General features: G+C 40.3%; 19 protein-coding genes and 1 long non-coding RNA gene across 80 annotated transcripts; 6 read left to right on the forward strand and 14 right to left on the reverse strand.

Moving 5' to 3' along the window:
- Positions 1-14,249: 14,249 nt before the first annotated feature.
- LOC128144551 (inducible T-cell costimulator-like) lies at positions 14,250-26,452 on the reverse strand. Its single transcript, XM_052793517.1, has 6 exons — positions 26,355-26,452; positions 20,295-20,333; positions 19,026-19,364; positions 17,497-17,609; positions 16,792-16,882; positions 14,250-16,258 (listed from the first exon to the last, which is right to left on the reverse strand). The coding sequence occupies exons 1-5, from the start codon at positions 26,410-26,412 to the stop codon at positions 16,793-16,795; spliced, it is 639 nt and encodes a 212-aa protein (XP_052649477.1). The 5' UTR covers positions 26,413-26,452; the 3' UTR covers positions 14,250-16,258; position 16,792.
- A 23,328-nt stretch (positions 26,453-49,780) lies between these two features.
- Positions 49,781-53,949, reverse strand: CTLA4 (cytotoxic T-lymphocyte associated protein 4). Its single transcript, XM_052792672.1, has 4 exons — positions 53,783-53,949; positions 52,216-52,566; positions 51,646-51,755; positions 49,781-50,704 (listed from the first exon to the last, which is right to left on the reverse strand). Exons 1-4 carry the CDS (start codon positions 53,838-53,840, stop codon positions 50,606-50,608), a joined length of 618 nt encoding a protein of 205 aa, XP_052648632.1. The 5' UTR covers positions 53,841-53,949; the 3' UTR covers positions 49,781-50,605.
- Positions 53,950-88,392: 34,443 nt separating this feature from the next.
- On the reverse strand, positions 88,393-99,319 carry CD28 (CD28 molecule). Its single transcript, XM_052793549.1, has 4 exons — positions 99,119-99,319; positions 92,402-92,755; positions 92,025-92,143; positions 88,393-89,069 (listed from the first exon to the last, which is right to left on the reverse strand). Exons 1-4 carry the CDS (start codon positions 99,171-99,173, stop codon positions 88,929-88,931), a joined length of 669 nt encoding a protein of 222 aa, XP_052649509.1. The 5' UTR covers positions 99,174-99,319; the 3' UTR covers positions 88,393-88,928.
- A 57,378-nt stretch (positions 99,320-156,697) lies between these two features.
- Positions 156,698-256,548, forward strand: RAPH1 (Ras association (RalGDS/AF-6) and pleckstrin homology domains 1). Its single transcript, XM_052791295.1, is given in 18 exon segments — positions 156,698-157,029; positions 176,609-176,644; positions 193,226-193,345; positions 196,932-197,037; positions 197,672-198,189; positions 226,759-226,836; positions 228,149-228,308; positions 232,091-232,212; positions 233,915-233,980; positions 235,327-235,470; positions 236,702-236,812; positions 241,097-241,195; positions 241,803-241,923; positions 243,544-243,686; positions 248,362-248,460; positions 248,462-248,527; positions 248,529-248,834; positions 248,836-256,548. Coding segments are annotated over 16 exon segments (3,768 nt in total). The 5' UTR covers positions 156,698-157,029; positions 176,609-176,644; the 3' UTR covers positions 250,345-256,548.
- Positions 256,549-257,255: 707 nt separating this feature from the next.
- Positions 257,256-330,382, reverse strand: ABI2 (abl interactor 2). Of its 18 annotated transcripts, none has more exons than XM_052791307.1 (12): positions 330,177-330,382; positions 299,900-300,067; positions 291,390-291,566; positions 287,610-287,627; positions 280,347-280,444; positions 279,433-279,579; positions 278,251-278,372; positions 277,102-277,281; positions 274,370-274,528; positions 269,916-270,002; positions 269,417-269,590; positions 257,256-263,484 (listed from the first exon to the last, which is right to left on the reverse strand). In XM_052791307.1, exons 1-12 carry the CDS (start codon positions 330,291-330,293, stop codon positions 263,309-263,311), a joined length of 1,623 nt encoding a protein of 540 aa, XP_052647267.1. In that variant the 5' UTR covers positions 330,294-330,382; the 3' UTR covers positions 257,256-263,308. The 18 variants fall into 18 exon arrangements, with proteins under 18 accessions (XP_052647267.1, XP_052647266.1, XP_052647268.1 ...); XM_052791306.1 differs by having other exon boundaries at positions 278,251-278,375; XM_052791308.1 differs by lacking the exon at positions 287,610-287,627 and having other exon boundaries at positions 278,251-278,375.
- Positions 330,383-346,480: 16,098 nt separating this feature from the next.
- LOC128143731 (cytochrome P450 20A1) lies at positions 346,481-363,587 on the reverse strand. 2 transcript variants are annotated; one of them, XM_052791325.1, is made up of 14 exons: positions 363,456-363,573; positions 362,860-362,997; positions 362,698-362,747; positions 362,444-362,610; positions 356,626-356,771; positions 355,783-355,950; positions 355,002-355,080; positions 352,629-352,744; positions 352,160-352,214; positions 350,654-350,774; positions 349,677-349,788; positions 348,965-349,029; positions 347,004-347,093; positions 346,481-346,834 (listed from the first exon to the last, which is right to left on the reverse strand). In XM_052791325.1, the coding sequence occupies exons 2-14, from the start codon at positions 362,863-362,865 to the stop codon at positions 346,684-346,686; spliced, it is 1,326 nt and encodes a 441-aa protein (XP_052647285.1). In that variant the 5' UTR covers positions 362,866-362,997; positions 363,456-363,573; the 3' UTR covers positions 346,481-346,683. The 2 variants fall into 2 exon arrangements, with proteins under 2 accessions (XP_052647285.1, XP_052647286.1); XM_052791326.1 differs by lacking the exon at positions 362,860-362,997 and having other exon boundaries at positions 363,456-363,587.
- On the forward strand, positions 363,374-371,608 carry LOC128143734 (alpha-aspartyl dipeptidase-like). 2 transcript variants are annotated; one of them, XM_052791343.1, is made up of 8 exons: positions 363,374-363,498; positions 363,866-363,950; positions 365,172-365,246; positions 365,835-365,914; positions 367,327-367,500; positions 368,982-369,041; positions 370,476-370,558; positions 371,101-371,608. In XM_052791343.1, the coding sequence occupies exons 1-8, from the start codon at positions 363,487-363,489 to the stop codon at positions 371,177-371,179; spliced, it is 648 nt and encodes a 215-aa protein (XP_052647303.1). In that variant the 5' UTR covers positions 363,374-363,486; the 3' UTR covers positions 371,180-371,608. The 2 variants fall into 2 exon arrangements, with proteins under 2 accessions (XP_052647303.1, XP_052647302.1); XM_052791342.1 differs by lacking the exon at positions 363,374-363,498 and adding an exon at positions 363,624-363,757 and having other exon boundaries at positions 363,862-363,950.
- NBEAL1 (neurobeachin like 1) lies at positions 371,596-465,455 on the reverse strand. 11 transcript variants are annotated; one of them, XM_052791267.1, is made up of 56 exons: positions 465,357-465,455; positions 464,448-464,749; positions 444,600-444,691; positions 439,053-439,214; positions 437,599-437,680; positions 437,280-437,407; positions 435,161-435,243; positions 432,779-432,864; positions 430,940-431,246; positions 429,847-429,953; positions 426,273-426,359; positions 424,750-424,833; positions 423,110-423,208; positions 422,425-423,005; positions 420,168-420,300; positions 419,409-419,528; positions 417,887-418,190; positions 416,883-416,968; positions 416,364-416,453; positions 413,184-413,352; positions 411,983-412,116; positions 410,589-410,748; positions 410,390-410,492; positions 409,486-409,642; positions 408,734-408,892; positions 408,211-408,370; positions 407,862-407,950; positions 406,294-406,875; positions 405,481-405,656; positions 404,955-405,108; positions 402,862-402,990; positions 401,900-402,205; positions 401,645-401,794; positions 400,522-400,679; positions 399,692-399,816; positions 398,705-398,831; positions 397,418-397,566; positions 396,403-396,536; positions 395,366-395,467; positions 394,053-394,148; positions 393,821-393,945; positions 392,421-392,561; positions 392,195-392,325; positions 390,853-390,962; positions 390,158-390,275; positions 389,351-389,448; positions 388,935-389,051; positions 388,340-388,429; positions 387,048-387,157; positions 386,273-386,445; positions 385,721-385,815; positions 383,643-383,759; positions 382,806-382,967; positions 381,546-381,694; positions 380,730-380,959; positions 371,596-378,257 (listed from the first exon to the last, which is right to left on the reverse strand). In XM_052791267.1, exons 2-56 carry the CDS (start codon positions 464,496-464,498, stop codon positions 378,181-378,183), a joined length of 8,244 nt encoding a protein of 2,747 aa, XP_052647227.1. In that variant the 5' UTR covers positions 464,499-464,749; positions 465,357-465,455; the 3' UTR covers positions 371,596-378,180. The 11 variants fall into 11 exon arrangements, 10 of the variants coding, with proteins under 10 accessions (XP_052647227.1, XP_052647226.1, XP_052647228.1 ...); XM_052791266.1 differs by having other exon boundaries at positions 465,298-465,413; XM_052791268.1 differs by lacking the exon at positions 465,357-465,455 and adding an exon at positions 464,828-465,211.
- Positions 465,456-471,200: 5,745 nt separating this feature from the next.
- Positions 471,201-474,850, reverse strand: LOC128144063 (gamma-crystallin 1-like). The gene is given in 3 exon segments (XM_052792365.1): positions 471,201-471,757; positions 473,592-473,888; positions 474,842-474,850. Coding segments are annotated over 3 exon segments (582 nt in total). The 3' UTR covers positions 471,201-471,481.
- Positions 474,851-479,804: 4,954 nt separating this feature from the next.
- LOC128144064 (gamma-crystallin D-like) lies at positions 479,805-481,349 on the reverse strand (the record flags this gene model as incomplete). Its single annotated transcript, XM_052792367.1, is given in 3 exon segments — positions 479,805-480,080; positions 481,096-481,172; positions 481,175-481,349. Coding segments are annotated over 3 exon segments (528 nt in total), but the record flags the coding sequence as incomplete, so codon positions are not given.
- C7H2orf80 (chromosome 7 C2orf80 homolog) lies at positions 481,268-498,461 on the reverse strand. Of its 10 annotated transcripts, XM_052791335.1 has the most exons (13): positions 498,297-498,461; positions 497,662-497,839; positions 496,952-497,028; positions 496,573-496,783; positions 496,016-496,097; positions 495,417-495,499; positions 495,182-495,269; positions 494,682-494,759; positions 488,860-488,947; positions 488,141-488,259; positions 487,845-487,918; positions 487,322-487,441; positions 481,268-481,509 (listed from the first exon to the last, which is right to left on the reverse strand). In XM_052791335.1, the coding sequence occupies exons 5-13, from the start codon at positions 496,016-496,018 to the stop codon at positions 481,377-481,379; spliced, it is 786 nt and encodes a 261-aa protein (XP_052647295.1). In that variant the 5' UTR covers positions 496,019-496,097; positions 496,573-496,783; positions 496,952-497,028; positions 497,662-497,839; positions 498,297-498,461; the 3' UTR covers positions 481,268-481,376. The 10 variants fall into 10 exon arrangements, with proteins under 10 accessions (XP_052647295.1, XP_052647291.1, XP_052647293.1 ...); XM_052791331.1 differs by lacking the exon at positions 496,573-496,783; XM_052791332.1 differs by lacking the exons at positions 481,268-481,509; positions 496,573-496,783 and adding an exon at positions 486,283-486,849.
- Positions 498,462-500,722: 2,261 nt separating this feature from the next.
- Positions 500,723-509,801, forward strand: LOC128143726 (shugoshin 2-like). The gene is made up of 9 exons (XM_052791296.1): positions 500,723-500,892; positions 501,296-501,439; positions 502,399-502,574; positions 502,840-502,902; positions 503,516-503,610; positions 504,431-504,699; positions 505,318-507,282; positions 508,468-508,594; positions 509,472-509,801. Exons 2-9 carry the CDS (start codon positions 501,298-501,300, stop codon positions 509,674-509,676), a joined length of 3,042 nt encoding a protein of 1,013 aa, XP_052647256.1. The 5' UTR covers positions 500,723-500,892; positions 501,296-501,297; the 3' UTR covers positions 509,677-509,801.
- Positions 509,802-511,736: 1,935 nt separating this feature from the next.
- On the reverse strand, positions 511,737-525,649 carry IDH1 (isocitrate dehydrogenase (NADP(+)) 1). 2 transcript variants are annotated; one of them, XM_052791330.1, is made up of 9 exons: positions 525,543-525,649; positions 522,584-522,711; positions 520,660-520,951; positions 518,795-518,900; positions 515,994-516,171; positions 515,394-515,545; positions 514,173-514,313; positions 513,234-513,396; positions 511,737-512,715 (listed from the first exon to the last, which is right to left on the reverse strand). In XM_052791330.1, the coding sequence occupies exons 2-9, from the start codon at positions 522,703-522,705 to the stop codon at positions 512,622-512,624; spliced, it is 1,248 nt and encodes a 415-aa protein (XP_052647290.1). In that variant the 5' UTR covers positions 522,706-522,711; positions 525,543-525,649; the 3' UTR covers positions 511,737-512,621. The 2 variants fall into 2 exon arrangements, with proteins under 2 accessions (XP_052647290.1, XP_052647287.1); XM_052791327.1 differs by lacking the exon at positions 525,543-525,649 and adding an exon at positions 522,819-522,906.
- On the forward strand, positions 525,575-596,505 carry PIKFYVE (phosphoinositide kinase, FYVE-type zinc finger containing). 16 transcript variants are annotated; one of them, XM_052791277.1, is made up of 43 exons: positions 525,575-525,945; positions 529,574-529,755; positions 531,306-531,485; positions 537,838-537,956; positions 541,292-541,463; positions 542,199-542,406; positions 544,866-544,955; positions 548,219-548,357; positions 551,030-551,187; positions 551,996-552,107; positions 553,867-554,014; positions 554,513-554,680; positions 560,180-560,242; positions 562,302-562,431; positions 562,778-562,958; positions 564,299-564,373; positions 565,017-565,124; positions 566,958-567,098; positions 567,782-567,908; positions 569,065-570,251; positions 571,771-571,928; positions 573,061-573,132; positions 575,359-575,530; positions 576,901-577,079; positions 577,556-577,669; positions 578,987-579,095; positions 579,208-579,362; positions 579,908-579,998; positions 581,014-581,074; positions 581,661-581,804; positions 581,891-582,026; positions 582,430-582,558; positions 583,146-583,241; positions 584,008-584,091; positions 584,582-584,673; positions 585,332-585,496; positions 586,068-586,127; positions 586,572-586,748; positions 587,472-587,575; positions 587,851-587,979; positions 589,321-589,582; positions 591,765-591,839; positions 592,812-596,505. In XM_052791277.1, the coding sequence occupies exons 1-43, from the start codon at positions 525,575-525,577 to the stop codon at positions 592,925-592,927; spliced, it is 6,939 nt and encodes a 2,312-aa protein (XP_052647237.1). In that variant the 3' UTR covers positions 592,928-596,505. The 16 variants fall into 16 exon arrangements, with proteins under 16 accessions (XP_052647237.1, XP_052647238.1, XP_052647239.1 ...); XM_052791278.1 differs by having other exon boundaries at positions 581,906-582,026; XM_052791279.1 differs by having other exon boundaries at positions 571,771-571,871.
- A 9,253-nt stretch (positions 596,506-605,758) lies between these two features.
- DNAJC10 (DnaJ heat shock protein family (Hsp40) member C10) lies at positions 605,759-631,652 on the reverse strand. 2 transcript variants are annotated; one of them, XM_052791297.1, is made up of 23 exons: positions 631,414-631,652; positions 630,382-630,742; positions 628,536-628,701; positions 626,697-626,747; positions 625,218-625,300; positions 624,890-625,021; positions 623,961-624,054; positions 623,671-623,748; positions 622,376-622,419; positions 621,875-622,015; positions 620,407-620,496; positions 619,511-619,624; positions 618,608-618,722; positions 616,680-616,807; positions 616,297-616,413; positions 614,932-615,033; positions 613,740-613,895; positions 612,242-612,375; positions 610,666-610,719; positions 610,124-610,271; positions 609,550-609,669; positions 608,346-608,462; positions 605,759-607,775 (listed from the first exon to the last, which is right to left on the reverse strand). In XM_052791297.1, the coding sequence occupies exons 2-23, from the start codon at positions 630,580-630,582 to the stop codon at positions 607,764-607,766; spliced, it is 2,397 nt and encodes a 798-aa protein (XP_052647257.1). In that variant the 5' UTR covers positions 630,583-630,742; positions 631,414-631,652; the 3' UTR covers positions 605,759-607,763. The 2 variants fall into 2 exon arrangements, with proteins under 2 accessions (XP_052647257.1, XP_052647258.1); XM_052791298.1 differs by lacking the exon at positions 631,414-631,652 and adding an exon at positions 631,034-631,102.
- A 383-nt stretch (positions 631,653-632,035) lies between these two features.
- PDE1A (phosphodiesterase 1A) lies at positions 632,036-865,319 on the forward strand. 6 transcript variants are annotated; one of them, XM_052791300.1, is made up of 17 exons: positions 680,983-681,085; positions 699,876-699,989; positions 801,949-802,062; positions 815,547-815,729; positions 816,183-816,249; positions 817,215-817,331; positions 819,402-819,542; positions 824,286-824,386; positions 826,925-827,050; positions 833,070-833,171; positions 833,291-833,411; positions 837,430-837,511; positions 839,119-839,239; positions 841,432-841,616; positions 853,651-853,926; positions 861,686-861,805; positions 862,132-865,319. In XM_052791300.1, the coding sequence occupies exons 1-16, from the start codon at positions 681,039-681,041 to the stop codon at positions 861,760-861,762; spliced, it is 1,974 nt and encodes a 657-aa protein (XP_052647260.1). In that variant the 5' UTR covers positions 680,983-681,038; the 3' UTR covers positions 861,763-861,805; positions 862,132-865,319. The 6 variants fall into 6 exon arrangements, with proteins under 6 accessions (XP_052647263.1, XP_052647261.1, XP_052647259.1 ...); XM_052791303.1 differs by lacking the exons at positions 680,983-681,085; positions 861,686-861,805; positions 862,132-865,319 and adding exons at positions 632,036-632,370; positions 633,388-633,424 and having other exon boundaries at positions 853,651-854,139; XM_052791305.1 differs by lacking the exon at positions 853,651-853,926.
- Positions 865,320-871,783: 6,464 nt separating this feature from the next.
- PPP1R1C (protein phosphatase 1 regulatory inhibitor subunit 1C) lies at positions 871,784-929,248 on the reverse strand. The gene is given in 6 exon segments (XM_052791344.1): positions 871,784-873,642; positions 903,193-903,253; positions 905,146-905,183; positions 925,887-925,947; positions 928,234-928,358; positions 928,361-929,248. Coding segments are annotated over 6 exon segments (498 nt in total). The 5' UTR covers positions 928,485-929,248; the 3' UTR covers positions 871,784-873,553.
- A 9,941-nt stretch (positions 929,249-939,189) lies between these two features.
- ITPRID2 (ITPR interacting domain containing 2) lies at positions 939,190-981,248 on the reverse strand. Its single transcript, XM_052791206.1, has 19 exons — positions 981,090-981,248; positions 980,465-980,728; positions 980,247-980,295; positions 974,656-974,705; positions 973,748-973,804; positions 970,967-971,003; positions 969,569-969,667; positions 968,843-969,051; positions 967,213-967,907; positions 963,545-963,617; positions 956,911-957,002; positions 952,536-953,762; positions 950,088-950,168; positions 949,555-949,682; positions 948,338-948,488; positions 947,119-947,184; positions 946,021-946,434; positions 939,985-940,109; positions 939,190-939,584 (listed from the first exon to the last, which is right to left on the reverse strand). The coding sequence occupies exons 2-18, from the start codon at positions 980,667-980,669 to the stop codon at positions 939,999-940,001; spliced, it is 3,744 nt and encodes a 1,247-aa protein (XP_052647166.1). The 5' UTR covers positions 980,670-980,728; positions 981,090-981,248; the 3' UTR covers positions 939,190-939,584; positions 939,985-939,998.
- Positions 981,249-982,203: 955 nt separating this feature from the next.
- Positions 982,204-990,669, reverse strand: LOC128144544 (uncharacterized). The gene is made up of 2 exons (XR_008236112.1): positions 990,380-990,669; positions 982,204-982,328 (listed from the first exon to the last, which is right to left on the reverse strand). It is a non-coding gene; the product is annotated as an uncharacterized LOC128144544 (long non-coding RNA).
- Positions 990,670-1,056,511: 65,842 nt separating this feature from the next.
- NEUROD1 (neuronal differentiation 1) lies at positions 1,056,512-1,059,813 on the forward strand. Its single transcript, XM_052793343.1, has 2 exons — positions 1,056,512-1,056,711; positions 1,057,967-1,059,813. The coding sequence occupies exon 2, from the start codon at positions 1,057,976-1,057,978 to the stop codon at positions 1,059,074-1,059,076; it is 1,101 nt and encodes a 366-aa protein (XP_052649303.1). The 5' UTR covers positions 1,056,512-1,056,711; positions 1,057,967-1,057,975; the 3' UTR covers positions 1,059,077-1,059,813.
- The last annotated feature ends 8,457 nt before the right edge of the window (positions 1,059,814-1,068,270 follow it).

Raw genomic sequence — 1,068,270 nt, forward strand, 5'->3', positions numbered from 1 at the left:
CCCACCTCACTACAACCCCCTTTCAGGTAGTTGTAGAGAGCAATAAGGTCTCCCCTCAGCCTCCTCTTTTCTAGACTGAACAACCCCAGATCCCTCAGCCGCTCCTCATAAGACTTGTGCTCAAGATCTTGCTGAGTCCATCCAGCACTTCCAGAACACCAAGGGCAGCAACCTTTGGAATTAGCAGATACTTGGCAGGCTTACACTCTTCCTGCTCTGAAAGACACAATGTTAAGTTTCTTTTATCCACATCATTTGGCTTAGGCTGTGCCAGGCATTTCTGAAGCATGGAGGAGTAAGACTTGGCTTTACCGTGTTCATATAAACCTGTCTTTGAAGAGTAGCTCTCATTTCAGTCACTAGGGAGTTTTCAATGTGATTCTGGTATTTTCTGCTTTGAGGAGAAGGCCTTAATTGCTACAGCTGATGGCTGGGTACCAGGTGTGGTATAGCATTTCAGCCTAACTATTGCTTAGTCAAAAGACAGTAATCAAAGGGATTGAAAAATTTCAGCATTGGGGTGATTAGCCCCATACATCTCCCAGTTGTTTCTCTCTCTCCCTGTTTTTTTTTAAAGCCTTTTGTTACCCACACTTTTTACGTGCTTGCACATCTTTTTCAGAATGCCAGTTGATGACTTGTCAAAGTAATTTTAAAGCACTGAGGGCTTTTCTAAGACTGTGGCCACTGTATTTTCCAAGGAGGAGTAGAATAGCGTTATTCTCCACCAGGTGCAGAACTGGACAAGAAATTCTAAGACATTTCTCTTCACCCTCATGACATCTACTCCTGTGGCAGACTCAGCTTGAAGAAGAGGTTGCTACCAGCCCACCTTGATTCATATCCAATTGACTTTTTTCCCAAAGCTAAGCACGTGCCAACCTGCAGAAGAAAGCCCTGCTCTGAAACTAAAAGTCTTGGGGACAGAATGATTTAACTCCACCACCACATAACCCATTCTTTATTGCATCCTGAGTAGCCTCTGAAAAGAAATTTGACAGCCAGAATTTCATTTGCCTCACCAAAGGTTGCAGTCTGCCATCGATCCTGGGTTGTTTCATAAAGAACTGTGCACTTTGTCTTTAGGTTTGTAGAAGGTCAGTTTTTCACTCAAGTGAAGATATTTTGGGCTAAGTACATGGCAGATTCCTGTGATGTATGTATTTCCAGAAGCACTTTCATTTTCACCACATTCACAAGCAGAGTCCATCAAATCGTCTGCAATAATTGTGCTTATTTTGTGGCTGGGAAACAGTCAATCATCATGAACAGCAATAGCCAAGCCTCCCACAAAATTAATGAGAGAATATTTGCAAAGCAATTCTTCAGACAAAGGTTGCCAACTATTGTAACATTACACAGTATTTTCAAGTAATGCTTAGCATCATTCACCCCCTTTTTTATAAAGTAACTTTTACCATGACTCCTGGGTGCTGTGAGAATGACAGGAAAAGGGTACTTCCATTTTCAGTCAGTGGAGGGGATAGATTTAACCCTTTTGGTGGTAACCCTCTTGTCAAACTATTTTCTCAGTCTGCTTAAGGGCTTGTATTCCTCATTTTAGTTTCCCTCAGACTTGGGTTTCTTACAAAAAGAAGCAGTTTCCTCTTTCTTTTTAGGATTCTTCTCATGAGGACCAAGCTGTACTTCAGAACAAACTCCTTTGAACTGCCCAAATCAAGGGATTTTCCTGAGTAGCACAATGTAGAGCAATCCCCATGACACTTATATAGGCCTTTCCTCAGCAACTTGTACCCATGCTTTTTCCATCTTGCCAACAAAAAACTCTAAAGAATTGTTCTGTCAGGAGCTCATCTGTGAGTTCTCCTGAATTATCACTCAGGGAAGGGTTTTGTTTTCTTTCACACCTCAGATATCATCAAATCTGTGTCACAACTGAGGTAGGAATTTTGCAACTGGTCTGACAAGTTGCATCATTCTAAATTATCATAAGCAGCAATAAACCAGGCTATGAAATACATTTGTATAAATAATGTATGCAGCAGTGTATGTCTTTGGCATGTTGCTGGCATGTTTTGAAGAGACACCTCTTCACCTGCTTTCAATGTTATATAGTCACATAACGAAACTATGTGTATACTGGGGAAAACTGACATTAAAAGAATTTACTAGCATCTTTCACAATGCTGAATTTGGGTGAGGATTTTATTGGCCAAATTTACTGCACAGAAAAATTTTAAACAGTTTGGCTGTTTGTTGTTCAGTGGACTTCACCAGTTTCCTGTCCTTACATTAATGTACTCCTCCTCTCTGGTTGAACTGATTAACGTACTCCCTTCCTTTTCCAAGGGTTGTATACTGTGTGGGAAATCCTGAGGTCTCTTGCTTCTTCCTGAGATGGATTTTTTTCATAATGAGAAAGAAGTTACATTTCTCTTCAAAATGACAAATCTTGTAGATTTTTAGCTATCCTGTAACCTTTGCTGTGATTCCCCAGGAGGGCCATTTCCTCACTGTTTTCTAATGCCTTCTTTTGTATATGTGCTAGAGAGGGAATGTAAATTTGTTACCTACTCTGACAAACGACATAAGGGAGAAAAGCCTTCTCAGAAGACATGTCTTAAATTTGGCAACTCCAGATTAATTTCCGAGAGTGTCAAAATTATTATGATTGATTCTAAGATACCCAGGAAGGAGGGTATATGTTGGTAAAATCACAGTAATGGATTTCTTTGTTGGGTTTGGGCTTGTAATAAAAGCACGTGCCTTGATTGTTTCCCTGAAAAAGAATATCCCTAGGGGCCAGAGGCCACAGTAGTTGAGGTTTCTTTAAAAAAGCCACAGGCTCCCTGTCAAATTCTAGCATTCACGAATGGTCCAGACAGTGTGCTTTATGCTTTAGAGATGCAGAGATAGATACATAGAAATAATCTGTGCCTTGTTCTGGTAAGAAGAAAATTGTATGTTGGTCTCATTAGCAAGTATCACTCTGGTTTGCAGTAGCAGATGACAAAATGTGGGGGAAAAAAATCTGTTAAATTAAAAGCCATGAGTTTCCCAATAGCAACTGCATCACCGTCTAAAAGCAAAGGCCTTCCTTTAACTCCATCCTTCAATGTACGACGATTCTCAGTGTTCTCTTTGTGTGAGATATACAACAGCTGCTGTATTGATGAGGTTGAATATGTTTGTCCATCTGTGATAGCTGCCTGGGGGAAAGTGCTATGTTTCAGGTCTTTAAAAATATAAATCAGTACCTAGCCATGCAGAGACATACCAAGGCTGTGTACTGGTAAGGCTCTGAATACTGTTTCCCTATCCTGAACTTTTTCTCCTCTGTTGTAACAAAGGATTTCTTCATCACTGATGTGATCTCTTTCCTGTTGAGGAATCAGGCCCACCTCAAAATACAAACATCCTGCTGGCAGCAATTAAGAACTGTGTTCTGCAGCTCACAAGTTTTAACCCTGTTGTGCTGACACCTTTCTAGAAACTCTGCTTCTTCCCAGGCATTGTGCTGTCAATGCCATAGTATTCTTCCCTCAGTAAAGGACCAATGTAATTAAGTTTTTTCCTAATGGCTAAAAAATGGTGGCAATATGCTTTAGAGCTTTCAAATACCATGTCCCATGGGGGTTTGCCATTTTTCGCAGGCAAAGAATTTGATCTATGAACCAAAGGCCCAGAGGCTTTACTTTTATGCACACCAGATCACCCTCCCCAGTGTAAACTGCTCAAGTCTACATTGCCTTTCCCCTCATGAAGCTGATATAACCCCAGTAACCCTGGTAATTGTTAGAATGGGACACTATGAAAATATAGCCCACCAGCTCTGTGCCTGTAAATCTTTTACCAAAGACTGGTAGACATTGTTCATTTTCAAATTAGTAATATTCTTCCTGTTCTGGTATTATTGCAAAAAAATAATAGGGCATGGGTCTCCCTGTCTCCTCATATACTCAGAATTGTAAATAATACAGTTTTCTGACTCTTCCAGTTCTTTCATTTGGACCATAAACCAGAAATGATTGTTTATATGTCATACAGAGCAGACCGATTGTAATAATGTATGTGTGCATATGTGTGTATATGCAATAATAATTGTATACTATATATATAGTATTTATCTATGTATAATATAAGACACTGATTATAATGATTGCCTCATCATCTGTAACTCTGGTACACACATCAGTGGCATCTATACTGAAGTTTTCAACCATCATTCAACCCAATTCTCAGAAGCCAAAACCACACGTGCATCTAAGCAGTTTTTAGAACAACAATACCACCTACAACTAGGACATCTCAAAGGCCACTCTGTGCTGTCTGCATCCTTCTCACCCAGACAGAGACAAGGAGATACCAGCAATCATGGCTATGGCTGCATAATATCTGGTATTATTCACTAGCTTTGCTCACTGAGGAAATCTTTCACATCTGAGTAACATACTAAAGATCCACATATACCAGGATGAAAACACTCTTGGGCTACATGGGAGTACCACACACTAAAACACAAACAAACAAGACCTTTATTTCATTGGGAGAAACCATCTCAATATTGACCTGCGCAGGGTTTTGAAATTACTTGATGTTACTGTGCATTGACTTTTTTTACCAGATTATCCCAATTCCTCATTTTTGATCATTCTTATAATTGTGCACCATCACATCTCCAGTGGGCATAAAAGACACAGAGATAGTTGCAAAACACAGATTATTGACTGTGTTATCCTAAGTCCACTAGACACCTTCTCTTTTTATGGATGAGAATATTACAGGGCATAGAGTCAGTAATGCCTTGCCCCCTCTTCCCACTGCTCAGATTGTTTCCACGGAGGTAGCTGGTCCTGAATGGGGGCACCTGCCCTGCCCTTCTTCCAGGAGGGCACCCCTGCCCTGAGAGACTCCCCACTTTCACTGACTGCATCCATGGAGGGGACCCACAGGTGGAGAACCCATACTACAGGATGCAGGGAAATAGCTAAAGCAGAGTAACCTATTACATACAAGCCTGCATATAATTATGGGACACCCAAATATATCTTGGGCCCCAGAATATATTAGGGTGCTCTGAATCCACCTGTCATTGCAGTGGGAAAGGTCTGTGCCATAGGGCTACTTGTCTTAGGAGTAATTTCTTATGAAAGGGACCTTGCCATGACAGCTGTGCCTCCACTGCTACAATGATCAGATATATCTCAGGAGGCAGGGAACAAAGTTATCTTGTTCAGCTTTCAGCTCAGCCTGGCACTAAAATTAGGGGTGCCCCTGAGCTGGAAGAGGAAAGCAGTGGCGAGCCCACGGAGCATGGCAGTTCTAGGCAGACCTTGTTTCTCTGCTAGCTGTGCTCCATTAGCCAGGTTCAGGAGCTCAATTCCTGCTTTGCCTCCTGTTTGCTCCAGTTTCAGATGTCCACAGGGGTCACTGAAGTCCTTAATCATGCAGCCTGAATTCTTGCTAAGGAATTCCTTCCCATCAGCAGTGGTACTCTGGGTTGCTAGTATCCGAGGGGAGAGCAGTGAGCTGTGAAACTGGAGAGAGGAATTTGCTGTGGGCTATTTGGGATCTTTTGAGCTCCTGAGGGAAGCTCACAGGCTCTTTGTTGACTGTGATGAGGAAGCGAATTTTTAGTTCTGCACAGTACTCATATTGTCTGCGCCTGACGTAAGTGGACTCCAGTTGTCCTTGATACACCCATCACAGTTCGTACTTTGTGGTAAACAGGTTTTGACACACAGTTGTTTGTAGTCAAAAAGTGAAGGTCAAAATCAAACCTGGATGTTGGTGCCCTATAAGCTCACGCGTAATGAGGGCACATTCACCATGGCTTCACAGTACACACAGGGCAGCAGCTGCAGTGACACCACGGCAGCTGCCTACCAGCCAAGTGAGCATTGCCCATTTATAGCTGGGTGAGCTGGGAGCAGGTGGAGTTCAGAAGATGTGTAGAGACGGGGAAGGCTTTTATGATTTTATTCGATGGGGAAGGCTTTTATGATTTTATTCGATTTACACTGTGTGTACCACAAGGCCTGAAAGGAGGGGTCAGGGCCTTGCTGTATCCACACGGCATAAAGCTTACTCAACTGAGGAACCTCCAAATTAAGGGCAGAAGACAAATATGAAGGAGCAGGAGGGGAAGAATGAAACAGAACAGTAGAGACATCAAAATGATTTGTGAGAAATATAATTTAGCTCCTTCAATTGTTCTTTAGGAAAAAAAGTGAGGATATATATGTATTTATTTGGCAACATGACAGGCTTGTAGGAAAGTATGCATCAATTCTATGCTCCTCAGAGCAGAAATATTCTGCATATTTGATAGATTAAGTTATTTGATCATCAATGTGCTTAGATAAAATACAACTTTCAAAAAGAGATTAAGTTTGTAGGGTTTCAGTTCCTGGAAGCTGTGTGGTTAATAATTCATTTCAATATTACTAATTTTATCTTGTCAATATTGAAATTAATATTCTCAAAATACAGCCAATCTTGATAAAAGATTCTGACCTTGTTGCTTCCCTGAAGATGTGTCTTGCTGAAGTTGCTGATTTTGATCCCAGACTGTCATGAGAAGCTGTCTGGGTTTGTTCAGAAGGCAGGCTGCTAGTAGCAGTGTATGCTTGCTTTGAATACAAGCAGGTAGAGAGTATCGACTTCTGGCAGATCTGCTTACTTGGTGCGTTTGGGGTTGTATACGTGTAGTCTCATTACGAGAATATTTCATTTATTTCTTGTTGCTGGTAGCCCTGCAGAGCTGTGGCACACTGAGAAATGCTTTTTTGGCTGGCATCACCAGGTGAACTTCCAAACGAGGGCTTGAATTTCCACATGTGAACTCACATTGCTGTTATTTTTATTTACTGTTATTTATGAGCATCATTATCTGTGACATGTATTGTGCTGCATAAAGATCCTAAGCATTGCTCTGTATATGTTCAGTGGACTCTCCTAGAGTTATCAACGGGTGCAGGTGTCAGCGGAACTGTGCTGTAGGCCCAGATCCATGTGTACAGAATCAGAGACCAGCTGCTTTTCATGCTCTTTGCATCGTTTTTCAACCCTTTTTGATGTAGCAGAGGAAAAGATGTGTTAGAAGTCTGTGTTTAGAAAGGGGCTGGTGTCAGAGACTGTTTTCTGCCACTTTCAACCCTCTGGGAATTCTTCAAAGTTCACAACAGTCAGTTTAGTCTCAGGCTATTTACTGTGCTGAAGTCTCTTGCTGGTAGCCTGAGAAATCTGTGGCCCTTACAAAACTTGAAGATCCAGAGAAGGTTTGTGAAGAAAGCTAGTCCTGATTGTCCAGCCCTTACACAGGACCCCAGAGAGCTGCCTAGAAGGGAAGCTCCCAGGGACCTCTGAGGACAGTAGGAAAGAGACTTCAGTGAGAGTTTTACTGTAGCAGTGCTGGAACTGACCTACAGAGTTGTTAGCAGTGACCACCTAGGAACCAGAGAAAAACAGCTTTACTCTCCGTTTTATTTGAATTCATTTCACGTAAGTTGCCTCTGCAAATAAAGGGATTGAATTTGGCTCAAAGCTTTATGCAAACTTAATGAAAACCACAGAGCTTCATCAAATGTTTGAATACGATGCAAGCACATCATGAAAGGACTGTGAAATTTGCATTATTTTGATGTCAAATCAAAACTAGCCCGATCTGGCAAAAGTATTCACAGATTAACTATATTTTAAGCAAATGTGACCTGAATCTCAACCTTGGTTAAGAAAGTCCAGATCATTTGACTTTTGCATAGTTTGGAGTTTCATTAAATTTTGTCTATACAGTTTACACTGTGAAACAAAGTGACTTTGCAAAGCATTACTCGAATACAAGTTCTCCAAAGGAGCAAGTTTGACATCTCTTCATCCATTTAGCCTCTTATAATTTTCTTTTCCCTTCCTCCCTCCAAGGAACCCAGTTCAGTTGACAGACATTGAGCAAATCTTCTCTAAATTGCAGACAAATGATAGCCCTCATCTGGCTTGCTTAGCAGGTCTCATCTCTTCCACCCTGCTTCCTGTATGAGCAGAGCTACATGCAGAGCCCTTTCTGCTCCTCCTTCTCTCCGGAACTGCAGAAGACACACCATGAGCAGAGGCTCCTGCAGGGGAAGAAATTAGAGAGCTGTATCACAGAGTCCCAGGTGGGAATTCTGTAACCCAAAGGAGTGAGGTAGTAGAAGGGGGGAAAGGAGGCGAGGGTAAGACTCCCCTTCTTACTCCTACACCTGCCTGAAACCTCAACGCTTGTTCTGCTAGCCAGACCCCCCTAATCCAGTCTCTCCTGTTTCCCTCACTGCACTAAAATTTCACTGCCAGCTTGAATTTTGCCTGTATGTTTGAGGGGCAGTAACTGGGGGTAGCTCTAAACATGCTTGATGGTTTCCTTACAGCAGTATTAGTCTCTGACGCAGGAAGAGATGATACCAGACAATGATGTAGAAAATGGTTGCAAAAAACCCTCCCAAAATTATAAACTCTGATAGGTGTTCCCTTGCCCTTGGCAGATATGAGTCACCATCTGTCTGCAGGCACAGAGACTAGCCAGCATGCAGCTGCAAAATGCCTAATTAAGGTGATTTTTAATTGTGTCAGTAGCATGTGGCTTACCCAGTGTGGAGTATTTTACTGAGCATCCTCCTGGCTATCAAGCAGACCCTCCCAGGCGGGGTGGTCTTAACATCCTGTAAGAGGCTGAAGATTCACTGAGGGAGAGTGTGGAAGAGAGAAATCTCTGTAGTCCACTAGTCACTAGCAGTCACCTGAGAAGGGGCAAGCCATAGCTCTGATTCAAAATCCATTTTGGTACTTTATCCCTGAGTTTTTCATGTGAAGTTCATTAGCAGTCCTTGGGATGGTACTGTGAGGGTGCAACCATTAGGCTGCAGGGACATGCTCCATCCCTTGTCCAGCTCTGTGACCTGCTGCAGTGAATCCCCTGGTGAAGTGCTGCCCGCAGGCCCTTGGGATATGACACCACAGTACTTCAGTCAACTGTGGCATCCACTGCCCAAGCCAAACAGCTATATATTGGGTTGGAGAAGGCTGAGTGTTTCAGTTTCTCAACTCTTTGGTAGATCTCAGATCACACAGAACACCAATAGCTTACTGGAGAATGAGCCATGTTCTAGGTACATGTCCTAACCACCTAAAAAAAATCCCTTTCTGACCTTAAATCCATTCATTCTGTGACAACACTTGTGAATTCAGCCACTGGAGTATGGCTTCAGGGAGCTACTGTATGCAGGCAAAGGAATTGCACTTTTCTGCTAATAGGTTCTTAGGGCAGGATCTCTGGACACCTCAAGGTGCCACAGACCCAGGCAGATCCTTTGTGGATTGCTCAGTAGCACTTAAATGCCTGAAAAATGATCCTTGTTGCTCTTGCTCTAGGCTCACATTCTTTGTCTGCTTTTGCCAGCACCACAGAAAGCAGAGAAAGTGTAGCTTAAAAATGACTCAGAAGTGATTCCTTGGTCACATGGTGGGGTGCTCTGGTTAGCCATCAAAGTGATCTGACTGAATGTCTACATTAAAAAAATTCACTGCATACTTTTTATTCCACTATCTTAGCTGTAGCAATGTTTCTCTGCATATTTTTCTTCACAGCTGTTGTTTTTATTGATGTCTACTAACTGAATGCTGTTTTTTCATGGAAAGTGAAATGGGTCACTATTACTAGAATGTAGTTCAGGTCTCCAAAAGACACTTCAGCTAGTTGTAATTACAGAAGGAGATATGTGGTCTGTGTGCTGAAGGCATGTGGGGTCACTTGGAGACTTGTGTTTGAATTAATAACTGCACTTAGTGACAGGACTTTTCTTAAAACATATAAAGGCCTCTTTTCTCACCAAATAAAACGTATGTTTTCACCATCTTGAGCGAAGAGGATATTTCTTTTACTCAATTTTTCAGTGGAAATTATGAATCATGAGCCACTATTCAACATGGGTGGCCGTTTTCTTTAGCACATCTATGTTTTCCAGTAAAGAGCACACTTTTTTTCTTTACTCTTTAAACGGAAAGATTACCAACACACTTAGCAGAAAAGACAGGGCTTGTTTCGTCTGGGTCGGATTCCCGATGGAGGTGAAGTTTCCTTTAGCTTTTGAAGCTGATGAGACAGATGTTGTGGTAGGAAATCCTTCATACCTCTTTTCATTTGCTGCATGAAAAAGAAACAAGGAAATGCAGAAAAGGTGACTCTTCCAACTACAGGTGAAGAGGTGCTCATCAGCACCTCTTGCACTCCCTTGATATGGCTTCTTGGCCAGGTGGACTGCAGAGGGTGCCCCTGTCAGGGGCTGATCAGCTCCTTCACAGAAGAAAAAGACGTGGGTAACGGCTAGTGTTCAGGAGGGCAGTGTCTCCATCAGACCTTTATACGGGGATGAAGCCCCAAGCCAGGGAGTGTTCTGTGGAATAAATATTGTGCTTGAAAGAGATCCTTATTCACTGGCTGCATGTTTTAGTCAGTCCCTTCAGTGAAAAACCATGGCTTTTTGGAAGCAAAGCTAATTTTTGCTCTGGCAGTATGACTTAAGTGTTGCTTATTTTAGTCTATTGTAGTCTGTAGAAGTTACTGCCTGGGTAAGGTTTGTCAAACAACTTGGTGGATGCCATGTATTTTTCTGGAGGCTACCTGTCCTCACAGGCAAGGTTTGCAGTCTTTTATTGCAAATGAGGACTGTGTCATGCTCGTGAGGTATTGCAACTCCCCAAATCCTAAATCCTTTAATTAATTTAGTTTATCTTCCTTACACTCATGGAACCCACACATCCCTTTAACACGACCATGGCAATCTCTTTAATTTCTGTTTCATGACCACTGTATAACCAAGCAGGGGCTTCTGCCATGCATCTCACCTGAGCTTCCCCTTTCTGCACAGGTGAGCTACTGTAAAGTCCTGCTACTGACAGCCTGATGCCCCAAAGCGCTTCTCATGCTGCAGGAGGGAAAGTCCTGGCTGGGCCTCTGAAGCACAGGCCTTAAGAGGAGCCAGGGCATGGGATCAGGTAGTTTTCCATGGTGCTGTGGTTGTGACTGAACAGCAGGGACATAGCCAGGAAAAGGGATGGAAATACAAGCATTGGTCTGGTGTTCAGGGATGTAATAGCTAGTAAGAGCTACTTAGGTATATCTCAGTTTCATGAGAGCAGCAGCACTAATTCCTGCTCTGACCCTCATGAGACTGCTGTCCCTTTGTCTTGGTCATGGTCCTGCCCAGCTGTGTTGTAGCCCCATGCCAGCCTGATCAACAGGAAGATCCATAGATAGGAGGATCAACATAGGCACTCCTACTGGCACTCAGCCAGGTGCTTACTACAATGTCCTGTTTCACTCAGGCCCAAAAGAGCCTTAATGAGCAAATCCTGTCTTTTTTTTTTTGTCTTACAAAGGGAAAATGATTTGATTGAATAGACAAACACAGGTACCTTACATTTTGTGGAGGAAAGTAGCCAGCAAAAGGTCTGAGAATCCCAGTTTTCAGCTTCCTCCTCCAAAATTTGGCCTCAGTAGCCTGAAAAGCCTATGCAGAGTTCTCATACTCCATAGATTGTGTTCAGTTAAACTGCCACCTTTGGAAGGCAACATGCTCCTTCCTGCTCTCATCAGCTGGTGCTAACATAATTTCCATTTTTCTCAGTGTTCCAGACATTTTTTCAGAAGAACCCTAGGGTGGCAAATGAGCCTTCCTTCTTGGCAGGGGGAAAGGGACTACCCCCTTGCAAGTGTTTGCACAATCCAGACATTAAATCCTGGCCTCAATTCTGAGAGATGGCAACAAACTATATAAGCTGCAGTGAAACTTGCTCCTGAAATGCATTGGGACAGAGAATGAAATATCATTGGTGATGGATTTGCCAACAGTGTACTAAAAACTAGGAGGACTGATGCAGGATTTAATATGTGGAAGATGTGCAGTATTTCAAAGTTGTTAATGTTTACAGTTTTTAAAAATTATTATGCTTGATGTGTGCAGCAGCTAAATCTTTCTTGTTGATAATCAGAGCTGATTTATCTCTTTTTAAAAATTGATCTCAAGCCATACAAGATCCTATGACTCCCAGGAGGAATTAAATAGCTCAGGCATACTTATTTAGATGAAGTTCACCCCCTGACCTCTTCTTCATATCTCCAGTTCATACCTGTCCAGTTCATTTTGCCAGAAAAGCTGTTTAATGCTTCCTATTCCTCCCTCTTCTCCAAACACACACACCCCCCCGAATTGAACTCATAATCATAGAACATAAATACAAATCTCAAAACTTCATCTTTCAAGGAAATAGGAAATTTTTATGACAGTGGGGAGATTGCTATAGCAATGATGGACTGGACAACTCAAGGGACTTGGGTATATGGACTATCTCATTGCAGTTAAAATCAAACCAAAGGCAAAGACTTAGATCCAGCTTCCCGGTAAACCTTGTATGGGCAGAAGTTCCCACTAACTGATTGGATTTATTTTTAACTAAATAGTTTAAATAACCTGTATTTTTTCTATTTTTATTATTGCTGTGTTCTTCTGCATGTCAGCTTATAGATTCACATGCGTAAGGGACTCTCCACATTGTAAAACACTTTATGAATAATGTTGTACGATACGTTCAGTACAGATCCTCATTTTGATTCACTCCTGTTCGAGAGCCTCTTTTCCCCAGCCTTAAATAAACTTTGTAAAAGTCTGTAAGAAGTATGATAGAATTTAGAACTACTTGAACTTTGAAGTCAACAAAATACCTGTACTAAGGGAAAATGGCCCACCGTGTTTCAGTGTGTCATTTCATTCCCAGTGCTATATAGTAAGTATGAAATTGCCATCTTGAGTCTAATCATTAAACTCAAGAGCATTCAGATTTGGGTTCATAATTCAGGTTGGGAAGACAAGCTTGCAAAATACATATCAAGGTTTGGATTTCAAACCATCTCAAGATATGCAGATGTTCAAATTATGATATTCTTGTCATTTATCCTTCCTTAAATTTTGGAGTAGCTGTAGTTGTCATCTGTAACATTTTTCACCTGTTCACATTAGATCATACTATCTGTTTAGCAAGATTAAGTTTGCTCAAGTTGTAAATTTTTATTTCAAGTCTTAACCTTCAAGGACATTACAAGTAGTTCTTTGCCATACATACCTATTTGGTTTACTGGCTCACTGACTTCATACACTCCATACTGGAACAGACTGGGAAGATCTAAAGGGCATTACTGAGTGTAAATACATGTAGGGCGACTTATAGCAATGATAAATCAGAAAGGATGAAAGCATCTTACTGATACTGAATCTTATGTTACGTGTTGTATGACAGAAACTGGTTTTACATGAACACTGTTGTTAGGGATTCAGCTTCTGGAAAAGCCATAGCCAAAATTCTCTTTCAGTCATATTCCCCATAAAGCAATAGAAGACAAAGGTGGAGAGGGACAGGTTGTAGAACCCTCCTCATGGACTGTCACACAGTTGTAAAATTTCTGTTACAATCCTAAAGTATTACATAGCAAACAGAGAAAACATAGGTTGAGATTGTATCTTAGTAGTTTATTTTACCCTCAAATCTCTAATTTCCTAGACGTTATTTGGATGTTACTCATGCTTCTGCTTGTCTTGAAAGTGGATTTTGTAGAAGAGTTGGCTGAAATATTCTTATTTGATTTTCTTTTTTCCCTGTTAAAATGATCTTTTCCCAAAACTGGGAGTTTGTAAAGAGAGTTGTTACTTTTTCAAATGATGACCTGTTAGAATATCAGGCTTTTTGTTTATTCTTACTGACTCCTTTTTTGTTTTCTTTTATTTTAATCCTTTCTTGTCACATAGTCTATAGACTCAGCTCATGTTACTTTTTTCATAGTTTTTTTTTCTCATTCTGCTATCCTTTATCTTCTTCCAGCTTTTTTTGATTTGGAGGTATTGAAGAATGGCAGAAAGAAACTGAAAAATGCTCCAAAATAATCCTGAACATTATCTGTATACTGCATAAGGGATTAAAAGAAAGGAAGAAGAGATGGGACAATACGACAAAAACTTTCTCATGAAAATAAAAGGAAACAAACAGATTCAAACACTGTCATTACCTCACTGTATAGAAAAAGATCCAAATTTTGGGGTTTTACTTTTTTAATATTTTTTTTTCCTTAGTCCTTTTTCTGTTTCCCACTAAGATGCTAGACAGCGATAAATTGCCCCATACTCTCTCCCCATTGCACTGTGGATTTTATAGACCTTATTTCTTTCACATGGCATTCATGCATGCATGAACTTTCTTATGGATACATGTGGCATAACAAAAAAATGTTTCATTAAGAATAAAATTCTCTTTTTCCAAAAAGAAAGCAGTGATGGAACCTAAGACTTCCAAAAGCTTTGTTACAATAAGTATGAATCATTTCTCTCTCTAGAGTAGAATGTATGTATTTTGAACCACCTAGTCCAGACTTTCATCATTTGTCATTTATCCAGCAGCATCTCAAGGCAAACCTCAGGTTTTTCCTTCTTTCAGAAACTCTTTGTTCCTTGAATTTCCTTCTCAGTCTGGTAAAAGGTTCCAGGGGATAGGACTCTCCACTGTTACATATGATCTTGCATCCAGCATTTCTCATAGGCAGTAGAGGTTAGCTATTTTCACCAATAATTTTCAAAGGCAATAAATGTCAAAGGCAATGATTTTCAAAGGCAATAATTTCACCAGTATTTTTTAAATGGTGAAATCAGTGTATTTGTGGATGTACAGAGGAGAGGTTTTTTTGCTGGGGAGGTCAAGTAATTTGGCAAATGTTATGTGGCAGAACAACAGGAGGGAATGTAATGTTACCCAATGCACCAGGGTGCCCCTCTACATCTCTGCCTAGGAGCTGGTTATCTAAGCAGGGTACGGGCTGTGAAACTGGCAGTCCCCGCTTCATTCGATGGTTTATTCATTTCCCCTTTGCTTAATGTCACAGTTAACAATTTGCACCTTCTCTCTGCAATACTTCTATGTACTTAGGTGTTTGTTGAGGAAAACCCTGTTCTCGATATATCAGCTTATGTCCTCTTCGTGCCTGACAGTCCCTGTTTGCACTATCAAATTTGAAACCAGCCTTCTGTTTGCCAGACAAGCAGGCTATGTACCTTTCACAATAGTCTCCTCTGACCAATATTTGTTTTTTCGATGAATTACAGAGAGACTCAGAATCAACGCGCCGCTCTGCTTCCAGCAGCCAAATGGTGTCTGGCACCATATCCAGGCTGGATTCACAGTTGGTCATTTTTGGTCAGAGTTTTGATGGATTTCACAAGGAGCATGAAGGATTGATCATTTCATTCATACTGAAGGCTCTGAGCAATTTGAGGCAGGTCAAGTAACCCCTATACTGACTGGGGAAGTGGTAAAGGTTTCATGTCAAACTACAAGAGGAAGATAATTGCAATGCAGAGTCCATGAATACACTGGCCTTATAGACTGTGTTGTGTTTGTGCTGCAAGATGTGAATAGGAGAGATTGTGCCTCCTGATTTAGGGACTGATCCTGCAGCTTTGAACAGATTTAAAGAATAATTGCAATCTTGAAAGTAATATATTCCTCTGTTAGTAAAACAATTCAGAATTTAATTAAATAAGTGGAGCCCCAAGGTGTGAATGGCAAAGATGCATTAATAGCACAAATACAAAAAATACAGATGTGCACACCTGAGGTATTGTGTCACAGTGAAGACTCTGCTGTGCTCTCACAGGCTTTGTTCCCCTGCTGTCCCACAGCTTGGTGCAGGAGAGCATGTGTGCATACCACACTCTCCTAGTGTGGTGCTAAGAAGTTTGACAGTGAATCTAAGGATGTATTGATAACATCAGGCTAAACTAGCCCTAACAAAAGGGCATGTGCAATACATCGACAGTGCTTCATGGCTGTGCCACAAGGATTGGCGTTGGAGGTAGTCTGTTTTTTTTGTCCCCAGTGGAAAGTTTATCATAAAGGAGACTGTAGAAAATAAAAGTTCCCTCTGTAGCAGCACTACAGGAATCTACTCTCAAGCAAACTCACTAAATTTTCTTCAACTAAAAGCTGACATCTTTAACACATTGTTAGCACTTCATGTACAAGTCAGTGGATCAGGCAGTGTGCCAGTTAACACTCAAGGCTAGGGCAAAACACAGGTCAGGAGTGGGTGTCTCATCACTGAGCACAGGACCATCAGGAGAGCTCAGGGAGGCTGGGAAACGTGAGGAAAAGCTGATTTCCCATTGTCCAGGTTCAAGTAGCTGGAAAGCTCTGCTGCCAGAATTTCCATGCCACAGGCAACTTGTACCTGGAACAGGAATGGAAAATTAGTTACATGCAACCCTCATACATCTGAATCAGTCCAAATTCTGCTTCTGTTCTGTATCCAAAACTACTTCTGGCTACTATGCAAGGGTTTAAGTAGTTAGGAAGTTCCTCATTCTCTATAGATTATTTGCCCTTAGCCAGTAACACTCAGTAAATATAGCAAATCACTTCCCCAGAGAGATTTTGGGTACCACGCATCATCTGAAGAATCTGAATGGAAAAGTTTCACATCTCTTCCTCATGTATAAGATCGTTACTTTGCACTGATGTGAAGCAGTTGTATTTCTAAGAACCAGCCCACCATTCCAATTCAAAAGGTTTCCAGAGATTTTGCTTTTCATTTCCTCTTACTGCTACATGGTAGCATGAACTCCATTAACAAGCTATTGTAACAATCCCACCCACTCACCCACCCACCTAGAATCAATGGGAGACATAGCAAGCAGCCCTTTCCCTCCCAGAGAAAAGCCTTGCAACAGATACAAGCAGAAGTAAAGCTAGGCTTAATACAACCTCAGATTCTTGGTTTTTTAGCTGCATTCACTGCTGCCATGGGCATGTATTCACTGTTGTACTCATGGGAGTTGGATTCACACTGCTGTTTCTGCAAACAGAGAGAAAATGCCATGAATTTAATTTGTGGTCACTAACCTCTGCCACTCCTGCCTTTGTTATTTAAGTAGGGCAGTTAGTCTGGCTGTTTTCAGTGGGAATATTAAAGTCAGAATAGACAGGCACTCACATAGAAAACTTGGAATAAAACAAACTGAAAATGAAAACCACACATTGTCCAAAAGAATAACTAATGTCCATGGTCTCCTTTCTTTCCTGAGCCAACTGGTTCTTTGTTTTAGTGGTTTTGCTCCAGAACAGAGCTTGGAATTGCTCCACTGATGATTTGTTTCCCCTTCTTGAAGAAAATAATCAGGAGAATTGCTTACCAAAGTAATTTTGCTGGCCTGTGCAGCATTTCTCCTCTTCCCTTTGATTCCCAGCCTTTAAATCAATAAACAATTCTGTCTTAGAAAAATTAAATCTGAGCTGTTGTCATCAATGACTGAATTCCAGTGTAAATTAACAACTCAGTCTCTTTGTCAAAAAACACATCATGTGCTGAGTGAGTATGTGCCCGTCTCACCCTCTAAATCTCATTAAATCAAGTTCCGCATCCATGACCCTTGAAAGGAGGGTTCTGCAGAATCTCATAGACTTGCTTACCTTGTTCCTTAAGCAACAGGCTACAACACAGCAGACACAGGAAATCATGGCAAACATGATCAAACCAATAATTATCCATGACATGAGTCCCAGTGAAATGCAGTCTTCCTTATCTGGAGTTGGGGAGGAAAAAAAAAGTCACTACTGATAATTTGCATTCCCCTCCCACCCACCCCCTGCCCTGAGATAACTTTTCAAATTCTTTCCCTTTTCTCTTCACATTAATAAATTAGCAAAAGTGAGCTCTGGAGAAGGATTTTCATGGGGTGAAAAGCCACCTTGGAAAAGTGTATTCAGGAGGAAGCAGAACATTGCAGTTTTCCAGAAGCAGAGGTGAAACTGTTGGTATAACAGGGCTGAAAGTGTAGGTTGAAAAGAAACCAAGCCAGGCTTGAGAGCGTGGTGGTATTTCAGATCTGAGCAAGGCTTAAGCTTACATTCAGTGAGTACCACAGGTGATTTAAAGGGCAGCCTGGTCAAAAGAAAGGTGGACTTTGGCAGTCACGTTTGAATAGGAAGGCAAGCTGAGGGACACAAGATTACCCTTGCCCGGATCTGGGAGAAAATATGATTAGGTCATGAAACAGCTGGCAGTAGCTATGAGCATCTCGCTATCTGTACAAATGGACAGCTTTGGGAAACACTGCAGACAAAAAAGGATGTCACAGCTTGATTCTGAGAATCTGGGGCTGAGGGATAATTTGACCCAACCACATGATTGTAGCCTTAGGATTTCAGCTTCTTTGTTTAGTCCTGGTGTTGAGTGATAGGAAAAGATAGCAAGGGAAGCACAACAGGCAGTACCATGTTGCAACTGAACTATATGGAGAACCAAGAAGGGATGTGAGCAAAACCACTATTAAATCTTTCATCTTAATGTACCAAAGAGCCACTGAGTGAAAGGCAATTCAAAATTAAAGCCTGTGAAGTTAGTCCAAGCCCTTCTCAGTAAAAGGCCAAAAATTCTTAGGAGTTGTGGACTCTTCCGCTCTAAGAAGGCTCTAAAGCTGAAGGCCTGCTTCAGAGAGGTGAACACCATCTTTTTCGCATCACTGTGGCATCAGAGAGTTCTTTATACCACTACTAGCACAGATATTTGACAGCTGATTTTTTTTTATGCCAGGCACATGAAGATAGCTCTCAGAATGGATTTTTTTCCCCCAGCTAGAAATAATCTTAACATTTACATTCAGCAGCTTGGAAAATAGTCAATGGGAAATTTCTGCTGCATGCAAAGGTGGGACTGCAGTACTCCAGAAGGTGTAGTCTAGCTAGCTTGGGTGCCACCAACAATATGCAGAGCTCAGCATGGCCTGCAAAACCTGCCCATGAAGATGAATAAATATGGAGAGGCCATGCTGAGCAGTCTGCCAACACATCTCCACTGTTACCAGCCCCCTGCTAAGTAGTTTTAAGCTGTCTTGGAAATATCTGTGCAAACTCTAGTCACAATTTTCACTGCAGCATAGCTATGCCCAACATCTACTTATCACTAAACTGAAGTGAGGGGAGGAGAAAAGTAAACTTACCTTGGATATACAAATAGGTTTCTTTCAGCCGGCAATCTATATAAGGAGGGGGTAAGAACATCTCCAGGCAGTAGGTATAAATGTCGATATGCTTTCTTTCCAGATTTTTAAGAATGAAAGTGGTGCTGCTATTTGAGTGCTCTGTCTGACAGTAGATGACATTACTCTTGGGGATAACTTTCTCCTCACTCAAATGAAGTGCACAGATCTCCTTCTTTTCATGCCCTTTGAAGAGGGTCATGCTGAACTCGCTCACATTTTTGGGGTTGGGGAATGTGAACTTGAAGTTTCCATTTTCAAATTCCACCATCACTTGGGGGTCAGAGACATGAGGCTGATCTGAAATCATGAAAACAATAAGTACAGTCACTCACATAGCAATGAAAAGAATCCCTAAAATGTTAAGAAACTAATTTAAACAAAGCAAGTGAACCATGTGATTGAAACTTAAGGCATGTAGGTACTCAGAATAGGCTGGCTGTGGAAAGCAGCCTGTACAATGAGATACCAGTGCATCATCCTGGTCATGTCAGACATTACTGAGAAAATAAATGAGGTAAGACCTGGCCTGTTACCACTATAAGGCTGGAGAGGTTACTGTTAGCATTGGATCAGTGAGTTACTTGATAATGTTTAAAGGCCCCCTTGGACCAAACACTATATGGACATATAATTTTTGCCTCAGACTGTCCTATTCACAGATGAAACAAGGTGGGACAAAGATGATGATAATTATCTCTGTTTTGTGGTTCATAATCTGCACCCTAATGATGTAACTGAAAACTTAAAATGGGATGTGAACCCAAAACTCCTATATAAGTGCCTTAACCACAAGACCTATCTTTCCTTTCTAAAGTAGACAGTGGTTTGAGGCATGACATAAAGTTTAAACCTAATTACTTAGATGTCTATAGCACCTTTATCATTAACATAATGGGACGAGTAGAGGACAAATGTCACTGTGTGCATGCACCCACATGCAATCCAAAAATCACATTTGACCTTCCCCAAAACTGTCTGAAAAACTCTCAGGTGTTGTCCATCTCTCGTTTTTCAAATTTATTGGAAAATAAAAAGAAAGTAAACTGACCAAGAACCTCCTGCTATCTCACAGTTTGACTTTGTAAAGTCAGGCATGGGAAACTCCCTCAAACAAAAATATGTTAAAGTGTGCTGTAAAAAAATGACAATTTTTTTCTTCAAGGGCAGTATTTTCTGATCTTGAAAGGCATTTAAAACCATAAACCAAATTATGCAAATGTGTCTTACCTATATTTTTGCATGGTCTTGACGAGCAGCTCTCAACTCCTGAAAAATACAAAATTGTTTTCTGTTTAAAATTCAAAAAGAGAGATGCAGGAACAGGGGCTGAGCCATGCAATGTTAAGATGCTGAAGTTATTTTCTAATTTGTGTCACTAGCCTATCTGATCCTGTCTGTGCTACACTATAAAATCATATGGTGTGATAAAAGCATGAAATATGAAAATCAAATTAAAAAGAAAATGCATTGAGCAAGAACTAATATTGATCATACATCTAGCATTTACAAATTCTTAAAACACAAGTTTTAAGTAATAGATGCAAAGTAATAGATGTACTTCATAAACAGAAGCTGAGATGAAAGTAAAATTTACCCCAAAATGCTGAGGAAAATTTGCCCCCCAAATAAAAGAGCTTACTTTTGATTTCTCATGAATCCAGAGCCTGCAATGAGGCAGCATTATACTTTGTTTCCAGACCAAAATGGTCATTTTGGTCTATGTTCATTCTGTTTCCCCCATTGCTCAGCACTGCATCAAAACATCTTTTTATGGCACATCCAGAATGAATAGCTGGAAGATGCTCCAACACATACAGCAAGAAAATATTCAAGCAATGCACATGGGTTTGTTCCTTTTTCAATAACACCTTTTTCTCTTCTTGATTATCAAACTGTATTCAGTCCATTGTACATAGGCAGCCTCCATTACAGGAGACGGGCACATTTTTAATAATTGTTCTGGATTTGTTTTTTAAGTCACTGCCTCCATCACCACCCAGTATGGCAATAATGAGAGTGGAATTTCCTGGCTGGGTTGGTGGTATGTACTGCTTTGAAATGGTTTGTATGTCAGTACTGGCAGCATACCACAGCCTAACAGTGTTTCATTTGGAATTTTTCTTTTTATGGTGCTTTAAAATTAAAGGTACAGACAGGAACGCAGACAAATAGAAAAAAACTGTATCTGCTTTTCCTGTTTTCTGATAGCCTTCTAGAGTAAGTCCTTCAGAGGCTGCTTAGACTGAAATATACTCTACATCAGGATTTTATGATGCTAAGGAAATATGGGGCAAATACTTAAAGACTTTGATGCACCATCCTATTCTTGTTGTTACTGCTACATAGTGGTCTAGATCCACACAGCTTAGGTCCCCAACTGTGCCAGGTATTGCACTGACTACACAGCATAAATAATCTTTTTCCCAAGGCACCTGTTATCTTTGACACCCAGCCTACATATGCAAAGGAGCAGAAGATTATTCTCATTTGGGTACCTTTGTATGCTCTCAACTCTTTCTGGATGGAGGCAATCTTTTAGTGTCCATGCTTTTTCCTTCTTTGAATTCTTGCTCCCCAATCACTACCATTGGCAAGGGCATTGCAATGAATGATACTCGTTTAAAATATTTTTACTGTGACACATAAGCTAATGGACTTCTGGAAGACATTTTGTCATGCTCAGTTGGAAAGCAATAGAAACTGTTATCCCTTTTTGACTGATTTACCCTCTTCCTAGTTATCACACTCTTCCTGGTTTACTGTGCACAGTCAGCACCCTTATCTAATTCAGCGACAGTTCTAATATCTGTACTTCTCTCAGGACTATTACTTAAGTGTGTGATAACAGGCAAGGTATTTGGCATTTTGTACCACTGGTGTGAAGATAAGACAGATAAAATACACAGCTCACCAACCCACAGTGAAATAGAGCTCTAGATATGCTGAAGGCACAGATACACAAAGTGCAAGCCCTCATAATGGCATATAGTCTGAAATGCTGAAAGCAGAGGTCAAATAAAGAAACAGTTCTTGATGACTTGCATGTTGCATGGTGAAAGAAAACAGCTGCTATGAGAACAGCATTTGAAATAAAGGTCTTTTAAAATGCTTTTTAAATGTTTGATGGCCTGTAGTTTGGTAACATACCTTTAAAATTAGGCCCAACAGCAGACAAATTATTTAGGGAAGGGAAGAAAAGAACAAGTGTATTGATATAGCAGAAGCTAGGGAGCATGGTGTATATGTAAGCTGACCTGATACTTTTGAGTGGCATCCATCCGTAGCTGAGACCTCTCCATTTGTCACTGGTCATCTGAGAGGAGAGGTGGATGCTGACTTTGTTGGGGCAGCTACAGAGCCAAGTGGTACCATATTCCCCCAATGCCTCAGAGGAGCGTGGGGCTACCCTACTCTGAGTGCTAAAGCAACAGCTTTGAATTTCATTTCTCTGTCACTGAGAATAGTTCAATTTTGCTGTTAGCTAATGAAATTGCCCTTTCATACTGGGTGGTTTAAAATGTTTGTCAGGGATCATGGTTTTAATCCTTGTTTTTAATGGAAAAGGACAGAGGGAGGTCACTGAGCATGTAGTTCATGTGACCTTGTGGCAAGCTGAAAGATCATTTTGTATCCTCTCAAGCCCAGAAGCCTTAACTGTCTGTTTTCAAGAAGGACTCGGTCATGTATTTCTCTGAATTAGCATTTTGGTAAATGTGATGCAATTAGTATTCCTCTGAAACAAGTGACCATGTAGAAAAGTGTGCTTAGCATAGTATAAAGGGAGCACATTTTAAAATGAGATTAACAGTGCCTGAGATTAAAACACAAAATTGTCTACATGGATGACCACAATGGGTGAGATCTGATATGAATTTCCAACTCACTAGCTATTCTGCATCAGCTCCTGATGTGAATGCTCTCACTGCACACTAAAACGTGGCTTATTCTCCCCTCCCTGTGCCTGGTTGCTGTTCTCCTGTGCCCATTTTTACCGGTTCATTCCTAGGGTAATCCTATGGATTTGTAACACCCTCGTTAATGGCCAGACACATTTGGGATGTCATTTGCCAAGCTACAGTCAGAATAAACGTACATTCGGTGAGATAGGAGATAGGAAACTGGGGTTTAAACGTCCGATAATATTGAGAGATTCACTCACTAAACCTCCCTAAAAATATGTGAATAAAAGACTACATCACGGTATTATTGAAAATGAACAGAAGAATCTCACAGGTTCAGTAGTAAAAATGCTTGGATTTGGCCATAAGGTTCCTTTTTGGTATTTTTCATAAAAGACCTAATTCAATTGCATATGAAGGCTTTGAGACAAGAGGAAACAAATCTTTCATTTGTTTCATAGCAGTGTCATGCTGTGGAGTTGCATAGAGTTGTTCTTGGCTCACCTTATGTGAAGCAGAGTGTCAAGACAAATACTGTAGTTCAGATATAAATCCAAGAGATGAACATGTGTATGAAAGTAACATCTTGCTATGTTAAACTATGAAAGGGGGGGGGTGTACATTCTACGTATATGTGTATCTACAGTCATGTACATTTCCATCTCAATTTCGTCTTTACTGCAGTGGGAAAGCACTTTGGCAGAAGTTGGGGAATTTTTATGGTAGTATGCTTGGACACTGAGGCCAATGGAGGGTGGGTTATTTTCATTTTAATGGGATTACAATTTTGGACTTTCTGGTTCCTCTTTGGCAGACCCAATCCTATTTGCAAACATCACCAATCCATTACACATTTTGGTCCTAACAGAAGTTTAAAAAAACACTTTTGATTAATTTTAAAACTTGGGGTTTAGGGTAGGAGAATAGAATACTCTTGCTTGGTTTTCTTGGTCTTTGTTTTATCTGCCCCAGCTCTAAGAAAACTAAGCAGCTGATAAAAAGAACAAGCACAATTTTACTTGGGTTTGCCTCTGAAGATGAGCAAGGAGAGTGCAGACCCTGCCTTTAAAAAAAACATATTTGTTTTGTTAATACTAAATGTGTAATGAAATCACACACAGTTTTTTAAGGTGCTGTAGCTTTGACCTTTCAAGGCACTCTGAAAGGTAACACTGTCAATTCAGTGTCATTAGTTATATGCCTAAAACTAACTTGTTGCTATCTTTCAGGAATCAAGGATTAAGAGAGGAAAGCAGTGCCTCTGGGCAAAGCAAGTAATGGCCAGAATTACTCTAGGAAGCGATCTATAATCTGAATTATTTCTGTGGTATAACATATATTGTGAAATACGGAAACTCTTATAAAATATACCACTAACACAGCAGCCATTGTTGATAATATTTCAGACACCCTTTTAAGAAATGACCACGATTTCCTCCTGTATTGACAACAGGAGATCTGTGGGTGAACAGTGATAATGCTTTGCAAATGTTGGTGTGCAAAAGCTCATGTGCAATGTTTCATAGCAAAGGCCTCAAGTGCTATGGAATCCTATAGCTCTGTACTCCAAAATCCTGTTGCCTGTGTTTTTCTACAGGCACCAGAGAGGCTCCATGCTCTTACAAACAATTTCTTTATCACAATTGGGTTATCAAATCATAATACACGTATATACACATATATCACCTTCTGTGACCTATTTACATTGAAAAAAGCCATCCATAGATCACAAGTAGGGCTTGCTAATCACTAAGTTAAAAAAAAAAAAAAAAAATCTCAGAAGTTACTCTGCTTTTAGTCCCCAAAATTTGCCACAATGCTTGGCAGCGCTCTCTGGAGTGCTAGCTTATTCTCTAAATGAGAGTATCATGCTAATGTGTCCTACATCAAGCCGATCTTTTACAGCCCTTTTTAGCAAGAATGATAATAATTAGTACTTTTTATGCTGAAAGCATGGTAAGGTAAAAAGCCTGAGAGATACCATTTCTTGTTACAGGCAGTCTCTTTCTCCTGCCATCTCCTATCCCCAGCCCCCTGCTCAAATCCTATCCTCCATATATGAAAGAAAGGAGAAAGAAGGGAGAAATGCTGGTATCAGATAGAACAATTACTTGCACCCTTAAAATTGCAGCCTATTTCTTCCCACAAGGAATGGCCTTTTAGATAGCTCCAGCCACATGTAAAAGTATGCTTGTCAAGTATACCTGCTAAATTGACTAGCTGAGAAATACTTAACAAAATTGATAGGATTTTTTGTCAGTAGATTTAAGAATAACTTTTCAAGGAGAAAAAAAGCAGCTCATGTCCCTTTAGAGATACTGATCACAATCCTCCGTCCCTGTGATTTCACCCATCTTTTCAATCTATCTGAAAACTCAGTATACTATCGCTGTATTAGTTAACCTTCAGAGGGGTATCATCTGCATTGCCTAAAGAGCTGGAAACTGTTTTTTATTTAAATGAAAGCTTAAATTCCATGTGAAACCTCAGGAGTACTTAAATTCTGCAGGGGGACTTGAAACCTGTCCTGTATCACTAGAATTTCAGAAGCAAACATGTTCAATAGCCCTTCACATGACCTTCAAAGGAACATGTTTAGATGGTGCTCAGTAACTAAATCTCAGGTCTTACTTACATGACACATCATACCAAATCCTTGGACAGTATATGTATGAAAAAAAGACTCTTCTTAATCAGATATTATCTGTATTTCTATCCTGGCCTGGTAATATGTGGGTTAGAGAGAGGCTGCAGATAAATGTGAGCTCTGGTATTTTACTTTGCATAATTGTGATAAAACACTGAAACTTGTAAAACGCTACATCCATGTTTATGGCTGGACTGAGATCAGTGCTGTCACCATGCCAACACAGCATTAGGAAAGCTACAGTTCCTTTTAACTCAGTCCGCATTTCAAGCCTGCACCAAAACGATCTCATCCACTCTTCCATGCCATATACATTTTTCATAGTATAAAAATTCCGAGCCCAAAAAAGAGCAGGTTTAATATCAATATTTTGGCTTCTTTTTATTAAGCCGTTCACCGTCATGCTGCTGTAAGACCTTATGCCCAGCAAGGGAATCGGGCTGGAGCACTACAGTCTAAACAGCTAGACGGTAACACTGAGCAGATGAGCTAAAGAATATAAACAATGAAAACTTGTACTTTCTAGTTTCAGAGCAAATGCCCTGTGCTGGCAGGAATTCTCTTCCCACCAATTCCAGTGATATTTAAGTTGAGAGTGGTCTTTCTGCAGCTGTTTCCCTTAATTACCTTTATTCCTCCAACCCCTTGCTATCATGCCTCATTTACCATCTCCTGTCACTGGGTAAGTTATATTCCATAGAGACATCTACTGCAAGAAGAATAATCCAAAATGCTACTCACCATACAGGGCTTCAAACTGAAAGCAGAGAACACAGAAAGTTACAGCAACCAACTTCATGCTTGCCTGACACAGAGGTACCAGCCTTCTGTCTACTGTGAAGATGGGGAAGAATTCATTGGTAGAAAAGGAAGTGGTTTGTGGGCAATGGGGGAAATTATATGGTAATCAGAAGGACTTTTTAATTTAACCCCTGACTACGTTATAGCTATGTCAGCATTAGCTGTCGCCCACACCTGTGGAGTTTGCTGCTTTTTTTTTGTTCCTACCTCATGGCTTGCTGTCACAGACAGGAAGATGAAAGGTTTTCTGACGTTACGTTTGATGTTCACTTCTGCAAAGACTGTTTCTGGTTAAATCTATCACGATAGAAGCTACAGTCATCTACAGTACACTTCCTGCAGATGGCCCGTGGTCAGCAACTTGTTCCTTAAATTAATTTACAATACATGCATATTTGCAACTGGCAACCTGGTTTCTCCCCACCAGTTTCAGCTACTCTTATGTAACTGATGGTCTCGCGCTCTGTGGAAACTGTTTGTTAGTAGGGTGTAGGATCCTCTTGTGAGTCCTGGTCCTGGAATTCATTGGAAGAACATGTCCAAATTGCAGAAGGATCCCCTCAGCCCTGAGACTTCCTGAAGGCTCACTCCGATGTGAGACTTCCACCCTGGAGGTCAGGCTTGCTTTGCATGGACGAGAGACTTCACGTGGCTCTGTGAGAGGAGGAGATCTGACCCAGTGCCCTAGGGTCTTAGGTCAAAAGTTTATCTCCTTCCCTCTCCCTGCTTTTGTGCAGCACACTGTGTTCTGGCCTGATATCCATCTGTATTCTGGGAATGTTTTAGGACCCTTTGGGATAACATATTCTACAATCATTTAGAACTGGCTATTTATTTATGCCTATAATACTAATTTTAGTGCAGATAACATGCTGGGAAAGCAGCTTCTAAATCACGTTTAATATATTAGATGCAGTTAGCATTTCTGATTGCAGAAAGAGAAGACACAAAGGACTAATAGTGGTGCCTGACAGACACTCCTGGCGTTGAGTCCCTGTAATGGTCATGCAGTGGTACCAAATAATTTGTGAATAACAGGACTGGGTTACAGATTCACTCCTACTTTCACATGTTGTTTTACTCTTCCTCAAAGTGTGATTTAATTTCTTTCACTACTACTGCTAAAGACCTGTTCACATGGACACTGGCAGAGAGTTTTACTCTCATCAAATCTTTACAAAGCCCTGCAAATCTTTGCCTTTTGTTAAATTAAAATCAGAGCTAAGCCTGAGTCAGGATTTGATCTAAATTTTCAGTTCAGGTCTCTGGAGCCAAGCTTAAACAACTCTAACTAGAGAAGGTTTCTGCAGTATACTTTTAATTCTGAAGCTCAAGAGTAATGTATGGAGGTTCAAGCAATGCTAAAGCTGGAAAAATATACATCTGACTCCTGAGCTTTGCCTATGAAGTTATGACCCACATTGGGATCTACTGAGGTTCCAGGTAGGACCATCTTTCCCATCCCCCATAACAACTTATGGGAAGTGCTGAAACAACAGAGCAACCCTCTCCTGAGATAGGACCTTTATTGCCCCCCAAATAAATGTAAGACAAGCAGCCAGAAAGTCTTATAGTAAGAAGAGTTGCTGCTGCTACAAAATTAAGGGAGGAAGAGAATCAGGTGTAAAGCACCCCCACCCCCACCTTTGGGAGAGCATGCTGACAACACACCAAGGACCAAGTCCCTACAAAGCCTATCGCTGGCTGGGAAGGCCAATAAAGGTGTAGGGGAACATACTCCTTTGAGCAAAGTTTTAGCTATTTTTTGTGAAAACAAGCTTTAAAACAAATCAGTATTGTTAGGGTTCAAAAATGTGTTGTCTTTCTTAAAAATTTAAACATTTTGCCAGGAATGTATTTTTGATAGAGAAGAGATGGGGTTTTTTTGACCAATATAGTTATTTTGGAGAAACTTACTCCTTCCCTCCCCTCTCTGTGACCTTATCAGTTATAGCAATGCAAAGATGAATAATACACATCTATTTCCCTCCTGGAGTAAGAATAGCTACCAGCGTAGCTTGGTTGGCATAGGTCTTGCTACAACAATTGGAGCAAGTCCCACTGTCCAGTAAACAGTTTGTATTTGTCCTCTCTTTCTCCTGTCATCATAGCCTCAAGTCTGGAATTACCCCTTCTCCTTTTCTGCTTCCTGGCACTCGGGATTGCTAGAACACACTGCTCACTTTGTTTCAAAAGGGTCCAGCCCAGGGTACACTCTGGGGTACATTTGCCAGCACTCTGAAGTCTGATCTAGACAGTGATTTCTTCTGGTGGTCAAGTGTATTTGATGATGAGCCAGCAGAGCCCGAGGCACTCAGAGTGTATGTTCACAAGCAAAGACACACAAAGTCTAGCTTGGGGCCAAGCATAAGGGATGCTTACCTTCTAGCCCCACACCAACAGAGACTCCTCCATTGCCTTTCAATCCCTCTGTCTTTGCCTCCCTCCTCTGTCAGTGCTTACCTACTTCACAAAGACAACGTGACTGCAATTTGGAAATGTTTCTTGCAAATCCTACGGTTGGTTACAGTTAACCACCTGGGACAAGCAGTCTGTTTCCACAACACACTTCCTATAACTGCAACTATTTTTGCTCACAAACACGTGTTTCTTTTTTCCATCCTCACTCATTTCTCTTCTCTTTATCTTGATTTTCACTCTCTCATCCACATATACCTCTCAGAGCTGACTTCCTTCCTCCTCTAACCTGACTGTCCCCCAGTCCCTGTCTACCCTTCTTCTCAAGCAGAGGCTGCCCTTCAGTAAGTGCAGTAACTCCTTTCTGGAATGTAGCTTCTCCTTCCCATGAGCCCCATTCTTTCTTCTTGTCCTACCCCCAACACTACCCTACAACGATAGACTCCTTTTTCTCCTATCATCTTGCTTCCAACTTGCCATCACTGATTATTACAACCTGGAAAATCCTTCTGGGCATTTTTATGCCTTTAAAAATGCATCCAGTGATACATCCAGTTCCAAAGAGAAATGGGCTTGCTCATCCCTTGGTCTGTACACTGGTGTTCTCTACCATGTGATCTTCAATGCTTCTCCTATCAAACTCCAAGCAACTTGGAAAACAACAGTTCTGCTCCTTCCCTAAGAAGACTGATTCACAGCAAAGATTTTCTCTGTGATGCACAATGTTTATTTTTCTTTGCTCTGTTTAATCACATAACTCTTATTATATTTACTGTTATCACCTTAAACAACGTCCATGTTAGCAAAATGCTACTGCATTGTTTGCCATGAAACAAAGGTGGTATTTACATTGAAGTAGCTTCTTCTGTCTCACCATCAGTTTTCCAGGTCTGCTTGTGGATGATGAGCAGTTGCCCACAGCAATATAAAATATTCTCTCAATAAAATGTTTTGTGATTCTTTCTGCAGAGGCTGCTACAGTCTGTCCACACATGTTATATTCTGTTGTCTCCTGCTGCTTCTCATTCTTTGCTTCAATATCTGGCCTATATTCTCATGACTCTGGGTCATTCCCTCAGGGCTGGAGCAGAAAGCCTCCACACTCATGCGTTTCCTGTCCTCCTAATTGAGAAGGGAAACAATAACTTTCACTGTGCTATTTTTAAGGTTCTGTGACGGCTTTAAATCCCACTTCCCATCTGCATCACTCCTCATTATGTGTGTAAACAAGCTGCAGTCATTCAGGATGCAGAGATTTCAGCCTGAAATGCAGCTCATGTGCTCCCTCATTTGTTCTGATGCTTCCTTTGCTGATGTATTGGTCTGATCTCTCCCATAGGCCTGTGGGGCATGCTGTAATATTCTCTCCATCAACGTGCCAGAGGAGGCTACCAGGTCTCAGCTCAGCAGCAGGGCAAACACCTACCTGCAGAGCAGATCTAATGAAACAGTTCCCTTTGGAGTGTGAGTGTGTGCAGCTTTGCTTCTCAGTACAAGCTCAGGTACCCCATGAATCACTTTTTTTTTTTTTTTTGGATGATGCTTGAGAATATTTCATTGTCATCAACTTTCCTAAAAGAAGAAAAAAACCATGTATGTTAAGGAGTTAAGCCCAGATCTAACACATGCAAGGGCATTGACCTATAAACTCAGTCAACAGGTGCTAAGTGGCAAATTCAGTCAGTCTAAACAGATTGCCCAGAGAGGTGGTAGATGCCCCATCCCTGGAAACATCCAAGGTCAGGCTGGACGGAGCTCTGAGCAACCTGATCTAGTTGAGGATGTCCCTGCTCATTGCAGGGGGGTTGGACTAGGTGACCTTTAAAGGTCCCTTCCAACCCAAACGATTCTATGATTCGATGATTCTAAATGCCACTTCAAATCTTGTGACTAATATTTTGGACTGGCTGGCTCAAGGCACTGAGATCCATCTAGGCAAAAGACTGTCTCCATCTGGTCTCAGGAGCTGCTATGCCTCTGCATATCCAGCCGCTGTGCCTGCTGCAATACAGTTATCTAAAGAGGTACCTAACCACTTCTCCAGGACACAGTATAGACAGGAATGGACCAATGAAGGTCATGTGCATATGCTGGTGGTGTGGATTGCAGACCTACAGGATGGCTGTGGAAGGTTTACTATCTTGAATAACAACAACAAAGACAAAAACCATGTTCCTGTCCTTCAAGGTGTACTGGGAAGAGGACTGTAAGCAGTAGGTATCTGTCAGTGGCATATGCCTGAGTGTGCAGGAGGTATTTAGGAGAATACCAGGGTTGTAAGCGCCCTGGGTTCATGGGCAGTGCTCCGGAAGGAGGAGGATAGCTTCTGAAGCCATTACAGTTCCCCTGTGGCCAACACGCTGCTGAGTGGGACTTTTTGTCACCAGCACCACTTATAGCTACGTTTGGAACGGAGGTCTCCAGAATGAATAGTAAATATGCAAAACTGAAATGAAGTGCAAACCTGGGGACCCAGACTGTTATTTTCTTGCCACTTGTAGATCAGTGCATGACAGATACATGCTGATGAGCTGGGTGACCATGAAAGTTATTCTGCTTTTGGATTTGAATTTAATTGTCTTTTGAGTGTGACAGTGATGAATTAAACACATTCTGTAAAATTTTCACACCCTAACTGTTCCAAAGCTTGTAGTAGGGTGGGGACTCCTGTTATGTGGTTATCTGGTCAGCTGCCTTGGAGGAGTTAGGACTGAAAGAGCCACATACTGTGGTGGTACTTGGGGTTTGTGGTGTGATCTTTATCTCGGCATTGTTGTGATTACTTTTTAAAGGTAAACTTTTGCTATCACTGCATTGACAGTATAACAAAGGGGAACTTTCTCCAACAGAAACATCCCCCAAAGTTGTGATGCATTTTTGCAGATAAAACAAATGTCATGCTGGAAATTGCAGGGACAGGTGAAGCAGCACAACCCTGGCTTGGACTTCCAGAAACACAGAAATGGCTGAGGACACACGTGCCACTGTCTGTTCCCAGCTGACTTGAACTGCTTTTGAAAAGCCTGTCTTTCAAGTGTTTTCACTTCAAGTGTTTCACAACAGGCCAGGCTTTGCTGTTGCTATTAGTGGTCAACTGGAGCTAGGCTTAGGCATTGGATTTGGAGGAGTACAAACAATAAAATCACAGCTTTCTCAAACATGTAGCCACATCTCCTCTATTTTGTGTCTGTCATTCAGAATCTCACAGGTTCCTGACTTGGGAACAAACTGCTTTGTACATGTAGGCCAAAGCTACAGAAGGCAGTACTCCCACCTGCAGAGCAGAGATCACTGGCTCCATCATGCTCAGGTCTTAGTCCAGCCGCACTCCTCTTACTGGTGCCAGAACAAAGACGACCAAAGCAGGGCAGAGCACGCTGTGTCACCTCTGGGGCCCCTGGGGCAAGGGCCTGGGGAAAGGTTTCTTAACCCTTTGGCAGGAGATGCTTCCAAGAGCTGCCTTTCAGGCTGAGCTGACCTGGGTGCTGTGAAACCGGAGGAGCGGCAGTGGGCCACGGGGCACGTGGAGGAGTGGTTCCTGGGCAACGAACCCACTGCCTTCAGCGCCAGGCCCGTGGCTGAAAGTCCTCTGCGTCCCACTGGTGACCCACCACACCTGCTCTGTGTGCACCTCTGCTAGCGGAGCCCCCCGGGATGAAGGGAACCCCCCCATCTCAGGAGGGTGTTGGCCAGGGCCCAGCCAAGGAAGAAGCACCGATACCGCCCTCCTGCTGGGGCCGGGGCAGTGCCCAGGCGCACGCAGCCCCGCAGCGGGGTCCGCTCAGCCGCGGCCGGATCCCCACGGGCCGCGACGCGGCTGCTCCGGCGGCTTGCGAAGCCGCCCGCAGCCACGGCCGCTGCCTGCTTTTGAGGCAGGAAACCGCGGGCGGGTCTCCCCGAGCGGCGGGAGCGGGGCGAGGCCGGGCCGCCGCCCGCGCCGCCGCGGGAAGGCCGCACGGGGGCGCTGCCGGCCCGCGCTCCGCCGCCCGGCCCCGGCCCCGGCCCCGGCCAGGCTCCGCCCCGGCCTGGCTGCGCACCTGTGTTTTGGGGGAACTATTTTTAGGTGCCAGACTGTGGTCTCCTTCGCCCTGACCTAGTGCAGCACGTGGCTTGCAGTGCAGCCCTTCCAGGGTCACACTGAGGCACCCGGCGTCGGTTCCTGGCTGCCGACCCTCACGAAGGTCTGACTGCTCTCTGTGGTTTCCTAGAATCCCATGTAAGTCTCCCCGCATACACGTGGCTTTATGTTTAAAAGGGGATTTTTTTTCCATCAGGAAGAAATTCTGAAACCTGCACAGCAGAGACCAGTGCAATGTTTCCATCTCTGATGCCTGCACTTGGAGGGACAGAGCGGGTTTCTTAGGGCTCAGGAGGTTTTGAAAGTGCTATAGCTGAGAACGGTCTTCTGTGTAGGCATTTGAACATTGTTCTGTGCTTGCTAATTTGATGAGAAAGAACGAGCTGTAAAAACAATCCTTCCAGCAGGCCAGGAAAGACCAAGAGGCAAAGGAGTTTGAATAGAAGTCACTTCTTTCTTCCTGTCACTGTGTTTTATTCTGATTGTTAGCAGCCCCTCCTCAGGCGACTGAGTGAGGATTGCCTGTTCCAGCCAAAGACCAGGTTGGCTTGTTAGTAAAATTGTGATTGCCCACATCCAGAGCAGAGAGGCTTCAGGTTGGAAGGTCCCTGCCCCCTTACTACATGATCAGTAACAATTTACTGAGACTAGTTATATTGATGAACCTGTTGAAATCAGAGCAGTTAGTTGATAAGATAAAACACTGATGATCAGCATGGCTTGTGTGGTCATACAGAGTCTGGAAACATCTAGCATGCAAAACATGTTAAAGGAAGTATGTGGTACTGGTCTGCATGTGTTAAATTGGAAAAGAGGACAAAATTCTCACATAAGGGCATACGTCTCATCACATCCTCGAGAGAATGAGAATCATGCTAATACCTTATCCTGGCATTGATACAAAGTCCAGGGTACAAAAGAAATTCAGAGCAAAATTAGTTCTGTCACAGCAACCATGAGTTCTGTATCCTGGCCAGAAACAGTTCCCTGCAGCCATGCAGAGGCTCCAGTGATCAAAGGCATCATCTTCTTCTCCAATCTGCTTAGCAGACCCAGAGTCTGTAGCACACGCAGAGCATTTATACTATGGTGCCCAGGGCAGTGCTGGGCAGGGGTCTGCCCTGCCTGTGCAGAGGGAAGACTCAGCCCCTGCATAAGCCGTTGAGGTGGATGGTGCCTCTGGTTGGCTGTTGGACTGTCATCCTTCAGGAAGGGTGGCTTGGCTGGAAACCCTTGCAAAGTGCAAGAGTTACTTCATCCCTGTGCGAGCAGCTGAATATGCTGCGGCAGAGGGACAGCTAAAGGGACCATTGGAAGTGAAAGACCAGGGAATCACAGCAAGGAACTGCAAGTGTGTGGCTCATGCAGACTTGGAGACACTATAGTGAAGAGTGAAGGAGGACAGCCATACCTCCAGGGTGGCTGAAGGAACTCCCCAGAGGCCAGACAGAACTCAGCAGGGTTTGCTGCCACTCAGATGGTCACTGAGTAAACCAACATTAAGCCTGGGAGCAAATACCTGCCTGAAAGAATGTAGGAGACAGGATGGGAATTGTCTATAAACCCTTCTGATGTGTTTGCTATTTGTCCCAGACTACTTCTAATCCAGTGAAGCAAAGCTTAAAAGCCTTTGGTGTTTTTCAGGAGCTCACTGTAAGGGAGGGGCATAGGCACCCCTCTCGAAGCCAGCTTAGATGCTGTTACCACACGAAAAAGAATTTGCAGTAAAAATTAGAATGACAACAAGCAAAAAGTAGAAATCGGATATATCTATATTCTCTAGAGAACATAGGTGATTGAAATGACTACTCTAAAACATCACTTTAACCACAGTGATCACATTACAGATCACCATAGGATATTCTGGTGAATTGGCCTTTGTCATGTAAAGACTCCAGATTTCCTCACTGAAGTTCCCAGCCTCCATGCACCTCCATTCTCCTGGGAAACAGGCATAGCTACTTTGTAAGAATAAGTTGCACAACTTCTTAATTGCTGAACCTGGACCTTCAAGATAGACATTCTTCCTCATTTCAAGGGCCCTCCACAGCCATACGTAACTATGTCAAATCAGCTTGATTATCGGGGACTTCACCCTGAGAGCGCAACCAGAAGAAACTGCAGTGCATGCAAGATACAAAAGTTAATAGCACCAAGACACAGCACTCGCAGCAAAAGCAACTACCTCTGCAGCTGCCTAGCTCCGATCTTGATTACCTGTCCTTCTGTGTCTCTAGTGCACACTCTATACAGTTCAGGGTGAACATATTCAAACTAGCTCTTAACTGGATCACAGAGCAAGCCTGAATGCAGGAATTATCTGGTTACATTTCAGCAAGCTCTGCAGTAGCTAATATACCCTTGTTCTCAGAATAAAACCTCAGTGAGCTCTGCTCAGTCTAAGCTGTTCCCAGCTACTATTAAGTTGGCCCAGGCAGGTGTATACACATCATATAGGAGGAATGTGCAGCTCCCTGCTGGCCCATGACTGACTGCTGGCAAACTTTAAAGAACAGGCTTTCCACGCTTGGTCTCTTTGATCTTAGCTCTGTGGTTGCTGGTCACTAAAAGCGAACGTTTGCTCAGGGGGCTTTTGTTGTCCTAGCCAAAGTGCTTCTTCAGTTTTGGGTCTGTAGCCTCATGCAATTCTGACTGAGCCACAGCAAAGCACACTCATATCCAGAGGAGAAGACAAGCAACCTGCTGGAGCCTGCTGCAGTGTGGTGAAGCTGGGGAAATAGAAATGTCCATATTGTTTGTATAGATGCTACAGAATCCTGGATTTTCCATGTCCTTATCTTAGTCAGCTGAGTTACAAAGACATGAACCCAAGAAAAGTCCTCAACCTGCAAATTTTTGTAGGTTGTGAGAGTCTTTCAGGATAGCATTACCATATGCTTTTCCCATTGTTACATTCCTCACTAAGCACCCACTGTTGGATACTTATCTGGGAGGCAAGATACTTGACCTACAATTGTTTTTGTTCTCATCTGGTACAGCCAGGCCTTACATTTACATTCTCATGAATTGTTAGATGACTATCAGAAAAGGCGAAAGTTGGTGTTTCTCTGTTCTCACTGTGTTGATGCTGCTTCTAAACATTAATGTTACATTAGTGTCTGGGGCTAATCATAGCACTGTTCCCAAGCCTGACTTCAGAATTCCTCAGGAATCCCCTTCTGGCTGGGAGCTGCCTTGGTTTGCTGCCAGGCCAGGAATGGAGCTATGTCTCATCAGATAGCCCTGGAAAATGTGGTGCGATAAATCTCAGTTTTCTCTCTGTAGATCTGCTTATAGATCAGCTGCTCATTCCGTTGTTTCAGGTGACCACTGAAAAGTAACACACATATGTGTTCTCTCTCTTTAACTCAAAGTCAACTCTTCTTGCTGCTTGCCCTGTTTGGTTGCTAGAATTCTTTATCCCTTGTCTGTCTGCTGTACTGTATCAGCAGCAGAGGCAAAGTATGGCCATTGGGAAGCTGTTAGGAATGAAGTTGTGTTCAGTACATACCACAAAGATCAGCATCACAGCTCCTGCTTGTTTTTGTTAGCTGAACTATCCTCCCTTTGACAAAAGTGGCCCTTCAGGTGCTACTGTATACCTCCTCAAAGGTGCTGTTGGATGTGATTATATTTCTATTGGTTATCCCAGATCGTTTTTGTCATGGTTTAACCCCAGCCAGCAACTAAGCACCACACAGCCACTCACTCACTCCCCCGCCACCCAGTGGGATGGGGGAGAAAATCAGTAAAAGAAGTAAAACTTGTGGGTTGAGATAAGAACGGTTTAATAGAACAGAAAAGAAGAAACTAATAATGATAATGATAACACTAATAAAATGACAACAGTAATAATAAAAGGATTGGAATGTACAAATGATGCACAGTGCAATTGCTCATGACCCACTGATCGACACCCAGTTAGTCCCCGAGGGGCGATCCCCTCACCCCCACTCCCCCCAGTTTATATACTAGATGTGACGTCCCATGGTATGGAATACCCCATTGGCCACTTTGGGTCAGCTGCCCTGGCTGTGTCCTGTGCCAACTTCTTGTGTCCCTCCAGCTTTCTGGCTGGCTGGGCATGAGAAGCTGAAAAATCCTTGACTTTAGACTAAACACTACTGAGCAACAACTGAAAACATCAGTGTGTTATCAATGTTCTCATACTGCACTCAAGACATAGCACTGTAGCAGCTACTAGGAAGACAATTAACTCTATCCCAGCTGAAACCAGGACAGTTTTGAAGACTTATCTCTGTGCCTGATGTTAGGGAGTGCTTGTTGTGGCCCAGGAATTTTTAAGCACTGTTTGTTTTGTTGGTGTTCACAGTATGATGGGGAGTGTACAAATGTATTACTTCTTACACTAGGGGTCTTGCTGCACATGCAATCAGCAATATAGGATTCTTTAGTTACCAAGTCATTGATTCATGTTATATTGATTTAGGTGTTTAACTCTTCAGGCTGTTGGTTTCTTTCCTTCTGTGCTAGGTAAGAAAAAAGCTGTAACAAAAAAAAAGTAAGCCAGTCACGCCACTTCACTTCTCACTGGGTTGCTGTGGTTACACTACGTTTTCTAGTGACATCAGTGAGGGCTCTGTAATGCTTTCGTGATGGACTGTTTTGGTGCCTTTTTTGCTTGAAGAAAAAAAAAATAGTTGAAGGGGAAAAAATTAATTTGGCCATTTGCATCTTTCCTTCTAGTTACGTTTTCATAACTAGGTGATTACTGTTAGTGGTTTACAGAGGAGCAAGTGGTGATTTTTTTTATTAGCTTTATATAATAGAGCTACAAATGATTCTAGCTGATATGGAAACATAACTATTTTTCCACTACGAAAAGAAACATTTCATTGTTTCCAAGCTTTGAAAACTACCTCAAATATCACCTTTTGTCTGTCTAGGTTTTTCTGCTGTTTTCAAGGCTATTTGAGTTTTTTCAGGTTCTTCCATTTCTTCTGTAATACAGAACAGCCGATCATCCTTGTTTACCTGGACTCAAAGTCCACAGGGTTTCAAAAAGTGACAGGATAAATCCAGGGAAGAGGAATCCCTTAGGGTTGTTAAATACAAAGACACCACCCTTTGAAGTTCCTGAGCTGCTGGTGAAAGAGGGCTGGGACAGTATTTTTGGAAGGTTTCATAGCATACTTTCCTTGATTTTATACTCTTCCCTGACATCTGCTCTTGGTCACTGTTGGAAAGTGGACAGTGGGTGGAGTGCATCATCTGTCTGACCTGCTACAGGCTTAGTTATGTTCTTAGGTTCTCATTGTTGCTGACTATGATAGCAAATTGCAATTTGGTTTGATAAATAACATCAAAGCTGAAGTGCAATATCCTGCATATTGTTTGAAGCTCATAGGATTGTAATGCTATTCGGGTGGGCTTATTGCTTTATAGGAAAAAGGTGCTACTTTGGGGTGATTGTGTAGGTCAACAATTGCAGGTTCTTTGACTGACCTGCTATTTCTATTGCAGGCCAGGCAGTTAACCCATGTAACAGTCTCCTGCAACACAGTTGGTGGTGGGTGCAGTCGGATATGCTCAGTAGTGACAAAGGAAGCAAGCAACCTTGAAAAAAATTGTCACAGAACTCTGTGAGCAGCCTGCAGACTGAATTAAGTGAGTAATGTGTTGTCCCCTAACAGGTTAATTACACATCCAAGTCAAGACAGGGCTATTCCTGAATTCACAGAGGCTGGGACTGTTTAGCCTCCAGAAGGGAATGCTCAGGAGGCATCTTATTAGTGTGTATAAATACCTGATGGGGCTTGTAAAGAGGACAGAGCCAGAGTTTTCTTAGTGATGCCCAGTGACAGGAGAAGCAATATAAGAAATTCCATTTAAAAATAAGAAAACTTTTTTATTGAGGGTAGTCAAACACTGGCACAGCAGCTGACCCTGCTTTGAGCAATGGGGTTGGACTAGACAATCTGCAGAAGTGCCTTTCCACCTCAACCATCCCATGTTTCTCCATGCCTTTGTTCCAGGCAGTCTGAATTGTGGCATTCTCACATTCTCTGTGATGTGTCTGTATAAGTTTTAAATCTAATCCCAACTCACCCTTTCCAACAGAAGCACCAAAGGGGAAGGGCTTTCTGCGTGACCACCTAGGAATTCAGAGGCGGAAATCTGTATAGCTGCTGCAGTGTCTTTTAGCATCATTTCTACCCTTTTTTTCTGTCTGCTATGTCTGGTCTTGAATCATGCCTGCAGACACTGTAATGCAGGTACTATTTTATTAGTATTCATTTATATTGTACTCTTCTTGATTATTGCAAATAATAATATTACCACATATAAAATAAAGAGTTACTGCTACTGTGTTGTCCTACCACAGAACTGAGTGTCTTTTGGTATTCCCACAGCCAGTGAATTAACAGTGACTGTCTTATTTTGTGCCTCTGGAAGGAAGAAAGAGAAACTCATCATGAAGAAAAATGCTAGAGATTCATTTTGCAACAGCAGCTATCTGTGGATTCACTTAGAAATGTGACCATACAGCAGCCTGTAAGGCCAAGAATACTCACAAAGGCATAAACGTACAGATTTAAAAACAAATACAGGGAAAAGGAAGGAGCCTACAGGGGCAAACTAATAAGCTATTTAAGAAGCCTGAATTTAAAAAGTGTAGGAGACAACTTTTTTTTTATTAAAAGGTCTCTGTATAATATGTGCCTAGTGCAGACTGCTCTGGTGATGACGAATACATATGTACAGCCTGTCTTGCTGTTGGAAATCTCTATCCCAGAGTGAGTTAGCTGCAGCAGGGCTCAGAGCCAAGGACGCAGTCTGCTACATAGTTTGCCAGTTTCAGAAAGATGAGCTATGATATCTCACGCTTAAATACCTACAAATAGAACAAATAACATGCATGACTGCAGTATGTGTGTGACTTGGAAAGGGAAAAGAAAAATTAAATACAGTATTACGAGCATAGATAAAACTCCAGCTGGAAATGGATTAAAAAGACTAATTCTTGGTAGGTAGCAGCACCTAAATGGGTGATACGAGTTACATGTGAGTTTTTCAGACCAGAGATCTTTCTTGCATGGGAAAGAATGATGCTTATTGGTTTTGAACATTATACAGTCAGTTTCTTCTGTCATAAAAATCTACTGAGTAAAGGATATTTAAGTGTCTCAAAATTGTTGAAAACAATGTTTCCTAGTTCTGTTGCATGACATAGATTCACAGTACTCATCACTAAATCTGCTGCTGATCTGTGCTGTAACAGAACAGCGTTGTTAATAGCATACCCTCTTTAGCAATCTCAAAGAGCTTTAATACAACAAACAAATAAATCATTACGATGTTTGCTATTGACTTGCAAAGATTCAAGATAAGAATTTCCCAGTCTGCCTCAGTGCAAAATTGCAAGCTTTAACAGATTTTCAGTAAAAATAAGGAAGGCCTGCCAGCCTTGAAAGTTTTCCACTGAAAGTGCAGAGATCGTGAGCACTCTCCTAGGATAGTCAGTGGTCTAGGCATGTTCCTGCCTTTGATGTGGGATCAGGCAGCAGCAATCTGTGTGTCTCACTTCCCAGCTGAGTACCACAGCCTTCAGGCAAGTGGCTCTTCTCGTTCCTGTCTCTGGCACTGAACAGAAAGTCTAACTTTGACCCAAGGAAAGTTTTGTCAAAAATGGTTTCATTGCTGCACACGTGCATGCACATGTGCACACACGCACAGAGTTTTTTAAACAAATGAGCATTCTCTGTATGAACTTTCTGGCCAATTCTAATTATGTGAAGGTGACTAATAGGACCAACTCACCCACCACTGGAAAGTGGCAGCCATGTACTCATGCATACCCAAGTGAACAAATTAGGGCAAGAACTAAAGAGAACTCTGCATGATTTGTAAAATATCTTGATTTGAGATTTTGCTGGGGTATTCTCTTTAAGCACATTACGAAAATGCCATGGTATCTCTAGTGATCACATATCATCAGAGCATCAGTTTCATGTTGAAAGAACTGAAAACAGCATTTCAGCAAAACATGGAAATATTTTCTAGCAACTAGACAGAAACTGGCAACACTTCATTTTTAAGATAATTTGTAGGTTTTATTTCAGAACAGAGGGAAGACAATGTATTTCTGAATAAGTGACAGTTTTGTTCAAGAGTTTTTATTATAATAAAGTGTGGGTTTAGGTAGCATGGGAGGCTTTCAGGCATGCTCAATATAGAGCTATGCATATTCCATATGTATATTTCTATATTACTATATTTCATTGCATATGTTTAATAGATTCAAATCCTAATTCTGCTTTCCCACACTACCTGCTTCACATACAACAAGCTATTTCCAGCTTCTGCTCTTCCAGTTCTGTTGCAGGGACAGCCTTCTGCAACACCTAAACATTTCACTAAAGTTTACCCTATTGTTACTATTATATGATGAGTAAGATTTTGTGATTTATTCATGAGCTTAAAGCCACATGAATGAGCTTTTAGTGTGAGTCGGAGTAGTAAGCTACAAGTGTCAATGCTTTTAATCCATATACTGGCCTCCAGGACAATTAAATTCATAGAGTAAAGAAAGGATTAAGTTAAAAGGAAGTTGGAAAAATCCAGCTGGGTCTAACTGGCAGTATCTAAAGTTCTATTTGTCATAATAATGAATTGAACTTGGAATCACATAATGATAACTACCTATAGCATAAAAAGAATTATAATCAGAAAAAAAAGGTTGACTAGTTATTGAAAAATAATTGTACCTTCATTACCCACTTGAATGTCATAACTAACACAAAATGCTTCTGGTTTTATTGTAAGGTGAGAAAGGAAGATCAACACAATAGTTTCTGCTACATTTGGCCTCATCTGGATTTTGTGATATTGAAGTTTCATTATCTTTTTTCTTTACAGATTTGACACTCACATACATAATTTCTGGTTTTTTGCAAAGACTAGATGTATGAGAATAACTAGTTTTAAATTCACTGTCCAATCTGAAAAGAATCTGAAATTTTAACAAACAAGGAAGTTGAGAAAAAAATAATTTTATGTTTGGCAAACAGGCTTTTCATTATAAATTCAATATAGTTAAAGAAAATTTTAAAGTGAAACACTATTTCAAAGAAGTCAAAGTATTTCATTTTGAAATACCAACATATTTCCTTTTTTTCAGAATATTTCTATACACAAAAATTTGCCAAAATAGATATAGACAAAATGTTTAATGTGAGCAGTTTATCAGTGGAAGAGGATATTCAGTTCAAATACTTCACCCATCTAGAGCAGACCTAGGTTCTGAGTGTGTCCTGTTCTGCATGTTAGAAAGTAATACCAAAAGCATCCATGTTGCCACATCTAAACTGACTTTTTGGGGGAGAATAATTTTAAAAAGCACCACATTTAAAGATGACATTCGTGCTATGTGCAGACAGGCTGACTTCCTCTCAGTTCCTCCAGACTCTTCCTTTTGCAGCCTGACTTTCAATTCAGATGCCTTGTAGGTTGTTACCCTCCTCTGCATGTCATCCACCTACCAAATAAGATGTAGCCTGTGTCCCCTCCTAACTGTTTCACATATTTGTTGGATGAGATATTAGCAATCTGGTCCTATGGAGCATCCAGCATTGAAAAACAAAAGAGGAGAAAAGAAAAGTGTGTCCACACTTAGCATCGTGGCTGCTCTACTTCCAGGAACCATAACGCAAATGCTTAAGGTGTATTTCCAACTGGGACATCTGAAACCTGAGAGTGAAGTGACTTTGTCCACTCCCATGAAAGAACCACAACTTCCTTGTGGTCAGTGGTAGTAGAGCAATCACTGTATTTAATAAAAGCATATGGAAGCCTGGTCTTTCTTAATCATAAAATACAAAGTAAAACCATAAGAAACAATAATGGAAGTTAATCTGCAAATTACAGTATAAATGATGACGTTAATGTGAAGAATTTTTACACCAGATATGCGCCTGTGGCTTACATATGGGAGGGGGAGTAACATGAGTTTGGAACTTATTGGTAAAATTATTATAATGACATGATATTATTGCAGAGAGACGAAGAGAGAAAAGAGCTTAAAAGATGTTCCATCTTAATGAGAGAGTACTATAAAAAGAATACTAGACAAATAGTCATAAAATAAAATATGATATAATGAATTAGTTTGGCATTATAAGAGAAAGGAAAATATTATTAATTTGTGAAGCAGACAGTCATCTTTGCTACAGAATTAAAAGTGAGAGAGCTCTTATAAATGCTACCCACACGATGTAACACCTCACCAAAGCTCAACTATGAAACCAACTTATTCTGCTGATTACTGCTGTTCTAGCCATCTTTCCTGCGTGTAAAACATTAAGTCAGCCAGTTATGAAGCTATCAAATGTTTCCAGAGTGTCACTTACCAGAAGGATTTGATAACTTACAGAGAAATGAACTGTTTTGCTTTCTGATCTTGATTAAGTACTGCTAACATACCACGTTTTGTGACGGTTTCAAATGCGGATTATTTTTGGTTCTTGTTTCGCCCCCAAGTTCTTCTACAATTTTTGACAAGCTCATTGCATCTAAATTTTTAATCTGTATGATGCAAATCAATTAGAGCAGGTTTTGTGTTTCCATAGCACAGGAGAAGAGAAGGCCTATTTTTAATCACGTATTTGTTGTATTTATTTGGGTTAAAATGAAATAAAAAGATGACAACAACAGGAACTAGAGACTGTGTCTAGCAGGTAAGAAGGCTGACTCCAAAACATACAAGAAGAAAAGAAGTCTTATCAGAGTTTCTACAAAACTTCAAACACCTCAGCTTTCCCCACACACCAGCACATGAAGAGAGGTCTCTGCAGTGAGGCTGAAGGCCAACAGAGACCAGCTTTCAATGAGAATTTTCACAGGGAGGAAGGAGGTTGAGATATTTGTTATAGTTTATGATGATGCAAGTGCCCAGAACTAAGTACTGTGGAAGTTAGTACATACCAATTCCCTCACACTCTGAAACATCTCTCAGAATGGATTTTTTTAGTCAAGGTCATAGCTGTCAGGTTGCCTGATGTATGGTTTCTCAGGATTGTGACATGATTTTCCTGGACTCTGGCAGGACAACGCTGGGCACCTGCAGCTGCACAGTTACTGCACAGTGTCAATGGTACAAAAGATGACTCTAATGGCTGCCCTATGTGTAAAGAGTTTGTAATGAAAACAAAGAGCCATCAATACATTATTTTTCATTTTGAATAGTCAATATTTCATTAATTACTGAACTGAACTAATTACTTATTATAGCTAATAAGATTTGCTTTCTTATTATCAATTCTACTGGTGAATAAAGAAGTACTACATAGCATGTTTGCAAGAAAATTGCATGCCTGTAAATATTGTGCTGTAACAGAATTCATCCAGATGCTTTAATCCTAATTTTCACTGCATATTTTTATTTTTGATTTGTAATATACTTATATTGAAAAATGCCTCTGTTTTACCTCTTCTGCTGCAGGAAGCTTGCCTGTTGCTGCTCCTGTGAACAAAAGTAACTTGAAAAGTTTGGGACCTCATTTGTATCATGTGGATATTGGAACAGAAGTGTTGTTGTGTAGAAACATCCCACATCAGAGCAGCAAATGAAGCAGATCAAACTGAACATTTTGAAGTACTACTTTGTCAGAACAGCAGCCAGAAGAGAATGAAGAAGAAAAATGGTCAGTGAAGAAACTGAGAACTTTTTGTTCAACTGTAACTTCATAACCACTAAAAAATGTTCATTAAGATATAAAAACATGACTGTTGTTAAGACAGCTGACTATGGAAATGGAAAGAAATCTCCATTTTAAAAGTTAAAAAAGGAAAGAATAGTGAAATTTTGAGTAGTTAGTAATCTCCTACTTCATGGAAGAATTTGCCCTGTCATGTCAGCTGGAACTGTTAATGATTCCCAATGAAGTTTTGTCCCTTACCTGAACTCTTCTTTGTTCTGTCCCTCTAGTAAACAACAAAAAATTTTAAACTGACTTCAGGGGCAATTTTTACAACCCCACTTCCCATAGTTACTAAGATCTTTTATCAGTAATTGTTATTTGCTCAAACATACCAGTTCCTCACCATTCCTCTTTGATATATGATATAAAGGTACCCTTAAATAAGACTGGTCTTTTATCAGTCACAAAAAACATTCACACAAAATGGTAACAAAGTCATGTAAGTGCTGAATGTCTGTGTGTAGAAGTATAGGAATAATTATGCCCAAGTAATGCTCAGGAATCCACAGGATCAGCAGAGTATGGTGCTGTTTATTGGTAATTCTTTCCTCATTCTCTGCAGCTCAAAAATTTTCTGAATTTCACCTCTTCTCCACACATCCCTCCCAGCCATAAGCCTGCATTCAAAATTTACATTACCCTCCCAGGGACTGTAGAGGCCCCACAGCCTAGCTGTGATAGAAGCTAGCTCAAAGTACCATTTATGTGTTCAAACAGGCATGCAGTTTACAAATGACAAGAATAAGTTGGTTTTAGTAATGCATAAAACCATCTGCTATACACCAGCCTTCTTTGGTTTGGATTTCATGATTAACTCTTGGCTACATCATCTGATTTCTATTTATGCCTCTCCTAGAGGCAGAGCTCTTTAGTCATGGTTTTGACTGTTCCCATTGCAGGGAAAACTGATGCATTTTCTGGTTTATTTTTCAGGGCTCTCTCCCCAGCAATAGCTTTTGTATAGTGAAAGGAAGAAGGCAGTCTTATCTTACCTTCCAAAGTACTTTGCTTCCAAATCTCACCTCAGCCCCTCACACATATACTCACTCTTTGGAGCTGCAAAGCTTGAAGTCAGTACTCAGACAGGAATTGTATCAAACCAGTTAGGAGTTACCTGGCCAATGCAAATGTTGGTTATTGAAAAACAAGAAATTAGGCCCAGGGGAATCCTCAGCAAAGGTCAGGAGGTTAGGGAGGATAGGAATAGGTCAACAAAAGTCTGCTCTTGCATAGCCTATGGGTCCTTGATTTTTTTTTTTAGTTTGGTAAAGATCTGTGGAAAACAGGATGAATGGATTTTCCCTACAGACCTCAAGGCCTGACTGAGTAGTGAGTTCGGATTCACATATTTCTCCAAAGAGTGGGGAATCTGAATGCTTCGCAGGAAAATCTCTAATGCTAAAATGATAGATTTACTCATTAGCCTACTCATAGAGTAGCCAGGTGGGAGACTTTTCTCACATGTTTTTCTGTATCAGCTAGGACTCTGATAGTTGAAAATGGCAAGAAGAAAAATAGTTCAGATAAAAAAGTGGATGAAAATGAAAGTAGAATATTGGGGGATGGGGGGTGGTATATGCATATACCATTGTCTTTGATGCAGACAAGTATACCTGTGAATGCCCACTCAGATGCAGCCAGAAACTCACTATCTCTGTTTCACAAACAGGCTGACATATCTCCGAGGTGGGTGAAGGGGACATCAAAAGAGACTCCTCCTGAACCTCAACAAGCAGTGTGGTCTCATTATTTGGCTGTCCAGGTAAGACACTCAGTTATGTTTTTAAGCTCCTTGTTCTAATGAGCAGAGTTCTGAGACCAAATCCTTTCACCTTTGCTTTTCACATTATTCCCAGAAAGAGTTAGGGCTTCCTCTTTATTGCATTTTCTGGGATGTACACTGACCTAGAGTTTGCATCTTTCATATTGGTACTGCTGTGATCTGACAGAAAACTATTAATCTGGCTTGCGTATGTCAAATTTTTTTGAGCGTTGATTGTGGCAAGATACTCTCCAAGTATCAGGGAAAAGCAAAGAGCTCAAGGTCCTGGAGGGCAGCACAGGGCATCAGGGGAATGGAAATTCCCTGAGGTCTGGGCTCTGTACTCTTCAGAGCTAGCTTCTATATGGACCATATGGAGATAGGTATAAATATCACCTGTACAGGCACTTAGGCTCCACTCATCTCTGTAGTGCCAGATATAAATTATGAGAGTATCATTGTCAATAAAATCTGAACTGAAATCCCACTTTGGTCTTCACTGCTACATCTGCTGATTTGAGTGCACCTATTACCCTGCCAGAAAATTCAAAAGGGCATCCTGGCTTAGAATAAAAATGATAATGGATACTTATATAACATTTAGCTCAGGGAAGGCTGCTACAGTGGTAAGGAAAGCCAGAGAAAATTAAGCACTGCAGAAATAAGAGAAGGTTGGGAAAAGCAGCTACTGAGGATAAAGAGAGGTTCAGAACAGCCAGAGAATTTGGGCAAAGTAATTTCCAATAGGATAATTAATAAACATCATACCAGGAATTATTTAAGTGCAGGAGCAAACACAAAATATTGCTATTGCCATATGTGAGATGATCGTTTCTGCTCTGCTCTCCCATAACCTTCACTATTCAGATAATTTAGCAACCTGTAGCTTATTTAGGGGAGAATTCTTCACTGGTCATTACAGGCTGAATGTCTCAAGAAAATGCTGGTGTACTAAGAGGGATTAGTCCAGGTGGATGCAGAAAGCCTAACCATGGTCAGCTGCCAGAAGTGAAGGTGAATTGGAATGTACACAGGTTCTACCATGACACAGATTCACAGCCAGCTGTGGCCAGAGGTCATGAGGTCATTGATACAGGTCCAAAGCACCTCTTCACCCAGGAGGGATAAACTTAGAAAATAATTTACTTGAGCTGCTTTTACATTGCTTAAGAAAACTAAGTTCTTGGTCCCAGTGTACAGGAAATGCCAAGGAAAAGAAAAAGAAGAAACAGTTGATTCCTGATTAGGAGTCAGACACATGATTCAGGGGACATCTGAGCTACTACTTGCTATGGTGGAAAAAAATTGTCCTGGATAATTATTCTTGCTTTGCCAGGGTATATTTATTGGAAGACTTACAGCTTGTACAAGTGGATGTGTGGGTCAAATCTATTTTTACCAATCATGGAACACATTTCTCTGAGCGGGCTGCACTTGAATAGGCAGAAATTTAGTCATTTTACAGTCACATCAGATATGTGATCTTTGACCATTTTTTATCCCCAAAATACCAGGTTAGCGGAAAATTAGGGGAAAAATCCCAGACTGATGTCAGAATACTAAAACACCTTCAGAAAAAGGATATGTCATCAGATGCTACTTTTACTTAATGCAGTACAATTGTAGGTCAACACTGAGAGAGCAGTTGGCACCTGCAAACACTGGCAAATTGAGAATGTGAATGTTTACTTGTACAGTTGGAGGTGGTGCCAAATGAAGGGGCAAGAGGGAAAAAGTGAACAAACAGAGCAATGAGATTCAGTATTCTGGGAGCTGCTGCTGCTGTAGGAACATGGTATAGAGGGCTGTGGGGTTTGGGTTGACAGTTATGGAGCCAAGAAGATGGATTCACAGCTGTGAAACAAAGACACATGCTGCCAAGTTTTGGGGTTGCAGGGTGGAATTTTGATAGCAAAGAGTCAAAGTAGTAGCTAGTAGCTGAGAATGCCAAAATTGTTTTAAGCTCCAGCAGCTTTGTGTGTCGGCTAGCATTTAGTGAGTGAGAGTGTCAAAGAGGTGCAAAGAAAACAGGATTTGAAACTAGGACTAGCTTTTTGTATAAACATGTACAGGAGATGCTGTCAAAGTCGTTACAGCTACCTTCTGCAAGTAAGTAACTTTGCTGGAAGTGAAAAGGTGATTGGTAACATCTCTGAACCACATCACAGCAGCTCTAACTAGACAAATAGAAGACTTGACAGATGTGACGGTCTGACAAATTATAGTCAATGTCTCAAACATTCGTTAAAGAACTTTGGTGGAGAAAACGGCCTCTGTAAAAATGCTGGAGTTTTGTGAACAGAACAATGTGGCCGGAGGAGAGGGCCCCCCGGAGGGTGGGACCGCGCTTCTCCAAAGCTGCAATTCCTTATCCTAAGTGACCAGGAGAAGGAGCACAGCAAATGCGCCTGGAGGAGGAGGCCCCACAGAGGATGGGACTGTGCTTCTATCTTAAGCGGTCATGCCAGCAGAAAAAGAGAGGCAACTCTGCAATGAACCCCCCACAAAGCTCTCTGACCGATTCCAGAGAACCCCGGGAATGGGACTGCACATGTCAAGACCATCGATTAACACACTATAAAAGAAGGGAGAACGAGTTCTCAGTGCGCACCCTCCGGAACTGGATCTCTACACTGGCTGGACCAATGCTGGACCCAGGACTGGTGAAACCCTTTTCTTCTCTCTTTCTTTCTTTCTTTCTTTCTTTCTTTCTTTCTCTCTCTCTCTCTCTCTCTCCCTCTTTTCCTTCTCTCTTTTCCACAGTCCCTACACCTCATTCTTTTAAACATAAACCGTTGACCAAGTCTGAGACTAGGAGTGGATATAGCCACCCCTGAGCTCCTCTTTGAGAAGGAGTCCAGAAAGCAAGGGGGTCTGCTCTGAACCTCGTGACTCAATGGGAGGGCTCTCCTTCTGACACAGTTTCATGTTCCTTTTTCCATTTCATTTTTCTATACTTCCCTCCTCTTCTCAAACAGCGGCTTAATGACATGTTGCAAGGTTCATATTAATAAGTTCATGTGTACTTGGACAAAGTTAGCTAGGTTGAATAAATGTTGATTTTTGTTTGAACTCCCCTGGTGTCATTTCACCTTAATTCTGACAAAGGAAATCCACGAACCTGAGTCGCTCCAACTTTGGGACACGACAACAGATTTTACTGGTGGCCCCCTGAGAAGGAGAGCTGAGAAAGTAACTGTTGGCATGAGCACACAGGCTCCCTCAGAAGGGCAAAATACAGGGTCAGAGGGGAAAGGTTCATCTTGTCATCGCTGCTTTCTAACATGTAGCCACTTCCTGTTTCTTCTGAGAATGGTGAATAAGAAATGAACTTGAATTTCGGCAAAGCTTCAAGGTTTTTATTGAATGGTACATAACTAATAAACAAGATTATACACTGTCTGTATTTTCATGGAAAATAGACTCAGTTAAACACAGCAACATACTTCTGCCTTTTGGATAGATGCTAATTTAGCATTTGTAAAACGCAAGGCCCCAGCAGAGCTGGAACATCCTCCCAGCAAAAGCCTAAGAGGGCTCCTGCTGGGCAGCCTTTCTCTCCAACCGAGCTGTCAGCACTGGCTCAGATACCATCAATGTTAACTCCAGCGCAGCACTGCTGGGACACAATGCTAGTGCAAGGAGCTGAGATCAGGCTTTTAGAGCAGCAGTGTCATCAGTGCCAGCCTATGGTGATGCCTCTGTGGAAGCGCAGAGCACTAATGCCAGAAATGGGACCAATAAATAGCAATGCAGGGAAACAAGTCAACATTCCTTTGTACGTTAGTGTGCTCTTCTGCCTCTGCCTCCCAGACCTATAGTATTAGCCTTGCAATGACACACAAGCCTCTGTCGTAATAGTGTTTGGATTTCAGTTGATCAGTAGACATGGTGAAATTTGACAGTAAGATGCTCAGCTGCAACAGCAATAGCTCTTAATGCTATACATCTATATGTATATATAGAGAGACTACATATTGGTACAATACAACTCAAAGAATCAATGGCCTAATGTAGCCATTTTTATGTGACAGGGTTAACCTTGAAATATTAATGCATAAACTATTTATTCTCCTCCAAACCATAGAAGTTACAAAGAATATTCTCTCTTCTTCCCGTACACCTTCATAATAAGACAATTAATTTTATTTCTTTAACTTAAGTGAATTAGCAGACTCTCCATCCCAGTTAGGAAACGGTTTCTCTCCTTGTTTCAGTTAACAGTGATGTGGAATGGAATCACTTTTTTCTCTAGCTTTTCAGAAGGCATTTTCACATAGACCCCAGTAGTGAGACATCGTCTTCTCTTTATCTATAAAATACGGGAAGACAATAAAATAAACAACTGATCACAGCATAATCATTGACCAGCACTTTTTAGTGAAAACTGATGGATGTTCTGCCTTTTTTACTGAGTTGAAGGTATTCTAGACACCTTTCCCTGTCACCCCTCTTTGTAGAAGATCCGTTGAGATCATTTGAGGGAGAATCAGGAGCTACAGGAGCCATTTAGCGAAAAACAGAGTCCTGCCATTCATTTAGCCCTTTGAAGGTTCTCCTGCTCAGAGTTCAGTGGTGGTTCAAAACTAGGAGTGTTCACACCAGACAGTTTCATTTAGCTTCTAGGGACAAGGGTGGATTGAAAAATATGGGGCAGGGATACTGTTTGGTTTTAAGCTTTGGCATCAGGTTTATTTCTAACGGACTGAGTACTCCAGACCCCCGTGGAAAGAGGCAGCCCAGGCTTACATTTCGCATGTCTTTGTGCAGACATTTCTAGCTGCGAAGTTAAAAATGCTGTAAGTTACAATTCCCCCCCATCAAAAGGGGAGGCCTCTTTAAATTTGCTTTGCACTGAGGTGAATGGTGAGAAAAGAAAAACTCAAATCCTGGGATTTTCTATGAATCAGTTGTGAAATCAGAGTACATGTGAAGACTGTTGCCTTTGATCCCAGAATCATCCAGGACTCCAACCTGTTCTAAGCATCCACATCTAAGCCAAGGGTCAGTCCAGCTGATGTAAACTGACTGCTTTCTGGTACTCTGGCAACACACATGAGCCGTAAACAAATCTAAATGGCAGCTCTAGCAAGTTCTCTTGTTTTGCGTTATAGTAACAGCATTGCACCAGTAAAAAGGAGCATCCCAGTGTGTTTGTTCCCAGTGTTCTTCCCTGTTCTCATTTCTTTCTTCTTGTCCTCATCACACAAAGGGGCGTTATTAGCAGGGTGGGGCTGAGTTGATGGGACTTACCGCTTTGCGCACGAGAATGGCTGAGATGATGATACTGTAAAGAAAAAATCCTGAGGCAGTAGCTCCTAATACCCAGAGATATATGGCAGTGTCTGGACAAGGTTCTGGATCTAAAACATGATATCACACAAGTCATGTCACACATGAGCCTCATAAGGAAGCCCCTAGAGTCAATGTCAGCCTCCACACTGCTTTTCTCTAGCATGTGCTATCCCAGGTTACTACCAAAACTGAGCTCTGAGTCCCTGCCCACTCAACCTCCAGTGAAAATCGGCTTTATCTGTAGAAGAACATAAATTTTACTCTCTGCTGTTTCTGCACTTACATATCTAACTGCCTAGACATACATGTACACTATATGGTATTTCTTATGCTGTCAAACATCCATACATTGCCTGCTGTAGGTGTGTGCAGGGAGACCTGAAAGGAATTAGAGCTAATCATGATTCTCAGAGCTTGAATCAATGTTAAGCCTTACTTCTTACAAACAGAACTTTGAAGACCTTTGAGACAGAACAGCAACTCCCTTAACCTGGGAATATCACAGTACTGTAAAGCTGCTTGGCTTACCAATGACATAGAGATGAGTCCCATTTCCCTTGTTCATAAAATAGGGTGGAGGGTACATCCGCTCCATCTTGCAGACGTAAAGACCAGTATCATTAGCTTGCAGGCCAGTGAGGGTGAGGGTCACATTGTTGCGGCTAGGGCTAACATGGCACTGAATAACCTCTTCCACACTGAACATTTTAAACTCCATTGTGTAGGTTGAAGCACAAATTTCAGTGAACCGGTCACCTGTCTGTTTAAGCAGAGTCACTCGAATTTCCTTTGCATTCCCAATGTGCTTGTATTTACACACCAAGCTGGCGACTCCTTGCCTGTTGGCCAGCACCATTGCTGGCTGAGTCACTTCCATTACTGTAAGGAAGTAAAGAGCATGACTGTAAGTGAACTGTCAAGAAATGATCTGCAGTCATTTACCTGAAACCTGCACAACAGGGAGTCCTACCACCTCCTATTATCCATGGGTAATTCCTAGAAATGCTGGTAAACCCTTCCAAAAAAAGGGCTCCAGGACCACAATTCACATAGGCACTGCATTAATATACTTTAAAAAGCTCGAGAAGTGCTTTGATTACTATGAATGATATTATAAATCTCAGCAATTACTTGTTGCTTAAATAGTAAGTAATTTAGCCCACTTACTGGAGCAATGACCTGCATGCTTCAGTTTCCCTCAACACAAACTTTTTAATATACATAAGAAAGAAAAAAAATAGACTTCAGATGGTAAAGCTGAAATTTGAAATTTAAAATTAGGCATTTAAACCACAATTTCTGCCTGGTAGAAATAAGCATATTCACATTTAGAAACAAACAGGTTGACATCCTGTGTGGAACATGGAACAGAACCATTAGGGTAACAATAAAACTGAATGGAAAACCTGTTTGTATATTTTTGTTTCTGATCTTTTTCCTCCTGATTTTTAACCAGCTATTCCCAAGCCACAGTACAGCAACAGTATATACCCCAAGCCACAGTATAGCAACACACAGCAAAGCCTGATAAATATACTGCAAAAAATCATTACAAATCTTAAAGGGAAACTAGTGTACCATGTACAACCCCACTGGCTTCTTTTTACAACTTCTATACTCTATCCTGCTACACAATGGGAAGGCACTGACTTTCGCTTTAATAAGCTGTGAAGACTCAGTATTGTTTGTTCAATTTCATTTTATATCAGTCTATTTTGGGGCAGGGTTATCTTCTTCAGTTCTGCAGTGCAATAATGTGGGACGAAAAGTAGAATTTCTCCATCCATTCCAATCTCTATATCCATATTATCAGCTGCCAACAACTTCACTCACAGGGCCTGGTTTGTCAAAATCTTTCTTCATTCTTGAGGTACTCTGAACGCTGCCCAGCCTCTCTACAGATGCCACTGCTCTAAAGTCTGCGTCTAGTTTTCCAGATACCTTGTGGTGCCCCAAGACCTTGTTCCCAGGCTGTCCTATGGAGGGGTTCCATGTCAGCTCCCTCTCCCTGTTGTACCTAGACCATCTCCTGCAAAGATGTGAAACCAAGAAAATGTAGACACCCCCAGCTACCTTGCCTCCTTCATCTACCTACCTTCAGCAATGGCAGTGGCTGTGCAGAGAAAGCCCATGGTGACCAATACTGAGAGCATTCCTGCGCTGGGACGGATGCTGAAGGGGCTGAAGGTGGCTGATGCCTTCAGACTTTAAGACAAACTGGAACTCTCAGGACTGGAAAAAAGGCGACACCTTTCAGGATACTGAATCTTCGAAATGTTTGAACCCACACAGAGTCAGTGTGTATATATATAGCTTTGATCCCAGATGCTGTACCTGAAAGTAATATGAAGCTTTGTTTTGGTTTTACGAGAAAGGAAGTAGTGGGTTTGATTAGTACGTGCACAGTTAACCTCAAACAGCATGAACAAAAACAACTATTCAGCAGATGGAAAATATATATTCAATCTGAAACTGCCATCCATTCTGCTTTAAGAATTGGGGGAGGAAAGGTAATCATCCAATAGAGCAGTTCAGGCCCTTTGGTGCTGCCAGCTTGCACAATCATAGCACTTAATATTTTAGCAATCATCAGGTATTTCCTACTAGGACAACACACAGAGAACTATACTTCTGCCTAATGTGGCACAGTGAATCAGTGCGAGCTAGCTTTTTTATGGAGGACTTCCCTCCACCCCCAATTTCTTTGATTGCTTTAGTGTTAGTGCTTTTGATGTTTCAAAATTGCTGCCCCCTTCAAAATACTGATTATACTTGCAATGACTTCATCTTTTCATATCAGCAACGTGACTTGAATCATAGCCAGCTTCTCTAGGCTTTCCTGTTTCCAAGAAAAAATTATCTAGGTTTATAGCTAATGACTTCCACATCTATACAGAACTTTCCCTACCTACAGACTTTACTGTCTAAGTACCTTGACATCAACAGATGAAAAACACTGCAGGAACTTTGATTATTGCTATCTCTGCTTAGACCACCTGCGTCATCTCAAATCTCAGTGAAATAGTTTTCACCCATTGGCCTTTTAAAAGTCATGTAAGATCTGAAAATCATTTTGCTTTTTTATGTGATAGACTGTCATACCCATGAATAGTTGCCTAAAGAATTTCATAAAAATGAAGTTACACGTCAGTTACACTAAAGGTTATCATTCTTTTTTTTCCCACACTTTGAGAAGTTCTTTTAGAAGGTGCTTCATCATTTATATGCGTAGATCTAGTGGATTGCAAAGACCTACTTTTGGACTGTGACCTAGAAAAACTAACAGCATTACTTCTTGAACAGTAGCCTGCCCAATCCAAAGATACAGGATAAATATTTGATCTTGAAATCACATAAATACCTAATGATATAAAAAAAATTATGGCTTCCATACTTAGGTGATGCAACAATCATTTGTAATGACAGATTCATAATCAGTTTGATCTTAACCAGCATTCAAAACAGAACTGATGATAAATAAAAATATAGCTATGGGAAAATGAAAAACTGCATCCTAATAATGAGTCAGGCCCATATTGTATTACTGGTTAGACAAGGTTAAATCAATTTTAATATTAAATTTAATATTGAACAATGCTATTGCAACATTGTGTACCAGAGTATCAGTGAGATTTATGGCATCAAATTACCAGGTTATGCCTGACATTTTCATATTCAGAGTAGTAACCACATTACCTGTCCTATGTATCTTTTGGGCTTCGGTTTTGTATGCAGTTAAACAAATGATGCATTTGAGCCTCATCAACCATAATGTCATCTCCTGATAATTGATTGAGACTGCAAATTGATGGTGCAATTAACCACTAAACACTTGCAAAGGATTGCCATGTAAAACTCAGTGCTCACAGCCCCACATGCTCACAGTATCTTATACAGCTAGAGTGAGAGGTAGCACTTTGGTGCTCCTCTGGCAATTGAGACTGCTCTGGCAAACTTTGTATTTCCCGTGGTACTCATGTTGTTTCCTGGCTGTTTTGTTCTTGGGGTGCCTTTTCAAATCAACCGCTTTTTACCCTTGTTCCTCCTTAAAAGCCTCATGTTATGATGACTGCTCTTCTAAGTAAGGCACAATATGTCTCCCGGTGGAGTCTCTTGAAGTCATCTCTGTCTTCACAGCCAGGGCAACCTACGGTGAGCCCAGAGTATCCTCCTTCCAATGGATAGAGATCACCTTGCTATGGTGCCCGCTATTCTTGCTAATCAGACTTTGGATCTTGAGTCAACATATGCAGATAGCAGATGGATGATGCAGTAAAATAGAGATCTTGTTCCAAATAAGATCTGTCCTTCACTGCTTCCATCCTTCCCGGCTCAGTTATGACATGGAACAAGGTATTGGTAACTGAATTAATTCCCCCCTAAAATAAGATCCACAAGAATCACTGGGGGTGCCTTTTCTCTCTGCTGTGCCCCTCTTCTAACTACACTTCAGCTGATGAAGAGTCTCTGGACTTCTGTTTGGTCCACCTTACCTGTATATCACAGCCATGCTTTTTGGGCTACAGCCATAGGACCTATCTTACCTAGTTACTCTGCCTTCTTGTCTGTGTAATCTGGTGTCTTCCTGCCCTGACTTCCTCATCTTGAGAACTTTTTTTCTTCCACCCTTTCCCCATAATTGGAACCTGACACATGGCCTAGGGCCAGAGCAGGGGTATGGGTAGAAGAAGAACCCTCCCTTTAACTTTGAGATTCAGAAGGTCTTTCAGGAAGGATATTCCTCAGGCTGTCTCCAACAGCCTGTGCTTTGCACTTGCCGTGTCCAAAAGCTCAGTGTAAGATATATCTTTCCTTTAATGCACATACTTATATTTTAGTACTCTTTGTTCTTAGGGGTGATACTAAACCCCAGGTCACAGGAAACCTTTATACTCTACCTATGCTACCATATCAAAGTGTCAGAGCAGGGGAGGGGACTGAGGGCCTTGCAGAGCTAAGCTGCAGAGCCTTAAACTGAGGAGTGAGCTTAGGAGTGGTTCAGGTCTCATGGCCTCTTTGAACTTAGCTCAGAGAGGGACATGCAGTTTATGCTGAACGCTGGACTACACTACTGTGTTTAGTCAGATTGCAAGTAAGTTAAATAACTAGGTTTCTCATGTAAGTTTCTTTCCCATTTTGGGTTAGTTGCTCACATTTTAGCGATTTTAATTGCTTTTCTTCATTGAACGCTTGTTAGGGCAAACCTTCCTGCTGACACACTGTCAGAATTCCTATGGCAAAATGTTATATTCACAAAATTATTTTCACACTTTAAAGCCTGTCTCATGCTGCCCATGTTTTTTTCTTCTGTAACAGGAACTTGCTTAGTGAATTACTTGAGATGTAACGGAGAGAAGAGAAGCTTATCATTTGCATAAGTATCTGGTTTCAGGATATTTTGTTAAACTCAGAATGTGAGATCATGTCTTATTATGTTAAACAGTTCACGTTTTTACCATGTTAGTTTGCCACAAACCTATTGGGGTTTTGAAATGCACTGTCATTTGAAAAAAAAATCCAGACCTCTAAGTGGTATGGCTGAAGAAAAAATCTTTTCTACAAAACAATAGGTAAAGAGAAAAGGAAATAACACAGTGACTGGAAAAATATTGTTTCATTACCATTAAAGGACTAAAACCTGATTAGTGTAAGTAAAGACCTAGATATGACCAAGTTTGGTGGATCAGTCTTGGGTCCTGAAGGAACCACAATTCACATCACAAACCCACTGATTCTTAAGTCTCTCAGAAATGTGGCCTTTCTGTCAGCTTCTAACCTGGATTTGCAGATGCTGCTGTCTAGTCCTAAACCTGTGCCCTCAGGCCAGCCTCAGCAGAGTGGAGGACAGCACTAGCTGAGGAATTCTCCTTCCACTACTTCTCAGGGCACATGGGGTTCATCTTCTTGTGCACTTCTGCTGACCAGCAGATTTTCCCTAAGGATTTGAGGTGTGGGTGGATGTATGAATGTCCTTTTTCTTTGTGCTACAATTGTTGGTATTTATTTTTTAGAGTCTAGGCTTTGTTTCCCCTACTGTAATGTTAATTATATCCAACAGGCTTTCCTGAAATTCAGAGCATCTGTAGTCATCTAACACAGAGGGAAAATTGTCTCCCAACTTTTCATGCTAACAGTTCTCAGTTAGCCTTGAAGGTCTGCATTGTACCCCTTACCTGGCTGGGTTTGCTACGTGTTATTTGTAATAGTCCATACATGCCCCAGTAGCAACCAAGACCCCTGCCTGTGTGAATGTATTGCCCCCTCCCCATGCCCCATGCACCTTACAGTCAAAATGTAAGGTCTGAGACTGTATGGAAAAAGATACAGACAGAAGTAAGAGGAAATAAAGAGACAGGACTGGAAGCAACATAGGCAAAAGGACTTTACACACCAGCTTCCTTACTCTTCTCCAGTTTCCTGTAAGGGGCTGTGGCAAAGGAGAGATTTTAGGAGGAATTTGAACACAGACCCTGAAGTATCTGGGCAGATGTTTAAAGACTTACCTTTAAGGAAGAAGCTTTCCAAAGCAGAGCACCACAAATCTCTTGTTAATAGGCCAATCACTTCAGATTGAACACAGAATCAAGCAGACAACTTCATCCCAGAGTGAACACTGAAAGCTAGTCTGTTTTCATGAATAAGCAGAAAAGAACCAAAGGAACCCCCCAAGTCTAAAAATAAGCAGTTAAGTATACCCCATGTCAAGCTGCACCTGTGGAGACATGGAGGAGTACTGGATAAAGGTTTTACTTCTGCTTCCCTTTGTTTCTTAAAGCATTACAAAAAGGAAAAACAGCAAAAGGTAGCCATATTTCTGATTGTCTCTGACAGTATGGCAGTTTGCATTTAACGAGGGACACAAGAATAAATCATTATAAAGCTTTGCTGAAGATATGTGAGGAGTGCTCTTCTCAAAAATGAGATGCATAAGAAATATTTTTAAAGGGTAAAGATGAGGAATGTAATTCATGTGTGGTATATAGCTTAAGAGCCTACTTCTATTTTTCACAGGCCTAATTAAGTCCCTGATTTTTTTTTTTTTAATTTTATGCCATTTCAAACTACATGATCAAAGCGGGACTCCTGGAAAACCTAGAATTAAACCTTTATATTTAACATGTATACAGCAAAGGACCCAAAGAAGTTTACATAAAGGAGATAGTGCTCCAGCTCAGTGGGCATATAGAGAATCCAAATATTTAAAAGACAGTAGACTTGACAAGGAAAGGCATTTTCCTAAGCTGACAGTGGGAAGTTCATCCAAGGGGTAGCACAGAGCACATTCTAAAGCACCTCTTTGATGACAAGTGGGTAATGAAGATCAGCTTTGTTCCCCAGTCAAAGTCTGGAGGCCATTTCTGAAGAGTGAATGAGAGCTGATAGTTAGAATGCGATGGGCTGGAAAATGAAATGAAATGAAATTAAATTAAATTAAGGAAGGAAACTTAGTAATATAGCAGAAGGGGGAAGCCAGCAGACAGGCACAAAGAGAGTAAGGTGTTCAAATTGACAGATTCACAGTAACATTTTGAATACATAGCAGTGAGGCAAAGTTTGTCAAGGCCAGAGAAGAGAATGTTTCAGCAGATGCGGTGAATAGTGATCATGTGCTAAGGTTTCTAAAGGTATTTTGTCACATTCAACCACATCCACACTTGGTCTGATTTGCCTGTGTGGGGACTGGATCTTAGAACTACAGCACAGGTATGCATCTCTTCCCAGGGGCACACTAAGTTTGGGAACAGAAGCCACAAGCCTTGGACATCTTAGGGAAACAGCTGCTGTGTGGAAATCTCAGAGGGCTCCTGATGACATGGAGATAGGGAAATGAGAATACCAAGAGGGGGAAGGATGTTTTGTGCAGAAATATGAGTGGCTGGATCAGTGAAGGGTATATGTAGCTCTTCAGTGCTTTCAGATGTCACCATTAGGCTGTGAATGAAGCATATTCCCAGACAAAACCTGCCCAGAAGCCACTTACAAATGAAAACACATTTTAGTAAAGACCAGATAGTGCACCACCTGCATCCCCATCAATAATGCTCTTTAAAATTTGCATGACAAAGCAAGGTGGTATGGAAACACACACTGAGGGATGGGGACCACTTCAGAATCCCTCCTTGCTATAACCTCGCCTCGCTTTTCTGCTTCTCACACCTTCTCCTTGCCTCTTTCCTTCCAGTTTTATGTACAAAAACCATAGAATGAATAGTGGCTTTATTATAGATTGTTTATTCAGAGCTTGCCAGAGAATCTATTCCTGGGAATTATGTCTAAGATCTGTAGGGTTGATGCCCTGATGTATGGAAGTGATCTGTTTGCCTTTGGTCCATGGGCCAACACATGTTACTGAAAGCTTACAGTGATGTGTGCAAGGATTGTGAGTTTGCATTAGAATACGTGTTAAATCATAGGCTGGAGGCTCTGGAAAACAAAGAAAAGGAATTTCTGGCAGAGGATTGTAGAATAAATCCCAGACTTTGCAAGAATCTTCTTGCTTTCGAAGTGTAGCGGTTACAAAAAAAATTGTCACCCCATAACCTAGACCTCTCTGCAAATGGGATGCTGTAGCCAAGCACTGGGTTTATGGCTGGCATCATGTGAGTCAGCAAACTAAAAGCAGGTCCTGTACCTTCCAAAAATACATCAGCTGCGGGATTTGTTGTTCAACCCGCTCATCACTGCAGAACCTGATCTCATGTACAAAGCCTTACCCTTGCATTAGTGATAACACAAAACTCCCTTTGTCTTCCTTAGTTTACAATGTACTTGAAACCACATTTCCAGGACTTAGCAATTGCCCTTTCCCAAAGTCCCTGCCAGGGCTAACTATGAAAACAAAACCCTGAAATGTCAGAGAGGCCAGATGTACATGGGGAGGCTGAGTGTTTCATGCACCAAAGTGATAGTTTGAAAAAGCTGATAAGCCTTTACCTCTCTGTTCAGAAGCTCTTTCTTACTATACCTGTTTGCTACCAGATACTACCACTCCCTACAAGCTTTATCTTTCTCATATTCATAGACAGTCACATTTATAGCAACTCTAAGAATATTAACTTGAATGTGTCAGTGTGGCCAGCTTGCTCTCCTGGTTATTTGAGTTGAGCGCTGATTAATGCCTGCTATAAAGCCTCTGATTGCAGTGAGCATTCAACTAATGTGCTTCACAGCTCCAGCTGCCTCCTCCCACTATCATCACCTGAAAACCCAGCTAGGAAATCCTACATTTCAAAATTTATATCCAGCATCCAAAAGAGTTCTTAATGTTTTGGCCACAGGGATAACAGATACCAGAAAGTATGATAGTGGGCAGTTTGGTTGGCCTGTGTGCTAGGGACGAAGGGGAGAATCCAGGAGGTTTCCAAATGTGTTTCTACGGGGGAAAGAGATTATGAAACAGGGCTGCAAAATCAGTAAGAGGGGATAAAAAGGAGGATGGGCTTGTGGGTAACACACCACTTGGGGAATTTTTCTTTTAGATAGCAGTGAGATTATATCTGGTACATACAAAGAAAACAAATGTTTTGGATGGGGTCCAATGAAAATCAAGCCCTACGCAAAATGGGAGGAAATGTTTTGAATTTTATAATTTAGATGAAATGTTGAAGGAAAAGGGGAAATTTTTGAGAAAATGCATGTACATCTTTTCCTAAACCTTTTTTCAAGCCCCCACCAACAACATTTTTCATTTTTAAATCATCAGCTCTTTTGCAAAGAAAACAACAGTGTCTTACACACTGGCAAAATGTAATTTAGTCTTTTTTCTGCCTAGAACCAGTACTTGGTGAAAGGAGAAAAATGTAAAGGGAACCCTTTGCAGCAAGAACAACTGCAGTTAAGCAGAGCTTTCTTGAGAAAGTTTCACTTCCTAAGGTTTTTTGCTATGTTTGCTCATTTAAATGGCCATTGTATTAACCCACTTTTTACGATTTTCAAACGTCAGCAGCCAAATTATGTCTTGTAAAAGAAAAAGTGTAAAGCAGAAGGCCTGGTTCTCATTACTCTAAGGACTTAACTGCATCACAAATTTTGCTGCCACAGCCTTGTAAGTGGCGTTGCTGCAATATTACTTGCCCGATATATCAGCCTGTGTTGGGTTATTGCCAGAGGTCAAGATTCAGTGAAAATACATGGTATCTCTGTAGCAAGGTCTTGGGGCTAGAGGGTTAGGCAGGAGTCCGTCTCCCTTCCTTCAATAGCTACAAAACTACAGCACTGCCCATTCCTGACTTGAAGGTATTTGACTATGAATGTTCTGTAAGAGTGCTTTTGTTATTGCTTTTTTAATGCTGCATCCTGAAACAGAGTAATTTAATTTGCAAGCTATTTAATAGCAGACTGTGTATTAGGTCATAACACACTGAGCTGGCAAATGCAGTCTCTGGAGAGCGTGCAGCTATAATTTCTGTCCGTGACTTTACAGTGACTGATTAATGTTTTGTTGGGTTCCTGGGCCACTGAGGAGCTGGAGACACATGCAGCTGCAGGCTCTGGAGTCTTGAGAAGTTTGGATTTGCATGATGAACTGTCGAGCCTGGGAATGGGGCTTTTGTTTTTGAAACAAACTTCTGGAGCCAAAGGTTCAGGATAGGAGATAGTAATATATTTGAGGAGCTTAGCTAGTACAAGCATATTCTTTAATATCAAGAAAAAAAAAACCTTCAGAATTTCCAATGAAATAGTTCTCAATGTTTTTCAAATTAAATGATAGCATTTTTCTTGTTCAAAGCGACATTGTCTTTCAAAAATCCCTGTTATTTTAAAATATTTAAACCATATTTAAATAGCCACCATCAAAATGAAGCATTAATTTTTTTTAGGAACAAATGTGTCATTTGAAGCCTCCAAATTATTATTTGTTTTACTTTTCAATTCACAAAAAAATCAGATTTTTTTCCTTTCAGTTTGATGAAATGAGTCCTCTTGACTTTCCAAATTTGCCAACGAAACAAAAAAAAATTAATTATTCATCGAGTTCCAATGAACACCCTTCCTAAAACTTCTGAATTATGCAAACTAATCACCTTCTGGGAAATAGGTATAGAGCATTTTATGGTACAAGCTTGCAATGTGACTCAATGCCTCTTCACTTGCACACTATAACCCTCCTCACTCATCTGATTATTCAGACTTTTGCCTTGTCTATGGTTTTCAGCTCATTTCCCCCCCACTACCGCCATCACTCTTCTCTAGTTTTCCTTTGCTTACAACAAAATATTCTTTATCTTTTGAGATATCAAGTGCTGCCATCCTGTAAGGCAAATGCAGCTGGGAGGACAGAAATAGTTAAATGACTTGGCTCACAAAGTTACTTATCACTACTCTGACTGTGTCAGCAGAAAGGGCAAGGAGCTGCCACCTGCCCCTGTCGCACCCATGGCACCCTCAGGTAGCACGAGTACAGGGACAGCAGGGATGGCAGAGATGGCCTGCCGGCCGCTGTTGCTCGAGATCTCTAGCAGAGCAGGTGTTCTTGTTTGGCACAGGGAGGCAGGGATGCTCCTCACGGAGGTCTGGCCTTGTAGGTGGACATCTAGGGAAAACAAACACTGAGAAACACAGCAGAAATAAGACAAAGAAGCTCAATTTGAGGGGCCAGAAGCAGAGGGGGGAAAAGAAGAAGCTTTGATCTCCCCCTCCTCTTGCAGCCTCCCCCTTCTCTTCATTTCCCCCTTCTCTGTGCCCCATGACTGCAGACGCTGCACGAGTGAGCGTGGTGGGAAGCAAGGGCTGCCAGCCTCCTCCTCGCAGTCAACGAACACTCTCCTGAAGTGAATCACAGTCTCTCCCTCCCCGGCAGCCTCTCTGAAGCAGGACCCCGGCCTCATTCACCCACATACTACAAGGCCCTTCAGCTGACGTTAAAGGGGAACACACCTGCTTCTTGCTTTTAGTATTGCTGCTTGCAACTTGCACAAGAAGTGTTGTGTTCTCTTTCCTGCACTTCTCCCTCATGCACAGGGCCAGCGGGGCCCCAGGGTGGTGTCCTGAGTGTCCCAGCTGAGCACCCATCCTTCTCTTTGCACTAAAATGGACAGTAGCCACACGCACACCAGGCGCATGATAGTCCATCTGCTCTGTGCTTTCACGGGTTAACTACATTTTTAGCTAACCTGCATGTGCTGTTCTTGGGATCCACTTTGTTATCTTGATTAAGAGCCCACAGTTTCTTCAAGGCTTTTGCCCAGTATCCTGGTTTAATAGCAAATGTCATAAAAGCCACTTCTACAGTTTGTACACTCTAAACTGTGTAAATGCCTACCATAGTTTGCATAATTGTTGGACATTTTTCCCCCTTGATAGGTGGAAGTTTTCTACAAGAGTGGCTGTCTACAGTGACCCAGTGACCGTCATTCATTTAGCAGGAAAGGGAGTGTAGATACCAAGGTATTTTTTTATCAAGGACAGATCGGTTCTTTAATCCCAATGTCACCAAGAGCTCCAGTCCTTGCAGAGCAGGCAAAAGAGGGGCTTAGCTGATGGCACCTTATCTCCTGAGCTGTTTGTGCCCATTTCAGGGACATTGTGAAGTCCAGACAATCAACATGTCTTCCTGGCAAATCACCATGTTTCATATGGCTTGACATCTGGTGAAGACATGACAAAAAGTTTGTCCTTGTGCTCTTTAGCTGCAGGCTGCAGGCAGCTCTAATTTGCATTAGCCATCAGCCTCCAAGAGGAAGTTCTCCTCAGGGAGCAGCACTGTTTACCAATAACAGGGCCACCTCTGCTGTTACACAGTGGGCACATGTCTGGTCTAGGCACTGCTGTGCTACTTTTGAGCTGCTAAAAGATTCCTGTTGTGACAGTGACCTCACACAAGGCAGTACTAAGCCTTCCCTGCCAAGAGAGGACTGGCCTGCAGCAAGTCCAACAGTTAGGTGTGTGCCACTGCCAGGACTCAGTTCTTATCTCTTAAGCTAAAGTGTCTGTCACCCTCCCACCTCAGTGTTTCCCTCAGGCAGGCCAAAACTGCCATCTTTTAATCTATTAAACTTGCGGGGTTTTACTCTATTTAGTACTGTGATCCGAGTGAGAATACACTGCACAATGCCTGAATTGTCTCATCACACAGAGAAAGAAGGGCCCCTGTCCTGCAGGTGTGATTTCACCGACAGCCTGACCATTCCCTGCCCCCAAAATCCCTAGCCCTGTGGCTCCCCCTCCCTTGTAGCAGCACTAGCCCTTGCACAGCTGGGCAAGCTAAATCCTTTCTCCGCTCCAGTTCATCCCACAGCCAAATTAATCCCAGTGCCAGCACAAGGGGGTGGGGTAGTGCAGCTGGAGACCAGAAGGGCAGTCTGGGTGGTGCTGCCTTTTCTCAATGCTCACTGAGATCAGGTAAAGCGGATCATGAAAACATGTCCTAAAATACTACCTGGCACAAACTCTCCTGACAGTCAAGACGGGGCTGGAGAATTCCTCAAGGCTTTCTCTTCAACCACGTACATTTTGTTTATGTTTAAATCTTTCCGAGTCTTGACTCTCCAGCACACCATATATAGTATATTTAATGTATAGTGAAGATAATTAAATCCTAAACATGTGATCTGTGATACAGCTGAGCTTGTGAGCAGTGACAGCTCAGGGAATAAATCAACAGAATGAATCTTTGAAATTGAAATTTATTTCTGCACAGTTGCCAGGCGAGGCACTTGAGGTTTACTCAGCTTTGACCTCAAAGGCCCCAAGCAATGACTGCAGTAGTAAGTCTATGAAAATGCCACATTTGCTCTGATAGAAAGGGCTGAAGGAGGGGCTGATTGAACGATTGGTGTGAGAAATATCAGTGATACTGAATCTGGGCAGGGGAGTGTCTTCCAGAGCCAGATACACGCAGTTCACTCCAGAGACAGACAGGCATGGCAAGTGAATGTGATGTGGTTAAAGCACGGCAGAGCTCTCCAAAGGGTAGGGCAAATCTGGGCGTGTCAGGGACCTCAAGAAGGAGCTCAGGGAAAAGGAGTCCTGGGTGCCCAGAATTTCACTGCAGCTCTCTGTGGTTATAAGGTAAATCCTGCTGGATCAGTCACAGCCATAGGAATGAGGGAGACGTGAGGAACCCTGCTACGTGCCTGTGTGAGCAGCAGACACTGCTTTGGGTGTTTGCCATAAGGTACTTGCTTCTGGAATGAATGGCTCTGGGCTTCAGGAATACCCTGGCTGCACCCACATGTGTTCTCCTGCAGCTGTGCCTGAGTGTTGTAAGCTATTTAAATTTAAAGATCAAGTGTTAGCTACCAGCTCGCTGTGCTAGTAGGAGGGAGCCAGCCGTTACCCTGGGGCAGGGGTGAGCCAGCAGGTGCCCTCACTGTAGGGCCCCACACGTGTGGAGTGAGGATGTTCCAGTACCAGCTCTAGTTAAGCAGTTTGGGTGCAGCCACCCGGCTTTGGAGGCTGAGAGGTTTTTCCAGGAGTGTTCCTGGACCCTTTTGATTTACTAACAGACACAAGTCATACAGACCAAAGCAAGATTTAGCCCCAGGAAAAAGGTGCAAAGGGAACTTTTTTTACAAGCTTTCTGAGCAGATGTTCCTGTAACTCTGGGGTTTGGCACCCTTCTAGAAAGAACATACCTTTTACATTAAAGAGTGGGCCTCAAATCTTAAAAGTATTGCTAGCTTTTCCCCTCCCCTCCCCTTAAATACACCCACATATACATGCTTCACATTTATGGTGTGGTCATCCTCACCATTGCCTTAGGGCCAGGTTTGTAATCTTCTCTCTAGTCCTTGTAAAGGGGGCTGCGATTGCTATTGTAACAAGAAACAACAGCTGCTGACCACTGTAAGGTAAAGACTTTGCTATAAAGGGATGACGAAAAATTAAGTAAAAAACAAGTAAAAAATGAGCTGAGTACACAATGATATTCTCATCAGACCTCCTCGACAGATGGGCAGGGTAATATATATCCTTTCACCTTTCCCCTTTGGCAAGAGTGTTGTGTGTTATCATGCAGTGTATTCTAAGAAAAGCATCTGCCATACTGTCCTGAAGAATTCATTTCTCGCAAGCCCTCCCCCTTTTCAGTTTGAGAGCTGTGGGTTTGTATGAAGCGTCATTGTAAAACAGGTCTACCACAGCCAAATGTCATTTGGCATACTGTATTCTCAGAACCAGCAATACCGCGCCCTAGGCGGGAATGATGAAATATGTATGAAACATGCGTGAGCCAAGTCTTTCCTTTTGTACCCTCCTCAGCACTGCTGGTCTTTGCTTTAATGTTGAATGGGTGTCTAGCACAGCTGGGTCCCCCTATCAGATGTCCTCAAGAAGGGAATGTGCTCCCTGCTTTTTCTACTCCGTATTGCTCGCAGCTGTGCTGGGCAGGCCACAGCTGAAAGCTTGGTTCCCTTCTGCAGGTGACGGACCCTTTTGCACTGAGGTCCGGTTGCAGAGATTCACATGGCCCCAGACAAGGCACACAAGGCACATTACATCAGGTGCTACAGGAGATAAGGAAAAGGCGCTATCAGTATTACGGGCGTGCAGCCCAGAGCTTGAACAAATCCAGTCCTTCAAGTTCATTCCTCACTGCACAGTCACTAACAGCACCATTCCCCAGTCAGCCAGTGAGGCATTGTGGATGTAGTATCCTGGTGGGAGCACCACACAGGAAAAAAACAGTGGAAGTCCTCTGGACATGTTTGTGCAGAGCCTAATTGTCCTGCCAGGGAACATTTCATCATCACCATGCATGGCTCGGTGCTGCTATTGTCATAACGCTTACAGGGCTAACGGAGTATCACTGCATGCAGATGTGAGCGGAGAAGCCCAAAGTTTATCAGTAGTTTGGGAGCTTATGGTGAATGTGGGGAATATTTCCTGCTCTCCTGGGATGGAGTCATACTTTGTCTTGCACAGGTTTAAACCAGGAATAGTTGACTAGATCAAGCAAAGCTTGTTCCTGGGTTTTGTACCAGCGGGCTTCGTTTACCGACTAAGACAAGCAAGCACTATGGAGTGAACAGAGTTCTGAGAACTGTGGTGAATCTCCTGGAGCCTCCAGTTCCCTCATTTTGCATTCACAGAGAGAAAGAATCAGCAAACAGCCCCCCCCCCCCAACTTTCTTCTCCCCTCCCCACATTCTCTTATGTGGGAACTCTCCAAGCCAGGCCTGGGAGACCTCTGGTACTCAGCACTGAAAGCCGCTGCTTGCAAGAACATTTGTTACTTTTGGAAATGCATCAAATTCCTCAGGACCCTGGGGAGAGGCTGAATGGGATCTCAGCAGAGGAGGCACCTCCAAACTCTTCTTCCCACATGCAGTTTTCCTAGGCTCAGCTCACAAACCGCCCATGTTGAACAGAGGACTGCAGCCCGTTGTGCGCAGCAGCACGCCGGGGTAGGTGGTTTGCCAGAAGCTTTCCCTCCAGCTACGTAACTTGAGCCTCTTCTTCTTGCGGCAGTGCAGTTAGATGCATGGCCCAAAACTGCGGCAAAGCACATCCCAAAATCTGTGGGGTGCTGCTAGTTACATCTCTGCGGGCCTTTAGTGGCAGAAGGAGAATTTTGATCCGGATGGATCAGCAGGTGGAGAAACACTGCTCATTGATGTACCAGGAACCGCCACCTTTCCTAGCTGCGCTCTCCTGTCCCCCAACTGCTTGCGGCAGAAGGGCTGTGGATCAGTGTGAGTGTGAGCAGGGTCAAGATGGGGCCCTCGGCCACGGATCGCCCTTCAGGGAAGGGGTGCGCGCTGGGGCTTTGCGAAGACATTCTCTGCAAGAAAGCAGTTCATTGCCTTCTCCAGCCAGGCTGGCGGGGGGACAGGCAGGAGAGGACCCGCCCAGCGGCGCTGCAGCCTGCAGCAGCCCCGCGGGCTCGGCGCCCGCCGGGTAGAGACGAGCGGGAACACCCGGCCCCGGGCCCGGGCCCCTCTCCGGGCTGTCCCGCAGCCTCCGCGCCCGCGGCTCGGTGCCGCAGCAGCGCAGCGGCGGGCGGCGGCCGCGTGGGGGCGCGCTGGCAGCCGGGCCCGCGCGGGGCGGGGCGGGGCGGGGCCTGAGCGGCGGGGGGGGCGCGGCGCGGGGCCGGGCCGGGCCGGGCCGGGCCGGATCGGGCCCGTGAGGTGCGGCAGCGGGAGCCGTGGCCGGGGCGAGTGGCGGCCGGGCGCCGCGTTGGTGCCCGCAGTTCGCTGCCATTCCGGTTGGCGGAAACCACCTTACGGTTTTGTGGGAGGACCCCCGCCCCCCCAACCTGTCACCCCTGGCGCCTCCCTACCTCCTGTTTTGCCTTCGCTTGTGCTGTGTGTTTCCCTTCCCTTTAGCGCCCAAAAGGCATCCCAGCATGAACCCTGTTGCCCGTGCAAAGACCAGAAGGGAACGAGCGGTGGGGAGGGGAGCGTGCCTGTGTGCTGGGAGAGGAGCGCGCGGGGCCTTGTGCGAACGAGCTTTAGGGCAGTGCTTTAGGGCCTGCTTTCGCTGACGGTGAGACCGCGGTATGGTTAACGGGAGACGACGGTGTGAATGCAGCTTTCTGTAAATTTTGGATGCTGCTGAAGCCCAGTGCTTTTCCAACAGCGCACCCGCAAATAGACCTACAGCAAACAGGAGCATACCGAATCCACTCGCTGGAGAGCTTGGAGAAGAAAAACGTCATCTCTTCAACCACGTATGAACGTTTCTTGTTTAATATCCGTGACTCCAAAGCTCCCATGCAAGAATGAACCCCTGTTTTTTTAGTCCAGGGGCAGCACCGAAGTGCTGTATGAACTCTAGAAGTTTAAAGGCAAGGAAATGGTTTGCGGAATTTTTTAATGTCATTTCAGTCATTTAAAATCACTCTGCCTTGTACACTTGTGTCACAATTAGTAAAGCAATCGAATTTCTAAGTGTTGGGCACACACAGTGATCTATATCAAATGATGATGGTTGCCATTTTATTCTGAAAGCAATAAAGGCAGAGGTGAGCATTAAATTTCAGGATCATATTTTGTATTTCCTCATTTCCTCTTTTATTGTTAGAGGCTCCTTTTAATTCTTGATTCATTTCTTTCCTTCTGTTCTATTTATTTATCTATCTCTTTTCAGCTCAAAGGCTGCCTGTGTACAGAAGCTTAGTTTGTTTTATTATTGTGAGGGCTTGGGTTGAAGTTATATGTTTATGTATTTTTAACCAAAAATATACCAACCCTATATCAGTTTCTAGCTTTCTGTTGTTTAGTAAGTTGCTCAGCCTTTGCATGCAAAAGCTCACTGGTCTACTGCAAAACCTTACTGTGTCTGAATTTTTAGCATACGTCCTCTCCACCATAATTAGCAACCCTCACTCTGCACACTGTTGAGTCATCATCCAAATATTCCAGTTATCATCTATTTTTTCATCATGGTCAAGTCAGACCGTGAATCCAAATGACCCCTGAATACTGGGTGGATAACATTTTTACCTGAAATGATTAAAGCTTTGAGGACCAGAATCCCCCTGTGTTCAAGGGAAAAAGCTGAATTTCTGTGCAACCAAGTAAAAATTGGAAGACTAAATAGAGCTGTTACCTGTGCCTTCCCCACTGTGAGACACGATTACTTCAGGCAACACCTCAGGCTCATTTGAGTGTTGTTGTAGCTCTTAGGGGATGGCTGGGCTTAGATGAGCAGTGTGCTCCTGTCCCCCAAATTACCACATATGAATTACTGTACCACTGATGTGGTTAGCTGAGCAGTCATGGTACAGAGGGAGTTTTGTGAGGCTGTTTCAGCTGAGTAGCTCTTTGGCAGTTGTCTGCTTCTGTGAAACTCTGGACACTATAAAGCCTTTTAATTCTTTTTCTCTTAGCAAGCATGCAAGCCTCTTCTTTGAGGGCTTGCATGTAGCCTGTGTTGCTTAAGTCCATCTGTGAAGTCTTCGAAAGTCTTGAGACCAAGCATACCAGCCTGTGTGAAGAGCTGGGTCAGGATTTTCTTGCTGGGGGTCTGTGGTGTAACTTTGCTCAAGCCAGAAGCAGAAGACCTTCAAGAAGCAGAAGCAACCTGTTTTCCCAGATTTGTCTTCTAACTGATCAGAGGAAACACTTGGACTTAGCTAGGCAGGAGTTAAGAGCAGTAGATGAGGTTGGACCGTTATTAATTGGCACGTTTCAGTGGGTCAGAGCCAGAGAGCAGAGCCTCATTGCTGGCAGTGGTGCGAATCAGGACACCGTACCTGATGTTAGTCGAATGTGTCAGAAGATTATTGACGCACAGCAAGCTCTGGCTGCAGCTCTTGTTTGTTTAGATGGCAATGAATGATTAGGGCAGAATCAGTCCCTCTAGAAAGATCATTTCAATGTCTCGAAATTCTAAAATAATTGCCTGGTTTATGCTGTGTAAATGCTAACAGAACTGGCTGTTGGGCAGCTTGTCTAGCAAGGAGTTGTGTTAAACAAATATACACCCATTGCAACAGAGGGGATGTGCTGCTGTAGTTACATGATGGAGTAGTATCCAGTAGAAAATCTTAGTTGAGGTGCTGACTAGCCTATCCTGTTTTAAAGTACATTTGGGTTAATGCCTTCTTTCAGTACTGTAGTAATGTGTTTATTCCTTTTGTCTTTTGTTAGTCTGGCACATAGGAAAACTAGTGTCAGAATAATTTAAAAATCAAGTCATAAAAGGAGGTGAGACATTTCTGTTCTTAAAACAGCAGTTTCTTTTGAACCTGTTGAATGAGATGATAGATTTATCTGGGGAGGGGATGTGTATGTGTGCGGGCACACTGCCTCCTTTGAAGATAGCTCCCTTAACTGTGACAGAGAATAAAGAAGTCTGCACTGGAAGGATTTCTCCTCTAGTCTGAATTTTCTGCACCACCTTGACCAGTCTTTCTTAGGCAAAAGTCACTCCAGACTTGAAGCAGATAAGTCTTCCTTCTGCAAGCACTTGGTTAATATCCAGGTCTGGGTGACAGCAGATAGGAACTGTCCCTTAGAGACTCTCTGGTAATAAAGGAAAGGTCCCACTATTCTCATCAGTGGGGCTGGAGGTCACAGCCACATTTAGAGGAGCAGCAAGCAGTTTTCTACCCACCTGTGAGGAAATACCTGCTTTTCTACAGATGGATGTCAGCAGTGATATCTTGCTACTCCCTGCCCAGATCACTTTTCCTTTCCAGCTGATGTTGTGGACTAAGCCAATGATATTATTCTCCTCGGATTTCTGGCAGAGTAGCCAGCTCAAAGAGAAGATGAACCAAACAGAAGGTAGAGCAGAGCACAAGAGATGGGAAGGTTTTTCTCTGGGAACTGCCTAAGGCAGGCTGCTAGCCAATGCAGGTGTCTGCATCTAAGGCAGTTCTCCAGAGCCCTCTTCAAATCAGCAGAGAGAAATCATCTGCTTACTGGAGATGTCAGAAGTTAGATGAGATGAACCCCACTTCTTTAGGCTCTCTGCCGTTGGCCATGAGTGTGGACTCACTGTAATGTCAAGTATAGATCTACGTAAAATGACTGAAATACAGGTCATTTTAACCATGTGGACTGGAAACTTAAAATCACGGCATTTTTGTGAATAAACAAAGCAACTAGGAAAATGGGGAAATGGGTCTCTGCAGTCCTGGTAAGAAACAGGATCAGTCTGACAGGAACGAAAGAACTCAGTTCGGAGAAGGTCATGAAGATTTGACATCAAATCAGGGGCTGAACTATTTCTAGGGCAAAATGTTCATGAATACAAGCTGCCCAGGTGTAGAAGACAGCTATTATATTTATATTATATGATGATAGTATAATGAAATGGAGAAGCAAACAAAATACATTATCTCCTGTGAGATTTAGTAAGTATTTGTGCTCCTTCACTGAGGACTCTTTCCCATTTTTCATTTTTTGCCACAACAAATTTCTCCTATCTTCCACCAGGGTGTTACTTTATTGTGCACCAGAGGAGGGAGATACATGCCCACAAACCTTCTGAGAAACACATTTACAGGAAGTAAAAAACACACAAGCAAGTCTTTCTGCCCCACTCTTTCTGTGGAGAGTAAGCCCTTACTCTCTTTCACACCAGTTAAATGGCTTAGCTCAGGATTAAACTAGTGCTAGCTATTGAAAATGTAGTGGGCTACATAGTAATCATCACATGGTCTTCACCAAGTGCTGCAATGCATGAGTATTATCTGAGGAAATCATAGCCCACTGGGTGTCATACACAAATGATAATCACTGCTGTTCTAAGTCCATCTTTTTAATTGCTTTGCTGGCAGATGGATTCTGCACAAGGTCTCATTTTCTCACTGCAGGCTGCCTTTGTTTTTTCACACTTTCTAATCAGATAATTCAGTATGGTTTTGTATTGGGTTTGTGTGGCAAGGTTTTGGTAGTGGGGGGGCTACAGGGATGGCTTCTGTGAGGAGCTGCTAGCAGCTTCCTCTATATCAGATAGAGCTAACACTAGCCAGCTTCAAGGCAGACCCACCACTGGCCAAAGCTGAGCCCACTAGTGATGGTGGCAGTGCCTCTGGGATAACATATTTAAGAAGGGGGAAAAAAAACCCTGGCAGCCAAAGAGAGGAGTGAGAATACGTGAGAGAAACAACCCTGCAGACACCAAGGTCTGTGGAGAAGGGGGGGGAGGAGGTGCTCCAGGCGCTGGAGCAGAGATTCCCCTGCAGCCCGTGGGGAAGCCCATGGTGAGGCAGGCTGTCCCCCTGCAGCCCATGGAGGTTAACAGTGGAGCAGATATCCACCCTGCAGCCCATGGAGGACCCCACACCAGAGCAGGTGGATGCCCAAAGAAGACTGTGACCCTGTGGGCAGCCTGTGCTGGAGCAGGCTTCTGGCAGGACCTGTGGACCCATGAAGAGAGCAGCCCACGCTGGAGCAGGTTTGCTGGCAGGACTTGTGACCCCGTGGGGGACCCACGCTGGAGCAGTCTGTGCCTGAAGGACTGCACCCCGTGGAAAGGACCCATGGTAGAGCAGTTTGTGAAGAACTGTAGCCCATGAGAAGGATTTATGTTGGAGAAGTTTGTGGAGGACTGTCTCCTGTGGGAGGGACCTCATGCTGGAGCAGGGGAAGAGTGTGAGGAGTCCTCCCCTTGTGGAGGAAGGAGCTGCAGAAACAATGTGTGATGAACTAACCCCACCTCCCATTCCCCATCCCCCTGTGCCACTGCGGGGAGGAGATAGAGAAAATTGGGAGTAAAGTTAAGCCCGGGAAGAAGGGAGGGGTGGGCAGAAGGTGTTTTTAAGATTTAGTTTTTATTTCTCATTATCCTACACTGATTTGACTGGTAATAAATTAAATTATTTTTTTTCCTCAAGTCGAGTCTGTTTTGCTTGTGACAGTCATTGGCGAGTGATCTCCCTGTCCTTATCTCAACCCGTGAGCATTTTTTTGTATTTTCTCTCCCCTGTCCAGCTGAGGAGGGGAGTGATATAGTGGCTTTGGTGGGCACCTGCCATCCAGCCAGGGTCAACCCACCACAGGTTTGCAGATACATCACACTGCATAGACATATACACCACTAAAAAGGTCTCATGGGTTTTTTCCTGCAGCGTTGGAGTTGCTCCATACTGGTGACTTAACCCTTCATAACCTAAAACAACTCCATAGAAAAGGAAAAAGATTTTACACAGCTGAGGGTTGCCATTTTAGCTTTGAGATAACGGAGCAACTTCCACTTTTTCTCTATCCTTCTTGCTGTGTGAAAGAAATGAAAGGTTGACAGTCAGGCTCTCCATTTAGATGAAGGATTCAAGCTTCAAGCTGTCTCCTGAAATACTTTTTTAAGTAAGAGCATCTGCAAACTTTTTTGCAAAATTATTGGCTTTTTTGGCAGGGAAAAGATAAGATGATCCAATATTTTGGCCTCATATGGGGCTCTTTCAAAGTGTATGGAGAACTCAAAGGCTTTTAAAAGAACCCATGTCCTAAAAACTTAATGGATTATTTAGGTGGCATGCATACTTCAGCCTTGTAGTGCCTGAATTGGTCTCTGTTTGTACATCTGGTGACTCAGGAGTTCCTGTCTTATTTAAATCACTTTCAGGTACTTGTCCCTGGGGAATAGAGATCCCATATTGATTTGTGGTTTTGTTCCTTCAGATCTGATTCCTTGAAGAGGCTCTGTTTGTCCTTCTTTTCCTTGCATGTAACAGAAGGTTGTTTTGAATGTGCAGCTGTTTTTTGTGTCTCACTCTTCACCATGAGACTTTTGACCTCAAGACTCAGGCTGTTGCCAAGTGGATGGCTAAGTTTCTTCTGAGGTTTTGAAGGAACTCTTCCTGTCCTCTCTGTGTGCAGGACTCACCAAGCCACATCAAGAGGGCTTTGCTTCAGGAGCAGAGACCTCAGATTTGAGGGCAAAAGAACCTTTAGGCAGCCTCTGTGCTTGTATTTTTGTATTAGTCCTTCAAATCAACTTATGAGTTGCCATACTGTTTCCTTAGGGAATGAGATTCCTGCTCTAATATAGAGGTATCTCTTCCTACAGTTGATGTCATCAGTGAGATTCAGTTATTTGCTAAACAAATACCAGCACATACTGATATTGCAAAGGGGGCACAGTACTTGTGCTTTCATTCAGCATCACCATAACCAATTTCTCTATCCTGTCAGTTAATATTTGCAAGCAGAGCTGGAACCCGGAGGCCAGTGGGCTGTAGATGACAAACTTATTTTGATCCAAGGAAGGGAGGGTTCCTTTGAAATAAAAGGTATTTGATAATAGAACATCAGCATTGAAATCTAAATTAAAATGATCCAATTGCCAAGGCTTCCTTGCTGCAGAAGAAGGTTAATTAAGCAGCAATCCCTTCTCCTGAGCAGCCTCTGCTTTGAGAGAATGAGTAACAACGTGAGCTGGAGTCTACAGTACATAATGCCACTAGGTTTATTACTCCCCTTTTACAGCTTGCAGTAAAGAGAACTGTTGCAATTAATGAATGAAGTGGATATAATGCTGCAGTCAAGGTCAGGGTGAGGCATAAAATGCAGAGCCCAGTTCTGCCCAACGCACATGCTGCCAGGAGAAAGCACCGCCGTTTGTCAGGAGAGGAAAGCGGGATCAGCTCTTCCTTTCAGTGCAAAGAAATCTCTACCTCACATGTGTCTGACAGTATCCTACCAAAACTCTCCAGGAATGATATGTGAGAGCAGAAAGGAAGTTAATGTAAGTGTCAGTAGCCTGGGAAGAGAGAGATTGTTCAACCAATTAGCCAGAAACTGGAGACAGTCCTCTGCAGATTGCTGGCTATGGCAGATTATATGTGCTGTTATGAAAAAACAGATGGCTCCAGTTCCTAATTTCATGCTCTTGCACCAGTCTAAATCCCAGACAGTCACTGCTGACAGTTCATTGTTGTTTAGCAGAGACATGTAGAATGTTTTCCTCTTCTCAAGCATTAAACTGGTGCTTGACTGAAAACAAAGCCAGCTAAGCCCGAAAGGCAGTAACAGTATATATTCTTTTCTTTTCATTCCTTTTTCCTTGATTATACACCCAATTTAAAAGCAAACAACCACACATGCCAATCACATTACAATTCATTACATTTTCTTGTATTCTATTTCCCAGTCAATCAGCTCTCATCTGTTTTGCTTTCACCCTCTAAACTCTTCAGGGCATGGAATATCACTTTTCAGCTTGTACAGTGTGAAAAAAGTAGATCTTTGGTTATTACTGTAATATAAATGCATATTTGTGATCACAATGATTGCAATTGCAGAAAATGGAAATCATAAAAATTATTTCTTAAAGCTCCTGTTAAAAGCCATGAGATGATTGCTAGCTAATGATAGAAACATATTTCTTTCAGGACAAGCTAGTCCATTATGAAGGCTTAATATCTTCCACTGGAGCAGCTAGGTTTGTTGGAAACAAGACACCATTTCCAGATGGAGCATAGGTCTGTGTGTTTATGTTCTGATGTAAAATGCATGTGAAAAGCCTCAAGAGTTCTGGGTCCCCCAGGATGGGGCAAGGGAGTAAGATCTACATTGCAAGAGGGCAGACTGATGCATTCAAATAGCAAGTTCCTTCAGGCATGGTTTTTTCCATTAGAAAGGGCCACATCTTGCCAACTAGAGAACAAGGCAATCAGCAGTCACTGAACAGCATGGACTATTTGTGCAAGGAGACCTTACACTGAGCAAAGCTGGGGAAATAGAAAAGCATGCTGGCATAACTGTAAAAGAAACATTAATTATATACTCACAAACCTGTCTATAAGTGGATGTGTTTACCCCCTCCCAACCATATACACGTCCCCCGTGGGGAAAGGCATTTTCAGTACATTCTAATTTGCGGGGGTGAGATGGGGCTAGAGAACCATAAAAGAGCTTCCTTCTGCCCTTTGAGAAACACTCATTTGTCTTCTGGCTTGGGTATGTGTGCTTGAAATGCACGCTGTCCCTCCTCCTTCTATCACGCCCAGTACTGTGATGTTGCAAATTTGTTGCAAGTCAAGCATCAGCAATTCTCTGCCTAGGTGGAACTGCTTCAGGGCAGTGCTGTGCTTGAATACAGTGTGAGAGGATTACCTGTGGTTTCTGGGTTGTGAAATGAGATATCACTTACAGAGCTCTCTGTTGATACTGCTTTCTTGGCTTCCCTTTGATGATGACTCGTGTAGCCATATAAATAAGTGATAAAGTGAAAAATAAGCTCTAGTAAGACCACAGCTCTTATGGCCAGGTGTGTTCCAAGTGGTAGATAAGAGGCCCATCAGAAAGGAAGTGAAATGTGTGGAAGGAGGAAAACAAGAACATTTATGTGTTTCTGTCCCAACCCCTGCAACTTTGCAGGTTTATTTTTGTGATACTTTCCCCTCCATGGCTTTTAGTGCTGACATTTGCTGAGGAAGGGACAAGGATCTGTTACAATACCTTCCAAAGTTATTACTGGCATTTGTACTACAATATGAGGAGCTTGACTAAGACTTGGGGTTCCAGGTACTGTACAAAAATGTAGTGACTAGTAATACATAGCCCGAAGAGCTTGCAGGCTCAATAAGGAAGATACATAGGAAGTGGCAACGAAAGCTCAGAGGCAGTACTGAGGATAAAGCGTATCTATCTCTGCTTCTTTGTGTCATCTCTACGTTACACTGCTTCTGCCAAGTTTTTCTGATGACCCCTCAGCCCAGTTGATCTTGGCCACCAAATTGTTGAGTTGTAGGGACAGAAGGTGTCTTTGACCAGCTTCTTAGCTACCCAGAGATTCAAAGAGCGTCAAGGCATCTGCAGGAATAGATGAAGGAATAGACTTCAGTCTATTCTAGAGAGTGGCAGGTATGTTGCAGGTTAATGTGATCCCGAAAAGCCAGTCGAAGAAACTCTCTAAGACTCATTTTGGAGTTTTAGAAAGCAGGCAATCTTTATTGCAGCGCTGGATGCATGGGGGATAATTCTACCTAGTGTGCATGCCACAGCTTCAGCACAAACAGGTTATATAGAGTAACAATTACATATTAATCAGATTAGTATACATAAATAGTATTGGTATTATGTATTAGTATACATAATATACATATACATAAAAATTATTGTAACTGATTATCGTAGTACTGCCTACATCCGATCATGTGCAATGAAGAATTCATTTGAGTCAAAGGGCTGCTTTTACGACCACCGACCCGTTTGAGATTCTGTTGGCTGTCCTTGAAGTCTTTGTTCTTGTCCTTGTTCTTTGGCCTTGAAGCTTAAAGCAGTTTCAATCACACGTGGTCAGTTTCAACATTGTTCTCATCTAGCGTACAGGAACATCTAGTCATAAGAGCAAAGACCTGCAAAACTTATGAGTAACTACCTCTACTAGTTAATTGTTTGGCTATACTTTTGTCTATTGTTTCAATCATAGTGTTAGTATAAGATTTCTGATAATTATTTACCAAATCTCACTTTTACAATCACCTAGCAGCAAACCAGTTTCCACAGCTGGTACAAAATATTAAAACCATCAAAATATTTAGACATACCATGCAGAATGTATGGACATATGCTATCAAATACACATGGTAGTATATATTATTTAATGTTTTGGCCAGGCATATCTTTATTCTTGCTGAATATGCTTGCAATCTGTGCAAGAATAAATTGCAGACTAATTTATTTTTGGTATGCCAAGCAAGTTCCACAGTTTGCAAAGGGAACGTATGCCGAGGACGCCCTGTCAATACCCTGGCAATCTTCATGAGGAATAAAAAATGTGAGTCAGTCTGAACCTCCTGCTCCCAAGCCAGACACATCACCTTCACTTGCCTCCTTGCTGTGTGATGACGTATATTTCTGATCTTTCCTGAAGAGCAATGGGACAGATGATCTTCACAAGCCTCCAGCCTGGTGGCACAGGCAAACTCTGACACAGATCTTTGACTTTCTGCTGCCTTCAGTTTGCCGTACTCCCTTACCACAGTGTACTGCCATGCCCCTTTACTCCTTCACTCCCACAGCAGCAGATATGCTGTCTCCTTTCTAAATGGACATGTGCTTCCCAACCCTGTCTTCTGGTAACCAAAGGTTGTTATCCTCTGTCCACAAGTGCTAGGGGACATCTTGGGTTATGGAAAGTCTGTTGAGAGATGGGCAACTCTGTGACCACAGGAAATCTCATTACAAAAAACCCACAAAGCCTACGAGTGATCAGACGAGGTTTAGGTCCCTTTGTTCCTGAGAAGCAGGCAGGTCCACGCAGGACACACAGACACATGCTGGCAGTTTACTGTGGTGCAAGGTGAGGGAGAATGGGAGAAATGCATGGACCATAAAAGCAGCCATTGTGCTCTGCAGCTTGTGTCTGGGAAACCCAGCTGGAAGGCGTGAGCTGTGGCAGAAAGGCAGAAGTGAAACTGCAGCTGTGACCAGATTGGACATTTCCTGGCTCAAGCCACTAGTTCTTCTTGTTCCTGTGGAGCAGAGGGTTCCCCACAAGATGCACATGCACATGTGGTGTGGTACAGTGGGTAGAGTTTACAAGTGGTGTGAAGAATGGCGCAGTTGTGCTTTCTGCCCTCACAACTGCTGAGCTTCATAAGTGTGCATGAGCACCATGCCTCTGCTTCCCCCTTTGTTTCTTTTTTTCATTTTTAATCTCCTCAAGCAGGGACCGGCACATCACTCCTGTGTGTGTCACATGTATAGTCTGTATATTTCACAAGTACAACTTCTAGCCCAGAACAGTGCCAACCCAAGTGCTTTCCAGATGATACCCTAGCAGAGATGAAGCATGGAGAGGCCAGGCAGGATGAGCCCACTGGCTCCAGCTGGGGGAGGAGGGACATTTGAGTGCAAGCCAGCATTCACAGTGATGATGAGTCACCCAGGTATGCACAGTAACTACAGTGGTGGCCCTTCCAACACCCGCAACATCCTTTGCACTGTCTCTTGGTTTCCTGTTCCCAGCACAAAAACTGTTTGCCTTTAGCAAGTTAAACCTGTTGCTTCCTTGCATTTTCCCCCTGCCTTGGATCCTCTAGTATTTTGCTGTGCCTTTGCAATCTATATGCATCTGAGATCCTAAACTTGGAGAGATTACAACATGAACTCACTTCTAACTGATCTAGGACTGCTACTCAGCTGCTAGTGCTCATACCATTCAACAAGAGGCAGCACTGGATTGATCAGTGCCTCACATTTCACACATCTTTGGTTCTGATATTTTTCTTGTGCTGTTCTCTAGTCAAAAGTGCTAAACATTAGTTTGTTGACCCAGATTGTAACCCAGCATTTACATGAGGGAAGAAGACACTCCCACATCAAGTTGCACAGATGTGCAACTTCCTCACACAACTAATGATACTAACATCAGCTGGATTCCTCCCCTCAGTAGACGGACACAAGAACTTGTTGTTTGCAAGAACAAGGAATTAATCATATTGACCAAGCATTCATTATGGCAGCTATCGAAAACAAGTGAGTTTAATTTTTGTAAAGAGGTCTGTTTAGTGGGGAAGGTGAATGTCATATTTTGCACTTGGGTGAGAAGGATTAGTCAGGTCCTTGGTTTGCTTGGGCTGTAGCTGGGGCACAAGAAGAGTGCAACAGGCACTCTTGCTTGATGATTAGAACAGCTGTAGCAGAGCCATAGGGAATCTACTGTCTGATCTGCAGTCAAAAAGGGATGGTCATCAGTGTTCTCATTGGGCTTAGTGCTAAAAGGGAGAGTCTTGTGAATATATCTCAAATCCAGGGCTAGAGCAAATTACAGCAAATTTGGAGGTGGAGGAAAGTCTTATTTTTAAATACAGATACTCTGAATTTATAATTTTTCATTTTTCTGATACTGCTTGTATCTCAGAGGCTGGTGAGTTGACCCAAGGATGTCAGCACACAGCCAAGTCAAACATCATTAATCTAAAGATATCTTAGACCCAATGAGCATACTGTGCTTGATGCGCAATCCAAGACATATGCTCACTGGTTTTTTATTTTATTTTATTTTTACATATATACATAATGGTGGGGATAAAAGACAAATCTTGCATCTGTGTTCCTACAGTTGTTTGCATATCTGTACGTAAAGTATCCCTCAGTAGTTCCAACGTAGGAGATGCCTTTGCTTTAAATCTTTCTTAAAATAGTGATTTCTATGCAATGTATGCAGCAAGCAGTGTTTAACTGTGTGCAGATTCACTCTGTCACAGACACAAACATGCAAGCACAGAAGAACCACATCTTCTAGACAGACGCTAACACTCATGTCATGGCTAGTGACCCAGGGCTTCCAGTTTCTGCTAGCATCCCTCAATAGCAGCCCAAACAAAATGTTCTTCTGTAAATTGATTGCACAGCAGATAACTTTTCTTGTGGCAAGTCCCCATAGTTCAGCAGCTGGGAGGAGAAGGGAGGGAAAATCAAACTCCATGCCCTGGGACCCAGGCTGTTTCAGTGATTTAGAAATGACCTCAGTGATCTGCAATCATTCTGGGCACTTGGTATTGCTCAAGTCCCTCTGTCTCCCTCTTGCACTCACTCTCAGCACAGTAAAGCTAAGGAAATCCAGGAGACTAAATTCAGTGCTGCAGATTAGGGATGGGAAGGAAACTGGATATGCATGAATTAAACAAGACCATTTGCCTCTCTGATCTGCAGATGTTTTTCTCTCAGAAATGCAACTTTTTTTTTGCAGGTGACGCCCACACATCTCCTTCACTTACTGGCGATGATGATGAAGGAGATAAACAACTGGAGCTCATGCAGTTAGACTTAATCTTTGTATGTCATCATCACCAAGCAAAGCCACAGCAATAGGAAAACAGAGCTGTTTGCTGCTGCTCATTTCAAACTGACATTTCTTCACCAAGTTGCTCATGTAACCTATGGACTCTTTGAACTTCATTTTGTGCCTGCTATCTTTCACACTGTGTGGGTACTGCCATGCAGTGCTGAGCTGCAGTACATATATCCTTTGCCTATACCCCGGTCCTTATTTTGCCTCTCTGTCTCAGTGGCTTGAAATCAGATTGCAGAACTACAACTGAAACTCCTTAATAAAAATTTTAAAAAGAGTAACAAGAAAGGAATACTGATTTTAAAATGTTATACTGCAAGTTAAATGTAGGATTTGTAAGTAAGTAAACCTCTAGTTCAGAAAGGAGAAAAGGCAGAAATAAGGGTATTTTAAAAATCTTTTTTGGTTAAGTGTATATGCATGCTTATTTTGACTTAAATTTTAGAAAATAACCACAGGACCTTCATCCTTCCAAGGGCTGCATTTATTGGAGGAAATTCACTGGAGCTGCAGTCCAAACTAATGCATTTCTCTAGCTGCTGAAGACAAGCCCTGGAGTCACTTAACTCCACTTTTCCTGCAGTCAGCCATTCATCTGTCCTGCCTTTCCAGCCTACTGTGGTTTTCTTGGCCATTGACCTTTGAATATAATTTGCTACTTTCATCTCAAGAGTTTCCTGGGACTCAACAGCGCGCCCAAGTCCACACACAGGACCTAACCTGGCTTTCACCATCAATGCAACCAGTTTCTCACTGATGCATAGCAGCCAATGCAGTAAAAAAGTACTTCTTGAGGCAAGAAGGACTAGGGTGTTTTTAATACTGTTATTTCTAGTATCTGGCCAGGAAGAGGCAGAAGTCTGCTTTGTGTAATGCATCCTGCAGCTGGTTTGTTCATTTCCATTCCCTGAGGGACTGTTCCAGAGTTTCACTGAAGTGGTTTCAGAGTGGTTTCTCCTTTAACCCCTTTTTCTTCTCCCATCCTTAGTGGTGTATTGCTCCATCACAGGGCTGGACTTGAAAGCAGTGTCAACTTTGTGTGTCTGCGGCAGGGAAAGAGGTTATTCCCTTGCTGTCCAATTCTGTATCTTCACAGTCTCATACTTTTTTGTTGTTGTTAAGATAAAACATTGGCATTACTTCAGCATTCTGCTAATGAGAGAAAGAGCTACATGGGATAATGCTCCCATAGGCGACATTCTGCCCCGGACTTCAGCCTCTGTCCCTGTGCATCAGGAGCTGATGAGCTATGCAAACAGAGAAATAATTTCCTTTCTCCAGCCAGTTTTGATTTGGCTGGGGAAGGCTGAGAAGCCCAGGAAGAAATGCAAGCAGCCTACTTCATCATTTTCATGAGAAAAAAAAAAAAATCAGCTCCCATCTTGACCACTGGTGTTTGAAGATTAAAGTAGCCCAAGGGCTGTCACAGGCAGCAAGCGTAGCAGGAAAATTAGTTCATTCTGACTCACAACAGAGTGATGTAATTTAATGGGGCACTGACAAGGCTGTCGGGCATTAATTTAGCTATTATCTAAGTTAGCCTGATTGTTGGTTGTGTCCTGCTACAGCCCCCCATATGAGTGGCTTGAGAGGTCACTTGGACTCTGTACCTTCAGTGTTGCCAACTGACCGTCTACTCTGACAATACATGGAGCCTCTTACTGCAGCCCTGCGCTTGCTGCAAGGGAGTGGACCAGCATCTCTTAGTGGTGCATGCTCAGATTAGAAGGCAAAGTCCCTGTAGACAGGGAAAAAGGTGCAATTGTAATTAAAGAGCCACTCCGGTCACACAAGGGGGCAGAAGAGAGGCTGGATAGGAAAGCTTCCTTCTGGCATTTCCTGCCTTTGATTTCTGACTTTTGCAACCTGATCTCTTTTCTTTTAAGGTACTTTAGTATGTAATTTCTTAAGCTTCTTTATTTTAGAGCAAAAGGGTTTTGTAAAAAGGCCATTTGATCCTCCTACCAGATTGAAACCACTGTGTTAATTTCCACAGAACTGTACTGTTACAAATTGCTTGTTTGCGTCTTTGTTTTTTGCTGGTTAGGGAGTAATCTTTCCTGACTGAAAAACTAGCGTTGTTCCAGCCCATGAGAACATTTCAACCTGATCCAGGATAGTTGCCTTGAAGGAATAAAGAGCCAGTGAGGAAAAGGTATGGTGTGGCCACATAATGATATTATGGCTAGGAAAACTGTGGCATTTGAAAATTCCTGGTCATTTCAATGGTCAGATGAATGAGATGGAGCCAGCTCCCCAAAACTGAAGTCCTCCTGGTAAGTTTATGGGTCTGAAAATAAAGTTACATTTCATTTTTATTAACAAAAAATGAGAAAAAGTAAGAACCAGTGCCTTGATCCTTGAGATCCACTAAAAAAAACCCCCAAAACAACATACAAAAAACCCCACCATGAATTTGAGACCTCTTTTGTCTCTTTGCAAATGGTTTTGTATGAAATTGGCAGCCTCCTAATACTTTGTCAGCCAGATTGGCAACATCAGACTATCTGCATGACCTTGAGGCTGGAATAGTACCGTACTGTAATGTGATGCTCTAACAAAAGCACCTAATTGTGAAGAACAATCCATTTGCATCAAGATAAGCAGCTAGTAATGTTTCCCTCTCACAGCCACTTACAGACACTGACTTTGGCTACAGATTACTGCCTAGTGCTGTTTTCAGCCGTTCCCACTCTTTATTGGACCTTAACAAAGCTAATGTTGTACTCATTACTCTAACCTGTTTTCTGGTTAGCGTGAGTGACTAACAAAATTATGTCTTGGTCTGTGATTCATCTTGAATGAAGTATTTTCCAGTCACACAGCAAAAGCCTTGCTGAAAGCGGAAAGATTTGATCTTTAGCACTGAAGCCTTTGCTTGTGTGCTCCTAAAACTCAAGCTTTTTGTACCATGTTATTTATTAGTATCAAACATACCATCAGTAGCCAAAGTTGCTTCTGCCGTCAGGGCATGTCTACAGGCATAATGAACTTGGCAATAACCGAAAGCCTGCTATGCACAGGAAATTAAACATACAGAAATTAAACGCACTGTGGGAAGCACGTGGTGTGCAGGATTCCCACGTGTTTTTTTGGCACAACTGAAAATCTGAAGATGGTGGGAAAAATCAAAGGGATGAAAGACCCCAAATCCTTCAAACAGAGCATAAGTACCTATCCAATCACCACAGGGCTCCAATCTCATATGGCAACTCCTTACCCCAAAATGAAGAGGAATGTGGCATACAAGACAGGCTTTGTGAAGCAAATAACTAGTCAGGGGTACCTGTGGAAGGCCAATGGTGTTAGAGATTAACAAATTGGATGAGTTTCTGAACTGCTGAGTCTGGCATAGAAATGGAAGTAAAAGATGTGATATGCAAAGTAGGAAGATGTGATATTGTTTGACAAACATGCAGGGTTCATGTTTGTAGCTGCAGAAAAAAGAAGGGGCATTTTGAAAAAATCTGATACAGGAGGAGGATATTGGAATTTGGGGGATTCAAACTAGAATGAACATCGGAGACTTTTGGCTTTAGTAAACCTGACAACCCCAATGGTGAAGGTTCAAGATACTGCAAAGATACCATAGGCTACCTCCTCGGCATTCGTCTCCTAGGGGCTTGGTTCCTGGAAGCATAGAAGAGCCCGGCTGTTGTTTTGTGCTGTGCTGGAGACGTGCAGAACAGGAATCAGCATGCAGGGGGCTGGAGCTGTACAACCCTTGACTGACCCCTTGCAACACATGTTGATTGCCGTTCAGATATGATGACTGCAGATCAGATGTTCGTTTGGCACTGAGATCCAAAAGTGGGGGAAAGGAGGATGAAAAATTAAATCACTGTTTGGCAGAATTATATTTGCATTTGAATTAAGACCTGTGTGCAAGGCAGAAAACCCTATTCATCTCTCGCTGCCCTCCATGAAGGCCAGTTTCCAAGTTCGGAGCAACAATACAGGGAGGTTTCTCTTTACATCTTCCTGTAAACAGCATCTAGACCCCAAAAGCAGGGCCAGGGAGGGCCAGGGCTGTCCTGGCATGTTATGCATTGCCTAAAACCAGATGGAATAAATTAGGATTGTTCTGTTTGTCATATACGTTAATCCACATATGCAGAGCCAGACTCCAGGCTTAACTGGCTTGCTTCTCTGCAAACACCTTCTTTTAGTTCCTTACAGTGGTGGATAAAAGGTATTTACTGGTATCTCATCTCCAACATTCTGTAATTCGTGTCCCTACAGTGCTTTAATGTAACAGGGATGTCTATTTTAACACAGTGCTGGGGCCTCTCCTGTCGTGGTTCTCCTCATTTTTTTCATTATATGTTTAGGATGTTTCCCTGCATCTCCCTTTCTTTTTGGTCAATCAAATGAATTAATATTTGTTGCAGATGTTCCAGGACTTACTTTGCAGTATCATGTCCTGGGAGCTATCAGTACGTTTTAAATATGGAAATTACAAAAGCGTTAGGGGAAGGAAAGCAAATTATACCAACATTTGCTTTAGAAAGTAATACTTCCCTCTGACTAGCCTCAGGCCCAATGCACTTATTCAGGATTTAATTTACTGTATCTATTTAATAATTTTAAAAGAAGATTGCAAAAAGTATAATAAAACTATAAGGAATATAGATATAATGAAATAGATACATCTATATCTAAAAATATAGATGTGCAGTTTAAACAAAGAACGTTTACCCTGTTTTATGCTTTTGATACACATTTGCCATCTCGCCTTACATTTGCACTAGAAGATGTGATTTTTCACAGCACATTGTAGTCAGAGCACTTGTTAATGTTGTGTTATAGAATGACAACACTGGTAGATGGCATGGAGCATGGCGAGACAGTGCTGTCCCCTGACTGAGGACTGTGCCCAGCCTGCTGCTCTCTACCAGGAGTGGCTGGATGCCCCTGGCACAGGATCATCCACTTCTCCCCTCCAAGTGAGGAGGGAGGTGGCAAGGTGTTAGCATCCCTCCAGTCAGTGCCAGCAAGGAGGGCCAAGCTGGGACCATGCAGGGACTGCCATAGGTCCTGCCTGGCTCCCTCCCCTCTGCCCCCTGCCCATGCTCTTTGCTGCCTCGGCTGTAGTAGAAAGGCGCAGTAAGGGGCTTTTCAGGAAAAGAGAGTGAAAAATTTATGTGGAAAGATACTGGCTGTGGTGGGGTTGTGCATGTGATGAGGGGAAAGGAGAAGAAATAAATGAAAAGACTTTGTTTTGAAGTTTTTCAACCCAATCTAAGCTTTTGGGTTTGCTGAACTGACCCAGAGCAAATCTCTCAGGACCTGCTGGGTCCAAGACCGTGGTACTGTACCAAATGCACAGCACTGCTTCATGGCAGTGAGCGCTTGGGCCTCGCTTGCCATTGCCATTGCGGGCTCTGTGCCCTGCTCTGGCAGAGCTGTGCCTGGCTGGGGGGACAGCAGGGACCTCACTGCAGCTTAGAGATGGCACAGCACCCTCCAGGAACATGGTTTGTGGTGGTATGACTCAGAATGAATGGTTTGGGGCCCCGTCAGCAAACTCAAATAAAACTTCCAATTTGGAACTGCTGAAGTTTTTTGGGGGGGTTAAGATGTCAAAGCAGATTGTTGCCACACTTCCACATCTGTACTTTTGTCATGTCCCCTCAAAGAGAGAAAGAATCTTCTTATCCCAGTTTGGAGGAAAGTAAATGTTGTACAATCCCAGTTTTATTTCAAGGTAGGAATATGGATTTATTTTTCATTTAATTGTTTATTCAGTAGTCCCTATAAAATAAACCTCATCTCCGCAGTATGAAAAGGGATTTTATGCCAAGACAACCCCAATTACAATTTAGGATGTCTTGTTAATGTAAACATGCTTAATTAAAAGAATGAAGCAGGTTTTGCTGAAGACTTTGTCCTACTCCAGCATGGAGCATTCCTGAAGAACATCTTTAGATAGAAGGATAACCTCCAGTCAACACAAAGTTCCTCGAAGTGCTCAGCGCAGTCCCTGCAGGAGGCTGACCACTTGCAGGTCCAGTTCACAAGGATGGGAATGAAGGACCCTCTCACACCCCAGAAATTGGGTGCTTGTGAAAAAAAATTCAAGTGATCTCTAGTTGTTTGAAACTGGACCCAGATTTTCAAAAGAGCTCTGGTACTACCTAGGTGCCAGAAGATGTGCATGAATTTTCAGGAGGACTCAGCAGAATGCCTTTTGGACAGAAACAAAAATTCAAAAATGGAAGTAAAGCTCTCTTCAAAATCTGACCTCTCTGTCTTCTAATGCTTCCCATATGACTCTGTGTTCCCTCGCTGTAGGAGGCAAACAAAACAGAAATGGGGTTCTTCATGACGACAACAGATCTTTCTTCTTCTCCTGCTTGTCTTGACTGTCTTCAGGTTGATTACTTTCTTACTCTATGGAGTTGCTTGGTCATGACTTCAAGTGGCCTTATGAACATTTACAAAGTGTCCAACCTAAGGACTCACATGTTGAAGGTTTAGTAGCTTTCTATCAGCTCGTTTTGTCCTGGCGGCCCATTTGTGCCATAGCTTAATAGCTTGGATGCCTTCCGGCTGACTTTTCTCTCCTTCTTTCAAGCATGTGTTTTGAACTTCAAACTGTGCCCTGGTCTTGTAGGGAAAAAAAGATTTTTTTTTTTACATTTTGCCATATTTAACAGCAACAAGGGTTTCTGAGGATTAGACATACAGGAAAGGAAATTAAGGGTTAAATCTAAGGCAGCAGTTATTAGGAAAGGTCAGAAGTTCTGGTTCTCCCAACAGCTGAGCAAAACCACAATTGTTAGGAGGAGACCAGCTCTGAGGTCTGATGCCATCTTTCTGTCTTACCCACTGACGACCCTCAACACAAGTTGTATCTTATTTTCAGCCATCATGGAGAGCAATCCTTTTTCACTCCCTCCCCCCCTGTCCCTTTTTATGTTTGTTTGTTTTTTCTTTTAGTATATTATATCAAAGTTTAGCCAATACTTGCTATGGTGTAGGTATCCACGATCAATAACGACAAACATGATGATGAGAAAATGAGAGGCTGTCCTTCCATATCCAAGAGCAAGTAACTGCCTAGAAGCACATGAGGCTACTGATGGGTCAGCTGGTGGGTATCACGGCTGCCAGGACCGATATGCAGTGTAGTCTCGTGTTGGTGCATAGGATGGGTAACCCTTGTTCTTCTGGTATGGTGGATGCCGGGGAGTCATGTTCATGTAGTCACTCTGATGGTACATATTCTTTTTGGATTTTTGCTGCGGGAGAAGGGTGAAGAGAACTGTGAAAACATTTCTGCAATTAGTCTGTCCTGTCTGGCATGAACATTCAAAACGGGAGAAGAAAGGGAACAGAGATCCTTTGAGCAGAGGGGGTTTGATTGTTAATAAGACCTGAGACAAGTTAATAATGGATTTGATTAATTTTCCTTCTTTGAATTAACAAATTGTCTCACCCAACATTCATATGAACTGCTGACAGTTCTGGCCCTAGGTCCTGGTTCAGGGGAGCAGGCATATTTATAAGGCAGCCTCAGGATTAAATACATTTACAGAAGAATTAGAACACATGTTCTCATAAAAAAATCTATGGAATTTGCCCAACCTGAACTTAAGTCTCCAGCTTATCTGCTGAGAGATTTATAGTGTTAGTTCTTCAGGTAAAGGAATGCTGCAAACCAAGGATACAAACTGGTGCCTCTCACCATCAATTCTCAGCTGTGGAATGACTCAGCAGAAGCAATGCAGTCTGAGCAGTGAAGGCTGTCCTCATTTATTAGGAGGAAAAAAGAAATTAGCTTAACTCAAACAAAATAAGAGCAGGAAAAATCAGCCGGGGCTATGTGTATCATGGTTTGCCTACCATTTACGGCAGTAACACACAATGTATATGTTGTTCTGACCTTACCTTCAAGGGGCAAAAGAATTAGAGCTGATGTTAATCTTTTATCTGTCTCACTATCTAGGCCTCAAAAATTTCATTTCCACTGTTGAATTCCTGCCTTATAATGTCCCTGTGAGACAAGGTAGGCATTGTCTCTTTCAGAAATAAGAGTAGCAGAAGACAGGTGAAATAATTTTACTATGATCACAGAGAAAGCTTGTGGCTGTAGCAGCATTTGAACCTCCGGCTGCGGCAAGCTGTGCACAAGATTAGTGTTTTTGCATAGGTTAAGGATTTATTGATCAGGGGCTAGGTAAAGTGCTTCCATGCTTTTTTCCTTAATACTGATCATACCTTCTTTTGCAATCTTTTTTTTACTGAATTTTCCTTCCTATGTACATAAATATTTGCATATGCTGCAATATACTTGTGATGCTCTGGGATTGGAGGAGGTTTGCATTAGAAAATCTGATGGCTGAATTACGCTGTACATGCAGAGTGGGGCAGTCACTGTGAAACATTTTCAGCTTTCTTATATTAATGTTATATATATGCAAGGTGTGGAACGTAAGTTACATGCTGCTTAAGCCATGCAATGCAGTTGATGCATGTAAATCATTTGATACAAAAGCTTTACTTATATGTGTTCATCTCCATAATATAGGATTTTTAATTCACCTGAGAGGTAATTTTGCATGGGAGAAAGACATTTTGCTAGCATGAGTGGTTGCTGGACTGTTACAGGATCAAAGACTGCTACTTTTGGAGAGGAAAGCAGTTTTCCTCCAGGGAAGGCAGAACTGTATGAAAATAGACAAATCTTTAGCTGCTTTCAGGAACTCAAGTGAAACTGACTTGCCATGGCTGTTGAGTATCATATTTTAGGACCTTTTTTTACAATTCATAATGTCGTCTAGGCTGCTGTATTTACCTTCAGCAACACTCTAAAGACATTCACACTCAGAGTATATATTATCAAGAGAATACCACCAGCAGCGATAACAGCAGGTAAAACCTGATGCAGCAAACAGCACACATCGCAATGCAGCCTTGTCACTCTTGCTGGGGTCAGACATGTTAGTAGCAAAGTGTGTAGCCATTAGGTACGAAATGAATATAGCAGAGAGAAAATGGTTCTGATTGTAAATGATGGATTTGAAGCTACAGTATCTCATCAGGGCACAGTCACTCTAGCACAGCACTGTAACACAAGCAGCTGTTTGCTGTAATCCCCTCAGCTCTCCTAGGAGTCAGCCTCTACAACAAGGCACAGAGAAGGACCACTTAACCTGCCTTTGCATTTTCCTATGGCAATTCCCCATTTGATTGTTTCCATTAGAAATAGCCATATATTGAGCAAGTGTATTTTTGTGAAACATTTAACAGATCTCAAGCTTCAGCTAGCAGTGAGAGTGCCTTTCTGTATACATGCAACATTTAACCTGTCAGGGACTCTGAGCCCTTTATACAGGCTACCTCATAATATGTTGAAAATCATTATTTAACGACAAAGATACAGGGGAACGGCAGAATGCAAGGAAGAGCGCTCTCTACGGTCATTGCTCAAGTCTTTCCCACACGGAGTAAGTAGTTTAAATCAGCTCTGGAAGATCACAGTCCTGAGAATTTTCTAGGAAGATGTCCTTCTACTGCCTCTGTATCACGCCTCACTCTCTCTTTGCTCCAACAGGCAGAACTGGATGTGACCTGGGCCAGACAACTCTCCAGAGAGATTAGAAAGCAAAAATAATGACCCATAAGACTGTCTTAGCTTTCTTAGGGTTAATGTACAGAGGCAGATGAGGGACTACTGAGATCCCGGTGCTCCTATTCCCTTGCAGTCAAGCTGCCAGAAATAGTGGGTACTCGAGGGAATTGCTGGATAGGTGCAAGACATCAGTGCAAATGGTCTTGGGCCAGCTGAGGGTTCCCTAAAGATTGTTTTACTGTAGGTGAGCTCCTTCTGTCAGTATAGCCTCAAAGGGTTTTGCCAGGAATGCTTGTAGTGCTGGATTTCCCTGACAGGGACAATTGACAGAGGTAGAGACAGAGTCCCAGTATTGCTGGTGTGCAGGGCACTGCCAAGACTATGGCATTACTATTTGCTTTAGGACTCTTCTGCAGAGGCCTGACTGCCCACCTGGGGAGTATCTGGTGTTTCAGCTCTTATGGGGCATAGCATGGGTGTGCATATATACCTGGGGTGAAGAAGGACTGTGATCCTGAAGTGAGGGGTATCAGTGAGTTTGTGGTAAACATGGCAAGTATAGCCTGAGAAATGAACTAGGGACAAAGAGCATATAGAGCAAAGGAAAATAGTAGTTTCTTACCCAGTAGTTAATAAAAACTGCGGTTATTAGCATACTGTAGAAAGCAAGAACTCCAGTCACTGCTACCATAATCCACAAAGGAATTGCAGACTGAGGCTCTTGTGTTTGGATGGGTGTCTCTTTAAGGAAAAGAACAAAGAAAACTTTAAGTACATGAAAGCAAAAACCTCAATCTCTGCTTGTTTACTCCTTGCTCCAATGCACCATTTGTATTCATCATTGTTTTAAGATATCTTCTTCAGGACATCAGGAGCAGGAATGTAGTTTTACCAAGCAACCCAACTTTTTTTTTTTTTTCATGAAACAAACTGCCTCAAGCCATCACATAGGGAGTGTGTGTAGGGAGGATACCGGCCTACAGTGATTTCCCAGCTTACCTTTCACGTGAATGACGGTCCCGTTGCTCTTCTCATTGTAGACATACGGGGGTGGATACATGGCCTCAATTTTGCAGAAGTAGATGTCAGTTTGGCTGGCACTCATATTCCAAAGATTGAAGATGACTTTGTCTTTATCATGAATCCCCTGGCAATTGAATTCTTTATTTGAATTACTGCTAATTTTGGTCATATTCCACGAAATAAAGCAAACTTCAACCGCACTGTCTGTTCCTTTGTGCAGTGAAGCTCGAAATTCCTTCCCTGTTCCATTGTATGTGTAGTTGCAGACTAGAGTTGCAGTTTTGTTAGCTACAGTGAGCAAAGGACGCTGAGCCACTAAAATCTTGTTTTCTGGAAGAGAGAGGAGGGGAGAAAGTGAGAAAAACACTTGTTTATAAAATACATTATGAAACTTCAGAACCACACATCCTCCTGTGCAACTCTTCTCCATTTCTCCTCCCCTGCTGACACTCCCTACCTACTAGGGAGTACGTAACCACCGAGCTGCAGAAGCAGTTTCTTGCAGGAGCTCTTGTTGCAGCAGTCCCCATCTATATAAATAATTACATAGTCACTAGGGGAGACTGTGAAGTCCAGAGTGTTTTTCTTCAGAGTCAGAACACTAGTACAGAAAGTGGCCCATGTGATTAAGATTTAACATCAGGGCTCAGAAGGCTACTCTGTGTGTGTTTGCCTGTGTATATATATAAGGCCACCTTAGTCTATCCTTACCTTAGCAAGTGGTTTACCAGGGGACATTATGGAGTGAAAATACTGTGAATTAAATGCTTAGTTTAGCAGTCAGGTAAGATAATATTATTTATACATTTGCTTTTTAATCCAAGGACAGACTTGAAGAGTTTGCAGATGGAATTTGCTGAACCATTTCAAGGGTTTGGACCTTGCATGATGAGCACTAAAAGCATGAACTGCTATCATTTTAATGTAAAATAAGTCATTTATCTAGCTAGCAGCTGTAGTAGATTCCTAATCTCTCAAAGGACTCAGGAGCTGACTAATTTGACACTGCATTAGCACTTAGCACTTGAATGGCCTGCAAAAATACATGTCACATGAAGGTATAACTCAATTTGAATTGACCGGACTGACGCATAAACAGGAAATGTTTTCTGGCATATAGACCTCTGTGCTACCATCTGCCAGACAATGAAACACTGCAAGGACTATGCAGAAAGAAAACTTCTTCCAAGAAAAATCATCCTGTACAAATGAGGCCCTACTTTTTAAATGATGACCCGTAAGTAAGAGGAAGGGAGTTTGGGCTTTTAAGCTAGGAACTTGGCAGAACTAAGGACAGCCCTTTTGTGGGTGTATATGACTGTGTAAGTCTTCATGCAAGCTCAATTCATATGAGGTCTTAGCAGCCTTTTATAGATCCCTGAGAATTGCTGTGCTTGTGAGAATGACAATTGTGTCTCTTGTCCTCAAAATCTGCTGCAAAACCTTTATTCTTTCTACTGAATTCACGTGACGAGACTTAAAAAAGGCTGGTAAGGGAAATGGAGTGGGAAGGAAGCCAGATCCAGAATGCCCAGAAAATAAGTATTTCACCATGTTTAACAATATTTAGACCAAATGGCTACATTTAGTGTGTTCACACCTGCACAAGAAGATGGAGTACCCCAACCTGTTGAGCAGGATACTCTGTTGGGATGAACATGATCCAGGGAGTAAAGTAAACACAAAGAGATGCATGAGATGGCCAGGACTAGTGGTGGGGTGTGGACAGTAGAAACAACCCACGGCTAGCAGTTTCTCCAGTTACCAGCCCGACCCAGGAAACTGCTGAAATTGTTCATTTTCTCACTGAAAGCCTTGTTTACCAGCACTTTCTTCTCCTGAGAGCAAGAAGACACGAGACAGGGAATACTCTACTGCCTCATCTTTAGCAAAGAAAGATTGCAGTCCATCCTCCTTATGTCTCTTTGTTCAACATAGTTACGATGGGGGGTGGAGCAGAATTCATCACAGTTCTGAAATGCCATGTTTGCAGGGAACCCAAACACTGTGAAACTTTTTGTTTTGATGAAGGATGAGCATTTCTAGGCTTTCCAGCAGAAAGAGACATGGATCTTGGAATCCTGGAACTGAGCAGCAGATTAATAACAGACAAGGCGGGTTTCTACTGATGTGCTGCCTGTGGTGAATTTTCATCGAAATGAAGACATTTCAGCAAAACATTTCAGTTTCATCGAATCAGCATTTTCCGACAAAAGCTCTCACGTAGGCTTATAAGGCATTCTAGTAAGGGGTGAGGTTTGGATTCCACCCCTCTAGACAAGGTATTTGATCATATTTTTGTTGAAAATTGGTCTTTGGCCTAAGTGGCAATGTGCAAGTCTGCAGTAGAATTGTTCTGCCTTCAGCACAGCAGAATTCTACACATCTTACTTCAGACAGAGTTATTCTTCTGATTTGCACTGCAGTAGCGCCCACCACTACAACCCTGATTATCACAGGGACTGAATACACCTTCAGAAGAGACCTCTTTTGTCTCAGGGTTTACAGTGAAAATAGGCATGCCAGAAAAGACACTTGCAGAAGCATTACACTTGAGAAAAATGCTTGCCTGTTTTTCACCGCAAGTACTTACAGAAAATTAATGGATGTTTATTGCTCAGACTGATCAGATTTTTGTGATGGCCAGAGGAAAGAAAACACTGAAAATCTCATCACTGAGGGACCACCTTCAAATGTTATTTAGACCCAACTGCAGACCCCCATGACTTACCCCCACCTTTTGCTGCTGTCAGCTAATCTGCATTCCTGATGTTTAGTACATAGCTTCATGCCTTGAGCTCCACGATTTAACTACAACTTTGAACTATTTATGTCCCTGCCATGATAATGTGCTAATTGGTAGTCAGTCTCTTTTGATATACCCACCTAAAAAAATCAAGTTCCTTCAACTTATTTCCATCTCTTGGACTTATGGTCAGGTCTGTTTGCCTTGGTATGCAGGCTGGGTGTTGATAACCCAGCCCCATGCTGCTGATGTTGGAATGCAGGGTGGCTGAGCAGTGGGAAAGGGTTTATCTGTGGATCATTAAACGAAGACTGCTCTTACATGATTTAAGCTAAGCACCAAACCTGTTTTCACCAAGTGGCTCTACTACTTCAAATCTAAATTGTTTGAGGGAGATATTTTGTTTTTCATTTATAGGAACTAATTAGCACCATGTGACTTGGTTGGGCTGCAATGCCAGCAGGGGCAGGGCAGGCTTACCCGACAGGCCTGTTAGACAGGCCCTGCTGTCATCCTCCTCCTCCGGGCTTGGATTTTTTTTAACTGAAGAAAGTCAATCATGCCAAAATGTGTATTAGTTTCATAGGGAAAACAGAATAAGGCCAACGATCCCTTACTTCACTTGTGATCTGAATAGGATTTGATTATATTCTTAGTAGGATCTGGACCATTCTAAGCAAACATGGGCTAAGGCTGCTTTTGTCTTCACAGAGATAGTTTTTCTTGTAAGTGTTGCTTTGGGTTTGTTAAAATGGTGAAACTCTGAAACATTTAGTATGTGTTTCCATTAGTGTATGCTTTCCCCTAAATAGGGTTACGATTGCCATTTCCAGAGCTGTGTTCAGTCATGCTGCATAGTAATAAATATCTATATCTTGGCCTTACCCAGCCAAGAAAATGGCAGTTATGAAAAATGATTGTCTACAGTTTCAAAAGCTGTGAACTCTAAAAACATAAAATCATTTAAGTCAGTGTGCACAGGCTGCAAGCTTTCTCAGGATCTTAGGATTTACATGCAATGGTGTATAAGATTTCTAAATGTTTGTTAAACTTTTTTATACTTTATTTGTCATGCTAGACATTTGTTATAATCACTTGTGAGGTTTTTTGCATCATGAGAAAAAAATGCCATCCATATATAATATCCGTAAAATACTGACTGTCTAATCACAGACCCCTGATGCAAGCAAAACTTCATTGAAGTTTTTTCTTTCTTATTTACCAAGAAAGTGAAATAGAGATGACAAAGTACACAAAATAACTACTTTGAGGGTTTTTTTTCCAGAACTTTCCATGAATCATCATCAACTATTGGAAAAAATATTTTGCTAAAAATATTTTGTATTCTCCTGTCTGTCTTTTCCATGCCAGTTGACTACAAGGACCTATTTGCCAGATCAAGGAATCTGGGATAAGTTGGGATTTCTATAAGCACAGTAAAGAAATGGCCCACTTAAGTCCCTGAGGGGATAGGGAAAAACCTGAAAGTTTATTTCATCCACAGACAGAAAGACACACAGCTATGTTATAAACAAAGCTATTGCATGTTTTTCTGCTGCTGGTTTGTTGTTCAATTACCTTGACTCTTCTTTCCCAGGTACAAGGGTCTTTCTCTTTTACTTTGGTTTTAGGTCACCCAGCTGTGCGTATAATGTGCAGCTGGAGGGATCTGCACCTTCTAGCCGTTATAGGCTTGCTTTCTGCTAATCTTTCCTACTTTGGTGTGAGTACTGCAGGAAGCATAGTACTACATAAAGCCCAGGTGACACTCTTGCTTTAATCAAACTCAGTGTGAGCACAAGGGTTTTTCTTGTCAGTTTGTGATTTTTTTTTTAAAAAACGAGAATTTGTTGATGTCATCCTAATCTCGGCTAACCTTGCCTCATACACCTTCCGCGTTCTGGTAACCTGAGTGGGTTAGAGGTTGATTTTACTACCCAGAGACCATAAGCCAGAAGATTATGTCGGTAGTAAAAAGATGAGGTTATTCGTGGTACGCTGCAGGGGGAACCCACTTATATTACTTATTTCACAAAATACACAGGACAGGCAACTTGATCTAGCTGCCTCTCTGACAGACCATAGCAAGGTAATTATTTAGCCAACAAAAAGGGGGGAAGGACAAACTTTGTAAATGTTAGTGTTCCTGCAAAAGGGAAATTAACAAACTGACCTTTTAAGTCCCTTTCCATGATTCAAACTGAACCTGCAGCACTCACTGGTACATTCTAACAACAGCAGAATGGGACAAATTCTGTTGTCTTCCCCAGAACAAAATACCTGAGGCCTATAATATGCTTTGTGGCTTGAGGAAGTCCTGCAGGGTTTTGACCTTCCTTACTCTTTTCCATGTACTGAGGATCAATTGTCTCGACCAAAATGAAGAGAAGAGGTGGAGAAAAGATATGGGAAAAAGATGAGAGCCCTGAGAATCAAGTGACTTCATGTGCTTCTCTTTAAGCAGTTGAACAGTCTCAGTGAAGCTATTGGAGAAACTGAAGTGCTTCATGCAAAGCAAGTGTATAAATGTCTATAGAGTCATGGCATAACCCCTGTGTCCGAAAACCACACACTATATTTTATTTTGTTGCAATTCAAAAGAGTTGCTTCACACCTCATGGAAATGTTTTTAAAACTGTTAACCCACTGCTGATACTTATCCCCTCCTGGAATCAGTGTCTTCTCTGACAACCCAGGGGCCCACTGTGGAAATAATTATGATATCGCAAACACAGAATTATAAACATGGGAAAAGAACAAGGAAGAAAAAGCCTATGATCTCTTAAAGAAATGTAGATCATGGTGTCATGCAAATTACAATGCCTTCACTGAGGAAAAGAATTATAGAAAAATAAGGCAGAAATAAGGAAAAAATAGATTCAATTGTATCTCTTGTATTAGAAAAAGCAACTCTTTAAAGACGTTCTACATGTGAAAAGTTTTGTACTGGAAAACAGATTTTTGTTCCTATCTGTAACTTTCCTGTAAAATACAAAACACTGATATTTGGAGAAGACCCAACAACAGCAGTTCGCAGGCCAGCGATTTGAAAAATTGTCTGTCTCAGGATTATCCTAGCAAAAGCCATCATCCCTTGCCTTGCTTTGCATTTTGATGTGCCTCTTGGAAAGATGTGTTAACTCTGAAGATACAAACACTGCATCAGCAAGACAACACCAAGACAAAATACCCTCCAACAAGACAAAATACGCTCCGCCACAACAGCTGAAGATTCAGAAAGATTCACTAAGACTCAGGATTTCAAAATCACAAATAGACATTTTCTGTGGTTGAAGATCTTTTCAGAAAGAAGCTAGGTATCTAATACATATCAATAAACTAATAAACAACGCAAAAATCAGAAACTCGGCAATTCCCATCCTCCCATCTTTGAGCTCAGTAAGCAACTCTGCTTTTGGTACTTTTATTTGCTAGTTCCGTGAGGATGTGGGTGGGCTCAGCTCTGCAGCCCACCACACTGAAGCCGGGCCGTGGTGAGACTTGGAGCTTCGCACGGGAGACTTGGGAGTGGTGGAGAGGCTGCCCCAAGAGAAGCAGTGGCACCAGGTGCGCTCAACTCCCCTGCCACCCAAGAGAAGGCACTTGTGAGGAAAATTTGTAAAGCCCAAGGGGAAGGTGAAATAACCCTCCCTCTGTCTATGCATGCAATTTCCAAATGCATCTAAAGAGTAGTCAAATTAAAAGAAAGATCTTGGGTCTTATCTTGGAGGGATACTTGCGGCAGGAAAAAAATCAGCCTCTTAGTTATATCAAGTTGATCCATGTGCAGTCTTAGTAGCATGCTCTGCCTCTCCCCTTTCATCCAAACACAGAATAATTTGTGCAAAATTAATTCAAATCTATACTAGACCTTCTCCCTCCTGATGATCAAAGTGAGGAAAAATAGTAGAAAGGATTGAAATGGGGGGTGGGGGTGGGTTTGTTACCTGTTACATCAGCAGTGGGGATGAAGCAGAGCACCACGAGGATCCCCAGGAGCATGGTGCTAATGGTGGGCCCAACGCCTTGTCCCCACCCCCTCCAGGTACTGCCACGTCTCCCGGGGCCCCGCGCCACCAGCCTTCCTTCCCTGTGGGGCTAGGCTGCACCCTCAGTTGCTCACACAACTTCTCTCCTCCTCCCTCTGCAGCACATGATACACAGCCAAGTGAAACCACTGTAATGGCAACGCTTGAACAGGAAGTTAATTTGTTTGATGATTTTAGCCTTAGGAAGTTGCTTCTGCAAAGCTCAGTAACGCCTAAAAGGTAGTGGAAGCCTGCCTTTCAAAATAGTGGCTCTCGCCCCTGTATTGCAAGATGTGTGCTTGTGTTTGGAGCTCTGCAGGGTTGCTCCTATTGGGGATAAATGGACTTCCCTAGAGGTGCAGCGCTGTTTCTTTACCAAGAGTACCTACAGACATACGCTGTTCCCATCATCATGGTAGAAGCAAATAGCAGTTTCTAAGTTCCTGGTGGCCAAACCTGGCCCCTCAGGAAGTTGGGTGCTCAGGAAGCTCCATCTCTCCTCAGTCCTAGGAGCAGAAACTTTCCTCTCTTGGCCTGCCAGCTTGCTTCTTGTAGCCTTCCCAGCCGTTGGGAACGCTGACATATTTTGGCAGTAGATGATCTAGCTTTGTTCATCTTCATTTTTCTGCATCTGCTTGCCACCTAAATCCAGACCAAACAGTGCAAGAAATAGTGAACTGGTATAACTTCCCTTTTTGAAAAAAGTCCCAAGTTATATAAATGAGCAGAACTGTAATCCAATTGACATCTAAATAAAGGCAGCATGCACCAAGCACACTTCTCAGTCAGTGCTTTCAGTAGAGGTCTTCTTATTTAAAGTTTTTCTCTTTGACTCACCTGGTAAATGCTCACTCTTCCTTGCCCTGCAAGCTCAATGTCATCTCTCCCCTTGAAACAGCAGGATTTTGAGAGCCAGTTAATGGCACTTATAACTGTGAGGAACTCTGGTTATTAACTATTTACTTTTGTCCACCAAAGTAGAAAAGTTTAACTGTATTGATGCCTGTCATTATCTGTTATTTATTTGAAAGAAAGAGGAAGGTGTTTAGCAGGAAGACTTTCAAGAAAATTGCCTGTTGTAGAAAGGGATGAAGAGACATGAACTGTTCTTCCTCTCTCCTTAGTATCTGAGGTCTTTAGGCCATGTTTTATCAGAAATTACATATGCAATCTAAGAGCAGCTCTAGGAGCTATATCCATTTGCAGTCTAGGAACTTTAACAATATTCTTTTGTTTTGTAATTGGTGTAAATTGCCTGCAATACTGAAAGTTTTGGAATTTGCTTGTACTTAAAAAATAAAAAAGAGAAAAAAAGCCAGATTGTCTCCTTCTTAGCCCACTTTTGTGGCTTCTAGATAAATACCCCAAACCCTTTTTTGAGTCATATGAGTGTACCTGCAGTTAACAATGAAATAGTCTCGGCTTAACTTGAAATGAGAATCCCCCAACAAAGTTACAGAATTCAGTATCTTTTTGCTGAACTGCCCTGTCCTGGAGATGAAAACCACTGTTGTCACATCTTCTGGCTCAGGTAACTGAACCTAAATAACATTTATCAAGCCTGCTGCATGCTTCTGCATCCTGGCTGTCAGATCCTTTCTGTATTTGGGATATGGACCGGAAATGCACGGAGAGTACTTTCTTCCCTCGTCGCAGAATTAGTAGAGTATATTGCAGAGAGCGCGCTACTGCCATTCATTTCACTGGCATATGTTGGCAAAGGGGCACCATTCAGATGGAAACATGATTGTGTAAACAGTTGTGTAGGAAGAGACTCTGCTCTAGGAATACCACTAACAAAAACCAAGGGGGAACAGTGTGCACTCTCTTCAATGTGTCCATGGACCCATTTATTCCCTTCTATCCCTTATTGCTCCTCACGTGCCTCTCCCATGGTGAGGACAGACCAAGGCACTGATTGCAAACAAGGACTGGACTGGTGGAATAGATGAGAGGGAGGAGGGGCCACTGATAAATTATCCACTGTGGCCCTAGAGACAAAGCTGTGATGTATCATTTCTCTCTGTGCTGATGAACAGGGGTACGAGTATTGCCCTTTCCAGAGCCTCTGGTCCTTCAGTCATGATTTTAGTTTTGCCTGATGGTTTTCTCTTTGATCCCTGGAGTAAGGAAGGGCATTTTTTTTTTTTCCCCCAAGTAGCTCTTGGCTCATCTGCATTTCTTGGTTTTCTAGGATTTTAAAGGGGCACAAATCATCATTATGTTCCCAAGGGCATGGCTCCTTTCCTTCTCCAAATTGCAGCTCTTGCTCTAATTTAAACAGTTCATTTCCGATCACTTAGATACTTGACTTTGTCACTTTGCATATATGATCTTTTTCTGTTGCCAAAGTTATCTTGAGGGTAGCGGAAGAAGATACTATAGCTTTCAGCAAGCCGTCTTGCACTTAGGACAAACCACATAAATGTTTATCTAGGAAAAAAAAACCCACTGACAATGTCCCCCAATATGTTCTCACTCTTAATTTTTCATTATTCTCCCACCTCTCTAAGTATCTCTCATTCTATACCCTGAGCATTGCCCAAGGGTGTTCTGCAGTAGCATTAATTCAGGCACCATTCACTCCTATTCTTACCCCATTTTCCATTCAGATTTCAGTCTGTTGAGTCTGTCTGTACGCTGGCAGACAGGCTCTGCTTGCTGTCACAGCAATGGAAATCCAGACTAACATTATAACTTCAGTGGAGCTAGAGCTGTGAGAGCACTGAAAGAGCTAAAAGTGCAATTTGGCCATGTTTGGGAAAAAGGTTTCCATCCCATCACAAAATGGCTGAAATTGCAGTCCAAGAGAAGTAAATGAAAGGTTTGTAAATGGGTTTTCAGGGTACACAAGAATCTAGACTATGGGCTTGGGCTTTTTACTCATCACAGTATGTAAATAAAATAACAGTCCAGGTATTTGATCGTACCTTTTCATGCCTACTGTTAGAAAACCAAGCACTGACAGGAGCTATGACCTGAGTTTTAGAGAAATGCTGGTATGATCTAGTATGGTTTCTCAGAGGATTATCTGGATATCTTTAAAAGAGTCCCAAGAAATCCCAAGCAGGCTGTCAGTTTGCCTTTACATTAATGAATGAGGAAGTAATGACCCACATATCCTGAGCCAAGTGTTCAGCTGTTAAAATCAAGGAAGAGATTCCAAATTTGTTATGATTAAACAAGTGGATAGTTTAGAAGCTAATTTTAAAATAAATGAAGTCTCCCTTCAGTCACTGGAAGTTATATAATGCCGTAATTGTTCCCAGTACATACTCTTGTTCTCAGGCAAATAAAAATGTACATGCATACTAGAAGAGTAATTGCAACAATATACTATCATTCACTTGTTCCTGAGGACTCCAGTCTAATGGGAGAACAGTGGGTCACTAAAATTCCCATTTAACTACTATAGACAATTAAGTCCCTGGACTATCCTGCAATTTCATAAAAAGATTAAATTTAACCATTGTCTGACAGAATCTTCCTCTTTCTTCCCCACCATGAAGAATCATAACACAGACCTTGAGCGAGTAGTCTAGTTAGGCTTTATTCTGCTTGTTCTGCATGCTTGTATGTTGTCAACTGCTAGAATAAATGCTTTCTTTCCTACAACTGCAAATCTTAAAATATCTTTATTCTTCCATTGCTGCTGCAAGTAATGATTTGTTATGAACAGTGCTTTGCATACTTGGTACAGATGGAAGGTTGCTTCTTTCACATCTTTATCATAAGGAGAATGTGCTTTAACTAGCTGCTGTAAAGATGCAGAAGTGGGGTAACAGAAAGAGTTTAACAAATAGCCATGTGATTTCTAACTAGGCGGACAATGAATGATTGATGTTATTCACCCCTACTGTGTCCAGTAAGCTAACCCTAAGGAGTTGTTTCATTTGTCATCTGAAGCACTTCATAAAGTTACATGTCGTTATCTTCACTTTACAGATGGGGAGTGGAATTCCATCAAGGTGAAGAGACATGCCAGAGGACATACCTCAGGTTAGTGGCAGAGCTAGGAATCTCTACGAGTAGCCCTGTGCTCTCTAGCTTCCAAGGTCTGATCAGCTTTCTGACAGACTCTGTTCTATGTTGTCATTTCCCTTGCAAACTCATGACTTTTCACTGTGTTGTGAGTCTTTTCACACCCTTCTTTCTGTGAATGCAGATGCCTTCATACCACAAGTACGACCATCACACTTAGAAGGGAAAATCACCATATTCCTTCAGAGGGAATTTTAAGTTGCTTTTCTGTACCTTAAAATGTGACAACTGATGTCTGGTGTGTAGGAAACTTCCAGGGCCAGAGCTTAATATGACATGTCACAGTGGAAAGGGAGCTTTCTTTTTTGGAAAACCATGAAATTTTTGTTTCCAGCCCTCAAGATAGCAGCCCATAAATGTGTCACTAATATAGGACTAAGTGCTACCATCAAACACGTATAAATTTGGGAGAGAGCTTGAGGGAAGCCTTCCCTATTTGGGGAAAGAAACACTTCCCTGACAGGCTGATTATTTTTAATGCCAATAGCTGGAAGCTGTTCATTAGTGTTTGTTGGGAAAGGGGCAGGAGTTCACAAATGTACATTCCTGGCTCTTTTCAAGTTAAAAATCTCACCCAGGTTTCAAAGTTGTAACTGTTTCTTCTGGCTATACCTATTGCTGCTTTGGACTGTTAGAACAAGTCTCAAAAGAGGTAGATTAATGGGTAGAAAGGGAATGGCTCAAAGCTGCATGATTAACTCCATCTGTCACCTGCCTGTAATATGACATATGGCTGCTGCTTCATTAGAGGTCACATGTTTAGGTAGGAACACCTGAAATAAAGCCTACAGGTGAGTACATATATGCTAAATGTTCTGCAATAAAAGAGTTTTCAGATTAAGGTTAGAGGGAGAATAATTTCTAACTGCACTGTCTGCTCCTTGTTTCTCTTGGGTCGAAAAGGTGAATGAGACCCCTGCATATTACCATTGAAGGTGACAAGATTGTTCCAGTTTACTTCAGCTGAGGACCTGATGCTTGGGACTGGCAGAGCAAAGATACCCTGGAAAAATAATCCTTAACTCTTCTCAGCCTCTGTTTTATAGCTGCTGCCAGGCAGCTGGAGGGAGCTGGGCTAGCTCTTCCATTTCTGCAGTGAATGACACACCAGTGATCTTTTGTCCTTCCTAAGGAGAGGGGTATGGGAAAAGTTGGAAAATAGCCAGTAAAGACATGAAGGATATGGCAACAAAGCAGTGGTGTCCTGTATATGAGGGAGTTCAGAATGCCTCATTCTTTAAGAGGGAAAGAATTTCTTTCCCTCTCCTTTATCCTGCTGAAAATAAATGATACAAATGAGCACTGCAGGAATATTACAAGCAATTTTAAATAAGAGGAAGCACCTTCCAAAGAACTTAAGACCTAGAAATCTTGAGCAGACAAATTCAGAATTCTGCTTCATGCAAAAAGACAGCTTCCAGACCTGGCTGTCTACAGCTTGTCCGGAGAAGTTACATAGATCCCTAAATATCAATAACAAGATTTCTGTCTGCTAGGGCTGTGTTTTCTTACCTGAGGGCAAGATGGAGTGTCACAGGTCCTGCAAGGTCTGAGGGTCTGTAGAGGGCTGCTGAGGGAGGAAGGCTTTCTAGGGCTGTGCTGAATGACAGTTGCATAGAGCAGGAGTTCAAGCCTGGGAGGTACACATCCAATATGATCTGCCTGGAGTTGGCTGGTCTGCCAACTGTGCCAGCATTTCCTTTTGGAGAGAAATAATTGACCAAAATTATTGCTGCCAAAAGCAGCACATGAACAGTATGGATAATCAGGAAACCAGAGCCCTGGGGTGAAATAAGAATGAAATCAAACTAGCAGTGCAGACGCTTGAGTCACTTGGCAAACCTTACCCGTAGTGAGGGAATGCTGTAGCTGGGGTTTCCAGGGAATTGTCTGCATTGCCTTTATTTGTAGAGAACAATCTACATAGCCTGCATTTATGGGTAAAGCCTTAGCTAGAGAAAACACTTCCACCTCCACTGGGTTCAGCAGAACCAGGACAGCCCAGGCTCAGCTCAGAGTTTTTAAGGCTGTCATGATCAGGTCAAAGCTTTAACTCTTTCACTTCCTCATTATTGTGTTACTTTTTGTCTCACCCAAATGCTACATTCTTTATAAAGATGTTAGTAGTGCTATCAGCATGGTACATGAATGGTGGAGCACCATCCACTTACAGTTCTTCCCATTTACACAAACTTGGAAGGAAGCATTACTCATGTTTATGAACGATTGAAACTAGAATAGAGCACTCCATACAATGAGAGCCCCTTTGAGGAAGTGTCGGAGGGGCTGCCCAGTGACCTCGCTCGTACAATGGAATATATTCTTTGTGATTACTTCATTCTGAGTAGCCCTCACAGGAAATAATTATTTTGGTAGACACTAACGCACTCTAACTTGTAGGATAAGCATTTCCAAATTACTCCTTTCCCTGAAGACAGTGGCTTCTTTACGCCTAGGCAAACCTAGCTTATGTCCAAATTCAACAACTTTCTGCCTGAGAAGTGCCCTATTCTTAGACTGTGGTGTTGCCAACGCCAGCCCACACAGTTGTTTTCTGCCAAAATACTATGAGAAACAGGCTTTTCATTGTATTTCTGCCACTTCAAAATAAGTACTGAGTCATAGCACACTGGAAATATTTGTGCTGGGCTGCATAGGAAAACATCATAAATACATTAGAAAGAGTTTTAAATATTTCCACATAGGAACTAGGAACCAAAATTCCTGATTCTTAACTGTGAAAACTGCCTAAAGCAGGAGGAAGGCCTTTTCAAATCGCAGTGGGAAGCATCTGCTTACTTACTTGGATATGCATATGAATTGTGACAAGTACTTACTAATTTTATAATGGTTTTTTTCTTAGAAAAGAAATCCTGCTTTTATTCAACATGTCAGCATTCCTTTAAACTATTCCTTTAAATGGGAAATTGAAAATAACCATTTTGCTGTTTACAAAGTCCTTGATGAGTTCAGAGGATAGGAATCCTTGCTGGTTTAAAGAGGAGGATAACAAATCATATGATGATTTATTAGAATTCACATCCACACAGGAAGCAGAAAAAATTTCCATGCTTTATTTCAGAGGTGTCTGCTCTGTCTACTGGTGCAAACCATAAAGTCCATTAGGGAGCCAGCTGGGTGCTGAATTTTTAGGTGTCTCCCCTAACGTACCTTAGGACATGGAGCCAACGTGTATTGGTACCCCAGACATGCCAGTGGCTTCTAATGGCACAGGTTTATCCCTCATCCCATGAACCAACAGGCACATGCACAGCCTGTTAATATGAATGAGCATTTTGCTGTCCTTTGGCTGGCATATCGCATGGCTGACCTGCATGACCACCCTAAAGGGCTCATGGGAGACCACAGACTGCAGATTGGGTGTATTGTTCTTACAGGCTAAACCTGGCCCTTAAACCAGAGATTATCCCAAAACTGACTGATAACCAAACACCATGTGCTAGAACTACCTACGAAACTTGTATCCGAGCCAATAGGCAACTATTAGGATTAGAAAGCTAGGTATACGGCCTTCCACTTTACATTGCTGCTGTCTCATATACGTATGGCTTCCTTTCTAATAAAACCAGAATAATCTCATGTTTTCCTACACACAAAGTTTGACCCTGAAGAGGTCCTGCTACATATTGCATATTGCAGCTGTGGATAATCTTTTAGATGATATTAAAATACAATCAAATTTTAATATCTCACTAAGCTTTGGAGGTTATTAAAAGCAATGTAAAAACTCTAGTTTTGCTGATTTCAGGACAGTCTGAGAGTTTATAAAAATTAAAGTACATTTTTGTAGCCAAGTCTACTAAGGTTTTATGATAAAATTGGAGTTCATGATTAAATTTCTGAGCTTTTACTTTTATGCCTCAGAAACATGAAGTTTTCTGGTGTCATTTTTCCTTGGCTTCAGCAGATTATTGTTGATGGCTCCATTAGGCTTAATTCTACTTTTTAAGGTAGTTGCACATGCTTTTTATTAAGAAATTTTCTCGCAAATGTCCAAAGTGTCCATGTGGCATATCAAAAAGACAATCATTAATTCAATCCTCCTTTCATAATTGGAAGTAATTTTGTAAATGTTTTTTACGAAACAAATTATTCCGTATCACATTTTGCCTGTTCACTCAAATTTCCCTTAGTTAGTCAAATTTCCATGATTAGTTGCATGTGGGTTTTGTATTATATGTAATATCCTTGGAGGTTTTCACAGAGCAGCCCTGCAGGATAAAAGACAAATTAGAAAGCAGCAGAGCTTTTGGATCTAGAAGGAAGTGATTTGTGACTATTCTCATGATTAGATCTCACTCCTGGTTTCCAGGGGTCATGTTCATTAAGCTGTTAGTTTAACAATTTATTTGTGAGTCCTAAACATTTTGTCAACAATTTTTAACACAGCTTAATATTAATCTGGAAGATCATTCTACAGGGCCATTATGATCTGTTCAGTAACTGATATGCTTCCATCATTATTCTCCTGGTTTAAAAGTTTTAATTTCTCTGTCAAAACAATGGCATGTGAATTAGGCAACCAGCCACATACCCTTGGGGGTAAGAAATAAATTGGGTATTTTCAAAGACATTGGTCTGCAAACAACTCATCAGTTGAAATGTATTTGTATAATCTGTTTGGTGAATATTTACAATTAATCCTACAAACATAGAAGTAAGGATGATGTGATGCTCAAGTCACAAGTAGGAAAAAATGGACTAAATTAAATGAATCACTTATTACCATAAACAATTCATTCAGGTCTGGATCTGGGAAAATTGCATTGCACTAATAGAGCTAGTAGAAATAGATTCCTCTTTTTCTCAATGTCTAGAGGAGATTAACAGTGTGAGGACAGTAAACCTGTATAAAGAAGGTAAATATGTTTGATTATATCAGGGAAACTATTTGAAAAAGCACAATCTCTAGTAGTTCTGCAATGATGGGAAGGAGAAGGAGTGTTTAGCTCTTTATTTGACCTGTATTGGAGGAAAAGTGCAACCTTCCTTTTCAGTCTTTCCACTTGACTGTTTTGTAAAGAGGTTTAACTGACATCATTGCTTTGATATTTCAACATCTGCCCTTGGCTCTTCCTTTCATCCCTGGGGATAGGTTATGCTAGTTTTCATTTGTTCACTAGCTTAAAATAATGCATTGAACCTAAGCAATATCAGAGGACTAGAGCCAACATCAGTTCTGGACAGGCAGAAGCCTGCAAAGGTGTGGAGAGCAAGAGACAGTACAGAGGCACTTGAGTTCTTGCTGCAGCCCGGCTGTAACCACCGGCAGGAAGTGAGAAAAGCACACACCGTACACGAGTCGGGCTTGAACAGGCGGTCTAAGGTGGAGTATATTGTTCAGCTGTCATCAGCTGAAGTGGTAAAGTATTGTTTTAAGTTTAAGACAGCAGTATAGATTTCAAAGCAGAAGGGACAACTCCACAGTCAAGACCCTGGTTGCACCCATGCCAGGAATGCCTGTTTGTTATTGTCCTGTTCACTGAAGGAAAGCAGTGATCGTGGGCTAAGCAACTGGGAGAGAGCAAACCATCTGGGGCCCGGGTGCTCTGGCTGGGTATGTTAAGAGTTCCAGAAAACCCAACTCATACTCATCTCTTCCAAACAGCACCAGCCTCTGTTAATCTGCACAACAGGGAAATCTCTTCTGTTGCTGAGTAGCATTTGAGCTCATTGCATCTTGCTGGGAATAACGCAGCTCTCACGGATCTAGGGAGTCATTGGTTCTCGTACCAAAATCTGTAGCTCCACAGAGCACCCTACTTGGCTACTGCCTGCACTGCAGAGTATTCCTTTGTCCATCCTTTTATGTACAGCGGGGACAGTGTCTTCCAGAGCCCATTTTGACCTGACAAAGTCATCCCATGTATATTTCCTTGCCCAAAAACATTCCAGTTTGTCTGAATATGAATATATTCATGTACAAAACACTGCATGACATTTGCCGCTTTTTAAAAAAGGTCAGCATTTGGACACAGTTTGGCCAGACTGAAATCCTGGCCCCAGAAAAATCAATGGGAGTTTTGCCATGGAATTCATTGGGCCAGGATTTCACACCAACTCATTATTTGGCCTATTGAATTCTGTTAAGCTGGTAAGCCTGGACTGCGGACCATGTGAGAAGACTGTCTCCCCACATTTTGGTTTCTGCTATATTCCATCCTGGTCAGAAATGTTATAAAGCTTTTTTGCTTTTTCTTGGAATAACTAGCTAATCCTGCTTATAGTTCTGGACAGAACATGAAAGCAAGGCAAGAGATGTATGTGTTCTGCAGTTAATGTAAATTTTAACTTTAGGTCCACACTCCCTAATGTTTGCAGGTGCTTAGGTTTTGTATGAGACGTAAGCCATAGGCTGTGGTATGCTTATGTGGTTACATCACATTTTAGGAAGTGATGCTGGAAGGATGTAGATTAGCTTGTTGATTTGTTATTTCGTTTGTGGTCGTTGTTCCGTCAGCATCACTATTGTTCAAGACAGACAGACATGGGCTGAATTTTTATGACATTCAGACACATCATCTCACATGTCATAGGTGTAGGAACTAGCTGAAAGCCTTGAGATCAGTTTCTAATCCAAACGTTCAGAACTTGAAAAATATGCTAAGTTTGGCTCTTGAAACCATAAGGCCTAAAGCCTTGTAAGTGTGCCCTCTCACCACAGAGCACACGCACAAGTCTTCTTTAGTTTGTCATCTAAAATTTCAAAGCTGTCTTTGCTGTTAGCTAGCAGATGTGTTCAAATGGAATACAATTTCAGAAGGATATGGTTGTGCTACACTGTGGGCAGTTGACATTGATGATTCATACCTGCGTAAATGCACTTTAACGGGTGTAGCTAAAAACCCATGGAGACAGTTGTATGTTTCCCAGCAAGAGCAAATGTGTCTGGGGGTGACATAATCGGCTGTCTCTGTAGCATTTGTGAAAACCCTGGTGATATGAGACTGTTTTCTCCTGATGGGGACTAGAAGCACAAGAGACTTTAGCAGCTGGAGATGCTGCCAATTTTTGAAAACTTTCACAAAGCACTCTGTGCACCTTGTATCAGATACCACACACAGATAAGAAAGCTTGAGAGGCATCCGCACTGTAATGCAGTCTGGCAGAAAATGTCTCTACAATAATGCTGAAGAAACAGGAGGCCTAGAGCTCTTCTTGCCATACAGTTAAGATGCTGGCCTTGTGATCATAATGATAAAAACCACAGTTAACGTGTTATTTTCAGAGAGGCTAACGGCTTCCAGCTTCCATGGCCTTCCTTTGGAAATTGAAGGAGAAGGAAGAAGCAAAATAAAGGGTCTAGACCTCAAGAAGGCATATTTTGAAATGTTCAGGGATTTGATTGGGAAGATCCTGCTCTGGGCAGATGTAAGGAAATGGCTGCTAAGAAAGAGAAGATAGGTATTAAGAAACTAGAGGATTACTGAGGATGAGTATACAAGCATGGCACTAGCATATGGGATTGAAACACAAAAGCAAGAGCACAAAATGAGGTAACTTGAGCAAATTCCCCAAAGGGTAACAAGAAACACTTCTGCGGGTACACTCAGGGTAAAACAAATCCCAGGGAAATGGCTAATTACTGAACAGAAAGGGGAAATGTTACTGAGAAAGCCGTGTGCTGGTTTTGTCTCGGGGCCTTCAGGAGCCAGCTGCAGACAGGTAACCAACACAACTGACACCACAGCAAAGCAGTATGATCTGCACCTAGGATAAAGAGAGAATGGGTTGGAAAGGGCATAAAGAAGCCAACTATATTCAAATTAACTTGGCTTGATGAATTATAGCTCAGAATACTTGGAGAATTACCTGATGTAATTTCAGGACCATTTGTGGTTCTTTCAAGAAAGGTGAGAGATCAAAGGGAAGAGGGCAAATTTAATAGTTTTCTTTAAAAAAGGGAGAAAGAAGAGTCAGAGCATTATAGAGAGATCAGCTTATTTCAGTTCCTGCAAAAATACTGGAAGGATTACTGAAGCCATTATTCATAAGTACCTAGAGGAAAAAAACATGGCTTTCTGAAGAACAGACCATGTCAAACCATCTAATTTCATCATTTGATGAGGTAATCCTTACCATGCTGACAGGGAGAAGCAGTAAATGTCATACATCTTGATTTTCATAATGCTTTTGGCAGAGCTTTATGTAAGCAAGGAAGTTATGTAAGCAAGGAAGAGAAATATAGCCAGATGAAAAGTGAGTATCAAACTGATTGGAAACAAGGCTCAGTAGTTACAGACAATTTGCTGTCAAAACAGAAAGATAAACTGAGCTCCTGGGTTCTGAGTTCCCCAGCAGTCTGGTCTAGCCTGGCACTGTTCACTACTTTCATTAATAACTTGGGTGATGAATAGAGCCTGCTTTTCAAATCTCCACACAGCCCTGGGTGGGAGGGACTGCAGGCACATTGGGAGATAGGATTCAAACTGTAAAAACTGAACAAACTGTAGAACTGGTCTTACACAAAAACTGTAAAGTACAAGGTTCACTAGCCGTGCAGGAGCAGTTGCAGCACAAGTATGCAGTAAGGAACAACAGGTGAGATAGCAGCTCTGCAGAAGAAAAAAAAAAGATCTGTGAGGACCCATTCATGGATCACTGGCTAAACACAAATCACTAATATAATGAAAAAGGCAAACACCACACTGCACAAATTGGGAGCCTGCACTGAAAGTTATGTGAAGCCATCCTTCAGCTTGGTTCCACATCAGTAGTGCCTTCGCTGAAGCAACAAGTGGTGGTTGGGGCACGGTGTAGACAGAAAGCTGTGCCCAACTGGAAGGAGGTGAGAGGAGTGCAGTAAGATCAGTCAGAAGCCTGGAAAGGATTGAAGGGGGTGTGTTCACTCAGAGAAGAGGGGACTGAGTGGAGAATAGCAGTCATTGAATACACAAAAGGCTGCTGCAAAGAGGAAGGAAATCACGTGTCATCCATGTCTGTCATAGGCAAGGCAAGTAGTGATGGGATTGCACTGCAGCAACTGAGACTTCAGCATTAGGAAAACCTTTCTAAAGGCAAGAGTACCCAAGCAGAGCAGCAGACTGACCATAGGTTTCCATCTCTAGTGCTGGATGCTTTTAACTCCTTAGACATCCATCTTGAGTGGTTTAGGTGGTGTATGAATCCTGCTTAGCCCCCTTTTCTGTAGCCATTGGAAAGTGTGTAACACATCACAGTGAGCAGATATGGCACTTGTAAAGCTTTGCGAATCTTTTGTAGGTGAAGTCTCTTCGCCTTACTGTAAGATCATAAATGTAGGGAGAATATTTGCGCACAGCATCCTGCCACCTGTGGAACAAATGACCTGGGTTTCTTTGAAATACTTCACGTAAAAGGAGGTTCCTTGACTGTCTGGTAAAATTAACATACTACACATCACACGTAGTTTTGAGCGTCATAGCACTTGCTCACTGTCAAACCCATGAAAGTTTTTAGTAAGGACTGCTGTCAGTTTCAGAATTTTTTATTCAAGAACAAGCTATCCATGGAAGGAAACCCCACTAAAATATGCGGTCAGGTTGATGGTGGCCCTCCAGTGAAATTATACACCCTTTTACCACCAAATCATGCATTAATGGTCTCATGAGTTACTGTTATATTCAGCAAGTTATTACATATTTATTATAAATCAAATGGCAAGTGGCAAACATCAAAAGGGCAAGCTTACTAGCCAAACATTGCTTGTTTACAAACACTCAGGGGTCATGCATCTGGAAGTTTCTTTTATGGGAAAAAGCTTTATTTGAAGATTTCCAGTACTCCTGGGTTTCAGTTCCATAAAATCCAACAAAATGGCTGTTGCGGTATTTTGGGTTATTCCTGCTTGCAGCCACAGCTGAGACTGGGATGTGTATATAATAGCACAAGAATGGGAGCACACAGATGCAAGGCATCTGACATTCTTCCGCATTCAACCAAGTCACCCAGGAGAGGAGGTTGGCCAATGGTCCCACTGTCACTGTGATCACTGGGTGTCCCTTCTGAACAGCACTTCTTCCTGGAAAGGAAGGCACTACCTGAAGCAATATATGTCTTATTATATGTAGTGCTTATTCAGAAAAAAAATGCCCACCCCAACCCAAGAGGCTGACTTAAACACTCACCTAACCTGTGATAGGAAGCTTTAGGAATAAAAATAAGAATAGCCTTGGGAAAGCCAGACAACTCCAGCTTTTTATGATTTAATGTTCTAGCAGGGTTTACTCTGCTTCTTTCTGCCCCCAGTGGTTTCCTAAATGAACTCCTAAATTTTGCCCAGACTGCAGATTGTCGTATCTTCAGCTTACAGCTCTGTGGTCCCTGCTTCTCTTGCAGCTGGTATTATCTTTCAGAAGAACCTGTCCTTCTCCAAGGCCACAGGCCTAGAAGCCTTCCAAGAGGCTCCCTGGGAAGGTGCCCATGATTGTGTGATCACACGTGATACATAAGGCACTGCAACCTGCTCTTCTTTGTGGTAGAGAGCGCCTCTCTCTCTGGTCTCCTCCATTCATGTCTGTCTTTGTTTTCTAAGCCCTTCTACCTTTCTGCACTGTACAGGATTCCCTGCCATGGGACATTTTTTTCCCAGCCACTCCCCTGTCTCTTTCCTTTTCTGGATATAGTTCTTATTTGCCTCATACCTTTTCCTCTAGACGCTGCAGAGGCCTTTAGAAAAGGAGTAAGTCTCTACCAGTCTCTGTGGTTTCTTTTGCAAAGGACAGCCTGTCCCCAAGTCCAGCCAGATCCTCACAGATGTTTATTCAAACTGCCAAACTTTTAGAGGTTTGCCCACTTAATTTCTAGCTAGTGTGCTGGAGTTGTTTGCAGAATGCCATAGTAACGGAGGAAAACACTGCTGTGTCATTTCATGGTAAGGAAAAGCCTGAGGAGCTGGGCCTGAAAGTCTCAGTGGTCTTCTTCACTCTCTCTTCTTCCATTTCTCACAACGCTTTGGGCAAGGATGTTTCTGTGTCAAGAACGGGCCAGCCCAGAGGAACACAATCTGTGCCAGGTCACCTAGACATGACTGCAATACAAGTAATAGGACACATCAAGATAATCATAGGTAGCAGATGTATTTTAGCTATTCTGCAACTTCTGGAAATGATATGGAAACAATATTGCCCAATGGCAATACCAAGGAAGATTTTTCTGGGTGATTAATGTGATGAAAATGATCATTAAATCTGCAAGACATAAATGAAATATTATTTACTGGCTTTTACCTACAAAGTTAATTAATCAAATGTCTTGAAAAAGAATGGGATTGTGCTACACAGGTGAAAAATAAAAATCCCACAGGAAATTATCCCTGTTCTTCCTGTCTTTTTGGTACTGCACCAAACAACAGCAATAACTTTAACAGAGGAATGAATGCTTGTCAGAGTGCTGTTGTGTTCCATGTGCTTACTCAGCCCTCCTCTACTGAGTACAGCGGGGATCTTCAAGGTACTATTTTCTACCAGTTTTGAATCAGATACTGTGTGACCTTTTCTTGCTATTCGATGCTACCTCTGAGTATACTGATGTGTCATGCTACAATATCATCATTCTCTTGTCTAAGTGCAGACCCTTGCAGCAAGAGAGTCCCTTTGGCTTTTCAGCACCTTAGTGATTTGAGTCACAGCACCACAACAGCAAAGAATCTATCCTTTAATGCTGTGAACATAGACCATTCTTTGTATGTCTTTAGTCTCTTTCTTATTGTCAGTTCAGGTTTGTGAAATTCTAGTCCATTTTGGAGCCACAGAATTCTATCTATAAGACAGAGACAAATACACACTGCTTAGAAAACCTGCCCTGTACTGTATTTTCTTTAATTAAAAACAGATAACATATGACAAAAAGCTTGTTTCAGGTTTGCAATGAGTTTTGTACAGAGATTCAACTCCATGTTTATTTTATCTGGGCAGATTACTTCTCTGTACAAATTACCTCTATCAGTTTCCTGTCTCATTAGTAAATCCAGTAATTCATGTTGCCATTAGACTGCAAGGTATCCTAGCTTAGAGGTTCACCTGCTTGCAGGACTATAATGAGCATCAAGCTTGAAGATACAAATGACTGAGCAGCAGAAAGGCACTATTTTCTCACCTGCAGCCCACAGAATAAGCACAACTAGGGTACAGCCCTCAAATCACACAATGTAGTATTCAGTATGGGGCTTTGGAAAGGGACAAAATTTCAGAAGTCAGTGATGCATGAGTTTTCATTTTGTTGGCTGCTACCTGAACATATCTGACTGTGCATTTTATCCTTAACATAAATTATCCTCAACTGCCTGTCTGCCTAACGTAGATTAGTTCTGATTTGAAAATTAATCTAACCCATCCCCCAGCAAATCCTTAGACACTGTGTTCCTGTACAACTGGAAAACCCCAGTGAAGTAATATAAACTCAGTAATAATAACAAGTAATGGCCTCAGCTTAATGAAGGGTGGCAGTTCTGCTCTGGGGAGATGTCTAACGGATGTGGCTGCTCTGGTAGCTTGGTCTTGTGCCGATTCTCTTCCCTTCACATTTGTTGGTCCATGTCTTGTTGCATACATGTATAGACAAAACCAGGAACTGCTTCAGTGAGGGGAGGAAGGCTGGCATCCAGACGATATGCTTGGAGTGGACTCCCACGCCAGCCTGGCTGTAGCTCTCCTTTCCTTTGGAATGAGGCAAAAAGCAGGTCTGTCTTTACCCCTGCATGAAGAGCAGTTCTTCTAGGTCCAAGGACCTGCCCAGAAATTAGCTTTTTTCTGCATAACTGTGAGCTGGAGCACTGCTTTTGAAGTGTTGGTGTCTTTCTTAATTTGGTGGTTCAACTGCTGAGTGCAATAGGCTGCTCACTAAGGGAGCTGGGCAATTAAAAGAAATCTACTACGTGTTTTTTCAAGTACCATTGTAAAACAGCGAGGCTATAAATCAGGACCCAAAACACACATGCATTCAGACAAATAGGCCTTAAATACCAGAGCTAGAAAACAAAACTAAACTGAAAAGAAAAGCAAGAGGTCTCTCCTTTTTCTCTTCCTTTTAATTTACTGTTACTAGTCCTCACCCAAGACCAACCACTTAGGGGAGGCAAATGTTTTCTGTCTCTCCCTGATTTTGAGACTAATGTCTTCCAACCAACTAACAGTACTGGAGATGCAGCTGTGTCTTGGAATTCAAAGATATCTCAGTAAAGAGCACATACCAATCTCTGTGAAGGGCCTTGTTTCAGACCAAAAGTAAATAGTCAGTGCCACACAAACCTGCACAGTGATCAAACACTGGAAAACATGACTGGATTTTTTTTCCTTAGTTGTGAAAGGAGGTTAGACTTGTCTAAAATTGCCTTCTTTGTATGATGCTTGAAGTCGGTGAATAGAACCCAGAAGACAGATTTTAAGCATTAACCAGTGAAAACACAAGCAACTTTTCATTTCAGAAATCTTTCTTCAGAGTAGACTTTCCTGTTTAACACTGAAGAATTACACTTCGGAAACGGGTGATCTTTGCTGCCGTGCTTCCATTCAAACGCAATAATAAGCAATAATCTTTCCAGGCTTTTTTGTTGTTTCTTTCTGTTATAATTTAACATCTTTTTTTAAACCCTGTAGAAGCTTTTACTACAGATGAAAAAGCTCATCCTTTGCTCCTGCATTCTCCTTGTAGCGTCATCTTTATCAGAGCACAAAACATTTAGGCATATTTATTTATTTCTCTTGTAATTATCTCATTGATTGAAATAAGAAAGGTCCAGGTCAACAAACATGCACTAACTGTCCTCTCCCAACTCCATTTCCTGAAATCCTTTCCCAGCTGGGAACAAGAATGAACTCAGGGAGTCCTGCTTCAGCAGCACACCATGAAAGAAAACAGATTTGCCATTTATACTACACTTACTATGTAATGCCCCAGGTAATTATCTTTTCCTGTCTATGCATATACTATTTTAGGTATATACTTACAAAATCTAAGGCAAGCATCGCTCAGATCTTTGACTTGTTGATGCTGCGTGGCTTTCAACTTCTTGCATATTTAAGGGAAGAAGGATAAGTTTGTGGTTAAAGTACAAGTCTAGGAGTCAAGAGGTCTGGATTCTATTTCTGTGCTGTGCCACAGACTTCCTGTACGCCCTTGAACCACTCACGTGACCCGTTTGCATTTTTATACCCCATCTACTAAATGGGGAATAATCGTTGCTTCATACACGCTGCTGCTGTGAGGCTTAATTCATGCTTCTCTGAAAGTGTTTCAGGTTCCTCAGAAGTGAAGCACTTCAGAAATAAAGCCTCATCTCAGTTTTAATATTGTCTGAGCTGTCTAGCTTAAATGTAACCTCACCGAAAGGGAATGGTATTTGTAAATGTCATCCTTATAATGAAAAAATCTGTTCTTTCTTTTCTGCCCCCCATGCCTTCTCCACTTCCTCTTCCAACAAGCTGCAGCATTGTTAAAATACCTCCTTATCCCCTGGGACACCCAACTGATCACAGACCTGGGTGTGGGGTTTGTTTTATGTGGAGATGTGCACGCACTGATGTTGCAACATTATTTTCTCTGTCTCTGAGCAGTCAAACAACTCTGCAGAAAGAATAGAGCATATCTGCATTTGATTTAAACAGGAATTCAGAACAAGCTGAGCCTTTCAGGGAAAAGATTGGTCTTTAGTTTCATTTAAAACAAAGGGATTCCCAGACTCTGACATTTCTGAGGGCTTGGGGCTTTTTAATTATCTCTTGAGGGTTTCTGAAGGTGCAGAGATGAGATACTATGCTGCTGTTGGACATGAGTGTTTCAGTTAATGAATGATTACCAAATGATCCATTACTGAATCAGCATAATACAAAAATTACAGTGTTTGCACGTGTAGAGGAGAAGAGTGTGCTTTGTGGGAGCTGAATGTGTTGTCTAGGCCTGATAACTAAAGAAAAGTTTTTATTATTTGTGTAACTGTTAAAGTTGTGCCATCTTGTGCTAAGGCCAGCTCAGTCAAAGTGTGACCCTGGTCAAAAGCTCCATCAACTTTAGGGCTGGGCAAGGACTGCAGAGACTCATGTGAGCTGTGAAATCCAGACCCCGATTCCGAGTGCAGTGGCTTGTGTGGGCTACGTGTCCCAAGGACAGAGGTCTGTCACCCTCACAGCAACCACTTGGACTAATCTTGTGGAATAAAGGCTGATGGTGAACAGGGTGATCCTGCTGGTCTGTTGCAGAGCCCTCAAAGTGCAAGAATAGTATCCGGAGTGCATGGGAGAGGAAGGCCTTTGTACCCAGAACACAATGCACCCTGATTACTCTGGACTACTTGAATAGCCCAGAGGCCCCATAGCAGTGATACACTGGGAAGTCACTCTGTAATTGCTCACTTGTTCCCCTGAAGACCCATTGTGCATGACTCGGAAAGTGGATCCTTGCATTTAATCTGCACGTATACAGAGGTCAGTGCTATAAAAAGCCAATCAGTACCCTGAGCTGCATGAGATAACCACTGACTTTTCAAACTTGTAAGAGCCTTCTGCAAAAGAACAGAATGAGCGCTGAGACACTCATGTATTTGGGGGGAGCAGCATTGCTGTAAATGCTTTGTGAAAGAGAGATTGTCAAGCAGAATAAGCATAAAGAAGAGGTAGAAGCTTGGCATGTGAAGAAGAGAGGAGGAGCAAGTTGCTACTGGGAGGTGTAAACACCAATGCTAAAAAAGCCTTGACATTGTTTGAGAGACCTGGAGGAGCCTTCATCAGGAATGAGAAAGGAGAAACAGAGAGGCAAGGTTTGAAACATTCAGAGCCATGAAAACAAAGAGAGGAAGCAGGAAGCCAGGATTAAGAGAGGACACAAGTTCAGTGTCCCATATTCCCCTGCATTGGGTGACAAGTATCAGTTATCAATGGTTTATGTGGGGGTAGGCTAGTTATCAGATGGGGAACCTTTGCTTACTGCCCATCTCCTCCTTTTCTCTGTCAATTAGCAACCGGAGGTGGAGAGGCGCTTGCATTATGCATGCTGTGGATATTAGCTGTCAGAGGTGCAGCCCTCTAACCACTCTGTTTTCAGGGAATGCAGGGCTCCTTTATCAGTAACTAGGAAGCTGCATTAATCAGCGGGGGATTTATTATAAGGCCAAATGGACAAATTTGTGGTATTTGGCCTGCCATAAATTGTCTCACACTGAACCTTTTCATTTTCCAGTTGGTATTCTCCTGAGAGTTAAAACATATAGCTCTCAAAGCGATGACTTGGGAGAGCCTGGGAAAGCAGTGATATTGCAAAAACTATGTGTCCCTCCTACACCTTCAGTACATTCTCCTCATTACCACAAACTGTCCCCAGGAACGCTTGATCTGAATTAACTACAAGCTCTGCAATATTTTAAAGATCTCTCTAGGCCATTTCCTGCCCTCCCCATGCTCCCTTACTTGGGCAGATATCCCAGTGAAGGTCCATGGGAGTTTTGCTTGAGACATCTGCTCAAATTTCCATTTCTGCTTTCTTCTTTTCAGCCAGTGTTTTGCTCCTTTCCTCTGACTCCTTGTTATTCTCCCCTTGCTGCTTAGTGCAAAGTGAGGAGAAGAAATAACTAGATGATACAAAAAGAGGAGAAAAAGAAACCTGTCAGAGAGGAGCAATAAGGGCCAGGAGTGAAGGGAAAGACTGAAAACCTGGTCAAAATTCATCTCCTAATACCTCCCAGAAGTGCTGGACACAGACAGTTTGGTGGGCACACTTTAGGTTCAGCTATCCAGTTTTTGTCCCACAAAAAACAACCCTTTGGCTTGTAGATGTAATTACCAGGTCAAAGCTAGCTTAATTAAGTGTGATGGAAAAGGCAATCAACAGATTGCCTTTGGCAGTTGCCCCTTGTATTATTTCAGGTCTGAGAAGATTTAGTATTAAAAGACTAGGTAGGATTATATTTCTGTAGGTGTGACCTACCTCTTTATTGTCCTCTCACAAGGCGCCTATGACTTTGCGTTATCACCAACTCACTGCATCAACTCAGAGGGTTAAACAGTTACTCAGAAAGAAATGGCAGACAACATGAAAACACAGTTCATTCTTCCTGATGGTTTGAACCACCCGGAGAAACCTGCTTTCCTTATCAGAAAAGACACGTTGCACCACTTCGGCCATGCTTATTTCTTTTTCTGTGATGAGTTGACATGTCCTTATGTAGACATGAAAGTGGCTGTGCACATTTTTTTCTCATTTAAACACATCTAGCAGCCACTTGGTTTTATTTCCTGAAATGGGTTTTGGTTTATTTTCTTTTTCAATTTCAACATGAGAAGTTCCAACCTGGCTTCTTGTCGCAAATATTCTACTTCATGTTTGTCCTGCAGAGTAAGCGTTGCTTAAATATTTTAGGGATTCAATTGCTTCACTTAAGAATTTCTGTCTCCATGACAACCCTTCTGTGCTTTGTAATACCTTTCGCAAACATGGTGGAGCTATTATTTATTTCAAACTATATAACATTTCGCAGTGGAGGCACAAAGGGAAACGGAATCAAAAGAAAAATACCAAAAGAGCTAATCTGAACCATTTTCTTTAAAAACAGTTTTCAAAACAAGGACATCATTTACTGTATGGGAAGCCTGGTCATGTTGAAAATGCCTCATTTTTTCTCAAAATCCACTTCTGGGCTCCTTCTTTATCCCACCACTGTGTCCTGATACAGACAGGCTGCAGAGTTTGGCCTTCAGTATCATCTCCCTGACCATTTGTGTTCTGTGAAAGAAAGTTAACTTCATGGTGAAACTGCTTCCCAAGCATTATGTAATTTTTTTTTTCCCAGACATCCAAATCAACTGCTCCCACACTGTGAAAAACAGAGCTCTCTTCTTGCATGGGATGATGGATGATCATCTGCCACGTGATGGAAGGTGTGGCAGGGTCACAAAGTTCTTGTGAATCTTAAAAAAGATCCCATACTTCCATCATTTGGAAACTTCAGTTATGCAAATAATATCCTGTGTATGGAATTTCAGTTCTCTGGTCTATAGCTGTGTTGGCTTTCTAATAAAAAAATACCACTTAAAGTAAGTTGCTAGGTATTTTCCACTCTATCCTCAGATACATTCCTACATTTGTGCCTTTCTCTTTCTTCTTGATGCTGTCCTGTATCTACCTCCATTTTCTACTTTATACCTGCTTCATATATGGAGTGGCTAACCTGCACATCTCTCAGATGTCAGACTTCTGACAGTTGTGCTTTGCGTAAGCTCTTTGTGAATAAAGCTCCTGGTGAGAACGATTTTGAATAGTGGCTTGATTTCTGGGTGCTTCTGTAGATGCATCAAAACAAGGCCTTATTTTCATCTGATGTTAAATGCCAGGGTCTTTCTAAATCAGACCATGCAAAAGTGGTTAAAGTTGGCCATGCCACATCACCAGTCCCTGCTGAGAGGTTTCCTGTGTAACGTCTTAGTGCTTCCAGACCTCTGAAGAGCAGCAGTAACAGGCAAAGACACTGTCTCTGTCTTCTCTGCTCCTGTGTCACACTGGAACTTTCTCAGAGGAATGAGGAGCCAGGAACTACGTGTGGCCCAGGCATTTTGTTAAGATATTCATATAGCAGTGGTGTTTGGTATTAAACATCACGTATCTGAGAAACCTTTCCCTTTTATTCCCCCTCTGTTTTGAAAATGAAGGTGCATTTAGAGCCTAAAATGTCATGCTGAGTCCATAAAGCATAAACACTATCCATGCTGATGTTTTCTGTTGTCTAAGGCACCCTTTTATTCTTAATAAATTATGTTGTTTCACAAAACCCACTGAGATGCAGCCCCAGAAGTCTCCCATGCTCTTCTGATTCCTTCTGTCTGGATTTCTAAAGCCACTCAGCTCTGCCTCCTCCTATTCATCAAGCACTGTAGTGCTCTGTCATGAGAGAACTCCTATAATTCACAGTGTTAATGACTCCAGGTGGTGCTACCTTGAATATAAAAGCAATCTAATTAGGCCACCTTCTGGCTGAATCTGATTTAGTCTTTGACTTGGGAGAGACAGGGAAGATCAGTGAGTGTGTGTATGTAATAGTGACTGTTGTAAAGAGCAGACGTTGCTGAACACAGTTTTTTATGTTCTACTGCCTCCTTTCTCCTTTGTTTTTGTTGTTTCCTTGTTGTGCTTGGAGCATCTACAGAAAACCTTGGTGTAATATGATACAGCACTTAGAACAAGCAGGATGATTATAAATGGCTCTTGCCTCACTTCTGGATCCTACAGATGTTACTACATGAGGTTTGGTTCTTCCTGATTCTATATTTTGATTTTAATGGCTAGATACCATTGCAGCATGCAAGTCCTACAGACAATAGTGTCCTTTTACATTCAGAAACATCTGTTAGCTAAGCGCTGTTGTACAGCCTGAACCCTAAATGAGCAGATCTGTGTTTGAACACCAGCATTTTATACCAACCTGGCAGACAGCATTCTCAGGAGAAACAAAATCTAATACATCTTTTCTCATTTGGTAGAGCTCTTTCCCCCGTCCTTCATGTTACTCTTTATTTCATCTGCTACTTTTAGGGATATGAAGTTTGAGAGCCTTTTCTAAGGGCTTAATGCAGCCTGGGGACCAAATGTGTAATTCAAATAATGGTGCTTTGGTGTTCCCTTGAAGAGCAGGATAGAACAGACGCCACTCAGAGTAATATTTTGGGCTGTCACTATTTGATCAAAGAGCTTGGACTGGATCTGCCAGTGTTAATGCTTTTAGGATGGATGACTCCTTTGCTTTAGAAGGGGTTTCCAGTAACCGAGGGCAACACATAACATCTTTGAAATTTCTGTATTTACAGAGTAGTGAACTCTCCATGGTAGTGCACTTCAGGCACCCTCCGGGGAAGAAACAGGTTACAGAGCTCATTGGCACATCCCTCCTTTTCCTCTTCTAATTTGCGCTCTTTCCAGTTTGGTCTTGTTTCTGTAGATTTCTATAGCCTTCCATAGGACAGGTTGGGGAACAAGCCTGAACTCAAACCCAGCCAACAAAGAGAGTTTACTCATAGCCATAGGCTGTAAGGAATAAGTTTTAAAGATGCCTGAGTTCTTTGGGGTTGGAACCACAGTACTCTTGTGTCAGCTGAGTACATTTTATACCTTAAGTAAGTGCTGTACAATAAGTGGTTTTTGTAAAACACATGTACTATTAATGCTTGCAGATTAAAACAGCTGCCAGGCAGCAAAACTGTTGCATGCAGAAAAATCAGGTGGACGCTCAAAGTTGGAGCTTAAATTAATTCTCTATTAGGGAGCTGCAAATCTTAAGGCAAATTCAAACAAAGAATCGTACAGAGTTTTGAAAATTAAATTCACAGCAATTTTTCTCAACCTGTGTTTAGCTTTGAGGGCAACTGCTTTTGTTCTAGACTTGAAGAAAACTTGCCTGGTTTTCCAGTTATATTGGTCTAATAAAATTCATCACTGCTTCTTAAAAACGCTGAGTCACATAGTGTGTAGTTAGGTCATAACAAAGCCACTACCATGTGTGCTTGGAACACAGCCATTTAACACTTTGTTCTTTGTATTCAGAGTATCTCACTGCAAAACAGCAACAATTACAGCTTTCAGAGGAAATTAGCAAGTACTGGGGAAGGATCATTTGTTTCTGATAAACCAGCCAGCTGCCCACTTACTTTTCAAGTAAATCACCACATTCAGTTACCAGATTTCAGGCCTGTTTAGAGTATTTATAACAAGAATAATTGGACTTACTAACTATTATTTATCTTTTTAACCATTAGTTATTTTAAATTGAACTAACTGAAATTTAGGTTCCAAACAGAAGTATATGTTCACTGAAGCTAATTCTGAAAGCCATATGTGAAAGTTGGTACAAAGATTCAACAAATTTAACTTCCCTGCCATCATGCTCAGAATCTTTTCTTAATATCGCCTGAACTCTGTATTGAAAAAAAAAATACTGCTTCTCACTGGGCAATAGGTAGGTACAGTTAGCAAACAAAACACACTATGAGCTCTAGAAAGTATAAAACACAGAAAAGAGAGTGGGATTCTCCAGAAGAACAAGCCTTTTTGCAAAACTTCATTTCCATTTATGTCACATAAGAACTTTTAAACAGAGCCTTTTGTGTGTTGCTACTACACATTGTTTTGCCTCTGACTCTCATTGTCATTTAGTCCATAGACAGTTTCAAAAGTATCAATATTCAGTGTTTCTTCCCTGCTTCTCAACAGATTAAATTAATCTGCTCCCACCCGCCTTCCTGAGACAAAAGTTATTTCATCCATGGCTGTCATGTATTTCCCAGATAATATTTTAATGTAGTCCCACCAGTCACGACTTTCATAAACTTGATTTACTGTCTGGTTTATTGACCTCACTTTGCAAGGCTTTGCCTCCCTTCATAACAGCTGTGAACACATTGCCATAACAGGAGTTTGTCTTCTGTACATCAGCAGTTTGCCCTTTCGTGTTCTGAAATCTCCAGGGAAACCCTGGTGGTGTTAATCCTTAATTCCTGGGAACCTCCCTCATACTCAAGACACTCTGGGCATCTGAATAAAAATGTAACTAAGGAAATAATTTAGGGTAACTGAGCAATGTTCACTAAACCGCCAAGACTACAAAGGATATTTTCCAAGCAAATTGTTTATTGAGAGTAGTATCCTTGGTCTCCAAATGAGGAGGAATTTAAAATAGACATGAGAGTACATTTGGGGATATACAGGGCATGCACGGCATCACCTTTGACTAGTTTGCTCGTGCCAATCTATACTTTCATATTCTCCCGTGTCAATAGGTTTCTATTCCACATGCCCATTGGAATAATGAGAGACAGAGATCTCTGCAGCTGAACAGTGACTCAAGAGCTGATTGGATCTATATATATATTTGTAACCTCCCACTGTATATGTAGAAATGGCAATAGGAGCCTACTGACTATGCAGGGATATAGAAAGCTGGCAGCTAGGGAATGAGGGGAAATGAAATTGCAAGGGGCAGGAGGAAATGACTAAAAACTGTAGCAGAGGTGAGATCACACTGGTACACAGGCTAAGCAGCAGAAGCACAGAAAGGCAAATACAAAGGTGTAGAGAATGTGGGAAGAGAAGGAGAAATCCATGGGATGTACAGAAGCAGAAGGCAGAGAAAATTCTCATGGCTTAAATAGTTTTTTTTACTGAAAAGCACTTCTGTTTGTTGAAAGTTTTAGGCAAAGAAAGCTGAGGCAAAGATGCAAAAATACATAAATAAATGAAAAAAGGACTGGAAATAGTCACTTGTGATGCTCATAGACAGTACAATTAAGTAGCTTCTTATAAAAAAGGAAGACAAGAACTGAATATCAGGGACAAATTCCCACCTCCAGTAGTGTCCCTGGCAAGGGTCTCCCTTTCTGAAGGAAGGCCATGATTTTGTCCTAGACAACCAAAATTAATCAAAGCAAGGAAAATGACAGACATTAGTATTCTGCGGGAATCAACAGGAAGAAGCTTGCAAACAAAGGTTTAGTGCCAGACACAGTGGAAAAGAGGTTCAATGGTTAGGGCCAAAGCGAGGGGCAGACATGACCTAGGCAGCAGCCTCACTAACTGCAGCGTTTCCTGCCATCTGCTCACTCCATTCACCAGCGCGCTGAACAGTCCTTCAGCAGAAGTTCCCAAACTTCTTTTTTGTTGCTTCTTTATCAGCATTTTGATAAGCTGGCTTGTTGGCACTCCTGAACTGAGGAGTGTTGCCATGAAGTGCCTCTTTCCATGTTACTAAAAGTTACAGCCTTCCTCTACTGTGGAATTAGCAGATGAACTTTCAGAGGCCAATTATAAGAACTATCTTGGAAGCATATAAGAGCCACTTCTTTTTATCCAAGCTCTTAGCCCAGCCCTGCTGTTCTGTCGCATGTGCATAGCGGGACTACTTGTGCAGAGTGAGATGTCTCCTGGTTTGGTTTGCAGGGTAATACATTCTAGGATGATAATATTTGACTGGGTCATGGCAAGAGGTGCATGGTTGAAGAAAAATATCTTAAATTATTCATATTCTGTCAGGGGAAGGAAAGCCATGTAATATTGGATTATGCATATTTTATCATCAAGTTGTATAAGTGAGCTATTAAACTGCATACAATTCTTGCAAGTCTTTGTTCTATAGATTAGTTTTACAAAGCATTTTGTGTTCCTGCTGAACATAAACAGCCTCTCATATCTCCACCTACTACACCAAGTATTCTCCTGATTAATTCATGAAGTCTATAATATTCAAAAGGAACCAGGGAGAAGAAATATGTTTTTAAGCCCTCTCCTAGCTTTGGCAGAGCAAACTATTTGTGTTCAAGTCAGGAAAGCAGATTCCTTGATCATTTTCATTCAGCACAGCATTCTTTCGTTAGCATCATGTCTGGTCCTCTGTCTTTGCAAGGAACACACAGTAGTTCTGCAGCTACACAGTGGACGTTGTGGTGGCTCTCAGAGGTTATCATCATCAAAGCTAATGCTAGAAATGGACAAAGCATAAGGACAAAATCAGCCTCACTTGCAGCTTCATCCCCAGCTAGGTGAAATCCCAAACCTCAACTCTTCCCAGCTGGGGGGACACTGGCACCCATCACTACACTGGTTTCCAAGAACCGGCCAGGGCACCGTGCACAGGCAAGTTCTGTAGGCTCTCCTGGATGCTACTACAGTCACCCACAGCCACACCATGGCAGAGGGGAAGGACAGGTATTCAATGGGGAGATTTATAGCCTCCCCTGGGCAGCTGGGTAGAGCAACATGGCAGACTGAGCTCCCTGGGTGCTCATCACTCTGGCCTCTGTTGGGCTTTTGCCTCAGAGTCCCTCTGTCTCAGACCATATTGGGTAGCTATAGGCTAATGCCCAGGCATAGAAAGTAGCCCTGAGACTTCAAGGATGGGATGGCAGAAACAGAAAACTTCCCCAGGAGCAAGGACAGCTGCTTCACAGCCACTTTATGACCAAATATAACATCATCTCAAATAGGTGCTCTCTTATCCATGGATGTCTTCCAGGGCCCAGAGCAAGGGATGCTTCATGCGTAGTACATTGTTTTCACTTTCACAAAACTGATTATCACAGGCTGAGCCTGGCTGGCTACAGGCATGCAACAGAGCCAGAACAGTAATCCCAGTATTTCTGACTGACCCACTGAAGGGAAGTACCAGCAGAAATGAGGGGAAAGCCCAGTCTCCTGAGGCTTTGCAGGCTCCAAATTGCTGGCTGGCTCACAAAAGGCTGAGTATTGTGTTCAGCCAAACAAACACTCATTGGAATTTCATTGCTTATTAGTTGACAGCTCTTGGAAAACCTCCATATGAAGAAGAAGGTGGAAAAACAATCCCCAAAACAGATTTTTGTGTGTACCTCATTTTGTATGTCTGTTTTTCTGATAGGCTGTATGCATAATGCAGCAGCAGGGCATTAGGGTGAGCAGTATTGCTTTGGGAATTATCTGGGGAACAAGGTTTTGATGTCTTTCTATTATCTATAGTCTGGCAGGAATAAGGGGGAGACAAGGAAATGTTGGTTCAAGGTGCTAGCTGTTGTGCCCTCGCCTACACATTCATTTCTGTAATGAACTAGGTATCTATCCTCTTGCATTGATGATGAGCTAGGCTTCCTGAATGTTTTCAGAGCTCAGTTTAAAGCAGATGTCATTCTGCTAAATTAAGGAGGCATTTAAAAAGAAATCACATGACGGTATTATTGGTATTGTTATCCTTTCCCCTCAGAGGCTCCAGGTGCTCTTAATTGTCACTGGAGTGCTAAATACTCAATTCCTTCAGAAAAATCTGACAAATAAAGGTTAAGTATGTTCAACTCATCATTTCTGGCAATGTCCCTTTAACTCAGATGTCAGCTGGAGGGGTTCTTGCCACTGTTTCTTCTGTTGTTCTCTTAAAATCCCACTAGATGCCATAGCAACAGCTGGATCACATGCTCCTCTGGTGCGCTCCCTATAAGCAGATGTGAACAATGCTGGCTAATAAAGTCTCAGCAAGTGTTGGACAGGAAAAGGACTGAATTCAGCCTCTACATTTTTTTTTAATAACTCCCAGCAAAGGCTTTCCGTCATTTCTTATGACACAGGTAAATGTAGATCTGCAGGCAAAACAGATTCAGGTTACTTCCTCGCTTAATAAGACGACGATCAAGGTAGCTGACATTTTACAGCCATTTTCTCCCCATCCTATGTAAGTGTTTCTTGGAAGCCTGAGGCTGAAATATGTTTCCATATTCAAATGTGTTTGCACTGCCTGAATGAATACTGTCTGCTTTATTGATGGGTTAGTCCTGCTGTTAAATTGATTACACTCTTTGGTATTTTTTGAAACTTCACCCCAAAGAAGAAATTCAGATCTATTCATATGTCAATTGAATGCTTCATATTCAATTGTACTCTAATTATTTTCCATGCATGTGGCAAACATTTAAAGCAATACAGGTCAGTTTGGCCTAATAACTATGTCATTGTTTTTTAAATCACAGAATAAAGCTTTTCACACGTCAAGTGAACATTTAATAATGCCATCGCTTAGAGGAAGTGTTCATAATCCTTTTCCTCGACTAATGCGGAAAATCTATGTACAGCCTTATTTACGTTCATATTTAGGCAAGCGAAATATAATAATTCTCTCTTTTAATCTGATTTCTGCTTCCAAGTATCTCCCATGAATTCCTCCCATCTAACACTAAACCATATGCAGTCTCAGCTGTGTCATACTCCCTAGGTTCAAAACCGACTTGCAATGCATGGAGTTTGCAGCTATGTCAGACATTGTGTAATCAATTTGTACTTTAATTATGGGTTCTTACAAGGACAAATAAGTCATACCTCCATGCAGCATGATGGAAGGACTAAAACCCAAAACAGGTAAAGAAAATATTAAATTTTTTCCCTTGTGCAACTAGATGGAGGTTTAGTAAGAAATTAATGCTAATACTTATGATGAAAATCCAGAGTAGATTCTGTGATTTGTAAAATCTGAAGTGGCTCTAAAATTGCAGATGCCTGTGGAGTTCTTAGACTAATACTTGTTTATAGTGTTTGCATCAATTTAGATGCAAAAACTTAAGGGATCTAATTACTTTCCTTCTGTTTTCCAAAGTCTCTTTTCATTACATACCATCAAGTTAGAAATCCAGGGAGGAAATCTTAAGTAGTGATATCTGCTGCTGATTTTATCTCTTTTTTCTTTCTGAAGACTAAGGAATATGTGTGTGTGTGCCTTACAAAGGGTCTACTTCTGCCACACCCTTGGTAGCTTTAAAAGAAATTTTTGGTGATTACTGGAAGTGCTCACTGGTAAGGTCGGAGTAAGGGAAACAGCCTCCAGTGAGGTAAAATGACAGCCCCTGCTCCAAAGCCTGAGACTATCGCATAGCGAGCTGCCTGACAGGCACTTGCGTGCATGGCTTCCATAGGTCTGGAGCAGGCTCTGAGCTGTGTAAAAAAGGCACTGCTGCTTAAACAGGGTGAGCACGAAGGGTGGAAGGAACACAAGATATTAGTAGCATCATAATGGCATAGCATGGGAGAATGGGGCATAAATGGAAGGGAGCATCCTGGCAGGCAAAGAGGACAAACCAAAGGCATGGAGTATCCCAATGCTCATTGCAGCTCAAGTGTGCTGCTGGTCTTCTCCTGGGCTGCCTGTCATTGCCGTAGGCCGTTGCATAGCTCCTCACAAGCAAAGAGTCTGGAAGGTGGCCCACACTGGCTGGCCTCAGGACAATCCCTCCAGGCAAGGTGGGCCAAGGGTGCTTGTCCTGCTGCTGCCCCTTGTGAGGAGGCACAAGTCTATGGTCCTCAGACTGTTGGTTCAGCATTTCTCATGGAAACAGCAGGTGAGGTTGAAACAATGCTCTATGAAAAACTAGACCAGATCAGGCTAGGAAGATGAGCTGTTCTGTACAAGCTGGAGTGGCTGTTTGCCCCTGCCCTGCCACCAGGGACACATCTTCCCCTGCCGAACCATCCAGCTCCAGCAAGATGCAGGTGCAGGCCTGTAAATTGATATTGCACTTAAATGATTACAGGCTCTTCACCTTCAGCCTGATTGCAGCTGACTTGAGGAAAAGCAAGTCCAGAAATCTAGTTCTGTCTGTCTAAGGGTTGCTGAACAACTGGGCTATTTAAACCAGGCTAAATTAGTAATTAACAGGCATTGCCCTGGGAATGGTTTTATAAGCCATGAGTGAAGGAAATAGGCAAGTAATCATCAGCAGCTCCTAGGAGGATGAATTGCATGTGGATAGACAGATTTAAAGTCAGGAATAACAATTTTGCTTAGAAGTGGAAACAATTTACTTTATTGTTTTATTTGTAGTCATTGTGCACAAGCATTTTTGCTCAAAACTCTTAGGCAGACCACGTATGTTATGTTTGTGGAAGGACAAAATAATTCGTAAAGCATAACCATAATCACAAAGAGATTGTTTCATCTCAGATCTGTTTACTGACCTTTCACCACCAGAAAATGCTTTTTTATTGCAGTCTGTGGCAAGAGAAATTCCAGAGAATTGTAACGTGTGCAATTAACAGGGGGTCAGCACTGCAGCTAGTATAAATCAGGGTAGCTACAACTTGGAGATATACTTATTTACATCAACTGAGTGTCTGGCCCCAAGAATGTAAAAAAAGATTGCTCTGCAGAATGAGACTACTGTTACTGAGAAACCCATGACTAGCTTCTGTGTGGTGAGAAAATGCAGAGTTAATAGGATTTTGCTATTAGTGAATTTGATCTGATACCGTGCTTTATTTTATTCTAGAGCAGCCTGGCAGATATTTAGCATCAACAAAGCAAAAACTGTAAAAGCATTTCTTACCTATTGTGAACGTTTTCCTAAGTGTACCGTTACTCCCCAGGAAGCAGGAGCTCTGGGCACGGGAACCCGCGAGCAGCCAGGCTGCGGGCAGCACAGCAGGGCAGCCCCGGGCAGCCTCACCCTGTAGAGGGTACCCTGCAGTTGGGGTTGCCAGTTCAGCTCTGGCACCATCACAATGACACTCCGCACAAATGTTGAAATGCAAACCAGAAAAACCAAGATGCACCTCTATTTCTCAACAAGTACTTAAAATAGAAATACTCTGACCTATTTTTTTTTTAAGCTACTCCTGTCTTGATATTCCCATGTAGAAAAAAGCTGCATCTTCACAGCCGCACTCTTCACAGCAGCCCTGTTCTCAAAGACTCAGGGCTGGATTCAGCCCAGCATCCCTATACTAGGGAATATCCACCCAGCCTCACTGAAAGCAGGGGTCATTTGACAATGGCTCACCTTGGCAACCCTTTTCAAGCCCTGAACAGCACAACAATTCAAATAATAGTCACTGCCTGCTTTGCTCTTTTCATGTTCTTCCCTAGCTTGGCACTGCAATAATAAAAAGCCTCTTTAGAAGATAATGCACCCTCTGTGTCGCTCACCCTTCCTGTAATTTGCAGGAGCTGAGGACACTAGTAAGGTCCAAGAATAACAGGCATTTCTGCTGCATTCGAAGATACCTTGGCAAGTCTTCTGATAGATTAGAAGAAAAAGTAAACAGTTTAATGCAATCCCCAGGCAGCATCACCCATGTCTGGCTCTGAATGTAGATGACGCCAATCTTGAAGAGGGCTTTGCCTGTACAGCAGCTGGTCCCTCTGTGCCTTAGGGCAGCAGAGCCAAGAAGGGAAACGCTGCAGGGACAAATGCCTGAGCCCTGCCCAGGCTGCAGGGAGGGTCAGTGCTCAGCTGGGCAACAGCCTGTCCCAGTAGCACCCTCAATGCTGGCTGTGGGTGGGCACGGCTCTTTCCTCATGTAGCTGTCTGAGGACTGGGTACAGCATCCAGCAGAGCAGAGTATCTCCCATGTTTTACAGAGCCTCTGTTCTCACTCCCACCAGCTGCTGCATCCCCTCACACACAGTGCTTTCCTTGTTCCTGTGAAGCAAGGACAAGCCTTTCCTGCTGCCTCCTCTCACTAATGGTGGAAAATCCACAGGCCAACACTATAACACTCATCATGACAAGAGGGGAGCTTTTCTCCTGACTGAACTTTACCTCTGTCTCGGAGGTGTTTAGAGATTCAAGGGTGGAAAGGTGCCTTTTCTTCATACGTTGTCTGATGACGTGACAACCTGGACTGTCATCATAGGGCAGATGTTTTCTGCAGCAGCTGGGCAAGAATAATTAGTACAACAGAGGTATAAGCAATCCTGTCTGTTGCTGAGGAACAGACAGAGGCTTCAGCTGCGTGAGCAAGAACGTGAGAGTTGTGTAGTCCAAGGGATCTGTTACACTAACCTGAATTTAGCTTGCAGCACAGTTTGATCATTCAGCTCACTCAGAACACCCATCTTTGACCTCACTTGCTTCTCAGTTAATGCCTTCTGCTCCTCCTTGGTACCAGCACAGGTGAAATGGAGGCCTTCTGGAGGGGAAACAGAGGTTATCAATCTGCTGTGCAGACCGTAGTAGCTGGACTCAGAAGGGCAGCTCCTAGCCAGAGTGGATTTTGTTTTGCTCTTCATGGGTTACAGCTGTTCCTGTGCTCCTGAGCAAACTTTTCGCTCCTTCTCTTATTTGCATAGGAGATTGCAAACTTTTCAGGCTACTTTAAATGGCAGTCTGGTTGAACACGAAATCCTTGCCACCAAGAGGTCTGTCATTTGGCAGATAAATAACATCATTGCTAAAGTATTAAAAGAAATAATAAATCTTCCACCCTCTGTGTCTTACAGCTATCCTGGGTCTGTGGAGCTCACAGCTGTTTTTCAGGAGGGAGACAGATTTATGTAGAGAGCTAATGTGCATGTAAATCTCTTCCCCATATATGCTGCCTCCTCCTGTGTTGAATCCTGGCCTTGGTAAGAACTGTCATAATACCCAAAACTTTTTATCATTGATTGAAGAGACTATCCACTGTGAAGCCACTCCTCTGTTGGGTCTCTCTGAATTGGGGAAGGAATAAAAACTAATTCAGAGATAGCATTACAATCAGTAATGGATTCATACTGATCAGATTCAGAAACATTCATACTGAAAGCCTACAGTCTGTTCCTCTCTCCGCAAAACTTCTGTTACCTATATTGACAGAAGAGAAGCACTTCTGTATCTGTGGGGGATCTTCCAAACAGAGGTCCTTATAATTCTGCCAGACTCTCATCTCACTCATTTGAATATTGCCCCCTGTCTTGAGAAGAAGCATAAATCTGATACTGCTGTAAGGACTTACTCCTACCCCATAGAGAATTTTCAGTACATGTGACACAGATGCTGCTCCAGGTTTACGCTCAGGGTTTCAGGTTTCAGAACAGACTATAAGTGCTAAGAGGAGCAAGATCATGACAGAACACAGCTCTAGCAAAAAATGGGAAGGGTACTGAGCCACGTAAGGGTATAAAAACAGAGACTAGCAGGCAAACTGTCTTAATCTGGTGGTTACCTTCAGCCTGGAAGTGGTCCTGGATGGTATCACCCTGCCCACCAGGTTTGTCTTAGAGGGGCTGCCCCTCCCTGCTTCTGTAAAAGCAGAGAGGGGAAGGACTGTATCTGTCTCCTACTGCTCGTACAGAGCCCACCTTCTCAAACCAGGGGCTGCCGCCACTGCAGCAGAGCTCATGAGCGGAAGTCCAATATACACTGACCATGAAAGGGGATGCACCTGGAAGCATGTGCATCTTCCAGGAAGACCATGGAAATCTAGGATTGCTCAGTGACTTTTGTCTTGGGTGTTCAGGAAGGATGACAAAAGGTGAGAGATGTAGTGCAATGTGGCTGCAATTTCTGTAACTCCAGCCATGCAGAGGTTGTCCATTCATTGAAGGACACCATTCCTCCCTCATGCGTGCCAATTCAGGGGATGAAATTTCTTTCAGGTCAACAGGACTTGTTGCCTAACTATCCACTTTGCCAGAGAGGTTCCTTCTGTGCTGAACAAATCCAAACGCAGAGCTCACCCAGACTACAACCTTGAATGTAAGCTTCATTTTACTTTCAAGAAAGGGTGAAACACTTCATCTGTTATCTTGTGAGCCATCACCATAGGCAGCCTGTTTTCCAGTATCAGCGCAATCTGAGAATGGCAAAAACCTGCAGCTGGCTTACCAGCCTTTAGCACTGCCAAACCAGAAACTATGCCCAACTTTAAATCCACCACAAATTAGTCTGGATCTGAGACCAAACAGTATTCCCTGTCTCAAACACCAAAGCAAAGAGAGCAGCTCCACCCTCCAGAAACAATTTAGCCTGCTATGACCTGCATACTGAAAAGCATCCGTTAGCATTAGCATGCTGATTTAAACATGGCAAGGCAAAGATGCTGGCAACTAAAATAATAGGGCACAGAAGAGTCCTGTTCAGCTTCTTGCTTCATATTGCACCAAAAAAAGAGAGGGAGGAGAGATGCCTTTTCTCTTTTTTTTTTTAAACACAGCATTATCCAGAAAAAACTAATCCTTTTCATTTAGCAAATCCATTTTGTTTCTTGGAGGGTTAAATCCTGCTTGCCTCAAACAAATGAGTAATCCAATTGGCTTCAATGTGACAACTCCCAAAAGGCAAACAGGATTTGACTCCCTGCAGAATGTAGTACACAGATTTTGTGAATGAGCTATTGGAAACGCTGGATACTTTGTGTGCTAGCCTTGGTGCTTCCGTATAAACCCATGATGACTGTGTCAGCCAGTTTTTCTTGTGCTGAAGGTTTAAATGGCTTCCTATGGCTCTAAATTTAAACTAGGGCCTCTCACTACAAATCATAAATTTGGCCATGTTGGTTTTGTAAGATGGAGAGAAGCGGGAAGAGAAGGAAGCACTCTCTCTGAAAGCAGTAGTTAGGGCCAATTTACTTTTATTGGATGTTTTAATTTCTTGAGAACCACGTAATCTTCTAGGACTCTTGAAAAACTGTAAGCTCTGTATCTCTAACAAGAGTGAGCAAGAGTGATTGAGCCACATTGTATAAACTTCCCCAGCACCAAGGGCTTTCTCATCTCCTCACTGACTGAATTTCTGTGTTCTTACTAAGCCCTCTCGCAAGAAAGCATATATTTGAGCTTGCAGCTTGTCTCATGGTTGCTACTGACAGTGCAGGCTGTTTTCAGAGTAGCCTGAATTTCTTTTCCTTGACACCTCTGGTTAGTTCACAAAAGACGTGTAATTAACCACCTCTCAGCACTCACCTACAATGCTGGCACCACTGCAGGAGGGAATTCTCTTGACAAAAATGTTCACACTGGCAGGAAACCAGATCAAGAAGGTAGTCAACAGTCCATATGCATGAAACCCATCCAAGGAAAACAGCTTCACTGATCTAACCTCGAGAGCTGAAATAATGTGGAAAATCACCCACTGGTTGTTTAAAAACAGTCAGATGGGTAGAGGCACTGAGTCCAAATAGCAAGAAAGAGAAGACAAAATTGCAACAAATAATGTGCCAAACACATTGTATGTTGATTTAACTATGCCCAAAGACAGACTTAGTGCCATCAGACAGAATTTACATGTCTTTAGATCCTCTATACTTGTCCTGATTTCTCAAATTGCAGTCTCCCACTGCCCCATATCCCCTAACAGGTAGCAAGGCTTAGGCAACTTGCATTTTTAGAAGAATATTTGCATCTTCTTTTTTTTTGTGAAAGTAAAGCCTACAGAAGGAGAGGGGGAGTGCAGAAAGTTGTTATATAAGCAGTGAAGATAGGGAGTTCTGATTAGGCTTCTACTCTGGGCTGAAAAATAAATAATCAAAGAAAATGAAGATGCAGGTGCTTATACCAGGACTGAATATGGCTGAAGGTTTTGTTTCCTGGGCACTTCTTCCCTGATAATACAGATAGTGACATGGGACTCATCTGTGCTACAGTAATCAAGCTATATAACACCACCGCATGCAGTATGTCTCACCGGGAGGGAGTGTATTGGAAACTGGCCTAGTCATTTTCAATGTGTGCTGCTCATTACTAAATTCAAGTATCATATTTTAAAGAAAAGTTTTTGTATTCAGAACAGGCCTCCAACAAAAATGCTGGATGTGAAAACCTCCCGTGTGCTGCACCAGGTTTAAGATCACTTTGGAGCAAGGGACATTATTCCAGTGTTCCGCCCAGACCATGAAGGTGACAGCAACTACAGCCCTCTGGCAGGAGAAGGGCACTGCGGCCAATCTTGTGTCCTGCCCTTGGCAGAATAAAATGCTGAAAATTTAGGGCAAGTTTGCAGCCTGTGCCATTTTCTCCAGACAAATTTCACAGGCTGGACCATGTAATCCATCGCTATTTGAAGAAGAAAACTGTTGCACACCTTCTTAAATTACCTCCAAGGACTTTGATTTCAGTAATATTATAGCTTTTATTTTAGTAAAGATGAAACAGGCTCCCAAGCCTTGAAAGAGCAAATATCATTGGAAAAGAAGACAGAAGTCATCCATGAACTAATTTGCTCTTTTGCCCAACTAAGATGAGATAATTCCCTGGAGTCTATTTTCCTAAGATTTTTTTTTCTCCAGTCTAGTCAAATGTCCTAATTAATAGATCTCAGTAGAAAAAAACACAAAATTAGAATTATCCAGAGCTCATGGTATGATCTGAAGTGCTTTGCAGTTCCACTGTGTGAAATTTGCCTCCCAACAGCGTGTGGGAAGCCCTGAGAGCTTGGCTCCTGCAGCGGCTGTGTCGGCATAGAGGTGGGGTGTGGGAAGATGAAGCTGTACAAAGCTGTACAAATCTCACCTGTGTGAGTCTCCCGGATTTGGGGGGGTTTCTGCATCCCATGGAGGGCATTTCCAAGCCACCTTCTGGGAAATTACTGCCTCAAATCTTGTTCATTGGAACTAGGTATTCCAAATCCCCTAGTTAGCCCTACAAATCTTTTTCTTTAATCTTATAAAAACATTTACAATATTAATCTTAAAGGTCATAAAAGACAAAACAGTGCTCAGCTTCCCCCTCCTGAAATCCTGTTGACGTAAGCTGGAGTGAGATACTGGGCTGAAGGTGATTTAAAGGGGCAGGGAATGAGGCAGAAGTTTTACAGTTACAACCAAGACTGTTTTAAGGTTAAAAACTTTTGCTTTCAGAACTTGCAGGGCCATGTAGGAAGAGTGTAACAGGGTTGTAACCATGAACCCAGCTAGTCAGCCAACAGGCTGCACTTACAGAAGTTTCAATCCAGTAGAAAACTATTGATTTCTTTTCTGTGAAAAACAGAGGCAAATGTTTCAGTAAAAACTTCCCTCAACAAATACAAGTCTAGAAGTGTGGATTTTTTCCAATGTCAACTGCCAGTAAGTGCCATAAACACCTACAAGAACAAATGCATTCAGAGGAACAAAACCCAGGCTTTTTGCTGGAAGATACCATGAGTTGAACTGAGATGTCTGAGCACATTTGATGGCAAGTGCTGCTGCTGGATTCATAATCCTTTCCAGATAACTCTTTGAAGAAAGAAAGCTTAACCCCATTTGACCTATGCTTACTCAGAGTGTCTCTTCCACTTCAGCAGCTTGAGCCACATACAAATGACCTTGTTTTTGCAACAGTTTTGATAGATTTTCAGGGACACAAATGTGCCTGATTCTGAGGGAAGGCTGATGCAGTTTGTGCCTCTGGAAGCTGACTTGCAATTCATTAACCCTAGTTCCAGCTGTTGAAGTCCGTTGTGCCAAAATAATGAAATGCAGCCCTGATTTCCTTTCTTCTGGGTCAGGTCTTGACAGCGAGTGACGTTCTTAGCTCTGAGAGCAGCTGGGGTCACTGGCTTTCAGCGAATTAGGCTCTCTGTCTCCTATGGAAAGTCTTTGGTCTGTTGTGGCTGTTGCTTTGATTTTCTAGTGATGTGTATTTTTATACATGTCTGTAAAAACAAACACAGTTTACCCTACTGCCACACAGATCCCTTTCAATCCCTTGTCAACAATGTCAAGCCAATGTTACACTCAAGCCCAGGAATGACTCATTTTTTACAACTGTGGTCTTCTGAGAACATTACAAAGGCTATAGCGGAAATGGTTTAATTCAGGAGTATTTCCTGCACCACCATCAGTGGCTTATTTTTCCTGGGTCTCCATTTCCTTTGCTTTTCCAATGGTTTGGGTGTTCTATATTTAGCCAGTTCACTGAAGCACACATGGAGAACTGAAGTAAGAGCTTGTACAAAAGCTTTTCCCCTGAATTTCTGCCTTCGTAGTAGAACCCCCTGTAATCTGTCTTGTTACTCCCACTCATCCCTGCTGAATACAGCTGTATAAGATTTTAACAGTGCACATTGCATTTTTAATTCACTGTGCGCCTCTCCCTCAAATGAGAAGCAGATGACATCTGCTGCCAGGGTGACTCAGCATGCAAAGAACTGCAGTCGCAACCCAGCGGCCTATGCTAAATAACCTGACCCATTTACTTCGAAAGTCACTCAAATCTAAATGCCAGATATTACATTAAGGTGCGGGTGGGTGGGGATTGGAATGAGCCCTGGAGAGGTGAGGGAAGGGTCAGACAGTGTCCCTGAACTACACAGGTAAGCACCGGAATAGGGAGCAATGTGATGGTGGTGCTTGGACCCCTACCTTGCAGTCCTGGGCAGGGTGCGTGCTGATTTGTAGCCCACCCAAACAAAAATATGAGGCGAAGGTATTACTGCAGTTGAAGGAGGAGAGAGATATATGCAGGGGCAGACCGGGGGAGCCTGTATGAACCTGCCTTCTGCTGCAGGAAGTATAGAAGGTAAAATGACTGGTTTCACAGGTGGCTCAGACAGGATGGCCTGCGGGCAGTAGAAGCTCTCAGGAAGCAGTAGCTCGCTTTATCTCTAGCAATATTTTGGGAGGGAGAAGAGAGGGCACTATCCTGCACAGGCTTTGGCATGTGAACAAAAGACATTAGGTAGCCAGCAGTTAATCCACTGAAAAGATGGATTCCCTGCCTTTGTAACAACAGATTTTCATTTCCAAGTGGACGAGATCTTTGAAGGGATAAGAGATTAACAATCTAATGTTTCTTGGTCTGCCTGATCAAGTGTAATTTTCCAGCAGTGCTTATCAGTGTCCCAACTTGTTTTTCATAGGAATGTCATGTTTTTACAAGGTCATGTTTGGTGGCTGAGCCTCAAAAGGGCCTTCCTGTATGTGTGAAGATATCATTGATTTTAGTATCTTCACTGGAAGTTGCTGATTATTTATAAGCCTACTATATGGGAGCTGGGCTTAGTGCTGCTTTCTTCGTGTATATGACAACATTGTCATATGCTTGTCATATTTTCCTTCAGAGTAGAAGGAGTTTTCCATGGATCTCTAAGCTAAGCCCCTCCCTGCCAAAAGGTTTCCTTATTCAGAGATGAGGAAACTAAAACAAGAAATGATTCAGTGGTTTTCCCGAGTTCACACAATGATTTGGAACCTATTTCATGTCTCAGATGGAAGGAGGCAGATTTTGTGGCTGAATCTAGTGGCAGGAGTCCTTTACTCTTTCTGTGACCTAGAAGTTACGTTACAGCTATGTACTTCCATGTGCCCATCTTTTTGTTTAAAATGATCAGGATGAGTTCTAAATTTACAGTGATTCCATTTAGAAGAATTAATGGCTGAGGTGAAATGCCCAGGAGCTCCTGGAGGAGTGAAAGTGTAAAGAATTTGCAGGTTCTGTTCTTCAGTCAAAAGGCTCTTTTCTCCTCTAGTAATGTGATTCCAGTTTTAGGGGTCTCTTTTTTTAGGAGCAAAAAGTCCTAGATTACTTTGCCCTGAGACCATTTGTGGAGCTCCCTGCAAGTCCTGGTGGCTTTGACTGTACAGCGTGCAACGTGCAAGTGAGAAGATGTGGAAGCAGCTGGCATTCATTCCAGAAATACATGGGCACTGGACTTTGCCAGGGCCACGCCTGGGAATGTCTCAGCTCTTCCGCTGCAGAGATGCAGAAACACAGACTGTTTCTTCCTTTAGAGCTGGTTAGTTCAATCTGGCAAACCCATGTAACTTTCTTCTTGGAAAACAGTTTTGCACTTTAAAGGTCCTTACCCTTCAAAGGTGTCTGAGCCTTTGTGCAGACTCAGTCAGAGAATGCTATGGAAAAAGTGGATTGTTAGCCATGATGTACGTGACAAAAAGTCAGCCACAAAGAGGGTTTTAATTTCAAAATGCCACGTCACACGCATTATGAAATGATATAAAAAGCTACAGCTGCTCTGCTAATAATTCTCTACATGCTTTAAAATTAAACACTTTTTGAACTTGCTATCTTTCTTAGACATCCTTTATCGTCATCTCCTAGCAGCCTCAAGCTAGTTACATTATCATAACAATAAACGAAGTGTCCATCTTGCTCTCTTCCACACAGATATCCTTTATGAACACTAGCAGCCTTTCTGAAGTCGACTAAGCCACTTGCATGCATAAAAATGTTTGCAGTGAAATTTCAAGGGTCAGTCCCAGCTTTCATTTTGTTTGATTATATTTCATAGACATATACATTTAGTCATTTCTCCTTATCTAGAAAGCATCCGCCCCTCTATTACACGGGGAGGAGTGAAGAAAAGAGCAAACTACAACATGCAGGCGCTTCAAAGGCAGGGAACAAGGCTATCTGCAGAGAAACACATACACACAGCCTGCTGCCCATAAGGAGCTGGATGAAAAGACTAAAGCAGCACAGAGGGAAAAAATAACACAGGGAAGGCCGGCTGTGTCTTGAGGCACAGTTTCAGTTGTCATGTCTACTGTAGTATAGAAGATACACCTTATTTTCATTAGTCATGCTGAGGCTGAAGTGAAGCTGAGCTGCCAGACAGTGCCTTTAGATTCTGAGTGCACTTTCCAAACATAACATATAACAAATGCATTAAACAGTTCTACCTGTATGGTGCTGCTGTTTAAAGTGTGCAGTGTGAGCATGCTGTCGTTTCATTGCCTGCTCTGATGCAGCCTTAATGTCTGAGCCTGTGTCATCAGGGACTAGAAGGGATGTTAGCTACCGCCCAGCCCTTCCAAACAGTACATAAGGATGACTGAGGACAAGAAGTGTGTCAGAGCTCTAAGCTGCCCCTCTGTTCATTGAAACTTGAGACCTTTAAGGAAGAGCAGAGTGAAAATACAAACTGCATTAATTCAGTAGTATGCCACAAAAACACTTTGAATGTGAGCTGTGTTATAAGTAATCAATACTTAATGTTACAGTGAGTGCTTCTTGGTTTCAGAAATACCATCTTAAAGGTACAAAGCACTCAGAGGATTAAAAATAATCTTTGCACGTCCTGCTAAGATAAACGGGGGATGTTTGCACTGGGGTGATCCTGTTCTGTTACTCTCAGGCTGTAGCACACAAGACAGTGCTCTATTGTCTTATACTTCAAAAACCATCTTCTCCCCCACCAGAACAGGAATAATCCTCATTTGAAATGAACCCCATCACCATTTTAAGGTGAAAAAAAAGTGAGTCACCCCACAGGTTCCTTTTTCTTCAAACAGCAGATTCCTATATTTATCTCTGAAGTTCTCACACGTAGTCGATCTGCTGGGGAATAAACTGTACAGCAGCACTAGAGAGCCAGTCATTAGGCACATATGAACTGATCACATTAACGCATAATTAGCACATAATTTTCTGGAGAACCCATATGGCTCCAGTCATATCATTACTAACACCAGCACATCATATCGTCTAACAGGAGTGGGTCAAGCCCTGACCTTTTTCTAGTGTACATGTTCTGATAATAATAGATATTACTTTTGGCTAGAAATAGATTTGTGGTGTAATTTACGACCCAGCTTATTCTTCTTTTTTCTTAAGAGTGAATGTTCTCTTTGATGATCTTAGTGGTGGTGTCTGCTATCTTGGTGCTGTGGCCGACAACAACATAACAAAGCCGACTAGATCACCAGCTCAGTCTTACAACTGAGTAAGAGTCTGGCATCTCACCAGCTCAAATACTGGTGCACTGGCTGCAGGGCCCAGAAAAAAAATGGAAATATTTCAGCTGTGTAGACGGCTATACAAATAGCAGAGCAGACAAGGCAGCCTCATCTGGGGATACAAAAGATATGTGTGATGACCTCCTTCCTTCAAGTTAAACAAGTAAAATCTTACCCTGGCTCATTGTTCCCCTCCTCTGCGAATGTGCACAAAGGGCAATGCACTACATCTGCAACTTGGCAGCATGACAAGAGCCCGGAGAGGATGTTCTGTGGTCAGGTCTCACTGTGCCCTGTCCGTGTGCCTGCTGTGTGTGGTCAAGGTGCCTGGGGCTGACTGAGCACACAAGGCAGCAAATGCCAGTTCAAGCTGCTATATTTTCTGCCATTCTGTCTCTGCTCCTCCACCATCACCTCTGGTATCGCCATTCCATGTGTTTGCTCTATCTACCTGTGGTGCCCTGCTTTTCTTGCACTCTCATTTGTGTTGAGGGAGCACAGAAGTTTGGCAGGAAAAGTGGAAGCTGCCTCTTCTCTGCTGAACGTCCAACACCTTGGTCTTTCTCCCCTTTTGGCACGGTAGGTTTGGATGTTGAGGCATGATACAGGTTTCCTTACCCATTTCTGTCTATCAAGTCTGGCACGATGAGCAGTCTCAGCCAAGATATTTTTGGCTGACAGTGTCCCAACATGCCATGCATTGTGCAATTTACTTGGCTTTGCTTCTTACCACAGAAATTAACAAAATCCATACCATGCTTCTTGCCTGTCAGGAAGCTATCCTCTGAATTAATCTCTCATTCGGGAGACAAGCTATGTGACAGAGATGATTAATCCTAGCCACAGATAACACTTCCTGTCTTTAAATAGTTTCGGTAGATAAATAACTTCTATAATGAAACACCATCCCACAATGGGGTTTTGATCTAAGCCAGGAACTTTTGAGTTTTAATTCTGGCTTTCAGACAAAATCGCATTGTGGATAAAAGTAAGTAGAAGCCTGTTTTTTTTCACAGAGAAGGTACACCCTCAGCTTTTTTTCACACTCCTCAGGAGTTCCAGCTCTTCAGCACCTACAAATGCAACCCTGCTTCTCTGGCCACTTCTTTTGCTATAAGCTAGTCATAGTTTTCCCTGCAGATGTATTGAAAGGATAAATTACTCAATGTCAGAAAGATTTCTGAAGATGCAGGTCATGGCTTGAGGCAGATTACAGTCACACACAGTGCTCAGAGATTGTTCTAGGGAGCCTGCATTGTCATCATGGTCCCCACCAGTACTCAGTCTTTACCTAGAAAATTTACTCAGCAGACCTCATTCTTGAATCTGTGTCACATATACATTCACTAATGCTCACAGGTAAGATCTGGTTCAAAGCCCATTAAAATCAGCAGGAGTCTTTCCCAATTTAAGTGGGTTAGAATCAGGGCTTTGCAGGATGCATGAACCCCAGCCTTCCACACTTGTGGATAGCACAGTGGTGATCTAACACACAGCTGCCTTCTGAGAGCATGTTTACACAACTGGGGAAGTCTTGGCCCCTAGATGATAAAGGACTTTCTACCATGGGCACTGTCCAAATGGTATTTAAAAAATAACATTCAGACTCCTGCAATCTCTCTGCAGTACTTGCCATTTAAATCCTTTTCCAAACCACACAGAAGTAGACCATGCATTGTAGTGATTTTCTTTGATTCCCTTCCACCAGACAAACTGGGGGGGTGGGGTGGGGAATGGAGGGTGACCACCAGGTCTTGGGGCTGGGGGGAAATAAATGGAAACAGAAAATGCTGTGTATAGGAATCTCATGCTTGCCAGAACATTTAAAAATAGGAAGTGGTGGTGAGATAAATTCTTTGAAAGAACTTGAATTTGTTTAAGGGACTTTTTCTTTTCTACCATGCAAAATACATGGGCTACATGCTGGAAGTTCATACTAAAGATAGCTGTGCAGATGCGGGAGCATCACAGAGCCTCCAGAAACACTGTGACTGCAATTTTAGCTTTAAACTAGCTACAGAGGACAAGCTCGATATCCCCATGGCTGCACTGCTGCTGCTGCTAGGCCCTAAGCTAGCTACACAGCACTGCAGAGACTTGCCTGTGATTTTTGCTGGTACTGACAATACCTTAACACAGGCTGAAGTATCAAGCAAAGATTGGGATTCTGCAGCCATGAGCAGAGCTGTGTATGATGCTCTGGTTAATATTTGAAGTAATAACCCATTATTCTTCCATAATGGTGAGAGAATGGACTCTAACGTATGGTGGTGATTGGCAAAGTAGTGCTGTGGCTACTAGCGCTCTTTTTTAATGCACCATGTGACAAACAGAAAGACGAAGCTAGGTTCCACCCTGTTGCATAATGATTTTTCCCGGTACAAATGCAGGCATGAGGATCTCAAGGACCGAAGGGAAGTAGTCCTTGATCCTTTTTCAGACGAAAGTGGAAACTAAGACCCAGTACCTCTCCCTCTGTTCCCTCAAGAGGAGCCAGTCACTGTAGTAATGGTTAATCAGAAAAGCAGATCGTCTCACCTGTTTAGCCTCCCAGGCCAAGCAGTGAGAAGCAAATAACATTTCTATTTCATGAACTGGAAGCAGGGAAACGTTTTTACCTCTGTTTACTTCTAGGTAGACATTTACTGGGAAAGAACTTGGGCAGTGTGATTGAATGACTATGCCAATGCAGCACTGCCTGTGAGAGGTGCTTTCCCCAAAGCCCTCAGCCTTCCCCAACTTGGAAGCCCAGACAACAGGTCAGCAGAGCACTGAGGCTCCAGGCACCCAGCTCTTCTCAGAGGGCAATGGTAGCTCTGCCCAGGATGGAAGCCGCACAGCTACTTTTTCTGCTATAATTTAAAACCAAATGGACCAAATAGCAAAGTCCTTATTTTGATAACAATTGCATTCAAACATGGTTTTGCTTGTGAAAATGCTGACTAGTGGGGCTCATATCCATGAAGAACATTGTTGTTAGAAGGGTTTCCAAGGAAAGTTCTCAAAACAAGTTTCTCTGTTAGAAATGTAGGCTGCAGCTAAGGTATCTCAGTATAGGGGTAATGTTTTTGGAGACAGTGGGAGGTCAGCATAAGAATCATTTATTTTAGTTAACTGTAACTTCTACCATTACATCAGACATCCTACTTCAAAATAGGCTTTAGATACTCTTGCTTAATATTTTAACTCTAGGAGATGAAATTTAAGCTCCAAATGTCATATTTAAACTCCTAAATATAAGTGGCCTGATTTTGCAGAGTGTTAAGCATATGCAATGCCTTTTGATTTCAATGAGAAATGTGAGTGCCTGTCAACCATTTTGGAAAACCAGGCCATTTTATTTAGTCATTGAGACGTAGATTCCTAACTTTAAGCAGTCAGGTCTGAGATCTTTTCTAGCTTCATGCAGTTTTGCTTCAGATTTTGCAGAAAATCACTTCCATTAAGAAGTACCCTTGGTGTACTCCCTTCCAGCCCTATTTCACATGCTGTTGTAAGTATTCATTTAAGGCTGGTTTTGCAGAAGCAAACAACGAACCACATCAATTTAAAATATTCCTTTTTATTTTTTATGCTGAATAAATAATTACATAAACATTTTTTAAAATGTTCCTTACAGAGAGAATAACCTCATTTTTATACAGCAATTACTACTTAGACAGAAGGGAATTTGTGCTGCAGAACTGTTCTCTATAGTACAGCTGACACATTTCAGTGGGAAAGGCAAAGTTAAATACATAGCAAAGTTAAATACACACACTGGGTTCCAGACGTATTTGGACTGTGTCACAAACTAAATAACACTAGAAAATTAAAAACGAGCGCTGCTTCTCAAAACTAATCTAGATTTATTGTGCTCATCCCATGTGATGCTTGATCAGAAAGGAGTAAGAATGCACGTAGCAGGAGACAACGTGCCAGGTCTATGCTAGATTGAATGTGCCAACTGTTCAAACACATAGTCCCACTGGAGGGACAAGTAATACAAAGGAAAACTAATATGCTTTAACCCATATAGCTCGCACTAGTTCAGCATTAGTTACATTGACTAAAATACTTTCCTCTTAGGACACTCTTATATATGTTAGGGCTATAAATGCTGTCAAAATTTCCTTTCTCTGAGTGATACCCATATAATAGCACAGGCTTTTAGTGGTCTTAACCTTAATCTTAGACTTTCAGAGAGAATTAGCAGCATGCGTTGCTTGCATACATCTCCTTGCCATCTGTGGATTCTTTAGGTTCAAAGGAGGCAACAAATACATCAACACTCAGGGAGCCAGTTGGATCTTGAAATTTTAAAGTGGGAAGCATTTATGGAAGGCTGCAAATAGTCTGAACCTTCACACTGGAGTGGATGTTGCAGACTAAGATGTCTCAATATAGGCTCAACAGAAACAGAAAATTAATTAGACATACCTTTCAGAGAGCAAGGGTAAGATGGTGAGGGGGCTGGTGGGGTTAGGGAAGATTTTGGAGACCTAAGGATGTAGCAGAGGGAGAATTCGTCTCTTTGAAGTCTTTTGAAAGAAGGAGGACATTTGTTTCCAAGGGATAGGTCTGAGCTTCAATACATCTTCCTTACACTGTCGGGCACACAACGTTATGACCAGCAGTAATTCAGGCTCTGAGTAGATTCTCTTCTGGAAGAGAAGTTATGCTTCTTCCCTCATTATGCCCCTGCGAGTCCACGGTGACATACCAAAAGGTAGATCTCCATAGGAGCAGTCATATGAGCAGGGAGTAGGTAACAACAGTCCTATTATCAGCTGCTTAACACGAGGCACTACCAGGTTACTCGCTGAAAGGGAAATCTGGAACTGTAATGATGTGGTCTTAGCACGCTAAAGCTCTGGTTGCAATTTGACACTTGTATTTAGTGGCAGGATTTCTATTTAGCTAGCTAAAATTGTTTACAATGGTGTAGGAATAGCTGAGAACAGATCATACTCCCATTTTTCTGACTTTCCAGACACAACCATAATGTTTTAAACACAGGTGTTGGGCTCAGTCTCATGTCTTTGACAGTGTACACAACAAACCCATGACATAGTCATAGTTGGATCCTTAGTAAACCAATACATTAAACATACCGAAGCAAACAAAAGACAAAGAACATAGGGGGTGCTGCTGGGGCTGATTTCCAGGTGGTTGTAAAACAAAAAACAAAGTGAGGACCACTTATAAACTATTTAAAGGAGCCACAGCTGCAGTCATCACCACTCCTCAGCCTGGTCCAGCTGCACAGACCCTACCCACCACCATTTTTCAGCTGTGGCAGAAGAGACCTTCTCAGGAAGCAGCCGCTGCAATAAGAGCCTTGCCACATCTTCCTGTAGCTGCAAGGGGCCTGGCACTCCCCACCAAGCCACTGCTCTTCAGTCCTTGCAGTAGGCAGTGCAGGATACCTGCCTCCTGCAGCGGATGTGCAGCCCAGCTTAGAGAGCAGTGACCCACATCACCATCACCACGGCACAACCTGCACTGGGGGCAGACCTGCAGCTGCAGCCTGGGCCCCTTTTCTGGTAAGACTGGAGCACAGCCAGACACCTTGAATGGTCTCCAGCACTTTTGTAAATCAGCAGGGGTAAGTCCCTGGAAAGATCAGGCTTCTTTTGTATCATTTATTGCTTGTATTGTAACAGAACATAGGCTCCTGTGCAAAAATTTTGTCCTGGTGGAAGAAGATGGATGGGGCTATTTGTCTGGAACTGCTGAAGTAGCCTTGTAAGAACTGTCACTCTGGCCAGGTAGCTCAATAGCTGGGTGTCTCCAGTCTGGCCTCTTTAACCAGACCAACCATCCACTGTGTCCAACGGTATCAGGCATACTGCTTGCACACTGGCCGTTAGGGCAGCAGATCTGTGCTACAGCTGATGCAGCCTGGATATTATGTGGGATTTGCTGCCTGCTGCATGAGTCAGTATTGCCACTGCAGGCAGAAGTATGGGTGTGGTAACCCAGGTCCTGTCTCTGCTTTCAGTGCTCTTTTGTACCAGATAGTCACAGAAATGTAACAGGGGACCTGTGTCTTACTAAAGAGCTGACAGTCAGGTTTGACACAATACAAAAAGTGGAAGAATATCCAGTGGAGGAAATCAGAAGGGAAGGACAAGAATAGCAAAGATAAAAACAGGCAGTTGCACACATTGATTTTGTGCACTGTAAGCATTGACAGATTGCTATTTTGAGACATTTGTATTCTTACTGGTCGCTCTGGTGGCGTTATCAACTTTACAGATGTCAAAATGGAGTGCATATGGAAGAGGTTTGTAAGGGACCATGCACTGGCTTCATATATTTGTCCATGGAGTTTATTTTAGGACACAAAGAAGATGACAGCTTGTACTTATAGGAGAAGAGGACAACTGGTCAGTAGAAGAGGAAGAAATGGCTAGACTTTGAGTTTTACAAGGATTTGAAACTTATGGGAAGAGGGTCTACTGGGCAAATCGGTTAGCGTGAATGGACCTCTAGGAGGATCTGGAGAAAGTAGCAAGACTGCAGAATAACCTAGCATACATACAGGTCTAGAAACAGAACCATTAAGGTGACTTCCAAATTACGATCTGGAAGAACCCACTGAGATTGCTAAACATGAGCTGGCTACACTAGCTAAATGCATAGGCATACAGTCGCTGGGGGATAATGGGCTCTGTCCTTTGAAGCTATTTTCACACTGTGATACCCAGTTTGCTACTGGTTGGTATATACAATAGATGTTGCAAATTTTTTGTATCTGTAGTAAGCCTAGTTGTCAGGTAAATAGTCAGGAAAATCGTGGGGTTTAAACCTAATATCACAAATAACTTTTCAAAGTAAATTTATAGATTTTTCTGGCTGAAAACCTGTCAGTTTAGTGTGGGCTTATGAGCTTTCCAGTCACATTTATAAAAAGGCATTTAGTAAGAAGGCAGCATCCAGTTATGACTAGTCCGAATTACAGAAAAACTACCTGCCACAATATGATGATGACTCAAAAGAAACCACTAGATCCTCTCTCTACATGTACATATTGATAGAGTACAAGTGAAAAATGAGTTTCAAGATTCTAACACAAGACAAAGTACCTTTCACCTAGACAGTATAATTTTGCAGGATTTGCCTCATAACCAGTACCAACCTGTGAAACTTTATGCCTGTCAGTTCCTTCCTCAGAAAGCTTGTCCACATAGACTTGGAAGTAATCCTCTAATAAGCAATATAAGTGTGGCAGAGTAAGATGGAGGGGGATTTTATTTCCAGCTTTCTTAACACCATATGTTCACTTAATCCCAGTCTTCATTTAGTTAAAGGTAATCCTTGAGTACTTCAGTACAAATTACATGCAAACATAACATTATGTGTGTGGGTGTACCTGTATATAACACTACACATGTGTCTCTTAGACTAAGAGAGAAATCGCATCGATAAGTATGGCAGTTGAATTTTTGTAAACAGATGCTCCCAACTCATCTACCTCAAAAGTACACGTTAAGATTCAAGAAGGAAATTTTCTCTGAAAGAATTACTAATGAGGATTGCTTGGATTTTTGCCCATCAAATCTTGAATAAAAATCTTCAAAGTTATTCTGAAGTGCCATTTAATTTTTCCTACCTCATCACTAAAATTATTCAAAAAATCATGACAGCTCTCTTTGATAAGTCCAGAAACATCACACAGACTGCGTTAAACATGCTGAAACTTTTATTTTCCACTTTTCACTTCAGAATGAGAGTTTTTAAATAAATTGTAAAAGTTTCAAAATACAATGAGAAAAAAGCTGAAATTTACTGTTCAGAAATCTACTGTCCATTCATCTACAGCTGTTCAAAAAAGAATCTGAAACTTCCCACAACTATTTTCAGCCACTTGCTAGTTAAAGAACAACTGCACCAGTTTAAACTACTTCTTTAAAAAAATATGACAAGTCCAGCCAATGTCACTTAAGTGGTCAAGACAGAAATTCCAGTAAATCCTAATGTATGATTTACAAGACATATGTCAAATATTTCACATATGCACAAAAATGACAGGAAAAAAAATAGTTCTGCTCTGTAAACATTTGGTACAGTTAAATAACACAGAACTTGTGGATAAAGCTGTGCTTTCTGCCCAGTCTTGCAAGTTGATTGGTGCCAGCTGGCTCCTGAAATAAAAAAAACCAAAAGTCCACTTGAGCAAGTCACTATCCAGAACGGGATCTGAGGACAAGACATGGCTGAAGATAGCTAGGAAAGAACATTGAATAGTAACTGGAAAAACAAATACTAGTGCCAGCACTGAGTATAGCAGAGATGCGTGTATCTATCCCTGCAGCTCCAGGAACCTTACTACATTGCTGCAGTACATACACACAAAGCTTCCCCCTGCAATTATGGCCAGTGCATAAATGAGTTTGACTGAATTTAAAATATTTCACTCTGTGAAGAAAGGAAGCTAAATGTAGCATATTGGCTTTTCACAGTGCAGTAGGAGAAGCTCCAAAATTCTGTTCTATCTCAGACAGCAGCATGACTGATAACTCTATTTTATTGCACATTCATAAAATCACTTATACTTTAATAATTATTAATGCAGATTTAGCAGGTAATTATTCTGTAATGACAATTAACTGCATGTAAGGTGTTTGGTCTTGAAGGAAAGACACTTTCAAAATTTACATTAAAACGCTCTTTTTCTAACTCAGTAAGCAAAAGATGTCACTTCTGAAGTGAGATGAAATATAACCTTTTCGGCGTAAAATGAGAAGTGCTGTCATGGAGGAAGTCAAAACAGAAGGTTAAAAGTGATCTGAAAGGCAAATGACTACTTGTTGCTTCTTTTATGCCTTACTCTGTAATGGTAACATGGATAACATGAACTCCCAAGACCTTCTGAGAAGTGCTTTCCAGCCTGACCCAGAGAAATACCTAATCCAGACCCCTGGATTATCCTGGGACTCTTCCAGTTTGACATCAAGCAGAGCCATTATGCCTGAAGAGTCAGTAAGGCCATATCAAAAAGGTCATTGCAAGAAGAGAAGAAATTTTCATCAGAACTACAAGACAAATTTGAGCTGCAGAGTAGAAGTAGCAAGCAGAAACAAACCCAATTTCTTTTCCCACCCCACTCTGCCACTCGTCTCCCTTAGTATTTTAAACATATTGTGGACTTATTTTTTTATGTAAAGCAACGGTTCTCATGAATACAAAACATCTGGTATACTTCTGTCATTTCACTGTGATGTTAATAACCAAACCTCTGCCATTACACCGTAGCAAATGGGATGTTTTAATGCTCTTGAAGTAATGTGTGATGTTTACTCCTATGCTGAAAATTCTAGTGTTGTCTGAATGAATGTGTGGAAAAGAATCGCTATTTGTATTTTAAGTGAATTATGTGCCAGAACCTCGTAATTCTTATGAATGAGTAACCTTACAATTTTCAGAGGCACCACTCAAAGAAAGCAAAGATACTCCAGGCTGTATTTCTTCTCAGAGTTGTTTGCAAAGTTGTTGCCATAGTTTTGGCCTCTTTTTATAGACCATCCTTACCACCTAGCAGTGACGAAGTCAATGTCCTCTACATTAGCATTTGTTTACATCATTCCCCTTGCTGTTGGCACCTCATTCCAGTTCATGTCACCTTTTTTTTTCCCATTCTAATGGGCCTTTTCCAATTCACCTTCACCACTGAGATTTTTTTCTCTTGGTTTTAAAGGTACGGTCAGATAGAAAAGTATTGGCTCCTCCCATCTCCAAGAAGATAATGAAAAACCTTGTTTTATGAATGGCCAGTGCAACTGCTGCGATTGGGACCCACAGCTTCGTTATTTTCCCTTGTAATCATATTAAGTCAGATGAAGGAAAAAGAAAGGCGGCTAGAGAGTATTAATAGATCTTGGGGGTGTGATAGATCTTAAGGCCTGTAACAGCGCTGCAGAAAGCTACTCATTTATCTGCCTCTCAGTAAGAATCTCTAGAAATAGAAGCATTTTACATTATTTTGTTCCTAAAGATATAAAAATACATACATTCTAACTGCACTTTGGAGAAGGAAAATTAATAAAGACAATTGCGCCATTCCCCATTAGTGGAAATGCCCCACATTTAACCTGCCTGAAGCACTTTCAGTATCACTGAATCCCTTGGGTGGGATTTTCCAAAGTGCCAGCATTAGCTCAGCCCTTCTCCCATTAAAATCAATTATTGACTTCAGCCTCCTCCTGGGAGGAGAGTCCAGAGAGTCCCTGTGGTGCCCTGTGTGTTGGAAGATCCTAATCTTTGTGTGTGCTGTTGCTTCCCTGTTTTTATGTGCATGGCTGCACAGGTGCTCAGATACATTCATGAGGGCCAGGATTTTCCTCAGAGGACCTAAAAAGGAACCAGAAAGTCAGCTGTGCGGAATAAAGAGTAATGGAGGGTAATATAAATCATGGAGGAAAGGGGAACTTCACATAACATGAAACTTCATCAAGTGTCTAGTGAAGTCAGTTAATTGCAGCCTCTATGCCCCAATTCACAGAGCAAAACCTCCCAGAACACGTTTTCAATACTACTTTCACACAGTATATTTTCTATCTATGGAATCCAATTGCCATAGGCAGTCATCAAGGAAAAGAGTTTAGTAGAATTAAAAAAGGGATTTAGGAAGTTTTGTGAGCAAAGACAACATTTGCAGCCGCATGCACTATATTACAACAATGCAGGGGACAAACAGGCTTCCTGCTTCAGCAGCATAGGCCGATTGCTTTGAGGGTCAAGAAGACGTGTTAGCCCTGCTGATTTATTGAGATGTGCGATGGGATGGTTTGAGTTTTCACTAAAAGGAGTGATAATGCTAATGAATGCTATAGGTAGATTATTTGCTAGTCTGTATTATGGTAATGTTGGCACTTCCATAAAAAGACTATCAGTCAATAAGTCTGTGATGAAGAGCAATCTCCCAAGCAAGGGACGAGTTTGGCACTGATGAGAGCAGAATTCAGACTTTGGCTATGAATGAGACTTTCTTTCTGACTGCAAGGAGGTAGCTTACTCTCTCTGTGCTTTAAATTATCACCTGAGAAATGGGAAGACAGTACTTCTCTAGTTCTCAGAGGTGGAATGAAGGGAAAGTGCATAAAGAAGAGAGTGGTCCTATTTTCATTCACAGCCATTCTGTGCTTTGGATTCAGAGCTGTCATCCCACTGTAAATCAGGAATACTTTAGCTGGAATTAGTCAAGATTCTCCTGATTTACACTGATGAAATGAGTTCAGAAAATGGTGTTTTCATTCCACTATTCATGGTGCTCCTCTGAACTTGTTCCCACATGCAAATAGCAGCAGCCTTTCCTAAGAAGAACAGTAGCCCTGAGAAAGCTTAGCAGTCTTAACCTAGAACATGAGCAGTTTCTGCAACGGATTATGCATCATGCTGACTGGCTTGAAACCCCAGAAGCTCCTGTCCAAGTCTGCATTCCTATTATGGACTACTGTTCTCATTACACCTGTAGCTTCAAGGTCAGATCCTCTTCAAGATATTCTTGTTTACTCTGAACAGTAGATAAGATCTGAGAAAAGGCATTTTTAACGTATAGGCTGGATGAGCTGAATTATTTATGTTAATGGCTATGGGTGCTACACCTGTTGCTAAGAAATACTGTAATACTTCATCATAAGTCCCATTTGGAAAGAACATTATAGCTATCTGAGCAGCAATAGATATAGTATAGGTTGAGCAAGCTATTGATGCACAGGGAAGGCTTTTTAATGATTTTGTACCTTGAACACTGTAGTTGGCAAAAAATTTGATAAAGAAGCCAGTGGAAACAGTCAGACTGCTCTTCTTGTTTGAGCTGCCAGGGGTCACAGGCGTTCAAAGTTCCATAATGGGATAGCTGCATGTATATATAGATGTACCTATATATGCACATATATATATATAGTTTTGATTGATAGAGTCTGGATCAGACCCAGCTGGTCTTCACCAAAATGTGAAATTTCTACTGCACAAGTCATTGAGCTTTCTTGGGTCCAACAAAGCAATCAAGATGGGAGGTTTTTTTATTTATTTTGAACTCTTGTATTTCCAGCCTTTGCCTGGTGTGTCCATTATGGAAATTCCCCCAACTGTCTAATGATCCGAAAGCCTACGTAACCTTTGTTTATTTATGTTTTCTTATTCAGAATTACTTAAATACAGAAAATAAAACCTTTGAAGGATTCAAAGTTAAGCTCAGCTGCCAACGCTGCTTAGCTGTACTTAAAATTGAGATTGATAGACAACATTTAGGGAGAAGGAAGGGTCAGTAGCCATGGAACTCTTGCCCTGATTAAAAACAATGATCCATTTTATCCTTTCTTATTTGGAAGCAGATATACATTTAAACTGACCTTTTAACCTACTCAAAAGGCTTACCTATTTTTATTATTTCATTAGCTGTTAATTTTATTGGCAGATGTATGACTAAATCCCCTGTACTACTTTGAAAACCTTACCCAACGTCTACTGCAGGTATGTAGTACTTCCCTGGCCTCGGGGATGATTTTACATTAGTAACTGATGTATGTAATTGGATAGCGGTTCTGTAGGATGCACACAGATCCAATCTGGTCCTCAAGCTTAAAATGGTCTGGCTCTGATCTCTACTCTGCATTAAATTAAGTGTGCTGTCTGTTGTCTGCTTAGGCTCAGGGCAGCTTAGCAAGTTTGATATAAAGGAGTAACATTTCCACACGCCCAAAGCAGAGTTTGCATTAGTCAGCTGCAGCCTCTTTTTCATTTTGATACAATTTCATTGTTGAGCGTATGAAGCTTTGCACACTTCATGTCCTGAGCTGCTGCGGTGTTGAACGTGGCTTGGCAGTGCTTCTGTGCTGGGTTAGACGTAGCTGGAGCTGTCATGGAGCTACAGAATGAACCTGGGCATGGCCAGCAACACCAAAGTTGCTCCTTGTACTGCCCATGCACTCACTGTGCTTACTGCGTGAATCTCGGAGTCTGCTTCTCCAGGAGGTGTTGTCATTCTAATCCCTTCAGGGTTATAAAGGATCATTAGGAAAGTATGGTGGGATCAATACAACCTGGAGACACAGTCTAAACGTGCCGATAACATCAGATTCATAGTCACTGCCAGCTTAGTCTTACTGCTGATGTTCAGCAAGCGCAAAATGGCACTGAATATTGAAGTACTTATCACTTTTATTAAATAACGTGAGCCCAGACATTTATTAATTGTGGAACATTTCCACAAACTATGAAGCAGTGTAGCAGTAATGGTCTATTATTTTGAATGGTTGGATTAAAATTATTTGCAGCTCCAGAAGGCTACTGTAGTCTCTTGGTGATGAGCGCATGTATTTTTATTCCACATTGATAACTTACAAAAGAAATTCAGAGTTGCAGTTGAAACTGTCCGATATTTCTGCATCCATACCTTTGATCTCTGCTTGTCTGTGGTGGTTAATTGTCAACATTTTATTATGTTGTCCAAAATTTGGAAGTTATTACTTGCTGAGGCTAATTTATATAGCAAAGATTTTTTGCTGAATACATTAGATTTATATGTCTGAACTTTGTCTTTCACATGACTTAATTGTATGTAGACGTGAAAATAATTTTCTCCATGTAGTAGCTTGTATTTTAAAAGCTGCCTCTTCATGTTGCTTTTGACCTAGCTTAGAACCTCCTCAGTAAATTAGTATTTACAGAAGTAAAACGACTAGCACCGTTTTGCATAATTGTTCTCACTTATGGAAAATACTGTGCTTTAGGTGACTGAAGTTTCCTCCTTGTCAAATACTGACAGATAAAACCTGATGTAAAACATGCCTATGTGGTAGCATGGCATGACAGCAGTTCTAGCAAACGGGAGAAGTACCTTCCCAGCCAAAGGCAGCATCAATGTCGTCTCTTCTGCGCCAGACCTTGGAGCCCCAGCACACGGAAGTCTTCCCCCGCAGCCCACGCAATAAACTGCATTTAAGCGAATCTCCTCTCGCATAGCGTTATTTGCAGAGGCACCCAGCGTTTTATCCCGGTTGGTAAATAATTTAAAAAGCGGTGATCTCGGCCCTGAAGTTGTGGTAGGATGAGAAATAGGGGCAAACGCCCAGCCCGGGGAGAGCGTGGCTGAGGCGGCGCGGTCCGGGGCTGGCCCAGGGCAGCCGCTGCCGGCTCTCCGGGACTCACGACCGAGGGTTTCCGTAGCTTTTCCAAGATTTGGGAATTTGCTGCCTACAGAAACCCTCGGTGATGGGCGCGGGACGGGGAAGGTCCCCCAGCGCCTGTAGCTGCGTACGGAACCGCACCGCGCGTTCCCTGCCGCAAGCCGCCCGGGGCACGGCCAGCGCCCGCCGAAAGCGGGCCCGCCGCCGCCAGGTCCGGGCGGACCTGCTCCGCGAGCCTCGGCAACGCGACCGCCTGGGCGAGAGCCACCGGCCCCGGGGGCGGGGACGGCGGCGCTCGCCAGGGCACCCCGGCACCACGCCCGGCCGCCCCCCGCGCGCCAACCGCCCAACCGCCGCTCGCGCGCCCAACCGCCCCCCGCGCGCCCAACGGCCGGCGGCTGCCCCGCCACTGAGGGGCCCTCGCCGCCCCCCCCTCACGACGGGCGCTGGCGGGGCGGGGCGAGGTGCGGCCTGCGCGCCGGAAGTGAGCGGTGGGGGGGAGCCCGGAGCGGCGGCGAGCGTTGGGGCGGCAGCGGCGTGGAGAGAGCGGTGCCTCCGCTGCCGGGCAGGGACGCGTCGCCGGCCGCCGGGCGGAGGCGGTTCTGCGCTCGGCGGAAACAAGGAAACGGGAAAGGAAGGGAGCGGCAGCGGGAACGGGTATCGGCGGCCACCATTAGCGGCGGCGGGAGGAGCAGCAGCAGCAGCAGCCGCAGCCGCGGGGGTCTGCAGGCGGAGCGGAGCCCGGGTGTGCCCGCCGCTTCGCCCCTCTATTTTGTGGGGAGTCGCCGCTGCCCGCCAGCCCGCCGGGGGCTTCCCCGGAGCCGGGGCGAGGTGAGTGGTGGAGCCGCCTTCTTGTCGTTTTTTTTGAGGGGGGCGGCGGCGGCGGTGGGAGAGCCGGCGGGCGTCTGCCGGGCCGTGGCGGGCGGGGGGCGGTGTTTCCTGCCGCCTCCCCTCAGCCCGGCGGCGGGGCGGGGGCCGCTGAAGGACCGCTGCGGCCGGGGGCTGGGCGGGGAGGACGGGAGCGAAGGAGTGCGAGAGGGGTGAGGATTGAACGGCCCACGGTCGGTGTCCTGCGCCCCTCCACGCCCCGAATACCATCGGGTGATTTTTTCAAAATGGGCTTTGGAACGCTGATGACTGGTGGAGGTTTTTTGCGTGTGTGTCTCTCCCCCCCCCCCCCCCCCCCCGGCTTTTCTTCGTGTAAGGCATGCCTCAGGAGAGGCTGGGAAGTAAACCAAGGATGCGGGAGGGATGTAGTCTGTGGCATCCAGACAATGTCAGCTTGGGTGAGTCTCCACCCTGTGGAGCTGCGGGCAGTCGAGTCCTCTGCACAGGCATTGCCAAGTCTCTCTGTGCGACCCCGGGGAACCAAACACGCTCAAATTCTCTTTCCTGGTGCAAGAAAGGAAAAATTGGTTTGGATTGTTGGTTATAATGTTTTGCTTAAAAAAAAAGGAAAAAAAATACACCAAAAAACCCACCCTGAAATCTTTTAAGCTTTTTAGCCATATGCAGGCTGGTTTGTGAAGAGCCTCCCAAGCAAGGCTGGTGTCTGCATTGGTTTTCATGAAGATGGGGGAGAGTGGTATATTATTTTTTCTGCATGGGGAAAATCATTGATAGTGGGAGGGAAAGGAGGAGTGTCTGTATACATGAGTGTCACATGACCTGTGTAAAATTCATATAGGTATACTTATTTTTCTCCTGCATTAATGCTAGTTGTTTTAAGAAGCCAGTGACTTATCTGTTCATTTTGGAAGGTGTTACTTCTTTTGGATTTGTTATCTTGTGTGGCAGAAAATAGTCACCTGTGTGTTTGGGCACTGTCTTTGCATTTTATCATTTTTACTAGTATTTCAAGGCGTTTTATGTTTTTACTTGGTTATAGGTATTCAGAATGGGACAACAGCAGTATAATTCCTCTTTTACTGGAAGAGTATCGGTACCCTCGGTTTGGCACAAGTATACTATTTCACATGGCTAATATCTTGACATTGCTATTCGTGTGATGGAGGAATGGGAACTACTGTTTTGTGAGACTGTAGAATCACAGTCACTCCATTTTAAACAAATTGCCTCTTTTTGTCTGTTCCCCCCCAACTCTGCTGTCCTCCAGACACAGACACATTAGCTTGTAAAACACCTTTGAGCAGAAAAATGAATTTAGATGTTTATTGATGAATGAATTTAGATGTTTATTGAAACAATATGTCTAAACCAGCAAATCTTCCTATTTTACTGTCTGTTTAATCAGCTTTTCTCTGCTGAGAATTTTCCTGTTAAAATAGAGGAATAGAAAAATCACTTGCTAAATCATCTTGAAGAGTAAAAGTATAGGTCATAAGTTTCAGTTCTAGGGAATATTTTACACGTAAGTTATATAAAGATGTAGACATGTCCATATTTAATATGTTGATATCCTCCTTCTTGGGTAGGTGTGGTGGATAGTGGAATATAGAACTGTTTCTCTGCACCTAAGCTGGTATGTGGTTTTTCATATTGGTGGGTGACACTCAAATTACCTTACAGAAATCCACATTAGGGAGGCTTTTTGCTTTTGTAGAACAAGGAGGTAAGTGGCACTAAGGAGTTTATTTATTGCCCTCCTACAAATTTAATTCTCAGATACATATTTCCTTAAAATGGCTTGGTTTTTAGACTCATATGGCATGCAATGAAGAGTCCTCCTACCGCTGTTTCTCTGACTCAGCATGGGATGACAGAGACAGAAAAAGTATTGTTGAGAGATAAGCCACAGTTAGGGAAAGCAATGTAGTTTACCAGCTGTTAATTTCTCAAAAGAATATAAAAAATAATGTGAAAAGGAACACTGACAAATTTTATATAAGCTTCAATCTGCCTTCCTTGTGTAATATCTTGAGACCACTGCCTTCAGGTTTGAATTTCAAATAGTTTTTTTCCAATGGAGTAGTGCATTGACATAAACTGTTTTGAACTGCCTGTATATTGCAGCCTGTTCCTTTCTTAATAGGGTAAGCCATGGTACAGAGAACACCTGTTGGTTTAAAGGGGTATATGAGACTGCTGTGGTAACTGTTGTAGGTGATGGTTCACTATGATTGATTTTAAGAGGCTTTATTTTTCAACAGAGTGTCTCAGTCTTCTGAGTATCAGAGTATGTGGATATTGCCTCATTTCTCCCTTCCCCCCAAACCACTGACATTTTTTTTAGCTGTAAAGCTATTGTGTTGCTTCTTTATTTGAATTTTGCAAGAATATGAACATGTGCTCCTTTATCTCTTCCTCTAGCATCAAGATTTTTAATAAAATCAGCTACCTTTTCTAGCCAGAAATAGTTATTTCTTTGTGCTCTTAATTGAACATCTTTATGCTGTATTAATCTGATCTTTACTGGTCATACAACCTGCCTGCCTTCTTCAAATGTCTCTCAGCCACTGGAGGGGAAAAAAAAAAAAAAATCTATCAAACTGGGACAGAGTTAAGTCTGAGTGACTAAGCCAGTTAGGCAAATATGAAGAAGAATAGTGCTGAAGATCCCAGCCGTTAAGTAATTTAGATCACATTCTTAATAGTAGAAAAATCCAAATCTCTTGTGTTACAAATGAAGCCAAAGGTTGCAAAATAATCACACTGCCTTTTCTGTTATATTAAACAATAGATTTATTACTGAATTTTCAAGTAGAACTGAAAAAATGTGCTTCACAGCTTCCCATTAACATCTGTTCATACTGAGGACCCTGCTGATTAAATCTAGAACTTGTTACAGGCACTTAGCAAAGCCAAAAATGTCGAACTTGTATTTCAGCCCCCAACAATAAACCAAACACTGAAGGGTGTGAAACATCACAAAATACGTATCCATTCTCTGCGATTGCTAGAAGAAAATGTATGTTGATTTACAGCTGAATCAGGCAATCTCAGATAAACAAGCCTTATAAAAAGGGGCAATCCAGATCTGTTTTATTGCTAAGGTTTAATAATACGTAGAAATGACAGCAGACTGCTGAGTACTTGTGTTTAACGTATTTCTGTGTGGAATGTTAATTTTATTTAATGAAATGTAGCTTACAAAACCAAAGTTGTTGTATTGAGTAGGTCCTTTTAAAGGTTCAGAAAATATCTCTATCGTGATTGGCAGTCACAGATTTTGAGTGAGTACACATATTGAATGCTCTCCATCTGTAGCAATGTCTACAAGGTTAAGGAATGCTAGTGAAGAAACTGGCACTATAATTGCTATTATAATTGTTCTTCAGACAGGCAAGGGATTTAAGTTTCTTTTTGTTAATTTGCAAGCATTATCATCACTTAAAAACTGTGTTCATTGAAAATGACATATTATTTTCAAGAGGTTAGTACTAGAAATTGGTAATAACAATCCAGTTAAGCATATCAGTCCCTGTGAGAAAGACAAGTAAAATTCCTTGATGATTCAGGTTGCTAATAATCGTCGTCATAGTTGCAAATCTTATAAAGACTAAGAAAACTGTCTGCAGCATACTTTTTATGCAACTTGATCCAGATACATTGGCTGATATTTTTTGACTTTTCAATGAATTTAAGTCACTTCTCTATTTTGTCCTAAATAGTAATTTTAATTATTTGCTGGGAGAGGCTTTTGTTGAAGTGTTTAATGCAAGATGTTACATAGAATAATATTTTTGTTGAGCTTGCTTTTTTTTAATAGATCTATTAATGAAGAGCGCTTGAAATGTCTTGTTCTGTGAGCTATCACTCTGTTTGTTCGGAATTGTATGGAGGAATGTGATGTGCACGAGAATTTGAAACTGGCCTGAGGTTAAATATTAGGGAAATTATTTTTTGCCATCTTATATCATGATGAGTTAGTTGAATTCTATAGAGAGGACTGGGGTGAGGGGAGTGGGGGGAGGAATTCCAGAGCTACTATAAAAATAGTTTTCAAACCTTTTAGTCATATAACATAATTTTTACCTGTTACTGAATTTCTAGTCTCAGAAATTCATCAGATTAAATTGATGTAATCAGAAAGGTGATTGAATCTCCATTGCCTCTGGTCTTTTTAGGAGAGCGGTGTGTAAGGTGAAAGTTTTTATACAAGAATATTATAGTGAGTCTGGTGAGGGGAATTGCTATACACAGTAGCAAAACTTTTATGATATATTTACTTGAGTAAATATTTTGAAGTGTTCAAGAACGCAAGTTGTTGCTGATAAAAATGTACTGCTGTTGCATAGAGCAAATGGTAATCTGAATGAGGGTTGTTTTCATCTTGTGTGAAAATTACCTTAAATATCATCCCTTATTGGAACGTTAATGTTGTATTGTTCTAATTGTTGTATTTGACATCTGCTGAAATGGTTTCATACTGTGTAAGGGTGTCAGTACTCTGTCAATGTAAGTATTTAGAATAGCAAGTTGTGCTCATATACTAAAACGCAGTGCTCTTTTGCTTAAGCTGTGTTAAGCACAGATCCGAATCACCTTACTGTTTCCTACTGTTTATGACAGCACAATGGCTGATTTCTAGCAGATCAGGATTAGAAAGAAACAGGAGCAAGAAGTGACATCATTCTCCAGTTTCGTGGCTCTCTTCAGTTTTATTACTTGTCAGTATTACATTTTCATCTAAAAAGTATTGGAGAAGAATAGAGAACCTGCTCGTTTCTCTCAAATGTATGTATGAAGTGCAAAAATATGCTAAATAAAACATATATACAGAAAGGGGCTGGAGGGAGACTAATGGGCATCCTTCATGCTCTCCAATAACTTTACCCTTCAGAAAGCTTTGGGAGCAGTTGAATGGGGACTGGCAGAAACTTCTGTTCATGTTATAGTGAGAGTTGAAGTCCACTGCCTATTGCTGGCATAGGGTCCTTTGCTACTGTCAGTGCTGTGATTATCTCATCTTGTCCTGCCCTCTTCCCAAAGACTTACCAATTTGCCATATTTGTAGGACCTGTAGTATTCCTGGGATATCTTTTTGTCCTTAATACTGGGCTGGAAAAAAAATAAAAAACAGTGTAACTGTACTGTGCTTAGAGTTGAGGTGTGCAATACAATTACTTCTCCTAGTTGTTTTTTGAATTGTTGCCTTAGTGGCTCTTCCAGTAGGAAGGAGCAGTTTCGTAGTTTGCCCCCTAAAGAAAAGCTACAAGTAGAGCTTGTTGCTTTCCAATGATACATGGATAGACTTCATCCTGATGCAAATTCTGTCATCAGTTACCACTTTTCTGCTTTAAGAGCAGCCATCTTTAGCATAGAAAAGGTAGTTCATTCTATGTGATCATAGTCTTAATGTCTGAACTTGGTTACGGAGTGCTTGTAAAAGTGCTCCTCCAAACTAAAACTGTTGTCAAGCAAGTAGTTTCTGCTTCTACTGTCCTACTGTTGTGTATCAGTGACTTGTGAAAAACTCCGCAGGTTCTTTGAGGAAGTGCTGCAAACTCTTCAAGGATTATTCTGTGCAAAATTTTACTTTATTGTCTGAAATCCAGTTAGTCATCGTAAAAAGAAAAATGTTTTCAGAAATGTCCAAAAGACTTAATTACTAGCCTTACTGAAACTGTAATCGGTAAATCTGCATCATCTGCCTGTAAAATTGGATTTTGAAGGCTATGTCATTAAATAGTGTTAGAAGTGCAAATAATGAATATGTATCAAGCATTGATGATAAAATAATCCCATCTCAAATGGTTGAATTCTTACTCTGATATCACCTTTGCAGTTAAATCCCTTCAATATATGTCATAAAATTGCCTGCTGAGTTAAGTGCAACACTAAAAGTTGAATGAGATACTGCCTACTGTGAAAAATGCTACCGTTACAACATAGAATTCATAAAGGTTTTTTTGGCGTGGAATTTCATTCTTTTTGGATCTTACAGATGGTGCTAAGACAGTTTTGCCCTAACTGTGTTGTTTCAGTCAGTGATGAAAAAAAAAATCTAGCGTTTTTTTTAATGTCTCTGGATTTCTTTTAAATCGTTTTATTGATTATTATGATGAAATATCTCTCTGTCTAAAATGCCTATTTGGTTTAATCAGTGAGAAAGTATACTGAAACTGTGTTTGACAGATTTTCCTCTCTGTCAAAGGGCTCGTAGCTTTGTAGTGGTACTCTTACATTTAACTCTGTGAAGCTGCTGATTTAATCCTTGTGATATACCATCAGTGAAAAGACACATGTTCGGAAGGAAACAGCTTGTGTACATGCTTGCTGGCTTTCTGTCTCTCCTCTTTCCATCTCCTCATGATGAGATGTCACAGATAGGCTTTGTTATAGATGCTGTAGAAGATAGCATTAGCAAAACAAATGTGCAGGTTCTTTGGAGGAAGTAAAGTTGCTCCATGCATTGTTTATAAACTTCTTCCAGTCGTGAATCTCCGTAGAGATGAATTTGCTATGCCTGGAATAACCACAGGTTTGCAGTTGTCTCTGCTTGCATCTCTGACAGTGCTGACCCAGTCTCAAGAACTGTATGTTCCACTCAGTCTTTTTTTCTAGTAGGTCCCTTAATGAAATGGTATTAATAAGAGCAAAAGAGAAGCAATTGAGATGAGAGACAATTTTTTTTTTTTTCCTTATGCTTTTCCTGGCAGAAATATCCTTAGGTCTTAAGTAGCTTTAGTGATCACTAAACTGTTGTGTGTTAAAAATACTCTTAAAAAGAAGAGACTGGTGAGATTTAATCCACCTAAGTTCTGTGATGCCGTTGTCAGCATGATCCACAGCATGCCAAATTGGTAAAATTGAAGGGGCGATGAGTTGCGGTGAAAGGTTCTACCTTTGGGGAGCTGTTGAGAGAGGAGAAGCTACATCCTTGTATATGTCTTCCTAGACCATGATTATAGGTTCTTTTATCTCTGGGATGTAAAAGCATTTTTAAAAATAGAGACAAACTCCCTTCTAGGCTGCTATTTGTATCTTAGAAGTATTAAAAGGCATCTATCCAGGGTTTCAGAATCTGTTGTAGGAAATACTTTGCACCATGATTTTGTAAACTAATTTGTTTTCCTATCTACATGACAAATGTTATCTGTACTTATTTAGGAAAGCTGGTTTACAAAACTGGGATGGGTTCTAGCTCAATATTGAAAACAATACGTTTTCAAGATGTTTTCAAACATCTCATGAATGAGACTGATTTTTGCAGCCTAATGATGATCTTCCAAAGGTGAAATTGGCACGGGAAGTTTATTAGTTTTGCAGAAAGACTGTAGTTGCATACTAATTGCCTTAATTTTAATCCTGGTTTTTTTCTACTTTGTGTCTGAGCTCATTGCTTGTTACTCCTCCTCTTTATGGTTTAGAACAAGAAGTATTGAATTAGGTGGGAAGAGAAATACTCTCTAACAAATGTGAAACCATTTCATTATGACCAAGACAGTGTTCCCTCAGGTTTTCTCATATCATTGGATGGGAATACACAAAGATAAGTTAAGATCTGAAGTTCTTCAATTTGTGTTAACTCTGAAACTCTGTATCTACAAGGACAAGACACCCTATCTGAAATAAATGCCATATCCACTCTGGCTTTGTTCAGAAGTGAGGACAATGTTCTTTGCCCAGGGAGGTTCCTCAGTTGTTCTATGGGAGGTACGTTACTGATGGGTTGTGTCTGGACTTAAAATAAAGCCTCAGTCGCTGGTATTGCACTGTTGACTATTCCTGGGCAGTTTCCTTCTCGTGTATGGTTGTTTTCAATTTCATCCTGACTTGCCTGTAGTTCATGCCTGTATAGTGATGAGGCATCTTGCATAGGATTTTTGATGCCATGCCAGAAGCCAAGCATTCCAGGCTCTCTTTTTATCCTTAGTAATTTTGCTTCCTGCTTTTCTCCTTGCTAGAAGGATCACTGTGATCTTGTTGCACCATTTAAAATTGAGTTAATCAGTGTTGGAATCTGTTTTAATATACAAGTGCAAGTTTGGACTTCCCAGGTGTCTGTAATCATTGTTCTTCAGAGGTGACTAAAGACCTTTTACACAAATGTGTTTTACAGTGCGTTTAAAAAAAAAAAAATTCCCATAGTGGAAAAAAACTCCTCAAGTTGTTCTGCGTCTTTAAAGAAAGATGCCTTACAGACCTCTGTTCTCCAAGGAGGTTGACACTTATCTTTTTAATGAGTGACTTAAGAGAATGACCTGCTTGGACATGTAGTTCTGAGTGGCTTTGATAGAAACATGGATGATTGCACGCTATTCCCGGAAAAACATTCTGCAAGTTTGTTGTGTGTTATCAGTGACCAACATTTCTAGTAGTTTGGATTTTTACTTAACAATAGTTGTGTCTGAGGGCTTTAAGAAAAGCACTTGTGTCTGTTAAATAGTGGCATTTTATTTAGCGGGTTGGGGGGGAAAGCCAGTAGTTTTCACTCACTAGTAACTTTGCAAGGTAGTAATACTGACTAAAACTTGTGAATTCCTTTGGCCATCTCGGGGCACCTCACAGGTCAGGAGAACAACTCTGCCTGAAGCTGCGTTTCAGAACACTTTTTCTTTCATCTCTACTTAGGTATGTCTATCAATAAGTAACTTAGTGATATCTTATGATCAGTTCTGTGAAACTGGAAGGCTGTTTGTCAGATTGATGTGAGTACCAACAATAAATTCCTGCCCAGGGAAGAAGGAAAGAGATTTTTTTCCTAAAGAAATGTTCAGTTGTTCTGGATTAGGGACCTCAAAGACAGTTTCTAAGAAGCATAGCAGAAGTGAGAAGTCTCATTTTCAGCAATTAAATGGAAGGAGGAGGGCTGCATAGAAAAGCGTGAATGTTGTCTTCCCTTCTGGTAGCTGGCAGAGCAGAAAATTGAAGCAATAAGGAAATGAGTGAAATTTTTAGGAGGAATGAGGTATCCATGTCACAGTTCTTGAAGTGAAACATACAGTGTCTTTACGAAGACTGCTCTGTATTAACTAAACTCCAGTTGATAGTACAGTATACAGCTTAACCTTTTGTGCTTGCTATCCTAGTTAGTGAAAATCAGAGACTTTCCCGTTAAAATCGAAAACAAACCTACCAAAACCCCACTTAAGTGCTTGTGATTAGCTTGAAAGAAACTTGCTATTTTGATATTGCTTATCCCTATTTATCTTGAATCTATGCAAAAACTTCAGAAGGTCCTCAAAACCAACAACAATTTAAAAAACCAACAAACACTTGGAATTATTTATTACTACTTTGTAATGAAAAATCTTAGATTATTTTTTATCAACTGGAATGGAATATTCCTGGAATGACTAGTGTGCATTGTGGGGTTGAAAGTCCAGTGTAGAGCAAACAAAGTATTTTCAGACTGTGCACTTTCAACTTCAGTGGTGTTTCATTTCTGAAATGTGATGACTTGAGTGTCTCTCTTTTTGAAAAGCAGTGTCACTTAATCTTCATCCTCCTGAAGTACCAGGTAGTAATGTATTTACAGGTGTCATGTAGGAGATTAGCTGGGATAGACCGTTGTGCCCAAAAGTTTGGGGAATGATTTTGTGTCGTCTTTTTTTCTGGGCCTGGATCCTTCAAAATTATATTAGGTTTGTGTGGCCTTTAAATTTAAAATACACAGTGTAGGAAAAAACCATTGTCACTTGACACAAATTACTAGGGTTTAATGGTCTGGCTGTCTGCTATCATTGTCACAAAGAGTTTAAATTGAACTGCTGTTGCTTGCTTTCTGGCCTAAAGACTGATCTGAGTGCAGTACATAAGGCATGTTACTGTATTATCTGTGACTTTTAAAATATTCCTCAAATCTAGTACCTTCTGATGATTTACATTTTCTGCTGATTCTTGTGAAGTATATACTTTCTTGTTTTGAAGATGACAACACTAATTGCTATGTCCCTGTATAATGTGACCACAGGCCAACCTCATGTCTTTGTACACTGTAAAGTAAAAGGTGCATTAGCATTTGAGAAATGAGAGTTGAACCTGAAAACAGTAATGAAATAGGTCTAAAGTGTTTGTAAAACAGGAGAATGTGCTTTAAAGCAATGTCTTCCTAAGACTTCATTTAGTTTCTCCATTTTGTAGAGCATAATGAAACCCCTACTTTCCGAGCTTGGATTCCACCTCTCCATTTTTTTTTTTTTTTTTCAATCTTGAAGGTACACAGTCTTCCTTTTGTTTAAAATGTACCTCACCTGAAACTGGAAGGCCAGAACTTTCTAGTTTTCTGTATTTATGCTCATTATTAACTTTCTGAGATAAACTTAGTCTGGCATACTCTTTGATACAACTCTTGACAGGCTGTGAGCATTTAAGAACAACATTTCTATATACGTGATCTGATGAAACATGACAAAATGTTCCAGGATATTGATATGTCTTGTGTAGTACATTGTTCCAGTTAAAGTTGCCTAAATCTTTATTTTTCTAGTTTAGAGTGGGTTGAAAAGCAAGATAAAGGGCCAGCTGTTCTCTTATGAAAATGTTAAAAATTGCAGCTGACCTTATGTTGTCTGCATTCTTTTTGCCTTCCCATATGGATTTAAATATTTGGGTTTACAACTGCGCATGCTTTCACTATGTTATGATGTGCCATGAGAGTTGAGAAGGCATAGCCTACTGATAAATTCAGCAGCTGCTTCTTCATTCCTAAAATGACTTTTGCTGGATTGCTTTCCTTAAAATGTTGGTATTTTAGCATGATTTGGGCAGGATTATTGACAGGAATATCGGACTAACATATATTCAAAAGTAGGGCTTTTCTTGTTTTTGCAGTATGATTAAATATATTGTTTTGTATCTGGATATTGTATACAAAGTATGCATCTTAAATCATCACCTTTTATCATGTCTGTTTATTCCAAGACACTCAGACTGAAGTATCAAACTTTTTGGAGTATAGTGATAGTCATTGTTCAAAACAGTAGTATGTATGGTATGAAGTTGGGTTTTTTAAAATAGAATTTGGAATACATAGATGGTTAACCTGTTAAAATGTTGTATTATTAGTTCACTTTTTGAAAAGAAAACTTAAAATTTTGCCTGACACAACTCGTTGTGGATAACTGTAGTGCTGTGATGGAGTCATCTGTTAAACTAAAGAACACTACTTTGTGGGGGAATTGAAGGTCCAGTAAAAGAAACCCTTAGTTTATTTAATATTTTTTTTTTGTAATTTCTGAAATTCTGCTTGCATCTATAATGTGATTAGTAACATTTCACCAGGGAGTTGGGGGAGAGTAGCAGCAGTCTGGTCCTGTGTGCATCAAGAATAGTCTATGTAGTTACATGGAACTAGTTTGAACATATGGTTTGAGGCTTGTATTTCAACACTAGTAAATAGTGATGATCTTCCTATCATTAGGTGTGCATGCAGTAGCCTGGTATTTAATGGAATACAGATTGATAACTATGTAGTTTTCATATTTTTATTGCCCCTATGCTTAATGTATTTTATAGATCATGTTTAGAAAATCTGTCTGTAACTAACTCTGACCTTTTTCTTTCCAAAGATGAGCAGGATTAACACTGAAATGATATTAATGACTCTGCATTCTGTAAAAAAATTGATTTGTGCCCTCTGTGTATTGCTGATCTTTTATAGTGTCTTGAGGAATAGGACATTATTTATAAAAAGAGAAAGTTAGGTCTGCCACAGAGGAAGCATTATATTATGGATTAAATGCTGTCCTTGCCATCTTTGAACCACCACGTCTTGTTACATGCATGTTTTTTTTCTTTATACAGTCTTCCAGTTCTTGAGTTGCAGACAATGAGGAGATTTGAAAGTTGTATGTGTAGCCCTCTTGTCCTCTTTTTGGGTTTGGGGTATTGGTCTTGGAATGTTTGCTTCTGAAATGCTGCTTGATTTGAAACTGGATAGGTAGAAAAATCCTTTCTTCTGTGCTCAATTCCTTTCTGTATTTGGGCTTATGTTTGCGTGCATGCTCTTAAGTTTTGTGGCTAGAATTGTCCCACAGGAGATAGTGTCCACTGAGAACTGGACAGAATATTGTTCTTTGTGTTCCCCATCTCAAAATGCACATGGGGGAAGGTTGGATAGTATAGTTAGCTATGCTGGTCCTGTGCTTTGTACATATTCTCCTCAGCTGGGAGAAATTCTTTAGATGATGCACAAGAATTGAAGAAGGGGCTGAGAACTTGCTTTCTGTGACTTGATTTTAAAAAATATAAACTGTCAGGAATAATCGAAATGGAAAGAGGTACCATTAGAATTGACCTTACTACTTGGCACAGAAGGCTGTGAATGATTCCACAGAGGTATTGCTCTTTTAATTGTTTTCTTCTGAGAGAGGGTTGTGACATCAGATGATGAGTTGAGACCAGGAATAAACAAGGTCTTAGGATGCATCCCATTTTTTTTACAGGTATTTCTTCATAAGGGATGTTGTGGGGCATGCTCTGGCTTGTGATTGAGCTGTTTCATCTCCAGATGTCATTAGTGGTTGCACTGAATGGATAGAGACAGTGACACAGAAATAGTGCTAACAGCCAGGCATGGATTCCTGGTAGTCATTCTCAGCAGTATTGCCATGGGACCACGGCCAGTCAGTTCCCTTAATAAGTGCGAACGTCCACTGGCAGCTCTGACAGAACAGCTGCAACTGATGTTATAGCATACTAGCACCTAGCTGTTGCATCATTCACTGCTGATTGTTCTAGCTACTGTCCAGTAAATAATGAATTTTGGCTAGTTTCTTGACTAAAAGTTCCGCATGCACCTTGATGACCAGTCTTTTGAAGAGTGGTTATTACACTAACTTTGCACTGATTACAGTTTTGTCAGGCTTTTGTTACACTGCTGTATAATCAGGCAATATCAGAGGTTAAGATTTTAGAATACTGTTGAACAGTAAAAGGAGGACAAAACAACGTGACCTATATCTTGAGCTTTCTCATTGTTTGTGCGACTTCCCTCAATATCATGGGAAAACTGCCCAGGTAATTGCTTCCTTATTTATTCTATTTATATGTATCATCCTTCAAAGTGTGTTGGAGGATTTCTGTCAAATGCAAAAGAGAATTTTCAACAGAACACCAAATCCAGCTGTATGAGAACAGAATTTGCTTCAGCTTCACCAGCACAATTTAAAACTTACATTGTGTATAAGTAGTTTAATCCAAAAAAACCCCAACCCAACCCCAAAACCTAACTATGTTCTCTGTGGGAATGTTCTAGAGACTTATTTATTGAGACTTAAGTATTTGAGGACTCTTAGTAATGGATTACCTTGGTAATACTACCTGCATCTTGTCTAGTGCTTTTAGTATACTGGTGTAAATAAAAGTAATGTAAAGTTTTTTTCCTTTCTAACCTTCTGACCTCTCTAATACAGTTGCAGCTAGAAAGTGATAGCAGTGTGTACTAGGAATCCATCCTTTGTCCATGTGACCAGCAATGTTTTGCACTGCAGGAACAGCGATGTGTGGAAATCTTTCCCAACTTTCTTCCACTGACTTTTGGGCTTGTTTTTCTTTTTCCTACAGAAGCTGGGCTTTTCTCATTTGTTTTCCTTTCCTTGAAAAGGGGTGGGGAGTCTCATGGTTGGTTTTTTGTTGGTTTTTTATGCCTTTTTTTTTAAGAAAAAGCTTTTTGAGGTTTTCCTTCTAGTCTTTGACTTGTAAAATTAAATTTTAAATGGCATACTGTCTTTTGTATGTGTGTAATGTTGTCCAATGCCAGATACACTATTGTAAGTCTAATATTTCTTGACTTTTTAACACTGTGTTTCTCCTTTCTGCTATCACCTCCTCTTGGAAGGAGAAGACCTGATTTGTTTTAGATGATCAGAAGATTTCTATAGAGAAACTTTGATTTTCTGACTTTGCATATACAAATTCCTTGGACTGTCTGCTGCTCCCTGCAGATCATTTAGTCTTAACCTTGTTCTTATGATGGGAAGGAGAGGTCTTCTGACTCCTTTCAGTACTTGATTATGAGAGGGGGGTGATAATGTGTTTATACTTATGTGGGAGCTTTGCATCAAGAGATCTCCAGTACCATAATGAAGTGATAGCCCTGTTATATTGCTAGAAGTCTTCCTGAAAAGCATTGATGAAAGCATTCTTGGATGCTAGGCTTAAAGTCAAAAAGCACTGATAATGTTATGAAAACATTTTAGTGAAGTTAGACTACCCATTTTAAAATTAGATTTCATTATGTTTAGTTTTTACTAATGTGTCATACCAGTTGAAAAGCTAGAGTTCTACCTTGCCCTAATTCTCCAGCTTTAAAAATTTCCTTGTTTGTTTTGATGATCAGGAACCAAACATTTTCTTTACAGTTTTAGGTCTACTTTTACTATTGAGTAGAAGGAGAGGGGAGATTAATGTCAGGGGATGCCTTGACAAAAGAACTTAATTTCTAGCTACAGGACCATGTTCTCTACCCATCCCTCTGCATGTTTTAGAGTTAGTCAAGCAAACTACCTGCTGTGATGTAAGTGGACAAGATGAGATGCCCTGACCTGTATGAATGACCTGTAACACGCTTCTTGTGAATGAAAAGGAGAAAGAAAAAGAAAGAAAAAAAAAAAAAGCAGAGGTGGTGATTTCATAGTAAGAGCTGTAATACCTCATCTTTGAGATGGAATGACATCTCTAATTCTGAAGGGTGAAGATGGATGGAGTCCATCACCTGCAGAGATTTCAGGACCTCCAAAGAAGCAGCTCCATTTCATTCCGGTGTTCCTCTTCTGCTGATGGGAACAGATATGTGGCACTATCAAGTGCAACATTCCTTTGCAGTCTGGATGTGGTCCCTGGCAGAAGTTATTAAATAAGTATACATAAATAATTTAATTGTATATTTTAGTAATTGTAAGGTACCTTTACTGCAGAGATGTGTTGGGATGCAGGGAGAATGTGCAGAAAGCTCCCGGTGAAATGAAATTTATTACTCTGCAAAAATTATTTCTGTTTTTGGCTTGTTAACCTGTTCTCATTTGTCACAAGTTGGCCCTTTAAGGCGTGCTAGGCTGTAGCTCCTATCAGCAAAACTTTATAAATCCTTTGGAAAGATAATAGAAAGAAGTTGCCAGTAAGACTTAGACCTGAAAGGGCTTTTACAGGTCTGAAGGAAGATAGAAAACCAATAAAACCCATGAAATAATTTGGGTTTTTTTTAAGCTTCATTGTAAATCCTTTCACAGTGCTGCTTTTTTGATTTAATTCAGCCTGAGAGGGCTAAGATTCAAGCATAATAATATTTTCTACAAAAAAATGAAACTAAAAAAAAATCTTCCAGCCAATTCACACCTCATGTTAGCAATCTGAGGAAATGAGACTGTAGGCTAATGGAATGCTCCACAAACTTCTGCATCTGCATAAACTTTTTCATAGTGCAATAGACAAACACATCTTGGAAATTATTTTGCTTTTAAATATTGAGGTGCTAATGAATTAAGAGACTTATTGTAATGTGGCTTTTAAACTGGTTGCTGTCACCTACATTTTAAATAGCTACTTTTGCTGCTTTGTGGCTCATTTTGGCTACAGCAAATTAATGCAGATCAGTTCTTTCTTGCCAACTCTTGTCCTTAACAAGATGTGAATGTGGTCCAAGTAATTACCATTTCTAGTGTCACAAATGACATTCCTTATACAGTGTGGTCAACTCAGTACAGCTGCTTTAGCAGTAAAAATAGTCATTGTGGTACACATTCCACTTTTAGTGTTATCTTCTGTAGTTTATTCATCTGGCTCATTCCTTGGAGAGGTCTTTATGCCAAAGAAGATATTTTTGAGGCAACAAAAATAATTGTTCTTTTGGGATGTTCAGAAAAAAACTTTACTCTGAGGCTTGCCAAATTGTTACACAGCTGTTAAGATGATATAATGTTTTTTGTTTGACCAAGGTTGTAAATACGAACTTCCTTCCTCCTGCATTTATATTTAATCTAGCTCTATGCAGAATTTGTAATCAATCTCTTCCAAATTTCTGTTGAGGGAGAGTACCTATGAAATGCTTAACAAACTTCAACATGCAGTTTATATTTGCTTATGAAATGGGTGGCCTAATTTTCTGTGAGCTAGATATAACCTCCTCCTCTAGTCCTGCCAAAAGAATGTATGTCTAGAATAAGTGTTTGTCCTGGTTTTATATAGCAGAAAAATATTAATCGGTGAGAATTCTTGACTGGAATACCCTTAATCCTGTGAGGAGTTCACTATGGTTAAGTTTCATTAGAGCATACGTAGTTGGACTTCAAAAACGGACTCAGAGTGGACAGTAGATTCTGATTCGTTTGCATATGTCGGGTATTCCTGCATTTCTTGTGAGCCATGTTTCCTGCTGCTTTCCAAATTATACTGAAGGAAATGACAGCACTGGCGATCAGCCTTGTAGACACAGGCTTAAGTGTTTTGGAAAGGAACTGACACTGGCTGCAGCGATACTGTAAACTGAGGTAGTATTTTGCCTTAGGAAGGGCATGGCTCTTTAAGCAAGATGCAAATTCAGTACGCATTACAGTATAAGCTTGGTTTTAGCCCTGTTTTTCTAACTAATTTTTAATGCTTAGAAATTGCATGTAACTGTTTTCATATGACGAGATGAATTTTTATGTTCTGTAGGAAAAAAAACTGAGGTAGTGTGTGTTAATAATAAAATATCTATAAAAAGTTTGGCTTTTTCTAACTATTGTAGCATCAATATGTCTGTAAAAGGTGGGTTTTTTCTGTTGTTTGCTTGTTTTTCTTTGTTTCAACAGTATTTTGGTAGTATAGTTACATTTGTAGCAGGAAAGATGAATTAAGATATCTGAGTAGTTGAGAAAAGTCATCTATAAGTTAGCCTTCTTGCAAAGTTTTCCATTTTTCCACAGAATTCAGGAAAGAATGAGCCTTGATGGCTTCTGATATTAAGATGTGATGGCAAAGACAGGCAGGAACATTTGTGTCTTGACAAACTTGCTTACTTGAAGTTTTCTAAAGCTTGTCGGTTTGATTCTCAGCTATATAATGAAATAATAATAAATACAGTATGTATGTTTCATGATCACCTTTAGAGCTAGCTATTGGGAAGACAAAGACCCTGCTTTCAATGGCAACAAGCTGTTTGCGAAGAGTATCGTGAGAAACCATAGTCACAGCTGAGAGTGTAGTTGGCTGGTACCCTTGTTTAAGAACTGAGCTCTGTACGCCTGTTAAAACCAAAAATTTAGGGAAGCCTTGAGAGTGTGCTAGTGAGATGTGTCTGTGCTGGACAAGGACAATGGGAAGTGGTCATTCTTCCTTCTCCAGGAAACAGAATATGCGGTCCCTCTTCATCTTTCCATAAGCGAAAGATCATTTCAAACACCGAAAACCGAAAATTGTAGTTGCAATTAGGGTTCTGTTTAAAAACTTAGAGTTAAGGTATACAGGGATCTACAGCAGAGTATTCTTGTAAGTACCCTTTACACTAAGTAAAGGTCTAGCAGAAGATATTTTAAAAGTGTAATTCCAAAGGAATTTTGCAGTCTTGACTCTGGCAATGTGGGTAAAAGATTAGAAAATCCTTACTTTGCTTGAGTTACTCCAGACTTAGCTTGGCACTGTTAATATCTGGTCATTACACAGAATTTTGTGAGCCCTTAGTGTTCCTTGCTTGGAATTATAAGTGTGGGGTTTTGGTGTTTTGTTTTTTGTTTTGTTTTGTTTTTTTTAAAGTATTTAAGTATGTCAAAATATTCTTATGAAAGAATTTGAATTGAAGTGTTTCTGAAAATATTAGGGTATGACATTAACCACTCATGCTCATATCTTTTTTGGTTTTTGAAAAAAACCCAACAAAACCCCAAACCGCGCATGTAGTTATTAGCATGTAATGGTTTATAAAGCACATACTGTACTCTGGAAGGCTGTGAAGGAATGTAGGAGGAAGGGTGCTCTGTTGCGTGCCTGAAGCTAGTCACCCCATTTCTCTTTCTCATTGCTCACAGCAGAGTTAGAGGCAGTCATCTGTGTGCTGGTGGTGCCAGCAGATGGTGGATATTCATCTGAATGAAGCCATATACAAACTTCGAAACAAATGTGAACTTGTATATCATGGCTTAATTTCTGTATGAAGACTGCAGAATGTTTCTTACACTGGCAGGAGAAGCAGCCTGTATCAACTAGTTAATGTATGCTTCAGACAATGAAAAATTGAAGTGACTTTAACTTCATGGAATTGGTAGTAAACTGCACAATTATAACTCTACCCAAATTCTATGATTCATAGAATCATAGAATATCTCAGGTTGGAAGGGACCCATGAGGATCATTGAGTCTAACTCCCTGCTTCTTGCAGGACTGCCTAAAACTAAACTGTATGACTTAAGAGCATCATCCAGATGCTCCTTGAACTCTGACAGGCTTTGTGCCATGACTACTTCCCTGGGGAGCCTCTTCCAGTCACCAACCACCCTCTCAGTGAAGAACCTTTTTCTAATGTCCAATCTGAACTTCCCGACGAAGCTTCATGCCATTTCTTCATACCATTTCATGTAGTAGAGGAGCGTTTACATCTAAGGAAAGAATGTCTTGTTTGTCCCTGATAATTTGGGAAAACTATGCTACAAATACAGGCCTGTTAGTGTAAGCCCTTCCTTTCAAATTTTACTTCTTAGTGGAATTTGTGTTGCAACAAGTATTCATTTGTACCTTTATGTCATCAGTTCTGTGGTGCATTTTTAACAGAGCTGTGCCCTTGCTCATGCACAAATGTTCCAATGTTATGAATACCTATAGACTATTCTAGTGAATAAGTAACTCACATTGGTGAGAGAGTTTTCTTTTATTATTTTATAAATAATATATTTTAAAATTATATACACACATATTTAGGGGCACAGATGTGCTTACATGTGTTGCCTTTGGGCTGGTTCTGAGACCACAAATTCCAATATATGCAAGGTCCTGTACTTGTGAAATAAATGTTTAGATTCCAGAAATGTCTGACCAAGTAAGCATTAAATGAAAAAGTGCAGCAGGGAAAACACCATTTCTGTATTTAGCCTCTAATTTGAAAGCTCTCTGTAATGGCATGGGCATGCTGTGTTTTCATATCTTGTGCCTCAGTGCTACAGAGTTAATGCTGGAAGTTCTCTGAATTCAGAATTATTAATGTATTTATGGCTGGTAATGCTCTACTATTTTTTTTCCCCCAAATTGTTCCAACTTCTGTTTAAGTATAGTCTTCTCTAGGGATTAACTTGATATCTGAGAAGTGCTAAAACATTAAATGCTTGTAATGAAAAGTACAAGCTTTAAATATGCTTGTAGCTTAAGTAATTTATTAAGACTTGTCATTTTACTGATTTGGTAAAACTGATCCAATTTTAATATAAATAAATGCAAATGCAGTACAATTATAACTGTTTTTCAGTGTCATGCATATGTGTTTGCATATGCCCTACAGTAGGTAGCATTTGAAATTTTCTCTGTGCTGATTGGAAAGGTAGCCTTTTCTATTTATTATGAACTTAAGAAATGTAAGCCAAGTGTTTGATTTTTTTTATAGTACACTGTGAGCTGGAAGTGGAGTTGCAAGTTACAGGTGAGCCTGTTACATGTGAACTTGCTGCTGCCAAAAAAGGGAAGTCCCACTTGTTTCTTTCTGTGTCCCTTCTGCCAGCTGTCTGGTATGAACCCAAAAGAATGTGTTGGCTCTATTATTTGTCCAGTCAAAGGGTAATCTATTTGCGTTTGCTAACTCAGCAGAAAGATTATTTTGGTGTTTGGAGTGTTGAGTGAGCTTTCTGGTGGTTTAGAAGGTTGAGCAGGCTCAGTGATGTTCTGGGGCAAAGTGCTAGTGGATGTAGGGGAAGGAGAGTCTGTCGTTTTCTTGACAGCAATGAAGTATTAGGCTGGCTCAAGCTTTAATGTGTAAGTTGTTTTAAATTGTATGAACAGGAGCTTAAAAAAAAAAAAAAAAAAAAGATGATACCGGGAAAGCTTGTACAAACATTTTCCCAAAAACTCTTTTGGAAAGGACTGTAGAAAGTTGGCTCTGGAATAGAGAGAAAGATAACTACAGTTTTGTTGCTTCTGAGCCAGTTGTTGGTGTTTTCTAAATGCAAAGAAAGCATTCATCCAAAATGTGTTGTTTTTTTTTTTTTTTAATATCCTGCAGCTCTTAAATGCCAACAACAGTAATAAATTGCCTGAATTTCTCAAATGCTTTGCTAAAAGTAAGTGTAGATTTACTCAGCTGATATAGTTGTAGGTGTATTTGATGAATGAGTTGATCATGCAGAGTAATGCGGCTAGGAGGTAGGCTGCCCCTTTCACAATAGCGTGTTCCTGGGAACAGGTCAAATTCAAGGAGTAGGTGAATTTCTTTCTGAAGGGGCAAGCACAAATGGTCTGCTGTCTTCAGCATATCATAGAACCTGCTCCCAGCCTTGCTTTTCCTGGGCGACTTGAATGTGGTCTGTGTGAATTATTTTGAAGGCCATTCCCATATCTATCTTGAGAAATAGACAAGCTGAATTTACCTATGACTTTTTACGAAGTAGCATGTTCCAAATAAATCCAGTGCAGTGGGAGAGAGGCTCTATGGTTGCCAGGAAGGATGGCAGTCAGAGGGTAGTTGCTATCAAATGAAATAATCCTGCATTTTGCTGCCAAGTATTCTGTGGGAGGGTGCTGTGTGGCAAATCCCATGAGCTATCCTGTAGAGTACTGTTCTTCTTAACTTGAAAGCTACAGGGACTCTTGATGTTCACAATTCAGTTGTCCCCCAGACTGATGAATGCCATGGAGTATCTCATTCCTGTCCCTATGAACTTGTGTTTCTTAGCATGGAAATGAAACTACTGTACAGTGTTTTTCAGTCAGTGTGACCCTTGCTAAGAAGCCCTGATGTTTAAAAAGGCTCATTCACTTCTTATATTAAAAAAAAATTGCATGGAAAACAAGTACCCATGTTACTTTCAGATGGCTTTAAAACTAGCCATAAATTATATCAGTCTGATCTAAAAATTGTGACTTTACGAAATAGTTTTTTGTAAACTTTAACGTTATTTTAGTCAGCCTTACGTGTTCTTTCTTCTCATCATCTAAATCTGTCTTACCTTGGTTTGTTGATTTGCCACAGAATCAAAGTTAGATGAGAGACAAGAATTATTGAATACTGAGTGATAGAACTTCCAAGCGTGTTTATAAGCAAAATGTAATGTGAAACATAATGCACTGTGTATATATGTTTGTGTGTATAATAGCTGTACTCAGCCACCTGCTTAGGATTATCCTTCGCTGAATAAAAAAGCTCACTAGTTTAAAAGTTTGGGGTGGGAAGGATTAGTTTTAATCAACAAACTTTTTGGAAAAAATCTTGGAACTTATGTTCCTGAGTGGCAGTATAGAGTCTGTTGACTCGATTTATTTAATTTTTTTCCCCACAGTTGCAGTAGCAAAGCACTCTACTGTCTGTAGTTTCCATATGCAAGAAAAGTTCCATTCACAAAGCTACCAAGTGTGGTGGCAGCAGACTTTACAGTAGTTGTTTACGTGACTCGGGCTGAGCTGTTTAGACAAGGCCTCTGCCGCTTAGGATCTGAACAGTGTTTCTTAGGAATGCTGGCCTAATCCCATGAATTTAAATCCTTCTGTTTAAAGTCCTTCCTTAACAAGACCCAGCTGTCAGTCCCGTCTTCCATGGTTGTTCTACTGTATAGAAATTTCGTATTCACTTCCTCAGTGACTTGACTTACACTTTCTTTTTTCCTTTTTGCTATGGAAGCTGATTTTCTTGCTTTTTCAGGAATGTGTGCTTTAAAACATTGATTCTGTGTTAAATATTTACATTTGGTCTTAATCTCTATAATTAAATTCTAGATCAAGTCCTTTTGGAATGCATCAGTTGGTGCTTAACTGGCTTTTTGACACCTCTAACCTTTGACATAACAAAACTTTCTTATGTTGAGGCTGCTTTCTTGCTTTGAGTGCTTTTTTCCAGGGAGTAGAGTCCAGAACTGGTGTTTTTTCCCCCCTTCCCTCCCTCACTCTCTGCTGCCAAGATTTATTTAGAAACTGAAATAATGCAGCTTTTCAGTATGAACATGTATCTTTAGAGCTCATCTTAAGTATACAAAATCAATTTAAAAAAATTTTTAAATGAATTTCAGGAGGCTTATAAACTAGAGATTAAGGTCAGTGTTCAGTAGGCAATGCTTAGATTCCTGTTAGCAGTCTGTGACAAATTTCATAGCTTTATACCTCAAATTGCTGATACTGGTTTGAGTTATTATGTGGACTTCTTGGTTTAAGATAATTAAACCATCCTTCCAGAGAAAGGATGTTGAATTGACAGTACAAGCAAAATCCCAAGTGAAGGAAGTATTAAAAAGAAAAAATGCAGGGAGAAATACTGTCAGTTTTCTCCTTTTTTTTTTTTCTTTTTCTTTCTTTTTTTGAGAAACTTTGGGAAGAGTTTTTCAGTGACATTCTGCTAAAATGGCGGATAAGAATTAAGCTGTATTTTCAGCCTTTATCAGTGATGAACATGCCTTTCTATATCTGCTCACAGACTTTCTCCTCTTCAGCAATTTCTGTAGGCTTGTTGTCGTTTAACCCCAGCTGGCAACTAACTGCCACCCAGCGGGTTGCTCACTCTCCCATGGCAGGATAGGGGAGAGAATCGGAAGAGTAGAAGTGAGAAAACTCATGGGTTGAGATAAAGACAGTTTACTAGGTAAAGCAAAAGCCGCACACGCAAGCAAAGCAAAACAAGGAATTTGTTCACTACTTCCTATCGGCAGGCAGGTGTTCACCCATCTCCAGGAAAGCAGGGCTCTATCACACATAATGGTTACTTGGGAAGACAAACACCATAACTCTGATCGCCCCCCCCTTCCTTCTTCTTCCCCCAGTTTTATATGCTGAGCGTGATGTCTTATGGTCTGGAATATCCCTTTGGTCATTTGGGGTCAGCTGTCCCAGCTGGGTCTTCTCCCAACTTCTTGTGCAACCCCAGCCTCCTCTCTGGTGGGCTGGTGTGAGAAGCAGAAAAGGTCTTGACCCTGTGTAAGCACTGCTCAGCAGTAAGGAAAATATCTCAGCATTATCAACAGTGTTCTCAGCACAAATCCAAAACATAGCCCCATACTAGCTACTATGAAGAAAACTAACTCTAACCCAGCCAAAACCAGCACAAGGCTTTACTAGAGAATAATGGTGGTGGAATTGTTACAGGCTTTGGCACCCTGCTCAACCATATGTCTCACAGAAGTTGTTTTGTGGGTTGAAATCTCTTCTGGAAGGGCATCCCTCTTACTTTTTGAGGAGAAAAAGAGCGAGTGCTGAGGAGTTGTACAAGTGTAGGACTTCCTTCAAGGGAATTTTTTTTTTCCTTGCCTGGTGGTGTTGTCAAAATAGAACTTGGATTCTTCCAGTATCAACAAGGAAAACTGTGAGTTGCAGTTTATGCAGCAGGAAGTTGGCTTTCTGTCTTGTTATTGCATGTGAGGTTTATGGGGATCTGAAATTGTGCCTAATCACCTGCAAGGCCCAGGGGAAGATGCTGATAAAGTACTGTCTCAAAGCAGTGGTTCTCCTGCAGTTGTGAGATTCATAAACATGTTTTTCCACCTACACCCATATCATGCAGAACTTGTCTGTACTTTCTCCTTTTCATGCCCCATAGCTGCTCCCATATTTCGTTGTTTGGCAAGGGACCCTTCAGCCCATGTGCCATACACCACCACCTAGTGAGCAATGTTGGTTTACTGCCAAATGATCCCCTCCCCTTTCCTGTCATAGAAAACTGCCCCATTCCTGCTAACTTCCAGCCTTTCTTTCCAGTCTTGACTGCTAGGTCTTATCTGTCCAGTGCCCCACATCAGTCTTTCTCCTAGACTCACAGGGCTTTCCTCTATGCAGTCCTTCCAAGCCTCCAACAAGGCACAGCTTTTCCATGGAAAAGCATCTCCTTACATAGCATTTCTTTCTTTTCTGGTAATGTCATGGTGCAGTGCCATACATCCATTTTTTTTCTTCCATCAGAGTGGCTATCCTCGTCTGCCTCACACCTCAGCAGACATCCTTCTGTGTAGAGGGTGTTGATGAAAAAGAGTGGTGGGGATAGAGAGGGGTTTAATGTCCCTGCTTGCAGTTTGCAGTGACGTTGGAGGATAAAAATTGACTGCCAATCTAAATACTTAAAGCTGGTCTTACTGGTAGCTTAAAAATGTAAAATTAATTGAGCCGGGGAAGCTGTTTAGATAGGTTTATTTTTGATTTAAGCCAGTGTTGTTGTTGTTGTTCTGCTCAGCTTGTTAGGAGTGGGTTTAAAGTAAATCAGGTGTCTTCTAAATTGAATATACTTTTTCCTTCTTTGATAATGTTTCAGCTAAAAGATTATTTCCCTACTTGTCCTCTAAACACTTTTTTTTAAAGTGGTGTTTCTTAAGGTTATGCCGTTTTGTAACAGCTAACTATAAAGAAAATGTGTTGACTTATAAATGCTAAGAATGAAACACCTATGTACTTTAGGTGTATTGCATTTATTTGTGGGTTTTCTGAAAAATATACAGTTGTGTTTTTTTCTTTCTTTTTTTTTTTTTCCTGGAGATGGTAGTTCCAGCTATAGTGAAATACAGCTTTTTACAGTGTAATCTTAATTCTTAAGAGGAATCCTAAATCAACTTCCAGCCTGTTGCAGCTGAGGTTAGTGTAAAGAATATATACCCTGATATGAAAGTTTATATAAAGCAACCTGTTGAGAATGTTGTTTCTTTATCATAGCTAAAGCACTACTTTTCCATTTTTTTTGAACATGGTTCATAGGCTGTCACTAGGCCCTTGTTGAAAGGGATTTGGCAACTTCTTCTGAGTCTAGATAGTACCCACATTATAGAGATTGCCAGTGTCTGGTATGGTTATCTTAAGTGAGCATTGGCATAATGATTATTTTTAACCTTTGAGAGAGTCCCTTGAGCAAAAATTAGTTTTTAACTGTATTAAAGCATAGAGTAGCTCAGAGTGGTATGAGGACATACCCTCACCTGTATTGTAATTTGACCTATGACCTAAATGATTTTCTTACACCTCCTTCCTCCTGGTTGGTTTGATCTTTCATATATACCATCTTCTATAAGTACTGTTAAGATGTCCAGCTTATATATGTAGTTGGTAGTTACTTGCTTTATTTTGCTTTCTTATAGTTGAAAGACTGCCTAGTATGTGTGTAAAAATGAATTTCTTTGAGTATTCATTCCTGGTGGAAAAAGACTCTCTACAGGCACAATAGACATAGACTGATCTGTAAAGGGATGTCAATTTTATACTGATTGGTTGGCAAGAGCTTCTTCCCTTCCCAAGTGTAGGGTGAGCCTAAAAGTGCTGCTGTCAGCCTGGTGATTGTTATTACTGGGCCACAGCTACAAGAACATTTGGGTATTTCCTGGGATCTATGTGTAAGGCCAAATACTGTCACAAAATTCATTGCTATTCTTAGTCTGCTGATGGAGAAGAGAGACTACGTAAACTTTTCTGGAATGAATGAAGTTGCAAGAAGCAAGTAAGCTCATAGAAATTAATTTACGGTGTGTCTTCTAATGCTTCTCTGGATTGAAAAGAAGATCCACAGGGCAGTGTGGTAGATTGGGTACCTGTGGAGCTGTCATTCAGGGAGTAGCCAGAATGGCATGAATGTACAGCACCTGTGCACAGGCTAGTCTCACCTGCTTCTGTTGCATTATTAAATTAGTGCTTAGTTTAGTGGTGGTAGTAAAGTGGTTTCCTTTAAATGCAGCTGACAAGTGGTTTTCAGTGCCCATTAAGTTTATGGATGTATATACAATGTCATTCTTTCATGCTGTGTCTCTTATGTATTGTTTGAGACGTCCCCTCCTTCCGAGTGCACATCCCTTCATGCAGTTTCATGCATCTTGGTTCAGTCACCTGCTGATCCTGAATTAAGGAGTTTCCTGTTTGCTGGGTTTCCTTACCAACTGCACCAACATAGAAGTACCTCTTTTTGCATTGCCTGTAAATAGAATAGTCAATGCAACCTGCATGTTGAATAGCAATCACAGGGATGGAACTGTATACTGCGGGAGAGGGAAGAATGTAGATCTGCATCATAAAAAGATGTTTTGCTCATGTCTCAGTTGAATCCTTTTGAAGGCTGTTGTGTGCCCCCCCTACAGAATAAGACAGTCTTGATTTTGTTGTGTGTTATTGCTTGGTTTTGATTTTTTTTTTTCCTTCTATTATAATTCCATCAACACTAGCAGCTATAGAAGAAAGAGAGGGCCAAGTAAGACATAGCAGAATTAGGTGCTGTTTTATTTGAAAAATGTGTTAGACCTTTTGGATCATCATTTGGACTGTTGTTAGTAGTATGTCTGAAAATGTCCTTGTTTCAAAATAGAATCCTTTAACTGGTTATGTAAAATACCATGCATGTTTCTGTGCTTTTTTAGTCAGATTTTATGTTCTGTTGTTACATACAGAATGTTACTGAAGGTACAGTTATGGATGTACGCAGTTTTCCTTGTTCTGTCTGCCCAAACCATGAGCAGTTTGCTTTGTATTCCTTGCCTTGGCCCTTATCTGGAAAATGGAAATCTTCCTTCCTTCATTCTTCCAACATGTCTGGTGTAGTTTCGATGATAAATGCATACAAGGATGTTAAAGGCTTGCATTTTTACTTGAATCATTAAGCCCTTGGGAAGTTTCAGTAACAGTTCAGACATCCAAGTTCTTCGTTTCTTTTTCTAAAGGTTTTATATAAGCTTTAGTGGAGCTTCGGGCTGGCTGATCAGTATGTGTGAGTCTACCATGTCATTAGGAGATGTGCACTTCTGGATCTCTCATCCACTTCCTTTGTGTACTCTGGGGACAAAAGGGTTGCCTACATTGCCCTTAGTGTTCTCGTATCATTTGCAGCTGTGTATTAGGATAACAGCTGTAATTGAATTGAATATTACGCTTCAGGACTTAAGTGAGCTGCCTGCTGTGATCAGGAATGCTTGTTTTTTCCCTATGCTGCTGCACGTCTCCTCACCACCCCCCCAACCTTCCCTTCACAATTAATGAAATATTTAAGGGTGTTATGTTTTCCTGAAATCTGTGGCCATAGCTAGAATTGGGAAAGCAGAGCAAGAAGCCCTGTGGTCTGAGGTAGGGAATCCTCACTCTGAGACGCTTGCATAGTCTTGTCTTGCTGTCTACTCAAAATAGTGGCTAGAGTTGGCTGAAATCTGTTCTGCCCCTATCGCTCAGATCAAATTGGCAAGAAATGTCTGAGGGCTTTTCTTTTTCCTAATCTGTGTGGACCAAGAATCACCTCAGAGGCATCTGAAATTTATTTTGCTTAGTAATTTTTCACTTACTGTAGAGGCTCCATCAGCTTTCAACCTGGGGGAAGTTTAATGGCCTGCAACATATAGGAAGTGTAATCTTGAGGATTGGTAGGAAGGATTCTTCTGAAAGAAAAACTCAGGACTGAAATAGCAGAACTTCTTGTGAGTCACTTGTGGTTCTTCAGTGGGTAAGAGAGAGATGCTTTTTAATGATCATTTACTTGAGCAAAATTCGCCGTTTATCTAAAAACCTCTAAGACAGGTTGACCTGATAGTGTGTTTCTGTCCTCTTCAAATACTGTCATGAGCATGTTCAAAGTATGTGTTGTCTGGAGTCAAGCATAAATAACCCCCTTAAAGCTTTGAATTTGTACATTCTCAAATTGTGTAATAAAGTTTAACTTGACTATGAAACCTTTTTTTTTTTTTGACATCTAGCTGTTTTTTGTCAAGGTTGCAGCTGCTCTAAGATTTTTTTCATTTATAATACAAAATGCATACTCTGTCTACTTCCTACTAATATTTAAAAAAGATTAGTTATGTAAAAAAAAATTATTTACAGACATACACTTCTTGAAGTTACTGCATTAAACTCTCTTTCTGCATCAACTTGTTAATGTTTGTTATTCTTCTTTTGAACATCATTCCAAAGCTAAAACCGCATGGGAAGAGATGCTACAATAGTGTTTGTGTTATGATAACTTCATAATGAAGATTCTGGAAAATTGGAGCTAATGTATGTTTTTAAGTACATCTCTGCCTACTGAAGGCAGACTGATATAGATTCAAAGTTACACATTTTCCTAGCTTTCATAGTCTCGTTCTGTTTTCACACTGAAAATGCTCTAGTCTTAGCTGGTAAGACTAAGATGTTGGCTCCTGCAACTAATGAGCGTCATTGTTTTAGGGAACACCTATATTTTATACTCTGCTTGACAAATATTTTACCTAAGGCAACTTGTTTTCATGATCTCTGGCTAAGCAGTTTTTTAAAGCTGTCTTCAGGTTGTATTCATAAAGAATCTGCTGTGAGACATGATGTAATCTAGGATGCTCTTTTTATGGGAATTAATTTAATGTTTGCTTGGGTACTCCGGCTGGAATCTTGGTTCAGGAAATGGGACACAATGATTGATAAAGCCCCTTCTTTTCAAGGCAACATCTGCCTGGCTAGATGTGAGACAGGCACTGAAATATATTGGAGGGAATAAAGGTTCTACTGTGTGCCTTCTCAGCAGCGCAAATTCCAGATGCAGTTAGATAGATTCTTCAGTAGACGTTTCAGTAATTTTGGTGTGTCCCCTCTCTTACAGGAAGAAAGATCTTTTAAATGTGTTTCATTATACAGGGGGTCACCCTGTGGAGACTAATTTAAAATTTCAGGCTGCAGTTATGGAAAGCTAGAGTCAATATAAGTAGTAATAATACAAAGACAGCTTAAGTGATGATGAGAAACCAACCCCATGGAATATAGGGTAGACTTCTGCTTGATCCACTTTGTATTTTACCTCTTTCTTCAAGCTTTCAAACGAAGGGGTGGGCGATTTTTCTGTGGCACATCAGAAGTATTTCCCATTGTTTGTTAGAAATCAAGATGATGAAGTAAACATTCTAGTATCTTCAGTTTGTTTATTTCAGGAAATTGTGGGTGCTTGTGTCAACTAAAGTTAGAGGGGGAGTTTATACAGCACTGATGTATTTGGGGGGGGTGGTCCAGGAACAGTGAGTTTGCTTTGATATTACCATCTGATAGCTGATTAAGACTTTTTTCTTCTTCCAGTTGCTTTTTCAAACAGTTGTTTCATTAGCAGTTGATAAAATTTACGTAAGTTATGTGTTCACTTGTGTTGCTATAATTATTTTTATTACAAACTTAAAAATAGTTTTCTTTATATTCTCTATAAGAACTTAGTGAAAAGGTTGTTGTTCGGCTGGGCTTAAAATACAAACAGCTAGAGGCAAAGGCAGGTTCTTGTACAGGCGTGTGCTTAATTTTAGCAGTAGCATTAGAAATCAGGCTGTTTGAATAACTGTTACTTTGAGCAGCTTTTAATCCATCTTTTACTGAAACTCTAGCCTGTCTGCAATTCAAAACATGCATTTTCAGGCATAAAGATTTCTTTTCCGTGGTTTCAAAGATATATTCTTGCATGTTGCACAGATCAGTGGGTAAGGGAGGGAATATTGTGGGCTGTCCAGTTTTGTACCTCCAGCTAAACCTGAGAATAAGGCCTTACAGTGAGGATGTCGGGTTTTCGTACTTGCTGGATTTCTGCACTCCAGACTAGCTGCCTAATACCAAGTAAGACTGGAAAATGAAATATGCTCAAACTGCACATTGCTTTTAAAGCTGTTTTTATGTATTCCATAATTATTTGGCTTCGTTCTACTAGTTGCTTTGAATGAGTCTTGTACATCTCATGTTCTGCTCTTGACTTCCTATGTCTGAAGAATAGGATTTATTGCTAAAGTCCAATGCCCTATTTTAATTTTGAAGAACAGCTTAAAAAGCCCCATGTGTGTAAACACTTGTTCATTCCTTTTTGCCAACCCTATTTCCAAATTGCTACTACTTAGTTTATTTAAGAAATAAGTAAGGAATTAAAGCCTATTTCCAAAAGTAATGCTGAGTCCCTTGCTTCCTTGATAGTTGGAATGCAGTTGAGTTTGACAGGACAGTTCAGTTGAATTGTGGCAGATCATCTGTTGATGTAAAGAAAACATCCTTAACGAGTTGCGGAGGGAGGGAAAGAAGGGCAGGAAACAGGTAGTAGACTTGAATCAGAGGTTGTCACATTCCTTAATAAGCCGGTGACCCAGTATTGAAATACATTAGTAACTATGAATGATTTATACACCTTAATTATATCTTCAATCTATTGATGTGTGTTTAGGTGCAACTATTTCTTTCTTGGATCTTACACTGAGGCAGGTAGATATTGCTGTCCAGGACCTCAAGAGGTCAACCACAGTACTTCTAAGTATGTGAATCTCTTCATGTATGCAAGGCATAGATTCTATTTTTCCAATTTAAAGCTGTATTGCTTACGCAGGTTTACCTGTTTAACTGGTACAAAAGAGTGCACAGACATTATTTGATTTTTAAAATGTGGCAACAGATGCTTTCTTTGTATAATACATAAATGCAGAATTTTAACTATTAAAATTATTGCCTGAGTAATTTCAGAAACATATGAGGTTATTGGTTATAAAAGGTCTCTTTGTTTTTACTGAAGTGGCTGAAGCTTTATCTTTTATCAGACATTCAATGTGTTTTCACTGTGTTGTGTGACTACAAGCCTGGAAAACTATTGCCTGAAGCATGGTTTAAAAAAAGAAAAACAAAGCTCAAAGTTGGCTCAAAATAGTATATTGAAGGAAGCTTTCACTTGACATAAAATTTTTAGTTGGGATGTTTTGAATTTGAATTTTTTGGCTGACAGATTTGTACCTCAGTTTTTGAATTTGAGAGGCATTGGAATGTCTGTGTGCTGTAGGAGCCTTGGGATGTATTCAGCTAGTTCCTATGCTGTTTGAAGCTAAAAGAAAACAAATGCTCTTTTGTTCAGGTTTTCATCTACATTACTCTTAACGTAAATTGGGTTATAGGACATTGGATAATACACTAAGAATTTTCCATAACTTTCTAATCCCCCTCCAAATCACTTTTTCAGAAGCAGTTAATTTCAGAATATTTTATGCTTATTAAGAAGAAACATGGAAATGCTAAAGGAAATGATCTGCGCTGTATCATTGACTTAGTGCGCTGCAGTATTAAATTCAAAGGAGAAATGTCAGTCACAGCATAAGACTTTCTTCTTTTTTACTTAAGAACTTGCTGGATTTGATCAGTCCCTGTCATGTGAACAGAATATTAATATGAAACAAATAATTTACGTGCTCAAACTACCTTTAATTATTTACCAGATTGTCAAGAAAATGTGTAGAAATGTGGATGTGAGCTTTGGCTGTCAGTTTTGTGAAAGCATTTAATTTTTTTTTCTGTGTAAGTAACATTTCTTTAAGCACTGAGGTGAACAAGTATTAGAGGTGAATGAATACCTGCTAGAATCTTACTCCTGTATTTATGTCTGCACACTATGCTTATGTGCTCATACGGTATACTACTGTAGTGTTCTGTCATATACAGCTTCTTAAACAGAAATGGATACTGGCATGATGACACACAGATGATGCCAAATGGAAGAACAACTCTGATTTCCAAACCGGCTCCAAACAGAGTATGTTTTCCAAACCAGAGTATGTGATATAGTTCCTTTTGGTTCCTGGGGCTAGATTTAAAAATGCAAAAATCGTTACTTGTTCAGATGGTGTTTTGAATGTTTGTGTATTGTCTACTGCATTCCTGTAATAGATTTGTAACAAATTCAATAGTTGTTTTTAGGAAGAAGATCCTTAGTTCAGTAACAAGCATGAGCTTGTACAGGCTTGTGTTTAAATAATAAAAAAGATTGGGGGTAAAAACATCAGTTGCCTGAAAGATGGTTTGTTTTCATTTTGGGGTTTTATGCTGTCAGTTGCCTTTGAACATACTTAAGCATCTCTAGTTAAAATGCTTATTACAGTGCTTCTGAAATTATAGTGAATAAAAACATTATTGTTGCTGAACCTTTAATCACATTGGCATTTCTAGTAGGACACAGAATACTATTTTTGTTTCTCTGATAATCTTTCCATTGTTAATTAAGTGTGATGTAAACAAATCCTGCAGTCTTATTCTTTTACAACTACTTTTTTCAGTGCAGAGTGTTTTCATTATAAGGAAATATTGTTAATATAATAATATCCTATTCTCTTGAACTGGGTTGATTTAGGGCAGGAACTACTGTCTCAAAGTGCAAGTCTGCAGAATGGGGTCTCAGTGAAAGACACTTTAAGTACACTTTTGATTATAACTTACCTCTGTCTCAAAGCTGTTGCTTTCTGATGACAGCAATTTGTTAGTTTCAGAATTCTGCAATGGTGTCTTTCTTGAAAATGTCAAAATGGTGTATTTGAAGCATTGTTCTTGGGCTTTTCATCTTTCCTTATGTGTTTTGATATCACATCATCTCACATTTGTCCTGGCATACTAAAAGCTATAATGGCTTGCATAACAATCAGGTTGAAAGAGTAAATGTTTCTTTTTTTCTAAATTATTGGTAAGTTTGTGTTTTTTTTTTTTTATCCTGACAGTGTAATTAAAATAGTAGATTATGATTAACTGTTGCAACTGGTGACTTCTAATGAAAGCCTCAGTGATTTTTCATAAAACAATGTTAGAATACTGTGCTTCATGCATTTGAAAGTGAACAAATCTAATGAACTGTTTTGGAAACTAGACAGTTGACTTAAAGCTATTATGAGTCTGCCTGTTTAAACAGCATTTCAAACAGATAAAGTTGACTGATGCAGTCCATAGTGCATAATGAAATACTCCGTAGACCACACTTCAGTGCAGGAAGCCTTACTTGCATATGGAAGACTATACCATGTTGGTACCTTATTTTATCTAGGCATCCCAGAATGATGCTGCTGATTTTCATTAAATTCTGTTCTGACATACACTTGAACAGAATAGAAGGGGAAGTGTTGAAAAATGAATACTAAAATTACTTTGGCACTTCGCCTGGTATAAGCTAAGCAGAGGCAACAGCTACCTAAACTCTGCTACCCTGCAAATGCTCTAGGAATATAAGTGGCTTACTTTATGGTGTCACACTAGAACAGTTATTCCTTTTCCATTTCTTAGATCTAATATAGTTCTAAATGACTCTTTAAAAACAAACAAAACAAAACAAAGCACACACAACCCCCCCAACCCTTTAAACATATGCCATTTTTCTTTCTTGTTATAAATAAAAATGTCATATCCTTAGAAAGGTGTGATAACTCCCTGTTAGATCATGATTTGGTAAAGTATGGTGCATGTTTGCTGTGATCAACAACAGTGAGAAAGAAAATGGCTGTAAAAAGGAAAATGTCAAGCTTTTTAATTGGAATGTGCACTTTTTTTGAGTTGTTACTGTTTCAAATTCTTATGTCAAAAAGTTCAGATACTGTTATCTGAGCATTTTGTCTCTGCCTTAATTTATTGAATTAATCCTTTAATTAATGTCCTTTGGAATATCTCCTTCCAGTAGGGGAGCTTGTGCTAAGAGAGATCCCTTTTACAGAACTAGCAAGTTAATATTAGCGGTTTCTTAAGCGAGACACTATCCTCTGTGTGCCTTTTGCAAGCAAACGTTGACAGGCTCATAGGAAATGCAGCTGACGTTAGGAAGCTTGGGTGGGGACTATACTACAGGGTGCTGGCAAATACTACAGGGTTTAGTGCCAGACTTGCTGACACGACAGTACTTTACTTGTAAAAGTTTTCTTTAGGCTGCTAATTCTGTCTTCAGAGTAACTGGAACTAAAGCAGTGTCTCTGATGCCAAGCTAAAATAGCTAAAGCAACAGCTTATGGGAAATTGAGAATGCTGGTTTCTTTCCACAGCTTAGATTGTCAGAAATATTAGTAAAAAGAACAAGCTCCTCTCTTAATGAAAGGATGAGTTATGAACAGTGCTGTAGAATGAATGCACTGCAAGACAAGTCCCATCTAACTGTAGATTAAGTGGCAAAAACAGCTCAAAGAGGGAAAGGCTAGCAGTGTAAAGTATCTGTAAATATTGAGCTCGGTCTGTTTTATATCACAGTTTCCATTCATTTGATTTGCCAGTTCATAGTCATATTTCCTAAGGCATGCTTTTAATAGCTTCCCTTAGCCTTTGCTTCAAGTGTACCTAGACATAGAGAAATGCTATGTTGTTGAATGTGAACACTGTTACAGCAGTTTGAACATGTCACCTTAAGTATGATGTGTTTTGTATTGAATTTACAATATTTCTGGTCTGTATAAAAGCAAAGCTTTGAAGGGGCATGGAAGTGGAATCCAGTTTCTGTTTGTTTTGCAGAAGTCCAGGCAGAGTATGAGTTGCTGCTACACTGCTGTCTCCAGTTCTGTATGTGGAAGGGCTTTCAGGTGACATCATGGAGAGGAATCTTGCAGGGGAAGGCATGCCTGACTTACAGAACATAAAAACTGGTGCAGTCTTGGTGGAAGGATGCAGCTCTATTACATAAGTATATTGGCATTTTTTGGATTTCAGCATCACTTTTAGATTTTAGGAAGAGCTTCCTTCCCTTCCCTGGAGTACTGGAAGTACTTAACAGGACTCAGAACAAGTGTTGGAAGAAATGAGATTCAGATGGTGAATTTAATCTGTTCAGTGTTTGCTTGGTGCAGTATGCCATGCCAGGTTAGCTTTAGTATTATTGTCCGTTTTAAGGTAAGCAGCTGCGTTGTGCTGTCCCACAAAAGTAAAATCTCAGTAGGAGACTGAAGCCGCTTTGCCTAGAGCAACTGGATGGCAGTATCTTGCATCTGTGGGAGGCACTGGCTTCTGCTGACCTCAGAATTGTAGATGACCTCTGAAATCTCCTGTTCCCTGATTATTTTATCAAGGTAAAGTGAAATATAAGCAATATATAAATAGAAGGAAGGGCTATTTTTCAATCATGGAGGTTTTTTGCATGAACTATTGTCATATAAAGTCAAAAATGGATCGAACAGTTTTCCTCTGAGATCCCCTTTATCATCTTTCATTACATCTCTCATCAGTTCAACTTTGCAACACTGGTGTCTTTCAGACCAAGATTTGTCTTTTTCTGAAGACTAGCATTTAGAAAGTTTGCTTTTAAATCTACGAAATGTGAACTGGAGCTTTCTGAAAACTACGTAGCAAATTACTATGTAGCCTGTGACTTGACCAAATCAAGCTGTACAGCACACCATGAATTTTTTGTGTAGCTCTTGGTGGTCATCTGTTCTCATGTCTCTCTGGACATTCTATAGCACATCTCTAGGATTTACTCTTCTGTAGTGCCTGATCACTCCCAAATTGTTGCCTATGTCATTTTCCTCCCAAGTATGTAAACTTTCATTCTGAACCAGATCCTGGGTTTAACAGTGTGGATGTACCCAGGAAGGCACGTGTGTCTTAACTCCATATAAGGGGCTTGGAGGACATGTTTGGGGAAGAGAATAGAGGCTTGTTTAACAAAAGATTTATTTCCTTTGAGGTGATAAAAGATAACCTTTGGAGAAGTTAAGTCTTTATCTTGGTCACTCAAATTTGTTGAATGAAGGAGGGTCTGATAGCTGTAATCACGACTTTCTGCTTCCAGGGAGGAGTTTCTTTGTTGGGTAAAAACTGTGCAGTATCACTGAAGTGATCTGGACAGTGTCCAAGATTTAAACGGTCTCATGGGATGTATTGCTGGCATTCTCTGTGGCCTGTTTCAGCATTTCTGTTTACAGATGTGTAGAGTCAGCTATTTGCAGTGCAGTGAGACTGCACTTCCTGTGGGTTGAATGGTGTTGCTTAACTGTGGTCAGCTGAATTCCTTGGACAAGAGTTGAATTTTTGTAATGTAAAGTCAATAGACTTTGCCAACAATAGCTGGCAATGAATGCACGTGCAAGGCTAGCATGAAATAATTTCTGGTGGTGTATTAAATATTGTGTACTCTGTTCTTCATCTTTTTCTGCAAGGTTCTGACAAAAGTGAGCTGCAAGAATGGCTTTGTAATTATCCATTGCAGCTTTCACACTAACTCTTTACTTTTCAGCAGGGTAATAAACTGTGAATGTATGCAATTTTTATAAAGCTTATGGACAGACATGTGCTTTGACTTCAGAAAACTTTTTTAGAAACTTAGTAGCTGACACCAATTTTCTTAGACACTGATACCATTTGAGTATCAATCTTTAATTTTTTTCAGATGGAGCAATTATCAGATGAAGAACTTGACCATGGTGCGGAAGAAGATAGTGATAAGGAAGATCAGGATCTGGACAAGATGTTTGGGGCCTGGCTGGGGGAACTGGACAAACTCACACAGGTTAGCGAGGTTTCAATCATATCACAGAATAATTCTTTACAAGTATTACATGTTTCTTTTCAGTTGGATGCTAACTACTTAGTACTGCCACTTGAAGCAAGGTAGACTCTAGCATGTGACCAGCTCAGTACTCTTTAAAGATTTCTAAAGTGGCTTGTTTTCCCCATCTCAAAGTTGTTAAATTCATTTTTCACGACCTGCTAGTTTGACCTTTCCCAAAGGGTATGATTCCTTCTGACAGCTATGGAATTGGTATTTTGTACTCATGTATATAGAGAAACACTGACTTTAGCTGGCTAGAGGTAGGCTAAATCTCCAAACATATGGCTGGACATTGTCCAGCTATGACAGCATTTATTCGTTGCACCTGAACAGCAATAAGGAACAAGAAATTGTGAATGTTGCCACTGATGACATGTTAAGGTGCCCTGATACACCCTAGAGGACTCACCATTATTCCAGAGTACTCTTCCTGCATTAGAGAGGCAGCTGAAAGGACATCATCTTTTGGCACTTCCTTTTTTCTAGTGCTTTTTCCTTTCCTTCACAAGCAGATCTTGCATTTTGCGTGGTATGCCAGACTCTTGGGGTGATAGGCCATTTCTCTGTGACTGCCTGCTATGTTTTTTTCAGCTGCGTGAGCTGGCCCTCTTGAATAACATATTTCATCTTCTCCCTCTTTGTCACCTAGACTTAAGCAAAGGTATGATACCTTAAGTTTCAGTAAGCTAGAGAAGAGGTAGCTTTTCTCATCTTCATCTTACCCAAAGACTGAAGGAAAATTGAGCTAATCATGTGACAGCATTTCACATTCAGGCTCATCTGTCTTATCTTCTGGTTAAATCTCTGCCTGCAAGATCTAAATGTACATAGCACTCTAGGGGAAAATCACTTTTTTTTCTGAACTTGTGCATGCAGGGCAATAAAGAATCCTGCCTTTTGAGATGAATGGAAGACAGTGTGAAAGAAATCTTTATATTGTAATTCTTGTTGTTTTAACTCCCTGTGAAGGATTTTTGATGGTAAGGAGGAGCTGTTTTGAAGGCACAGGCCCTGTAAATTACCTCAAGTGAGGATCTGCAGGGGAGCACAATGGGTAATTGATCTGAGACCTTTTATACTCTGCCCCATTTTTTCCAAGTATGAGCAGCCTAGATATATAAGCATACTTGGGGCTTACAGCTACACGATTGACATACAGACTTTATGGTGATGTCTCAATTTGTGTGCTGATCCATGCAAAATTCTTAGAACCTACTAACAGATAATTAAGGGGAAGACCCGCGTTGTTTGTTTCTCACTTTCATATTGCTGTACAACACAGTCTGCAGCATAGCCTGACAGTTGCCGTTCTGTCTTTTGCGACTACTGAGAAATGACATTTCTGCCGAAACTTTGAGTGACCTCATATGGTTTTGTATAAACAAGTTAATGCAGTTACTTGTGTCTCAGTTCCTTTGTTTGGAAAGTGATTGTGTCTTGATGCAGCTGTCCCAATAAAGGGGGGTGGTTAGAGCTAATAAGCTACAAAGTGCATTCTCCTGTAGTCTCAACATTTGTTGCTATTTATCATCTGGATTCTAGGAGCAGTAGGAGGAAAGGTTTTTTTGTCCCTGAGTTGCTTGAACATTAACTTCCTTTTTAGATTTCCTAAATGTTTGTTTTGGGGGGTTTGAAAGACCCACATTCCTTTCCAGATGGAAGTGCTTTTTAAAAGATTTGTAATTGTTAAGATGCCTATGAGATCGTTTGAATTCACTGTGCCCTCTCTAACTGTTCATCTAATGAAAGCATTTTAAAATGTAGTCACAAAATTTGGAGCATATGTGAGCAGAGTTTGGCACTGATGCAGAGTGCATTAACATACGTCCGGCCCTAGTTATCCTGCTCTGTGGTGCAGGTTAAATGAAGGAAATCTTACCTTGCTTCTCATGATCATTCAGAACTAAGCTTTTGGTTGCAGCTTTCAGCAGTTCTGCAAACTGCTAGTGTAGCATCATAATGTGTTATGGAGAATGTGCTCTGGTAACAGTGAGAGCATATCACATGTTCCCAAGGATGTGAAATAACTTAATTATTATTAAATTCAGTAAAACACATTTTAGGTGCTTTTAACCAGAATGTATTTGCTTTACAGGAGATCTTTTGTGGCAGTCTATGGGTTCAGTCTGAAAGAACGCGCCCTAACTTGCCTCTTCTGCCTCCAGTTTCACTGCTGCCTCTAGGGTTATAGATTTTAAAATTGTTATTATTATTATTGTTATTATTATTATTGTTATTATTATTATTGTTATTATTATTATTATTGTTATTATTAAGCTATTATGTTTGGAACAATATGTAAGCTCCATTAGAGGTACTAGAGGTGAGATTTTTTTTCCACCTGATGGTAGGCAAGGCTGCATCACTGGCTTCTCCTCATTAAGTGGTGATTGACCTCCTAATAAAGTGGGGGTTTTGTGGTTGTGTTTTGGTTTGGTGTGGGTTTTTTTGTTTGTTTGGTTGTTTTTTTTTTTTAAGTTCAAGCCAAACTGAGAAGTGAATTTAGCAAAAATAAATATTAGGGAAAAAAATAGTGCATTTGATTTTTAACACAGGCTTGAGTAAAGATTTGGAAAATGGAAATTAAAAGCTTAGGTGAGAAACTTTCTTCTGTTGGAGCTAGAAGATGCTTTTCTTTCAGACAAGGTTATCTTCAGGAAAGCTTTATCAGTACAAGCATTGCTTAAATTCAGACCCTCTGCTGGCCTGTCAAGGCTCAGCGACAGCAAGAGCTAGATTCCCCTTGTAACACTTGTCACTCCAGGGGCAGCAGCTCCAGACCTTGTCATGCACCATTTGGGTCACCAGCTGGATCATGGTACCCTCTTGCTTGCTACTTACAAAAATGCTGGTATTTCTTATAATATTATGCCTGTATTAGCCTTCATAACATAACAATTCAATGTATTGAGTAGAAGGATGTCTTGTATCTTTTTTTTTTTTAACCTATATTAGTTTTTCTAAAAAAATTTATCCTACATAAACTGGGTGGGGTTTGTTTTCACAATTTAACATTTTTCACAGGAAAGGCTTATTGAGAAAAATGCCTGAATTTAGCCAATTTAAAATCCTTTTTAATAAAATAGAATTCTCCATTGAATGCTTTTTTGTGCTTATGCCATGATTATGCTCATAAGCTAATGGTGCATTTTTTAGAGAGGGTGCCACAGTTTGGATGTGTTTAGATACTTGTGCAATTTGCTACAGAGGAGTTGTTACAGGTAAGCCAGCTGCCTGTGTTTCAATATGAGGTAGTACATAACACCACTTAAAAATGCATGTGGAATATGCTTCCGTCCGTTTGATTCTAAAAAAACCAGAATGTATTTAACATCTCTTCTCCATTGAATATCTGACGCTAAATCTCTGTGGTATGGTGATGTACGTTTTCAGTCAAGCCTGGAAAAGAGTTTTTTGTTTTTTTTAATATGGCAGGAGTTTTTGAAAATTTCTGTTAGAGAAAATTAATTTTCATTCATCTTGAAGATTTGCTTGTCCAGTTACTTGTCAAACTTTATTCTGCCCTTTTTTTTGTCTTTTTCAGAGTTTGGATACAGACAAGCCTGTGGCACCAGTGAAGAGATCACCTCTCCGTCAGGAAACCAATCTTGCCAACTTCTCATATCGCTTCTCCATGTACAATTTGAATGGTTTGTTGAATTATTTACCCCCTCAAATATTAGTTTAGGAAAAAAACTTGTTCCAGCTATAAATGAGAACATTGTAAAATATAAGCGTGCTTAAATACACTCCTAGCTGAAGTGAGAACATCTTTGCTGAAGGTGTTGCTTTCTGATGGCACAGAATTTTGAGTATCCTAAAGCAGTATCTTTTACAGCACCTAGTATCTGAGAATTTTTTTTTGTTTTGTTTTTTTAAAGCAGTTACATACCTTGCATTGCTTTAGCAGATAATGCTTAGCAAAACACCTACACTTTTTTGAAAAGTTGAGGCATCATATTATACAAATGTATGTTTAGATTCTGTTCGCAGGATAGCAGTTTAAACTTCTCAAATGTAATCTGAACTTTCATAGATTTCTTCTGTCAGCAAATGTATTTAACCTAAATAGTTGGGTTTTTTTAATTGCGTTTAGACTGGTCAAGAGTAGTAGTGCAGATAAATTTCTGCTTAGCAGTGAGCAGAGATTTTGCAATACAGATGGGAAAAGAAAATACAGCTTCCTTTGCTCCCTTACCCTGTTAAATTTGATAACACAAAGTGAAGAGTTGCACAGACAAATCAAGTAACTCCACATGTACTGAAAACTCTTGTTTGTTGCAGAAGCCCTGAATCAGGGGGAGACTGTGGATCTAGATGCCCTCATGGCTGATCTCTGTTCCATAGAGCAGGAGCTCAGCAGCATTGGGTCTCATTCAGCAAACAATGTTGCAGTGAAACGCCTTGCCACAGAATCCAAAGCTCAGAAACCACCTGCTAGCCGACCTTCTACTAAGCACAGCAGCATGAAAGGATTATCCTCCTCATCTGGTAAGGTGACAAAACCATCACATGCCAACGTATCTTTGGATGACATCACTGCCCAGTTAGAGAAGGCCTCTTTGAGCATGGATGAGGCAGCCCAACAGTCTGTTGCAGAAGACACCAAACCAGTAGTTACTGCTCAGCACAGGAGGACAGCATCTGCTGGCACAGTGAGTGATGCTGAGGTGCGCTCAATCAGTAACTCCTCCCGTTCCAGCATAACCTCTGCAGCTTCCAGCATGGACTCCTTGGATATCGACAAGGTGACGAGACCTCAGGAACTGGACTTGACATCACAAGGGCAACCAATCACTGAGGTAGAGTCTCACTAATTCAAGATTTTGGTTTGGTTTGGGGTTGGGTTTTTTTTTTTTTCCAAACTCTTTCCACACATTCCACCCCCACCCCCCCACCCCACCCCCCCCCCGCTGACACTACTAGCTAAACATTTTCAGTGCAGTGGGGTTGATTAAAGATGAAGGTTGCTTTTGCGTGGACTGCACATGCTGTGGCTACTTCTTTCTCTGTTTCTGTATGCAAGGAATCTTTTTAAAGAATGTGTACTTTCTTTTTTTGTTTTTTTTTTTTTTTTTTTTAAGGGCTTTCCCTATCTCTTCCTCCTCCAAAGCCAGTCATGGATTTTCATGTTTTATAGTTAATGTTTTTATTCTAAGTAAATCTCATATATTGCTTTTAATTTAAATCTGAGGAACACACAGCTGTGAAAAAAAAAAGTATAACTGACAAGACTACATTCCTGTTACAGTACACTGAATACCTGAAGCACATAGAGCAATTTATGAGTGCCTATCTGGAGCTATACTATACCAGTAATTTGCTGCTACTTAATATTCGTGTTTAATATACGACAGGGAGAACTCTTTGAAGCAACACACAACACAGAAAAACAACTGGGCTGGGATACACCAATAGCAGGTGTTCATTTGGGATTTTGGTGCCTCAGTGTTGCTTAATCAGAGAGGAAACTTTTCAGTAAAAACACAGTCAGTTTGGGGAACGTTGAAAAGCGCTGGTGACTTGTGTGAGGAAAGGGGGAAAATGTTCCAGTGAATTTAGAGAACTTAAACTAGAAGCTGTCTTGCAGAAATATTCTCCGAAACAGAAATCTGGCCTGTTCAAAAGTCAATTGTACTAATATGTGTGTTCTCTTTTACGGGAGAAAACTGGAACAAGCTGAGTTTATTCTAATCAATAATTAACACTAATTTCAAAGAGCTGTGCTGAAAGCATGCCTCTACCCATCTGCAGCAAAAGTTCATCTGATGTAAAGGGTGAATGATGCAGGCTTGTCAGTCTAATGATCAACTCATCAAGGTCACACTTAGATTTAAATCTTTATTTGAAATGGTGAGAAATGAATGAGTGACAGTTTAGTTGAACTTCCTTTTTGTATAAAAAGTTATTGTTCGGTGTATTTTTATTGGAGATTTGTATTGAGTGAAGCAAAACAGGTATATATAAATGTGTCCTTTTCTCTTTGGAAAGTTAAAATGCAAACCTTTGCATTATTGCTGTAGGCCTAAGTGTTGGAGCCAGCCTATGACAATCATTGATTATATTGTTTGTTTGTCAGTCATTTGTCTTTCTGTGGTATGACAAGGCTTATTTTTAGTGGTGGGGTTTTTTTAATCTCTGACTTATTTGTGCTGATATGTCTTCTTTTTTTAAATGCAGAAAGTTAGGCAGTATTGCATTTTTGTCTCTCCTCATGTTATAAAGATGACTTACTTGAATCAATTACACTTCTGCAACTTGCATAGCACAAGAAAAACTTGAATTTTGCATTTCTTTATTTTTAAAAATGCAGGATGTTTTCTGCAGTTGATTTTGCAGCTGTCCATCTAGATCTCAGCCCCTCTTACTTCAGGAGTGATATCCTTGAGGCACCAGCAAGATTGCCCTTCGTGTCTCAGATTTTTCAGTTCTTCGCATGGCATGAGTAATCAACAAACCACACGCTGCACTTCAGTAATGTGATGTTGGTGAATCAAGAGACGGAGGTCAAGAAGTTGCTTTGTCTTCACAGGAAGCTAATCTATATTGCTGCAAGTGTTGCAGTTGCTTTCTCAGTTGCTTTCTGAGCTCTTAGCCACTGACTGCAAGACTCAAAATCACCCCCAAAAGCTTTTCTCACAAAGACAAGTGAGAGCTGCCTTTGTAAACCCAGTGATTGCTTCTCATAAGAATGTGGCTATTGTTCTTCTGCCCAGATAACTTGATAAGAGTGATTCCTTTGAAGGCGGTAACCAGAAAGTGTTAGTAATTTGAGAACCAAATTCTGCTCTCCTCATGAGAGCAGAAGAAAATTCTACATTCATTAACAGTTCTGCTTTGGTTTTGCTCTATCTGTTCTTTTTAATTTCAGTAGCCTGAGGAAGATGTTCAACTCAGAAATTTTCCCCAAGTTTTCAGAATTGTATTCAACTATTCAGTATTAAAACTGTTATGTAATGGAATGGGACTTCTTACTGTGAAGCAACTTTTTTTTCCTCAGCACTGGTGAATGGAAAAGGGGAAAATCACATTTGCTTGGAGTTTGTGACAGATTCTGTGGTGGTGGTTTTAAAATGAAATTCACCTTATAAATGGGCAGAAACCCAAGGATTCTTTGGTGAAATCATTGGGTACCAACAAAGGAGTTTATTTCCTTTTTAATTCATTTACTGCCTGAAAACTACTGTTTAGGGGTTTATTAATTTTCATGGCTAGGTTGTGAACCAAAACACCTTTTCCTAGTAGGGCTGAATTCTACCCTCCCACCCACACAGTTGACTCAATGGTGCTGTTCCTAATAGAGGGACATCCCTCTATGAAGATGGCAAGATGTAGTGCCCATGTAGGGAAAAACACCGGTTTTTATGCAGAAAGTGAGGGAGGCTATTACTTCATGGTCACAGCAGATCTGTTTTGAGATTTGTTATTCTCACATTGTGCTTCAAGTTAGCTCTTTTCTTTTTGCTTGTCTTCCTTAAGACTGTCTGTAGCTGAGCTGACCTTTAAAATTTTTCTTTGCTGCTATGGCTCTTACAAAAGAGGTCAGTGACTTGGCGGCTCTGCCCTTTTGACTGATCCTTTCTGTCCTTTCCAGGCAGTATATGTACTTTAAAAAGTCATCCTTTCTTCCACAACCTAATGTTATGGTCTTCCTCTTGTGATTCCAATAAAACTAAGTGAAACGGAAGACTGTTTTGATAGGAGGAAATGCTTGTCTGAAAAAGGAAATTAAGATTTGCAGTTATTAACTTAAGTATTTTATCATAAAAAGTAATTCTGCTGTGTATTTAAGAGCTCTCTGACCTGGAAATGTAGGGAAATTCTGTAAAAGAATTGCCATGCACTGGCCCACTGAAGGTATGTATAGTCTAGTATACTTTCTGACTGATAATACTGACAAATGTTATGGAAAGAGGCTGCAATTCCACAACCACTGAAAATGAGAGGATGTCACTTCCCTTTCCTCTCTTTCTTCCTTCCCCAAAGGTTTTATTTACACTGTCTCATCTCCTCCCTTGTCCCAGCTTTAGCACTTACTGGTACTTAACACACCAAAACTTACCATTTTTATTCTAGGGCTCATTCTGTGTTATTTGGATGAATTGCATAGGCTCAGAGAGGTCTGATGTGTGCTGATGCACAGTAGGGGGATTGTAGCCAAGAACTGCAGGCTGGAAGGGAGAGCAGGAATGCACTCACTGGTGGTCATGGATTATCCAAATCTTTTTGCCTGAGCCATTGGACAGGCACCTTAGTGTCGTTGTCTTCCGCTTCCTTCTTAGTAGTCTGTGCTGGAGGAACTTCCTGGGGTTGAAGGTACATCAGCATCATGACAGATGATAACTCTCAGTGGTTCTGTTGGCCAGGACCATCCTTGTTGTTCTCATTCTGAATTTGTCTCCATGCCACTTACAGGAGAGTTGACTGGAATTCCCTGGTTTGTCTAAAATCATGGTTTTATTTGTTGTCATCATGATTTGTTTAATTTTCTCCCTTTCATAACAGTTCTTAACACTATCTCTTTGGATGCTGTGAACACTAATGTCTTTAAAGACTATTGCTTCATAGTCTCAAGATCTTGTCTTGGTGGTACTAAGTGTTGTCTGTCTGCATTTATGTTCTTGTCTTTAGTCTCCTCTAAGCATTGATGCATGAGAAGAGCTGTTTCCACCCCACCCCAACCTCCCGTAATTTTTGTTATATTGAAATTTGGGTTTCACAACATTATTTCCCAAATCCTTGCTTGAACAGTATTCTTTCTTAAATTGGTAGGTTACGTTTTGTCTTCTGTACTTTTAGTTACATAATGAGTGGCATACACTTTAAATGTTGGTTTCTGCGTGTGGGATACTTTACTTGAATGTAGACCAAATGAGTGATGTAATAGCATGAGTTAAAGGTAGGGCGAGTGATGACTATATGACTAACTTGACCCTTCCACCCACCCATATTATCTTTTGCCTTCTTCCTTTGGTCCCTCTGCCACCAAGAACTTGTGTCTATTTTCAGTGAGCTGTGCTAGAGCAATAGGAGAAGAAAGTAGTGGGGAGAGAACAGAGAACTGTGTTGGTCATGCTCGTGTAGCTAGTTATGTCTGGGCGGTGAAAGGGTCCATTCATGGATAGTCATTGTTACTGTCCTGCATATACTCAGTGAAGAGGTTGCAGATAAGTTTGAAATCTGCCATCTGGTCTGGCACAGTACAGCATCACTCCCCCTCCTCCTGCTCCCAACACGATGGAGTTCTTTATGTCTATAACCCAGTTTGCACAGCTGAGAGATTCTGACTTACATATGAAGATAATGCATAATTTAGCAGTTGGTAATGCTACATGATTTTTTCTTTTTCTTTTTTTTTCTTTTTTTTTTTTTTTCTTTTTTAAGCTTTTACTTAAATTCATTGTAGTTTTAGGCTTGATGTATAAGAGGTGAAAGTCATGACAGGGGACTGCCAGTGCATTAAAACCACAGGTTCTTTGCTTCACTTGGCAGAGAAGGCGGCAGTGTAAATGTTAACGTTTATTTCGGGGAAAACAAGGGAGCTTTGGGGGCATGACAGTAATGGTTGTAATGTAAGCTCAGCACACATAGACAAATCTGTATTGGCTAATAAATCCTGTGGGATAGAGTGGAAAACTTGAAATGAGCATAAGGAAAGACGAAGTTTGTGTTCCATGGCGATTTTGCCTTGGTTCTTGTATGGACATGTCACTAAAATAATACTTGCTACACACTGGCATAACACAGAAGCTTTTCTACCCCTTAAAGATTATTGTAGGTCGTTTTATGTGTGACTACTAAATGTTACATAGTGTGAAAATGCAGTTAACTGTTTCTGTATGCAGAGAAATCAACCCATAGTAGATACAGTCTTTGGTAGGCAACAGTGTCTTAGAACAGGGTTGGATTGCTGAGCCTCACATGTTATTTGTAGGTGATTTAAAGAACAGTTGTGGTCTATTTTAGCTGTTGGAGGAATAGAGCATTATTGGCTCTTGTATTTTGGGAGCTCAAGGTTTGAGTAGTTTTCCCTGTGTTCCATGTTTTGTGTGGTAGCAGATGCGAAGGATGTTAGTCTCTGATTTGTGAAAGTAGTCACAGATATGCAACAAACAAGGCATGACAGACATTTGTTTTGTGTTTCTTCTAAAGACTCTTCAAAAAATTTAAATTAATTTCATTTTCTGCCAGTTCAATTATGTCCTTAGTTTTGTACACAAAATGTATTCTGGAGTGTTTCCAGTTATCCTTTTCCTAAGCTGAAAATAGTCAATGGAAAGACTTAATTCAAAACACAATTAGACCATCTCTTCCTCTTTTTTTTTCCAATTATAAGTCACAAAGTGTTTTTTAATAAGTCAACAGTAAAGGGAAATTGTGTATATTTATCATCTTGAAGCATTACTTTGGCTTCCAATTTTGTTGGCATAAGAAGTATGAGCCGTCCAGTTTTCAAATGTTCTTGAAATACATGTAAAACGACTCTTCACTTGCCAGACTTTTGGAGGCTTTCAAAACATCATCTGAGATAAACATATCAGTTTATGAAGTATACACAATACTTATGTATTTTGGTAATCAAATGTGCTTGGTTATTTATCTGAAGTTTATGCATGACAGTAAAATAGTTTTCATCATTTTGATGCACTAGAATTTAAAGACTACTGATACACTCTTCCCAATGCCTGCAAAACTAGCACCTAAACTTTTTTTTCACATTATACTTATGGAATCTGCAAAGCAAATGATGGGAAGGGATTTTTGGTTTTGTAAGAATTTTGAATTGGATTCCAAGGGAGACATTCTAAAAGTTTAAACTACTGCACATGCATGGAATGGTATGTTTTAAAAATTGGGGTACATAGATTTAAAGTAAGTGACAGGGAAATGAGAACCTGAATGTTATCCTTGTATTGGTAAATCTCGATTCTCCAATCAATGTATCTGACTTCTTTCATAGCCATGAATTTAGAATTTACCCTGTAACTTTTTTCCACATAGGAGGTCACTAATTAAAGTGTAGGAAGAGCTGTAAAACATGTAAGAATATATTTATCTTCTGAGACTGCCTTTCAGCTTTGCCTCACACTGATGAATAAGATTAAAAGTTCCCTTTCTGGAAGGAACAGGAAAATGGACAGTATGATACATGCCTTGTTTGACACAGCTGGCTGGCAAAGTTGGTATCAACTAAAAAATTACAGTTACAGTATATTTTGTTACTTTAAGTATGAACACTAAAGGCATTGTCTATGCCTAAATGCTGTTCTTTCTGGTTGCTCTGTGACGTTGGAGTCTTTTGTGGATGAGCAACCGAATGACTCAATCTCTGCTATCCCAAATGCATTTATCTGCAGTTAAAACTGCTTCTTCAGAAACTTTCCTGGAAGCCCCTTGCATGTGGCAGTAGTGAGATGACTGTCTCCAGCAAAGTTGTACTATATCAGTTAGAATTTGCCTGTGGTGTGCTTGGCCTTTCTTCCCTTGTCGTCTTCTGGAGATATCAAACACTTGATGGTTTCTGTTCTCTAGCTGTTCCAACTTTTTAAGGTGAAGGCACACAGTTCAAGATTCATCAGCCTTCACTTTCCAGTTGCAGTAGGCTCTTGCCTATTACAAGAAAAGAATGTGAGCTGGTGGCAGTGGTAGTCAGCTGAGCTGGTACCCTCTTAAAATGGTTAGACTTCTGTGTGTGTATGTACATACGCTGTTTTGATTAGTAATGCTAACAGTAGAACAGCTGCTGTTGCTGATGGAAGCTGTTTGCAGTCCAGTGACCTTTTTAATCCTTCTAGCTTCCCCTCCTGCCTCTTTACATGCATTAATTAGAGAGGTTGTTATCACAGACTTTCATCGGTTGTAGAAGACAGCTTGAATTGGGTCCTGTGTAAATAACCACGTTTAAACATAAATCTCAGAGCTTTTATGCTGGTTCCACAGCACTTTAGAAAAATATTTGTGTTTATGATAGGATTTATTGAGAAAAAATTATTTCATTGATACAGACAAGCTAAGAAAATGGTTGCTCAGTGGTTGGAACTCTTACTAGATTGGTCTGGAAGAGACAAAATACCATGGATCAATAACCAAGTAAATCTAGGCAACATACCTCTCTGAAGAAGCAGTCTTGGTCCAAGCCACTAGACCTGAGTTGAGAATTGAGAATTCTTGCCTCATAATGTTACCAAATTTTGTCAAAAGTGCTGCAGGGAGTTGTATGCTTTGGTTGCAGTTTCCAGTGAAGATGTCGCTGTACAAATTGTGATTAATGAATGGAGCTTTTAAAATAGCCAATTTCTTTGTAGATACACCAGTCTACTTAAAACCAAGACAAATTCCTTTACTTTTTTTGCAATGTCTAATTAGATTAGGGAAGAGAAAAACTACATCTGTAGGAAATTGGCAACAGATTATTTGTTTGTCCTTACTTCAGGTTGCCAAAAATCAAATTTGGAACAGATGACAAAAATTAAGAACACAGCAGCCAATTGTGGAACATTAAACTTTTAAGAGGAAAAAAGAATTTATGCAGTTTTCTTCAGTTGCATATACTCCTAACTTATAGGATGAAAACTAGGGTCTGTCAGGTTTGTAAAGGAGTTTGAACCCAAAAAATGAGACTTCATGTTCTGAAGAAACAACTGAGAACTGGCCTTTTAGCTGTGTCAGTTTTGCACGTGCTGGTTAGTGTTTAGTCTGTTATAGGACAATAAAAATTGTCTGCAAGTGCAAAGAAAAGTCTTCATTTTTAGTTAACCAAATTTACAGCCTTGGTTACGATTTCCTGTGTTGGCCATTTACTAGTCTCATGTTTGTAAAAGTTATTTAAGATTTTAGACCAGCCACATCAGTGGTTTGCTTTATGAATGCAGGTTTAATTTTTTTCATATGGCTTACCTGTTTTTAACCAAAAGGGTAGATCTGTGACTTCTGACTCCCCAGCTGTGTACACCCGTTCTCTTCCAGTGATTGATTTTTGGTTGATTTGATGTCTATAGTCACTTTTTTAGGACTGATGCAAAGTTTAGAAGTCAACAGACATATAAGCAAATGTCACTTAATACAGTTACTACTCAGTGGAAAAGGCAGTAGATTCAAACAAAACCGATTAAAGCTACATGTACTTCTATTCCTTAGGTTTCTTAGCTGCTTTGATGTCTTGTTTTCTGTACTGCAGATAGAGCCCTTCACAGGATGAAGTACCTGATATTCTTTCTCTAACTAATGCAGTTACACATGAATCAATCTTACTAAAGTTTGGGGGTTTTTTTTCCCTTCCTTCTTTCAGTCTTCCACTTAAGACATCTCTTTTTGGACAGATCAGACAACCATTTTCCATGAAATTATACTCCATTTTATTGATTTTTCTGTTATGTATTTTTTTCTTTTGGGAAAATTCCACTGCTTGAAACTGTCTTCCTGCAGACAAAATTTATTTGGGATTTCATGTTTGGTTTATGCTAATTTAGGTCCATGCTACTGCTGAATTGGGCAGTCTTGCCCCATCTTCTATTGGCACTAGTGTTTGTGCAGCTGACTAGTGATTTGGATCAGCTCATGGTCTCCCTGAAAAATAATCCTTCTGAATTAGTTGTTCATTGATCCACTGGACCTCATGGTCAAAATCACTGTTGTCCACACGAAAGATGTGAGAGCACATGATCGGGGGAAGGTCAGGACTGCCTCTTTCTTGTGGCAGTTGAGTCTTAAATTTCTTAAAAACCAGTAGTGAAACTAAGCTTGAACTGAAATGTTTACTAGTTTTTGCAATCCTTTCTGTCCTGCTGTGTCCCAAGGAACTTGTATTCGACAGGGAAGCATCACAACCTGACCCTGGAGGTGCATGGACTAGCAAACAGTGCACCTCATGCACACGGTGAAGCAGTTTCTTAATTTGAACTGTCCACAGACATGTTTCTTAAATTGCAGCAAATTTCAATGGCTTAGACTGTAACTGTCAGAACTGGCATGAAGTTATATGTGTCCCTAGTAGTTAAGAAATACTTGCTGTAAATGAATATTTATTTATTTATTTTTGCTAGTCCTGATTGGGATTTTTTGGGTGGGGTTTTTTTTTCCCCGTTTGTTTTTTTTGTTGTTGTTGTTTTTTAAGTTGCAAAGTTGAACACTTAGAGTTAGGAAATTCCAGTTGCCTGCAGTGAAATGAATTCCAGTTGCCTACAGTGAAATGGAGTTGCACGAGTTCCAGGAGGACGGTTGGCCACTTGGGAGCACAGAGTAATAGCTCCAGATTCTCACTTCCCATGTCTGGTTCCAATATGCTCTGCAGCACCCAGGCATTGCAATTTAAAGGAGGCTGGTGTACTCTCCCACCATGGACCCAAGCATTCTCAAACTTGGCCAATCTTTTGTTCAAGGTTAGTAGTGTGCAGTCCAGTTGAAGGTCTGGGCAGTGCTCTGTGAGAGGATGCAGCCTTGAGGTTTTTTAAGTTGTGATGCTTCAGACTTCACTGAGATGTTATGGACTACAATTTTAATTCTAAAGGCTTATGCTTAGGCAAATTTGGGTAACTTCCCATGGGACAGCACAAAGCAAGTCTTTGAGGATGCCCCTTACAATAATCTATTTCATGGTCAGACACGCAGAGGTCTTTAAAAACATCTATATTTTAAATGAGATACACCTTCCTTTCCTCTCTTGGAAATACTTTGTCTCATGTAAATGACTAGTAATCATCCTGTAACAGTAAGCCATCATGGAAAATTTCTGTCTTAGTGGTTATAGCTTGGCAAAATTTTTATAAGCAGCTGAAAACACGTCTTATATGTGGAAGTATCAGGCAGCTCTGTTATCTAATGCTGCTGCTTCAATTTCAAACTGTCTATTCTCCTTTTCTGAGGTTTTGGTAAGAATAAACTGTAACCCCTTCTGCATCTGTCAAACGTTAACTGTGAGTTACACAATTACCAAAATTAACATGCCTGAAACAAATACTTCTGTACCTTTGAAGGAAAAGGAGCAAGCACTGGATGACAAACTGGAAATCTTAGGCAATCTGCTTTTTAGTAGCATAATATTCAATTTTTGATCCCTTAACAAGTTTACACTAAGAAGCTTGTCACTACCATGAACATTTTGTCCTGAGCTGTCTTCCACTCCCCCACACCCTCCCCTCCCCTTCCCTTACTGAAGATTATGGAAATACAGACATACTTCCTCTTAATTTCTTTTTAAATGAATTAAAGTATGAGGAGGCTCAGAGATCTAAAATAGTATGACCAACTGGAAATAAGATAAGTTTCTACTAAATGGACATTCTTCTTATATGTACTTAGTAGTTGTCACCAGAGTGTATTATGTTGTTTCCTGGTATGGAGGAACTGACATGGGAAGCAGATAAGCTTGTGTAAATTGACAGTGTGTTTTTTTTTCTGTTAGTAGTGTTTAGAGAATTTAACTCTCAGTTGTTGGCTTAGTGAGCAAGTGGTTGTGCAAAGAGAATGTTACCTGGATTTATTTTCTGATTTGTTTCAACAAAGATGTGTGCCTGCAGATGTTTTACTGCAGTGCCTTTATCTCAGATTATTGACTGTTTCTCCTCTTACTGTGGTCGAAAACATACTTGTATCCTATCTCCTCCCTTTCCATAGGAGAGAGCCTGAATCTGCTCTTCCCTTCAAGTCATTGATCATTTGTCCCTAAGAAATTTGGATGAGGGACACGGCAACTTCTTAATCTAGTTTTGTTGCCTTTGCTTAAGTTAATTGTCATCACTGCTTCTTTCTTCCCTCTTCTGAGTGATAATAAAGCCTTTCTTTCTCCTCCCTCCTTTTCCCGTCTTTCCCTTTTGCATCCTTCCTTCCCTATTTTCCTACATTTTTACTGTTTCTATGGGACATTCCATCAATCAGTCCAAGCATCCCATTAACTTCCCAGAAGAGGAAGCTGAATTGATTCCTGTAAGTTATTATGACATGTTTATATGGCTCCCGTTTATGTTAATAGTTGTGTCAATTTGCAACGCAAAAATCACGTTAGTGACTTGAGTTAATTCATTACTATCCCAACAGTGCAGTAAGGTAACCATGTATATCATTACAGTCAAGCTTTTTGGTTGTCTTTAAGTTCATTGTTGCCTATTTTCTAGTTATTAATTGGGCAATGCTACTTAAAATACGCTTCACTTTTTTTCTGAAGCATGGTTGCTCTTGGCAGTCATAGAATCATAGAATCATTTAAGTTGGAAAAGACCTTTAAGATCATCGAGTCCAACCGTAAACCTAACACTACCAAGTCCACCACTAAACCGTGTCCCTAAGTGCCACATCTACATGTCTTTTAAATACCACCAGAGATGGTGACGCAACAACTTCCCCAGGGCAGCCTGTTCCAATGCTTGATAACCCTTTTGGTGAATAAATTTTTCCTAATATCCAATCTAAACTTCCCCTGGTGCAACTTGAGGCCATTTCCTTTTGTCCTATCACTTGTTACCTGGGAGAAGAGACCGACACCCACCTCGCTACAACCTCCTTTCAGGTAGTTGTAGAGAGCGATAAGGTCTCCCCTGAGCCTCTTTTAATTAGACATTCATCATTTTATATTGTGTGCTCTTACATGTTCCATATGAATACATAATCTCAGAGAGTTTGCAAAGAAAAATTTCAGTTCTTTCTCATCTTTGGGACAAAATTACAAAAATTATGTTTAAACTGTTTTTAATTCTTGAGTTCTCTTATGAAAATAGTGGATTCTAATTCTTTAAGCTGGCATCTAAAGAATTCAATGTACTGATGTAGTTGAAATGAAAGCTATAGTAGTGTCTTTTCAACAAAGTTTTGCAAGCATATAGCTCTCTATTGAACACTGCTTACTCAGTTTCCCTCATTTTAGTTTGTTTCTCAGGGGCAGAAGGAAGCTTTTAAAAGTAGTGTTTTTAAAGTGTCATATTAAATCCAGAATAGTGGCACAAGAGTGCCACCAGCTGGCTTAATTAGATGTGTGTGTTAATGTTAAATTGTTAAAGAGTTTTTGCAAGACATGTGGCAAGATATTTACCTACATAAGTCCTCAGTGTCTTGTCATTGTCTTTTTTTTAAATGTACTGAGGTAAGTTATTCTGTTGTACATACCTTAAGTGAATGATGTCTTTGAACCTACAGATAATACTTAACCAGAAAGGATTGTTTGTTTTTTTTTTTTTTTCATTTAACATATTTAACACCTTAGAACAATAGGATAAAATACCTTAGAAGATTACCAGGTCATCTTTTTCTTACACTTCATACCCAGTTTTTGTTCATTATTTGTAAATTGACAGTGTAAAGAACGTATTTGGCACCTTTTATACTGTAATGTACTGTTTTTAAACCCTGCATGTATGTGTTCTAAGCCCTTACCTTAAAACCCTTACGAACAGATGGTCCGTGAACTTCTGGTATTTAGGCCTGAAGATAATGGATGTTACATTCCTGTCTCCAAAGAAAGGATATAGGAAACCTTTGAAGTCCAAAACGTAATTTGGAACAAGATTATATTCCATTTTTTTATAAACATCAAGGCTAGCTGTCTTTTGCTGAATGAATTACACATGAAAACTATTCATTTTTTTTTTCTCCTAACAGCATATAGGACTTCTAAATGTTAATGTTAATTTTACTCAAATTTAGTTTTCTGTGTTGTGATTATCCATACCAGCTAAAGTTCGTTATGGAGACATCAGTAGGCTTATTTATATGCTTTTTTTGTTAGTTCTAGTATTTTGATCATCATACCCCCTTTTTTAATGTAAAAATGTTTCTGTACTTTATACGTCTGTACACAGCTGTTTTTACATCCCTTGAGAAAGGTATAAATTTTATTTTATAGAATGTTAATGTTCTGATCAGTGTATCTTTTCTAGTATTTTGAGGATTTTTTTATTTATTATTATTTTTAATATCCATAGTTTTCAGTGTGACTTGGAATAATTGCTGCTGGGAGTTATGGTAGAAAACAGTCCAAAACAGTCATCATCGCAATGTCTGCTTATACTTCTTGTATAAAATGAGTTAAAAACATAATTTTCCTATTTTTTGATAGTTTTCACTATTTTTTTTCTCTATCCAGGTCTTTTGAAATAAATTGAGTTTCTGAAACTTAGTTCAAAGTCTGTTCCATATTATGGGGAAGCATTAAAGCATAATTGAATAGCTTTTTATGTATTGTGTAAAAGTTGTCCGCAAAAGAAGTGATTTTGGCACAAAAAGAAGTTGCAAGCTTATTCGATACCTGATGGTAGGTTTCATATTTGCTTTTTTAGGGAAGGAAGAGTATCTTCTGAAGATTATAAAGAAACAAACTTAGTGAGGTTCAGTCTCTAGCACTACTAGTGTTATGGCTTGTCCAGAGTTACTGTTGTTAAGTCTTATAGCACAGTTTATATTGACAGATTCTTCACTTAAACAGTTTCTGTGGAAGTGCAAATTACATGATTTGATGATGTGACAAGGAGAAAAATTTCTTATTGCCTCTTAAGAATCCTCTTAAAGCCCTATCATATTTCCGTTCCTGGATGCTCACCAGGCTATGGTATTTTGAGTTCTGCCTGAGCAGTGGTGGTGGTAGATTAACTGGGAATCTTAAGTGGAGTCTGGCTCTGTATTCATTATTTAAAATATCAAAGTGTAAGTGTTGGTTTTAAAATTCTTTTATTGACAGAGTGGTTTTATAGATCCCCTTTTAGTAGGAAATTTTAACACCTGCTAATGCCTATTAAGTGAATTTTTTCTACGTATAGTGGAAATAACTTTGGGAAGCTTTTTCATTTGCACTGCATTTGCATTAGTCATTTTATACAAAAACTTATGAAAAGGTATGGCTGTAACTGATGGCTGGATTTTATTGAGAAAGCTATGCTATCCATAAAAAATACAGCTTTAAAAAACCTAGTAGAAGTAAAGAATTATAGCTAGCTTTGGACTGTGCACACATCATATACTATTTGGGTTTGCACCCTTAGTTGAGTGCTGGCCTTGAAATATGTGATCTTTCAAAGAATTTGGTACATGAATTAGGCATCAAGTCTTTGACTCGGTGTTATTCATGTTGAATAAGCTTCACTGAGTATTTTAATGAATGCAGCAATTAAATAGTCTTCCAACACTGTTACAACCTCGCTCTTATACTAAGCATGAGGTTATATAACGAACTGCACATTTTTGCCTGCTCTGAAGCTTTTGTCAAATTTTGATACTTTCATGATGTGTCAAACTACTTTTACCTTTCAAGGGTATTTTAATATTCTGATTGCATGACAATTTAAAAAAAATTAAACTGAAAATACCCATTATGAGAGATGATAGTCTTTTACTGTGGAAGCAGTCAGCTTACTGCAACAGGATAGCAAAATGCATGGCATTGGGGGGGGGGGGGGAGGGACAGGACATACTACTTGGTGTAACTGGAATAGTTTTTATATCCTAAATGAACCTAAGATGATGCACTGGGGGAGGGACTTCTTTGCTGCCAGGGCATGAGTTCTCATAGTAATGGGAGCAGGTGGAAGGAGAACAGATGCTTTTCATGGTGGAAGACTAGAAATGTCTACCTAGGGTAATTAGTGTTTTGTTTTTATTTTCCTAGATTTCATTGGTGTTATTTTTAGTCTGGGAAAGTACTTGGGGCAGAAAAGTAGGTTAATTTATTTAGAAAGTTCAGGCATTTATATTGTCAGAGCTTTGATATATATTTGAAGTCCAGAAGCAGAGAGGAAGAGTGGGCTATTTAGATCCTGTGTGTGGTCCAACGTGATTTTGCTATTTTTTAAGATACTACCATATTTAGCTTCCCCTGAACAACGGAATATTCCTAGGAGCCTGTATTAAAGGGCAACATCTGTTTACCTCAAAACTTGATATTTGAGCTGAAGTCTTTCCTTTTAAATAGATTAAATGCTTTATTTGTGATTGAGTTGTGAAAGAGTAACACGTTCTAGAATGAAACTTAATTTTTTTCTTTCTCTAATGGTTTGTGCAGGTCAAATATTTAAAAAATGTTATGTGCACATAGTTGTTGTTTAGCCAAGCTATAATTCGTAGAGCTTGGGCTTTCCTGTTGCTTTGCTACTTCTGCTCATTCTAACTTTTGTGTATCTGCAGTACTGCGGAATGTGTTATGCAGTAGGAAGGAGCCATGCACAAAAGGTGTCTGGCAAAGAACTGTTGCCTTCCTGTTCCTAGACATGTCTCTCCAGCTCAAATTCATGTAGGCAGTTGTCATCACACTGTTACTTCACGTTTTACTGGCCAACACCTGTTCCCATGAAATACCATCATTCTTGATTTCCAGAATAACTTTCCTGTGGCTATCTGTTCTCATATTTTGCTGCAGGTCTGGAATGTGGTATTAGCAGTCCCCAGTGGTTATTATTTTGTAAGAAATATATGGCATTCCCATTTCTGGAGAGAATAAAAGTTCCTTAGTGGAGAAAAGTTCCACTGTACTTAAATGCAAGGTGGCAACAGCCAAAATGACCAATGGTAGGAAGAAGGTTAAGCAATCTGCCTTGAGCTTCTCTGTAGGAGAAATATTCCCGGCAAATTGTATTTCCTTTAAGGAGAGATTCAGTATCTCTTCTTTATCCTGATACTGTTGTTGACTGATAGGCTTAAGGGGTGGCTAAACCCTAAGGAAGAGGCTACAAATGTACGTTGTAATGTTCTTTCTACTGCAGTCCTCCATTCACCAAGAAAAAGTGGTCCATATTAATTGGAGTCCCTGATGTCTGACAAGAACTCTATCAAGAAACTCCTTAATCCTTGAACTTGTCTTTGGATTTTTATGTATATTTTTGAGCTTTGGATTGAGCCACCAATTTATTGCAGAAGTTCTGTACTAATATCTTGTAATGACACCATTCTAAACTGACTTTGTGTGAAGTTAGAGCTTTTGTGTAGGAAATGATACAATTCAATTTAAAAATGCACCTAGCAGAAATCATAAAAAGAGGATCAGTCTGCCTTCAAGTTAAGCAAAGCTGTATTATTCACCAGCAATGTTAGCATCACCTCAGGCTTGCTCAGGCTGAGTAAATGAACTGTTCTTTAAACAATAGCCTTTATTAAGTATCATTGACATTGCTGGAAATCCTGTGTGTGTAGAAAAAGCAGAATGTATTAGTTCATCAGTCTGAAATGATATGATTGTGTATGTCAGGAAGTCTAATATGAAAATTCTGTATGACTGTAAACAATGCACAAGACCTTTTAATTATACCAGGTCCTGCATCACAAAGCCCTTGTCAGTGTGTGCTTGAGATGTGAAAAATTTGTCACTAGACAGCACTGCTGTGCTTGTAAAACATACGATGTAGACACAGATGGTAATTAATCTGCGGGCAGAAAAATCTTCATTTATTCTGTAGCATAGCCTGTGTCTATATTAGTGGCTAAGTACCAGGTGGAGCTTGGGCTGGAGCCTAGGTTTTACTTCAGGTGCTATGTAGAGTCTTTTCTGAGCTGTAACTTTTAAAGCCTGCTAGAGATCCTTAATTACTGATCCCAGCATGTGGCAATCACATCAAGTAAACTCCCCCTGCAGGAACTGTATTCACTAAACTATTTGATATTGCCTTGCATTAAGTTGTAGACAGGGTCTCTTCATGTTTTTCAGGGGACTATACCTTATTGTGGCTCTGAAAAAGAGATGGGGATTCTGTGCTGCTAATTATTAAACAAGTATAGTAGGCTGCTCAGTTGCCATGCCTCGTTCTATATAGCATTGGACCAACTGACACAAATAAGGCTGATACAGATGCAGCCAAATGGGACAAAATTTGCAGTACAGTGGTGCTACACAGGAGATGTACTTAATGCTCTTGTTACGTGCCACAGTATTAGCCTAATTTCCTTAGCAGACTTGTGACTATGTGGTTCTGCAAATTCCTCTGGGCCGATGGTTTTGTTGTTCCTCTGTAGCAGATGCTGGAGAAGATAATCAGTCTGTTAACTCTTATTAACTGATTTTTGCCTTTTGAGAAGTCCTTCTCTGCTGGTTGTTACTGATTTTACTTCTGCTTTTTAAACACATTAAAATATGTTTTCTGCTAATGTGTCTCCCAAGAGAAATACAGGGATTTGTTTCTAAATTCTTGGATTATATAATTTGGACTGTACAGGAGAAAAGACACTTAAGTCCTTTTTTTTTAATAAAAAGAAAAAAGAAAAAATCAATTGTAAGTCAGATTTGGATTATTATTATTACAGTAACTTTTTTTTTTTTAACTATGGAAGCAGCAGCCAGTGTAGAAAGCATGAAACCAGTTTCTTGTCTCCAGGATGACCAATTTTTAGTGGCTTTGTTTGCGTAACAGAAGTAGAATGTTCAGTTTTAGAAGACTGGACAGGATTTTGAAAAGCGTTGTAAGTGCATGCTTTCTTACTTTTCTAGTTCTAAATGTCTTTAAAAATAAGTTGTCTCTTGCAGAAAAGAAACCAGTAGCAGGTAAGAAAAACTTTTCTTAATTCTATTGTGTGACATTTTGTATAGGGGAAGATTAAAATAGTGTCCTCTATTAGCACAACTGCTTTTATACCAGTGTTTTAGGCTCGTAGTATTTGGGAATGTTCACGTTTTTATGGGAGGGAAATAAAGTATTGATGTAGGGTTTTTTTCCTTAAACCCTACTTTATCTTCTGTAATCAAGACACTATAAAATTACTATACTGACTTCTTCTGACTTATGTTCTTTCTCTTTCTTTCTGCACAAGCACTCCTATTTGGACAGGGAAACCTCCCTCCTTCTGAGAAACATTGCAGGAAAGCCTTCTCATTTGCTGACCAAGGTGATGCTTCTTCTTTCCACCTGTATGTGACTATTTCTATGTAGAAAGAATGCTTTTGGTTTGTGCCATGCTTCTCCCACCCCCACCCTTTCCAGGGACTTGTGCGTTTACTTACATGATTTTTGTGATTGTCCAAGGTGCTTTTAAAAGCTGATTTTTATTGTTTGTTTCTGCAGATTTATCAGTGTTCAACTTCTTGGCAAATACTTAATAGCCATGTCAGCAGGTAAAATGCCTTAGCTGAAAAGGAAATGTACTGAGCTAGAAGTTCTTTTGTTCCTATTCCCATTCACTAGTTTAAAAAAGATCACAACTGTGGAATATATGTGGGAGTATCAAGTACTGTTAAAAGGCAGTAGTATCCCTAAAAAGTTCACTTCTGTATTGAAGATAAACCGTAGTAAGTAATGGGATTTTTTTTTTAACACTTCGAATGCTATCTTGATATAATGTGGGGCAAATATCCTAGTAAGACAGTGGTCTAATGAACCGGGTATGTACAAATCCTGATTATAAATTAATTTTCTTTACAGGAAAGAGGTCAGCAATGTATTAAGAAAGCACAAATTGCCATTCAGTTTAAGAATTACATTTTCTATACATTCTTCCTTTTGAAACTAGAGTAGGTGGGATGGAGCAAGCTATAAATCTCCTTGATGAAGAAACAAGCTGGGATGAAGAACATACAGCTTCATGTTGTTGGGAAAACTTTGTTCAGTAGCTGAGGTGTCAGATATGTCTGATGCTCCTACCTACTGCAAACCACTCCTTGGGTTATTTTTCTAAAATAGACACTCTAGAATAGAAACCTCAGGCAAGCCTGAAGTGACAAAACGTGCCTTGATGGCTTCAAAACAATAAGGTTAGTGTGTGCTGGGCATAAGTAGTCTGTATTTTCCAATGAAAGTTTAGAACTTGTTTACTGCTTTTTCTTAAATACCTTAGCATTTTTCTCAAAGTGGTCAGCATGCGTCTTGACAACAGATTTTCAGGCTGTCTTCCAGAGGAGTACAAACAGCCAAACCTGAGTAATTTTCTGCTCTTGTGATTGTTTTGCTTAAAATTTAAGACCATACCTCTTCCCTTCCCCTGTCAGCTCCTTGCCCCTGCACCCTCAACAAAGCAAACAGCCAGCAAACGAGCAAACCTTGCTTGATTGCAAATAGATTAACAACAGCTGTGGCAGAAAGAGAAACCATAATTTCCTCTTTTATCTCCATGTGTTTTCATATCCTCCCTTCTGGTTATTTATACATGGGATGAGTGTTGGTTACCATATGGAACTTCAATTTTAAAAAAGCATAAAATTTTAAGTCCGTTGTGTCACATGACCACGGACTACCTCATAACAGTGATTCTAATAGACTCCTGAAGTTAAATGTTTGGATTTATAAATCTTTGTCTTGGCTTATTAGACTGTACAGCCCTTTGAGCCAGGTGCTTTTGGTGAGCTTGCTGATGTTCTGAGGATAATGTTTGTTGTTAGCTCAGTTTAGGACTGTCTCAGTACAGCTGTGCCCTCTATTTCTGACTAGGGAGCACACAGTCTTGGTGTGGATACTTACTGGTTCTCTATTGACCTCCTGCAGAGAGAAATATCTTTAGTAAAATGATGATGAAATGGAAGTCCACTTTGCCAATTAGATCTCTTCAGCTTGCTGGAACGTCAGACAAGCTGCAGTATGAGAGAAGCAGTCCAAAGAAATGAGGCTTTTCCTTGCAATTGTGGCAAGGTGTTAGATCAGTTAACTGTAGGATCATGTTGCAGCTCTATGCTGGTGTCTCTGGTGTGTCAACTATTTCTTACTGTCTTACTATTTCTTGTATTCCTCCCCTTCTTTGATCTGTCTACCTCTTATATTGAGACTAGAGACACTTTGGCAGAACGATAATACCATTTTTGCCTTCTGGTAATATAACTAATTGTAAAAATTCTAGTCATGGACTAGATTCCTTTTGCATTACAAACATGCACAAACACAGTTCCTGTCACAGCATAGGGCAGATCTCTCAGAAAATGATCTATTTGTTGTGGTGGTCTCTTAATTTTTAAACATAATTCCATGTGTTACTGTTCATATAGAATTCAACCCCCTTTTTTTTAAAACAGAAAGAAGTGAAAGCATATCAGTGAAGTTATTGAATATTGAAAATAAAGCAATGTATCTTTAATGTCAGATCTGCGAGCTTGTTTCCCTATAGGGTTGGGATTAAGCCATCAAATGAATACTGAAAACTAAGCTTATGGCTGTGAAATATAGACCACATGCAAATAATTTTGAGAGAGTATTCAGGGCTCAAATATATTCCAGTTTAGGACATGAAAATAGGAAATAGAAATGTGACATGCTGGATTTTGAAATTACCATTTCTTCTACCATTCTGATGCATGTGAAGCTGAAACTACATTCAGGAAGCCAGATGATGGTGATTTAATGATGTAATGCTGCAGATATGTATGTCAGCATCTGGAGAAAAGGAATCATGTTATGCCTTCTCTTCCCAAATAGTTAGCACTTCATTCTTCTTTTCTTGTTGACCTAAAAGGCAAATATTCTTCTTATGAATGTTGATTCCCCTGCTTTGTGGATTTTGGTTACTACACACTCTAATCCCTTCAGACCTTTGAATAAATCAGTTGTGAAGTTGGCTTTGTGCATCTTAGGTCAATCTGATTCAGGTGTGCTCATTCTTGAATCAGTTTGGGATTTTTTAAATGCAGTTTAAAAATACAGCAATTGATTTCTAATCTGCCAAGGATGTAAGCATGATCTGAAAACTCCAGCCTCCTACAGCCAGTTTTTGAGGAAGCTGTGATGGCCACACCTGGAAACCACAAAAAGGATGTAGGTGGTTAGTAGCAGGGTTTTGTGCAACACTGAAAATGACGATATAAAATTTTTATTCAACAAGCTGCTTTGTACTAATCTGCTGTGATTATTGTGATGTTCTTGTGTAGATTTAGTGTCACCTTTGTCTTGGAATGAATTATAATACGCTATTGTGGATACATTTAGACAAACAGTTTATGTTCTCAAATCTGTGTTTCTGCCCTGTTCCGTCTATCAGTCGAGCTTTTTGTCCAGCTAAAACTCCTTAGCAGTCAGTCGTAGTGCCTCATCTGTTATATCTTCTTTCCACTCTCAAACTTCCTTACAGTGGTTTCTAAGGCCTATTCTCTCTTCTGGTTTGTTTGGGGGTTTTTTGGTGTTTTTTTTCTCTCCCCTTTCTTGTTTTTGCCTCGTCCTAGATCTAGTACCTTTTCTCCTATACCTATTTGCCTTAGGTAGCCCCAGTGAGAAGCCTGGCCTAGAGCTGTTACAAGACAGGTCCTATTCAGAGGCAAGCAGGAGGACGATCTAGTGCAGATGGATGCTTCAAGGGATAAAGAGCCAGTGAAATTCCTTGCGAATGCATTTTGTTTTTTTTCTTTATTGCTACTAGCTTTGTCAAATCTAGTTTGAGTAGTCTTCCAGGGGGACAGCAGAATGTATGTCCCTGCTGAATAAGATTATATTCTGTCATACCTTGAAGCATACCTTCAAAATGGCATGAAGTCTAGTTGGAGGCCATTAACCAGAGGTGCACCCCAGGGGTTAATACTGGGTCCAGTACTTTTCAACATCTTCGTTAATGGTCTGGATGATGGAGCAAACACTAACCCTAATTTCTGGCTCAGGCTTGGACTAAGTTCCCCCACCTCTGGCCCACACCAAAACCTACTCCTCAGCACTGATCTCTTTGCTCCAGCTTGCCTTTGGCTACCCAGTTCCAGCGCCACTCCAATGACCCCTCTAGGTGGTCTCTAGGTGCTCTGCCCTAACCCTATAGACAAGCTAACCCTCATAGACAAGCTGTTGATGGTTGAGATGGATAAGCAGACAGTGAGGTGGACTGAAAACTGGCTGAATAGCTGGGCCCAGAGCGTGGTGATCAGTGGCACCAAGTCTAGTTGGAGGGCAGTAACTAGCAGTGTACCCCAGGGGTCAATGCTGGGTCCAGTCCTCTTTAACATCTTCGTTACTGATCTGGATGATGGGGCAGAGTGCGCCTGCAGCAAGTCTGCTGATGATGCCAAACTGGGAGGAGTGGCTGTGATGCAGAGGGTCGTGCTGCTATCCAGAGGGACCTTGACGGGCTGGAGAAATGGGCAGACAGGAACCCCACGAAGTTCAACAGAGGGAAGTGTGAAGTTCTGCACCTGAGGAGGACTGTGCACAAGTCCATGCTGGGGACCACCTAGCTGGAAAGCAGCTCAGCAGAAAAGGACCTGGGGGTCCTGGTGGACACCAAGTTGACCATGACCCAGCAGTGTGCCCTTGGAGCAAAGGCGGCTAACAGTATCTTGGGCTGCATTGGGAGGAGTGTTGAAAGCAGGTGGGTGGAGGTGATCCTTCCCGTCTACTCAGCACTGGTGAGGCCATGCCTGGAGTAGTGTGTCCAGTTCTGGGCTCCCCAGTACAAGAAAGATACAGAGCTACTGAAAAGAGTCCAGCAAAGGGCCATGAAGATGATGAAGGGGCAGAGCATCTCTCCTGTGAGGAGAGACTGAGAGAACTGGGACTGTTCAGCCTGGCAAAGAGAAGGCTTGGGGGATCTCATCAATGTGTACAAATATCTGAAGGGAGGCTGTAAAGATGATGGGACGGAGACAGGGTCTTTTAAGTGGTGCCCAGTGACAGGACCAGAGGTGATGAGCACAAACCGAAACACAGGAGGCTCTGTCTGAACATCAGGAAACACTCTTTTACAATGAGGGTGACTGAGCACTGCCAGAGGTTGCCCAGAGAGGTTGTGGAGTCTCCATCCTTGGGAGATACTCTGAAGCCATCTGGACACTGGTCCTGGGCGCCTGGCTCTAGGTGCCTCTGCTTGAGCAGGGGAGTTGGACAAGATGACCTCAGCCATTCTGTGAAAATTGGGACAAACAGGTTTCCCAGAGATAGGGACATCCACATTTTTTTGATATGGACAAACTTAACTTTTGCTTTTCCTCATCCTTTGAGGTAGCTGAGGTACTGGTTTTGCATCCTCTCTTCCTCAGCTTCAGTTTGAGATAACTGCGGTGCTACTGTCTTTCTTCCCAACCAGCTGGTTTAATGATATTAACAAGCAAATACAATTCTGATCTTGTAAAAATTGCACAGTGGTTCTCTTTAATAAGAAGTAGCGCTGCCAGGTTTGTCTGTGAAAATTTCTTTGTATCACACTTCCAACATTAACACTTTGCCAAATAGTATATGTTGTTGTAGTATGGCCCAAGATCATAGGGAGAGTGTGAAAAGCTTAAGTACTGGGTAATTTTGATCAAGCATAAGGGAGGTTCTGGAGAGATTCATAGATGCCATTATCCATTTAAGTTCATAAGCAACTGCCACCTGTCTCTTGGCCTTCCTTCTTTGCCCTAATAGACTGTGGGGGAAAAGATCCCCTCTGTAGGAACTTGTGACAAGGGCCAGTGTGACTTTGAGATGCATTTAAAATGTAACTGCTGCTTTCCAATTTCTCCAATTCAGAAGCCATCTTCTGTGTTGGAATTAGGCTTTTAATAGCAAAAAGTTTGTGAATGTTGCACAGAAATAGAACAAAGGAAAAATATGGTACCACCCCAGTGTAGTGTCCTTGTAATATTTAAAAACTTTTCGGACACATTCTCAGACACAACGCCCAAAACAATATTACTGCTTTACATGCATTTCCATGATTATTAACATAATACAATATGGTGACAGTAAGTCAGAAATGTGCCAGAGGTATAGAAAACGCTATATTAAGTTGGGAAGGAAGAAGGAGGAAATGTAGGACGAGTCTACATTAGGGAGGATGGACCCCTCACCAGGAAAATGACTGCTGTCCACTCACATTTAGTGAGCTTTGAAAGAGAGTAATGTCCTGTTTCCCTTTCTGCTTTACTCAGATACAGGTTATTCTGGGTTATTTGAGAAGAAATGCAATAAAACGTGTCTTTTGAGAATGGTCATGAACAACTACTGTAAACACAAGTTCACTGTTTATAAATGGGCTGTCCCACTGTTGCCACACATTGTTTTTTAGGGTAGGGGTGTTTTGCCTGTCCTAATGAGTTTATCGAGAAATACAGAAGAACTGCTGTTAATATTCACTCATTCAGCTTTCCCCTACCAGTGCTGATCACATGCACACTTGTTCTAGTGTTCCTTTTTTTTTTTTTAAATAATAAATGAAAATAACCAACAGAAAACACTCCATTCTTGTGATTAATGTTCTGATTGGTACACATTAAACATGGGGCTAATAAAAATGTCTTCAAGTCTTGGGGAACTGGGTACAAATTGAGACGTTAATATGGTGTTCTCAGGCAACAGGAACCTCTGTTTCAATAAAAACTCTGCAAGAAGGAGAGTCCTTGCAAAACAGGTGATTGCCTTTCTACCTGAGGCTAGGCTGTAGCTGGGAAAATAAACAATGGATACCTGCTTCTAGTCCTTCAGAAGTCAATGCTACTTGTGTATTTAATTATCTTCTTATCTGCATTCAAAGAAAGACTTCAGAGAAGAATTCCAAATATTAAACATAAAAGAAATTTCTTCTTTTATGCATCTTGTGATTTGTGTATCTACCCTGCTAACCTAAGTGAAATGTGGACTTTGTTACTTACGTCTCATCATTTAATTACTAGCTTTCCTAAATACTGTAACCTTTCTTAAGTGATTTTTTTTCCCACTTCTTTTTCCATTCTGCCTGTGATCTCTGTAAAAGGGATCAGTTAATGACACTTTAAAAATGCACAATGAAACAAAAAATAAAACCCTAACGTAGAAATGTGAGGCACAAAATCATTTGAGCAAGGTCAGCTCTGTCATAGCACACATCTTGCATATTTAATGTTAAAATATAGCTGAAATATCTTGTAACTGCATATTTAACTGGAAACTGGGGCAGGAGGCTGTGATTGTCGTTATATTAAGGAAATCTTAACTTGAGATTTTTGGGGGTTATTCATTCCAATATAGGCTAAAATTATTGAAAACTGAGTTCTGATACAAAAATACAAAGAAAAAGTCATAAATTAAAGACCACTGCATTGCAGAGCTGTACTCTTTCAAATTTAGTTCACAATATGTTATTATATTTTGGATGAAGAAGTTTTTCACATAAGTATGTTGCCAAGCATTCTTTTAAATCAGGTGTGATGTTTTCCATAACCAAAAGTAATCTCAGCTCAAAGCTTTAAAATGCAAGTATAACGATACTCCCAAAGTCATCCCATTAAAGTGATGAATTTATGTTGCAGTTTTGCAGTGATTTGTACTGCTACTAAAAGAGAATATCCTTTTCCTGTGAGAGGTGGAAATGACATGCCTTTGTTTTATGTTTTTGTGCAGTGGGTATATGTATGTATCTCCTTGGTGCTTTTCCATAGCATGTATGTGACCATAAAGGCAGTCTTGTCAAGGAGTGGATTCTGCTGAATGTTTCTGCTGTGTTAATTTTCAACCAGATCAGCTCCCTGACTGAATTGTCTGTGTGGCCACAGGAGCACTATGCTATAACTGAGAAGTGATGCTGTGCAAGGGAGGCAGGTGTATCAGCCATAGCAGGGATTTACGTTGGTATGTGCTACTAGTGAAACCATGACCTAGGCAGCAGTCCTGCTGTTTATGTGCATGTTTATGACCCTTCAGCGACCTAACTCGCATCACTATTACTAGAAGGATTTACTAGCAAAGGGGAAATAAATACCAAGTGAAACATGATTGGACTGTGTGTCTTGGCCTTGTTACTTTGTGGCATTAAATAGTTTACAGTTGCAGTGGGGTGTTTTTGCCACCTGTCACCTTTCTCCATGTGCAATGAAAAATGATGTTAGCTTAGAAGAAGCCGATGGATTGCACATGCTTCCTCCCATTGAGGAGGTGTCTTGGTTCCATGTATGGGGGAGGAGAGAGCCTGTGTTTGTGTCTGAGTGCAGTTTTGGGGTGGCTTTGATGGGGAGGGGATGTGGATGGCTGTTTTCTTGGGGCATTAGGAGAGAATTAGAATAAATTGTTGTGAGTTTTGAAGAATTGTGTGGTTATTTTATTAAGTAATCAAAATAGATAGTTCTTCCTTCTGCTCTAGTGAAACATTGTTTGTCACATCAGCAATGATGCAACAGTGGCCCGAGTACTAACTATAAAGCAGAACTTGAATAACTTAAAATCCTTGACTAATGTGTGCTTTCAGAAATTTCTAATTCTTGCTTCCTTTTCCTCTGTGCATTTCCAGTAAGTAGATTCTGATTTCTTTATATAATTTGTTGTTGGTTGAAACTGATTCTTATTTTTATAATCATAATTCTGGGAATTTAAACTGACTTTGTTAAACTCTAGTATAGTATAAGAAATTGTGACCTCTGGACCCACATTAAAATTGAGTGGGAAATGAAAAGTAATTGGTAGGCATTCAAATAGTAAATCCTCAAAATGTTTTTTGGTCTACGTATTTATATATTTTTAAAAGCATTTTAGGGAATGATGGATTATAAACTTTGATATCAACAAAGATATTGTAGCTCTGTTGGCGCAGGTATATGAGAGGCCTCCAACTGATTCCTTGTTGCTTGCTCTCTTGTTGCTGCCTGTGCACTGTGGCTGTAAAGTGCTCCTGCTGGGGTTTGCTATAGATAGTTGCATTGCACAGGTGTACAGTGAAATGGGGTGGAAAATTGTGCTGCTTGACTTTAGTGAAGAGCAAAACCAAATGTGTTGTCAACCTTTGTACAGCAGTAAAGGTTTACGGTTGGGTTAGTGAGCAGCTTTTTTAAACCATAAATTACAGTTTCTACAAGTGTTTGATAAAAGAGTCTTTTGCTCTTGCAGATTTCATAATGCATATGTGCATAGCATCACTTTTAGAAACTTACAAGTATTTAAAACTTTGGTTTTTAGTAATAATTTTTTTACAGATGGAAACAGTTAATGTTAAGAAAGAGGAAGAATATTTTGGAATTCTAGGTGTTATACGTTTAAGTGATTCTAAGTATCGTGGCACTGTTGGTTTTTAATAGAATGCTAATCTGATTTAACCTTTCTAAGCTACATGATACCATCATTATCGTGAATAAAAAGCCGTAGTTCCCTGTAGACTAATAAAAACCTATGTTCCTAGGTAATTGAGTTCCCAGATAATGTTTCAAGTTCACATTATTTCTGCTTGTGTCAATTTACTTGTTCATTTTATTGAAAAGAATTATTTCTCACAAGGCAGCCTATTGTCCTGTCTAGCTGATGTTTTTTCTAGTGCATAGTATGGTCACAGGTGTGAGGGAGCAAAAGCTGTTAAGTAGGAGTACAATAAGTAGCATAGGGAATGCCCTTTAGCAGTTGATAGGAATATTAGTAATTCACTGAGAAGTGGAAAAATTAAACTCTGTGGATTTCAGGATTGCTGAATCTTGACTTTTACAAGAAAAGCAACCATCTAAACACATGGTAAAGAAACCAAGAATTAAATTCCTACAAGAAAGCAATGCAGAATAAATGTCTATGGCATGCTGAGTGTTGTTGTGATGGGCTGTGCTACTTTTGATCTGAGGAAAATCTTTTTTTTTCTTTTCTAAGGAGATTGAATATTTTGGAGGGAATTTGTTTATTTAATATGTTTATTTATTTTTCTAGATATTTTTAAATATTTATAATGCTTTTAGATGTTAGCCACAATGAATATCTACAATTCAAGATTTCTAAAATCTGAAACCTGCCTATGGCGTCTTAAAAAGAGTGGTTCCTCTTTTAGCTGCGTATTTCAAATCCGCTTTCAAGAGAAATATCAATTAACTCCAGAAATAAAAAACTGTATTGCTAGTCTTACAATATACAGTTTTCTTTAGCATCAGCAGATAGAACAGATTTAAATTATCTGAATTTCTAATGCGTTTCCAGTTGTAACAAAAACCGATTACTTAGAAGAGCTTCAAAGAAAAGAATGCTCGTTTGCTTTATGTGTCTTAAAATACTTAAAGCGAGGAGAAACACAGCCTGGATTTAGTAGAGGTAAAGGGAGTGTTCAAGCTACTTACTTTTTGCAAACGGATTTAATAGTTTAAAATCTTCCAAACCAACACACATAGTGTGGAATCCTATTTATAGGATTTGTTTTCCATACTTTCTGTGTGCTGTTAAATTCTGATACTTGTCAGTGTGCTATTTATGTTTTATGTTGAATCTATTAGGTCTGCTCGATTGTACACTCTTGTGGAATACGTGTTGTCCAAATCTATGATGGTAAATGCACGATGTGCTAAAATATTTGGTAGCAATGCATAAGGCTACTTACAACATGGAAGAACAAAGAAATACCAAATGTGTCTATACAAAATATATACCTCCAGTATGTTCTCTTGGAGATAATGGCAGCTGTATTTCTAAATGTTAGATCTATACAGTAACACTTTTTGTCTTAAAAAATAATAGTCTTCATCATCACTAAGAAATAGTTGAGGATTCATAGGTGGGTAAATCAGCATTTCAGTTCATGTTTTAAAGCATTGTAGCCACAAAATTAAATCCACTAAAACCGGACTGAAGTTTGTGTTAACTGGAATTCTGTATGTTGTGTCCCCCTAGGAGGAACAGGCTGCTAAAATCAAAGCGGAGAAGATCAGGGTTGCATTAGAGAAGATTAAAGAGGCACAAGTGAAAAAGGTAAGTTATTTATACTGGTTTATAAGATCTTTATTTTATACTTATTCCCCTGGAAAATGCAGGCAAAATTCTTTTCATTTGTGTCTGTGACCCTTAAGTTGCCCTAAATAAAATAGGAACACTGTGGTGTTCTCATCTTGAGTGATAATGTACCTTCTTATCTAGACTGGACCTAATCAAGAAAATCCTGGAATATAGAATAACATTATGTTTTTCTTAAGTAATAGCTTATTTTGCAGCTAGTGCACATTGAGAAGACTTTGCCAACTTCTACCCAGAGCTGAAATGAAGGTCCAGCCTCCTGAGATTGTCTTTGTATATTAAGCAGTCACACATTTAAAATTTGGGTCTGTTTTCTTTACAGACCCCTTCCCATTATGCATAGCAGGATTTTCCAGTGATAAATGGAATACAAGCATTCCAGACTACAGATAGGGGTTACCAAATAGAGAAAGTCTGCTGACGTTACTTAATGCACTATCAAACAATATAAAGCGCTCCCTTGAAATTTAGCGTTCTCATTTTATGTTTGGAGTTTTTCAGTAGATTAAAATGCCTTTTACGTTTAGTGTTTTTATATCAAAAGCTGAAAAAGTGTCCTGGCTGGAAGATGGGAATTAACAAGCCAACCAGTGTATTACAACCAGCAGGTTTTAACTTTTCCAGCTAAACAAGGTGTAAAAAAGGAAGCATAACGATTGGCAAGAAGAATCTATTGTCTTAAGTTTTTTGATTGGTTAAAAAAAAATGGCCATTGTGTTTTAAAAGCAGATTTCTTTCACACTAATGCTTCATACTCCCCAGAAAAAGAAGATTTAGTATAGGTATATTGTTTACATAATCAACATTTTTAGAAATATGGAGGAAGCAGGCAGAAAGCTTGAATTGCAAATCTGAAAAATTCTGATTCTATATAAGGTTGTGCAGAACTCTATATCTATGTTTGTTCCACCTAGATACGTGAGAAAAATTGTCACAAAGACAATTTATTAATCAGAACGGGACACTTTGGCAGGAGATATTTTTTTTCCTCCTTAACACACGACTAAAGCACATTGTCATTGTATTGCGAAGACCTTTGTATTTACTCTTTTATACTGAAGGAGAGCCCTGTCTTGTTAAGTGTTCATGATATAAGTATCTAACCATCATTTATGGCTTTTTACGTTTTGAGGGAGTGTTTTGATTGAACTTAGTGTTTTATGCTATTTTAAGAAAACCTTAGAAAAAGAAACAAGATCTTAAAAAACATGTTTTTATTTGAAATGTGGGAAATGAATCCTTCTTGTTTTCCTAATTTTCTGCTTTATAGTTGGTGATCAGAGTCCATATGTCTGATGACAGCTCAAAAACAATGATGGTGGATGAGAGGCAGACAGTGAGACAAGTATTGGACAATCTGATGGACAAATCACATTGTGGTTACAGTTTAGACTGGTCATTGGTGGAAACCATCTCTGAATTGCAAATGGGTAAGTAATAATTATAAACATTTATAATTCTTAACTATTGATGTAACACCTGTCTATATCTGTGTCCTCAGAGTGATTTAAATTCTTGTCTTCATAATGTTCATCATCCTGTTCATTCATGTAGTAAAAGTTCATTCATGTAGTAGAGCTCATGAAAGAAATTGTTTCAGAATGATCTGGAAATGTTTTCTTCTTTCATATTAAAAGCATGTCTAAATTCCAAGGTGTAATATAGGAATTTTACTACTGTCTAGTCACTAAGCCTCTTGGTTTTCATGTGTTCCCCACAGAAGGAGGTAAGGGTTAAAAAACTTAGCGTGCATCTTCCTCTTTGTAAACAGTATTTTGTACTGATCCTAATAACTCTCATTACAAAAAGCTGTCTAAATTTTTTTTCTGTTAAATATTTTAATGCAATTAGTAATACGGCTCTAAGGGCAGTTAAAGCTCCTTTGTGCTGCATTTCACATACCACAATGTAGGTTGTTCATTTAGCCAAAAGATATAGCATCTGAATGGAAAAGCAGGGGAAAAATGATAGAAAAACTGTATTATTAATCTCCATTATCAGAGAAGAATTATATCAGAGAGCTGTTAAGCGCCTTACCTGCTGACTAAAGCAAAGCCCAGAACTGAACCCATATTTCTGGATTTCAAATTTAAATACAAATTAATATTTCCTCTCTCTTTTGGTAAAACGCTTTCTATTTCAGGCTGTGTAGCATGTTAACTTTGCTTATTGTTAGACAAAAAAGGCTGTTGTAGGGTGACAAGGTATCCTTTGAATCTTCTACCTTTCATATGAAAAATAACATCTTACTAGGCTCAAAACCTTAACATTTCAATAAATGAAATCTTAAAAGTTGCCTGATTTTGAAGCCAGAATTTGCACAAATTCTGTGTAAATCCAAATTAGGTATATAAAAATCAAAGGTGTAATTCTGTAACATTTTACCAATGAGAATAATACAAATAAATAATCTTATTAGTTCTGCAATAGTTTTATGTTTCTATCACTGAAAAATCTCTGTATGTGTATGTAGCAGGATCCTGAACTCAAGGCTCAGCCAGGGGTCTTTCCCATCCTAGATTTGCTTTTGTAAGACACTTGCATTCACTGTGCAGCCTGGAAAGAATAAAGGAAAAAAATACTGGAAAAATATTTTCAACTTTTGTTGGAAACAAAGAGCTAGGATGCAGACAGAAAGATAAACTTATGTTTATCCAAATTAACAGTGTGACTAAATTAAGTTTATTTGGACATGAAACCAGGGTTAACAAATCTCTCTTGTTGGTATACTTGCAAGTATATGCATACCCTATTGCATGGGCTCAGTGACATACTGGGAATGACAGAATTTGCCTGCTGTATTGAAAGAGTTTCAAGCTAAAGAACAACATCTGTTATAATTACAGAATTTTAAATTCAGATTACAACATGTTAACCCTAAGAGAGAAGCAAGAAGGTAGAATTCTGTTTCCTCTTTCGTTTTTCAGTTTGGCTTTCCTTGATCCTTGGTAGGGTAACTGTTAAGTAGTTTTTCATAGATTTCACATATGTGTTTTTTTAAAAGACAATCCAAAATGCAGCCTGTTTGATTCATGTATTTTATACTGGAACTTGAAAAACCGTTGAAAGAATGATTACAACAAAGCTCTCCCCCAATGTACTATTGTGTATTGTATTGTGTTATTTTTGCCAGTGGTTCATCTTTTGAAACATTATTTTCTGGCAATGCCTATGTAAGAGGAAGGAATTCCTTTATTATAATGTTTTCTTTTACTGAGCCACGGAAGACCTATGTACCTTCACAGTGTATTTTACCATGTTGTCTTGTCAGTTGATTGCTCATTAATTGCACAGTTCAAAAAAATGCAGTGAAAGCTTTAAGCTAACAAACTGCGGAGAAAGACATGAGGCCTGTGGAGTTCCTGATTGTCTCTGCATTTTGTGTGGTCTGCTTCAAATGTGTGTGGTTAACTAGTTTTTGAGGAGTCTGGTTTAGGTACATGTACTTAAAGTAGAAGGCCACCTGTTACTCTCTAATGGTTTAACCAGGAGCTTTAGATGTACTTTCAGAAGAACTCAGTGATATTATTTCCAGAATGCAGAATGAAATGCTTTGCCCCATTTTACCCTGCAAGTTTGTAACAGAAACAACTGTGGAAGGTTTCTTTTGGTTGGGACAAAGGTTGTTTTCATTTTTTTAGTTAGAGCAGAGTAGTCTATGAAGTATCTGTGAGTTGCAATGGTTTAATTTTAGAGAGTATGTTTAATAGTAGAAACGTTGCATTATATGCAGTTTTACGTACTATGGGTACGTATACAGTCAGCGAATAAGTTGGTTTGTGTTTGAGTTCAGTTATTGTTCTTGTAATAACAGTTGATATGTTTTGAAAGCTATCCAGTTTCACTAATGAGGCTGCAGTGAGATTTAAGCTTTTGTATCACAGTCCTCTGAGGTTTTTTGTTTTTGTTCTTCTGTTAGGTAACACCTTTTTTACTTTCTTGGAAGACAGTATTGCTGTGTTGCTGATAGAGCTTAATGGAAGTCGTGAGTTGTAACTTGAAATCTTCTTAGAAAGATTGCACTGAGACCTAAGTAATGTTGTGTTGTCATCTCAAACCTTAATTCATTCTCTACAGATGACATTTTGTTGCATTCACGCTGCTTAGTGTTCTTAATTACCAAAGACATTGAGATGTCATCTGTCATCTCAGTCTTCATTAGTGATAGCTCCTGGGTCTGGATGTGATCAGTGCCATATACCCTTTGTAAAAATGTGGTGTAATTGATTTTGTGGAAAAAAAACATATTCGGCTTTCACTGAAAGGTCAAGCACATGACAAAAGATTCTGAAGGAAATAATTTGCTGAAATGCCACTATGTGGCCTATGTGAAGAGGGAACAAATGGCAGAAAGCAAGGTTCTACTTTAGGGTCTTTAAAAGGAGGAGAAAGTTGGTGTAGTGGTTTCCCAAAGATGTATTTTTCCTTATTTATTTTAAAATAGGGGTTTTCAGATATTTCTGTACCATTTCAGTAAGTTTTCCTCTTTTTTTTCTTCCTCTCTTCTCTTTTGCCTATTTTCAGTATCTTGTACTAGTGATAACTATTTCAACAGAGAGTCAAAGCTCAGAGTTCTCAGAAGCCATTGTTGATACATCATTTATTCAGCAAGATAGATTGTAAGAAATAGACAGTGTCAGTTTTCAGACTTCTTCTACAATACTCCCACTAACCATGGGTATTCTGCATTTGGGAAGCATTTTGTTTTCCCTCTGATCATTGTCTATTACTCTTTTTGTTCCTTCATGAGTGAAATGGTGATTGGGGATGTAGGAACAAATTTTGTGCTGAAAAAGCTGCCTAAAGAATTCCTCCAGGGATTGTGTGGACCAGAGTACATATAAGTATTTCTTATTTGTACTCATAACATTTGAAATGTCATTATTTGAGTCTGTTGTGTTCATGTGGGATGGTAGGCTTTGTCAGGTAAAAAAAAAAAAAAAATAGAAACACACTTCATGTATTGGTGGAAGTATAAGCCTGAAAAGACAGAATTGAGTGCTGAGTGAGTGTATGTGTAAAATTAAACCAGGTGTGTCTGAAAGTTGACTAAGTTATTTTAGTTTCTTAGTGTAAACTTCTTCCCCATTTTAGTAGACCTTGAACTATTTTCTCTATGTATATGCCTTGTCTCCCAGATATGACTACAGAGTAGTTTATATCACAAAATGTGACAGGTTCAAATGTATTTGCTCTCTTGTTATTGCTGCAGAAAGGATCTTTGAAGATCATGAAAATTTAGTTGAAAATCTTCTGAACTGGACAAGAGATAGTCAAAACAAACTAATGTTTGTGGAACGTATAGAGAAATATGCACTTTTCAAGAATCCCCAGGTAAGACTGAGATTCATGTTGAATGCATGTGTGAATGCACACGTGCATGCCTGGTTGCAGTTTCCTGCTTTTTTTGGTAGCATTCATTTCCATACTTTTGATACTTGTGTATGTATTAAAATGCCAGGCAACTTTACATTTCGGCACCATGTATAATCCACATTGTGGTTGGCACAAAATCCAAGTCCCTAGCCGAAAACCATAGGCTGAAGCAACCTGTTTGTTAATGTGTTTGTGGGTAATTTTAATGGAGATGAAGGCAAGCGATTTCATGGCATTTACAACAACACTCAGTGCTGGTCAAATATGTAAATATGCAAGAAAGGTGTTGACAGATATTACTAATAGTAATGCCTCTCCACTGTGTATTCTTACATTGCTGGCAAGAAGAGGAAGAGAAAATCTAAGAGAATAGCTACTTCATGGTTGAATGGCAAGTGAAGAGAGCTCCCTGTGGAAGCTGAGACCTGCCTCTATTCAGCTGTTTCCTGTTCCCTGACTAGGAAACTGAAGGCCCCTCTTCTCTCTCAAATGATCTCAAATGCCTCTCTCCTTTCAAATCATAGCTACAGATTTGATATCTGGCAGCAGTTCAGAATTGTAAGGGAGTGGAGGAAAAGATACAGAAAAGCAGAAGGTGGCTCTTTGAAGAATTTGAATTGAAAAAACCTGGGTATAATATCACTTGATCTCTTGCTTAACTCTTACCTAATGTATTCCCTTTTGGGGTCATAGATTATTTTTATATCTGTATGGCATCTATGTGGTAATTTCTTGGATTTAAACTGAGTATCAGTTTTGCATGCTCATCCTTTGGGACACCATCAGTGTACTTGGGGGTTTTTTGGGGTTTTTTTAAAGCAAGTATTGAAACCAAGTGCTTTGTGATGAAGCAGCAAAACTCTGAATTCTTTTTAAAAAGCGTGTAGTTGATATGTTTACTATCAGTACATACGGTGGGCACTGTCAACAAGAATGAGGTACCAGCGTAAACCCAGTATTTCTCCTTGGTTTAAAATACGGACCTGGTTAAACTTTGTGAATATTGGTTTTTTTCCAGCATAAGAGCTAGTGGTTAGGAAGAGGAAGATTTTCATTGTGCCCGTCCTTTGCAAGCTGAAGGAGAGTACAAAACTTCCTATTAAATAAGATACGGTAGCTATGTGTAGTTAGGTTCCTTTTAAGAAGACAAGGAGTATTTAGTAACTCTTCATGAAAAATAAATATTTTAATTCAGCAAAACTGTCAGGGCAAGGTGGAAAGAAGTACATTGTTTCTGTATGTGCTTCTTTGAACACATAAGTAATGGCAGTAAGTAACAAGTTTAAAGATCTCTGTTTTTCGTAGTATTTTTATTGTGGGATTTTCAAGTTCATAGTATTTTTATTTCTGGATGCATTGTACCAGGCAGTTGTTTGTTTTGTGGAAAGCCAGGACAATGTTGTTATGAGGCTGTTACGTAGGATTTAAGAGAATGGACTGATTGGTATTTCTGGAAAAGGTGGTTATAACTTAGTTCCATGTATTATTTAGCACTCTGACAGATAGTTTCAATTGGACTACAAAGTTTTGTGCAATTAATGTATTGTTCTTAGGTAATAGCTGGGGTTTTTTTCTTACGGCTACAGAAAGGTAAATAAGAAATGTTGCTCGGCTTGATTTCAGAATGCCTATAGAAACATTAAGTTTTCTCTTGTTACAGAACTATCTTCTAGGGAAGAAAGAAACCTCTGAGATGGCAGACAGAAATAAAGAGGTGCTGCTAGAGGTAAGACTGCCAAAACAAAAAGGGCATAGTGGTCATTCCAGAGCTGGAAGCTAAACTCTAAAAGGTTGTGGTGATTGAAGTTGGTGGATGGAGCTGAATGTAATTCTGGAACAACTGTGAATGGAATGTGTTACATTTGACATAAATGGCTATTTTAATGTTACCCTGTTTCAGATACAATCAGTTAATAAAAATGTGTCTTTATTTTGTTTAATAAACAAAATACCATGCACAGTGATAATCAAAATGAGGTTACCTGTAACTATGGCTAAAACCAGTCGATATTTGCAGAACTGTCACCTGGCTTTTTTTGACCTGTGGTGGTAGAGATCTTTTTACTAGTACTCTCCAAATTGTTATTCCCTACAAAATTCTGTAGCATTGGTTCAGTTAAAAATTGTTTCAATTCCATTTTAAAATAAACAACCAAATATTAAATTTAAAAAATGAGTGACAGAGAAGGAAGTCAATTAACATCGAACACATTAAATAGAACTAAGGACAACAAAAAAAATGTGACATTTTTATAGAGACATACCCGTGCTGAAGTGTCATAGCTTCCACTTGATTTCCAGAATAATGATTATGATTTCAGTAGTTACACAAAAGTAAATATTTTGGGTATTTAATTTTGGATTATATTTAATACAATTTCGCTTTTAAGTACCATATGCATGCTCTTAGTATATTATTAATACGGGTTTTAATAAGTGGTCATGTGAATACTGTGGATCAAAAAGGTGCTTGGAGCCACGACATGCAGAGGGTTGTAATTCTACCTAATTCTTTCTGTCTTCTAGGATTACTCATAAATCTCTGTGCTGCATATTAATCTGGACTGTATTTAAAGTGTTTGTTTTCCTCTGTTAGCTCTTTATAAATAGAACCTTAACAGAAGTTGTAGTGTTGGCAGTTAGTAGCCACAAAGTACTCATGGAATGAATTATAGCTGTATCTGATGGATATGTAATTAGGTTTTGTGTATACTTAGACTTATGAGGCTATATGTATAAGGCGACCTCGTGACTTTAAAGCCAGTAAAGCTGTTGGGGCATCTATTACTGATAAGCAGTGGTTAGAAAATCTTTACAGTAGCTGCTAATATTTTTGTTGTTATTCTTGTGCTGAGAAGATGCTAAGGTCCCCTATTGTGTTTGTCTGAATTACCTTATAGCTTCTACAATGAATCTCTAATTCATATCACTGCGTGAAAAAAAAAAAAAGCTGTCCCAGTTTTGTGTGCATTCCTTAGATAAAGAATTTCAGGATTTCAGTCATTAAAAACAAACCACTGCATGCTTATGTTCTGTCTGTTTCTCTTCCCAAACCACTGTGTTTATCGGCAGGAATGTTTCTGTGGAAGTTCTGTAACCGTGCCAGAGATTGAGGGAGTTTTGTGGCTGAAAGAGGATGGTAAGAAGTCTTGGAAGAAACGTTACTTTCTTCTTCGAGCTTCTGGAATCTACTATGTCCCTAAAGGGAAGGCAAAGGTATGCTGTTTTAAAGCAATTTCCCTGAATTGTTTATCGCTGGTGAACTGTGCACACAAGAGTCAGCCTTAAATTTTGGCTTAGCTGTGCCTTGCCTAGTGCTGCATCCCTTAATTAAAAGTGCAGCTTTTTCATGGAAATATTGTGTAAATTACTGTGGTAGCGCTTGATCTGAAGGGTGTAACCCCAAATTTAACAATACAAGACGACAAGGGTCTGCTTTTTGAGTGAGCTTGGGATTAGGTGTTCAGAAACACTTGAGGAAAAATTATTCGTGGAGTTAAGAGGCTGTCTTTTCTCAAGCAGAATTCAGATGAAGGACCAAACTGCACCGCAAGTGCCAATCATAAAATGTCAGACCAACTCCACAATCAGTCTGCATAATTTCATTGGTTTTAGTTAGTTCATACAAATGGGATTCTTTTCGGACCAATTTGTGCTACGTTTTTGAAACTGGTAATTATAATACCATTTCTTTATTGCCACTTACTGCTGTTCATGTGTATCAATAATGAAAAATAAATAGAAAGCTGCTACAAATGCATTGTAGCTTCACGGCTGAACTACTGTGAGTTCAAGTTGTCCAGGAATCCATCAGTCTTGACAGCATCAACTGATCCCCAGTAGAGGAAGTCCACTTCCCACACAGCTGGCAATGAAGAGGAAATGTCTGTCAGTGCACCAGCTCCCTTTAGAGCTGAATACATCTCAGATGTTCTTTTCACAGCCTTTTGCTTTGTTAAAACAATCTATGCGCAGGATAGCCTGTTGAAATTCTGTGCCCTACAATCACTGCCAAACATCATTAGAATTTTACTCACAGTCACACTGGAATTTGGGCACCTTGATTATTACCAAGGTGAAATGTAATCAACAGCTGTTTAAAAGTTCCCAGTCAGCCAATCCTATTTACTTTTTCCTGATACCAACTCTGAATAAAAATCAGTAGTCTGGTGTAAAAATGTTGTCAAAAGGCTAAATGAAGACAAAACACAAAAACCCAGACTGAATTTGAAGAGGATATCTGGTTAAAAATGAATGTCTGATGCAAGAGTTTATGCATGGCTGTATCTCCTTCTTGTATTGGTAGTTTTTGAATCAGATGGAAACTAATATTTGACCTTAACTAGATCTTATATTAGTATTGGATCTTAACACTAGACTGATTTTATCAGTGCGTGTGACTTTCTTATAAAGATATTTTGTAAATCATTATTTTTGTATTTCATAGGTCTCACGGGATCTCGTGTGCTTTCTACAGCTAGATCATGTCAGTGTTTACTATGGACAGGACTATCGGAACAAATACAAAGCACCCACAGACTATTGTTTAGTGCTAAAGGTAAGTTGTTAATTGTTTTGAAAATTCTCATACTGAAAAGAGCAAGTAAAAAGCTTGAAGCATTTCCACACTATTCTTAGTCCCTTATAATAACTACACTTCCTAATAGTGAGCAAGAGCTGATTAACACAATATTAATCTTGGGAGAGATTATAATTTAGAATACACTTCCTATAGTAATGTAACAATTGGAAAACTATGCCTGTCAGTTTTCATGGTGAATCTCTAAATTATCTTCAATCTGCACATGAGAAATCTAAATTGCCATAAGTTACAGTGACAATGAGAAAGCTATGTTGTTGTCGTTTAACCCCAGCCGGCAACTAAGCACCACCCAGCTGCTTGCTCACTCTCCCATGGCAGGATAGGGGAGACAGTTGGAAAAACAGAAGTGAGAAAACTTGTGGGTTGAGATAAAGACAGTTTACTAGGTAAAGCAAAAGCCACGCGTGCAAGCAAAGCAAAACAAGGAATTTGTTCACTACTTCCCATTGGCAGGCAGGTGTTCAGCCATCTCCAGGAAAGCAGGGCTCCATCACGTGTAATGGTTACTTGGGAAGACAAACACCATAACTCTGATCGCCCCCCCCTTCCTTCTTCTTCCCCCAGTTTTATATGCTGAGCATGACATCATATGGTCTGGAATATCCCTTTGGTCATTTGGGGTCAGCTGTCCCAGCTGGGTCTCCTCCCAACTTCTTGTGCAACCCCAGCCTCCTCTCTGGTGGGGTGGTGTGAGAAGCAGAAAAGGCCTTGGCTCTGTGTAAGCACTGCTCAGCAATAATGAGAACATCCCTGAATTACCAACACTGTTTTCAGCACAAATCCAAAACATAGCCCCATACCAGCTACTATGAAGAAAATTAACTATCCCAGCCAAACCCAGCACATGTTGTTTAACTACATTTTTCTGTGGAGTTGTAATGAGCCTCCTTGACAGAAATACAGTAAAAAAAAAAAAAGAAACTGCCATACAGGGACTAGTGCAGAGGGAAGAAATGGCTATGAATCACTTTCTTCCCCATCAAGGTGACAGATTTCATCCACCTGCCAGAAGATCCGTGTGGATTGCATGGTGGGGGAAGGAAAAAAGATCAGAGAGTAGCAGCAGAATGGCTTTACCGGACTCATCTAGCTCACTAGGTTTCTCTTTCCTTATAAGCTGCTTAGAGAAAAATTAGAAATACAAGACAGTCTTGCAGAGATACTTCCACAGAATACTTTTTCAGCCTTTAGAAATTTAGGGAGCCAGGAGGTGGATCTTGGCTGTTTAATAGCCCTATGTCCCTTCTTATTCTTTGAATATGCCCTGTCTCTGGGATTCTAAGAAACTTTTAGAATGCTGCAGCAGTTGGGTTTACCTTGTACGCTCTTTTACTTGTTCTGAACCATCAGTTGCTTTCCATTTCATTTTCCTCTAGTTCTTGTATAGGAAGTGAACAGTTAGTGAACAATTGTTGCCTGTTCTCCATGGTCCTCATGACTTTGTAAACACTTTCATATTGCCCTGAATTGTCTTAGTTCCAGACTGATGAATACCAGTCTATTTAATTGTTCACCATACTCTAAAACATAACACTAAACTCTTTTTTTCCATTTGGCAGCTCTATACCTTACAACAGTTCAGGTTCAGTGAGATAATAGCCCTTGAAATGGTAACTTCAGGGAGTTGCCATCTTCTCAGAGCATAGGTCCAGAGTTGTGCAGAAATTGGTATTAGAGAGTCAAGTCTACCCATATTGCCCAACCTGAGGGAAAGGGAATGCTGTAAAGGAAGAAACTTCTGAGTATAAAGGACAGGTAGAAAGAACAAGTAGGAAAAAATGTTATGAAAGCAGTGACCTGAGATGAATAACTTGAGTACTTCAAGTTATTTTAAATTGCATTAACTCGTCTCCCAGTCTCTCTTGACTCCCACACAGTGTTCAAAATGGTGTCGGTTCCTGTAAGATAGCTAGCTACAAAGCTATTTTAAAACAGGTTTTCACAGTATGTTCACAGCAATTAAAGTGTCTTCATGGATTTGAAAATGGTGCAAGTAACAAGAGATGATTATAGCTGCACCTACAGTTTTCCTGTGACCTCTTACCTTCCCTGATGTGTAGCTCATGTGGTGTTGCATATGTCAGGACATTAGAATGTTTTATGTGCCTGGAGTGTGTGGCTGCCTGTCCACTGTGTGAAAAAAAGATTTCATCTTCCAATAGACAGGGCAACATGCATTTGGGCCCACTCAGAGGTAGATACTGAATATCAAATATGGGACATGATATTAAGGGAGAAAGCATACAGCTGAAACTGGAAATATTTTCCATGTTCTTATAGGTCATTGGCGCAGTTAATTGAATGCAATTAAAAGCAAAAATGTCAGTGTTTGTAGGTATTTATAAATTCTTTGAAATAAATTGATTTATTCTGCTTACATGTCACTTTCTATCCACATCCACACAGGTTAATAGTGAATTATTTTTTCAGATTTGTTGACCACACAGAGTAAACCAGACTAAGTCTTATCTAAGTAGATTTTTTTAAAAAGTGTTGCCATTCTGAGCATAAATGAGGACATGAAAATGTTAAAGTCAAATTTTAATGTGTCTAAATTGTCCCTTTATTTAAGTAAATTAATGGGGTAGAGTTAGTCAGGTAACTTAGACAAAGTGAAGCTATGTTTTCGGTGTGGAACTGATGAATCACCAAATTATTATATTAAGCAGGATTGAGTTCTGCCTTTCTCAATTCTTAAAATGTTACATTGATGTTTTATATTAGTACCAATGTACAGAAGCCATACAGGTGGTTTTTTTTTAATAGAAACTCAGTTTTGTGCCACAAAGATTCACTAGGCTGGGAAATACCTGCAAAACATGAACATGTTTTTAGAGAGGTGAATGGCACATACAAACTGAAAGGACAATTCTCACTGAAGTTCAGAATGAATTTGTCTTTACGTGTTTGCTTCCTTTGTTTATCTTGAACCTTACTGTGCAAGACAGGTGCTGTGCTATTGTTAAGTATAGCATTTGTATGCTAGTATATAATATTAGCTCCTTGGTCCTAAATGATTTCTGAGATTTCTGAGAGGTTCTTTTATTTCTGTATAACCAAATTTTTGAACAAGCCCAGGAAAAAGGCAGCTTGTCAGTAAAGTAATAGTTTGCGCTTCTATAGGCTCTTCTTTGTTATACAACATGTATGTGAAAGAGGCTGGTAGTGAAAAGTGAAAACAATTCTCTAATATCATAATGAAGTTAGTTATATATATTCTGTTTATGGAGATAAACATATTCATGTTCATTTTGAAATAATTATGTTTGGAAGACAACAGGAGAAAATATTCTGAAAAGAGATTAAAAGTTTTTGATACATGTTTCAGACAGTCCAGTAAAACTTAAATACCTATGATCATCTAGCAAAACTCTGTGTCACTGAACTGTAAGCTAACAGAAGATATAAGAACTTGAGCATTCAGAGTTGCCCCAACAGCTGTGAGACATGGAACTTCTATAGCATGGACAGGAAGCAACTGAATAATCCATCCAGAATGATTTCTACTGTCTGATTTTTGAAAAATACACATTTCCTTCTTGACTGTTGAATTGATAAATACAGCACCTTTTCTTTTTTATACATGCATGTGGGAGCAGTAATATTTTAGATGATAGCCCTGTATCAGTAGGGTGGAGGACCTTGAAGGCTCTACAAGCTGACAATGGAATTGTACCGTTAAGCATGTCGTTTGTGGAGCATCTCACTGAAGCCATACAAAAGCAGAGAAGACCAGTGTGTTTGTTTTCCTCCGGTTTGTTTTGGTGTGAGAGGAAGGTGAAATATCAGTTGTCTCCCTCAGGTGGTGAGAGTCCATAGAGCAGTGAAAGGAGACAACTCTTTATGCCTTGGCAGTCTCTTGCTTGTGTTCAGGAACGGTTTTTACAAGCTGACACTGTTCTGACCACTTGGCTTGCGAGTATAAAGATTTCTAAAATGCTTTACAGGTGTAGAAGACTCTGTTGGTAGAAGGTACAGCACCAAAATACTGAAAGATTCACCCTTTCTTAGTGTTTCAAACCTGAAATCAGTGCACGCTGGACGCACTGCCAATCTGCATGTGAAGCAAGCCCCACTGCCACCTCCTGAAGTACTCTCAAACATTTTAAAGTGAGCTCAGATACAGACTATTATTAAAGAGCTTCCAGCATTAAGTTTGTATAGACCTCAACAGATAAATAGCTTTCCTTGCACTCCTAGCTATTAAAATATTGATGAGGATTAACAATTTTTCTGCAGCATCCTCAGATCCAGAAGAAATCCCAGTATATCAAGTATCTTTGCTGTGATGATGTAAGAACTCTACACCAATGGATCAATGGCATCCGCATTGCTAAGGTAACCTCCTCTAGGCAGTCTTGCACTGTTGTCATGAGTGGTTGTCATTATCTGTTTGAAACCATTTACAGTTACTTAGCAAAATACATGCTAAATCTAACTTCCCTCTGTTTAACTATTTTGAATGTGAACTGTACGATCTTCTTACATATCTAATTCCCTAGCAAAATTGTTAGGCTTTGTTGTTACGATAATTCAGTAATTGTGCCCTTTCTTCTTGTTTCTGCTGCACCTCTGTCACACAACGAAGTTCTAACTGACCTCATGGCTAGATTTTAGCCCGCTCCCTTACAGATTTTAAAAAGCCGGCTTATGGGAAAAGAGAATTGAGAAAACAGAATTGTTTTCTAAGATCCCCAGGTTGGCTTAGTTTATTCATTGGCCCATTTCTTGCTTGACACTATCTCTTCTAGCATAAATGAACTCTTTCTTTCTTTCAGCAATTCACTAATAAAAAAATAATGTTGCTTGAGCTCCGTAACAAAGAGCCTGTTGTTCCTCTCTGGGGGAAATAAAGGTGAAACAGAGAAACCAGTGGTGGAGCTCAACAGTCCTAAAAGGGTACACAGCCTATACAATTGTTAAATTTGTTTGTTATTTTGCTTAGTATGGGAAGCAACTGTACATGAATTATCAGGAAGCATTGAAGAGAACAGAATCGGCATATGACTGGACTTCGTTGTCTAGCTCCAGTATCAAGTCAGGCTCCAGCTCATCTAGTTTGCCAGGTAATAATGTGATCTGTCTCTCAATAGAAAGATTTAATCACCGTTATTATCATCTGCTATGTGGAGACCTCAGGAGAGACTATTGCAGGAAATGGGACTGTTTCTCCAAAGTCTTTTATGCTATGATTAGTCCAAAACATAGACTTTGTTTAACATATATATAAAAAAAATATAAAAACCTATTTTATTATATTACTTGCAGGGGTGTGTGTATTTGGAACATACAGTACTTTCTTGTTCACCTCAAAAAAAGAATGTTTTTCTGGTACTGAGAGGAGGAAACTTCCTTTCAAATTCCTAATGCCTCTATCTTCACCTATTTGAAAAAAGAAATCAGATATATGTTTTAATGATGCATAGAGCATGTGTGTGTAGCTCTTAAACTGCTTTTGTTGACTGAAATATTTGAAATTGGAAAAAGAGAAATAGTCCCTGCCCAAAGGCAAAGATCCAAACAATCTCATTAGAGATGAACTTTGAAAACACTGTTTCTGTTCCTGTGTCAAACTGTGTGTGCCTGCAGTAATATGCTCCTGTTTATCTCTCAGCAGGACTGGGACTGTTTTTTTGTAGCACAGAACAGTTTAAAAATTGATGAATGGTTTATATAGTCTCATTTCACTGTTCAGAGCTGACTGACACTTCGCCAGGTTATTCTGAACCCTCGGGGCAAGTTTCATTATTGAAAACAGGCTATTGTGCGAAAGTGTTTTGTCCATTGCAGATACGGGTCAGGAAGTAATGCTACTGAATTGGGAAGGTTCAGAAAGTAGCCTGTGAGAATGAGCTAAGCAAATTCAGCCTAACTGGGAAGGCACCGTGTTTTTTCAACTGTGTGGCACAGCTTGCCAGGCGTAGCAGTAAATTCTCAGTTACTGACAATTTCTCCATCCAAGCTGGGTGTTTTTCTGATAAAGTTTCTCTTCTTGCGGGGAGCTGAGCCACAGCCCACCAGCCATGCATGTTCTGCCAGCGCTGCAGTCCAGCCTGTGCCTAGATGCTCTTCTTCCCCAGGACAGCTTGAGACTACACAGAAAGCAGGTGCAAGGCTGGATAAATCGGTCTGGCAGTGGTTGCTGCTATCTTTTCAAGATACCCTGTGGACCCAGAGCATTATCTTTTTTTGCTACTTGCGGGATGCGCATCATTCCTTCTCTTCCTTTGAATGGAGCAGTCAGAAGTAGACTACTGCCTCGGCTAGCATAGTCTGCCTGTCCTCAGCCTATGTCCAGTGTCTGTTTCTAAGGTTGTGTTGGGAAGGAGTGCTGGAGAGAGCAGGCTGCATGCATTGCATGAAATGGGGCTTTTCCCAAAGCGCAGGAGCTGTTGGGTGTTTCAGGACCTATACAATTGCAGTGTGTTTTTACTTTGCGGCATATCTGACATGCTGTCATCTTTGTGGAGCTTCAGATTTGGTTCATACCAGGGATCTGTTGCACTGTTTTGTTTTCCAGACAACAAGGGCCTGGATGTGAGCTAGAGCTTATACAGTAGTTAGTGGCAACAATGTCCTTTGGTGGGATAACATGTTTAACAAGTGTGACCAATAAATGTCACACAGTTGCATTATAAGAACACCAGAAACATATGCTAACTGTTTCTTAACTTTCTTCTAAACAGAATCTCAATCAAATCATTCTAATCAGTCTGACAGTGGAGTTTCTGACACACAGCCAGCTGGACATGTCCGTTCCCAAAGTATTGTCAGCTCCATGTTCTCCGAGGCCTGGAAACGAGGCACTCAACTGGAGGAATCCAGCAAGGTAACAAGAAGACTTTAGTTTGAGAACCAACGCCCAACAAAATGTACCAGACAGAGTGATACCTCTCCCACCTCTGTCTTGAGTGGGATTTTTTCTCTTTTTTACTCTGTTATTGACATACACTGCCATATAATTGTTTATTCAGGAATCGCTTTTTCAGGGAATTCAGCCCTGGAACCTTCTGTTCTTCCTCTTATGTGTGTGCACAGAAGCCCTCTGTTCTTTGAAGGCATGATAAAGGCCTTCTCATAGAATCCTATAAACTAATGTTGAATAAAGACAAAATAAAACGATCAGCTGTTAACAAGTTGAATGAAATTCTTTCACTAAGATCTTTTTCCAGTTAACTAGCCACATCTTTCCATTGTGAAGGTGTGAATAACTGAGACCTGAAGGCAGGTATATCTATTTAAGTACTGCAGTAGTTTTTACTCAAATGTTTTCTATTATATTCGGTGGAAATGGAAGCAGTAACCGTAGATATGGTCAAAGCAGAAATATTAAAATTGAAAGCAGTTGTGGACTGAGGCAGATTTGGTATCTCCTGTTACTGGTAGAGAGTTACAAAAGATTTTAACCCCTTGAAGCCTGGGGCTCAGGTCTGTTGTGGTTTGGTTAGTTTTCTGTCCTTTTTGTCATAGTTGACTGGTGTAGTTCCTGGGGAATGCTTCCAAACACAGCAGAATTGCCACTTAATCTGGCTTGTTGTCAGGCTCAAAGGAATTTCCAGGTTCCTGAACAGCCATGATGTCAGTACTAACTGCAGCAGTTACGTGTGGAAGTATGTTGGCAGGATGCTATGGGAAGCTACCTTCACTCCTGTCAATTTTGAATCTTCCCCAGACCCCAGGTTCACGCTAGAGAAGCAAGTTGCTTAAAACTAAACCCATGGGTCACTACATCTGACATTGGTGCATCAGATAAATAACTAAAAATAAGTCATAATATCACATTTTCAAATAAGAAAGCACATGTGGCACAATGTGAAAACTGACATGACTGCATTCTTTGGGATTCATAATTTTTCTTCAGTGCCTGCTGGCTTGGAAATTGTCTGATTCTAATAGTAGTGTAGTACTCAGCCCAGGAATGTAGCTTGCTAAATTGTGATCCAAATCTTTGAACTGCATGAGTGCAACACCTGCTGCATGTTCATCAGCAGATGGCTTGTATATGCATACAGGGTGCATCATTTCTGCAGGAGCAGGGTAGGTGCAAAAGATAGGGCACTTGAGTCTGTCTAGCATGTATCGGACAGAGGTGAAGGAGTACTGGTATGAGAACTGTAATGTTACTGTTCCCTAAAGTTTTGGTTTTAATGTGAAAATCTTGCTGTTACACTGTCTGTGAGCTTTTAGAGAAGAGTTTGAAGTTTACCACAATGGGGCCACTGTTGTTTTTATCAAGTCCATAGTGCTGTTCGCAATTGCTTATTTAAGTAAACCCCAAGAATTTTTATGTTATCTGATTAAAGACGTTTTAAAAATAAAATATTCAGACTGCTCCCTGTTGAGGGCCATCCATGTTTCAAGATTTCATCAATTTGAATTCCTTTCTATGCACAAATCCAAGAAAAGGTATATATTTCTCTTCCTCATGTTAACACAGGTGAATGGATTACCTTAAAACTTCCAAAGAATCCAAAGAAAATGAACCATGTAAAATTACAATTCGAAGCCATGTTAAAAAATTCTGATTAGATTGGTGACAAATTTACCTTCAGTGAAACTACAGTACGTGGGTTTTTTTATCCTGTACAGATCTGGCCCAAGGAACTTAAATAACTAATAAATTAGATTAGCAGTGGAAAATGTTAAACTGAGTGGCAAGAAAGGAAACAACAGTGTTGAAAAAATTGTAATTTACATTAAAAGGTAGTTGCAGTTGCAGTGATACTGAGACATGCTGGTTTAGGCAGATTAGTCTCCAAACAGTTATTTCAGAGGTAGTTATTCCACAGTGCTCTGGTGACAAACCTGGCTTAAGAAGTTCATATGGGCAGGTTGCTGCAAGTGGCAGAAATAATGGAGAATTGTCCAGCATGTCCCTTCCCCTTCTGCAACAGCTCTCTCCCCCCTTGTTACACTTGTCTCACCCCCCTCGGCAAGCAGGGCAGAACAGAGCATGCTTTGGCTCAGCAGGGAGATGACATTGAGGCTGGCCAGCCAGCCAGGATATTGTACTGGTTGGCCAGTGGCTAACTGCTCAACAAGTTAAAAATGGGTGAGTTACGTCTGCTTTTCCCTCATTTACCAGGTGCCAGTAGCTTCACAAGAATTTCTTGAAGTTGAAAATATGTTGAGATTTCTAGCAGTCTGTCATATTTGGCTGAAATTTGCTAACCAATCCAAAAGCAACTGGCATAGGAAAAGAGATGGCAAATAGTTAAATTGCAAAAGCTTATTTTCTTAGGAAAAACAGCTAAAAAAAAAAAGCACAGTTGTTATTTTAAAAAATGGATACTGTTCTTTTTATAGCATTTCTGAGAGTTCAGATAGTCATGAAGATGCATGTTACAAATCTGAATTGTTAGTACGCAATAGGTAATTTTTCAGGATACACAGAAAGACATCACATAGTTATAAGGATGAACAAGGACAATGATCTGTTTCAAGGTTCTTCTATAAACAAAGTATCACTGAATATGTTTCTGGTTGTGGAAATTTAATCTGATTCTGTGGAGATGGGAGGAGCTCCCCCTCCTGAGATGCACAATATTCTTTTCCCTGTCCTGAGTGCTTAATTTGCTCACTGTGAAAATGACTGTCTTCAATGGATATGAGGAAAATTCCTCTCTGTTTCAAATATATCTAAGATTAAAAACCCCAAATTTCCCAAAATGCAGGTAATCTGTCCACTTCCTATTTTGAAAGATTGCTGTTTGCCCAAAGAATACTTTATTCATCTGTTCACATCTTCAAAGATGGGCACTGAAGGTCGCATTATGTCTCATTTTGCTTGTTAGATTTTGAACATGTTATTTCAAATGGGATGCTACAACAGGCATCAAAATGCGTGCTCACTGTGTGTGCTTTAAGTGACAAATGCAGGATTCTCCAAGGTGTTGCCATTAAGGGATAGCTGTTCTGTTGTGCCTTGGTCTCCCTCTCTGTTTTATGCTGCTTTTATTTTTCCTGTTGCCTTTTGCTGTCTCAGGTGTCAAAAGTGAAGCTCAGCACAGCTAAGGTCAGCACACAGGTGGTGCCTTATACAGGGCACAATTAAGGTCAGGTGGTGCTACTTGAAAATTCATTAACCTGGGTGATTGGGAGAATGGTAATTTACAGACTAACACTTGCAAGAGATCAAGATTTCTCTCCTGTTTTGTTATGCAAACACCTTGATTTAGCTCCAGAACTCTTATACTCTTGACTTCCAGACCTAATGTGACAGGTAGAGGCACACCCCATGTGTGTTGTAAATCACTGTTTGTTGTTTCTGACTCTCTAATCCTTTTGGTGGTGTTCTGCGCATATAGAAACTGTGCACCTGTGTTTACAACAAGGCAATATGCAAACCTGCTCATACAGTGCAGATGAGCATAATTGGGCTAACATGGCAAAGTATCTACTAATGAAGTATAGGTACCCAGTGTCGTCAGTTGCCATCTTGGTGTTGCTTTTCTAATGCATGTTTCTATGCTGTGCACTGTGAAATTCACAACTTGGCTTGTAGCCAAACCACTTTGTGTTAGGAGGATGTTTATAAACTTGAGTAATGCAATTATCTTTTTAATTTTTAACAGGAATGTAGGCTTGCAGTTTTAGAGAAACAATTTAACTTGAGCAAAACCTGACAAGTAGACTAAAACATTGCCTGCTGCTTTCCCATTGCTCCTTCCTTCCCTTAGTCAGCTTTTCCCTGTCTTTCCTTTCTTTTTCTGCTTAACATAATAGTAGCATGTATGGCTTTTCTTTCCCAAGCTAACTTTCTTTTGCAGATCTCTAAACATTTCCTTCTGGGGAAATTCTCCTAGGAAACCTCAGTTCTCCCTCTTTTTCCTCATTTTTTTTCCTTACCAGTCTTGGATATCAGAGCGTGTGGAGTGGAAGGCTGTCAGTAGTATTCCTGCATGGAGCTTGCTCTTCACATGTTTTAGAGCAGTTCAGGATTTCTGCATTTTGTAACACTGAGCAGTGTAAGGCCTGAGCTAACCGATGTAAAGGCTTGACAGATGCTCTGGGAGGCCATGTATGGGTTTAACTCTAGTCTTACTGCGCTGAGGAGATGTCTGCAGAGTCTCTTGCTCTGCCTGATGTCCTCTGTCATGGCCTGTGGTGCTCTGGGGAGTGCTCTCTTTGGGTCATTATACTTGCCCAGAGGAGGACCAGCAATTCTCACTGGGTGCAGGTGCCTGCCCCATAGAAGTGACAAGGCTGGTGTATTTTCTCCCTGACATTCAGCCTAGCTTGGAGTAGACCTGGCTCTGCTGATTCTTGCCAGCTGCCTTCCCTGCCTGCCCGGTCAGACTGTGCATGGTCCAGGCTTGTCAGTGTATGGAATTCTCTTGCTGCATTGTTTTGCTAATACTTCCTGCATGCTGTAATCTGCCACTTAATTTTTAATGATAGGCACATTTAGACCTTGACTTTATAATCTCTTTGTCTCCCTCCCTCCCTCTCTGTCTTTTTCTTTTTCTCCCTTTCCACTTCCACTAAAAATCCCTTCCCAATAGGCCCGAATGGAGCCTGCAGGTCGGCCCTTCGTGTCTGCCGCACCTCCTGTGTCCGCACAGACAAAAGTGGGGACCCCCTACACAGCATCGCAGCCGACGCCCCCCCCTGCCCCCGCCGCCTCCCCCCGCCCCCCCCCTCCCCCACCCCCCCCCTCCTCCGCCCCCACCCCCCCCTCCCCAGCCAGGCTGCCCCATCCGCAGGCTCGTCCGCCACCATGTTCGTCAAGTACAGCACCATCACCAGGCTGCAGAACGCTGCCCAGCATGGCGGGCCTTTTTCCAAAGCTCCTGCTGCACAGCAGGCCCCCCCACCCCCCCCACCCTTGGGAAAGCCTCAGATACTGGTGCCCCCCAACGGGGTCATGCCGCCTCCCCCGCCTCCACCGCCTCCCCCCACACCGGGCTCGGCCATGGCGCAGCTGAAGCCGGCACCTTGTGCCCCTTCTGTGCCACAGTTCACACCGCCGCCACCGCCCCCCCAAAATCCATCAGGTTCAACCAAATATAAGCCAGGCCACTGCCACTGCCACCTCTTCATTGCCACCACCTCCTCCTCCTGTGCCTGCCCCACCACCACCCCAGGCACCCCCGAAGCCTGTCATGGCAGCTCTGTCCCCGCAGCCTAGTGGGAAGGCAGCGTCACCAGGGGTCACACACGTCACCCCCCCTGTGCCAGCTCCCTTGCCCCTTGCAATGAAGAAACAACCAAGCGTCACCTCTCCCCAGGTGCCTCCGCTGCCACCAGCCCCTCCTGGCCCCACTCCCCCGCCAACATTCCCAAAGCAGCAGAGTTTCTCTGGGAAGCCACCTCCATCCCCGCAGTCCCCGGTGCCGTCGGTGGTGAAACAGATAGTTAGCCAGTTCCCACCTCCTCCCACCCCACCTGCCACTGAGCCCCAGCCTCTGAAACCCCTTCCGCTGAGCCTGGCTCCACAGTCACCTCCAGCAGTGAAGGCAAAGCCCAAGTGGCAGCCGGCTTCCGCTCCCTCACCCGATTTCCCCCCTCCTCCACCAGAGAGCAGCTTAGTGTTTCCTCCTCCACCTCCTTCCCCAGCTTCCTCTGCAGGTTCTCCCCCCCCTGACAAATCAGGGTCTCCAGTCAAAAAGACCAGCAAGACATCAAGCCCGGGAGGGAAGAAACCACCTCCAACACCTCAGCGAAATTCCAGCATCAAGTCCACCAGCTCCACTGAGTACCATGAGTCCAAGAGACCTTCAGTGGACCGCCTTGTCAGCAAATTTGCACACCCACCAGAGCCGTCAGGGTCTCCTTCTAAGGAGTCATCGCCTCCTGCAGCCCCTCCAAAGCCAGGAAAGCTCAACCTTTCTGGGGTGAGCCTGCCCATTGTCCTTCCGCAAGGAGGGATCCCGGCCAAGGCTCCTGCTCCGGCTGTGTCTGGGAAGGAACCTGTGGTCGAATTCCCTTCACCACCGTCTGATTCAGACTTTCCACCGCCACCACCTGAAATAGATCTTCCTCTCCCACCAGTTGAGATCCCATCAGTATTTTCAGGCAGCACCTCCCCAAAAGTCGCTGTTGTCAATCCTCAGCCTCAGGCATGGTCAAAACCATCTGTGAAAAAAGCCCCACCACCCACACGTCCCAAGCGGAACGACAGCACTCGACTGACGCAGGCGGAGGTCGCAGAGCCACCAGGGTCAGCTGGCCCACAAGTGCCCACTTCACCCAAGTCCAGCCTTAGTGTTCAGCCAGGATTCCTGGCAGACCTCAACCGGACGCTGCAGCGGAAATCCATCACCCGGCACGGCTCCCTCTCCTCCGCGCGGATGTCCAGAACCGAGCCCACAGCCACCATGGACGACATGGTCCTGCCTCCGCCTCCACCAGAGCTGCTGGCTGACCAGCAGAAGACGAGCAGCTTTGGGGGCAGTCATATATCCGGCTATGCAACGTTACGGAGGGGGCCACCCCCTGCACCTCCCAAAAGGGATCAGAACACCAAGCTGTCGCGGGACTGGTAGGCAGTCCCCAGGGGCTGGTGCTCTCTGTGACTTGTGGGCTGCTCCGTGATCAGCCAACCCGTGATCTTGCGCACTTGGAGAGAATGTGGGGACGTGGATGATAGGTAGCCCCATCAAAAGAGGTGATCTCAAACTGTAGCTAAGGCTAAATGTAAAGACATTCCCCTTTCATGGCTAGGCCAAAAAAGCTGGGGACTTGGGGGTGTTGATATTTTATTGGGAAAGGTGGGTAGAGAGGCATTGACTTACACTTTCAATTTCTTTTACCCTTCATATGGATCGGACCAAAACCCCATTTTCTTACTTTTTCTGCATTTAGGGGAGGGGGGAGATAATTTTTTTGTAGTGTCTGTCCACGTGAGACATGTTTGTGCATGTATTATAAGTGTAGGTATATAATATATTGTGATATATTTCGTCGCAATTATAGAAGATAACCAGAATGTTTTTGTAGAACTGTATTTATTGTTTCAGTCACTATATTATTTGGAATCGGACTCTGTAACTAGTCAAATCTTACCACAAAGATGAAGATGTAGGGGGCACTTTAAAGAAAGGAAGAAAAAACAAACAAACAAAAAACCCCACAAATCTCTTGGCAGTTTGTGGTGGGTAAATGGTGCAGAGCTGAGGTGTTCTGCTAGGAACAGTAACAATGTACATTGTCCATTGATTGAAAAGTACAGATGCAACATACCAAAACATTCTGGTCATAATACTACTGAAAATGAGTATGTTCTGAGGAAGAAAATAGATTTTTATATATAGTGGGCTGGAGTGAAATATATTTATACTATAAAGAGCCTCCCCCTCCCTTCCAAATAGTTTAAAAATATACACTGCTACGAATTATTTCAAAGTTATTTGTCCATGCAGTAAGTAGGATAAATATATATTATTCCAATCCATTATGCATTCTAACTTTATAGTAGGCTCAATCATTTGTTTCTGTGGCTCAAGACGAATATATTTGTGTTAACCCCTTCTGAAAGCTGCCAGCACTCCTGCAATCGATGCCGACCCACAAGGCTGACCCACGCCGATACATCATTTGTACATCTAATTCTTTCCCCGAATGAACAGGTAGGTTTCTGTAGAGAGTGTTGCGTTCTCGCACAAGCATATACAGTGTACATTCTCACCTTGTCTGTGCCTGATAAGATGTATTATCTTTACAAAAACAAGTGTCTAGAAACATTTAAAGTATTGTTTGTAATTCATTAGAAACTGTCAGGAAACTTTCTAAACCTTCTAGAAAGAGAGAAGGGAGTGGTAATTTCAGGCCAAGCATGGTGGGAATTCTCTCTCTTTTCTTTGACCCGCCAGAGACTGCAACCAATGCATAAACCTGTTAATTCCAAAGTTGGCACTTCTAGCAGTCAAGGGAGAAGACTGGAAAAAACCTCAACCTTGAGAGGCAATAGCATTTGCTAATAATTTAATTTAAGGGCCCATATGAGTAGGAAATAGACTATCGTATTTGCTTTGGGTTTTTTGTTTGCCAGTCAATCACCAGATCGAGTACTAGAGTCCTTTTTCTTGTACTTCAGTAGCTTGATTGTACGGTCTTACCCACGTATTCGGAGGTTGTGATAAGGTAGCGTAGTTAGCCTAAGTGGTCCTATGTATCATGCATGTTCATTACAGGGTAGTGGTACACAGCCTTTGTAAAGTAGCTGAAATACTTGGACTGTACCTACCCCATCCTCGGTTGTTAGAACTTCCCTCATCACCATGGGGATACTGTCAAGGCTCAGAGGGCAAATGATTTTACTCTTTGTTTACCTTTTCTCCAAAAGCAAATATTAAATGTTTTCCTTCCCCCAAAGAATGAAACAAAGGAAGTAGCTTGACCTGACAGTATCCTCAAGCATGTACAAAAGATGTAAACTAATCTCTCATGAGAGTAATTCAGGCTGATAGATTTAAGAAATACCGTTGACAGTCCCCCATTCCTTTTTTTTTTATAAAGTTTTTAAAAAAATCCAAATAATGAAAGTCTTTGTGAATAATTTATGAATAGGAAAAAAGCTTTGCTAATTAGAGGGGGAAAATGACACATCTATAACTATATAGTTTTAAATAAGTGCATCACAAAAAGAGAAAAATTAATGGTGCTGTCTCTGCTGACCTGTTTCATATGATTTTTTAAAAATCTTTTTCAGCACCTCTGGAAATTGTTTTAATATTTCAGACTAGTTTTTTTTGAGCAATAAGAGTATATACCATTGTGTGCATTTTTAAAGCACTGCTATGGAAAGGCACTTTTTTGTATCTTTCAAATTGTTCACAAAGTTTTGTTTCTACTATTTTTGTGCTTATAAAGTGTCCTTAAAAGCATTTGCATTGTTGATTTTAAGCATGCTCGGTGTAGCTGGCAAATAACTTCACAGGAAGGTTGTTAAGCTATACTGCAATTCATGGGTGCTGTAATTTTCAACGTTGGTCCTCCTGCTGCTTTGTACTGTATGCAGCTCCTGGGGCTCATACCCACCAGTGGAGCAAAAGGTGTGCAGATACAGTCGTAACTCCCCAGCTGTTATTGACGATAGGTAAGTGGACACATTCTCCTACTCCCTGGCAGGATGCATCTGGGCTGATGCAGCGTGTGCTCCCAGATGACAGGAGTCAGGGAATCTGCTTGCCCTGTCTGTTTTTCTTTTCCCCCAAGACAGCTCCACTGGTGTGTGTCAGTTCCAGCCCTTTTTCTTTTGTTCATTCAGTGCGGGTACCTCTGGGCTTTGGACTCGGCAGAGCAGTGGTTTGAGTGCAATTTCTTCAGAGGCATTTGAGCTTTGTTCTCATTTTCCTGTGCTCAAATTCGTTTACCTAGTATCTCTCCCTAGACAATGAATCCATGCTTCCTACTGCAGGCTGCTACACAGCTTGCTGGGAGGCAGGAGTTTTATCTCTTTAAGTTTGCAGCAAAAAGAATGAGCGTCAGCAAAGGTGGCACCCTGTTTTCCTTCTTGTTACAACTTACATACTTCCTAAGCCAGTAGTGATACAGAAATACAGTGAGTGGCTGCAGCTTGCTGTCTCTCAGTTGAGAACTGAAATTTGGCTACAGTGTGGTTCAGACAACCTGGCTGCCTTTTCAGCTTATGAGACCCGTCACTGTAACTTGCTTTTCCAGTATATTTACTGGTTTTGTGACAGTAAATATTTATGCCTTATTTGCAAATAAGTTATTTTCCACTGTGCGCTCTGGTCTCATAGTTGCACCATTGTATTTATTTAAATCAGAGAACAAAGGGGCCAGATCTCAGACACACAGCAAGAAGCTACAAACATGGGCTGTAATCCTTTTGGCACTATTAAAAGGAGCATGTGAGAGCTGAGGTTTCATACTCTGGACACAAAGGTAGCGGATGCTTCCATCCTAAATTATTAAAGAGTACAGCTGTAGTTGTGTTACATGATGAAGCGTATGGCCTTTGACACTTGCTAAGGTGGGTGTTGGGGAAAGCCCCACTGCTGCAGGGGCAGCTGAGACCATACTGCTGCATTTGTTAATCTGTTCCAGATTTGGGCTTCATTTCCCCTCTGCCATGCAGCAGTAACATCCACCTCTGTGAGCAGAAGGGTCCCTCCTGTTCAGCCAGGTTTCTCTGTGCATGCAGCACAGGTGTAGAAAGCAGGGAGGTAGTCTTCTTGAACACTTTCATTGTAATTCAGGTCTCGGGGAGTTGCTTTGGAAGGGGAAACTAGGCTCTTACATCAGCAGTAATCTTAGAGGAGAAATTAAAAACAAAAAAACCCACGGGTTCTGAACAACCCATAGGTAATATGTTTGAGGTGGATATGCTGGGGGGGTCTGTCTAGTCTTTCAAAACCTGTGGTTGGGGGAGGAGGTTAGGCACAAGTCTCACCATAAAATAATCCTGTTATTTTCTACGGAAGAGGAAAGCTCCTGCTTCACCCTGTGCAGTGGTTTCCTCCTGTGGCAAACCACCACTGCTTGCTCTGACTTGGTGCGTGACCTCAAAGCCAAAGAGCTCCTCTCCTGAACTTACTCTGCAGTTTCCTGCAGGGCAGCAGTGACTGACTGACACATCAGCGAGACAAAGTGAAGGTACCTGGATCACTTTGGTTTCAGGTCTGATGGGAGAGGGAGCAGTTTTTTCCAAGTGCATTTTAAGATTTACTGTTCTGGACTTGCACATTTTAAAGGTTTTCTAATTTCTTCTTTCTGTGCCCTTAGGCAACCAGATAAGTCAGCTCAGAGATAAAAGCGTGGCCAGTTTTTCTCTGAGTTAAAATTATTTTTTCCACAGTCAAAGGAACCAAAAGTGCCATTTCAACAGCAGAAGGGCAAAAGAGAAATTTTCTGCTTATTACAGAAAACTGTATAGAACTAAATTGTTTTACTTTAGTGGCCCCATTGCAGGTAAACTTGTTTCTTACAATCTTATTTTGAATAAGTGGATTTTACTATGAGTATTATTTCAAATACAGTCACATTAAAATCAGTTGCACTCCAGGAAAACAATATAAATTCCTGACGGAAAGTAGTGTAGATGCAGCCAGAACATGTGAGTTTGGGTTGGTTTTTTTTTCCTTTTTTCATTGTTAAGGTGTAGATTACGTACTTGTGCAAACAGTGCTCCTCATTTGGAGGTGAGGGGAGTCTTACTTCTTTGGGGGAGATGTTTTCCCAAAGCCTGTTTGTGGCTCCTGGTGTTTAGCTTTGCATTCCCTCGCACAATTGGGGCAGACTCCAAACCAGAGACGATTTAACACTACAGGGGATAGTTTCTCTTACATGTTTTTGTAATGTTCTGGTGGGATTTAAGCTTTTATTTTGGAATTGTCAGTTGGTCTAAAGTTAAGTAATTTTCCTTTCTGAATTCTTTTTCTCCTTCAATTAAAAAAATGCCCATGAAGACTGACGAAACCAGTGTTAAGTTGCAGGGGTCAGCGCTCACTAATACTGTGATCCAGTGAGTCAGAGGCTTTGTCTAGTTTTGAAAAGTTTAAGGCACTGAACTGCAAATGAGGTGACAACATCATGCTTATGCCTCACAATGTAAATTAAAGTAATTGCCACTAACATGGGAAAAATAGTGATTGGGGTTGATGGCTATTTGGTGCTCTGAGGCACTCAACAGGGCGAGGACTCGGTGAGCTCTCTGTGAGTCAGAAGTGTGTATCTTTGGTGAGGAGAGCTAGAGAAGCTGGAAGAACAGGAGGAACAGGAACTAGTGCTATACACACAATCCCCCATGGCAGGGATTTAGTGAGGGAAATGAGCGAGAAGGAACTCGAGTAACAGATTTTGGACAGCACCCACCCCCCACCCCCCTTATTTAAATGCTTAAAGGCAACTTGTCTTTTAGGAGACTTAGGAATTGAACCAACTGTTCCCTACAGTGGAAAATAGTTTCCTCCCACCTTCCCCAAGATGCCAAAGATGCATTCAGAGCTAAATTCCAGGTACACAGATGTGCTCGCACCAGCCTCTCCTGAGGCTAAGTTGCCAGGTGCTGCTGATGCGCAGCAGCAGTTTGGCAAGAGAACAGGGCTGTCACTGTTAGATGTTGTGCACCTATTGCCTTTTAACCAATGCTGGTAACTGGCTACACATCTGCAAGGGGCGGGGGCAAAGGCCAGTTTAGCAAAGAACCTGTGCCCAAGGCTCCCTGCTGCTGATTTGGTGCAGCACTATAAAGCTTGTACTTCTAAAAGGAAAACTAAATGCTTTGTCACAAGTTGCAATTGCAAATCTTAGGTCTCCTTCTAGTGGACTGCAGTGGACCAGAAATTAACTGGAGCAGCAGTTTGTTTTATGGCTTACACTAATTGTTAGCAGCCACTGGTGATATTCTGTATAATACTGGGGATGCAAATGAAAGAAAAAAGTGTCATTGCAATGATGATTTGTCTGTGCAGCAAACTTGTGCTGAGTGCTGTAAATACATTCATGTTTACTGCTTTAAAAAGAAAATTGCACATTTTATCTTTCAATGGGATTGCCTCCCCTCTTCTTCCCTTTCCAAAAAGAAAAATCAAAGCTCTTTTAGACTGATAGCTTCAGGTTGGGGGGAGCTTTGCCATATTATAAATATATATAAATATATGTATAAATATACTTTTTTAAGCATGGGAGAGGACAAAAGAAATACTACATTATAGAGTACCCAATATAGATCATTATACAATGGAATATGCACAATTCAATAAAGATGTAGTTAAATTTAATAATCTGTTTTAATGCTCTGTCTTGCCATTTTCCTTTTTCATGAGTTCAGAACCCACATTGTGTTCTCAGGGCATCAGTGGTTCCCCTCTGTAGGGATCAGGTATCATCTGATGACCTACAGGTTACCATTTATGTGCTCACTCTCAATAAATTGCTTTTTATTGTTCCTTTGCACAGTTCTTTCCAGCTGGTCAGAGCTGGCTGTACCAGTAACATGGTGCACACCAGTTACAGGTCTAAAGAGGACCGCAGTGCGAAGGCTCACCTTTTCCATCTGCCTCCTCCCTCAGGTGTGCAGAGTCCCATACAGCTCTGCTCATGCAAGAACAGCTGATGGCTGTTAAGTGTTGCTGCAGCCCCTCTCTGGGGCGCACTGTAGGGAATTCAGCTCTGTTTGCCTCCTCCTGGGGTATGCTTGCAGGCTGGCCCTGCATCAGCCATCAGCTTTTACAGCTGAGATTTGAGGTGTTACATTAGTGGTGGTTACAGGAAAGGAGTAGTCATACTGAAGTGGAGAGGAGCTGCTGAAGGCAGCAGGCTGGATGCCAGTGAACATACCTTCGCTGTGGGTAGTGCTGTGCTCAGAGCTCCTCTGGGACAGGGCTCCTGCATACACAAGCAACTCTCTCTGTCCTCACTGTTTTGAAAAGTCTGTAACCGAAGTCAAGGAACGTGACGCAGCAGTGGCACGCTCACCGAACACGTAGTGTGTGCTTTGTTCTTTTTATTTAGGGCTTGTAACAAGAGGGTTTAGTACACAGCAACAGTTAATTCCAAGTACAATTAAAAAAATTTAAAAATTGGGTTTTGCACTCACTGGAAGGTGGTTCAAATGGCACACACAATAAAATGTTACTGGCGGCATACAGCTCCCCAGAGTCCTGCAGGCTGGGTCAGTTACAGTGGGCTCTGCACTCATCCACTGCATTCAGCAGTGCCAAAAGCAAAAGCACTGTGTGCTTCCCCTCTGACTGCAAACCAAAGGTGGGGGGTGGGTGGGGGTATCTGCTTTCAGAAAAAAGTGCATGGACAAAATCCATGTTAGACACTGACATTTCCAGAGAATTCATAGAAATTACTTGTCCATGCAAGTTGCAAAAGACGCTTTTTCAAATGTGAAAAGAAGCACTTGTTCTTTACAAAAAAATCTCAGACATGTCAGCACTTTACCAAGGCGCTGTAATGGAAATGAATTTGTACACAGCTCTTCCTCATTAGTCAATAGTGGTAGGATTCTTCTGATGTTTTAAGAGAAACAGGAACAAATGTACTGCACGCATTTCAGCAGAGTCACCACGTCGGTGTTCAGCAGGATGCTGGGTGTAGGCTTACCTCTGGACAACAGGCTGCTGCTGACTTCACTGTTTTGTAATAAGCAAAGGTGCTAATAAAACTACTCTGTCTAGAGTACCAAAGAAAAAACACTTCCTGCATGGGCAGGAGATTGCACAAAATACATGGGTGGGTTGGTTTGGTTTTTTTTTGAACAAAAGCAGCAGAACAGCATGGTCTGTGAATTATTCTTTGTAACAGCAGTTGGCAAACCTTGGCCACATCAAGCTTTCAGCAACCTTCCCATGGACATGACGTGGGGGTCCTACTATTCTTGCAGTTTCAAAATCAAAAGTAGATCAATAGGACTGTTACTACACACTGACTTCAGCTACTGAGGGAAAAAAAACAACCCCAAAACCCAAAATAAAAACCACAAACTGTTCCCTTCTTGCACTATTCTGACGTTTGTGTAAATACCATTTTATCCACAAAATGTGGCAGTGCCTAATACTAAGAGATGCCAAAAGGTAGGGAAGGTGAATATACCTGTAAGCACAGTGAATTCTTGCAAGTGGTGCCCCATAAGCTATAGCCCATCATCTACCGCTACTGCTCAGTTTATACCACCACCGTCTCTAGAGATTAGGGTTGTAAATACTTGCCTTAGTGAATGCAACACTGCTGTGCGTTTCTCACTGACACTGTTGTCGACATACATAGGAACTGAAGTCTCTGCATGGGGTTTGTAATGCTTCCCAAAATCCTGCTGTGCTCAATCAGTGACTCTATACTCCCAATGCAAGTACCACTCTCAGTAGGAGCCACAGCACCATGGTCTTTCCAAGCGCATCCTCTAGCAGCTTCCAACAAGTTGCCCTGCAGAGAATACAGACGCTAACTGTTTTGCAAGATGTTCTGTCCCACCTCTGGGAGGAGAAGCCCTGTAAATGCTCCCAGTTTACTAACCCGCACAAACTCCCATCCTCTCTGGACAGGAAAACAGGAAAGTTTTGCTTTTGCTTTATGCCTGAGCCCAGAGACACAAGTAATAAAAAGAGTGCTCATTTCCAGCAGAGGGGCACATCCGCAGCGCTTGCTAGGAAGTGGTGGAAGTTGCTGGGAAGAGCACAGCATGTAAGTAAGTCACCATCAAGCAGAGGTGGGAGACGCCACAGAAGCACAACAGTTTATATCAGTGCGCAACCCTCCTGCGCCTCTAGTCAACAACATGCACACACCAGGCAGGCAGCCAACCCTCTGCTAGAAAAGACACATCAGTCCTCCTGCTGCCTCGCTTTCTTTTCATGATCAACTGAAACACCTTGGATAAAAGTGCCACTTTTTAGAAGCTGCATTGCTACCAGTGTCATCTTTGGCTGTCACCAAGAACCCTCGGCAGCAAAGAAGGAAAAGGCCCAGGAGCTGTGAAAGGAGAACAAACTGCTCTAGCAAGAACTAGCTGGGTCTAAAGCCTTCCTGGCACCCACTGGTAAGCCACCCAGCCACAGACCACTGGGGAGCTGTGGTTCAAACCAGCAGCAATCTCCAGCCACTTTCAGGAACACCCAGCTCAACTAATCACAAGGACAAGCCAAGTCCCAGGAACGTGGTCAGCCTCCTGGTAACACACACCAAGCTCTGCCATCTACCCCAGAGTCATGCTGCACCTCTTTCTTATCCTCCAATGAGACCAATGGCTCTTGAATGCATCAGTGTCTGCCTGTGTCTCACCAGTCAAGGCAGCAAGTCTTCAGGCACACCATCAGGATCCTCAAGCACAAAATTTGCTGCTGGCCCCTCCCAGCCCTCTGCTGCAACAGCCAGCGAGATAAACAACATCAATCTATCATGGGGGGGGGGGGGGTGGTGGAGAAAGAGGCGGGGGGGAGATGGGTGAGAGACATGCAACCTCAGCCATCTCTCTCAGGCTGGAAGGCACCAAAATAACCTGCTTCAGCACTAGATGGGGACAGACTTGGTTGGACCTCTTCTCACACAGGCATGTGGCAGAGAGGCAGCTGTAGTTAATAGCTTTGTACCTGGGGCCAAAAGCAGGAAGAAATCTCTGATACAGCAAACCAAGGCAAAACTACACCACTAGAGGATGCTGACTGATTTCTGTGCACAGTGAAAACAGCTGGCTGGGCTAAGGCAGCTCTCACAAAGGGAGAAACGTACTCATTCTGGCCATACAGCAGCACTCTTTGGGCTATTCTGGAGTGTCTCCTTTCCCCACCTTTCTCTCATGCATACACACTGCTGATTCAACAGCCTGTGATGCTGAACACGTTCAGCTGTGGCAGCAGAACTCAGTGAAGAGATGTTGTGCACCTACTTGAAATACTGAGGTGTTTCTTCCCAGCCCCATTCTCCACCCCTTTTAAAGTAAACATGTAAATTAAAAAGGGGTGGGAGGAGTAGGTTTTGGAGGAGAAGTACATGGGACAAAACTGGAAACACAACCCTCACTGACTTCACTAGCATGCAATCTATGTAACATTAATATACAAAGACTGTTTACCTTGGCCTCGTCTATGACCATTACATCACATCATCCCCAAATGAGCCACAAAATTAAAATCTGTACAAAATAAAAAATATGCATAAAACTCAACAAATTTCTTTACATCAGTACTGCATAATGAAGCATAAAAACCAGCAGGAGGTGACCCAAAATTTCCATCCACAGCAGCTCTTGCAGTATAAATAATTCCACATGCTATCAGCAGGGACCAAACTAACCCCTGGCCCATAAGACCAGAGCCAGTTCTTTAAAGGAGCTTCACGCATTCCACTTCCAAGGTTTTGCAGCCTCGTCTTCTGTACTGAGCTCTGGCAAGCATTCAGCACTTCCCAGAGTTCACACTGCTCTGCTCTCACAACACAGAAAACTTGCAAGATGAACAACCAGCTGAATGAAGAATAAGGACATGGGTGTGTATCACACACAATCCCCACCCGCCTATCAGAAGTATTCAAGCGCATGCTCTTACACCTTTCACTAATGCATGACCTCCCAGCTGGAGCATGGGTGCACAGGGAGAGAGGTTCGGCTCTCATTTACTAGCTCACTAAGCTGCCATAACTTGATGCATTTGAGCACCCTGTGCTCAGTCTTTACCACAAACATAGCCAGGGCAAGAAAAACCCAGGAAAGCTCTGATAGTCCCAGAAAACAAAGCCACCCTGTGCGCACCAAAGTCTTGTGCATACTGCTGTTCAATCACCCAGGCCACTAGCTGGGCTGCAAGCACCACCTCCCTGTGCAAAAAAGTGTAGACCTGCCCTATGACACTAGAAATGGTCATGCCAGTGACTGCACAACCAGTGTTTTTTCTAGGCTTGCTCCCAGAGAAATGATGGGCTGAGGGAACCAAACATAGCTGCTTCTGTTAGTCTTGCTGCGAGACCAACATTTTCCCAGAGGAAGGTAGAAGAGTATCTGTTCTGGTTAACACTCATCCCAAACAGTAATGCTGTCAGCTTCCAGAAAGAAGACAACCGTGTCTTGGTGACAGAGCTGTGGATTGAGCAGGGGAGAAAGTAACTTAGTAACTTATCTTCACACCAGTTTCTTCAAAGTTGTACCTCCTGTAGGCTTCAACCAAACTAGTTCCTTATGCTCCGTCACATGAGTTAACACACTCTTCCGCGAGCTCACAGTGGGTGATCACATTCATCCCTATCCCACAAACCCACCTCACCTGTTTGTCTCCTCTTTCCTCCCCCTTGAGCAGCTATGGCACCTCCCTGCCCAGGTTTGCACCAAACCCGCATCTCCATCCTGATATTGCACCAATTACCAAGCAAGGGGATTGGGTCAATTACCTGTACTGTTGCCAATACCATCACAAACCCAGCCCCGGTAGTGCTCTCTTGCGCGCTGCTCTGTTTTACACACAGGCCTCAGAAGACAGCTGCAGCATTGTCTTGCCTTTGGCAAGCTACTGTTGGTACCAGCTGGAAGCCGGCCAGGTGACAGACAAAAGTTGTCTGGGAAGATGCCCTGGCCCAGGAGGCTCTCACAATACAGGGGTCAGCTCAATTTGCAGGCTAACAGGACTGCAACAGGAGGTTTAATCAGTTCACTCTGTTAATGCATGACATTTACCCAAAGATAACATTTAGTCCTACCTAAGGGCAGACTAGTACAGCCATCACTTTACACTGATCTGAGGCAGAATCACTGAGCAGCATTTTTAACTGAGACTAGATTAAAAAGCAAACTATCAACACAGGGGGCTACAGAGCCTTCACTTGGTATTACTCCACCCCAGATCCACCAGTACAGCTCAAAATATCTATTTCTTTATAATAAACAATGGAGAGGGCTGGGGGAAGAGCTAGGACTACTACTAGTTACTGCTTGGATTTCCATGGGAAACCAGTACGCACAACAGCCCTTTTTACTTCCACTGAAGAGATTTTGGCAACAGACATGAAGACGACAATTGCCGTTTGTCCTGCCTCTGCACAGGGCTCTCACAGTACATATGCAAATCTAGTCATCCAGTACAAAATAGCCAATTTACAATACCTGATTGAATTTTTAAGGTTATATTGTGCATAAGACTAAAGCTGGGGGTAAGTTTCTCTAGTGCAAGCAGGCGTGAGTAGATTTGAACCTTAGATCACAGCCCCTAGAGTTTATCCTCAGACCCCAGGAGGACCTGTAAACTTTGTTTTGCCTTCACCATCAATGGCACCTGTGAGTTCTGTTTAAACCAGCTCACTGCGGAGAGGAGCACATTTACATCAGTGCAGAACACAAAACAAATCTTGTGGTGTTCAAAAGATGAGGAAACGGGAGTGGGGGTCCTCTGGGCTGCAGCCATCTTAATTGTCTAAACTGAAAGGTGAGTGAATGAAAGCCAGCTCTGTGTGCCCCTGTGGTCAGCCTACATGTGCAGAGCAGCTGCAGAAGTGTTTATGCTAAAGATGTATCCAACTATCTGGAAGTCAGTTACAGGAACAGCTCTGTGTAGAAATCCCAGTGTAGCTAGCACACATCTGTTCTTCCAGCTGCACAGGAGTGTAGTGTAGAAACAGGAGGGGTGTCCGCTGGCCAGTAACCCTTCACTGCAAGCATCCAGGACATCCCAAGCGCCAGGCACTGCTGCCAAGGGTAGTACCACAAGGGCACACAGGATTCCTGAGACAGATCCCAAAGCCTGTCAGAAGAAGTCAGAATTCGAGTAAAGTATCAGCTACTCGAGTTTGTTACATCTGAATGGGTCAGCTTAATTCAACTTCAGATGGCTCAGGATAGCCTCTGCTGGCAGCCGGAAGAGCCATTTGTTCAAACAACTCAAATCACTATTGTTTTATAATGGGGGGGGGAAAGGGGGGGGGAACCAAACCCAAAAGAGTGGTCGTTACAATTATCCTTCATTCGGTTACACTGGATGGGGCCCCAGAGGCTGTTGGAGAACTGGGAAGCCCTGACAGCTCCTGCAGCAGGAGATGCAGTGTTCTGTCCTCTAGTCTTCACTCCGAGTAATGCATGATTGACTCCACATAGTTCCCTGGGAAGAGCCCCGTCACTCCATTCATGACCCCCTCATACCAGCCATCATCATTTTTCTTGATGACATAAATGATGGCACCTTCCTGAAAGGAGAGCTCATCTTCTTTGTCCTTCGTGTAGTCATAGATTGCCACCACTAGGAAAGAACAGAGCATGACTGTTAGGAGAGGTATAGGGAGGAGGAGGAAAATCAACCTACCTCATACAAAGTTCTCCACGTTTGAGGCATCTCAGAGAACTGCACTACCTCACCTCTGTGTGTGCAGAATGACCTGCTGAGAGGGGCAGTTTCTTCCAACCCCCTTTGTAAGAGCTTGTGCTGTGAAGCACATGAGCCAGGACTACTTTAACTCTTCTATTCTTACTATTTCCAGACCCACCAGAGGAAAAGTGTACAAATATATGATAAACTTCTGATGTGGAATGATACAAGGAGGTGGATGTAATCCCCATGGCTATGACCACTCAGACCTACTCCAAGATTCATGTAGTAGGTATATATTCTAAACCAGATCTCTGCACAACTGAGTCAGCAGGAAAACATGGAAGAGGGAGAATAATAAGAGCTCTCTTCAGAAGACAAGAAGAATGAGCCAAGGCTAATGTCCCAGACTTCCATCTACCTTAGCTACCTCCACATTTAAATCTGTAAAATGCGTATGTGCAGCCCCAGTAGCTAGAAGTCACTCCCACGGTATACGGTGCCAAGGTGGGTGAATCCCAGTTAGGAGCGAGGAAAGAAGTAAGATGGTTCTCTGAAACAAAAAGTACTCCTACTGTATCAGGACATTTTTCTTACAGATGCAGAATATTTTACTGAAGGCACAAAAGCTGCTAGGAAAGTCAAAGCAATGGGACAAAGCACTGGCAAACATTAAGAGAGAGCACTGTCCAGAAATGGCAGAAAATAGACATGAACTTGGTATGTTTTTCCATTCTCAGACCTATCATTACGTGTTCCATATAGAAAATGAGCTATGCCAGACTCTGAATACTTTAACAAATAGCATCAGTCACTGCTTTGAGCACTTGGCAATGAAACACGCAGTGCTGCCATTGAAACAAAATGGATGTTGGACAGGCATCCTAAAATCTTGTACTGGGGATAGAAGGGAAGATAATCTAAACCAAAGCAAGGAGGAAAAAATAACAGCACGTGTTCATGAGCACAGTGTCGAAGAGCCCTACTAAAATCATTCTTTTCAAAAGAAAAGAGGTCATTTCCTTTTGAAGGGAGCAAAGGAATCAATACAAATATTTACTAGGGAAACCTGGATCCTGAAGAGCTTAATAAAGTAAAATACACAAATCAATCCCAGTGGAGAATCAGAGTATGTACAGAGGGGTTTTGTGTTTTGTTTTTTTTTTAATAAATCTCCCAAACAGGAGATTTGTATCATTTGATCACAGCATATTTAAAAAACACATGTTGCTGGCTCTACACTTATGCCAGCACAGTTGTTAACTAACTCATTCTAACTAGTTTTAGACATATCATTCTAAGAAAACAAAACACAAATGGAGAAATGAGTAAATATTTAGCTTGAAAAACAGAAGTCACTATATGAACATGTGATACATTCAATTGAAGTCCTTCAAAATTCCTTTTTAACTGCCTTCTATACCTGGTTATTCTAAAACATTTCTTCCTAGAGTCACTGTGCTGTTGTTCTTCATTCTCTTGATTATAATAATAATAATAATCCAAGGATCACGGTAACTTCTAATTCCTTTCTTTCTCATTTTTGAGTGTACTCTAGTCCCTTCTGATACTGAATGGATTCATTATTTTGTGATCACAAGTAGGAAACTCTTCCCTAAGTTTGTGATGAAAATTCGCATCTTGTTAAGCCTGTTAAAAAATTACCGGAGGCCTGGTTTTGTTTTTACATCACCATTGCTTCCTCCTCCTGCATGTTACTTTTGTACTGGCAACGTTGTTCTCTCTAAAAGATTGTTTAATCCTTCTGTCTGTAGTCCCACCAGTTCAAGCTGTGAGCTTGTCACATACCACGAGTTACCAGGAGCCCAGGCCAGTGTTGCAAAAAAGGCTCCAGATGAGACAGGAAGCAGCAATACTGACTTGGGAGGTGGCATCCTTCCCTGCAAGACTGAGCCAGAACCTCTTTTAGTTTCTATCTGAACACATTTCAATGCAGATACGAAAAACAGCATACTCATTTAGGTTGATATTCTTCCAATCAGTGATCTTTCATTCTTCGACAATTACATAGAGTTTGGCTGAACTCTGTTACGTCAGACTGACCACAAATGTAGGCCAGACTGATTATCCAACTGAAATCTGATAGCTGTGACCACACACTTTCTCCATGTGGTATGAGGGCAATTTTTGCTTCTGGATACCCATTTCTGTTCATCTGATTTGCAAAGTTGGGACGTTTTCTTACCTCTTCATGCCACACACCCAGACACACAGCTCAATGGAAAACTGCAGTGCGCTTTCCTGGACATTGCAGGTTGGCTGTTGCTATTACAGCCATGTGGTAGTGTCCTCAAGTTCAACATCCCCAGTAACTGTAACTCCCTAAGAGTTTCTCCACCTGTTCAAAATGGATCTGCTATTCACTTCCTTCCTCAGCTGTAGGTTAGAGCATGTCTTAATATTAAATACACCTCCCACACTGCATGACCCCTTTACAGAACAGGATCATACTGAATCCCATCTCAATATATAGCAACCCTCTGTATTTGACACCTCCTTGGGTGTCCCCGGTTCCACATTCTCACTTTTGCAAAGGTTATCTACACTAATCCTACTAGAAATGCTTTCACATGAACTTATATAAGTGAGCAGTCATACCACAAGAAGCAGCACAAATCCTAGGAATTGCTACTCTACTTTTGGGGGGTAGTAGTGTTTCAACAGCCATTTCCTTCCATCAGTTTTCTCCACTTGGAATCATGTGGCACACAATACTCTTTATAGGAACTTAAGGAGCTGCCATAGGAATAATTATTTTGCAGAAGATAAAGCATTATTAGTTCACAGCAGGATAAGTATACACATTCTTTGAGTATGAAAGTTCTCTTTTAGCATGGGGCTTTTCATTAACTTTAAAGCTTGTTTGCTACATAAAAAAAAAAAATCCCATCCAAGCACTTCTTTCCCAACTCCATCAAAGCAGTCAAATCTCAAGACATGGGCTGAATATAAGTAGAGCTATTCATATAACTACAACAGAATCCAGACCTATGTCCAGTATGTCATTTTTCTGGTATCCTGAAACTGCTATTTAACAGTTCTTCATACATTGTAAGCACTTTTATTTTTTATTACTGTCCTGGTTTCAGCTGGGATAGAGTTAACTGTCTTCCTAGTAGCTGGTACAGTGCTATGTTTTGAGTTCAGAGCGAAGAATGTTGATAACACTGATGTTTTCAGTTGTTGCTCAGTAGTGTTTAGACTAATGTCAAGGATTTTTCAGCTTCTCATGCCCAGCCAGTGAGAAAGCTGGAGGGGCACAAGAAGTTGGCACAGGACACAGCCAGGGCACCTGACCCAAACTGGCCAACGGGGTATTCCATACCATGTGACGTCCCATCCAGTACAGAAACGGGGAAGTGGGGGGGCAGGGATTCGCCGCTCGGGGGACTGGCTGGGTGTCGGTTGGCGGGTGGTGAGCAATTGCACTGCGTATCATTTGTACATTCCAATCCTTTCATTATTGCTGTTGTCATTTTATTAGTGTTATCATTATCATTATTAGTTTCTTCTTTTCTGTTCTATTAAACCGTTCTTATCTCAACCCACGGGTTTTGCTTCTTTTCCCGATTTTCTCCCCCATCCCACTGGGTGGGGGGGAGTGAGTGAGCGGCTGCGTGGTGTTTAGTTGCTGGCTGGGGTTAAACCACGACAATTACTTTTATGAGAGTTTCTAAGAACAGAATAACCTTCTAGATGTTTTAGTCATCTAGTTTTCAAAATAAAGATCAAAATTATGTTTTTGCATGACACTCTACATCAATACAAGAGAATGTTTGGTTTCCTATACTTCTGCTTTTCTACACGAAAAATGTTCTGACTAAAAGCCTGACTTTCTCCAGCTTATCTTTAAAGACTCCAATTACAGTTTTTGCTATCCCACGTCATTTTCCCTGTAAATATCAAACTACAAGTCCCTGGACTGCCTGCAGAGATGGAACAGATCTGTGCATATGTGCACCTATATAAATTATTTTAGTTCACAAGCTCATAGAAGTCATGCAGAAAAGCAGATCAGAACAATATGCTATAAGTCAAATGTCATTATTTCTTCAAATAGAAAGTTGTTTTCCCGGGCCACGTGCCACGTGATTTTGTGGCTTCTCTTCCCCACAAACACCACCACCCCCCGCCCCACTGCATTAGTATGAGACACTATGAACAGACAGTGCACATCAGGGTCCAATTTCTTCTCTTTTGCTCCTAGCTCAAATGCCACTGCAGATTTGCTGAGGGCCAGATGGCAGGAATAGCAGAAACATAACAAAGATAGTGATATGAATGTAGAATTAGGCTAAAGAGTATCTTATGCCTGGAAAAATACAGAGAAAAATCTTGAAACTCACTCTCCTATCAAAAAGGAACATGCCTGCAATCTTCATCCAGCACAAAATGCATCAAACACAATGAAACTGAGCAGATACTGTGCATTCTCAGAACTGCCTGGTAAGGAGAAGTTCATTAAGTAATGTAGCACATCCAGTATTTGCTGAAACGAACTGTACTGGTCCCAACCTGAAGAAATTTGCCATCCTCTCCCAAAGAAAGAACTGCAGCATCAGGAACCCCACCCCACTCCAAAACCTGATTTCGTGAAGCTAGGTCAGTAATATCAATAATCAGGAATACCCTCCAAACTGCACAGCAAGAGAAGTACTTTGTATGAGATCCCTTTTTTCCCTGTCTACCCTCATGGAAATAAGCTTCCCTAACAAGAATAAGCTGAAGCAACTTTTAATCAAACAAAGAGCCTGTGTGCATCAACAGAATACTAGTGACACTTGCTGTCAATCAGAGGTGTGGAGAGGTCAATAGATAAAGCGAGTCATGTAAACACCCTGCAAGTCAGGCACTTTGTCCAACAAATGGTCTCAGCTTGTCAGCAAAGCCTGGGTACTCCTTGCACTAAACACTTACACCAGCTAGATGGAGGGTGGGGGAGTAACAAAAAAACTCCCACATATTCCTCCATCTCCTTCAGGAACAGTAGTATTTTCTTTGGGCTGGAGTTGGCAGAAAGTGCCTCTTCCATCTCTTTTTTTTTTTTCCTCCCCTGAAATACTGCACTGGGTTTATCTTTGTGGCATTCTTGAATTTTTTTCCCTGATGCAGACTGAATGTTTCTAACAGTCACTCAGCTGAGATGCCTGGTTACTTTGCAACATTAGGTTTTATATCACCTTTTACTAAGAGGTACATGACCCTGTTTCAGAGGAGAACACAGGGCAGTAGATTTTTCATATTCAAGTGCCCCTAAGCCATTTACCTACTCAGTTTATTTTACCTGTAGTTTTAATCCAGCATGTTTCCACACATCTGCTTCAGAACTGGAAGACATCTAGATGCAGCCATGCAGCAATGCCTCAGTTAGTCAGTCCTACACAGACCCAGCACTTTTTAGCTTAGCATGGTCCCACACTGGTACAGCATTGCAGCTTCCAGAGCCCCAAACACACATTGCAGCACTTCTCCAGATGCACCCATACGTTCAAAGTTCAAGTGCAACTGCAGCACCGATTCATTCATCTTTGACTTTGAATATGTTTGATTATTAGGATTAAGCAGACTACTGAAAGGGGAGTCTCAAGTAGATTACAGAGGATTTAAAAAATACGTAATTAGCCGGCTCTCCCTTCGTGGAGAAAGGGGCGAAGGACTCAGACTCAAAGAACAAAAGTTAAGCTACTCTTCTAAGTTGCCATTTGGAGGAGCACCTCTATCACAATACCAAATACTGGCTACAAAGGAGTCCAGGCAGACTCCACGTCCAAAGCAGGATGGCAGGATCTTATACAGAATGTTGTTACAAACATGACCCTACCATCTCGACTAGCTCTAAACCTACCCTTTTCTAAGTAGGTCCTTGGTGCCCAAGGAGGGTCCTCCTCAGCATATGGATCACTGTACTCCACCACAGCTGCTTCCTCCTCCTCATAATCTTCTGGAGGTGGTGGTGGAGGTGGAGATTCATCAAACACTGGCTCGTCCACAGGTGGTGGCGGGGGAGGAGTGTCTGAAACTGAAAATAAGCAATAGTATAACCATGAAAATGTCTCTAGAACCACTGTAGCAGGTTGAAGTAATACTCCCTATCCCAATTAGTTGCGCTGGGACCAATAGCTAGAGCTTGTGAAAGTGCACTAGAGCCAATAAAATTCAGAGAAGGAAGGATCAGATTCCTCCAGTAAAATTACTTCCTTTTCCCTCCCTTCACAATTTCAGACAAACTTGCAGAGGCAGTAGAGAAGGCAGAATTCTGGCTATATATAGGCAAATCTTTCATCTGCTCAAAACAAAAGCCACATCCAGTAATAAATCATAGCACAAGGAAGCAGCAAACTTACTGTTTTCTTGAACTCTGGCCACAAATCCCATTAGCGGTAACTGGGGAGTTACCTGTAGGATGGAGGGGGGAGGAGGAGCAAGGGATGCTGCCACAGAAATTAAAAAGAGAGAGGCATTCAGTTAGAAACACAACAAAGCGGCAAACAGGAAAGTAGACATCATCACCGCTCAGACAGTGTAGCAGTCTGCCAAGAAGCTGAGATAAAAAGGCTGACATTCAAAGAAAAATGGCTCAGGTGGTTTAAGCATATTCCTAATCCTTACTTCAAGATTTCTCAATTTTGAAAATTTCCAACCCAGGTCTTTTTCATAAGATTAAGAATCCATGCTGAAGTATTTTTCTGATCTATGAGATGCCCTTAAGTTGAAGCTTATTACTACAGCAATATAGCACTTTGTGAACAGACCTAACAAATGTATCAAGAGGATTCTCTCCCTATAATCCTCCACCTTTCAGATCAAATTGATATTTATAGAGGTGACTCCTTTAACAGCATCCATTAAGTCTTAGTAATGACAATTGATATAACTAGTTTTCTCCAAAATGTAGGCCAAAAAACCCCATCAAATGAGGCAGCTATTTTAGGCAAAACAGAAAAAGACACCTTTGAGAACTGAGCATACTTGGAAGACAGGGACTTCTGACCTCATTGGTAGAACAAAGCACACTGTGCTGCTGCCGAACAACAGGGCCTATTCCAGATGTGCTGTCTCATTTCCTTCCCACCTGATTTTGCAGACCACTGCACTGAACTCTGAACACCCCTTTTACTGGTACCAGAAGAGCTGTCTTTGTACAATACATGTGAATTCACATTTAAAGAAGATACTCTCAGCCAGCTGCAAATGTTATAATACTGAACTGTGGTTTAAGCTAGGAATGAAAGTTTCAGTTATCTATTTAAGTTGAAAAAATAGTTAAGTAGTTTTATCCAATTTTAGTACCACTTTGCAAAAGTAATGCAGTAATATTCTTTAAGCAAGTTACAACATTATTTTTCAGAAAGCACACCTCAGGAAGAGCACAACTAAGTAATGTTCTTGTTAGTAGTTCCATACATTTAGTCATGTCCAAAAGAATGAGGGAAAAAGGTCTACATTTCATGTACCAGTACATTTAGTTAGCTTGCAGAACAGAACTAAATAAATATCAGACTACTTCTAGAGCTGGTAAGAACACGGCCAGGTATGATGTAGTATTTTTCAAAATTAATTCACATCACCATAGCAAATGAAAAGAACTCCATGGCATTTAAAGCTCGTGTCAAAATTTTTTGTTTGCTTATTTCAGTAACTATTATCTGAAGTGCTTTGAATTTCTTCTGTCACTCACATTCCTTTCACAACCACACACCCCAAACAAAAAACCCAACAGAGCAACCATCCTTTTTGTTGCAAAAATATCCTTGTACCTCCATATGAAGCAAGCTCCTTTATCTCACCATTTAATTGATACTTCTTGAGAAAAACTGAAATACCTTTCTAATTACAGCTTCTTTGACTTGAATGACATGGCCTCTGAGAGTATTTATTCCTGCAAGTGTAACCACAGTAGCTGGAAAAAGATTTGGTCTTGCATTTTTTCAAAGCAGGAAGAGGGAACTTGAAGTCCTACTGAAATGCAGTAATATTCATGAATTCAGCATTCTTATGCAATTATGAAGTCCCTGCCTTTTTAACTATATATGCTACAAAAATGTTCAGTTTCAAAATGTTTCCTCTATTCAACATCATATGGATTCATACAATTCATATCTCTCATAGGAGACTAGCTTCAGTTTCCTAGGTCCCTTCAGTGTACTTTGTTTGTGTGCTATATATATTTCTTTGAAAGAAATAACGAGGCTTTCCACGTAGAAAAATAAATCACTCAAGACAAGTACTCCAAGCAAATGCAAAAAAATCCCTTAGTTTAGTTTGGGTTGTGTAGTTTAATCAAAATGGTGATGCTAACACTAGCTGACATCATTTCTTGTTTATCTTAACCTTCTGGTTTGTGCTTCAGTTTATGCACACTGCTGGGACTATTATATCATATTGTCTCTATACGATAATAATGACTCTAAGCTAGTTTTGACCTTTAGGAGCCAATACAATAAATACTTTATTAATAATGACTTTGTTTATAAAGTGCATTGGAAGAACTTCACTGTACCTCTGCTGTCTCAAAAGATGAGATAAACACCAGCTTAAAAGTTCCCTCCCAGCTTCCTTCCATGTAGACCATTGGTAGATTAAGAGTTCATCTACACAGTTGCTGTAAATTAATTCAGAAAGGCTCAAGAGCACCTTCCACCAGACTGCTTCAGCCTGGTAAGATTTCAGCTATACAAATAGTGTGTAGTGCAGACCACCATCTCAATACTTGCCCAGTTTCTCCCACAGGGTTTTTTAGCCTGTGCTAAGCTCTATACTGCTTAGATACTGGTATCTAAGGTTGCAAAGTTAAAACACTTGTTAGGTGGCATGGCTGGCAAGAGTGGCTTTGGGACAGACATATGCTGAGATCACTTAAGGTCTGCATTTCTTAGTATTTTATTTTCAGTTGTTAAAAAGGTCTCACCATGAAGTAGAGAAATATTATCTTAGAAGTGGCATTCAAAAGAACAGGGCAAGGCACGTGTCTTTAATCCTCCTGTGAAGTGAATAAACAAAAATGACTATGCCAACATACTAAAAAATGGAAGTGGAAAAAACAGTACTGCTTTGTTGCCAGACAGCCTGCAAAGAAGAACAAGCCATAGCTGGCACACCCCTCTGCCTGTTGCAAGGTCTCTTTTTTACCTCTTAAGTTTGTGTTTTCTCCCTCTCTTCAGGAATGCTGAGAAGACCTATCACTACTAACCCTGCTCCTTACAGACACAACAGTCCCTCTGTTCTTAGGGTCTTCCATCAATTATGCATGCTTGAGCATCCTCTCCTTTCAAGGTACAGGCCAAAAAAAAACTTAGTTTAGTATAACTGCAAAGCTAATAAATTCTGTATTCTGCTAGGTACATAAAAAAAAGCCTCTTACTACAACTGCTTATTTATGTTGTATCAAGTATGCCAGTATAATTGAAGTATTTTTTTTGTGATTTACAGCTCAAGTGACTAATCACCATAATCATTATCTTCTTTTGGGGAACACAGACTGAATTGTGGTTATGTAACTTATTTAAGGTCTATTTGGCATCTTCTGTGATTACCTATTAACAACGCAATGGTAGCTTGCAGAGAATTATCCCTTTGCTAAAGCAGAAATGCACAGCAGTTGTCAGAAACTCTCTGGATATACTGAAAATCCTCTTTACTGCAAAGGTAATCCTGAAAGGTTTCCTTTTTTGCTATTACTGTTTCCTTCTTGCCTATTCCCTTTCAGCCTTCAATACACAAATAATGTGCTTAACAAATGCCACATATTTCAGGCAACTGGACTACAATTTAGTCACATAACCTCCTCCACTCCCCTGTCCCCAGCAGGACCATCCATTTCCTTCTGAAGTTAAGCACACACATCTCTTTGCAGGGTAGCTCACAAGCAGTAATATTTGAACCTGATCAAATCCCTTAAATGCAGATTGCAGCACTTGACCTAATTCCAAGTTCAGTGGTCAATTTAAAAAAAAAAACAAACCAAAAACCACCACCAAAACCCACCACCGCAACAACCACAAAACACAAACGCACTGTAGTGCTTGCAAGTCAACATTCAGTCTTGCTGGTAATAGGGCATTTCCTAACAAGGAACCTTCAGTATGTCCTCTGCATCTTTCTGTAGCTTTGTCAAAAAAGAAAGTCTCCCCTACTCTGGAATCATTTCCAGATTACATTCACATTGCATCAGAAGCACATGGAAAAGGACTCCTTAGATAAAAAGCTACTGTGTTCTGCCTGACACACAGGACACGCCACTCCTTGTTGGTATCTCGTCCTGCTTTCTAAGACAGGCCGCCCATTAAAATAACATCACCTGTGGATTTAGCAGATGACACAGCTTCCTTGCATCCCATACCAAATACCACTGGTGTCTCTAAGGTGTCTAATGCTTACCCTTGTATAACAAGTGCAATTTCCTGAACTGTCCATTAATCAGAAGGAAAAAACATACAAGATAAAGACTGATTCATGAAGAATCAATGTTCTGGTGCAAAATCAAATACCCATCCCACACCAAAGCAGATACATGACACATGGTGTAGCAAAGGACTAAAGCTTGTCTAATAGGGACTGTGAGATCAAAAGCAATTTATTTTGCAACAAAGCCAGTACTGTTTTAAGCTGTTTGCCGTAAGGGAAGCTGAACACTCTGTACTTGGACTGCAGCTTTGGCATGGCTACCAGCAACTTACTGGAAGTTACCTGAGACTAACTGCAAGATCTGCAATAGAGACAGAACATAAGATTTCAGAGATCTGAAGCCCACTGTATTCACCACTGCGTTGAATGCAACAGAGCAGGAAAACTTTCTTACCTGGGTTCTGGTTATAAAATGGTCCTCCATTCATCTGGTTCTGAAGGCTTGTCTGTGATGTGATCGAAGGAGGACGCCGATATGGCAAAGATCCCCCTATTGTTGGGGGGGTGTGTCGAGATGCAGGCCTGTTCATGCTGTAGAACTGAACTGGGTGACCTAGGTTAGAAAGAGAAATGTATTAGCAGAGAGAAGAACGATGCCTGCCTTTTTTATATCTGCATTCAATATTCAAAGGCTTGGAAAGGTTTCTGGTTTTTTAAGACAGTCTGCATCCTCGGAGCAGTCAGCCAGTTCAGCTGCCAGACTGGCAGGACACTGGATGTCTCAATAGCAACACAAAAAACAACTCTCCCAACTGCCTGTACTCAGCACTGCTCACAAAAGCCAGTATGAAAATACAAAGGGGTCTAAGCTACAAAGTTTCAAAATGAGAGAAAATAATTCCCAGTTACCCATTTTATATAATGTATTATAATAACTTCTTGCAAATTTAGTTATTCATAAAACTGCAAAAAAAACCCACTTCACAGTCCAGCAATTAAGCAATATACACATACAAACTAACTATATGCCATTTCCAAGATACAAAGCTGTTACCTTCTACAACTGAAAAACACAATACTAACTATCTTAGTGCCATTCAGGAAATAAGCAGAGAATCATCTGGGGAGAAAAGAATGTTAGAAACTGCTTGAAGGATGGAATAAATGAAATCACACTCAAAGACCCTCTTTCAGGGAGCTGTCAATTGAAACAACTCCTTAAAATTTGCTCTCCATTTTAATCACTTCCTGTATCAAAGTAATTGATACTGAATCTAAGCAAGCAATAAATGAAGCAAGACCATTAAGCTATCTTCTGTGCTCACATAAAGTGCTCTGGCTTATATACTGTATATAACAGTAAACAGGATTTATTATACCCATATGGGTTATTACCTTCCCTCACTATTCTGCCTCCACCATTTGTGCTAGAGGTAGATTTCAGAGTTTGCAAGAAAACAAGGGATGGTCACTGTGGATGAGGAGACATGCATGCAGGGAAGTAAACAGGGAAACAGAACAAATGAATGTGCAATTTTTTAAAAAACCTGCATTGTTCTCCACTGTTTTGATTGCTTTGCAAAACTTCATACTAAGTCAATAAACAAAATGCAAGTTGCTTGCTCTGTTACTTGCTTCTAAGAGCAAATGCATGAACTACAGAGTCACATTCCTCCTGCTTTGTACAGATACGTACATCTCAAAAAATGCACTTTTTACAGGTGAGGAAGAACAACAGTTAAGGAGCAATCCACCTAGTATATAGGCTTTTTCACATTTTTCCTAATGCATCTTTCCAATGTGTCTGTCTCCCTGTTACTTAATGCACTGGTAGAAATTGGTGGTGATTGGAGAGAAGGGAGGAGAGAAGAAACAGGGATAAGAGATCCTTAAGGACCAAAACCTACAACCTCATAAACGGTAAACTATCCAGTCTCTTCAAGTACTTTATTTCAGAGAAGCCATGCAAGCAACCTCACTAATAGCACAGGGAAACAAAAGATCTTAAAAATAGTAAGTAACCTGAAATTTCTCTTATGCAATTGTGAATGTGATTTTATACCCATCAAAATACTAATCTCTGCTTGATTTTGACTTGTCAAAAATACAGAAGCAATATGGCTCAAGAACTGGGATACTGACAGTGCATCAAAAATGGAAAACCGATTGAGGCCCCATATGACACAGCTCATCTTCTGAACATGAAAGTAGTTTATACATCAGGAGCATCTTCTGATACCAAAATTCATCACAGTTTGGAAGCTTCTAGTCATAGTCATAGATTCTAGTGTAAGTATGCTCTAATTTTATGAGAGCCACAGCACCTTAAACTAAATATGATTTCAAGAATGTTTCTGACACCTGGTGAAATTCTTACTAAGACCAACACTAATAAACACACAAACCAATTCACACCGTTGTGATCAGCCTCCACTATAATGAAAAGTAACAAAGCACACAGGTAGCCGTACATGAATTTGGCTCTCTAAAGGAGACCTTTACAATGCAGGTGTAACTCCTCATCAAAAGCTGATACGGAACAGTGTTATGGTTAGTAAGCACTATATGCTGCAGCTTTAGCATATGAGAAAATGAAAAATGTAGGATGATTTCATAAGCATTAAAAAAAGCAAGTTGCAATATACACCATAAGTACCACCTATTAAAACAAAATGCCTTAGTACTATTCTGCATAATAAAAAGTTGTATTTTACCTGACATTGAACACAAAAAAATTGCCTTTTTTTATCAGTTCATTGAAAGGACACTTGTCATTTGAAAGCATTGAAGAGACCAGTCATATAAATTATACTTTGCTAGATGCACTTTTTTTTACTCCATTACTGAAAGAGAATAATCAGACCTAGAACTATCAGTGCTGGTTCCCCCCAAATGTAATTATTCTAGGAGATTCTCAGTATGCAAACCGCAATAAAATGATACTGTAATAAATAATTACATAAATGTAAGAATAAGAAAGTGATAAAACTAAATGATTGTTGTTTATAAAACTAGCACACCTTGAATTGTCTACTATAACCATTACCTTATAGTTGGATATTAGCAGGTATTTTCTAGTTATATTAAAAAAAAAAAAAAAATCACTGCTTCTGAAGTAACTTTGAAAAGCCTTGGATCGTGATGACATCTGGGTTCACCTGCCCACCAGCTGGAGCAGACACTCACCTGTAGAGGGTGTGGAAGAAACAGCAGGGGGAGTTGGAGAGGTGAAGCCATCAGCAAGGGGCTGAGCTCCTGCAGCAGCAGCAGCAGCATCTGGGGCAGCGGAGGAAGGGGCAGGAGCAGGAGTGGGGGCAGGAGCAGAGGTAGCAGGAAGGGGAGAAGTGCCAGCTGAGCCAGCAGGGGCTAAGTGAAGAGAGGAGGAAGAGGTGGAGTTAATAAGGAGGTATGTTAGCAAGGATTAGAGAAAGCCTTTGACTATTCAGTGTTAGCTATTTATTAGATGCACAGTATTTTAGAATGCACGAGGACATGAGAGAAAAATGGAGCTGTTAAAGAAAGGCTCATTCCTATGTACACAGCAAATGAGGGTCAAGCAAATCCACTTCTTCTTTCCAGGTCTGAAGGGAACAACCCAGAAATTCTCACTGAAAGCCATAACTTTTGAAAGATACATTTGCACTTTGTTATGTACGCTTCGATCTGTAGCGCAGCTGCCCTTTGCTTTTATATGAATTAGAAAATACAGAGAAGAGGAAAGCCAAAAATTTCCACTTCTTTGGTTCAGAAGCATCATGTATTTCAGATCACACTGCAAGCCAACTATACACTCTTCTTCACTGAAAGGGCTGAGCAAAGGAAAAAGGAATACTAGTATCACTTCCTATATCTGGAAAGACTGGGGCAATTGCATTGAACAAGTGTCTTTGTGACAACTCAGTTAGGCTTGCATTAATGTACTAAAGATTTACCCTGTACCTGCCTCTCATTTCATCTAATTTTCTAAAAACATGCTTCTATGTATCTGCATGAACAGCCAATGAAAAAACATTTATTTGCTTAAAAGGACAACGGAGAAGTTACCCCCAGCCCACTTAAAAAGGTGTTGTGTCCTACCTAGTCACATGCAGACAGCCAGGCAAAAAAGTCTGATAAACAAATTAATATATAAAAGAAGATAAAAGATTAGAGCACATCGGACACTCCCAGAAAAGATACTACTTGATTCAAACTCATACTACCAATAGCAAGCAATTTTCAAGGCTTGCAGGTTTCTGGATAATGAACTTTGAGACTTCTCTTGGGGTTTAGGAGACTTGCAAATGCTAAAGGTTAATGCTGAATCAGAAAGAGGAACAGCAAGTTTCCATTCACCTGGATAGACACTGGGAGGAGATGGTGTGGGAACAGCAATAGGAACACCCACACTTCCACTTCCACTGTTCTCTCGACTGCTGCTCCGACTACTTGGGTGGCTTCCTCCACTACTCCCACTGCTGCTGTAAGAAACCAAAATAACCCAGGGTATGAATATGCTGCTGTGCATGCTGAAACATAAGGTCCCTCATATATCACCTTACTAATTCAAAGGAGCAACAGGGAACAAGAGAAACGAAACAATGATATAAACCTATATAAAGCTTAGTCTTCCTAAAACTCTTCACTTCGACTACAACACAACAGCTTTTTCAATTAGTCTTAGTGAACTTGCCCCAAAACGAAACACTTCTGGAACCTTGTTCCAAAGCATGTCATTCCAATATTGTTAAACCCCTACTGAACAAATACAGACCTTTTTCCTATAACTTATAAAACATGTAGACTGTTTAGACTCTGATTTATATGCTTTCATATGAGACTACTGAAATCTGGAAATTGTAAGACAGTAAAGTCAGGTTTTCTTATATTTTAAGTCCACCTGTTTAGCCACCCTCAAGTACTTATGATGTTTAAAAAGTAAAGATTTCAAGGGAAGTATTTAGACCTGTCACATCACAAAACTCTTATTATCCTAGAGAAAAGGCTAGCCTTCTGCAGAACCTTTGGTAATACAGTTCAGCTTTATTCTGTGTTTGAAGTTATCAGTATCCTCAAAATACAATGCTCTTTTTCAGCTGCTCAATCTATAAACATCAAAGATTGTTCAAACAAAAATGTGAACTATAAGCATACTATGCGGTCCTTCAACATGTAGAAGGCAAGTTGCGTACAAAGTCTTTTCCCAGTTTTGTAAGCATTTTGTAAAATAATATCACGATCTACCTACTTGAAAGACTTCAAAATTTTAGTAACTCATTAAGTACTGTAACGAAGTGATAGCACTAAAATTAAGGTGACTAGGGGATTAAGTGAACAATCTTAACATGATTCACAGTTTTGTGAATTCTGGTTTTATTAGAGTGCATTCTCGTCATGCCCAATGATGTTCCCAGTCCATATCATGAATTAGCAAGCTTCACTGTAGAGGTGCAGATGGATTTGATATTTATCATAGCATTTATTGTCCACATGCTTATACAATACTAACCACACTTTGTACAGGACTACACTGAATACCTGTATGTGCGATTCCTCTGATTCACAGAAGCTGTTCTAACAGGGCTCTGTTGTGAGGGAGCCATATTGCGTGTTGGGCTAGGCACGTAGTCATTTGGTACAACCGGAGGACGCACTGGCTCCAACGTACGATAGGGAGAGTGACGCCTACACAAGGACAAGCATGTTTCACAAGCAAATTAAGATAATACAGACAAAACCAAAGATTTTTCATTCTTTAAAAGATAGCTACATACTAATCAGTAATGGGAACTAGAAAAAATGTTTTTCTATAAGTTTGAAGTATCTGCTTTGTAGGATGAGAAAAAACAATTAAGGATGTTCTTCATGTACATCAATCTTCCCATTAATAAACTCTGCGTTGCACATCCCGTTGTTATTTTAAAGGTAATCCATATCCTGTTTTAAAATAAAGCACTGCAGTCTGTATGTATATACATAATCACATAACCAACAAACAGTGTTCATTCCAGTTCTAACACATTTTCCTAAGGTCAAAGTCAAGTTCATAGAGTTAACAGAAAAGTACTTTTATCACACACAGCACAAATAATTAACGAACAGTGCCACATACTAATTTTCCAGTTGTTCAGCATCACCTGTCAAAGCCACACAATTAACGACTTTTTACTCTAAAGCATGTAGTTGTTAAGTATTCTGCAATGACAAAAAGGGTCCTGTTGGGAAAGGATGATGATGCCCACTGTCTTCTGGCAGAAATGTGCTAACTGATATATAAGACATGACCAATATAAGAGGATGCGGATGTAACACCTCTTGACCTTTGTGAATGGTTAAAACAAAACCAAAAAACCCACAAACCAAAAAACCCCACACTATAGAGAAAGAAAGAATCTTCCCTTTTTTCCCTTCTGTTCACCAAAGCTGTTTACACATTTGGTAACTACACTTACCCGATAGTTCCTTTTCCTGACATCGGTGGACTTGGTGGCTTCTGGGTGGGTGGTGTTGTACGAGGCAGCCCACCCATCTTCATATTCTGTGTGCTGACCTGCATGAAAAAATGGGGAAAAAAAACAGCCTTCACTAAGCTCAGCTTCTAGGGGGAGAGACACTAAGATGCCTTTAGCAATTAACTCTAAGTAGGGGAAGGTTTAAACAAACAAAAAAATTGAGAGGCCATGCAATTTATATGCAATTTCCACTCTGCTAGAAGTCAAGAGTTGCGCTCAAAGGACTCTTTATTACATAGGGTTTTTAAAACTTGTATATACAAAAAGTGAATTTGCCTTTAGACTATCCCATAAACATTAAATCACTGACAATACGGGCACTGTATCTAACTTGGTTAAACCTCCCAGTCACCTTTTGAGATAAAAGCAGTTATTTCAGGTTGCACTACTGAATGGTAAATTTGCAAAAAAGTTTTTGAATACTCTTTAAAAATACTAAGGTTTATCTAATAGGCCACAATTTAATGTAATTCACCTAAATATGGAGAAGTCAAAGTAATCTCCAAATATGATCCATTAATGTTTCAATGTTTTCACAGTACAGTATCAAAACTTTTAAAGATAGTATTTATGGTAAATATTATTTATGTATATGTAAACATAGAGGGAAAGCTATATGTAGAAAAATACAAAGATGTACTTTTTCCCCCCCCCAAATCTGTAGCAATTTAATCTCTAAGAACTGATAAATAAATGGGCAAGGAGAAAAATATTTAGCAGTCATGTGATGTAACTGCAGTTGTCCTCTCCTCCACTTTCAGGTTAAAATACTAATTAAGTAACTTTTATATAAAAGAATTTACTCTAACTTCTTTAAAAACTCATCTGCATTCCTGACGGACTGATCAATCTAGGAATCATAAACCATTGTTACCAATGTAGGCATTTTGCTTATCTATATACTGCCAGCCAAGCATAATTCCCTCCATGCATGCACCCTTACAGGAATCAGTACATGGTCTTCTTACAAGTCTCTGTTAAACAGCTTTGATTTATGAATGCTCAAACTATTGCTTAGACACAGAGATATTCAACAAACCTAAATAAGTATGCTTACATCCCTTTTTCTGTTGTTCCTGTCATGCTCTATTTCACAGTGTTTCTTATTTCCAAAATGTAGGTTTTGCCTACTACCCCCACCTCCCATATAAAAAAGGCACAGTGATCAAGGCATTAAGAGTATTTGCAAACGTCATTAAAGGCAAATTACTCCTTTAAAATTTGACTATAACAAGTCACTTAAAACCCTGGCAATGTTTAGATTTGTGAATTGATAAATATTGAGAACAGTATAATATATTCAGTATTCTAATCCACTGAAACTTGATTCCTTGGCTCTAAATAATCCCAGTGCTATCACATTTTAAATCTGCTAGGAGGAAAAGAAAACCAAACGTTGGAAGGTGGTTTTTTTGTCAGACTCAAAAACAGATGTTTGGATTTAGTTGTGCAAGAGTACTTTGTAATGTCAATTTAAGACAAAATTATTTTGCACAGCATTATGAAGTCCTTTAAGCCAACTCTAAGCGACAAGAAATCTAAAGTTAATTCAAGTGAGGGATGAGGTGAGCACTAAACTACAACTACTTGAAGGGAAAAGGGAAAGTGTAAAATGAAGTACATTTTATTCTATACACGGAACATTAAGAAATAGCACAAATCTGAATTTTTTTTTTTAAAGTTGCAGCACCCCCTGTATTTCCTCTTTCATTAAAGACGTCTGTTTCACCCTCCTACCTATTTGAGTTGTCCAAAAAATACACAAACAAAAAAAACCCCCCACCTTAATTATACACTCACTGCATTGTCACTTGCTGTATTTTCAAACAGCCCACTAAGCCTAGTGGGGCAGGGGGCTTAGATGTCTTTAGATGACAGCAAACTTAGACCAATCTGTGTGTCCCTGAATACTCATTTAGGTGTTTTAATTAGCTACACTATTGTTTCTGACCAGATGAGGTAACCACTAGCTATCACTTTACAGTTAATATAAAATTCCATATATTTAACCATAAAGAATCTTATTATTTGTATACAATCACTGCAGGAACAAAAATGAAGTTTTAGGCTTCTACTGGGCTACAGCTACATGAAAAGAAAGGACAGCAGAGGTGGAGGATGCAGTGACATCACGCAGTATACAGTAAGATGTGGAAGTAATACTTGCCGGACTAACGCACAACTCCAGTGACTGCTAGTACTTTCATAAACACTGCAAATAAACATATCCTTGACATAGGATGGGAAGAAAGCTTTAAAAAATGTGGCCAAAGAAAAAGTGATCCTTTTTTAGCCAAGAAACTTTAGTCACAAAGAAGCCACCCTCAAGAAAGACTAAACTGAAAGATGAGGAAATGCACTGACAGTAAGCTTAGTTTCAGGCTCTTTGAAATTACTTTTCAGCATTGAAATCAAAATGTTGAAAGAGCAAGTAATTAAAGTTTACAGGGCTGTCTTCAAATCTGACAGGATTGATGGCTTCAAGATCAGATACTGTAAGTTAAACAACCCTATCTGAGTAACTTCCCCTTTGACTTATGGCCAAAAAATCACAGAAGAAAAATGAAGAATATTATTCCAGCAGTTCTGATCAAAATGGACAGATATGTGGAAATATCATGCAAGACACTAAAAAAGTTTACAGACTGCCTTGAGGAAAGAAAAAAGAAAAAAAGAAAATTTAAAACTATACAAGTTGCAACTTCAGTTGAGATACAAATATTCTAACATTTCCAAGTGTCCCCTTCTATGATGACTTCTAGTAGACAAAAAAAAAAAAAGAAAAAAAAAAAAAAGGAAAGCCATTAACGCCCCCCTCTTGCAAAACTTTACTCTATTGCCTTTTCCATTTTGCACATATGGTTGTAAAGATAGTTTCCATACACAAATCCTCATCCACACACATCCCTCTTACAAACTTCTAAAATCCAAGGCAACCACCAGAACTCAAGGTCACATTTCCATTTGCTGTCAAGTTTCAAAAAATCCATTTGCTGGAGTAAGTTGGAATTTGCCAGAAGTTGTGCTGTTTCTGACGACATTTCCCCTAGCTCCGCACAGCTGGAACTAACCAGATGCAACTAGATTAATTAGAGGGTGAAAGCAGAGGCATGCATTTGTCTGTTGGTGGTTTGTTTGACTGCAGGCTGCAGGACCCCACAGATCTGTGATTGGTCTGTAGTTAAAAGCTTGCAAATTCTTTTAGGAAACTGTGTGGCAAAACAGAGCCTGCAACCAGAAACACAAAGGAGTATCTCTGCCTTTGCTCACAACTGCCAAAACAGCTAACAACTGTGCTAAAAAAAGAAAAAAATTAAGAGAGGCAATAATAATTTGGGCACAAAGCTCAGAAAAAAAACCAAACAACCGACTGTTCTAAAAGCAGGAAGACTACCCTGTGAACCGACAAGTAGTGCACAGGGTCTATGCAGAACGCATGCAGGGATTTTTCCATTCTCTTGTTGCCTCTTCCAACGGAAGCAAAAAAGTAGAAAATATTACCAACTGAAAATACAGGGAGGAGCACCAAATAATTCTAGGGAGATCTTGGACAAGCTTTTTTTTTTTTACTGGATACCTTGCAGAAGCTTTTTATATGTGAACTAGCAAGCACCTGCACTACAGATGAAAATGTCCTCTACCAAAGCCGTAACTGTCAGCACTGGAGCTGGAATTTGAAGTTTTGCTGAGGAAGAAACTGCACAAACAATGTCAAATAAGTAGATCCTTGGTAAGCAACACATCCTGGAGGATAGTCTGAGATCCAGCTCCACAGTAACAGCTGTAAAATTAACTGTAAAGAAATGGACCACTACAGACCATTCTATTTAAAAAGGGTACAATAGTATTTCATCCAATATTTTCTACATTGAGCTACGGGGTCAGTTTTAGAAAGGTAACATCTGATGACTTCAAGACATGATAGGGGACTCGACTAGAGCCCTTAGAAAATGATCATTTTAAGTTTAATTTTTTGAATGATTAAGACATTTATCCAATTTCTATTTTTGGCAAATAGTTTTTCATAGATCCCAGTGATGAAATCACCTTCTTATGGTCCTAGATATGACTGTGTTTCCTTCATAGTTACATTTTTATAAACATTTAACAGATTGAGCTTCTTTAGCACTCCACTGTACAAGAAATTTGTAGTGAAAGAAACTGGTTAAAAGTGAGAAATCCTGCAGTTCATTCAATTCAATTCTTGGGAAAGTTTTCATGAGCAAAAAAATTCACTGAACAAGAATTGCAGAAATACATAGTTGGTCAGATTTAAGAGCTGGTCATCAGACGTGCAAAAACTATTTGCATGAATGCACTGTGTATTTACATGGCTGTAAGTCACTTACCTGCAACAAAGATTTCAATCCACATTTTTACTCTTCTGAAGAACATCTCATTGTCAGTTCAATTACCAAAACAAAGTGATTTTTTTTTTCCAAAAATCCTAAATACTAGATATTCCACACAATCAAACCTCAGGAGGAGCCAAAATTGGACTCAGCCCAGAAATTTTTAAGTGGTGCTTTATGGTCACATCAGATTTTCTAGAACTTTCAGGATGTCAAAAGAATCATCTTTTCCCCAAAATCTAATAAGAAAAAGTGTCCCAACAGTAACGTTCCATGGATTATATTCAGAAACTTCAAGCAGTTACCCAAACTTCTTGAGCAGTTTTATGCCTGACTCCAGCAAAAACAACCTAAGGCTGAATGAAAACTACCTTCCCACACCTTGCTTTCATCTCATTAACGCTACAGAGAGGATGAACAGATTTTTGGCCCATCATCTGCTACCTCAAAGTAAATTCCTTTTCAGGCTGTGCTTAGCCACTTGAATACTTATTCTGCATGTCTAACTAAACCATATGTTTGTCAGTTGATTAACCGGTTGATAGGGAAGTGAAATGTCTAAATTTCAACCCTGTCTTGGCAAATGACCACAAGTAGAAGCTTCAGCAAGTGAGTTTACTTGTTTTTACCACATCCACCTATGTAAAGTAATTGAAGAACCAAGTCTGGTAAATATAAAAAGGCTTAAACAATGTCATTTTCAATTGATTTGCTGACAGGAGATGCTACAAATACTCCTCTGACTTGTAATTGGAATTTTCTTCAAAATCTGTTTAAAATGTAAATTTAAGCTACCCAGACACAAGCACAGTTACTCCTGCTACAGTCAGTCAGTTTAATATTGTAACTGTTAGCTAAGACTAAGGTTTCTTTGCAGCCATGAAAAATAAATGCAGGCTAAACACTTCATATCCAACCTCTCGTAAGTGAAGTAAAATTATTATTCACATGGAACTAGGGTTAGTAGCCGCCTTTTAGTTTCCTTCTTTGAGGCTGATGCACAGTGACTATAGTGAGATTTAAAGAGTAACTTATGTCCACTGAGAGGTGCTGCACTGCCTTTTGCCTTTCTTCTTTTTTTTTAAACCCACATGTTTTGGCAATGAGAAGTTGATTGACATATTGTGATTTCCCAAATCAAATTTCTGATCAGGTTTACTCTAGTAAAAATAAAGAAATATTTTAACTGGCGTTATAACAAAAAAGTGTTATTTTCATTCCAAACCTATAAATAGAAAAAAATAATTTTCTCTGAAAAGCTGAAGAGACTCTTATCACCACTGCAGATGATGCACAGATATGACAGTTCACACATAATCTATAATTATACAATTGTAAATTATTTTTCTTAGGATGGTCTTTACTTTTTTGTAACTGCAACTGCAGAGAGCAACAAACAAAATTGAGTTTGCAAATTGTTTTTTTAAGTTCGCTGAGAAAACCATCATCCAATATGAACTGCACCCAGAATAAGGCATATTCAGCATTAGAAGTATCCGTTTTGTGTGGATAGACAGAAACACCCAGGGAGGAGATATATTTTGCAATTCTCAAATAAAAAGCTTTTAAACACTACGTGACTTGAAATACTGTATCTCACACACTTATGTAAAAATAAATTTCAAATGACATGCGAGAAATCTCTCATTTATTAAAGATTTTCCATTGTGATCAGATGCACTACATACACTTAAATATCTTACTAAAAGTACCATCTGGCCAATTCCATAGGGGCATCATTGGGATATCTACAGTAATACCTGGTTTTACAAGCAATCTCTTCAGCAATGTGCAGGATTTTCTTTTAGCTTTTTCCAGTCATAGAAAATACTTAGTCATGAAAAATATTTCACATCAACTTGGAACTTCATTTAATTAATGTACCCATACTACATATTAGTATTCTATGTTCTAAAATACAGTTCCCACTTTAAAACTATGGCGCTGCTACTAAAAAACTTTCGTTCCCTCTTTCCCCAAACCAGATGCACTTCAGGAAGAGGATGATACCACAATACTTGATAAAGGCTATAACCTATCTATTAAGTAATGTACTATGAGCTCCAGCATAGTACCGTGTAACTTCATTTAACTGCTTGTCTAATTGTTTTGATGCTTTGTATTGCTACTTCTGCAGCCACTAAGGCTACTAGCATTTAAACCTCTTTAAGATCCTTGACAATTTGACATACTTCAGAGTTCTTTGATGTACTATTCATTTAATATTCAACTAAATATATCACTTAGCTTGTTGTTTAAGAGTTATTAAATATTTTACATAACTATCAAATTTGTGAAAATTTCCATGTATGAGTGCCTCTCAGTATTTAAATAGTGCTAGCAGTTTCTGAAAAAATTAAGGATACTGCAACTTTAAAAAAAATAATATACAGATTTGAGTTTGTTACACAACTTTGGAGCCCATTATCTGAACAATCTCACACTGAAACATTAATCTAAATCAAATCATAACTTACACCGCATATAGGATAAAAAGAATATTACACAGGGGGAGGCTCATATTCAGCTGCTATCTATTCACTGTATCCTTTTGTCTACACAAGGTTAGCACAACATTCCTCCCTTGTAAATGATCTGGTAGATACGCTGAAGGCAGTCGGTATTTTGCCACAAAGCTTTTAAAATGAGCTGTGTTAGCTTCCTTACATAAATACATCAATTTATATCACAAAATGTTTATCTGCAATGAAATCATTCAACAGAAGGTCTGATATATAGGAGGGAGAGCGGGTGTTGTTTTAAACAATCAGTAACATTCATGTTAATCATCTCCCCGTGTGTAATAGTCTCAGAATAATAAGAATGGAAATCCAGCCCTGGGGTTTCTTACCTTAAATCTAAGCAACCACTTAATGCATAAATGGAGCAAATAAAAGAGGTAAGGAAAAAAAGCATTGAAAGGTTAGTTGGAACTTCAGGATATGAAGAGAAAGGAAAAAGAAAGAAAAAAGTTAAGCATTCAGCATTAACAAAATAATGTATCAGTAGATCATAGAAAGAGTGGTTAAAGCAGAATGTGTCATGAACAAAAGATTTTCAAGCTGAAACTTTTAATATACATTGACCACAAAGCCTTTAGATTAACACCTTAAAATTAATGCTCAAATGCTTGTACGCTGTTTATTCAAGTTCCTACAGTGCTAACAAAAAGTCAGCTTCTGTCAGAATGGATCATGAGATCTAGATGGATTAACTTCAGAGATTAATTTATTTGAGCTGTCAAAAAATAGCCTTATCAATACCCTGAGCTCATTTAAATTGTTACATGCATTAGCATATTTATAACTAGCTGAAACAGAAACCTCTAGAATATGAAAGCTAATATATGTTCTTTTCTAGACAATGCTGTTAGTTAACTCTTAACCTGGTGCCATGAGATCTCTCTTTAACAAAGATCAAGAGCAAATCATTACATCTTGTAAGAAGTACAGCACTCTATATGTATACTGCACCACCTATCAGTATTTTCTAAACTAAATTTTCTAAATATATTAAGACATTAACAAACAGCGAAATCTTATTTTAAAGCCTAAGTGCTAGCTTTTTGACATTGTCCTACATCTTAGTCGCACAATACCATGTACCTTCTTTCACCATAATAATTTTTTCAAAAATACTAGTCTTTCTGTTTGAATATTGTTTGATCTGTTTTCAGTTCAGCTAATCTAAATGTATCATTACATTTCGTACACTTTTTGTAACACCAAACATTAAATATGGAGAATCTCAACAGTGGAGCAACCAGAGTGACTACTCTGTTTCAACCATTTAGAAGAGACCCTAATGTATTAAAAAAGAAACATAATCCGATTTACTAGAAAATCTCCTGTCTTTGAGTTTAAAGTTCCGCAGATCTATTAACCAAAATGATCTCTGCTTCCTACAGTTACACTAGAGGGTCCGTGAGCAGAGACCTTTTCCTCAGCAGCACTGCCTGATAATTACAGTGCCTTAATACACACCACTTTGAAGGGATCAAGCTTTTTTGTTGGTTTTTTTTTTTTCATCCTCTTGACTAAAGAACTCTTTGGAGGGAAGAACAGATTGGAAGACTTTGTAGCTCAGGAAACTCAATTTGAAAAAAATTGAAAGCAAATCTCTTTCAGACAAAAGGTTCTTCAGATTTTTGCAGCATTGTAGCTTCAGGGAGAGAAGATGAGGAGAGACTACTGGAATGATATAGTGGCACTTAAATTCTCTCTCACCTATTAAGAAACCATATTGTAGAGCACCTTTTCCTGAAGGTGGCATTCACTGATGCTTCGAATGTCTGAATGGAAGGAATAGGCGCTCAAGCACCTATACTACTTCTCTCAACATGGCATACTGGATTTCTTGGCCAAGGATGCTCCCTGTATTATCTCCTGTATTATTCTCTGTCCAGTTTGCCATCTTTCTCAGGGGCTGCAATGAATGCCTGCTGCATTAGCTCTTTGATTGTCCTGACAATGCATAATTCTGGGTCCAGGTACTAGAGAGGAAGCCCTGTAGCAGAAAAAGGACAAAGAATGCAGACTGAGGCATCCTGCTGCTAACTGAAACTTTAGTATTTTTTATGCAATAACTCCTTCCGAATACTCATTTGAAGGGAAAAATGCCACAGCTCAAGCAATAAAGAGCTATAAATAGGCAAATTTAAAGCTCCTACCCCTTTTCTTTTTTTCTTTGTTCTCCAGCCAGAGAGCTAGTAAACTAATCTGTAGTTACTTAAGCAGAACAAAAACAACAGGTTCATAAGCACAGCTGGCCACTTTCTCCCTATCAGCAAGACAGTGGTTCTTTCTTCTGTGCTGAAAACAGGATTAACCTGATTGGAACACATCTATGGATCTTAAGGATAGCATGATTTCAAGTTCTCTGCTTACTGTTTCACAAGTACACAATACTTTTTCATTTTCTAGTTGTAGTACATTGTATATATATCATTTGTAAGATGTTTCAAGCATATCACAAGCATAACAAATGGATGCAAATACACATTTGAGTCATCAACCATTTGATGAACTATGTTCTTTCAGAAGAACGTCATTCATTGCATCACAGCGAGTATGATTATGCTACATTGAGCTAAGTGGGATACCAATTACAGTGGTTTAGAGCCAGTGCTAAGTACGACTGTGCTGCAGAGCAATTAAAAACTATTCTTTAACGAGTTCTAAAATAATCTTCTTAAAACAAAAGTGATCATTAAAATATTAGCATCAGTAATCCTACAGGTTAATATGCTCCATCCATATCCAGAAGGAGTTCTGCTGACCTGCATAAATTCGAAATCTATAAAAACTGGCAGTAGATTTTAACAGAAGACTGATAATAATTTCCTGGTCAAAACTGTAGTTATGAATGCTGGAGTTTTTTGGTTTGATTTGGTTTGGTTTTCCAAATCAAGCTTAGAGTCACTTGTCTTTTAAAAATCTGTTTAGAGTTACAAACTGAGGTTAACTCTTTTGGTAAGAAATGGGGAAAAAAGACTTCCTGTTAACGAACAGGATGTTGAGAAGACTTTGAGTAAAATTGCTTGGGAAAGATTTAAACTGGACTGTTCAGAATTTGAATTTTAATTGTTTGCTTAAAAAACCTATTGCCATTTAAAGGGCTATCTAAGCAGACAGTTCAAATTGAACACAGATAACCTAATGCAGTTAGCTGTCAAGCAAAAGAAATTCTGGTGTACTTTGACTGGAAGAAGCATCTTACCTCACTGCTACTTAGCAGGTTTACACATTTGTTAGTTTGTCATGTAAAAATGACACCGCTTTGTGTTATTTACCTTTCTTCTCCTGGAACTTTAACACTGTCAGTGTTCTCATTTCCGTATTTGTTTTCCTGGCAGCACAAGTTAACAATGAGCTCACACCTGCTAAGACTGTGTTTACATTCAGGATGTGCTTTTAAAAATGCATATCTAATCTTGCACATGATATTACTGCTGTTGTCTACACTGATCTAATGCTTGCATACAACAGCCACCAGTTGTGTCTCAGTCTGATCTTTGCCCTGAAATTCCTCCTTTTTTCCTGGTCTTAAAAGGGAGAACCAGCTGACTTCAAACCTGGCAGCAATATTCCCATTCTGAAACCCCATATGGCACAAAAGTTATAGAGACAAAGCACACCACAGGATATGGGTATAACTGACTCTGACAGAAAGAAGAAAAGGCAGCACATAATACTTCTCATGCAAACCCTTTCTTTGGGTGAGCTTCAAAGTAAACCAATGGCAATTACAGCTAGATCATACTTTGTTGTGCTAATTCAGGCAGAAAAGTGACTGTCATTAGCCTTTCAGTTCTCAGGTATATCCCTGGCAACTGATTCAAACAATAATGGCAGCATCACACAAGTAGGTATTCAGAAGCATTTTAAAAAGTGAAACCCATAGTCATGAATATCCTCAGAAATAAGATTCAGTGGGTTTGCAAGGTTTAGAAACACCGGGGCAAGGGAACGGGAAGGGGCAACTGCAAATTGGACAGGACTCCTCTTACGTTTATACACACACTGGCCAGGCAAGGAGAAACTGGTATATTACCATGAAAAGCATCAGGTTATTTTGAAAATATACAAAGACAATGTATTTGCAGTTTGGCTGTTTTAACAATATCACCTACCTTCACTCCATGTCCAATATCATCTAGTATTGTATAATCAATAGGTTTCCTGATGTAGCGAACTGGTCGCTCCAAGTTAGCTGGTGCAATGATTTTGTGAGTTCTTGAGGTGTTTTTGTTTGTAGTCAAGATACCAATTTCTCTTCTAGCAACTTTCTCTTTGTGAATGTCCACCGTCTACAAAAGACGCAGTGTATTTACTAACAGTGGTATGCATTTGAATACAGAGTCAGTATAAAAAAAAAAAATTTGAATCAGTTCCAATGTTTCGAAGATCTCTTTATACTGTGCTAAACATATCACTACATATATTTGATTACATCATCTTTGTTCAATTTACTGTTGAACTTGCCACCTCTAAACCCACACTAATAGCTACAGGTTCTTTGGGTTTTCTGTTATCTCAGTCTTTACAGGTTCGCAAAATTCCTCCTCCTTTCCATTCTTACTAGTTCCCATTAATTTACTGACACTGTTTTATACGATTCCTTCAATTAGCCGCCTTAATTTTACAGTTGCTTTCTATGCTCGTCTTTGAAATAGGCTCCAACTAGATGAAGTGTAAGGATACCTTCCCAAACCTTAACTTTTATGACCTGAAAAACAAGCCATAAGCAGGGTTTTCTTACACTGTAAAACAGTTTGCTAAACTAGGACTGGTAGTTAGTTATATGATAGAATAAAATGTCACTCAGACAAATGGACAAGGTATTTCAGTCATTACACATCACTCATCACAAAGCAATGATTAGATTTTAGAAGGTGCTCAGTACTAATTTATCCACAATGAAGTCAGTGGTTAAGTCCAGTGCCTTCACTTAGAGTGCCTAAGGCCAACACTGAAAATCCCTCCCTCCTCATATTAAAACAAGTACCACAGCAGAATCTCTAGCGTAAGACAAAGCTCTGCTGAAAATTTGTTGCCTAAAAACATGGACTTGAATCTTGTTTGGTAACAAGACTAGGAAAAAGTTACCAAAAAGTTTATCTGTCCTTTCCAGGAAAGTAAAATCTCTTAAATAATGGTGGACGGAGTTGCTTGCATCATGTAAAACAAAAATTATTCCTTGCTCACAAAACAGCTTTCCTTATAGGAAATTGACCAGATTTGTGAACAAACGTTTTAGCTACAGGCTAAAAAAAAAAAAAAGTAAGAAAACAGCCAGAATCACCACCATTAGGATTTCTAAACATTCATAGGATTTCTTGTTACCACTTTAGTGACCATAAGTGGCACCAGGAAGACTTTTCACAGTTAGGAGACAGGCTCTGCAGTAACTAAGAAACAGGTACAAATGAGAACTCCTTTTCAGAACACACATTTTTTTAATTTTATTTCTCCGTGGACAGGGATTGGGGCAGTGGGGTTGGTTACACTGTTTTACCCTTTTGTTTGTGCTACTGATAGCAAAACAAGCAAAATGGACCCTGTATTACCTTGTGCAACCATCACAACCTTTAAAACTACAAAAATTTTAAAAAAAGCAAACAAAAAAAAACCAAAAACCCCCAACACTTCCAAGAAGTTTTTTCTTCACATTCTTTCCAGAGAAGAACCTCCACAAATACCAAGGATATTATATGGAAGCTTAAATTACTATCTATCAAGATTACCTAGTATTTTCCAGCAACATATTTTCAAGATCTTGCAACTTTGCTAAAATTAAACACTGAAAATGGCTTTGTCATGTACATTTCTGCCACCTCTAGTACCACCTGCCTAGAACTGTAAGGTTTCTACTAAAGCTGCACAGCTATTTCTTAAAACATAGCTATAGAAAAAATAGATTATTCAAGGCCAAAATATGTTGGCAACCCTCTCTTTGGAAAGCTTGAGTTCATTGAGCAATGATTTGAAATTTAATAGGGGTAGTTAAACTATCTGGGACACATCCTCCATCACCCTCACAAAAACTCACCCAGATTTGGCCAATATATAAACTCTGCAGAAATTCACTGTTCATACAAGCTTAACAGAAACACATATACTTCTACGACTACTAAACAACTAAACTACTCTCCAACCAATTTTGCCAGAGTCCTTCCTGAAGTTCCCTGTGATGACCAGGTCTATATACCATCCCCCAATACAACAGTGCAGATCAGATCTTCATAGCTCTTACCATATTATAGATTGTACAAGCACCAGTGCAAACAGAGCACATAAACATGTTCCAGGCTAGAGTACCGGAAGTGTACCATTCTGCATCAGGGTAAGATTCAATATTTTATATTCCATCACAGGTTTTTATCCCTTCTCTGTGCCAGACCTGTGCTTTTGCAGCATAGTGGAAGGAGAAGTTGTGGAAAAAGTAGCTGTCAGACCAAAGAGACCATCTATAGAATTCTCACCTCATCTCTTGAGGAGTTAGAAAGCACATACTTTCTTGACAAGCGAACGGTATGTGACTGCAACAACTTGGAGGACAGTCTCATGTTTAATACCACTGAGAAATTCAATCTCTACAATTATCTCAGACTTCATCTGTGATCTAGACATGTCACTAGAGAACTGCAGAAACATTACACTGACCCTTGTATGTTGTCTCACAGGCCTCTGATACCATTTGCTAGAATGTTGAACAACCTCAGCTGCAAAAGCAGCTGCACCTCAAATGCTATATGATGTTTCAAATGTACTGAAGCATCAAAACCTTATTGGTCTGAATCTGGTCATTCAAAACTAGTTTATGCCTTGGACACTATGCTCTCAGAGCCTTAATTTCGATCTACAAATCAGAAAGAAAGTAAAATAATTAGTGCAGTGTTGGCAAGATGATTTCTTCCTTTCTCTCCATTTCAAGTGCTTGACCACTGCAACTTCAAAGATGTTCTTTTAGTATTTTCTTATGCAACTATCTATAAATACAGTGTGAGTACAGATACTTAATGCACATGTTATTGTAGCAATGGTGTCTTGGCACTGTGAAAACTTGTTTCTATGAATGAAAAGCGTTGTTTTTTAATTATTCATAGGAGTTGTGAGTACAAATGGTTTCCTTAAGGACTATGGTGATCAGTGAGGCATGACTACAGTAACAAACAATGAAATGCATAAAACCTAATTAAAACCTGAAGCTCATCTAATGGGAATTCTCTTGCATGATGCCTCAGAACATCTTTTTTACCTTGAATAGCTAAGGAATGACTAAGAGTATAAAAACAGCACCTAATTCTGGTATATACTCCTAAAATTGTATTGAAAAGCATTTTGCTGGCAAGTTTTTCAAAAATTTCATTTTCTTTCTTAGTTGACTACTGGAGTCATAAGATCTTAAGACACCTATAAAACAGCAGAAAGGAACACTGAGGTATTTGATTAGTAGAGAAAGGAACAAAGATTAACCTGCTACTAAAGAAAATTAAAACATTTATCCTCAACACACAGGTAATTATTGCTTCCAGTACTATCATAAATCCCTGAAGTGAGACAGGAGAATGCCAGCAGAATGTTTATTCAGCAGTTTAGAAACTTTTACTGAGAAGTTTTGGGGGTTAGAGCTGGACTAACAAAACACCTGACTTGGAAAGTCTGTCAGGAAAAGCAGATGAGATGCACTGTGCCCTTCTATAACTTAAAACACTGTTTTCTAACAAGAAATTTCAGACTCCTGACAGCATTACTACACTTTTTTTTCCTCCATAGCTCCATTACCTTTGGCAAAAGCTTTTAAATGACAGTTTGTTAGATGTTAGGTTCACTACTACCATCTTTTCATATGCTTTCCAAGATGCCTGCAATAAGCCAAAGGATAGCTTAAGGGGGGAAAAAAAAGGTATAAACCACTGCATTTTTTTCTATTAGGAATTTTCTGGCCGTTTTGAAAAATCAAGTTTCCATACTGAATTCAATAAAAACAGCCTCAAGATCTGTAAAGATTAAAATAGAAAAAACATTAAATCATTTCTGGGATTCCAAAGTTAACACTATTTACCACTTCACTTAAAAGTCACTGAACTCAGAGTTTTGAGAAATATTCTCTTCTACCTGTAAGTGAAATTTCTCAAAGTATTAAGTTAGTACTTGTGCTGGTTTTGGCTGGTGTAGAGTTAATTTTTTTCATAGTAGCTGCTATGGGGCTATGTTTTGGATTTGTGCTGAAAACAGTGTTGGTAATACCAAGATGTTTTCCTTACTGCTGAGCAGTGCTTACACAGGGTCAAGGCCTTTTCTGCTCCTCACGCCATCCCACCAGCGAGGAGGCTGGGGGTGCACAAGAAGTTGGGAGGGGACCCAGCTGGGACAGCTGACCCCAACTGCCCAAAGAGATATTCCAGACCATACAATGTCACGCTTAGCAATATAAAGCTGGGGGGAGGTTGGCAGAAGGGCTACTGCTCAGGGACTGGCTGGGCATTGGTCAGTTGGTGGTAAGCAATTGTTTTCATTTGCATCACTTCTCTTTCTTGGGTTTTAATTCTCTCTGTTATTTTCCTTTTCATTACAATTCATTATCATTGCCATCATCATCATCATCATTATTATTATAATTCAGTTATTAAACTGTTTTTATCTCAATCCACGATTTTTCTCACTTTTACTCTTCTGATTCTCTCCTCACAACCTGCTGGGGGGGAGCGAGCAAGCAGCTGCGTGGTACTTAATTGCTGGCCGGGGTTAAACCACAACAGCACTTTGAAAGTCTAAACTATAGTGAAATTTCAGAAATAAAAGTCTCCAGAAGTCTCGATTTCTTCTTCTTCTTCTCAAAACATTCCAATTTAAATGTATCGATTTATTGGCAGTCTGTTAGTCTGGGCTTTTAAAACGAAGTTTAAAAAAATCTTAGAAGAAAATGTTGCTTAAATTTAGTGTTGCTGGGCTTTTTTTTTTTAAAGCTAATTTGATAGAATTTAAACAAACTAGTTGCAAATTACCCTGAGAAATGGATTATTACTTTAAAATGAGTAACTGTCTAGTTCTGACATGTTAGAAATGTGACATTAATTGCCTCAACTCAAGTTGTATGGAACTTAAAGAAAGAGGTCATGATACAAAAATGCTGAAAAGCTACTTGCTCCATAAACAGGTAGCATATACTGTGGAAAATTAGACTTGCATTACCGTTTTTGAGAGTTTGGCTATTCTTGTAACTTGCAAGAATAAGACAACTGAAAATGGTTACAAGCCTTTACTAACTTATCAATGGAAAGTCCAAGTGAACTTCCCTGCAGAGACCAACCAGCTCACCCACGTTGCTACAGTTCAGCTAAGCAACACATGCTGACTACAGAGAAGTTTAAGTCTGTGGTCTACTCAATACCTATTCTCACGGCCGGTATCATGGGAGTCAGATTCTGTAAGAAGAGGATGAAGCAGATTTCTCCATCACGCAGTGCCATTGGAGATAACTCATCACTATCACTCACCTTTATGTTAACGTGCTTGTTTATATAATTAGCAACAGAGAAGAGTTTTAAAGATGACCTGGCTAACTAAGAGTATTTTATAACTAAACCTGAAAAAATATTTCTCACCATACAAATGCTAAAACCTGACAATCTGCCATATTAAATTAAAGAATTTGGACATTAGCAACATTTCACAGTGTCTGCTAACTTGAAAACTGTAACACAGTTTTTTTAACAAGTATAAATATTTATACAGATGATCTGTATTTAGGATTTAAATTTTAAGCCAAATATGAAACACTGCATATCATCTAGTTCTGGACAAGGTTCAAGAAGGCAAATAAGAACAGATTCATCAGCTTTCAGACCAAATCAAAGTAATCCTAAATTTTAAACCAATAGCATTTAATCACTTGCATAAAAATAATTTCAATAGTAATGATTTCCTTATTCAGGACCTATATATAATCTGAAAAACTACAAATGATTATCAGCTTCCTTTTCAGCTCTTTCATTAAGTTGGCATTTAGAAAGAAACATAGAAAGTGACATAAACTGGCATTCTATCAATGAACAGAGAACTAGAATATTTTATCTTCTAAAGTTAATCACGTCTCTTTCAGTTTGAGCTACACTTGAACAAGACAAGCACTTTTGAAAAAGTTTTCTTACTAAAAGCCAAATGATTTTGCTCCCTTCTTTGGAGAATATGTGAAATTCCAAATCAGAATTAAAAGCAGAATTACACATCCAGAGATCATAATTTGCATTAGTGTCTTCTAAACTTAAATATCAATACCTACTGACCAAAGCATTAATGCACTGCGAGCAGATGGTAATTACCAACGTGTCTTCTGTTCTACGTTACTGACATCATTTCAAGTCAGACTGACTGAAATCATAACTTGGCAATGAGGTATTACACCATGAGGCATTTTAAGCGGTACTAGAAAAAGTCCACTAAACTTTACACCCCACATAAAAAAGACCCAGGAAGTCTTCTGCAGGTCAGGCTTGTTCCAGAAGAAGTATAATCAAATTTCCTGAGAAGAAATTATTTATTACACAGAAACTGTGACAAAATAAATTCATTTTTAAAAGAAAAATAACCACTGAAATTAAGACAGATTATATAACCATCTACAACATTGGTATCATGGGATGAAGCCATTTCTGAACATACTGAATTCAACTTTATTAAGTTCCTTGGATCAACACACTTCGTGTATGTAATATCCAAAATTCAAATATTGTCTGCTCCTCTGATATTTCTTCCTTGAAGATTTGGGAACATCCTACATATGGATGATGCAGACTCAAAAAAAACCCAAAACAAAACAAAAAAAACCAAACTCAATTTTCAATTTTACAGCGATATTAAAAAAAAAAAAACCAAACCTAACTTCTTTTGGTTGTTCAAGTGCAGCCTATGAATTTTGGCAGATACATCTTCATTAGGTGTTGGGCGCTGGTAATTTTGTGCTCCATTTTAAATAACTAGCCATTTTGTATAAATGCCAAAGACAATCTAACTGGGCATCTCAATCTGCATAAATCTCAGCTTCTCAGAAGGAAAAAAAATCAAAATGCTATGGCCCTTTCCCCAAAAAGCTACTTTACAGAAACTGTGTGACAAAATGAACTTTCTACATCTATAAAATACAAAATCCAGTGAATCTGAATAATTTTATTCATATACAGTCTTTCGCGTTGAGCTCTTAAATAGTTGAAATACTTATCAGCGGGCACTAGCCTGTCAAGAAGCACATACATATACACACAAGCACACACACACATATATGCACACACAGAGGCATATACACACATACACAGCATATATATGGCACATATACATAAACGCACACACAGAGTAATCTGTGACATTTTCTGGGAAAAAAAATTAATTGACTTGTCCATGGATTAACAAGAAGCATGAAGCACGCAGCAGAAGAAATCAAACTTCTCAGCTTATTTTTGAGGATGCAGTTGAATGAGATAACTAAGGCAATCTAATAGCGTACTACTACCAGAAGGGAAAATCCTTCCCACCCCTTCCTTTGTACCTGCTCTGGAATTCATCTGACCCCTCACTGAGCCAATTCAGCCCATTAAGATAGCATAAAATTATTCACTTCTTTTGCTAGTTCAAAACTCTACTAGCTTAGCAACCCTTTCAGCACGAGCAAGTTAACAGACCAGCTCAATCTGCTTATTTCCTACCTTACACAGCTCCTACTTTCAAATGTCTTTCTAAATACCACAATATTCTTTATTTTAATTTATGACATTATCACATGGAGATGAAGAAACCCTAGCAGCCAAAATGTATTGGTCAAATAAGACACAAAATATTCAGTAAGGATGCCAATCAACTCTCCAGTAACAGAAAAACAGAAAGTCCTGTATCATTGCTCTTAATTTCTCTTTTAATCTGTCACTGGCATGTAAACCTCCACTAAATCTATCATCCATCCTCAGCCCACTCTGGCAGTCAAAATTCTCTCATCATCAGTGTGGTGATGGGACATGGGTTCCTAATAATAGTAGCTTAGTTTATTGCTGCTCAGAAAAACTGCAAACAATGGCAGGAGTTCTCCAGCCATGCACAAACCTGAAACGTTAATTTTGCCTTCTGTTCATGTCATTGCAAAGTACATTTTATTAAGAAAAGCCAGGAACAAAGTATTCTTGTCATCTATGCTTTTGTCGTTAGATGCCAGTACTACAGCAACAGGAAAAGTAAAAAGATGACACGTATTGTTTTCCACCATCCATTTCATATTTCTTTCTTTTAAGTGCCTGTAGCCAATAAATACCAAGTGCAGTAAGTCACCAAACAGGAGTTGGAAAGCTTAATCTGTCCCTTAACATAATATTCTGATTTTTCCATTACCGATTTTTCTGTGCTTTTCACTTAAGTAGAATGGCCCACTCTCCAAACAATAAACTGGCCAAGAATACATTTAACCTCTTATCCCGTGTAAAATGCTTACACTAACAGAGATACACGAGCACACAATGACACCCATTCCCAGAATTAATATGAGAAGAAATGCATCCTTCTGTTTTAAATGCAACTATATTTCTCATTCACAAAATGTCAGGTGAGAGTTTTACTTGCTATGTAATTTCAAGAACAATCAGGAAAAAAGTCTCACTTGTGAAATATGGTTGATTGAAGACTCCATGCGTCGAAGTTGGGATGCCTGGATATCCAGCATTTGGAGAACATTGTTGGCCAAAGTGTTGATCAGATAGGCTACGCTTGCTAATGACTGAGTTGTGTAGGCTTTGGTTTCTTCCAGGGCTCGCTGCTTATCTGCTGACTAGAAGCAGAAATAAAAGGTTTATTTAGTAAAGTCTCTCACACAAAGATTCTTGGAATGTCTTTGGCCTGTCTTTAAAGTACAAAGAATTACACAGGTCAGACTAATTCTACATCAAAGTTACCATTTTTCCTGCTTTCCATTCATTCCACAAAAGATACTTTGTGTTTTAAGAGCTTCTATACTTTATAAAAGGAATTAAGCTAGTATACAACATGGTCATCTTTTCTTGAAATACTTAAAGTGCAACTTCTTATACAGTATTTCAGCCATAAACTTTAAAAACACTCCGAGATACTTATTCTTTAGTTCTGCTAAACTGCACTATTTAGAACTATTTAGTTCTTCTAAACTTTGTACTTCAATTAGATCTCATAACAGCCTGCAAGGATCTGCCAAATACCATATTCCTCATCTCTCCCAATTATTTGGACCTCATTATTGTCACAAATGGTCGTTCACAGTGAATGAACTATAATTACTCCCTTAAAATAGTAGCTGAAGAAAATGAGAGGAATCATTTTTAAAAATAACAAGTCCATGTTTTCTTTTTAAACATATTTTGTGCTTTTTCACATTGTCAGTATTTTCTTCTATGAAGAATTAGTATGATCCATTTTTCTAGTACTAGAGGACCTAAAAATATCAAGGCTATCAAGCCAGAAGACATCCATTAGAAGTTTTAAAACATACATACATTTCAAACAACATTAAAAATAATAAGCCAAAAGTCTAGTTATCAGGGTTCTGTGTTTCTCCTTGAACAAAAGTTAACATCACCAAGATCTAATTCCGTACAAAGAATACAGATTAAAGCACTGGTAAAACATACAATTAAGATGCTAAGAAACTTTCCAGTTTCCAAGGCTTTGGAATACACTGAATTTCACTTTTAGGTGATCTTTAGCCACCTCACAGGCTGATGGTGCTGTTTCTAAAGCAACAGTTGACAAATGTTCTCTACTCCCACCTGCCATTATAATACTGTATTTCATAATTTCATTTCCTTTATATATTATTCGCAGAGGTAGGGTATCAAGATTCAAGAAATGTGCTTTTATTAGAGGGGGAATATAAAATCATTCCATATCTTTCAGCACAACCTGAATCTACCATCCATTTTATTATATATACTTTGGGAAACACTGAAAGTAAGCACATCTCTATTTCAGGAAAATAATTCTTACAGCCAAAGATATTTCCTGAGATGTTGTAGTAAGACTCTTAAAAGAAGACTGCTACCTTTCGAGAAAAAAAAACAGCCGCACATGTAAACACAGACCCAGGATTTCAATTAAATGCTCACATGAAAGATATTCAGTATTTTTTCTTTCCTGGCAACCTCTCCTCTGTCCACAAACAACAATGATGACTCGGTTGGCCTGTTAGCATTCCTTTTTGCAGGCCACACTGGTACCACTTCCTAGTCTGCTTCTAGAAAGGAGGATAGCAGCAGTTGCTGTTCAGCCATACAAGAGCTCCCACGATGGTGCAGGAGGGGGAGGAATGCTGTAGAATGTAAGCATTCTTGCCTAGCTGTTTCTTTCCCATGCAGCAGACAAAACCAGACCCAGCAGCAGAAGGAACTGAAAATTTTAAGAGACAGCTTCTCAGGGCACAGTATGATGATGCTGCGCAACAGAGCAAACTTGTAAAGGCTGCCTTATATCCAGCTATAAAGAAGTTAGGTAAATGCTATCCCCAGACCCCATTTAACAACTCACGACTTTTAGCCAGCCGGACAGCATGTCTTTTATATAAAAGAGCTTCAAACTCAGCTTAAGGACTCCCTAATGAAGGAACACAGAGCTTTTTGCCTCTACTCTCACACTGCTGGCTTACAAATGCACTCTTTCTTTCCCTCTCCCTACTCATAACTTCAGCTCAGTCTGCAAATATCACTACAGCAGGCGTATATACCACCAGACACTTTCACAGCTATTCAAACTATTTCTGAATGGCAATAATAAAAATGACCAGAAGCTTGTCAGTTTTGCTTTGCAGCTGCTGACAAAGTCTATTTATAGAAGCAGAAACTGCTGATTTACATTAGCACACTGTACATCCAGAAGAGCTGAGTAGAAGCCAGCAAACCCAATATTTTTTCATTAATAGCCCAAGTGTTTGAGTACAAAAGGAAAACAATCTATCATTTTAGAAATTATGAGCCTCTACTATGGTTTTACCGCTTAAAGAAGCACAAATATGAATATGTGTTCAGGGCTAGTCCTTCCACTGATATAACCTAATAGGCAAATTCAAGTCACCCCCATTCACACCCATTCAAACCAACAAGGAACTGGCTTCTCAATGTTCAAACACATTAAAAATTTCATAAAACAACAATCCTATAAACACATTTGGAACTGTTACTAGCACACAAACCCTTTTGATTGAGAGGTCTAGTTTGTGTACTTGGCTGATAACCTGAACAATTATGATTTGCTCTGCATGCCTTTATACAGAACCCAAAATTCTGTGAAGCAAACTCCACTCATGCTTGGCACAGCAAAATTAAAGCTTGAACTTTCTCCCTGTATACTGAAAGATGCAGAATGTGTTGAATTTTCAAATTAAAATGACTATTTGAACCTACTGTTGTCAAGCCATTTCACAACAACAACAACGAAACTAATTAATGACAGCATTTTAAAACAATCAAGTTTACCCTAAAAACCTTCAAGAGATGAAAACTTGGGTCTCACACAATGACTAGGAAACAGTCTGGAATACTTATAGCAAATCTAAAGTTCCCCTGTGGAGATGTAATAATAAATGTCAGTTAAAATTTAACTTGAAACAGTAAGTTGTGTTTAGTATGAAATCTAACTTTTAATTTGGAAAGCAGACTTCCAGAGATGGTAACTTATCATATGCTCCTGTGTAACAAGCTCCCCATGTATATTTCCAATGGCCATCAAATTATATTGCTTACAACTGTTGCCATGCTCAAACCCAGCAACAGATTTAGACAACTAAATGGTACGCTGGTAACTATCTGAGTGCGTACCTATGTAACTAAAGATATTCCTGCAAATAAGATAATGATTTCAAGTTATCAGTAAACCAAATTCAAACATAACCCTCATCAAACTAAGGTCTGATACTCTGATCTTCAGAATAACAAAATACCAGCCAATATGCTTCATGCCTGACTGTAAGACAGGCAAAAAGTTTTTTCAATATCCACATCTACCAAAATTCTCTAGTGAAAGATAAAAATACTAATTTGGCCTTAATCAAACTGATAGCCTCTCAACGCTAGTTTCAGTAACCTATGGAATACTGTTTGTATGTAGAATATTGAAAACAAGAGAAACACATTCTGCTATGTTCATTATAACAAAATGAAGACTCGTTACAGTGAATACTTAAGGATATTAACCAGGGTCCTTGAAGCCCTTCAGTTCTCAGAACATTTGCAGTCAGCATGATCAAGAACTGGTAGCAAGTATGTTTTCAGTGCCCTGACCTAAATTAAATGCCATGAAACAGACCATTGAGTATCTCTCCATTTTAAAGTTTTAAAATATCTTTAATCTAGCACTCATGCATGTAAAATTTTGCATGCCTATGAAAAAAATGGACATCGTAACATCTATACGCACACCACTTAGCAAAGCAATGCTTCCAACTGTTAGATCAGCTTGATCTGTACTTTTTAAATGGATATTAAATTTAAGTAATCAAAGCCATCATTTGACAAATAAGTCTTCTACAACACTGCCAACATGAGCAGCCTCTCATTCCTAGTCCTAACACATCCATTCTGTTGTGATAATACTGTATCTGTAGGGCCACATGGTGGCTTGAGTACCTAATGTAGTTTACAAAAAACCTAAGAAACAAATGGTTATTTTAAACTCCAGTCAATTCCATTATTCCCTGCCATGCGAACTTGCAAACACTTGCCCTAGCAAAACTAAGTAGATGTTACAAAGGAAGAGCAAATCACGCTTACTAAATTATGGTCTGAGCAACTAATCATGATATTATGGACTCAGGTTCTAGTTTCATCAACAGTACCTGTGGAGGTAGAGGTCCCCAACACAAGCTGCACACTCCCTTTGCTGTAGTGAATTAGACCAGGAGGCGAGTCCCAAATGAAAATTATCTGATCCATAAACCAAAATACGAGTTTTCCCTCATCCAAACCACTGCATAGCCACAGAAACACAGGGAAGCATGCAATCAAGAATAAAGAGGGAAGAACTATCCAGAGTTGCTTCACTTGCTAAATAAAAAGAACAAGTGCTGGAAAGTAGGTATCACTGCAGTTTTGCCTGCCCTCAACTACCTATAATTTTTTTTCACAAGACCTGTGGACAGTGCCTCATTTGTTTCCCTTAATATTTTTCCATTAACTGTGTTAAGAATGCTGCTGCATCTCCACCTCTTAAACTTCCAGCTTCGACTTTTCAGACACTGTTAAGAAGATACTTAGCACCACAGCTGGATCATCTTCACAGCCTTAAAAAGATAAAATGTTCAGATCATTGATGTCTTCTGTGCCCACCTTATCCAATTCACATGCAGCAGCTTAGCATCTATTCTGTTTATCATTTTTCTCCACACAATCCACACATCAGGTGGTCCATGCTGAGTCACAAAGCAGCATCCTTTTCTCCTGCTCTCAGCAGTAACTAAGAGCACCATTTTAACTCAGCACAGAGAGCTCATCTGACGCTCCTGCCACCCACATATGGGATGAGGATGGTGTCAGCTACTATTGGGAGAGGCTACCTCTGCTGCAGCGGGAAGTGGTACCCCATGCACTTAGCCACAGCAGCAGCTATTGCTCTGCCCAGCCCTCCCCTGGAGAATGTTTTCCATTTGTAGGAAGCACCCACTACTAAAACAGTTGTTTTGCCTCCTCCAGAAAACAAAACAAAACAAAACTATAGACTAGATGGAAATATTTCACAGGATGGATCCAGTCTGAGAGCTACAACATAGACTACAGTGACTACTCTATACAGAGCTGGGGCTTTTAGATAACAGAAGATCAAAGTCATTCAAGTCAGCTACAAATGCGCAGACTTCACATTCAGTCAGAAAAGGCATGGATTACATACACAGTGCAATAGTATGTGCTTGCTTTCAGACCCTGGAGAATTATTAACAGTTTCCACTTTCACATACCAGTCCAAACAAAGATGGACACTAAGTCTAATACAGGAATTATGATACAAATGTTCACCTGAAAATGTTTCTCATTTTTATATTAGATTGTATAACCCAAATTGCTGGAATTCAACCTGCACCAAGGTTGAATTCAACCTGCACCAAGCGCAAAGATGACTACTTTTCACGTCAGGATGCAGAGCCTAGGCATTACTTTTTCTAGCCACTCTGAAAGTTCCATTTACATAGCATAATTACATTATCAGAGTCGAATAAGAAATGGCCTGGACTGCTGGCTATATAAGATATCCTTTTAATTTAGGAATTAAACCTCTCAATGTTCTTTCTCCTGCCTAGGGAAATAGGCAGGATTTTGTATTTATACAAAAACGAATATAAAAACAAATTACAAAGAAGAGAAAATTATACTGAATGGAGAGTGTGGGGCAGATGAGAGAATAAAACATGCAGTAAGGTATGCAAAATGCCAAAATAATTTGGCTATATGAACAGTAAAATGAAATCTTACATGCATATGGAGCACAAAACGCAGGGCTAGAAAGGAACCGAGAATTTAATGCATTCTCCCACCCCAAAGTGAGATCCAGCAGAACATAGTGGTAAAGTCTGTTATGCCACTGTTAAGAACTTAAACAATTTTGTACAAAAGGACAGCCATTAATGCAGAAAGAAATTCTACAAGGAAACAAATGATGGAGGCAACATGAGCACTATGGTAAAATTTACAAAATAGATGGAGGCAACATGAGCACTATGGTAAGATTTACAGAATATCAACCCAACTAGATGAAAGAAGAAATACTACCAAATGCTACAAATGCTACCAAATGAGAAGAAAAGGAAAGACTTCAAAGACAGCAACATGTTAAAAAAGAAAAATACAGCTCTTATGAATTGGAAAGAGCTAATTAAGAGACCTCTGAAAGTGGTGCGTGAGAGGAAGCGCTAAAAGCTGCCGGCAGTTTAGTTGGTTATTGTAGCTAAGTTTCTTCCCTGCTCCAACTCTAAAAAAAAAAAAAAAATAAAATTATTTTTTAACCACTAGTCATCATCAACTTGGAAGATCAAAGTTTTCAGTTGGGCTAACAAAACTTATACAACAAATTCTATTAGATAAGCAAAATATCTGGACCTATGAGTTGATAAAGAAATTCCATTTCTTATTACAGAATATTAACACAAGTTGTTGCCTTTAATATCAATACGAAAAAAAAAAATTCTTCCACGATTAACATTTAGTGTTGAATTGAGAGGGAAAAGAAAAAGAGCTTTTCATTTCTGAGCCTACTGTCACTCACAACTACCCTAAACCTAAAAATCTCTTAGAAAAAAGACTTCTGAATGGAAAAATCTCAATTCATATTCACATCAACTCTTCAGCATACAATGCATTTATGCAGTAATATTTAGGTGTCGAAGTGGAAGCTGAGGTTAAACAGTTTGACATGGGACTAACTACACTGAAGGGTGTGTCCAGTATTTAATAATCACTTCCCCAACATATACAGCATCTCTTGCTATTGTTCAAAACAGTAATGTTTAGTGAAACAAAACTCATATTTAATACATGTGACAAAAAAGTAACAGTGAAATTTTAAGAATGAGACAGAAGATTAGTTTCATTTAATCAATGTAACAGTTGTTTCTTTTGATTACTGTTAATACAAATCCAAGCAGGCATTTGTCTTAAGACCAGCAAGCAAAACCCCTCACATTTCTGTTGAGGTTGCATCAGCTTTAAGAAGCCTCAAGAACAAAAGCTGCATGCCACAGAGTTCAACAAGCTTGTGTTATTCAGTACGAAATGTGCCCAACTGCAATACTGACAAAGCACACTTCAGTTTTCCTGTGGAAAAACAGAAGATTGAGCTGTTATATCATCCTTTCCATTTTAATTGTTGCTAAATTCCTTAAAGTTACTGAAAGCCTCATACATAATTAAATATTTTACACACATTTATTCAACTGCACAGATGGTATTTGCTTAGCCCATCCAAGTGCTTTCTGAGGTCCTTTCGTAAGCTAGAAAAAATGACTGAGAAGAAAACTGAGCATCATTAATCCAATCATTATGCCAAAATCATGCCAAAAAGTTACATAACTGCCAGTGAAAAATACAATAGCTTTCTGTTCTAACAAACTACCTCATTAAATACTTACTTGCTAAAGAATATCCCTTACTCCTTTTTCACCACTAGAACTGCTCATTCCCAGCATGAAAAACATGTACCATACAATTGGTAAGTAGCTGGTCTATATAACATGTGGGTGAAACAAGCATGAAAAAGCAGAAGCAATCACTGATATCTTAGAACAGAAGGAAATGAGATCTCCCAGAGCTCCTGAAAAAAGAAATGCCACAGAACTACCAGAAAACCTCAAAATTTCCCCTTCAGATGTGCAGGGGGATCCATGTATTCTATAAGTACACTGAACACAGGGGGAAACGCAGTCTACCTGTTCTTAGTATAACTAGAGCTCCAAAGTACTTGGAGTTGGGGGTAGATTTTTTTGTTCTCTGTCAATTTTAATACTATAATCTCTAAACTATTCACCTCTATGTGTAAACATTTTTCTCTACATAATTGCTTATTTGTGTAATTATTGCTGTTATCATTATTTTAGGAAGAGGGAGGGCTAGCTTGATTGCTTCGTGACCCTACTCAAATGTATACACATTTATTTTAAAATTAAGGAGAGTTGATAGTTATCTTGCCCATTTACATGTACTCTACACCCTAAACATTATGAATTAATCAAGTGTTAAGAAACATAAGCAAACAACATTTCAGATATGAATGGGAAACACTTCTTCACACATACCCTTCCACAAACCCACTGATAAGTTCTCAGGCAACTTTCTATTATTCTGTATTCAAAAGAATACACAAGCAGCAAGATACACTGAGGCCATGCAACAGGGGAAGCAACAAGATTAATGGGACTGGTAATTTGGCATACAACTTCATAAAAATGGTAGCTCTAGACTTTGGAGACAGTATTTTTGCTTCATAATTTTAACATGACCTTATCTGGATAGCTAACTATAATTAAAGTAACCTGCTTGACAACTCTTTGTCCCATCTGTGAAGAATGGAGCATATTAGTCCCCTAGTGACATGACTCCTTTTTTATTAGTGAACTACTCTCAGAAGTGACAATACACAATGCAAGAATCAGCACTATAATGAAACTTGAGTTGTGAGTGGACCATCCAGGCACGGACAGAGGTTACAGTCAGGCACCTAAGCCATCACACCTTATAAACATCTGTCAAACTGAAAAGTACATTTCCTCACAATTGCATCCAAAGTCTCTACTCATCACCTAAATGAAAGCATTTCACTTGCTGTTCACACAAAGTGCTTTTAAAATTTAAAACACCTTTAAATGTGAAGTTACTGAAGTAAACTATCTGAATACAACTCAAAATGGGATTAGGACTACTCTCATAGTACTGTGAATTCTGTATATTCTAAATCTAATCAAACACATTACCTTTTGAGCTGAGATCACACAGTAATCTAAGCACAGCAATCAACAAAGCTGTATAAGTAACTTTGGCATTTAGGCCAAACACAACCATTACAGAAGATACCAGTTTTGGAATTAAGAATGCATCAAAACTATCATTAGATTTTATAATTCAAACAACATTCAAAGAACAAGCAATAAATGTGATATTTAAAAAAGAAGAGCCATTTCCAAATGCAAGGTTAATTGCATTAATCATATTCCACTGATATGAATATAAGTAAGATTATTGTAATTATTATAATTTAATTATTATGATAATTTAGCTTAATTTATATGAATACTAATAACAAGCATGCTAGCTGAGGAATATACTCTTAGCGTTCATACTTTTGTAAAGTCTTTGACACCAAGTTGTTCTGTTTTTCAGATTACTAAAAAACTGTAATGATGCACTAAATGTCACTAGAATTTCTTGATCATAAGTGTGACTTCCTAATTTTTAAGCCAGCCGAAACTCAGTATCAATAATCTGCTGCAGTCAGTATCAGCTCATTTGCATTAAGTTGAAGTCTTTTGTTTTCATTGCAGTTGATTCATTTGATATTTTCATTTCTGTGCTGAGCTTCAAAATGTAGCTTTGATTAACAGCTAGGAAAGCTACCTTTCAAAGAAATATACACGAAGCCTAATGTCCTAAATGGAAAAGCAACTTTTAAGAATAGAGACTGTATTCAAGGCTGTCAGTGAGGGCAAAACTAACTCACTGGTTTGAAATCTATGACAAGCATATCAGCCTACTGCACCCAAAAGAAAAAGATAACAAATGATAGCTGTGGACAAGCACAGCTTCCCTGACATCTAATCACTTGCACCACTGTTTTCGTGCTGCCAGCATCACTGCAACAAATCTGTCATTTGTTTCTCTTAACTGTCACCAGGATCAAACTTAGTATTTATTACCATACATTCACAAGCACAGATGACCCGTTTTCACATGCAAATGTCCTGCTCTCACCAGAACCGGCAAGTTCCTATTCTTTGAAAGTAGAGCCGAAGTCCTGTTTATGCAAAAAACCCCAGGGAACACTGCATTCATATAAGCCTACTAGACAAGGTTATAATAAAGTTTGTTCAACACATAAGTATTGTTTAAAATGATAGATCACAAGAAACTGAACAGCATGATAGCATCCAAATGTGTTTACATCTAAAATGTAGTTAACATGTAGCTATATTAATAGTTATTCATCACTGCTTTACAGAACCAGATGTAGCTCTTGCTTGAGAAGCAAGCAGCAGTGAGGGAAATCTATTCCCCATGTGCATTTAAGACTCACCGCTCATTCTGTTAATCAGTGCAGGCTTCACCCTACTCTGTTAGCTCTTCTGCAATAACACAGCTGAGAGAAGTGGATCATTTTCTAGTTCATACAACAACATAATTATTATCAGAGTTCCAAATCCAAGGCCAATTTTCGCTTTAATACCAGTACAAAATCAACATATTTGCAGCCGTAAGAGACTAAGCCAATACAAACGTGCTGAATGAAGAATCTCAGAAACAGCAAAGATCCGCAGGCTTAACTCTACTATCTCATGTATCTGCTCTCTACGATTCTTCATTCACCAAGGATGCTTTAGCATGCAGAGTTTTCACTGAGTGTACAAGTAAAAATCATTGATTAATTCAATTCGACTCAAATTTGATTTTGCAGCGACTTGATAAAAATAAAACAAGTCATTGTAGCATTTGCAAGTTACCTTTCAGATACAAAGTGGCCTTCAGAAGTTAGAACAAACTACAATCATACAGTAATTACATTCTGCTGCACAAAAAATGTTATTTGCACCAATTGTTTTCTCGTTAGCAATACCACATGAACAGATTTTATCTTCCTCTCTCAAGAAAACTGACAAAATCTACCATTTCTATGAAAGTATGTCTATTTCAGCTTCCCAAAACATTATCCAGTCACAGGGGTTTATGTAACATCTGAGTTATTTCCCAACTTTGCCAGTTTCTTCATTCCACTATAAATTCTCAATTCAATTCATTACATAGCAATGACTGAGGCCAACTAACGGCTTTAATTTAGAATCACAGGCAGAGTTATCTGTGGCAGTAGAAGCAAGTTCTGCTTCCAAGTGTCCACTGCCCGACATTACAAACTCATAGCAAGAAAATCTAAGTAGGATGTGCAGCCATGTCATCCACCATCACAGTTTATAGTCTAATATACTAATGTAATCAGTCAGATGGCAGGACAGCTTGTAATTGCCAGAGTATAACTGCAGCATATAAGGGGAAGATATACACCCTTTTCAGCCAATAGCTCCCAAAAGAGAGGCAGGCAAACATGGAGATGACACCCACATCAGTTACCACAGCTACATCAGGCTGCCATTAAGCTGTGTTGCAGAGTCCCATTTCACTAGGCACTGTAAAAAGGAGTAAGGTAGCCCAAAGACCACAAGCTGCTGGAAAGCCTTTGTCATCTGTCCATAACAAATACAATCCTGTTATCCCCAGAACTCTTCCCACATTGTCAAGCAAATTAACACAAGTCTTGCAATTGCCATTCACTGTCTCTACTTCCGCACATGAGCACATCCCAGAATTTTATCATTCTAGAAGTTATTATATTTTAAATTAGCTACCTTTGATAACTATGGCTAAAAAAAGCTTTAAGAGAAATAAAGGGGCATAGCTACCAGGTAACAGGAATATGCCATTTCAAAGATAGTAGATAGAGGAGAGGGCTTAAACTAACTCGGTGGAGGAATTCGCATGATCACTCTTCCATTTCTAGGAAATAACCACACTTAGATTACACAAATCCCTTCACAGTGATCAGTTAACTCTAAATTTGAAATTATTCTTACTTGGCACTTTTTAAAGCTGCTGCCAATTCGGACATACTGAAAGGAACAAACTCTCTTCAGATACATACCCACAATCTTGACAGAACAAAAAAAAATAATTCTTGTATTTCATATAAAAAAGTAGAGATCAAAATAAGAAACCTTCATGCAACAGTTGCAACATACAATACTCCTCCAGGAGGCAAAAGAACCATTGGCGGCATACTAGAACTCCAAAACCCAGAGATTTATGCTCAAATTAGCAGGGCCTGGGAGAGTTGCAGTGGCAGTTGATCAGCTCTAAAGCACATAACTAAAAAATCAGAAGAGGCTTCCCTGCATTTCTCCATGAAAGGTTCCCCAATCTCTCCTGCTTTCTTTTTTTGCTTTTAAATAAACAGGACAGACTTCCTTGCCTATTGCAGAACCATCTAAAGGCCAAAGTCTCCAGCTCCTCCAACACTGCATCATCACACATGCCAGAGTCCTATCACCCAAAATGCGCATCTGCACCCCATTACATGACCAGACACACACATACTCTTATCTGACTCTGAAAAATCACAACAGTCCACACAACTCACAGGCCATTTTCCTTGCCCTCACTGGAAGAGCTTGCCTGACAGAAAGCAGAAGCAAGCAAACGACAAGTCTATTTGTTCTTGATACCCATATGTTCAGCCTGCTGAAAGCTGACCTCTGTTGTACTACCCATCTGCTGAAGGTGGTGTGAACACTTGATACCCAGCCATAACTGAACCAAGGATGAAGACTTAACTAAACAAACTACCGCAATCAACAAAAAAAAGTGAAAGAAAGGTAGTCAGTGCCTTCTTATTCAATAGATTTGTTCCCTATGTGCCCTGAGAGCTCTATCTGCTCACTTTTCTGGCAAAGAATGTTTCACAACCTTTTGCTCCCGTTACCATAGCGCTGGACAAAACACAATATTGGCAGAGCAAGAATGGGATTCTAGCCTCTTATGCAGAAACTGTTAGCCAAACTCTAGATCTCTGTTCTGCACTCCTTGAGTAACTAGTAAACATTTAAAAAATATAGGAGTCATGTCCTCAAGAGAGGAGCTCCAGCCTAATTCCCAAGGGTAGAATGCTAGAAATAAGGGCTTTTCAAGTTTATCAATTTTGTTCATGTTTGTAATAAGAGTTGCCAACACAAAAAAACAGAAGGTTGCAGGAGGCTTTTCATTTTAACTAGACTCAAACTTTGCTATACTGCTGCAATTTAAGAATCTCAGAAAATAAGCAGGAAAAAAACCCTTTTCTGCAGGCACTGTAATTAGTAGTTATCCTCTTTTTCCCAGTTTAACCAGCAGTTTTGGTCCGTTTACTTCAAAATTAGAAGTTAGCTTTCTGTCAATTGCTATGTAGCTCAAGAACAGCAAGCAAAGTCGCTATATTCAACCTGCAGCACATAACACCACAGCATAAAGTTTTCTGTAATCATTTCCAGTGACATCTGTATTTTACATACACATTTTCCTAAGCATGACCTACTTTCACACTAATTGCAGTGCTTCTTGCCCAGAAAAAGACTGTTCCATGCAAGTGGTAACTCAATTTTTTAAAGCAATAAAGCATTTTAAAGCATTTTTACATGCATAAAAGGATGTGCACTTAATCTCCCATATTAACTACACTGCAACTGTAATGCAGTCATCTCCACACAATTTAAATACTACTTCTTTATGCAAATTAGCCACTTACCTATTTTAAGAATTAAAAAGTATCACACTGAGGTATAAAAAACAATATGCTTGATAAACAAATCCAACTTGGGCAAAGTTTATCATCTCCACATACAATAATTCTTACATTCCTCAGACCGGAAATAACTATGATTGCGTTGCAGGTCACAGAGCCATTTCAGAATTTCTCTCCAGCAATATGGAGAGTTTTCCATCTGCTTAAGAAAAGCCAGAACTTGAAACACATAATCTGCCAGCGGTAAGGGTCTTCTTGCTTAGCTACAAAGGACCATGGTTCAGAACATAAAGTCAGGATGAGCCTGAAAAGACTACATTTTTCTGAAAATTCCTTCAGAACGGTATCAAGGATTTCATACAGTGAATGTTTAAGACTGCTGTCTTAAAGCAAAGCATTGGCATTACCTGATAGCCAAAATAATGGAACTGGACACCTCAGCAGAAGCTCTGTGAATTCTACGTGGTTGTTTTTACTCCTTCACCCAAAGAAAGGAGATTATGTACCAAATACCTTCTTTGAATCAAGAGCTAGGAGGTTCATAAACCTAAATGAACATGGTTAATCCCATGGGAATGACAGCAATACCAAACAAGAGTTTCTATTTCTAAAAAGTTTAAGTTCCTTTGTTCTAACATTTAAATGTCAAAGACAGCATTTAACTATAACTCTTGTGAACACCACACAAAATTACATGCTAAGACTCTTTGAAAAACATAACTTCAGCAATATCCCAGTCAACATCTAGAAGCAAATCTCTGTGCAGGACCTTGTAGAAGCAGAAGCCAAGGACATAGTTCTACCAGCATACCTTGCAAAGAATCAGACAATGAAGTTATTTGGGATCCAACACAAGATAGAGCTCTGTAAACTTGACATCAATTATAAAATGAAAGATAAGCAGCACATACAATGACACAAGAAGTTCTACCTAGCCTGTCCCAAAAAAGTTGGTTATCACAAAAGCTGCCAGGGTGCTTCAGAAAAGGACAGATGAATGAATCAGACAAGGCCTCTGGAAGTAGCGTACAGCATCTGCAACGCCCAAAAATTAGCAGCTGCCCATCTTTACACATGTATTAATGACGTTCCAGACCTCAGCTTCCACTAAAGAACATTTTTTACCACAAAAGTACTTGCAGGGACTATTTTAACATTATTTCCCCAGAACATGCACGTATTTTTTCTTTTCTCTGTTTGTCTAATGTGAGCCAGATTTCCACCAGGCCCTTTTAGATTTGTTCAGATACTGATTTCTGCATGTACTGGTGCTGTTCTGCCCAAGACCTGTATAAATATCCCTTAGTCGCTCCTATATCAACCAGGAGACATTTTTTTTAAAGCTACGGAACACCATTTTTTTTTCTCCAATCAATATTTATAGAGCGATAAGAATTCATATTGGACAGACAAGACACCATCTGTCACAACCATCTTGGCAGAAGCTAAAAATGTGCTGCTATTTTTCCCCTACAACAGCCAAATCCAGAGCGGCCCAATAAAACTTAAACTCAGAACTTTCATGAAATAAACCAATCCATTATTATCCTCACCTAACAAAATTCCTACTAATGAACTCTTTCAGATGCAATAGTCTTAAAAATCAATTTTTACAAAGAATTTTCAAAGAAAACTCATTCTCAAATTGGGAAAACCCTTCCTGCTATACAAGCTAAATTAGGTCACAAATATTTTGGTAGAAGAGTAACTTTAATCTTGCAGTTAAGAATTATTATGTTGTCCCCCACATAGGCCAAACTTCATCATATCCAACTACAACAGCAATACCAAATAGTTTTACGCGTTCTGGTAACTCTCACAATGGCAAGAGCTCTCAGCCATAAAATACATCACTAAGGATGCAAGTATTACATACATGCAGTCTTGAAGCCAGCCTACTCAAACTGCAACAACAGCATGCCTGCAGCTTACAAGCATACCTATAAGCACTATATGGTAACGTAGTGACTACTCATGTCATTATGCTTAGATAGCATAACAGTGTTACACTGAAGTTACAGAAATAAAAGACTATAGGATAAAAATAGAAAGTGACACTGCAAACTTGTGAAAGAACACAAGAATCCTTTCACAGCAGTTTTGTGCTGCATTACAGGATATGAAGAATCCCCACCTTTGTGTTTACATTCACCATAATTATGACACAGAATGAGTCTCAAACTTCGCTTATTCACCCAATTTCAACAACATTCTTGTTCTGACAATTCTGAGCTCTTCTTTGTCACAAGAATAGAAACATTAGAGAAACACAACAACAAAATAAGAACATTTCAAATGCTGAATGCCTTTCCTATGTCACAAAAGGTTCTCTTGCCTTGCATTCTTTCATTTTTTTTAATGTGAATTTATTTGATTTCAAGTTGTCCTAACAGATTGTTACAACCGTATATTCAGCAAGTTCTACTATGATCAGAAAAAAGGGGCTTTTCTCTATACTCTACTAAATTAAAGTGCTGCACAAATGACCTTTTCATTTGACAAGACATGTTTAAGTAATATCACCTCTCTACCTGTCTAGCTATGGCAACAAAACTATTCTGAAAGCAAAGCAGAGTTTCACAATATGAATGACAGAGAGGCTTCAAGACAGAGAGGCACAGCAAAAGCAGGAATTTTCAAGCTGCTTTTTAGACAAGCAATTCTCTCCTTCATTTTGCAAACTGCCCTGCCAAATGCATAACCTCTAATCCTCCACCTTCCTAGACGTAGGCAGTTGGCTTTTTTTCAAACACTCACCATCTTCCAGTCATCTTACTCAACAGCTTGTCCCTAAACCACAGGAAATACCACCCTTTTTCTCCCCCTACATTCAGCAGAAGAAATACAAGCAAACAATTCTTGAAGGACTGTGTTCAAACACAGCCTTAACTGCATATGAAATCCAGACCAAAAGGTCCTTGAAAAAAACCTCCTTCCACTCTGTTTGTAAATAAAAGCAGTACTTACCCTGATTTGTAAAGTATGAGATCTAGAGATGAAAAGGTGTTACTTAAAACCAAAAGAATTAGGTAGAAGCTGACTGCTCAAGTTGTGATTTGGTTTGTGCAGAGGCATGTAATGAAAAGAATGGCATCTATTTGTTTAGCCAACAAAACAAAAAGAAGAAAAAAAAAAAGAATGCAGTTTGACAAATGAGCACAATACATACAAAATGAAGAAAAACCTGAAAAATCCTAGCATTTCAATCTCCACAGCTTAACATCTCCATCTCCAACAGAACCTGAACAATAAATACCATTTTCAGAACTTTGGCCGTTCAGAGCTGCCCTGGGAGTTTCACTGAACACAGCATTTACAATGGGGTAATGCCAAGAGGCCTGAAAACTAAGGTCAAATCAGTTCAAAAAATACCAAAGGAAGACTTTCATTTCTCTCCCTCAAAAAAACCCCAAAACCAAAAAACCCCCAAAAAACAAAAACCCCAAACATTTTTGGTCCCCTTTATCAGAAGGGGAAATGAAGTCATACCTGTGTAGTAACTCTGCAGTAGACCCCCCAAACCGACCTTCAGATCTAAAATTGGTGCTTTATGTCCAGAACACCTTTCTTCCTCAAATGATAAAACACACCACACTCCTTATGGAAAAAGACAGGTCCACAGAAACTCCTACTGCTGCCAATATCATTACGCAGCCTCAAGGGCAGCACAGAAAATGGAAGAAAATGCTGCTTGGTTTTAGGGTTTGGCTCGGGTTTTTTTTTTCGTATAATTCATTTAAAACTGAAAAGAAAATTTCCGTAAGTATGTTTCTCACTTTTAAGATATGTCACACAGAAAATCTGATTTGAGATTATATACTGAATATTAAAAAGTGGAGCATGTTGCTTATAAAAGAAGCTAAATTTAGTAGAATACAATACTTTGAACCTTCAGCAGGGGCAAAGAAATCTTTCATTCTTCTCTGGATCCTTAACACAAGATACAACTAAAAAAAGGTAAGAAAATTTCATGGAAGGTGAAACAAAAGGAAAATATTAACTTTTGTTCATCATAAGAAAATAAGCAAAGGCAAAATCCCCTTCTCTTTATAGTACTTTTAAGTACAGCCTTTCAGAGGACAAGTTGATTACTGGCACTGTATTCCCCACTTGTTCATTTCATGAAAAAGTTCTTTTTTTATGTATGTATAAATGGTTAAATAATGTATCCCTCTGCATTAATTATCCATCTGTTGATCAAGTGAGACAAGTCATAAGGGCCCATCTTGCATAGTACCTACAATTTATAAACCTTACTTAAATGAGGGGGTCTTAACATGCTACAAATGTCTACAACAGGCTCATTACAGTGAAAATTTTTGTTTTCAAGGATGTCTGCATTTGGTATATATTATTATAGACTTATGTACATAAATGAGAAAAACAAAAATTAGACTTTTATCCCTCCCTCTTGCTCCAGTCATCAAAACTGGACTCGCCCTATTGTGTTTGTATTATATATAAAATTATTGACTAAAATAAATGTAAAGACTGCATATGTATTTAAAAAATTTAAAATCTAAGTTTTAAGCAGATCACAACATGGTAATGAATTACAATAGTTCTATTAACTCATCCCATCAAGTGGTTATAGAAGTGTCCTCAATTTGGGGATAGTTTAAATTAAGTATTATCACCACCAGACAACTATAACAGAGATTCAGAGTCTACAGATAACTGTTTACCTTCTATTATCCACACTGATTGGTTTATACACTATACATATAGTCACGTACATCTCTTCTTTCTTTTAGGAAAGGACTGCTCTTCCAACAATGCATTGAGAACCGGGCAAAAAAGGCTGCAAAAGAACATCCTCACTAGTTTAGGCTGACTACACACTACTCATCCAGAGTGTGCTCCTTGGAGCTTCTGCATGCTCAATCATTCTGCCCCTTCTGAGACAGAGTCACTCCATGGGCATCATTTCCCTAAGGACATGAACACAAATAGGCCTAAATCTTTGAAGATAATTTCTGAGATTACCAACAGCTAGATAAAGTGAGAAAATGGAGAAGTATATCAGAAAACACTGCACACTGATTTATCATAAATAACAAATAAATGTAATGTCACAGTTTTATGCTTCTCTGCAACTCTATTCACTCCCAGTTCTCGAGTTATTAGCCATAGTGGGAAAACCCAATTAATTTCACTAGCACCATTTCAGCACTCACATATATACTCCACCACATAAAAATCTGTAGTCCTCCTTCTTACAAGTGAAATTTGTCTAGATCTTACTTAACTGACATGAGCAAGTTGACACATTAATTCCCTCTCCTTGGAAGGCCAAACCAACACCAACTTGTGCAGTAAGCATTTCAAAGGATACAGAATATATGGTATTCAGAATGCAGAAAATATTATATTAAATAGAAGCAATATCCCCAATAATCCAGTGAAATGGATTACAGTGGACAATACAAAACACTTCATATAATGGGCATAAAACTCCATCATGGACAAATTCAGAATAAATGCAAGGCAAAAACATACGAAAGAAAAAGATAAAACTGCTTATATTCTCATTATTTATTTAAAATGGCTAGCCTTTCTTAGAATACCATTAAATCTTGAGCCTTAACTCATAGCAATAATTCCACAGATTATGTTAAATAGCATTACCTACCAAACTAAATTTAGTATCCCTGTACTTTACCCAAAAAAAGTGGAAAACCAGTGTACATAGTTCATACTCTTCCCAACATGATTTGCATATTCTTATAATTTATTATTTCTCTGTCAAAAATAGCAGCCCCTTTTTCAAGGTTCTGCTCATATGGGCATTTTTCAATCTCTCTGACATCTGTCATCCACCTCAGCCTCCTATTTTGCTGTTAGCAGTGTGGGGGATAAGAGGTTGGCTTTTGTTTTTATTATTTCTCCTTTTAGACATATTTATAAATAGTGAAAATTACTGTAAACTTTCCATAATGGCATGGTATCTTCAGTATTCTATTATATAAGAGGTTTTTTCCTTCTTTTGGCTAAATACTTTGTCCTTGTGTGTCCCCCACACACACCCTCCAGACAGATAAATATATGTTAACTGATTCAAGATAGCCATTTAATTTGGGATATTTAACATATTTACATTCCTCACAACTTGCAGCAGACCTGTGTTTTTTACCCAATAAAAAAGTAGGCAGACAACAAACTTTTGCACTCTGCAGCAAACATTCTGCCTCACATAATAAAGCTATAAACAAGCTCCACTTCTCATGCCAACCTACAAACTTGCCACCTAGTTAAAAAATCAGAGTGAATTACAAACTTTGCAATACCCAACACCTCTCACACTTACAGTTTAAAAGGACATATTTCAAAACCATTTTGAGAATTTGCACTGTATATTCAGTAAACGCACAGTATTTAATGATTATTATTAAAGCAAATCAAAACAAATGAGTGTGCTTTGAATTCATACTAGACTACTCACTAATAGATGGCTTTGTATATTTTGTTAAACAGACTAAAATTTTCTCTTGGAAAAGAGATCAGACTCAAAAATACTATTTCAGCTATGTTTATATATCCCTGTCTGCTAAGAACAGCAGTACCGAGAACAGACTTTGATTGTTCTATGAGACAGACTATACAGAAAGACAAGCACTAATTCTGCTTTCAAAAGTCATGTATTACCTAAAGGTTATCTGTCATGACCCTTTCATGTTTAACAAGTGTCAGCCCCTACTGCTCACAGTTTTCACTGCTGGGGGGTCAGAAACATCTGACATTTTCACTACTAACCTTCAGACCCAAAGAGCAGCACTGCTGCTGTGCAAAAGCTTGAAATAACCAAGTTTGATGCCTGATACCTTGAAGAACTTCTCTCTTACCTTAGAAGAGTCAATCTGACAGCTCACTGCCCTCAGCAGGGATGGTCTCCCTCCTCCCTCGCTTCACACTCCCACCATCACTGAGCAAAGCAACAATGCTTTTCTTGTTCTAGTTAGTTTTCTGTTGGTTTACCTAACTGAACGGGGCTTCACAAATGATCAGATAAGGACCAGACCCAGGACAAGGATATAGTTAGACCTAGAAGCAGGAAGATGTTAAATCAGCTTTAGATCAGCTCAGCAATCTTGCCCCTAAACAGCAGCAAAGCCTAATATTTGCAGATTTTGACAGGCACTGCTTTAATTTCTAGCTACCTTACATTCCAAAGGTTTCTAGGGGGGTAACAGGAAGAATTTATGCACCTAGCAATTTTAAATGCAAGTTTTCAAATCTACAAAACCGAGTCTTTTTCAGGATGGTCCAGCAGGCAACCCATTCAATCTCAACACTTCAACATTGGACAAATCTGTTAGGGCAGGCCTTCATAAATCTCAATCTGAATGTCTCTTAGTATTCTGGCACCCAGCACAAAATTTAGAGCCACTGCCAGAGCCGCCCAGCTGGCAGTGCACAGGACAAAAAGAAAACCGCTGACAAGAAGGTTTTGCAAACCATCTTCTCATAAGCCAGTCAGAAGCAAAAGTTCCTAATTTTTATTCTACATAGCTATAATAGAAAGATTTCCTTCAACTCCAAAACCCAAATTCAAACCACTTTCTTCCCCTTCCTTGAACCCAGTGAACCTATTTATATTAACACTAAAAAACAAAACCTCACAGAAATTCTTGCAAGGTTTATCCTAATCCTTTACCAAAGAGATTCACTAAAAAGAATAACAAAAATTAATATCTGCTTTTTAACAATGTTAATCAACCTCCCAATAATTTGTCCACAAAACATTTTCCATAGAACATCAAAAATCAGGATCATCAGCTTGTTTTATCATTTATTTCCAAGAGAATTCATATGACAGACAGTCATACAAACATAAAAGAAAAACAGTTCACAATATAGGAAACAGTTCTTCTGAAGCTCCTCTATTTGTTTGTGTAAATATCAATTTGAAAACTGAACAGAATTAAAAACATTTTGATAATAATGGCATGCAGGTTGAAATAAGCATCTTCAAACAAAAGCACCTCAGGCTTCCCTAAAATCTGTTAATAATATCAGCTGAAATAGCAATTTAATAGCCATGATCTGATCTTCTAAAAGTACAGTTTTAAAAACCTGATATGATCAATAGTATAAATCAACTTTGACAAAACAGCAGCCAGCTCAAAACTAGATAAAAGACCCCAAAGTTATTCCCAAGAATTTTGACAGAGTTCATATATATTAAAGCAGTAAATTCACAACAAAGTTACAAAATACCCTAATAAAAACATTCGCATTTACGAAGAAAAGTTTTTAGCTTTAAGAAAAAATATTAAAGTTATGAGTTCAGCACAAAACTAGCTTTGGCTAGTATAACCAACACATACAGGCTACCAAAACCCCAAACCAAGTAATATTTGTTCCTCACGCTGCAATTCACTGAGCGTAAAACAACTTCACTATGGTAACACTAAGCCAATAATAATAAAACAAGCACTTATATTTCAAACTGAAAGACCATTAAGAATAGATATTACAATGACATCTACTGGGAAATAAGCTACAGGAAAAGCAAATAGCATGTACAGAGTCCATAGTTCAGAGCATATCACTATAAATTTGACAGAGCAACTTGTTCATTGCACCTGGGAACCAGAAAATTAAGATTTCTCACTGAAACAGGCACAACTCATTTGCAAGAACATATTAGTTCACCCACTTCAAGAAAAAATTGCCAGCCTAACCTGTGAGAACCCTGAAAAGAAACGCACCTAAATTCAGTGTGCTGTGATTACATGCTTCATCTACTGACACGCAGTTTTGCTTCATAAAGTATGAGTTGCCCAGTGACTAAAGTTCCAGGTACAGGTATCCAACAAAATTCACAAAACTTGGATTACTAAGCAAGACATTAATTTCAGGTGCACAATTAAGTGTGAAAACATAGTACTTAAAAACAAAATCCAAGAAAAAATAGGCCAGCAGACTCTAGACATAGACTCTACTGAAAATTTGCTGCAAAACGTGGTACTTAAATCAATGTTTTCTTCAATAAAATATTCTGCTGAACATACCAGAGTAAGATTTCACCTGCTTAAAGCACTGACTGGAGAAGCTCTTCGTCTTATATGGTGCACCACAGTGGTGCACCACTTCCCGCCTTAAAACCTACAGCACTAAGCCACAAAGATTAACAACTGCAAACACAAGTAAAACATGAGCAACAGACAATAAATTTTAGAGAGCTTATTAACTGTAGGATGCAGAAGCTTGCTACTCTGAATTACAATTCTTGATCAATATTATTCAATAACCACAATCTGAAAATAAACTATAGAAGGGAACTAGAATGCCACTTGTAACTAACATTTAGGTTTACAACACTTTATATTAGAAACTTGCATATTTACAAATTTTATTTTCACACCTCTACATACAGTATTACCACCAGCAACTCCCATTACCACTAGTAAAATGGCTCATGCTATTTCCACATCCACTCAATAGAGAATCAATCCTACTCTTCCTGAACTTCAGGTTGAACTTGTGACACTACTGAATGCATTAAATTAGCTTTCCTAGCAAAACACAGCACAGTTAATGCAAAGGAAAAGTAGATTGGTTGAGTGATAAATACCTCATGAACTTTGCCACCTACATTGACTCACTTAAAAGGAAACAGTCAAGATGGTCCTATAGCTAGATTATCCTCACTAAACTTACCAACCTAACAACAACCTCACTGTAAACCTCGAGTATAGAGAGATGTGCAATAACAATCTGTGCAACCATTTAATATAGTTACAACTCTGACAGGCACATACTGTGACTGAACTACTTTCCATGGAATTTTATTTCAGAAAATTATAATCAAAGACACATAAACAACATACTTGAAGTACTTTTTTCTAATTTTGTCATAAATATTGAAAACATTTGGTGTCCCTTCAGAAGATATTTCTTTTTATATATCCTGATAATGCAAGGGAGGCTATCTAACTCTCCTTCAAGCAGCAGTATCTGCCAACCCTCCTTTAAATTACCAGGTCCTTAAAGCTTAGGTACTTAGAGATAAAGTAAGTAAAAGGAAGGGAGGAAAAGAAAAAGTAAAGAACCCCAAGAGATCATTAGTATTATTACTGGTTCTTTTCTAGTAGCACCAGAGTCTACCATTCAGTTACTTCTACCTTCTGCCTTAAGGGAACCTGGAGAAAAGAGGATTGTGAAACCAGTTGTGGGCTGAATATGAGAGAACATGAGAGGGTAGACACTGAATAAAGTAGTAAGACTTTCACTTAGCTAGCCAGCTACTTCAAATTTGCAGAAAGCATCACTTCTTGAAATCAAAAGAACAGTGGCCACATACAGTCTTATTAATCGCTAAGCTTAGTTTCCCCTTAATTGTTGGGATTTAGTGATAATAACAAACACGAGTAAATGTTAACACAAAAGGAGCGTACTGAAGTAATATCCCCTCAGGCAACTGGGTTTACTAGCAAGGTTTTGGTAGTGGGGTGGCTGCAGGGGTGGCCTCAGTGAGAAGAGACCAGGAGCTGCCCCCAGCTGGCTCAGACAGAGCCAGTTCTAAGCTGGCTCCAAAACAGACCCACCACTGGCCAAAGCTGAGCCAGTCAGTGATGCTGGTGGGGCCTCTGTGATAACATTTAAGAAAGGGTAAAACACACTGCGAAGCAGTTGTGAGAGAGAGTAGTGAGAAAAATGTGAGAGAAACAACCCTGCAGACACCAAGGTCAGGGAAGGAGGAGGGGGAGGAGGTGTTTCCAAGCACTGGAGCAGAGATTCCCCTGCAGCCAACGGAGAAGACCATGGTGACACAGGTTGTCCTGCAGCCAATGGAGGACCATGGTGGAGCAGATATCCACACTGCAGCTCATGGAGGACCCCATGCTGCAGCAGGTGGATATGCTCTGAAAGAAGCTGCAGCCCACGGAGAGCCCACATCGGAGCAGGCACCTGCCAGGAGATGCAGCCCGTGGAAAGGAGCCCATGCCAGAGCAGGCTCCTGGCAGGAGCTGCGGCCTATGGAGAGGAGTCCATGTCCATGCAGGAGCAGGTTTTCCAGCAGGAACTATGGCCTGTGGAAGACCCACACTGGAGCAGTCTGTTCCTGCAGGACTGTATCCCGTTGCGAAGGACCCATGCTGGAGCAGTTCTTGAAGAACTGCAGCCCATGGGAAGGACCCGTGTTGGAGCACTTTGTGAAGGACTGTGTCCTGTGGGAGGGACCCCATGCTGGGGCAAGGGAAGAGTGTGAGGAGGAAGGAGTGGCAGAGACAACGTGGATGAACTGACCACAACCCCCATTCCCCATCCCCCCGCACCACTCGGGAGGAGCAGGTAGAAGAGTTGGGAATAAAGGAGTGAAGTTGAGCCTGGGAAGAAGCAAGGGGTGGGGGGAAGGTGGTTTTAGTTTTGGTTTTGTTTCTCACTATCCTACTCTATTTCTAATTGGCAATAAATTAAATTAATATTCCCCAAGTTGAGTCTGTTTTGCCCATGATGGTAATTGGCAAGTGATCTCCCTGTCCTTACCTCAATCCATGAGGGTTTTTTTCTTACTTTCTCCTGTTGTTCTGCTGGAGAGCGAGAGAGCAGCTTGGTGGGCACCTGGCAGACAGTCAAGGTTAAGCCACCACAGCATACTACTTCAATTTTAAAATCACACAGTTTTTATGAAGTCCTACCATAGCCTGGTGGGCCAGATAATACCTATGTATTCATTCGTTGCACTTAGGAGTAAAATACCATAGCATATTGTCCATGTATCCAATATCACTGTTTTACTAGTTTCCTAGTATTTTTAAAGAGTTTCAACTTGTCAGCATCTTCCTGAAGTTCTGACTAATATTCACTAGAGCTAATCAACATCCACTTTCATGCCTGCAGAACAAGTATTCCACCAACACTAAGCTTAATCAGCTCTACACTGAAGCTGGATTATAAAAGAAGTAAGTTTAAGGAACAGAAAGGGTGAAAACAACTTTTCCCTGATACTCACATTTCTGATGGTTAAATAAGTTTTACAAACCTAACTCAGTTGCCTTTGTTAAGGTGATACACATCTTCAGTAAAGAGAATAGAGATCTTTCTTGAACTTGTTTTTAAACCATAATACGTGCAATTCCCTATATACTTACACAAGCTATATACTGATACCAGTCATTACAAGCAACTCTGCAAAAATTTCACATTACGTTAATAAAGATGTAACCATTAAGTTACTATTTGTAAAGGACCACCATTTCTGTAGTTTAAAAGTAGTACGCTAATAGATGCCTTATTCTCTTGTTCAACCTACTGGAAGATACTTCCAAATCTACAGCTACTTGGCTTTGCTTAGAAGGTCTAAGTAAAATTATCAGATATGTGGAAAACAACTACAAAACTCATCCACCTATGGACTGTAGTAAAATTACTGAAAAACAAGCAGTTTTCAGTCTTTATGTCTATTTAAATAAAGCTATCTGCAGGAGCTGAAAGCAGGTACTTCTAATAACCAGAAGGATGAAATATTAAGAACAGGAATAAAAATCTCCTTCCCCTCACAAACACCAGAAGGCTGTTTCTGTATATAAAACACAATACAGTCGCGGCAACCTGAAGACTATGAAGAGAGGAAAATGAGAAGCTTACTCTTCAGTCTCTAGAGCTGACAAGTAAAGCATAATAATCTTGAAAAATTAAGAAATACAGAGCCTTTTAGAAGAATCTGGACAACACAGCGCACAAAAGTCCTACGCTCCTTCTGAAAGCTGAGCAGGGCACAGAGGCTCGGCTTTTCACTCAATTCTGCATGCTAACTTTGGTGGTGGGACTTCCCCCCACCCCAAATCTGTTCCTGCTAGATACCTACTGGCTGAAATGCCTCCATCTGGTAATTCTTTCCGAGTCTTTCAACAAAGAGTTAACAGACACAAGCATCCAGTTACTCTAGAAAGCTCCATGCGCTGCACAAAATGAAAAGCTGATATTTTAAAAGAGCAATGATCATGAGAAACAAAAAAAAAAGATTATTCCAGAATAGACTTAATACAGGACAAGCTCAAAGAAACCGGACAGGTCAAGATAGTGTTGGAATTTATGTTAGTATACCAGTAACAAGATGTGCAAATTGCATAATTGCTTTGTCTTGTTACTTACACCATCATAAGTAGAAATTTTCTTTAGGATACTCCTGGACAAAAATAATGCAGGAATATGAAAATTTTGTAAACATGGCACACTGTCCACTATAACTATTCTCTGCTTTTTATGAAAGACCCAGAAGAATGGGTCAAACAGACTGCAAATACGTTTTTTTAATAACATCAAGTACATCAAATAATCACACCTTATAGAATTACTCTGTTGCACAGTTTAGACTGAGACTGAATGTAGTAACAGAGGACACGGCACTAGTACATAAAGCATTAAACAGACAGTATAAAATTTAACCTGTGATCGACATTGTGTCAGATACCACAAAAACATCCTCCTAAATAAAAATGCATATCTTCCCCTTCTCTTTAAGAAGAAGTATGATGTAGAAATAACTGTATAATTTCTCCAAGTTATTAGAAGAGTAAGACCTTTTTGGCAAGAAAAGTTATTTGATTTCTATAGTAACACAAGCAGATTAAACTGAGCAATTTATGCATTTATGCTTAAAACTTAATTATTATTTAAAGTAGAATCATAATGACTGAATATTTATTAAACTAACTGCTGCAGTATGCAAGTTGACATTATACTTGAAGTTCTTCTTCTATCAATTTATTTTCCTATTTAACGGAGTAGTGTCTCTCGAAAAATACATCGCCTTACTAGGCAATTGATTGGCTGGAGGGCTGGGAGACCGACTTACCCTGGGAGAAAATTTAAAAAAGAACAACCATTGAAGAAAAATGAATGAAAAAAATCTGGTTTTGCCCAAACAGTAGCCGCTCACCTTTCATTGCTACAGGTCCACTTATTACATACTTGCTGTATTTCCTATCATTTTCCACAAAATTTTAAGCTGATATGCTCTGATATACTACTGTATCACAGACTCAAGTGAAGGATAACAATTTACATAACATTCCCTGTTGCTAAAGTAATTGAACTCACCAAGTATCAATCATAATTTGGATAAACACTGCCAAAATTTTAAAGAACGGATTTTTCATTTCATAAGCAGAAGTCAAATGAGTTGCGATCGCCACCACTCTACCACTATGAACTAGCAATTTCCACATGTAAGAGATTACGTGTTTGATTATTCTGAAGCTGCTATGATGTTGCTAACAGGGAGAAAGAGGAAAAAACACATTCACCTTAGCACTGAACTTCAAATTGTCTATTAAACTGACCTATGCCTCCACTGACTTTTGCAACAATTCTTGTACTTGACAATAAAACCTCAAAGCACCAACTGGCACAAAAAGAAAAGGGAGTGGCTTGTCTACTGACAAATACAGGCCAACATAATGCCTTCAATTTCCCCATCACCACACTCCCTATCATCCTGCAGATCAAGTTCAGATCCCAGTCATGGTCTGAGCCTCCTCTAGGAGATTGCAAGAATATCCACAATAAAACCTTCTGTCAACAATGAAACACTAAAGGATCACAGTAGAATTAGTTCATCTTCACTGCATGACTCTGGACGATTACTTTTTCACTTGCTTCCAAGCAATCACAAGCCCATCTTCGTCACAAAATCCAAGTCTAGTATTTTGAACATAATTTGGACTTAATTGGACATAATAGCTTTGGAATAATAATTATTATCAGAAGGAAAATCACCAATATCCAACTAACCGATAGTTATATTCATCTACCTATTCCCACTCTTGCAGAGAAGAAAAAATCAGTTTTGTATACAGATCCTGTGCAGGAGTTTATATAGCTCTGGCACCATGAAGGTGGAGTGAGTTCACCGATAGATTTGTTACTAGGATACTCGCATCACTAAATCCAGAATCCCCTCACGCTGGACCTCTTCTCTACAATAATCCCACTCTACAGTCTCTCAACCAATTCCAAAGGCCGGATCCTATCACCTGGCTGACGTCATCCATTCCCCACTTGTTTAAAATTTAAACATGTTCATGCTGTGACCCATACTGCACCTCACAGTCAACACTCACAACACAATTTCATTCTTTCATTCTCACCTCCCCCTTAAAGCTCTCTGTTGTCACGATGTTTGGATAAATTGCCAACAGTTGGGGTACTGCTGTGTGGTGGCCAGAATCCATAAGGCTGACCAAGAGTGCCTCATTCTTTTCCTTCACTCACCATCTGTCTGTATCCATCTCCCATTATCTTACACTGTCCTTATGGACTGCATGCTGTCTGGGGCAATAACCATCTTTTTTCATTCTCTGTTTGTATAAAATGGCACAGAGTCCTCCTCCATAGTTTTTATTAAAACAATAAAAGTGGAGGTGTTCAATAGAGATTTTATAAACTTGGGTTTATACAATGAACACAAAAAAAGGTCAGAGAAAGAACAAAAAAACCAAACTACATCCACTTCTTCCTATCCGGTTCTGCCTTCCAAGACTCTTCTCCCCTATTCCAGAAAAATCAGTTTCCAAAAAAGCATAAATTTAAACACATGTATGTCAGGTTATGACCATAAGAAAATATTTCAATATATTTCTCCTAAAGAACATAAGTCACACTAATTCAACATAAGAAAAGTTATTACATAATAAAATACATCTATATAATTTCACTGTAACTGATGTGTTTTGTAAATGACCCAAAATATGCAGTCTTCTTTCTAAAGGACAGCTGGTGATTCAACAATTCAGAAGAAACAGTCAGAGTTTTTTTGCAGGGACATTTTAAGTATTCTCTGTCACCACTTAAATATTCTCTCCCATTTTCACTGGCAAAATAATCTCACCACAGATCTCATCTCTAGGTGCCCTCTGGAAACACACAAGCACTCTCCACTTAGGGGACTGAAAGCAAAAATAAAACTGGGACCCTTTGTACTTCTCTCAGCATTGACACCACAAACCCATGTCCCCCCTCCCTTCTTTCCTACACACTCAGACCCTTCTTAGGGGGTCTTTTGTTTATTTGTTTTGGGAGAAACTCTTTCATTTGGCCCTACAATCACTATCAAAGTAAACTGACAATATTTTGCTTCTCTTCATAGTAAAAAGAGAAAGAAAGGAAAAATCCAAAGTCCTAACACCAGCCTGGCTTCAGAGTGGTCACCGCAAAAATCACCCGCTACGGTAGCAACTTGCACTTTATCTCTTTCTCCCTAATTCTGTATCATCCCTACTACATCACGCTTTCATCCTGCACCTACCACTTGGTAGCTGCCCTTCCTATTGAATACCGCAGCCCTGCTTGGGAAGGGAACTATAAACCGACAGGCATACCCCAATTAAAACATATGTCATTGTGCTCTAAATTAACAAGCAGAAGTACTACATTTACAAGAGTCGCGTATCTCCTCGGTTTATCACACTATCTCAGCGCCGTCAGCAAAGGAGAGTGGAAGGTGGGAAGGGAACGAAAAGGAGCGACAGAGACGCAATCCGAAATAAATATGCAACACACTCACAAAGTGGAAGGAATTTAATTTAGAAATCAAGTACATATTTAAACGCCTCGTCACGCCGGGGTCGTTCATCTCCCCAGGCTGCAGCAGCCGGTGCCACCCGCCTGTCACCCTCCCACCGCCAAGGGGCCGGGGGTGGCACGACCCCGCGCCCGCCCGCCCCACGGCGGGCCGAGGGCGCCCGCCGACCCCGGGACCGGGCAGCGGAGGCAGCCCCACAGCAAACGGCGGGGGAGGACACGACCCTGCGCAGCCGGGGCCGGCCCATGCCCACCCGCCGCCGCCGGGGCCGCCTCAGCGCCGCGCCGCCGGGGCCGCCGCGGGGCCGGCGACCGTTAGGCTAGGACGGCGACCGTTAGGCTGCGCGCGCCCCGCCCCGCCCCGCCCGCCGCACCTGGATGTAGTTGGTCTCGCAGTACTCGGCCACCCGCTCCAGGTTCGTGTAGCTGTCGAACAGGGCCCGGCGCCCCCCCGGGATCTCCTCCTCCAGCAGCATCTGCAGCTCCGCCATCTTCACATCCTCTCCCCCCGTCCGTCCGTCCGTCCGCCTGCCCGTCCTCCTCGCCCCCCTCCGCCCCCTGCCCCCCACCGCGCGCGCGCTCGCGCCACACTCCCCCCACCCCACGGCGCTACCCGCCGCCCGGGCCCGGCCTCGCGCCGCGGGCAGGGAGCGCGCCAGACCCCCACCGCGGCGGGGGCGGGACGCGGCCGGGCAACACCTCCTGCGCATGCGCCCCCCTCCGAATCCCCCCCTCCCCGCGCGTCCGCTTCCGGCCCGCCGGAGCGCGGCGGGCGATATCCGGGAGGAGCGGGTTGTGCCCGGCCTGGGCCTCGGCTCCAAGCCGGAGCAAGCACCTGGGGAAGAGGGGTTAGAGGGGTCGGGCCCTCCCGCCTCCTTCAGCGTGAGCATCTCGGGAGAAAAGCCGCTGGAACGAGCGATTCCTCCTTTTTTTCTTTTTTTTTTTTTCTTTCAACGGCCGTGCACAAGTGGGGGCCCGGCCCCCGCAGCCTCTCGCACCCAGCTGCGGGCCTGGGGGTGTCCCCCGGCACCAGAGCTGGCACCAGCCGCCGTGCCGCAGCCTTAGTTCGAAGGGCCAACACCAGCTAACAATGCGTGGTTTCATTTTAGGAAGTCTTGGCTTTTTTGTCATTGTTTTGCGTTCATTTACTCAACAGCAGCTCGCTAGCAGCGCTCTTTTCAGAGCATAGGTCTTCTGCCACATCTACCGATACCCCTGGAAGCTTTGTCTTTGGATACAATGTGAGCTAGGGTCAGAACCCCGCGCTTTTAATGTAGCTGCTGCTCAGCTCTTCTGATCAGCAGAGGAAGAACAAAATGTTTCTTTTGTGCAGATTCTGTCTGAAAAGCTGCTATTGTACAGGGCCAAGAGGAAGGGTAAATTCTCAGCTGCCAAGCAGTCAGCTTTTCAACTTTAACAGAGAAAAGCGTATAATGAAGGGTCAGCAGAAACAGAGGAAGGACAGCCTCGTGGCTGAAGCACCGCACTGAAGCCGTGAGTTGGGAGGTCTCTTCGGTCAGTTCCTGGCTTTAACACTGACTTCCTTTACGTCCCAGGCAGGTCACTCAGTATCTCCACAATTGTGATGAACATGCCCACCCTTAGAAGAATGCAGAAGGCTTTCCCACTGAATTCCTTCACCTGAACCTGAAAGTAGCCTTTCTCCCATAAAAAAAAAAAGTGATCAGCCCTCTCAGCAGAAGTGCCCCAGCTTTCTCTAGGGGAGCTCATTTGTCTCTTTGAAATGAATTGCAGCTGTGATTACTCACCTCATGTTCCCATGAGGCACTACAGAGCTCCTGCTGCCTCTGTAGCGCAGCCCTGGGTTATCCGACATCCCTTACATACTCTGATTCAACAGCCAGATATTTTCCCAGCCTTCATGTTACACACACTTCCGTGGTAGTCACCAGCTAGAGAAGATCCAGTGCTGCAGTCCTTGTACACCAACCTGGTACTATAGGAACAGTTGTTCTCATGAATTGAAAACTGTTGCAAAGGCATCCAGCTAGATATGCCTGGCCTCCAGGTGACTTCTAGAATTACCAACAGAGTGCAAACACCTGGTAAGGTCAGGCAACAAACATGTAGTCTTTGGGCCAGTCCTTTTAAGTTTCTTCCCTTAAAAAGAAAAATGAGATAGAAATCCCTGCCCTGAGGAATGTCTGCCTGGAGACATTTCCTCTTAGCTTGCTTAGTTCTCCCATGTGAAGGATGAGTCAGGCACAGTGTTCATTATACTGCTTTAAAAACCTTCATGTGCAAAGCATTTTTCTCCCATTTTTAAATGTGGGCTAAAATTCACAACTTCAACTACTTGATTGTGTGTTTTAATTTTTCTACAGGCAGTTAAAGTGCCAAGGGTAATTCATATTTTACAGCTGCAGTAGTCTTAATCTCACAAAAAGGCTTAAGAATCACAAAACACCCTGCTAGAGACATCCACCCCCCCACACGATGTGTGTGGGGAGGAGTGACTGCTCAAGAGCACCCGTACTCTGTCACCCAGCACCCACACTCCAGCGCAGGGCTGTGCTAGCAGCTGTCAGGCTGCCTGCAGCTCTCCACAATGGATGCTGGCACTCCCTGCCCTCAAATGACCAAGGACTGAAGAAGCGAGTGTCATGCAGCCTTGCTCTTGGTGCCCTCTACACCTAAAGTTTATATAACATGAGTTATACATCCAAAAATACTGGTTTTGCTGTAGTTAAAGAATAAATCCTGGTTGTCAGCCCCCCTGTTGATTGTTAATGCGCCTTTTGAAGGAGCTGATCTGAGCCTTTGCTGCAAGGGCTCAGGGAAGAAAAGCCAATCAAATCAACTCACAAAGGGCTGCTGTACAGTGTGGAGCTCCAAGCTTTGTCCCACACCTCCAAGAATCAGCCATGGCGTGGCCTCCACCTCACCCTAGGGCCTGCAGCTGACGAATAACACCTTCGCACTTTGGTAATGGACCCCACGCTCCCTCCTCCACAGTAGCTTCCACTTGGACTCTGCTCATGTCACATCTGCTGCTGCTGCAGCTCCAGGGGTTGCTCACGCCCATGCTCCCAGGACTCTTCGCGTTTGTGCCAGGCTGGAGGCAGGCTGAGGCTTTCCTTCTCTCTTCATTCATTCGCTTCTCAGGTGTGAAGCCAAGCTGTCATTTGGCAGCTCCCCAGTAAACCTGCATGATCTTTCTCTTGGCAAAAGGAGAAAGCTGTCAAGATGTAAAGAGGAAGTTTCTCCAAAGATGCTGTCAGGAGTTTTAACTTGGATTAGCAGCACCAGACTGTAGGGAGGGGGAATTGTTAATTGTGTCATCTTCTCTCTGTGCTTTTGGGTACCATCAGGGCCTGCTTCCAGTGGAAACCTGCGAGAGCCTGTCTACTCTCAGATCTGCACTCAGCATCAGCAAACCTGGAAAACAAATAGGGAGCTCCCACCTGTGGTTCAGGTACCTCTTGACCTCTCAGTGGCCCTGCCGGTCGTTTTTAGGGTATAAGAAAAAGCATTATGTGAAATAAGTGCACACAGCTGTTCACCAGAATAGCTGGACTAACCTGTCTGCATAATTAGGTGCTTGTTATCACAGCATGTTTACATTTTAATAGGGTACTCCTTTGTGGATTTAAATTTAAATATGAAGAGCCCTCCTGTCAGAATAATGGACATCCTATAATCCTCTGTACACATACAAAAAATAATTAGAAATAGTGTTTAAATTAGACCGAGTCCAAGTACCACTTCCCTAAATTTACATAAATGACTTCCCATCTGCCAAGTGATGTGCTAAACTAATTTTAAGTTTTTATACTCCCTCAGCCCTAATTACAGTATTACACACTTTAACTTTTCCAACTTTTTAATTCTTTTGTGCAAGATTTTCCCTTAGATCAATATCTTCAAGACTGGGAAGGAAATGTATTTTCCACCTAAATGTGCTGGTCAAACAGTCACCAGAAAATAGAAAGGCAAGCATCCAGCTGGAGACTCCAAATTGGAGGTTGAGATCCAAAAGCACAGGGAGACCACTATTCTTCCGGGTTCTTTCACACGCGTTAGGTTTTTACCTCTGCCATTCACCCAAGGGAGTCCCCTGCTCACAAAAACTTGTGCAGACAAGCCGATCCTTTGGTCATGTGCAGTCTTGCAGTTGGGCACTTTGTGTGCATGTCCCACACGCCACGGTTTGAATTACCAATTCTTAATTAGAGAAAAATAATAATGGTGTAGCTCAAAGGCTACCTATTTTTGGCACCACGGTAAGAAATCACAATCAAAAGCCTCTTCCATTTTCTCTGCTATATGGAAAAATGAACAGCGTAATCACCACATTGGGGTATGTGAGTAAACATCCCGTTTAGACAAATGACCAGGTTAGATCTCTGACAGATCCTGCTGCAGGTTTTCAGTTCACTTGTGCAAACAACTCTGCTCTAGTTTTATGAGGTTCCCATTTCTGAGCATTTTTCCCTTATTTTTTTTTTCACATTTTGTAAACAGTAGAAACAAAAGCCGAAAATCCCCGCGCTTGCTGCATCACACGGAGCTGAGCAGATTTGCAGCTGGATAAAGGACAAAGGACTCTGACACCAAACTTAGAGTCATGTGTACTGACCATATACGTAGGCCCATGCCCTTTAGCCAGCAGGTGGCATTTACTGGAGGGGTGGAAGAGGGAGGGAAAATTGGGCAATTGAAGAAAGTAGTCTGTAACTGAAGTGTGTACCTTCACTCCCTCAGCAAAGACATAGTCATGCCATCCTGCTTGCTTCACTTAGTGTCTGGATCTGTCTCTGGATGGATGGCAGGTCTTTGCCAGTCTCATAATCCAAAGCACCTGAAGCAAACAGCAGCTTATTTAACTCCCACGACTATTCCAGAATGCCAGGGGTGACCTCCCAGCACGGAATGCAGCTCATATACATCCAATGCTGCAACAAATGGTGCCAGGATCCCAAGGCGTCTTAAGCACTCAACCTCCAGTCCTCACTGTAAACCAGAATGAAAAACCCACGCACCCTGTAGCTGCACATTCTCCTGTGCTTTCTCGGGCATTCAGCAATTTGCTGGGCAATCAAGATTGTAACCACAGATAACCTCTCTGCTTATGAGAAGCTGCAGCTGGGTGAAGCGCTTGCTGCACAAAGGGTAGAAGTGACCCATGGGGTAGTTTACATCTCATGGAAGTGTTTGCCCTAACGTTGCTATTTCAGAACCACCTCAAACGGAGGCAGTGAGTGTATGATTGACGTCTGATACCTCACAGCACCTTCAGAGAGGGACAGGACGTGTTCCAGAGATTCAGACTGTCTGTTCTAGGACATGTCTCATTCCAAATACCAACCTTTTTTTTCTAGGAATTCAAGTTTTCTCTTTAACTTTATTTGAACACGGCACTGTGTGAGAAGGACAGAGCCGGTACAAGGGGAGAAACTCTCCAAGGGAGGAAGAGGTCAAGCTAAACAGGAAAAATAATGATCTCTTTCTAACATTTCAGACTTAAAAAGAAAACAGGCAACAAATGGTCTCAAAGAGAAGCCAGCACAAAGCATAGTTGCTCATCAGTTTCCCTCCAACGGTTCAAACGACAAAGCACTGGGGGGGCAGAAAGAACCGCTCTGATTTGTTTTTCTTTCCTGCCAGTATTCCTTCTCAAAGATGCCAGCCCAGACCAACTGCTAGTCCTTTCCCACCCTGTCCTGACCCTTGTGGCATCCCCCAGGTAAGGTCCGGCATAGCTGCTGAGGAGACAGACCCTAAAGGGTAGAGAGTGGAGTTAATGCTCCACTACAACACATGGGAAAATTCATCCTCTCTCAACTATTGATTCCAGCTCACTACAGACTGGAGCAGATGTTACTGGCCTACTTATGCTTTTTTCATATTTGCAAGTTTGCTCTGCAGCTGCAACAGTTAGAACCATCCTCTGAAGTCTTTCTTTCTTCCTGTATGTAATTACAGTTCAGATTTTTAGGTACTCGCATAACTCCAGGAACTTGCCCCCTGGAGCTTTTTTAATCCTGTCCTGTTTGTAATCATGTTTTTACCACATAAACCACTTTAAGAATTTTTTTTATGGCCTTGCATATTCTTAGGAGCCACCAAACAAATGTGTGTTGTTCCTGGAATTAGCATAACTCCCTTGCGTGGGAAGGATAATAAATCACATCTGTGAAGTCATCTTTCCTCCTTCCATCACACATCTGGTCAAGTAATTCCCTTTCACGAGGCTGTGAAGGCAGCTCCTCTTTGCACAGCTTGTGTTCACTATCACAGTCTGCATCTCTCCTTCTCCTAACTGCTCTGTCTTCCTGCTTAGCTAGCATGGGAGCATTTCAGTCCTTTCTCTCACCCACAGCTAATTTTGACAGTATGGTAACAGCACAAATCTCAGCGATGTAGTACTGCCTAACAGGAGATGGAGACTGATGGCTCCCCATCAGTTGCAGCAGCTTCACCCACCTCAGCTTGAATCTGGTTTGACAGAATATTTATATGCAGAAGGCAGGCAGGCCTCCTCACACTGTCTCCTCCGAGAGGGAGCTTAAAGGGCTCCTTTATTTGAAAGGCAGAGACATATCTCAATGATATGAGTGGGCTTTTAGCAGGAAAGAGTTGGAGCCTAAGCTGTACCCATGCTGCTACGAACTAGTCAAAGTCACAACCTCTGCAACGACCGACTGTCATGGGTCAGCACACAAGGTTTAATCTGTCTCATACAGGTATAAGGACTTTTTTTTTTTCCATCTTTGTCTCTTTAGGACTGGGCTAATGGAGCGAGGTGTTCACACTCCTGAATTCCAATGGGGCCGGGTAACCTATTTTGCAGATGCCAACCTTAGCTAACAAGTTTCTAGTGGGTCGCGGCTGAGCTGGGTGTGCAACTGGGGTGTACAGCAGCTTGTGACATTGGTTTCAAGAGCCCCTATTAGACTTCTGCTTCCCCAGCTAGGGAATGGGATTGCTGCAGGAGACATCCCTAGTGTGGGGCCAGAGGTGAATGGTTGGAAAGCCAAAGGTTGGTCACCATTCACCTAATGGGGTCTGGGGTTGAGCCATTACTGATGGATAACTAAAGCTGAGCTCTGCTGTTCAAAGTAATCATACAAGCCTGTGCAGATCCCTAGCTTCACACAGAGATTTATTTGAATCAGGAACACCAAGGCAATTCATCTTCTCTAAACAGTCTCATTCCCTGCTGTGTGCTCACTACCCATGGGGGCCAGCTATGCATTAGTTCCCCTCCTTCCCTCTCTGCGCTTTTCTGCAGCATGTATTCACTAAATATAATTTGACAGCTTACTTTCTCAGGTCCACAGCCTCAACACCCATGCATTGCTTCTCTGTGCCAGAAGCTCTATTTTACAAGTCAAGTCGTAGACTCCCTCCCAGCCCACCCTGCATGAAGAGTGAGCACATCCTCGTGCCCCCTCCCTTTTCACACCCATCGTTGTTGGAAGGGGCTCACACGGACATTTGCAGTAGCACATCCCTCAAAAATCTAGCAGCCTCAGAGCCACACAACCAAGAGTTAACTCTTCTGGTTGTTTTGCAAATACCAGCTAGCCCTCAGCTCTAATCAGTTTGTCCAGTTACACTAGTTCTAGTTTTGGCTGAATTCTAAGTCTCTTTGAAGTCATCATACATGTATAATCTCATTGCGTAAGGGGGTCTCACATCCAAGTGGTACCTTACTACTCTTTGCTGCACTTTCTCCGCTGCGACAATCTAGGGAAAACAACGCATCACCAGGGACTTGCCCTGGGGAGAAAACGGACTAACACAGATACTGTAGATCAAACGGTTTCTTCGTTTATTAACTGTGCAACACTCGGTTATATATGTTTCTAGTATCTACTCACACATAAGCCATTTGTTGATTGGTTAACATGTGCCATTCACACGCTTAAACAATAGTCTAATTGGATGAAGTCTTCTGATCACGTGAATAGTTCCTCCACCTGCATGCTGTCTTGCACCCTGTCTTCGGTCACGTTGCCCTCCTGTTATCAGTCACGTACGCCCAAACTTGTTCTACTTTTGTGCTTACTTCAACAAACTTATAACAAAGAACAGTAGTGTCTTGTTCTAGCAAACAGAGAATAACAGTTGTGCCTTACACAGTTTCCCTCGTTCTCCCACAATTTCTCCCACAATTCTCTCACACTCTTCAGTACCTTTCTGCCTCACAAACTTCAAAAAGTGCCATATTCCTCCAGTGTACCCTCACTGAAATGTCATTGAAATCTGCCTTCTAGTTGTATTACCTGACCTATTGCACACCAAATCTCAAGGGCCTTTTCCAACCAAAGGGCTCATTTAGCCACTTGCTGTCTGTACTCCTTGATTCAGGAATCCAGAGCTTATTAAAGTATTGAGTGTTGTTTAAGTATATACATCACTAGGATAAAGAGATTATTTCAGGGCTCCGACTGGCTATCAACTCTAATATGTAGGAAGAGGAGCAGAGGAGCAAACATATACAGCTGGTGTGCTTTTGCTCCTCTACTGCCAATCCGATTTTTCAAGCTGTTTTTATACAAAGGAAAAAGCAGAATGGAGAAATCCTTATCTTAAAAAAATGGCTGGGAGCTCAGTGAATTCAGCAGCTCTTAGGATAAAATACCCGCAGTAGCCTTCCCCCTCCCCTGACTCCTCAGGAACTAGCAGTATTTCTCACAGCTTTCCATTAACTACTTTTATTATCTGAACGTCTGCCCACACGAGTAATTGAGTGAGTCACATCAGCAAAAGACTTGGTGGAGTTTTATGAGGAGGCTGCACTGTAAAATTTTTTTAAACCACAGTTTAATTTACAGAATGAGGATTTCTAGCTGTGGTGACAATTTCAAGACCAGTGCTGCAGTGGTGGGAGAAAGAAACACAGAGGTGATAAGGATTTCCAGTTATTGAGGGTAATTGAGAACACATGATTGCTCAGCTCAGTTTGCCACACTGGAACAGAACAGCTATAAAATATATAAAGGCTAATGCAGGATGTAAGTCTGCAGTATTTTTACCTTTACTATGTAAAAGTCACCATCAAGCTTCCTCAAGCACAGAAGAGGTTCACTATGAACTATAGTGTATATATAGCAACAGGCCCTACCTAGTTATCACTGCTGGGATATGAAATCGGAGGCCTGATCCAGCAAACCCTCTATATCATTTCCTTTTTCTTTGCATTATGGCAATACTAGACTTACAAAGACATCTAGGCATTTAAATAGTCAAGTAGGTGCTTAATGGGGTATTCAAAATCCAAACACCTAAAGAGCTTCAAAAATTTGGTTTCTAATCACTGAAAGCCACAAATAAGATTTAAGTGCAACTGTGTCAGGCCAATATATGAATAGTCAGTGGTATTCAACACAATCACACAGCATAAATAATAGTCACAGTCATACAAAGGTTTGCAGGCCCAGAACCATGCTTGAGGTTAATTTAGAGCAGTCTGTTAGTAAGCAATCAATTTGTTCCTTCCTTTTAGAAGAACAATATCATCAAATCAAGGTGCAGGCTCTGGCAAATTTAATATGAATTCCCCACAGCAGAAGGACTAAGTGCTTCAAACACCCTCTCTGTTCCCAAATACCTCGCTCACCAGTGAATGTGGGGCAGCTGCAACCACTGGTCCAGCTGGTTTTCCATCAATATGCGATGGTGTGTTCTTGCAGGCATCCCTGTCAGCTCCCATTAACTCACACGGCTCATTCCTCTCCTCCCAAGGCACCTTGCCCCCATTCAGAGTCCTGGAAGAGCTTGCAAAAGCATGACAGCCACCTCACAAAGCCAGGGCATGTTCAGGAACAGATCTGCCACACTTTTCTCCCCAGGCAGGACAGTTGCAGGTGGTAGCCAAGCTGCCAGAAGGCAGGGCTTTTTGGCCTGGAAACTGCATTTGTGGAAGCTCAGACCTATGTGAGAATGCTCATACGTGTTGCAACAAGGCAGCATTCTTCCGCTCCCCCGCACAGCAGCAATCCAGTTACTGCTGTCTAATGCCCATGGTGCCCCGAACCCTGTCACTGTACCAGGCTGACTTACAAGCACCCAAGGATGGAGTAAGAATCAGCTTGTGACATACTGGATACTGAAGGCTGCTGAGCAGGGATTGAAGTTGCTGCATTTCTGTTATTTAGGTATTGCAGAGTTCCTGCATCTCCCGGTGTTCAGCTGTAAGGCAAATGCATGGAGCTAGAGCATCAGTGTGCAGCACAAAATACCACAGTGGTCTTAAAGGAAGGGATGGAATAAACATGATATATATAATCAATAACTCACAGCTAACAAGCCCTGCATGAGCAAGTCAGTTGCTTTTCAGTCCAAGAAACTACAAAGCCAGAGTATGCATTTTCACATTAGTGCTGATGTCAGGGCATGAATATTATTCCCAGAATTAAAAATAATGTATCTGACAACAGTGAATTCCAATAGAGGATCCAACAGTGACATGAAAAGTGCAGCTTTTTTCCACACTGCTGGTAGGCTTTATCAATGAAAATGTAGGAAAGTTGACAAGGGTAATAAAGTCACCTTAGCTAGATCTGAGCCTTGCTTACTCTGTATCAGGGTCTCCACCAATATGAAACAATGCTACCAAGTGCCAATTTCCACACTTTGACAATATGAACTTTGCTTTTTCAGACACCCTTATCTGCTTCCCCTCCCTCACCCCAAAAGATGTTTTTCTCTTACTGTTCCAATAGATTTTTGTTCCTTTCATGGATTAAATGGCCTAGGGAAATTTGGTCAGGGCAAGAGCCTTAATGGGTGAATAGCACCTTCTCTTTTATATATGACTATTCATTCCCTCCCAGCCTCCCCTCCCCAAGGCTTCTGAACACAAAATACTTGTAGGAATCATTTAGTCTATTGCTGAAACACAGCCCCTGAGCCAGCAGGTACACAGCACTGCTGGAGCATCTCATTCCACCAGTTAAAGAGCTGAATCCAGCTGATGGCTGGGCCCAGCAAGCTCTCTTTTAGAGAGGATACCCAGGGTCTTCTGCCATAAAGCTCTGAAGGGGAAGATGATCGCTTTACCCTTGCTGCAGTGTCTGAGTCATTACTGGGTTGGAAGCGACTGTTAAAGAAAAAAAAAGCCTTTTTTGGTGAGACTAGAAAGTTGGCAGCCAAGCAGGCATAGCATTGGATGTCTCACTGCCAGGCTTGTGACAGAGCTGACCTGCCTAGATGCCAGCAGGGAGGTGGGAGCAGAGCGTGCCAGTGCCCGTGAGTTGCTCAGCACTGCAGAGACTGGAGCAGAGCAGCTTCAGAGAGGTTCAGAGGTGGCCCCAGCACTGATACCCCATAAAGAGCTAACAATTCCTGCATAATAGTGTCACTGGAGCATCACTTGCCCACCTGCAGCAATGTTCCACTGTCATCGAGGTAACCGAGACACTTACCAGGGACACATTTTACCTGGTTCCTCTGCCCTTTCAGTTCTGCATCCTCTCCTCTTTGGCCAAGGCAAAAGGCCTCAGCTACCTTATCACCACTACTATTGCTTATCTGTATGTCAATTATAATTAAGATTTTGCTCCAAGTTACACTGGTTTTAATGTGGAATCCTGCAAGATTTGTCCTTGTGACTTTTTACTGGCCTAGCATTGATCTATTTAAACTACTTTTCCCATTAAAGAGATGATCAAGTGCTTGCACCAGAGATGCTGGTGCAGATACAGAACTATGACTGATGCTTTTTGCCTCCTGGAAGCAAGGCTTTTCTTTACAGGAGCATTAACATCAGAGCAATTGCACGTACTTCATTTGTCTTGGGTTCAGGCTCCACTGTAAAAGAAATACGAATGACCTGAAAAGTAGGGGAAAAAATTCTTTCCACTCCAGCCCTCCCCCAAATCTTTTTGTGGGAAACACAACTGTGTTTTGAATGCTAAAATTCACACAGATTTAAAAATACTTATCTTCAAGGAATGTTGCCATGGAAACCCTTATCTTCTCTCCTTCCCCACCCTCCATATGTGAGGAACATTTTCTTCGTCTTTTTTTTTCCTGCATGTGGTAGTTCCTCTTCCCCGTCTGCTACCGCCAAAAACCTGGCATTGAATCCTAAGAGATGTCAAACAGGCCTTTTGTTTAGTTGCGAAGTGATTACTAAAAAACAGTCCTGAGCTCAACTAGAGAGAAATGCCAAGACGGGTATATACTCTCAGGCTTCAAAGAAAGATGCCTGGAATATTTTCCAGCAATTCCTGCCTCAGAGAAGTGGAAAGAAGCAGCAAGAGCTGCCACAGTAATTACAACAGTTCCACTTTCTGGTAGCATAACCCACAAGTGATGAAGACTGCTCTTCTCATTAGAAGCCTTTTTACCCCTTCCTCGTCACTCTTGATAAAAGGGGTAGGGAAGTGAGTGAAGTCCTGTATGCTCAAAGTACTTTCATGAAGGTACTGCTCTACCCCACTCCTTTTGCCCCAAAGCTACAAGAGGATCCGAGCACAAAAAGAAAGTCAGTAAACTGTAGACTTCACTCTGCTGATCAGGATATATCTATATCCAAGGGTCAACGTCAGGGAGCCCCTTCTGTAGCATTAACAGAAACCTTGGGAAGTTCATACATGGCCCTGTTGAGGGGTGAGACTCTACAGGTATCTTCTGCTATCAGTGAGAAATGTGTGCACAGTACCCAAGACAGAAAGAGTGAGAAGGCAATGCTACTTACCTGTGAGTTAAGCAGTACCAAAATGTCCACAAACAAACTATGCAGGCAAGACAGATAAATTGTTTTCCCAGTTTGGATTGCCAGCAGCCCCAAGTTCACATAACTGCACAGCTAACGGGGGAGCTGGCATGAGAGCTGCCCAAGGTATTTTAAATCAGCAAACATCCACTCTGCCCAACAACCAACATTTACTTTTGCAGCAAGTAGGACAGAAGTTGCCAAGACCATCCTTTCCATTTAATGATGGAAAATAGAACATACAGCCCTCAACTCTGTGCTGCATGCCACAGCCATTACCAGCAAGTCCTTAAACTGCTGGGAACAGAAGGACGTTACTAATTTGCAATAATGGCTCTATATGCAGCCCAGGTTAATTAAAATCTAGAGGTAACACTATTCGTGGATATTTTGGAGGTAGTGGGAGGCTAGCTCAATAAGCTATCTGCTCTGCTCAAAGTTAATGTTAACAACCGTCTCACCAGTTGCTACCAGTCCAAGGGGCAAAAGCATAAAGCTTTGTCAGCCAGAAACAGCCATAACAATCAATTAGAGATGGCCTGACTGCTACCAGCACCTGTGCTGGCTGCCTGCTTCTGAGAGCAGCAGGTTGCATAGGCACAGAGGTATATTTAGCCTTTTACCTTCCATGAGTTTGCAGCCCTCTGTAGAAGCTTGTTCTACAGTAAGAGTCCAAGGAATGAAATGACAGCTTTTCTGTATGCTTTTCAAACCCATCCTGTGAAATTTGTGAAGCAGCTTTCTGGTGTAGAGCAGGAATATGAAGCACAAAAAGCAGTATTTCCCTATATTATAGAAGCAACCTCCCCCTCCCGGCTTTGTTCCTCGAGTAAGGCATTTTTTTCCACAGGTTGCAATGCTTGCCTGCATCCCCATGTTACAGCCAGAAGGGATCTCTGAGCCTTAGATGTGTCCTTAGTGTGTGGGTCTGAGCAGCAGGACTGACAAAACCCTATTGTCTATTGACCGGACTCCTGAGATTGGCAATCTGCTACAGTGCAGGTGCTGACTCAAGCTTTTCCCTAGGCTGGCATCTAACAATGCTTTGGCTTTGGCTGCAACCTTGTGACATGTCTAGCATAGACTCCCTATGCCCAGTCATCTTTTTTTTTTCCCCAAAATTTGTAGGAACATAACAGCGTTGAGATTTCAAACCACGATCCCTGTCAAATGCAGCTGATTTGGCCCAAGGGCTCAGAAGTTATTTCTTGTGAGAAGAAAAAGGGGGAAAGGGCCAAACATCAGTGGGGAGGGAGCATGCTCTACAAACACAAGTCTTCTTTAGGAAACCAGGCCAAACAAGAATGAGCTGACCGTGCGTGCCGGACAAGGGGTGAGGGAAGTGGGACAAGACTGGTACTTCAAGCTTCCAATCAGAATAGACTAAAACTTCACGAGAAAGCTCTAGTCCATGAACATTCCCATACAAAAAAGGGGGTTTGCTGCACAAGAAAAGGATCTACAGCTGGGCTGATCAGTGTCGCACTAAATCCTCATAGTTAGGCTGTTTGAAATGACCCACACAGATAGAGGGAGGAATGGAAACTTACAGACTTCAGCAAACAATGTGGCTGTGACCTCAGTGTCACTCCAAGCGGTGCATAACAAATGCCTGAGAGCGCCTTAGCCCCCTCCTTTCCCTCCATGCTCAACACATTTCCTTAACTGATGAGTCAGGGTGTTTTTCTGACAGCAGTTTTGAGTAAACACAAACTAATAATTGGCTTTCTCCAGCAGTTTGGGCCACATTCTCTCGCAGCAGTCACGGACTCCTATAGCATGCTTGGTTACTGGCCCGGACTGAGAACACAGTCTCACAGAATGCAATATTTGTGCAGGCTGACAGAAAATTCATAACAAATTACATGGAATTACTCCCACTTTTGATTCCTATAACTGGGGAAGGGCTGCTGCAAGGCAGTTGGCCTGTACAGCTCCAGCAAGGGCAGAGAAATGCTGTAACAGAAGTGTGGACAATTACACTTGGGAAGCTTTTCTGGTGTCTGAAAGCTTCACTCCTACAACACGGCTACAAGGAAGCAGATCTTCACCACTCATACGACAGTCAGCTATTCCTTATCTGGTTTCTAGCAGGGACAGTGCTATCCTACCATTTTTTTCCCAAGAAGGCAATAACTTAGCCTCCGTTTTGCCTCCTCTGCACACCAGGGATGCTTTAAAGTAAAATCCTTTACCACACTGATTTCTCCAGAAGGTTTAGGAAACATCTGCAGCCTTCAAGAAAAACAGGCCTTTTTGCATAAGCAGTGAAGCAAAGCCTAACATGAATTGCCATCTGGGGACATGACCAACCTTTAGTTAAATGGAGGTCAGATTAGCAAGAGCTTTCTTGCAGTTCATTATAAAAATCAATGCAAGAGAGGCAGCAAGCTGAACTGCACAACCCTCCTTTTTCTGCCCAGCAGACAAAAAACAGTAGAACGGCATCTCTGTCTTCCCTCTCCCCCAACACGAACTGCACTGGGGGGGATCTGAATCTCTACATCTCCACCAAAAGCAGAGCTGACACATTAAACCCAAGAGCAGAATTACCTTCGTCTGGTGCCCACAGAGGCTGGCATCAGATGTTAACCCCATAAGAGCAGGCAGGACTGCATTCAGGCTCGCACTCGGCAGCAATACAAGAGCCAAAATATTTTTATGAGAGCAGCAGATTTCCTGACCTGGAAGGTGGCAGTGAAAGGAACAATGTCTGTAGAAATGGGGATTGCAGCTACCCTGTATGCATGCCCTGTCTGCAAAGGCAGTAGAAAGTAGCTCTAATGGGAGCCACACACTCCTGGTCTGCTCTGTGGTGCGTTGGTAACTGTGTGCAAAAGCAGCTCAGGCATACACAGCTGCAGGCTGAGCAACACCTCACCTACCACCACACAGCTTTTGGGTGGGAAGGGGCCTAGGAACTGGAGCTAACAGAGAAGCCAGGTTTATGGGGAAAAGACATAAAGATCAGGTAAAGGGTGATCCTATATAAGAGGGGGGAAAAAAAGGGGGGAAACACAACCTGAAAAGGAAGGCAGATGGCAACTACTTCAATGAGACGACAGGGTAAGAGGTTCCTGTCTCGCAAGCCGTTCGGTGTGGCTATGAAAAATCTTTCAGGAGCTGGCCTATGATGGCCAAAAGAGAACAAAAGAGGCAGGGAAAAGCATGTGAACATGTGGCGTGTGATGCTGCTTTGACTGGCACCCATTTTGGAGGAGGAAAAGGATTCTTTGAAAGGCTTTTAAATTATTAAGTACAAAATTAATCTGGAGCCCTATAAAATAAAATCAGCACTCTCCAGTATGTGCATGACCAGTCTCATGCTGACCCCGTGCTGAATGAATTGCAAGCATTTGTCAATTTCTGATGCTGATTAGATTAGACACTGCCCTCAGAACTGTCAGGGTAGAGAATCCCTTTCTCAGGGATTTGTTCTGTGGTTTTATTTAATTTCATTATATTATTACTGATGCTTCTGTTTTTTCAGGGGCCAAACCAATTTTATTCCTCTTGGTTTACTAGCATTTCTCAGTCATCCTTTCTCTTGCAACCCCACAGCATGGCAAGATTGCACAGCAAGAGAACCGGTAGTGCAATTCCCATCCCACTTAATTTCTCTCTTTCTCTCTCTCTCACACACACTCACACATACTTCTCACAAGATATATCTGCTGTTCTTGACAGTTATAGCTATAGCTCAAGGGAAGGAAAGACACTTTGAATAAAAAGACCTATATATAGAGAAAGGCTTTGTCCTTGTGTCTCCAAGGTCTTATCTAGCTAGGACCCATGAAGAAGCATTCCACCGGCTAAGAGAGGCACTCTTATCCAGCTCTGGCTGCTGTTGGAAAGGGGCTAGATTAACCAGAGGTCTGTTCTTTGACTAGCCAACACCCAATAGTTCATACATACACCACTGCAAGGTTTTGTTGCTTCCTTCACAATAGTTTGGCCAGAGATCCAGAAGCAAACGTAAAAAAGGCATACAGATTAAATCTACTTTAATATGACTACTGGTTGAGTTCGAAAAAGTATCCAAGAGAGGTATGTGGTTAAGAACATGGAAGGTAACAAAATCTGGATGTAAAATTCCTTGGCTGAGTCAGTGTGGTGCCAGCATGATTCCTCCTAAGACCCTTACTCAGAACGTCACTGCTGGTACTTTTAGCCCCTTGTTTTGCTTTCTCTTAGCTTCTCTTAGACACCGTTATCCAGGCTTCCTCCTTTGGTGAGGTTACCAGCTCATATTTGGTCTCCATGACTTGTCCTTTCACCGGGTGGAGATACAGTTTCCTTACCAGGACACTCAGCAGAACTGTAGCCACCATATAGGCAAACCTGAGGGAAGAGGCAGGACAAAAGAATAAAAACCTTGCTATGATGTAAATCTGCCAAAGGACAACTGCCAGCTTGGACAGATTGTCTCAGCAGTAACAGGAAGAGGCTGAAAGCACCTTCTCTCCTGTCTGCCAGAGACACACACAAAGACCTCCCTCCCTGTGCTCACCTCAACTCCGGGCACTCCTGGCTTCCTGAAAAACCCAACAAGGAGAGGTTTTTCATGGCCAATTCCTCACTGAATCTCTCTGGGTCAAACCTATGAAAGACAAAATACACTGAGGCTTTCTGTGTGGGCACAGGATCCTTTCCCCAGACACATGTGCACAAACACATGAGTAAGAAACTGGCAACGCAATACAGAATCTCACTAATTTGCTCTCTCTAAATCACACTGGGTAATTCCACACAGATACATGAAGGCGATTGTGCATCCACTCCATCTATGTTCCCAGCTGGTCAGCTGTGTTCCAGCTTGGTCAAAATGCTGATAAACTGAGTTAGTGTGACACAGGGCTGGAACTAATATGCATTACCTCTCAGCAGTGGGTATTTAGCTTGAGTACACAGCTGACCTGATGCTGCTACCTGCCCTCTATTCCCCTCCAGGGCACACACAATCTGATTTGTCTCCCTCTCTCTCTCCCCGTGTCCCTTCCTCTCTCGCTTCCAAATATATTTCCCTTTTCTCCTTGCCCTTCTCTTCAAGCAGCTGGTGTGTGTGTGTGTATGTGCTGGGGGAGGGAAGCTGGTGACTCATTCAAGTGAGAAAAGCGGTTTCCAGCATTAGGATGATGGAGGCTGTGAGAAAACTATTATCCAGGGCTGGCATGAGTTAAAACAAGATTCCCATAATCAACTAACCACAGGGAGACTAATAAAGTATCATCCAATTTAAATAGAAAAAAAACAAACAAACAAACAGGAAATTTGATGGGTGGAAGCAGTTCTCACTTTCTGCTAAACCTTTCTGCTTATACTTCAAGCCTTTGGCCTCCCTGCCTAACCATCCAAGCTCTGCTTCTACCAAGGTGAAAGAGCATGTGGGTGCTGACCCTCAGTAAAAGCAGCATCAAATTTATATTCCCCCTGAACTGAAGTGGCACGTTACAGATGTTGTAATAGGAAAGAAAATGCAGCTGCCTAGCAAAACAATAGGGAGGGGAAACAGCCACGCACAGTGGTTTTGTACAGTAGGTAGGTGAAAGGATCACAAAGAGCTGATCTATCTCTGTCACAGAAATACACATCTACCTCAGGCTAAACCTCAACCTCCTTCTCCTTGGAATAAACACACTGTGTTCATAGCAGTCCTCACTGTCCCTCCCATGAGGCCTCAACAAACCCTTCCTTAAACACAGTGCATGTCCTAGCCTAGTGGGCAATCCCTGCCAAGATGCTCGTAGATCAGTGCATCAATGCCTGACCCTTTTGTAAGAGCTACACTTGCAGGAGAGGACAAGTGCTGTTCTAAAGGCTCTATTCTTTCTCCTAAATCTCAGCTGTCTGTTCTCTCTGTCTAGAGTAACTGACCCACATCTTTTTTCCCAGCCCAAGTGAACTAAGTCAGTTACATGTTAATATTTACCACAGGGAGGCCCCAGGAAGCTACAGCAATTTTTTTCTTTAACCTCTGAAATACTGGCCTGGATCCAGTTTTGTTTTCACAGATAGAAGTAATGAGGTAGTATTTCCGTTCCCCCTGAAAAACCAAAACCTCAGACTGACATTTCCTCCCTTGCATCATTGTTTCATGATGACAAGCAGTGATTCCAAAGCCATTCAAATCACTGTTTCTCTCTTACAGAAAACCTTAACAAGAATTTACCAGCATTTGCCAGGGAAGCTATGTGTGTGCGCACAAAAAAAGTTTTTATTAAACTCTAACACATACACACATGCACATGCAGACAGGAGCATGGGAGGATCATGACTTGAATTGCCCCAAAATCCTGCCCATGGAGACAAATAAAGACCTTCATAAACTGATTTTCTTACAGACTCCCTTTCACCTCCAAACTCTGCTTAAGGCAGGCCCTGCAGCCAAATGGGCTGTGCTGTAAGATCCAAAGAACATTAATTTAAAAAAGGAAAGGAATTAGTTGCAATAAAAATCTTGATTCTACATACTTGTATGGTGATGGCCAAGATGAACTATCCTGGAGCATCACACCAAGAGCATAAAGCACAAGTGTCTGCAAAGAAAATTAGGACATGTATGTCAGAGCAGAAAGAAATGCACAATTAAAGACACCTCTGGGCAGCCCTGCTGGATGATGATTATTCTGTAGACTACTCATTTATTAGGTGGTTTAAAAAGATAATATGCTATATTCATCTACAGATTTCCAAAATCCATGCCTAGGTGTTAGGATTTTAACTTCTAAGGCCCATGCTGCAACTGTTGGTGGTTAGAGAGGGTCTGATCCCATTCCTCTACTCTTGCTGGCATGTATGTATGGACTACTTTATTCTCCACAATGGAAGGTACCACTCTGTGTGGGAAATATGGGTGATATGATCAGGCCTGAAATCATGCTCTTTTATGCACAACTGAGCCCATAAGCCCCTTCAAAAGATGATTCATCCCTGGTGGACCCAGAACCAGAAGCACATCTGCTCAGCAAGAGAACATGAATTCCCAGAGCTTCTCCCACAAAGGAACTGCAGGGCAAACTTTGAGCTAAATTGTACTTTCAGATGACAGAGCAGCTGCTCAGGTTCAACAGTGTCAGAAGAATTGGCCTTCCTGCCTCACCCCTCTGTGGGAAGAAGAGGAAACAGCAAAATCCCCTCTAGGAAAGGAGAGTGGCCTAGTGCTCCCAGTACTGCCCTGCCCTACCTCTTTGGGGATAGTATGTTGGTCGACTCTGCCCTCCAGCTCCTGCAGCTGTGCAGCAATGGGAGTAAGCTTTGCTGTTCGCACGGTCTCACACAGGACTTGCCGACAGTATCTGCAGCCAGTAAGACTTGGTTAGTTTAACCCTCCCAGAGAGAAGCTTGTCCACATCCTTGTGGCAGCAAGGAGAGCTGAGTCACCTGCTGCATTTAGGGTTGCAGTCTGCTCCTGAAGCTGTCTGAAGCCACACTTCATTTTTTTCTGGCAAGGAGTCCCAGCATCTTTGCAAGAAGCACTAAACCTCATTATCAGCTTTTAGGGAAGGTTATCAAAGTTCCTCTTCACCACACTTTTTTCAGATTTTAAACCAAACTAACTCTGCTAAAAAGCATAAACACACCAGCCCTTTTCTTGGACTTCTCACCCATACAAGAAGCAGCAAGAAACCCACATACTCAATACTCCCTTACTGAAACTCTAACACTAGTCAGAACACAAAATGCACCCAGTGGCACCAACAGATGCACGAAAAATAAAGGCACACTGTTGACCAGTCATCATCCTAGTTCTGTGGCTCTTTGAAAAGATTATTCCATGCTTTCTCTCTAAATACGCCTAACATGAATCCAACCATTAAAATGACTGATTGCCTCTACTTCTGGAAAACTAAGACAGAAACCAAACAAACTTTGGCCTGGCAGCCAGGGCACTGATTCTGTGCTCTCCTCTGACAATGAACCTAAAGGGTTTCCCATAGACACCCTGAAAGGAACAGCTTGGTCCCCATGTCTGGAGCCCTACAGCAGATTCTCTCTGTGCTGCAAGTCATCCTGTGGTTTGATCACTTCCAGAAAAAAGAAGGGAGTAGCTTTTGGATGCCTTCTCCTGGCCCAGTGTAGGCTGGGCATCAGGCTCAAGCACATGAGATGTCCCCACTACGTGAGATAAGCTTCCTCTGCAGTTCCTTCCATGGGACCCACCTGAGCTGCTCGATTTTCTCATGTGTAATTGGTCCCTTCCCCAGAACACGGTCCATCTCCTTGTAGAGATTCTGCTGAACATCTTCTGAGGTTGTCAGGAAATAGACTGTCCAGGTACACACTGGGGAAGAAATCAAGACAAGACTGGACCCAGAAAATGCAATCCTTTACAAACTGCAATCAGTTTTCTTACTTCCTGTATTTGCAACATTACTTTTTGACCCAGAAAAGGGTGACCTCTGTTCACAGCAGGCTGTACTGGTTCTGTATTCAGTGGCGGGAGTAGTGGCTGAACTCCTGTGCAACAAGAGACCTTGCAAGCTAAAATTCTCTTTCCAATGCTATGAGGAGCTTAGGGAGCTGTTCAGGGGACTGAGCCATTCAGCCTCACAGCTTTGGGGAAGGGACCACACAGCCCAGCAAACCCTGGGAAAGCAGGGTTATTAGACCAACCGTGCAAATGAAAGCCTGGTTTGTCCAAAGCAGCCTTTAAATTCCCTTATTTAGGCAGCTTCCCCAGCACACGTCAGGTGTGTGCTCCAGACAGCCAGCATATGGGGCTCCTGACAGGGAGCAACAAGAACAGTACAGCTCTCTGCAGCAGGTTGGCCAGCACTTGTCTCCCCTACATCTATTTTGTGAGGTAGTCAAGAGATATCTTCAACAGCAGAGTGGAAAAGAAACCTTGCATAAGACATAAGTCTGTAAGATGCAGTTTCCCTAAAGCTACAAGGAAATGCTTCTACCACTCCAAACTGCCTATTCATGAGAACTATCTAGAATCCCTGAGGAGTCAAGCCCCTCAAAATGACAGTCTTCCTGGAGTACTTGGAGAGGGTATTCTCTGGGGAGAGTATTATCATAGTTGCCAGATTAACTTTCCACATTCTTTAACAGCCAGCTGCACCTGGGAGGTTTTCTTTGGAGTCCCAGCCCCACTGGCTGAGATACAGGGCTTGATAATCATCCCCCTATTATAAGAGATTTTACACAGCTCCAGTTTGTATTTTTATTTGGTTTTTTTTTCCATAATCTTTGCACAAATCCCAAAGTAGCTCCTTTGAAAGGAGCTTCCTTCCATACATGGAACACACCTATCCTCGAGAAATTCAAAGCAGCCAGTCAGATTCTAGCACTCTGCTTTAATTTCCTTCCCATGTGGCAGAACCTATTTTACAACATGATCTTTGTGGCTTACATCTTTTGGTGCTTTTTCATCAAATTTTGCATCCGTTGGCTGGGGTTAGAGTAAAGCGAAAAGCAATGGGAAGAAATTCTAAGGTTCACCAAAAGACTGGGGAAGGTTGTCAAACAGAGCTTAGTTTCAACTCACTAGCTATGAGGCTGTGTCGAGAGTCTGATGTAAAAATCAACTTCTTCTATATATCTGCAGCTCAGAATGACTGAATATATTTTTTTATTAGCCTAGAATAAGTCTCATGTCATCACACACAGTTTTAGACAGCTGAGTGTAAGGATGGAAAGTTACCTACAATCTGTACTTACAGTTAGCAGTGATTATGCATCCTGCCAAGGAGAAAATCATTGTATCTTCCAGAATCTAGGAAATAAAATCTACTTCAGAGAATGAAGTTCATAAGACTGAAGAGATAAAAAAAGAAGTGGCACATTCTCCACTCAAGCACACGAAATCCCTTTAGTGCAGAGAGCAGGAAATACATCTAGAAGACACAGACTGAACTCTCTATAGAACTTCCACTGGAATGGCACGAGACATGCTTAATATTAACATACTTCTGGTTTATAAAAATAGCAATGAAGCAGTGGCAAGGAAAGCTACCAAAGTCTAATGCAATTAAACATTGTAGGAGTGGAAAAAAGAATGAGAAATGCTGCTTTAGTAAGGAATCTGACCTAAGATGCAAAAACTTAAATTAATCAAAGCCTACAATGTAATGAGCTGCCCATCTAGCAAAACTCCATGACTGTGTAATGACACAACGGCTGCACAGACCTGCTGGTCACTCAGGCTCCCCTGCAGCAAGGTGTCTATAAAGATGTGCCTGTTGAATGATCTGCCTCGACGCTCCTTTGTAACTTTCCTTAAGGTAGATTCCATCTCCATCAGAGCTTTGGAAGCAAAAAGAAATGTTTATTTTAAAACCTGGTCATCCTGAGTGCTGCAGAGAAGCAAATCCATCTCCCCAAGCAGATTTTCAGACCAGCTGTCCCTGCTGGGCTCACTTACAGAAGCAGCCTCTGTTACATGTTACTGTCAATTTGGAAGGCGGTATCTCCAATTTAGTTGAAAATGTAGGAACCAAATAAGACAGGTTGCCTATAAAAGCCACCCTTACAGGTATGACCGAGACCTGTACTCTATGAGCTGAAATCACATAAGGGGAAGTCAAGTAACAGTTAGTGTTGAACCATCAGAGAACGTGCTTAACCAGCCCCCATAAAAAATGTTTAAGCCAGATAACACTAATTGCATGGCCTGTAGAGTTATAATTACTGACTGAAGCATTACCACACCTCCAGCCACTGATGGTGTCCCTTTTGCTAGGGGTTCTACAAGCACGGTGCAAGAGGATGGCTCTGTGCTAAAGAGTCTGCACAGAGAGAGAGAGGAAGGTGGGGAAAACGTGGGAGGGTTTTGGCACAGAGTCCACACACCTGAAGATATTTGGGTGCGTAACTCCTGGTGGCTGTTGTGGGAACCGGGGGGAGTTAGGGACCTAGATGCCATTGGCTGTCTGATTTAAATGACCTACTCAAGACTATCCAGGAAACATGGAGCAGAAGTTGGATCTGAAACTCAATTTACCGAGGCCCAATTCAGCCCCTTCATCTTAGAACTACCCTTCCTCCCTCCTCTCCGTATAGGAAGGGCAGCAACACTTAAAACACCAAGCCTCACTGTCTGGAGTTTGTGAAATTGTAATGCATCATCCTACTACAACTCAGGAACAGTCCTGAACAAGTGCCCATGTGTCCTGGTTTCAGCTGGGATAGAGTTAACTGTCTTCCTAGTAGCTGGTACAGTGCTATGTTTTGAGTTCAGTATGCGAAGAATGTTGATAACACTGATGTTTTCAGTTGTTGCTAAGTAGCGTTTAGACTAATGTCAAGGATTTTTCAGCTTCTCATCCCCAGCCAGCGAGAAAGCTGGAGGGGCACAAGAAGTTGGCACAGGACACAGCCAGGGCACCTGACCCAAACTGGCCAACAGTGTATTCCATACCATATGACATAACATCTAGTATAGGAACAGGGAAGGGGGGGCAGGGATTCGCCACTCGGGGGGACTGGCTGGGTGTCGGTCGGCAGGTGGTGAGCAATTGCACTGCGCATCATTTGTACATTCCAATCCTTTCATTATTGCTGTTGTCATTTTATTAGTGTTATCATTATCATTATTAGTTTCTTCTTTTCTGTTCTATTAAACCGTTCTTATCTCAACCCACGGGTTTTGCTTCTTTTCCCGATTTTCTCCCCCATCCCACTGGGTGGGGGGGGAGTGAGTGAGCGGCTGCGTGGTGTTTAGTTGCTGGCTGGGGTTAAACCACGACGCCATGGGAGAAGCCCATTTTAACAGAGCAGTAGTTGTCATCAGGTTCTGAAACTCACAGAACCAGCAACATAAAAGAAGGAAACACTGGGTTTGGAGGATTTACAAGCAAATCCTTAGTTCTAGATACAAGCTACCTTTGTTTAACATCTTAGCAATCAATACTGAAAGGGTTTAACTATTAAAAACAAAAAAAGACAGGACAACCGAAAAATAAAATAACTTACTATGAAACATATGAGAAATAAAAGCACTGCCATAACACATGAAAATCATGTTACCTTGTAATAGCACATCAGAGACTATCACATGGAAGGTATCCATCAAAGCAGCACTTCTCTACTTGTGTCTTCTAGCCTGTGAGTGACTGTCTGGCAGCACATTCACCAAATGGTGCATCATAAGAATGACCATACAGGCCAAACCAAGTGGCTTCATCTGTCTCCACCTAGCACAGGTGCCTGCCTCCAAGAGAGGTCAAAAGTGGATGCTAGGGAACAGAACAGGAAGGGAGCAAGCATACCCTGATACTTCCCAAGATCCTCTATCAGTTTCCAGACTGGACAGACCCTAGAACTAGACCTGGAACTAGAGTTCTAGCCCTACAAACTTCTTGTGCAATGTCAGGCTTGTCACTCAACTCCAAAACAATGATCTTATGCAAGAATAAGAAGGACACATCTGGTAGCTTATGGCACGATGACCAACTCTGCAGAAAAGCCAAGATAGCTGGGCACGTTAAGTGCTTCCATACGCTAGCTAACTCTAAGTATTAATCAGAGTGGGAAGAAGACTGTGATTTTGGGAGGAACCTACCATCTTCATAGAGCTTCTTCCTAGTCATGTTTTTGTCAAGGGACCCATCCAAAAAACCCTTCCCAATCTCCGACCAGATCTGAAAGAAGGACAGAGAGAAGAGTACCATCACTCACCACAGGCTGAGACTGCTGTGATTATTCTATTCTTCCCTATTCAGGCAAATGAAAACACCAAATAAAATGAAGACTTGCTGTGAATATGGAACTGGTCTCCTCTTTAGGACACCACGCCCCATTCCAGATATTACGTCTATGATAGCTGAAATTGAGTTGAAATGAAACAACTGTAATTACAACTGTAGGGGAAAAGGCATGGGAATCTTGAATGGGAGATGGAACTGTTTCTTTCCCACCCTACCACCAACAGATTTAACATCCCCAGATGTGGACACAGCTTGGGACCTCCTCAGATTTTCCTTTCTCCACAATGTCACAGAGCCTTCAGAAGATCTTTGAAAAGGAGAAGTTCCACTGGCATTCCCAGTAGAATTTAACTGACTTAGGTACCAAACACCTCTCAAGTGTCATTGGATCGAGGTTCCCAATCCCCACAGATCCTTTAGAAACACCTTAGACTAATGACAGCAGGATCAGCAGTAGGATCTTTCTGATAGTTTCAGCCTGGGACAATTGAGGCAGAGCCCTCAAGCTCTTAAGCTTGTTAGCTTAATGTTAAAGTCTCAGCAGTAGCCTGTACTAAACTGTACACAGGCACAAGCTGTTCGCTGTTGGTGTGGAAAAATATAATAGGAGATCTTCTGGCTCTTCATAACACTTACTGCATCATGGTGCCTGCGGAATCGGATGACTTCCCGGTCATCTTCAAAGCTGCTGCCCATAGCTGTCTGCGTGACAGACTTCATGGCAAAGCCCAGCATGTGCTGGCAGAGTGGCACATGTTGTGCCTCAGGGAGGGAGAGCCATTTGGCTAGCAACTCTTCTGACAGCTTGAGAGGGAAGGAACCATTAGTTGGCAGTAATATCAGCAGCCTATTTACCAAACACACCCTGAGACATTCCCACCCAGTTCCTAAGGCAGACCACACTTTCATGGCTATGGCATGAAGCTACACTCTTTCCAGGGTTTCCTTCCATTGTTAACTTAAACAGTAACATTTTAGTCTCCAATCTTCCGCCTCTTCCCAAGGTTTTCCCCCAACAAGGCAACCCTGTCCTCCTCTCTTGTTCCCTCTGTCACAAAAGAAACCTTAAAACCTTTAATACTAGTAGCTCCAGACTAGGAAAACAGATCTATTCTGGCTACTGGACTGAGTCAACAGAACAGTTCTTCACCTGTTTGCAGTCCCAATAGCTGGTTCCTTGCTCCTCCCTTCTGTTCTGGGAAATAAATCTAGAATCCAGATGCTCCAGTATCTTTAACTGCATCTGGTATCTTGGCATAAAAAGTGCCCAAGCTCAGCCCTTCCCTCTAAACCACTAGAGCCAAGAGAAACCAAATATTCACACTGTGCTTGAATGGGCAGAGGCTGTTTGCTGTCTCAAATGCTTATAGTTCCAGCACTAATTTGAATGCAGCTCCTTTATCCTAGTGATCATGCTCACTAAACTTTCCCCGGTGAGCCACGCAGGGCATCTCTGCAGTAACAAAGGCAGTTACACACCTTCTGGATGAGAGCAAAGTTACTTTGCAAGGACTTGGTCACACCATTTTCATACAGCTTTCTCCTCATGTGGCTCTCTCCTGTATCCCCATTCAGGCTGGACTGGTACCTCAAGAGAGACTTCAGCATTGTCTCAAAGGGATCCACTGAAAGCAAATAAAGGAACCACCATTTGAAAGTCAGGCAGTCACACCACACAGGGATGATGAAAACAGCAACCTCTTTCATCAAGCACTCCTACTTCTGGGCAGTGAGCAAGGCATGGCTCCTTCCCCCAGGAACAGTATCTTTGGGGCGTGTGCTGGGTTTGGCTGGGATAGAGTTAGTTTTCTTCATAGTAGCTAGTATGGGGATAGCTTTGGATTTGTGCTGGAAACAGCACTGATAATGCTGAGATGTTTTTGTTGCTGCTGAGCAGTGCTTACACAGCGCCAAGGCCTTTTCTGCTTCTCACCCCGCCCCACCAGCGAGGAGGCTGGGAGTGCACAAGAAACTGGGAGGGGAGCCAGCTGGGACAGCTGACCCCAACTGACCAAAGGGATATTCCAGACCGAATGGCATCATGCTCAGTGAATAAAGCTGGGGGAAGAAGAAGGAAGGGAGGGACATTCGGAGTTACGGCATTTGTCTTCCCAAGTAACCGTCATGCATGATGGAGCCCTGCTTTCCTGGAGATGGCTGAACACCTGCCTGCCGATGGGAGGAAGTAGCGAATGAATTCCTTGCTTTGCTTTGCTTGTGTGTGCAGCTTTTGCTTTACCTATTAAACTGTCTTTATCTGAACACACAGGTTTTCTCACTTCTACTTTTCTGATTCTCTCCCCCATCCCACCGGGGTGGGAGCGGGCAAGTGGCTGTGTGGTGCTTAGTTGCTGGCTGGGGTTAAACCATGACAGGGTCTCAAGCTTCTCTTGCTCAGTATGGGCTGGGACCTCATAAGGTCTCTTCTCTGTGGCAGGATACCATCCTGTGATCAGCTCCCCCTGCAGAGGTTGCCAGCCGGCTCTACCAAGTAACTCTTTAGTAATAATGCCTTGGAAGCTTGTTCGCAGCTTGCCAGTTCCCAGCTGGTTGTGCCATTGACTTGGTGACAACAGTGAGTGTGGCATGCTCCTTCCCCTTCTCCTCCAGCCTCATCTGCAGCCCCTCTAGCACATTCCTCCTTGACATTTGGTGTGCCCTCCTGCCCTGACCATAGCTATAGACTCAAGACATAGCAGCTCGCATGAGAGACTTGGCCAGAGGTTGCTCCATGCACTCCTTACCTTGCTGCACAGCCCCAGCAAACCTCATCTGACACCCTACTGCTCCTGCATGATTTCTCTTGCATGCACTGAGTTCCCTGCTGATGAGCTCTTCCCAAATTAACACCTACCTCTCTCAGTCAGGGCTGCCTCCAGCAGAGAAGCTCTTACAGAAAACAGTACCCCACTAAGCTACAGAATTCTTTCTACTCTTAATCACCTTACTTTCCACCTTCCTTCCACAGACACTTGCAAGAGTGTACAAACTAGACAAAAACACATATCCTCCATCTTCCATATCCATGGCTCACTTCAGTTAGATTTTTAACTCTGAATTTCACCACCAGGGGCCTCTACTTAATAAATTTCCTAAAGTATACTAGGTGTCACTGCAAAACTGTGCAATAAAGTATGGCATATGCTTTTCCCTCTCTGTAAACTTTTCTGTGGATCTTGCAGAACTGGCAGAATCTTTAAGGAACTATTTGGAAGCAGCAATCAGGGGTTTTTCAAGAGGCATATTTTCACTGTTTATCACAGTCTGTTATTTCTCCCAGATGGAGAGTGAAACTTCTGAGGCATCAGAAAACATCAAGGCTGGGCTAGACACATATGACTCTACCAACTGTGGATGTATCTAGCATTCCCAGCAGAGATCAGGGCCTCATTATGCTACTGGACAAACATACAAGAGACAATTCCCACCTGCAGAGGACTTACTACCTAATGACACAAAAGCAGCTAATGAGGCCAGAGGCATGAATATGGTAAACTTTCCTAAATGCTTTTCTCTCACATCATTTCCCTTCCAATGTTTTTAAGCTCTGCATCTCATCCTCTTTCCCACTTTGAAAGACAAGGAGTATGTGCATGTGTCTTTTGGCACAGCAGATGGTACCTGCGGCTCTCCACATGGAGCAGGCTGTTACGTGACTCTAGCTGCTGCTGACAATTCCTCCTCCAAGGTACTTTGCCATGGAGTGGCTGCTGCTATTCATGCCACGATTCCCTGCTGACTAGCCCTGGCAGAGCTAGGCACAGTACTGGGGTAGCCAGAAAGACACATGGCTGGTGGTAAAGCCCACACAGCAAATCTGGCAAGCAGAGGCATTTGGAGAGGCCAGAGGATGCTTAGCACCATCACCTGCAGAAACCGCAAAGTTCTCCTGGTGCATATTAAAGAAAACTGCTGGATCAGCCACAGGCTCCATTTTTTTCTCCTCTGTCCCCAGTGCAAACTGGCAGTCCCATGCGACTGATACATTCACTGTTGCGAACTGAGGACTGCAGAGCCCAGGCTGCCCTTTCCTGAGGGCTGGCGCTGCCTCACAGTATTTGGGAAACGACTGTTTCTCCACAGCTACGGAAGGCTAGTGACTCCGCAAGGCACAAACTGTGTCTTGGAGACAGAGCTCTGTCCTGCCAGCACTTCCATGGACTTCTTCCTTTGTCCTTGTCTTGAAAACATCTCTAGGGTTACACTTTCAGTCCTCTTAGTGAAGCATATCAAAATTTCAACTGTTCCTTCCACTTACAAGGAAATCTTCTCCCTCATCCCAAGAACCTCAGTGCTGTCCTGGACACCATTGTAAGTAAATATGGAGAAAAGATCTAACTCTGAAGAGCCAGGACAGATGCCTAGCAGAACTGAACATCAGAGATGGAAAGGACCTCTGAAGCTGCACAGTACAAATGCACACAGAACAGCAATGAAGCTGCCCTGCTCAAACAGGCCGGGACCCATAACTCCATCTCCAGCATTCAGCACGCTTCACGTTCATTGTCCCAACCCAAAAGGCAACATCGACTCATGGGAGTTTTCCAAGTGGGTCTCTGAACCCACTGCTCCTGGCAGTCCTGAACTAGTCCACCCTCTTCACATCCAAACCCTTCGCACTGGGCCTGGACTGCTTCCCCAGAGCCTCTCATGGGAATCACCAGTATCAGCAGCAAAGTTTGACTTCCTTTGAATTCTCCTTGCAAATTAATCTTAACCAAGCTGTAAGAGGCCATGAAAATGTACCAACTTCAAACACTGCTTTAAGCATGAGGAAAAACAGTCTCCTGGCATTGGGAACCTGTTAATAACTATGAATGCAATTAGTCCAACTTCAAGGCTCTCATGAGAGATGCACTCTCAGCACCTCTCTCTTTTTCTCTCCAAGAAGTTTGGCCATACCTGTGACACACACGAGACAAAAGGAACCTTTCTACGCTACTCGGAGCCAAACCCTACACCTCAAACTTGGAAACCAACAATCATGCATCTAAGAAGAGCAGCTCTGGCCTCAGGTACCCCAGCAGACTGAGGAGAAGTCACATGGCAAGGGTTTTCAGGTGGGGCTGGAGAGTCAGCAGTTGGATGTAACCCAGTCCACAGTGGGCTGTTTTCTGCCCCACAGCGCTGTGTGCACATAAGAGATACAGACAAGACCAGGTCTCCAACAAAACTGCAAGCTGCCCAGAGCCAGTTTGTGGCTGAGAGCTACCACAACATCTATTCTCACTCACCAGGAAATGGTACAGGAACTGCTTTGCTACAGCCACTCAGCTACTACGTGTTGTTTATACCTCAAAGCTCCAGGAAAAAGAATCAGTAAGATTCCTCACCTCTAATAAAGTTTGAGCACTTCTGACAAGCATCAGTGCTAAAAGGAAAGCACTGATACAACTAACATCGCTGCTTTTTCAGGTCTGAGTTCAGTACAGATCATGAGAACCCTCCTTCTTAGGCCTGCTGCTGCTACCTTTTTGAGGATATAAGCTCTTCCTTCTGCTGGGCTGAACACACTTTCCCTGGCTCCTCCTGCACAACAGGCTCCCCACTCCTCTGAGAGCACTGGCAGCCTTTCTTTGCGCTTGCTTTATTCAAAACCATGCCTGAGTACAGAGGTCAGAGCCATACACAGGATTCCAGGTCTGGCTCATGTTCATCTTGTGAAATAGTCTAGATGCCTTCCTCTCTCTACAGAAAAGACATGACTCACTGTACCCTTTTCTTTTTTTCCATAGCCCTGCGATCCTGCAGGCAATTAATGCAGCCTGCTCTTGCTCCTCCCCTTCCTGCTTCTGCTGCCCCAGCCCTCAGGGGTACCCATCTCCCTCTGCTTCCCTGTGTTGACAAGGGGTCCCAGCATGATGCCATCAGGGCAGGCTGCTAACATTAGTGGGAGTATTTCACCTCCCCAAGCCAGCATTTCACTTCCCCAACACAATCCAGCCTTGCTCTCTCTTTCACTTCTCATATCCCATTACCTCCAGTCTCAGTGATGACCCAAGCAGTGTCCAAGCAAATTCTGAACCGAAACCCTGACAGAAACACAGTCCTATCACTTTCCTTGTCCAGAAGTCTAATTATCAAAGAAGTATGACATGCATTTCCTATTTATCCTCATCCTTAAAAAAATATGTTTAGCCCTTGGCATAGCAGGACGCCAGACTAGTCTGTAGCTGCCTGGGTCACTTCATTTCCTACATTTAAGTGGAGGCACTGTATTTGTTTTTCTTCAGTATTTGGGTACTCCCAAATTCAGTACGTTTCTGAGAACTTGCCTGCTCAGGGGCCTGTCACCACTTCTCTGAGTTTTGAGAAACTGACTGCCTGCTCAATTTCCCCCAAACACACTTGAGCACATTCAGATCTTTCAGGGTGGGTGTCCACCTTCTGGAGTGTCATTGCAATCCACTGTGTCTTGCTGATCTTCGTTAACTCCCACTCCTTCCACAGATTGTCACCATTTTTTTTGAGCCTGTCATGCAACTGTACAAGAAGCTTACCCATCACGACCCCAGCATAAAGTGATGCTGAGATATCTGCCTGTGCCTAAAGACAGCCTACAGTATCAGGTCAGAGGTGTGCAACCAGCACCTCATTCAACCTTATAAGATGAAAACTGGAAAAACTAAGAGGTTAAACCCAAACACCAACTGAGTTAACTTATTGTCTGTGATCACCTTGGGAAGCAAAACACCCACGTAAGAGGCTTACAGCATAAAATAAATACCCTCCAAGGACTAAGACGGTCAATTCAGCTACCAGCACCACTGACCACTTCCAAGACTGGAAGATCATTAAAGGTTTTCAGCACAAAATTCTACACACCAAAGAAAAACGAAAGTTAAAGAACTTCTTCAAATAATATAAAAACCTCCACGCTGAACCACATAAGGGAGCTATCACAAACTAGCGCAGCTGTTTTCGGACTTAATTTAGCAAAGTTCCCCCTCTTAAGTCATATTTCAAGCTGCTTTTAAGATGTGTGCCAAGTGGCTACAGGATCTTCACCTTGCTGTTTCAAGTGACTAATGAGCATGATGCTATCCATAAACATTTGCCTGTCGGGAGATGGTAAAAGACAAGCAATTTCTAGATGGCCACTGGACAGCAGCGAGTCTTGGTCACTGATACTCAAGTCCAATAAGCAGGACCAAAGACATACCTGAACCACCATGTCAGCTGCTAACTAAGTCTCATTTTCCTTCTACTTAGAATGAAACCCCAGCTTCCTTTGACATAGGATGCCCAGCAAGGCCAGAAGGAACAAATGGACTCGGACAAAGCAAAGAACACTTACACAACCGGTTGGGGTTAATATGTTGTTTCAGGAGATCAATGGAGCCGAGGCTGACAACAAGACGCCTTCCAAACCAGAAAGAGACCAGTGGGCCATATTTCTCATGAAGGTTCACCAGGAACTCATGCAAACTGCTGCTGGAAATTATATCTGGCAGGTTGCCATCCCTGAGGAACACAAAGAGGATATCTGGTCATGAACAGCATCCTCCGCCAATGCTGAACTTGATCGATGTGGAGATGGAAACCACTTACTTTTCATCAGTTGGAGCCAGCCCAGGGATACCTGATGCTTGCCTAGATGCCTAGAGTAAAAGAAAATGCATCAACCTCCTTGAACTTAAGATTTTAAACAAGCCCCACAGTTTTCAAGCAGGAGAGCTAGATTTTCAACATCAGTGCTGCTGCACTACTTACAAACATTAAAAAAAAGCTGGATAAGCCACATCTTCAGGCCTCAAACCTGCTAAGGGTTATGAAGCCGATCAACTGTTAAGCGTGTGCCTGGTCCCACTGGCAAAACGCGGATTATTCATCTGGTTAGATGAAAGATCCCTGCGTAAAGATTTAAAGGGTCAGGTTTGCAATGCAGATCTTGCCCCCAGATCTTGCCCTGGGGATCTGCACACGCGCAAATCCGCAAGGTGAGCGGATAAGGCCTTTCTAAGAGGGATTCACCGGAGCACGTCAAACACGAGGCGTGCCGAAGCGTGCGGGCAGGGCTGCCCCGCTGGCTCGGCAGGGACGGACGGACGGACGGACACACCCTGCAACAAGCGCTCCCGCAGGCGTCAGCCACGTCCCCGGCAGGACCCGGGCCCCGCGGCACCGGCGTGGGACGCCGCCGGGGCGGGCCCGAAACCCCGCCCAAGCCCAGGGGACGCGGGAACGGGCCGGGGCGGGCCGGGGCGCGGTGGCGGCTCGGCCCCGCAGCCGCTCGCTCCCTGACCGCCTGCCACCGGGGGCCGGGCCGGGCCGTCCCGTCCCGCTCTCCCCGCCGCCGGCAGCATTACCGGGTAGAGGTAGAGCACGGCTCCCACCAGGATGAGCAGGAAAGTGACGGCAAAGATGGCGAAGTCCAGCATGGCCGGGCCGGGGCGGCAGGAGCGGCGGCGGCGGCGGCGGCAGCGGGGCCCCACCCCGCGGCCCGCCGGCGGGGCAGGAAGGGGCGGGCCGGGCCGCGCGCACCGCCCGCGGGCACGGCCCGGAGCGGTATGGGGGGGCCGCGGCGCCTGCTGCTGGTCTCCAACTCCACCCTGCACGGAGGGGGGTACCTGGGCCACTGCCAGCAGCACATCAAGAGCTTCCTCGGGGAGTAAGCGCTGCGCAGGGGCTGCGGGAGCCCGCCCGGCCCCGGGCCGCCCCCCCCCCCCCCCCGCCTCCGCGGCTCTAAGCGCTCTCTCCCCTCTCTTCTCCCAGGAAGGTGAAGCGGGTGCTCTTCGTTCCCTACGCCCTGCACGACCGAGACGCCTACGCCCGCACCGCGAGGGAGAAGTTTGAGAGCTTGGGTAAGGCCGGCCCGGCCCGGGCGCCGAGTGCCCCGGGCGGCGGCTGCGGAAGCGTCGCCTTTGCCGTGGGGCAGCCGTGCCGCAGGGGCCGGCCTCGCCGGGCAGCGCCCGGGCCGGCACTCGCAAACCGCGGCTCTGAGGGGGCGTGAGGCGGCGAGCAACTCTGCAACGGTCTGCTTTCCTGGGGTCCGAGCGGGGGTAGTGCCGCGGAGAGCGGCGGAGAGGGGTTTGTCTGGCTCTGCTGCACGCCGTTGAGTTACGGCCAGCAACGGCAGTTGAGAGCAGCAGGCAGCTGTTTGCTAACTTCTACCTAGAAGTAGATGCTTTAGAGGCCTCCGGAAGAAATCTTGTTGCGACACTTCTAACCACTTCGGGGAGGAAGTTTTTATTCCTGAATACTAAGTGGCATCTTTTTATTCTCCTTAGTCACGCAGGGGAACGTTTCTTCCCATACGTCTTAAACCTCTGCTCAAGCCGTGCAACTACTGGTGTTAAGTGAAAACCGCTACTATAATGCACTTCAATCAGCCAGATATTTCCATGATGAACAGCAACTGAGCTTTACTTTGAGCAAAGATCTTCCCAGAGCAGCCTACAGCAACACCTCCATCTAATATCTATTACTGTTCAGGATAACTTTGGACCTGTTACTGTAGTAATAATCAGTACTTACTTCCCTGGGCAGCACACTTTGCTTCTTGTGTTGCAGAAGGACTGCTGATATCAAATGTCCGTGTTCTTCTGGCTGTCGCACTTCCCGTACTCAGTGAACCCCAGCAAGGCAAATCTGTCAAAGCCAGACATTTTAACCATTACCAAAAAAACCCCCCTCGGATCAGATATTTGTACTAGTAATGCTAGCCCAATGATGACACATCCTGTTCAGACTCAGCCAAGCTGAAGACTGACAGCTTTTTCCCATCTTTTATTTTCCAGTTAGCTGGTAATGCTCAGCCTGCACCTGCTGAGTGAAATGCTCTGCTCTTAGACACTGAGCACGTATATCCATAAAGCAAACATTTGCTTTGGTACAGCTGGATGCAGAAGCCCTGCACTAACATAGGACACATACTCTGTTTTGTGTTGTAGAGTTCTCTGAAGTTTCCCTGGTTGTCTGGTGAAACATTTGTCTCGGGGCGGAGGGAGGGCAAGGGGGTGATGGAACATACCACATTCTTCCTCCAAACTGAAGTGGCAAAGGTAAATACTTTTTCATTTAAGGTTATGGGCTGGACAGCATTCATGAATCTTGTGATCCAGTGGAAGCTGTAAGGAAATCTGAAGCAATATTTATCGGTAAGTTTTACTTCTTGCTCCCTGATGAGGGTTTATATAGGGCATTAGATTAGTCCTGCTCAGAGCTGGCACTGTAGAGAACAATGAAAAAGTTGGGCCTAGCCATTATTAGAAACTACAGAAAACAGTACTTTAATTCGGAACAGTAAGACCCTAAATTTTCTGGTGGGGAGGGAAGTAGGAGAGATTTATTAATGGAACTTTGTCTCCAGTAAGTTTCAAATTATTCATTTGAACAGTACTTCAGTGTTAAAAACATGATCATCACAGCTGTATCATCACTTTATCAAGTCTAAGAAGATTCAGGGCTACTGTGCTCAAATGGAGCGTAGTCCTAATACCATGCTGCTGGGTATTAGAACAGCATCTGCTGTCAAACAGCCAGCGTCAGTGTTACAAGGACTTGGGGGATGAGCCTGTGGCCTGCCCAAATGACCGTTCTTCTGAAGCTTCTGGTTTTACTGCTGCTCAAAGCAGGATACTACCCTGAGTAGTGCACAGAAATCATTGAGCCTGCCAAGTCTGTAAAGGCTTCAATTAAAACTGGTGGTGAAAGCACATTAAATAAGCTGGACTCTCGTTCTGCAGGAGGTGGGAACACATTCCGTCTCCTGAAAGCTCTCTATGACAACAGTCTGATACAGGAGATCAGGAAAAGAGTTCTTGAGGTACAAACTACGTGACTCGGGCCAAGTCTGAATGGCAGGATCTCACGCATAAGCTTTTGTTTAGACAAATCCAAGTTGATTCTACATCTTTGTTTCTGATATAATTCAAATATTGAGCCATCTCATGCAACCTGGTGAACTGAAATCTGTGGCCAAATAAGGCTGTCATTAGCCATTGAAGCCTGAAAAGACCAAGGTCAGCAATCTGTCTTTCTAGGACAGTGTCCCAGATGTGGGACTGCAAGACCTTGGGATGTACAGCGCTGCACAGTACCTTAGAAGTAAGCCCCTCAACTTAAAATACCAATGAAGAGCAGTGCAAGACTTAATAAATGTCCAGAAATGCTGTTTTTCAGCTTGGGATGTCCACTCTGTATCTTGTTAATAGATATAGATGTGTTCAGGTTTCAGGTTGTCCGCTAATAAACCGACAACAGAACTGGATCCATACATGCCTTTTAGACAATGTCCTGTTGACATTGAAAATGGTGTAATTACCTTGGGTACCTCCTTGACCTGGAATTAAGAGGTTTGAGTGCCATTGAGCCCTTCTGGTCAGCAGCCCCATTCTGGCTGGTGAATTTCATGAGGCACAGCAAAGATAGGCCATCTATGGAGGAGAACAGAAGCAAGGTGTTCCCCTAGCCATGTGGAACTGCAGATAACTTCAAGCAGATTTATGCAAGCACAGTATGTTTGAAAAGGTCAGCTGCCAAGAAGAAAGGTTAGCTAGGCTGTCTTAATATACAGAAATTCAGTGCCTGTTGTGGGCAGAAAAGCCAGAAAATGTTTGACTCCCAGTGAAGTCTAGGTAACTATTTGGTTATATTAGCACCAGTTCTCCCAAGATAGCTTATTTTTACAAATTGTTCAGCATTATCCATATACTTGCATGTTTGTGTGGAATCCTTCTATCTACAGCATAGTACATAGTCTTATGTACATAGTAGTAATACCTAAACTAGTGCTAAACTGGCTGGTCACAGTACTGGTAAGCTGATGCTGTGGCAACATTGTACTCGGCTTCAGATGGTCTACTCTCTTCAGAAGCTAGTTAAAAGCTAGTTCAGATATTTCCTGTAATTGCAATGTAGGCAAGTCTCTCCTCTCTTAATAGCAAAGTCCAATATATGCACTGACAACATTGTAAGTTCTCTCTTGTGATGGGGTTGCAGAGTTGTGAGTACAGGACATTCAACAGTTAGTTCTCTGACAACTATGACATACGCAAACTACTGCCCACCTCAAAACCTGAATTCTTGTTCTGCTTTTCACCTGTAAAGTTAGCCGTGAGATGAGTTAGAAGAACAAAGTCTAATCTGACTGCAGAGTCTCTGAGATTGATAGAAGATGCTATAAAATGCAGTTCCTAGTTGTGATACAGTATACTAATCATTGCTTTTGTCTTTCAGGATGGGATTCCTTACATGGGATCCAGCGCAGGAACTAATGTTGCTACCATCAGCATCAATACTACCAATGACATGCCAATTGTTTATCCACCTTCCCTGCAGGCCCTAGGTTTAGTTCCTTTTAATATTAATCCCCACTACTTGGACCCAGATGTTAAAAGCACTCACATGGGTGTAAGTAAAGCATGTCAGAGCTAACACAGTAATCGGGGTGTGGAGGTGTAACGATAGCGTGCATTTGTGAGGCCTTACAAAGCTATAAAATGTCTAACAGCTGCTCCCTAGAGCAATTGGAAATGCCAGTGAAGCAGTAACATTTTACTCCCTCCTAAAGCTTTTCTTTGAGTGGGAAGAGGAGTTGGCAACAGTATTACTGAGGTGGAATGAAGTGTTTTTCACAAACAGAAGCTTTTGCAATGTCTGAAATACTGTTGCTTCATACCTGGCATGGAATTGGGGGTGAGGCGTGAAGATAAACTTGAAATGTTAAGATGCAATGTGCTGTGTTTCTGGAAAGTCCTGCCATAGTCTGTCTTGCCTGCTGCTTGAGAAGACCTAACTTAAACATACATTAAGAGGCTTAAATACCTAAAGGTCTGAAGGAACCATCAGAAGAGGGAGATCTTGGTATTACAGGCAATCTTATGTAAGAAAATACCTAGGCACTCGTGTCCTTGCAGAGAGCACACCCTGTAATGTCCAATACTGAGCAAGCACATGTCCTGGTATAGCTGAAAGAAAAACACTTTTAACTATCAGGCACAAAGACTGACAACTCCACTGCATGGAGGAGCTGATTCTTCAATAGCCTGTCAGGAGCCAGTTCCTCAGGGAACAGTTTCTGTGGTGCATCTTTTTAACAGCCCAAATACTTTCCTCCTTGTAATCAAGATTTCTTCATGGTTAGAGGAAGTATTAAGAATTAGGGGACAATGAAGAGATGGAGAATCAGTGTGTGCTTCTAGAATTTAGATTAAGTTGTAGGTACTCATTTAATCAGCTTGTCACTAGAGAAGCACGCAGTCTTCCCTATAAGTAACTTTTGCTGTTTCTCCAAGAGGAAGCTGGAAGCTCTGTGCTGTACCAAGTCCCTGCTGTATTCCTGTGTTTCCTTACCAACAAATCCTTCTGGTTGGATTTCTTTAATTACTGTTGCTCAGTTCAGCAGCAAACCCTCAGGAAACATGGCAGAGCTGTTCACAGAAGGAAATTCTTCAGTGTAATACCTACTTTAGGACAAACAAGCAGATATTTAATCATTGGAAATCCATAGTTCACTACCCTCTTTCATGAAGGCGGCATCTCAGGCATTTGCTTCCACCACTTTCCTCAGTGCTCTTGTTCTGAGGATGAGCACATAGAGATAGCCTTATAAAAAAAAAAAAAAAAGACAACCTAGATGAATTGAGTGGAAGTAAGTTTTAAGGCTTTTCAGGGTTGGGATTGTGTGAGTTCTGTTTTATCAAACTGCAGCAATTGCTGCTAGTGATGAAGGGTAAAATATGTATCTGTTAAAGTCAACTGGCACTCCATTCTGCTTGAAGGAAAGTGCTTGCTTTGTTTAATGTTACAAAATAGCTCAGTGTAATGCTACATGGATAGCTCCAAGTCCTCTCTTACTGCCTGGGCAGCTAAATCTACACTCATTATTGCAGGAGACAAGAGAGGAAAGAATTCGCCAATATCATGAAGAACCAAACACACCTCCAGTTCTGGTGAGTAGTAGTTCACAGTCAGGAAGCTCATGGCTGTAGCACGGTAAACATTTTAAATGCATTCTTGCTAGCTTTCAGTGTGCATTCCCCTGTGTCCTCGTTTCAGCTGGCGTAGAATTAATTTTCTTCTTACTAGCTGGTATACTGTGTTTTGGATTTAGTGTGAGAATAATGTTGATAACACACTGATGGTTTAGTTGTTGCTAAGTAGCACTTATCCTAAGTGAAGGATTTTTCAGTTCCCCATGTTCTGCCAGCAAGCAGGTGTACAAGAAGCTGGGAGGGAGCATGGCCAGGACAGCTGACCCAAACTAGCCACAGGAATATTCCATACCATAGAATATCATGCTCAGTATATAAACTGTGGGAGTTGGCCGGGAGGGGTGGATCACTGCTCAGGCATCGGTCAGCAGCTGGCAAGCAACTGCATTGTGCATCACTTGTCTTTTCTTGTTTTTTTTTTAAATTTTATTTTATTATATTATATTCCTTTTCATGGCAATTATTTTTCTTATACTTTATTATTAGTAGTAGTAGTATTACATTTTATTTTACTTTAGTTATTAAACTGTTCTTATCTCAACCCACGAGTTTTACTTTTTTTCCAATTCTCCTCCCCATCCCCACTGGGGTGAAAGAAGGAGTGAGCAAGTGGCTGTGTGGTGCCTAGTTGCTGGCTGGGCTTAAACCTCAACACCCTGCCTGACAATCATTACAGAACAGTGGCATGTAAGGCTAGTTATATTCTTGCTAAGGGCTTCAACCTTGGATTTTGCTCACTTGCAGAAAATGGGTTAGAACAAATGAAATGCATTCTGCCTATTAGATGCTTGGAATCCTGTTGCCAAACACTGTATTTTAGGCAGCTCTGATCTTTCCAGTCACTGGCCACCAGTCGTATGTTATATGTTGGGGGTGGTGTGCATGCAGATGGTAAGATACCTCCCCTTAAACTTTTTGCAGATATTCTTAACTTCACATGTTGTTTTAATCTCTGGGTTTCTGAATTTTCTCATTCAGTAGTATGTTCATAATTACAGTATGTCTATCTGGGGAAGTGGGACCTCTGGGTTTCCTGTCCCTGTGCTTGAGGCCTGGAGTATAAAGTTTGTGCTCTAACAAACCCAGCTGGCTGTTACTTGGCCCAAACTGGATTGAAGAATGGTGGTAGCAGAAGTAAGTGTGGAAAAAACACTTTCCTTTTCTCCTTAATGGTTTCTCCTTTAAAACTGAAAAATAAAATAAACAAGAAAACCAGCTTCTAAAACAAGGTAACTCACCTAATTTTGTCTTGGCATCTTTGTTAGAAATAGGTGAGCAAGAAAGTATTGTCTGTAGTCATGGTGAGCTGCACTAAGACTGGCCTGCTTGTGACAAGCATTCTAGCCTTTTAAATAGCTTGAAAATAACATTAAATGTTTCCACCTACATTAGGGCTTGCGGGAAGGTGCAATGCTGCTAGTGGAAGGAGACAAAGCCACCTTGCAAGGAGTGACAGGAGCACGTCTGTTTTTGAGGTAAATGCTTCATTTGAATTGATATCCTCCTTCAGACAGAAAGGGAGAGAGACTTCTATTAGACTCCTGGCACATGTTAACCTGGCCCCCAACGTCAGAAGTTACTTAATCCCTTGCTTCCATTTCTCTTTGGGGAAAACATGAGTATTGCTTTATGCTCCAAAGGAGTGGGCAGTATTACAGCACTCTAAAGGATGTCTAGCTTACCCAGTAAGTGCTATGGTATTACATCCATTGATGCTTATGTTTCCGAACTATAGTTACTGTTCACAGAAAGAGCCCCAATAGTCAGCCCTGTTATTGAAGGCCAGGGGAATACCAGTTCGGCCCTAATGTGTTGAACCCTAGAACAAGGGAACTCATGTCTTCAGTCATATGAACTTTACTAAGAAATCTAATATGGATGTCCTGTGATGCAGGCAAGGGAGTCAAAACTCTGCTTGTTATGAATAAGGATGCCTTGTTCTATCCCTAGTAACAGACAGAAGCACAGTAGTCCTAGCTCCTGTTAAAGCTCACTGCATGGTTTGTCTTGTTTATAGGGGTAAGAAACCAACTGAACATGAGCCTGGAACAGATTTCAGTTTCCTCCTGATTGACAGTAATCTCCAGAATCTGTAGCCTTGCATATTCTGCAGCAAAAGTCACTACATGAGAAGACAATGAGGAGGAAGGAAAGAGATGCTTCTAGTCCTGGGGGGGGTGAAGAACTTATGCTTTATAAATAAAGATAAACATGCACTGGTGGGTTCTTTTCCCAACCCTAATTCACATCTCAGACATCTCTCCTTCCCAGCAAAAAGACAATTTTTGCTCAAGTATTGCAATATTCATAGCTATTCTTAGTCTGAAAAGGTCTGTACATTCATGTATCCACTTTGATTCCTTCCCCACCAAAAATAAGTTACTTTAACACAATTAAGACAGGACACTGAGGCAGCTGTTTCTGCTGCCTAGCTGCACCTGCTAAATGAAAGAATTGTTTAGTGTACTTCCACACTATTAGTTTCATTTTCGCGTTATTAATGAAGTGAGAATTTATGCATTCAATTACTTTTATTTGCTTCAGACTCATGTTAAATATATACAATGCTAGTTATGTACAAAAGTGTGCATGTTAAAAATTGTCAGGTTACAAACTTGCAAATCCTAGAAAAGTGCAAAATTTTAAAACATCTTCTACCATGCTGTACAGAAAAAAAATCCATCATTAGCCGATATACACACTCTTAAAACATACTGATCAAAACAAAATAAGACATACAGTATACTCTTAAAGCACCCAGAAGGGAAGAAGATATTGCACAGAAGACTAACAGCAAGTTCATTACAGTGCCTGAAGGCTCATTTTTGAAAGTAGGTATTTCCAACACTCCTTAGACCTAACATTTAACTCTTTTAAGAAAAGGCATTTTTTGGCATTTAGAAATCCATTTGTAATCACATAATTGCACAATCTGTAAGAATTATCAGAAAATATGGTTAACTGTTGCTGTAAGGCCTTTGTTACCACTCCCTCATTAGCTTCAGTAAAAATGCATCAAGCAAACTGAGTAGCATCACAGCTTCCATCAAAACACTGACCAAAGGGAGGTAAGTCTTAAAAGCAGCATTTCTCTGATCTTATATTAAGCTGCTCCTGCATAGTGAAGGGTTGAATCAAAACATGTATTGCAAGTCTTCCTCGATTTTTTTTTTTTTCCCTCGTGGCTTTCTTTAAGCAACAGCTCACAGCTATGTATGACTAAAGCAGTACTGTCAGGTGCAAGACTAAGTTTATTTTAAAAAGTTACTTCAAGGCAAAAAAATATGGCTCCCTCGAAAGGAAAATACTAACTAGATAGGAAGCTAAATAAACAAGTGGCCTCTAAGTTCAGTTAGATCTATGATATATATATGGCTGGATGTTTTATATTTCAATCTGAAAACACCTTAGCAGCTTTAAACCATAAGCTATACTGACAATCATGCTTCTGGGACAGAAGGCATGTTATGAAATTGTGTCTGTGCCAAGTATAATCACAGACCTAAGCTCTGGAAACACTTGCCAGATTTCCCAAGTCCAATAGCTGAAAATAGAAAGAACACACAACTGGAAGAACTCTCTCCTGAAGAAAAGAAGTAAAACACCAATTTTATCTGGGCTGTTTGGGTAAATGGTAACTAAAAGAAAGACAACCCATTTTCCTCCACAGATGCACAGCAAAATGTGAACAGAAACGGAACAAAGGGTACCTTTGATTAAACACTACAAGCAGTTCCTCACATATGGGGTGTTCAAGACTGCAGTAAGATGAATAGCACTTGACTCAAACTGTGCAGAGCATGCTATGCTGCCACTCAGAGGCATTTCTGCATCCAGGCATCTGATAACTATAATAGTGAAGAAAGGGACAATAGTATTTTACCTTTTTTTTTTTTTTTAAAAAAAAAAACCTGCAGTACCTTTTCAGAAAATCTTTGCCTCCTTTAAAAGTATGTGCTAACAAGGGCAATTAGTATTAATAAGGAAAATTTGGCTCCTTGGGATGGAAGGAAGGACATCTTCCAAACAATTCAGTTGAGTCTAACATTGGTATACAATGAACACACATGCATATGACTGCACAAAAACTATTACTCTCCCCAAAAGGAGTCTACTAACAGGTGTCATGTTTACAGCTGAAACCAACATAGCTTTTAAACCAAAAAGCATGAAAAGCCCATTCTACAAAGCACTGAAGCACATGCTTGAATTTCCACCCAATTAAATATAACACTATGCAGTGCTTTCATCTAACAGTATTTATTACATCAGGCCTTAGGTTCACATCAGGATGTGCATTTATATGTGTTTGAGGTTTTTTTGTTTGTTTGGGGTAGGTTTTTTGTTTGTTTTTGGTTTTTTAATTCTTTGAAAGGAAAAAAAATATTCATAGCACCTAGCCTCAGCATCTAATCTAGCCAGCAAGATGCCTTTAACAGTGGAAGAGAGGAGTGCCTTCAGGTGACAATACAGAGCAAGAGTCTACAGACTGTGAGTGTAGGAGTGGAAGGAGGCTGACAGCTCCTCTACTCCCCTCCCTAGTTCTAAAGCTCCCTACCATACCATGATCTGTATATAGATACACATTTTCAACTAAACGCACATACATGGTAAAAGCTTTGTGAAACATTTGGTTGCTGTATGTGTATTTTCTAATGATTTTGTTAATTAAGATTGGGAAAGACTTGCAGAGGAAAACAGGGAGGAGGGAGCCATGGTCTAGGGAAGTGAGGTATACAGCTTCCATTGACTAAGGCAAGAGTTAAAAGACCTACCTAATTATTGTGCATTAGAAATAAAAATAAATTTATCATTCCTGCAGGACTATCTTAAAGCAGACTGATGTAAGACTGCTACCGGTCCCATACAGAATTTTTACAGTGCAGAAACTTAGTTATTCGCACTTCATTTAAAGGACACAGAAATAGGACACAGAACTTTGAAGAGGATCCTTATAAAGCAGCCAATTGACTAGACTATTTAAAGCCTGTAAAGGCTTTGATAAACCTGTTTTGTGATAATATTCATGATCTAAGGTATACCAGGGGGGGAAAAACTTGTTTATATCAGTGTTGCAGATGAGCAAAAAAATTGTAACGTGTGTGTGTGGACATTACTGTTGGTTTTTTTTCTTTTTTCTTTTTAAATCAAGGAGGCTTCCTAAAGCCTAATTTCCACAATGTGTATTAACCATAAGGAGAAGTGCAGTTAGTTTAAGATTGGGATTAATCTTTTGTGCTGGTGTTGGTAAGGTACATGGATGACAGCAGACGTGGTTTCTAGGTATCCTATGAATGAGTATTAGATAACAAGTATATTGATATAGAATAGTTCGCATAAGTCAGATGCTAACTTGAACAGCAAACATTTCACTTTCTGAATGCTCATATAGTACAAAAACTGCACAGACTAGATGAGATTCTTCACTATAGATAAAAAGACAACTAAAAATACTATCAAGAATTATAAGTAAATTGATAAAGAGAAATTTAACAAACATTTTACTTGAAATAAAGGAGTCTAAATATCATATCCTTTGGTATGCAAGTTCAAAACTGTGCTACGGAGAAGTTACTCAATACAGCTAACTACTTGATCTCATTTATATACAGGTATGAAAAGAGAGTCAGTTTTCAGTTTCTTTTAGATATATATATTTACGCTCCTACTTACTTACTCGGCTTCAAAGGTAAGCGTATCTTAAACTGCGATAAATATCATTAGGGTTATTCCAAAAATTAAATGTAAGAAGATACCACCAAGAAGGTCTTGACAAATTTAGTGTTGTGAAACAACTGTCGCTTAAGACTTGTTTATTCTGAATTCCTAATCAGAATTATCTCACAGCTTTTCTTTTTACACTTAAATAAATCTTAGTTCAAAACCAAAGGAGAATCTTACTTCACCAATATGTATTGTTCTACATGAAAAACAAAATATGATCCTCAGCTTTATTGACTTGAGGAAATCAAAGAATTATGAAAGTCATTTCACTAATTCAGTGCGCTGCATAACAGACTGCAATTCAACCAACCTGAACAGCTGATCAGAAAAATTATTTTCTACTTTAAAAAGACTTAAGTTAAAACCAAAAGACACAAAATACCAGCTAATACTCACACTTACCACCTTTATCTTTTATCTAAAGCTGGTTTTAAATAAAGGCAAAGTTCAGACCTTCAAACCTATGGGGGTCTTTCCAGAAGGCCTCTGGCAAGAACACTAGGTATGTGATGGTGTATACCTCCCATCCTCAAGGACCAGATAAAAGATCAAAAGGCAACAGATGTTGCCATTCTGCATAGAGCATGAAGCAGCTCAGAGCTCACCTGTCCCCCTCATCATTCTGCTGCTGCTTTGTGCTGAGCACAAACTAGCCTCAAGTTTGAGAACCAAGAACTGTCCACATTTAAACCTGTCCCAGATATTTGTGAAGATCATCTAATGCTTGTGATGCACTGAAATGATGGCATTCAAATGTCAAAGCTCATTGCCATAAACTTTCACCCCCAATTATTGCAACTACATTATATTTTACTTAAACTGACACAGTGTATTCAGTATTCTTTAATATTAAACTACTAAAAACATTAATTCAATTGTTGTAGAAACACACCTAACCCACAGTAGGACGTTTTCAAACCCTTACGTAAATCGCTCCATGCAAGGACAGAAAGAAAACTATGCTCTCACCAAACACTACAAAAGACCCATCTCAATTTTTCCACTTGATTCTGCTAGCCCGAAACATTGTAACTTCCTGCCCTCTTCCCCTGCAAGTAAACACTTAACTTCATATATGCATTTAAACAGAGCATATATGCATACTTATAAAAAAACCATCAACTCAATGCCCCAAATGAGTTCTTTTTTCAACTTCCCATAACACAAAAAAATCTCACATTCTGAGCTGAAATTCTTCAGAACTACTCTCGAAGGAGCTCCCCTGAAATCCCTTCTTCATGAAATCATAATGGACAAACATACTTCACATTCTCATATACACACTTCATACTTCCAGAGTATCCTTAGTATTCTTACTGGATAGGTAATTGATTAAAAATAGTATTTTTCACTTCTCTATAGCTTATTTGAAAATATGGGATGTGGTTTTTTTGCATACATGGAGTCTGAAAAAAAACACACCGCTCTACTTTCGGAAATTTAATGCTCTCTTGGCAAATTACTCAGGGAAATAATTCTTATTTTCTCCTAACTTTCCAGACAATCCAGTCTGTCACAGTGATTAGTTAGAATATTGCAACTATGCATAGACCCAGTTGTTCACTAGTCTGATTTATTATTTCATTTACAAAAGTTAAGAAAAAGCAACGCAGCTTTCTTTACACAGCACACTAATCAGTCATTGAGAGGGATTTTTTTTTTCCAGTAAAGAAATTGAGGAGGAGAAAACAGTTTTGATGAGACTAACAGAACTTGTAAAGATTATCCTTTTGTGGGCTAAGGAGGTATTGCTATTTCTACCAAGTTAATAAATATTGTGCTAAAAATTAATGAAATGAGTTTATACACTATGGAGTTCCTCAGGTAGTTCAACAGCTCCCCAGCCACAGGAAATATCTGATAACAGTTATAGGAGATACAACACACATTCATTTCCATAAATAAATAAAAATAACAAGAAAAGTGATGGTAGAGGGAAGAAAGGGGTAGCCAAAAGGGAACATACTAGCTAACAATCACTTATAGCTCTGCCTTATATCTATACTCCCCTTTCCCCACGGTATTTTCTCCTTTAATAGACATACATACATGTATATACATATATATACACAAACATACACACATATATACACATGCACACATATCTTTGCACGCCAGTCCAAAAACTCATACTTTTCCCTCAGCACCAAGCTTTTCTAACAGGGTGGGGTTTATCATTTAAATCATTAACATTATAAAAACACACCCTTCTATCATCACATATCACTAAACCAAAAAAAATTCAGTAATGGCTTCTCCAAAATATAGCATACAATCCATAACTATTTTGTTGGATATAGTGCATGTAAGGATCTGATATTTTCTTTTCCCAGGTCTTAAAGACATCTTGAAAATGGATACATTATCTGTTTCCCTGCTTGTTTTTACAGAAGAAACACATATGGCTAACAACTGGTTTGGTGAACACCAAGCCAGGAAACAAACAGGTGCTATTTAATTAAACTGTGCTGCAATGTTGTTTAAATGATTTTGCAGTGGAAATTTATCTTTTTTTCATAGGAGTTGCCTTACTAATGAAGCAGATTGATCTTTGACCAATATAGATACTGATTCTTCCTCTGTATTTCTTCAAGATATTAAATATATTATGGGATTTCTTGGCGTGAGTCTTAATCTACCTAACAATATAAATAATTTTCAGCAGCAAGTATTTCCTACCTCCTTCAGCTCCATTGAAGTTATTCATGTCTGTACTTTAAACAATTTCTGATAATCAAGTAGTGCAACACAGATGTTCCTTGCAGAACACCCTAAAACTGGAACTACACAAAAGAAGATAGCAATAGCCATTTACAGGAACAAATTGCAATAAATTGTTCATTGGGCTAAAAAACATATTGAAAAGGTCATAACTGTCAGCTATCCCAATTTTTAATCTGACCGCTGCAACTGCCAGAATTTTAATTTACTGTTGGGGAATTACAATGCTGTCAAATCAAAGCCAAATATCTTCTTTGTAATCAAGGAGCATCTGGCCCTATTCAGCTTTAAATCGAATACTACTTATCTTAAATTCAATTAGCGAGCTTGGGTTTGGAGGTTTGGGGGGTTTTTTGGTGTTGATTTTTTTTTCTTTCCTTTTTTTCTGAAAGACAGTTTTAGCAGCTATTTAGAGAGGGATTCTGCTGTGACGAAGTCAACACAGTTAAGGAAAAATATGCAAGCAAGCTAACTTGCATGAGTACATATGCTTGTTACTATACCTCTGCCATAGGTTCATCTTCAACAGACTTAAGAATCAAGTCCCTGAAAGTTGAGATATACATTTAAAGTGACCAAAAGATTAAACATGTTTCTGGAATCCACGAGAGAAGGTAGAAGCAGCAATCACTTGGAATCTTGAGTGTTATATTCAGTCTCTCCTGATGAAATCTGGCTGAGCCGTTTGCTTGATCCCCACAGCTTTCGGGAAAGCTGACCTGAGCGCATCTGTTTAAAAGTAATTCAGAGAAACAAAAGGAGGGGGAAGGGATAAGGTGGATAAATTAAAAAGGAATTCAGACACTGATTCTGGTGAAATGCAGACACTACAATGTACTGGATAAACAAAAGTTACACCAACAAAAATTATTTGAAAACAAACCAAAAAGTTACACTTGGGGATGATTCTTGGGACTGACAAAAAACAACAGACAAAACACTAATCAGTCTTCTCTGATTTTGAACAGTTAAAGGGATACTGCCAAGTAATGCATACTTAATACTTAACCTACTTCAAATAGCTTAGAAACAGTGTGTAAATTGCTATTCTGATAGGAAGGAAAAAAAAAAAAAAGAGGTGAATGTCAAGCAAAAATGAACCAAATTAGAAGAAAGGACATTTTGTTTTAGAGATTTCAAACAGAAATTGCTAGAAGTGAAAAGGAAAAGATAACCAAAATGCAGGGCGGTGATGGCAGAATGAAGGAAAGAGAGAAAGGTTATCTCCTGGTGTCAAATTTATGCAGTCTTCCAAAGATCCTGGGTGAAGTGCTCAGAATAAAATTTAAACCAGAAAAAATTCATACTGAAAATTCTGCAAGTAAAGACAGATACCAAGCAACCAGAGGCCATATTAAATCCACCATCTGGTAGGTCTGTAATCTGACAACAATTTGTAAGAAACTGTTTTAATTTACTCCTTAAGTACAAGGCTTTATGATTGGCCAGTAGCGATCAGCTTGGCAGCTGATTAGGTTATGAAATCCCTTGCTGTTTAATAAACAAGATGCATGCCTTAACAGCACAAGTTTGAAAACAGTTCCCAGCAGTTAGTACTACAAATTAAGCATGCTTAAGAACTGTATCATCACAGCAGCAGTGTTTTCTAGAAAAGGTACAGTGCTGACAGAGATTAACACTAACAGGTGACAATCCCCCAGACTTCTGCAACATCCCAAACAGCTAAGTAATTGTTAAAAATACAAAAACATTTATTATACTTCACTTCATACTGGATACTGTCAATGCAGAAACACTAAAGGCCAATCTTAATACCAAGCAGCATTTCACTTTATGCACAATAAAGAAGGTCAGTTTCTCCCTTTATCCTAAGGATCAGTATCACCACTGAAAGCCAGAGCTACAACACTGTCTTCTGTATAAAATTCTAGTAATTAATATATTCCTTCCAAACTACAAATAAATCAATCAACAAATAAATACCCCACATACACATGCTTTTCAAATATACTGATTGATACCATATAGAAAACTAGAAAATCTGGGACATAATGTTGCTTCTTATATGTTTGTGTTTTTTAAAAAAATCTATTTACATGGATATTAAGTTTGCAGATCATCTGAATTATGAACAGAAAGCCCTGAAAAAAAAGTCATTGGAAAACCTCTACATTCATAAAAGGGATCCAGTCTTTGAAACAACACTTTCTCCATCGTTAGAAAAATAGATGTGATTAAGAACTGAAAAAAAAGAGAACAAAAAGCCTTCAGTCTAATGATACACATAAATTTCAGCCTACAAAAGATCTTTTCTATGGAATAGGAAGCTTAGAAATGACAGTGACTTTAAAATTGCTGTTACAAATATATGTTTAACCACATCGTAAGCAGCTCTACAGTAGGAAAAAGCTGTCCAACTGGAAGTCAGTGGAAACCTCCCCTCCCCATCAGCTGCAAGCAAAATCAGACTACCATTGTGTGAAGCCTGTTTCAAATATTAAACTATATATCTCCTAGCTAAAACATTTTAAAATACTGGCAAATAAAGTCACTCTGTTTTCACAATTAAAATATAAAATTAAGACACACTTTTCTGGCATGTACTAAAGGTCATGCAGAAGTGATAATCACATTTTCAAATAAATATACTGCAGCACAACACAGATCGGGTTATAAAGAGAAGCAGGTTTAAGCTAACAAGTACTTTGAAAGTCATGACAAGATGTACTTAAAGCAAAACCTGTTTTGCACAAGAAAAATTGGGCATAGCTATTTGACAGATGGATGCTCTGTATTTGATATTGCATATGCAGTACCAACAAGTTTATATTCACCATATGGAGCACAGAGCATATTGGGAACCTACACAAGTGATTCTTTGTGCACTGCAATTAGAGAATCTTAACAGAAAGAAGTAATGTATTTTTTCCCCAATGTCAGTCAATGCATATTAAAAAGTATCTGACAGAAACCATAAAAAAAAAAGGTAGCTTGCTCTCTTTCGTTTCAATTTTCTTCTGGAACATGATTTCGTCAAGAAGTGGCTGACAACACTATCACGTTCAGAAAAGGTTAGCTACTATGACTGTGCTTATTCAGATGTGAGTCTGGAAGTTAGTCCAGCTGAGCTTCCCATCTGCGATCCCTATATACTTTTTATTCTTAATGAGAAATTTCAGTAGAGCCGTCTCAAGAGTTATTTCTTTCCCACTGAAAACTGAAACTTGCTCTTAAATTTACCCTGCCATAGAGGAGACCTCTTGCTCAACTGGAAAGCAGAAATAAGTGAACTTCCCACTGTTCGGTAGAAAAAGTTCTTGATGGTAGGTTTTACCTCTGCTGGCTTGCCAACACCAACGATAATCAACTTGCCATCCTCCAAGCCAACAAGGATGTGGCTATACTCTTTGGTGACAGAAATGCAATGAATTGGCAGTCGCATGGCTAAGGGAGAGATGCTCAGACTCAGGCTGAAATGAACAAAAACCACATAGAGAAAGCACATCATGTATTTGTTTGCACACACTGCAAAGAATCACACTGCAGTTGAAATCACTGTCCACAGGAGGCACTATAAAACACAGTTTCTCAAGGATCCAGTTTGCAATTTCAAGTGACAAAGATCACTCCCATTCTGAGGAGCAATGGAGCTCTACAGAACATAGCAGTAAGTGAAGTTTAAAACTCAGTGCAGAACTACATGAGGCTTGATCCTGCAGTTGCTGAGCTTGTCACTGCTCAGTCACTGCTGAGCCAGTGACTAATCAGACATGGGGACAACCACAGCTTGCAGATGTCAGACACAGCTCTTCCTAAATTCTGACAGTTCTAGGTGTATAATTGGGATAAATGCCTGGGGAAAAAGGGGTCTGGTACAACCTCTTATTTTTCTTTTCTCCCTGTCTTAGTTCCCCCTAAAATAGTTTCTTCAGGAACACAGAAAAAAAGCAATGGCTACCACTTACAGCACCAAGCAAAGTCCACATTACACAGCCACTTCTCAATAAGCCTTTATATTTGCATCTCAGTAATAAACTATTGATGGTGGTACATTACCTGTAAAGATCCCGTATGGAAAGAAATCCCTGTAAGCTGCCCATCACGATATACTCGCCAGTCACACATATATCTGACACTTCCTCCTTCAGAGTCTCAGAACACAGGTATTTTCCATTGACAGAATAGAGATGTAATGCATTCTTATCCTGAATAGATCAAAAATAAATCTGTCATAGAGGACTGACTGGATTAAAAGTGTATTATTTGTATCTTTAGCTCACTAACAGGAGCTAACTTGGGCAATAACCCACAGATAATATTGCTGACAACAGTTCCCTTGTTGAATGACACAAGAGTACCAAGCCTATATGCAATGTGTATGTATACCAGGTCCTGTATGGAAATTATTGAAGTTATTACTTGTTACTTCTTGATAACATGGTAACGTCTTACCTACCCATCTAATCGATTCCAAATTTTCTGGAAACATCCATGGATTTAATGGACAGGTCCCTATTTTATAAGGGGTTTTGATAAGGAAAAAGAAGGAAAGAGAGCACTCTTACCTTCAGCCCTGCTGCCATCCTCCTTCTGCCCACCCCAAATTGAAAAGCAGAAGGAAACAAGTATATTTGCACAGAGCTAGATCTAGAAGCATTTTCTGGACAAGGCAATGAATTTTTGATGGATTAAAGACACAGCTAACATGACCACCTTAAGTTCTTCCAGCCTGACTATACCTTGGTCTCTTCTCTCCCCATCTTCCCAATGCAGCTAGCACACCTACATCCAATAAATTTGTCTTCCAAGAAATTTCCCATGCTCATAGAAAACATAACAGCTCTACCCTTATTAAAGCATCTACACAGCTACTCAAGAGACAGAATAAGCTACACTGTGGACCTTATAGCTATCTCTCCAATCCAAAACTAAGGAACATCAGTGTAGTCACTGGACATCTTGCACCCAGAACTTACTGCTCCCCTTATAAGCCTCTGCTTCTGCGCACAGTGGAACTTGTTTTCCCTAGTCTTCCATTTCAAAGCAGCTCTTCCAGGAAGATTCAATAGTGCATGCTTGGGCATCTTCCTTGCAGGTGTCTGGACATTTTCATGTAACTTACAGGAGCACAGTATATCTGTGATTTATCTTTTAATCAAATTTCATTCAAATTGGCTAGCAAAATTAAAAAAAATAAGGAAACAGACACAGCATGCTCAAAAAGCCTCATTACTTTAGGAAATAAGGTAAAGTTAGGTACGTTTATGATTAAAGTCTTCAGCAAAAGAAACAGAGGTATTCCATGAACCTAAGTACCTTAAGAGTAGTCTTTCCTTCTATGCTGGTGTGGACAACTATGTGGCCTTCCCAGGACACAGCCAAATTTGGAACAGTCAGGAGGAGGGAACTCTCACAAGGTGGTCGCAAAGTCCTCACGTACTGACCTTTCCGAATAGTGCGGACAATAATGGTCCCATCCTGCAGTGACCAAATTTAGGTAAGTTGTTACTCAGCAGGTAAGTTACCACAACACACAGAAAGAATATTTAAATACAGAGGGAGTATTTTGAAAGCACTTAAATCCTTAACTGGAGATCAAGACTCCTGAGCATTAGAAACTCTACACGAAGCCTTCCCCTCAAGGCCATACACTACAGGCATATGAAAAAACAAATGCAAACAGGGCACAAGGGGATGGATAGGCAGCAAATCAGCCATTTCATAGGTCACATTTATGAGTAGGCATTATGTGCAGTACAGAGTCAGAGTTCAGCAGCCTGCCAGTGTAGTATAGTAAGGTAGAGCATGAGTAAGCTGCACAGAACCTTCAAGGTTAAGGAAGCAGGGAAGAAACTGTCACAGAACTGTTTCTATGAGAAGCTTAAGATCCCCACGTAAGTCCACACATGTTAAAGCTCATCTGTGCAGAATAACACAACATGGTAGCTGAGGCCTATGCTGTGCAGAGCAGTTTGAGACAGACTGATTTAAGCAGGCAACAAGGGAGGTGGCACATATCTTCTTGATGCTCAAGGCTGAAGAAAAAAATCATGAAATAGTCACATTTTTTGTATTATTCTTAATCAACTTCAAACATGCTCTATGGTTTGAGTAGAGAAGAGGCAAAGAAGGGAAAAGTATGAAGATGCTTACCTTGGATCCTGACACTGCCATATCCAGTTCAGTGCTGATGCCAACACTCAAAACTTCATCAGTATGCCCATAAAGGATCTGTAACGGCTTAGGTGCCAGGCCTACAGGCACTCCTCCCTGAGAGTAACAAAAAGTGCAATGACACATTCTCTTGCAGCTGAAGGACAAACAAAAAATAAATTTCTGGTATCTTCAGTATCAGTTGTGCAAGATGTATATTTGACATAGGCCAAAACCAAAGGCATAACTCACCCATTCCAATTTCAATTTATTGCCTTTTATGTCAGCAGCCCTATTTACTGAAATCACAAGAATGAATGAATATACAGTTACAATGTGGATGTGAAAGACAGAGTTACTTAGTTGACTTGTTTCTGTTCCTTCGGATGTCCAGGTGTGCAAGGACCACATTCAACAGTCCTAACAGGAGCTGTTCACCCACGCATCCACCCACTTTTTATTCACCTGTGTATCTGGGCTTGTTCAGTTCTTACAGTTTACCCTAGAATTAAGCACTATCTTCACAGCCAAGCTTAAAGAAGCTGAAAGCTATTTTGTTTAATATTACAGCAACTCTTCCATTTTCTAAGAAAAAGTAAGGAAATAATCCTTCTCAGTGACTACCAATAGTATCATATGCAAAGGAAATCTTGCAATAACGGTCATTAAAAATAGTCATTTTCCTACATGACTACAGGGTGTCAAAACTGTTCAGTACTTTTGTTCCAGTGAGTGTACTGTCAGCATGTACAGACTTATTTTCAAACCAGTTCTAAGGTAAGACCTGTGCTTAGAGAGAAGGTACAGTAAAGAGTTCTGCAGAGAACTCTCTATTCGCATTTCTGTGATAGAAATTTGACTGCCAACCAAGCCCTGAAAGCCTGAAGCGTGCAGGAATGCAGAACCAAGTGTCAAAATGCAGAGCTGGGAAAGAAGGTGACAATGCAGAGCAGACAAGTAGAATGGAAGTGACAGTATGCAGTCCATTGCTGCCACTTTGTAAAGACCAAGATAAAACTCTCACAAGAAGAATTTACCATACATATAACATCATTTAGGTATCCATTAAATAAAAAAATTCATTAAAAAAATTAACAAAAAGCAATTAGAAATGAAGATAATCTCCAGAGGATGACTTATTTAACTCACACTGAAAAGATAAATAAACTAAAAAATTTCCAACACTTATCGTTGCTTGAGACAAAAAAATACTGTTGTGAGCACTGTCTCACCTTTTTGACCACACACCATTGGTATAAAGTACTTCTTGAAGGAATTATAAATACTCTTACCATAAAAACAGCTTCCTCAAAAACACATGCAGTTATGCACCACTTCACTGATTTAATGTGCTGACTTCAGTTTAATGATAAGAAGGTGACCTGACCAAATGTACTGTCCTTAACATGACAGCTCCCCCCTGCAGTTAACCCTACTTGTATATCTGTAATGCAGCAATCTGAAATGAACATTTTAAATGCATAACAATGGAAATGGCCTCACATTTTGAGTGCAAGTACACACATGCATCACACAACCACTTTCATTGTGTGAAAGCACAAGACCAAAATTAAAGAATTCTAAAACGCCAGCGTAAATCCAGGTAACAGACTAGTGTTGTCTTTGCTAACTCCTAGTGCAGTCATCGGTGCTTCCCACAGAGGAAACGCAATGTTATAATGCAACTACTGGAGTGAACAGCAGCCTAGAAATGTAAGAATCCTCAACTATAAACATTTTTCTGACTAATTCCGGTAGTCTCAAGCAGTGTCTTTCTTCTTCTGCTCTTCCATCTATACAATGGGGGATAATATTTGCCTATCCTGAAAATAATCTACGAAATCTTTAAGATTGCCTCTGAAATACTGTGGTTCAGCTATATAGTAACCAATGTGTATAGTGAATATTTCAAACACAGAAGACAATGGGAGTAACAAAATTACTAAGCTAATCAATTTTAGTGGACTATCTTCCCTACAAATCTGAAAGAAAGGAAAGCAATAAACCATCACAGCAAAACACAGAAGCACAAAAAAGCATTCAGCAACTGCTTCTCAGAGTATGCCTAAATAACCTACCTGCTGAACTATTTGCCATATCATACAGGTAGTATCTCTGGAGCCTGAAATCAAATGAATTCCACAGTAGTCTATTGCCAAGCAGGTCACAATATCTAGATAAAGGAAAGAAAACAGGAAGTTATCACATAGATATTTATGACTAATTTCCCACAGAGTGACAATGTGCATGCAATATGTCAACAATGTATCCTGATTTGCAGTCAGCATGAAATGTTCTACTGTGATAAGGGCTGATGACACTGTATTAAACAATGAAGTCATTGTACAGCCAGGTGTACCAACCTGACTTAATCAGCTTTGCTACCTAAAAACAGCAGTCAAGCCTTATTTTGAAACTACATTAAACCATCACTACAATGACTAAAAAGCCATGCTCAAGTGTTTACATATAATCACAGTTCAAGTATTCTTCTGTTGTTACACTGCCATTCCTTTATAACTGCTATGCTTGTCTGCCCAAGTGCACTGGCTATAATTCTTTCCAAAAAGACCAAACACCAAGGAACAATACATAAAACCTTTCATTTCACAATATAAAGAGTTACTAACCCATGTGCCTGATGTGCTGTCCAATCAGCTTGCCTTTTGTAAGAGATGTCACTCTGATGCTATTGTCCCAGTGTCCTCCACTAAAGAGCAGTTTTGCATCATGGGATACTGCAAACAACTTAGAGGTGATCTCCAGCCCTGGTGCAAAAGGACCACTCATGTTGCGTTGTGTTCTGTAGGCAAATGATGAGCAAGTAAGAGTAATCTTAGTCCAAAGCAATGTATTTTGCACTTCCTATATCCTTCAAAATTAATAAGAAATTCCATTTATAGAAGAGGCTATATCTAAAAAAAATAATAGGTGAAATTCTGGCCCCCGATATCCATGACAAAACTCCCACTGCCATCAGCAAGTGGAAGCAAGATTTCACCTTAGATCTTTTCAGTGTTTTATGCAATTTGATTCTGTATGGACAACTTATGTCCCTACTAAGTATTGTAACATTAAAGAAAAAAAGGAATCTTCTGAAAACCAAAGAAACAAAACCACCACGTACATCTGCACTATAGTGTAAGGAAGTATGAAGACTGCCTATCTCAGATTCCAAGATGAGTTTTTATGATTGATAATTAGAAAAAAATTAGAAGTAGCTCTAAGAATGAAGAACCTTGAAATGCCACTTAGATAACTCTTTACTAGAACAAACATCAGAAGATGCATTCTTAGGTGAAAACTCGGCCAATGGAAACAGTACAACCCACTGATTGTTGAACAATTACTGTATTTTATTACTGTAGATGCATTCATCTGCACCTCTCCTCATCAGTTGCTTACTTGGGATTTGTCACTGTGGTATCTCTGATGAATGTAAAATAGTTGGAGATATTTTTATCATAAGGTAGCCAACCATGAGTTCCAATAATGCAGTTCAGACTTGCCGTTACCTAAAAAAGTTTGATAGGAAAAAAAAAAAAAAAAAAAAAAAATCAGTGAAACCCAGAGGTATATTTTCTGCTTGCCTTTGATGATAATGGAGGTTGCATAAAATCCAGCATAGGCTTCTTTAGAATTTACCACAAAGAAAAAAGCACACATGCCCCTCCCCCACAAATTAAAAAAAAAAAAAAAATCAGCTCAGATGAGTTAATCCACATGTAGTACATATTACCAAGTTAGAACAGTGTATGTTCTAGATAGGTCAGAGAAGTTGAATGGGGGGAGGGTGGGGAGGAGACAAAAAACCAAAAAACCCACCCAACCAACCCCTCAAACATTTAATTACAATTCAGTCATTTAGTTTAAGCTGCTGCTTCTCTTCTTTGAAATAGTAATCATTAATAGTTAACATATTAACACAGGAAGTTTTTAAAAAATGTACTAGTTCTATTTCCAAGAAAGTAAGACAGGAATCTAAATATTCAAGGTTATTTTCACCAGATATTTAGAAAAAAACACAACGAGAATTTTAGATGTGTCCAAATTCCAAATGACATATGCACGTACCACATCAAGCCAGGACAGTAAGTTTGACCTACAAAATAGGAATATTGGAAAAGAATATTCTGTCCTGCAAAATGTAAGTGTTATTGCACAGGGGCCAGTATGCAGACCATACATACAGATGTAAATACAAAACCACTCTCCTCCTTTCATCATTTGGCCATCTGCCATAGTACTAGCACTTGTATTAGTGCAAAAGTTAATTTTAGAAACAGTGCAGGCCTTTGGAGTGTGTATATGCCACATACGGTATAGTTTAATATATGGGTTGGATAATAATGACAAACATGATGCCATTAATAACTCAATCCTGTCATTTTAAAGCTGGGCTGCATTGCATTAGGAAATTGACTGCTGCCATGGAAGTGGATCAAGTGGGCAACTTACAATACACCTCACTACAACTTACACTCATGTCTCATCAGCTCTTACATGCCATTCAACAAATCAGCCTTGCTTCCCTACAGAAGACAAATATTTAACTTTTAGCTAACATTCATTGTAAGTTAAAGGAATACATTTGAACAAGAAGTTAAGAAGTGTTTCTCTAGAAGCTGTATGAAAAAAAAAAATACACCTATTTGACTGTCTGCAGTCTAAGAACATTATTGACACATGCAACTCACCAAGATCTCTGGGCTTCCCTGAGAAATAAAGGAACGTGACTGATTCCTGGGGACAACAGCTTTCACGATGGGCACACCGTCACTGATTCCCTAAGAGAAAGGACATGATTTGGGTCTGATTATATCCAAGAGCTAAAGGACAAATCTAGAACCTGTAAAGAGTAAGACCCAAAGCCTCTGGAATCAATGTCAAACCTCTACAGTACTCTAAGGCACCGGTACACACATACTCAGTTCACACAAGTATGCTTTGTTACAAAGACTGTAAATGAAACCCTGACTCTGTCCTGAATCAGTGAGTTTAGCTACCAAGTTCAGTGAGTTCTCAGATACCACCAGTGATGTTCTTAGCTTTCTTGGTGTGGTAGATAACACTCAAACAAGACCCACACAAGTGGCCAGCAGATACAAATTTATGGGATTCAACCTCTACGAAGCTAACTAAAAAGACAGAGCTCATTTTATACAAATTGCATTTTAAAATATTTTCTTTAAATAGGAAGCAAGTTTATTTTCATCTAGGTTGTGACCTTTTGTTTCAAGTACATGAGCAGTTTCAGATTAGACTTTAAACAATTTCAAGTAACATATCTACCTCTATGAAGAATGACTTCAGTTCAGTGAGGTGTTGGAAGAGATTCAGAGTAGAGGTATCACTTTTAGTTAGTCTTTGCACTACCTCTTCTGCTGACAGCCTTTGTGGATGGGGCTCCTAGGAGACAATATTGGAGGGAATATCAAATTGGATTAATTTATCAACTCAGAATTTTATTGGCAGTCAATGGGAAAACAGACTCTTAAGCACCTAATTTCCCTTCTTAAAGTAAACTAATTTATTTTGAAAATGGTTTGCTAAATTTCCACCAGTGTGACCTTTACAAAGGGTAAAGTGGCAAAGACTTAACATTCCTAAAATTACAAACCATTATCTTTTCATTTTTTCTGAAGTCCTTTGTAATGCAGTTGGATTTAACCACAAAGGTCTGATTGAGATGGAACAAAAAGCATTACCTTTAACAGTTGACAGGGAGTTTGTCCAAAATTGTTTATCATCCCTTCTAAAGCTTTCCTTTCTTTCTCATCTGTTAAAGCATCCAAATCCACAGCCCCTAGATCACAACGATGAAGGGTAGAAAAAATGGAAAAAGAACATAATCCAAACAACTCATTGAGAACTGATATGGTCAACAAATGTTGCAAAACTTAAATTAATTGCAGCATTATCACCCTCTACCCCAGAAAAACCTCCAGACAATGTCTCCATGTAAAATACGATCTGGAAACACCACTCTGCACGTGGAATTCTAAGTGTATCTGTAAGTGCAAGAATTGCAGGCTTTTGTCTTATCAAATGAATTTAATCTACATCACACATGCAATAAGTTGCACACAAAAGCCACCCAAAATTCACCTTTGGAATTAACAGACTAACATTTGTCTTCAATATTTGTTGTTTTTAAGCAACTTGCCTTGACTCCTAAACCACAAGAAACCTCTTTCCACAAATGCTTTTAAGAAAGCAAATGAGAAACTTACAAAAACCCCCAAGCACTTTTAGAAACAAAATACAAGCAACTGGAAGAGAACCCCCTTTAAAAAAAACTTTATTAACATTTCGGGTTCACAACTTCCGATCAAAGCATCAAATATTCTGGTTATTTGATGATAAATTATAAGTTATGGTGCCATATTTCATCTATAATTCTGTTGCCTTACCATATGCCACTGTATGGCACGCTCACAAATCAAGTGTTTTCTGTCTAATACTGAAAATCTGCAAGTCCGATGACAATGACAAGAGAGCATACTGCTTTGTACCTTCATAAGTACAATAATAGAACACATTGAGCGCCTCCACTGCAGCTGGTCCCCTCTGCTTGTAGCCAAAAATCAAATCTATCCATTCATGAAGATGAGCAGAAACATACTCGGATTCCTAGAAGGAAAAAATGCTTTTGTAAGAATAAGAAAAGTACTGCTCCCTTCTTGAAGTATTTACTATTTTCTGTGAGAGAGATTTAAATCCTAAACTAAGAGTATCTACAAACTAGGTATATACCAATGTATAGGGCAGAAGCCTAAGAATATCCATGTGTGTCGAGGGCAGTAACTGTCAGGTAAGAGGGAAAATTAGTACAGCAAAGCAGCACATCTAGACTATTGAAATGCAACTGTGCAAGGGAAGGTAAGCTGCTAGTTCCCTAGTACCATACAGAATAATCTATAAAAAGCAAGGGAAGCCTTATCACCTAAACCCACCTAATTCTGCATTTTATCTCTTAGGGCAGCAAACTCCCAAATGATTAGTATCTTCAGGCTCTTTCCTTTTTTCTTTTGAGCATTTTATCTACATGCACAGTGCTTTTAACTGAAAGTTCTAATGGTACTTGTATGTCGAATGCAACCACAACTCTAGTTTGAATGTAGTCCCAGTATTTTACACTTAAGCCACAGTGACAATGTGTAGATGTACTTTCTTTACCATTACTTCACACATATAAACATCATCTTACCAGAGCCCTCCTGTGTTTATAAATGAAGTCTTCGGGGGAGTGGGCCCATTTGGGGAGAACAACATCATTTACCACCTCTTTGGATATTTGAAGCTGACCTAAGTTAAAACCTAGTGAAAAATTTGGGGAATTTTAAAAGTTACTACAAAATAGTTCAAATATCTTCATGTCTCAATAAAGATTAAAAAGTGTTCTTTTCTCAGTGCAAGGAAAGGATACTGAAAAATTCTTAATTTAAATCTCCAATAACCCTTCCACTGACAGGAGGTTAAGTTCTGCTCTGAATGTTTAAAATGTTAAATGATACAGGGTAACAATTGTCCAAAGCACCTAAATGAGTTCAAAGCTGAATTCCCAACCTTAAAAGTAGCATTATCATTTGCACACCTATCTGTAAACATATCTGCATTTGTTTGGGTTTTTTTTTTACCAGGATAAAGAGTCCAAAACATTTCAATGAGGTTATTCATAAGAACAAAGTTACCTATAGGTTTAAATTATTATAGAATCAGGGCTTTCAAGAAGTCTTAAATCCCACCAGCTTTCATTAGAACAACTCTAAACACTTAAATGACTTTTGAAAGCATGACTTCGCTGTTTCCAATTTTTATAACTTAGAACTCCAGTAGATTGTAACTAGCAGACTAAATTAGCAGCAAACACACAAATCCATTTTTAAATTGTCTAATAGGTAGAGAAACAATTCCCTATGCAGTAAGTGTGAATTAAAAAATGGCTAGGAGTCTCATATCAGAACGCAGGATGTTGTCTTCAATCAGCATGACATAGGAGTGAAACAGCTTTTTTTTTTTTTTTTTTCCTTCTGATAGGTACTGAAACCTTACATGGCTCTAAAATCAGGTGACTTAACACTGCATTGGAAGGTAACAGTAACAAGCAGAAAATATGCTGGTTGCCTAGAACAAATAGAAGACCTCACATGTTTGAAGATGTCCAAACTCTATCATCCAATGAACCCAGTTAAAAGAATACTAACTAATCTGTAGCAACTTTTGCTATTTAATCAGTATTAACTATTGCTAACTTTTTCAAACATCCAAATGAGCATCTCTGATATTTTACATTAGGTAAACAACACTATTTTTAGCCATCCTTAAGCCCCCAATCTGAATTTTAAACAACGTTTAGGCTGCTGCTTAACACAACCGGTGTCTTCATTAAACAGTTTGAAGCCAGCATGATGATCAAAGTAACTTCTACAAGCACACAATAAAGCTTAAATAAGAAGTATTCCACAGCATCCACAAATGGTTAGTAACAATTCTTTTCTGAACAATAGAAGAACAGTTTTCTATGAGAATATTCTGAGCAGTCAGTTTACCATTTTGATTCTCCAGGAACTCTGGGAAGTAGAAGAACTCTGGGATAAGTTCCTTGACATCATTGGGGTTGTCCATGAGTGCCTGCCAGGTAGCAGGAATAGAGTGGAACTGCCTGTCAGCACAGTCGAATCTGTGGATCAGAAAACTCAGGTTAGACTTTGATCATTCCCTCAGTAAAATGATAAGGAAGAAAAATAAAGTGCTGCTTATTTGCTTACAGCATACCTGCCACTTTGAAGTTGGATATGAAGTGTTGTGAAAGGTTCTACCCGAATGAGGTAATGCATGACACCAGCAGCATTTGAGTAATGTGTCCCGTAGTGAAATTTGTCAATTATCCCAAGGGGATCCTCGAAATTCTCATATCTAAAAAAAATAAATCTTTATAAATACAACTGAGCACTACAGCTGATTTACACGTGGATTATACTTATTGGAGGGAAGGATTCAAAAGAAATGATCACAGCAACCTGTAAGAGAAAAATACATTGAGTTCTATTAAATATGAGGATTCCAATTCAGACTTAGAAAGTCCCTAAGCAAAAGACTGCTGAAAGATAGAAATGTACACTGGATATAGCCTTTGCATACCTGTTCTTATGCTCTTCTCTAGGCATTTGCTATCAGCTATCAGAAACTGGATAAAGGGCAAGACGGGCCTGATTTAGCATGACTTTATACAACAGACAAAAAAGGCCATATCACTAAGCTGAATATTTATTATTGAAGGGACTTGTGACAGTTTCCTGCAAGATTTAAAAAAAAAAAAAAAAAGAGCATGTGTGTGACTATGTCAGGATGCAGAAAAGAGATTTATTTAACACTCATGCCCATTTCCTTTCCTACTGGCAAACGCACTCTACAGTACTATACCACCATCTGGCTGATATATTCCTCAGTGTCACAAGGCCAGTAAGAGAAATTATAGTTAAACACACTGCTAGAGAACCAATTTCATTATAGTCAGGGATAGAGCCTAATCCTTCAAAGAAAATTCTCCATGTTCCAATTTTTCAGAAGAAAGCTGGTTTTGGAAGATGCCTGACGAGTGTAATCTGGTATGATAGCACACTCCCCACATTAGCAAAAAAGGAAGGATCGCTACACCGATGCGTGGGTGTAAGTACTTGTCATTCCTACCTACAGAGGAGTTGCTAGAAGTCACTGAGTTATATTTTATTTCAAAGATAATAATCGATGCTTGAAAAAAAGAGCAAGAAGCATAGATTTAGGATCAATGCTACCTCTCAGCACAGGCAGCTCAACTCATCAGTATGATTTCACACTCCTTATCTTGAAGCAGACATGGGACACAATATGTCTCTTCAAGCTGCTGGGCCATTAAATTAAGTGTTTCTACAGGCTTTCAGTTTTTTATCTCCACATCTGAGAAACAACTGAAAATTTACAATAGTAAGTTTTGTCCTTTCAGTGCCACATGAGCCAACTAATCTGAATGCAGCAGGAACAACAAATCAACAACCTTGATTTGATGCAAATGCGTCTGTGATGTTATAAAACTAGCTTTTAAAAATTTCACTGTCACAACTTTATTTTTAAAATGTGTTATTAGCCTGGTGGCTCAGAAAAGACAGAGAAATATAACTGAGTGTTCAAATACATACTTTTCTTTCACAGCCTTAGCATTCTTTTCATTTACTACCCCTATGGGTTTGGACAGATCCCTAAAGACTGCAGGATTATTCAGGTCCAGTTCTTCTGAAGTATAATCTCGTAAAATCCAGGGGAACTAAAAAAAGAAAAAAAAAAAGTCAAATGGAGATTAAAAATCCATCTTTCAAAATAGAAAAAATACATACCTTTGGCAAAAATTTTAAAATTAATTTTTTAAATTACCACAGGATATTGCGCAAGGTCATTGTAAGTTCGTCCTGCCATCGTGTTCAGCTGAATAAGGTAGTCAAAGTTGGATATTTCTCTGTTCACCCATTTCTGAAGGACAAAAAAAAAAGATACAGTGGAAGTCACTATATCAGAGATACCACTATTGCTAATTACATGTCTTGTCAGTATTTATCTGCCAGAGAATAGTATTGGCAAGTGAAAGAGTATAAGAATGGTATGAAAGTCCAAATTTAATTTCTCCTAATGAAGTTTATTTTCCATTTGACTCAGTGACTGTGCTACCTATATTTCATTGAAATCATGTCCCTGATTGATGCCAGTACTGTTTTAAATACAGGGCAGCAGACAACTAGCAGCCTCAGAATAAAAAAGGAGAAGAAAAACAGAAATGAAAGAAACGAAAAGGTGGCAGGTAAACAGGTACTGAGAAAAACAGAAACAGAACTTTGAAATCCACTAGAGTTCTAAGGTCAAAATTTATTTATAAATTGTTCTCCCATTGGTTAATGGTACAGGTATTTGTAAACTAACATGGTCCTTGTGCCTTTGCTCCACTATTATATTTTAAACCAAAGACAGACAGAGCTGTGTTCAGAAGGGCTCAATATCTGTCTGTAGTGTGATGGAGACATTTTATTACAGACAATATTTTCTCTACCTAAATATACAACATGATAGCTTTTATCGTTAGGGAAACAAAGAAAAAACAATGTATTTCTGGTATTTTAAAAGTCATTTGTAAAGCTTCCTCCCTCAGAGAAAACAATAATTGTGGCATAAAAGGATGGAAGATAAAAACATGTTTACTACATTTAAAATTTATCCATGTTTACGGTAATACAGGCATTTTGACATTATCCTTTTATACCAATATTACTAATTCCCTTAAGACCATATTTCCTGCTTAATCTTCACATGGGCTTTGTTGAAAGCGCCATCATGAAAAGATAGCAGGGAAAGTTATTTGCGCACGTAGTAAAAGAAGTTCTAAAATGTGCGTTCAAGATCATGGACTAAAAACAGAAGCAAGTCTGCTACATGGTTTCCATTCTTGTTGGAACACTTGTTATAATCGCATCAACAGAGCCTGGCTCTATCCATTTACCTCACTGACTGTAAACACAAAACACAGCAATTCTAAAAATATGCATGTGAAAGTTCAGGGGCCAGACTGAGGGTACAGAATTTGGCAGTTTTCATCTAAACACTGGGGAAAAAAAAGTAAAAGCAGTAGTCCAGGACCTTCCAGGACTCCTTCAAGAAGTAGAGGAATGCTCTAGACCATTTATGCTGAAGTCTCATACCTGCATCAAACCTGAAGCTTTAAAAAGTTCCTGCGGAGATCTGGTCCCAGAAATATTTGGAGAACGCAGTGACAATATTCGACTATATACTTTGTTTCGTACCTGTTGAAAACAGCATTAATTAAAAAAAATTATTCTGGAGATTGAAGCTGACAAGTAAACAACTTCTCTGCTAATTAAAATGTCAAATAAAAGGAACACAGTTACACTTTTAAACGCTTCTATCTCTTGCTGCATAAAGTGTTTAGACATGGATGGACATGACATCCTTCAGTTACAGGATATAAAGGCAAGATATATTCTGAATTGATGTGTGTGTGTGTCTGTGTGTAGATGCTACAGAAAATCGTTATTGCCACAGAAGTCCTCTAGGAAATACTGCTGCTGTTCACATAAAATTACACCAATGTTTTCCCTAAAAACTATTGCAAAGATTTATTTACTTGGGAAAAAAAAAAACCCAAACACACAACATTTTATAGGAGCTATTCATAAACTGACATACTAGTATGTAACTCACCCTAAGTTCTGATATTTATGCTAGTCCCACATACAACGGATCACTGACATTATCCGGGGCTGGGGCCGGGACTGGGGTGGGGGCGGGCAAAATTCACTAATCCTAAACCATGAAATATAGAAATAGCAATGATTTCCATCCAATGTTGTGGTAAAATAGAAAGTCTCCGTTACTTTGTAATGAATTTGCTCAGAATATTTAAAAAGATGTGTGGGCTTCAAGATATTTAGATTACTACTGATGTAACTTTAGTTGAATAATTGTTCTGTATCATAACAGAGAGACAGGAAAAAGAAGAATCTTGCTTTATCCATCTTTTCACAATTAATCAGTTTCTAGATACCAGGCTGAGGTTTTCACAGACTGCAGTCTACTTTCCCATAATGGTTATATCTAGCAAACCTTTTACTACTAGTGTTACAGTATTACGAAAGACACCAGGCTCAGATTAGACACGATCAGTGAACTTAACACTTGTGCTAATTCCATGAATCAAGGAAATTTGGGAAATCCATACCTCCTTATTGAAGTTGAGGAAATAGTTGGTTTGATCTGTAAGGAAGATCTCCAAAGCTGACCTCCTCAGGTTGTACCGACGCAAATGTATCTCTCGAATTTGAGAAAGGTGCCATTTGAAATCAAAACCTACCCCTAGGGAGAGCGCTTTGATTATTGACTTGGAATATATCAAAAACTTCATACAGATGTAATGCAGTATCATTTCCAATCACCCCAGAGTTATTCCTAGGAAAGGCAAACTTTGTATGTGGCTTGATTAACCATTTTGCTAGGAAAATATAATTAACTTCAGCTATTGTTCTGCTGAAAGAAAGAGGCAGCAGGAAACATCTGATGGAGTGTAGAACTTGTTTTTGCTTTCTGATCAAGAACATATTATAAATGTATTCTGCTGACAAAAAATATGAACCAAACCCCTTGGCTTTCTTAAAAGCTTCTATTTGAGCCTGTTTGTGTTTAGAATTCCCAAAAGGCCAACTTCTTGATACACTGTTTTTGAAAATTTTACCATTATTCATCAAACATTTCAGTTCACTGTTTTCATACTCAACTGTGTATATTTTATTGAAGTTCACTAAATTAATATAGATGATTAATGTTTACATACTACTACGTTTTAATCATTACTTACTAATACTTTTTAATCAATGTACAAGTGAAATGTTATTTGTCAGGGAGGTGCCATTTCAGCAGCAAATTAGAGGTAGTGACTTTTTTTAGTCAGCAAACTTAATTAATTTTTTAATAAGTTAATTTTTTTTAAGAAATACTAAGAACAGTGAATCAATTTAACAGCTCAGCAAGTACAGTTCCAGATTCTTGATTCTGAAGGGATCAGCGAGCCACTGACCACCAAGTACAATATTAATTTTAAGTAAAGATCTGCAACTTGTCTCTTCACAATTAGTTTGACAGTCATTCTCAAAAAAAAAAAAAAAAAAAAATCAAACTCAGCTTACTGAAAACAGAATGCTGAACTGCACCGAAAAGAAAGAGATACTGATCATGCTCACCTTCCTCTTTTTCAATGCTACCATCAAAGAAATAGATGTGCTGGGTAGTGATCTCCAGCCTGCCAGGTATCACATCAATTACTGTAATAAGTTCACAGTCTTCAGACAATATTAGCTTTTCTTTCTGACTTTGCTCATCCTTCTCATCCCTACAAAAATACCGCTAAGTGTTACGGGGTTGGGTAGATTATACAGTTGCTTAGGTACTTGGTAAGAGTACAGTTCAGAAAAAGGAATCAAATCTGAATGGCATTAAAAGCACAACATAAATGATTATATGATGCTACTTCCATCAGCAGTCTTGGATGTTTCAGATTAGACTCCCAAACATCATTTCATACCATCACTCTTCAGGCTTGATATTTCAGTCTCTGGCACAATGGACTTGAGTATAAAAGTATTTAAGTATAAAAACATGATGCTGCATTCCCCTTTCTTATTTAATTGCTAGGTGCTTAAATTCTCTGGCCCAGAGCAGACCTGAGTCCTGGTTCATGTCACTAAATTTATCTTCAGAAGTATTTGAAGTAATGGTTGCTCAGAAGTTGATAGATATGACACATCATAAGCAAGCATTTAATAACCTTCAAGGTACAAGAAAATGCATCAGTATCACTCAAAGAAGTGCCACACCTCTAGTGCACTTCAACAGCACAGACACGCATAGGTGCACGCAGAACATCTCATGTCCAGTTAACAGAGTGAAGCATTTGCTATCTCCCCCTGTCCCGCCACTCCCACTTTTTTTGTTTAAAGTCATACAAGAGACATGGAAAAAGCACGGCAGGCCTTCTCTCTGGAATGCTCTCAAACCCAGGGGACTCTCTAGCAGATTAATGCCAACCAAGCAAACATCTGTGCTATGCAGCTGATGGTATAGGGAATGGCCCTGGCACCTATGGACAAGAGCCGGTTCCAGTCTGGTCTATGCCCTTACAGGGCAGACTGTGTCTTGAGAATTATAGCCAATGTATGTAGTAGAAAAGCCTCAACAATTCTGTAGCTTCAGCTTCAGACCAACTGTGAGCAGTGAAACACTAACGAATCCTCACAAACATCTGCTCTGCCTTCTTTTCCCTAGGGGTCTTTATGTCTCTTTGTTGACAATGATAAATCCAACAGCAACTTTTCTGCTGTTCAGAACTACTACAAAGCCCTGGATTGGATTGTTAAGGCCAGACAAAGAAAGAAGGAAGCTTTGTATTCTAATCAACTCCTGAAGTTGTTTATCTCTCCTTATTCCTAGCACAGAAACAAATTTCAACTGTTCTATTCTGCTGTACTTACAAATTGGAACTGGCTGCTGTGTCTTCTTCTGGTAGTTCTAGAACATCATCTTCCAAGTCACTCACTTTCACCTGCTTCACCACCTCCAGAAGCAGAGACTCACTAGAGGGCTGCATCTGGTGCACACCTATCATAAATAGACATTTCAGCTCAGAAAATTTTTTGCTACAACACTTTTGGGAAGCTAAACTACTGAGTGTATCTCCTACTGTTGAATGTTGGTTTTAACTGAGTAATACACAACCAGACTTCTTAAATACTTTTGGAGGCAAGCAGAACACTAATAATACTCCCTGAACTACACTGAAATATATGTCAAATCATAACAGTATAAAGGGAAGACATAAACACATTAGAAAATTTTAAACTGAATTCTGATGTGGACGCTTCCAATAAAATATTTTGCAGTGTTCTGCCCAGACACTTTTAAAGTGATTCCAGATTTCATGGAAATACACTGCATTTGGTTTTTTGCTTACTTGGGTTTATAGGACTTATTTTTTTGGTTTGAGTCTTGATATCCAATACACCTAACTTAAAAAACAGTTTATACCACCAACTCAGCTGTTTGGCACACTTCTGAAAGAAAGTGCTTCATATCTACACATTTTAATCATAAGCTCTAACAAGTTTTAAACAAATACTCTCTGCTTACTCTGATCTCATTGTTTCCTTTTCTTGAAAAAATAATCTTTTGCAAGAAAGCTATGTGACTGCCTATTTTAAAACAAAGGAGTTCTTTAATTTTTTTTTTTTTTTGCAACAAAATACACATTTCAATGAAGAAGGGCAAATGTATTCTACCCAGTAGGAAGATGCTGTTTCAGGTCAAAGCACCACTCATGTTATACATTTTACTATAGAGGAAATGAAAAATCAAGATTTAAGTATCTACCATACACTGATTCTTAAATACAAAGACTACAGTGTGTATCTTTCTTCACTAAAGACTGAAGAATCCCAAGTGAAATACAAATACAAGTTCACCTAAATTATCTCTCAGGTCACTAGCATCCTGATGAGAGTTGAAGTTGTAATTCTGCACTAGTTTTAGTCTCATACGTGAAAAATTTTCCACATTTGAAAGTTTCCAGTGAATAGGATGCTGTTTCCTAGGAAAACAAGAATATTCATAAAAACAGTCAAAAGAAGGTAAAGACCTACGTGAATGAACTGGTTACAAAAGAGTACATATTTAGAAAAATACTGGTCATCCACCTGAACATTTTAAAACATAAAAGCAATAAACTACATTTTCATTCTAAATTTCATATTGCAGCTCTGATCATCCTAAACCACTTTGTAAACACTATTTATTTTCTACTGAAATACATCAAATTGTTTACACTTTCAGTTAATGACAATTAAAAGACAAAAAAAAAAAAATCTTCATCCAGAACTTCCCCAAAAGCTGAGAGGCAAAATGTATTCTTTTAAATTGAAATTAGCTTCATGCATAAAAACTCAATGTCTTTACTAACAAGTCTATTCTATTCTCTCTTTTCCAACAGAACCACTAATCCATAGGATCTTGCAAAAAGTTTTTGCAGTCACTTCATTGATAACTAATTTTTATTTGTCACTTGGCAAGAAAATCTAATATCCAGGTAACCAGCTCAGCATTATACTTCAAACTTTGCATTTTGATAATTAAATGCAGAAAACATTACAAAAGATGCATTCAATATTAACTTCACATCTCAAGAATAGTTATCAGAGTCAATTTGACAAGGTTCTAACCATGTGAAACAGTCAGTCATGTGAGCAAATTCCTTTTAAGTATCATATACGGTTTGATTTTAAAACTTCACTCTTACATTTCAGACCAAGGACCACGTTCAGAGAGCAAGTAAAGCTGGGCTGCTTTCCACTGTCTCAGGGTAGCTGTGTGTTGACTATTAAGTTGCTTTAGCATACTGTTGTACCGCAGATTTTCTTGCCGAGCCTTTCTGCTGAATGGTTCCACAAAATGCTCCTGAAAGACCATTAAAAAAAAAAAATCTAGCACTAATATAACTCTGACCTTTGAAAACACAGTTTTGTAGCTTGCAAGAATTCTCATAAATTAAGAAGGAACAAAAAAAGTTTAGCATTAAAAACTTCTGAAAATTTAAGGTAATGCTTATGAGAGAAATTTTAAAAAGCTCAGTACTGGAAGAAATGGCACCAAACTTCGACTTAAAAATGTGAAGAAAACATTATCAGTGCTGAATCCATATGAAAGCAATTTTTCATCATCAGAAAAGTAGTCAGTAATGGAAATCCCATTATAATAAGTAGGATTTTTCTTTAGATTCTGGTATTCTAGAATGTGACTTATTGTATTCTTCCTTTAGCTACTTGAATAAAAAAGACTTACTACAAGGATCCTTATTCAGAAGACAAAGGGAAAACAAGAGAAATGTAACTTAGCTATGATATTTGCTGTGATTACCAGTTAATTCTAACGCTTAAACTGAGTCTGGACCTTATACAGAAAGGTCAGTGCAGAAACAATTTTTCCACACATTAAATAGGAACTGTTCACTGTTTCAAATGTTTTCACTATATTGAATTAGGGTTAAAAAAACCAACCAAACAAAAAACCAAACCACACTGACTCATTTAATAATGGAGAAGAGGTTTTAATAATTCAAAACATAAATCAGAGTAAAAGAAAACGCAGCTTATAGCTGAGCATAATTCTAGGTTACTGTATTATGAGGAAGGCCTACTGTCCTGAAATAACTGTTTACAGATAGACTCTTAAATAGAAAGAATAGAATTAAAAAGCATATCCTACAAGTGTATATAGTCACACCACCCATAAAATGTTAAAACAATCAACCTGCCTGCAAGCACTTGAATTGGATCATCCTGGATTTCAGTTTCTCCATCTTTTAGAAGGCAACTCCTGAGATAGTTCTTCTAAGAGAAACTTGCACTCACTCAAAACCTTACCTGAAATTTAAGCTTACTTTCTCCTCTCTCCCGGTCTCGCCTATGCATGTTCACCATAAATGCTTCATAACAATCTTTCCAATAAAGTGCCATCTGCTCATGATCATGTCTGAATGAATTCTCTTCATATTGCTTCATATTTGGAATAATCTGGTTCCGACAAAACAAAAAGCACAATGTCATTTCTAAATGAGTTCCTCTGCTTTCACGGCTAAAAAGAGGGGGAAAATGATACAAGAAGAATCTACTACTTACATATTTGTCAATATAAATTTGCCACTCATCAGAGCTGCAGTATTCTTGAAAGTCCTCAAAGAAAGATGGGCTGCCATTGGTGGGAGGCAATGAAGGGAGATGCAGGTTCATGAAGAGAAGTTCATAAATCTTGGATACCAATGTCCGAACAAGGGGAATCAAAAATGAGTAAGTTTCTGTCTTCTCTTCAATTGATTTACTCAAGATGCCTTCCAGCTTCCCCAAGAGGTAGCATGCTTCAGGCTGGCTCTCAATTACTTTGGTCTGAAGGAGGGTGTTTAGTTTGGCTGCTGCCATAGCACAGACCTACACAAACAACAAAAAATGAATGCAATCCTCAAAATAGCAATTTTGAGCACCTATATTTTTAGCACAGGAGTATGTACATATTCTGGCTGCATCCAAGGTAGCCTGAAGGCGCACAGCATCAAACATGGGCACTGATCACTTATCCTGTGATGACCAAACCTGAGTCAGCTACAACCACAAAGTCACACAGCTGCATTAAGACAATCACATACCTATACTAAGGATCCTGGCTTTACTGCAGGGCTCATATTCCAGGCACAGCTCTGCTAACTTTGTTCCAGATGTTGATTTGCAGAACAGTCCAGGTTCATGTGCACTTAATGTATGTAAACCTGAAACCGCTAATAAATGTATTTTATGGTAGAAACGAAAAATCATGATCAGAATCACTATCTTACTGCCACTAGTGCCTACATAGTCCCATCTTCAAACAGCTTGCCCTCTACCTCTTTCTCATGCTCAGGAGGTGCACATTGGTAGGACTCTAAAGTGAATTTGCAAATGGTAAGAACCAATAAAACATCTTCCCTATAGAAGGATGCAGGACTGCCATCAGTCTGCTCACTGGTATGAGCAGCTCCCCTGTAAACCACAACAGTTACATCAAACATACACTTAAAACACAGTACCACTTGCAGGAATTCGCAACAAACCTGTAAGTTATCTTGTGCAATGAATCCAAGGAGCAACTGGACTTGCACCTGTGAAAGCCTGATTGCTTCTAGGCCAGCAGAGTACCAGACTGACAGGCTATCCATCAGAGTCACTAGCTCTTCCAAGAGCTATTGTAAAAACAGAAGATTTGCATGAAATAAAATTAACAACAGCTACTGCAGCTGGAGACACAATAATTTCAAAGAGCTGAAGAGGTGGCTGAGTTCACACTTCTAACTTACCCAAACCCAGAAAATTATCCCAGAACACTGCAGTTAAACCAGTAATTTGAAACAATTCCTGACTAAAAAAAAAAAAAAAAAAAAAAAAAAAAATCTATCTAGCCCAGTATGTTAACTCACATATCTCCCCTGCATAAAGCCCAAACCAGCATATAGCATATATGCTTATGTTTTTCCTGAAATTTAACTCCCGTAAATGCCACTTCTTTAGAAAAGTTAGAGACTCCACGAGCAAGATTACTATCATTGAAAAGACACTATTATTAATAGCACAGATACCAAACCAACTTGCAATTTCTGGGTTCAGTATATATACGATTTTATTTCATTCTTTTGCTTTGTATTTTAAATGATTTAAGTGTAACACTAGTACAATTTACCAGCAATAGCAATATGCACAGTGCCCTGAGAAGGAAAACAAGGCTTCTTTCATGAATATCTGATTTAGTGAAATGCTTGAAACTTCCTAACAACTATTAATGTCTTTTAAAAAATAAATTAAAAAAATAAATAATTAGGAGGTACTCCTTTCTGTCAGTATTCTGATACTAGAAGTCATACAAACCTTGTGAAAGGTAGGTATTCAGAAGGCAAATGGCACATTTCACTATCCAGACATGTTTGCTTAAAACTAATATACCTTGATACATTCCCTAATAAATTACACAAATATAAAATCATTCTTTTGTTAAGCTCCAGAATCACATGAATGCTTCTGTGGCAGACTGAAAGCTGTCCTGCCTAGAATATTACGGTGCTTTAAATTCTCCCCAGGCACAGTGGAAGATAATTTATGAAAGTATGGTTATGTTGAATTCAGAGTTGGTAATAAGCACAACTCTCATTGTTCCAAAGTTCAGATCTCATTTCTAATTAGATGTCACAAAAGCTAGATCACAACAGACGGCAAAGCTTTTACCAAGAGGAGACTTTAAAAACAAACAATTAAAAGCTTTAAGATTAAGCTATGTTTACTTACAAGCAGGCATTTTGGAGAACAGCTTAGGAATTACTGTGTTGATGACTCTTAACATTACACTTCCCCCCCACCCCCCCAACCCCCCCCAAAAAGTAGCCTTAAAAAAAACTTATTTTTTAAGGATTTATCATGATATAATGATGGTTTCCATAAAATACCTCTGCCTTTTAGCCTTGAAAAATGCAAAAGCAATGACAACTCAGACAGTGAAGGAAGCAAGACCACTGCCAGAAATTACATAAACATTGAGGCCAATTATGTGTGTCTACAACATATATGTCAACAAGGCAGGAGAAACAGCCAGGTGACAGAAAGCTTCTTTACCTTACTACTTACTGTGTCTGCTACTCATTTTCTTCCTCAGACCTCATGTTTCTGACTCTTAATACATAAAATTGAGCTATTTGCATATATATGCACAAAATAATGTTGAAACTCCAATATGGGTCAAAGCCCAGAAGTGACATTTCTCAGCTTGCAACTGAGAACAGCGTTTTGGCTGGTCTTTTATTCAGAACACACACAATGAGTCATACATGCTGATAAACGGTGCAAAATCTGCTTAGGCCACAACTGACATTGTTTCATTAGCTCCTACATCTTCTAAATATTTCTCCAGTCTGAAAAGACCTGGATTTTTAATAAAGAGTACCACTTAGAGGCCTATTTAATTTGCAGAGTTAACTATATTCCCTGTAGTAAGTATTCACACTTTTTTACTCATTAAGGGGCAATGTAATCCATTCCACTATGAACCCTTACTCTATAGTTTAAAAACCTATACCTAGAAGGGATGACAGTATCCAAGCCAACACCTTTTTCATTACTACTTCAGCCTATATACATTACTTCCATTATGCAGTTACTGTACCTTTTCTGTCCATAAATTTGAATTAACTAGTCCTTCTGCCTGCAGGAAATCTTGTACAATTAGCAAGAGCTTGAAGGCATTTTCAGCATGTGTAGGGAGAGCTTTTGAATCTCTGTTATCAGTAACTGACCATTCTAACATCTTCTCCAGCAAGCTGCATGGAAAACAAAATCCCAAAGTAATTATTACATGTTCTAAGTGTAAGTGGCTTTAAAAAAATCCAATTAGGTATTTAATTGAATCTCTTAATCTGCGGTGACATAACTGCCATCTTCTCGATAAGCCGATGAGGTAAAAGAGATTTTGAGAAGCTCATGAAGTCAGCGATACAGTTTCAAAATCTTACGGTCACATGACACTACTAAATAGTTAGTGGAATATACTTCTGACAGTATGTGAAGAAAGAGCAAAGAAAAGTACACCTTGTTGGAAAACACCCACCCCTTCCCAGCTTCATTAATGCCCCTTGCTTTCTCTGTTTTTCTCAAAAGGGATGAAAGAACCTGTCCTTGAACTGTACACTCACTTGAGTTTTATTTCATCAGAAGGTCGCAGCAACTCATTAGATATCCCCAGTTTGGTCAGTGCAGAAAACACCTGTCCTCTCTCAATCCAAGCATCATCATCAGATTTTTCAATGCCTTTCCACATTATACACAGTAAGATGTCTGTAAGTAACTGTATGAGTTCATTATCACCCCCCTACAAAAGAAGACAAATATTTACAGCCCTTCTACTTCAGAAAACCTTTGAAACATTTCTCTTTCATCACAGTCCCTATGCTTGCATGTTTCAGCATTTTTGAAAACTCTGAAGTCTAAAATCCAATTGCTAAATACATGAAAATGCAAATATAAGAGACTGTGGCTTGCTTGTATGGTGTAGTACATACTAACTTGACTTCTACATCATTATTTCAGCCTGACCTTTAGCTACCCTTGATTTTTTCCAAAGCAAGTCTGCTCCATGCTGCCTCTGGAAGATAAAGGATGTTGAAATATAGAAGGGAGGGTGGTGAGTTTGTAGAGGTTTTTCTTTGTTTATTTGTGGGGGATTTTTTGTTTTGTTTTTTTTGTTTGGTTTTTTGTTGGGGGGGGTGTTGGTTTTTTTTTTTTAATGTCAAAGCTATTCCAACTAGACAACCAAAAAAGAAGACGCATTAGAAAAGGAAGTACCCCTACCCACTATAAAAGAGCTATATTGTTTGCATTTCTGTTCAAAAATAGGAGGGGAAAAAAAAAAAAAGGACAACAATTATCCATCAGGGAGATGATTAAAACAAAAAAAAGGAATTGCAGACATTTGGAGAAATTAACCACATAAAGAGTGAATTACTTACTCCTTGGTTTTCCAATAAAGAAAGATCAGCGGTGAAGCCCACATCATTTATAACACCCAGCTCTTTGTCAGGCTGCCCAGAGAATGGTTTTATGTTCTCTATAGGTGACGGTGTGCTGGGCTGGCTATCTGTCATCTGATTCACAATGTCAGCCAATTCATAAGAGTCAACACTGGAGAGATCTAAACTCAAATGTGAAGGATTACTGTGCCACAATTCTTCTCGGTCCTCTGACCTAAAAGACATCTCTGCTGTGGATGCATCTTCCAGCGGCATAACAGAGAAATGGGCAGGGACATCCAGGGATTTGTTGTCTTCTAAACTCCACCGATCGAACAGACCATTAACAGATGCAAAGCTGACAGTTTTATCTCCCTCTGTCTTATCAGTTTGATGTTTCTGAAGCTCTTCAGCAGGACACTTTTTTTCCTCTTCCCTTGAGGAATCAGCTCTGTTCTCTTTAAAGCCAATCCGGACCTCTGAGTTTTCTTTCAGGAATAGTCTAATCAAAGTGTCCTGCCAACCCAGCTGCTGAGAAATCTGTTGTGCTGCATCCAATTGGGAATGCAAAAGGTGCAAAACCTAAGGATAGGAGAAGATATCCCATACCTACACATTAATTTTAGCTTGTAACTGCATTCATTCTAGCTTTTCAATTAGATGTTTTACAGTGTTACAACTTTTTTGCTTTTTTTTTTTTTTAGAACCTTGTAAAAGAGCCACAATTGGTTAATAATAAGCAAACAAGCCACAAAATCATTTTTCTCATTAGAAATATATATTTGAGGGGAAAAAAAAAAAGAAAAAAGAAAAAAATTCTCAGGAGTAGGGAAGAAAAGAAGCTATCAAAGCATATTGGTAAGTCCTCATATTTCAGCCACTCTTCTGCAACAATTCCTGCAAAAGCCAGTTATCACAACAAACAATCCTATTCAGCCACTAGACTACAAAAAAAGAAAATCTAGAACAGAAAATATGCTTGATTAGAAACTATTAAATAGATAAAATTAAGAAAGCTGTAGTATTAATAGCTTACCGATAGTGTACATTATCATTTCACTTTTTTCACTTTGAGAAATCGTAACAGACAATACAGTGCCTCACAGCTACATTCAGTACTACTAATTCCAGTGATATAAGCCAGAAAGAGCTCAGTATAGGAAAAAGTCACTGCTTCTTCCCTATCTCTTCCCTGCATCCACAACCACTCTTTTGAACCATAATATGTTCTATCAAAACAACATATTAAGAATACAAACAAAACTTTGATCATAGTCTTAAGCATCCTTTGAGAAAACTCGGTAATTCAAGGAGTCTACTATCTCTAACCTGTAGAAAATACAAGCTATTTAAGAATCATGATAGAGGCTTTACTTTTTATTTTGTTTTTTTAAAAGGACTTGAATACATTAAGTGACAGATAGGCTTCATTTTTAACATAAATCATTGCTAAAGAAGGCAGTAGCAACAAATACCACCGCTGTCTCTCAAATAAATAATTAAGATATCACACTGTACAGCTTATGGGTTTAAAGGACAACACTCCAGTTTTAAAGAAGACAACTTACCTTTCTACAGATAACCACTCTCACGTTTATATCTGATCTATGAGCCAGATGCACTACAGCTATGAGATCTTTATAATTCACAGCAGGATCTGTAGGGGAGAAAGAAAAAACAACACAAACAATATCATTCAAGAGAATGTAACAGCTAAATATTAAAAATTGCCTTGGAGGTCACCTCCGCATCCAGGGGTAGTAAAGGGAACGAACTTCAGGGAACTAAGAAAATGTTAGCTGAGACTAATGGGAACTTTGAATAGAACAGCTCTGTTTTTCCTGAGCAAAAAACCAAATATGTTTGCCTCTGAGCAGCAGGAGTTTGCTAATGGTAGACACAACACTTGCCATTTACCTGCATACAGAACTTGGTTAAGAAGGTTTTTAATAAGAGAAACAGCAACTGGTGATTCATTCAGAAGGAGCCCCAGTCCAGAGTATCCCACTTCTCTGAGTCTCATACGGTGCTTACTACGTTCATAAACTTTAGTACATTTCAGCATCTCTTCTACAATCTGCAAGAAAAAGTACACACAAATGCAAAATAAACACAAGGGAGCACCCAGACCTCTTAAACTTAATTGTGTATGATATAACATGCCAGTCCACTGGTTTTAAAGTTGACTTTGTAAGCCAACTCAAACAACACAGACTTTTTTTTTTTTTAAGATCCCAATACTTCACTTCAAGAGAACACTAATTCAATTGTGACTATGGTAGTAAACAATAACATCTAGCTAACAGAAGAGACAAGAAAAAATTAAAACTTGGATCATTAGTATCTTTGCAATTGCATACACTTCTGCAGTCAGATCATTGAAAAAATACAATTTTATGTTCAACTGATTAATTTAAGAACATGTAATTCAATTCATTACCTTGAATACAAGTTCTCTAAGCCTGTCAGAGTATCTTTGATGCAGTAACAGAGCATAAAGAATATCAGCATTCCCTGGTTCAAAAAGCAATAAAAAAAGCTGGTCTGGGGTTGGGCTGGAATGAAGTAGGCTGAAGAGAACATCCAGGATTCCACAGAGCTACAAAATTAAGACAACTAAATTAATCCACAGTTCATTCAGACTTCATGCTCTGTTTGGGGAAAATTTTCTTGGCTTTTAAATTTTACCCTTGCTTGTTACAAAATAGACATTTTGTCTGCTCAATATTACTGCATTTAAAATTAGATTTTTAATATATTCTTTCTATATATAGAACACCTTATCAAACTGTAATTAGAGCTACAAAGGAAGTTGAAGTTCTGTTGATGTCTACAAAATAGAAACCACATCATTACAACTTCTGATCAGTTGGAAGTCCAATTCATTTGGTTTTGTAAACCAAAAGAACTTTTCTAATGGCAGTATTGCACATCATGTGCTTTCTGCCCTCTTCAGGGGAAAAAAATAACCAGTAAAAATATGGCTGCCTGCACAACTCTTTGCCAAGTTCTTCTATAACCTGCCTCAGCTACATCTAAACAGAACCACGCATCAAGTAACACTTTGCTTGTAGTCTTTTTCTTTTTTGTTCCCCCCGCTTTTAATCACACAAGACACAAGCTTTCTGAACACCAAGAAGCAAAACCAAAACATGTATGGTTTAAAGTATTAATTTATGCCATATTGGATACCTGCTCCTCTTCACTGGTGGCAGCTATGTATCCTACGATGCTCTGTATTTCTTCATGTGTTCCACCTTTGCCCAGGAAATATTTGATTAGTCCATAGAGGGATGTCTGTATTGTTCTCAGGTCATCAAGAGCCAAATCACTGTCTTTACAGCCACTCCTATACACCAACAGACAGGAAAACCAACCTGGAGGAAGTTCTTTGTGACTCATTAATATCAATTTGATTGTGCTAGTTTTTTAATTTTTCATCTACTGATATCGTGGCACAAGCTATCAATTTTTACTGAAATAAGGCAACTGAATAGTAATCAGCAATAGTAGATCAGACTTACCAAGTCTATAAAAGCCCTGAAATGTAGACTTGTACTGAACTGGATAGAGGTCAGGATTTCAGGTTCCCCCCTCCCACCCTTTAAAATAAAGAGCAAGGTCTCTAGCCAATGTTCCTTAATGACATAACTATATTCATAAGCAGATATAAATCACCAAGACTGAAAGCTAAAATTTTAAATTCCTAAAAAAGTCCTACTTCAAATTCTACAAGGATATAAAAGAACTTAAAATGATAAACACCCTCTCCCTTCATAATGGTAATGATCTATGACTTAATTTGCATTGTTGATAATAAGTCCTTCAATTTTGTAATTTTAATGACTTTTCCAAGCATTTCTAGTATCACTGACATAAATTTTATATAATCCTATCATAAAAATTAAAATCAAGGAAAAGCAGCAAGTCAAAAGGAAAAAAAAAATAATCAATGCAATTTTGAAAATTAAAACAACCACCAAAAGACAACCTGCAGTTTTATTTATTAATTTTCTCACTAGGATGATGGGGAAAAAAACCACAACGCAACAGCCACGTAAAATAGATGAGGAGTTAGAAGAGGTAAAACTCATACCCATAATAAATCCTGAGTGTGTCTAGAAGAAACTGCACACCATACTTCTTTCTGAAGAGTCTTCTGCTGTCTTTGATGATTGTAGAAAGATATTGTATATGCCCTACAATATAAAGTTTTCTATTAGAACCTAGATAAAGGTTTATGTCACGTGAAGAGTACTGTGTCTTTGCACAGTTGCCCAAGTCCACCAGCTCACCAATTCTGAAGGGGAAGTCCCCACTGTTCCAGATACTGAAGTCAAAAAGTAAGTGTTGATACATCTGTTGCAAAAGCTGCATGTTCTTTTCTACTGAGACTTGTTCTATCAACAACTGTACAGCCATCAGTACATTCACATCCATTAAGTTGCTTGGCACCTTTCAAAGTAACAACAAGTGTTAGCACTCAAAATATTGAATATCCTACTAAACTTCATTTTTTTAAATCAAATTCTGAGATTCTTTTATCTTCTACAGCAATGTCTGCTTCCATTGAAGCAATACAAGAAACAGTCTAGTTTGAATGATCATACAACACAGTATCTATAACAAAAAAGCAGAACATGAAAAAAAGACAAAACATGGTATTTCACTTTGCAGATTAAGACCAACTCCTCACATCTTTGTTTTCAGAAACATGAGTGTATTGGCTTTGCGTGGGAAGGTTTTGGTAGCAGTGGGGTTACAGGGGTGGCTTCTGTGAGAAGCTGCTGGAAGCTTCCCCTGTGTCCGACAGAGCCCATACCAGCCGGCTCTAAGACAGACCCGCCGCCGGCCAAGGCCGAGCCAATCAGCGATAGTGGTAGTCCCTCTGTGATAACATTTTTAAGAAGGAAAAAAGTTGGGACAGACGGAAAATGGCAGCCGGAGAGAGGAGTGAGAACATGTAAGAGAAACAACCCTGCGGACACCAAGGTCAGTGAAGAAGGAGGGGGAGGAGATGCTCCAGGCGCCGGAGCAGAGATTCCCCTGCAGCCCGTGGGGAAGCCCATGGTGAGGCAGGCTGTCCCCCTGCAGTCCATGGAGGTCCACGGTGGAGCAGATATCCACCTGCAGCCCGTGGAGGACCCCACGCCGGAGCAGGTGGGTTCCCAAAGGGGGCTGTGACCCCGTGGGAACCCCGCGCTGGAGCAGGCTCCTGGCAGGACCTGTGGATCTGTGGAGAGAGGAGCCCACGGAGCAGGTTTTCTGGCAGGACTTGTGACCCCATGGGGGACCCACGCTGGAGCAGTCTGTGCCTGAAGGACTGCACACCGTGGAAAGGACCCATGCTGGAGCAGTTCATGAAGAACTGCAGCCTGGGGGATGGACCCACGTTGGAGAAGTTCGTGGAGGACTGTCTCCTGTGGGTGGGACCCCACTCTGGAGCAGGGGAAGAGTGTGATGAGTCCTCCCCCTGAGGAGGATGAAGCGGCAGAAAATAACATGTGATGAACTGACCGTAAACCCCATCCCCGTCCCCCTGTGCCGCTGGGGGGTTGGTAGAGAAAAGCATGTACTAAAGAGACCTTTAAAGACCTTTGGCATCCTGGCCAAACTAAGAAAGTTTCAAAGTAATCAGGACCTTATCCACAACATTGATTACTAAAGGATGTTTCTCAAATTTGCTCACCTTCTGTAACAAGGCTCCTAGTGTGGCAACTCCATGGGAGTGAATGAGATTTTCTTGATTCACATGGTGTCTCTGAATGAAGTGTTTTATCATCAAGATAAAAGTTGCAACAATGTTCTTCTCCAGGCGCGCTTCTGCAAAACAGAACAAAAGCAGCAAAAGCCTCATGGTTTATTGTTGGACCACTGCATAGAAGTAGAGGGGAAGAAGTAAAATCAAGCGTCTGTATTCCTCACTGTTTCCTGAACTTCTCAACTCCTTTTCTGTTTGGTCCCTAGCTGTAGGCTGTCTTTAGATTTTTTTCCTGTGCAGAGTCATAATCATTCCATGCCTCTCCAGAATAAAATTGACCCCAGTCCTGACTTCAGTTGCTTCATCCATCTGGCTGTAGGTTACAGACAAACTTCTCAGTTACAATCTTTTATATATGCTGCAGTTATTCTTCCTCTGTAGTTGCAAATTGACACTTTCTAGCCATGATACCCAAAAAATTGAAAGAGAGAAAAAGATACTTGGTTTTTTTTTTCCACTTTACTCCACCATTCCATATTTGAAACAAAAAAAATGCTGTTTTCCCTTGGAAGGTCTGATTTCCCAGTGGTTTCCGTTAAGACCAAAGCTTATTCTCAATATTAGCACACTTTTTAAAAATCTAGTCTTAAAGCTTCCCTTCCTTTTTTTTCAAGTTTTAATACTAAAATCTGACTGTTTGTGGAAGAGGTAGCAGTCTGAATGTTTTCTTAAGAAAATAAAAGTTTGGGTAAAGGCTAAACAGTACTGTTCTGATGCTGCAAAGTCTTCATGTGGCTGACCCAGCACTCAAGTTGTAGAAAGCTCCTCCTATGTATATTAGCAGGCTTTGCATCAAACATAATTTCTTAAAATAATCAGAACAAACTTTTCAGAATAGAAATTTAACAACTGCATACTTTGACACTAATGTAATAGTAAATAATGAAAAGAAAAATAATGCTATTAAATGTAGCTATATTTGAAATATGTTACTAAGTCAATTTTAGATAGTGCTGAACTCCTGGTATTCGGTATCCACATCAGATATCTAGGAACAGCAAGAGAGCCTTTCAGCTTTACATAGGTAGTCCGGAAAAGCCAGCACATAATAAAACAGCTTTCTGTCACTCATAGGAAGACTAATAAAATCAAGCTGAAAAATTATTTCAGTTCAACTGTACTTTCCTACCTGATGCCTTTGTGGATGACAATACCACCCAGTCTTCCTCTACAGGAGTAACTAGTTCTGGAGGTAGAGTTTCCCCTTCAGACTTCTCAGGCATCTGTCCACCAAGAAAACTGATCTGCTCCAGCAATGGAAACAGCACATTTACTCCACCAATACAGTTGATCATATCCTAAATCAAGAGAAAAAAGGAAGAACATCACCACAAATAAAATCGCCTAAACTACGTAACATAAATTTACTCCAAATGCAAGGAACCTTATGTACTCACAAATTAATCAGGATATTTTACACACCACTTTGAAACTAGTTTAAAACACTGTGTTTAACAGAGCTGCCCAAATTTTAGACACAGCAATTACACACATGCCTCCCTCTCAGCTCTTGCTTTGAAAGTGCATTTTTACATTTCCTTCCTCCTCTCCTCACATAAACATGGGAAATTGAAGGATACAAATCTTAGAAAGAATCTTCTGCTAAATATAGTTGAAAAATGGGAAAAACATACTTTTCTGATTTCTAAGTTACTTGCAGCAAGCAGTAAGAAAAGATTATACACAACTGTGCCTTAATCATATTCCTACAAGATTTCAACTTCAGGCAATTAAAAAAATAATAAAATCTGATTTTTTTTAAAGTAACTTTACACATACCTCAATTCTAAGCCCTTTTTAAAATTCAAGTCTCCTAAGCCCCCTTTTTTCCCCCCTCCTCACAAGCAGTGATAGCATGAGACTTCAAACAATGCTTCTTGTGGTAAGGTATAACATATTCAAATCACAAGATTTCTAGAAGTGATTCACAATGCCACTTAGAAAATCAGGGTCTCGGCAAACTAGCCAGAAACACCTATTCAATTGCCCAGCTTAGCGCAATGAAAACTGTTGTGTAGTAAAATTTTAACAGCCAAAAAACCCAACATCCTGTAAGCCAGTCTAATAATGTGGGATATCACTCTTCCTTCCCAGTCAGAAATGTTGGGGAGAAGTGGAGAAAATGATCCTTTTCTTCTCCATCGTTTTCTACTTTTCCAATTGTTACTCTGCTCCATGTGCCTTTATGATGCCCCCTTTCCAGGCCAGGTAGATTTAACAAAAGGTGAATTTTAGTGAAATTATTATTATTATTATTATTAAGGTGAATTTAACAAAATTAAGAAAGTTTTTTAAATCTGCAAAATTTCTCTCATGGATGAAGATTTCTATGTTTGTTGAGCAAAACAAGAGGCACCACAGACCTGCAGTTTTTGGAAACAGAAATCAACTTAAAGTTGAAAAACAGAATTTGTCTGAACCACATGACCACAGTAACTGTAGCTCCTTCTAGACTGTACCTATCTCCTCATGAGCTCCTGATCAGCCCTTCTGTTTTTTCCTCACTCTAGTCCTCCTCAAGGGGGTGCTAAACCCCATCATGTTTGTTAAAGAACGATTCTCCTAAAACCTGTGCTCACAATACGCTTTCCCATAAATCTAGAGACATAAACACCCCTCACCCACCCTTCTTCCCACTACTCGCTGAAGAAAACAAATTGCAGTATTTTCAAACTATTCACATAATAGCAAAATTACCTAGCAAGTGTCTTAATTTTCTTAACATTAATCTCTACAAGTCAGCATATGCACAGTGTAGCTCCAACAATATTTCTTTATTAATTAGTTTGCTAGTACAGTTGCTTGTTCACTGGTCTTAAAAAAAAAAAGCAGCTCTTATTTATTTGTTTGTACATTTTTCTTCAAGACAAAAAAAGATGTTGCATTCTACTGACAAGTTTTCTACACTCAGACTTTGGATTTTATTTTTCCTCAAAGCTAAGAGCTCTTAAGCAAAGATTCTGCCTATAAAACAGAATTGGATTTACACTATTTAAATTTAAAAGAAATAAATCCTTATTTATGTCACTGTTTCTGGATCAAACTCTGATGCTGCAAATATTATCTCCTCATGCACAGAGCTAAGCCTGACTTTGATTTTTTTATATTAATATGTGTTAGTGATCAGGGAACAAATAAGCAGACAGGTACACAAGGATATTTATTAAGCTGGTGTGCATTTCATGGTTTCCTCCTCCTCTCCATGAACCACCAAGTAGAAGACCATTTGCTATTTTACACAGAAGACATCTAATGGACATAGAACTTGCCTAAATGGTATTCTGTTCTTGGAGCACCAAGAAAGTCTAAACCACTAACACTAAATCTTGTTGGCAGTGTTGAGTTCTAATTCTATAGTACAAAGTCAGATCTGAACTGTCAGTGGCATGAGACTAAAAAATAACTGATTAACCAGAAGGGCATAAGGATCCTGTATGTTGGTTAAGAAAACAAAACAAAAACCAAGATATAGGACAGTTTTGCTATAATAGAATGTTTGAGCAGGAGACTAGAAACAGGTTTAGCCAGAAAATGTTAAATTTTAAGCTCCAATATTAATAAAGCAGTAGCGCCGTGATTGTAACTGCTAGCAAAAGTTAAACAAAGATGATTTGCATAGCCTGTAAGAATCAGATATCCCAATGTATCCAACAATAAGGAAAAAATATTGGACAATTAGTGTATAGCAGAGACAGAGTAAGGTATAACACTTTAATGAATATTTGGTGTTTTCTTTGAAATGAGGCTTTTGGACTGTGAGATCATCTAGTCCTGCCAACCCCAAGCCAAAAGTAAATAAGATAACTAGAATAAGTTATCTCTTTAAAAAATGCTAGATTCTTGTAATATTTTAACTCCACACCTTGTTTTCTGCTGAAGTTAGTCTGCAATTCAATAATTTTTTTTCATATGACTAACACAACAGTCACAAGTTAACTTAACCCTACTAATCTTAATCTAATTCAGAGTTTAAGACTGCAAGAAAACCATGACAGAATCCCCTAGAGATGGTAAAATGCTTTCAATACACAACATGCATTGAACAGATTATGAAGAGTAGTCAGCTACCACAGAATATCTTAATGCACTATGACATTAAGAGCAGTAGTCCTTCTAAGTTCTGAATAAATGTAATGTAATATTACTCCAGCTACAGCGTTAACCTGTTAATTCTCATTACAAAAACATGCTGTACCTGCTAAATGTCATTTGCATTATGATAATAACTTCTGGCATTCCAAAAGTTAGGTGAACGTATACAACCACTGTCATATATACATCAGGTTCTGCTTCTTCAGTATGCATTTACCTTGATGTCCCAGTTCACTACTTTGTTTCCAGTTAGTCTTCCATGTAAAAGATTTGCAGACAGGTCAAGACAAATTGGGTTTCTGCAGGCCTGTTAAACAAATGAAGAGGCTACAATATCATTTAGGGAACAAGTTACAGATCCTTGAACACATAAGATTTCTGAATGATGCATAATACGTTTCAGGAAGTTAGTGCCACGGTGTTTATATTAAAGTATTTAAACAATTTGAAACCCCTGGAACATCACATATGTTATCTTAGATTTGACATTCACAATAGTACAAGATAATTCTGTCCTTTTGCCAAACAAGAAGAAAACCTACTATCTCTGCACAAGACTACAGTTTAAGAAAGCTCTCACTGCTCCTTATCTTCCCGTAATAACCACAGCGTAAAGATGGCACGCTCACCTGTTCTACGAAACAGCAATGGCAAAGCAAAAAAAAGACCATCTAGAACATATTCTGAAATTACTGTACACTGTGTAATCAAAGAGAAATTATGTCTTGTTTCATACCTTTGGTGTATAATGAAGCAGTACCTTGCTGGGGAGATCTGCTACTTCAGCCTCTTGAGACTTCCATGGAGTTAAACAATTTGGACCTATTAAAAAAATATTATATATAAAATTATATATTTGTAACATATATATTTAAAAGTCCACTGGATATTAATGCTGACCTTCTCAAATTTTATGCTACTACACCTTGTTGCAACAACAAACACCATACCTATTTGAGATATGCTTTGAAGTAGTCTCTATGACTTAAATCATTCATTCCATAGGGTCTGCTTAAAAAGAAATGCATTCTTGATAAAAAGCTAAACTATACAAAGAAGCATTTTTTTATACATTCAAACAGCCCCAATGTTTCTGTCTTTACAAATACCTCTCATATTTGTCACCAATCTCTCTGTCATCAAGCCCAAATGTCCAGAAAATGAGTAATCTTCAAGATAGTTTTGTTTAGTAATACAAAATACTTCCTTTCAATGATGGAAGTATTTTTATGCTAATCTCTAACAACCTCAAGTCACTATGGAACTTAATACTCTAGTACTTTAAACTGTAAGACATAGCTTATCAGAATATTTTTTTAAATGACCCCTTAATTATTAATTGATTCTTGTGGAAAAATCCTCAAGCATAAATCACTTTTAAGCAGCCTACCAAAACAAGGGCAATACTTTAAAGAGTCTCAACTGTAAACTCACATGTAGGCAAACAGCAGCAAAAATTAAGAACTTACAAGTGAAAACACTACCTAACATTTTGATTCTGGTAGGTCTGTACATATTATAAGTAGGTGAGCTTATGCAAACATAACATTTTAAATAAAATTTTCCACCTATCATTCCGTTTTAAGCTTATTTATTATAAGGCCCTCTCACTTAGGTCACCTCTGCATTCTTCTGGATTGTAACTTCTTCATTATGTGTCTGTGTACAGCAAAGCTCAGTGGGGTCTTGTCCATAACTCATCCCTTTTATTCCACTAAAACCAGTACAATCGCCACTTACCTGCTAAATATAATGCTTTCACCTGAGGAGGTTGCAGTGCTTCATGAAAGATGATAACTGATCCAAGTTGGCCCTCCAAAGATGTCGGACATCCCCATTCACTGTCCTGAGTCCCTGCTGAGATCATCTTGGTGATGAGCTCTGGTTTTCCAAGCATCCCACCCCAGCTCCCTGTAGAGAGAATGCCCCCAAGTGATGTCCGATGGGGCATAATAGGGGAGGAAAAAGGTGGATCTGGTATCTGAGATGGAGGAGGAGTTGTTGTTCTTTGACCAGCTGAACCAATGCAGCAAGAAGTAAAAGACTGGAGAGTCACACATAGAAGAAAGAAAACAGAACACATACTGTAAATGTAACCTCCTTTTTTCACAGTTTACAAAGTAAACCCGGAGACTATCTCTGGCAAACCTGAACTACATAAGTTAAACCAAGAGCAACAAGTTCTGGCGTGCCCTGGAAAAGAAGCAATCCAGCACAGCAGGACAAAAAAAAAGAGCATACACTTTCCACAGCTGTTGTGTGACCTCTGGCAGGAGCAGAGCCAGGAAGGTTAGTGCTCCAGACACCCTGGTAAACACTCCTCTTCTGGATTATATTCCAAAATACTAGCCCAGCATATCTGCTACTGTACACTTCTCGTATCAATTATTCCACTCAAATAGATGCTCTCATGGGAAGCTTACTTGCCCTACTTTTAGCTACGTTGGTATTTATAGTGCTTATTCTACAGATGGGCCAAAATCCAGAGTTTTATCTCACAATGGAAATTACATTTACTCTCATTTTTTAAGTGTTATACTGGTTTTACTACAACTGTCCAATTTAAGTGTTTGCTCAACATATTTAACAAATATCAAATTAGGACTTAGAAAAGAGGGAAGAATGTTCAGTACTGTAGCCCAGTTTAAAATGGATTTGTTCCACAAAAAGAATGGGCAACACTTACAAAGAAAACTAAACATGACATATACTCATTTTGATGGCTAGTGTGGTTTTTTAGGCTAAACGTGTACACACTCAAAATGGTTAGATTAACTGCTTGTAAACTGCTTATCCAGCTAACAAAGCAGGTATAAGATTAGCATACTAAGGGTATATACAGAAAATACAAGTTTAAAAGTTACTGTTGAAAGCAACAGGGAATATTCCTCATTGACTGCTGTCACACCAATCCTACTGGCAGAGCTGTGATTTATTATGATTTACTCAGAAATTATGTCAGTATGCTCAGGTAATTATTTTGAAGAAAACACTACAATCTAATCAAGGTAATCTGGGAGGGGTGGGGGTGGGTTTTGTTTTTTTTTTTTAAACTGCGATGACTAAACAACCATTAATTAATGGTTAGTTATACTCCAAATTGATACTCTGGACACTGTCCAAAGTTGAACAGAAGCTTATTAGCAATAGGCAAAGCTCTCTTAAACTCTTACACAATTTCCAAATTAAAAAAGCCAACTGTATTCTCATTGTTCTATGAGAGCTCATCACAACAGGGGTATGACTCAGAAAGTAAACTTACTTCATTCATGGCAGGGAATCGAAGTGGGGCAGAGACCTTCTGCTGTCCATTAACGTAGATGTACACAAGGCTCTGACCAAAGGGCCTCTTTCCAGGCATGTGAACAATAGTTACGTTGTGCTGATTAAGCAATATAACATAATTAAGTCATTATTAAAAAGCAGTGAAATGACTGTATGGAAATACTTAACTTCATCTCAACTAATCTGGTGAAGAAACCACTTAAGAAAATAAATCCAAAGCATCAATAAGAAGATAAGACCACCTATCAGCTGCTTCCATTTTAAGTAGTTCACATGTAAACAGGTTTTTGAAGGGAAAGAGATACAGCTCTCTCATGATAATGCACATCACTCCTTAAGTATGGGAATAGAAAAGAGTAAGGCAGAAACACAGGAGGCAGAAACACAGGAGCACATTTTATTCACTCACATAGCACCACAGCCACTTATGCTTGTTATAATTTAATATAAAAAAATCTGCACTTTAAAAAAAAAAAACCTAAGCACAATGCTGTAACCAGCTTATCAATTACAAATGCCTAATAATATAGGCATAATTTAGCTCAATCAACTACTAATCTACATGGAAATTGCTTGCATTAACTGAGATAAGATCTTTTCTTATGCAATTAATTATTTAAATATGATAAAATAGACCATTTGTAAAACAACGAAAAAAACCCCAAAACCAAAAAACTTTGACTTCTGAGCTAAAAGTACTATACTAAACAAAGTGTTTTTCAGTATCAGATCTTACCCAGAGAGAGTCAAAAAAACAATGGTCAGGCAGCATGACTGTTGCATATTCCCTCTTCGTGCAAACTGCAACCACCAATACCCCAGAGTATGTAATAAATGCTTCAAAACCCATACCACTTCCTGTAAAAAAGCTACAGAAAAAGACAACAAAACACGCAATCAAGGACTTACTTCATCAGAACCATTGGAAATCACCTAACAGTACATTCATTAAGGAGAGAACCAACTGAAGCCGTCTGTCGCTGGTCCATTATTTACTGCTTGACTGACTGTTACTCTTGTTCCAAAAAACCCAAGATGAACTGCCTCAAGGAAGGGACCCCAAGGCACAGGACATGCAGGCCAAAGGTGATCCACAAAGCTCTCAAAGCAGCTTGTAGCCAACCATCTTTTACATGAAAACATAACCTCGGTCCCAACAAGTAATGCTTCAGTTTGATCCACACAGCTTAAGCTGGTTCTGTTACAAAGTCCTGCCCGGTGCAGTCTCTGGAAGCTACAATATTGTAATAAAGAAGAGACTAGCCTGCAACCTGTGCTGTTTTCTATCAATTAAATTGTGTCTGTCAGCCCCTGGTAAAGCTGTCAATATTGCATGCAGATTCGTGACATTACTGTTACAGTTAGTAGTTAAGTTTTCTCCATTTCCCTTGTTTCACATCATAGTGTTGCATACAGAGATTTTATTTATTTTAAAGACCAAAACAGCACATGGAATGACTTGTCTAGAAAATGCAGAAAGTTCAATCTTTAATTTTATAGACAAATCTGCATTGGAACTGTTTGATGAGACAATAAGGGTCATCCATGATTTCTTTTATCCATGATAATCTATCAGCAAGAACCTTACCTTACTGCAAAATGTAAATGTAGTAATTCTTAGATATCTTATTTCACTCATATAATGAAGAAAATCAGCTGTAAGCAGCTATCTATAAATAAGCCCTGCAAGCACAGGTTTGCCTTGAGAAACCTTTCTTAAGCACTTCAGTACAAAAAATTTTATATAAAATTGTGAACTGCTACCAAAACCTGCTACACACCCTTAGGCACCATTAGTCCAAGTGGATGCATTAACTACTGTACTATCAAATATGCACATCTATCAATATAGAACAAAAATACACACAGAGAGCATGAATATTATAGACAACCTCAACTGTAAGACAGCTTACATCTATTGAACACTGTTAAACATAGCAGCTAGATCAAATTTTAATGATTATAATTCAATTGTGTGCTTAACATTTCAAGCTGAAACTGGAATTTTAAACGTTTCCTCTTTTTTGTATTAATTTCAATACACTACTGTTTCAGCTTCCCAGAACCAGAATAAGGTCTTCAGAATTGTACATAAAATGATAGAAAACCAGTCAGTTATTGGTATAATATCATCACATTGAAAACCAATCGCAGCTTTTTTACTTTGTAGTACAATTCGACCCCAGTTTTCTAGAACTACAGTCTACTTAAGATCTTTAGTGGGACACACTGACAAACTCTGGAAACAGCATTGTGGCAGTTCATCAGGTGGCACCCTTCATCAGGGCTGTGCTATACAAATACACGGGGTAGCTACAGAAATCCAGGGGGTCTCCACCTGCCACCATCGTTATTAATAAACAGAAGTAACACTCTAAGACACAGGGGTTTGGAAAATACTAATTCTGTTATGACTAGAATTGCATTCTTCAACATTTCCCCTGAAACTGCATTGCAGTAATATGGACTGAAGGGAGCAAGAGATGCTTTAACTACTATTCCCCCATTCTGCATTTTGTTTGCTGCTGAACGTTAGTACCCAGAAAGTTAAGTTATACCAAGAACCATCCATGTCAATGTCTAGTATTTAAGCAAATGAAGGTGTCCTTTTCATTGTGTTCTCATATAGAAAACAGATTTCATTACCCTTACAGAAAACAGTGGGAAGCCTGTTCAGTTTGGGGGTGGGGTTTGGGGGGGGTTGTTTTTTTTTTAGTGTTGCTTTGTTTGTTTAAGCTATGAACCTTAACACAATTTGGAGTTATGGACATTGAAACTGTAGACAGGAAAGCATTATAACTGAGAAACTACATGCTTATTTCTGTAACACAGCCTGGCTCTGGTGACAGATGAAATTGCTCCCTTTCACAAACTAAGCACTATATATTGCATTCTGTGAAGATAAGCAGAGTACCATATATCATAGGGTACCACATGCCGCAGGGAATAGATGACCTAGATTTGTGCTGTTGAAGTAGTTATAGTAACTGTACCTATAGAGTTGCTTCCTCTTGCCACTTTTGCTAGTCGTGCTAGGGTCCACCCGGTCCTGGTCAAGGCAGAGCCAAGCGTTGAAAGAAAATGCAGAACCTGGCCACTTATGAATTGATGGAACAGCAATTCCGGCCATGCTGTGGTACAAGTTGAAATACTGCAAGGCACTAGCCATGCCCTGCTTCCGGGCCATTGCTAGAATGGCTCGCATCACTGGAACAACGTAAGGGTGAGCTCGTTTTGGTTCATTAGTCCTCAGGAGCCGTATTAGTTGAAGCAGTTCTTCTGAGCCCATTGACTGGCTCCCCAAAGAGCCCAGAAGGGCAATCAGGTTCTCTGCACAAGTACAATGGAGCGCGGAATGGGAATTTAGTGTCTCAATGATACGGATAACCATGTTCGCATTGACACAAGTGGCACGACTCTGTCTGTTAATACAACAGATTCGCCTCAACCAATTTGAGATGAAAATCTGCAGGTCATGTGATTCTAGTTCTGGAAGCCACTGGATAAGCAGCAGTAAGGGCTGGACATTACTAATGCCTAGTATCCCAACAGCCATGTGGTCACCTTCAACAGCCTGAAAAACAGCAGAGAACTCAGACGTGAAATACAATAAAATAGGGCTAGAAGTACTGTTGAAAAGATGTAAGCATTCTAGCATTCAAAGCAAGCACATCTCACCATATTCATGAGTTCTTCCAGCAATTCCCGTGAGGGTTGACCCAGCGATTTTAGTACCTCATATATGTGTGCATAACCAATCCTCTCCTTGAAGACTTCCTGAGGATAAAAATCCCAGTCTCACTAACAAATAAAATGGACAAAAATAGCTCATCTACTGCAGCAGGTTCTAATTTAACACAATATTAGACACAAAATAATTAGAACGCAAGAATAATGTTTTGCAGGCTAGACATCTCTTTTTGATAATATGTCCATTGTGCTATCTCTAGCATGCTGCAGATGAGAGGGATCTCACTGCAGCATGCAGATAAACAAATAAAAGATCAAAGTTGTATTTTAATAATTACCTATAGAAGGTAATTGCTTTGGTACAATCAAAATGTTAATCCTATCACAAAATACTAATAGCTTCATTTTTTAATGCAAACAACAGCATGAAATTATTACACTGAGTATTATTACTCTAATAATAATTAGAGGTATTCAGATATTAATTTTTGAATGAAAGATTTTCCTACACCAGCTTGATTAAAAACCACCCATCCTAAACACTTCAAAAATTAGAAGAGTGTTCCAAGGAAGTTTTTAAAAAAAACTAATTGATTTTACATGAAGGAAAAAAAATAATCAAGCAGCAAAATCCAAACTGTAGCATCCATTTGTGGTTTAGTTAGTAAACAGCCAACACATCATACAGATGGATACTCTTCTCCCAGCTGTATTCTGCACTGAAATGAAGACTTACTTTTTTTTTTTTTTTTAAAGGATGAATCTGTCAGCAGAAGTGAGATGATTGCTTAGGTAAATAGGGAAAGAAAAAATACGTACGTTGCAGTGGAAGTACAATTGAAAACTTTACTGACCCTTTGTGAATCACAGCCAATCCCCACCTCCAACATACAACTCTTTCCAGGCTTTCCAGAGTCAGTAGAGAAATAAGCACTCTGAGTAATGCTCTGGAGGAGCATAACTGACCCTGCCATTTCCCACTCAGACTGTACTGCAAGTAGCAACCAAATCAGATGACTCCCACTCTTCCTTTAGCCTCCACTGTGCAGCCACATCCCCTTCCCTGTGCCAAGACTACAGAATCATTCAACCATGGGGTCAATCTAATGAACTCAGCAATCTAAGAATAAATACACTGTTTTTCTGTGGTCTTAGCTTCCAGTCAGGTTCACAAACTAGCCACAACCTATCCATTTATCAAACCACAAGAATAACTACAAAGGAAGGGCAGGGGAACAGCAAGACCACCATTTGGACAGCAATACCGCCCTGGGTTAGTTTAAAGACATGATAAAACTACAAGACAAACTCCTGCCTGAAAATTCTTACAAATATCCATTAATTCCACCCCACATATTCATGGGACAAGTAACAATGTACTTCCTTTACAAAGATTCCAACTGCCATTAACACTCTGATCTTCCAATTAATAGAAAGATGGCTCGGTGTCCAGCCATTAGACACGTATAAAGGGATGCTAATCAGCTACTCCTATCTGGCAGGAAAGCATGACTACAATCTGCTCATCTTCATTAGCAAGATTCATCAAGATACTGTGATAAAAAACACTAACTGGAAACAAGATCAAGAAGCATACTGCAAACAGACCTCTGCATATATACTGTTACCTTAGCAGCTGGAGACTTGTGCATTACTGCTGTGAGGGCTTGAATGGTTGATACTGCCAAGCAGTCTAGGTGTCCCTGAAACACCTGAAAGTAGCAGGTACACAAGTTATATACAAATGTGCAAGGACAGTTCAGCTCCAAAATCTATGCTGTGCCCTCCTGCCAGGAGGTAAACCAAGAGTTTGCTAACATGCGTCAAAAATCATCTCCCCACCAGTCAAGATTTCATAATCCCATGGCCTACAAGGAATTACATAACAGTAGACAACTAGCCACATACTTCAAGAGGAGAGAAGCATTCACAACACACATTGCACTTCAAATATTCTGATAGACAAACAGGTTTTCCTCATGCGTCTAATGGACAACCTCAAGAGGGAGGGAGGAAAACAAATTAGGAAACCTCTTGCAGTATATGTGTGTGTGCTGCTGGACAATCAAGCACCCGCAGTTCATATAAAGTGTTTTCTTTTCCATCCAAGTCCCTACAACACACACACACAAATAAATTGTAAGAGAGAAGTCACACCAGCACAGTAAGGTGGCTACCTCACCCATAGCCTCATCGCACTGATCAACATCTCTTTTTCCAATTTAAGTCGCCTTTTGAGTCGTTGGGTTTTTTTCCCTATAATTCTTGTTTATATTGATATTTCTATGGTGGTTTTAAGGACATAAGCATTAGAGCACTATTTCGTATCCATCAGTAAGCATAATTAGCAAAACTGTGCAAACAAACATACTCTGTTTTGTAATTTCTGAAATATTATATGCATATCGGACGTATTTTGAAAATGAAATGTCAAGAATCAGATGATGTTAGATGTGAAGAAACATTCACATGCGGTTAGAGTGTCACACTGAGTTTCTAAAAAAGCCAAAGCTATTAGTTAGAATCACAATTTATAGACTACCATACCTTGTATTTAGCATTTCTTTACATTTTTAATCAGAACAGATCATTCTACTATAAAATTAATACAACAACAATTTGCATTTGAAACTTTCCACAATATTTTTGGAAAATTAAAGCAACAGGCTATTCCCACCTCCCTGATTCAGCCTGTCCATTGTTTTGTGAACATCTGTTCTTGATGACAAGCAAAGAATCAGGACATCAAATACAACCATTGAGATTCACAAACAAGGCCCCAGAATCCAAAACACCACAGTGCTGAGACAAAGAAGCAAAAAGAGAGGAAAGGGGGGGGAATCACCACCAGGTTGATAGAATTTATTTGGATTCCATTCATGTACTTCACCTTTTCCTTAAAAGAAGCATAACTGAGGCTCAATCTATTGCAAATATCTGCAATTTGAAGCAGATTAATAAAACTGAGGTTGAATTCAATCTGTTATTCAGAAAAATTATTTTCCAGAGACAGGAAATACTGATGTGTGCAGCAACACATCATCTTGCTGCAGAAGGCTTAAAGAGGATGGTTAAGGTGAAGCACAGGAATCAATTTTCCTGTGATTGTGTCTTGACTTCAACTGAAGCAAAATACAGGTTAGGTAGGTACCTGGTCCTCATTCATTTCTGTCAGTAATTTGTTGGCAAGGTCTTTCTCACTCTTGTCTGCCACTTTATTGTTAGCATTTAAAAACAGCTGTTAGAAACAGAGACAAGAATAATGGAAATAATTGCATTAAACAGTTACCTGCAGCCAAACCTGTGGAGGCTGCCTTGGATTTCACATACAAAGAAAAAAAAAAAAGGGGGGGGGGGAAGGTCTCACACCAGTGAGACACAATCCTCCATTAATGTTAGTCCTCTATTAATTCTTACAATACTGAAGATTACATTGTATTTTTGCTAAATAGTAATCACTTTTTACCCACCCACCCCCAAGAATTAAATGAAAATATGTAATTGCTGAGACAAGGAAACGGATCTATCTGGAATTTATACTGGTCACTGGCTTAGCAACTGTGATTTGATTTCCAATATGCAACATGACAGGAGGTTCTCAAAAACGTACTTGTAAAAAATAAAGACAACAGTGGGACATTAGCAAAGAAATGGATGATACAGATGTTTCACCATTTTCCACTTATGCTTCATCCTAGGTGAAGGCTGAAGATATCTAGACAGAATATTTTAATCTTCAAATAGCAACAGCAGCAGAATTTCTGGGGCACATAGTCTTTAGGACAGGAAGAAAGGTAAAATATCTCTGCCATCGCCTAAGAATCAGACAGGTTGTAAATAGCTTTAAATCAAACATACATCTATACTGCATCTTCAGCTAAGAAACTGCTCTGTGTATAGTAGCTAGATTCCTACTCAGTTCCTGAATTTGCAAGTTTAAAGCTCACCCAAATTCTTAGTCGATTGCAGTCACTTTTTGTATAAAGCTTAGCTGCAACCTAATCAGGACTAAAATTTATCACCCTCTGTTTTTAGATTCTACTGAGGTGTTAAAAAAAAATCCCTGACCAACGTGTTTTAAAAGTCCCTTCAAAAAAAAAAAAAAAAAAAGAGAGAGAAGGAACAACACCTTCCTTTAGTGGGTAAAAATTAAGCATTTGTCTTTTCTGCTATGTAGTCTCTCTGAAGAGGAAGAACCTGAGAAATCAACTTCCATAAATTCAGGCAAACAGAAGGACAACACTCAAGATATTACTTTGACTTACATAGGTGTGAAAGCACATAGTTAGAAACACAGGTCATTTTGAAAGGTACATCACAGTCAAGAGCAGCACAGTAACTATAATATGTCTCAGAGGGTTATAACATTACAAGTGGAAATAAGAACATTAAATAAACAAATGCAGACATGCAAAAAAAAAAACCCATCAAATTTTTCATATGGGTTACTTCAATTCTGATAATACATGTAAAATGGAATAACAGATTTTTATTACAATGCCCATATGGTTTTAAGTTTTAATTCTTTTATTTAAAAGCTATTCAGAAAATAATTTTTTTTAACCAGGCATACTACTAGAGGTCTTTGTGCTTTGTTCAAAGTCTGACCTCTAAGAGAGTTTAATAGATGAGAAAAGATTCAGGACCGACAAAGCAGCTTGTTAAATGACTCTCAGTATAGAATAAGCACCTCCTGATACCTCTAAAGTACAGTCCCTCTTTTCAGATGTCGCAGGCAAAAAGCAACATTCAGATCATCAAAACTTAACCAAGCAGTTTTGAAAAGCTTTTGTGCAGATCTCTAACCCCAGAGCATAGTTAAGGGAAGACAGTTTGCCCATAAGCCCTAAAACCAGCAAATATGAAAAAAAGATTTAAATTTTAGAAGATTATTGAACTGCAAATGACTAGGAAGTATGTCTAGAAGCATGGCCTTGAATATCCTGAGTTATCTGGGATAGCTATAGCAGAAATAGAGGTATGGATTTTATTTACCCCTCCTTTCCATGGAAATTTCCTGCACTTCAAATTTTCTGAAGAGCCAATAGCTTCCTGAGTTTCAGATACATATATGGACTCTCCCACTATCTGCAGAGCTGCAGAATGCACTTTACACAGCTTGCTGGTGAATCCAGTAGCAAGATTTTCATAGGTAAAGAAAAAAGATCTAGAAATAGCGTCTCCACCCCCAGCTAATAAGGAGAAATCCTAAATCCACAGCTAAATTCATCTTTGCTATTTGGCTTTGAAAAAGAATGGAGATACAGTATATTGGAAAATACAAATATACAGCACCTTCACAGCTTCCACCCTCTCCCTGCTTCTCATCCTTAGGAGTATTCTGACTGTGAAAGGTTAAAAAAAACCACTATGTAGCAAACTGGCAGCACTGATATCCAATCAATCACAGTAATATGTGAGACCGCATCACAAGAAAAAACCCTCAGAAGAGTGTATCTTATGACATACATACAGGCAGAATAAAAATTAAAAGGAGCAAGCTGCAAAAATAGAGTAGCTGTTCCTGCTTTCTCAAATTCCACCCCTTGTTTATACGAGAGCAGGAACACAGCTAGAGTCTCCATGAACAGGTAAACATCACACTACTTGATGATTTAAGAAGAAACTAAAAAAGAAATTTCTTACAGAATACAAGGTCAGTACAAAAATATGCACAGATTCCCAAACAGAGGAGGAGAACAGAAAGGTCAAAAAACATATTTTCAGGAGGAGATAAACTAAAAACACTATTCAAGACACTTCAAGTCAGTTGGCATTCTGCCACTGATTAAAACTACAGTTAAGACATAATCCAAACATTTATTTTTAATATATCACTGCACTGAAATATGTTCTAATCCAAAATCTAAATGGATTTGAATCAAATTGCATACTGTAGCTAGTATTAAATTACCTAGCATTAGAAGAGCTCAAAATAGCTATGCCACCAACACATCACAAAAAGAGAAATAAAATATTCCACAGAGTTACATCATATCTATGTTCTTTTGCACAGGGAAAAATGAAATCTACAAAGCAATCAGAGAAAGCCACTAGCTTGCAAATTATGACAATCTAGGATTGAGATGAACACACAAAACCTATGTAAACACTAAATCCTATGTAGAAGGAAAAGAACAATTGAAGAACTTTGGTAACAGCTTGAGCTCATGTTTTACATCAGCTACACAAGACTCAGATATTTTGAAACACTTAAAAAGGCATACCAGCAAGGTTTTTTTAAATGGAACAACATGCCTCTGAAATAAGAATTCAAACCTCCATCTGGCAGCAGTTATAAGTGACTTCCTAGCAATTCAGTGACAGAACATAAAAAAACAACCAAACAAACACCACCCCCCGTCCCCCCAGTCAGAAAGGAAGGGGCAGGGATTGATTCCAGTAGCCTTAACAGATTTTAGAGACTGAGCGGGGTCTGTAAAGGTATTTTGCTCAGGACTCAAAATAAGCATTAATTGCTTATTGCTACAAGACAGACAAGAAATACCTCTACTTCATTAGGAATAAAGAAAGCTTTTAGAGTAACTTGGATCTTTCAGATCTTTCATGGCATTAGTTGCTCTAACCGACCCAAAGTTTTACTTCCAGTATGTAGACACTATAAAATCACATTTAATTCAGAAGGAGGATATAAAGGAAATTAATATACCTGCAATATTACAAGACAGGTTTTGTTAAAAACATCCTGATAAGAGAAAGTTTACCTTGCAGTTCTGCAACAGTCGAATGAGATGCTCAAAGCAGTTACTGTTAAGGAAAATTGCCTGCAGAACAGGCCTATCTGTGCAGTCTAACATGGCTGTGATGGTATCTATAAAATCAAAACAGAACTGGCATCAAAGACAAAACACTTCCCAAATCCATCAAGCATTTTTTCTGCACATTACATAATAAACGTGGGGAAAAAAGTGATAAAACAAACTATATGCTGTGAATTCTTTGATCAAGAATGATGTGCATTTTAAGCACAGAGCACCAGGCCTAAAGCTAAACATTTCGATGTTGTAAAAATTATCACATAACCTACTATATCTGGAGAGAGATTCAGCTACCAAATATCTTTGATTGCTTTGGGGCTCTGTTTAAAGTCGTCACCATTTGTGCGTACATAAGCAGCACGCCTTTTATTTAAAGCACACAAACACTTGCTTCCTCATCAAGCAATTACTCTGCATTCTACAGCAGCCTTATACTGTAAGCATTCTTCATCATCTCAGTACCATGCCTCAGTCTTCTTGGAAGTTTGGGAAAAGAAATACCTTTATTTGTATTTCCCATTCTGAACATCAAAGTGGAAAAACCTCCAAATCCTCAATTCTTATCCAATTACTTAAACCCAACTGTTTCAGACCATCACTTTAGGCCAATGTTTACAATAATGCCATCTGGAAAGTGAACTATCACAAAACAGCCACCACATGGGTATTTCATTACAGTCCCATCTTATTCTGCAATTATTAAGGTGCTGATGAGTGTCAGCTGTTGCCTAACAAAAGTGGGGGTTTTTTGTTTTTTTTTTTGTTTTTTTTAATGGAGACTGGCAGACCATGAACCTTGATGCTTAGGTTAAATGGTAGCAATTCAATATGGTTTCTTCTGGGTTTTTTTGTAGTGAACGATTAAACAAGAATACATCTAAAGTAATGTCGATGAAGAAATGTTTGAAATTTTTCAATTGCTTAGCCAAGCGAACATTTTTTGGTAGAATATTCAGTTGTATTACTATCATGGTTCAATCATTACTTGCTTCACTATTATCAAGACATATTTAAAGGAACTGCACAATTGGGTACTCACTCAGCATTTGGATCTGTAGTGCTATGAACCTGCTCTCCCACTGTCTGCATCGCCTTGGATTAGGTAAAGCTGAATGGTCTGAATTAAGCAACTTGAAATAGTTCTCCAATATTGTACTCGTCTCCACTTGCCGCTGGTCAGAACTGCTGGTTAGAAGGATATGGACAACTTCTGTCAGGCACTTCAGAGTCAGCTCTGCCTTCCTGCTCACTTCCTCAGGGTTCCTGTCATCCCAGTTGTCACAGTCTGCTAAAACACGCATCAAGACTTCCATGGTGGCAGGAGATACTGCTTGAAGAGCATTCCTCTGAAACCCATGGGGGGAAAAGTGATTAAGGAGAAAATAATAAATACATAAATAAAATCAAACCTCTTCAAACAAGCAGTTTCTGAGTTATCTGAATCAGGCAACATGCAGTATTATGTCTCTTAATGCCTTGTAATTGTTAGAAAAACATGAAACATCCCGAAATGCATCCCATCCTGTTCACTTAACTAGACTTTCTTTTTCAAAGAGAATGCTTATAGTGAAAAGGAAATATAGTTTAAATGCATGTTTTAAGATTCTTATAAGGTAGCCTTGATAAACTGCTAATTCTAGGTAAACCTTCACTTGAACTTTTATTTTAGATCATGAGATTCATGATACTTTAAAATTTTTTAAAAGAACATAATAATTAGCAAACATTTGTCTTGGCCCTGAATGCATTTCCCTCACCTCTCTTTCTGGGGGTCTGACTGCATAGGCTCAGGGCCACCTTAAATCTGGGGCAGGTGCCCAGCCTTGTAGAAAGCTTTGAGATGCCTTGTCAGGGACTCCCTGCCTTCAATCTGCAGCTCTCAACCTTTTACCTGCCTGAGCTACACTGCAGCCATGCCCGTGCCGGTCTTGAACCAGGGACTGTCTTGAACCTGACCCACAGACTTGACTGCCCAGCTTGACCTTAGACCTGCCTCATCACTATGGATGGGCCTGGCAACCACTGGACTCTTGACTGACCCTAGCTCCCATCACTAGACCAAACCCCAACCCTGATGTGCTGACCAGACTTCCTGGCTTGATCTCAGGCTTCATCACTACAGACTTGACTAGTGATCAGGGCTGGTTGATCCTGGTTACTACCACCAGAGCTGCTCTGATCACCTTGTTCAGGTACAGTGAGACTTCACCTTTTACCAGAGAGGTCAACTGCCTCTGCCTGCCTGCTCACCATGCTCAGTCTCAGCTTGCCTTCCCTGGTGGAGCAGTGCCTGGCTTTACTGCTCTGTGACAACATTTGAAAACACTGCCTTCTGGATCATCAGAAATAACATTTGCTTGTGACCAGACTAAGTAGCACATTACAGAAGTCAGCCAAGAGAGTGGGTGTTGGCTTTGCTGATGATGAACATCCTCTTTTCTTCACATTCTTTCAAAGACTTTAAACAGCTCCCAGGCTATAAAGGCCCTGTACCTCTTACTGAAACAGCTTACTTCCAGCAGCAGCAAGTAAGCTAGATGAATTTCATGAGTTGATACAAAACTTACATCTTTGCAGGTGGAAACTCCTAATCTAGTTACCCATATTTTTTCTTTATGATATGAAAATATTACAATAAGTTCATATGAATGTGTAGTTATTGTAGACAGTAAATTTCTACTGTTATTTGACAGCAGGGCCTAGCTTTTAGCATTTAGATACTATTGCACAGAATGACCCTAAACTTCATAAGACAAACAAACAATTCATAGTCAATATTAAATTCTTCTCATTTATGGGTTATGGGGTATTTATAAGCCTTAAACAATGAACAGGTGTTTGGAGGCTTCAGGAGCTGAAGAGTTTAGAATATCCTTACCTGACCACCAGCCACAATAGCTCCAAAGAGATGTAGCAGGCAACATTTTAGGCTTTCCTTGAGATGTTCACTTTCTTGAAAGCATTCTGATTGGAGTAAATAAAAAGGAGAAGGATTCCTTACTTCGGTCATATAAATTATACAAAGTTTTTCCTCTCAAAAAACCCACCAACAAGTGAAATAATAAAAAAAAGCCCTTCTACTCCCTGGCATCATGAAAATTTTAAAAAATTTTCAACTATATAATCTCCACTTTCTTTCACATATATCAGACACAAACACATCAATTCTGGCATTATCAAAGTAACATGACAAGACCACATTTATCAGGAATACACAGGCCTTCAGCTTGCATAATACTTTTCATGCAGGCTCACAGAACTATAGGCATACGACAACTGTTGATCTGATCCATAATGTAAAATGAGTGCATTTTGTCCATACTAATGAGAAGGACATGCTAACACTAGAGCAGTTAGTAAGCATGACAAAGGTTAGAGCAATTTTGGCACAGAAAATCTAATGCCATATGCAGTGCAGGTGGCTCAGAAAAACAGTCCCTGAGCTTGCTCCCTTTAAGCCAAACTTCCCAGGGAAGCCTGTGCAGGTCTAACCTTTCTAGCAGTAGTCTCTTTAAAGACAATTATCCTACATCTCTTTTCATGCCATATCTGATATACATTAGTCACAAACAGCCTCAGGAACTCTTCTTAGCAATATATACAACCTGGACATTGTTGTTATAGCAATTACAGTAGACTCAAAGTAGCTGCAACAAACTACAAAGGATTATTTTATCTGGAATTAACCATCATAAAAATTCCAATAACTTTATGGGATAGAACTGATGGCGACTTGGGTTTGTAAAAACTGAGATTTTAAACAAACAATAGAAACTGAAAATGCAAGAATTTTATCTTCATTAAAATAATAATTATAAAACCTTTAAGACAATTACCAATTACTGGCAAGTAAGATTTCTGACTTTATACTGAATGTATAAGCCTGTTTTAAAATGAAAATTGCACAGCTATTTTTTAAATCTGGTTCTCAAAGGAAACAAAGCTTAGATGACAGCACTGTTAGTCTGCTAGTCCCACCATTCCCTTGACTTATAGCCTCTGAATCTTTCAGGGAAACCTCAAACAAATTCAAAAAGAACAGTACCTAGCAGATTGCGAATAAATCATTAGACTGGGTAGACCAAAAAAAGCCTCAAATTAGTGCTGCCATGGCCCAACATCTAAAGCACATGCTCAACAATTTCTTGTTCTGTCTTCCCTACCAGTTAGCCAAGCAGCAGATGAGTATCTGCCAGCTAATTAGTATACTTGTTGCTCACTCACAATATATAATATTCAAGGGATTTAGGAGGAACCAGAGTGCAATGCACTGAATGGGGAGGAGAGAACATGCAGATGACACTCCTCAGTAGCAGCCTTTAGAGTGGGTTCCCAGTGCTCTGGCACAAAGATAATGGCATTTTACTAGCATCAGCTCTTGGGTCTTTTTGGCAACTAGCCTATTTTATGCACACAGAGAGGAAATCTCAAGGAACGGGAGGAGTATGTGACTGAAACCTAGAGAAACCAAATTCATAAATGCTACCAGTCTCAGAATAGAACCCTCCTTTTTTATTTTCAATTAAAGCTAAGAGCTGCAAAAAGGGCTGATTTCACTCACACCCTCATCCCTCCAGCATATTCCTGCTGCTTCAATTCTGTTGGCACTAGCACTTTGGTGTGCTAAACTGGCAAACTATTTGGGCATCCCACCTTCCCAAGATTTAAGTACAGAACATGGCCCCATAAATCCTTCTTTTCCACACAGCCAATCTGTAATGGTAAGAACACATGAATTCCAAAGTAGCCATCATGATATTTAATGACTTAAACAGAGACAAAACAGAGCAGTTTCCCAAACTGCAGTCCAAGGAGCATTTGCTAGTTGGATGGCACAGAGTTTCCTTCTTTCTATACGTTAAATCATATTCAGAGACAAAAATGCATGAACACTTTCCTAAGATTATTTTTCCATGCGAGTTATCATTACAGTTGTTACAGGGATCTTACATGCAATCACTGTATGTACCCTAATAAATGGGAAGGTTGGCAATTCACAGAATCAATCCTATTAAACCACGTTAGGCACTGGAAAAAAAGTCTGAAAAAAAACAGGCTTTCAAAGATGAGTAAGAATGGTAAAATGGTGATGCTCAGAGGAAAAAACCAAGCAAACAAAGCAACCCACTTCATTCAGCCTCAGAAAGCAAGTAAGGGGCCTTTACATTTATCAAGCATTCTTAGGGGAAAGGACCTTGGAATCACTAAGTTCACTCCTCCAAAGATGAGTATTTTTAAACATGCTGTTGATAATACTTACGGTAAAAGAAAGGGACAAACTCAACAGTGAGGGAAGCTGGTTTATACTTCTGTCTGCTCTTTTCAACTGTACTAAGGAAACGTCTGCAATTACATTAAAAAAGATACACCAAAGAAATTAGATAGGATACCTTTGTTTATGGCTTCATAATAGAAAACTGCCAAAAATCAGGAGTTATCTTTTGCCTACAGGATCAAAAAATAGTAAAGTAGTATTTCATCCTGAAATCAGCTGTGAAGAGTCACAGCTAATCCCATATTTACTGTTCTGCTCCTAAAAATACCTTATCTTTTTACAATATGGTTTAGTTAAAGAATAAATTAAAAAATGCCAGCAATATGTTATTTAGTCCTTGCGTACTGTAACTAAGCCACCAGCTAGACTACCGAATTTCTTAACCATGCAATTTGAAATGGGCACAGAACATTATTATGGGTTCATTATGGAGGGTGGGACACCATCAAATTAAAGGGAAATAATTCTATTGATACACTTATAAACATCTTTTCAAAGATGCAACATATCTATACTGTTATCTTCAATAACTTCTTTTGCCCTAATTCAACCAGGTCTGCCTACCCCATTCTTTTTGGCTTCCTTGTTCCACCAGTTTAGAAAAATCAGCCAGTTTTTGAAAGGAGAAAGCAATGAAAGGACCTTCATGCTGGTCAGTTGCAACAAAACACCACTTAGTATATCCTCAAATTTAATTCTGTTTTAACTTTTAGACTGCCAGTAAACATAATTTTAAAAAGGTATTTCAATCATACCCAGTTTCAGAAAGCATAACACTTTTCTGTGGTGTGATTATATTGATTCCTTGCCAAATTCTCCACCTTCATTGCTTGTAAATTCACTGATTTTGAGTACTTATAATCTACCTAAGATCCCATGAGATGTGCTGACATTACCTACACTAAATCTGAAAATACCTTAGCAGTACACTGGCAGGCCATATGTGAGAACTGGTGTCAATTCACGCTCTGTCCTAGAAAAGGGGAATTCTCATGTTGCACAAAAATACCAGAAGTTGTGATCATTCTTACATGCTCCTTAAAACTTTGTGCACAATGATTCAAGCTGTTATTGAGAATACTACCTTTTGTTTCCACAAAAGCCCCATGAAACCTGCAGTCCATGCAGTATTATGGCATACTGCAGGTTTCAAGCTACAAAGAAACCCCAGCAGCCAAGGTACACAGCTCACATGATCCCCACTGTTTGCATGGAGTCAGACAAGTGACTTGCTACACAAATCCAAGTCACAGAGCTAGCACAAATGCTGTGCTAGCTCTACAGAATGCATGCTGTGAGAATGGACCTGAGGTTTTACAAGACTAGGTAACATGAGATACAATCCCTCTATGCCTTTAGTTATTTACATGCACAGGTCCAATATTTGATGCATGTCAAAATAAATGATGGAAATAAAACTGAGGACCTAAAGGAAAAGCAGCTCTGAATGATGGCAGCAAGGAACAAACAGCTTCAGCCCTTGTACACACAGCAGAAAAACACGTTAACTATACAAGACTATGTACATTTAACATTACCGTAATTAATCTGGGGCTCATAAGGGAGAATTGTACGTTAAAAAGATCTCACAGAAATTTATAAGAGGTCTCTGAAAAGCCAGATATAGCAGATAAAGTGAATCACTAGCAGTTTCAAAGAACAGGGCCTGTGCCTAGAATGACAGAAATTAAGCATCTCAGAAAGCCTATTTCCTGACTCTCTACACTTCCCACCTTTCAAAAAGCCTCACAGCTCAGCTTTCCACTAAATGGAACAGGATATATTAGTACTCTGACAACTTTGGTGGCAATGAAGTTCAGTTTCAAGCACGCCTGCTTCATTATGTTAATTTTGGAGAAAAACTATTTCATTAATGCTATTCTAAAGAGTGTATCTTCAGGGAAAAAAACTAAAACACAGTATCGAGTGCTCAAGGCTATCAATTCTAACAGCTGTAAAATGCAACAGCTGAAGAATATACATGTAACTACTTTTTATTTTAGTTTGACATCACACAGCAGTAGTTCTGTCAAACATTACATATTGTTTATCTAAAGTTATCATAAATCACAGTATTTATAATCCTGTCCTAGTCCACACATACCCTGCAATTCGCTGCCTCCAGTTTCGATATGGATCGTAGAGACTTTCACAAAAAGCCAATGCATGTCTCACAAATTCTTCTATGGGGGTCTGATCTGCCACTTCTTTTTCTTTTGTTTTGGTTTTTAACTGAGGAAAAAAAGAAAGCTGTGGTCAGAAGATTTCTAGAAGTTGAAAATCAATCTTGATCTCCTCCAGAACAGTTCTGAGCCCACAAATTGTTCCCCACACAACACTATTATTGAAAAAGCAGATCACATAAGCAGGAGCAGGAAGTATTGGATGGCAAAAATAACAGATGAGAACTGTTAACCACATACCTGTTGAATGTATAACGTAGTCATGGTGATAACATGGTTAATGTATGAACACATCCCAATCTCCTCCACATTAGCCAAATTTCTATGAAGACAACATAAAAACCACAGAAATGTACACAGTGTACCATTGGAGGCTAGTTCAAACGATGTTTGTTTTAGCATTCATTCTGTCTATATAATCATACAAAAGTGTATCAGCACTTCAAAAATACTCCAAAAGACTGCATATACTCAAATGTTTATCTCTGTCACAGTAACAGAGCTCACAAGTTTTCTTCTAACAGGAAGGAAAAGAAGGTCCCAGTCACTCTGCTGTAGGCCAATTCTATCTGGAATTTGGGGTTTCAGAGGTTAAGCAGATTCCCAGGACACTCTAAATAAAAGCTCAGAAATGGCATCTGATAACAAAGACAGTAACTTCCACTTCTCCCACATTACTAGTGCATACACTTTCCAAAACTTTAGCAAACATATTATCTAGAAGCATTTATTCACTTTAAATTCTCCCAAGGAAAACAAACATCTAATAATTATTTTAGAACATAAATAAATCAACAGCAACAAAGATATAGCATGCACATGTTATTTTTCAGTCTAAAGGACAAGTCACAAAGATCAGATACTGAAGTGATGACATAAGGAGAACTTTTCAGCAATTAAATAAGACTGACAACAGTTTGTAATTCAGAAACACATTACCACCATCTACTCAGCTTATATTTAATATTCCAGGATACTTTAAACACTGCCCTACAGCCCTTTGTATTGTTTCAGGGGTAAGAAGAACCAAAGAATTCAAAAAAAGCTCTTCAAATACTCCTCAGAAAAGGAGATTCCCTATTATATTTTATTTCCTTCCTCTCTTACTGCAGTTTACAACAGAAGACTGAAGAAATAGTGAGGAATAGATCCCTAAAAGCAGTTTATTGACCTGCTTCAACAGAATTACAAAATAAGGACAAAATAAGGCATAAGTTTCAGAAGGAAGCCTGTTGCATTAATAGTGTAATAAGTCAGTTTCCTAAGCTGTTTATGGAATTATAAGCATGTTAAGAACGTGAAACAGTTCTTCCTGCACAATTCCCTCTTCATTTATTTCATATTCAACACTTGTTAGAGCGTGCCTTTTCTTTTTAAAGTATTTCTTATACCAGGTACACCATATCTTGAATTCCCATGGATATATCTTATGTAATTAAAAGGAATTTAGTGTCTAATCCTCTTTTATTCCATTTCTCATGGCAAACATTATTGCTAAGATGACTGCATTGCTCCCCTCTCTCTCTTATTCCCTCTTCTGTTATTTTAAAGATTGTGAGAAGTGGCATTTCTCTGTTTCTACTGAAAAGTGTCAAATCACATTGTATGCATCATTAAAATCTGTATTTATAGGCTGCATCAAGATTTCTTAAACAAATCAATAGCCTTGCTGAGGTAGCAGTCAGAACAAATACCTGCAAAGGATGATAAAGAATTTCACAAGTAAAAGTGACAGAGCCTGCTGCTGCTCTTCTAGTCCATCTGACATTTTCTGGACACACTGTAGCAGCTGGAGCCTGAGGACCTGAAGAATGTTATCTGGAAGCAGTGATATCCCTGGAGGAATGTCATCCACCCTAACGAGAAAAAACACACACAAAATTGTTAATCATGTAAATTACATGTTACCAATCGATTTCAATGTGCTCATGTAGTGTTCCAATAAACCTCTGTAGGAGAGGTTACTGAACTGATGGCTCACAAATACTTTCTAATGAACCACAAAGAAATGCCTGGTAGCAATATGCCCGCTTGAGCTTCCTTTTCCCCAGCAATGAACTGCATTGAAAAAAAAAGTGTTAAAAATTCATTAAGTCGATTCCTAAATGCTCCTCCATGCAATGATCTGCCTTCACTGCCACAGAGAAATTGCATAATCTTCAGCAGGTAAACAGGTGGCCTGGGAAATCCCAAAATAAGGAAAGGGATGGCCACAATGGAATGAAACACGAAAACTAAACCACAAGGGAAACATTTTCAACTTTCTACTGAATATTAAAAGTGTCCAAATAAATGAGATGCCAAATAGTTATTGAAGCCCAGCTGGTATTCACCCACAGTGAACATCATGTCTGTCTTAATTGAATTACAAAAAGCTGTACAAAACAAGATTAAATACAAAAAGAAAGCTGTTCACAGTAAGATTAAACAAAGAAAGACTTGAAAATAAGGGTCTGTATGTGCAGGAGAGGGAGCTCTCAAAAATCCATCTGATTCTTGCCACACTGATTTTGCATGAAAAGCTTACCCATCCTTATTAGTTTCTGGATATCATTAACCCAGCAAATAGGGTTTTTTCTGCTATCTAATTCTTTTTAGGAGACAAAAAAAGACTGTTGTGTTGGTGTTAAATGTAACAACTCTACCAAGGCCAGACATGGCTCTGAAGAATATTAGGTACTCTTCCCTACTGTTTTTGCTAAACTGAAACATTTTTAGAAATACACCAGTGAGAACCAAAAGAAGAAAAGAAAAAAGGAAAAAAAAAATCAAAAATAAAACCAGTAGCTAAGCCAATGCTCCAAGAACAGCCATACAGAAACCCATTTCAGCAACAGTATAGAAATATATAAATGTTTTAGAACATTCTCTGGGATGAAGACTGTTTATCCACCGTTGCACATGCTAAAGAGAGTTTGCCTTTGGCATCAGCTGTTTACTCTGTGACATTCTCTATGAACTCTACACAGGAAGACACAAGCAAGAGCCTTACGGCTTACAAAAGCCTTCAACATGGACAAAGCCAGGGGGGAAATTACAACCAAAAAAATTCAGCTAGCTCAAAAACTCAGTGGTATAACACTTGCATACATACATCTGTGTAAGAATAAGCATCAAAAAGTGTGGAGAAATGCAATGACTGACACTAAACACTGTGATACTGATTATTTGAGGGAAATGGGGAACAATACATTGTTTAGTTTCTAAAGTTGAAAAGGAAGCCTACATAGAAGGGTAAAACTGAGACCCAATTTAGTAACACAACTAGACAGGTACAAGTGACAGCAAGCTCCCACATCCTAGGAAACAAGTGTCACCTACACATATACAGGTGACCAAATAACATTCATTTCCTTGCCTCTTCACAGAGTTGTGCAATTTGTTTTTCAGATCCTGGGATTCAGGAAGTTTTAACACAAATTTTATAGGGCCTAGGCTCTAAACTGATAGAGACACTAACCACAAAACAGAGAGCAACTGCTTTTTTCCAACACAACTGCCAAGAAAGAAATTTTAATTTCTGAGGTAGCAGCTTCACCCCTCAAGATGCCAGCAGATCCATACCCTCTGGGACTATAAGCACGGCTCCCCATAATCCAATAATTCACCATCTCTGTATTAGGAAGACCATAATTTTTCACAGCTGAAATAATATAACCAGAAGTAATTTCCCTAAAATGGCCAACAAGTCTTTCTCAGTAAGATCATAAAATGCTTTACACAAGAGCAAACAGCATACCCTTCATGCCTCGTGTCCCAAAGAATGTTTCCTCTGCAGTAGCTGCCCGTCTGTGCTATTGCACAACCCATCAGAATTTACTGCCTTATGCAAGACTGGCACAAGAAATACTAATTGGGATTACTCAAACTGAATATACTATAGAGTATATAAATAATTACAAATAATCAAACTTCTTTTCACCCCAGAGCAAATTATTACTATATCACCACAAAAATCTAGAAGTTAAATTTGTGGACATGTAGTATCAATTTCTCCCCAACAAAACTATCTGGGTAAACTAAGTATTCCAAAAGGAAGAAAAAAAAAAAAATCTCAAAAATCATACCTTAACTGACATTCTTATTTGACTGCTAGTACCCCACCTCAAAAACATGAGGAAGACCTTGACATATTTGGGTTCTTTTTATTTATAATTTCCTTGCATTATATTAACATGGTTATACAGCTATATAAACTGCCATCTCAGGTGTTTGAAAGGAAGTTTAATTAGTCTCTAAATTGTATTCACCTATTACAGCTCAAACTCACACACAGGGGCTTTCAACCTCTCCTCTGCCAGTGCTAAGCACTTCGGAAAAAAGTGCTGTAGAAAACTAGGCTTTACTTTTCAACAACCATGCAACCACGTAATCAGCATTCCTATCATGATTTCTGCATCATTTTTATGTGGGTTTGAAGTCAGTAAGTTAACAAAGTATGGTTTCTATGGTACTTTGCATAAGCTTCATTTAAGCTCCTTTGCTCAAGATGATGCAAACCAAAAGCAGAAAAAGAGCATGACAACACTCTAGAAGCCTTTGTTGTTTCCAGAATATTAAACCAAATGAAAATTCCTCTCCTTCAATAAGGGCAAAAAAACGCTCCCACCAGCTGGTAAAGGTTTTATCCTTTTCATGGTAAATACATATGAGATGAATATATGTTTTTAGGGAAAGTACAGGTGCACTAATCTTTTCTGCTCAATGCTCAAAGTCATCAGCATAGCTGTTTTCACCTTTTCAGTAAAATCACCTCACCTTTTCAGTAAAAATCACTGAAAACACCATTAATGAACTATAACACTTAAAAATAAAGGGTAGATGCACAAAGATGGGGGTAGAATGAAGCTGTATAAGCCTATAAGCTGCATAACTGTATAAGCTCTACTTATACAGTCAAATCATACCACTGGACACACTCATCCTGTGTATTTAGAGATTTCCTAATTCTGCACTATGTAGCATGTTTCAGATTTCCAAAGCAGATTTCAGGAAATTATATATTTTAATTTATAGAAGAAATACTCTTATCAGTTAAATCAGCAAGTGACAGTGCCAATTAAGAGTCCTTTTTTCAGGAAAAAAGCCTACTAATAGTTTCATCACATTTCTTAAGTGCTGTTTTCTTGGATGCTAAAAAAACCACGTTTTACATTGACACAAAACTTCATGCCTGTCTTCCAAAAGGTTAGTTCTGTCCAGCAATCTGTACAAGCTTTCTTCTCCCTACATAGTTTCTCATTATTTCCTGGCATTTGCCCTTCAGTATGCAAGGTCTTTCAGGCATATAGCTGTAAAGCATACCAAGATTTATATGGGGGGGGGGGGAATAAAATTAGTCCACTCCGTTTCTCATTTTGGCTAGCATCATATATTATTTCCAAGATCAAAAGACAGAATTAGTTATTTAATAAGCAACTCCAATAAAATAGTTGAGTCCACAGGGCCCTATGACCCCAAGAGAAGAGTCACTGCAAATCAGCATTTGGTGGTTCCACACTGACCTACTTGTTCTTTTCTGTGGGCTAGGTAATATCGGTTCCACAATGTAAATGCCTGCAACATAAATTGACAAACCCCAGAAAGATGCCACCTTTCCTATGCCTGATTATCTCACAAATGCAAATAAAGGCAGAAACTGCAACTCTTTGTTAATTCTAATATCTGCTCTCAGTAATTTTTAATCCAGCCATCAAAGCACAGGAATGATCTGCCTTCATCCCTATGATTTTTGATATGTTTTCTCTACATCTGTTACACAAATGAGTCTAAATCCACATGGGCCTATTCTTCCAGACTGAATCACTAATCCTGTCATTAACCTCAGAAAAATACACTATTTTTATGCTCACTAAACCATCGTTCAGCACAATGAAGATGCTGCTGTTGTTCTGCACAACTAAGCTTCATGTTTGGTTTTTATTTTGCCGTAAAAAAAAAAAATGAACACACATATAAACCAAAAAACCCTTAAAAAACCCGAAGTACCAAGACATTCTTCTCTTCCACTGTTCAGATTTCTATGAAATAGTACATTAAAGACAACCTGTTTCAAAGGATAAACTTTTTTTCCTTAACTAAACACACTAAGATGCATCTTTGACATTGCAAAGAAAACATCTTCTGAAAGAGCACAGAATTAATTTGAAGGTCTTGCTTATTAGTAATTGCACTATATATTTTGCATTCATATAGGCATTACGAGGAAAGTTTTAATACAAAGAGCTGAGAAGCCAGTTTTTATCCACTGAGATCCAGTTGCAGTATTCTTCATTTCTTTGTAACAGTAGAGGCTATCACTTACACTTCAAACAGGATCTGATCCAAAGCCCATTAAAGAATTTCCATTGATTTCAGCAGGGCTTGGACGGCAGCCATCATGCAGGGAGAGCCATTCTTTGTATTCAAACACCAGTAGCGGAATCAGCTATACTACTGACACCACCTCTCATGATTTCTGAATCCTGTAATATTTATCTTAAAACCCTTAGTTCATGCAAGCATCTCAAAAGCAAGAGAAAACATCCAGTGCCTAAGTTTCTATTCCTCATTTGCAAAGTTAGTCTTGAAAACACTATCCTTAGAACACAACAGACAAATTCAAAATACTAAATATGGTACTCTAAAATTAGACTTCAATACCATCGCATGATTGCATCTGAGAACTTGCGGTCAGCAACATCAGTGAAGTCAGCAATACTCTTGCCCTGAACTGAAGTCTTCACAGATGCAAACAAAGAAATCACTTTAAAGTCTATAATTTGTGCATATTTTAATTTTTAAAAGGTTTTCAGCTAAGATATCCAAATCTTTCATTAAGCATTTAATCTCATCCTTAATATTAAAGCAATCCCTGAAATAAAATTACAAAACTCTTTACCTACATCTTACTTCTCTTCAGTCACTGCTGATACAGATACCAGGCACTAATACTAATACTATTTCATACACAACATTTAATGAATACTTATTCAAACAATGCACAAGGAATAATGATTATATTTCTACAAGCAAGAACAAGTGAATACTCATGCCAGCTCCTGATATAATGCAAATACCAGTATTTGCCTATTTTCATCATTCCCAACCCAACTTGACCTTCAAAAGAACGGGAGTGCCACACAACAATTAAAAATCTTTCTTTTGTTTAAAGGCAGTATTGCCATTGAACAAGACTGGGCTCTCAGCCAGGTCTGTTTCAGATAACAAACAAAGGTGAACAGGTCCGTAATTCTACATACCTAGTTGGCAGCTTCTCAAAGTCCACATCCAGAAACTGTTCATAGCTAGAAACAAAACTATCCAACCAGAGCTTCAGGTAATCTGGATCTTTCTGTAAAAAAGAAGAGAACATTAGGCAATATTGCACACAAGGTCATCCATCAACAACTCTGTAGTACTAACTTGAATGGAAATTTTTTCTTTAATACATTTCAACTGGGACAAAGAAGGGAATACACAGATTTTTAGAACTACAATTAAAAAAACCTGTGTCCTTTGAAATTCTCGGCCATGCTGTGCTGATGTGACATTCTTGCTCTATTCATTAGTTCATGTATTTCCACTTCCTGGTACCAATGCCAACCAAAGCATGTTAGCTTCTCCCCCCACCAACAACCTTTACGTATTCTCCAGAGTAATACATACCAGTTTTACAAAATTACTTGTATATTCTAGTCTTGATAGCATAGATGCTAGCACGCCACACTTTTTATGGCTTATAAAATTAAATAAGAACTCCAACAACAATCCTAATCACAAAGTAATTTGCTTTTTGCTTCATTCATTGATCAATATGGCAGCTAGCAGCAGATTAGAGCCAGATGAAGTGTTCCAAGAGACAATGCAGAGCCTGTGACATGTATACTAGATATTTATAAAACAGATAATCTAAATTTAGGCTTCCTACTTGTTCTTAGTAGAGCAGACAGACTCTGTTCGTGACCAGCAATTCCTCAGGGCTGGGTACTGTGCCAGCAGGGGGAACATATACTAGACCACCACAAACCACCACAGGAAAATTCCGTCAAAATATGCCATTTGAGATAGTCTCACTTTAGAAGTCAAGCTGCTTAATTTTCAAAAGCAAGCTGCCAGACCACAGCTAACATATTCCTCTACAAGAACTGTACAGTCATGTCCATTAATACACATCCATGCAGTCCCACATTCTATGTCATAAATAATTTTCAAAATAACTTTAAAATATTTTCCTAAAGTATTATAGATTTTAAATTATTTCTAAATCTACTCTGTAATTTATAAAATTTTGCAAAAGTTTTAAGCTTTTTTGTTCATCCTTCTCTTTTCTCTTTTCTGTATCTGCTCCCTTTTGCTTGTTGCCTTTATATTACCATAGATGTTCCCGAATAACAGATTATTTCCCTGCAGTGTTAAGACCAAGGAGCAATCTGTGAATAACTCTAACACACACAGTATTCTAGGGCAATGTCAATGTAAAAGAAAGAGTCACCAAGGAAGACTGACACTGAGTCCTGTCAGTGCAAAATAGCTACCTACAAAAGAACCTCCCAGGGGAAAAAACAAACAAAAAAACAGAATAAAATAAAAATGGAAATCCAGAATCTGAAGTGCTGCAAAACTCTTCTCAAACCATCTTTCCACAGCAAGTACAGGAGTTACAAAGCGTGGGAATCCCCTTCTCATTCTAGACTTTACCCTTCCCCGTACCCCCAAAGACGCCTCTAACTCAAGCAAGAAGTGTCAGAAACACCCAGACACAATTTACATCACTATCACAATTAATTATATATGAAATGTGTTCAAATACTGTGACAACAGGTGCCAAATAAAACCCTCAGCTAGATACATATCTTGTCTGATTATTTGCTTCACTGCCTTTACTGCATTTTCGTTCCATTTTTCTTGTCTTATTTCGCCTCCTTCCATTTCACTCCTAATCTGTCTCTCCTTCACAATCTTTATTCTCATCTCTGCTTTTATTCCCCTTTCAATGTTTTTTTTTGTCATCTGTCCCTTTCTTTTTCTGTTAAAAATTTGTCAAAAAAGTATTACGTCCTTTAAGTGTAATGTAGCCCTGTCCTCATGTTTAATATGCACCAAACTACCAAACAGTTATCTTCAACACACCTATTAATTGTCCTCAAGATGAAGCTGCAACATACAGAATGCAGGAAGCTGTTAAGATAAAGAATAAATTCAAGGTTTCCAAGCTACTGGTTTAAGCTACAGAGGTTGACATTATCTCAACCAGGTGAGTATAGAATACACATTTCACAGATTCAGAGATCAAAAACCTTGAAAATCAAACCAAAAGATGGGCAAGAAGTAAGACTTGCTAATATCCTAAAAGAATGAGCTAGAAGTAGCAGAAGATGCTGTCTTCAGACAGTATGGCTTTTTAAAAATGTTCACATACTTAAACTTTCTTGTAATCCACAGTAAGTTATTTTAGCCACATACAAGCTATTTCACAGGATCATAAAGATGAGGAAAACCAGGATATGATTTCAGCAACTACAATATAGCTCTGGCTATAAAGGACAAAGCAATAGCATTCATGGCAAAGTAACCAAGAGAAACCTTGCCATATGCGTGTGTCCATGCCTCTAATGATAATGCCCACGCATGTGCAAAAACTGAACCTATTTGAGTTTTTTTTCCCTGTTGAACAAACTGCTTTGTTTTTTTCTGGCATGAGCAAGTTCTCCTTGAAACACAACATGAATTACTAAATTGATTTTATTGGTATTCCAAAATTAAAATCGTTTGTTGACACAGCTGAGGCTCATTGCTAGTTGTTGACAGTAAACTTTTATAAGAAAACTCAGTTTTTCTTGGTCATTTACCATGAAGGAAGCTGTGCAAATAACATCATTATCTGACTTAAAATTGCTTTAACAAAAGGTTATGGATGAGAGAAGGGGAATGGGAGGACAAAAGACAAAATTAGATAAAATGTCTGCTTGCTCCTTTTTAATGATATAGCCTAAATCAGCTTCAAGCTTAAGATTAAATGAAACCTCCTTATCCTTAAACTATAATGCCTTTTCAAGGCTATCAGTGCAGACTAGCAGTAAGAGAGAATACTGGCAGACAAAATACGCAAGAAAAAGCAGTTATGTAGATTACAAGAGTAGGCCACAGATGTTATATAAGGCTGTCCTGGTTTCGGCTGGGATAGAGTTAATTTTCTTCTTAGTAGCTGGTACACTGTGTTTTGGATTTAGTGTGAGAATAATGTTGATAACACACTGATGGTTTAGCTGTTGCTAAGTAGCGCTTATCCTAAGTTAAGGATTTTTCAGTTCCCCATGCCCTGCCAGCAAGCAGGTGTACAAGAAGCTGGGAGGGAGCATGGCCAGGACAGCAGACCCGAGCTAGCCAAAGGGATATTCCATACCATAGAACATCATGCTCAGTATATAAACTGGGGGAGTTGGCCAGGAGGGGCGGATCACTGCTTTGGCATCGGTCAGCAGGTGGTGAGCAACTGCATTGTGCATCACTTGTCTTTTCTTGGGGTTTTTTAAATTTTATTTTATTATATTCTTTTTCATTACTACTACTACTATTATTATTATTGTTAATATTACATTTTATTTTACTGTAGTTATTAAATCATTCTTATCTCAACCCACAAGTTTTACTTTTTTTTTCCAATTCTCCTCCCCATCCCACTGTGGGCAGGGGGGAGGAGTGAGCAAGCAGCTGCGTGGTGCCTAGCTGCTGGCTGGGTTTAAACCACGACAAAGGCCAAAAGTTTTTGCTTACCTGTAGTGCACATACTGCTTAATTCACTTTGCCACTAAAACTCCTCCCGATTCTGGTAAAAACCAAGAACTGTAGTACTGTTTGATCATTACCTGCAGTACACTATTTAACCTAACTCCCTTCTACCTCAATCCCTGGCCAACCAATTAATTATATATTATTCCAAGTTATTAAAATAATCAGCTTTGATATCAAAATACCAGGTAACACTACTGGTATGTGCCAGTAGAAAATAGATTACACAATAGTTGACTCATTCTGAGTCAAATCTAGAGATTTCCATCCAGGCAATGGCACTAACTCAACACCACTTGGGGGTGGGGAGGAATCATCAAGGCAAAAAAAAGTAAACAAGATCACTTAGCAACATAAGAAACACTAAGCAATAAATCTCCATTATAAACCACCTAATAGAAGTATGCCACCTTTCCAGAAACAAAAAAAAATGAAGACTTACAAACTAGGAGTACATTATTCCAGAAAAAAGTGACCCAATATTTAAAAGTTTTGCTACAAATTAAGACATATGTTATTTCAAAGAATTTAGAAACAGAAGCTAAAAACAGCTTTCAAACTTTGAATGTGGCCCATGTTTTCCTTTTTCTTTATTAGCAATCAGCCCAGACCCTATGCACCAGTCACCAATTAAAAGCTGCAAGAAATCTAAATTTTACTGAAGCAGTTTTAAGAAAGGAAACTTACAACAGTAAATGTTACCCATTGTAAAGTACACAAAAATGTCCATTCCTAAAACATAGCTAAACACATACCCTTCTGAAGACCAACCTACGTGTTTCTTATATTGCATCTTATATTTTCCCAGACCAGAAGCATGATGGTTTAGGAGAAAAACTGTCTTTTTACATTGGTTTAAAATTCTAATTTCATAATAAAACCAGACAGTAATAATGGGTATCAGCTGCTTTCTATGCACCATGTACACTGCAACTATCCTACCCAGCATCTTTATCTTGAACTGAACTTTTTTTTGAGGTCAGCTGCTGCTATTTAATCTGAAATTTAAATTAAGGGGATTTTAGAATTTATTTCTGTTGAATTCTCTTCCCACCCACCTTTTCAACTCTCCTCTATTTTCTCATGACAGAAGTGGTAACCCGCATTAACAGCAGAACACAAATTGACCTAATTTTAACATGAAAAATTTGTGTTCTTCAATGCCAGATCAACTTTCCAAGCCAGTACATGTTGCAATCTGACAAATATCTTGTGTTACCACATGGCAGAAGATTGCATCCCATGGGTATGGCAATACTTCAGATTGGTGTTGCTACCAAAAGAACAAATCACTGAACTGCAACCCCGACTCCAACTGATTCACTATAAATTGTTAGCTACTCCATTATATCTGGAGTCCTCCTAAGGAAGCAGTGTAACTTAGCCAGACCATAATAAAGCATCTTAAATACTCAGAAGCCTTATTACCAGTAAAAGTAGTGAAACCTAGGGAATATATTCTCTTATTCCCCACTTTCATAATTACCCTTTTGTTGTCATTCTGCAGACAGGTAGCTGGAGGCTGTATGTCAGACAACAGCTCCAAATTGTTTTGCGTGGTACTGTTTGAAGATGCACCATGCTTTTAAAGTACAGCTTACAAAGCAACATATGTTTTGATAATACACCACAAGGACAAACTGTGATAAACCAATTTTAGATTGGTATTCTTTCCCAGCCCCACCACACACACTCTGCAGACATGCCCTATGAGATCAGCAAGAAATGCAGAAGGAAATTTTTTATTTGTACAACAGCAGTAGAAACAGAAAGAAGGTGTATATGGTAATAAAACACCTTTCACCAGTTACAACTTTCCAATCACTAGAAGAAGATAAGAAAATGTTGATTTTCGAAACCTTGCAGCTTTCTAAGTCACAAGCCTAAGCATTTCATTTATTTACCTGAAACTTGCCTAGCTTTTGTGCAAGACAAATTTCTGTATCTTATTTGAATAATAATTCATATATAGAAACTGCATGCCTTAAAACTTCTGGAAGATAATTTCTCCACAGCTTGAAATTCCAAGAAGCTAAAATCCAACTTAAGCTAGCCATTTCTCTTCATACTGATAAACTGAAACAACCAGAGTTTTAACAAGGCTATCTTAAGGGCGTCATTGTAAGGATATGTGCAAATCTGAAAAAAAAAAAAAAAAAAAAAGGTAAAAAGTCCTTCAGTTGGTGGCCACAAGTCTGCAGAGCCTAAGCTTTGACTTCTGAGCTCAACACTATAATGAAGGCCTGTGAAACTGCTCTAGCAACAACCATTCACCTGCAGTAATTAAAAAAAAAAAAAGTATTTTATGCCTATTAAATCAAATGTAGCTCAGAGCACTTGAAAGTGAAAATACTTCCTTGTTCCTTCCCTTCCTTAAATACTTCTGGTTTTCCTTAAAAAAAAAAAAAAACAAACAAAAAAAAACCACCAGCAGAACAACACACTACCCTTTAGGCCTCCATTTTCATAACATCCTCTGGGCACAATAATAGTTGTCATAGCTCTTTACGCTTTAAAAAGAAAGACTGCCAGGCCTGAGTAATACAGTGTTTCTAACAGTTACTGAAAAAAAAAACCAACCACCTGAAACACCAAAAACCACACACACAAAAAAACCAAAACCCCACAAAACCTCCAGAAGAGGATTTTTTTTCTTTACCAATACAGTTAGTACAATACCAGTGTTGTTAATTAACTCTATCCCAGCCAAAACCAGCACAGCTAGAAAGAAAAAATGTTGCTAAATAAAACCCAGTCTACTGGTCTACAGTATGCATAGCAATACTGTGGCTAAACACTGCCAAACAATTAGCAAGTTTCCCATGAAGTTTAACATTTTAACAGGTTGATATATAAACAAAAACTCTAGCAAGGCCATCCTTAGACTTGGTGGAACTGGGAAACAAGCTTTCAATGCTAGCACCAACTTTAGCGTGTAACAACACTGAAACAAAGCCAGTAACAGAGAGGTCTAGTCTAATGCCCTTCTCACAGACAGGACATTCTCTAAGGCAATGAAGTGAAAAGAAACTATAAACTTAAAACTATAAACACTAATTTGGGACAGGCTCTTGTCTTTGATACATTAAATTATCTAGAAATTACAATAGCTTTCTTTACTTTTTATGAAGACTGATGAAAAGAATGACAAAGAAATGTTCTAATTCAGTCATCTCTTTCAGTAACTAGTTTGCCTATGCAAGAAGGTCAACAAGAAGTTTTTGCACCAGTAACAACATTTTTTAAATTCATAACAAGCCAGGTAGTATTGAACTCTTACAGCTTAATCTAAGTCAAATGAAAAAATTTTACATAAAACTGGCATTGAAATCCTCCCACTGCAAGTCTTTAGACCTGTGCCTGTGGAACACAGGCACATCTACCCAAGGTTCAAATCGACACTATTTATGTATTTATATAAGCATTGCTTTTAGATTTAACAGTAACTTCCATTTCACTAAGGCTTCAAGCAAATAGACGCAACTGGAAGGGCAAAGCTCAGTACAATTTTTATAGCTAGGTTCAGGAAGTATTAGTTGCTAAAAACAAAAGCTGGATCCACCCGAAGCTATTTGCAGTGTCGCATTCCATGCTCTAAAGGCAAAAATTCCCTGCAGGGCTGAGTAGAGTCCGACTGTCAGACAAGCCCGACTTGTTTGACAAGACAGTTGTTTGAAGTCGTTAAATTTAACATGCAGTCATCAAATAGCCAGCCTGGTCTGACTACTGTGCGTAGCAGTCAGTCAACCTTCAAAGTGGATTTCAGCTTAGAAGCGCTACCATAAAATCTCACTGGCACTGGTATTATGGTAGCTAATCCCCTATCCCTAAGCATTATATTTAAAATAAGAACAATCCCTTGGTGTTAAGGCTGAATTAGACCTACAAAAAGTAACATTAGGAAATTAAACACGAAATACTGCCTTTAGATCACTGGTGAGTTAAGTCTTAAAACTAATTGAAGTAGTCTACATAATGCAGAATTGTAGAATATTTCTCAACACTGTTTGAAATAAACTATTCATTGGTGGATTAGAAGGTTTGTTTTAAGCGAGCTTTTTCCTCTTCACGTTTTCAGACATAAAAGGCAACATCTTCAACACAAGATCCTTAGTAGCCTTTATTCTGAAATATGCCAAAGTCCCTACACTTTTTGTGAACCTTTCAAATCTGTAAAATGCCAAAATAAAACCCGAAAAGCCTCATTATAGCAGCAATACTACAGTTAGAATTAATAAAGGACTTCATGATAAACTGTTCTAAACTGGTTAAACTGCCGTGATAAATTCAATCAATTCTAATTATCAAGGGAATCACCTTTGGGCACAACTTTTCATTTTAATCACAATACTAATTTTTGAGTCAGCTATTGATCCAAAAGAATGGCTCCTGGCAAGTAATTATAAACCTCCTTTTTCAAAATTCACACAAGCATTCTGTTCCATTTCCGGAATTAAAAGAAAAAGAGGGGGTGTGTTTATTTTATAAATGGGAGTTGCAGTGAATCATGACAGAAACAACTATTTTGGGACAAGTTAAAAAATTCCATTTAGCATAGAGATTTATACCAAAATAAACCTATAGCCATCAATCATGATAAAATTTAGCTCACAAACATCAGAAGTCAAAGTTAATATATTTCTTCTCTTTTCAAAACAAGAAAAATAATTATAATCTTCCATTAATGCCTTAAGTTAAAGACAATTATCTGACAGCTGTTTGATTCCTTTCTACTTCAGATCCCCAACAACACTGGAAAAACAAAATGAAAGAGTTTTCTTACTAAAATGGAAGTAAACCCTCTATTTTTCTTTCTCTTGCTTTTTGTTGTTGTTGTTGTTGTTTTTGAATGACAACTCAATTACAGCCTTGTAGCTTGGAACCGGCATATGACTGATGCCATCCATGGGATGAAATCTAGTTAAACTGAACTCAGATTTTAATGTCTTCACATTTGATAGAAAGTACCACTAGGCAAGTTCCATGTACAAGCTGGCATACAGTATTTCAGCCTTCTAGAGTCCACTGCACAGGGCATTTACCAGGAATTTTCCATTCTGTGACATATTACATTCTATTAACATTCACTTTTCCCATCAAAGTTGACATAATGAACCAACAGTAGTAAAAGCTGGAAGCTGTATTTTAAGCACAAGAGAACAAGAAGCATCCTAAATAATTCAAAGGCAACTAAAATAACATGACGTCAAAAGTCTACAGTGTCAAGATAAGCCTAAATTTAATGAAAATTCAAACTATAGCTTCGGAAAGGTTTAGAGTTTATCGCTTGATTGCTTTGAAACTCAAAGTTATGCCATTGTTTTACATGAGAAAAGGGCTGAGTTTTAGCAACAACACACACAAAGCCAGCTAGCTTTTGCACCGTCAAGTTTCTAACTTTCAGTGTGATGCTAGAGACAATAAAAGTTTAACACAGACTGAAAGAAGCAGGATGATGCTACAACAGTAAAAAGATGAACCTATTATTTCACCACATCAACAGCTAAATATTGGCAAGTCTTTTAGCAGATAAAGAAAAAGGCTGAGAACTTGTGTACAGCTTATCAAAAAGAAGTCTGTATTTGTTTCAAAGTGTCACATGATTACTTTACACCGAATTTAACTAAAGCAAATTTTTATTTCTTTAGCTATGGATTTAACTGTTTGGTTTTTGTCTTCTCAACCTCACCAGGCCTTACATTAATATTGTACTGCAGCTGAACTATACGCTGAAGGTATAAAACCTCCCAAATCCAGTTTTCAAAAGCACCCTTAAAAAAAATCGAAGACTCAAAAACTAGGGCATAGCAGAATTTGCTTTACTTGTGCAACTGCTACTTGGCATCCATTGCACTTATGCTGGTACAGTTTTTAAATGATTAGCACGGGTAAATAATGACGTCAGATTTCTGCAAATAACACTTTTGTTCTCTATACCCTGCTTTATTCCCAAGAGCTTTACCCATCCAGTATGGTGAATGATGCAGGATCCTGTGGAGAAAAAACTGTGTGCAGTCATACCTGAGCCACTGTACTCGTTGCCATTTTTGAGACTTTTTTTGTATTTAAGGTTATTATACACAACAAATATTAAAGGACCATCCTTTTCATCACAGTATTTTCTCTCCCAAATTCCAAGTTTGCCCTTAAAAGCATGTGAACACTGCAGATCTAACCAAAATTGTTAAAGAAAAAAAAATAATTCAAGAACATCAAATAAAACCTTTTCCCTCCTTGCTTCTCAGAACATGCCAAACCATTTAGCCTACAGTTCCCATGAAGCTTCAGTCATTTATCAAGAAAACTGTTTATTCCAGCTAGTCCTAAATTCAGCAAAAGCACAGGTAAATGAATACCAAGTTTTATATAATTGAATGCATTAGCCAAACATTTATTGACAGAGTTGGTAAGGTGACTTACAAGCAGCCACTTTCTACAAAAAAAGCCACTACCACAACAACTTTCTATAAAACTTCAGAGGATTACATCACTGGAAACTCTGGACTGATGCCCCACATACATCGTCAGTTAACATTTCCAGTCACTCTTCCACAGAAGCCAAGCATTTACTCATTACTTTTAGAATAAGAAGTTTCAATAACTTTTAAAACCTTTTTTTCAGTTCCTAAATTCTCCTTCAACATTCCAAGTGAAAACTTGCAGTAAACCATATGAAGGTACTATGTTATCCTAAAATTATTACTAATATTAAAAGAATAATCTTGCTATCTTATTCAAGGAGTCAAACTCGAACTGCTTCATTTTCTCTTTGCTTTTCATAGATGTTTCGGCATTAATGCTAAATTCTTCTTTCCAATGTGAGTGCTACCTTTTCAACCTCTGCCTTCACTTCCTTATTAGTTTTTAAATGGCTTATGGGATACTCCTACAGGTTCTTACGCAGTCTGGTGAATGATAATTGACAAGAGTACCAATTTTCCCTACGTGAATAATTAAAAGCAAACTCATTCACTGTTTTCATCCAGTCTTCAGGAATATGTCCTCAAAGATTTGTCTTCACCCCTAACCCCCCCCACAACTTCAGTCTAAAAGCCAGAATTACTAGGACTGGTTATTTAAATAAAAGTGTATTTCCTATGTTAAATTGCTAACCATTAGATAATTAAAGGTTTAGCATCTGCTTTGATTTTATGCTCTCTTTGTGCTATGTAAGAGTAGTATTTAACCATGAATTTATTTTGAGGTTTCGTTTGTGCTTCCCTCAAATGTCCTTTAGATAAAGCATTCAAAATCCTTTAAAGCCTTTGGAATTTAACCTCTTAAATATCCTCACTGTTTTAAAATATGCTCTGCTTTTAGGTACTAGTATAATTAGCCATTCTTACAGTTAAATTTAATTCCTAATTTTACACAGCCATAGTTAGCAGTGTTACTCAACGGTCAATTATTTAATTCCACTTATTCCTATTGCTTACTATAGGTACATGCAATCCTCAATCATAAATCAGACAAAAAGGTTATCATAAATGCTTTAAATATCAGAGAAAGCATCAATGCATACAAATATTTTATCAGCACAGAAATCTAACAGCTAATGTTTAGATTTGCAGATGCATGGAGAAGCCTTAGTGAGATGTCAAACTTAAAACAGTGCTTATGATGAGAATAATCAAGTATAGTTTTCATTTCTTGGTGTTTCCTGTTCTATCTCCCATCCTCCTCTACTGCAGCCTCCCGTTTACTAGAAGATAAATCGGAAGAGTTCTCTGAACAAATCACTTTTTTAAAAAAATAAGATGCTTATCTGTACTGTTGAGACGTGTGCATGTTTTGGTGGGTTTTTTCCTTCTTATACGCATTTCTTTCATCAAGAAAAGCTCAGTAATTAAAGAAGCTCTTCTCTCTTCTATGGCAGCTGTTTAACCTTTCTGAAGCCTGTAAATATTTTAACAGTATCTATTGACAACATTTGGATTCAGGCATTAAGCTACAATGCTGTTCAATGGGCAGCTGGCAAGCCTTTGTCCCATTTCCATATTACAGCACAAACATACTGCATATTTGAGTTGATTCTACAATATTCTTTTATCAGGACACATGCTATCCCCATATCTGAACCAGAAGACCAAGTTCGAAGTGCCATAACTCAGATACCAGACAACAGCCCACTGTTTGTTAAACTCACTCTTATATTAGTCCACCAACACACAGAACCAGAAGCCTGTGTTTCTAGCTTTGTGATAAATCATTCCATTTAAGACACTTGATTCTTTCATTTCAGTAAAAGCTTAATCTGAAATACATTTGTTGGTATGTTCAGAACTAGATGTTTCTCATTAATCCTGTAAAGCACTAATCCACAAACCTGTGGACATGTAGGAATTTCAACTTCATGCTGAACACCGGTAGAACCCTGAATCTTACAGCAAAAGCACAGGCAAACTTCATACACTTCTTTATGTAAAAGTAGCAGCTACATATATGAATTGGCAAATATATTATAGAATGATAAGAAACTAAAATAATTTCTCCATAGCTTGCAAAATGTTATGGTTTTCTTACACCTCTGTCTGTTTAGATTTATCTGCTGTCTCATTTCAATCTGAAGTCTGCATTCTCTGTGGCAGCGTCCCTGTTCTGTGTGTGAACAACCAACAGCACGAGGTCACTCTGGTCCATAATTAAGGAAGGTAACAGCTACTATAAGTTAAGACATCTCGTATATACACATCAGTTATTTATATGAAAAGTTCTGTATTTGTAAATATTAGAATTATGTTAGTTCTTGGACTCAGACATCTCTAAATAGCAGACACTAAATTCAGAATTGATAACCAACTGTTCTTGTTTATCTATATCCATTCTTAGTTCAGCATCTCATAAAGACAGAGCAAAGATATTTTCACCAATGCAAGGCCACAAGTGACTTGTGACATGCTCCTTTACAAGTTACACTCTCTCAGAATGCAGAGATTTATTTAAAACAATCTGCAGAAAAGACATTTTACACAGCAATTGTTTAATAAAGCTTCACGCACTAATTTTAGCAGTGGCATGAATTTACATGACTGACTTATGAAAAACTACTTTACTTTACTGAAGATTTGGTTTGCTCAAGCATTCATCTAGCTCTAAGCTGAATACTTCTTTATCTAATATAACAAAGGCAACATATAGTGATGTGACATGAATCACTGCCAAATCAGCAATTGCACAAGGAGGAAGACAAGTGCAAGCTAAGTCAGGATGAGATCATACTTGGGATGCAAAGGTCAGTGTTTCACACGGGGCTTACAGTTTAACGACAAAGATTATATTCTTATTGAATTACATGTGTCTCATCACCACTAAGCATAATTTTGCTAAAACCACATTTCTTTGAGAAATGCAACTACAACATCATTTAGGTGAACAAATTCAGTTCATACTGCTTTATACAGCCCTACAATAGTCATGTCTAAAAGCTGATCTGATCATAAACTTTTTTTGTTTATTTACAAATACTCTCCAATTTTATACAGGGACAGAGGTTAAAAACCTCTTACAAGCAAAAACTCACATTATTTAACATAAACTGATGAACCATCCCTTGTAATTTCATAATACTCTTCCGGAAGGTATACATTTGCTGTCACTTGCTGAATATCACATTAAATGCCCCGATCTTTTGATGCAGGTGACTGAGGGATTCAGCTGAACTATAAAATATTAAATGGGAGGCAGTACTTTGTAAAACTGTAGTGAAGGGACAATACAGCAGGACGCCTTTTGTCAGGGACAGCTAGTTAGTGGGTCAGCTTAGCAAGACCATAACACCACACACTGAGAAAACTGGTATGTTCTTGCTCCAAGCCAATTTTTTGGACTACCAAGATCGCCCTCTTTTTATGTTAGTTTCGGCCCAAAGCAAGGTGGCTGATGCTAACAGAATCCCCCCCAAGGAGAAAGGCTTGAAAGGCTCCAAAGGCACATAAATTTATTCTCACAATTCAAGGTCAAATTTATCTCAATTCTATATAGTATGTTAGGATTAAGTCACGGTAATGGGGAATGAAAGGAAATTATTCTCTTTCACAGTTCTCACAGCACAAAGTACACACTAATTTAAATTATCTGTTTAGATCTCATAATGCGAAGCCAATTAAATGCACATTTATATGTTAAAGCTTCAGCTTCTAAGTATTTGCATTGCAATGGTCTTCCGATGTAGACAGCCATGTAATTACAGGAAAGCTGTCACAGCTAGCACACCACAGTTTGTAGCACTTCACTCATCACAGCGGTCTGCTCCTGACTAACATAGAAAACATGATTTCTCCCAAGACCACTTATTTTTTCATTCAAGTCTTCTTCTGATTCCTGTAAGGCAGCCTATAAGGACCCCAGATGAGGAAAAAATAACTCAAAAGTAACAGGACTTTAACCACTTTAGGACATTTTTAGGATAATGCGTGAAGTCACATTTAATGTTTTTTTCTGTCTAGCTTTTCATCTAGTACTAGAAAATGCTCTCCTATAAAAAAGTACCACATTTCTTTTTCTATGCTACAGTATTAAACAAGCAAATATTTATAATATATAGATATCCATCACTATGCCAGGGAGAAAACATATTTATCTCACTACAATCAGATTTTGTAAAAACAAACAAGAAATACAGCACAACATAAGAAAGCACATTTAAGATGACAGCTTATACACAAGTTTGCTGCTCTTAAAACAGCAAGGGATGTGATTATCTCAGCTATCTGCATTAGTAAAGACCAGAATGTTAAGATTAGCTTTAAAACTGCTAACACACAGAGTCCCTACTGTATTAATGACCCTAAGACTGAATGTTCCCTCTTTGAAATGTGAAGCACAGGCTAGAAGCTAGCTGAAGAACAGACTCGCAGCTTTCCCTTCAAACTACTATATCACCTACAAGACAAGGCAGTGTTTAAATGAAATCAGGGCTTTACTGAAGACAAAAGTGTAAGAAAAAGCTCAGAACCATTATAAAACAATGAAAACTGAAGATTTTCTGAGGTGCACATGGCAGCTAAGTGCCTTTGAAACCCTTTCTGAAGGCAATTGGGTTGTTTGGGCTGCGTTTTTTTTTTTTTCCTGATATAGAAGAAAAATCTCTTTCCGTATAAAAGGGTATCTGATCGCTTTCTGAGTAAAATAAAAAATATCAGAAATCCTGACATGCTTTATGTCTAAGAGTCTGAAATATCTAACAGAAAAACTAGAAGAGATGAAATACACATAGTTAAAATCTTACAGATAAGATAGAGGTTGAACCTCTTTAATTTGAATCTGCAATAACAGTTACTTCAGAGATTATAAAACACGGATTAATTTTGTATACTGATACATAATTAACATCTAAGAAAAGGTTAATCAACTAATATTACAATAGTAATATTATTACAGCCATGCTAGTCTAAGGCCATAAGGCAAAACTGGTAGAGATTACCTCAGTCACACGAACATGAAAAGGTCACAGACACACATGAAAGCATGTCCTTTTCCCAGACTACTTTCATTCACCTAATAGAGCTCTTCTCCTGCTGTACACTTACGTTAGTAAAGCATTTTCAGGTATCTGCTGCATATGCACTTATATAAGAAGTGTTTCATGCTCCTGTGTAGATTATTGAAGGCTTTGAACTGACACTAAATATACTTGATACTACCATTGCCTACTGTCCTGGTTTCAGCTGGGATAGAGTTAACTGTCTTCCTAGTAGCTGGTACAGTGCTATGTTTTGAGTTCAGAGCGAAGAATGTTGATAACACTGATGTTTTCAGTTGTTGCTCAGTAGTGTTTAGACTAATGTCAAGGATTTTTCAGCTTCTCATCCCCAGCCAGCGAGAAAGCTGGAGGGGCACAAGAAGTTGGCACAGGACACAGCCAGGGCAGCTGACCCAAACTGGCCAACGGTGTATTCCATACCATGGGACGTCCCATCCAGTATAGGAACGGGGAAGTGGGGGCGGGGATTCGCCGCTCGGGGGACTGGCTGGGTGTCGGTCGGCGGGTGGTGAGCAATTGCACTGCGCATCATTTGTACATTCCAATCCTTTCATTATTGCTGTTGTCATTTTATTAGTGTTATCATTATCATTATTAGCTTCTTCTTTTCTGTTCTATTAAACCGTTCTTATCTCAACCCACGGGTTTTGCTTCTTTTCCCGATTTTCTCCCCCATCCCACTGGGTGGGGGGGAGTGAGTGAGCGGCTGCGTGGTGTTTAGTTGCTGGCTGGGATTAAACCACGACACCTACCTAGCCTACTGGAGAAAAATTTTTCCTAGTGAATTCTATAGAAAGGACCTGTGTTACCTATTCTACACATAATTCAATTATCTTAAAATGCACGCATTCCTACATTTGGATGAGAGGACAGCAGCTTACATCCATATCAATATTCAAATGAATAACAGCATTGTACATTAACAGAATTGAACAGAAAAATAAACCCCACCATTTGAAACTGAAAATCATCAAAAAACATGCCAGCAAGTTGCATCCTTAACAATGCTTTCTTTGCAGAAAATTTGACATCATCATTTTAAAAAAAGAAAAAAAACCCTAAAAAACAATGAAAAACTCAAGGCTGGAACAGCTCAGACTACTAACAATACAATGCTGTGACAACCCCAGTGACTCAAATCTAAACTTCACTAAATTTAATGAATTTTTTCAACCACTTCCATGCAACATCAGAAGCATCATAAATCATGTCTGGCTGCTACTTTCATTGGGCATCTTAAACAGCAGACTGTAATCTGCAGCTTTGTAGCTACTGCCCTACAGGATAGCTTTTAGGGGAACAGAAGCAGAAAAAAAAAAAAATCCAAAACCAAACCCCAACCTTAGATTAGAAATCACCAGATGAAAAACAACTGAATACCAACTAAAACTGAACTTTTGCAGCCACTCAAACATACATCTCGAAAGAAAGAAAAAAAAGAAACCAGCTCATACACAGTGTCATCCAAAGGCCACTTCTGCAGAGATTCTAGTTACATGATGCTGTCTGCCCAAAATCTCCAAGTGCTAAACTGCAGGAGAGGCAATGAAAATGGAGAAATGCCTTCCTAATGTTACTTTGCACAAAAGTAATTATTGCAACTGCCACCTGACACTACCAGAGATGTCAAGTGATCACAAACAAAAGTCATGACCCAGGATAGATGGTAAGATGGTAACACAGCATTATCCATCACTTTAAAGCTGTGAAAAGCCTTGCTGCTGTCACACAGGGTGCTATATTTAACATACGATCATGAAGGACCTGATGATCTAAAAAAGGCAAGACAAACAAGGCTACTTATTAGTAACAATCTGAAGCATCACACAAAAAAGGAGCTTGGATTTCAGTTTCTTTAGCTAACAAGACTGCAAAAGCTAAAGTCACATATTTGGGATTTGTGGTACAACAAATACCCCCTTTACTCAACCGTGACTCTCCAGCAGTTTTTGTAGTTTGGTGAAATTGCCTGGCTTTCCTTCCCAGGATGTCAGCCACAACAAAGTCATGACAGTGCAACATACAGGATATGATACTACACTTCACTGGGCAGTCCCAGGTACAAAGAGACTTCTCCCTAAACCACTGTAACCTGTCACTGGTGATTATTTATTGCTACACCTTCATATTGTGCTAAATGCTCCAAGGACAGTACAGCACACAGATGTTTTCAATACATGACTGAACAATCTAACTTACTGTCCTGGTTTCAGCTGGGATAGAGTTAACTGTCTTCCTAGTAGCTGGTACAGTGCTGTGTTTTGAGTTCAGTATGTGAAGAATGTTGATAACACTGATGTTTTCAGTTGTTGCTCAGTAGTGTTTAGACTAATGTCAAGGATTTTTCAGCTTCTCATCCCCAGCCAGCGAGAAAGCTGGAGGGGCACAAGAAGTTGGCACAGGACACAGCCAGGGCAGCTGACCCAAACTGGCCAACGGTGTATTCCATACCATGGGACGTCCCATCCAGTATAGGAACGGGGAAGTGGGGGCGGGGATTCGCCGCTCGGGGACTGGCTGGGTGTCGGTCGGCGGGTGGTGAGCAATTGCACTGCGCATCATTTGTACATTCCAATCCTTTCATTATTTCTGTTGTCATTTTATTAGTGTTATCATTATCATTATTAGTTTCTTCTTTTCTGTTCTATTAAACCGTTCTTATCTCAACCCACGGGTTTTGCTTCTTTTCCTGATTTTCTCCCCCATCCCACTGGGTGGGGGGGAGTGAGTGAGCGGCTGCGTGGTGTTTAGTTGCTGGCTGGGGTTAAACCACGACACTTACATTAAGGGTTCACAACATTTTACATCCTAACACCTAGCTTCTTCAGTTCCTCTTAACTTCACCAAACTTAATCCAAGATGAAACACTGTTATGCTCAATGCCTGCCTCAAGCAGAATGAGATACCATTTTAACCTGAACAAGTTAGGGGAGAGAGAGAAAAAGGAAAAAGCAGGTTTGCGTCTAGTACTTTTTGAAAAAGTGAAGACTCCTTTTTGGAGTCACTCTAATTGCCTTCAAATTTTGAAGACAAGCTATTTTATTTTAAAAATATATATATTTTCCTACTTAAGAACAAGTCCTTATCAACATATGAATCCACCTAACCATGCCCTTAATATATGGGTCTGGAAGAAAAAAGGCCAAAAAAGTCACTGACAGCTCATGGAGGCTAAGTATATAAAAATTTCTATATATATATTTTTTTTTTAGTAGTCCATCCTCCACCACCCAAGAGCTGACTACACTGCATATGCATCATTCCCATGAAGAAACTGAACATCCTGTAAGTGATCTAAAGCACACATTTTAATTAGCACCATTTATGCAAACCTCCTGCTAGCATGTGGACAACATGGAGATGGAAAGCATATAATCTGAATGAAAGGTTCAAGCAAAGGGGGAGAAGATATAAGACAGACAAAAGAACTTTATAAAGAACTAGGGATGAAAGAGACAAAGACCGGCTGGGCAGAGAAATTCAGAGCTTGGCTCATCTCTGCAGCCCTGTGTCTCCCAAAGCTGAGGAAAGCCTGGATTCTTGGAGTCTGTTCCAAGTGCCTTTGTTCTTCTCACATCGATGAACTCACTGGCAAAACATCCATCTCCTCCAGTGCTAGTCCATTTCCTACTGCCATTGGCATTACTACATTAGTTAAAAAGGCAAAGGTCTATGCAAGTATGTTTCAACCCAACAGATCACCCAGGCGGGTAGCAGTAAGAAGTCATACCATACTGTTATGTTTGCACTAGTTTTATTTTTAACTACATATAATCATTAGGGTTGCAAACCCACACACACAAAAACTAAGAAAAGCTACAATTAAGACTACTTTGTGCGGCCTTCATCCACTGCTTTGTACACTTGTGGTGTTAAGATGGTCTGTACTTAAAGTGTCACATTTATGCTCTTGAGATAGGCCTTTTCTGGAAATGAACTGGGAAGAAGAACAAGAGAATGTTTGTTCTACCCTTAATATCCTACTGGCTTGAACAGTTAAAGAAACTGTGATACATACAAAGCATGAGACTGCAAAGAGAAAAACTGAAAGAAAAACAGAGAATAAGGCTACCAGAAGCTACCCTTGCCACTGCCACTGAGTTCCTATATGACAGTAGGCCAGTCCTTTCCCCTGCCTTTACAGTAATTTTTGTACGTTCCTTATTTTACAGATATCTATTTAGATAATCTGCAATCCAATTTGTGTACATATACCTGGCGGCAATTAGGACCTGTGCTTTAAACATATGAATTGCTTTACACTATAAAATGCAAATGGAAACAGGACAGTATTTTAATAACATTCCTGCCAGGTGAAGGAAATTCATTATTATTAATGGAGTACTTAGATGTTACAGTGATAACCAGCAAAGGAAGACTCAGGAGTAACTTAATAAATCTGCTCTTTGGGAAGGCTTTCGCTAATATAGTTTAAATGAAACTGGAGCTGCAAAGAAAACAGTAAGTATAAAGCTAAATACTAGACAGCAGTGAATTAAATAGATACATCTTAATGCCATTGCCCTACAAAGAATTAGGTGAATGCATGCATTCACATAGTTAAAAGATAGAGCTACAGTAACTGCTTAAGCTGAGCCATGAACACTGTGCAATTCACACCTCACACACAAAAAAGCCCAACCTGAACAGCAAATCAAGAGATGAGGTTGTAAATAGTCTAGTAAGGGCAGTTATATCCTTACAGAAGCTAAGCAAGTCTATGCAACTTCTAAGAAAAAAAACGTGTTAAAAGATGCTACATTTTAAATACCTGACTTCCAAACAAGAGGAAAAAGACACACACACACCACCACCACCCCCACACACAAATATTTACCTTACTGCAGTAAAGCATCCAAAGCTCATACAGCCTCTCTCGAGATGCCATTCCTTTCCTTCCTCTTTTCGTCGATACCAGCTACTTCTGTTCAAGATCCTACCATGCTCAGTTCCCAGGTGCTCTTACGCAGTTTTTGCTTTAATATTACAGTTATATCATAACCCGAGAAGAAGTCAAGGATGAAAATAACAGCATCTCAAGTCTCTCCTTTTCGGGTAAACAACGCAGCACAAAACAAGCAACTGCAGACAAGTGTCAAGCATGTCCGTTCTTCGCCAGCGCTGCTTCGGTTCTAATCTCTGAAAGTGAAAACATACCTTTCAGGCCTTTGGTGGAGGAGGAAAAAAACAAATCCGTACTTAAAGCCCACAGACGACCTCGGGAATTACGCGGCGGCAGGTCGCATTGCTTTCGCCTCTGACATTATCACCCCTAAGACGGAGAAGTCTGGTCGCTAATTTCTTTTTTTGCGGGGAGTCTGCGGGGGGGGGGGGTGGTGAAGCAGCAGGGCTTATGAGAGGGGACGCCGGAGCCCTGAGGGCGCGGGGAGAGGCGGCAGTGATAACGCGGCTCACCCTCCCGCCGGGGGGGGGCACTGCTGCCCCCCGCACGCCTGGGCCTCAGCCCGGCAGTGACAGCCGCCGCCCTACTCCCGCCACCCCCGGGCTCCACAGCCAGCCCCAGAGCCCGGCGGGCCCAGGCAGCGACGTCTCCCGCAGATTAGCAGCTGCCCAGGCAGAGACGCCGGCCGCGGCCTTTCCCGTCCCCCCGCGGGGCGCGGGAGAAGCCCTGCGCTGCCCCGCCGCCCGCTCCCGGGCGAGAGCGGCTGCCCCGCGCCACCACCTACCGCGCCCTCGGCCTCCCCCAGCTCCCGGCGCGCCGCCGCGGCCTCTGCCCGCAGCCTACCCGGGCCACCGTGGGTAGTGGCCGGGCAGCGCCGCGCGGCAGCCGGGCGGCGGAGGGGGCCGGGCCTCGCCACATCGCCCGCCCCGCCCGCATTCCGGCGCACGCCCCGGGCCGCCACTGAGGGGCGGGGAGGCCGCGGGCGCCATCTTGGCTGCGGGCGGTGGCAGCGCTTCTCCCGCGGGCGGAGCCGCCGGCGGCCGTGGCGCAGCGCCTCGGCCCGGGACCGCTGGCTGGAGCGGGGGGCGCCCCGCGGGGCGGGCCGGGGCCGCTGCGGCCAGCCCCGGCGGCGGGGCCGTTCCGCCTCCCACGGTGCCTCACCTGAGGAGCGGCCGGTCCCCGTCAGGCGGCGCGGCCCAATGCCGCACGAGGAGTCTGTTTGCCCGTGGAAGGCTCGGCGTTCCCAGTCCTTGTGGGACAGCGCTCCTTAGGAAACCTCCGTACTGCTTTACAAGCGATACAGTTTATCAAGCACATACGTGTGTTTTACCTATGCTCCAGAGGGGCCTGCCTGCATAGCCTGAGGAGCGTGGATGTATACATACGTACAATCTGCTACTGCTTCAAAGCAGCCCATACCTCGTGTGCGGACCTTGCGTAGGACTTAGAAAATGCTCCTAAAATAAGTTAGATTGCTAAAGGAGAAATGTGAAAAGACATTCCTCAGCTTCCTGCTGGGACTCTTTCCAAGCACACTGGTAGTTCACGAGCCCTCGAGAGGCACAGCGCTCCAGCAAAGGACTTCTCCTCCCGCTCAGTCAATAACAGGATCCTATTAGTGTGACTTGCAGGGCACTCCCCGGGGAACGGGCTTCCCTCCATGTCCCTCTACTCCCTTGGAAAGCAGGGCTGGAAATTGATGTTGTGTCAGCTCCAAAGCAGGAGAAGGAGATTTAAGGAGACCGGGGCCTTCTCCCCAGTTTGCTGGGAGAATCACAGCCCTGCAACCTCTGGCCGCAGCCCTGGTCCTTCTGCCGCTGGGTCATCTCCTCACCTGGGTAAATCTCATGCAGCTTCACGGGATGAAGCATTCATTGCCATTCGTTGCACAGTCAATTCCTTTGCAGGGCATTTCACACCGCTGCAATGGTTTCATGAGAGGTTTGGAAATCCTTTGCACAGGAATTGACTGTGTAATACCATTATATTGTCTGCTGTATAAAAAATTGCTAGGGATGGATAAGTGTCACCAAGAGCCCAGAGACAGTCTGAGATCAGTCCCTGCAACATGCCTTTGCATATTTGTCTTGCTTTTAGAAGAAATTTAAGGGCTAATCTGTGCTCGGTGTTGTATCATGTGGATCAGCAGTGTGGGAGTGGGAGAAGTATCTTTTGTTGCAATATCTAAACACAGTTCCTAGCATGGATGGAAGGACACTGACAAAAATGAGTCTGTAAAATTATTTTGAGTCATGTGATACTTGTGTTCTGGTACTTGCTGCTAGCCACAATAGTCTCCTGCCTTGAGTTTGTGACATAATTTTTTCCATCAAGAAAAAAATAAGACCTCAGAGTCCAGCTCTGTCCCAAGGGCAGGATCTGCTATGCTTAAACCACCCTAGACCCCTCTCTGCAAACAGCCTCCAGGAATGGAAGAGATTCTGCCTTCTCCCCGAGGAACTTACCTCAGGGCTTGAGTTACTGCTAGGAGCTTGTTCCTAACAGCCAACCTGCATCACCTTTGAAGCAAATGCAAACCATTGTTATTTGTCCCTTCCACAGTAATATGGGAAAAGGAAGTTCTTTGTAGCATGCTTTTTGAGTTACAAATTTTTATCACATCTTCTTACAGCCTTTTCTAGGCTAAACAGCAGCCTACTTCAAACTTCTCTTACAACTTACTCCCTTTGAAGAAGTCAGGCCCAAACAAAGCCATGTACAAACCCCAATTCTTCTCTGAGATACTGCTTTGCTTTCTTGCATTACTGACTTTTACAAGTGGTAGCAGCTGCTCCCACATACAGAAGTCCTACAACAGACTCTAGTGAAAACAACAAAAAAAATCCTCTGATAGAAATGGGAGACTCCTCCCTTGTTAAGTGCTGCGGCCCACGTAATTAGGATGCTCACAGACTATAAAGCAGCCATTTTCCACTCTGCTGGAGTTGTAGTGATATAGCTATCCTGGTGGGCCTAGGTAATCACTGCTGCTTGTGTAGGTAGTTCTTGCTCTATATAGGTGCTCTAGAGGGAAGGTGAAGTATTTGTGTTTTGCAACAGGACAGTTTGTCCTAGTGGTATACAGGGTGAGTCATCTCCTGGCCTTGACCTTCTAGAGGTTTTCCTAAGCCAGGTAGCTTGCTGTAAAGCTGTTAAGGTGGCTTTTGGATGTCTGCATCACTGGGTGTAGGTCAAGTTTAATCTCTCCCTGTTGGTACAGACAAATATTCAGTATTTACTATGAGTTCTTTCTCACATACAAATATAAGCAATAATGAGAGAGGTCAGCGGAGAAAGGTGGGCTACAGCTTTGTCCCCAAAGGTATAGTATAATTCTAGGTGAATTTATATTTCAGTGTACTTATCTTCATAAAGACTCAGCTAAAGATACAGAAGCCAAAGAATGGAGGAAGATGTAAGAAGCAGCATTACCAGCTATGTATGGGTACTTTAAAATGTGTTTATGGATTGGTCCAGCTGTGAAAGCTAATTATCAGACTTTCTTCTCTTCCATAATTATGTACCAATTTTTTCATGGACCTTAAATAGCCAGGTAGGCAATGTTCATTGGTATTTCATTGTCCCTTAGCTGCTGTCTTGTGGTAACTGTCTGTTTACAACAGTGGTTGTTTCTCATACTTTTTTCATTACTTGTGGTTTTGTACTTTAACTCTCTTCAGTAGCTGTATATTAGTAACTCAGTCATCTTACTATGGACTGAACTTGTCGATCAGCAAGTTCAGGTAATGGAACGGGTAGAGAGAAGGGTGCGGATAGGGAGAAGCCATGAATTTGAGGTTAAGAAAGATTCAACAAAGGAATAGACCACATTGGATTGCAGCTTTGAGTCCAGGGACCTCTGAAGTGGCAGGAAAAACCACACACCTTATAGTAATGCTTTTGTTAAGCCATGCTTATTTTCTGTAGAAGCAAATGAAAAAGACAAAAATCTGATTGGACTTTCAGATATTCTCAAAACCATTGTTTTGCTGTAAGGCTTCTACTGAGTTCATGCCCCAGGCCAGCAAAAATCATGCTGAGATAGGTCTATGGCAAAGCTTTTATCTGAGGTTTTGCTTGATGTCTTAGGGCTAATGCTTTGTTTACTAACAATGAAGACCTGAAACATACTTAGAAATAAACCTGCCTCTCAACTCTTCCATCTTCCTTTACAAACAGACCCTTGCACAGAAGCAAGGAGTAATATTTACATTCTAAGTAAGCAAGTGGCCTTGGCAGCTGTGTGTAAAACTCCCACTATCAAAATACCTTTTGCGGTATGTAAAGAAATAGGACTTTGTAGATGCTAGTTTCTAGACATTGAAGCCAAAATAACTTGAGATTGCTTTTGGTGTGGCTATTGGAAAGGAGTAAGCTGGCCCTTGCAAGATGCCAAGGCCTCCAAGATGGTATTTTGCTGAAGGTAGCACAGGATCAGCTTGCCTTGAGTTTCTCTGGTTATGATTGCACAAAATGTGTGCAATTGTTCTATTAGGTAAGCCAGCAAACTTAATTAGTGTTTAATCTTCCTTCTGTCACCATATTCACGTTGCATCCCAGGTAGTTCAGGGCTTGTTAGTTGTTTGCAACACTTGGAAATGGGAAGGAATTTTTTTTTGGCCCTTGACACATAAGCTGGTATCTAGGGATTTTAGTTGCTTTCTTTCAAAGTGTTGGAGACCAGCCACAGCTAAAGCTGCGAGGTGATGGTCTGGCTAATAGCATTAAGTTCCTCTGGTCCCTGGCTATTCTGCTTTTGTGTATGCAAGGTTAAACCATTCACCAGACTTAAATTCAGGAAGGAATTTACCCCAGGGTAGCCTGTGACCATGGTGAGGTTTTTTTGTCCTTCTCTGTCCTTTCAGCTTGTTTCCACACGGGACCTTCAATATAATGAATCCCCTGCTGTAAAAGGCCCAGGCAGTGACTTGATCTCTTCTGCTCCTTTTCTGTAGTATAGGCTCCCTTACCACAGGCCTTAAATTTGCAGCTGTGCTAGGAATATTCTTGTGTAGGGTATATCTTAAAGACTCTTCCAGACTAAATATATAGTGTGTGTTTATATGCTTTGGTCTGCCTGGGTTCTTACAAGTTGTAACAGCCAGTAAAGATTCGTGGATGGGTGTTCAGGCTTAGAACTGCCCCTCTCCTCTGCTGTCACTTAGGTTAGCTGTGCTAGAGCTAGCATGTGTAGACTCATGCTATAGCTGTCTCTGTTTTGCAGATGCTCAAAAACACCTGTCATTACTACACAAGATGCATCGTAGAAGTGTTCTCCTTCCTCCACCAAACAGACTTTTCACTCAAAGCCATCCCTTACCGTCCATCATCTTATTGTCAGCAATCAGTGAAGTTACTGTACTTGCACTTCAAAGCATTCTGCTTCAGTTAAGAAGTTGCTTAATGAATGATTTCATTATGTCGCAGTGCTCAGCAGATCTGGATCTGCAGCATGACTCCTGAAAGCAATCAGCGTGTCAGCAAAAAACCAAAAACCATGGCAGCAACCAAGGTTTAAGGATGTGTATGTGTTGGTAGTTTCTGGTGATCTGTCTGAACTTAATTCCCTCTCAGCTGAAAGAGTAAGGTTGTCCTGAGAACGCCTGCTATAGCAACTTGAGGCCTAACTCCTCTTGGTTTGGGGAAGAATGCAAATGAAGGGAAGTAACTAAAGGGAAATCAGCTTAGGAAAGCTCCAACTGCTGCTAGAGCTGGGATTCTTGCAAAATGTTAGCACTGTGGCCTCCCAGAAGTTAGATGTTGGCTGCAGCACAGTGCCTGCTTCTAAGTGGAATGTGAAACCAAGGCTGTGCCCTTCCCTGTGCCCTTGTGAATCCTCCAGGGACTCTGCTAGCCTAACTCCTGACACAGAAAGGGTATAGAGACCTGAATGATGGCTAGTGTTGTAAAACTTGAAAGCAGAGTTTTAAAGATCCTGCAGCGTTGTGTAAACAGGGTGCTGTTAAAGTATGTGTGAGACTTGTGGGGGCCCACTTGCACGCTGAATGGGTTGTAGACTCTTTAACATAATGGGTCTCTCTTCTGGTTTTGGGACCCCAGGGAAAGTTGCTACTTCTCTGCTATGGAGGGTCAACATGAGTTCATGTCTACAGTGTGAGGTCCTGGCTAAACAAAAGAGTGTAGTGTAGGCCCTGAGCTGGAAATAGGAGCGATGCAGTCCTGTGCAGAACTCTGGACTTCATGCCAAATGGCAGCAGGAACTATTGGGCACCAGGACTGTTTTCTTCATCATGAAGTAAATAAGCAACTGAAAGATTTATTTTTTTTTATCTGTAGCATTACAAATAGTTATTGACAGAAATAATTCTTATTAATGAGATGGTAAATACTGTAAATGCTTTGCTCTGTCTTAAGTCATCTAGTGTCACAGCTTCAGGCTTGGTATGCAGTATTTCCATGATGATACTGTGGCTGTGAACTTGTCAGTCTATTCACAGGAGAACTACTTCTGAGGAGGATGTTGCTTTTATGGGGCCATTAAGGATGTAAGGTACACCCTGTAATAAATTCAAGCACAGAGTTGGTCCCATGGACTCAGTTACAGGTGGTTTTTTGGATTTTCATTATCATAAATGAAGAATGTATTTCTTTTTTTTTTTTCCCTCTAAGGTCTGAAATCATATTTTTCTTCAAAGATGCTATTTTTAAATTTATCAGAGACTCCAGATAAAAATTTAGCTTGGCAATTTAGATGCAGGTTTTCTCTGAGCTTGGGTGTTACCAGCTCACCTCCACTGACTTCAGGGGAATTACTCCTACCAGTAAAGCAAGCACAGGCTCTGAAGCCCACTGCAGTCAAGACACTTCCTGACTCTGCTGGGCTTTAAATCAAAGGCTAAAAGCATTGCAAGAAAAGGGAGCCTAATCCATGTAGGCTCTAAAACTCCTTGGCCTTAATAAAGTACTAATGGCACTACTCATTGATATATAGCTTAGGAAAGTGCTGGTTAGGAAGTATCCACTGTTGGTTGGAAGGATCCAACTTCTGCAGTCATGGCACCCCAGTCGGTGAATCACCTGTGTTCACCAGGCCTCAGGAGGTACTGCTGTTCTCAGATGTGTGGCTATTTATAGAAAACCCAGCTTCCTTCAAGTACGTTACAAGACTGGATGTCCTTGTAGTAAAAGTCACCCTGGAGAGAAGGGCAGTTATCCATGAACTCCAACAACCCGCCTCTGAAGTCATTCCTCTCATAGATCTGTAGCCAGCTGTGCTCCTGGATCTGTGAAGGCAAATCCAGGCAAGGATGCACAGGGTGTCAAGTGGCAGTTCTAGGTGACTACAGCTTGCTAGATGCAATGCTGATGCTAGCAACACAACAGTGAGTAGCCACTAGTATGTGCAGAAGTCAGTTTAACAGGAATAAATCTGACTGGGTCCTAATTTAAAGCAGCGGTGTTGTAAGTCCTTTCTGCTCTGGTGAGAGCAGAACTGCAGTTGCTTTGGAAGAGTTGCAGTAGGGCAGGAAGTGGAAGTGGGGTCCAGCCAAGATCACCACACTTCAACTGTACATGCAGGTAAGAAATAAGCTCATTGATACACCTAGATGGCCACAGTAGTCATGTGCCCTCAGTGTTCCTAGGTGTTGATGTAATAACTGGATAAGGCTCTGGCTGGGACAGAGGGGAGCTTTTTTTTATCCTATTTTTGTTGCACAGCCTTAGGTGGGCAGGTTTTTTTGGTTTTCATCTACAAGATGATAAACTGTAAGACTGTCTCTGGCTCTTGTATCTAGCACAGCAAAGATTTGCTGTAGAAAAATACTTTCTGCTCTTGCATCAGTGCTCAATACAGTTTTTGCAGGTGCTCAAGTGCAGTTGTATAGACATAAGAGTACTGCTGCTGTGCAAAGACCAACACCTTACTCAGTTTAAAAAACCCCACAACCACACCCAACAACACTTTAGTATCTACATTGGTGGAATCAAACTTTCTGGACACTCTTGTTCTGAATTTAGAAAGCATGCAGAAATGTGTCCTAATTTTAGGATTTTTTTTTCTACCCCCATACAAATTCTCAGTTTCTCTACTCCTTCTCAGATACTTCCCATCAGTCCATCTTGTTCCCACCTTCCACATCTGTGACTTCTTTCTCTCTACAGCTTGAAAGGACACAAGAGTGTCTGCCCTAGCTTTCAGCGCTTGGACCCAGAACTTGGCTTAGCTAAGTGAAGCCCAGAACTGCATGTCAATGAAAAAAATAGCTGCATTATGCTATGCAGATGGAATGTATCTGGAAACTTGCTGTGATGGTCTATGAAGCTTCTACTGGGCAGGGAAAGTGAATTGTACGTAAAGCATACAGCATGGATGAACTTAATTTTTCATGAATGTTGGAGGGACACATTGCAGCATCAAGGCTATTCCAGGGCCAAATCTCAAATCCTTAACCTTATGTGTGAGTATTCAAATCTTTCACATCTTGGCAATGTCTCCCCTCTTAGTAAAACTCTTCCAGGGAATGCGTCTAGGAGGGGAAAACACAGATGTATTCTGGGCTGAGGTATTCAGAAAAAATCTATCATGAGGCAAATATGCCTTCATTTGCAGCTCAAATACATGGTGGTGTTTCTACAATGGGATGTGTCAGGCTGCCTCTGTAGTAGTGTAGTCACCAGTTTTGCCTACCTTGAACGAGTAGCATTGACTGGGGCATGGGAGATGTGGTTTGGTTCTCAGCTCTGTACTAAACTTGCTTGTGTAGATCATGTATAGCCAGAGCAGTTTTGAGAAGATAGGTGAAGTTAAGTGCTTTTATATATGTAAAATAATAGATAAACATAATATTAAAATAAAAATTAATATAATAAACTCCACCCCTTCCCCCCAAGCACTAACCAACCATTCATTTGGGTGAGAATCCCAATTGACTTATCTGCCTCTTTGGGAGTCTAAACCCCATTAGGTGAACATAGCAAGTGTCCTTTCTACTACCCTCTTTCTATGCAGAGGTCTCTGGGGAAGTTGTTACTTATGCCAGAGCTGTCAAAATGGGGTGTAGTGCTCAGATTCTAATATAGACAGTAACATACATGGAGACAATATGGAAAACTTACTGCTGTGATGATACAAGACATAATGGAGTCATTGAAGCCCATCCAGTGCTGGTAGTCAGGATATTCTCCCTTCCTCAGGCAGTGCTGATGGCCTATGTAGTTGGGACATTCATAGATCCAGTAGCCAGTTTCCACCTTGGCAGAGTTGCAGCAGTTGATGTGGGCACGCAGGTCTGGCTGGTCTGTGGTGGCTTCACAGGGGCAGGCCTCAAAGTTTCTGTCCTCAAAGTGATCTGCAATAAAACAAAAGTAACCCCAGTCACACTGGAAAGTATTTGAAAGCTGGCTTTGTTTTGCCTAGATTGTACAAAACAATCCAAAGACTGCAAGGGTCCATAGGGGCACTTTACCAGGCCCAAAGACTAGCAAAGCCCTTATGTCCATTTTCTATAGGGTGCACAGACAGTTACTGGTGTTGTCATTTCTTTAGTACTATAACTGACAGGTGGATGTCCCTTTGGGACTCTGGGAAGTGGGGGGCAACTTCCATCATGATTTCATGCTGGAAATAGCCTGTCAGCAGCTTCATGGCAAGCTTTTGGGAGCATTTGGAGAAAGTGAAACCCAAATTGCTCATTGACTGAAAGCTCTGTGAACAACTTCTGTGTATCACACAATCATTCAACTTTGTGCCCATCTCTTGCACCCAGTCCTGGGCTCCTAGAAATCTTCTGCAATGTAGAATACAGATGAAGGAAGGAATAATTCTCCTACATCTGAATTGTGCTGAAGCTTTCACCTGTCTTAATGATACAGGAACAAAACAAGACTGTTGTATCTAACCCAAGTTAATCATTGAGCCCTCTAGGTCCTGTTGGGCAGGTATATCTTAGCAGCAGTAAAATCAAGTTAGAGATACCTAAATTCTGTGGCATTGTTTAGTGATATTTATTACATTTGTTTCTAATAGAGTACTTCAACCTTATTTTCCTGTACATCTTGGAAGACTAAGAATAAATAAACTTTAGGTCTCTTCCAGCAACTGACAAACTCAGAGGGAAACTAGCCAAACGGAAAAATAAAACCAGAAGATTTTTTTATGTGTAAATGTTTTAGCATTTGAAAGCTTCCATAGGCTTTCTTTAGGAACCTTATCAGAACTAGATAATAAAAAAACCACTTGAGGTTTCCCCTCTGCTAATTTGTTGTTAGACCAACAAACTATGTTTACAAACATACTTACCTACAAGGAGCTACCTATGCATGTGTTAGGTTGTTTGTCAGTGTTCCATTCACTCAGCTGTTCTTACCTTTGCCATTTTTGCCAGGGTTTAGCTATGAGACCTCAGCATGCAGGAGTCATCAGCAGTCCTTTATATAGAATGCAGAGGGCTGCATCCACAGGAATAGGATAAAAGAGAATTTTTTTCTCAGTAAGAGAATGAATGTTTTTTCCCTTCCCTCTCTCCATTGTCATTCTCTAAACAAAAGGCAATAGCAGTAGTTTGTGGGGTACCAACTTTATTGTTACCATCAGTAAGCAGAGGATCAGAGTGAAGTGTAGGTCGAGCAATATTTCTGTTATTTTACCGATGGAACATGTGCAAGTGAATATGCTGGAAATGCTACAGCAGAATTGTTTCATGTAACTTTATTTTTAATCTCTCTCTGTTCCCCGATTATATGAGACAAAGGTTTTTTTAAAGCATATGGATTCCCAGTGATGATACTGTAAAACAGTTTTCAGAGTATGCTAATAAAAACTGTCCTGATTCTCAAGAGCCTTCAGACCAGGTATTGCTGCCTGTTTCCTTTAGCAGTAAGAGTATGTGTATGACAGAGAAAATGATGTAATAAAAATGTGTGGTAATGGATATTTACATCCATCCAGGCTTCACTGCTGAAATTCTATGTTAATGTAATTCAGAGTTCATAGATAAAGAGACTAGAAGTTGGAGGATGGATACCAACTTGTTTAAAGCAGAGAAAAGCCTTTTTAAATCTGCACAGAGAAATGTTTCACTTGAGAGATGTACAGATTTTTGGAGCTCAGGTAGGAGTCATTGAGGCAAAATGCATCAGCCTCTTAATTTCTTCAGCTGAAGAAACTTTAATAGCAGTTGAACTTAAAAAAAATGTTGTTTAGGAAGAACATTGTGGTAAGTTTTCAGTCTGATCTGATTAATCCCAAAGATGCTCAGGACTGTGTTCATTCTGGGCCCTCGTTTTATACGGTGTAGTGTAATTCTCAGTCAATCAATATATTACAGTGGTCTTTAGAAGTCTGGGCAATAGGCAGCCTCAAAGTCAGGGCTGTTTTGAATTTACTGGAAGGGCACCCTGAAGCTGATGTACTCTGGTGCTATTTAGGTAAAGTTATTCTGCTGCTGATCATCTTTGGGTTCCAGCAGGAAATATTTTTCTCAGTTTATGTCTCATTTGACTAATGTCAGGGAAGTAACCTTAGTAAAAGTTTTGTGCTACCAGTGCTAGATCAGACCTTTTAAGTATTTTCCATTCAGTCGAGTAATTACAAGGCCTAAGTACAAACCAATGTTAAAATATCAAGGAAATGTTATCTATTTGAAACAAACATAATTCAAGTCTGTTTTTCAAAGGAAAAAGATAAACGACATAGTTTTGAGTTATTCTTCTGGAGTTTTAAATTTTTCTCTATAACTTCTTTTTTTTTTTTTTTTTTTTTTTTTCAGGGACCATTCCTTTCTCTCCTGCTTGCCTTCCTTTTCTCTCCTTCCACAACCACCTTTGAACTAACTTTCACAAAATCCTGTCATGTGCAGTGCCACATTTTCACATTTCCTGCTCATACTGCATGGAGCAATAGTGGATCTTTTTGTCTCACTGACTTCTTGTTGAACCAAAATGCTACATGTTTGTGCTTTCTTGCATGTGTCTTTCACTATGAGTCTTGCACGGTGATTTCATGAAGCTACAAAACTTCAGGGGCAAATCTTTAGCTGGCCTGCTTTTACACAGCTCTAGTTGTGCTTCTAATGGGTGTTATAAATGGTATCACTCCTGTCAGCCTCTCTCTTGGAGGTGCTTCCTCAGCCAGGAAATTGTAGCCTTTAACACTGAGAGCAGACCGAGGGAAGAGTGTGAATTTAAGTCGAGCAGTTGCTTTCGAATACCTCCATGCTTTCTTTGGATCAAAAATAACTTCTTCCTGATGGTTAAAGCTAAACAAATTGAATTAACTTACAAGAACAACTTCTATGTGCAGGCCTGTGCTTGCATTTCTCAAAGATCTTTGGCAGGCTCGAAAGTGTTACTCTTATTTTTGTTCTTTCTGTGATCATGCTTGCTTTGTGGAGCCAGGTAGTCTTTTGGGTCCCGTATGGTCCTTCAGAGTTTAATACAGTAGGCACTGGGCTTGGTGATGAAGTTTGGAGCTTGAGAGACCAGAGTAGGGACACTGGTATGTGAATTCCTTATTGTAGCTACAGCTACAATAGTAGAGCCGCCATCATGGGTCAGACCAGCGGTCCAGCTAGTCAAGTAACTTGGCAGCAATTGCGACCATGAGCAGGTACTGAGGGAAGGGTAGGTATGAAGTAAATACACGTGATACTTCATTCAAACTTCAAGACCTCAAGTATTTTTAGCTCAAGAGGTTTCCTGGGCAGGAGGTTACTTCTCTTAATAACCCTCAGTGGATTTGTCTTTCAAGTACTCATCCAGCTTCTCCTTGAATCTTGTAGACTTTCCCCTCCCAGGACCCTATGCCACAGATGGGCTGTGCACTGCAGGAAGGCTGTGGGTTGATCTTAAACTCTGGAGCCAAAATATCTTGTTAGCGAAATGGTGTCCATGATCTGAGGAGTCTGGTTATTTACATCAGTTCCAGTTGCCCTTAACTAGCATGCTGTTATGACAGCTACTTTTACATGGAGATTGACTGATTTTGCACCCCAGAAAAACTCAAGCATAGGGATAATTTGAAAATAGCAGTGACTGTTTGTGTAGAGAAACATGCCCTGCATGCCAGCAACTGTAGTGCCTGCTACCAACCATAAAACAAGCTACAGAAACCTAGAAGGCTTGTTAGCGAAAACTTGGATGCTCTCTGTGAATTCCCAGTGCTCTCTCCTCTAGCACCCTTGTTCTTAATATCTGCTTGAGATTCTCTGAGCGTTTGCAAACAAGAGCAAGTAAAATGTCTTAGTGCTCTGTGAAAACTAGGAATTGCCACCATTCCTGTCTCAGGTGGAGAGATTTTGAGACGTTTAGCCACTCCCAAACTCTAGGATGCAGCAGAGTCAAGAATCCAGACATCCTAACTGTTGCTCTGATCACTGAATAATACATTTCTGTTCATTCTTGCCTTTGACCAAAGGAATGCCAGCATGTAACTTCTTACACATCACTATGTAGCAATATTTCTCAATTGCACTAATTGAACTAGATACTTTGTTGAAGTATGTAGGCATATGTTAATTGCTGTATGGGGAGCTGGTCTGTTTTTTCTTTATTTTACTCTTGCTGAAGGCAAATTAAATATTTTGGTTCCCTGTTCTAAGCAGACAAGTAGATACTGTGCTTGAACTGCTGTGTTATTTTGCAAACCTGGGTTAGCAGGCTAACCTAGGCGTGCTAACGCACATATTGCTTACATTGTGTGGTTCCTATAAATGCACAATATTAGGCATTTGTGAACAAGAGGAAACATGCTTTTTCACACCTCTGCCTTGAGAGCTGAATTGTTCATGCTCCATTTCTCTCTGGCTGAAGCATGGTGTTCTTATGTACACCAGACATTTGCAGCAGCTGACCAGCCTACTTTGTGCAGTAAAGGACAGGCAGGAGGGCAAACATAGTGTCCCATGTACAACAGAAAGGACGAGAAGGGCAAAGAACAGTTCTATTTTTCTCTCCAGTGTTGTCAGGGAAAGACTGGTGAGGATCACTAACAGGCTATTACTGATGGGTCATGTGAGCGTGAAATAATGGCTAAATGAGGTCTCTGACATTAGCAAGTGGAGATGTGAGTTTTAAGCAGTCTACCTCACTGCTGTAGAAGTTGTTTGGTTTTATTCAAGGACACCATTATCAGAATGTTTACTAGGCAAAACAAAATCAAAGCCTACCATTTAAAGCCCAGATGAAATGATTTAAAATTAAACATATACTAGATGAGGTTGCAGAGTGTCCTAGTAGTTCTGTGCTCTCTCTACTGCTTTATCTTTCCAAAAGTGTCCAGCACCTTGCTGAAGAGCAGTAGTATATTTGCCTAACTCTGCATGGTAAAAAAAATATCTAGACTCCACTACCTAAATAAGAAGAGGTATGTTAAGATGTGAGATCCCTTAACTGTGTTTTGTTATATTTTACTATGGCTCTCATTCATTATTGCACAGAGTGCCTGCTGGCACAGGATTCAGAGATGATTAGTAGGCATATACATAATTACCTGAATGATAATTAATGCTGCAATAGAATTTTTCCGGCACAACAAGATGATGTCCTGTTTCTAATCCACACTGGTCTGCTTATTAATTTTTTTTGCATGCAGAATAGCCTGGCAACTAAGGGATTTGGCTCAATCTCCTGCTGCAGCAGATCAGTGCAGCTCTGAAGTTAGTAGATGCAGGGTGATTGATACCAGGTAAACATTTAGTTCATGAAGTACAGGTTCACTAAAACATGCTATATAAAGGTGGTGTGATTCAAAGATGTGGAAAAATTCTTTCTGGAGGAATAAGCTGAGATAAGACTGGAAAGCTTTGCTGGACTGGGGGTAGCATGGAGCAGGTTGTTTGCATAAAGAATTTGATGCCAAATACAGTGTTTACCTTATTCTAAGTTCCTCTGCATCTTTCTGTCCTTTTCCTCCTCAGTCAGTACTTCACTGGATATAACTATTAATGGGACTTACTTTTCTGCTCCACTGTACATGATAATTTAAATAACTGTTAAATGTCCAACTGCATATTGTTAACCCTGATAAGTATAAAGCTGGAATCTATTCTGAGATCAAAACTTGTGAAACTGGGGAAAACTTAGATGAAAGAATCAGACCTTCGCATTAATAGCTATATCCAGTGAAGTAATAACTAAGGAGCTCTATACTATCCACAGCTAGATAATTGTGAATATTTTTTGAAGTATTCCCTCTCTCCCCCTAAAATGTGAGAGAAATCGGATTTCCCTCTGGACTGCACAACTTTAATTTGTTTGTAATACTGAAGGAAGATTCGTTTGAACAAGGATTTTGGAACACATTCACTGTTTATTTAGTGTGGGAGTAATAACTCAGTGCAAGTCAGCCAGCCTCTGCAAAGAGACAATTTTGGCATTTACTGCACCCCAGTCAAGGACTCTTCTGTATTCCCTGGGTTTCAGTAAATACTGTCGGCCCCTGAAGCTGGGCATTTCATACAAGATCCAAGAGCCACCTAAAACATTGAGGCAGCAGATCTCAGGGAGATGGATGTAGCCTGGGACTGATGGGCAATCATCAGTGAACTCCAACATTTGGCCTTGGAGCTCCTCTTTTTCATAGAGCTGAATCTTGTGGGAAACAGAATTCTGCAGTCACAAACGCAGCAAAAATGTAGGAAAGACAGAAATTTAACTGATTCTGACATTACTGAACAAGACAGATGAACAGAAAAAGGCAACTTTCCCAGCTACTATGTGCATTTCTGAGAAATTGTGTTCTAATCTGGAGATGGGATTGTGAAGAGAGTCACTGTTTTGAAGCTAATAGAGGAGGTTTACTTCTTACCCACATGGAGGAGCTCAGGAGTGCCAGCAAATGGGTATGATCACATGTGTGGTAGGAAGTAAATGGAGGATGCTTTATGATTTGAAGAAATGGGATTTATAAGGACTCCATATTGTGACAATAGAAGAAAATGTATTCATGTGATTTTGAGATGATCTGTGGCACTGACTCGTGACCAAGCACGAATAATGTGGCCTTTTCAGAATTATGCTACTAAAAGACATTTACCACATTACTCCATATGCTCCCATTATACACTCGTGCGCAGGCAATTGCCATGTGGCAAACTGCTGAGCTATGTGAAGTGTTCCTGCTGCTATGGCTCACACTGTATAGTACATCTCACTAACCAGAAAAGTACTTTAGCAAGTATTAATTCTTTGCCTGATTTTAACCCACACAGCTTTTATGTTAGGAAAGCCGTACCAATTGCAAATCTGATTTAACATGTTCTTCTGTTTTTGAATCATAACATAGTACGGTCATATGCAAGTTGCATACATGAGCCCACAGCAGAACTTTATATCAACTGGCCCTGCTAGCCCTTCTCTGGGTAATGTAAAAACATTCTCTACCTAGAAGTAGTCACTCAGCTTTCTTTTAGCATCTCCAAGATATGAACAGGCCCTGGAAATAGCACTGATATTAAACAGATTATTTCCTTAATCTCTAGTGAAACTTTGCATTGCCTTACTGAACTCTGCCTGTCTCTCGAGTTACTTGAAGAGACTGTATAATTATATTCTTAAAGGATAAACTATACTCAATTTCTTAAACTGTGATACACTTCTAAGCAGTACTCACTTATAGGATTACAGGGCAAGACCTGATGGAGTTGCAGAGACTGAACCACTTCTGGAAGTCAGAATAGTCTCCCCTTTTTAAAAGTACTAGTGTCCTGAGTAATTGGGGTTCTCATAAACCATCCAGCTGCCTTTTTCCACCTGGATGGAATTGCATTGTTTCACATAGGACTGCAGGTCAAGGTGGTCACTGCTACATTCATAGCAGTGGCCCCAGAAGCTCTTGTCTTCATAAAACAAATGATCTGCAGTATAAATATTTGCAAAGACTCATAGTCTATCCCAGTGTCTGTGTCAGAGCAGGGTACTGGCATACTGGGGCTTCCACTTACCTTTACCATGTTTGGCAGTCTGCTGAGGTGAAAGCCGAGAGCTGTGAGCAAACACTGTGGTTGCTTTTATATACCATAGTCCTAATGCTGTGCATCTGCAAAAAGTAACACAAAAGGGTCCATTCTAAGCTTTGGGGAGAGCTCATGTTTTGTCTTTATTGTAGTTATGGCATTTATTGCATTTACCATGTGGCAGTCTTGTTTTTCTGGGTTTTGGGCTGCATTTGCTGATGCTAAGTGCAAGCAAATTATTGTGTAACTGTGGAGTGGACTACACTTTCAGCTGGTATCAACTGTTTCATGTGGTGCACCTGACCCAATGGGGGATTTGTGTACAAGAATGGTTCCTTACAGAACCTCCTTTGCCTGAAAGCTATCGGACTCAGTGGACCTGAGCAGTTTCTGGTGTAAGTCTGTTCCTCTCCTTCCCCACTCTGTGTCAATTACCTCTTGCTTAAGCTTGTTGCATGGTAATCTTTCCTTTTGTGAGAGCAGAAGAACTTTGCTTTAATTTCAATACTTTGTCATCCACTTTATCCTAGAAACAGGAAAAGTCTCCATCTCATGTGGTGGTGTTAGCTTTTGCCTACTAATCCCTTCTATTGTGTACAGATTTTAACACAGATGCGTTAGGAGGAAATAGTGATTAAAAGTTTCAGTCCCTTCATGGTGTGTGGTTAAGTGCTGCATCCCTGAAGACTAAAAAGATTGAAATCAAATGGTTCTTCTTAGATGTTTATGAGTGTATCTGAATTACTGGCTAATGTTGTAAATCAGTTTGGGTCAGTTGGTTCAATTTTTTTCCTTTAAAAATCTGTTTGAAAAGTTCAAAGGGAGCAGGCTGCATTAAACTCAAGTTGCTTTCTATCTGGAACCAGGAAGGATTTTTGTTTAATGCTAAAGCAGAGTGTTTTAACACTAAAGCACAGCTAGTAGGTTACAGAAAACCATATCCCTCCATTTTGGAACTTTTCTTCTGTCGTTTTTTTCTTGTTTGGTGCAGGGCTGAAACAAACCTTGACTTGTTCTATTCTGATTATCATTTTCTTGCACCTAAATCTTAGACTCTTAAAAGCAAACTTCTTCATGGAATATGCAAAGTTGGTTATACAAATGTCTTATATCACCAGTATGTGAGGCTTCAGATCAAAAGAAACTACTGCACTCCAGAAACAGATTTATAATCTTATGTATTTAGGGAAACTTATTCAAGCATGTAAAGATCTTGTCAACATGATTCATCAGTTAACTTGGCATGCAGATGAACACCTTTGTAGATCTAATTTATTTAAAAGAGTTCTATTTGCAACTACATAGTCTCCACCTTCAGTGGAACAAATGACTGTTTGTGGCTGTAAGGAGGGAGAGCAAGGCAAAGTTTGGGAGATTTAGTGGAGCGCAACTTTGCTTATGAGGTTTCAGGCCAAAGAAAAGGACTTTCAGTGCTGTAGCAAGAGAAGAAAGAGAAAGACAAGAGTGTCTTCTGGGGAAATGGATAGGGGGAATATGGAACCTCTGCCTTCACATCCTTCCACCACAAACCACTCCACTGATGTTGGTTTTGACTGTATCCTTATTAAATGACAGGGGCTAATGTGCACTCACCATTTCCAAACAGGTTAGATATACCCTCCTGTTCTCTTTAGTATATTCAGCCCTATTCTTCCAAGCTTTCTGGGTTACCTCAGACCACCTGCCTTCATCCGGTTGGATTTCCTTGTCATGATGTTTGCTTGACTGTTGTATTTGACTTGATGTATTGTTGCTATTACTGTAAGTACACTGTTCAGGGCTTGCTTTTTTTCTGCTGGCGGCATGGGTTGCTGACCCGGACTCAGTGGAACTGCTAATAGGCAGTGTGAGCATGCAAGAAATACTTAATACAGAAAGTTAGTGCAAAGTTGTCACAGTGCTTTAATGTCACATCTGACTCTATTTCAAAGTGTAATCCCTTGTGTATAGAATCATAGAATCATTTAGGTTGGAAAAAATGCTTAAGATCAAGTCCAACTGTATGGCAAACTGGTGGGTAGATCTTTGGGATGATGAATGATGTAGAGAGACAGTTACTGCTGCGTGGATTGCACGAGTGCTTTGAACAAGGGATGTTAATGCAAGTCCCCATGAAAGGCCATAAAGTCTAGCCCTGGATGTCTTTGGCAGCCACATCCCATACTTGCTTCACATAAATGGACTATGTGTTTAGCACTGGCAGTGGGAATACCTGTGTGCAATTACCTGGCAGATCACTTCCATAACAGCACCTGACCTGGTGACAGTCTGAGCAGAATTTGGCAGTTTGTGTTCTCTCTGACTCTGCTTTGCTGCAAACAAACTCCTTTTTGGAGCCAGTGTGGGCTAGTTCCTGTTTTGAGCACCTCTAACCATTCTTAGATACAGAAAATGCAGCAGAGATGCTTGGTCTTTCAACCATGACTCCCCTCATGGAGTCAGCATCCTTTACATTGTTTTAGAGAGATTGAGTAAAACTGAATTTCTCATTGCTTTGCTTCTGGTATTTGCTCTTGTTGCTGGCTGCCTCTTGAAGATATATAGCCCTATGCACTTAATACATTAGATTCCGTCCTGACAAAATTGATTCTTTTCAGAACAGATTGGTTATATTTTTGTCCTACAGAAAAACCAGCCTCTTTCTTACACAAAATGGGTATTTTGCCATTCCAAGGTGGATGCTAGATGTTTCCACCTGACATTTGACTAGGAAAAAGCTCTTCACCAAAATGAGTGAGAATTTTCAGAATAGCTAGAGAATCAGTAGTGACGTGTCTGAAGTCGGGATTACTGTAGCAGAAACGAAGGGGAAATCGGGGCTTGCTTGCATGGGCAGTGCTCTAGTAACTGGCTATGGCCTAAAGACTCTGACTCTCAAGATTGTGTGGGGCAATTTAAGAAGTTAGCACCTCTGGTCCCGCAGGCAGTATGTTTGTGCCTCAGCTGCTGTGTTGTTCAAAGCCAAAAGAGTTAGCTGAAACAATCTGATTTCAGTGTCATAAACTGGGCTGTGAATTGCAGTATCAAGTTGCCACCATGAGTTCTGCTACTGGAGTCAGTCTCTGGGGTGCAATGGGCAGCTCTTAAATTGCCAAAGGGAAAGTGGATGATGCCCTGTTCAGTTCCCCACTTGCTTCACAAGGCCTCAGTACCGTGATTTCAGGTACTTAGAAAGAAGAGACCCAGAATGGTCTCTTGCCTTTCCCACTGTGGATACTATTGCAGTGCAGTGGTAGGCACCAACTGTATGCATGTGGCAACTGGTGCTAAGTGTGCACGTATGATCAGAGGTCTCTTCTGGGTCCTGTAGAACAAAATTTGTATATCTCCTCTGAGCTCTGAACTATGTCCATTGCTTTTTGCGTAGCTGAGAAGAGGATTTAAAGTTGTCCTGGCTAATTGGTCTGGTCACAGCAAAACCTTTTTTTTATTCAGGAGACAATATAGCTCAGGAAAGGAGGAAATTTCAGTCAAGGTGGCAGAAGACTGTCGTTCACCAATCCCACTGTGCACACATCTACAAGCACCTTTCAGCTCCTTGATTTTGGCTGTCTGAAAATGTGAACATATGAATGGCAAACCATGATCTGCTGGCCTTGATTTTTGTGTGCAGACAATCGGACACCAGCCAGCCAACAGGGGAGGGAGTAGCGAAGGGGCAGGTACCTGCACTCTGAAAATGAAATACTGGTTTTATGCTTGTTAGCATAGCAAGTTTTCTGTTGCTTACTCCTCTTAACTCCACCAGCCTTATCTGTAAAAACCAGGAAGCATTAGCCAATGAAAAGTGAAGAACATGGCAGTACTCTAATAGCAAAGGCAGCACTGGAATAACATGGCTAATCACCTATTTGTTAAAGTCTTACTGTTTATTTTATTGCAGGTCAGTGAACAAAAATCAGTCATGAGATGTTAATCTCTCTCTAGCTGTTTAATCTTAACCACCCCCTCGCCATTGTTCTCTTACTCACGTGCCCAGCAGCAATATCCCCTCCTCCCCTCTTGTAATGACCTCATTTCAAAGTACAATTTATCTCTGCTTTGGCTTTCAAGGGGTCAGCCTGATGCTGTTTGAGTTGGAATGAAATTTGCTCAGGTCCTGGCACTGGCTGCTCCTTACTGCTCTACTGAATTTGTTTGCAAGAACAGAAACCTCTGTTTAGAAGCTGATGGATGCTCTGAGCTCCAGGAATGAGCCTGTGCTGAATGTGACAGGTCAGACCTGTCCCAGCAGTGAACACAGGCCACGGAGGAGAGGTAAGAACTGCTAAATGGGATTGGATAGTGCATTCCAGTAATCCCACTTCCTGCAGAGTGAACAAACTAGGCCAAAACAGCTGGTGCTACAGAAATGCATGGCTAAAGAGTTCCTGTGTAAGGGAGGGTGATGTTGCTGTTTATCTTGAGTCCCCTCTAGCCTTCTAATCTGACTCCCTGGGCCTTGAATTTTGGCTCACATGCTTGAAAGGAAAGTGGGGGGGATGCATGGTATGGCCGAGAAGCCCCATCAATATCAGCACAAAGACTCACCAGTTAATCTGTAATTTCTGAATGTACCAAGCTGTGGTTAGGTCTTTCCCCATGGACAGCTCAGAATTGAAAGGACAAGTGTTTACAGCAAAAACATTCTATTTTAGACCAATTTTAATAGGAAATTTGTGATATGTTAAAAAACAAAAAAAGTGTGAACCTGGTGAGCTGAAAGCAAGCTTTGAGTCCATGAGGACTTCTAAAAGACCCTTTGAATCTGTGATTAAGTTTAACCATTCCCAGGCTTTCTTGTGTAGTGCTGTCTTTTGTCATCTCCATAAATGGGCTCAGTGACTGAGAATTGGTGGGCAGAAGAAGAAAAACAGTTTTGCTTCACAAGTGTTTATTGGTTTTTCCTTTAGCAGATATTTTGCATTAGAGTACAGGACCATCTCCAAGGCATGGGTTAATGCAGCTGTACAATATGTGACCATACTTTGGATGGATGTCTATCCTTTGGCTAGAAGTAGCTGGGAATCTTCATTTCTATCATTTTTATATGTAAAGAGCTCTAATGGAGTCTCTCTACCCTGCAGTTAGTGTTAAATACACCTCTCAGCAGTGAACACTTCTACTACCCCACTGAGCCCTGAAACTTCTATGAAATTAAGTAGAAAAAGTCCTATAGAACAGCCTATACTGCATGCCCAGGCTTCCAGCCAGAGGAAGAGAGGTATGTGGAAGGACAACCACCCAACTCTTTTCCCAAGGTAGAGTTTGTACAAGCATGAGGATTGTCACAGCCCCTCTAAGAAATGGGGAGTGTTCTTGGGCAGCACAGCATGGACATAACAGAGGCAAACCATTAGAGACCTACAAATGGGGAATGGAAGACAGATAGGCTTCAGTGCTACACTGGCACTGCAGGGAGAGGCTTTTTCTTCAGCTGAGTCCTTTAAGGAAGTAAGAAAGCAGGATGGTTACAGGGGAGAGCTGAAAAAAATGGGATCATCCTGAGAGGCAAAACCCTCATGTCACATGCAGGGAAGCTCATTCCTGCCCCACTCTGGATCATGTCTGGGAGTTGCACAGCACTGTGGACAAGGGGAAGTGTGTAATCCCTGTCTCTGAAGTGCTGCATCCTCTCTTTCGCTATGTAAAAGTAGCACGGTGGGTTGAGAAGCAGTAGGGACGCACTGGGAAAATGTAAGCTCCCAACACACTGGCAGGGAAGCAGGAGAGCTGTGGCTGAGGGAAGAGGAGGGAATGTCAGGGTCTTGGCTACAAGATATGAGGGGTGGAAAGAAAGGAATGACTGCTAAGATTTAAAAACAACAACAAAAACAACAACAACAACAAAAGACCCCAAAACACAAGTCGCAAATGTATTACCAAAGCTAAGGTAGAAGACATCAGTTAGCTCACCTACAGCTAAGTGAGGTACATGAAGTCTGGGTCTTTGTTATGTCTTTGCTTCTTTTGCATTCCTTGCTTTTGACTCTGTTCCAGGCTTCTCTGGAGTGATTTCTTGTTTTGCTTCTGTGGCTCCCTGCAGGATGCAAATGTTAGTAAGCACAAGCACAGCATGCAGGGCTGAATCCATCAGGAGAGATGGGGAGTGCATGGCAGAGCAGCTTCCCTCCTGCTGTGTGACATGTGATGCACATTGAACTCAGGGCTGTGGGGGAGCCCCTTTACTCGGTCAAATCCAGCCCTGCTGCTGGAATGTTTTCTTAGCTCTCCTGCTCAGTGGAGCTGCAGCAAACAATGGGCTTTAGCAAATCATGGACAAATAGAAAGGCAGAGCGTAATTCATGTACATGCTAGGCTAATCTGACATTACTGGGCTCTTTATGGAATCAGGTTTTTGTTAATTTTTTCAAAAATAGTCTTCAGCTGGTTTTTTTAACCCAAAAGTGATAGCAGTGAATGTGTTTTGCAGGGATACTTAGCAGAAGAGTGCCTTCCGTGTGCATGTTGAGTATTACTGGAGTTGACTTTCCAGCTCATGAGTGACACCTCCTGCCAAGGTGTGATACAGTTGCCATAAAAGTACAATTTAGGATTGACACTATGTTATAGATTAGTGCTACTATGAAACATCTCATGCTAAAGAGTGCTGAGAAGGGCAGACAAGAAAGGCTTTGCGTGCTCTCGTGGCTAGAAGTGCTGCTCCAGCTTTGACATTCAGTGGTAGTGTTGCAAAAACAGTTTTACTGGCTTGTGTGAATTCTTCAGACCTACTTTGTCAACCTGTTGCTTTCGTCTAGTCAGTGAGTCCAGTTGCTTGCTGTCCTTTTTAGCTCTACTTGCTGAACGTGGGTTGGTCTTTTGATATGCTGCTGCTGTCTGGTACTTGATGCCTTGGGAGGGAGAAAGAGTCTCGCATCATCTTGAGCTTACAGAGTGGCACCAGGCTGGTTTACAGACCTACTGCATGGGATCAGTTGCAATACATGGTTGGAGGTAAGGGGTTCCAGCTTGAAATTCTTTAATGCTCCTGAAGTTACTTTCATTTTTGCTGCACTTGGAGAAGAAGCAGAGAAGGCGGCAGGGGGTGGCTCTTTCACTGGCCAGTAGCATAACTGACCTTTGCAAAAGTCCTACTATTAGTCCAAGCTTAAGAACAAACAAGTGATTGTCAGACATGAAGGCTGATTCTACTAGAAACGTGTAATCTTATTGTTTACCTCACCTTGAGGAAAATGCTCCTTTTGCAATTGTCATGAACTTCAGGAACCTGAGCTAGACACTATTTCTAGGCTACAATGAGAAAATGCCTGTACCTGCTCCCCCCCATACCCCCGCAAGAGAATAGGCGCAGACCAAGGTTTACACTATCCATTCCACGTGCAGCTGTTGGAGCTCAGCAGCCTGTAACTTGGTGGCTCTGCTGGGACAGGTGCTGCTGCCCCATGTCCTTCCACCCTGGCCTTGTGGGATTTGGGCTGAAATGTGCTCACCTTGCTTCCAGGCATACTCTGCAGCTTCAGGGGCAGTCAGCATGGCAAATGGATGCAGGGAGAGCTTGAAAGGTTGAATCCAGTGGTCCTGGAAGGACAACAGCTCATAGATTAGTATGTCTGCAGAAACTATGTGCTAAGCCAAATGGGCATATGCTTTTGTGGTCAGTGGAAAGTAAGAAAACTGCTTCAGTTTCTGCTTCAGAACTGATGGATAAATTAGCACAGCTTTGCTGGCAGTTTTTGTCCTGGCTGCTTGGCCCACCCTGCTTCTTGAAGTGCCCATCCCCTGCCCAGACATTTCAGTTGTCCACACAGTAGCTGAACTGCTGCATTTTATAGACCCATATGTACTGGTGCAGCGTGGGGATTGTGGTCTGCCATAATATTCTGGCAGGCAGGATATCAGCTGTTCACATGACAGCTCCTGAAATGCTGGACAATGGGGTAGGAAACTCTGAGAAGCAGCAGGCAGTTGGGATAGCAACCATTATATCCATCTCAGACTAGGATGTCCCTTCTCATGAATCGGAAATCTTCTGGACCCTAATTTCCCACTGAGATGTGACTTAGTCTTCCTATGTATCTACATATCTTGGTAAAGCTAGTGCTTGATTTTCAAGGAGATCTAAGCCAAGACTTCAAAAGTGATGGAGGATAACAGGAATCTCCACTTTACTTTGATGGGAAAGGGCGGGGGGAGAAGATAACCAAACCTGAGATCCACAGAAATTGAATTTTGAGATGGGCTGGATTCCAGCTCTTTGAGTTGAGGACTCTTAAGGAGGCACAAGCTGTGCCCCAAGAGTTACTGTTAATGAAAACGGTAGATTTAACCTCTTAAACTAATTAGGGCTTTGCAAAATAAATTACCCTTCGTTTCCAAATTCAGCAAAGCATTTCCGTTCCTTTCTTATAGAGTGGGAATAATCTTAAATCCATGATTAAAATTAAGCAGCGTTGTTGGCTTAAATAGAAACTGGATATCCTGATAACAATGGCTTATCTTCCTCTTCAGAAAATTTTGTAACTTTGCTACCTCATGACCGTCAAGGAAGTATCCCTGAGTCCACTAGGGGCAGGATCTAGGCAAATGCACAGTAACATGAGATGAACAGAAAGACTGTTTCTGTTCTTTTTTTGTCTCTGCTTGCATAATATCAGAATATAAATCAAAGCTAAAAAAACACTAACACCCTCCCCCCACCCCCAGAAAAAAAACCCCAAACCACCACGGATAACAGCATGAGTAGCTGGAAACCTTCCAAGAAAACATCACTTCTCTGCAGTGTATGGTGTGCACTCAAAATGGAGATTTCTAAAAATATCCTGGGTTGGAAATTCCTAGACAAAAGGATTCCTGCCCATAAGAAGCACAACAGTAAACATATACAGCATAATGATCACAGCAACAGGAGGGAGAGCTGATCCACCCACTTATCCCAGGAGCAGAGGGGAAGATCCCTCCTTCAAAATAACATGTTTTGAAATGCCCCTACATGGCATCTAGTGACATTTCTAGTTCTTGGCATGGGAAAATTAAACTAAGAGAGGTTACGGCCAAGGCTGTTCTGATGCACCTGTGAGCTGGAGTGAACTCTAGTCCTTTCTGGACACCGGGTGGTAGTCCATCATTAATATTACAGCTAAGCATGACAGGTTAAAAAACACCAAAAGGTGCACCAGAAGCACTGTGAATAACATGTGAACCATCTAGTATAGTCTGATTACAGTTCCACAGCAACTTTTAATGGTTGCTTGGGAAATGTCAAGAAAGTCTGTGTTACTGAAGATAAAATTTATATATTCCAGCACAAATGGTCTTTCGTTAAATAGCTGGGCCAGATAGAATACTTTCTTGTGACTTGAGTCATGAATTAAAGATTATAATACTTCCTCTATTTTTTAAAGGGCAATTACACTTACATGGCTAAAGATATGCTGCTAGAGAAACTTGCTCTGAACACAGGCAAGGCCCTTGTGAAGCAGGTTATATCTCCATGGACGCTGCATAACCTCCTTCCCCACTCCACATTAGAGGTAATTAGAGCACACTGGTGGGAATGGTCTTCTGTAAAGCACTATGCCAAAGGCCCAGGAGCTGGGTTACATCTTAGTGTGGCTGTGAATAGTTGGACTGCCCTTTTCTTGCCTAAGGTAGAGGAGGAGGTGAATAGTTCATCTTTTTGCTCTGTTCAAAGAGAGAAGGCTGGAGCTAGTTTGCTATTACTAATGGGGCAAAAGGGGCAAAGGACTTGAGTTTAAAATGTAACATTTTTTAAAAGGCACAGATATTATAGGATCCAAATGCATTATGCCTTTATGCAGCAGGAGATTCCTTCCACTTAATCGCTCATAGCACACCAGTCTAGACAGTAGGCTGTTGGGAGAAGGGGGCAATAGCTTACTATCGCTATGGCCAAAGCTAGGAGTCACTGGTACCACTGAACTGGTACCTCTTCTTTGGTGGACTCTCTCAGATCTAATGGGCAGAACACTTCAAAAAGTGTGGAGTGGATTCTGCAAGGTGTGTGATGCTAGCAATGATGAAAGCCTTTTAAGTATGCTTGGGAATGGGACCACTTTAAGACTGGGACTAAGTATAGGTATTAGTGTCAAGGCAGGATAGGATTCAAGAGTTTTAACTGGTGAAATCTCTACAGGGCCAAGATGAGATCTGATCAGTAAAGCTGGAGTATCTATCTCCTTTTTGTCTACTGAAGGCTTTTTTTTTTTTTTTTTAATCCATCTGGTTGCTCAGTTACATTTGCCTGCTATATCCAGTTTTGCATGGACCATATACGGTTTCTTTTTCTGGTAGCCTGGGGATAATTTTCAGCAGAGGTCCAACAGAAGAACAGCACAACAGAGCCAAAAAAGCTGCTTCTGCCCTTTGAAGAACAAAACCATCTCCCTGAAGGTCAGCCACTGAAGACAAAGAGCTTTTATACGTCTGTGCTTTCCCTGCACCAGTGCTTTGTTTGCTTGCGTTGGCAAAGTCCCATGCCAGTGTGCAGGTCAGAAAGGAACCATGAAGTCTGTGGTCAGCCAGGCATTTAAGCCAGAAGGAGGCATGCCAACAAAATGCCTTCATAAACCTCTTAACCCAGGAGCACATCATTCAAATATTCTAGCATGCAATGGGTGGCTTTTTAGACTAAAAAGATGGAGCAGGGATTTTAGAAGTAACCCTTATGCTGCTAGAGGTTTCTGATCCCAGTGGTGGTGTAATGAGGGAAGCATCAAGAGGTCAAACTCTAGAGGTTAAATATAGTAAGCACCTTTCCTCCCCTGCCTAGTCTCAACTTCCCTTGTTTTTTCATGGTTACATTCAGTCCGTCCCAATTCCTTCTGTGAGGTGATGGGTGGCAAAGGAGTTTGGGCTCACGTGCGAATGGTTTCTGTCTGGTGTTTCTCTGTACTTCTCACTTTTCCTCTGTGCTTTTGTCCCTGCAGGCCATGGCATGGAGGGAATGCCTCCTTCCAAGACCATGTCTCTCTTAATCGTCACCGCGTACGGCTCCTTAAAAGTGTCCTCATGTCTCCTTCCCTAGTAGCTGCTGTTCTTTCTTAAATATGTTTGAGTAGCAGTGCCATGTGCTCCTCTGGCTGAAGTTTTGGGTCATGCCTGGCTGCTTACACGGGTTTCTGAGCTGACTGGCACAGGACAGTTCATGGTCTCCTCCCATATAAGTCACCACTGCAGCCCTTGCTGCCTAAACACTGCCATTTACGCCTAACACAGCACTGATGTGTGAACCTGCATGAAAGCAGTAAACCCTGCAATTTGTGCCCAATATAAATAGAAAGGTATTTGAACTGGAGATGCAGAAGTTGTCCTAACATCTAAAACTGCTCAGGTCTTACAAGGTCCCTAAGACCTGATGGATCATTCCACACGAAGGTTTCATTCCCAAAGAGCAGGGATGTGACTTGTCTGGAAGGTCTTAAACAGTATTGGATTCCTTTGTTTATGTAAATACACTCTTAGAAATCTCAGGTGAAGGGAAGCAGGAGGCACACACTCTGCTGCCTGTCTTGAGAGCTGACTAGACCCAAACAACTCTGGTATATGGGCTGACAGCAGGCTGTGTTATCAGAGCACCATGCCCAAGGAAACATAGCCTCCTTCTCTCTGGCGGCTTTTAAACTGCAAATAATGACCGAGACTGTGCCACAGATTGACTAGGACAGAGATTAAATGACTTGCCCAAAGTCAGATAGTCTAATCAAATCTGCAAGTCAAGGTAATGTTACCTCTTCTCTCTGCAATAACTGACCTGTAAAACCTTGTGCAAGTTTTCTGCTACTATTGTATGATTTGGCACAAGGGTACTTCCAGACTCTAGAACATCATTTCCCTGCAGGTACACAGGTAACACACATGACCCTGCAGTCACAGAGTTGCTGCTTTGTTCTGTTTAATCTGTATGTCCACCTTCCATAGGACTGCACTGCACTGCAAGTAAAAATTGGCTTAGCACTGTTTTCTTATTCAACTCTTTTTCACACTGCAATAGAGGGAGAATTTAAGGCTCTCTGACAGGTGCCATTTCTGGTCCTTTACTGGGATCCAGGAAGGATTCCTAGGATGTAGATACTGAATCTCCTTGAACAGTGTCATGTAATGCCTATGCAAGTGTCAGAGTGCCCTTCTGAGAGCTGGCTTCTGTAAACATAGCACTGATTGAACCTGGCTAAACACGATCCCAGATTAAGACCTGCAGTGTTGGCACACTCTGCTAAGCAGCATACAATAGCTTACAAAAAAACCCATGGAGGTATGGCAGGAAGTCTCTGTCTTGCAGGGTTGAAGGTCTTTAGCCAAATTTCACATCTTTGGTTCCTCTGACGAATGCCTTATCTCAGACCTACAGCATACTTCCTTAGCTGGAAGATTTATCAGTTCACAGGGGAATAAGAACGAGTCAAGGAGACCACGAAGGATCTGTAGAGTCCATACGAAAGAGGAGGGCAGAAAAACTGTAGCAGAGGTGGGCTATGCAGGGAGAGTTTTACTGGCTTATACAACTGCCTACAGGGTATACTTGCCAGCAAAGCAACTTTGGCTCCTCAGTGAGGCCAAGCAGTGCAAGGCAGCACTAGAGGCCAGGAGCTAGCAAAGGTTAGGTATTGTCCCCTGATGATTTCTGGTTTGCAACCTGAGTGGACTGGGCACAGACAAAGTACGTCTTTGGCAGCCAGATGAAAATCCCAAAGGAAAGTGCTAACTTCAGATAAAATTCACACTGTTGTACCTAGCCTGTGGTCATGAATGCTACCTACATGCTTATATTCTGCTGTAACAAGGAGATATGTGAGAGTTTATTGTAGGATGTTGCCAGCTATCATCCATATATCCTCGATGACTGCTGGTCTAACAGTAGTGATTGCTTTCCATAGAATGAAGTCCCTTCCTTTATTAGTATGGGAGAGCTGGAATAAACAGTAGCTATAATAGACCCCCACACAATATGATCTGCAAGCAATTAAGAAAAGTGCTGCACTCTGCAGCTTTGACACACACCCTCAAGACTAGCAGCATGAATGAAGTACCCAATGGATAACCACAACCGCACATGGTGGCTTTATACATCGTTATGATGCTGAAAGGCCACCCACAAGGCTCTGAACTGTAATGGCAAATGTGAGAAGGGAATAGTTCCAACAGCTTACTCTGAGTGAGAAGAGAAATAATCCACGTGTGGATCGCATTCCTAGAATGCCAGCCCTATGCACTACATGCTGGACCAGGCCACTACAGGTAAGAGATCTTCACTCAGACCCTATTAGAGATGCTGAAAAACCAACAAATCACTCACATTTGCAGAGCTCTGCCAGTGTGTGGCTGAGGGCCTCATGCTGTAAATCTCAAAGATCTCTTCAATAGGAATGCTGTTCTGTGAAGGCAGGTAAAGAGAGAGGTTCAGCTCTCAGAAGTAGTATTCTTTGAAGTGAACGTATGACATCCAGCTCATACCCCCTTCCTTTGATCTCTGAAACAGCTTTCACGTGAACTCCTAGTATTGTTTCATGCTGCTAGTTCAAATCTATTGAGATCTGGTCCTGAAACTTGCTCACCATTTTGCACTTGGGTGAGACAAGTAACTTACACACACAGGACCACCTACTGAAACTGCCTATTTTGTTTTCTAAGGCTGAGCAAAACTTAATGGCTACCTGATAAAAATGAGATGGATTTGTAATATTTGCACTGTCTGTATACTGTACTTTCAATGAACAAAGACATCCAGGGTACAGGGAGTGTTTCTAGACTGCTGCCATGGAGCAAAAGACATTGCTGTCTTTCTTGCCCTCTTACCATTAATATTCCAGCATATGAAGATAATATCATAGCTTCTCTCTCAATTCGGTTGGGATACATGTATCGGTTGTGAGCTGCAAAATTCCTGTATGGTGTTTTGAACAAGAAGATTATTAGCCTGGTGTTATAAATGCAAAAAGTAGTCCTGGGCTAGATTCACTGCTGCTTTTACTCCATTTTCACACTGGTGTAACCCACTGCAACAGCAGGGCCTTAGCTTTGCAATACTCACATTTTCTCTCTTGTCAGTGCAGTCTGAGCATCCATGTCACTTAGCCACAGCAATGCAACACTGAAGGCTAAGTTGTAATGGACCTGGAAAGACAAAAGAACCTTATGTGTTTTGTTTTACTGTAATTGCTTGACTGAGGGATGACAGAAAGACCGGAGGAATGCAGGGAAATGTGAGCTGGAGCCCAGTATTGTCTCAGCTACACTGGGTACCTCACCAGTTGTAAGACACTTGCTGAGGTTTGAGGGGTTTTAAACACAGCCAGGAAGACTTTCTCAGCTTACCTGAAAGATGTTTTGTTATGCACACACAGCTTTAGTTTGTGAAGAATTCCCTTTGGTTAGTTGACCTGAACTTTATCAAATGTCCTCTGTGGATGAGCTTTGTCTTGCTGAAAAATCAGCAAAAACTTGAATTATCCTGGATACATTACACCTGGGTGCTATTCACAGCCAATCTCTTTAGATACTCGTTGCAGTAATGGGCTTTTATTGATCATTGTAGGAACAGGTTACTTAGCTGTACCAAACAGCCATCCTTCAGAGTTCTCAGTAGCCCTGCAGTTAAAGAGGATAGGAAATATGAAGTCTGGTGATTACCATGTCATCTAGAAAGGTGGGCTGCCTTTGTCCTCTTGGATCAAATTCATTTTCTCGTAGTCTGATGCCAACATAATCTCCCCTTAAAGCAAGAAAATAACTCCAAATTAAAACTGGTTGTAAGCAATCCGGTGCATAAGAAATGTAGTAGATGACTCTAAAGCTAGTGCAAGACTGGGGCTAAATTTGGTATGATTCAGGGCTAGGAATCTGCTGCAGGATTTCTCACAGACACCTCTTAAGTAGGAAAGTTGTTAGTTTTCTGCATCACTGCTAATCTTAGCTTCCCTCAAACCACACTGCTGTCTTCCCCAAAGGCCCCAAAATATAGGAAGAAGTACAAATATGAATCAAGTATTTGAAGTCTGGGGACTCACAGAAGGATTTCACTGTACAGCCAACAGACTGAAAGAGATGCTTCACTGGTGCTTGTTCTTCTCATTCAGGAGAGGCCTGATTCTGCAATCTTTCCTCAGACTAAGTACTACTGATCCATGCAGGCAGTCCTAGGGTAGATGGGCATAGGACTTGTATGGAGTAGAGGGGACACTGCTTACCTCCCCTAGGAGCTGTCTGCTGGACACTCCTGCATCAAAGAGCATGAGACACTGCTGCATGAACTAGGAGACCCCTTACAGACAGCAGCTGCACTGGCTGCATTGCAAGGGAGAAACTCTGCACCTCCCTGGTCATTCCCACTGACACAGAGCAAGTTCTGGGCTTTGACATCTCTACTGTCACATATGCAGTCAGGTATCATGCTGCAGACTGTGGGTAAGAAAATGAAGAGCACCTCAAAGGAAGTCTGCTCATACTTTCCAGCAAGAGAAGACTAAGGTTTTACAGTTGTCATCGAGCTAGGTCATACAACCCTTTGCAATGAGAACAAGTCCATCTCAAATGCAAAGGTGGCAGTTCTGAGCAGTTACTACTTACAGGAGTTTTTCAATCTCTTTCTTCAGGCGTTTTCTTTCCATACTCTAGCTGTCACTGTAACATAAGCTTAGTGGGATCTAGGAGAGAGAAAAGTGCATCCTACCAAGTATCTCTGTCAGTGAGCAAATCTGAATCACAGATAATGAGTATGGGACACTTGGAGACTCCCTACAAAAATCTGGTCAAAACCGTTTTCTAAGTAAGATTACAACAGAAGCTGAGAAAAATCTAGTCAAGAAAGAGAAGACAACACGCACAGTACTGAAAGTGAGGGTAAGGAGTTTGGTAATGGGAAATGGGCAGAATAAGCCCATTTAAGATGAGCATCAATCTTGAGTGTCAGCTTGCAGGTTGCTTGCATCCCCATCACGGTGATGTATATTCTCTCATATAATGCAATCTATTGATTCTGAGTTTCTTAGCACATGGCTTGCTCTCCCCACTCTGTAGTAATCAGACCTCTGTGGTACAAAGAGGGGATGGACTGGGAAGAGGACAGGCTGGAAGAGATGAGGTAACAGCTGGCCTGACAGGACACAGCAAAGAGAGAAGACAGCACCTGGCCCACCAATTTATTGTAATATCAAAGCGCATGCTTCACTCCTCTGCTCCATAGTACACAAATGACATACCTAGTAAGCTCTCTCTGTCACTGCATATTGTCCCCCTATTCTCTCTCTCATACCTGTACACAAGAAATCACGCACTACCTGTGTCAGCTGTTGGAACAGGCCTCAGGATCGGGGTTTGGAGCCTCTCTGACTTCAGGTATCTATGAAGAAGAATTCCCTCTTGATGTTGCTGTTCCTTTCTTGCCTCTGCCACTCAGTTTGTGTGCCAGGGAAATTAGGCTATGGCTTCACGCAAGACTGCAGCTTTCTCCTGTTGCTTAGAAACAATGCTGCTGAGCTGAGAGAAATTAAATGGCCCCCCCCACCCCCAAACCAACAATACACAGAAGAGGTTAAACCTGCACCTTCAGGTTGGTTTATCAGTTTCAAGCTAAATGATCCTTTTATACTTCTAGGCATTGAGTTTCACTGCTGAATGGCTAGTTGGAAACATAGAAGACTTGCTAACAAGGGAAGCAGAGACTATTCACTGGGTTTTCTGATGGATCTAATTGCTTGTAAAAGAAGCTATCAGCTTCCACTGTTCCAGCCTTCCACCGTATGGAACGGTGAAAAACTAGACCCGATACCCCCCAAGAGCCCATCCAGGGTTCTATTTGCAGTGTTTGTGGCATATAGCGAGGATCCTGCTACTTGTTCTTTCATCAATGTTATGTTTTTGCTTACAGTATTAGGAGAAATTCTAACAGCCAAGAAATCCCAACACGACTTACTAAATTCTGCTGTTGTCCTTCCAAGGGATGCAGGGCATTTCTTGCACAGGACTGCTGATGATAGCCAATGCATCATGATGACTAACAAGTCAGTGAGAGGCTATTGGATTTTGTAGATTAGGAAGGTTTGCAGGCTATAGTTCTGAATGGAATGAGCCATCTGTCTCCCTGGCAGATGTTATTAACTTATTACCTAGTAAACAATAGGAATGGGTTTATGAGACATGATCATAATGTTGCCTCTCCTTGTGATGGCCTAAGGAAACATAAAAGCAAATGTATTACCATGAGACATAGATGTTTTCCAAGAAAGAGCCTACTTGGTATTTACAGAATTTGTGCTGTGCTTTTTCTTCCTTATTTCACCACTCTCTTTCCAAAGCCCAAGCTTTAGGCATGCGCCTAGGCAGGTGCAAGAGGTAAAGGTAGTGGACACGGTTCTGCCACCTACCATGTCTTTGGCATAGCAGTGGAAAGCCAGGTGGGCAGCCACTGGGGGAGGGCTGGAGTTTGGGAATGGCCCCTCCTAGCAGCAATAGATGCTTATGGCCATTCTCCTTAATTCTATGGCAAAAGGAGCACCAAGCTTAGCACTTCCCCACCTTTCATTCCAGCTGTGAGGCTTGTAATCAAGTTGGATCTGATTTCTGAGGGCATCCGCCTGGCAGGCATCATGGCGACCCCATGTCTCCAGTAGAGCTGCTGCTTGTTTGCTCTGCTTTGAGAAACGCAGATCTACTGCCTGCCTTTCCTCCAGTTACACCTACCCAGGGCTTATCTGCTGGTATGGCCAGGCGAGTGTGGAAAGTGACCTTCACAAAGTGGACATAGCCATACCAGGACTGAACCAAAGTCCTGCTAACCCAAACCCTCCCCTGTGATGTAGCAAGGGTGATACCCTGATGAAGAAAGTGACATCCTGAAATGAGGGTGGTCCCTAGCCTTGGGGTGAACTGACCCCTGCTGTTTCCCCCAAAGCAAGAAATGCTTCTGTGTCATTGCAAGGCAGGGAGGGGGAGTGGCACTGTGATTTTGCTCTTCCTGGTGAAAAAAAAATCGCAGCCGCTAGTGGACGCCTGGGGAAGAGACGGAAGTTTCTCAGTGTATTTCCCCATTTTCCACTGATTTGCAGCTCAGGACCTTCTTGAGCAAAAAATGTTGTCTTGGCAGTTAATAGCTGTTGCTTGTTTTTTTACTTCCACAAATTTGTCCAATCACTTTTTGAAACCCGAGTAATTGACATCTGCAATATCACCTGGCAAAGATTTCCACTGTTTAAATAGGGCTGCGTGGGAGAGTGTCTCTGGTTTTAAGCTGTCCACTGTTAATTTAATTTGCTGACCAGTGTGCTTAATAAACTTAGTAAATTAGTAAACTTAGTACGATCAAGTTTAGGCCCCTTGAACTGTGGAATTTGTCATGCATGGAGCACAGAATATGTATTAGAGAAGGACACTTAAGTCTTTTCCCCACACCATAGCACATTTAATGCCAGTCATGGGTTCCCCAGAGCAAGAAATAAAACAACAGGCAGGTCTGTGTGTCTGCAGGATCGTTACCCACTGCAGGTCCGATTTTCAGGGCTGGTGTGGTGGGTGTTTTGTCAATCCACCACTGAATTAAGTTGAAAGGAATAAATTTATTTAATAATTTGCATTATTTAATGCTCATCAGCTAATGTACTAAAAAATACCACAAAAAATAGTAACAGGAGTAGGATTTAGGACTCTTGCAAGGGCTACCATTCACATGCCTGTGGCAGCTGGTAGAAGTGTTTTTATCAGCCTTGTTTGTATTGCAAATTCCCTCCGCACCTCCACTGTAAATTGCCGTTCTTCAAACTATTTGGCTGCTTTTTCCTTGCATGTAATTTCCTTAAAATATTTAACATCGTCACATCTGCACACGCAATGTCAATTTCTTGAGGACAAATTCGAAGGTGTCTGAAAAGCAATGCATCAACTTAGACTGAAACGTAAATTACTTCAGAAAAAAATTTCCTTTTAATAGGACTGTAAAATGTCACCTTTTCGCAGGTGAAGGCTGCAAGCCAGGTGCTGAATTCTGCAGACGAACAAACCTTAACTTTTGGGTGAGATTTGTCCTTCAGAACAACTCTCGGGCTTTTCTGAGGCACTTCAGGAGCGTTTTAGCTCTGCGTGCCCGAGGCAAGGCGGCGGCGGCAGCGCCCCACGCGCACGGCCTCAAAGCTAGGCGCTTCCAGCCACGAGGGTGGCGGGGCCGCGGCGCCTGAGAAGGCGGCGTTTGGGGGTCCCCTTTCCCCGGGAGGGCGGAGAGCTTCCCCTCACCGGCGGCTGCCCGGCCCAGCCCGACATGGCGGCGCAAAATGGCGGCGCGAGCTCCCCGCACAGGCAGGTCCGCCCGCGCCCTGAAGGACGGGCGAAGTAACGTTCCCCACGCCGGAGCAACCGGCGCTGGGGATGGAGTTTGTGCGCGCCGGGTCTCGCCCCCGCTTTTCCCGGCGGAGCAGAGAGAAACGGCCGTTCCCCCGGCCGCCATCCGGCGGGGCGGGGCGGGGCGAGGCGGGGCGAGGGGCGGGCCACCGTCCCGGTTGCATTCAAAACTCTCCCGGCGGGTAAGGGCTTCCTCTGCCCCCTTTCCTCCTTCTCCGGCCGCGGCGAGGAGCAGCTGCCCACCGTCCCACGGGGCCCTCCGCGCTGGAGGCTGCCGCCCCGCACGCAGGTGAGGCGGGAACCCGCCCGCCTCGCTCCCCGCGGGCGCTGAGGGGCCGCGAGGGCGGGCGGCGGCGGTGGAGGGCCTGTAACGGCCCGCGGCGGCCGCCGCTCCCGGGAGCAGCTCGGGGCGAGGTGCGGCGCGGTGCCCTGTGTCTGCGGCCGACAGGTCCTCCCGGGGGGTCAGCGGGGCGGGGGGCGAGGCCGCAGGTACGCTTCTCGGGGAGAGTGTGAAGTCTTGGCCGGTAAGTAGCGGCCGAAGGGAAGAATACGGGTGCTAACCCTGCTCGGTGTCGCTCTCTCCAGCTATGGCATCGTGGGAGGCGGCCGAAACATCCTTCTTCAGCCTGAGTGGTGTAAGAGAGCGGATGCGGGAGAAGAAAAAGGGTGCCTTGAGGACTGCGAAGTTGAATGCCTCGCTTGCATCAAAAATCAAAACGAAAATCATCAGTGAGTGTATTTTGCCTTGCAGCATGTGCAGAGGCTGGCAGCTACATCAGCTTGTAACTGTGCCTTTGGCTGTGGCCGTGGTGGGTGGCAGTCTCTTACCCAGAGCTTGTATTTAACAGCTCCTTCTCTGCCTGTGGGTTTCTAGTGAATTCAGTACCCTGCAAATGAATGTCAAGTGCCACTTGAGGTGCCCAAAGGTGTCTGAGGTATCTGTGACTGGCAGGTTTAATGCAAAACCTTTGGAGCAGCAGCTGGGCGCATCACAGGCTGCTCTCGGCAGCATCTCGGATGGCGTTAGACGGCTGTGTCTGGGTAACTGAGTCCTCAGGGTCTAAACAGCAAAAATAAGAGGTGTGGAAAGTATTTTAGTGTAGATGCAATCCTGTGCAGAAGCTAGCCCAACTGTGATTTGTGTTTTATGGGGGAAATAATGCAATGATAGTGCACGAGATAATTTGGACTACCTTGGAAAAAGTTAGATGTTTCTGTTACTTTTATTTATTTGTTTTGAAATTGGGAAACATGGATCTAAATCTGCTCAAGGGCTGTTACAGAGGAAAGTAGGTTTTTCTCCCTCTTTTTGGATGGAGATGAGGACTCAGAGCTATAGGCAACTTCTTCAAAGTCAGAAGCATATCTTTCTAAACTCAGCACCTGAACCACACCATCATTCGTTAAGAATTGAAGCAGTAGCTTGCTGACTGAGCACAAACCACTGAGGATGGAGAGGGTGTCTGTCTGAAGGGTTGCAGGTTATTATGGTAAGTTTTTCCTGCTGTTCTCTGGAGACTTCCATTGCTGGAAGGAATTATACTGCTGACTTTATGTGGGGCTATTGAGTTGTAGACATCTGAGCCTGAGGGAGGCTATTCTGGGAAGAGGAAGAAGTATGATGAGGGAAGAGGCGTGGATGAGACCTTGGATGCTGATTCTGTGCGATGCTTCTCTATCCCTTACAGACAACTCCTCTACTATTAAAGTCTCCCTCAAGCACAACAATAAAGCACTGGCACTGGCCCTCAATGCGGAGAAAGCCAATGTGCAGCGGCTCACCCAGGAGAAGACCATCTTACAGAAGGAGGTGGAGCAGTGTCACTTCCAGAATGCTCTGCTGCGGCACAAGCTCTCCTTCCTGGTATGGCACTAACGGTGTGGTTGGCATGGGGAGAGGCAGTGGGCAAGGTATGCAGCAGTAACATCTCAACCTTGGGAGGACTGAGCTGTTGCTGATTGTCCATAGTCTCTGCATATGAAAAATGTCACCATTCATTTGCTTACTCTTTATTTCAAGCTGTGTTCTCCCCAGAACATGCCTTGCTCTGGCTACCAGCATCCTTGTTGGAACAGATGTTTTGATTTAATGTCTTTATGGTTTCTCTCTCTTTATTACCTTGACATAGAATAACACCTTGAAAGAACTTGAGAACCTTGTGGCTGCAATTAAGATGGCCCGGCTATCTGAGGTAAATCGTGGGAAATGTGAGCACACTGCTCTGGAAAAGGGGGCTGTGTTTGTCTCTGCCTTTTGCTTTGCGTTGCCTGCTCACTTCAGTGTTTGATGCTTCAACTGTTTTTCTTTGCTTGCTTGAATTGTGCTGGCTGCATCCTCATTTTTAGCTTGGTGTTAACAATTTCTGGGGTAACTTCTTCTGTAGGAAAGGCTACAGTTTTAAACTGCCTTCTCTGGGTTGTTGGCTGTATTGGCCAGTAGGCTATTCTGCTATGACAGGTTGTAACTTCTTTTCAGTTTCTTTTTTTAAGTGTTGCCATGGCAAGTTGTGATAGGGAATAGGACACTTTCCATATGTTCTGTCTCATGGGCGGGTGGGAAAATATTCCTGCTTCCTAGTCTCAGATTATCTGAACTAGTTTAACTTCATCCTTAAGCCTGTGGAGACAGAATCTGACTTTGCTGCAATTTATTCCATAATTTGTGCAATTTTAAATGGGAGAGGGTCACTGGTGGTATTTGGCGTGCTTTCCAGGGTGAAACTGAGCTTCTGCTGTTTCTGCGCAGGAGGCCGCACAGGGGATTGCAAGAGCTTTAAACCACCCTTCTATTTCTTTGCTTTCCAGTCCTATACAAATTCTGCATCCTTATCCAATGGCCGGAAGAGCAGCATGACTGAAGATAGCTGGGCCGATGATATTGCAGGTGGTCAGCTTGTGAGGTGGGCCTTAAAATGTCGGATATTACCAAGCTTGTCCTGAATTGCTATATGCTAAACTTCCTTTTGTGTTTTACGTGTGTGCCCCGTTGTCTGTTTTACATGAGATGTCTTCTCTAAACCACCACTGCTTGATGTTTTCCTTTATTCTGTATCTTTCTGCTGCCATTCCTTGTCTTACTTGTCCTAATGCTAAGTCTACACATAAACTGGTCCTTCTCCCTCCTTTGTTTGAAAGCGCATTGCTTCTAGATAGTTTTTCCTTTGTAGCTGGTGAGCACTGCAAGATTTCCTCGAGTGAGTGAGTGTGTGCCATAGCTGGCTGCTTTGATGTTTGTTACGTATAAATGCTTAATAGTCATCTGCTTGTATGATGTAAACTTGTGTTTTGGAAAGAACGTAAGAGTAGGGTCTCTTAAAATATACTTGAAGTTCTGTTCTCCTCTGTTTAGTCTCTCCTTTGAACATGGGGGTGCCCTTGGAGCTGCCCACAGGCATATCTCTAAGCAGCTGTGTTGGTGTTCCACAGCGAGGTGAACCTGTGGTTGCAACTGGTGTGCTGAGAGGCCTTACTTCCTTGTTGCCTCAGTGTGTTTTTCTCCTGCTTCTGTGTCCACAGCAGTGTGCTTTTCTTACAAGTTGTGCTTGCATAAAAATGTAAAATCTGTCCTGGCTGGGCAGTGTGTGTTCTTCTGCACTTGAAGCCTTCAGAAACGTATTTCCACAACTCTTGATGGAAGTGAAAGCTGTAGCTATTCTGCTGGATTCTAGGGCCTGTCACAGGTATGAAACATGCTCCATTGCTGTTACTCCTTCTCACCAGGGCTGCAGGGATGCCAATGAGGGTGCCCATTTCCAAGCTGTGTGATGCAGGACAGCAAGGTGGCAACTCTATAGCAGTACAGACATCCTCACTAGATCTTCAGAGACCTGCTTCTACTGAGTCCCTGGAAATTGTGCCTGTTGCCTCCAAAGACAATTTTCGATCACAGCCTGCTGAGAAGCCTCAATCCCACCAAGAAGAGAATGGGAAGAAGCCGACTGAAGCAATGGAAGCACAAGAGGCTTTTCTTGATTCTTGCATCTTTGGAGGTAAATTTGCATCTTCTGCTGTTCTTCTGGTATGATTTTGCATGTCTGTGTTCAGAAATGAATGAGTGCAGTGCCATAGCTCCAGTTAGCTCCTAACCATCACTCCAGCAGCTCTTAATGACTGTTAGGAACTGCATGGTTCAGTGACGCTGATATTGCTAGAATTGCATATATCCCAGAATGGGATGTCCTGGTGGGGAAATTTGGCATGTTTGCAATAGCTCAAGATTGCTCATCAGGCTTTCTGAGTAATAGACACTGAACTTACATAAGATTTTCAGAAATGTCTGAAGGAGCAGAATCTGACTAGATGCATGTCTTCTGTTCCTTGTGGATTTGCCATATAAATAATAACTCTCATACAGATCATGAGCATTCCTAAATATTAGGGCTGGCTAAGGGATGTTGCTTTGGGCTGGCTTTCTGTTCTGAGGGGAGCCAGTTGAGCAGTTCTGTTACACAGTAAGTTTGGGGAGTCCCTGTAGAGACAAAATCATGCCTTTTCTATGCTCAGGATTTGTGGCAGTGTGTGGGGCGTGGTGTTTAGTGGTATAGAGAAAGCTAGCATTTGCCTGCTGCATTTCTCAGTCTTAGGAATGAAATTTGTTTTTCCAACAGAGGCCTTGTGTGCCATGCAAAAAAATCCCAACAATTTGCCAGCGTTCGCCTGGGAGAGTCATCCTTTTTCAAATGAGGGTGATGAGATGGCAAAACGTTTCTTTGATCGTCTCTCACAAGGGCATGTTACTCAGAGGAGAAAGCGTTCCACCCTGGTTGCAACAAGCACTCCATCTTCTGGTGTGGATATTTTCCCATGTGTCAGTTCCGCTCCGGCAGCTCAGTGGAGTATCACAAAGGACAGCAGCAGCTCCAGCAAGAGCAACACACAGCCACAGCTGAAATCTCCCAGCTCCCTGGTTTCACCTACTCAAACCCCTGTTATTCCTGATAGAAAATCTTTGGATAAAGAGATTTTCTGTGATCAGCCACAGGCTGAAGAAACTGAGCATGGTGTTGAAATGGACGCCAGCTATAGCCAAGTCCCTGAGTTTGTTCCTGTGAAGGTTAAAAGCAAAGGTAATTGTAAAACTGGTGAGAAAACAACAGTTAAAAAAGCAAGCACAGGAAAAAAGAAAACAAATGCAATTAAAAACTATGCAGAAAGTAGTCCTGGTATAGCTCAGGGTGAAGAGAGTGCTCAAAATGCAAAGAAGCTTCTTCAGCCAAAAGTTGCAACATGTTCTAGTGAGTCTGAAGTTTCTGAGATGAGGCAGAAGGCTTGCGTGGGGGCTTTCAACAGGAAGAGCAGAGACTGTGGTGTGGAGCGACATTCCGGCTCTCCTGATGAAGTCCGAGATCTCAGAAGAACATATGCGGTGAATCTAACGCAGCTGCACAGTCTTGGAAATGGTGACTTACTGCAACAGGCTAAGAAGGAAGCTATTTTTGAGACCCAAAGTATGGAGAGCTTGTCAAAAAGCGCAGGTTGTACCTTTTCAAGTGATGAAGTTCTCTCAGGTGATTCCAGTCTACAAAACTCACTTTTCTTGAGGAAAGAGACCTCAGGTGCCTGTGCTTTGCAAGAGGATTCAAGTGTGAGCACAAAAGCCATCAGACAGAAAACCAACAGAAAAACTAGAGTAGTTAGGCAAAGAGATGACTCTGATGAGGAGAATCTGTTAAACTGTGTGAAAATACCAGAGGCCAAAGCTGAAGAACAGCCTAGAAGCAGCAAGACAAGCAGGAAGACGACTGTTGGGAAAAGCAGTTGTAGTGATCAGAGAAACGAAGTGGATGTTTTTGGGCCATGTATAGATGTTCGAGGAGTAGCTAAGGAGAGCATGAAGGATTCACCAGGTAATGTTAAATGTAGCAGGAAAACTTACGTTGTCCATCTTTTGGATCTTGCAGGAAACTTGGGTTGTATCCAGACAGATTTTGAAGGGGGTGAAATTGTGCCTTCCAGGTCTATTCCTGGGAGCAAAGCTAGCAAAATCCCCAGAGTTCAGAGGATGGCAGCTCCTCAGGGGAATAAAAACCAGCCAGGGAGCCTTCAAGAAAAGGGGCAAGCTAAAGTTGACAACAACACAAATGCTTCGAAAAAAGACGCTTATCCCAAACCAAAGCCTCGGAGGAAGAGGAACACCACTAGACCTCCAGAGACTGATTCCCTGGCTAGACAAAGTGATGATGCCAAGGTGCTCATTGGAAGTTCAGCAGAACTTGAATCCAATCAAACTGTCCTGACGGGCAAGTTTTCCTGCATTACAGATCTGCTGTCTGAGCCAGATGCCTTCCTGGAAGAGCAGACAGCTGAGATACCGCTTACAAATAATCTTATGGACCTTTCACACAGTATTGAATCCTCTTCTGTGACCTGTTCTGCAGCTTTGCTTGTCAGCTCCAGGCTTACAGATGTACCAGTCTCCAAGAGCTTAAGTACTGAGGGCAACAGAATGCCAGAGAAATCCTCTGTTTGGCTGGAAAGCTCCCTGGTATTTAAAGAAAAGACTGCAGAGGAAATACTTGGGGAAAGAAACCAGGTTGAATCAAGTTCTCAGAGCTCACCTTCACAGGAACCTGGTAGGTGGTAGGCTGGGGAGGGTACCTGTGCTTGGAGATGAGTGCCAAAAATCCATGCAGCAAGTGCTTATAATTTTCTTTCCCTCCTCTCTTTTTTCAGAGTTAAAGATCAGTGTTCAATACACCATTTATACTTCCACTTGTGCTGGCCAGTCATTTCTGTGGCTGCATTTGCTTCTAGTTTATCAGTATTCCTGTAAGAATTTCTGGTCACTTGTTCATGTGTGGATATTGGGAAAAGACTAGGAGCATGTGTTGTGAGTCTTGCTTTACCACTCTTGTTATCTACAGGGCATGCCTGTCAATTTAGAAAATCAATTACTCAAGCAGTTGAAAAGTATAATTTGGTACTGACCCTTCCTACTAGAGTCAGCGTTATTGGGGCACAGAATATGATGATGGCAGGTTTTTGGTCCAGAATGGTTAGTGCTGCAAGGTTTTAGACTTTATACCTCTGGGTGGTATCTTCAATGGAAATTCATCAGGAGCTACCTAAATTCTCTTGGTTGTGGTTTTTTTTGGTTTGTTTTTTAAAAGGATTTGGAGGATGTATCCCTTGGCTGGTAATACAATAGTGAAGCTGAGCCTTTTTGGGAGCTTGCTGTTATTGGATATTCTGTAAAGAGAGTTGTTTTGTGGGGTTTTTCCTTCCTGTAGCTGTTGACAAACAGGCCTGTTATAGCTAGAGTGGGCTGTACTTTGTAGAGAGGGAAGAAGTTGGTTCTTCTGCCCTCTGCCTCTTGGCTGACTTTTCTTTGAAAGCTGCAGTAAACACTGGCAGGGTACTGTGCCTTCCTGGAAGTCTTGTAGGTTGTTTGGGTGCCATAAGCTTGCTTTTTCCTCCAGGCTGTAAGCTCCTGGGCATTAGAACTATCAACTATCATTTTTGTATCATTTTTCTACTACACCAGGGCCCAATGATACTAGCAGTATTAGCGACCTGTATTTTTTCTGTAAGGAACGTAATTTGATGCATGAGCTGACTTTTGAGGAGCAGGTCTGGGATATTTGGACAAAAATGGTCTCCTTAGTTTAGAGGGAACATGATTGGATTCAGGATTGTGCAGTGTTCAGAGAAACCTGGTAATGCACCCCTTCTCTGTTTGGCAGCTGTGTTTCTTAGGATATCTGGCAAGTATTTGGAAACACTTTGATCAACTCATGTGTGAATGTCTCCCTTTGCAGAGATCAGGCCACTACAGGACTTGACCAATGCCGGGACTCTGTCTTCCTCCAGCTTGGAAGAAATGTCAGGGCGCTCATCCAGGCGGAGACGGGACCCAGCCTGCTATGCAGAGCCGAAACTCAACAGGTTGGGCTTTAAACTCTTCCTTCCCATGACTGTTCCCATGCTGCAACCCCTGCTCTGCTCTCCTGTGCTCACTCTCCAGGGCTAGGCTCTCTGTCACTTTGTTTGTCTTTAAGTTCTTCTTACCCTTTGTGTTTCTGTGACCCTCCTCTTCTACCACAGTGTGGTTAAACCAAAATTCTGCATTAGCACAGATGCATATGCAGGCTTCTGGTAACAAGCTACCAAAGATGTTATTTCCCTCACTGAACTGAGCACATCTCTTAGCAGACTGCATCTGTGGTACACCAGTGCTAATGAGGGATTAATGTGAGGATAAAATACAGGCTAAACAAAGACAGCTAAGCAAAACCCCCGATTTTACTTGCTGCCATTCTGTGATATCTAAGGTTTTATACAACTGAGGAATACTTCCATGTTAATAGGGTTTCAGTGAAGGGAATGCTAGGTTTTGAGGAGGGTTCTCCCCTGCGAGCAGACTCCATCTGTATTCACTTTTTCTGGCAGATATGAGTACCTAAACAAGTAGCTGCATCTTTTCCCTAAGAAACTATAGATTCAGTACATCCAATGGCTACTATACAGAACCATTTAACTCCTAAAATTATGACTTTGTTGTTATGATACTGGGTAATGCTATGTTTTTTTTTTTTCCTGAAAAGTGTCACAGTTTGAACTTTCTGTGAGGAGTTGGTTATACTGGGTCAGAAGGTACTCTGTACTGGTACAGCTGTTCCTGTACTGGACAAGGAACAAACTGTACCACTCAGTCATCTTATAGTGGAAGCATTTCAGTAAAATCAGAAACTTTAGAGACTGAAATCATACATGTATTCAAGAAATACCTTGATGGTTCAATCTAACCCTTTTGGTTCTGCAGGAAACTGAGGCGGGGTGACCCATTTACAAACACAGAGTTCCTCTACTCCCCTCACTGCAAAACCAGAAAGAAGAAAACTGCCAAAGCCAAGGAAATGACCAAGAAGATCAAAGAGGAAAAAGAATGGCTTCCTGAAGGATGTCCCAGTGCCGAGGCAGGCAAGCTAATAACAATGGGAAGAGACATAAAGCCAGAAGTAAAATAGTGGTTCAAAAGGCAGCCTCCAAGCTCCTAGGGGCTTGTGCATCTCTGCTAGAATCTCTCTAATGATTTGCGTAGTTTATTTTTTATTAAACTATAAATAAAGTTTCCTGTGTGGACAGTATAAAAGCTTTGTGACATTTATTTCCTCCCCCCCGCCCCCTCCATCACCTTTAAATGCTGGGGTGCTTGTCTGCAAAGTCTTTATGCACAAGTGCTTGTGGCACCACAGATAGCTAGTGGGCTCTGCCAGTTCTCTCCTGGCCCTACCCAAGCCTGGGAAAAGTACACTTTGTTGGAGGGCTGCTCTTCTGGCATTGCAGATACCCACAAGGGCTGCTGAAAGGATCTGAAAGGGTTGCAGCAGCCCAGGCTTTGACAGCAAGCAGAAGAGGCATGCTGACATGCTGCCTAGCATTACCTTCTGTAAAAGGTGGCTTCCGTGCAGGTAGAGCAGTCCACTGTGAAGTCATGTTTAGGGTTAACTACTGAAGCCTTGGAGAGCCCTAGAAGTCAGAGCTCTCTGCTGTTCTGGAAGGGAGCCATGTCAGATAACTGATGTATCCCCTCTCACTGTATTTGCTGTCAGTGGGGATTTGCATAACTATGGAGTTGAAAACGGAGCCTTCCACCAGTCCTGAGCATGCAATACCTAGGACACAGATGCACACATCTAACTACATCAGTGTCAGCACTAAAGGTAAGCTACGATATACTTTGATCAAAGGCAACTTTTGCTGGGGTCTGCTGATGGGAGTGTTGGTGCAAAGGGCTATTACTGGTGGTGGGAGCTACAAGGGCCCTGCTCAAGAGCTCTATGAAGCAGGTGGTATACTGTGAAGCAGACAACTGTTTCAGGAAATACTGTGCTCTTTTCCATTGCAGACTGAGTGCCCACTGGCCTCCAGGACTTGCTTTTTTTAGGGTCTACTGGTGTCTACCTTTAAGTTTATTGATATTAAATGTTTGAGGGAGTGGTGGGGAAAAGAAGTGATCATATTAGTAGTAAAAGGGAAGAGAATGTGCCTCCTTGGAAGCAGGAAAAATGTTTCTTCTTTCTCCATGGCAGAGCAGGGAGAGGGACACTCTGTTCTTATGACCACACTTACTGCTTCTTTTCCCAACACAGAGACAAGTGTTCCTTTCTCTCCTCAGCACTTCAGCAACAGCCATCAGTTCACAAAGGTAGATGGGGATAGATGGGGTCTTGCTGTACTCTGCAGAATCCTCCAGAAGATGGAAATTTTGTCAATACAGAGGGAAAATAGTGCCATCTGCAGTCAGGTAAATGCTACTCGATTGCTTACACTTAAGCTATACTGTCAAGTCATTAAAACAAACAAAAAGTATAAGATTTAAAAATGCACCTTTATTTGTTCAGTTTCCTGAAAGGCACTAAGCTTTCTCTGGTACTCTGTAACTCCAGAAGTGAGGCAGGAGCTAGTAAATAACAGGAAATTTGTTAGAGGTGCTGTAGTAGTATGACCTGCCTGACTCTGGCACAGTAATTTGAACTATGGCTGTCAGAAGCCAGGCAGGAACATAGATCTCCAGATGTTCCTGATGATTGTTTCCATTGCTTCTATGGGTCAGCAATGGGACTTTTTCCAGCTGCACTACTTATAAGCTTGTGTTAATAACAGAATAGCAGACTACTGTGTTCATTCATATTGAAGGCACAGTGACAGCTGCTAGCAGTTGTAGAGCTGTGCTTCAAACACATGGCTCATCCCCAAACAAATGTTAATACTAGCTGATCTAGTCTTAACATTGCATTTCTATCCTAACCAACACTTAAAGCTAGTCAGCTGCAGGGTAAGAATTTGCCTCGCATATAACCAGTTTCTGATCTTTGTTGAGTGGTGATACATCAATTTGAGTTTATTTTGGGACTAATATAAAGTTTCAGTGGAAGTGGTACCTTTAAATTCTTGTGCACTACCTGATGCTTACCACCACACTACACATCACATCTTGCCCTGGGCCAGAACAAATTAAAACTCTAAGACGGGAGAGATTATTTCCCCGTATCTGCTAATCACACAAAGGAAGGAGAGACACAAAGAACATTAGTTGGCTTTTATTTTAATCTGAACTAAAATACTCTTTAAAAAAACAAACAAACAAACACAAAAGCATGGATGGAATAGTTTTTCACAGTCGTAATCTGACTTGCTGTATCACAACAGGAAGAATTAAGTAATAGCCCAGACAACTGAAAAAAAGTTTTGCACCTTTGAGTTGTGGTGGGGGGGAAGAGATAACATTTCCTATGCTTCACATCTGGTCAGAAGAGTATAAATGCATGGCCTGCATTTAGATACTACACCATGGCTTTATTAGGCTCTTAGCCTATAGGGCTTGTTTGTAGCATTTACTAAGTGCTTCTCAAATGCTACAGTCCTGACTGTAGCAGTGGGACCAAATCCCTTAGTATCAGGACACTATGCTCTGGTTGGCACTAAGAGATAAATTAAGTATGAGAGGGGCTGCAGCAGAGCTCGCATAGCCCTGTAAGCTCACTTACACTCAGTGGACAGTACTGGAAAGATGAGGACGGTTCTGATTTCTAAGGTCTGTTGGACAGTAAGTCACCACTGGTTTGACCAGAGCTGTGACACAGATTGGCTTTCAGTCTGAGAGGAAGAGAGAAAAGAAACACAGATCAAAGTCATAGAGAGAAACCTCAGGTCTACTGTGAATGACATTAGGAATCCAGACCCGCATTGAGCTTGAATGCTATTGCATTCAGCTGCTTAGCAAAAAGTAAGGCCTAGCCCAGCAGCTCAAGGGGTTTAAGAAAACATGGTCTTTTAAACATTTAAAAAAGTGTACATGTTTACTTTTGTCTAGTATTTGAAATGTTCACAACAGTGTGATACAGTGCCACTTACACTCTGGTATAAGTGGGAGACGCTTTGTTAATAGAGCTTGAGTAGAACCCATGCCTTAAAGTTTGGGCAGGGAGGCCAGCTTCCCCTTCAAGTTTTCAGCAAGCTTGTCCATGAACTCAAAGGTATTCAAGTAGTCAGAGCGTGTGACGCTAAAGGGGGGAAACAAAACAAGACAGACATTAGTTGTAAAGCCACTCAAATGCTCACAGAAGGGGAACACTGTTCAAAGAACTCCAAGTCTTGCCTCTAAACCCAAAAGCGTTATCTCCTACTCATCAGGCTGATGTTTTTTGCCAAAAGGCTCTAGAGAAGAGGTAGCCAGGTGGTATTTTGCAGTGAAGTAGGTCTCCATCCTAATAAATGGACAAGGCAGGATCTAGCCCACGTAGCCAGCCTGTCATAAGAGAAATCTTTGCAGTTCCTTCTTTATTTTTTCCCCTATGCATTTGGTACAATAGCAAAGACAGAGCAACCTAGACTAAGCTACTTGGAGCAGGGAATGTCTCATGTTCTGTTTGTACAACACAGGGTACACAGATGAGCCCTGTTCTGTGACCAGACTCCAGCAATTCTTCACCATACTAAAATAACTTCCCAGAAAATGTTGTTCAGAAACACAAAGTAAAACAGTCTCCTCCAAGCACAGCTGATTACTTCATACACTTACTTAGGCAGGCCTTTGATACAGGCAGCAAGGTCCTTTGTCATGAAGCCAGATTCAATGGTCTCAATGCAGACTTCTTCCAGGGCAACTGCAAAGTTCTTGAGGCTAGTGTTGTTGTCCAGCTTAGCTCTGTGAGCTAGTCCTCTTGTCCACGCAAAGATGGAGGCTAAGAGAGAACACTAGATTACTCTGTCCTTCCAGAACTCCCTGGACATTGTTCTAAACTGTCAAGTGGAACAGTAATTATTTTTTAATAAAACAGACAGAAAAAAGATAGAAAATCTGGTATGGGAAAGAGAACACTTATCTTCATCTAGGCATCCTTTGCATTTTGTGCAGCCCTAAAGAAAAGCAAGCCCCAGAAACTACTCACTGCCTCCAGCAATCTCTCTGTGCGTGCCATTTTATCTTATTTTGTTCCTGCCCAAGTTGGAAAGAAAGACCGGTGGTAGGACTCTATGGTTACACAGAAAGTTGTCCTTATGATAGAAGGGTGCAGTCTTCTTCCGGGTATTACATTACACTCTGGTCCCTATGCAATTGTAGAGGATTCTTTCCCTCGTGTCCCATTCTAGGTGCACTTACGCTTTTAAGTATGTATGTGGTTTCATGGGTGGCTGGGTCTTTTGGAGCATCAGGAAGGGGAGTAAAATAAAAAACAACCAACCTAAACCTTAAGGCTGTTGTGGCTATAAACCCATCATTTGCTCAAGAGTGAGAGCATGTCTCAAAGGCTAGGACTAGCTTATTGCTCACCCTTACTCCATTCCACCCTGGTTTTGCTCCAGGCTGCAGCTGTCTCCATGGAAGAAAAATGCATTATGAACTACCAGTTTCACCACTCAGTGAAGCAATTCTCTGCAGAAAGGATGCAGATGTTCTTACTCCAAACCTGTTCTTTCATGTGTACAGATCACTGAAGGGCAATGAAAAGCAGCTCACCAATGGGGTTAGTGGAGGTTTCTTGGCCTTTCTGGTGCATGCGGTAGTGACGAGTAACCGTGCCATGAGCAGCTTCTGCTTCAACAGTCTTGCCATCAGGGCAAATCAGCACACTGGTCATCATGCCTAGAGAGCCATAGCCTACAGAACACATAGTTTAAAAAGTTCAGTGTCTCCTTTGGACAGCCCCCTTAAATTCCCCTTAATCCCACCATCCTACAATCCTCCTACATCCTCCCAGCCTTGATGTGAGTATTCCTGAACAGCAGTGCTGCTGCTGCTGCAATTAACTGGCCAGTCCTGACACATCAAAATAACAGCTCATCTGAACAGAAAGTGCTGCTGAACCATGAAATACAGATATGCAGACATTCTGAACTGTTTTAAGAAAATTAGTATTCTCACCTAACTTGCTAGACAGACTTTTATTGAAAAGATGCAGTAGAAGAACAAAGAACCCTAAATAAGCAGTGTTGGGCTGTCAATCACTATCTTCCCCACAGGGTGATAGGAAACAAACCTACTTCATATCAAGAGCATCTGCTCTAGTGAAAAGAACCATCAGCTGGCAAAACTGGACATTCACATCACTTCTAACCCTGTAGGTTTCAGAGATCTGTGTCTTTGACAGCTGCTTTGTTCAGCAGTCCAACACACATCCTTGTTCTGTGGGATGCAGTTTACTGGCATTACTTTAGAAAGAGCGTATTACATAAAGCCACACATCTTGTCTTGTGGGTTTCTGCATCTGTATTTGTTTTGGCACCAGGCAGCTTGGTTATATAGGATTTTGATCAAGCACTACAAGTCTAAAGTTAAACATATCAGTCTCTTTACACCTGACAGGTAGCTTTAGGTCCTGAAGGTGGTCTTACTTATCTATAGAACACCTGCCAGTATACTCACCATCAGTCAGCTTAATTCAAGCTGACAGTGACAGAATACCAGCTGTCTGGATACCTTCCATTAGAATGGAAAGCCTATCAGTTACTATGTTGGTAGTAACTGCCATTCTGTAAAGAAGTGCAACTACACAGTCTACATTCAATGGATTCTCCTGTAAAAGTGAAATCAGAAATTCTTTGCCTGCCTGATATCTCCATGACCGGCCACAGGTTTGAAATATAAGTTCTGAGACCCTACACCACCTCCTGGGCCATTACATAAGATATGACACAAGGTCACAAGATACTTCAGTGTAGCACAGGAAACATCTCACACCTTGCGCAACAGAGTCAGACTGCACATCCCCATCATAGTTCTTGCAGGCCCAGACAAAGCCTCCTTCAGATTTCAGGGCCTGAGCAACCATGTCATCAATGAGCCTATGCTCATACCAGATCTTTTTGGTTTCAAACTGGGACTTGTATTCTCTGGAAAACAAAAAGCAGAACAACTCATCATATAGATAAAAACAGGGATTGCACAATTTGTGCAAGTAATTGTACATAGTGAGGTGCATAGAAATAAGAGAGAAAAAACAAACTTAAAAGAAATTTCCATCTTCTTTACTCTTTTTTTGCTCGCTTGCTTTGCTAGGCCACTGCAAGTCTGCTTCAGAATCACAGAGGAGCCCATAGAGAACCTGTGACTCTGTTAGGAGAGATGAACACCACAGCCACATTTAGCAGAGCTTTAAACATTGAGTACTGTGTCCTGCAGGACAACGGAGACTGTGACAGGGAAGGCACACAGTCCCCACAAAGTGCTGCTGTGTGTCTGAGAATGCTGAATTAACTGTAGCAGCTCACAAGGTTGGAGAGGATATTCCTGCTGCAGACTTATCCACTGCAGTAGCAAGTATGCAACTATCCTGGTTACCTGTCATAGATCTCTTGGAAGATGTCTTTGAAGCGGCCATCGTATCTTTTCAGGATGGTGTTCTTGGTGCTCATGTAGAGGGGCCAGCCTTTAGACAGTGCCATTTGGAAGGAACTGTGGGCAAAATCCTTGATAGACTGGTCAAGATTGTACATTCCCATGGCTACACCACCACACCCTGTTAGTGGAGAAAGAACAGATAAGAATCAACTAGATTTAATTTTGGTTAAGGATTTGACAGTCTCCCCATAGCATACTCTGGCAGGCAGGCTGGTGTTATCCCCAGGTGTCTTGATATAGTTCTCAATTTAAGGCTGGCTCTTTCAGGAGAAGATTCACTTTGCACTATCAGCTCAAAGTTCCACCAGTCCTCTGACACATGGATAGGAAGGTGGTTTTGTTTTACAGCTAGGTACATCTTAATACTGTGATCTAATACCCCTAAGAAGTTTATTCCTAATCCAGCCTAAGCAGCAAAACTGTGACAGGAGCAAGCGTGCTTGAACTCCTACTAGTCATACAAGTAACACAAAGTATTTTTTCTATCAAAGCAGCAGGCAGCAGTTTGGAGCAGGAGTCTCAGTCAAAGCTAGAAATGGGTTTGGTCCCATCTTAAGTGCCTTGTACCTTGAGGCTTTGACTGCACTGCAGAACTAACTCTGGCAGTCAGAGGCTGCTTTGCCTAGCTCAGGTAAACAAGTCCCCACATGCATTCCTGCATCTTTTCAGCACATGTGTCTGGCTTACCCTGAAGCTTTGTTTCACCTGCTCAGGCTCACTTCCAGCAAGTTGTGGGAAGAACACGGCAGTCATGTGAATGCAAGGGAAAGTCCCAAGAAGGCTCTGAGGAACTATCAACACTCACATGACTTAGACTGTGTAATGCAGATGTGTCAACAGCCTGAATGGAAGTGCCTTAAACTTACAGCCCAGGTCACCTGGGAGAAAGCAGCATTCAGATCATGGGAGAGGCTGACTGTGGGTGAAAGTAAGGTCTAGGGCTTCATGAAAAAGCTTTGTCATCTTCAGAGCACAGCTCTTTGTGTTTCTAGTGAAAAGTAGATACCATGTACTTAATTTTAAGCACCTCACTACCACCACCTCTCTAGTTTGTTGTACAGTGCCTTTTATCAGGGATTTTTGCTCCAGAAACACTGCAGATTTGGTTTTATTTTTTATTTTTGAAAATACCCTCTCCTAATATGCATTTATCCTTACCTTCAGATGGTTGTTACTATATGGACATGCGTGCAGAATGAAGAGGGGAAGCCAGAGGAGGTTTATCTGCTTGCTAAGATAGCAAGGTCATTTAAAGTTGATATTGGCAGGGAATGAAATTCCTGTTGTTACCAGCAAAAATACATGTTGTCCCCCTGCCTCACTTAATGAGTCAAGGACAGAACAGGGTCTGATCAGCTACAGACACTGTGTCCTCTGGAGCCATGATTTCATAGTTGCTGGATGACAGCTATTAAGTTTTATTCAAATATTTATTTGCATATAGGTAAAAAAAACCAACCAACCTTGTTGCAATCATACAATCATACTGCCTACTAAAATCTCTTGATTCAGTGTCAAGTTTGAACATATTAGTATAGCAATAGGACAAGCTTCCTTTATGCATTGTGGAGATATGCTGGCACAACAGTTATCTGTGGGGAGGGGAGTTCCCCCAGAGCAACAGCAATAGTCTGCCATCTTTACACTTCCTTGCTTTCTGCTCGCTGATGCGATGCAGAGTGGTGAATCAGACTGGAAGCTGGAACTGCCAGACACCTCCACTACAGGCTCACCAGTCACCTATCAAATGAAAACACATTAGGACTGGCAGTGAAGCAGGTGAACTCCAGATGAAAGGCTGTGCAATAAGAGATAGCAGAGATTTAGGCTCCTGTGAGGAAGAATGCCAGAGAAATCAAGTATTACAAAAGAAGGTCATATGGCAGTTTTGGTACCTGTTTGCCAAGCCAACTGCATACAAACTAGGATTCTGCAGTTTACATGGATGTATTAGGTTTTTGTAGCTAGAAACAAAACATTGCATGCTCACATACATAGGTCACCATAAGGCTTCAAAACCTGAAGCCTTTGATCACTGATATGCAGGAGACATGACTTGTGTGATGTTTTCCTGAATCCTGCCCCTAGAGAAGCACCCTAGGTTCTAGCAACATGTGTGTAATTGTTTCCATGCAACAAAGCCCAGCAATGTCAGGGCTCCTCCTCCTGAGCCTAGCAACGTCTACAACCAGCACAGCAATATTGCTAGGAGGGACTGCATCTGTTAAAACAGTTAGAGCCTATACAGTCAGGAGCATCTTTGTCAAATCTCTTTTCCACCTTGCAGAGTAAGTGTCAGTTCTCATTTCTACTGAAAAAGAGACTGCTTAATAAAGAAGGGTACAAACTGCAAAGGTATATAGAGCCCAGTAAGACAAACTAAAACCAGAAAGAATTATACCCGAATTATTCTCAAACATATCTCCCCTTAGGTCACGCCCTGTTTAGATAGCAAGTTTCCCTATGATCAGAGAGAAAAAACATACATGCCACTACCAGAGTCATCATACAAGGAGCATGACAGATGGCCAGTCTAATATGACTGTGTGTTTGATATGCCTTTTTGATCCCAGGAAGATTTCACTTAACTTTTAGTACTTCCCAGATAAATAAGGCCCAGACCTTCTCCCCCACTCTACCTCAAAGTCATATTTTACCATCAAACAGATCTGACCAATACTTTAAGGTTGAATTAAACAAAAAAATACCAGTTTTAATCACAACTTAAAGATAATACCTACTTTCAAAGTTATGGACCAGGTATGTGACTGGTTTGCCTCCATCTTCTGGAGTGTAGGTCATCTCTACTTTTCCAGGCCCAGGTACCACAAAATCAGTTGCTCTGTACTGTTAAAAAAAAAAAAAATCGCCATGATGATTTTATCTATCAGGAGGACAGAACAATAAAAGACAAGCTGCATTTGGGATGGCAGGGTGCAGAAGAACATAAACAGTTGTACCAAAAAACCCCATTGATCAGGCTCTGTTTACTCAGCCGTGTGGTCATTGGATTAATTTACTAGATTACGAAGACAAGTAGTTAAGAGCCTGCCTATTTCAGAAGATATCTTCCTCTTTAAGGGAAAAAATTTACAGATTCTTGTGCCCCATCAGTTGGCAGAGTATGTATTTTTGCAGATGCACTGCAGTTTTAAAGTACAAAGTATCCAGAGTGCAGTGTGGTCTGTGAGTAGAAAGACTCCTCTCCCTGCCTCAAAAAACCCCATTCATATCACAACTACTGATCTTATGAATAAGGGGAAAGTCATACAGCACCTTAAGAAAAGCCATTATTTCTATCCATCATATGACATTTGAAAGGCCAATCTGTAGTAAAAGTTCTTTGAATTCTGTAAATGGGTGCACATTTTGCTTCTCCGAGCTACACAGACTCAAAAGAACCAACATGTACCTCAAGTTTTTAAATGGTGTCTCATCTTGCCAACTGTCCTGAACAGTACTATTTAAGGTCACATTTAGTTGAAATATGTCATCCTTTTTCATGTAGTTTCCTTCATATTGAAGGAGTCAGTTCCCTGAGCTGTTCTGAAGTTACAGAAGTGTCTTGCTCATATGTCCTTTACATGTTCTTGTATTATTCCTTTCACTTTGATCTCATACTTTGGCAGGGTTTCAATCCTCCTCCCTTAATCCATTGTTTTCTATTATTATTTTGACCTTCTCAGTTATTCAGTACTGTTAAGGATGTTGAACCCCATTCTTTTCTAGTGTCAGGGCTCTGCAATTATTTTCCTCTTGGAAATTTGTTATTTTACCCTCCCACCTCAGCTAATATTATGACTCACCCTCAGTTTGTGGGTGTACCCACCTATTTAAGCACTCAGCTCTACTAGAAGTCTTTTGTCATGTTTGGCTGCTTTACAGCGTATCATTACCCACGGAGACAGTATGGTTGATTCTTGTCTGAGCTTTGTAAAGGCCACTAGAGAGTGCCATGCTAGGGCCTTCCATGGCCTTGTACTACCTCTGCCAGGAGAGCTCTGGTAAAGGATGTTTCCCTTCTTCAGTACCACAGACTGATGGGCCCAGTATGAATACCAACTCTGCAGGAGTGCTGTGCAAGTAAGTTTGAGAAGCAGATCACAGTTAAAAAAAAAAAAAAAAAGGAAAACAAAACCACACCCATGCACAAAAGGCAACTTTGCCACTTCTAAAAATCACTCACTCAGATCCATTTTTGCTCTGAGCAACATTTGCCACCAAAAAGTCCTTCTGAGAAGTAAAAAGATGGGCAGTGTAAAGGATATTTTCTAAAGACATTGCTATGTAGGGAGGTGGGTTCTGCAGAGGCGAAGAAAAATAACTTGGAGTTATAACCTGTGTTTAGGTACAGACCTATCTAATCCAAGCACAGGCCCCTGAATTCTGTTTATACAGTTACACTGTCTAAGGAAGAGAGGCATGAACCAGGCTCTCCCACACTTTGCCAGGTGCTGTACAAAAAAAATGCTAGCAAGTACCCACTCCCAGGTGGAGTGCAAGGGATAAAGCAGCAGCACAGGGTTGTCTAAGTCTTTGTAGCTTTATACCAGTCAGGACTAAGCCTGTTCAGATAAAAAGAGACATAAGCACTGAAGTGACTCACTTGATCCCCATAAGCATGACGGCCAATGACAATGGGTTTCACCCATCCAGACACCAGCCGGGGAATGTTCTTGCAGATAATAGCCTCCCTGAAGACAGTGCCACCTAAGATGTTTCTAATTGTCCCATTGGGAGACTTCCACATCTGCTTCAACTTGAACTCCTCCACTCTTTTCTCATCAGGAGTGATGGTTGCACACTTTATGCCAACGTTGTATTTCTTTATGGCTTCAGCAGCTTCCACAGTTACTTTATCATTTGTAGCATCACGATGCTCAATGCCCAAGTCATAGCTGTAACAAACCCACAAAGACGGTCAGAACTGCCCAGGACATTTCTTCATGTCCAACAGGAAAGAAAGCAGACCCCATATGTGCCTGTCAGTGTAGTTCCAGCACTCTGCCATAACTGAAGTTATCCCTCTTCCACTGCAAATGCTGTTGGACTGGAAGAAAACATAGGCTCATACACTGATACTTCTGCTGCTGGTAGGAGGCTGGAGAGAGGACAGCTTCAGTTTATGGCTGAGACTCTCTGCCAGCATGGGACATAGCAGTATCGCCTCTGCGTTCCCTTCTGAGCTTCCTGCAATGGAAGCTTTCAGACTGGGATTCTAATGGTATGGAGCAGCACAATCCCCAGATGAATATGGGCCTTTATTTCAAACCTCTTGTGCTGAGAGTTCTGGCTTCCTTCATGTCCTGAGCATATGAAGCTACGCTAGGCTTAAAAACTGCTTTGACAACAGACACACAATCCTGCTCTGGCAGCAAAACTACCAATATTCCCCTCAAACAGTCAGAGGAAGCACATTTCCCACACTCACTGTTTTAATAGCTTTTGGAGAACAACGGGTGCCCAGCGTGGGACAGCCCTGAAGCATAGCCAGCTATACATGAATCTAGCCATTGTGCTGCCTCAGCCAGGGGTCCGCTCTCCCTCCTCCCACCCCTCTTTTGAAAAGGGATGTTCTCCAGACTGTGTGCATGTATTATGCTGCTGGGTTCCTGTTTGCTTGGTTCTCAACACCAGCAAGCAGAAAGGCTGATGTAGGAGGCATACAAATGACTCCAGGAGCAGGGGAAGAGGTCAGACTTGTGGGTTTAATAGTGGCAGATACCATTGAAGGCCTCTGTCCACATGGCTAGGAGCAATGCAGTTGGATACTTCTCTAATAATTATAGCTCAGTGGCTAGAAAGGGAAGAGATTATTCTTTCTGCTTGACCAGATGCTGTAGATAGCATGTCCCTTTTGCCACACCAGCCGCTAGTATTTGTTTTTTCCAGAAGGGAGTGTAGGAGCACAGCCTAGGCTCAGGGAGCAATTGCAACAGTTAGCTCACACTACCAGCAGCAGAGCTCAAGCTTACAGGCATCAGGGCAGAGTCTATGCCCTATAACCACCCTTTTGCCCTCTGGGCAGATCTTCAGAGATGGCAAGAAGCCGAGTCCGCAGATGCTAGGCTTCAAGTCAGGCAGTGGCTGAAACACCCCATGTTTCTGATTGTTTTGGATGCAGGAAGCTGTGCACACTGCCCAGGTGCTGGAAAGCCAAGACAGAGGAGACAAAAATGCAGACCATGTCTGTGAGAGACCTTCTTAGAGGCACAGTATAGAAAAGAGCTAACTCACAATTAAACATTCACTGTTTACCGCTATGAGGAACCCCAGAGGAGCTGCCAGACTTTGAAAAAATACCCTCACCATGAGGCCATGTTTTCCAGAGTACTTAGTGAGGTTGGCCCGTAGGCGAGTTAACTAGGGGAGTCTGCTGGAAACTTTACCAGTATAAGAAGGGCTAGTTAGCCTCTCTGCACTAGTGCAGGAAGAGCTATAAGGCTCTTGGTGCTGAATGAAACATGATCAATGCCTAATGACACATGCAAATTGCAGTACAAAGTGGCTGTGTGTCATAGAGCCATTACCTGTGCAAATCCAGATCTACATAAGGAAAAATCAGCTTTTCTTTAATCAGTTCCCAGATGACCCGTGTCATTTCATCTCCTTGCATCTCCACAACAGAGCCCCCATGGATTTTTTTAGACATCTTGAGCTGCAACAGACATAAAAAAAACCCAGCCTAAGTTAAAAACTGCCAACACACATCACCAATACATGTATCCTGCATTTTTACAACACAACTGGAAGAGAGGTACTAACATAGCATACAGGATCTCTCCTCAAAGTCTTGAAAATAACTACAGTTTATCCCTAGTTTCATGCTAACTGGTATTCTTCTTAAAGCCCCAGCTCCTAGGGAGATCTATCTGAGGATAAAAATAAAGGTTAATATCTGAGATTTAAGGACGTGTGTTCTAAGGGCATGAACTTTAATTATGGTTGTACAAAAGAATTTGAAAGCATGACCAAACTCTTCCCCCAAATTCCACAGAAATAGATGAGCGCTATTTATTTTTAGATTTCACAAGTTCTAGTCCAGTTGCCTCTTCTTCTGAAAAACAAGGGTTAATGGATATTAGTTTAATGACAGCTCATATTGCTGGCACTATTACGATTAATACATTGTCAGCTTCTTTATTAACTTCCTTCTGCAGGAAGGAAGGAAACTGGTACAGAAATTCAAGGGCCACATCAAGACTACTTTCTCCTGGCAAGCTTTATTTCTGCTGTTAAAATAAATACTGGACAGATTTGTTTTCTGTATGGAACAGAGGTTTCCCAAGATATTTGCTCACAAAGCCTCAGAAAATAAACCTGAACTCTGCCCTTCTATTTGCACTTTGTTCTTTGACAAAACCCAACCCCACAAGCCACTGAACTGCTCTAACACAGTGCCCTGCTTTCTGACAGCCACAGTTTCTTGGTTGTCAGCTCTGATTATGCAAGAGCTATGACTTGGCAAGTTCTTTCTCCCAAGACAGCCCCCTTCTTGTATGCAGCTGTTGTTAGGATACTACACTGAGATACCAAGCCCTCGTGCCTGAGGTTGCAGTCTCACAGATACCAAGGTCCATGAATCACTTTATCCAGAATGAGGGGTACTACTGTACACAGAGTCTATTAATCTAGATGAAGTTATTCAGAGGTGTGAGGTTTGCAATGCAAGGGCCTCAGGTTACAAGCATGTGGGGAGACTGCTCCCCTGTTCAGGTTGGGGGTGTTTTTTTTGGTTTGTTTTTTTTTTTAATTAAACCAACTTGTGCTGAATTTCCAAAATCCAATCCATTAAACATTTTTAGTCTGGGAAGAGAATAAACTTTCTAAGCTATGTTCTAGCTACTGCATCAAACTTTTTTAAAGAGCAAAAATTAAAAAAAGTAAAACAAGGCTGTGAGTTACTGAGACTCTATTTACTATGAGCACATAAACTTGAAAAATTAAATAGTCCAAGGCACTCCTATCCCAAAGAAAGATAGTATCTTGGCTTATATTAGGCCTTTCTAGTCCTCATGGAAAACTTCAACTTCATATGACCACACTCTGAACTCAGTTTATTTATGCAAGTATTTTGGGCCCAATTTTCAATTGTGACTATCTAAACAAGGACTGTGTATTACACTCCCATGGCCTAGGCACAGGATTACTACTCAGGAGACTTCAGTTTTGCTTTTGGCACTTACACAGCGTGAGAAACAGTCTGATTCATTTAAGCCAAAATGTACACAGACACCCACTCACCACTGCTTGTTTTGTGGTTTGGTCCCTACTTAGATCAGACAAATTAGACTATGTCAGTCCTAGCAATAGGTTTTGCAAAGCTGGCTTCAGACCTATATGGTACTGCTGTCACAAGGGGAACAAAAGCATGAGACGCACCTCCACTGAGATACATCCCCACTGATATGTGGAAACAGCAGCTTCTTAAACAACTCTGACAGCATCCTACATGTTTATCTGGTCATGGCCCCAGTATTTTTCCCCTCCTCAAACACTGATGACCCCAGTTTCTCTATGTACAGGGGCAGTACTGCAGTAGCATCCCCCCTCCGTGCACCAGAGTCAACATGCCAAGAGGTTCCTCTAGAGAGCACACATTCCCTAGAGTTCAACTCTTTCTGTCACTCTTCCCCTTTGCTTTTATATGCTCCAGAACTGCCAAAAGTCAGCAAGGTCTTTCTCCTAGAGCAACCCTTCTTTAAATACATTTAACCCAGGCATTTAGCCAAGGCAGCTTAAAAGAAACTTTGTGAATTTCCAAATACTCCTTGGTCCTCAGGAAGGACTTGGGCCCTACAGTCAATAATTACCTATTGCAACAACTGCTTAATTCAGGTTTAGGGAAGATCTCTTCAGACCAGGCACACTCCCAGGGAGAGCGGCAGAGATCGTTGTCACTAACCGAGATCTTGCCTGCACTTGTTTTTCAGCTGCACTGCCCTCCATCCACGCCCGCCCCTGACAACGCCACGCAGCCTAGCTCTTCTGGCACAGGTAGGATTTGCCGACCAGGCCCCGGGCTGCAGCCGGGGCCACCAACTGGGGCTGAAATCCAGGCACCGGCACCAGCCCGGCACGGCGCTGCCGGGCCTGGCCAGCACGGCAGCGACCGGGGACGCTCCCCCCGGCCCAGGGGGGCTGCCCCAGGGTACGCCAGGGGCCCTAAGCGCAGCCGGCATTAGGCGACACCACCGACTGTTAAGAGGGATCTGGATTGCCGGGGGAGAAAACCCAGTCCCAGGCCGGGGAGGCCGAGTCCGTGGTGCGAGCACCCCCTCAGCACCCGGGGCGTCTTCAGCGATACTTGCGGCGGGAGGGGGTACCGGGCAGGCAGCCTGCCGCGGAACCCCCGCCCCGAACCGCCGGGAGAAAAGCCCTTAAAGCCCGAAACCACCCTCTCAGGGCTCCTCTGCAGGGCGGGGGACGCCGCAACCGGGAGGGGAAGGACCAAGGGGGCGGCGGGGCCCGGGGCCCGGGCCCCGTTACCTGCGGGCGGTACCGGTCTGGCTCTCGCGGCGATGCGGGGCCCGGCCGTGCGCGGGGCCTTTTATGGGGCCGCGCCCCCGCCCACGGCCCGGCCCCGCCGCCGCGGCGCCCCCTGCCGGCCCCTCCTCCCGGCGGCGGGCCGGGGGCGGGGCCGGCAGGGGGAGGGGCTGCTCGGCACTGACCCGCGGGCGCGTGGGCCCGCTCGCCCCGTGGCTCTCCGGCCGGCGCGTGGCGGTGCCCGCCCCGCCGGGTCTGCCCGGGGTTTCGCGCGCCGATGCCTCCCCGTGAGGAGGCCGCGGCAGCACGTAACGCGCCGCGGCCGTTCCGCCGGGCCGGGCAGCCCACAGCGCGGCGGCCTGCCCGCCGGGCCGGGCCTTTTCCGCGCTCTCCCGAGACAGCCGCAGTAAGTGGCCTGCGTCGCCACAGGGACGCCGATGGTGCTGGCGGGCACGAAGGCTTGGGTGCCGAGGGGGCTCGGGCGTGCCCGGACTGCTGGAGCTGGCCCCGGGGAGAGCGCGGGCGGCCAGCCTGCCTTCGGCGCCGTGCTGGCCTGCCCCCGGCTGCGGGGTCCCGGCGGAACCGCTCCGCAGCCCAGCCCAGGGGATGCGCCTAACACGGGCGGGCGCGGACACGCACACGTTGGCTGGCGCGGAGGCGGCCGTGTCGGCACTACGACGAGCCGAGTAGCGGGGCTCCCCGCCCCGAGGGGCAGGAGACGGCACCCCTCTGGGGCCGGGACGAGGCGGGGAGTGGGAACCGGGGAGGAACCGCCGGGGGGGCACACTCGCCTCCTCGGGCTCCCTCCACTGCCAGGGCGGCGGCGGATCCCGCGGTGGCAGCCTGGAGCTGCCACGCCCAGGAGGCGCCTCCTCGCAGCGCGGAGCCGGAGAAGGGCCGCGGGCCGGAGGTGGAGCGCAGTGACGGGGCGACGGGGCTGTGCGGCAGGCGGTGCGGAGGAGGCCGCCTCAGCGGCCCCGCCCCTATGGCCGCGGCCGGCGGGTGGATTGGCGCGGAGACTCGATTGGCGATGCCTCGGCGAGGCGCGCCGCCATCGGCGGGCGATTGGGCAGGGCTGCCGGCAGCGCGGCGGGTTGCTAGGGGCGGGGCGGGGAAGCGGGCCGAGGCGGGGAGGGGGGGGGGGTGAAAAGAGGCGGTGTCGGCCTGGGCCTGCGGCCCGGCACCCTGCACCGGCGTCGTCACCCGCGGGGAGCAGGTGAGGATAGCCTCTCCGGGACTAGGCGATCCTGCGTGGGCCCGTGGTAGCGGCTCCCCGGGGTGCGCGAGCCCTCTTTGTGGGGTCTGGCCCGGCCCGGCCCAGCCCGGTCTGGTCCTTGATAGTGGCTGGCGGCCGTGGCGCTCCTAGGCTGGCCCGAGGGTCGCTGCGTGGCCGCTGCCTGTAAGCAGCTTTCTGCTGCTTCCTTCCCGCCCTGCCGCAGGTGATCTTCCGGGTCCGCCATCCCCGGCGGGCGGCAGTCGCCTTCGGCGGATGCGTGTCTGTGACGGGGGAAGGTAGGGGTGTCCCCTTTACAGAGGGGAAAGCAAAGCGGTCAACGTGGTTGCGGCGCAGAGGTTGGAAGTGAAGTGTGTGTGTCATGCACTTATGTTTAAATTAGGACGGTTCAGCTTTTACACCCGGGGTGTGTTAGCCAGGTGCCTGCGAGGAACATCCGAGGAACAAGGAGTGCTTGGACTCTTTTGGCACTGAGCGGTTGTGGTCAGTTTTGTGGGGTGCAGGATGTCGCAGAGCCATTCCGGATGTAACTGCGGAACGTATGGAGGTTCGCACCCGTACTTGCACTCTGTTTTATCCGTGATGAGTTGGTGATTGCTGAAGACGTTGCAGCCTAAAGTGGCTTTAGATTTATCCCCAGTAGCTGTTTGGTAAGGATCCAGAGGAAGACGTAGTCTGTTTTTGTGCTTGTTGACTGATATGTGCGTCTTGCTTTCTGATTTCCCATAATCTACAAATAAGTGACTATTTCCCTGTTTCTTGGGGGGCTGGTGGTGTCTTCCTTTTAGTGGGAGAACTAAAGCTCTTTAAGAAAGGATGATATACTCCATAGCTAATGTGTTGTACAGCACAGAAGATCCAGGTGTTTCTGGAGCAAATGCCAAGCACAGTGCTCTTCTTTTCAGTCTGTTAATTAGGATAGTACTGCCGTCACAGAAGCAATTACTGTGTGTTTTTTTTCCCTTGAAGCTAAAGTTTATTTTTCCAGAATCACATATATGATGTATGCAAGTTCAGAGACTTCCTTGTTTTTTTTGTCTTGCCAGGTTATAGCCAGTTGTTGAGATATGAACATAATTTCCTATAAAAGTTCTGTCTGACTTCATAATGGCATTTTTAAATGTGGTAGTGTGTGTGGGAGCACAGTCCTGTTGTACATTCAACATTTAAAAAGCAAGTTATCAGTTGTCTTAAGTGTTGAAGAAACAATTCCAAATTTACCTGAAGATATGCTCTTGAAGGCATTTTCCATGAACTCTGGTGTTTAAGCATGTTCAAAACATCAGTTGTTTGAATCATATTGCTGAAATGCACAACAGCAAAAAATACCGTGACTTACGTGGGAGAGGGAAGCATTCCAGACTGAGACTCAACCTTACATAAAGAACCTGATCAAAGTTACTCTTGAAACTTTGTGAATGATGTCTTTTTTCTTTCTTAAGGATATGTGAATGTCAGGAGAAACTCTGAGCTAAATGTGCTTACTATACAGAGCAACAAGCAAAAGTCACTGAGAAGTCATATGATTGACTTGCAGATACCATCTTTTGTGCATTCATTGTAGGAGTGGTCAAACCTTGCCACATGAGCTACATGCAGCTTGTTAGCACTTCCAGTGTTACTTGTCAACCATGTGGATTTTCTCTGGACTACATAGATTTTTATTGTGGCTTCTTAGAACTTGGAAGAAAATGTCCTAGTCAGCAAAATACGCCTGTAGAGTCTAGGGAGCAGTTGTGGAAACTGGAAACTAGTATTTCATGAAGGAGCATTTATCAGCTGCTAAGCAGGAAGTAGGCTTATAGAGGGTTTTGATCCTTGGCACAGGTAAAAGTCAGCTGTCCCTCGTAGCTTCTGTTAGCTCCCCATGTTCCTGCTCTGTCAAATGTTTCACTAAGTCTTGGTTAAACAAAGATGAAGATAGTAAGCACCTTAGCCTTGCAGTCTAGAAGTGCAGGCTTAGTGAGGCAGAGTGGCAGAAATCAGGTGTGTATTGAGGTTAAAGAATATGGGCTGTGAGGAACTATGACTCTTGGCTGTATGAAGGCTTTAGTACACAGCAACTAGGCTTAACAAGTATGGCTTCCCCTAATATAGAAGGTGGTTTGTTTTGTTTGTTTGTTTTTCCTTGATGTAGCTACTCTTGAAAACAAGGAAGTTTGGAGGTGTTAGATATGACAACAAATAAACCACAGTTTGGGTTACTTTCCTGGTAACTTTCACAAGGCCCTGTACTGTAGTGCAGAGGGGAAGGAAGCAGTGTCCACCAAACTTAATCTTTCAGTCCTGCTATTGTTTGCAGTTCTTTCTATTTCTCATTCTGAAGTTAGCCTGGCCAGATGACAAGTATGTCTTGTGCTTGCTGAGGCATGCCTGTCTTCAGTTTTCTTGTTACAAGGGCTGCAGAAGTCACAGCACTGACAGCTTTGCTCTTGAGCTGATGTTAAAACTTTGTGGTACGCATGCAGAGTCTCCATTTGAAAACTTTAAGTTCCTGTAGAACAGCAACTGGAGTGTGTCATCAGACAGTGTAGTGGCTGTCCGCTTACTTTGATTGTTCTGGATGTTTAACTAGGAGCTCTGAATTGCTCTCTGCAGAGATGCTGATCTCTTGCCAATGACAGGCAGGGGACACGGGCTCCTAACTCTGGCACTCTTGACCTGTGCTAATAGCAGATGTCTGTGGTAGGTGGGTGAATGTCCCCACTCTAGCATCTAATGAGACACCTCCTCTTTAGTTGACTGAAGATGTTTTGTTTCAGCACCCTGCGTATAATGCACATTGCTGAACTCTTTCCAGGGCACGTGAAATGGCCGCAGATGACAAACAGTCTCCGACACTGGACTCTACCGGTGATCTACCTCATTCTCCTAGTAGTCCATCTCACCTCACTCACTTCAAACCCCTGACTCCTGACCAGGATGACCCTCCTTTCAAATCAGCCTACAGCTCTTTTGTGAATCTCTTCCGTTTCAGCAGAGGTAAGTGCCTGGGGCAATGTGTGTGCATGGATTGTGCGTGATGTCTGCTTTATTGATGCCCTCTGCTGCCACATAAACTTGTAAAAACACCTCTGAATATACAAGCATAATGTCAGATGGCTGGCCAAATGGATGGTGAGTCAGTTCTTTTGTGAGGGATGTTGCATCTTGCTTTTGGGTGACATAGTAGAGCTTTGCTGTGGGAGAAGATAGCCAGCATCTTGCAGCTAGAAATCTGTGGCTGCCTGTGAAGGTCAGAGGCAAGCCATTTAGCAGATAGTATTGTATAGCTTCTTAGCTGGGCCTCTGGATTTCCTTTGCCTGTATGAAGTTTTTGGGGCTAAAAGCAGGAGTAGCCCTCTGCCAGCCTATATGAGCAAAATGTGTGCCTGTCCTTCCAATGCAAGTTCTTGCTCCAGACTTCCTCCACTCCTCACCTTCCTGTGCATCTTGTACCTTCAGCTGGGAGGCAGCTGAGCTGTAAGAAAGTAGTGTATTTACAGGAAGCTCACCCTTAATTTGCATGGCTTAGGTGTTCCCCATCAAGAGGTCTGAAGTGTTGTGAAAGTTTTGTATATTAAAAAGTACTACTTGATTTTGGCCTTTGTGTTACATGTATCATGAAACACTTATATTCTCAGTAGGCAAGCTCTTAAAGACCTATGTGAGTTTCTTTTTTGTTTCAAAGAAATACACTGCAAAGAGTGGTGAATGAACGCACCTTGGTTTTGTACAAAAACTGTGTATCTCTTTGCTGGAGATGGCAAACTGGTCAGCTGCTTTTGTTTAGTCTGTTCATTATTCAGCTCTGCTAAGCATATTTCTGCGATGTTTGGGCTAGAGAAAAAGGGCCAAGATAGCTTTTTGCATAAGCAAGCTGATCTGTTCAGACTCTTCTTATGCAGAATGAAAAATAATTACTTGGTATGACTGCTATTAGTTTGCATAGCAGAATATTACCTGTTGTTATTAATTTATTGAAAGTAACATAAGATGTGGTCAATATTGGCTTCACTTGTTTGTCTGACAAATGTAGCTGGAGTCAGCAAAGCATTGTGTTGAAAGAATGTGAAAACAACCTTGAAATGGCACATGAAATGGGCATGTTACTGGAATCAATGAGAACCTGTCTATACTTGATCGTCTGATGGAAAAGGGTGGTTTATTAAAGGCTGCGGTAACTTTAATGTGACCTCAGTACTGGCTTCTAACATAACTGAAAAACTCTTTTCAAGGCAGAAGCTGATAATCAAGCATAGCTACTCCATATAGCAAGAATAATTGATGCTTACTGATTTTTTTTTTTTTTAAACACTTTTCACATTAGGGACATTTCTCAAATACCTTGAGCCTTGACAGACGAGTTTTACGTACTGGCCTGTTTCCATGTTTTGCATGGTACTTTTCAGGCTAAAAATTCATGTCGTCTGTTATGTATAATTATGATCCGAATGAGCTATTTGAGAGGTTTTTACCCTTAGCTTTGCATGCACTACTTTTTTTCTTTATCATGTCTGAACAGTTGGTTTCTCGCTTTTTGTCAACTCCAGATGATGGCAGGCTTTCATCCCCGGCAGAGAGAGCAGAGGCAGGACAGAGTGATCCACAGGTGTTGAGCAGTGGCTGGTCCAGTCCTCAGCATCCCACCAGGGCTCAGTCTCTGAGGTCGCCGGTTCCTTACAAAAAACAGCTGACTGGTGAGCTGCAAAGAAGATCTTCTACAACCCTGGGTAATTTCAACTCTTTGTGCTACATGGGAATGTTGTACTAGCTGGTCTGGGATGCTTCAGAGTGAGGTGGAAGGAGGTGAACAAAGGTTCATTGACTGTCTAGATTGATGGCAGAATTTGGCATCAGGCTACGCTGCTTCTGTTAGTGCGGTTGCACTTTAACTTCAGAAGCATGTTCTCTCTACCCGTCTTAGTGTTCCAGCAAGACGCTGTTGTTGGGGCTCTGCTGTTTCAGTTATGAAACAGTCTGGAACAGAAGAGGATGCCAAAACACATCCGATGTCTTAAAGTCACTTGAACCTTGATCCTGAAAATTTCTGCTTTGTCTTGAGAGACTTGAGTTGCTTAACAGCCACATGCAAACTATAACTTTAGAGCTCAGTCTGAATGGGGTTGATGTCTGTGTCTTCAAGGGAGTTACAAATGCAGGTTTTTGCTTGTAGCTGTTTTGAGGAGAATTGAATAGGAACTTGCATCTAAACCTTTTTTATTCCTAACCTTGGAACTATTGCCAGATGCCATACTGAATCTCTTTTAGCTGGAGTGGGAATTGAATGTGATTGCAAAGGTGCAACTGTGTAATGGCTTTATGAAGATCAGGAAGAGCTAGTAAGTAGGTTGCAGGGGTCCCTCTTGAGATCTGTGTGGTTACTGTTGGCCATTTGTGATGGCCTTGAGCAAACTGCTAAGCTGGGTAAAAATCCTGTGCAAGACAGTATTTCCAAGAGTATGGTAGCTAGTGCAAACAAATCGGATCTTAAATGTTGTTAATGTGTATGGGATTTTCAGAAGGATGTCTAGTCTTGATAACAAGGCAAAAGTCCAGTACAGATAACTAGCATTTTCATCTCTCTAAGTCATTTGCATGCTGTCTTAGTTGAACACATTCATCATCTTCTTCCTTGCCCTCTAGTACTGTTTGTGCTATTCAGTTGTACCTGTCACAACAAACCAATTAAGGCTGGCTTGCTTTGTTTTTTAAAGCTTTTTCTCAAATGCCCCAAGTACAGCAGTGTGCTCTTGGCTGATTTGCCAATTTGCTTTACTTCATTCTTAGTTACCTCTTGTAAATCACTTGGAAATTATCTGGGTATTACAAATTAGAAACCTTTAGGTGAGGTAGGTTGTTTGGTACTCAGAAGGCAGAAATAATCTTGCTGTTTGACTTCCACTGGGAGCAGGCAGTCAGGGAAATGACACTTAGTCTAAGGTGTGGGAGAGGAACTGTTGCTGCATTATTCCAACGCCTTTTCAGGACCTCCATTCACGTCCCTGGGTTTGGATGAAAGTACGCTTGGAAAAATGTGATGATGAATCACCCTGGAAAGAAAGTTAGACCAAGCAGGAATTGCTGGCTTTTTGAAGAGATTTCTGTGATATTGGGTGCTGAGTGCCCTGTCTCACTGTTAAGTAAATTCCCCCAAATAACCTTGGTGCTGTAACACATACGAACTCTGTGTAAAGCAAGTGAAAGTGTACTGGATTGGTGAGGAGGTTACAGGGGAATTTTCCAGAGGCATTGCTTTTTTTGAAGCAAACTTTAGAAAATTAGTTTTCGTACCTTCTTTTATCTTAAAAGGTGCTGAATAATCAGGTCTTTGAGGATTTCTGAACATTGAGCAGAGGAGAATTTTACTTCTGCCACTGCAGCTGATGCTCAGCTGCACAAATAATCTTAGAAATTATTCTCATATCTAAAGAATGAAAAGTATGAGGAGTGATGTGATTTACATAAACACCTAGATTGGTAGGTCAGTTCACCCACTCACATCAGTGACAGCGAGGTGTCTAATCTAGTTGAGTTTTCTTGCAACCTTTTATCTGTAGGCCTGTAAATGTCTCTAGGCTTGGCCATTACTCAGATATTTTGTAACATGGGCAAGTGTAGGCAGGAAAATGTGCAAGTCCTTCACAGAAGTCTCTCTAGCCTGCTTGAGTTTAAATAACATGCCAACCTTAAGCAAACTGAAAGGAATAAATAGATAAAAGGCTGCTGGTGCCTTTAAACAGTGATGGAATGAAATTGCTCCTGAAGATGCTGACTACCACCCCTCATCTGTCCATTAGCTTACACTGCACAGCAGATACTCTCATTGCTTGGGGACCATGCTGGCTGACAACTGCAAGCGCAGAACGACATGGAGGGATGGTGGTTTTTGTAGGAAACTGTCTAGCATCAAATATGTAGGATTTCAGTTGTGTGCTTCCCTGCAGGACTCTTACATGAAAACATTATAATAGCACCTTACTGGCTTTTGTGAAAATAGGAGAAGCTGCTGGATGCCTGGCCTATGTCAGAGATGCTTTGTGGGTTGTATGGGTGAAGAATCAGTGCTGAGACTCTGCATTGACTTCTGTGGCCTCCCTCTTGGGTAGTCTGTTGCATCCTCATGTGCTGGAGTAGGGTGCTGGGTTGCTGGTGTCACTTCTACAGAGGCAGTGGGCCCAGCTGGTTGTATTGGACTGCATGTGCCTGTGTGTGCTGTCAGCTGAGTGCTTTCAAGGTGCTGGATCGAACCAAAATAGTCACGTACTGAGATAATGTCATAGCTTGCAAATCCAATTTAAGGAGAACTGGAAATGCTGACCAATTGGAGAGGGAGCACTGGTAGTAAAAGCACTCCTAGCTTGTTACCCTGTTATGCAGGATAACGCTGTTAATGCTAGACAATTGTAGCAGACTGGAAGCAATAGGGAATGGCAAAGGAGCTTAGTAGAGTAAGGAAAGGCCAACGATCATATGAGGGGTAAGAAGGCCTGAGAAAAGCATGTGGTGGTTACTGGGAATCATAAAGAATGTGACTTATTACCAGAGTATCTCTTCTATTGAAAAAGGTTTTGGAAAATGAAAATGCATCTTGTAAAATGAAGTTAAGGACAACTTTCATCCTTTTCATGTCAGTACTTTGCATGGCAGTGACATGAGGAAGATGCAATGTTTGAACTGTGATGGTGAACTTGAATATGAAATGTTATGCTTTGGCAGTGAATAACTAGAAAGCAATTGATGTTGATCTGTACTCGCAAAACTGTGGTATCCCTGAGGGGCATTTGTTCCTTGTTGAAACTGTGTGAAGCTCTCTGTTGTACCTCTTGTGTTAGTGTGTGGTCAGCTCTCTTCCTGTAAACTGAAACTAGCAGTTAAGTTGCAAGAAAGTAGTTCTCATAGTGTTTTTGACTTGGCATTCACTGTAAAATGAATGCTGAAATACATAGGGTCATGAAAGAAACTTTGGAAAAATATATTTCAGTGATTCAGTAATTGAGGATGCAGAACAATTGCATGACTTACTGAGCAAACCTTTCTGTGGCCTGAACTCAGAAGAGCGTGTGGAGTAGGTAGTCATAGCTGGAATGGTACTGCAGGTTCCTTCCCAGTGATCACAGTTCAGGTGGGGAGAGTAGAAAAAAGAGGAGAAAAACGTACAGTATTTCAGAGGATGTATTGGTTTTGCCAAGGATCAGCAGCCATGAATACATATAGGAAGGATGAGGGTTACTGTTGAAATATGATTTTTTTTTTTCTTTTTTAGCTGTAGGAGTTAATTTTTAGCTTAAGAAGGATAAATAGGTTAGAAACAAGTCAAATTGGAAGTCTAGATGGAGTTCCTTTTGGTATATTGTGGTTTTGTTGTGTGAACATGTAGATGGGAAGGGAATGGATAGGAAAAACACAATTGCTGCATAAACTGGTAGTCCTGAAAACATGTATTCCACGCTCATGTTGGTGTGTTACACTGAACGGCTGAGATGCAGCTGGTGTTTGTTAAATGCAAAATGATATCAAGTGAAAAATGACTGTCTTCTATGAGTGTTTGGCTAGAGAAGAAGAGTAAATGGATGAAGATACGGTAGAGTTTTGGACTGAGAAAGTATAAGGACTCTATATATCAAAACCATGAGGAAGCAGTCTTTACTTCCTGCAGTTGTTTTTGTGCTGGTTGGACAATGACAAGCAAAAGTTTGTGGACCTGATCTGGTTGTCATAGCAGATTAAATAACACTTAAATAAAGTTTAATTTTATTTTAAAAACCTAATTTCTTGTGTGCAATTTTAATTGTGGCTGCTGGGGTGTGTGGTTTTTTGGGGGGGTGTTGTGTTTTTCTGTGTGTGGGGTTTGGTTTTGTTGTTTGGGGGTTTTTTAGTAGCATATACTGAGTTTGCTGCTTCAGGAGCACTAAAAAAGTTTACCACTACTTAGATGTGTAATTGTGGTCAAGCCTCTTGGCATCAAACCAAAAGAAGATATGAAATCTCTTCACAAGTGCAACTGATGGCAGTTGGGATGATGATGTGGGCAAAGCAAGAAAAATACTCCTACAGTTGCTGTGTTTGTGGAAGGGAACGTGAGTTTTGCAGATTTAATGGTGAAATAAGGAAATACAGTTACAATGGTGAAAACATATACATCTGTAAATCATGTGTGCATTAACTGAGAAAATGACTGTGGTATTTATAGTAATGGAATTTGCATCAGGAAGGAGTAAGAGTTAACTTAAGACTGATCCATGTGAATTCTTTTATAAGGATGGTGTTTTAGACACTGTGTCCTGTACTGCAGGAATAATAACTTACATTCCCGCTATACAGTGTGTTTTCCTCCAGGAAGGGAGAAATCACATGATTGAAAAGGAAGAGAGCCAACTGAATTTTAATCTGAGAACTGTCAGCTTCTCTAGTACAAACAGGTTAGCCATGTGCTCCTACTGCAGATGGCATGCTTTTTCTAATGTAGATGACATCCTTTTGACATTGTTTTATGTAACACAGAAAAGGGCATTTAACTAATAAGAGAGCAAGCGTGGAGTTACCTATGGCATTTTCTCAGTGCTGTGTATGTTCATACTTTGGGAATCACTTGCCTGACAAGATTTGTAGCTAGTTAGGGAGGAGGACTGATAGTAATTTTTTGAATCGGAAGCAACATTCCTGGAAAGAAGATACTCTTGAATTCAGAAGTTACAGCAGGACAGTCCAGGAAGTAAATGCAGCATAGATCTTGTGATAGAAGTAAGGAGGAGCCAAAGGTTTCTGTGGTATTATCAATGTTTTCTTGAAATATTAAAGTCCCTTTAATCACCCTAAAACACTCAACTTGGTACTGTCCAAAATTATACTTGTTTGATTTAAAAAAAAATAAATAAATCCATGTGGCTAGCCACAGAACTGGGTTTAAGCACTCTAGAATCTCTTTAAAATCATCTCTTGTTGTGGATTCTTTGTTGTACATAGGTCATTAAGCAGCTGTATGTGGGCTGATTAACTAAAAATATTTACTAAGAACCTGAAGAGGAGGCATGAAATACTACAGTTTTAATCACATTACTCTAAGGGTTTTGATCTCCTGCACACAAAAGAATACCCCAGTTGTAACTGCACGGCAACAGTTAACACGTTTCTGCTAGTGCTGTCAGCATTCCTGCTGACATCAGTGATATGTAAAGCAGTAAACAGAAAGCAGCCATGACTGTTCTTCCTCTAGTAGGGGGAATCAAAATAAAATGCAAGTCAGATGGAGAGCAGCGAAGATGGTAAGAAACCGTAAACTGTTCAGAAAAGTTGTTGACGTAGAAAAGCGACTCTGAAAATGTTTAAATGTTCAGGTAAATACAGCACTGTTTGCAGATCTTTCTCGAGAGAAGGATCCTGTTTGTAACTCATATAGCAATGCTTCAAAGTAATCTGGCATTTATAAGAATTTAAGAAAAATAAGAAATTAACTGTGTTACCTTTTTATTCTGGATTTTCTTTGCTATAGTTAATTAAGAATGACTGTACAAGTTCTCAACAACTTGGCTTTTTCCTTAGAAAATAACAAAACAAAAAAACCCCTCAAAAACATGAAATTCTGGATGCATTTTATTCTGAGTTACTGTTTTTAATAGAAACTGAGCAATTGAGTCCTGAGACTTGCTGTAATCATTTATAAAGAAGTTTATGTTAAGGCATTGACTTATACCAATCCTAGAATGAATGTGAATATTTTGCCATTATTTTGTAAGTATTGATATGTTAGAGGGAATTCTAAAAGGAGACTTCAGTGCTTTCTAAAGGGTTCATATAGTAGGTTGACAATAACTTTACTTCTTTAAAAGATGTTTTAATTCTCAGAGAACTTAAATCAGCTCTTGTAAACACAGAGAATGGTATTTAAAATGTCAGTCAGAGCAAGCTATCTGGCATCAGAAGCTCCTTTTTGGGCGAGTGCAAGGGCAAGAAGTGAATACATGCTGTAACTTTGTAAAGTACATACGTATGTGAACATTTCTCCCTCTAATGGGGTTTTGTGTTGTGATGTAACTGTTGATGTATCATGGAAGAAATGAATACTACTCTCCCCTTCGCTTCCAGACAATCGAAGAAAAGTTGAACCGCCTCTTGGAGGTCATGATCCTCGAACAGCTGTTCAGTTAAGAAGCCTCAGCACTGTTTTAAAGCGTCTCAAAGAAATCATGGAGGGGAAGAGCCAGGTACTTCTTCTGAGGGATTTGTAGGCCAAACTATCTAGAAACTGAACTGTTTACTGGGCTTTTCTGAGCTTCATTTTTAGATGTATCATGGGGATTTTTTTTCAGATGTTTGAAGGATGAGTGAATAAACTAAAAAATCATTGTGTGTGTGCAGGGGAAACAATTTAAGTTGGCGCTGGCTTTTGACATGTCAAACATCTGTCATATTGTGGGAGTGAAACATTGCAGTTGCTCAGCTTCTTGAGCTTGGACCAGACACTCTCATTTTGGACTCCTTCCCACTTCTGTATTACCTAATCTAGTATCACTTGATGGTTTTCTCCCTTGCTAACCATAGGCAGGTGAAACACACTTACTGTCACAAATAGTAATGAGAATTCTGAGGATGAATTAAATCTGCTACTTACTATGGTAATTATTGGTCACAATATTTGCTTGAAAGGCTTGTCCTGCTAATCAATTTTGATTAGGCTGGATAAGGGTCTGGTGGTTGCGATTAACTTGCTGATTTCACCTCCCTCTGCTGTGTTGGACCATGCCTTTAAGAGGAGGATCTAGCTGACAAAAGAAGCTACAACTATTTATAAGTGACGATACAAATAGCTGTGTCTGGGAGCAAGACACGAACAGGCAAAAGTACATTTAATTAAACTGAATGAAGAGGAAAAAGGCTTTTGGCTTGGTGTAGCTGTCATGGTTTAACCCCAGCCAACAACTAAGGACCATGCAGCCGCTCATTCACTCCTCCCCCACCCAGTGGGATGGGGGAGAGAGCCAGAAGGAAAAAGGTGAAACTTGTGGGTTAAGATAAGAACAGTCTAATAGAACAGAAAGGAAGAAACTAATAATGATAATAATAACAATAATAAAATTACAATAATAATAAAAGGATTGGAATATACAAAACAATTGATGCACAATACAGTTGCTCACCACTTGCTGACCAATGTCCAGTTAGTTCCCAAGCAGCCATTCCCCCAGGCCAGCTCCCTGCAGTTTATATACTGGGCATGATGTCACATGGTATGGAATACCCCTTTGGCCAGTTTGGGTCAGCTGCCCTGGCTGTGTCCCCTCCCAGCTTCTTGTGCCCCTCCAGCCTTCTTGCTGACTGGGCATGAGAAGCTGAAAAATCCTTGACTTAGTATAAACACTACTTAGAAACAACTGAAAACATCAGTGTGTTATCAGCATTCTTATACTGAATCCAAGACATAACACTATACCAGCTACTAGAAAGAAAATTAACTCTATCCCAGCCAAAACCAGGACAGTAGCTTTTACAGGTAGACTTTGAGTAAACTCACTTAGCTGCTGTTCTGCTTGTAAGAGTAACTTTGCTTTGGCAGAAAGGGCGATACTTTTGAGGGTGAAACAAAAGCCTTTCATTGCAGTAAGCAGGACCTTGAGTGTGGCTCCTATTAATATTTCAGTTTGTGGCAGCTTCTGAAGGCCCTGGAGATTTTCAGACATCTTTGAAGGTATGGGAGTGCTCAAACAGACAGGATGCAGCAGTAAATGAATATGTCTAGATCTTTCTCTGAAAGCGGTATGTTAGTTGTCAACATGCTGACTTCTGTCCAAATGGTAATGCATCGCTGCCCTTGACTGCAGCCATGTCTTGCTTGAGTCACTCCAGGTAACAATTTCTTCCTACTGTGGACTTGGTCTGTCTCTACAGGAGACCACTTTACTGTTGTAGAAAGCAGGTGTCAGATCCTGGAAGGTGCTGCTGTAATCATCCTCTGCTGCTAACGGGGGCCAGACTTCTGTTCTGATCCCTTCCTTGTAGGCTGTTCTTGACATGAGTGTTGGCTCTGACTTGAGCAAGGCAGAGAGCTCGAAGGTGTCACCAGCAATGGCTGGGTTTCTAAACACCCAATCATGTGCATGTGGGGCAGAGGCACTGGAGCTTGGAACAGCCACTCTGTATGTGGCAGAATCAGTGATTTCCATGCAAAGCCGCAGCAAAAACTGTTACTTGGCATCCCCTGCAGCTTTGCAAAAGTTCCTTGGCAAAGCTCTTCACTGCATCTTTCCCTGCTTGAAGCTTAGTGTTCATCTTAAAAATTTTTAGACTCTCTTGAATGCTAGACTGCCTTGAGTAGTCTTTGACCTTTTTCTGTACAAATTTTCTTGGGTGAGGGCAGCAGGAAATGGTTGACCATAGCTGTTTTGGTCTCAAAATTGGTCTAGCAGCTGTGTCAAACTTCAGTTTGTGAACACCCAAAAATAACCCCCAATTCAGGGTAAGGTTTTTTTTGGTTCTGTGAAAATCAGAGTATGGATCACCTTTCTTTCTTATCTGTGGTTACTCTCTTCTCTGGTTGTTTTGAGAAAATTCTTGCAGCACTTTCTCTTCCTAAGAAAAACCCAGAGTATTCAGTCCCTCTGAAAAGGCTTATTGCCAGAACTGAACTCTAGCAAAGAGTGTTTCACAGTCAGAGTTGTCATGTGACCATTAGCAGTTGTCTCCATCCATTGTAATTGTAGCTGGTATGCTCAGAATCACAATTGAGAGATTTGTCTTGCTCTGTTTATAGCTACAACACCAAAGGGAAGTTTTAACTCTTTGTTTTCAAGTCTTAAAAACAAGACAAAAATTCCTTTGGGTGCACCCGTGCTGTAAATCAGTATATGTTGTTATCTGCTGAATGTGTATTTCACAGTTGTCTTCACATAGCAGTTAACCTGGAGTTCTGAAACGACATCAATCTGGAACACAGGCTTTTATAACTGTTTACTGAAGTTTTGAAGAAGTTGATCATATAACAAAACTTTTTACATGTATCTATAATCCTTTCAAAGTACATCCCAGTATTAGCTGTTGAAATGATCTTCCTGCACTGATAATTCCTGGTAACTTGATTTACCCCTGGATAACAGCTTCAACTAATGTGTGGGGTTTGTGTTGTTTTGGAGGTGTGTGGTTTTTTTTTTTTTTTAAACTGTGCTAGTTGAGGGCCTGTCATGTGCTAGGGGCAAATGAGAGGAAAGAGCAATCAGTACTTCATATGTTTGTTTCTTCTTGACTTTTATCTACAGCTCGTCATAATTTTTATCTGCTTTGCTTCCATCTTGGATCAAGAAGGCAAAGGCTTACTAGATTTATTCTCACAGTTAAGAACTTTCTGAGTCTTCTGGCTCCCTATAAAACCACATGAAAAATCCTTTCCGTGGATGTGTATGCTTATACGCAAGGGTGTGCACACACACATATATGAATATATGAAATTGTCCTTTTCAGGTGCACAGTCTACAAAGCAATCATGAATCTAAACATGCTTTTTTTTAATCTACAAAAAATAGCTTTTCATTACTGCCTTCCCTTGTAGGACAGTGACTTGAAGCAGTACTGGATGCCTGACAGCCAGTGCAAAGAATGCTATGACTGCAGTGAGAAATTCACCACCTTCCGGCGGAGGCACCACTGTCGACTTTGTGGGCAGATCTTCTGTAGTCGATGCTGCAATCAGGAAATCCCTGGAAAATTCATGGGCTACACAGGTGGGGTTTATCTGTTGAGAAGCAGAAAGTTCTCTGTGTGCTCAGCTCTGTTTGGACTACTGCATTTTAGATTCTGGCATCTGCTAGAGAATGCTGCACAGGTCTCTGGTGGGTTTAGAAATAAGCAAAAAGAATCACAGTACCTAATTCTACCAGTTTCTTTATGCACAATGGTGGATTATGCCATGCCTGCTTATTTTTACCAACATTACATCAATGATGACAAAACAAATATGGCCGCTATTTAACAAGGATGTTCACTACAAAAAGTGTGCTCAAGTAAAAGCTGCTCTTAGTAATGGTAATTTTAAAATGTATTGAGCCACATGTTCTAATTGAGGATGAGGGAAACTCTTTCAAATACCAGTTACCAAACTCTAGACATCTCCTGATGGAGGTAATTATTTCCAGACATCAGCTGGTATGTCATATCCGACTGGCTGTTGTTGTACCATGATTTCAGTGTGCACATGTGCTCTCTCTCCCTGCCCCCGCAACCTGTCTCTCTCTCTTACTGATCATGTGTTATGCATCATTTGACATGGAGAAATTCCCTGAGAGTATATTTATCTGGGGTTTTGCTCTTTAAGGGAATATGAGAACTAGACTTAAACATGCAAAGAGGCTTTGAAACAGAAAATCCTTCTTTTCCGCCCACTACACACCTCTGATCCTGTAGGAACAGAGTACTATTTGTTCCTGTTCACTTACACTCTCTGGTTCCCCTTTCCATAGGGGATCTCCGAGCCTGCACTTACTGCCGCAAAATAGCCTTAAGCTATGCACACTCCACAGACAGTAACTCCATTGGAGAAGACTTAAATGCTCTGTCCGATTCTGCATGTTCTGTATCAGTGCTGGATCCCGGTGAGCCACGCACACCAGTTGGGAGTCGTAAAGCTAGCCGCAACATCTTTCTGGAGGAGGATCTAACCTGGCAAAGGTAAAGTGAATGGCTTCATGCTGAGCTCCAGAATCTTAACTGTGTTTTCAGGCTGATGCCTGCCTAGACAAAAGCTGGTGGTTTCCATCCAGGAATCTTAGAAGCATATCTCCTGTGAAAAGAATGTAATCATGTGCTTGCTTCTAATATTATTCTCTTCAAATTGAAATGTGGAAACTTTTCTAATGGAGTTTCAAATTATTTGCAGTTCTTCCTTTGAACCTAGGAAGGTTCCTATTGAACCAGTGATTCTATACCAGTGACAGAGTAGGCTTTTAGCTTCAGAGTTTGAAAAGACAAAACCAAAACCCATCCCTTCTAACCACCAATGTATCAAGAGGCAAATGAGTGTGATGCTGATGCTTTGCCTGTCAGGTTTGGGGATTGGGCAAGAGAATACAAGAGATGCTGTCTGTGTAATTAAGAGATAAATGGTGGAAGTAACCACCTGTTTCAACTGAAGTGGGATTGAAAGGACAGCTATAAAGGTTCTCTGATCTCCTTTCAAAGTATATTTCTTTGTATTGCTCTCGAATGAGGGGATCTTTATTTCTGGAAGATGAATGAAAGAACACTGCACTTCTCAAGTGGTATGCAAGTTAATTTCTGAGGACCTTGATTTAATTTAATGTGGTGGGGGGAGGAAGAAATAATCAGATGTGGTATTTGTGCTCATTTCTCTAAAAACAGAAGAACAGGCAGGTGTGAAACTACCGAGGAGGCCTTGAGTCAGAGCCTTTCTTCAACTGAGGGATGGTGTTAGTGACATGTGCCTCTCAGCAGATCTCTTCTAGCGGTTCTGATAGTATTAAAAGAAAAACCTCAAAACCAACTGTCTTCAGAAAATGCCCCGACTCTTGCTTTGCCTGTTGCTTTTCAGAGTATGGTGTTCCTATATGGAAGCAATTAAATAATCAGCTTTAGGCCTAAATAAAGGAAACTACTTCTGGTTTAATGTCATGGTCATTTAAAGCAGTAATGTTGCAATGCTTGGGATAAATACTACTAAATTTTGAATGGGGGATTAAGTATGTGTGCTCGGAATGCTTCTCTTCAGGTGTACAAAATAATAGAAGGTATCATTAATTCTGCCTTCTGATGTGTTATTAGTGTCTTTTATTATGACAGTGCAACAGCTTGTAGACATGAACATGTAAAGAAAGTATTTATATATTTATTTTGGGCAGCTTGTAGTACTCGAGAAAAATACTGCCTAATCTTGAAAGGCTGATAACTCTTTCTATACTAGAACACTTAGTCTTGTTGGGAGACACTGAGTAAACATGGGCTGCTTTTATATGTGAAAGGGAGAGAGATTGAGATTAGGTAGTTCACTGTTGCTTTAGGAGGATGAAAATTTTCTTCAGTGCTTGTTGCTCTTGAAATGTAAAACTTTGCAATGGACTACAGTGCTTTTTTTAATACTGCATTTGTTAAGTGCCTGATTGACCTTCAGAGGTTTAAACTCAAGACATTGAATTTGCCACTTTCCACTGTGGTGCAGTTTAACTCACAGCTTCATAATGGAAGCAAAGTTTTTTGCTAATATGTGGCTGCTGTGTGAGAAGTAGTTTTCTTCAGAAGGAAACTTGGCAGTTGAGTCTCTTCCCAAAATAATGTATCTGAGTTAAAGCTCTTGCCTCTCCTGCTCTCATGTGCTACAAAGCAGTGAGGAAGGCATTTAGGGGAGTGATGCTGTATTTACTTGTCTGACATTGCTCTGTTCTTTGAGCAGTTGGAACATACAGACATGGGCTCCTGCTTTAACTAACTTGAAGGGCCATGTCCTTTAAAAGTGAAGGAGTGGTGTACTCTGGGCAAGTACAGCTGCTCAGGCAAAGTTGTATTTTTTATGTTTTCTCATGAAGAGCATTTATTGTGCCAGTAACATGTCTACATCCCAGGGCACAGCCAGTATGGCTGTATCAGTTGGGGTGTAGTGGCTTATATCTGATACAGTTTTGCCAGTGGGAATTTATAAGAAAAAGGAGGGCAAAGGTGATAGTGATCAGGTTAAACAATTACAGAAGGTTGTCAGGCTGTCTTGGTAAAAGCTGTCTAGCAATAGCTATAGATAGCATTGCTTGGGTTGCAAAGATGTTGGGGAGATGGGGGCAATGCCTCTACCTCCAAAGCACAGAATAGCAGCCTGTAAGGAAAGAGGATGTGTAAGAAAGTGATAGAGGGGAAGAGGGTGGGAAGGCAGGGTGATGGGAGAAGTGGGAAGAGGCTGTATTGTCCAAGAATTGAGTCTGAAGGGAAAAGACTTGAGCACTGTCTTGCAGGTATCATTGGCCTACAGATGGGGAAAGATTTCCCTATTCCCTCATTGATCTAACAATCATGGCTGGGAATGAGAGATAACATTATAATTAACTGTATTTTAATTCCAGCTGTTCTGATGCTGCTGCATGTAGCAAATCTCTCAAACATCTGTAATGTGCTCCTTTTCCTTGCAGTTTGATTCACCCAGACTCTTCAACTACCACGTTGTCTGCACGCCTTGGGTCTGTCCAGGAGGATGCAGGGAAGTCGCCAGCTAGGAACAGGTAAACGAATTGTATATGAGTATTTTCTGTTCTGGCTACACTCCTAGCACACTCTTCACTGTAGAGCCTGTATTTTGGGGCTTGTTTTTACTGTGCGTGCTGTTTCATGTCTAAAATGGGACACTCCATTACCCATATGTAATGGTAAGTAAAGACCATTTATGTACTTATTCATATTAATAAATGTACTACTTTTGAGAACCCTGTAGTTTGCTGCTGAGTCAGACAAATAGAGGTGGTGGTGAAGAGGGCAAAAAGGGAAAGAAGTGGCTAAGAAAGGTAGAGTTCTGAGGAAGCTAAAGAAAAGGGAGTAACAGAGACTTGGTAATGGGAGGCAAAGGCTGAGGTCATGGAGGAGCAGAGGTGTAGTTTTTGTTTGGTTTTGTGGTTTCCCCCCCCGCCCCTTTCTGCTCCCTCTGCTCTTGCATTAAGTATAATCTTGATTAATTGATCAGGCTTTCCTGGGCTAAAATCCCATTATAGGTCTTTATGCAAGAGTGCTGGAATGAACTTGGAAATGTTCATGAGAGCTTTAGTGTAAGTTGTGAGTGCTTGAGCTTAATCCCACTAAATAGCCTGGTATTAGAAGAACCAGTAATTTCCACTTCATGCTGCTTCTGCTATGGTTCTGGTTACATACTTCCATTATGGTTAAATTGGGGAAATAAAGGGGGGGCAAGGATATGAGGAACAGAGCAAAGACAATCCAAATTTCAGTGTTGGAGTCAGGAGACATTCAGAGACTTCTTTGCATTGGTGTTACCGGAATGCAGAATGTTTAGCAATTTGGAGGGGTCTGGCAGGACCAGCGAAGACTAGGGAACTCAGCTGAGAAGGATGCTGGGTGTGCCTTTCAGGGAACAGACTGCTTGGAGTCTTTATCTTCTGTGTGATGGGGACGGTTAGGAGGAGATGCACACTGACTGTACAACTGAGAACTAAAAATCTCACCTAGGGGGGAGTAAAATACTGGTGAATAAACTGGTACCAAAAATCAATTCTGGGCAAACATGACAGGGAGTCCAGAGTTAAAAGTTCCATGCTAAATAACTGCAGTGATATCAAGAAATTTCTGAAACCTTGAGGATGCTCTCCTGCTTCCTGTTTGAATTGATGTTGTCTATTTTAAAAGGCTTTTGCTGTTAGCTCATATATGCAGTAGTAGGAGGGTTCTAAGCTGGACCTGGCAGGCCCAAACTGCTCATGCAAGTTAAATTTTAACTCTCTGGCTATTCATGGCCTCACCATAGTACCTACCTGTCTGGACTCACGTTTGAGAAGTAACAATGAGGTATAACCTATCTCTGTCAAAATTCTGAACCTGTGGAAACAAATCTACTGGCTTTGGGCTAGGCAGTGCTAGCCTTTAGATCTTCTCAAAGCAGCTGTAGAAGTTTCTTTGAGGCAAGCTTGACCATGCCTCTTTTTAGTGAGATGAAGCAAGAAAGATGCAGGTTGAGTGCATTTAGATGCAGGTAGCAGAAGTTACTTGGTATTATTTGTTTTCCCTGTGCGTGGGGGATATGTGTTGGTTTTTCCCCATAAATAATCAGTCTGAGAAAAAACCACAACAGTCAAATGTTGCAAGCAGAGGGATTTGAACTTCTCCTTTGCAGATCCGTCTAAAGAATAGGGATTTTCATTGCAAAATCTCCCCCTCTGTTTTTAGAAAAGATAAATACAATAAAGTCCTGGATGTAATTGGTGATGATAAAGACACAGATATGAAATCTGACAGTTCTAACTCTTGCTCCATGTCCTTTTACACAAATTAAAAATCCCTGCTGATTACAGGTAGGTGGCACAGTTAAAGTAGCTGTTGTGAAAAAACTGGAAGGAGTCCTTAATGATGGACTTTCATGTCAGTCTCATCTTCCACTTAAGAATGCTTTTTGTTAAGCTGCATAATTCTGCCAGTTCTAACTGTTTAACTTGAGAGCATCTGAACAGTAGAAGACAGGCAGAGTTTTAGCCTGCCTTGAATGCCTGACTAGGACAGAAAGCTTTTGCTTATCACCCCTAGATGTATATGGATGTAGTGCCAACATTAGTTTCCTTTGATTCTACATAAATGGCTAAAAAGGACCTAACTAAATCCCTATATCAGCCCAATATTCCTCCTCAAGAGACAGAGGAGGAAAAAGCAGTGATTTTGAGACTATTGTACCTTCAATGCCTACTTCTTACAGTACAAAAGCTGAAATAGGGTGGCATTGCTATTTTATGCCTGGGCTCAGTCACATCATCCATTGAGAATTCTTGGGAATAATTAGAGCGTCTGTTAGCCAGTTAGCAAGCTCTGTGAAGTTATCTGAGTTTCATTGCAAAGATGAGAGGCTCGCAACAGTTCTCATCACTGAGACTGCTGCAAGCCTCTTGAATCAGTTCAGCATTGGCATTTTGAGCTTCCCTGTTGCTGTATGCAGAAGTGTTTTCCATTTTCACTCCTTAGAGCACTGTTAGCATGAATAGCTTACACTGCATGCTTTTTACTGCTGTGTGATGAGAAGTTGCACTCTGGTTATTCAAAGGCTTAGTCTAGTGGTGGGATATTGGAGCAGAGCGTGTCTGGAACTTGTATTTGCATTTGTAGCTTTGCAATGATTATTGCAAAATGGTGTGTTTGTACTGGAGTACATAGCCAAGATTTCTTAACAGCTGGATTGAGATCAGGTGAATGCTCCATATCACAGTACAAGGAAAATTGCCAGCTGGAGTGACCTCCAGCTTCAGCAGACAGTTTAGCCACCCTAGGGAACAGGTGCTCAAACTTCCAGACTCTGCAAGCTGCCAGCCATATATTTGAGAGAGCTGAGGAGAAGGAATTTTAAATGGGTCAAGGAGAGGGGGAATCTCAGTGCCCTGTTACAAGGATCCTGGTGTTGGCTGCCCTTGCTGGCATTTGTCTTGCCTCCAAAATGCTGGAGCTTCTAGTTACCCAGCATCCCATCTCTTCCCCAGTCTATTCAAACACAGACATATATGAATTGCTGTGCCTAAACTTAGTTCTAATTGCTTCCTACAAAGAGCTTTAGAAAAGTTTGTTTAACTTGGATGTTCCAAAGCAATACACTTGCTTCCTAGGGATCCTTTCTTCTGCTTTGACGGGGGAGGAAGCTTTAAGCAGTAAGTCAGTACTGAGGAGACTGAACAATGTCACAGGCTTAAGTTCCTTTTTAGCATGCTACAAGATCAATGCCTTCTCTGGTGAAGCACTGCACAATGAATACTTAATACTTAAATTCTTCTCTCTTCAACTACAGATCAGCCAGCATCACTAACCTGTCACTGGATCGGTCAGGTTCACCAATGGTGCCTGCCTATGAGACATCTGTCAGCCCCCAGGCCAGTCGCACACATTTGAAGGCAGAGACCAGTGAGGACGAGCGCAAAATCCTTTTGGTACCTTCCAAACTTCTGTTTGTGTTGCTCTGTGAAGGCAATGAAGTTTGCCTTTCTTGTATCATGCAGCAGGAGTGTCTTGCTGCCTTTAAAGGCTCTTGTCTGAGCACTTTTACCTGGACCCCTCCTCCAGGTGGTGCAGGGATGGAGAATATTGATGCTGCTTTGGACACTTCTGTCTTCCCGAAACAAATAGTTTCATGTGGTGTTTGCTTAAATGTGTTTACAGTTTTAGTCTTGGGAAGTGTTACGCAGTGTGGAGTTGGTGTATGGTGGCTCCTTGTGGGTTAAACCTGTCATGGCTGCAGCTGTAATGCAATAATCTGATTCTGTATTTCTCGAAGTTCAGATTTTCCCTTTCATAGGCCACATAATCAGAAATTTTAAATGGCTGCTTCAGAATGGTTACACCATGATGAACAAGTTAAAGCTGTTAGAGCTTATTGGGCCAAAACATAACTTGGCCCCTCCCCTTGTTTGCAGAATAAATATAACATTTTGTAGAAGGTTGTAGTGACGTACTTGTTCGAAGAAAAATCAATCTGCAACAGTGTTCTGTGTAATCCTATTATCCCCTCCCCACAGAGGCAGTGTTATAGGTGGCAGTTACTGTACAATGTTCAGTAGAAAACTGTTTCTTTTCTTTGAGGAAGGGGAAGTGTTTCCAACAAATGGAGCAAAAAAGGTGCAGAGAAGGGAAGGGAGTCACACATTTAAAGATTCAAGATTGTTCCCCATTGCCAATTTAAAATTGGGAAGGCTAATTACTGTGTTGTCAGGTATTTGCCTGCTGTCAGCAAAATGCATGCAAGTATTCCTGAGGGTGCAGAAACGCTCTAGTTCCTGTTCAGTTGCACAACTCCTTTCCAGGGTGCTCTGTAAATGGATAACCACGTGAGAGAGAAATATTTTTAAGGCATGTCTTTATACCACCCTGCCCCATCTGTGTATGTTAATGCAGGAAAAATGAAATTTAAAATGCTGTGAATGCAACTTGGACCAAGGTGATCAAATTCCAGTGCACTTCAGCTTCACATTGTTTAATTTTTTGTTTGTTTCCTTCCTTGGGGGAGAAAAGGATTGGTAGTATCGCTTCTGTTTATGTAAGAGCGGAAGATGCACTGTCAATTAATGTAGGATATTCTCTGAATTCCTGCTGTTTGTTTAATGCCCTTAGCATGTAGAGCTAACTCTATATCAGGAGTTAATTTAAAGCTTAACATATTCCATTCAAAAGACTAATGAACTTTGCTCATGAAGTAAAAGGTAGGGGAGGATGTACGTACACCGGGGTAAGCACATACTTTTGTAAACTAGAGGTCAAAATCCTTGACTTGAAAGGATTTGCTGTGTTCTGCCAGTTTGTCCAGTTTACTGAAGTCACCATGTGAGTTAAGGGTAAACTACAAGGCAGCTTAACTGGAATTGCCAGTTGCATCAAATTTTGTGATCCTATGACATGTTCCATTACTGATCCATTTGACTCTATACGTGGTACGGAAGGGGAGCTGCTGATGTTGGTTTTAGGATAATACCCAGGACAGCCACTTCTGGAAATAAAAGCAGAAAGCCAGTCTGGTAACAGAAGTGGAGCAAAACACTTGGATCTCGGGGCACCCTTGGGAAAGTGCAATAATGTGGGTCTGGCAGTTAACTGGAAAGGGTCTGGCAGTTAACTGGAAAGCTGAAACCAGTTCAAATTTAATGAAAGCTTTTTTTTTTTCTCTTTTACACAAAACCAGAACAAGGCATTTGAGAAAGTGAGCTGCAGTGTCTCTTCTCTACCCCTTGGGGTGCTCTGTTGCTCGTGCAAAATAATCCCAGGTCCCAGTTTCCACTGCAACAATGGATTGTGCTGTGCCAAGCCAGGGTGCATATGGGAAAGCAAAAGGGGCCAGATGCAGAGGGACAGCTCAGTTTGGATGGAGCATAGCCTACACAAGAGTAGGTGCATGTGCTTAACAGGCCTGAAAATAAGTTTGAGGTATAGGCTGAAGTGGTGAGGGGAAGAGATGCACAGATTCAGAAACAGTTAGTTGAGTTGGGAGGGGTATGCACCTTTTTTTTTTTTTTTTCTTAGTGGCCAAAGCTAGCAGTGTCTAAAAAAGGTGTGATGCTGGACAATAAAAAGGCATCTTCAACAAGAAATGGTATCCCAGAACTTGAACATAGCAGTGTGCATTGCTGTGTCAAGTACTTGCTTTATATCTGGGCTTGATAATGGACTGGTATGCTTCACAAAGCCTAGGTTGAGCACATTATATAGAAAAACCCTCTTCCAAAGGATGAGTTTTCGTTGTCCTCTATATTTGCACAAACCACCTGAGTTGTTTGAGAATAGGGTGCAGGAGGGAAGTAGTGAGGACGTAAGTATCTTGTAGGCAGTCTAAAATCTTGCCACATTAAAACCAAAAACGCCTTAACTGTGAGGATACCCACTTTGTTTCTTCCTTGTTCTCGACTTTATATAAAGGAAGGATATAAGGAGCTGATCTCATGTCTGTTTGCTGTTTCTGTTTGCACCTTCACATAGGTAGTGCAGAATGGCTTAGATTTTATGCCTGTTTGTGGAGGGCTTTTGATCTAGAAGCTGATCTGAGGGCCCAGGTTGATGCCCTTGAAACCAGTGCTAAGGTCAGACTAGTAGGTAACTTGCACATCTCCCTGTCCAGGACTCAGTCCAGCTGAAAGACTTGTGGAAGAAAATCTGCCATCACAACAGTGGGATGGAGTTTCAAGACCATCGCTACTGGCTGCGGACGCATCCCAACTGCATTGTGGGAAAAGAGCTGGTCAACTGGCTCATCAGAAATGGGCACATAACCACAAGGTAACCCTGATGCTTTAGGACAGCAGGTGTCTCCTGTCTCTGTGACAGGAGGTTGTGAGTTTTAGCTGATAAAGGGTACCTTAGACTGCAGAGATAGACCCCTTTGCAGGGAGATGAGAAAGAGAGAAAATTCAGATCTCTTTACTGCCTACCAAAGCAGGTAGGGTTCTGACTCCCTGTGGCCCAAAACAACAGGGCACAGGGGGCTGTCTGTTTTGGGAGCTGGTGTGAGAGGCAGCTTATGGGACAAGTATCACTCAAACAGTTGGAGAACAGTGAGTGTATTACAAAAACTGTCCAAAAATATTCACCAATACTCCAAAGGGCAAGTCTGCCCCCAGGATCAGAGATCACCAATAGTGTTTGATAGCTAAATTTTTGGTGGGGCTGGCAGGCTCTTAACTTTGTGAGTATAAAGAATCTGGTGTATTTAACTATGTGAGAGGGGGATAAAAATGAGATGGTTCTTAAGTGTAGAGCAATGGTCCTCACTCAGCAGAGATGCTCAGTACGTATAACTCAAGCTAACAATATTGTAGGAGCAGAAATATTTCTGAATCATCTGTTGGACACCTCAGCTGAGTTTAGAGTACTGGCAGTCTCTTCATCTAGCTCCGTACTTGAACCAGTACTCTCTGCACCCTCTCCATAATATTTTAAATAGTGTCTGGTTAAACATGCCAATGGGATACTGATGAGTCAAACAGTGTGTAGCAAATGACTCTTTCCTTTTGTAGCATGTTTGTGCCATAAACCATGTATGTTTAGAACTAGACTTAGAAAACCATCTCTATTATTATACCTCCAGGGTCCAAGCCATTGCAATAGGACAAGCGTTGGTTGATGGACGCTGGCTAGAATGTGTCAGTCATCATGATCAGCTCTTCAGAGATGAGTATGCTCTCTACAGACCGTTACAGGTAAAAGGAGTAGGAAAGCTATGGTTTTTGCTGGGTTTGGCTGCTGACTAGAATCTTTTTTAATCCTGTTCTCAGCAGCTGTTGTATGTTTTCTAAATCAGCTCTCCTGTACAGAGGATTGGGGTCCAGGCCTTTTTCCTTAGTGGTTTAAAGCCTGAGGAAGCTGCATTTGCCCAGAAAGCTTTGGGGCTGTCCTGTGTGAAGGATGAGTTTGTTACATGTAGTGCTGCCTAAAGTGGAGGAAAGGGTCTCTAATCTAGGCCAGTGCCTCTCATGGTGGACATCTTCCATGGAGGCCTTGGAATGGCACAGTCTGTGCTTGTGGCAGCTGTGATATCATGTACAGAATGTAGAATCTGTGTGTAATTCCTCAGGACTGAGACACAATGGTGGTCTTCCACTTCTGTTTCAAAATTCCTTCTTTAAAAACTTCCAAAGAATAGATATTTTAGATATACAGTATTGGATCTTGTATTGGTAACCTCCTTCTGATCTCCAATGATGGCAGTAATAAAGAATTCAGTACCTTAGCCAGATGACATAAGATTGGGAGGGGGTCTTAGTCATGCCTCCCAAATAGGACTGGCTAGCTGAGGGGGGCAGGCAGGGAACCAGTGACCAGAGATGCTATTCTACCATATTTCACTGCAGTCAAACTTGCTTAGGGGTAAGAGCAGTCACTGGCCTGAATGACTGGATTATTTTTTTAACTTGAACAAGATATGTCTGTAGCCTCTCTGTTACCTGAAAGCATTCAGTTGAGAGTCTTCCATGTTCTGCAGGTTCTCACAAGAAAGAATGGCTCAGCTGTCCCATGGACCTCAGTCAGAAAGCTTGCAGCCATTAACATATTGTCTTCCTTGTGCATTTCAGCTCTTGGCCACAGTCACGTGGTTTTTCATTGAGATTGCTCTGGGCTTCATCTGGCATCTCAGCTAGTTAACTACACTGTGTCAGTTTGCTAGGAAAAGCTTGCCCTTAACTAGCAAGTGCTTGTGGATCCCCATTTGTACTATTTGTAAGGGGCTTTGTTATTCAAGGTTTAAAGCCAATTCTTGTTCTCATCAGCTGAAAGCACTGTCTGATCTCATTTCTCTTGGACAAGAGTCAGGAGAAGCAGTGTTGTTGACTCAGTTGCTTTCTGCACTCACTGAAGCCAAAGGAATAATAGTGAGAACTTCCTCTTGAGGTGACTGGAGGCATCAGGATGGCTGATGGAAATTGCTTAGATGCTCTCCAGATTCTCTGGCACTCTAGCCAGGCTTTGTTTTGACACAGTAGCCCCAGCTAGAGCCTGACTTGTGAGTGAAACTTACAGCTACTTTGGTCAGTCAGGATTGCTCCAGTAACTTAGAATTAGCCTCCACCAAAAGCTGCATCTGCTGGTTTCTGGGCAAAGGATATGGTCATCACCCACCTCGGCTGGGGTTAGGAAGCATTCAAAACTGCTTAGCTGGATGTGGTGACAGAAAACGTACAGTAGAATAAACTTGTCCTTTAGTGCCACTTAGTCACAACTTGTGGGGAGGAGGCAGAGACGTAAGTATGTGGGAAGTGTAAAGAAATACTTGTTTCCTGTCCCAAAGAGTTCCTATTTCATGCCAAGGGGGGTGGCTCTATGACTAACCTGGCTCAGCCCACTGAGAGTACCCTCTGTTTTTTAAAATGTCTGATCTGCATTTGTAGCAGGCTGCTTTCTAAGGCTGCTTAATATTTCAGTAGAGCTGCACTTTAACACCTTTTCTTCCTTGTCTTCTAGAGCACAGAGTTCTCGGAAACCCCATCTCCAGACAGTGACTCGGTGAACTCTGTAGAGGGGCACTCTGAGCCATCCTGGTTCAAAGACATAAAATTTGATGACAGTGACACAGAGCAGATTGCTGATGAAGGAGAAGATAACTTAGCCAGTGAGTTTCACCTGAGTCTTGTTCTCCCTCTGCCTTCTCCCGTTATCCCCAGTCCTTCAGGACATAGTAGTTTAACCATGTCTTGCTTTATATATGTGTGTGTGTGTGTTTGTGTGTGTGCGCACCGGACTGTAAGGATCTAAGCAAACTATAACCTAGCTAGTCCTCCTGTTTCTTATGATGGATACAGTATTTTGTATTTAGTGGAACTAGTAAAGCTTCATACTTCTAATGGAGGAGAAGCATGTAAATTGCTGCCTTCTGTTTCTCAGGCAGACTTCTGCTTGATTTGGGCCCTATAGTAATGCACTAAAGAATGACCAATATTTCACATGCACACATGAAGAAAAGATTAGAGCTATGAAAATACTGTATTCCTTTAGTATTGCACACTGGTCTTTATGTATTAAAGACAATTTTTCTCCTCTCCGGTACCCTCATGATACCCATTTGAACCCTTCTCCTCCCTGTATCTTCCCCCTTACCCAACACTAAAAGACTCCGCCAGCCCTAGCAAGCGCACTTCAGTCAGCAGCTTCCAGTCCACAATGGACAGTGATTCAGCCGCCTCCATCAGCCTGAACGTGGAGCTGGACAACGTGAACTTCCATATCAAGAAGCACTCCAAGTACCCACATGTGCCCCCTCACCCTGCCGACCAAAAAGGTATGAGGTAGTCACCAGCTGGAGTTGCACATGATGGAGAGCTGGGCCTTAACAATACTGACCTATTCGGACACTACTTTTGTAGCTGTCTTACAGAGGGGGAAATTACGATATTTAGCTGGCACTCGCTTGCAGTTTTGTTATGCTCACCTCTGAGGAGGCTCAGTAGACCTGTTGAAACACCTTCTCTGCAGAGTGTGTAACTTCCCCTGTGACTTTCTCTTTGCAGTTGAAGCAAAGTCTCCTGCCCATACATAATAGGGCAGATCCACATATACAGTTTCTGGCTAACTGGGGTGGAAAAATAGTTCATGCATAAACCAGTTTGATATGTGTTTCTATAGTTTGACATTAAACTGAAAAAGCAAGCAAGAAAAAAACCCCAAACAACAAATGAACAAAATAACTTGGAAGAGCTCTGTGCTGACTTCTAATTGTACCTTAATAAGCTTACATTTGACAGAAGAATCTTACTGATTAGCAGTAAGGCCTAACTTAATCCATATATGTAACATTTGTTCAAAAGAGAACATCCACTTAAGCTAAGTAGTTAGAAATCAAATACTCAGTGTTGAACACTTCTTTTGAAAGTTTTCTTTTCTCCTAAGTAAGTAGTAAATTGAAAGACTCTAACTATAAGCAAAATCCTTATGGAAAAAATAATGTGCCTGCCTGTTGACAACTGCATTCTCTAAACTGGACAAGGGCTGACTGAAACCAGGGCTTGCCACTGTCTTGGGTCTAGTATATTCTAGTTGCTTTACATGCTGGGTAGCAATCGATGTCTTTGCTCTGCTTCCTTACCTAAGGTTACATCACATTTGTAGACTTCTGTCTTTGTCTGCTTCTAAGGAGTTTCTTACTCTTAATTATTGTTTCACCCCACCCCTTGATCGAGTGTTAAATAATTTGAACTCCTAATGAATTCATCCTCCCATAAAGTCTAACGGATCTCTTCTGTTGTGGATCGGAATGCAAGACTTACCTTATGCTTGCATACAGATTGCATTTTCTGAAACTGTGAAATGGTCACTGAAGAGAGTGAGGGAGGAGAACTGGTCACAGCTGACTTTCAAAAGTATCTTAGACATGGGAGAGACAGTGATGCAAATTAGAGGGTGCATTTATCAGTGCCTGTTGTAGTCACGTTTTGTTATTTGCTAAAAATATGTCTAGAAGAGGGAAATCTAACTGCTTATTTTTTCCCCCAAAGAGAGGAGCAGAATAGGTTTGAAATTTGAGTTGATGTCAGATGACTCAACAGTAGGGATGGGTCATCAGCACTACTGACACCAGCTTGTTACTGGTTCCTTTCAACTTGTTTCCAGCTCCTGCCCTAATCAAATGAAAAGCTGATGCATCTGCAGAGAAGGAAAGGTGTGAAGAGGGAGAATATATCAATGAATGCTTTTTAGGAAGGAGGGGTGCTGGATTACGTGAGTGTGAAACAGGCCCAGGTGTGCTGCAGTATCCTATGAATTTACAGCTGTAGCAGGTTTATCTTTATCAGTGTGTGTTAGCAGTAAAGCAGGCAGTAGTCAGTTTGGCTCTAGCCAGTGTTAAAGGACTTGTAGAGTGATAGTCCTGGTTTCAGACCTATCTTAGTCTTTGTCTCCTTATACAAAAAGCAGTACATGATGAAGGGGAAATGTAAGAAAGCCTACCTCTCTCGGAAATTGTTGACCAAATCAAGGCTTCTCATAGCCAGAACTGAAGCTCTTGTGAGAAAGATTTTGATGATGGAGAGCGTAGAGAAGATCAGCAGAAAAGGCAAGTGGTGAGGGGACTGAAAGGAGAGAGAATTGTGTCTTTTAATTATATATGCTGGCAGCACTTTGCTATCCTTGGTGAATCTCTGCTGACTGGTGTTTGTTATCTGTCCTGAAATGTGTGGTCTCTTAACCAGGTTATTCTGTAGGACTGTAATTTGTAGTAGAAAACTGGGAACAATTCCTTTTAAGAGAATGGGTTTCCCTTGAGGGGAAAGTATCAGTAATATGCCCAGAACTGGGATAGGGTGGAGGTGTGAGTCGTTAAAAGGCACTGTGGACATGTAGGCATTATCGTGCAGGTTGTTTTTGAAAAAAATCTGTATCCTCTGCAAATATGGAGGACTTGCTGTACATCTTTTTTTGGATTCCTGGCATGAGAGTCTGTAGAGGAAAGACCTAACTAGGGAGCAACAAGTTAAAATGAATGACAACAGCTTGAATAGCAAGAGACACTTGGCAATAGGGAGACTGAAATTTCGTAGGTACTTAGATGTTTGCTATTTAAGGCCTTCAAAAATCAGGTGGGACAAAACCCAATACTGTATACTGCAGTGCCTAGAGTAGTGAAATGGATGACTTCTAAAACTTTCTTCTGGAAATATTAAAGTCAGAGTGCAAAGACTTTTACCTTGTGTTTCTGATTTATCCTGGCTGTATTCAACAAAAGATGCCATCAAGGATGTTAGAGTATCGCAATGATTAGACAGCCAAGACTAGATAGTTAAGCTTCTATGTAAAATGGGACATGGTTATTTTAAGAACAGAGTACCGCAGTCAATCAGCGACATGGTGCGTTTGCTGCTGTCAGGAGTCAGTAACTCCCTATGACTATTATGTACACATGTATTTGGCCTGATTTCATTGGAATTATCTTTTGTCCTTAGACTGGATGACAGTGACTTAATTTTCTTTGAAATAATGAAGTGAAACTGAAGATCACACCCACTTTTTGAGGCTAGTAACTCAATTTCTTCACAACTGTATAAATTAGTCCTTGGGGGAGGACTGACAGGACAAAACATCAGTGCTAGATGTGCAGGTCAACTTTGATTTAAGTGGCTAGTGGGTTTCTTCAAATGATTAAGGAATATGCAATTTCCACCAGTCACAGAGGTCAGCTGCTTTGAAGCAATGGCCTGTGATGTACCAGCTGTGTTCTAGAATGGAGTGGTTTGTATGTAGTCTGAGTTCAATGGCAGGACTTCTTGTGGTGTTGTAGGCTGACTAATGTCTGGTGTGTTTCAATGAAATTCTAGTGACTCCAAATTAGCTGGCTTGTAGTATCTTACAAGTGAGTATAGTGACTCATTTATAGTATCATCTTCCTAAAGATAATGGTACTTTATAGTGTGTATCAAAATGGGAAACAAAGTAAGATTGCTTTCTGAATTTAAATTGGGGGATGAGATTAAGTGACTTATTTTAAATGTGGGTTTTAGTTGCTGTTTTTAAAGAGATATAGTTATCAATATGGGAAACTTTTTCTAAATGTCCTTGCAGCCAGATACCCTTGATCCTGGTAGCAGGTATTTCGGGTAGTTAATTTTTGATGCCTGCATCTAGTTAGGAGGGGGAAAGAGAAGAGGATCTACATAACCATGACACAGTTCCTTACCACCATTGCTTGCAAGGAGCCCCTTTGGTGCACCTTCTTTTGAAAAGGTGCACCTCAGTTTTCAGTGGATATCTGTGGATGCATGCATCCTTGTTTGTGTATGTAGAGGAAAAGCTGTGGTTGCTGGCCAGTCTGTTTTGATGTTTAACCAGAGCAATCTTGTAAGGTGTATAAAATCTGTACCTGCTGGTTTCCATTGGAGACCTGTGAATTTGTGTGCATTGTGGTATTTGCTTCCAATGATGCCCTTGAATATCAGACCTAGGAATTTGTATGTTCTGGGGTGGGTTTTTTTGTTTCTTTTTTTTTTTGTTGTTTTGTTTTGGTTAAGCTGTTCAGGGGAGCTTGTAAGATAGTCTCTTGATAGCTAACTGCTTGCAGGCAAGGCTACAAAATATGCTACAGGAACCTCCTCCGTCCTCCAACATTCTGTGGAGCATGATGCCTGTAGGGATGATGAAAGGTAAGAAATGTGCGTGTTAGCCACTCTCTGTCTCAAACTCACACCTATGAGTGTGGTATCAGTGCAGTCTAGGAAGAGGTATGGTATGCTACCTTTCCAGGAGCTTCCTCTGGAGCAAATTGGAAGCAAAGTTATAGGAGGTGAAGTTGTATTGAAGAGAAGCGTTCCTGGTTTGGAGGTGCCAGCTGTGTCTTTGTCCAGAGCAAAATTAAACTTAGGTTTCAGCTGGGGTTAACTCCTGCCTTGGCCATGCCAGTCAGGGATATGTGTCAGACCTAATTTGAGTGTGTTCACAGTAAGAGCTGCTGCCCTGAGGCTGTTGCAAGGCGGAGAGAGATGGAGGTGCTAGTATACATGCTCATGCGTAGTTACAGCATGACATGACTTTCTCTAGGTAGTTTGTGGAGCTGTGGGTGAATGAATGCTGAGGGTGAGGCAGCTTTAATCAAGCAGTAGGTTGCTTATAATGCTAAACTCTTCATCTAAGCAAGAGATGAAAAGAATCTGCAAATAACCATCAAGCTGCAAGGAAGGCTTGCAACTTCTCTTTGGTACACTGATCATCTATTGAGTACCTGTTTGCAAACTGGACAACTGCAGACAAGCTCAGATTTTTAAAATGGTGGCATGTAAGGGGTCTCTTGAGTGCTGCTGTTCAGAGACTTGTGATTGCTTGTGTCCTGTCAACTTTCTGTTGCTTTCTGTTGGTGTCTGAAAGCTGCCTGGCTTTGCATTCTGTTTGTGGCAGTAGGTCTGGACCATTCTCAGGAAAGGTGATAAAGGGTTAGCTTTGGACTTCAGATCATCATGCTATATAAGCAGTTGGGCTATTGTTCTTGTTTTCCCGCTGTAGAATCCCTTTTTGTAGAAGCAAGGAACCAACTAAAGGCACGACAAGCTAATGGCCTCTGGAGAAAACAAGCTTTTTGTAGCCAGCCAGCCTGCATGATAGATCAAGATCTAGCAAGCTAAACAAGTGTGGTAGATGGAGCTTCATCCTATTTCCCATGTGTAAAGTGATATATAACTCTTGGTTTCCTTTGTTGCTGGGAGTCCACCTCTGTCAGCATGGATTCCTCAAAACACTTTAAACTGTTTTAGACTTTAGAATTCTAGCTCTTGAAACGCAGGCTGTCTTTTGTTTCCTTCACTGTGTAAGATAAATCTTATGGCTGGGGTCTCTCTGTCAGTCTAAGGTACTTCATTGGAGTGTGAGAGCAAAATAGCTTCTGAAGCTGCATTTTTAGACCAGAGTGAGGAGGCCATTCCCTGTCTGGACACTCCCGTGGTGTCTACTCACAACTTAACACCTTTGTATTCAGATCTAGAAAAGTGTGGTGTGGGTCAATTGGAAAAGCAAACTCTTAACTCCTAGTTCAGTCTTTGCTCCTGTCTACTTTGTTTGTTTTGTTTCTTCGCAGTAATAAGTACTATTTTCTTGTCATCTTAAACTTTTTGATAGAACAAGAATGAGAGGATATTCTTGTCTTGACTACTCATCAAGCTGTTGCTAAATTGGTGACTAAACACTTAGATGAGTAATGCTGCTTCTTCTGGTGTGGGCGTGTACATTGTAATTATATGAGTGCACCAATGTAACCTGTCATTTTATTTTTCTCCGCCTATCTCCCTCTTCTTTCTTCTTTCAGAGTACTTGAATCCTGAAAACGGAGGGCAGCAGATGTTCTCTATAAGTGATGCTTTTATTAAAGGTAAGGAGAAACTTCAAATGTTGCTGTTGTGCAGTTTTAATATAATGATGAAAACTCCTCAATATTTCTTTAATAGAGCATTGACTCTTTAGAAACATTTACTTGACAGTAAATCTGAACTTATTTGTGGCAAAACTGATATATAAACTATACTCTAACTTTTTGGAATGTACTTTCAAGCTTACATTTCTTTCACTTCTCAGATTTCTTCATTCAAAAGCACTCAAAAGAAAAGCTTTTACTTTTTTTTTAAATAAGTGTAAGTGGCAAGTCTGTTCAACTTCCCCACCCACAAACTTATGTAACAGACGTGGATTTTAACTTTCTGTGCAAGCACATGAAGGTGTGATATGATTAATTGCACTGCTTCTACAGAGTAGCTTAAAGCTTCATCTCTTAAATCTTTCTGAGTTTCTTGTTGTCACCACCACTACTACTTCTGAAATGAAAGGCCATTAGACACAGTTATGAGTTTTAAAACCCATGTACCTTCCAGTATTGTGGTCAGGTGCACTTGTGGGCTTTTTTTCTCCCTGTTAATGCTATTGATTTTGGTGAGCTTGTAAGAGGAGGAAATAAGGGGAGACCCCAATGTCTGTGCAGCCAGAAAAATAAAGTCTTTGATTAAACTGATGCTTAGTTTTTAACTGAGCTTTTGCAGGAGAAAGAAAAGGGAAGAAACCAATGTAACTTGTGTTATTCTTCTACACAGCTAATTTTGGGTATGGAGCATCTGGAAGAAGTTAACTGTTGTTTTTAAAGAGTCTTTTTTTCAATAGTCCTGCTGAGATTACTATTGTAAAAGGATTTTGTGGATGTATCATGCACTCTGAGGAGTTTTAAGCTTGAACTCTGAAGGCTTACATACTTGCTGGTGAAAATTGATACACTACTAGCATAAATGACTTATAGTCAGCCATTATGAGAATGGGGAAGTTTGTAACTTCCCTCTGTAATATTATAATACCTGTGTGGGAAATAACCTAGTTACTCTTTCAAAGCACAGTAAACTGTGCTGAAATAACCTCTAATCTTGGTACTGCAAAACAGAGAACAGTTCTAAGGAGTTACTGCACAATATAGTGATTGAAAGCAACAGGCCCCCTCCAAGTGAGGACTGTCTTATACTGTTGAAACATGCTTTCTGTTTCCAAAACCAGAAATGGCTGTAGTTCATGCTGACATGTAGGATTTTAAAAATTGTATTCAGTGGATACAGCCTTCATTGGCATCCTGTTTATCATAGCAGAGAGGTACCTGTGTCTATATGATGGTTAGGTGGATGGAGGTGAGAAGATGTGCTGAGATCTTTTGAAAAGATTGTGCCACTTTCTTGACAGAAGATCCTTGAGAATTCTGTAGTATTAAATACTGTGACATAGGCTATGAACCAGCCTGCTGACAGCTCCCTTTGCCCCAGAGCAACAAAGAGGAGGTGTGTGGGATCAGGGCTGCAAGTCACATAAAGGTTCAAAAGTCTGACATATGAATTGGTAGCATAGCATTTCTTTAAAATACGTTTGGGAGATGTGCTAAACAAGGCCTTTACCAAGATATTTTTGATACTTGTGCTGCAGCCTGAATGAAGTAACTAGATCTTTTAATGCCACTTATACGCGGATGTCTTCAAAGCAGCAGCTTTTTGTGGATCAAATTAGTGCCTTTGACCAATGTTCTAAGTCTAAAAGGCCTTATGATTATGTATTATGAATAGACACGGTATTTGGAATTTGCTGCTTATTTATGGGCAAAACTGGGATATAAGATTTTTTTTTTCCTTGTCTTAAACTTGGTAACAATTCAATTCCAGAAGAGAAAACAGTCTGCTCTATATTGGCAGTACAAGAATTTTAGTAGCTCACTTTCCTTTGTACACTCACCACTGTTATACCTAATACTGTTTGCTGCATCATGTTACCATGACGTCTAGCTCAAATTCAGTATTTCAAGAGGCTTAGACTTACATCTTAGTAAATTGTTTCATCTTCAAAGTAGCCTTTCAGAAAGACAGGCGTTCAACTGTGACCTTGTATTAACAAGGTTTGTTTGTCTCTTGCAGAGTCATTATTCAACAGGAGGGTGGAGGAGAAGTCCAAAGAACTCTTTTTCACGCCCCTAGGCTGGCACCACAGCAATCTGGATCTGCTGAGAGAAGAGAATGGGGAGAAACAGGCCATGGAAAGGCTGCTGTAAGAAATATGTAGAAAAAGGAATTTGCATATCTTGAGTAACAATTCTTGAAGCCCTTGTATTCCACCAACTTTCAGTGGGACTTGATCTACAGTGGACAATACAAGGAACTAATTTGCATTAAGAAAACAGCATTTTTACAGTATATTTTGATTGCTTTTTTCCCTGTGATTTTTATAGATTGAAGTACAAGACCAGTGTTGACTGTAGAATGTTCTAGGCAGCTGTTCCTTCAGAGGACTTCCTGCGCTGTAATGTCAAGAAATTTATTTGAAATGTGACTTCAACTAATCATTGCTCTCTATTTTTCTCAAGAGACATCTATTTGTTTTGCCTTTTTCACAGGTCTGCTAATCACAACCACATGATGGCACTGCTTCAGCAGCTTCTATACAATGAGTCCCTGTCACTGTCCTGGAGGGATATCATTGTACCTGTGGTCTGCCAGGTAGTTCAAACTGTACGGCCTGATGTCAAGAACAGAGATGATGACATGGATATCCGCCAGTTTGTCCATATCAAAAAAGTAAGTTTCAAACAGTGGATCTAGGGAGACAAAAGGACGCAGCTGTTGGCAGCATCCCTTGTTAGAAGAGTCCCCTTCCCACTGCCCTTAACATGTTCATTGGTGTAATTGGCCAACATGGCCTTTGGATAAGGTGGGGTTCTAGGAAAAGTTACACAGAAGGAACTTTGCAACCTGTGAAAGGTGCTTTAATGCCCTGGAGCTGACCTCTTCTTTCAGGCCGTAGGCTGCAGAAGGTAGCAAAAAGCAACACCTCTGTAACGACTTGCTTCCTTTTTTGGTTTCAGCTTGTTTTGTGCTTGGATTGGAGATGTACTGAATGCTGGATAAGTAGCTTGCAGGACTCTGTGTAGCAATCTATTGCCCTATAACTATCCATTATGGGGGACTGAACTCCTCCCATGCCAAGTACAACGACTTTCTTCAAGAGGAAAGCATAATTGTTACAGGATGGTACATCCAGTTCTGCCAGATGGCCCAGTATTGACATTGTTGAACTGTAAGGCTGGAGTTGTGGCATGCAGAGCTTCTTCTGAGAGGCTGATGTGAAACTAACATCCAAGGAGCTAGTGTGACTGAGGATCAAAGGCTTGGGCCTATTTTTCTTTGGCAAAATTCACCTCAAGAGGCCTGTTTTGTTTGGAAGCCATGTAAGATATGAGGAGAGCCTTATGGTTCTGGTGGTAGCTCTGTGGCATCTCTTCACGCAGCATCAGTTGTTGCTGCCTCTCCTGAAACTCCAGTTCAAAGAGCAGATGTTCAGAGGTGAAAACTCTTCGTAGCTGTCTGCTGTTTTCACGTGCTGATAACGGAAATGTCCTCTGAAACAAGTTATTCAGACACGTGTTTCATGTTGTTTTACTCCTGTGATTGGTTGTGACTGTAGGCACACCAGTGAAGTGTTTGTGTTCAAATAGTAGGTGGAGGTTTGTTTGGTTTTATCTCCCCCCCCCCCCCCCCCCCCCTTCTGTTTCTGTTCCTTACAACTTGTTTGTTGTTAGTGGAAGTGTCATGTGCAAAGGTATATGCTCCCCATGACCCATAAAAGTAAGGTTTCCTTATCTTCCAGAGTGTACTTGGTTTAACAAATATGCATCTGTTGGGAGGGGTGTAGAGATCCTGGAACTTATTATTTGTTTTCATGTTGTCCTTAAGTTTGCCAGACTTTAAAGGGAAAAAGTTGTGTGTTCAGCATGACTGTATGTGATCTTTCATCTGATAATTGAGGGCGTAGCTGAAGCTTGCACATCAGCTACAACAGGTATTCCATATATTAGGTTTACTGCATTAGAAGTTATGGGAGTGTATGACAGTTCTAAAAATGTTCTTTGCTTTATTAGATCCCTGGTGGAAAGAAATTTGACTCCATGGTGGTGAATGGATTTGTTTGCACTAAGAATGTGGCACATAAAAAGGTAATGCAGGCTTGATTAATCAAGTGCTGGCTGTAGTGCATGCTGAGGAAACAAGTGTGCTGTGACTTCCATTTTGTGTTGTGAAGCTCCTCTCACTGTTCAGGAAGTTTGTGAGCTTTCTCTAGTTTGAGAACCTAAACAAGAATGTCTTTTTAAAGCATTTCTTTTCCAAGCTGTTTTCTTTTAGCCCAGAGATTCTAGGGGTGGAAGCTTTCCTCATGCATGTATCAAACATCCTTTCTACCCCTACCACCCCAGAAGGCATCTAATAATTACCCCAAATTTTAGTCAGAAAAAGGCATTTGTGGTTCTGACTTACGACAATACAGTAAAGTGAGCTTTTAAATAAGGCAGGAGGTCGAGATAGAAGTGATCCAGATGGAGGCTGCAAAGTGTATCAAGACTTCGGGGTGACTGTAGAAACCTCTAGCATTGCACTCTTACTAGACAGTAGCTGTGAAATTCTAACAGGTGTAACATCTTCATGAGAAGGAAGAATGTGTAGTTGGGTCTGCAGGGGGGGATAGCTGAAACACTATTGTGGGGGAATCAATCATGGGAAGTCTGTCTTTTTTTTTTTTCTTGTGTATGTTTTCCCTTCCAGGTGTTTGTATTTTTGTTTTAACTATTGTGTCTTTCTTAGATGAACTCTTGCTTAAAAAATCCCAAAATTCTTCTGTTGAAGTGCTCAATTGAGTACCTCTATAGAGAAGAAACAAAGTTTACCTGCATAGACCCTATAGTACTTCAGGTGAGAGCATGCTTTGTTCTTGGTTAAAATTGCTTCAGGTCTAGTGAATCAAACAAAATTATGATCAGTGCACATCTGATTTTTTTTTTTTTTTTGGTGTGTAAGGTGGAGTTGAGTGAGTGGGATTGCATAAGAAAGAAAAATTTCCTCTTCTAGCAGCTAGCTAAGACCACTGCTGCACTAAATACAGTACAAACTTGTAGTCTTGTGCTGAGGGGTTTTGTCATCAAGTTACATGTACTGAGAGTGATCTTATGATCCTCATAATTAAATGCAGCATTTTAGAAAATTTGTTTTGTTTTTAATGATAGGCTGTATAAGGAACATATGGTTCAGAAGGTCAGAGCTAGATATGGTTTAGGTGCATGAAGAAATAGTAGAGAAGTTAGTGTAGGTGAGGGTTAGCTTACACCCATGTTATTTCTTGTCAGGCTTGAAAAAATGGGACAACAACCAACCTAATGAAGTGACAAACTACAAAATGTCACTTTGGAACAGGTGCCCTGCCCCTGTGAGCAGGGAGGTGCCTTAAGTATGAAAACACTGAAATGGATAGACTTTTTCTTTAACACACTGCATTCCTGTCTGAGAATCAGTCTTCATGTGTTTGCCAGGATACTTTTAACAAGGGTATTTGGTGCCCTACTGAGCTTGGGCCATAATGTTTGTTTCTGTATTTGACTATTTCCTTACCATGCATTTAAGACCATTTCTGTTTGGTAATTAATAAACAGGATTACAGGTATGAAAGCTTTAGCAATAAAACTTGTCTCTGCCTAGTGAGTTGGTTTTCTAGTAAAAGCTTAAACTGAGACCTGTAATTTGTTTGAATGGGGTAGAAGTATCTACTATACTTTCTAAATATTGGTCTCTGATTATTTCACTGTCTGCTTCAGAAAATGATCATAAGTATTTGTGTATCTGCATTAAAGTCCTATTGGACAGAAAATACTACAGAAAGACTAGTTCAATTGAAAAGGCTACCATCTAGCAAAAGCTTTATCTTTGCTACACTAACATGAATGTTAGTTCATTTTCTCTGAGGAGCTGGCAAACTGCTTTTGTGGTATCTTTCTCTTGCACAGAACTTTTCAAACCTGACTGATGTGAGCTGCAATAACACAATTGAGAATACCTGGCTTGGGAAGCTGTATCCTCCCTCTAGCAGTGTAGGTCTTTAGTTCTGATAGCATTGCAGCCCTGCTTTGTCTTTCTGTGCATGGTAATAAAAGTGTGGGGAGGATAGTGAGATGGAGCCAATTAGAAGAGCAATTTTGCAGTGCACAGCATTTGGAATCCCACTCCAGAAGCACTGTCCCCAAGTACAGATTTAGGGACTGAGGCTCTGTGTACAGACTTGTAGAGGCATAGAGCACTGGTATACTCTTCATGAATGGAAGTGTCTCAGAGTGCCAGCACTCAACATTAGCATGTATCTGAAGAAGGTGGAGAACATAATATTGCAAACAGCTTTGGTTTAGAATTCTCTAGTTCTAGCACCTTTCAAACATAAAGCCTTTTTCCATGTAAAGATATAAGGTGCCTGTATAAATGTTTGGATTATGCTGCAGGTATCTTACTTCAGACTGTCATTGGACTATATCCTCATGTGCAATTAGTGCATATAACAAATTACTGATAAAATGGGTGTTGTGCTGTGGGGGTGGGGAAATGTGCACGATAGTGCTTTCTGGATAGGTGGTTTCCCTGTTTTATAGGAAAGGTCAGCACAAAAGTGGGAGAGAAAGTAATATTAAGCATTTAAGTGGTTTTTTTCTTTTTTTTTAGATGGGTTTGCAGTAGTTAACTGCTATACTTTGTTCCTCTGTGCAGGAAAGGGAGTTCCTGAAGAACTATGTACAGCGGATAGTTGATGTCAGGCCTAATTTGGTCCTTGTTGAAAAGACCGTGTCCCGAATTGCCCAGGACATGCTCTTAGAGCATGGTATCACTCTGGTCATCAACGTCAAGCCGGTGAGCATTTCCTGCCAGAGTCAGACTGGGCCTTGTGGTGGATCTCTAACTTCTTGTAGCAAGCTCCCTGGAGAAAGCAGAGAGTTGTCTTATTTTTTCCTCTAACCAAACTTGGGCTCTCTTTTTAATAGTACTTCTCTTCCAAGAAGGCAAGACAGGCAAACCTAGAGTAACTTTACCTCAGCTCTTCACAGCTACTGTGCTGTGTCCTTGCTTAGTAGGTCCTTGTCCCCTGGTTTGGTTCCAGTTAACTCTTGACTCCTAGTTGTAGCAGATCCTGCGTGGGTCCTCAGTGATCCCTAGAGAGCCTCTCTGTCCCTGTGAGGCAGGGTACAGACAGCCAAACAGAGAGTGGCTTTGTGAGTTGGCTGAGCTCCTGATAACCAGCACTCTGCTGATTGCACTGTACCTCCTGGAACTTTTTTCACTTGAACAGATCCAGATGTTCCAAGGAAGGGCAAAATCTTACCTCTCACTGGAAATATTTACCCAACTGCTTTTTTAAGTTTCTTGTATGTTGTGGGTGACTGGGTTTAACCCAGAGTTTGCATCTCAGTGAGAGGTTTCCTGGATCACACTGGCATTTTTTGTTGTTGTTGTGTTGGTTTTTTTTTAAGAGCAAACTAAGGATGCTAGTGTCCTCTTTACACTGTAGATTCTTACTGTTTTTTCCATTTTTACAGCAAGTCTTAGACCGGGTAAGTCGAATGACCCAGGGAGACTTAGTGATGTCAATGGATCAACTGTTGACCAAACCGCGTTTGGGAACCTGTCATAAATTTTATATGCAAGTTTTTCAGTTGCCTAATGGTGAGTAAATCTTGATGTGTCTTAGCTTGTGTGTGTGAAAGGATAAATGCTTTACTCCTCTTAACTAGGTCTGAACTGTTGGGTGTCTTGTGTGATCAAGTATTATTCTTCCTACTAATTTTTCTTTACTTCTGTTACATCTTGGAACTACAGCGAACTGACTGCAGACAGAAAGGCATGATCTTACTAAGATGAGACACACTAGATTTTAATTAGGCTGGCTTCTTCCTTCCAAACTGTTTTTTCTCTTCCCACCACCTTGGACTTTGTCTAGTCCAAATTTCTGTTCAAAACAGGAAGGATTAATTTCAATGCAGGATCAGATTTCTCAGGGCTTCATCAGCCAACTGTTGAAAATATTGCAGAATGGAGATTTCATAGCCTGTCTGGGCACCTGTTCTGTTGCTTAACCATCCTCAGCATAAAGAATTTTTCTACATAGAAACAGAGAATCATAGAACAGCCCTGGTTGGAAGGGACCTTGAAAGATCATCTCGTCCAACCCTAACATATCCAATCAAAATTTGCCTTGTTGCAATTTGCGCACACTGCCCATTGTCCAGTCATTGTGCAGTGCACCTTTGAGAAATCCAGTTCCTTTTTCTCTGTAACCCCCTTTAGGCAGTGGAAGTCTTCACAGGAAGAAGGAAAAAATGCTGCTTGACAGGTTACCGATGGTACTGGCACGCATAGATGCTGTTGATGCAAATCTTTGTGGAGATGCAGTCTTTGCATCTCTTCCCCTTCCACTTCCCCATGCCCTCTTCCAGCCTTTAAATTGCACTCAAAATCTTGTACGCTTTTGACTTGTAAGGATGAGCAAATGTGCCTAGGAGGATAGTGGTTCTTTTGCTTCACTGCTGCAGAGTCTACGTGATCTTGGAATACACTGTTTAGGCCAGTGTGTTCCATGTGGCCTTCACTTGGACTTTATGATGACTTGTTTTACAAAACAGGAGAAGTTTTATAACAAATGCTTGTTTTGCTTGCAAAAATAAGTTATTTCAGTACAGTGATGTGAATTTCTGCAGCTGGATTGTGCTACCAATGTTACTTGCTCTTAGTTGCTGTTACAGTCTCTTCAGTGTGTGAGATACCTAAGAGCAGATTAATTGTAGTTGTCATCCTAACTCCTATGGTTTTCTTTTTCTTCTAGATCAGACAAAAACCCTGATGTTCTTTGAAGGGTGTCCCCAGCACCTGGGTTGCACCATCAAGTTGTGTGGTGCTGCAGAGTATGAGCTGGCCCGTGTGAAGGAGATCCTGATCTTCATGGTCTGTGTGGCTTATCATTCCCAGCTGGAAATATCTTTCCTTATGGATGAGTTTGCCATGCCCCCTACTCTGACCAAAAACACCTCCTTTCACTCCCTTATTGAGGAGCCAGGAGATGAAAATGAACAACAGAACCTCTTCAATGGTGAGGATTTCAGCACAGCAGTCAGAGACATTGAACTATCCTCTGAAAAGCTGCCTGTAATCTCTGAGTCGGTGTCCTCTGATGAGGTCAGCTTGCTTGAACAAAGAGGTTTATTTGAGAGAGGTGACCAAGAGAACAGTCAACTGGAAATGGCATCCTCAAAACATCAAGAGCACCACAAAGTGGAGTCACCATTTCCAGTATTCAACTCTGTACCTCCTGGAATACCCGAAACATCCCTGCTGCCCCTCCATGGTATGGACCAGCACTTGGTCACTCTGGATAGCCAAACATTAGAGCCTCTTCAACAGGCAGATGATCTACAGGACTCCAAGAGTCAGATGAGAGTCTTTAGAGACCCTCTCCAGGATGATACTGGTTTATATGTCATGGAAGAGGTAACTTCTTCTGAGGATCGTCTCAAGACTTACTCTGCAGCATTTAAGCAGGAGTTGAAAGATGTCATTCTCTGTATTTCTCCTGTAATGACATTTCGTGAACCATTTCTTTTGACTGAAAAAGGCATGAGGTGCCCTGCCCGGGAATACTTCCCTGAGCAAGTTTACTGGTCTCCTCTCCTCAATAAGGAATACAAGGAGTTGGAGAGCAGAAGGAAGAGACAATTATTGCGGGATCTCTCCGGACTACAAGGGATGAATGGGAGTATCCAAGCCAAGGCTATCCAAATCTTACCTTCTCACGAGTTGGTTAATACTAGAATAGCAGAACACCTAGGTGATAGCCAGAGCTTAGCCAGAATGCTGGCTGACTATAGGGCCAGAGGAGGGAGGATACTACAAAAAAGCACAGATCCCTTTGCCCAAAGTAAGGATGCGTGTAGTGTCCCTACTGGAAAAACTGGGTACAGAATTGAAGAGGATGAGAAGGGACTAGCTCAGAGCGAATCCTCATGGTCTCATAAGGTAAGATTCAAAGCTATGTTACTGAAAACCCAGGTTACATCAGATACAGAAGGTGTAGTGTCTCATATTAAATGTTAAATCAAAGTTGTTGTGGTTTGGGGTTTTTTTTTGTTTGTCTTGTTTTTTTTGGGAGGGGGTGTGGTTTTTTATTTTGGTTGGGGTTTGGGTTTTGGTGTGGTGTTTGTTTTTTTGTTGTTTTTTTTTTTTTCTTTTTGACTGGATCAAAAACTGCGTTTTAGATTGCAGTGCTCTGGGCACTTAAACAATTCAGTATAACAAGGCACTATGTGGATATAAGAAAGCAGAACACAAGACTGACTGCAAAATTTTCCTGAGAAGGGAAGAGGTTGTGAGACTACTTTCTGAGAAATGCACAAAGTCAGCTAAGGATCAGTATATTTACTTTGCCTGTTCAGCTCAGGTGTACTTGACTGATTTCTGAAAATGAATACATGAAGGGGGAGCAAACTTAAAGAAGTTCCTGAAGCTGAGCTTTCTTGCTGCTCGTATTGGTGATTTCTAAAAGCGTAGTATTTTCATCTTCAGAGGGTTTAATGTCATGGAAACAGCAGTAGGCTGTAATTACATTAAAGTATTTGTTTGTAAAATTTGGGTGATCTGAAGAAATGTGAGAATCTCATAATTGAGAGGGGGAATCTTCTTTGAAATTTCAAAACAAGGCAGTATGTGCTTGTAATCAAAATACTTGGCAGTTTTGGGAAACTGCCATGAAAGCAACTAACTTGTATCTGAGGAGAATGATCTTGGAACTTTCTTGAACTGGAAGCTGTTCAGGAAAAAAGTCTGTGAACAAGAGCAGCAGAACTGATCTCTTGAAATAGTCAAATGTTTTGGTCCCTGAGCCAATCAGCCCCCAAGTTCACAAGCAGAAGTCACTTTTCAATTGGTGCTTAAATGTAAATCTGTGTAGCTTCAGAGGCCATAATCTTACAAACTGTAAGAGTAGCCTTTGCTCTGGATCAGACTGGTTGATGCTGTTTTAAATTTATTCAGTGATCAATGAAAAGTATTTCGGAACTTCATAGTTCTGTAGGGTGTGGAAGGGGAAACAGCTTCATTCCAGCAGCAGTGTGGTAAATCTCTTCACAGAGGACAAAGTTGGAAGTATTTCTATAGCCTGAATGAGTAACTGAGGTATATATATTGGCAGAGTTTTGCCTCCAAGGTGTCCTGAACTGTACAGTGCTTTGGAGACTCTGGATGTTTGTCTTGGGGCTTTTGTTCTTTTGTTTCCCTTAGCTTCCTTTCCACAGAAACACAGGTGTGTGCATTGGTTTCATTATGCATATTTCTTATGCTGTTCTAAAACTGGCAGTTAGCAATTTTACATGGTACAAGTCTACCTGAAGCTCAGAGATAATATAAGGTTAATCTGTACAAAAGGAGCGAGCAGACATTTGTCTGTAAATAAAACTACTAGAACAGAATTTTGTCATCAAGAGTTGTGTGTGGATGGAGGTGTCTGTAACCAGTAAACGAGTTGTTTTCTCTCTATCAGGTGGATTGCCTCAGTCCAGTAAACCATCAGAGGCTCTGTGTTCTCTTCAGTAGCTCTTCTGCTCAATCCAGCAATGCTCCAAGTGCCTGTGTTAGCCCCTGGTATGAAAACTACTCCTCTACACCTTGTATAGTTGCTATCTTTTTTCCTAAGTCAAGGTCAGTGCTCACCTCATAGCGGTATTTCTTTGAGGACTCCTTGGTAGATTGTGCCTGTCCTGTAACAGGAACTGTTGCTAAAAGAATTTTGTCTTGCCTGGTCAGGTGGATCCAGAGCAGTATCCCATAGCCTTTGTAATCCCCAAGGTGTGAATGAGAAAGCCCAGCCTAAAACTGAATACTTTAGTTGGTCCTTTCACTGCAGGGTGTGCAGTATGTGTGGGGAAGGCACTGCATGCAGTCTTGTGGGGAAGAGTTAGTGTATATAAATACAGAAGAATGTCCAAGCCCAAAAATAAGCCTTGAGAGAATCTCAGAATACTTCTAGATTATATTATCTGAGAGTGGCATTTGAATATATTGCTATCTTTCTCTTATTATAGTCATCAGTGTTAAGAGCTTTAACTGTATTTCCAGCTTAGGGGGCTGTAATTTGTTAATTGTATGCAATTTATGACACGCTTCTAGCTCTACTAAACAGGACAGGTCTTGGTGTTTCATCGTCTAGCTCAGGTGAAAATATAGAGATGGATCTCTTACAGGGAACGGTCTAGAGTTCCTGTAAAAGTTTAGGAATGAACCAAAGAAGGTGGTGATAAGCTCAGTAAACAGCAACAATAAGAGGATGTAAATTACTGATATTAGAGATGTCTGAATTGTGACACTTAAACTGATACTTACACATTTTAAGTGGCTTGGTCACCTCAGGTGCTGAGAAAACAAAAGTTGCTATTAAATCTTCTAGAAGTCTAAGGTTTTCTTAAGGCTTTTTCCATCTTCTGGATGTACCCTTTCTGTAACTGTTTAAATGTTAGTGTTTGAGGCTTCAAGCTGTCTAGACTTCTGTGCCTAGATATTCTTGAACATGATCTTAAACAGTGCAGTTGAATTGTATTCAACTTTTAAATGTCAAGTTTAAAGTTGTTCTGGTAGGACTCTGATCTCATTATTAGCAAACTTGACATCAGGGATCTAGGAAGGGTGGTCAAGAGGGGGAAAAAAAAAAAGCTTTTAAAGGTATACAGGGCTGAAAAACAAGCCAGCAGTGGGTGCTGATCTGTGCACCTAAAGGCCATTGCACAGCTAACAGTGGCAGCATCCACACTCTAAAGCTTTTATTTCTCTGCTTTAGGATTGTGACCATGGAGTTCTATGGGAAAAATGACCTGACTCTAGGGATTTTTCTGGAGCGCTACTGTTTCAGGTGAGGAGGAACTTATTCTAAATCTCATTCTAAACAAAACAAAAGCTGTTGATAGCTCTGTGAAGTTGACCTGCTGCCCTCTTCATTGTCCTGGTTTCAGCTGGGGTAGAGTTAACTGTCTTCCTAGTAGCTGGTACAGTGCTATGTTTTGAGTTCAGTATGCTAAGAATGTTGATAACACTGATGTTTTCAGTTGTTGCTAAGTAGTGTTTAGTCTAAAGTCAAGGACTTTTCAGCTTCTCATCCCCAGCCAGTGAGAAAGCTGGAGGGGCACAAGAAGTTGGCACAGGACACAGCCAGGGCACCTGACCCAAACTGGCCAACGGCGTATTCCATGCCATGTGATGTCCCATCTAGTATAGGAACTGGGAAGTGAGGGCAGGGAATCGCTGCTCAGGGACTGGCTGGGTGTTGATCGGTGGGTGGTGAGCAATTGCACTGCGTATCATTTGTACATTCCAATCCTTTCATTATTGCTGTTGTCATTTTATTAGTATTATCATTATTAGTTTCTTCTTTTCTGTTCTATTAAACCGTTCTTATCTCAACCCACGGGTTTTGCTTCTTCTCCTGATTTTTCTCCCCCATCCCACTGGGTGGGGGGGAGTGAGTGAGCGGCTGCGTGGTGTTTAGTTGCTGGCTGGGGTTAAACCACGACATTCATAGACTCTACTTCCTGTGCACTTAGGAGAATAGCATGCAAGTCTGCAGAGCCAGTTGTGTCCTAGTAAAGCTTACCACTTAAATCTGTTGTTCCCTTTGCTTTATTATCATGCTGTAGTGAAACAGGAACTGGATTTAAGAATCCACTTACTCATGCTCACTTCTTACAAGCAAATACATCCACTGCTTTCCCATGTCAGCACTATCCCTCTTATTTCCTTTAATGAGGAAGTGGAACAGATTAGGAAACAAGACTTACAAGTTCATAAAGACAAATGTGTTCACTTAGCACTTTCTCATAGCAATTAGGGCTATAAGGGCCTAGTTAAGAGTCTGAACGTATTCCAAATGGCTGTTTTTCAAGACGAGCAACTGTACTGATTACAATTTTCTGAGGTTCCTATTTGAACTTTCATACGAATTCTGGAAAAAACCCCTACTCCTTTAGTGTTATCTGAACATCTCAGAGTAAGACTTTGTCATATCTGCAAGGTGGCTATTGTAAATGGTCCAGAACACTTTTAACCCTGGCAAAGTACTGTGTAATTTATTTCATCTGACAGGTGCAAGTTGTTATATTTCAGTAATAACCAGAACTGCCAGAATCCCATATAGAGTGTCAGCAGGCTGTGAAGCTGGATAGGGTAGCCTGTGGCTCTGCAAAAGACAATATTACTCTGTTTTCTCCATTGGCCACTTGTAGGAGCAAAATGTTCTTAATGTTCAGCCCTCTCTGGAGGAACAAGTATTTCTCCTTGTGCTGATCAATGAGGAGGAGGAGGTTAGCTGCCTACTTTTAAGTTCTTGTTTCTCTCTGCTGAGTATAGTGTGTGCTAAAGTGAATGCTTCTCAATCTCTATAGTTTCAGTAATTAAAATTCTTTTCTTTTTTTTTTTTTTTTTTTTATATGAGCAAGGAGGGTCTGGGCTTTTATAGGCTCTTCCTGTTTTTGAAGAATTCCCTATTTCACTTTGGTACCTAAACAATTCAGCTTTTATTTTTCTGTTGTCGGTCTTTCCTCCCTGACTTAAAAGAAACCCATCCAAGGAAAGGTCATGGATTTTTCTGTTCAAAGAGGTTATATGGCACTATTTTGCTCACCTCTTCCTTCAGGAGCTGACATGTTACCATTTTGAAAGCTCTTCGGCACATCTTCGTCCTCAGTAGCCTTTGCTCTGGTACGCTGCCCAAGTGGTCTTCTAATTTGGTGCGAAGCACTTCCAGGTGCTTGATCGATGTTTTGTGGACTATATAGAATATAGTCCAACAAGAATATGTTGGTTGAAAGTAATTCATTGTAAAAAGATTGTGATAGCAACCAGTATCCAGTCCCTGCTTTTGGGACCTATACAGCCATTGCTGGCAAGGGAACTTCCCTACATGCTATTTCTAAATGAGTACAATTCAATCTGCAGAAGCAGCCTTCACTAAAGGCTTAGGAAACTTGTACAGTAAAGATAAGTAGTACTATGATACTAAAAGGCATATTAGATACGTTGAACCAGTTCTTCAGCAGTGCCTAGCATATGATCATTCATAAGTGTTTCCGTTTCTCTCTGTAAGGCCTTCCTACCAGTGCCCCAGCATGTTCTGTGAAACACCAATGGTGCACCACATTCGTCGCTTTGTTCATGGGCAAGGCTGTGTGCAAATCGTGTTAAAGGAGCTGGACTCCCCGGTCCCTGGGTACCAGCACACCATTCTTACTTACTCCTGGTGTAGACTGTGCAAACAGGTAAGGCTGTGGACTTGAGAATCATTGCTATTCCAATTTAGTATTCCTGTTGTGACTGGCCTTGCACGGAAAGGCAGCGTTTTTGAGAAAGTGCTCATCCCTGGAGTTATGGCTAACCTAGCACAAAACCTGTTACTGATACAGATGTTCTTGTGTATCTACAAATTCCTTTTGCAGAACTGGGACTGTTGAGGGTGAAACATCTTGTGTGAGGTAGTCCTGTTGGAAAGTGTCAAACCTGGCTCTGAGAGGATAGGTTTAAGTGGAGTTGATACATTGCAGGAAACTAATTTCTGGCACATGGGAAAAAATTGAGTTGCCCTCTTAGAGGTGAAGAGTATGGTCCCTTCCCTGCACTGAATCAGTATAAGCATTAAAAGAATGTATGTATGGGGAAGGGCAGATGCTGAGACCTACTGGCTCAGTAATTGGCTAAAACCGCTTGGTATTCTTTCATCTGCTATGGACTGGGTAGTCTGCATTGTGTCAATGTGATGTCTGGACTTCCTTTAGTAGTCATTAGAAAGTAAGTAAAATCTTCATTAGAGGAATGATAAATTGCTTTAAAAAACCACAAGATAGTAAGATTGTGTATTATCTGAGGCTTGTTCTGTAATTTAGCTAAGAAAACATTACCAACTGGATACTCATCTCTAGCCAACCATTGTAAAACTAAGAGCCTTCAAAGAGATGAGAATAAAACTTAATTAAAAAAAGATTCATGCAGTGCCTGAAATGCAAAACATCTATTACCCATGTGGATGACTCAGTTTACCTACTTATGCTGGCTTAAACATGGGTGTTGGATTTAAAGATAGCTGGAGGAACTTAATGTAATTGCTGAAGGCAAGCCTGATGTTGCTGTGTATACACCTGTTCTATAACCTTTTATTTCTGTGTGCTCATGTAAACACTAATATGTTTGTGGCTATTAAATATGTTTAAAGCAGTGACTACTCTAAGCTTGCAAGCACTGCTGAAGCTGAAATACACTGCAGAGCAATACCAATGTATTTGTAGCTGAAGAATCACCACAGAAAAAGTATATGATGAAACCACTGCAGCTGACTGGGTTGCTGGAAGTTGTCTCTATGCAGAGAAATAGCATCCCAGCTACAAGCTTCTGTCAAGGATATGTTTGCACTCACCCAGCTTAGCACCTGTCATCATGAACTACCAGTTGTTGTTTATCCAATTTATTGTAACTATGTGTTGGCCTTAGCTTTGCATAAATGCAGTCTTTATTGTTTAGTATGTTTCAGGGTCATGGGTGCTTCTGGTACTAGAAATGCTAGATTGCTGTCTAGGTTAGCCTGTCCTTAATCTTGGTTGAAGGATGAAATTAGGACACTTGGCTTTCAATTTTTCAGGTGACACCGGTTGTTCCCCTTTCCAATGATTCTTGGTCTATGTCTTTCGCAAAATACCTTGAGCTGAGATTCTATGGGCACCAGTACACTCGAAGGGCCAATGCAGAGCCTTGTGGTCATTCCATTCACCATGACTATCACCAGTATTTTTCCTATAATCAGATGGTGGCATCTTTCAGGTGAGATCCATGCTAAAAACTTCCTTCTCTCTAGTAGTATGTGAAGCATATAGCTCTAGTAGGATTCATCAGGTCTGTCTTTCACTTTGAGTACAGCATGGGATAGCATAGCTGCACTATAACCACAAGTGCAGGATTGTGTGCTGGCTTGCAGAGGGTATTGGGGGTGCCATCACTGTCCTGGATGGGGTGGGCAGTGTTCCTAAGAATGGCTGGCTCCAGTTCATGATACAGAAGAGAAACACTTTTCCCTGTCTAATCTCAAACTTTCAGAGTTTTGTTTTGCAACATGATCTGTGGTTGTACTTTTTGCCTAGGAGATAAATGGACAGGGTGTTATTGCTACTAAAAGTAACTATAGCCCTGGACGCATTGACAGTGCCCCTTTTCATGAAAGGGCCACAAACCACAATATGGTGTAGAATTACTACTTTGTGGGGAGTGTCTTGTTAATAGCTGTCATATTGCCTTCTCAGCTACTCTCCAATCCGGCTGCTTGAAGTGTGTCTCCCACTCCCCAAGATCTACATCAAACGGCAGGCTCCATCAAAGGTTACTATTTTGCAGGATCTCAAGGATTTCTCTCAAAAGTAAGCTTTGTTTTTAATGCCTTCCTCATCTTATTTGTATTTTGGACTTCTGTTAGCAGAACAGAAAACCATTTTTGCTACTATAGATAAGACTTGCTAAATATTCTATATTTAATAGAAAAGTAATGGGTTTAAGCACATTTATGTGTGCAGGTACTCCTAAGGGAGGGTGGTATTGAAATCTTCTTTATTACCTTTATGTGCTCTGTCTGTACTAATCTCTCACCTTTTCATCTGGTGGCAATTCAGCTTAAACATAGCCAGTAGAAACTAAGATTCTTCTCTTCTCCATCCCTGAAAGTTGCCCTGATATTTGAGTGATATAGCATGTTTCTGAATGACGTTGCCAAGTAGCCACTGAAATGTTGACCATCAGCTGGTATCTGAAATGTTACCTTTTCTTACAAAATGCCTTCTCAAGCACAGCTGAAGTATTTCTAATTCCTCCCTCTAATACTAAAAATGGAACAGAGGAGGTGGTCCTAAAAGGCTTTTAATCTGAAAACTACAGGTAACACTGTACCCTTGCCCTAACATTCTGTTTTGGAAGATCTGCTCAAGTTTAAATCCTGCTTTCAGCCTGGAAAAACTGCAAAGGCATTGCTCAAATCTATTGTCTGAACAGAACTGTTTTCATTATATTGGTCATGTGGCTACTAAACTTTCTGGTGTGTAAAAGACATTGGCTTTGTTAGCTATTTAATATGATAACAGCAGACAGTCTGGTACCTTCTTGTAGTCTAAGGTAAACTACTGTAAGCCTAGACACCTTCTAAATGTAGGAACAAAAAAAAAAAAGGGGGAGACAGGCATGATGGAAACTGTATTAAATCCAGCCTGACTGCTGTTTTGCCTGGTGGCTGGGTTACTGTATGGCTGATACCTCTGTGACTACCTGACTTCAGAACCTGTGGAGCTTTGTTTCGAGCTGAAATAGTTACTCATTCTGTCTCTGCGCCCTTCTGGTGGAGGTGTAGTTTGCAGCCCCAGATTCTTCCTTGTCACATATGACACAACTGTTCCCCTCTGCTAGTAATGCATTTGTGACCTTTGTATTGCTCTCTGACAACTTCCGCTGCTAAGAATGAGTTGTGAAGAGGAATGTCAGTGTGTGTAATTTCTAGGTTTCTGCTATACTAATGAAGTTTTTCCAACTTTCCTTATAAATTCAGTGGGACATCCTACTGTACAGAACACTGGCATATATTGTCTTTTGTATTCTTAAATGCTAACCTTGAACACAGTCATACTTTCATTAAAGAATGTTGAAGATGTTCCAAGTAGTCACAGCTTAACTGTTTGCATCCCTGTCGACAGGGTGTCACAAGTGTATCTTGCTGTTGATGATCGCCTTGCTTCTCTGAAAACGGATACTTTCAGCAAAACAAGAGAAGAGAAGATGGAAGACCTCTTTGCCCAAAAGGAGGTAATGGACTATTTCTGCATTGGCAGACCATAGGCTGCAAAGTGTGTGGGGAAGCCACTTAGATCTAGTGTCATCTCTGGTCACAGAACACTGACAGTTTTTCTTCTGGCAGATGGAAGAGGGGGAGTTTCGAAACTGGACTGAGAAAATCCAAGCAAGGCTGCTTTCATCATCAATAGACACACCTCAACAGCTGCAATCTGTTTTTGAGTCTCTGATAGCTAAAAAGCAAGGACTTTGTGAGATGCTACAAGCCTGGAATAATAGGTAAGAGGACTCATGTTGGAATCATGAGAAACACTGATACTGCGTTGGTTATAGAAGGGAAGAGGTTCTTTTGTGCTTTCTCTCCCTGTAGTGCAGTTGCTGTATAGAGTGTGTTATGACAGCTTGTGCTGAATGCCCTCTACTGGTTAAGACCACAGAGCTGGTTGATTGGAATGGAAAATCATCTGAGGCCAGATAATAAAAGTATTGTGTTGTAAAGCACAACTTGCATCCAAGAGGAGAAAGTGTCATCTGAATAAAGGTGGAAGACAAGGGAAGAGGGGAGCATGGGAAAGCAATTAATTGGGTGAAACTATCTCAGAGGTGCAGAAAATGTTCTGGTTTTGACCATTTGAAATATAGCTTTGGTACATGTTGGCAACCATCTGAGTTTGCAGTAAAGACTGGTGAAGGCATGCTTGGCTGCATTCTAGTATGGAGAAACTTCATAACTTGTGCCTTTCACAGTTAATACCTGTAACCTATCTTCTGATTAATTTGGGGGGTTTTGTGTGTTTTTTTTATTTGTTTGTTTTGTTTTGAAGACTGCAGGATCTCTTCCAACAAGAGAAAGGGAGAAAACGTCCATCAGTACCACCCAGCCCTGGGAGACTGAGGCAAGGTGAAGAAAGCAAGGTATGAGTAGCAGGCTAGAAGCTACTTAAACTTTTTTTTTTCCTGGGGCAACACAATAGTCTTAAGACTGGCTTTGGTTCACTTAGTAAACTTGTTTTACTGCATCATGTAGTTTTCAGCTGTAGAAGCTTGAATTGCATGTTAGTGTATGTATCTTTTCCTAAAGACGTGAACCAAGAGCCATATTACACAGAAGATGACTAAGTATGAATAGGATTTGATGATTTCCTGTGATGGCTGTGTAGTGTTAATCTGAATACTGATAGCAGAGAGCTGCACTCATTGTCAGGCATATGCCTAGATAGGAAGGAGGTCACCTCATTAGACCCTAGGTTGTTGCCCATCAGGTTTATCCCTTGTGAAAAAGAAAAGGCAAGAATTATCAGGAAAGGCAGAGCAAAGAACACAGGGAGGACTGATAATGAATTTGCAGGTTCATATCTGTTCTGTGATGTGTCTGATGGGAACTGGCTGAGGGGATGTATAAGTGATTCTGGACTGCTGCCTCAAGAGCTCTGTCTAAGGGTACAGTTGCCAGCATGCTGAACAACCACCCTTTTGGGAGCTGATGCTCTGAGAAAATGTCCAGACTGCAAGGCAGTACAATATAAGCACCATACAGAGAGGCTGAACTCCCAATAGTTCTAACATTAGCAAGGTGCAGTAAGAAACCCCATGAGACCCTGGATTTGCTCTGCTGCATGCATACATGTCCTTTCCACTTAACACATATTTTTTAGATGCTAAAACACACTTAACCTTAATCTAGCAGCAATTAGGTTTATGTAGAGGAAGAGTGTAGTCTTTAAAGCAGCATACAGAGATGACAGCAGTCATAAGCATCTTGTGAAGCTGGGTTGCTGTTGCCTTTTTTGTGTGGTGGCAGATACAGTGACAGTGCAGTGGGTGGGGGTGCTCTGTTGTGGTACATCTGCTTTTGCAAGTGTTCTACAGAGGAAGAGATACAGCTATAAAGAGCTTGGCATCAACATTGGTATTTTGTTACTCTGCCTAGATCAGTAGCATGGATGCTTCCCCCCGCAATGCTTGTCCAGCACTGCAAAATGGAGAGAAAGGTCTGTTGTTTGTTTATTTCTTTTTCTTAAGCAACCAAAAGAAGCTTGCTGTAACCCTTTGCCTGACATAACATGGGAGCCTTTGTCAAATTTGATAATTTAGAGAAACAGTGAATCCCCACTGTGTCAGATGGGAATAAGCCAATTTCTAGCTTGCTGTTATAAAAAGCAGTCTGCTTCTTGTATGAAGCTGAATTACTAATGATACTAAACTGGCCAGCAAGGGTTTTCCTTTGAACTTGAGTTTAAAAGCTTTCAGAGGCTTTCTAAATAACTGAATAACTACAAGGAATTTGGGAAATGCCTCTTGCCTCTTCTGTGAAGTGGTTGTGGGTGCTGAGACCTCTTATCTGTGAGGCATACTGAAGATTGTGTGAACTGACGGTAGTGGGTATAAGTGTATGCATTTTCTGGAGGTTATGTGCTACATTGATCAGCTTGCCCATTTCTTTTCTCTGGGTGGCCTTACCTGCTTTCTAAGCAAAAACTTCTTGAAAGTAGACACTGGTGATAGCTTGGCCTGGGAGCAAGCAATATCTCTTCTGACAGCCATGTAAAATGCTTTCTTCTGTCCTTGTACTCTCAGAGGATCGTTTCCTGACTACTTTATCAAGTCAGAGCTCCACAGGCTCCAGTCATCTTCAGCTGCCCACACCTCCAGAGGTTGTATCGGAACATATGACTGGTGCCAACACACTGTCTGAACAGGATACAACAAGCAGCTCAGAAGGTATAGTTCAATTGTGGTCTTGTGTTCTTTCTCTTGCTTCTCTGTGGCAAGTGTACAAGATCTGTGATTTGCAGTGCAGACTTAAGTTATCTCTGTTCCAGATGTGTTTGATGGACACTCACTGGGATCTACAGACAGCCAAGTGAAGGAGAAGTCTACTATGAAAGCTATTTTGGCTAACTTTTTGCCTGGAAACAACTATAACCCCATTCCATTTCCCTTGTAAGTACTGCATAATATATATGATGTACAGAATTAGCAGCCTGGTCAAATTTCAGAGCTATGCATGCTTCCTTTACTCAGTATATAATTTAAGTCATCATTTGGGTTTGCCTCTGAATAAGCTGTAGAACTTCTTCAAGGCAAGAATTTTTCTGTGTCCCTTCTAGGTATTTGTAGGTTACCTGCTTTTCTTATTAATGGTCCACCCTTGTGCATATACATTATCAGTTTCTTCTCCTCCTAGCAGGCATGCCTCTCCAAACTCTTGTGGGAGCAGAAGGGGTGTGGGGGGGAAGGGGGAGAAAGGTGCCTTGTAACTTCATTGCTGCAGGGAGGGAGCAGAAATGTCCTTCCTTAGCAAAGACTTACTAAAGCTACATGCCTGTCTTGTTTTTACTTCCAGACCTCTTCCAAGGGTTGGACTCAAATTGACATTGTCTGGGTGTAGGTCAGGTTCAATGGCTACTGCATGTGCCCTCAAGTACCCCTCTCATGTGAAAATGGGCAGGCTGGAAAGTCTTTCAGCTACTTGGTCTGCGTGCTCTGTAGTGTTTCTCGTTTGACGTGAGCCTAACGTTTGGCAGCCTGAGTTTAACTTCTGAATCCTACCCCCAGGGTAGTAGTAGAGGCCATGGGCTATTGAGGTAAAAGTTAAATAATTGGACCCTACAGATAAGAAAATCTTACAGAAACCCAGGAGGCCTTTGGGAATTTTCTGTGCTAAACTGCTTGTTCAGAAAAGAGTCCAGGTTTGTCCCCTGACTTAACTCTGCAGGTCATGCTGCAGGACAGTCAGAACAAACTCAGGCAGGTTTTGGTGCCATTAGAAACAGTGGCTGCTAAACAGAAATAGACTCTTAACTTGGAGCTGGTCTTCTGATATAAGCAGCTTGCTTGAAGTGCTGATTGCCTTAACATATTAGCATTTAGATTTAACCATATAGCTATGAATGTGTCTATTGGGAGAAGCTGATCTGGGGAGCTTTGGTTCCATGCTGAGACTTGCAGCTTGTGCCTGGGAGTGCAGTGATGAGATCTGGGTTTTGACCAAAACTTCACCTTTTCTTTCCAGAAACTTTTATGATCTACTAACAGTGTCCCTATGTTGTTTTCATTTAGTGACCCAGATAAGCACTACCTAATGTATGAGCATGAACGTGTACCTATTGCAGTCTGTGAGAAAGAACCAAGCTCCATCATAGCTTTTGCTCTCAGGTACTGGTGTGATTTTGCTGTTTGTCTGACACATGTTGTACTTTTGCAGCTTTTCTGTGCAAGGAATATTCAAATCCTAATGGTAGGGAACAAGCATGACAGAATTTCTTCACTCAGCTCTGTTGGGAGTTTCTGCCAGAGCTGAAGTTCTCTCCTTTTACTATTGAGATAGGGAACATAGTTTTTCTGACTTGCAACTGGATTTTGGGCTTTTCTTGCTGAACTCTAGTACACAAAAATGAATTAATTTTGTACTGTTCCCTGTAATTTTAAATTGTTAGAGAAAGAAGTGCAACTAAATTTTGCTCAGCTCTCCAGCCTGGAGGAAGTGCAACTGAGCTAGGGAACAGCAGTTAGGCATTCATACTGCAGTCTGTCCCTTGCCTACCGTCAGTCGTAGCAGCTCTTCCTATTACTCAGCTCTCCAAACCAGCTGCTTCAGTGAATTTTGGGGATTTGTGTGTCACAAGGCAGCAGACTTTTAAAGAAGCATGTTCCTAAATTGTGGGAGAGGGAGAAGCAAGGGGTGATTTTTCCTGCAGTATGATTTAGAGCAGCTTCTGTTCTAAGGGAACTAAGTTCTAATTGTAAGAAAAAATGAAGGAGAGGTTCTTATACTGTGGGTTTTTGTTTCCTGTGGTTGTCTCTGAGCTGAATCTTTGGGCTGGTGTTACAAAGTCTTAAGTCTCTCAGAGAACAGCTGACTCTTCTCTTTTTTTTTTTTTTTTTTTCTTTTTTTCTTCTTTTTATTTTCCTTTCCCTTCAGTTGCAAGGAGTACAGAAATGCCCTGGATGAGTTGTCCAAAGCATCTCTGAAGAACAGTTCTGAAGAAGGACTGCAGCCGAACAGGTTACATGCAGGAACTACAGTACATAGAGCAAAGGCACAGTGATTGTAGTGAATAAGCCAAAACTAGGACAGGGAAGGACCCTCAAAATATGCCTCTATTAGTATCTCTGCTTTCTGGTGGAATCTGACATATTCCACGTAACCAACACATACTTGCAGTATCTGAGTTTCCACTTTGTCGGGGACTGTGCTGGTTCCATCACCTGATCCCTTGACTGTGTGCATGGTAGGGTTTACTGCGTTTGCTTACCTTTCCTGTGGTGATGAATGGAACTGTTGCTATGGAGCCCTGAGAGGTTTTTCTCAGGGACGTGGAGGAGGACAACTTTGGAGAGTCCCATGCCATTACAGCTTTAACCTGTATCCTCTTCCCTTAGCAGTAGTTAGTGTTAGGCATGGAAGAGAAATAAATGTACAGGAGTAAAGCAATAGTGTCTCGGGTGGCAGTATTTGTTGGGCTCATGACTTTTTATTTCCTTTCTCCTTTCAGCATGTCAGACAGCAAACCAAAGAGCAGTAGCCCTGTCCGCCTGCCTGAGGCTAACATGGGTCCTTCAAATCGCAATGCGGAGTCAGAACAGCGTAAGACCATTTTGCCAAGACCATATCCATGATGCTGATCTCAGCTCAGACTTGAGTCCACTTAGTCTGGGTTCTAGGTCTTGTGAAAGTTAAGTTAGAACAAAGTAAATGCATTCTGAGTTGAAATTGTGACTAGTCTTAGAGTTGACTTGATGTAGAACATGGCGGGGGGTAGTGGTGTGAGTTTGTTTTTTTGAAGTCTGTGCCCATGATGGCTTTCTCTGATTCTTACGAGATCAGAGCATCATTCCCTGATTGAATATGTTACGATGTAGTGGACCTTGGGTTGTTCTTGAGTCTAGCCTGTTCAGTGGGGTATGATGTCCATAATATGTTCTGATCTCTTTTGGTACTGCCTTCTTTAAAAAGATGGCGATTAAATTATTTTGAAATGGAGAAGTGAGGTTCTTACTATGTTAAAGACACTCACACTTGGTCTGTGTTCTCAAATGACTCAGCGTTCCAGAATGCTACTCAGAACACTAAGTCAGCTAACCTGATGGACCTTGGTTGCCTGAAGAATAGAAAATGAATTACAGTTGAATGACGTCATTCCTCCAGTTAGAACAGTCAATGGAGAATGCTTGTATGAGTCATGCTTTTATTAAACTGCTTGTAGAAATGCCAAGGCCAATTTCTTTATTCCTTTTTACTGTAGCAAAGAAACCATCTGGTGTTTTGTCTTTCTTCCGTGGCACGGGGGGGAAGAGCCCAGACCTGTCTTCCCAGAAGAAAGAGACCTTACGTGGTGCTGACAGTGCCTACTACCAGGTTGGCCAGATGGGCAAAGAGGGAGCAGAAAACCAAGGAGCAGAGCCTCAAGGTACAAGACTGTTGAGTCCATCTTCTGTCTTGGACTGTTTTTTCTCCCAGACCTTATTCGTACTTGTAAGGCCCAGAATGCACTCCTGCTCATACTTTTTCAACAGTCTAAGATTACTCAACATGCATTGAAAATGAATGATTTGAGCATCAGGTGTAGGCTTCTCCTAAAGACATTGCTTTGCTTTATGAGAAGGGAAATAGGGTCTTTCAAACCTTGGTAATTATAGGGACATTAAGTGGTCTGGGCTTGAATGCCTTTGGATTTAGTTGACTCTAGTTAAGCAGCCCAGTCTCTCTTCTTTGCTTCCTGTTTAATTTTCATTGTTTCAGCTCATGGAAAACGAATGAAGAGAAACAAAAAGCTTGTACTTGTGTGTCTCATGAACAGCAGTGCCCTTCTAGCATACATATTATATCATACAATTATAGCTGTATCTCTAATTCCCTATGTATAGTTCCCTCTGAAAAAAGAAAATATTTTTCTTGTGAGTTTACAAGTAGTATCTTACATGGCTTTCTCAGTAATAATAATGAACAACCCTAACTGAATGGTCCCTTTATGCCTTCAGATGATGTAGATGGAGGAGATGGACAGAAGAAACAGCTGGTGAATCCCCATGTGGAACTCCGTGAGTAGTTGTAAATTATAACTTGAAGTCTTAGCTGACAGACTGTGTTCTTCATGCAAATGTAATGGAAATCTTGAAGTTAATAATTACTTTTTCTTTGTATGGGACAGGAAGGAAAAACAAATCAAGAATAGAGCAATGCAATTTTTACTTACTGTAATCAATCTCTCTGTTGCAAAAGTACCCCATAAATTTTATTTTTTAAAATTTATCTTTTGTCTGGACACTTTCCCATGGCACATACTGTGAGCTAACCTAAAGGGGGTTGACTTTCTTGTAAGTTTTACATTTAAATTCTATTGGTTTAAACTTCCAAAGTACAATAGGCCTGAGAGAGGGATGTTTAGCACAATAATACTCTTCTAGACATCAATAAAATCTCTTGTGATCTGAGGTAGTCAGTGAGTATTGCATGCTGTTATTGAGGAAGACCTTTCTTTGCAGAGTTTTCAGATGCGAATGCCAAGTTCTACTGCCGGATTTATTATGCTGGCGAGTTTCACAAGATGCGTGAAGTGATACTGGGGAGCAGTGAAGAGGACTTCATCCGATCCCTCTCTCACTCTATGCCTTGGCAAGCACGAGGTGGCAAATCTGGGGCTGCGTTCTATGTGACTGAGGGTAAATGCAGCTCTTTCCCCCATCGTAATTAGAGGGTGTTATTTGGGGATGGTGGTGGTTAGTGTGTTGTTTAATCCCTGATTACCTCTAGAGGGTTGCTGACTGTGAAGTGGCCACTCAGAATATAAAGTTAAGTGGATTGTTCTGGGGTCTTCAATATCAGATTGTTTTGTCTCTTTGTATGTGCAGGAGAACAAAATGCAGTTCTGTTTTTCAGTAGTAGCATCTAGGGAGGCCAGTTGAGCAGAAGGGTTGTACTGCCTTAGGCAGGCTTCAGAAAACAAACTTCAGTATGATTCAAGGAACACTGGTTATTAAAGACACAGTGTTTCTTATAATCCCACATGCTATAGATGATTTATAGGATTTTTTTTTTTTTAAACTGTGGCCACTTCTGGGCCGCTACTTAAAACAAGTTTTGAATGGAAGGGTCTGTAGGCTGTTTCTATTGTCTGTATAAGAAGCCCATGTAGCTGAGATAAATCTAACTTAGGCAGTCTCTTCTCCCTGATTTGCTAGAATGTTGAAATCCAGAAAGGCTGAAATTCTGAATTTCGGAATTTCAGAAGTAAAAAAGTTTTTTACAAATGAGCATCTGTAGCTAAGGATTTAAGAATTGTAGTCCTTTAATTTTCTATACCACTTCAGCTGTGCGACAGTCCTAAAGAACTTGCAAAGAATACATCACTTACTGTATCTAACCCTGTTGCCTTTGTCTGGCAGATGATAGATTCATCTTGAAGCAGATGCCTCGTCTGGAAGTTCAGTCATTCCTTGACTTTGCTCCACACTACTTCACTTATATCATTAATGCAGTTCAGCAGAAGGTATCTAAAAAAACAAAGTGCCTTTTGTTTTAGGCAGTGTTCTATATTTTACAGACTAATAACAGTTTCCATTAACCCCTTTCATTAAGTAAAAGAAAATGTTGGTGGATATGAGCTGTACTAATAATATGTTTTTAAGATCAAAAGTGGGAATTTTGCTAAACCTTCTAACCTGTAATACACAGACGGACAGAACAGTGGTGCCTCTAGTACTCTAGTATTTGTTTGCTGTTTGCTTGTACACAGAGATCTTACCCATGTCTTCTCTTTGTCAGAAGCCCACAGCACTGGCCAAAATCCTTGGGGTATATCGAATTGGATACAAGAACTCTCAAAACAACACTGAAAAGAAGCTGGATCTGCTTGTCATGGAAAACCTTTTCTACGGCAGGAAAATGGCTCAGGTAAGAGCCAAGCGTTCTGTTCCCTTGCAGTGCAGTTCTGACTGGGAGCAAGAGCAGGGTTACTAGTAGCCATCTAGATAACTTTTAACTTTGTATGTGCTGTCTATATCTGGCACTGGTCAAAGATGACAGTTTGTACCTGTTCCCTTGTTATGTGATCCTTGGTAACTTGATGCCTATATTGGCTAGTTCAGATAGCTGTAGTGCAGGCTTCAGTTTTTAGAAGTCTTATTTGTCCCTGCATCTCTGGTATCTGAGAGAAACCATTGCCAACCTAATTAGGAAAATGTGAAACCTTTTTGCAAAGCTTTTAGAAGAACTAACTGGGATTACAGACTAATTTGTTTAGAAGGAGACCCTCACTGATGGAGATGGTGAGCTGCTGTGTAGTGTGTGTGGGAGACTAATAATGTTTTGAATCCTCTGTTCTCTCACTGAACCACTTCATGTGTGGGACAAGATTTTGAGTTCAGTCTTGCTCTTAATAAAGGAAAAGCAACCTTTATGAGGCAGTAGGATGAAGACCTTAAAATTACTGGGGGAAAATTCTCTTCAAATACAGAGTTGATGCTAAAAAGGAAGTTCAAACAAATGTCGCTTCTAAAACTAGATAGTATCAGTTTTTTCCACCTTCCCTCAGTGCCTGACCTCAGACAGGGGATGTTTGTGGGAGGAAGTGAACTGAGGGAATTTTAGATAGATGTAAAGGATGTTGTGGGTTTTCTTTTTGTTTGTCTGTTTTTTAAATCATGAGGGTGGTCAGGCACTAGAACAGAGACCCAAAGAGACTGTGGACTCTATCCCTGAAGTTAGTCAAATCTTGACTGGACAAGGCTTGAACAACCTTCTCTAACAGGACCTGCTTCAAGCAGGGCATTGGACTGGAGACCTCCAGAGATCCTTTCCAACCTAATGAAGGTCTGTCTCTTGCCTTGCCAAAAGATGTTAAATGGTGCTTCATGCAAGCCCCACCTCCCTCTTCTGTGGCTTTACTTTTGTCAGCATTTGAGTCTGTAGAAGCTGGCTGAAAAACTGAATTTACCCATAAGATATAAAAATTGGGACACTTTTCCCTTAAATTAGGCTAACTAATAATGAAATAGCTTGCCTAAAACTTGTGAATTGAGGTGGCAGAGCTTTCATGTAGGCTTACATGCTACTCTCCACTCAGGAAACTTTAATTTTTGTAGTATGAAAATGTTTTTTGTTAACTGTCTTCCTCCTGTGGAGAAGGGAAGAGTGGCCCTGCCATGCTGCCTTCTCAAACACTGCAGTTGGGTATGATGAAGTCTTTAACCTTGCAGAACAATGGAACAAAGTAGTGCTGTTCTCCATTTGCAGGTTTTTGACCTGAAGGGCTCCCTCAGGAATAGAAATGTTAAAACAGACACAGGCAAGGAAAGCTGTGATGTAGTCCTGCTGGATGAGAACCTTCTGAAGATGGTCCGGGACAATCCTTTGTACATCCGTTCCCATTGCAAGGCTGTGCTGAGAGCTTCCATACACAGTGATTCCCAGTTCCTCTCCAGCCACCTCATCATTGACTATTCCCTGCTGGTGGGTCGTGATGATACCAACAATGAACTGGTTGTTGGGATCATTGGTAGGTTGTCTTTTGTATTTTCTTGCTTTCAGCTGGTGAAACTGCTTTCTTCTGGTTTAGGTGTTTACAGTACTCTTAGAACTGTACCACCATCACAGAGATGTGTGTCAGGAAAGCTTGTCTTCTCCCTGATGGAATACCACCCTCACCTCTCATGGATATTCAAAGTGGAGTTAGGAAGTCTTCTCTCCAGCTCTTGTATGGGCTTGTGTTAGCATTTGCATTACTAAGAATATATGCAGGAGGCCTCGCAGGTAAAAGCAGTCAAGTTGGTATTTAATCTACAAGTTGAGTTGAAGTAAGGAATGTTATTTGTATTCTTTCATGTGTTTAATCTTTAAAGTTTGGTTCAGTAATGTTTACATAGCTATTTAAATTTTAACTTTTGTGGAGGGGATCTGAGGAGAAACAATATTGGTAGGGATGGAAGAGCAAAGTTAAATGTCACAGGATCACTTGTGATCATGTAGTCTGACCTGGATAATATGGGTGGCAGTGCAGTAATTACCTTGCCACATCCTCTGACTTGTGACTGGAAAGTAGAGCCTCCTCTTTAGACAGGCAAACTTGTATTGTGCAAAGGACTTGGAGATGAAGCCATTTTGCAGGATGTGGAAGTGACTCTTGGAAATGAGATTCTCTTTAAACCTAGCTCAGAAATGCTTCCAGATGAGATCTCAAGCCAGGAGGTCTGGATTACTCTTTTTCTGATAAAGCTTGAAAGCCATTCCAGTAACACTTCTAGGTGAGAATTAAGTCCCAGCTACAATGAACTGCAAGCTGTTACTACTTTCTAGTTTTGTAGACTCTTGAGTATTTGGGTAAATGAGATGAGACTCTGCTCCTTCTGTATGTGTGGCTCTTTGCCGTCCTATGGAAAGTCTTACCTGATTAAAGAGTATATTTTATATGAAGTTTAAAGCTGACAGTTCTTTCACTGTGGCAAGAACAGCTGTTCATGATCGGAAGGAGCTTAAGACAAATATCTTCAAGAAGAGAGAACATGCCTGCTATATCAGGCTATCACAATGTTCCCTAAGTGATACCTTGAGAACTTACCAAGTACTCAAGCTAAATTTGTGGCAGGGGTGGAACTAAAAACGATTAGTTTGGACTGAGTTTGAATCTGAGGTCAGAATCTCTACCTATTTTAGATCCTAATGTGATACAGGAAACAAGTAAGCTAGGTCTGTGAGGAGCTGTGAAGACTTATTTTATTTGTAGGCCCTGTTGTGAGGAGCTTTGGGCCTTGGGGCATGAAGTGACAGTAGTTAGTGCACAAACTGGTGATATCAGTACCGAAGCATTCAAAGGGAGTGTTTTCAAAGAGTATTCAGATAAATGGATAAGTCTTAAGATTGACAGGTCTGGATGAGTTTTGTGTAAAGCACAGCTGAGGTGAAATTTGGATAATTATGGTGGCCTTTTGTAAATCTAGAAACAGTAAATTCAAATTTGTATAATTACAGTTGCAGTCAAATGTTAGGAGATAATGATATCCAGTAATGAAAAGCTTAACTTACTGCAGCTTTAGCTTTGCAGACCAAAATGTTCATGTGCTTGTAATGACTGAGCATGCTTTCTCTGAAAGGCACTTGGAAATAATTCTGAAGTCTTCTCCTTGCAGCCCCCTCTTCCAGTCATGGTCACTGGTGGTGTCCTATCATGAAGTGAAAAGTGTTTGCTTTCTGTTACCAAACCTCTAGGTAGCTGCAATGATGAGGAATACTACTAGCTTAAATGGATAGGTGTCCCAAGTCTTGATGCTGCTACCTGTTGCAGTAAAGTAGTGGGAGCTGTCACAGCAAAGTGGGGCTTCTTGATACATTTCTGGGATGAGGATCAGCTAAGTAACTCTTGTAAATGAGCCCTTGAAACTCTAACATGGATACAGACAGATGTGCCTGGGCAGTCTGTTTTTGCAGAGGCAGGAAGAGTTCATTGTGATCTTGCTGGGCTTTTGAGATATCATATTCACCCTACTCAAATATAATAAATACTCTGGAAGGTGAGGCAACTGGTAGGGGGAATGCTGGAATTCTTCTGGTTATGGAAGCCTACTGCTTTCTTGCCTTTTTTGAGGGGAAATAGATACATTTTAGAACAGCGTTATTTGGGTTATAGCAGATATGACATGCTTGTGTGTGCGTGTTTTGTTGTTTTTTTTTTTTTATTGCAATAGACTATATTCGCACTTTTACCTGGGACAAAAAGCTTGAAATGGTGGTGAAGTCAACTGGCATCTTGGGAGGACAAGGTAAGTCCCGAATGAAAGCAAAACTTTTGATCATGTTTCCTTGTCACCTGGAAGCTTCTAATAACTCTGCTAATAAAGCCACAACTTCCCTACCATGCAGATTTGTAACATGAGATTAAGTTGCCCAGAATAGGGCAACAGGGGAAGGAATAACAAGTTTCAGAAAAATTAATACATTGATCTGCCTCCATGAGTGACCCTTTAAGTACTATAATTCCTGGGAATGGGGTAAGGGTCATCTACTTTTCAGACTGTTCTTTTCTGTTTCTTAGTTACCAGCTACTCATATGCAAACTTAGTCATCCATAGCAAAAACCCTTGCCGACTCGTTTCAGAAGATGTTTTCTGAGTCCAGAAAGTCAGATATGCTCTGAGCTGTTAGCGTGGAGGAATCCTCGTCAAGCAATTGACTACTGCCCATATTTTGAGGAGCCGATGTGTTCCCTTTGTGGAAGCGAGTAGAGTACCTTTTGTGCAGCATTGCCTAGTGTTGGCCACGTGTTAATAGGAGGGCTAGAAAGAAAAGGGAAGGGGAACACTTCAAGTACCACTCCTCAGGTGTCTGGAGAAGATAAGAGCATGTCCACAGAGTGAAATTCTTCATGGGGAAAAATTTGCATTTCTGCTGGAGTACCTCAAAGACCTATAAACAGGAGAAGAGGAAAAAAACCCCAAACTGATCAGGGCTGATGTAAAAAGTCTAGATGGTTCCTCCAGGTTCAAGTATTTCAATTCAGTGTTAGGGGTCCAGACCTTGATCTGTCTTCTCTCCTAAATGTTTAAAATAAAAATTAAGAAAAAAAGAAAAAAAAAAAATAGCCAATAGGGTCCTGGAACCAACAGGCATTTCCATGTACAGTATGCCTTCATGATTATGCTGTCTGGTGTTGTAATCTCATGTGTCATCTGTCTGTACTGCAGTATGCTCTTTAGCCCATTTCTAACTGTTCTTTACTCTTACGCACACATTAGGTAAGATGCCAACTGTGGTCTCTCCAGAACTGTACCGGACCAGGTTTTGTGAAGCTATGGACAAATATTTCCTGATGGTGCCAGACCATTGGACAGGACTGGGCCTGAATTGCTAAGCTAAAGCCCATATTGGGAAAGCACAAGAGGACAATGACATTACAGTCCACTCTCTTCCTGTGGTCTGTCCAACAGTAAGCAAGAGGATTGCAGTTCCATGTCTACACTGACCATGTGCGTCATGTTGTGAAGTGTGAAATCTGCGTGTTGCACTTTAATCCTCTCTTGGAGGCTGATAAGTGAACCAGCCTCACTAAGTATCTATGCTGTAAGGTACCACTGAACAGCATTGATAAGAGACATTCCCTCTGTCAGTAGGGAAGGTGATGCTATCTCTGTGTAAAAGCACTGAAACAGATACTATCCAGTTCATGATGGTGTAGAAGTACATGATCTCTCTTAAGTCTTGCACTGCCTAAGTGGTGTTGAATACAAGCAGCTCATGTTTCTGTAGTGGATACATGGTACTGCAAATGTGAAATAAACCCCCCTCTGTGGGGGTGGGTGGGTGAGAGAAGAATGAAATTAATTCCTGAGTTCTGCTATTGTTGTCAGTGGTCTGTAGTTGACCTGTTTAGGATCCTTGAATAACTTGTCCTGCTTATGCTCTGTAACTTCAATTTTTCCTGGGTTCTGTAAACATGGGGTTTTTTGGTTTTGTTTGTTTGGTTTTTTTTTAAAAGACAGCTCCACAGCTGTAATGCCATATCACTACATCTTTTAAGTTATATTACTGCAGTACAACTCTGTCTTTATCAGTCATAATTTCATTTTAGCTGAATCCCATAAAAATGGGTTGTCAGTCATCAGCATACTGCAAAACCCAAAACATATCCCTTCAATCCTAAACAGTACTTTAATCTGAATGTTGCCCAAATCCCTGAAAACAGCTAACTAAAAAATATACCCTTTAACTTAACAAGACTTGATTAATTAGTTATGAAGCTGATTAACCCTTTCCTTAGCAGAAGGCACTAAGTTGCTAGACAAAATGAAGCATACTGCCTTAGAGTGACAACTTTCTCCTTAATGAAACCATCATTCCTGGCAGATCATTTCAAATCCATTTCAGTTCCCCAGGACTTTCAAACAATGCATTTACCTCATGGTGAAACTTTGCCGGGAGAATATTTTTCTTGCATGCATGACATACTGATGAGAATGAGCATCCAGATCTCATCACACTGTGCAGTCCCAGTGGAAAAACTGATTCTTCAGCAGTATTAGAATTTTTTTTTTGCACCACTGAGATGAATGTAGTCATGTTTTTCTGTAAAAAGAAAAAACTGAACTAACAGGTATCTTGTATGATGGACAAGATGTGCAGAGATGTGTGAATCTCTATGTTATGACAATAAGCACTTCTTTCCATTTTTATTAATTTTTACCTGGTTTTGTAGGTGATGAGTTTACTTTTTAGCTTCGTTATAATATAGGCCAGTAGATAAGAGAGTTTTTTATGAGTTTGAGAGGCAAGAATACTGTTCTTTGACTTCCAGTCTCTGATGGAAGGACTTCAAACGAACATGGAGTTTGGGAGCTCTTTATGACCACTTGCTCATTCTGACCAGTTGCCTGGTAATGCCATCTTCACTGTAACTATGGATTGAAATTTGCATTTTGTTCGCTCCTCCTGTGTTCAGTATTTTCTTCTGCAGCAGATGGTGATGACTCTGTTCAGGAGCAACAGCTGGGCAGTACTGAGAATGGAAAATGGCAGCAGTGAGAATTGAACTGTTGGCTCCAAAAACAACCAGTGCAGCTCAGGTCTGAGCTTCCAGGAGGCAACAGTCATTTGTGTTGGAAGAAGTCTTCCCCACCCCACTGCAAAGCCCTGCTGGAGAATAAGCAAAGATGCTGACCTTGAAGCAGCAGAAATGAAAGTATTCTCACTTCCTCTGTACAATGTAATCATTGTTTCTGGGGGTGCAGTGATGTGTGCTGTGGAAAGATGATGCAGTACTTCTTGCTTCCTCTGGCCCAGAATCCCTTTGGTCCAACACAGTGCATCAGGTACAGCTGACCACCTCTTGGACACATCCTGCCTCTTGTGTTGAAATGTAGGATGACTGGCTGTGTGGGGGGCCTTGTGTAATGAGGAACCAACCAGTCCATCAGCTCAATGCTACTCTTACTTCCGTGACTTTTACTTTCTGTCTTGGCTCATTGATGTGAAAGACCATGCCATGCAGCCTGAGTCTGTTCCAGTCTTGGTTAAATTTACAGGTATTCTTCCTCCTTCGCCTCTTGAAGTTTACAGGGAGAAAACTTGACTTGCTTGCCTAGCTAAGGTAACCCAACAGCAGCTGGCTATGTTATCTTCCACCTTTTGTCAGTATGTGGATTGGTTGTTGAAGCATGAATATGGGCAGCGTCATGGCATCTGCACTAGGCTAATGTAGAGCTGTGATGTGCTAGCCCTGTCCTGTCACCAGTAACCTTACTCCAGTGATGTGTGGCTGCTCTATACTGCTTGTCTTCCAGAGTCTCAAGCAGCTGGCTTTAAAGCAACACGATCATCTGACTGTAGCTAATGTTCCCCTGTACGTGACAGCATGAGGCCCTCAGCACTGTAAAAGAGAACCTTCCACTGGCCAGCTCTTTTACAGCCTGTAAACACAGAGCCCAAACGTGTGAATTGTGACCACCTTGGGCTGATGCTATAGCAGTTGGAGGGGTTTGCAGGAGCGATCTTGAGCTGGCATCAACAGCTAACTTTGGGTCAGGATGTGGCTGATAGACTAGTCCTGACCAGACTGGAGTAAATAGCAAACCTACTAGTCATGGGTAACACAGTAGCTGCAGTATCAACTGGAATTGGGACATCTTTGGGTGCCATGTGACATAAAGTTGTAAGCATTTCTAGTTCAAATCCCAGCAGTTGAACAGATCTCCTCAAATGTTCCCCTTTCAGAGTAAGAATTGTCCTGGCATTTCACTTGCTACAAAGCTGACTTTCTCAAAAGGAGAGTAGTACTTCATGCAGAAGAGATCTTTGAGAGCTCCTTGTGGGGCTGTGTTAGGTTTGTGTCCCTGCAGCATGCCTAAGGATGTCCTAGGGGAACAGTCTGGGTATTATATGAGCCCTTTGATTAGAGGTTTTTTTTTTTATTTCTTTATAACAAGTTTAGCATATATGTGTGTAAGCAAATCCTAGTTGCAAACATGAAGACTGCATTTCTTCAGAGCTACACTAGCTCTTTTTCTTCTGTTGTTTTGATCTGAGGCCTTGTGACAAATGTCTAAATCTTGTCCCAGTCAGAAGCGATGGCTTGCTTTGAGTCATTGTGTAGACAGCAGAATGCCTTGTAGTGGCCCAGCGATGTATTCTGTCCCCCAAAAGCACATGAGGGACTTGTGCTGGTTAAGTAGATCTGCTGGGCTCAGGGGAGTTACCTGTGGAGTGGACTCTCCCCTGTGAGAATGACCAAAACCAAATGAATCACTCACTAGCAGGTGGCCAGACCAATCATTATTCAGAGCACTTAATGTACCATAATGTATGTATTTCCAATTTACCTTGGTTCAGCTGTATTTTATAAAATTGATGTACTAAACTATTTGAGAATAACTGCCTTGACTACTTGGAGAATCTAAATGTAATGTATATAGATATAAATAAAGTGACTAAAATATACTTGAGTCTATTCCATGTGGTGGAACAGTTAGGTCTCGTAGCATCCCATTTTCTTGATCAGAGGCTAAGCCACCTGCTCAGCAGCAATTGCTCTGTTGGAAGTTGCCAGCTTTGTGTGCAGTGTAAGCATGCCTGTTATGTCTCTATACCTTGCAGCTTGTCTCTTCTAATGGAGCAGGACCTCTGGGCAGCTCTCCAGGTCAGTGGCAGCAGAATGTGCAAATAACCTTTCATGCACTTCTCCCACCTTCTCCCCAGCTGCTTTTCAACACACAGTGCTGTAAGAGACAGGGAGCCAATTTAGTCCAGCAGATGGTGGTGTTGCTGTGGCACAATTCTTGCAAGAGGTAGAACACATTCCTCAGGAAAAATCTCCAGGTATTTACATAGTCTTCTCTTAAGTGGACTAGATAAAGAAAAAAATCCAAGGAGGTCTGAAGATTAATGGCATATCTTGATTGCTTCATGTTAACCTGGTATATAGTAACCTCCTCTCTTAAAGCTAAAAATGATGTGTGATTAGTTTTGGGAGGGGGACTTGTTGGTTCCTAGAATTCAAAACTCAAAATGTAACACTTAAGGATTTTACCTGTATTATGTGCCATTACCGCTTTTGCCAGCTGAGTTTGAGTTTTTATCTGCTGCAGTATGAAACTGCGTCAGAAGCTGTCCTACCATAGGGGTGCGAGCAAGGCAAAACGTGGGATACTCAATTCAGGGGCAGTGCTGCCTTATGTGGTGTAAGGTTGAGTGGTGGGACTTGAGGGCCTTCTAGCATGATGTTGAAAAGCACAAATGCAGGGTTATCAGAACAGTGTTCCTCTAATACTTGGAAGTGGGACTGCCAACACCTAGTAAAGGACAAGAGTTTGTGCTCTAAGTGAAACTTCTTTTGGTTGGTGCTGAAGTCATCAGTATTAGAAAATGAAATGGTAATTGCATGTGTTTTCCATTGATGTAACTGATGGTATGAGACATTGGTCAACTTCCCCACTAACACCTTGATTTAGACAATACTACTATTTAAAAAAAAAAAAAAAAAGTTGGGATTCACTATCTTGGTCTATGCTGTAATGTCTCAGTTTGAGTCCTATCGTGTCCTAATATGAAGATATATAAGCAACAAAGAGTACTTCAGTTTTAATGTGGAGGTTTTAAGTCAGTGCAGATACAGAGTAACTTTGCACAAGAATTGGGAAAAGCCAGGCCATCCCTCATTTCTTCCTGTTTTCAGGACACAGAACTGGAAATCTGGCACACAAGAGATTCAAGATCCAGCTGTGCTAGACACTGATACTAGCCTAGTATTGCCACTAAGGTACTAAAGTAATAACAAAACAGGAATCTATGGTCTCCAAGCTCCTGCTGTGGAGCCTTGGTTTGTTATCAAATCTCTGTAAGAAACAAAAAGAAGCAAAAAGAAAACCACTTCATTTTTCGGTGAGAGCAGGTTTGTCTGTATCTAAATGTGTGCCTGGAGGCAGAGCCTGCTTCTCAAAAGATGAAGGATGACAGAAACAGGTAAGAAGAGTGGGTTGGGGGCTTGTTTGGTAATCTAGCAGAGTCGGAATGAGCCCCAGTGTGTGCACCTTGTTATAACGCCTTGTTCTCCAGCCCCTGCTGCCTCGTGGCATGAAGTTCCTACACCAAGTGATGTGTGTGAGGGTAGAAAGCAATGCTTGGTTTGAATGATAAAAACCAATGCTGAAATATCCCTGGTTATGAATTATTATCACCCTACATATTGAGTCTAAGCTTTGCAAAGCTCCAAGCAAGCTAGTTTCTTACACACCATAAAGCCAGTGTTCTTGTTTCCAAAGGCACAAGGTTGTTATCCTACAAAACCATGTTTGTTCACACAGCTTGTGCCAGTTACAGAGGCTGTTTCTCAGTTTAACTCCTGCAGTAGCTTGCAATAATACATGAAAGCAGAGCTGTTAGCAGTTAGCCAACTCCTTATTCCCTCTGCATTTTTTCCTTATGTGAGATCCTTTCCTGCTGGTCTGTGTCATTTGTGGAGCTGCTTTCATTGTACCTCCTTTTCTGTGATTATAGGTAGCTTCTCTGTTGGAGGCCTTGCTTGTAGATCTTTGTAGGTGAACTTGTGTTGTCAGGATTAGCTGACATAAGGTCCCTGGTCCTAATCTGAAGGTTCTTTCTAAGCCCAGTCTGAAGGCTACCTAACTAGGCCTTAGTCCTTGCAGCCTTAGCAAGCTGTTTTCTGACCCTTTCCAGTTGTTTACAGCTATATGAATTAAACAAGTTCTGGAAATGGGAGAAATGTGCTAGGTATGCAGGAGCTGTGGTGTGAGGAGTCCTGAGGAGAAAGAATAAAGCTTTGGTAGTGAAAGGTCCATTGCAGTCAATACTTTTAGGATGGCAGAACTGGCTGCACATGTAAATATGCAAGATGAGTTGTAAAATCTCATTGCCATCCTGAAGGAGAGATGTCTAGGCTCAGTAATTATAGCCTCACTTTGGAAGTACTGACGATGACTTGTGTGGGGACAATAGCAAGCATGTAAAAAAGCAAGCATGTCAGTAGAAGAATGTGAGAAGAGTATAAAAGCTGGTTTATGCCAAGTATCATATTGGAGAGTTATTCTTACAGAATGGTTTGTTTTGGCTGTCAGAAGAATCCTGCCTTCAGCTCTGAGGATTTTGTGGTGCTTCCTCTGTGAAGCTGACAAAGAGAAGGTGGGAGAAAGAGGCACAAACCAACACTGCTGAAGTTAAAAAGCAAAACAAGAACACCCCCAAACAGGTAAGAGTGTGCTTGTAGCTGAAGTAGTAAATTACTGAGAAATACTCCTTACTGTTCCCTAGAAGTGTTTGGCCTTTGGTTACCTGCACATGATCCTGGAATTGCAGTCTTGAGTGAAGTTTCGTGGACTTTGTCTTCAAAGCCAGAAGTTCATGTATTACAAGGTTCCATATGTTGTTATTTCTGCTTGGTATAGGGACAAAATAATTTAAAAGTTTACTGCAGTTAGGAAGCTCTTTTCACTGAAAAGGTAGGTGTGGGGAAAATCCCACTGATTATAGTTACAGCAGCAGGTTATAGATTGTTTTGTTTTGCTTGTAAAATGTAAGCTGTTTGAGGGCCTGCAGGAGACCAGCTCTTAAATCATCACTACCGACTGCTGGAAATCCAGTTTTCCAATTCATCTAGTGCACAGGCTGGCTATGTGTTTCCTTAAATTATCTCTCAGGATATAAAAATTGTAAGAGAAAATATGATCTTAGTAGCAGTTCATTGTTTTCTGGGTGTCTAAATGTGCTCTGAATCTACCTCTGAAAAGGTGGAGGACTGAAGTCCCATAATAGCTGAATATGTACTTCAGTGAGGACAGGTATCTTTTCTGTTAATATCTATGGTGAGTAAGAACACGATGGCTGTATCCTGCTCCTTGTCAAAGAAAGGCTGTTTTTACTAAAGGTCCTGGGCCTGTGAAATTTGTTTCCCAGTTTCCATCCAAAATAGCAAGAATGGAGCGGTGATCTTGGTATGTCTGCACAAAACCATTGTACATATTTTTTTTGTGATATGAACAAAGTATTCTTTTTCTTTAAGTTTTCTACAGTGAAAATAATTTTTTAATTCCACATTATCTGCTAGTTAGATGTATTTCTATAGTGATGTGTTTATATAGATGTAAGCCATAGTAAATATTCTATAGTAAATTATGGTTGAATATAGTATAGTATTTGAATGGTGATTACTCCCACTATAGCAACATCAGAATTCATGACTACTATAACTCTTATTTACTTGCTTAGTTTTGGGGGAAACCCCCCTACTTTCTTCTAATATCTCTCATCAGTATTTGGCTAGAGCTGTCTTGTGTGCTTGAGGTTGTCTGTCAAAACAGCAGACAGCTCTGTGTTCCTATCTCAGAGCTCTCTTGCTTTCATTGGCAATGGCAACTCTCCCCATAATTGAATAACACACCAAGCCTAGTAGCCCTAAAAAACAAATTAATGATAAATATTTTCATATGCAGTGTCTGTAGGCACCCTTATTTATATGCACAGATGTTGTGGTTTAACCCCAGCCAGCAACTAAACACCACACAGCCGCTCACTCACTCCCCCCCCCAGTGGGATGGGGGAGAAAATCGGGAAAAGAAGCAAAACCCGTGGGTTGAGATAAGAACGGTTTAATAGAACAGAAAAGAAGAAACGAATAATGATAATGATAACACTAATAAAATGACAACAGCAATAATGAAAGGATTGGAATGTACAAATGATGCGCAGTGCAATTGCTCACCACCTGCTGACCAACACCCAGCCAGTCCCCCGAGCGGCGAATCCCCGCCCCCACTTCCCCGTTCCTATACTGGATGGGACGTCCCATGGTATGGAATACCCCGTTGGCCAGTTTGGGTCAGGTGCCCTGGCTGTGTCCTGTGCCAACTTCTTGTGCCCCTCCAGCTTTCTCGCTGGCTGGGGATGAGAAGCTGAAAAATCCTTGACATTAGTCTAAACACTACTGAGCAACAACTGAAAACATCAGTGTTATCAACATTCTTTGCATACTGAACTCAAAACATAGCACTGTACCAGCTACTAGGAAGACAGTCAACTCTATCCCAGCTGAAACCAGGACAACAGAATATACAGCAAGTGAAGGCATACGTTAAGGATTGAATCAAAGGCAATTTAATGACTGAAGCTGTTTTTACTGAAGGTACCTCCAGAAAAAAAATAGGCAGTTTAACTGTTTGCTGCTTTTGACTCAGCCCTGCTTCTCTGTTGAAAGGTAACTGCTGAGTGGGTAACCAATGCAGCTGAGGAGCCAGCACATACTCACTCCTAGAGTCCCTGCCAACCTTTGCAGAAACAGAAGGCTGGGATCACTGATCTGGTACGCTGCTCCAATATGGACCCCTGAGAGGGAACATTTACACAGTACTGTTTAAACCTCAGAGCAAGCGCTGAACTGATGTAGTAATGCCAACCTATGTTAAAGATGCAAAGACAATCAGTGATCAAAATACTGATGTCCATGTTGAATTCTGTAACGGGTATTAAAATGACTAATACTAATTTACACCAGTATCATTTGTTAGTGTACTTAGTGGCTTCTGAAGCTTTTCAGGTTAGGACAAACCGAGCAGTTAAAACTTGGTTGTTTTCCAGGCCCAATATGATTGGGGAAGTAAGGGACCTGCTTGTACTCAGTGACTGATCTGGAGGTAATTCTAACTTTAAGGGCATGTATGCTGTAATTTAAGATGAAATTTAAGATGAACCTGGCCTACAGTTTGCTCTCATATGTTTCATGTTTTTGTCTCGCTGTCATATTACACAAGAAATTGTGCACTGAGATGCTCCGTTGTAAAATAAAGTGTTTACATGTTTATGCACACAGTGTTTTTCTTTTTCTGCACAGATGGGTGCATTCAGATGTTGAAGTATAACATCTGATGGCCGACACTGGTATTCACAAGAACAGAGCTCTTCTACTTTTCTGCAAATACAAAAGCAATGAAAAAATATTTCTGAGGAAGGCAAATAAATGTTTTGTTTAAGAAAAACTTGTTCTGTAAGCTCAGTGAAATTGCTGCCATTGTCCTTATTTTACCAGGGAAAAAAAAGTGGAGTCCTGATTTCAGAATCAAATCTGCATCTCTCACTTGTCCAAAATTTTAAAAGCATTTTGTTAAATACCTACATATATGTTGCAGTATTTATTTAGTTTTAGCCTGTTATATCACTGTGCTCTACTAATTATTGTGCAACAAGATAACATTTGGAAGTAAAAGTTGTGCAGAATACCTATGGTTAAGACTCTTCCCTGTTATCAAGGATTGCTCTTTTCTGCTATATTTAATATGATGCCCCTTTATTCTCGCTAAGCAAATATGGGTGTGAAGTCCTGTAGGTATCTGGTCTTTTCAGTATAGTGCCCATGCATACTTAATGTACTGTAGCTTAGCCCTTAGCCCTCAAACACCTTGAGAACAGAAAGGTGAAAAAGTGACAAAGTGCCTACCTGTCTTAGCTGAACTGAGTGCAGCTATGCATGTAACACCACATCCTGCAGAGAGTTACCATATCTTGTGTGATGTCTTAAGCACAAAGACCTATGTTATTACAGCTGTAACTCCCTGCGTGTGCCTTATTCTAACTGCAGTGACTGTGGAACAGGGGTACACTACAGCTGCAGCTGCATAAAAGGGTGCTCGTTCTAAAAAAGAACAAAGCAGAATAGGAAGTTCTGTCAGAACAACTGGTACTTCTTGGCTCTAGTGGCTGGCCAGGCATACAGGTACTTCTTGCATGCTGTTCCAGCCTCAAGCCTGAACAGAAAAATTGTGCACTATAAACACAGTTCACTCACTCTAGTATATAACTGGAATAATGAAGTCATTCAAGATGTAATGATCCAGTGATCAGAGGTCGCATAACAAAGTAAGTGAACATAATTACTGAAAAGAGAGTATTGAATTAGAGTTGCAGAAACAGGATGGGAATATAGTAATTTTTTTCTCTGTTATTTACATAGGATATTTTTCTAATGCAGCCTTTGCAAAAAAGACACACATAGTATCCTAGACGTGGGCTTCTGTTACTGAACTAGCTGAGTTCTTGTGACATGAAAGTAGACTAGCTACCTGATGAAAAAAGTTATATATCTAGGACAGCACAGCTGGGATTGCTTAATGTACACATATGCACATAACAAGAGGAAGAAAATGTTTTCTTTTTCTGCCAGGATTATAAAGACTATCTGAAACACATACTATAGGGAGAAAGTTATTTTCTGGAAACTCCAGGTCAGCTGTATGAATTTCTGATGGTTGAAAGGACCTGTAATCAATTCTGGTTAAAGTGTGTTCTTGTTAACATGTCTGGTACTTGACAAGGATGGAAAAGAAAAGAATAAGGTCATTCTTTATGTGGCTCCATGGTAGCGTATAATATGCAGAAATTATATCTACTTCTTCATGTAAGTTTGAGCTGCCTTATGGAAAAACAATATTCTGCTTGCTGTCCCTTAAGCCCTAGAAAGCAGAGAATCTCTTCAAGGCAGTATTTCTCATTCCAGCTCAGTTGTATAGTAAGAATTCACCAGAACTAACTTGTTTTTACTGAGTATCATATTCTAAAAAACCCAACCCCTACTTATTTCAGCTCTTGAGTGTTTTTTGAAACATTGACATTTAAATAAGGTAGACATTTTCTTACAAGATGTGTTGGCTTGTGAAGAATACATGCCAAATGTTAACAGACCTGACTCTTGTAGCCTTGGTCAAGAAATAGTCTGTGGAATACACTGATCATATACATTCATTTAGGAAACATTCTTCTTTATGTCCAACTAACTGTAATTTCTGTTGGCAGCTAGTAATATATAGTCTATTAGGGCTTAGAAAACTAGCAGTACAAGGATGATTGTTTAATGTTGGGGCTAAGTACATAATATCATGTTGATGATTTACCTTTAGCTGTTTATTATTCAAAGTCTGGTGGCTTACATATAGATGGAAGAAAAAATTAGTAATGAATTCTAGCATAGAGAGAAGACCAAGGCTGAAAGTATTTGGACTTGGAATGTCACTGTTTTCAGATGCAAAGTCTCAGTAAATGAAATAAGTTCTTTTTGTACATTCCTGTTGAAAACTTTTAATATTAAAACATTTTAAGTCTTTTTATAAACTGATAAAAATGTATGGAATTTCCACAACTAATTAAACCTGAAGCATGCCCATGAATGGAAAAAAAATCAAACTTGCCAAGTTTAATCAAAACATGATCTTTCCAACTGCAGACCATATAAAATCAATATGTTGCTTGAAACTTTTGCTATATTTTCTCTATTCTATTTTTATGCTTTTTAGCAGCAGCAGAAGCTAGAGGAGCCAAATGTGTCTTGGGAACTTTGTTGTTTTAGTATAAGGCATGATATCTAATCAGCTCAGTGATACTAAACAGCCATAGAAGTCCTTCTTTTAATTAAAACAAAATGGGATGCAAAAGATAAATTTAAAAGCCGTTGGGCCTCTGTATGTACTATGACACCTATTGTACAGCTTACATGTATTTTGTGTTTTATTATGTGTTGCCCTTTCTTTGTGCATGTGTAGTTATACCAGAAAGAAAAGGTACAAGGCTGGCCTCGTGGTCTGCTGCTTGTAATTTGAGAAATGTGGCAAGGCTGCCAGTGTTTACTTAATACCCTGGAAAGTTCTAAGCAAAAGAGGCCCTAGAGAGTTCTTGTGCCCTGCTTTGACTTGATTGAGAGGTTTTGTGGCATTCAGTCAAAACCCACAGGTCATCACACTTGTCCACCCAGTTGAACAGTCACACTAGAGAGTGGTGCTAGGAAAGGAGTGAAGATAAGGGTTAATAAACACTTTCTACAGGTAGATACAGGGAGAAGTGGAACAGTCTTGGTCATAAGATGACAGTAAAATTGAAATTTACTCTCAGGAGGAGAGAGGGGGACTAAGGAATGGTAGAACATTATTTACAATCGGAGCATTCATTTGTGTACTGTTTTGGATTCATCTTCCACTTGGTTTATCACTTGAGTATGTGAATTTGAAGGTTTTTATTTTAAAATATGAAATGAACTTTAAGTATCAAAACAGTTACTTAAATATGACTATAACTTGTTTTGAACTGTTTGGCATTGGGGTTGGGGGAGTATATTCCAAAATATTTGTTGACCAGTATAATTCTTCATTGCATTTAGAGAAGATTTTTGATTATTCTGGGTGGTCTTTGTGGTTTGGTGGTGGGGTTCATTTGTTTTATAATTTGATTTCTGAAGAATGAGGCAATGCTGACACCTCCATGATTCTAAAGGAGAAAATTGAGGGAGCTGGCTACTTCAGGATGTTCTTACTTAAAAAAAATAGTGCTGCTCCAGAAGTGTCTTGAATAACCAGTTTAAACCTTTGATTAGTAAAAGTTGGATCATGTAATTGTGTGAATTTGTCCTTAGAGAACGTTGGAGATATAACTATGTATAAAAGGTTTTATTTATTTATATGGCTAGCAATAAAGGCAAGACTTTATTACTTGCTGCATTTCCCTTAAGCTGCTTATTAAGAACTGTCAGAAAGGGCAGATGGCAAAAAAACCCCATGGAAACTTGGAAAAACTTCTTAGAAACCTGTATCATCTACAGCACGCTCTCTTTCTGTTCTGCACCTCATTTTTTATCCATACACATCCATTTAGTTTTTAGCTTAGAAATTTAAAAAATTGGATGCAAAGAGAATATAATGATACAGAATTAAATCTTAAAAATGAACTTTATTCATATTTAAACTAAATCATGTTTGTCACAGCCTAAATGAGTTTCAAATCCAGTAGCCCTGACAAAAGTCAGTGTACAGGATATTTTGATGAGGATAGTAGTGTTGTCTTTTCATAGTAGTTATCTATATGCTTCAAGTGACTAAACCAGAAGGAAGTGACAAAGTAACTTTACAAAAAGCTGAAGTATGAATAGAGCCATAGTAAAGCCAGAAAGTTCTGTTACCATCATCTTAGGGAGGAGACTACTGTGAAGCACTTTTTTTTTTTTTTTGTCCTACTAGTCTGTTCCTGTTAACAGAAATAAGAGAGAAACTGTACATTAACGGGAATAAAGAATAAACTGTACAAATACGTACGGTCGGTTATTTTGGATTAGATTTTTAACAGTAGGATCCTTGAGCATGTAACCATGACCTCATTCTCCAGGAAGAAGGTAGGAGGTGGGAACTGAAGTTAGTTAAACATACATACAAAAACTGACCAAAACAGAGTTTGTATTAAAGTCACAAAATACAAAAATTTTCACCTTTTTTTTTTTTTACTGTGATTGAGTTTGAAGTTTGCTTTGGGAAGGTCTATTTTATTAAAAAATAGATGCAATACGTTCTCTTCTTTCTCAGATTAATACACCGCAAAACCACAAAGCAAGAGAGGCAACCCTGAACATAGGGGAAGAAGCATTTGAATGTCTCAAAGTTACTAGAATCTATTCCTTTTATTTCCTTCTGCCTTCTTTATAAAATAAATTACTTGTAGATAACAACCTATTTACAAATTTATAATACTATGCTACAGTGACTAGTCATGCCAAATCTAAATACATGGAGAGCAGGGAAAAAAGTCGATCTGACAAGTTCTCAGCAGCATTTTATTGAAAACATGAAACATTTCAATGTTGAACTCTTAAATGCAGCAGACATTTCGTTGTCTTCTGTAATTTTTTTTGTCTAGTGAGAAGCTATGAAAAATATTACCATTAAGAGTGGAAATTCTATTAAGATGTATGAGGAGACATTGCAATGTACAGTGTTCATTATTAAATTAAAAAAGGCACTTGCTATCCTGCTTGCCTAAAGATTATATAAAAAACCCAGACAAAACACCCAAAATGTCTGCAGAGAAAGGAAGAGTGGTAATACCAAAAGAGGTTAAGTATGTCCACAGAATACATTCATATTTAAAGAGACAATAATAAAGTTATGACCTAATAACTTAAGCAGATGCTTCTATGGCATAACTTAAATTTTGAAAGTCAATGAAACACTGAGTTTGAAGTCCTTGATTTTTTTTTTCTTATTTAAAAAAGAAAAAAAAAAGACAAAACCTAGACAAAACAACTAAAGAAGCTCTTCAAAGTTCTGTTCACCTGGGCACCACCACCAGTGCCACAATATAGTAATCCATACAAGGGCAGGAGCAATGTAATTCAAGAAACCTATCCTGCCACCAGTTCTTGATTTTTTTTTCTTAACAATTGACTAGACAATAATGCAACCCCAAAGCAAAATGAATAATCATCAGGTAAAACTGTTTGTCTTTCAAATAGACAATGCCTCATTGTGTTTCTGCATTGCAGAGTGGTTTGAGTGCATATTCAGCCACAGGCTGAGTGCCACATTCAAAAAGTGTTTGAAAAGAGACGGAAAAATATAAGGAACCAGTAAATGGGTAGGCAAAAGTGATAAAGTCCACATTTCTGGTCAACTCCAATGTTTGACTAGGAAGAAGGTAGTTGGTATATCAGAAAAGGGACATGCAGAATTCATTTGCAGAAACATTGAATGCTTCCACCAAAACCAAAATGCTTTCATCTCCCCACAGTTTAACAGAATTCATACAGTCGCATATGCCCATGAACTCAAACTAGTTTTCATCTCTTTTGTCCTGTCCTGAATGTAATCAGCCTTATATTTTCCTCATGACGTCTTCTATATTCACAGCTTCAGAATATTTCTAATTGTGTTTACCTCCAGTACCACTTAGAGTTCATCCTGGTGACAAGAAAATAAACAATTAAGTTATTCTGAAAGTACAGCTAAAAATCAAGATTATTGGGGTTTTTTTTTCCTGTGATTTTAAATTTCAACTGGACAAATGTTTGTTAAATAGAATTCAGGGTACTTCTTAACAGGTGTATATTAATATCTTCTAAGTTAAAATGTCAATCCCAGTCTTGCACTAATCAGCCTCTGTAATTTGGTGCCAGCTTGCTAAATCTAGTCTAAGGATTATACTTAAGGATACGGTGCATCTCAACCATTTAACGCAGCTGTCCCATAGACATGGGCGTGTCCCATCGATATCTATGAATTCTGCTAAGTCTTGCCATAACTGACATTGCAACTGCAGTATTCTCTGCTACATCTGTAGACATGGAGAACTGAGTTTGAATAAATAATAGTAACCGAAACAAGACTGGGAGTAAAATGTACCTGGTGCTATTTGAAGATACAGGATTTAATACTTCACAGACAAAGAGCAAATACTAACATAATTTTTAACAGCTATTCTTTCCAACAATACAACTCTTCTGCAGAAGGCCCCACAGTAAGTATTCTTACCTTATTTCTAGATTTTTTTCTTTTTCCTTTATTTTGAATTGCTTCTAATTTTTCATTCAAAAGGTCAGCAATACCTTTTGCGTCTCTGCTGTCTATGTATTCCCCAAGAACATTTTTCTTAAAAAAAAAAAAAAAAAAAATATTGTGTAACATGTTACCCATGCTCTACACTGAATAGAAAATCTGCTTACTTTCAGATAAAATTCAAGGGAAATGCAGGGAGAGAAAGACAATGGCTCTGGTAGGTTGATTTATGATTCATAAATATATTTTTGTCTCTGTTTAAACAATGCTAATTGTCTTTACAGTAAGAACCACTCTTAGCTGCTAGTTTTCAAAACTACACAAGTTTTGAACTACACAAATCTTATCCTGATCCTTAAAGAAACCTGAAATAGTTATCTTCTCACATTTATTCCGCTAAATATTTAATGTAGAACTTCCCATAAGGGATTCAGTTAAAAGAAAAGTATAATTAAAAGAATTGGCTTAGCTATCAGAATGATAGCATTGAGTACTTTCTCTTCAACATTAATACATTTAAAAAGATGACTGTAATATTCTTGAAATATTCTTGAAATTTAATAGTTTTACAAGAATAAAGGCAATTTCCTAGAAGTATGTGGATACTTTCAATTTTTTAATTTATTACTACTAATCTGTTAGTAGGAAGTATTGATCTCAGAGTCACACTGATAATTAATATGGTTTGATAAGGGTTGTTTTTGAGACAGAACACAACTAAATATTTTTTATCAATTTTCTATCTTAAAATACACTGTCAAAATTATTATGAAATGCTATGATTACATTAAAAGAATATTTCTCCTTAGCCAAAATGAAGTTGTCCACAGTCATTTAGAGAGACATTGCCTGCTTTTGGTAGCTGGTGGTAAACTGGTAAAGGTTGAAAAACACTTTGTCACATGAGACCCCTGCAAAATGAAACCCTGGCTCTGGTTAAGCCCACATTTTAGTTACTGTTCTACTAATTTACAATTCATTATTTTTCAATAACACATTATTACTGTATCATTGTCCTACTATTTTAAGTATTACTGAAATTGTTTATTACTGTATCTCCAGAATATCTAAATAATGCACTTTAATACATTATAGAAGTAGTCTCTTAAGTCTTAATGTGAAATGAAATACATCTACTAACAGTACCCGCTCACCAGTGTACACAAAGGAGACACTTTACCTTTGTTCCTTGGTAGGGGTAAAACTTAACAGTAGGGTAGGCTCTGATATCAGCAGTTTGACAGGTCTGAGCATACGCCTGACAGTCTACTTTTCCAGCTTTTACTTTTCCTTTAACAGTCTAAAAAGAAATGTTTATTAGAAACAAACTTCAAGTTCCCATGGGTGACTGTAAGCAAATAACTTGAATAAGCCAGCAGTGCAGCTAAAAGTAAATGAAAAAATGTGGCTCAAATCTTTTAAATATCTCAGAGTAGTTGCTTGCTTCTGTTAACCTTGTATCAGAAGTCACAACATGTTCAGCAGAGCACTTCTACTTGAATTCAGGGCAAGCACATCACAGTTCCAAAGGTCACCCCATCATAAGCTGAAATCTGCCTCAGAAGAGGATCTCTGTGTGTGTCTGTGCAAGAGACAATACCCACTGGCAAGTGGGACCTAAAACTGTGGACTTTCACTGAGGATGCTCATTGAGGGTATGCGATTTTTGGATGATTGCTAAGAAATAAAGTGCTGATTAATTACATTTTAACCATTACGAGTACAACAATCTGCTAATACAGTTAAAAACCTACCCTTGCAAGGATCTCAAATTCAGGAGCAAAATTTTGGCAAGGTCCACACCAAGGAGCATAAAAATCAATGACCCAGTGATCTTTTCCATTCAGAACTTTTTCTGTGAAACTCTGAGGAGTCAGGTCTACAGACAGTTGTGGTAAATATCTGTGGAAAGGAAGAATAACAGTCATAATCCATTCAAAACTTTAAACATATCCAAATTCCATTTAAGCATAAGAAAAATTTCTGAAATTAAGAATATTAGTAGTCTGGAAATCTCTACTTTACCCTTTGTACTATAAGAGAATCCCTTTTTAAAGTGGTAGACAAAATAATAATATGGTCTTCAGAAAATGGGTGGACAGCAAGGAGTATGCTATTTCTCCACATTTTAAAAGCTTAAGTTAAAAGATGTGGAAACTTTAGCGTCTTAAATTAAGCAATACATATATCTGAGTGTTTCTAATTCTTGAGATTTACACAGCATTTAAATATTAATTTCTCCTAGCAAGCAAACTATGCAAGCAGCTTGTGAACAAAGTTTAATGCACTAACTTACCCCAGTGCCCAGCCTCTCAGTGAATATGAATCTCTGTGCCATCCATTGTAGCTACTATAAAAAGATTAAAAAGAAAACAAAAATCCAGTTGCACAGTGGTTTGAATTACGTTTGAAAAAAACACTCTGTAGAATGGAGATGATGAAATAATGAACTTAAATGCATATGTTTTAGGATATATTTCTACCTTAGTTTCAAATCTGTCTCGTTAATACAATTCAAAGATACAGAATTAAGGACTAGAAGATGAAGAGAAGAAAATTCTATGTCAAGAGAGTAAGAAACTTGGTTTGGAGCACATAAGCTTTGATAGCTAGAACTATTTTGAACGAAGGATCTTTGGTAATAACTACAGATAAAATTGCAGCCTCTAAGAAACCTGAGAATTACATTGAAATACCTTAATATATTTTCTAATTGATGTTCATTCATTACACTAAAACAACTATTAGTTATATACATTTCCCTCAATTTGACAGTAGAAAAGCCAGGCAAACTGGTTACTTGGACAAGGATTTATTATTTGGACTTCCAGGGCATTGCTTAATTTTGAAATTCTAGTGACAGGTTAGAAAAAAGATTAATTCAGGATTCATATCCACTAACTTACAACTTTATAACAAAGTATTTTTCAACAGTTACCTGGTCAAAATCTGCCTTGATAGTTTTTGGTGATCTTTATTTCAAAAGACAAATTTCCATATCTTTGCAGGAAATAGCTGACTCGTGATTAGGAATTTGGTGCTTAACAGTCATATTCACCAACTTAGTTGTTTTCAACAAGAAAAAAAAATCCTGATTTTAAGAGAAACTTTTATCTAGAAGAACTGAATAAAGGCAAGCAGTCCAATGATGAAAGCTACTGAAGTCTGCTATTATGCCCTATGATGAAGAGGCATTACAATTTATTATCTGCCAGCATTTCATAGAACTTTCCAATTTGTAAAATAATGAAGAAACATATTTGCTATTTCAGGTGGTTATCTATCTTTAAATATGCATGTGCTTCCTGAAATGTCTGGATCTTCAAACAGTACTGTGAAATGGAGGGGACAGGCTGTTTGGTTTTGGCTAGATTTTATTTCCCATAGAATTTTTTTGTTGTTGTTGTTAATGATTAACGTTTCCACACTAATGATACAATGAATGGGACAATTAGATACACGATGGACAATTTTTGCAACGGTGCTAACAAGCTGTTGGCAGGGAGGATGATCAGATGGCTGTATCACTTTGTTCTCTAAAGGTAGAGCTGCAATCAATTAGGCCTAGTAGTATTTTTATATTGCATAATTTAAATAATCTACTTTAACAGGCAATTAAAGTTAGAAAACTGGCACTCAAGAACAAGAAATAAAAATTAAGATTTCTGAGGCAGGCTATGTTCAAATTACTGAGATGAAATGGGAAAATAAAATGACATTTGTTTGAAGTAACAAAGTCAATAACATCTAAACAGTAATATTGTAACGGCCTATTTTAAGAGCTGTGATGAACCTTTTCTACAGAACAGAAGATGTATATTCATCTTGTTCCACATCATCTAACATTTCCCCAAATGAAGTAAACTACTTACTAATAATGATGAGCTGTGTTTGATTTTTGAGGGAAGAGTCTTATTTCAGGATATCCCCGAACACTTTCTTGGTGACAGAAAGAATAATATTTTTGACAATCCACACTGCCTACACTGATTAATCCATTTAGCATCTGAAAAAGAAGAAAACCTACAATCAAATATGCTAATCAACACTACTACAATTTCAGTAATACTTCAGATTTTAAGTCTTAATCACTTAGTTGGGGAAAAAAGCCCAACAAAACAAACCGAGATTATCACAAGGCTTTCTTCTTTCCTGTAAATGGGTCACTGGTATCTAATGGGAGCCAGCCACCCAGGTGCATTCCAATCATGCACATATATTTTAGTATAAGCTGCATGCACATGGCTCATGAGGCACCTACCTTGCCTCAAAGGTACATACGAGTGTGATTATTTACTATAAGGACTACCATATTACCATGTTTCATACCATAGGCTCAGTAATTACGACAGATCCTGGTGCAGTGGAGATGTGCTATCGGTTGCACAGTTGGCCTGTGTCTTGAACACGCTGTATTTGTTGCAAACGCCCAAACCACCTGGCATGGGCAAGGGAAGCTGATGATTACTGAACTTGTACTATAAAGCTACTAATACTTCACAGACATTTGACCAGAATATAGAACTCCTAGTCTAGGTGAGTTCTAAATGTCTGAAAGTCAGTCATGGACTTGTTTCCAAAGCCCTATTTTTTTTTTTGCCCAAAGTTTCTAGTTCAAATTCCTGGAAATGTGTCCAGGAAAACCCAGATGGTTGTCTGTAAAGTAATATTACCTTTGCAAATGGGAGAACACTGTAATGACCTTGCAAAACAAAAACACCCTCCCCAATCCCAGCAATTCCATATTGAAGTATGTGTAATTCAGCTAACTGACAATCAGCCTTAAAATGTATGGTATTTAACATTTATTTACTTTCAGTGAAGAAAACAAGATCTCAGAAAAAGTCTTCCTAATATAGGAAATAATTAAGATGGATAAGATTGAATTCCTTTAATCTGAAATTCAAGTCAGAGGTTTCACCAAGGTCTAAGTGCTATCTTAAAGATGACTAATGATCATAAAGAATACTGAGAATAAAGTTCAAATTATTTCAACCAATTCTTATCCAATTTATGGATAAATTTTTTTTTCATATTTTGTTTTAAACAAATGCAGAGCTGTTTTCTATATAAAGCACTAAGCATCAAGGAAAGTTAGTTACTCTAAAGTTTCTTAGATCTTAGAAAACACACTTGTATCAACAGGAAAAAACTGGATTACAGTATCAATGTACTGAACCTTTTAAAAAAACAGAGAAAAGCTTTGCATTTGAAACACTATAAAACTGTCAGGTAGGAATTTCCTGTTTTATCTCCAGTATTAATCACTAGACTTTCTCAGTCGACAAATCTCTAAGATAGCAGTTGTACCATCTCAATAATTCCACAGAAGAAGACACAAAAGCAGAAAAATGTTTAAGTGTCATTTACCCTGGCCATTTTTTTCCATTCTGGCATTAAAGCCTGACAAGGTCCACACCATGGAGCATAGAAGTCAACCATCCAGATTTCCTCTCGTTTTCTTCTCTGAACTAATTCAACAAATGTCTCTGGTGTTAGGGAGAGCACCGATGGATTCCTAAGATCCTAAAATAAAGACAGTTTATAGACACATACTCTGCAACAGTAAGTTATCCCATATCTAGCGCCACCACATACAAACAGACCGTACCAAATTCTGTGAATGTCCCTCTTTTAGTGAAATTTGCTTGCTGCTGTGGCAGGGAAGCATCAAAAGTCATCCTTTCAACCAAACAATCATATGCCTGATTTGCTGAGAAAAGCTATGAAAAAATACAGCTAGGCTACAAAAGGGAGGTTTTCTGCCTCTTCTCCATAAAGGGAGGCAAAAGGCAAGAAATTCACCTTACCTGGCAAGAACAGGCATTATGACACTCAGCCATGCTATTTAGGCTGGGATGCAGAAGAACACATATAGTGCATTAGGGGCCTCTGAGTATCAACTGAAAAAGACTGATCTCCACCTGTTCCTGCCTGTGTGCTCTTTCTTACACTTGTTTTTTCTGGGCTACCTAGTGAGAATGAACAGTCTGTATAGTCTGCAAATCTAGCAGTGAGAACCTGAATGCTGGAGGAAAGATGGGTGCCAGAACTCTGGCAGCAAAACTCTGGCAGCAACAATGATGAGTACCAATGATTTGCAGTTCTGTGAGTTAAGAAAGTTCAAGAAACAGCTGAGAAGCATGGAGGGCAGCAAGCTAACTGACAAAAATGTGAACCTCCTCCTATGTCAAGGTGTGTACGTGAGGCATTTTCACCTTAATATTACCTCACTTCATACTTGTAATTCCTTTATCCTCTGTCTGAGATAGAGAGATAGAAATCATTACTATTACTTTGCAGATTGGAAGGTATCTTAAGTTATTTGCTAGTGATCTCAAAGAAATTACTCGACAGAGTAGGGAAATTAATCCATTAGGTGTCAAGTCCCAGACTTACAGTTGCTGGATCACTTTTCTTGCTCAAGGTTTTTTCACTCTTTATCTTACTAGTCTAATTAATAAAATAAAAAATAAAAATCTTAGAATCTTCCAAGTAAAGACATGTTTGTGAATGAGCTGCCTACAGACCATGACTGCAACAAGGATTATGATTTACATACCTCTATAAACTCCAAGATCTGCTCAGCGGAGTGATGTCCTTCATATTCATGAACATCAGACTGATTGAACACAACTGTTGTTGGATAAGCTCGAATGTTATGCTAACAAAACAGACAATAAGAAATTGCAAGGAATTATTAGGTTTCTTGCACTTTCCTTCAACTTCTGTTGGTATTAGTGGCTCACAACTGCTAGTCTATCCAGTTTGTACAGTACAACTGCTCAGACTTACATGCAGATGGGAGTTTGAAACCATTACAAATCAGTACAGAAAAGATGCCAATTGTATTCAGAGATGGCATAGTTTGTTCTGAATTTAAAAACCAGCCAGTAGTTCTTTTACAATGCTCCGCAAATACAGGAATTAATCCACAAGCCTTCTAAGCCTTAACTTTAAAGCTATTCCCAGTCTCCAGGTGGAAATGCTTGTACTGTATGACTAACCGTATTGTTTACTATTGAACACAGATGCTTCCATGACTTGAATTCTTCAGTGTGTAAACACATCTGAATAAAACTTTAAAAAGATTGTCCTTTTTTGCTCATTTTTCATGTGTTTTAAGACATTCACATTTTAAAGATAAATACATTCTAACATAAAAAGCTCTTGTGAACAATAAAATGTGCAGGTGCAGGAAAGCTGTCAAAATGTAGTATTTTCTGGGATTCAGGAAAAGTAATGTCAATAATTTCTACCATGATAAATTCACTGAAGCAAAAGTTAAAGCAAATTTAAACATGGAAAATTGGTCAAAATTAAAAAAAATAAAATTTCATGCCATTACTATATCTTTAAATAAGTGTGAACTGGTAAGTAATAAACTTTGTTTTAATTTGAAATAGATCCTGCACTACTTAAGTGCTACAAAACAAAAAGCACAGTCAGTTAGGGTGAACCAAATTAGAAGTGGTTTTGCAGACATCTTCAAAAGGTGTTATATCAATATAAAACTTGTATTTTTAAATGTTTTACTGTTTTTTATCCTCCTAGGTAAAGGACAAAAAGAATGTATGTGTGTATTTACATACACATTAGAAAAAAATTTCTGGCTCTGCTTTAATTCTTTTTTTCTCTTAAACCCCCCAGGAATTATTAAATTCTGATACTTCCAGAGTCTTCCACTAACACTATGAAATCAGAGAAAAATGTGACCTGTATTTTGCGTTAATATATTACCTGTAGTGGTTACATAGCTTGCTCCTTTGAAAAAAATTGATATATGTGTCTTTTTCGGTTTACTACCCTTTAAGAAAGCAATATTAAAGAACAAGCATTGTCTGCCCCCCTCCCTAGAAGAAAATAATATTCTTTGAAAGGATTGGTTTGGGGTTTTTTTATTTTATTTTTAGTTCCTGCAGCTTACCATGTTGCAAAGCCCTTCATGGACAGTACAGTCTAGTGTTCCAAATTTAAGCTGACCATAAAGATGTTTTGATGCTTTTCTCAGCTCTGGTAACAAAGCTCGACAAGGAGGACACCACTAGAAAAAAAAAATGCAAGTAAGTGCAATTGCTTTCCCAGCAGTTGGCTCTCAGAAGAATGTAAGCTGTTTGAGATTAATGATACACTGCTTTGACAACAGACTCCACTCAATACGAAACCCACACAGTCTAGGAACTAGCGCTGCCAAGGAATGGGAACTTACAATACCATCTCATGATGCTGAAGGACACTTTCAAGATACTGCTAGTATTTTGTTACATAACAAATTTTAGAAGAAAGGAAATGTAGATATTAAATATTTACCGGTGCAAAGAAATCCACAAGCCATGGTTCCTTCTCTTTGTCAGGAAAATTCTGAGGTCCCAGTGTGATAACATGAGAGTTGACACTTTCTTTGGCAAATGCAACAATGTCATATAAGATCTTCTTCCCTTCAAAGAACAATGTAGAAAGGAAATTTTATTTTTCCCTATGAGAGATCTCATTAAAAATCTCAGTGTCAGCAACAGGAGTCCTTCAGTTCCCTTGACTGATCTTTAAACATGGCCTGATTAAATAATTAAACAGGTACTGGCTTCCTTTTTCTCAGGAAGACCATGTTAAACTGTCCAGACCTACACAGGTAAGAAAGACATGCTCTAGGTGACAGTTGATATTTGGCTAAATATTAAACTGGATATTTACCCAATATTAGCCAAATAAATGTTTTATCCAAGACAAAACATGTTTTTGTCAAACAAAATGACTGTTTTTTTGTGACTGGACTGTTGGCTGTTTTACCATCTTACTAGTGTTTGTTGGAATTAAAAAGTTACTATTCTAGGTGCACTTGCCTTGGCAAAGGTATTGACACAGTAAAGACTTCAAGCAAAAGAAATTATATCAATAAATCACAGCCTTTTAGGTGTAACTGAAGTTCCTGCTGATACAGCTCTAGTGGGCAAAGATCAAGTCTCTTCATACCCTTCATGTATATATTTGTTAGCAGAAATGAGAGTTTGTGTCTTGAACTGAGACTAAGAACTTCAGGGTAATTAAATCTGAAGTCACTGCACAATTACTTACTAAGATTTATTACTGTTCCTAGATTTTAAACTCTTGAAGCCCTTCAACATAGCATACAAAAAAAGCCTGATTCTTTCAAGTATTATATTGTTATAAACATATAAAAATATAATAAATATAATGGAGTGAGATGACTGTTCTCAAACATTCCAGATGTCATCTATTTTGTAGATAGTAAACCAAACCATTCAGAAAAGAATGTGTGTACTGTAGTCCAATGTATTTCTCTTATGCTATTTGTAATCTATGCCATTAGAAAAAGATCTAAGAATGTTGTATGTATATGACCCTTTCTTAGCTTCTCTGCAGGAGTGGAAATTGCAAGGAGTATATAAGGCTTTTCCCAGCAGCAATCATTAGATGTATGGGATCATCTTTCCCCCTTAGATACAACTAATCTTTTCTAAGTGGTCAAAAACTTTTCTCCTTGCTTCTTTATTACAGTACTGAGGTTCTGACTTAATTCTAGCAAGCTGTTTCTAATACTTCAGAAGCTGAAAAATGAGAACTTCATCTTGCATAATTGCCTTGTGCTGCATTCTGGATGAAGCTGCACCTATTGCTGGAAGCTACAGTCTTGCTTCAGGCTCCATTCTTCAATTTTGAATCCTTTCAGTGGCACACAGTAACATAGTTCCAACGTTTCCTGGAAGGAAACTGCTACTTCGGAAATGAAAGTAAGTGGTAAAAGTCTCAATATAGATTTTCTTGGATGGAAGTCAACAAAACATGGAATTAGTTTTAGTGCAGTGACACACGAAATCAAATCCAAGTTTCTCAAGTTGGCAGCACTGTGTAAGTAGCGTGTTAAGCCTCTATGAAGGGCGTGCCTTACAGCATTCTTTGGTTATCCTACCCAAAGCAGAAGCTGTCCTGATCAGCTTCAGAGATTTCATTTGAATGTAATTATGTAAATGACATTGAAATAGACAGGATAGTAAAGACAAAATACATCTCTTGGCATCTGTTGACTGCTTACCCAGGAAAAAAAGAAAAAAAAACAGAGGAAATTGTAAGTTTGTGCAAGGCTACAGTAAGGTCAGAGGAAAAAAAGCAAATATTACAACTATGAAACTCTTCTTTGGGAAAACAAATGCAATTTGCCAAAGATAGTGTAATCTCAAAGTGATTATGTAATGATTTAAACTTGCCAAAGTTTCCCTTACCATGATGAATTTCATAATCTCCAGTTCCTTTTCCTTTGAAGACTGCTAAACAAGGCTGATAGACATATAGTTTGTTGCAGATGCTTGGTGAGGAAAGACAGTCAAACTTGCCAACCTATTTAACAGACAGTGGCATTTTAATATAAGGCATCCTAATTTATATAGATTAACATATTTTGAAAGGCAGTAAGAGTTAGGAAAATAAGGTAAAAATATGGAAAAGTAGTAACCTTTTTATAAACAACAGAGGTCTTAAGACAAACTACGATGTTCGAGTGAACATCAGGAGGAAAACTAATGGCACAGCTATATGAGGTTGCTTGTTAATTTTTAATATAAAGGCCAAAATGGGGAATAAAACCTTAAAGAATCCTCCTCTTTTTTCCCTCCAAATAAAATAGCAGGGAAGAAAAAAGACACCTAAAATAAACATGACATTCAAATTCTTCTAGTCAATGCAACAGTTTTTTCAACATACCGTGTAGGATAACACAATCCATATGTCTTCAGTACAAAGTTTGAATTTGGTTTCTTTTTATTAAGAAAATTTTTGAGACAATTATAGGATTTTCTGAATAATTAAAATACAGTTTCACATACATCAATTTGATTTTGAAGTGTTAACTTTTAATTGTTAACTGAATGGGATCTGCAGCAACATTTCCCATGACAGAGCAGATTTAAAAGATAATCTTTCCTCACTACTTTTAAATTATTCAAACTGTATGGGAAACTTCATTGCTTGCTTTAAATTAAAAAATTTACTACAGATCTACCATATGATAGTATGTGTGTTTCAGTACCAGAGGTGGCAGGTGGTAGTAACACCTAATAACGAAAAACATACTGACTTGTTCTCTGAATGTAAATGGTATTTAACACTAGGTGAGTGAGCAGTCTTACCTGAATATGTTCATCTTTAAGTAAAAATTTAAGTTTCTTAAATTCCTGTACATTTGATTTATCACTCTCCCCAAACCGGAAGAAAAGCAGCCATCGGTGATGAGCCAAACGGTCCTTTAAACAAAGGAAAAAAACCCCAAAACCACAACAAAAACACAGACAAAAAAAAAAATTATTCCAAACTTATACCAATTTGTAAATTCCTTTTATGCTTTATAAAGGCAAATGCCCAATTATTCATCTGATCTCTGAGTGACCTCCTCCACTCAAGAAATTCTTTCATGTAGTCCTTCCACTAAACTTCCTTTTACTGCAGTGGAAGTGGGAAAGAGGAAAAAATCTGAAAACAAGCTGGCTACATGCTACCCTCTATACTTTTTTTTCCATGTCCTCTTGTAGATCAAGCTTCTAAGTGCTACAACAAGCGTGAAAAGAGGTTTCCTCCTTTTTTTTCCTCTAAGACACAAGTAACTTTTATGACTTCCAATTTCAGTTCATACATAACTTATCATGGATTGGAGAGTATTATTTTCTTTCTTACGTCACTGACAAAATATATTTAAAACAAAATTCTCTACAATGAAGTTGATTTAAAAAATAACTAGAAAGTTACAGTTGCAGAGTGAGGTGCAATGGCAATTTCTGTGGTTTTCTATCTTCCTATTAAATACATCCCCCTCCCCCTTACTTTTTTTGTTTTGCTGAACAACAAAAGTAAACGTAGACAAACAATGTTAAAATGTTAAATAATTTTGGCTACAGAGAAAAAAAAGGTCATTTTCAGCTAAGTAAGTACTAGGTTGTTGTGTCAACAGGATTTGAAAAATGCTAAAAGTAACAATAAAAATATAAAAATATATTACTCAAAGAAATCTTAACACATTTTTTAAATTTACCTCTAATGATGCTGCAGAGATAATTTCAAAGTCTGGCAGATGCTGCATTACTTCCTGATATATTTCTCTGGCATCCAAGGAGTTAAGAAACTAGGAAGGAAAGTGAACTGTGTTTATTATAAGGAATTACAAACATCACCCTGATTGTTGATGATTAGTACTCAAAGCAACAGGGAAATTATTCTGATTTGTTCCTTTCCATCAACTGAAGAGTACAGTTAATAATAGGTTATTTGATCAACTTCTTCATATATATAATTTCACAAACATCACTCTCTGAATACTGCTTTTTAACTTGTTTTCCTACAATATTAAACTCAAGATACAGTATTTTGTCAAAATGGAGGCTGAAAGTCTCAAATTCAAATTTCATGCCAAATTTTACAATCAAGTTTACAAGATTTCCAATCTAGTCTTACAGCCTTCCTTAACCGCACCGTACAGATATTTAAGTTTCAGTAGTTTTTAATATTTATGAAGTAATATGCATCAGTAACTCAGAGTTGGCAAGTTACAAGGTCGAAAGTAGGTAGGTTACAAATTTAATTTCCTCCTTTTAAAGATACAGATACAGTAGTGACAATAAAGGAACAAGCCCTGCTTCAAACTAAGAATGTCTCCCATCAATTAAGGAAGTTAAAACTATCATACAAATGTAGGAGGAGGTTGCAATATTACAGTAGAGCTGAACAACATAATCCGTACCAACAGACATCATAGGAGTACTTCTATCACACGTCAGCACTCCATTCAGAGTAGCATTTCTCAAACTTGTGATACCTAGGGCATATTCTTTCTGGAATAAAAAATTGGGGGCACATGGCAAATCATAGAATCATTTAGGTTGGAAAAGACCTTTAAGGTCATCGAGTCCAACCGTAAACCTAGCATTGCCAAGTCCACCACTAAACCATGTCCCTAAGCACCCCTAAGTCACCTGCAGGGATGGTGACTCAACCACTTCCCTGGGCAGCCTGTTCCAGTGCTTAATAACCATTTCGGTGAAGAAATCTTTCCTAATTTCTAATCTATACCTCCCCTGGCGCAACTTGAGGCTGTTTCCTCTTGTCCTATCGCTTGTTACTTGGGAGACTCCCAAGTTTGCCCAGGATAGCTGCGTGGCAGCTCTTGGGCCCATCATGGAGCACATCCCACCCCTGGATTCCCACAGCTGCTCAGGAAGGCTCCTGAGGAGGTGGCTAGGCAGTGGTACAGGCTGCTGCTATCGCAGCATGCTCCTGTTCACTCTCCCAGCATACCAGCAAACTGGGGACCACCTCCAGGGATCATTGCCTTAGAAGCCAAGAGGGATATAAACTCATACCAGGGCATACAAACTTAGAAGAAAGAAGAAAAAAAGCATCTTTTCAGTTGGATATAATCAATCGGAAAATTATTTATACATTCCTTTGTCATTGTCATCACCTTATTTTATCTAAATACAAAACGGTTGAGAAACAACTCGTACCAAAACACCTCCTTTCTCTTTGTTATTGATGATGGTGGCTCCAGGTGGAAAGTATGCTGTAGTACTAGATGAGATATCTAAATTATCACAAAGCTCACCCTGGGTGCCACAGTCCATCCAGCCTACATTAACAAGACCTTCCTGTAATAAAAAAAACAACACAAAAACCAAACACAAAACCAAAGAACAGTATTTTTTAATTTCAGGTTCAGCTTTTGAAAATCCCAACACACGCAATTATATACAACATTTAGAAAATGGAAGGAAACCATACTGGAATTCATTAGGTAATATTAATTCATATTTTATAAAATTCTTTAAAAATTTAATGTTATTCCAATAGCTACTAAGTTAAAAATATTTCACTCTTCTGAAAGTTAATGGGTGAAATCTTGGATCCACTAAACTCAGTGAGAGTTTTAGCTACATGTTGATGCTTTCACTTCTGTTATTTTATTTTAAATATAACAGGTAATGCTTTCAAAGCGAAACGCTGCTTACCAACATGCCAGCTAGCTTAAGGCGTGTTTGGTAACTCAGGCAATCTGCAAAATAAAAATTATTTATTTACGAACATAAAATTTCAAATTATTAATGCACTAAACCTACTCTTGTTTAGAATTACCTCTTTCCTCCCCACAAAGGTGACCATTTCAAAAGGCATGCTTCCTGGGTATTCATTCAGTATTTCAGTGACTTTAAGTTGTAACATCTAGTAATCAGCACTTGATGGTTGTCTACTCTAAGTTAAAAATAACATGAATAACACTCTCTTGCTTCATCAACACAGAATTCTCATTTAAAAAATTTTAATATTTTATTTGCTATACTAAGACTGAGCTTTAAAATTTCTCCTTAATCAATGTTTAAAAAACACCCAAGAGGTATGTACATACTGTCTTGGAATGAAATTTCAATGGAAATACCAATTTTCTGTGATTCAAATAATAACTCACTATAATAAATACATCATATGCTCTAATTACTCATCCAGACTTTGAATAGTTACCTTCTGATGCAGATTTTTTTCTGAAATAAGAAGATGCATCGACCTCACTTCAATTGGACCAAAACTGAAAACTTAATAAGGACTGCAACTCGAAACCAAGCTATTTACAAATGTAAATCCAAGACTGCAGCTCTGGTTATTCAGTTCACAGAACAAAGGTCTCTTCATAAGACCAAGAAAACTTTATTTGTCAAAGGTGTAGCACATTTACTTAGTTCTACCAGCTAATCAAGGCAACTTTCTCATATACCATATCCAACATTGATCCCAAGAAAGTCAGTGACAAGCAGCTACAAAAAATAATGCAAATCTAAACTCCGTCATGACATCAGTGCTAAGAGGCAATTACTATGTCCAAACCTAACTTAAGAGCAAATATTCAGCTAATTTTTGAGTATTGGTGGTTTAAAGGGGAGATACATCCTTTCTTCTACTCTGCTATCATGACAAGCTGGCATGCACCTACGCAATATCTGTCATTTGAGCTTGAGCTGGAAACTGAAGTTAGAGGCCTCTTCTATCAGTTCCCTTCCCTGAGGGCTTACACTTGAGTGCCTTTTTAATGGCTCACATGACATTACAGAATCACAATAGCATAATCTTTCTATTAATGTCCCCTTTGTTAAACTGCCTCTAAAACGGAGCTTACGTGACCCACAGTCCAAATACTGTTGTGATCTAAGATGTTTTAAAATCTTTTATTAGAAGCAAAAGGGATTATGCCACCATCAACAGAAGTACTTCTTTTTCCTGTTCGCCTTATTTGAAAAGTATTTAATACACCTACCCCCGCGTTCAGCACAGAAGGTGATCAGCCAACCAACACCAGAAGCAAATGAAGTTTCAATGGCATTAACAAAGTTTCCTAAGAGTGAAACAATTTGCATCAGTTTGTGACTAAACGTGACTATGAAACAAGGTTTTATATTTATAGTAACAAATTACAGTAAACTACTTTTAATCTCAAAAAACCCCCTTAGCAACAGTTGACAGATTCAGTTGTATACATTGTTTCTGCCATATTTATACTGTAAAAGCAATTGCAAGAACACCCCAAGCAAAATATGTGAACATTACCTGCCCATAACTCCGTGACTGTGCTTGTAACATATTGCATGGCAAAGTTCTTTAAGCTTTCTTTTGACCTGTCTCCATAATATTTCACTGGTTGCTACAGAAGACAAAGAATAAAGTTTCTAAAATAAAAAAAATAAAAAAAAAAAGAAAAAACCACCCCCAAACCCACTGTTTTTTTTATAACAGTATTTATGCAACTGCAGGACACCACTCTCTCCCCCTCGCCCCTCCCACCCTTAGCTCTAATTGTTCTCTCCCTCCCATATTGGAATATTTAGAATTTAACTTCTATTTAAATTTTGTAAAATGATTTCTTTTCAAGTCCAGCAACACAAGAATAACGTAGTCTTAGAAACACCAACTCCCAATGATTGTATTTCTACTTAAATAAAAATTGCTTGCATCAATTCATTTAGTATATTCACAATCTCTGCGTTCAACCTCTCAAATCTTATCATTGTCAAAACGTACCCAACCATTCAAGTGCAATTTGTACACCACCCCTGGCACCACTACTTGTGTGGAAGAAATTTCCAAGTTGCTTTAGGTACATGGTCATATCCTTTAGACTCAAAACCACAGACTATTCTTTGTATTTGAAAAGTCCATTGCAATTCTATAAGAGAAACTGTTCAAGTAGAATTGTTGCCTTGCTACAGCACCACTGCTGACAGTATCTTCCCAAACCAGAAGTGATATGTTGCATAGTAAAATGATTTAAAAAACTCACTGTATAAACCAGATATCTATTTTCAAAGTTAACTTTCTAAATTAATTTAACCAATATGAAAGATGAGAAAAAGTAATTTATTAAAAGGAAGTAATATATTAAAAGCAAGACCTTCATATAAACACCTGTGATTCAACAAGTATTAAATACTTTTCCAGATTTCAGTCTTTCTAAAAACACTTGAAGTTTTGTCACTCACCATTCCAGTTTTGAAAACATACAGACTGGGATAGCTGTTAATCCCTTTAATTCGACAAAGCATTCTATTATCTCCACAGTTGACAGCTCCAATGCGTATTACTCCATCCATCTCCTTGGCAAACTCCCTCCACTAGAAAAAAGGCAAAAAAAAAAAAAAAAAAAAGGTATTTTCCTATAAAGATATAATGAAAAATCAGCACATGTTTTATTCCTGGCAACTTGAATTGTAGTCTTTGGCTTCAGCTTCAGTGTAAAAATCCACTTCATTAAGTTTTATGATGTTAAAAACAATGAACTTTCAGAGTTAATTTGCTTGTTATACATACTGTAGGTGCTAACTCGTGGCAGTGGGAGCATCGAGGAGAATAAAAATTCACAAACCACAGTTCTCCTGAGTTAACAGCAGCATCTAGATGGACAGAAGAAAATTCTAAGTAGTGCACATCTACAATGTAGTTATATCTAGAATGTACCTTTTTACTATATTGTTTTCCCCAAAAGCTGAATTAAGTATTTATGTGTCAGACACAGTAACAGTAACTCAGACGGGATAAAGATTGCACCTAACTTGCACATAGCTGCTGTTGTAGGCAAGTGCACAAAAATAATATTTCAGAGAATATCAGCACCCTGACTTTCAACATCTGTTCTATTAATTAAGAATAAACATACTCTCTACAGATTAACCTAGCTGAAATGCGTGACAGTATAAGTCTGGTTACCTTAAAAACAAAATACAAGTGCTAAAAGATTTTTACCCGCTAGAACTTTCCATTTCCTTATATCACTTTATGTATTTTCTGGGTTCTACCAGGCAATCTTTTTATGTAGAATCCCTGTCTAATAGGTGAAAATGCAATTTAAAAAAATCTAAGTTAATATAATTACTAGAAAAGTCAAGGGAAACATAATTAAATACTCTTGCTTATAAAAGAAAACAACAGCAACAAAGTATACACACACAGAGGTTATTAGCTTGAATTACATGGCTTTCAGTCTCTCCATTTTTGCACATAATTTTTATAGTGAATTTTCTAAATTATATTTGCCTATATTAAAATATCATCACAACCAGACAACTAAGGGCTGTGTAGATTCTGCTAATCAATTAACCACAGCAAGGCCAGGTTCTTACGGAGAGCATCATGAGGTTCTGCTATTAGAACAGTTTACAAAACTGGTTCAGCATGTAGATCCAGTACGTACAAAGGAAACTGTACTCAAAATGCAGATGAAAAGTCACACAAAATCCAATAGTTTTTCGCTCTAGTCTCTTTTAAACATCTTAGCTATAATTTTAAAAGAAAAAAACCTGGATGATATCCTCACTGAAGGTGTTACCTTTCCAGACCTTGTTTTACTTAGCTGTGTTTTTAGTATCTGGTATCACCTTCTGGTCTTGAACCTCTTGTGCAAGGCACAATTGACTGGATTTCACAGAAAACAATTAATAGAAATAAAATAGAAAAGTTCTATCAAGTGCATTTTTAGAAAAGAGACCAAAAAATAGTAATGATAAAATAGGAGATACAAAGTTTTAATTCAATAATTTCCTCTTAGAGATCTCACAAAGTATCTTTCAAACTTAATCTAAACTGTTTATTGATACTGATCTATTTGCTAACTAGCATTTACCAGGAAGTGTTAAGAGGCCTTTTTGTTTGTTTTCTCATCTGAAGATGATTTTCTGACAGTTTTTTGTCTAGATATGTAACAGAAGTCTATAGAAACACAGCTCAGAACGTAAAAATTGTTACTTTCGGTTGCCATGTTGTCAAACGGATAGCTATTTATTTAAAACTTACCAAATTCTCCTCTATCCAATGTTATAATTTCAGGATCATCATCATAAATACCTATTTAAAAAACCAACAATTGCTTTTTATTTTTGCCATCTTTAAAAGGAAGAAACAAACTATCATCTTATTCACAAGACAGAAAACAGAAGACAGTACACCTAAGTTGAAATAGAAAGCTGGCAAAGATAGTTGTTACAACAAAGCTATATTTGTTTAGTAATATGTAACCTTAGTTTAATCTCTTGCTAACTCCCGCACCCTCATGCTACAAAAGCCACCAACAGAACAGAACAGTTCTTTTGGTGTTTTAGTAGACCAGCCACCAAGTGAGCAGAGAACTTGAACTACCACTGCTACGGCAAGAGTATTAGAAATAACATCAACCAGTTGTCAGATTAAAATCCAGGAAGCTACAGCTCTCAGTGAGAGCGCTATATGTAATGTCTGGAAGCTTTCACTTCTTCTCTCAGCCTCTGGTTATCTAAACTATTTAGATCACAAAGGTGTTTCAGCCACAAGATTTTCCACTAACAGAATGTGTGAATGCCGTGGAATAAAATGGACAGAATAAAGGTAAGTAAGACAGCTTTTCTAAAAAGCTAACCAGTCCTACCTAGAACATCACTACAAAACAGTCTACTACTTCAAGTACGCAAGAAAGGCAGTGCGGAGATACCAAAAATACTATTATGCAGCAATATATTATGCTACTATGGCTACAGATCTTTTACAGTACCTAACATGGTGAGAATGCCATTTCACCTGAGGTATACAAGGATTAAATGCAAATAAATAATGAGAGAAATTAATTTCTACAGGTGACAAGGTACTTTTTATATTACTGTCCATTTGTATATCATATATACATTATACATACACTCGTCCATACGTATATATAAAGTATCTATTTTTATATATATACACAGACACACACATATATAAAATTTAAAAATATAAAAATCTCCAAACAACTGGTTAATACACATTCAAGGATATTGTTTCTCAATCAAGCAGTGCAACTTCAGGCAGATAAAATTTCTTAAATCTGTTTATCTGAAGAAGTTTTAGGATAATTTCCATATTTTCCTGTGATAGTTGCACCTCTGGTTTATTCAATTTCAATTTGCACAGACATTACTTTTTAAAAGATTGGGACATATTAAATCAAACTACACCAGAAAACCTTTTTCTTTTGTATCAATCAAACCATGTTCCTCAGCTCCCTGTTTTAGCTTACTCCTGTTACAGCAGCTCTGAGAATGGTTTATTCCAGCCTTTCCGTACAACTACCCAAAATTTGTTGTGACAAACATTAAATAACTTGTCTCAAGATCATTTCAGGTATGATTCTGTTATTACTTTTTAAGTTTCTACTACATCTTTACTCATCTCTAAATGTGTAACTGCATATAAAACAGGCTTGACAGTGCAAAAATCTCTCAAAATCCAATTGAGAATACTTTATCTAAACAAAAAAAGTCTTCCTGCATTAAAGACTTAAAAAGCATATTGATGAAACATAAACAATGGAATTTAAGTGAAAAAAAAAAAGCTTTGCACTTTAGAAAAAACCAAGAAGTTAGATGACCAATAAAAAGGAAAGCAGCAGGAACAAAAGGCTAGGTAAATATATTACTACATTTTTGGTATTTTTGGGTAGCCATTAACACAGTAAATAAAAGACTGGGTCAACAGAGAGAAAATGACAGCTACAGGAAAAGAATAGAGCAGGCAGAAATCAGGAGAGGATGCATGAGAAATGCATAAAAAGATCTGATATACATCTGAATATTGCATTTACTTGTGACTGTTTTAAGCAAATCGCAAATATACATCATAACTTACCAAAATCATAGCGATAATAGTGCCAGCTTTCATAACGACCTCCTTGCTGCTGATCTTCAAGACCTTTCTCTCCGTACTTATCATACTTCTTCCGTAGATCTTCATCTTTAAGTACTTCATATGCTCTATTTATTTTCAAAAAATTTTCATGTGCGTTTGGGTCATTCTATGTAAGGGAAACTATAATTAGTAAGTGATTAATAAACCATATTGTACATATAATGCTGAGAAAATAATCTTTGGAAATATTTTTAAATCCCTACTAAAGATGTCAGTTGTGATGGAAACAGACATTATGCAGTGGTCTCCAAACAAACTACAGTAAAGTTTTCCTTTCCTGAAGCCAGATGCGTCTTCTTATTTCTTCATCCTCACTGAAGTACCAACTGAAATACAAAGCAAACTGGTAGGAGGCTGTAACATTCTCCAGTGATCCCTCTTCTTTCAACTCTTTTTCTCCAATGGAAGAAAAAAAAAATACTCAAGAATGAAGACTTACCGTTTCCTCTGCAATCTTTTCTACTCCCCTAGAATCCCTACTTGTCCAGTTTGAAAATCTCTGCTGTAAAGCCAGATTCATCCTTTCTGATCTTACGGTGTAGACAGAGGCCCCCTTTTTTATTTAAAAAGCATTCTGGTTCTAGGTAGCTTTGGAATTAGAACAGTGAAAAATCTCCAGACATATTTTGAACCCCAGTTTGGGTTCTGAGATGGTGCAGTATAAAGCTGGAGCAAAATCTGCAGCACTCTCCCACCCTTTTAACTTCTGCTTACATGTTTCATTCAAAAGACACTTCTTAAAGATTCTTGACTTATTTACCTAGATACACATGAAATGAATTACCATTACAGAATTTGTGTAATGGCTTCATCTTCTATCATCTTTAATGTTGAAAATAACTTGTTGAAAAATATTTAGTAGTATTCGCATACTTGGACACTACAGAATCTGAACCCAAATGTTATTATTTTGAAGGTATCAACACAGGGAAAACAAAACTTGCAGTTAATAGCTACAAGATGGCATTTCTAACTTTGTTGAGATTTGCCCTTCTCTTTGAGCTCTGGCATGTTCAAATCCATTGTAAAACATTAGTGCCTCAGAGGCTTCAGTGTATTCTGTGCAGGAGGGCCCTGAGCTCATATGGAACATTACTGTCTTCTGGGGCTCTGTGCAGGGGCAGTTGCACATACAAAGATCCAAAACCTCCTATTTCCTGTGAATTTCTGATTATTTCAGGAAATCTTGAGGAAAAACTGATGATGTTTAAAGTTAAAAGTGATTTCTTTGTACTTTGAAAAATATGGTAGCACAGACTGAGCCGTTCCCAGCCTTCTCTCTCTGGTTATTCTAGAGCTCCTTATTACCCTCCCTCGTTATGCCTTGGCAGTCCCAGAATTTCTGCTTTGTCCTATTCGATACTTGGAGATTGATGTCTCAGTACAGGCTGGTGTTGTTCGCTGTTTAGATGAGACTTCATGTTAGGGAAACAGTAAGTTCCCCTAAGCTAAACAGAAAGAGACAAACTCATCAGTTTACCAACAAGGTAGTACGTACAGACAAGTTTTCTTCTATTTACAAAAATATAAAAGAGAATTAAATGATCTTGGCTCTTTTTTTCACCACAGAAATTTAATATGGCCCAAATTCAACACAGCCATGCATGACCAGTCTATCCCTTTTTGTAAATTTTCTCTGCAGAAAATCTGAGCTGAAGCATGTTATGAGGTGGTTATGTTACTTCACAAGAACAGAGAAACATTTTAGATAAATTAAAACCACTTTTTGTTTAAACATTAAGATCCATGAACACAACAACTTCGACCTGTTAAAGATGTAACTTACCTGGTTTTTATCAGGGTGCAACTTTAATGCCAGTTTTTTGAATGCCTGTCGTATTTCTCTACTACTTGCTTCTTTGGATACTCCAAGTAAACTATAGTAGTCCTGATCAGTGCACACAAGAACTATGACACATACTAAAACTAGCAATAAAGATCTTTTGAAATATCTAATATAATCTCCTTTGGATACTAAGAACTCCATTATGAAGCTTTTAGAAAGTTACAGCTTCTGATTCGAGGAGGCTTTGGGAAGACTCTCCAGTAAATCCGCCAATGTTCAGAGATACAGCCGTATTTATGACAGAGCTCTTCAAAATGCTGGTTGTCCTACTTCATGTCACAAGTCTTGCAAAAGTTACAACCTATAAGAGGAGGGAGGAAAAAGCAATTAAATACATTTTCCTTCTTATTCAATAAATACGTGTTAGTACAGAACCCCAAGGCCAGCTTGTGCAGACTGCACATGAAGATTAAGTTTCTTGATGGCTAATTGCCTGCTGTCTGAAGACCACGCGAGTGAGAGACCATCTCTTTATTATGTACATTGTGAGTGAGGTAATCACGCAAAGCTCTACTGAGCGACACTAAATACCAGCCACTTAGATCGCATCAAAAAAACCGTTTAGTAGGGCACACTTTTCCTTCAAACTTACTTTTAGTACCGCAGGGGGACATGTCTTCCGAAAGGACCCGGTAGCTTTGAGCCAGCCGCCGCTCGGCGGACGCCCCTCGCAGATAAAGCCGGGCAGAGCCGGCGGGCCGCCCGCGCTCGTCCCGGGGACCTGCGATCGGAGCCGCCGCGGCGGCGAAAGGGGCCGGCGGGACGCGGAGGTGCGACGCCGGAGGTAACAGCCCCGCCAGGCCGGGGGGCGGCCGGGCTGCGGCGGGAGAAGGGGCGTGCGGCGAGCAACTGCCGCCGCCGCCGCCGCCGGGGCGGGGCTGCCGCGCGGTCCCCTCCCCTCCTCTCTTCTCCTCTCCCCGGTGGCGCGGCCTCGGTGCCAGGCGAGCACCGGGGAAGCGGCGCGGCGCTTACCGGGCTGCGGGGAGGGCAGCGGTGCCGGCCGGCGGCTCAGAGCGGCGGGGAGCCGGCGGAGGGAGAGGGCCGGGCGCGGGGCAGCATGGGACGGCGGCGCCTTCACCCCGGCGCCGGGCGGAAGGGCGGCCCGCGGCGGGATCCGGCTCTGGGCCGGAGGCGGGCGGGGCGGCTCCGGGGCTGACGTGGCCGCCGCGCCCGCCTCGGGCGTGGGGCTCGGCTCCTGCCGGCCGCTCCCTGCCGGGGAGCCCCGGCCCCCCCCTGCCACAGCCGGGCCCGCCCTTTGCCCGGCCTCGGCTGCCGCCCCCTGCCCTGCCCTCCCCTCCCCTCCCCTCGGCAGCCTGTGCTGCAGCCGCCCGCGGCCGGGGGTGAGGCGGGGTGGTGGGCACCATGGCGGGGCCCGCAGGCAGCCGTCACGCCGCGTCCCCAGGGAGCCCCCACGGGTCGAAGGGGCTGGGAATAAAGAAGCGCAAGTGGCAGGGTGGTGGTGGTGGAGGAGGAGGAGGAGGAGGAGGAGGAGCGGCGCGATGCAATGCGGCTGCTGAGGAGAGCCTGCCCCAGGCTCTCCGGTCTGTGCCCCGAGCCCAGAGCCCTGTCCGCAGACGCCTCACAGGTCTTTCCAGATAAAAGACGACGAAGGGGTCCGCTTCCTCGGGGCGTTTCCCTGCTGCTCGCAGAGTTGCCCTCGCCTCGCCGAGGCCGGTGGTGGGGAGAGGCTCCCAAGGGCGGGCAGAGGGATGCGGTGGTCCCCCCGCAGCCGGTCACTCGCCTTTCCTGACACGCGTCCACAGTGGTGTAAATGTCTGAGGACAAACAGGCCTAAGACGTCGCCGGAGGCTTCCCGCTGAACGCAGCTCTTCCCACTGGGCAGAGGACAGCGGTGCAAATAACACCAAAAGTGTAATTTGGGTCGCTGGATCCCTCCCGGAGGGCACTGGGGTGCTCCTCCTCGCTGAGGTCAGGCTAACAGCTAAGTCCAGTACGAGGGTTATGGAAGGATTGGGAAGTGATAGGGAGTTTTGGGGGATGGGGTGAACTTCTTTTAAAAGTTCAAGTACGGTTACGAACTATTGAGCTTGCTACCAGTTGTTACTGTTTGTGGAGACAAAACATAGTTGGTTTTATGAACAGGACCTGGAAAGCAGGTTCTCAAATACCTATACATTGCAAGAAGACTGCAAGAATTTTCTGTTTCAGAGATAATTGTGGATTATATTGCAATGCCTGTAATCCAGAATTTCTAGCAGTTTGCCCCTCCGTGCACTTGCTTGGTTTGAAATTATGTCAAATAGTCTTATGGTTCACTCTCTGAACTTAATCTTGTTTACGTAGACGAAACCAAACATGAGTTAGATACCTCAGCTGATGTCAAACTAACATAGAAGCACCTAAGACTCATTATTGAAAGTGAATTGATTACTGCTTTTTGTGTTTGCCTCTCAGTCTTAACTATCTGAACAAACATTTCCATTGTGAAATATTTGGCGGGAAAAAACCTGTTTAGTCAACAAAGAAGAAAATATTATACTCCAGTAGACTGTACCTGAGAAATTAGTTTATAATTTTCATGTTATTACAAAGTTACAGAAATCAAAACATCTGTCAAACTAATGGTGGAAAACATATCTGCTGAAACGTTTATATTTCCTTCTTAATGGTTATGTGACAAAGTAGGTTAGTGGATGGTTCCTTTGTTTTTAACTTCCCATTTTCAGAATTTAAATGAGACTTCTTATAGAAGGACTGACTTTTTGTTGGAATATTTAACTGTTTATGTGCGTATTCAGTGACTTGGGATCTTTCAGATGGGATGGGGATATTGTCTTGGAATCGTTAAAATTTCATTTGGCACACAATGATACATAAAGTCTTTCAGGGGTATTAAGGAAAGAAAGCATGCTAAAACATGAAACGTGCCAGTCCTAAGTTAGTTTAGTGTAACTAACTGTCAAGTGTTTCTTCCTTTTTTTTCAGTCCAAGCTTCAATTAGAGGAATATAAGGAACTGCTAGGTAAGTGAAATCAGTTCTCTCTCTGAACTTATATGCAGCTAGAAGGCAATGCATGATGTCTTGTGGAAAAGTGTAAAAGCTCTCTTGTTTAGCTAGAGGAATAAAAGAATAGGGTTTTCTTGATCTTCAGTCATGATTAAAACATCTTCAGTCATGATTAAAACATCTTCAGTCATGATTAAAACTTTAATAATAACTTTAACTTAATTTAAATTACTGTGAGTTCTATGAGTTATTCTGCTGTTCTTTTTGTCAGTGGTTTTGAATGCCTAATTAAAGGAGATGGGGAGCACTCTTATACAGTCTTAAGGATTCTGATCACTTTATACAGCTAACTATCCTAGTTTTATCATATTACTGCAATTTTTTTTTCAAGTTGATACTCTGATTTACTCAATAAAATGCTTGGTTTTTTTTTTTTTTTAACTGCTACTTTTAATCAAAATACATGTCTGCAGGCTGAGAGGGGAAAAGAGGGTTATTTCTCTTTCTACACTGTACTGGTCATATATAAAGAACTGTGCTGTGGCATAGCTGCATTTTATCAATTAAGGAATATCTATGAATTGATTTGCTCCCCTGCTCGTGGCGGGCTTGCATTGGGTTAAGAGGAGCAGGTGAGGCCCCCAAAGGTTTGTGGAATTCTGAGTGCTGAACAAGTGCCCAGAAAGAACCAGGAAAAGCTGTGGTAGCTTAAAATGTGCAACATGCCCTAATGCTAGAGCTTTTGATTTATGTGAAAGGTGTAACGACTTGCAACCCTAATGACTTTACATGACTCACAAGTCGCTTAAAAGCAACCTCATGCTTCACTTTGTGATAGGCATTTGTCATCTGCTTACGTAAGGATCATACTGAAGTGTAACTGAGCAGGGCCATTTATGCGCGCAATGAATGATGTTACCTTTTCTTGCCAATTTGAACTATAAGCCATGAGAACAGAATGAAGTTTGTTCTAATCTAAGGTTGTCGTTAGTAGTCATGCAGCTAAACAAGCCCCTGGCTCAGTAATTATATTGTTGTTATGTCTATCTCTACCTTTTACTATGTTTGTTTTGAATCAGCTTTAAAAAGTCATGCCAGTAACTATAAATAGTTGTGAAACCCTTCCTTTTGCTGGAATTACCACATCAAGTTTGTACTCGGTAAAGATTTTATGAAAACTTTACCCAATATGCTCAGTCTTTTCTTTGCATCCCTCTTTTTCTTCCAACCGTGTGATTGTGGCTTTGTGGAACTACGTAACCTGATTTTATTTTCCCCTGGGATGCTTGGGGACAGCATACCTTTTCCCAGCTGTCTTTCTTTCATGACATGAATTCTAAGCATTTTCTTTAATCCTTCTACATTATCATCTCTCTCATATCTTTCACACTCGTCAGTAGTTGTATCTTACTATCATAGTAGCATCCATACCTATATCTTGTTTGGAGTTGGTTTTAAGGTCTTCATAAAATAAATTCCATCTTATTTTTCCTGTTTTACTATTTTTGTTTTTGTAAAGGGGATAGGAAGGGAAAATCTGAAATATTGGCTTTTAAATTAGGACTATTTAAAATAAAGGAACCCAGTAGAATTATGAAAAAATGTTAGTATTATCATGAAGAAGACGTAGGAAAGAGGTGGACAATTAGATATTTCACATGTATTGGAAAGTAGAAACCAGGTTGGTAAGTTAGTATTGGATATGAATATTTTAATTATTTTTCTGGTTAATGTGGCGCATACATAAAATTACTTTGCAATTTAGATTTAGAAAGCCAATCGGAAAGAATGCCATCAGATATCATTTTATAGAATATATAACATGTTTAATTAAGCAGTAAAGCCATGTAAACCATCTGCTTCTGTTTAAATAGTCAAGATGTTAGAGCCATTTCTTGTAATTTAAAACATCTATGAATTTTTGATTGCTTTAAAATTAGCATTCAGCTTTCCTAAGGACTTACTTTTTTTTCTGCAGTGAAATATGCAATAATTGTTAATGAAGAGGATTTTGAGCAGATATTCTGTTCATTTTAGCACATTTTGAACTTTAAGTTATCAATTTTTGTCATTTAAGTTTTTTGTGCCTACTAGCAGTTTAGAGAAGATCAAAAGCTAAAGTAGATCGCAGCAGTTTGAAGGTTTCTGTATGATGCATGGTGGGTAATTTAGGAGGAACTGGGTTTTACTTTTTTCCATTCAGCAGCTTGGCCTGCTCCTGCAAACTATTTCATCAATGCTTAGTAGCTGAAAGTGTCATAGGATACAGCTTTCAGGCCATGATGTCTGCAAAATAATTCCTGTTGCAGGCTGCTAAAGAATCAACAGGGTCTCATGTTATGTGGAGCTGGCAGGAGAACGGGTGTGAGCAGAAAGGATATGTCTCTTCAATTATTCCCGGTGGCAGAATTCCTGGGGAACCCTTGCACAAATGAAAGCCACTGCCAAATCCAAACTAAACTCTAAATATTCGAAGGACCCCACCAGGAATTCCATAGCCTTGTTAGCAAACTTTCAGAATCTTCTGTAAATGGACTGTGGTCTTATAAACAGGCAGAGCTTTATTTGACTGTAACTTTCAAGTGTATATGGAGATTCTCTGATGCAATTGAAAAGCTGTTTGCAAGGTGCTTGTCAGAAGGACAGTTTCTGGCAGTTTAGAAAAGATAAGGAGATAAAATGAGGTATGACTGTGGGGGCAGAAGTTTCCTGTAACATATACTTCACAGTTTAAGGGTTTCTTTACCGATCTCAAATGCAAAAATGTACTTTCTGTCTGACTTGGTCTGCCAGTCATTGATCTTTTGAATTCCTGATTATGGTGTTATAAAGTGTTTTTTCCTTTGTACATTCCAGGGATTTGCACCTCATTTTGTTTCCTAATGGCCTCTCAGAAATGTTTATACCTGTTTTAATGCACAGTTTAATATATACAAACATCATTATAAGAACATCAAGTGTTAACACTTATTCTTTTTTAAGTCAAAATAGGATAAATTGTTTTATAGAAATAAACTTTGAGTTACAATATTTTATAGGATTTTCAGACATGTTAGCTGAAGAGATGTTCAGAGATGGCTTCATTATAGTCCACTAAAAGGTTAAAAATTTTGACAGATTTGATCCCAAAACTCCTGTCTTCCTCCTACTCTGTCATGGCTTAACAGTTTTTCCTAATTCAATAATAATTTAAGGACAAGGGTAACTAATTTGTATACAATGCATCCATAAACTTGACTGGGTCTTAAAGAGCTCCACATCTCCTGAAGTGAGACTTCACATACAGGGGGCCATACAAACTGCCACAGTGTAGCAAATGGTGGAGTTGTCTGAGTATTTAAACATTTGAAGTTTTAAATATTGATGATTCAGTTCCTCATACCCTTGAAGGAGTTTTTATTAAAGAGAGCAGAAGAATAACAACAACAGTGCAGCTCTTCAAAAAGACTAAAACCAAAGCAGAAACTTTCAAAAATTATGATGGATGTGTCACTTTGGAGAGAATAGCAGTGGCAGTCATCTGTCAATGTACAAAAAAAAAAAAAGCAAACAAATGGAAGCCGTTCTTAATATTCACAGTATTTAGTCAATATGCAAGATGGGCTTGCTTCTTCTTATTTAACATTTAAACTTCCCTTTGGGGGTTTCAGATTTTTAGCATCCTACTCTAATTCTGCTGACTTACTGCCAGTTTGCATGTTGCCCTGGCCCCTTTTCAGCAATTCCGAGCTGTCTGGCACGGTTTGGAAACAAAACAAAGCATTCTTACTGCAGCACTAAGATTTCCCATCTTCACAAACTAGGTACTATGGCTATGGCCCATGAACAGCAAGTCAAATTGTTTGACTTTAAGCTGATGATATGAATTAGGACGAAATGAGACAACTCTGTATTTGTCCTACTTCCTCCCTTCATTGCAGAGCTTTCTCTTTCTTCAGTGTTAGGTCTGCTTGTGTGTGTCTGCTTGTGTAAGTGCGGCTGAATGATATGCTCCAGGCTGAAGCCCAGGTTTTCCACTGTCCATTCATGGGTTTATGCCTGGGAGTTGTGCTCTTTAGAGAGTGCATTTATTCCCTGTAGACCCTTTAGTCCAAATCTAGCTACCTGGACTAGGAAAAGCTCTACTTACAGGAAGCAGAGACAAAAGTTAAAAAGGAGGAAGAAGAGTCAGTGATTAGGCAAATTGGGTTGAAGGAGGCAAAGTTGGGCAGCTTTAGGCTAGAGAATATAAAATCATGCTTGTCAAAGGCAGTGAAAGTGACTGCTGGGGTCATATTGGGTTAGTTATTTAAAGATTAGTAGTTTTCATATTAATGACTTAGGTTATGACCTTTTACTTTCACTGATGAACATTTATTCACAAAAATATTTCCTTTGACATCATGAGCATTATTCTTGTAAATGCTCTTCAGAGCAAGGGGTTTGTGATGGGGCTGTATGGTGCTATTTATGCGGGGCACCTCCCCTTGTCAGCATACGAGTCTGCCACAATTGCATTCTACTTGTCTTTGTGTCTCAGTATTTCCTCATGGCTGTTGCATTTCTTCTAACTTGAAGCATAAGATGTGTGGTTTCCACTACATGCTACGTCTTCAGCAAATCTGGACATGTTCTCATACACAGTAGGAGCAAACTGTGTGGTAGCTTGTTTGCAGAGTAGACACACAACTGTTCTGTTGTCACCGAGATTAAAAATCATCCTCCCTTTGGGCACATAGGTCATTCCTTTGGTTTTATTTAGTATTTTACTACTAAAGGATGGAACCAGTGTTTGACTGCTGTTGTTCGCAGTCGTGATGCTGCCCCTTCCACTTTGCAAGTAGATAAAAGTTTATTCATTATGGACATGTGCTAGATTAACTGCAACATCAAATTGCATATGCTTATGTGCTGTATTAACATGACCTCTTCTACCGATATTGTAGCTGTCTTGACATACAATGGGGTTTTTGTGCTAGGTACCATGCTTAGTTGATTTCTGAAGGTGGCATTGTGAGAAAAAGCATTCATTTCCACTAGTATGACATATACCATTGTTTATACATCTGACTGTACAGGGTGCTGCAGTTTAAGCCTTTGAGATAGTACAGAGAATTTAAAACTGATTTATTTGCATCGTCTGTTTATTTACTTTGTATTTATAATTTCTGATGAAAAGAAAATGTTTAAAAAGCCTGATGGATAAACCCAATTATTATATTAAATTTCTTGTGATTCACATTCAGATATTCTTAATGAGCCTGAGGAATGATAACCAACTAAACTTGGCTCATTAATTTAAAACTGATGTTAATGGCATTATTTTTATCTATATTCCTTTAAAATTGTTCCCTGTGCTCCTGTTAAAATTCATGATCCATAAATAGATTCCTAATTCGTGCTCTGAATCATCATATAGTTTTAACTTCTATGCTGAAATTGTAATAAAGGGAAGATTTCTAATAAACACTAGCTTTTTAAAGCATCTATCAATTCCGTCATTTTGCACTGGAGACTCTTGCAATAAATGTATGTGCTAAAGTAGAAATACAGAGTGTTTTAAATGCCCAGTCTGGTTGCTGGGCTGGATGCTGAACAGAGAACTGCTTTCCCTGTGGTGTGAACTGGTGTAGTTTTATTGAACTCACTGGGAATTGTCACAGTGTCCTCTTCACAACTGTGGAAATCTCAGCTTATTTCAACTTTTTTACCAAGTGGTATTTGAATTAAGAAAAAAAAAAATGCTTATGTTTCATTTTAACTCTGTCCTCAATTTATGTTTAAGGTGAAAGGTTGTAATAATATGTGATTTCTTATAAGCAAATTATAAGGATATTAGTAGGGCTGTTATGAAATAAATACTTTTCAAAGTAAGAGGAAACTCTTTAGCATATGCGGTCTCAGTTCTGTAGGCACTTTGCATTCATGTGCATTTGTTTAAAAAAAAAAAAAAAAAAAAAGACCCATGACTGCACTGAAGTGCTTTATACATTAAAAAAAAAAAAAAAAAAGAGGATGTTTGTGTGCGTGAATGTTTGCAGAACTTAAGTCTGTACAATGGAGGTAATAGATTTAACAGCTGTAGAAACAGCCATAATGTATTAATGTGGCCCAAGAATTTATCAGAATGTGGTGGAAGCCAAAGTTACTGTGATTCATATTTGTTACGTAAACTAGCATTCATACACAGATTGCAAATCAACATGCTTCAACCCTGACGGTCTTTGATATTTATTGTAAATATGTAAGCAATTTTTAACTGCTTGGCATTTGTTAAAAAATGTGATATTTACTAAAAGCTTTGTAGTTGCTTTTAGAGTAAACAACTGCAATGTCAGTATTCAACCACTGCCATAGTGGAAGCTGAGCTGCGTGGCTGTGCTGGGGGATGGCAGGCGTGGGCAGCCGTGGGTCTGCACTTAGGCAGCTCGGTCCTGCCCCGGAACAATGGCAGAGCCGAGAGGTGGGCAGATCCCAGTTTTGTTGGAGAAGGGCATTGCCAGCGTGCATGGCCTTGCAGTGGGACCTGGGCCCGCTGGTGGGGGGCCTGGGTCCTGCCTAGGCTCAGGTCCCACCTGGAGCTGCTGCCACTAGTAAAGTCAAGGATGTTTGACTGCAGGCACTTGTCTGAAATGGACTGCAGCACAGAGGAGCTGTGCTCACGTAACTGTGCTGATCTCAGTGGCAGGATGGACTAGCAGTAGTAGTGTTACAAAGAGCACTGGATCAGAAGGTACCAGGCTTAGCTGAAAGGAATATTTTTAACTATTGCATCCTAGGAAGGGAAAAAACATGGTGCTTGTCTCAGTGAGGATTTAGCAATTTAATGCTCAGATCCCTCTGCTTTCACTCATCCCACCTGCCTTACAAATAAGAGTTCCAAGAAGTGTGCTGCCTTGGTTTTGGGTTAGGAATATTAAATGCCTAGCCTTGGCTCAGCCCCAGGCCAAACAGTCTGCTGGACTAGCTGCAATAAGAGCATGGAGCTGCAAAGTTACCCTGCTTGAGGTAGGGTGGTGGGTTGGCTGCTGTGTCTGCTGATTTCCTACGGAAATCAGGAGACAAGTGGTTTAGAGTAACTACTTAATTTATTCATGTTTGAACATATTTTTTGTAGGATGTTGTCATAAAGTTATTTTAATCACAGACTAAATGTTACTATGCTTTCTGATGGTGTATTGTGTGATGCAGTATATTCAGGTTTTGGGATGAATGTTGACTGAAACCCTTTTAAATAAAATACAGAGCTACCAAAAGGTGTTCTCCCTGAACAAACTCACATTGATAGTGATTTATTCCTTTAATTATTTTTCAAAAACTTACCTTCCAAGTATACTAAAAAAAAAACCCAAACCCATCTTTTACCCAGCTCGTGGGGAGCTGTAGGACCTGTGAAAGAAGAAAGGAAACTAATATGAATTCATGGCAGAGTGAGATTTGTAGAAGGTCCTGAATTGATTTTGTGTTTGAAAACTTATGTGATGTTGTATGTAATATTTGACAATCCTTTCCAACCCATAAAAACAGATGCTAGCTTGTTTTATTAATAGGCAAAACTAGAAGGAAGTCTTAACTGCATTAGTAATGAAAATTTGTGTGATATAATTACACATGTAATTTTGCACTGAAGCATAAAGGAAAATATGACATAATGCATTTATTTCTATTTGTCTTGGTGCTTACTCAGTAATATAAGGTGATTTTAAAAAATTAGAAACTTTTCTAGAATATTGTTGCTCTCTAAGCCTGTAGTCCTATTAACTGACTGAACTCTGGCATATACATATCAAAAGCCTAAGGGACTGCATGATGCCATTCAACATATTCTTTTAAGCAGTGCCACTGTTTTTTAAGAGATTGTACAGACAGTTTTCTGTGCTCAGCCTAAGAATTTAAGGAAGACTGAGATAGTTAAGGCATGAGACTCTTTACCTGTTATACCTTTTCCTTGCCAGACTCTGCAGAGGATGACTATGATATCAGCCCTAGCCATGCACTTAGTACATTGCAAATGGAAAATGTAAGTTAACTGATAATCTGCAGTGGGGAAAAAAAAAATCTGAAAACTATTCTTAACTGTTCTGAAGAAAACTTAATAGCCATCTTAATCTAGTGGTGTGCTAGTTGTTTTTTTTTTTTTTATTATTTAAGTACAATATGAGATTTAGATCTAGAAATGTAAAGCAAAACAAGAGAATGAATCCTAGCATTAGGAAGTGAGGGAAGGAAGCATTTATGATTTTTTGTATCTCTGCCAATGACAGATTTTAATCCACATGTTTATTTTGGTTGTAATTTATATATGTGCAGCTGTGTTAACTACATAATTGTAATTGTCAGATTTATGAGGAAGTAATAATCTCTTTGTTCTAGAAGAGGCTGTCACATCTACAATATAATATATTTTTCTGAAGGCAAAGTCTTGTGTTTTCTTTCCCAATGAGTGAGAAACAAAAGAATGTAAAAACACAAGGCTGGGAAGGTGCTAGATTTACACTGGGATTTTATACACTCAAAAGATTTTTTTTTTTTTGGTTGGTTGTTTCTTTTGTTTTACTAGTTTATAGAAAATGACATGAAATGGCTTATTGTTGTAAAATTGTTGTATTCCTTGTCCCTAGGATTCATCACTGCTGCTTGTATTAGGTGGAGAAAGAGGTACTATGTATTTGCATGGAGCTGCTCATGGAATTGTGTCAGGGACTATATCCTGAGATTCATAATATGATTTCCCTTTGCTTAGGGAAGAAAATGTAACAATGCCAGTGTTTTTCCTGGTTCAGCCTACTCCCCCATCTATGCTGCTTCAGCTCTGCTTCCCTGGCGTATTTGGTGGGGGGAAGAAGATGCAGCCCAGTCTCACTCTGCTGCTCACCATCTCCACTCCACACTCGCTGTCTTCTGGGTGGAAGACAAGAATATGTCTTCCATGGATATCGGTTATAATACAATTTTCACTAGCTGATGGCAAAAGTTGTCCACCTGCATTTTTATGTCCTTCTCTAGTTACTGCGGAGCTGATAATCTGCTTGCATGTTCTCATGCTCATATCAGTGGGAAAGCATCCACTGACCTGAATCAAACAAGATCAAACTGCAGGTTGCTGTGAGTTCTACTTGAATTACTGAAACAACTTTAAGAGGTGTTCAAGGGGGAAGAGATGTTTTTACGTACATATAATGCATTTTAAAAGATAGATATATATATATGTATTTTTTTTAATATACAGATAGAGGATTCCACTTCTAGGCTTAGCTTTAGGTTTTTGACATATCTTGAAATTTATTTGGATCTTGTGATAGATATATGGAAGAGCAAAATTTACTGCACTGTGTTAAGAATTTAATTGATCTGTACAAATACGTAAACCTATTTAACTGGGAATGTGAAGGTTTTTTTCACTAGTGGCATCTCAGAATTTTGTTTTGGAAGGGAACTAAGTAGGATGTTGGCAAATATAAACGACCTATGCAATCTTTTATACATCAAAGTTTGTATCAGAGATAAGACTCTAGAGGGAGCCCATCTTACAGTTTTCTGAATTGAGAGAAACGGCTTTACAAAGATAAAACTATTTCTATTAATGAGTAGTTTAAAGTAAAATCTCTTCTGGCTCTGAGATACAAAAGAAAATATCACAGTACTGTAGGACACTTATTTGCAAACATCTTTAGAAATTTCTCAATTCATAAAGTCAATTCTACCTTACCATATCTGTATTTTTTAATACTATGGAAGGTATGTGTACAATACAGGAATTTTCAATCTTGTGCTTACATAATAAAAGGCAATTTATGACCTTTCTCTTTTAAAGAACTCTCAAGACCCTGTGAGTGCAGTAACAGAGAGGAAAGGTTTGAGCATGTGCATTTTGAGACATTCTACTTGTGCAGGCAGTGCGGAAACACGGGATTTTTGAGGAGAAGGTCAGAATACAGGAATTTACATTCATTTGCGAAAGCCTGTATATTGCATATATCTTCCTGCCACATGTCAGTAGGCACATAAAATATGGGTCATGCAGTAATAACTTTTTTAGCCATGATTTCTAGCTAGCTAGCTGTGTGTCAGCTGACACTGGAAAATAGACCTTGCATAATGTTACAGAAGCTTATGGTTCATGGCTATAGTGATTATTTAATTTTAGTCCTTAACCTGTTGATTACATTTTTTTCCTTACTAAATAAAGAGGCTTTAGAATTTAGCAAGGTTTTTGTCCGAGACAGATTGTTTAAGGCTGCACCTGCACTGCATGACATCGTTTCTCTCCAGTGTGACTGAGTTTCCTGCCTGTGATACTTCATGTGATAGTGCCCACCCAGTCTCCTCCCATTATGTAGTCAAGATGCACACCCAAATCCATTAGATGGGAAGCATTCCCAGTTTCAGTCTGGATGCAGCTGGAGTCACCCAAAGTAAGCGTGAAAGTCTGGATCAGATTTAAAAGTAGAATTCAGTTTCAACTGCCCAGCCTTATATTCATTGTGCTGGATACCTTCATTTCAAGGAACCAGGAGATGGAATGTTTCCAAAATTCATATTAATATGAGAATAGTGGGGAAAAAACTGTTGTTTTTATAAAATACTAAAATGCAGTGACAGCTTCCATATTTCTTGTAGCAATTTGCAAGGGATTTGGTACTGAAGACATTCAATATCCTAATTGCATTTTATGTTTAGTGTCTTGGTTTATAAATGATGGAGCTAAATCCATCAAAATCTGTTTACAGAGACAGTATTCAGTATTAACTGCTCTTTACTTGCATTCAAATCACTGTCATGCTTCTATCTAACAGCAAGCACTTTTTTCGACACTTCACATTAGCAGAAGATTATGTAAGCCTGTACTGCAACTTATTCACAGGGTAACTTGTATGAACATGGTATTTACAATTCAAATAGGAACAGAGATGTATGTAGTTTATCAGGACACACTCTTTCCATCCATCTGTTACACCGTGCTCTTAGAATGCTCCGTAAACTTAGAATATTCAGAAAATACTAACCCAAATATCTTTCCTCAGTGTATATACCATTTGTCACTACACACTATACTTGTGGTTTAGTCCAGATTGTTTAGTCCAGATTATTGTGATTTAGTTCAAGGCGCCTTCTCATCACAAAGAACTTGACTGAAGTAGCTTTGCTAAGATTAATAGGAAATTACTCTTAATAGTAAGAAATCACAGCTGCTTGTGCAATAGCAGCTGTTATGGTTGTTTGTGTATGTGTTTTAATATATCAAAATATATTAATTAAAAGATTGTATACATTTAGTGCAAAGCTATTATTTTTTTTTTTTCATGGTTTGAAGAGTATTCAGTGCTTTTTCTGCTCTATGTCCTTAGCACAGAATGAACACAGAACCATTAATTTTATAGGTCTTTGTGGTGCTTACCATGGATGTACAAAAGGTTTGTAAATATCAACCAGCTGATTTTCACAACGCTCCCCTGAAGCAAAAGGATAATTCTATTCCCCTTTTAAAACTGGTAATATGATACTCAGGTTAATACTGGAGTAACAAGTAACTTTATGTGCACCTTTAAGGAAAAGAAAAAGCAAAAACTATGTAGCTTTCTGAAACTGAACATTAAGTCTAGATGCATGTCTTGTTCTAGTTCCACCTTTACTGACAGAAGTTACCAGCAGTCTTGTTTTCCTGAACGTCTGTAACATAACCAATTTCTTACCCATTATTGTAAAAATAAGCTGGGTTAGTTTAAACAGTAGGAATATAGTTCTTCTGACACAACTTTTCTTTCTTGCTAAAATCGGCTAGGGTATATTATCATACAAGCAAATAGGCAGCAGATTTGGAAGGTGTGACACCCTGTTTCAAGACAGGACAACAATAAGCAGCTAGAGCCAGAATGACCTAATTAATGTATTCAGCTGACACAGTGACATCCAGAAGAGAATATAGTCCCAAGTTAGCAGGTTACTTGCAGCCTAAAAAACTGTCGCGTTAGGAAATCTTTTGTAACTACCTAGCACTTACTAGCCTTTTCCCTTTACAAAATAATGTGTTTGCCCCACAAAGGCATGTGAATCCCAGTTTGTTTTTGTCAGTTCCCTGCCCAGCCTTCTCAGTCTTCACTTACCTGTTGTCTTGGGGGATTTGGCTCTAAAAGGCACATGACAGTACTGTTCAAGTAGCCCTTTCTGTTGTGGAGTATAAGGAGCTCAAACGGGAGGAAGTCTCTCTCTAAAGGATTGGCTGTGGAGGCAGGTTCTTGTGCTGTGTGGAGAAAGGAGCTTCCTGAATTGCAGCCAGCAGGCAGTAGGCTTCTAAGTGTTCTTCAAATGACAGTTGACCTGGCTGGGATTGATGTATGAAACAGTATTCAGGTGTTGGTTGAAGGCTGTACTTGCCAGATTTCAATGTCTGAAGTTCACGTTCACACAGTCCGGAGAAATATGCAGACCCGTGGATCTCAGAACTTTCCCAGTAGCAGAAGATAAAGATTTCTGGACATGAGTGAGAGAAAGGACCTTTAACAGAAGTAACAACTCACAAGTAGTGAAGGACTGAGGTTAAGTAGCTATGAAAATCTTCTGAAAGCATAATTTGGAGGAAAAAAGCTATTTACTTGTTTGAATGATTGACAATTCCATCACTAGCATTTTACACAGCCTAAAAGCTCCTTCCATTAGACAAAGCAAAGATACGTATACACTAATCCTGCGTCATACTGATGCATTTAGAAAATAATTCTAGCTTTCTGTAATTGTTTACATGAATAACAAGCTTGAAAGAAAATTACTGAAAATTAATTGGTGAATCTGCTTCCAGTCATGTATACAATTGTATTTTAAAATAAAAATCTTCAAGTGTCCTTCAAACAAAATGGTCTTACATTTTTATAATAAAGATGATTGCTAACTTGCAGAAGTAAACCATAGCAGGGTTTTTGCACTTGCCACAAAGGGGCAGGAGGGAAGTCCCAAGTACCTGCCTACTTGTTCCATGTACTTTCCAGTCTATTCTTATGTAAAGAAGAAAACTCATAATATGACATTTCTTATGTATTTACAATTACTCTGAGCAATATATTGTTTGCATTCCCTCTCTTTGCTGTGTGAAATATGTGAAAGGGTGGAGCTGCAGCTGCAGTAAGAGATGTCTTGGTAGAACCTTGTATTATTACAATTAGTTATCTGGACCTGAAGGTGTGGGAAGAGAAATACATTAATGGAAATCTGTATTTAGGCATAGCTACAGAAACCTGTGCTATGGAAATAGCATATCCTGTGCCCTGTACTGCCCCATGTAGTAACTAGAAAGCTTATGTGGGCTTGAATTTATTTGGCTGGACACTGATGAGGGGTTTTGTTTTTCTACTTCTGTGAGTAAACACCAACTTCTACTGAATGAGCTCTGTTTAAAGAAGAGCAACATTCTGGCCAGCATGCATGGGTAAACAGATGATGAGCCTTGCTCCAGTGCCTGTCTGGTTCTAGCTGATTCACAAACTAGATATGAAATTTGCTGAAGGATTTTGTTTAATCCAAGTGATGGGGACACATGTTTCTACAATAAAATGTCCAGGACTCCATTTCAAAGGCTGTGTGAATATAGACTGATGTTTTTACTATATGTCTATAATCAAAGATTAATTCCAGAATAATATAGGTATTTTAACTAATTATTTACTCTACACTGATTGTTTAATATCCCTTTTGAGGCATTATTTTTGTGAGACTGTTGTTACTGATGTCAGTATAATCATGAAGATATATGACAAAGTAAATATTATACTTGAGAGGTATGCAAAGTAAATTTCAATGAAATATGGCTCATTTGAGGATTACTTTTTGTTCTGTGAGAAAGAAGAAAGCAAATACTTGTGATTTAGATGTGAATTACACATTTTCTCCATCCTAAGGAATTTATAAGGTAATTGGACTTTCCTTTTCTCTTGAATCCTTAACCAGATGTAGGCTTCATTATCTTTAGGCAGATGCTTTTTATAGACTATTATGTTTTACTGAACAGTAATTAATTTCTTACTGCATAAAGACATAACTCTATGGTCTAAGCTGAATGAAAAGGAATATCATCATCATCAGAACTTAAGCTACCTTAAGCTAGAGGGTGACGAATCTATGGAAGAGAGGTATGACAAGGTAGGGGCTACCATGAAGTTAGAAACTTGCAAAAGTAAGTTTTGAAGGGTATTGTCTGTGATACTAACGAACTAGAAGCCCAAGGAGGAATGACAAGAGTCTTATCTTGACCACTGTTGATCTTGCTGGTTTGCACCATATTATATGGTGATCCAGAGAGTTTCCTCTCTCTTCTCCCCTTTCTCCAGCCCCAATATAAGGAATTGACTTCTACGGTTCTCCCCTTCCTATGAAACAATGAAGGCTGAATGTGGAAGAGGGAGATGATGTACTTTATCAGAAAATATGAAATTGTTGTTTCTTCTTGTGATATCATATCTCTTCAATTTCAGGGTTGAGATGACTTGCAGTAATTTGAATCTGAACAGGAATTTCTGGTGATAGAGCATATTTTGATTGGGGTTTTTTTGTCTAATTTTTGTAATGTGGTATGTTATCCACTTCAAAAGTCATCTGGCAGTTTTATCTTCTGAATTCCCTGCTGTTCTACCTCATATTCAACTTAACAGTTTCTGTGACTGTCTTGAAAATTCAATTGTGTTTTGGTTACTTAAAATACTCACTTTCCTATTTAAGAAATAAAGGCCTAATCCTGCTAAATGGTGAACAGCTTCCATTGTTCTAATGACTTTTCATGCCTCGTGTTGTGAGAATACTTGAGTGAACCCTTTTTTAAAGGTAACTTTAGCTTTCTGTAAGCATGAGGTACTGCCTAATAGTACAGGTAAGCTTAGGTAATATTATTAGCAAGAAATCTGATTCTCTGTGAAGATCAGTATGACTAGGGGGTTCAAAGTGATTATTGATTTTTATTCCCTCATGTGGAATCTTGATTCCACTAAAGCAAGTCTCCTATTTACAGGATTTGACCAAAAACTTTCAAAATACGTTAAACCTTAACATTCTGTAATGTGTTTTATTTTATATCCTTCATCTTATGTCCCCAGTGCTAGTGCTGGCAGATAAATTCTCCATTGTCCTTTGTAGGAAATATCCTATTGCTACTTATGCAACCAAAGTATATCAGAATTTTTTCCAAATCTTTGTTTGCCATATGCGTTTTATGTAGCCATTTATTTTCTAGCATATACTTGAAGAGCTTTGGAAAAATTCTGATAGATTGTCTTAAAGTTTTCAAAAAATACATCTCTGCCTGATTTGAACATTAATTGTTCGCTTTAGAAAAGGTCATGTTACATGTAAGTCTGATTTTAGAAATTTTTTCAGAATCTTGCATATCCAAAGATGACTAAGAGCTATGTCTAGCATTACTTTTGACAGATAATGACATAGTTTCTTCTTTATATAATCATAGTTCCATAAGCTAATTATTTTTGCAAATGAAACTGAAAATGGGTACTGATAAATTACATTCCAGTGCTGATTAACAGTGTGGTCTAGGATTACTTGATTAAATGCATTATGTATTTGTTTAGAAAGGACAGATAGAACGTGTCACTTGCAGTATGGGTAAATTGCTATTGAGATCATTGTTCTGTTTTTCAAAAAGCAACCATTAAAGGTAGAGGTTGATTTTTCAAATATGTTGCAAGTGAGATTAATGTACATACAGAAGTGGGGAAAATACTTTCTTTAGAGATGACAGCATTGTCTAGCAAGTATAGATTAATGTGATGTATGTAAGTCCAGCCTCAAACTATGGATAACTTACCCTTGACTTGGTCTCTTTGCCTTGTCTTTGTCATTCTAAAAATTGAATTAATCTATTAAAAGTGCTGAATGCAAGGAATCTTTATCCTTTTATTCATCTGTGTAATATGTTAGAGAATTCCAACTGAACTGGATATAAAAAATTGGAATATTTAGCAATATGTATATATACACATATATATGTACATGTGTATATACACATATATAAGTATACATATAATGGACAACATAATTTTCTGTGTCCTCTGCTTTTTGTGGAATCATTGATACTTTTTTTTGAAGGGGAACCTATTTCTTAACTATAGTACCACTTGTCATATCATTTTAAACAGATATTTCTTCCTAAATATTACTTGATGATAATAGGCATTGCAACCCCCTTTACAGAACTGTGACTTTATGCTGTGCAGGTTTGTTATAACAAGAGTAACCACAGTAACATGAGTGCGTGTTTCTGTAGATAGAGAAATCACATGGAAGTTAATGTTAACAGAATGGTGCAGCAGAGAACAGTAGAATAGCTTAAGTTAGGAGAGAGGAGTGCTGCATTAAATATTTCAGGTGACAGGAATCATATATATGTGTTTAATTTGCTTCTTTTAGTTATGTGCTGTAATGATAAAAGCTGCTCTAACATTTTAGAATTTTGAAAATATTTTTTTTACCTGTGAAATGCAGCTATTTTTCTAGCATGCATTTACGGGCATTAACATCTTGCCATTTCATCCTTAATAGGATGAGATCAATCTGTTTCTGCTTCTTGTAGAACTTCAATTTTGTATACTATACACAGTATTGTAACTCAGAAGACAAAAAGACAATAGGTATCACAAAAATATTCCACAACCAGTTGCCCTTTTTGGTTAATATATAGGTTATATATAGCTTTGAAAAGCATTCTTAGGGGCTTTCTTACCCCTGTGTTCTGAGTTGAGTGACTATAATGTTACGTCTCATGTGTGTTGTATAGTGAGACTGTTAGAAACTTGCATTTATTAAAATGGGAACTTCCTACAGTTAGAAACAACTTTGTACTGGACTGGTCAGATTAAAGTTGTGGGAGAAACCAAGGCCACTCTTGTATTACTAGCTCTTGGCTCAGAATAAGTGAGGCAAAGATGTGGAGAAAAATGATGTGTAGACTGGTGGGAGAAGGCAGAAAACCATGCCCTTTTAGCACTGAAGAACAGAATGCGAACAAAGTTTTATAATCTGGGAAGAAATTGTAGATTGGTGTAGTGCCTTTAGCTGCAAATTCTTTTGGACTACTGAGTGTTGAGGGGATGCTGTGATGTTGGAGATGCCGCTTTCTAGAGGAGAAACTTCCAGTTGCAAGTAAATGCCATTGGCAGTTAGAGAATGGAAGGAAATAGGGATATAGCTATCCAATAGTTTCAAATGCATGCATTTCCTTAAAGGTGTTATCTTTCATTATACAAGTAGTGGAATTGCAGCAGTCCTGCACAAGTGAATGTTGTAGAGCTCAATAATGTCTGTATATGTCTTTTGCATCTTTTCAAAGGCAGGATCTTATATAGCCATACACTTAACACTAGTAATACTTCCTGTTTTCTTTCATGTCTAATACTGAATATATAACTGAATGTCCATTCAAGACACAGAGAGATGAAATATAAGAAATTCTGGGATCAAAATTCAGTGTTATGAATATCTATAATGTCAAGTATTGGAAGCATTTAATTAAATCCTTATGCACAGTTGAATACCTCCTGAATTTCATTTCAGTTGCAATCAAGCATCTACAAACAGAGTTGGTGTAATCGCAGGTTTTGTGACATTTGATAAAGGATTTTTATTAGCAGTCTAAGTCAGCTGCAAGATTTAAGAATACTTCTTCATTGTGGCTTTTGCAAGTCCACTAGTAAAAGATGGGTTTTATTTTATGGGAAGCCTAGTTGGTAGGATGTTTTAGGAAAGGAAGTTGTTTAAGAAGTAAAGATCCTAATGTTGTCATTCAGCAGTAATCAAACAAAAAGTTAAGATTTAATGCTTGAGGTTTTTGTGCTTTTATGCAACTGTAAGAAATCGGACTCACATTTCCATTTCCTTGGGGAACTGTGGGCTCCGAAGTGCTTGTATCTTTTAAACAAGCCATGCGTCTCCAAAAAAGGCAAAAATGTCATAGGAATGACATTTTAAAATAAACTCTGTTTGTCTGCATTAAAGTTTCTTGTTGAAAGGCATAAGTTCCCTCACCCCCACCCTCTTATGGTAGAAATAGACACAGTTTTGCATAACCACTTCTGCATGATAAATTATCATCTTGGTCTTAAGTACACATAAAAATGTGACTTCAGAAGAAGCAGAATTGAAGGAATTAGATTGTGCTTTTTGGTCAATAATGAAATTGAAAAGCTTTGGTTGCAGATACATCCAAATTACTAAAGCAGTTCAGATGTGGTGAGTTTCCTTGAAGAACCCTGAGCAATGGTGATGCCTCAGAGAGATATGAAAGATTGGCTGTACCATGGAAATATATTGAAAAGACAATGAAATTAACAATTCAAACTGCAGATCCTTTAGTTTCTCTACTTTATGCACTGAGGTTTTTACACTGATTAATTCACTCCCCACCTATGATTCATTCAATAGCATACCCAGCCATTGCTTTCATGTTTTGGAGCACTGACTGCAGAGCTACTATTTTGGTCTCCAAAGCAGGCTCTCGGTTTTATGAAGTGTGCAGCATTTATACCAAATTTCACCTCTAGAATGACAAAACAGGGTTACTTTTCACTTCAGTAAACTTATGTGCTTAAAGAAAATCACAAGCACTCCTCTATAATCAAAGATGCATTACCGAACCAAGTATCTCTGATTTTAATTACTAAGGAAATGTTGGCCCTTTTTTCAGTACATCTTAATTGAGGATGGAAGATGTACAGTCCATGGCTAGAATTTCCATTCAGATTGTTTAACTAATACCACATCTCTGACGTTGGTGTTTTTAAGCCAGGCTTCTCTTGAAAGGAGAGATCCTGCCTTCCCTTTCATCCTCTGCCACGCATTTTGCCCTGTCCTTTGGGCTGTTGCCAAGGGAGCACACAGTATGCTGGAGCAAGGAACCATGCTGATTGAAAATGAAACAGTTTTTATGGTTTTTTTGCTGGCTTAGTTCCAGCCAAACCAGTTTTCCGATAAGCTCACCATGTGGCTGCACAAATGCTTGTACTAATACAAGGGAAGCAGCAGTAATACGCTACTTAGGGCAAAGGGAAGGAGCTTGCCCCTTTAGGTAGCAGTGTGGTATTAGATCAGATTCATGTGGTGCATTGAAGCACATTCTCTGTTGTCTGGCATTAAAAAATGAAGCAAACTAAAGCGGTTGCACTCATGTGGTTATTATCACTTAAGTCTAGGGTCCTTCAAAGGGTTGGAAGTGTCTCTCACTTTTTCGAGTTCCATTGCTCTGCTTTCCCCATGGGGTCCATTATAACAGGACTGTACGGTTGATGCACGGTGAAGCACAGCAATTGAAAGCTCCTTCCTTTCCTAAAAGTAAAGGTCTGCTGTTGCTGCTGAATGAGGGAAAGAGGGGTCTTGTGTGCACAGGCATTTTACCCTATGTCTGCAGCAACAGTTAGCCACTAATATAGTGATGCTGATGGAGTTTTAAGTAAGAGAAAGAAAGCAAGCTGGCTTCCAGGAGAGGTAAGCGCTGTTATTAACACTGTTAGTGTTTGCAGTGTTGTTGTAGATACTGTTCTTTGTTTTTATCAGTAGTTAAATCATTGGTTGCTGTTACTCAGATGATTTCCTGTATTAGACATTTTTCCTGTCTGTTTAGTTATTTCTCCTTGCCATCCTCAGTAAGCTTCTTTTCTAAAAGTATCCAGCTCTTAAAGGAAATAATTTAATATCTGTGTTTTAGGCATGCAAATTATGTTCCATGGTCTAAGTTGCACATTCAAGTCAGTGCTTGCAGTCCATCTGCCAGTAGAGATCCTTGCTGCTATTGTTCCTTTGTTCAGAAGCATTTTATCCCAACTTCCTGATTTTCTTAGTGGGATTTTAATTTTGTGTTGACATAGCAGTAGCCTTTAGGGGTGGCAAAGATAGATCCAAGCAACGTCTAGAGATGGAGCCTCCTTATTTTTTAAAACAGACTTGTTCATTAGCCAGTTCCAGCACTCAAACTGATACCTTCCAACCTTGTGAACAACTCTTTATGGGGAAGTGCTGCATCTAATCTGACTAACTTGTGGCTAAATGTGTGGTGGAATGGAGCTGGTCTGGGAGTGAAGAACTGCCACCTTCTGTAGCAATGAGTTATTACCATGTTCCTGCTGGGCTGTGATAGCATCTGCTTGCAGATGTTACCTGTGGCAGGTGCAATGCCAGGCAGAGTTGCTTACTCCTTGCTTGGGCTGCTGATTTCCTAGGAGAAGCAAAAGAAGCTGAAATGTTTATTTTAGTCATTAAAGTCAATGGCTGTTTCTGTTCTCAATGTATATTCAAGTAAGAAGTTACGGAGATAACATTTGTTTTTTAGAGCTTAATTGTGGTTGGGTTTTTTTTTTTAATGTGCAAAAGTTAGCATGTTTTATGGAGGTCTTCATCCCTACATGACTGAATGTGGGGAGAAATGAATTCCAAGTTAAGAACTGGTAGAAAAGAAACAAATCCTACAAAAAAGGAAGTATTTACTGTCTTTGTTCTGTCAAAACATGTATGTGATACAAGTATGTGACTGACTTTTTTTTAACCAGCAACTTATTTTTGTTTGCAAATACTGTAAGACTTCCTGATTTTTTGCCAAATCTATAATTAATTTGATTTATATATGTATTCTTATAACATAAGCTTGCTCAGGGATAAAATAATTCCTTTTTTTGAGGGCGATAAAGACTCATAGTTATGTTCTGGTAACTAGAATAATAGGGCCTCAATTTAACCATAGGAGCAATACAAAGCAGCCTTAGATATGCTTGTGTTCAGGCAGTATTTTTAATGCAGTACTCCATGTAACTTTTGATAATTCTTTCAAGTAAGAAATCCTTGTTCTCATATATGCAATAACATTTTTACAAACTATGTAATTTATCGCCAGTCTACGTGAAATACACGTTATCCATTAATTCAGCTATTGCTAGACGATGTTTCTATTATTCTCTTTTTTCAAAAAAAAAGAAAGGTTAGACGCAATCAAATGAAAAAATGCATGATGAAATGCAAACATTCTGAACTTGCTTGGCAGTGAATCTTAGATTATGTTTCATGTCAGGATGCTTTTCTCCTATTTTCTTCCTTTATACTCTCTCCAAACTTTAGATATTATCAGCTTTTCCAGTCTTGGGATTAATGTGAGCTTTGGATGTTTTTAAGGGGAAGGGGAAGGAAGAAAGACATTTCAGAAGATTAAGTTCTAAATTTTCTTGTTAGAATTGCAGAATTTCTGTAACAGGAACAGCAAACAATGAAATGACAGTACAACAAATGAGAATGTGAGAGGCATCTTGTTGATGATTAAATCCAGGTGCTTGAAAGATGGTCACTGCCAAAACTGATACAATTTAAGTGTCTTTTATATCTTAATTACTTGGAAGAAAGAAATGGTCATTTACATGGCATGCACTCAGACTTCACAGACCATTCTCTGAAACATGAATTTCAAAGTGCTGCTAAAAATGTATCCTTCCTGCTTGCTTGTACCTTTGAAGACAGGAACTTAAGCACATTTCCACAGAACTATTTAGTGATTTTTTTTTTTTAAAGTTTTAGAGTGTGTGTAGGTGATGATATTAAAAAAAAATAATACAAGGAGTCTTTTGGCAGATGGTATTTTGAGGTCAAATGAACTGAAATGCACTTACGGATTATTCTCTTTTCTTTGGCCATTTGTTTGTTCCTTATTTTTATAATGAGTTTAATGAAAGTAAATGTAGGAACTACTAATATAGCCTCATTCTTTGGGATGGTTGAGAAATTAATTGAATAGGCAGAGGATTAACAAAAGCACTTAGTGTAGGACATACAATTTTTCATGCTGCACAGTTTCCATTTGCTGTTTGCTCCAAGGAGTCAAGTTTGCACTTGCGTGTTTCCTTTTGAGCATATGAGGAGAGGCTTCTTAGCAGAAATTTTGCATCATAATACCTAAGCTACTGATAATGGCCTCTATGAAGTACACGGAAGGAAGAACAAATGAAATAATAAATTAAAAAAGTTTAATCAAATTATCCACTCATCACTATTTCCTAATTTTTAACATTAGAACTGTGAATTCTTCAGGTAAATCTAGTTACAAGAACCAGCACTTGGAAAGATTGCAATGACCTGTGAGTGGTGTGGATCGTGGTGTTTGTTTTGTTTGGGTTTTTTGGGTGTGTGTGTGTTTTTTGTTGTGTGTTTGTTTGTTTTTTTTTTAAACAGTTTTGACTTTCATTTTCCTGCCTTACCAATTTTGCAAGCATCCAGATTCCATCTGATTTTTTTCTTACTAGGGCTATTGTACGTTTCTGGAGGTTTTTTACTAAATGATTCTTGACTAGTTACTGTTTCTGCTCACTTGATTTTTTCCAAATGTGAAACTGTTGTGATTAGTCTTCAGTAGGATATGGCTATGTGTTAGGATTCCCAAATGTTATGCAATAATTTTGTTTTACATCTCCAGAATAATCTGGCTAAAAGCAGAAGCACTTCTGGCCCTGGGCAGAACATCTGTCCCATTCCTGCTTTTTGTCTTGTGTTCCTCTTGTGCTGAATGTGGTTTGGCCAAACACATGATTCAGAAAAAGTTTACTTTAGTAAAGACATTACTCTGATTAATACCAGTATGGCAGAAGAGTATTGGGTTAAGAGTCCCTGTGGGCCAGACTGCACATCTGTTTGGAGCAAGAAACTTTAAAGCCTGAGCCTTAAAGTCTAAGCCATATAAATTGCTTTATTGCTGCAATAAAGTTTCTTATTATGACAGAGGATGGAGTTCTCTAAAGCACAGAACTGGTATTGCAAATATGTCCCACAGAGTCCAGAGTTATGCACAAATTAATTGGGATTCATTGTCTCATGTTTATATGCTGTAACAACAATCCAGGAAGTTTTGTAGTAATTCAGAAGTGCCTTGAATCCTGAGCTGTCTGTTGACTTTGATGCTGGCAGTTTCAACATGTTTTTTCCAGTTCAGCAATAAATTGTAAATCAACTATACTCTGGCAGTTTGCCAGTTTCTCTGCTGATATGCATATACCTCAGAGGAGTCATTTGCAAATTTAATTTTGAAAAAATTAGACTGGATAAAGCCCTTAGCAATCTGACCTCATAGCTGACCCTGCCTTGAGCAGGAGTTGGGACTAGAGACCTCCTGAAGCTCCCCCCCCTGCTTTTTTGCTTTATTGTTGATCTATTCTTCCCCAGAATGGGACTGCAGGAATTTAGGCTTAGGAAATCCTTCCCTTTGCAACCATTCCACAGTCAAGAATCTTGCAGAGTGCCAGAAACTGGAGTGGTTGCGTAGGTAGACCTGAGAACTGATTTCTACCCCCTTTGACAATGGAAATATTTGTTCCACTGAGTAGTGCAATTGCCTTTTCCTTTGGTCTTTCATTGCGGCTTTTGACATGAATAATCTTAGTTTAAAATCATGGTCAGAGAAGTGGACCCTGTGTTAGCCACTGGCATTTTCTACATTGTCCTGTCGTTTGCAGTTTGAGTCTGTGTATCTTTTTAGATAAAAGCAGTGAATATGTGTTATGCTTATAAAGTAACCATCCCTTGGGACCCATAACCAGGTATTGACATCTCCTGTCCATCTTCGTCCCTTCTAGGTATAAATAGTTTGGTCAAAGGTTGTACAGTTGTACGTATAGATTGCAGATGCTCCTTTTACGTCTCGAAAGACCAGTAGATCAGAAATGGCCTTGACTACTGCACAATGAAGAATCAAAATTTCCCCTCACATGGGAAAAGGTCTGACAGCACAGGCATGTGTAGTTTATCTTGAAAAATGCCTTTGTCTGTTCTCATTTTGGCATTACTTATATGATCTTAACAGGGATCATATGTTCTTAATAGGGATCCGCAGTTTAGTAAGCACTTCTGTTATGAAAGTGGTGGTCAAACACTGGCACAGGTTGCCCAGAGAGGTTATAGAGTTGCCATCCATGCAGATATTCAAATCCCGACTGGACATGGTCTTGGGCAACCTGCTGTAGGTGACCCTGCTTGAGCAAGGGGATTGGACCACATGATCTCCATGGGTCCCTTCCAACCTCAGCCATTCTGTGATTCCGTGAAAGTGTCCTTGCAACAACTGCAGTTCCTCTATCGGATTGTGTTTATACTGTCAATAAACCTGTCTTCAATGATCTCAACATTTTTTTTCACTGTATACATCATCCTTAAGGCATTTAATCACAGCATAATATCCTGCTATTGATTTTCATTCAAAATTCCTGTTGATTCCAAGGGGAATGATGGCAGAATATGACTCTGGAGAGATCAATCAACATCATACTCAAGTCTCCTAACACCTAATTTCCTACATGACTGAAGCTCAGCACTTGTAAAATTTACTGCCTGGTGATATTTTTAAAGGGCCATTTTGATTTTATAAACTATCCCTCAGCAATCAGGGACTACTTTGAAATGAATTACATTGTGCATCTGGGAACTCTTGCTGTAAGTGTAGTGAAATATGAACAGTGTTTAGCATCTGGATACAATAAATCAGTCAAAAATTATAACAGAAAAAACAAGGCATCTATTAAAATTTATTCTACTTGCATGGGGAAAAGTCAGCACTTTTACCTAGAAATGTCTTTTAATCTTTTTAATAGACTGCTGAGTTGGTTCACAACTGAAACTTGACAGCAATAACTGTGGGTTTTATTTTAAATTCCTATAGCATAGTAATTCTGTAGTTGATGTTTTTTCCCATTGCATAAAATATTTATAGTAAATAACCACTAGGTAGAAACACCTGGTGAAAGAACAAGGTGTAAAAACATGTTAGACAGTGTATAAAAATAGCCCCAAGTAGTCTGTAGGGTGAGGAGGAAGAAACCATCAATGTAATATCACATTCCTTGCAAAAGGAAGGACTCTCCCCTTCCCATCAACATCACCTCACCACCATCACGCTCCTCCCAGTGAAGATTTGGGACACTGAGGTCTCACTACAGCATTCCTGTAGTCTGAAATGACTGACCTTATGACCCAAAGGAGCAGTGAAAGGCTGAGCATAACACCAGAGAAACGGGTAGATAGTAGAAAGCTTGTGTGTATCAGTTTTGACTCAGCAAAATTTGAACTATAAATGTTAGTATCACTGGACAAATAATTCTTTGATTAGACTGTTAAGGTTCTAATTAAACGTAAATTGTATCTTTACATTTAAATAGTATACGCCCTTTTGCCTGCAAGATGTTGAGTATAACATAAGTCAGCAGCAAGCACATGCACGTACTCTGGTCCCTCCCCCTCCAGTTTCACAAAGGTGTAGGTATGTTCACATCCTGCGTTTTGGGGCAGCGTAGGGGAGAGTTGATACGTCCATGAGATACGTGGCATAGAACTGAGCGGACTGAAATAATTCGTACCATATTTTTCCACCCTTCTTTTTTTGTAGGGTTATCTGTGTATGAAAAAAATCTTCAGAGGCAAAAGATACTGCTTATGACTATGCATCTGCTATCTCAAAGGGCTCAAGAGGAAACATTTGGCTCTTTTGTGATTATAGTATTTTTCTCTGATAATTTCTGTAACATGCTAGCTGGCCTCCTACATCAACTCCTGAATGGCAACTGACAGCATTTTTCTTTGTGAAAAGAAATTTTTAATGGGCTGTACCATAAATAGCTGGAACTTGCTGTCTTATGTGAAAAATACAGGATATGAGTCATTATCAACAGTAGGAGACCTTAGATCCTCTGTAGCTTTATGTATCTTCTGTGGCCATATCAAGGACTGCATTTAATCTGAGCAGCACATGTTATTTCAGATAGCAATAGGAGGTGACTTGGCTCCCACTGGCCGGTTGTGTAGTACCTGTTCTCTAGTAAAACCTACCCCACTCTTTAAAGAAGCTCCAGTTCATTTTTCAGTCACTCATTTTCTGGTACCTTAAAGTAAAGGTGAGGAAAAGTCAGTAATTACTGGCTTGTTTTTGGGACAAGAGGGAGGAACAGGCTAAGTCAGGAAGCCAGACTTCAGTTCTTTTGGGAGTTTCTCATGTCCCCTGTTCTGCCGGAGGGGTCACTTTTGTGATGTAAATGATGTCTTTCAATGAATCTTTAAGGATTTTAACTAAGCTAGCATTTTTAGCGGTCAAAGAGAAATTAATTGTTATTATGACAGTTTCTGTAAACCTCTAATGATTTCTAACGTTTTTAAAATACAGCTCAAAAGCAATGTTATCTATTTCTCCTCGTATTCCATTCCCAAGAATTACATATGCATTTTGAAATTCTTGAATACAGTTTTGAAATACTTTATCTGTGAAAGACTGAACTGTAAAGAAGCTAAAGCACAAACATTATAATTTATTTTAATGTAGGGCTCAATGGGAGAGTACAAAAGCAATACCTTCCAGATCTTTTGACTCCCGGGACTGTGCTTTAATCAGACACCATATTTCTGGATAATTTAGTGGTAGTCTGCTAAGCAAACTCAAATTCAGGAGACATTACTACTTGAAACCAGGGCTGAATAAACAGCTTTAATGGTTCACATCTGGCAAGTTGATTCCCAAATCTTTTAAGGTAAAAATTTAAATGTTTGTTTAACACAAGGTGAGACAATAGTGCTGACACAATGGTAGTGGCTGGAAAGTCACATTTCAGGTGGCCAGCAGGCATTTCTAGTGTCCTTTGAAGGCTAAGCAAAGTCTGCCTGAAATCTCTTCCACTTGTTAGTATTTCAGCATGTTGTGTTTTGTTGTGTTGTGTTATTACAAAACACCAGAAGCAAGTGTTGGTACGCAGGTGATAATGCAGTTGTCTCTCTCCTAGGACACTAGCCAATTACTGGGCAATAAAGTTAGGCTGTTCTTGTGTACATTCTGTTTCTCATTCTTTCATGCAAAAAAATGCAACATCTTTAAAGAAAAGCACTGAATGAGTTCTTGGGGCCACCTGTCCCTGTTAGCCTGGTGGTTAAATATACTTTTGACAAGTGTGACCCATGAAGTTGACATTTCTATGTCCCTTTGTGGGTCCCAGGTCAGAAAGACTTGGAATGAAAGACTGAAATGAACCTAATAGCTGTAAACTGAAAAATTACCTGGAATTTTCTCATCAATGTTGCTGTGTTTGAGCACTGTAACTACAGATGTTTCTTCCTATCAGACCTCGCATATTGCGTTTTTGAAATTAGCCTCCACCAGGAAATGAGGGACTACTTAACTGCAATTTAAGCTTCAGATTTGCAATTGTAGCTACAGAGAAATCCCATCTTCCGAAGAAGTGGGTGGAGAGAACTCTAGTTAGTACTAAGGGCTCCTTCAAAAATGTAAGTGAATAATTCAGCCAGGATTATGTTTTTCTTAACAGAATTGCTGGATGAAAATCTCTATAATTTTTTGCCACACATGATGAATACATACATCCATAAAAAATGTAGAGTTGACTTGAATCAAACTTTACTGAGATATTTCAAATATTTAGCATGGAAATCACTAGTTTGGATTTGTCCCCATGGAAGAAAGGCATAAGAAGGCTCAAGAATGTGTCTGGATCTCTGATAATAATACTAACTTATGTTTTTTAGGCATCAATCATTATTTATTAAATGCAAAGTAGAAGCAATACTGGTACCTCAAATGTTGATAAAGAGTCAGAAGAATTTTATGGTTGGCAATATTTAATCTCTTATTTAAATTCTCGTACACAAATTGCCTGCTAGATGTTGATGATGATGGCTTGGTATCATGAGGAGTTGTTCTCACATAAGAAAACCCGTTGCCTTGTAGCCATGATATTATACCATCAAAAGAACTAATACATACAAATACCGGTTTTCTGCATATGTTCCAAAGGAAGAAGATAAAAATGGTGTGTAACAATGCTTATGTTCCTTGGGAAGTAGTTTGGATTGGTCAGAATATATGCAGTGCTACTTAGTGTTATGGACCAGCAAAAACTCTAATCTGAATTTTCCTTAGCTACTGCAAAAACATCCTCTGTAGCTGAGCTTATTTAAATGCTAATGCTTACTTAGATTATAATACTTTTATCAGGAACTGCATAAGGTATTCCTGCAAATAGCTTGTGAACTTTATGGTTCATTAGGTCATACTGGAACACCTGTTAAACTGATTTCTGTGGCTGTGACAAGTAATAATGTGGAGTTTTTGACTGTGGAATTATGAAAATCTGTATCATACTTACAAAAGGGTAACTGTACCATGACTGGAAGGTCGTACTGATCTATAGAGTGACCACAGTGAGCTGAGGTTTAAATTCTGGTCTAGAGTGGCACCTAGCAGACCCTGGTTTCCAGATGCTTTTCATTCCCATAGAAGCTACATCTTCAGCTCCCAATGCAAGTATATGTCAAGTGAATATTGTTCTGCTAAAGCTGCAGAATAGTGCACCACCGGGGAGGCTGGTGCAGTCACTCAGGTGGAAAATTGGAATGTTTGGACCGTAAGACTAAAGACAAAAAACTTACAGCTGTGTCTGACTAAGCTGCTTATGATATTAGTAAGTAAGTAGGACAGGCCCGATGGGCCCTTGACTAACCTTGAACTGTCAGATGTCAGGCTAGAAAAAGGATGGGCAGCTATATGCTTTGTATTTTTATATGTCAGCTTGAAGCTGATTTATAGTAGCTTTCCAGTCTCGGAGCAAACTGCTTAGGGCTTCAAGGACTGGATTGGATATTACAGACTTCACAGCATGTACACAGGCAGCTCAGAGAGGCTTTCAATATGGAAAATGGGAGGTCAAATTAAGGGATTGATGTAAATCCACACTCTGAAGTTAGTCTTTCTGCTATCTGAGATTTCTGACTCTAAAAGATGAAGTGCATAATCCTGAAATTTGGCAAGTGCCACTGAAGATGAGTAGCTGTTGCCTTCTCTCTTCCTTGATTTTCCACTTTTATTGGAAAAGTTATGATATGCAAGGTTATAGATTTCTGGCATTGCTCACCAGCTTTTAATGAGCACTTTTGCTTTGGTAGCAAAATACTTATGTATATTTAATGGCCAAGACATGACAAAATCTTTGTCACCTCCTGAATTTTTATTCACTACCTGTTACAGCTGTGTAAAAGTTAAGACGTAAGCCTGATTTGGATAGGGCCAGTTAACATCTGTGCTTGCTTGGTAGCTAAATGGAGATGGAATTCTAAACACCTTTCCTTTGTGATATGCTTTGATAAGGCGACTAGCTAGAAGGTGAAGGTGTGTATTGCTTCTGCATCCATCACTCTGTGTGCTCCCCATTTTGTGGCAGGCAGTGAAGCTGACTCATAGTTCAAGCAGTAGTGGCTCATGATGTTCACCAAGTGGTGGTCCCAAATTTCATATATGCTTTCCTCCCATCTGTTAAGTGGATGAGTCATTTATGACTCAATTTTCTCCGCTCAGCTTAAGAATAATTCCTAATGAGTCAGACAGAATGTTTTTAGGGACTCCTGCTGTTGGAGAGCACTTCACCTCTACTGCTCTCATCTTCTCATCTCTCCTGTAGTGTGGGCTGTGATCTAACTTCCAGAGCAGAATCCTTTTACCTGAAACTCAGGATTGGTGAAATTGCTGCTTTAGTGAGCCATTTCTGATTTAAGTATGACTTTTAGCTTTGTCTATAGTACTGTCACTTAGTGAGGTGGAGGTCAGCCTCATGGATTGTAGTGAAATAGACAGTGTATGTAAAGCCTAGGTACTGGACCTCCTGGAAGTGCTTGTGGCACACACAGTGCTTCTGCGGGGCATGCTGATACAGGGACAGGACCTGCCCTCCCTGGTGGCTGTGTCCACCAATGCCAACAGATGATCATGCTCACAGCTGTCTAATCCAGTGCCTCAGCAGCATGGGTCTAGGCTTTCCTTCAGCTGGAGGACATTCAGTGAGGACAATTAGGTTCACAAGTTTGTTATTCCTTCTGTTGTGCGCAATGAATAGAGAGAGTTGGCCTGGGCTTTTGTACTCAATGTGTCTCAATTCTAGGCAAATCTTTGTATGTTTGCTCTGTGTTTGGAGTGCAAGTTCAATATAAGTCCTTGTCATGGATGACTGTACTCTAACCCAAGAGACAGTGGGAAAGCGCAGGTACCAGGCTGCTGGCAGGCTCCTGAGAGTCACTGGCAGGATCAGCGATAGGCCTCCGGAAAATGGTTATGAATGCCTCATTTGTAACAATAAAAATTGGGCAAACTGAACTGCTAGTATGCAGCAACGGTCTGCATTTGTACAGAAAGCTTCAATAATTTTCTTAAAGTTGCTTGTAGAGCCTATAGGTGATAAAGAAGAGGTCGAGGGATGGCAGTGAACTTTTGGTGGACTTATCTTCATATGTATATATGTGCTTTCTTGACATACCGCAGCTAAAAATCTATGTAAATGTACACTTCCCATAGAGAAAAATGCAGACAGTGCATCCATGAGATGCAGGTAGCAGCTCATGTCTCTTACTGTTTTCCCAACCATGTAGCCAGTCCTATAGTCTGGCACCCCTTATGTAAGAGAGATCCTGTTCCATGCTTCACTGCTGCATGACAGTTCACTGGAAAAAGAGTTTGAGAACCACTAATAGAAAGAAATTACAAGTTTCTTCCATATTTGAATCTTAAAGCTTTTTAATTTCCAAATAATTCCATTAATAATCAAAGTTTGTACACTTAAAACTGAATCTTTGGACTATATCTCCTTTTACTTATCTTCCCACTTAATTAGAACTAAATAGCTGCTTCTCGTCAGCTCATTCTTTTGCCCCTAAAGCAATTTCTTATATTATGTCCTCGCTAATTACTAAAATCACATCTAAATAGCATCCATTCCTGATGGCTCTGTGATTGTTTAAGGATTCACCACTAGAAATAGCATTTGCTTCTAATCTATGTCTGAAATTAAATGCCTCATAATAATGTCATTTTCTGCTTGACTTTATTCTCTGTTGGCAGATTTTTTCTAATTGGAGATTAAAGATAATGTGGATGTTGCCCCCACACTTAAATGAATACTTCAGTTTTTAGTAGGGTTGATAATATAGAATGTAGAGGCAAAAAAAGGATGGTTAACAGAAATAACTTATGAAAATGAGGGTTCCTACATCTGGAAGGAAAACCAAAACATTTTAATATGATCACCTGAAAGGGATCAAATTATTTCCTCTCCAGACATCTGATAGCCATGGAATGTGAAAGGTTTTTTATTCAATTTAGTTGACACCAGAAGACTGGAGAATGATGTTTAAAATAACTGAATTTGAAGAAAGGGAGTGAAACAGACAAACTGCACATGCCTTTGTTATCAAAATAATAATTAAAAAATCCTCTTAAACACATTTTTGAAGGACAGAATAATTAAACAATCACATTTGGGGACAAACAGTTATGGAAAAGAGAGACAACAATGGGCCAAGACAAAAGAAAAAACAGTCAGGGTGGAGTAAGATTGCTAGGTAATACTCCCAAACATCAGCCTACAGCCTGGTGTTGGACTTTGGTCTCACTAATAGCTATAGCACAAAAAGCAGGAATGTACTGATTTCAGTTTATTCATGCCACAAAGTCAAGAGGTACAAAATAGTGAGTGTGATCATAAACGTATTGCATAAAAGCAATTGCATGACCTTGTGAAACAAAATAATAGCAATAGGAAATATTATAATGGGAAAGCTAAGGTTATGCTTCTATGGATTAACATTTCTATTAGAAACTGGAGGCCCCTCTGTTGGAAGTGGTGAAGATAAAGACTGTTGATTACAAGGCACAAGAAGACGTGTAACCTTGAAAAAAGCAAACATGTTCCTAGGAGCGTATTGGCTGAGGTCATTCCAGCAAAGATGGGTTCAATGCTGTTGAACAAAGGGCTGGTTAATCTTTACGTGCTTCAGCACACTGAAGCCTTGCTTGTCAGAGCAGAAAAAAGTATGCAAACTGTAACTTTTCAATTCCACATGCTAAACAATGTATATGGATTACATGCTTCCGTGACTGTCACTCAGTAACATTGGTGACTGAAGAGATGGTTTTTGCATCACTGGAGATAATGCTACTCATTGCAGATTTTATAGCTTGAAGACGATGCTGTTCTCTAAAACGTAGTTTTCCAACTAAGTACTTCGATTTATCTACCACTAAACAGAACAACATTTCATTACTGACTTTAATGGAATCGGGAAGGAACCTAAGAATATCCTTATTGGTGCCTAGTGTTTTGTAGATGCCTTTGGAAAATCTGGTATGCAGAACTGACCAAGAATAGCAATCTTCTCTTATGAAGTGATCTGCAAATACGAGCAACTGAGAAAAAGATTTCTGAACTATGTCTTTGCTGTTTTACTTAAATTAAAAGAAAAGGTAGGAGAAAACAGTTAATTTCATCACACGCACTGCATATTATTCTTTATTTGTCACTTATATTTTCAATAGCACAAGCTGCCATGTAAAAAAACATATGTAAAATAAGTATTTGGAGAGTGTCCAGAATCAGGCTATGCCATTGGATCCTCCTGGATTCTTTTTGAACTCTAACCAAAATGTAATAGAAGTTTAGACTCTGTGTTGGTTTAGTTTGAAAAGATTTATTACATGAATTTCTTTCATTTGTTTTGCTGGAAGAAATGATGCAATAAAGAAATGGGGCCAAAACTGTCATCATTGTTGAGTTTCAGCAGGTTGATAACCAAATTATTTTGTTGTCAGTGAAACATGCAGAGATTTATGTGTCTCACATCATAACTAGTATCACTAATGAAATATGAACTAAAAAGTAGTTACTGAAATATTAACATCCCGGGCACCTCTGCAGCCTGACAGTCCCACTTGCATTAAAAACCATCCTCTCTCTCCTGTCGCTCGTTTATTAGCTATTTTACAATTCTTATACTGACTCTCAGCTTCTCTGGTGTATTAAGAAACTTCCCACATGTTTCCTTATGGTTTGTTGAAGTCTGACTTTACAAGTTAATTGATATTTATACTCTGGATCATTTTCTAGCTCAAAAGAATTTTCTGAGACTTTTTAAAGTTATTTTTCTGCTTAAAGGGAAAGGTAGCTAAAGTTGTTCTCCTTCTATACCTCCCCAAGTTTGTAAGTCCATGTTTTTGCTGAACCCAGCTAGGATTCTGGGAAAGAAGTAATCAAACTGTCGTTACTAACGACTAGGCAGGTCAATATTTCCTAACAAGGAGGAGTGGAGCAATGGATATAAACTCAAATGTCAGTAGATAATTCTCCAATGGATAGTGGATGTGAAATGAAAAGGTGAGGTGGGGCTGAGCTAGAGTTCAGTGAATGCTATCCAGGTTCTATAACCTGAAATAATTTTTACCTTGGTTAACACTTATTTTTGGATTCATGATTACTTTTTCCCTGTCCTGCTACTGTGTTTCAAATAGTACAATAGAAAATCTCCAATAAATTGTCACTTTCCTCAAAGAAATCTGGAGGTTTATCAGGCAAGATACTACTGTTAGAGAGCTCCAACTGTTCAGGCAGGGACCTCTGATCTTTGCATGGATATTTTGGGTGAAGTCACACAAGTTACTTGTCCTGGTTTCGGCTGGGATAGAGTTAATTTCCTTTCTAGTAGCTGGTATAGTGTTATGTTTTGGATTCACTATGAGAAGAATGTTGATAATACACTGATGTTTTCAGTTGTTGCTAAGTAGTGTTTACACTAAGTCAAGGATTTTTCAGCTTCTCATGCCCAGCCAGCAAGAAGGCTGGAAGGGCACAAGAAGTTGGGAGGGGACACAGCCAGGACAGCTGACCCAAACTGGCCAAAGGAATATTCCATACCATGTGACGTCATGCCCGGTATATAAACTGGGGGGAGTTGGCCGGGGGGGGGGGGCAGATCGCTGCTCGGGAACTAACTGGGCATCGGTTGGCGAGTGGTGAGCAATTGCATTGTGCATCACTTGTTTTGTATATTCCAATTCTTTTAGTATCGTCATTATTATAATTATTATTTTCTTCCTTTCTGTCCTATTAAACTGTCTTTATCTCAAGCCACGAGTTTTACTTTTTTCCCTGATTCTCTCGCCCATCCCATTGGGGGGGGGGGGAGTGAGCAAGCAGCTGTATGGTGCTTAGTTGCTGGCTGCAGTTAAACCACTACATTACCACAAATAATGTTGCAAGAGTAATATGAGTAACTAGCAGCATTGGAGAGCTGCAGTCCTCCAGGTGTTGAGGGCAGAAGGTTTCTGATATGTGAGAGTTACATCTAGTCTAGGAGATAATTCTTTAAACTGTTGTAACTGATCTAATTTTTACTTTGAAGAGTTAAGCAGGTGCATCTGCAGTTGTCTTCACTTGGTACTTCTGTGCTTACATCTGCAGAAGGGTAGTGCTAGGATCCTTCAGGGTATAAACCACTCAGTATTTTTTTTTTTGCTGTATTAGGCCCAAAGAAATCCCTCCACATTTAATTAGAAGTGTCAAAACAAGTTTCTGTGTGATACTTTGACCTAATGTGTCTTACAGCATTTTAAAATTGCTTGCATGTCTGGAACTGCAGATTAAAAAAACCCCAACAAAACCCCAAACTGTCTTAATTCAGTTTAATTCAGTCCTTTGCACTTGCACATTTCAAGTAATTTTTTCCCATCATCTTTGTGATGTTAGCTGTTCTCCATTTCCTTTGACAACTAACAATAAACTGGATGTTGTCAGTAGGGATTTCCTTTTGCATGTAGAGGAATGCTTCTCCAAGGTATTACTGCCGTCTCTGTCTTCCTTCCAAACCTTTAAGCATATACTCAGCTCACTATGCAGAAGACAGATGGAACAGTAAGTCATTGGATAATAATTCCTAGTTCACTGATTAGTCCTTGCTTTAAAAACTGTGCTTGAATTTATTGCTCCATCATGCCAAAAAGAAAGTTTTTTTCCACGTAGCAAGCACATGGCAGGCAGCAGCAGCAACATTAACTTGTCCATGTTGCTCTGGCAATGTACTTCACTCCTCTGCAGGAGCCATCCCCTGTGTGAGATAAAGCAATTTTCTCTGTAGCCATCAGTTCTTAACATTTTAGATAGCCAAAGTGAAGGGCAGCTGTACTGATGATTTGCACTCCTCAAACTACGTTAAGAATTTTCTTCCTCAGGAAAGCTGCTAAGATTTGTTTTATATCGACCAATGCAGGCCAAATTAAAATTATTACAGGGATATGAACTGAAACAGTGCTCTAAAGTGTACATAATTTTTGAAAAAATTTTTTTTCCAGAATTTTAAAAAAATTCTGCAATATGATTTTCCACCTAATTATATAAGTTTTATTAAGAATTACATACCTGCATTTTAAAACCTACTAAACCCATTTTCTGTTTTATATTGAGTTTTGTAAAAGAAAAAAATGAGCCAACTTTGTTATATTCTTTTTTTCACTCTGTATTGTGATTCTTTATTTTTTATCACAAAGACAGCTTGTTTCCACATCGCGTTCCCAATTGAGTGCTCTTTTTTTAGTGTACTTAATTAGATGACTCCAGACAGCATGAACAGCGCTAAGCTTAAGCAACATCAGCAGCTGATGGCATTGTGTTGCCTAACAACTTCAGAACAGTTTCTCCAATTGTGCTGAGTTGCCATAGTAATATCTGCCCACTGGTGGTGGACTTGCTTGAGAAATTTAAATAAAAACAACTGTCAGACTAACATCATGACAGATACATGTGTTGTGCTGTGTAGCCACAGCAACACCAAGAAATGGGAAATTATTTCTGTCACAAACATAAATGAAGCTTGATTTTGCTTAGGATCATCCCTAGTTAAATATCTGGTTTGGGACGTCCAACATTCTGCTGCTTTATTAGATAAATATTACTATATAAATATATGAGATGGGCACGGATGGGTCCGCAGAATTACTTTATCCATGACACCACTGTCTCCTCTTGGTTAGAGTCGACTGGATTTGCACCTTAAATTTGTGCTGTATGCCGTGGAATATTTCAATATTGCATACTTAGCATGAGTATCAAATACTTGTCTCGTGAACACTACTCAGGGAGGACCAGTTTTAATGCTGTGTTTCTGCAACACAATTCCTTTTTCCTCTTTTTGATGGGAACCATGCTTTACTTTATTTCTTCAACTTGCTGCAAATATTCTTGAGATAATCTCATTCTCCTTTTTAAGCAGTTCAGTTATTTGGAGAAGATCAAGGAGAGAGAGAGAGAATGCTTGGGGATATGATTTAAAATTATCTTTTTTTTTTTTTTTTTTTTTTTGAAATACCTCTGAGTTCTGAATACTTCTGAGTCTTCCAATTTCTTCAGAGTCTTCCAGATATTTCAGTATATATGCTAAAGTTGTAGGGTTGAGGTTTTTCTGCCCTGGAAAGCTCATGTAGCAACTTTAGTCCATTAATAATTACTAGCCTGTCTGTTTTGCTTCACTGTCCTATTCAGACAGACAGAAAAAAACCCAAAATCACTGCCTCTGCAAAAGACACTGGAGCCTTTACTTTGTATGCATGTTTCCAGAGTTGCTCCATTTATCTCAATAGATTGAGAGAACCTTTCCCTTCTGCTATTCAGTCTGCCTGTTTAGGTTTCCTGGATTAAAATTCAATTTAGTCAAATACTTGGATGAAATGATGCTTTAATTTGGTCTCCCTGACAGGGATTTTTCCTCCCCTAAGAAGCAGCTGATTGCTTTTCTCAGTATGGTCCACAACTGTGGTATTGAGTGATAACTGACCTAGGTTTCTGTCTTGAACCATGGTGTCAAAATCTCCATTTAGAAAGTATCACACTGTCCCATCCCACTCTGCCTTAACTGTCCAAAATTAAATGCGATCAGAGTGGGACCCTGTTTAAACAGACACAGCGTGGAATATTAACTGCTTGCTGATGATATGTTTGCTTAGCAATTTGCAGGCTATCATTCTGATTAATAAAAAAAAATCACTGTATCTATGGAAACAAAGTGTGGAAAATAGCTGTTACGTCTGAGGAATGTTCAAGGAAAATAGCAGCTGTCTTCAGAGCAAAACTCGGGGCATTGCTGGTGTAAAAAGGAATGTAGCAATGTGTGGCATGTAGAAACCAAACACTAATTGCATTCCAGTTAAAAACTGTTTTAGCAAATTATATTTATGCAAATCTGTTTTTTTTCCTGATGCTTTTGTGAATTGCCATATCCTAATTAAGGAGATGTCCCAATAGAAGATTTAAATCATATTTATTATTAATGAATTGCCTCTAGTTTCATTCTAAAAGAAATTAAAATTGCTACATGAGGATAATAAACAATATTTACATCAAATTTGGCACTGGTTTTGCTCTCGAAGAGCCTCTGTGTGGAACTATGTCTTCTTGCTGTAGAGTTAAGGAAGCATATATGTATTCTTCTCTTTCTTTCTTGTTTTATTTTTCTGGGTAAAAAGTGTTAACCAACAAACAACAGTTTTAGGAAGGCTTCTGGCATTAAAAATTCTAGCCTTAAAGATGTGTTTTTCCCTCAGGTTATTGACTCCTAGAGGTTATTGTTTGATGTGCTCAAAGCATCTGTTGCCATGTGCCATTGTCACAGGAAACACAGGAAACTGCATTCTTTTTATGACAAATAAAAATAGGTGACTGAGTTTATTCACGTTCTCTGATACTGTTGATGGACACAGAGGGTCATAATCTTCCTCAGTTATCACACTTCCATTCATATTACAAATACATCTTTGAGAACATGAACTCAGTTCCATTTGGGTGAAGGTAAATAAGATGTGCTACAGGAACACACACAGTGCTTTCCAGCCACTAAGTGGTGGTTGATCAAGGGACTAGATCAGAGCTTCTCTGGAGTAAATCCCCCTGATACACATGTAGAGGAGCCATCATGCCCTCAGCTCTATAGACTTACTCCTATTGCAATCTATTATTGAGGTAATTGACTGAGCTGTGAATAGACTGGAGAAAAAACCCAGCTCTCCCAGGGGATAGTTCTGAACAGGGCATTTTTCCTTAGAAAAAAGGAAGGAGCTGAGGGAGCAAGTGGATTTTATATTTCACTATCTTCACTGTTTTATTAAGCATATTCTTTAACAAATTATTGTGAATGAAGAAAATGTCAGAAGAGAATATTCAATTTTCTTAGTAATATATTAGTATAACATATTTTATAATTCAGGTCCTTTATTGTAAGCTGTTTCTAATGTGGAGTTAGGCCAGAGGGCTTGCCTGTTGATTTCCTTAAAGGAAAGGCTTAAATTGGAAGAATAAACAAAAGCTCATCTAGTGTATCTTACCATGGTCAGCACTATGGAGGACACAGATCTGAAATCCTCTGTCGATAGTAATTTCCAAAGGTTTTGGGTAAAGGCAAAAGAATGGAGCTTTACCGAATGTACGCTGTGTGGCCCAGCTGTAGCTGGCAGCCTTGGGTGACATGAAATATTAAAAAGGGGAAAAGTTTATTTAGGCTGTGGTGGGAGGGAGCCCAAAGCACAGTGGATAATACTTTGTAGCAAGAGCAGAAAGGAACAGTTTTTCCAAGTTTTTTTTCAGTGAAATACTGTTCCCCAGGGGTCAGTAAAGGCATTTGAGTATGATGAAAGTTGAAATGAGGTGCAAGAGCTTTGTGGCAGCAGAGCCCCCCATGTTCCTTGTGAAACCAGCCTTTGCTGATGGCAGGAGAGTGGCTGCAGGAGCTCTTCTCCGACTGCATCCCATTTAGATTGACTGCAAAGTTTGGTTTTCATTTAAAACTCATACTTCTTGCCTGTACTCTGTGTTCTAGGGGAAAAGAAACTTCTAGAGGTGAAATACTACTAGTGAGAGTCAGCCTTCGGAGCTTTTACTTGGGTCCATCTTGTAACCAGAATCTGAATGTTTATTTAGAGGTTTGGGGTCCTTAATTTGACCCGGCCTAGACCTGTTTGTAACAGCATTGAATCGGTTAGTGGGGAACAAAAAGTAGACAGAAAGAAGGAAGAAAAAGAAAACGTGATGTAACACAGAAAACTAAAATAAATGAACAGGCAGACAACAATAAATATTTAAGATATGTCTCAAGATATGCATATTTAAGATGCATAATATATTTAAGATATAATGCAATATAATTGAAACATTAATTGCCAAAATATACGTGCCTGAGCCTTTGAATGTTTTAATACTTTTTAAAGGCCCATGTAAGGCATAAAACTTCAGATATTTTAAAACTGCTATTACTGCTTTGATGGACATGTTTATTTGCTTGAAAAGAAACTGAGCTCAGTGAGGAATCCAAGTATATTGCAATAGTTCTAGCTGAATTTACACCTTTTCACTACATGTCAAAAGAATTGTTCACATGGATTAAAATATTTTAGCAGTTAAGTATTATTCTAGAATTTATGGGCAGCTGACTTTGGAAAACATTCATGTAGAGGCAGTACAAAGTGATATAACATCATCTGCAAAAGTGTTTGTGAAGGACTACACTGTGTTTTATCTAGCCATAAGCAGCAAAGTGCTCCTTAGTGGATGGTACAGCAGAGTTTTTCTGTGAGAAAGATTTTATTTGTTTGTTTTTGTTTTGTTTCCATATTCTTCCAGGTACAATAACAGTTTATGGGAGTGTTTCCAGATCATCCTTGTGAGTTATGCCGTGTGTGCAGTTTGGAAAGTCAAATGTCTGCAAACGTGTCTGGATGTTCCAGACAATGTTGGATTGGTTTTGCAGTGGGATTCTCTTGGAGGGACACAGACTGAATTCCAATGAGTGAGACAGGAACTTGGAAAAATTTGGTGAACAGTCCGGACATAGAGAGCATTTAGATTTCTAGCACTGAGAATTAAAAAAACAAAACACCCCCCCCAGCCCCCCAAAAACAGAACAACAACCCCCCCCTCCAGATGGAATCCATACCAGATACCTGCAAAAATACCTTTTTTTGTTTTGGCATCCTGATTTCCCCTCTTTAAGAAACATGTCAAGGAATGGATGAAAATGATAAATATTACACCAGCAAACTTATGACAGGGGACATAAGCCATGACCCCCCGGCAAAAGCCATGCTTTGCTTTCGCTTACTAAAGGGGAGTCTGAGGCATTGGGAGACTAAGCAAGTTAGGTAAGGTCATACAAGCAACCTGTGACAAAAATAGACCTTCCCGCTCCAGATTCTCAGGATGGTGCACTTATAGCAACACTTTTTTCCAGTGTACCCATTATTAAACCAATTTAATTGAGAAGACAGCATCGCTGATAACGTGCAAAAATTAAAATGATGAAGTATTTGAGGAGACCCTTAAAAAGGCTCCTGCTAAATTAATGGTGTTTCTGTAAAAAAGTTTGGCCAGAGACCTGCATATTACTTACTTAGGTTCTAGGAAAAGTTACACCCTCAGTATATAAATGAAAACAATTGCAAATAAAATAGTAATTTATTTTAAATCTAGCAGATAGGACCAGTTTACTGCAGTATAAATTGTGTAAATAACCCTATTCCTTTCAAAAAATGAATCACAGCAATTCAAAGTTTCCAGTTCAGGTCTCTGTATTAGTGAGTATAAAGGAAGTTTTATAGAAAAATAATCAGAACATATTCTTAGGATATCACATCTATTAAATTATTTCAAAAGCTCCTTACTGTGTGTATGTATCTATATCTGAATTAGAACAGTTTATAATTGTACATTTAGTGTGATACTGAATCTTCATTGGCAAAAGCCATACTTTAAGAAAGGCACACTTTTTAAAAAAAAGCAGTTTGCTCTTGTTAGCTCTTACTCATAATATTGCTCTAAGCAGAAGGGAAACTCCTCTTTATTTGAACATTAAGTATATTTCCTTTTGTATTCACATAATCCAGAATAAACTATATTATGTGACATGTTTTTTTTTAGATGTCATTAATAAATCTGTTAAGTTAATAAATCTGAGCTGTGATTTGGAAAGGAGGACACTGCAATTCCTTCAAAAAGCATATTTTTATCAATGGAAGATAGATACATGAATACAAAAATATAAGAATAAAGAATTGTTAAATTTGGAATTTTATTTGAGTGGTTAGTGTCTGTAGAGACACAAACAGCGTGGTTACAAAATCACAGTTTACTTACGAAATCATTTGACTTTAATATTACAAAAAGTTATTAAAAATAAAGAGGAATACTCTTTCATGTTCTCTCAAGTATGAGTGGATACAGAAAGTATCCCATGTATTTCTTTTAGATTTTCCTCACAGGCTTAACATCCTCACAGGTATCCTCATGCCCACGTTTCAGTGTACCAAAATGAATTCTTTGTGTAGCATAAGAGTGTCTTGAATTGGGTATGTGATAGAATAGACCAACTGAAATTAGAAAATGTTATCATTCTATACTATGCATCACAATAAAAAATGTACTAAAAAAGAATGGACTTAAGCAGAACATGCCTTTGCGTACAATATAGCAAAAACATGTAATCAGCAAAAATTTCATTTTCAAGTAGGCTTTGTTGGGATGACCTGATTGAGTGTAAGCGATTTGTAACAGTGGCATTGGGTTTGTATTTACAGAAGGCTACATCTTTCACCAATTCAAATAAATAGGTGAACATACAGAAAATAATGCATAATCAAACCTCAAAACACTAGTGCCCTGTTATGTGAATGTTCTTTAAAATGTAATATTAGCCATTTCAGTCTTTGTTTTTAATACAGGGAATTTTCTGCAGGTAGCTGAGAGAGAATGTGGAATATATAAATGACTTTAACCTAGGAAATATTTTATTATTTGTGCTACCTTGCTTAAATTGAGTTTTGCTGTGTGCAGCTGTTCATTATTTTAGAATTTATTTTCCTTTGTCAGATTACTTTTCTTGCATACTATTAAAATGTTGCCAAAGTACTTTTGCTAGTAGAAAAAAAATGTCTAATGGTTTGTTTGGAAAAGAAGTTCATTTTAGCTTTGCCTTGCAGTTTTATTGTTATAGCAGGGACAGGGTAAGTGCCAGTTCAAGTCACATTTCTGTGTACAGTGTACAAAGAAAATAGCACATGGTTGATTTCCCTTCCCTGTCTGTCATTTCTTACAGAATTGTTTCATCACTTAGTAGATGCATCAGTTTGTTCACTTTTCAATTGTCAAATTAGTATTAAATTTCTACTCTTATTAAACCTCAACAGTGTATGTGTTAACTAGTCAGAATTACATTACTACTTTAGGGTGCTCACACAGACGATTACACATATAAATTTAGTTGCAGCTGCTGTAGAATCTTTTAGGATTTTGGCTTGCACATTGAACTTCCATGCTGCATTTAAAGGAAAAAGAAACCTCTTTTAGTTTTAACCACTGGAACGTACTTCTTTTAAAAGCTACTTATTTTAAGGCAAAATGAACAGTGCTCCAACACGTTGATTATTAAATAGTCTGCTCTGTAATAAAGTGTGAGCAAATGTTATCTCCATCTGTGATCTTCACTGAAGACTAAATAAGGGAGAACTTACATCTAAGAACATTTTGAATATGATGCATTTGCTGTTGAAAAGGCCAAGTTTATGGAACTTTGGTATTGCAATATTAGTACTTGGAAAACATGGAGACTGTTCATTCATGTAAATGAGACTGCAGATAAGGAAGATGGAAATACTGACAGCTCTGCAGTTAAAAAAGACTTGGATATCAATGTCCCATTGCCGTGCTAGAATGTATTTCACCTTATATATTTGAATCCGAAAGGTCTTTAGGATAAAGGTACATTGAATATATTCCATGCTTTACTGTAATTTAGTTCTGAGGATTCTTCTCATGTCTCTGTTCCTTCCCAGTTTTAAATTCTATGTGACAACAGGATGATCTATTTTTTTTATATAGAAAAACAAAAAAGCAGAAGTATAGGGCCCAATTTTAATGGTTTTGAGAAGTATAAAGCATCTTCAGTGATACCTAAAATCAGTGGGATTTAATCAGTAATTCCCATGATCAGAGATTTAGCTAAGAACCCAGATTGCTATGGCTTGAATTAACATAAAATTTTGAGATGTTTTTTAAAAAAATAGGAATTTAAAAAAGTAGAATGGAAATGCTACATATTCCGTATAACAATAACAACAACAACAACAAAATATATATATATTTTTTTCCTATACTAACTGAAGAGACTCCTAAGTTGGTTTCAGGTTCACTCCCGTGTATAATGTCTGTCACAGAGAGCCCAGCCTCAAGCGAGTGAACTATATAATTATGCACCCATGCTAGTATTTCTGTGAAATCCTTGCAATTGTCCTTGAGTGCTTAATGATCAAGGAGAAACAGGTTCATAAAGTGGCACATGAAGGGGCTGACTTGTCTCACTGAAAATATAGCTCCTTCAGATTTAAAGGACAAATCCAAAACCAGATCAGCTAACTCTAAAGAATTTCTACTTTCTAATTTTACAACATATTAATTAGATGATTAGTAATAATACCAGTAGAATTGTTACAATGATATTACAATGAACAATCACTAAAATGCTACTGGGATGATTAGTTCTTTTCTTATTTCCTTTTTTTATTTCTGTAGGGGCCAGCAGCTGTACCCCCTGACAAGTGGCTCTGATTGCATTGTAGGCTGAGGCAGAGTGTAAAGATACTTCATAGCTTCAGAAAAACTAGCAGACATACTGGATACCTTCAGCATGTAGTGTCAGGCTGATGTGTGCAAGCCCACTTACCTCTCACCGTGTACCATCCATGCGGTGGTAGCTAATGGCTATCAGTACCCACAGCAGCCTGCTCACAGCTTGCTTAATAACTACCCTGAAACGTCCACTGTAGGCAGAGCTGCCTTGCTGGGTTAGCAGGGCTGCAATTCAAACTATAAGCAGGCACTTGTCTGTGTAAGCATCTTCAAATGTATATTAATGTATTTCACATTATGCTCTGTCCTAAATGCTTTGAGGTAGGACCACAGTTACAGTTTTTATGATTTGCTTTTCTAAAATTCAGTGTGTAATTTATGCAAATTTCCAATATGTTTTGTTTATCAGTTAATTAAAAATCCAAAATATTGTTTTTCAAATTTATTCTCCTGTTTACACTTCTTGTTCAGCAAACGGATTCTTGGCTTGGGACCAAATAACTGTGTTTTCTGTATAATTAAGTCCTAAATGTACGTATATGAGAAGGACAAAAATGAAAGGAATAGGAGGATAAAATGCAAAGATTTAATTTCTTTAAAGTGGCAGTCTTGTAAGTTCATTATTATTCTTTGATGCTGTTCTTGCTTTTAAAAAAATGCGAAGTCTGATTAGAAACTTTATTTAGAGAGCATAAATTCTTCATCGGGGACTTAACTCCATGTTATTTCTGGGATTCTGAAGACAGTTATGAACTGCCTGACACTGAACAGATTATGGGTAAAAAATTATCTCTGCATTAGTGTGATCAGAGTGATGAGTGTTTTGGTTTTGTCTCCTGTTGTTTGTTTTCTTTGCCATTGTTAGTTTATTTTTCCTTTGTTTCTTTTCAATTTGAGCTTTCCAGCATGTCTGTAAATATTTTGCGGCATCCTTTGGGATGCTATGGGCTTACACTGCCTTTGGATTAGGTCTATTTTTACACTGAATTTGCAGCAAGAATGTTGAACGTAAACCTTACAGAGTTTTTTCTCTATTGTTTTTGGTGCATTACGAAAGATCTTCCTAAGCTGCTGTCTTCATCCAAATGGCTGAAACCTGGTACACAAAATGAAACAAAGAGCTGCTTTGAAAATACAGAGAGATTATGACAAACTTGAGATACTGCATATTTTTTAAATTTCTAGCAAAAATACTCTGTTTAATCCACCAGATACTTGCTATTAAAAGTATGTGGAGAATAGGAAGAATTAGAAATTCTGGACTAAAATGATTCCACAGAACAAAATAGTTGTTAGTTATGAAAGGCCACATTTGTTTGAAACTTACACCAGTGCCAAGCGTAATTTTGTTTGTGTGGCCCTTGCTGCCTTGACCTGGCGTGAGTTTACTCTATAGGGCTATACAGTGAAAGCTGGCCATTGTTTCTTCTCTTCTGCATTATTTTGTGCCAGAGGTACAGCCCTTTTATCCCATGCTGTCATCTCTTACATTTGCCTGAGTTTTATGTAAACTATGGGATACCAAGTATTTCACATTCATAAAGATTCAGATTGGAATATTAAACATTCACCTACAATGAGTAATATGAAAAAGCGTTAGAAAAGCATTTAACAGGATGTACTTATACTAACTCTGTGTCCTGAACTGTCTTACAGATGCACAAACAAACAGTAAATTACAGATGGGGTGAAGTTATCTGTAATGGCCTTGGTTAACTTCTCGATTTATGGCCTACCATTGTGTCCCCTTGGCGCTGCCCCTGCCTTTCCTTATGTAAGAAAATGCTGCTCCACATGCCTCCAGCTGCCAAGAAATCTGTATTTGGCAAACTTTTAAAAGGTGGGTGCTATCATCTTTTAAAATCCTTACAATTCTAAATCCACAACTTTTAAAGGAAAACAGTTGTTTCATGTCTGACACGGTTGGGGTTTGTTGTCTCAAAAAATAATTTGGAAGAAGACTTTCTGGGGTTTATTTGCCTTCAGCAAAGACTACAACCCAATTTAAATAGTTCTGACCAAGCAGATCAGTCTTGCTTTTGAAACTCAATCTCAACTATCATCAGGAGCTTCGTAACTTTCATGATTTCCTGAGGAAATCTAAACCCATGTATGTTTTATCTTCTTTTCCTTCTCCTCCTCCTCCTCCTCCTTCTTTAGCTCCCCCCCCCCCCAAACCCCAAAACCAAACCACAGAAAACCAGACAAACAAAAAACCCCACCCAGATTATTACTGCTGTTGGCAGAGGTCACAGCTGAATAAAATTTCTCCCCTTTTCTTTATTAGGAAGTGACAAATGGAGACTGACGAAAGGTAATGGGGAATAAAAAATTTATCAAAATAGAAGCTCCAGCTTGTTTAGGAAGTGGTGGCAATGTGGGAAGAATTGTTTTTACCTGCTAGTAATTGTGTGGGGCAGTGCTGAGAGATGGCATTTATTCTATTAAAACAAGTAAGAACTGTGTTTGCCTTCTCAGTACTCATTTTAACTAAGTGCAACAACTTTGTTAACACAGAGGTTTTGGGGCATATTCATAATCCACAAAGGGAATGTATCTATTATTGTATCTTTCAGATTTTTTTCTAAAATACCATTTTGTAGTGTATAGTCAACTGTGGTATTCTTACAAACACAAGTTTAATTTGAAGATATTTATTGATTAGGAATGTAAAACTAAGGAAGCGTACGTAAGTAGATTTTTCACTGATGAGCACTTTTTTCAGTGATCACCCCAAAGGCCAAGGACTTGTTGAATAACTTGATGTTCTGAGCGAGTTAGCAAGGTTTTGGGGTTTTTTGTTTGGGTTTTTTTGCATGTTCTCTAGCCTTTTAGTCTAAGGGGTAGGAAAGCATTTCCAAAAAAGCTCCTGGATATGGATTTTATCTTTATCTAACTTTTACTTTGGGGTATACTTATTTCTTTAACACTTGCTTCTATGAGGGAAGGATTTGAGGAACTGAGAAGAGAATGGAGAAGCGTTTTACTATTATGTGCCTGGCACATTTATGGCTTGTTTTTAAATGCTGTAATTTAAAAAAAATAAGTAGAATAGAGTATGTGTATGTTTCACTGCAACTGAAAAGTATTTACCCTCTCAGATACAAATAGAAATCCTAGGAACTATACAAATGCACACTAATGAGGATCAATGAGCTGTTATGTATTTAATTGATTTGGCTAAATATCAGTCTGTATGAACAAATGCAATTTTTTTCATGCAAGTAATGTTTTTTGCATATGCAAATATATGTGCTTAGAGCTCTGTCAATCCCCAGCAAATTCCAATGTGGTCTTTTGTGAGATGATAGAAGGCTCTGCCAAGTGTACTTTCAGATAATTTTTCTGAGCATAGTTGGAATCTAAAAATTTCCCAAGAAAGCTTCAACTCATGCAATTTTCTGCCAATTTTGCAAAGTAAATAACAGAGATGAGCTAAGTACACTTTGATATCTACCATAAAAAGTAAAATAAATAACATCATTTTAATCTTGTTTTTACCATTGTCACAAATCTAAAATCTCACTAAATGTCATGGAGGTAGGCCCATGGCAGATGTTTTCCCCAACTTGGATTTTCCTTTTCTCTATTCTGTGCTTTGTTCACGATGCCATACATCTCTCTTCAGTAGTAAGTATGTTTTCACAATATCGATATATTAAAAGTAGTCAAACTGTGACACAATGCATGTGTCTATCTAAAAGAAAAAATGCATTCAAAAGAACTCTAAAGTCTGTGCTAGATACTTACCTGGAAGGGCATAGACCATGCTAATAGTAAGCAACATCCAATAGAATGTTTTCCCAAGCCAGTTTAACATATATTTAATCTATCCTTAATTTTAAGAACTGTTTACAGAAACCATATTTGGTTAAATTACTTTTTATTTTCATCAGTAGATGTCAGTCAGATGGGTCTGAATCTGCAGAAGGCATTACTTTTACTAAAGCTTCGCTGAAATTAAATTTGGAATTTGAATCGATGCCCAGGAATGATGTCAGCTATAGCAGATTAAATTTGCTAAGGTCTCTTCATTTTAAATGTGTTTTTAAAACAAAGCAGATAATTCTTCCAGGCTTTGGCCTTTTAATGTTTTTAGCCTTTGTTTGGGCTGAATGAATCATTAAACTTTGGGTTATTGAATATTAAATTTTAAATCTATTTTGTAGTACCTTTGCATGCAAAACCATGGATTTAATAGATGCATATGTTTCAACAATAATTTGTAAGTAGTAAAAAATTCAGTATTTTGTCTGTCTTTTGCATACTGTCATAATTGTTTGTTTATATTTTGAAGCAATGAGCAAAGGGAAAGGCAGAGAAATAATTACTGATGGGCAGTATTGTCACTTATCCTCAAAAATTTTAAATACACAAGATAGTTCTTCAAGTATTTAATAGTGGAAACAGTATATAACATGTAGGAAAATAGTTAAATAATTCAATTTTCTGTCTCTGATAGTATTGTGTATTAGATATACCTGGCCAGGATTTTGTATTATTGTAACAAGACAATTTTGGTTTTGTTCCATCTGGTGATATGTTTATGGTCTGACTAAAGCCTGAAAATTGCTAGCCTTTTTGTTTGTATCCTATTTTACATTAATAGCAGTTGTCATTATTATTTATACTTAAAAAATCTTAATAATATAATTAAATCAATTGCATCCTGCAGCAGTGAATTCTGCAGGTAAACTATGTCGTCTCTATCCTGCTACTGGAGACAATGTGAAGTGTTCAGATTTCAAGTAATTGGAAATGAAAAGTCCCAACTTACTGCAGTGCAAAGCACAGCTTTGCTAGTACAACTTTACCCACGGTGGCAGTACTTTGCTGTATGTTAGAATAATAGAGCCCCAGTTTTAGCTGGAAGGAACCTCTGGAGGTTATGTAGTCAAACATGATCAAGGTACACAGGGACTTGTCCAGCTGAGCCCTGAACACCCCCTAGGATGGCAATTCCACATTGCCCCTCTGGGCAACCTCTTCCAGTACTTAACCAGCCTCATGGTGAAAATTCTTTTAAAAATATTGGAATTTCTCTTGGTAATTTTCCCCCTGAATGCCAGAATTTCTCATGTTTCTACTTGTCTGTTGCCTCTTGTCCTATAAATGTGCACCTCTGAGAAGAGTCTAGCTCCATCTCCTCTGTATCCTTTGACTCGATCACTGTAAAAAGCACTAAGGTCTCCCCTCAGCCTTCTCTTCTACAGGCTCCCCAATTCCCTTGATCTTAGATGATAGAGAGCGGCCTCACAAGGACCTTGTCTGGCTCCTTTGGCACCTTTGGATGCCTCCTATCCGGTCTCATGGATTTGCTTATGTCCAAGTTGGTTAAGTGATCTCTCCCCTTTCTCCCGCTATAGCGGGTACTGCTTCACTCCCACAGTGTCTGCTAGGAGGCTTAGGGACTTGGGAAGCCTCAGGACAAGCCTTTCCAGGGAAAAATAAAATGCTGTTTTCTATTATTTTTTAATGCCTTCCAAAGAAGATACCTGGGAATCTTCTTTACCATTCCTTCTTTTCCCTTTTTCCAGACTCTATCTTCACTTATGTGTGCACCTCTCTTTCACCAGTGCTAGTAACTATCTCAATACTGTGACAGTTTTTTGGCTGAGAGCAATGCACCTATGTAGCTTTAGTCTCTATTATTTTTGTGGAATATTAACACGTGAGGATACACTGATGCATAATACTGAAATAAGGAGGTACTAACGTAACCTTTATCTTACTATTGTATTCTTCTCTTTCCAGACTTTGGCTTATACAAAGGTCTTTATGTGATCTGACCTATTATTGTTTTTAAAAAATTTAGACATAATGTTACTTTCTGGTGCAGAAAATATCAAGCAGTAGGTTGCTAATGCTAGAAAATATTTGTTAGGTTTCCTAATGGAATCAGTCTCTTTGATCTCAGAAGTGGTACATGAATACTGTTTCACTCTCTTAGAAGAGCAGAAACAATATTGGTCTGGCTTCTGAAGACAAGTGTAAGATGAAATCTTTCTCTCCTGGTCTGTTCTTATACTTGTGCTCCTACTTTTTGTCTTGTATACTCATCCTAGCACTTGGATGGGTTATATTTCTGCTTTTTTTTCCGTTTTCCATTTTCCTCATAGTTTAATATAATTTCCCCCACCGACACAAGCTACTTATGAAATTCAGAAAGCCAGGTATAAAGTTCTTGTAAAACTTCTAGCTGCTTTTTTGTACAAAATAGCCACTTTTTTTACACAAGGTGAGTATATCTTAAAACTGTATTAGAGATTGTGTTATCCACTGCCCCTTAATTTCTGTAGTCTTCTTTATTAAGTCTTTCAGAAGACAGGGGAAGTTATATTAAAAAAAAAATTTCATGTGATACATAAGAATTGTGTAAACCTTTGCTAATTTTAGCAACACTCTTGAACAATCAGCCTCTCTAGCCTCAAAGCCCTTCCTCATTAGTCACATAATTCAGTCAAGTTTTAACTGATTTGCAAAGATGCCATAGCACAGTTAAGTTCACAGTGAGGAAGTTTTACTCTGACCACACCATTTGCACAACAGTTGAGCAAGATTTTAGCACTGCTTAGTTACCTAGAGTGGGAATTCTCTGCTGTTGGACATCTGCACAGGGGATGCTTTTCCTGTTTTATTTTCCTCTCTGCTGCAGCTCAAATTTTGACCCCAGGAGTGGTCTGTTTTTCCTGAGAGTGAGGTGGCAGTGTATACCTTCTTACCTCAGACTGTAAGCACTTCTTCTATAATAAGTGGGAGGCAGGGTTTGTGGAGAACTTTTTTTCTTGTCTATTGAATGGGAGAAGGAATAATACTTTACCCAGCCGGGATCTGCTGGATAGTATTGTTGCTTAGGGTATTGTGTCACCAAATGGAGCCACCTTGGATACCTATCTTTTGAAATGTCATGAGGACTGGTAAGCTGCTTGCAGTTGTCCCAGTGGCAGTCTCACTCCTGAACTGCGTAATTTTAAAATACCGATACTGTTGACAGAAAAGGAAAAGTTTGTAATTTGAGAGGTTAGGCTTCCTCCTGTAAAAATCTCCTAAGTCAGCATTTTTTCATAGAACTGCATTGTTTAGCTTTAGTTACATTTATTATTTACTTCTATTTGCAGAGAACACAATTCAAACTTTTTTTGAATCTCTTGTGTTTTTGCAAAGTAAATTTATGTTTCTCTATGAAGTACAGTCTTTCATTAAAAACTTAGTTGTATAACTATAAAAAAGCATAATTTCTAAACTTCTATGAATAATGCATCAATGATTCAGGCAGAGCTTAAACTCTATAATAACTGATCAGAATTCAGGAATAGAGCTAAATTCTAATACTGCAATAATAAGCTGATACCAGTTTGAGAGAGGTTACAGGGACCAATTGAGGTTTTCCTAATTCGAGGACCAGGTACAATATGTAATTCATGTTCTGTGAAGGTTTGTTGGAATGCAAAATGAAACAAAATCCACATCATGGAATGCTGAAAAGGCTGAATTAGAAGAACATGCTAGAAGTAATCAATAGCTTTTTTTTTTTTTTTTTTTTTTTTTTTTGCTAAAAGTGAGCAAAGAAAACAATGTTAGGATTTCTGACAAATACTAGACAATTTGAATGTTAGACAATTTGTGGATAAATGAAGAATCATTGACACAGGGAGGGAAAATAGCCAATCCTGAACTATATATACACAGTAATGGCCTCTGTAATATATTTATTACTCAAGAAAGTGATTTCAATATCATTTTGATACTTGTTTCAAAATGCCAGCTCAGGGCTCAGCAACTATGAAAAGACATGAAAAGTTTGTAATTCTTAGGAGGAGAACTGAGAATAAAACATGAAATGTTATGCCACTCTATAAATCCATGTAATTTACATGTGAATAGTATGAAACTGAATGGTATGGAGAATGTGAACAGGAAATAATTATCTAATGTTCCTCTAAGGCAAGAATTTAGGGATATCATATACAATTAGCATGTATTACACTTAAAACATACAAATGACAATATGTTTTCTGTAATGGGTTATTGAAGTGTAGAATGAATTGCCCCAGGATGTTGTGAGAATAATGAATAAGGGATTTCAAGAAATCTTTAGGCAAATTCATATGGAATAAATCTAGCAGGGGCCATGGGACATGCTATCAAATGTAATCTCTGGCTCAAAAAGTCCTTAGTTTGGGAAGATGCTGGAGAAGGCTCATTTTATGCTTACCTAATTTCATATTTGTTCTCTAGATATGTAATGATGGCTGGTTTTGCAGATAGGATATTGGTGTGCAATAATCAAATCAAAGATCTTTATAGCCCTCATATTCCAGAAACTGGGCTGTTTTAATGAACAAAAGGAAAAATATTATTCTGGCTATATCCAGCATTTTAGTGATCTCAGTAATATCTTGGCAGGTGCTTCAGTTTCAACTTGAGCTATGACCATTTAGTGTAAATGTTTGCTAAAATTTTAGAGTTACAGCTCAAATCATGCTAATATTAAAAGTTTAAGATTAATGACTGAAGCACATTCCCTCTATTTCATCTGTCAAAATTTAATACCTTTACTTACAAATAGGATCACAGGAGATATTTCCTGTTGTGTAAAATTCCTGCTCTGTGACATAGAGGCCAGATCCTTCATAGTGCAGCAGCCCTAAGGGCCTTACTACCCTCAGACCCATTTGTAAAGGACCACCCAATGCAAAGGATTGTGTCATTGTGTGGCCTCTCTTTTGCAGTTTTTGTGTCAATGCTGATATGCACAACAGCCTCATGAAGGAAAGTTCCCTAGGCCAGAAGACCTCAGTGAGAGCTGAATCAGGCCTTATGGAAACAGTGGAACTGTCTGAGTTGTATTACCACTTTCTTAAGCAAAAGCCCAAAGCAGAACACCTTAGTTTACAGATTCATTAAAATCACTATGGACTCACCAAAGCTTTGCTCTATACGAAAGGTAAATGAACCACTTTTTGCATGTATAAATACCAGTTAATGTCATTAAGTTCACTGAGATAATTTAAATATTATAAATTACTTGGACCACTTTTATAAACAACTGAAGCATATTAAATTACATTTGGGTACCAGAAAAGTTTTAAGCTATGGTTGGTTGGTTGGGTGTGGGTTTTTGCCTTTTGTGTGTGTGTGTGTGTCAAATGGAGGCTTTCCTTCACATTTTTGAGGAAGGTATATAGTCATGAGGAAATCCCATTCATCCTCAAATGGGCTGCATTTAGTGAAAAATTTTGTAGCCTGAAATAAAAACTTACATTATTTAGTATCTTATACCAGACTAAAAATGTTACATGTGAACTGCAAAATTTTTTTCATGTCTATTGGAACCTAAAATGAATGTTGATGTTGTTAAAATATGACTTACTAAATGTCATATTTTCCTCCAGTCATTTTCCATCACAATACAGTGAATATTTTCATATCCTAATGTACAGTAATCTTTAAAAAACCAAACAACAACAAAAGCCACATTGCCATGTGATATTTGATAAAAGTAGCTGTTATATTAGAATAGAAATGCTGCATCTCTTTTTCTATCTATGTTTGTAATTATGTGTTTGACTTGAAATATTCCCTGAAGTTAGCATTTTGGAATTTTCAGAGAATATACTGTCATTTTTTTATCAGAGGAAAAACAAAATGTCAGGTTTGAATTCCTTTTCTAGCTTTTCCTGTTCTGCAATGATAGTCAGATATCTGTCAAAATGGTTGTCATTTAGGCATCAAATGCTGCCCTGAAATGTGGTTAACAGTATAAAGATGCTTAAAATAGTTATGAACTAACAATCAATCATCAGCCCTCTATCCTGTTTTACTGTTTTGGGTTTTTTTCTCACTTGTTCACCCAGGCCATTTTGTAGCCTGAAATAGGAAAGGGCTCATTGTCTTGAATAAGAAAAGGCTTGTCTATCTTTTACTCATGTTTTAATAAAAGTCATATAAATAATCTGATTGATGAACCCATCAATGTTGGAAGCTATCAAATACATGATACTTTTGCTAACCACTAGTTATTAAAAAAATAAATTGCATAAACGTAATCTTTCTGATGACAAATGAAGTTACTTCACAGAAAACAGCTGTGGCAGCACAGAAAATAGAACTGTTTGAGAGCGCAGCAGGGACACTTGGGCTGATTTCACAATGAAGTTATTTTAGTAAACACTGAAAATTGTTTTGATCTTGTAAAAGAGTGACAAATGTACCTTTTTGTTGGAGAATTAAGAACTCCATTTTTTTTAGTTTATCAACAAGATTATGTGGTGATTGGAATATGATCTGTAGGTATGGACAAGAGGAAGAAATGTACTGCAGAGAAGGTTTATAAGGCAAGAGATGAAAATGGAAAAAGATCCTATTACTGGAAGTTGGAGCCAAAACAGTTGAAAATGAGGGGCAATTTTTTTAGTAAAAAGAATAATTAAACACTGGAACAATTCAGAAACAAGTTTTGTTCTTTCTCACTATCATCTATTACTCTAATCTGTAAAATAAAAAAAATAGTGTTTTGTGACGATATACTTCAACAATACCATTGCTCTTGAAAGTGATGTGGAATTGGTCAAACTAGTGTGCTAATCTGTGTTCAGCACTGCATCTGACTGGATGAAACAACGCACTTTTTAGATCATAGAACATGCACATGTACTCATTGCATTCCATAGATACTTTCTGGAGAGTCAGAAATATTTTCATGATGAGTGAAGTAGAAACTGCTATTTGTTGCTAAAGTGTTTCTAGAATGCTGGATTGATAGCATGGATATTTTTAAGAACACTTTCTCTCTTTACGAGAAAATGACTGTACTTTATTAATGAAAATGAAAATTATATTTTTCCAGTCATGAGAATTCTCCTGTGAGTAGCTGAGTGTTCTTGTGCTTATAATGTGCTATCCCATTGCTTCTCTGTGGGACCTGCTACTATTTTCCTTTTCATGGGATATATTTGAATATCTCAACCCCAGCTAATTAAAATGCCTATTTTCAAAATCAAGATTAAAAAAATGGAAATAGAAAAGATGCAAGGGACTGTCTATATTTCTGATAGATTTTTGTCTGTTCTGTTCTTAAGCTTCAGTGAAAAAGATTCCATTATCACCCTGGGTATCCAGCTCTAGTGTTTAACTTTCATAATTAGAGACTGTTTCTTAATTTCTAGCCTAAACTTTGTTTTTTACAAGTTAAACTGATTGCTGCTTCTGCTACCCTAACTATATATTGACAACCACTGATTTTTTTTTTTAGTATTGGCATCCAATATATATATATATTAAAATAGCATCATATCTAACCAAATTCTTTTATTTTATAGACTAGTAAATACAATTATTGTACCCTTTTTTATGCTAACTTTATTTATCTATACGTATGCTATTTTTTATTGTTGTTCACCTCTGGACTCACTATTATTTGCCCAAACTGTTAAAGCTTGGTTCCTAAAACTGGACATAAGTGTTTACCTGAGATCTCCTAAACACTTCCTGTATTTTGTGTTTACTTATGTATATTCCAAAATTTGCCTTTTTTTTTTTTCAGCATGGTTACCTTGTTGACTTAATAATGAGTAGGGAAAGCCCTGATCTAGTAAGATAGCTGTGTCAAATCAAGCAGAAATTCTTCATCTCTTTTCACTTCTGTAAGCTGCTAAATCCATGCTTGGTTTATGCTCAGTCTGTGTTCTATTTCAAGGGAAATCACCTCACTGTTTTGTTAAATATTTTTACATTTTTTAACACAGTAGAGCGAGTTAATCCTCCATCTCCCAGAGACTGACATAGGTTCTGTCTGAATTAATCTCCAGAATTTTTTTTGCTATTGATAGGAGGTTTACAACTATTTACACGTGCTAAAAATGGTCAGAAATTACATTGATGGAGATTAATACAGGCAGGAAGCATTATAACAGTAAACAGACAAACAACAGAAGAAAACCAAGATAGCCCAAAAAAGGATTCTGATGAGCTGTGTAGATCTTACTTTTCCTTTACATTCCTTTTTTGTAAGTCTTTATCGCTAGTGCAACTTCACCAGCCATATCAAAGCTTAGTCATCAGTGTTAGTAACCGTACAGAGTGAATAAGATAAGAGATGGAGTAATGGTATTTTTCAGTTCCCACTCTACCCAGCAGTCCTATCAGTGGTCTTAGAATAATGTCAGGTGCAAAAAAACATTTTTATGAAAACAGTCAGTGGTGGAGGAGTTATAGCTATTACGGTAGGAAAAGGTCTTTTGGTCGTATACCTGACAAAAGATGTAATAGTATTGCTAATATACTGCTCTATCAGTAATGCATTTGGCATTAAGAATAGTTCAGTTCCTCCTCTGGCCTCATGTTTCAACCTGTAAATGTGAGTAGTTTTGCTGGCCTCCACTAGCAATGAGTCCTTCAACATATGTTTAACATTTAATTGCTCAAGCGTCAATAAAGTATAAATTAATAAGGTAGATAATTAAATCATGCTTTTAGAATCTGTCATTCTAAGCAGTCCAGCATTTAAGAATGAAATGTTTTATTTGAAAACTCATCATTTTAGATGCTTTTTGACTTGAATTCACATATTTCTCTCTTCTAATTTTTGTTTGGAAAATGTATGCATAGACATTTATACCAAATAATGGGTTGATATGAAAAACTGTTTTAACAGAGATATTTTGCCAACACAACTTTAAAACTTACCTAAACTTTACCTCTACCCTTTGGTTGAACTTGCATGTTTCAGTGATATTAAACACATTTAAGTGATACTAAACATCTGACTGTCAGCAGAGTTTTGTTCTTGTCATTAATCTTTTTGCATGCTACACTGTTGAACTGATTTTTAAATGTGCTGCCAGCTTTTACCGCCAGTTTAATACTCCACTCATCTTTTAAGATGTTTAAAAGCCAAAAGCTGGAATCCATCTTGCTGGAATTAAGTTTAAAATGCAGAATATGTTAACAAAAGGCCCTTCTGATTTCAGCTGCACTTCGATTTCAAGTTGTGTAGCAATTACCTGAAGTGTAGAGGTTCTGAATAAACTAATTCTGAATCAGATAATACTGTGCATACTCCAACACAGGCATGTCATGTACTTAATAGTATTCAAGACAGTTCTGTTCTCTTTCATAGTGCCTTTTGGAGAATATGAATTTTGTACAGATTGAATTTTTTGAAATTAGAAGTTGTGAAAATTAAGCTTGCATTTGCTGATTTTTCCCAGGTTCTTTGCATGTCTTCTGTAGGTTTTGCACTATATAGCAAATTATCCAGGCCAAGTTGAAGGATGTGTGGAACATAATCTTGGCTCTTTGTTAGGGACTCTCTATATATTTACTTTTCTACCACGGATAAGCAGTACCAATGACTCCATCATCTTGTTTACTGAAGCAGAAGGTGTTTTACAAAGGTTTTATGGGAGACTACTGCTTTGTAAATTGAGGAGGAAAACTACTGCATCTACAGATACAGGTTTTTTTTAATTTTAAAATGAATTAAAAATGTTTTTCTATATCATGAGAAGCACTTTTATATTGAATAAAGATGTAAGAACTGCCATATGTCTGTCACTCAGTATTCTGTTCCCAGTGATGGGCAGGAGAAAATACTTAGGAAAGGGATATAACAAAGAATAGGTACATAGAGTGATCCTTCTCTAATACGCTTTTTTACCTTGTAACATCCCACAGTTTGTTCACATCCTCAGCTGGAGGTTTCATGTGAACCACTTTGTTTAACAGCCATTGTTGGACTTGTGGTTAATATCTTATCCAGTCCTCTTGGAAATAATTTATATTTTTGGTCTTTACCATTGCTCCATGATGTTGAGTTCCACATTTAGTAATGCAATAGGTGCAGAATTACTTTCCTGGAGAATTTTAGTTCTGTTCTGCTACTCGTTAGCACTTCTATAAATTAAAGTAGTTATCAGGGATGTTGTGAAGTGAAAATAAAAATTTTCCTGTTAACTATTTGTTTTGTTGATTCTTATCCTCTGCTTTCCCTGTTGTTTTACCTGCTGGTCAACCACTAGGGAATGCCCTTTTTCTCATGTTTTCTCTAAGGATGAAAGAGATTTTGTATGGGATTGGGGCTTTCTTCTCTCCCTGGTAGGAAAGGTCCCAAGTGAATCCTGGCAACCCAGGTTAGAATGCTTTTACTTACAGATGCTTGTTTTTCCCCAGAATATGTAAAGTAGGTGTGCTGGGTTTGGCTGGGGTAGAGTTAATTTTCTTCATAGTAGCTAGTATGGGGCTATGCTTTGGATTTGTGCTGGAAACAGTATTGATAATACTGAGATGTTTTCCTTACTGCTGAGCAGTGCTTACACAGGGTCAAGGCCTTTTCTGCTTCTCACACCACCCCACCAGCGAGTAGGCTGGGGGTGCACAAGAAATCGGGAGGGGATACAGCTGGGACAGCTGACCCCAACTGACCAAAGAGATATTCTAGACCATAAGACGTCATACTCAGTATATAAAGCTGGGGAAAGAAGAAGGAAGGGGTGACATTTGGAGTTACGGCGTTTGTGTTCCCAAGTTACCTTTACGTGTGATGGAGCCCTGCTTTCCTGGAGATGGCTGAACACCTTCATGCTGATAGGAAGTAGTGAATGAATTCCTTGCTTTGCTTTGTTTGCTTGCGTGGCTTTTGCTTTACCTATTAAACTGTCTTTACCTCAGCCCATGAGTTTTTTCTCACTTTTACCTTTCTGATTCTCTCCCCCATTCCACTGTTAGGGAGGTAAGTGAACGGCTGCGTGGTGCTTAGTTGCCGGCTGGGGTTAAACCATGACAGTAGGAAAGAAGGTAGTATAGTGTTCAGTATTAACTGCTTATTTTTTGAGGGGAAAACCATTTTCTGATAACCTAAACCTCAAATCCTCTAGCTACACTTTAGATAATAATGGTTTAGCTTTCTGTATTTTTCTGATTTTTCAAATGCGAATTTTAGATGACTCTGTGGGACTGATACAGGCACCCAGAGTGTGAGAAGATAGGCTTGAAAAACCCCTCATCCTTGTTTTGGGCTTTCTTCTGATTGTTAGAACATAATCTATAAAGCTAAACAGCAACACAATAGTTCTGACTCTCCACATTCAACAAAATATAGAGAACCAGATTTCTTTTACTTGGCCTTAAGCCAAGGTGGGTCCAGGTAATATCTGCAAGAAAGTAACTGTGCATTTAGGGTGTTGACAAATTAAAATAATCAGGTTATGTGTTTAGTTATTTTTATTGCTTTCCTCTCTTGATCAAGTGGCTGTTTCATAGATGTAATATGCTGCCATTACTAAGTAGATTTTTCCTTCAATATTTTTATAACTTGGATTGAAGAGGTCATGATCATCTTATTTTTCTTTAAAGCAAAAGCATACATGAATTAAGACCTTGATACTTTTGAAAGCGCTGTTTGACGTAATCTGCTTTCAATCAAGGTATAACATGCAATACTGTGTATCATCCAGAACTGCACCAAACTTACTGGAGATGCTTGGGTTTATGATACAGAAGGTCTTGTGTCTCAAAGGGGGTGCCTTTGCCCTTCTGTCCTGAAAGCTCAGATTTGAAGTTCAGGTTTGGAAGGGACTGCTCTGTGGGGTGTAATGAATTGATTCCACCTGTTTGGGGTCAACTACTAGTGGAAAGCTGGTTTACAGTAAAAACAGCTATGGTGAGGGTAGATTCCCTGATGAACATCTTTCATTTGAGATGAAGAGACTTTTTTTTCTCTGCTGGCATCTGTTCCGTTATAGTCTTTTATAAATATCAGGAAACATTTTCTTGTTGCTATGGTCTTTGTGTAAGTAAGGTATAGCAAAAGGGAATGACTTTCTTGTTTTCTTTGTCGAGTAGCTCAGAATGAATGCTTGAAATAACCTCTTGTAGACAATAATTAGCTGAAACAACTTTACTCCATGTTGTCTTTGTCTACACACATCTTGCTACCATGGACTAGTTATTTTCTTTACATCTGATGCAGTTCAGTGGGACAAACTGCCAAATGCTTTGCCAAATTCAGATTTCCTAATTCCTTTTGCCTTGTATTCTGTATTCTCTCTTTCTTTCTCTAGTTACATGCTCATACCAATAACTTGACAGGTACAATTTTTCACAGTCAAGCATAGCTTTTGTGTTCAAATGACTTTTACCTTACCATTACCTCTTCTGTGCATCATTATCAACATTATAATGGCTTTATAAAACTCCTAAAGAAGAGATTGAAAACATATAAAATGTGATAAAACAGGCAGTGGCCTCTGATAAAAGGAGCACAACTAACCTGGAACATTTATATTTATTCTACAACTATTTATTCTACAGTATGGGGGCAGTTTTACCCTTTTTGACATTGAAAGGTCAATAAGCTGCCATTACTAAGTAGATTTTTCCTTCAGTATTTTTATAACTTGGATTGAAGAGGTCATGACCATCTTATTTTTCTTTAAAGCAAAAGCATACATGAATGAAGACTTTGATACTTTTGAAAGCACTGTTTGACGTAATCTGCCTTCAAGGTATCACATGCAATACTGTGTATCATCCAGAACTGCACCAAACTTACTGGAGATGCTTGGGTTTATGATACAACTATCTCTTGTTGTTATGAAGTACACCATTATCCTTGTGATTCTCTGTGGCAATTTCAATCCATCTTATTTCAACACTGCTGCCAGCTCTAGAAAGGTTTCCTCTCTTTGCAAAAATCAGCGTATTAGTTTTGTAGCCAAACTGCTTCCTAAGGAGTTCCTGGAAGTTAGTGTTTGTTTCATGGATGTTCCTCTTCAATGTCAGCCAATACTTTTCAAAACCAGTTTGCCAATTCATCCTAAAGAGGTTAAAAGCCACCAAACCTTAAAAACCCGTAACCTCTATTTTCTTAGGTTGTGCTAGTTGCCCCGTGACACTGTATGAGCTACATGCAATTGCTAAAGTTCCTGTTTTCAGAAGCATGTTTTGAACAAGGTAACCACAGCCTCTCTGTTTCTGAAGTGTTACCATTAAGTACTGAAAAGTTATAACAGAGTCATTTTTAATGGGAAGTAAGACTAAAGAAAACCTCAGAACTATTCTGCACTCTCAATTTTTTCTTCACTCAACATCCAGTTTGTTTCCTGTGTATGAAAAAGTTACCCTTCAGCTTAAATTACCAGTGAATTTCTGCTGACCAATGTCCATATACCTGGAAAAAGATGCAGCATGCAACTGCCAACTGAGCACCTATCTTACAAAGCAGGTCGAGACAATCCTTTTATCAACCTGCCTTGAACAACTCTTCTGCTTCATTTCGTTCACTGACATGCAACACACTTTCTGCTGAACTTTTGATTTCTTCTTGATTGACAGCTGTCTGTCTTTAACACTTTTCAAACTCTGCTTCCAAGACCTCTTTCCAAGTCCAGCTGCTCAAAAAATAGTCATCTTTTTATCTTTTTCTGTCTTGCTACTGATAATGCAGTAGTAAGTTTTCCTCTGCAGTTCTTTTTGTTCGGATTATCCGTAACACACCTCTCGTGCATTCCACATCTCTGCAATTATTCATTTTTTGCCATGTCTCCATCTCCCAGAATTTTTCAGATTGTTTGGTTCACTAAATTAAACAAATGATTCCTTAAAGTAAACTGAGTGTAAGATCATATTCAAAGTAAACTTAAAAATAGATGTGCCTACCTAAGGCATCTGGACATCTGAATTCTGTTGACTGCAGTGAGGTCCTAGACAACATTAGTGCAGATTTAAGACACCTGCTTTAATCAGCCCAACTTTACTTGGCACTGAACTTGTCTGTGAACACTCATGCACAGTCATGACAGAATTTTGGAGCTGCTGACATCTAGTAAGGGGCAGTATTGAACAATCAAATGTGACAAGGTCTTAATATATCTTAAGTAGGTTTTCAAATATATGTCTATTTGTGCCCTAAGATTTATCAGCTAATTTGCCTGCAAGCTTTCATGGGTATTTGTTTTCATTTTTAATTGCCTAAAAGCTTCAATAAATCTGATTCCACATTCATTACCAATATGATATACCATGCACATAACAAACAAATAGAAGATATTTTTTCTCCCTGCTATACTTAAAGCTTGCTACTTACAGGACATGTGAATGAATATACGTACTTTAGTGATTATATGAAGAAGCCTCAAATACAGTGAATCAGATGTAGCAGAAAATACTAAAATTAAAAAAAAAAAATTAAGGGAAAATGTTCCTTGTTGGATCTCCTTATTTAGATCATCCAATCACTGTTAATACATCAATCCCAACTCTTTTACCTAATTAACTGTCAATGCCAATGCACTGTGTAGACCATATGTGTAGATCTTTAAAGTTGTTATTCCTCAGTTATGTAACTCTACTAATTTTATTAATATATTCTATGGAGAATCTGAAAATCCAAGATTACTGTAACATCAATATTTTGCCATTGCCAGATTGCTGCAGACCTATGTGTTTAAATAAAGTCCATGAACTTTAATAAGACCAATTATTGCTTTTTCTCTGCTGTGCTTCTTATTGATTAATAATTCACACATTTGGGCATTGCAAGCAAGCTGGAAACTCTGCTTGTGAAGAAGGGGATTGCACATCACAAATGGGAATATAATAGACAATGGGGAGGGCAGAAGGAGACATGAAGAACACTGTCTAGCAAACCATTCATTTTCTGCAAGGGCAGAATTTGAGTGATGGGATCTCTGTTCTACCTTATTGTACTTTGTGAACAGAACCTGTAACACTTGAGTCTACCAGCAGGCAGTTCTTCAGTGATTTAACTCCGTTATTTACAATGGTGTTGAACGCTGTCTTACCCAGCAAATAAATGCAAAGCTTTACCTGCTTAAAATTAGATGTGTATTAGTGCTTGTTAGATCAGGGCCAGGACAGTCAGCATACAGATCTAGTATCTGCTGTCACTACTTACAATAAATTTATCTTATCTTTTTAAGGGTTTATTGGTTTTGTTTTGGGTTTTTTCTTATGTTTTCAAATTTCTTAATTAGTTCGTGGCTCTCCTGCAGTTCAACCACAGGGAAGTTTGTGTTGTCAGATTTGGAGGGATGAGTATTAGTCTGACAAGTCACCCTGCAGGCCTCTTGATAATTCCTTATTCTCCATTTGTCATGAGCTAGATGTTTTGAAGATAATTTCAAACAAAGCAGCATATTTAATTTCCCTTCAGGAGCAGATGATTTATTTAAAATAAAGCTCTAATTCTCCTTATCAAAACCTGCACGATCTCTTTCCTGTTTCTATAGCTAATCTCTAACTGGTCTAACTGCAGGTTTTTCCCAATTTTAAGTTAAGTTGTTTTCATTGTAGCTGTGCGATATTGGCATAACTGTAAAGGTCTCTCAGTACTCAATATTGAAAAGCTTTACTGTTGGGTGTATTTTAAAATTATTTCTTTGCATTGATATTACTACTGAAGTGAAGTATTTTTAGATGAAAGAAAAGGAGCTTAGGATACATTATCAGTAAGTGTAGCTTCCTATCTGAGGATTAAGTGGCACCAGGACAGTTTTATTTTGCCACATTTAAGGGCAAAAACATTAATTATTTTTAATATACGTCCATATTGATTAATGATATAGGCTTTCCTTTAGTGTTCACTTTAGTATGGAAATTTTAAGCTGAAATTTGAAAAAAAAAGAAAAAGCTGTGTGCAAAGGGCAAAAAAGATTATATTTTTATGGGAGCAAGACGGACTGTAACAACAACTTGTGGGGACCATAGCAGAAACACTGGGTTAGGTAGGGGAAGAACAGAAAAACAGAACAAAACCAAGAAGTGGAAAGAGAAAAACTATTTAAGATAACTTATCATTTCAGGTGCTATCTCTCTGGTTGATTTGGCTTCCTAAAGTAGCTGCTCATTGTTTAGTATTTTGGATCTTCTTTAGACCAGTTTGTACTGCCGGGGCACAGATGCGTATTTCTGAGCAAGTCAGGTTATCCGTAATTCCTCCCCCGATCCCCTCATTGTTATGTATGGGCTTTAATGTATGGTTGTTCTATATTCCAGCAGCACACTCCTGTCCTTTCTGCCCCATGTCACCTCTTGCAGTCAGAGGGGTGTTGGCACTGCTTTGGCTCTGTCATTCTCAGCCTCTGTGCCTGCCTTCCTCTGAGCCGGAGGAAAGGTGCAGGCTCAGCTGCTTCATTCTCTGAGCGTTATTCACAGCAGCTAAAGGAGGAAAGATCCTTCCTTTCCCTATGTCTCCATGAGGATTTCTTTGCTCATGTTTCCAGGATAACAGCATACTTAAAAGTTGTTTGTTTGTTTGTTTTAAATGGTTTGTTTCTCTCTCCTTAGGGACATACAAGACACTTGCTCTGGCTACTTCCTTGATTTTCTAATGCCTTATCTATCTGTTTTTATGTGTTTCCTGCTGTTTCTTTCATTTTCAGGAACACAATTTCATCTTTCATTGTCATCTCTGGTGGTTTGCTCTATCGATCCTCAGGATAAACCTTTGGGGAGGAGGCTGCTTCGTTTGTCCTTTGCTTAAGCCATGCCAGGTGCTTTCGTTGTAGGAATTTCTATTGTTGCAGTGGTGTGGTCCTGCAAGCAGCAAAGTTTTTTTACAATTTTCCTTTGTGGAGTTCTGGTGAAGTTAGCAGGTGTACCTCCATTTGCAGTGATGTTGTTTGGGCAGTTTGTTCCTTCTTCCCTTCCTGAAGGATATTACCTGCTCATAATACTTTTCTGTAAATCAAAGCAATGTGTTTTCAACTGCTTATTTCCTTGTGAGGGAGAGAGAACAGCTTACAAATGCCACTATTTTTTTATTGTAGAATTGGACAACAAGAGCCGGGAATACTTTATGAGAAAAAATAGGCCCTTAAAATTCCCCTCTGTCCCTGGAGATTTATGTGGTTTCTATAAATACTTAATTTCTTTGTGTTGCTTCAGATGTCTGGCAGTTAAAAGCCAGGGAAGAATCCAGATTATTGTGAGATGTTCTTATTAGTTATTCCATGGAAGAATATTTATACTTGTTCTTACAAACTTTAGTTGGACTCCATGCATAACAGGAGTAGAAAGTTTGGAAGTTTTTAAGTGGTTCCTCAGTGAAGTTTCAAAGATACTGCTGATGCCTTTAACCAAATAAATGCTTTGCAGTTTTTGAAAAAACAGCTGTTCGTATTTCTTCACTGTTGTCTTATGATGCTGTCTGAAAATTGTAGGAGATGTTGCTCATCCAGCAACTGTTTTTCAGATATTGCTAGTGAATTTTATGGGACTGACTCTTATATATCTGAGTCAGGAATAATTTTGTGAAAGTCTGTGAATTAATACCAGTTTAAAACTGTGTATGTGTTAAATCCATAGAAGTAAAGAAAATGTACTATTTAATTATCCACCTGAAATCATTGTGTAAAAGATGCATCTCAAACTTATTTATAACTCTCATAGGGTATATTTTAGATCTATAATGTGCATAAAAGTTATCCTAGAGAAAGAAAATTGATTAGGAATTTCTGAAGTGTTAGGATTATTTCAAAGCAGTGAGCCTCATTTTTATTTTCTGTAAGATCTTGAGTACTTAATGATATTACCCATTTCTGCCAGTTGCATCAGATGGAACCCCTCATCATCTCACATCTTTGTAAAATTTAACATGGATATAGCTGTCTAGTTAAAGCCATACTGAGATTTGCATCTCCTACCGTTAGGCTCCTTCCAGTTAGCATCTGAGGACACTCATCCTCACTGCTCCGTCATGGACCCAAAGCCCCTTTTCCCAGCTGGCAGTGACACCAGTAGCTGCCAAATCTCAGGCATATTTACTCCTACTTGGCACACTTCTCTTGCCTGGCTTCTTGCACAGCTCTTACTCTGATTGAAACAAACATGATCACTGAGATAAGCCTGTGTATATTTGATTATTTGGCTGCTGCTTCAGCAATGAAGATTGTCACTGACTCACCAAAAAAGACAGGTGCTATTTACAGAGTACAGGAGCTGCTCTGCAAACCCAAGTCTGTGGCTGAGCAACCAGCAAGGAAATCCTCTCCTTTGCCCTCTCCAAATCCCAGTTTTGGCTATACAACTAGATTCTTAGGTTTGCACTTGAAAGGCAGAGCTGGCAATCTGCTGCACGGCTGGCTTACCGTGTAGTCCTCACCCCTTTTGCTGTTTGCATGCACTTAATTGTTTTTTTGCTGGCAGACACACACAGTTCAGCATCAGATTTTGACACATGCATGCTGCTGTCCCAAACGATTCATTGAGCGGGCTGTCTTGCAGCTGCTACATTTTCCACCAGTTAAATTGACAGTTACCTACTGTGTGGAGTTGCTAGGAGAAGGTGAATAGTCATCATTACAGCATATTCCTTCAATAATAACCTGTAGAGCTCTCTGATTTCTCGTCTGCAGGGATTTATACATGTCTTCACTACCGACTTAGCATTTGTACAGTCATATTTTTATTGAGAGGCTGGTAGATATTTATTCATTAAGAATCAATTCAGGATCAACTAAAGAAAGGAAAGCTCTGGCATTTGAACATGCACTCTTTTTGTAGGGTGATGTGGCTGATACCGGCTTCTACCATCTGCTTTCCTATTGCAGCCTGTTTCTCCAACCTGCAGAGCAGAAACCAGCCTTTCTTTCCTTCTGGATTGTTAAAGCCATTCACATTTATCCTGCATGGCAATGCATTATAGTCCATTTTAAGGAATCCTTTGTGCTTCTGTGCGTATTCCTACAGCAGGAAAAGTGCATGAGAAAGGAGCTTGAGCAGTCAGTAGTATAGTAGCTGGCTCACACGTATGGATTAGACTCGTGAGGTCAGAGGAGCTGTGTGTACTTGCTCTGCGCTGGGGGGGGAAGAGTGGATTTGTCTATCAAAGTGAATAGCGATTCAGGCAGGATCGTCCCTCAGCTGTTGTAATTCTCATGTGTTTTGATATGACAGCAGCTACTGTCTAACATGCGTGGATCTTCCGACATTTGTAGTGGACTAAAGAATGCTTTTATTTGCTGCTGAGCCTGACTGTAACTGTATCGCTGTAGGACAATAATGATGGGGGCTCGAGCGATGGAAACAACTCGGGAACTGGAAAACACCTCTATAAAGTATCAAATAGGAGGACATGCAGAGAAAATGTGGCAACGGCTCAAAGGAATGTGAGTAGATTCTCTCCTTGGCTTTTGTTCTGTTCCCTGAGAAAGATCATTTTCATCTGTTTGTTAAAATGACTAATTAGCAAATTGGAGAGTTATCTCTAAGCTGTGAATAGTATGTGCTCTCATAACACAGTACCTCGCTTTCATATATGATGGTACTTAGATTAATGTCAGACTCTGTATAAGGTTCAATCGCCTCATTTAAAAGGTGTATAGCTAGTGAGAGTTATTATCCAAATTGAAATGCCAGTAAGTCCTTTCAGGTTAACATTTCCATAGCTCTGATATGATTTTGTAAATGTTATCTTCAGAATCAACATTGCTGGAGCTGTTTCATCGTTCCTGTCAGTATATATAGGTAAGTATATTACTGCAGTTCCATAGGAGGTATCAATACTTTGCCTTTTGAGAGTGCAGGTAAAGAAGTCTATATTAAAAGGTGTTTAGCTATTAGGAAGATGCAATGTCTCTGTTTTTTTGTCAATTATTTTGGTGCTCAGTAATGCTAAAAACTGACTGTTTGAAGGGGCCACTCTGCACCTGCTATGTCTAATTCACGCCTCTCAAATGCAATTTTCAGTGTAGACTTTTGCTGTAAATGATCAGTAAATAAATATCTGCAACCTGTCAGAGAGAAACTTCATCAAACTAGTGTGTTCAAAATCGCTTAAACTTCAGCGTGTCCTTTTAAGTATTTAGCTGGTTTTTGCTCTGGAAGCTGGTGTCAGGATGTTACAAATAAATACATGTTACATTTGTTGCTTTGGAAGCAAGGAAATGGCACTATTATTTTTGCTGGAAAGATTTGAAATATCTAAAGGTATTCCACAGATGCTATGTAGTGTTTCAGCTGTTGAAGGAAAATGGGTTACTTATAGTGCTAAGAGGATTAGATGCACTGGCTATGGCACTGCCCGTTTCCCTTATGCATTAGGTAGGGATTCAAGCTGGCTGTGGGAAAGGGAGTTTCCACCATCTGCTTTCTTTCAAGAGAAAGTTGGTTTGCTTCACTGGAAAGTCATTTTTCAGTTGTGGCCAGGGATTTATCAGAATTTCTCTGTGATATGCTTTTGAATATTTGCTCTGAATCCTATCATCGCTGTGTTTAAGATTATGCACTTTGGGAACCATTTTGGCCCTAGAAACCCTAAAGTGTATGTGGTGGAGCAAATATTTTGATCATTTCCTGATGCCACACATCCTGCCTTTGCGTTTCTGCTCCTAGAGACGTCCATCAGTTTGTGCAGACTTCCATTTGTGTAGGGTCTAAGCTGCTGCTTTTGTTTGTTCTGTAAGTCCTCTGTTACCACTAGGCTCTTGGGTTGAAACATTTCCTTTCAGCTGCCTCTGGAGTGGTTCCATTAAACAGACTAATGTAAATAACTAAACGTTAGTGACACTCAGTACAACAGCTGCAGGAAATAAGGTTCATGCTTCCTTAGGAGTAGTTAAAACAATAGTTGGAGTTTGTGGTGTGTCAAAAACAAATGGAGCTTAGGTGTTTGAAAACGGTGCATCTTTCACAGGTTGGTGCCAACCTGTTGACTGTTGTGACCGCGGGACAAGATAGTGCTAAAATACTCGTATTTAAAAGAAACAGGTTATATTATTAGATACATGCTCAGCTGACTATTTTTCAGACTTCCCGATGATTTCATTTTAATTATTCACTAGTCAATTGGAAATCTCTGACTAGTCAATATTATGAATATTATATGGGAAAATTTCAAAAAGTTGAATTTTTCAGAGTAGATCTCTATGCTCAGTTTGTAGTATAAGCATCAATCATTAAGGAAAAGGATTATTTTTGCTGATGCACAGATATTAAAGTAGAAGTATGTTTGTATGTGATAGGGGAGAGGGACAGGTAAGTGGGACTGCCACAGATAGGTAATCTGACTTGGGAAGAATTTTTTTATAAATTGTCAGTCAGGAGAATTGTTTTATCTTAGGTAGGGGACCTGTTAATGAAACTGAGTATGTATGAAGACAAATTACTGAGTTTTTAAAGTCTTATACGGTAGTATATCTGTGCTGAAGTCAAGATGTGGTGTGAATTTTGAAGCTAAATCTGTTCTTGCTGATAAAGTCCACAGGCCTACAGAGTTTTCACCAATGTATACATGTGATTTCAGCACAGTTTTACTGTATTTTGCCAGTTGAGAGTGCTGATTATCTTCTTGCAAGCAGGTCATTATTTCTGAAAGAACATTGGATTTCATTTAGGTAATTATCTGGATAGTGTTTGGAAGCTGCACAGTAGGTCCTTACTTAAAATGAGCTTTTATTTTCTGTTAGCATTTCAGCTTTTCGCATAATAGACATTTAGTTATGGATTTGGCTGCAGAATTCCATATACATTTAACCTCATATGTCTCGGGGTGGTTTTTTTTTTTTTTTATTATTATTTTTGTAAATGCAGACTGCTCTATAAGATAGTTGAGTTGAATACACTTAAGGATAAATGAAAATACGTGTTTGAATGCCCGGTAAGAAAAGCTGGGTATTGTGGAAGCTTGAATGAAACGGCCTTTCTATGGGTTTTCTACTCTATAGGCCTGTGCATAGACCTTGCTAACCTAATGCTCTCCCTAAGTGCTATGATAAAGGCTTGGATGTTTTGAATAAAATGAAAACCATACCTAACTTTCATCGGGTCCATGTGGCCCTACAGCCAAGCTCTTCCTTCTGCATGGCAAGTAAAAATCCAACTCTATTTTCTTTACATTGCAATTGCAGCAATGCTGCAAAAAAGGAGATTATCTGGCAGAGAAGAGATTAATTTGAAATTAATAACTAGATCCTTAGCATTGTTGCTGAGTTTATTGATGCCTGAGTGTATAAAACACAAGCTCAGTGAAACAGGACTTGGGAAAATGGGTCGTGTATATTTCTGTCTTGACTGGAGCTTCTGGTCCTTGAAGTAAGACATTTTCAGTATGCAGACTGCAAGCTTCTAATGTTTTGTACTTCAGGGAGAAAGCAAAAACAAATAACAAGTGACAGCTAAATAACTTGTATAATAGTGTGGCTTTCATAATTCTTTGTTATGCAGAAGAGTAAAACCAAAAGCCATCCAAGCCACTGCTGGAATTCCAGCTGCCTGACTGAAGGAGGGTGTTACACACCTTCCACTTCAGAAACATCTTGTCACAGCCTGGCCAAGGGGCTCCTTCTCAGACTGTTTAATGCCACTGATTGCACTTTTTCTCCCTTAGCCTTTCATTCTCTATCAGATGGAATCTTACTTTAGACAGTAACTAAGTCTCCAGCTTAAATGTATTCTGGTGTCAATAGGACCAGAAGATTTGCTGCCTGGGAGAGTTTATCTTCAGATGCTGATAGAGCATGGTAGTGAGCTCTGAAAGAGAAGCAGCTTCTTTAAAGCATTTTAATTCAGATCCCAGAGAACCAGATTTGAGGCAGAGCTCTGTATGCCTATTGGCCTTACAGTGCTTGGTATTTTCCTTAATCTGCAGGTAGACTTGACTTAACTCTGCGTTCTTCATTATTCTGTGAAATGGTGTGCTGTCTGTTTACAGTATATGTTGGTTGTCTGCCAATTTACTCAGTGTCAACCACAGAACAGTCAGACACCTCCCCCCCCCCCCCCCCCCGGTTATCTTATTTTGCAAGCAGGCATCTTCTTTGCAAGTAGGTTCTTGTATCCCCACCACTGTTGAACCTAGTATTAGGGGTGAGTTCCATTTCTGAGCTGTGAATTCATTAGTGAGAAAATAAGTTGCTTTTCATAGATATACATATTTGCTAGAATTGTCTCTAAGAGGCCAGAAAATCTCTGAACGGAAAAAATCAAAATCCAAGGTCTCAAGAGTTTGGGGGATTGGAGTTCACATGTGGTTAGAATAGGCTACTTTATGTAGTTGTTACTGATTTAGAAAGAGAGTATGTGTTATTGCCATCACTGTCCTAAAACTAATTCGTGCTAATTTGGATGGCAAAAGGGATTTGAGGAAAAGCATAAGCTTCTTTCCTTACCTTCTTCCCTTTCTTTTCTTCCACATCCAACATAATAGACCTCAATTTATGCAGGAAGGAGAGTTTAAACTGTTGTAGACAGTAAAAGGGACTGACTCATAGAGCCAGTTTGTTGATCCTGCAATGTTGCAGTGACAAATGCCTATCATTGCATGTATACACATTGTGTAGAGGCAAAAAGGGGCCCAAGTCACTGATTTGAGGAAACTTGACTTGATGGCAAGGAAAGTAGAGAAATTGCTTCCTCCACACCTACTGAATTATTAGAAGAAAGAATGCTTTTAAAGGCATCAAATAGAATCCAGATTAGCGACCTGTTAGGTCTAAATGGGACCAGATGGGTAACTTTAGCTAGGGAACCTCACCGAGTCACTCCTTCACCAGATCCTTGGATACTGGTGGAAGAGCTATAGAACAGTTTCCAGAACTGTATGCGACAAAGAGGTCTTTCCTCTGTTTTTCTAAGTTCTTTGTTCACATTTTATTTTATACTGTATTTGGTGTTTGTGTTTGCTTATTGTCCTTTTTTGTATGCTCGATTTGCCTAAACTATGAAAGTTCAGTAAAGGTTAACTGAAGAGATTATCATTATCAAAACTTAACATTTGTAATATAAAGGCTTATAAATTTGTAAGTAGTGAACAATCAAAGAGAGGAGAAGAGCTAGAATTACAGGTTGATAACTATGATAAAAAAAGGTGAGACAGAAATTGTCACTTACTGCTAACTACATTAGGAATAAATGGATATACAGTTCAAGTAGTTTTACTTGTAATGTTGCCTATTCTTACTTTTTCCTAATGTGAAAACTTTTCTTTAAAGGAAAATCTCAAGCTCTTAAAAGTAATCCAAATGACAGCTATTTCTACGGGGAATTTAAGTAAAATTAAAGCTGTTATTTGTCAAATATGATTTCAGAAGTGCTCTGAACAGAAAACTGAAGAAATTATATAATGATTTACCTGTTGATTGATATGTATCCCATTAGTGCTATAATTACAGTAAGAATTGTTCCATTATAAATTGTGAACGGCTTCTTTTGATTTTGAAAACAAAGTCTGTTTCTGTGCCTGAGTAGTCAAGGTAAACAATTTATAATTATAACTTTGTAACCTAAAAATATGTATCTAATTAAATTTATAATATGCTAAATGTTAGAATTTTCAATACCTACAGATATTTTAGCTACTTAGCATTAGCAATTTAAGAACTCTTTTATCTAGTCATATTAGAATAATGATATTATTTTGCTGTTAGAAAGGCGTTTCCATTATTATCATGTACAAGAGGCATAGAATTAATTTTTTGCTGCAAATTCTGGCACATATCAATGCTTTTGATGGATTAGAGTAAATGTTAATCCTCCAATTGTGGGTAGGTGAATTGCTGTGCTTATAGAAAGCTCTACTAGAAATGATTGCAAATTGAAGGAGTGGTGCACAAGCCATAATTTGCCTATGATATCACTAAGAACAGCAGCAGCATGTCTTTACAGGTCTCACAGTCCCTAAATAATATAATATAATATTGAAATTCCCCATTTGTAGACCTTTAGATGTATGTACATACACTCCTCACATATGCGTCCAATTAAAATTAAGTATTTTATCTAAGCACACTGCAAAGGAAATTAAAGATAATATTTTATGAAGCTGACAGCTGAACTGCAGTTAAATGAAGTCTCAAATTTCTATACTCTGTATTTTTGTTTAGCTTAGACTTCTGACTCTACTTATGCTACATCAAACACTTCTAAGATTTCCTAAAAGATGCTTTCTGTGACTATTTAACTTGTGAATATTCAATTCAGATCTCTGCCTAGAAAGAGATTGCATATAATCCATTACACAAATAATTACTTTCCTGCTCTTTTGAACTCCTGCCAGCTACTTGTGCAGGGGCCCTTGTTTGCCCTGCAGACTGACCAATTGTTACAAATGTTTCTTTCAAAAACTTCACTCTCCAATTTCGCTGGTACACACTGAAGCCTGCCACAAGACAGTTAGCAGTTTCTCAGAGCTATTGGTCAAAACCTCATACTACTCTCCCACATGTAACTCCCAGTTTCTGCTCTACCCCCACAACAGAATGAAGTCAAAATATCTGGATAGGCAAAAAAAGCCTTTTGTCTTGCTAATTATAGAGCTGGAAAAATGCAAATGCCTAAATACTGAAATTACATAGTTACCAGTGGAAGTTATAATAAAAATAGGCATTGACTTCATACATCTGAAAAAGAAACGTAACCTCAGGTATATCAAAATTGTGTCTAACAGAAGTTTTCCTGTAAGATGTCAAAATAATCATTTAGGAGTGAACTAAGCATTTAGTACAGTTCCATTTTGTTTGTGTTTGCCATCCGATCTGGTTTACTTCTGATACCATCTCTGGAAAAAAACTAGAACAAAATTGCTAGTTGCAATTATTTCTGCTGCCATTTACAGGAGACTATTAGAGAACTAATACTGCAAAAAAGGTTTAAGATCTACTGTACGGTAGCAACTCCTCCAGTGGTACTGTGTTGTTGTATCTAACCTGCAGGTTTTCTTTTTGTCAAAAAAACAAACAGAACATCCAGACCTCCCCAAAAGGAAGCAAAATCAAACATCCAAGGACCAAATGGGCTGAGCTTGATGCACAAACTGCAGATTGGTGGAGTACTTTACTCATTCTTTGGTGCCAGCAGATGTTTGGGAGCTTTTTTGTTTTTCCTTTACTGCCTTACCATACAATTTCATGAAGTACTTGAGGTCACCAATGCAATTTATGGGACTTTTAAAACAAGGCCTTGTAGAGAGGACCTATAGAGGCAGTCAGAACTTAATATTAAGTCAATCCTTTAATTTTACTAAGGAAATAGAGAAAAATGAGCAGTTGTGACTAAAATAACAGAGAAAATTGCATTCTGCTGTGGTTAAGGGAAGCTGAACAGAAATTGAATACATCAGTTATAAAGTTACAGCTGACAATGAAGTGACTCAGTTTTCACAGTCCATAAAGCTTTACAATTAGTCAGGCAGTGTTGCAGACTGAAGAAGCCAGCCTTTTCCCCAATCTCTCTTTTCTTTTAGAAAACTGCTTAGACTCACTTATAAAGAACTACTAAAGGCATTCAGTATGGGTTAAAGGCTGCAGCTGGTTGCAGAGTAGTCTGTGACTCAGACCATAGACACACATTCTCTGAATACATACATGCAAGGAATAGTGATCTTAAAGCAATATGTGACTTACTCCTAAAAGTTTGGATGATTCTGACTGTTTGCCAGCTTATGTAATTTTATTAGTGTAAGTCAAATACTATTAACCTGACTTGTTGCATTTATTCCTGTGGATTCTGCTAGAAAAGTGATTTCCAAACTGGTCTTCTGTGAGCTGAGGGAGTTTATCAGCTGCACGGTCCCTAAAAGATGACCTTTTTCAGCAGCCATCATGGATTGTCCAGAGAAGGGCAACGAAGTTGGTGAGGGGCCTTGAGCACAAGTCTTATGAGGAGCGGCTGAAGGATCTGGGGTTGTTCAGTCTAGAAAAGAGGAGGCTGAGGGGAGACCTTATTGCTCTCTACAACTACCTGAAAGGGGGTTGTAGTGAGGTGGGTGTTGGTCTCTTCTGTCAGGTGCCTGGAGATAGGACAAGAGGAAATGGCCTCAAGTTGAGGCAAGGGAGATTTAGGTTAGATATTAGGAAAAATTTTTTTTACTGAGAGGGCTGTCAAACATTGGAATGGGCTGCCCAGGGAAGTGGTTGATTCACCATCCCTGGAGGTATTAAAAAAGCGAGTGGACAGGGTACTCCAGGGCATGGTTTAGGGGGCATGGTTAATGGTTGGACTCGATGATCTTGAAGGTCTTTTCCTACCAAAATGATTCTATGATTCTATGATTAAGTTGTCTCCCATGATACATTCTTGCCTCTCAAATCTCATTGCTGCCTCCATGCTATCTTTCTTAGCTGTTCTTGTATGACTGGTTTTGATGCCATGCAGGGATTTTGTCTGTGTTAAAAATAACCCGTAATATTTTTTTTTTTACCCCTACTATAAATTTAAACTTCAGTCAAATCCTAGGTTGGATTCCTTCTGTGTTTCCATACCTAGTTGCATCCTTACAATGGAGGAGGTTGTCTGAGGGTGGGAATATCTGAAGTTAAAGTGAAAGGAGACGGTCCTGCTTGAGCAGCTCTTCATCAAAACAATCATAGTCTTAAATCACTCATGTTTTAAAGTCCTTGATTCTGTGATACTGTAAATCCTACTCTAGCATACCTAGTATTAGAGCAAAACATGGCAGAAAGTGTTTATCTAGTATGAACTTGTCCTGAGGGTTCAATTTTGTTGCAGTAGTTTTGAAAGGTTAACTTTGAACTAGCAGATTTTATGAAGATCAAGTACTGCCCACCTCACTCAAGCTTTATGATACATCAAATAACATCTGTGCTCCTGTAGCCAACAGAAAGCTGGCCTGAAAAAAGGCCAGTATAAACTTCTGTGTTGTGTACTTTGGCTAATTCAAGACAATTGTAATCACGTATTTGCACCTCAACTAAATCAGTTAAGTACTGCTAGGTAATCTGTAACTACCAGTTACAGACCTGTAATCTAACCCCCACCTAAGCCTATTGTTTGCCTTTGCTGTATAAAGCTCTTTGCCACCACTGGCAATATTTCAGGTGTCTGGAAATCAAAAAAAGGTGAAAACTGCTGTATTAAAATTTTGATTCTTCTTGACCTGAATGCCCTGAGAATGAGTACTCATTAGCTGCCATTGTGCTGTTTATGGTCTGTACAATGAAGCTGGATAATCACGAGGTTTAATATGGGTTCTTTAGAATGAGTAGGAGAAGTAATGCTCATCTGAGTCAGTGTCATAAAGTGATGGAAAAAAAAAAAGTATTCCTAAGTTGCTTGTCTGTTTGGCAATTTAGGCAAATACATCTGATTTTTGACCTTCCAGAGAAGTCAGAATACCTTGAGGTATCATCTGCTGGAGAACAGAAAAATGTGAGACATACATTAAAGCTTTACTTTTTCTAGAACTAGTAGTTGTACAAATATACGTCCAAATTTAAAAAAAAAAAAACAACCCCCCCCCCCCCCAAAATGGGGGGGGGAACATAGAATATACTTTTTCTCAAGTCTTCCTCACTGATCTCATGGCTGCTGCATGATGGCATAACTAAATGTTTGTGATCATAGTCATTCAGCATTTTTGCCTGGTTTTGTTGCTATTTATTTAATGAGTTTTTCAGCTTTAGAGACTTGAATTCCAGCAGTGCAACCTTCAAAGCATAATGCAGATATTATTTGATGCAGTGTTATTTAACAGGGAGAGATCTAAAGGAAGGTGTTTGTCTATGCAAGCGCTTGCGCTCCATTATCTATTGTTTGACATTGGCTGCAGTTTGTTTGACCCAGCCCTTCTCCAGACTTGTGGCGTCCCCAAGAAAACAAGTAGCCTCCATAAATATTATGCAGACATCTAATTGTTGTGAATTTCTCTGATAAATAGTGTTTGGAGGCAGTTACATTTGAATGGTTCACTGTTAGTGTAATTTATGCCAGAAAGACACTAAGGAGCAGACTACTGGGTAGTATTTACTTCTTTCTTTTGTTCATCTACAATACAGAACTGTTTTTCTGCCTGGGAAAATTGAAATGAAATACTATTGTTGGTTTTTCTCTGCTGTGTTCTCTGCAGAATTTATTGAAGAATCAACATCTAACATCATGCTTACGTGCAGTTACATGTTTTGTATTTTTATTTACTGTTTGGTTTGAATAGTTTTCTTTCTTTCTTTATTTTTTGTAATACCACTCATACCACCTAGTCATATTCAGTAGCTTTCTTTTCCCTTTTTAATAAAGGCTTGATGAAGGTTTGAAATTTTTTCCTCTAAACTGAAGATTTTTATTAATATCACTGTATTTCCTAACCCCAAATACATTCAGTTAAGAAACTGAGACACCTGTTTGGCAGAGATGCTAAACATGCCAGGCTCAGCTGGAGCAGCAAATGGTTGTCCCTTTTGACAATCCCTTTTTATCATCAGTGTGTTATGTTTTGATGCACAGGCAACTGCACTGTAAAAAATGGTGCATCATTGGCATTGATTTCCATTAGGGTGGGCTGGAATGCAGAATTCCTGCTCTGAAGAAAACTAAGTACATAAAAAAACCTTGAAAAAGGCCACCAAAATTAAATCTTCAGAAGAATGAGTATTCTGAAATGTCTTTTATAAAATTTGAATCAACATCTCTTTCTCACTTTTTCTACTTCCAAGACTATAAACTGAGGTGGCAGTAAACTGGTTATTCGAAAACCAGTTGTTCTAGTCCCTGTGCCAAAGATGACCTGGGAGCACAGCGCTGAGCAACCCAGTGGAATAGTTACCTATAGTCAGGAAATCTCCAAGGTAGATGTAATTTTATGAGAAAAGTAAGCTGTGCACAAAATCTGAAATTTTCCATTAGAGAAATGTTCAATTAGAAAATTACTGACCAACTCTGATTTAATTCTTTTCAACTTAATTAGAAAGACCTTGGATTTTATGGCTAATTGGAAATTAAATGTTTCTCTTTTACAGAAAACTGCTAAAGTATCACAGAAGGTTTTCTCTGATCATATATTCATTCTCTAGTAATTTGGGATATATGTTTCAATGGCTACTAAGACAGCTTCACCAGCCTTAACGTCAGTTAAAGTTTACAAACAAGGTTTATGGGATAATCCTGTAACAGTCATTGGTAGTAAGATGGAGATATAATAGCCTTTCCTCTGCCATATACTGCTGTGACAAGGAAACCCTATTTTAGTGTTATATCTCTCTGGAACAGACATTATGGGTCTTAATTCTAATTAATTGGAACAAAAATGAGACTTCAAATTAATTTACCTGTGACTATTTTGTGTGTGTGTGTACTTACAGTTCTTTAAGTGTGTTTTACAGACAATTATGTTAGGTTTTGTTGTTGTTGTTGATTTTTTTTTTCCTCTTTTTTCTGTAAAGCCTAGCTTGGTTACAATCCCAAGTTAATAGTGAGAAGAAATTTATATCTCAGTCTCTCCATGTAGTGCATGTATTTGATGCTTTTAACAGTGTCACATTATTATATTGCAGTGGAAAGTGTTGAGCCCTTCCTTCCTATTCCACCATGAAGACTCCTCAAAACTGTGTAAATGTTTTGATTTATTGAGTGAAATAGTACACTTACCTCTGGAAGGAAAACTGCAATCATTAAATGACAAGAAATATTAGAGGGGCAAGAGTATATGTAAAATGAGTGAAAAAAATTTATACTCTTCAAAATAAGGTTATCTCTACTAGATACTTTCAGGTTTATGTAAATTTTGTGAGAAGTATTATGTTCTTAACTTAAAATGCTCTAGATAAAACCTTTGGCTTATTTGGGCCTTTTGACTTTGAAGTTCCTTTTTAAGCAGATTGATTTGATATTGATTGTTTCTCTAGAAATATTAAAAAATATTTGTCAAAGATGTCAAAATGAAGACTGTTAATAACATACACATGTAAATAGTTTAGTGATAACTGTGAAGAAGCTTTGCCTCCAAGAGAGAAATATTTAATTCTATTTTCAGTTGTTCTCTTGAGTAATTCGGTTAGCCATTGTTTGTCTTGTGTGAGCCACACATCAAAAAGGGATTCCCTTTCCACTTGATTGCTAGAATATCCCTACTGTTCTAGAAATGTTTAAATATATAATGTGTAGAAGTAACTAGGCATGAAAATGTTGAAACATTTTGGTTCAACACACTTCTGAACCTATATAATTAACTGGTTTCCTGGCTTTGTAATTAAAAAAAGTATGATGCATACTTAGTAGCATTCTGCTGTTAAGTGGGTTATGTCAGATGATCTTTTTGGTAAGAAATGAAAGATTGGTAATATATTTCCATCCTGTGAAACAGAAATTGAATTTCCAAGAATGCCAAACAGACAGCTCATGAATACTTATGGCCTAGGCCTTATGATTCCTAATTCTGGTTTAATATACCAAAACTTTCCCTTTTCCTTCACCAGTAATGTGTTGTTTTAGTCTTCAGTACTCCAAGAACATGCACATATACCCCTCTGTTGTAAATCGAATGTGCTTCATATGCTGTATGAGACTGAACATTAGCTAAGAGAAAAATGGTTTGCCTACACAGCAGATAGGAACAAAAAGGTTTAAAAGTGAATGTACAACAGCTGCAAGTCTGTCTTAGAGCTGGATATGAGGTAAACACAGGATATGAACATCCCAGAATATTATGAGAGTTTATAGGTCAATCCAAACTTTCCGAGTTGCTCCTATTACTGTTACAGCCTAAACCAAAGTTTGTGTTCAAACACGTAGGGCCTTTTAGAAGACTAAATTGTGATAGATTTAGTACAACTATGACAATGCGTGTCCTGACTAAAATAAAATACCTTACCATTAAAATACCATTAAAATAAAAATGGTACTAGAATTCTTATAGAAAATCTTAGCTTTGATTTGGTCCTCTAATTGTATTTCTGCTTTTTCATTAGAATCTTGCATGTCTATTAACATCAAATGCCAGCTCTGCTACAGTCTAATCAAATTCAACACCAACAAACATGCCATAATATGTTAATATTATCACTTCCTGGAAAAATTAGGTGGCTCAGGTGGGCATAAGCTATATGGAGCCATCTATGTCACCTATTTCTCCCTCGACTTACACTCAGCTTTGACCAGATTCATTCTTGATACATAAAAAAAGTCAACCTTGTCTTAGCATGAGGTCATATTTCTCTTTCTAGCACCGTGCTGATCTTTTTCTTTATGACAAAGGGCTGTATCCAGAATGCCATTGTGTGTACTTCAAAAATATCCTTGCGTTCATATGTAAGATAAAAGCAAAATGTAAAGAGTGTATAATGAGTTAATGAAAGTATATAATTTCCTACGAGTTTTACTTAAGATCTTTTAGTTTGAAAGTTCAGAACATTTTCATTATTAGTTCAATGCTAAAATCATCTCGTTGGTTTGGGAGGGGAGGACTCAGAAGTTGCAGAGTCCTTGAACCATATTACTGTTTAGGGAAACATGGTTATTAATAGAACTTGATATTTAAATACTTTTCAACCTTTATCTTTATATGTTTAATGTAACCTCCAATACATGCTTAGTTTGAATGACCAAGGGAATAGAATGAAACTTTATATTTTAAGACATCAGCTTCAGTAGAGGAAGATTTCAAGTGGAAGGATCTCAAGGAAAAGGTAGAATTCATAGAATTTTTAGAGATTAACTCTATTCTTTTCATTCCCAGTAATGAAAAACAGTATTGCAGCTTTATGTACGGTGACTCTGCATTGAATTAGACTCAGAAAGATACTGTGTAAAGCTCTATAACAATGTAAAGTGACAACAGATGTGATTTCTCACACCAAAATGCATTCTTATCATTTGACAATGATTAACATTATGATGATCCTCTTGGCATGGGACTGAAATTTTTCTACATTGTACAAGCTATATTAAATCTGTCTTTAGCTGGCACCCATGCCTTACTGAAGTTGGCAGACTACCACATGCATGGGACCAATTCCAGCTTTATACATGGGCATGAGTGCAAAAATCTCCATATGATGCTTCCCTTCTGAAAATTAGTTGATGATTTTCACGAAAGGGCTGCTGCATAATGCAATTCTGTATCTCAGCAAAATGTACTTTATGGCCCAGCTATGGGTTCTACTTGCCCAGTCATCTGCTTTTATCCAATCCTTAGGATCTAATAATATTTAAAGGCACTCCAATTCCTGGCTGTACTGGGACTTTGTGTTTCAGTCTGAAAGATCTGAAAATCTTGTAGCTTTGCAAGACTGCAGTTCAGAGATATAAGAAAATGCCAAGATCCAATGTTCAATTCATTCCTTCAGGTAAAATGTGGTGTTGGACTACAGATTTTTCTGAAATGGACAGTGTGAACGAGGTTTGGGGGTTTTGATTAAGGAAAAAAAGGTATGTAATAGTTTTTGTGGCATAATTAACATAATAACAATTGATGCCATGCCCATAGACTATGGAACTTCAGCCTGTGATTTCTCCATCAAGTCCATAATTTAATAATATTAGCCTGGTTCTGGTCTCACTTATACCAGTATAATTGGAGACTATTGAATTACAACACAATAAATGAGAGCTCAAAACAGATTTACTTTATTGTGACAAAAGAGCACAGTATTTCATGGATGCAGTGGAATTTGACTAAGGTTTATTGGCCACTCCTTTTTATGAACACTGGGCTATGTCAAGTATGTTATAATTTTTCAAAGTTAGTTGTTACTGGCTGTGATTCTTTTGGTAACTGCTAAGTGAGCAAGTCACCTGATAGGACAAAAATGATTCCCTGAAGCTTCTCTTTTTTTTTTTTTCTCCTTTCTTTTTTCTCCCCTTCTCGCAAAGGAAAGAAACATATTTACCTCCCTTTGTCTATCACTTGGCTGTAGCTATAGTAGTAACACAGAAACAGATTGCAATAAATTTGCTATTTATTGCTATGATTTTGGATTTTTGCCACTCTTGCTAATGAGCTACGTTTTTGCAGATAGACAAACTAAGGATGGGCTCCTCAGCTCACATGCACTTGATTGTATCCCAGTTTGTCATTAAATTTATTTTTAACAATAAAATCAGCAGATTGTAATTTGTATTATGATCGTCACAAATAGATCTCACCATATTTAATGCGACTGTGAAGCTTTGACTGTGCAGATGAGAAGAGTTAGACATTGAAAGAAAAAACAATTGCACAGCATCATCTAAAATTTTATTTTAGCAGTTTTTCTGTAGTAATTTGGGGAATGGGAACAGAGAGAAAGGGAGAGATAGATGGGAAAGGACAGTTTTATCTAATGCCGCTCCCACTTAAACCAAATAATTACACTGCATTCCCTTCTAGTGCAGCATGCAGCTAGCGTGATATGCACAATATTGTACAGTATTTGGTATAATAGTAGGAGTATATACCACATTAAGTGATGAAGTCTTAAATGTTGTACTCGCATTTTTATATGTAGCTGGAGGTTTCTCACTACACACTCAGCACTGCTAAAAGTGCATAACAAAGGTAGAAGTTTTGTTTTTTTCCCTGCTGAGTTGCCTCAGAGGAAAGTGTCAGAAGCACAAAAGCCTTTGTTGCTTCACTTCATGATTAAATCCAGCCCTCCCCGTTGAAACAACTCTTTTCTTTTGCATTATTATGCTGTTACAAAATGTTTCTTCCCATCACAAATATTTCAGTTTCCCGATGCTTCTCTTCCTAATTAACACTGAAAGCCATTCCTAACATTGTGAGTCTAGAAGCTGCCATTCCTTCATGTGTAAAGAATTAAACTCAGCAGTTACACATGTAAAAGAGATGTTTTACTCAGTAAACTCTCTGTACCAAAAGTAGACTGCTAATGAGCAAATGTAGGCTACCATTTTTAATTTTTAATTTCATTATCTACAAAGCACCAATGCCTACATATGTGATTGCAGCTACCCAGATTGCCTTATCTGTGTAAATGAATTATGAAAATGAGCAAAGGCATTATCTGAGCAACAATATATTACCAATTATAGTGATGTGATTATACAATTATAACACTTCTATTCAGGCACTTGTACTTCAATGGAAGGTAGCTTTTTTTCTGTTCACATTAAAACTTTTCTAACAGTTTTAGTAAGCATAAAAATGTCGCATTTATACTGTGGCAAAAATTATTAACACCAGAAATTATCCACTTATCTGTGTCAGCTTCAATTCACAGCTTTGGATACAATGACATGTGCTTTCTTCAGTAGTCAAACTAGTTTTTTCTCTCTTACTTCCCCATGCTTTTCTGGAAGGGATAGTTATCTTTAATCCAGATTGTTTCTAGGAATCCAGATAATATCAAGGATCTGGTTTATTGGCACAGTTAAAGGGATAATGGATGTGGTATGGAGTGGGAATGAACTATCAGAGCTGGGGTGCAAGTATTAATTCACTGCTGAAACTGGTGTATTGAGAAATGAAACCTCTCAATTGTATCAAAAAGATTTTCCTTCATTGAAGCTGACAAACACAAGGAAATGTTACCCCAGTGCCATTCACAGCAATGCTAGTGCTGAAGCACTGTTAGCAAAACCATGAGATTGCCTCCCTCCCTCCCCCAGTGCAATCAGAACAATAGAAAACACTGAGTCAAAGATTCAGTGTTTTACATTTGCTTGGCACCATGCTAACTTAATCAAGAATGAACTTGCTCAAGGATTTTTTCCATAGAAATAGGACAAGATGATGTTCTGGTACCAATCCCAGAGTATGACTCACAAAGAGAAAGCAGCAGAGAAAAAGAGTAATTTTTTTCCTTTTACAAACCTGCTCACTTCCTTTCAAGGTTATGCACTTGTTTTTCTTTCTAGATGTGTTATTTGATTCTCTTCCTATTAATGTTTGAAAAAAATAGTCTTAAAGGTAGATGACAGCAGTATTTATGGAGCAGGTTGTCATCCCCCTCCATTTTTGCTGGAAGATGCATGCTGCATTCCTTCTGTGTTTAATAACTTCAGTACAACATGAAATCCTGACATGATTGCAAGTTCTCTTGTCTCATTACTAAATGGGTTTGTTCTAGCGAAACAGACCAAATGATACTAATAAATTCTCCTTCGACATTCATTCATTAAATTTAAGAAGTAATGTGATGGGCAGGACTTCTCTTGATGGTTAAGGTACTTCTCATTCAAGCTAAACCCAAAGGCTAGCTTTTCCCTCCCCCCTTCCCCCCAACCCCCATAGTCATTTTTCATCAATCAGCTTCTAAACAATATACTCAAATAATATGGTCAGATTGCCCTCCACTTAAAAATGCTGATCAATATTTTTGTCCTACTTGTTACAGAGTGATTAGGTTGCAAAGTCCTAAACTCACATTTAGTTGCAGTTACTTGGTATAAATTAGGTCACTGTTCCACATTCTTGTTAATGTCATGTTTCCCATCTGCTGTAGTTCATTGTGACCATATTGCTTGTACTGACTACATACATGGCAATCAAACAACTTCTCAAACATTTCAAGTAGTTCTTTGAGCTCCAGTAGCACAAAAACTTTAATGTATCTGGGACTATTAAGCAAATACCGGTTGTTCTGAGAGCAAGAGAGTGAACTAGTGCCTGACCTAGTATAAAGGCTTAATTTTTAGTTTCAGTTTATTCTGGTTTGGTTGTCTTAGTTTTGCTAGCAAGAGAGTTTCTTTTAACTCTTTACCTCTCAGAGAAAGATGCTGAAGTAATATGAATGACTGGTGGTGCTGAGGGACTTCTTCAACAGTAAAATCTGTAAGGAATCTGTAAGGTAAGTAAACTTAATATATTTCAGATAAATATATGTTAATGGGGCTTTGGGAAATATGCACTTTTTGGGTGGAAGGCTCATTGCTATTTTTTTTCAAGAACAAAAGTATTAAAAAGGTATTTCAAAGGAATAGTTAAGACAAAAAAACGGAGAAAGCAAAATATATTTTTGAAACATGAAATACATATCTTAATGCAAATTATCAGGATTTATTCATATGCCTACTATTTTGATTTAGAGAAGAAAGAAAGAAAAACTGGAAAGAAAGTGTTACACATGTTCATGTTACCACCATGAGACATGTCTCTGACTACTGTTGATTCTGGATGTACCTAATCACATGTACAGAACTATGAGTTGGAGCTGATGTGTAGTGAGGGCTATAGCTGACGGGTGTACACTCTAGATAATTCCAGTATCTGCAATGTCAGGGTTGATTTCCATGTTGGGTTTTCATTTTAAGAGGACTTCCAGCTTTTTTCTTTTCTTTTTTTTTTTTTCTTTTCATCTCAAAGGTAGCAAAATGAACTAATCAAATCACTTGACTAGAAAGTTATATTGAATTCTCCTCATCTCTCCTCCTGCTTTCCTCTGTGGTTTTTGATTATTTGGTGTTTCCCCTGATATATGCCTGCATGAGCATGAGACTTCATTTCTCTGGACTGACTTCTGAGGCCTCTGAAATCCAGAGTTGCTGGTAAAACTGATTAAAAGCTGAAATTCCCATCCCATAAGAAATGTTAAATTCTGTAGGCTTCTTACTGGATTGTAAACTGTTTCAAGGATGGGAAGTTCATTCATCTTCTACTTTTCTGATATTTTATGCAATCAGCTCATCTGGAAACTCAGTAAGAGCCTCAGAAAAATGGTTATTGATTTATTCAGGTGATTTATCGTGATGGGACCTGCCCAAGTCCACCTTGCAAAGACATGGCAGTAGTATGTAACTAAAGACAATGATACACAGGGAGAACAAGTTCTGAAACCTCTCCTCACTCTCTTCCCCCCAGCCTACAAACCAAAGATTCTGGACAGTGGCCAGACCTGGAAAGCAGCTCTACACAGGGTTCACAAAAATGGTGTTTTAGTTTGATTTATCCTGGTTTGCTAATAAAGACAGTCTTTGCAATATGGAGTTTTTATAGTGGATATATGTGGGTGCACCACAACCTTCCACCCTCTGCATACTCATGTAGACTTACATCTCATTACTGTCTAGCTATTAATTGTATGTGTCTGTGAACAATGATGGTTTCAAGTACTAAGCTGTCAATATGACTTCCCAGATGAACATCTGTGTAGGCGTAAATGTCATGATAAGCATGCTGCCTTCATGTATTACAGAAAGTTATTATCTCTTTTTTGCTGATTCTTATGTAACTATACTTTTGGCTGATAAAATAGGATAAATACTTAATTTTTTTCAGAGTCATCTGTGTTAAACATATCTGTATACGGGTAAAAATTCCTCTTACTAATAGTGATACTTTTTCCTTCAAAATACCTGTCAAATCTGACTGATACTTTTTCACATGTTGTTACTTAGGTGAACTTGAATGCTTTAGAGCTCTTAGATATGTGAGGTTAAATACACTGATATCAATTCAAGTCACCAACACCAATTGGCCCTCAGAAACTGTGGAGAAAGGAATTAATTGGATACTTCCTTTTACTTAACAAAATGTAAGAATAATCTTTAGAGGTAGCAGCACTGCATACCATTGCCAAAAATGTATCTGAGGGGCTGGAGGCAAGCAGACTCATCCACATTTTCTGAAAGTTACAATAAATTTTAAAGGTACTATTTATATTCATTTTGGATTTTTTTTCTGTCAGTTTTCCAAATTGAAATAGTGTTATATCAATAATAAATAGCAGGAAAACACACAGGAGTAATAAAAAAGACCATGTGTATTGGTTTTGTGTGGCAAGGTTTTGGTAGCGGGGGGGGTTACAGGGGTGGCTTCTGTAAGAAGCTGCTGGAAGCTTCCCCTGTGTTCGAGAGAGCCCATACCAGCCGGCTCTAAGACAGACCCGCCGCCGGCCAAGGCCGAGCCAATCAGCGATAGTGGTAATGCCTCTGTGATAACATTTTTAAGAAGGAAAAAAAAGTTGGGACGGCGGTATTCGGCAGCCGGAGAGAGGAGTGAGAACATGTAAGAGAAACAACCCTGCGGACACCAAGGTCAGTGAAGAAGGAGGGGGAGGAGATGCTCCAGGCGCCGGAGCAGAGATTCCCCTGCAGCCCGTGGTGAAGACCATGGTGAGGCAGGCTGTCCCCCTGCAGTCCATGGAGGTCCACGGTGGAGCAGATATCCACCTGCAGCCCGTGGAGGACCCCACGCCGGAGCAGGTGGGTTCCCGAAGGAGGCTGCGACCCTGTGGGAACCCCGCGCTGGAGCAGGCTCCTGGCAGGACCTGCGGATCTGTGGAGAGAGGAGCCCACGGAGCAGGTTTTCTGGCAGGACTTGTGACCCCGTGGGGGGCCCACGCTGGAGCAGTCTGTGCCTGAAGGACTGCACACCGTGGAAAGGACCCATGCTGGAGCAGTTCGTGAAGAACTGCAGCCCGTGGGAAGGACCCACGTTGGAGAAGTTCGTGGAGGACTGTCTCCCGTGGGTGGGACCCCACGCTGGAGCAGGGGAAGAGTGTGATGAGTCCTCCCCCTGAGGAGGATGAAGCGGCAGAAAATAACGTGTGATGAACTGACCGTAAACCCCATTCCCCGTCCCCCTGTGCTGCTGGGGGGTTGGTAGAGAATCCGGGAGTGAAGTTGTGCCCGGGAAGAAGGGAGGGGTGGAGGGAAGGTGTTCTGAGATTTTGGTTTTATTTCTCATTACCCTACTCCGGTTGATTTGTAATAAATCAAGTTAATTTTCCCCAAACTGAGTCTGTTTTGCCCGTGACGGTAATTGGTGAGTGATCTCTCCTATCCTTATCTCGACCCACAAGCTCTTTGTTATATTTTCTCTCCCCTGTCCAGCTGAGAAGGAGGGGGAGTGATAGGACAGCTCTGGTGGGCACCTGGCGTCCAGCCAGGGTTAACCCTTCACACCGTGGCATGAAATTGATACTTTTGACAAAAATTGGAAACTAAAGAGGCATCAAAAGTAGGGCAATGCAGTCTCCACATTTAAGTATTGTTACTGCAGAATCTCCCAGAAAAAAACATTTCCTTGCAACCCCTCCCCCACCAAAACCCCAAGATCATTAAGCTCCTGTACAAGTTCTATCCTTATAAGCACTTATTATTATTTACAGTACAACAGCTAAAAAGATTTTAGAGGTTTCTGGGCATTATTCTCTGGGCTGTTTAGGTTCTAGGCTGCTGCTATAGCTGTTAGGCTGCACTGTTAGTGGTGCTTCTTCCCAAGAGTCAGTCTGACAAATGTGGTGAAAGGCAGAATACTGATTATAAAACTGATAAAACCCCCAGGATTTAAAAGCAACAAGGTTTGGGCAATTCATATGTGAACTTATAGGCTGCCAGTACTCATTTTATTTAACATTTACTGCTACTCCAAGCAGACTTTTTTTTAAGAAGGTCTTTATTGTAGTTTTGTGTCTTTTTGTGTCAGGGTCAGGAGCAGATGCTTGAACTTTCTAATCTCTTCTTGTCAGATCAGCGCATGGAAAAACCAAACAATGCTGCCTGCTACTTTTAAGCCTTTCAGAGACCTTTTTCGGTGGCTGTTGGAGAACATGAGTGTGAAAATGTTCAAACCATATGTTCACCAGGCATCTCTCAGTGTTCAGGTAATCCTCAGTGCTCAAAGGCTTTGAGGAAAAGCATGAAGAGAAAAATATTTCTTATTTCTCTTTAAAAGATACTGCTGATTCTACTTGTCCATTAATGCCATAATAGAATAAAACAGAAAATGCTCCTTTGCTTTGGTTTAACTATTCTAAATCAAAGTTTCTAAACATTGTTTTCTTAGTTTACCTCTGTGAAGAGCATAGCTGTGTGCAGGACATCAGAAACTATGCTCAGGAGTGACTAATTTTGTCTTAGTTTTTAATTAAATCTCAGAAAAAATGGAGCAATGAAGGCTGGACTTTTAGGAAGTAATTAGGGTGTTTAAGTGCCCAGCCTTTAACTTTTGATGGAAACTAAGCAGAGGACTTTAAGGCACTTTTGATAGTCTTGCCTCAATCTGTGATGTTGATAAATTCCACCATTACAAGATTCTGCTCAGATAATAGACATAGCACTCATTATTTCACTGAAGTATCAACGTATCACAAGAAACAAACTCAACTCTTTGTCCTAGCCATTATCCTCTTCTTAGATCCATTTACATGTAACTGGGTTTCTGCAGCTCTCTCATCATATCCCATAGCTTAAAACTCCTCTTATTTCTTGTTCAGCATTTTTTCTCAGCTTTATTCCATGTTTCCTCCCCATACCAGTGTGGAAAGCTTAATATTCTGGCAGTTTAAGTAGAACCTCAGGCCACATGTCTAGAAACTCTTGGCCTTCTGTTGTCATTGGCTTTTCTTCCTTTCTTTTTCTCTTCTTCGAGCAGTTGTTTTCTTGTTAGGTTTTTCTGTGTGTCTGTTTTAACCCTTGGTCTAGAAAAATATGCTGCAGCTTTTTGGATGTATGTCAAAAAAAAAAAAAAAAAGATAAGTGCCAAGTTCTTAGTTTTAAAATAAGGCCAGCAAGAGAGTATGAAATGATTCATCACTTCCTGGCAAGTGTAATTATCACTGCAATCACCATTCATTATCTATTTGCACCCTTTAAAGATGTGCTAAATATTACTGTAAGTTCAGAAAGTTATTGTATCAACTGAAAAAAAAATCAGAGCAGCTCAGGTGTGTGCTTTAAACAGGAAATGATACTGATCTCCAGGACTCTCAGAGCTGCCTTCCTTAAAATGACCTACAAGAAATGTGTCATATCTGTGTAAAAATGGTATATGCTGAGGTTAGGGTAGCAGCTATACAAAAGAAAGTATTTCAGCTGGTTTAGTTATTGTCTTTGTCATTGTTGGAAGCTGACTGCTGAAATGTGAAACCTGTTCCACCTCTTAACCGGCCATTATTCACTGTCTAAACTGGGACATTGGAGATCCAGTAATTATGTTTAGTATTCAGTTTGTGTATTTATTTATCCTGTTTTAAGCAAATAACTTGTAGCTTCACTCCTATAGATGCTCCCTGGCAATTATCTATAAGCAAACAAGGAATCTTATTTTAACAAGGTATAGTTGTAATTTCTCTGTATTTTGAACCTTATAAAAATGACTCAAAACATAATTGATTCTGCCTGTCAGTAAACTACTGTGGGATGGAGATTCATTCTCACCAGTCATTGCTGAAAGTTTAAAACAAAATTCAGACTTGGTAACTTATCAATGTACTCATTTCTCAGATAACTTATGTTGTGAGATCTTTGGCTAGCAATCAGCTTTTTGTTCTGTTTGTATAGCAACTGGTATAATGTCTTTACCACTGGGAATTTTGGGTACTATCACAGCAAACAAATGTTAAAAGTACATTGTTTAAAAATCTTACAGTGCATGAAAATTTTTCCAAGTTGTTATGAATGACTGCTATGTTAGTGAAAAATCTTTACCTAACAAGTAAATGCTAGTATTTAGTATTTCAGCATTTATTTTTGCATGTCACCTGTGCTCTGTTCATACCCAGGGAGGTTAGGCACAAAGAGCTGCCTTTATTTCCCTCATCCTGTGGCATTCAACTCTAGCTGGAGGTCTCTCCTGTGACCTTATATTGTTGTACGTTAGAATCAAAGCTTTCCCAAAACATGTCTCATCCTGGAATACTACTAAAAATGGAGGAATCAAATGGTGTGTAACAAAAGAAGTTTTAAGAGCGGCAGGAGTGGAGGAAGAAATTACTTCAATGGAAGTAGTAAGGGAGGGAGAAGACCTAAAACTCCCCAGAAGTGATGGGTGTGGGAATGGCCCCAACCCACATTATCCTCTAAATTCCTTCAGTCACTATGCCCAGCTGCTGATTAATTACGGTAGGACAAAACAGCATTTCAAAGTAGGTTTCAGCTTTAGAATGAGTCAATACATTGTGTAAGAGGACTGTGTCAAAGTGTAGACATTTCAGTACTTTTACATCAGGAAAATAAATGGATATTTTGTGCATTGTGATATGCAATTTAGGATCTTCTATGGATTTGCCTTTTAAAATTTCATGGTATCAAAATGTGCTAGAGATTAAAGTAGATTTCATTTCATTCTCCTTTGCAGTAATTAGATAGCTGGGAAGGGTGCTGAACACCTCCTATGTTTCTACATGTTTTTTTAGAGTCTAGAATAGTTATGTGTTTGACCTCTTCTCCAGGCAACCTTTATGAGGCTGACTTGTGAAATTTCAGTACTCTTTCTCCTTATTCCTCCCCAAGTCAAAGATGTTAGTGAAGAGTCCTTTAAGAAGCTGAAACAGGATAACCCTCCTTGGTTTTGTATCTTCAACTTAAGGGGAGTTATTGACAGATGCTGTTCTTCCATTATAATGTTGCTTAACTTGAAAGATGGCATTATGCTGATGGGAGAGAGTAGGTAGGTTTGCTGAACTCCAGACTTGACTAAAGATACTTTTTTAGTTAAAACCAAGGTTATGATTATGCAACAAATTACACGTAACCCTGTGATTTAGTGAGTCAGCCTGGTCAAGTGTAGTGGCCTTCTACAAGGTTCTTCAGTATTTCTCACTGTGATTTGAAGGTTTATTTGCATTTCTGACTGAGCAAAAGTCTGATATCATAGACATGGTTTGTCAGCAAGCTGGCAGAACATAAGTTTTCCTTTCCTGGCACAGATCACATTAAGAAATTTATCAGGGAATATTATGCAGACTCAAAATCTGTCAAAAAATATGAATGATGGTGTGACAGAAACCACCTGCATAGCTCATGATGCTCTTGGATCAAAGTACCAGCAGGAAATTGCTCAGTATTCCAAATAGTAAGTGTGGTTTTGGAACAAAGCAGAAACCTCGAGAACAAGTTGATATTTGCCTTTTGTCACTTTACAGCAGTTCCTTAAAGCTTATACCAAAGGACATACTGAATTTGTGGCAAGTGCTAGTAAGAAATAGTGAGTTACATATCCACAGATTGACAAGATCTGTATGAGACTAGGGCACTTGATATGTAAGAGGGATGAAAAAGATACTGTTAGATATGATTGCATGGGAAAGGGGTTTCAAAAGAAACTATTACTACAAAGTCACTGAAATGAAAATTTGCTTGATACAGAAGGAACAAAGGAAGAAAGAATACCTAGTTCTTACAAAGAATTTTAGTCCATAAAAATCAAAGCACCTTTTGAAGGGAAGAAATTTCCTCAGCTCCCAGTGTTGAAACAGGCAGTCTGAGTTGAAAGTGACCTGTCCAAGATCAGTCAATGGACTAATCAAAAGCTCAGGGCTCTTAGGTCCCAGCCCAGAGTCTTATCTATCAGTCCACACTGTTTACATTTGTACAAGAAGGAAAAAAATAACCAGGTTATTTTTGCCATTAATCTGTTCTAAATGCCACTCACTTCACTTAACAAAGGACATTCTGTGAAGTGGTCAGCTTCCACCATCAATATAGCATAAGCATACAAGGCTTTGTGCTCTGTAAGTTAGAATTGAAGCTGTCTCTTATGCATTCAGATATCACTTCAACACCATAATTCTAGATTAATCTAAGAAAAACTGTGAGGATAGTGTACTTACCACTCATGATACATGTAGTTTCCAAGGTGGTTTCATACAGTTGGTGAAATTGTTTGTTATCCAATTTACATTTGATACATATATGATTGTCAATGTCACTTTAGATGGAGTCAAAGGAAGAGTCATTGCTTACAACAGCCACCAACAGAAGGATATTTTCCTGCAAATTTGAAGGTATGCTTTTGATACTAGTTGGCCGAAATTAGAGTGTGAGTATGATCTGTTTGCTTTGTGGTGGCTTTGCCTTTTAGACTTAGTTTTTCCTCTGCCGTTGTCATTGTGAATGAATACAGTGACTTGCTTCATCACCACTTTTGTTCCAAGGTTCCTTGAGAAACATATCCATATAATTGCTTTTAGGGCTCAGAGGAACTTCCTAAGAATCATACACTGGCTGGAAACTATATCTGGTAAAGAGTTATCAAAGGTTTGTAGTCAGAATAGAAAGGTGTATCCACTGGCTCTGAAGTGCTCTGACACAGGTACATTTTTGTTCTATAGTTTGGAGTATTATTAGCTTACAGGAAGAGCTGCAAATACAATGAGAGCAAAATTAGAATTCAAAATGATACTTGTGGTCCAAAAATGCAATGCAATTGCCAGACTTTTGCCACATTTAGGCAACAGTAATCAGCTGTACAAACACAGGATGGGGAAAAACTAGCTGCATTGCAATACCATAGAAAAGGATCCAGGAGATAATCACAAACTTGAACAAAAGTCAACAGCGTCTTGCTGTTATGAAACAGGTAAAATATCATGCTGGGAGAGATAATCTCTGCTAGTACTTGTGAACAAAGTCACAGTGATCTATCTTCTGCAGTTCATGCATCAATTTCCAAACACTGGTCATTGTCTTTGCTTGTATTGTTTCTTTTGGTTGCAAAATACTACTTATGTATCTGATTTTGAGCTCCACATGCCCACCACAGTGTTATTCTTGAGAGGTTTTGTACCTTTTTTAATGTTCACAATGTCAACCTGAAGTGCAAAATGTTCTTTATTTGCAGATCAAACTGGTCAAAAGCAAATACAGTCTTTCAGTAGTATCATTCTGAGATACTTGTCCAGATCACCATCATAATTTGTTTGGGTTTGGGTTTGTTTTCAGAGATTCAGACTGCATGTTTGTGTTAATGAATGATTAGGTCTCCCACTTTTCATTCTTTTCAAGGATATGTGTTTGCAGTTTTAAGATTTTCAGTTTTAGATGGAATGCAATTTTCTTCAGCATCTGCAATACAGTTTCATAGTTAGTCTCCTTGCCTGATCTAACAGGAAAAATACTGAGATGTGAAGTGCATCAGAACCAGTTATTCTAAGAGCTAAGCCTACTTTCTGGTTTATTTTCTCACTGCTGGCAGCCATTGCTGGAAGAGACCAGTGAAGCACTATTTAAATCTGCAGTTATTCCTTGTGTTTTCCAAAAAGCCTCAGCTCTCTGGGAGCTTTTAATGGTTCCCTTCTTGCAGTCATGTTTCTTGCTTTTGATACCCTGAGCCACTTGGAAGTCTAATTCATCATTATCCCCCATCGTTATCCCCCCCACGGCTTTGAAACATGAGCTTCTACACAGCACAATCACTGTTTGAACTCCCCCTGAACCCCTCCCTCCCCAAAGATATGGTTCCCCAAACCAGAGAAATCCAAATCACAAAACCAGTGTTTTATACAGGAATATGAAAGACAGATGTTATCAGAAATAGAAAACAACTTGTTTTTATAGAGACATGTTCCTATCATTTCTGTGGTCTTCCTTGTGTTTCTTTTCTAAAAATGATGACACCAAAACAGCCTTAGCAGAGTTGACCTGAGTAGCCCGTAATGTTTTCCATAGGCTATATGTTTTTGTGAAATGTTTTTCTTAATCGTGGTTTTTGAGCTGGTCCCTATAATATCAATAAAAGAATCATTTCCTAAGGGTCAAAGAGTATAATGGAAGAATTCATATAACTGATCTGAATAAAGGGATAATGAAACCGCATTGCATTGATCCAAATGAGAAAAATTCTTAGTTGTAATTGACATTTTACTGACAGAAGTGATGTGGGCACAGATGCTTGCTTGTATAGAGTCAGGGTGAAAGCCAGGATCATAAATGTCTCAAACACTCTGTAACAAAGGCTGTTAAATGAAGAATTATATTTTAGCACCTGTCATATAGTAATTAATTATAACATGCTCATTTCATTTTACATGCTATTTAAATGCTCACCATTGTTAAATACTTTCTTGATTATATGTATCTGTAGAGTGAAGTCATTCACTGTACCAAACCAGAATCATTCTATGTCATTGAATTTAAAGTCTTTAACTTACTATAGCGGCCTTGCAATAAATATTGTGGGTTACTTCAAATAAAACTGAAGAAAAGGAGCAGCTGTCTCAATCTGAACACAAGACTTACCTCAACACAAGAAGTTCAAGCAATGCGCCTCAAGAAACTGAAGAGCAGTATTGGAGAAAAGGGTGCAAGTTCAGTCTGCATAGTTTGTAGTGAGGCATAGGGCATTGGCAGGTGAGCATTGGCTACTAAAAGGTTGGTTTGACCCATGCATGGTTATGTCACTCTAAGGCTTGGAGAAGATACCATGCTAAGTGCCTTGCTTAGGGCTGAGTGGTAGTACTAGAGGCTGTTCTCTTTAACATTCCTGTTTCTGAGCTATACTAGTGCTGCTAACAGGCTATGTGGAAGGATGTTTAGCATCTTCATGGCTCATATTGTTCTTATGTAAAAGGGTGTAATTCCTCAGTTGAAAAATGGCAGTGAGCTTCACTAATATTTCTGGAAGCACATCTGACAGGTGTTACCCAGGTTCAGGGCTCTTGTGGGGGAAAAAGGTTAAAAATCAGCGGAGAATGTGTTTTCCCATAGGTTTACTTCAAGATCCACTAAAATGTGTTACTTTAAAGGAATAGAAATAGTTCCTTCCTAAGGCTATCTCACGTTGCATTTTTTATTTTCCACTGCAGATGTCCTGATTAGTTAGGACCTACCCTAACTGGATAGGTCTTTTTGTTGGGAGTATGATTTACCACATACAGCGTATTTAATGAATATTGCTCCATCTGCTCTTTGAGGACCACACTGACAGTGAGTTAGTCATGCAATGAATGCTACTGACATCAGTGGGACTGATTTTATAACAACTTTTCTCTCTGATGTAAATGAAAGGCTCTCTGTTTTTTAAAATGTCCAAGATGAGACTACTACAACTCATGGTGGGAAATACTGAATTAATAGAATTTTGTTTAACTGTGTGGATTAATTGTCATGAATTACAATTACAACCTGATGCAATGCTACAGGTTTGGGGAAGAGTGGCTGGAAAGCTGCCTGGTGGAAAAGGACCTGGGGGTGCTGGTTGATAGCTGGCTGAATATGAGCCAGCAGTGTGCCCAGGTGGCCGAGAATGCCAACAGCATCCTGGCTTGTATCAGAAATAGTGTGGCCAGCAGGATGAGGGAAGCAATTGTTCCCCTGTACTTGGCACTGGTAAGGCTGCACCTTGAATACTGTGTTCGGTTTTGGGCCCCTCACTACAGGAAAGACATTGAGGTGCTGGAGCATGTCCAGAGAAGGGCAACCAAGCTGGTGAAGGGTCTAGAGAACAAGACTTATGAGGAGTGGCTGAGGGAACTGGGGTTGCTTAGTCTGGAGAAAAGGAGGCTCAGGGGAGACCTTATCGCTCTCTACAACTACCTGAAAGGAGGTTGTGGTAAGTTGGGTGTTGGTCTCTTTTCCCAAGTAACAAGTGATAGGACAAGAGGAAATGGCCTCAAGTTGTGGCAGGGGAGGTTTAGATTGGATATTAGGAAAAATTTCTTCACTGAAAGGGTTGTCAAGCATTGGAACAGGCTGCCTCCAGGAAGTGATTGCATCACCATCCCTGGAGGTATTTAAAAGACGTGTAGATGTGGCACTTAGGGACATGGTTTAGTGGTGGCCTTGGCAGTGTTAGGTTCACAGCTGTACTCGATGATCTTAAACATCTTTTCCAACCTAAATGATTCTATGATTCTGTTCTAGGAATTGGTGGTGTTAAGGGTGCTCAGCTGTGGCTATGGTGGCTGGTTGGGACTAGTTACACAACCATGTATGTCTTATATTTCTTTTTTCTATATGCATGAATTCTTGTACCAAGCAATCTCATCTGAATATCAAAAGCATAGAGTAGTAGACAAAATAAAAGTCTGATAATAGCAGAGCCACTAAATGCTTGACATTCCCCATGGCACACCTGCTGGGCTTCAGCAAAAACATCAGTTTGTGATACACGTGGTGGTATCTGTTACGCATTGTTTGACTAGATTGGATATTGTTATCTTGGACATGTTAATTCCAGTTCTAGCTTGTCTTGTCAGGATAGTAGCAGAGTAGCTTTAATGAATGTAGAGATCTCCCTGCTTAATTATAAATTCTGCAACAAGATAATTAAAAATCTGCTACTTGGCTATTTATATCATTAATTTCAAATTAGTCTCATTATGCTTTACTGCTTGACAATAATCTATATAACAAAAGAGACTTACTGTGCTCATGACAGTGGTATTTAAAAGCTGTTGAGAATATATATTTTATATTAAAGGGGAAAATGTATATTAAACATTAGCAGAGAGCTGATTTTGTTACTTATAAAAATGAGATTAGAAATTAATCTCTAGTGTCAAACATTTAATAGATAGGAGTAGGAAAACAAATACTGGTGTGAAATATACTTGTCAAAGAAGAAATTGATGTCAAAATGACCACGGTATTGCACAATGCAATAGGAACTTTTGCTTTTGTCATGAGAATTTGTAAAGAATAGATGATGAAAGTGCACAATATTTCAGTGTTCTGACTAAAGGAAACCATGAAGCTCCTGGGACTCAACAGAAGAATCTTGCATTTTTGCATTAATGATTCTCATCTGAATTTTATTTCAGTGGTTTAGTTCAAATTGCCAGTTCTGATTCTAGTCAGAAAGTACCCACATAACGCAGTCCAGAATCATAACAAATAACACAACTTGGCGTGGTTTTTGACAGGTTCCAGAGAAAAAGTTGAGATGGAATGAGTGTGAGGCAAAACTGTTCGTCCTTCCATTAGGGGATGATTGGAACTGAGTGATAAAATTCCAATAAGAGCTACAGAATTGACACCTTTTGGGAGGAGGGAAAATACGCCCGGTCTTCAATTCAAATAACATAAAATATTATGCAGCACTCAGTTTTAATCTACATCTTATTAAAATTATTTTCCAGCTGTTGTCAAGATGTTTTAGATACTGGAAAACCTTTTTCTTACTGAATATTGTGTTTGCATTTATCATTCAGTAGTGACACATAAGAAGTTTAATAGTTCCATGAAAGATATCACTACACAGATTTTGTTAAAAGTTCTGTTCTTTGTTGCTTTTAGTTCAGTTTTAAGACTTTAGTATGAAAAATATCAACTCATTCTTCAGTCCAGGTACACCTACAGATCATAGGTAAGGACTTTAACAATGCCTTGATGTGTGCTTTATCTTTTTAGTGGATAAGCAAAATAGTGCATTCTCTGGGGCTGGGAGCATAGCCCATTACATGTATGCTAACTTCATATATAAAATAATTGCACCATTTTTATTTAAAAAAAAAAAATGTTGACTAAATAAGTGATATTCTGACAAGCTCACTGTAGATTAACTGACTGTCAAAATTTATCCAAAGGAGTAACAGGTCTTGAACACAAACACGCTAGTGAGCCCTTCTTCAGGATCGTTACCAGTGATTTCAGTGGGAAATATACTGTATTTCCCACACTTACATAATTGTACTCACTTTCTCTAGCAAGAGGCTGAAGGATCCTTTGTTTATTTTTCACACATACTTTTAAAATCAAATGAGCTGAGGCATTTGAAATATGTTTCAGAATTCTCTCATATCTAGATGACAATTAGCAGGAGAGCCTTGTTTTACATAGTTTAGTCATACTAAGAATTAACTTTACTGGGGGAAGAGAGAAATATTTGATATACAAAAAGTCTACATTTCTCCTTTGCTTGTTGTTTTTCCTCTCTGGAAATGCTATTGCCAAAAAACAGGGTGAGTTTTCTTCTGGGTCTCCTTAAAGTTTTGCTAGAAGAGATAAACTTCCCACTAGTCTTCTGTCACAAGCACACATAAACTTGGCACACTTGGAAGGACGTCATCACAGTAAATAGAGACTTGGGAAGAAGTGTGTGTGGTGTTGGGGAGATGGTGAGCTGGTATAAAGAGGAAAATAATGTAGGTAATTTATACGTAGAAGAAAAGATTTAACTCTGTGAGTCGCCTTATCTTTGAAAAACAGTACAGTGTATTGCAAAGGCCATAAAAGTATCTAGATAGAAAGAAAAAAAAAATCAGATCATTACCATATGCATTATGTTTTGTGAATATCTTTGTAATAGAAAGATAAGAATGATCAAAATGTTATTGTGTTAGAATAATAGATTTCTGAGTCATGCACAAGACTCTTTTGTCTATGGCCATGTTACATATGTGAGAATAGAGCTAAACTCAAAATTTCATTTATCACTATTTGTAAGACTTTAAGATGATGAATGTCAGATTTCAAGACATCTACGGGGAAACTGTTATTTAAAAGCAATTTTCGCATTCAGAAAGCAAAGCCCTGGTATTATTAGTGTTGCTATTGCAAAGAAACAGTTTTGTAAGATGATATATAATCACCTGTAGAGTTTTTGCTGTTGCAGATTCTTTTGTATCTAACCAATGGATAATGGCAATGTGACCAAAGAATAAACAGTTGATAGAAAAGACACTGCAACAACTCCCAGATACTGCTAATCCCGTAGGGAAATGCATGTGTGTATACTTCCAGATAGTTTCCATGTCTCTCAAACTGGATGCCAGAAATCTAATTATGAAAACCGGAAAATGTCAACAACTGTGCATAGACCAGAGTATTTTAACAAATGAAAATGAAGTAAGTTCCAGAAAACTAAGGAACAACTGAACTTGGAGACCATGATGAAAGGCAGTGCAAAATACTTTCAAAATCTAAAATGAAAAAACCCCTCCACCTTATTGTACCTGAAGCAAATTGCCTGGAAAATACCTTTAAAAAATAATATTTATTTTTCATATACCATTCATCAGAACAGGCCTACAGTTCTTTCCATTGTCTTGCAATGGTTTCTCTATTATGTATGACTGATGGTTGTTTAAATTTTCTTTCAAGTTCATACTCTCCACCTACAGATAAATTTAAAACTGGATTTGAATGTGAGTGAAGAAGAAAAACCTATGTAGTAGAGAGGTAGTTATGATTGATTCTTGCCTCTTTATTCCAGTCTTTCAGGTGAGAACTATTGTATATAGAGAAAATGGATACAGCCTACCATGTCTCTTCTGATTCCTTTTAGCATAGTCTCTGTCCTATTAAATACTCATATATTTTCCATGGGGAACTGGAGTTTAGCAGAGAAATTCTTTTGGCCATGATCTTGCCATTGTCCGATAGCCTTTCTTAACATATGCCACAGTTACTCATGTTTTCCTTTCTGGATAATTTTGGAGTTCTAAACTATTTTTTGCTGTTTTTAATTATTGTACCAAATATTTATATTGACATACAATTTAATTATTATCATTAAAGAGTTTAGCCATTATTTTTTGCTTGATATTCTGTAGCCCATCTGTACTAAGTCCTGGGCATTTTATTATTCTTTTCCTCCTTAAAGAACGACAGTATGCTTAGTCAGTAGTTGCTCTATTGTCCAGTATATAGTTGCCATTATATGTATGCATTTAGAAAACACATGGCACATCAATTACAGTATTTTCCAACAGAGACTGAAATTCCATCCACCGTGGCCAATAATAATATTGCACTGGCTCAAAACCAAAGAATGCCATGTTTTGACTTCTGTATCTCAGTGCTAATTTAGCATCATATATCCCAAAGGAATTTCTTTCTCCTTCTCGTTTCCCCTCCCTTCCTCTCCTTCTCATCCCCCTCTTCCCCTTCACTGAAGATGCAGAGTATAAAATCCTAATAATATCAGGTAGAATCAAGCAAAATACAGCTGTGATACTGGTCATGTTCTTCAGAGGAGTTTTATTAATCGGAAAAATTAATGTCCCTGTGAGACATTGGTATTTGTAGTTTTTGGTATTTCTAGTTATTTGCTTTGAGCTTTGCTAGGATTCTTAAGATGTAGTAAAATATAAAAACAAAAGTAAAGGACTAGGAAGCTTCTTAAGCCAAGCTGCTCTCCTCCAGTCTGAGGAAGAAAGTCTTAGCAGGGAAATTAGTCTCCTGCGTGACGGCATTGACGTAAGTCTCTGCTCAGTTTGTGTGTGCATGTAAACAGGGAAAGCAAGAGACAATAAAACAATTTTATAAATATTCTTACTTATGAGAGGTAAAAAGGGAAGGCCTGCACAACTGTTTGCACAGAGCTTTACCACATGTACTACAATAGATCCAGTAACGTTTGCCAACTTTTCTATCTGCATTCTGAATGAGTCACAATTATCTTCAGTACTGTCTAGTTTTTCGAGCTTGGAAAAGTCATTAGGTTAAGTTTTAGCGTGGGTTTTGCTGACGTCAACACAAAGAAATAAACTGAGACTGTCCTACACATTTATGTATGCAAAGTGCAGTAAGCTTAATGCAAACCTGATAGAGCAGTTGGGTGAAAAATCATTCAGCCTGATCCATGATAGGATGAACTGTGGTGAGAAATATGGGTACCTATACGGAGAATGTGGGTAACTATAATTTAGCTCTTAAACCATTACACAAACACAGTGCTAGTAGGTAGTGTTCTATATTAAACATGACATGCTTGTGATAAAGATTACCCTTTGTATGGCAGGCAATCACAGCATCTCCTATAGCATTTAACCTGTGTCTGGGGACAGTACAAGACATCAGACACCTGGGCAATTTTATTGTCTCAATATAGACAGTTAGATTTGGAGAGCCTGTATGTGGACTGGAAGCTGGTAAAAGGGATGCCGAGAGACACATCCCTCTCATTATCATGAAAAGGCTGTGACAGCTATTCTATCTTGTAGAGAGCTTTGGAAGACCCTCTTCTTTGCTGAAGTGACAATGATGGCATAGATGGATTTCACATCATCCCCTCCAGTTTCTGATGCATCGAGTTTAAATGCTCAGCCTGTATGCAGCCTTTATGGAGTGGATTTAATCCACCAATCATATAAGCATGTAAATAAAAATCTTGTTAGGAGTTGCACAGGATACACTGATTTCCTACTGTAAAAAGCTTCCTCTTCATGCTTTAGTTAGTGATTTAATTACATTACAAATTTCCTGAACAGTTACCTGGTGCAAGGTACTGTACTGAAAAGTAACACAGAATTCGTCATAAGTCCTGCTTTAAATTTTTATATTTCAAACCTGTACATTAAAAAAAAAAACAGTAAGAAGAGAAGCATGTAGAAGTACGTTGTCTTTTGTTTTTTTCCTACTTTAATTAATCCAGAAAATAAATGGATGCATGAAACTTTCTCTGCACTTGTTCTCTTGCTGCTCATGAACAGTACGGGAAAGCCTCTGACCCCTTGCTTTCTTATGGAAGCAGAACAGAGATTATGGCATTTAAAGGATTAAATCTTTAAGTGTCACACTTTGTTGCCAGAATTAAGGACCAAAGTTCAAAATTTGGATGAAGTGGCAAATAGATGAAAGAGTCAAAAACCCAAATGGTACAATTGGTTGGTAAATGGTTTCATGCACACAGAAATAGCAGGTTCAGTTAGAAGCTGGTAATAGCAGCTGGTTACTAAAGAATACTCAAACAATGAGGTTGGATGGTGTATTCAAAGATTATTTACTCTATTTTCTCCTCCAAGGCAAGGCTAATCATTTCTGAAAGGTGTTTCTATAGCCTTTTAAAAATCTACCCTTAAAAACCTACTCATTGTGATTCCACGAACAGATTCCCTCAGCAATTAATGTGCTTATTATTTTCCAGTGAAAAGTATTCTTTTCACCATCAAATCTTTATTACCGCAACTTATGGCCCTATGAGCTATTTTGCAGCCAATTATTTCTTGACCACAAGGATAAGGAAAATAGTCTGTTTCCATAAATTTACATGCCTATATTTATAATCTGGAAGATTTTTAATTATGTTTGCTTTTACTTTTTTTTTTCTTTAGGCTATGTTATTTGTGACTTTCTGCCTTTCCTCATATGAGATGTTTTCTAGATTTCTGTTTTCTCAAGGTTTAGTCCAGTATGTCTCTGCTGAATCCTGTTGCCCCAAAGCAAGAAACAATGCTTCAGGTGAGCTTTAGGAATACAGAGAGAATGGGAGATTGCCCTTCTGGATGGTACTCCCTTTTATATGTCCCAGGGTGATGCTTGTTTTTTTCATAAGACTGTTGATAGTATGTTTAGTTTATGATTCACTGCTACTTCCCGTGCATTTTCTGAAGAAGTGCTCCCTAGCCAATGGCCCCTTGTCCAGCACATTATTCCCATGTGTATGCAGAGCTTGGTATTTTTTATATCCTCTTTTTTTCTGAACATTTCTGCAGTTTGTCAAGGACATTCAGAAGAGTTTACTAGCTTGATATTGTCAGTGCTGGACTAAGTATGTCACCTATCTCCATCCAAAGCACTGAAGAAAACATTGAATAGTGCTGGCCCTGGGACAGCAAGTTTCTTAGATAAATTATCTTTCTACTTTGACAGAATTACTATTCTTTCAGAACAGTTTTCCAATTATTTTTTTCACTTATATTCCAGCACTTTCAAAAAGCTAATTTATTTTTTCCCATATGTGGTTGATCATGCATTTGTAATTTCCTTGTCTTCCCCTTCTGCTGGTCCTCCCACCTGTCTATGTTTCTACTAAGGTAGATGAGCGCTTAACCCTGACAAGCAATGCCTACACATATCTTCATCACCCAGTAGATATTTTAGCTAGAAAGTAGAAAGAATCAACTGTCTGACACATACAGATTACTGGTTCTTAAATTACCATCTTTATTGCCCATAGGCTTGAAATTAAAGTAGGAAAAACAATTACATTTCTAGACTTCTGGCAAAGAGCTACAGATCAATAAGAAATATGTGGCATTAAACAGAATAAAGTATTTTGGGTTCTAACATGTAGGCTTTTGCCTTGAGACATAGTACTAGATATCAAATTACTTAACTATTGCTATGGATCTTGAGGTTAGGGAAACTCAGGTTTTGCGAGTGGTAAAGTATTACATGCTTTCGTCTGCTTTCACATGAACATATGTGTGGGAGATGAAATAAAAACGGCTTGCCTCACATAGAAAGAGCAGTGGTCGTTGGTTGCGATGGGCAAACAATAGCAGCAATAATTGGAAAATAAATTGAAAAACAAACAATTCAGGAGTTTTCTGCTTGAGTTTCATCCAGTGTTGGCAAATTAAACAAGATATCTCTAGGGCTTCATTGAAACAGATCTTTACCATTCTAATTACTGCTGAAAGGATTAGTCTGAAGTAAGAAATATGATGAAGATTATCTATAGAGGACTTTTTAAAATTGCAATAATGCTTTCGAGCTAGTCTTCCTTGATCTAATAAAAATGCACCTCTTCAGTGCATTCTGTGTATCAGGTCTGGGTATGTCCTACAATTGACTAATATTACTCCAATATGCTCTAATACTGTAATCTGCAAAAAGTTACATGCTGGTGAGTTTTATACATATGATTTTTCCACTGAACAATACAGGAATAATCTTAGTGGGACTCAGGCTTCAGGCAGCCTAGTTAATCTATCGTATCTTTCTGAAATGCCCTTTCTTGCAGAATTTGTGCGAATACTTATTCAACACGTAGACATGATTTCTCAATATTATAAGGAAAAAGTCAGTGGGTTGTTGCTGTGTTGAATGAAAAAATGGTCAAAAAAGGCTCTTTGGAAGATGAAAAACAAGGCAATTAAAGTGAAGTTCTGTCACCATTTTATGTTAATATTTTCTTTCCCTGTCTCTTTTTTTTTTAACAGCTCAAAATTCCTCGTAGCCAAAGTAATTACATGGCAGGAATTTCAGCTCCCCCAAATAGTACCTTTTACAGTGCCATGCTTGAATGGAAGTCCCATGAACAACAACGTGCATTGGACTAGGCCCAGAAAAATTTACGTCTAAGATGCATACTAGTTTCAGGACCAATAAAACTGCTAGATGAAAGGTTGGGGAGTTCAGTGGAAAAACATATTTGGTATAGCTCTCACTGAGAGTTTGGAGATCTTTTTTTTTCTTTCTTGAAACTCTCAGAGGGTATCAGGATTTTTACCCTGAGCTACAGATAATCGCTCTGAATAACAGAAGTGTAGCAGTCCTATGCGCATAATGTGAAACAGAAAGAAAAGGGTGGTTTCTTTGTGATTTTCAGCTTTCTGTATAGGCAGTGAGTGAATACACCTCAGAAAGCAGCAAATTATTTTGAAATGCTGAAACCCAGAGCAGGAAAACTACATGAAGAAAAATGTCAATCTTGGCAGGCAAGAATAAATAAGATCATGACTACATGAAAGTCTTTAAAAACATGACAACACTCTGAACACTGCATATTGTTGAAGAAAGGTCTTCAGATCCTTCAAGAGCTTGGCAAAAACTAATCTGTGATCTGATAAAGATAATTGTTTTCCTGAGGCAGATGTATTTCTCTACTTCTCAAAGGAGTAGAAATGAAGAGTGGGGCAAGGTGAAAGTGAATTGACACAAAATAGCTGGTGATGGCTGTCTGATAATTTTTCCTTTAAATAATTACTCCATGGCTGTGTCAAGAAAATAGTTTCACGTAGTGTGGGGATCAGTTTCTGGGTCCTTTCAGGCTAACCAAACTTGACGCTGTCACTCTGTTGTATAAGCAATATATATTAGCTCTAGGAAGAGATTTTACCTGTTTCAATAAAATCCACTAAAATGCTAAATTTTCCTTTGTGAAGATACATATTACTGGAACGTTATCTCTCCGTTTGTTACATAGCATTATTTCATGGAAATGTCACAAATTTCATAGTAATTTGTGCATAATGTAACACGAACTTTGTCGGTCATGTACAGCCCAAGACACATCTCAGTGTTACTTACCTTGCCTTTTCTGCGGATTTACAGTGTCCCTCGAACTTAATTTGATAACGTCAGTGTTACGCACTTAACTGTGCAAACCCACCGCTCTTGCCCTCTCCCTCCACCCACTAATGCAATTGCAAAAGATGCCCGACCTCCCCGATCCTACTTGTCACAGGACAGTAACTTCACCTAGCGCACCCCGAGTGCTTGCCAAGAGCGAAGCCGCAAGGGAGCCCCAGGGCTGGCTCCCAGGGAAGAAGCAACGGCGGCAGGTCCTTCCCCTCCTCGGCAGGAAGGGGGCACACGGTCCCAGGGTTCCAGGCAGCCAGGGTGTACAGCTACACGCATGGTGGCGGCTTGCTGCTGGTTTCCTGCTCCTCTGGCCGGGTTCCATGTTCCCTGTCAAGCCCGGTGCCAGCACAGCTTGGTTATGGGCCTTCTGACGTGCCCGGAGAATGGCATCTCACCTGAACCACTCATGACTTCAGTTCACCGAGCGCCACAGTCAGCCGCTTCTGCTTTATAGCTTTGTTTACAGCCTGTGTTCGCTGCGGTTGAATTCTTCCTGATTTATGTCAGCGTGATGTCAGAGCAAGCTTTTCAGTTTGGATCTCTGTTGAAATCTTATCTTGCAAACAGTAACAGTTTGCTACTGTCGCTATCCGAACTTGGTCATTTTTGTTTTCCTCACTCATGCAGCGTTGGTTTGTTTTATGTAGTTATGGTCCTACCGGCTGCAAATGCCATATTCTGCTTCAGCCAACTCTAGGTTATTAGGTTATGAATGCTAAAAATTATGAGCAGTGCTTTAATTTGCATAGTTATATCCACACATCAGCCAGAGTGAATAAAAGCCAGATTGTAAAATAATTACAATCTCTTGAAGTAGAGCCAGCCTCACAGACCAGATCCATCCGTCATTAATTTGTATACAGTTCTTTTACCAGAACAAACTTTCTGAAGGTACTCGCATGGGAATGCTGAAACAGCTGCACAACTTTTATTTTGAAGAAAAAAAAGTTGAGCCTTGGAACAGTGTGTTTTAAAGAGAGAGAGGGAGAGTGACTCTGCATTTAAGACTTTGACCAGCATGTGTAAGAAGTGCACTCATGGCTGGAATAATCTAACAAATTTTTACCTGGGCAGCACTTGGCAAAGCTCCCCTCTTTTCTTGCTCAGTTGAAAGGAATCCAGTACAATTCTGTGCTTTGATCAACTTGACTCCACTTTTGCACAGCCTGCCAGGTTTGGTAGTGCACAGCCGTGCCTGGCTTATGTGGCCTCTATGGCCCTTTTCTGCTCCACTGTCAGAAAGAGGGAGGGAGGCTTCCCCCAGCACCAAAATATCATTCTGTGTGCTCTCTGCAGCACAGTAGCTAAGAACAAGTTTCCCAATTACTCCCTGGTCTTTTTGGAGTTACTTGCTGGAAGAAGTCTTTTTCCCCACTTTAAATGGATGATTGTGTTACAATCAAGAAAAAACATCTCCAAAGACCAATCTTTAGGTAAGTGATGCTATTATTACTTTGAACTGAAAATGTTATGAACTTTACTATCTACATCCTGTTTGTTAACTTAAAGTTCATATGTAAACACACGGAAAATTGTTCAAGAGAAAGAGCTTAATATTGCATAGCCTAGTAACAGATGATTTTGGTGTTCAGAATGCTTTTTTTTCACTTGTACTGAGACTTTATAGAAGTTCTTTCTCTTGTCCTCTCTGTCATCTGCATTCTCTAAAGTTTTGTGTGGGATTGTCTTTATTACAAAAGAAGAGCAGCATAGCTCTTGAAAACTTTTTTTGTGTGTTTTGTTTTCCTACAGCTCTGCAGTCCCTCACTGTATTCTGGAATTATAAAACTGTTTAAAAGTGGAACATGGTTCTTGGTTGGTTTAGCTGATTATGTCTGGATGGCAGAATTTTAATACTTGAAATGATACACCTTACAGAGTAAAGTAGTTTGCTTGCTGGGATGTGTAGACAAGTGCTTAAAGTATAACTATTCCGTAAGGCTGTTCTGATCAGAAGGGTTCAAGTTTAAAGAGTAACAAATTGGGAGTTTTTGTGAGGTGGTTCTTCACTGCTTTCTACATGTGTTAGTTTGATCTGTGAAACAACTTTCTGATTATTTTATATTTTAAAGCCAATTCTTTTTACAGATCAGGATTAGATCTAGTTTACTTGTGCTTTTTACTACAGGAGACCACTTTCTTTCGTTTGGCCAGTCCTAGCTTCAGGCCAAGTGACCCTGAGTGGGAAATAATGTTTCTCAAACTACAGTGAATAAGGATGCAGTGGCTGTAAGATTAAATAAACCTGCAATACTTCACACTTCTGTTTATGGCTGGTGACATCTTTAACAAAACTCCAGCTCTTGCTGGGTGACATCAGTAGGATATTGTAACCACAGTGTTGATATGACAAATAAATATAATATTATAGATGGTCCCAGAGCAAATACAAGATTGTTATTTATTGGATGGCCACTACTGATGTCATATATTATGGGAGTACAGTAACAGTTGGTATTGCAGCTCCAGGGTCAGTTCAGACAGGTAATCATGCCACAATTATGTCCTACTAATGTTACATGTGGAGAAATCTTTCAGTAGTGTTATAGTTACAGTGCAGAAAGATAATCTGGACATTAGAAGGTTACTATGGGAGTGAAATGATTTAACTGTTAACCTTAAATTTGAATGTCCTGTGTAGATTTACTATCCAATTTATATCGTAAATTAAATTAAACATTTTGCACTTTGATAAAGTGGAGTTAAGAAGTTATTTCACAGAAAGCTTATGACTGACAATTAAGAGACATTTGATATTTTCCTCAAGTGATAGCTTTTTATTTAAGCTAATAGTTTAATTGAATATATAACTGTTTAAACATCAATAATTATTTTTAAGGATCTATGATAATTATCCCATAAACCATAACGTTAAAAAAAAGTATTTTAGACGCACATTCTTTACAGTCTTTTGGGGCCATTAGAATTGCGGGTGAATAAGTGCATATTTCCTGATGTGTTTGGGAACCTGCTATAGAAATCTGTTGTAGCCAGAGCTTTCTTAACGGATGTTTCCCTAAATTGTCTTGTGGGAGTGAGCTTAACTCCATGAAATACAAGAAGTTTCAACATTTCTTACTGAAATCCATTCCTGCAAATCAGTTCTAAATACAGAACGGCAACTAACTACTGTTGGCATGCTTAATCCAGAGCAAGAAAACCCCTAATATGGAAAGCCCCCTATGAGTCCATGGCTCTGCAGTGACTCTTCTGGCAAAAGATCTCTGTAATACTACAGTAAATGCTTAAGAAGCGTTTCCAAGGTCGAGACCAGCATAATATTTTAGGCAGCTGAAACAGAAAGACAATCTCCGTATGCCATAAAGATCGTATCATGTACAGTAAATACAGATGCTATCATAGTACATTAAAGGGCTGTTTTTTTTAATGTGTGTTCATTTTCCTTATGACTTTAGAAAATATTTCTCCAGTGAAAAAGTGTTCTTATACAAGAATTGTGAAAATTTAGCCTCAGTCCTTTTATCCCTGTAATTTTCTCTCCATGTAGGTGAAATGGTTTTACTGGGCACAAATCTTACATTGAGGTAACTGAATCAGCAGTCTAGTCAATTTCTCCCTCAAAAAGAAAAGAAAAGAAAAGGCAAGAAAATATCAAATTACCCAAGTGTTATACGTATTTACCCATGCTACGCCTGCAGCCAACACTAATATAGTTACTCTTAAAAATCAGGTCTTTCCTGAGAGCTATGTCAGAACTTACTAAGTACATATGAATATCTCCCTACTTCGCAAAGTTACATTTACAGTGGGCTGTACTTTTTCTTGAGCTGCCTTCTCAGTAATGTAAAAAATAGTTGAGTATCTATTCTAAATAATCCCTTCGATATCACCAATCCTCTACATAAGAGTGGTATAGGTATTATGTTTCAAGATGGGAAACTCAGTAATAAAAAGATATTTCTGACTAATTTTCAAATTTTTTGTAAGTTCTGAATTCATGAAGAAGTAAAAATAGAAAAATACCGGGAAGGAAGTCTAACTTTTGGTATTTGCTACCCAGTAGTGCTTGGAAATAACTAAAAAATTCATTCAGAAATATAACCATGTAAAAAAGCCAAGCTTATGAATCATGTTGAACTGGTTACTGAAGCACATCAATTTGGATAAAATTTTGTAATTGCATCAGAAACCGACTGCCAAATACTTAGAGATTCCTGCATTCCTTAATATCAAAAGAACAGTCTGCTATATGCAAAGTTATATTTCAACAGAACTTATGGCTTGGATATTCACTGGATATTTTAATGCTAACATAAATTACTGAGAACATTCCATATTTTTATTAAGAACAGCATTTGAGCATGTTTGCTATAACTGGAGATGGTGAAATTAATTCAAACAATAAACAAATCAGCTTTCTCAAAGAAAGCGGTGAGAGCTTCATAGCTCTGACATTTAAAATTAGACTGAAGAAAGCCATATAAAATATGCTTTAGGGAACAAATCCTTCCCTGCCAACCGTATAGCTTAGATGACACAATAGGTGTTTTAGTTCTCAAATTTCTATGATTTCTATTCATGTAAGAATCTACACAGTCATTAGTCAAAGCTTATACTGAAACCAATGTTTTTCTGCACTCTGCTTCAGTCTTGGTGGGGGGGTGGGATGGGTTGTATGACTTTGGTCTTCCTGGTCTTGACTGTGAATGGAAGCAAAAGGATCAGAGTATCACAAGAGGATTTGTTCTTTTGGTGTCTCTGCCTTGGCAGGATCCAAGAAAGCCTGGAATTATTTCAAGAAACCCATGGTCTTTTGAGATTTCCAGATGAATGGCAGTTGGATAATAACAAAGAATTTGTCTTTGCTGTGTAACGTCTTTGATTTAAGGCTTTTAATGTGTTTAAAAAATATTAATGCATTAGCTTCAAAATACCTCTTTTTTCTGTTCCGCACATTTTCTGTGGTCTCATGCAATTTTGGATCAAGGGTTTTCCCTTATAGCAATAGGGACAGGAAAAATAGGGCTCATGGTGCTGAAAGCAAGGGAAAGAACAAGGGTGAAAACCAGTTGTTTTCCAGCTCTTCAAGGAGCTTTATTATTATCTTTTTTATGGTGTCTGCATATGAGAGAAGCTCCTTGTACTTTTGCGGTTGTTCCAGTATCTTTGTTCATTATATATATGAATTTTGTATTAACTGTGATTAGCTAGATTGGATCTCTCTGTAACTTTGAATTTTCCCTAAGAAAATGACCCAGTCCTTTGGTCTCTTGCATCTAGTCCCTTAAAATATATATGGCTGATTCATTATTTTATTCTGTACTAAAATCAGCTCCAAAAACTAGATGTTGATGCTTACTGTAATCCACTGGCAGAAACTATTCTAACATGATTTTTACACCACTACAGAGCACATAGGTAATTATATACTGTATTTACTGTACAGTATATTGTAAATATTTACAAAGACCTGGTTTCCAGAAAATGTTTATACTGCTGTAATGAGTGGAAAAAATAATCAATAACAAAAACTTTTGAGGGTTTTTTTTCACTTACATGGGGTGTAATGAAATATAGAAACAGTGTGTTCTGCGACTTCTAGACATTCTAAGTTTTTCCTCTTGAAAAAATACACTAACAAGTATTTTCTAGCAAAAAATATCCATTGGTGTAATGCCCTTACATGGCTTCTGTTTTCTTCCTTTTGTTTCTCCCCCCCCCCCCGCCCCGGGTGCTCAAAATATTCAGGAGTTTTACCAAGTACAAGCAAATACATCCTCATACTATGCTAATGCATTATTTTTTTCCTATTTTTGAGTTCCAGCTTACTCTCTTTATCCTGTGGCTTCAATATAGTATGTACTGAGCAGGTATATTTGTGTTTTGCATGGGTATAACTGGTGTTTGCACCTTTTCAGTTAGTGTCTGTAGAGTGTCTGTAGAAAAGGTACCAAATCAGAATAACATATGAAGAAGCAGCAACTTACTCAGTAAACAAGAAAAAAATTATGTACCTGTGGGCAGCCTAGAAAGTTGAAGATTTTAGTTGCTTAGAAGCTCATAAAAAAAGGATGTTTTCTCCCTTTATTTGTAGTGGCCTTTAAATGGGTCCAGATTATTATTATCTTTATACTGTGTGTAGGGAGTAAACAGATGTATGGGAAACTTTGCCAGGTTTATGTTGAATTGTGCACTGCAATTACAATGAATGTACATTATATATCATTATTGCTAGTGATAGCTTAATTGTAAATTAATGTAGCATATTAATTTAATGAGTGACAATTTATTCCTGTGGTGTAGGAGGAAGGTGGGCAGGAAAGAGATGATGTAATCATCCTTTGCTTCTTGCTCTAAGAAAAGGCTGGAATATAAAAACGCAGCACCACAAGAAGATCCTGAAATCACAGTCTGTTTCTTGATTGCCCCTTCCCCTAATGGCAAAGTTTGCTGCAACTTCTGCAAAGCTACATATAGTTCATAGCCATGGCCATGCTGTTGGTGATGTTGCTAAAGGTATTTTCTGCCTACGTGCCTGCTTCTCCCTCTTCCTGTGTGGCTTTAATGGCTACACTGATGGGTAAATACCCCAGAATATTACATAGTTGTGTATTGGTTTAAACCGTCGATAGTTTTTTTTAAATGGCAGTACCTTAGAAGAGCTAACTTATAAATTGGAATGAAAAAGAGCTTGGTGTAAAAAAGCAATAATAAAAAAACTGGGCTTTGGGAGGAGGATTGAGAGGACAGGAGCGTCTGCTCCTAGCCTGATAAGAAGCTATGAAAAAAGAACTTGATTGAAGCAGTAAGCAAAGACATTTTTGAGGAGTATCTAGAACAATATGAAGGGTGTAAAAAGTTCTTAGAAATTCAGCCTAATAAATTACAGTTTTTGAGAAACATGGCACTTCCAGAAGATGGTAGCAAGAAAGTTAAAATGTAAAGCAGTACATTAAAAAATTTGGACAGTGGGTGGCATTTTGTAAATTAAGAAAGCAGGAGAGACAGAACAGTAGATTAAGTAGGGGGGAAAGCATGGAGAATCCAGTTTTCAGACAGATGATACACATTTATTCAATAAGTAGATTGAAAGGAGACAGAACCAAGTACATTAGAAATGCAGAAGAAAAGGAGCAAATGTTGTAGCTTAAAGCTGTTCAGATACTTCTGAACAGCTGTCCAAATGTTAGTATTCAGCCCCTTAATCACACTAGAAGAAGGTGAATAAATACATTTTAGAAATTTCAGCAAGAAAAAAACTGGTTGAAATTAAATGCATTGGTAATATGTTATAGCATAGCGTGCTCTATAATATAGGTAGCTTGGACATAACCAGATTGAGATAGGAAATTAGAAGAATGTTTACAGCCATCCCAGTAATGGTAGTCTAGATTGCTACTGAAGTGATGGGGAAAATCCTGACTGGTTTTAAGAACGGACTTGTGAAAAGGACCATCTGTTCTGGTACTTTCAACAGCTGAAAACAAAAGCTTTTGATGGATAAGAACTATTGCATTTTTTGTATTTTAGTCCACTAAATTTCCTAACTTAAAACAGTTCATTGGGGGCATGTTTATTTATTTAACTGAAAAGCATTTTGTTTTATATTGTTGTATATGCAGTTTTGTTCTGCCCTGGGTTACACTTTCTAGGGAACATACCATATGAAAAACAACATTGCCTACATATCTCAAGCTTTTTCTTACAACTTTCCCTTTACTTTGTTCCTACTTAATCAAGAACTGATTTAACACTAACTTTGATTGTAAACTTCTGAAGAAGAAATGTTAAGTGAGAATTGATGTGCATTCTGTGATTAACATTTTCATCTCTAAGGATTACTTTTAGTTGGAATTAAAGTGTCATTTGCACGGTTTGGAAGGACATTCTCAGGAAAGTCAGGTTATGCCTCAACCGGGATCAAAAGGAGGCAATTTTTCAGATAGTAGCAGAAGAGCAGCAGCAGATCAGGCATAGTTAGTTGCTTTTCAGAGGAGTTAAGAAGGGAAGAATGGAAATTCTCCTATTATCCCTGAAGAAATAGGAGTGATGAGCAGTGACTCTACAGCTGTCACCTGACTTTGTGGTAGTACTCCTTCAAGAGGAGAAAGCAATGAAGAAGTACAAGAGAAAGTTCAAAAGAAAACAGTGAATTTTTTGCACATCCCAGTAAATAGGGGGGACAATAGGCAGCAAAGAAATTGAATTCTGTTGAGATCTGAGGCTGAATTAATTTTTTGCCTGGTGGGGAAAATTTTTTCTCCTATTTTTCTCTGAAAAATCAGTGGTGAAAATATAATTCATTCTGGGGTGGAATTAACTTACTCTGGAGGCAGATTGAAGAACTAAATTATATGTGCAAATATTTGGGGTCCTGGCATTGTGAAACATTGTATTGGAAATATGTTTCATCAGACCTAATAGCCATAAAAACCCCTGTTATGCTGCGTTCTTCACTTTTTTGAGACAGGGGCAATGAGTAAAGAAGAAACAATATAAATGGATATGGTGAAAAGAAAAGCACTGGACCAGCGCACAGATTAGCAGTGATTTAAATTTTCAAACTGGTAGGAAGAGGAGCTGTAGCAAAAGATAAGCGTTGCTCTTATTTCACAAACCTTGCAGCCTCAGTTGGTGGGAGAGATTTATTTTTACTTGTCTCTTGCATTATCCTTTTCTGGGAAGTCATAGGTTTGAATCACCCAGTAAGAATACTCATTTCTGGTTTCCCAAAGCATTAGTTCCTGCAGTTCTCACAGAGTACATGGCACCTGCCTTGTCTCAGGTTAGCATGCTTCATATCTGTGTAAGAAAGCCCGTGATGAAAACCATAGCTTGTCCAGTGCAGCAGCTCCACCAAGAAAACTTAAGGAGTTAACAAAGGCAATATGCCCTGTCTTGCATGCTTAAGCAATAGGCAGGTTTTACATGTTGTAAAGGCAGAGTTTTTAGTTTGTCTCTGTGGTAGTGAGAAGGATGCATTGGCTAAGCACCTGGCTGTGGTCAGAGACCAGCATGAAGGTAGGTCTCTTGCCTGCGTACCTGGGGGTGGAAAGTAGTGGAAGAAGAAGGGGAGGCTGACTCCCACCAGAAGCAGCAGAAAAGAGGGAAAGTGAACTTCCTTTATACAGTTTCTAAACAGCTGTTTCTATCAAACCAGACTGAATGTCTTCCAGCATAATCCTGGCTAGATCACATGGATCTCGTGACCATCGGTTGATAACCAGACTAGGATGACTTTCTGGGTTTCCAATTTGTCTGTGTGCACATAAATGCACTTGAGGCAAAAGAAATCCTGAGTCACACATGTAGCAGAACCGTGTATGTTAGGGTTGGCCACAGTGTTGAGATGCTCATTAGCATTTGTTCATTAATCTGCTTGGAAATTATCTTTACTAAATGGGAGAATGAGAACAAGGTGTGTCAGGAAGACATGACATTTAAAATATTTCTTTCTTTTTTTTCCTGTCGTAGACTTAATATTTCAGTGTATTCTGTGTTTATAATATTTTGGCTTGCCCTTAAGGACCTATTGGATAATGTCATTAAAAATTGATTTCCAAACCAGGAGAGAACAGTAAAGAACAATCCAAACCAATATTCTGTTTATTACTGGATATTACAGGAATCTTGACTTCTGAAATGTTTAATTTTCCATTAAACAAGCTTACACTGGCAAGCGTTCAGTTTAATTCTTAAAAATTTCTCCTTTTATGTACACAAAAAGGCAGATAATAGAAAAAAAATGACAGAAACTGTCTACCCACCTAAGAATGATAACTATATTGATTTACTTTTAAGATTAATCTGAAGGTGAAAACAGGATTTGGCAAGGCATTGAAAAGAATTTCTATTTTAAATATTTCTAACTTTCTGACATGACTATGATGTCTATGAGGCAATAATGGCAAAATCATGAAGAAAATTAGCAAAGCCAAAAGAGGGACTAGGGAACAGTTTACATAAAGCTTTGGAACTGTTATCCCAAAGAATTTTCTGAATTGTGCTCTCAAGAATGACTTTAAAGTTGTTTTAAAAATATGAATTTTTATGACCTTTATAGACAACTGCATAGGCTGCATTGGCATAAGCCTGTCGTTTTCTGAGCTCAGCTGCTAGTGTGCAAAAATGGACTACTTATTATGTTCTCTGATAAGAACTTAGTTGGCCATTGCAACACTACATTTATAACAATACCACTTGCTTTAATGTTCTTTTCTGGCAATCTGGTTTTATTCAGAGTTTGGAAACCTGAAATTCAGCAGGAAAGAGGGGAGAATACAAAGGACTTGAAAGCTTCATCCATAATACAGGATCATCTAGAAATACTAACTTGACTAATACAAGCAGTTCAGTTGTGTTAGTCTTAATTAATATCTTAATTTGTATACATAAACTTGTACATAGCCTTAAATAAAACTCTGTGTCTTCATTTATATATTGTGATCTCGGTGTAAAATTAGCCTGCCTGATGTAAAACTAACCAGAAAAATGTAGCTTTTCTTCTGGTATCAAGCATAACTCATTTTCAGCTTCCCTATATGTCTCCGCAAGGCATTATGTCATGTTGTGGAGACATAACAAAATTTTTATTTTTAACAAGAAGTGTGCATGGAAATGTAGAAAAAGAAATATTTCCCATTACTTCATCTTTAAGTTCTGAAATTATGACTATAATACTAGGAGATGTAAGTCAGGAATGTTGGATGATTACAAAAAAAGCAAGCAAAGAAATTGCAAATCATAGAAATAGGATTTATTGATCAAGTATTTGTAAAAATTATATCCATGGTGAACTACTATAACAGGTGCTTTCTGAGCACGGATATTTATAGATCATTGTACTATTATGAAGAAGCCTGCCCTCAATTTATTAATCTTGAAGATTATGCTTTACCATAATAAGAATAAACCCAACATTGTCTATTAGTACTTTTTGTACTATGTTACCATTTAGTAAGCTCACTACAGATTGAGACCCTTTTATGCTAAGTGGTGTACTGATAGAGACTGACAGTGCACTTTGATGATAGATTCATAAAAAGTTAAAAATATTAGTAATCTCATCAAAAGGAGAGGATAACTCAGGGGCCTGGCTGTGAGTGGATGTTCAGTGAGTGATGGAGAGGGAAATCCAGGCATGTAGTTGATGCTGGAGGTGGAGATCAGTTCATAGTTAAGAGTGGAGGAGTCAAGCCTTGCTGTTTTTAAATGGAGAAGATCACTGCATACTGGTAGGGGGTGGGGAAGAGACCTGGGTTTTGGGAAAGGTTGAAGAAAGAGCTGATGATTGTGAGTAGGAAAGGACATAGGAAAGGGGACAAGTGGGAGGATGGGGCATGATGTAAGCAAGTTAAGGTATATTTACATTGCAAATTAAGTCTGAAAAATCTTGTTCCCTTACCTCCACAAACCTTGCAATGGAGATGTGGTTCCTCCAGTGCTGTGTGTGCCCATTGCTGCTCTGGGAGCTGCTGAGGCACCCCACAAGCTTGCGCCGATGCAGAGCTTGCGATGACTGCATGGTGCCTTCTGGCAGTGTCAAATCAGGTTTTGAGTGTTGCTGTTTCCACTCCAAGGTCTCTTGCTGCTGCTCCCAATTTCTGTGCTTCCTCTATACCTTTTTTCCAAGTCAACTACTTTTTTTCAGAAGTCTCTTCATAACTCCCCAGTTAATGTTTAATGTGGCTGATGGTCATATTCCTCTTCAACATAAACAGTTTTGGGAAAGCACCCTTTCAGAGAGTTTTATGTATCCCATCCACACACACTATTTACACTCATGCTCCTATTTTAACAGCTGATGTTATCTGGCCCTTTTGCTGTAGATGGACCCTGCAGACACCCCCACAGATGCAGATGAAGAGTCAGAATTTTAAATATAGGATGTCAGCACCAGAATTGAACTTGATGGTGATTGGGGTGAATATGTAAGTATATAAAACAACACAAAAGTCAGTGGCTTTAGTCGCAGAGGAACACTGAGAAGTTGGATAGGAGTTTGTGGAATTGAGAAAGGGAGGATGATGAGAAACTTTACAGAGATGATGTGAAGAAAAAAAAAGGAGAGAAAAATGGGTAAGAAAGAACTTAAAGCAAAATTGGAAGAGGAAGAGAATGAGTAACAGAATATAATGAGTAATGTGGAAATGTAAAGATAAGCAGGTGGTGAGCTGACAAAGAAATTAATGAGAATATGGTCATTTGCAGTTTTACATGCTTACTCATCCCTTAATACACTAAAACATAAATTGTGTTAATTACTCCATGTTATCTGTAGGTAGACTACAGATAGTGACACTGGTGAAATATATTAAATATTTAATTTTGGCCTGATGGTCCTTTTGGGACCCTGCTGGTGTGATATTTTGTGCTATTCCCAGGCAAACTTTTCCAAGGTTAATGACAAATTCAAGAGACATTACAAGATCAGTTGTTGAGTCATCTTCCAACTGGCATGAGTGAGCTTCGTAATTTTTCTCATTGTTAAAAATATCTGACTCCTTAAGGAACTTTAAGGGATCTGAAAAATCTACTCAGGAAGCAGATCCTGGTGAGGTTGGTTTTTTTTCAGTTTGCAAAAATTAAGTAAAGCAATTTCCTGATCACCAGAAATGTTGACATCCAGCTTTCCTCCAGGCCTGCATCTAGTACTTGAAACATTGCCCAACACAGAGAAATTAAGTCTGCATCTGAAATTAAGTCAGATCTGGCACTTAGGGACATGGTTTAGTGGGACTTGGCAGTGTTAGGTTTATGGTTGGACTCGATGATCTTAAAGGTCTTTTCCAACTTAAATGATTCTTTGTTTCTATGATTCTATTCTTCTGTACTGTCATTCTGCTTGTTGGAGCTCATAGGTTTTCAGTCTATGTTCAGACCTTAAAGAATGTTGCTCTTGCCATGTCGTGGTGGTTGATATAGACTTTATGGGTAAGTGTTTGTACTTTTTTGAGGAAATTAGTTTGGTTTCCTGGTGGCATCAACTGAGATGCATTTTGTTCTGAGCTGATCTTTCTTAAATTATTAATCCCTTAACTTTAGAAAACCCAGTTTTCAGCACCAGAATAACAGGTCCTGTTAACTTCTCATTTGAAAACTAACCAAGTGTTTTCTTGTGGCTTTGGATAGACATGGACTGGAACTTTTGTTTTATGTAAAACAGGTAAAATGCATTGGTGTAAAACTAATGTATTGCAGTAAGTTTCTCTGTTGATAATGGACAATTAGAAGGAATTGTTTAAACATTGTTGTGAATCAAATTAATAGCTGGAGAAAGGATTTCAGCATGTTATGCTTCATAAAAATTAAAATTAAATTAATATTATACCTGAATTACTGGGATGTTGTTTCTAAATAATTAACAGTATTTTCTTGTTGTTTTGAACAAAAACAAATTACAGAGTCCCTGAAAAAATGCATATAGATTTTAAACAATTTTCAGCAAGAGTGATCTAACCAGAATGATTGTCCCTTCAGGGCCCAAATTAAAATGTACTGTTGTGTTACCAGGTCTCCCCTTTTACATTCCATCCTCTTGGAATGTAAAAACCAGCTTTAATGACTCTATTACCTGATGTAAAACTGGACTACATAATGGTTTTCTTAGGAATCCTGAAGTCTATGTCTTGGCACAGGCTGAGCTTCATTCTGCTACTGACTGCTTCCACAACCTGACTTAGCTTCTTTGCATATTCTCTCAATATCTGTGCACTACAATGAGATATGCCGTAAAAACACGCCCAGTTTGAAAAGTTTGTTTCCTCATTGTATGGAGGAATAGTTTGTCATCAACTTCTTAATAAGAACTTTTTCCTTGTGTGCCTCTGTGGCTTTCAGTCATCTCTTTACTTGAGAAAACTAATCCAGTTCTTCAGTATTTCCCCTCCGGTGGTGTTTCCTAGATTTCCAGGGTTTATTATTGTTTTCCTTTTCAGTCTGTGGTATGTCTACAGCTTTCTTCAAACTGTGATTCCGCCAAATAGATTATTACAGCAACAAATTATTTAGGGCTTAGCTGATGGAAAAATGGTATGTCTTACTGCATACACAACTCTCTCTTATATCACCTCACCAAGACTTGCTTTTTTATGTTATCATACATTCTTACTCATGCTGTCACTCTCAGTATAGTTTCCAGATAATTTTCTACATTGCTGATGCCTCATCAATTGTCTCCATCTCCTTTCTATAACATTTTTCAATTGTCTATATTAAATGTTATTTTGTGTAATAAGGAGCATTTCTCCAAATGAAATATTTACCTAACCTCCTAGGTACTTGCAACTTTACCCATTCTGGTGACTTTCACAAGCTCTTATCACTGAGCTTTGTTTCTTTATCCAGATCTGAGCTGGTATCTTATGATAGCCAGCTTGAAATGGGCTCCTTCTTTGGCAGTGAACCATTGCTAATTATTTATTCAACCAGACATATCCTCATCTTAGGTAATTTCATCAAAGTTGTATTTCCTTACTTTCTTTATGAGAATGTCTTATTAGGACATCAGGAAAGACTTTATTAAAGTCAATATACTACATAAGCACTTCCTCCTTACACACTAGACCAGTTAGTCTAGCAAAGAAGAAGATTAAAGAGCTTTTACATGAATTGCTTTGGGCAAATCAATTTTGGCTGTATTTTATTAATTTTTAACATGTGTGCTCTTACAAATGGATTTATTAACTATGAGATTTGTTTCTTTCTGTGAATCTCAGTTAAATGGACAGATATATTTCCCAGGTTGTTCTTTACCTCCCCAAAGATATGTACTATGTGCCTTTCCTCAGCCCTCTAATACATCCTCTCTATTAGTTTGTGAAGCTATAACTAATGACTGAGAGCAAGATTCAGCTAGTTTCTTAAGTATGTAACAGTGAATATCATCAGGCTTTGCCTGTGTGAATCCGTGTTAGTTTAATTCATTTTGTGCCTCAGCCTTTCTGATTTCATTCCCATTCATACTGTATTTCTTCTGTTCCTTCCTTTTTCCTTCCTTTTCCTATAACTGTGACCTCCAAAGGTTTCATCATTTTAAGCGACATTTGTTTGCACTTTCCTATCATAGTGTATTTCTATTATTGTGCATAAAACTGAAGTAATGGCCCATCATCCCTCTCCTTCTGTAAATATCTCTGTTTCTTGAAACAGTTATTTGCCCCCAAGCCCTTCCTATATACTTTGTGCTCTCTGCTGTATTATTTTACAAAAAAACCGTCAGAGTCCTTGTCTCATTATCTTTGTGTGCTTTTGGCAATTTCTGTTCTTCCTCATCTCGGTAATTTTCTGTAAATTTGCTTGATTATTTGGTCCCTGTGGTAGTCATTTAATAAAGCTACTTCTTCCCAAAGGCCCTATATCTTTCCAGTCTTTTTACTTGACATCATTTGTCTACATATTTATTTCTGATATTTATTTATCTCTTTTGGGCCTTTAGCTTCAGCTGGAAGTAAGAGGTAGAATGATTGCCTCACTGCTCTGAGGATTGTGTCTGGCAGTGCCATCAGTGACCAAGGATAAGCAGCAGCAAGCGAAGAACTGATCACATGCCTCAGGCAGAAGAACATTTTTTGACCACTATCTTGCACTAACTCCTCCTAGCAGAAGAGTGAGGTGTGAATTCTCTCACCAGCAGGAATCACTTCTTTTAACAGGAGATTTGAGATCTTGGTGGATAAAGGACTTGCAATGAAGGCAGAACACTGTCTGACATGTGAGTGGGCAGTGGCCATTCTTATGCAGCTGCTGATGTAACTGCAGTCTTCACTAGTTTGCTAATTTCCTCAATCCATGCACTGTTCATCTTGTTGAAATCCATTGTTCCAGGAAGTTTCACGCTCAAACCGTGCCCTCCTGGTGTTCTCCTGAACTATGGAGGAACTTCCTTGGCAGATATCTCCCAGACTGAGTGGTGCTTCTGCTGAGCTTTCTTTGGCAGGAATACAGAGTCTGGTTATTAGCACCAGGGTGGATGTCCCCACTGTCAAGATAATTTTGTGGGCCAAGACTTACCAGATGCAGACTGAAGAGGAGATAGTGGTGTTGATGTCATATTGCTTTCCACCCACTCTGATTCTTCTCCTCCATAGCATCTGAAATAGCAATGGGAAGACCTGCCTCTGTGACTATTATCAATAGGTGAATTTTGCAGGCCAATTCAGTTTGTCTCCCAGCTTCATTAGAGTACTTCTACACAGCCAGGTTAGTATGACGTCAAGACCATAGTAATGCCTAACCATACCTTATAGCACACATTACAAACTAGTATGTGTTAAAGCTCACCTACCAGGAGGAGAAACTAGATCAGGGCTGCAGGACTGAGTATAAGCAAAAAGGTAGAACCAGGGCTCTAGTCGAAAGACTGGGAAGACTACATGGTCGTTACTGTGTCTTAGCTGTTATGAATCAGCTCCCAGAGGAAGGCCAGTAGCAGCAACTTCTCCTTCATTCTAGTGCAGTCAAAGAAATTAGTTTAAATAATTGCCAAAAGAGGTTGAAATTAATCTGTTTGAGTTGGCACTGAAATAACTGCTCACATGGGCAATAAAGCCATGAGTTACCACCTCTCATTTAAAGATGGAATGTGACTCCAACTCAACTTAGCATGGGCTAACACACCAAATGCAAATGTATATCTATTGTGCTGGTAAATCAGCTGTGGATAAAATTCAGGAATGAAAGCAAAATGAATTAACCATGCTGAAGACTCTAGAGAAGTGTCCAGTTTAGTTTCTCTTATGAAATTAAGTGAAATCCAAAGCAGTACACAAACAGCATGGATTACATACCTTACAAATTCTTGATGTTTAAATGTTTAAAAGCACACCTGCTGTTCTACAAGTGTTCATTTAAAATAAGAGGGTTTTCTTTTTATACGTAAAACACTCCTTATTTTGTATAGTGAATATTCACAGAATAAAGAGTGACTGGATGAATTGGACTGCTATCATCACTGTCCCAAGATGTTGTATAGATCCTGAACAGATCCGTTAATGTGGTAATTTTAGGCTGCAGCACAGATGTTTGAAACTTCCATGTAAAGCGGCCTTCTGAGATTGCCAAGTGTGCATTTATAGAAAATTGCAAACTGGTTTGGTGAAAGGGATTGATTTCATTACATCCATATTTTTTCCTGATTATCCTTTGATGGTGTTTCTTTACCAAGTAAAGATGTGATCCTGCAAATAATTGAGCCCATGGGTAGTCATTCGAAGTCTAATGAAATCAATGAAACTGCACGTAAGGAAACACTGTACTTGACAGTTAGGGTTTTACAGTATCAGTCTGTAGAAGGTAAACAAACAATCTACCCAACATTGATTTGGATTGAACGGAGTTAGTTTTAATTCCATTCTCCTATGAATGAAAAGTAAAACATTAAGACCTCCGTAGTACATGGAGTGATGATGAAACTGCATTTACATAAAAAGGATTGTATTTGTAAGAAGTTAGAGTGTGAAGAATATGTCAGCAACCTGGACATAATCATAAATTTTTCTCTTTAAGGGAATGTAGTCAAAAGTTTGAGTAAGTGTGGTATATAAAACTGTTGTTGATTCAGCTTGCAAGCTAATATTTCTTTAATGCTAGTATTTTAATTTTAAAGCTCTATCATGCAACTGTACAGAAGCTTTAGTCCAACTGGTGGGACAGACGCTACATATCTCTCAAGATTGGTGCTGCTCTATGTGAAGACCAATTGAAAAATAGTCTGTATACTATTGTTAATGTTATCTTTATCATTTACAAGGTGCAGTACTTCAATATCAGATGATATATTGCAGAAGAAAACTGAATATCATAGTTTCACAGCACGCAGGAAATTTAAAAAATGGAAAATGGCTTTAGAGATTGTTCACTGCTCCAAGAGCAAGAATCAATTGTTTCAGATCCTCTTTTATGTAGTAATTTACAACTGAACAAAGCAGGCAAATGACAATTAGGAATGGTTTAATGATCGCATATTCATTTATTTATTTCTAAATAAATACTGGTTTGTTTTAATTTATGCATTAATGGGCTTTACAGACAAGTAGGGGTTACTGTATTTACCTGTGTTGACTTCATGCTTAATAGAGTACATACAGTTACTCAGAATAAATCTCTGCTTCAAAACCAGTAACATTTATTAGCTAAATCATATCTTTTAGGAAAAAAAAAATTAGTAAAATGATCAGTGATAGAGATTCTACCATACTTTTTGTAAATTATTTTAATGCTTAATTACTCTCATTGTTAAGACAACTCTAGTATTATTTGCTCTAATTTAAGCTTCATTCGATCCACTTCTATAACCTTGCTGGATTTAAATACTTCTCTTTTAAATTTTTTTGTCCCTTACTTAGACATTGTGCGCTAGGAACTCTTTAAACTGGCTCTACTTCTATATAGACTGAACTCCAGAAGTTTTACTGTAAGGTATTCACTCCCTTATATTCATGGCTTTTCTCTCCAGTTTTATAGCCAGTTTTCAAAATCTTCCTTGAATTATGAACACCTGGTTGGACTGCAGTGTTCCAATGCTGATCTCACCAGTGCCAAACACAGAGGTATATTACTTCTACATCTACTTAAGATTGCCTTGTTATATGTCCAAAACTGTACTTTACTCCTCTTAGGTATAATATTCAGATAACTCACGTTTGGCTGGTAACCCTCATGATACCTATGCAAGGCTACATGTATATGTGTATCTTTATCTGTTTATTTAAGAGCTCAGTAAAAAAAAGTTAGATTTATGACATTTATTAACTCAAAATGAAATAAATATGACTTAGTTCAAATTATCTGACCTGATATAAAAATACCTAATCACTGGATCAGAAGGTATTCTGGGCGTGGCCTCATAGTGTCTTCTTTTTATATTTTACCACTTAAATTAAATATCTACTAGAATAGAAACCAATTCCAGTTTATGGCTCCCATGCTAATGTCTCAATCACTGAGTTAAATGACTGTTTTCAAACTTAGCTCAGTAACTATTTCAGTACTCAGCAAAGGATTGACTGAAGATCAACTTTGTGATTGTCTTACGGCATGACAATTAGGACACTTCCATAAGGTATCAGAGACCCCTTGCATAAATCAGACAGAGTGCAGATTTGAATGACTGCAAACTGTAATGATCAGGTGTGGATTAAACTGCATTAATTGTCCTCAGTACTTTATGAAATCTTCTATCATTTCAATTATGTGAATCTTTTTGTCAGATTTTAGTAACTAGAATCACAATTAATTTATTAATTAAAAGCAAATACGTGCTTATCGATGAATAATTCCAGTTCAATTTAGTATCCAACCTTCTAACACTATGTGATAGTCAACAGAGATTTGTTACACACACTGTTATTGGACTCCCTTATGCAGTTTCTTGGTGCCTACCTTAGTACCCTCCAAAGGATCCAGGTTTTATTGCAATACTGTACCATGCTTAAAAGAAGTATTTATCTTCCTCGTCAGATTTGCAAGGCAACAAGAGAGACTTTCCACTCCAAACCACATGGATCCTGTGTCTCTGTAGTTCCCTGCACCAGACATGCTTAATTTCCTGCTTACAGGGATCCTTGTGTCTGGGCCTCAGCTCTTCAAGTGTTACCTCTTTTTGGTCACCATGGGGTATCTCAAAACTCCATAAGGTTTCACCACAAAGACCATGAAAGTTATATTTATTCCTCCTATTGCTCAGTCTGTTACTGATCTGGTTCCCTTGGAATAGAATTTTCAGGAGGAGGAATAGCAGATGCCAGTATATTTGTCAGCACCAGCTGAGCCAGCCATCCTTTAATCATACCCTTTTATCCCAGATGATTACAAATCCTTCCAAAAATCTTATGAGAAAAGTTGCTTGACATCTATGTGGAAGCAGTCCAGGAAAATCCTTACAGCATTGGATGTATTGCACACAGCTGTGCCTAGATGGATAGCTTTACCCATCAGTGAAGAACTGTTGGACATGGCGAAATTCCTTTGGCAAGCAACAGATTCTTTACCACCAATCTCCAAGAGAGCAGGCTGTCATCAATGTGGGCCTTCATGTGAGCAGTTCTTTACTTGTCCTCTGCTGGACTTTCTGGTGGTGGAAGCAGTGAGCAAAAATGCTGAACAAGAGTAGTTTTAATCTCTTCCATATGTAAAAGTCCAACTGTAATAGTTCTATAAACTCCAGCACAGGATTCCCAGACCCGCTTTACAGACTAATTTCATTAGGGCCTGAGGGAGTTTTAAGTCCTTTATTAATGATGCTCAGCCTGTAAACAGAACATCACTGAAGGCACTTTGTGCTGATTCAGTAGATTCTCACATCCATTGCAACACGTGTCAGGCATTCTTCAGCATTTGAGACAGTTCTTTGAGGGTTGCAGTTTTACTGAAAAAATTTATGAAGCTTTACAATTTACCTTAAAGATTCCAACGTAATGGTAAGGATATCAGAAGCCAGATCTCCATCATCAAGAGGCAACTGGGAACGTGATGTCAGAAATATGTTAGGTAGGCTCTGCATCTATCCTTGTGTGAGAGATGCTTCAGTCCCTTAATCATCTTCATGGCCCTTTGCTGGACTCATGGAGCAATCTTATTTCATTAGTGTGACTGTATCAAGCACCTACTCAGCTTAGTAACATAAGTACCAGTTCCTGTGGACTATGTTCCATGATGTCAGTTACCAGGTATTAACTATATCGGTGATACAGTTCCATATGAAATGCTTCTGGCAAAGTGATAAACAGCTCTTACAAGGACTACCAATTACATAACAATTTTATGAAAATCCAGAATGTTCCGATATTACCAAACCTGGACTTTGACAAGACAGATCCAAATTGCATCAAGAAATACCATGTGTACAACATCAGATCCAAACAGGGACATACTTTGTTTGACATACTTTTTTGCAAATATGCAAACAACTTTTTATGGTAAGTAAAACTCTCTTTGGTCCCAAACCTCTGTCTGACAGCATGAAACAGGTTGTTGCAGCTTCACAAATCTATATTTAATTTTTGTAGCTCTAGCTAGGTAAAGAAGTCCTTCCACATGCTGCCAAATGTAGAAAGAGTGATTTGTGGGTTTATTTGTTTGGCATTTTTTAATTTGTTCAATGTTCAGGATGTAAATTAAGGCTAGGCAAAATTGAAATGGTCTTTATTCTCTCTAAAGCGGTCATTAAACATGACTACTGGCTTACAGTTTCAGCAACAAGAGTTTTGCCTCCTTGGAATCTTACACCAGAGGTCCATTTTATGTAACTTAAAATTTGTCAATGAAGTTTTGATATTTAGGGCTTCCAGTTAAAAGTGTTCCTAATTTGAGCAGAAACCAACAAAATCATAGATGTAGGAATATAATGTTGCCTTTTAGGATAAAAAAAGGTATAAATCTGCAAGACTAAAAGTTAAAAGCTATTGTTAGATATCGATAAATCAGGCTTAGAAATGTGCACTTCATTTTGTGTAAAATGCACTTACTAACTTTTAGCAGTTCTTTCCACTTTCTGCTTTGAGAATATTTGGCTAATTTCAGACATTTGGTACCAATGTTTCTACTGAGCTGTGAGAATGATTAGTATAGGATTTTCAAAGGTGCAAAGGAAAAATGTTGCTTAAGGATCTTTGAAAATGTTTCCTTAAAATTGTTCGTAGAACAATGAATTTCAAGATACTGAAAAATGTTTCAGGATCTAATACTGGCATCAGATACAAGATACAAGACATGAGGAAGCAGGTACAAGAGAGCCAACAGGCTTTTGGAACAAAAACCTGGGAGGCATAGGAATTCTGAGGTTTTAAAACTTTTCTTTAGTCCTGACAGATCTCCTGGAGGCTATTGGAAGAAATGTTCACAGGCATAACATTATTTGTGGGTATTCAATTATAAATATGTGGATAGCCATATGGTAAAACATGAACAAGGTATAGGAGTGATGCCCTGTTGGCCATGAGTGAAAAGAATGAACCCACAGAAAATTAAACGTGGAGTAGTAAATAAGTTCATATAAAGGAGTTACTTGCTGAGCCCTCATTTAATCCCTGCGACTCCTAGGATTACCTCAGTTAGAGTCATGCTTTAGAATAGCAGAGGAAGCTGACAGGCGATTTCTGTGGGGACCTTCTGACTATTGAATTTATTTCACATTTCCTTCCAAAATGAGCCTCCACTGGCTACCCCTCAGCAACTCCTACAAAACTTTGTGTCCCTGGCAGTAAATAACAGTGGTAAAGCAGCTTTACGAAGAAACTGTAGAGACCTTTAGAACATCTTCAGAAGTTGAAATTTATATGCGTATATGTATTATTGAGAATAATAAATTATTTTTATCACTTTATCACTTATTTTAATTTAAAATGTGTCAAGTCATACTTAAAATAAGTAATCTCACTCTGGAATTACATATAGAGTTGGTTAGGAACACGCATAGTCTTTCTTTTCAGAGAATTTTTTTCTTTTGAATACCTCTCAACACAAAGAAATACCCTCACTTTTTATTACCCTTTTGGGAGAGGGCGTCTCAAAAGACTTCTGTTATTTAAGCTGGAGTCACAATATGGAAATCTTTGACAATGTCTGACCTTGGGCAAAGTGGTTTTTTGGTGGGGTAAGTGAATAAGTAAATGTATAAAAAATAGTTTCTTATATTTAAAGTGTTACAAGATTTCTCTTTTCCTGGATGATTTCTTATTCATCAGTTTTAAGTACTCCATAGATATAATGAAATATCTTTTCAGTATTTATGGAACATTATGCAAAGTACAGTGATTTCTGGCTGTGATAAACTGTGATTGAAGTGGGCAGGAAAACCTTGGCTCATTTAAGGCATATACTGGCTACTGTCTCTGTTCTGCTTTAGAGATGAGTGCTCTGTCTCCTAGTGAAAATATTTCACATTAAAAATTTAACAGGCTGGAGAGCATTTCCAGAAACAAACTGTTAACATGACCATGAGCTGGAATAGCACAGGAAAACAAGTTGTGAGGAAGTGATGTTTAAAGGGAAATGAAAAATATCTTAACTTTAAACAAATTTATATCTTGTGAATGCCATTTCTTGAATGGGAGGTCATAGTCTGCTAAAACAATGATGCCCCATCTACAACCCTAATAGGAGCCAAATACTATGGCTGTGCTCTGTTCAGTGCTAATGCAGTATTTTTAGCATGTGCTGTAGTAGGTAGCTGCAGGAGGAGATGGGGAGAGTGAGCATTTCAGAAGGAGAATAAACTTTTACATACAGACAGGCCTCTGGGCAGTAATACAATTCAAGTGGGAAATAAAGACAATAAAGATACAAATTTAGTAGAAGTAATGGAAACTGCAAAATGCAGTTGGGTGAAAGTTGCCTAATGCTTTGATTATAAAGACCTGTTTCCTTCACTTATAACCTTGTCAAACCTACACTGAAATTTTCCATGCTAGGTGGCTTTCCTAGGGTGATCTTTTTTGTTTGTTTGTTTTTTGTTTTGTTTTGTTTTGTTTTTTCCTCATTTGAAGGTTTTAGCCAAAACAGCAGAGCCATTTCTGAAGCTAGGCAAAAGATACTGTTTTTCACTCGAACAAAATCCTGGTGATTTTACTTTAGAGAGGTTCTTGGGTTCCCTGCCACTTGAAATGTGACAGAGAGGTAATTTTGTCATCTGCATTGTACCTTTTACTGAATTCATGAAGTTTTATCTCAAACTAATAGTAATAATCTTCTACTAAATTTGAGTTTTAATAGACGGGGTTTTAGCTTGTTAGGGTTGTTAAGCACAGTGCCCAGGGGATTCTGTCCAACTCAGAGAGTGACTCTGTCTTCACAGCTCCTCTGTGCTGATTGGGTTGGGTTTGAAATTACAAAGCAGCTATGCTAGGGGACTTTCCAAGATAGTCACAGTGTTCTCCAGAGTGCTTTTGTTAGCAATTTTGCTATAATATTCCTGGTTCCTGCAGACCTGAAGCTCAGGGCAAAAATTCAAGGTTGTCAAAATGATTAAAGCTACAACTGCTATATAAAGCTGAGTAAGAATCTGTTCAGTATAGCAAATCAAAAGCCCTCATACATTCTGTGTTTTATTTACATTCATGTAAAAAAAAGAGAGAAAAACATCTTTATTTTGATGCCAGCACAATTTCAGCATGTATTCAGGTTGCTTTCTTCCTGGCAGCTCCATGTACAATATAGTGCAGTTAGTCCAGAAAGCAGAAAGTTGAAATGCTGGCTCATTTTTGGGGCCAGATTTTTCTTTTTTGATACCCTACAACTGAAGTCCTGCCATGCACAGCTTTCATAAACCAGTAGTTACCTACTTACATTTGCTGCAGAAACAAACTTCTCTCCTTTTTTATTTTCTTTTTAAAAATCTTTGTAGAAATAGAACAAAGTGAAACATAGACCAGTGCTATTAAATATTTCCACGATCTGTTCTGGTTCTGCCAAAAAGGGGATTACAAAATTTGCTGTTAAAGAGAAACAAAAGAAGAACATTACATTTATCTAGGGACTTCTACTAAACAACGAAAATATCATGCATTCTCAGGGAGTGTATGAATCAGAAAAATATGGGGAAATGCTTGATTCTGCTTTCATTATTTGTTTTAGTTATGCTTCTCTCTGCACTAGCATAAAGCTCTTTCTTCTCTCTCTTGATCATTACTGCAAAGAAAACTTCTAAAATCTGTTTTACTACGAGAACGCAGTACCATCATCAAGGGAACAAGAGTGCATAAACAGTGTCATTGCTTGGCAAAGTCACTTACTATCCTACCCCCACTTCACTTGGTAATTTTTGGTATGATGTGACCATCTGAGTTTTCTCAGATGAGAAGGTTTATAGCATGTAGGGAGCAAAAAGCTCATGGGAAAATTCCTTTTGTAACCTTTTCTCTGTTACTTTTCTTGACTGTTAGTTCTCTATTCTCATCTGTGTCAAATGTGTCTGCCATAGTACAACTGTTAATTATTTAGTTTCTGTCTTGATGTGAGAGTAGATTTATTCATAAAATTACTTCAGTACGGTTTCTGACTGATGAAAAAAGGGAACTTGGATTTCCTTTTAAAAAAAATGTAATAATAGAAAAGAGATATGAACTTAAGACATCTTAGCCCTGGAATCTGGGAATTAATTTCTGTCTGACACAGAACTGATGATCAGCCTACAATGTGTTTAGATTGTGTTACTTTTTTGATTTAAAAAAAAATGATTTAGTTTTCCTTCCTCCCAATAAAGTAATCTTAAACCACATTCTATAAAAAGGGTTTGATAGACTGATGTATATATATATCACTCTGTGAAACTGTGTATTTTAAAGAGAAATCACAAAGCTTTTGAAGCCTGGGCTGTTCGTCACCATCTTTATATTGTGTTTATTATTCAGATTTGAGTGTGCCCAGGGTATTTTAGGATTCCGATATATTCTGAAAAAGGAGGGCAAAATATTCATTTTGTGGATTCAAAATAGCACTTTAGTAGAATTATAATTTCATTTAAAGCTGCTGATTGCTCAGGTCCCCTTCAAGGAATACTTGAAAAATAGTGAATGAACAGTTGTGGAGTGAGCTGTCCGCTACCTCTATATCTGTCTGGGTTAAGGTTGTGACCTAAAAATTGAATATCCTGAAAAAGTGCCTGAAACTGTATTCTTTGCTTCTTATTCAGTATTAAACATGGATGTTCATGTTCAGTGGTCAATTTGTTATAGATGTCTTCCCTGCAAGCACTGATCATGTCTCCAGATACGCTTTTAGAAATAATATAAGGGCTATCATTCACTACTTTATGAACAAATTATAATAAACACGTAAAAAGTAGATATTTTCTGACTTAAAATATTTTGTGAAGAGTGGCATCCTTCTACCTTTGTTGTTTTTATGTTTAAACTAATATTTGCTCATGGAAGGGTGAAAGATTGCAAATAGTTCATATAACATTACCAAGTTGCCTGTCCTGTTACACAACTCTCTTCAAAGAAATGCGGGCAAGAACTCTGTTTGATGATTAGTGCACGCACAGGTAAGAAAACAGTTGCATGGGAAACTGTACTAAGTAATGATTTTCCATGCTGGGCCTGTCAGCAGTTTTGAAATTTTCCCAGAATAGAGGAAAAAGGTACAAAATGGATAAAAAAGCAGATTTACTTGTAGATTTACTAACACTTCAGAACACCCTCTCCTTATGTCACTTGGGTAGGATAGTCCACATACTAAAATAGACTTCTTTTGGGAAAATCAGTACTACAAGCTGCTTCTGCTATTACTTACATAATTCATATTAACTTCTTTGCTGAAAATGTCCCTTTGGTCTCATTGATTTTAATCAGCTTTCTGTTTCTCTTTTAAGTCCTTGTTGCTCTGCTTAATTAAAGTTTTGTACACTCTGTTAATATTGGTTTCTTCCTTATAGTTTAGTTATTCACCAGCTTCTCTTTTGCCACAACTTTGTCAATCTACTATGTTTCTCCGTGTTGCCATTTTTTCCAGACACAAGTGGCTCAATAGATAGCCTAAGCTACAGCATACACAGAGACAGTCCTGCATGTGAGCACATCTCAAGGCTCTAATGTTTAGTTAAACAGTCTTTCTACAAATATAGGTACGGAAAAGAAATATGTCAAGACTAGCATTGAAAACATTCACTGGCAAGATTTTCCTCTACTGAGATCACAAAGAATACTCAGCTAATGCAGTGTTTTCTCATTCTGACGTTAGGTATCACCTTGTGCAAAGGCCTTTTCAAAGAGTTGTATTTTCTTTCAAGATATGGGTTTTGACTGCATCTAAACTTGTTGGCATCTTCTTTCTGAGTCCTTGTGTGAAGAAGAACTGAACAAAAATCCACAGTAATTTGGACCTGTTGCTGGAAGTGAACAGACTTATGAGGGTATATACAAGGTTGCTGTAACGGGCAAAGGTGAGGATGAGTAGGTGTCAAACTGGGTGGCCCATAAGCCAGAAACACCCCCAGCTTCTTAGTGTGTTGGTCTGTACTGTCATATGAATTTAGAAGGAACATAATTCTCCAAAAGAAAACAATTATTTGGTCCCAACAGCCATGGGACCTTCATTGTACACACACACAATGACTCCTAGGATGCTGAGTGAGCTTCTTACCTGGGATGTAACTAGAGGTCATGCTGCGCTCAGAAAAACGCAGCCTATCTCTGTGCTGTTATATGGGTAGCTCTGGTAAGAAATAGCCTATTTTATGTTTCACTGAAATTGGAATAACACCCTGCAGTGTTATTAAGCATAAAGTTTCACACTATACTGAGGTCCTCTTGGCTGCATGTTTATTTCCCCACCCTCTCACAGCAGGATGCAGCAGTAGCCAAGAGGTGAGTCAGTTCAGGCAGGTGAGCCAGGGGAAGCCCCATTCCCTTTTTTTGTTTACCTGGGTTGCGGAGAGTGCTTTCATTTTCATCAACTCAGGTTGCTGAACTGGCTCACTTTGTGACCACGCTACCAGGCCCCTTCTGGAGAAACTGGAAGGAGCATGTGAACAACAGGGGAGAATAAAGTATGGTCACTGCACTGGAGATCAGTCACTGTTACCCTCATTTGGTGGAATATGAAGTTAGGTCTGGCAGAATGGATAGAGAGCTGTTCTCTGTAAAACAATGGTGCAAAGATTAGTCCTGATATACCAGATTCACCATTATAGTCAATAATTCACATAGATACACTGTATTTTTAATAGTAAAGGCTACAAAATATTGATCTCAAGGATAGGTCCCTGTAGATATGTTTTATCACTTCTGCATCAGTAATTTAACTCCCCTTGTGTATTTAATTATGCTGACATCTCTGAATATAATGCCAATTTGCAGTGAAATTAGGGCCAGTAGTAGACCTATTACCATTTAAATTCTACTTTCACCCCTAAATGGCAGTCTAAGTTTATGTTGCTTTCTGCAGAGAGGTGCATGTCTCTTGTACAGCAAAAGAAATCTGGAAGATGGACTGCACATTTCTTAGCCATTCAGGGGACATGACCCTGTAATGGCTGTATCACAGAATAGTTGTTCACAGTATAACCTATTCCCCCCTGGTTCCATTACTGCATGTTTTTTTTAGCTGTAGAAAGTTTGCATAGTGTATTGGAAATATAAAGAGCTCTAAAAGCCACAAGGCGTCCTTAACTCCAGTGCCATCAAACCTTCTGTTTCACAAATAAGTATCATGTTTTCCTTCTCACTGTTACTTTTTCCATCAGTAGTACTATCTTAGTATGTCAGAATTCATTACAACAGTTTTAAAAGGTACAAAATTACTGTATTGCAACAATGCTCTGCCTCCTAATTGTCCTCAGAATGAAAAGCTCTTTCTTATTAAATAACTTTTTTTTTTTAAAAAGGAATAAATATTCCTGTTATGTGATTTGTTTTCTGTATAATCCTGTTTCATGATAGTTGCTGAACACTGCTTCAAATGTTTTGCCAGTTCAGATTTGTTTCTCAAACAAACAGGAGGTTTTTATAACTAACCCTGAATCAACGACCTAAATTTGGAAAGCAAAATGTTTCCATGTTACAAAGATTAGCCAGTAAATGAATATTAACTTTTGTTTCTTTGTGACATAAATAACAGGCGGAACAACTTTGCTCTGGGCAATTTTTTTTTTTTTCCTCACTTAGGGGGCACAGGGCAAGTTTGTTTCTTAGCAGTTAACTCAAAGACTTAAATCAGGAAAGTGTCTGCAAAGGTATGTCATTAAACTCTGCAACTTATTAAAACAGTCTGAATTGGATAATCACAATGTTTCAAGGCATATTAATACATAGCATATTACTTAATTCACTGCACCTAACTTTGAGTTGCTGCTCTGTTGACAGTTACACCTGTGCATTCTCGCTGACGTCAGTCGAGTTTATGTGGAAGTTAAGCAAGACCAGTAATTGGCAGTAAACATAAAATGTTCTGTTTGTAAAGAAAACAATGTGTGCAGAAAGGAATGAGTATCAAGAGGGTTTAAAAAGTTTTGGCATATTATTAAGAGGAAATATTTAACAGGATGGTTAAACTTTAAACTAAAAATATTTTCCCATTTGCTTTATTAAAAATATCTCTTTAGATTTTAAATGAGAAAAAGACACCTATAGACCAACTGTAGTCACCATGACAACAACTTAAACTCACAAAACACATAACAGTATTACTTGGCAGCATAGTCAGCTTACAAGCTAGTATATCAAATCAGCAGAACATAGGCTATCCCACTTCACCTAAAATCATGTATTTTTGTTCTGTCTAACACATGAGCAAACTGCAGCACACAACAAACATGAAGTCAGGCTCTGCCATAGGTATTGAATAATTTTTGTGAATTTTGTTTGAGTAACTAAAACCTTTTCTTTAAAAGACAGGTCTTTCTGGGGGAATTGTAATTGTCTGCAATTTTTGCTAATGTTTGTGAAAATAGAGACAGATAACTTTCTTGACTGTGCAGCTGTAGGGTTTATGTATTTCTTCACGGAATTATGGAAACCAGAGATGGCAATGACCTACCAGTATCAAGTCATGCAGCCATATCTTTTGCCAATGCAAAAATATTCCCCAAACTACACTGAGTGTTATTGTCTAGTCTAGCTTTAAAAGTTTAAAGCTGTGTAGATTCCATTGTTTCCCTTGGGAGCCCAGTTTGTTTCACTGCCAGGAAGCTTTCCTGATATTCAGTCTCAATTTTTCCATGTTTAATTTCAGGCTATTAATATGAGAGTCTCATACTGAATAACTATTCTACTTTCTGTTTATGATCTCAAAATATTTGTAGATACTGTCAGGCTAGTCATATGTGAACCAAGCTATACTTAATTATTTTTAACTTTCCTCCTTAATGGAGTCTTTCAAGCTCCCAGTTAATGCTCTCTTTGAGCAATTTCTACTTTCCATGGATTTGCTTTGTTATAGGAAAACTTAATTCCATTTTTTTCTTATACCAAAGTCATATGAGAAGTAATGCTCTCTTTCTTTTCCAAGACATAGTTAAACACCTCCAAATTACAGGATTCTTTTCAGTGACATGCTAGCATGAATATTTGGTCCCCTGAAGTCTGTGTCAGTAGTGCTCATTTTCAGCTCTGCCCTTGAAATGCATATTGAAACATGTTCTCTCACATTTTGCTAAGCCTCCAATGCTATGAGATTATTTTCATAATGTTGTTTTCTGTGCATTTGCAATACCTTTTAAATCCTCTTTGTTCTCACCTGGCTCAAAATCTGAAAATGTCATTAATTTTTTTCCATTATTAAATAATAAGTGGATAATGGATATTAGCAAAGACACAGCATCTCATCTTGATGTTACTCTCTTTACAATTGTCACACCAATTTTCCGTTCTCAAAACTACCTTCCTTTGTGAGCCAATTTGAATTACATTTCCAGGTATTCCAGTGTCCAACTCTTTCTGGAAATCTGGTGCTATAATTTCTACTCTACTTAATTCATCTGTTTGTTTTACTGCTCCATCAAGAAGGCACTTGAGATTACTTGGTTCAGTCGTTATACAAAACCCAAAACCCTAAATTGCTCATGACTCCGTAATTCCCCAGCTAATCAGTATGCTATTCTCTTAATGTATGTTCTGAATTACTAGGGACCTACAGATTCAAATGACTTGTTGTTAGCCACCAGCATCACAATTTACTTCCTCTGATTATAACATTTACTTTTCACAGGTCCCCGGTTGCTATTATATATGTATATTGTCAGTATACTGGCAAGCTTTGGAGGGTTTTGGGGTTTTTTGCTAATTCTTTCCAGATAGGCATATTTGGAGCACTCATTGATACATACAAAATTCTTTCCTAAGTAAATCTGTTCATGATGATTATTGTGTTTAATGAGAAAGAAAATCTGAAGACCTTGCTTATAGGAAGTGCTTACAGGAGAGTGACTTCAGTCATCAGCACAGTTTAAAAGTAGTGGTGGACTTAAGGGACTATTTGGATACATCTATTTGTATCCTGGCAGATTCATAGTAATCAGCTAATTTAAGACCATGCTTTTAACAGATACATTTAGACCACCTCAATGCCTAGAAGAAACTTTGTAAATCCTACCTACCTTCAGAGCACACAGAGCAGTTAATTATCCCAATACTGGAGTAATTCAAGCAGCTGTGTTGTGAGATTCGTTGTCTCCATAGTTCTTGGACCTACTGAGCTTACGTAGATGAACTAAGGTTTTTATGCAAATCTCTATCTGAAGTATTTGATCAGTTCTTATTAGACATGGATACCTTTATCTCACTTCTCAGTCAATATTTCCCTGGAGGCAGAAGAAGTACTCTGTGACTGGATTCCTAATTCTTAACCTGATGAGAGTGCATAGCACTGAGGGATTCCCTCAGCAGGGCACTGGCTGTAGCAGCCACCAGAGTGCCTGTATGGACAACAAAGTAGTTTCTTTAAGAAGACAGCAGCTGAAAGTAAGTATCAGGGAACTGTTTGGGGAATAAAGGAAGTAGATAAATGAAAGGCAGACTTATAAGAGCAACTAGGTCTTTATGGAAGAGGTGTTGCTGACACATGCAAGGCAGACAAAGATAAAAGCTTTGTTTTTTAAGGGTATCCTAACTCACTTCTTATAATGGAAAGGAACATAAAATTTTCTGGTAGGAGTTCAGTTTACAGGGTAGTACAGTGAGCTTTATACCCTTCCCTGAAAGCTAAGTGTTTAAAAAAAAAAAAAAAAAAAATCTCTTAAATGTATTGCACACAGTGCTGTAGTCTGTAGATAAAACCTTCTGATGACTTGTGTTGGTGACTGTGGGATAAAAAGGACAAGCATTTTTATGTTGCATATAGTGCTAACAGGGTTTCATATTGTGAATTATGTTAAGAATGACTAGGAGCAAGAAACAAAATGAACAAGAAGCAAAAAAGATCATCATGGCATTTTATAAATGAATGATAAATGGCTCTTTACACAACATAACATTATGCTGAGGGATTCCTTGCCAAAGGACATTGTGGGTGCCAGAAGTTTACATTGGTGCAGAAGAGACTGAACAACTTCATGGAAGAGTAATATATTTCTAGATACACAGAAACTATCTCTGTGTCAGGGAGTCCTTGATCCCCTTATGGCTGGAGGCTGGGAGAGTATCTGATATCACTGTATACTACTTATGCTTTTTTTTCTCCTCCCTGGTCATCTGCTTTTGGCCATTTTCAAAACTGCATACTGAGCTAGATGGACTGCTATTGTGACCCAATGTAGATGTGCTTATGTTACCAAGAACAAAAATAAAAGCATATGGTGTCAGTTTTTGCTGAAAAAACTTCATAAACTAATGAGATTACTAGAAAGGCTGAAGAAAGGAAAAAAGGAAGGGAAGAGACCAATGTTGCCTGAGTTAGGAAGATATGTTTGATTTAACATTTAAAACTAATAAGGACCCAAGGCATTTAACCAGCAGCATAATCAGGTGGGCAAAATTCATGCCTCTCTAAAGTCTGCAGAAGACAGTAAGAACCACAGGGTGATTAAAGGAGGTCCACTGTGTTTAACAACTCAAAATTAACTCATACACTTAGTTATCAGTAGCAAAGACTACTTTAACTTCATTCAAATAAGTAAATAAGCAGCTGTTTCATATATTCTTTATCAGATCCCAAGCTTATTCTAGTTATTATAGCTTATTGTAATGATTTTCCCTCAGTAAAGGTAACTTTACAGTGTGAGAAAGGAAAATTTAGCAACTGATCTGATAGTCACGAATAAGGAGTTTTTTAATGGCCTCTACTGGGTTGCAGATCATAGAATTATAGAGTAATTCAGGCTGGAAGGGACCTCTGGAGGTCTTCTGTACCCCCACCCCCAAAGCAAGGCCCACCATGATCAGATTTTTGCAGGATATTGTTCAGCTGAGGTTGGAAGAAGGGGGACCATCGTTGGTGTCCAAGGACGGAGATACTAATGTAATTTAGTGTTCTTTTTAAAAAATCTATCATTAGCTGAAGAACTCTGGCTTTATCACCTGTTTCACGATGAATAATACACGTACTTTAGCTGATAGGTTGCCATGAAACACGCTAATCAAAGAGAATACATCAAGCTTACTGAACTCCAGGGCATGAACATCTGGGGGAAGTACAGTAGTTCTCTTTCTGGAAAATAATGCAACACTGTGTTGAGAAAGCTAGGCTATTTCTTGTGTAGTAATGAAAAAAACACAATTAGGCAAAAGCCATTGCACCATAAAGCATAGATCAATGAAGTTTAAACACTGCAGTATTGAAGTTTTTGAAATAAATCCTGCAAAACTTTAAGTTATACAAAAAGACTGGAAGAATTAAAAATACTTCACAATCCACATGTAGTTCCCCTATCATATTCTGAATAACTCATTCTAATCTTGTGCGGTTACAGTGTGATATTTTTAAAGTTCACAAAGGGATTTAAAATAACAATCACCATTGATTTTTATTGGGTAACTCTGAAAATTAAGGCCCTCATGTCAAACTACTTGGTTATATATACCCTTTCATTTGGGGATCTAGTGAGAGGGCGCTGAGGTACACTTCTAATATGCAAGGGAATTGGCAAGCAGGCGAGTTCTTCTGTAAACATCTCCTGACATGCCACCAGGTCCGTCTGTGTGCCAGCGCGCACATTGCAGCCTGTGGTCAGTAGCTGGCGAGGTTCTGTGCTCTGCCTCCCAGGGGTCTGCAAAAAGTGACCAAGAAAATCCATGTGATGTCTCTGCTTGAAAAATACCATGGCTGGGGGCAGGGAGCAGACTGGAAAGAGTTGGTGATCATTGTTTAGCTTGAACAAGAGCAGCTGCAAAGTTTTATGCAAGTCATCAGAATAGGTGAGCTCAGCTATCTGTTCTGACACTCAAATCTGTGAAGTTTAAACGTGGAAGTAGGCTGTTGACTTAAATGGGTTGGTCATGACCTTAGAGTTACACACATGCTTAAATAGCCTGTTGATTGAAGGACTAATTCTGTCTTTTGTTTGCTGATAACTGATCCGATTTACACATCAGAAAAAACAGATATGAATGTAAGTCGTACATTTGGTAATCAAACATTTGAACTTCTTTGTCAAGCAATATGCACCTCTGACATAGCAGGAAAAATGTGTTTAACATCTGGGCAGACTGAATTAGAGAAAATAAGGCAAGAGGGGTCTGCTTGTGAGTACTTCATCTGTTCCTCCTTAGGCATGTGAGGGACTTCTGATAGTTTCAGGAAACTACTTCTTCCACTAGTGGCTTCGTATGCCTTTACCATTGCTTGTGGGTGGAGTTTCCCCCACCTGCATGGCAGATGAGGATTTTGGACAAGCAGTCATCACAGGAGTTCTTAACTGAGCTGAAAAATATCATATTTTAGGTACAAAAGCTTTTCAAGATCATAGTGAAATAAGATACATATTTCAGTTTGGTTCTATGGAGTTTACTTATAGATGGGGACAAGATATGAGAGCAATAAATTGTGGAGACTTTTCAAAAGAAAAATGTAGCTAAATAATTGGCGTTTCTTCATCAGTACCTTTCAGTGGGGTGCTTAGCATTGGCATGTAAATACTAAAAGAAAAGTAAGTTTTTAAAGGTATGTCTTGAGAATGCTCCTGAGGTTAGTAGTAAGTAATTGTAAATACTGTAAATACTGCACATGGGAAACACCATCCATTTTTTCTCTGCAGTAGAGCTGTTTGTCCCGTTTGACAGCAAACAGGCTCCTTCTTTCTCAGAAGTTTCATAATATTGCATGTGGCCTCTCTCCCAGTGGCCTTGAAAACAATTTTATTTCTGCATAGCAAAATTGTTTTTTGCTTTATGAAAGCAAATCTTGGCATCAATACATCTCTGAACATCTAACTCGAAATATGGCAACCTGTTTAAGTACTTAATAAATAATAGGCAGTAACTGTGCCCTAGTGTTGCTGTTTGCTAAGAAGCCGTAGAACTGGCCATCGGAATTCAATCATTGTGTAACAGAGACAAATTTAGAAAGGGAGATTAAACAAGGTTAGGATATGTGTCACTTAATGATAGTGAAGTATTTATCTCATCCTGTGTAAGAACTTTGAAAACATCAAACAATTATTCTCATGTGGTTTGAGACAAATGAAACATTAAGCATTATTGTGTTTTTGAGCATACCACTTACAAAATGATTTGTAGATGAAAAAAATCCCGTTATCCTTGCTTATTTCACTCACAGAAAAGTCACTTTGGTAACAAATAGCAGCACTGAGTTGCACAGCTAAATATCACTTGGGAGCAAGGATGGTCTCCAGTCTCTAGCTCTGTATGTGTGCATATATTCAAATGACCCCAGCTTTCATGAGTGTAATTTGAATTTTACAATATTGGAGAGTTATCATTAGTTCCATTAGATTTGTTGAGAACTGAAGCACCACCTCGTGATCATTTTGAACATGATGCAGCTGAAAATCAATACTTTTTCTGTCAGACTGACTATGGTTTCTAGCACTCTAGAATCATCTGTCTTTAATTTAAGAATTAGGAAAGATAATGAAGGTAATTTTCTTGCAGTGAAAGATTGACTTCACAGATTTATGACAGATCGATGGTGGCTTACCTGTCTTATTTTTCAATATTATAAATATATTGAATGAAAATATACCCTAGTTTCCAATAGGATTACTGCCATCCACATTTGATATCCTTCAAATTCCTTTTCATTGAGTAATAAATTTGTCTTACTTGGGCTACTTGAGCTACTGCATTTTAAAGAAAAGGCAGAACATTAATGAGCAAAGTCAAAAAAAGGCAATTCTTTTTTCTTTTTTTTGCCCCTCGATGAACTTTCTATGTTCATTGATCCTTGATTTCATTACAAGAAATTTGCATTAAACAAATGCCTTTTAGGGTGAAATGATTATTATAATCAAGTGCCTTACTCAAGATTTCAAAATTTTTTCTCATTTTTTCCATAATTAATTTTAGTATTGTAGTGTCTTCAGCAAGTAAGTTAGTTACCTGCAAATATGGATCCACTGTATTGTAGCACTTAAAATATAACCTGTTTTTTGTCATTTGCCTGTGCTATTTAGTAAGGAAAGAAAATATGTAAATTATGTAACTTTCCAACATAATGCAAAGTTTGAATTTTGCAGTGAAATGTGACATTTTAAGTTAGCTCTTTATCATATTTAACCATCAGATAGATTTGGCACAATCAACTCCTCTGAAACCATTATTTATGTTTTTTAAACTGGAGAGTAGTATGACCACCTTTAAGCAAAATAGAGGCTATTGCAGAAAGGTGATTTAAAGGCTAGAAAGCAAACATCAGGGCTGGAGCTTGTAGGAAACATTTTGAGCTTCATTTAAAAGTTAGGTTTGGCCAGGCAGGTAGTTTTCAGTAGTTGGTCACTGTGGTGTCTTGAGGCTGTAGTTTTGGGCAACGTAGCTAACTCCCTGCTGTTTTTTCAGCATACAGGAGAAACACAGGGCACAGAGTGGCAAGAATAAACCTGTGAGCCAAGAGAGTTGTGTCCTATTTCCCATGACCCCTGGCACCTATCTTCCCATGTTCCTCAGTATCCCTATTTGTAGAACAGAGATAAAATTTGGTGTGTAAGTCTCAGCTTGTTTATAAAATGTCACAATATCCTTGGATAGAAAGTGCTATGAAAATATAATCTATTCTACTAAATACAACTGCACAATACCAGGCTCTACCACTTTGTATCTTAACATTTTAGCACAGCTAATTTCTATGCAATTAAACTGTCTTGACAAAAGTGAAGAAGTTAACTTGCAAGAAATAGATTAAGTATGTTTTCACAGTGATAGAAATGCATGCATATTTTTGACAAACAGTTTATACTTAGTTTACTCCTAGCTTCGTTTGGATGCCTTGGGATTCAAACACTTTTAGTGGATAATTTTTGGGGGAAAATTTCCAACAATTAAAAGGAAAATAGATTAGGAAATCTTCGATAACCTACTGGTTATATCTATACAGCTCAGAAACTCTTAATCATGTATTCATTATAAAATGTGAAGAACCACTCATTACTACATTTATATGCATTCCTGCTTTTTGCTTAAGACTGAATATAGAAGCCAAGTAGATATACAATGTTTAAATTTCGAGAAGTTAAAAAAACCTCTTTCTTTAACCAGGGATAAGAAATTGGTAGGATTCTGTAAAATTTTTAGTAAACTTTTAATTGAGATATGACTAACTTGAAACAGCTTTTCAGATTATATTGACAGTACAGCAACCCTTTCCAAAGTGGCATAGTTAGGGTGATGGCAGAACAGAATATGCAGATTATAAAAGATCAAATAGCTTATTGCTGATTCTGTAGAGTCTTTTACTTGTAATTGTAAATAATCAAGTGTGACAAATTGACTGCAGATTTCTTCTGAAAGTATTTCTTTCAAGCCATTTAATGATTGATAGATTTCTATTTTTATGAAAGATTTCAACAAAATGGTTACTTTCACATAACATATGTTTTCTGTGTGAGCATGTGGGTTGTTGTGGTTTTTTTTTTTTTTTGAAAACCATCTTTTAAATCAGAACTTATTCTTTATTTTGGAAAATTCAAAAATCAGATTTGACACTCTCCATAAAATTCTAGACTATTTCTAAAAGCACTAAGTAACCTAAAATCACCATATTTTTATCAAAACAAATGTGTTTTCTTATTCTCTGTGTTTCACATTCACAGCAATACTTTATAAAGTTAAAACCAAGCACAAAGCAGGTTTATGTCTCTTTATTTGAAAAACACAGGGTTGGATTCATAGTTTTGATGTCATGACCTGTCCTTTTTGAAAAGGATAAAAATTGCAGGATGAGGTTTTATTTTATACTTTACAGTTCATATTAAGACATAATTTAAGCTATTGGCATCTGGATATAATGTTTCTTCCAGTTTAAAAGAAGAGTAAATTAGACAAATATTACATGATGTGAAGAGAAGAAGGATAAAAATTTCTCTTGCACTGAATGTCCTTGCTTAGTTACTACAAGATGTGAACAGTAGGGTTTTTTTTTCACTTGTTCCCAACATCATTTTTTGTATTTTACCTTCCTGTGAAGAAATTCTTCTGCCTGGGGAATGTGCAGGTCATGAATGTCCCGGACCTTGAAGGGAATTCCTCTGTCAGGACTCATGAGACTTCAGCACTTTCAGGCCTTTGCAGCTGCCCCGTCCCAGTGTAGGCTGAATTGAACGTCTTTTTAGGCAATCTGACAGGCTTAATGACAGTAAATGAGTAAATGCATCTCTCAGCAGAAAGTATGTAAAAAGTGGCAGGGCAGTTAACTATTAATTAAACAGTGGCAGTTATGCCTGTCTCAGGAACCAGCCGGATGAGACTGTGATCTTTTCAGGTTTTCCATAGGAAATAGTCAGGAAAGGTCAGGGAGCTGGGAACTTTCATACAGTTTACTGTTATACACCTCTGCTGATGCACCAGTTCTTTTTCTATCTTTTGCTTCTATTTTCTTTTAGTACCTGTTATTATGATGAAATTTCAGTAATGCCATTAGCATCAAGTCCATAAGCAAAACTATAATAAAATGAATATGCCAGACTGATGGATGGGCCCTGACATAAAAAGGGTGAGACCCTTTGATCTTATTTGCAGCTTTTTGACCAGCTAGAACTCTGAAGTATTTTGTACAACTGAAGGTATGGTCTTATAGCTGAAAAATTACTTTCTAACCTCTAGAGATACATTCAGAGGCATATTGCTATGGAGAATCTTCTTCAGAGGTCACTGAGTGGCTAAGAAGCCTTTGTATATTGAGAGTTTGGTACCAGGGCAGAATCACAAGTGAAGAAAAGAATATCCTCTTAACCTTTAGCTCTACTTTTCAGCTGACATTCAGTCAAATACAGCTCTTGTGGTACACAGAGAAAACATATTGTTCCATGGTGTTTCTTATGTTTACCCCAAACATACAGTCTTTTTCAAAATCAGCTTGACTATAGGAATTAATAGCCAAATTTAGATAAAACCATTTGCTTGGAATAACCTTGGAATCTCTTAAAATTAGTATTATAGGGCACTTGGGTTTCTGGGAAGGTTTTATTTTAGTCTCCAGTGACGTGATATGGTATGCTGTGCAATTCTGTAGCAAAATAGCTGGCACTATTTGCAAAGTACATTTTAGTAGTATTTTCCATTGTTCACAAATGAGGCTTTCTGATTTAACAAATAGGGCTTCTTTCCTTTGGAAAACTGTAAGTATTACAATTATAGATTTGCAGGAGAGCCAATTCAAGTGTTCTCAGAAGTGCAGGCTAAACTTAATTTTGTCTCAGCATTGGGACAACCATGTTCAGACCTCTACTATGCAGCTACCTGAGATGCTGTGCTGCGTCGGGCCAGTGGCATTTCTGACATCTTTAAGTGGGAAAGAAGTACGAGAGGGTCACAGGGACCTTAAAAGAGCTGAAGCAGGTGTCTGAATTATTGCCAGGCCAGTATTTTGCTCTCCCTTACAGACCCTTTATATGTTTTGATGGTTTCCCAAAAAATAAAGCAAGCAGTCTAGTTTTAGTGGAATAGATTGTATAAAGATAGAAGGATGTGTTTATTTATATTACTTTTATAATGACTTTTTAGGAGAAAACCTCTTCTATATAGCAATAGTAGTGCCATAGGCTAGAAGCAAAGTCAAATAGCTTCTAGTAGCTGGAAGCTCTCTAAAGCAGTATAAGATGGTTGTATATCACTTTTTACAGTGTTGAGTGAACAGTGGTAAAAGAACAGAACTGCCGTCTTCTTCAATGAGAATCTCAAAACCAGAATAATGTCTCAATTTCAACATATATAGCTACTAAATTAATTACTTGCGGCATACTACAGATGTTTTCCACAGTCTGAACACATTCATTTTCTGGTTTGTAGTAGATAAAATGGCATTGTAATAACAAACGCTATGTTCTTTAAAAAAAGAAAAAAGATACTAAAAGTTTATGTGTAAGGATATTGTGTACATTGGCCATGAATCCATTCATACCTGCACAATTGTATTCTGACGTTTCTAATGTTTTTCAGAACCTCATGAAATGGAAAGGTCCTAAGTATTATTGCTCATCCCTTTAAGGGTGGTATTTGTACCATGATCATGGCAAATATCAGAGAGGCTGTTGAGGTGGCTGTAAATTCTACACACAGGAACTGCCTAGGAAAATTGCTTTGATTGGTTTAATAAATTTCTCTTATTGGCCTGTGGTATGAAGTATTGTGCATAAATTATAGTCTATAATTTTGTATAAATGAAACAGTGGAGCTAAGGAGAGCTAAGATGTGTACCTGCTGTCAGATAAACTTTTTGAACTCCCTGTGGTCCTAGTTAGAGTGGGAATGCATAAGATGCAGATTCACTAAATCCAGCCAGGATATTCTGGTAATTATCCATTTAGATGATCATTCAGTTGTTTCTTGTCAGCTGCTGATTCCTCTTCTCCAACTATATGTGTTAGCTTGACATAAAAATGTATGTCTCTAATGTCCAGTATCCATCTTACTTGTACAATTTGAACTCTCTAAAAATATTCTTGTTTTGTAAATTAAATAAGTTTTGGACCTCACATAAAATCAAAAAGCCTAAAAAGTGTGATTGAGCATGATAAACTGTATTTTTAAATTAACGTGGTGTTTGTATTTTTTTTTTAAGTAGGGTAAGGTGATTAGCTATTTTTTTAAGATACTATCATTTTATGTAGCCTTTTATTATTAGCTCATTTCTGAAAATTGTCTTGAAGATAACTATCACTTTTAAACAAGTTTGTCCTTTAGTTGCTTTCCTGTCCTCACATAAAAATATCTGGATGTGATTTGGAAGGATTTTAAGGTCAAATGAGCAGACGCTGTGAGAAGGACAGGTGCGAGACTGGATTCCAGCTTCTTTCGTGATGAGCAGTGATGTCAGTCCAGTTCCTCGGGGGCAGGTACCTTCTCACACAGCTGACTGAGGAAAAAAAATCTCAGCCAGTCTCTCCCCAGGGAACCACAGCACGTGTCCTCGGTTTGGAGGGGTGAGGGGGGTGACTGGGAAGATTTAGTACTGGGAGACAGGAAAGGGGAGGAGGGAGACCCTTACACTGGGGCACTTGAATATTCCCTGGGTAACCTGGTAGTCAGGCCTAGTAACTAGTAAATTGGATTAGGAGCATAGAGTCCAAGCTAGGACTACAGAGCATAGTTGATCTCAAAAGAGAACAACAAAAAAATTACCATACATTTTATCTGATGGGTTTGGTTCCCATTTACGTTATGGCCAGTACATTATTTGCCCAGCAGTGGAGGCAGATTTAATCTGTGATCCTTAATGCCGTGCTGGTGGTGTAAAAAGATTTTGGTGTTAAGAATGTATGTTGCTTTCCTATACATGTTATTCAGGTGTCACGCTTGACTGAGAAGCGAGGTAAAACCTGGGCACAGTAGTAAATGACAAGGCCTCCTTTGTTAAACCAGGTTATAATCGATTGCAAAAGGTGAAAAATCATACAAAACAAGGGCTAATTGTGCTCCCAACATCTCAGAAGACTGCAGTATATATGTGCTTTCTCTCTCTCTGGCTTTCTCTCTCTTTTTTTCTGTTCTCCTCACAACACATGTACGAGACCAGGCTTTTTATGTCATACTGCAGCAGTAGCACCATCCCACACACTCTCTGTCTCTGAAGAAATGTAACCCTTCTCCCATTTATCTTCAAGTAGATTTCAGTGATTTCTGAACTGAATATCTTCTGTCTGAAGGAGCATATATCTGCTTAACCTGTAAAGAAATGACAGCCTAGGCTTGCATCAGTGGCTCAAATACAGGCATCTAGTGCCATTTGAGACACCTAAGGGTGCCCGAGACATCCACCCAGGGCTGGCAGATATGACACAGGACCTGCAGGACACCTGTGCTCTTCTGGAGCAGCAGCTGGGGACCAGGTGAGATACTCCGGGCCATCTCCAAAGGTGCAAGATGCCTGTCTTAGATAACTGATTTGAGCCTCCTGTTTCTGCGCATAATGTATATTTAATGTATAAGATGACTGATCAGAAATTAAGTTCCTGGTTTTGTTTTTGTTTTGTTCTGAGGCCAAGTTGTACAAATCCGTAATTACATCGTCTCCCTCTTGTTGCTAATGGAACTGCTTATACACATAATTGCTTACTGTTGTGGGTAAAATGTACATGACTGAGCTCTCCGGTCTCCAGTTCTGGCTATGAAGCAGCTGTTCTTGATGGGAACTTTGATAAATGACAGACCATTCAAAATTTGTCCTGTTCATAATATTAAAGGAGCAAAGCCACACAACTTTTAGAGCTAATAACTAAAAATGAACATGTATATTTACACAGAAGGCTTTGCACTTTAGGTCTTGTAAAATCTTCTGTCAATTCTGGCAGTGTACAATTTGTGAAAGAAGCAAAAGACTAGATTATATAGCACCTCTCTCTGAGACCAGATTTATGTTTTGTGTGCCAGAACAACATTAAACAAATCCTCTTCTTCCTGCTAAAGAAGCTAGCCAGTTTGTAGCGCTCAAGAATTTTCTTTTTTCAGTGATAAACATTACTTTGAAAACTTTTCCATGCACCTGGGTAGTGACCAAAGACAACAAATAACGGAACAGGAAACCATAATTCAATTCTTTACTATATAGAAGGCTTTGCAGATGACCTAAGCAGCTACATTATTTATATGCGCTGGCTTTTTAAAGAGGTTGATATGTTTTTCTGGCTGATGGAAATGGAAAATCCGTCTCTTTTGGTGTATTCTGTGTACATTTAATCAGCTTTTAATCCTCTCCATATTTATGTGCCTATATTGCTTTTCCTTCTATTTCAGAGAACAAGACAGAAAAACAGGCATAAAGCATTCCCAGCAAGATGCCTTTCAAACACACAAATGTTGCAGACTAAACTGGCTGCATGGCTTTAAATGCAGAGGATTTAGAGCAAAATCAGCATAAGAGGGACCCTTCTGTTATTACTTAAACATTTCCTTGCTTGAGATGGGTATTGGTAGCAGTTGTGGTATATTATAGTTTTGTTATGAATGCTGCTTTTTTTTTTTCTTTTCCAAATCTGAGGTTGATTACCCATTTTGCTGATACTTTTTCAAGTCTGATTTAAGGTTTTCTTAGTAATTGAAATTATAACATGATATCAGAGCTGAAATTTATGCCAAACCTCAAACCTGAAGACAGACTGGATTGCTCTGTAGATTGGCTCCTTTCCTTTGACCTAGCTTGAGAAAACATGCAGGCAGCAAAGCAACTTCTGGCACTGTTTGTTGGGTCATGGGAGGAATCCAGTTCCTCCAGTACTCAGGTATATGCAATTCCTTGGAAGTGCTTCCTTTACAGTGATACGTATAAATACACCTCAAACAAAAGAGATGAAAATAAAATTATTCATTTATTGTGGGAGTAGTTTTCCCTCATTTTTTTTGCTTGGACAGGTCCCAGACATTTTCAGCTACATGACCTCTCCAGCTGATACCAATGGCCAACTATCTGTATTGCTAGGCAGGTTAAAGTTCAAGGCATCTTTTGGCATTATGCCAGTTACGGTTCTTCAAGCAATTTAATACAGAGTTTCTTTCTGACATTTATAGATATTCTCTGTTGATGTGTGTCTCTCTAGAGACAAAGAACTGAAGCTGAAATTTTCTATCATTTTGTCAAAAATGACTGAACGAAACAGGAACAAAAATCTACATTCTACCTTCGGGAACTTTTAAAATTTCTGTATAGTAGATACAACATGCTTCAGTTCTCCAGAACCTTTATCATTTTTAAATCCATCCAATAATCCAGTCTAGAAAATTTGTCTTCTAAACATACATTGGTAGCATGGGATCAAAGCCTGCTAAATATCATAATTAATATTTATTGCAGTTCCTGGCAAGAGGTATAGAATGCAGAAATCCAAATCTGTTGGGGTGAGCAGATCTTTAGATCAGGTACTTTTGCACAAGACGAAAGTTTCCTGCACGAGACATCTCTCCTGTTCTAGAGAGATGACAATTATTTGTCCAGTCTGGCTGGCTCCATAGGGTCAACTGATCACTAGATTAAATTTTGAATCTATTGATATAAGTGGATAATTATTCCTTTTCTGTTGCAAGTGGAGCTAGCTTAGGTATTATAGTATGTATATTTATGTGCAAATAGCTCTTACTAGGTGGTCCAAGCTTAAAATACAGAATTTGTCACCCTTTGATGGAGCTGAAAACATGTCCACAGCAGTTTAAAATAATGGTGATAATAATTTATTGATTATCTATAACAGGAAATTTAGATTTGTTAAAAGGAACATGAATAGGAACTCAAAAGGTTATTTATTTTCTTTATGAACTTTTACATACATGATTTTTGTTCTTCCTTCTCTGTTGATGCTTTACTACCTCCTCCTCTCTGAAAAGAGGAATCAATTACCTTAAGTATGCAAATGAAGAAGCTACAGAATCAGGAATTAATATGCTTATTTTCATAGCTGGACATCCTGGTTCTTATTCCATGCTGGTGTCCTAGTCTGAGCGGCCATGAGCAAACCAGATTATAAAATCATTGAGGCTAGGAACTAGGACCAGACTGTTGTTTGTTGTTGGGCTGCTGAGAGTTTCCTTGATAAAACAGACATTCAGGAATTGGCTGATACATACTTACGTCAGCTAAGCAGAGGTCTAATGTACTTACTGATTTAGAGAACCAGAACAATTCTTATCAGATGGCCCAGAGGCTGAAACACGTAAGAATCAACTGCTGAAGACATGAAGCTGTTCTGTCATGTACCACTGTGAACATGCAGAAAGAAAGAAAGTGACTGCAAAATGCTTCCACTGTTCTGTGCTCTACTGATAAGAGGTTTTTGACAAAATACAGGCTTGCTTTTCATAAGAAGATGCCAATTATTCAAACCCCAAAGCTTTTCTGATACTGTATAATTTTCACTGACGTTTTGGTTGAGAAAAAGATCCATACTGATAGCCTACTTGAAAAAATCTACATTATTCAGAAACAGCTTTTTTGTTTACTTTCTGGGATATATTGAAAGGTCTGAGGAAGTTCTTGTGCTTTTGTTTACTGTGTTAAGTAATATAAATGCCTATAGCATTAAATGTAAACATAAATGTCAAATATTGAGATTATGTCAAATCTGAATGTGGAATAGAACATGTGACTTTAGGAGAACCACTGTAACATATTGGTTTACTGTGATTACTACAAAATTAGACTTTCTTATTTTAAATTTTCGAATGATAGCTAAATCTACCAGCTAAATAAAAAACGTCCAGTTCTATAGGAGGATGCTGTAAATGATACAGCAGATCACGTAATTATACTGTCTAATCCAACAGTAGAGAAACTGCAGGGACTTTTTTTTATTAATAGAGAGAACACACTACCATGAATCCATCTTACAACAGTGTTTATCTTTTTAACAATTATGAGCAGCTAGTTAAATGCAATGACAGGTCTAATAAATGAAGATTCTATAGGCGTTGTGAATAGGATTATCGTGATATATTTATCTTAGTTTCTTTTTAAAACTCAAAATCTCTGAAAGGTCTGAAAAAACCTCTTAACTGACTTTTATGGGGTTCCTATAATCCTATTTATAAAAGAAAAGTTTCCATGTTCATTCACTGATGTAGGTCTACAAAACACTGTTTAAAGATTTTTCTGTTTGAATAAGATTTATGAGACAATATGTTTTGGAAAAGTGCCACAGTTTTACAAATGTGGGATTGGGAAGTGCTGACAAGATTCAGAAAGGCAAATCAAAAACTGCCTTATTCATCACAAGAAAACATTGGAGCAAATCTGAAGAAAAAGTAATTGTAATTTCCAAAACAGACCTAGGCCTAATGTGTTAAATTTACAGTGTTATAAGGGATGCTAATGAAAAACACAGTGATGCTTAAGGTAGCATTTATTCCACCACCGTCAAAGAAAGCAAAATTTGGATTGCTTTATAGGACACCTAAAATTAGTAGTTTAAGACATAATTTTTAAGCCTTCTGCTAGTAGAAATCTGGTGGAGTTAAATGGAGTGTGCATAAAAGGATTGCAAGATTAAATAATTATTTTGTTAAAGATGATGTGTTTTCCTCGTAGACTATTTCATGCCATTTCAAAATCATTCTGCCATGTACCCAATTTATAATTTGGAGCTTGGAAGAGGCTACATTGCTGGACTGCCCCCCCCCAGCATTGCAACAGAAACCAGCTATCGTGATCAAGTCAATTCTTGGTATGTAACAAGAATAGCGGTGAGGAAAGGAAAGGTTGTTCTCAATGAAGTTTAGTGCTAAGTCACAAGTTCCAATAATCTGGATATGTAGATGTGGATATAGTAAGAGACAGCTTGGTACTTGTGTTGTTTGAGAAATGCTTGTATAATGAATCCTTCTATGCGTGGGAGAGCTGTTCTGTCTCGCGAGTCCCTGAGTCCCACCTTGCTGACACCAGTCGCTTGGCTGAGATGCCTGCTTCTTTGGCTCTGTGGGACACCAGTGTAGCTCTGCTTGTGCTGGGGATTTCCAAAAGAGTCCATCTTGAATTCTTTGTCAGCTAGGCCTGTAGTGAAAAGAAGATATACTACAGGATTTACTATCTCAAACCGATATAATTTATGATTTTATGTATTTTCAGGACTGAAAGGTTGCTGGAGAGCATTGCAAATAAATTAAGTGCATTTGAAGAAAGAATTGTGCTTCATTGGTGACAGCAGTAAAATATCTTTCATGAACTGTTAATCCATATATCTTTATTACATGCATGAGGTATTCATGTATTTCTAAACAGCTCTTCTTATCTGTCTTCATAATTGAAGTTGTTCAATGGCTTTGTAACGAAACTTTGAATATATGCTGAACTAAAAAAAAATTAGTGCAGATGATCTTCACATAGAAAGCACTGATTTTGTTTCTTCATGCCATACACCAAAATGCATCAGAAAACACATGTGCTCATGTAAACTGATATAACTCCACTGTGTTCTGTGAGATTCATGCCAACTGAAATTCTGACCTGTGATGACTAACACTGTTACTGACATCAGCATTATATTGCAGAGTGCTGAAGGTCTAGGAAAGAGTTGCCTTCAGTTTTAGAGAACATACGATGTTTCATATTTACTTGCTTTGCATCAATTAAATATTGAAAATAAATACCTGTATTGTCATTAGAACAGGACTCACAAGAATAATCTGTCGGAGGCTGCCTTGCCTAGTGACCTGACCATTATATACTTGCAAGTGTGTTTCTTTCATATTGTTGTAGATAAACATTTGAAAAAATTTGATCAACTCATACATCTAAACTTAAACTGTAGCTGTGTATTAATAAAATTCCTTGCTATGTGGGCTATACAGCTATGTGTAGTATATTTTGTAGATGAGAGGCAAGGTGAGGGAAAAGGCCCTCTTAATGCTGCTCCTCCTCATCTCTTTGGCATGTGTGTCAGAGTGCAAGGAGATGAATGGCAGGGGAGAAAAAAACCCAAACCAAACCACTAAGAAACAAAACTGGAAAGGACCACACTCAGTTTAGAGCAAAAATATTGAGGGACCTAAGTGAAGGAAGGCCTGTAGGGGCAATGTTTGTGTTTTACATGCCTGGCCCCAAGATTAGAGGGAATGCTAAGTAGGTTAAGGATCATGACTAGAACATGGAAGTGGACAGCGGGGAATGCGTGAGGAATACACGAAGAGAGCAGGGAAGTGCCTGTGTTCGGTCAGAGGTGGAGACAACATGGAATGAATGGAAAGACGAATAACAAAGCAGAGGAAAAGATACAGGTTTTATTGTTGTAGTCGTTGCACTTGCATTTTTGTATCTTTGGGCTAGATTGAACAATGAGTACTGGTGTTTAAAAAAATCGGAATCACTTTACTCAGTAGCTTTCATAGGCTTCTGAAAGAAAAGGGTCTGCAGGTGCACAATGCAGTTAGACATGTGAGGTTGATGTAATTAATGAAAAAGAATTGCAGCCTGGATTTTCAGCCTTAAAATGTTAGGATAGTCTGCTTGTAACCAGAGGTGATAAGCCACAGGGGTAAAACTCAGAAATCTGCCTCACAAAGGAGTTATTCCTATGATTAAATTACATATTGTCAGATTTGGGGGCTCACATCAATCTATGATCAAATATGTATCTGCATGTCAAGCTATTCTGCCTCTGAGGGGAATTAATTAATTCCTCCTACTGCAAAAATAATTGAAATCCATGTCAGACAACTAGATAGTATAAATGAGGTTGTGAAAATTTAGTAAATTTTTATGTCATTTCTGTAATCATGTTTGTGGTTGAGGTGCCAAGATCTCTTTTTTCAATATATCAGAATCTAGCAGAATAGCTGTGGTTGAGTAAGCCCCTCCAACTCTGTTAGCACAAAATAATTAGATCTTTTTTTGATTAATCCTCTTTGAGAGTTATTGTTTTCATTTTGTGAGATCAATTTTGAAAAGGTTTATTTCTTTGTACTGTAAGAATATCTTACTCCACTGTTTTGTGTTTGTTCATTTAATGGTGCTCCCATTTGAACTTTAGTAAGAGTATTCCAGAAAAGAGTCTGAGATTAACTGTTCTGGATTAAAATTTAAACTAAATGCAGCTGACGTGACCTCAAAATAATAATCATAGTGAATGAAAAGCTTAAACAAGTATTTATATACTAGTACATTTTGAAAACAAGAGTAGAAACCAGTCATTTTATGGCAAAGCATCCTTTAAATTACTCCCTGGATTAACTTCACTTTAAATCCGATTCACCGTTATACAAATGCCTTTCTTTAATACCTGATCTAGGATCTACAGGAGGAAAATTATTACATTGATTTTACTTACATTTCTTCTTCATGTAAAATACATTAACATGTATCCAACAGTAGAATATTAGCAGTATTTTAAGATATATGCTGATCTATGCAAAGTTAGAATCACATTTGTCAGACAGCAAATTTCAAAGATAATAAAAACTGAAGATTAATAGAAAAATTATACAGAATACTTATAGTCCTTTATTCTCCAAACAGTTATGGCATGGATCATATCTTTTTCTTTTGGGTGCACATATACCTACTTTTTCGTAACTATTAGCTCTTCCCGCATATCTCACTTTAATTTCACATTATTGAGCCTTGGGCAAGTTTCTTCGTAAAAGTACATTAAAAATGTTGCTAGTTTAGTTACTGTATTAAATGTCAGTGTCTTTACTCTGGCTTGTTCACATTTCATTCATATTCCTTGGCTGACTATGATAGAGGAGGGCTTTAACCTGACTTTCTTGCATACTCTCAGTTCATCAATCAGGCATTTCAGCACAGGTTTCCTAAAAAGGAAGCAAATCCATCTTTTAACAACTGTTGCATTTGCCTTAAATGTTAAAAAGCTAGATTTAGATCTCTTCATTGCTTGATTTGGTCCCCCAGCCTCATGGTGAGTGCACCTTTTCTACTTCAATGTGTATTTAGTTTATTTATATATGGGAATACCTCTAATAACTTTGGCACTACAAAGCTTTTAATAAGCTGGAGCAAAGTTTCCAGCTATGTATTTACCTTCCTGTTGAGTGTTTTGCAATCCTTTTGCTTCTCCATAATTTTTTTTTTGAGATGTATCCCTGCTATGGTAGGAAATGTGGTTGGTTTTTTTCTCTCTCTTTCTTTGTGTGCATATTACTGCATGACGTGGTATTCTCTGGCCAATGTTAACACTGAAATCTCTGACACATCTTTCAGAATTACATCCCTGAATCCTTGAATCAACTTAAAAATCGCTAGAGTCCACAAGTTCCTTTAATGTTCCTTACAATTGAATTTCTAGTCATCGATAATCATAAAATATGGCATTAAGAAAACCTCCAAACCCACAGAAATAATGAGCTGAGATAGATATAAAATAGCTTAGAAGACTCACTTCCTAGTATGGTCAAATATAGTGTTATTGAACATTGCATAGCAGATAGCCAGCCAGCGTCCTGACCCTGGTATTCAAGCCATATAAGCACATAGGCAGTCTTCAGCAGTTACTGTTATTTGCTGACCTAGGAAAGGGTGGTGGCTGTCCAAAAAGGTGATATCCATTTGATTCACTGTCATTTTCACATTATCTTTCCAGAGAGAAATTGCACTCTAACGTGACTATTCTCAATCTGTAATGGCAATAAAATCTGAGAGACTTTTTATCCCAATGATCACAATCAAACAGGCTGTAAACACTCTCATTAACCCTGGCTGTTATTTTTGTCGTTTGCTTGATCAAGGCACACATGCAAAACCACATTCACCAGAACTGAACTGTGAATTAGCATTGCACTTGCTTTTCCTTTCACCATTATCCATTCAAGAACGTCCTGCATTGCATGCTCAAGACATTATGTAGATATCTGCAGGTGAAAGCAATATATTGACAGGAGACTACTGAACAACGCACTTTCTCGTTTGCATTAATTTTATGAAATTTAACTCCTGTATACTTTGCTCTAGTATTTCTCTATGGTCTTTATTCAGGTAAGCACTCACTCTGGATCAGTGCCTGGATTGATCACTACTATATTAAAGCTGGCTTGTTTTTCTTGGGCAAACTACTGCCTTACTTCTCTGACTAATGTTATTTTAGATCAAAGTGAATAATTTGATTTCAAAACTGAGGATTCCAATAAAAAATATGCTGCAATAGGACAATCAGAAAAGCAATGGAAAACAAAACAAGATATTGTTTGAGAATATGACAGAAATCACAGCATGTAGTTACACTTTCTAACAAACTGTTTCACTGCCTAGTTTGATTTTTTACACACACAAGCTTTTCCTAAATCCTTAGTAAGTGTGTAAACAAACATTATCTTATAACATTGAATCAAGAATTTACTAGTGTTCTATTTTGAAATTAAAATATAACCAGGTTCTTACTTGAAAGGAATGTCCAGGCTTTGCAGAGAGACTGAAGAATAGTGATTCATTCAGTAAAGCTATGAAAACTGAAGCAGAATTTAGCAATTTATGTTAGTTATGGCCATAAGAGAGGTGAACTTTTCAGGTTAGATTTCATGTCCTAGAGGAGTACATTTAGGGATATTGTACTGTCATCATGTTACAGAATTCAGATTTTTAGTTTCTGAGTCCTAGAAAGGCACAGACATTAAGAACAGAATTTTATGTTATTAAAAGCTGGTTTTGAAATTTTCTTATAAACCACTGCTTGCCTAGAAGCCCAGTAATTTTGCAGCTGAAAGCTCTTTCTGGTATAGTATTTGTGTAGATAACAAATAGAACATCTCTAAGCAATTTCACAAGTAATTAAATATAGCTGGAATAATTTAGTTATGTGGTTCATTTTGAAATCAGTGTAGGGCTTTTTTTAGAAAGTAATGGAGCAGTGTATTATTTAGCAACTAAGACAGAACAGTCATTGTGTTGGACAGAAAGCCTGAGAATTATTTTTTGTGGGGTTTTTTTTGCTTTTTTTTTTTTGCTGTAAAAACACAAGAGGTGCTTTATATGGCACAGTCCACATACTTTGCCTTAGGAAAGGATGCTGGATCTGATGCTTTAGTTAGCAGGGCCAGTTGTACAATGGTGTAGTGCCTTAGAACTGAGTGATAATTAATTAAAGAACATTCTTTCTAAAATAGAGAAGCAAACGCGTCTCTTCTGTAGGAAACATGACACATTCTGAAAAATTCTGCTGCAATCCATTTGGGCTGAGGGATGTCTTTTGTGTTATGTTTTCTTTCACCTGAACATACAGAGGTGTTTAGTAAAATGTTGTATGCTGCAAAATTCTTGATGAATGAGTGTTATTCTGATCATGAATATTCTCTGAATATTGATTGTCATGATCAGTTTGAGCACTAGGTTCTGAATTTTCAATCTAGCCTGCTTATAATACATGTAAAGGGTATATGAATAGGCAAATTACAGTCAGCTACATATATGATGAGCAACAAAAGATAATATCTTGTAGGTGAATTGCAGTCTATGTTTGCTAAATGTTCTGTTTAAACAAAGCAAGACAGTTGCTTTTTTTAAAAAAAGCAACACTTTTGGTGATAGATTCTGGACTATACCTTCTGAGGGTTGCTCCACTTCAAACCTGGAACATCAACAAACTGGAAGCTGTGAAAATATTGTCACTTTTTAGTGAATAGGCTGATAATCAGGTTGGTTTAATAGCATGTTTTCAAATCAGGCAAGACAATGTGAACAGCAGTTGGAGTTAGTACATCTTATCGGGACAGATGAGTTAAAGCACTTTGTGGGATGTGTAAGAACAGAGGCCCAAACTCATGGAAGTCCTGAGTGCAGTAGAAAAAAACCTAGGCAATTCTGTGGTAGGGGTAGTGGCTTGTCCCACCATGGTGTCCTCTAGATTAGAGCAACGCTGCAGTTTGCTACTTTCTGCACGATGCTTTCACAGTCTATTAGTCTGTTTTTATTAAATGTGGAAGGAATAGGGGAAACTCTTACGGGTAGCATGAATTAAGGCAAAGGAAACACCAGCAAGTAAGGAACAGCCTCTAGCCCAGTTTACCTTCCCAGACTTACAAAACCTGAACCCTGTATGTTGAGGTGCCAGGCCCTTTGCAGGCTGAGGAAAATGGCAGCTATATAGCAGGCATTGACAACAAATGATTTTTTATTTGGTTTGCTACAATTCCTGTCACAACTGTTTCGAGAACCAAAACTAATATGCATATAGCCCATATATACTATATGCTAGATAATGGGTTTAACATGATATTGTTCAAGAATAACTTTTGGGGAAATATTCTTCCTGGTGAGCTCCAGGGACTTGTTTCTGTTTAATTCTACTCATCCTGAAGTATTCAAAGATGGAGCTATTCAAGGAATAGTGAATTTCAGTTTCTTACCTGACCTTAATTCAAACTTAGTTTCTCATGTAGACAAATCCCAGATCAAGCTCACATATGTAAATAAGAAGTCATGTTACATTTCATCCCGTTTATGATCATCCTTAAAGAATATAAGGGAATAGTTTACCCGCTTGATTCTTTCCTCTTTTAAACATTTATACAGCTCTCAAGTGTGTTTAAGCTTTTCTAATGTTCCACTTCTCATTACCAAGACCTACTTTGAAGTACTTTTATTTGGCAATTCTTCAGCAGAACATTTATTTTTAACAATTCCAAATGCCAGAAGTTAGTTTCACACATAACACACAGTGCTGGATTCTAGCATCTCCTAATTTTTTCCTTTTTCTTCATTTTAATTGCAGTATTGCAATTTTAAATAAAAGCCCTATTCATATTTTTACATTGTCATATACATTACATGTACTATATCCTTTCTTCAGTACCACTGAGATGGTAATGATTTTACAGCAAAATTGTGCTGTAATTACTACAGCTGTTGTGCTAAAGCATTTATGTCTTGCTCTGTCTTTTGAGTGAAAAATTCTTTTAGTGAAAATAGATTTGTTGAAGCTGTTATTCAGTAAAAAAGACGTGAATTAAGGTGGTGGTATTTTTTCTAAAACATTTTAGGCAGACTAAGGTAACTCTTAAATTATTTTAATATTTTATTCAATAGTCCATAATAGTTCATAATGCAAATGTTTGTATTTTTTACATTTCGTAATTTTATCGTGAGAAATATTGCAACAAATAAAGTATATCTTTGTTCCTCAGAACCCATGATACACTTTAAAAACAAAACTCAGGATAAATTTGCTCTGTTATCCCATATGGAGGGTGTGATTATATATTAAAAGTGTAACTTTTATATTCTGGTACTTCAAGTGTTTAATTATAAGTAGGAAAGTAGGACTTCTAAACCAAATGACAAGTTAGAGCTTGGATTGAAGTAGGATTATCTTGGTTGTTATGTTGGTTGTTATATTGACCTGTTAGGCCAGCTGAACCAACTGCCCTGATTCATCTGATAGCATAACTGCACATACACGTGACCCCAATTTTGTTCTGTGGAAAGAGTTCGGTAGAAATCCCCCTACCGTAAAATATCTTGAAGGTGAATCAGGTTGTTTTGGCAGTATCAGGCTGAAGGCATATTGTTACACATGCGTTTGTGCTGTCAGATATGGGCGGGCAATAATTTCTAGAAAAAAGGGGATGGAATGGGGCACAGAGAGATAGCTGGGGCACGACGTCTGACCATGTTCTTAGACTCAATACGAGGGACTGCCATTTCAAAAAACTTTTCTTCTGTAATATGTTTTTATATAGGTCCTTCTGTAACCTCTGTTCACTTAATGTAACATCGATGATAAGTATGTATGTTGAAAGAAATGGAATGGAAGATGGCATACTAAGCAACCAAATGGTACTATATTTCATGCTCTGCCCATGGAAGTCAACAGGTCAGAAAAAAATATAAAATCATTTGTAAATAAGCACAGGGGACCCAGATTACTTATCAGGACCCAGATTCTACAGCTTGATGTCTCAAAAAATCTGTAACTATTAATTAAACAAATTTAAAAGTTGCCAGAAGTGTTAGCTGTAAATGTTTAGCCACATTTATATATGTTGACCTGTGGTATGCAGCAAGGAAATTTTGTCCTGGTTCTAATTTCTATCTTGGGGAAATCAAAATGTTAATTATATACAGAATATATACTATTTAATGTAGTTTGGTTCCACAGTGAAATCGCAGAACAAAGTGTCATTATTTTAATGTTAATGAAGGACATTTCCTGGGTTGTTTGCTTATATGGGACTTTATCAAGTAGAGGAAAGGATACTCGTGGTAGGTGTCATAGATGAAGATTCTTTGATCATTGGGCAATGATGTTATTTTTAGTGCCAAACACTTACCAATCTTCTGTCCTTAAGAATTGCAGAAATTGCACCAAAAATGCTTTCAAAAGCCTTCACAATGACAGCAATGTATTTTCTTAGTAGTAGTCTAGAAAATATTTTCAGTACAAAGTTACTAGTTGTGGTTAATGCAGTCTTAATTGAAAGAACATCAGCTGACTTTTTATACGATAGCTTGTTCCTAATGTTTCTAAAAGGACTTCCTACCTCTTTGCATGCTGTTTTCAAAGGATGAGTATCAACATTTGTTAACCCAGATTTTCTGGTCCTAAGGAATGAAGGAGATATTCGGCATGTTGATTCAGGATGGGTATACCAATGACTTCAGGGTGAATGAGAGGAGAGACAGAATATAAGAAAGAGTAATGAAAGATCCATTTCCAAAACCATATCATTCTGTGATAATTGATAACACACCACTCCATGGGAAGATTCTATCTCATCTATGAGTTTCAAGAGTAGCTAAAGCAAAATGTAGTTTCCAGCAGTACTAGGCAGCAGAGGGAACATGGGAGGGAAAAGACAAACATTTTCAGACCATTCAATTTAACTGGTTGCTGACAAGAGAGACTCCATTTGCTGGGTTATGTGATGAGATCAAATATTTAGTGCATCACAATCATATTAAAACAGTCTGGATCATGTGAAGGGGAAAGGGATTGTGCCATAATACTGTCATCTGGAGACATGCTTTCTAGCAGGAACTCTTTTAAAACAGCAAACATCTCCCATCACTCTGTGACCATCCCTGGGGCAGAAGTAGGTCATGATCTTTTTTACAAGTATGGGAGATGCAACAAGTTGGGAGATGCAGTTGTGATGATCGGGAGTTGTGAGGTAGGGCTAAGGGAGTTCCTTGGAAGCACAGACAGTGAGATGTGCCAGGCCTGTGCTCCTCTGTTAATTTCCAGCGGTGCAGAGGTTTGGATACAAGTTTCTTCCTGGAATGTAGAGGCAACATTCAAATGTGAGTGTGAGGGAATCTATTTAGAAATATCTTCCTTCTGCCATGGAATATTTTTTCTTTAAATAATGGAGGGGACTGCTTTGGAAGACTTAGAGGCTTAATTTCTGCCATTTAGCAGCTTCTTTAATCACTGTGCTCAAAACTGCTGTCTGCAGAAAAAATAAAGCTTTTTAAACAGCTATGGGGAATAAGTGCTATGTGCCTTTTCTGAGTGTTTATTGCATTAGCTCCAGCAAGTAAGACATACTGTAAGTCTTCTGTCATCTTCAAGCATGATTTTTGGCAGGTGATGAGTTTACATTTGATTTCCCAGATTGTTGTTGATAGTCAATTTAGCTAGATTATGATGAAGACTTTGAGACATACAGACTGTTCAAGTATTTGGCAACTTCAAGATGAAATAGTTTTAGCTAGCATTCTATATAATGTATATACAATTCAGGGGAACCTTATAGATCAAATGTCAACCTTCAGACAAAAATAAATATTCAGAAAAAGCCATTAGAAGGACAGTTTGCAATTTACAAATCAGTCCTATAGATTGTGCATTATTTGTCTTTGATTTCATGGATTGATTGTGAAATGGGAATATCAGATAATGGAAATGGACACCGAGGCAATAGAAACACTCAGACTTTAGGGTAAAGAAAGACTAGTTGGTTACTTGTTGGATCTAGCAGAAGACAGACAAAACACCTGAATGTATGTACATAGTAAGTAATTTGAAGTTTTCATTAAGCTTCAACCTGGAAAGCAATTTAACAGAGGAACCAAAGTAGCATTGATGATGGTTCATTAGCAGAAGTGAGAGAAAAGTTTGAAAGACACTTAAAGCTTGGCTGAAACACCTTTCATTCTGTATCTTGCGTGTGCACAAAGGAAGGTGAGAGAAATTCTCATGTGTGAGAATTTGTGCTGATGACATACATCGACTCTAACAGTGAAAGTTACTTTCGGGGAAGGATGAGTAACCAGGGGTGGTGACAGAGACAGCAGGGAAGAGCAGCAGCAACAGGATCCCAACCCTCCTCCTCTGGGCTGTCTGTCCAGAGCGGCAGGTGGTGATGATGGAGATGATGGTGAAAGGTTACAGAGCTGCAAATAGCAGACCTTTAGTGTTACTGAGATTAAGACACTAAGGCTTCTCAGGCACTTGCAATTTGTTTGATCAGGTTTGTTGAGAATTATGCAAAAATTCAAAAATGCTTTAGAGAGCTTGGATCAGTTTATGGTTTCAGGTGGAAGCCGTAAGACTCCATGGCTTTCTGTGATTTCAGCTGGGTGCTAAAGAAAGCTTAGGAATTTTGACTAAATTTTTATTAAGCCTTTAAACACACTTGAACCTGTTACTAAATGAGACCCAAAGATAATATTTATAAAGTATTACAGTGCTAAATAATACATTTATAGGAAGAGTAAGGTAAAATGAATTGAAGCCTAATAGAGAATGCCTGCTTAAAGGAAAACCACTTCATCTTGCTTAAACACGATCAATGTTTAAACAGCCAAGGCAATTCTATCACCATGAAAATGCAGAGTTTTTTCATTAAGAAAGTGTAAATTTCAGTGTGTGTCATATAGCTGCACAACTTCTATTTTAATACTTCAATATGGGATTGAAGTTTTGGTGTATCAAAATGTTGGCTGAATTAGCAGCATATTCAATATTTATTTTCTAGTGACTGAATCATAATTACAGATCAGTGTGTACCACTCATATGCTTAAAATAATCATGAAATGAATGTGATTCGTGAAACCCTTAGCAACCACAAGGTTTCCTGTGCATATGCTCAGACACAGCAGTGACTGAGGAGTAATTTCATAAAACACATTTGCAGCCATGAAAATGTGATATACCTTTCTTGCATTTCTCAGTATCAGAATTTATTGAGAGACAGCACCTCTAATTAGAAGAAATATTAGGTAACTGCGTTTGAAACTGCATTTTTTATGGTTTCAGGGAACTGAAACGCACATCAAGGTCTGAGTCAAGAGCTGTTGGTTCTAATCCTTGCTCTCCATTGATATGCTGGCCTTGCCTTGACTGGCAAAATGTCCCTGTATCATCATGTTTTTCCCTACCATAGTGTACAAAACCCTGAAGTAAAGGTTAGCCATTTTGAAGCCATATTAGTTGGCCACTTTGTAACTGTAGGTAGGAGCAAGGGAACAGGCGTGGCTACCCAAAGGGATCACTCTAAAATCTTTATTACCATATTCTGGGTATTTCTCCAGTATCTCTCATCCATTTGTATGATCAGGTCTAACCTTTATAGCCATGTATTACAAATATTACAACTGTATCTGGGATTTTCCTTTTTCATAGCAAGTATTTTTCTTCCATCTTGCAGAAAACACAAAAAAAGAATTATATCCTTTGTCATAATAAAAGATTTCTAGTAATCCATATATTATAACTTTTTACTTGAAAAAGTGAGAGCATGGACTTTGTGCATGGTTGATTTTTATTACCACAATTTATTTTTTATTTCTGATCTACATTATTTTAAAGTATTTGTTGGAGGGAATGGTGTATTTAGATAAAGATTTATTTTATATATGCATGTTCTTAATAGAAAAGTGTAGAATTCAAATGATACCAATTCACATAAAAATAATTGGAATTTGGACAATTAATGTAGGGAATTTTGGAATTCAGGTGAAATAGCAATATGTTCTATTTGTTGTGACTTTTCCAAGATGAAGTTTTGCTATTCCCATTTTAGATTTCTCCTAATTTAAATATTTTCCTGAATCTCAAATGTGTAGGTTTGTAAACAAACCTGGATTCTGGGATTGGGCTGTTTTAAATAGATGAACTTAACTTCCCTTTGTTAATGATTTGGGATTGCTGGATATTGGCCCTTTTCCAGAGTTTTCATGTTTGAGTGAGGATGTAACTTCTGCCTTTGAAACCTTGGGAACTATTGGGTGAGCAATGCTTTCTACAGGTTGTGAAAATTATTCAACTGATTATTACAAGAATCACTACGGGTAGCAAAACTGGTTTCCAGTTTTAATTCTAAATAGTTTTAGACAAAAATTTCCCACTTCCCCAAAGTTTTTAAAATCTAGTGGTGCTTGAACTGTAACTAACCATATTGTCAGAACACGGTTACTCTCCTCCTCTTTACTTTTAATTTCACATTACATGTCAGCCCATTTTTAGTTTGTAATGTTCATTTAGAGGGTCAAATCTCTTGTATAATAAAGACTATAATTATCCACTTTATTTTCTTATTTAATATTAAATAGTCCAAACAAAACATGAAACAATTGTTTACAGAAAATAATAATTTTTTTCTGTCCTTAAACTTTTTAACACATTGTCACTATTTGCTCATAATCTTTTCAAGGAATTAATACATTTGGCACACAGCTAGGCTTTTCTCAGCTAGTTCATGGGAACATAATGATTTACAACTTGCAACTGGAGTTGACTTAACCAACACCGATAATTTTTAAACTGGCATTTTGATTATTGAATATTAATATGAATATTTCTCTGTAATTAGCATTAGCATGTGTTTATTATTTTCAAAGAACTACCCATGTGTTCATTGCCCATCTTCAACAGTGACTTCCATTAATTTCAAAATGTAATAGGAAGCAGGGTGAGTTTACAGTTTACTTTTTACAGTTTATTTCACTTCCCTTTTAATAGGATCTGTGGCAAAAGCCAGCTTTTTTTGTACGAAGTTTCCAAAACAGTTTTAAGTGAAGTCCAGATGTGTAAGTTAGAAAGCTGTTTCTTTGCAGTGCTTGATGGTGGAGGGACTCAGCAGATAAAGGCAGTCTTTGGGAAAGCAGACACAGGGTCTTTTTCTCAGGTTCAGAAGTTAACTTCAGGCTGAATTTTCCTCTTCTAGTTCTTGAAGACTGTTAAGCTGAACCTTTAAATCTCACTTATTCTCTAGTGATCACTGCTAATTTATTTTCCCTTGGAAAAGGAAGAGGCAGTCTTTAAAATCTGAAATTATCCAACTCGTCTGCCTCTCTACCTTACAATCTCCCTTCTAAAGTAATCCCACCTTTCTTTGTTATCTTTTTAATGTGTGTTTAGGACAATTATTCAGTATTTCCAAACAGATTTCTCTTGTTGAACTTTGCTTGATTCCATGGAAGAAAACATTTTCTTATGATGACATTGCAAAAAGTCTTTTTTAATCACTGATTCCTTATCTTCCTTTTTTTTTCTGTAGTTACTGAAACTGTCATAGGAAGCCTTCTCAAATAACCTAAAATCTATCCTCAGTTAATTTGGTACAACCCCTGAAAGTTACAGTAGATTTATCAAAACTTTAATTCAAACATGGGAGAATTTTAACGAGGAAGGAGGGAACAATTGAGTCACCGTTTTGATATTGTTAATCAAGAACATGTTATTTCGGCTCCTAGTAAAATCTTCGTTTTCTCCTGGTTTGCTGAGTGGGCCTCAAAGCTTATTGCCTACAGTTGGACATAGGCATGAGCTGCAAGGGGAGGTGAGGACCGGGGAAACACTGGTCCTGGTAACCTCACAGACGGCACTGTTAAAGATAGGTAAGAGCAGAACACATTGGATTGTCTGTAAAAGCCCTTAATACCACAGCGCTGTTAATGGTATTTACCCAATGTGACAGAAGATGGTTCTCCACCCTAATCCCTTTATTAATTGCAGATGTCTCTTTCTCCCTTACAAACTGGGGCAGCTAGTTTTAAAATGTAGGTTTCAGTTGTCCTGAGAGAAAGAATCTGTTTCTTTTTCTCTATAAATCTCTTTCTCTCGTGTTGTGTCATATTAACTCTGCATACAATTTTCTTTGCACCTTAAAACAGTTCAAACAGTCCATTATTCTATTTCACAAAACAGCCCCTCTGTTTTTTTCTTGTTGCTGTCTATTATTTCTTAGTAGCACAGTTCACAGGCAGGGTAATACAATTAGCTCCAATTTTAAGTAGCATTTCAGGTTTTCTAATGGCATTTCTCATGTTTGCTTTCAATTTGTCACACTTAATTAAAAGAAAACAAACAAATAAATAAAAATCCTGCCCAATACAGCTGGAGTAATAATTATTTTTTGTTACTTTTCCTTGTCCTTTTTACAATTTTCTTTTTCTTGTAGAATGCTGGGCTATGAGTATTTTAACACTTGTTGGTTTGTCTTATAAATTGGCGTATTTGTTCTTTACTAAAATGTTAGTTTCATTACTGACATGTCAGCTCTTAAACTCTGTGGCTATTTCACTTTAACACGTAATATGTTGAGTATATTCAGATCATTCATATACTGTTATAACCCACTTAATTTTGCTGCTTTGGAAGTCCATTCTTCTACCTTCTGGGGTAGACCTCATGATTATCACCTGACAAGTGTCTGATCAGCAACACTATGGAAGGATTTTATTGCTGTGTCCAGCTTCCTAGTGGGAAGTTGTACTGTAGATAGAGCCAGATTTTTCTTGGAAGTGAACAGCAAAGGTTGGGGGCCACTGGGCACAAGTTGCCACAAAGGACATTCCAGTTAGATATTGGGAAAAAACAATGCACCGTGAGGCTGGTTAAACATCGAAACTGGTTGCCCAGAGAGTTTGTGAAATCTCCATGCATTCAAAGCTCGCATGGAAATGCCTCTGAGAAATTTGATCTAACTCTGAAGTTATACCTAACTTTGAGGTTGGCCCTGCTTTGAGCAAGAGCTTGGATCAGGTGGAGGTACCTTCCAACCAAAATTATCCCGTGGTTCTGTGATAGATAGGTGCTGGGTCAGCTACAGACACTCTTGACATCTTCACAAAGCGTGGATGCATGAGATGACAAGGTCACTGGTCATCATGGAGTTATACGGATTTTGTCCTTTTGTGATTCTGTAACCTCTTCAGAATCACTTTAACTTTGCCTGAGCAGCTTTTCCAAATTGCCTGGTCTGTTATTGTGTTCTGCATTCCTCCTAGAATATGAACTATAACTGCAGGGCAAGTTACATCAGTTGACTGCCACCTATGCAGCAAGATACTGCAAGGTCATTGTGGCTTAAGGGCTCCCCCAGGGACTCCTTTCCTCCTGCAAGCGTAAAAATGGTTCCATGTATCTGTCATCTGGTCTATGCCCCAAGAAAATGTAGAACCACTGGAAATCGTAGGATTTGAAGCCATTTTGAGTGAATATTGTTCTACCATAGCCTGGTCCCCCACTGTGAAGTGTTGCGTTTCTAAATTCATTTATGCTTCCACTTTGGAAAGTGTGATTTGGAGACATGCTCAGTCAAACATGGAGGGAACAGTGCAAGTGGGAAAGCCACCCTGCGGCTATTTGCAGTAGTGGCGATGATGCTGCCAAACTCACCTGGGCATTTTGGTGTTGGTGCTCAGGAGGGGTTGTATGTGTGTTTGTGTGCGTTACTGAGGAGCAGACACCCCAGGAGAGTTACAGTGCTTGTGTTGGGTACTGCAAGGTGAGCATCTATGAATTAGCTTCTTCAGTCTGTAGGTACCTCTGAAGTGGAAGGAGTTACGCACTGGAACTGCCTCCCCATGCATAAGGTTATTTCTGTGCAGGAGATGCGCTCCCACAGTATTTAATCCACCCACTTCTCTGAGAAAAATTTTTAACACTAAATTTTCCATTCCACTGATATGCGATGCACTGTGTTATATACCAAGTAAATATGGTTGCTAAGAGCCTTACTTGTGTTATGTTCTATGCTAATTTGAGTTGAATTAAGGCTTTGAAGAACTGAGGAGGCTGGTCTTAAAACTTCATTTGCTAAAATTATCCTTGCAGGCTTCAACATAATTATACTTAGGCCAAATAAATATAAAGAAAAAACATGAAAGTGGTTTTATGACGGAACAGTACTTCACAAGTTGATGAGAGATTTGTTTTGAATATCACTGCATTTTTTTAATTCATACATTTTAATTAGTTCAAATCAAATATTGTATACGCCCACTAAAAAAATATATAGTATATATAACATATATAACATATTGTCTACTTTTATATATGCTTTTTCACATCATAAATATGATTTTTTCTGAAAGTAAAGCCAGCTTAGTGTTGATTCAATTTCAATCCACTTTTTAACTAAATGTTTGTTTCAATTTTTTCACATTTTGTACACATAAAAAAGATTATTTCATGAAAGTTATGTTAAAATAATGATGTATCTTTAATCACAGAAATCTTTATCTTACATGATACAAAACTGTAGATTATTTCAACTCAGAGATATAGCACAGAAAGAAGGAAAATACCCATACTTCTTTAAGTATCCATTTAGCTCTACACAGTTGCTGATAAGGTTTTCATTTCACTCCAGTGCTGTGACTACTCTGTACAGTTAAGTTGATCAGCGTCAGAAGTGTTCTTCTCATCGGAGAGTTTCGGAAAACTCTGGTATTCAAGGAGTATAAGTGTATTGCTACAGAGGCATGAGTTGATGCATTACAAAATCCCCTTTGGGCGTATCTGTGTTTGTAATGTAAAAGAAAGTTCTCAAAACTAAAAGTTAAAGCACACTTGGGAAAATATTTGGATTTTTCTAATGCCATAGGCACCACCTTTCGTCTGGTATAATGAATTTTCTGTAAACAGAGAAACAATGGAGCTCCACATTAGCTCATGCTAATAAGAAATACAAATTCTGCAGCAAAAACATACTGGAGGCCTAAATAAAAATTGAAGACATTTAAATGAAGAAAAATCAGTATATAGTGGATATTAAAAAATTATAATCAACCTTCTAAGCAGAGAAAAATTATAGTAAGACAACTTGCAAAGCTTTTGTTATTATTTAAGCAAAACGAGAGACTCAGGCATAATAGTAATGTCACAAATTAATATTAAATCGCTCTGATGGTAGTTACTGAGTCCTCTGACTTACTGGAATGTATATGCCTTATCTTAATAGATCTTACAAATTTAGCAAGCTGTAAAAACATACAACTGGTCATTGTTATGTGGGTTTTAAAACCAGATTTTTTTTAAACAAGACAAGAGATGCAGTGATGGTCTCTTGCCTCTACATTGGCTATTGTGTTTGTTCCAATAATTCAAATAGAAAATGCATCCACTAAAATTTGATATAAGCAACACATTGATATTTTTATTTTCTTTTTCACAGATTAAGATGCTTGGTAAAGCAGCTGGAGAAGGGTGATATTAATGTGGTGGACTTAAAAAAGAATATTGAATATGCAGCATCTGTGCTGGAGGCCGTTTATATTGATGAAACCAGGTAAGTCTGAGGGGAAAAAAAAAGGGGAAAGGATGCTGAGAATCACATTTTAGAAATTTGGTGTTTGCATGCAATTGTAACTGATGTGAGCTGAAGGTCTCTGCACATCAGAAGAATCGTATATGGCTCTTAGGTCTTTTAGTGACAAGGTTAAAGCAAGTAAGATTCCGAAGGTCAGATGTAACTGTTGTCTGGAGAGCCTGCCTAGTTCTCATCTTCCTCACTTGCCCAATGTCCACATACGAAGTCATAAGAATTTTCTGAAGGATGGATTTTCTTTCTGCCACAGGCCACTTACTGATAATCATGCTGAGGACTATCACTGAAAAAAATGGGCTGTTTTGGAATGAAATGCTCATGGAGATAAGTCAGAATATTATAATCTGGCCTGTAAATACATAATTTCATGAAAAGCTGTGATTTATTTTATAATGTTTGATGCTTTGTTTCTGATTATTGTTACTGGCAGTATTACTGGCAATCATCTTTAATGTGGGTTGACTGCAATTAAATTAGAAGTTCTAAGTATTTGGCTTCTTGAAAGAATTTTAGGATATGTACTATATTGAAGGTAACTAGCCAACTTACAGTTTTTATTTCAGTGTGCTGGCCTCTTTAAGTTTTTTCTAAGCAGAATGGTCTTGTAAAGATGTCTGCCAAAACTTCTTCAAAACTGCTGGAGCATGCAGTGTATGTCTCGGTTCCATACTACATTTAAGAAGTCTGCCATTGTACTGATTATTTCACGGACCTAACTCTCTCTCTCTGCCCCCCCCCCATCCCGCAAATCTGCATATTTGATACGGTGCTTAAAGTACTGCTCTAACTTTTTCCTGTTTCTTTTCCTTTGATGCGTGTGATTCACACACCAAACCTTGCCAGTCGGGAAGTTGGAGCGTCTACTATTGGACACTAAAAAGCCTACCCATTTGAAAGCAGAAGAATGAAAACAATAGCGAATGAAGCTGGTACCAGTGGTCCATTTTTCAGAGGTTATTTTACAGACTAGGTTGGCAAGATCACTTATACTGGTGTCCTGCTCTTAGAATGCATGCATGTCCAATTCTGTAAAAAGCTGACAAAACTGTGGTAACAGGGAAGACTTTCCTGAACAGCCTCCCAGGTGCAAAACAGTTCTTAGGGACAATTTCAAAAGTGTTGCTAGCAGTCCCAAGTTAAATACACTACTTGAAAAGCATTAGGGACCTCAGTGACTTCAAAAGGGCTCACATGTTATGAAGATGTTTACAGATTCAGTTAAATTAAGCTTAACTGAGCAGACTTGGGCAAACCGTCTCGTGTGACTTCCAGGGGACCTGGGCTTTGTTAGAAAACTGAATAAATTTGGATTAAATGTTTTAAAATATTGGTAGTTAATATGCTACTGTGGATATACTTAAATCAGTTTTGCTGGCTGACAAGTTAATCAAACTTCTTTTACATTGAATCAAGGGTTGATTTGTGGATTTACATTAGTTTATAGTTGTAGTTGATACAGGTCCTTAGGGAGACAGATACAAGAAATGATCAACAAACTTCTCTTCGGGCTCATGTTACACAATAGAGGCCATAAAATTTCATTTTTGAGCAATTTTTCTAAATGTAAATCTTGTTGGCACATCTCACGTGCTCAGGAAGCTTTGGAAGATCACAATCCTCTCTCCCCTGTATTACGGGATACTGCGTCACTACCCGTGGTCAGAGCTTAAGCACGTATTTTGCCTTAATAACCATGGGAGCTGTGTCAAAGCTGTGTAGGGGACAAGGACATAAAACACTGATTATCCCTTCCATACACCTCCCAAACACTGTGATTAAATGGGTATAGTATTCACAGCTTTTTCTGAATAGTAGCACCAGGACAATGAAAATAATGTGAGATTTACTTAGTTTCTAAACTGAGGCAGCCTCTGGGGAAATGAATAGTATCTATCGTTACAATGAGGAATCCAATCTTTCTGGCTCTGTGTGGGAGCATCAAGACAAGTAACAGACACTTCATACACAGAGAAAACTGGTACACCTGAAAATACATAGGCTTGGGCAGCAACAGTCACATTTTCTTTTGCCGTAAGCAAGTTTTTAAGTTTATTGCATCCAATATTTTGCAGAATAATCTGATTTTTCACTGTACTAAGTCAGAAAGGAAATAACCTGAGACAGGTATCTTGTTTTGCTCTAATTTATTGAATACTTCTGTTCTCCAATGCAACCTCAGAGTTTGTAAACCTACCAAATTTTGGTAGTGTTCCTTATATAAATATACATTAAGCAAATGGTTTATGTATATCTTTCCATACCTATAGCTATATTTCTGAAGTATATGTATGTAGACATATAAAACAAATTTTCTTGCCCATGTTACTTATGCTGTAAGTAATAGTTTAAAATTAAATCAGTTTAACGAAACCTACTTTTCAAATTTTACTCTCTTATTTTTAGTGGTTTGCATTTTATACCCTGTATTTTTCATTTTGGGTTATAGTGTTTGATTTTGTTCTTAATTTCTCTTCCTTGGACTAATGCAGTCTCCATGAAATTCAGACTCAGAGTGATGCATTGTTTGAAACTGGTGGTCTCTGTGTAAAATTTATGCTAAAAATGTGAGTTGAGCCTCTGCTTCTTAGTTGGACAATATTATGTATAGTGCTGTTTTAAATTTTGACACTTACCCATTAAAAACAATTTGTAAATTAAGATATTTATTGTGTGGCAGAGAGATACTGTAGTCACCACCAGTACTTTCACAGTAAACTCTTTTGCATGGCAAACTGCAAAGATAATCACATTTTAAATAGCATGACCAGTATTCTGTAGTCTAAATCTGCACTAAACATTTAAAGATAAGCATACAAAGAAGGTCTCTTCAGCTTCTGGGAAGCTAATCCTTAAGGAACAAAAGCAGTGTATTATTGAGTCAAATGGCAGTGGAGGCTGGAATTAGCTTGTGTGGTTACATTTGTCCTCATTCCCACCAAAGAAAACAGGTTCTTTGTCCTGCACAGAGCTACCGCTGTTGGGAGTCTGGAACTGAGTTAACCGAACACGTTAGTAGATTAGAAATAATAGTTTAGATCACAAGCAGAATGGCCCATTCCTGCTGAGCCTGAACATGCAGTTTTATACATCACAAAGTTCAAATGACTTCAGTAAGTTTCCTACATATGAACTGCTGTATGGATAAAAGTAATTGCTATAATATAGAGCAATAACAATTAATACACCGAGTAAAGCAGTGAGAAAACCGACTCAGTACAGATTACTTTTATTACCTAAGTCCCAGAAGGAAGTTGCATGCTCTACAGGATATAATAGTTCCTGAGATTTGGCTTATAAGATAGAAAATTTAATGATGCCTTGTTCTACAAGGTACAAAGTATTACAGGCTTAGGACCAAAGGTTCAGTACAGAGTTTCTGCAACTCACATGAAAATACCCATGCTTTCTATTTGAAGCCCATGCTTGAGCCCTGGATTTTGCCCTGATGAATGTACTCAGCCAGTGCTTACATATCCAAGCAGAGGAAGACCTCAGCTTCAACCAGCCACCTAAAATGGAATCCTGTCTGCAGTATTCTCTTCTGCCCCACCTTTCTGGGAGACAGACTTCAGTATCGGCTGAGGGAAAGCCCTCTTAAATATCTCTACAGTCAGATTAGGAATGGCAACTAACAGAGAGTTGGTTAAGAGCATCCTCCTAACTCATCTTTCTATTATGACATACATCCTATTAAACAGCATAATAAAATGGTCCCGCCAATGGTCCCACACCTATTGCAGAGGGACCTTCTGCAATTCTTCACAGGCACAGAGATGAAAAAAGCAAAAAGAAAAAACAAAACTAAGGTCAGTAAAGAGATCCAAACATGAAGTATCTCATGGAAGATGTTCAATAATGTAGCCAAGGATCGAGGAAGAGCCCGTCCTGTTCCACAGCGCTGGGGAACCATTTGTGCTACTTAAAAATTAAAACTCAGGCATTAGTCTAGCAAACCCACTTTTCTCTTTATAAGCTTGAGCTTTTTTCAGTGATCAGTTCCAATTTGTTACAGTAGGAGATACCCACTTTTTTCCTGTATATTGTTACTTTGAGTTGATTGGAAAGCCTGTATCATTCTATAAAGTTGTGTGTGCACATAGAAGTACATGCAAACGTGTAAGCTGGCGGCTCCTTGAATCTTTATTTATAGTGCAACAATCAGCTGGAAATGGCTGTAGAATACAAACCCTTTAGCAGAGTATGAAATATTTTTCTCAGGTCCTCTTGCTTTCCTCTTGTTTGGTCCTCTGTTGCCCTACACTATAAGCCTTTTATCCGAGCATAAGATAGCATCTTTTAAAACTATGTACACATGCTCATTTCCATACATGCTCTTTCTAAAACTATATGCAGCTGGGTTGGGAAAAGGCAGAGAAATAACACAACAGGTTTTATTTATGGAGTTCTGAGAGTAGACTCCTTAGAAACAGGGGCAGGCAGTAGGGATAACCTTCCAAAATTACGAAAAAGTGGTTTGGAGCAATGACTGTCAATACCCCATATAAAAGGTTCTGAGCTGACGGAAAGTTGGAAAGCACAGAGAAATCAGGCATATGGAAGTGCTGCTTTCCTATGAGCTTAATTGTCTGTGGCCCCATGTCAATTAATAAGCTTGTTTAACAAGCCCTTTTTAGGACTGCTGCATCTCTCAGTGCTGAATAATTATAAGCTGCACTAAACACTTTCTTGAAAGAGATCTACCGCTTTGGTAGCTGAAGCAGAGGTTCACTGTCAGCTGAAAATAATCAGTGAAACACTCACAGTTCGAGCCCCTCAGCGGATCTCCTCTGTGGAAGAAGTTCAGACTTACTGAATAGGTGTTATAAATAATTCTGACAAATCTTGCAGCATTTTCTCCATTAGTACCTGCCACTTGGCTCAAGGTAGTGGAAGAATGATATTTAGAGTCAAACAGGAAATAAATACAGCCTGACACTTCAGTCATGATGGCTGTTCCGTTCCTTGTAAACACAGCTCTTTATTTGTGCTGAGAAGAAAATAAGTCAAATAAAATCTAGATGGAAATTACAAGATTAAAAAAATATATATGTATTCCAAAGCCAAATAAAACAAAAATGTAAACTTCTTGTGGAGAACAGTTTTAAGTGGTTCTGGATAAAATCAGAATATTTTATTCCAATTATGGTCTTATTACATTTTTTAAAAGCCTTAATTTTTTAGAAAATATACTTCATTTCAGGAAGATATTTATCTGTGCAGTTTCAACTCCATACATGGTTTTTAGTTTGTTTTAAGCTGTATAATGCCCTTTTAAAAGGCTTTAACATCTTGAGAACTTTTGACTTAGAAGAGACCATGTTTCAGTAATGCATGAAGTAGACCTGTTGTATATAGCTGGCAATTGCTTTGAGCATCTTTGATTCAACAAGACAAAATAAAAAGTACAGGTTATTGCTACATTCATGAAGGGAAAGGAAATCTCATTTAGAGTAGGTGACCTTACAACAATACATGTTTGCATGAGAGCTCTGGAAATAGTGAAGGTATTTCGATAATATTATAATGGTAAACACAGTCCTTCTTGAGCAAAAGCTCTTATTTAAAAAAAAAGTACACATTCTGATATGTATCATGTTAGCTAAAAAGGAGGTCATTAAATCCAAACTTTGTGACTGCTGTTGCAATAAACATCTTGGAACATACTGAATTTCCAGTGCACTACTCCAGTAACGCACCAAATATTTCTGTGGTTTCTGGACTTAAAGCGGGGACAAACATATCTTCAAATTGTGGACAAAAAGGAAATAGTTTAAACTGTGATCATGTCACTTGCAAGAGGAAGACTTTCATCATTTGATCTCACCAAACATCCGCGTGACCCTTAAAGTGCGCCACAGAACTATTTGTGATCAGAACATGTGTGTGTGTATCTTTGTCTTGTGGAGTCTAAGGAAGAAGAAAGGAGCAAATGCTTGATTAGATGCTGGTGCTCACAGAGCTGTGTGTCATGGAAGTGTGGATGGAGCTTAGCAACAACCCAACGACTAAACAAAATTCTCCTGTTTCCAGGAGATCCCGAGGTGAGGAACGGTCAGCGTAGCCTGTTCTTGGGCAGCTTTCGATACGCAGTTTTGGTTATGTTTGAAAGCTGGAGAAGGCTGTTCCCTGGTGTTTTCAAGCTAGTGCTACATCAGCTGCTGCTGAGCATCCCACAGCAGGAATCTTGTTTGACGTTACAGGACCATTTGCATTCCGTTCCCACCTGTAGCATACAACATCTAGCTGATTTGGTGAATCACGTAGTTTCAGACTGGAAGGCTCTGGTTAGGGAAGAAATTGTGCTGATTCAGACACCATCGTCCATTCAGGGTAGCCAGCAGAGATGGTCACACCAGCAAATCTCTTTGCAGGTGCAAGGGTTGAGAAAGTTAAATTCTCCTACATAACAAGGTGTAGATATTTGTTACAATTTTTAAAAGCATATATTCCCAATCTCTCTACCTGAAAAGACAGATAAATTTGTTCATTTATACATGAAGGTAACTGTTTCATTCACAGAACAGTGGGACATTCGATCAATGATGTGATTTATTTTGAAGGATCTAGACGATATTTCTACTCAAAATTACCTTTTTTGAAAAAATCTGGGAATATTAAAGAAAATAATCTGCCTAGTGATACAAGGATAAAACAAGTGGAATGGGATGCCCCGTTTGGTAACTATTTGCCAGGTGAAAAATACAGTCTATATGATTCCTCTCTGAGCTGACTTCATTGAGGAGAGATTGGAAGTGGTAATTATTTAAGCATGAAGTTAAATCATAATCTTGAATATTCAGTTAAGGTTGCTGTGAGCGTGTATTGCTGTCCTCCATAACCAACCCATGGTTAAATGTACTTTGCCTGAAGTTGCTTTGTCAGCAACAAATGTACCATTTGAACTAAATCATTCAGTTCATCCATTAAGGGAATCTACAAATGATACTTCTATAAAAGCTGCTATTGAGAAAAAGCTTATTGTGTTGAGATTGATTCAGTATATTCCACCCTTATAAAAGCTTAAAATAAGCCTTTAAAATCTTTTGTACTAAGCCAAAGGTTTTTTCTGAGAGGGAAGCTTACAACAGCATCAAAGTTACATAAAAAAATACACTTAAAATCACAGAAAATCTGTTAAATTCTGACTAAAACTCTTCAGTTCAGTTAGGATATTTAATAAATGGCCTGCATCCCTTTTCTGAACTTATTGAATTTTTCTATCTCAAAGTTATTGCTCTTAATTTATTTATGAGTCATGCCCTGAGATAGTCACTGCCCTATAGGGCTTCCAGAATACCACATTAAAGCAATTGAATTAAAAAAAGAAAAATGCATTAGCTCACAGCTGTGCTCCTGAAAAATGATATTTTTTAATCATGAATATCCTGACCTGAATCTTAAGATTGTTGATGGCCTTTGGTACATGCATCTGTATTTCTGAATAGGCAGTACATATCAACAAGTGAATGCTTCCAGTAACAATGGTCCTTACTCCATTACTTATCTGCTGTTGTAATAACTGTATTTCATCCAGAGTCTTTGCCATTTATTGTAATTGTTAGTTCTTAATATGAGCACAATTCTTCTGAAAATGTGCTAAATTCAAAGAGTACAACGTGTTGGTAAATTCATAGTTTCCTTTAGAAAGACCTTTATGTACTAATAATGCACCTCAACCATTTTTGCAATCTGTTTATCCTCAGTTGGAGTCAAGAGAATCTTTTAGTGGATATTAGTGGAAATTGTGGTGGACTATAGAGGACATAAATATTGATTGAATATATTGATTCATGCTCGTTCAGGAAGATAGTGAGACACTAGCACACAAATAATTGATAAAAATGTGAATTGGCTATTTGGACTATAAATTCTCTGCTTTCTGCATTCTAGACCTAGAAGAGGACTTTGATCAATTCACTCTTAAGAGGTTGATCATTAGCTTGATTAATTCACTAAACGGTAAAGAGCTAATACCTCCTTCTCAATCTCTCCTCTGGAAATCTTTCACCATCTTTGTTAGGCAGCATGACTGATCAGCACTGATGGAGTTTTTTTCCCCATAGCCATTACCTAATTTTTTTTTTTTTTTCATTTTCTTTTCTTTCTTCTCCTCCATAGTACATCTGATATATTCCTAAGGGAAAAGAAATATACTTCTGACTAGTCCATTACTATATTTAAAATTGTGATTAAATGAAGAGAGAGCTAGAAATTATCACTACTTGAATTTTGAAAAATTATTCTTGGCAAAAACCACAGTACTGTGACAAGAAGATCAGGTTATTAGTTACTATGACTGCAATATTAATTGATTGCTAAGCTGAAATGCCATGGGCCATATCTTACTTATTCCCACAACTGTCAATGGGAGTTCCACTCATGGAACAAATAGAATTAAATAACCCAAGCCTCCCCCTCTCCTTCCCACGCGTATCTCTTCCTCGTATTACATCTACTTAATAGGCTAGTGATATATGAGCAAAATGTAACCCCGAAATTCTGACTTTGTGTTGAAAAATAGTACTTTCCGTGGCACATTGTTAGAGCTTTTTTTGGTTTGTTTATTAGCTTTTTTAGGTGTTGCTTAGCTTTAGGAAAGTAAAAATTAAAGTGTGTGCCTTGGTATATTAACATTTATGTAATTCAGCTAGGATATTGGAGTTCGTGCCTCCCAGTTGAATGGGATTGATCTTAGTAGAGTTTTACTTTAAGGCTGACTTTGTGGAACAACTATGTAGCTTTAAAATAGAAAGTAAATGCCCACCATCTCTAATCTTCAGTGTGGTTGATTTGGAGGATGAGGCTATGGATCTTGCAGTCACTCCACTCCAAATATTTTCTAAGCCATTGGTTCTAGCCTTGTGTTTGACAGCTATGATCACTTGTTATTTTGCTCATTAATTTATCCAATGGCATTTTTGAACCTATGTAAAAGTTTACATATTGCAAAATGCTGCAAAATTATATTACAATTTACAAATTACATTTTACAATTTACAATTACAAATTATATTGCAAAATCTTGCAAAAATCACTGTAATATTTGGTAGGAACCTCAGTGGTTTAACTGTGTTTGTCTTTGTTTTGACCCCGTCTTCTAATACTATTTCACCTTTCCCTCTGTTTTTTGTTTTTTTGTTTTTTTGTTTTTTTTTTTTTAATTTCAAGGCATCCTGAATAATCACCTATAATGATGATTTACCTATTCATCTGTGATTCATAAAGTGGAAGTTAGAGCAAGAAATCTACATAACAGTAGAATTACAGAATGCAGAATTTCTAAATATATTTTCCATTTATCTGTGCAATAATAACATTCATTAGGCAAAAACCAAACACCAATAACTTCCTATTGATTCGCTGTTTTTACTGAAGCTTTTGATAATTGTTGGTTCTTAGTAGATATAAATTAAAATAGCAGTAATATAAACACTCAGGAATAAAAATGTTCTGCATATACACTTTGGACCGTTATGTTTTTTTCCAGTAATTATAAAAAATGTTGTACTGTAGAATTTATTCAAAGAAATGATGACGTTATAATGCTCAGTTATTGCATCAGAGTGATGTTATAATACATCTGCTCCAAGCATCAACTTTTGTTGTGGTTAAGTTCTGAGCAACAGCAGTAGTAACAGCGAGAAGGACAGGCACGTAGGGGCTCTGTGATTTACTTGATGCATTTTCTGCAGTGATGTACAATCAATAGACTAGGGGCCAGCAAACAAGCTGCAAAATGGTTTGACATAAAAAGAAAATGGTTCCACATAAAAAGAACAAGACCCATGTAAAAAAATACAGCAGTGGCCAATCAAAAACTGGTTCTCGTTGGGTGAAGAAGAAAATTTCAGCTATTATTGTAATGTAAGTGCTGAAGTACTGTTAGTACTTCTGGTTAATGTGCACAAATTCCGATACTTCTGCTGAAGATTCTTTTTGTTACATTTGGTAAAATTTTTATATATATATATGTGTGTGTGTGTGTGTGTATATGTGTGTGCGCATTTTGTAAATACTAAGTAAATTACTGATAAAAACAATTTGATGTTTTTATGTCTCAATGTATAAATTTTCTTTATTTGGGTTATTTTAAAGAAGTGTTTTCACAATCAGTGAGTAAAAGGTGAACAATTAGATGTGTTTCACAGAATCCACAATATTGTGTATGTATACATATGCATGCACACCCATGGAAATATCATGGAAATAGTATATTTTATAATCAAGGTATAACTAGATGAATAAAAGTTGACAAAAGTTGCAAACTATGAAATGAGTTGAAGATTGGATTCTAAGAATTTGTGATAATTAAGCATAACTTGTATGGTTCAATATATGGCCTAATTTATTTCTCTTCCTAAATAAAATTACCGTCAAATTACATATCCCTCTAACCATCCATTTATTCAGATGTGTAGACCCATATATGAGCCCTGTCCCTGTAATTACAGAAGAATGGTAGTCATTAGTGAATTTATTTAAAGGACATTTCTAGCAATGCATATGCCATGAGTAATTTTCCCCAATATAAATCTTATTCTTCAAAAGGTCAGGGAAGTGCAGAAAATAGACAGTTATGAGATGGATGACTAGCCCTTGTTTCCTCTCCTTAAATGTTGTTTCAGTTAGGCTACTGAAAGAAACTAATTCTTTTTGAGAAGTTACTAAGGTTATGTGTTGAGGGATTTGCGAGCTTGTACTTAAAAAGGATTGTGCTTACAACGTAATTCTATGTTGCAGTTGCTTTCCTAGTTATTTAAGTAGGAACCAGAGACACTGAAACTCTCTCTCTCCCCCATAGCACTTTGTTCAGTCATCTCTCATCAGAGAGCAGTGGTCTCATGAAAATTGCTGGTTAAAGAAACACTTTTTTCAAATACTGTTTCTCTGTTCTGTCTTCATAAAGTAACTCCTATTACTACCATTTACAGACTGAATAGTCCTCTGATTTTACAGATGAATGGTTAAAAAGGTTAGAGAAACTGCAGTGTCTTGCTAGCCTTAATTTGTACTCCAGCGGCTCGTGCCTGCAGAGCTCAGGACTTGGTCCCAAATTCAGATCTGCATCAGCCTATAGCAAACTGGTGTAGAGCTCTGCTTCATGCTGCACAGGTGATGTGGAATATCCCTGCTGCATGCTCTGAGGCAGCCTAATGCCCATGGTCCTTTTATCACTGGAATAATTTCATCTCATTTGAGTAACGGTCGGAATAGTTACAAAAAAATGTTTTAGGGATTATAAGGTTTATTCCTGATTATAGTACAAATACATCAAATGTCAAATATTCCTCAGAAGTATAAATGTACTGATCTCTCCAGGGATGTTTAATAACAATGTTAGACTAGTAGGGATTGAAGTGGACTATAACATAGTTTTTAATTTAGGGAATAAAATCAGTTTATAGCCTTTGACCTATGGTCAGTTCAGTTTTGCAAGATAATTTGCCCAAATCCTTTCCTCTACACAAGTCCTGCTCCTCCAAAATAAATTACTGACTTTTGGCCTGTGTCCCACAGTCAGAAAATCTTGTAATTCTTGTCCATTCTGCTCCTCTTGCACTCTGTGTTGAAAAGCCTTTCTAGTCTGATAATTCTATGTCCCTAAAAAATAGGAGGAATGTGTCTGCTGTTCTTTCAGTAAATAGTGGTGGTGTTGGGGGCATTTTATGGATTTTTTTTTTTTTTAAACCCCAATTGAAAAGTCTCACAAAATATGCCACCAGCCAGATGAGGTGCTGAAACTGAGAACAGGGCAGATGAGCACAAATATACTACGCTCACTGTTCACTAATAATTTATATAACACTTCTGGCATCATGCTTCCTACTAGGCATCTTCTTATAATCCCTCAGATAGTATTAGATTTACATGGGGATTCCTTTGAACTGTACTGTATTCAGGCTTTTCTTCATCATCAATGTTGCTGCTCAATTCCTCTATGTGCCAGAGAAGACCTGGATTAGGCAAGGTTTTGAAAATGTGGAAAAAGAGAAACAAAGAAATTGAAAGGTGTGAAAGAGCCACTGAATAAATATGAGGAGTGAATGCATAAATAAGGGAAAGAGTCAACAGAGTTAGGCTAAGAGTAGAAAGAAAAGACAGTGGCAGAGGTGACAACATGAAAATGGAAAAGGAAGTGATAATTTTCCTCTCCCAAATCCCCATCTGCAAATGCTGTTAGCTGAATTTCCACCAAATATATTTCCCAGGAATCCTGTTCACTCAGAAGAGACCCAAGTTTTAACTCGACAAGCAGATTGTCTGATAAGAAAATCACACCCCAAAATACATTGTCCATCATTGCTTTGTGTCCAATTCATGCAAACTTGAGCAGTTTCAGAAAGACAGCACTAGAGAAATAGATTATGTAATCAAATAATGCCTGCAATTCAATTGGTACCACTTCTAATAAAACATTTTTAAAGGGTGGCATGCTTTACATATGTTTGGGTCATCCTAACTCTGGGGTTTCTTGCATAATTGCATGAAGGAAAACATGTTATCTAACTAAATAAGGGATTAAGTTTTTGATTCTTGGAAAACCCCAGCAGACTGAGTGATATGGGCAAATAACAGCAAGAAGTTCCTGCATCTGATAGAAGTGTAGAATTGAAGTGCTGAGTCTGTTTTAAGAGAATCTTTAGTTACATGTTTCTTCTAAGTAAACTGATGTCCTCCAATTCAGTGCTGTTGACATTTCTTTTTTATACTTTTTCTGTTTTGCAAGAGGTATACATAACTTTTCTAACTTTTTGAACAACTAAGAACTGCGAAAGCTGACTTGCAATCCAGTCTTGTACAATATCTTTACTGTTATGATTTTGTTACCCTGCCTTCAATAGGAATACAGATCTCCACACAGAAGGAATTAATTCTCTTTACTACTTTTTTTGCACTGGAATAACATGATGAGCATGTATACAGGGTGTTCACTGAAATGCATTCAGCATAGCATTGCTATGTAATATCATATACTTTCCATGTAAGTGTCAAAACATTTTTTGTACCATTTTGGAGGACAGATCAGATGAACCACTGGTGTTCTCAGTTATAGCAGCAACCCCTCTTTCTATAGATGTTCATGTCAGCCACTGGTTTAGATGTCTCCTCAGGATTTTATAACTCACTGATTTCACTTCAATCCACCATAGCTGTGACATCTTTGTAGAAAAATCTTCTCTTGCCTTTACTTGAATATCTTGCATGTGAGTACTTTTTACCTTCTGGAACATAAGCAGTGGGACAGAGGGAAGATACCTGCTGTGTCCAGCTTCCCAGTGGCCTCAGTATGTCTACCAGAGAAGACATTTAGTGATGTGCTGAGTCAATTCTACAGACAACCTCTGCTCCTGTTAAAATTAAGTTTTGTTAGCTGTTCACCTGTCCATACTCCCTTTCCTTCAGTCTGCCATCTTCTCGGTTACCTTGTATTAATTTTTTTGTAGGAAGCTTTTGGACACTGAGGATGAGCTCTCTGACATCCAGTCGGATTCGGTCCCGCTGGAAGTGCGCGACTGGTTAGCTTCTACATTCACAAGAGAAATGGGAATAGTGAAGAGGAGACCTGAAGAAAAGCCCAAATTCCGAAGCATTGTGCATGCTGTGCAGGCTGGGATTTTTGTAGAAAGGTGGGAGCTTTGTTTTCTTATTACAGCAAGTACTGCATTTAACCACAGTGTCTGTTGTTGAAGATCCCTTACGTGGTGGGATGAACCTGAAGCAAATCTTTGAGCCAGAATTTTGGTTTCAATTTCTGCAATCACTTTATTTTTCTATACAGAAATCCAGATTAAACCTCTAAATTTGTAATGAAATCTTTGGAAAATTCTGGGAATGAACTTCATGGCTTTGAAACTTCTACACTAAAATATACCAAAGACTGCACTAACATAAAAGAGTAATATACGAGCAGACAGGCTTTTCTCATAAGTTCATAAAAAGATTTATGTTGTCTTTGGGATCAGACCTTTAAATAGCTTAGTGTTATTTCACAAACAGTGAAAGATGAATTAAAAAAAGAGAAATTGTTCCAGTACATTTTAAAGGAGTGCTATTCCTTAATATTTTATTTGTTCTTTTAGGATGTACCGAAGAACTTCTAGCATGGTTGGTTTGGCTTACCCAGCAGAAGTGATAGTAACATTTAAGGTGAAATAAGTTTAATCATTGTGCAATTTGAATATATTTGTACTTAAGTTTGGTGACTTTTAGGGTGAAATGAATATATTTTTCTACTGAACATACCCTAGCCATTGTTGGTACTACAGAACTGAGCACACATAACAGAGAAATTAATAGTTAAAAATTCAAAAATAGCATATGATTCTGTTTATTGTTTCACTGATTAATTGTGATTTCATTTAGATGTTATTAGAGCAATAGGATGAAATTTGTATAGAAATTTTTATAGAAATGTGAGACATGGTTTTATCAGCTCCCAGTGATATGGTAATCAGTGTCTCAGCAGCATTTGTTTCCTTTTTAGGAAAGAAAAAGGAGAATTAGTGTTGGGATAGAGCTAACAAAAGAAGCTGCAGCTTATGGAACAAGTACAGCATTTGCTGTGAGTTTAAGGCATTACTGTAGTTCACCCAAAAGGCGATCTTTTATAGTAGTAAAGTTTCTATGGCTGTGTATGCAATTAAAAAATGCATACATTCTTGAGAATGTAGTACCTCACCTTTTCCCCTGAAAGTCAGACACTGTTATATTATTCTCAAATTGCTATATGGCTATAGTGTTAATGACATTGCTGATAGCCTATTTAAAGGATGGATATTCACATCAGCTCCACAAGGTTCTATAGACAATTTGTATGCAGGAAGTTAAATCTGAAAGATTAAGGCCTTTGATTCAAAGCATACAAAGTTGCATAGGTCATGTTAGAAGTATTTTATTCATAACTTGCACAACTATTTTCATCATTAATATTGAAATAGTCATTAATGTGTTATCTACAGTAGGAGTTTGAAAGAGTTGGACAATAAAAAACCACCAAACTCTCCCCCTTCCCTTCAAAACCCCCCAAAATATTTTTTCCAGTGATTAACTGGAAACCTACTTAAAAAGATGGAAATTTTATGGTTTTTTTTTTCTTTTCCCCTCATCTACAGGATGTTGATAAATGGTCTTTTGACGTATTTGCCCTAAATGAAGCAAGTGGAGAGCACAGTCTGAAATTTATGATGTATGAGCTGTTTACCCGATATGACCTTTTGAGCCGTTTCAAGGTCAGAAACTAGCCACAAATAAAAATATGTATGCAAAAATAAGTATGTCAAATTTAAACTACAAGAAAGCCAGGATACATTTGAAATGGTTTATTATTGTACAATGCAGTGCAGAATTTCAAAGAATATGGCAAATCGAAAATTGTGATATGCCAATAGTTCTACCAAATGGAACTTCACCCAGAGCATGCAAATTTTTCTGCAACCTAAAAAATGGAAAGCTATGTAGACCCATGTCAAGACAGTTTGGGATGTCATGTTGCTAGTGAGCAGCTAAATGTTGTAAGCATTAAATAAACAGATTATGTATACAGCCTATTTACTCAGCAGTACTGAATTAGAGTCCCAGCTTCATGGAACAAAGAATCCTAATAAGGCAGAAAACTGTAGTTAGTCCTAAGTACTTTTTTCATGGTCTAGATCATAGTATGTTGCCCACCACTGTGCAGGGGTTTCAGCTGAACCTTCCTCTCCAACCAACTGGGGAATATATAAAGAGAAGGCTGCTTTTCCATGGTGTTTTCAGGGCATTGCAGTACAATATGGAGTAGTCACAACCAGCTTTGAAAGGCTGAGATAAAAAATGTATCAAAATGCCAAATTTATGATTATAATAGTAATGAATGCAAGTTTCATTACAGTTTCAAAATCTCTCCACTGCAAAACTCCATGTTCCTTTTGAAAAGGCTTCCTCACCCTGAAGTTGGTTTGAATATTTTAATTTTAACCAATAACCCAGACTCAGCTTTTCCCATCAAGCTTTTCCCTTCAAGCTCTGGGTGCTTGAAGTCAGAACCACACCAGGGCTACCTTTAACAACACAGTCATAAACTACACAATGTTACTGGCTCAGTGGGCTTAAGCCCATTCTCAGTCCCACTGTTTAGCTTGCAGGGCTTTTAAATAAAGAAAAAAGTCTTAAGGAAAATGTCATTTCATTATATGGATGTCATGGTTTAACCCCAGCCGGCAACTAAGCACCACACAGCTTCTCGCTCACTCCTGCCCCCCCCAGCAGGATGGGGGGGAAGAGAATTGGAAGGGTAAAAATGAGAAAACTCATAGGTTGAGATAAGAACAGTTTAATAACTGAAACATAATAATAATAATAATAATAATAATAATAATAATAATGATGATGATGATGATGAATTTTAATGAAAAGGAAAATTACAAAGAGAGATAAATAAAACCCAAGAAAGACAAGCAATGCAAATGAAAACAATTGCTCACCACCAACGAATGGACCGATGCCCAGCCAGTCCCCGACCTGCCACCTGCCAACATTCCCCCTAGTTTTATTGCTGAGCATGACGTCATATGGTCTGGAATATCCCTTTGGTCAGTTGGGGTCAGCTGTCCCGGCTGTGTTGCCTCCCAACTTCTTGTGCACCCCCAGCCCACTCGCTGGTGGGGTGGGGTGAGGAGCAGAAAAAGCCTTGACCCTGTGTAAGCACTGCTCAACAGTAGCTAAAACATCCCTGTATTATCAATGCTGTTTTCAGCACAAATCCAAAACATAGCCCCATAGCAACTACTATGAAGCAAATTAACTCTACCCCAGCCAAAACCAGCACAATGGGAAAATAAATGGGACTAGATAGTACCTGTACTTCATAAATTGCCTGGAGGAAGAGGAGGAAGGGAAGTCATACTATCAGATTCAAGGAAGCCTTGTCTCAGGCAAGGTAAAACTGGTGAAGAAAAGGAGATAATCCTATTGTTAGACTCCTATCTGGCATGCCTTCATTATATGAGCAATCTGTGTATTCCTGGTACAGACAGACAGACATACATCTCTTGAAAACTATTTGGTTGATAGCTCCGCAGTCTCTTGTACACTAACCACATGCTGTGCATGGTGTATGTAGAGGGATATAACATCTACAAGAATTGGGTGAAGACTCCCTGATGCATGTAAGATATTAGATATTTACAGTTTAAATTTTTCTTTTGTTGTTTGTTAACTAAATTCTATGGTATATTTATTTGTGTTTTATTTATTGCATGATTAACTTTGCAGCTGTTGCAGGAAAAAAACCATTTATTTTAATTTTTGCTTTCCCTCAGATCCCTGTTTCCAATCTTATTTCATTTGCTGAAGCTCTTGAAGTTGGTTACAGCAAATACAAAAATCCATATCACAATTTGATCCATGCAGCTGATGTTACTCAAACTGTGCATTACATAATGATTCACACTGGTATCATGGTAAGAAATACTGCAATGTTCAATTTACTTCTTTTCTCAGACTTTGCTGTTTTGGATAAATGTGTATGTGTGTCTTCTCTTAAGGAAAAAGCTCCCTTGAAAATTGTGCAGAGATAGATTCCAAACTACCATTCAGGCTGTGAACTTTATTTCATTTTAACAGTTCTTCCAGGCAGGAACTCTACTGATGTGGAGGAAAAAAGGAGAAAAAAATCCTTCTCAAATACTTTTCGCTTTTCATTGCCTGTGCTAGGGTATTATATATCATACTGAAAGAGATATATTTGCAGGAGTGGGCAGGTGAGATTTTTTCACTTCCACATCAGAGCCTGGGAGGTGTGATCAGGCAAGGAAGCTTTAGTATCTGCTGAGGTCCTGGCCATTGAAAGATATACTGAATCAGTGCAGGCTTACTCAAATACTCTGCAGCTGCTTTTTCTTTTAGTTCATAACCTTATTTAGGACTGCTCTTGAATACTGTATGAGCCTGTAGTAGGCAGGAGATTGCATCTGCCTTGCACTATTGCAATATGCTAATATTTTTTAGTATTTGCTTTGGGAACTGAAGTAAGTCTGTGCAAGCATTTTTACTCTAAACACTTATCTTAGATTTAATACCATCAGTGGGACTCTCCTCGCTATCAGCTTGCTAGACAAAAGTAAATACTGACTGAAAGAAAACAGACATCTCTGTCAATGGCCTTTTGATGATTTGTCTTCACTATGAATGCACTTGTTTCAAAAAAAAAAAAAAAGGTGGGAAGTGATACTGTCTGATTACTGTTTGCAGAGCCGTGAAACAATTCCATAAGACTTTTGGAAAGGAAAATTTTAGGGCTGACTCTAGATGTTTGTGCTCCAATATATACACAATAAATGACAGTCATTCACTTATGTTAGGCTTTTTCTCACTGAAAGCTTTGCCTTTGGCTTCAGTGGAGGCAAGAACAAGTCCCTAGGCATTACACAGTTAGGTTCTACTCTTTGAAGGAAGGCATTTGCTTCTAAATATCAAGTTTTTAAAGCTACATTTTTAACACAAGTACTACTTGCAGAGTCTTCACCAGCTAAGATTCCTTTTCACAATGAGATGTTTTCTTGAGAAAGGGCTTCCATATCAGACTGAAGCATAGATGAGACAGCTCTTGCCAAGATGACTCCAAACAAAAGTTGTTGTGTATGATGTTCACCTATCAAAATAATATTTTAATAAAAGAAAAAGCTTGAAGAGATTAGATCATGGTTCATATCCTACGTTAAGTGATGTGAGACATGTCTTTGTTGCAGGTATACACCTGGATCAGCAACTTAACAGGGAGGAAAATCCCTTTGTTGTATTATACATTATAAACATCCCTTTGGCCCATTGTAACTGTGCCCCTCCACTTTTCAAAAAAGACAAGAGCATCCAGATTGCCTTTGTGATGCCAGGACAAGGTTCCAACTTCCAGAGATATCCTAGTCAATTTGGGATGTTTAGCCGTTGATTGAACAACTTTGCAACACACTTTGTCTATCTCTGAACACTGAATGAAGGAACCTGTTTCATATTTGAATATCTGCTATTCCACCAGGTGCACACGATAATGAGAAAGGCCTCTCCAGTTAAAGTTTTACAATGTTAGCATCTTAACCTTGTAACTGCACTTTGATGTGATTTGGACAACTATTTTCAGAAAATCTTAGACTTTGCTGCAGTTACTTTTCTGTAAAACCTCATTAATGTTGCAGTGCTGCTACAAAATATTCCTATAAAATTGGGCCAGATTTTAAATATTCACATTTGAATTGCTGAATTATGATATTGGAAGGTTCTTGGAAAGATATCTAACTAGGACAACACTTAGTCAAGAGTGCCTTCAAACAGATGTAGCTTGCCAGGCAGAAGGAATATTTATAGAAATCAGTGTCTGAAAGAGGGCCTAGTGATTCTGCATCTTGCAAAGTACTTCTGTCCCAAATGTCATTTTCAGTTTGAGAATGCATCAGTATCATGCAAATGTTCTATTAAACTTGTTGGATTTTTTTCCTGTTGCCTGTTTAACCCTACAGAACCTTACTCAATAACAATTTGAAGTTTGCTTCTCAAGCTAAGTAGTTTTCAGAGTATGTCCATTGTAATGCCTCTTTTAACTCTGCTGTATCTTCTAACCAGTACCTGGACTGGAGTCAATCTGATGCAATTCTATATCAAATTCCTGTGTGGCTTTCGCAGATTGGCATGCAATTCGAAGTTCTTTCATTGTATCTTAAAGAACTGATACCGACTCCCAAATCTTGCAAAGAATTGCTGTCTTCCTTGTTCACTTCAGAAAGACATACTGAAGCAAATGTTTCAAAAAGCTGGATTTTAGAAAACCCTTTTCATGATTCCTGTTGTTGAGGTCATACATTTTGTATCTTTTATAGGCACCTGGAAAACAGCCATATTTCAGCATTTGCCAAAAAAAAATTGGCTGGTCAGAGTTTATGGTTCTCCACAAGCCTTTAAAGAGATTCCTGTGAGGAATAACACATATTCAGAGTTGCAGTTAAAGAAATAAAATGATCATTGTATTTTCCAAAAGTTACTGTCTATCTTAAGAAACAGCCACCTCAGATCAATGTGTTAGAAAGTTAGATATCACAGATGGCACACAATTCCTTAACCTTCCCAAGAGATTAAATCCCAGATGATATGACTGAAATATACAACTCAAGCTTGCATTTATGAAGTCTTCATCTTTATAAAGATTTAAGAATCCAAGTCCCAGGGAATACATCTTGTAAGGAACTTTTGAGTCATCGATCATCTTCCCACCATCCCTTTTCTCCTCCCACATACCTGTATTGCTCGAGCTAAAGGAAAAAATGTCTTCACTGTCAATAAGTGCATTGTGAGACTCCCTTTCTTACTCATTTTCTAATCCATCATTGTTTAAAAAAAATAGTTTAAACCAGAGCTCAGGAAAAGTTGAAATGAATCTATTTACTTATAAGCAATTTATAATACTGGAACACATCTCGCAACAGAAGAGATCTTTTCCAATAGGTGTTACACCTGCATGGCATAGTATCTTCCAGGAGGAAAGCAGGTTCCAGCTCTTTGCAGTCTTGCAGACCTCCAGATACCTGCTTTTCCCTCTCCCTTTGAGAAAAATGCTTGTTAACCGTCTCTCTAAGAGCTTTCTCCTACTTCCTTAGAAATCCTTTAGCTAAAGGAGTTCTCTGATTCTCTATCTGAATACTGATCTGAATTTTGACTGTACAGCTACAGTCTCTAGAATACTTGTTCTCATATAGTACTGTACGAAGCTTCTGCATAGCCCATAGATATTGTTTGTAAGGAATTCTCTTCTACTTATAAATGCATTGTCTAGCAACTATTTTGGTTACTAAAAAAGCTGATCTTTGAGAAGGCGTCTTAAAGAAAAAGTTTATGTTTAGCTTCAGTTACTAATAATTTCTGGCTTTCTATTCTATTTGGTATGTTGAAAACATTGTGAAAGCCAGGACTGGTCATGGCCTGGTTTCTTGTGACACACAATATGATGAAGGTCATCATTTCCATTTTTAGAACTGCTTACAGTACATTCTCATTCCTCTGCTGTGACCTTTATTGATCTATACTGCTTCACCAACAGCCAGTACTTGTTGTTCCTCAGCAGTCTTATTTTGTCGCTGAATGACCTATTTCATTATTCTCACATTACTTATGAATCTTGACTGTTCCCTTTCTTCTTCTTTGAAAGAAGTACTACTACTGGCAGCTTTTACTACTTCTGGCAGTTTATACATCTTATATGCATCCATACACATGTACGTGCATATATGGGTGCATAAAGATGAGATCATTCTTCGATCCTTTAGTACACAAGCTTACTTTTACAGTAAAAAAATCTGAAATATGTGTGGAAATGCTTGACTGGCATTTGACTTAATCACTCCTATGACTGCGGGGGTTAATTATCACATGATTTTTCTGCCTTCATTTTTAGATGGAGTAAATTTTCTCCTCAAGGATGATTTATCATTCAAGAAATAGAACTTGAAAGATAAAATAACAGTGCTTATTTTACAAACTGAGCAATACAGAACCGCCTCAGTTAGTAAGAAGTATAAAACTGCACAAAACTCTAGGGTCTGCATTATTTTGTACACATGGCCTGTATTACCTTTTGTTCAGTGTAACTGTATACTAGCCTTATGCACCCTTTTTTTGCATTAGTACAAAGTATGACAAAATTGAGAACAGAAAAATCTCCCATGTGCCTAATTTTAGTGCTATGTACACTGGTAAACTATAGTTAATGCTGATATTGTACCTAGAATTTATTGTGAACTATATATATTGTTCACTAAAAGACAAATTATAACCTTAACTTCATATCAAGCTTTTAGATGAATATACCATAATTTGACAAGTGCCATGTATGGGCTAGCAGATTCGAGACTTCCTACTCAAAACAGCTACAAAGTATACCATGTAATTGTCTTAATAACTTCTTATATTTTTGGCTGCCAATATTTACTTTGCTAGTGACCATAAGGACGTTAACTTGGTCTTAGAGAAATCATAATAAGTACAAGGAGTTATTTTACTGTATAATACTGAAGTGTTATGGGTATACAGTTACCTGGATTAAGACAAGAATAAAGTTTGGTTAAGTTGAACGTAATGGAAAACATTTCCAGTACTGTAGTATTTAATCTGAGTTAGGCTATTATAAAAAATATGACTAAGATTTGGTTTTCATTTACCAGCACTGGCTCACAGAACTGGAAATTTTAGCAATGATCTTTGCAGCTGCCGTCCATGATTATGAACATACTGGGACCACAAACAATTTTCATATTCAGACAAGGTAAGTGAATTGGTCTCTTAGGTGTCATATCTGGAGTTTGCTGTTCATTGGTCTGAACTGTTTCATACGTCTTACTGATACAGCCAGGAAGTAGCCAGGTCATTCCTGATTTTACAAATTGCTTCTTTGACCTCTGTACAGTTAATGGGACTGCTCGCATGAACAAAGACAGTGTGGAAAAGTAATGAGTTAGCTCCATAGTGTTTGAAATCATTATATTTTGGAGCTGATATATCAACAGAGATTTCAAAAAGATTCAGAACATGGACTTGAAAACCCCTCACCCCTCTATTTGCTCACTTAAATTCTGATACTTTTGACTCAAAAATTTCTTCCACAGCGTCCCCAGAAAAATACCACTTCATTTTCAGCAATGTATCTGCACTTACTTCAGGTGCTACATTTTGTTTCAAGTTGTGTATTAAACTTACAGGGTCCTAGTACAGAGGGGGAAACCTTCAAGTACGGCTTTAGAAATACCCATCATGAGTCCTCTCCTAGCATGTTTTGACAGCATCTGCAGTAGTTATGAAAAAGAAATCTAGAAAGAAATCCAGTTTGAAAGTCAGGCTAACTGTATTCTTATGCAGGCGCAGCATGTCATCCTAGCCTCTGGTCCAAAACAGCAGCATATAACTCTTTCCCTTAAAATATTTTCAGCTTATCAAAGGAAAATCACTGACCAATCCATTACTGGGTGATAAATAGTACACCTGATACTTAACCAAGTATGAAGCATCTTCCTGTTCTCTCATACTAGGCTATACTTTGGTTTTAGTATCCTCAGTTGAGGAGTCTGCTTTACCTGCTCTTGAAAAAAAATTTTCAGCAAAGCACTGACATATTCTAACAAAACAGCTGTGTGCTAGAAATACTACTACTTTGAACAGAAGCATCCTCACACTCACCTATACAGATCAAGTGCCCAATGGTTACATTTATATTAAATCCGTAATAAACTTGTGCCCTGAGATGTGCTCATCAATAATGAACAAATTCTAGATCTGCAGCTGAAATAAAGACATAATTCTTTTCTCCCTCAGCATAGTCTGGCTAAAAATAAACTTCAGTTTGTAGTTCCAAGTTTATATTACTTTTCTATTTTTGTCCTTAATATTGTGCTCTGAAGTATTGCAAAAGTGGAAAATTAATTAAGCTGTTAGCCTTCGAATTTTTCTTAGGCATACTTGCAAACAGGTATTTGTTTTGTGATGGGGCTCATTCTTCCCTCCTAGTAGAGCTTGGCCCTGATGTGGCATCCCAGGGCCATGACTCCAGGCTTCCTTTGCCTGAGAAAAGCTGATGAAATGGCTGTCATAGTCATAGCAAATCTTAGCACTGTTTCAAACTAGCCATAAGCAGCTATGTGGATCAAAGTGTGCTTCATTAAACATATGTGATTGGCAAATCACAGATTTTCCCATGATTTTAGTAGGATTATGGATGTAAACATACTCATTATTTAGGTAGGTTATGGGTTGTTCCCTCTAAAGTTTCCAATCCTATTTTCATTTTTTAGATTCCTCGGTACCATACCGTACATGTGGGTGGTTACACTGAATATATACTATTGCTCAACAGAACAAGAGGTTGAATTTACCTTATTAATATCATAGTAACTGCACTGTACACCTTTCTTCTAGTACAGACTTTTCAGTTGGCCAAATTGAAATACTCAGGAATAGTTTTATGAAGACAGAAGTGTAGCAGAGAGGCGAGACCCAAGGTTGCTTAGCAAGTGCAGATCAGGTCTTGGGGAAACAAATTCCCCAAGAATTAATGAAGTCTGAAGCTAAGTATGATAAATCCATACAGCATCAAAATCTATATGTAATTTTGATATTGTAGGTTAGTCTTTAATTAAGAGAGAAAGGATACTGTCGAGGGTGCTAACGTTAGGGTAAGAGTCTGGCTTTAGGAAGCACTTGAATGCAATCAAAGTTCAGCTTAGCATCTCTTCCATTCCATTGTTATGAGGCTCAAGGTTTGGCTGTTTTTCTGACAAAAGATGGCATCCGTTTAAAACATATGAAATTGAAGTTTTTTAATATTTTATTATTTACAGCTCCTTCTGATTATGAGTGACATAGGCCAAAGCACAACTCTCAGAACAGGGGTAGTAACTTCTTAATACCCATGCTATGTGTGGAGCCCCCTTTGTTGGTGAATGCATTGCATTTTAAATGGTTGTGTTGCCAAAGGGTACTTGAGTAGCTTAATTAGAACATTTCTGTTGCTTTACGATCCTACCTACAGTCAAGAAGCTCAAAGATCTCCTCACAAATTTTTGTTACAGTTATATAAATAAAACATCACACATTTAAAAATATGACTTTCCCACAAACAGTATATACAATGGTATAATGATAATTTTTTATGCATTTAGGATGGAAACTTTATCAGTATTTGATACAATAGGAACAAATAAACATAGTTTGATGAACTTAGTCAATAGTTCTCATAGAGAATACACAGTCCTACCTTCCCCAGTGCCATCATTGGGATGCTATTGCAAATTCTGCCTTTTTTTAACACTAGGTCAGATGTTGCAATACTGTACAATGACCGTTCTGTTCTTGAAAATCATCATGTAAGTGCTGCTTATAGACTCATGCAAGAAGAAGAGATGAACATCCTGGCAAATTTAACCAAAGATGACTGGAGGTAAGACCTACTGTGACATTCAAAATTAATTCCAGTATTTAAAAATAATAAAAAACACCAAACCTATTTTAAGAGTTCAAATTACAGGAAGAAGCTTTGGCACTGGAAGGAGTAATGGATATTTAGAGCTTAGGGAAGGCTGCTGTGGTGTAAAGAGGTACTGTTTGGGAGACTCCATATAATTTTCCAAGTGAGGTTGTGCATTTACAAGGCACAGTGTTGGACTGTGTGGACAGTGTCTCAGGTGAGATAGCTCTTCAGGAAAACCGCAGTGCTGCCCCTCTTGAGCTAGGTCACCTTTGCCTAACAGTGGGTTAAAACCTTGGTGCAGAGTCACACTCTGCTGCCAGCTTGAGCACTACTGCCTCTGGGATTTCTGCTGTGTAACATAGCACAGCATAGTCACATCTTGGTTAAGCATTAAAAAATGAATTATCTGGAGAGTCCAAAAATAATAAGTAAAGGCCCAGAAGCACTACTGAAATATCTTTTTTTTTTTCCTTCTTCTTAATTTTAGTGTAATTCCTGAAGAAAATTTGACCGGCTGAAAGAATCAGGATCATAATTGATATGTCACAAATACTAAGACCTGTAAGACCAAAATGAACAAGTGTTAGAGATGAGACTTTCTCCATTAGTAAAAAGGACATGTCATCTTTGTATATCTTTGATCGCTACATATAGCACTTAAAATATGAGTCTTCTGTGTGTTTCTGGAAACATAGCTATCATTCAGAGATCCTAAAAATAACTTTTAAATAGGTGGTCTGTGAAGTCAGAGAGAGAGATTCTGCTTCCAGGCAAGTCTCCACTATGAACGATGCCACCATGAATAACAAAGCTATACTCTGCTTTATTTATATTTTCACAAAACTATACTCTTATCAAGGAATCTGTGAATGTCAGATCAAATTCTGGTGTGGTGTATATTTAGAGACACACTGTTTTACATGGTAGATTTACATGATTTTACTTATCTACATGATCAGAACACCCCTAAATAAAGCTTTTATTGAATGTGAATCTGCTGACCCTTTTGGTTTTCAATTCATTATTTTTCTGTAGCTACTCCAAAACACTTAATATTAAAGTATTTTTAATTTTTTATTTAATACAAAGTGAGAGAGGAAGCATACAATTTTTCATTCTCATAAAAGATTTCTTCTCAGAGGTTACTAATTTGGATTTAGTTACCATAAAGTTTGTGTTGTAAATTTAGTTCTAGAGAAAGATCTCTGGAAGTAAATTGTAAATTTCAGCAATAATTGTCATATACACCTAGATTTTCATTGCCAACATGAGCCAGCCTTGCTCTACTTGGAACTATTTGGGGCCTGATAGTTCTGGGGCTGATAGGTCTCTGTGACCCTATTTTTGCTTGTTCTACCTACTGAGTATGGACAAAGTGATTGTGCCAGTAGACAGCCATCAGAGGCTGTTATTCTGTCTTTTAAAACCATCATTGTAGAGACGTAATGATTTTCAAATCTTCAGACTTGTTGCCTTGAGTATGTTTTTTAGAAGTAGTGTTGTTTCATATTGTGTCCTACCAGAGAGTGCTTTCAGGTAGAAAGGGGCAGATCTTCAGTTGAATTTCAGTTCAGGGCTGGACCCAGGATGGGTTGAAGACACTCATGTGCCTCCCCAGTCCTGGCTCCTTCATCACTGGAGACTACCATAAATGAGTATAGTTTGGGTATCCCTGCAGCAACATGCAGTTGCTTCAGCTGCCAGAAATCTGGCTGCCAGCTAGTACAGTGCATCCCAGTGGTACTCTTTTGTTATGTCACTGCGGAAGAGGGTGATAGGATGGAAAATCCTGTTAAAGACAATATTTGCCAAAGGAAGGAGAACCCTATGGTTTCCAGGTGTGTGATGTTTATACATATTGCTCTGGTGGACTGCAACAGAATAAGGGAGCAATGTGATTTTACATTTCTGAAGCACACTCTTCTCTGCATAGATTCCTCAGTCTGGTCTTTCCACAGTTCTTTTTCCAGTCCAGTTATGGACCCTTTGCACTAGCTTCTGTTGCATTTAATTTCTCCTTGGTTTTTAACCTGTGATAAACTACCACGTTCATTCAGAAGTTGCTCAATCACACACTGGGTGTGTTTGCATTTGCTTTTCAATCTCCTCTCACTGTAAACCAGTTAGGATTTCCTGGAGGATCTTATTTTAGTTTTGCAAATGTTGTTTATTTAGAGTGGCTGCACAGATCCAGTCCACTATTATATGCAGCCAATTTGACATTGGTGGGATTTGGCAACCAGGGAAAGTAGAATTTATGGTCTCTTGTTGGGGCTATTCAGTACAACTTAGAAGAGATGTATAAACTGGTTAATAAGCTCAAGCAACTAAACTAGGACACTCAGTTCCACATTTTGTCACTTAGCTAGGCAATTACAGTCTGTACTTTCAAACAAACCAGTAAATTCCAAAGCGCCAGCCTGAGAACCTGCACAACCTGTTGAAGTCTGATACTTTAATTCAGAGGGTCAGTCATGGAAATGATGGTTTCCTGGTATTCGTTTCTGATATCCAAAAATTCCCGTTACCCTGTCATCAGATACCATTGTTCATTGGTGCAATGACAGATCTGTTAGCCACTTAAAAGAAGCTCTTCAATTTTCTAGTTATTACTAGAGCGAACTTCTTGGTTCTATACTGAAGTTCATACTGTTAGACTAACAGTTTGGAAGTTTGCACTGAATCAGATTGGCAGTAAATTGAAATGATAATTTGTTCAACTTTTTAATGTACTTCCTGGCACTGATTAATTTCTTGACTACTGTCAGATCTGTTTTCTTGAATTGCAGCAATTTCATTTTTAAAAAATTTAACACCGCTGCCTATTTAAACTGTGATTCTGCTAATTATTTCAGCAAGATGAAGCAAAATGACTGAGAATGACTTTATAGTATTACATTTTCTTTTCTACATGTTAACATTAAGAAGATAAATGCACTAATAAACTGTCAGCTTCAATTAAGTTTAAAACATAGGGTTTGGGTCTGAGCAGGGAAACACTGCCAGCATTCTGATGAGGATGTCCTTTGTGGATAACGCATGTGACATTCATAGTCATTTCTCACTCTTTTCTCAACTCTGAAAATACATTCCAGTCTTTCATATTGTCTTGTTTCTCTCACTTAGTGCCCCTAAATAACTAAAGAGAGATCCCTTTTTGTTCTCCTTTCTCCTCTGCTTTACCAGGCTTCTAGTGTTCTAGCACCCCATGTGTTACATCAACAGTCATAGGTGGTCAGGCAGTGTTAATGTGTCAAACCATTCCAGTCATAAGACATACAATGATATATTCTCTGATTATATAAAAAAGACTAACAAAACAATATGCATTATATACAATGCATAATGACCGGCTATTCTTTCACAAATTCACATGGGAGTCTTCTGTCTGAGGAAAGCAGGATTGCTATTACTTGCAAGATGAACCTTATGTCTTCAGTTCCCAACTTGCTTTTGCTCATCTTAGCCTGTTCCTGCATTTTTTCATTAGTTTCCAGCTGTCTAAATGTCTTTGTCATGGACAAACCCAGGTAAAGCTGGTTTCTGTTTATTGGTTAACTACTTTTCCAAGAAATTCATGTGCCATTCTTTGTCTCTTGTTTATTACATGTTTATTACATTAACATAGCATTATTCATGTCATCTTTTCACACCATCTTGCATCTATTTTTTTACAGTATCCAGTCCGTAGGACATAAGGATATAGAAGGGTTAAGAAAGGATGACAGCACAGGACATGACAGTTTACTTAAGAAAAATGGACGTTGTATACTCAAACCCAGTAATCTTCCAATTGTGGGCCCCAAAAATCCACTATGCACTGTACACGAATGCTGATACCACTTCCTGTCATAGAACTAAAGATGACAACACCTATGTATCTTTTTGCCATGGTAGTATGAGCAATGCTAACTGTATTATCCTGATGCCTGTAGCTGTGGACTGCTTAATGAAGTGGGCAGAGATTTCTGTCCAGCAGTTACCTGTGAGATTGGCTGAGGTCTCCTTCAATACAGAAGTTGAGATGATATTTTTTCCCTGGGAAATGATTTGGGAATGGTTTAAGTCCAAGAGTAATCTTCTGTGCAATGGTAGCAGGCTGAGCATTCATAGCTCTAGTAGACCTTTATTAAATGTTTCCCTGTCAGTTCTCAATTTTCCATCCCTCTGTTGATGATGGATGGGAGCGCAGGCAGGAAACAACTGCAGACTGTAGGTGGAGAGCCTCTCCTTTGCTGTTCAGCAGCTTTTTAGTGGCCTGAAATCTTCAGAAGTGTGTGAGGAGGGTTGTGCTATATTGTTTGATCTTTATTCAGGTGATGGAGGTAAGAATTAGGGTTTGCCTGCTGCCGTGACAGCGTGAGTAAACTGAAAGCAACATTTTGCTTCTCTGTGTGTCTTGTGTAGTAGGGGTGAGCTTATTTCTGATTGCTCTTAGAAGTTCAGACATGGAAAGTTCCTAGGAAAATCTGCCATAGAAAGGGGAAGTAATAATTATTTCAGTCTTACAAACAACAGGGTTTAACAATGCAGAGCCCTCAGGTTTCATGCAGTGTTAGCTGTTGGGTTTTGTTTGTTTGTTTTTTAATGGGTTTGGCTGTGTTTGAAGGGTGCAGTTTCAAAGCAATGCGGAGGAGGAACAGTTGGGATGCAAATTAATTAGTATCTTATTATGAGGTCAGATAAAGTAAGGCATTTTCTAAACACAAGTTGCTATGGCTGCATATTATTTAGTAGAAGAGAGATGATTGAGTCTTTATCCAGTTACATCAAAACAAATCAGGAATAAATACACAAAAATCAATAAGGAGTATCAGTTTAAATATGCAATTAATTTGGCTCAAAAACAGTCTTTATAGTTTTTATAACAAACTATTCTAACAGACCTAAAGAAAATTGCAATTTACCTCTTTAAAACGTAGTCCTTTGAAAAAACTGCATTATTAAGTAAATCAAAGATAGGAATACAATATGAAAGATCAGTGAGAATGACTAAAGTAGGATTCTACTGTTGTAATTGATACTTGGACATCCTTAAGACTGGGGGTGTGCTCATGAAGATATATGCTACATAATCAAAGATTTAATGTGGTGAATTGTCCCTGATACACATATAAGCAACACTTGCACATAAATCCTCCTAGGCCATTTAAAAAGTATGTAAATAAAGACTCAGCAGACTTGTACAAGGTCTATGTACAATCCTTCTACATCAAAGAAACAGGATTTTCCAAATCAGTATTTATTGTTGACAAAATTAATATACTTTCATATACAATCAGAATTAATACACTCTCTTACATGATTCATGGTTTACTATTTTCATATTCATTTAATAGAAAGCTGATGTACAAGCCAACATCTCTGATCACAATACCAAGATACAGATAAATAGTAAATCCCAAACTTGTTCTGATTCATGAAATAGGCAATAAGGTATTTTTGAGATGAAGGGTAGTTTGTCATAATGTTCATATATTGCTATAATGTTGATACTGTTTCAGATGTAGTACGTCTTGCTCTTCCTAGTGTTTCCACAGCCTTCTTCCTAGGTTTAGTGTTATGCCTGCTCTGCACTAATATGAGGGCAATAATGAAAGACACACATATATCCTCTTGTGTGGTGGTAAGCCCAGAGACCAACTGGTTTTTTGAGTAGTCTACTGCTGAAAAAAATAAGGAAAGACTTATAATGGGTGACAGGACTGCATGTAATTTTAGCTTATACACTAGAAAAGAGGAATTACAAAACAGTATGACTCTGAAATAATGATTGCAGAGTGCATTTTCTGAAGTACACTGCTTTCACAGAATCCCTTTAGGATACAACATTCAAGTTGTTAATAATTTATTTAAACGCTTCTTAAAATGTAATAAAACCTGTGATGTTGTTTAGAAAGTTATAAATTAACAAGTACTGCTTAAACAAATGTACCATACATAGAATACATGAATTGTAATCAGTCATTTTCCTTTTAATTATTCTTAGGGAGTTGCGTAGCTTGGTCATTGAGATGGTCTTGTCTACAGATATGTCAGGTCATTTTCAACAAATTAAAACGATGCGACATACTCTACAGCAGACAGAGGGGTAGGTTATTTTCCATTTTGTTCATTATCTATAGTCTTTCAATGAGGCAATGTACAAGAAAAGAATTTAAATAGTTGCTTTTGTTTTGAGATAATTGGAGCATGTCCTTGAATTAACAGGGTAGACAAAGCCAAAGCCATGTCTTTGATTCTACATGCAGCAGACATAAGCCATCCAGCAAAATCCTGGGAACTGCACTACCGGTGGACCATGGCCCTGATGGAAGAATTTTTTCGACAGGTGCCATTTTAAAATCTTTTAGTAAATCTAGTTCAAGAAGCAATGGTTACACAATTAAATCTTTTCATAAGTCTACCAGCAAAGATGCTGTTGGTTGTGATTGACAATCATATTCAGTAGTATATATTCCCCACTCTTCATACATACCACTGACATTAATTCAACTTTTATGTGCGTGAATAAGATGAAATTGTTATAGCTCTATATCTATTTCAGCTGATACCAGGATTCTGAGTGTTGTAGTGTTTTTTTTCTTTCAATTATAATATAACTTGTCAAGCTGTTTTCATTCTGTAGACAGAGATTTATATATGCTTTGAGTTAAAAAGAAGCACTGGCAGGGTAGGATGAGGGACTTGAAAATAGGAAGAATTCATGTTCAGCAAAGGCGGCAAAAAGTTGTCTCCATTTCACATTTCAGAAAGACCTCCTATTTCTTTTCCTTGCCAGTACTTGCCATGGATATGCCACATAGATCTGAAGGTTTTGCTTTCATAACAGCCTGATCCAAAGCCAGAGGTTAGCTGGTATCATCCTGTTAATGCTGTGGCCATATATCCTAAAACAAAAATGAAGACGCACCTTTGTGAAAGTCTTTTAATTTCTGTGAGATACTGAATGCAAAGAGCAAGCCCAGTAGGTGTTGGTGTCACTGCTGCCATTTTTTTACTGACCTCAGCAGGTGAAAAAACCCATTTCTTCAAAGGGGTAATATTCTCCCTGTAATGAATATTTGTGACCGTGCACATTTTTAACATAACCATTACTGACATACAATTGATAACCAAAATCCCGTTTAGGTATTACACGGTTTCTATAGTTATACACACGTTTTAAAAATGGTTAGTACAGATAACGGAACAGAGTGTGTCTTGCTCAGTTTGATTGTCATTATTTTGCTATATGCTGACATTTTCAAATCAGATGGATCACACTGGAAAAAGGAGTCAGGGAATAAAAAAGTCAGTATGTTAAACCTTGAGATTGTTAGGCCCATCTGCCCTAGAAGGTTCTTGCTCAGTTCCTAGAGGTTCTTTATATGAATTCTCAGTAGGGAGCATCAGGACATCCTTGACTCTGGGCTTTGCACTGGGGAGACAGATTGGAGAGCTGGTGCCTTAATCTAAATAATGAATGGGCTGAGTTTTGTGGAAATACTGAGTAGAGTCATGAGTTTGTGTCTGCTTCTGTAAATGGAAATGATGAGGATTTTTAATTTGAGAGGCAAAAGGAGGAGCAGATTACCTCGGATATATATTACTTGACAAGGTCAAAAATGACCAACTGTAAAAACATTTTAGACACAGAGAGACAGGCTAGACAGAGCCCATGGGACAGTGAGGCAGTGTGTCCAGTCAAGTGCATGTAGCATTAGAAATAAACAGTACCACACTGGTTGTTGAGTGCATAGGATGAGCTAAGGTTTTAGTTATTCCTTTATCCTTCTGTTAGAAGAAGTAACTGGATCCCAAATAAGCTGCTCAAACACTTGAGAAGGCATTTAACAATAGAATCAAATCACCATGTATGTATGTCTGCAACTCAGCAGCATAAAATGTCAAAGTCTTTCAGGCTGTAGAGGAGTGTGCAAGGAACTGAATCCCTCTTTATACATACTACTAAGAACAGCGTGTGTGGAGTAGTTCCAGCACATTTAAAGTGTGATTAAGTAACTGTACATATATAAATGCACTGAGCAGTGCAGACGCAGTAGGTCTCCTGCTTGCTAGATGCACTGACTTGGTTGTGCATCCTCTGGTCTGTTGATCTGAAAGTGTGTGGTAGAAACCTCTGGGATTTCTAAATCTGTGTCAGCCAAGATGAAGTAGTCCAAATATATACAAACCCCACTAATTTCTCCTCTTCTTTTCTTTAAAGATAGTAATTCAACTACTTCTACTGCCTTACAGGAAAAAGCAGCAGAGTCTGAAACTGCCGATGTAAACCCAATGCTTTAACAGGCAGCTTTCAAAATAGTGAGCACCAGCAAAAAATGAACATTCACCTAGACAAAAAACTTTGTTAACTGCAGCTAACGGTTAAAATATGTGCCAGTGTTAACTTCAGGGAAAAAGCCAAACAACGCTTTAAGTTTAAAAGCAACAGCTACAGAAAGTGTGTTATAATGCCAAGGAAAATCTGAGCTACTTGTTTAAAATAGAAATACACCCACCCATCTCAAAACCTTAAAAATAAAGAAATACATAGTTCAAGTCACTCAAAGAAGTGTCACAGCTCCTATAGCATTCTGCTCTCAGTCTGAATAGATCCAAAAGCACAAAAAGAGAATTTGTCCAGTGAGTTCAGCATCTGGACAAAGAATTTTTTTTTTTACTGTTTTGATCTTTATTTTGATTTTAAATCTCATGAAATTTTAATGATCAATTCAAATATCAGTGCTGTGTCCATTATTACAATTTACAATAGACTTAGACTTATATGACATTTAAGTATTAATTATGTATTGTATTAATTGCAAAGTAATTCATAGTTGGGGTAAAGAGCTACCTGAAAACATAAAAAAATTCAAACTGATTCTTTGCTACTGTGGAATTTTCTCTTTTTTAAAAACTAGTTAAGGGAAGATTAAAAAATTAATATTGCTTTAGAAATCCTGTATTCAACAATGGCTGAAATTGTTAGAACTACCACAGTTTATATTATATCACAATCTGGCTCCTGCATTTACATGGAAATGCCACTACCACTGCTCCTAGTAGTAAGTGTTCATGTGTTCTTCTAGCCAGATTATGAACACTTGGGTGTAAAATTTAAAGGCCATAGTGATAAAACTCTCCGCTTCCATATGAAACACAATCTGCGAGCTACATCTGTTCCTATGGCTGAAGTGGTTTTATTGGTATAATAGTTCTAAACTTTTCTCAAATCTAGTTCAGTGATACATGATAAAAAGACTAAGGAAGTTTGATACTGCCCCCTTAATCCATCAGCTGGTGTGCTGCACCCCACTGAATGATCATGAAACAGCACGTTTTTTTGCACCACTAGACTTTCTTTTTGCAAGCCATTTGGCCTACCATGCTGAAAATGAAGATAACACCCCCCGTCTGATAAGACTGTTACGACAAAAAAACTCTTTTAATGTGTTAGGTGTTGAAATATTTTCAGAACTAGGTTGTACAAATCATCACAGGGGGCCTACAAGAAAGCCAGAGAGGGACTTTTTACAAGGGCGTATAGTGAAAGGACAAGGGGTAATGGCTTTAAACTGAAAGAGGGTAGATTTAGATCAGATGTAAGGGAGCAGTTCTTTACTGTGAGGGTGGTGAGGCACTGGAACAGGTTGCCCAGAGAGGTTGTGGATGCCCCCTCCCTGGAAGTGTTCAAGGCCAGGTTGGATGGGGCTTTGAGCAACCTGGTCTAGTGGAAGGTGTCCCTGCCCATGGCAGGGGCGGTTGGAACTAGATGGTCTTTAAGGTCCCTTCCAACCCAAACCATTCTATGATTCTATGATCATTGTAGTGAAATTGAGCTTGTGCTTTTTTATGGCTTCAGCAGCAGAGAGACATGCCTGATAGTTAGAATGTGTTCAAGTCAGATCATGTCCTTGACTTGTGTAAATCCATTGAAGAAATTTTACATGTTGGGTAAAACAATGTAATAGAAGGAAACACTTAGCATTTGGCATACTATTACAAACATGTCTAAATATCTCCAATCCCATTACATCTGGGATTAGCAAGACTAAACTCTGAATGTTGAAGGACTTCATATATGTTAAACCTCATTAGGAGATGCCTTGCTTTTGAGGAGAACTTGCTTGCAACAAGTTCCTTTATATAAAAATTGTCAAATGTAAGTTAGAATTTTGACTTTTACTTTTCTTGAAAATGTAAAGATAAATAAAGAGGGTTTTTTTGCCTGTGGCTTGTTTTTATTTAGGAATATAAGTGAACAAAGTAATCTGTTGAATAAATACTAAGAATATTCAGATTCCTTTGTCTCTCTGTCTCTCTATCAAATATGTGCTTTTAATATTAAACATTGTTATTTGCAGGGAGACAAGGAGGCTGCTTTAGGTCTTCAATTTTCCCCACTCTGTGACCGCAAGTCTACTTTGGTAGCTCAGTCCCAAATAGGTAATGACAAGTTGTGTTTTTCTTTTTCTTTTGCTTGTATGTGTAGGAGCATGTAAAATCATGTGGACATTTCTTATACTAATTTTGAATTTTAAATGTTCCAAATGCCATCATATAGAAGGTATTTCTTTGCACCTATCTGTTCACCAAACTTGTGTGCTCTTACAGCAGAAATGTGCTAGTCTCAAAAGAACATGAAGTAATTTCAGCATATGTCATGCCAACGAGGGAGGGGTAGGAGAGGGATTAACCAAAGCACTGGACATGAGCCTAACTTCTACTGGACACACTTTAGAGTTTGGTAGATCATGTCCTCAGACAGATTGACTCTTGCTCAAGATCTCACAGGTCTGTCTTTACTAGAATCTGAAAGCCTGGTACTGTTTTGTAGATGCATCTCAACTTAAAGTTGATTCATACATCAGAGCTCTGGACTGCCGTTAAGACTGTCAGTGTGGCAGGGTCAAACTACACAGGGTCAAGCCTCCTTAGGTTGACAAGGACCACTGCATTCTGTTCCTGTCAATCCTAATTGCATTTTGGTCAACAGTGGCCAAAATTCAGCTTCCCATTTTCAGAAATGCGTGTCTTGGCTGTCTCTATCCCTGTTTCCGTCAGCAATAATAAGGAAATCAAAACTGGTAAAGATCACTGGGGCTAGTTACAAGGACACACCCTAGAAGCATACTGAGTAAAGCAGTATGTCCTACCAACAGCTGTACCTTTTATGTGAGTGAACACAGTACTTAAGGAGAGATTCTTTAGGTGACAGTGTCTTATCCTTGAATTGAAGCATGTCATCATGTCTGATCTTGTCACTCAAAATGTCCTTTATTCCATTTCACTGGGACTTGAAAGGCAACATGCTTGAGCGTCATACCTACTGCAGGAGGGAAGCTGGATCCTATGCTGAAGCACTGTTGCTCACCTTTGTGCTGTGTTGCATGGTTAGAGTATGAATACATCTGGAAAACCATTGCTAGCTCATGTTTTAGCATTTATTTTTTTTTCTGTTAAGTGCTCAGCAGGGAATAATGCTTCATTCTCTCACTGTGTCATTCCATACCTTGATGAGCACTTTAAAATGTAGAAGACATTGTTCAGAGCTGACATCTCAGAACTGTGGGATGAACGCTGTCTCCTAAGGATATTACTTGTTCTCTTCACTGATTTGACAGAGCACTCCTACACATTGTGAAATAACACTTTACCTCCACTGAATAATAAACAGTAGTTTGAAATGTTAACTCCTCGGCAAGAAGCTCCGAATGGTAAAAGAGACAGTATGACTTCTAGCCCCCTGGCTCAACGGTAGCTTCCCTTCTATTCAATAATTAATATTCATTTCAAATGGTAGGTGTGTTCTGCGGTGCATAAAATTTACAAGGAAAAGGAATGAAAAGCTATAATTAACTAATATCTAGTATCTACACAGCTTCAGGTGTTTTTGTTTTTAGTTGTGCCTTTTTCTTCAAGATTATACTAGTGGTATCTAGTATATTAAATCAGGACTACAGTCAGAAAATCAGCCTGATATCAAGTATTTATTTTTAGATTTGAGAGTTGTGGAAATGTAAAATCTGGTTTTCTCTCTTTTTCTTCTTTAGGTTTCATTGATTTCATAGTAGAACCAACATTTTCTCTTCTTACGGACTCAATGGAGAAAATTGTTATGCCTCTTATAGAGGAAGCGTCAAAATCTGAAAGTCCTGCATTTGGGACACCCAGGTATGAATACACTGCTTAGTTATTGAACTAACATAAACTAACATAATAATGTCATTCTCAGAATTATTGCAATCATTTTAACGGTTGGAAAAGTAACATAAATAGCTGTACAGTATTGCCACCATGTGGTGCTGTGTTGTATTTGCAATATGCTATTACTCCATTGACTGTGGATGATCGTGCATATAAAAAGGCAAAACCACAATAACGAGCAGAATACACACGTATAAAATATAAAGTTGATTTTCTACAGCTTATCTAATAACAATTTTTTCCTTTGACTATAATATTTGCAATAGATTGTTGAAGTTCCTAGTTCTCTTTTCTTGAACCATTTTCAGTATAATTTTAATTGACAGTACCAAAAGTCATTCCTTCCTTCCTGAGAGACAATTGGAAGTGGAGGTGGTGAAGGTGGTTTCAGGTTTTTTTCTGTTTTTTATTATGCTGTAGGTCACTTTCCTTCTTCACCTTTCCATGTTAGTATTATATGATATATACAATTGAGACAAAACTGATTCCACTTATATTCCACTTGAGAGAACTAAATACAGTATAAGTGAGATGCAGGGGCAGGGTTTGCCCACCACGCTCTTGATTTTTGCATCATGATAGAAGTTGTCTATAAAACAAACTAGCTATGCAGACAATGTTATCCGAGTCACTCCATGCTGAAAGCATCGTTCAATAATCAGATGCTGCTTTTACAAATATTGCCTCTGTTACCACATTTTTTTTTTTTTTAAACTGTAATTTGAGCTTTCACTGAGGCTACTAATATGATAGCTCTGCAGGGCAGTTTTTCATTTGCTGTGCGTTAGTTAGGTTTTAATAGCAAAATGGTGAACCAAGGTCTTTTCTGATTGTGAGTTTACATGTATTTTGGTTACTAGAAGTAAGTGGAATTTACTACAAGTAGGTATTTATGACAGTGTTCTTAGTGTTTTGGGGAACAGTGTTAAACTAAGGCATTATTGATAACAAATTTGTTTACCTACTCACTTCTTCAAAAATGAGTGATTAGCAGCTGCACATGATTAGTAGCTCCATGCTTAATTTTCGGTTGATGTTCATGACTGAGTGGTAGGTGAACAAAGGCTTATGATCCAGCAATGCTTCCTCATATGAGATGGAAGATAAAGGGATTTTTTTTCTTAGTATGGAATCAAGACCTACACTTATGAAGAGAGTGGAGAGCCTATAGCATGATACAGGAACGTCTGAGCCAGCAGAGTTGCACAAACACTACTGGGTGGACACCATGAGTATATGGTGTGACATTCACTGTGGTGCCTGGAAGACATTAGAATTATAGCCTATTCTTTCCATTCTATCCCGTTCAACATCTCTGGAGCACACAGAAATTACAGTTAACTCTCCTTGTGCAGTTCTCACTGATACGTTCACTGTAACCATATTTTCTGATTGATGGAAAATCATTTGTATGCATATTAACATCTGTCTTTGGTACCGATGAGATAAACTATATAGCATAATTGAGTAAACAAAATCTGGTATGACATGATTACCCGTACAAGGCCAGAAATAGGTCTGACTTTTTAATCCTAAGAAAAAAAGAGAGTTCGTTCTTTTTTTCCCCACCTTTACATGTATCTGCATATTCACATACAAAGAGTGTTTGACTTCTACCTTGCCTTACATGTGAGGTAGCAGCAGTAGCTCTTAGGTGGATTTTAAAGCCACTGTACTAAATCCTGCTTTGACTACACTTGAAGGCATGTACCTTGAAGGGAATTCTCAGCTGAAGCTAAGCTTACTTATCTGTCATATACTTTCATGTCCTGCTTTTTTTGAATGGGTCAACAAATAACAATCAGATGTCTCCCCTGTGAGTCCCAAAGATACCATTCACTGTTCAAAAACACAGCTGAGAAGCTGCTCCAAAATGGCTACATAAACATTCTTTCAAGAACCAACTTATAAGTAATGTATTTTCAGCTGTCACATTTTTTTCAAGAATTCCCTGGAAAAAGGTCAGTAAGAATCAGTCCCAGGTTGCAGCTTCATGAATTGAAGAACTGTCTTGTGTCTTAGGCACTCTTTGGTGAAAACTACTATTTTGAGTTAGTGATTGCATGTAGGTCCTAAGGAATTTGATTCAAATTAACTGTTTGTGTATTATTAAAATTGCCTGACTGTGTTCATAATTTAGGGTTTTTTTCCTTCTGCAGCCAAAATAGTTTGGGAGCAGTAAGCAATGCTGAAGCACAAAGACGACCCAGTTTTAAAAGTACAAGTGATGGAGGGACTCAGACAGAAAATTCTCTGGCTACTGTAGACCTAATGAGCTTTAAGGACAACTTGATGAAGATCATTCAAGCAAACAAAGAAAGATGGAAAGAATTAGCAGTAGAAGGTATGATATACTAAGGTGGAATGTTTTTATAGGTTAGTCCCTAAGATCTCCCCTACTTTTATTTGTTAATTTACTTCAACCTATAAAAATAAGTGGTTGTCTTGTATTCGTATATTTTATGTCTTAATGTTTGTTTAGATGGTCCTATTTTGCTTTCCCAGGAGGTATAAAGAGATGTAGGAGGTCAGGGGATGAGAGGAAATCTTATAGCCTGTACAATAAGGCTCTGTGCTGCTCAGCTTATCTTTAGAGGTCTGGTTTAGAAATGTGCCTTCTTGCACATTTAATCATAAATGATACTGACATCTGCTTTAAATGCCAGAATCAACAATTCAAAGTAGTATGTGCTGCCACGTTTCTTAAGAAACGTAAAAGTTGTACTTTGCTATTAGAAATGCTATTTGTTCCCCACTGTATGGAACAAAATTCAGTATTGCAGGCTTCTTGGGATTATGCTGTAGGCAATTATTTAAATGACCCAATGGATCTAAAGATTTGGGCAATCACAGCATTTATTAGACCCAAACAAGGCAAAAAGTGACTCTTCATTTGCTGGTTGATAATTAATAAAGTCAAACCTGCATCAAGCATCTTAGTTGATAAGCCATACCTGAAAATTGTCTGGAGTTACAGTTATCCAAGTGAAATGATTTGTGATAATTGTTGGACACAATTATAACCTTGATCCAGGTTAAGTGAATGCCATTTGGGAATATTTTGTCCAGTCTGTGTTGTTTCTGAGTAAGCACCTGGAATATTTCAGTTTAGCGTTTCACTGCTGGGACTGGTCTTGCTGTACATGACCTGATACTGACTGCAGGGAGTGGTATCTTGGAACCCAGTGCCAGCCTTGTCTTTCATCCTGTCATCCAAAGCAGCATCTTTTTTCTCAAAGAGGTGTCAGACAAGACAGAAGAAACACTGCTGAGCAGTGCTAAATTCTACTTTAGTGCTAAATTGCAAATGAATATTCTCATTAGGAGAATATTAAGTAAGAACAAGCTTCCATACATATTGTGACAATGACTTGAGAGTTAGGTAGAAGGGGTAGATGAGGAGGACATTCAACTAATACTATCTCTTCTTCATGAGCAGCTTCATAGATTGCCTCTTTTAGTATTGTTCAACTAGTACTGACTGGTCAAAAGGACAAAGCTGCTAATTTGTGATGATCAGTAGTAGTAGCAGACCATCAGGGTGCCCAAGACCACTTAGCTATAGCCTGCAGGAATCAAGCAGCCCTGGGCTATCTACATGCAAGGTCCTTCAACATGGAAGAATGGAGAACTTGCTGTCTGGAAGTTTGCCATTTCCAGTTACATGTAACTAACCAGGTTGATTTTGGTACATCAGCTTTTTGGTATATTGTTTTCGAGGTGTACAGTGCTATCAAAGAGATAATTTCCTCTTCATTTCCAGTGCTTTGTAGAGCTCTATAAATTACTGACACATTTAGCCCAGTTTTACTGGGCTGTTGACAGCCATTGAAAACACAAAGCTTCTCACAGCGAGAGATTTAAGAATTCTTCTGGGTAAATGATTGTTTCTCTATACAGTCAATATTAATGTGAGGCTCAGCAAGATCCAGGAAACTCTGGGCATGCTTTCTACTGTGAAAAACAGAGCTGTTAATTTTCAAGATTCCATGGACTTTGTTGTGATTGTGGTTGTCCATATTCTAGGATGCCCTTGTTTTCTTTCCATCAGCTTGACTAATGAAGTATGTCTAAGTATTTCCTGAACAGAATTATGGAGTAACAGTAGAACATACATTAGAAAAACTGATGGGTAAGTGGAAATAGCTGATGTTGAGGCCAGAGCTTGATGAAAAATATCAGCTCTGTGTGATTGTGGTTAAATCTGTTTTGCAAAACCTCTGTGAGAGCAAGGAAGATATTTATAGAAAACTACGCCCATAAAGAGACTACTTGTAGCAACATCTGCAGTTGAGTGGAGCATGGCATGGAGACCTTCAGGGTGCCTGATTAGAATCTAGAGGAACTTTTTGAATACTGCAAATACTTTTGAGTACAGATTTACATTTTGTTAGTATGTCTTTTCATAAAAGCTGGGAGGTGGTTATATAGGTTTTGTGGAAGTTAAGATATTTTCCATTCATTTGGAATGGAATGTGCAGGCACTTACTCTATATGTGGGCAATAAGGGCTGCTAGAAAAGAGGTTTTCACTAAGTGAATGTAGCCCTCTATAGAGCACTATCTGAGGTAGCACATAAGTTCCTTGTCACATAATGGGAGAAGGAATCTTCTCCAACTGGTCCAGATCAGCAGTATATCTGCTCTGAAGCTGCACCCTGCAAAGGCTGAAAATCCTCAATCAGACTCTGCAAAATTAACATCTAGTAAAGAAGGAAAAATATTGAAAGACATCCCCTTTCCACTTGAAATTCCTTCCAGATTGCACTCAAGTTTGACTAAGCTTGTAAGTGAATAACCTGAGACCTTGAATCTCAGATAATTTGTTCCATCCTGTGTGGATCTCATGTTACCTTCTCTGACTCTATTGCTTGATGAAAAAAAAGTCTTCAGGTTGCTCTGGGCATATGGATGAATTTGTGTTTTATTGATATGTTAGTAGGAGCATGTACTGAGGGAAGAAATATCAGGAGTAGATCACTGCCAGGTGAAAAGAGTGTTGTTATTGCTATCATTGTTCCCAGCTAGATGATTTATGACAAGCAGCAAAGAGCTGAGTGCACTGTGGAGGTCACATGTACGAGGACAGCGTGCCATGGTAGTAACCAGGCTGTGATTGTTAGTGTCTATCTCCAAACACACTTCCTGAGCGGACTATGACAAACAGTACTTGTGCTATTAAAAGAACCATCTGCATTCTTGTCGGTGGGCTCCACGAACACTAGACATTGTTCCCTGATTAGTTCACAGGCTCAGGAGAAGTTGTCTCTATAAAATGTAGTAATATAGGTGCACAAGTAATATAGAAAGGAAATTAGCGACAATCCATATGATTTCCTGAGGATGACTTGAACTCGTTCCAGCTTCTCACCTTTTCAGGATAAGGCTACTCATGTGGCCCTGGTTGGGAGGCAGTTCAGCTGGAGCAAGGGCTCCCTCAGCCAGGGCTGAAGAAGATGATCTGACTCCTGTGCCCAGACAGTCCAGAGCAGAAGACCAAGACACACTGACAGTGTTAGAGACAGGGCAGCTTTCCTGGAGATGCCGGTGCTACCCCTCCCTGAAAAGATAGTTGCTGTCGAGACTTGATTCAGAGCCAGCAGCTTGTGCTGCAAGGAACAGTGTGCTTTATTTTGGAAAAGCCTGTGTTAGTAAGGAAAGCGTTTATCTACCTAGGCAGCTGTTTGAGAGCTTCCTTAACAGAAGGCTCACTAAATAAGATGGCTCCATTTTGCTAAAAAGGCCATGTCTTGTATAATTGATGCAGAGGAGCTCAGTGCTCTATAGCCTAAGGGTCCTCAACCTTTCACCACTGGAGAATTAGAGGAACGTTTCTCAGGCCTTTCAGGGAATGCTGTTAACAGGGAATTACCATAATGATCAAACATCTGGGATTCTAATTTGAAAGCCTTGATGTTTAATTAATATTCCAAACCCCTAATCACCAGATAATCTGTCTTTGTTCAACTCAACACAGTGATAAAGATTCCATCCTGTGCTTTTTTTTCAACAGATAGCATTGATGGCTGCTGCTCTTTGCAATTGTGGTAGTTGTAGCAAATAGACAGGAAAGATGCTCAAATGAGTCTGAGAGGCTCTTTCATTAGAGAAAATGTTTGCTAAATGGATTTTAGGGTCTTGAAGTTATTGACCTGCTGAGAAAGCTGTAAGAAACACATAACTTGCTGGGAAAGATTTAAATATCATGTAAGATCCTTCATGATGCAGTTCTTAGAACACAGAGAAATTGTAACACAATGATTTAGTATTTTAAGAATAAAATGTTTATTCCTTATGCCTACAATGTTTATTCCTTCATGCTTATTTTGTTCCATAAAAATGTTCTAAAGATTTACTAATCAAGTTGGTCAGTGGTTGGCAAGCTCAGGTACTCTTAACAGAGTAAAAGGGTATGGACTAGTAATCATGCTTACCATCTGTTCAGTAGACGTCACCGTAAAGATACAGGGATAAGTAAGTATCATTATCTTCACTTTACAGTTGAGCAAAAAGAGGCACAGACAGCTTAGGACACTCACGTCAGGTCATATAACATGAGGGAATGCAGCATACAGACCGAGGATCCAGCTGCCAGTTAAATGGGCCCATCACTAATTAACCCATGCTAATGTTGTTCATCTTCAGGATAATACAACAGCAGTGTTACTTATTTTATGCTTATATAACTCTTCTGAAGAATTAACTGTTACAGGACCTGACCAAAGGTTGCATTATTTGTATGTAAAGTGATCAGTGACAAACCTTGTCCTCAACACCTTTTGGCAGTGGACTGTGCTGCACGGCTCGAAGGTGTATGTCTGGGATGAGTGACCGCATCGGGATGGGATGAAAAATATGTGAGGCTGAATGAGGCTCTCCCACTGTCCTGTGCTTAATTTTGATAGTAAAAATATTAAAAAATGACAACTATTGCATCTTTGGAGTAGAGATCAGCTGGGGTTTTTTTTCTTCCGTGGGCAGCAACTTTGAATAACAAATCTCTCTTCTGAAAGACCTCTGCATGGTACCTGCAGGCCCCCCTCGGGCACTTTCAGTCCTGCATACTTCCAGTCACAATAACCACAGGGTTCAGTTCCATTTTGCCTGAAAGATTTTCTCTGCAGACTCACTAATAAGAAGAGAGTAACAGCTGCTGAAATGTGAAAATCTGAGAGTGATGATCTGATAGCATGTTAATGTGATTTAGCAGCCACTAGGAAGGGCGGGCAGTGGGAGAACGTGTGTGACAGTCACAGAAACCGACTGACAGTTTGGCACACGAAGTCTACCCTAATGGACTGTTTTAATCTGTTGGAGAAAAATAAATTCAGGGGGCTAAAGGAGTCCCATCTAGGACCAGTGACAGTGATTTTAATTGCAGTGCTAAAATGTTTAGGTCATAAGTGATTTTTGAGCTAATCCAGAAAAGTGTTAAGAACAGTGGGAAAAGGAGAATTTTTCACCATGATCTGAGGCAGTACAATGAATGGGTTGAGCTAAGAGTAGCAAGAAACATTTTGTATTGGCAATACCTGGTAAATCACAGACTAAAGAATGATAACTGAACCTGATAATGCAACCTGTTATACATCCCCCTGCGGCATACACCAAAGAGCTGGCCCGCCTCTGCATGTGACAAACTACATGATTTAAAACACCTTTTCCCCCTAGTAGGCTCAAAGCAGCATGTCCTTCCCTTCCCCTGTCCCGAAAGTCCCAGCATTCAAGCCCCTGTGCTTGCAGCTAAACAGCAAAAGAGAGGTAAAAGGCGGAGGTAGCCACCCTAGGAAACTATAAACTCACAAATTCTTTTTAACCAAATCTTTTAGTAAAAAGTTTTGATAGCTAATTAAGCCGTTGCTACGTTTTCTATATGATGTAATGCTGTGACATCAAGTGCTGCTGGATTACATGGTTTGCAGTGGTTTTATATACTCCTATACCTGTGATGAAATTTGTGTGAGGAGTTGAAAGTGGAAGGAATCAGTGTCTAAATAACTCTATGGGTTACTACAATGTGTTCTTGGGTTTGAAAATGGCAGGTTGGTTGGGAAAAAATCATGGTTGTTTTGGGAACTCTTGGACATTTCTAAACTTACTTGGGAGTCCCAGAGGCACCAGCATCAGGCCTCTCATTTTCTGCAAAGTTTTGATGCTTATTGCTGGTCTCTTCCTCTTCTTTTTAAAATAGCTGATGTGAGAAGACGTCTTTTAGAAAGGTGCAGTTCCTTCCCAGGCTGTCCCAGTTTTGGTCTTTTGTCACTGCTTTCTGGAATTTTGTTTTCCAGTAAAAAAGAAGGCAGACAAGCCTGGAAATCAAAGTCTGTGGTAATATACACAGAGAGTCCATAACATCCAGCAGCATTCTTCATTACAGATTCCTCAAATAACTTAGTCCTTTGTGAAGATGAACAGCTTTCCTCTTTAATTCAGTAGTTTGCTAATTCTTAATACTTCAATGTCATTATGTCTTTCTGTAAGGGTAAATTATTGTAGCTTATTTTTAACACAACCAATGAAAATAGCAATGTGATTCAGCAGGCATTTGCTTCACTGGGGTTTAGCACTGTGGCAGTCGCTGCCATTAGCTGATTTGAGATGTTCTGCTTACACATGGCTTTTGTGTTTCCCCTCTCCACTCCTGTTAAGTCAGTACATGCTCAAGTGGTGCAGTTGCTGGAGACAGAAGGGTATCTTATAAGCCCTATACTGTACAGATGGTGTAGTTGAATGCTCTGGTTTTTATTACAGAAAGGCCAGGAAAAGAAAGTCGGTGGACATACACAGAACAGAAGGTACCAAAATGTAGAAAAGCTTCCTCACAACTTAGTAGACCACGTCCTGAAAATGTTGCTGCGTACACAGGGAGTAATGTAGCTGAGCTGGTGGAAATCAGTGTTGCAGCTGATAATGCAGACTCACCAGAGCTTCTGCAGCAGCAGAGCAGCGATACTTTGGAGACCACAGAGTCCTACAGCATGGTGCTAGAGATTGAGCAATGTGACAGTTTCAGTGTTTCATGGACAGTTTAGTCCTTTGTTGGGCTGACAGGAATTCAGTGCTCCCATTCACTCCAGCAAACAATAAAAAAAAAAAGAAAGTACTCGCTTCAGTTTTCAGAGGCTTATTAAGCCAAAAAGAAAGGTGACTTAGTGAAAGAAGAGTGGTATCTGATGAAAAGGGGAGAGGAAAGAAGTCACCTTCACTAGTTAACACATTTTCTGTAGATGCAAAATTAGCAAGTACCAGAATTTTTCAACTATTCTGAAATTTGGCTATTGCCTTACAACTGCTGCCAGTTTTCCAAACAAAACGATGCATTACAATTATTTTGCCAACAAGCCAGCCTAAACCTAAGGGAAGAAAGACACCACTTCTACCATGTTGATGTATCAAATGCCATTGTTGCTTCTCATGAAGGCCAGTGATTTAAGGCAGGAGCTCAGAAACGGCACAGAAGTTGTCCTGGTTTCAGCTGGGATAGAGTTAACTGTCTTCCTAGTAGCTGGTACAGTGCTATGTTTTGAGTTCAGTATGCGAAGAATGTTGATAACACTGATGTCTTCAGTTGTTGCTCAGTAGTGTTTAGACTAATGTCAAGGATTTTTCAGCTTCTCATGCCCAGCCAGCGAGAAAGCTGGAGGGGCACAAGAAGTTGGCACAGGACACAGCCAGGGCAGCTGACCCAAACTGGCCAACGGGGTATTCTATACCATGTGATGTCCCATCCAGTATAGGAACGGGGAAGTGGGGACAGGGATTGGCCGCTCGGGGGACTGGCTGGGTGTCGGTCGGCGGGTGGTGAGCAATTGCACTGCCCATCATTTGTACATTCCAATCCTTTCATTATTGCTGTTGTCATTTTATTAGTGTTATCATTATCATTATTAGCTGCTTCTTTTCTGTTCTATTAAACCGTTCTTATCTCAACCCACGGGTTTTGCTTCTTTTCCCGATTTTCTCCCCCATCCCACTGGGTGGGGGGGAGTGAGTGAGCGGCTGTGTGGTGTTTAGTTGCTGGCTGGGGTTAAACCACGACAGAAGTACAGAAGAGATGGGTAAGATTGAGCCACTCCTAACAGACTAGTTAGGAGAAGCCATTTGTTTTAGTGATGAACTCACACAAATTTTGCTGAATAACATGTGGGTTCTTGTAAAGGAAACAATACCAAACAGTTGAAAATATGTAAACAGGCCTGGCTCCAGGCACTTTTACCAAGTTAAAACAGAGAGAGCAAAACCAGTAGCAACAATAACACATACCCTGAGTTCACTGCACTGCACAACACGCTTCTGTCTGCCTTTTTCTGAATGGATATGATAATCCTTAAGCTGTTCAGTGCCTAACTGACACCGCCCACCCTCAAAAAACCCCAAACAACTGAAAATCAAGGTTTTCTAGAGGGTCAAAAATGTTGTTTAATCTTATTAATTTTATTCATCTATTTACTCTTACTAAATATTGTCAATGTTGCAAATGCCAAGTTACGTTGTTCATTTAACATACCCCATTTCCATCTCTGGCTGACCATGGCAATGTATGCCCACAGGGGAGGAGGAACGTGCTCTTCCCAGCAGCCCAGTGCAGGGTGAGGGGCAGCAGCCTTGCCCCCTGCTCTCAGAGAGCCCTCGCAGTTCATGGCAGAGGCTCTGCCACAGTATTTGTTACAATTCTTACTGTCCAGCACTGGGGATCAAACGTCACGCCAGCTCTGTTTTTCTTACTCTAGTGGTATTAACTTAGCAGTGCCTTACTTGAATTCTAGTTATTCGGTCACTGTCCCAGTCTCAGTCACTTTTAAAGACTGCTAAATATTTCTGTTTCATTGGAGTGACAGGACAGCAGAAATGATAAAAAATGCCAATTATGATATACATATTAAAGATCCTATATAATATAGAGTACAATTATTAGCTGTTACGGAAAGCAGAAACCTGTATTTTTCCAGCACGTATAGCATATTCCACAAGTGGCTGACGTACCATAAGAATCCAGTATTTTTCATCTTTTTGGCAGTGGATTTCACAGAGATTGAAGCCGAGTGGAGCAAAGCAAGTCAGAACATAGACTCAGATATCCAGCAGATGAGAGACTTAATACCGAGCAAAAGGATTGGGGGTCTTAATGAAAGTTGTCATATCATCACAGAGGATTTTGTACTTGAGGCTTCTCAGTCTCAGTCACAACTGCCAACCACTCCTCCTACTTGCCCTGAACAAACTCCTCCCAAGTGAACAAGATACTTTTCTTAAAGCTTTTTTAACTGAGAGTGACTTTGAAATTTTATCACCATGGAATGGTAATCACAGATATGATTATCAGCATAAAAAAGACTAATGTTTAGCAATAGTTTTAACTCCACAGATTTTAAAATTCCACACTATTTTTCATACTTAGAAAAGATAGTATTTTTCTCACATATTCTTTTCTACTGAATTTTGGAATAAGTAGTATCGCACCAGTTTAAATGCAATAGGTATGACATTTAACTAGTATGTTATCAGGTGTAACTTGGTGCAGAGATACTCCAGTTCAAAGCTACATCCATCAGATGTGCATAGAACTGAGTTAGAGTTTGGCTGTGTTTTAGATATCCTTAAACAGACATGCTTGAGATCATCTCAAGGGCAGTCATAGAACTAAAAGACCAGCATGATAGAAGTTAAGAACAGGCCATCAGCATTGTTCTGATTAAACTGTTAATCGTCATTTGCCAGTTTAAGTTTGTTGGGGAGTGAAGGAAAGCAATTTTAAGTTTAGATATTCAGCTTTATAAACTAAAAAATAATAGTGGGTTTTGCCTATATGAATATTCTGAGACTTCTAATATGAGAATAAAGTAGTCAGCCACCCAGTTAAACCAAGACAAATCTGAATTCTGGTTAGAATTGTCCTAAAACACCATTCTGTGAGAAACATACTGTACATTCTTACCAGCTTTCAGGTTGTCGTGGTTTAACCCCAGCCAGCAACTAAACACCACGCAGCCGCTCACTCACTCCCCCCCCACCCAGTGGGATGGGGGAGAAAATCGGGAGAAGAAGCAAAACCCGTGGGTTGAGATAAGAACGGTTTAATAGAACAGAAAAGAAGAAACTAATAATGATAATGATAACACTAATAAAATGACAACAGCAATAATGAAAGGATTGGAATGTACAAATGATACGCAGTGCAATTGCTCACCACCCGCCGACCGACACCCAGCCAGTCCCCCGAGCGGCGAATCCCTGCCCCCCACTTCCCCGTTTCTGTACTGGATGGGACGTCACATGGTATGGAATACACCGTTGGCCAGTTTGGGTCAGGTGCCCTGGCTGTGTCCTGTGCCAACTTCTTGTGCCCCTCCAGCTTTCTCACTGGCTGGGCATGAGAAGCTGAAAAATCCTTGACATTAGTCTAAACACTACTGAGCAACAACTGAAAACATCAGTGTTATCAACATTCTTCGCTCTGAACTCAAAACATAGCACTGTACCAGCTACTAGGAAGACAGTTAACTCTATCCCAGCTGAAACCAGGACACAGGTTAAAAAAGCCACCTTTTATAGTGTGAGCTGAGTCAATATTACAGTTTTATGTGTGATTATAGTTCAGCTTTGCTTTCCTCAACTTACTGATGCATCTGAACCGCATCTGAAATACTTTATCTTGTAATTTCCTTGGCTTTTTTATAAAGTTAAGGGAAAATGCTTGTAGCTCTGCCATATGGAGGCAAATATGGCACTTAAATCCGTTTCTTGGGACAAAAGCCTTAGGTAGGTAGATTATACCATGAGTGACAGATGCTTTAATTAACATATCTAGATTGAACATCAGATTTGCTTCAAGTTGCATATACATATCTCTTAATGTCTTTAGCCCAATTACTTCTTTGTAAGAGCTGCATTGAAGTCTGTAGAAAAAGACTACCTGTCCAAGTTTCAGAAGATGTGGAGTCCAAAACAAGCAGGTCTCTAAAGTTTGCAAAAAAAATGGCTTAACAATTTAGAAATTGCTCAAATTTGAAAGTTCTTGATTTTTTTAAAAAGTATTCCAGGAAGTATAAGAACTGACAAAAGAATGAAATTATTTAACTATTCCACGCTTCGGGACGTCAGTTCAGGTTCAGAGGTGTTTCTTTCCATCCAATTTCACAGGCCAAATTGTACTTCAGGGGGTACCTACTTTGGATTCAGAAAAGTGAGGTGACGAAGATGCCAAATGCTGACTGTGGTAGAAATGTGATTACAGACTGGGCTATCTTTCAGTTGTCATATGCCGTCACTTTTGGTCTGGATTTGGACTGGTCACTCACAACCAGAGTTTCTGGGAGCTGCCAGGTGAACTCAATAAATATGTCAATGCTTGGTTTCCTCCCTTAATACAGTGTGCACAGCCAAGTTAGAAATTTTATGCAATATCATGCAGCTATTTTGTGCAGGTGTTGTTCAAACTGCAATGCTTTCACTTTTTAAATTGGTAGTGTTTTGTATCCTCTATAGTAGTATACAGATTCTAAAATCTGAATTTACAAAACGGATTCTAATAGCAAGAGAAATAGGCCCTCCATGAAGATGGTACAGTTACTTTTTACCCTCCATCACACGTTTTCCATTCTCTGTTTTCTTCACCTTCTAGTTCCTCCTGGTACCGCCTCTCTGTACTGCTCTGTTCTGTCTCCTTTTACTCTGGGCAATTTCATTTGTACTGTTCTCCAAGTCTCTGCAATAGAGCAAGGAATAGAGCCTTCCACAAACATTATTTTCTCCTGTAGCTGCTGTCCCCTGAAGCACAATTTCTCCCATATTTCTTCCTTCCCATTCTGTATGTGCTACTAGCCATAATGGCAGCAGTACTGGATTGCATGCGTGTAACCCTCTATAACTTGCTTCAGCTGAAGCTCTGTATTAGCTGACATTTTGGACTTTTCCGGGCTGATAGCCCAACTTCCTTCAGGGCTTCCCTTCGGTTCTGATGCCTCTCCCATCCCCAGGAAGGTGCTCCCCTCCATGCCCTTTCTCTGTTGCAGAACCGATGAGCTCTGCTCCTCCTAGTCCCGTGGTGGTAAACACCACTGCTGGGGGATGTGCCTGCAGCATCGGGTCCTCCTGCTCCCATCCTTCAGCTTACAGGGTGAGTGATGTTGCTCCTTGCTCTGTACTATGGCCAAAAAAAGGAGGGACAAATTAGAGATCAAACCAGAAAGTGGACCACTGCAATAGTGTAATCAGGAGCAGAATCTGACCCATATTAAACACACCAGCGCACATGTCCTCATGCAGAAAGTCGATGTTCACAATGTTCCCATGTGCAGCTCTATCAGTCACTACTCTGAAATCAAACAATTGTGGCATATCCTTCTTCTCTAATTCACATATTTTGTTCCCTCTTTGTAGAAGAACTTGTGAAAAATGTTGGTGAACAGGAAAAAGACCAAAGCAGAAATTCCACAGATGCACAGTTACAGGAAGAGACAACAAGGATACAAAATGAGAGTAGTCAGGGAAGCGATGGTACAACCTGTCCTCCCAGATCCATCGTCCTACAAGTAGTCTCTTTCGACACTCCTCTGAGTGATGAATCCAACTCAGAAAAATGCACTAACTCTGATCCGAACCAGAAAGATCTCACCGATGCCCAGCAAGAAACACAGAATACAGACCCACTGAATGGTAATACTTCATCACAGAGCACCAGTCAATCTAATGAAGCTGTCCAGGGTGAAGCTGCAGCAGTGTCTGGTATCTCCCTGTCAAACATCGACAGTAATGTAAAATATTGAAATAAGGTGTTGTATAAAACCACCACCGTAAGACGGTTTCTTAAGGCATGTGTAAAAACAGTAGTGTCCCGAAACCATCAAATAAAAGCTGTTTGCTGTAAACAAATAACATCTTCTTGATATTAGCTATTTGGTATTCAGTAAACAATTTTTTACATAAAATACCAAGACCTTTAATTGAACTGGAAAAATTATTTTAAAGTAATTTAAAGACACATATTTGCATTTAAATAGCAGTTTGCTATTGGAGAATGAGGTAAATTTTCAAAACAGAACTATCTAACATTTTCTCTTTGAATAGGTAATTATTCTATTAAAATGCACTCCCCTTAGTTTAGGCACCTAATATGATTATTATTTTGTAAACCACATCCTTCTTTCTAAATGTAATGTGAATTTTAGAGTTAACTTTAAGCAGGTGGAATTTGCTAACTGTAGTAGGCATGGGACTGTGTCATTCTCTTAATCAGAAAGATCAGTCTCCTGACTCTAGATTGCAGGACAAGCAGAGCAGCCAGAAAATCCTTATATGACAGAATATTTCTTTAGAATGTGAGTATTTTATCACAAGCTGACTATGATTTAGTATCTGGTAACTTTAAGACAGTATCAAGGGCAAGATGCTTGAGCAATAGGAATAGATGTTATAAAGTAAGAGAAAGACACTCTGCATTTTCATTTTGTTTCCTGAATTTGCTTATTGTTAGAATAAGATTTGAGGTATTCAGGTAATAAGACTAATCAAGGCATATAATGACACTTCTTTTCCTCACTTCTAATTGAAATGCTGAACTTACTAGTGCTTTTATGACAGTGAGCCTTGCAATATTGTGCCAGAAGTATGGCATTGTCTGAGCAGCAACATTGAAGTGTTTATAAGGCTTAGCTTAGACATAAGTATATGACTTGGCGTATTTCTCAAAAATGCTTTTTATGGAGAACTCCCACCTATTCTAGAGTTCCACATTCCAGTGCTCCATGCTTTTATGGTTGACAGGTTTTTTCCATCAGAAATAACAGATGGTTAATTTAGGGTCCTGAATCAAAATATTTACACTAAAATTAATTTCACAGCATTTGAAGCTGTCTACTAACTGACATTTTTGTCTTTTGACCTTTTTTTGCACCATTTTTTATATTAAAGCCCAACTTGAAATTAAAGTGCCTTAGAAAAGTTTCCCATCTCCTGGATGAGGAACACAGTGGGAAAAGCTGCATCTTTTATCTTTCAAACTATGCAGAAGGCAGTTGTGTTGTAGCTGTCCTTGGGGGTCTTTAGATGGCTGGCCAACAAAATTGCTGCTTGAGAGGTCAGATACAATTCAGCATGCAATTAGTGCATTCTTTTGCTTTGTCAATCTCGACATCCCACCTTTCCTATGAGAATAGAGATTTCTTATTTTAGAAAAAGCTAATCTCATTCATTTTCCAAGGCAGGGAATTTTCTACAGAATGCCTTGTATTTTAACACTTCAGACTGCAAAATTTATGAAAAGAGTAAGAAGTGGTTGAGTTTGTAATAGTGTATTTCCAAAGGCAAACATGATCTGGAAGCTACTTTTTTGTGGAAGATGGTAAAAAAGATTTAATAACATGAATTCACCAATCCAAGGATGTTCCTCAACTAGAGATGGCAATATTCAAAAAGAGTTCAGATAAATAATGAAATAGAAATAAGATATTGATTTAATTATTTTGCGGAAATAAATAGTATTGGTAAGGTCCTGAACTAAAAGCCAGAGGTCATATGAGGACATTGCTCAGCTCTTGCATCACTAAAGAGGCAGTGGTACTTAAACAATGGGCTTATAACAAGTCGTGGGAAAAGGGGAGGTATAGCAGGAGACATAACTGTATCAAGAGATTGATCACACACTAAGAGAAGCAGCAAATTATTTTTAAGGCAACTCCAGAGGCTGAGTGATGAGCCAATACTCCCTTACTGGGATCCCCCAACTTACATCTGAGCCATTGTAGGTTTTACAGTGCACATCTGAATTGCTGCTGATTGCCACAGACAGTCTTGGTATAGAAATGTAGGTTTCTCTACTGAAACTAAACATCTGTGCCTGAAAATCTTAAACTGCTGTATAAAGATCTTTGGAAATGAAATGGAACTGAAACGATTTTTCTCCAAACCCTCCTTTACTACAAGCTGTGCCTTTTTCTCCTGCTAAGAACGTGTAAAAAGTAGAAGCTACCCTTCATGCCATTGATCGAACACATGCCCAGCCATTGTAAAATTCCCTTTCTGAACAGGTCTTCAAATTAGTTTGAAAACTGTTCATCTGATACAGTTTGTGAACAAATGTAGTCATCAATTCTTGGTGTTGTCATGGGAAATTATACTGTCATAGGAAATGATATTGTCAAAATGCTGTTGTCATGGGAAATTCAGAGAATTTATATGTTCCCAGTTCTTTGGATCTTGCATTCTAGAATAGTGACTTTTCACCTATTTAGAACTGTGAATCCTTAAAATTTTTCTAGTGTAAATGTGCATCCCTGGTCAGCCAGCTTAAGCCTACAGAAAGTAAGTTTGCATTTCTTTTAGTCTCATGAACCTTTCTTGGATCCCCTCGTAAGTAATTCATAGTCCCTCAAGTCAGAAAACCACAAGATGAAGCTGAGTTTCTGATTTACACTACCACAAATATTTAGCAGATTGTCACTATGCATAGAATAAGGATATTGGTTAGGTGTTATTTTTAAAGGTATCTGATATTTGAAGGCATTTTTAGTTGTCATTTTGTGTGAAACATCTGTTCACTGTAGTATGTTGAATTTACTCTCATCCATCTCCTTCAGTGATTATTTGTGTTCATTTTCCAGCATAGATAAATGCCCAGGTAAATGGAGAGCTTGATGAATGTTTTGCCTGGTTTCTGTAACATATTCATGTCAGAATCCAATACTCTCTGACCAGGTGCTTTTAGATATTCCATGCATGAAGGATGTAATATTTAATATCAAATTTACCTATTTGAAGATAGTTGATGTTACATGGGTTTTCTGATTTAGCAGAACGATACAAAACATACTGAAAGCACACTACAAATGTAAGCTACACTTAGCAAAATAGAGCAATTGCAATACACAGCTCAATGACAATGTTGATGTGAGTCCCCTTACCAGTCTCTAGAATATGCTCACCATTGCGATGCTGGGGTCCCCAGTCACCAGTAAAGCATATGTGGGTTGAAGCCAGCTCAAGTCTGTTGCTCTCTTCAAAATTCTTTTGCTAGTTGTTTAGTTTTTATACTGTATATTGGGCTGAGCCACGTATTGACTGCCTCCATGCTGGCCTGGCTGACTCAGGGAGACAGTCATGCTCTTCTAATGAACGCAAGCAGAAACATCTACACCACTGGTTGATCCCCTCAACTGTGATATAGTCAATGGATCCACTCAACTGATATAAGTGTTTACCTATACCAAAGGCTGCCCTCCACTCCCCTTTGTGTTGAGATTGTCAGCTTTCTTTGCAACAGCTCTGGTCAGTCACCCCTTGCATTATCTCCTGAGCTTGATGGGCACATCGTCCTTGCCCATCTCCATTGAGCCTTCTTCCATTGTAGGGGTTTATTGGTCAGTCATGATATCATTTACATTCTGATTTTATGTTATTAAGTAGTTTGATTTATGCTTTAAATTTATTAACATTTCATTCTTGCATTTTCCCTATTTTCCTAATATTTAGAAAATAATAGAAAATAATAGAAAAATATTTTGAATATTTCATGGTCTCTTAAAATGATTTACAGAGGGACTATGTCATCATATTCTTAAAACTTTCTTTCCTAAGGACAGACCAGCCATGCTACTATATAGCGAGAAAGCTATCTCTATATATTATTTACATACTATAATCTTTTAAGTCAGCACTGAGCCTTTCACAGAACTTTATGTTTCTAATAAACCATAGAGGAGACCTAATATTAATTTCTCAACTATGTCATAGATGTTATAAATAAATGACATATATGGCGGGCTTTTTCTGTGCCTGCCAATTAAAAAAGTATACTGCAGGTATTTACATCACTGTAATGTACAGGGGCTGGGGCAGCAGACTTTCTACAAACACATGGTGAGACTCAGGTCCTGGCTCTTTGAGATGAAATGAATTAATATTGGGTTTCAGCAGCAGCTTTAAGTACCTCTGCAGAGATTGTGCCACCATGTTAAAGATAACTGAAAAGAAAGGCAATGCATGCGTTTAGTATTGGAATAGTCTGCAATATTCAATAGCAAAGGGAAAACTCAGGCTAAAATGTTTCACATTTCTTTCACAGTGGTGAAATGATTTAATATCGTTTTAAATGGAGGGAATCCATTAAACTGTCATTGTTGTTATCTAAATGTAGATACTTAATATTAGTGTTTCTGCAAGAGTTCTTATTGCTGCAGTGTGTGTAGAAGCCTCATAACTACAAGTAACACAACAGTCTCTGTTTCCTCTTCTCACTCCCCTCTCTGTTTTCTCTCTATAAGCGATGTTTGAGATGGTCAAGGGTGACTGTGTTGTGCATGGTGCAGTAGTACTCGGCACAGAAGGGAGATATAGCACAGGTAGCATCCCCACTTTTCACTTTTGCACCTCTGTTGATGGCCAGCAGATCCAGACAGGACTCTTTGAACTGAGGTCAGGTATTTTTGACGGAATGTCACTTCAAGCAAGCAGAAGGTAGCATACACATGACTTTACATTTTTTCCCTGCTTCCCATTTGAGTATTCTAAGAAGCACTGTTCATCTATCAGGACATTATTAACATTCTCCATGCTAGATTTTTCTATCTCCGTACTTTCTGTACCAAGGATGGGAGGTAGAAGGCTGAAGCGACGTCCAGGCTGCTCGCTGACTCCTGGAGTAGAGAAGTAAGCACTTGCGGGCACTGGGGCTGGGAGAATGAGATAGAAAGTAAGAAGAAAAGCAACATAGTTATTAAGATTGAAATTGCATGTGTTAGCTGTCATTGTTCTGTCCTTTATAAAAAGCAGAAAACTCAGTTTGGTTTTCTGTGAGTAAGCAATTGAATTATAACAGAGATGGGGAACATGGGAAGATGATCTATCTGCATTCTTGGGAACTGTCACTGAATGTTTGGATGTACTATGATGAGGGGGTTCCGCATTAAAAAAGGAAAAAAGGGACTGTTTTCCTCTCCTTGTACCACATCTCTTTCTAGGTGTAGTTCTTGTAGACCATCGCATTTTATTAACAGGAGTAGCTCTGCCCTGGGTCCTGGTCAGTGCAAAGGGACAACCAGAAGGTCGCTATTACAAGAACTCCAGTTGTGACTGAATGTCATTTTTCTCCACAATACCTTTGTCCTTTCCATCATCTCAGTTTCATTTAATTGAATGTTACGAGATTAAGTGGAACTATTATAAGGTGATTTTTTTTTAAGTGATGATTTTCCTTTTCTCCTGAGTGATTTATTAATTAGAACATTAATTTTAAAAACTGCTTATGTTTAATTAAACAACTCCACATTTCAATGATTTATAAATGCTAATTGGCACACTTTTAACTTTTCACTCATGATGATAGCCCCATTAATCCTTAATATCAAAATGTAAAGGAGATAATAAATCTGCGATAAAACAGATTATCAGTAACTACGCCTCTATATGACAGTAGAGGACTACCCAGTCACATCGAGTTGTACAAAGCATTCAGTGTCATCAGCAGTCAGTAACTGAAAGCCTCTGGAGTTTAACCAGGTTAAATAGCAGTGGACAGATCCACATCAACAACATGCCAGTTTGATTTATGGTAATGCAAGTGGCATCAAGTAATCATCCGTGCCATGCAAATGCTGGTGACTGTTCAGTGCCGCGGTGGCCCTGTGGTGCTCAGCTGAGTGTGGAACCCTTTACATCCATGCAAAGTGGGCACAGATCGCTGCGGTGCCTGGTTCATTAGCATTCCTTGTGCACACTGTGTGGCTAAACAGCAACAGTAAATCAGGATCCTGGTACTAAGGGAAGGCATCCGTGTTCATGGGGGGGATGAGGATGGGGGGAGGTTATATTAAAAGAGCAAATGATGTGTTTATAAAAAGGATGGGGATTATAAGATAACAGCCATTAGCAACCATTCATAGGGCAGAGTTTATCACATAAAAAACCTGATGCATTGACAGGAAGAACGTTATGTATGGTTTAGAGATGAATGTTTAGTTTTTATGAAAATTAAAGATACAAAGTTTTTGTTTTAAGGCCTCCACAAACCACTCCTATCCCACTCCTAAAACTCTACTCACCATTCTATGTCAAGCATAAACTTTCATACCTCTCCCTGTGCCCTTTATGGATAATAATAAAAGTTTTGCCAAGTCCCTCCAAAAACAGCTGCAGGCTGAAAGATCTGGAGACATTCTAATTCATGTTAGTCTGATTTTGAGATTTTAAAAGCCTTCGGAGAACTGGTTCTCTATATTCCACCTACACTAAATTTATGTAAAGTAAGGGGGATGGTGAAGAATGCTGCTCGGGGGAATATGGCCCATCTGCTGGTGGCTGCATTGCAGAGTGGGCAGCACCCACTCTGCCACCATTCATGGCAATGAAACAAGGATAAAATCAGTAGCAATTCTTACTTGTTTACAGTGAAGCCATGGTGATTTCATACCTATTAATTTTCTTCTTTCCACATTCTCATTCCCGTGAGCTCCCTTTCCTCTCTTCCCTTTCTGTTTTCTAAACTGTGAGCCTCTTCTTCAACTCCAACTCACCATCTTTCAATTTTCCTTTCAGATCACACATCATCCGCTTTCCCTTTCAGCTGCTCGTACCTTCATTTTCTGGCTTTCAAAAATGTTCCCCCACCTGTATTTTTATTTTAATAACTTTTTTGCTTCTCTCAGCTCATCTTCTCCAGTTTTGAGACTTCTGTGCTTTTCCTTTTTCACTTTTTCAGTTCAGCATTATTAATCACTGGTGGGATCACTCAATCAACTGGTTAAAACTGAGAAGTTACTATATAGTTAGTAAATAACACTGTAAGTTTGCTACATCCTCCCCGTGCCTACTATCTCAGTATATAATTTCCTCAGCTGTACTCATTCAAAGTTACTGAAAGAATAGTTTAAGCAACAGCTTAATATTATGACTGTCAGTTTGAAATTCATGTTGTATCACTTAGTTTGAAAGCTGCTTGTGTCACTTGGTGTCATTGCTCCTATCTGATTGAATTAATTGAATTTTTAGAACTTGACACTGGAATCTTTCATTATCTGAGAGAAGCTTACTCCCAATTTAAAAGCCTACATTAAAGAGGATTTAAACAGCATTTCTCTGCAGAGGGTGAATTTTGACTTTCAGTAAGTTGGAAGATAAAATAAACCAAATCCAAACCCACTGTATTAACACTTACTCATGTAAATGTCTTCATATTTTTGTTTTGTGCTGTGATCTATTGTTTTCATTCTATCCTTTGCCTTATGGGTAAACCATAATGATTAGTTAATTCAATCTTATGCTTACTCTGGTGAGAAAGCAATTAAAGAAAGCAGTGACTGAAACCTCATTTTAACCTTAAAAAAATCAGGAGGAAAAAGTTCCTGTCTGTCTAGAGCTGTGCAGATTCTCTTAACTTGGTTAACTTCCTCACTCAGGTTTCCCATCACATTTGTTTATCTTCCAGGTGAGCCTAAACACTGTAAGAAGTCAGAAGATAAAGTAAAAGCCACTGAGCAGAAAGAAGCACTGATACAGAACTAGATTTGCTATTTCTTAAAAGCTTCTGACATTTTGGGCAGGACAGGTAATTTTGTCATTTCTTTCTTATAATGGGGAGAATTTTATACCATAAAGACTTGCTTAGTGCTATTATTATCCTGTTCGTTCTATTCCAGTTGTGGTTTTACTACAAAATTTTGAAATGGGGACACGGTACACCTCACCTTCTCTGTCCCTTTAAAAGCCATTCAATATAAAGAAGGGAAAAACAATACTTTTACACCTGTGAATCCTTAATGTCAGACTAAATGATCATGCAATAAAACATCCTCAATTCATGTATATTAAATACTGGAAGTAGTAGTATTCAAAATCTGTTGTTTATGAATTTTCATTTGACCTCTGTTGCAGGAGAAAAGAACTCTAGCTGTTCTTACCCCATGATCTCAGAGGCTGTTACCTGTCAACATTGTTCTTGGATCATCCTGTTTCTGTGACGAGTGATTGGACAAAAGTGTAAAACATAAAACCCTGAGCTGGTAACTCAAGGCACTTAACTCACAAGATTTCAGTTGTATTTGTTGTTGCTATTTCCTCTTCTATTCTGCTTTCTTAAACTAGCCAAAATAATTTTTTCAGCCAAAGTTGGACCTCGCTTTATTGTACCACTGACACCAGACATTTCCAGTTAACCATGAGACATGTGAAAACACGATACTTATCATCTGCCCAGGATTGCTGTTACGTGTCACTGCTACTGGCATCCAATGGAAATGGAAAGTCAAAATGAAATGTTGTTGTAGATACTTGTTCATGCAACCATGCTGCATGCAACATAAAAGTCCTACTTGTTAGCTTCCTTAAAATATCTGGAAATAAAAATATGTAGACTGTACAGGGAAGTTGTAGAGTTACACTGACCAGCCTGCGTGGATGATGATTCTTCCCCACTGTGGTGGCTGCCATATGGAGAGAACTGGTGTTTAACAAATCAGTATTCAAAATATCTATTTAAAATTAATTAAATAGCATCCAGTATTAAAGAGTAAAACATTCTCAGTCCTATAGTATTTTGGAAGACATCAGCAATGGTGTCAGCCCTACCATGAAGCTGGTGCTTATTGTTTTGTAGGGTGGAAGAGACAGCGACAGGAATACATGAAAATTGCTTCACTTCAGCAAAATATTGTGTTGCCTCTCAGACAGACCTGGAAGGTGACACTGAGGCCTTATATCATGGTTTGTCTCAAATGCAAAGGTGACACCGTGGAACCTGCAAAATCCTTGCTAGCGTTTGTTTCATTAACAGAAAGCACCAGACCATCTTTCTTTGAGGGGCAGCGAAAACGGAGCACACAGGCAGTTACCCCTGCAAGAAGCCTCAGAATGAGCCCTTCAGCCAGAACTGTGCCCAGAAAGAGACTCCATTTTCATCTCCGCTTCCCTTGAGCTGCACGTGACCCCTCCTGGCTTGCCCGGGCGATCCATGCAGCTGCAGCCAACCTCATTTCCCTCTGCGGGAACCTGCCAGGAAACTTCCACGCTCCCCTTCGTGTCGTAGGCGCTCGGGTGGCTCGCGTCGCTGCACTCCCAATTCTCCTTTTTGGACCCTGTGGTTATTACCTCACTGACCAAAAAGTCTTTATAATCAGCCATGGTCTGCTCTGAAGAGGACTCACAGGGGCAGTGGCACTCCCTCCCTACGCAGAGGCCGACGGATGATTGAGACCGATGTGCTATTCATCTGCTGCGTCAGGGATCTAACCAGAGCTCAGCAGGCATCAGGCTCAACCTCAGCAAGGGCACACTTTGTCCCGATTGAAGAAGGAATCGCGAAACAGTCACCCCAGACTGAGGGACTCTTACACATCCATACCTGTTGACTGTCCCTTTTCTGACAGCGGAGCAATCGAAATTGAGCTGGGAACAGTGCAAGCTCCGAGTCCTGGGATAAGGGCACACCAAAAGGTGGAATTCCTGTCATTGAATATGTAAGCCATATAAATGCTATGCATAAGTGGTGTGCATAGTTTTAACTTAAGAAATGTTTGTGCATATAGGATGTAAAAAGTGTGTTTAAATTGTTCTGTGTATCCGGTCCAGGGCTTGTATTTAGCATGGACAAATTTCTGTACAGTGCAGTTAACGACTGAAATGTTAACAAATGAAATTGTATCATATATGTTACAACGCAATCGATATTTTTTGCTAAGAGTTAAGAATTTATATATTCTCTGCTAGTGTTTGAGCAAATCATTAGTAGCCTGGACCACGCCGTGCACTTTTGCATCCTTTTTTGGGAATGTTGGACTCTTTTTTTCTTTTCTTTCATAATAAAATGTAAACCGTCTTATGGCTTCTTATTGTCATTACGACAAGAGAAGAAACACAATGGTCATATCAGACTTTTTTTTTAATTGTAAATTGCCATATGCTGTGGCAGTGGAAAATCTTGTTTAAGATCTGAGAACTTGGGACCTTATTTCAGATATGCTGAGCATTTGCAGTTCCCACCAAATTTGAAAAGAACAAAAGATGACTGATATCTTTAAAAACTAGGCCAGTTAGGTATTTGTTTGTTACAGAGTGTTCTTCAACATTGTAATTTATGGTTCACTGAGACTGAAAGTCTGGAGCAATCAGAATTTAATGTTTTTACAGTATTTTCAATTTCAGACTTTTACCATAGTTGAACTTGACTTTTTTTTTCTGTGTCTCTATCCCATTGTGATTTATATACTCTGCAAGAGTTTTCTCCTGGAAATACAAGCAGAAATTATAACAGATTCTGCAGAGTTCTCGGAGCATCCTGTGGGGGTCTCAGTGTCCTGTTATTAGAGCTGGTACCAAGATCTCCCATGCAGAAACTAGAAGGAGCTCCTGATGTGACAGGAGGCACTCATTGCCTGCAGAACTCATTCATTAATATAGAAATGTGATTTGTGTATAAATAATCTTATTTGCTCATTTGTATTCAGTTTTAATCATTGTGGTAGATGTTACTGAAATACAAGAAGAAGAGTCCTTAGTTTTTCTTTAACGCCAGCTGATTCTCTTTCTTTCTTCCTTTATTCTTAGCAAGATCTTAGCTGGATGTGACCCAAAGCTTAGTGTGTTTTTTTGGATGAGGAGAAATTTCCTTTGGTGGAGAAGACTGATACAGCCAACATGTGTTAGTTAAGGCTTTGACCTTGGATGACATTTGCGTTGGGGTGGCAGAAAGGCTTCTTGAGAGGGCCTCTCCCTGAACGATAGTTTACTCCTGAAACCTGTAAGGCTGCGCTACCAAAACACTGCATGGGGCCATAAGAAATGGTGTTTGTATATGCATCTCTCCCACAGCATTATGGGCATGTACCCCTGCATTGAGCACACTGAGGAGCTGTAGCTATAGATTAGCCCTCAAGAGTTTTATTTTGTATTTTTATCTTGAGATATCTGGCATATGTTATGTAATATTGTTATGGGTTATGATCTAGCCAGTATTTTTTTATTTAATTTTCGACAAGACAATCTACAACTGTGTGTTTTTATTCTGCTGTATTTGTCCGTATTTCCTATGATGATATTCCCAAATAAATTTGATTTGAGGGCAAGGATCGTGAAGCTCCTGAGTGTTAGTTACAAATTTGCTTTCCTGAAGTGTGTTTGCTCATTTGTGTATGGTTGTCTTTGACAAGTGACAGAGCATAAATGGTTGTTTCCAACCTTTCCACCCACTTGTGACTCCACACTTTTCCCATAACTGTGCCAGTTTGCCATACAAGCTCACTCGCATCCTCATAGCACTCTTGAAAACAATTTCTTTACACAAGTCTTGCCTTCTTAGACTTTACTGCTAAAATAACCCTTACATGAAGAAAACCATAACCAGTAGAACATTTTTTTACCCCTAAAAATTCTTACCGTAGGTTGTTATTGATGGAATCACTGGGACTGTTCATGTTAGCAACAATTCTTCAGGAAGGGTCCGACTTTCAGAGGCACCTCCATGGCATGGGGTAAAGTTAATCATCCAAGTTCAGTGGAGCAGGGAGTAAACAGTGCCCCTTCCTACTCAGTTTGGAAATGAATGGAAAGAATCCCATTAACCTAGACATGTATCATATCCTAACAAGGTACATGATGGAAATAAATCAAGACAACTATTTTATATCATATTCTTTGCAGTTCCTTCTTCCCAGATGCTACCCCAGCTACATACGCAAAGGACTTTCTTCTGTTGTATAGATTCCAGAAGTCAAAGAAGCCACTACTGTGACCAAAATAACTTCAAATTAACAAATAAATCAATATCCCCAGTGGTGTCTGAAATGTGTATTTTTAACAGACTATACAGTTATTACGTGAGAAGGAGGAAAATGTAAGTATGACTAACATTGTTCAACAGCAACTTAAAGAGATTTAGATTTACAGTAGTTTAGCAGGCAATGGTTTGTCTGAGGGGGGGGAGTGCATCCACTTTTAAATCATTCTTTGAAAAATCACATCCTTGAAAACCAGTATGGAAAAATAAGTGGAAATGGCGTTTAATACTATAAGGAAAAGAAAGTGTCCTCTGTCAAACACACTATGCAAACATTTAGGCCACTTCCCTGGGATAATTTTACTTTCCTGGTCATTTAATTATTTAATGGGTCTCCAGATGATACCCCTTTTCCATGTCCCAGGCAAACATTCAGAATTTTTATCAAACTGTGAATGTCTAAGTAGTCCCCCGGGAACAAAGCAGCAAGTCATAACCACAAAGTTATAAGTGTGAAAATCTCTTATAAAAACTGGGTTTTTAACTGTTTTGGGCTGAGCTTTGCTGCAAAATACTTCTCTTGTGCTTAGGTAAGTCCTTTGCCTACAGCCCTTTTGTGGAGAACTGTTGGAGAACTTCCCATTAGCTGAGCTTGGATAGATAGTATCTTAACTAAATATGCTCTTCTGACAAATTACATAATATATGAACTTTGAAGCTGATGAGTTTCATGCATTTGTAACATCCTGTATAGATCATTATTACAAACCTGAAGTAATATAAAATTATACGTAAGTAAGGTGGTCAAAATCAAAATGTTGGGTACAATCCGGGCCTTGAGCTGGAACACGGTTAAGCAGAATAGGTGGTTTTTCCCCTTTTGTGTGGATTGTAGTTCTAAAGCAATCTCATCATCACATAAGGTCTAATGCTGATGCACTTACAAGCAACACTCCTGAACCTGCAAGAAGGACTTTCACTAGAGTAAGACTTTGGGACTTGTGTCATCAAATAACATTAAAGTATTTGCTATTTATTTGTATAAAGCCTGATGTGATTATCTTCATCCAAATTCAATGAGCCAAAGGGTCAAATTCACCTATGACGCAATTCCATGAAAACCAAGAGGCCCGGTGTCATTATACCAGGAATTAATTTGATAACTGGTTAGTAATTGGTTGTCTCTTGCTTTCTCTGTATTCAGCTGGTTTACTCATGTTTTCTGCAGTGGAGGGTACTCTGTGAGTCTAATGTCTCTGTACAAAGCACTACTCAACTTTAAGCCATCTTAAATTCTTTTATGGAAATTGTGCTTCCTTTTCTTTGAGATCTCTCCCCTTTGAGAGAGAACTGTATTTTTCTTACCAGTCAGAAATGAACATTCACCTTTATTGTTTGGGGTACTCCAGTCATTCACAACTGGAATGAAGGGCAGCATATTTGTGTCAAGCATTGTAATACGATGCACGATGCATCTTTATTTTAGCATTCCTGTCCGTGAAAGACCCCTATTCTGTTAGTCACAAGGTGGTCTGGGGTAGGGCAGAACTGTGACTGAAGCCAGAGTAGTTCTGGGGGACATGTGTGTGTTCTCAAGTAAATAGTAGGTACAGGAGCAGGGCTACAGAGTTGATATTTCCAGTAAATTAGAGAATGAAAATGGCAGGAGCAATTTAAATATTATTTATAATTGACCTTCATGTCTGTTTTTAATATTCAATCTGCTGAGTGTTTAAAAAAGCAATTAAAAGTCCCATATAATGTTAAAACCCTTGATAAATGTAATAAACAAATGACATATTCAAAAGAGAGAATCTATGTCCCATTAGGAGAGAAAAAGAAAGATGAGAGCAACATATGGCAGTATAATTAGCATGATTAGGGAAGCACATCAACAGAATTTATGCTGCAGGGAAAATGTAATAAGAAACCAACACACTTTCCTCACTGCCTTGAAAACTGCAAATATCACTCTCTGAAAAGGAGAGGATGCAGAAAGGCTCTCTGGCATTTAAAGCTGTAACTTGTGTTCTTCTGTCGTTATTAAAGATGCACACAGCCATCTGCAAACCATTTATTTTTTGCAGAGTTCACATTGTCCCATTGCTTTGATTAATAAGGAGCAATATTACACCTCAGCTGCTTTTCAGAAAGATGCTATTTTGGAAACCTAATTAATACTCATTCCACAGTTAGCTTGAGGTGTTCGTTAGTGCCAGATACTGAGTTCTTATTTGTTTCTCATTATGTGGAGAGTATTGCTTCTCAATGCCAACGTTTTTGTTTTTCATTTTGGAATAACCTTTCGACACTCCCGCTTCCCACAGCCCTCCCTTCAGAAGAGCTAATAACACCTGTCATCATTATTTTAACAAGCCTATTATGTCTGTTGAAGACAATGTGGGCTATTTACATAGACAGAGCTATCCTGATGCACAGCAAATATTCCTGCCATTTTCTGAACAGTTGGGCGAAAGAGAAAAGCAAAATTTAGAAACTTGGCAATGCAATTCAAATCTCAGCTTACCACTAAGGGTCAGCATATACTAAGCAAATGAATCATTACAAAATTGAAATCGAGTATGTTTGGCCTAGCAGTAGTACAAAATACTTTTTCTGCCCCAAAAAGCCCACCTTCTTTAATAAACAAAACAAACAAACAAAAAAAACCCTCAAAAAACCTATAGCAGAAATATAGACATTGAATTTGTATAAACTCCGTCAGCCAAATTTGCTGTAGCTGGAGATGAGTAGCATCTTACCAAGCGGCCTGAGGTTTAGTAGAGGTGCACAAATAGCTTGCTTGAGATTTGCCCAAAGTGCTGCTGTCCTCACTGGAGGGTAAAGGAGAGAATACAGCAAAACATAGGAGGCATTTAGCATCTACTTTGTTGCCAAGTAAAATGCTCTGCATGAAAAGGTCAAATGTAATTGCATGTGTCAGGAATCAACAGAACAACTGAAACTCTTACTGCAGTTCACCATTGCACTGAGCTACTAAGGAAAAAGAAAAAAAAAAAAAAGAAGAAAAGAAGAAAAAAGAAAAAGAGAACAGCTGTGGGCCTGGGCACCAATGTGGATGCCATAGGAGAGGAAGAAAGGGGAGCTTTAGGGACAGCATGTTTTAAATATGCCCTTACATTGTACCCCCAGGGTTAGGGGACAGATGATACCCTATGTACTTCAGGAATAAGGTCCCTCATAAAAACCCCTGTGTCTCAATCTGCAAGAGAAAGAAAACGAGGGGGGGAACCCTGCACTGAGCTAGGGCATTTCATTGTACGGTGCCAGCTGCTGGGCTCCTACAAAAGCAGCCGCACAGCCCGCAGAAGCCCTGCTTAGGTCCCTCCCCAACCACCCGCAGCACTGCAGCCTACCCAGACCAGCTCTGGAGAGAGCTTGGACAATCACCCAACAGTTTGCCTTGTGGAATAAAAAAAAAAATGCATTTTTTTTAAAGAGCAAAAGCCGCCACCAACCTGACCCTCAGTATTGTAGTCTGTTAGAGGAAGTGCAGATGGAGTGGAAGTTCCTTCCTTACTGACTGGCCTGGACCCTGGACACCGTGGGAGTCCCTGGCCCAAGCAAAGGCAGCAGGACCTCTGCCTGCAGCCCTGTCTTGGAGTCGACACAATAGTGTTGGATGTGATAGTTTTGGTTCAATAACACCAGTGGTGCAAGAACTAATGGAGATTTTTCAGTTTACATTTTTGAGAAGAAATAATGACAGTATGCGAAGACAGTGGGGTAGTCTTTGAAGACTTCAACAGCATTTATGGCAATCTCAAAAAAAAAAAAAAAAGCAAGAAATTCCATAATTAAATTGATAGCAGGATAAGAGAAGTTTTCCTGTACAGTACACAACATATTTTCCCAAAGGAAAGTGTGCTGTTGGCCAAAACCTGTGGCCATTCTCAAGCAAAATTCCTCTGACTTCAGTGGAAATTTTGCTTTAGAAAGGACTTTTAAATCTTGGCTCTTACTTTGAATCTATTTAAGTATTATCTGGTTTTGCACCTGGGAGAATAAACAACATATACCATCCTAGAAGTCAAACCATGGAATTTTTCCAAATAACTTATTAGCAGAATGTCTCAATAAATTTCTCTGAAGAGAAGAACCTGTCATGGAATAATAAATATAGCATAAGAAGAAGAAATAAGGCTGTAAAATGCAATAACAAAACGCCTTTAAACCACTGTACATTAATGAGTTAAGGGATACTGGGAAAAGACTGAGATCAGTCCGAGGAGACAGCTTCCTTTCAATTCTGCAAATAACATTTCCTGCAATACCTTGAAAGCAAGAGCAACAGCAAACATGGAGAGGGGAAGGGGAAAAAGACACAAATCAGAGTTGCTCATTAAGAAAGAACTATGTTCATTACTTGCCTGAGTAGTTTTTTTCTTCTTTCGTTTTCCATCAGCCCGTTTGTGGAAAATGGACTAATATGACCCATCTCTAAAAATCCTGCTCCCACCAAACCTGTAAGACTCCCCAGCAGGAGCAGGTATTGTGAGAGGAGACAGATCAAACAGCAAACATGCCATTGCCATTTTCCTTCAAGGTGTTTTCATATTGCCATTTTCTTTGAGGCACTTGGTGTTCACTAACTTTTTGTCTACTTTCTCCATCCCCATTGATTTGTTTACACTAAAACAAAAGATGACATTAGTGGATTTTTTGATTTTAAACCATGCTTTTAGTGACATAAACACCTCGGGCAACAATGATTGACCACTGACTCGCACAAAGAGGTCTACATTGTTCAAGTGTACCTATGTGGAGCTCACCATGCTGTGAGACAACCAGAGCTTTCAATTACATGCCAAAGCATATGAGAGGCTCTCTATCTAAGGCTGCTGTTTTTAAACGTCAGAAGCTGTGCCAAAACCCAGAAAAGACCTAGTTTAGTAAGCAGACTGCTTTTCCTGACCTTTCTTTCTGATTTCCCCACACCCAGATATTTCTGTCATGGGGTTCACTGACAAACCACTGCAGTGTTTCAGCTCTGCTTCATGACAAGCATGACAAGCACTTTTTTTTCTGGGCTCTGTTGTTTTCCTGATTCTTTCCTTATAGCTCCACTTACTGTATGCCTCACAAATGGAAGATCAGACAAACGAGCTTTGTTTATCTTTTTAAGCTAAAAAATGGCTGATGTATAAAAAAACGTGCATCCTGACTTTATCCTTCAGATGAGGTCCCACCAGCAAATGATGTCAGGGTGGATCCATAGTAAAATCTCTGCAACAAGTCCTGTCCCTTTGCCAGAAAGGACAAGTCTATTCCTGTAGTCAGACATGCTGCTTGCATAACCTTAGGTCAAGAGAGAGAAACATACAGGCTTCTAAAATGATAAAACACAGCTGGAATATTTAGAGATGGGGACATGATAAGACCTGGATTTAGAGATGCATCTAAACAGCAGCATGGCTATCTGAGGCTCTTATCAGACCTTGATGCTTCATCCAGATCATGACTGTAAAACACAGTTGTCCGCTCGTTACTGCAGTAACGATCTTGGAAACATGCAGATCCAGTTCAAAATAAATCTATTTTTTATTTTTTCCTATTATTTATAAAGTGTAATCATCCTCAAGTCCAGTAGTCATCCTGAAACAGGGTGTTCAGTGATGGATTCTCCAAGTTCTTATCATGTGTTTTGTGTTGCCTTTGAAATGTTGAGATTCCAAAGTGTTCAATACGTTGTCTTGGTATCAACTATTATAAATCACGCACATTTTTTCATTTGCCCGTAAGTCCTAGAGAGTCCTCATCTGAAGTCTGTGAGTACTGATAACCAGCAAAAAGCCATCAATATCAAAAGAGCTTTATTAGCTAGCAACACAGATAAATGGTGAAGGTTAAACACCAATGGCTGTTTTACAACTGGGAGTACTGTGGCAACGAGTGACTGTGAAAAGCCTAGTGCTGTGCAAAAGCAAACCTGCAGCAAAGCTGGGACTGGAGCCCAGCTCTTCTTGCTACCGTTCCAGACTTAACTGGTCCATTCAAATGGTTTCTTAAGGGTCACTTCCTTCTTTTTGTTGTTTGTGGCATAAAAAGCCCTCAGTCCTGTAAGTCCCATAGCTGCTTCTGTACAACTGAAGAGTCTTTCTTTCAGTCCTTCTTGCATACCCATGCTGAGCTGGAGTCACAGATCCTGTTTGCAGTGTTTCTACAGAAAATGGCAATGAAGAGGACAGATAGAGAGATACACATGGAGGGCAAAAAGTTGGCTCCCAAATATACAGAAACACTTGTTGACAGATCCTGTTCTCAGCAGGTCTTCGTGGAAGACCTCAATTTGAAAGCGAAATCACCATGCAAGGCATAGACAAAAGGCTCTGTGTTTTCATACACTTCATCTCTTTTTTCTTTCTTTTTTTTTTTTTTTTTTGCTAGCTCAGCCCTTTAAAAGAGACTTAAAGCAGTAGAAAGTTAAACCATGGGTAAAACTTTGTATCAAAGGCAAACAGTTAATACAAAATGACAGTGACTTGGTTTAAAAATTGGCCATTGATAAAAAAGGAAAGGATCTGTCAAGTGCAACTTTGAAGAAACATGGTTTTCCTTCTCCACCTTATTTCATTTTATGCCATAGAGTTTGCATGGTCTAACAAGTAAAAATGTTGGTATGAACCATGCCAAACTTCAACCAAAAACCCTAGGGCTCAGACACATGCTAAATCACTGCAGCTTGATATGGTATCATTTACTGGTTGAAACTGTGACAAACAGAGTAGTCTGGCCCTTTCTCAGAGAAGGCTGTACCCTGTACTTACTGCAGGTGATGAAGGTGAATATCAGCATTTCCTGTGGCTCAGCTGGTGTGCGGGACCCTGCTCACGGGTCTTGCGCACTCCTGTATTTTCCCTGACTCCCAAACTGAAACTTTTTCTAATGCCTCCAGATAACAATGATCTTGCATAAAGAGAAATTGTTTTGGCTGATGTGAATAGGTAACCTCAGACCAAAAGCAAGACAAGTACTTTAAGTGTTGCATATCCAGGGAACATGGGGAAGTGTGTCTTTGCATCCTTCTCTAGACTGAGTCACCCCTGCTTACCTTGTTGCTATTGACATTACTGCAAGCAACTCTAACTATACTGGTAAAAACTGTCCTTAACTGAAAGGATCATTTTATACGAACATTCCTCTGCACGCTAGACAAACCCACTGTACAGTATACAATCTTGTCTAAATGAACATATTATATATTTTGTAGCTTTAAATCAGTTTTATTTACAACAGGCCTTAGAGTACAGCTCACACGTGGTAGTTAAGCTCTGGCAGTACTGACATCAGGTCGCTAACACATTTGCAAATTACATTTCTAAGTCATAGAATATGAAAGAAAAATTACTTTAAAATAACTGTTTTATCTTCGGGTATAAGGATCACAGAACACGTTTGCAGGTGGCTGTAAAACCCATCCAAGGGCGCTCCCCAGGGAGCCTCGGAGCCGCCGGCACACCGAGCGCTGCGGTGCGGGGACACAAGCAGTGGCAAATGGTCTGACGCACGCACGGCTGCGCAGTTCAGTTACCCTCCATGATGGGGCTCGAGGCGTGTCCACGCCGTTTAATGACCCCACTCCTCTTCCCTTTCACTAACTCCTTCTTCTTCCTCTGGAAACGCTGAATCACTCTGACTCTTCAGATGCTTAATCCCTGAAAATAGAGAAATCACAGTTAAAGTTGTGTTAGCTGACGTCAGACATTGTTTTCCTGAAGGAAGAAACAAACAAAACCCCAAACTAATGGCAAGTTTTTTAATGCCCATACTGACTCCCTTTTTCACAAACCTCTTAGTTCAAACGATACTATGGTGTATTTCCAACAGAAATATTCTTTTCCTTCAATATAGGGTCTTAAGAAATTTATCATGTTTTGTTGAAAAAACTGCTGAGAGACACCTTGTAGAACAGAGCAGTATTTACTTCTCTTTTCCTTGGTAATCCTTGATCAGCTTAGTATTGCCCATCTCAAGTGAGTTAAAGGTTTTCAAGACTCAGACAGTAGACAAAGAAATTATTCTACTAGAATTTCAACTTGAGCCTCTTTCTGAGACTGGTCTGCTGAAGGTCATCACTCACGCAGACCCCGTGACCCCACGATCAGCTTCCCATGTACACCAGAGGTGTTCTCCAGTGTGCCTCCCCGTAGTCTGCACGTGACCTGCAGAGCTGTCCTTATGCAAAGAGAGCGTTGCACCCAACAGAGAGGGAACTGCTGGCACCGAAGCCATGACAAGATTGGATCTTTTCTCACATGGAGAATGTATTCTGTTGACCTCCAAATACCACGTGGGGGCTGGATGAAGAGGGTAAATACCTGTCATGGGATATTTGGAAGTTTAGGTTTGAGGAAAGTTGAGAAGTTCCCACTGCTGGCTGGTTTCAGCCAGCAAGTGAAGAAGGATCTACAAAAGTTAATCAAATTGCAAAGTTATTTTCCCTGTCCCATGTTCAATACAAGCAAGCAGGCCTCAATGAATGGGCCTAATGCCATCTTCTCAGCTCCACCTCAGTGTGATAGAAGAACTCAAAAAAGGAGGCAAAATCAAGCTGAAAAGATGACAGAGAGGAGATACCAGAGATGAATGGTTGTTATTTTCAAAAAAATCTAAACCAGCAAAAAATGCACAAGGTTAGCTTCAAGGTTCCCTAGTTTTTGACAAAAACAGTTGTAGTGGGAACATAACTCTTAGTAAAAAATGCATGATTTCAACAAAATGTAGGCCTGAATTAGGTTTTCTGGTGTCATTACTGCCATAACATGGAAACATTTTTGGTTTGATTACAGATCGTACATAGTACTACTCACCATTTCTAATTGTCAGGAGAAAAAGCTTCCCTTATGCATCAGTTCCTCTGTTGAGGAGAAATTGCATCCCAGCCACTTTAGATAACCACAGCTGGATAATCAAACACCCCACTGTCATAGCACTTGTAGAGGCACAATTTTCAAAAAGGTGTGCACCCTTAAGGCATACAGGGCAAGATCCATATTACATCAAATTGTGAGTAAGAGGAATTGATGGTGTAGGTCCAAGAGTCGTGGCCCCAGCGTCACTTAACCTGGAGGTTCCTACACTTCACTGTTTATGTCCACACCACTCCAAAATATGGGATAGTTTTTTCCAAATACATCACTTGAAAAAAATTTCAACGTAAGTTATTCCAGTTCAACAGTTACAAAGAGCTGAAAACAGGATCTTACAACAGGTCATACAACAGGAGTGCAGCCAGCTTCACTGCCAACAGGAGCCCATCACTGCTCTGTGCTGGGCTCTGGGCTCCTCTCTCTTTTTTTTTCCACACAAATGACAGCACTTGGTTCCCTGGGAAACTGTTGTTCAGACATAAACAAGCAAATAAATTAATGCTCTCAAGCCACAGTACTTGTAGGTGTGTCCTGCAATAATCAAACCATTTCCAATTAAGTAACTGTGATACACGAAGAAACACTTAGGGTGCTCAGCTACAGCCAAGCTGGCCTCTTTAGCAACACCCTTTAGTAAGACAAACACTTTAAATAAGATTTCACCTAACTATAGGTTAATGGACATTCATTTCAAAATGATGCTGTGTTTGTATGGCAAATTGGTCTCCTGCTGTTTACCTCTGGACTTACAGAGCCATTTCTTGCACATTCAGAGTACCCATCTAATAGCTACTATTTAGTACTTCAGACAGGAATTGCTAGGAGCCAGAATGCATCATTTTTTAGGGAGTTTTTCAAAGATGAAAAAGGGAAAGTTATGGACAGAAAAGAAGGCATGTGATATACAGTTAGTGTGATGAAGCTTCCTGGAACAGTATTTTTGGTAGGCATGAAGACTTTTGGCTATGTGGTTTTATTGCAATATTCAATGTTAAAATTGCAGCAACTGGAGAGAAATTATATCAATGAGCATTACCCATTGATTTTCACATAGCGGGCAGCTATCAATCTTATTTAATGATTTTTCATAACCTCTGTTCTACAGCCTGCCTTCACCTCTGCCAGTCATTTAATACCAGAGTGTCATTTGGAAGTAAAGACTCACAGGGTTTCCTGCATTGACCAATAAGTGCACAACACTCGATGTCATTGTTAATAAGCCTCAAGATGTTCTGACAGCATCAAGTTGTCAGAATTAACTGACCCTACGTGTGGCATTATGAAATAAGATGCTCAGGTATGCAACAAAATAAGTTAGCGTGAATCGACACACAGGTCATGAAAGTCCCATCAGTAACACATGGACATGCGTGACAGAAAAGGCTGGTGGCTTTCCTGAAAAGATACATTTCATGCACAAAGCATCAGAATTTACAGAACAAAAAAAAATTTGGGGTAATAAAAATACGTAGTTAAATCATAGCAATCATACTCTTAGATTAAAAGCTTATCTAGCCACGTAACATTGCAGTAACCCACCGTGGCTGCCCACGGTGGTCAGAAGACATTGGAGCTGGGCATGTCATCCAGGAGCACATTGGCACATTCATCCACAGCTCCTGCTCAGCTAAAACAAGTCAAGAGAAGAGGCCATTACAGTGGCTCTTGAGTGTCGCTCCAGCAGGGTTATTCAAGATGTGTGCCCTGCCCTTTGTCAATACAAAGCAAAGGATAAGCAGGTATCAAGGTGGAGCTCTATCCACAGAGATATTTTTTTTCTAAGTTGGATCTATTCATACCCAGTATCTTTGTTTAGCAATATTTAAATTGTTTGCTGAAAGCTTACATTCTGCTAGAGACCGAGTGAAAAGTTATTACTCAGGCCACCCCAACCATTTTTACAACTGCTACTATGGTAATGCTAATTTATTAGAAAGGATATTTCCTTCTCATTTTTTCAACCTTCATCCACCACCAACTCAGTTCATGCCCTCAACTTTCTCAAACAGTAATCAAGGAGGCACCAGAATGCTGTTGTTTGGGGTTTGTTTCTATTCACTGATGAAGCATGGTAGTAAAGGTGAGCAACAAATATAGACTCTAAGATTTTACTCACAGAAAAAAAAAACAAAACAAAACAAAGCCCGGATATTTGGAGGGATATATGGGGATATTTTAGAAGATATTGTTTGTACCTACAGCAGATCCCAGTTAGAAACATCAAGTTACTGGTTCCATGTAAACTACACAAGCTTCATAATACCAGTCGCAAATGGGAAGGACTGCAAATGTTGATCCACAGGGTCACCCTGTCTCATCAATGATGTCCCTTATTCCAGGCAGTGGGTAACTCTGAATTTGTGTGCACTGTGCCTGCACTGTCCTGACACCCTTTCGTTTCTCTCACTGCCCTGCCCCCCTGGCCGGGTTGCCCTGCCTTGCTCTCCCCGTGCATGTGTAGGTGGCTCATGGGGTCCGAACCGTCCCGCTGACCCCACGGGTCCCCAGTCCCCACCGCGTCCCACCCAACTGCTGCTCCCTAATGTCGCACCCTGGCTGGGGCTTTGCTCTTCACCTGGGAGGTCTGACAGCAAAAGCCCCTTCCAGCCACTTCCCACCACCCCCTGGCAACAGTTTCACACCCACAGTGTGTTCAAACTCACTCTTATTCTGCCTTAAAACAAAGCCTGTCTGAACACTGCCTCTTGGTTTCTTTTTCCCTTCCCCCCCTCCTCCTTCCTTTTGTGCTTCTAAAGCCAGGACAAGAATTGTTTTTCCTCAAAGGGCTCATATTTCACTGCAGGTAATTTAGTCCAATTAATGCTGATGAAGAAACCCTTAATGCCAAGCCATATTCAGCAGCCGTACACTAATACACTTTGAACTGGTAATTCTTTTTAGATGAAGTCACTGCCTTAAAACATATTTCTCGATTACTTATAAATTATGAGTGCAAATGGGACAACTTTCTGGCATTTTTGCAGTCACATAATAACATCTATGCTGTTTAATCAACAGCTGTCTTTTTGCTTCTCTCCATCTGACCAAAGCACCAGATTAGAAGGCTAAGCAGTGTCACAAGATATGAAATAACCAAGTGTTCCTGAATTAAATATCTCCTGGAAAAAAAAAAATAAATTGATTCGAGTAATTAAGGCAGCTCCCCATCTCAAGTAATTAAGGCAGCTCCCCGTCTTTCTTATTTAACACTTCTTCCTTCACCTCGCTTCACTGCCCAAGGAACAGTGTTGACATTTACCAAACTCAGGGTTGAAGTCTGGTTGGCAATTTGAATTCCCTGAAGTTTGAAGGGTTATTTAGTTTTATGATTTGGAGCTGATCCTCTCTCTACCAAAAACACATTTCCAGATTTTCAGAAGGCAGTGAAAGGCAAAGCTGAGCTACAGAAAAAGCAGCCTGATTTTCAGAGTTTCAGAACTCAGATCACTTTGAAATTATCGAGCAAAGCAGCCTGGCCAAAGAGGATAATGGCCAAATAAAAATGTCTATTTTATGCCAATCCGAAATGAAATATGTTCTGGATCCCTCAGCAAAAATGAGAGTATCAAAACAAAAATCATGTATTCATGCCACTAAACAGGAAAAGGAATTTTTCTTTTTTATGGAACATTTTGTTTTGAATTTATCAGTCAAATATGTTTTGACTTCTTGGAGACTCCTTCCCCATTATTTTCTTTCCCAACTGAAATGAATTTTTGAATTAAAACAACAACAGAAAAAAACCAAAACTAATGTAACGAAAACGAGCATCCACCACAGGTCTTTGGCTAACTTGGATGCATGGGAGACAGTTGTGAAGGTGACAGAGCCCAGAAGAGCTGGCAGGTCTTCAGGGGCAGCGTCCTCCAAGCACAGGAGTGGCCCATACTGATACAGGAAAACAAGTAGCTGTATCAGAGGACCATCCTGGCCAAGCAGGGACCCCATGACTGAGCTCCAATGCCAAGAAGATGACGCGTACAGTGGATGAAAGTCAAGACAAGGTAAAAATGAGGAATATAGAAAAAAATACAGGCCCACAATACAGGGATGGTGTTAGGAAAGCTCAAGCTCAGCTTGAGTTGAAACTAGCAAAGGGTGTCAGGGGCTACAGGAAGAGTTTCTTTCCCCCGCCTTCACAGTAAAAGAAAAACAAGGAAAATGTGGGCCTGCAGCTGAGTGGGGTGAGCGATCTTGACATAGACAAGACCGAGGTGCCCAATACCTTCTTTGCCTTGGTCTGGACTGAGAAGGTCTACCAGGCCTTTGTGCCCACAGACAAGGTCCAAGGAGGAGAGGAAAGGTTGAGTCAGTGATCGCTTGAGGAATCTTGACCCACAGAAGTCCATGGGGCTGGTGGGCTGCATGGGAGCGTGCAGAAGCACCAGCTGGTGTCAGTGTGAGGCCATTCTCTGTCATCTTTGAAGGGTTGTGGAAACCAGGAGAGGTCCTCTATTACTCTCCATGCATTATGCTGTGCCTGCAACACTCTATTTGTCCCTGCCCTGTACAAGAAGATGTTGATAGACTTGTGCAAATCTAGTGGAGGCCCCCAAGGTGGTCAGGGGACTGAAGTGCATGACTTGTGAAGAGAGGCTGAGGGACCTGAGCTTGCTCAGCCAGGAGAAAGGGCAACTTTGGGGCATCTAACAGCAGCCTGCCTGTACCTATGGGGAGGTTAGCCAGAAGATGAAGATGTCTGGTCATGAATTGGAAGAGAGTATATTCTGACTGGATATAAGGAAGAAATTATTTCCCTGAGTATATTTAAGCACCAGCATGGTTTCCCAGAGAGTCTGCGAAGTCTCTCTCCTAGGAGGTTTTCAGTACTGGACTAGACAAAGCCTTGAGCAATCTGGTTAAATTTGGTGCTGATTCTGCTTTGTGCATCAGGTGGGACTATGTGCTTTCCCAAGGCTCCTTGCAACCTGAATGACTATAAGATTTTATGAAATCAAAACTCAGTAAATCCATCTTATAATTTATAAAAGTATATTAACATTAACTCCATGACTGAAGGCTACATTTTGACCCAGGTGGAAGCTTCAAATGCCTCCTTTCCCTGGAACAGAGATGAAGCATCTAATTGCACCAGTCAGGCTGATCTCAGGAACAAGGTTTCTTTTCACTCCTTAAAACCACGGGGCCAGACTAAGTCAGCATTTCAGTACTAGTTTGGGGAAACAAACAAACTCATAATTAGGTTACGTGGAACACTGTGATCTATATATGCATATATGTCACCTATATATATATATATATATGTGAGCTATATATGTTTGTATTTGTTCCCAAATACAAGGGAAGAAAACAATGGGATTAAGGGGCTACACCGGACCAAGTGCTACTGTATTTCTAAAATCAAGGAACATGGAACACCTATTGCATGTGACAGATATACCTACAGACAAAATGTCACATAGAAATCACATCCCGCTTGTGGCCCAGTGCATAGAAATGTCTAAGAAAAAATTTAATTTCCTGAGAGGGAGGCATAGGAGTGGGCTGTCCTGCAGAGCAAGTCCTAGCACACCTACTGCCTGCTGCTGAAATGGTGCATCTTTCTGCTGGGGTTTCAGGGGCGGACCTTTTGTCTCAGTCACTCTCTGCTGGTGCATGGTGCCTGAGGACTGCTGACTATCATTGTAGTTAGAAGAGTATGCTCACTGCCTGCAGATGTAACAGGTTTTAAATGCATATACTGTGGTAATAAAAACAAAGCCTGTGCACTCCTGTTACAAAAGAAATTGCTTTCTTGCTCAGCTAGGCATCTGCACAATGGAAGTAACAGAGACTCTCAACACTCCACAAGATGTTTTGCCAGATGTTTCCAGAAGCGTCGTGTGCTCCATGTGAGGAAATGTACTCCCTTCTGCTGGTCAGTGCTAGCGGGAGAGCACCGAGGCTCTCCCTGTGACAGGCACCGTGGTACAGCTCAGCCAGGCACAGCCCACCGTCCCCTGCTCCAGGAAGCTCCCTGCTCTGAAAAACACGAAAGGCTTCCTGCTGTTGCCACCTCCAGCAGAAGCCGAGGACTGTCAGAGGCCTCAAGAGCAGCTGCCTGGCAGAAACCTCCTGCCACAGGAGCTGGGTAGTTATTAAACACTTTTCCTCTCTGTAACTTTCATCAGTTCAACAGAATACAGCTTAACCACCCTCCATTTTCAGCATTTTCTTCTTCATAGAAGTTTAGAAAAAGCAGGTTTAGTGATCTTTAAACATTCATTGTCAGGTGCATGCCCACTACACTGCCAAATTTATTTAAATGTAAGAAATACGTCTCGTCTTCCCTCTGCCCCATTTGGTGAAGGTATCAGAAACACAGCTGTCATTACTGGTCATCGAAAACTCAAAGCTTACCTCCTGCACACACACTGGAAACACACATCCTAGGTACTTTGACCTTCCTGATCAAAAATTTATTTGTTTGGGCAGAAAAAAATTCATCCCTACTACATAATTTTTTTGTTTTAAACAGCTGAAATACAGAAGGATATATATTCCATGCAAGAGCAGGACAGTAAACCAGTCAGGAAAATGCTATAGTTTCCCAAATGCCTATTTTGAGCTTTCTCTTGTTTCCTCTTTGCATAAATGACCTGCTAGCTATCTCCCTCATCTGTACAATCAGTTCCTGAAACCTTTAATCCATTTTTACGTAATTGGCTGGTTTAGACAAGCTCTCCTTGCATACAAGTCAGAGTTCAGTGCTTAAGCTTTGGTTAGTAACCCCTTAAAAAACATTAACCCCATCCTTAACCCTACTTGCCTTTCCAGCTGCTGCTCAACTCTTCTCCCTCTACCATTCAGCTCACCAAAAATGACGCTCACTGATTCCACCTTACCTTTCCCCCTCCCCCTCACACTACATCCTCCACTTCCTTTGATCAAGTTGCCCTTGGATGCAGCCTGAAAGCTTTCTGGCAAAGCTGCCTAGTGATCTCTGTCTTCATCTTTTCCAACTTGTTGATGTCTTTGCTTCTGAGACTTCTTTGCCCTGGTTCTTCTTCCACTGTTTGTAACACTTTTCCCATTGCCGCCTTCTGATGGTCCTTTTCCCATTGCTCCAGCCTCTGAGGATGGGTGGCAGAGGCTGCAAGTTGTCTTCTACTCTTACAGTACTCCTGATCTTCGACAGTGTACTTCTCAAATGCAGAAATAATAAGCACCTTTATAAAGATTCTGATGGAAAGAGTTTGTTCCTTCTGTCCAAATTAAAACTCTAGAGTGCATCTTTGGCGGAAGCTTGCAGCAGTCTAAGACATTATCTCAAAGTGGTCAAAATCAAGCTCTTGATCTGCAGTCCTTTCCAGAATGCTTTGTTCATCCACTATGGACAACACCACCATTTTTTCCTGATGTTCAGGCTCACACATTTCTGATTTCCATGCTTCACTAGACCACCATATCCAATTTTCATCTAAGTCTTGCAAATTTTTTTTGCTTAATGTGTCCAATATGGTCTTTACCATTCACCCAGTAAAAAAAGTCATGGAAACTCTCCTTATCCTGGGGTCTTCACTACTACCACATCTCCTTCTCTAAGCTTTATAAACATACCTTTGCTCCTGCATTCAGCATTCTGCAGTTACAATCACCTGAATAAGTTCCACGATCACTTCCTATGCCACCACTGAGCAACTCACTTTCCCTCCTGAGTTTCCTCCATTGATTCCCTCCAAGATATTTCAGACCAATGGTGTCTATTTATGCTTTCAAGGAAAATTAAGTTTCTTTGCACACTATGAGCACCGCCTGCTCTCATCTCAAATCAGGAACAGGTACAGCTTCAGTGCTCCATTTGCTAGGCTTTTAAATGAGCATTTTCATGCTTTCTCCCACATTGTACTGAATGCTGGAGAGATACAACTATCTGTCTCCACAGCCACTTCCAAATTCTCCTCAAAATTCTCAGCTAAGGACTTTGAGAAACAACCTGACAACATTTTGGTCGCCAGCGTGCTGGGACAAAGACTGTTGCATTCCTCCCTAACACTCTGTATCCGTTCCTGGGTTTGATTGCTACACTCCACCTGGGAGTTCCCTGGTGCAACAACTGACTTCTGTTAAATGTTTGAACAAGGTTTAATGCAGCATAGACCTAATCCCTGGTGTGGGTTCCTGGGTGCTATGTAACATCAACACAATATGACAAGAATTGTGGCATACAGTGATCAGGGGTGATTACTATGTATGAACTAAGAGCTAGACCATGACTGGTATTTGTATGCAAACAGAAAATATGTTTTACATACCTTTCCTTGTGTTTCTTCATTCCCACCTACAAGAATGGCTTCAGTCTGCCAACCGGGCAGCAATTAATTCATCTGCTGATGCTCATGTTCATAAATCACACCAGACCACCTGTGGCAGGAGGCTAGCCTTGCTTCTAAGCAGACCCAGCACAAGAGCAGCAGCCCAGCCTCACTGAGGGTAGCAGCCCCGGTCTGTCCCAAGGCAGCCACTCTCTTGGGTGGTCCCTGAGCCACCAGTGGGCCAAAGAACATCAAAAAGTAATCTGTGATGTGCCAGCAATAAAACACACAGACCCAGACCTCGACAGTTCCCGTGTGTGTGTGAGCAAACAGAAAAAACGTGAGGGAGAGAAGACAAAATAAAAATAAATGGATGCGGAAAATTTTGTTTTATAGATGTGGGCAACTGTGAACGGTCTGCTTGATACAGCCTTTGGAAGTTTTATACAAGTTAGGTTGTTCTTTGTTGAGAAGGACTGAAAAATGCTGCTCTGTGGAACTCTGTCAAAGGACTCTGAACGGTACTCATGCCTGTAAGCTTTTGTTAACCAAGGTTTCATGGTAGAGCAAAACTAATCACTTGAAGCTTGATAACCGACACGCAAAGGTCTGCCCTTACTCCTGTGGTCGATGAGTCTGAACACAGCCAGGTCATTTGTTTGTTATTCCACAGGGCTTGGTCCCACTCCTCCAGAAGTTAATGAGACATTTTCTTACTGTTTTCAAATAAAGAAGAGTCAGCTTTTGTAATTGATCTTAATTTCCAGTTATGAAGAAGAAATAACTTCAAACAGCTACTGTTTATTTACAACGAATGTTTATAAAATACTATAAATTAATGTTGTATGTGGCTTTAACATTTGAGTTATGAGATAAACAAAAAGTGACACAGAAAATTGACACACTACGTATTCTCAAACTCCTGTTTAGATTATCCGAGAAATAGCAAAGTCAGGCTGTCACTCTGTCCTGTACAGCTGATGCAGTCTTCAAAGGCCAGCAGACATGGTGGGCCTTCAACGTTTAGAATAAAAGCAATCTGAAGCACCAGTGTGGCAGTTTAAATTATGTTGACATTTTAGCAAGCTATAAATCTGCAAAAAACCTTGTGTGCTACATTATTTTATACCTAAGCTCAGGCTGAGAAGGAGAAAAAGATTCTCATGTGTCTGTTATGATTATGAGACCAAGATATTATTAAATCATGCAATTTCATCTACTTTTTTTTCCTCTGATGTGCATCTTTTTCACAAATGCTGATGACTAAATAAAAGCAAATGATCTGAAGCATTAGCAAATATGACAGGTTTATGTAGGTCACATCTGATCTGGAGCAGATCAGATCATCAGTGTATCCAGCAGGTCACCATGGCCAACCTAAATGATTCTATGATTCTATGTTTGTGAATGATCATTCGGAAACCAAGCAACGAGGACTGACTAATTTTCTAAATGTCTGCTGGTTGTTACTAACCCTTCTCTTAGCTTCAGCCATACAATACTCAGCCCTCACGGTGAGCCTTTTAAATGACAAATTTGGGGGCTCATGCTACTTTCTCCCAGTCAAAAGACTCAGTGTTAAACTATCACAATGAAGACTGTATGAGAGCAGCAAAATTCATGTTGCAAATGTCTGGCTGCTTTCCATTTTGTTCTCTCACACAGCACTTCCCACTCCATTTTTCCCACTCAGAAGGCGCTTGAAGCAGCACTGGCTCCATAAGACTAGCGTGAAGGAGCTGCTTCAGCACAGAAAGGCCTTTGTCGGTCCTCCACAAGCTGGCCAGAACATGCACCAGAGACAGAGGTCAGCTGCGCTGTGGCTGAAGCCACTGCAGCTCCCGCTTACAGTAGCCAAAAGAGTAAACAGAGAGACTTTTGTCACCCCAGGCAACTTCTGCTAGTATGTAAACATCTCATTTCGCTGCTTCCTGCCTTCCCTTGCTAGCCCTCAGACTGCAGAAGTCAGCCGGTCTTCGGAGTTCAAACGAACAGCAGAAGCCCCTGCACCCAGCTAAGTGGATGTTTCAGCCTGTAACAATCTCAGCCCAATGCTAATTACCCTTTGGAAGAAGCCAGAAAACATTTCTTAGCTGAGTCTGTAGAGGACGGCTCTGGGTCAAACACCTCAACGACAGCATGAGCAGAAAAACATGCAGAGATGACTTCCACATTGGTAATGAAGCCGGACAGTACTGCAAGGCTCTCCTCCTGCACAGCTCCGTGCACTGCTCTGGCTGGGCAGCTGGAGACTGCAACCAGGAGTGGATTAAAGTTTCTCAGCTGACATTTTTTCATCCCAATTTTTCATAGTTCAGAGACAGGCTTAGAGCTGTTGATAAGTGTGCTTGAATTCAACCAACGCAGGCATATCTTCAAAGGTGCTGTGCTTTGACGGGTCCTGGGAAGCTTGTTAGATGATCAGAATCCCCCCTCAGAAAGCAGCTGCCTGGAAGCCACGTTTTACTGGGCAATGTGTTTATTTGCTGGAATTGCTAAAACCTCACTTTTAACACCAGTACCACTCGCAGCCAGGCGGCTGTCTGTCTGAGAGTAGATCAAAATCACAGGATTGGCAGAATTGTTCCCTTATGTCAAAGGATTACAATAATTCCATCAAATAAAGGGCCACGTTTTCAAACCTGAATCAGCTGCTCCATAATAACAGAAGCCACTAGCTCTGCCACTGTCACAAAATAGGTATTAGAACTGACTGGCCTTTAAAGTTTACAAGTAGCATTTTCTAAGCATGCCTTCTTTAAATTAAAACATCTTACATTTTCCCAGGCAACTTCTGCAATTCTTATAATTCACCACATGCTGCTCCAGGCTAGTTTATGTTTCCAGTTTGAGACACTCTGTAGGCTGACTACCTTAAAATAAGCCATGAGGGAAAAAGCAGAAAATAGGTTTTACAGCTAGAAAATCACATCAGCCAAGACCTGGGAAAGCTGATGCTCAAGACAATATGAAATGATGCTCAATATTTCAACTGCAGCATCTAAGTCCATTTAGAGGTAGAGACAAGACAAATATTAGTTATATAGACTGCTATGTACAAAATAAAATAATGTTATCATCCTACCTGCCGTAAGTAAATGAAGGGAAAGGTTAAGGATAATTAGATAAATCTTAACTTTCATAAGAAGTCTTAATTTCTGCATTCTAAAATATATGCCATCATTCAACATAAATTATGGACCAAGTGCAGAATTAGGTTGAAGGGTGTGCTTTATGCCAGAGATTCAATTATATAAAAATAATTGTCCTTTCCTAGCCTTAAGATCAATGAGCATTTACAAAAGTTATTCTCCTCTTGTCTGTAGGAACAAATGCTTTGTTCACAGCTACCGTTCCTTTTGATGAGGATAAAAAAAAGAGTTCTGCTCCCAATATGTTAATATATTAAATGGTGATTTATATGTGAGAAAGGGAATTGAGTCTCATACCAATTTAATTTCCTCTAATCTGTTCCTGCTAATAGTGGCAACCAAGAACACTTTCTCTTTTTTTAATTTTTCCTTCCCTGGTTCTTAATGGGAAATCTCCGACCTGCTCTCCTGGCCACTTCTCTTACTTCAGCACAGTTATTCAAGACTTTATCTTTTCTAATACAAATCAGAAATGCATTCTTGTCCAAAACTGCTATCGAGGCTGCACAAACCAGTCTTCAAAGCAAATGCATAAGCATTTCTAAGGGATTTTACTTCAGCAATTAATTCTCGGGGAAAGTGCTGTACTGCAGAACCTGAACTGAAGGAGTCTTTGCTGTTTGGATGTTGAGTGGACTGAGACTTGCATCTAGTTGGGATAGGAGGTAGTTATGGTTGCCATGATGTGGAAAAGTACACTGTAACAGAATAGTAGCATGGCTTTTTTTTCATGCCATATGTTTTAACTTCAAATTAAATTGCTTCCATTCAAATGGCAATTTCCATTAGGGTTTAAAAAATCTATTGGCCGGCAGAGATCTCTTTATGGTGGGGACAGATGAAGCAGTATGCCTTTGCTGAAAAACCTGCAATGAAGGTAGTGTGTGGCACTGGCAGTGCCCCAGATGCTGGGGAGGGCTGCGACAGCCGGTCCAGTGCAAGGCAAACCCACTGCACGCTACTCGTCTGGCAGCACACGCAACAGAAGCAAAGTGAAAAAGGAAACTGCTGCTTAACTGCAAACTTCTGAGCAGTAAGAACAAAGTGTAGCATTTTTACCTATGCTTTGTTTACAGTGCTTTGTTCCCAAATCAAAAGAAACATGTGATATAAACTCCAATTAGTAAAGCAGGGGAATGAAATCTTATACAGCAAAATGATCTCTCCATGTGTGGCAGAACCACTGATAACAGTAACAACCACTTTTTCACTCCCCAGCCCAGCCCCTCCACAAACTGGATTTTGTGGATAAGATGATTTTGTAGGTTCCCTTTTTAAAAAAAAAAATAAAACAAACAATGTCAAAAATAAATGTACATAAATAAAAGTAAATAGGTCCATTCCCTTTGTGAAAACAAATACTTGCCTCACTATAATTTTGTGTGTGGTTGGGTCTCTGGATGGCAAAGAAGGGTTTTTTTTTAATTCCAGGGACATTTAATAGATGTAGACTTTAATCATGTGCCTAGGACCCTCATCCTGATCAGCTCTGTTTGTACTGCTCAGGCAAGCCTTTGCACTGCAATACAGCTGCAGTTCACAGCCCTTCAGGCAGTTAAGGTTTGCTGAGAAAGTTTCTCTGCAAAACTTAACTAACCTGTATAGGTAGTAAAGTTTTTATGTCCTAAATATGTATAGGATTCTGTTAAGTATAAAAGGTAAGCTTCAAAAGTAGTGTATAAGGAATAAGGGGACGTAGGTACTTCTGCATTATAGAATACCATGGCAGACTTGAGGAGACGAGACGTATAAGACTCTGTCCAGATTGAATGTACCAGGTATTTTAGAGCTATGATTTGATTATCATACAATGACCAGCAGTTAAATTCAGGTCCAGCCACAGGTCAGATGTAGACAGAACCTGGGATCAGATTTCACCAAGATTTTAATTATGGCCCCTTTGGCTAGAATATATAACTGGAAATGCTCATCCTTTGTTATATGGGGCCAGTGCCACCACAATCTCACTAATTTTGGCCATGCTGCCTGGCAAAGGTTTTTGCTCAATGCAGAATTATTTGTTAAACATTGGGGAGGTTTTGTTTTGGTTTTAAGTACAAAATATGTGATTCTCCTCCTTGTTGCAATAATGATAAACCCTGTAAAAAGGTAACACAGTCAAAGCCATCCTTGCTTTACCTGTCCTTCCTAGGTCTTTATTTCCCTTGTTTCTTGCTCACTGCTGTGGCAACATAAGAACTGTCCCTGTGGGATGTCCAAGGGCAGCCTGGGTTTGTAGCTAAGCACAGATGGCCACCTACCTTTAGGTACTTTAATATTGAATGCACTTGCCTGTGATTCCTTATACGGTCAGCAGAGAAAGAGACTTCCAGGGCTTGATTCTTCACTTGGCAGCCTGTAACAAGTCCAGGGTAACTCCATGCCTGACTTGGTTTAAGCAGGATGGATTCAGGCCAGAGCATTTATAAAAATGACAGTAGCAGACTTCAATAGCTGAATATTTGCACTTCCTTGGAGCCTTACAAGTTTTTTTTGCTTGTGATTAGAAAAAACCCTGAAATTCCAAAATTTCCTTTATGAGAAAAAAAAGGAAAAAAACATTTCACCAAAACATTTAGTATTAGCAGTATCAAAACATTTAGTTTTGCCTAGTTTGCTAAACATAAAAATCTAGACATGGGATAGGAAAATTAATTTAATTTTTATAGAAGTTCAAAACACAAAAGAAATTAAGTGTTTTGCATTCACAACCTTTCTGAAAAACTTACGAAACATTTTCATCTCCACAACTTCATGAGCCATTTCTGAGCAGCTGTATTTCAGTTTTCTTTAGGCATTCTTGTCTGACTTCAAGGTTAATGGACACCATTATCCAGCTGCTCCCTTTTTCCTGGACAACTCTGCTGTGGCTCTACTTTTTTGTATTTTGGCTGACATGGGGATTTTTCTGAGGTCGTGAAACCTAAACAGATGAGAAAAAACTTACTGCCACATCCTGAGGGGAAAGAATCCTTGACAGAGAAGGGGAGGCTGTAATACTGAGAAGCAGAAGCCTGAGTACATGATGGGGTGAATGAAGTCCTGCATGTAACGACTGAGCAGCTTTTGCTGTTTCACAGCTGCTTCTGGCCTGGCATGGTACCCTCAGCATTCTGTTCAGTTTATATTCTGGATCCATATTTTCTATTTTTGTTACTCTATTTGTGGCTATTACTTCTTTCTGTGGTCTGGAGAAGCTACAGTGCAAAATTTGTTAATGGCAGATTTAAATCTCTTGCTGAATACTCTGTGCAGCCTGAGATTTCTAGGGTGCGGACAAAAAGCTTTCCAGTGAGTTGTACTTTTTTAAATGAAGACAGGAGCAAAATCTTTGCTGGTGAGCCAAAATTCCAAGGCGGTTTCTCTGCCATACTTCCATGTGCTGTGTGGCTTTCACTTTTAATTAATCCAGTCTGTTTGGTTTCTGTCAGAAATCTATAAGCTTCTCTGTTAATTTGCTGATGAATCCCCTACTGAGTTATAATTACAATCTTCATTGTGATCCTTCTTATGATGACAAAGGAGTTAGGCTTTTGGCATCAGCATAACCTGACATCAATAATATTGTAAACGTTGAAATGAACTCTTCTTTTAAGTATTTTATAAACACCTTCAAAATTACAAAAACATTGTAATGATTAAATGAGTGATTGATAGGTCAGTGTTTACATTAAATTATCCCCATCGCAGTAGCTTCATGGGTGGCATATGAATAGCAGGCAATTACCATTTTCTTCATATTACAGATACTGTAGCTGTAGTCCTTACATCCAAGCAGGAATCTGTCAGGAAGAATGAGCCTCTTCAGTTTTTACCACCTCAGTGCCTGTGAGCTGCTGAGATCATCTCAAGCAGCTGGGATCCATTTCAGAAGACTGAAACTGAAGATAGCTTGAATCCTTCCCCTCTCCCTCTACAGCAGGCATTTCATGCTAACCAAAGCAAAGCCTAAGAGATGAGTTATGAATCAAGTCAGCTTCCCCGCCTAGGAGCACCGGAGTAGTTCTGGAAGGTCAGAGCCAGTCCCTCTTCTGGTTTCATTAAAACCCCCTGGTGCTGGAGAGGTTTTTATCATGTTAAGAGCTGACTTGTTTGGGGCTTGCAGCCTACCCTAATCCTAAGTTTTGGTTCTGAGACATTTTCCTAAGACGCAGTATCGCCCAGACAAACTGACATTTAGAGAGCGCTCTTACCAAAATAGGGAACGTACTGCCACAAAGAAAGATGTCGTCCATTGGACCGAAAGGTGGAATACTGATATAGGCAGCTGTGGGATGAAGTTTTCACTGTGCTTGTCATTACTGTATTATGAAAAGTTTACATTTCATAAATGGTGAGTAAAACAGCTACTGAATCACAGAATTTCTGAGGTTGGAAGGGACCTCCAGGGATTGTCTAGTCCAAACCCCTGCTCAACACAAAGTCAGCTGGAGCAGGTTGCCTAGGACTGTATGTAGTCAGATTTTGAGTATCTCCAGGGATGGAGACTCTTCAAGCTTTCTAGGCAACTTGTTCCACTGTTTGACCACTGTCACAGAACAAAAAAAAAAAAGTTTTTTCTTACATTTAAGGTGAATTTCCTGTATTTCAGCTTGTGCCAATTGACTCTTGTCCTCTCATTACATACAAGCTCCTCATTTTCTAGCACAGAGAAGTGTAGCCAAGGGACTTGTGCCTATCATTACTGCTTCATAAGACATAACTGTATTTACACATAAAATTGCATCTCTAGTCTGGAAGGTAACTGTGTAGAAGAGGCAGTGTGGATTGCAGATAGATTTCCCTAATTTTCAATACTGTTCCTAGTGTTCAACATAGGCTTTTTCAAAGAATCCATGCTCCTAACTCCGAAATGCATGCTGGCCCCTGAGAACCCAAGTCTTGTAGGCTGCAGCTAAAAAACATACTAGAGTGCCAGGAGGCAGCTCTGGGCATTGACCTACTCTGGCTGCACTGACCAACCATTGGCCAGGTCCCCAGTTTGTATGTGCCAACTAGCTCTCGCCCAGAAAATTCCCAGCCTGGTTTAGGCACAGGTCAGAGATCATTTCAACTGGGTATTTTGGATGACCCCCATGATTTGGGAGCATAAAAGGGTCTGCAGCATGGATGTGAGCTGTGTGGAGCCAGCTGGCCTCAGGAGAGAAGCACGCTCTTGTGCAGATGTAGCTGTGGGACCTTACACTGCTGAGCATTTTGCAACTTGACTGTCTACCTTGTTCTCCTAAAAAATACACTCTTAGGACAAGAAAAGCATGTCTTGTTCCTTTCTCTCATATAACAGGCTTGTAGGTCTTAAATATGACTTGTGCCCAACTATGGCTCTTCAGACTGAGTAATTGAAACACCCCACGTGGTCTGTCATCATTTCTACCTACTTAACTTCCTGTCAAGTCTGAGACTATGCAAATATTTTCCTGTGCTGCAATCTTCTCAGACACACCAGGCTGCTCTGAAGGAGCAGGGATAGCTCAGCTCCCCGTAGGTTGGTACAGCTGCTTGTGGGGGCTGAGATTTGATTTCGAAGCTGGGGAATAAACACCATGAGGTCCTGCAAGCACACAGCAACTGCCAGAGCCCCCAGGCTTACGTGGGGTCCTCACCAACCTGAAACCGAGGTGGGACACCAGCCTGGGCAGCGAGGTGGCCCTGTCCACCGGCCAGGCAGGCAGCCTGGCAGGGTGCTGGGGGCACAGGGGGCATGGGGCGCTTGGCCCCGGGGAGCTGGGCTGCCTCAGCAGCAACCAGGCAGTGAACCAGCAGCAAAGCAGGAGCAAACCAGCAGGTGCAGTTTACCCAGCAGCCGGGGCTCCTGCTGGAAAGTCCATCCAGATGCAGGCTGATGCTTTTAACCCTTAAGATCTGGGTGGTGATCTGTTAAGTCCCGCTGTTGCAGCCAGCAGGAAGGGGAGGGAGGAAGGGCCTCTGTTAGTCCTAACCAGGGGCTGAGCCGTGCTTACTCACAAGTGCTGGTCAGGGGACAAGTGGGAAGGGGGACTCTTCCCCCCCAGCATCTGGGAAAACAGTGACCCTTTCCCACCCAACACGGAATCAGAAGCATCTATCTAGTGGAGAACGGTTCTCCAAAATGGCCCGACCGCAGAGACTTCAATGGGAGACAGAGAACAGCATCGCTTTGCTGCAAGGAACAATTTTCACAGAGTAAGGGTACAAATCCCTTGAATCGAGGGAGACAAAGCAAAACATAGCAATTTACGGTGTTTTGCACAATAATACAGGTGGGTTTTCCCACCCCTAAAAGAAACAGAAAATAATTTAGTACGTAATGCCTATGCACAACCAGGGTGCTTCTCTGTTACACAAATTCAGCAAAACCAAAGTCCTAGCTTAGACATCAGAAGGGGGCTGGGACAGTGTCTCTGCACTGATCTTTTGGGAGAGGAGAAAAGAGAAGATGAAAACAGTGAAAGGTTTATTTTGACGTCTTTCATAATATTTTAAATTTCAAATATTTTTATTTTAACTCATTAAGCTTATTGACAACTGAAACCCCACCAAATTCTTATATTTCAGTTTTTTTGATTGCTGGCAAATTAAAAGCCAATGTTATGAAATCAGTTATTCAACAAAAAAATGCAATCACTGTAAACTATTTGCATTACAGTAGGTACAACCAGTCTCACTTTGCAGTTGCCATGGGCAGCAAAACATCAGGGGCAAAATCTTCAGTGACTCTTTATTGTGCGAGTGACTTGAGCTTGCGAGAAACCTGCCTCTTCTGGTTTGCCTAAGGCATGAAAATACCCCAGAGCCAGCATCCAGTACAGCCAGAATGTAATTACACCAAGGAAGCACACTATCTGGCACTCATATTCTCAGTCAGAGCCTGAAAACAAGAATTGCTCTCAATTTTTCTGGAAAGCACAAGCAAGAATATCAGTTTACTCAATTTCATTGTGAAAAATACAGACAAAGTACAGAAAAGATAGACTCTTCTCTAAAAGTTTAGACACCTTCATATCAGTCATAAATTCTGTAATTCTTTTGATCTCACTAAAGTGAGGTTGAAGAAAAGTCAGGCTCTCAAGACTCCAGGGATTTGAGGAAAACCTCTGGCATGCAGGTGGAATGTAGTAACATTACAGATTTTAGCTGGAAATTATAAATTGCAGTCAGACTTTAATATAATTCCACTCCTCTGTTCTCGCCATTTAGTAATTCACCGGAACTAGTGCTAAGGAACTACACCTACCTGTCACCAGGGGGAGCTTGCATGACAAAAATCCCCTTGACTTTTTTTTTTAATAACTCAGTTTTCTTGGGAATTGCAAGGAGACTGAGAGCTGAATTTACATAATTTCTCCTCATTCCTGAAAGAAAAGGAAAAACCTGTGGCCCCCCTTTGCCTCTGGAGGGGATGGCTAGCCTGTGCCTACTCTGGTATTCTGGGATACAGCCAACCACTTGCTCTGCCACCCACCGTCATTCAGCCCCTCTCTTCAGCGGTGTTTCACTGCCTCTACTTGTCACTGCTCTCCATTTAACTGGCCTCACCTTTCTTGAGTCTAATGTCTCAAACTGGACACAGTCCCAGCTAAGCTGGGTAGATGCGCATGGGGTTTCCTATGCCTTACCAGCTGCTCTCCAGGTACAGGTGCAACCCTGGTGTGTCCTGTGCCCCTGTCACCTGGAAAGATGCCACTGCAGGGTGTAGGTAGCCCACAAAGCTGCACCATTTCCAGCGTTTACCAGACACATGCTTATATATACTTCTTGCTGTGTGTGCAACATATGCAGTAAGGTACACCCTGAGCTGGGAGAATCACGGCAAACATTTTAGGTTTGTTTTTTGCTTCTGAGCAGTCATGAGATCCCAATTCCTTTAAATGTATTCTTAAAAATAGTTACTCTGTTGATTGCTCAGACCCTGCTGCTGATCTCCTCTGGCTATAAAAGACCCATGGAATAGCATTGGTTCACAGGTTGGGTGAGCGCTGAAAAACCTGAAAAATCCTCCCACTGTTTCAAGAAAAATTAGCAGCCACACCAGATGAGAGCTTTTTAAACAACATCCTTCTGGACCTTGCAGCTCACAGGATAATGAATCCCTTTTCAGATCCATATGCTTGCTGCAGTATTTCCTGTGTTTTTCTGGTCACATTCACACACATAATTCATGCGAGTGTTCAGTCCTAGCTGTGGGCCTGAAAGGATGTGGTTGAAATCTTCAGGCTGCTCATGTTCTTGTCGCCATGCCAAAGCTCTGGTAGATGGTTTTGGGAACTCTGTGTTCCTGCTAAACTGGGCAATGTTGCATCCCAAGGGGTGAAGGAAGGGAGAAATTATGGAGGGGAGGAGAACCACATGGCCGCCTTTAGAAAATTTTTGCTTTTCAATATATTCAGACTAACAGGCATCCACTTCAAAAGGAAAAAAAAATCAAATTGTAAAAAAACCCCAGACAACATCCCCACCACAAGAAACCCAACACAGATGGTCCCTAAGAATCAGAATCAAGGTTTCTCTTAGCCTAACCACAGAAATAAGGACCACATTGTTCAGAGACAGAGATATCACAAAGCTAACATACTACTTGGACATTTACTTGGGTCAGAGTGAAACCTAATGGTAGAAAGAAAAATAACTAATGGTAAGCTACTGCCCCTGGAAGAGCAGCTTGTGGGCAGGAGCCGGTCTCAAGGAAATCGTTGCATTTTTCAAACCTCCCAGCCCTGATCCCAGGAGAAGTGAGTGCAGGTGGTGGGAGCTCTGCTGACGGGCTGCGAGCCTGCACCTACTTACACAGGCTCATAAGGACCAGCACAGTTGATGGAGTCTTAGCTGTAAGGTCGTGGGATGATTTTGCTCTATCAGGCACTGCTCGATGCATGGTGGTGTCATTCATGTTGTACAAATTCACTATTAACCTTGGGCTTGCCTGTAGCTTGTCATGCTGTCTTTTGACAGCTTTGCCTTTTGGCGGTGGAGATTTTTATAAAAGAAATCTGACTTTGTGGAGAGGAGACATTAAGAGACATAGAAGAACTGGAGAAATATGCAGCTAGATACAAATGCAGGGAAGGCTTTTCGTTTAAGCGTAAATTCAATGAGACATGAGCCCCCATAATATGGAGGCTTTTTAGAAAAATACTACTTGGAGAGGTACGTCTATATTTATACACTGTACCTATCTCTACCTCCGGAAGACACCAATATAACTTGAGCAAGCTCCTCCACTGTCTCCCCACAAGCCAGAGCTGCCGGCAGTGCTGCAGGAGGAGCGCGCTCTTCCCAGTGGGGCTGATTCGTGGCACAGAGCTGAGGAGGGGTGAGGACCTGACAAATACACTTGGCCCCACTGTATGCACAATCCTGTGGCTCCTGCCCAGGAGCCCGGGAGATGTCAAACACTGGACAGGAGCAGCGACATGTAATCTAGGTCTTCATTCCATCATCTCGCTTGGGATCAAATTCAGGATTTTACATCCCTGAGATGAAACAAAGGGGCGATTATTATTTATTACAATAGGACTTGCTGGAGTCAGTGTCTGCCATGTGGCTTATTGTTAACCTCCAGCCTAGAACATACAGCTAAAGCCAGGAAATAAAATTTAATGCCCTGCCAAATGACTGGCTTCATAAGAACCTTACGACTTCTCCTACAAAAATATTATCTTTTCTTCAAAAGCTGTTTCAATTCAGAGCACAACACTGCCAAAATCTTTGGAATTTCACTATAAATACATCTTGTGATATAAAGGAACCAGAACAACACATGTTGCTTTTCCTGGGCTTTCTACTTTATATTTTAAAATAAGTACTAAGTCTCCCACATTCTCTTTCTATAATATTTTATGTTGTTATCTCTTAAAAGGTTGACTTTTCAATGTCATCTGTTACTGCTTAGAAGCAATTAATAATACTGTGATGTTTACACTGCTCTATATTTAGTACAACAATACTTAATAATACTATTTTCAAGTCATAAATGCTGTTTCACAGACATTTGTAAGATTACCCTTCCATCATAAAAATAAAGTCGTACCCTTAAAAAGAGGCCAGTTTAGCATTCATTGCATGAAGATTAGGAAGAGCTATCAGATATGTGGACTTCACGCTGAACCAAATGAAGTCAGTGGAAATACTCCCCTAGACTTCGGTCCATGTTGGATCAGGCCCTTGAACCACATGTGGTAATTTAGGGACTGTTATTAGCGCTCGGCGCAATCTTTTCTTTTTCACATGCCAGGTAGTAGTGGCAGATGACAAGTTATAAAACAAACATCCCAGTTTTGCTGTAGAACAGATGTCAAGCTTAGTCTCCACTGAACACCTCAGTCTCTCTGAAGGTACTGTGGTATTTATTGCAGCCAAGACCAGAGCCATTTTGAAGCAGAAGCCGCCAGCTGTGTGAAATGAAACGTATTCAAAGCTGCCAACAGTGAGAAATTAAATACAGACTATGGCAGAGTCTGCCAACTTTTGGGGCAGTAGCAGAACGGTGGCAGCCAACTGAACTTGAGATGGCAGCAATCTAATGTATCCCATTCACCAACTCAGTGATTCACTAATTAATTTACCTCCTTTTTTTTTTAAATCGTAGCTACTGTCATCATACTACTGTACAAGTTTGAGGAAGGAGAGAGGAGGGTAGAGAGCAAGAAAAAGAGACCAAGCACTGGAAGGTAGCATTCTGGAAAAGATAGCCAGGAAATTTGTTCAAGGACATACTACATTAAGTGGTGCGGTTGCATCGAGGTGCAGTCTAAGACATGGGTAAGAACAGTATATAAATGAAGCGAAGAATTTGTTTTGAAACCAAAGCTTCATCTGTCTTTTGTGACCTGGTTAGGCAAAAGGAAAAAGTGTAATGATACAAGACTGCAGCATGAATTTCTTTTCCCAGTGCTTCAGGAGGTCCAGGCAGTTGTGGGACTTCCACCCATGAAACTAAATGCACTGATGGCACTTTGTCACATCACAACACATGAACAAACAAGAGCAGTGCACACAAATAATGAGGCAGAGCTTTGCCTTCTGTTACCCAGGAAACAACATATTGAGATAGATCTTCTCCCTAAAAGGAATGGATTGAGGAATGGGTGTCACTAGGCTAAAGAAAAGATGCTGCTCCAGAAGAACTGCAGCTCTGCTGAGAGATTAGAGGAGCACTTGGCCCCAACCTCAGGGATTGCTTCAGCTACTGGACGGTGCCTGCTTTTGTGGAGCAGTCCTAGCCATCCACCCAGTATTTATCACAGCCCATTAGCCCACTGGAAAAGCAAGGAGGTCTGAAATACACATTCAGGCCTGAGAGGATAGTTGAAAACCATCTCCTTCTCTGGCCTCATGGCTCATGTGCAGCACAATCACATTAAAAAAAAAGAAAGGTTGTTCTTGGAGAGATTGGGAAAATGTAATACCCTGAGCCAAAGTGACTTACCCACATAAGAAAAGTCTGACTGAGCACCAGATCAGTCTATGAATTTTCACAAACCTGGGCTTGATGTTCAGAAAACTATGTGAGGTCTGTTATATTGTGGCTAATATTAATTTCCTAAAAATGAAATTTTTAAGCCAGTGTAGGAAGCAGAAGTCACATAAAGACACAGTATTTTTCTTTCTAGTATAATACGATGTTTCTTGTTCGTATGCTGATGTGCTTAGTTAATGCTAGAAGCTCTTCACAGAGTTTGCCATATAAGAGGGCAGCCTGTAAAACGATACGAGTTTCTGTAGTCACTGCTTAAGACTTACAAACTTCATTCCTCTGCCACTTGAAGTAAATTTAGCCTGAGATTTTTGTTCCGTGACGATTCTCGTGGGCTCCAAACTCAGTGCTTATCACACTAACAATAATTCTTTATGTCTCCAGACTCTATCCATGTTCCTTGTTAACCTTCAGTCACAAAGTAATGAGATGCATCAGACACCATCAAGCTGGCCTAAGGGGTTACAAATTTGGATGAGGGCCACATACTGTACTAATTGCTTCTAATAAATTACATATTTCAGGAGGGACATCATGATTTTAATCATTTATTCTGCATGTTGTTTCCTTTGGAGAGAAGAACAAGCAGGCACTAAACAAGCTGAGCATCTGAAATTCATGGCAGAAGCTAGAAAGAGCTCATTTAATATCAACCATCATTGTAAATACTAGAATTATGCATGTATCAAATCCCTGAGTCTGAACACTTTGGGAACAGCCAGTGAGCCCTGGCTGTTTTAATGAGTCAAACCAAAATGATGTCTTTGAATGTTCCTTAGATTTATAACAACTCAGATTTAATCCCATTTCAAATGTTGTAGCTGGGGCCTAGCTCAAGAAAAAGTCTTTGTTTCTGTGCAAAGAAAAATACATTGAGGGGAATTTAAAGGATGTATTTCCCAAAAGGCTGAGAGGGAAAACAGTCAAATGTACCTTTCACCTCTGTGGGGAAAGACTTTAATTATGATTTGATGGCAGCTAGTTGCAAAGGTGGTCCAGTGAACACAGAAAGCTGCAAGAACTTTCTTTAAAGCCCACTGAAATTAGTAGGATCTTGATGCTGATCTAAATAGCCTCCTGCAGGGTGAACTAGGCTGAGTGAAGGTTTCCTATATCCCTGACCTCTAGCACACCCACACCAGTAGACTCACTGTTAATGAAACCTCAGATCCCTGAGGAATGTGCACTTCCTTCACATGGGAGAGACCTTGATGGTATTTAAATAGCTGCTAGTATTAATAGCAATAGCTGGTAGGTAATGTGGAGACTTGGGAGCTCTAGGGAGCAATGCAGGTTTGGGAACAGCTCAGGCTGTCTTCTGTTTGTCTTTGTAAACCTTGCTTCCCGTCACTTCAGCCTGAGTTTCCTTTCAAGGACGAGCTGAGATACCAAACAAAATGTGACTATCTAGGTAAAAGGAAACCTGCCTCGGTACCAAGTATGCCTTGGGATGGAAACTTGCAGTTGTAGCTCTGAGACTCAAATGTACTCTTTGGATTTTAATGGTAAGGAGATGCCAAGGAAGCACCATTACCTGCTTCTGCCTTGGCAGTCCAAGCTGCCTTCCACTTGTTTTCTCTCTACCTGGGAAGGTTATCGTCCCATTTTAGACTTCTCTGGTGAGTGTGAGGGGAACAGGGTTAGAATCCAGCAAGAATTCTAGGGGGTCCTCCAATCCATTGACCAGAATAATGAAGATGTCTCTAAAGATGCTATTTGTGGATGGATGGATGGATGGATATTTGTGCTAAACCAGTCAGATATCTACTTTGATACAGAAGAAAAGGACCAAAGGACTTTTCTTGGTTTTGTCATACAGAATGAGGAGCAGATTAGTAAATAGGAGAAACAGGCTTTATGCAATGAGAATTGACTGGGAAAGATTGCCCTATGTAAAACTGGTGACTTTTCAAATTGAGAAACCTTCCTGTGGTTGGTTTTATGCTGTTTTTCATAGGGAGGTTCAAGCCAACCTCTGCACATGAAGAAGAAGAGCCTAAAACAAAAGAAAGTGATGGAGATTCAAGATTAGCATATTAGAGAATTGGAAGTTATAGAAGGATAAGAGAATTTGAAGTTCAGACATAAAAGGCAAAGAGTAAGAGAAGAAAAAAGTGACACAAACACAGGAAGTAAAAGTGATGAATCCTCAGTTACGAGTGCTGCTATACCTAGAAAACAATGTGACAAGGGGTAAATCACAACATACTGAAAATACGATGGATTAATTTGGTGCAATCTTCAGATACAGACTTTCGCCAACATTGCATGCTACATAAGAGCATGGAATTAACAAACACTAGTGTAGCAGGGTTAGAAAAAGAAATATTTTTGAAAGCAAAATGGAAAACCTCTTTGACATCCATTAGGTTTGGTAATATAATACTAACAAGAACACTGCACTGAGCTGTTATCTGGTTTGCTGTCTGATTCACTCTCCAGATTACCACTTAAATCAATAGCTCTCACATTGATTTTTCCAGCACACTGTATTCCAGTAAAAAGAACAATGCTCTGAGATGAGTCAGCTATTTGCTCTGTCTGTAGGGACTCTGGTGCATTTTCAATTAGGAAAATAAGAGCAGGAGCCAAAGTACACACAAATATATACTAATAGGAACCTGCCTGTTGCACCATAACATGACACTGGCTCTGCAGGCTCACAGGTTTGCTACAGCTTGCTGCAGCAACTACAGACCCGCCTCGAGCTAAAGCAAGCCATTGTAAGGATGGAAGCAAAATATTTGGGGGTGATCTTAGACAGATAATAACATTGTCTTTCAGTTTAGGTGACTGCTATGGCGGAGGGGAAAAATATGCCCACATTTAACTAAGCAGCTGATCTCCATATATTTACCGTGACTGTAAAACCTCATCAGTACTGCACTTTCATTTATTTCATATATTTTCACGTATTTACATATTCCATGTAACATGTACTATAGTCCTCGTACTGTAACTAGTCATCACTATTGTCTGATGTTGCTTCTGCTCCTTTTAACCATGTTAACAATTTCCTATTTTGTTTGTAATCACAACACGCAAGTTCATTTCCTCTTGCTTTCTCTCTTGCTTAGCCATGAATTCATGAAACCAGCAACCTTTCTCTCACACAGTTTTGCAATGATTTCAAGGAACTTGCAAGAAGTGCAGCAAAAATGTTTTCGGTTCAAAGAAGAAATAATAATCTCAAGAGCTACTTGGACATCTGGAGTCAGGCTGAAGCATGACTCTCTCCACAGTTTCTCTTGACCACCTGTCCGCTGCAGGCACAGAGCAAAGCTCGTGCCACGGTCCCTCGTCTCTCCCATGGCTCTCTGCACGTGGCTGCTGTCTCGGCTTCCAGGCTCTACACCCACCTGCGAGCTTAGCTTATTTCTGGGAATTTTGAGTTAAGAGCAGCTAAAATCTACTAAAATGGCAGAGAAATTAACAAATGAAAATGTTTGTCCCTCTTTTCCACTACAAGTTCCATTTTTTGGAGATTTATTATCTCCATCTTTGAATGTAAGGTACTGGCTTACAGTCTATCCCACCTTCCATTAATAACAGCCCTGGAAGATACAGAGCAGCCAAAGGAGGTGTAAAGAAGAGAGGTTCAGCATCCAGAATCTCATTCTTTGCTGTATATTGAATACCAACCATGTTGTGAATATACTGAGAGAGAAACAGCCCACAGGAGATAAACATATGCAAAGCTGTGGGAATAGTGTGCAATTATGAAGCTTGTTATTCTGAAAATACTGCTGAATATTGCTATCTTCAACTGCTATAAAACTAGAATAATTTAAATCATTACAAACCCTCTGTATTTCTCAGTAATGCTTTCATAGCATTGTGTATTTCACATTGCTACATGTTTGCCTCCTAATCTCTTAGTCTGAACAAAATAACATTCATGTTTTTGTAACAATGTAGAGGAAGGAATAATGAATTTTCTACTTTAAGTAACTTTTAAATAGAAAGGACAGTATTTATGGCAGTTCCAGTACGGTAAATCTGGAGCAATCCAGCGTGTTTACAGGAAGGGTTATCAACCTCCAGGTGTCCACCTGTGTACCTGGGAATACTGTGTAGTTTAGGGTGTTAAGGTATCGAGGAGAGGCATTTTGTGCTTTGCTAGTTCTGTTTACAACATATTTCAGGTTAGTTGTGATCTGTCTTGAATCATATACTTTCCTACTGTTCCCTGGGAATTAAGTTGATGTAGAAGCTAACTATGGCAGGTACTTCTCCAGGTCTCAGCAGGGTATTAAAGGTAACTCTGAGTAGGCTGCAGTCCTTGAGAGGAGATACAAGGACCTGTTTTACAGAGCACTTCGTTTGCACAGTATTTAGTTTAGGCTTGTACAGCAAAATAATACAGCATTGAGATCAATAGGTATCATTGCTACCCATGCAAAGCTTCTTCCTTCCACAAATTATTGTAATTGACTGTAATAAGATTATTTCTAATATCCAGTACACAAACTTTAGCCCATTTTGACAAACAGATAGTAAGTCTTGTGTGGCACCTGAGTGATGTTTTAACTGTTGCTGAGACAGGTACTAGAGAACTGAAGCTACAGAATGAGATACATAGAACTGGCTGATATGGTAAATTACCTAGCAGCAGCAGCAGCAGTATTTCACACAGTAAATCAGATATCCTACCTTTTTTTGCCAGGTAATAAATTGTGTTAAGCAGAAGGAATGGAAATTGAGGGTATTCATTATCTATCAAGAGACACCTGGCAGGATAGCCTTTGGTCTGCAGGCTGAAAATAATCCTGCACTGACAAGTGTCAGTCGTAAGTGCTGGTGAATCACTATAGATCTTGCTTCACTGCAAGCACCATCAAGTCAAACTCTGTTCAGAGTCATTTGAGAAACATGGCCTAAATGTAGCTGTTCTGATCCCAGCTAATATTCCCGCTGCTTTTACATTCATTCCTGAAAAGCATGTAAGCGCTTTAAACATTTACTAAGATTTCTCATTTCTCCTTATCTTCACAAGAAAGGCTTCACACTTCCTATGACCAGACACCCAGCCCACAATTTTGGCTATTCTCCTTTTCACAGCTGCCTGGCAAGGGAGGCAGAGTATATGGGAGTGGTTGAAATAAGAAACACAGAGCTGTACGGGACCAGCACTGATAAAACTTAGGTATTCATGGAGTTCTCTTCGAAGTTTGGCATTGAATTATCGGTTATATCAAACTAATAAAAGTATCAGGACTTAAAAAAAAAAAAAATTGCCACTGCTAGAAGATTCTGTGGTAAGAATAAATAGATGATGGGTATCAGCAGATAGTCAACGCCAGATAGTTCAGCATGTGGAACCAGCGATGGCTAAGCACGAACCTTTCACAGCTGTGCTGCTCGTGGGCAGAGAGCCATTGCTCAGGCCCCAGCGTTCCCTCTGGAAGAGAAGACGCAGAGCCACGGCGCAAGGGGCGCGCGCCCTGCCGGGGCAGAGCCAGTACCTGCACAGTACCTTTGAGGGCAGGCGGGGTGAAGACGCTCTGCTTCCTTTGCTTGGGAGAGGCACTCTGGGACTGGGGAGGGACAAAACACAGAGAGAGGCAGTAAGAGACGGGCACGGGGAGAGTTTTCTGGTCGTGGCAGCTCCGGGTCTTGCCCCACAGCTGCTTCCAGAGGGTGCACCCAGCAATCCGAGAAGTTTCTAAGAAAATGATAAGTATTAATCTGATGCCAGCTCCCGGGCTTTTATGAATACAGGGAAAACTAAGATTAGATAGACAAAATACATGTTTAATGGACAACCTTTATGGCTCCCAGGCAAAACAGACCCAATACTACTGAAAAGAATCCTTCGCTCTAAAAAAATATTAAGCATAAAATTAAGACAGCCTGTGCTTTTAACAGTCTATGTAAATGATTCTCATAAGGCAAATAAAAGTTTACATCTATTAAAATAGTTGCAAGTTTTACATTAACCAATATTCCAATTAATTACAGTGTAATGAAGATTGAGATGTATAGGTAAGGTAGTACTGAAACTATTAATATATCATTTTTTACATAAATAAATGGAAGATCCCTCCCCCCTGCACTTCAATGTGTTGTATTACTCCTAAAATAAAAAACAATAATTTCAGCAACCCACTACTGAGCCTTTAACTGGGCCTCATTTAAGTCATATATTTAGACACAGTTAAACTTTTTATGGCCACAAAATCACATCTACGGACAAAAAATAAATTATTCCAAAATAACGGTAGTAAAATTACACAGAGAGTAATAGTAGTGTAATTATACCAACGTATATTTAGCAAAAACTAACTGGAATATATTCAAGTGCTAAAGCAGAGCAACTTTTGCAAAATGAAAGTGGTTAAATTGGTGTCCATATTATACCAACTTGGAATATGTCCATATACAAAGGATAATAAAACTACATAAGGTCACACACATAGCTAGCTTTTGAAGACATAAGCACCCTATCACATTCCTAAGAAAAAAGTTAAAAAACAGCTGTGCATAGGCAAGCTTTATTTTTTCTCATCTAATCAATTTCTAGTTTTATTTGGTCATAACGATGTTGATTTTTCCCAAATATTTGAAAAAACACCTTTTCCCTGAGTACTTTGACTGGTATATAGTCTGTGAATTGTCGTCAGATCTATTTCTTCAAGGAACATTTGAGACAGTTCTTAAGAAAACCACTTTCACACAAGTATGGCCAATCCTATTACCTTACCTTACCTTATCGCAATGGATGGAATGATAACATTTATAAATTAAAGGTTGTCTTCTTTTGAAAGAGAAAGCTATTTATAAACACTGTGGGATAGGTTGTTGATCCTCGCCCCAGTAAATCTTTATAAGTCTGTATTTGAGTCCAAATTTGAACCAATCAATACCTCCTACTGCTATTTAAAGCACTGAGCACTGCCTGCTGCTCTGAGTAATGGGTGAAGGAGAAAGAGATCAGGGAATTGCGGGAGCTAGGCAAGGGGAGGTTAGAAAATGAGATCGGAGGAGCCGACTTAACTCTTGTGCAAACAACATCAATGCGCTGCCTGCTGTGGGCTTGGCAAATGACAGGAAGAGGAGAGAGGAGTTTGCAATGCTTTTGTAGACCAGCAGTGACCTGCAGACCCAAAGCGATGCTGGATGAGGTGACCTGGCAGGGTCACCTTGGGCCAGGTTTGCTATTATTTGCCAGGGCGTGGCAGCAAGGGGGAAACTTGCCTTTCTCACTTCCCTGCTACAGGGAGAAGGAAGAGCCGGCACAGCTGAGACACAACGTAGTTTACACAGCCCTGGTCTGAAAGCGGTTGTTCTTAAAAGGTTGCGTTACTGAAGATAGCGTGATAATGTAAATAAATATATTAACCAGGATGAATCAGTGAATTTCAAAGGGTTTTTACCAACAGACCTATTTTGATGATAAATATGTTTTAAAAAAAAAGATTTCACTTACCTCTGCCTGTGAGATATTTGTTCTCTTCTCATCTTTTTCTAGAGGAAGAAAAGATACGGAAAGAGAAAAGTTAGTACAGAAGCGCTCCTCAGTGACAAACCTTGAGACTTTGCCCTGAACCCTACAGCACTATTGTAAATAAGAAACTACCCTTCTAATTTACAGCTTTTCTTTCTCTTTTTTCTTTCTTTCTCAGAAAACCAGAGGCCCTGATTAGCATTTAGACATAAGCACTATGGCTAAAGCACTTAACTCCCATTTTTTGTCTGTGAATTAACAGCAAGCGATGGAGTGCCTTTAGCAGCAGGTCCTTTGGCCAGGCTCACAGCAGGGCTCTGTGCTCAGCGGTGGCCATCGGGATACGTGGCTGTTTTGCCCAGGGACTGCTCTTTCTTCTATGGTCAGAAAAGGCTTTGTTGCCAAACGGTGTACAGCAAACTCATGAAGGGCTCTACTAGACTCAAATAATAACAAGAACCTCACCTCGGCTAAGTTGTTAATATACCAACACTGGTACTGAAGAGCACCTAAGAGTAATATGTAAAATTAGCAAACCAAAGCTTAACAAAGACTAATCTTTCATCTTAAAAGTTTCATGACATTACTGGACTGAATTTTTTCCTGGAACTGCTTACTTTTGTTGCTTTAATGTGTTTTGGACTATAAGCATGGCAGAAATGGTCAATACTAGAGATTTCTAATGAAAAAAAGCATCTTTGAGAACCTGTCTGAACAAGTAAAATTGTATGAAGCAGAGGTGGGTCAAGGATCTTCCTAAGTATTGCATTTAACCAGTTTTTGCGTGAGATTAAATTATTTTTCTACTGTTGTCTTGATGTGGTTAATGGCCAGAAAGTGTCTGTCTTCTGATGATGATTTCCCAAATATTTGACAGAGATCATGTAGGATCTTTGGTGCACAGTAGTTTGGAGCTCTAAAATAAAATGCCATTAAAAACAGAGACATCAATCTATCACTGTACCAACGCCCCTTCTTCTAAAATTTTCCGCTTGCAGATATCACTGTGCAATTTCTGCTGAGGTGTGGCAGATCTGTAAATGTATGTCTGAGGGAAGAATTAGGTCCGGGCAATATCACTTTATATCTAACTCATTCTCTAGATATTGGCTGCTTGTGGTTGGTGTGCTGTGTGTGAGAGGAAGAGCCAGTCCAGGCAGATGGATTGCATTTTCTATCGTATTCTTTACTGATGTATCTGTGCATCTTGCAAACATTAATTGATTTACTGGATTTTTTCAATGTATATATTTCCCATCACCTTTATATGAAAGACATTCAAACAACTCATATTTCAGGTTAAAAAATGTAGTTGAAAACAGTGCTGATGATTACTAAAGCATGGTCCCACAGATAGATACAGAATTAGAAGGGACAATCAGGAGGCCAGTTCCTGCCATTGACATTTGTATGAACTTTGGTAAGGTGACTAATCTCTTCCTTGACTTCCCTACCTTTAAATAAGTATAGCAGTGCCTATTTAAGTATAGCAACGTCTATTTGTGTTTGTAAAGCACTTTGGGGTGTGAAGTTAAGTTGGCTAAATGGGTGATTATTTATGTGCTTGTAATCTTTTTCTTATTAGTTGTATATCAAACAGACATGAACTTCAATGATTCAACAGTGGATTTTTTTTTTTTTTTAGTTCAGGATCCTGGATTTAGTTTGGAGGCTGAAATTTGAATAAATCAGGAATTTTCAGCAGAGAACAATGAAAAGTAAGCTATGTCCCATTGCTTCCTGAAACTCTAAACTTGCCCAGGTTAAAAATATGTTTTGTAAACCCAGGCTGAAGCTTGCATGAGGAACAAAAACTGCAACCAGCAGCTTTGTCAGGTCCCAGGTCTTGTTCCTTGTCCTGGTTTCAGCTGGGATAGAGTTAACTGTCTTCCTAGTAGCTGGTACAGTGCTATGTTTTGAGTTCAGAGCGAAGAATGTTGATAACACTGATGTTTTCAGTTGTTGCTCAGTAGTGTTTAGACTAATGTCAAGGATTTTTCAGCTTCTCATGCCCAGCCAGTGAGAAAGCTGGAGGGGCACAAGAAGTTGGCACAGGACACAGCCAGGGCACCTGACCCAAACTGGCCAACGGTGTATTCCATACCATGTGACGTCCCATCCAGTACAGAAACGGGGAAGTGGGGGGGCAGGGATTGGCCGCTCGGGGGACTGGCTGGGTGTCGGTCGGCGGGTGGTGAGCAATTGCACTGCGTATCATTTGTACATTCCAATCCTTTCATTATTGCTGTTGTCATTTTATTAGTGTTATCATTATCATTATTAGTTTCTTCTTTTCTGTTCTATTAAACCGTTCTTATCTCAACCCACGGGTTTTGCTTCTTTTCCCGATTTTCTCCCCCATCCCACTGTGGGAGGGGGAGTGAGTGAGCGGCTGCGTGGTGTTTAGTTGCTGGCTGGGGTTAAACCACGACATTCCTAAGGATGTGCACAACTCTAATCCTTTGGGCTTGCACACTTAGTGTTCTTAGTAGGGTAACATTAAACCTACCAGAACTGGAATGTTTCCAGCCTTTCCTTTCACCCAGCAGCACTTATATGACAGGCAACTTTGGGAACAAGAACTGGTCCTGTATGGAGTTAGAGAAATCATTCATATCCACAGGGCAAATTGTGCCAATGAATAGCATCAGACAACGTGGAAATTTAAAAATGACTTACAAAATTACATAAACAAGCAGGTTTTCAAATCCAGTAAACAGAGATGAGAAATTAACCTAAAGGAGCAAAAGAGACAAACCTGAGGACATAAAGTGTTTCAAGTCAATTGTGAGATGAAGGGAAAGGTAGAGCTGCTTGGAGACGCAGTTTGGTCACTGGTACATTTTGGCATGCATTTATTTTTGAGGACAGAAAGACCATTGCATGCTTATTTTTGACAGGCATTTTGATGGATAAGACACAATGGAGAGTATAAATTTTTAAGGAGAGGTGACAAGGAATGGGAACGAGGGAAGCTGAGATCCCTGAGTGCCATAGACTGAGGCAGAGAGTAGAAAATATACAAAAACTCTTTCTGTAGAGGATGAGGAAAAGACAAAAGGCAAGGGGGACATGGAAGGAAAATATAAGTGCTTGTGTGCAGCTGAGGTAGTAATGAGAGACAGGGACAGTGCGGTTGTAGCAGAAGTAAAAGGGGGAATTTAGTGGTGGCAGAGCAGAGCTGGAGTGCAGTGTGGGCTGGAGTTCAGTCAAGTGCTCTCTGCCAGGGGAAATACACAGAGCCATATTGGTCTAAGTGAAGGATTACATTAATACTTGGTGTGAACAGTCTTCCTTGGACAAATAGTATTTTTCTAGTGTAACTTATAATGCCTTGAAAGCAGTCTAAATAAATTAATGAAAGCATGTTCTTATAACAGTCTTACTAAGAAAGTGTCCTTATGAGAGTCAATGCATGTACGAATCGATGCTCTCAGTACAACAGGTCAGTTCTGGCATCAAGAGATTCCACATAGAAAATCTCTGTGACAATATGATTTATGATGAGAATGGAATTTACAAGGTAAAAAAGAACATTATCATTTAGCTACTGCAAATCAGATATACCCTCCTACAGAAGTCAAACAAGCCACATGTTTCCCACCCTTAAATCCCTCTCAAATCCATTGACAATTATAAGCTAAGTTTCTTTACTGAACTCTTTGATCATAAATTCCTTTTGAGAGGGGTCAGGAAATAATCGGAAACTAAATCACAAATATCAGACTGTGATATCACTTGATTCACAGGAGAGAATAAAATCCCTGGTTTCTCAATCTCCTTCAGTTCCCATTGACTACTGTGCAGTCAGGACTCTGCTCACAAAAAAAGCCTAGTTATACAGGACGAGAAATTTCCTTATCATGTTTATAACAAGGCAAATATATCATGGAGAATTCAAGTGATTGGCTATTGCTCTCTTATATGAAACAAAACCCAAGCTCTCAGTAGATAACTTCTCCCTAGAGATTTAGTCTCTTTTGGGGGCCAGGAGGGAAGGAGACTTTTTAATGATGCTCCATTTTCTTCCCTGACAGACCATAACATCGCTTACAGAACACAGTACAGCTGTATTATACTCCAAATCTGAACATATGGCATTTTTCCAGTTTAACTTATTCTTGGCTGCTCTAATTAGCTAACAGGAATCTAATTACTCAAGTCATTTCTTCACAGTTTTTGTGTTTTTGTTTTAAAGTGGTATAATAGAAGTCATATGAAGAGCTGAGAACAGGTTTGTACATACCCAAGTTACTGGAAAGTTGAGGTATGTAAAAATAAGATTGGAACTTTGTTTAGAGGTTTTTTTACACCAGTGCTGAGGAAAAAGCAGCTGAGGACTTTCCCCTGTGCTGGGTGGATCATTTCCGAGGCTAGTGTGACCCTTACCTCATGTAGACTGGACTAGCACCTGGCAAATAAACAGGATTTCAGGCTTTAATCAGTGTCCTCAGGAAGAGAAATGGTCATGTTCATCAATGAAAGGTTCAGTCTAAAGCATATTTCCATCAGTCCAGATATGTACACAGACTTTCTGAAATGAAACCTTAGTTCTTCAAGGAGAGACACTTCTGAAAGTCCATCTACCTGCACAGAGCCCCTTTCAGCATTAGACCTCTAAGCTTTAGTCTTTACCCAGGGCAAAATTTCACCCACTTGCAGGGAAACCTGCAAGATTTGGCCCACCTATATTGCTGAAATACGGAGAAAGAAACACCAAGGGATTTGTCTCCCAAATGCTCTTGTTAGCAGAGCTCTTTTGAATGTTTATTAGCAGATCCACCCAGCCAAGCTGATATAAGCTGAGCTACCCCAAAGGTGTCATTATATGAGGCCAGAAAAGAAATGAGTGGAAGGAGGCTGGTTATAGCCAGGATGACAACTGCTTGATGTTGCTGGTCACTTTTTCTGTGAATCTCCACTGTTGTGCAAAGAGCATGACCATGCTGGGGGAAGCCTTGTGGTCATTTTAGAGTAAGATCAAAATTCATCTGCCTCTCTTCTCCCACTGGATAATGTTAATGCACTTGGAGCAGCTATGCAGGGCAAGAGGTGACCTATTTTAAAAGACTTGGCCTCTGATATCACCCATGGGCTCTGCAGTGGAGTCATCCAGCAAAGGCTTATCTCATCCAGCTAAGTACCCTGCTTTCTTTCCCCTTGGCAAAAGCAAATAAAAGCCTTTTCTGTAGGGTTTCAGTCAGGCACTGGAGCAACAGAACAGGTCGGAGAGGCCGGCTTTTACACAAAAGAAACTCAGCAAGAGGCTGGTATAATTGTTGGAGAAAGCTTCTTGTAGAGAGTTTGGAATTTTCCTTGGGAAAGAAAAGCTGAGAAGTTTCAGATGAAAGTCACAGGGCACTGATAGGGCTTTGGATTTGGTTAGTTTTTGTCACAGTGTCTGAATTTTCTCTTAAAAATAATAAACACGATACTCTCTAATTGCTCAGATAGTAGAAATAGCCCATGAGCCGCATGCCTGTAACAGGTTTTAGTTAAAGAATGATTTAAACAAGAATGGTTGGAATCTGAAAGAAATGAGCATGGAGACTTTAAGGACACAATGTCACTGTCAGTCTGGAGCCTTCTTATAATCCTGCCCCTACCCTTGTATAAACTGTGCCTCTGGAGAGAGCAAAGTAGATAAACAGAAGCATGGAGCCAGCCTTTCACATGCAAACTTTAGTGCAGAACACCCCAAGCTAGAGACAAATCAGATAATAATGATGTTATGAAGTACTTCAGTCAGTTCCATTTCATTATTTTTGATGAAATGTCTCCATGGCCAAACAGTACTATGTCCATGAGCAAAGCTTTCTCTCTCAAAAAATGTGAAAGAAATGAACCAATTGCTGACTTCTGATCAATGTGCTTGATGATGACATACAGTTGGAAAAGGAAAGTCATTTTCCTGGCTCTGGCTCCATGTAGTCATCTCCTGTGATGAAGAGGAGGGTGGCTCTCTCCTCCTGCTGCAGGGTTGGGGGATGCTTGTGTGCTTGGGCAGCGGGCGGCAGAGCTCTGCTCCCAGCCTTGCTGTGTGCTAATGGTGCAACAAGGCAGATCACCAGTTTCAAAACCTTACATTTAAATGGCACAGACCCACACAATTTTAGGAACTAAGAAAAGAAATGGATAATTTCCCAAATAATTCTTCATTCTGCTGCCACTTAGTGGCAGGCAAACTTGAAATTTTCCGAAAATTTGGTTTCAGTCATTTTGCATTTTGATTTCTTCATCAGTAAAATAAGGATCTTTTTAAATTTACCAGCTTGCCTCACTGGTGTTTGACCACTGCCATTTGTATTTGCCATTGACATTTATAAAACAAGCTCATTGAAATCTGATTTAGAAATTGACTGGCCTAATATTATTTGGTTTTTCTGCTATCAAAGCTACTTTTGCTTCCCCCCAGAAGACAAAGTAAGATCAAAAAATACTTAATGCTTTGCTTTTGCCAGAGTTCTAACTACACATTGCCAGATGAGCTAGCATCTCATCACTTTTTACTAAACCACTGAGGTAAGAAAAGGAAAAAACTCCAGAAAGACAAACGTAAAAAATGCTTATGTAGTTAATAGTTTGACTTTTGCTTGCTGGTTTTTATTTGCCTGCATCTATCAGTGAAAACTTGACTACAGGTATAGATGTAATTACATTTAATTACAAAAAAATATTCTGGTAAGCCCTCCTGGCGTGAGTATATGTTTCTGAAAATCTTCATATTGAAAAAGCACCTCATTAAACTCCAGTATCCCAGCTGCTGCGGCAAATGTAGCTGGAGGGTCTGCTCCCCTCCTCAGTCAAGTGCTGACAAGAGAGTGCATACATTGCGGTTCTGCTGCATCTCACACACTAATCAGCATCTGAATTACTGCCTGGCCCTTTAGGGAACACTAATAACATGATTTGTATAGGAAATATTAATAAAAACTTAGGGGAGAGAAGAATTTGCTATATACACAAATATTTGCACGCTTATTCTATCAGGTGTTTGCAGTTAAGGTATGTAGCGTGGGAAAGGTCCCACGTTACCCTGACAGCACCATCACTGAGAGACATCTCATCACTCTGGCTCAGAGACCATAGGGTAGCTTCTCCCAACTAGCTCCAGACTGGAACCAGCCCTTTGTAGTTCACTAAAATGCCACAGGCTGGATGAAGCAGCTGTTTGGACATTTAAAATTTTCTTTCCAGGTAAATTAGCCCATTTATATTTACACAGCTCTGTATTTCCCACCTTCAATATTCAAGTAGCCACTACTAGTACTGAGTGTAGGGGCAGCAATCTCCTTTGTTAGACCAAATCCTTCCTCATGGTGCTCAAAGTCGACTTCTAAAGGAAAAGAACGATCATCTTTTTCCTCCCAACACACACAACAGCATCTGATCCAAACGGCATCTATATTTCTGAACATCATACAGACAGTATTGAAGGACCCACTTTCAACTGCACAGCCATAAGAATATAAAATAAAACCGCCTTTCATAAATTACACAGATCAAAATTTCTTTACAACTTACATTCTGAGACCATAATCTGGTTTGGAAGAAACTGGAGACATTACAAACCTCAAATGTGAATCTAAATGTATTTGTTTATATCACACAAGTCTCAGAAGGGAATTGTAGTGCCTGATTCACCACCTTGTTATTCCAGTTTCATGCTAGACTCATGGAAATCAGTCTAGTTTCACTGGCATTAAACTAGAATATAACAGTGATGAATCAGGTCTGCAGCCTTACCACAGAGCAGTCATGCAGTATTACAACAAGCACAAAAAATCATCCCTCTCTTAAGGATTTTATTTTCAACTTTCATTCTCCCTCCCTATGATACCTGTTAAATATAAATATAAAACAAATTCTAAATAAGTCCCATAAATCAAATATAGCTCTCAAAATATACGTTGGAAGAGAATTCAAATTTAATTCTTTATTTTCTTCCTTCTTATTAATAAGGACTGAGTTGTTCTGTCTGCCTCCTTGGTGTTACACTTCTGCCTGACTCTGTGGTCTTCCAGCTGCTGCCAGCTCTGTAAGGCTTTTTCTGATACTTTCCTGGCTTTGAATGACAGAACACAAAACAGGCTTCATGGAAAAACCTGTCATGACAAAACCCTTCCATGCAGAAGTTTCTTTTCCTCATAGCACAAGAGACCCTGCTCTGCAGCCCTGCTCCATGAGAAGGTCAGCTGAGCGAGGAGCGTGGAGCAGAGCTTCCTGACATGAAGTCCCTCATCCATCATATGGGGACAATTACAGACTTGGCAGATCTTCCCAGGGAAAGTAATCAACCCAGGGAGAAATACGCTTGAAGTAAACATTCTGTTTGGATAACTAATGTAAAGATTGACTTTAAATCACAACACAAACAATAGTAGGCTCGAAGTTGCTTTCTTCTAATTGCTTTCTAAGCGGCACAAACTCCTCTTTGGTGAAGGAAATGGAGATGGCTTTCAAAGAACAACTGACTAAATAAGAGGAACCAGGAAGAAGTAAGTAAAAGTCTTTTTCTTCTTTTGATCTCTCAGATGAGACATTTTCTGGACCCAATATAAATTTCTTACTAGATTACCAGGAACGACCCTGAGCTAAACTTTTCTTATAATTTGCAGGTGACCAGTGTGGACTGATGGCATCAGAGCTGGGAGGAACCTCTGGTAAGAGCACAGGGTGTCCCTGTGCGCAGAAGCTCTACATCAGGGTCTATCTCTATTTTGCTTCAGAGCTCCCTTAAATTAACTCATTCCAAAAGAACACCATTTATTTAATAGCAAAGTACTTCTTTCCACTTCCAGCACAACAAAGTTAAGCCTAATCACAAATCTGCACTGCCTGTTACACTCCCACCTCCTGCAAAGAGGAGTTCCATCAGTGTCAGTGCCTGGCTCAGCTGGGCATTAAGGGGAGCTAAGAAGTGCTCCAGACAAAACGACTCCAGCACAGGAGTTCAACATATGGGGAGGGCTTCCCAGGGCAAATATTGTGGCAAATCTATGGTCTGCATCAGCAAAACGAATCAGGCAAAACAGAATTTTTGAGGGAAGTGAAAGACAGAAAATTATTTTACCGCTGACTTTATTAGGCCATAAGCAACAGGAAAGTTTGCCATCGACTTGAAAGTCAAGATTTTATCCCAGATATATAGTATGAGTTTGGTAAAAAAAAAAAAAAAAAAGAAAAAAGAGAAAAAAGGCAAACTACTTTCTTATTTAATGAACTAGTTCTAGAGTTCGTGCAACTGGGAAAGAACTTCAGCCATATGTAAACTGGCTTCTTAGTCAAGAATTATCTAAACTAAGTAATGACAGTCACATTAATATTCACTGCATCTTTGAAAGATCCAGGTTAATTCATTCAACTAAGCAAAAATAAGTGAGACAAACTGAAGAAAATTGTTGTGATCGGTGATGTGAAATTTAAAACCCTTGGCCTATTGGGAAGGTTGATGGTAAACTCAAGTCTCAAAATGCGCAAAGTAAGGCTTAAAAGATATATGATGATCTACATATGTCTCTCTTTTATGCACATCTATGTAGGATGATTCAAATCTCTCTTTTAGATTGAAATATACATAAGAAAAGTTCCCTTATTCTTGAAGCAAATAAAATGCAAACCAGGGTGACACTGATTTTCTGATGTGAGCCAGAAGGGGAACCTGACAGCCAGCATTTCTGGGTGCCCCAGGTGGTGCTGGAGGGCCAAACTGAATGACAAGAAGACCTTGGAAAAATAGACTTTCACAGAGATATGGAACAAGGCAAAGGACAAGGACTGGAAAATAGACCAAAAGCACAGTGTGGTGTCTCAAAGTGTGTCCAACTGTGTAGTGGGAGAACTCACCGCATTGTAAGGTTACGTCGACACAGGGTCTATTCTGACACAAAAGCAGCCGTCAATAAAGATTACATCTTTGCTGCATGGAGTAAGGGCAGTTTCCACACTCACAGCACAACCTCACCTGGCCTGAAACCTGACAGTGAAAGAAAAGACTCCCATGAAGGAAATAGGAGGGCACTGGAGACAAAGACAGCTTTTGAGAGGTTAGAGGAGGGCTGGAGCCGCTGAGTGACTGCCAGCAAATACTCAGAGAAACAGCTTCGAAGAGCAGAAATGTGCCTCTGAAATGAAGGTGTGCAAGAAAAGCATATTGCCAGACTACTAAATGTTTGCAAATAATGGCTACTGTTTTACCAAATGTTACCAAAGCACGTACGCAAAAACTTCCCAAACAGCTAGCAATTACTTTGTCTGTTAACTCAGTAATAAAATGTATTAGTTTGCAAAAAGACTTAACATGTTCATTAAGTATTTTCAAATACAGAAGGAAGCTAAGTACCTTGAGAAGACAGTTACCCAGAGTTGTGAATTCATCAGTAATACTGAATAGTATTAGTAATGTGTTACTTTCCAGCTGCTTGCTTTCTTTATGTTCAAATGACATATTGAAGAGGTTGAAGATCTAAACACAACTGAGGCAAAGATCATGAAGAAAAATCCATGGTTACCAGAAATATAATACTAGCCGATCCCCTGATATACATTTAAACCATTTCCTAATAGCTTCATATGCAGGAATCAATTGTGATGGAAAATGGCTCAGAATTGACCCACTGATTGCAATCTTTGTATCAGAGTTACAGCTGCAATAGCTATCACTGCGTGCAGTTCCCTTCTCGGTTGTGAGCTGTAGGAGTATTCCAGGCTCTAAAATAAAAACCAGCAGCAGCAGCCAAAACTGAAAAAGTAGAATGTTTCTTAGCATGCTATAGCTCATAAAGCCATTAAAAAACCCCCATAGCTGAACAGTTGTGTATTGTACATTCTGGAAAGTGACATTTGCTAGGGGAGAAGAAAACAAATGCAAAACAATAAAACTCTTCCTTTGGCAGTGATTATTATTGCTGCCTTTGCAGTTTCCTTCCTTTTGGAATAATACCTCAAGGATTTCAGTAAGAATGTGTTGTAAAGCTAGTCCTGGCCAACTGCTCACAGCTTGCTTGTGGTTAGAATGCACATGCATAAAGATCCTCCCATACAGGTATCATCTTATGCATGAATCAAATGAGCTACTAATAATAGTACTTCTTGGGGTTTACGATCCTTTTTACAAAAAGAAGATGCAAATACCAGTTTCGTGAATTCATTGTTTGGTTTTCTAAGCTTTCAAAGCATTAGCAAAACAAGGTTCCATAATCTCATTCTCACCATCAGCACAACTAGGTGGGATGGAAAAGACTGAGCAATCACTGTTAACTCAGACTGTCAGCTGTCATTTCCAAAGGCATTTGTCAGGATTTCTGCTAACCTCACTACATACTAGAGACAGAGAGGGCCCTGGGTTTTATTTTATACATCTCCATCTGTACTGTCACAATCAGAAACATGTCGCTGAGATTCCCGTGGAATTAACTGTTCCACACCCTCCTACAGGATATGCTGTACACATTAAAGCCCAAGTCACACACTAGCGTCAGCATTTTAGGAGGCTTGAAAGCACATTTCTAAACAATTACAGCCCTGCTTTCTACTTACTGTATTTCAAAAACAGACAGTAAAAACCTAATGTTGATATGGATCAAAAATCTTCTGGATCACAATTCTTTAAAGGGAAAATTCTTCTTTCTCCCCTACTCCCCCAAATCACTTTTTAGTTCATCAGTACAATTTCACTTCAAAGAGAATAGGTTATAAAATAGCACTTAGTAATACAAACATGTTGCATTCAGACCAGCTGGGCTTGTAAGTTAAATTGCTCCTTGATTCTGTAGCTGTCCTGCAGATCCTAATATAACAGGAAGAAGGTCCAGCAAGTGCTGCAGCTATATGGTGGATGATCCCAGAGATGCTACTGTTTCAGGGCGGTTAAAGAAAGAGCAGGAAAGGTTCATCCAGATCTTCTTTGCTTTCTGCCACCATCTGACAACAGCTGTGGCAGGGAACTTCAGAAAGACTTGAAGGGAATACTCTCACCACAAGCCACTGAGTGGTGGAGGCTCAGTGCCAAAATGTTTAGGCTATGGCATGTCTAGGTACCAGGAGAAGCAGTACTGTAGGATGCAACAGAGCTTACTGCTTTATTGAATTTTCTATCTGCCTTGCTCAAGCTCATTTTCTGCCCGTTGTGACTCTTCTCTGCTTGTCTCATCAGAATGAAGGATGTGGCCTCAGGTGAAAAACACAATGTTTAAAATGCACATTCGTCTACTTAGCACTGCTTACTCTGTAAGTGCGGTTTGGTTCCACAAGATGAATAATGCCAGGACATTAATATTCTGGGGTATTTCTGCATCCCAGGTATCCCAGGGAAGACATGAACAAAAAGTGAGCATGTAGCTGTGCTTCATTCTGCTACTATGATATTCTTTTGATCCTCCAGTAAAGCCATTTGAGAAAAATATTAGAAGTGATAATTTTAGATACAGACACATGAATAGAATTTTGAGGGGGACAAGGGGAAAACAGAGCTCCTTCCAATAGACATATAGTTTAATTCTACCCTGGGACTGCTTTGGTTACTGTAAAAAGAGACTTGGCTGGTCCAGTTGATCTCATTTCCACCAGCTGGTGACACAGACAGCTCAGACTCACAGGGAAGCAAAGCTAAGCTCTACACCTCCCTGCACACTCTCTGAATTTCTGCAGCCTTGTGTAGTTGGCAAAAACTTTCAGGACTGATAGCTTTGTTTTGCTTAGAGTCTCTGCTAGCTTTTGGTCCAGATTCATTAAACTCCCACCTTCAGTGTATTTTGAAGTTTTAACTTCAGTTACTCCATATAAAGAGTTAAATTTTGTCTCTGAAAGCTCAATAAATGGGGCTATCTTGATTGATGCTTTAAGTGCAACCCCTTCCCAATATTCTGAACATAATGAGGTTACTGGATTCTCTCTCATCTGTCTGCATTATCTATTTATTCCGCACACGCCACCATGGTAAATGAGTGCTGCATTAAGTACTAAATAGTAGAGGTCAGACAAACCCGGTGCTGTGGTTTTTTTCCCCTCAGCAAGGCTAAAACATTTATTAATGGGTTTTAGTTTATTACCTGATTAAAAAAAAAAAAAAAGAAAAAATAATCAGTATTAGCACATTATTGAAGTATAATTTAAACATAATCTCAAAGCAAACTAATGTGACATTCTTATTCAAAACGTTTTGTCTTACAATGTTTAAATTGATTTAATTTCAAATAGCCTCTAACATTTTTTACCGTTTAAAAAAAACCAAACAGAACATTTGCCACAAGCTAAACTGGACCTATTTTGATCCAAACTTTTTTTTTTTTAAATGCCACCAACCCCCCAAATTGTATACTCATGTAGCTATATTAGATATAGCTTAAGTATTTTGACTATAAGAAGTAGGTAATTACACCTCGGCATTTCATTTTTTTAAATAGAAAACTCACCATCTATTCAGAATTCTCACCAAAACAAACTGTATGAGGTATATAAGTATTTGGCACAGTGCAAATCTTTTAGAGTTCCTCTAGCAAAATATTAAGCCTTATGATTGCAATAGAGTTAGAATCTGCCCAGCTAACTTCCTCACCAGGTTAGATCATTGTGCGTACTGCTGTTGTCTACCCATGGCACAACTCCTTGTCATGTTAATACGCACGGAGGTGATAACAGAGGTAAACAGTTGAAAGCTTATCAGTCCTGACACTGAATAATCAAGCATGTTACATGAAGCTGTATATATTAAAAATGATTTGCAAATAATCTCCTGGGGTGGCAGAAGGCTGTTTCTATGGTGCTTTTGTACGAGGAATGAGGAAAACGGATGAAGAGTACAAGGTTCAATTCTAAAAATACCTCCTTCACTTTCAGATAGTTCCACGGACATTGACCCTTCCAACGCAAAACCAACAGGAGGCAGGGAGCAGGAGGCACAAGTAATGTCATGGTACACATTAGGGGCTTAGCTGCACTGATAAATAAAAAGTATGTCGATTCACCTGTTGGGGATTTCAGGCTGGAATGACAGAAATGGGTTAATACAATTCCACCCACGCTAGGAGCAAGTAAAACTTTTTTTTTGGCTTCATGTCCTCTCAGCTGCACCACTTCTCTGATCTAGGCCAGAAATCTCTCAGCTGCACCACTTCTCTGATCTAGGCCAGAAATCTGAGTCCTGGTTGTAAATACCCAACCTCTATTTCCAGTCTGCCAGGCTGGCTCTGGCCTTTCCCCAGACCAGAGCTTTTTCAGGTGGTGTTTGCATCCCGTGCTCCCCCATCTCACAGAGGGAAGGCAGGCTCCAGTGAACGAAAGGGACTTGTTCTTGGTTTGACTAAATTTACTCAGTTCAGCCAACTAGACTGTAGTCAGGAGAAGCAACCAAGCTCATATGGGTTATGTGTCATGTAAAATGTATCTATGCAGTTGTTATTAAACACTGAAAATGAAGGAAACATGGATAAAAATAAACACAAAAAATTAAGTAAAATAAGTGACTTTTGACAGAACATGCACAACACCCTTTTGTTTTGACTTTCTCTGAGTAGTTTTCAGACCCTTCTCCTTGTTAAAGCGTTACTTACTGACTAAAGAGACAGTCCAGGCTCTACTCGGGCACGATATGAAATAGTATGTGTTTCCTTCTGTTTCACACTATGTGTTTTACACAAGGACTGAAACATTCCCAGGGAATGTTTTTATTTTTGAACTAATGTGTTCATAACCTCAAAGAATAGCAAAAATGCATCTGGCTGCTTCAGTGATAACCTTCAGTTTAGGCACAGCAGTGCCCAGTGCATCCCAACCAACTCACGCCTAGTCCTCCGGCTTGCTGTCTTTAGTATACTGCAGGGAGCATGACAGCTCTTTTGGCAGGTGATAACAATGACATATAAAATCCTCACCCTCCCATGAAAATGCGGCATTTTCATGAAAGACGCTAAGGAAAACTTTTTTTTTTTTTTTAAATTCATTGCTTCTGTTTGGAACCTGTGAGCTGTCACTTCTGGGCTGCATTAAAAAAAGCTCAAGCACAGTTTCCTGACTTTTTTCTTCTTTTATTTTTTTTAAGTCCCTGAACTTTTCTTCTTATTTTCATGGATGAGATCATGGAGTCTTTACTCACGCTGCATATGTGTGAGGAACTTATTCTGTGGCTTGTCCCAGGGATTTCTGTGAGCTTGAACTGCAGATTAAATTCAAAGTAACCCAAATGAAAGAGCATCCACGCATACTGTATATAGATAAGAAAAAGGGATGTAGTTTACCACTGAACATTTGCAGTCACACATCAGACTGCAAACAGCAGGATATTTTCAAGCACAGATGTTTTAATCTCTGTTCTGGAATGCCTATCAGCTGTCAGGTCTTATGCAAAGTTTGTTTTATATATTTCATTGTTTCACTGTGTCAAATAGTCCTTTCCAGCAGAGGCCGAAAGAACACAAAGGTCCTTACTGCCCTGACCAACAATGCCTGATGTCTGAGCATCCTGGTGCCATTGGTAATGTACACTGAGCTGTACCGGTCCTGTGATGTGAGGGGACACAAAGCTTTTTCATTGCTTATTGCCATACCTCCATGAACTCCTAGACTGAAATAAAAACAGACAGCACACTTAAATGGTATCCACATTCAGCATATAGAAAGGCCAACTAGGCTGACAAAAAAAAATACAGTTAATGACAGCTTTTATTAATGTACTGCTTTTCTGAATGCTTTATTACCACATTAGAAGCCTACATCTGCAATTGAAAACAGCTGCTATTTGGCTTACTTGCTTTCTATTTCCTGAATCAAAGTAAGCAGTTTGCCCTACCAGAATCTCAAGCTTTTGAAAAACGTATCAGTTTTCATGAACAGTGAGACCAAGAGTTCTCCACTGATTCAAGTTTCAGTGAGACTTTTGCCTAGGAAAGTACAGCAGAACTGCTTGACAATGCCCAGGAACAGCTGCCTCCTACTTAGGCCTTTTTTTGATCCCAGTTTATTTTGGTTTGGGAGAAAAAAAAAGTGACCATTAGATGCAAACCAAACACATTCATTCACCTAGAAGCATAATCTAACAAATATTAGTCACAAACATTAATGTTGGGTGAGCATATCGCATTTATCCCCTCAAGGATGTGGTGCTGGTATAGTTTGCATCATCAGAAAAGCACATCTATACAGGGTAATGAGATTTATTGTGCAGGGAAAGTCTGGGAGTGTCTAGAACCAATTCAGCATAAAAATCCTAATCTGCTTTGGGTTGTCATGGGATTGCCACAGGTGTAAGGACAGTTTTTCCTCCCACCACCCGTCTGGCTGTGGTGTTTGCTACTGCACTAAATATCGAGGCTGCTCCTGAGGCATCTCAGCAGACCTCTGAGGAAGTGGCAGTAAGCTGAAAGGTGTGAATCCGTCTCTGGACAACGGAAAATCAGCTGGGAACAAGACAGAAAAACTGCTAATGCCCAAAGACAAGCTGCAAGCAAGTTTCTTGTCTGGAGACAGGTACAGCTTGCTTATCTTCAAGGTATGATTTCCTGCCTTCAGAAAACTCAGGTGTACTGAGTTGTACTTGGAATATAGGTTTTATATTGCTTTTGCAGTGATAATCTACCCTTTCTGCTTTGAAATGAGATTTGCAAAATACAAAAAGGCAGCTCTGGAGAAGAGTTATCAAAACACATTGCTATGTTTTTCTTATTTCCAAACACCAAGTAACATTTACATTACAAGCAAGGAAGCCAAAACAGGCAACTGAGTAGAAAGGAGAGTTGGAAATAGCAAATACATAGCAAGTTCAGAAATGCAGAAGTTTATCCTAACGTTTACCCATATTCTAATGCTCCAAGAAGACTGAACACTTTGACACAAATTGAAGAGCCTTTGCCAGCCAGACTGCTTGATGTTGCATTGGCTCTGTGACAAAGTCAGTCCATACAGGAACGCTGGCATTGTTTTCTGATCAAAGCAAGCCCTAATGGCATTAAACCTGAGTTGTGGTCTGACATGTTTTCCTCTCTCAACCGTCACTTCTTTACATTGCCACCAGCTTTTTCTCGAGCCATCACAGTATGATATTCTGCTAGTTTAAAGCATGGTCAGACTTTTATTTCAGATGATAAGAATTGATTTTCATATATATTCTGCTATGCTTGGTAAAGAGACAGGAGGTTGTGAGTACATTATGGCAGTGCAGAAAAGGCTGCTTTCAGGGTATGGTGATATTCAGTTTCTGTTGGCTCCAATGATATTGCAAGAGAAAGAGGAAGCAGGAGAGCTTTAGCAATTTTTGGATTAAGCCCTTGTGCAGCATAATAGTTAAATGTGTCTATAAAACTAAGCATATGCTCATGTTCCTTTTCTAAAGGACAGACATGGTGCAACTGCAACTATAGCAGGATATGAGTGGGTTACCCCAGTAACCCATGTAGGCATCCTGCACAGGATGAGATGCTGCACATTTTTGTAGTTCTGTCCACTAATATTTGTCTTTGCTTCCACAGATAGTAAAAGGGTCTTATAATTTCAAATAAAAGTAAAACTGATTAGGTATCAGGAAATCAAACATCAGAAAATATAGCTCCATTGATGGCAACTGAAGAACAATAGGGTTAAGTACCTTCGTAACTTGAGTCTCAAATTGCTAGCTCTAACTTCTCTGCTCAGATGTGACATAACCCATCAAAGAGCACTTTTCAGAGCACTTACAGAAAGAATTAAGGGGTTGTTCTTTGCTACATTGCTTCACAAGCTTATATTGTCCACTGCAATCACTGTTGCTGCTGCAATTCAAATTTCTCTTTTGTTGACTTTGATCGCAATTATATATGATGCCAACCAGAGTGAACATGAGAAAACACGCCAGTCAATGATACTACAGGCTGGATATTAGCTCCTGCAGTCACATCTACCACCTGTCTTTAAATCATTTAGTGTGGTCTAACACTGTCTCCTTGGAAGCAAGGAAGCCAAGCAGAGTCTTCTTACAGTTTTTGAGTAGCTGTCATCCGTTTAAAATGACTTAGCCTTAGTAGATATTCCATCTTCACTTTATAGCACAATGGACCTGACCTAAATCAGTGAAGATAGATTCCTGTCAAAGCTGTAGTAGACATCGGGGATGGGTGAGAAGACTTAGAAGAAAACAACTATTTTAGATCTTTGTACAGCACAACTCAAACTGAATTTATTATGAAGTTCTGAAATGTCCAAACACATTTTACTGCCTTCTGGTTTCCAGATGGGTCCGCATCCAGAACACCAGAATACCACAAAAATGCTGCTTTTTTCCTGCTACAATCAGAAGCAGCTGCAACAGAATATAGAAAAATCTGATTCTTAGCAAATGCCTGTCTCTGTTTTTCAAAATAAAAGAAGTTTAGATAATTTGAGTAAACTTTTCAGGGGCATCCAAACATTTAGAATTGTATTAGGACACACATTTCAAACCCTTGGAAGCATATCCCTCACTAGCTGTTTGCTCCTGATGAGGGAATTGAAGTGCTCCAGTGGGTAAAATTCAAGAGACAGGATTCTGGTTTAGCCCAGCTCTAACTTAATAGGTGGCTTTGACAGTATCACTTAAACTCTCTGCTGCTTATTTTCCCTGTTGACCTAGGGAACCACGCCTCTAAAGCACTTTGTTGGAGTCTCAAGTTAGCACTCTAACTATTATTATTATTTTATTGACTGCAACCATGTGCAGTGATGAATTTAACATTTTTTGAGACAAATTGTTATTCAGCATCCCACTGAATTCTATTTAAAACCCAATAACCAACCAGCATTTTGGGGTTTAATCAGCAAGGTGTCAAGAGCCCCTAGAATTAGCTGGCTCTGAAAGCTGAAGGTCTACAATGATTTCAGAAGCTGTACAGCACCTTGCAAGATCAAGACCATAAGACATTTTTTTATTAGTTCTACTTCCATTGTAAAGCTATTTTCTGCCTTTCCAATTTGGCTTTGCAGTCCTCGTATTCAGCAGGTTTACATAGCTACATGTGCATACCCTGTTCAAAACACTTGCCCACATCAAGCATACCATATGGAAATATGCATGCACATGCTCACACATAAACTGCAGGGTGAGGTGCAGGAAAATGAAGGTGCTTTTAAAGTTTTTATTTTTATCTGACTTTATAGAAAATGAAAAAACAAGACAAGATTATAATTTAACAAAAGAATAGCTTCATTGACATTTGTTCCCAGTATCTAGTAAGAGGGGATAGTATCTAAATGAATAAATATAAATAAGTGAAGACGGTGAATACAAACTCTCGGGCTTATATGGAAGTTGACTGATAGTTGCAGCAATCCTGACTCATAATAAAAATGATTTATTTAAAGATTTATTATGAACATTGCAGGAAAGGAGATAACAGACATACACCACTTTATTTACAGTAACATTTCCTGTAAATTGAAAAGAGTTCTTATTCTCTGTTTGGTTTTGATTTGGTACTGTACCAAGTATCTGTTTATAAAAGGAAATATGACGGTACAAAGTGTACAAAGTGAATTGCAAAAGAGATTAACAGTCAAGGTGAGTTTGCTTTAAATTAAGTCCTAGCAACACAGACACTGTAGATCCCATTAAGGTAAGGAAAGTCAGTCTAAGGCAGATCTTTTGTGCACCATTACTGCACCTGAAATTCAGGCCAGAAAGCTACTCTCCAAACTGGGATTGGTGTTAGTCCAGCATCAAACACATGGGTCACTCTCAGTGTCAGAAGAATATAACCTTAGCCATATGCCATGCTTGAACCTCCCTAATCTGTGTGCTGTGCTGCAATGATCTCGACCCCAAGAGCAGGGCTCTCTAAATGCTTCTTTCTGCACATTTCTGGGGAACTTCAGCTACTGGTGATAATCAGAACCAGAGACCATCAGCACAGTGCGGTGAGTGGAGATCCTAATAGAGCTAAGATGGTTTTATTTTACTGAGGTGCCAGTGCATACAGTAATGACCTTAGAGACACATCAGTGAGGAAAAAGCCTAACCTACTTTTAAAAAAAGATTTAGGTGATGAAGAGATAAGGCAGGAAAAAAAATGTTGCAGAGCACTACAAAAGAAAAGTTTGATATAAAGTAGGTAGTGTGTTTCAAATGGATTCTGTCTTGAGGACTTTTTCCTGTAATCCATTTTTGCTGAGCTTTTTTGCTTATAATACTCCCTAAACAGCTTATTAGTGAGTCTTTCTGAAGTCACATTTATGTGACAAAGTATGTTGCAACCTCAAATCATCCCATCCCACAGAAAATCTTCTGGGAGGAGTCTTGGATGAAGATAATGTATTCACAGTTGAAAAGGAATAATGAAAACAGGTATCACATCTTTCATCGGAAAAGTAGAAAACAACCTGTTTTGCAGAAGCAGTTCCCTCAGTTGAATTAGCCCTGGAGCCACCCTGGTATCTCTAGAGATCAGAGAACCAAGACCAGGACTTCATGGATCTCCAAAGTATCCACCCAGGGAAAGAAAATGTTTGTGGACGGAAGTGCTGGATCTGGGTCATATTAATTCTCCTTGTACATAGAACAAAAGATTTACATGGAGGATAAAATGCTGAAATTATTGACATTATCTGGAGGCTAGGAGTTACATGTATTCATGGGGTTTACTCCAAACAGTTCTAAGATCCATTATTTGATATGTAGTGCTATGAAATTAATGCTGGATTTTTAAAATCATGTAGCTAATAAAACCAATTTGCAGACAATCTTGTGTATACAAGTTCAATGGTTTAGAAGGTATGTTGGCACTCACCCGGGGGCACGTGTTCATTCATGATGACAAGTGATGCTGGTGTAGGCCTTCTTTTCCTGATCTGTAACAGGCATAAACCAAGAAGAGTCATTAGGGTCCCTCAACAACCTCACACACAAAGCAAAGCAAAGCAAAAAAATCCACCTGGTGTCCTCCTGAGTATAGACCAGGCAAAGTTAAAAAAGAAAATATTTAAAGAACAGCAGCACATCACCGTCTTACTGACTGCTCATCTGATCTGTTGGTGATCAGGGTCATGCTGTTGCTTGTACATGGAAGGCAAAGGCAGAGGGGAGAGCTTTAGGATTTGCAATCATCTTGAATAAGTTTTTGGACACGTATTGCTGACATATATCAGTCATATCTTAAAATATTGACATTTAGCTTTGCGTCAGGAAAAGAATTGCAGTAGTTTGTGAGCTTATACGTGCAAATACCGAGTACTGTCAGCTCTCACAAGTAATCATTAATATTAATATTTTGTAAGTGCACGTGAGAGTTGATATTGCATGTATGCCTTCCAATGAATTTATGATATTTCTAAACTGTGGCCAGAGGTGTTACTATTGTTCTTTAACTAAAGAAAAACAACACCTAAGACTTTCAAAAGAATATTTTCGAAGAGCACTATGCAACAGATCTTTACACATCAATATATAATACTGGATTGTATGCAATTCTTCTTATTCAGAGTTTATTTGGTTAAGTACTTCTGTTCCATTAACAGTGGTTGAACTACATGATATTGGACTACCCTCCTGTAATGCACACATTTGCATTGAAAGCTTTGTGTTGCTTCACTAAAGCCTCCAGGCTATTGATATTCTATTGAATTTAAGAGAGGGACCAAGATTATTTAACCTAGAAACCATTCTGACACAAACCCTCAATGTCAGTGCGTTTGTTCTTTTTTAGTTGCTGAGCCAACATCTGTATTTAGCTGGGTTCAAATTCTGCTTTCAGAGGTGTAAATGGAAATTACATCATCAGGTTTAATGGGTTTATTCCAGATTAGCATAACTGTAGCTGACAGCAGAATTTACTACTTTCATTTCATCACACACCCACAGTGAAACTGTATAGCACTTGGAATTAAACTCACAACATAAAAAGGGACTGCCCATAAATACTGGGCAGAATTTGGGCCACAGCATTTCAAAAGCCATGGGAATTCCAGGAAATCCTAATCCTATGGTTCCCACAGATTTCAGAAAAACATCAGAACACATCCTGCTTGAATTCATTGCAGGACTGTTCCATAAGGTATGGATGTCTCACAGCTCAGAAATACTTATGGACAAAATGAAGACCCACAGCAATTCTCTCCTGCACCCTTCTAGTATTTCTTTGTTCAGTGGTCACTCACAACTCATCATTTTCTGGCAAAGGTGGCTGCCTTTTAAGAAACACGACATCAGAATATTCAGGAAACCAGATACCTGTCCTAAAGGTGCAAATAATTTCATAGCTAATGGCACGGAACTGTCAAGGTTATAGTATTCCCCTGGTATCATCTAAAACTAGACTTACCAAAATAGAAGCATACGTCGAGACGGACTTGCACTGAGAGAAATATACTGGGTCACCTAATTACAATTTATCCAGCTTTTCTCGTAAGATTCCCTGTGTCCTTCTTTATGTGCACCTACGTGTATCTGTACAGAATAATATCTTTTCCTCCTTAGACGTCTGTATTGCTATATGTATTATATGTGTGTGTATGTTTTGGGACTGAGTCAAAACCTAAAATAGCGCACACATAATTCCAATGCGGTCATAAGTCAGGCATATTTCTACACATCCATAATTTTCAAATATGTAAAACACTGTAACAATGACATAAAGACGACTGTATAAAAATCATGAGAAATACAAGAGGTAACTGAAGTGATAACTGTTGTACAAAACATAACTCGTATTTTCTCATGTTAAAACGAATGGTAAATAAGCTGTCTTCTGCGCAATATTTCCATTAGGTACCTATTATCAGCTTCATGTTTCACTTTATGTAAAAATAATATACTTTAGTTGATTTGTTGACAATGTGTATTCATGTGAAGTGTATATATTAGGGTACAAGTCCAGTTATAGAAAAGGCACAACAAATACACACTGAATAAACCTACCCAAGGTAAAGAAGCCTTATTCTGGCCAGAGGACATTATCCTCCTCCCTCTTTAGGTATATCCAGACATCGCTATAACCTCCAGAGCATTTAATCTATAGTTACACTAATATAAGTTAGAAAAGTGTTCAGGCCACAAGTATTACCTGTTCTCACCCCACATCTTGCCCCCCATTCCCACCCCATACCCTCGAAACAGCGAAAGAAACTCTTCTTCCTTACCTGCTCAGCTGCCTCGGGATCTATTTGACTCTGAAACAGTGGCACAGCAAACTGTATTTTTTTAGGGCTGTTGGGCTCCATCGCGTTGCTGAGGTGAGTCAGATGAAAGAAGAGCCTGGAGCTTGAGACTCGGTCTGTGCCTCTCCCTGAGCGCCCTCCCCACCTCCAGGCTGAGTGCTCCTCAGTAACAGCTGTAACTCCCAACTTAGCACGGGAATCTGCGTGAGCTGAGCAACTCCCTTATTCCACATCCACGGAGATGCCGCTGGCTTGGCTATTTTCTTTTTTTCCCCCTCTCCCCTCTCTTCTGCAGTACTTCAGATCCTCTCAGCACAAAGCTGAAAGGAACAATAAGCTAATTGTGTACCAGTTCACTTCTACGTATGCCAAGCATTCACTCAGAAGCTAATTGAAAATGCAATACTAGCGTTGCATGGCCTGGAGCCCTGGGATTTGAAAAAGAGGATCTCTCCACCGTACATTACTAACTGGCTGCTCAGAAGTGCAATGCAAGCTCCCTCTGAGTATTGCTGATGGGCTCTTAATTATTGATGAACACAAATCAGGAAGTTTTCAGATTTTGGGGGTGGAGGTAGCAGGAGGGGTGGATGCAATAATTCTATCTCTGTTACAGTGTGCCAGAACCGCTCTCCTCTTCTCACGTATCAAACGATTGCCTTTGCTCTTTCAAATCCTTTTCTAAACCTCTTCCAGGAAGATTTTTGATGATGATGCTACACGGATGCCTACAGTTTCATGAACCTTATCGGCTGTGCTAAGTGGGTTTGCGCCTTAGGCTGGGTTTGCAGATTTAGACTGCAATTTCTTCTGGTGGGCTCCATCTCATGTGACTTCAGATACTGAGAACATCCACACTTAAAGCCAGCTATCTGGGCTCCCTCGTGCTAGACACATCAAAGGGCACTTCACCCGTCCTAGTTAAGTGGAATATAGTGTTTACTGGAGATGACATTTTCTCTCCATTAACCCTAGAAAAAGTAGATGACTCAGACTAGTTACCTCACTTTTAGATGGCTAAAATTTAGAGGGCCAAATCCTACTTTGGGGTACAAAATCTGTGCCTTCTTTCAAGACCAGGAAAAGAATTTGGTCAATCATACCAATAGTACTCTTTGGTGAATACAATTGATTTTCACTCTTTATTTCACCTTATTTCAAAAGAAGTGTATGAAAAGGTACACAGCGACCACTGACTTAACCTACCTCTTTGCTTAGAGCACCTGACCACCGCTGCCAAGCAGCACAGCAGAGCTCCTGCGACAAAGGTGTGCTTGATGCCAAACCTGCATCCGTGGCTGGAAAATGCCCTAGAGCCAGTTCAAAGGGCTATGCTGAAAGCTTCAGTCTAAGCCGGAGAGCATCAGGCCAATCTCCTGTTACACCCCACTGCCAACTGGGAAGAAAGAGAAAATGGGGTAGAGCAGGAAAACCCAGACTGGCCCAGCCCAGCACAGAATCTGCTTGACCTGGGATGAAGCTACCTGCAGAGAGAAAGTGCATTTTGGTCAGGTTTTTGGAGGGCCTGTCAACTCTCTCAACAGGGAAAGGAAACACAACCGGCCAGACCAAAGAGCAAACGGACAAAACTCACAGGGAGGAGTAACAACTTGGGTCTGCCTCTGACAGACTGCAGTAAGGAAACAGCGAAGCAGCTGAGTTCGGAGTTGAGGCTGGACATCACCAAAACTCAAAGGAATTTGAAAATGCGCTTCTTGTTCAGGCCACTGAAAGCACTAAGGTTTTTCACAGTTCATCACAGGCTTATTCAGAGTCACTGAGTATTTTCCCACCTGTGCCAGTGGAGGAGGCGGGGAAGGAGTGGGGATCATGGTTAAGAACAATGTACGGGCTGTACACAGCAGAATAAGCCAGCAAGTCAGGGATGGCACATTTGTTTGGCTTTGATTTATACAAATGAAAACTGTTAACACATTATCAGAATACCAGGGTATTTCTGAACAGAGGCAAGCACACTAGCTAACTGGTTTATGAAGAACCTGATAAAGCTCAGGAGGTGAGAATCCACTTAAAGTTAATAACCCTGTTGACTCGATCAAAAATTACTCTCAGTGAGGGCTGAAATTTCCCTCCTTGTCCAAATCAAAACTACTGTGTGCTACAGTCATTTCCAGATGATGACTAGCAGCTGGCAATTTTCCCGTTAGATTTATTGTGATAGTTTAGGTGGCATTAACTTAGAATTGGAGAACCATGGAAGAGTCCCACTTGGAGGGGACATCTGGAGACACCTGGTCCCACCTGCTGCTCGAAGCAGGGCCTGAGATCAGGTTATCCTGGGCCCTCTCAGGCTGAGTCCTGAATATTTTCAGTGCTAAGGTGAAATGCTCAGTTTCATCTGTGTGTCTACAACAAATGAAAGAGACACACAGAATAGTGATGTTCAGTGTTTCATGTGATCATTTTTAAGCCTTCACTATTCCTACAAAGATGAATCATAATTTGCTTTATAGACTTCCACAGACAATTAGAGCCAGAGTGCGACTGCAGCAGTTCTGCTGGTACAACTAAGAGTCTAAGACACTGAAGTAAGAGAGGCACACGCCACTTTCACTAAGGACGATTAAAGACCTGTTTTCAGGACAGTCTAATTATCCAATTTCACAAGTCCTTCATGAACAGACGTGCCATTAACTTCAATGACAGCTTCAGACATAGCAGATATACACAGAGATACACCCGCGGGCAGAACATACACAGGGATCTGAAGTTGTGGCTTTTCTCTGATAAATTTTCGTACTTTAAAGAAAATAATTTTTGTTTTCTCAGTCCCAGATAACATGGGAAAAATGTTTTCCAGCTGCTTTGCTATTACATATATTAATAAATAGTATATTTTAAATATTGGGTTTCTCTATGAAAAAACTTTGCCATAAAATATCTATTATAGCTGTCTATGAAACTTCATGTATTAAATTATGCTACAATTACAGTGTATGTTACCGTATTACAGGAGCTATAATTCTCATTACAAAGGCTTACAACTTCTTATGCTAGTGACTAAGTTGAAAGATCACATTCAGATAGTGAAAAAATATTAAAACATTAAATGCTCAAAGGATTATAGAGGTGTGTTTCAGCTCTAGATTGCTGGACATTGGTGCGTAAAGGAATCATGTCTCAAAGTCGTTGCTAGCAATAATATCTGAGAAAAAAGCTCAACAATCATACGAAGAAACAAACCAACAAAACCACTTCTTGGCATGTTCAGAAGGGAGCCAGACAACAGGACAGGACAAGACACAAGGACAAATCCTTAATGGGGCTGCTACACCTCGGAGAGAGGCCCACTGACGATGGGATGTGGAGATGTTTGCCTCTGCAGCTCTCCTCTCTGTACTTATTTGGAGCTGGCTGCCCAGCAATCTTCACATGCACCATAACAATGAAAGTATTTTTAAAATAGTATAAGAGGCATATTTCAGAGAGCACTCGGATATAGCATTTCAGGATTACTACATCAGCTCACTCTTACACCTAATTTGCAGCACTAGATGTCTCCAGGCAAAGTGTGCTTGCATTTTCTATAGACTGCATCACAGTCTGGAGAAGAGCTGAAATGCATTTAAGTATTGCCAAATCCTTTTAGCTCATCTTCTGGTTTTAGTGCACTCCCCACAATGTTTCAAATTCCTTCATGATTCAGCTAAAACTATCATGGAAGAAAAAATAACAATAGCTAAGATCTTTCCTTCCTATGTCATTCACTACATTCTGGTATGAAGCACTGCCTTTTAATATATCCTACTGTAGTGATGAGCTATCAGAGTACTCACGGCACAGTTCCTGCTTGAGATATTTTCCCTGTTGTGTTAGGAGACGTTTATATTTTTTTCCCAGCCAAAGACAAGGCTGCTGGGAAGGGAATTCAAGAGTCTCTGTCCTGCACTCTCCTTACACAATTTCTGTTGTGGCTGTTATCTGCTTCAGCTTCTCTGCTGTAGTCAGGGACTACTGCAGCATCAGCCTGGAGGAAAGGAGAGAGCTGGAGCTTGTAAAGCCAACCTACTTAAGGCTTTGGCTCCTAATTTCACTAGTGCAGATGCAGGGAAGCACTCAGTTACAGTTCTCTGATCCACCAGGCTGCCCTTGCAGAGTGAGGACTCAGCTTGGAAGTGGCACTTCCAGCATTTCCCTTAAGACATAACCTTAATCTCCACTGTAGCCACTGATATGCCAAAGCCTTTGTAAAGATGTGTTGATCCGTGCTTTCCTTGGACTCTCCGTCTGAGACCTCTCCTCACGCCAGCATCTCCTCAGCGCGCTGCTGGGCAGCCCCAGCGGCATCGGGGGAAGAAACGCTGCAGAGCACGTTGCTTCCCACCTGCTGCTCACCAGCTTTCTGCTACAGCCAGAGGAGACTTTAGCGTGCCCCTTCCTTCTGCCCTTTCCTAATGAACAGACAAACAGTTTTTTCACTGCCTTCTGTACAGACGCATCCGTTTCACAGCTTTTGGTGTTGGTCATGGGCAAAAGGGAGGCAGAAAGCGTGAATGCTGGACACGGTCTTTTCTGTGCTCATCATACCTGCTCATGGACAGGTTTTCATCTTGGGCTCTACACCAGGCATTGCTCATAGGTGCTAAAATCAGATGCAAACCTTCCAAGAATAAACAATGACCTGAAAGTTTCCTTTCAAAATAGCTAAATACAGGTGTTGCAACCAGGGTGGCTCCCACTCAACTGCTGGAAGCACAGTCTGCTATTTATATACAGAAAATGTGAAGAATTAAAATCTGAAAGGGTGGGGGAACGTAGAGCAGATCACATCTGTCTCTGCCGCAGGCAGGTCAAGAAGAACAGAAAGTTTTGTTGAGCAGTGACAGAGTCGGTGGGACATTCAGTGAGATCTGTTGGTCTAGTAACAGCCTAACCCAAATTTCCATTGCCAGTACTCGTCCATTGAACACCAGGCTTGCACATGCTTACATACCAACTACATACAAGGTTTCATAAAGCCTAGATAAGTAAAAAATACAACTATTTCTCTTCATATGATCTCTTTAGTTGAGATAATAATTTCTTAGCAGTATAATTTTAATCATAATCAGTTTAAAGTTACTTTTATCTGAGGACATAAGAACCGATACTGTCTATTCAAGTCTTCCTCTGGGACTCGCAGCTCTCCAGATTATCAAGTAATGTACAGACATTTACTGGTAGGTGCGATCCACTACTGTCCATAGAATACGCACATCCAAACCATAGGAAATGAGTTGGATTAATGGGACATAACCTGATTAGACAGTCAAAAGGTCCATGTCTAATATGGACTATAGTTCAATAGTGCAGAAACCAATATTCTGGTACCAGTTTTAGGGAGGTATGTCAGCAGGAAGTCATGCTAGAATTTGCTTCCTTACCAAGAAGAGGGTAAATTGAATATATTTTTCAATAAACAGAACTACTGTTAGCAGTTTACTTAGACTTTAGAATGAAATTATATTATCTTATTTCTGTATTAAATTTTTAATGCAAAAATTGACTGACTATACCATTGAATTAAACAATTGAAATATAACATTTAGTTTCTACTGTACATTTTTTTTAAAACAAAAGTTAAAATATAGAACACAGAGAAGCTTAACAAGGAACGAACTTCTACAGTTTCAGAGTCTGAGTTAGAAAACTCAGTGTACAAACACACGCTACCAGGCTAAAAATGGAAACTCATCAACTACGCTATAAAAGCTCAGTATGCCAAATTCACAACATGTTTTTAAAATTCTGATTTTTGAGTTTGAGACTCTTTAGATGTCCCTTCTCTCTTGCCTCCTCCTCCACCTCAGAGGATAGGCTAGACCTAGAGAAGTCACAGCGATCCTCAGGGTGGTGTCTGCAGCATCCACAAAGGAGGAACCAAGCCAGCCAGCCCTGTGCAGCTGGCGCACCTGGAGGGTGGTATCTAGGGTTTGGTGACCTGGAGAAGGTGGCTGGGGCACAATTATTTGCTATTTCTTATACCAGTGTCGGGAGCAGCAGGAACGGGGCTGCTCTGTGAGTAGGGACAAGCCAGGAGCCGAGGGCTACCCCAGTTTGGGCCATGACCTCTCTGCAGCCCCACGGGGCCTGAAGGCGGCAGCAGAGCTAGAAGGTATCACGTGAAATTATCCAGGGATTGGTGTAAACAAAAAACCTTCTCCATGCAGGCTGTGCTTAAATTGCAGAACTCATCACCACAGAATGCTGTGGACACCAAAACTTTACACGAGCTAGAAAAGCCATTAGATACATGCATGGAAAAGACATCCATCAAGGATACCACTGCTGGCCAGGAAACCCCAGAGCCACTGCCTGCTGAGAGCAAAAGGGCAGAGATGCTCCCCCCAGGCTACACTCTTCCCAAAGAGTAGCATTTGCTGTTGGCCGCTGTGGGGGTGAAGATACTGAAGGGGCTGGACTTTTGGTTTCATCAGCTGCGGCTGCTCTTATGTTACTAACTGCAACAAACCCCTAAGCGTTTCATGAGCCTGCACTGCTATGCTCCTTGTTCTTAAGAATAATCAATCCCTTTGCTAAGTTTTTCTCCAGCACTTGTGCCAGTGCAAAAATATGCCTAGATGTAAATTTTCCTGCACCACCCCCAATCATAACAATACCTAATTTATTAAGTACATATTTAAAACCTGCATTGTTCAATCTTTAGTAGGGAACGTTGCCCTTCAGAATCACTTCCCCTGTCTTTATGACACTTTTAGAACAAAATCTAAACCTAAAGCTGAACACACAAAACTAAACAGAAATATTTTTGTAGATGTTTTCTTAAAAAATTGACTCTAAAACTTCCTAATATGTTGTAGCAAATAACTGATGGAAAACAGGACTTTAGAAAATGAAAAAAATGAGAAACTCTACATTATTATACAAAGAGTCACAAATTTAGAAATACCTGTAAAAGCAGGTATCTGTACCAAAGATTTCATGGTAAGCAGAACAGCTACTCACTCACTGAGGCAATTCTTGCTTTTCATTGTGCTGCCTTCTCATTGCTACCATTTGATTACTTAAACGTTCTCCAGGCTTTCTCCTTTTATCCTGTCAAAAAAAGAGAAAGATGTTTCTGTATATAATATTCACCATCACTCAGCAAGCATCTATGCTGGATTGCCTGATATATAAGCTATATGGAATTATCAAGTGATTTTGTTTCTTTTTCTTTTTTTTTAATTTGTCTTGTCTTTTATTGTTACAACTTTTATTATAACAATAATGTGCATTTTTATTCTATGGCATGAATATGGCATCACATCTAAAATCACATACAAAATATCAAAGTAAATTTGCATTATGCCAAGTTAATGAGTTTCTTGTTTTTCCTGAAAATTGAATCTTGTATTATTTTGACATTATTATGTTAATTCAGAAGAAAGTGTTGCATTGGACTGAAGCCATCTAACCAGCAGTTATTCTATTTTATGACATCATCCAAGTTTCAGAGTTTCAGGTTTGTTCCCTGTTGAAAGAAACCTTCCAAAAGAGAAATTTTCCAGTAGTTTATGCATGATTTTGTTTTACACTGCTAGTCATGGCTTGAATTACTCCAGTTTCCCGACCGGGCTCTTGTTCCCTCTCCCTAATCAGTATCTTCCTGTGGCCAGTTTCATTGAAACAGATTCATCTGTGGTATAACTGAATTAAAATGTTCTGACCTATGCTGTATTTCAAGCGTAAGCCATTTGCTCAGCAGTACACAAAATCCAAAGGCAGCACAAACGCTGCACTTTGAGACTCTGTAGAGTAGTACCGGTGAGTACTGGTGGTTGAACTCTATCAGTAAGGTTTTAAATTCTCACTTTAAAAGAGACAGCAATCAGAGCAAACCGGTCCTTAGGAAATGCACGGTTTGGGGCATCTTGGGCATCACTTGCCATCTAAAAGCAGGCTGCCAAGGGCTTGCAGACCACGCAATTTTAGAGAAAGCAGAAGATACGGGGCAGCCTTCCCTCTGTGAAAGTCATGGTCAGCAAAAGTGCCTGAGAGATCTTCAAGAGCCCATCAGTTCTTTCAGTAGGGGCAGGGCCACTTCGAGTCCTCTCTCCAAAGTGTTGCAGAAACTACCAGCAGCAGGAGCCTCTCCTCCTGCGTACTCACCCCCGGCCACAGAGCTGGGTCCGTGGCCATCCTCGGTCCTTTCCTTTTCAGGTCTCACACACATGGTGCCGTGGCCAAGCGGCAGCAGCACCTCACGGGCATTGCAGCACTAACCCAAGCAGTGCAGGGGGCTGCTCCTGCCTCTCCAGCTATTGCCTCCAGCTGCTGAATGCTGAGATGTCTCCACATCTCAGCATAGGTCGTTTCTGTAGCTTTTCACTGCAACAATGGGGGCTAGAAACATGCTTTTACTCACCCTAAAAAAAAAAAAAAAAAAAATACCCCCTCTGAGTACTAGGCCCCCAAACCTCTGCCTGATTTGATTTGTGCTATAAGCACATATTGCTCTGCAGCAGGCTAAAGACAAGTCTATTTTGCTACCAACAGGGATGTAGCTGTACTGTACCCACAGAAAAGAGCTAGCTCTTAGGGTTTCCAAAATACAGCCCTTGGCTTTATATTCCTGCAGCCAGCTGGCAGGCACAAAGACCACTATCACAGTGAAGTTTAGAAAAGCATCCAAAACATCTCTGGCATTACTGCTGGCTTTATTCACAGCAAATTTGATTGGCTAATATTTATCAGCCACTAATAAAACTTTTTAATCTGCATAGAATTCATATCAAATTGCAGGCTGGCAGAAAAAAAGACAACGCTAGTTTGTAAGGAAAGTAGCAGTTGCAATCATTAAACAAAAGAAAAACCATCCACGCTCAGAAAATCATTACAGCTGAATTGACCTTACTAAAGGGCAAGCCACCCAGGTTAGGCGTATGTCCAATAATAATGACGGCTGTTCCTAAAGCACAAGCAGAAATGTCAACAGAGGTTGACACCAGTTCAGCTTAACTTATATGACACCAGTGCACTACCATTTTTTTTTTTTTTAAAACAGAAGTTTATAGACATTCCTGTATCTACATAAATGTCACTCAGAAAATATTAGCTAGAAGTATCTTTAAGCAGGGCAAAAATCTGTTACCAGGATTATGGAAAAATAGGTGCTTGTAAATTCATTAGTTTCAGTACAGTTTTTAGAAATGTCATTTTTTAAATGTCTTTATTTTAAATTATGCCAGAACTTCACAAATCTGCCTTCCACCAGCTGGATGAAAAATTGGCACTATTTTTCATTTCTCGGGGTATATTAAACACCAGACTCTGCGTTGCTGAGATCAAATGTTCTTACAAGCTACAAGCTGAAGCGCCCCAGACAATCTGCGATGTTACCTACAAGTGATTTTTCTTGCCAGCGCGGCGAGGAGCCAGGCGGCCGCACCCACAGAGGATGCTGCTGGCAGCCGCTGCTCGACGGCCACCGGCTCCCGAAGCGCTTTCCTCCATTGCTCCCCGAGAGCCACAGCTGACACCTTTCTTGGAACGTCACTTTGAGTAGCACATGGGCGCAGGACCTACGTTAACGGTCGAGTGTTCTAATTAATCTGGCTAGGGGACAAGGGGAGCATCTGCTACTGCAATTATTTGAGCAGGTTTGGGGTTTGCGTGTTTGCGAAGGAAGGTTGCAGGTACTCGGGTCTGGCTGGTTGCTCTCTGGTGGCATTCTGGAATGGAACTGCAAAGGAAAGCAGAAACCTACTGCAGCTTACCACCTCATACGGACTGCCATGCATAAGTGCTGCCAGAGTTTATATTTCAACTTTTAAACATGTAGGATGAGGTTTTCAAGAAAGCTCCGGCTCTACTCACAGGGACAAACTCTGAGGAGAGGTCAAGACCAAATAAATTCTTGGAGTTGCAACAGGAGCCAACAACTTTAAGAGTTTGGTTTTGAGCGCCAATATTTCTCTCAAATTTGTATCTCACATTTCCTAAGCATATGGGGTCCCCTGAACATCTGAAAGCTTTTGGAAACCCAAGTCCTGAGCTGTCCTGCTATTCTCCAATCTGTGTACTATTTGATCAAGTCTATGTTACTTATTTTGCTTAAGAGTAAACCATGCACAATGAAAAACACTGACACAGATTATAGGCAAAATAAATATTTTATTGGTTTAATATACACTTTTTTTAAGAAATCAGCCCTTGTGTGTCTTCCTAACACAATTTAAAATCTTATAAACTTTTTCATACAATATTGTTATATTTGAAACTATTTTTGATTAAAGACCTTGACATAGTGTAACGAGTTTTAGTAGATGGAAATGGCAAAGGAGTAAAGAGATTCCAAGCACAGCAAAATGGGATATTACATATCCACTAAATGTCTATTTGACCACATAAAACCTCCAACGACTTCCAGTTTGCTCCATTGGAACAAATGCATGTTCACCAGGCTAACTGAAAATACAGTCAGTGAGGGATGGGGAAGGAAAAGAGATTTTTTCCATTTTCCCCATAATACAAGCAAGGTCATTCATCCGTTCCACGTTGCACATCCTAATTGCTTTCAGAAGATTAGTACTTTCATTGCATTTTGGTTAATATGAAGCAGAAGAGAACTTCTCTTGGTATGACTGAGAACAGTCAACACGAAGACAAAAAACAGTGCTTAAAATAAGGCACTTATCTATAGAGGGATGGGCAAACAGTAAGGAAGCAAATACAATTAGTTAAAAGTTGTCTTCTACACAAAGATAAGGCTTTCAGTGTCAGAACTTTAAGTAGTTTTAAGTAACCTCACTATTACCACTCTGCTAATAGTAACCGCCCCAAGAATTAACAGCAAGTTTTACAACAGGATTGTTTCCTTCTTTTGAAGTGGCACTAAGTAACAGCAGTGGAAACCATTATTGGTTGTTTCAAGCTCTTAAAGTGGATCAGTTATTGCACAATAAATACCTCATAGAGGTCAGTGTTTTGGGGGGATTTTTGTTGTGTTTTTTTTTTTTTTAAAAAAGCTAGGCTGAATGCATGTGTGTTATTTATAAATTGGTTACGTCTGGAAATCTTCAAGTTTCATGATGCATCATTAGACAAAGAAATTAGCTACATAAAAATTTACAACAGGGACATACAAATAAATACAAAACCTTTCAGAGAGCCACAGTTTTGTTGATGCTTTAAGGAAAGTAATGAACTAGTTAAAGTGTCTAAGTCTTTATAGATGAACTCAAGGAAAGGTACACATCATAGAACCAAGCGTCGAATACAGTAGCCTATCTCAGCAGCTTTAACATCTCCTGAAGCAAAAATAACTTGACACTTTCGCCAGTGTATGCTGCCCAAAGCAGATTCCCACAGCATTTCGGACTACATCCAACCTTACGGAAAAGAAAAAGCAAGATGAATACCTAAATTAGATTTTCAGAAATCTGCTTGTTATGCTTAAGTACGTATTTTGATAATATTCATATCTAAGGCAGGCAAACTACAGAAACCCTCTCGCATGATGCATTCACATGCGACGTCATCACAGAGCACACTGAAACCAAAAATCAAGGACCACTGCATGAAAGCTGACAGTAGAATGGGTCAAACTATAAACCAGCTGATCTTCCAAAGCTATCCAGGATTATTAGTATTCTCTGTATTTAATGAACTTCAATTTTGATCACTTATGTTTCAAGGGGAAAATGCAAACAAAGCAAGGTTTATGCTAACAATGATATTTCATATGATAAAAAAAATAAAATCTGGGTCTGGCAAATTCCCAAAGATTACCTGTAGTACCAGTTTCATGGCTGTGTATCTTGTTTTGCAGTTGCAGATCTGCTTTGGGGCGATACAGCTGCTAACAATCCACTTACTATTTCTCGTCTTATTTCACCAACAATAGATTCCTTGATCTGAAAGGGATTAGCCAAAGTTTTAAGGTCAGTAAGTTATATAACCAATGGATAAAACTAAATGATATTGCAGATACGTTTGACATTATCGACACATGAAAACACACACCACCAAAAAGTCAACTTTCAAAAAATGCAAATGGAAAAACATAAGAGAGTTTCTCTTGGAAAAATAACTGTAAGTAATTTTAAAGTTCTTGCAAATCGTATAAATGCAACCCAAACTAGTTTTATTTTTCCAGCTGGTAAATATATCTATGTTTTACACTTAGGATAACTGGTTTTATATTAAAAAAAATACATTTCAACTATGCAAAGTTCTGAAAATAGCATTTCAGGATATATACATCAAAAACACCCCAAATGCACTGCTTTTTGACATTAGTTGTCATCTCTTGACAAGGAAGGCAGGACCAATCTGCCTCACAAATGGATTACACAGTAGGAAAGGTCCAACTCCATGAACGTGAGCTGCTGTTTTCATATAAATCAAAAGGAGACAAATCCTAATTACATACATTCAGCAGCAAAGACAGAGAACTTCAACAGTTACTCACGTCATCAGTTGACCACTGGGATATGATCTATGCCAGCAAAGACTAATTTTCACAGGATTGTGACAAAGCATTTTCCCATTAAGTTTTACATAAAACACAGGAGTTACTACTAGCAGGCACCTGAGTGTGGCTGAGGCTAGAGCAAAGGAAGAGCAGAACACTGATGGCTACAGCAGAGGAAACAAAGGAGAAAAGGAGGCAAAACACAGTTCTACAATAACATATTATGCCGGAAAGGAGCAGAGCATGACAAAGAAAAATAATACGGGCTGCTCGCAAGTATGAGAAATCTTTGGCACCAACTCATTTTTCGGATGGTCTTCAGGAAGGACTAACAAGTCAGATGCAGTTCCAAGGACAGGGGAGGACAACGATGGTAAGAGAGTGCAGGGCGGTAAGAGCCAGAGCCCGGCCACTGGGGTCACTCACAGAAGCACCCATCAGCCCAGTCAAGCAATACAGTTTTCTTTTTCTTCTAATTCTCCCCTTTTCCTGGTGCGTCAAAAGGATTAAGCAACAACGTCAGAACGGTGGCAGCAGCATTAGCAACAGGTTATTTATCCCTTGTTCTCATTGGCAAACAATTCAATCCCTAAACCATTAGTGGCAAAGTTCCTCATTTCATTACTACTTTGCATCAAGCAGAAATTCAGAGACCATAATATTATTGGGAAACAGGTTTCCAGTTGGATTGCTTGCTGATTAACTGACAAAAGAAAAGCCAGTGTGTAACAAGACCTGGTTTACCGATGGCCACAAGTCCTGAGGATGTCTATGCTGATGCACACACAGATGTACAAAGTTTTAGGACCACTGTCAATGCAGTAAGGGCTTTGGAATTTAGAAATGCAGGCACAGGGAAACGTGCCACACAGCACCCCGGCTGTCTGGCAGGCCACTGTCGTAAGAGAGGCCCACGCTGCTCTCTCTGCTTTTCTTTTTCAGTATCACACGGGGTGGGTCTGCGAGCATGCTACAAAACAGTCATTCTGTGCCCTTCTCTCGATGGATAGACAAAAGTAAACCTCACTTTCCAAAGAAAACTGATAGAAGTTTCCCAAATTAGCAAGTAAAGGGCCCAGTATGACAGAGTCTTGTGGCAAAGTGAAGACTGGAAGGGAAGCGGCTCCTGTTCTATTCTCAGCTCTTCCAACAACTTCTGGCTTGACCTTTGTGGATCAATTGAGCCCTCTGCTTTTCACCTTCCTGCCCAGACAACAACAAAGCCACCCTCTGCTGCTTCTTTTCACTGCCACTGCTTCCTCCCTCCTTTCCAGACTCATCAAGGTCATTCCTGCGTGGCAAGCACAGCATCGATTCCTGCAGTGATTCAGTCCCATGCATGTGTCACAAAAATGGCCAGTGTTTGCCTTTTTCATTACGAATTATTTAGGGCAAGGTGCACCTTCCATTTGCTCTGCAGAAGGCACAGCCTGCTGCCAAGGCTTCCTCCATACAAAAGAGAGAAAGCAGTCAATGAATACTCCACCAGTATTTTTAGCAGCTGAATGAAAAATTGATCATTTGAAAGAGGAGAGAACCCCACTCATTTATGGTACATATACTACTACATTGGTACAACACTAATATTCAATATTGCATTAATAACACAGTACCACATTCATAGTTTTACTACAGTAAACCAGTGATCTTTCTTCCTATGAAAGAATTACCATTACTGTAATTTTACGTTGCTGCTAAATAATGAACTGATTGAGAATGAAATGTGCCACAATGGCAATTCTGGAGATAGGTGTTCTTCACCTATGGATGGCAAATGGGCATGAGGCTTTTCACAGTCCTCACGCTCCTGATCTGATACACGTTTTCTATAATTAAAAGAATTATTTTCTACTCTGTTTTCTTCTTGTGCCACTTCTTCGCAGCAGCAGCTGGTGAGTTTTTATGCTCAAGATAGTAAGATGAGGAAGCCAATGCCTGCACAAGGGAAGTATGAACAACCAACAGACATTTTTGATTGATGCTGAGCTAACATGAATTTGAATGGAAAACGGAAAAAGGAAGATTGTCTATCAGACCATCTCTCTGTCCCATAAAGACACATTACCCCCTCTTAAAACAGATGTTGACAGGAAAATCATACATTTCCTTGAAGTATAACTTCCTTAAATGTCATTTACAATGGAGAACTGTTAGCAAAAACAAAACCTGCATTGTTCTTAAGCAGAAGCTTTTTAAACTATCACATCTTTTAAGCTGCAGAAGAGCAGAGTGAGAGGGCCTGGTGGCACTCCTAGTGACACTGTGACCTACGAGTCAAGCAGTAAGTGCTTCATGTGATACTCCAGTGGAGGTCAGGCTGTATTTTCATGAAAACAAGAGGGCCAGTGTTTGGCGTTTTAACATTTCACGTTGTTGAATATTTTTCCGTGGGAGTTAGTCCATTAATGCTAAAAGTTAACACCATGGGTTTCTTTAATGCCAGCAAATAGTTACAGGTCAAAGCTCACATGCATTACAACCCACCCAGACATATTCTGAAACACTGCCTGACTTTTCTTTCCCCAACACAAGGTCACACAGCTACAGAGAATGGGAGGAACAAGCAAGGGTTTAACATTTGTGAGTGCATATATCAAGAATGCATCCTAGCAGATTTCTTTCTTTTGACAATGAAACTGGAATTCCTTTGCTAACAGGAGGGCTACTTAAGGAAGACACGTTTCAATTTATGCTCCGTTTTAGCTCTTATGAAATATAAAAGATATTCCTGACCAGTATTTAATAGCATATTCTGGCTCTGCGAAAACTACCAGGTGCTTCGAGCCAATGCATCTTCACTCTGACCTGCAAAACTTCTCATGCTGAGAATCTGAGCCGATTCAAAACAGGCTGCCAATGAAGTTAAACTGAAGGACAATCTCTCTGTGTGCTCAAACATTTATGAAGTGAGTCAAGCTCAGTCATTTGCTGACTACTCATCTTTGAATAGTAGCCTCTCAGTTCAGTGTGGATTCTTTCAGCATTACAATGTCTTCAGTGCCACACAACCCAAAGAACAATCTCTTTGCAAAGAGTACACATCTTTATTTGCTATCAATTAATGAAGTTAAAAAGCAACTTTCACACAGGCTAACCTCAGAGAAAATATTGACTGAAATAACTCTGTACTTTGACTCCAGCTCCCTTTATTGTCTCTGCTGCTTTTACAGTACATTTGAATTACAGCGCTTTCCTTCCTCTCAGTTTCCCCTTTAGCAACCCTCCACCATGATACCACTCCTCTGACATGCAGGTTTTTACAGAAGGGCTAGATACAAATGCAATATCCTGGCTTCACTTCAGAATCAGCAGCAAAGTGCAAGGCGTCATAAATATCTAATGTGCAAGTCTTCTCTGAGCATTAGGCAAGGAACCCCTTTAAAAAGGCACGAAAGGAAAAAAAATGGACCAGAAAGAGAGAGAATTTGGGATGCCTGGGAGCATTTTATGACATCTCCAAATCAAGGCCTCTCCCAAGACTCCTTCTAACTTTACTCTAGCAACGTTAGAGAAGATGGCAGCAGGAGAGTGGCAGAGGAGGAAGACATTTAAAAAATGAATGCTTGCCCCCCTGCCTCGTTCATTCCTTTGCTTTCAAAGTAGAGGTGTAAAGTTGTAGCATCACCAGCTCCACTGTAAAGATCAGTGATGGCCAGAAAGTGTTCAGCTCCTAATGCAGAGCACAGTAACGAAGAGGTCATCGGTCTGGTGGTTCCTCACCACAAGCTGACTGCGGTACCCTTCCTTCCACAGGATAATGCCACTTTCCATAACTCATCCCACTGACTCTAATGGGGCTACTGATGGGGCAAAGCACTATTCAGCATCCTGAGGCTACTTACTGAAAGCTGGTCTCCATTTACCTCACTGCCAAACTTCATCCTCTTTTAACAACAGCAGTTGACTGCTGGTTAATGCTTGTGACTATGCATTATTCTTCACACTTTCAGCTCTAGTTATTCATGGAGTTACCCAAAAGTAAACAAAGTAAGTATCTTCACTTGCTTCCAGCCATCATCTCCTATAAGAACACTCCTTAGTAATGCTCTACTGCTTCACAATCTCACTGTGCAAGTGTAAAATGCCTACGCGTAGCAAAGCCCACAGTGAGTCAGCCAAGAAAACATCTCCACCTTGCAGAGACAGACACAGCAGTCTTGTGGTCAGACGATGAGTAAAAGGATACCTTATGGTCTAGTACACTCTGCCTCTTTCTGCACTGAGAGAAGAGGGGTGAAGGTGTGGCAAAAGACTCCTCTGGGATCACAGCTCCTGTTTCATCATGAGATAAGCAGCCTGCCTCCCATCTGCGTTAAAGACAAAGCTAAGGCAAAGCTGGTTCCAGTTATTCACAGCCTCAACGCAAGCAGACCTGGATGGTACCGCAGCATTACAGCCTGGCCCGTTGTACATTCCTGAGCATGACACCTCTCCTGGCCTTTCAAGTGGTTTATGGCAGAGCCTTACAAAAGCTTCAAGGGATGAGTTAAAGGCTAAGGGTCCAATGACCCTCAGCTAAAGGCTAAGCGATCCCTCTCCAGTGAAGGAGAGGGAATAAAACCCACAGGTTCTCAGTCCCCGTTTCTCTATTCACAGCAGAGAGCTCACTCCACTTTTTCACGGACGCTGCTTTTGATAACAAGAAGTTTCTTTTGCTTCCTTTTCCCATTTGTACTACTTGCCATAAGGCTTCCTGTCATGCCACTGGCAAACAAAACATACAGTTTTAGTCCTGTTTTTTAACCTGGCCCACAGGAAAAATAACCAGGCACCCTTTACATTTATTGACTGCAAATAAAACTAGTCCAACAGCATTGGTCCAACATCAGTCTTAAAGTCTGAAATAACTTCTCATCTGACTTCAGCTTGCTTCGCTTACACTTCTACAGTCCTTAGTGGTTTGGGGTAGAGGGACTGCAAAAGTATTTTTAACATTTACTATGGAGTTGTTTCAGAAACAGTATTTCATCAATCAAATTAACTCTGACCTGGCATTTTAGCAAGCAAACATGACAGAGAAATTGTCACTTGGGAATCTGAAATACTGCTGCTTAACCAAGTAGTAGAGATGGCAAATTCTCTCTCACCAAGACTTATAGTAGCAACTAGCTGTTAATTTACATGCTAACCACTATCACTGAAAAAACATCTACTGCTTTGCACTAGAATACAACTGTGGCTTGAACATCTAGTGACAAGCTCTGAGCCTTCAGAAATAGTACAGTAACAGTATGGCGCCTTGGCTTGAGAGGGAAGAGAAAACCCCAGTGGCCAAGAGTTACAGATAGCCTGTCTTTAGGTTTCAGTAAACACTGTTCAAACAGCCTAGATCTCAGCCCCTCCCTCCTCACCTCCCGTATGACTTGCTGAAGCTCCTCCTGCTCCACAGTTTTGTGGATTTCATCAACTGAAGGCATGAGAGGCACTTTTTCAAGTTTGTGCTCCACCTCTGGCTTGGAGTCTGCAAGCTCCTCAGAGCTTTCCATCTGCTGTCCAGCACCTGCTCTCACTGGGGGAGTTGGTGTTAATGCAACAGAGGCTCGGTATAACTTCTTGCTTTGACTCTTAGACTTTCCTGTTAGTTCAGAGGATCCAACAGTAGCTTTTCTACCTGCGTGACCAGAGCACACTGAAGAGGAATCAGAGTTTCCATGGGAGAATACGGACTCTGTGCCCTCTGCTGGGAGAGTTTCCAGTCCAAGATCTCCCAGTCCTAAACCCAGTTCAGACTTCAGAAATGACTGCTCTCGAATAAGTTCAGAGACCTAAGGATTCAGAAAAGAAACAGTCCTGAATAAGCACATAAAAAGTCACATACAGACACAACTATGCTTTCTTGTTATTTATTCACTCACTTACTCATTCCCTCCATGTAACAAATACAGCTATAAAATAAATATATGCTTTGCCTTTATGACTGCAACAAAGAGGATCATAAAAAGGAATGGGCTTTTTTGGAAGCCAACATAAATATGAATTGTGGCAGTTCCCCAAGCCACTGACTTTTGCAATACGGACGCATCCTGCCAGAGCCATTGACAGAGACACACGTAAAGGCTTGATTTTGTTTTTCTTTGCTAAAACAATTCAAGTTTGTTCTTTCCTTTCTGCAGTCTTTGAAGTACTTGTTTTCAGTAGCATAAAATGCGCAGAAAAATAAGAAATAGTTTTCCCTAGAAAACTCACCATGTAGTCATTGTATCAACTAAATGCAAACAACATCTCACTTCTACATATTCCTCTTAAAAACAAACAAGACTTCACAGCTACTTACACCTATGGTTAACTTTGCTTAAGGGAAAACGCAGCTGTTCTCAACAGAACTACTCAAGTGAATAAAGTATTTCCAAGATTATGTGTCAAATGAATCTCCTGCAACCTTTTTTTAAGAAATCCCTTCCTGGTTCTTTTTCTTAGCAAAAAAAATACACCACACAACAATTACTTACTGGTTCAATGACATTCAATGGAGAAGGGCATGATAGATTATCAGCACTTCTGCTTCCATACATACCCTGAAAAATTAAGTCAAATTAATGCTTTGAGGATTTTTTTATAGCTGTCAGAAGCTAATATATAAACATGCCATGTCTCAGACAACTTTCTGTTAAAAGCAGAAACTTGGAAACAGGAAGCAAAGCTGGTTGGAGAAAGTTTATTTCAGTCATTTTTAAAGCTGGCCCTCTTCTAGAAAAGGATTTACAAATAAAAAGGTATTTATATGGTTCAAAGAATGCAAGTTTGGCTTGGGATCACAGTAATACCATATTTTCCTGTTCTTGAGTTTCAGTTTTTTTCCCATGACAAAATACTGAAGAGGAAGATGTGGCCTATGCCTGTGCTGCTTCTACAGAAGAGGATTGGCTAAGAAAGAGGAATGAAACCCAGGAAGAACATATGATACTTTTCATCTGTGCTTCTTTTGTTTGGCTGATGACAGAACTGCAGCAGAAAAAAAGAGGAAGTGTCTTCCACTGAGTGAAAAAGAAGAGAAAGTATATCGCCATGCCACCAATAAATATATGCAAGTGTTTCTTTCATCCCCTCCCTCTTGTGCTTGTGGGGAGCGTTTGTGGGAGCAGAGCTTCTCCCACTGTTTGGCGGGGAGCCACATGTTCATCTGAAGGAGCTACAAAAGGCAATGGAGGAAAAAACTGAAGATGACAACTGGATTTTCCTGGTTTTTGGTTCCATGGATTGGCAAAGCTAGAGGGGAAGCACACCCCATTTCTTGGGAGAGAAACACCATGCATTTCTTGTCTCTCTGCCCTCATTTCACAAGTAAGAAAATTAGTGTAGGGAAGCTCCAGAAAGACCATCACCATCCCCCAAGGATTTTAGACATGAGCGCTACCTACCAAAACTGTGAGAATTCAGGGTCATGACGAGGAAAAAGAAGAAAGCACTGACAGAAGAGGTCTAAAATCTCAGACTTAAAACCCCAGAAGATATGTATTGATACATATTAACACCAAGAAAGTCCTTCTATTCACACAACTTTTCCCCAAGACGAAACACTGACTGAAAATAATGAAATATGGCCCTTGATAATACATACGACATCATTAGATTCCCCAGATACCATTCCACTTTAAGAGTTTTAACAGTTATGAGTTATTACGATTGTACTGAGAAAATATATAATGTTGTTGCAAAAGTAATACTTACTACATGTGTCTGAGGTCTGTAAGGTGAAGACATGTGCAGACTTCTCAGCTGGTCTTCCAAAGCGAGTAGGCGTTCTTCTAACTGCATCTCTAACTCCTGTAGCTCCATGCGGACAGACTTCCTCAAGCTCTGTAGCTGATCAGCTTCATATCTATACCAAGTCCATCACAAAAAGAACAAGGGCAGTCACTGCACTCAGGTGCACACCACAAAGGGGGGACTGAGCAGGATAGTCCCATGAGTAAAGGACTTCATACAAGGGAATTCAAAGTGGAACACAGAGAATTCCTCTTTCGTGGAAAAATTAGCTGAACGCCTAGGTGGAACAAAACTCTTTCTCCATTTATAGAAAATATATATCACTTCATGAAGAAAAGCAAACAACATAGTGTATCACAGAAATTTCTCCAAAAATTTTAGCTTTAAATTAAATGCTTAAATATGCGCAAGCAGAAGAAACTGTCATTTACAGATAAGTCTAATCAAATCCAGTTTAAAACCAGTAGCAACAAAAATCACAGAGCAACGCGGTAATCGCATATTACTTCTCCTGTGTGGTTCTAGGTTCCCAAGCAGTTGCGGCTACATTTTGGCCAGGACACCGTTGTCTAAGAAGGGCAACTGATTTCAAACATGTTTACTTTTAAAGTGATTAGTCAAGAGCTGATTCAACTAAAGTAAACATATATATAAACAGTTTTGAAAATTGTTCCAGATCAGCTTGCTGCTGCAACTCATGGTGAGCAGAAACACACAGAGCCAGAATATGAATGCCATTTGTAGCCTGCCCAGTGGCCACTGTAAGTCGGAAAAGCATCTGAATGCTACAATGTTCATTCTTTATTTACATCTACAAAGATGGGGTGAGGGTGTGGGGAATCTAAAAATCTTTAAGGCTTTTTCCCCGCCAATATCCTATGTTCAAGTATCCTATGGTAAAAGTCCTTAAAATCTACAGCTGTAAAATCACTTTGGAGAAAGGATAAAGAAAAAAAATCACCAATTAATGAAAAATAGGGATTAGAAGAAACAAAGAGAAAAAAACTCTAGAATGAAGAAGTATAAGGAAGGAAGTAAACAAGTTTTTGGCAAAAACTCAGCTCCAACACTGTTCAAATTGAAACTAATAGATTTCTTGCTCTGATTTCAGGGGCAGCGACACACTTCCTGAAGTGCCAGAGTATTTTCTCTTTTGTTTTTTTAAAAGATCATTTTACCTTTCTTCTTCTGTCATGTGCTGATAAACTGTTGTCTGTTGACGTAACATAGTCAATTCCAAATCCATCATTTGGGTTCTGAATAAATTTAGATTTCGCCTTACCACTTGTAGCTCCTGGAAAGTATTCTAGGGGGAAGAAAAAAAAAAAGATAATAAAAAGATAATAATGCATTACATGGAAAAATTGAATTAAAATAAGTCTGGATCCTATAACCACATTTGCCCAGATGTACCCTTTGAGTCAAGCAGAACCTCAGCAACTTCACTATACTACAGAGGCTGCATGTTGTGAACTCACAATAATTCAAGAAAACAACATTTTTAGATGTATCATACAAGCAAACACATGAAAGTATTTCCATGTATTTAGATTAATTCCTTTTTAATGTTATTTCCAGGATGGAGTAATCTGTTACCTCTTGAGAGTAAAGATAGGGAGCTGCCCAAAGTTAGCACAGTCTGTGGCACATTTAGGATGTTTCTTTGTACTTTATTTTGGCTAAGTACCACTATGTGAACAGGGTAACTTACTTCGTAGAGAGGTAGAATGGATGATCTCTGAGTACTGTAACCAGTGGCAGCTGAAAGATCCTGACCCCTCATCACTGGGTACTAGGGAAGAAACAAACAATTTGAAATGGGAAAGTCAACAATCTCCTTTATGAACTTATCTTCTCAAACACACAGATACTCTGACAGCAGCCACTGTTAAAACACAACCTTTCTGGTATTGTGATTTCTGCTATCTATGTAAATATTGTATCAGGAAAAGGAAACCTTACAAAATGGCAGCGCCAGCTCTTAACTGAAGTATGTGCATCAAATCTCTGTAATGCAAATGTGATGCAGGTGAAAAACCAAATTAATCCTGTCTGACACAGTAAGTAGGAATAAAAGCTAAGTTTTTCTGCACCAGGCATTTTATGCCTGAAAACTCAGTAGTCTCAATTGCCTTAGCTAACGATAAAAACAGAACTGAGCAAATTAAACTATGTGCCATTTTCAACTCATGATTACAGTCACATTTGTTGTGGGGTTTTGCGCTGTTCTTAGTTTGGGGTTTTTTTGTTGATTTTGGTTTTTAATCTCACTACATTGCCTACATCCAAAGACCCCTGTATGCTAACGATCTCTCATGAAAACGAGATTGTTGAAGAATTTCTATTTGCATGTTGCATCAACATATGGAGCAACCAGATAAAATTCAGGGGCTGTTACATGTAGAGACATGGCACAACAAAGAACAGTGGAAACAGCAAAAACATTTACCTTTTCAAACGTGAAAAAGACAGCTTGTCCAATATAATTTTGAAAGAATTCAAAGGACTATTGACACGCCATGGAAAATTTGAAGCATGTCCATTCATCCAGAGGAGTTTTGCTCAAACATGATCACATCAAGGGGATGTTTTGTTTTTCCTCTCCCAGTTTTCTCTGTTCCCTGTTCTACCAGGAATTTATCTACTCCTCTTTATTCCTCCCTAAAATCAGAATCATATATTTGAAACACCTCAACTTTTTCTTTAGCTGCTGAGTATGCTGTGTGCCGAACTTGATCTTGGCTGTAGGAAAAAGCAGCACCAGGGAATACATTTTTATTCAAACTTCTGCAATGAGAAGGACCAAGCCCCCAAAATGGAACTAGTCTAGACAAAATACACTGGAAGTAGAACAAGTGGGCTAGGAGATGTTATTATCCTCTCCAATACTAATTTTTTTTTTTTTAATTGAACCAGCTTGAGCATGAGTTCTGGACGTAATACAGAGGTTTCTTCTTCAGTAGGTTTAGTTAGCATGCTATATGTGGTAAAAGTACTGTAGCACACTGTATGTAACCTTACACAAATCAAGGCTGCAACTGGTACACTCGAGGGAATTTAACAAAAAAGGTTAAATTCTGCAAATGCTTACTCCCAGGCACACCATCCACTACCTTGAGCAATGGCTGACTTAAAACACAGTTGACCGCAGCTTTCCACTGCAGAGCTGGTCACACCACCAAAGCTCACTCCGAGAAGCAGGGCCTAAAAAAGCCCATTACAGCCTACAACCTGCAATATGGTGCAGGCAGGCACATGTTTGTTCTTGGTTAAAAGCCAAAGAAATTGTTAAAGCTCTACAACTGAATAGTCTTCATGTATTCATATATAAACAAGCAGAGTCTGCAACTGCTCTGCCCACGTAGCCTTCTGCAGCAGCTGGCAGGCTCCTAAGTTGGATCACCACCTAAAAGAACAGCAGTATAGGGATGGCAGAGGAGGAACAGCTGGCAATCAGGAGGGAGAGAGCAGAAGGTGTGGCAGAAACTGGTAAAAAAAAACGTGCTTGCATTTTAAAGCATTTCTTCTCTGAGTGATGAGATGGACAAAATTTCACATGCTCTGACAAAACTGGTTCTTAATAAATGACTGATGACGTCAGGAACATGTTGACTAGCTCCAGAGTTGAAAGTGCAAAAGATTGGCATGAAACAGCAGAGAAACATATAAGGATCAATCATCACTGACATCACTAGTGAAGCCATGCGACTTGCAATGCAAAAAATACATTTTTATCAGTTCGATGGGAAGTATGTCAAAGAGAAGAAGAGAGGTCAAAGGACAGTCAATATGTATTTTCAAATCTAAAGCTAATGACTATCACCTTAAAATAATAGCTGATAAAGAGTACACTGCTCTTCCCTCCCACCCAAGAATATCCATAAAAGTAAAAAAAAATAAAACCACAAAACTAACACATCAATCTGGGTCAACTGCAACAAGAAAAAATCAAATGCAAAAACAGTGGAGCACTGGAGACATGATAATTTACCACTTTAAAAAGATGTTCCTAAAACAGTAGCAAATCAAACTTGCACAAAATGTCATTTTCTCCTGATCTGTTGCGCTATGCAAAGGAATATTCAAGTTAACATCTTGGTTTTGTAAGGATAAAATAAGGAGCCACTTTGCCCAGGGGCAAAATTTGGCTTCCTCTTACCTGTGAGAGGTTCTGCAGAGAGTTTCTAATGTCGTGTAGGACCCTGCGCAGCTGCATCTCCACGGTGGAGGGCGAGTTGACGGCATGAGGGCGATGAGGATATCCAGCATGCCTTGGAGAGAAGGGACAGCTGAAGGGGGAAAGCAAGGCGCTGAAGGAAGAGCCGGAGATGCTTGGGATGCTGTGGGTGCTCAGCGTCCTCACATGCTCGCAGAGCGGTCTGTCCTGCCACTCAGTGGGGAGGGAGTGGAGGGAACACGTTGACTGGGACATGTGTGCCGGTGTGTGCAGCAGGCAGCTCTGTACCCTGGTGGGACTGGGCTCCTCAGACAGCCTGTTGGGCCCAGTCTGGGGCACTTCTTTTTTGGAGGACGAAGGTGCAATGAACAACGTGGATTTGCACACCGGCTGGCCGGCAGCTGCCTCACCCTCACTTTTGTCATTCTCAGACATCGCTTTCTCATCTTCCTCCACACATGTGTACTTGTAGGTGAAAGAAGGAGGACTGCACAGAGTCTCTTTTCCTGGAGTTAACTGGACATTCACAGAGGACACCACTTTCACTGGATTCAGCAATGCAGTTGGGAGAGACTGAGACCGCCTTAGAGGATAGCCCGATTCAGCAAACCAGAGTCTCTGCTTCCTCAAGAGATCTTTCGACTTAAGCAGAGTGCGTCCAGACCTGGAATCAGATGTGCTGACAATCCTCATCTCGGCTCTTTGCAAGGCCACGTGAACCCTGTCCACGGATGATGGGGAGGAACCGCCACCTTTCAGAGACTCCATCGACTTGAGGATATGATGTGTGTGGTACTGAGGAAACTCAAACACACTGCCTTCCTCCAGCAGGTCCAATTCTTTTCGCTCACTGGAAATGTCTTCCTCTTTAGAGCTGACCTCTCCTTGCACTGCCTCTGATACATGAGATGACTTGCTTTCTCCTCCTTGATTTTGTTCAGTTTCATAGTCAATAAATTTTCTATCTTTGCTCCCTCTGTTCTCAGAAGGTGACCCTACCTTTCGTCTCTCTACTTGCGAGACAATATCCTCTTCATCATCGTCATCGTCATCATCCTCCTCATCATCTTCTTCCTCCTCCTCAAACTTATTGAAACAGGGCAGTTCCTTGCCTATCAGTGTCTTCTGTTCCTCACTATGCGACGTCACGGTTGTCTCGCTGTCACAGCTGTCAGCACTGCTTCCCATGCCCTGCAAAGACTCCTGAACCTAGGAAAGATAGGAGCCAGCAAAGAGGTGAACATACTGGAGACTCAGCTACTGCCTTCTCAGGAGGCGGGCTAAGAGTCCAAGTCCATATTCATTGGGCATTGTGGTGGGGAGCAGAAAGAATAATGCAGTTAGTGTGCAAGCAAAACAGTAAAGGAGAACAAAGAAACCATAGTATCAGATAGGTTAGAAGCATATTGAAGTATGGCACCAAAAGGAACTTTAAAAAAAAAAGGCAAACTATTCACACATTTCTTTGATTTGACAAGAAACTCTATTGCCAGAAGAATAGAAGTGTCAGCAAAGTAAAATAGTAACATGAGTAAAATGCTAGTATTTTAGGTAGCGATGACAAAGGGATAGCAGGGTGGCAGTACATGGCATCTTCCATATATAAAGGTTCACAGTCAGTGCTGAAATGAAGGGTGGTGTTAGGGAATACATACAGAGAAGTGAGGAGAACTGCAGACCGTAGTGAAATTAGTGTCATAGGACAACACTAAGAATGGGAAAACCAGCCTGCCCATATACTTGGCCTGTTTTAAGTCACAGAATTGTTTGAGACTACGAATCTAACATTAGGCTGCTAATCTCTATTGAAGACTGCATCCAGTACTATTACGCCCATACTTCCTTCCTTTCTCCTAATACTTCTTCCCCTTTTCATTCTAAGTCACAGTTTAAAACAGAGCACATGTATGAGGGAGCTGCTAATTTAATAGGTGACAAATGACAGGAAAAGCATCTATGAGAAAGGAAAAAAAAAAAAAAAAAGAGATCTATGGATTGCAAAGCATATTTCTTAGGCTGGCCCGATTGACTGGTATATTTACAAATGAACAAGACATTTTCGTAAGAGTATGTGGTATAAAGTACAGTCTTGGAAGTTTACCATAGTTGATGCATGAACTGGAAATTTAGAGAAGCTTTTCCCATCTCTAATTTCCGCAGCTCTCACTGCCATTAGGATATTAACTATTAGTTCCTTCTAGGGAGATTACTTAGGGTGTATGTCAGGCAATACTTCCTTGTCCAACCATCTAGAAGATTTCAGTTATAAAGGTCATCTTTGCAAGTCCATACTTAACATTGCACTCACTGGCAAAGGCACAAATTAGTATGAAAGACTGTGCAGGCTCAGATACTGTTCAAGTCAAAGGTATTAAAAGAACAAAAGATGTAATGTCTAGGTGAAATTAGGTGTGCTACATGTGTGCATACCTGTGTCTCTAATCATCCATCACATTGTTCACTTACAAGTCAGGCAAGCAAAACTTGAAGAGTTTGGATGGAGAATTCTTCTAGCTTCCTTAGTAATATGAAATTCCCCTGCGTAACACCTCATCTCAATGCCAAAATCTCCCTTAGAAATCTTTATTTTGGGTGTCAGGTATGAAAGACAATACGGTTCCAGTTTTTGAGTTTTCTCCTGAGTATCAGAGGAATGCTATGGCTGCTAGAGTCAATTATTTAACAGTAGATGGCACTAACTTACCATACTTTTAAGAAACAATATACACCCCTCTGTATCCCCTCCATCTTTTCACAGGTTCTCTTCACTAGCAGCCAAGTTCTCATTTCCCTTAATCTCATCATTCACCCGTATTTTCTGAATTCAGCTCAGCACTTGGCCTGAATAAAGCAGTGAAGGTGGCAGAAGAGAGCCTAGCAACTCCATGGCACAAATCTCGTGCAGACTCAATACCTCTTTTCAAAACAGCATAATAGAAAGCAGAAAAATCTCATCCCTTTACAGCCAACACAAATAAACTCCACCAGCCTTCCAGTGAAGGGGGCACTTAGTTGCAATGTGCTTTTTAATGGACTCTTAACCAGGTTGAAACCAATATAAAGATCAGGAGTGAGCAACTCTAATCTGAGTCACCTCCTAACATGCCTGTCAACTTCAGTGCAGTCCCAGTTTAGTAGAGAGCAGACCCAGTATCTCGGACTATTATGCTCATTACAGGCACTCAGGCTCATGATTTCCTTTATTCACTCTCCTGCTCTTGGAAAGTGTAAGCTGATGTTTAAGGGAGACACAAAGACCAGCACTGTCTTGGCTACTTTTGGTATTCAGTTGAAAAACTACTAAACTGGAAAGCACAGAATACCAGTACCAAAAGGGAAAAGCAACGTTGATGGATGGGCAGGGTGGGAATCTCTTCCTAGTAAGTGCCAAACAGCTTTTAAAATGTTTGGTGTGCCACAAGGAAAAAAACGTACAATACCATTTAAAAAAGGTTCAGCAGCTGCAAGCCACAGAAATGAAATTACTGGTGATACCGACACCCACCTTTGTATTCCTCCCGACTGTGGTTTAGGTCCCAGACAGCTAACCAATGGCCTTGAGGCCGGGATCCAACTCAAGAGTTTTCTCTGGCTGATTGGCAGGCCAACCAAATCATGGCTATTACTGTGCGAATGTTTTAGGAGAGGCAAGAGAACACCTCTCCTAAATATCAGGTACGACGCTGAGCAAATGTGTTTATTGGGCAGACACCTAAATACCATGCTGGAACAAAAGCCTCTCCTAAGACATGCAGTCTCTGGTCAGTATCACAGCAAGTTCTGGGACCGAGATCAAAAGAACTGGAACAAGAAAGAGCATGGGAGCTCAAGATTGACTAAACATTAGTATACCTTCACAGTAAAGTTAGTATGAAATTGTTTTCACTTTCTGTCAGCTGCTAACTGAAAAAAAAAAAAAAAAAAGAAAAATATGCAAAAAAAAAAAAAAAGAAAGACTGAGGAGGTAAAAATGATACAAGATATGAAATTACCAGAAAAAAAGCTATAATCTTTCATAACCTTAATCTCTACCCACTGCAGTCATGAGAGGAATGGACTATGACTCTGAAGCATCAGTCAGTGAGAGAAGATACACCAGAAACAGCAAACAGGACATACTTAACTTAGAGTTAATTCCAGGCCCACGAATACCCTGATTATCCTACCAGAAAGGCTTTCAAATTTTAACACAGTTCTGTAAGGGACTCAGCAGGTCCAGCTCTGAAAATGAGAAGTTTTATAGGATCTAGGCTGATGGTCAAACAGCAGTCAAACATCAACATCCCTCCTGCCCTCCCCAGGTCCCTACTGTCCCACAATAATCAATAATATTTCAACCACAGCATGGGAACCTTACCTGAAGCTGATTAAATGGAGAACAATCTGTGGAGGAGTCCTCAGCAAAGCCACTGCTGTCAGAGTGCTGACTCGCAGTCCGTAACAGCTGATCTGTTTAAAACAAGCAAAACCCAACCATAATTACTTTACAAATCACAACCTTTCAAGCCCAATCACATTCAACACACGCTCTCCTTTTACATCAAAGTAACATTAAGGGGATAACGCAATTCCTTTTCAAGTTCCACTTTGAACAATACAGAAAACCAGTTTGTTTCTTTCAAGCAAAACCTCTTCTCGTGCAAAGCCCTACTTGTGCACCTTCAAGCAGCAGTAGAAGAGGAACCACTTTTTACATTTTTCTTTCCTGTACTGTGGAAAAAACCCCACTCTGCAGATGTTGCCACTGCTGGACTTTTCCTTCCACAAAACTCAATCACTGGTTAATTCACATGCAGGCAGTGGAACAGTTGCTTTTGTATTGACACGTACAGATTCGCCACCCCTCCTGATCATGGATACAAAGGAGATCACTTGTCTCCTGCCAGCCTACACCACCCCACACACCCGGAGGAGCAGAGAGGGCGATGCACAGGACTTGGGAGAACTGCTACAGACGGTCCTCCACTGGTTTAGCGGACAAATACAAAACATCTCTGACACATCAATGGGCAATCTGCCAAAGCACATTCCCAGCGCTCCTTTTATACATGAAAGATAAGATCCTCCTGCTTGTTCCTTTCTACTTACATTAGGTAAGTGTTAAAATAGCCTAAAGAGACTCTAAAATCCTCTGGTGCAAGCCCTATAGCCACAAAGCTGCTTTTCAAGGAGACGTCAGTAGCTCTGCAGTACAGTATTGCATGTATATTGTTCCCTACTAGACAGAGGAGGCACTCACCAGGTATGGGGTTTACCTTACAGCACCGTAAACATTTTGCTTAGCCAGATGGCAGCCTGGGTAACAACCATATCTCACCTCTAGTTCTCAGCAGAAGAGTAAAAGCTTGGAGATGGGATGAGACCACAGTGGCCTGTAGCCCCCAGACAGCTGCCGCCTCCTCCTTGCCCTGGGGCAAGAGCTCCCTGCTGTCTTCTCGGAGGCTCAATGCAGAATTTTGCCCCACATTCTTTCAACCACTTAACTGTCATCATACAATTAATCCCAGTTCACAGCTCAATGCATTGGAATGCATTATGAAAACTGTTTTGAAACTGTTGGATATTCAGAACTAATTTTTTTTAGTATTACTTTGGATGAACATTTCACTAACGCAGAAATAAAAGCCTGCACAGGCCCAGGAGTTTGTGACCAGGAGAGGCAAACTGCCCATTAAATTTCTGTATCAGCGATTTCACACAGCTTTTAGGGAGTGCCTTTCAAATTGTGCTGCTGTTCTGTTATCATGGTAGCCACAATATCCTGCAATGATAAACAACTTTTCTACCTCAAGACAGACATCCCCACCCAGCTCCCAGTAAAGACAATGGAAACCACTTCCCTGAGAACTGGACTAGCTCTTATTAACTGCCCGATACAATTAATACAGCTGAAAGAGCATGCCATGAATAGGTTGCCACTACAACTGAGGCTGGTGGGAGCTGCCACCTCCTCCAAGATGAATAGTTACCTGCTTTGGCCTCGTCTCTGTCTCTCTTCCTATTTGGTGAATTTCAATTTAAAAGGAAGAAGCACTACTGGTGAAAGCCTTAGCCACAGGGGAGAGATTCCAACTAGTTCAGATAAAGCAATTCACCACTGCGTGTGCTGGCACCTGGTTTCACGTGCATGAAGTTTATTACTGCTCAAGAAAAATATTGACCTGCTCTTCTATTTCCTTCTTAGCCAATATTTCCTTTTCAGCTAGAAAAAAAAATTACATACATATATTTATATATGTCTCCTCAAATCAATTCTTGGTCTCCTCAGAGACATAGTACTAAAGTAAAAATCAGTGGTTTAGATCATTTTCTATAGCATTTGTTATTTATGCACATGCTTTGACAGCCTTACATGACAGATACTGCCAGTCAAGCAATCAGTCTAGAGCAGAGGCACTCATACCTGCCTCATCATCTTTATCCATGGCAAGAGACTAGCACAGCATGAACAGATTCAAACTGCCTTGATTCCATCTAAGGAGACATCCCCTTAATACAGTCATCCCTTGCTTTCTGTGTTGGAGAGCTGCTAGGATTCTTTTTTCGAACGTTTTAAAGCAAATCAGAGAAAACATTTTAAGTATGAGTCATCTTCTACCATACCCTATTCCCGACTCTTGCAAGTTCTCAGAGTCTCCACTATACCACTATCATGTAAATCCAGTAAAAACTTTTAAACTACAGGAATCTCTACTACTTCAGTAGTGAAATGACAAGGTTTGGCTCTGTAAAGACTGGAAATACCAACTATGACATTAGGATGTACTGATACATAATGGTATCCACCATCCTTGTCTACTACTGATCCAGATGTACAACCTGCTCTATGGCACCTGGATGTCCCTCAGATTCGAGCAGACAAGGGGAAAGCATGAAAACATTTTTTAAAAAAGCTAGAGAGTTACTTTCAGGTCTTGATTAAAATGCCTCCAGGCAATGGAGAGTCTTAACAGAAGGAAGTTGTGATTAGATATGGCTCCCCTCTCTTCACTTTGAATGCAGAAAACTCAGTACCAAAGACTGGGTTGTAGGGGCTAACCTAGGATCACCCCTTGCCCTGCGTACCCCCACGCAGGCAACTGTACTTTCCACAAAAAGGTCACTGCACGATGCCAACCCCGCAGCCCAAAGCTATATTATCCACACTACATAGAGGAAATCTTCTGAACTAGCGGGAGAAGGCCAGAGGCAGCATAATAAGGAAAGTGTGGGAAAAAGAACCAGCCAAGATGAACAAAACCAGAAGGAACAATCAAACTCACATCCCAGTTAAACAGAGCACAAATGAAAATGTCCTGTGGATTATTATTTTAAGCTGTATAAAAACCCCAAAATATGTTTAGGCACTGAATACATGCCAAAGAAATGTGGGTATTCAGAAATATATCAAATAAGATGACAAAGTTCTAAACACGAACAAATGATGAAGAAACAAGTCTCTGGTTTACAAAACATGAGAGCACAGATTTATCAGAGAATCACTATCAAATAATGGAATAATTCACCTATTGTAAAATAATATTCAGTTACCAACGGACTGTCAGTCTCACCAATCAAAACAGTCCCATCAGGTACTTGTCTTACACCTTCTGCATCACTTGACTGCTCACACAGAAGTGGAGGAGAAATACATGGAAACTGACTGTGAAGCTCTAGTAACATCTATGTTTCTTGTACCTGCAATATTGGCAAAGCTCTAATGTGCTTTGTATTTCATGAGATTATTAATAAATTGACATTCCCAATTTAGCTATAAAGTATTCCTTTACGGGATTAAATATCTGCTGCCCCTTTTTCCCATATGTATCGCACCCTGCACCCCAACACTGCCAAAACCAGCCCAGTAAGGAGTCCTGCTGCAGAAACTCCTCAGAGTCCCTGGGGATTTCCGAGCTTCTGGACAGATAAGCACAGACTCCCACAAATACTAAATCTGTTCCAAATGTTTTCTTCTCACTCCCCCATCTCCAATCTCCTGTGGAGCTGCACCCACAGAGAGCTATAAATACAATAATATATTAAGGACAGAAAGTGCTGATGATGTGCTTTCTTCACTTTCAAGAACTGAATTTTTGAAATTAATCACTGCTTTTGACTATCAGTGTCAGATGCTTTAAAAGAAACACGTTTGTCGCTATTCAAAATTTCATAGAGCCACTGATGTCAGCAACCAGACACTCACAAATTACAATGCCTCGAGAATACTTTGTTCTCTACGTGTTGTACCTATATTTGTCTCGTTTGTTGGGCAGTTTTGCAATGGAAGGTGCTGCTGTATAAATATGTCAGGAAGAATTTTGTTTTCCAACTAACAAACCTTCCTTCCAGATAACTTCACAATAAGTTTTTTTTATAGTGGACATTTAGCAGCACTGTATGTTTACAGTACAAAGCAACTGAAGCTTTTCATTTTTCTCTACTGCATTCCTGAAAAAACCCCACATGCACAAAAATACATCTACATTTGAGGTTTGCAACAACAAAGAACAGAATGCCGGTTTTGGGCATAATGGATAAACTAGTTCAGTTCAGTACCATGTGGAAGACATAGCCTAAAAAATACATCAAGCTAGTCAATACAATCTTTGTATCCCCTATAAAGTGTTTAACAAAGACAGTACTATAGCAAAGCAATCATTTTCAAGCCACTTTGAAAATCTAAGCTTACCACTTATAAACAAAGCTAATCTGAAATGAGAAACATGCTTTAATGGGGACTCTAAGCAGCAGTAGACTCAGTGTTGTTCAAGCATATCTTAAGTCTCCAGACTATTTCAGTAGGAAAGAGAATCTCCTTTTTTTTTTTAATTCAAATACTTCACATCTTATTATAGGCCCTCTTAGAATGCCTTACAATCTGTTGTAAATTTCAGAGAAAGCATCCATAGCCCTCTATGTAGATGTAAAATGACACTGCAAGGTTTATAACAGCCTGTACTGAACAGCACTAACCCTGCTAATAGACACAGAAGCACCCCTATCTGAAAAAAAAAAAAGTACAAATGTATTCCTTCAGGAGAAGTGTTCATCTGGAACAATTTTTTTGTTTATGGGTGCTTATGTACAGGAGAGCCAACACCACCGAAAGAGGTTGGCCTGTATGAGGATCATCAGCTGAAATCACATTGCAACAGAAGACCGGTGCTTGAATTTCATGCTAATCCCACCTCAAGAGATTGCTAGCGAGAGTGACATTTCACATTCAGACACAATGGCCAGCATTTTTAATAAGTGACCATTAACGCTGGATGCCTTCAAACTTGGTGAGCACCTGATCTCTGAGAAAACAGGCCTCTACGTTATCCCATGTTGGACAACTTACAAAGAAAATTGACTACTGTTTTTTAACATTTTGGGTAAGTTCTCCACCAAATGCTCTCTTTCTTGGCAATCTTACTGAAACCCATATAGAACAAAGTCCTAAGCTTTCCACATCTTCCAGGTGAAACAAAATGTTGGTCTCAGACTAACTTTTAGCAAACATGCAGGCTTATCATCAGCATTGACATCCTTGTTAGGTAAGTCATAGAAAACTCTAGGCAATACTTGCATGCTAACAAAGTGTCATCGCTAATCTATGCCAAATGTATTCAGAAATGGGTGGGATATACTAGCTGGGAAACATGAGCCAGCATGCCCCACTTCTGCCATACTGAAGACCCATTGCTAGAGCTGCTGGTACCTTTCAGCAGGTACACACAGGACCTCCTGACTTTTCTTTTTTTTCTTTGCATGGAGGAAGAAGAGGGTAAGATAGCTGCTGGGAACAGAAAACACAAAATCAGCATTTCAGAAGATGAAAAAAATTAATTTTTCTCCTCCCTGACTGCAGCTCCTGGTTCCTTAAGTTGCTTTTCTCTGAAAAGCTCTTTCTGAAACTGCTGAGGCCAGGCGAACAAGAGACCTGACCTGTAAAGAGTACATCTCTTTACATGTAATCACATAAAGCATGTAATCATGAACTTTAAAATACAGCCAAGGGAGAAATGCTGGGAACAGTTAGAGATGCAGTTTCTGGTTGTCCTTCTTGGTGACCTATGTTTGTAACAGAAGATGACTAGCGAGCGCAATGCTGTGCTGTGCAAAACACTGCTGAACTAGTAGCATAAGCTATCCCTAATAACCAGGCATTAACCTTCAGCGCTTAGTCCAGAGCATTCTCAAACATGTTAATGCAATTCAGCTGACAGTTCACAAGACTGTCAGTTCATTAGTGAAAAGGCAAATAAGATGATCGCTGTTTCTTAAGACAGGTTTTTCTGCTTCTCTTTAATATCTAGAGATGCTAGTCATGTGTCACCAAAAAACTGCATCGCAGCTAAGCATCTCACTAAATCCAACAAGCTCTATTTCTTCTTTAATTACACGTAACAGCTAGAGAACGGACTTCGCTTGCCAATGTTCGGCAGAGTAACAATCACAAAATGAACTTAAAGATCAGCTTTGTCCCTCTCCCAAGCCATAAAATACATAAATAAGAATTTGAGATGTAAGCACAAACCAAGTGAGCCACAAGAGCCAGTGCACAGTTTCCCATGTGAAGGACTACGATTTCCCTGCGGGTGCAGAGACACTAGTCTTCTGTGCAGCCAGCTTGCAGACGGAGCAGTAGTGCATAGGAAAAAGCTGGATGTATCATGCAATTTAGGTTTAAAACAATATAATTTTAGTTTAAATGGGTATCTTAAATTACAGGATCTGCCAGCGAAAAAAAAAATCCCACACAATCTGAATTAACATTTCAGTCCCTCTGAGCTATCAATTGTACAAAAGTGAAAACAGCCAGTGAGGTTATAGGGCTGTTGTCTTGCCTGTAATTTGATTGCCACTTTGCAGTAATGTTCTGTGATTTAGCTGAAGAAGGAACCCACATCTTTTTTTATTTCTAAAGAGGAAAGAAACTTCAGAAGTATTAAACATCTGAATCAGCATTTCAGAGAGGGAAGGACACTCAGGAGACTGCTGTCTCCCGGGAGCTGAAGTCTACTCACCTTTCCTTGACTTGGTCACTGCCAGCTGGTGAGAAGCCGGAACATGTGGTAGATCCCCCTCTGTACTCTGGATCTATTGGGAAAAAGAATATTTTGTCAGGCCAACTGGAATATACTCCTGTCCTGAAGAATGCCCAAGCTACACACACTGCACATGCAGGCATTTTTTCTGTTGCTTTTTTTATCTTCTCCATCCAACAGCCTATAACAATTGAGGGGGCAAATCGTATCTCCTTGAACCAACATATTATTTCATAAGGTATTGAGCAATGCTCCTGTAGGAGAGCAGTGATCCTTAGGACAGCACCTCCCACTCACAGCACAAGGCTCTCCTCTGGTTACGTTCCTTGTGCAAAAGACCTGGAAGTCACATCCTGTGACAACACTGCGAGTTCTCAGTTCCTCTTTGACAAAAGACTAAAATAACTGTGAAAACACCTTTGACCACCTTTACACTACTGTCTTTTCCATTCAGCACTCTTGGCCCCTCATTTGAATATAAAGAACAAGCAAAATACATTTAGAAAAATATATCAAGAGGTCAGCACATAAGGATTGTCATCTGCTGCCCTACCAACTATTTCCCAAAAGCCACCAATCCTCCAGAAGGACCCAGACCCTGCCAGAACCTACTCCAGACTTCACCACGCCACTACTCACGGAAATACTTCTTGTGTCTTCCAGTAAAAAATGGAAGATAATGTATTCAGAGCCATGCAGATTTCAACTGGGATACTTAAAACTACATGAAAATTAATCCAATTACTTAATCACCTCGTGAAACACAGCCTTATTAAGAAAGCAGTTCTCAGACAACTGTTCAAACAATGAAAATAATATGCCTAAAATCTCAACAGGGAGGCCTTTCTTTAGTTCAAAACCTAAAAAATGTTTTCTCTTTTGTGTGCTCCAGAAAAAATCCTATTGGTTCACATGCAAGTCTACACGCACAAAACCCCCAAGCCAACGACCCCCAACCTCTCCTTCTAATGGGCTGACTGCCTAATTTCAAAATTACCAAGCAATGAAATTTTCATCTCCATTTTTGATCAACTTAAAAATGCAAAATCAGGATACTGATAGTTTTAAGCCCCCAAAGCTTTTATATGGCTAAAGAAGACACTATATTTGCATTGATACCATATGTATAGCAGCCACAAGGGTGCACTTTCTCAGTAAAAAGGGTTTTGACAAGTACTTGGCCTGAACTTTTCACCATTAGTAAGTGAACAGCATTACTCTTGCAGAACAAATCAAGAGGCTTCTCTTCCTTTAGGAGAGGAAGGCTGTACCAAAGGGATAAATCCTTAGTTTGTCCAAATGCAGGAGCACATGGAAGGGGCTCATCATTTAAGTTTAGGAAAAATTTTAAAAAATTAAAATAAAAAAAAACAGAACAGCAAGTAATCTTACAGGCCCTTTGATCAGACTGGCCTTCCAGGACAGGTGTCTTGATTCTCTCAAACCTTCCAGTTTCCGATGGTTAAATTTGCAGCCTCCCAACAGCTAAGCCTCTTCTCATCTACATACCCCCCGCCTCCTGTCCTTGGCTGGGAGACAGCATCCTGGCTGCATCCGCAGCACAGCGCAGCTCCATGAGCGCACAGAAGCACTCCCCTCTCCTTCTCCAACCCTTCAGCCAATATTGATGCTGGTAAATGACCTTCAGACTGTAACTGGCCACCTCAGGAGTGGGTGTTTGGGGGAAATCCTGCCCTGACTCACTCCTGCACTAGCTATCTTCACAGCCACAGACTTCCAAAGGGTGCTCAAACCTCCAAGGCATTTGTAAGCATGGAAAGAGCTTCCTTGATATATCTGTCATCTTTCTTATGCTTATGAATGCACTTCAAGCCAAGCTGGGGAAACGGGGAGGAGTTATTGTCACTGTTGCTAATACAGTTTATTGTTCATTATACCCTGCTTAGAGACACACAAAAATAAAATCATGCTGCGAGGTATTGTTTTAAAGTTTCTTCAACAAGACTGAATCCCTCCCTCCCAGGGATCTGTAGGCAGCTGATATGTATACATTATATTGCGTAAACACAAATTCACCACAACACCATCCCGCATCGCATGTTGTCTTGCCAAAACAGCTGTGTTTATGCCCTGGCATCATTGCAAAGTCTCAACCAAAACTTCGCAAATGCATCGCATTTGGCTTGTGCAGAATTCAGCAAGTCTTCTTCATGTCATAACCCTTTACAGTCCAACTTACTCTGAAGGAAAATTCCATTCCTTTTTTTTTTAATATATATTAGTTGTTTCGACTTTGCCCAAGAGTACCAAAAAACAGATTTCTCCTCTGGGAAATGTAGCAAAATTCATTGCCACTCAGACCCTCCCATTGTGCCAACACAAACATCTGTGCAGCTACACAACGAACTGGATCAAGAAAATTATCCGGCTGAAAACTAAGCCAGGAAAAATAAATAAATCAAAATACACTTGGTTTCTTTTTCCCCTCTCAACTGGACTAGTCCTTTGTTCTGGCTCAGTAGATGGCCACACAACATGTGGGTGAGGACACACATGCACAAACAAGTGACAGGAACTACAAGAGGCTGGATTACCTTTTTCTACTTAATGAGTGCCTTCAGCTACAACATTAGTTGATCTAGAAGAGCTTGTAATGACAATACGATGCTAGACAGTATCTACTAAATCATCACTTCATCATGCGCTGTAAAACACTGGGGGGGTTTCTATTCACTTGCTTTCTTCATTCATTTCACCAATGAAATCACAATCCTTCATTTTACATATCTATTTCACATAGACAAAAAAGTTAACTGACCTGTTAACAAGAGCCACTTTGAAATCTGTGCTCAAAAACATCTACTAATTTAAGACAGATCTTACAATTCAAGGTGTGAGTCTTTGCAAAAAATTGCGTTCTTGAATTTGTACCCTGTGCATCTACTAGCCTAATGAACAAAGCACTTACAGGAACCTGGGAGTTAAAATCCCTTTGGGACAATTATCAATCAAAAAATGGATACATGCATTTGTTAAGATACTAAAAGACAGCTAGCACAGAATTTGTAACTAAGCCATTGCCAAAGGCACATCAAACAGTGACTTTCACTGCGCTAATTTCCAGAGAACAAATCACCATACAGTAGACTGTCATCAAAACCAAAAATTGCACAAGAGAAGCACCTCACCCTACATGATAGCCCCTTTCCCTTTCATGCAACAACACTCTTGCTCCATCCACAAATTTATCTTTAGTCAATATCAATTAATAAACTGAATTTACTTTTAGGCACCAAAATAGTGACTCCCAGTTAGCAATTTAAGCAAAATAAAAATTTAAAACCAAAGGCTCTTATACATACAAAGCCTAATCTGGATCTATTTCCACAGGAAAAGTTCTTAGCAGCTATGCCAGTGATTGCAGTTACCTGAGCTTGCCAAAAAAAAGAATGAGAACTTTGCTGCTCTCAGGAACAACAACAGCAGCAGCAGCACCAAGTTATTTCATTAAGAGGATCAATCAGAGCAGCCTACCGAGAGAGAGTGACAACTGTCCTATCACTCGGAGAATTTAAAGTATTCCTGGAGAAAACACTGTCAACTACACAGGAAGGAACATTCCTCTGCTGGCAGCCAGTAAGTTATGTAAACTGTATGCAGAAACAAAGTCATATATCTCCACCTACCTCTTCCATCTCAAAGGAGTCCTTCTGCTGCAGCATTAGATTCATTATGGACGGGTTTGTGAGGGGAGCGCAGGGGTCTCTACCTGGTGACGCTGCAGGCAGCCTTTGTGTCGGGGCGCTGCTGTTGGATGTACTGGAACCGCTGCTGAGGCTTGGCAAGTCCAAAAGACCAGATTCTTCACACGGTCTATCCTGGGCACTTGCCAACCTGCTGCTTTGCACATCTGCTGGAGGCACAGTACCCTCTTGTTTATCATCAGTCCCAGCAGGAAGGTTTGCAGGTTTATGTGTGTCTGCAGCATTTGTCTGACTACTGGCTATCTCCTCCTTTACAGTAGCCAGAAAAGAGGGAGAGTCTTTCTTTTTAGAGTACTTTTGTAACTTAGATTCATTTTTAACATCATTCTCCTCGCTCCCTGGTTCAGCTGGACTTTTCCCTTTTTCAACAGGTGAAGGAGTTGAGCAGCCACTACCATCAGCTTGCTGTGTGCTGCACAGATTGAGCTTTGACAAGGTCTTCATTAACCTACTGGCTGTATTGCTGCGATTTAAAGGGGGAGGGCTGGATGCCTCTCTGCTGGAAGACACTGAATTCATACTACCAATTTTCTGCAAAGGAGTCCCAGAGACTTGAGAATACAAAGAAGAAAAAGCATTGGCCACAGTAGTAAGCACTTCAATCTGACGAAAACGACCTGCATAAGAACAAAACATAAGGCAGAGTTTACGAGGACGTTTGCTGTCATCACATCCCAGACCTTTTGATCCATCTTTACACGACGGTTTGGATTCTCAGACACAGCTCTTTCTTCATATCTGAAGAAGGGATTTTCATCATAACCTCTGCCCACCCCCCCCATCCCCCAAATCTCCTCCTACTTATATTAAGGGCCCCAAAGGTTGACTGAATACTGCCTAGTCCTGTAATGTGAAAGGGATACCACACAGTATGAAAAAATGGAAAAACCTTTGGAAGAGCCTTTACTAAATGCACAAGAACAGCATGCAAAGCTTTCACAAAGTAAAAAAGGGACACAGGTACACAGGTGCAAGTTAATTTACAAAGTGCTAGGAAGAAAAGGGTTACTAGCATTGCGCTTCTCCATCTACAACTACAAGAGGACATTTCAGCTATGCCCTCATTTCAGCAACGCTCATTACTGACCTAACAAAGCTCCTATCCAAGTCAATAGAAATACTGGCCCAGATTTCAACAACGACAGAAGTAGGGCGCTGCTGACAGCTTTCAAAAATCCCACCCGGATACTGAAGAACACAAGAAACAGACGGATATTGCTATTTGTTTCAGTGCTCTAAAGCTACAACAGAAGACAAGCTTAGGAGCAAGAGACAGGAATAGTACAAACCAGAAGGCAGTATATCTTACAGGATGCCTTTCACTTCCCTCCCACACTATAAACCCCTTCCCCTCACCCCAAGGTGTACAACACTGATGGTCACCTCTTGCTGTATTTAAGACGAAGCAAGAGTTTTATTATGGATTCTGAATGGGATTTGGCCTTTAGGCTGTAAAGGGGGGTTGCCAGAATATCAGATATACACCTTCTTTTGGGGTTGTTTACGTAGTTCAAAAACTTAAAAATAAACTTTGCTTCAAAAACATACTTACTTGTTAAAGCAAAATTTGGATTTTCCACTTCCATGCGCTGTATTTGGGCATTCAAAAACACTTTGATATCTATCCCTCTGGCAAATGATGATGAATTAAAAAATCTCGCTGGAATTTTTGAAGCAATATCTGGTTCATCTCTTCCAAACCCAAGGTTATAGAGCACTTCCTCAGGATCTTCCTCATAAAGCTCCAGTAATTCAGAAACACTAGACAAATGAAAAGATGTTTACTATCTATTTGTCTCCTTTTAAGACACAGTCCCTCCTGTCCAACTGCTAATTCAGCCCAGTAGCCAGCTTGCTCTATTGAACTTTTGACTCCTACAGCTCAGCCTACTTTAGGAAATAATTGTGGAGATCTCTGCATCTGAAGTTTTGGTTCCCATCACCAGAGCCATTGGCCCAGACACATCTCAGATCCAATCCTGTAATTTATAAAGTCAGCCCTTATTCTGCAGAGCTCAGATTTTAAAATGTCATTAAAATTTCAGACATTTCTAACGTTTAGGCCCATTTGTTGGTATTTACTGCAAACCGCAACTGAAAACAAACTGCAGTTTTTCAAGCAACCAAGTGAAAATTCCCTTCTCGGCTACTAAACGCAACAATGCACATAAATCAAGCCAAGTCCATTTAACTGAGGAACAGAAGAATTTTCGCCAGCAAAACGCAGCCAAATTCCACCGAACTGTGCCATGACCTTCAAAGCATAGTACCCTTTTACCTTGAAACAGTCGCACTGCTTTTTCCAGACCCGGTGGAGTTCATACTTCTCCCCTTCTGGTGGAACTGCAGCCTCCTCTCCTTCGCCAGCACACCATTGCTGTCAACACAAATGGAGAAGACCCCTGCGATAAACCCCTTCCTCTCCAGGACTCGACTGTCTGTCTCGGAGGAGAGCTAAGCCTCCAGCGCTGCTGAAGTTCTCTTTTCCCCTTCAGTGTTATCTGGTTTATATTAGCCATGTCACTTATTGAAATACAATAACAAAAGCGAACCCTGGGACGCCTCAGTAAAAATGTACATAGACGGTAAGAATTCGAAGGCAAATGCAAGCTGAGAAAACAAATCCCTGATCTCCCCTTGCTGCCCCACCCTCCCCGATCCCACCCTCCTCCAGCGAGGAAGCCCAGCCTAGCGTGAGCCGCCTTGCCCGGCCTTTCCCATGCTGCTGCCTCCTCCAGCAGGACCACCTCTCCATGGCAGGGCCACCTCTCCGTGGCAGGGCCGCCCCTCCGTGCCTCGGGTACCCAGCTCCCCCTCAGCCCCAGCTGCCACCCACCAGCAGCGCAAGGCTGCGAGCTGCCCCAGAGGTGGCCGGGGAAGCTTAAGAGCTCCAGGCTGGAGGAGACGGAGCAAGACGAGCTGCTGGCTCGTTTCTTTCCCAATCCCAAACTATTTCATCCCTGTATCTGGAGAAGCTGCCTCAGCATCAGGTGGTACCTTGGGCTCAAACGTACTGTTACCGCCAATGTCTCTGGGGAACAAACCTTCCCAGGATGAATTTTACTGCACAAATCCTAACACACACACAACAGAACAACCACTGAGAAACCAAAGACGACAGAGGATTCACCTAAAAGCACGTTTATGGAGCCCGGCTCAGGAGGAGTACCGAGGATGCTGCCCACAGGGGCTGTGCCAGTATTTGCTGAAGTCTCAATAGGGTTTTACCTTCAGCACATTTTATTTAGCAGCTCTCCCTGTAAAGCAGGAGCCTCTCCTCTCTCAAAGTCTTTTTTTTCCCCACTCCCAAAGGACATCTGCTCTGAAGGGTAGAACTAATTTTCCCTTGAAATTTCTGAAATGGTGAGGGATCAGTGAGGAAAAGAAGGTAAATCATACTAAGTTACTCAGATTTGTCACTTCTCTGTTTTCTTCCTGCTACCCCAAAATCTACGTCACGTCTGCTGGAAGAATAAAAATCTGCAATTTTCTTCTGCGTCTCCTAATGCCTGTCTCTGCGTTATTTGGATCTTCTCCTTCCCCCTCATGTAAACAGGCATGAGCAGAAGAGCTTTAGCTCTGAGGTAGCCTCCACAACTTCCACTGCCCCCTCTCCGTCCCGCCCTCCAGTATAAATATTTCTCTGAAGTAAACAAACAAAAAAAAAGATGTTTACCATGTTTCCATCTGGGTATCACTCCGTAGATGATTAGCTGTAGAGAAACAACAAGAAGTTACACACAGACCTCTTCAGAATTACGCTTCCCACAACTGGTATGAAGAAGCAGGCAGCGAGAACATTAACCAATACTCCCGCATAAGCCAGATCTTTCTCTTCCCATGTAAATGTGATTGACAAGGATTTCTAGTATACGGCTGATATAAAGATGATCTGGTTTATTCAGGCTCTGTTTAAAATAAAACCTCACATGGACACACGTTTACATACTGTCATTAATCATATTAATTTTAATGTGCAGTAAGCTAGTAATTGTCACATAAACCATTTATTGCTTTGCAATTGAAGACACGATTACCAGCTGCAGGGCTATTCCCAGGTGGGAAGGGGAGGAGGAGAAGCAGGCATACGAGGATTGCTCCGGTAGAGAAAGTAAAGGACATAAGAAAGGCAGCTGGCCCCACGGCCAGGTACTGAGACTATATTCATTAGACTTTTCATCAGCACGGACCGCTCTCAATGTGGGGCAGGGCCCCGGCTGCCTGAGCTGTGCAATCCACGGACAACAGCTAGGTGAAGCCTGCGGTGCTGATGGGACCAGTGGCCACATCAGAGTCAAGAGGCCTCTGGAGCGAGGCCGGCCGCCAGGTACCAAGCACCTGGTCAGCAGCCTTCGACAGGGAAGTCAGCACTTTCTGCAGCTGGATCAGCCAAGCTCCACACGGGAACATCCCATGCCACTCTTTCAGAAAATCAATACCCTGTCAAGCCAGAGAGTTGAGCCCCAGCCTTAAATTATGCGTTCCCCAAAGAGGTGACTCAACATTAACAATCTTGCCCCAGGAGACAGGCAAGGAGCGTGCATGAGTTATAGCAGCCCTCAGAATCAGCTACGAAAAGAGCAAAGTGATGTCAAACGTGCTGCCAGGAAAACCCTGCATCTCGACTCGCTGTGCCAGCGGGGTACAGTCAGCAACTGAGAGCAAAACATGGAAACCTCACAACCTCTCTCCTTTTCAGAGGCAGCACGAAGAAAGTTAAATGTATACAGAACACAGACATGACATCTCTTCTTTTTTTAATATTTTTGCCTATAATATGAAGGTAAGCCTATCTATATGGATTAGCTGGTGATTAGTTTGAACAGCTAAACCATGGGTTTTGACAGCTCATTAGGGGGCTGGGGTTACAGGACCCTGCCTGATGCCCTCCGTACCATTCACACAGGGCTCTGGCTTGTGTCTGGATTCAGGCAGTCGCAGATGCACAAGGGCAGGCTATTCATACCAGCCTCAAAGGGGCTGTCTGTCCGGCAGGGCACGCAGCGCTGCTCCAAGCAGCTCTGTTGTCCCCTTGTTCTCAGATGGGAAGCAAAGCCCAGCAGAAACACCCACATCCTTACCCAGGAAAATCAACCAGCGATTCTAGTATTGGGACCTTTGTCGTGTGAAAAGGAGGGAAACGACCTTCTGCCTAAATCATGCTAAAGGCTTATAAAAAACAGAAATCCTTGGCAATGATAAAGGGAAAAAATTGAAAAGAAAAAAGCAACACGATGTTTTAAAATGTACTGAGTCTTGTATTCTTTGTCATATGCTCAGAGCTTGGATTATCGTTACAAAGAAACTTTTCCTATGAAATCTTTGTACTGCAGGCAATCCAACAAGTGGGAAAGACTGTCAGAAAGAAAATTTAATTCTATTTAATCTATTGCAGTAAGGGACTCATTTACTGCTTCTCCATCATTATCAGATCAACTGTTTTCCTTCGAAGTCTTGAATCTTTAAAAATTAAAGGTATTTCCTTCCTCCAGGCCTCGTCCCACTACTTTGACACCACTGGCACAACTGCTGTGGAAAAAAGGGCTTTCTACTATACACGTTCTGACACTTTGCAAAAGCTGTAGTTCAAAAAACATTAAAAGCTAAAGGGGAGGAGCATTTTTGCCTTTTTTTTTTTTCTTTTTTACACTGAAACCAGATATTGTCTTATATGCCTTATCCCGCAGATAACCCCAGGACCCAGTTTGTGAGACTGTTTGTTGCTATTTTATTTCAAGATGCTGCTGTTAGAATAGGATCCACAGTGCTTTTGTTTGTTTGTTTATGGACACCTCTAACCTGTGATCAACTAAAGTCTTTAGTTGACTAAAGACTAAAAGTCTTTTTCTACAGAGAAGTCCACCATGAACAGCCACATCTCCTTCCCCTTAAAAAAGGGAAGAGAAAGAAAAGGCAAGCTGCTAGCGACAGCAAAGCATGTATCGTGGCTGACCCAAAATACTTACTCAGCTTTGGTGCTTTTCATTTTTAAAAGCACTTAGCCCTTAATGGGTTTGCCTCTTGGCTGACAGAATTTCATTCCTCCTCTCAAAAGCCCGCACATGCCACTGCCAAGGGATTCAGTGGAAGTGGAGCACACATGGCTGCCAAGAGTAACCCATGGACAAGAAAAGCAAGTAGAAGAAACCACTTTCTCACAGCCTCAGTGAGTGCTCCAGGCTGTGCTGCCACTGTGGGCATTAAATGAGAAGGCAGAAGCAAATTCAGGGCTGCCTCTGACCTTCGGGTTAGACAAGCATGTTTAACACCAGCGATAAATAAACTCAAAAAGCAATTCCTCCTGCATTTTTCTATGTGCTTCACGCTGGTTTTCTAGCCAGCTTTATCAACTGCCTTTGACCAGAAGGGAAATGCTGTCTTTCAAAATAAAAATCAGATGACTGAACATAATTCTTTTTTTTTGCTAGCAAAAGAGTCATAATCCTGCCACACCCACCTTCAGCTCCCAGGGATAAGTCATCTTCAAAACTTCCTCCATTTCTCACCAGCATGCCTGAAAACGTACAGTTAGCAGTTCAACAACTAGAATGCTGCAGTGTTTTCTTTCCGACAGCTTAACTAAAGATATTACCAAGACACTTCAGTTGATACAACAGGATATAACCAGACTATATTTACAATCCCTGCATTACTCATACAGTAAAAATGCACTAAGAAGTGAGAAGTTACATTTGAGAACATAGAAAAATTATTCTGAAAGATAATGACTACAACACTGCTTTAGTTTTGTGCTCAGAAACGTCCCCGAGTCAACCTGCAAACAAATTAATTGCAAGAGGGAACCTGGAGGTACCACCCAACACATCTGTGCCTTCTGCTGCTACCTTACCTATCCCTCAGGCATCTTACCAGGGGGATCCAGAGTCTGAGTCCAGCTTAGGCATTCCCCTCTCTCTCCCTGTACCTGACTAAGAGTTGAAGCGAAGACTCCAGGCACAGCAAGTAATTCCTCTGCACCCTGTCACTACCTGCACATTCTCGCTGTACTTTGAACTTTAGTATTCCGACCTGCTCAGATAGTAAAATTTTTAGGTGTGGCAACCAGAGTTATTAGAGGCAGAGACTGCCTAATGCTAGCCGGCTTGGAGAGGAAATTACAACCTCCCCGTTCTGCACATTTTGGGGGGTTTTTTAGGGCTTAATAAACTCTCCAGAAAGACTTATTCTTGATCTTTTCTCCCTTCTCCAGTTTCTCAGGCACAATTGCTTCACAGTGAGAATAACTCAGCAACGCCGACTAGGCTGTGGTTTGGGCCACTGCGAAAGAACCGAGGTCTCAGGTGAACGTCCACGAAAGTGCAGTTCCCAGCAAAAGAGATTTCAGTAAGTAAAGCCTTTCCTTACCCTTCAACAGAGGATTGCTTTGCTCATCCAGGGAGGCTCCCAGAGGCGTTCTGAAACCACAGAAGAGATTAATACTACTTTAAAAACTTGCTGCTTCATGTCCTTCCTTACAGTATGTAACAAGCTTGTGATAGCAGCAGTTGTCCCTCCCTCCGCCCCCAGAAAGCACAAACATCTGAGGACTGGTAATAACTTCCTAAACAATCCCCAGCCCTCTGAACAAATACGCCTTGTAGGGAAAAACAACAAAACAGGTTAATAACAACTGCAGCACTCAAAACACCAGGCAGTGGCAAAGCTTCAGGGTCAGCAGCCCTCTGTCGAGGAAAATCATGGGCTTCTCAGCAAAACACCCAGAAAAAATGAGCATGGGTTTTTGAATCAACTAATTCAATCTCATTTATGTGACAAAAACTGTTGCCATTTTTCTACACATGTAAAACTTCTTGGGGAGAGGGGTGAAAAGCTGTATTTGGTGATCAGGAACAAGATAAAAACCTTGACAGCTTGTCACTTGCCAGTTCTGATACTTTATAGACTCTTCATGTTGGGTCTTATTTGGATGGTCCCTCCTATTGCTGCTCCCTGAAGGGCAGGGGATTTGCTGAACCTCACGGTGCCCGAAAGGAGCAGCAGAAACCACACAAATGACAGGTCCAATCCCTCTCTGGGTTCACGCTACACTTGTTGACACTAGCTGGATGTTTCCACATCTTGTCTCTGAGACATGTTTAACCAAAGACCTGACACTATTAAGTAGTGCAGCATTAACTCTCAAAGTCCAAAACAAATTCAGAAATATAATACTCATAAAGCAGGGGAAAGCAGATGATTTATGTGCCTATATTATGTATGTTTCATTTAGGTTTTTAATTAGACAAACACATAAACCTGCCCAAAGACCTGAAAGTAAACAGTGCTCTGATACAGTATTTGTTTTGGTGCCATGGCCAAATTAAGCAAGGAAAGTTTGCATCTGTTTTCTAACAGACCTTACACTTCACAACCTTATTTTTCTTTCCCCTCTGAAAAGAGCTCACTCTTTCCACGTGTAGCCTGCTGATAGGGAGCAAGCTCACTTGCCCCGCCACAGTGAGACGCCAAGGTGAACAGCCAGAGCATCCAGGTGCACGAACGTGTCTCGGATGACAGGACAGACTCTGCCGAGGCTCAGATCTCCCGGGTTTCTGCGTGTCTGTCCTGTCAGGGTTTGAAAGAACTTAGGGCACATTGTCTAAGCCTGTCACGCTGCAACAAGCCTTATGTTCTGAGGTAATAACTATGCCGGTTGTTTACTCTCTGGCTTTGATGGGTGCGCTCCCATCCTTTTCACTCTCCTTCCCTGGTGGCTACTTCTACGTCTCTACCTTTTCAATGCAGAAACTTGCTGGCAGTGACTTTGACAGCCAAGGTAAGTGCTGCACGCACCAGCTGGCAGAAAACGGTAAAAGCAACCACCGAAGCAGGCATTTTCTTTCAGAAATTAAGTCCGTCACTTCTACAGCATGTTAGCAGCTACCAGAAAAGCAGCCCTGTCAACCACCCATCTGCTGCCCTGCTTGCACTGCTGCACACCGGCACAGCTGCCTTATACGCCTTGCCTTTGGAAAACTTGCATTTAAGAACTAGACACAACACAAGTTTAAATAAGGGGCAAGTATCCACACAAAAATTCTCTTGGACTACAGCACGGACAGCTCTGCCGTTCTGCGCCAAGCTGTTTTTCACCAGCGAGGCCCACAAGCCAGCCTGGCCAGCTCTGTCTCAGAGTAGCCCTGTGCCCTTGGGAAGGTTAGGGCTGGGGGACCCTTCCACTTGCTGGGCTCTCAGGACAAGGTCTCCCCGCCGGAGGTGCATCACGGCAGGTCCCCAGCATGTCCCAGCAGCCTTCGCACGGCGGCCGGGGAGGAGCAGCGCAGGGAGACCAACAGCAACCAGAGGGCAGCCAGAGCAAGGAGCAAGTAAGCGGGCTTGTGCCTGGATCAAGGGATCCTATGGCTTTCCATTTGCATTGACTCATTTATTGTTGTATTTTAACATATATGGCAATAACTTCTCTCAATACCGGTCTACAAAAGAACTGAATGAACTCTCGATGCCCTCATTGCCATGGAACTTAGGTACTGAGCAGGTAAGAGGACTGTATGGAGCCTCAAGGCTTCCTCTCATCCCAGAGGTTTGTTTGCTCAGCTACCAGTTGAGGTAGGGTGGTCTTCAGGAATGGGACAAGGGTTTTGCACTGTGCTGTGAAAGTGTTTAAACCTCAGCTTTTAAAGCCTTAATTGGGCAGGAGCCATGTTTATTTTAAACTTGAAGCAAAAAATCTCTTCTTTCTGAGGCATTTCAAGAACTCACTTCCTGCATATCTGCAGGAGATGGTTCCTAAATACCTCCCGCATCCCCTGTATTACTGGCAGAGTTTAAATATACTCAGTCAAAATAAGACACATCACCATAGAGCTGACAAAAATGTCTTCTTTTCTATCAGTATAATACAAACACTTGTGTTTGCTGTCTTAGCTTTACAAGCGTTAAAACAAAAAACCTTTGTAAGCTTTCTTATTACTTCAAAATGCCTTTTCAAAATACCAGGGAGAGAGCAAAGGGTGCCTTTCTCAAAGGCATGAGATTCCCAAAACATGAATGAACCAGAAACTTTGGGTAACATCTGACATTTCTTAAGCCTCCATAATTCTTATCACAGTGTGATACATACTTGGTTTTTTTTGTTTGGTTGGTTTGTTTTGCTGTTGGTTGGGTTTTTAAAAACAAAAAAAAAACCCAAAACATATGTCTACCAAATTAAATAGCATGGAATATTAGGAACCCTACTCTCTCCTCCAAAGCAGTTGTGAAACAGAAATGCCAAGTAATAAAAGCCCCAAACCGCTAACATGAATGTCAAGGGACAGCTGGTAATTCTTTTTATCCATATTATAACACTGTCAGTGCTTTTAGAAACAAACAAAGGAATAAATCTTATAAGCAGGTTTATTTATGCAATGGGTTGATATTAAGGTTTTTTGTGCTGCTGCCAACTCAAACCAGAAAAATGAGATTTTAAAAGTGCCAATTTTCTTCCGATGTACATTTCACAAAAGCTTATAGCAAAGCTTAAGCAAAATGGGAAGGGCTGCTTTTAGAAAATATGTAACAGAGAAAATACTTCATTTTAGTAACTGAACGTTCACTTGTAGCAATGGCTATATTTTTGCAACAGAGCTAACCTGTAAGAATGAGTTTGTGTGATGGACCAGAAGTAGAAGCTCAGTCTGTGTATGTTACCCACACTTTGTAGCAATCAAAGCTCCATAGCAAAACAGTGTTATTAAACAGATAAGAATTTTTGGAGGACAATAACTGTAAGTTTCACAACAACTGTTGTTTTCAAGTATTCTTTTTTAAATGACACACTATAGTATCTGTAGGGCTATTCTGTCATCTGTTAACGCTGTCCTCTTTTCCTATATACATTGTTATCAAGAGACAATAAGTTCAGGGTTTCTATACGTACGGTCACTTTGTAACAGTGTAAGTTGCATAATCATTTTACTGCACATACTAGCTACTGCCCCTATGTGTATTAGATACAAAAAAATGAAACCATTCTGGAGTTTTAAAACACAAGGGACCATGCACCGCTTCAGGCAGCTGGGATCACTCCTCCCAAATATCAACCATAAATGCATGCACTCTGGACGTTACAGAGTCAGAGGCTAACTCCAGTCTGAATAGCTTGATTTAAGAGATCTTTAAAAAAATGCAAATTTTATATTTCTGAGGAGAACACAAGATTCTTCTGAAAAGATTTACAACAGTAAATAGCTATACTTTGAAAGACTTCCATGGAAAGGCCACAACGGGTTTCACAAACATGCATTAACTAAATTTGCATCTTCATATTAGCAAAAGGGTAAATTCCTGCTTCATTTCCTTATGTGTAAAATATGGAAATAGAGTGTAAAATACGATTCCCATATTTTGGGAATCAACTGCCAGAGATGCAAACACATTCCACAGAAGCGTTTCGTGCCAGTTTTAACAACAGATAGTTACCGGAGCACAGGAATAAAACTGCAAGCTTTGTGTTATTACTCAAGATTTGTGACCTTCTATTAGACGTCCACATTGTCAGTTTGCAGTTTTGTGCTCTTCCTTAGATTCTGTACAGAAATGGTAAGGATCACAGGGCCAGGGAAGGTTCTAGACAGAAATCCTGCAGATAAGGAGAGAAGTGGCACTGCAGCATTAGGAAGAATTTCTCCCTCAGGGGCCTCTTCCCTCTCCATTTTTTTGCCCTCCCTGCTCAAAAAATACTTCTAATAAAGCACTGAATTCATAACGCTTATTTTTAAGGATATACTTTGCTAGACCAACAGGACACCATGTTTCAGGTAACGTCAGAAAAATGTTTTCCCATTCTGGCATTCTGGAATAACAGCCTGTCAGGTCTGAACATCATATTTTAGGGATACAGTATGATTTCAAGCGTCTAGCTGCCAACACCCCCTCCAAGGTATAGCCTGTAAAGATCTGAAGAAAACTATACCGAGGACCCTGTAGCTATAAAGCAGCCCACGCTTCAGTTACAGGAGTAAGCTTAGTCAGCCGCTTACTGGATCTAAAGATCACAAAGGCACAGCTAATCTCGGAGGTAAATTTTCATCTTAACATAGCTGCTCTCAAAAGGAAAAGGAAACCAGAAATATCAAGTAGGAGAGGCCTTGAAATGTCATTGTTAGCTACTGGAAAGTGAATTGTCAGCTTCTCCCCATCCACTCTGGCTCCAAGGGCTGCTAGGATTGAATGGAGAAAGAGACGGGACAAAAGCAGCTGCTACTGGATGTAGCATTTATGCTTTTATGTGACTGAGGATGAAGAAAAAAGTAATGGCATCAGCCCATTCCAAACACCAAGGAAGTATTTTGTAATAGTAACACAGAATATATATACCATGTCTCAAGCTAAGGATGGCAGGACATTGAAGCAGACTTGGATAAATCGTTACGTCTAAATTGTGCCGTCACTCCTGAAGACCCCTAAGCACAGAGGCTATTGCTGTGGAAGCACCGTTTCTTTAAACCTGCAGCAAAAACCAGGCAAGGCAATGGGGGAGGCTCTAAACTGGAGCCCCTCGGTGAGAAACAGAGCAGCTCCCAAAACAATGCTGCCTTCCTTACCCTCAGCTGAGTTCCTCCCTCAGTGGCTGAAGGTCTTCAGCCTTGTTAACGAGACACCAAGGAGAGAAAAGGTGCCAAAAGCCAGCTCTTCTCTAGCCATACATACACACGCTACTGCTCCCCTCGCAACCCCAGCTAAGGCAGAAGCCACGCAGCACCGAAGGGTGCTGGCGCTCCAGGAAGGCTGGTGCCAGCGCCGATGACGAACACGGCTCCAGCGGGCAGGGATGCCCACGCTCACCCACGGCAGAGGACGCCGCCGAGATTTTCTCCCCTCCGCGACGCGGGAACTGCCGGCCCCGCCACCCCGCGTGGGGGACGGCGGGCTCCTGCCCCGCACCCGCGGCGACCCGCTGGCGGCAGCCGGAGCCGGAGTGGGGCGGCAGGGGCGGGCTCGGCCGCAGCACCCACCTGCAGTCCTTCAGCCATATCGCAATCTTCTCGTTGGGAACGCTGTGGCCTTAAGGGCGGAGCAGGAGAGAAAAGCCGACAGTCAGGAACAGCCCGTCCGTCAGGGACGGCCCACCGCGGCCCCCCCCCCCCCCCCCCCGCTGCCGGCCCGCGGGGGTCCCGGGGGTCCCAGTGGCCCGCGGGCTGCCGCCCCGGCCCCGCCGCCCCCTGGCACTGACCTGCTTCTGCGGCCAGCGGCAGCTCTCCGCCGGCGAGATCCTCCTCCTCCTCCTCGTCTTCCTCCTCCTCGCCGCGGGCCAGCGCCGCCGCCGCTGCCGAGAAATCCTCCGCTTCCGACGCCTGCCAGGAGTCCCGGCTCTTGGCCCAGGCCTTCCTCTTCTGGGTCGCCCCTTGCCACTCCTCCGCCGCCGGGGGCTCCTCCATCGGGACGGCGGCGCCGGCGGGGGCTTCACGCCGGGAGGCGAGCGCCGGAGAGAGCCAGCCTGCCGGGGGAAGGGAGGGGGAGCCGTGCCGCCCGGCCGCCCGGGGGCCGCGACCGGGGACGAGCCGCCGGGGGGCGCGGGGCCGCCGTCCGCGCAGCCCCGCGGGAGCGCCGCCGCCCCGCCCCGCGCTCATACACCCCCCCCCACGCCCCTCCGCGGTCGCACCCCGGCCCGCCCCCAGACCCACTCACCGCCCGCCCGCCCCCCCCCCCCCTCCGGCTGGCCGCTCCCGGCCCCGCAGGTGCCAGCCCCGGGCCCACCGCCGGCAGCCCGCGGGGCCCGCCCGCGACGCAGCCGGAGGGCACGGGGCTAGGCCGGGGTCGGCCCGGCCCGGCCCGGCGCCCTGCCCGCGGGTACTCACATATCGCGCCGCGGGGAGGAGGCGGCGGCGGAGGCTGCGCCCGCGCGGGCTGCGGACGGCGGCGGCGGCGGCTGTGACTTCCTCATACCGCTGCGGGGAGAAAACTCGGCGGCCACGTGATGGCAGCGGGGCCGGCGGCAGCTCGCCTCCTGCCGGGGCCGCCCGGACCGGCCCGCGGCCGCGGGGAGCCGCCTCGGGGCAGGGACGCGGGGCGTCGCGGTTTCGGCGGCGAAGGGGCGGGGGGGGCGGGCTGCGGCCCCCGGGGAGGGCACCCCGCGCCACCCGCGCTGCGGGGGGCTGGGGCTGGGCCCCTCTGGGCCCGGCCGGGCGGCCGGCTGCGGGCGCGCAAAGGACGTCGCCAAAGCCAAACGCTGGCAGAGCGAGCAGAGGAGCGTTTGGGACGTTATTTCCTCGGGAACCTGAGCGCTGGGAAAGGGGGAAGGCGCGGCAAGGCAAATGGCTTGGCTAGGCGCACGCAACTCTCTGTGTTTTCAGGGGTGTGCAATCAGATAAGCCCCTGCCGGGGCACCAGCAGTACCGACAAGGCCTGTTCACATCTTCGATGCGCTTGAAGCCTTTCTCATCTGCTTCAGGGCGTTCGCAAGCAACCAGAATCAACCGAAAACCCAGCAAAAGGCGAGTCCCCGTGCCTGGGAAGGAGGTGTCACACAAAACGCTGCTTTCACAGTCGGGGATGCAGAGCTGTTTCTCAACCACTGTCTCCTGCTTGCTCGTTGAGATGCCGGCCTACGTCTCTGCAGGGAGAGCCCCGAGCCCTGAGCCAGGCACCCTGCCTCGGCTGCACCCGACCCGACAGCGGCCGTGGCCAAGTCAGCCCCTGCGGGCGTCACGGCCAGTCTGTGCCTGCCCTGGGGAGCAGGACCCCCCCGCTTCCCCACCTGGGGTCAGGCTGTCACCTCCCTGCTACTGCTGAGTGAACCCTGCATGCCAAGCGAGCTCGCCTGCGGCCATTGTGCCTGGGAGAAACAAGCTTTTTAAAAAGGTCTTTCACAGCATCTTCAGGAAAAGATGCTGAATTACTATGCACAAACAGCAAAAAGGACCCGAGTCCTCCGGGGGGGTTAGCTGGCATTGGCAGGCAGGCACATGAGATGATACCTTTTGTTTAAAGGCAAATCTGCCTATGGAAGGACCAGGTTAACAGTGCTCAATAAATTTCCTTTCATTTTCCAGCTTTATAGTTAAAACCTTTCAAGGAACTTCCATGATATTTTTCCCCTACCAAAAAAAAAAAAAAATTGACTTAATGAGAATAAAGCATTTCTTCTTTTTCCTAACCTCTCCAACCCATCCACTACTTTACATATATACAGCCTTGCTGAGATTAATTTCTTCTTATCATGAGCCATTTTCCTAAACACACTCTAATTTTCTGAATGCATTGTATTGAAATTAAAACAGAAGAACAGTAGCACAAAGTATATTTGTATTCGATTTGTCCCTGAAAGTGTTCATTGCCATACATGTTTCAGGATTGTATTTTTAAATGCCGGTATTTTTTAAAAAAGAACAAACGACACTTGAATTGAATTTCTTGTTGAGCCTCAAAACGATCAACGTTTTCTCAGCAGGGCATGTTTCGCATGCTACTTGTTTTTGCATAAGCTAATACGGAGGGTATCCTGAGCTATGGGTGCCCCGAGGGGTGAGTCAGAGGGTCAACACGTGTCCCGCACCCTCCACCACAGTGTGCTGGGGCTTGGCCTTTGGCTGAGGTTCCTCACAGGTGTATTTATAGTACTGGAATCTTAAAATCTGATTTTTCTGGGTTTATTGGCAAGAGCCTAGCAGAGCATTACTTTGACATAATGGCCAACATTTCTATTTTATGCATATGCATAAATAGATGCATCTATTAAAAATGACTCTTTGAGGTTAAGCTGTCTGGGTGAGAGATGTTAGGGGGGCCTGGGGGCAGGAGGGAGAGCCGGGAGAAGTTTAACCCCTGCCATTGTTTCGCTGCCTCGGAGGGAACACAATAGCTTCTGGGAAGTAACAGTTTTGCTGGCACAGCTAAGGGTGAACAGTTGCAAGCTAAAAGCAGCTACTATCTGCTGTGCCAATACATCCTTAAGGAGTTCTTAATCCACAAATTACTGACATTATTGTCTATAATTGCTTGTCTGTTGTGACAACACTTATGCAGAGAATGTTTGAAATGTAAACAGCAGCCAGTAGCTTTTTGCAATGAAGTCCTGCCAGTACAGCACCGGGCTCTCACTTGCACCTTCATACCATCCCAGCAGGTTCCCTTTTGGCTCTATGTGAATAAGGATTGCACACTCAGATCCTACATTAAGTAGGGCTTTTTTCTAAGGAAAGTATCTGGCTTGTTATTTCTTTTAATATTGTAACTAAAAAGTTGTTTAGTTTTGTAATAAAACCCTCTCTTGCCTCAGAATGGAATTTGTTAGTTGTATGTCAAAGAAATAAATGATTGGGGAAAAAAATCCTGTCAAGTCATCTTGTCACTTAAATCAGACCAACTCCTTTTTTCCCAAATTATTTCTGAAACTATTCAAATAAAAAAATGCATAGGCAGTAATTAGATAAGAGAGAAATTGTGGTTTACACAACGTTACAAATTCCTAAAGGAAGATTTATAACCACAGCACCATTAGCAGTACTACCAGGCATCGCAGTAAAAAACACACAACCATTTTAAGAATAGGAATGAAAGAACTCCCACATTTGTCATCTGGGTGTTGGCCCTGAATATGTAAATGTGTATATAAATACACACAGAGAGATACAATTTAGCCCAAAGACTGCCACTAACTCACTGTCTTTTGTTCTTAAAAGAGCAAAAACCTTTGAAGAGGACTTAATTCAATTTTTGCCTGCAGAGGATTCTTTCAGCTACAGGATTGTGTAAAAAAATACATTCCTATCTAACTCAAGAAGATATAAATGAGGTGCTTCCACCGATTCCCTTGGGGTCTTGTTCCCACGTCTGAGTGCATTGTAAGTAGCACTTTCCCGCTATAGCAGGGATCAGCTTCCCCGTGATTTTGAGCAGATGGTTTCCCTGCTAGATCTGTACATCAGGAGATCCTTCACTGTTCAGGAAGGCTTACACAATTTATCTATATAGTATGGAGGGCTAGGGATAAGCCTCTGGAAACAGAAGAAATATTTACAGGCTATGTAGCTGGGCCCTTGGTAGCATGGTCAGAGCCCGTGCTTCTTCCTCTGCTGCATCCCCAGGAACTACGGACATCCAGTGCTGGAGGAGGATGGGAGCAGACGGGACCAAGAGGTGCTGGTGAGGTCTGGACTGGCCAGATTTGGGAGCCGTTTCCTCTGCTTTCCAGCTCAGCAGAGGGCTAAGCCCACCCCCCCAGGATGACCACCTGCAGCAGAACAACGTGCTGTCAACCAGCCCCCAAAGCCCACTGCGCAGCTCTTTCCACGGAGGGGACACTGTGACCACGCAAGTGGGTAACACATGCAGAAGCTACTAGACAGGGTAATTAGGAATAGGTTTACACCCCAAAATAAAAAAATACAAAACCCCAAGCAAAACTCTCTACGTGCCTAGAGCCTTCCTTTGACAGAAGAAATTGGAGTGATTTTAAAGGCTGTAGCATTTAGAGAAGTGGTGCGATATGACAAAAACCTTCTGTTGGACTTTCACGTGGCAGTGAGAACCGGTTCTTGAGAAGGGGAGAAACTCCACGCTGCTGCCTAATGTAGGTCTGATCCTGGGACAGGCAGCTCCAAGTCAGCGATGTTTCATGACCACAATTGGATTTCCATGTTATTGGCTTTTTCCAGACAGAAGAGAGGAGGAGCTAACAAATAGTTCACCTTAGCAAGCATTGTAACAAAAAATATTCCTACATAGTAACAAAACTATGATAAATACTGTGCAGTTATTTGCTTTGGCAGGGTCTGTGTTTAGGAGCAGGAGAATGCATGAAGAAACACACAACCCAGTGTCATGTACACCTTTAAAGTTTCCACAGCTCCATTTTACTAAATGCACTTTGTTAAATTAAGCAATTTCTTTCTGAGCCAAGATTATTTTAAAAAAGAAAGTCTACTGAGGCCTCTGTTAGACTGTAAAAGAAAAAAGACAACCCAACCAGACATGGGTAGTATCTATTCCATGTTGAGAGAAAGGGCCTGCCACCGCCTTTTGCGATATTTTAGTTCAGATGGCCCACTGCAAGGATGGGCAGTTTGGACTCCTGACTTTTCCATTACACATCCTTCATCTGCAAACAAAAGCAAAAGGCTGGAAGTCAGTCTTTTGCAGAGCTCCTCGGAGGCGATGGTGATTGGGAAGATGCTGCTGGCTTTCTTCAAGTTGCTTTGGCAACTTACTGGCTTCTCCGAGTGTATCTCACCTCCCTGGTCCTTCTGTTCTAGTGATGGCAGGTGACTGACCAGCACCTCTTTCTCCTGCAGAGCATTGGTAGGCTTCTTCTCTCTGCCACTGGAAATGTGTCTTTTTTTTTTTTTTCTTTGCCTTATAGGCCATTATCTATTGTTTTAGGCCTTTTGAGAGCCTAGTCTCTCTCTCAATGCTGACACCAAGCATGCCAATAATATCTGCCATTTTAGACCTTGGGGGGTTTTTCTTAACATACTTAAAAATGGAAACCTCACTTGTTTCATATCATCACAGCTTGCAGGACTCAAATTGAGTAACTGGAATACTATATTGCTAAGGCAGAACAGAGTGTCTCCTTGTATCCGATGAAACATATATGCCATAAGATAATAAATAGTGAAAATGATGCCACGAAACAATAATATTATGCATTTCTTTTTTTTTTTAATTTTTCATTTTTAAAATTACATATTTAAAGTGAAATGCTGCAAGTTAAAGATAATTACATCTGGAGTGTCATTCAAGTATCTTTCTCTGTAAAGAAGAAAATCATATACTTGATTTGGAACCATCACTGTTACCAGACAGATGTTCTCTCTCAAATACATGGAGTAGAAAGGGTGGAAAGTAACCTGGCAGTTTTACTCTAATAAATTAAAATGTTAGGACAGCCTCTATGGCTTTGCCAGTCATTTCGTTTATACGAGTGATATGCGTGATGTTTCTGTAAGGTAAGAAACAAGTGCATTAAAGTTAACGCAAAACTATATCTCTTTAGGCCCTTTTCAAACCAAATGTTGTCTGTTTTATAAAGTGACTTGTATTTCTGGGACCTCTTGCAGCAGTAGGAAGGAGGAAAAAAACCACTTCCGTCAGGGTGTTTACAAAAGCTATAGCATAGCAAGAGGAAGTTTCTAAAGGAAGAGCCGGATATCTGTACTGAAGTGGATTACAGCTGCACCACCAAATCAGATGGAGGGAACTGAGGCCAAGTATACATAAGTGTACGAAAACAAACATCATGGAGAAAAGGGAAGAGTAAAAGTGGCTTTAAGTCTTCCAAGATGTAAATGCCCTTCATGCCACTGAATTATGTCAGTGGGCAGTTGTAATTTTTGAAGATGTTAATATCTTTGCCAAGAGAGCAGGCTAAGGAAATAAATCCACAGATGCCGGAAATTAAGGTTGTGGTTCATTTTCATTTTAAAGCTGATTCTGTGAATTTTCTCATTCAATGCTGTCTGTCTTTAAATTTGGCGACTGTGTTCATTCCCTTTCTGAACACCACCTTTACAAGACTATGGCGTTGGGACCATGTCCGTTTATGCATTTGTATCCTACACTACAGGATTCTGTGCTCTACTTTTTCAGTTTAAGAACTTTCATTTATAAATAATGTTCCTCCTCATAAGTTTTAAATGTTGCATGTTCCAAATGGCTGAGAAGGGAACTACCGATGAAAAATAGAGGAGACAGATATTTACCTGCACTTAAAAAATTTTTATCTTATCCTTCACATCCAAAAGCACTCTGCTAATATTTTGAGTCCTGTTTCTGCTCTCATTGAGATTGCTGATAAAACTCTGCATATTTAGAATAATTAAGCTTTTTAACACGCATTGTGGTATGGAGTAGCTGTTACATTGTCCACTGTCAAACAGTGATCTGCGGCAAGACAAAACAAGGGAACTTGGCACATCCAGGTCTGACCAATGCACCATAGATTTCCTTCCAAATCCATTTAGAAAACTCACTGGATGGATTTTTTTGCAATGAATCAGTGAAACAAAGTTTCAACAGCTCCAGAATGAAGGCAGTCAAGTTTCCTATGGATTTAGGTTTTGTGACTGGATATTTTTGCTTCCACTAAGTCTTCCATCATTGGAGCATTTGTAATGTGTCTCTCTTCTGTACATTGCCTATTGTCTGATAATAAGCAATTTCATGGTGCAGCCTTTGCTAGTCAGCTGTCCAACCATTTCATGAAACATACTGAAAACTTAACATCATCGAGTCCTTTTCCGTCTCTAGAATTGGGCTGAAATTGACCAGTGAGTTCAGCAATTATGACAAGGAGAGGAAAATAATCTATATAATCTCTGTTTTCTTAGGAAATTAAGATTTAAAAAAAAAACAAAACCAAAACACAAGCACGAAATACGAGCTTGAGAATCATTCCTCATCACAAAGTCCACAAAAAGGCTGTGCATAAGCAAGCCCAAAGGACACATCCCTCACTTGTCATCTGGAACTGAACAGCTCAGTGTGCGTGACTAGTTACTTTTAAAAATGTGCTGTCAGATATTTATCCAATGTGCCAATTCATTTGTGGGCTTGACTCAGCTCTAAAATTAATGCATTTCCTTTCCTTGGGAAGTACAAAAAATTCCAGAGTGATAATAGTATTGACTTTAAGGCGTTGACCAAGTTATCCTATTGCTGTGACAAGTGGTAGGACAAAAAACATCAGGAAAAAATTCTAAATGGAAACCAGTAAGAGCTCCCAAGCAAAACCACAGCAAAGATGGGCTAGACAGTCTTGGCGTATTCACATTATTTGCTATAAATCTCATTCACTTAGTGCTGAGACATCAGTTCAAACAATACAGCTCAGAAGGGCATTGGTATCCACTCAATCATTGGCAATGGGAGCATGAGAGGTGGGTGGGTGGGAGGGAGAGAGAGCCTGCACAGAGGGAGGGGATCCAGGCATTACAGCCCTCTTGAGCTAACATTTGGCCAACAACAGGCTATCAATTAAAGACTACTGCAGAAGGAAATAGATTAAATTTTTGCTGTGTTTAAAAAGTCAGTTTATAATCCCATTAAAATGAAGCTGGAATAAAAAGAAGAAAAATCATGGTTTTTCTCTTGCAGTATACATACAGTAATGACTTCTGAACTTAGGGGTAGTTGGAGAATTGTATAAAGGCCAGATTTCCTGCGTGAAGCTGCTTAAAGACAAAAAAGCATGTTTGACTTCATGAGCTCTTCCACACTGATCAATAAATTCTAAAGAAAGATTTATTTACACAGTTCAATAACTCCTTGATGAGTCACTATGCTATTTCAACCCTTTTCCATAGGCATTTAATGGTCAGATGGTATCATGCTAAAGAGGATTTTCCAGTCCAACAACTCCATCTTGTTGTATGTATTTTTAAATGTTTATAAATGGATACTCCAGTGTTTGGAGTACAGGATATTTCTCTAGCTGACTGGTCAGAAACTGGTCTGATCCAGTAGCAACCCACAGCCATTCCTGGCCTGCAATTCTTTGGTGACTTATGTGAATTCATTTGATGTGCTCAACAGAAGTAGCTCCCACCGGGCAGAAGGCCAAGTCGCAAAAGCGTCACATTTTGTACTAAGCGGGTACTTCATTGCTGTCTGTGGTCCTGGCTGGCAAACCCTTTGTGCACAGAAGTCCCATTAACTTTAAACTTAGCTCCTTAAAGAGCATAGCAGCGACTGGTAGTGGTAAATGTCACACCAAAAATAAATGGGAGCAGAACCTGTTCTGCCCAGAGAAATTATTCCTTTACACGGAAATTCAAGCCTTCTGGTGCTAAATTATCAGAAGGCTTTATCTGTTCAGCCCCGTTCAGATGCTGAATTAATACTGTCTTTGAAAGTATTAATTAATTCAAACTCACGTGGTTCCAAGTCCTGAACTCTGCCATCGATTTTTCCCATCCATTTAATAGATGAAAATATTAACTGGAAGTCCAAGTGCAGTGTTCAAAAAAATAAACTCATCTCTTTAAAATTAGCTGTCAGCCAGAGGAAAACTTTCCTTCTTTGCTGTACACTGGGAAGAATCAATGTCTGCATGTTCCCTACGAGGCTGGTTAAACCCACAGAGCTCTTTCTGCACTGTTTCCCACTTCCCTGCAGTTAGCCCATGCTCTCATACCTACCCTAATACCCGTGCCTCTCTCCAAGTACATTTACCATGGGAATGGTTTGAGTACCACAGGTAGAAAATTGAGGGCAGTAGATATGGAAGGGTGAGAAAAAACTGCCCTGCTAAAGATAAGGACTCTGCCTTTTGTGTAAATAAGTTCAGAGTTAGTTTGATTAGGGGAGATACTACAGAACACACCACCTAAAGGATAAGAATGTGATATGCTTTTGCCAAGGCTCCTATCACTGCTGTTAGAGCGGGATGCACTGGACTGTGATGGTGTATTTGGTGCACGTCCCTCTTTCCAACAGGCTTGTAACCTCACCATGGGAAGGGACAGGTCAGTATGCCTTGAATCAGGGCTTCCTGACAGCAGCAAGAATTTGGTTTTCAAATGCTGCTGATGTGTCAGTAAGGCTTTACTAGCATTGGAAAACATGAATTATGTTAAAAAAATGCCTTATTAATGTTTAAAACGTTTTTGACCCTTCCATGAAAGGAGGCAGTAGTTTTGTACTTAGAAACATGCCTTTTGTGTTCCTCCCTTCCTCTGTCCCATACTCTGGTGGCTGTAGGGACCAGAGGCGTTGTACAATAAACTCTAACATGTATTGAGTGTCACTGCTGTCATGCTGACAGCTATCAATCTTGTCAGCTTGTCTGTGCCTGTCCTGCCCTTTGCATGCCCCTTTCAGAGCTTTCGACTCGCCCAAAGCTTGAGGACAGCTGTGCATCCTCTCGTGTTCCTCAGAAAATGGTGCTTTTCTCAAAACACACTGGGACACAGCAAAGTGCCACGTGTGCAACAAGTGTAGGTCTGGGTGTCCCCTGAAGGGAGCATAGGAGGCTGTGCTGGGGTCTTCTTTCCCAGAAGTGGAAGGAGGCGGCTCTGGAACCCACCATGGACTCTGCAGCCTCCATGAAGGGCTGAAGTTTCCGAGGGATAGGAACTGCCCCCAAAGTGGTCAGAGGAAGGTAAGAAAGGCTGATAAGGGATGAGGGAGAACCCCTTCCTCCACCTACCATCCTCTGAAGTCCCCTGACACCATCCAGATGTTTTGGCAATGCCATGGTGCTAAGTAACATTATGATAACTTTCTTGTAGCAATATTGAGAAAGATTCCAATGGTGTTGCATGTCACCAAAATACACCTAAAGCAATCAAAGATGCAAAGAAACATCAGGGTGGCCTGACATTTGAAGCCACGTCAGTAGTCTTTTAGAGAATAACGTACAAAGGTCTGGACATTTTTCCCCTCGGTCATTAGAGAAAGCATGTTGACAGTGCACTGCCACAGCCAAAAATCACATGTTAAAGTTGAGGTCTCCAGAACAATAGCTTGGGATCGCATGGATCCAGAAGCTTTAGTTTCACAAGGTGGATTTGATCAGAGTGCCAGGCTTACCATGCAGGAAAACTCATCATTTTAATAACCATTATTGGGCATCTCAAAATCTACCTTTTACAGAAAGCAATGGCATCTCCAAGGACAGAGAGCTCCAGCACCTCCATCTCAGTGCCAGGTTTATCACCCATCCTTTCTGATGCATTTTTTTCAGTGGATGTGTGCACTCACAGGCACACAGGAGAAGATCACACAGAAAGACTTATCTGTGAAACGTAGAGGTGGTTAATCTCGTGAAGCCAGCAGAGCACCACACGAAACATGCCTCCTTGCTGAAAGGTGGTCTTGCTTTTATGCAGACAAATCATGAAGGAAGAAAGACCGTCCCAGTATTTTCAGTTATGGCATTCTTTGTTTTAATGATTACATGTGAAGGAATAATTATCCTGGCACTACTGAGCACACCACAGGCTAGGAGCTTTTTATTCGCCAGTTATTGTTTGCATTATAAACTCTGAAGTGAAATGACGCAAGTGCCCTTTTTGTTGTCATATTGTTTGCTTTAGCTTTCATTGGATCCAATCCAATGGTACCTTTACGCAGGCTCCTGTATAATTAAGATAGTGTGCACAGCGTCTGAAAGGAAATCATTAAGAGCCTCTTGTGGAGAATGCACTGATTTCCATGTCTGTGCCTTTTAAGTGTGTATAGCTCACACTCCATCGATTAACTTCTTGATAGTCCAGGCATATTTCAAATATTAATCCCATGTTAAGCTTCCAAAGCAGCTTTCAGCTGAAAAAGTTCAAGCCACTTTGTAGGCTTTAATTCACTTGTTACAAACAGGAATTTCTTGTTATTCCTAATTATAAGATGTTCATTTCTCAGAGAAAAAAAAAAAAAAAGAGGATATTTTTTTCCTCAGCAATACCTTAGAGTTATTTAAAAAAAAAAACCAACAACAAAAAACAAACAAACCAAAAAGCAGCTCTCTCAAATCTCTTTCAGAGTAACTGGCAGATGCCTTGGTTAGAGATGTTAAATCAAGAAATCAAAAGAAACAGGTTTGCTTCTTGGGGAAGAAACCTGGTGGTTTAACAACTGAACAAAAAGGATAAAGGAATATAAAATATTGCAGTTTATTTGCTCACCCACAGTTGCAAACAGAAAGCATAAACTTTCTCATTGCCTATAAATAATAGCCTTTCATCGCTACAAACTCTCTATAGCTTCTGTATGAATTCCCAGGTAGGTGTGGTGCATCCCAATAGCGGGTTATCACTGCTGTGAAATTTCCAGGCTGCTGCACACTGTTACGCCGAGCCCTCCTTACCTGAGAGAGCTCACCCACGAGTATTCCTTAGGTGCTTCTGCATCAAAACAGCCCTATCTCCTAGGCTGCACCTCAGCATGGAGGATATTCCTCTCTTCTAGATCTAATGGGGCAGTCAAGAAAACATCATAAAACTAGACCACACCTGTGATACAGGAGAAGGAAAAGCTCTGCTGCTGCTCTGCTCACCTGCCTTTCAAGCTGAGGATTGATTTCCCACATCTTTAAAACCTATCCAAAAATTTAGGAGACTTCAGGGGAGATTTGACATCTGAAACCAGTTATTTAAGTAAAAACAAAAAAACCCAAATAAAGATGCAACATACAGTTACTATATGCATATTTGTAGATGATCAATGTGCAATAGCAAAAAATGGTTATTGAATAGGTATTTGGTAAATTCTTAAATCTGCAACTTAAGACTAAACAGTAAGCATATTTAACTAGGAACTGCTTGACCCAACGTGCTTCAGCTAAAATTGTATCAAAGTAATTATAAAACCTGATTAAACAAGGCTTCATTCCCGCATGCAACTCCACCTTACTGCCTTGGCAAAGCCATAAGCTGGTAACACCCTTTAGCTGGTTTTCGCAAAGCACATTAGCAATTAATAAAAGCAGAGTGGAGGAGTTCATGTTTATTTCCAACACGCTGATGGTGTTTAGGGAATCGGCGCGCTCTGACAAAGGGTGGTGGTTCCAAAAAACCACTTTGAATCGGCTCCTGTTTTCTGTCTGACTTCAAAGGCAGCAGTCAGTCCAGCGCTGAGGATCTGTGCCAGTCGCAGCTGCAGCGCCAGAGCCCAAACCACCCTCCTCATCCTCTCCTGCCAGGTGAGAGCTGGTTCGCTTCACAAAAGGTCCTAGCACTCTCAGTAGCAAAGTCCTGGTAGAGTGTTCCCACTTCAGAAGTCAATTAGAAAGGGAAACATATTGCTCTAAATACAGATGACTATTTTTCACAATATTCAAACTGCAGCCACTTACAAGTGTTCTGTGCATTAATGTGTATCCTAATATATCGGTTCTTGAAAACCAGTGCTTTGATAGCAGTTACACTGTGAACACATCCACGAACTGAGCTTACTGCTTGCTGAAAAATTAAATACTGAGCTTTTGACAGTGTGGGCTTCCAGCTGAGCTCCTATTCACCCCTAATAGACTGTATGAGGTTTCAAAAACTATGATTAAGACAATTGAAATAAAGTAGTTAAAAACTCCATCCAAACAGGCTTCATCTGTACCATCAAGGACCATCTGAACAATCTAATTTCAATTGTATTCCAACCTCTCACCCACTTTTGGAAAACAGCAAACTTTTCTTCCACCCCCATCCTTTGCAAACTTTCCACACTTCTTCTATTTAAACAAAGAAAGAAGAATGCACAACATTTTTTCAGACCAGTCACAATATCCCAGCCTCAGGAATTTGTCTTCGTATAAAGCCACCATGGCTGTAGTGCAGTACCCAAGTCTTTTTTACCCTTTGGTCACACATAAGAAATGGATTAGAGAAGGGAGGTGAATGACAGCATGCCCCTCTGCTAAACATCACAAAAATAAGATACTATCAAATAATTTTTGCAAGAAAATACAGCTAAATTCTTGACTCTCATACTCTCCCTTGACTGCATGAGTTTGCTCTATGTATGGAATTTTAAGTAATTCAGCATTTCCAAACAGTTAGCTCTGGAGAGAGCATTCTGCACTGCTCCGGGGGCTGTTGGGACTGTCCCTACCAGTTGCCAAGGGACATTATGCATGCTGGTGCTCCAGAAGGGTTTTGGCAAGGAGTGCTTGTCCTTGGGCAAAGGTGAGCTTTGCTCTTACAACGAGCAGGGGCAAAAAGACATCTCAGAGTTCTGGGCACGCTCCTCACAGCATGATAAGGCAGCTTCAGAGAAAAACCACTGAAGTCGTTCAGATTAGCCCATGACCTGGAGCTTACAAAAACCATAGGAATCCTGGGGGAGTTGTGGTGTCTTTAGGAAGTGGATATATTTGTACTGTCTCCCAACAACACACAACAAAACTTTATTAGAAGTCCAAACATCATGAAAATGGTGAACTGCTACTGGAGCAGCAGTGCTGTTCCTCACCAGAAGTGGCAAGCTGCCACACCTGAGAGGGTACGGCACCCCATGAGGGGTAGTTTTAGCAGATGTAAAATATACCAGGTAACTTGATTTCTGCTATTGCTTTTCTCTAAGAAATATGAAAATTAAAGCAATTAAAAGTCAACTGCAAGTCCTTTCTTCCAGATCTGCTAAATAAATGCAATGGGCCAGGTTCCTGCAGATACGTTTGTTCTCCAGAGAGAACAGCATGTGTGCTTTCTTCTGCTGAATTTTAAGCTATTCAATGAGGACTACCAAATCTGTCAGTCATACAGATTCAGAATCTATTTTCCAATAAAGCATTTATCCAAGAGGACTGAAGAAATTCAGCAAACTAAGTCCTTTTAAGAATGGTGCAGCATTCACCCCCTCAAAGAGGCACTGGATATGGGCAGCAATCTGGCAAATCTCCCAGGCTCTACATAAATCTCACAAACCAATGCCCCCCATCTTGATTTGTACCTGTGGCACTGTGGCTCAGGCAGGGGTGCTGGCACTGGCCGCCCCCCTTCGTCACCAAGCAGTAGCTCTGGTCCCAGGTGTCAGCAAACCTGGGTTTCTGACCAGGAACACTCAAGGCTTTGGAGGGAGAAAGCAATTGTTTTTAAATACCTGAAAAATTGTGCCAGAAGAGGAGGAGGATGTTCAGAATTCAACAATATTTTTCTCTTAACACAAGTCAAAATACTGTCATCAACCAGTACTATTTGAGAAAAATGTTAACTTTCAGTTTTCACTAATTAGCTGTTTTCATGATTAAGTTGCCATTGGTAAAGCTTCAGTGATAAATTGCTGAAGCTAAGTCAGATGCACGCTCATTAGCAAAGATGTTTAACTTAGCTCCTCATTCTCATGTTAGTAAAAAAGTGTAAATACAGGGAAAAAAGCTATTAATTCAAAAGTATTGCCCATTTTAAAGCATTATAAGGTAGTTCTAGTCACACAGTTTACAATACTAAGTAGAAATGAAGTGATCAACACCTTCATAGTAAGTTTGGAGAATTGAGGTACGTAATCTATTGGCATAACAGTTTTCTTCCCAGATGGAAGATGCTTCCTGACTCACAGACTGGCAGCACAGCTGTTTTTTGTCCTGTGCTGTGACCTGCCTGGGATATAAAGTAGCTGTTGGAGCAGCAGGCGCAGCTGCACTAGCTCTGAATGCTCCCACCATGAACTCTAAAGCTATCTGGCAGTCATGCAGTAGAAGAAGCACAGAACACGAAAGTCTTTGGCACAGGGCAAGTCAATCAGCCCACATGCCAGAGAGCAGGTTGGACACCACTCCCCAGAGTGCGTGAAAACATCTGCAAACAGAAATGTTCCTGAGTCTCCAGCTGCTCCTGCAACAGCACTTTGGAAATTAGTAAAAAAATGTTAGTTTGGCATTTGGAGGCCAAAGGCAAACAGTTGAGAATGCAGGGTCTCTGTGAACGTCAGCTTGTGGTCACATCCAGGAGTCACTAAATTGCAGCTCTGTCACGAGCAAACCTGCACAGCTCTATCTGACCCTATGAGGAGAGGCTGAAGAGCTGCCCTGCCAGGCGGGAAAGTTGCACCCATTTTCTTTCACATTTTATGTAACTCAGCCCAAACCTTTTCCTCTGGTTTGGTGATAGGACACCAAAGTCCTATGCCTATATACTGAGGAAGGACACTGGAATATTCTCTATTTTATACATGGACTACTTTTCCCAGCAAAACTGGTTTGGGGGAAAAAAAACCCAAACAACAAACAAACCTGAAGTACATTAATTTTTAAAGTTCAGGTTTTTACAGTTCAGTATTTACGCCTAGTTCCTGTATTTGGAATGGTGATGGTTCCCTTATGGGCTTAGTATCGGGGATGCACCATCCAGTGATCATGAGAGAACAGCATCCTGCCAGGCAGGCAGATAAAAACCTCATGCTTTATAATTGAGGGAGTGGTGAAATGTCCCCAAGAACTTAAAAGCAGGAAACCAGAGTTTTGAGCTGAATCTCCCTATCATGCTACTCTTATACCCTCAACTTCTGAAAGTCCCCCAACATGGACAAATCCCAAAATAGCTCCTGCTGAGTGCAGCAGCTGCTGAGCACAAGGACAGCATGCTCTGTGGCTGCCCAAACCAAGATCATAGCACATCAAAACGTGTGGCTGGGAGGAAGGGAGCAGAGGACATTTTCCAGTGTTACGCTGGAAAAGGAATCTTAAAGCTGCCAGTGCTATTAGTTCTCCGTCAATCACTAATACCACCATGGGCTCATTTTATACAACAATATCTTAAAGAACAAACCAACCCTCCTCCCCTTTGATTGTTTACTCAGATGAAATATTACACAATAAAAAAATGAAGTATGCTGTGGTAATGATGACAGCATCATGTGCTCAGAAAAAGATGACATGGTATTAAAGGGAAAAGTCCAGCCCTTTCTTGCATCCAGAAGGAAAGAGTGATGGAAATGGATTTTAATTATTAACTTGGGTTAGCTATCACAGTACCTGAGAAACTGCCATATGGAACATATTCCAATGTAGTTTCCACTCTTAATGGCCTCAAGCCTTCCAAGAAACACATTTTGGGTTACATAAACTGATATCAAAGTGGCCTTGCTTTCCCTTCCCCCAGAGCTACAAATACATCAGCCATGCAAGAGCCATTAATGTACAGTTAATGTGTCCAGTAAAATTTTTAGTGAAACATACTGTGGTTACTTCAAATAACCACTTGGATGGAATAAGATTTAAAGTAGGGGGAAACTTGAAGGAGAAATTCCAGCTGTGTTCCCTTCCCATTTTAATTTCTTGTCAGCAAACTTTCTGCTGCGATCGTGGCTGTGCTTTAGACCAAAGTGTGAAGGATGCAAGGCATGAAGAACTGTACTATTCAGCCCTTTAGTTATCCGAATCATCTATCCCTAAAAAGATAACAAGTAATAGCTATGAAAAGATGGCATAGATATCTCCTTTATATTTTGGACACACGGAAGGAGAAATAAAAATCAGCACCAATGGAAGCCACATGAACACCAGTGGCACTAGCTTACAGTCTCTATGAGCCAGTACCAAGTTTCCATCACTATTTTTCAGATGAATGTTTTGTTCCGGAGACACAATTTTTGGTGCGTGTAGAGGCATTTTTTTTCCTTCCCCAGAGATGTTATAAATAATGGTACATATTTATATGAAAGCAACAGGATTAAAATACCAGAAACTGATTTCCTGTTTCTGCAAAAAGCAGTGTATGGGCAAACCAAGGGAGGGTTTCCAGAAATGCTTGTGAAAGCTTGAAGATCAGTGCCCTCTGGTTTTGAGAGAGAGATGGGTTAGGGGAGGAAAGTAGTGAGAGCACAAGTGAAGTAATTCTTCAGGCTACAGCCTGGCTTCACGAGATCTGGTTTCAATTCTTCTTCAATATTACTTCAGCATAACAAGTGAGGAGGTATCACAGGCACAGAAAGTGCAGGTATATAGTCACACATGCAGTTTTGGTTAATAGAAGTACATGGTGGATGCAAGCAGATCTGTACTCCAGCTACTGTGCTCTGAGCTAGTGAATGTGCAGAGAGCCATAGGGAACAGGGTAGCTCCGTGCCTTTCAGTCAATTATAGTGCTAACAAATGCAAGAGCTCATTGTTTCTTCAGGCTCTTTTTGCTCACGAAAGGACAATATTCCTCAGTATTTTTCTCTGCAAAGCAAGTAAGGGCGTTTCAGAAAAGGGCAGCTAAAACGGATGTCACAGAATACTCATCCAACATCGTGATGAGATTGACTCTAAGAAAAGCATGTTGTATACCAAATGCATCCTGTGTGAGGCCAACGTTAGCCTTAGAGTGGTGGAATACAGTGAATGCATTGATAGGCTCAGTGTCCCACACTTGTTTCTGAATAATAACCATCTGAAGAAAAGCTAAGATGCAAAATAGCAGCATTCCTCAAAGGTTCACACACCCACACTTACACATGTGCACACGAAGACAAAACTGCAAACAAATCTGGAACAGAATAGCACCTGCCCAGCTTTTCTTTTTTTCAGGGAGCTCCTACCTCTTCATAAACCAGGCTCTTCTCAGGGCTCTCCACCCCCTCCAAGAAAGCATCTGAATCAGTTCAACCTACAGTGGAAAGGGGGGAAATAAGGGAAAAAAATCCCATGTCATTTGAAGTTTGAGTAAGTAAGTATGAACATAGTTTCTGCTGTTTTATTTCTATCAGATTTGGCTTTCTGTTGGTTGGGTGGTTTTAACAGCTGTCTCTTTGCACGCAGTTGTGCAACATTTTTTTACAGCTTGTTAATTTAGACTCAAGATTGCAGCATGTGGTTCCCTTCAGACATAACTAACTTAAAATAACAAAAGCCAAAAATTCCTTCTTAAGAAGCTCAAGGTCACCTGTTTAAAGTTTGAAAAGGATCAGGATCCTGTAATTCCAGGCACTGTTAATGAAACAGGTGAAAAGTTTCCTTCATATTACCTTGCCAGGTGTGCTCTACAGCTGTATCCCACTGCAGAACCACCACAAAAATCAGCTTGCTGTGGGTGTGCTGGTTGCAAGGAAGACTCTTGCCACAAACGTATTACAGGTGCTTGTAGCACCCCTTGGAAGAGGGGTGACTGCATGAAAAGAGTAACTGAAACGTGATAGCCTTAAAAAAACAAAACCCACCCCCCCCAAAAATCACCAAACAAGTGAACAGCAGGTTATCTTTCATAGTTTCATAGCCTGGTACCCTCACCATTTATGGATGTGTTAAAACTTGAAGAAAATGCAATTTTACTTATCTTAAGCATGGTAAAGGGAGAAATGCCAGGGAGATGACAGTGATAAAGTTTTCTCAGAAGATCAAAATGCAGCCCCTGAAGGGCTTTGCTGTAGCTGAAGGATGAGAACAACTGCAACTGTATACATGATGCACAGGAGTCAGCGACAAACTGTTAGAGCCGAGTGCCAGCCAGAGAGAGAAAGCAGCAGAGACAGAAGAAATATGTGGAGAAGTGGTAAGACTGATGTCAGTTTTTTTGTTGTAACAAAGTGCAACTTCATACTGTGTAGCTGATAGAAACAAGATAGGTCTTTGAGATGCTTTGATTTGGTAAACAGTTCTTTGCTAAGCAAGCTACATTTTTGGGTACTCATGGCAACTGTGGGCAGACGCCAAGAGAAAGAGGGACAGGGATGCATTAAGTACTGCTCCCTTGCCAGGGAGAATAACCTCAGTTTCAAGATAGATAGTGAGTGACAGAGTAAGGACAAGCACTTCTGAAAAGCCTCATAAGCAAAGCATCAAAAGGCATTTGCTTCAATTTACTGTTTCCCTTTAATGTCTGTAGGCTGAACGTATTATTTCCAATCAGCCTCATACTATTTTTATCCCCATGTATGGACATTACATCTCTTTTCTTCAACCCAGGCCTTTGGAGTCCTTCCCAGTGTTGTGAAGGAGGAAAGAATATTACACATTTTATATTTAGCTACCGTAGATTCAAGTCAAATATTTCTGATTCTCAAGAATGGATACTTTGAACCCAGACCCACAGTAGGCTACTTAAAAATTACTTTGGTTAGGTGGAAAACTAGCGAGCACTGTTACTAATACAAAGAGCATATTTCTCTCTTCACCTGTTCTAACTATCAGATTGTCTGAGGGACAGGAAACATAAGAATTTAACCCTGTAGTTCAACCAGAATATGAAAAATACTTGCTTTTTGAAGAGTGAAGTTGTGGTCTGATGACACAAAGGAATGGAATTTCAGCTGAATTGCCCAGTAGCTTCTAATTGAAAGAAGAGATACAGCTTATAGACAGCCCCAAATGGCAATGAAGTGTTGATAAAAAGGTGTAATGACACTTACAGGCACAAATTCATTGCTCGCAGAGAAATGCCATGTTGCAACGTTTATCTCTACAAAATGCCAAGAATGCTCTTCTGCTGTATAGCAACTAACTACATTATTCTGGTCACAAGTAGTGTTCCCCAGGGCTCAGTATTGGGGCCAGTTCTTTTTAATATCTTTATCAATGATCTGGACAAGGGGATCAAGTGCACCCTCAGTAAGTCTGCAGACAACACCAAGTTGGGCAGGAGCATTGATCTGCTTGATGGTGGGAAGGCTCTACAGAGGGATCTGGACAGGCTTGATCGATGGGCTGAGGCCAAATATATGAGGTTCAATAAGGCCAAGTGCCAGGTCCTGCACTTGGGTCACAACAACCCCATGCAATGCTACAGGCCTGGAGAAGAGTGGCTGGAAAGCTGCCTGGTGGAAAAGGACCCGGGGGTGTTGGTCAGCAGCCAGCTGAATATGAGCCAGCAGTGTGCCCAGGTGGCCAAGAAGGCCAATAGCATCCTGGCTTGTATCAGAAGTAGTGTGGCCAGCAGGACAAGGGAAGCGATCGTCCCCCTGTACTTGGCACTGGTGAGGCTGCACCCTGAGTACTGTGTTCAGTTTTGGGCCCTTCACTACAGGAAAGACATTGAGCTGCTGGAGCGTGTCCAGAGAAGGGCAACCAAGCTGGTGAAGGGTCTAGAGAACAAGTCTTATGAGGAGAGGCTGAGGGAACTGGGGTTGCTTAGTCTGGAGAAAAGGATGCTCAGGGGGAGACCTTATTGCTGTCTACAACTACCTGAAAGGAGGTTGTAGCGAAGTGGGTGTCAGTCTCTTTTCCCAAGTAACAAGTGATAGGACAAGAGGAAATGGCCTCAAGTTGTGGCAAGGGAGGTTTAGATTGGGTATTAGGAAAATTTTCTTCACTGAAAGGGTTGTCAAGCATTGGAACAGGCTGCCTCAGGGAAGTGGTTGCATCACCATCCCTGGAGGTATTTAAAAGACGTGTAGATGTGGCACTTAGGGACATGGTTTAGTGGTGGCCTTGGCAGTGTTAGGTTAACAGCTGGACTTGATGATCTTAAACATCTTTTCCAACCTAAATGATTCTATGATTATCTCTTACAAATCACATCATCTCCAGAGTCTACTGTATTACAGCCCTAACTCATCTCATGATTTATTTTAGCATTACGATGACAGCCCCGGTTAGATTATGCTGAGGCTTGTAGGATGGCTGCTCAATTTGATCATGCAGGTGATGCTCAGCTACAGGAATGGAATTTGCAAGCCTGAACTGAATACTTACATCCTCTGTGCAGTGAAAGGCTTCGATGCCTGTGGTTACCATTCACAACATCCACATGGAAGAATGCCTGAAAAGCTTCTCCAGATTTTAGCACCATCCAAAGACCAAGTTACAGACCAAAACTACAGTTCAAATCTGCTTTGGGGTGAAATGTCTACATCATTCCTCAGGAAAGAACAAATTTACACCTGATACCACAACAGCAACACAGGCACAAGATATGCACTCTGGGACTGCTTTGTGCGAACACTGGGATGGACCCTCACTTTCCCAGCATTCACATAAAATACAGAAGCAGCTTCTGCCTGAGCAGCCAGAAACAAGATCTTCATGTGCCCTCTGGATGGAAATCTCTCTTATGGTGAGACCACAGTGCCAGACTCTCCTGGCACCATGCATATCTTGTTAGTAGACCATGGAAGACCATAGCTGGTCTTCACATAGAAGGATGAAGGGGTCCCCTCAGCATAAGAGCTGCAGAGTTTAAGGCATCCTGTCCAGGGGCAAAAATGTGACCTCCAGTTCCTTTTAGCTGCAAATGGCATTGACCAAATGTCTCACTTCCTAGCAAGGGCCTCCAGGCTATTCTATGATGATACTCCCTCCTGCAACCTACTGTCTTTTTCAGTGACAGTGGCTGCAAGTTCTGTGCTTTTTGCTGACCTCCTTTTAATCACTGTATCATTCATGCTCACATCACTTCGCAAATCAGCCCCACAGGCAGGCTCTGTATGAGGAATCCCAGGTGGCTTTACGAGGTGACAAGGTGCAGAGATGCTTAACCACAGCTGCAGTGGCTGGCCAGGCTGAGCACAACTCCAGGAGTCTACATAGCTTGTCTGGCAAAAAACATGGACACCCATGGATGTCTGGGTGTGTAAATGGTCAAGCAGAGCTCTCAGAGGCTACTCTCAGATGTAGGCGGATAAGTTCTCCTTTAATTTGCACTTTAGCCCTGTAGATCCTTTTGTGAATCTGACTCACTGATCCCTATTACAAATTTTGTTGTACTAATTCTCCAGATCATTTGGGATAAAGTTTGTTGAAAGTCAAATCATCTTCTTCTAAGGGTAATTGCCATAGATGATTGTGTGCATCACAAAGAAACACAGACACCATTCAATCAGGAAGCCTACCCTCTCCAAAAGGCATGAAGGGACACGGAGAGGCAGAGGTTGGCACGTTTTCCACTAGGCCAGCCAGAACAGATTGCTAAAGCAGATTGTAAACCTTTTCAAACCAAACGCTTCCAATGGAAACTTCTCTTGCCATCGATGCTGAAATCCAGGTAGCAACAGAGCCCAGAGACATGCCACAAGCCAGCAGGCAAGGCGAGCCTCTCCCATTCTCCAGGCATGCAGGCCAGGGGCACCGGCTGCTGCAGGGGGCCAGCTGCTCCCCCCGGAGTGGTAACATGTCTGTCAGGGCATGTCCCTCTGTACCTGAGGGGGTCAGGCTGAGGACAGCCCCCAGACCAGGGCATCAGGCACGTCCGTGGAGATGAGGCAGGTCTGGGCTGAGGAAGAGGAGAGGGGAAAAGGTTGCTTGCTCAGCACACACAAGCAGGTCTCTCATTCCTTAGCACCAGCTGACACCAGGACTGTTGGGGGAACAGAGAGGGTCCACATTAAGCTGAAAAATGGGCATCTCAGGGAGATATGTTCCCCTGTTCAACCCTCAAGGCCATAGTAGAGAGAACATGGAAGAGACTTAACAGAGAAGAAGTGCTGTAAGCAGCAAGCTGGTACACTAGAAATGGGAAGGTGGGAAGTCTGGGATGGAAACAAGCAGCTGGGAATACAAGGAAGCATGAATGATTGACAAAAAGGATGACTGCAATTTAAGAAACACAAAAACCTCAGCTACAAAGTGGAATAATTATAATCGGAAAAAAGAAAATACCATAAAAAGCACACCACATCAGAAAAGGTTATCAAACATCCATCATCCATTCCATTAAACATTCTTAACACATAAAGCTAATCATAATGCTTGGCTCATTAGTCTTACGAGTTAAAGATTCAGGATTTCCTGGCCCACGTTCTGATGTCGGTAATAGGACAGCAACAATACAGCAGGATCACTGGCATCAGGGAGCAAACTTAAAGTGCAACCACAGCACTCACACAACATGAGCAAATAATGGTTCGCAGTAGCTGGCAGCCAGCTTGGAATGGGATTATTATTAGTCTATTAAGCCTTTCTTTTTTAACAGCAATCTTCACTTAAACATATATCTTCTCCTCTTTTCATCATTAAAATCTAATTCCCTTTCCTGAAGGTATAAAGTCATTGGCAGAACAAAAAAGCTTCTCTTTTAATGTTCAACATGTTTGAACACCAGCTATTGCCTACTGGTACTCTTCATCCATTAGTGGAGCTGAGCTCCTGCCGCTGTTGTCAGGGGTAACTTAGTTACCAGAACATTGACTTCCTAAACCCTCCAGGAGAACAGGGGGACACTGAGGCTGTAAGCACAACACTGCATTCTCCAAGAAAACGGTCTGTTTCTTGGCAACTGGAAAAACAATCTCTCTCAATTAATTCACTTAGTCTAGTCCACATCTGCTGTCAAAACACTAGAGGAAAAATATTTGAGCCTTTTCAAATTGCCAATAATGAAATTACACAGACAAGAGATTAGATTGTTCATTTGGAAACCGGTTTAATTAATATAATAGCCTGCACATTTTATTTATACCCTTTCTAAAATCGTTGATTCAATAGTTTCATTTCCTCTCCTTTCCATAGCATCACTTGCTGTGGAGTTATGAAAAAGAAAGAAGAAAAAATACTTGGAAAATTTTTCCAATTAATTCAAGGCAAAGTTCATATTAGAGCTGTTATTAAAATATAGCTATTTGCATATGTGTTCAGTAAAAGTCATGTGCAGTGGTAGGATTAGGAACACAGCTTGACAATCTTGCATTCAAGGCTCATCCTGGCCCGAGCATTGCATTTCATCTTCAATGGGTCTTTTTTTCTTCTTTTTTTTTTTTTTTTTTAGAGATAAGGAGTATTACTCTATATTTCTGTTCCTTATGCTTTTTCCCCCCCTCACACTTGTGAAATACTAACACTCGCTGTCAGACACCTGCCTTACAATTCACAGGCAGCTGTCTCCATTTGCTTGTTCAAGGTTTAAATCCCAAAGGCATTGGGAGTTTTGCCTTTTAGGTGAAGTTCAAAAGTTGGCAAATGTCCCTAATGAGCTTGTAAACACATTTCTCCAACTAAAAGGAATTGTCAGAGGTTTCTAGCAATGAGAGGGATTCACTCTCCTCAGTCTACCTAATGGCTTTTCTGTACTCTATAGCTTCTTTGCCTCCCACAATTTTCATATGCTAATTCCATTTTTGAACTCTTACTGCACAAAGCGGTCACTATTAGTTTGAGACAAAGTAGATATGATTCACACAAAGGTCATTACTTAACTAGGAAACACTATTAAATAAATAGTATTAAGAAAAAAAAAAAATCATACCTTGGGCACAGGAACTCCAAATTTCCACTGGGAAAAACCCCACCACCAAGAGTCTATTCTGGGCTCCTCACAGAGCAGCACAGACACTATTACCAAGCTGGCCTATCCATGAACCTCCTGATATTTTTAGTATGCCATCAAGTAAAGAAGCAATTTGTACCTTAAAAATAACTATTGCTTCCTACATTGCCTCTTCTGGAGCCAAAGCTAGAGAAAACATCGATTACAAACGCATAGCTTTTTCCAGGACACCATTTAACGAAGCTACTTTCTTTTCCTATTGATCAACCTCACATACTTATATTTTGTTGAATGACAAACAATAGCCCAGGGGAAATTAAACACTGAAATCTGCAGACACTCTGGGACAATATTTGTTTAACAGCTGCCGAACTCTGGAAGTAACAGCAAAGAGTACTATGTAAGAAAATCCTGTAACCCAAACAGATAATATTCTGGTTAACATCATGTTGAGGCTCTACTTGCCTAAAACATCACTTTTTATAAGAAAACAATGTTCAGCTGAGGATCCACAGTGCAGAACTATTTGTTCAGTCCAGAAATGTATCAACCTAGAAATGTTCAATAAGTCAAATTCAGGCAAATATATAATTGCCATTTCTTTAAAAAGAAAAAAAATATATAATACAACAGATTACTTGGTCTTGCTTCATCTTTGAAAAAAATTACTGAAATGATAAACTGTACACTAGGTTGTTCCAGCCTTCAGTGTTAAAACTGAATTCATAAAAATAAATCTGAAACCATCAAAAGCTGTAAATGCAGACCTGGACCAAGAGTTGACAAAAAAAATGAACTAATTAGGCCTATATTTCTTAGCAGAATGTACTAGATTTCATGTCATGATTGTTTTATGATACTAAATGGAAAACTTACTGTTTAATCTTCATAAATAAAAAATACTTTTATGAGCATTAACCCAGAAGAAAGTTGACAGTTTGCCGAATAGGTATGTTTTTCTGGTCTTACCGGATATTTTTTAAATCTGAAGCTGGCCAGCAGATTAACATAGCTTGAAGAAGTGGCTTCATAAATTGTATATTTGTTTGACTATTACCAGAGGGAGGAAGGAGGCCGTTCAGCTGTTTCTCCTGCTGTTATATCTGAGCATTCCTGCAGAAACAACAATGCTTTACTCTAGGCAAGATTTTCTTTTTTTATTTTATTTTTTTTTTTATTTAACAGCAGCTAAGTTGCCTTTAACTACAGACCTCAGTGCACAGGATGAGGATAGGAGGTATGGAGCTGACCATTCACAGAGGGTAAGGCCAGAGATAAAGATCATAAAATACATACAGTGCTAGCTGCCAACATTGAGGCTAAGCAAGTAAGGAAAGTCAAAAAAACCCTCTAAATAGAAGGATAGGGAATATCTTTCTTACTGACCTTAAAGGTCACTTGGGTTCTCTCTGTATTGTAGCACAGGAAATAAGGTTAGGGCTGGGACTGCTGATTTCCCATTTGCTTTCAAGCTTCAAGAATATGGCAATAATTCTGATGCTCAAACTACCAAAGCAGCAAGAAGAAACCTGACCAGACACTAGAGGAAAGACAGGCAAAAGGACTAAACAAAAGCATTCCCCCCCTCCTTTTTTAAAAAAATCTGTTAAAGGTGGTTTTATCAATGCATTCTCTTCCTCTGTCAGATTAGATATTTCTATCCTTTCACTTCTGTTGTTGTCTCAGTAATGGAATTTGCTTAGCCAATGCTTAACTAACTGTGCTGCACCATCTTTTTTAAGCTTCTACCATGCTCCCCTTTCAAAGATTGTTCTTCCCATAGTACCAATAGGGAAGCTGGGCAAGTCAGTAATCTCCCAGCACTTACTTTTTTGATGCCTTGCTGCCTCCTGTGCTACTTCTGTTATTCTATCATGTGGATTTTCTGCCTCTGCTTCTTGAAGGTCCCAGCTATGCTGTCTTTTCTCTCTCTTCACCCTCCCAGTGGCACAAATCCTGCATCCATATCTAACTCTGCCTGCTCCTGCTCTCCTTTGATGCTATTTTCCCAGATGTTCCCATAGATCTGTATTGGTCTCCAGTCAGTACTATGGCCTTCCTTTTATCTTTAAATTTATTAGATAGACTAGCTCCAATAGCTACACACTCCTGATGGGAGTCTCTCTTGTCCACTTATACACTGAACCTTTTTCCAATCCAGCTTTCTTCTTGCATCCTCTGCAGTTTCTTTAAACAAAGCTTCTATTGGTCTTAGCAAAAGCATGAAATTCAGATTCCACCCTTATCCTTCTTTACCCATCAGCCATTATCTCTGTCAGCTCTGATATGTACCAGAAATCTTTTCCCTTGCTTTCCATCTCTCTGGTTTTCCTCTCACTAAACCCTTCTTTACTTTCACATGCTAAGGATGGTCATCATGCCTTATTCCTCTAAAGATCTGTTTCCTCATTCCCATCTTTTCATCCAATCCACTGGTAATTCTGTGTTGGTCTTTCAGTTACTTTATTCAGACCTTTCTCCTTTTGTCCAAACTACAGTCTCTCCCTGGCTTTGACATCCCATAGAAGACTTGACATCAGTTCAAGGTGAGTCTGGCAAATCCTCACTAGGAAAGGTGTGATACTATCCCTTGCTTTATAACAAAAAAAATTGCAGCAGCCACCTCTCTGCTGGGTATGCAATACAGACCTCTTCTTTTAAATGTCATTCTACACCTCCACATCTGAGCGACATCTTATTGACTATACTTACGAACTACTTGGAAGGTTTAACTATCTCTAGCCTTCCAGCAGTACAGATAAAGTACACAGATAAAATCTGCCATCACCTTCATTTTATTTAATGTAGCGTATCTTCTCACCTTGAAAAATTCCATCATGATCCACCACAGCCACGTAGAAGATTAATTTCCTATAGCCTACTGACCAAGCTATCCATTACCTGCACTCTTCCAGGTTGTCTCTCTTCTACCGCATCTTCTGTTTGCTTTCCAGATTCATCTCCAACTTACTTACCTTCTTTTTCCTCATTCTCTTTTACTGTCAGCTCCATCCTTCACTTAGCTCACAACTGCTCAAAATTTTTTTCCCATGCTGTCCCTGAACTTGGGAAGAGGTATCTACAATCATCTACAAAGCTGCCTGATAGCTGTCCTTCCAATTCCTCTCTGTAACACAGAAATGTGAAAGACAGGCCACTGGCACGGTGAGACTGCTGACAGCCATTCTGATCAGTATTACTTTGCTTCCTCATAATGCCTTCGATATGGTACTCTTATTTGAGGTTTAAGGCACATGGCAAAGAGGTAGGGAGAGCTTTCAAGTGGGTAGCTCTCAGGCCCTCCGGTAAAAATATTTTTATTTCCTTCTCAAATATTTCGACAAAAAACAGTTACTCATCTTCTCAACCCTTTATACCATTCCCGATTTGTACAAACAAACAAAAAAAATCTGTAATATTATTCTGGCATTTCCTCAACTTTAGAGAAAAGTAAGAACAAATGCAGTCCAGGCTCTATCTATGGCTCTGCCATGATTCTTGACTCTCACCAGAAAGCACTGCCGCCTTTGCAATAGGTACCACATATTTGATGGTATTTTCAGACCTTTGCTTCACTCCGAGAGTCACAAGGCTCTGCTCGCTCGCAGCGGTCGAGGACCAGCTGCAGCTGACAGGCCACAGCGCAGTGGGCAGCGCAGCACAGCACAGCCGTGCAGCAGCAGCAGCGGAGCAGGATTCGGCACCGTGCCCCGACAGGCAGCTCTGTTTGGAAGAGAGCTCGCTCCTCTGCTTACCTCCATAGTTTTCCTCCTTTGTGATTCACAGTTCATGTACAGCTGCAAAGGACATTAGTGGGAGAGATCCAGATGAAGAACTTTGCTTTGTTTTTGTGACACTGGAGCTTCCAGTTAAGTTTATTTAAGGTAATAATGTAGCCCCTGATGGAGGCAGCCTCCCAGTCATTGCCATGTCAGTGCTATGGATGCAGTGAAAAGCCAACACTCACAGTCACTGTGTTAGGAAAGGCAATTTGAATTTCTGATGCATTCTGGTACAACCACGGTGCACCAGCTAATGCTTTTGGACACTGACACCCCCAGATAGGGGGGTAGTTTTACACTGTCTTTGCTATTGGTGCTGGATGGCCCTCCATGATCCAAGGAATAGCTGGTGCGGGCTGGCTTACAGCTGCATTTCATGTGGGTCCTGGTTTCTGATGTGCATTATCCTACTGTCCACACTTGGAAGCATAGCAGAAAAACCTGCTTCCTGCCCACACAGTGGTCTGGTTAATTTACTCCAGAGCAGATCTTGGGTGTAAACCAACGCATATGCAGTGCAAATAATTCAAAGGGACTTGAATCGCTACAGGAGAGAGGGAACATGCCAAGATAATTAAACAAATTTACCCCATTTTCTTCAGATTCCTCTGCCTAATGTTACAGCTTAGAGAGAGCAGTTTCACAGGTAGTCTAATAGGAAAAACTCAGTCCAAGACCTGATTACAATGTAAACTTTTTAACTCAGGCTAATTTCTCTAAGAAACCAGATTTCTTTTCCAAACAGCAAAAATCTTGCTAAGCTCAGATTGTGACCAAAGAAGCAGTAGCTCTGTAAAAGGATAGCTGTAGGTACAGCTGTTTGTAACAAATTCTCCAAATCAAGCAAATTTACTTAGTATATCTTGCATGTTGTTATTCTACACCTCAGATAAGTTTCTCACATCAGCCTAACATGTTCTCAGGTCCACTAAAATAAATATTTGCAATGAACCACATTCAGCTCCAATTTATGATACCAGAAATCCCACCTATTTACACAGGATGAATTTTCCTGCATTTTCTAACTTACCACGCATGCACATGGCAAAGTCCATACAAGGTTGCCCTTGTTGCCAATGCAAATTCACCCTCACACACACTGTGCAGCATTCCCATGCCTGCTAAGTATTTCCAGCAGCGTGTCAATCTAACTTGAGCTACTGAAGTGTTTGCTTTTCATATGTTCTTCTATTTTTTCTACATCTTAAGATATAAAAATGAAGTGCTTAGAAGTTCTTAAATAAATATGGACTCCCACATTATTACAGGCCATTCTCCACTGCAGGCAACCCCCAGTATTCCCTAGAATCATAGAATAGGTTGGGTTGGAAGGGACCTTTAAAGGTCATCCAGTCCAACCCCCTTGCAGTGAGCAGGGACATCTTCAACTAGATCAGGTTGCTCAGAGCAATGTCCTATTGCAATTTGGATCACAATTAGAGAGCACAAGAGAGAAGTAATTTGTTCATCTTGCACTATGTGCCTAAGTCTGTGGTAGGTTTTTGTACCTTTGGCTTCTGTTTCAAAACCATTTGAAGGTAAACCACCTCAAAAATTAAAGTTCAAAATAAAAATGAGGAGGGATGTACACACCACACAGTGAACTATTTTTGGAGAACAGGTGCTGCTTATCCTACAGCAAATCTTCATCTGCTGCGTAGCATGAGCTGAAAAATAATGACCGGAACCCAGGAAGGCCATTTGATTTGAACTGGAAAAGGTTTTGTTGTTTGGGTTGGTTTTTCTTCAGTTTATGATCTCAGAGAAATCAGTGACTATCATGCACTGAAAGTGCTCAGTGATCCAAACTGCAGTAATTTCAGAGTACTAATGTGACCTGAGCACTTTTCCAGTGACAGGTTTCTGACTGTGCTGTACAAAATAACTCTATCTGAAATTTATTTCGGGAATCCCATGGCTTACAGAGGCTTGTGGAGGAGGATCATAGAAACACCTAGGGAAACAGGGCCTTCAGTTAGGTTATCCAGGGCCCTGTGAAGCTGAGGCTTGAATATTTCCTGTGAGAGAGTCCACCACTTCTGAGCAACCTGTTCCAAAATCTGGCTGTTCCTATGGCAAAGAATATTCTTCTGATATCCAGACAGAATTTCCTGTGAAGCAACTTGTGCCTGTTGCCTCTTGTCCTGCCACTGTGCATCCTGAATGCACATGACATCTGTGAAAAGGATGTCCCGTCTTCTCTATGACTACCTTTGAAGTGTTGGGAGGCTATGGTTAGATCCCCTTTGAGCCTTCTCTTCCCCAGGCTGGAAAAACCCAGTTCCTTCAACCTTTCTTCATATGTCAAGTCTTTCAACCTCTGACCATCTTGGTGGCCCTCCACTGGACAATTTCCAATTTTTTAGAGTCTAGGGCACAAGAACTGGACAGAAGTGCCAAGAGTGAAATAATCACATCCCTTGACCTGCTGGGTGCAGAGGCAGATGAGAGACATCACTGTACCCAGGAGCGTCTCTCAAAGGAAGAGGATTTTATCACAAATTCCTCTAAGTTGTTAGGGTTTTGGGGGCTTTGATTGTTTTTTTTAAACCACAAATAGGCAGACTGACCCTCAGAGTAAACACCAGGTCAAGCAGAAGCAAGAGAGAGCACAAGGATGCAGCCAGGTGGTCAGGAAGCCTCTTTGGTCCCAACAGATGCTGGGATGGAGCAGGAAGAGCGGGACACGGTGCGCATCCCGTGCCGCACTTCCTCAAGCCTTTAGTACCGGTCACAGGTATAGACAGGACCCTGGAGCTTTGCTGTTGTTCAGAATAGCAATTCTCATGTTCACATGCTACCAAGCCTCACACCCTAACGGCTTTCACAGCTGAAATCATGGCAAAGATGAAACACTGCACAATGCAGGCAGGGCTTTCTGCTTATTTTCCCAAAAGAGACTAAATGTTCTGGTGCTGCATGACCAGGTGCCTGATAGGCTGGGCTTGAGGAGCTAGCCATGCTCTCAGAAGGTATCTCAAGGTCACATCACACACTGCAGTGCAGGCTAGTTGTGCCAGCACAGCAGTGGCCCCGCTATTTCAGGCTCCTCTTGCAACAGCTCTCAGCTAACTCAGCATTTCTGTACACCATTAGCTATTACTCCCACACATCTGAAAATTTCAATAGCAACACAAAATGAATGCAAAACAGCAGTTAGTGCCTCGATACTTTTAAGTGGAATGGCTACCTGTGTTCTTACGGTACTGCTGAAGACCGGTGCTGACAAGGGGGGTCTCCAGGAGGGGAGAGCACCCATTCAGACAGCCCTTTCCCATCCGCCTGCACTGGCAGGGAAGGGTAAACTGAGGGTTTCAGTGTTTCTTGGTTACTTTCATGAAAGGAGCTGGGTTTTGCTCAATAGCCATCGAGTACATTCCTCAGATTCTTTTCTTCTGTGCTTCGTAAGTCGGGGTTGGAAGTCACTGTTGAAAGCACAGGAAGTTAAAAAATCACCTTTTTCAGCCTCCTGTCACCTCAGGGTACTTTTGTGATAAACTGACCCAGGTTCGAAGAACGGAGCACCTTTTATAGCCCTGTCACAAAACAATTTACAAAATAATGAATTACTGCCCTTACCGTGTCCTCAGCTGGCACTGCTGAGTGTGTAACTAGCCGTGCCCATTCATAGGAGCACAAGTTGTGCCCCTGGTAATAAAAGAGTCCAGCTGTCACAGAGGCCAAGTGCTCTTCCGGTGCCCACCGAAAGCATGTGTTTTAAAAACCAGCATGGTGCATCTTATCCACTGAAATTAAACAAACGTTTTCCATTTACTTTAAAGGGGGAAGGATTAAGAAATAAATTTAATGCTCACCTCCCTACTTAGAAGAACATTAATTAAAGCTCCCAGCAGAATTTAAAATTGATGTCTGGGCAGCCAGGACACAACTTTGTCCTGCATTGATTCAGTGTTAAACCCCAGATGATTAAAGTATTTCACAGTAATTGTGATCCACATGAAAGGCATTTTAAAATATTTACCCTATATTAAATATTTAACCATACTGGAAATGAAAAATAGTTGAAGTGTTTACTGGCAAATTCTGGAAGAGAAGAAATCCTATTTAGGGCCGGTACCATAGTCTGTGGGGCAACACACTGGTCACCACCCGTAATTCAATCCCTGCTCTAAGTGTAACAGGTTGAGTTCAAGCAGCACCTTAGTAACATCCAGTCACTGCCAAAAGCCACCCTCCACTGCTTGCTGAAAGGCAACTCCTGTCTGTACAGCTTCGAACTTCACTCTTACATTACAGAAGCCCCTAACAGAGGAAGAAGTTCCCAAGTGCTGAATGTGAAAAGCCAACTATCAAAGAACAGGCACCAACCTTTGTGTCAGATGAGGGACCACAGGGCAGGACTGAGCTCCATGAGAAGACAATGTTAAATCAGGACAGGAAGCAGAAGACAGGATTCCTCCTGTCTCTCCTCTAGTCAGGCACCATCCTTCCAGAGCTTTCCAAGATGAGGTAGCTATTTCACTTTATGGTCTGCAACATATATTTTTTTTCCTCTCCAGTTTTGCTTCCAACTGCATATTTTTATAGGACTTCTGCCCTTACCTATTTAAATACTGGTTTTAATTATCCTAGTGAATATTTGCTTCTGATTTTCTTGTGGCTACTTAGAAAACTGAGCCTAAAAAGGAAAAAAATCCAGAAAACTTTATTTTTGCATGAATTTAATGGTATTCAGTTCAAAATTAGAGATGAAAGAGTTTGAGTTTTTTTCCAAGCAAGTTTTTAACCAGAAAGTTACAAGAAATTATGAGAGGACTGCTAAAGGTCAGCATGCTACAACCAAATTCCAGCCTGTTAAATTACTGCTATATTATGCTTCCAAGAAAATCTGTATTCAACATCTGTTTTCTTTACAGGAGATCATTAGGAACAGACAGGCCGAGTCACAGCCTCATTCTGCACTTACTTCAGGTTTTGAAAGGACAAATCTGTCCCTCCCTAGACACAGGACTAGATTCAAACCTGGTCTTGTTGGACTTGTTCACTACTGTGATGTTTTCAAGTTGCTTTGGAGTCAGACATTACCCAAAAATCAGTATTAATGAGGAAAACAGGAAGGCGAGCTGGAGACAAGCCGGCTCTGCTTCTCATCATTTACACTCGCTGCTGTTCAGGCTAATTTTTTTTATCAAGTCAGAGCAGATTTCTCTCTATGACATAGTTGGCAAAAAACTTCCTCCCAAAAAATTGGTGGCTGATGGTCAAATTAGGAATCAGTGTGGATGCTGACATCCTGCTACTTCTGAAGAGGTCAGTACTCTAAAAATGAAAAAAAAAAAAGCCAAACCCAAACGCTTGCACATTGTAAAGAGCTCTGCAATTAAAGTTACAGAAAGCAACTGTTATTCCCAATATGTGCTAAACCAAGTGTTTTCCAGCACCATTGATTTGTTTTTGTGAGGTCAACACACAAAATATGGAGACATCTGGATATTTTAAGGTCAGTATGGTTGTGGATACAAATGCTACAGCAAAACAGTGTCCAGCTCTGCAGGAGGACAGGCCTCTCTGAGCACAACCCAAAACAACTGGACCAGAAGCATCACACATTTCTCCCACCACTGCTGTCTCTTCCACCTTCCTCCTGTCCTTCTTCTTCCACCATTTTGGTCCCTCTTCCTAATCCTGATGTAAATGTGAGGCAAAGACTAAGAGGAAAATGGGCTCTTCTGGCTGTGGTGAAAAACTTGAAACTGTTTGACCTCTATCAAGGTTGTCATGACCCAAATATTTGATGCCACAAGCAGAGATAAGTGTTTTCACAAGCAGGAATCGCAGGACTTACAGGAAAAAAAAAATGAGCATGAGCGTGCCTGGAACAACAAAGTGTTTGCAAATTTGGAGCAACACCCTACCCCTGGCTTACTGTACCTCCAGGTGCTTTTCCGACCCAGACCCAAGAAAGTAGCACCCATCATAGGAGCCTGGCCAAAGGGCTGTGGGGACGTTGACTCAAATACATTCATTATCTGGTTTTAAAGATTGATGAAATTACACAATGCAATAAAGATAAAAACAGAAAAGGAACATCCAAACAGATTATCATGACCAAAGTGCAACACTGCTTTTTTATTTAACAATTTTCAAAGGATCACATTGCTTGTTTCCCTTATTCTTTCCATATCACGAACATCATGTTGCTACAATGCAGACAATTTTAAATCGAAAGTTAAACCTGGGGCTAGTATAGGGAGAAGTTCAGCTTACTGCAGGATCTTTTTTATTGCTTGTTTTGCCTTTGAATTATTTGTGACCTTGAAAAAATCTCATTACCTCAGTTTACCCACATGCAGGATATTTACCTACGCCCCCAAACAGCTATAAAGTTTATATCCCAGAATGTTTGTTATAATAAATCTTGAGCTGTGCAGTTGAACTATTGACATTTTGAACCCACGTCATTGATTCTGCAGTGTTTTAAGAAAAAAAATGGTAAAGAATTGAGGTAGTGTAGAATAGAGGGGGAACAGGTGGACTGTAAAAAAATTGGTATGGCTTCATTTGACAGATGAGGGAGAAGATATAAAGCAGAACTCAGGAAAGAGCAGGGACAAAAAGGGAAGAGGAAAGATTTATGAAATGGTGCTTCAAAGACCAGTGAGATAAAGGGTTACCCACAACTGCACAAGCCTGCCAGGAAGGGGCTTGGTTTATTTTTCAGTGACCGGGATTATCCAAAATTAGTAGAGCAGAGACTGCAAACTCAGATACAACTGCCCTATTTCATTAAGTAGCTGCTGAATTAGAGATTGTTCTACCCAAAGGTGACCATGGTTTCCACACTGCACACTGACTGGATGTTAAGCAGCCTTCCCAAGGGCCTGAAACTTCCTCTTAAATTTGCATTGTTTTGTATGATACCTTGCTTTGTTTCTCCCTACAATGGAAAAGAGAGTTAAACCACCCCCTCGTAAATAAAACTAACATTTTCCATAAGCTAAATGCAAAAAAAGTGATACCATTTCATTACTTCCAGGCAAAAAGGCAAGTGAAATGTGACATTATGAGGCTTTAAATATAAGTGCCACTGTGGTTTCCCTCCTATAGCTAGTTTTTGTCTAAATTTTGAGGTGGTTTGCAGTAACACATCTCAAACAGAGCATAAAGGCAAGCTAAAGACATCAGCTCTAGATTTTGACTTTCAAAGGTGGGAACAAGACACAGTGGCACAGCAGTATACAGAAACAAGGACTTTCAGAAGCAAACAAGCACAAGGGACCCGGGAACGGGATGGTCACACCTCACATTTGCTGGCAGGCTTTCTATTCAAATCCTGGGTCAGCAATAAGAGTATTGACATTGCACTGACCATATAAGCTCCTTCTGAAAGGAGTATTGACTTTTTAGGCGGATTGCTGACAGACAAGTGTTTGCAGTATCAATAGCGAAAGCAAAGCTTTGATGAGCAGAAAGCTTGACCCATCCTTTGGTCCCTTTGAGGCAGAGCTGAAGCCAGTTGGGAAGGCAGGATGCAGAAGCACACTATTAGACCTGCTGTTTGGAGAAAGCTAAGTGTCATGTCACTAAAAGGACCTCACTTCTTTCACATTATGGTAGAGAAGTTAAAATTCATGACCTTTGAAGAGAAATCCATCTGGAGACCTGTTATTTTCACACAGATGAAACAATTACAAGGAATAGCCCTTTCCTTTATGCCTCAAGGAAGTTTCGAGCTTAGTTAGCAACATCAGTTATTTCTATGGCAACAGACAGATATAAACATGGGATTATAACCTTCAACAAAGGATCAAGAAAAGGAAGTAATAGGACTTGAAAAGAGAAGTGCCTGGAAGAGCTGCAAACATGTAGAAAGTTACTAATTCTCTTAAAACACATATTTCTTCTTGCTCCCAACAGGATTCCTATGAACATTGTATCTTTTTGGTAAAACTTTGATTTCAAAGAGGGAAGAAGACAGAGGAGTGCACATTATTTTTTGCTGCAGACATAATGGAGTCAATCAAATAGTTGGTTTGCTGACGCTTGGGACAGGGCATGACAGGGTAGCCTTGCTGGGGTGCTTTAAAGCTCACAAAATTAAGTTTACACTAGAAAGCATATACTTTTATTCTACAAATGTTGCTATAGAGATGGGATTTAGGGCACTTATGAACAAGTAAATCTAAAATTCCCACATACACTTATGTACACTAAATGGAGATGAGCAGGTAATTCTAGGGTTGCCAAACCAAAACTGATGTTTGAGGGAAAGCACAGATGATACCTTTTAAAGTCTACTTTGCTGTAAGCCAAGTCACCATTCCCTTTCACCCATGAAGCCATTTGCACCACTCCCAAATGTGATCAAGCCCTACTAACACAACAGCAGCAAATCCTTTGCTGCTTGTCCCAGTGTAAATAACTGCCCAAAGCACCACACAGTGTTGAACTGAGCCCTGTATAAACAGCAGGTATTTCCTCTCCTATTTTTCCCTTCCATTTTCGCCTGCAGGACCAGCCAGCCCTCTTGGCAGGGGAATCCAAGGGAGCAGCTGCCCCAGAGGGTGCCCAAGGGCCCATCTCCATCGCAGCCTGGCCGGGGAGTGCAGCAGGGGCCATTGCAGGAGAGCTAACCCCAACCCCAGCAGCAGAGCATGTGTGGCAGCCTGAGCCAAACACGGAGGGCCAGGGCTCAATTACTACTTGGGCAAATTCATTTTGAGCTGGTTTGGGTGTGTCTGCAAGAGCTGCAGTTACTCCATTGGATTGCCCTACAGCAGCCATTTCCCAGGAACATCTGCCTCCTTGGGTCCCAGCCAAAGGAAGAAAGGTTGCTTTGTGGTATTTTTTTTTTTTTTTTACACACCACCCTCCCTTACCCCAGACACATGCTTCTACATGAGACAGAGAAAGTGAGAAAGGGAAAGCCCAGCCTGCACAGAGACTAGCAACGTGTCTGAAGCATGACCCGATTAGCAAAAGGATCTGAGAAGAGGCAGGTGCGTGGGAAGCTCCAGGCAAGTGAAACACAAGCCAGGCCGTAAAGAAATCTTTGAGCCCTCATAGCTAATCCAGGGCATGATGAGAGAGGGTCGTTCATCCTGGGCCATAAGCAATGAGGTCAGGAAAACCCTTAATTTGTAGGGATAGGAGGGAGGAGATGCACAGCCCACTAAAGAGCAATGCAAGAACATCTGCTGCTGGGCAGAGGTCTGACCAGTCACCAGACAGTTTGTCAGGAAGCCAATAACAGTGATAGCAATGAAATAACTGGGTAATATTGCCTAGCACTGGAAGTGAAAGGAAAAGCCATTAAGCATCTTCTGAAGCTTAAAGTAACTATTTACTCTCAAAGCAGGGAAGGATTGAAAGGAGCACATAGTGCAGACAGGCCTAAAGGCAGGAAGTTCTCTGCATCCTTCAGCACCTTTTGCCAAGAGAGACGCTATGCCTCATTATTCACTGGTAAAATCCCAGGCCCTGGAGCATGTTTTTGCTTTTAAAAAGCCCCAGTGGAAGTTCTCATTTTGCTATCCAGGCACAAAAGTTGCCTTTTCGAAGTCAGGTGCAAAAGCCCTGCACAATCTCACCCACAAGTCACCTGCTGTGCTGGCAGGGCTGCGTGTGGGGAGTAAGATGCAGTGACAGCAATAAAGCCAGGCAGAGCAGACTGACAGAGCCCAGAGTCATTACAAAGTTAGCAGTGACAGTTCCCTGCGTGCCTGGAGTTACTCTCATCACCTGTAAAACTTTAAAAATTAATCTATTGCTTTGCACATAAATAATTCACCCTAGGACTGATTTACTGTACAACTATCAATGGGTCTACAGTGCTGACATGCTTCCCCTATTAAAACAATTCCAGCTGCTAGTAAGGAAGGACATAAGAAAGGATGACTGTTTCCCAGTCCTTTTCCAAAGAAGTGGAACCTGCCATAATATTTAACCTTTCCTCTACTCTTCCACCGACATGCACCCCGCCCCACCCCACCCTGCCATTGGTTCCCACACCCCAGAGATGAAAGCAGATAAGGAGGTCCCCAGCTTGCTGCTTCCTGATGGTGAGTCACGGCTCTGAGTCAGCCTTTGTGTTCCAGGGAACCTGGAAGGCTTTGAAACCCACTGTTGATTTTGGCAAAAAAAGCTTCTTCTTGCTTTGAGGGTGAAACAATTTACACACATCATTTTTGGTCTGAAAATAGCCGCTGAGATGAAAACAGCGAGAGAATGACCAAAGATTTTCTTGTACTGGAGTCCCTGTACAGCAGAAGCAGAACCTCTCCATCCTGGGAGAGGAGTGACTCTAGAGTGACTAGAGTGACTGAGCCACAAAATACCCACTTAAACCTTGAGGATTCAGGCAGGATGTATTCACAGCTCCTGACTGTCTCTATTTTATGCACAGAAGGTACCACTATTTATGGCTTTGGTTACAACCCCCTCTAGAGCAATTGATCACCTTTTCAGTGATGACCAAGAAAGGTGGTGTCACCTGCTGGGTCACTGTCTGCTTCCCATGGCCAGGTGAGCTGAAGTTAAATAGTACCAATTCCAATCCTGATATCAGTAAGCCAACCTCCTCCTCTTCCATTTTCCCTGGTGCATTCCTTCTAGCAAAGCCAGGCCACTTTTTAGGTGCTCAGTTATTAAGGAGCTTAGCACCAGGAGATCCAGACAGGAGAAGTGTCTTTTGATAAACAAGAGTTTGTCCCATCTCAGTTGAGACACGCCAGTAACGAGGGAAACTTTGGCAAATCCACCTCTCAAGAATCCATGTATGTCTCTGCTTAGTCCTTCTTTGTCTCCACAGATCAGCACTTTGTATTTATACAGAAAAAAATCCCCTCATTCTTGGCAGAGAAAAGCTCCCATATTTTTATTAACATGTTTAAACATTACATCAGCTGCTCATCTCAAACATTCATCTGCATCATCCACTTCTGTGCTTACTTCTGTATCTGTTTTACAAAACCTTTAATTAAATTAATTATGATTTAATAAATATATTTTTTAATTTCCTTTTGCAATCACATGTCAGACATCTTTTGATCTCTTATTGCAATTCCAAACTACACTTCTTCCCTTCATGTCTGTTTGGTAAACACCTTTGCTTGGGCCAGATTCATTAGCATTTTAATTATTTTCTCACTCCAGGACTTCTCTGCTATCCCTTCTTCCCATAGTATGGCAAATTAGGCCATTTCTAGATTAAGCCCTAAATTCACTAAAAAGTCTTAAAGCATAAGTATGACAGCATAAAGAAAACAGAAAAAGTTATCTGTAAAAAGTACAATTAGTTGCTACACTTCCTTTCAGAGTGTAACTATTGTTAAAGAAATGATTTCAAGGAAATTGGTTTTAATATTCCTTAATAGGGATTTTGCATGATAAAGCAAAGAAACTTGAAACATGCCAAAGCACATGAAAAAGCAATTAAAATATCAATTATAGCAGTATTTTCTTAAAGTCTGCTTGAATAAGTGTTGAAAAAGGGAAATACTGATGTGCTAAAACTTAGCAAAGATCTTAACCTTAATTTTTAACTTGACTGAGAGTGGAAAATAACTTCAGCACTCTTCTCCCTACACACCTCTCAGTTTCTTTAAAAATAATTTACCAACAACCATAGCACTACAGAGCACTTTTTACTACTTTTTCAATTCTAAATGTTTTTATTTTTAAATTCAGCTACTTGTTTTTTAAAGTGTGTAGCCACTTAAAAAAAGTGAAATGTTTCAGCTAACCAAAGATGTCCTTTCCCCTCCCCCGAATCTGGTCAGCCAATCTGAGTAAAAAAAAAAAGTTTTACTCTGCTCTGCACACAAACAACTCCAACAATTTACCATGCATCAGATGCTAAAAATTCAGGTACATGTTTCTTAGTCTGCTTTTGTCACAAAGCAAGAAAAATTTAGCTTCCTTCTTTTATTCATGTTTAGACCTCACTGATTTGTGACTGTGATGTAGTAAGAGCATGCATGTAATCAGCTACGTGGGTCAGCTATCAAGTGATTATTTGTCTGATCCCTTCCTAGCCTGTATCAGGAACAGTGTGGCCAGCAGGAACAGGGAGGTGGTTGTTCCCCTGTACTCGGCACTGGTGAGGCCACACCTCGAGTACTGTGTTCAGTTTTGGGCCCCTCACTACAGGAAAGACATTGAGCTGCTTGAGCGTGTCCAGAGAAGGGCAACCAAGTTGGTGAGGGGCCTTGAGCACAAGTCTTATGAGGAGCGGCTGAGGGAGCTGGGGTTGTTCAGCCTAGAAAAGAGGAGGCTGAGGGGAGACCTTATCGCTTTCTACAACTACCTGAAAGGAGGTTGTAGTGAGGTGGGTGTTGGTCTCTTCTGTCGGGTGTCTGGAGATAGGACAAGAGGAAATGGCCTCAAGTTGAGGCAAGGGAGATTTAGGTTAGATGTTAGGAAAAATTTTTTTACTGAGAGAGTTGTCAAACGTTGGAATGGGCTGCCCAGGGAAGTGGTTGAGTCACCATCCCTGGAGGTATTCAAAAAGCGAGTGGACAGGGTACTCCAGGACATGGTTTAGGGGGCATGGTTAATGGTTGGACTCGATGATCTTGAAGGTCTTTTCCTACCAAAATGATTCTATGATTCTATGATTCTGTGATTTATATCACTACATACATAGCACCATCACTAAGCTATACTCTAGAAAAGAAATCCACTAACACTAAAGCTGATCCCATAAAAAAATCACAAGCATCCTTAGCAGAGTCAGTCTCATTCAATAATTTAGAACTCACTGCTTTTTCAAGGTGAAGCATATGCACAGACATCTAGACAAAAGTACATTTGCAATAATTTTAGGCTTTATTTTCATTGACAAAAGGACATGTTTCACCATGGGGAGAAAAAAAGTGGGTGTTAAACCTCTAGCTAAAAAAAGAGTAGAGACAAAGCCCATCAGGTGAAATCAAGGCTACAGGAGGGATAAGGGTCAGACCTAGTGATGGCATGCTAAAAGCTTCCAATGCTTTTACTTCTCTTTGGATTTAATAAAGAAAGTCTGTATACAACGTTCTTCTCATGGAGAGTAAAAGCAACAGCCGCTCACACGCTTAGCTCGTTAGAAATGGCTCCATTAAACCACTTTGCTCCCTTTGCAGACAAATTCACTTAGAATGTAAGTTGCTAGTTTAGCTGAATTCACTTCCAAACCAAAGACAGGCCACTTATATTTGGTTTAATCAGAATTGACTTCTGATGGGAATTATTTAAGCAACATTAAAACACATGCATTGTACAACTGGTTTTCCCAGGGAGACAAGCTTTTAGCTTGCTAACTTGCTTCTTATCCAGGAGGACAATTTTCCAAGCTGACCTCTCCCACATGCATTCAAAATGCACCTGCTTTCCTTTCTGCCATTATTGTGGGAGCAATGCGAGCATTGCACCACCTTTGTATCCTCTCGTAACATTAACAGGTATCTCGGGCTGATCTAGCTGAACCCCTCAAGGATAAACAAACAGAGCAGGATCTGCTATTACAAGTCTGGGGCTGCAATCACTCCCAAAAATGACTGCAAGTAGAAATTCTGTTCTTCCGCAGTCCCTTTCTAATTTTAGTTCCAGTTAGTTGCCTAAAATATTTCAAGTAATTCCCCATAGGAAATTGATGCAGGGCAGCAAACAGCATGTAAGACAATCCCTTGAGGTCCTCATAGCCATTTGTCTATGACATCCGTTTGGAAATGGACATTTCCAAGTCTAAGCCCATAGGCAGGTTCCAGTGAAAATATTCTTTTCTTTCATCAGCTTACAATGAATTGAAATTTAAAGGTATGCTTAACAGCATTAAACATCTTGCCAGGAGGTACATATTAGACTCACTACGGTGAATTCTCTGAAAGTTATACACGTGACTTGATTGACATTTTCAGTATAACTTATATCTGAAGACAAAAATCAAAGTGGTTTTCTACTGGAGAGCCATCAATTAGGGCTTCTTTCAGGCAGGTGACAATACCACAATTCTGCCACTTCCTAGCAATAATTTCTCTACTTTATAAGTTCCTGGGAAATACTCCCACTGGAAATGGAAGAGAGATTAATAAAGGGCAAGAGTGAAGGAGAACAACAACCTATCTTTGCTGGAACCAGCAATGTCCACCAGCAGGAGGTACGACCTTTATGGTTGGATTGAGGAAGACAGAGTATGGGAACCGTGTGGGCTCTGTGTACAAACAGCTTTCAGATTCATTTGGAAGCTATTCATAGACTGAAATAGGATGTGAAAGCAACACAAGAGTGACCAGAAGAAATATAACATTACTTCCCACAACTAACAAGCTCTTTCCAGTTTGGCTTGCTACATCCAACCCTGCTTTCCTAATACTCAACACAAGTTGCAAAAGTCTACTTGAGACCCAGTGTATCTTATGTCATACAGGCACCTGTAAATGTAGGACAGTGATATCGGGTATCTGTCCTACTTCACTATTTCCACCTAACTCCAGAAGGCTTATTTGGAGCCTAACCTTTCATTATACAAACAGGACAAAAACAGAAACTCAGCAGGATACTGGTACTTTTATTTATGAAAATAACCCACCAGGAACTAGTATATGGTCCAATACATTATCATCATACAAATCAGGATTTAGTCTGAAAACGATGACATGCTGTTAATCTAATTGGGCTGTTGAAGCCTAACTATGATGATTCTAATGTTAGGTTTTGATACAGGGAGTGGGGAAAAACATGGAAAAAAATAAGTGAAAGACTGATCAAGAATAGGGGAAAGAACCAGAAACAGAGAGGGAAAAATTACAGTGGAAGGGAAAAATGCCAAAACAGGAGGCTGTCCCAAAAGTGAATTTCCCTAATGACAATGGATGCAAGGATGAGCTAGTAAGCAACACCAACAAAAAATCAAGCTGACTCTTCTTGTGGGTTTGAGATTCTTACACTTCTGCCTAAGAAAAAATTTTGGTCCTCATAACCCCAGGGCCACTTCAGTGGCTGTAGGCTTTTGAGACCAAAGCTGCTATTGAGTACTTGCACTCAACTACTGAGCATACCCCAAAACTGAAAGTCTTCTCAGAGTTACCCCTTGCGGAACCTACCTCATGCCTACGCCTCATCAGAGTAGTGCACATTACCCAATATACATCTAATGTGAAGTATTTAAACAGTGCTTGGAAAAGATGAGGAGAGTTCCCTACACTACAGGCAGAGAAAGGAGTTGCTTTGGTAGGAGAGGAAGGTTACCTTATTCCAGAACATCTGTGCCCTCTCAGCCTGGCCCTTGGGATCCCTTCAGCACAGGGGGAAGGCAATCCATGGAGGGGTAAAGGAGATACATTAAAAAAGTCAGATATGTATTTTTTCCCAGCAGGAAAATATACAAGTAGTATAGAAAATACCTCAGTTTATACTTTCACATACCCAAAGTGATTTTTCAAACTGTGGCTAGCATTGTCCGAAGATGGTGTTTACCTCATATGCTTCAGAAATTTCACAGGATTGTCATGCTAACTATGATCTCTTCCAAGTTGCCAAAGCATGTGTGTCAAGGGATTTCCCCACTGCCAATGAGCAACACTTAAAATCATTGCATACTACTGATGTGTAACTGGCACCCTTAAAGTTCTCATATCTTTTGCACCAGGACATGAGAAATCCACTTTTGTGGCCAGAGTCCATAAGCTATGGGTGTCATTAAATCTATAGTAATTATCACCGGTAGGATCTGACACAGTTTCTAAATTTGCTGTGGGAAGGTAAGTCCTAACAAAAAACATTCTTCTGCTATGATAACGCAAGTTTCATATCTTAAAAGAAAACAAAATTTGAGCAGAAATAAGACCTACACCCATTCGTTCATAATTTTCCCTCCATTACTTGCTGCATTCTATTGTTCACAAACAATAGAGATGTTTACAAATATAGTTTTATGCAAGCCCTTTGATAAAAATAACTCCTTTGACAATTCACATTGAAGTGCAGCAGGATTCTCACTCCTTCTTTCAGACCAGCTTGCATGTATTTGAGCAGGTCTTGCTGCCCCTCTCTGTTTTCCTCCCTCTAAACATTGACAGAAGGAGACGACAGAGCTGAAGGAATGAGCTTGCTGCTTTGTATGCACACACAGCAAAGATGAAAAGTAGGTTGTTTGATGTTGAGGGTGAATTGAATTGATCCAGGCATTCCTTTCCAACACTATTATTTATGACAAGCAGTACATATTATTGGCCAGTGAACATACAATAATAATGTAATTAGCTTTCACTTAAACAATTACCTCATTGTCATTTCCGATCCAAGTTCAGGAAGCAGCACAGACTCAGGAGGGCAAAGGGCTGCAATTAACAGGCACAGCTTACTGCTAGAACTGCATTAACCCTCTATAGGTACATTTTCGGATACAGCAAGCAGCCAAATGCAGCCCGCAGCAGTACCCAGAGGAAGACTACATTTCTACATTCATTAACATTTGTGAAGTTACTCATTAAATCCTGACCGAGTCCAGTGGTGTGAGCCAGTCTCATGCCTCAGCAGACAGATGATCCCTCAGCTCCTGTTTACTGGGACCGTAACACCACACTGAAAGCAAGCCCCGGGTTTTATAGACAATAAAAAAGCTCCTTCCTCACCTTCTCAACTGCAACTTTGCACCAGAGGAAGAGCCACCATCCGGTCTTCTCTCATGCAAATATAGCACAACCAAGGACTCATGCGCAACTATCTCCAACGACCGGCATTCTGGAGGCCAATTCACTTCCAAGGCCGATAAATCCTGCTATGCTTTCCTATTAACAGTTTCGCTGGCATCTTCTCTGAGTATGGTTCTCAGGGACCCATCCCTGGATAATCCATCTTTAAATGGCTTATCAGAATGCTACTCTGGCTTGGTATATCTGGTGGGGAGAAACAACATCCTTAATTGGTATAATCATACCAATGATCAATGACATATCAATGTATCCAGTCTAGATATGATTATACTAGCTACATATAACATATTTTGAACAGGAAACAGGTTAAAATTGTTCTGGGAAAATAATTTCTTGGGACTGACCCAAAAGAAACATTAACAACATTCAGTAAGTAAAAAAAAAAAGAAAAATCATCCTAGGCCATAGTATACCTTTGGTTTACAGGCATTGTGTCATGAGGCTGAGAGCACTGGGAACCAAGGGGTTAGGCACAAAAGAGACTTTAAGCATTAACCACAGAGGAGAGGACAGGGAAGGGCCTTTGCAGCTCCTCTCTCATCAGTGAGAGCACTCACTCACCACATAGGGAAACCCAGAGTCCAAAACCTCTTCTTCCAGATTCAGAAAGGAGACCTTGTACCACCAGGGAGAATATGCTACAAAAATGTACCTGAAAGCCCATTCCCTCAGTCTGCGTGTGCTCTCCCATGGACACTGTCATCCGTCAGCTGGGGACCCAGGTTCCTGGGCAGGGTGCACACGAAGGCGGTTTCTAGTCCCACATGAATCGGATCACCAAACCCTTGTCAATTCTTTTCATTTTTTGAAACAGCAACAAAAAAATCCCCCCAGGCCCTTTTCTAAATCCCTGTTTCCCCACCTATAACCACTTATTCAGGAGTACACTCATGACAACTCTTTGGAAACTCAGAGGATGAAATTATGATTGAATTAAAAATTGCAGTTTCTAACTTCCCCCTTTTCTACTGTAGAGCCTAACTCCTCATTGTTTTAATTTAGAGGAGAGATTAGTACCAACTGTGTTTAGCCTCTTATCTTTGCTCAACAAAGAAAGTTATATAATGTTTCAGGAAATGAGTTCAAGTGAAAATAACCACCTTTTGCACAGCACTAAATGCCTAGGAAAGATTCTGGTTTGCCCATTCTGGCATCTTATGTTTATTCAGGACAGACATGGCACAGGCAGTAAAAAGCAAAAAAAACCCTAAGCTGTAATACTGAAGGACCAGCCTAGGGTTAAAAATTATTTTCATGCCTAATAAATTCCTACAGCTCTGTAAAACTGCCAAAGCAGGTGTCACTTATGATAGTAGCAAATTTTATGATGATGCTAGTCTACCAGCATCTCAGTGGAGATGATCACAAATTCATCTTTTAGAGACAGAAGTATTATTTCATGGGCATATTAAGTACAATATTAAGAAAACAAGTAATCTAAAAAGAATAGTGATATTCATGACACAAACAAATCTGTACCACAGGGAAGATCTCTGGGTGTTTCAGGATGTATGACTAAGTGGTAAGATACAAGAAACAGCAGCTACAGGGAACACAATGCAAGTGCTCAGTACCATTGTTTTTGAAATTAATGTTTATCAGTTTTCCATGAATCACCAACTGCACTTTAAATACCAGTGCCTGTATTCTTCAAGAGACTATAAATACACCCAGTTTATTTGGCTGTTCCGGAGAAAGCTGTGAAAAGGATGACATTTGTTCTTAATATATAGCAATGATGAAGAGTTGTCACAGGATTGAAACAACACATTTCTCTTTTTCTAGATGTGAATGACAAAATACTTCTGTACGCTGTCACATCCCTTTCTGATGGAAGAGAGCCTTATCAGTCTGTTTGGTAATAACAACTCCTGAAGTTGTTTTGACTAGACTTTTCTCCTTCTAATGACTCCAGCCTACACTACGTCATGCTGGTTACATTGGTTTGTGTTTTATAACACTTGGTTACCTCCCAAGCTCAACATGATCACCAGACCAGTATTATTGGAAGTTTAAATCTGCACAAATCCATTTCAGTTAGTGGAGCTATGAACCCTTTTGCTGGTATTTCACAAACATTAGTTGTCTTGTACTTAGAGCTGTGCTCAGATCAGGGAAACTGTTGCCTCCAAGTGAGAAAAGTAAGAAAGAGTTGAGTGACTTGTGCGCTATTACACAGCAGGATCACGCAAGTTGTCAGTCCTTTCCTACACCACTTTCTCACAAGGAGAAAGAGTGTGGGGAGGCAAACTACTGAGCAACATAAACATGCAGAGGAGCTGCTGGAGAGCAGACCTCTGTCTCAATCTCCAGGACCACTCACTTTCTTCCAGGTTTCAAAGACAATGTAAAAAGAATTAAGCTTTGATCTTTGCAAAGATGCCTTTCCCTTGCAGTGGGATGAACCTGAAATCCACACATCGGCCTCATTGTATTCAGTTATCCAAGAATGAATTTGGACTAACATATCTTATCAAACATTTAAACAGAAAACAAAGGAGTGTGCACAGAAGAGCACTGTTAAGTAACATGCATTTCAGTCCTGATGACAGGAAAAATTAAGAGCTCAAAGAAATAGACATGAGACTACATTTCTGGTGTTATCTGAGGTCTACCAATACATTTGTCTGTTTTCTAAGCACTGTTAAGAGAAATAATATGATGTGAAACATAATCTAGTCTTAAAGACAGGACAAAGTCAGTTCTTTCACCTTCCTTCCCACTTCATAAACAGCCCACTATACACTCATTTGTCATGTTTCTAACATGTTAGCTTTAGCCTTTCAATTCACAGGGATTTGCACAAGCTCCTTTTGGTTCTTGGTCACATAACTCCAAGCTCTATGAGATTTCACTTGAGTTTCATGTTCACAGTAGCCAGAATTGCCATGTCTTCAGCATCCTTCCTATAGAGCATAATTTCAAAAGAGTACATTTTGGTTTCTTTGAAGTGACCCTTAAAATGTTTCCTTACTCAACCTGGCATATCATAGAGCAAAACAAAAATACCACTACACTGCAATTATTTGATTCAGGTCAGATCTTCAAAAACCTGGAGGATACTTTGAACAGTGATAAAAGAATGCTGTATCATTCTGTCTTTGATGTGCTGTACCAAGCTTGCTTTGTAGGAGACAGGCACTAGAATCTGGGTAGAAATTAATAAGGAATTACAAGAAAACCATACTGAATTGTACGTGTTTTTCTACCATGGATCAATACAGCTTCCAAGAAATCAAAGGTTTTGAAGAAAAAGCAACGTACTGTGTGCATACCTCTGAAAAAAGTCAGGTGGTAGTTGTATAATACACTTACCTGAAAGTCTCAAAAGAAAAAACTTCAAAACTAGTATTTGTATGTTTCCTTTTAGAGGAATTACTTTATGGGGCAAAATAAGTTCTTAAATATTTTGGAGTTACGTTCTATTACATGTTAGGTCTGAAGTTTTTTGGAAAGCGGTTGTTTTTGTAGTAAGAATGGTAACTTGACAGTACAACTGCTTTTTGTAGGCAACCTATGTAGATTAGAGATGGACTTCCTGAGCACAGATCAAATGCCAACACTTTCAGGCTGCAGCTATCACTGTTCCAAGAGACGAAGCACACAGATATCTTTCCTTCCCGCTGCGTCTGTTGGAAAGTTGTGGGGTTTCTGCATTAGGCAGCACAAGTGGACCTAACTTGTCCTTGTTTTTCTCATTAATTGCACCAGCAGGGTATAGAATAAACAGTTGCCTCAGAGGAAAGAGGAGTGAGAAGGGATAATTTGAGAGTCCAGCATAATGAATTAAGTGTAATGAATAAAGTGTTTCTGGTTTAGCCTGTTCATTCTCTTGCTGGCATTTGTGAACAGAAGGAAGGAACGAACAGCCTTTGTATGCATCCAGTCACTAAAAGACTGGTGAGGTCTACTATTTCCAAAGCACATGTATTTAGCCCATGTATGAATGTTGAATGCATGTTCCTGTCCCAGAACTTTGCAGTCTCAATGTAAAATCTGGGGCTATTACTCAAACACAGCCTTTTGGGGGGAGTTCCCAAGCCTAAGACAGGGACACAGATCCTATCTAGAGAGCTGCTTGAGTAGGGGTGTGCAGTCATGGTCACTAAACACCCAAATACAGACCCCAGAAAAAGGGAAAGACCTTCTTTCAGAGTGACCTGATTTGTCAGGAATATGTTTTTCCCAATTCAGACAAGAGAATATTTAGTGCCTGAAAAAATGGCTGAAACAACTTAGAGATTAAACGAACTGAAACACCCTACTACCTTTGTTGTTTATTTTCTTCCCCTTCCTTCAGCTGTTCTAGTACAAGAGGAAGCTGCTGGAAATGGCAAGTTGTGCTTTGTATACATACATGCTTTTAAAAACAGTGATATAAAATCCAGACCCCTCACCCTACATGCAACAAATTTTTCCTTTCTTTAAAAGGAAAACTTTTAAAAGAAAGCTTAATGGGAAATAAAAACATAATGTTCTTTTGGGAACCACAGAGACTACATACACCTGAGAGCCAACCACCAAATACTATTGTTAAGCATCTTTTTGATGGAATTACAGTGAAGGCTTAGAAGAGAGGTCTCCAAATTAATTCAAGGGTATTAGACATCTGAATTATAATACAATTCAAGCAGGCCTTAGCTCTTCCAAAAAACCACAGCATAAGTACGCAACTCAAGGCCTCAAGTGCAAGCTTCATAGCCATAAAAAAAGGTGGATTAGTTTAGGAAACCAAATTGTAAAACTGTTGTCTACCTTATGTTTTCTTTCTGAAGCATTGGAGAGGTACGACTTTTCTCCCCGGGAAGGTCTTGGCCAGGGCAAAAACAGAAAACCCTCCAGGCTAGAGAGCAGCATCACCAAGGAAGAGAACAGTTATCCCTGGCTGTGCTTAAATAGGGCCCCCGGGAAGGGTGTTTGGGGTGGTAGGTGAGGCTGATCAAGGTTGTTAAGGTGGAGTAGGGGCTCTAGCAGATACATGCTGTCTGAGCTTAGAAAATTACACTTCCAGGCTCCATCTTTCCAGTTTCTGAGGGCATTTTCCTTGCTAAGAGGGATGCTGCTTTCTGTACCATGGCAATAAAAGTCACTAAAAGGGAAACTTTCAAATAGGCCAGAAGGTTTTAGAAACATGAATCTCACTACTTGTCAGTGAAAGTTGTACTCCTAAATATAACCCTTAGATACAGCTGTAAATCTCACCTAGAGTGGAAAAGATTTCTAGAAAGGGGGATGAAAGGAGGGACACTTAAGGCTATTCCTTTTCCCAATAAATCCCTCTGTCCTCTCCCCAGCACCCCCAAATCCCATGACAAGCTGCAGTTAAATGGCTTGAACCAAGCCGAGCAGACAGTGATGGGCCACACGTCAGTATGGCAATAGGAGCCAGAAAGCATGACAATGCAAGGGCAGAAGAATAGGGAGGGAGTAATTTAAAGCAGGGAGGAAGAAACCTTCCCCCATGGGAGGTGATCATCTGTGCACTACAAAACAGCCTTGTGCTCCACTTGTCATTGGTTTTCTTCCTGCAATTGGGCCATCGTGGCCACCGGCTCTGCTGGGCGTGGGGTTGGCGCAGCGTGGAGCTTGTGTGACCAGTATAGCCCTTCGGGCTGCCTTGTGCAATGAGTGGCATTTCCTGGCCATAATGTCCTTTTGTACAGCTAAAATAAGCTGTGCATTCTCTTTTTAAAACTGTCCCTCTGTCACTGTGTTATTAAAATAACATCAATGTCCCTCCAGTCTATGGGTTCGTGGTTAAAATCTGCTGTCAATTACCAAGCAAAATGTGAATGAAACGAAGAACAAATTGTCTAACTTCATCAATGTTGTTTTTCTCTTCTTCCCCCAGATAATAATACCTTAAAATAGAATGCCTTATTAACCACAGACCAGAAGGTTAATAAGTACATCAACAAAACAAATGTAGTAAATTAAAACAATGCATTAACATTCATTAGTATGTCACTGTTGATTCCCAAACATGCTGCTATTGCTATTGTGTTATTATCAGGCAATAATTGTTATGTCAAAAGATAGGACCCATATGGTTCAACGAGTTCCTCTGGGAGCTTCTTCTGTGTGCAAGTCAATCAAAAATATGATTCTATAAGGAAAGACGTGGACACGGGAGAGCTGCTGTCAGTATATGCAACCCATGTGAGAGACTCAAGTGACTGTTTTAAATGAAAGTTTTTAAATCTAGGGAAAAAAGTGAGAGTTAGGAAACCAGCAGTAAAATCAGCAGGTTTGTTCACAATATGTAAAGCTCAAATGCCAGTCTTTGCCAGACTGGATCCCATTATCCTAGTAACAGAAAATACCCTCCAAACACTTCAGGAAAGTTCAAAGTTTGTATATATTTTCCTACCCGTAATAACCGAGAATGCTGACGCAGGTGAGCTAAAATGGGCTGTTTTGAGCAGCGTTTACCTTCTGAAATACCCACAGTCTTTAGGCAAAGCCTGAATAGATAGAAGGTGGCTAATGTGCTGCAACGAATATCCTAGCTGAACTTGTCTGCTGTCAAACATTAAATCCTGCCTTACAACTCAGGTCCTTGTGGTAAACATTTAATCCACATAATTAACCTCTAAGATGTTGTAACATACAAGATGTATAAATCTCTCAGCTGCCTCTTCTCCTTCAGCTGCCCTCGTCCTCACTTATCTCCGGACCATCCTGCTGGAAGGAGTCAGGACAAGCCGCGGTGGCTCTGCCGTGGCCTTGGGTTTCGGTGCTGTCTGATGTCCGCCTGGGACCTCGTGACACAGCGTGCTCCAAAAGTCCCTTTGAGGACCGATGCCCACACGGCGCTGCGGCACCCGGCTCCGAGCAGCCACCTCCGCACAGCGGGCGCTTGCCTCGTGCTCTCTGCAGCCTTGCTCTCTTCTTCTTCCCCCATAGCTTTGCCTCCTCTTCTTTTGTCCTACAGCTTTTCCCTCCACCCAGGAGCAGAGCCAGGCTGAGGCTGGCTTGCTCTGCCTTTCTGTGCCTCTGGCCGAGCCGCAGCCTGCACAGCTTCCAGCAGCCGCCGTGGACCTTTACCTCTGGCTGACTCGTGCTTCCACTGAGGGCTTATTCCTATCACTGTTGTTGATTTGTAGGGTTTGGTGGGCCATACAAATGAACAGAAACCATAACTGTAGGGTTTTGAAGCAACGCTTGGATTATATCACTGCCTTTGTATTTTTACATATCCTTCGCAAGTTCATTATAAATTACTGTGTGGTCCTTATTTCACTGTTTTAATAGCACAAGCTGTTTTGCCTAGCTCTATCTCGCTGTTCTATCTGGTGGTTTGTATTTACCAGGCACACGCAGGTTGTGAAGAGTTGCGTAAGCTGGTTTCTATGGTAGGTTTCTATTCGCCATCTGCTTGACTGTAAAAATATCTTTTTCGGTTAACACACTGTGTCTGGTGTTTGCATCTTTTGTTTCCTTCCAGATGCAATCTCAGAAACATAGGAGTGGCTGCGAGGCTTTGGGGGGAGGAAAGGCCTTTTGAAATAGCCCTTTTACCCAGCTAAGAAATGCATTGTCCCCGCTTGAACACTGCAGGAAACTTAACGTCCTGAAAAGCCTCTTTCCCTGTACCCAGCTACTTTCCATGGCACTGCTTTATCATAAAGGAGATAAAACTGTAAGCCTCTTTCTATTTATACATTCATCCTGTTTCTGGGCTGGTTTCCTAAGGAAATCAGGGTCTGTGCTCACCATCACCTTGTTCCCCTGCTTCCCGAGCTGCTGTTGAGCCTCTGGCTTATTTCTGCCCCATTTAGAAGAGAGGGCAGAAAATTAAGTTCCCACAGATTTCACAGGAAAGGGGAAAGGCCTATTAATGACCCCAATGAGAGATGTGGCGGAGTGGGAGCCCACCCCTTGCTAGACACTCGGGAGGCCACTCTGGAGAGGGATGTTCTGAATGCCCCATTCATGGAAAATTGCTTTAAATGGAGCTTGCAGCTCAGCAGACACAAATGCATCCAAGCAAGTCCATAGGAAACTGCTCACGGGACTGCCTGTTTCCAGCAAGTCTCTCTGGCTAAGAATATCAAGCAGCAGAAGCAGGGACCGGGCAAGCGGAGCCTCTCTAGAAGGGCCTGGATGGGCAGCAGCAATAGCGGCACAAGTGATGCGTGTTGAAATGTGTATTTTTGGACAACAGAAGACCTCAGTCCCCAGGAGGAAAGGCTTCTGTTTTGCATAGCTGCGTGAGGCAGTGGAAAGGGCAGGCTGTAAGATCACGGGTGAACAGCCAGAGGAGCTGGGAGCAGGCACACAGTGTATACACCCCAAAGCAGTCCCGGACCTGTGATTCATCCAACACCCACCGCTGTGGATTTTGCCAAGCAAGGGGGATCAGCAAAAGCTAAGGCTGCCAAAGCCCTTCGGTGAGCATTTCTGAGAGCAGCCTTCCGATTGCCGAGCTGCATGAAATAGGGTGTGCAAAGGCTCTGCGGGTGGCCTGCTGCCTCGGCCCCTCCGCACCGGCAGCACAGGGTGTTCCCCACACACCACCTCTTCCTCCCATTCAGCATGGGGAAGGCATTGCCCTGCACTGGTGCCTGGCAGCCCGCCGCTGTCGCAAGGGATCTGGCAGCCTCACCAGCCCAGCTCCTGGGCAACGAGGACACATTTCTTTTGGAGGAGAAAGCTAAACCGCTCCCTGGCCGTGCTTTCCAGGGGAGAACGGGGCAGCCGTGGTGAGGAGAGGTGCACGGGCCAGTGCCAGCAGCAGTCGCCCCACGGTGGCCCAGGCACTGGCCTGATGAACAGGTCACCTGGAAAGTGACCCCGAGGTGGTGTACAAAGTGCTTCTGAGACCCAAGTAATCCCCTACACGAAACAGCCTGGGTGCTCCTACGCCATGTGGCCATTCACAGGACGTAAGGCAGCCTCAGATGTTCCTGAGCATGTCCCACTGGCAGCTGTAATTCCCTGCCAAAAGTACGTCAAGATGTTTTGATCTAAACATGTTTTCTTCTCATACGCTGTTGCCTCAGCCAGGGCTTACTGCTGTCTCGTTTTGCCTGGGAGAAATATTATATATGCTTCAAGCATAGCACAGGTACAAGGCTGAACCTTTTATTTTTAAGCTGCAATAAACTAAATTTTTAGAGGAGAAAAACCATCAAGGTAGAATCTACTCTCACCGAGTATGGTTTGAAAGCAGAGAAAGCATACAGCTCCTGCAGGAGAAGAAGCTGTTTCCAGGCTCTCCTCTCCCTGGAGCGTGACCTCTCACAAAGATGCCGCCGTGGGCAGCGGGCAGCCGGTACAAGATGAGGGATCAGGTACCCTTACATCAGAGCAACAGGCTCTGAACCAGCCCAGTCATCATGGTGCTTTACTGTAGAAAAAGGTGCACACCCTAAAAGGTTTGGGCATTTGCAGAATTGTTTTTGCAATCTACAGTTCAAAAAACAAACAAGCAAACAAAATCTAAACTAGAAAGTAATTGCAAGTTTCTTCTCCTAAAAAGTGAAAGAAATATGGGAACAGGGGAAAAGTATAAATTTCTGTTTCAACAAGCAACAGCCTCAAGTCCTGAGCAGCTGGGGCGGGGGGCGGGCAACCAAAAACAAGGCCCAGGATAAGCAAACCAAAATTTACTTTGAGGGTTATAGCTTGTTTACAAGGTTCAGACAGAGCACAAAGGACAGAGAAAGCATCTGGCCACAATCATTTTGTGCACTTCAGCAGCCTACAAATGAGATCTAAACCAAAAATATTCAAACCAAACAACTTCCAGAAGGAAAGTTTTCTGTCAAAACCTCCTGACTGCTCATCAGCAGCATGCAGACTATGCTTTAATAAAAGTTACCTTTTCTGAAAGGCTGGAGGGCTCTTAGCATGAGCTGCATCTGCCTGTCTGTGGCCACCCAGACCTCCGCGCGCTCATGACTGCAGCCGAGCTCTTCCTGGGAACATGAAGCAAAAGGAGATATACAGATAGGTCCCTCTGTCATGGCCTTGACAGCTCATCACATATGCTTTTTGCATTTAAATACATGAGAGTAAAGTTTCCATGCCCTCCAGAAATCTTCCTGTTGCTGGGGCTCTTTTGCTGTTTGATGGAAACTCTGTGTCTCACAGGCTATCAGTCACTGAGGCTGTAAAATCACCTGCCTTGGGAAGTCAGATTTTAAGTTACAGGTGCACAGATAAGGAAACAGTAGAAGGTCCTAAAGAAAAATTTAAGTGGGAAAAATAATAGTGCTGCAATTAAGAGATTAATCCACTGCAGAGATTCACCCATCTGCCTTGGCGGTACCTCACTACAGTCTGGAGGAGGCAAACATTGTAAGCTGAGCCATACATGCTTCAGTCAATCACTTTATTTCCAGCCCTGGTTAGGAGCATTATATTCTGTATGAAGCAGTAAGAGTCAAGTCTTGAGGACGAAGACATTTTAAAAAGGCATTTATATGTATTTATGAGCAGTAATTTATGAAAACCGATTCTGTCACTGATATGCACCAAGGCTGTTGAGAACCGTTTGTATGAATCATGGGGCTAGGACAGAAATGACACTGAAGAAACCTTATACCTTTAAAAAACCCAATAAACAACAGCAACAACAAGGAAAAAAGGCATTATTTCCCACAGCCATTCTTTTTGCAGGAGTAAAGAGGCTAGACCTGCAATCACAGCCAGGGTCAGCGTGGGAACACCTGGCAGCTGCTCCCGCTGCAGTCAGCAGCTGCCAGAGCTGCTCCAGCAAGACAAGGTGTTTCTTACGTGTCCAGCAAGACTGTGTCTCCTACAGCATTTTTTTACATCTTTTGTGGAAAGATTGCAATGAAATGGAATCCTAAAGGTTGTGCTCTGGCAGGGGTAGCCCAACCTAGAGAGACGTAGGTGCTGGGTTTGGGCCACAGTGCCCAATGGTGCAGGAAGGCTGAGAAGGAGTGTTTGGATATAGCTGCTTTTCCTGAGAGGATCATGCCACTATATCCATCGTCTGCCAGCCAGCAAAGCTTCCTTAGGGAGTGTTCATTTTGGCTGTGAATGGCATTATCCACTTCCCACTGTCTCCTATACACAGTCTATGTATTAGATCATCTGTCCTGGAAGAATCATACAATAGTTTGGGTGGGAAGGGACCTTTAAATGTCATCTAGTCCAACCCCCTGCAATGAACAGGGACATCTTCAATTAGACCAGGTTGCTCAGAGCCCCGTCCAGCCTGACCTTGGATATTTCCAGGCACGGGGCATCTACCACCTCTCTGGGCAACCTGTTCCAGTGTTTCACCACCCTCATTGTAAAAAATTTCTTCCTTATATCTAGTCTAAATCTACCCTCTTTTAGTTTAAAACCATTGCCCCTTGTCCTGTCATAACAGACCCTGCTAAAAAGTTTGTCTCCATCTTTCTTATAAGCCCCCTTTAAATATTGAAAGGAGGTGTAGTTCTTCACTGTCTCTTTCTGCCTTGTGAATTAGCTGGGTACTAACACCAGTTTTCTTGTAATCCTGCAGAAAGGTATGCGCCATAATAATACTAAAATTATTCGTATATATAATCTTACAGTGAGGTTTGATCTGAGGTCCTTCTCAGACTCTCTCTTGTTGTTCATCTTCATTTAAACCTGAGTGCATATGTTTTATACTCTTACTAAGTGGCAGTTTAAGGCAAGTTTTATTTCATTCATCATGAAACATACCTTTTGTCATGAAGGTCTCATTCAAAAGGGAATGAATCACTTTGCTTTTGCTATCTAAAATCTTTTTTCTAATAAAATTCTATTTTTAATACAGTTTTCACCTCAAATCTAAGTCCACGCAATCTTTACTTTCTTCCCAAATATTTTTAATTATGAATTCAGTGATATGAGTAGTAATGTATAGAAAACAAGACAAACACACAATCTGCCTGCACCCAAACCCAGGCAGAGGTGCAAGCTCTCTCCAGAGACCAAGACAGAGGCCCTGCTAGAGAGTACCAGCACCAGGAAGATGCAGAAGTGGCTTGGCCATCTCAGGGCTCTAGCTAAGCAAGATCCTGGCAACATGCGCTTTTATTGTCTGCTGAGTTGCTTGTTTTGGGATAAGATAGGTATGCATGGAGTACGTGGAGTACAAAGAACTATTGCTCCTTTTTCTTCATGAGATTTGTGGCTTTGGTTCTCTTTGCAAGGTCCAGCTTGCATTCAGCCCTGGGAGACAAAAAACACCCTGCAAACAGGGAGTGCCTAAATCAAATCCTCTGACAAGACTAAATGGGACATTAGTGAAAAGAAGAAAGAAATGCTTATGCACCTGTGCTTGACAGGTATATAGCTCTCTGTGAAAAAAAAAAAAAAAAAGTAGAAAGTAGCTTTAAAAAAACCACTTCTTCCTGACAAAATTACTGGAACTAGTTCTGGAAACAGATTCTTGGAGAATGGTGGCAAAATCCTCCTGGATTTTTCCCATTCCATGGTAAGGGAGTTTCAGCAGGAGTAACAGGATATACAAGTGCATCTGTAAATATGCATCTGTAAATTAATGACTTACAAGTTACTAGGTATATTGTAGACTGAAATAAGAGAATTCAGGCAATGATTGACTGTCGTGGTTTAACCCCAGCCAGCAACTAAACACCACGCAGCCGCTCACTCACTCCCCCCCACCCAGTGGGATGGGGGAGAAAATCAGGAAAAGAAGCAAAACCCATGGGTTGAGATAAGAACGGTTTAATAGAACAGAAAAAGAAGAAACTAATAATGATAATGATAACACTAATAAAATGACAACAGCAATAATGAAAGGATTGGAATGTACAAATGATGCGCAGTGCAGTTGCTCACCACCCACCGACCGACACCCCGCCAGTCCCCGAGCGGCGAAATCCCTGCCCCCACTTCCCCGTTCCTATACTGGATGGGACGTCCCATGGTATGGAATACACTGTTGGCCAGTTTGGGTCAGGTGCCCTGGCTGTGTCCTGTGCCAACTTCTTGTGCCCCTCCAGCTTTCTCACTGGCTGGGCATGAGAAGCTGAAAAATCCTTGACATTAGTCTAAACACTACTGAGCAACAACTGAAAACATCAGTGTTATCAACATTCTTCACATACTGAACTCAAAACACAGCACTGTACCAGCTACTAGGAAGACAGTTAACTCTATCCCAGCTGAAACCAGGACATTGACATTGACTTTAAAGCTGATTTAAAACAAATTGGAGCACAATTCTGAAGAAGAGTTCAGCAAAACCTTCTCAATATGTCAAACAGACTAGGTTTTACTCTCTCATTTCCCAGAAGAGGCAGGGTTGCTCTCTAATTTCCAGGGGAAATCACATGTAATATAATCCTTTGGTAAAAAGGACAGATCTCAGGGTGCAAAGGAAAACAAACTTCATTCCACAGGCAAAGGTTAAACAAAAATTATTCTATTAGAAAACATATCCAATCTTCAGATATTAAGAGGAAGAGAGAATTACAGCTACAATAAAAATAAACCAAGAACAAACAAACAAACATGTTTTTCTTCTGGAAAAAAGTAATATTCTGTTCAAATAATGAAGGGAACTTCCAGCCTTTTTTTTCCTTTTTTTTTTTTTTTTTTAATTTTTTTAAAGAGCGTAAGTGGTATATGTTCTAATTTCTCCCATTCACAATCTGACGATGGGCATCTCTTTTTTTCCTGCCAGCACATAATTCCCTTCGTCTGTCCCAACTCCAAAGTCCACATATATAAAACCAGCCTCTGCGAAGCAGCAGGGTGTGACAAGCAGCTTGCTTTTATCTACCAAGACCAATGAAATATGAAGCTTGCATGTTAAAAAGCATTAAAACATGTGTCCAAAACCAAAATTGATCCTACCATATGTTTTGAGGCTTTCACCACACAGTACCACCAAATAAGAACATATTTTACTGCCTAGGAAGGCAGTTTTTCCGCATCAGCTTAGTGCCTCCGTTATTTCGGCAGGAGCACATTTTGTCAGCTAGAGCGTTGTTTTTGGGAGCCTGTAACCTGACCGCTTCCCAGGAAGCCCGTAACAGCAGTTATGCTCTAGCTCATGCTTATCATGTGTGAACCGCCACTTCTTTGGGTCTTTAATACTAATTAACCAACCAAATAATAAATTAGATTTAAAGGAAAATCTTTGGGGAGGAAAGAACAGATTCGATTTAATTACAACAACGTATCTTGATTATTTCTTTAATAATACTAAGAATCTGCACTTAAACAAGTAATCTTTGTCCTAATAATTAAGATCATTTGTCCCCACAGGTTATTTCCTGCCTGAAACAGAGGCTGTTGCTGTGTGAAGGTGAAGGGCTGAGCCTGTGAGAGTGGGAACAGAGAGACAGTTTCTCATCACGGCACTGCCCGCCTTCCCACACAGGAATGCACCTCATTTGCAACAGCAAAACCTTGCTGCTGATCACCCCAGGATCCCCTGCAATGTTTGCTTTAATGCTATGAGCATCTGTAAGGGCTCTTGGAGGGGAAAGCCAGCAGGCATGCCAAGTTTCTGGGGTGTCAGGAGGAAAACCTGAAGACTCTCAGAGCAAAGCAGCGGGGCAGGATGTCCGTGCAGCTCCTCTTGTCTCCTACAGTTCTTCCAGCACATGTGAACTTACAGATGAGCCCCACAGAAATGCTGGGACAAGCAAGGGTCTCTGTTCCACTGCCCACTGGCAGACATGACAACTTCTTGCCTGTGAGACTGGAACACCGAAACCCCGCGTGCCTCTTCTCTCATTTTTACTGAGGCAAAGATCCCATGTGGGAAATGCATGTGAAAAAACACATAAAAGCATCTGAGGTATTCCCATAAAGCCTACACTGGTATGCAAGAAGGAGTTGGGCAGACCTCCAGCTATCCTTGCTTCTGCATGAAAAGGATGGACTCCATGACCTCTCAAGATCCCTTTCAGACCTTACCCTCTGTGTTCATAATTACTGGACCATGCCTGAATTTGCACCGTTTCACTAGAACGATGCTTACACATTTTGTAAGGAAATGTGTACCATAAAGGCAGTTGTATTATTATTATTATTATTATTATTATTATTACCCCATTTATTATTATTATTAACTTAAGAACTGCTGAAAGATGGATCATGGTTCCTCAGGAATGTGAATAATGCTTTTCTCAGGAGCTTCGACGGCCCAAGCAGTATCTGCAAATGAAGGAGAGGAACAAACTAGCCACAGCAGAGATACAGCTGCAGAAAAATATGAACCTATTAACTGCAGCACCACCAAGTGTCAGCAGTGAAAATACCACATATCAGGAAAATACCAAATTTCTACAGGAACTGCAAGAGAGAATGTTTAAAAAAACCTTGCTGGCATCTAAATGAAAGCAGTATAATTTTTAAAGTTTTTTAAAAGCTGTGTCAGTGTCTGGAACCTGTAAGCCTTCTTCCAAGTGTCAAGATACGTCATGTTGTGTCAAGGTAATATTAGCACTTTCAGAAAATAAAATATATTTCCAACTAATAAGGGAATACTTTAAATAGGAATTTAGATTTAAAACTTCTCAACATTTTGAATGGGTTCATATTTGTTCACTACATATGCACAAGCACACACACAACTAGTCAGCAGCTGCCATACACTGTGATGTTTGCAAGAGTCACATCTTTTAGCACGGGTGGGGATTTGCTTCACATAACAGGGACGGGCGCAGCGTGTGGCAACCACCAACAGAAGGTATTTCAGAGAAAATCTTTCTGTTTTGAAAGTGTGTTATATTACTGTAGGTGTGTCAGAGCCTTGTAGACATAGGTCCCTTATATTAGAGGACTCGATTGCACCTGGATCTCGAGAGTCACATCCTCTGGCCGCATGCTGATGTGTCTAGATGTCCCCCTGGGGCTCTGGATCAGAGGAGATAGGGCATTGCCAGCGGCCCGGTGGAGCTAGGGACATGCTTTTGCCTTGTCAACAGCCATCAGGGACTACATATCCATGACACCACCACCTTTTCTTTTTTTCAGGGTATAGTAAGCAAAAACAATGATTGATGGCTTTTTTGATTTCCAAGCAATGTGAGATTCTCAGTTCCTTACTGTTAGCATTTATCTACAGGTGCCTTTACATGCTATGCAAGACAAGTCAAAGAATTGTCCTTCTGCTCCTCAGAGCTTGCTGTGCTTGGTTGATCCAAGATCAAAATCTTCAGCAGGAATGGAGAGACACGGCACTTCCAGGTAAAACAAAGAAACCCTCATAACCCACGTATTTCCATGGCACATTTTGACAGTAAATCACTGGGGGGGGGGGGGGGGGGGTGATTTTTCACATCCTAATTGGCCTTGTCTGGCTGCAGTCGCACTCTGCTGTTCATGCCAGTGCCGGTAGCTGTGCATGCCCCTGCTGAGCATCTCTTCCCTGGCAGGCCTGGGAGAAGGGGAGCACTGTGCTACCATGGCTTCCCAGCCCTGCGCTCAGCTCAGGGCGGCTCTGGCTGCCTCGCTCCTGCAGCAGGCTGCCACAGGAGCACATCCTTGACCTTCTAATTAATTATGTCATGTTCAGAAATGGGACATAGACTCCCAAGTCACTTGTTCTAGTCTGAAAACATTACCGTAGCTCATGTGTGAAAGCAGAGCTCACGGCTGTGGAAAGGAGAGAGCTGAGGACAAAGCCCCATCTCAGAGTGCTGTGGCCAGGTGAGATGAGCTAGAGACAACTGTACCTGACACTTTCCTTGGGGCGTCCATCTCATGGTTGTCCACAGGAGCCTGGAAATCACCAGCACCTGCTGTTCTCTGTGTGTGTTTTCTGGATGTGGCTTCCCCTTCCTATTTTTCGGAGACAGGTTCAGGTACAGATGTGTCAGCTGGCTTCATAACTGCATGAAGCGGGGGGGGAGAGCTCTCTCTCTATTTCTGATAGCAATCATCTTGATCATGATTTGCTTAAAGTTCAGCCACATACATGCTCCCTCCTTTGATTAATCCTGGTTCTCCTGGTGATTTGCACAAACAGCAGTCCCATGGCAAACGCCTATAATCACATCACTTGTCCTGCTGAAAGCCCTCAGTGAAAATTGGACAGTTTGTAGCACCCACTCCCAAATGCTATGTCATGTTCGCCATTGAATGGCTACTAAAATGATCATGTAGACCAAGCACCACCTGCTGCCCAAAAGAATTAAGCTCTTTAAATCCATAACTACCAACCCCAAGCTAAGTGCATCAGGCTTCATCAAATAACCTGCTAAAAGTCTGAAATAACCTGAGGGGACCTTGCAAGGACGCAATGTAAACCTGGTCCTGCAGTCCTCATTCTCTCGTACTCTCCTATAGCCTTCACAAAAGCATAGCAGCACTATTCCTACCCCAAAAATGAAGAATAAGGCATTCAGATTCATAAGATCAGCCCTCAGATGACCTTATGGGACTTTACCAAACACAGCAAGAAAGATACCTCTGCAAACCTTACTTTCTTAACTCGTTGTATTACACTTAGTCTTCAAGAAAGCTCAAGACCACCTACAATTCCTGCAAAGTAAAAATAAGGCATTCAAATTCAGCCTTGAACTTGCCTCAGAGTATCCTACAGACCCGAGAGGGAAATGTGCTTGTCAGTATTTCATGTCCCTCTAATCCTACCCGTAACTGTAACCCCATAAAAGGGAACACAAGACTTGTCCGGAAATTAAGAATAAAGGCACTGAAATCCCTTCCTATGTGACTGTCTTGGAGGACCTCTCAAGTCACCACAGGAAACTGCTGCTGCGATCTGATTTTCCTTAACTTGACCTGAACTGCCCTGTTGCTCCAGTGGTTTGAATGAGACCATTAATTGTCTTCAGACCTACCTTCCCTCTATCTCAGGGAGCCTTACCACATACAACAGGAAAGATGCCTCCAAAGTATCTTTTCCAAACCCTAAACTGAATTGTAACCGTCAGCCTACAAGAGCTTAAACATCTATGGGTCCTCCAGGTTTAACACTAGGCATTCACATACGACTGTACCGGTCTCGTGGCTTTGCAAAATACAGCGGAAAACTCGCCTCTGCAACACTTCTTTTCCCAGATCCTAAGCTTGGCCTTAACCTCAACTCCACCTCTGTATTCATGACACTCACATTTTACAAATAAAGCGTTTCTCGGGGCCAGTTCACTGCTCATCTCTGAGAAACGTACCAGGAACACACGCCCCTCCCTGCTCCCAAACCTTCCTTTCCAAACGTGCGCTGTGCTCAGCTTTCCCGGTCTGAAACCCTCGCAAAAACCAGCCGACGGCATTTTCGGTGATGTTCTTTCTTCAGCCGCGACCCGGCGTGCCGCCCAGCCAGGGAAAGCCTGAGGCACTCCCCAGGCAGAGGGGAGCGATCTCTGAGGGGGCCGGGCGGCATCGCCAAAGCCACGGCTGCCCCCGGGGGTGGCGGGGCTCGGGGGGGCTCAGCCCGGCTGCCGGCCGGTTTCCCCGCCGCCCGGGAGATGGAGCTGCGCGCCCGGCGATGCCCGGGGCTCCCCGCCGGCCTCGGACCGGCGCGGCTGCTGACGGCCGGGAGCCCAAACGTAACCGTCCTGCACTTGCCGAACCCCTAATCCCACTGCGTGAGGTCGGTTTATGACTCTCCGGTAATTAGTTGCGGTGCACAGAGCGCTACGGGCTGACGGCTGTAGAGCTCCAGCCTGGCCGGGTGAGCACCCTTTCAGCCAGGGGCAAAGCTGAGCTCCGGCCAGAAGTAAAGCAGCCGATGAGTAATACCGAAAATACCGTTTTCGGGTGACAATGGTCTGAAAAAGAAAGGGAAATTTAGTAAGGGAAACGAACACCAACACAGTTCTCACATGATGATAGCAAAGAAACAAAATGTGATGTTCAAATGTCAGGAAAAGAGCCCAAATTCATCCAAAAGTACCTTGAGATTGATTTTTTCCAAGAGGCACGCTGTATGAAATACGAGGTGTTAAAGCAGTTTACTAAGCTAAACATCCAGGTGCAACACCATAACTAAACATTGAAATCACATGCAAAAATAATCTTAAAAAATCCCTTGAAAAATGAAAGCTAAATTTTAAAAAGTATAACAGAATTTCACTGAGGCATATGTGAATTAAAATCATTTAAATAAAGCCAGAAGAAAACTAGAAGATGTCTTCCTGGAGCACAGAGAAAATCCCAAACAAGAATAGGTAACGGACAAGAAATGAATAACAGAAGGACCAACTGGAGGATGGTGCTGAATGTAATTAACATTAGCACTTATTGGTAATGGTTAATGCTCCTAAAACATCACACATCCCAAAACAAAGCCTGATCAGGGATGCATCAAAAGACATGAAGTGAACCCTGAGGCTTAAGAGCCATTTGGATCATGTTGAAGACGTTTCCATCAGTCTTCATGAGAAGCTACAGCTATTGGAGAGAAAGAGATATGAACAAGTTTCCATCTTGTAATCTCTACATTTTCTGTAATAACTACTCTTTTCCACCAAGATATTATATATGGTTAATTTCTTCTCGTCTGTCTCCAGCTGCTACTGACTCTGAAGGATTTACATCCCTTCAGCTGTCACTCAGTAGTAGGAACCTATCTGAAATCACTGCTTTGCATTTTAGGACAGGAATCTGCTTTTACTGAAATTCAGCGTGAAGCCAAAGAAATCTTTAATATTTACCAGATATGGTTTTAAAAGGTGAAAATGTTCAAGTCACTAGAAAATCCTTTGTATTTTTTAATAAAATTTAAGAAATGTGTTTCCGTGTGAAGTTGCAGCATTGCCTTTTTTCAGTCAGAAGTACAGCTCTATTCAAAGTGACTTGACTGTCCAGTCAGAAAACAGCAATTATAAATAATAATTCCCAGCAAAATGCTTTTTGCTCATAAGGTCTTGTATTTGAAAGCTCAGCAGTGTTGTAGTTTGATAAGAGGACTTACTTGAGAAAATGACAACATGCTTGCAGGTAATACACAAACTAAGATGGCATTCACTCAGTATGATGGTTGACTGACTTTTAGCCTCTTCGTCATCATGCTTGAGAATAAAATGAAAAAAAAAGTCTTTCCTAAAAGCAAATGTTATCCAAGAGAGGTACCTTTTGAATTCTTTTACAGTCCCACACTCTAAGCCAGCTTGTGAATCTGAGTTTTCCTTTTCCTAGGGCCTATCTGTGGGACAGGTTCTTTCAGTGCCATCTTCTGGTAGGCATGATCATCAGGAAGACCGTGGCACTGAAGCTGATGTAGGGGTGGGAAGATGAAACGTCAACACAGATATTTATTTCTGGCAAATTATAAAACAGAATGACACAATCTAGTCGCAGATTTTTTTCTGCATATGATTTGTATCGTTTGTACTGTGCATTGTTATCTTTCAATACATACACATATACATATATGAATTTACTTATAAACAAATAAATGGAGCACATGGAGCATCGCTTTTTCACATCTAGAATATGTGAATTTCATTCAAACAAATGCAAATGTGAAAATAGATTTTTAAGGGGAGCTAGCTTGCTTATTTTCACCATCTAATAAATATTTGCTCTGTTTAGCACACAATAAAAGGACATCCTCATCTTCTCTGCCAGAGAAAACAGCCAATTTTCACAAAGAAGAAGAGAAGAAAGCCTTTACCATCACTTTATTTGCTGACTTTATAGCAACATCTCTGTGCCATCTTCAAGGATATATGTGCTGAGATGAACTGAGGATGGAGGTGAAGAGAAACTTGTGCTCAGATATTACTGCAATTCCAGAGCAGAACCGAGCACCCATAGGCAGAATCCTGCTCCCGTGTATGGATAGCACGGTCCTGGATGACAAACAGAGGAGACCATTGAGGAGACACCGACACTACTGCTGTGAGCTTCGATGGCCCCTGCAGACTGTGGAACTCAGTGGTACCTCTCTGCACATTTTAATTGTGCAAGGCAACTGGCAGCTGGTATAAATTGGAGACATTTTTCATCTTCTCTAATTTATTTGGAAAGTTGATTGGGAATGCAGTAGGTAAATGAGCACAGAAATGGCTTTAAGTTACCTTGTTCCGTTGCCTCCCCTGCTCCTCCCACTCATCTGCACAGCACCGCCCTCATCGCCATTCATCTCTCCACCGCGGCAGTAACACGCCTAAGTGAACTTCTGTACAGGTGCTCTATTTCTTTCCTATTGCTTGTATGCAGCAAATGTTTGATCAAATCTATCTTTTCACTTCATTTCATATTCTGATGCCGATATTTCATCGAAGGCTTCTTTTCAGTCCCTTGTAAACTATTTTACATCATGGTCAAGAATATTATCTCCAATTTGCATCTTAATGCAAAGAAATGAAGATCTGTTCTCTTGTTAACTAGAAACAACACAAAAAAAAGCATTGTTTAAGTTCATTGTGTTTAACATAAGGTTTACTTCACAATTCCAGGCATTTAAAGAAAAGAGGTTTTCTTCTGTTTGTAGAAAGGATTCACAGAAAATACTAAATTTTGTAATCAAATAAATGTTAGCATTAGGGTTGTTAGAAACAAGCCTCTGATGCCTGAAAATGATTGTATATCAATCTTATTGGCTGCACGTTGGAAGGGGGAGTTAGCTGCAGAGATGCAAGAAGTCCTGTGTCACTAGTGATGGATCCTGAACGCCACCTTCTCTGAGTCTGATATTGACTCTTGCATGTTTCTTCCCAAATACCGCTTAGTGAATCCTTTTACAGAACCCCCTCCAACCTGGTGTGAAAGACCATCACTAACTCGCTGCGCATTTTCTTCCCCATGGAGCTTGCTAGTTTGGTTTCTGACCAAATGTGGTTTCTCGCAATGCTGGTGCCCAGATGAAGGAAAGCTACCATCTCTTCAACCTGAAAATGTAGATCTAAGCAGCCTTGTGTGTCTGTTCTTCAGACTGAACTAGCACAGGTGACACATGAGGGTAAACTTGGAGTGAGAAGGAAACACATTGCAGATGGACGGTGCAGTGGGTAAGATGACATGGGCTTAAACAATCCATGGAGACTTCAGCCTTGCTGAAGACATCTCAGTTGTTCAGAGACCCAAACTAGGATAAGCAGGAAATCCCTTCTGCCACTGGCTGATTCCTACAAAGCTAAAAACAAGGAGTAGGACAGAATAATGTAAACATAACGACACAGTGTTCCCATACTGGACCAGATCAAAGGTTCACCTAGCCTGCTAATCATGTTTTCAGCAGATCCATCCTGGATGGTTTAGCAAGGAGGAGAAAATGGTGCAGTTCCACCAGACACCATGGCTCGATGCAGTACCTCATTGCAGCAGAAAAAGCGACGGTCTCCTCCCACTCCCTTTTCCCCTCTCTCCCTGTCTTTATTCTGCTCCTGGCTGCGCATTCCTGCCCCTTCCTCTGCCCTTGTGAAGGTGTTTGTCAGGTCCTCCATGAGCCAATATATCCTGTTTGGTGACGAGGAGTTTTCTAAACTGAGTCTCACAGGCACCAGATCTGGTTCAGGAGACAGAGCATATTACACTGACAAGAGCAAAGGGAAGAGAGGACTAGAAAGGGAGACAGAGGGAATGAACCCTCCTGCCCTGAGCAGCAGCAAGCTGTTACATTTATCTGACTGCACATGAAAAGGCAGCAAAACAGAAGTGTTTATCTATTTCAAAAGCTTGGTGAGATTATGCCCTGCTTCTAGCTCTGTACACTTGTGAGTTAGAAGATGTACAAGTAATCACACTAATTTTACTGCGATCCCTCAGGTGCTTGACATTAAGTGTGCACCTACATTGTCACATTTGGGCTCGTTTTCTCAGAATGAAGTCCTTAATCAAAGGGTGGGAATACAACAGTGCTGCCAACAGGCGGCCAGACCAGCTCTGCAGCACTGCTGCTTCCAGTTCACAGCTCTTTTACACACATTTGTTCACATCAGCTATTAATTTGAAATCAAGGTGATTGTCGTGGTTTAACCCCAGCCAGCAACCAAGCACCATGCAGCCACTCACTCACCTCCCTCACAGTGGGATGGGGTAGAGAATCGGAAGGGTAAAAGTGAGAAAACTCATGGGCTGAGATAAAGACAGTTTAATAGGTAAAGCAAAAGTTGCACACACAAGCAAAGCAAAACAAGGAACTCATTCACTACTTCCCATCGGCAGGCAGGTGTTCAGCCATCTCCAGGAAAGCAGGGCTCCATCATGCGTAACCGTTACTTGGGAAGACAAACACCATAACTCTGAACGTCTCCCCCTCCTTCTTCTTCCCCCAGCTTTATATGCTGAGCATGATGCCATTTGGTCTGGAATATCCCTTTGGTCATTTGGGGTCAGCTGTCCCAGCTGGGTCCCCTCCCACCTTCTTGTGCACCCCCAGCCTCCTCTCTGGTGGGGTGGGGTGAGAAGCAGAAAAGGCCTTGGCTCTGTGTAAGCACTGCTCAGCAGTAGCTAAAACATCCCGGTATTATCAATGCTGTTTTCAGCACAAATCCAAAACATAGCCCCATACTAGCTACTATTAAGAAAATTAACTCTATCCTAGCCATAACCAGCACAGTGATCCAAGAAATTTATAACTACTTGTGGATATATAGCAGAAGAAAAGGACTATAAATTACCTTTGAACTTGATTATATGCCTGACACCAGCTGAAATTGCCAAGAGTCTATAACTATATCTATATTTTATCCTTTTCAGGAATAATTTATTATAGAAATATAAATTTATCAGAGGCACAGATTCTTGTTATTGTGAACCCTGAACCTGTAGTTAAAAAAAAAAAAAACCCACACAAAAAACCTAAAAAAAACCAGCTGAGAGTTGCTTTTGAATTCCAGAGGGATTTTTTTTTTTTTTAAATGAGATTTCTCCCTCTAAATCAAAATCAACATGGACAACTTTAATCTTTAAATTCATTTTGGAAGGAATATGTAGTCTTTCTATTTATTGATAGCTTTGCAGAGCACCAGTCTACCTAGAGATGACATGGATACAGAAGAACTACAGACAATAGTTTGAAATAGATCTTTAAAAAATACATCTTAATGGTATACTCTATATTTCTGCTTCCATCAACACCTACAGTCAATTTTAAAAGATGCTAGCTCTCATTCTCCATTGTCCTGCTGTTGGTTTTGAGGTTTTCTGTGTTGCCAAAAAGATTCTGCCAAATACCTCAGCGTCAAGTGTCAGGATAAATGTACAGAAATGCAATCATAGATTTGTTCTCCACTGCTTTATATTTCATATTGTCAAATACAGCTCTGCAAGCCACCTGAAGAGTGATCAGGTGAGAATTCTCCATTCCCGTCAGGAGGGTAGGTTTAACACCTCCTTTCAACAGTGACTGTGCTCTGCAAAACAGTGGAGAGGAGGGTTATTTATGTGTTCTTGTACAAGTGAACATAAACAAGTGGATGCTCTAGCAAACTGACAATAGGCTACTAACAAAGGGCCAGATGCTCTTATCCTCTTACAAGGGTGAAGAGGGACAAAACGAGTAAATATTTATATTATCATAGTGGCATGTAACTGGAGCTCAGTTGTGGAGGAAAGAGTGATTTACCAGTGTGTTCCTCCTCTCTTGGGAATCCACATAAACCAAGCAAAGGTTCAACAGTGAGAAAAAAATTCTGACAGAAGGACTAAGCCAGATGAGAGAGCTACAGGTTTTCAGGACGCACTTTTCTCTGAGCTTGGAAGATGACTAGCAAAGAGCAATGTTTTCCTGGGTAAGAGTTACCACAGATGAATACAAAAGGTCTACCTGGGCACATGAGAAAACTGTATGCGCATCATGGCACATAGCTTCAGCCCCAGCACCTCAGAAATCTTCTCTCCCAGAGCCTTGGGCTAAAGCTCTGCATTCAGAACCTCTCCCTGCAAGATGACAAGATGACTCCAGCCAGAACATCCTTAGCTGTTCCATCACTGGCCGCTCATGCCACAACTCCACTAAGGCCAGCCTTCCTCCAAAAGGGCACCTGGCAGGCTACACTGTGTAGATCATTCCCCATCTACTTTTTCCAGCTTGTCCACCCTTCTCCCACAATTACTTGAAGTCAATGGCTACCAGTTCTCCTACACTGAGCACCTGAACAAGGCTTGCAAGCCTCAAGTGCTTGGACCCTTGCATCTTCCCTACTGAAAGATCACAGAAAGTTAATTTTGCACAAGAACTTACAATAAAATATTTTGTATTTCAGACATATTTTTGATCCTAATGAACACTTGCCTTTGAGAGTCCTTGGAATGTGATTGCAGGCTCTTTATGTCTGTGGTGTTCTTGGTCTCAGTCCTAGGGCCTTAATATGTCCATAAGTCATTTAGGTGAATGTTAAGATTGCCCCCAGCCAATGGAGGGCAATTGAACCACGCTTTCTGCAGGAACTGAGAGAAGAACAAGGATGCTTTTTGGATGACAAGATGTCATATTTTCAGTGCAACTCTGGAGTGAAAGAAGGCAGACAAAGTATGTTATCTGATGCTTATCCTGTCCTTGTGGATAACAGGTTGAGATACCACCTTGAGACACAGAGAAAGAGCACATCATGTGTCAATGGAGCATTGGGGAAAGCACATTCATAGCTGGAATGGTTAACATCCTAGGAGCATCTCTGAAAAGCAGTCACATGTGATGACACGCATTCTTGAGCATTCCCTACACTATTGTGAAATACCAGTGGCAATCATAGGGGTAAACTGGTAGTGGTGACAGGAAAGGCAGAGGAAGGCAAGCACTTGAAATGTGGTGCTGTATATAATGAAGAATATCCCCGTATATACTTACAATGCTTAGCAAGAGTTTCAGTTGACTAGTTTTGTTCTACAGCTGTAGGGGTTACATTGTACTGTGATGGGAAGATGATTCTCCATCATGCCCAGCTCACTGTGGAGCACTTAAAGCACAGACCCAGGTGTGAACTCACTCTGAGAGGTAAAAACAAAGCTGCATTATGTAATAAGATTTAATGATTATTTGAATCTCTTTTTCCACCCCTGTGGATCATTGATTTAACCTTCCCTGTTTTGTTCTTGGGATATTGCTAAAACAAGTAACCATGTTCCAAAATTAATCAGGACCATTTTTTGTATAACCCTGTAAGAGCATTTTGAGTTTTGCTTTCTCTCTTCAAGAAAGGAACACTAACAGAACCACCATTTTTGCTAGGAACTGCAAGACATTTGCAAAATGTTCAGATTGTGTGGCCATAGGGAACGAACGTGTAATACATTATGTGCATAGCCTTATTTTCTCTCAGAGGAAAACAAAAGCAGACCTTTTAAAGCCACCACTAAGGAGATTTCTATCTAGAGAATACGCAATAACTCATATTGAGACAAGATTTTAATCTCAGCAAAGCTTTGGATAATCTGCTGGCACCTGTGTTTGCTGCTCTTCCACCCCATTGCACTGCTTAGACTGAGGGCCAAAGGCCGGATCCTGCAGGTCTGTTTGTGGCAGCGGTCCTGCTTACGTGAGTGAGAGTCTTGGCAGGAGTAAGGCAAAGGTTTTTCTGCCCCTAAAAGTCTTACCTATGAGGAACTGACACCAGTGTCATTGTCTTTTATATTGCACTGAAGCTTCTTAATCTTTTTTCCAAGTACTGCACTAGTTGACATTATTTGTTGTGGTACATATCCTAAGATACATTATGCTGACTTGCTGAGGAAAAGGTGTGAAGTATAGACAACCCTGTCTGAGGGAAACAGGTAGAAAGGTATTATCTGGGATGATCTTTGAAAGAATTGGGATAGGTTTTTCAGATGTAGATCTGAGCTACTGGACACATCCGCCTGTGTGTGCTCTGCAGAGATTTTTATAGTGGTTTCACGGTACGAGCAAGCAGGGATGTTTTCAGTATTATGTAGATACCCTTACGGATACTGTGGAGTCTTGTTGCTGAGGCCTCTGTACCTGACCAACATATGAACTCCAGTTAACCAGTGTCACATTTGTAAGAGTTCAGACTCTTCAGCTCAAGGAAAGAGAAAGATATGTAAAAAAAAAAAAAAGGGTTATGCATGATAATTTGGGCATGCAGTGAATGGTGCTGTAAAAGGAGATCACATGGCTGAGCACAGGAAAGAAAAGAAAAAAAATCTATGATGTATCTTACATAGGTTTCATCCCCTTAAAAATGAGCATTATTCATTTGAAATGGTTAAAAATAACATCAGATTTCTCTCCTTCTTTGATTCTGTGATTCATGCTTCCCATTTTAAAGTCTACACCCTGTGAAGAGTGCGTTATCAAGGAAAGGAAAGAGGCTTGCCAGGGACAGAAGGTAATTTCCCGTAGCAGGTGCGTACAGCAGGTGGTACACAGTGTACCTGCAACGAAAAGGTAGATTTAGGCTAAGATTTTATTTAATATGGAAAACTTACTGCATCCTGAGCCACTACTGGGGATGTGCCAAAAATCGTGTCTGCAGCATGATTTATTACGTGAAAATACCACCGAACTAATCAGTGGAGTTACTAATTAATACAAATCTGCATTTTTGCATAAGCAATTAGTGCAAAGAGAGTGCAATGAAAAAGGAAGTTTGACTCATTTAATCTCAGTGTCTATTCAGGCGGAAAGACCCACTAGGGCAAGGCACTAGGATCTACATTTGGATTTTTTTTTCCTTTTGATTAGTTAAAGGAACTAAAAGGTCAAATTATCAATATTTAATTCAAATGGAAATGCATTTGTTCAAGAGGAAAGAAAACACTTTATTTAAACAAGGTGGGACTCTGGGGGTAAATGCCTGGATCAAAAATAATTAGATTTTGCAGTTATAACAGCATCTAAATCCCGTCTGATAAGAATCCTTTTTCCTAATAAGAGGTGGTTTGATACCGATAGCAAGGACTGCTGGTGTTATTTAAACTCTAGCTCAGGCGCTAGCTGGCCTACCAATACAATTTAGACATTTGCTTTAATGGTACGTACTTCTCTAATTTGTGTGTTTGGGGGGGTTTTAAATCAATTTGAATTATATTTTAAATCTATTGCGATTTCATAATTGTGTGCGCTTGACCAAAAGAGTCATTTAAAAAGCTGATAATTAAACCTTGGTGGTGATGTATTTTCCATTAACTAAATAGAAGTTTACATTTATAGAATTAAAACAACAACGGCATTTATCTAACGGGAAAGGCTCAATAAAATTAATACACTGAGTCTTAAGGGAAAAAAAGATCAGAAAAGGCACCTTAATCATTCGTACCAATTTCGAGCCCAGCTGTACGTGTATCCTAGAGAGACGCTGGACAGTGCGGTACAGACGCACCCCAGCACCAAGCCGGTGCCGGAGCGGTATTTCGAAGCGTTCTTCGCCACCGGTGATCTCTGAGCCAAGGCAGCTGGAGCGAGCTGAGCGTTCCTCGGAGCGTTCCGGGCAGCGTGCGATGCGGCTGCCCCCCCCGTCCCCGTCCCCTTCCCCGTCCCCTCCTCTGGCCGCAGCGGTGGGGCCGGGAGGGCAAACCCAAGCTGGCCCTTCCCGAGCCCCGGCCCCGCGGTGCCGTGCGGTGCGGTGCGGTGCGGTGCAGTGAAATGGGGTGGGGTGGGATGGGATGGGATGGAGGGGCCGGGTGGACAAGAGGAGCGGGTAGTGCTACTTCCCCCCCCCTCCTTTTTTTTTTTTATTAGGATAACCCTCGGGCTTTGTGTGGGTGCCCTGCTGGAGAGGGAGGGAGCGGGAAACGTGACAGCGAAAGGAGAGATCCCGGGCTGCCCAGGCAGTAAATCACTCGCTAAATTATAAGCGCGGCTTCCTCTCTCCAATAGCTTTAAGCTATTTGGGGAGCCATCCTTTTCCCGCACTCTCGCAGGTGCAATATGAATCAATTATCTTAATTAAGATAATGCCGCAAACCCAAGAGATTTCCTCGGGAGCGGATTTCGCGCTCCGGACAACCGTAAGGCGTTTCCACGGCGCTGCTCCCCCCCGCAACAAACCCCCCTCTTTCCCTCCTTCCCGCCCGGGCGGGCCGGGGGCTCAGCCCCGGCGGCGCCCCGCAGAGGGCCTGCGCTCCCCACCACCGCCCGCCGCACCGGGCCCCAGCCGGCGCCGAGGCTTCCCCTCCTGCCGGGGCCGGGAGGCAGCAGATGAGGCGGGAGCCGGCGGGGCGGGGGGCGGCCGGGCCGGGCCGGGCCGGGCCGGAGCTTTGTTGGGACGCGTGTGGTTCGCGTGCCGCGCCGCGGGGGGGAAGAAGGGAGGGAGGCAGGGAGGAAAAAGAAAAAGAGAAAAAGGAGGAAAAAGAAAAAGATAAAAAGGAAAAAGAAAAGGAGAAAAAGAAAAAAGAAAAGGAGAAAAGGAAGAAGAGAAAAAAGAAAAAGAGAAAAAGAAAGGCTGCGGGAGGAAAAATAAGCAGAAGCCGAATTAGAGGCCAGATGGAGAAGGAGGAGTCTGTAGGTCGGGGTGTGGGGAAAGAGACTCTTGGAGTGATAAAATCGAGGGGCTGGGAGGAGAGGAGAGGCACGGAAGGTGGGAAACCGGAGCCACCGAGGCAGGGGACGGTCCGAGCGGGAAAGGCAGAGCCGGCCGCCTGGGACATGGGAAGGAGAAGCGGTGCCGGAGAAGCGGGGGGAGCGGGAAGGATGAAGCCGGCGCGGCAGAGAGCCCCGCAGCGCAGCGCCCGTCCTCCGCCCCGACGGGCTGCCCCGAGGAGTGCCGCGTACCTGCCGGCCGGCTCCTCCACGGCCACGCGTGTCCCCTCGCCCAGCGCCGCCTGGGGCGGAGCCAGCCCCCCGCGCCGCGCTCGGCCGGCTTTAAGCCCCTCTGTCCGGCTGCCTGCCCCTGTACTTGTCTCTCTACTGGTCTGTCTATCGACAATTTGTTGACTTTGTTTCGCTCTCGGAGAAGCTGACCCTAGGGAGCACACTCAGAGGCACACGAGCACCCCAGGGCTCTCGCCGCTCCCTGGGACCCGCTCTCCGCCAGCGCCCTCCTCCCGGTCTTTTTGCCTGCTGTGTCCCCAGCGCCCCGCGCTCCCGGTGCATTCCCAGCCAGTCCCATCCAAGCGCGGGTGACGCTTTCCAGCAGCCGAGACAGGGCGGGCCCAGCCCCAGCCCTCTCCCGCGCCCTCAAAACCTGTTCAAACCCCACCGCTCCCCAAACGCCTCCGCTTCAGCAGCGCGGCAGCCCCAGCAGCTCCCCGTTAACGGGGGTCGCGCTCCCGGGGGAGCGGCCGGCCCGGCGGGACGGCCTGCCCAGCCGCCCGGGGCACGGGCATCCTCCCGGTCCCTGCCTCGGGGGCGCCTCTGCGGGCAGAGAGGGGCTCGTCACGGGCAGGCGCTGCCGTTAGGTGGGCAAGCACCGGCGCTCCCCTCCCGGCCGTGCCCCGGGGAAGGGCCGCAGCGGCCGGTGACCCGAGCGTGCCCCGCTCCATCCAGCCCCTCTCGTCCGAGCCGGCGGCACGCGCCGCGCTGCCGCCCCTCGCTTCACGCGGAGAACCGGCCGGCTCGGAAATGACAAAACGCGGCCGGTTGCCCTTCGTATTAGATTACCGAGAAGGCAAACATCCCCCGGAGTCCGCTCCTGCCGCCCCGCCAGCCCCAGGGCTATGTAGGTCACCAACAGGAGGGAAACATTTTTAAAATAACCCGACCTGGAAAAATATCTTTCGAATCTGCCTGCGCAGGGCGGAATTACTGGGTTCGCATTTAAAGCCGCGTGAGGAGAAAATAATTTTTTTTTTCCCCTTTTGTTGATTAAATCTCCGGATAACGCGTGCCGGTAGCAAAGCTCCCCGTGTTGTCACGCAAGGGGGATATCTCCCTCGTTAAAGCGCATCTCTGAAATTTGGCGGCGTTCGCAAACTCTGACGACGCTTTTAAAGACTTTAAAGCCATCCCTCAGCGTCTTTCTTTCAGACTCCCCGTTAACCGGCGGTATTTCCATCACAAACCCGGGGAAAGCAGAACAGCGTTTGCTCAGACGGCAGGACAGACCGAGGGGCACGGCGGCCCCGGGACGCCGTTTCCCCCAGCACCGGAGAAAGCCACGGCGGGGGTCGGGGGGGTGGTGGTGCGTGTGTCTGTGGCGGCGGGGGTAGCGGCAAGGACGGGGACGGGGAGGCTCCGGGGGTCAGAGGCGCCCGTTAGGAGCTGCTGGGGGGGCGGCGGGGGACCCGCGAAGGCCGCACCCCGGAACAATGGGAACAATGCGGCTCCGCGGGTCGGGGCAAGCAGCTCCGCTCCGCTCCGCGCCCGCCCCGCCCCGCCGCCGCCGGGGGGCCGCCCGGTGACAGATGGCGTCGCCCGGCGGGCCACAAAGGGCGTGGCGGCTCAACGGGCGGGCGCGCGGCCGCATACAAATAAGGGGTGTCACGTGTGTGGGGGGGTGGGGGTGTCGCCGCCGCGCCTGACGTGGGCGGCCATATGGCGCGTGCCACCGGGCGGGGCGGGGCGCGGGGCGGGGCGCAGGCGCGTTGGGCGGTGGCGATCGCCGCGGTACCCAGGTCCCGGTGCCGGCCCCCCGCCGCGCATCCTCGGTCCCGCTATATAACGGGGGAACCCGGCGCCGCGCAAGCTCGGGAAAAAAAAACACGCGGCGCCCTCGCACGGAGAGTTGCGCCGGGGTTATGAGACCGTCACCGCGCAGGAGAGGCTGAGCAACGGAGGTAACGGGAAACCCGGTTTTCCCCACCGCGGGAAAGGGGTTGGCGGCGGCGGCTGCCGGGGTGGGAGAGGAGCCTGCGGGGTCGGGGCGGGAGGGAGCTGCCTCTGCCGAAGCGGCTTCTGTTTATGTTGTCGCTTGCGGAGGTGGGAACGGGCGGTGGTGCCTGCCGGTGTGTGCGGGCAGCTGTGTGCGTGCACACCTGTGTCCATCCACACACGCACACATAAATATATATATGTGCGTGTGTGTGTGTATACGTATATATGTAAACGTATATGTGCTTCCATACACATACCTATATATGTAAACGGATACGTGCTCCCATACGCATACATACATATGTAAACGGCTATGTGCGTCCACACGCACGTACAAACACGGATATGTGCGTCCATCTATACACACCCGTACGATATATGTATCTGTGCCTCCACCTCTGCACCTCCTAACTTCCAGCTCCCTCTACCCCGCGGAAGGCGGCCGCCACGGTCCCACCGCGGGCTGCGCGCCGGCGGGCGGGCGGCATTGTTCCTCCCCGGTGTGCCCGGTCCGACCGGGGGACGGTCGCGACCCTTCACGAAGGGCCCCCGCGGGGAGCGGGGGGACGATGCCCGCCTGCGGCGGAGGGGGTGCCGGGGGCGGAAAGCCGGGGCCGGTCCCGCACCTGTTACGGCGGGCGGGGGCACCCAGCGGCGATCCTGGGGGGGCCGGAGCGGGACCGGGGGAGGCCCGCCGGGAGAGGCTGAGCGGCGTCGGTGGCGGAAGCAGGTGCCCGGCGGCCGTCGGGGCGGTGCGGGAGCTCCGCGGAAGGAGGCGGCGAGGGGGAGCCGCGGAGAGCGGCGGGGACGGGCGTCACGGGCGGCCATCCGTCCCTGTGGGTGTCCTGCGTGCCCCCCCGCCGCCTTTCGCCCTCCCCGATTCGGCAAATGTGGGGTTTTGTTGTCGGGGGTTTTTATCATCATTTTTTTTTTTTTTTAAAACCGCTGGGTCTGCCCGCGCCGCGCCGCTCGGGCTGCCGCCCGCACCCGTGATCTCCTTATATTCCCCGCTAGTATGAGCGAGTTACATAACGGCATTTGAGCATACGTCAACTTAATTAGAAGGCAGGACGGCGGAGACAATTAAAAGTTTGCACTGGCACCGTGGGGAAGCCGGGGCTTCCCTCGGGAGGGGACGGGGGTCGCGGGCGGCTTCTCCGCGCGGGGCCGCCGGTCTGGGCGCTGACTCGGCTCTTTTCTGTCTCCTCCGCCACGCAGAGGCTCACCATGACCAAGTCGTACAGCGAGAGCGGGCTGATGGGCGAGCCCCAGCCCCAGGGCCCCCCGAGCTGGGCGGACGAGTGCCTGAGCTCCCAGGACGAGGAGCACGAGGCGGACAAGAAGGAGGAGGACCTGGAGGGCCTGCACGCCGAGGCCGAGGAGGACTCGCTGCGGAACGGCGAGGAGGAGGACGAGGAGGACGACTTGGACGAAGAGGAGGAAGAGGAGGAGGAGGAGGAGGACGACGACCAGAAGCCCAAGAGGCGGGGCCCCAAGAAGAAGAAGATGACCAAGGCGCGCATGGAGCGGTTCAAGCTGCGGCGCATGAAGGCCAACGCCCGGGAGCGCAACCGCATGCACGGCCTGAACGCGGCCCTGGACAACCTGCGGAAGGTGGTGCCCTGCTACTCCAAGACGCAGAAGCTCTCCAAGATCGAGACCCTGCGCCTGGCCAAGAACTACATCTGGGCGCTCTCCGAGATCCTGCGCTCGGGCAAGAGCCCCGACCTGGTCTCCTTCGTGCAGACCCTCTGCAAGGGCCTGTCGCAGCCCACCACCAACCTGGTGGCCGGCTGCCTGCAGCTCAACCCGCGGACTTTCCTCCCCGAGCAGAGCCAGGAGGTGCCGCCCCACGTGGCGGCGGCGGCGGCGGCGGCGGGGGGCGCGCCCTTCCCGGCCCACCCCTACCCCTACCAGTCGCCCGGCCTGCCCAGCCCGCCCTACGGCACCATGGACAGCTCCCACCTCTTCCACCTCAAGCCGCCGCACGCCTACGGCGCCGCGCTCGAGCCCTTCTTCGAGAGCGGCCTGGCGGAGGGCGCCAGCCCCGCCTTCGACGGGCCGCTCAGCCCGCCCCTCAGCGTCAACGGCAACTTCTCCTTCAAGCACGAGCCGGCCGCCGACTTCGACAAGAGCTACGCCTTCACCATGCACTACCCCGCCGCCGCCGCCGCCGCCGCGCTGGCCGCCGCGCCCGCCCACGCCGCCATCTTCCCGGCCGCCGCCTCCCGCTGCGAGATCCCGGTCGACGGCCTGGCGCCCTACGAGGGCCACCCCCACCACGAGCGGGTCCTCGGCGCCCAGCTCAACGCCATCTTCCACGACTGAGCCTCCCGCCGCGGGAGGGAGAGGGCCGGAGACGGGCCCCGCCGCCCGCCGCCGGCGGCCCGCGCCTTGTTTACAGGGGGGCAGCCCGGCGGGTCCCGCCGCCGCCGCCGCCTTGGGGGGCCGCCGCGTCCCCGCTCCCCCGCCGCCCGGCTGCCGCTCCGCGCAGCGACGCTGTAGATCTGATCTGGGGTAGGGGCACCGGGATCGCGTCAATTACCTGATCGGGATCACAAAATCACAAGCAATAATTAGGATCTATGCAATTTTTAAACTAGCGATGGGCCAATTACAAAATATATATGAAATCTCTATTTTTCAACCAACGTTTTACTACTTGTTACCTTTCCCATGCTGAATTATTTTGTTGTGATTTTGTACAGAATTTTTAATGACTTTTTATAACGTGGATTTCCTATTTTAAACCATGCAGCTTCATCAATTTTTATACATATCGGAAAGGTAGAAGTATATCTAATTTATACAAAATAATTTAACTAATTTAAACCAGCAGAAAAGTGCTTAGAGAAGTTATGTTGCCTTAGCACTTCTTTCCTTTCAAATAGTTGAAGAAGAAAAAAAAATGCACAATCCGGGCAACTTCTTTCCCATGAAAGTATCTTTTTTTTCTTTTTTTTTCTTTTCTTTTTTTTTCTTTTTCCTTTCCCCCCCTACGACAAGAACCAGATCCCCTAGGTCTTGAGAAGATATAAGAACGAGAGACTTATTTTCTATTAAAACATATCAATTCAACACATTACTTGCACAAACTTGTATATAAAGATTATAAGCAAATGCCAACACCCTTTTTAAATCGAAAGCTGCTTGACTATCACATACAATTTGCACTGTTTCTTTTTAGTCTTTGAACCCCTTGGCATTCCGTGGGTTTTTTGGGTTTGGGTTTTTTTTTTCTTTTTGAAGAGAACTTGAAGATGTTAATGTTTCCGGGCGATATAAATGCATGATTTTATACATGTTCACACAATCCGTGGTTGTCATATGCTCATGTTATCAATCGGAACCTAAAACTAATCAGGTTGTTAAAGTCGGGCTATATACCTATTGTAGTCGATTAGTACGGTAGCTTGAAACAAATTCAAACCATTTAATCCGTAATTAGAACAATAGCTATTGCATGTACAATGCAGTCCAGAATAAGTGCTGTTTGAAATGTAACGCTGGTTCAACTGGAATCAATCTGTACTGTAATTTTGTTTGTAATCCTGTATATTATGGTGTAATGCACACTGGGATTTTAGAAAAACATCCGTCCTTTGGCAACAACATAGTATTGAACATTTGGTCGAATGTTGCATTTCTCCTTAAATGTGATTATTATTTTTTTCCTTAGTGTCAGTAATTCCTATGGGATTATTGTTTTATTCGGATAGCTCATGAAAGGTGCAACACTTATTATTTGTAGAATAAAATTGGATTAAAAAAAGGACACGCATTCTTTACTTACCTTGAGGTGTTCCTGGGGAAGGGGTGCGGATTTTCTTCGTTTGTTTACAGCGAAACCTCCCCTTTGCAAGGCTGATTTGTTCAAGTAGGGAAAGTGGGGGGGGGGGGGGGGCAGAAACGCAGTTCGCCTGGGGGCTGCGGCTGCGGGTTTAGGCTGCGCCGGGCTCCCCGCGCCCGCCGCGGCTCAGCCCGGCTCGGCTCAGTCATCCCCAGCTCAGCCCGGCGCGGCTCAGCCCGGCTCGGCTCGGTCATCCCCGGCTCAGCCCGGCTCGGCTCGGCTCAGCCATCCCCGGCTCAGCCATCCCCGGCTCAGCCCGGCGGCTGCCGCCCTCCTGCCCGCGGGTGCCCCCGTCTCAGGCCGCGGAGGGAGCGCCGGGCACGTCCCCCCCAGGCCGCCTCGTCCCGCCGCACCGGCGGGGCTCCCCGCGCCCGGCCGGCACCCGCACACCGGCAAAACGCCGTCTCGGCCCCGGCTCGGCCTCGCCGGCAGCAGGTGCTCCTTCCCCCCGCAAGCCCCCTCTGGGTCCGGCGCTATCGATTCGCCGTCCCCCCCCTCTTCCCAGACGCGAAACGTGTGTTTCTTTAATCTTCGCTGATTATTCGGGGGTTTAAGGAAAGCGGGGACAGCACCTGCGGGAGAGCCGTTATCCTAACGGAACGATTATCAACAGGTCTTTGCCTCCGACCCTCAGAAACAGATTTAAGACGTTCCCCGAAATACCTTGCGTGAACCTGTCACAAAGTGGAAGTATTTCATAAATACTTCACTCAAGTCCACCAGAAAGTGAACAGGCTCTCCGGTGGATGAGGGCGTTTTTTCCCCAGAAAACAAGCTACTACTCACGTCTATTTTAAAAGGCGTTTATAGCTACGGAAATCCAACGCGTAAGCGCTGCAAACCTGTCTTGGTACTGCAGCACCCTCACGGCCGGTCTTTCGTGCTAAAAACACGCTGAAAATTAATTGCATTGCCGGCTGATGCATTTTGCAGCATCTACCAGCATTTTGCCCAAGCCAACAGCTCCGCGCTCCAGAACTGTTGCTGCGTCTGAAAAGGAAGAAAGCAAAAGGCAACTTTTCAAGCACCCCATTAACCTTCCCAGTCAGTGGCAACATGGCTAAACATACCCTAGATGATATGGGGGGGGGAAACGGGTGACAATTTTTCAGATAAAATTGAAAAAGCTCACCAAGGCTTGCTCGCCTTTTGGTTATGCGCCTTCTTAAACATAAGGATTCTTCTAGTCAGTCAAGGGGCATCTCACATGCCACCATCTTTTATTCAAAGGCAGGCACAGATGTTCCTTCTGCAGGGGAGGTTTTAATTTATGAAAATGATATTGTTTATGCATGAATGCACTCTGCATAACACACAGTACTTCCATCTGATGAGAGAAATACCACAGAACCAGTGCCAATGTCAGGAACATATTCTGCAAATTTAGTCGCTTAAATGTTTAATGAATATTTGGAAGGCATTTCCAAACCACAAGAAACCTTTTCAATTACCTTTTCTTTTTCCACAGTTAATAACAAAATTCAACTCCTCTAGCCAATGTAATTTACTTAAAAGATCTACCTAGGCTATCTGAACATTTGCTACTCTGATACTTTAGAGAAAATAATATTTTAATGTTATGAGCAACCTAATAAGGAAAATTAATTAGGCATTTTGGTAACTAGAGGCTCCATTTTACAAGTCACTTGTAAGTTTTGTTATTTCAATTAGTTTAGGTTTTTTTTTTTCCCCACCCTTATAAAATATTGGAGATGTGTGTCCCCCCCCTCCTTTGCTGCTGCTTCTGATGCCTCCACGATATTTATTTTTTCTTACTGTTAGCATCAAGCCAAATCTTGAAATCTCTGCTCATGACTCCCACAGGAAGGTCTATCAAGGTCTCTTTCAAAGGAAAGAATTACTCACACTGTTCCTTTCCCATGAACATATCGCTAATTAACTAAGGCTATAGTGGGATTATCTAAATTCCGCTTGCGGAGGAAACTCTGGGGTTGAGTCATACCCACACACGTACTGGGTCATCCAGCACAGGCCTAGGACTCTATTTTTATGTCTCGTTGGGACCAGTGGCCTTTCCCTTCTTTATGCCGTACTTCTGACAGCAGAAATTGTTCTGCCACCGGAGCACGCTTGAGAAGACCCCACTGAAATCTCAGGCACAGTGCAGGAGTAACAGTCACAACTTGCAGCTTTTCCCTTCCTGGTTTTCTGATGCAACAGAAGAGGGTCTGGAGGTTGTGGACCCGTTGTTGCCTGTGATACAGCTGAGGCCTCAGCTATAGCAGAGCGATCTGAAATGGCGGAATTCCAGGTTACATCCACAAGATGTCCGAGAGACTGAAGCCTCAGGTTTTACCTAGCCTGAATGAAGAATGTGCCTGAACATTATCAGACTTCGGCCCAGTGCCTTCAGGAGGACTCCCCAAGGGAAGAGAAGCAGATTCAAAGAAAACCAAGATTCCTGAATTCACCAGAAGACAGAGCATTGCTTTCTCCAGAAGATACTGTTCCAGGATTTTAATAAACTAATATTAAAAAGCAACATACAGTTCCAAAGGTAATAGGAATTAATAGAAATAATTTTAAACTAAGTCTTGAGAGCAAGTAAAACCAATCTTTTCTGTCATCTGCAACAGTAAAAATCCTTGCAGTTTCAGTGTCGTAACTGATCAAACCTGGATCCACCATGACCTTAACAATTGCTTTTGACATATTAAAAATATAATGACTCTTTTTTTTTTTTTAAGAACAACACGGTACTTCTGTACAAAGAACCATCTTGTCAAATAGTTTGAGAAATTAGAGTGTTAAATTCCATTCTCCTGTTTATATATAAGTATCTAAAGATAAAAACACAAACAAAAGCCACTCAGTTCTCACTCATTCCTATTGAGGAAGAACTCACAGAAGTGAAACTTGGAGTTCTGCCTGGTGCTATATCAGGGAAAATATGCAGAAATTGGTCTTTGTTTTTATTGACCAAGATGGGTTGTATGGTAATTATTTCAGAAATTATAAATGGTCTACACTCTTTCCTTAGCTGAAAATCCCATATTACAAGAAAACCTTCAAAACCATAGTACACGAATACATGTCAAAACAGTGAGCTGAAGATCTACAAATAGACTGTTATTTAAATATGTACATAAGTGTTTTTTTAAATAATTCATATATGTATTTAACAAACTGTCAGAAGCTATGCAATACAAAATTAAAACTGACAGTGCTCCCAAAGCATTCTCTCAAGTATTTAGGTTGCCTACAGGGTATGTAAAACATAGAATATCGGCCCCGGCTTTCAGTTTCCTTGCTTGTAGTAGTTTGCAGCATAGACTTAGCTGCATTTTGCATGACATAAACTAGAAGCCACTAAGATTTACACTATTTGCCAACATTTTGGTGACAGAACAATAGAAAACAAGATTCAGAGTAAAACTTTATTACCTTAAAAAGATAGCATATCAACCTTAATGCAAAGAAAAAAAAAATGTCCTCTGATCAACACATTCTCTTTTTATATTCCTTCCCATTACCACATTCTCCTCTATTGTTCTGATTAAGATAATTTTCAGCTCGTGGTGGTCTCAGGAATGACTTCAACTTCAGACTCCATTCTTGCAGTTTCTTATTTCTGCATAATAATTGCACTTATTCTTGTTCTCTTTGCAGAGATTTGCCCATCTCCACAACCTCAGACTTTCTTTTCCTAACCTGCTCTTCTTTCTTTCTTTTTTTAATGCTTTCCTTCTCCTTTTCAGACATCAAGAGAGATGTATAGTAATAGTAATGCTCTCTTCTACAGACTATTGGTGCCATTTTTCTTCAGAATAATTTATGACTTATTGTGTAAAAATTTTGGTGTTCTGCTTAATGTCTCTCCTTTGAAGCCAAGGTAAACCAACACAACAGAGCTGAATTAACATTGAGAGCTATAAAATATCCTTTTCTAGAGTAGCAGTGTAAGAAGGCAACATACTTAGGGAGAGCTAATATTTGGGAATGAACAGCTGAAGTATAACTGACTACACACTAAACCTTCTTTGTATAAATAGACACTGTAGCCAGAAAAACATACAAGCCAAGGGTATGCTGCCAATTTCAAAATTCAGGTTTCTCCAGAAGCAAATCTCTCCTAGCCACTGAAGCAAGCCAACTACCAGAAACATCCAGTTGAATCCTCCAGACTAGGCATAAAGTATTTTCCTCACAGCATCCCCTCATCTCTTCTTGTCTTAATTCCTGTTCTGTAACTTCAGCATCACGTTATCCATGAATCAAAAACTGGCCTTCACATTTCTTGCCTATTCACCTCGTTGCATTTTTCTACCCATTTTTCTTGAGGTAAGAGAATTTATTTTCCAATGGTGTGCTTTACTTGCTCTCTTTCCTTCAGTAAACACTAGCTGTACTTCCCTCACTTGCTATTTCTGCCAGGGGTTGCCCTACCTCTTCTCTTTCTTCACATCACAAGGTTCTTCTGGAAAAGACTTCCGAGACTCCCACCACTTCTTAGCATCTAGACAGCAGGAGAGGATTTCCTTCATCCAGAGAGAAACAGTTAGTTAAGGAGAGGTTAGCTCATCTCCTTGTTTCCTACTACATCTTGTGCAGGCCCAGAGGATGATCCCCCCTCCTAGTTCATCTGCCTGTGCTCAGGGTCAGCACCCTGGCATGGAGCAACATCTCCTGTGGGTCCAGACTGCTGAGAACAGGCTCTAAGAAACCACAAGGGGAATCTCCCCTCCCTCATGCAGAGAACTGTGTTTAAGAAGAGGTTCTTGCCCCCGGTATCTGCCTTCATGATATTGCAGCCAGGCCTGTGCCTGGCCATATCCAGACCCTAACCTGCAGACTTGGACTTGATATCCTTGCTTGACCTTGGACCTGCCTTGACAGTATAGACTTCCCTGGTGGCTACTGGGCTAGCACTGACACTGGTTACTCTCACCAGACCTGACCCTGAACTGCTGATTCTGCTTTTCGGTTTCATATTGGACCTACCTCATTGCAATGGGTTTGTCTGGCTATCCGGACTCTTGACTGAACTTGGCTACGCACAGCTCTACTCACCTTTGTCAGGTGTGTGGGGCCTTACCTGACTTATGGTCACTCTCAGCTCCACTCCCTTTATAAAGCAGCCTGCCCTTACTCCTCCTTGACACTCCTCCTCTTGCACTTCTGGCTGCTAGGGCCATGAGGCCACTACCAAGCCTTAAAAACCCTGACCAGCCTCAGCTGCAATGTACCCCCTGCCTAAGGGCCTGGAGCTTTATTTAAGCTCAGCCTGGGGCTACTAGTCCTTCCTTTAAAGGTACTGTGGGGTGCTGGTCTCTGGTTCAGCTACAGCCCTGAGCTGGCTATGGGCCCTGCTGACCCAGATCTGCAAACTGACATCCTGTCCCAGCCTCAGCCCTGCCTCATCACTATGGACTTGCCTGATGATTTGGATTCTTGGGGGATCCTAGCACCCTCCCCTGGACTTCTTTGTTCAGGTACTGCCAGGTGGGTCCTGGCCAGAAAGGCTCCTGCTTTGCTAGCCCTGGGGTGCCCCTTGGCTCCCTGGCTCTTAGGGAGCAGCTGGCCCTTGCTGTGCCCTGACAATGGTTTTGCTTCCTTTCCTGGCGTGCCCCCTGCCCTCTTTTTGCCCCTTCTACTTTACTTGAACTTTTTGTTTAAAACAAACAAACAAACAATATTAAGACAAGTTCTAAGGCAGCTCCACAGGCTCTCCAGGTAAGTGAAATGGAGTAACAGAGTAACCTGGGATTCAGACTATAAAACATAGCACAAAACTGTTCTGTGGGCTCAGTTGTATGAATTTTTTTATTCCTGGTATACTGTAAGAATGCATGCTGTCCATATTTATTACCAGAAAAAGAGAATAGCTATTTCTTGTAGAGAACTGCTGATGAACTGCTGTCCTTGTGCACTGCATATTTAGTCACCCTTAAACTGAAGGAGGTACATTAAATTCAAAGACAAAGACTTACTTTATGCATGGAAAACATCAAATATTTACAAATATTCAAATACTACTTTTGGAGGCTACCTGAAGAGCTGCAAAATTTAATTTGAAGGATTTTTATAAAAAATGTCCTTCAACTTACTCCTTATTCAGAGGTGAATAGGACTTCTTTATGTTCATGTATCTATAGCCACTGAATCAAAATACACATGAGAAAACAGGAAAGTAAAACACATTTTAGCTGCCTTGGGTGACTTGCGATGCCTTCTACATCATGCCTATTCCTCATGCAGCACCCCGTATTTCTAGATGTCCCTTGATCATTCTGCCATCCCAAGTACCTGTATGCTCCACTTCCAAATTCTGGCTATGATCAAAGATGTAGAAGAAATCAAGGCCGCTACATGTAGGTCCAGTGCTCTTACTATTTGGCTGCTTACTATACGATTTCTGCTATACAGTTACTGTTTGTCTTGTGTGTCTCTTTTTTTCTCTAACATAGAAACATCACACAGGATACTACATGAGATCAATACACCCAACCCTTCTTACAAGAAAGGACAAGGAAGTTCTATGTGTGAGAGTTCCAGACATAGTCTGGAAAATGGATAAAATTATATTGCTGGACTATTCCATGTTTTTTGAAATTCAGTGTGCAAATCTGAAAGTTGTGATATTTTAAAAAAAGTCTATTAGAGTAGACTTGCTTAGAATATTGGCTTCTCCCCGCCCCCCCAGGAAAAAGTGTCTGTCTCAGACTTACAAAGGATTGTGGGGATTGAGAATCTGTGAACAGTAGCAAACTAAGAGTGAAGAGACTTGTATGTTCCTCCTATGTTTTTTGCTACTATATACAGTTCTCTTACTATTTTATGTTTTTATCTACTACATTTATGTATCGTAACAGTTACTGATTTAGTACACCTTTCAAGTAATGTCAATAAAAGGGTGTTAGAAGTTTTAATGACATCAGTTGAAGGGTACTACAAGTCCCTTAGGAACTGTAATAGTCTTCCACTGATGGTACTGAAAATAGTATTATTTTATGGTTCTGAGACAGTTATCAGTTTATCCTTTCCTGTACCTTATGAGAAATTATCTGGTGACAATATTTAATATACATAGATGGGATAGGCTAATAAATGGTCCCAGAAACAAATACAAATGACTGCAGGGGATTATAAAGGGCATACAGCCTCAAAATTGATTCAACTATATCCAGTTTCATGTTGCACTTTATCTTCTAGTTAATGATTTAGCTTTCCTTTTGAATGACATCAATGCAAACACATTAAAGATCACCGATGTCAAATAACAGACACAAGTTTAATTGGTTCATCTACTGTTGTACCAGAATGATAAAGTGTTTGTTTGGCTCACAGTTTTTCCTGCCTTGTCACTCAGTTATCTTTAAGCAAAAAAATGTATTTTGCACAAAACTTCCACAGTTTACACATAATTTCAATTATTTACACTTTATTTTATCTGATTACTCTGCCATGAAGATATTTATATTCCAACAAAGAAGATCTAGGGGACAAAAAATATTGACACAATTAGAGTCAGAATAAGACTATTGATGCTAACAGCTTTAAGCAAGCAGAAACTTTACATGGTCATGTTATGATTCAAAAAGGCAAATTGACGAGGGCTACGTTTTGGTGAAGGCTGTATCAATGGCTCGATGCAAATTGAAAAGCACTTAGAGGTTGCATATTTAACAAATATTCAGAGCATTCTTTAAAC

The sequence above is a fragment of the Harpia harpyja genome, chromosome 7 (assembly GCF_026419915.1).
Source record: "Harpia harpyja isolate bHarHar1 chromosome 7, bHarHar1 primary haplotype, whole genome shotgun sequence".
NCBI lineage: Eukaryota > Metazoa > Chordata > Aves > Accipitriformes > Accipitridae > Harpia > Harpia harpyja.

Coding starts and splice junctions, on each gene's coding strand:
- LOC128144551 (XM_052793517.1), bottom strand. CDS start 26,412: ATGAAGTTGGTTGCTGTAACTTTCTGTGTTCTCTGCTTTCAGTTTGAA. Junction 19,365..20,294: donor AAGACCATGCAAAAATATAG/GTAAGACACATT, acceptor TCATGATTTCAG/ATCAGCCTCATGTCTCTGAC. Junction 16,883..17,496: donor CCTGTTGCTTAAGGAACAAG/GTAAGCAAGTCT, acceptor CTCTGTTTGCAG/AAACAGCAGTGTGAATCCAA.
- CTLA4 (XM_052792672.1), bottom strand. CDS start 53,840: ATGCTCTCAGTATTGGTCACCATGGGCTTTCTCTGCACAGCCACTGCC. Junction 52,567..53,782: donor AGCCACTGCCATTGCTGAAG/GTAGGTAGATGA, acceptor ACTTCCTTACAG/TAATGGAAGTGACTCAGCCA. Junction 50,705..51,645: donor CCATTCTCGTGCGCAAAGCG/GTAAGTCCCATC, acceptor CGTATTTTATAG/ATAAAGAGAAGACGATGTCT.
- CD28 (XM_052793549.1), bottom strand. CDS start 99,173: ATGCTCCTGGGGATCCTCGTGGTGCTCTGCTTCATCCCCACTGCTGAT. Junction 92,756..99,118: donor CCCCACTGCTGATGTAACAG/GTAACAAACCCA, acceptor TCTCTCTTCCAG/AAAACAAGATTTTAGTGGCT. Junction 89,070..92,024: donor CAGTTTTTATTAACTACTGG/GTAAGAAACTAC, acceptor CTTCTCCCGCAG/CAAAAATCCAAAAAGAATAT.
- ABI2 (XM_052791306.1), bottom strand. CDS start 330,293: ATGGCGGAGCTGCAGATGCTGCTGGAGGAGGAGATCCCGGGGGGGCGC. Junction 279,580..280,346: donor TCAGGAAAAGGAACTATCGG/GTAAGTGTAGTT, acceptor GTCCTTGTGTAG/GCGTCACTCTCCCTATCGTA. Junction 270,003..274,369: donor ATTTTATAACCAGAACCCAG/GTAAGAAAGTTT, acceptor TTTCTGTGGCAG/CATCCCTTGCTCCTCCTCCC.
- LOC128143731 (XM_052791326.1), bottom strand. CDS start 363,527: ATGCTGGACTTCGCCATCTTTGCCGTCACTTTCCTGCTCATCCTGGTG. Junction 355,081..355,782: donor TCCGCAGGCACCATGATGCA/GTAAGTGTTATG, acceptor TCCTTCTTTCAG/ATCTGGTCGGAGATTGGGAA. Junction 347,094..348,964: donor TCTTGGCCATCACCATACAA/GTATGTAGAATC, acceptor TGTCTTTCATAG/GTTTGACCCAGAGAGATTCA.
- LOC128143734 (XM_052791342.1), top strand. CDS start 363,657: ATGGGGGGGCCGCGGCGCCTGCTGCTGGTCTCCAACTCCACCCTGCAC. Junction 365,247..365,834: donor ATCTGAAGCAATATTTATCG/GTAAGTTTTACT, acceptor CTCGTTCTGCAG/GAGGTGGGAACACATTCCGT. Junction 365,915..367,326: donor TCAGGAAAAGAGTTCTTGAG/GTACAAACTACG, acceptor TTTGTCTTTCAG/GATGGGATTCCTTACATGGG.
- NBEAL1 (XM_052791267.1), bottom strand. CDS start 464,498: ATGGCATCTCGAGAGAGGCTGTATGAGCTTTGGATGCTTTACTGCAGT. Junction 429,954..430,939: donor ACTACAGATCCAAATGCTGA/GTGAGTACCCAA, acceptor TTGATTTTATAG/ATACCATCACAGCCATGTTA. Junction 399,817..400,521: donor CGTGGTCCTTGGTCTGAAAT/GTAAGAGTGAAG, acceptor TTGTTTTCCTAG/GAAACAGCATCCTATTCACT.
- C7H2orf80 (XM_052791331.1), bottom strand. CDS start 496,992: ATGGAAAGAAAACGCCTGAAGAAAGAGATTGAAAAACTCCT. Junction 496,098..496,951: donor AAAGAGATTGAAAAACTCCT/GTAAGTAGTAAC, acceptor TCTTGCTTTAAG/GGGAGATTATGTTGGCATCA. Junction 487,442..487,844: donor GGAAGGCACTCTTCTGCTAA/GTATCCCTGCAA, acceptor TCCTGCAGGGAG/CCACAGAAGCAAAACAAGAA.
- LOC128143726 (XM_052791296.1), top strand. CDS start 501,298: ATGGCATCGTGGGAGGCGGCCGAAACATCCTTCTTCAGCCTGAGTGGT. Junction 501,440..502,398: donor AATCAAAACGAAAATCATCA/GTGAGTGTATTT, acceptor TATCCCTTACAG/ACAACTCCTCTACTATTAAA. Junction 502,903..503,515: donor AGATGGCCCGGCTATCTGAG/GTAAATCGTGGG, acceptor TTTGCTTTCCAG/TCCTATACAAATTCTGCATC.
- IDH1 (XM_052791330.1), bottom strand. CDS start 522,705: ATGTCTAAAAAAATCCATGGGGGCTCTGTTGTGGAGATGCAAGGAGAT. Junction 520,952..522,583: donor GTAGATCTGGATTTGCACAG/GTAATGGCTCTA, acceptor GGTTTGTTACAG/CTATGACTTGGGCATTGAGC. Junction 514,314..515,393: donor GTCTGACTCTGTTGCGCAAG/GTGTGAGATGTT, acceptor TGTGTTCTGTAG/GCTATGGCTCTCTAGGCATG.
- PIKFYVE (XM_052791277.1), top strand. CDS start 525,575: ATGCGGGGCCCGGCCGTGCGCGGGGCCTTTTATGGGGCCGCGCCCCCG. Junction 579,363..579,907: donor CTACAAGCCTGGAATAATAG/GTAAGAGGACTC, acceptor TTTGTTTTGAAG/ACTGCAGGATCTCTTCCAAC. Junction 582,559..583,145: donor GAAAGTCTTTCAGCTACTTG/GTCTGCGTGCTC, acceptor GTTTTCATTTAG/TGACCCAGATAAGCACTACC.
- DNAJC10 (XM_052791297.1), bottom strand. CDS start 630,582: ATGGAGTTCTTAGTATCCAAAGGAGATTATATTAGATATTTCAAAAGA. Junction 625,022..625,217: donor GCCACGAGTTAGCACCTACA/GTATGTATAACA, acceptor CCTTTTTTCTAG/TGGAGGGAGTTTGCCAAGGA. Junction 616,808..618,607: donor AGATTATGAAATTCATCATG/GTAAGGGAAACT, acceptor TGTTCTTTGAAG/GGAAGAAGATCTTATATGAC.
- PDE1A (XM_052791299.1), top strand. CDS start 681,039: ATGCAAAACCATGGATTTAATAGATGCATATGTTTCAACAATAATTT. Junction 815,730..816,182: donor GCTGGGATTTTTGTAGAAAG/GTGGGAGCTTTG, acceptor TTGTTCTTTTAG/GATGTACCGAAGAACTTCTA. Junction 833,412..837,429: donor TGGAAGAATTTTTTCGACAG/GTGCCATTTTAA, acceptor TGTTATTTGCAG/GGAGACAAGGAGGCTGCTTT.
- ITPRID2 (XM_052791206.1), bottom strand. CDS start 980,669: ATGGAGGAGCCCCCGGCGGCGGAGGAGTGGCAAGGGGCGACCCAGAAG. Junction 969,668..970,966: donor GATACCCAGATGGAAACATG/GTAAACATCTTT, acceptor TTGTGTTGACAG/CAATGGTGTGCTGGCGAAGG. Junction 950,169..952,535: donor CTCTGCAGAACCTCTCACAG/GTAAGAGGAAGC, acceptor TTTCTTCCCTAG/TACCCAGTGATGAGGGGTCA.
- NEUROD1 (XM_052793343.1), top strand. CDS start 1,057,976: ATGACCAAGTCGTACAGCGAGAGCGGGCTGATGGGCGAGCCCCAGCCC.